Below are 1,121,956 nucleotides of genomic sequence, written 5' to 3' on the forward strand. Positions count from 1 at the left end.
AATATTTACACAGGCTTCCTGATGATTTATGGTGTTTGTTTTCCTACCTCGGGGCTCCTGGCAGGTAAACCATGTGCCCTGCAGCTCACCCTTGGGAGGAGTCCCGGGGCACCGATGCCAAGCACCTAACTGGGCCAGGAGGAGGGCTCTGGTCCATCAGGCCAGGCCATTCAGCAGCTCTAAGCTCTTCTAATGAGGTGTGAGCTCCGCAGACCTGAAGTCCCCAAGGCAGAGTCAGGAATCCAGGGTGACAAAGGTCCAGGCTATGGGGAGAGGCAGACCCAGACAGTGACCCAGTGCTCCCTGGCTGCGTGGTCTTAGACGAGGTGCCAGACCTCTCTCATCTGGTCTTCTCCCCTGTAAAATGGGGTTCATGGTGGTATAGTGTTCTGAGGAGTAGATTGAGATCACATAGCACAGGGTGTCATCTCAGTGACAGGAAGCTTGAAACTCTATACATGTTACATTAAATGTCTGTTAAGTGTAATATTAGGACAACCTGTCAACTGGAGCACACCTCATGGAAGAGCACAACTCTTATAAGTGTTTTATGTGGGAAGTGGGTGCCTTTTAATTTGCTTGGGTTGAGAGCCAAGAGCCTGCGGAAACCTTAGAAGGGCTTGACCTCAGCCTCCCACAGAAGGAGACCTGCTGTCCCCTCTGCTCGGCACCTCTCTCAGAGTCTTTTTAGAAATCTTTCTTATAATCTCTCTAAAATGGGCCCAGTTTCCTGTCCATTTCTGGAAAGGAAAAAAGGAGAAACCCCAGATAGAGGGAGGGAGGTGGGGCGGAGGGCTCGAATGGACCTCTGCCCAGGCCAGGTGGTGTCTCCTGCTGCTCTGAGGGGGAAGAGCCCTCAGCCGGCGAAGGTGGAGCTGGGGTGGGAGGTCCAGACCCATGACTGATGGGCTGGCAGGCTCATGAAGACTGGACTACAGGGAAAAGCAGACACAGGGCTGGGTGCCCCCAGCCTGAGACAGCAGGATGGGCAGGTATGGTGAGGTCAGCAGATTCCTGAAAGGAGCTTCTGGAGAATCATGGCCTGGATGTGGATGAGAAATCGGCCCACATACCCAGGGTCTTCTTCCAGGGCCCACCTGGACCAGCTTGACCAACCTCTCCATTGAGCAGATGGCCACACTAAGGGCAGAGGGAGTAGGGATCCGCAGGCCACGCACGACAGGAATTGCGACCAGAAGCCAGGGAAATCCAGCCCTTGCTCTATGAGTCACAGATCCATAGACTTTCAGAGACCAAGTATCCTCAGGCACCATCAAATCCGACCCCTGCCACAGTAGACAGAGGAGAATGTGCCTATCCTGGGCCTGCTTACCGCAAATCATTCCTCACCCTTCCCCTGCTCTGATCCTCGTCTATAGCAGAGGGGTCAACCTCTTCAGGGTGCATTCCTCATACTTCTGTGGCTTGGTTTAGCCTGTTGGGGGCACTGGGGGAAAGGTGGAAGGAGACAGGAAGAGAAATGCCTTAGGCAATGTTTCTAGCAGTGCCTGCCTCTCTTCTGCGGCCTCAGATCCCCTGGAGAGGCCCAATGAGGTTCTAGCTTCTTCTGGATACCCAAGTATCAGTCAGTAATACTTTAGTAAGAATCAACTGATGAAGTTCCTTAAGTTCACTACATTCCCAGACAGCTCTCCACACAGCAGAAGGAAGCTGGCACAGAGTGAGGGTGAGGAAGGCAGATCTCCAAAGGGAGAGGGGGCTGAGGAAGCAGAGGATGGGTGCCACAGGCAAGCCCTTTGATCCTGGACAAGTGGCCTTACCTCTGTGGACTTCAGGGTCCAACAGGAAAAGAGAAGCCACTTGAGGCGTTTCAGATAGAGGGAACTGAATGTAGGGAATCCATCACACAGGTGATGGAAAAGTAGAGAAGCTATGGGGAAAGGCAAGGCAGCCCAGAGAGTAGCACCAGCAGGAAGCCACCACTGCCTCCAGGCTAAAGAGACAGAGGAGGAGAGAGTGGTGTGCATGTGCCACCCCTGGAGATCCCCTCCCCAGAGCCCAGCAGCCTGGTGGATTTTCCCCACCTTGTTTCTCAACCGGGTGTTTTGGGCAGCAACTTCCCCATTGAGCACATACTTCCTTCCCTCGGCTGCAGCTCTGGGACACAGCCGTCTGGAAAACCTGTGGCCTCCTCTGCCCGGCTCAGCTGGGAACTGGAGCGGCTGGGCCTGTGCATCACCCCCACAGTTCCCAGAGGGAGAGCCAGGGGCTGCTGCCCAAACCAGGGACTGGGGGAGAGAGCTGAGGACTGAGGCCCTCTAAGCAAGGCTCCAGAAACCCAGGAAGTTGAAATCTCTACCCCATCATCTAGACTCCAAACAGCACCACCCCCTAAGGGTCTCAAGGCCAGTGCTAACCAAGGGACCCACAAATCTTTACTGTGCACCTACTGTGTGCCAGGCACCATTACATCACCTTGGTTTTACCTGACTCCAGGTATTATCATATAACCCCACTTTATAGATGGGGAAATCAAGGTTCTAAGGGGCTAAGTCATTTGTTCAGGCTCCCTACACTAAGATGCTCTATACCGCAGAGCCCTGAGGTATAGACGTGGAGAACCCTTGGCATTCACCTTTTCAACATAGGGGTTTCAAGGGCTTGAGAGTGACCACAAAGGCTGGGGATTTTCTGTCATTGGTAGCATTGCCGAGGCGTGAATTTGAACCCTGCATAGGTAAGGCTGGTGGTGGGAGAGAGTCACTGACTTTGAGGCTTAAACAGAATAAAGCAGGCTAAGCATTTCACCAGCACCCCGTGTGAAGACATGGGGGCTATTAGGCTCTGGGGTCAGGTTACCCCCACCTCCATCCCTTTACCTCCTCAGCTGTTAGATGAGATACATAATCCTGACCTTAAAGGGTTCTTGTGAAGACGGCAATCACGTATGTAAAGGTTCCAAAGTTTCCGGCACATATAGGGGCTGTTAGGACAAGGACGTTGATCTTGGCCTTTTCAAACGGTGACATAATTTAGGGCTCTGTGGTAGGTTGTGAGGCCTGAATTGGTAGGAGCTCCAAGGGCAGGCAGTGTGATCCTGGGGGGCAGGGTGGCCAGGAAGGTCCAGGTCAGTGAGATGCGAAGGGCAAGCAGGCAGGAGGCACCAGGGTGTGTGCTCAGGGCCTCTGGTCTTTGGGGTCACAGAGGCCTGAGTGCAAATGGCAGCTCTGCCCCTTCCTGGTGGTGTGACCTTGTGCATGTTACTTCAGTGGGGTCTCACTTTCCTCATCTGTAAACTGGGGTGACATCACTGCCCATTTCCTAAGGTGTGTTGAGGAGGTTAAACGAAATAATACACCTGAAGCCCCTGGTATACGCCTGGCACATGCGAAGAGCTTAACAAACGTCAGTAGTTACCGTTAGTTAACATCAGTGGTTACTATTATTTTCATGAGGGTTGGACCAGCACTTCAGGACATGAGTGGAGGTGATGGTTCCTCTATGGCCCCAGCAGTGATTCCCGGGCCCCAGCAGCCTTCGGAACGACTTGCTTCTCATCTCTGGCCTTCTCTGAGGGAGGATTCCTCTAGTCCCCAGGGAGGAGGTTTTTCTCCATCACTTCCCATCAGAATTGGATTGGGGGGAGTTAGACTCCGTGCCTCTCGGGATTTGGGGTCTGACTCATACCCTGACTCGCTTGTTTATCAACTGTAGGTGGAGCCTACGCGCCCAAGCAAGGGCTAGACTGGGGAGGGAAATGGACAGTGATTAAAAACTGAGCGAGGTCCTGCCAAGAGGAGCTCACGGTCTAGGGCGCAAGGCAGACCAGACTGGCTGAGGTACAGACTGTGATACACGTGGCGGTCAATCTTCTTAGATTCACGGTATTTTCTGAGCAGCTGGTGCAGAATTCTCATCCTCCTCAACCAGGTTACCTTCTCTGGCATTCGAACGTTGGCAGTACCCCTTCTCTTACCTGTGCTCATGTGCCTGCCGTTCTGGCAGGCCAAGGTGTTTTTCCAGCGTCAAGCCTGGGAAAGGACTGTCACAGGCTTCCAGATGATTAGCCCATCTTTGATCAGCTTCCGGATCGGCTGACGGGATTTGGCATTGGTAATCTCATTAGTCACAATGGGGTCCAACCAGACCTTCTTTTTGCCACAGCGGAGGACACTGAAGCCAAGCCTTTTCTGAAGCCTGAGCATACTCATGCCTGCGGCCGCAGCAGCAAAAGAGTGACCTGCCATTTTTGATTCCGCTTTGCTTTCCCCGGACCATGTCCCAGACACTAAGCCTGCCCAAGGGATGTGTGTGTGTGTGTGTGTGTGTGTGTGTGTGTGTGTATGTGTATGTGTGTAAATGACCTAAAGTTCCCCACCACACTAGAAAAAAGTTAAAATGCTATTTCTCCCTTACTGCCCCCTGCCCCAGAATAGAGAGCTCACTTGTCGTGGGACTCAACTTCCTCAGACCTCATCAGAGACACACTCAACTTTACATTTCCAAGGAGATTCTTGACCATTTATCCTCTGATAGACACCCAAAGGCTGAGTCCTCCTTTTCCCATTCCAGGTCCCAGGTTTGTGGGCAGATTGCTCATGGGCTCCATCCATTTCAGGCTTGAAGTGGCAAAGGGGAAACAATTTCAGGGGCATAAGCCATATTGCCCCCTGCTTCATGACACTGCTCTTCTAACCTATGAACTGAAGTTAGCTGTGAGGACCTGAATTGACCCAGGCTGCTCCAGTGCTCTTCCTGCCTCCGACATCTCTCTTCTGGTTCTGCCTACACCCTCTTCCCAGCAACCTTAGTCAAGGTCTGAGAAAGCCTGGTGTAGTAGAAAGAGCCCTATTGTCTTGAGTTCCAAGCTCTTCTTTGCCATTTAACAGCATGTGATCGTGGGAAAATCATTTACGATAAGCCTCAATTTTCCCTGTCTTTGAAATGGAAATAATAATAGGTGCCACGCCTGAAGGGTTAAGAAACACTCAGGACACCAAGTACAACAGGCTCTTTCATTAATTGCTAGTGAGTACAAAGTGGGAGCACAAAGTGTTCCTTTTTTAAAAAAAAAATTTTAATTTTATTGACATATAGTTGATTCACAATGTTGTGTACAAAGTGTTCTTTAACAGGTGAATGGTTAAATTGTGGTACATCCATATCATGAAATAAATAAAAGAAACAAACTACTGATACATTCAAAAACTTGCATGGATTTCCAGAGAATTATGCTAAATGAAAAAATCCAATCTTAAAAAGTTCCATAGTGTATATGACTCCATTTTTCAAATGAAAAAATTTTAGAAGTGGAGGATAGATTAGTGGTTGCCAAGGGTTAAGAAGGGGGTGATGTAGGCGTGATTATAAAAGAGCAACATGAAGAATCCTTGTGGTGTTGGAACTGTTCAGTATCTTGACTGTAGTGGCAGATGTAAGAATTTACACAGGTAACAAAATTGCATAGAACTTAATATACACACATACAGGGGTAAAACTGGGGTAATATGACCAAGACTGGTGGATTGAACTAATGTCAATATTCTGGTTGTGATGTCATACTATCGTTTCACAAAATGTTACTACTGGGTAAAAGTGGGCAAAATGTACAAGGGATCTCTCTGTATTATTTCTTACAACTGCATGTGAATCTACAATTACCTCAATTTTTTAAAAAGGATATGATAGATTATTAATGTTTCTGCTGGGTTTAGGAGAAAGAAGGGGCTGCCCTTGTGTTTCCACTGCAGAATTCCAAAGAGGAAGATTAAAAAATATTACTCTCAAAAAAAAAAAAAAAAAAAGAATTGGACTAGGGGAGTGGTCGAGGCTTCCTGGACTGTGGCACTTGTGACAGCTCCACCTGCCCCTAGAAAGTCACTTAGAAAATAGGTCTGGAGACCCAGCTGTGAGGAGCTGGCTCCCCTACCCTGGTCTCAGCTCCGATGTCACTCTGCAGAGGCCCTCCCTGACCACTCTGTTGAAGTAGGCCTCGGGATCGCATCACCCTACTTTTCTGACTTCAAAGCACTTTTCAGGATGTGGAATTATCTTATCAACTTGGCTATTGGTTTACAGTCTACCTTTCCACCCCTGGAGGAAAGCTTCTTGCAGCAGGGTCCTGGTCTGTATCTTAGAGACCAGTTTGATGTGTAGCTCTCAACAGGTACACAGTAAACATTTGCTGGATGAATGGACCACAGAGGCAGAAGGTGTGTCTTGGTGGAGGCACAAGAAGACCACTGGACAGAGAGGCGAAGGCCTGAGTCACAAGCCCAGCTCTGCCCCCACCAGCTGTGTGGCCCTGGGCTCCAGTCTCCCCATATGTACCATGAAGTCTTTGGGGAGAGGGGCTCCAAGTCCCTTTGGTTTCTGACATTCTGTGCCTCTGCGAGGTCCACAGAGCAGCAACTCTAGGAAGTCTTATTGGCCCCCAGGTAACAGGGAGTCCCCATGACAAATGCAGCTGGGTCTATTCTGAAATATGTTCTTGAACTGTCTGTGTCTGGGCTTTGAGTGACTAAGCCCAGAGAATTCTACCTTCCCTTGGGGCCGCCACCATTAGTAAGTGACCTGGGGCACCGACCACAAGCATGTGCATATGCACAAACTGGTCTGCAAGGCAGAAATAGAGACACAGATGTAGAGAACAAACGTATGGACACCAAGGGGGGAAAGTGGCGGGGGTGGTGGTGGTGGTGGGATGAATTGGGAGATTGGGATTGATGTGTATATGCTAATATGTATAAAACAGATAACTAATAAAAACCTGCTGTATAAAAAATAAATAGGGGCTTCCCTGGTGGTGCAGTGGTTGAGAGTCTGCCTGCTAACGCAGGGGACGTGGGTTCGAGCCCTGGTCTGGGAGGATCCCACATGCCGCAGAGCGGCTGGGCCTGTGGGCCACAACTACTGAGCCTGTGCGTCTGGAGCCTGTGCTCCGCAACAAGAGAGGCTGCTATAGTGAGAGGCCCGCGCACTGCGATAAAGAGTGGCCCCTGCTTGCCCCAACTGGAGAAGGCCCTCGCACAGAAATGAAGACCCAACACAGCCCAAAATAAATTAATTAATTAAAAAATAAAATAAAATAAATAAATAAACAAAAACCCCCATACACACAGACACCCTATCACACCTGCTTGTACACACTCACATATACTTGCTCACATGTTCACACCACACGACACAGGTGAACACTCATGCACGTGTACTCACATTTTCTCAGACACACTCACACACACAGATGCTTACACAATCACACATACACTCTGGTATGAACACATACAGGCAGTCACACACATTTGCACTCCTACATGCTCACACTCATTTGTACACTGTCATATGCACTCACTTGTACTTGCTCACACTTGCACGTAGACTCGCAATGCTAACATACTCACGTATCTGCTTGCACGTGCTCACAGACCGCCTGACACACAGATGCACTCAGACACTCAACCTGCATCCACACACTCACACACATTCACACATACCCACTCCCATACCCACGTTTACTATCACACATGCTCAGTCATGCTTAAAGTCAGTCACGCACACATGCACACACACACACACATGCACACACTCACACACACGCACACACTCACACACATGCACACATACCATTCTGTTGTACAAGCCCAACCCCCACCCATCTGCAGCTTGCCCCTCCAGAACCGCCCAGGCCTGGCCCCATCTGATGGCTGCTCTTTGCTCTCTTTTCCCTCTTGGTTCGATTTATTTTTCTTAGCCACAATGAGCATATTTGGAGAAGGATCTATTTTCACCCTATCTGGAAACGTACTTCGTTTCAGCCATGAGCTCGGCAGACCAGTGAGAAGGCGCCTGCTGCCGTGGCACGGGCTGGGAGGGGTGAGGCGAAGCCGGGATGGAGACCAGAAAGTCCCAGAGGCCAGACAGCTTCCTAGGATGGTCTGGCTGCCCCTCCTGGGGCTGCTGCCTCTGAAATTCTTTTTTGGGTACCCCTGAAATCAGGACAGCTCCTTCCCATAGAGGTAGCTGTGACTGGGAGAGTCGCCCGCCTCTTTGATCCTTTCATATGATGTGGGGGTTCCACTGGCTCCTTATCACCTATCTTTTCTAGGAGGGAGTCGAGCATTTGTAGATCATCTTGTCCCTCTCAGTTTTCAGATGACAAAAAAGTAACATGAGTTATATCGCGTGAACATTTCCTCTGTCCCAACCTGTGTAAACCCCTTTGCATGCATCATTTCATTTCAGCTTCAGAAGCACCTCAAGAGATTGTGTTGTTAGTCTCCCATTTCACAGATGAGAAAACTGAGGCTCAGAGACATCAAGGGACATGCCTAAAGCACACAGCCATGTGGGGCAGAGTAGGCTCCTTCTGTCTTCCTATTGCTCAGGCTCCAGCAGCCTCACTATCCCTACCACTCACCCTGCAGAGCTGCCTGGAGATGACCAGGGATTGTGTGGGGGCCCTGGCTGGGTGGCCATGGGTTTAAATTGGGATTCCCTGAGGGTGCTTACCCAGAGGGTACCTCCTCTGTTGGTGACCTGGGTGGCTGCCACGTATCAGTAACACCGGTGTCAGGTGTGGCAGGGCAGCCTGTGGGCAAGGCAGGCCCCTGGGAGGGTGCATGGCACAGCCTCTGAAACCCGAGGCTCTTGTCTAGTCTGTGCCTCCTCCCCTCTTGGATCAGAGTCTCTTCTATCACACACATGCTCCAGTGTGACAGCCCTGGGAGGCAGAGCAAGGCGAGCCTTCATGCCCCAAGCAGAGTCCGTGGCTCTGTGTGCCGCTTCCCATCCCAGTAAGTCAGCACACAGGAGGTGCTCAGTAAATGTTAGCTAAAATAAAAAGAATTTTTAAATGGCAAAGGATTTGAAGAGACATGTTTCCAAAAAAGATATACAAATAACCAATAAGCACATGAAAAGATGCTCAACATCATTGGTCATTACGGAAATGCAAATCAAAACCACAATGAGATATCACTTCACACCCATGAGGATGGCTGTGATCAAAAACATGGACAATAATATGTATTGGTGAGGATGTGAAGAAATTGGAACCCTCATACACTGCCAGTGGGAATGTAAAATACTACAGCCACCGTGGAAAACAGGGTTGCCACAAGACCCCAGCAATCCCGCTCCTAGCTACATAACCAAGAGAACTGAAAACATGTCCACACAAATATCTGTACACAAATGTTCATAGCAGCATTACTCATAATAACCAAAAAGTGGAAACAACTCAAATGTTCATCAGCTAATGAATGGATAAACAAAATGTGATATACCCATAAAATGGAATATTATTCAGCCATAAAAAGGAATGAAGCAATGATACCTGCAGCAACATGGATGACTCTACAAAACATTAATGTTAAGTGCAAGATTCTGGATGCAAAATACCCCATTCTGTATGATTCCATTTATAGGAAACGTCCAGAATAGGCAAATACAAAGAGACACAAAGTAGATTAGTCATTGCCAGGAGCTGAGGAGAAGGGGAAAAGGGGATTGTCTGCTAATGAGTATGGAGTTTCTTTTGGGAGTGATGAAAATGTTCTGGAATTAGATAGTGGTGATGGTTGGAGAACGCCATCCAAGCGTGAATATGCTAACACCCACTGAACTGTACACCTTATTTTTTTATTTTTTAATATTATGATGTTTTATTTTATTTTGTTATTATTTTTAAAATTTATATTGAAATAGAGTTCATTTACAATTAAATTGTACAGTTTAAAAGGGGTAAATTTTATGGTACAGAATTATGAAAATAAGTTATATATTTTAAAACATTTAAATGAGCCTGGGACTTCCCTGGCAGTTCAGTGGTCAAGACTCCATGCTTCCACTGAAGGGGGCATGGGTTCAATCCCTGGTTGGGGAACTGAGATCTCACATGCTGTGCGACATGGGCCCCCCAAAAAATTAATTTAAAAAATGAGTGTAAGAAAAAAAGAGTCAAAATAATTTCTATGGGGGTGGAGGATGGAGGTCCAAGTATTAAATGGTTTTCCAAGGTCACAGGGAGAAACGATGTCAGCTCTATTGATGCAAATACAATGAAAATAACACTAATAGCTCCTATCTGTTGAGCATGCTCAGTCTATGTGCCTGGCAGTATGGAAGCCTCTGCATGCATTATCTCATTTAACTCTCACCATAACCCATGTGGCGGGTATTATTATTATCCCCATTTTACAGATGAGGAAACAGAGGCTTGGAGAAACAAAGTGTGTTACCTAAAAGACATTTGAACTTAGATCAGTCCATCTCCAAATGGTTGAGGAAAATGATTCTGTGAGACCTATTTTTTAAAAAATTGTTATTGCCTGTTTTGGTTTTTACATGACACTTGTGTCCTCAATGCAAGAAAAAACACACAAATGCAAGTTGGTGGTGCTGCTGCTGCTGACAGGCTGTCAGGTCCAGGAAGGACCTGCCCTGGTACCCGACTCTACTCTGGTCCCCAGGCTCGATCCCCACCTTCTTCAGGAGCAGGTGCTGGCAAGTAGCCTTCGAGAAAACAGGCCCGGGAGAGCCTGGGGGCAACTCTCCATGCTGGGCTGTTTTTCCATAGGGCAGCAAACACACCATGTGCTCAGGCTTGTGGCCTCCACTGGCTCTGGCCCAAATTCTTTGGGGTTTTGGATAAACAAAGTCTGCCCCATTTCACCTCTATGTGACCTTTCTATGTGTGTAGCCCTGGGTCCCAAGAGCCAGGCCCCAGGGACAGCCCCTTCCTACTTCGCATGTGAGAAGAAGCCCTGGGTGTTTATGCCAGGTCCAGGCCAGGGGTGGGAATGTGCCAGGAGCAGGAATGTGCCAGGGGCGTTTCCTCCCTGGGAGCGTTGTGAATTGCTGAGAAGAAGCTTGCAGAAAGTGGAAAAGGGGGGCCTTTGAGGTCTGACAGTCTGAGCTCAATCCCAGCTCTGCTACCTGTTGGCTGGGTAACCCTGAGCAAGTCACTTTACTTTTCTAAGCTTCAGTTTCTTCATATGTAAAATAGGGATAACAACTCAGATGATTATTATATAACTATTATAAGCCCACCATGTAAAATTTTGTTTTAAATAGATTTATTAATTTACTTTTGGCTACGTTAGGTCTTCATTGCTGCATGCGGGCTTTCTCTAGTTGCGACGAGTGGGGGCTACTCTCCACTGCAGTGCGTGGTCTTCTCATTGCAGTGGCTTCTCTTGTTGGGGAGCATGGGCTCTAGGCGTGCAGGCTTCAGTAGTTGTGGCACGTGGGCTCTAGAGCACAGGCTCAGTAGTTGTGGCGCACAGGCTTAGCTGCTCCGCGGCATGTGGGATCTCCCCAGACCAGAGCTGGAACCCATGTCCCCTGCATTGGCAGGGAGATTCTTAACCACTGCACCACCAGGGAAGTCCCCTCACCATGTAAGATTGATGAGAGGGTTAATTGAGGTGATGCATGAAAAGTGGAGGCCTGACTCACAATGTTAACCATTTTTACACTTATGGGGGCCATGGACCCAGAATCAGAAAGTCCAAAGGCTGACTCCCTGAAGTAGCCTACATATGTGTATACCTGCGTGCACACACACCTTCATGTCCCCACACGTTCACTGGCTGCGTGCACAGCACGTGACCTTACATTCACATTTTCACATCCGTGTTCATACATAAACTCCCAAGCATGTATGCATTCACGTGCATGCTCACACACTCCCACACACAGACTTTGTCTGTCTGAAGGCAGGTCCTCGCAAATAGACCTGCACACACATACAGATGCACGCTCACTCCCCCCATGCATGTGAACACATGTGCCTGAATTTGTATTCATTCACACATGCATGTCCACATCCATGAACTTGCTGTTCTTCTCAGGGCTGCCAGCCCGGCACTGGCCACAGACCAGTGAGGGAGGACCTCCTGCACTCCAGGGCAGTCAAAGGCACTTCCTGGGTCCTCCAATGGGCTCGGCAAGTTTCCTCCTCTGTGTTCTCTCTGCCCGCATGTTCCTCTGTCTGACCAAGCCCTCTTTCCCTTCAAGGTGCAGCTCAAAAACAGCCCCTGAGGGAAAGCTTCCCTGATGCCCCCGCCAGAGAGCTCTGACCCCAACCCTGAGCTTCCCTTGCCTGTTTTTTTCCACCTCAGCCTGCCTGGTATCACAGTCGTGTTCTCTTGGAGAGGGACCCTGAGCTCTGAGAGGGCAGTGATTGTGACTCGTTCACCCTTATATTCCCTCCTAATGCCCAGCACAGGGTGGTGGCTCTGGAATAGACATTGTGTTGATATGAACCAGGCTGATGAGTGGACATTGCAGTTTACTCTCTTATCTCTGCACAAATCAAAGCCCACAGTAGCCAGCAAGGCCGGGGCCCTGTGGCTGCTCACCCCCAACCCCTGGGCAGACCCTGGGACCCAGGGGCTGCACTGTGCACCCTTCCTGATACGAAATTTCCCCAAGGCCCTCCCGCAGGCACCGCCTCCAGTCCTGACCACTGAACTGTAGCCCAATCCTGAGAGCAAGACCCCTTGATGGCTGGATGGGCCTGGGGGCAGATTTCAGGACTCAGTTTGCTTGCTTTAAGCAGACAGAATTTTCCAGCCCACCGAAGGAGGCAGATTTTCCAAGGTGCCTGAAGATCTGCCCTCAGGCTGTGCTTCTCAGAGCTTGGTCCACTGTATCAGAACCACCCAGAGTGCAGGTTAATGCATATTCCTAGGCCCACCCCAGCCTTCCTGAATCAGAACTGCTGAAGTGGAGCCAAAAAATCAGCACTAACAATAAACAACCTGGTTTAGTCCTAGTTAAGGGTCTGAGAGTCACACTGCCCGGTGCAAATTCTGGCACCGTCATTTGCTAGCCCTTAGGCAAGTCCCTTAACCCCACTAAGCCTCAGTCTCCTGGTCTGTAAAATGGGGATAATAATGGTGCCTACGTTGTGGGGCTGCTGTGGGAGTAAAATGAGATCATGAAAGTGAAGTGTGCAGCATAGTGCCTACACGGGCTCAGCAAATGTGGACTACTAATAGCACAGCCAAATTCTCATGCCCGGGGACTTCTGAGTAAGGGACAGAGTCTTGAGTTTCTCTTGCAGGGAGGGCATTGGTGGAGGTACTCTGGGCACCAGGAAGCCTTGGCAGGGCAGAGCTAGTGGCTGGTGTATAGGACCATGCCCAGTTCTTCTGCCTCCACCCAGCTGAGGTCCAACGTCCCGCTTCCCATATCTTCCATCCTGCCTCCCCACCCACCAGCCACCTCCCTCCCTGCCCTGATGCCCAGGAGTCTAACTGTCTTGGCAACGGCCCTGGCACTCCCTCCAGCTTTGTAATAAAATAGCCAGCTCAGGTCAGCTTTCCCTGGCAGGGAGGCTACCTGCCATGGAGAGCAGGGGGCAGAGGGGGGTGAAGCCCAGAGAAGCAGCTCCTTCAGTGACCACCAGTGATAGTCTAGTGTTCTCCCAGCGGTCACTTGCTCTCCAAACCAGGCAACCACCAGGAAAGAACTCTCTTATCATCATTATCATCATTAATCATTTTGTATCTTGCCATGGGCTAATAAAACTCTTCCACCCTTAAAAATTTTTTTAAACTGAACTTAAAATTTCATTTATGTATACATTCATTCATTCAATATTGAAATGTCCACTGCTTGTCAGGCACCGGGGCTCAATGGTGATCACCAGGATTGGCAAACTTTTTCTTTAAAAGGCCAGACAGTAAATATTTTCAGTTTTCCAGGCTAAACTACTCTGCTATTCTAGTAAGACAGTAGCTATAGACAACAAGTAAACAAATGGATGGATGTGGTTGTGTTCCAATAAAACTTTATTTGTGGGGAGGGGCAAGATAGGGGTAGAGATTAAGAGGTATAAACTACTATGTATAAAATAAATAAGCTACAAGGATATATTAGAAAACAGGGAATATAGCCAATATTTTATAATAATTGTAAGTGGAATATAACTTTTAAAAATTGTGAATCTGGGCTTCCCTGGTGGCACAGTGGTTGTGGGTACTCCTGCTGATGCAGGGGACGCGGATTTGTGACCTGGTCCGGGAGGATCCCACATGCCGCGGAGCGGCTGGGCCCGTGAGCCATGGCCGCTGAGGCTGCGCGTCCGGAGCCTGTGCTCCGCGGCGGGAGAGGCCACGGCAGTGAGAGGCCCGCGTACCGCAAAAAAAAATAATAAAAAAAAAATGGTGAATCACTATGTTGTACACCTGAAACTTACATAATATTGTACATCAACTGTACTTCAATTAAAAATAATAATTTGAAAATACAGTGGAAATGTACAATATGATTCCAATTATCTTTTATAAAATCTATTTATTTAATTTATTTATTTTTGGCTGTGTTGGGTCTTTGCTGCGTGCAGGCTTTCTCTAGTTACGGTGAGCGGGGGCTACTCTCCACTGCAGTGCATGGGCTTCTCAGTGCGGTGGCTTCTCTTGTTGTGGACCGTGGGCTCTAGGCGCATGGTCCTCCGTAGTTGTGGCATGCGGGCTCAGTAGTTGTGGCTCGCGGGCTCAGTTGCTCCACGACATGTGGGATCTTCCCGGACCAGGGCTCAAACCCATGTCCCATGTATTGGCAGGTGGATTCTTAATCACTGCATCACCAGGGAAGCCGCGATTCTAATTTTCTAATTAAAAAAAACCTTTACTGTGGACCCTGAAATCTGAATTTCATGTAATTTTCATGTGTCATGAAATAGACTTCTTTTGATTTTTTTCCCAACCTTTTAAAATTATAAAAATTATCCTTAGGGCTTCCCTGGTGGTGCAGTGGTTGAGGGTCCGCCTGCCGATGCGGGGGGCGCGGGTTTGTGCCCCGGTCTGGGGGGATCCCGCATGCCGCAGAGCAGCTGGGCCCGTGGCCCATGGCCGCTGGACCTGCACGTCCAGAGCCTGTGCTCCGCAGCGGGAGAGGCCACAGCAGTGAGAGGCCCGCGTACAGCAAAAAAAAAAAAAAAAAAAAAAAATTATCCTTAGCTTGCAGGTGGTTTAAAACAGGCAATAGCCAGTGGGTCACAGCTCACCAGCCCTGTGCTTAGCCCTCCACACAGGAGTGTGCCAGGCCCTGTTGGTGTCAATACCTCTAACAGAGGCAAGGCCTTTGGAGAGGCTCAGCACAGGGGCGGGGGACGACTTCAAGCCCACTGCAGCTCAACCTCTGCAGCTCTCCTGGAGTCCTCATCTGTAATACCTACCTCATGAGTTGTTGAGAGGATGAAGAGGTTAGTACATGCATGTGCAGTGCTCACACGAGCACCTAACATGGAGTCAGTGGTCGGTGCTCACTGATTCTCATTACAGTTCCTTCTTTCCCACACACCCCTGCACCCAGCACGGCTCTGGGCACAAAGTGTCTGCTCAATCTCTCCTTGCTAAATCCTACCCTCCAGAATGAGAGAAAAGGGCCCCTGACTCCCTGCCCAGAAGCCCCTTAGGGTCTGTACCCTGGACTCCTGGGAGGCTTTGCACTTTGGACTTAGCTTGGAGCATTTCCCTTTGGCTTCTTTGCCCCCAGTGAAACGATTCCCTGGTCACTCCCAGACCAGCCCACCTGGATGCCTAGGGTTAGAGTATGTTGACGTGAATAGCTCTTGGGGACTTCCCTGGTGGTCCAGTGGTTAAGACCCTGTGATTCCAATGCGGGAGCATGGGTTCGATCCCTGGTCAGGAAACTAAGACCCCACATGTCATGCAGAGTGGACAAAAAAAAAAAAAAAAAAAAAAGGTTGGTTGCGCTCCAAGCAGTAGCTGTGGAGGAGGCAGCTGCTTGGCTGGGATAAAGGGAGCCAGAGCCCACCTCACCTGCCAGCCCAAGGTCGATGGGGGCAGGCAGGCAGCCCAGGTCAAGGCCTTGGGCATCTCAGCCCACAGGCTGAATACCTTGACCCTCCAGCATTTTGCTCTCCTCTCCAAGTGGTTGCCTAATTTGCTCTGCCTTCCGGAACAGCACCCCTCCCTCCCCATCTAAAAGTCTCTATTACCTTATCTTATTTCATTCTTTCATAGCACTTATCCCTATGTAAAATTTTATTATTTATTTACTAGGGGTTTTTTTTTTTTCAATCTTCCTCCCACTAGAATTTAAGCTCCTGAAGGGCCAGACTTTTGTCTACTATATTCCTTACGACTGCCATCACAGGGCAGATAATATCCCCTATTTAATAGCTGAGCGTATAGAGGTCACCTGGTTAGTGAGTAGCAGAATAAGGATTCAGGGCCAGGTCTGTCTGACAGTCAAAAGCTTACATTCTGAGCCCCTGCCATAAGACAGAGCTTGATTAATCTGGCAAGATGGGAGTGGGGGATGTGCATAGGCCTTGAACCCCATAGTCTGTTTTCAGCAGTAATAGCAGCAATAACAAGTCAGGAAGCATTCATGGGTGTCCTGGGGACTTTCTCTGCCACTGCTGCAGGAGGCAAAGCCAATGGACTTCATTCCTGCCTTATCAGAACTCATGGGATGTTTAGACATAGCCTAGTCTCTTCACTGCAAAGCAGACTGTGCTAAGAGCTATAAAGGGTTACAAAGTGCTTTACAGGTGCTGTCTTTTTTTTTTTAAAATAAATTTATTTATTTGTTTTTATTTTTGGCTCTGTTGGGTCTTCGTTGCTGTGTGCAGGCTTTCTCCAGTTGCGGCGAGCAGGGGCTACTCTTCACTGCAGTGCACAGGTCGCTCACTGTCATGGCTTCTCTTGTTGCAGAGCACAGGTTCTAGGCACACGGGCTTCAGTAGTTGTGGCAGGCGGGCTCAGTAGTTGTGGCTTAGTTGCTCCACGGCATGTGAGATCCTCCCAGGCCAGGGATCGAACCCGTGTCCCCTGCATTGGCAGGTGGATTCCTAACCACTGCACCACCAGGGAAGCCCTACAGGTGCTGCCTTAATCTGCTTAGGCTGCTGTAATAGAATACCATACGCTGGGTGGCTTAAACAACAGGAATTTATTTCTTGCAGTCCTGAAGGCTGGGAAGTCCAAGATAAAGTGGCCAATTCCGTTCTTGTTGAGAGCCTTCTTCCTGGTTTGCAGCCAGCTGCCTTCTTACTGTATCCTCACATGGCAGGGAGAGAGTTCATCTCTCTCGTCTCTTCTTGTAAGGTCACTAACCCCATTCTTGAGGGCTCCACTCTCATGACCTAATTACCTCCCAAAGGTCCCACCTCCAATTACCACCACATTGGAAATTAGGGCTTCAACATATGAATTTGGGGAGGACACGAACGTTCAGTCCATAGCAGGTGCTGTTATACTCACAAGTCAGAACACTGGGGCCTGGGAGGGTAGGCAGTGCCATTTGGAAAGGAAGGCACTTTGGGCAGAGATGGCAGCAGAGCAAAGGCCAATTTGGGCCTGTTTGAGGAAATGTAAGGGATCCAAATGGCGAGAGCCTAGAATGTGCTGTGAAAGGGCAGTGAGAGTGTGAAAGGTGGTTGAAAGGTAGGTTGGGGTCAAATCACCGAGTGCCTAAAAGAGACAGATGGGGCTTCCTATGACCCGCATAGCAGATGATAGGAGCATGGACAGAACAACAGCTGACTGTGTCGGGCACTTTACATTTTATGAAGCTCTTTCCTACCATTCTTCTGCTCTGTCCTCACAATTGGTGGCATGCAGACAAGGGAGGCAAGTTTAGGATCAGGAGCCTGGGGTCCACTCCACCTAGGTACAAGTTATGTATACATGAACAAGTTACTTCACGTCTCCATGTCTCACTTTACTCATCTCTGACAACAGGTCCCAATTTTCAACGCTTGAGAAAGGATTACACAAAACCGCACATATGAAGATGCTGTATTTAACTTCTGGTCCTCAGTTCTTTCGTTGTAAAATTGGGACAATCCTGTCTAGTCTATTTCTGGGGACCGTGTCCGTGATTTTGTAAGCAAAGGCCAAATGGCAAAAATCTTATTACGGAGGTCAGTGAATAGTTTGTTCCTTTAGACAGATGAGGCCAGGGAAGTGAGTGTTTCTTGGTTGGTGGCCTGGGTGCCTCAGAGAAGGGGCTTTGGCTACTTTAATAGAGCCTCTTAGTATGGTCACAGTATTTAACTCATTTGGAACAGGGAGGCATAGGCACACAAACCACGCGTTCTCTCAAACGGGAAAGGCGATGCGGCGCAACCACGCTGACTCATCCGAACCCGGTCCACTTAAAGGGCCAGATCTTCCCGTGTCCCGCCTCCGCCCTACAAAATCGCCAATCAGCGAACGAGCCGCTCCGTGACGCTATCTTCTTGCGACAAAGCCGGCCGTCTGAGGCGTTTACTGGTGACGGTCCCCGGGCGCTGAGGCTATGAGCCCCCGGGAGGTGCTGGGCCAGGCGGCTCGGCTGGCCTCCTCTGGTCTCCTCCTGCAGGTACTCTGCCGGGCCGTTCCCCAGCCGGGACTCACGGGGAGGTGGCCCTGGGGCCCTTGAGAGCCCATCCCGGGGCAGACCCAGCCCTGGCGTGGACCCCGCTACTACTGAGGGCTTCCGCGAGAGGCGGTGGCGGCGGCGGCGGCCGAGAGGGGACACCTGGGCCCGGAGCTGGGAGCCTGCGTCCAGAATCCTGGCTGGGAGACTGCAAACAAACCACTTTCCTTTTGAGCATTATTTATCCCATATGGCAGTAGGGGAAGGTTAGATCAGGTGGCAGGGGTGCCTCTGGTGCTCTAGAATCTCACGTATTTTTAAGGCAAGGGTTTATTTTTTCCATGTCCCACTCCTTACCCTCAAACACTTTTTTCAAACTCTGATTCCCACTGAGTTCAGAGAGACAATATGGCATGGCGAAGAACAGGGACCTGGGCTCAGACAGGCCTGGACTGGAATCTTGGTTCTACCATGTCCTTGTTGCATGACCCAGGACAAGTGACTTCACCTGCTAAGCCTCAGCTCCTCCTCAGAAAATGGGGGTAATAAGAGTACCTAGCTCATAAGGTTGCTGTGAAGCTAGGTTGGGGTTATTCGGATAATTGCACTTAACAGTAGTATGCTCTGGCTCTTAGTATGCACTCTTCCTTAAGGCAGTGTGACCTTGGACAAGTCACTTTCCCTTCTTGGCCCAAATTTTCACGTCAGATATGGTGCATGCCAGTTGATCCAAATGGTATTGTAAAGATTCTTTTAACCCTAGAACCTGGTCATTCTAAGTCATGTGGCTCAGTTTCTCTGTGTCCCGCTCTTGACGCGTTCAACCTTTCCTCACAAAAGTCCTGAATCTACCTTTCCCCTTGTTTTAGAGAGGCAGCATTTCACATAGAGGTTAGGAGAAAGCACCAGGCAGACTAGGGCTCAAGTTTGGGCCTTGCCACTTGCTAGATGCCTGCACTTGGGGAAAATCTCTTGACTTCTACAATCATCAGTTTCCTCATCTTAAATGAGAACAATAATGCAACCTCATAATGTCATTAGGGAGATTAGGTGAAATGCCTAAGTGCCTGGTATAAGTACTTAATAAATGTTAGCTAGTTTTATTATGGTAATATGAATTTTGAAAATGGTCACTGTAGGGGTGAAATGAGCCAATCTATGTAAGGCATGTAGAAGAATTCCTTGCACAAGATATGCACTTAATAAACATTAGCTAGTCATCTAACGCTAAATTAGGTGAACCCTAAGTTACTTAATTGTGTTTTTTTTTTCTATTTCACAACATTAATAACTGTTTGAATTCAGTGCTTTAGCCACAGTGTTGATTGTTCAACCTTTGATGATACCTTACTACTGAGATTAGCTTCATTAAAAGAAAACAAGTCATAGCAGAAAACACACTAGACTAGGAGTCGGGTGGCCTTACCCATAAGGTCATGCTGGGTCATTTGCTTGCCATGTGGGCAAATCCCTTTGCTCCGAGTTTACTTGCTTCCCATGCATTCACCAGGTTGCTTTTAGGGGTCAGGTAATTAACAGATGTGAAAGGGCTTTTTTTTTTTTTTAAACTGTTAAGTCCTTTACAAAGTTAAATGAAGACTGTGTTGCTAATAAGGGCCACTATACGGAGCAAATACTGGGGAGTGTGAGCAACCTCATAGCTTCATTAGCTCAAACCTTTATTCAAACCAATTAGGAGATATGGATATAGCCTAAGACATTAAGTTTCTTAGTGATAACTTTGAAGTTAACATAAATGTGTGCATGTGGTTTTTTTTTTAAATAGCTATAATCTTTAGGTTTCTTGGAGTGTTTTAATTCAGTCTTGTGTGCTTTCTCAAATTACAATGCAGACACTTGAGGTAGCTTTGCAATTACATTGTGTTCTGAAAGAATTTAAGAGCTTATTCTCTGTAACTCTGAGCCAGCCATAGTGTATTAATGCCTTTCATTTGTATGCATTTTTCAAAAATGCTTTCACTTCCACGATGTTTTTTGATCCTTGTCATCAACTCTCTGTGATAGGTAGCCTCACTTGACAGGGATGAAAACTGAGGCTTACAGAATTTAGAAGATGATGGGTTTAGCTAAATGGTGAGTTGAGACTCTCAGCTGAGTACTTTTTCCGTTAAGAGCTACATGAATTGGCTTCAAATCTCTAAAATTGAATACAGAATTTGGTGTCTACGTACCCGCATGTTTCTAAGGAGAGGCTACCAAGCTTTCATCAGGCTTTGAAAAGATCACCTTTGACTCCATAAAGGTTAACACTGTGATACCTTGGCTTTGGAGACCTTGCCGCTCTGTGACACTTCAGGGACAGTGTTAGACTGCAATCTCCCTTTCTGGTCATACCTTCCCCCGGAGATTTTCAGACCACTGTGGTCCATTGGCATAGTTTGATTGAATTTTCCAGATTACAACTGTTCACGTGTAACTCTGAGAGTGCTTGACACAGAAGTGATCTGTCATTTGCTCTGGAGTGCCCTTGAGTTACATCTGTGTTGCTGCCAGGATGCAGAGGGGGTGTCACTTAGTGAGGCTTGCACCCCAGCCATCATCCCCATTTGGCAGCCTCACTTAATTGCAACCTGTTTTTCTCTGTCTCATGGGAAGAATTCTTTGTTCAGGTGGTTTTCTTGAATTCACAGGCTTGAAAGTCTCAGGATATATCCTTTTCAAAAGGTGATAGCTAGACTCTGTTTTCCTTTCCCCTCTATTTTATAGTATCTTATTGCAGTTGTTTGAAAGGTATTTCAGTTCCTCTCTGGAAAGTGGCAAATATTCAGTAAATAAACATAGCCTTTTCTGTTTTCTAATTGAGAAACCGAAGTTCAAAGAGATTAAATGTCATTGTCGGATCCTTAGATATAACTAGGCAAAGAAGGAGAAGTTAGATTCCGTGATTCCTGGTAAATCTGCTATATTCTGCAGACTCCCACTTGCTAACAGGCTGGAGGGAGGGCCAGTGTGAAGCACTAACTAGAATTCCCTTTCTGCTCCCTAGAATTCCATTTCTGCTTTCTGCCTGACTGAACTTGAAGAAATTCAGTGAATCTGTCAGGGCCTCCCTCTTCTAATCAGTAAATTAGGGAGACTTCCACATGCCTTCTTGGGCTCTTTGACCATTGCATGAGAGTGCCGAGAGACCCCAAGGAATGAGATTTCAGAAGCAGTTAAAGAGAAACTCTCTGGCGAAGCTGCTGTATGTCGTTACATTAAGAAGAGCAGCCATCTTGTGTTCTTTTCAGCAAAGTAAATCTTCCCAATATAATTTATTCTTATCTATTTTTTTTCTTTTTCTGTAGGTGTTGTTTCGATTGATCACCTTTGTCTTAAATGCATTTATTCTTCGCTTCCTGTCAAAGGAAATCGTTGGCATAGTGAATGTCAGGTAAGAAGGGGTGTACCCTGGCATTGTCCACAACTCACATCCCTAGTCGGGTTTTCTTCAAATTCTGTACCTGTGTGTCACCCTTGGATTTTAGAAGCATGGACCTTTACCAGAAGCAGAGTGTTTCAGCAGTGGGCTGAAGAGAAGCATTAGGCGATGTTGCTTTTAATGGACCCATGGTGTGTTTTCCATTAGCAGCCTCCAAATACACATTTCTCTGCCCGCTCTTCCGCTGTACCTTAGAACCCAGGAGAGGAGTGGGAGTAATTCACTGCAAACTCCAACTCAGGTATAATCCTGTGTTCTCGTCCTGCTGACAGCAAAGGAAGCAGGAATTCTGCACATCGTGAGGATGTGCTTTGTAATTGCAGGGCTGGAACAGCCCCTTCCTTCCCTCCTCGGTGAATTTTATAATTGGAAAGTGACAGTGGGATGAGAGCTGTGTCCTTGTCATTAGTTCCTTGGAAGCTCTTAGAAAGCCAACTTGCTTTGTCTTTTAGATTCTGCTTCTTCTACTCTCCTCCTGTCTGTTTAAGGACACCCACACATATTCTGTCTTCACAAATGACACAAAAGTATATGAAGTGATGTGAGTGCTCAGTATAGCTCAGCTTCCCACGTGTGTCTTCATGTCCTAGTAAACAAGACATTATGTTCCAGACAGCATTTCACATCTAATATTTACCGAACATACGCTCTTGGCTCTGTTCTCAGAGTTTAGAGAAGGGTCTCAAACTTTGATGGGCAAAGGAATCATCTGGAGAGCTTTGCAATTGGTAGGACTGAGGAGGTGCCCGGGAATCTGCACTTTGACAAGTTTTTCAGGTGATTTTGAAATAGGGACCATACTTTAAGAAATGCTCTTTTTGGAACTTCCCTGGTGGCGCAGTGGTTAAGAATTCGCCTGCCAATGCAGGGGACACGGGTTCGATCCCTGGTCTGGGAAGATCCCACGTGCCACGGAGCAACAAAGCCCATGTGCCACAACCACTGAGCCTGCACTCTAGAGCCTGCAAGCCACAAGTACTGAGCCCACGTGCCACAACTACTGAAGCCCACCCGCCCTGGAGCTGTGCTCCACAGCAAGAGAAGCCCCTGCAATGAGAAGCCCGCGCACCACAACGAAGAGTAGCCCCAGCTGCCACAATTAGAGAAAGCCTGCACTCAGCAACGGAGACCCAACACAGCCAAAAATAAATAAATAAATAAATTTATTTAAAAAAAAAAAGAAATGTTCTTGTAAAAGCAGGAAGGAAGAGGGCCAAGGCCTCTTAGGTACTCAGACTTTAAAGCAGTTTGGGCCGCTCCCCACTGGCCTCTCCCAGATTTGCAGATCCCTGCATTGACAGCCCTTGTCTGGCCTGTCCACCTGCTTAACATATAGTTCAGTCTCATTGGGACAGAAGCACTGGGTCACAGAATGGTCCCTGGACAACCTCAGGTACCTTAGCCCTGGGCCATCCTCATTCTAGCTTCATCCAATCAACTGCCTGTTGAGGAAGGGGAACTGTAGCTACTCTTTGCTAAGGTGCAGGAGGGTCCACCTAGGTAAGCCCACAAGGAGGAATGTGGGCAAGCCTTGCCCATCTGGGTTGCAGCGGCCCCAGTAGTGGTTGCCAGCCTCATTGCCTGTGCTGAGATTCTCTACTCAATAGAGCCTCAGCTTCTTTCATAGGGGTCATTAGGTCACCAGTCTCAGGGTGGCCAAGAGGCCCTCTTGCTGTGTGTGGTCATATCTTGTCCTTTTTTCCTCCTTATGGTCAGAGCCACACCTCTGTATAGGCACAAAGGCTGCAGTCTTTGGGGGCCTCTGTGGCAGTTTCTGTCCTAGGCATAACTCTTACAGGCACACACTCATATGTCCCTTGTTTGGTTCCTAACTCTCCTATTGTATGGATCAGATTAGCTGGGGAGGGGGCTTCTGTAAGAAACCATTGCCCCCCACCAATCACCACCAGTGATTTATGACCAAGACTTTTCCTCCTCCTGATTGCTAGCAAAATCCCAGAAGTTGTCTCTGTGAAAAAACTAGACATCATGTTGATTGCTGCTTTTCCTTTACAGGCTAACACTGCTTTACTCTACCACCATCTTCCTGGCCAGAGAGGCCTTCCGCAGAGCATGTCTGAGTGGCAGCACCCAGCGGGACTGGAGCCAGACCCTCAACCTCCTGTGGCTAACGTGAGTCGTGCTTTGGCCAGAGACGGTTTCATGGAGGCAAGCGTGAGAAATTAAACAGCAACACTTGCCTAAAGCTGAATAGTTTCCAGCTTGGGTTTTGCAGTGGGCTTCTGGGCCCTTGGCGTGGGACAGGAAGGGGAGAACATCTGTGTGAAGTAGCATCCCTGGCTGTTTTCTCTCCAGATGGCCAGGAGCCAGGAGGAAGCTCTGGGTAGGGGTTTCTGTGCCACGTTTCTAACCCCACTCCTACCCTCTTTGGAGGCTGTTTCTGCTATTTTGATTCCCACTGGGCCTGTGCCATCTTTTTTATTCCTAACCTTTTTCCTTAGAGTGTTTTCTGCGCTTTTAACAGCCACTTATTATTTTTTGAAAGCCTTTTAAGGGTTTCTTTGTATCTCTCCTCAATTTTGTTATGTTGATTTCAGTTCTGAGCCTTTTAGAATATTCTTGAGGACCAAGTACATCAGCTAAAAATTGTAATGGCTTTTCTGCAGTTCGATCCCTGCCAGGAGGGCTAGTGATTAAAATGCTTTCCCAGTCCTGCCCTTGCATAACTCCTTATTACCTCATGGAGATGACTGTCATAAGGGCCGGTAGGTGTTTATTTTATTAGAGGAATGACTGTTAGCGACCCAGTCATATTGAAGTGCTCTCTGGTCACACCTAAAGGGATACTGTGCACTGGACTACCAGTTATTTCAGGTACAAGGACCAGCTGTATACCGTCCTTCAGTTATTCTAGTGCAAACAGCAGGCACTTCTGGGAGTTTTACTTACGAGTCATCGTAACACAGTGGATAGGAGTGCAGGCTTTGGAGTTAGATCAGGATTGGGTCCTACTTCTGCCCTGAATAGCTGTCTGTGACCTTGGCCAAATTACCCAATGCTTGTCAGCCTTAGTTTCCTCATCTTTTAAATGGGGGTAATGACAGAGTATCATTGTGAGGAGTCAGTGAGATAAAGGGGGTGAATCATATGCCTGGCATGTAGTAAGTGCCTGAATAAGTGGTAGCTATTTTTTTTTTTTGGTAGCTATTTTTATTATGACTATATTTCTTTTCTGTTCAATGTTACTATTTTAATATATTTTTATTTTTATATTTAGCATATTAAGAGACATTTTTTCCGTTTTCTAGAGTCCCTTTGGGTGTGTTTTGGTCCGTGTTCCTGGGGTGGGCCTGGCTACAGTTGCTCGCAGTGCCCGATCCTGACGTCATCCCCCACTATGGAACTGGAGTGGTGTTGTTTGGGTTCTCGGCAGTGGTGGAACTTCTGGGAGAGCCCTTCTGGGTCTTGGCACAAGCACATATGTTTGTCAAGCTTAAGGTCAGTGTGCCTTCTGCTGTGAATGAGAAATGAGAAGAATAGGAGAAAGAGTGGTGTTTAAAAAATGCTTTTATAGGAGAGAATGGTCTTTTCAGATTTGCATCTAAAAAAATATTTGGAAAAAGGTAACATGATCAGTTCAGTTCATTCACTTGAGATTTGTCAGATGAGTTTGGTTGAAGTTTACCTCTGCTACACTATTAATGAAGAACAGGTTTTGTTAATAGCGAAGTTATTAGTGTAAATAAGAATTTAAAAGGACGTTTTTCAGATTTTTCTAGTGATTCTATTTAGTTGTATACGGATATTAGCTTTTCATCTTTTAAAATATATTATTTGATACATACAAAAGAATATAGTGTGTAACATATATGTAAATCTTAAAGCATGATAATATACTGAAGGTCCATGAACCTACCACCCAACCTAAGAAGTAGAATATTATTAATACTGTGTCCAACCATATGCCCCACCCCTACCACCAGGGTAACCACTATCCCAGATTTTCTGGGATTCCTTTGCATCTTTAGTTTTTAATAATGTTTGTAAAGTGTACCCTTTACCATGAGTTTGCAGGTGATTGCTGAGAGCCTGTCAGTAATCCTCAAGAGCGTCCTGACAGCTTTTCTCGTGGTGTGTTTGCCTCACTGGGGACTGTATATTTTCTCTTTGGCCCAGGTAAGAGTTATGACTTTTAACTTTTGTATAATCTGTTTCTCCATCTGGTTTTTACTTCTTGTTTCTGTTACTCAGTGATTTACATTTACAGTATTCATGCATGTGGAGAAGGCTGGAAGCTCTAGAAAGGTGGTCTTGGCACTGCTTCTCCTCTGGCTGCCATGTCCATCCTGCTGCATACACTGACACCACTGGTGTTTGTGGGGACCTGGTGAGGGCCACATCCGGCCTTGTTGTCAGACATAAAAACTCCTTTAGACATTCTGTGGGCAAGCCCAGCCCGTATCCAACTGATCTTTGATTGTCTGACAATCCTATGGAGGAGAGAAAAAGCAGTAAGGGGGTGGAGTGGGAATCAAATTACATGTGTGTTATTTTCCCTGGATTTCAATCAATTGTTTTCAGAATAGCAGGAAACTCTGCCAAGCCTGTTTTAAACTTAGATTGAAATCTCTCATAATTCCGAGGGTGTGAATCTAGTCATAGGAGGTACGTTTTCATTTTTAGCAATTTTGGCTTCAATTCCATCTCATTTTCTAGTTCTAGTTCATATTTCTAGTTCTATTAAAAATGTAACTACAGTACTAATGCTAATTTAAAAACTGAAAAAGATCATATAGTTATCAGACCATCTCATAGTACAAACTACTTTGTAATTTTTCTTAATGTATTGGAAGACAAGTTAAAATTCTTAGTAATGATTTATGTGAAAATGTTTCCCATGTCCTAGGCAAAAAGTACAAATATTTCTGCGAAACATAGAAGAGCTAGATTTAAAATTATAGATTAAGAATGAGGGGCTTCCCTGGTGGCGCAGTGGTTGAGAGTCCACCTGCCAATGCAGGGGACACGGGTTCATGCCCCGGTCCGGGAAGATCCCACATGCCGTGGAGCGGCTGGGCCCGTGAGCCATGGCCGCTGAGCCCACACGTCTGGAGCCTGTGCTCCGCAACGGGAGAGGCCACAACAGTGAGAGGCCCGCGTACCGCAAAAAAAAAAAAAAAAAAAAGAATGAGAATTGCTTCCTAAAAGTAGCTTGCTACAATTGCATATTTTAGAGAAGTTATCTCTGATTATTTTTGCCATGTTTTATTAGATCTAGAACTACAGTTCTCAACATTCATCATTGTTTGTGATGGACTCTCCCTAATAGGATAGGAGGGCAGTAGAGATGCCCAGTTATTGGTTGACTCTTCTTGGGAAAGTTACTTGCATTATGACTTTCTCATTGTCATAGTTCCCACCCAGGATACGTCATAGATCATAGGTCAGCTAGGCCAATTCTGAGTTTATTGACATCCTTATTATAAGATTTCTGAGAGCACTTCTCTGGTATATTCTCTGTCAGTCTCTGTGGGAGAGGTCTAAGAGCCAACAGCACCTCATATCAGCAGGTGAGCCCCACCTATGGTGCTGGGATTCCCCTTTCTCCAACCTGCCTCCAGGTTCCTCCTTGAACTGGCCCCTCTCCCCATGGCATCATAGCTCAAATAAAAGAGTCACTGTAGAATATATAAAGAAATCCTACAACTCAACAACAAAAAGACAAACCATCCCAAAAGTGGGTCAAGGACTTGAATAGACATTTTTCCAAAGAAGATACACAAATAAATAGCCAATAAGCACATGAAAAGATGCTCAACATCATTAGTCATTAGGCAAATGTAAATCAAAACCGCAATGAGATACCATTTTACAGCAGTTAGGATGGCAAGTATCAAAAAGATAGAAAATAACAAACACTGGTGAAGATATGGAGAAATTGGAACACTCATACATTGCTGGTGGGAATGTAATATGGTGCAGCTGCTGTGGAAAACAATTTGGCAGTTCCTCAAAAAGTTAAATGTAGAAGTGCCATATGATCCAGCAATTCCACTCCTAGGTATATACCCAAAAGAACTGAAGATGGGTGTTCAAACAAAATTTTGTACATGGATGTTCATAGTAATACTATTCACAATAGCCAAAAGGTGGAAACAACCCAAATGTTCATCCGTTGATGAATGGATAAACACAATGTGGTATATCTATACAATAGAATATTATTCAGCATAAAAATGAAATACTGATACGTGCTACAACATGGATGAACCTTGAAAACATGATACTAAGTGAAAGAAGCCAGACGCAAAAGGCCGCCTATTATATGTTTCCATTAATATGCAATGTCCAGAATAGGTGAGTCTGTAGAGACAGAAAGCAGATTAGTGGTTGCCAGGGGCTGGGAGAATGGAGAGGGACTGCTTAATGGGTCCAGAATTGCCTTTTGGAGTAATGAAAAATGTTCTGGAATTAGATAATGGTGGTTATTGTACAACATTGTGAATGTAGTAAAAGCCACTGCCATTATATGCTTTAAAATGGTTAAAATGGTCAATTTATGTGAATATTTCCTCAATTAGAAAAAGGGGAAGGGATCATGTAGTTAGGATACTCTGTAAAGAGGTTGTTGCTCTTCCCCAGGCTCTGGTCAGCAGGAAGATGGAGAGAGGCAGGGAAGGGGGCTAGAAAAGCGTGCTTGTTACAGAGGATGTTGGCATCAGGTGGTGTGGCTCCCCACAGCGCTGCTTGTGTCTTAAAGGGTTTGAGGCGTGAAAGAAGGAGAGTAGATGGCAAGTCTGTCCTCAGGCATGGATGGGCGTGGAGAGCAGAGGAGCCTACACCTGCTAAACCCAGACTCCTCTTAGTGCGTTTACTAAAGGAGCAGCCTTGGTGTTTCCAGATTGAAAGTGGGGCCTGGAGGTCCCAGTACTTCTTAAGCTAGTGTGCACTGTTCTCAGGGGCAGAGGGGATAAGGGAGCTTACGAAAAGGGGCTCTTGCGTTTTTTTTTTCCCTGCGATGCCACGCAGCTTGTGGCATCTTATTGTAGTTCCCTGACCAGGGGTCGAACCTGGGTGCCCGGCATTGGAAGTGCAGAGTCCTGACCACTGGACTGCTAGGGAATTCCTGAAAAGGGTCTCTTTGGATACTCCTCCCCAACCTGCAGACAAAACCCCAGGCTGCTGCTCATGGCCAGAAGACATCTTTTTGTCCTAGATGGGAAGAGGAAGGGGTGGAGCCTCTTAGCACCCTGTCCCTCCCCATCCTGTAGTAGCTCTTGCCCTACCCATGCACTAGGCAGAAAGGAGAGCCAGCAGCTCAATTCTGCTTTTTAATCATAGTGTCACAGGTTTCTGGGGTTCATGGAAAACCCCCAGCCCTAGATGATGGACAAGTCCCTGGATACTAGCACAGCCGGAACACATGGATTCTCAAGGTGTACTGTCTAGTTGGGAGAGCCATCCCTTTGTCCAAATACGAATCTTCGGAGAATGTATCTGACATTGCTGTGGTGGTTGTCCTAGTGGATGTCTGTCACGGAACTTATGTTCTGCCTGCCTGGAAGAACTTCTGTTCTCCCAGTCAGGTGAAGTGTGACACTTTCCCTAGAGATGCTGCAGTGGAGCTGGGTCATACTCAGTAGTGCTGTTTTCCAGAGGGTGAGACATTGCTCCATAGAAAGTACAGTTAATTAAGACAGTTCTATTTCTTGACTGGCCTTTGAGGTCAGATCTATAGTTGTATCTTAATTATGCTTACATTAAAACAGTGTAATTTAAACCCATTATTTTCTTTTTTCAGCTTTTCTATACTGCAGTTCTGGTGCTCTGCTATGTTATTTATTTCACAAAGTTACTGGGCTCCCCAGAATCAGCCAAGCAACAAGTTCTTCCTGTCTCCAGAATGACAGATCTGTTACCCACTATTACGAGAAGTAGAGTAAGTAATGTATTTTGTCTGTTATCATTTTAATCACAGATGCTAGTTATCCTTGAGGGAAAGAAATGACAACTTTATTGCTTATTGTTAAAATAATAAAGATAATTTGATAACTCATGTCTATGGAGTGCTTGTTATGTGCTCAGCCAGGGTTTCTAAATCTTGTCACTATTGACAGTTTGGGCCAGATAATTTTTGTTGTGGGAGCTGTCCTTTGCATTGTAGGATGTTTAGCAGCGTTCTTGATCTTTACCCACTAGATACCAGGAGGTACCACCCCCAAGTTGTAACAACCAAAAATATCTCTAGACACTGTGGAGTGTCCCCTGGGGGACAGAATTGCCCCCAGTTGAAAATCACTCTGCCAGCCCCTGTGCTGGATGATTTACATACCTTATTTAATGCTTATAACAACTCTTTGGGGATGACATTATTGCTTCTATTTTAGCGTTGAGGAGCTGAGGCTTAGCAACTAAATTACCTGCCCAAGGTGAGGGTCAGAGTGAGGACAGGAGCTGGAGTGGCGTGAATCCCAGCAGAGCACAGGGCTTTCATCACTGTGCTCACTCTCTCTGTTCTGCTGCATCTCTTGGTTTTTCCCGGGACTGACCTCCAGCACAGATAGTCTGGAGGGTGCTGACAAAGCAGGGAGGGGCCCTGCAGAGTTCCTTCGCCTAGTGTCAGGCTGCTCTCTCAGGTGATCCGCTTCCCCACGTAGACCACTGAGGATTCCAGAGGCTGATGTGTGAGAGCAACTTTCAGTCCATTTGACTTTTATCTCCTGACTCTGGTGGGGTCAGTGCTAGTGTCTCTAGCCCAGGAGCCGTGCATGTGATGTCTTACCACGTCGCCTCTGCACAGATGCTCTGTGACCTGCTCCATCTGGGCTGATGCACTTTCCCTTTTTCTTGTACTTATTTGCTTGCTGGATGTGGTGCACTTAGTTGAGGGAAGGCTTCAGCTGGACTTCTCCTTATAGCTCTTTTGTGATTACTTGAAAATGTAATAAAGTATTTGGGACTTAAGTCTCAGAACTTAAGGAATCTTGTTATGCAGCTTTTCAAGAAAAACGAGAAATTATGTAGCAAAGCCAGATATGTTCTTATTTGTTATATGAGAGTTCTCCATTCTGATCAACTAGATCTTACCTTTAACCTAAATCAACATGACAATTTTTGGATACCATGGTGCCTTATCTGCAGGCTTAACAGATCAGGACTCCAGATCACTTCTCTTGCCTGGAGCTTCTGCTCCCTGCCCACAGAGCGGGTCTGAGAGTGCAGAAAAGTCCCCCTTCCTGAGCGCTCCCCAGGGCCCACCTGTACCAAGCCTGGCCAGCTTTTCATACTGGACCAGCGCCTGCACCCAGCAGTATTTTGGAAAGGAGCGTTTTTACTGTTAATACAGGCAAAGATAGAGAGGGTAAGGAAAAGAGTCTGACAAGTGTGTACTTAACCCTGTGACGGGCTCAGAACTCCAACCTTCAGTTTCCTTATCTGTCAAATGGGCATAATAAGAATACCTCCCTCCTAAGGTGGTTGTGAGAGCCAGATGAGATGGGGCATATAAGGTGCTTAACACTGTGGCCTGGCATGAGTGCACATCCATAAGTGACAGCCCATACCATCATCAGCATCCCACTGCTGCTCTGAGAGCAGGAGTAGCTCCACTCGAGCATCCTAGCCAGGTAGACGCTGATGACATTGCTGAGAGCTCAGCGGTTTCATCTGGTAATCTGTCCCGAAAGTACCCATGCTCATGTTGTCAGGACAGAAGTCTTGACCTTAAGAAGGTTGGGTGTACCTGTCACACATGATGGTGGCAGCGTTCCTGCTGACAGAACACAGCCCCTGCTGGGTGTTCTCTGGGATACAGACACGTAGGAAGGTGACTGCTTAGCCTCAGGGAGCTTCCTGTGCATTTGGGAGGCAGTAGATACAGATCTGAAGCCTGCAGGACTCTCTCCAGACCTCAGGGTCCTCACTTTTAAGGTGAGAGTGTTGGTCTACACAACCTCTGAGGCCCCTCTTAAAGACTTACAGAATTCTGTGAAAGTATTTGAACTTTGACAAAGAGCCGTTATAACTGCCATTGACTGCACACTTACTCTGTGCCCGGCCTTAGGCTAAGTACTGTACTTGGACTTCTGTCCTTAATCCTCTTAGTAATCCTATGAGGTAAATACTATTGTCTCCCATTTTACAGGTGAGAAAACTGAGGTTCAGAGACATTAGGTGATGAACCCCAAATCACACAGCTGGCTTTGGACCCACTTCTCTCTAACTTCTGTCTATGGAAAAACTTTAGTCTGTGTGTTTAAATCTCTATGCTATGAAGTCTTCCAAAAGAAATTGGCTTATTGCCCAAAGTAATTATTTATTTACTTAAAGATTGGGAGATTCCAGGTAGAACAATTCATTATTCAAGTTTACTTTTTTAAAGAGAAAAGAAACGAGACAAATCTGAATGCAGTGGATGACTACACCAGCAACATGCCTAACTCGACTCTCCAGAGCAGCTTTCTGCCCTGGGGGCTCCCTTCTACGAAACTGGTCAAAAAATTGCATTCACAATCAACTTGACCAAATTGGGAGATTTCTTGCCTCCTCTTATAGAATTCCGTCTTCTTTTTTTTTTAATTAATTAATTTTAGGCTGCATTGGGTCTTTGTTGTTGTGTGTGGGCTTTCTCTAGTTGCGGTTAGTGGGGGCTACTCTTCGTTGTGGTGCGTGGGCTTCTCATTGCGGTGGCTTCTCTTGTTGCGGAGCACGGGCTCTAGGCGCACTTGCTTCAGTAGTCGTGGCTCACAGGCTCTAGAGCACAGGCTCAGTAGTTGTGGCACGTGGGCTTAGTTAATCTGCGACATGTGGGATCTTCCCGGACAAGGGCTCAAAACCGCGTCCCCTGCATTGGCAGGTGGATTCTTAACCACTGTGCTACCAGGGAAATCCAGAATTCTATCTTCTTTAATGTTACTTATTTAGCCTTAAAATAATGACATCTCAAATAACGGCTGCCTTTTACATCTTTTCTATTCTTTGACACTTCTGAGGGATTTAATATGAGAGATCAGCTAGCATGCAAGTAAAGCTGAGGAATTTAACATAGCAAGCATGTACTAAGCAGTATCCTGTCTTAAGCACTGTACCAGGTGCCCTGAGTGAGGTCCCTGTGCTCATAACTTGCACTGTGGTGGGGAGATAACATGTGTACTCTGCTAACTACACTGTGTGTCTAGTGTTAACAAGATAGAAGCACAGAGAAAGAACTGATGAATTCCATCTGCAAGCGTCAAGGAAGGCTTCATGGAGGAAGCTGCTTTTGAGCCAGGCCTTGACGCCTGAGCGGGCAGAGGTGAATGTGCACCTGTGGTAGAAATGAGCATTCGTGGCTGTAGGAAGGAAGAACATTTGCTCAGGGCCTGTTATGTGCCCATCACCGTGTTGGAATTGGGATTGCAGAGATGACTGGGTCCTTAGGTTGGTTGGACAGCTGGGGAGGGGAGAGGTGAGGAAGCAAAAGGGGGAAGGAGGTGACGGCGTGCTGGTCTAGAGCCGGGTAGTAATGGCCTCAGTGCTGCCAAGTGCAATTCAAGGGCAGTGGAGCCTAATGAAAGGTTTTTGAACAGTACCATGGTCTAATTGCTTGTGTTGAGAAACTTACCATCTGTTACAAATTTATCATGTCTAGTTTTCTCTCATTCAATGCTCATACCAGCTCCAGGAGATAGGACTTCTTATCCCTCTTTGTAGGTGAGAAAACTGAGGCTTAGCAAAGTTAAGTATTTTGCCCATGGCCTTCGTAGTCCGTAAGTCAGGAGCTGTAGGGAATTCCCTGGAGGTCCAGTGGTTAGGACTCTGCGCTTCCACTGCAGGGGGCACGGGTTTGATCCCTGGTTGGGGAACTAAGATCCCACATGCTGCCGTGGCCCAGCCAAAAAGAAAAAAGAAAAAAAAGTGTAAGGAATGGGACTTCCCCAGTCTCACCCCTGGGTCCAGTGGGTGAGACTCCATGCTCCCAATGCAGGGGACCTGGGTTCAATCCCTGGTTGGGGAACTAGATCTCACATGCATGCCGCAACTCAGAAGCAGCCCTCATGCCACATCGAAGATCCCTTGTGCTGCAGCTAAGACCCAGCGCAGCCAAAATAAACAACAACAACAAAAAGTGAGGAGCTGTAGTTTGAGCCCCAGTCTCTGAGCTTGAATCCAAAGCCTGAACCCTACCATGAGGAGAGAAAAGGTTGGAAGAGGCAGTGGCAATCATCTATCACTTTTCAAGTGATGAGGACAGTGGAGGGTGGGTGGAAGTGGGAGCATGGACGAAACCAGGGCAGTCGATAGCCCTGGAGCGAGAGGGAGAGGAAAGAGTGCTGTGTGGGGTGTGGAGGTGATGGAGGGCAGGGGACAGGACCGTGGCCCTGGTGACTCTTGTCAGTGTGGTTAAAGATGCAGCTGGTTGGACCATTCTGAGTCAGAAGAGTTTGGGAAGTGGAAGAGTGACTCAGGTTAAAGCACAATGAGCCCCTGAGTTCTGATTCCAGACCTTCTCCAGAGGTACTGCACATCACCTTTCCCCACCTGTACCTCAGTTTCTCCATCAGTACCGGGAGGCAGTGGAATGGCTTGTTGGTCACGGGATTCTGGAGAAATTCACAGCCTGTAGACCAGCTCAGCAATACCAACCTAGCTCTTGGGGAAGAGGCCTCTTTTGACCTTCCGAAGTGGCAAATCCATTCAGAACAGAATGGTAAAAGCCCGAAGAGTGCTTCTTTTTTCCACCACTTAGCAGGTGCCTCTGAGAAGAAACCCAATCTCTGATCAGACTTCCTGCCTCTGTGTCCTTAATGAGCATTTTGGAGTTAGTAAGCAGTGTGGCTGTTCCTTCCAAACCATGGGTCCATTTAAATTGAAGGCATTAGGAGAAAGGAATGCTCAAGTATAAGCTTGAAGATCAGATGCACTGTCATGATTTCACTCTTCTAAAGAACTTTTTATTTTTATTTTTTAAAGAGCTCAGCCACCTTTCCAAATCAATTCACAGCCTAACAGCAAGTAGGCTTCACAAAAGCCTTGTGGGCCCACTGTAACTGTTCATTTCCTTTGAAAAGAGCACAGTTACTGCTTTGCAGATCACACCCCTCGCTCCCTCCAGAGGACCACCTGGCCTTGGAGGGGGCAGAGTGTGAGAGAGAGAAGGTGCTGTACCCAGGCTCCCCTGAAGCCAACTATGGGCGGGATCAGTGTACGAGGATGACATGGTCCACAGTGTCCCCTAGTGGTGTAGGGCGGTCTGGCGCTCTTTGTTCTGGGGAAAGGAAATGCCTAGTTTCTTTCTCACTGAGGAAAATTTCCTCCTGGACTAGAGCTACCCCTGGCATTTGGCTCCAGGTCCAATGATGCACTGAAGTCAGTGTGGTTTGGCAGGATTCAGAACTGTCCTCCAAATATGGAAGAAGGTTCTGAAACCAAAGGGTGAGGAGATTTGAGGACTGGAAATGACTCTTGCTTTCAAAGGGTACTCTAGACTTGCCCTGTCCTAAATGGTAATGTGGACAGGGCAGTGTGGCTACAGAGCATTTGGAATTGAGATGAGCTGTAAGTGCACTCAATACACACTGGATTTCAAAGAATTAATATAAAAAATATGAAATGCTTCTAGTATTTTCATGTTGCAATTATAATATTTGGGGTCAAATCAAATATATTAAAATGAATTTTACCTGTTTCTTTTCACTATTCACTGTAGGCTGCTAGAAAATTAAAAATCATATATATCGCATGCATTATATTTCTACACAGATGGGCTTTGTGCCAAGAGCAGGGGCCCATGTGACTGGGACAGGTTCTACACCTGCCTTTGGGCCAGCTTCCATAGCTAAAATCGACCTTTTAGAGAGGTGGGGTGGGCTTGGCCTTGAGATTCACCCCTTTCCTCCTAAATAGCCCCCTGAAATCCCACCTTTCAAAAGTCATCAACTGAGTTAATAAGAACTTTCCAAAATGCAGGTACCCTGAGAATAAGAACCTAACACCTAAACTGAATATTCTGGAGTCCCAGGATGCCTTCATGTTTGAGGAGAGGCCCCTAGAAGGAACTGGAAGTAGAAAAAAAGAAGTCATGTCCAGCTAGCTTGCCCCTCTCCTGCATTTTGTGGTCAGGTGTCTGGATTTGAGGCTACCTGTCTCTTACAGGTTGACCTCTGCCCTTCCTAAGCATTTGCTTCCTTCTTACCCTCCTTGTCCCTAGGAAATGGGCAGTTTGTTGCTCCCCCTGAGAGTTTGAGAAGAGCCATATCAGAAGTTTGTTTTTTGTTTTTGTTTTCCTTTTCTCTGTCGTTCCAATTCTATGTGGTTTAACTGACCTGGAAGGCCTTACTTTCTTTTGAAATATACAAGCCAAGCTCATATGCTTTCTGTAAAGAGACCCTGGCTGGCTAAATAAAGCACTAAGACGTACATTGAGCAGAACTTGTCCTGCAGCTTGGCATGCTTCAGACGTCTTTTAAGGGAAGAACTGATTGTGAGCTGTGTGTGTTCCATGTGGTCAGCTTACTCTCTGGGCAGCAGCAAGGGGACAGCACATTTCTTTAGGGGTCTCAGTGAATGAAATTTGGGCAGGGCCCACAGGGAGGCTCTTCCACCCAGAGACTTTGTCTTCACATTTAGGAATGTAAGTTCTTTGCCAGGATTCGTTGGATGTTTTCTGTGTGCTTAGCAGTAAATGAAAAATTAGTGGGGACTATCCAAATTGGGATTTAGAGACCAAACTGAGTTTCAGTAGTATTACTGTATTCTTAGACTTGGAATACCTGGAGTTTTTGTTTTATTTTGTTTTTTCTTCTAGGCTTTTGTAAATTGGGAAGAGGCTAAATTGACTTGGAGTTTCTTCAAACAGTCTTTCTTGAAACAGATTTTGACAGAAGGTAAGTAAAAGGTCTCTCTGAGCAGTCAGGAAACCGAAGTATCAGCCAGGGGATTCCATAGAACTGATGATTGCCTAGATGCAGACCACCTGCTGCCTAGAGCCCCCAGGGCAGAGGACCCTCAGAAATGGGAGTTTTTTAAACAAGGAGAGGGAAACTAACATTTATTTAATTTGATACTTCAGTTGTCTAATTTAAATCTCCCCACAGCCTTGTAAGAAAGATATTGGCCCCATTTATTATGGATGAGGAAACTGAGGGTCAGTGAGGTTACATAACTTCTGCAAGAATGAGGAGCAATTTAATTTGAATCCAAGTCTAACTCCAGAACCCATGTTAACAGCGTTTAAACAAATGTATTATAAAAATATTATATCAATTACAGAAAGTTTGGAAAATACAGAAAACTATCTGTAATCTCATTTTCCTAACTTTTTATACACTTCTTTTTCTGCACTTTTTAAGACCATGTTTTTCTCATTTTATTTTCTTTAACAATAAAATTCACCTGTGGGATAGTTTGGTCAGCCTTCCAACTTCTCGGGACTTTCCAGTTTAACAGTGACAGAGCTCTGAAGCAGAGGGCAAACCAGGAGCTGAAAGTATATGTAATTTTTCTATATATACGTATGGTTTATTTATACCCAGCTTTAGTTCAAAGAATGAGATTGGAGGCGGCTATAAGCTGCTGAAAGTAGTAGTTTCTCTCTATAAATTTCGTGTGTCTGTACATCTATATATCTATTACTGAACGTGTTTCTAAATATTTTCAAAAATTATCTTTTAATTATGAAAATAATATAACCCCATTACAAGAATTTTGGAAAATAGAAAAGTTTCCTATAATTCTAGCATTCTAATACAAACATCATTATTATTATCTTGTTGTTTTTCCTTTTCCACCTTCTTTATTTTATTCATTATGCTTCCAAAGGGAAGTAACCCCCCTAAGCCTCACTTTCCACATCTGTGAGTTAAAGGATAGGACCAGGAGGTGCCTGAGGGCTCCCTGAACTTTGCGAATGGATGTTTCTAGCCTGAGCCCATAATGCTGCCATTACAGAAGTGAAACTGTTCATAGGGCTTCTGGAGGAAGTAAAGGTCAGAAGCCTTCGAAGAGCTGAGTGAAGGTGCCTTAACGCTAAGTTTCTTGAGAGCAGTGAGTGTGCTGTTCACCACTGTCTCCGTGGCACCCTGCCGGGCCTGAAACATAATAGGTATTCAGCAAGTATTTTTTGATAAAGAAAGGTACTGTAGTGAAATTGTATATTGTGATAGTTCCCATTATTGTTAGAACAGGCAAAACAATGGAGGGAGTTTTGGGAAGGGGTGTTGCTTAAATGCACTTTTTTTTCCTCCTGAAGTTTAAAGGACAGTTTGAATGAGTTGAGGAATGGTCCTGAGTTGGTTGCAAGCAGTGGCCCTAAGTTGGTTGTGTGGACTGCAGTGGCTAGATGTGTTTGCAGTGGCAGGTGTCAGCTACACACTCAAGCCTCCCAAGCTGGGCCTGTTCCATGGTTGGGCCGTCCTGACCTGGCTGGCAGAGGGCCCTTAGGGACTTTCCAGGGCCTCCCTCTCTGTGGCTGTGAAGTAAGGAAGGGACTTAACAAGGACACCCAGATTCTTCTTCTCTAAAAACTACAGCTCTAAAAAATTTGAAATCATTTATTGTTATAGCAAAAATGTGTGTGTGTATGTATGAGTATATATAGTATATGTGTATGTGTGTGTGTGTATGTGTGAGTGTATAGTATATGTGTATGTGTGTGTGTGTATACAGTATATGTATGTGTGAGTATATATAGTATATTTGTATGTGTGTGTGTATGTGTGAGTGTATATAGTATATGTGTGTGTGTGTGTGAGTGTGTGTATGTGTATATAGTATACGTGTATGTGTGTATGTGTGAGTGTATATAGTATATGTGTATGTGTGTGTGTGAGTGTATATAGTATATGTGTATGTGTGTGTATGTGAGTATATATAGTATATGTGTATGTGTATGTGTGAGTGTATATAGTATATGTGTGTGTGTGTATGTATGTGTGAGTGTATATAGTATATGTGTATGTGAGTGAGTGTATATAGTATATATGTGTGTGTGTATGTGTGTGTATATAGTATATGTGTGTGTATAGTATATGTGTATGTGTGTGTATATAAATGCTGTTACTTTCTGCCCCCACGTTTCCTAAACACTGTGTGTCAGGTGCCGAGAATACACAGATGAATGAGGAACAGGCCGTGGCCTCAAGGAGCTCATTCTCTCCCCAGAGACTCTCCCCAGGCATTTGTGTCGTTAACTCTGATACAGGGCTGTGAGGGGCTGTACTTGGAAATGGCAGCTCATTCGCCAGACATCTCTTGAGTGCTGTTTCATTTCCTGGAGCTCTGCTAGGCAGCCAGGCACACGGAGATGACTGAGACATGGTTCCTGCCCTCAGGGAGCTCACAGAACGTGGGAGGGAGAGGCCTTTTGTGCCAGAACCCAGGGAAGCCCCTGAAGAAAAGCCATTGCAGGTGGTGAGAATACCAACAGCTGAGGCTGGGAACACCAGCCCAGCCTGACTCAGGGCAGCTGGAGGGGCTAAATCCTCCGTGTAGGGTGTAGCAGAGGATGATGGTGTGATGGTGGGAGGTGGGGGTGAGGTTGGTGAAGGGAGGCCAAAAAGATAGCTCGGGGTAAGTTTATAAAAGGCCTCAAGGGCTTCCCTGGTGGCGCAGTGGTTAAGAATCCGCCTGCTAATGCAGGGGACACAGATTCAAGCCCTGGTCCGGGAAGATCCCACATACCACGGAGCAACTAAGCCCGTGCACCACAACTACTGAGCCTGCGCTCTAGAATCCACGAGCCACAACTGCTGAGCCTGTGAGCCACAACTACTGAAGCCCGCGCGCCTAGAGCCCATGCTCCGCAATAAGAGAAGCCATTGCAATGAGAAGCCCGTGCACTGCAACAGAGTAGCCCCTGCTCGCCGCAACTAGGGAAAGCCCACGCGCAGAAACGAAGACTGAACGCAGCCAAAAATAAATAAATTTCTAAAAAATAATAATAATTAAATAATAAAAGACCTCAAATGCAGAATCAAGGCGCTTGGACTTTTTGCAAACACTACAGAGCCATTTAAAATTGTGAAGACAGGGATTGACTTAAGATCTGTATTTGCAAAAGCTGGAACTGTTAGTGGTGAGGATGGATCAGAACAGAGCAGAGATACAGATGGGAACTAGTGCAGTGCCTGAGGACCTGTGCCTGGGAAGACTTGCAGAGGTCCCTGCCACAAATGCAGTGGCTGGAAGATTGTAGGCAGGGAAGGGCTGAAGAGAGACTTGAGATCACATTGCTTCTCATCTCTTAATATTGCTTTCCTCTTTGAGCAAGTTGCTAGGAGGTGAGAGTTGGCCCTTCAGAGCTATGGACACTCTTCAGTGCTCCATCTCCATAGTGGTCAGTGCTTTCCACTCACAGATAATAAGAACATTCATGGAAGTTGAGGGTGGGGAATAGGGCTCTGGGCTGGTGTCTTCACCTTGAAAGCATTAGACTGTCTTGAATTGTGAACTTGGGCTCCAGGGAACTGCCAGCCTCCACAGAGCTTTATCCACCCAAAGAGGAAACTTTTGATGAGTCTGTGCACTTAATCATGGACCTTTCATTTCACAGAATTTACACGCAGATTATCTGACCTCCCTGAAAACTTGAGATAATCATTTTCATCATTAACATTTTAGTAACTCCTCATACTTTTTGAAAAACATATCAGACTGGTTTTATTGATTTTTGTTTTGTTTTTAATTTAACTGGTTTGGGAATTTGTTGTCAGTAAAGCCCCCTGCACTTTCCAAATTGTTATTATTTTGAGATTATTTGAAATCAACATTAGGACAAGGAACATGTCTTTAACTGATTACTTAATTTTTCTCCTTTGAGAGTATTTACCAACTGGAAGAGATGATAGACGATAAAAGAAAAGGAAAGAAGAAAATACTGTACATTTGAAATGCTAATTATTTTGCTTTTCCATTTACAGGCGAGCGATATGTGATGACATTTTTGAACGTGTTAAATTTTGGGGATCAGGGTAAGATGAAATTCTGTATTGTTTTAATTAAAGATGAACTATTAGTAGATACTTTCTCATATTTTTCTCTGCAGTTTGATACATTTAATGAAAAAATGAACCTGCAGACTATTTTTTACAAAAAGATTATAAGAAATGAATCCTGAAGATTAAAAATTGTAGGTCTTTATAAATATATATTTGACTATCCCCTCTCATTGACATGGGTGGCAAGTTCTCTTTTGAGATTCTCTGCCCTTACCCTGCTTTCTGCAGAGCTCTGGTGCTCATTTTGGGGGCCAGAGTGTGCTAAGGGAAAAGGGAGCTCATTGCAGTCACAAAGATTTGCTCCATGTTTGTGTGGCTAGATAGGTCTTAATATTTTTTTCACATTTATTTTTGAATATAATCCCAAAGTAGTGCAAATAAAAATAGAAAAAAAAATCAACTTGGCATTAATGACTTTTATAAAAAAATGCTGGTGATGGAAATGTTCTGTATCTTGACTGTATCCATGTCAGTTGTGATATTGTGCTATAGTTTTGCAAGAATTTACTGTTTGGGGAACTGGGTAAAGGGTACATGGATCTCTCTTTTATTTCTTACAACTCCAAGTGAATCTATAATTATCTCAAAAAGTTTAATTTAAAAAATTAAATTAGAAAAAATTTTAATGGTGCTATAAAAATTCAAATAGAAAAACCAATACGATTGTTATTTCTTCATTTTTGTTTTGTAGGCGTGTATGATATAGTGAATAATCTTGGCTCCCTTGTGGCCAGATTAATTTTCCAGCCAATAGAAGAGAGTTTTTATATATTCTTTGCTAAGGTGCTGGAGAGAAAAAAGGATGCCACACTTCAGAAGCAGGTAGTCTTGGTTCTTATGTCACCATCTCCCAAGTGAATTCTCTGTCTATGTGCAGGATAAACAGACAGAAACGTGGAGCTATCTGTTCCCCTCTGTTAGCTCTGAAATTTTCTTCTAGTTTTCATTCTTCTATCACATTCTGAATGATGGCAGGACGCTGAGCTCACTTCTTCTTTCACAGCTTCTCCTTTTTCCCCTGACCAGCCCTTCTTTTTCACCCTTTGTCCTTCTTTGTGACCTTATTCTTGTCCCAGCCCTCTCAGAACTCTCTGCGGCTGTCCCCAGCGCAGCGCAGACCTCCTTCCATGGTCTAGTCTTAGGTGTAAGAATGAGGTTGCCTCCCCCATCCTCAGATTCTCAGGAACAAAAGATGAACTGAAGGATGCAGAGACAGGGTCAAGGCTAACTGAGGGTGCGGGGAGGAAAGCATGCGGACATTTGGTCTCGCTCACCACACCAGTTGTTTAGCTTCTTAAGGACTGTGACATGCCCAGAGCTCCATTCTGACTCTGAGAATTGATATACTCCAGCCAGTAAAAACAGAAGAGATTTTAATCCAGGAGTATTTGGTTGTAGAAACTTCCCTTTTCCTAGAACCATTGAAAATGTCTGTCTTAGAATTAGAAGCAAGCTAAGTTGGCCTCTTACATCTCTTAGAAGACATTTTGCAAAATACAGTTTATGCACAGTATTTCAAAACGAGCTAATCTGGTTCTCAGACTGATTTAGGAATGTTTTCCTAAGTGTAGATTCCAGGAACATCAGGGTTTGGAGTTGTTTGTCAGGAGAAGCACGGTGACAAAGCTAGCTAACAATGTAAAAACTCATCCATTTAAGAATAAATGTCAGAGGGGGAAGTGAGTGTTTCCTAGGCAACATTTGAGATAGTTTATCCTAAATGAGTTAAAAACTAACCCTCCCCTGCACTGCCTAAGGAGGTACACTTTGTCTTTTTCCCTCCATTTGCTAATTGACATAGAAACAAACCCAGGCTACAGAAAAGCAGTGATGGCCCTCAGCAGTTGAAAGAGTGATCTGTAAAACAGCAAAGGGAGAAAGTCAGATGTGAAGTTTTTCTTTAGCTCATGATTCATCCCACTTCCTTCCCTCTCCCCCGGCCCAAGGAGGATGTTGCTGTGGCCGCCGCGGTTTTGGAGTCCCTGCTAAAGCTGGCCCTGCTCACTGGCCTGACCATCTCTGTTTTCGGCTTTGCCTATTCTCAACTGGCTTTGGACATCTATGGAGGGGCCATGCTTAGCTCAGGATCAGGTATGCACAAGAGGTTTTTCCAGATCTGTTCTAATTTCCAAACCGAAATATTTAGAAGAGTCTTACAAAATTCAAACACACGACTGACATGTGTGTCAGTGTAGGGAAAATTGCCGGTAGCTGGGGCACCTGAGGTCAAACCAGCTCAGGGTGCAATTAGAGCTTTGGCACCAGGTCGATCAGTCCCGCAACCTCACTTGGAGCAGTTGTTATGAATCCTTGGCTTTCCTCTCAGCCCTAAAATGTGTTTTGCCGATTGCTTCCCTCTGGGGTAAGCAAGGAAGGAAGAGAGCAGGCTCTGATGAGTCTCCACTTGGTACTAAACACATCTGCAGATAGTAAATGCCACATAAATCTCACGGCCTGATGGACAAAAGCCTCCGAAGGATAACCCAGAGCCATTTGCAGAGAATGAAATTGATCTCGGCAAATAAAGTGGTATATTTAGTCCAGTGACTCTTGGGTTTTGAAGGAGAAAAGTATTGAATGTGTCTAACTTTGAAACACTTGGTGCCCAGGCCACTGGGCGTCTCACAGCATCGCTGGGCCCTGGGAACTTCACCAGTTTCAAAATGCGCTGGGTCGTGGGGTGGCAATCCATTTGGAGTGTTTCATCTTGGGTTTAGCAAAGATGTTTTTAATTCCTCAGGTCACTAGACAAGAACCCTGAAGACTTCTTTCTGCTGCCCTATCTCAAATGTAAAGGGCCTTCTCCAGTGCCATTTTACAACGTCACTGGCATGTTTTAGTCTCCACTATAATAGGCCCAAACTTTTAGTATTAGGGGAAGAAGGGCCGAGTTTCTGCTTGACAGCAAAGGTTGTTAAGTTTGGAGAAACACCTGCCATGAAACCAATGACGTGGTTTGTGGCTCCCTGGGTCAGGCAACTGCAGGGAGGCCCGCATTAAGAAGCCATTAGCAAGTCAGTGTGCAGAGATCGAGACAGGCTATTTCACAGCAGCTCTGCACCTTTGGAAAGGTAATCACCAAGGAGCAGCCTTTGTAATGCAACCACAGGACAGTGCCACGAGGAAAGGGCCGTCCCATCCATGTAATGTTCACTTGCTGGATTCGTTTATCATAGAAGATATATCAACAAACCATTGTCATTGTGTGGTCCTTTTACTCAAGTGAGATGCTGGTACCAGTCTTGAGAATTTAAAAGGGTCAGTGTTAGTTGATTTCTAAGGTAATAAATTCTATCTCTGATGGTTTATGTCAGAGTCATTAATAATTCTATTTATTTTTTATTAATTTATTATTTTTTATTTTTGGCTGCGTTGGGTCTTCGTTGCTGCACGCAGGCTTTCTCTAGTTGCGGTGTGTGGGGGCTACTCTTCATTGCAGTGCACGGGCTTCTCATTGCAGTGGCTTCTCTTGTTGCGGAGCATGGGCTCTAGGCACACGGGCTTCAGTAGTTGTGGCTTGAGGGCTCAGTAGTTGTGGCTCACGGTCTCTGGAGCGCAGACTCAGTAGTTGTGGCACATGGACTTTGTTGCTCTGCAGCACATGGGATCTTCCCGGACCAGGGCTTGAACCCGTGTCCCCTGCATTGGCAGGCGGATTCTCAACCACTGCGCCACCAGGGAAGCCCCAGAGTCGTTAATAATTCTAGACTCAAAAAGATATCCCCTCTGTCTCATCTTCAGAGAGAGAAGAGTCTTGAGAGTGGTCTGGTTTCTCAGTCTCTGAAAAGGATGTGTGGTTTGGTGTAGCTGCTGCAGGATCTTTAGGACCCTTGTCGTCTCTTGCCTGGCCCAGGCCTCCATCAGCATCCCTGTCCTGGCAAGGTCTTCTAGCATTTGTCTCCTCATTGCAACTGCTTCTCATTTTGACCAAACTTCCAGTTCTCTGTGCCTTCTGGGAGGGTCATTTTGTCTCCCCAGGGTGCCTGTCGGCTTTCCTTCCCTCATCTGCACTCCACCCATCTTCTCCTTGCCCTACTCCTGACTCTTCGGACTAGTGCTGCATATCCGAATGCCTTTCCTGTGCCAGAAAACATTAACACTACTGCTCTCTGCCCCCCTCCGCCCCCCACCATAGTCTTTTTTGTTCCCTTAAAACTACCTCACAAAACTTGACTTTCTCCAGAAAGTCTTACTGAATCAGAAAAGAATGGGAACCACTTAGTTTTGAAAGTGGACCTTGCAATGCTGCTGTCCTCCATTGCCCCAGTTGCGTGTTGCTCTTTGTCCTCACCTGTGAAGTGGACTCACCTATGACCTGAAGTGGCCTCTCAAGAGGCCTCTGTGCTGTTGTCTCCAAATGTAGGACTTGGACGCACCACAGGCAGGCGTTCGTGGGGCACTGTGGTTTTGCTTTGCATTACTTGGGCTTAGCCCTGTATATAATTAGGAGCTTTGGAAGTGCTCTGAGACTTTTCTCAGAAGTCTTTCTCATACCTAGCTTTTCCATCCTAAAGAAAAATACATTCAGTGAACTTCCCTGAGATTTCTCACATTTATCTCTTAGGTGCTTCTCTCTTGCCCTTTCTTTTACTTTTTTTTGTCTGGAGAAGGAAGGATTTATTATTTGCAGCAAGTAAGGAGAACACTTGCTTTCCCAAAGCAGTGTCTTCTCTTTTATTTTTTAAAATCTTTTTTTCTTCTCAATCCCCTAATATTAGTTTCCTAGGGCTGCGATAACAATGTATCACAAACTGGGTGGCTTAATTTCAACAGAAATTGATTGTCTCACAGTTCTGGAGGGCAGAAGTCTGAAATCCACGTGTCAGCAGGGCCGTGCTCTCTCTGACATCTCCAGAGTAGGCATCCTTCCTTGCCTCTTCTAGCTAAGGATGTAGGCTGGCAGTCCTAGGCTTGGAAATGCATTAACTCCTCCTATCACGTGGCTGTCTTCTCCGTGTGTGTCTTCACATTGTCTTCCCTCTGTCAGTGTCTGTTTCTGCATCCAAATTTCCCTTTTTTATAAGGACACCAGTCATAATGGATTAGGGCCCACCCTAATGACCTCATTTTAACTTGGTTATCTTTATAAAGACCTATTTCCAAATAGATCACACTCTAATAGATCCAGATCTATTAGACTTCAAATTACTTCAGATTACTTTTGAAGGGGATATATAATTCAAGCCATACTACCACTCACTTCAATCCATAGTTTAAGGTTCCATCCACAAATTCCCCAATTCCAACCTCTTTCCCCAAAATTGACTCAAAGCGCTTCTACTTGAATCACCGTTTCATGCAGGAGTTTTGTGTCCTCCACATTGCAAAGCAGCTCACTATCCACCTTCAGATAGACTCACACATGCCGTCAGCTTTCAGTTACCAAGTGAGAGGTGCAGGTTATGAGAGGAGCCCCACTCCTCTCTGCCAGAGAGAGGAGGATGGAGAGAAGCAGGAAGCACACTGAGCATAGCCTCGAGCCACCACAGGGCAGAACCTGGTCCCTGCGTTCTTTGCTGGAGTCATCCCACAGCTGGAGTGGGGGCCAGGCTACTTTCTGCAGCGACTTGGGGAATGAAATGCAACAGGATATGGTACAATGTGTACCCAAGAGAGGGCCATCAGGGCTGCCTTGTTAGTAGTCCTTTTGTCCTTTTTGATGGCCATAAAACTATTTAGGGTCCCCATGATGCAGGGATGTTTCATATTAAGCAGCTTTCATAAACCATGAATAAGTTTCAGATTCTGAGACTCTGGAACTCCCCCCGCCTTTCCCTTTTCTTTTAGCAGTTAAGTTTTTTCTTTTTTGAGGTCTAGTTTACATAAATTAAAATGCTATCCTATTTTTTTTTTTTTTTTTTTTTTGCCGTACGCGGGCCTCTCACTGTTGTGGCCTCTCCCGTTGCAGAGCACAGGTTCCGGACGCGCAGGCTCAGCGGCCACAGCTCCTGGGCCCAGCCGCTCCGCGGCATGTGGGATCTTCTCAGACCGGGACACGAACCCGTGTCCCCTGCATCGGCAGGCGGACTCTCAACCACTGCACCACCAGGGAAGCCCTAAAATGCTGTCCTCTTAAGAGCACAGTTTGGGGGCTTCCCTGGTGGCGCAGTGGTTAAGAATCCGCCTGCCAATGCAAGGGACATAGGTTCGAGCCCTGGTCCGGGAAGATCCCACATACCATGGAGCAACTAAGCCCATGTACCACAACTACTGAGCCTGCGCTCTAGAACCTGTGCACCACAACTACTGAGCCCACGTGCCACAGCTACTGAAACCCGCATGCCTAGAGCCTGTGCTCTTTAATAAGAGAAGCCACCGCAATGAGAAGCACGTGCACTGCAACGAAGAGTAGCCCCCGCTCGCCGCAACTAGAGAAAGCCTACGTGCAGCAAAGAAGACCCAACGCAGGCAAAAATAAATAAATAAATAAAGAATTTTAAAATGCTTTAAAAAAAAAAAAGAGCACAGTTTGATGAGTTTTGACAAATATCTACACCCATGTAACCAACATCCAGATTAAGATACAGAACATTTCTATTACCCCAGAAAGTTCTCTTAGGACCCTTTCCAGTCAACTGCCCCCCTCCAACTCAGAGACAAGCACTGCTCTGATTTCTGTTACCATAGATTAGTATTGCTTTTAAAAAGAATTTCATATAAATGAAATCATATAGAATGGGCACTTTCATGTTTGGCTTCTTTCCCTCAATATAATGTTTTTGAGATTCATCCATGATTTTACATGCATCAGTAGTTTTTTTCCTCCTTGATTGCTGAGAAGTATTTCTTTGTGCGGACGGCCCATAGTTTGTTTATCCCTTCTCCTGTCGATGGTCACTTTGGGCTGTTAGGAATAAAACTGCTATGGATGTTTTTGTGAACACATGCATTTGTTTCTGTTGGTTGTACACCTAGGAGTAGAATTGCTGGATCATAGGTTAAGTACATGTTTATTTTATTAGAAACTGCTTGGCTGCCTGTCAGTAATAGCCCTCTTAAAGGAGGGGATCAGGGAATTCCCTCGTGGTCCAGTGGTTAGGACTTGGCACTTTCACTGCTGAGGGCCCAGTTTCAGTCCCTGGTTGGGAACTAATGTCCTGCAAGCTGCGCAGCTTAGCCAGGGGGAAAAAAAAAAAAGAGGGGATCAATTTCATTTTAAGGCTCCCGATTTTTTGTTAGCAGATCTTCCCAAAGCTTGTTAGTTAGCTCTAGAATCACATCACTTTGTTTTAGGAGAAAATAACCTTGCAGGCTCTGATTCTCCCTGAAGAGTTATGGGTGTTCTATCTCTGTAGTTTCCTGCTGCTCCTGAGCCCTGGGTTTCTTCAGGGCCTCCTCAACTGAGTTTCTCTCAGCATGCAGGGCCACTAGTGTCCCCAAGTGCTCAAACTAGCAGGCTTCTTCATGCTGATTTAAAAAGTGAGATTTGCTTGCTGGCCAGATAAGCTTTTAGTTGTTAGGCAAGAGATCTGTACATTTATTCCTAATTGTCCTTTTGTTTTTAGCTGTTTATTTTAGTTAGTACTGTAGAATGCTGGGAGTCCTTCCAGATAGTTAAGACCATAGGCTCAAGCATGCGTCTGCCCACTGATGACATCAGCAGGGCTCATGACCCAGCTCTGGTGTTCTCTGACCAACCTGCCAAAGTGAGGGTGCATGTGGGCCTCCCGTTTGGGCTCTGGAGTCTCGGTGGATTGTTTCCTTACAGGTCCTGTCCTGCTGCGTGCCTATTGTCTTTACGTCCTCCTGCTTGCCATCAATGGAGTGACCGAATGTTTCACATTTGCTGCCATGAGCAAAGAGGAGGTTGACAGGTAGGTAACCTTAAAGATAAACCTCTAATTATGGCCTTCAGCCAAAATGAAGTAACTTCTTTCTTTTCATTCTGAACATGCATTTACAGAAGGCTCTTCTAGAACCAGGAGTGTGGTGCCTTCCTCAGGCACCATTCAGTAAGTCCTCCCCACAGTAGGGCTGGGGGCAGCCACTGCTCCTTGCCTCCCTTTGTGAAGGGAGAAGTCAGGGCCCTGAAGGGTTTTGTTAGTCCAGGTTGGCAGAGGCAGGCACCAGACAAGATCCACTCCTCCACCCACCTCCTTGCCCAGTGCTCCGATGGGTTACCAAGGAGCTTCTACAAGATGCAGATCTATAGAATCTGATTTGTAGGTCTTGCAGAATCTCGGGGATCTGTGACACCTCTCCTCAGAGAAAGGCCCAAGTGCACATACAAGTTTTGCCACATTTTTTCCCATCCATTGACCCCCAGGTCAGGACCTCTGCCCTGGAATTTCAAGCAGTAGTTTTTAACACTGGTTATGAGTCACAGTGCCCCATGGAGCTTGTTAGAAATGCAGATTCCTGTCCACCCTACTCCCACCACTCTCTCTCCTACCACGCCTACAGAATCGGCAGGCCCTGAGCATGTGAATGTTTTTTTAAAACTCCTCAATGATTCTGATGTGAACTCCTGGTAAGAGCCTCTGACCCACACCTAGGATAATTGATCTCTTGTGTCCCAGATGCCAAAATTAGCAAGGTGGTATCTGAAGACATCACTGCAGAGTGCAGTTGAGGAGAAGGATAAAACTGATATGGACAAAGAAGAGAGAGGAAGAAGAAGAGAGAAGGGGTGGGTGTAGGTAATGGGGCGAGTGGCCCTCTTTATCCCTTTGCCCCTTGAGGTCTGGGTCCCTCGGGGGTTTCATGCTGCCTCTGTAGTGCCCTGAGTGCCATTGAAATCCCTCAGAGTCCCAGTGTGGGGGTGGGATGGGAAAAAGGTACTCAGAGAGTTGGCGAACCCTTCCTCTCATTCAGAGCAGCCTCTGTCTGCTTCCCACTGGGGCCTGTCTCACAGCGGCTTGGTGACCTTGTATGCTACACCGTAGTTGAGAACTGGAGTCTAGGGCAGTGGTCCCAGCCCAGATTGCTCAGAAGTTCTGGCCCCCTCCCATACCAGCTGAACTGGAATTTTAGGAACTTAGGCCAAGGAGCCTTTTATTGCTCAGCTCCAGGAGGTTGCTGATGATAGATAGCGAAGGCCTTAGGAACCGCTGGCTCAGACCAGCTTTCAGAGTGAAAACTGCATTGAACACTGTGACCCAGTGCATATTTGGGTGTGACTGAAAGGAAGCTTCCATGAAGCAACAAGTACCCCAGTTAACGCACAGGACACACTGATGGTTTTTAATTCTGTTCTATTTCATTCTTTAAACTGCCATGTCATGACCCACTAAATTGATTTCCTAGCCTACTTTTAGGTCACAACCCATAGTTTTCAAATGGTGGTCTAGACATGGTTTTTACTTCAGACAGTTAAATTTATAGCTATAAACTGCTTTGAGTCTATCTTTTTTTTTTTTTTTTAGTGGATAAAATGTTCTCTAAGTTTAATTTTGAAAGCACTGTGTTTTTACTTGAAAGGTGCTTCTAACATGAAATAATTTAAAAATATAATTTAAAGCATACTAAATGAGGGACTGAGGTGTAGTGGAAAGAGTTCTGGACTAAGAATCTATCTCTTTGAAGGGAATTTTGTTATAACAATTTCAGCATTAGTGTTGAGGGGGAGAATCAACACTAAGCCTGATTAAAACATTAAAAATATATATCTTGCAACAAATCATGAGGGAATATAGACAGTGGCCAGTTGCTTTGGTTTCTCTTACATTGCATTGACCCAAAGAAAGCAACTTTTTAAGTTATTTGTAGTAATGGGATCAGAACAGTATATTAAAATCTGGAAAATTATTTTCATGGTATTAGTAGTCAACATAGAGAAAAGACAGGGCCTTGTTCTCATCTGAAGTAACTCACTTCCCCTAAGAGTAAAATGTGTGTGCCTTTAAGCATGGTCTCCAGGTTTGTATTAAACATAGCAGCCCCCTTTCTGTCTGGGCCCCTGACCCCCAACCCTCAGTCCTGTCTGAACACAGGTAGCACCTGGGCTCATCACAGACCCCAGCAATTTTTCCCTTTCTATGAATTTAGCCAGACATAAAACGATAGTAAGAATTTTTATAGTAGAATTGAGCAGCTTAGTTAAGTGTTATGATTGATTTACCTCCTACATTTCAGATTCTGGATTGAAAAATATATACTGATGAAATCATGGCTTTTAGTTAACTACCTACAGGTTAATCAGTGTTTTTCTAAATAAAAATAGGGGATTTAGTTGGATGTGAAATATTAGAATGTCCATTGAACTGCACGTGGCTTTTTTGTTAATAACCTCATAATATGTATAGCATAAAATTGATGGCTTTTACATTATGCTCCACTGAAGGATTTTGTTGTGTTTTGTTAAGGATATCTCATTTTCTTTTGTCCATTTGACAAATACTTTTTGGGCATCTACTCTCTAACAGGCATTTCTTTAAGCTCCAGGAATTCAGCAATGAACAAAAGAGAAGAAAGAGATCCCTGCTCTCCTGGAGCTGACAGTAGGGAAGACAGGTAGCAAACAAGTAAATAAGCAAGAAAGTATTGTGCTTTGCAGAGAACTAAAACAGGGTTATCTAGTGAGAGTTGGGGCCTTTTTAGATTGGGGGGCCCCTCCAAGGAGGTGGCATTTAGGCTGAGGCCTGAATGACCAAGAAGAGTCTGCTATGCAAAGATGGGGCCGAACCTTCCAGGCAGAGGGGACAGTGGTGCAGAGGCCCAAGGCTGACAGCTCCTTTTTCTGACTTGTTGGCCCTTGAGTGCCCAATGTGGAGTGGGACTCCATAACTGTTGAATGCAGGACGAGTGCACACAAGACTGGCACCATACTTTGCATGGTTGCCAAGGCTACAACGTATAGCTGTGCCTTGATGTTTTCAACCAGCACCCACTGGGGAATGCTTCAGTTGCTGCTGCAGTCATCTATCTTTTGATAAGCCTGATTAAATAACTTCCTGTCTGTGTTAACCAAGCCTTAGAAAATAGTCATTGTCACTGACTAATTTTCCATTGACTCAAAAAGTGGCATTTTAATTTTATCTTTAAAATTCTCATTTTTTCCTGAAGTGGATAATGTCTTTAAGGCTATAGATTTATGAGTTCTGGAAAGTTCAATAGTTGCAGAGCCCTCTTCTAGTTAAAAACAGTGGACTCCGTCATCATCAGCACCTCCGAAATGGCTACGTTAAAGAAGCCACACCATGGAACTTGTCCCTGCTTGAATTAGCATGAATTGCCTACCAGTTTCATTCATTGTTTCCATTCTACTTGGAGCTGGGTGAGGATGACTTTGAAAGTTTGTGAACCTGTGGCCTAAACTCCAAGCATTGGTCTTAATAAACCTTTCTGAGATCGTTTCTGAAAAAAAAACTGAACAGATTACACATCTCTGCTTCTTTTTGGAAAAGAGGTCAGAGTACTGGCCCAGCCTCAGTGGCCTGTTATAAAGTTGGCCATTCTGATCATTGATTAGCAGTTAGTGAAGAAACTTCCCCTTTGAAGATGTGGGCTCTTGTAGTTCCATTACTCATTAAAAGAAACTCTCTCAACTGAGAAGCAAATGAATTCCCTCTCTGGAATTCTGGATGAAAGCATACCTCCCCTGTTGAGTACAGTGTGTGTGTGTGTGTGTGTGCGCGCGCGTGCGCGCGCGCAGGCTCGCGCACACGCATGTGTGTTCTTGCTATCCTCTCTGATGAATTATATCTCCCATAGCACCTTGGGAATCTGGGCATTTGGAGGCCACAGTGGCTTTCTTACCACCCCTCCCTTCTGTACAGAACCCGAGTGGTGGCCTCTGAGGTTTCCTAACCCAGCTGACACAGCTTGGGGATCTAAGGAGTTTGGTTCCCTCAACAACTATACACTTAGAATGCCGGCTGTGTGCTAGGCAGAAATGAGATGCTGGAGAATTTTGTTCATGGATGTACCACAAGCCTTTTGGAAGACTGTGGCAGCTATTTTATCTCTGCTGAGACTCAGTTGAGAACTGAAAACTGGAGATAACTAAGTGACATGCTGCTCTGGAATCATAGAAGTGAAAGGAGCAGTATAATCCCTCAAGTCACAGAACCCACAGAGCTCTGGAGATGTAGAGAGCAGAGCAGGGATGTGTAAGAGTCTGGGAAACCCTGAAGGTGGTCCAGGCCTTGCTCCCTGTTTCCATTTCATTATGGAAGCTGGTCACTTGCTTTGAGTGAGATCCACTGGCCAAGGTTATGGGGCTTCTGCGTTTTGCAAGGGAAGCGGTATGAGGTGCTAAAGTTTAGGGGCAAGGGGTCAGGTTGGGGTGTAGGCTCATTCCTTAGGCAAATTATTTAGCCTCCCTCTGCCTGGTTTCCTTGTCCATAAAACGGATCCAAGCTCCACAGGGAAAGGGCCGTGTGTTCATCCACCAGTGCATCCCCAGCACCCCTCACAGTACCTGTCAGAGTGCCTGTTCACATGTAATTGTTACCCGTGTCATATTGTTGTGTCTCACATTAAAGACAGGCTGAAAAGGATTTTTATGTGTTTTGATCACAGTGTCACTTAAACTAACCAGTTACTATCCTTAAACACCATAAATATGTTGAGTTGTTCCTTTTCTTACTCTTCTATTCAGGGGTGAAAGGGACAGTGACATTTCCATGTTGTCCACTTAGCATTCGATGTTGTGAAAATCAGCTGGATCGCGGGAACTTGAAGGTGCTTTCTGTGAATTCATGTTCACAGCCACTTTCTTTGCAGCAGCCCTGCCTTGGGACCAGGTACCCACTGCCCTGCATTGCTTGCCTCCCTCTTCCCAGGTACAATTTCACAATGCTGGGCCTCTCATCTTCGTTCCTGCTGTTATCCTATCTCCTGACCCATTGGTGTGGCAGCGTGGGCTTCATCTTGGCCAATTGCTTCAACATGGGCATTCGGATCACACAGAGCCTTTGCTTCATCCACCGCTACTACCGGAAGAGTCCCCACAAGCCCCTGGCCGGCCTGTTCCTGTCACCAGTCCTCCTCGGGGCATTTGCCCTCAGTGGTGGCATTACTGCTGTTTCCGAGGTGAGGCGCCCTGCAGCCTTCACACCACATGATTTTGCAGCATGTCCACTGTCCCTCGTTCCAGGCATCCCGTTCCTGCTCTGCCTGACCCAGCTGGACAAGTACTTGCTTCCTCTTACCCCTTCCCCTAAGCTTCTGGGACAGCATCTTATGATAGAAATGACTGATCAGTGGTACCCGTGGGAACAGAGTAGACCCTAGTACATAGCTGTCATGCCTTTACCTGACTGGAAGCTGGAGCAGTAGGGCCTCCACTCCCCGTGGCTTGCCCCAGAGAAAGGAGGTACAGCTGGGGGCCCGGGGCAGTGACAGTGGTTTCTTTTTGCAGGTGTTCCTCTGCTGTGAGCGGGGCTGGCCAGCCATGCTGGTGCACGTCGCTGTGGGGGCCCTCTGTTTGGGAGTGACTCTTGGGACAGCATTCCTCACAGAGACCAAGCTGATCCACTTTCTTAGGACTCAGTTGGGTGTGTCCAGACTCACTGACAAAACGACATGACCTCGCAGAAGCCCTGTGGCACCTGGACCAGCTGTGGGGCAGTTTTATGGTGGAACATGTGTTTTATGCAGAAGAGCCCAGTTAGGGGTCTGTAGTGGAGTGAGACCAACACACAGGTGAGTCACCGGAGCGAACCACCAGACCAAACCCTTAGTATCCGTTTGAGATTTCAGACAGCAAGGAGGAGTTCCATTTTTAAGGGAAGACCAAAAAGCTTTTAAAATAGATGCAATTATTTTTTTCACCATTTTGTTATAATCAGCATTTTTCTTTTTGAATAATGTGTTAATTCTTTTTGGTGGTGATTGACCTTCAGAACTACATGTTCCAACAAACTCTATCTTGGATGATAATAGTTAATAATCTTCTGGCCCAGAAGGAGAGATGTAGCAAATTTACCCTCCACAGGAATATTTAACATATTCCATAAAAGCCGGAAGGAGACTTGATGTTATGTGATGTTGTGCACCAAACAAGAACAAGTTGGCCCTGGAGTTGTGGCTTTCCCCACGTCAACACTGTGGCCTGGTTGTTTAGCGAAGGAGAAATATTGCTCAACGAGAAATCTAAGAAATGAAGACACAGTCTTTCAGATCACATTTCCCACAGTTAGCCAGGCAGAGTCACGTCTCTCCCCTTCATGGCTGTCCCCCACTCCCACCCCCACCCCCAGGCCAGCACATGTCTTCCCATAGCAGGGGCAAGCCGGCTCACGACCTCTGGCCTGGCCACTTGAGAGAGGAGGGCTTTGAAGGACACTGTGATCCTTCGTGAGCTACTCTGAAGGGAACACCACTTTGCAGTTGGCTGTAACTTCTCATGAGGAGATTGCACAGATGACAACTAAAGTTGTATAGAGGTGTCTTTTTTTCCATCAGAATGAAATAGGGTAAATTCTATATGGCATGTGTCACTGAATCACACCCTTCTCCCGCTGACCTGTTACTTCCAGCACTGGTCAGTACACCGGAATTCCAGCCCCAGGACAAGACTGGCAGGCCTGCGGATCTGGTCCTTCAGGCTACAGTGTGAGCCCAGGCTAAGGCTTGCCTCCCTGCCCTGCACCCAGCAGGTGCTGTTCTCAGGCAGCAAAGCATTCTTCTTCTTTCATTAATGTATTACTATATTAACTGATGTAATGTATTAATTAATTAGATGTGATTGACCTTTGGAGCTACATGCACAGACTATATCTTGGGTGGTAATAGCTAGTAATCATCTAGCCCCGACGTCCCCAAACTTTCTATGTTTACACCCAGAGAGCAGGATAGCTTGTATCAGATGGCAGTTTGGCTGAAATGCACACATTTAAATCCACTGGCCTAGAGCCAAAGCCAAGAGGCCAAGGATAAAGACCCACCCAGTGCACCAAGTCCAGTCACCTGGACACCTTTTTATCTATTCAAGGAGAGAATGCTTCGTATTAATTGCAGGGAAAGTAGCTAAATGCAAGGTGTCACTGAACAATCAGAGGCCCTCCAGAATCATGGGCTTGGTCATGTTTTGTAAGGCAGGGTCAGCCTACCTCAGAAGAACTGATTGCCCCGTGGGGTAGGGTGGGTGGCACACACAGAAGGCAGCCCCCCACCCCCAAGTACTTTTTTTTTTTTTTAATAAATTTATTTATTTATTTTTGGCTGAGTTGGGTCTTTGTTGCTGCGCATAGGCTTTCTCTAGTTGTGGCAAACGGGAGCTACTCTTTGTTGCGGTGGGCAGGCTTCTCATTGTGGTGGCTTCTCTTGTTGCAGAGCACGGGCTGTAGGCACACAGGCTTCAGTAGCTGTGGCACGTGGGCTTAGTAGTTGTGGCACACAGGTCTAGAGTGCATGCTCCGTAGTTGTGGTGCATGGGCTTAGTTGCTCCGCGGCATGTGTGATCTTCCCGGACCAGGGCTGGAACCCATGTCCCCTGCATTGGCAGGCGGATTCTTAACCACTGCGCCACCAGGAAAGGCCCCCCAAGTACTTTTTTTGTCTTTTGAATGCACAGAAATGGGCCTCCAGCCCTCACAAGTTCCTCCTCTGCTGCCGTTGACCACCCCTCTCTCCCCTAGAACCCTGTCACCCAACCCCTGCCCACTTGACCCCAGACTCAAGTGTGGGCCTCGCACTACCTGCCTCAGAATCACCTGGATTGCAAGTTAGAAATGTAGGTTTCCAGGATCCATTCCAGACCTTTTGCCTCTGCGTCTCTGGGGCAGGACTTTGGGACCAGCTTTTTCGGCAAACAGGTTGGCACACCCCATTATCCTCACCAGCGGCAGTGCCTAGGGCCAGTCATGCTCGTGTTCACAGTGTCCATTCCCAGCTCCAGGAAGACAGCTGCCGTTGTCTGAGCAGCAATGCTGACGCCCCACCTCCTCGGGAGCAGGAACACCACGGCTCCCACTCTGTTCTCCAGCTTGGAAAGTCTCTGTGTCTGACAGCAAGGGCTCATGCTCATCTCATCGCCATGCAGCCGGGCTCTGCTATCAGCACAGGGCTGCCGCAGTCAGGGCCAGCGCCTTTTGAGAGATGGCCAGCTAGGACAGCCACCGGGGGCTGCTTCCTGTGGCCTGCTTCCCCGTTTATAGAAAGAGGAGTCCCCATGGCCCAGGGTTTTGGGAAGCGGGTGTTGTCCCATTACTAACACCTGCTTCCGGCTCCAGCACTTGGGCAGCAGACCCTTTGCAGCCCATGGCTTCTGGCTCTGTCCCCGCTGCTCCCTGGAGCACAGCTGGGCCCAACCACTCGCTCTGGGGCTTTCCCCTGTCTCCCTAGAGCCACACCTGTGCCTCAGGGTGCTTGCATACATGGGTGCTGAGCTGCCCCACGTTACCCAAGAAGGGTTTTTGGGGGGAATCACACTTGAGGCTTTAAGTGCCACTCAAAATATAGTGAGGCTACTTTTCCCATGGAAACAAGTCTCTAAAGCACATCCATTTATGAAACGAAGAAGCTTTTGTTGGTGAGGATAACAGCATTTCTTCTTTCTGTGCTGCTCTGGCCACGTGTGTGTTGGTGTCTTCAGGTTTGGCCTGTCAGGTCCCTCTGTGAGGGGATGCTGCTGTGCTACTTAACGCTTCCTCAGCTGTGACTTCTGGCTCAGGAGATGCTGTATACTCTGCCCCACTCCCTGCCACTTACCACCTAATTCACCAGGCCATCTCCTCCCTCCTGTCTGTTTTTAAAACCATGTATTCATATTGCTAGTTTCATGTCAATTTCCCCATTTTAAAATGAATAAATTATTTTCTTCACATCTCTGTGAAGATGTTTCATACTACTTCTCCTTGCAAAAAAGAAACAAAAACTCTTAAATTTCAAAAGGAAAGTGGGCAAGTACCTTGAGTATGTGAATCGTTTTTATTCCTCATCAGAACGGTTCTCCCTACGTTGACGTTACTGGACCATGATTCTGACTTTGAAAAAGGGGCTGGATTCCTGGCCCCTGCGATGGAGCTTTCTGTGTCCCAGACTGACAGGCCTGGCAGTTTATTCACTGCCTTTCCCTTCTGCCCAAAGTAGTGCTCCCCATTGTTGATAGCACTTTTCTCTTTCCTATCTTCTCTGTCTGGCCTGTCCTTGTCTTGGTCATGTTTTTTAAATATGCAGCCATTTTTGGCAGGTCAGAACTAATATCAGGGCAGGGTGGACAAGTGTGTGATTTTAGGCCTGTGGTTTTTAGGGAGTCCAGGGTACCCCTTCACCTTTATATCTTCCTCATTCGGTTGCTTGACTCGTGTATTTTATTTGGAAATGAGACTTCTGAGCCAATCACATGCAGGTGGAAAGTGATTTGTTTTACTGCTATTTACCTGAGTGAATGTCCTTAATGTTGTAAATATTTTATTGATATTTGTTAATTTCTTTTTTTTTAAACAGGGTTTTTAATTTTTATTTATTTTTGGCTGCGTTGGGTCTTCGTTGTTGCATGCAGGATTTCTCTAGTTGAGGTGAGCGGGGGCTACTCTTCATTGCGGTGCATGGGATTCTCATTGCGGTGTCTTCTCTTGTTGTGCAGCACAGGCTCTAGGTGCGAGGACTTCAGTATTTGTGGTGCGCAGGCTCAGTAGTTGTGGCTCACGGCTCTAGAGCGTGGGCTCAGTAGTTGTGGCACATGGGCTTAGTTGCTTCGCGGCATGTGGGATCTTCCCAGGCCAGGGCTCGAACCCGTGTCCCCTGCATTGGCAGGCTGATTCTTAACCAGTGTACCACCAGGGAAGCCCAAATTTCTTTTTTTAAAAAATTCTATTTTATTTTACTTTATTTTATTTATTTATTTTTGGCCATGCTGTACGGCATGTGGGATCATAGTTCCCCAACCAGGGATGAAACCCACGCCCCCTGCAGTGGAAGCACAGAGTCTTAACCACTGGGCCACTGGGGAAGTCCCTAATTAACTTTCAAGGGTAGCAAGAAAGGTGTTTTATTTGAAGAGTTTGCGGGGAAAGGAAGACTCATTGATTTGCATCATCAGTCCGACCCCAATTACTGTGGCAGAATTAGTCCCCCTACTTAGTGTCATTCCTTCTTAACCAGAACCATCTGGGTGTATCAGAGTGAAATAGGGAAAATGGGCTCCTAATGTAGTTCAGCCTCCTTTAGGGGCCTAATGAAGGAAGTCTTATAAATACTTCTTAATTATCCTCCAGATTAATTAGCCGAAGTTGCTAGGTGCCCCTGTCCCAAAGTGCAGTCAACTCTTGGCCTGTCAGCTTCTCCATCCTTCTGGGGTAGTATGGCTTAGACGGCAAGTGCTAGAGGTGAGCTGTAGGGAGTTAGGTCTTTCCCTTCACGAACGGGGTCCTCACCAGAGTAGGTGCACCCAGAACCCTGTCAAGGCTGCAGCATGCTCATGGAAACCCCTCCCCACGGCTTGTCAAAGCTGTTACAGTGCACCCTGTCCCACACTGAGCATAACAGGTATGTAAGTATGCAGGAGTTGTGGTTGGCTGACTCTCCTGGTGATATGTGCTATAGACATTTGAACATCAGCTTTGAAGCTTTATGTTTGGATCCAGTAAATTTTTTTCCATCTCGGTCATTTCTGTAGGTTCCTGAAGAGTTGAAGGGCCCTGGATTCTGCGCCTATGAGACTGAATGAACAAAGGGCCCCAGGGGGCTTTAGAAGGAGGAGAGAGGGTGCCTGGACAGCTACCTCACCATGAGGCTAGCAGGTGCTGGGTGCTGGGGCAGCTCCTGGTTTCTGTGCTCCTCCTGGCTTCACACTGGGGTGATACCCACCTGTCCTGGGGCCCAGACGGTGGGCAGTCAGGCTGGTGGGCAATGAGAGGAGGAGTTCCCAGAAATAGGTGCTGCTCTCGGGTAGAGGTCCACGTTCTTCCAATGATGAGACAGTCTCTTTCTTTCTTTTTTTAATATTTATTTATTTATTTGGTTGCACTGGGTCTTAGTTGTGGCTCACAGGCTCCGTAGTTGCGGCTTACTGGCTCCTTAGTTGTGGCATGTGAACTCTTAGTTGGAACATGCATGTGGGATCTAGTTCCCTGACCAGGGATCGAACCCGGGCCCCCTGCATTGGGAGCATGGAGTCTTAACCACTGCGCCACCAGGGAGGTCCTGAGACAGTCTCTTTCACCACCTTTTATCTCTTGCCTGCAGTCTCTCCTCTCGGGTTTAAGCTCTGTTCTGTACACAAAGCCCCTGAGGAGAAATGGAACTGGCCCAGGCTAGCTACTGTGGGCCATGGGTCATAAGGGAGCCAGTGGATGGGCCACCCTCGGGGCAGATGAGTGCCCAGTTCAGTCAGCTCTCACTGGGCAGGGGCTGGGCCAGGTGGCATAGTTCATCCGGAGTTGCCCCTTCAGCCTCAGAGGAGCTGCCCAAGGGCCTGTGATGTAACAACCGACTTGTGAGGGAATGTTCTAGTCCACCATTTACTTGTCTCATTACCTCCCTCCATCCAAAAATGTGTCCCTGTTGGTTCTACTGTCACAGTGCTGCCCTGGTCTGACCAAAGCACTTGGCAGAGGCCACCTGGGTTCAGAGTGCTCAGTGGGAAGGGGTCCTGAAAACCTGGCAACTCTCAGTCCTTTAATCTCATCCGCATCACAAACTGGGGCCTTGGAACGGGGCTCTGATGCTGTCAGCGCAGGAAACAGTGACTAATTAAGACACGACTGCATTAGTCACGTTGGAGGTGACAATGAGCAGCATGTTTCGGGTTCGTGTCTGAGAGATCCTGACACACTTTTCAATTATGTGGAACTAATAGTGTGCGGCTTCCATGCAGCCGTGTCAGGCGGGAGAGAAGGGGAGTCTGAAATGAAAGCCTGACTCACTGTGGCTCTTCATTCACTTCTCTGCACTGCTTTTTGAAAATCACAAAAATTGACACCAGGGAGCGTGGCATCAGGGGGACCAGAGGGCATCTTTCAGAAGGAGAGTTATGAGACAACTCTGGGTGACACAGGAGCCTCGGTCCTTTCGGGAGGTGTGTGTTGTGAACCCCAGCGTTGACTAGCCCCAGCTTCCCCTGGGCTCAGGGGACACTCTCGTCCAGCCCTCATCAGGGACTGGCACGGCCAGGCAGGGAGAACCATGAGGACCCAGGAGAACCAAAACCCTTAGCCGCGAGGGAAACGGGAATGTTTTCCCCCACACGTAATCCCAACCAAACTAGGGAATGTTGCTAAAATAGCTTTCCTTTTTGTTTCCCCCAGGGCATTAACACAACAGTTTTATGAACAAACCAGATTAGCACAGCACATTTTTATGTTCTTGAGCTAGAGCTGAAGATTCCTTTCTTCCTCATGTGGCTTGTGAAATCCCTAAGTGGCATCTCTCCAATGACAAGAGGATGTTCTTGCAGGTGTGCAGATGTCCAACTCTGGGGGGCAATAGAAGTGATAGAGCTACTTGCATTTTTTTTCTTTTTTCTTTAGTAAGTGGGAGTGACATCATGCGGGGCTGATGGCAAGATGCCCAAGCGCACTGGCCACTCATCCTCGGCTCTTTTCAACTGTCCCTGCAGCAACCCTACAAACACATGGCTGAGAGCCAGGCTCTGGGGGGAAGAACCCAGAGGTGTCCTGCCCACAGCGTTCCTTCCATGTGCAACACCACCAGGGAAGTCCGCTTGTGTCCATGTCTGCCTTCTGAAGTACACGAACAGAGTTTTGCTTTCTAAGCGGCCCATGGTGTCACATACATGGTTATACTCCAGCCTGGCTGCCCTTTTCTAACTCAATGGGTGACCTTGAACAAGCCTCCCTCACTCTACCAACCGTGGCGCACTGAGCACATGCCAGGTACCATCTACCTTTGGGCTCCGTTCCTCCCTCGGGTTAATAAGGGCTGAATCTGAGCTGTAGGGATGACATTGAGCCTGAGGAGATGGATGGGCCATCCAGCTGCAACTCCAGCTGGAGCAGCACCCTTTTTATCTGTTTTGAAAATTAGGGGTTAGTCTAAGAATTTGCTTGAAAAAAAGGTTCTTTTTGTTAAAAACAAAAACAAAAACACCCACCAAGTTTGAAATCCATGATTTTGAATGTTTTAAACCTCCTCGCTGACCTTCCATGACTTTTTCTCCCACAATTCCTCTCCCACCTCAGTCTTTATCTCATCTTAAAGAATTTAAGGTAATTGTTTTGCATAGGCATTAGCATGCATAAGAAGTATTTGGGAGGGCTTCCCTGGTGGCACAGTGGTTGAGAGTCCGCCTGCCGATGCAGGGAACTCGGGTTCGTGCCCCAGTCCGGGAGGATCCCATGTGCCGCGGAGCGGCTGGGCCCATGAACCATGGCCGCTGAGCCTGCGCGTCCGGAGCCTGTGCTCCACAACGGGAGAGGCCACAACAGTGAGAGGCCCGCTTACCGAAAAAAAAAAAAAAAAAAAAAGTATTTGGGAGAAACAAATCTGGCCAAAAATTATGTTGCGTTACAAAGAAAAAGTTGTCTGTACCCCATGGTCCCCTGTCTGTTGGTGGCCTTGACCCCAGGTGACACCACCAAGGAGTGGGAAGGCAGCTAACTTTGGCCACTCCATCACTTTGTAATCATAGGCAGGAGGTCTTGCCTCTCTGTGCCTCAGTTTCCTCATCTGTCAGTAGCCCACCTTGCACAGCCCAGGGAGGATGGAAGGAGAACAGAGGTAGGACAGGCAAATGCAGCTCTGAAAGCCTTGGAGAAAACAACCCATAGCAAGACTCCCTACATGTCCTGTGTATGCACCTCCCTGCCCGCTTTTTCTTCTGCTCCTCACCTTCGGCCAGTCCTCTCCTGATGCTGTCCACCCCACCCCCTCCCCAGCCCAAGCTCTGTTCTCCCCACCCTCGCTCCTATTAACCCACTCAAGGCCTGTTTACGGCTGGACCAGCAAAGGAGCGAGAAGTGAGGACATTACAAATACTGGAGATTTAACCACTTTTCTTTAGCCCTGTCACCCCCAGAAGGCACTAAACCCCAGCACCACCTGCTATCCAGCCTCCAACCTCTCACCTCTCCACCCCCTGGGCCCTCGCCCCTGTCAGGTTCAGTTGCTCATGCTCTTGACCCCATCACACTCCTTTCCCTTTCTTCCAACAGCCCTATTTTCCTTCTCCCTTGAGAATTAGGAAGGCAGGTTGTGTGTGGGTTCCAGAGAGGGTCTTGGAGGCAGACCCATCCCCACTTCAACCTTGAGCAAGGTAGTTAATCTCTTTGAGCCTCAGTTTATGCATCTAAAACTGGGCATTAGAGTAATTGCCTCATAGGATATGGCAAGGATTCCATGAGAGGATGGAGGGGCACTGAGCAGGGGGTGCCCTGCACCAGCCTGTTTGCTCTATGAGTGGAATTATAAATCTGCTGAACAGAGAGGAACTGTGGACCCTGGGAACATTTGTTTCACGCCTACCTGCTCCCTCCTTCCCACCTAAACCCAGTCCACAAACATGCATGTGGTTGAGTCTTTTTCCCTTCAGTGGCAACATTTCTTTCCCCTTTTCTTGGAGGCAGCGCTGCAGGTGAAGAGGAAACGAAAGATCCTTCTCAGCCCAGCTTGCCCGGAGGAGCTTAGAAAGTGAGGACATGGGTAACGGAGACTGCCGGAGGCCTTCTGACTCTTGGCCAACTCAGGTAGGCAAGCCTGGGGAAGCAAAGCCACAGCTTCCAGGGAGAGCCAGCAAATGACCTCTTTCAGGCTCAGCCTGAGTGGCCCCCCCAGAGCAAGAGGGGATGCTTCCAAAGCTTGTTAAATGATTTTCAGCAATTTCAGAAATTACCTCAACTGGTAGTTTAAATTTCCCTGTAGCCTTAGATTAAAGCAGAAAGAAAAAAGGTGACAGAAGAGAATGTGGCTTTGTCCAAGGAGGGCCAGCTGCTGTCGGCAGCTTCTGAAGAAAATGGAAGGGTCTGCGTTGGTCCCGCCATGTGGGTGGGCAGCCATGGGCACTGGCTCCCCTGACCTCAGCTTTAGGCCTGGGCCATGGTGGCTGTGAGGACACTCCCGAAACTCCCCCCGCCGCCAGCCTCGATCTCCAGTTTGCCAGTGTCCTCACCTTGAACCCACTCATCAAAGCTGATCTGAAACTTGTTGAGTTCTTCCTCCTCACCCTAAAAAAGACAACAAAAAACAACCATTGCCTCTGCCATCAGCCTCTCAGACTTAACCTCTATAAACTTCTATTTCGTTTGTTGTTTTTCCTTCTCTGGACTGGGATAAAGGATGCCAGGTTCAGACCAACCAGCTTTCCCCTTCCAGAAGCAGCTGGGAGGAAGAGAAAGGCCAGAACTTAGGGTGCCCAGAGGGCTCTGTCTTGAATGCTACTATTAAGGTGGGATTTTCCTAAGAAGGGAAGCGTGTTCTGCCCACAGTTAGGACTCAAGGAGAGCAGGGAGACACCAGGCACGTCTGGGTCTGGCACCGCTCCTTGGGGGAGGAGTAAGGCTGTTGGCCTTTGGGGTCTGCGTGGTGGGGGTCCGTCAGGCCTGCCTCTTGCTCCTCCTCCTCCTCCTGCTCTCTTCAAAAGCCTGTGACCTGGGTGTGCCACAGAGCCCGGTGCTCCAGGCCTCCCCACTCCCATCAGCTTCTGTGGGCCTCTCCCCCAACTCTGCAAGCTTTCTGGTTGTCTTCGCAGCTTGGGAGATGATGTTTTGGCTCCAGGGACCAGCTGCTGATACAGATAATCAACAGAGCCAGGGAGCCTGAAAATCACGCTCTAATTCCAGGCCTGCCGCTGTCTGTTCATAAGATCCTCTTCTCCATCTACAAAAGGTTCTAATTCCTACTCAACTGTTGCTCTAGGACCATGGTGGGGGCCAAGAAAAAGTCACCATGCAGCACTATTTGGGGCTGAGTGGAGAGTGGGAAAGCAGGTGGGCCTGTGTGCTCTGAGGCTGGAGCCTGGGCCTGCGTTCAGACAGGGGAGCTAGACCAGAGCAGAAATCATCACAGAGTCTAAAATATCTCCGGGTATTGTTCTTCCTGGTAGCAAATGATCTTATCTCTGACAGCATTATGTATTTTAGGTATTTCTTATATTAACTTATAAGTTGTAAATTATAAAGTATCCTGGGCAGCCAGTGCCCTGTAGACAGTTAGAAACGCCCCATCCTGTCCATGGCCTCTTTACTTTGCATGTGGTGCACACATCTTGCCATGTACACACTGCCCTCTACATTGTTCTTTTTTACTACACGGTGTACCAGTTAAGTTGTCCCCAGTTTTCCCTACATTGTAAACCACGTGGTAGAGAATATCTTGACACAGAGACCTGTTCTGCATTTTGCCCACTGATGGAGCCTGAGACCACTCTTGCTGTATCAGAGCAGGGCCCTGCCTCTCGGCCCCAGCTTCACCCCAGAGGAAGCCCCGGGATGGAAGGAAGCCTCTCCAGGTCACACTGTGTTAATGACCAGCCAGCCTGGAGCCCAGGCCCAGGACCTGCTAGCCTGTGGGCCATACCCCTCCTTTCACATGAAAGAGGCTTTGTGCAATGCCAGGCACCCAAGCCATGCTCAGCGGTAACTGTGAGATCATGGCAGGCTGTCACTGGGTCATTCAGCCGACTGTCTTTCCCACTGCAGAAGCTGGGAAACTCCTGGAGGAGCAGTGGACTTTGGTGCCTCTGGTGAGCACAAGCCAGCAACGAGGACCCGACCCTCCAGGCTCCACTGCCTCCTTGGCTGCAGGTGGAGTGTGTCTGGCACAGGGAACTGCTTCCCAAGGTGTCAGGCAAGTCATTGATACCCCAGGCCTCCCCCTGGAGAATCTAACTAATCAGCCTGGCTGGATGGGGAACTTGGGAACTAAAGTTACCAGTAAACAGAAAGGAAGTGAAACCACCCTCTGCTCCTGCTCCTCCCACGGGGTGACGTGATCTCCTCAGGGAAGTGGCTTTGGGCCTTATTTCCCTGCCCAGAGGCATAGGGTGCAGCCGGTTAGGCTCGAGGCCTTATTTGTGCAGCCTTCCTGGGTGCTTGGTGAGCCCCCGGCCCATAGGTGGAGTCCATGGTCTTGACAAGGTCACTCCAAGCTCTCAGAGCTGCATGTGGATCCCTTCTAGGCTGTCTCCCAACTCTGCCACCCTGGACGAGTTACTCTACCTCTCCAGCCTCAGCCTGCTTTCTATCTAAACTCTACCTATTTTTATTTTCAGTTTTTCTTTTGATCAAAAAAACACATGTACATAGTTTTAAAAGGTAACCCCCGAAGGGCAGGTTCTGCCCCCCTCCAAGCTTCCTTCTCCTTGGCCCATTGTTTTAGTTCTTTTCATCATTCCTTCTTCTGTTTCCCTTCATATTTCTAAGTAATTTGCTTATAATGCTATTTCTTGATTGTTTCTGCTTTAGAATATTGACCTCCTCGTATGGAAAATGAGCTCTGATGGCCACCTCCCTGCACACTTACCTTCCCATCCTCCCAGTGTTATGATTTGGGGTAAATTGATATTCATGTTCACATGGTTAAAACTATAGAAACATTGTTCTCTGCTAAACCAAGTAGTATCCTATTTCCTTTCTACTACAATCCTCAAGCTATTAATGGTCTCGTTATTTCAGTTGCTTTTTTAAAAATACTTTATGCTGTCCCCTACAAAATTATAAAACTCTGAGCAAACACTATAAAGCTCTTGGCAACATGACTAACCTCAGCAAGTATCACGGAGTCTGTGTTTTCCCTGGAGACTTTGCTCAGGGAGCCCCTCACCCCCCCTCCTCCACTCTCACGGTCCCATCTGTGGGCCCCTCCCTTCCCCAGAGGGAAAAGGCTCAGAGAAGTTAAGGAACTTTGCCCAACATCACAGCAGTAGTAAATGGGGGCAGAGATGTGGACCTAGCCCAGGAGATAGAGTTACAGTCAAGAGCCACCACCCCCTCACCGGAGGATGCTGCAGCCCTGTGGGGTAGCGACCATGTAAACAGGACCACGTGGTGGGTTTAACCTGCAGCAGGATTGCACGTGTGGGAATTCCCTGGCAGTCCAGTGGTTAGGACGCTCATGGCACTTTCACTTCCATTGGCCCTGGTTCAATCCCTGGTCAGGGAACTAAGATCACACAACCTGAGCAGTACAGCAAAAAAAAGAAAAAATAGGATTGAACGTGGGGCAGAGGCCTCAGCCCTGACTGCAGAGGGCAGAGGCGGGTCTCCCTGCTCATCTTGAGTGACCCTTCCTGGTAAGTTCCCCCGCATCCACGTCCATCCCTGTCCCAGGCAGATTTGAGAACAGGCTGAGCCACAAGTCTGCCTGACAGCCAGGTCCACACGTTTCTCTGACTGCCCATGGCTACCTCCCATTGAACAGGCTGAGCCAGCCCTCACGCAACTGCCAGGCTGACACGTGCCTTCCAGGGCCACTGGCAACCCCCTTATTACAGGCCACCCCAGGTCTCCTTCACTGGGGGACTGAGCTCTGACCCCAGCCACCATGCTCTGCACTGGAGGCGGCTCCTTTCCTTTGCTGGTCACAGTCAGCTAAGGTGAGCTCCTGGGAAAGCGTGGTTCCGAGGGCCCCAGGGGGCCTGGTCATCCAGTTGTTCACACACAGGCAATTCCCAGCCAAGGCCGCCGAGCCCCTAAAGGCAGCGCACACCCCTGAAGGGGACAAAGAGCCTTCTGAGTCCAGAGCTCTTGCTGGAAAGCCCTGTGCCTCACACGGAAGAGGACTGTGCATGGTCTGGGGCCTCTGATGACCACCATCCACCCGCCCCTGAAGCTGCACACCAGAGTGTTGTCAGACGGAGGCCAGACCGGCAGGGGATGCTGCCACTGGGCCAGGACTGCCCCTGGGACACAGGAGCTGGTACAGGACATGTCTCGCTGGCCTCAGCCATCAGGAAGCAAGGAGTGGGCATCAGAGATACTTGGGAAACGGAAGATGCATAGATGTCTCCAAGCAGCCACATGCCTTCTGAACAGACAACTCACAACGATTTAATTGGCAGCTCAAATTCAATCTGCTAAGTAGGGAAGAAGAAAGTGTGTGGTTGTCATGGCAACACCAAATTGCCCAGGACTGTTGGTCTCCCAGGTAGGAAAGGGAGGGGAGCAGAGCCCAGCCTCTGTTTCCCTGATGGGGATGTTCTGGGGAACAGGGGCCAGGCTGGACACACCTGCTTTCTTCCCACCACCCCAGCTTGCGGCTGAGGGCCTGAGCCGTGTGGTGTGGTGTAAAGAGGGCTGGCTGGCTCAGGGCCCTCACCCTGGGGTCTGGGGCCCAGGTTATTCAGCCATGCGTGTTCCAGCCCCACCTTAGAGCAACTGGGACTTGGACCCCCCTTTTCCTCTTACCCCCCAAATCCTATGACTTCCTAGGGGTGCTGTGCCCGCAGGCTTGGTCATGGGCATGTGCACAGCTGGCCTTGCTGGCCTATCCTCTGAGTCCAGTCTGAATGACCAAGGGAACAACAGCCTCACCCAGAGAGTGCCAACCAGAGCCACACGAAGGAGGGTGTGGGGCTGATCCTTCCACTCACAAGCACACCGCACTGCCAGCCTGGCCTCCTTCTCTCCATAAGGAATGGGAAGAAGCCATCTGATGGTTGCCCCCTGTAATCTATGCCAAGCTGGGCCCAGGCCTGGGTGGGGGTGAGTGGTAGAGGAAGGGGCTGCTCAAGTGGGGGAGTTAAGCACTAGGAGCTTCGCCTGCCCTCATACCCACCTGCACGGCCCTGCTGATCAGCTTCATGTGTATCTCTGTGGTCCCAGGGCCTGGTCCTAGGAGGTCCAGGGACACTTAATGCATGAATGAATGAGTGAATAAATGAATGAATGAGTGGATGACGTATGGAGTGAGGACTGGGAGCAGAGGAACTGGAGAGGCCAGGTTGGGATGAGGAGCTTGGGGGAAGGCCTCAAAGGAGGTGTTTGTCAGGCTCCCCATCCTCCAGTCTGCCCCAGCCCTGGGGCAGCTCCTGTCTTCCAGAGGGACCACTAAGGTCCCTGGCAGATGTGGCCCTGTCACTTGATCCCCCTTCAGAGAAGCAGGGACCCCAGGGCCCTTCCCCCAAGGCCCTTCTCACCTGGTGCCTGATGGGGACTGCCTCCCTAGGACCCCACAGACCTGACTGCTTTTGCTACACGGTCTGTGGGTTCTTCTGCTGTCTAATTAGTGCTAATTGGGAGCAGGAAGTGTGTGCGTGAGTGGGGATTCGTGGGGGTGTGTGTGCTTGGAGCTCGTATGTCCTTGTCAGAACATAGAGGCTTCTTGGGACGGGCCCTTGCCCAGAGCCACGGGGTCTCTGTGGGGCCTGGGTGGGACTGACTGGGCATCGTGTGCACTGAGTGCTTCTCTGCAGAGGCCTGTGCTGTCACTGGCCACCTCCTACCCTAGGTGCCAGCTGCCCCAGGGCCAGGCAGGCCCACTTTGTTCATGTGAATCCTCAGCGCCTGGCACAGAGCCACAACTCTTTGCATTTCAGACTCCAGGAATGAAGGGAAGAGGCCTCCAGGGCTGGCAGGAGAGACATGGAGGGCCTGGGGGAATGACCCAGTCCCAGGCTCAGCTCATGGTTCAGTAAAGGCAAGGAAAGACTTGTTTATCTGATGGGTTCACACTTGTGCCTCCCTTGAGGGACAGAGGATGCAGAGGCCCTCCCTAGAGAGGCGTGACTTCCCCTTAGTTTTCCCTCCTTCCCCAGGTCCCCGCCTCCTTTCACTTGGGGCACAGACGGGGGTGTCCAGAAGCAAAGCAGCTTTTGTGTCAAGCCCTAGGCTAAGGTCTCAACTCCTGTGGTGCTCCCCCCATCCATAGGCACTGGTCATAGCCTGATGATAGGCTGCAATGGGGGAAGCAGGGGTGTGGGCGTGTGGGGAACCTGGGCAGAAGCATGTGCCCCATTCCAGAGCTAAGGCTCTCCCTGCTTCCTGTATTGCTTGTGTTGACCATGGTCCATGAGTACCCTCATCCTGGGCACAGTCAGGCCTCCCTCTTAGTGGACACAGACCCTGTGACCCTAGGACCACCAACAGCCCGGAAGCAGGGCCCTCAGGGCTCAAAGGTGCTCAGAGATTAAGATAGCTGAGCCGGCTCCTAGGACCAGCCTCAGTTTTAGCCACTGTAAAACAGACTTGTTACTGTGAAGCCGGCACTGGAAAAGGTAGAGTGGGCAGTGGGTTCCTCTGAGGCCTGGGATCCAAAAGGAGAGGCCTGACCGCCGGCGGCCACTAGAGGGCAGGACCCTCCCGTGTGTTTCTTCCAAAGGGCTGGCGAGCAGGGTGGTGGGAGACAATGGCAAGGCAGGCCCTGGACACAGTTGCCAAATGCTGAATGGCTGCTAGTCAGGTCCAGCAGAGGCTGGGGCACTGACCAGAAGTCCACCTGGGCCCTATACCTCACAAACCCTCGCTGAGCCTTTAAGCTTTCCCCTCCTGAGCCTGCTCAGCACCTCGCCTCCCTTCTTAGAATATCAGCGGCAGAGGAGCAATTAGCACTGGCTCTTCAGCCTCCTCTGGGGACACTGAGGCAGGTAGGAACTCAGCTGGCCACACCCCATGCGTTGGCTTGGAGTAGACCAAGGGCTGACCGTGACCCAGGCACTCACAAAGACTCCGTGGGGTCAGAGTTGTTGGGATCATGCTGCTTTGGCAGATGAGGAAACTGAGGCTCAGAGGGGCTTTTGTCTGCCCAAGGTACACCAGCAATGGTGGTACAGGGATTCCAGCCCGGGCAGAGGGACGGCAGAGCCTGTGTTTGAGCTACCACGCAGCGTTGCCATCACACATGCAGAGACACCCTCCCATGACCCTCCCAGACATGAATGTGTGTGTGCCCACAGGGCCCCTGGTAGCTAGCTGCAGCAAGCATGGGGTGTCTCTGCACCCTGCCTCTCCCAGCCAGAGGCTTCTGCCTCATCCGGGCCTGGCCGGTAGTGAGGCCCAGGAGCACTGCCTCCTGGGTACAGGCTCCTTGAGGATGCCCACCCCACCCCTGGGCAGGAGGAGCTGTGTGAGAAGCTGTCCATGCTGTGACCATGCCTCCTTCATGGCCCCTTGGCGCTAGTGGGGAAGTGGGTGCCAATTAAGGGAGCAGATGGTGGCCCTGTCCACCTCATGAGGCTGTGCTTACAGCCACAGGAGTCAAGGACCTGCGTTTAAGCCCTTGTTTGGCCTTGTTCCTCCAACCAGGCTTGGAGCTCTTTGCCCAGGGCGGGGAGTGGGGAGTTCCTGACCCAGGCTGCCCTACTTCTGCCCTTTCCCAGAGAGGGCGAAGGCCATGGAGCTACTGGGCATCATATTTCCGGTGAGGGCCTGAGCAGTTAGAGGCTGAGTCCAGCTGTCCCAATACTGCCTTGGAGCAGTAGAGAATGAGGGTGTCTTTGGGGCCTGTTTCTGGAGCTCTGGTCTGAACTGAGCTATAGCTCATACAGCTGATTTGCATGGAGATCCCCCACTGGGCTGCTGGGCTGAAGTAGTGGGCCCTGTTAAGGGCTGGGGTCTGGTTGGGGAGGTAGCCCTGTTGCCAGATCTTTCTCTATGGCCCAGTTGGCCTCCTGGTGTGTTGAGACCTGTGAGCATCAGGCACGCCTGGGAGGGCAGCTCCACAGGCCAGCCTGAACAGGGTACTTGGGGGAGCCCTGTCTTCCAGCCAAGTATCTGGGGAACAAACCCCACAGACTTCAGAGTGCACCTCCAATAGTGCTAGGGTCCTCTCAACAGCTCCAGTGACCATAGGATTCAGTGCACCCATTTTACAGATGGGGACCCCCAGACTCCGGCCACACCACCCCTTCACCAATAGCTTCTTCACTGGTCTCCTTGATTTCAGTTCTCTCTCTTCCTTCCTTGTTCTCAATTAAAACAATTTTTTTAACTTTTAAAATTAGTTTTTATTACATAAGAAGTACATGAAAACATCCTCTTTTTTTTTTTGCAGTACGCGGGCCTATCACTGTTGTGGCCTTTCCCGTTGTGGAGCACAGGCTCAGGGACCATGGCTCACGGGCCCAGCTGCTCCGCGACATGTAGGATCTTCCCTGACCGGGGCACAAACCCGCGTCCCCTGCAACAGCAAGCAGACTCTCAACCACTGCGCCACCAGGGAAGCCCAAAAAACATCCTCATTTTTAAAATGTAATACAGTAAGATTAAATTGAAAGGCTCCCTTGGCCTTGTTCTTCACAAGCTCAGGGTTCACAAGGGTTAGGAGTTTGATATTTCTCTATAAAATGAGAATAATTATACTTGTGCTACCCAAGCAACAGATTTATTGTATATAAAAAAAAGAAAGTGCTTTAGGAGAATGTGTGTTTAACACATATAGATGATTTATCAAATGTCCTGTGAATGTGAAATGGTTGTGTCCCAGTGGTGGTGCTCAGCTGTGCTAATGCCCTGGCCCTGCAGGCAGCCCATCCCATGATGACACTGCCACCAACGCCCTGACTTCCTATCTCTGTCCCCTTATTTTGGCTTCAAAACTCAATCATTTTCTTTTAAAAGCTCACATCTCAAACTATTTTCAGAGTTTATTTTCTTTTTTCTCCCAACCCCCCACAATAAGATTTGGGGTGGGATGGGGACAGGTAGGGACGTGAGGGAAGCCAAGCAGGGCAGGAAATGTCTAGCAGAACACCCCTCCCAGACTGTAGACCCAGGTGCTCCTGCACAGCCTGTGCGTCTGGCAAAACCTGTGCTCCTGTGGACACGCAGCACCCCCAAACCAGCCATGTCCCCCTCCCCCTCCTCAGTCATTGTAATTGCAGCAGAGGACATGCACTATATGGATATCCCATGGGCTTATCTGTTCCTCTGTTCCTGGATGTCTAGGCTGTTTCCAGTGGGGTGCTATTCCAGACTGCCACAACGGACACCCCTGTGCACGTCTCCTCTGGGGTCTTTCAGAGATGCTGAGAACTGAACTCGCTGAGCTGAGAGGCAGGTGCTAAATCACCCTCCAGGGACTTCCCTGGCGGTCCAGTGGTTAAGATTCCGCACTCCCAATGCAGGAGGCACGGGTTCGATCCCTGGTTGGGGTACAAAGATTCAGCATGCCACACAGTGCAGCCTAAAAAAAAAGAAAAAAAAAAATCACCCTCCAAACTCTTGAGCTCACACCCAGGATCAGAAGACTTTGTTGCACTAACAACACTTTGTTGCACTAACACTTTGCCAAAACATCTCCTTTCAATGTGAATTTCTTTCATTACTCATATGTTACTTATTAATTAATTAATTTATATTGTATATATTTAAGATGTATAACTTTACATCTTAAAGGCAGGATCTGTCTGGTGAGGCCTTTCCTGAAGCAGAGCCCTGACCTCAGCTCCTTCTCCAAGGCCGGGAGACTTGGAGATTGAGGTCAGCGGCCTGCTGGGCCCTCTCCTCCAGGCTGGATCTGAACTACACCCTGGCCCCAGGTTTCTTCCTGACATCTGACAGCAGGGCTGGCTGGAGGTGTAGCTGACATGGTCCCTGCTCAGGCTCAATCTAACTAGGGGGGAACTGCCCCAAAGCAACTCACTTGGAAAAGATTGACCTTTCCTGGACTTCTCACTCTGAATTAACAAATCCCAATCTGTCTCGGCCTTCACTTTCTGCTTCTAGAAAATGGGGCGAAGGAGGACCCAGAATAGGAGATTAAGAAGCAACAGACAGGCAGGTGCTTTGGGCAGTGGGAAGATAGGGTCCGGGTCCTGGGAGCTCAGTGTGGATTCTAGCATCCGCCAGGCCAGGTGCTGGGAGAGGTTGAAGTGTCAAGTTTGGGGTTCTCCTGGGCCTGTCTCAGATGTTTTTCCCAGCCCTCCCTGAGCTCACCGTGCCTTTTCTATGCCCACTCCCCCCCCCCCACCCCGCATCCCACCAAACAGCATTGAGGATCTGCTGGCCAGTAGCCACCAAGAGCTCCAGGGAAATAGAGAGCAAGCCCATTTGATGATGGAAATGGGCTTTCAAAAAAGCCCATTCTTGGGATGCCGTGGGCTTGCTTCCCTCTGACCAAAGGAGACCCCCACCTTGGAGAGGGTAAGGAGAGGGTAGGGAGAGAGGAAGTGCAGGGGGCAGGGGCCGGACTGGGCTTTCTGCCTGGCTGCAGTGCTTTGGGGTTATGTTGAGTGTCTGGGTGGATGATCACAGGCAGGTGACTTTTCTCTGAGCTCCTGTGTCATCATCTTTAAAGTAGGCAGAATACTACCTGCCACACAGTGTTGTGGTGAGAATTGAATGAATCCACACATGGACAGACCATTAGCCAAGGGCTGCACACATGTGAAGTGGACCACAAGCAATCGCTGATCAGACATTGCCCAGTGTTTAGTGGACACCCAGTAAATGGTGACTGTTATCACGGCGGCAATAGTTTATGTGCCCATGGCCGTAGGCACCTGTGCACGTCTATAAATCCACGCCTGTTGCCGGGGATCCTCCCGGGATGTGTGTGAATGAGTGTGTGTGTGGTATGTGTTTCCACATGTGGACAACCATGTCTTGCCACAGGTGTGGGTGTGGCCCCCTGGGGTCATTTCTTCTGCAGAACCAGTGCTCAGAAGGTAACAAGTAGGGGGCAGTCTGAGGAAGGGCTGGTGCTTGGATGGAAAAAGGAGTGGACAGGCTGAGCATGGGCAGAAGACAGGGCAGGAAAAAACAAAGATGAGATTAGTCTATATTGGGTGCAGTGGCTAAGGTCTGTTAAGGTCAATCCCTGTCACCCTCTGCACCAGGGCTACCCCTTAGGAGAGGCTTGGGCTGGGCCCCTTCTTCCCAGCAAGGTTGGCTATAGCTAACCTTATGCCTTGCCCCAGCCAGGCAGTCCTGGGGCCTCAGAAAAGCCCAGAGTCTAGTGGTGACAGGTGGCCCAGCTGACTTGAGGGCATGATGTGGCCTGTCCGATTGTGATCTTCCTCCAAGCCCTCCATGCTGTAAACTGCCACTTACATGTGTATGATCTCATTCACCAGCCAGTGCACTCGACATTCGGTTGAGACAAGAACCAGGAAGATCAATTCCCAGCCAGGCTCCTGAAGGATGGGTTGGATGAAGGGAGCGCTAGTGCGCACACACAGGGCCTCTGCCTGCTTCTCTGCAGCACCCCTCCCCCAGAGGCTCCTCATTTCGGAGTGCATCCTGGAGGCTTATTTTTCCTATCGAGGAATAAGTTACAGTCAGTAAAAAGCACTAATCAGGACTGTACAACCCGATGACTCTCATGCAGATGGACACCCATGTAACCATGACCAGAGCAAGGTTCATCACCTCAGAAAATTTCCTGTGTGCCATCCCGGTCTCTAGCACCCACTCAAGCGGTAATTGCTACTCTGACCTCCATCATCAGAAATTAGTTTTGCTGTCCTAGAACATCAAGTAAATGTAGTCATACAGCATGTTCTTTTGTACGTCCAGTTTCTTTTGGTCAGAATGATTTATTTTAGATTTGCCCATGTTGCTGTGTCTAACATTTGTTCATTCATTTTTATCACTGAGTAGTATTCCATTGTATAAATATACCACAATTTACCTATTCTTCTGTTGACGGGCCTCTGGGTTGTTTCCAGTTTTCAGCTATTATGAATAAAGCTGCTCTGAATATCTTGTGCAAGTCTCTGTGTGTGGGTGTGTTTTTACTTCTCTTGGGTAAATTTAACTGAAGAGTGGAGAAACTGGATCACAGGGTAAGTGTGTGTTTAATTTTATAGGAAACTGACAATAGCAATGAATGTGAATTCCAATTGTTCTTCATCCTTGGAAGTCCCTCTGTTCCAGACCCTTGGTTGCCTCAAAGAGCCCACCCCATTTCTCATCTAGAAGTGAGCCTGGCTGCTAGAGGGGGCAGGCATCCTCCAGGAACCCAGAGTCCTGCTACAATGGAGGATCTGGCTGATGTGGGAGACTACAAGTTGGGCACCACAGAAGACCTTTACTTGCATGCTTTTACTTAATCCTCTGGTTGCTGGGGTCCCACCAAGAACAGTGCACAAGACGTTTGCTGTCTGCAGAGAGCCTGCCCCCACCTGCCAAGGCTGCTTCTCCCCAGCAGTGCCTCCTGGCTGCCATAGTAAATCTATCAGAGGACCCAGCACAAAGGTGCTGGGAGGGTCTATAGAGCCTCTCCTCCTTCCCCACCTGCACAGAGGAAAAGCCAGGCCCTGGGAGAGAAGGGACAAGCAGACTCAGGTTTTCTGCTCCCAGCTCAGGAGAAGAAATCAGGCCTCCTTCCTTGGAGAGAGGCCCTTTCTAGGACCCCCTTTCTTTGAACCAACCCTCGGGAGGACTTTACTCAGCTGGGAGCACTTCTGGGTTGGCCATTTAATAGATCTGTCTGTGCACCTCAGTCCCACCTGTGCAGGCACACAGCTGGCATCAATGAGAGGAAGCATGCATGAATGATTTAGTCTGGCTCTGCTGCTTGGAAAACTCCTTATCTGAAATATTCACAATCGTGTTCACAGCCCAATCCCAAATCTTTGAGCTGAAAGAACCTCTAGACATCTTTGAGTGCACTGCTCTGGTTTCAACAGCCCAAATGTTACTAGCCAGATTATAAGGATAAAATAATTGATATCAGGAAGTTAAAAGTGACTGTCTCAGGTTTTGTGCTCCAGAACTGACTGAAGACGGTGGAGAACGGAAATTTGAGGATTTAGGAGCAAGACCCAACAGGAATGAACATCACACATCTCAGGAATTATAAAGTAAGTAATGAGAAAATTAGAATTCAAATGGCTACACTTCATTTTGTACAAAGCTACCGGGTAAAGCAAGGTCCATTGGCATTATCTCTGATTTTGTCTGTATTATGCAGAAATCTCTTTCCTCCCAAATCCACCCAGCACTGACAAGCAGGGAAACAAGTTGGGGGCCTAGAAGTGGTACCACACATTTGGCTGGAAGCCCCGCCAGGTAACTGTGAGGCTCTTGTTTATCAGGGAGATTAAGCTTCCCTGTTGCTATAACAGGCATCAAACAAACATAATGAATGTCCGTGTTAACATGTTATAAATTCATACCAATATCCTAATAGTTATTAAATGTAAGCTATACCTTAATAAAAAAGGAAAAATGGTAGCATGGGAAGAGGCAGGGAGTGCAATGGAGGGCATGGGACAGGCGGGGACTGTGGTCTCCAGTCATGGCAAGCAGGCAGGGGATGGAGAAAGGACTCCGAGCATCAAAGGGATGCAGGCTGCGCTTGCCCAAGCCCAGCAGGTGGCTTTGGGGAGAGGCTGGGAGGGTCCACTGTCATGTCGCCCTTTACTCTTTCCTCTCCTGGTGGGCTTACCCTGCTAACTCCCTTCCAAGGGCCCAATGGCCAGCTCTCTTCATGAACCTCCCACCTCTGACCCTTTAGGAGGCCATGACAGGCTTGGAGAATGTTCTGTGCCTGAGTTGGCCCTACTCTCTACTCCCTCCTGGCTCCTGGGTGGCAAGTAGCCAAATACAGGAGCCCTTGGCCAGCATAGTGAGCCTTGGTGTCCTGATTCCAAATGCCAGCTCCTCAGCCCCAACTTGACCTCCAGGTCTTGGAAGTGACCTCTCTGGGGTCAAACCTGAGTGACTGCTTCTTTTTAATGTGGTTTTCAGAACAGGTGGGTAGAGGACCACAGGGAATGAGGACTAAATGTCCCATCAAAGACATACACATCAGATAAAAGTGTGTATGTGTATTTAGGTATTTACATATATATGTATGTGTGTGATATATATATACTTTTTAATGTGTATGACTGTTGACGGGACATTTATTATATATATTCAAAATATTTAATACATGTTATATTAATTACATTTTATTATATACTATAAATTATATTTTCATTTACATATTACACATTTCATATCACACATACATATCTCTATAGATTTAGTATTTCATATTGTTTTATTATATATTTTCATAGATCATATGTTATATTACTAATTAATAATTAGGAATATTTCTAGTACATTATATTTAATATATTACATAATATATATGCTGTTAACAAAGAGGAATGAAAACACACATCCACAGAAAGACTTACATATGAATGTTCATAACAGCGTTATTCATAATAGCTCTAAATTGGAAAGAACCCAAATGCCCATCAACAAGGGAACGGATACACAAATAGTGATATACCCATACAATGGAATACTATTCAGTAAGAAAAAGGAATGAGCTACTGTTACATGCAACAGCATGGAGGGATCTCAAAATCATTAAGTTGTATGAAAGGAGACAGGCAAAAAAAGAGTACCGACTAATTCCATTTATATAAAATTCTAGAAAATGCAATCTAAACTGTAGTGAACAAGCACATCAGTGGCTGCCTGGGGATGTTCGCAGAGAGAGGGATGAATTGCAAAGAAATGTGAAGAAACTTTTGTGGGTGATGAAAATATTTGTTTTCTTTATTGTCATGATGCTTTCATGGGTATATTCATATGTCAAAACGAATCGGATTATAAAATTAAATATGTGTAGTTTATTGTACTTCAATTATACTTCAGCAGTGTAAAAAAAGAAGCATTTTTAATCCCATTCCTTTTTTTAACAATATTATTTTTCATGTATATTTTTTAATATTGTTAAAAATAATCATTTAATATAATAATTTGTGAGGGCCAAAATGATTATACTCCTTTGATAAATAAAATGGAAATTATATTAAAGTAGTATTTATCTTACCTTTACTTCTTCCTTTTAAAATTTCTATATATTGTGTATGTTTTATAATGCATGTAATATTTTACTAGATATAATAGTATGTGTGTATAAAATAATGATTTAAACATAAGTAAACATACTGGAGGGTATATGCTCAAAAATTCACTGATACGGGTACAATATTTTGAAGACCAGTAGAAAAGAGAGGTGCTGAATCTTCATTCCTTGGGCATTCTGTGTGATTAAAATAATATTATTTAACCTGAAATAAAGGAGTGGTTGAACATCAGAGGAAAAGGGAATAATCTTCTGATACATGTAACAATGTGGATGAATCCCAAAAACAGACACAAAAAGGTATTACTCTATGATGAATTTTTTAAAAACAGACAACACTAACTATGGAGACAATTAAGACCCGATGCAGCCAAATAAATTAAAAAAAAAAAAAAGAAAGAAAAGAAGTCAGATCAGTGGTTGCCTGTGGGCAGGGGAGTCACTGAAAGGGGATGGAAGGAACTTTCTGGGTGATGGAACGCTCTGTATCTTGATTGTGGTCGTGGTTACCTCTGTCAATACTCAGAGACTGCACACTTATAAAATGGGTGCATTTTACTCTATGCAAATTACCCCTCCCCCAAAAAAAGAGTATTGTAAACAAACCTTACTGTGCAGGTCAAGTAAAGTACCACCTGGGGCCACATTTGATCCAAGGGCTACAGGCCTGTGTCCTCGGAACCAGTCACTGCAGACTTCTCTCATACAACTTTTAAATGGAGATATTACTCATATACCATAAAATTCACCCTTTGAAAGTGTACAGTTCTGCAGTTTTTAGTATATCATGAAGTTGTGCAACCATCACCATATCTAATTTTTGAACATTTCATCACCCCAAAGATAAATGCCAGCCTTGTTTTCCCTGCATTGCTGAGTATTCTTGGTCACCAGTTCTGTGCCCTTAAACTCTTGTTAGCAGATAAGATGTTGAAGGGGCAAAAAGTCTTAGGAAAATTGCATGGCCCAATAATATAAAATCGAGAACATTGTGCCCATTAATTTTGTTTTCCTCCATGAATTGGGAAAAGAGAGCTGTGGAGGTAGAGAGGGATCCCTGGGAATGAATTGTGCATAGCCCTGGGCTTGTGATACTCAAGGATGGAAATGGGGTCTGGTGAGCCTGTGCTTTTCCCAAGGTAGGTGACTGGGGAAAAGCAAGCTAAGTGCCCTACGTAGACAGAGAAGGAAGTGGAGAGATCTTGGGAGGCCTCCTGCAGGAAGTGGCTTTGGACCAGGCCAATTATTATAATTCTGTTGTGCTTCGTAGTTTGCAAAGAGTGTTTATGAACATTACTGCCTTGGATTCTCAGGACCCAGCAAGATAGGTGGCTTTATCCCCATTTTTATAGAGATGAGGAAACTAAGGCCCAGAGAGATGAAGTGTCCCATAAAGGAGGTCTTATTGGGGAATTCCCTCGCGGTACAGTGGTTAGGACTCCGTGCTTCCACTGCTAGGGACCCGGGTTCGATCGCTAGTCGGGGAACTAGAATCCTGCAAGCCACGCGGCGTGGCCAAAAATGAATAAATAAATAAAAATAAATACATTAAATTATAATTTAAAAAAAGGAGGTCTCATAAATAAACAGTGACTAAATCTGGACTTGACCCCCAAGATGTGTGCCTCCAAGCACACTGCTCTTTCCCTTACAACACGGTATAGGAGAGAGGGATGCCTGGCGGGGTGAAATTGCAGGAGCCAAGATGTGGAGGTGGAGCCAGGCAGGTGTTGAAGGGACACGTGACAGTGGCCTGTGCCCCTAGGGAAGCAGGGCCAGCATAGTGAACTGGGCTTCAATGGAGAGTGGCATGGTGTAAGCAGGGACTCTTCGGTGGTGGTCTACTTGATCCTTTGCAGGATTAGCCACAGGGCATCATCATGTGACTTGCTTCCCTTGGGCTGATTGAAGGGTGCTGGCTGGTCAGTGGCAATGGAGGGCTGCTGACAGCAGGGCCTGGGAGGCTGCAGAACTTTAAGTTCTTCTTGGGTGGAAAATGGGCCCACGTCCTGGCTGAGGGCTCTGTGGGTCCCCAGAGTCCAGGCCTGGCCCTAATGCTCTCATTCAGAACAAGGCCCTGAGTTGACACCCACCTGCAGAGAGTAGGACTGCTTGGAAGTAGCAGGGGACGGGGGTTCATACGGAATGATCACACGTGAGGGCAGGAGGTCATAGCCTCCACCCCCAGAACCAGTAGGAAGTGGAGACTGAGTTGGGAATAGTCAGGGTACGTCATGGGTGTGCCAACCTCTGGTCTCGGATGTTGCCAGCTGACCCACTAGCCACCCTCTCATCAACCTGCTGCTTCTCAGGGAAAGGACCAGCTTCATAGTGAATGAAACAGGCACATCTCTGCCCTCAGGGGGACTGATGTCTGTGGGGTTATTAGACAAGGGTGACAGACCCCACAAAATGACAAAAATACAGATATAAATTATAGGTACCAATTGTGGGGAGAGAGAGAACCTGTTAGGTGGAGTGGGCAGGGAAGACTTGTCTAAGGAGACCACCTTCTTATTTAGTTATTTATTTAATTTGTTAATTTTTGGCTGTGTTGGGTCTTTGTTGCTGTGCACGGGCTTTCTCTAGTTGCGGTGAGCGGGGGCTACTCTTCGTTGTGGTGCGTGGGCTTCTCATTGCGGTGGCTCCTCTTGTTGCAGAGCACAGACTCTAGGTGTGCAGACCCTAGAGCACGCGGGCTTCCGTAGTTGCCGTGTGTGGGCTCAGTAGTTGCCACGCGTGGGCTCTAGGGCTTGCGGGCCTCAGTAGTTGTGGCACACGGGCTCAGGAGTTGTGGTGCCCGGGCTTAGTTGTGCTGTGGCATGTCAAAACTTCTCGGACCAGGGATCGAACCTGTGTCCCCTGCATTGACAGGCAGATTCTTAACAACTTAACAACTTAACAACAGGAGGAAGTCCAGGAGACTACCTTCTTAAACAGATACTGGGACAATGAGATGGTACTAACTATGTGAAGGTGGGTGCATGAGGTGGGATGGAGGGTGTCCCAGGCAGTGGGAACAGAGTGTGCAAGGGTCCTGAGGTGGGAAGGGGCTTGTCATACTTATGGGATGGAAAGGATGTAGGTACAGGTGAACTGCAGCAAGCAAGACTGGTGAGTGGTGCCTGGTGAGTTTGTAGGATGGCCAGGGCCAGTCTCAGAGGCCAAAGTAAGTTTTTTGGCTTTTTCAAAGTGCAACGGGAAGCCCTGGGAGGCTTTTGAGCAGGGGTGTGCCATGATCAGAAGTCAGTTTCCTCCATGCTCCTCTGGCATTGCCTCCTCTGTGAATAACTACTATACGAAATTCCAAGTGGCAGAGGGGTTGAGGGGCTGGTCCACCAGGTTTGTGGTCTAGCTCTGGCTCTCACTGAGTGACCTGGAAACTCCCAGTTTGCTCTTTGTCCATAGAGAATGCCATGACCTGCCCTGGGGGATGTTGCAAAGGGTAAAGAAGATTTCCTGCATGTGCATACATGTCCATACCTACACGGGGCCCTGCACAAGCCAGACTCTTAAATGGTAGTTCCTTGTGGCTTTCTGCTCTTCCTCTTCCTCAGGGGTCGTGAAGGTGAGCAACAGAGAGAGGCTGGAGTCAATGAGGGACCTCGCTTCTGTCTGAGTTTTAACATATTTGGAGGAAAGATAGCACATGTCCTGGTTGGGAAAATGAAATATTATAGAGTATTTGATCTGTTTAAATGAATTCATAGGTTTAACGTAACTCCATGCAAAATCCCTTTTTTTGGGAAAAATATCAATAACAATGCTGATATTTACTGAGTATATATATATATATATATATATATATATATATACACTATATGACAGGCATTGAGCTTGTGAGGCAGGTGTCACTTTTATCCCCGTTTTACAGACCAAGACCATAAGGCCTAGAGGTGATAAGCAACTTGCCAAGGTCACAGGGCTGGTGAGTGTTGAACCTGGATGATCCCATCTCCAAAGCCAGCACTCTTAAGCCCTGTATGATTATCCTAAAATGTGTACAGACTTAAACCAGTCTGGATATCAAGTGATATTCTGAATAAAAGAAGACCCCAAGAGGAGGATTCTAGCCCTGCCAGATGTGAGAACCTATTTTAAAGAACCAATATTTAGATCCACATGGTATTTGCTTAAACCAAAGTCTGTGAAAGGAAATGGACAATTCAGAAATAGACCAACCAAAATCAAAAGCCTAGCATAAAAGTAGATTTTACTAAGCAAAGGATAAGGGAAGAATTATTTAATTAATGGTGACTGCATAAAAACTGGTGATGGTGCTGGTTAATTAAATCTATATTTTACCCCACACAGCAAAATGAACTTGCCATGGATAATCACCAAAGAACTAGATGTAAAATGAAGTTTTAGAAAACTAGCAGAAAATAAGACTATCAGATGGGTCGAAGAAAGGTTTGTCTGCATTGAAACAATTTTAAAAAATCACAAAGGACCAGAATGACAGATTGAATAAAACAAAAAAGAACAATGGACTGGGAAATATTTGGATCACTTATGACAGAAGAGCAATATCTATAACACAAAAAATGCTTATTCAATGTTAGAAGAGGTTCAAGTCCCCAAAAGATGAATGGATATGAACAGATCATTTACAGAAAGGGAAATACAGAATAGTAAATGCATGGAAAAAACATTTGTTTTTAAAGTCATCTAAGAAATACTGAAGTAACCTTGAAATACCAATAGACACTGTTAAAATAGGGGAGAAAAAATGATGGTACCCAACGCTTAGAAATGTGTATTGAACTCTTTTACACTTGTTCCTGGGAGGTGCAGAGTAAGTGGGGCAGCTCTTTGGGAAGCCCTATGGCACTGTGGGGCAAGAACACCTTGCTGTTCCTTAACCTTCCACCTGGTTATTCGACTGTCATGAATTTGTTCCAAGTGCAGAACTAAGATACACATTAGCAAACAATTACAAGGAACCAAAATAGGCAATATTAAGAGACTGAGTGAATGGATGAGGATACCTGCACACATTAAAAATGAATCGTGTGAACAGAAGAAAAATGTTAGCGATGGTAGCAAACACAAAAGAGAATGTGTGGTTGCAACTGTGTAAAGACGTGCATATAAGCGGAAGGTTTCATGTGTAAAAAGTTGCATTTTGTAGTAGTATTATGGATACTTTATTCTTTTTTCATGTTTCTTTCTCCCTGGTTTTCTTATTCTTTTCAGTGGCAGTTAAAACAAAAACAAACAAAAAAACTGGATTCAAATCTAGCCAGCAGCGTGACTTTGAGCAACTCTTGTCTGTAAAGTGGGGTAATATTTTCCAGCGCGATGGTTGAGGTCAGTAGGAAGTGATTTGAGCCGCATTTGGCACCCCAGACCTCCTCCTTGCGGTGGGGGCGCCTCCTCCTCCCCGAAAGGCAGGAGCCGTCAAAGCCCTCTTGGAGACCTCCTCCCTGGGCCCGGGAGTCCAGGCACTCCTGGGTCTCCACGGCGCAGGGACTCCTTCCTGCATGGAACTCTCCAGAGCAGGTGGGGATAGGGGTGTCCCACTGGCACCTGCCCTCGCTGGGGAAGGGGCAAGCTCGGGGAACATAACGCCCGTGGGCACCTCGGGTTGCGGGGCTGACTTGTAGCCACCTTCGAGCTTCTGTCCCGACCCCGGGCCCCCTGCACTCCCGCCGGAATTCGGCAGCCGTATTGTGCCCCCTCGCCGGGGCCCCGAGCGGCAGGAAAACTCGGATTTACAGGGCACCTCCTGCGGAAGCCTAGAGACACCGGGTGTGCCGGGGGTCCGGGTCTGACTTCGCAGACAGGGGGCACTTGGGTGCCTTCTCAGATCTCAAGGGTCGCGCCACGTCTCCGACGTGGGCCAGGCGGGCGGACGCAGCCCTCTCCCACGGAGACACGCGCCGATCTGGTATCCAGCTGTCGCTCGGTCCGTTCCTCCGCTAATGCCATCTTGCCGGAGGCTGTCACGTGCGGACGACAGCATCGCGCTTCCCCCAGCTCGGACGCCAAAATCTACACAGGGACGCCACCCGGTTTCCTGGGCTCTGTCCACAACACGAGGTGAGGCGCGGGGGCCCTTCCCTCGTGGGTTGGAGCAGAGACACGGTGGGCGCTGGGTCCCTGGGGGCGCGTCTCCCTGTCGGGGCTAGGCAGCGCGGGGTCGCAGCGCCGTCGGGGGCCGGAGGCGCCGCCGCTTGCCTTGCGCCACGGCCTCGGGGGTGTCCGCTGCAAGTTGTGGGCTGCGGGCACGTGGGGCTGGGGCGGCTGGCGGCGCTGGACCCCCCAGGACCCCAGTCCGCGGCCGCCTCGCCTCCCGCAACCGCCCAGCGGTGCGGGAAGACAAGCGGGCGAGTTCTGGGAGGCCAGGCCGGGGGGCGCCACGCGTGCGGCGCGAGGGGCGCAGGCTGCCGGGAGGAGCGCGGATGGTGGGGGGGCGCGGGCGCATGCGCCCTGCGCCCGTGCCATATTGGAATGAGTCGGAGCGCTGAGCGCCGCCGCCGCCGCCGCCTCCGCCGGAGCGCGGGTGGAGGGGGGCGGGGAGAGCTGCCGGCCGCCCCGCTCCGCGGAGCCCAGCAGGAAGAAGGGCGCGAGCGGGCGAGTGCAGGCGGCGCGAGCGGAAAAAGCGCCCGCACGGGGGAACGAAAAGAAGAAAAGAAAGAAAACGAGCGCGAGAAGGGAAAAGCGAGCGATCGAGCGAGTGCGCGCGCGAAAACTCCCGACAGGTAAAAAAGCGGGGCCGCCGACTGGGCCTTCCCGCGCGGCGGCCTGAAGGGGCGGCGGCGGCGCCGGGGCGGTGGACCGCGCGGCGTCCCCCTCGAGGCGGCCACGCAACTTTGGCAACGAAAATCCGCCGGGAGCCGAAGGGCGGCGGGCGCGCGGTCTGAGGCGCCAACGGGCGGCGGCAGCACGTTGGGGGCGGGGGCGGGGCGGGTGTGTGTGGGGGGGAAACGCGGCGCCCGCGCGCGGCCTGGCGCGTCCCCGCGCGCCGGCCTGCCGGGCAGCAGGAGCGCGCCTGGGCGCCTCGCCGCGGCGGCGGCGGCCGGCCGTCCCGGGCAGACAGCGCGCCGAGCGGCAGCCTTGGGGCGTGAAAGGAAAGTGGCCGGGCGGCGGCAACGCCGGCGCCCAAGTTCCCCGGCGCGCTGGGCCCGCCGCGCGCCCCTCCCCGCGCGTCCCGCGCTCCCGCCCGCCGAGCCCCCGCGGACCCGCCCCCCGGGCTCGCTCCGGGCCGGGGCGCGAACCCGCAGCAGGACCCGGGGGCGCGCCGCCCGCGCGGAGGTCCGAACTTCGCAGGGCCGAGGCGGCCGCTGAGCGTCTAGCGGCCGCCGCAACCGGTTGCTTCGGGCCAGCGTGGTGGAGTGCGCTGGGCCTTCCTAGCGCCGCGCGAGCGGGCCGAGGGCTCGCGGGGAGCCCGCTGCTCGACCCCAGCCGGGCTTGCCGCTCGGGAGGTCCGTGACCGTTTCGATTTCTGTTCTTAAAGTCTCGTTTTGGACCTTGAAAAGAGGCTATGGAGAGGCGAGCAGAGTGTCCTGAGAAGGCAGGCCTGCCCTGTGGGGAGCAGAAACGCCTTGTGAGAACAGAGATAAATTCCCGCGGAAAGGATGTATGTTAAGTTTTTCACAAGATGTCAGCTGCTCACTGGGTTCTAAAACTGAGCCGTAAAGGACAGGTCACCTGCACGTTTTGCTATGCGCCAGGATTGGGGTAGGACACCCTTGCGAGGGCCAGGCGTTTTATTTAGTGGGGGTTATTCCCAGCGGTTCTCTCAAAGCCATGCGGATGGACGGCCCTGAGCGAGGTTTCGTGAGCCCTACTTAGCAGTGATATAGTCTTGAGAACCAAGAAACCATCAGAGAGATTTGAAAGGAAATAAGATGGATTTTGTCAGTCCCTGCATATGCCTTCTCCTCTGGAACCACATTTTTCAGATGTCACACTTTATTGCATCGCAAGCAAAATGCCTGGAAATGTAATTGTTCATTTGTCAACTGTCTTGACAGGAGGAAGGAAGATGAGTGTTTTCTTGCATACACTTTGGGGCCTGTTGGCCTCGTGTTTTGAGGGATATGTTGAATCTTTCTAGGCCACAGGTAGATTCAGAGTTGAGATTTGTTTATAATGTCAGAAAAGTAACTGCTTGGTGGAAACGGGAGTGGCCCAAGATCAGGAAACAGTTACATTACTGCTGTTGTCATTGACTAGCTGCCTTATCTTGGGTATGTTTCTTACCCTTTACAGATTTGGTTTTCCTTATTTGCAGAGTTAGAGGATGAGTGGATCATTATTCTGCTGCTTTCAGTTCTAAAATTCGGTGACTTTTTAAAGTGAACGATTAAAAAAATCTCGGTCTGTACTTTGAAAGGTTCTACATAAAAGTGCTCACAATGTGCATCTTTATTAAAATACATTTAGAGAAAATATCTTGGGAGCTCTGGATGATTTCATGTAATTATCTGGAAAGATAATTACACATGTATTTTAATATGTTTTTGAAATTATATATATATATTTATTCATTTATTTATTTATTGAGGCCTAACTTACAGTAAAATCTTAAGTACATAGAGTTCAATGACTTTTTACGTATGTATACGCTTTGGTAGCTACACTCAGATTAAGATATAGAGCATTTTCAGCCTCCCGAAGGGCTCTCTTTACATTCTTTCCGTTCAGTAAACACCTTCCCCCTCCCAAGGTGATCACTATACTGACTTCCATCACCACTGATAAGTTTTGCTTTGCAGCAGAACTCTTTTGAGGGTGAAAGGGGGCAATATTAATAAACTGAAGGACAACATGTGTGTAAACCTGGAGTTATGGTCATGGTCGTTTTCGCCCTAATCCTGATGCTTTTATAACAATTCTTACTTTTTTTAATATCTAAAATAACTAAAAATTCTGACCTGGGAGACTTCTTAGTCAGAAGATCACTTTTTAGCTGAGGCAGTACTGTGCAGGTTTGGATCTGTGGTTTTTGGGAGTCCTTGTGGACATGGGGCCTGTATTAATCTGTTATTTCTCGTTTTTGGAATACAGGTATATTTGCAGACATTAGGTTTGACGGATGAATCATGAACTTTCCCAACAAGTCAGATTTAAGTTGTCAGTAGATGAGTCAGTTCCTTAAAGCCTAGAATTTGCTGAGAAAATTAAATGAAAATGGATTTTTTAAAGTTCAATGAATTAAAGAATGTGGGCATAAAGCTTTAACAACCTTTTAAATGACGGCAATTAACTTGATTTATATATGCAGGATATTTGCCTGGTTTATCAAATCATTAAAACTCTAGCGATGAAAGCAAAAACAAAAAGTAACTAAAAGTTGTATCAGGTGTGTTTTTTTCTTTTTAATTTCAACATGATTAAGATACCTTTTTGTGTTAGACCTAGGAAGTTGGGTTTTTTACATTCCCGCCCTGAAGCAAGTACTTCAGCAATTTGCTTATCCTACCCAAATGCCTTTTAGTATATTCTTGTACCCTTTCTTGTTTCTAATGCTAAAGGAGAGGAGTTAGAGGTTGTAAGTGAATTCTTGTCAGTTCTCACAAAGGTCTGTGTTTTTCTACTGCATGGCCATCTGTGTGATACAAAGTTGGGAACTGTCTGAGGCCTGTGGTAGGGATGTATGGGGCGTAGTCCACAAAGTTCAAAGATTTTCTTTTGTGAAATGATTCTGCTGAGTAATTGTGTTTTTCTGTGACTAAGTCAGACAGCCAAAAACTAAGCTGAATTTGGTCACTCTACCCCAAGATTCATAGCATCATTAGGAAAGTAATTCATCACTTAGTTGTTATTGATCCACCAGTTTTTATCTCTCCTTCCTTCCTTCCTCCCTCCCTCCCTTCCTTTATCCTTTCCTTTTTTGGTGGCTCTTTTTAGATTTCTTAGCTTTGGCATTATCAGATATTTAACTTAAAATTTGTTAAATTTTTGAGAGATGCAACTGAAGAGATGCAAAATGAGAAGCACATATGAAAGGGAATTCCTTCTTTTGTTTTTTTGTAAACTATGAGTTTTCTCTTTAAAAATGCTTTTCTTATTCATAATCTTGCTGCTTCTGTAGGGTACTTTTGCTTTCACAGTGGTGACTAGACTGGGCTTAGCTGTAGAATGATGATGTAGAAGCTGATATCTTTTGACTCTGAAGTCTATAGAAAAGCTGAACTGTCCAAACTTCATTGGCCTTTTTATTATGACTTCATGTCATGTTCACATTAAAGAAATGAATACAATCCAGAAAGCAGAAGACCATAAGGCAGGTATTTTGAATGCTAAATATTTTTTATTAAATCTTTTCTATCTTATAATTTCCTGAAACTTTTCTTTCTGGATTTATTTGGCTGTTAACCAGTATTTCAGAATAATTTAAATGAGAATGAAAGAACATTTAATCAGTAAATGGTATAGTTTGGTTATGGCAGGGTATTTTTATCTCTGTAAATAGAATTTGTTTTCTAACTGGAATGTTTTGTAATTGAAAAAAAAATTTCTTCTTGTACATAGTTGTTAAATTGGCTGAAAGTCTCTGGGGATTTTGGTTACCTGGGAGATTTTGAACCATTAGACTTCAGGGAGTGGGATTTTGATATGACTCTATACTTCTTCAAGTGGAACTGGCCCCATTGGAAAATGTTTACAATAGAAAGGATGTGGTCAGGTTGTTACAAGTTCATTTTTAAGCTTTACAAAAGTGGGAGAGAGGATAAGAAGACAGGCTATTAAAAGAAAAATTATGACTTGACTGTAGACGTTTTAACAAGTTTGATTGTAAATCTTTGCCTGTTGCTGAAAGGCACCTAAAGATTTGTAGTTATTTTTTAGTCTCTTTTATTCAAGAGGATGTTTATAAATTTATTCAGCTCTTTTTGACTTTAGATCATCACTCAAGGACATAATTTAAAAAAAATGTTGTCTATATATTGTGCTAAAGGTATTAGGTCCCTGCTGAACTTTGTGGTTTGATAGTTGAGTAACTGCAGAGCCAAGCACTGGACTGTGTGGGTAAAGGCTATACAGTGGCATTTCTAACATGGTGTACAGTGCTGTATGCAGGTGTGTTTGCTTAATCTAGAGAAAGGTTAATCGCTAGACTGATTTGGGGTGGATAGGGCAGTTGAGAGTACCTGCTTGGTTTGGGAAAGTTGGTTTTGGGCTGAGATGACATTTGGAGAGGGTCTTAGATGAGAGATGGAGGGAGGTTTGTTGGCAGCTGCAAGTGCAGGACAGTCGTATTTGGAATGACAACATGAGATGGACTGAGAAATTTATCAATCATTAAAATACCTCAAGAGTTTTTCCTGCTGAAATTCAGTTTAAAGTGTTAACCAACAAGTACTTCGATTTAATTCCAAAATATTATATATATTTTTTTACCCAGAATAGTTTTAAAATTTATTTTATTTATTCTTGGCTGCGTTGGGTCTTTGGTGCTGCGCACGGGCTTTCTCTAGTTGCGGTGAGCGGGGGCTACTCTTCCTTGCGGTGCGTGGGCTTCTCATTGCGGTGGCTTCTCTTGTTATAGAGCACGGGCTCTAGGCGTGCGGGCTTCAGTAGCTGTGCCTCACGGGCTCTAGAGCGCAGGCTCAGTAGTTGTGGTGCACAGGCTTAGTTGCTCTGCGGCATGTGGGATCTTCCCGGATCAGGGATCGAACACTTGTCCCCTGCATTAGCAGGTGGATTCTTAACTACTGTGCCACCAGGGATGTCCAGGTTTCATTTTTATTATTGAGCAAAATGGGCAGGGGTAGGTGATCTAGTAGCTAAAGCTAGAAATATGAAAAACTTTGGGTATTTGATTGTTATTATGGTCATTTATGATATCTGAACCCCTTGACCTCTTAATATAGTTGATGCTTATTATTTTCATTTGTTTCCCTTTTGAAGTTGATTTTAGTCCCCAATCATGGTTTGTATTTGCATTTAAAATATACGTAAGTTTTTATTATTGTTAATCTTGATACAAGTAACACTGTACACAAATTGGGAAACAGACTTAATCTGCTCTTAGGCATTATCTGTGCCTGGTTTTCCTTAAGGGCTCCTGGGTGAACTGAGAGAAATTTTAAATGGCTCTGTTGCCAGTAGTAGTTGTGACACGGGAAGCAGTGGGCTGGGTGGGCTCTTCTGGCTTTGCCTTCTAGGGTGGCTCTCCCTTCTCTGCCGTGAGTGCTTGAGGAGGGCTCCATGACTCCTACAGCCAGATCCAGAGCTTTAAGGCACAACAGGGTTCTGAAAATCGTTTCTCCTCCCAGCCCACCCCTTGACCTTTACCCTGATTTTGGCTTTCTATTAACTTTGAGAGGAGCTCTTTCCAAAGCAGCTATACTACTGAAACCTCAGGTTCTGGTGTGGTATTCTTTTTCCGCCACCTCCTTGAGAGGCTTCCTTACTCTTCCTGTGTCATCTTTGACCTCATTGTTAACCTCCTTTTCCTCTCAAAGAGTTCCAGCCCCTTTAAGCCTGGACCCATTGTCCAGTCTTTTGCTTCCTGGCCAGTACCCTTTACTCTGGTCCCTTTGCCCTTCTGCAGCTTCTGCTCTGTTGAGTACCACCCCTGCCAGTCCAGCCTGTGCCTGCTCTTCTGTGGACAGACTGCCCACTTCAGACCCTGAAGGAGACTTCAGGGTCTCCTCCTGAAGTGGCCCTATGTGCCACTAGCTCCACACAATCTTAGCTCGAGGCAGACCCTTTTCTTTTTGCCTTCTGTGACCTTTTCAGACCCTCCCTTGGTGGATTCCCCCACAGTTAGACTTCATCTAGCCCTTATGCCCCCCTAAACCTTTCTGCTGAGCTTCAGATCCATATATCCTCTGTTCTTTGGGCCTGTCCAGTTTGGATGCTCTGCTGGCCTCTCCAAATCTACAGGTCCTGAACAGAATCCCTCAGTCTACCTTAAAGCTACTCCTCTAGCCGGCCCATCTGCCTAGGTCTCTTTTTTTACCTTCCTTCTTAGTGATGGCTTCCTTTTTTTCCCCCAACAGCTTTCCTGTGGAACTGAGTTTTATTCTTGAATTACCAACCCTTTACTTAAGAATGTGCAGTTCTGACTCCTTGGCTTTCAAACATTTTTAGAAGCTATGGGACCCTTTGTTAAGTGAAATCTTTCTAGGAAACCCAATATGTAAAATAAGTAAAACTAGAGTTCTGGTGGAAGGGGAGTGAAGGGTCAGCATCCTGTCCTGCCACTTAGGCCTTCTGGTGCTGCCCTCTTCCTCTTCCGAGGCAGAGCTGGTATCTGGTCCTTGGACTCTGTAAGTGGAACTTTCTGGAGTTGCTCAGTACTGCCTGAGGGCACTCTGCTTGTCGGAAAATCACTTGATCTGTTCTGCACCCCACCTCTTTCCCTTTGGTTTTATTTTAATTGTGACTGGTAAATACAAAATTAACGCCGTGATGAATCTTGCCAAGGAAAAGGAAAGCCACTTTGGAAAGTGAAACTAGGTATTAAAAAGAGCCAACTCCTTTAAATGCTGAAACCTTCAAAAGTGCCCAAGGGTTTCTTTCAAGTTTTATGGAAGTCTCTACTAACTTATCTTATTCTCTTAAAAGCTGCTTTTCTACAACATGAACATGCAAGTAAAGTTAGTTTAGTTTTACTGTTTTTGTTTTGTTCCTTTACCAGTATAGCAGGTTTGTTCAGCCCATAATATAACTAAAATGTTAAATATTTGCAGTTAAAAATATGTTCTGTTGCCTCCAAATGGTTGTCCATACCCTCCATCCTCTGCCCCTCCTTCTCCAATCCATCTGACACACTGTGGCCAGATAGCTCTTTCTAAACAAACTTGATTTTATCACATAAACTTATTCTGCTGCCAGCAGGGGAAAGTCCAGGCTCCTCAGGAATGTGCACAGAATCCTTGAGGAGCTTGTCCCCTCACCTGCCCAGCTTAGCCCCCTCTCACACACGCCCGTCCCTCCAGCCACGCCTACACCCTGGTCCTCTGCACATACTCTCCTCTGCATGTCCAGTGTGTCCTCCACTAACACAAGGCTCCCCAAATATCAGTCTCACATGTACCAATCTCATGCTTTTGGCCATATTTGATTACCATAATTATTCTTTTAATATTTAAAAAATTTACTTTAAATTTTTGACTATTTTATTTTTTAAAATATTTATTTATTTGGTTGCGCCAGATCTTAGTTGCGGCATGCAGGATCTTTAGTTGTGGCATGCGGACTCTTAGTTGTGGCATGCATGCGGGATCTAGTTCCACGACCAGGGATTGAACCCAGGCCCCCTGCACTGGGAGCATGGATTCTTACTCACCGGACCACCAGGGAAGTTCCTAAAATTTTGACTTTTTAACTTAAATTTTATAAAGCATTATTACATTTTAAAAATAAAAATAATGAAATACAAGTAATAGTAAGTCTAATCGTTTTATCCAAATATATTCCTTCAGTAAGTTTCTTATTTATTTATTTATGGCCGTACCACGTGGCTTGCGGGATCTCAATTCCCTGACCAGGGATTGAACCCAGGCCCTGGCAGTGAAATCCTGGAACCCTAACCGCTAGGCAGCCAGGGAACTCCCAAGGTTCTCAACAAAGCCTTTGTACTTAAAATTTTTACAAACTATGTACCTCATAACAGGAGATATTAAGAATTTTTTTTTTTTAAGTGTGATAATGGTGTTGTGACTATATATGAGAATGCCCTTATTCTTGGGAGAAGCAAGCTGAAGAGTTTAGAGCTGAGGTATCATGATGTCTCATGATGTCTTCAACACTTTCAAATGGCTCATAAAGTATACATATATGCACATATGTATAGAAAAATAAAGCAAATTAGGAAAATTTTCATAACTTTTGAGTCTTAAGTGGAGAGTATTTGGAATTTTTTCAAAATCTGTTTGAAAATTTTGATTAAAGGTTGTCTTGGCTTAAGTATAAAAATGGCTGCAAAAAAAGTTGGTATTAAAAAAAGTTTTTAACTCCAGTACACAATGGGTAACATACATACATACACACGCACATACACATACATATACAGAGAGCACAGACCCACTTGTTGAAGTGATATTTAGACTACCCACATATTCAGTGTTGTGGGAAAACCAAATGCTAGTGAAATTTTTTTTTAAAAAAATTAATTTTTAAATTGAGGTATAATTGACATACAACATTATATTAGTTTCAGGTGTAAAACTAATGATTTGATAATTGTATATATTGGGAAATGATCACCACAATAAGTCTAGTTAACATCTGTCACCATACCTAGTTACAAAATTTTTTTCTTATGATGAGAACTTTTAAGATTTACTCTCTTAGATACTTTCAAATGTGTAATACAATATTATTAACTATAGTCGCCATGCTGTACATTACATCTCCATGACTTATTTTATAACTAGAAGTTTGTACCTTTGAAGTTCTTAATAAATCCTCTTTAAGCAATACCTGTGAAGTTGCAGTTGCATGTTTTATATGTTAACTCTTTTTCCCATTCCACCTTAATGATGCTATGTAAATACTTGAAAAGAAAGTCTTCAGCAGCCCCTAAATTTTCTCATGTTCCACCGGTGGTTTGGGTGTTGTGCTTAGGGGACTACACTAAGGAGATTCTTGCTTGTCCTGTAAGACTCAGGTCTCCTGTAGAGTTTTCCTCCCTGGACTTCTCCAGGCCAGATTAACTACCCTTTGCCCTGGGTACTCACAGTATTCTACATATTCTCCTCTTGTGAATATTACAATTGTAATTATTTGTTCAGTGTCTATACCAGATTGAGAGCTCATGGTGAGAGACCCTGTTTTATTCTTTATCGGTACCTTGCATACAACGTAGCAGAGAGTAGACAGTAGATGAATTATAGCTGAATGAAAGCATAGAAGCAATACTGCAGCACCATCATTTATAACATTATTTCTACTCTAAAATGTATTATTTGCTAAACAAGAAACTATGATGTTTAATCAGATCCTGTCTTGTCACTCCTAGGCTTAGAGCCTGCTAGTGGCTTTCCATAGTAATTACAATAAAATCCAAACTCCTTTTGTGGTCTGTAATGCCCTTTGTGATTTGTTCCCTGCCCACCTCTGCCAGTTTTCCGCCTGCTTTCCCACAATCCAGCCACATGTCTTTTCTGTCCCTCCAAGTACACTGAGTTTGTTACATTTAGTTCCTTTTCATCAGAGGGGTCAGCTCAGTAATGAAACCTTTCCTAAACATCCTTACCTCCACTCCCCTGGCTTTTCATGTCTCATTACTGTTTGGTTTTCTTCATGGCACTTATCACTATGTGAAATTATCTTATTTTTAGCTCATTATAATATTTAAATTTAAAAGTTTAATTTATTATAAAGTGTTTTAGAGCCCCACTGTAGAGAATATTAAAACCTACTCCAGGAATGTTTTCCCTTATTGTTCCTTGTGGGAAAACTAGACAGTGCACTAATGCATTGTTCTTCTGTTTGCTGTTGTAAACTCCATGAAGATAGGAACCAGGTCTGTCCTTTAATCAGCATGGCATCCCTGTACTGAGAATGGGGCGTAGCAAATACATATATGTTACGTGGAGGTATGAATAAACAACCAACTTGTAGATGATCTAAGAAAAAAATTTTTTTAAACTCTGGAGATTTGGGGGCAGTATTATAGTTTAGTTTTGAATCTTCAGAATTTTTTTTTTATGAGAAGTCAATATTTTGTCATATTTTGCAGCTTGGAGTGTCTGTTTATTGTTTTAGGTGAGCCACATTCCTTTCCTCAACTTCATTTTCTTTATAACTTATAACATCACTTTTTCGAGGATAACTGCCCATCTTCAGATCTTTGACACAAATGGATTTCCATTAGTAAAAATCAAATTGAAGGGCATTAGCTCCAGTCATTTGCTTTACTTTTCATGATAGTAGTTACAGAGAGGAAATCACCAGTCTGGTTCTATATGAGCGTAGGATGGGGCAATTCTGTTGATACTTCCTTTGCCCTCATGTAACTAATGAGAGCCTGTTATTTGCAGGTACATGAACCCCAGGTTGAGCTTCAGAATAAAATCCAGTGGATCCATTGTCCTCCCACCATTGTTAATTGAATTGATGCTCTTACTGTGGTGGGAGTGCTGATGATGTTGTATCTGTATGAGGACTGGGGGTACCTGAGAACAGGGGAGGCAGCACAGAAGTGAAAGAGGGTTGACCAGACTTAGACTTTGCCTATAATCCTTCCCACCCCCTCCTCAGTCCTGCCTGGAAATGGAGAAGTTTTGGAAATTGTGACGCTATGGGGGAAAAAACCCTCTATTTTTTAATGAAAAAAAAAATTTTTTTTTTGGTTTGATATATTTTGTTCTGCTTCCATGCACAAAGGAAAAATGAGTCAATACTCTAGTTTTTTACTTAACTGATTTTTGGCTGGAGAGACTTTAGAAAATTTGGACTCTTCAGTAATTCTGAAGTTCTTTGTTTAGAAACGAAAAGATATTATGTAAAACTGTTTACTCATAGTATGTGATATTAACATGTAAAATGTAATTGAACTTTAGTTGCAGATCTATTAATATATTTGAATCATTTAAACTTTGATTACAGTGGAGCCAAACATTTAAGGGATTTTTGCATCTTGGTTTGAGGAGGAAGTATACACTTTTTTTTTATCACGGTTGGCAAAAAGTTGAAAGTTACTGTGGGTAGAATGAACCTCTTCCTATACCACCCCTCCACCCACCCGTTTTACTGAATTCAAATGTTGCCACAAAGAATTTAGAGATAATAAATTCTTTTAATAGGCATCACTTTTTCTTGCATTGCTTTGTTTTTATCATAATCACAGACTTAAGTACTTAATCTTTTTGTTTGTTTGCTTGTTTTTCAGCCACTCCATGGCCTCGCATCATGTAGAATCTTAGTTCCCTGACCAGGGATCAAATCTGTGTTCCCTGCAGTGGAAGCTAGAGTCCTAGCCACTGGACCTCCAAGGAATTCCCTTAATCTTTTTTTTTAAACAGGGATACATGGTACGTAGTAAAATATTTTTTGAATAGTGAAAAAGAGTGTACAGTACTCCTTTACTGATATCCCTAGTCCTTCAGTCCGTTCTGTACAATTTTTTTTTTTGGCCACACCACACGGCATCGATCTTTGTTCCCCAACCAGGGATCGAACCCGTACCCCCTGCCTTGGAAGCTTGGAGTCTTAACCACTGGACTGCTAGGGAAGTTCCCTCAGTCCCTTCTGCAGGCCACTGTTATCTCTAGTTTTTTTTGTTTTCTTCCAGAAAAATTCTATTTGTATAATATATATTTCTCCACCCACTTCAAAAAACTCAATTGGTAGTGCTCTTTTCATTTAAAATGTCTTGGATATATCCAAGTTCACAGAGATCTGCCTTGGTTTTTTTTTTTGCGGTACGCGGGCCTCTCACTGTTGTGCCCTCTCCTGTTGCGGAGCAACAGGCTCCGGACGCGCAGGCTCAGCGGCCATGGCTCACGGGCCCAGCCGCTCCGCGGCATGTGGGATCTTCCCGGACCGGGGCACGAACCCGTGTCCCCTGCATCGGCAGGCGGACTCTCAACCACTGCGCCACCTGGGAAGCCCTGCCTTGTTCTTTTAATGATTGCCTAGTAGTCTGTTAATGGCTGCTCCATAATTTATTCAGTCAGTATTTCCAGTTTTTTATGCTATAAACAGTGTCATGGACTAATAATGATAACTGCATTTGCTTGGATTAAGACAAACTTTCTAATACTGAATGTGTTTTTTCTGAGTTAATGTGTTTGTATAAGTAGACTGTTCTTCAGCACTGGGTGCAGTAGAATAAGGGGAGCAGGAGATAAAGTCTCTGCCACTCCTTCCCCTTCCTGTGGGGCAGGAGGGGTAGAGGGGGCAGAGTTCCCAGCCGAGTCTTGGGAGGCTGAGATGTCTGAAGATGTCTACAGACTGAGGTGTTAACCATGCCTTTAAAGCCCAAGACCTGTGTGTGTGCTGCTTGTTATCAATTTAGTTTATTTGTGTTTGTGTTTTGGTTTTGAGAAAATCACAGCAGCATGGATCGGCTAACAAATTATTTTCTGGAAATTTTTTTGTATTTTGTTCATTGGCAGTAATACAGCTAATTTTTTTTTAAGTTGCTTTTTATCTGAGCTACTTGTTAAGGAATTTTAAACAGAATGCTATGGTTCCAGTATCGTAACTTCTGAAGAAACTGAATTTGGAATCTTGATGCATTATGTAGCTGAATCTTAAAGTGTTATTATATTTCAGTAATCTGAGTTCTTACTTCTTACCCTTTATTGGAAGAACTTGAGAACACTCCCTCAGAGCTTACATTCATACCCCCATCAGTATCTCCTCTGTGTACTGCCATTGCCTCTAAAATACTGTCATCAAAAAATGGTAGTATATTCCTAACCCAGGGCTGTCATCGCTTGTGCAGAGGGTGCACACACTGGGCCAGCAACGGGCGGGCACTGCTGGTCCACAAGTGCTAGTGCCCTTCCCTGCAGGGGCTTGCAGCCGCTGAGTGCACTATGGGCTTTCCGGAGTCAAGTGCGTTTGCTTTGCTGTGGCATTCTTTCTGCCATTTATTTTGTATTCTAGTGAGTAGTTTTGACCCATGAAGGCAGACAGAAGGATGCAACTTGTAGACTTGGACTTGTGGCAAAGAGACAGCATAACATAGTATGGCAAAAAGCAAGTTCTTATGGGTTGATAAGGTGCCTTCAGAAAGTGATCTCAGGACTTTCCTGGTGGTGCAGTGGTTAAGAATCCGCCTGCCAATGCAGGGGACACGGGTTCAATCCCTGGTCCGGGAAGATCCCACATGCTGCGGAGCAACTAAGCCTGAGAGCCATAGCTACTGATCCCATGCGCCACAACTACTGAAGCCTGTGCACCTAGAGCCCCTGCTCCACCACAAGAGAAGCCGCTGCAATGAGGAGCCTGCGCACCACAACAAAGAGTAGCCCCCGCTCGCCACAACTAGAGAAAGCCCACATGCAGCAATGAAGACCCAGTGCAGCCAAAAAAAAAAATAAAATAAATAAATAAATAAGTGATCTCAGGAAAAAGAAGTATAGAAATCGGCAATTAGATTTAGCCAAGTTCCTTATATTGTGAAAAGCATTGTAAGCAACAGGGTAGCCTGGCAAGTTGGACCGTTCAATGTTTAAAGAACAGGTGGAAGAAACAATGGTTTGAAGGCTTGTTTTAACGTCAGAGGATTTGAAGAGGACTGTAGAGCAAGCAAATTACCTGTGGATAATGCCTAATAAATTTACACAGAAACTCTGCTTTAACGCCCTCTCAGGTGAAAAAGGCACTCCCGATTGGTCAGTGTGCACACCAGGACTGTCAGCAGTGCTGACCTTGAGGCACCTCGAGGTAGTGGGCACTGAATTTCCTTCTCTTGTGAGAATGACATTACCCCTCCCTGGAGGCAGGAACGTTATTGCTGCATTAGAAAGTTGTGGTTTTTTCCTCTCTACTGAATTGGAGGTACCATGATCTGTTGACATAGAAATTTATTCAGAAAACTTCATAAAGTGGTGGTGCCAGGAGTTTAGGGAATACAAAGTTGAGTAAATTCCCTGCCCTTGAGAAGCTTATAGTACCAGGATAAGATATGATACAAAATAGCTAGTGCTTATTTAAGTGCTGTCAGAAAGGTACAAAGTGCCTCCTATGGAAGATAGTTTGACAGGGCTGGGAGGAGGGGCTAACATTTTTGTAGGGTGTTATTTTGAGAAATGGTTTTTGTGGAATAATGTTTGTGGGAGTAAAGGTCAGGGAGTGAGTAATCTTTGAATACTTATATATTATTAGTGTAAGACTTTCTCAGACTTAAGACATTTCAGTTTTTGGTTTTTTTTAAACAGTGTTTATTGGACTTTGAATTTAACTTACAGCATGTGGCACTTGTGATTTTTTTATTTATTTATTTTTGGCTGTGTTGGGTCTTCGTTTCTGTGCAAGGGCTTTCTCTAGTTGTGGCAAGCGGGGGCAGCTCTTCATTATGGTGCGCGGGCCTCTCACTATCACGGCCTCTTTTGTTGCGGAGCACAGGCTCCAGACGCGCAGGCTCAGTAGTTGTGGCTCACGGGCCTAGTTGCTCCGCGGCATGTGGGATCCTCCCAGACCAGGGCTAGAACCCGTGTCCCCTGCATTAGCAGGCAGAGTCTCAACCACTGCGCCACCAGGGAAGCCCTGACATTTCAGTTTTTAATGGAGACAAGGTCCAGTATAAAATAAGAAAATAATTCTGAACTTTTCCTTTTCAAATCCCTTTCCAAGCCTTTATCTTTAGTGCTGCTTCCTCCTGAAGCTGTTTAACTTTGGTGAGGTTCCCACCAACTTTCCCTCTTTGAGAGTACCAGAAGAAGCAAACAACTAGCTACAGTGATCTTGGGCTATTATATCTGAAACTGAAGGCAGGCTCATTGGGACCTGCCTGGAACTGGAGTGAGCAGCAGTCAGAACACGGGGATGGAGGGGAAACTCTGTTAACTTGTTCCATAAGCATGCAGCTTGGCAAGATTACAGTATATCCTAAATGGGCCCCAAACTTTTTACTTTGTTATCTGTTGAGTTCCCCTAATTTGCTGTTTCATTGCTGAGGGAGGTTATTATGCTGAGTGCTTATATGTGAGTCATTTGCTGTTTTGATTTATTAAAATTTTTATAACCCTGGCATGTTATGTATTAATTTTTCTGTATATTGAATATTATAGGAAGTTAATTTGCAATTATTACATTTTCTTTGGCCAATTATATTCTCACCTGGTAGGAGTCAGATAGAAATTTTTTTTTTTTAATAACCTAGGAGGGTACAGTTGCCTGCATCATCAATTTTATTTATATTTAATTAATTAATTAATTTTTGGTTGCGTTGGGTCTTCGTTGCTGCGCGTGGGCTTGCTCTAGTTGCTGGGGGGGGGCTACTCTTCATTGTGGTGCACGGGCTTCTCATTGCGGTGGCTTCTCTTGTTGCGGAGAACGGGCTCTAAGCACGTGGGCTTCAGTAGTTGTGGCACGCGGGCTCTGTAGTGCAGGCTCAGTAGTTGTGGCTCACCGGCTCTAGAGCGCAGGCTCAGTAGTTGTGGTGCACGGGCTTAGTTGCTCTGCAGCATGTGGGATCTTCCTGGACCAGGGCTCGAACCAGTGTCCCCTGCATTGGCACGCAGACTCTCAACCACTGCGCCACCAAGGAAGCCCTAGAAATTTCTGTTGTTGTGGATTTCAGCAAATTTCAGGGACCAGCCCGTGACTTTTTAATGATCACATAGGAGTTCAAGATATATTCAGAATTTGCTCAGCATCCTCACTGTCATTACTTTCGTCTTAGCTATCATCCAGTCTCATTTGGATTATTACAGTAGCCTCCTAACTGATTCCCCTCCTTCTGCCCTTGCTTCCTCCAGGCTACCCTTGACACAGTGAGATTCTGTTAACAGGTAAGTCAGATGATGTCACTCCTCTGCTCAGAATTTCCTGCTTTCACTCAAGTCTTTGTCATATCCCACAAGGCTCCACGGCTTAGCCTTCCCACCTCTCAGACTTCCTCCTCACTATCTGCTCTCCAATAATCCCAGGGGGCTCCCACCTGAGGGCCTTTGCACGTGTTGTTTCCTCTGCCATGAATGCCTTCCTGGAGATATGTGCATGACTAGCTGTCTTGCTTCCTTGGGGTCTTTCCCCCAAAATCACCTCAGTGACCTGTGTGATTAAAATTTCAACCCTCCTGGTATTACACTCCGTGAAGTAAGTCAGTCAGAGAAAGACAAATACTGTATGATATCACTTATATGTGGAATCTAAAAAATAAAACGAACTAGTGACTGTAACAAAAAAGAAACAGACTTGCAGATATAGAGAACAAACTAGTGGTTACCAGTAGGAAGTGGGGCAAGATAGGGGTAGGGGATTAAGAGAGGTACAAACTACTATGTATAAAATAAATAAGCTACGAGGATATATTGTCCAGTGCAGGGAATATAGCCAATATTTTAATAACTATAAATGGAGTATAACCTTTAAAAATTGTGAATCACCATGTTGTACACCTGAAACTTATTACCTATTTTTTTTTGTAAATTTATTTTATTTAGTTATTTATTTTTGGCTGCGTTGGGTCTTCGTTGTTGTGCGTGTGTTTTCTCTAGTTGCAGCGAGCGGGGGCTGCTCTTCCTTGCAGTGCAAGAGCTTCTCATTGCGGTGGCTACTCTTGTTGCAGAGCATGAGCTCTAGGCGTGTGGGCTTCAGTAGTTGTAGCTCGCGGGCTGTAGAGCAGAAGTGCAGTAGTTGGTGCATGGGCTTAGTTGCTCCGTGGCATGTGGGATCTTCCCGGATCAGGGATTGAACCCGTGTCCCCTGCATTGGCAGGTGGATTCTTTTTTTTTTTTTGTGGTACGCGGGCCTCTCACTGTTGTGGCCTCTCCCGTCGCGGAGCACAGGCTCCGGACGCGCAGGCTCAGCGGCCACGGCTCACGGGCCCAGCTGCTCCGCGGCATGTGGGATCTTCCCGGACCGGGGCACGAACCCGCGTCTCCTGCATCGGCAGGCAGACTCTCAACCACTGAGCCACCAGGGAAGCCCTGGCAGGTGGATTCTTAACCGCTGCGCCACCAGGAAAGCCCCTTAGTACCTAATTTTGTAAATCAACTATACCTCAATTAAAAAAAAAGAAAATTTCGGGCTTCCCTGGTGGCGCAGTGGTTGAGAGTCCGCCTGCCGATGCAGGGGACGCGGGTTCGTGTCCCGGTTCGGGAAGATCCCACATGCCGTGGAGCGGCTGGGCGCGTGAGCCGTGGCCGCTGAGCCTGCGCGTCCGGAGCCTGTGCTCCGCAACGGGAGAGGCCACATCAGCGAGAGGCCCGTGTACCACAAAAAAAAAAAAAAAAAAAAAATTTCAACCTCTTGCAAAATTTCATATCCCTGTCCCTGATTATTTTTTTTCTCCTTAGCATTTATTATCTAACACTGTGTATTTTACTTCTCTAGCCTGTGTATTATCTCTCTCCTGCACTTGAATGTTAGCTCTTTGATGACAGGGATTTTTGTCTATGTTGTATCTCCAGCACCTAGAACAGGGTCTTGCCTACAGTAGGTGCTCAGTAAGAAGTTGTTGACTGAATGGATGAATGAATATTTTATAGCATAGCTCCCCACCCTGGGTTGTGAATTATATAAATTCTGAATTTGGTAGGCTATCAGACAATGTCTAGTCAGGAAACCACTCCTAGGTCCTTCAATCAAAAGGGGATACAATTCTATGTGTATAACTGAGTCACTTTGCTGTACTGCAGAGATTGGTACAACATTGTAAATCAGCTATACGTCAATTAAAAAAAGGGGGGGTATGATTCTAGGAATTGGATACAAAAGGAAGGGCTGGAGGAGCAAAGAGGAAGGTGGTATTGCGTAGAGCCCACACACCACCATTTTTCACCTATACTGCTGGAGTTCACTAACTGCCAAGCAGGAACGCCTGCCAGGGCTGCTGCCAGAGTGGAGTGAGAGCACAACTGACAAGGGGGGCTGGCAATGCAGATTCACACCTGATGATTCAGGGAGAGTCTAGAATGTTAAACATGGGGCTGAGTACCAACATAAACTATCCAGCACAGGTGGTATTTATTTAATTCATATGTAGAGATAAATAAACTTAGATGTAGGACAAACTAAATTAATAGCAAGGGTAAGATCTGAGATCATGAGTGCAACCTTAAAAGCTAAGAATTAAATTCCAACTTAGCCTAGTCACATCCATGTGTTGAACCACAAAACTGAACTCAGCCTCTCGAAATGGAACACGACAGGAAACATATCTTCACTGTGGCCGTGATCTCTTAGTGTGATTAAGTGCTCATTTCCGTGAGTTCAGAAAATCTGTGTTTAGGCCCAGTTGTGTCCCAGATTAGATCTCTGTCACTTACAAGATCATACTGGCCTCTCCTAATCTGATTATAGTCCTTACTCAGAGCCCTGATATTAGTTCTTGGTCTAAGATGTGACAGGCTTGTATTTACGGTACCTCTGATCGAGTGCTCCTCCCTTTGCTGCTCAGATCATTCTCACCGCCCCCACACCCCCCAAGACACGTTGCCAGCATCTTGTTGCTCCTTTTCTCGCTTATGAACAAGGATACCAAGGTCTAAATATACTTGATTGCAAACTATATTCATGTTCAGTGCTCGTCAGTATTTATGACATGAATCTATTACTGATAAGCTTATTTTTGATTAGGGATGGCAACATTTAAATCTCTCAAGATGTGGAGGGAGATCACAGTGGAAATGGTAGGAATTAGTGGGACTTCTGTTGCCTATTTCCCTGCTTCTCTAGGCCCCAATTAAAATTGGCCTAGGGTTTTAGGTTGAATGTCTGTTTCTTGGATGTGAGGTCTGTCACTGATAGATCAAAAAATACTTCTTCCACCTACCCGCCAAAAAAGAAAGACAAAATGAAATCCTATGCAGTGATTACATTTACAGATTTAGAATTCTACTGTAATTTATTTATGAAATTCACATCTTTGCTTTTTTCCTTAAATCTGAAATTCTAAGGGCTTTTAATGTTAAAAGTTATCTTCAGGGAATAATTTATCATGTTTTTGGTGAATTAAATAATTTATGTTCAAGTACTAGCTTATTTCATTCATCAGGTTATTTTGGATTTCTGTAATGCTAATTATTTTTCTTAAACGATGATCCTTTTCTACTTGTAAACTAAATAAATGGATCTTTCATGTGCCAGTTTGGATCCATCTCATTATGTTCATGGATTCACTTGTAAGGATAAAATCAGTCTTAAAATTGTGACTTGCTGCAGTCCCTTACTTTCCTAATAGGATTATTTTCTTCAGTCTAAACAAACTGAAAATAAACTTCTATGATTTTTGTTTTCCCATAGACCAGAGTATTTCTGTAGCAAAAAAATTAACTACTGCCAGAGCAGCTTACATTCTTCTGTTCTCTGTGCCACCTAATAAATGAGGCCTTCACAGCAGCATCTCTACCACTGACAGCAGCAACATTTTGAAATGTTGGAGTCATGGAGGAGGAGGGCCATTTTGGCTGGGGATGCTGGCCTCTGGTGGATTTGCATTTAGTCTTCTGTAAGTCCCTTTCAGCATCTGAAGTGCGCTTTATTTATTTATTTATTTATTTTTTTGCGGTGCGCGGGCCTCTCACTGTTGTGGCCTCTCCCCTCTCCCGTTGCGGAGCACAGGCTCCGGATGCGCAGGCCCAGCGGCCATGGCTCATGGGCCCAGCCGCTCCGCAGCATGTGGGATCCTCCCGGACCAGGGCACGAACCCGTGTCCCCTGCATCGGCAGGCGGACTCTCAACCACTGAGCCACCAGGGAAGCCCTGAAGTGCGCTTTAGAGAGAAATATTGCCTTATCAGAATTCTAGGAAAAAAATGTTCTGTTTAAGTTTAAGCAAAAATCATTTATTTTCCCTTTCTGCATGCTTCCACTACTTCCTCCTTTTAAACGATTTTATTCCTCCCCTAAAGTTGCTCTGTTTTTGAGCTGTGGTTGTTGCAGACTGTCATAGAAAGGAGGCTGGGCTGGAAGTCAGTGACACTGAGCCAGTGGGAGGGCCGGCAGACACTCCCAAGGAGCCCGTGTCTTAAGAAAACACCTTTAGAAACTGTTATCAGTTCATTTAAATTAAGTCTCCAGAGGGCAACAGAGCTCACTTGAGCTAGGAAAATAGCTTTGACCCAGAGATACTTACTTTTTTTTTTTTTTGCGGTATGCGGGCCTCTCACTGTTGTGGCCTCTCCTGTTGCGGAGCAACAGGCTCCGGATGCGCAGGCTCAGCGGCCATGGCTCACAGGCCCAGCCGCTCCGCGGCATGTGGGATCTTCCCGGACTGGGGCACGAACCCGTGTCCCCTGCATCGACAGGCGGACTCTCAACCACTGCGCCACCAGGGAAGCCCGAGATACTTTTGACTTCTTAGAGGCATTTACTCTTATTTAACTTTTTATTATGGGAAATTTTAAACGTACACAAACGAAGAGGTTATAACAGTGTATCCCGTTTACCGATCACCCCTCATTACCATTTTGCTCTTTTAGAGGCATTTTTTCTAATGCATTTAGGCATAAAGCGCTTGCATTTTATAATTATCTTTTTATCCTCTTGGCATTATGTTTTAAGCAAAATTTTCTCCTCATTTACATTGGCAAATTTAAGTGTGTACTAGTAACTCCTGAGACTAGTTGTAGAGAAGCAATAATTTGATCTTTCAATAGAAATGCACTGAGTATAAAATAAACAGATTGCTGCTAGAGCTGTACTTTACAAATAGGTTATATATAGAATATTACTGTTAGGCTCAACTTAGCCGACAGCGAACCTCTACTTTCACTTACAGTATGGAAAAATCTGTATTATAAAACTCTGGTGGAAACCTGGCTATAGATAGGAAATGTTTTCTTTTCTTCCCTTCTTTTCTCTCCTTCCTATGTCCTTGAATTATTTCTTCTTTCTGCCACTCATTCTACAAATATTTATTGGCACTGCATGTACAACCCAAACAGGGAAGCTTGTATTTTGGGAAAGTAGGGAGATAATAAACTAGTAAGGGAATAAATAGAAGCTAGTATTTGTGATAAGTACTTGGCTGGTAGGCTGAGTGATGCTAGAGAATAAGATGAGGACATGCTCGATAGGGTGATGAGAAAAAATCTTCCTGTGCTGGTGACTTTTAGACTTACGATGTGAAGGGTGAGAAGCAGCTGTGTGAGGAGCATTTTGGGCAAGGGGATAGTACTTAGGAAAGAGTCTGAGGTGAGTTAGGAACCAACAGAGGGAGTATGATTGGAAGGAAGATGGAGTGTTAAGTAGGGACCAGACCTTCCAGGGCCTTGTAGATCCTGGTAAGGAGTTTGGAGTTTATTACTTAGGAAGTTACTGAAAGGCTTGAAGTACGATCGTGACAGGATCTATTTTGCCTTTTTTTTTTTTCTAGCTGTGCCGCATGGCTTGCGGGATCTTAGTTCCCAACCAGGGATTGAACCCGTGCCCTCTGCAGTGGAGGCGCGGAGTCCTAACCACTGGACCACCAGGGAATTCCCTCTGCTTTGCCTTTAAAAAGATTTCTATCTGCTGTGTAGAGAACAGACTTCCAAGTGTGAAAGGAGAGGCGGTTTGGAGGCTACTGCAATAGTCCAGGTGGCTTGGATTAGGATGATGGTGAAAATGGAGAGAAGTGGTTAATTTCAAGATATATGGTCACAGTAGACTCAGTAGGATTTGCTAATGGACGGAGTGAGGGTGATTGGGCCATTGACCATGGTTTCTAAGTTTTTGGCTTGGTTGGTTATCACTGAGATGGGGAAGCCTGGAGAGGGTTGGGTTTAGAAGCAAATTAGAGTTCTGTTTTGCTTGCCTGTGCAACATTGAAATGGAGATTCCAAATGAGTAGTTGGACATATGTGTCTGGAGCTCAGGGAGCAAGTGCCATGAATTTGCATGATATCGCCTAGGAAGAGAATGTTGGATGTATACGGGAAAAAGAGAACTCAGCACGTAGCTCTGAGGAATTCCAAGATTTAGGGTTTGTGTGATTCTGGAGGAGCCAGCAAAAGAGAGTGAGATGGATTGGACAGAGAGGAAGAAGGAAAACCAGGACAGTAGTGTCACAGTAGCTGAGAGGAGAAAATGCTTTGAGTAGTTTACTTTATAGATGGGGGGCCTGGTGAGACCAGAGAGGAAACCATTGGATTTGGTGATTGAAAGGTCATTGGTGATCTGGCCAAGAGTAATGTCAGTGTGTTAGGATAGACTAGCCAGACTGGGGAGGAAGTGAGGAAATGGCACATGTAGACAAGCTTCTGAGATGAGATTTCTTACTGTGAAGGGAAAGCAGAGAAATGGAGTTCTTAGAGGGCATGACGGGGTCAGGAGAGGTTTTCTTTGATTATTGAGATGGCAGCATTAGAGTGTTTGTATGTTCCTCTGATGTGACTAATCCTGTGGAAATGTAGTACAGAAGGAATAACTGATGGTGTTATATTATTAAGTGGGTGAAAGGGGTGGAATTTAGAGCCTCTGGAAAGGGCGTTTCCTTTGTCTGAAAGATGGAAACAGATGCAAGCAGGTGATGGGAAAATAAAGGTAGTACTTGGCCTCTCGCATTGCTCTGAATAGTTACCTCTTTTTCTCTCCTAGTTCTTTATTTTAAATTTTTTTTTATTTTTGGCCACACCACACGGCATGTGGGATCTTAGATTCCCTGACCAGGGATCGAACCCATGCCCCATGAAGTGGAAGCGTGGAGTCTTAACCACTGGACCGCCAGGGAAGTTTCTCTCCTAGTTCTTGAATTCTTCTATTTTCTGAATATGCATAGACATCCCATTTGTAGTAAAGAAATGAAGCAGAAGTTTATTACTGCTTATTGTACATAGAAATGCATCTTTTTAAAGAGGGAAAGAAAAGGGTTAAGAAACAGCACAAGATGTATGCTCATTTTGCTTACAAGAAGTCATGCTCATTTTTTTAAGGTAATTTGGAAATATTGCTAATGTTTTTTGAAAAGTGAAAGTATAAGCTACAGGAGAAGGGAAGAGGCATGGCAATGCTTTCCTTCATGGCGTTCTGTCAGTGTGAAATGGTGAAATTTCTTCAAGTTGCTATTTAAGTTCAGCCTTAAACTTGACAGTGCAACATGTTGCAGTCCTATTGCTCTGCTTTTGAGGAAGTATTTTTTTTTTTTTTTTTTGCGGTACGCGGGCCCCTCACTGTTGTGGCCTCTCCTGTTGCGGAGCACAGGCTCCGGACGCGCAGGCCCAGCGGCCATGGCTCACGGGCCTAGCCGCTCCGCGGCATGTGGGATCTTCCCGAACCGGGCCACGAACCCGTGTCCGTGCATTGGCAGGCAGACTGTCAACCACTGCGCCACCAGGGAAGCCTGAAGAAGTGTTTCTTTATTAAGTGTGTAAGACTGGGTCATGCAGAAGGGACATGGGAGACTACTTATGAGCAGGTTAGACGTAAGCCCTCAAGAGGATAGGGACTTTGTTTTATCACTTGATCCCCAGAGTAGGGAACAATACCTGGCAGGTAATAGGCACTCAATAAATATCTGTTCCCTGACTATTAAAATAAAGTAAGCATCATTTTATTAGCGGACCTGGAGAGTAAAGTGACTACTGCATCCTCAAATGAAAATGTTTCCTCTTTTATCCAGAGATCAAATTCTTAACCTAAAACAGTGTGGTATGGTAGAAAGAACACGGGCATTAGATGAGACAGATGTGGATCCCATCTTTATCTTTTAACACCTTGGACTTGTTTCTTAGCTTCAGTTTTTTCATCTGTAAGATGGGAATAGTAACAGTGTACTTCGCAGAATTATTGCATATTTGTATAAGGTATGTAAAATACTCCTAGCTGGCATAGTAGGTCCTCAACAAAAGAAGAATCTCGTTAGTTTCCTGTTTTGCTCAGTGGTTGAGTCTAGTTACTGGGGTCAGATCTAGTTCCCAATAATCAGTTTTACATGTAGTAGAAAAAAATGAAATTGAATCTTTCCCTTGTAGCTGATGGATTAAGGAACTGAATGTAGAGGCATAATTTTAAAAATTTTAGGTAATAATAATAAGAGAAGATCATTGTGACTTCAGGGTGGGGAAGAATTTTTTAAAACAGGTGCAGAAAGCACTAACTGGGGACTTCCCTGATGGCGCAGTGGTTAAGAATCTGCCTGCCAATGCAGGGGACACAGGTTTGATCCCTGGTCCAGGAAGATCCCACATGCCACGGAGCAACTAAGCCCATGCACCACAACTACCAAGCCTGTACTCTAGAGCCCAGGAGCCACAACTACTGAAGCCCGTGTGCCACAACTACTGAAGCCCTCATGCCTAAACCCTGTGCCCTGCAACAAGGGAAGCCACCGCAATGAGAAGCCCACGCACCGCAACCAAGAGTAGCTCCAGATTCTGCAACTAGAAGAAATCCAGTGTGCATCAACGAAGACCCAATGCAGCCAAAAATAAAATAAACCTTATTTCCTGGCCTTTAGAATGGGACTATTTCTTTTTTTCTTTTTTTACTTTTTTATTATTTTTTTACCATATATTAAATTTTTTATTTTTATTGAAGTATAGTTGATTTACAATGTTGTGCCAGTCTCTGCTATACAGCAAAGTGACTCAGTTGTACACATATATACATTCTTTTTTTATATTGTTGTCCATTATGATTTATCACAGAATATTCAATATAGTTCCTTGTGCTATACATTAGGACCTTGTTGTTTAGAACGGGACTATTTCAGAGGGTGGTGGAATGGATGAGGTATTATATCGCACAATGCCTGGCACAAGAAGTCAGCTGTCTTCCTCCCTGATCTCAAGACTGTTTTTAAAGGAAACGACGCTGCATAAATAAGCTATGTTCTTTCTTAAAGCAATTGAAGCTATCGATTAACTGATTATTATCTAATAGTAATGAAAGTGTGAGAGCATTTTGGCAAAAGAAAAAACAAGAGCTAACACAGTAATATATGCAGTTGTAATCATTTCGTAGAATGTAACAAAATTGATGCAATTTTATTTTTTATTTTATTTTTTTCTGCACACGTGGCATGTGGGATCCTAGCTCCCTGACCAGGGATCGAACCCATGCACCCTGCAGTGGAAGCGCATAGTCTTAACCACTGGACCACCAGGGAAATCCCGATGCAATTTTATTTTGTAAATTAAAAAAAATTTTTTTTTTAAATTTTATTTTTGGCTGTGTTGGGTCTTCATTGCTGCACGCGGGCTTTCTCTAGTCACGGTGAGTGGGGGCTACTCTTCGTTGCAGTACAAGGGCTTCTCACCGCAGTGGCTTCTCTTGTTGCGGAGCACGGGCTCTAGGCATGTGGGCTTCTGTAGTTGCGGCAGACAGGGTCAGTAGTTGTGGCTCACGGGCTCTAGAGCGCAGACTCAGTAGTCGTGGCGCACGGGCTTAGTTTCTCCATAGCACATGGGATTTTCCCGGACCAGGGCTCAAACCCGTGTCCCCTGCATTGGCAGGCAGATTCTTAAGCACTGCAGCATCAGAGAAGTCCCCCTGATGCAATTTTAAATCACTCTTAATTCTTAGGAGTTACCTTTTTTTTTTCTTGTCAATTCTAGATTTTTCTGCTATTTCAAGTTATAAGTAAAAATTCTTCACAGGAGAAGATTTTTAGAGGTCATGATTATATTCTAAAACAAAATGTACTTCTTTTTGCAATAGTAACTTGGAGGAATGTTTCTGATATAAGGCACAGGGAAATGCTCATAAATGCAATGTTTTATTTTCCATCATTTTCTTGAAAATCATTAGTATGTCCTTGATGGAGAAAACTGCTCTTTTTTTCTATATGGTAAGATGGTGTTACATGCTTTGTAACAAGTGAGGTTTGCATCTTGAGTTAATGACTCTGTAAGTATAATACTGTTACATTTTGAACAAATTTAAGAATCTCTAAGGAACTTGTCCAGAATTTTTTATCTGGTGGCATAGTTCTTGCATTGCTTTCAGTATTATGAAATTCTAAAACAGTGGATTTTTAGCAGAACACTGCGTCTGGTCAGCTTCTGGTCAGCTTTGAACTCATCCATATATACCACTAAGAGTTGTATTCATGATGACATATTCTGCCCATTCTAAATTTATCTGTTACTTACAGTCCCCCGTGTAGAAGAGTTTATTCTTCAGATAAAAGATTGAAGAATGAGTACTTTTATTATTTTGAGTACAAACTAATGCATAAGTTGTAACTTAGCAAGTTTTATGATTGGCTGGGACTATCTCTGTTTAAGGCTCAACACTGGAAACATGGAAAAAATTTTCCATTGAACCAGTGAGTGTTTTTGCAAATCAAATTCTATAGCACTACAATTCCTATAGCAAGTTTCTAGATGATTGTGATTGGTCTTTCAAATGTTTTATTTATAAAAACATGGTTTAGGATTTCAAAAAGTTAGTGTGAAATATTTGTAATTTTTTTTATAGCTTAACAAGCTCTTTGTGTCTTTGTTATTGGTCTCTCAGCACTCACAACCTTTCAACTGTAAAGAAGACAGAATATGTTCCAATCAGTGTATGTTAATTTGTTATATTTATAGCTGAACTCTGTTCGTTATGGAATTGAGCTCGCAAAGACTAAAATGTGCCTGTCATTTTCCTTTAATTCTAGCACCTTCAATAATGAGAAGTATGGGCGCTAACCTTTGACTTTTGGATTTGTTGGTCAGTGTTTTCCTAATTACTTTGGTGAACAAAGGATTGTGAGAACTGTTCGACATTGCTGCCCTTTTTAAGAGGCCATTAAACCTTGTCCATTTGCTGCTTGTTCGTTTTATACCTAAATATATGGTTGCTTCTTATTCACTGCATTCACTTTGTATCCCCGCCTTCTCCTCTCAGCCACCCACGTTGCAGCCTCTGCTCCTGCCACACAACTGGAAAGCTCTCTCAGCCGCTGCCGGTGATCTTTGCATTGGCATGTCCAGTGCCCTTTTCTCAGTCTTCATTATCCATTGAACTTCCTTTCATAATTGTCTTTGTTGATGGTGCACTCTTTGCGAGAGGGCATTTTCTTGACTTACTGCATTTATATTTCTTCTCTATTTAATGTATGTGAAGTGACTTTGATAGTGGCCAGCAGAAAGTGCTACCTCCTTTCCCCTTTTTGTTACCTCCTTTTCTTCCTCTTGGGTTTTTCTGAGAAGTAGCTGCCTGCACTTGCCAGGTGACTCATAATCTACAGCCCAGCCTGTCTTACTCTGTCATCTCTTAGCAGCCTGATTTTCACCTGCCTTTGGGACTTCACCTGGATGGCCTACTCTTAACCCAGGAGTCCGTATCAGTCATAAAGGATGCACCAGTCTTTGACATGTCCCCCACCCCAAAACCTCAGTTCTGTGTCACTACTATTTGGCCTTTCACATGACAGAATTTGGAGTCATCTCTGATTTTTCTGTTATTTCCTACTTTGAAATATCTCTTAGGTTTAGTGTTTCCTCACCATTCTGATGGCTGCTTCTCTGCCCCAAGCCCTCAGCCTTTCATCTCTGGGCTGTTTTCTGCTGGTCTGCCTCTAGTCCTAATTTTCCTTTAACTGTGTATGTCAGCTGACAGATAAACTTTAAAATGTAGTACTCCTCGAGTCTTTCCTATTTGGTGCCTTTTGTGTAATATGTAACTTTCTACTGTGTACACCCCTCTGTGTGGCCTTATGCTATACACCAGCAGACTGATCTGTCCTTCCACCTTACGTGCAAGCACACTCCCCCCACCCATACACACAGCTGATGCCAGTCTCATGCCTGCCTTGCTGCCTTTTGCATCCTGCTTGCCCTGCTAGGAATGTCTTCTACTCTTTCCTCTACCTTTCCAAGGTTCTGTCCATTCTTCTTCAAGATGAAGTTTCTTTACTTTTACATGCAGCTGTTATTTTTTTTTGGCAGCTATCTTGACTCACGGTTAACTTTTCCTTCTCTGTGCAGCTGGTTTTCTAATGTCTTGTATTTCAGAAATTCCCCCGGTGGCTCTGTCCCTAACTGTAAAATCCTTTAGGGCAAGACTGACCTTTGTATCATGATCTTCCATCCCTAGTGTAGTGCTGGGAACGAAAGAGGTGCTCAGTAGTAGGTGGAGGTCAGTTGCGAGAAGGGTTGAGAAAACATTGTAAACATGTGGGTTTCTAATTGCATTGGTAAATATTGGAAGACAGTTCTAAAGATAAAGATATAAAACAGATGTTCATAAGGTTGGTGGTATTCCCCTGGGATGGTTTTATCTTTTACCTGGTGCCGTTTTGTTGATATGGTATAACAAATATTGTGGAATTAAAATTCAGTGGGGGAAACTGTGAGCAAATTAATTAAACATCATGTTTTATAAGTTAAGTTCTATATATAGAGAGAGACTCATTTGCCACTTTCTCAGTCAGCTACTGTAAATACTATGTTATAAATAAAATATCATTAGTCAGACATACTGTATTTTTTTTTGTTTGTTTGTTTTGTGGTACGCGGGCCTCTCACTGTTGTGGCCTCTCCCGTTGCGGAGCACAGGCTCCGGACGCGCAGGCTCAGCAGCCATGGCTCACAGGCCCAGCCACTCCGCAGCATGTGGGATCTTTGCGGATCGGGGCACGAACCCGTGCCCCTGCATCAGCAGGCGGACTCTCAACCACTGCGCCACCAGGGAAGCCCCAGACATACTGTATTTTGATTGTACAGATTAAGTGAATGTCATCTTATTTTGAAACATGGCTCCACTTTACCCCCTTGTACGTTTTCCCATCTACATTATGTAAAGAAAGTGAAGAAAATTCCGTGTTTAATTTTCCCAGAGCATCTGTGGAATAGAAAGGGCCTACCAACTCTTCAGAGAGTTAAATCAGGATCCATGAGCTACTTGCCCTGGCTGGGCAGCCGTGTCCAGTCACTGCCCAACTGTTCTCTCTCTCTCTCTTTTTTTTTTCAAATTATTTTGGCTGCGCTGGCTCTCAGCTGCGGCACGTGGGATCTTCGTTGCGGCATGTTTAGTTGGCAGCATGCGGACTTCTCAGTTGCGGCATGCATGCGGGATCTAGTTCACTGACCAGGGATCTAACCCGGGCCCCCTGCATTGGGAGCGTGGAATCTTACCCACTGGACCACCAGGGAAGTCCTGCTGTTCCCTCTTGATAGCTGTCTCCCTTTGCCTTCTCCTGGGCTAAGGATGGGCTGCCAGAAGCCCCCTGCACTCCAGGCTGTAGGAGCAACTGAGAGCTAGAAGAGCTTTCTGATTCTTCTCCCTTTACTCAAATTGTGCCTTGTTTGTTTAGTGAGAAAACAGAAAACCTCTTCTTTGAGTTCAAAGGTTTCTTTTGCCCTTTTCCTCTAGGCCTTAAGACATTCTAACCTTGTTACTTGCTTTTGTCTCCTTTCCCACTAGTTTGAGGCAAAGGGGCAATGTTTTGTCTTTATAGCTGCTTCACAGTACAGCACAGAACAAGAACCAAGTAAATATTTGTTGAATGAATAAGTGGTTCATGTGTTTAACAGCCAAACATTTTTCCCCTTTATTCTCTCAAATTCTCAGCAGATTAACAGCTTTGTGTTTCAAAACCGGGGGTTCTTAAGCTTTTTGACATGCATGTATCCCTTTGGTAAACTAGTGAGGCCTGTAGACCATTCTCAGATTGCTGGTTTTAAATAAATAAAATACATAGGATTAAAAAGGAAATCTTTATGTATATCTGCATCATCTGTAATGTGATATGAAGATATGTGTTCTTTCTGTGGTGACAAAGTTACTGTTAATATTGCTGTGTCGCCTACACTCATATTTGAAGGAAATCTTAAATTTCAATTTGAGATTAGTTAAAACAGATGTAACAGCTTTCTCTCATTCACATTCATGCGCCCCTGAATTCTCTTCATGGATCCTAGCACTTCAGGTGAAGAACCTTGCTCTAAACAGTAGGAATAAGAAACTGTTTAAGGTAGGAAGACATTTTAAGAAATTTGACACTGTTGCTGATTTTTAGTAAACAAGTCTGTGATGGGGGAGTTGACAAGATTATTGTAAATTGCTGAGGATGTTGATGGACGAAGACTTGGGGGTTAAATAATTTCTGTTTTACAGTGATAACAGGGAACTGTGGGGGTAAGGGAGTAATTTCCTGAGTGCATAGTGTACAGAAAACCCTTTTAAACATACATATATGGTGTCTTTCTTAATCACATTTGGAAATAATAGAGTTAGCATTTAGTGGGAAATTCATGAATGTTGGAGTCAGAGAGACCTGAATTCTGAGTCAGTTTCTTAATCTTGCTTGAACCTTGGTTTTCTTACCTGCAAAATCATTATAATGCTTGCTTCCAAGTTCTGTGAAGATGAAACGAGAGCGTGTCACAGTGCTTGGAGCTCCCAACCAGTGCTGGTGTCTCTGTGATGGGAGTGGTTTGCCTTTGCCTTGCGTAAGTCCAGGGTCTCATTTCCTTCTCTGTAAAGCAGGGGTATTGGAGTAAAGGATCCTTAATATCCCTTTAACCTGAAATGTTGTTTGATATTAGGAAGCGTACTCCTTAGGCTTACTAAGATGTAAACTTACTAACTAGATGCAAGCTGTAAAGAGATTGTTTAGAAGTGGGAGAGAATTAGTCTTGAGTATCTATAATCTGGAAGGCATTCTCAGAGAAACCAGTTTATTTCATCCTCAGAGACACTCTGTAAAAAAGGTGGTATTCCCACTTTATAGATTAGGGTATTGAGACTCAGAAGGGTAAAAAATCTTCCAAGGCCATGAATTCATTTGTGATGAACTGGAGTTTGAAGTCAAGGTTACAATGTGGAAAACCTGTTTTGGCCTTTCATTTTTTGTTATACAACACTGTTTCGCTCTACTTTCCTAGTGATCAAATGCCAGACTCAGTTTAGTACTCGTCTTACAAAGAGAACACTCTTGTTGGAAAGAATACATGTGTATGTGTTAAGATTATATTTATTACTTTCATTTTGGAGAGATAACCAATCATTTAAAAATATTTTTAAAATTTTGAAACAGCCAAAAACAGGGAAAACTTATAAGTACAATAGGGAAAGTGTTTTCCCACTCCCAGAGTCCTTGGCAGTAAGTTGTCCATCTGATGCTCCATCACTCCAGAATACCCTGCTGTGTTACTTCTGCAGTAAGGACATTCTCCTACATACGTACAATATAACTCTCAAAATCCGGAAATTAACACTGACACATTACCATCAAATACACCTCAGACCCCATTCAGGTTTGACTAATTGCCCCAATAAAGTCTCCCACCTCCCCACTGCCCCCTTTTTTTGGTAAAAGCAAAGTGATCCAGTTGAGAATCATGCTTCGTATTTAGATGTCAAGTTGTCTTCAGCCTTTCTTTTGATTTTCATGATCTTGATGTGTTTGGAGATTATAGGCCTGATATATTTTAGAATGACCCTCTATTTGGGTTTATCTGATGTTTTCTCAAGATTAAACTCGGGTTATAGGTCTTCAGCAGGAACATCACAGAAATGATGCTGTGTCTTATGTACCCTGAAAGGAGGTACAGATTTCAGTTTGTCCTACTTCTGATGATCATCTGTTTATGGTGGTATGTGCCAGGCTTTCCACTGATAAATTACCCTCTTTCCATTTGTAATTAATTAGTATTTTGTGACTAAGTACTTTGAAACTATGTAACTATCCCATTCTTTGTCAAACTTTTAAATTTATTGATTTATTAATTTATATAAGTATGGACTCATGGTTTTCTGTTTTATTCAGTGAGCTATAGTCTTGTTACTTGTTATTTTTATTTCTGTGTAAGTTGTCCTAGATTTGGCCAATGGGAGCCCTGTTAAGCTGGCTTCTTTGTCTTTTTGACCTGTGTCCATCATTCTTTGGAGCATTTTCTCAGTTCTTGGCATCAAGTGTTCTAGGCCAGGATTTCTCACCTTTGGCACTGTAAGTGCTCATATGCATGGCTATTAATCTTAGTATCTATTCCATTCTGCAAAAAAATAGAACATTTTTGAAAAAAATAACTACCAATTGTCAACCTTTTTGTATCCTTAGTAATATATCACTTAGCGTGACTTTCTGATACTACTGTGAAGGTGACAGAGAACCTGATATTCCCTTTTGTGCATTTTTCTTCTCTCCTACCTAGGGGAAAAAAGAGGTCTTCTTGTCTAGGAACTGCCAAAAAAAAAGGTAGTGTAATTGTCAAAGCTTTTCCATTGTCAGAACAAACATTAAACAAAGCAAAACAAAATAAACATTTCAGTGTCATTGGCACAAGAGTGGAAGAGGAAATGTGTTCTTCAGTTATTTGCTTGCTCATGTATCATGTATTAAATGAATATCTTCTGGTATCAGGTACTGAGCAGGGCTCTTTGCAATGCAGCTGAGATTCCAGGGCAAACAAATCAATGGTTCCTGCATACCCTCAAGGAGCTTACAGTCTAGTGGTTAAGAGATGAGTAATCGTGAAAAGAAACATGGACCGACAGATAGTCATAGAAGGAAATGCCCTGAGCAGCAGTTCCTTACTTATGAAATGTGACAGATGTTCTACTTTACAAATTGTTCTGAGGGTAAAATGAGCTCATTAAAGGAAAAGTCTTTTGGAAACTGCAGACATCTTATATAAATGAAGTGTTTCTTTCCTGTCACTCTATCTTCTGGTGTCTCTGGTCTTCTTTTTAGAATTACTAAAGTAAGCATCCCCTGATCTAGCTTCCAGGCTCTTCTTCCTCCCCACTCCAATCCTGAGCATTACTGCCCATCTTTCTATATGTACACTACCATTCACTTTCATGGCACTTAACTCTGTTCGAGTGTTCCCATATTTCCTTCAGGTTGAAGTCCAAACCTGTGGTAAATAAGGCCTCCAGGTTAGTGTCAACCTAGCTTTCCAGTCTTGTCTTGTCACTTGTATTGAAGCTCTCAACCCAAACCAGATTGGTCTAGTTGCTGTGTCTGAAATACACATTGCACTTTTCCAACTCTGTACCTTTGCTCTTATCCTTTTGCCTGGAATTATCTTCATTTTCTCCATTTTTCACAGTTACATCCTCATTCTGGACCTGGCTCAAACCAAGGCCTTCCTTTGCTTTGCTCCCATTGTGTGTGGTCTGTCCAGAGCACTTGGTAGTCATCATTGGCCTCTTAGGTCACTGTTAGGTTTGCCCAGCTGGCATTACGTGCTTTCAGTGTATAGCGACCATATTTAACATGTGTTTTATATTTCCCATATTTATGTAGTGTTCAATGAATTTTTTCTAATTGATAAGAAAAGTGATTAATTCAACCCAACTCCGAAGAATTTAAAAACAAAACCAAAGGGCTTCCCTGGTGGCGTAGAGGTTAAGAATCTGTGTGCCAATGTAGGGGACACGGGTTCAATCCCTGGTCCGGGAAGATCCCACATGCCACGGAGCAACTATGCCCGTGCACCACAACTACTGAGCCTGTGATCTAGAGCCCACGAGCCACAACTACTGAAGCCTGTGTGCCTAGAGCCCGTGCTCTGCAACAAGAGAAGCCACCGCAATGAGAAGCCCGCGCACCGCAACGAAGAGTAGCCCCTGCTCGCTGCAACTAGAGAAAGACCGCGCACAGCAACGAAGATCCAACACAGCCAAAATTAAGTAAATTTAAAAAAAAATCCATTATCTAAAAAACATAACAAAACAAAAACAAAGCCTAACTTTTCAAAAACACAAACTGAGTTTGCACTGCAAAAAATTGTTGCTCTGTACCAATTTTGAATTTCGTTAAAAGTTACAGGGGCGCAAAAAAAAAAAAAAAAAAAGTTACAGGGACTTCCCTGGCAGTCCAGGCAAAGTTAAGACTTTGCCTTCCAGTGCAGGAGGTGTAGGTTCAATCCCTGGTCAGGGGGCTAAGATCCCACATGCCTGGTGGCCAAAAAACCAAAAAACATAACACAGAAGCAATATTGTAACAAATTCAATAAAGACTTTAAAAAAATGGTCCACATCAAAAAAAAAAATCTTAAAAAAAAAAGTTACAGCACATCTGACTTAAACTTGTCCCTTGCCTCCGCAAAAGATGAACACTTTTGCACTGTGAGTACACTGTTGTCAAGAAGGAGGCTTCAAACTGAGACAGTTGCAACCCCTTTTGTCCCTCTCTTTTGACCCATTTTGGTACCAGGGATGGACTGCTTCAGCTTAGCAGTTGGATGTATTAGCTGGGGTCAAATGGGGTGCCGAAGATGATATAAGTGGATGCTGGAGGTGCTGAAAGGGGCTCAAGACAAGACCCAGTATTTCCCTTTTGTACATGAATGATAAAGAAGTTGTGTCTCAGAATCTGAGGAATCTGCCACTTGATTATCTACCATAATTAAAAATGAAGATCAGAGTAAAACTGAAGTCATTAAAAGCAATCCATTCTACTAAAAAGAAAAAAAAAAAAAAAGAAATGCCCTTGTGTACTATGGGCAAAATGGGAAAAATGTCCCATGCTGTGAGAATAGAAAATAGGAGGAACCATGAGTTTAGGTTTCAGTAACCAAATGTGATCTAATAATTGGTGTTATTGCATCCTTTTGAGTTGAAATTCCGTATTATATCTAGATGGATTTTCAATGATAGACTGTTTTTTTCCCTTACTGCTCTAACTTCAACATTCACTGTTGAAAGAATGGGTTGTTGAAGAAAAGAATGGTCAGAAGTTGGAAATACTCAGATAACAATGATGATCTTTTAGTCAATACATACTTGTTAAATATCATTGATTTTCCAGAAAGATCTCTAAATACAAAATACATTTTGGATGTAATGTGTTTTGGACGTGATGTCCAAAATATAATTTGGGATATTAGTCGTGGGAGTCGCCTCACGCTGCTGAGAATGCAGCAGGTTTTTTCAGAGTAGTAGCATCCATGAATATCAGGATGTCATTTACCATGCACACTCTTTATTTCTGTGTTTACAGCAATTAATGCTGCTGCTGCTTCTTTGTTGTAGCCTCTAAGAAGACTGATTTATCACTAATTTTTTTATGGTCTACTTTTCATTATAACAGTATTCAAACGTACATAGAAACAGAAAGCCCTGCTACTTGGTTTCTGCAATTATCAACACGTGGCTGGCTTATTTTATCTGTATTCTTTTTCTCTGACACACATAATTTTGCCTCCCTCACTGTATTGTTATACAGCAAAACTAGAGTTATCACTTCATAAATAATTCAGTGTTTATCTCTAAAATGATGACTTTTTAAACCATACATGTTTATCACATGTAAAAATCAGTTAATTCCTTAATACTATTAAATATCCAGTTGGAAATATCACATGATATCGCTTATATGTGGAATCTAAAAAAATGGTACAAATGAACTTATTTTCAAAACAGAAATAGAGTCACAGATGTAGAAAACAAACTTAACGGTTTCTGGGGGAAAGGGGGGAAGGAAGGATAAATTGGGAGATTGGGATTGACATATACACACTGCTATATATAAAATAGATAACTAATAAGGACCTACTGTATAGCACAGGGAACTCTACTCAGTACTCTGTAATGGCCTATATAGGAAAAGAATCTAAAAAAGAGTGGATATATGTATATGTATACCTGATTCACTTTGCTGTACACCTGAAACTAACACAGCATTGTAAATCAGCTATACTCCAATTAAAAAAAAAATCCAATTGGTATCATCACTATTTTTTTTTTTGCGGTATGCGGGCCTCTCACTGTTGTGGCCTCTCCAGTTGCGGAGCACAGGCTCCGGACGTGCAGGCCCAGCAGCCATGGCTCACAGGCCCAGCCGCTCCGTGGCATGTGGGATCTTCGCAGACCGGGGCACGAACCCGTGTCCCCTGCATCGGCAGGTGGACTCTCAACCACTGAGCCACGAGGGAAGCCCAATTTTTTTTTTAAGATTTAATTTTATTTATTTTTGGCTGCGTTGGATCTTCGTTGCTGTGCGCGGGCTTTCTTTAGTGGTGAGTGGGGTCTACTCTTCGTTGCGGTGCGCAGGCTTCTTGCGGTGGCTTCTCTTGTTGCAGAGCACGGGCTCCAGGCAGGCGGGCTTCAGTAGTTGTGGTGCGCAGGCTTAGTAGTTGTGGCACATAGGCTTAGTTGCTCCGCGGCATGTGGGATCTTCCCGGACCAGGGATCGAACCCGTGTCCCCTGTGTTGGCAGGCAGATTCTTATCCACTGTGCCACCAGGGAAGTCCCATCATCACTATTTTGAATTCTCTTCCACGTGAAGATTAGAATTTGACTTGTGGTATTGGCTGTTATGCAGAACCTGTAGAAGTTTTTTTCTTTTGAAATTAAGATCTAAAAAGAATAGCTCTGTTTCTGGAATGAAAATCTAAATACCATAATTTTGTAAAATATTTCGGGCTAAGACCAAAAAAAACAACAACCAACCACTGAAAATCTAGGTATAACAACCTTGATTAAATTAACTTGAATGATTGTGTTTTTCCCATTGCTTCAGTACTTCATGAATACCATACTACTTGTTGGAAAAAAGAGGAGGCTGTTTTGCAAATTTGTGCTCCAGGTTTAGCAAGCTGGTGCTGACTAGGTGATGAGTTTGTGTATGGCTCTGGGTGGCAGTCACTGGTCTTGGACTATGGGATTTAGGATGCTCGGGACAGGCATCAGTTATTCAGTACAGTTCATTTTAGCAGGTGCTTAAATGAGCACTTACTCTGTGCAAATTAAACTGAGGAGAATATCTCCTGACTGCTGAATGTTGAGTTAATTTGAAATGATAATTCTCTTATTTCTGTTGTAATTCAGAAATATCACAATACATAGTGCAAATCGTGTTTGAACTTTTAAAAGTACAAACTGGACCATTCCATAGAAAACACATTTTAAAATAGGTTATGGGTACTTCCCTGGTGGTGCAGTGGTTAAGAATCCGCCTGCCAATGCTGGGGACATGGGTTCGAGCCCTGGTTCGGGAAGATCCCACATGCCGCGGAGCAACTAAGCTGGTGCAGCACAACTACTGAGCCTGCGCTCTAGAGCCTGTGAGCGCCAACTGCTGAGCCCACAAGCCACAACTACTGAAGCCCATGTGCTCTAGGGCCCGTGCTCTGCAGCAAGAGAAACCACCACAACGAGAAGCCTGCGCACCGCAACAAAGAGTAGCCCCCGCTCACTGCAACTAAAGAAAGCCCACACAGCAACGAAGACCCAACACAGCCATAAATAAATAAATAAACAAGTAAATAAATCCCTTTTCTCCATGCCCTCTCCACCATTTATTCTTTAAAAAAAAAAATTATTTATTTTATTTATTTGGTTGCACTGGTCTTAGTTGTGGCTCTTGGTCTCCTTAATTGCTGCTTGCTGGCTCCTTAATTGCGGCTTGTGGGCTCCTTAGTTGTGGCATGTGAACTCTTAGTTGTGGCATGCATGTGGGATCTAGTTCCTGGACCAGGGATCGAACCCGGGCCGCCTGCATTGGGAGCGTGGAGTCTCATCCACTGTGCCACCAGGGAATTCCCACACATGCTGTTACTTTTTAAAAATGTGTTGCACAGCAATATGAATGTACTTGATGCCACAGAACTATACACTTAACAGTGATTAAAATGGTAAATTTTATGTTATGCATATTTTACCACAATAAATAAATTTTAAAATATTGTTTACAGGATCCAAAAGGCCATTGCATTGCATTTGGTCTCTTAATTCTCTTTTTTTAAAAAATTGCTTTATTGAGGCATATTTTACACCTTAAGTGAACAGCTTCATAAGTTTTAGTAAGATTATACAGTTGTACAACCATCATCGAAATTTAGTTTTAGAACACTTCCATCACCCCCAAAATGATCTTTTGACCATTTACTCATCCTGCCTCTTCCTGGCCCCAGGCAACCACTGATCTGCTTTTCTCTCTACATTTCTGCCTTTTCCACACATTTCATGTAAATAGAATCATTCAGTATGTAGCCTTTTGTGTCTGGCATATTTCATTCAGTGTGTTATTTCTGAGGTCCATCCCTATCATTGCATGTTTTGGTAGTTTGTTCCTTTGTATTTTGCTGAGAAGTATTCCATTGTGTAGATATACCATATTTTGTTTATCCATTCACTACCTGATGGACATTTGGGTGGTTCCAGTTCATAGCAGTGAACACTTGTGTAAATGTCTTTGTATGGATATATTTTCATTTCTCTTTGGTAGATGCCCAGGAGTGGAATTGCTGGGTCTAAATTTTTTTTTTTTTTTTTTTTGCGGTACACGGGCCTCTCACCGCTGCGGCCTCTCCCGCTGCGGAGCACAGGCTCTGGACGCACAGGCTCAGCGGCCATGGCTCGCTCACGGGCCCAGCCGCTCCGCGGCATGTGGGATCTTCCCGGACTGAGGCACGAACCCGCGTCCCCTGCATCGGCAGGTGGACTCCCAACCACTGCACCACCAGGGAAGCCCCTGGGTCTAAATTTTTAAGAAGCCGCCAGACTGTTTTCAAAGTGGCTGTACCATTTTACATTCTTTTACATTCATTCCAGTATTGTGTGAGAGCTGCGGTTTCTCCACATCCTTCTTAACGCTTGGTATTGTTAGTCTTTCACTTTAATCATCTTCATTGGTGTGTAATGATACTTCGTTGAGGTTTTAATTAGCATTTCCCTAATGACTAATGAAGTCGAGCATCTTTTCATGTGCTCATTTGCCATTCATATATCTTTGTTGAAGAGTCTCTTCACATCTTTTGCCTATTTAAAAAAATTGGATTGTTTATTGAATTGTAAGAATTTTTATATACAAATCCTTTATTGGACATATATTTTGCAATTATTTTTCCCCCAGTTTGTGGCTTTTCTTTTTCTTAATGGAATCTTTGAAGAGAAAACACTTTTAAACTTTGATACAGTCACAATTTATTGATTTTTTCTTTTGTCGTTTGTGCTTTTTGGGGGGTCATATCTAAAAAATCTTTGCCAACCTAGGTCAAAAACATTTTCTCCTTTTTTTCTTACGTTTTGAAATTTTAGCTCTTATATTTAGCTTAATGATTCCTTTTGAGCTTTTATGTATGGTGTGAGGTAAAAGTCGAGGTCGATGTTTACCATGTTCCTCTGACTTCTCTATTGGATCTTAGAAGCTCAATCTGATTCAGGTTTGATTTTTTGTGTGTTCATAGTTGGTGTTCTGTTCTTCCATCATTAGGCAAGTAACCTTTCAGCTTGTTTTTTGTTTTGTGATTGGTGTAAACTGTTTGTTGATGGTCAGCACTCAGATGCATTAACTGTATCAGAGATTCTGTCATTCCTTCATCATGTGTTAGCTGGATTACTTTCACTAAAAGAACTCCTTATCTTCTATTTCGTTATCCAGTGGTATAGCTGTGTATGATCTCTTTAGTTACAAATGCAGTGACTCTTATTATTAACAAGTCGTTTGGGTTATTTTTCCTAATGCACCATTTCCCAGATGACTTGGCAGACAAAGTTTCAGCTAATTAGCAAGTTGAGTTTTTTTTTTTTTTCTTCCTCTGTCTCTGCATTAATGGCTTATGAACAAATCCTTCTGTTGGAAACTCTGTAAAGTGTTCTCCTTGGCTTCTTTGTAGGCAAAGATTGTATGTATCCTGAATTATTGCTTTATAAGAGCACATTGCAAGCTTGACCTTATCTTTTCCCAGCATAGTATTTTATAGTGAATATATAGTAATTGCTTGCTTTTCTGTTTTTAGAGCTCTGATTTATGATGCTGCTGTCTCTTATGATGCTTTATTGTTATGAAAAGGTTTTCTGTTCTTTTCTTGATCTTAACTGTAAATAAGAAAAGTTATAAAGTTGACGTACATTCTACTGAGTTTTTACTATTTCTTTTTCATTTTTTGTACCTTAGTTATTAACCCTGTTTTCAGAATTCTCCCTAAATGGGATGATTTCTTTTTCTTTTTTTTTGGCTGTCAGTGTATCTGTTTTAAATACTAATGTCACAGTAACTCTGTAGTGTTTTGTAAGTAGATGTACCTCTTAATTGGAGCTGTAGGTAGCAGGTGCTTAGAGTGGTCAGAACTAAGTGGATGGATGGGGCCAGGGGTGGGGAAAGTTTCTATACTAATTGATCAGCCTAGATTTAGTGACTTTGTTTCCTTTGGATAATACCCAGAAGTGGAATTGCTGGATTGTATGATAGTTCTATTTTTAGTTTTTTGAGGAATCTCCATGCTGTTTTCTATAGTGGCTGTACAATTTACATTTTCACCAACAGTGCACAAGGATTCCCTTTTCTCCACATTCTCACCAGCACTTGTTCTCTCTTATCTTTTTGATAATAGCCACCCCAGCAGGTGTGAGGTGATATCTCATTGTGGTTTTGATTTTCATTTTCGTGCTGATTAGTGATGTTGAGCATCTTTTCATGTATCTGTTGGCCATCAGTATATCTTTGGAATAAAGGTCTGTTTAGTTCTATGATTGGTTAAATTTAAAGAAACATAATGAGAAAGGAACAGTTCTTTGGTCCATCAAGACTGATTACCAAGATCTCAGTATCGAAGTCTAATTAACTGAGCAAACTTAGTTTTGAAATATTTTGCCTGGTCACATAAGTAGTGGACTGTGTAAAGTGAAATCAAAATCATTTTAAGGTTTTATTTTATTCTTTTGTATTCTGTTGGGATACAGACACTGAAATGTGTTTCAGAGGAAGACTAGGATGGTCTAGGGAGAACTGTTCTTTCAGCTATGGGAAAGAAAGAAACTGTTCTTTCAGCTATGGGAAGACAAGGAAGACTAGGGAGAACTGTTCTTTCAGCTATGGGAAGGGCTCTTGTATGTGTGAAGGTGCAAACTCATTCTGAATGGGCAATGGATATGGGTAGAATCCATTGGAAGTTGGGGGCAGTTCAAAGACAGACTATGTGGTGCAGCTGCTCAGAAGTAGAACAGATTGTCACAGAAGGTATACATGGGAGTTTTCTGTACTGTATCATTGATGGTGTTGGAACACAGAACGGACAACTTACTCAGGGATGGGCGGGGAGAGACTTGTTAGAGAAGCACCGTAGGTTAACGGAGAGATGTTATTTGTGGAAATATTAAGGCATGAGAATGGCATATAATCACAAAACTATGAGGGTCATTGGACTAGATGTGACCTATTGAAGTTTTTTCTAACTTTCAGATTCACCAATATCAGTTATTTAGTGAGACAAAGAAAGATTTAAAAACAATCATCCAGGCAGTTGACTTAATGTATTGTAAACATATAGTGCTAGGTATAGTTCCTGATGGCACTAAGCAAATGTTTGAAAATGAGACAGTGATGTGAGCATAAAATATTTAATTGTTTGGGGGAAAAAACGAGTAAAGGGAAAAAGGTTTATATGTTGAACTTCATTACTCATTTGAGTAAGGTGGAAAAAGTATTTTATTCTCTTCATACTTCACCCCACTCCATCAGTATCCCTCCAAAATTGCAAGGTTGACCGGGTAACCCCACAGTAGTAATTTTTATTTATTGGGTTTCTTCACATGTTTTACAAGGTGTGCTGATGTCTAAATTCCCAAGGCCAAAATTCCATGATGTTTAGTTCTCATTAGAGGATTTGTTAAAATGGGAGAAACTTTCCCTCCCTCCCTTTCTTGACAAGACTTTTTCATTAAGGTGGCTCTTTGAAGTCTAACTGGCAGTCTGAATTGGTTTGACATTTTGTTAAAGATTCAAGCAAGAGCAGTGCTCTGTGTTGGAATAGCTTATTGATTTTTTTTCTTAAAAGATTGCTTTGAGAGGAATTTGAAGTGAGCTTATGACTTTTTGGTAGTTAGATTTGATATTAAGCCTCTTCCAGCATTGGATTTTGGTTTCCAAGTCAGCAAGGACTGACTGAGTGTCCTATTTGTCTGTCATCTGACTGGTGGGCATGAAATTCCAACTTGATATATCTAAGCCTGGGATAATCTTCAAATTATCATTTTGGAGGAATTGAATGTGAGTTTAAACAACTGAGTTGAGTTCTCTTTTCTACTTTAATAGAAAATAATACTGTATTTATCATCTCATATCCTATAAGAAAATACTGACGAAAACATGTTAATGATTTATAGGGTGTACTTTGAGTTGTTATTATCTTTATGATGATGTTTTTCCTGAGCGAGTGGCTGTGTTTTGACCAACTAGTTCATTTATTTATTTTCTGAACAGTTTAAATACAATTAAAGTAATAACTATGTCTCCCTCCCACCCCTCATCATAAAAAACAACCAGCCTTTGGAATGTAAGTCAGAACAGTTTTCATAGATGGTGCTGGAAATTTTTTCCCTCTGAAAGAGACATTAATCACCAGTTATTTACCTCAAGCCTACCTTTTGTTAACTTGCAGATAGCAAAGTTTTGATTTCTTTTCAGCTTGTTTTGATGACTTCAGGCACCTGTCTCTGTTTCAAACTGAAAGAAGTTTTATACTTTGTAAGAACTATTTTTTTCTTATAAAATATGAAAATTAGCGCAGCACAGTCAGTGTTGTTAAGGATTGAATATTATGTAGATAATTTTGTACTACACGCTAAAAAGTGGAATTGGTAAGTGCTAATCTTAGAAAACTGGTAACCTTTGTAGTACCGTATTTAAGTTTACTTAAATAGTAATTTAATGGCAGGAAAAATAACTCATTTTTAGGGAAAGAATAGAGAAGTGGGGGAGGAGTCATTGTTTTTGTTTAAAAAGTATGGAGATTTAACCAAAAATCTTTCTATATTTAGCATAGGCACTTCTAGTTTTTAGAGGATGTTCACTGTATATATTAATATATGTGGGTATTGAAATCGACAAAAGCAAATAACAAGCTGCAACTAAGTTAGGGTTTTGGTTTTACATCTTGAATATGAATTTATTTATTTATCTATTACATCTTGCATATGAATTTATTTATCTATTTATCTTATGCATTCATTCATTCATGGCTGTGTTGGGTCTTCATTGCTGCGCATAGGCTTTTCTCTAGTTGTGGCGAGCAGGGGCTACTCTTCATTGTGGTGTGCAGGCTTCGTATTGTGGAGGCTTCTCTTGTTGTGGAGCATGGGCCCTAGAGCGTGTGGGCTTCAGTGGTTGCGGCTCGTGGGCTCAGTAGTTGTGGCTCGTGGGCTCAGTAGTTGTGGCTCGCGGGCTCTAGAGTGCAGGGTCAGTAGTTGTGATGTATGGGCTTAGTTGCTCCGTGGCATGTGAAATCTTCCTGGACCAGGGATCGAACCCATATCCCCTGCATTGGTAGGCAGATTCTTAACCACTGCGCCACCAGGAAAGTCCCTTGCGTATGAATTTAACTGGATTCCTAATTAGTTAGCATAATTTAGACTTTGTTTTTCTCATGCTTATTTAATACTTTGCACTGAATTATTTTATAGGTCTAACGCATTTGCAGCATATCTCCAGTAGTGACCAGAGGTTTACTCCTTTTTTGGAAGCACTTATTTAATTTATTTATTTGTTTTTGGCTGTGTCGGGTCTTCATTGCTGCGTGCGGGCGTTTCTCTAGTTGCAGCGAGCGGGGGCCACTCTTCGTTGTGGTACGCAGGCTTCTCATTGCCGTGGCTTCTCTTTGTTGCGGAGCACGGGCTCTAGGTGCCTGGGCTTCAGCAGTGGCTCGCAGGCTCTAGAGCGCAGGCTCAGTAGTTGTGGCTCGTGGGCTCTAGAGCGCAGGCTCAGTAGTTGTGGCACACAGGCTTAGTTGCTCCACAGCATGTGCGATCTTCCCAGATCAGGGCTCCAACCCGTGTCCCCTGCATTGGCAGGCATATTCTTAACCACTGCCCCACCAGGGAAGTCCCGGAAGCACTTACTTTAAAAGCTACTGAAGAGTTATTTTGTTTTCTGAATAATGTATGCTTTTTCTAAATAACTTATACTTGTTCCTTGTATCATTATTATTAAACGTTCAGCATGCTTCTTAGGTTTGTGGACCACAACATAATGGCCCAGTGTTTTGCAATAGACAGTCGCCATCATGCTATTTTCCAGGGATGCCTCAGGGGGCAGCAGCATTGCCCTGGAGTTGGGAGGTGTTGAGGGACTGGTTTTGTCTGCTCATGCAGTATGGATACATATAGTGATTTTGAGTGGTTATAGCCTATCCAAAGTTACTTGGCATTTATAGCTGATAATCTTTTAGGGCCTTAAATTCTTTTTAAAAATTCCAATGAATTAATCGTACTGCACACGTGATTATAGTCCAGGAGTCTGTGAAGTCTGACATAAAGCTATTTAAAAATACCTGTGCGCTTAATGTAACAAAACAAAGCAGCAAACTCCCCAAAGCATTCTGCCTTATAATCACGCCCTCCGTTGAAAGCTTTGAGGAGAAAGAGTGGGAGTTCAAGTTTGGTGAATGATTGGATAAAAGTGAAGCCTCCCAGAGGTCTGAAGACATCAATCACTGCAAATTGCCCTTGGTTCTCTTCTCGAGGCCTCTGGGGTAGGCAGAAGCCTCTTTACTCCCTTGGGGCAAAGGCTTTGTTTTTGTGCTTTCCTACTGATTCTAAGGTTTTCGGTGATGGCTGTTGATCACTGATTCTTTTTTTAGCCTTTTGACTGTTTTCTAAACTAACTCAATGTCATTTCATTACACCAAAGAAGAATTAATAAAGAAATGTACTTTAATTTTTTTAAAAAATGTGTACTGTATAACTTTGCTAGGAGGAGTTAGGAGGATATTTGGTAAGAAAAATAAAGAAATAAAGAGGGTGTTCCGGGGGCTTCCCTGGTGGCGCAGTGGTTAAGAACCCGCCTGCCAGTGCAGGGGACACGGGTTTGAGCCCTGGTCCGGGAGGATCCCACATGCCGCGGAGCAACTAAGCCTGTGAGCCACAGCTACTGAGCCCGCGTGCCTAGAGCCCGTGAGCCACAACTGCTGAGCCCGTGCACCTAGAGCCCGTGCTCCGCAACAACAGAAGCCACCACAATGAGAATCCCGAGCACTGCAACGAAGAGTAGCCCCTGCCGCAAGTAGAGAGAAAAGCACGTACGAAGACCCAATGTAGCCAAAAATAAATAAATAAATAAATAAATAAATAAGAGGGTGTTTCAACTATGTATGGTCTGGGAATCATTTTAGAAACAAAAGGTATTTTCATTCTAATAAGAGCCTTGTTAAAGCAATAATAGCTAATATTCTTTGAGGGCTTAGTGTGCTGTAAACTTTTACGTGCATTAATTAATTGAATAATCAAAGTAGCTGTATGGGATAGGTACTATTGTTAACATCTCCATTTTACAGAAGAGCCTACTGAGGCATAAATTGATTCTGTAACTTGCCCAAGGCCACACAGCCAGGAGGCTGTGCACCTGTCAAGCCTTAGCAGTCTGGCTTTTGAGGCCACATGCTTCCCTACCAGAACTGTCCAGTTACTTTTGATATGGTGTCGATCATTCATATACCTTGATTTCCTCCCTTTTAGAGACCTAAATTAACCACTTAAAATATTTTATTAAACTTCCTGAACTTTTGAAAGTTGTAATGTAGGTTCAGTAGCCTCTAAAATTTATGATCCCTAATAACTTCCTTAGCTGGGAAGACATGGTTGTATGGAAACATGAGGGTTTAAACATATCTCTAATATTCTGATGGATAGGATTTATTAGGTACCTGCTGTAAGTGTAAATTATCATTTACTCTTCACAACAGCTCTTTACCATATTCCCTATTTAACAGATAAGGAAACTGAGCTAGTAAGTGGTGGCCAGGGGATTTAAGCTGGGTCTCATTTTTATAGTTAGTCTGGTCCATTATTTCACTATCTGCCATTCCCCGGCATGTGAATTTTGTTGTTCACTATTTAGAGAAACATTTGCCCAACTGATGAAGACAAAGGCACAAAGTCAAAGAAGAGTTTTCTCTTCTAGGCCCCTGTATTGGCTTTACCGAGTGATCTTTTTCAAGATACTTACTGTGCTGAACTTTGGGTAGAACAAATTTAGTTATACTCATTATTCAGCTTCAGTTGATTTTTCATTCTCTTGAAGAGAATAGTCGGCTTTTCAGATTCATCAAGAAAAAGAGGGAAGGGCTTCCCTGGTGGCGCAGTGGTTGAGGGTCCGCCTGCCGATGCAGGGGACATGGGTTCGTGCCCCGGTCCGGGAAGATTCCCACATGCCGCAGACCTGCTGGGCCCGTGAGCCATGGCCGCTGAGCCTGCGCGTCCGGAGCCTGTGCTCTGCAACGGGAGAGGCCACAGCAGTGAGAGGCCCGTGTACCACAAAAAAAAAAAAACACAAGAAACTAAAACTAGAATTACCATATGACCCAGCAATTGCACTACTGGGCATATACCCAGAGAAAGCCATAATTTAAAAAGACACATGCACCCCGATGTTCGTTGCAGCACTACTTACAATAGGCAGGTCATGGAAGCAACCTAAATGTCCATCAACAGATGAATGGATAAAGAAGATGTGGTACATATATACAGTGGAATAATACTCAGCCATAAAAAGGAATGAAATTGGGTCATTTGTAGAGATGTGGAATGGCCTAGAGACTGTCATACAGAGTGAAGTCAGTCAGAAAGAGAAAAACAAATATTGTATCTTAACGCATTTATGTGGAATCTAGAAAAATGGTACAGATGAACCGGTTTGCAGGGCAGAACTAGCAACACAGTTGTAGAGAACAAATGTATGGACACCAAGGAGGGAAAGCGGGGTGGGGGTGGGGATGGGATGAACTGGGAGAATGGGATTGACATGTATACACTAATATGTATAAAACAGATAACTAATGAGAACCTGCTGTATAGCACAGGGAACTCTACTTCACTGTACAGTAGAAACTAACACAACGTTGTAAAACAACTATACCCCCCAAAAAACTTAAAAAAGAAACAAAAAACAAAATGTGATACAGGGACACAACTGAATATTCACATGCAAAAAAATTAAGTTGCACCCTTATTTTACACCACACACACACACACACACACACACACAGAGAATAGTCGGCTTTTAATGAACTATAATTGGCTTTTATGTTACTTCAAACAATTCATAAGTCAGAGAATTTGCAAATACAGTATTACATCTAAGGCAACTAGGAATTTAGAGGGAGAAAAAAAAGTGTGGACTGTCAGATGGTGGTTTGTTTTGGTCTGGTCTGATGCCCCCTTTTTTCCTGGCATGTGTATGTGCACTTAGTATCTCATTTAATTGACCTGCTTCTCTTATTTCTAATGTAGTTATCAAGGAGCTTTCAGACTTTTCCTCTGCTCGCAGTGGTCTTCCTTTTGAGGGTGCTGCCTATAATCAGATGAGCATATTGGTAGCTATTTGGGAGGTAAAGACAATTAAGTAACTTTCTAGGCTTGATTTGAACTTCTGGGTCCTTTTGGTTTGTGGTCAGTTCCTTAACCTTGTGCTAACTAAGAATCTCAAAAACATTTGGAGTCCTTTCTTTCAGGTTTCTGCTTTATTTTGTCTGAGCTGAGCTCTTACAGTTAAACTATTAGTGTCTCTGGTCTCTCGATGATCCCTTTTAAGTATTAATCTTTCCTCTTGCCAGACTCCCTTGTTTCTTTTCTTTTTTTTTTTTTAGGCTGCATTGCGTCTTCATTGCTGTGAGTGGGCTTTTCTCTAGTTGCGGCGGGTGGGGGCTACTCGTCATTGCAGTGCGCAGGCTTCTTATTGCAGTGGCTTCTCTTGTTGCGGAGCATGGGCTCTAGGTGCAGGGGCTTCGGTAGTTGTGGCGTGCAGGCTAAGTAGTTGTGGCTTGTGGGCTCTAGAGTGCAGGCTCAGTAGTTGTGGCTTGTGGGCTCTAGAGCGCAGGCTCAGTAGTTGTGGGGCACGGGCTTAGTTGCTCTGTGGCATATGGGATCTTCCTGGACCAGGGATCAAACCTGTGTCCCCTGCATTGGCAGGCGGACTCTCAACCACTGCGCCACCAGGGAAGCCCAGGTCTGCACCTTTATTCCCATCTTGCCCTTAGGTTCTTCTGACCATTTTCTTTCTTTTTCTTTTTTTGTTTTAGATTCCATATGTATGTGTTAGCATACGGTATTTGTCTTTCTCCTTCTGACTTACTTCACTCTGCATGACAGTCTCTGGGTCCATCCACCTCACTACAAATAACTCAATTTCGTTCCTTTTATGGCAGAGTAATATTCCATTGTATATATGTGCCACATCTTCTTTATCCATTCATCTGTTGATGGACACTTAGGTTGCTTCCATGTCCTGGCTATTGTAAGTAGAGCTGCAGTGAACATTTTGGTACGTGACTCTTTTTGAATTATGGTTTTCTCAGGGTATATGCCCAGTAGTGGGATTGCTGGGTCATATGGTAGTTCTATTTGTAGTTTTTTAAGGAACCTCCATACTGTTCTCCATAGTGGCTGTACCAATTCACATTCCCACCAGCAGTGCAAGAGTGTTCCCTTTTCTCCACACCCTCTCCAGCATTTATTGTTTCTAGATTTTTTGATGATGGCCATTCTGACTGGTGTGGGATGATATCTCATTGTAGTTTTGATTTGCATTTCTCTAACGATTAATGATGTTGAGCATTCTTTCATGTGTTTGTTGGCAATCTGTGTATCTTCTTTGGAGAAATGTCTGTATAGGTCTTCTGCCCGTTTTTGGATTGGGTTGTTTGGTTTTTTGTTACTGAGCTGTGTGAGTTGCTTGTATGTTTTGGAGATTAATCCTTTGTCAGTTGCTTCATTTGCAAATATTTTCTCCCATTCTGAGAGTTGTCTTTTCGTCTTGTTCATGGTTTCCTTTGCTGTGCAAAAGCTTTTGAGTTTCATTAGGTCCCATTTGTTTATTTTTGGTTTTATTTCCATTTCTCTAGGAGGTGGGTCAAAAAGGATCTTGCTGTGATTTATGTCATAGAGTGTTCTGCCTATGTTTTCCTCTAAGGGTTTGATGGTGTCTGGCCTTACATTTTGGTCTTTAATCCATTTTGAGTTTATTTTTGTGTATGGTGTTAGGGAGTGTTCTAATTTCATTCTTTTACATGTTGCTGTCCAGTTTTCCCAGCACCACTTATTGAAGAGTCTGTCTTTTCTCCACTGTATATTCTTGCCTCCTTTATCAAAGATAAGGTGACCATATGTGTGTGGGTTTATCTCTGGGCTTTCTATCCTGTTCCATTGATCTGTATTTCTGTTTTTGTGCCAGTACCATACTGTCTTGATTACTGTAGCTTTGTAGTATAGTCTGAAGTCAGGGACCCTGATTCCTCCAGCTCCGTTTTTCTTTCTCAAGATTGCTTTGGCTATTCGGGGTCTTTTGTGTTTACATACAAATTGTGAAATTTTTTGTTCTAGTTCTGTGAAAAATGCCAGTGGTAATTTGATAGGGAGTGCATTGAATCTGTAGATTGCTTTGGGTAGTAGAGTCATTTTCACAATGTTGATTCTTCCAATCCAAGAACATGGTGTATCTCTCCATCTATTTGTATCATCTTTAATTTCTTTCATCAGTGTCTTATAATTTTCTGCATACAGATCTTTTGTCTCCTTAGGTAGGTTTATTCCTAGATATTTTATTCTTTTTGTTGCAATGGTAAATGGGAGTGTTTTCTTAATTTCACTTTCAGATTTTTCATCATTAGTGTATAGGAATGCAAGTGATTTCTGTGCATTAATTTTGTATCCTGCTACTTTACCAAATTCATTGATTAGCTCTAGTAGTTTTCTGGTAGAATCTTTAGGATTCTCTATATATAGTATCATGTCATCTGCAAACAGTGACAGTTTTACCTCTTCTTTTCTGATTTGGATTTCTCTTATTTCTTTTTCTTCTCTGATTGCTGTGGCTAAAACTTCCATAACTATGTTGAATAAGAGTGGTGAGAGTGGGCAACCTTGTCTTGTTCCTGATCTTAGTGGAAATGCTTTCAGTTTTTCACCATTGAGGACGATGTTGGCTGTGGGTTTTTTATATATGGCCTTTATTATATTGAGGAAAGTTCCCTCTCTGCCTACTTTTTGGAGGGTTTTTTTTTTTTATCATAAATGGGCGTTGAATTCTGTTGAAAGCTTTCTCTGCATCTATTGAGATGACCATATGGTTTTTCTCCTTCAATTTGTTAATATGGTGTATCATGTTGATTGATTTGCATATATTGAAGAATCCTTGCATTCCTGGGATAAACCCCACTTGATCATAGTGTATGATCCTTTTAATGTGCTGTTGGATTCTGTTTGCTAGTACTTTGTTGAGGATTTTTGCATCTATGTTCATCAGCGATATTGGCCTCTAGTTTTCTCTCGGTTTTGGCATCAGAGTGATGGTGGCCTTGTTGAATGAGTTTGGGAGTGTTCCTCCCTCTTTTATATTTTGGAAGAGTTTGAGAAGGATGAGTGTTAGCTCTTTTCTAAATGTTTGATACAATTCGCCTGTGAAGCCATCTGGTCCTGGACTTTTGTTTGTTGGAAGATTTTTAATCACAGTTTAAATTTCAGTGCTTGTGACTGGTCTGTTCATATTTTCTATTTCTTCCTGTTTCAGTCTCAGAACGTTGTGCATTTCTAAGAATTTGTCCATTTCTTCCAGGTTGTCCATTTTATTGACCTATAGTTGTTGGTAGTAATCTCTCGTGATCCTTTGTATTTCTGCAGTGCCAGTTGTTACTTCTCCTTTTTCATTTCTAATTCTATTGATTTGAGTCTTCTCCCTTTTTTTCTTGATAAGTCTGGCTAATGGTTTATCAGTTTTGTTTATCTTCTCAAAGAACCAGCTTTTAGTATTATTGATCATCGCTATCATCTCCTTCATTTCTTTCTCATTTATTTCTGATCTGATCTTTATGATTTATTTCCTTCTGCTAACTTTGGGTTTTTTTCCTTCTTCTTTCTCTAATTGCTTTAGGTGTAAGGTTAGGTTGTTTATTTTATTATTATTTTTTTTTGTGGTACGCGGGCCCCTCACTGTTGTGGCCTCTCCCGTTGCGGAGCACAGGCTCTGGATGCGCAGGCTCAGCGGCCATGGCTCACGGGCCCAGCCGCTCCGTGGCGTGTGGGATCTTCCTGGACCGGGGCACGAACCCATGTCCCCTGCATCGGCAGGCGGATTCTCAACCACTGTGCCACCACAGAAGCCCTAGGTTGTTTATTTGAGATGTTTCTTGTTTCTTAAGGTAGGCTTGTATAGCTATAAACTTCCCTCTTAGAACTGCTTTTGCTGCATCCCGTAGGTTTTGGGTCATTGTGTTTTCATTGTCATTTGTTTCTAGGTATTTTTTGATTTCCTCTTTGATTTCTTCAGTGATCTCTTGGTTATTAAGTAGTGTGTTGTTTAGCCTCCATGTGTTTCTATTTCTTACACATTTTTTCCTGTAATTAATATCTGGTCTCATAGCATTGTGGTCAGAAGAGGTACTTGATAAAATTTCAATTTTCTTAAATTTACCAAGGCTTGATTTGTGACCCAAAATATGATCTATCCTGGAGAATGTTCCATGAGCACTTGAGAAAAATGTGTATTCTGTTGTTTTTGGATGGAATGTCCTATAAATATCAATTAAGTCCATCTTGTTTAATGTATCATTTAAAGCTTGTGTTTCCTTATTTATTTTCATTTTGGATGATCTGTCCATTGGTGAAAGTGGGGTGTTAAAGTCCCCTACTATGATTGTGTTGCTGTCGATTTCCCCTTTTATGGCTGTTAGTATTTGCCTTATGTATTGAGGTGCTCCTGTGTTGGGTGCATAAATATTTACAATTATTATATCTTCTTCTTGGATTGATCCCTTGATCATTATGTAGTGTCCTTCTTTGTCTCTTGTAATAGTCTCTGTTTTAAAGTCTATTTTGTCTGATATGAGAATTGCTATTCCAGCTTTCTTTTGATTTCCATTTGCATGGAATATCTTTTTCCATCCCCTCACTTTCAGTCTGTATGTGTCCCTAGGTCTGAAATGGGTCTCTTGTAGACAGCATATATATGGGCCTTGTTTTTGTATCCACTCAGCCAGTCTGTATCTTTTGGTGGGAGCATTTAATCCATTTACATTTAAGGTAGTTATTGGTATGTATGTTCCTATTACCATTTTCTTAATTGTTTTGGGTTTATTATTGTAGGTCTTTTTCTTCTCTTGTGTTTCCTGCCTAGAGAAGTTCCTTTAGCATTTGTTGTAAAGCTGGTTTGGTGGTGCTGAATTTTCTTAGCTTTTGCTTGCCTATAAAGCTTTTAATTTCTCCATCAAATCTGAATGAGATCCTTGCTGGGTAGAGTAATCTTGGTTGTAGGTTTTTCTCCTTCATCACTTTAAATATGTCCTGCCACTCCCTTCTGGCTTGCAGAGTTTCTGCTGAAAGATCAGCTGTTAACCTTATGGGGATTCCCTTGTGTGTTACTTGTTGTTTTTCCCTTGCTGCTTTTAATATTTTCTCTTTATATTTAATGTTTGATAGTTTGATTAATATGTGTGTTGGCATGTTTCTCCTTGGATTTGTCCTGTTTTGGACTCTCTGTGCTTCCTGGAGTTGATTAACTATTTCCTTTCCCATATTAGGGAAATTTTCAACTATAATCTCTTCAAATATTTTCTCAGTCCCTTTCTTTTTCTCTTCTACTTCTGGGACCCCTATAATTCGAATGTTGGTGTGTTTAATGTTGTCCCAGAGTTCTCTGAGCTTGTCCTCAATTCTTTTCGTTCTTTTTTCCTTATTCTGCTCTGCATTAGTTATTTCCACTATTTTATCTTCCAGGTCACTTATCCATTCTTCTTTCTCAGTTATTCTGCTATTGACCCCTTCTAGAGAATTTTTAATTTCATTTACTGTGTTGTTCATCTCTTTTTTCGTTTGTTTTTGTTTTAAATTTATTTTATTAATTAATTTATTTTTGGCTGCGTTGGGTCTTTGTTGCCGCACGTGGGTTTTCTCTGGTTGCAGCAAGCAGGGGCTACTCTTTTTTTCTTTTTTTCTTTGGTTGCATTGGGTCTTCCTTGCTGTGTGCAGGCTTTCCCTAGTTGCGGCGAGCGGGGGCTACTCTTTATTGTGGTGTGCGGGCTTCTCGTTGTGGTGGCTTCTCTTGTTGCGGAGCACAGGCTCTAGGTGTGCGGGCTTCTGTAGTTGTGGCATGTGGGCTTCAGTAGTTGTGGCTCACTGGTTCTAGAGCACAGGCTCAGTAGTTGTGGCACATGGGCTTAGTTGTTCCACGGCATGTGGGATCTTCCCAGGCCACGGATCAAACATGTATCCCCTGCATTGGCAGGTGGATTCTTAACCACTGTGCCACCAGGGAAACCCCATTTCTGTTTGTTCTTCTAGGTCCTTGTTAAACATTTCTGGTATTTTCTCCATTCTATTTCCAAGATTTTGGATCATCTTTACTATCATCATTCTGAATTCTTTTTCAGGTAGCCTGCCTATTTCCTCTTCATTGGTTAGGTCTGGTGGGTTTTTGCCTTGCTCCTTCATCTGCTGTGTGCTTCTCTATCTTCTCATTTTGCTTAACTTACTGTGTTTGGGGGTCTCCTTTTCACAGGCTGCAGGTTCGTAGTTTCTGTTGTTTTTGGTGTCTGTCCCCAGTGGCTAAGGTTGGTTCAGTGGGTTGTGTAGGCTTCCTGGTGGAGGGGACTAGTGCCTGTGTTCTGGCGGATGAGGCTGGATCTTGTCTTTCTGGTGGGCAGGTCCATGTCTGGTGGTGTGTTTTGGGGTTTCTGTGACCTTATTATGATTTTAGGCTGCCTCTCTGCTAATGGATGGGGTTGTGTTCCTGTTGTTTGGCATAGGGTGTCCTGCACTGTAGCTTGCTGGTTGTTGAGTGGAGCTGGGTCTTGGCATTGAGATGGAGATCTCTGGGAGATTTTCGCCATTTGATATTACGTGGAGCTGGGAGGTCTCCTGTGGACCAGTGTCCTGAACTTGGCTCTCCCACCTCAGTGGCACAGCCCTGATGCCTGTCTGGAGCACCAAGAGCCTGTCCTCCACACGGTCAGAATAAAAGGGAGAAAAAAAAGAAAGAAAGAAAGAAGAAGATAAAATAAAATATTAAAGTTATTAAAAAATATTAAGAAAAAAAATTTTTTAATAAAGAAAAAAAACGGACAGACAGAACCCTAGGACAATTGGTAAAAGCAAAACTATACAGATAAAATCACACACAGAAGCATACACATACATACTCACAAAAAGAGAAAAAGGGAAAAAATATATATATATATCGTTGCTCCCAAAGTCCACCTCCTCAATTTGGGATGATTCGTTGTCTATTCAGGTATTCCACAGATACAGGATACATCAAGTTGATTGTGGAGATTTAATCTGCTGCTCCTGAGGCTGCTGGGAAAAATTTCCCTTTCTCTTCTTTGTTCTCACAGCTCCCGGGGTTCAGCTTTGGATTTGGACCCACCTCTGCGTGTAGGTCGGCTGAGGGCGTATGTTCTTCGCTCACATAGGACGGGGTTAAAGGAACAGCTGGTTCAGGGGTTCTGGCTCACTCAGGCCGGGGGGAGGGAGGGTTACGGATGTGGGAAGAGCCTCCGGCGGCAGAGGCTGGCGTGACGTTGCACCAGCCTGAGGCGCACCGTGCGTTCTCCAGGGGAGGTTGTCCCTGGATCATGGGACCCTGGCAGTGGCAGGCAGCACAGGCTCCCGGGAGGGGAGGTGTGGATAGTGACCTGTGCTCGCACACAGGCTTCTTGGTGGCTGGCTGCAGCAGCAGCCTTAGCGTCCCATGCCCGTCTGTGGGGTCCGCGCTGATAGCCTTGGCTCGCGCCCATCTCTGGAGCTCCTTTAAGCGGTGCTTTCTTTTTTTTTTTTTTTTTTTTTTTGCGGTACGCTGGCCTCTCACTGTTGCGGCCTCTCCCGCTGCGGCGCGCAGGCTCAGCGGCCATGGCTCACGGGCCCAGCTGCTCCAAGGCATGTGGGATCTTCCCGGACCGGGGCACGGACTCGTGTCCCCTGCATCGGCAGGCGGACTCTCAACCACTGCGCCACCTGGGAAGCCCTAAGCGGTGCCTTTAATCCCCTCTCCTCGCGCTCCAGGAAACAAAGAGTCAAGAAAAAGTCTCTTGTCTCTTTGGCAGCTCCAGACTTTTTCCTGGACTCCCTCCCAGCTAGCTAATGGCGCACTAGCCCCCTTCAGGCTGTGTTCACGCAGCCAACCCCAGTCCTCTCCATGGGATCCGACCGAAGCCTGAACCTCACCTCCCAGCCCCAGTCTGTCCCGGCAGGTGAGCAGACAAGCCTCTCGGGCTGTTGAGTGCTGGTCGGCACCGATCCTCTGTGCGGGAATCTCCGCTTTGCCCTCCGCACCCCGTTGCTGCGCTCTCCTCTGCAGCCCCGAAGCTTCCCCCCTTCCGCCACCAGGAGTCTCCACCCGGGAAGGGGCTTCCTAGTATGTGGAAATCTTTCCTCCTTCACAGCTCCCTCCCACTGGTGCAGGTCCCGTCCCTATTCTTTTTTCTCAGTTTTTTCTTTTGCCATACCCAGGTACATGGGGGAATTTCTTGCCTTTGGGGTGGTCTGAGGTCTTCTCCCAGCGTTCAATAGGTGTTCTATAGGAGTTGTTCCACATGTAGATGTAATGTATTTTTTGATGTATTTATGGGGAGGAAGGTGATCTCCGCGTCTTACTCTTCCGCCATCTTGAAGCTCCTCCTCTCCCAGTAGTTTTTGTTTGTTTTTTGTTTTGGGGGGGCCAGAAATCAGATTTTGAATTTTGATTTAAATCTTCATTGACTGCTTCTCTGTATTTAGTGTACTCTTTAAACATATTCCTTAGAGTTATAGCGAAATTAATACTGAAGGAACACTTTCTCTTTCAGTTTACGCACACATACTATTTGTGAGAAATTGGAAATTCTCCAGTTTGCTTATAATAAGTATAAATGCCTACCAATACTTACTACACTGAATATTCTCTGGTATTTAAAAAAATATATATATATGTATATATTTTAGTTGTATAACAAAAACTGGTCAAAAGGGGGCTTCCCTGGTGGTGCAGTGGTTGAGAGTCCGCCTGCCGATGCAGGGGACACGGGTTCATGCCGTGGAGCGGCTGGGCCCGTGAGCCATGGCCGCTGAGCCTGCGCGTCCGGAGCCTGTGCTCCACAACGGGAGAGACCACAACAGTGAGAGGCCCGCGTACCGCAAAACTGGTCTAAAGGTACAATATATAAAAATTATCTGAATATTAGTTTCAGTTAAACTTTTACTATTTTACAGCATAAAAATAATTTATTCTTTAAAAAAAACCCAAACCAATTTATTCTACCAAAGTTTTAGTTCAGTAATTAATCATTTGAATTTGCAGTTCGTTAATTCAACAAGTATTATTTGAGTACCAACTGTGTCTTAGGAGCCAGGATTTTAATGTCTCATTTGTTCATGACTCTACCCTGGTGCCCAGCACAAAGCCTGGCATGTACTAGGCATTTAGTAAATATTAGTTGAATGAAACAATGCATGGTCTTGTGGAGTTTACTTTCTAGTGTATGTCCATATCTAGCATTGCAGAGGCCCTAAAAGAAGTAGAATACATAGTCTGTATACATTGTAATGGGATGTGTTTGCTAACCCTAGCTGTGCCAGTTACCACTGCAAGGTGAACACTGGGTGATATTAAAGATTCTACACATTTTGAAACTATCTTGCCTTTCTTATTAGGAATGAAAGTATACTTCCCAGAAGCTCCCCAGTAAGTTTTCTCTTATTTTTGAGCCAGGACTGGGTCACATAGCCATAAGGAAGACTCAGAACACAATTATCTGACAGAGGGGAATGAGACTGCCTGAGCATGATCCATTATGTGGAACATGGGACTTTGCCATCATGATCAAATGTGGACTTTGCCGTCATGATCAAATGTGGAGTTTGGTGGCAATGAGGAAGAGATGGAGGGAAAGACATATTAGGCTGTGCTAGTAGTGACTATTACAGAGTTGGAGAGAGTTGAACTGGACTGGGCTTAACTTTGTACAGTGCTATGAAAAAAGTAGTTTCTAGGTGTATAAAGGAGTATGGTGGGAATTTAAACGTACTTGAGAAAAAAATCTTAACACTTTAAGCAAAAGTCTCATAAATCCTCTTCTTTGGAGATTAGTTTATCATTCACTTAAAGAATAAGAAAATTATATTTCTTTTTTCAAGTGTTCATTAATTCAGAGTTTTTAGGCTTTTATTCTTTCATATGAATTAACCTAGTTAAGGACCTAGTAGAATAACATTTTGGGAGAAATTCGTTGATGGCAACACCTATCTAGGTACCATTCAGACTCCTGGTTACTTACCCTTGTAGTAGAACAGTGTAGAACCTTGAAGTTAAATAAATGAATAAACAGAAGAACTAGAGTGTAAATCATTTAGGGCCATCACTTTGTGGTACAGGAGATAGACACTTCACAGTCATCCTGAGCTACAGGAAAACTAGAGGAGTTTAGGCTCAGGAATCAGGCTAGGGTTCAAATGCTGCCTCTGGTGTTTCCTAGCTGTATAAACGGACAGGTTATTTAACTTCTCGGAACCTCAGTCTCCTTATCTGTAAAATGGGGTTATCATGTATGTGATAAGTAAATGGTTGGTTAGGATTAAATAAGATATAATTTTAAAATAGTTAACACTTATATTATGCTTACCATGTACTGTTGGGCAGTGTTTTATTTACCGTATAACACACAAAAAAAGTGCCAGGCACATACATAGCAGATACTCAAATATTACTTCTTCCTTTTTTCTTTTTTAAGATAAATGGCTAACAAGCATTTGTTGCATTGGAATGAAGTTTCTCATCTGTCATTTGACATGAGAAGGCTGAGAAACAGCAACCATGGAATTAGAGAATAGTTTCCTGGCTTTTTGTAACCAGACATGGTCTCTTCCTGTAATCCTTTTATAAAATTATTAAAAGTGGTACATTTTGACAGCGTTTGTGTTGGTGAATCAAATACCTCTTTATTTAATCAGATTAAAGACATATTGACTCTTTTAACATGTGCTCGTGCTACTGGCTCCTGTAAATAAAGCCTGTAATCAATGAGAAATGTGATAATATTTGAGCTCTAGAAGATCTGCTATTTCTGCAGCTTACAAGATAATGTGAGGATAAAGAAATGCTTTTTAAATGCTTATGTCATATTTTGGTACAGTGAAAGATAATTTCAAAACCATGATTTAGTAGTCTTCGTATCTGGCATAGTGTAGGTGCTTAGTACCCTGGTACTAATTAACAATTGCTGAGGAAACAGGACTGCAGAATGGCCATACTTACAACTGTGAACCAGGAATTTATAAATTGGTTGGCATAAAATTTCCAACCTCATTATAGTATGATTCAGTTTTCAAAATTGTCTGAAATTTTTGTTAGATGTGTATTAAAGAAGGCTTAGAAAAATGGACATTTAAGTGCTTTTAATGGAAAATTTGTGGGTATTGAATTTGGGGTTTTAAAATAAGACAATAAGACAGCATAAATTACTAAACTGGTATGAGGAAGTGCCTTCATGGATGATTAGTAAACCTAGAAAAAAAAGGTGAAGTGTAAGAGAGGGATTGAAGATGACAAGAAGGTTCCCAAGGTGTAAGATAAGGATTGAACCCATCTAGCTGTTGTAAAGAGTTGTTATTTTGCTCAGATGAAGTATAGCAGATAAAGAAAATAGCTTATAAATTGGAAACACTTTACATAGTAATAATTCTGTTGATTGAAAAAGAATTTCCCTGAACACTCAAAGAGCAAACCCTTAATAATGAAGAAGGCAATCGTATTGCCCTGTTTTGCATTGAAGCCCTCAGTTTGTTTTCCTCAAACCACTCCTCCTTTAGACTTTGCTTTTCCCCAAGTGGCAACTACATCCTTTCTATTGCATAGACAAAAAACTTAAAGAGTCAGCCCAGGTAACGCTCTTTTCTCACACCCCACATCCAGTTTCTCATTTACTATTCTCAGTGTTTTTACTGCTTCTAACCTGGAGTTAGCCACCAACACCTCTCACCTGGATTATTCCAGCGTCTTTTAAATTGGTCTTCCTGCTTCTACTCTTGTCCATTTACAGTCTTTTCTCAACATAGCTGCAGGATAACCTTTATAAAAAATAGGTCAAACTGTGTCTCTCTTCTGCTCCAAATCTTCCAGTGGCTTCCCCAAAACTAAAATCTTCACAGCAGCCTACAGGTGTACATGTAATCTGGCTCCCCGGTACCTTTCTAAACTCACCTCCTAGATCCCAGCCTTGATCATTCTGCTGCAACAGCAGTGACCTCAGATATCCTGCACAAGCTCTCACTTGAGGGTCTTTGAACTTCTCCTTTTCCTGCCTGGAATGTTCTTCCCTCAGGTGTGGGCTCATGTCACCTCATCACTAAGACCTTAATCACCTTTTTGAAAGTAGTACTTCCGTCCTCCTTCCTTGCTTCATTTTCCTCCTAACATTTATTTTTGTTCAATATGCTATATACACTTTGTTTTTCTGTCTCCGCGCGCTGGATTGTGAGATCCGTGAGGGCAAGGTTTCCACCCCTCTATTTGTTTACCTAAAACCATATGTGGCAGATAGTATGTACTCAGTAAATATTTATTGATAAATTGAGAAAGCAATTCCATGGCAGTTTGTTGTATCACTACTGTTGATCCATAGAGGCTTCTTTAAATAAAATAACTAATATTAGCTGTTGATATGAATTCTAGAATATGGCAATGCTAATTCTAAACACTCATATTTACTAATGTCGGGAAGTACTGCATTAGAGTTCTCGGCTTCCCTTAGAGCAGATGGGTCACATGACTAAGTTTTAACTAGCAGACCGTGGGTAGAAGGGAGGTGCCGCTTGCAGGCCTGGCCCAGGAGAACCTCCCGTGAGTGATCCCCCTATACTCGAAGATTTGAGAACCCTTTGTTGAAGATGGAGGAGGTGTGAGGTAGAAGGCACTTGACTCCATGAATTACCACGTGGAGGGGAGTTGCCCCACTCATTAGAAACATCTGTTTGGACTTTATGTGTGTGAGAAATAAATATCTGTTGGATTAAACAACAGAAATTTGGAATTTATCTTTTAAAGCATTGACTTAACTAATACACAACAGTGACAGCTAAATTATCTTTCCTTGTTCTGTTGCATATCCTAATGGTGACCCAGACTCCTTGTCTCTTTTTGTTATTGGCTTCTGTATTTGAAAATGGGAATGTTATTTTAAAAGCACAGTTGTGTCCTTAATATTTTTTTTACAGCTTTTATTTTTTTACCTTTTTTTTTTACAGCTTTATCAAGATATCCTTACATACCATAAAGTTCACTTATTTAAAGTGTACAGTTCAGTGGTTTTTATTCAGAGTGGTACAGCTATCACAACCACCTAATTTTACAATGTTTCAACACCCCTGCAAGAAACCCTGTACATGTTAGTCACTCCCCATTGGCCTCTCCCTCAGCCTGGGCAACCACACTAATCTGCCTTCTGTCTCTGTGGATTTGCTTCTTCAGTACATTTCATATAAATGGAAGCATATAATATGTGGCCTTTTGTGTTTGACCTCTTTCACTTGGCACAGTATTTTCAAGGTTATCTATGTTGTACCATGTATCAGTACTTTGTTCCTTTTTATGGCCAAATAATATTCCGTTGTGTTAGATATCCCATATTTTATTTTTCTTTTATTTTTTAATTTTTGGCTGTGTTGGGTCTTTGTTGCTGCGCATGGGCTTTCTCCAGTTGGGGTGAGTGGGGGCTACTCTTGGTTGTGGTGCGCGGGCTTCTCATCATGGTGGCTTCTCTTGTTGCGGAGCACGGGCTCTAGGCGTGCGAGCTTAAGTAGTTGTGGCACGCGGGCTCAGTTGCTCCATGGCATTTGGGATCTTCCTGGACCAGGAATTGAACCCATGTCCCCTGCATTGGCAAGTGGATTCTTAACCATTGTGCCACCAGGGAAGTCCCCCATATTTTATTTATCCATTAATGGGTGGGTGGACATTTGGGTTGTTTCTACCTTTTGACGTTACAAATAATGCTGCTGTGTACATTCATGTACAAGTTTTGGTGTAGACATATGTTTTCAGTCATCTTGGGTATACACCAAGAAGTGAAATTGCTAGGTCACATGGTAAATCTATGTTTAACATTTTCAGGAACTGCCAGACTGTTTTCTAAGGGGATTGCACCATTGTACATTCCCACCAGCCTTGCCTTTATGTTTTATCACCCCCAGAGGAGCAGGGTCCTGGTAAATATCATAGTTCCCTAAGGACTGTAGGTGGGAGACAGTCACAAAGGAGACTGGGAGTGTGGCAAACAGTGGGAGGTTGGCAGCTGTCTTGCCTCTCCTCTCGCTTGCTTATTTATGTAGCCTGTACTACCCTGGCTTCCTTGCTAAGTCTTAGAACACACCTCACATGTCCTCATTCTAGGGCCTTTGTTCTGGGTTTTCCCTATGGCTGGCAGGCTTTTTCCTTCTGTTTGTCCTTCAAGTCTTTGTCCAAATGTTACCTTTTCAGTGACGCTCCCCCGCCTTCCTCGTCCCGGTCCCCGCCCCCCCCCCCCCCCCCCCCCCCCCCCCGCAACCTCCGCATTCAACTTTCAGCCTATGCGTCTCCCCTGCCCAGCTCTATCACTTACCATATTTCGAAAAGTACTTTTTCTCCTTCCCACTAAAACATAAGCTTCATGAGGGCAGGGATTTTGGCCAGTATTCTTCACTGATAACATCCCTAATATTTTGATAGGGCTTATTAACACAGAGTAGGTTTCTGGTAAATATTTGTTGAAAGAATGAATAAATAACTTTCCATTTCAGAGTAGGTTTCTGGTAAATATTTGTTGAAAGAATGAATAAATAACTTTCCATGTCAGTAAATGCATTTTTTTCTTAAAATAAAAATTTAAGTCATAGAAGTACACATATGACTACATTCTTATCATAAAATGTTTATTCAAAGCAGATAAAGCACAAATTCCCTTTTACCCTATTCCTGAATCTCACTCTCCTAGAAGTAACCACTGGTAGTGATTTGGATGCATTCTTCCAGATCATTTAAAAGTATCTGTAGATATATAAAGAAATGTATATACTATAGAAATATGTAGTTTTGTGTATGTTTGAGTATGTTTTATAAGCATGCACACACACACAAACTACTGTCTATACCCAAAACCTTTTCATCACTCCCAGCATAAACTCTGTACCCATTAAACTATCTCATTCTTTTTAACTCTCATCTTAACGAATGTGCCCTAATTTACTGATTGATATTGAGGTTTCCAGTTTTTCCCTAGCCACAGACATTGCTCAAGCATACATTTAGGCTTTTGCACTTTGTACGTGTGGGAGTGTCTTCTCTGTGTATGCCCTGGAAGTGAGAACAATTTAATCTCTTTCTTTGAAATCGTTATGCTGCTTATTTATTTTTTGGATAGTTTTCTGAAATAGATATTAGAAATTGAATTGCTCGGTTGTAGAGAATACAGGTTAAAATTTTTGATGAAATAAAATTTCTTTCTAAAAGGGTCGCATCCATTTGTGCTCTTCAACCGGTGATAGCAGCATTCATATCTCCATATCTTTACCCATATTGGGTGTTATTAATCTTTTATTTTTGCCAATCTGTGAGTGAAAAATAACTTGTTTTAGCTGTTGATGTTAAACATATTTTCATATGCTTTTAAGTCATTTGCATTTCTTCTGTAAAATTCCTGTTTATATCTGACTGTTTTGCCCCTATAAGGTTTGGTCATTTTTCATTGATTTATAGGTGCTTTCTGTAATTATGGCTGTTAATTCTTTGTCTATTATATTGATATATGCTGGCAGTATTTTTTTCTAGTCTATTAACTTGGCTTTGAAAGTTGTTTATGGTGTCTTTTTGCTAATCAGAAGTTTTAAATGTTTATGTAGTCAAATGTATCCATTTTATAGCTTCCTTGCTTAAGGAAGTCTATACTATACCAAGGTTATAACCATATTCTCTTGTGTTTTTCTTTTAATTTGTTTGGAGTCTTAATTTTCATGTTTTGCTCTTTTAATTCACCTGGGATTTATTTATGTTGCAGCATGAAGTAAGGATCTAATTTTTTTCCTCCCAAAATGGATAGCCAATTCTTTATTATTAGTTTGTTCATCCTTTCACAATTGATATGGGATGCCATTGTATCACAAACTGTACTCTCATATAAATGCATCTATTTCTCAATCTCATTGTATTTTATGGGTGTATTTGTCTTTTCTTGCACTAATACTACACTATTTTAATATTTTGATAGAAGGAACTAGCTTCATCATATATCATCTTTTACAAATATGTAGCTAGATTGTACATTTTCTCTTTTAGATGCATTTAAAAATTAGCTCATCAAGGTGAATAAAATATCCTATTGGGATTTTGATTGGGAAGGAAAACATTTCTCTAACACAGTTTTATTGGCCATGTAGTAATACAATGTATGCTTGTACCATATTTTACTTAAAAATTTCTCATTGTTAGTCCAAAATAACCCTTTTAAAATATTGCCTCATAATTTGGCTTTTTAAAAGATTGAGATATAATTGACATATAACATTGTATTAGTCCAAGTTGTACAACACTGTGATTTGAGATAGATATATATATATATATATATATATATATATATATATATATATATATAGCAAAATGATTCGATTGTGTATGTATATATGTGTACACAGCATCTTCTTTATCCATCCATCCATGGACAGTTAGGTTGCTTCCATGTCTTGGCTATTGTAAATAATGCTGCAATGAACATGGGGGTGTAGGTATCTTTTTGAGCTAGTGTTTTCATTTCCTTTCATTTCACATACGCAGAAGTGGAACTGCTGGATCATATGGTAGTTCTATTTTTAATTTTTTGAAGAATCTACATAGTGTTTTCACACAGTGCCTACACCAATTTATATTCCCACCAGTGGTGCACAGGGATTTCCTCCACATCCTTGCCAACACTTGTTATTTCTTGTCTTTCTGATAATAGCCATTCTGACAGGTGTGAGATGGTATCTCACTGTGGTTTTGATTTCCATTTCCCTGATGATGTGATGTTGAGCACCTTTTTAAAAAATTAGGGTATTCTTGAGTTGTGGGTTTTATTTAAAGCTTTTACTGGTTTTGTAAATTAATAAGTACTGATTTGTAAAGCTGAGATAGATGTGCCCTGTGTTGCATTTACATAATCATGAAAAAGTTAAGTTAGGGTCAGATTTAACTTAGATGATTTGAGTGGCTAAGATGTGTCAACTTAACAGACTTATTTTTTATCTCCCTAGTTAAACATGTAGCAGTGGGTTAAAAACAATAACAACAAACAACTTAATGAAACAATAGAAAATTTCTACCCATGATAATCAAGTTACATTGACATTTGACAGATGGAAGCATAAGATTTAATTTAGATAGCCTGTCAAATAAGATGTGCACAAGGTCAGGGAGTGATGATTAACCCTTGTGGAGAGTGAAAGGCCAACTGAAATCAACACCTGTTGGGGAACAAAAAATACAGTGACTCTACCACTAGCATTTACCGTCAAGGGCAGGGTTAGCTTTGCAAATCTGCCCAAAATGGAGCATCTGATTTGCTGAATTGTTTGCACTTACCATATTTACAACATACTTGAAATTATTACTGACCTTCCATTTGTTCGGTTGAGGGAGAGGAGTGCAAATTCAAGCATGTTAGTTAGTGGGAATTTTCGTTTTAACTGTCTGGTAAATATTTACTGAATTAAAGCATTTTCTTGCAACCACCATACATACTAGGTCATATCTTTATAGTCACACTGAGTTTCTGTCCTTCTTCCTAAGTGCTTTAAAAATTATATCCAACATGTTAAATCATTTGGCTGAGGACTCATGCTACAGAAATCTCTCTTGCATTATTGTAACTTTTCTACATTATAAATACTCTTACTCAGTGTTTAATCTTAGCCTTGAAAATCAAGAGCATTAACGTTCAGCTGAGTAGTATAAGCTGAGAGTGTGGACTGCATGGGTAAACTGAAATAGCATGGGAGGGGAAGCATCATGTAGCTGTTTGTTGTTCAGATGACTTTTAGATCTTTTTAAAAATCTATTAAAGTATAAGTATTCCATGGTGGTTTTATTTTATATTGATATATCACTAAAAATGAAGTAGCGAATTCAGTTCAGTTTTATTCTACCTGGGTTTTGTTTCTGTTTTCTTTGTGTGCCTGTGTGTGTGTGTGTGTGTGTTTGACATCAAAGCTGGTTTTGTACAATTAGCTTTGCTTTTTTAAATTGTTATTTTTGTTTCTTAGAAGTGTTTCCTATTTTAGAATACTGGCTTTAGTCTCTTTTATTAGAACCTCCTGTAAATATCTAGGCTGCTGTTTAGTTCACTGAAAGATTCTTAAATAAGATGAACAAGGTCCAGATTAGTTAGTTCATGAGAACTTATTTAAATAAATAATTCTGATGTATTCTGGTCACCACAAGAGGAATTATAATACCAAAATCAGTGATAAATAAAGACAGTAAAACAGTTTAACATGAATAGGAAATAAATGAAAAGTGAATTAAATTTTTATATTTTAAGCTCCTTGATATTTTATTGTTTTTTTCCTCACTGCATAAAAAGAGAGCAGACTAGCAATAAAGAGAAAGATCTGACAGATGTTCTACAGCAAAAGGCTTCATCAGTTTATTTCTCATGATACTATTAAGACAATGAACTGATTATTTATTAAAATCTAAGTGATGCTGTAAGATCAAAAAAATGTCACAGCCCTTTTTAACAACTTTGTATGTTGACAGATGGTAAATGGTCTCCTTGCAGTGATGTATAAAAATACTGGGGGCTTCCCTGGTGGCGCAGTGGTTAATAATCCACCTACCAATGCAGGAGAGACAGGTTCGAGCCCTGGTCCGGGAAGATTCCACGTACCGCGGAGCAACTAAGCCCATGCGCCACAACTACTGAGCCTGCGCTCTAGAGCCTGTGAGCCACAACTACTGAAGCCCATGTGCCTAGAGCCCGTGCTCCGCAACAAGTGAAGCCATTGCAATGAGAAGCTCGCGCACCGCAACGAAGAGTAGCCCCCACTCACTGCAACTAGAGGAAGCCCGCGCGCAGCAACGAAGATCCAGTGCAGCCAAAAATAAATAAAGAAAGAAAGAAAGAAAGAAAAATTTAAAAAATACTGAATCACTACACCTGAAACTTATGTAATAATGTGTGTTAATTATAACTTAATTTTTTAAAAGTTACATTCTTAGTTTTAGCTACATAAGACTTGCATTTCCCCCAACTCATGTCTTTTTGGCTTTGAAGATTTATTAATAATAATTATTATTATTATTGCACTATGTGGCTCGCTGCACAAAATATGCTGACGTATTTCAAGAGTTTATGAGTGTAAGCAGTGGATGACATCTTCACAACCTAGTAAACCAACAGATAATTTTGTTACATCAGACCCATGATGAAGTTTCAAGACTATATGTAGAAATGACCCTAAGTTAGTGCCATAGGAACTTGAATCTGTCAATATTGCATAACAGTTAACATTAACTCAGCATTTACTATGTAGCTCTATGCTACGTGCACTTCATTGTTTATCCTACTTATCCTGTCAGTCCGGTGAGGTAGGTACAGTACTGTTACACTCCATTTTATTAGTGATGTCATTGGCACCAATAAGGTGATTGTTGAAAGTCACATAGCCAAGTAAACAATGGACACAGGATTTTGAAAAGTTAATATAAATAATAATTGTCCTTCACTTGCTTTTTTCATTGAGAATATAGATGACATTCCCATATGCTTTTATGGATCTACTTGAATTCTTCTAATGACTACAAATTATTTCCTAGTGTAGGTGTATCATAATGTCTGTAGCCATCTCATTCACATTTGATGGACATATAGGCTGTTTCTGGTTTCTCACTGTTACAGATAATACAGCAGCAAACATCATTGGCTATGTAGCCTTCCACACATTTGTGTTGTGTGAAAGGTTCTTTTGTTGTTGTTCAAGAGTGCTTTTTTTAAATTTATTTTTTATTGAAGTATAGTTGATTTACAATGTTGTGTTAGTTTCACGTGTAAAGCAAGGTGATTAAGTTATACATACATATATATATATCTATTCTTTTTCAGATTTTTTTCCATTATAGATTATTACAAGATATTGAATATAGTTCCCTGTGCTCTACAGTAGGTCCTTGCTGTTTATCTATTTTATATATAGTGTGTATCTGTTATTCCTAAACTCCTAATTTATCCCTCCCCTGCCATTACCCTTTGGTAACCATAAGTTTGTTTTCTATGTCTGTGAGTCTGCTTCTGTTTTGTAAATAAGTTCATTTGTATCACTTTTTTAGATTCCACATATTGTGTTGTGTGAAAGGTTCTTAACAGTAGAATTATTGCTCAAAGAGTTTGTCTTTTAAATCTTTATATGTTAAATTATTTATCATTAAATTCCTCTCCAAAAAGGTAGTACCAATATATACTCTCTCCCTTTGTCTGTCTTCTTTGCCAACTCCGGAGATTTTCAGTTTTAAAAATTTTACCAGTTGGAAAGGTGAAAAAAATAGTATTTGATTAAAAAGTCTCCTTATTGCACTACTAATGAGATTGAGCATATTTTTGTAAGTATTAACTCTCATTTTTAGTATGGATTAATTACATATTTTACCGATTTTTCTTTTCTTTTTTTCTTGTTGAATTATGGGAGCTTGTATTTGGAAATTAATCCATTATCTTACATGTTGTTAATATTTTCACCCATCTCAACTGTCTTATTTATTTATTTTTATTGAAGTAAAATTGACATATAACATTATATTAGTTTAAGGCATACAGCATAATGATTTGATATCTGTATACATTGTGAAGATTACTGCAATAAATCTAGTTAACATCTGTCACCATACATAGTTAGAAAAAATTTTTTGTGTGTGATGAGAACTTTTAAGACCTACGCTGTTATCTTTGACTTTTATTTACGGTGTCTTTTGCCATGTAGAAATTTTATACTTTTATGGTTTTTTGTCACTCCTTTATGGTTTCTCTGATTGGGTCCAGAGTAATTTTTTTTTTTTCCCAGAGTGATGTTTTTAAAAACACAGATTTGATCCTTTCTCTGCTTAAGAAAACCCTCGGTTGCTTCCCATTGAGAGGCACTATAATACAGCGTTTGAGGACATATAATGTGGACGTTTTGCTAGGTTTGAGACCTGGTTTTCCTACTTAACTAGCTGTGGGACACTGGCAGGTAGTACCTGTTTTGTGCCTGTTTCCTCATGATAGTGATGTCACCTTGTCCAGTTGTTGAGAGTATTAAATGGATTAATATGTTTAAGTGCTTTGGACAGTACCCAGCTTATGGTAAATCCCCAGTTTGTATCAACTGCGGTATTCCTACTCTTCCTGTCCAGTTTCATTGTGTGCCACTTACCCGGTTGGTTCCCATGCTCCAGCCACACTGGCTTGCTCTCAGTTCCTCCCCACCTTAGAGCTTTTGTATGTGCTGCTCCCTATTCCTGGACTATTCTTTCCTTTCTGCCCTTTTTGTCTAACTGCTGTTTCCCCTTTAGTGTCAGCTTAAATACCTTTCCCCGCCCCAGGGACGCTGTCAGTGACCTCTTAGTTTAGGTTAGGTCTGCCATTATGTTCTATCTTAGCACCTACTGCTGCTTTTCCTTCATAGCACTTTAAATAATTGTTTTAAATTGTTGGCTTAAATTGTCTTACACCAGTTGAAAATAAGCATCATGAATGCGGGAACCAAGTCTCTCTTGATTGCTTTACCCTTATTTCCTAGAATAGTGGATGGTAATGAGCTAGTGTTTAATAAATATGGGGAGTGAATGAATTGGCAGGTGGAATGGTACAGTTTGAATGTTTTGGGCTTGGGGTAGGAAAGTAAACTGAGAGAAGAAAGCTTATTTAGAGGCTTTAAATCTCACTACCAGGTTTCTATTCAGTTGTTCCTATCTGCGAAAGTGTGAGTTTCAGTGCTTATGTTGTTATATGAAAAGATTTTGGATAACTGGCAGTTACCTCAAATGGGATATCCATAATTTTAACTGTTATTAAGATTTTCTCTATGCTCAATATGAAATTTAGTTTTAAAATCTGAAAATGTTACACTCATTTTACAGATTTTAAAAATGGACATAATAGGGCTTCCCTGGTGGCGCAGTGGTTGAGAATCTGCCTGCCAATGCAGGGGACACGGGTTCTTGCCCCGGTCCGGGAAGATCCCACATGCCGTGGAGCGGCTAGGCCCGTGAGCCGTGGCCACTGAGCCTGCACGTCTGGAGCCTGTGCTCCGCAACGGGAGAGACCACAACAGTAAGAGGCCTGCGTACCGCAAAAAAAAAAAAAAAAAAAAAAAAAAAGGACATAATATAGTCTGTATAAGATTGCATATTTAGTTACGGGTAGAGCTGGGACTAGAATCTGGGTATCCCTATCACCCAGCTCACACTGTTGTACTTGAGGTAGCTTGTACCTTTTCAAAGAGTATGTTAAAATTTAAACTAATTTTTTCTTAGTGTTTAAAAGATTTTTATGATAATCTTTTACTGGGGATCTAATACAGAATCAGAATCTTTTTGAGAGGTTCAGAGTTGTTTGCTCTTGTAGGTATCACCCAGGCAGCTGTGGCTGTTGAGTTGCTATTCCACCTTTATAGTTTTCTGCATTGTTGCCCTTGAGGTTAGTTCACATCACGCCTTCCTGCAGCAGCTCCTTTTCCCCCTTGCATTTACTCTTTCTAATCTGTTAGGCATATATAAAGGCAGTATCTTAGATTGTTCTACATGTATGTAAAGCAAGAATAAATAGATTCATCCATGCTGCAGCATGGATGGGCCTCAAAAACATGCTGAGTGAAAGAAGTCCACAAAAGACCACATGTTGTATGATTTCATTTGTGTGAAATGTCCAGAAGAGGCAAAATCTCTAGAGACAAAAGCAGATTAGTGGTTGCCTGAGGCTAGGGATGGAATGGAGAAGAACTGCAAATGGGGAATGAAGTTTCTTTCCAGGGTGATGGAAATATTCTAAAATTGGATTATAGTGATGGTTATACAACTGTAAATTTACTGAAAATTATTGAATTGTACACTTAAAATGGGAGATTTTGGCATGTGAATTATATCCCAATAAAGCCTTTTTAAAAAAGAATAAATGGTTTCAGAGGTTATTTTGGAGGGATTGAGCTCTCTTTATAAGTGTAATTGTAGACAAATATAGTTGATACTTTTTGGTTCTGCATAATATTCTAGGTAAATGAAATAGAAAACTAGATAAAATAATATGTCATATCCTGAATCTTATTTACTGGTTAAGACAGGGCATTGAAAGCTAACTTTTCCCCCCAGGATTTCATTAGGAATTAGAGTTTTTGTGGATAGTGGTGCTCAGTATTATGATCTAAGTTGAAGGGGTAGTGATTCATATATATGTTGATTTTTTGTGATTTTTAGATATCAAGGTCTTGATAGCTCTTTCTCTCTCTCTCTCTCCACACACACACACACACACACACACACACACACACACACACACACACAGTCTTCAAAATTAGAAAAGGTGTCAAATTTTTTTTCTCTAGTTCCATCTATTCTGCCAGTGTATTTTTGTTTTATCTGCCCTTTCAACCCACCAGAGTATCATGTCTTATGACTGAATAAACACTGGGCTGCAGCCTGTTAACGTGTTCTTTTTGATTTTGCAGCACTTTCATTTGGACCCTTGGATGCCCATTGAACAGATGCTTGAGAACTGCAAGTAATCTTCAGACTGTAGCATAACTATAAGGCCTGTCCTCTGTGTGGGGAGGAGATCACCCATGTGCTGTGGAAATGAACGGGGAGCAGCAGATTGATGCAGGTATTGGTTTTGCTGAGCAAAATCCATTCTTCAGAGTGCAGAATTCCATTACTTACCTGTGTTATGTTGTATGGCTTATCTTTCTACCACTAAATGGGAAGCTCTTTGAAGACATGAGTTGTCTTTCTTTGTACCTGGCAGAGAACCTGGCACTGAGGGGTGGGGGTGGGCGTGTACTCAGCATGTTTGTTGAAAAAGTAAGTAACTTTTATGAGCAGACTTCGTTAAAAAAAAAACACAAAGTTTCTTTTGAGGTAATTATTAATTCATAGGAGCTTGCAAAAATACTGACAGTTCTCATGTACCATTCACTCAGTTTCTACTGTAAGTTACATCTCATTTAAGTATAGTACAGTATAAAAGCTATGTATAAAATGTATGTAGTTCTGTCATTTTATCACGTGTAGATTCCTGTAAGCACCACCTCAGTCAAGATACAGAACTATTCCATCACCACACAGAGCTCCTTTGTACTGCCCCTTCATAGTTACACCTACTCCTCTTCCCCAATATTCCCTAACCCCAGGTAACCATTAATCGGTTCTTCATCTCTGTAATTTTGTCATTTCCAGAATGTTACTTAAATAGAACCACACAGTATGTGACTTTTTGAGATGGACTTTTTCACTCAAAATAATGCCCCTGAGATCCATCCAAATTCTTGAATGTATCAGTAGTCTGTTCCCTTTTATTGCTTGCTAGTATTCCGTGGATATACTGCAGTTTGGTTAACCGTTCATCTGTTGCAGTACATTTTGGTTGCTTCTAGTTTTTGGTTTTTATGAATAAAGATGCTATAAACAATCATATACATAAAATTTCATTTTTCTGGGATAAATGCCGAGGAGCACAGCTACTTTCCAGAGTGGCTGTACCATTATGCATTCTTAGCAGCAGTATATGAGATCTGATTTCTTCACATCCTCACAGCCATTTGGTATTGTCACTATTTTTATTTAAGTCATGCTGATAGATGTGTAATGATAGCTCATCCTGGTCTTAATTTTCTTTCCCCTATTGGCTGAATGCAAATGATGTTGAACAGGTGCTTACTTGCTATCCCTGTATCCCCTTCAGTACCATGTCTTCGTATTTTTGGCTCATTTATTAATCATATGGTTTGTTTGCTTTTTAATTAATAATTTTTTTAACTATTGAGGTTTCCTAAAAACATCTTGATTGAAATATTTTTTAAAGATATAATTCACATACTATAAAATTTACACTTTGAGAGTATACAGTTCAGTAGTTTTTAGTATATTCAGAAAGCTGTGTGACCAACACTACTACCTAATTCCAGAACATTTTCATCACTCCTCAGAAGAAACCATTAGCAGTCATTTCTTGCTTAATCTACCCTCTGGCAACCATGTCTACTTTCTGTCTCTACAGATTTACCTATTCCTACTTTCTTTTTATTAATGTTTGCATGGTATATCCTTTTCATCCTTTCACTTTCTTTTTTTTTAAATTTTATTTATTTTTGTCTGCACTGGGTCTTTGTTGCTGCGCGCGGGCTTTCTCTAGTTGTGGCAAGCAGGGGCTACTCTTTGTTGCGGTGCGTGGGCTTCTCATTGCTGTGACTTCTGTTGTTGAGAAGCACAGGCTCTAGTCACATGGGCTTCAGTAGTTGCAGCTCGCAGCTCGGTAGTTGCGACATGCAGGCCCTAGAGGGCGCAGACTGGCTTTAGTAGTTTCGGTGTGTGGGCTCGGTAGTTGTGGTGCATGGGCTCTAGAGCGCAGGCTCAGTAGTTGTGGCCCACGGGCTTAGTTGCTCCGCGGCATGTGGGGTCTTCCTGGCCCAGGGATCGAACCCGTGTTCCCTGCATTGGCAGGCGGATTCTTAACCGCTGCACCACCAGGGAAGTCTCTCATCCTTTCACTTTCAACCTGTGTAAATTGTTATATTTTGAGTAAGTCTCTTGTAACAGCATGTAGTCATTAAAATTTTTTTTTTCAGTCTTGTAATTGGTGTCGATCATTTACACTTAATGTAATTATTGATATGTTAGGGCTCACGTCTGCCTTTTTTTTTTTTTTTTTTTTTCCCCGGTACGCGGGCCTCTCATTGCTGTGGCGTCTCCCATTGCGGAGCACAGGCTCCGGACGCGCAGGCTCAGCGGCCATGGCTCACGGGCACAGCCGCTCCGCAGCATGTGGGATCTTCCCGGACCGGGGCACGAACCCGTGTCCCCCGCATCGGCAGGCGGACTCTCAACCGCTGCGCCACCAGGGAAGCCCCGTCTGCCATTTTTGTCCGTTTGTTTTTTCTGTTTTTTTAATACATTTATTTATTTATTTATTTACTTTTAGCACGTTGGTGCGCACAGGCTTTCTCTAGTTGCTGCAAGCGGGGGGCTGCTCTTCGTTGCAGTGCACGGGCTTCTCATTGCTGTGGCTTCTGTTGTTGCGGAGCACAGGCTCTAGTCACACGGGCTTCAGTAATTGTGGCTTGCGGGTTCAGTAGTTGTGGCTTGCGAGCTCTAGACCACAGGCTCAGCAGTTGTGGCGCACGGGCTTAGTTGCTCCATGGCATGTGGGATCTTCCCGGACCAGGGCTTGAACTTGCTTCCCTTGCATTAGCAGGCAGATTCTTAACCACTGCGTCACCAGGGAAGCCCTGTTTTCTCTGTTTTTTTGTTCCTATCTTTTCCTGCCTTCCTGGGGTTACCTGAACATTTTTTTAGAATTTCATTTTGTTTTGTCTATACAGTGTTCTTGAGTGTATCTCTTTATATAGCTTTTTAGTGGTTGCTCTAGGTATTACATTATATATATTTAACTTACCACACTCTGCTGGTTTTATCATTTTGTTAATTTGAGTGAAGTGTAAAAATTTTACCTATTTTTATGTCTCTTTTCCTACTCTTATTTATAATAAACTTGTCTTAAATATTCTTCTACATGTTTTGAGAACCACATCAGATATTGTTAAAAGTTTTGCTTCAACTGTCAAATATAATTTAGAAAATTGAAGAGGAGAAGGAAAATGTAGTATGTTTTCCAGTATTTTTACTCTTTTCATTGTTCTTTATTCCTTCCTGATTTTCCAAGATTCCTTCTCTGTCATTTCATTTCTGTTTATAGAACTTCCTTTAGCCATTTTATTAGGGTAGGTCTCTTGGTGACAGAATTCATTAGTTTCCCTTCATCTGAGAATATCTTAATTTTGCCACTTATTATTAAAGGATATTTTTGCTAAATATAGAATTCTGAGTTGAAAGTTCTTTTCTTCATCTCCTGAAAAATATTGTGCCTTCTGGCCTCCCTTTCTGATGAAAATTTGCTGTCATTGGAATTCTGTCTCCCGCCACTCCCCTTAAAAGAAGTATTGTTTCTCTTGCTGCTTTGAGGATTTTTTGTCTCTAGTTTTCAGCAGTTTGACTCTGTGTATCTGTGCACAGATTTCCTTGGGTTTATCTTGTTGGGAGTTTTCTCACCTTCTTAAAAGTATAGGCTTATGTCTTTTGACAAATTTGGAACCTTTTCAGCCATTATTTCTTCTAGGACTTCTTCTGCTCTGTTCTCTTTGTCTTCTTTTGGGACTCTGAAGACACTTTTGTTAGGTCTGTTGCTATTGTGGCATAGCTCTGTGAGGCGCTTTTCATTTTTTTTTCTCTCCATTGTTGAAATTGGGTGTTTTCTATTGCTCTTTAATTTTGGTGTTTCTTTCCCTGTCCTCCTCATTCTGCTGTAGAGCTTATCTGTAGAGGAGTTTGTTTTGTTTTGTTTTTTGGTTATTGTATTTTCAGTTCTAAAATTTGTTTTGAGCTGGGGAGGAATGAAAGATGGGAATAGCTCCAACTTAAAGAGCCACAATCCCACTATTCTAACAGAGGTTCTGTAACTTGTCTTGATAGATGCTTTTCAGTTTGTTCTGTGCCTTCAGTTAATTTCAGAACTTTGAAATGGTCAATTTTCATTGTTTAGCCAGTATTTTTGCTGCTTTTCTGGAAGAGTGGGTTCACTGAGGTACTCACTCCGCTATTTAGGAAGTTGATTTGTTTTCTTTCAAGTGTTATTATTAACTCATATCGTATATACATTACATATATATTTTATATATGAATTTGAATCTATTGCTGTCATCATTCATTTGATGATCAAATTGCCTCATTCTAGACCAATGAGAGTTCTTTCAGATTGGTTCCTGTGTTCTTTGGATGTGATGTCATATATCTTTGATAGTTCTAGTCCTTGCTTTCTGGTATAATAAGATTCCAAGGTACCTCTTGCACATTTCCTGCCCCAAGCTTGCAATTTGCCATTTCTCTGAGGAGCTCTCTTTTTTTAAGTGGATATGATATTTACAGTCTACAATCCAGGTGCTGGGGTGCTCATTGATAGCAGATTGCCATTTCTTCTAGATCTTATCCATAGCGATAGCCAGGAAATACACGTCTTTTGAAGAGAAAAGAAAATCAGATGGCTTCATCTGATATTTACAATTTTAATTTAAAATTACAGGGTTTTTATTTCTTTGATTTTATATTCATGTCTCTTTTCTTTTAGAAATGTGTTGTTTTGTAATGTCTTTAGTATCATCACTTATTTGTTTTTATCCTATAATATTCATATAATTTTTTCACAATAACAATACCAACCTTCCAACTATCAGTAGGATAATAGTGTGTAGTTTAAGATTTCTTTATGTTTTTGCCTTTAGATATATTCCACTTGGGTTTGTAGTCAAAATTTTGTATTTTATTAATGACTTAAAGGGATCCTGTTTTCTTTGCGGTTTTGACACCAACAGTTAGGCATATTTAAGTTCATTTTCAGTTTTTAGAATTTTTAATTTAAATGTTTCTGAATTGTGTAAAGTATATACATAGTTACAAAGTCAAAATTATATAACAACATTCCCACTTTCAGCCTGATAGTATTCATCCTTTTTATTCTTCTCCATATATACAACAAGTTTTATTACTTTTTATTCTATTTTTCATGTTTTAAAATGTAAAAAGATATGTGTGAGCATTTACATATATATTCATCTCTCTCTCACCTTATACAAAAACTAGAGCTACAATAAAAACTGCTGTGTGTTTTGCTGTTTCACTTAGTGTATACTGAAGATTATTCCACATCAGTATATGGAAATCATTCTCATTCTTTTTTACAGATGTATAGTACTGGATGTATATACCGTATTTTATTCACCCTGTTCCTTATTGATGGACATTTGGGTTGTTTCCAGTCTTGGTATTACATATAGTACCGCAATCAGTAGCTTTGTACATATGTCTTTTTGTATTTTTGCCAGCATATCTTTGGGATAGATTCCTAGAAGTGGGATTGCTGGATCAAAAGGTAAATACATATGTAATTTTGCTAGATATTGGCAAGTTCTTTCACCGGGGTTGTGTCGTTATGCTTTACCTGCTTAATTACCTGCCTCACCATGGAGTGTGTTGTCAGACTTTGGAATTTTTTCCATCTGATATCTCAGTGTAGTTTCCATTTGCATTTTTTTTAAATGAATAAATTTGCACACGTTTCCATATGTTTAAGGACTATTTGCATTTTTAAAAAATAAATTCTCGGGACTTCCCTGGTGGCGCAGTGGTTAAGAACCCGCCTGCCAATGCAGGGGACACGGGTTCAGGCCCTGGTCCGGGAAGATCCCATATGCCACGGAGCAACTAAGCCCATGTGCCACAACTACTGCACCTGCGCTCTAGAGCCCACGCCACAGCTACTGAGCCTGCGTGCCGCAACTACTGAAGCCTGCACACCTAGAGCCCGTGCTCTGCAACAAGAGAAGCCACCACAATGAGAAGCCCATGCACCGCAACGAAGAGTAGCCCCTGCTTGCTGAAACTAGAGAAAGCCCATGCACAGCAACGAAGACCCGACGCAGCCAAAAATAAATAAAATAAATTTATTAAAATTAAAATAAATAAATTCTCTTTTCATGTGTTTTGCTGACTTTTCTATCAGATCATTAGTCTAGTTTCTTCTCAGTTTTTAGGTAGTTTTTGATGAATGAGAGATTTTAGTCCTTTCATTCACTGCTTTTATTGTTGTTATTGTTTATTTTTAAATCAGCGTGCTATTTGAGGGACTAGGGTTCTTGCCAAGGACCATGAATATGAATGTCCAGCCTTGTTGTGTTTTAGTGATGGAAGTTGAATTTCTACTGGCTCATACTTCCAGGATGCTCCCAATAAAGTCTTTGTTGGTTTGTTGTATTTCTAGGGAAAATTTTCAAATACATAGAAATGAAAACAATATAGGAAACACCCACGTACCTACAATGCAGAATTTAAAAATTAATAAATAATAAATTAACATTGTCCAATATTTGTTTTCATTTTCAAAATTGCGGTAAAGTATCCATAACATAAAATTGACCATTTCAGCCATTTTTAAGTGTACTGTTCAGTGGCATTACACTACATACATTCACATCATTGTGCAGCTATTACCACCGTCCATCTCCAAAACTTTTTCATCTTCCCATACTGAAACTCTGTACCCATTAAACACTAACTCCCCATTCCCCTCTCCCCCCAGTCCTTGGAAACTACCATTCTTCTTTCTGTCTCTATGAATTTGACCACTCTAACTACCTCAAGTAAGTGGAATCATAGAATATTTGATCTTTTGTGGCTGGCTTGTTTCATTTAGTGTAATGTTCTCATGGTTCATCCACATTGTAGCCTGTAGCCTGTGTCAGAATTTCCTTCCTTTTTTTTCAGAGATGTGGTGCTTTTTTTATATATATATATATATATATATATATATATATAAATTTATTTATTTATTTTTGGCTGCATTGGGTCTTCATTGCTGCATGAGGGCTTTCTTTAGTTGTGGCGAGCAAGGGCTACTCTTCGCTGTGGTGCACGTGCTTCTCATTGCGGTGGCTTCTCTTGTTGCAGAGCACGGGCTCTAGGCATGCAGGCTTCAGTAGTTGTGGCACATGGGCTCAGTTGTAGTGGCTCATGGGCTCTAGAGCTCAGCCTCAGTAGTTGTGGCGTACGGGCTTAGTTGCTGTGCGGCATGTGGGATCTTCCCAGACCAGGGCTCGAACCCATGTCCCCTGCATTGGCAGGCGGATTCTTAACCACTGTGCCACCAGGGAAGCCCCTCCTTCCTTATTATGACTAAATAATATTTCATTGCATGCATATAGCACATTTTGTTTATCCATTCATCTGTTGATGGACACTTGAGTCAGTTACTTCCGCCTTTTGGCTATTGTGAATATTGCTGCTATAAACATTCATGTATAGATATCTGTTTGAGTCCCTGCTATCAGTTCTCTTGGGTATATACCCAGAAGTGGAATTGCTGGATCATATGGTAATTATATTTTTAATTTTTTGAGACACCACCAAAAATTTTTCCACTGTGGCTGTACCATTTTATATTCCGAGACCAGCAGTGCACAAAGATTCCAGTTTCTCACAGCCTTGCCTACACTTATTTTCTGCTTTTTTGATAATAGCCATCCTAATGACTGTGAGGTGGTATCTCACTGTGGTTTTGATATGCATTTCCCTAATGATGTTGAACATGTTTTCATTTCTTAAATAAAACATAATACAGTTTAAGGCTCTTTTGTACTTTCCTTCTAATCTTCTTTGCTTCCCTCCCTCCCCAAAGGTAGCACTGTTAATGTATATTCTTCCCATCCTTTTTTAATACTGTTATTGATTTGTATTTATAAACATTATATTGCAGTTTTGTTTTGAAGCCTAAATTGTATCTTGTGCTTTTCATTCTGCACCTGCTGTTTTTACTTGATGTGATTTTTTTGAGATTTATATATGTCAATATAGTTCATTTATTTCAGCTGCTATATGTAGTAGTACTCCGTTGTAGGATTGCCATAATTTATCTATTCTTCTACTGATTGCTTCTGTCTGTTGCTGTTAGAAACAGTGCTGTGGTGAGCATCCTTGTATTTGCCTCCTTGTGTTTGTGTAAAGCACAGGCTCCCCAAGGGTATACTCATTCAGCAGCTGTTTATCACAGACTTCCTAGTGACAGGCATTGTTTTGGGCGGTGGGGATAGTCAGTGAACAAAACCCTGCTCTTAGGGAGCTTATGTGAATTGGGATTATTGGATTCCAATGGAGTGTTTGAATCTTTGCTCACTCATCAAAAATGTATTGAGTCTCTGCTGTGACAGAGATGTAGGAGTGACCAAAACAAAGTTCCTGTCTTCACAGAGTTTATTGTCTAATGGGGAAGATAAAAAGACATGGTATGCTTGTAGATAGGAATGAATGCCGTGAAGATAATGAAAGCAGAGGCTGGAGGTTTCTACTTTAGATGCACACTGATGGAAGGCCTTTCTGGTGGAAGGCTTTTCTGGAGAGGTGTTGAGTAGAGGCTTGAATGACGTAAAGCTGTCAATGACAGGGGAATGAGTCTAAGCGGAGGAAATAACAAACGCAGAGACTTTGAGGAAAGAACATGGTTAGAGAGGAATGGCAAGAAACTCAGTGTCCCTCGAGTGCAGTGAGCAAACAAGAGGCTGGTTGGGGATGCAGAGTCAGGGTCGGGAACTAGGGGTCAGATCACATAGGGCCTTTGCAGTCTCCCAAATTTTAGATTTTATTGTGTGATTAAAAGGTGAAAGATATTGTAGTTAGACCTTGCACTTAGAGAGATAGCAGTAGAAATGGTGGAAGGTGATTAGATTTGGGATATTTTTAAAGGTAGTACCCAGAATTTTCTGATGGATTGGATGTGAGATGTGAAAGAAAGGGAAGAAAATAAGGATAACTCCACAGTTTTTGGATTGAGTCAAAATATCAACCATTGGTAACTTTTACTCAGTTGGAGAGTACTAAGGAAGAACAGATTGAAAATTTAAGTTTGAAATGCCTATTAAGGATCTCAGATATTTGGCATTAGATACTAAATTACAGTACAAAGGGTTTATAGTAGTTACACTCTCACCAGCTTTATGTGATCTATTTAGGTGAATCCCAGATAGATCCCAGCAGGAGACAGCATGTCACACTCTATGGTGTTGAGATTCATTGACAATCAGTGCACTAAGGGAACCTGCTATTTAAAAAGAATACTTAGTTATTTTGTGTGAAAAGTCAATTAACTTGTGAAGTAAATTGTAAGGTTTACTAAGTTTATGTTTTTATACCTTAAGTTTTTTTTTAATTGAGTCTTACCTGTTTTTGTGTTGTTTTTAATTCCAGATGCTGGATCTGGAGTGGAAGAAGTGGAATTAAGCTGGGAAGACTATCTAGAAGAGACAGGATCCACAGCAGTTCCCTACGGGTCTTTTAAACATGTGAGCGGTGACTATATTGCTTGACTTACTGTATTTCTTTTCTTTGACTCACTGCACCATCAGTAGAGAGTTTAGAGTTATTTTAAGGTAGAATACTTGAGAGAATTTGAGTGCTTTTTCTTTTTCCCCCCTGTTGCCACTTTTATTAAGAAAACTTGACATATTCTAAAACCCTTTTGGTTTTGTGCATTTTTTGCCACTCGATGCCAACCTGTCTTTTTTGACCAGTCATGAATATTCCTTTATTTTTGTCAAAAAAAACCCCAAAAACCTCTTCAGTTGAAGAAAATGATTTATAGTCTGGTACAGGCAGACCTTGGAGCTGTTGCGGGTTCAGTTCCAGACCACCACAGTAAGGCAAGTGTTGCAGTAAAGTGCAAGTCACACGAATTTTTTGGTTTCCCAGTACATATAAAAGTATGTTTAAACTATACTATAGTCTGTTAAGTGTGCAATAGCGTTATGTCTAAAAAAAAGTACATACCTTAATTTTAAAATACATTATTGCTTAAGAGTGCTAGTCATCATCTGAGCCTTTAGTGAGTAGTCTTTGTGCTGGTGGAGGGTGTTACCTAAATGTTGATGCTGCTGACTGGTCAGGGTGGTGGTGGCTGAAGGGTTGGGGTGGCCGTGGCAGTTTCTTGAAAAAAGACAACAGTGAAGTTTGCCCCATGGATTGACTCTTCCTTTTACGAATGATTCCTCTGTAGGTGCAATGCTATTTGATAGCATTTTACCCATAGTAGAAGTTCTTTCAAAATTGGAGTCAATTCTCAAGCCCTGCCACTGCTTTATCAACTAAGTTTATGTAATATTCTAAATCCTTTGTTGTCATTTCAACAATCTTCACAGCATCTTCACCAGGAGTAGATTCCATCTCAAGAAAGCTCATCCATGAGAAGAAACTCCTGGGACTTCCCTGGTGGTCCAGTGGTTAGGATTCCACAGTGCCAATGCAGGGGGAATGGGTTCAATCCCTGGTCGGGGAACTAAGATCCCACATGCTATACGACGTGGCCAAAAGATTAAAAAAAAAAAAAGAGGAAGAAGAAGAAGAAGCTCCTCGTTTGTTCAGGTTTTATCATGAGATTGCACCAATTCAGTCACATTTTCAGGCATCACTTCTAGTTTTCTTGCTGTTCCACCCCATTGGCAGTTACTTTCTCCACTGAAGTCCTGAACCCCTCAAAGTCATCCGTGAGGGTTGGAATCAGCTTCTTCCAAACACCTGTTAATGTTCATTTTGACCTCTTCCCATGGTTCACAAATGTAATTAAAGGCATCTAGAATGATGAATCCTTTCCAGGAGGCTTTCAATTGTTAGATTCATCAGAGGAATACACTATAGCAGCTACGGCTTCATGAAATGTATTTTTTAAGTAGTCAGACTTGAAAGTTGAAATGACTTCTTGATCCATAGGCTGCAGAATGGATGTTGTGTTTGCAGGCGTGAAAACGTTATTAATCTTGTACATTTCCATCAGAACTCTTGGGTAACCAGATGCATTGTCAGTGAGCAGTACTATTTTGAAAGGAATCTTTTTCTGAGCAGTAGGTCTCAACAGTGGGCTTAAAATATGCAGTAAACCATGTTGAAAACAGATGTGCGGTCATCCAGGCTTTGTTTTCCCATTTATAGAGCACAGGCAGGTTAGATTTAGTATAATTCTTAAAGGCCCTAGGAGTTTTTCATGGTAAATGAGCGCTGGCTTCAGCTTAAGCTCACCATCTGCATTAGCCCCTAACAAGAGAGTCAGCTTGTCCTTTGAAGCTTTGAAGCCAGGCTTTGACTTCTCTGGCTATGGAAGTCCTAGATGGCATTTTCTTCCATCTTCTTGCAAGATAAGGCTGATTCATCTACACTGAAAATCTGTTATTTAGTGTAGCTACCTCCATCCATTATCTTAGCTAGATCTTCTGGATAACTTGCTGCAGCTTCTACATCAGCACTCGCTGCTCCACCTTGCACTTTTGTGTTATAGAAATGTCCTTTTTCCTTCAACCTCATGAACCAGCCTCTGCTAGCTTCACACTTTTCTTCTGCAGCTTCCTCTCTGAGCCTTAATAAAATTGAAGAGAGTTAGGGCTTTGCTCTGGATTAGGACTTGGCCTAACCATAAACCTGAATCAGTATATGGTGAAGGGCTGCCAAATATAGTAAAAATCAAGCATGGATATAGGAAGATGTTGAGAAGGGATGGCTATGACTAGCAGATCATGGGCAAAACTGGTAGAACTCAGAGCTCTAGAGCAATGGTAATGTATGTCCAAGCCACCGGCAAGAGTTTTACATAACCAAGTTTGGCACGAAGGAAGGAGGGAAGACAGGGCTGAAGAAGGAATTAGAGATAAACCACATTTGCAAAGAGGAAGAGTGTAAGATAGTGAAAATGCCTTCCTCATGGTGCATGTCTGGTGGAGAGAAGAACCCCCACTGTGGGAAAGGCACTAAGCTTTACCTGGGTCTTCAAGAACAAAAGCATCAAACTGATTGGGGAAGGGATGTAGGTAGGAGAGGGGTAGGAATACATGCTGGAGCATCAGAAGTCCCCTACAGTTGGGGGAAGGTTAGGATCACTGAGAAGTTTCCACCCCCAAGACCAAGGGACACAGAATCTCACAAGACTGAGGCTGAATCTCAGAGAATGCTTGTCCCCCACTACCAAGTTAGAAAATTGTGGGCAGTAGAGGTCTCTTTGTGGGGGAGAGGCAAGAGTGTGGAGAGAGAGAGACAGTCACAAAGAGAAGTGTAGTTACAACAGGTGTAGTCACAAAGAGAAGATCTAAATGTGAGGGTGGAGCAGCTAATGTTGAGGGAAAAAACCGTATAGCAAATGAGCCTACAGCATAAACACCAGACAGTGCTAGTGGAATCTGAAGCCTATGGTACACTGTGAATAACTGTTAGCAACAATAAAACCCAAACCCAGCTCTACTCCTAACTAGATTGACTTAACCTTCTCTCTTGAACTTAAGACCTAAGAAGAAACATGCTCATTTCCGGGAGTAAATACTATGTGTCTCAGTCTTGACTGTTCTACCCAGGATGTCTAGCTTTCAACGAAAAATCATGAGACACACACAGAAGGAAGAGAAAAACAGCAAAGTGTCAAGAGGCAAAGCATTCAATAGAACCAGACTTGTATGACCCAGATGTTTAAACTGTCAGAGAATTTTAAATAACTGTGATTAATACGTTAGAGGCTCTAGCAGAATAGGTGGACAACATGCATGAACAGAAGAGGAATTTCAGCAGAGATGGAAACTATTAGAAAGAATCTAATAGAAATGAAAAACATGGTAACAGATGAGTGCCTTTGACAGGCTCATCAGTTGACTTGACACAGATGAGGAAGAAATCAGTATACTTGAAGGTAAGTCAGTAGAAATTGCCCAGACTGAAATATAAAGAGAAAAAAGTGGGGAAAAAACAGACTAGAACACCCAACAGCTGTGGACAGTATTAAAAAAAAGAGTGTAATTTGTGTGTAATTGGAATCTCAGAAGGAGAAAAGAGCAGAGGTGAGGAAGAGATGTTTGAAGGGATAATGGCAGACAATTTTCCAAAGGAAAACAAAGATACTACACCACAGATCAGAGAAGCTCACGCAATGCAAAACAGGATAATTAATAACAATAAAATGCATCCAGACACATCATATTCAGACTGCTGAAATCCAAAGGGAAAGAGAAAATCTTGAAGGCAGCCAGAGGAAAAAAAGACACATTACATATAGAGGAACAAATATAAGAATTATAGTGAAATTTTTTGGGGAAACTATCCAAACCAGAGCACAGTGGAGTAAGATCTTTAAAGCGTTGAAAGAAATGAACCTATCAACCCAGAATTCTTCCCTCAGCAGAAATTTTTTCGAGAAGTGGAGGAGAAATATAGACCTTTTCAGGAAAACAAAAATTAAGAGGTTTCATTATCTACAAAAAAGTATTAGGAAGTTCTTAAGGCAGAAGGAATTTGAAATAAGACAGAAATTTAGATCTACAGAAAGAAATAACAATAGAAATGGCATGGATGTAGCTAGATATAAAGTTCATTGTTTTCCTTATTTTTAGTGTCTCTAAAAGATACCAGTTTGAAACAAACAAAAAAATGGTAGCAGTATATTGTGTGTTTATAGCATATGTAACTATAGTAGCACAAAGGGTGAGAGGGAGGATTTGGGAATATATGGTTGTAAGATCTTTGTGCAGCACATGAAGTGGTATGGTATTATTTGTAAGGAGACTGCAATTAATTAAAAGATGCATATTGAAAATACTTCAGTGTTAAAGGTTTTTAAAAAATTAACTTCTTCCTCAGTGTTGTACAACCACTAACATTCTCCATTTCCAGAACTTTTTCATCATCTCCAACAGAAACCCTGTATTCAGGGTTTCTCCCCTGGGTGGCTCCTCCCACTCTCCTCCCGCAGCCCTTAGTAACGTCTATTATACTTTCTGTCTCTCTGAATTTGCCTATTGCACAAAAGGACATATTTGTCCTTTTATGTTGGCTTATTTCACTTAGCACATCATTATACTTTTAGAAACTTTTTTAGTGGTTGCCCTTGTTTTTGCAATATACATTTACAGCTAACCCAAGTTCTCTTTCAAGTAACACTATACCATTTCATGGATAGTGCCAGTAGCTAATATCAGAGTATTCCCAATTACTCCCTCCCAGGCCTTATAACATTGTTATCATTCGTTTCACTTACGCATAAGCTATAATCACCAAATAATTTGTTGCTGTTATTAGTTTGAACAGTTATCTGTTAGATATATTAAGAATAAGAAAAATTAGATTTTATCTACGTTGATTCTTTTATATGTTTATTATATATTTATTCATTTATTCTATTGCTCTTCCTTTATGTAGATCTAGTTTCTGACATATATCATTTTCCTTCTCTCTGAGGAATGAATGAATGAAGTTTCCCAGCCACGCTGTGTGGCTTGCGGGATCTTAGTTCCCTGACCAGGGATTGAACCTGGGCCCTCGGCAGTGAAAGCGTGGAGTCCTAACCACTGGACTGCCAGGGAATTCTCTGAAGAATTTATTTTAATATTTCTTGCAAGAAATATTACTGGCAACAAAGTTCCTCAATTTTTGTTTGAGAAAAGTCTTTTATTTTGCTGAGTGCAGAATTCTAAGTTGGTGTCTTTTTTCTTTACGTAATTTAAATATTTCACTCCACTATTTTCTTACTTGAGTGTTTTCTTAAGAGGAGTCTGATGTAATTTTTATCCTTGCTTCTCTATAGGTAAGGTATTTTTTTCTCCTCTGTCGTCTTTCAAGAGTTTTTTCTTTGTCTTTGTTTTTCTGCAGTTTGAGTATCTTATGCCTAGGTATAGATTTTTTTGTGTTATTTATACTGCTTGGTATTCTCTGGGCTTCTTGGATCTGTGGTTTGGTATCATTAATTTTGGGAAATTCTCAATCATTATTGCTTCAAATATTTCTTCTATTCTTTCTCTCTTTTCCTTCCAATATTTATAGTACACTTATGTCACACTTTTTATAATTGTCCCACAGTTCTTTGGTATTCTTTTCCAACTTTCTCATTCTTTTTTCTCTTTGCTTTTCAGTTTTGAAAGTTTCTATTGACATTTTTTCTAGCTCACAGATTCTTTCCCTGGCTGACCCCAGTCTTGTGGTTGAGCCCATCAAGGAATGCTTCATTTTTGTTAGAGTGTTTTTGGTGTCTGTCATTTCATTTTGATTTTTCCTTGGAGTTTCTCTCTTCTTGCATCATCCATCTGTCTACTCTTTTCATTTAGAGCCCTTATCATATTAATCAGTTGTTTTAAATTCCTGGTATGTTACATCTCTGCCATATCTCAGCCTGGTTCTAATGTCTGCTCTGTTTCTTCAAACTGTGTTTTTTGTCTTTTAGTAGCTCTGTAAGTTTTTGTTGAAAGCTGGACATAATATACTGAGGAAAAGGAATAGAAATAAATAGGTCTTTAGTGTTTTATGTTTACCTGGATAGAAGTTAGGTTGATTTTACCGTTTGTTGTAGCTACAGGTGTCAGAGGCTAAAATTTACTTTGGTGTCATTTATTTTTCTCCTCTGTTTTACAGGAGCCCTCTTGATGTGGTGGTAAGGTGTGAGGAGAGCAAAAGCATTCTCTAGCCCTGTGAACTGGTCTCAGTGTTTTAGTGAACCTGAGTTGTGCATATCCTTTCCCCTATTTTGGAGGCTAGAGGGGGCTGGAGTTGGGTATTTCCCTTACCTTAGATCAGGAAAACTCTGGTAAAGGTTTTGGTAAAACTAGTTGATTAGGACCTAGTAAAATAGTTTTTCTTGAGGGTTAGTCTTGTTAAGAGCAGAATGCTTTGGATGTATTTCACAATGCTACTTCATTCTTCCCTCTGCCAGAAGTACTAGGAGATTTTTCTCTGATCTTTATTGTGAAAACCTGATAGGACTCCTGGGGGGTGGGGGGCGGTAAACTCAGAGAAGTCCGTGGGCCGCCCTGAGACTGGGCCCCCGTGGAGTTTTTACTCAATCTTGTCCATACTGAGCCTCTAGCAATTCATTAATTACAGTTTGAGGTTTCCTACCCGGGTTTTAGTCCTGCAGAGGTTTCTGCTCTGTCTAGTATGTTGTAATTCTCTGTATCTGTCTGTCTGTCTCCAATTTTGAGCACAGCAGTTTTGCCCTATGACCTCAGTTCTCTGCTGGATCTAAGAAGAGTTGTTGATTTTTAGTTTGTTGAGGTTTTTTTTCTTCTTAGGACAGGAGTTCCAACATCCAAAAATCCTTACATGTCAAATTGAAACCCAGAAGTCCTGTATTGTTTTTCTGTTCTGTTTTATTTATCACTACTCTAATCTTTATTATTTCCTTCCTTATGCTAGCTTTGGGTTTAATTTGCTCTTCTTTTTCTAGTTTCTTCAGAAGTAAAGTTAGGGTGTTGATTGAGATCTTCCTTCTTTTTTAGTGCAGTCACATACAGCTACACATTTCCTGCTTAATGCTGCTTTTGCTGCCTCATAAATTTTGATGTATTTTTGTTATAATTTGTCTCAAAGTATTTTCTGATTTCCCTTGTAATTTCTTCTTTGATCTATTGGCTATTTAAGAGTGTGTTTCATATCCACGTATTTGTGAATTTTCTAGTTTTCCTTCTGTTACTGAGTTCCAGTTTTATTTCATGGTGATTAGAAAAGATAACTTTGTATGATTTGGTTTTTGGCCTAAAATTATGGTCTGTCCTGGAGAATGTTCCATGTACATTTGAGAGGAATGTGTATTGTTGAGTGGAGTGTTCTCTATATGTCTGTTAGTTCTAGTTGGTTTATACTCTTGTTCAAGTCTTCTGTTTCCTTTCTGTCTGATCATTCTATCCCATATTGATTTTAGGGTACCAATTTGTTTAGAGATCAGCACAACCTTGATACCAAATCTAATAATATTTCAGGAAAGGAAAATTACAGAGACATGTCACTCATGACGACTAATGCATAAATAGCATAAAAAATAATACCAAACTAAATGTAGCTATATTTAAAAAGGATAGTACATTAATAAGTCGATTTTTTCCAGGAATACAAGATGGCCTAAGTGGCTTATTAACATTTGAAAATCAATGAGCATAATTCACCATAGTAGTAGAGTAAAGGAGAAAAATCACATTATCATCTCAATATATAAAGAAAATTATTGATAAAATTCCACATCCACTTATGATAAAACTCTTAGCAAACTACAGATGGGAATTTCCTTAATTTGATGAAGTGTATCTATAAAAAAATCTACAGCAAACTTTATTAATGGTAATATGATACATCTTTCTTTTCAATATGGAACAAGACAAAAATCATGCTGGTTAACATGATTTCTGTTTGATATTGTTTCGGAGGATCTAGCCAATATAATGTAAGAAAAACAATTAAAATGTATAAGAATTAGGAAGGAAGGGAAAAAGTCATTGTTTGCAGATGAATAAAATAATTTACAGCTATATTATTAGAATTAAGGAGTAATTTTAGCAAGATTTTTAGATACAAGGTCGATATAAAAAGCCTTTTATTTCTATATACTAGCCACAAACAGAAATGGAAACTGAAAGATGTGATTTACAATAACATAAAAAATATCAAATAGCTAAGAATAAAATGTAAGAAATATTTGCAAAGAAACTTCAAATATTTATATAAGTTAAAATGAAGGAATATACCTGTTCATCTATTGCAAGACTCACTATTGTAAAGATGTCAGTTCTCCCCAAATAGATCTGTAGATTGACTGCAACCCAAGTCAAACAGCAAAAAAAAATTTAAGTAGAAATTGACAAACGGATTCCAACATGTAAAACCTGACCCCTACCTAATACCACACACAGAGATTAACTCAAGGTGGATATTAGTTCTCAATATAAAAGGCTTCTAGAAAATAATATAATAGTATATCTTATGACCTCTACGGATAGGGAAAAGTTTGTTTAAAAATATAGAAAAACCATTAACTTTTTAAAGGAAAAATATTGATGAATCAGAGTATATTAAAATTAATAACTTCTGTTTATCAAACAACACCATCAAGAAAGTGATATTTGTAATACAAGTAATTGACAAACTGTATCCAGAATATTGACTCAATTAAAAATTGGCAAGAAATTTAGGCATTCCCCAGAAGAAGAAATCTAAATGGCTAATAAATAAAAAGGTTCTCAACTCTATTAATAATCAGAAAATGCAAATTAAAATTACAGTGAGATAATATAATACGTGTTTCAAAATGGTTAAAATGAAAAAGGTAGAAAATACAGTAATGTTGGTTAGAATGTTAAGGCAGAAGGATTTCTTGTATACTACTGGCAGAGTACATTGGTATAGCCACTTTGGAAAATATTTGTCTTTTTATTATAGGAATCCATGTAGGTATGCATCAAATGACATACAAAACTATTCATATAATTAGGAGAATATTATCAGTAGTCTTCCAAAACTGTGACCTACCCAGAGTGCCTACTATGAGGAGCATTAGAATGGATAAATTATGGCATATTTGTATAATGGAATACTATACAGGAAGGGGAAGACATAAAGTACTGTTACATGCAACAGCACAAATGAATCTCATAAGCAATGTTGGACAAGAGAAGCGCCACACAGAAAAACATTCATACTGCATAATTTTGCTAACATAGTCCTGTAACACAGGCAGTGTTAAACTGTAGTGTTATAATTCAGGATAGTGATTACCTTTCAGGAGTACAGCAGGTTAGTGATTAGAATGGGGAGGAATTTTACACAGAATGCGGACTTTCCCTCTCTGGCCTCTCCTTTCCAGGAGCCCCTTCATTTTCTAGTGGTTATCATGGCCACATTGCGCTTAGTTGTCATGTCTCCATCGTCTCCTCCAGCGTGGGACAGTTCCTCATTCTCTCTCTGTCTTTCATGGCCTGGATACTTTTGAAGCGCATATCATATACCAGTTACTTTGTAGAATGTTTCTCAATTTGCGTTTGGGTTTTCTCATGATTAGCTTGAGTTTATGCATTTGGCAAGAATGTCATAGAAATGATGATGTGCTTTTCTGGTATGATATCAAGGGTATATGATATTGATGTTTTAGGACTGGTGATGTTAACTTTGATCCGGTAGTTAAGGTGGCGTCTGCCAGATTTCTTCACCGTCATGTTACTGTTTTCCCTTTTGCGACTAAGAAGAATTTTGTGGAGAGAACCTTTGAGGTTATGCAGATATCATAGTCGTCATAGTCATTTTGGCATCCACACCTCTGATTTCAGATCAACACCACAAGATTCATTCTGGTTTTACCTTCTTCTTTTTAAAATTTTATTCTATTTTATTATTATTATTATTTTTGGCTGTGCCGTACGGCATGCAGGATCTTTGTTCCTTCACCAGGGATTGAACCCATGCCCCCTGCAGTGGAAGCGTGGAATCTTAACCACTGGACTGCCAGGGAAGTCCCATTCCCCTCTTCTTATTTTTACTTCTTTCTCCCACAGTGAGAAACCTGGCTCTCATTATCCATAATATATTTATTTAATTTTAGTATACACATACAGGAATTCCAGAATTGCAGACCCCTAACTTTGTGACCATATAATTTATCATCTAAATTAGGACACTTTTGAGAGAGTTAAGAGGCATTATTATTATTCAAGAAAAACGGGTGTAAACACAGACTGTTTTAGGGAAACTGGGAAATATGGCTCCTTTTGTATGATACATATTATACTAATTTATTATCAGTATAACTTATTTTTGTCCTTTACCTTTTCTAGCTTCATAAATTTTCTTTTGAATGATCGAGAAATCACTCTTGAAAACTTAATGTGTTGAAGGTTGTTAAAATGGTGAACATTCAGTGATTTGTATACTTAATAGAAAGCATATTCTATAATCATAATAGACTGCTTTGGTGGAATATTGAGTTCTCTTAAAGCTCCTTCAGAGTCAGATGGAACAGAGCAGCATTGCTAGTCCCTGTTTTGTTTGGATCACTCCTGTGAGTTAGAATTGGAATTTCTCAGGTTTCCCTTGAGAAGATTTTATTGCATTTAGTGCTTCAGAATTGTAAGTCTTAAAGAATGTTGGCCAAAGAAGTATTCATTTGAGATGTTTTTCTGGTGGTTAATAACATTTCCCTGTTCAGGTGGACACACGTTTGCAGAATGGATTTGCTCCTGGGATGAAACTGGAGGTGGTTGTGAAAACCGATCCTGAAACCTACTGGGTTGCCACCATCATTACCACCTGTGAGCAGTTGCTCCTCCTCCGCTACGATGGCTACGGGGAGGACCGGAGAGCAGACTTCTGGTGTGACATCAGGAAGGCTGACCTCTACCCCATTGGGTGGTGTGAGCAGAATAAGAAGACCCTCGAAGCCCCGGAAGGTAATGCGATACTTCGTATCAAGGCATGATGTGGTATTGATGTAGGAAAATTTGGGCTGTCCACAGTCTTAAGGTTTTCAGTTTCCCAAGCACATAGGTCTACCTAACTTCTTTGGGTTAGCATTTTGAATGACAGTATTTATAAGGAATAATTTACATTTCCCTTTAAAAAAAATTATATTCTGTGCTCACTAAGCTTCAGGCTTTTATGACATTCATAGGAAGCATCTGTTGCTTATAATCGTGTAGGTCTGTGAGGCTCTCTTAAGTTTGAGACTTGTAGGTCTGGTTGTCTTTGAGTACGTTGGGCCAGATTGATTCTCTTTCTGATTTTATCGTCCTCCCTCTTATGACCTACAAGCAATCTGGGACCTGTGGACCCTTAGAATAAACCAGCTGAAGCTCGCTTTCAGGAAAGAGCCCTACTGGGAGTAGAATCCAAATTAAGTAAGACAGAGACAATAGGACAAAAGAAAGAGAAGGGTCATATAAATGTGCAGAAAGGAAAGACAGACCTTAAGAAAATTCCAGACCTTATATGCTTTACTTTCAACTTCTTATTTTTTTTATAATTTCAGATTTACAGAAATACTTGAGATTTGCAAAAATATTATAGAAAATTCTTGGGGACTTACTGCCAACTTTCCCCAAATGTTGGCATTTTACCACATTTACTTTGTCCTCTCTCTCTCTCTCTCTCTCTCTCTCACACACACACACACACACACACACACACACACACACAGGCTTTTTTAATGAACCATGAGAGTCAGTTGTACATGTGATTTCCTTTTACCCTTGACTTCTAAAAACAAGGACATTCATGAACACAATAAAATAAAATCAGGAAATTAACTTTGATACAATACTGTTATTTAATCTATAGACCTTGTTCAGTTTTTATCAATAATGCTTTTATAGTAAAATGTTTCTACAGTAAAAGAAAATCCTGGATCATGTGTTAACATTCATTTGTCGTGTCTCCTAAGATTCCTTTAATCTGGGACAGTTCCTCATGCTTTCTTTGACTTTCATGACTTTGACATCTTTGAAAGGTACAGGCCGATTTTCCCAGGAACGTTCATTATGTCCTGGGTTGAGTACTGTTCATTATTCCTCATGTCTTTTCCTCGTCCAGGATTCAGTGCATTTAGCTGTCATATCTTTCTAGTTTCCTTAACCTTTCTTTGTCCTTCTTGGCGTTGACGTTTTTGAAGAGTACAGGCCGGCTATTTTTTAGAATGTCTCACAATTTGGGTTTGTCTGATGTTTACTTAGATTCAGATTGTGCACTTTTTTTTTTTTTTTTTTTTGCGATACGTGGGCCTCTCACTGTTGTGGCCTCTCCCGTTGCGGAGCATGGCTCCGGAGGCACAGGCTCAGCAGCCATGGCTCACGGGCCCAGCCTCTCCGCGGCATGTGGGATCTTCCTGGACCGGGGCACGAACCCGTGTCTCCTGCATCGGCAGGCAGACTCTCAACCACAAGGGAAGCCCAATTGTGCACTTTTGGTAGGAGAAATGCAGAAGTGATGCTGTGTCCTTCTGGTGCATCATATCAGGAGACACATGCTATTGGTTTGTCCTGTAACTAACTTGTGATATTAACTTTCATCACTTGATTAAATTGGTATATGCCAAGTTTTTCCACTGTAAAATTGCTTTTACTGTTTTTACTTAGTAAGTATCTTGTGGGAAGATACCTTGAGATTATGTAACTATCTCATTACTCTTCAAACTTCACCCACTATTTTTGGCATCCATTGATAATTTTTATCTGAAACAGTTATTACTCTAATGATTACCAAATGGCATTTTCTAATTCCTTCTTCAGTTCATAATTGGCTTTCTACTATAGAAAGAGCTTTCTCTTTTCTACCATTTACACACAGGTATTTATGTATGCATGTGTGTATTTATGTATCTATGTCAGTATAGACTTATGAGTATTATTTTATTCAATGGATTATAATCCTTACTATCATTATTTATTTTGATGCTCAGACTGTCCTAGATTTGGCCAGTGGGCACCCCTTCAAGCTGGCAAATGTGTCCTTTGCTATGTTCCCATTTTTCTTTGAGTAGTTTCTTGTTCAGGAAACTTTTCCCTGCCTCAGCCCTGAAATCAGCCATTTCTCCAGGGAGCCCTAGGTTTTTTTGTTTTGTTTCATTTTGTTTTTTGAAGGATGGTATTTAGAAATGTAGAGTCCTGGGTTATCGGTGGGCTTCTAGCTTGCCCTTAACATTCTGTGAAAAAACAATGTAAGAGGAAGCTCTAGAGGCATGAAGCTACCTGGCCCACTATCACATCTTAAGAGTATAGGAAAATTCACCTCATTTAAACATGAACAAGAGAAAAATGATTTCAGTTGAGTCTCATACAAGGTCAAGTTAGGATAATTTAAAAAAGAGGAAAAAAGGGTAGAATAAAATCCTTCCAGAGCAGGCTTCCCTGGTGGTGCAGTGGTTGAGAGTCCGCCTGCCAATGCAGGGGACACGGGTTCATGTCCCGGTCCAGGAAGATCCCACACGTCGCGGAGCAGCTAGGCCTGTGAGCCATGGCCACTGAGCCTGCGCGTCTGGAGCCTGTGCTCCGCAACGGGAGAGGCCACAGCAGTGAGAGGTCTGCGTACTGCAAAAATAAATAAATAAATTAATTAATTAATGTTTTTAAAAGAAAAGAAAAACAAATGAAGAAACATTAGCTTGAGAATTGTTAGTGAAACACTAAATGTATATATGACTGTAGAACTTCAAGCTAAATGATTGTTGTAAGAGAGACAGTATAGTATATTAAGGCTACATGCTCTGACAACATAAATACAGTATAACTATAAAAAATATGCGACCACAGTGGGGCGAGCAAGTGAATACAGTGGTATAAGCTTACTCATCCCTCCTCCCCTTTTAAAACAGGTTTATTGCCTAGTAATTTAACTAATTGCCTTTTAAGTGTTAACTGGGAGTAAAAGGCTATTACCTGAAATGAGATGCTGAAAGAGAGGAAAAGAAAGACATTATAGCTAACTTTAGTATTGTTTATTAAAAAAAAAAAAAAAGAAATAGAAAATAGTCCGAAAATAGAGAGGACTAACATTGTTATATAAAGATATTAGTAGGGGCTTCCGGGGTGGCGCAGTGGTTGAGAGTCCGCCTGCCGATGCAGGGGACACGGGTTCGTGCTCCGGTCCGGGAAGATCCCACATGCCGCGGAGCAGCTGGGCCCGTGAGCCATGGCTGGTGAGCCTGTGCGTCCAGAGCCTGTGCTCCACAACGGGAGAGGCCACAACAGGGAGAGGCCCGCGTACCACAAAAAAAAAAAAAAAAAAGTAACCAGAAGAAATAAAAACACAAACCTTTCTAAATGCCAAAAGATAGATTTTAAAAAGAAAAAGTATATATTTAAATAAAATAGATCACAGTGAAAGACTGTACACATACACAAGCAATTTATGTAATACTTAACAATATGACAGAATTGAGGTCGTATGTTTTGGTAATATAAATAAATGTTAATGGGCTTACTCTTCTATTAAAAGTAAACAATTCAGGTTGGCTCACAAAATAAAACCCACTTCTGTGCTATTACAGGAGACATACCTAAATGGAGATATTCTGAAAGAATAAACATAAAAGGATGGACAAAGATACATAGACAAATGCAAATAGAAAAGAAAGCAGGAGTCTCAGTCTTGATATCTGACAAAGGTGGAATTCAGATCAGAAAGCACTGTAAGAAACAAAGAAGGGTACTTTATTATTATTTTTTAATTGAAGTATAGTTGATTTACAATGTTACATTGATGTCAGGTGTACAGCAGAGTGATAATCTCTTGGTTCATCCATGTTGCTGCAAATGGCATTATTTCATTCTTTTTATGGCTAAGTAATATTCCTTTGTGTGTGTGTGTGTGTGTGTGTGTGTGTGTATCAATATATATCACCTTTCCAAAGAAGAGTACTTCATAATAAAAGGTGCAATCAGTCATTAAAAAAAGAAAAAGTGTGGGTCCATATATCCAAGGAATGGTCTCCAGATATCTTGTTATATGAATAAAGAAAAATATGTATTGAATGAGGGAGGAGGAAGATGTATGAATGCGTGTGTATGTGTGTGTTAACTTTGCTTTTTAAAACTAAAGGAATCTTTTTTTTTAATTGAACTATAGTTGATTAACAATAAGGAATACACCATTTTAAAAAGTTGCCTGTGGGTAAAGAAGGGAATAGGATGAAGGGGACAAGGTTAAAAGGTGGATTTTCTGAATGTACCTTATTTTGTAGATTTGAATTTTGAACCATGTAAATATTTTATATAATTTATAAAGCAAAATTAAATTTAAAACAATTTGTGGGGCTTGCCTGGTGGCACAGTGGTTGAGAGTCCGCCTGCCGATGCAGGGGACACAGGTTCGTGCCCCAGTCCGGGAAGATCCCACACACCACGGAGCTGCTGGGCCGTGAGCCATGGCCGCTGAACCTGCGCGTCCAGAGCCTGTGCTCCGCAACGGGAGAGGCCACAACAGTGAGAGGCCCGCGTACCGCAAAAAATAAAAAAAAAAAAATTCAGAAGCAAGTAAAGAAACCTGTGTATGGAGCTTGTGAAGTAACTACCCAGAGAACAACTATTTCAGTGACTTTCAAATACAGTAATTTAAATATATGTCCCTAATAAGGCTATGCCAAAAGGAACCAAAAAAATTGCCGAAGTAGCAACAACAACTCAAGCTGTTTTTAGTAATCATATTGTTGGTGGTAGAGTTGATGTTATTTTGAAATCATTATTTGTGTATTGTGGGATAAAGCTGGACTGGGGCAGGAAATGTGTAAGAGGAGCACGGAACATCTTTTTATACCAAAAGTGAAAAAGAGATCAATAACTATTTACTACAGTTAAGTCAAAGGACTCAGGAGCCAACCTGAAGAGACCCCCTCTTCTTAAAGATGAGACACTTTGAGCATCAATAGGACAGTAGCTGCAGTGGCCTGAAACATATACGTGATTTAATCTGTAACTTCATGGTGAATCTTTTAAACAAAACCCTCATTGGTCGCTTTGGGATGATGCTGGAGAACCAAATGATAATTTTGAAGGCTGGTAAATACAGAGAGAGAATAAAGAGAATCAAGCATATATCCTGCCTTCTTTGTGTGATCAAATAGTAGAAGAAGAGAAATTTTTCTTTATAGAAGTATTTTGGTTAGTAAATGAAGAAGGGGTGATAGAATATCACCATTTTTAGCCCCTAATGAATCAGTATATCTATGTAGTGACCATTAAAAGCTGCTAACATCACAGAAGGAGAGACAACCAGAATGAATGTGCCTCTTGATGGAAAGATACAACTCCACTTATGAAGTAATCTTACCCCCCACCCCAGAGAGTCAAATCTGAATTTGATCAGGCCTCTAGATCTAAATACTGATTTATAGAAAATGAAAAGGACAGTAGAGCAACTGGTTACCACAAGGAGGCAACCAGTAAAACCAGACTCTGAAAAACTCTATATAGGACAAAATGTTGAGTCTTAACAAATATGCTGCAAGAAGAAGAGGGAGTGTGGGGTATATGTACACATTAAAAGAGATTTAGTTGATATATTAACAATTTGCAATGTATGGCTCTCATTTGTATCATGATTTGACCAAACAAATTGAAAAAATCATTTTTGAGACATTTTGGAAAGTTGAACATGGACTAGGTATTTGATATGAAGGAATTATTGTAATTTTTAAAGGTGTGATGTTATTGTGGTTATACAAAAAGTTATTTTCTTTTAGAAATTTATACTGAGATTATATTAGATGAAATTACATGATATCAGGAATTGGTTTCTGAATAATCCATGGTTGGGTCGCAGGGGGCGGGGGGAGTATGTGAGGATGTAGATCAGGGTTGACAAAGTAGCTGTAAAGGACCAGATAGTAAAATATTTTAGGCTTTTCAGGCCCTGTGGTCTCTGTCACAGCTGCTCAACTCTACCTTTGTAATGTGAAAGCAGTACTTAAAAAATGATGTTGGCTGTGTTCCAATAAACTTTATTTACAGTAAAGACAACAGGGCAGATTTAGCCCACAGTTTGTCGTTTGCTAACAGCTCCTGGTCTAGATATAAAGGTTGACCATGAAGTGACAGTTTTTGAAGCTGGGGATTCATTATACTGTTTTCTCTATTTTTCTATATATTTGAAAATTTCCATAATAAAAAATAAAGTAGTTCATTTTTGGGTAAAATTATACTAACAGGGAGTTGGGCCTATTCTCTTTTTTCTGGATACAACTCTTATTAAACTAACCAGGAAGTAGCTCTGTCTAGAGGAGGATTATTTTTAAGCTGTCAAAGAAGCAATATTTTGGGCTGTTAAATATTAAAATGACACATGCACCTCTAAACCATTTTCACTCGTTTAGTTTCTCTGTATTCTGCTTAGTTTAATTTCTGTGCGTTTTGTGGCTGACAGTATGATTCCTTCATCTAGGCATCAGAGATAAAGTGTCTGATCTGGATGAGTTTCTGCGGCAGACCCTGATGGGAGCATGTAGTCCTCCTGTTCCGCTGCTAGAGGGCGTGAGTATTATTGCTTCCAGAATCGGTGTGGAAAACCCTTCCAATCTTCCTGTCCAAGGAATCTTAAAATTGCATGCTCATTTACCACTCCAAGACAAATCAGCATTATTAGTACAGACATAGGCATAGGTATTGGGGGGTGTAAACTTACCTTCAGAGGTTGCAAACTGGTGGCTTGCTCAGTGCATAAAAGGTTTTTGAATTAGTTGCAAACACATGAAAATCTAGTTTTCCAGATTCTTTCACTCAGTTGGAAAATGTGGCCATTTTGAGCTCTCACTTGGAACTGAGCAAGGGCTGACTCTACTTCAGCATGGACATTTGTAACTCCCACACCAGGTGACTTGAGACCCCTTTTCTTTTGCTCGGAAGACACTGGACCACCACCTACCTGCTTTCAGCAGTTCTTTTAAATTAGTATAGCTTTTGAGCTTGTTGGTGAAAATAGTTTTCTTGTTTTTGTGAAATAAATTTATTGATTATGACGTTTCTAAGTTATATTTTGTCACTGTCGTACCAGCAACATTCTTTGTATCATACGTGAAATGCAGTTTATGAAGCTTCCAATTTCTTTACATCCTTGCCAACACCCGTTATTCTCTTTTTGGTTGTAGCTATCCTAGTGGGTGTGAAGTAATATCTCACTTCGATTTGCATTTCCCTAATGACTAATGATACTGAGCATATTTCTATGTGCTTTTTTGGAGAAATATCTGCCCATTTTTAAATTGGGTTATTTATCTTTTTATTATTGGGTTGTAAGAGTTCCTTATAAATTCTGATTACAAGTCTAGATCAAGATATATGATTTTTAAATATTTTCTCCAATTCTGTAGATTATCTTTTCACTTTCTTGATGGTATTGTTTGTAGAACAAAAGTTTTTTATTTAGATGTCATCCAATTTATCTTTTTCTTTTGTTGCTTGTACTTTTGGAGTCTTATCTAAGAAGGCTTTGCTTAACCCAAGGTCATATAGATTTACTCCTATATTTTCTTCTAAATGTTTTATAGTGTTAACTGTTATATTTAATTCTGTGATCCATTCACAATTCCTCTTTAAACTTGATTGGCGAACACTTTCTAGGTGATCTTTATATTTTATATAGGCATACCTCATTTGATTGTGCTTCACTTTATTGTGCTTTTCAGACACCGCATTTTTTACAAATTGAAGCATTGTGGCAACCCTGCTTTGAGCAAGTCTGTCGGCGCTATTTTTCCAACAGTATTTGCTCACTTTGTGTTTCTGTGTTACATTTTGGTAATTCTCACAATATTTCAAACTTTTCATTATTATTATATTTGTATGGTGATCTCTGATCAGTGATCTTTGATGTTATTATTGTAATTGGTTTTTGTTTTGTATTTTTAAATTAAGATATGTGTTTTTTTTTTTAGACAATGCTGTTGCACACTTAATAGACTACAATATAGTGTAAACTTTATTTTTATTTTATTTTTTTTGCGGTACGTGGGCCTCTCACTGCTGTGGCCTCCCTGTTGCAGAGCACAGCCTCCAGACGCGCAGGCCCAGCAGCCATAGCTCACGGGCCCAGCCGCTCCGCAGCACGTGGGATCTTCCCGGACCGGGGCACGAACCCGTGTCCCCTGCATCAGCAGGCAGACTCCTAACCACTGCGCCACCAGGGAAGCCCTAAACTTTATTTTTATATGCACTGGGAAACCAAAAATTAGTATGGTTCACTTTACTGCAATATTTACGTTATTGTAGTGCTCTGGAACTGAACCTGCAATATCTCAGATGTATGCCTGTACTCTGACTCATTTAATTACGTTTAGTCTGGGACCGGCTAAACACTCAGTAACATTTGAATGAATGAATGAAATCATGAACAAATGAATTAATAAGTATCCTGCAGTACATTGACCTTGATTTTGCTATTCTTATCTTTAGCTGTGAATGTGTTCCTTCATTTGTTCATGTGTTCTTTTGCATGTATATGAATATGTAAGTGTCATAGAGCAATTCTTTTTTTTTATAAATTTATTTATTAATTTATTTTTGGCTGCGTTGGGTCTTTGTTGCTGCCCAGGGGCAACTCTTGGTTGCGGTGTGCAGGCTTCTCATTGCAGTGGCTTCTCTTGTTGCAGAGCACAGGCTATAGGCATGCGGGCTTCAGTAGTTGTGGCACACGAGTTCAGTAGTTGTGGCTCGCGGGCTCTAGAGCACAGGCTCAGTAGTTGTGGTGCACGGGCTTAGTTACTCGGTAGCATGTGGGATCTTCCCAGACCAGGGCTTGAACCCGTGTCCCCTGCATTGGCAGGCAGATTCTTAACCACTGTGCCACCAGGGAAGTCCGAGCAGTTCTTATTAGGAAAAAAATGTAAGTTTGAACATTAAGAAATGGTTAAGTGATGATATTGAAATCAGCCTTTGTTTTTATTCTTTTTTCTAGCTTTTAATATGTATCTAGAGAGTGAGAATTAAACTCTTCCTTTCCCTCAGTGTAATCAGAACACTCATTGCATTCATAAGAACATCGTTGTGAAATGAGTAAAAAAATCAGAACTGAAATGCCATCAGCAGATAAGTGGATAAATTACTGCCCATGTATAATACATAATGTCAATAAAACAGATTAAAAGAATGAGGGAGATTTATATGTGCTATAATAGAAAGATAGCTATGAAATATTAAGTGACACACATTGAAAAACAATATACATTTTTCAAAAAATACAAAAGAGAAAAAGATAGACATGGGTGGATGTTGACTTGTGTGTAGAAAACCCTTTCTCAGAGAGTATATGCCAAAGCGTTTATCATGGTTCTTTCCTGGAGGTAGGATTGTGGGGGATTTTGACTTTTGTCATATTTGATTTTTTTTTAAATGATGATCATATTTGCTTTTACAGAGACTAAGTAATGATATTTTAAAAATTCTTTCTAGATGAAACTGTAATATAGTCCTAGAGACAGAAATCTTTCTTTAAGATAAATATTTTCCTATCACCAGAAATAATACTATAGAGACTTGTATGATATTAGGCAGTTCAGTGTCACTAGCTTTGAATGGGTAAAAATATAAAGGTTAATTTGAGTTCATTTAAAACTTGATTTTAAAAATATTATGTTACCTCTCTTATATAATCATTTTGTTTTTTTTACCTACAGCTCCGTAATGGGAGGAATCCTTTAGATCTCATTGCTCCAGGTTCCAGGCTGGAATGTCAAGCTTTCCAGGACTCTTTAAGTACTTGGATTGTTACTGTAGTAGACAACATTGGAGGAAGGCTGAAGCTGCGTTATGAAGGACTTGAGAGTTCTGATAATTTTGAACATTGGTTGTATTACTTGGATCCATTTCTTCATCATGTTGGTTGGGCTGCTCAACAGGGATATGAGCTTCAGCCCCCATCAGGTGAGGAGCAATATAACATTTTTCTTTTAATATTACATTATTGTTTATTATATTTTTATTAATATCTATGAGACTGAAAAATACATTATTCTGCATATTATGGAAGCCTTTGTTAGTTTACATAATAGAGATACTGAAAAAATGTATATGGAGTAGTTAAATGCCTTTTTTTTTTTTTTTGGCTTTATTGCCTTAGTAATTTGCCACACATATTGATATACCTTCTGCTCCAACTTTTACTAACTTCTGCCCCAACTCATACTGATCTGTTACCAAAACTGAAGAAAAATTCTCTAGGTAGCATGTACATAGTTACAGGAGTAGGACAGGTCTTGAGTTCAAAGCAAATTGTTGATTAAAAGATATCCCAATAATATTAAAACAGGAGTTAATGTTTGAATCAATTTACATTCATTATTATGTGCCCCAATTTGGATGCTATATTATATTATTTTGTGGACAACAGCAATCCTTATGATCTTACTGTAGGTATTTTCACCAAACCACTACCCAGGTTCTGAACAGAGGAGACGAGGTACTGAAGTTAAAGTTATAAGTTCTCTGAGTAAAGATGGTATAAGTGGGCTTGAACCCCTTCCTTTTCCCAGTGGAAAGTGACTTTTTTATGTGAATGGTTTCAGAGCAGTTATAAAATGTGTCAGTTCTCACATCACTTAAAGCATCCTGTCTTGTTTTAACTAAAGCCATCAGACATCTGAAAACTGAAGTTGAGTGGCAAGAGATCTTGGCCAAAGTGAAAGAGGAGGAAGAAGAGCCATTACCATCTTACTTATTTAAGGTAAAAACAAAAATGTTGTAGATAGGTACTTATCTTCTCACAGTAGAGTAAAGCAATATGGGGGAGCTGCAAAGCATAAAATAATCCCTGGCATCAGTGAGAGTGCTGTGATGCCTGAAGGAGGGAAGAGGTGTGAAGGCTAGCGAGAGTGATGATCATCGTTTTTTCCTAAAAGTAGTCCAGGTTTTTTCCCGAAGCGCTCTTAAAGCATTTTGAGTCTTTCCTTTTCTACTCTTAACTACATAGCCTTGACTTGTTATAAAATAAACTTGTTTTTTCTCTGTATGACCCTCGTGTTCCGAATGTAGAGAGTAGGAGTGCTTCCTTTGGGTTTTTTTTTTTTTCCTAAATAATTTTTTCCAGGCTGGGAAGACAATTATAGGATTAGATTATTTACCAGAAGCTGGACAGTTCCATTATTTTAATTAAGAGTAGTATTCAGTTATATATGAGTATAAAATTAATGTGCAGATACTATATTTTATTCCCTCTTGGCATTTGCATTTCAGGATAAACAAGTGATCGGCGCTCATTCATTCTCTGTAAATATGAAATTGGAAGCTGTGGATCCCTGGTCTCCTTTTGGGATCTCTCCTGCTACAATTGTTAAGGTAAAATGGAGGCAACTCTCTTGGTAAGAATTCTTGTCAGGGTGACTGGTTTAGGAAATTGGTAGTGTTTTAATCTTCAAACTCCACTAATCCAACCCATTGTTTCTCCTAAGCTGTGAGGCTAGAATTAGTTCTGTGCACATTTTACATTTGTAATGTCTGGTTCTTTGTGGCCCATTCCTTTGTCAGAGCTTGGCTGCCCCAGGTAACCAAAGCCTGGGCACCAGAGTAGTGGGCTGCACATTCTTTGGGGCAGGCCTGGCTGTACATAACTATAGAGGAGATTTAAGCGGCAGGTGGCCCACGGTATCTGAAAAGTTTGGAGGCAGGCAGTGTCATCAGTGTCCAGCTAGGTGCAGGGCTCGTTGGGTGAGCAGATGTGTGGGGAACGGTTGATTAGTGTCACAAGATCTGCCAGTAGGATTGCTCCAGCCATGGATTCCAGATCCAGACTTTAATCTTTTGGAAGACTGACAAAAGCGAGGTTCTTGTTAGAAGTAACCACAAGAACTGGGCAGGTTGTCAAGGCCCAGTTACTCAGTAACTAGAACTGAGGCATAAGGTAGAGGATTTCGTTTTAAGAGTAGAGCAGAAGCCCATTTACTGAAAGTAGAACCAAAAATCAAGTGTGACAAGAGGAATAGTTATGTGGACACTAAATCGTCTGACCTGTTGAGATTTACATTTTCCTTACCTTAGAAGAAGATTATTCTTAGAACAAGAAGGGGGCTTCCCTGCTGGCACAGTGGTTAAGAATCTGCCTGCCAAGGCAGGGGACACGGGTTTAAACCCTGGTCCGGGAAGATCCCACATGCCGCGGAGCAACTAAGCCCGTGTGCCACAACTACTGAGCCTGCGCTCTAGAGCCCATGAGCCACAACTACTGAAGCCCATGCGCCTAGAGCCCATGTTCTGCAACAAGAGAAGCCACCCCAGTGAGAGGCCCATGCACCGCAACAAAGAGTAGCCCCCGCTTGCCGCAACTAGAGAAAGCCTGCGTGCAGCAACAAAGACCCAACACAGCCAAAAATAAATAAAACAAAATAAATAAATTTATTATTTTTTTAAAAAAAAGAGTAACTTCACAAAAGGAGGGGGAAAAAAAGAACAAGAAGGGATTCTGAACTTGCAGTGGAATCAGAGGGTCCTTCCTGAAGTTGAAGGGTAGGTGGTAAGGAGCCAGGGGAGTTTCATAAAACCTTCTCTTTGGCACTTGAAACTAGGCTAGGATCTGATCTAATAAACTGGTGTAGCTGACCCCTCACTGAGCCTGAACTAAGCTTTGTTTGGAGCTCAACAGCTTGCATTTAAATCTAGGTTCTGTTTCTTCCTGTCAGTGTAACATGGAGCAGGTTATTTAACTGCTTTTTAAACTCAGTTTCCTTTTCTGCAAAATGGGGTTGATAATGGTACCTCGTTAGAATGTTAGGAAGATTAAAGCTGAATTAATACAAAAAAAGCATTTAAACAGTGCCTGACACAGAGATAACATTTACTGAGTGCTTAGTAGTAGTATTTAAAAACACTTAATGTTACTATTAATGTGGCTATTAACTTTTGTAACACGTTCAGCTATGCCAAGGAAATGACGTGTGTGTGTGTGTGCGCGCACGCATGCGTAAACATACACGTATTGGGATTGACATATATACACTACCATGTGTAAAACAGCTAGTGGGAACCTTCTGTATAGCTTAGGGAGCTCAGCTTGGTGCTCTGTGGTGACCTAGATGGGTGGGACGGGTGGGAGGGAGGTCCCAGAGGGAGTGGGTATATGTACACATATAGCTGATTGACTTCGTTGTACAGCAGGAACTAGCACAACATTGTAAAGCAACTATACCCCAATTAAAAAATCAAAATTTGTCTATTTTGTGTGTTAAATCATACATACAGGTTTTTGATGAGAAGTATTTTCTGGTGGAAATGGATGATTTGCGACCAGAGAATCGTGCACAGCGATCCTTCGTGTGTCATGCTGACAGTCCTGGTATTTTCCCTGTGCAGTGGGGTCTGAAGAATGGTTTACACATCAGTCCCCCTCCTGGTGTGTATTCATTCTTTTCTGATTTGTTTGCTTCAAAATGAGATTTATCAGATGGCTTTACCTGGATCTTTTGTCCCCCTCTCTCCTCACACCCAATCCTGTCCTTAATGTTTTGGGGGCCCAAGACAAGAGTAAACAAAGACCTATATTCCAGTATCTACATATTTAAAAGTTATAAATTAAGCTTAAAAACTAGTAAATAGGGACTTCCCTGGTGGCACAGTGGTTAGGACTCTGCGCTCCCAATGCAGGGGGCCCGGGTTCAATCCCTGGTCAGAAAACTAGATTGCACATGCATGCCACAACTAAGGAGCTGGCGAGCCACAACTAAGGAGCCCGCCTGCCACAACTAAGACAGGTGCAAAAATAAATATTTTTTTAAAAAACAGAAAACTAGGGCTTCCCTGGTGGTGCAGTGGTTGAGAGTCCGCCTGCTGATGCAGGGGACACGGGTTTGTGCCCCGGTCTGGGAAGATCCCACGTACCGCGGAGCGGCTAGGCCCGTGAGCCGTGGCCGCTGAGCCTGCGCGTCCGGAGCCTATGCTCCGCAACGGGAGAGGCCACGACAGTGAGAGGCCCGCATACTGAAAAAAAAAAAAGAAACCTAGTAAATAAAGTATGTCCTACTACCTTGATAAATATCTTCATAACATCCTGGGGTTCCATGCAGCTTCCTTAGTTCATTCCATCTGTGTCTGCTGGGAGGCAACAGGGGTGAGGGTAGGATGCAATGAGTGTTGGGAGCTGATTTATGAGAAGAGTCCTTAGAGCCAGAGTTAGGAGGTAGATTACTAATTTTTAGGTTTCTGGGCCTCCTCTTAGAGGGAGACTCTTTGGACCTCAGAGGGAGATTTATGGTCAAAAGCAGAACTCAGGCTGTAAGTAGGAAGGTAGCAACTCATTTTCCTCATGTTTGCAACTTTGCAAAATTTAATCTTTGACCCTTTAATCAAGGTTACTAAATATGACTTATTTGAGCTGAAATTTTAGGTATTTTTTTAACTTAGAGTATCTGGAAGTGTAAGGTGTTTATCTGATTTTTATGTCAGCAAATTAGATTATTTGACTGGCCGTGTATATACTTTATTGGTAAGCTCTTAGTAAAACATAGCTTCACTTTCTAAATGGTGATTGCTGGAACACTGGGCTGGAAGTGCTCTTTTCTGTTAATAAGAGTCACAGACTCTGAACCTTTGTCTTCCGTTCAGCCTTCATTCATCCATCAAACATTTTGTGGAATGTTTGCTTTGAGCCAGGCATTGGACTAGTCACGGGGGAAACAAAAGTGAGAATGGCAGTTCCTTCAATGAGTAAATAGGGGAAAACCGTAACAACCCCCCAGGTTCTCCCTCATCAGTGAACAGGCAGTGGGAGTGCCTGCCTGGTGGTGATGGTTGGGGGGACATACCTACAGGAGCAAGTTCTTGCTTTGCAGGAATGCTCTGAACATCCCAAGTTCCTTATCCTGCCCGCTGCCATTACATGAGAAGAAAAAAAAATTACAGATATCACCTCTCTCAGCATTGTTGTAGACAACTCAGCTGTCTTTGTAAATATCAGTAGAAGGAAAGTAGTAGATTATGTAATTAAAAATGGTAGTTAATTTACTGTCAGGAATTGAGGGGGAGGCAGAGAGAACATGGTGCCACTCTGAGGTGGGCAGAGGAGGTGACTGCAGGGGCTGTTTGGCTGTAGGCTGGTGTGCTCTTGAGTAGCTTGCTCTGTGTCTGTGGGAAATTGAGCTCTGGGGAGCGGAGGTGAGCTCAGACACGGCGGGGCAGCCAGACTCAGTCCAGCTCCTTGCACAGAGCCGGTGCCATCAGGGTGTCAGGTTAGAGGGGCTTCTGCCAAGAACCTGTAGACTTAAGCGGGGAATTAAGCTCAGCTTTTTTCCTGAAATGAATTCATGATTCAGCTTATAGAGCACTGAGATTCTATAGAACACGAATCTGAAACCTGTGCTGGGAATATTAGTAGTTGCTAAGACATGTTTAAGGGAATAGCTTTACGAAAGAAAAAAGTCTTCACCGATTAGATAGTGCTGTAGGTTGCTCTTCTCCTTTAGACCCTGGGTCTCTCTCCTTTAGAGGTGGGATTTATTAGCACAAATCAAATTCAGTCATAACTGTCTTAAATTCTTTTGGTAAATTGTCAGCAACTAATCATTGTTGCTGACAATTGTTCAAATAATTGTTCAAATAAATGCCTAATTTGAAGTGTGAGTTTAAAAATTTATCCAGAGTTGCTCTGTTTTATAAAATTAATACTTTGGATTTAATAGGGTGTTATTTCCCCTCTCTAAAATGATCAAAGTCCTCAAATTAGCAAAATTAGAAGTTGTGGGTGGACACCTGGCAGAGTGGCAAAGCCAGGCAGGCATGTGAGGTGTGAATCATTGCTCTTTTGTCCCTACCTAGGCTACCCAGGCCAGGACTTTGATTGGGCCGACTACCTCAAACAGTGTGGTGCTGAAGCTGCTCCCCAGAGGTGCTTCCCTCCGGTGAGAATCCTGTCCCCTCAGGGCCACTGCTTTGGGGCTGCTGGGGACTGCTGTGCTTCCCTTGCTGTAATGATGTTTACTCTGAAGCCAGTTCTCTCATGCAACCCCAAAACGCTGCTCGTTGATTGTAATAAAATGGTCCAAGGAAAATTTCATTTGCTGCGGAAGTTAATTTGTTAATTTAATTAGCTTAACAGTTTATCAATTTGGTTTTTTTTATTAGCTGAAATCATGTGAATTTAAAATTTTAGTTTATGATTAGTTTTAATGGTCCATTAATATACAAAAATGATGAAATATTAAGGAGAGAAAATTATTAAACTTATTTATGGTTTACAGAGCCAAACAGCAGTAAAAAGCTTAGAACATAAAACAACAGTTTCCTGCTCTGTCCCTTTCCATGGCTTCCCTTCCCAGAAGTATTCACTTCCTATTCTTCTCACTGTTTGTTATTCTCATATTTATACTTCCTCACTTATAATTCGCGGCTATCTTTTGAGTTAATTTTAGATGTGTCTCTCAATTCTGTATTACAGTAAGTGAGTAATCTAGCTATTTTACCTTACCTTTCTCCTCTGTCTTACCTATCTGCTCTTCCTATTAGAGTGATATTACAATTCTCGGTTAAGTCTGAATTTGAGTATTTACATTATCATGGGCACTTAGGTGTTACTCACAGATTAGCAGTGTAGTATTTTACGATTATTTTCTTCTTTTATTTGTCCTCAAGTTAATAATTGCCTTGTTTTTCATAGCCTAGTTTTCTTTGCTTATAATACTAGTTCTTCCCACACCTTCCAGTAGATTCTCAAAACTATTAGCATATCAGGAAATCTGTCATGTCTAATATATATTTTTTAGAGACACCCCTCTTAGCAACCTCTTTTTAGACAGGTTGCTGTCTTGGCTTGCCATGTAGTTTTAATTCTGGAAACTGCTCTGCTGTGTCACCCAAGGAATTGCCTCTCCTTCTTCTTAGGACTTGGGATTCCTGTTTTATATATCTCATGGCCTCTTCTTTTTTGGTTTACTCCCTTGTTTTGATGGAGCCTGTCTCTCAGTAGCTTCCTGAAATGGGATGCAAGAGATGTAAGTGTTAGTAGACTTTTGGTGTTTGAAAATATGTTCACTCTACTAACTTGACTGATCGTTTGGCTCAATGTGGAATTTTAGAATGCAAGTTATTTCACTTTAGAATTTTGAAAACCTCAGTTGTTTTCTACTTATAGTGTTGGTATTGAGAAGTTGAAAGCCATTCTTATTCTTGATCTTTCATATATGACCTGCCCTTTTCTCTATCCCTGGAAAGTTATAGAATCTCTTTTGTCACTCCCTTTCAGTGTCAAGCTATGGCTTGGCCTGTCTTCACCCATGTGCTGGGGCGTGGAGAGCACATTCTCTCTGGAAACTTGTGCCTCTCTGTGCTGGGAAGTTCTCTTGGATCTCTTCTTTGATTTCCTTTTCTTTTTCTCTCTTCTCCGTCTGGAATTCTCATTTTGGTGGCCCTCTGGACCAGGCCTCCAATTTTGCCGCACCCTCCCCACCCCCACTGCCTTTCCTGTTTCTTAGGGGTTTTTTTTTTTGCTTTGCTTGCTGAAAGATTTCCTAAACTTTATCTTTCAACCCTTATTTTGAGTTTTTAATTTTTGATGTCACATTTTTACTTTTTAAAAACCATTTCTGAATATTTTTAATAATATACTGTTCTTATTTTAAAGATGCAATAGTTTTTCTCATCTTTCAGAGGATGTTAATTACCCCCACCTTTTGTGAGTTTTCTTCTTACATAATCTGTTTTCTCCAAGTTGCTTGTTTTGTCTGTTTTGGTCTCTAGTTTTCATATGTTTAGATATCTGGTAATTCCTTGGTGGAATTTGCTTGCTTATATTTAAGAAATGGGAGACTAAAAGAAAAAGCTGATTGGAAGCTCTGAACATGTGGGTGGGGCTTGTCAACCTTGAACTTCCCTATTGGGTAAGATCTGTCTGGCCATTTGCTGGGGAAACCTAAATCCATGTCTTTATGTGTTCCTTCTTGTGCTTCATATTGCCACAAGAAGTCTCTTCCATTTGCTCGCATGGAGGGTAGTAGCAGGGACTGGGCCTCAGCATTCCACATGCTAATCTCTGTTCTGGACAGCATGCATGCCCTCAATAGTTCCTGTGTCCTCCTGCCCAGGGATCTGTTGTTTTACCCTCTGGAGGATAAATCTTATCTTCTGTAGGGAGGGAAAGGGACAGTTACCCTGGGGTGTGGAATGGAGGAGTTGCTCTAGGATTAACTGTTACTTGGAAAGTTCTCTCAGATGAGCACGTGAGTTAATACTGAGTATGTATTTGATTAATTTATCTTCTAGTCAATTTCTGAGCATGAATTTAAGGAGAACATGAAGCTTGAGGCAGTGAACCCTCTTCTCCCTGAAGAAGTGTGCGTTGCCACCATTACTGCAGTGAGAGGCTCCTACCTGTGGCTCCAGTTGGAGGGTAAGCGTCAACACCCCTGAGAAGCCTTCGTCTGACCACTCTTCTTTGCCTTCCTGTTTACCCCTGTAATGTGGCTTGTTAAACTTAATTGATTAGCTAAATAGGGGTCTTGTTCAGAGACTTCTAATTTGTAATGTAAGACTCTGAGCTAAAAATTCATCCTCCTGTCCTTGACCTTCAAATTTTAGGAAATGAATATGAATAAAAGCCTTCACTTATATGGCCCCCTGTTTTCTTGAACGGGAAAATACAAGTTAAATAGCATATATTTTGATGTGACCAAAATACATGAGCATGAGCATTAGTAACTAGCTTATTCAAGAGATTATATTTTGGTTGCCCCCAACCAGTAGAACGAAAAAGTATGTAAAATTGAAAAGATATATTATGCTAAAAGTAATATTCAGTGATGGGACAGGTTTGTGGACAGAAAGTAGTATGCGAGTACTCAGCACTACAGCTAACTATGCCTGGGTTTCTTTTTTTTCACTGCTGAGTAGTCAGACTCGGTCCTTACTGTTGTTCCCGGTTTGTAGAATCGGCCTTTAACATAGGTGTCAAGGACAGTATTGGATGTACATGTTTATGCAACCCCTGCTGAGCAACTTTGTTTACATCACTTTCTGACTTGAGCCCACCAGTCTAACTTCTGGCTTGTTTCTGAGTACCAGAAGTAATGTTTTTATTGAGTAGAACTATAACGTTTGCCTTTTATTTTCCAGTTATTTCGTGGAATTGACGACCATATTTGTCAACCATCTGAATGATATTACTGGTAGTTCTAGGTGCTTATTTGCTGTTCCCTAACTAAGGTCACCCTGTACATTGACTACCTGTTTTGGTCTTTATACAGTTACGCTTGGGGGACAGTTTGCTTTTTCTCTTAATGTTTGTCACACATGAAAAAGTATGACTTCTGTGTAAAGGGCACTTGCTTAAGAGACTTTGTGTCTGTATTATTGCAACAGTAGAACACTGTCTACTAGAACATTGTCTAGAAAGTAGTTTATGAAGAAAGCTATTTAATAGTCTTTAAAAAATTTTTTTTAAATCTAAACAGGTTCTAAGAAACCCATACCTGAATTTATTGTGAATGTGGAATCCATGGATATATTTCCTTTGGGCTGGTGTGAAACCAATGGCCATCCCCTCAGCACTCCTCGCCGAGCACGAGGTAGCTGTCTATTTCTGGGTCAAAGGATTGATTGTTAAATAATTTGCTGTATGGCTGTTACCAAGTAGGATGAATCTGGACATTTCAGAGAAAAATAAAATGATATTCTGGTTATCCGTTTCTGCATAGGAAATCATTCATTGCAACAAACCATTTATTATCTCACATTTTCTGTAGGTCAGGAATCTGACGCAACTTAGCTGGGACCTCTGGATCCGAGTCTCTGGTGAGGCTGCATTCAGGGCCTCAGCAGGGCTCTTGTCATCTCAAGGCCCAACGGGGGAGGATCTGCTCCCAAGTTTACTCAGATGGCCGTGGGCAGGAATTCATTTCCTTGTGGGCTGTTGGACTGAGGGCCTCAGTTCCTTGTTGACTGTCAGTTGGAGGCTTCCCTCAGTTTCTTGTCATGTGGGCCACTTTGTGGGGGAGCTCACAGCACAGGAGTTGGCTTCCATCAGAGCCAGCAAGCAAGAGAGTGAGAGATTGAGCAAGACACAAGTTCCCATGTTTTGTGACCTAATCTTAAAGTGACGCCCCCCAACTTTAAAAACAGCTTTATTGAGAGATATTTATATACCATAAAATTTGCTCCTTTAAAGTACAGTTGACCCTTGAACAATGTGGGTTTGAACTGTGTGGGTCTACTTGTGTGTGGATTTGTTTCAATAAATATGTACTACAGTACTACATGACCCCTGGATGGTTGAATCCGCGGATGCAGAACTGCACATACGGAGGGTGGAATGTAAAGTTATACATGGATCTTCGATTGCTTGGGGGTTGATACTCCAACCCCTGCATTGTTCAAGGGTCACCTATATTTAAAACCTAGTTCTGAGGGCTTCCCTGGTGGTGCAGTGGTTGAGAGTCCGCCTGCCGATGCACGGGATGCGGGTTCGTGCCCTGGTCCGGGAAGATCCCACATGCCACAGAGCGGCTGGGCCCATGAGCCATGGCCACTGAGCCTGCGCGTCCAGAGCCTGTGCTCCGCAACGGGAGAGGCCACAGCAGTGAGAGGCCTGCGTACCAAAAAAAAAGAAAAAAAAAACCAAAAACCTAGTTCTGTGTTTTTTTAACTAGCAAGTACTATAAGTATTGCTATGTCTTTATACAGAAACCAAAAATAATATTTTTAAGCCTCCCTGGGACAGCCAACTTCTATGAATATTTTCTGGGGGGAAATAAAATGGTGTAGCTGCTTTGGAAAACAATCTGGCAGTTCCTCAAAGTGTTAAATATAGAGCTATATACTCATGAGAAATGAAAACATATATCCACATAAAAATTTGTACACAAATGTACATAGTGGAACCAATCCAAATGTCCATCAACTGATGCATAGATAAACAAATGTGGTATCTCCACACCATGGAATAGTATTCAGAAATATAAAGGAATGAGGTATTAGCACACACCACAACTTGGATGAACTCTGAGAACATTATGCTAAGTAAAAGAAGCCAGTCACAAATCATACATGTTGTATGATTCCATTTATGATTTAACAAGCAAATCTAGAGAGTGGAAAAGTAGATTAGTAGTTACCTAGGGCTCGGGGGTGGTTAAGTGGAGAGGTGATTGCTAAGGAGTACCGAGTCTCTTTTTTAGATGACAAAAATATTCTCAAATTGACTGTGGTAATAATTGCCCAACTATGTGAATACACTAAAGACCAGTGAACTGCGTATGGTTGTCCCTCCATATATGTGGGGGATTGGTTCTGGGACCTGCCATGGATACCAACATCTGCAAATGCACAGGTCCCATAGTTGGCCCTCTGTCTCTGCGGTTTTGTATCTGAGGAATCAACTAACTGCAGACTGTGTAGTACTACAGTATTTACTTTTGAAAAAAATCCACATATACTCAGACCCATGTTGTTCAAAGGCCAGCTGTAAGCTAAAGTTAGCTTAATGCATATGTAACTTTTCCTTTGTCTTTTAATTTTTCTTGACATTTATATATATATTTTTTCTTTGTACAGTACACAAACAGAGGAAAGTTGCAGTGGTTCAACCAGAAAAACAGTAAGTGATAGTATGTTTGAATAGTTGACATTTGAAAGTTAAATATCTAGAAGAAGAAATAACTATTTCAGAGAGTATATCTCCTCATATATTGTTTTCTCAGATGGAAGCATAATCCTTTAATTCAGCTTTTGATAGTTTATATACTTCTCCTTACAATATGAGCATTTGCTAAAGTGGCAGTATATATAAAAGGGTACAATGCATTCTCAAGATGTTCCCCAAATTGAATTTTCTTTGGCTTTTAGACCCTGAAGACATTTGAATAAGAGAGGAAATAGAGTCTCTATGCTGGTATTTGTTAAGGAAAACAAAAAATTTTAAATCAGGTTATGATTTGTCACAGTGAAAAGAACTTGAGGAAGAAAACAACAACTCTACAAGAAAAGTCACACTCAGAGGAGTGCTTCTGTCTCCCATTAAGAAGCCCTTTGGGACTTCTCTGGTGGTCCAGTGGTGTTAAGACTCTGCACTCCCAATGCAAGGGACCCGGTTTCGATCCCTAGTCAGGGAACTAGATCCCACATGCCACAACAAAGATCCCGTACGTGGCAACGAAGATCCCACGTGCTGCAACTAAGACCCGGTGCAGCCAAGTAAATAAACAAATAAATATTAAAAAAAAAAAAAAGCCCTTTGTAGCATTCCTTCATACACACTGTTGAAAAGCAAAGAATTAGTGGTGCCTTTAAAATACAAGGGATTCTGTGTGCATGTGTATTTTTAAAAATTGGGTTTTCAATTCTGTCTTAGCTCAGGCTGCCAGAACAAAATAACAGAGACTGGTGGCTTAAACAACAGAAATGTATTTCTCACAGTTCTGGAGGCTGGAAGTCTAAGATCAGGTACCAGCCTGATTTGGTTCCTGGTCAAGGCTCTCTTCCTAGCTTGCAGATAGCCATCTTCACGCTGTGTCCTCACATGGCAGGAGCAAGGAGGAAGGGAGTTCTTTCTTTCTTGTTCTTCTTATGAGGCCACTGATCCTATTGGGTTAGAGCCCCACCCTTATTTACTGCCTAAAAGGCCTATGTCCAAACACACTCACATGGGGTGGGGGTGGAATTAGGGCTTCAACATGAATTTAAGAGAACACAGTTCAGTCAGTCTGTAGCAAATTCTGTATAATTTATAGCTGCTTTCATGGCTATGTGAGTAATAAAACAATTTCTCTCCAATTGTGGTGGAGAGAAAGGCTGCAGCATTCTAACCCAGCTAGAGGACTGAGAAAGCAATGACAAAAAAACTGGCTTTGGATTTTTCCTTGACTTAGTCATCAAGACTGAGCCAAAGGTTTAGTGAGGAAGTATTCTGAAAAGATAAATTAGCCTTTTTCAGTGATTGCTGCATATGGTGTAATTCTGTTTTTGTAATTTGTCTTTAATTTTGAAACTGATAGAAGGAAACAGACCCTATATAAAAATGCTTCTGTTCTTCATCTATTAAAAAAACAAGTACAGATCTTCCTCGATTTATAATGGGATTATGTCCCAATAAACCCACCTTAAGTTGAAAATATCATAAGTTGAAAGTGCATTTAACACACCTAGCCTACCAAACATCGTAGCTTAGCCTACCTTAAATGTGCTCAGGACACTTATACATTAACCTTCAGCTGGGCAAAATCATCTACCACAAAGAATACTCACGTGATTTATTGACTACTGTATTGAAAGCAGAAAACAGAAAGGTTGTAAGTGTATTGATTGTTTACCCTGTGATCTCCTGCCTGACTGGGTTGCTGCCCAGGAACATGGATTGTACCGCATATCACTAGCCAGGGAAAAGATCAAAATTCAAAGTATGGTCTCTGCTGAATGCATATTGCTCCTGCACCATCGTTAAGTGGAAATATCTTTAAGTAGACCACTGTAAATTGGGGACCATCTGTAGTTTACTTGCAGTTTAAGAATCCAACAAGGAATTCTATAATTTGTTGCTCACATGAATGCAAGTTCATTGGAACATGCAGTATCACAGTACTGTCTACAGACTGTTGTCCCCTTAGAACATGTCCATGGTTTTTAAAACAATTGCTGTTTCTAAAAAAAGTACAATTGAGGAAGCACCTTTTGTTACCAATTTTGCAATCTGCCACATTTGTTTTCTTCTTAGATTGGAAGGAAACTAAGCCTCACATTTTACTGACCTTAGGAATTATCTCATTATTTTGTTGTGTTTTCTTGATGCAGAATACCATCCTCAAGGACTGTCCATGAGGGTCTGAAGAATCAGGAGCTGAGCTCCACAGACTCAGGTATAAGTGCATGCAATCTTAGGGAAAAGACAACCTTTAGCTTCTTTTAATGGACGATATCTAAAAATAACTTATTAAACAATACCTTTGATTTATGGGATGTAGCTTTATAGAGGGGTCTCTTAATTGTGATTTTAAAGAGTTATAATTGTCTAAGATATATTTAGTTTAATAATTATCTTTAGGCTGGTATTTCTGTCCATTATAAATGGACATTATAATATTTTAGCCATTATTTACTGATCACTTGTCAGTGTTAAAGGCTCTGGAGGTCAATATATCATCCCTGAGTTTAAATAAAGAAACTTAGGCTTTTCAGATCGTGCTCTTTTTTTAAACTGGGTGGTTGAGAGATAGATATTTATTCTTCTTTAAAACCTTTTTATGATATACACACTTTGTATATATATTTTGCAATTTAAAAAAAAGAAAAAAACAAACACTGAAAAACAGATTGTTCCAGAGGCAATGCCTGATAAATTAGACAAGGATCCTTGCTGGAGGCCCAAGCCTTTTGACCAGGGCTCCTTGGAACTACTCTTGACACCACTTTGCTGGTTGTATAATGCTTAGCATCTTGGCTCTGTGTGTTTTAGCACAGATTAGGCATTTGGGTGGTATTTAGTAAATGCCTAGAAAAGAAAGGAAACCAAAGCTCAAAGAGGTCACACAGCTTACAGTAGAAGGGTCAGAAATGGAACTCAAATTGTTCTCAAGTTCAAAACCTGTACTTTTGTCTCTTCTACCCACTGCCTTTTCATAACATCATTTATACATAGAGGATCAGGGCTGCATGACTCCTTATTTTTGACATGTTACTGACCGTTCTAATGCCTACTAAAACTAAAGAATTAAGACATTAATATCTCATGTGACCACAGCCAAAATGTGTTTGCTTTGGGTTTTGTCATATGTCAAGTTACCTTGGAAACAGAGCCTGAGACTCTGATATTTGCATGCAGGAGTTTCATTGGGGAGTGCTTTTTGAAACACTCCTGGGAAGGGTAAAAGATGCAGGACTGGGCAGAGGGAGAAGTTGAGTCACAGTGCAGTTGTAACAGAAGTCTCTTCCAGTCCCGCAGGGAGCCTTGGAGCTGGTATAGCCACTGAGTGTCCCTCAGTGGTGTGTCCCTAGAGGTGTGGTGGCCACACCCTTGTACTCCCTCCTTGGTCAGTTATTGGAAGTGAGCTGCTTCTCCCTCCCCACCTCACAAAGGGTGGGACCTTGGGCAAGGTAGCTCTCTCCTACTGAGGGACAGTTCTGGACTGAGAGATATTCCAGGATAGACTCACAACTAAGAGCTGTAAACTCCCAACATTCCCAGCAGCAGGGAGCATCCCCTGAGGGGATCTGGGTGACAGAGTTCAAATGGAGAAGTGGGCACCGACATGCTGACCACTGTGCTAAGACTGGGTTCTTAATTAGAGAATGAACACTATGTACTTCAGGGTGCTATCAACACTGGGCAGTGTACATGCTCGTTTCCTTTTGATTAACAGGGCAGTGTCCATCAGAAGAGCTTTCTTTGCTTTATATGAAAATGGAAAATGTTTTAGTGTCCTTGAATTTTTTTACATTTAGTAGCTGAATTGCCAACTACTCATATGAGGGAATTAAAAAAACCTTATATTGGAGTACAGTATTCATACAGAAAAATAGTTGAAGAGAAGGGTCTCTAGGCCTAGTTATACCCCGTAATACCTAAAGAATTTAGAGATGTGGTCACAGAATGCTTTTATCCCTCTGAGGAATCGCAGTGATGGGTGGGCTCCCACATCACCAAACGCTACCAGCATACTAGTTTGGTAGTTTTAAGGGGACAAACTGTAGTTCTGGATAATATTCACCATCACTGTCTAGAAATATTCTAGAATCGATTATTGAGTCGTTGATCTTCAGGAATCATCATGAGTTCTTGAAGTAAATCCTCCACTTCCTGTAGTGATAGAAGCGTGGGGCTCTGGAACAATGTTGCATTAACCAGGAGTTAATCTGCAGTAAGGATGTTGTTGATCTCAGCAGAGTGATAGCTCTATAATAGACTTGTTGTAAGTATAAGGTATTTCACACTCAGACAGTATGTTAAACTCCAAAATAAGTTAAGTCCTGACTTTATGTAATGGTGGATATGCTGGGTTTTTTCTTCAGTAATTCAGCTTTGGAAACATAGGGTAGAAAACTATTCTGTTCTGAATATTTGTTTCTCTTCATTTCTCAGTTATGATTAATGGAAAATATTGCTGTCCAAAGATATACTTCAACCACCGTTGCTTCTCAGGGCCATATCTTAACAAAGGAAGGATCGCTGAGCTGCCTCAATGTGTGGGACCCGGGAATTGTGTCCTGGTCCTCAGAGAGGTAAGGTTCCCGCCTAGAGTAAAAGAATTTAAGAAATTTTACAGCAGTCTGGTAGACTCATTCAGACAAGGATCAGCGTGCCGTAGGTGTGACAACTCTAGGTTTTATCAAAAGTGACTCACTTTTCTCATGTATTGGACAGTGAACTAGGCACATAATTATTTTTGCTCCATAGGAAACATTCACCTAAGCAGTTCTTCACGTGGCAGGTTCACCTCTGTCAGTGTAGAAAGGTCTTCTGTCAGAGGCCACGTGAGGACCATGCAGGAGTGAACATGAGAGTAGTCTAAGCCTGAGAGGCTGTGTGGTATTAACCTGGGACCGTGATAGAACTACATACACATCTGCTGGACTTGAGCTTCCCAGGCAGGGTGCTGCACTGTGGGTAAGAGATGTGAGGGTTCCAAACCTATCAGCCCTTAGGGTGGTGAGGCTGTGTCTGGGGAGGCTGGAGCTTCTGTGTGTACCATGACTAGGAAAGGATTTGGAAGCAAATGCTAGAGTAATTTTAAATTTGTGGTGCCTGTTTCTTCCTGACCATAATGTTTAGAATATTTAAGAGGGTCTCATTACTGTCTTATTTGCAACTTTGGTCAACTGTCATATCTTCAGTATTATTATTTTGTTAACGTTTGTCAATTAATATGACTAGAATTAATCACCTAGGTGACATTCTAGGGAATAGCAAGGTTCTAATCATCTGCTTTTCTCCTCCCCAACCCATATTTCTGCTTTAAAAATGGAGCACAGGTCCTCACTTTACTGATCAATGCAGCCTATAAACCCAGTCGTGTCCTTCGGGAGCTGCAGCTGGACAAAGACTCTGTGTGGCATGGATGTGGGGAAGTCCTCAAGGCCAAGTGAGTAGGCTCCCCTGCCCTTTATTCTTTTTTTTTTTTTTTTGGCTGCATTAGGGGTCTTTGTTGCTGCATGCGGGCTTTCTCTAGTTGTGGCTAGCAGGAGCTACTTTTTGTTGCGGTGCGTGGGCTTTGCATCGTGGTGGCTTCTCTTGTTGCAGAGCACAGGCTCTAGGCGCACAGGCTTCAGTAGTTGTGGCTTGTGGCCTCAGTAGTTGTGGCTCGCGGGCTCCAGAGTGCAGGCTCAGTAGTTGTGGCGCACAGGCTTAGTTGCTCCGAGGCCTATGGGATCTTCCTGGACCAGGGCTTGAACCTGTGTCCCCTGCATTGGCAGGCAGATTCTTAACCACTGTGCCACCAGGGAAGCCCCCCCTGCCCTTTATTCTTAATCATGCTTAACAGGTCACAGAATTGATTCTTCCATGGATAATATTAGGGTACTTACGTTCCCTTGGGCAGGGCTTCTTCAACTATTTGTGGTAAAGGACCAGGTTTGTTTTCTTTTTTAAGTTGCTATCCTATTATACTTTTATAAAATATTGTAAAAATGAGTTACAAAAATATGAAATTCAAAAGACATACAATGCAGGAACAGCTTTTTTGTTACTAGATTTAAGAGCTATAAAATTACTTCTGCAAGTTACTGTGAAAGTTTATAAAACATTTGCTCTTGTTTTCTGACCTCATCTTGTCATGGATGGGTAACAGTTGGCAGGTTATATTGGTCCGTGGACCATACTCGTGGAACCACTACCGTAGGGTCAAGGAAGACTTAATGAAAGTCACTGTTTTTTTAGTGGTTAGTGTAGAAGTTATTTGAAAACCTTAAACATAGGAACAAAAAGCGGGGACCTTACTTTGCTAATTTAAAAAGTCAGCTTTTAGTTGTCATAGCTTACTAGATTATAAATTTAAGTACAATATAAATTCCTCATTGTTTTCAGAGTCCTCAAACTGTAAAGGACATAGAATATTCTAAGAAGCAAAAATATTTTTCAGGTCTGTTAATATACTTGATTTTTCTGTGTAATCACTAGCCCAATAAACTTGGTATCTGATGTCTTCCAATGGCAGATACAAAGGAAAGAGTTACCGAGCTACTGTCGAGATAGTGAAAACAGCAGATCGGGTGACTGAATTCTGCCGGCAAACCTGTATCAAACTGGAGTGCTGTCCTAATCTCTTTGGTCCACGGATGGTTCTGGATAAGTGTTCAGAGAACTGCTCTGTACTTACAAAGACTAAATATAGTGAGTCAAGTTTTTTAAATTTGTTAACTGTAGCAGCTGACCATATCTCATATCCTAGAAGGTTTTTATTTTGCAGACATTCAGATATAGCAGAGGTATGCAAACTTTTTCTATAAAGGGCCAGATAATAATATTTTAGGCTACGGGTCATAGGATCTCTTTTGCATATTCTTTTTGTTTTGTTTTAATTTTTTTAAAGAACACTTTTAAAAATGTAAATACTATTTTTAGCTTGTGGGCCATACCAAAACAGGCCATGGGTCACATTTGGCCTACAGGCCCTAGTTTGCCAACCTTTATGTACAGAGTGTATATAAATTAACTGTTGCACCTAATAGGATATGGAATCTGTTTATACAGTCTGCATGTATTTATTACGGGTCCACTGTGTGCTGCCACTGTTCTAGCACTGGGATACAAATGTAAAGTAAAAAATTCCTTTCCTCACTGAGTTTACATCTTAATGTGGGAGATAGATAATAAACAAGTGAACAAATAGAGGGAAGTACTATGGAGAAAAATGAAGCAAAATAAGCAAAGTAGGAGAGTGAGGAAGGCTAGCAGGTGGGGTGCTGTTCATACAGGTGGCCAAGGAAGTGAAGGAAGCAGGAGAGCTAGCTGTGCAGACATTGGGGTGAAAGTGCTGGGCAGGAGGCAGGAGTATGTCATAACAACACCTGCTGCCTCTCATTGCTTGTCTTCTCTTTTGTGAAACGGCAAAAAAAAAAGGCATTCAGAATGAAATGTTTAATTTGGAGTCTTGTCAAGGCATTGTTACCCAAACACAAAATTCTGATCCTACTTTTCCTTAAATCCTTAAATCCCACAAGCCCTGATGTCACTTAGGAGAATTAATACAGAGGTGGATTTTACCTTGTTAAACTTGAAGATTTCTTTTAGGGGGTCTCTAATTTTGGGCCTCTTAAACTTTATCATGTGTGCAAATTCTGAGGATCTTGTTGAAATAGAGGTTCTGGTTCATCATGCCATGGGTATCTGGGGCCTAAGTGTCTGCATTTCCAACAAGTTCCCAGATGCTGGTGATGCTGCTGATCCAAGGTCCATATTTAGCGTGACAAGTTTTCTAATTAGTATATGAATCACAAAATCATATGAGAGTATCTAACCTAGTTTCTACTTACATTTATTGGATTATAAACTCCTTAAGAGCAGAGTTTGTCTAACTTATTATTATTGTGTCAGATTCAGCACTTAGTTTAGTAAATTGCAGTGGTTATTAGTGGCCAAGTGAAATGTACTGTTCATATAAGCACATGTATAAGTACACCAATTTGAGCCTTTGGATGTATGTGGATTATGTTATGCTTTTTGTCTTGAATTTATTTTTCACAATGATACAATTGAAATTAGCCTAGATTTTAGGACTCTTTATAATTTTTCCCAATTAGTAATTTGAATGATATCAAATGGATTTATATCCTTTAGTATTCATTTTTTGCAAAAAATTACATTATATTTTGATATTACTTTAATATGTAACTCAGAGCTAAACTACGTATATTTCATTTTTGGAATTGTCTCTGTATTCTAAAATTTATATGAAAATACAAAGGACGTAAAATAGTCAAAACAATCCTGAAAAAGAAGAGTAAAGTTGGAGGGCTTACTCTATCTGACTTCAAGTCTTACCATAAACTATAGTAATCAAAAGTGGGGTATTGATGAAAGAATAGTCAAATAGAGTGATGGGACAGAATAGAGGGTCCAGAAATAGAGACAAACTTATGTAGTTAAAGAATTTTCAACAAAAATGATAAATTTAATGGGAAAGGAATTTCTTTCAACAAATGGCACTGGTACAATTGGATATCCAAATCGAAAATGCAAAAACAGAGTCCTTGGCTCCACCTCACTATATACAAAAGTTTATTCAAGGTAATGAATCATAGACCTAATGTAAAAGCTAAACTATAAAGCTTCTAGAAGAAAACAAAAGAGGTATCCTGAAGATCTTGAGCTAGGCAGAGGTTGCTTAGAGAGGACACAGAATTCACTAACCTGAAGGAAAAACTAATACATTAAACATTACCAGAATTAAAACTTTTGCTCTCTTAATAATACTATTTATAAAAAGGAAACGACATTCCACAGTCTGGAGAAAATATTCTGTTTATTTGTTTGTTTTGGCATCCCTGAGGGCGCACAGATGAGAAGATATTCTTAATCCATATATCCAACAAAGAACTTGTCTCCAGAATATATTAAAAACTCTCACAACTCAATAAAAAGAGGAGTTTTGAAACTAGAGAAAGCTGGTAGTTGTACAACATTGTGACTACACTAATACCACTAAATTGTACATTTTTATATGTTTAGTTGTTTGTTATGTGACTTTTACCTCAATTTAAAAATAAGTAAATAAAAAGAGAAACAAAATGATCTGGTATTCGATAGTGGTGATGGCTGCACAACAGTGTATTCATTCATAGTCTGTGTCTAAAGACTACTGAATGTGTACAAATGACGGATTTTATGTTATGTGAATTATATCTCAGTAAAAAATTAAATAAACAGAGAAAACCATTTTAAAAAGTGAATAAAAGACTTGAATAAACGCTTCACCAAAAAAAGATACGCACATGGCCAATAAGTAAATGAAAATGTGCTCAGTAGCATTAGTTGTCAGGGAAGTGCAGATTTAAACTATGATAAGAAATTACTGTATATCCACTAGATTGGCTAAAATGAAAATTACTGACAATCCCACATGTTGGCAGAGGTGTACAGAGCAGCTACATCTCTCGTACATTGCTGGTGGAGTGTAAAATTATATAACCCTTTTGGAAAACTGTTAGCAGTCTCTTTAAAGGTAATCATATGTCTACCATATGATCCAACAATTCAATTCCTAGGTATTTACCCAAGGAAGATGAAAACATTGCCCACTAAAAGCCTTGTACAAGAATGTTCACTACAACTTAATAATTGCCAAAATCTGGAAACAACCAGGGGCCCATCAGCAGGAGAATAGATAAACCGGTATATTCATACAATGGAATGCTCTTCATCAATATGAAGACATGAACTACTCATACACACAACATAGATGAAACCCAAAAACATTATGCTGGGACTTCCCTGGTGGTGCAGTGGTTAAGAAGCCAATCCGCCTGCCAATGCAGGGGATGCGGTTTGATCCCTGATCTGGGAGGATCCCACATGCCGCAGAGCAACTAAGCCAATGCGCCACAACTACTGACCCTGCGCTCTAGAGCCCGCATGCCACAAGTACTGAGCCTGCATGCCCTAGGGCCTGCGCACCGCAACTACTGAAGCCCGCGTGCTCTAGGGCCCATGTGCCATAACTACTGAGCCCACGTGTTGCAACTGCTGAAGCCTGTGCGCATACAGCCCGTGCTCCACAGCAAGAGAAGCCACCGCAATGAGAAGCCCGTGCAACTAAGAGTAATCCCCGCTCACCACAACTAGAGAAAGTCCACGTGCAGCAACGAAGACCCAATGCAGCCAAAGATTAAAAAAAAGGGCTTCCCTGGTGATGTAGTGGTTGAGAGTCCGCCTGCCAATGCAGGGGACACGGGTTCGTGCCCCGGTCCGGGAGGGTCCTGCGTGCCGTGGAGTGGCTGGGCCCATGAGCCATGGCTGCTGAGCCTGTGCTCCGCAACGGGAGAGGCCACAGCAGTGAGAGGCCCACGTACCGCAGGAAAAAAAAAAAAAAGTTAAAATTAAATAAAAAAGAAACACTTAAAAAAAATTATACTGAGTGAAAGAAGCCTTGTTGGAAAAAGTATTTACTGAATGATTCCTTAGATGAGGCAAAACTAGTCTATAGTGATGGAAATTAGAATAGTGATTACTTTTGGTGAGGGGGACTAACTAGGAAGTGACCCTGGAAACTTTCTAGGTTAATGGAGATACTCTGTATCTTGTTAGGGGGAGGATTATTCAGGTTTATGCATTTGTCAGTTACTAATCAAACTGTATATTCAGAATCTATAGTCAAGATTATTCCATTGTATGGAACTTAACCTTAATCAAATACACTGTACCCATGTTGTGCTATGCTAGTGGAATCTCTTGTGGTTTGAGGTACACAAAAATAATGAAGCTACTTCATTTTTCTTTGTCATTCACATTTAGCACACTACTATGGAAAGAAGAAAAATAAAAGAATTGGGAGGCCACCTGGTGGGCATAGTAACTTAGCATGTGCCCTGAAAAAAGCGAGTAAGAGGAGAAAGAGGCGAAAAAATGTTTTTGTTCATAAGAAGAAACGCTCCTCTGCATCTGTTGATAATACCCCAGCGGGCTCTCCCCAGGTACGAGATCTATGATGTACCTGTAATGTCTAGAAGCCAAGAGATCCCTGGTTTACAATACAGACAGAAGGAATACCTGCAGGTCTTTCTATTTGGATCTCCGGCCAATGGAAGATGATCTCGTGGTCCAGGAACTGATTTGTCCTGAATTTCAATGAGACTTCTCTCCTTGTCCTCTAGGGAAGTGGAGGTGAAGATGAGGATGACCCAGATGAAGGGGATGATGATTCCCTAAGTGAGGGCAGTACATCTGAGCAACAGGATGAGCTACAGGAAGAGTCAGAAATGTCAGAAAAAAAATCATGCTCCTCCTCTCCCACCCAAAGTGAGATATCCACATCACTGCCTCCAGACAGACAGAGAAGAAAAAGAGAGCTTCGCACTTTTTCATTTTCTGATGATGAGAATAAACCTCCTTCACCAAAGGTACCCGTTTTAAAACTAGTCTTTTTTTCTCTCTTGACAATTTCCCTCTAGAATCTAACCGTTAATGATGTTGGTGTTACACTTATTTCACTATGGCTTCAGTTGAATTTCCTGGGTCTTTTTTAAAAACATCCCAAATTCAGTGATTTACTTGCATTTCAAGGATTATTTGGAGATCAACTGCTTATCAGGAGGAAAGTCTCTCTCAGAATGGCTGCTTGTTTTAAGTAAAAAAAAGTTTCATTGGTAGTTTATTAGTAACTTGTCATTTAGTTTAGGGAAAGCTGCCTTTTGATATTTTTCATAATATATATGGCTTTGTAGTAATAAGTTATCTTTTTGGTTCTGATTAAACCATTTTGTTTGGTAGATTCATACATGCATATTAACACATACATAATGGCAGTTAAGTTAGTGTTTTAAAACTGGATTGCTTTTTAAATATAGTCTGTGAACAGAAGTGGTTAAAAACGATTTCTCCTGATAATTTAGTTAAGCCTTCTCTTATTGGAAATACCAGCCCATCTACTTCTGCACTCTGCCAGAGAGTAACCTGAAATAAACCAAGGAACAAGTGGAAGATTTTAAAACTATTCTTCTCTGTTAAATTGTCCAAATTATTTGTGCTGAAACTTTGAGATGAATTCTTGTCTGTTAATATTTCTTATTATAAAAGACAAACATTTCCTGATTAGCTAGTGTGTATGGACCTTTGCCATCCTTGCTGGGAGAAATCATGTCCTAAAACCACTTTAAATCCTGCCTTAAAGGGTTATGACTTTATGTAGAGACTTTCTTAGAATGAAATAGTTCTAACACCATTTGGTTTGCTTTTGTTGTGGGGAATGAAGGAAATAAGGATTGAAGTTTCTGAAAGGCTTCACCTGGACAGTAACCCCCTGAAGTGGAGTGTGGCGGATGTTGTGCGGTTCATCAGATCCACCGACTGTGCTCCGCTAGCAAGAATATTCCTAGACCAGGTAATCACAAAGACCTTGAGGTTTTAGTAATGTATCTCTTTAGCAGAGGTCTGTGGAGGTAATAGCAATTTATTTACAAGTCTAAGGAAAAATATTTCTATCCAAAACAAACAAAAAAAAATTATTTCCCTTCTCCGGAGTAGAACTATGATAAAAAGTTACTTATCTGACTGCCTCCATAGTTGAAGCAGATTATTATTGCATTCTCATTTTTCCTAAGAGTTTGTTTCCATCCCCTATTAAATAGCTTAAAATTACGCATGCTATACTTAATTATCCTCCTCTTTTCCAAAATAACGATCTGCTTGTTTTAAAAAATAATTAACATCTATAATGTGTTAGGCTCTAACAGAAATAGTCTGTGGCCTTAAATATTGAAATAAATTTTGTTTTGATAATTGAGGAGATTCAAAACTGAACATCTTTGAAAAGCTGGTCAGGCTTTTATGAATGTTACAGAGTAGGAAAACATTGCAGTTTATAGGTAATATTTTCTTTCAGATTTAGAAAGAGTCCTCTAAAAAGATATTTCTTCTGGCACATTTAGTTGCTGGTTACTGTTAGGCTAGTTAATTTACCGGATTTCTGCAGAGCAGAATGGATTCTTACCCTTGGTAAAACTTTTATTACACATTCTGTTTTTTTTAAATTTATTTGGCTGTGTTGGGTCTTAGTTGCGGCATGCAGGCTTCTGTCTAGTTGCGGCACACGGGCTCTCTAGTTGTGACAGACAGGCTCAGTAGTTGTGGCACACGGGCTGCAGAGCGTGTGGGCTCAGTAGTTGCAGTGCCTAGGCTTAGTTGCCCCACAGCATGTGAGATCTTAGTTCCCCAACCAGGGATTGAACCCACATCCCCTTCATTGGAAGGCAGATTCTTAACCACTGGACTACCAGGGAAGTCCCCTTTATTACTAATTCTGAAGATTGATTAGTATGAAGGACTATGAGAGGCATTTAAAAGGAAGTGTGTGGTAATTATTTAAAGGGAAAAAGTGATGAAAGGAAAAGCACAGGGACTTTTGATTTTGACAAAGCGAAGTGAACCAGGGCTGTAATGGTCGAGCTGCCACTCATATGCACATCACAGATGATTTGTATTTTATGCTTTAACAGGAAATTGATGGGCAGGCCCTGTTGCTCCTTACCCTTCCCACCGTTCAAGAGTGCATGGACTTAAAACTGGGCCCTGCCATCAAACTTTGCCATCACATAGAGAGGATCAAGTTTGCTTTTTATGAACAGTTTGCCAACTGAGAAGGACAACCAAAGTGAGCTGTATCTTTGAAGCACAAATGCAGCAAATCCTTCGCCCTGCTCTACAAGTGGAGCTGAAATAGTCCTGGGGCTCTGGGCCCTGCAGGTGTCGGCTTGCTCTCTTTGCACTTTCAGGGAAGGAGGACCCACACTGAGTAAGCAAAAACTGCACAGAAGTGGCTCTCCTGCCAGTGAAAATGTGGGCATCTCTTGTTCAGCAGATTGCAGTTTAAAAAAAATAAAGGTTGTGAAGAAAAGACTCCTATAGAAGAATAAGCATTTCCACTGGTGTAGCCTGAAAAAGAAGAATAATCTAGGTTGCTGGAAAGCACCCTTTTGGTTTTCTTTTTGTTCTTTCTGTTCCTTCCCATTGTAGATTGAACTTTGTTCTCTGCTTTCTCTTTCTTGGAAAGAGAGAACATAGCTTTAAGTCAGCACTGATTTGGGACTGTGCCTAAGGCACATCAGTGCTTCATTGTCATTGTGTTTTTTAAGCTTTTTTAAATTAAAACAGTTCATTTTGGGGATGATTATGTGGCTCTAGGGTTTTGAATGTACAGTCACACTTTGATCCATTTTAAAATCTATTCTTAGGAGTTCCTTTGTTTACTACCTCTGTTGATAATTGAGCTTATAGCCATGTATGAGGTTGTTTTAATGATACCATTTTTAAGCTACATGAACACTAAAACTATGACAGAGTTGGAGGGAAAAAAAACACTGTTTGCTTTCTTAAAAATAATGTGTGGCACTTAACACCAATTCCTTAACTGACTGATCTAAGAACTCTACTGTCATTGTTTTGCATCTTGACCCAGGTTGGGCTGCCTGTTTCAAGTAGTTCAAAGATTGTTCCTATTTCAGTTGAATTGCTTTCTCCCTGTTAGTTCTCAGAGGGACTTCAGAGGCTTTTATTTTGTGTTTACTTTTCTCTGTAGTTGTTTGTCTTTCATTTTGAGAGTCCTCACTTTGGGTAAAAATCAGTAGGTGTTCCCTGGACCCACAGTAAAGCCCATTTCCCCATCTTTCTCGGTGTCTCCAGGCAGATAGTGTAGAAGCACAACAGAGAAAATAAGTTTTAGGAGGGGTGTTGCAGAGCATGGCATTTCCGTCACAGTATGTCCTCAGTGGCTGGATAAAGATTGAGAGATGGTTAAGGATTCTAGAAACGTCTTTGCCTAGTCACGTTTACTCTTTCTTTGGTTAAACCTTTAGATTGAATGTATTCTACGGTCAATTCCCACTCAACAACTCAAGTTTCCTTTTAAGTGTTTCTTTTGACCCAGCTCAAGTTGGTATTAAACAGGCAAATTTTCACTTATGATTGCACTGTTAGCTATTATAGAATAATAGCATTTGCTGTACTGTTCCAACCATGTGGAATGAGGAAAGATACATAGGTTGCTTCCTTTAAATGGTTTGCTTTGCTGAGTGTGTGTGTGTGTGTGTGTGTGTGTGTGTGTGTGTGTGTGTTTTAATTATCCTAGTTACCTGCAAATATATAACCTAATCATTCCTCTTCAAGATTTGAAAATGTTTTAAAACTACAAACTGGGTAAATTCTAAACAGCTATACAAATATAAGGTAATTTTATTACAAATTTAAACTGATTGTGATTTTTTCCTTTTCTTCCCCCGCTGCCCCACGTGTTTTTATGGACCTTGGCAAACATTTGTAATCTGAATCTTCTCTTCATTGGATAATTTATGAACCACCTTAACTCAGACCCTCCAACCAAACCATATATTAAAGCATCAACTCTTTGCTTAGGTTACTACCAGATATACCTGGAAAGACGCTTCATTTAAGTAGAAGTTAATATGTTTGAACTTATCGGAGATATAGTTTTTAAAGTTTTGATTCATTCTATGCCCCTGGAAGAGAAGCATATATATGATGCTTGGGAACAGTTAGCATTAAGTAGATAGAGTTTCGGCGGGAGGGGGGTGGGGGTGGGGGTGGGGGAGGCGGGTATCTTGCATAATAAAATTTCCTGAGAGCTCAGCAGTCAAGGCACTAAGGCAAAGAGTTCCTTGAAGAAGATCAATGAAACAAAAAAAGTCTGGAACTAATTAACATTGTTGTCTTATTTAGGAAAATGAGATTTTCTATAAGAGAGAATTTACCAAATGCAACAGTGAATATGTTATATTGTCTCTCTCTTGACTTCTTCAGAAACCATAGAATTTAAAACACCTCCCTTCACAGGTGAGGGGGCAAAGCCCCTGCAAGATGAAACACACGGCCCTAAGTAGTAGTCTCTGATCAGGTAGAGTCGGGCCCCAGCCAGCTTGTCTATTTATGCCATGATTATTCAAGCTCAGCTTTCTCCCAGAGAGAAGCTGACTCTAAATTAGACAAGTAAGTAGGGTTTCCTACTTACTATTCCTACCTACTTCCTATTTTTTGCATTCTCATACCAAGATAATAGTTTATCAGGCAACTACATTAAAGAAGTATTATATACCCCCAGTCCCTATCCCTGGCTGTCACAGGAGAGAGGATAATTGTTTGGGAATTTGGCACAGGGCTTTTTTTTTTTTTTTTTTAAGTGTAAAATTTAGACTCCGTTTGCCTCATAATGTGGCTGGGGCTGGACTGGCCAGCAGTGACAGTCTGATTGTCGTGATTCTAAAACATATATTAAGCCTGATAACAGCTCACCATGTTGGGGTAAAATGTTTGTTATGTTGCAATAGGTATATGAACTTTGGTTTTTAAAGATACCAACCTCTTAAATCTGTGCGAGGTACATTATGAGGGACTGCATTTGTCTAAATTTCACCTTCAGCTGGCTCCATAGCCTCCCTAAGGTCAGAAAGTTTTCCAGGATCCATTTTTGATCCTGAATTGACAAGCTTGGAAACAGGTGAATGGATTGTATCATGCTCCTGGACCTTGAAGTTGACTGACCAATATAAGCCTATTATTGTAGTGTTGGTGTGTTAGGGAAACCTTTTACTGCATGCGAAGATTTGCTGTGACATTTTGACTATATTTTGTGGGCTTCTGGGGACTGTGCTGTTTTCATTTGTAAACCACCTCCATTCCTCTCCGTTGAAGCAGAACTGTGGTGGCTAATGCAGGAAATGCATTAATGGGAGCTTTCGTCCTATCTGCCTTTCTTTAGCGTTGTAGGTGGCTCCCAGCATCTACATTATAGATATAAGAGGTCAGGGAAGGATAGTTACCAACCTCTGGAAGGGATGGGCTTCTTCGGTAAATATTTATTGAATTACGATAGAGGCAGTCATAGAAAACCAGTTCAGAACTTGACCTTTATATGCTCCTTCTCCTGGAAGTAAAATTTTTCTCACTGTGAGAGAGAGGGCATTGGACCAAAGCTTCCTGAGGACTTGAATACATTTTACTTGTTCTCTTGTACCAATTCAGTCACTAATACCATAACTGAATACAGAGTAAAAGCTTTAGGAGGCCTCAGGTTGGATAGTACTCAGAACCGTCCCCTCCCCCAAGCCAGAAAGTATTTCTGGGGCACACACAGAACATCAGGGAACTGTAGGTAAGATTTAACTAAATGGGGACATTGGGAAAACTATCATAGGCACTTCTGTTTACTTGGTGCCTATCACCAAAGACATTTATTTAAGACACCATGTGCTGGTTTGATTGATGCCCACAGATACTCTGAGAGAGCTGTTAGGAGCATAGCCTCGGCAGTGGAAACACACACTAAGTTTGAACTTTGGTCCTGTATATTGGGGTTGTTGTGTGTGTGTGTGTGTGTGTGTAAGTTCAAAAGTGTTCCGTGTTATCAGTTGGCCTTTTGAAGATGAAGGAGAAGGGAGCACTAGCAAATGGAGTATAAGTCTCAGTAGGGACTGGGTACCCCCTTTAAAAATTTGAATGTCTTTGGTCTTGGGTCCACCCAAAGTAACCATGTGTCATGGTCATGGTGCTGGCTCGGAAACCCTGTAGGACAGAGCCTCCTGCAAAACCAAAAAGAAATCAATCACTTTCATGCACGTATAACTCTTCCTTGATTTTACTCACTTTACAATGTTTTGCTAGTGAATTTTGATGATTCCCTCCCATTGTGTCAGGATGTATATGCTTTGGAAATTTGAATTTATCTAAATAAGTCACCTATGGACTTGGAGTTTTGGCAGGAGAGTTCTAAACTCCAAGCCCAGTCCAAATGGATCTGGTTCCAAGCCTGCTCACCTGGGATCTCCTCTGTACTTGTACCAGATTTCACAGGTAGTTCTGTTTCTGAGGGCAGCCTTAGGGGTGAAGGTGGTGGGCCATAAGTGCACTGGAGATCGATTTTCTTCGTTCTAGGGTTTCAGAAGTCTTAGATTTTTGCAAGAACCAGCAGAACCAGGAGTGGGGGTTGGAGGAATGGAGAAGTAGGCCTAAAACTCCATTCCTTTATGTCTTTTCTGACCTGACACACCATTTGGGTCTGTTCTGGTGCCGTGGCCTATCGCAAAGGACTGTCTTAAAGGGAAACAAGCCACAGCCTTGCCGGACATGTCTTTAACTCCAGCAGTAATGGAGTTAAAGCTGTGGGAGGCAAGGGTCTCCGACTATTTCTGGAGGCAAAGGATGACACTGGCTAGTGACATGAAGCTACCATTGCTAATAGGTGTGCCTGTTCTCAGGATGCGTGGGAACTCAGTCCTATGGGTTTCTACGTGTTTTCGTTTATCTAACTGCATGCCTAACTTGGCAGAGTGGATGTGAGCGTGAGCAAATAGTGTTGAAAGGATGAAGGTAGGCTCTTGGGGCAAATCAAGTCACAAAGCAGATGACTGAGGGAGGTTACAAAGTTTAGACAAAATTAAAACTTATCTCCTTTTGCAAGAAGTCTCTAGGGAAGTGTACTTTGAATATTTCTCTTGAGATTTTTAAGTGCTCATTTTTTTTTCTCTTCTGTTTTTTTCTTTTTTTTTTTTTTTTTGCTGTTGACTATTCTCTGAAGACAGTCAGAGGCCTGCCAGTGTGGGACTCCTGGCTGGTTCCAGCACTGTCCTTAGGCCCTTTTCTAATACTAACTCATTGGAACTGATGCACTTTAATGTATGTTGTCCTTTTTTTTTTTTTTTTTTTTAAGCTGCTTGTTTGGAACAAAATGAAATGCATATTGCGTTGTATCCTTCCTGCTTACTGTTTTTCTCTTAATTTTAAAAGTTATGCATTGAGGATAAAGGATACTTAAGGAGAAATATGCACAAGAATACCTATTAAAATAACTCCCATCAAGTTTGATGGTATAACTTCAAGGGATTAAAAAATAACTATTTTGGATGAATATTTTGCGTGGGTTTTTTTTTTTTTGGTTTGTAAATAAGAGTGTATATAAACGTGTGGTATGTTATGACAGTTTTAAGTGGTCGTGAGAAAATTAAAACAGGTCTTAAGGTATATTTAACTTCCTTTGACAGCAAAGAAGGCATCTTGACCAGAGTAAATCCTTCAAAACTGTTTCCAGTGGGACCTCAGAGAATCATCTCTGAATGGAGGAGAAAGTTCCTTCCTGCTTCAATAAAATTAACCTTTCCAGAATTCTCCCCCCATCCTTCTGTCTGATCCTTTCCCCTCTGGATCTGGGTACTTTTTAATTGCCGTTCAGAAAAGGTAGGAAGAGCAGAACTTCCCATAGTGAGCTTGCTCCCGGCACCGAGGACTCTGCCCCGATCGCTGAAGACTGCTTCTTGTTCTTTACATTTGCCTTGGCACAGCAGCGACGGGCCTTAGGGTTCCTCCACATCTGGATGTGCAGAGCACTGCTTTGTCAAAAAAATTCATTTTTCAGCTCTGTGTGCAATTTTCCTTGAGCTGTGTCTTCAAGCAATTAATAATCTCCTTATGCCCAACTACAATCTCTTTGGCTTTAAGGACACATCCTATTGTTTGGTTCTCTCTAAACGTGGACTGTAACTGTTGAGCATACATACCCATAAGGGACCTTCTTAGACTTAAAGACGGTAATGCAATTTTTCCTTACCTGTTTATTTTCTTAACCTGATTTTCTGTATTTTCCCATGGTCAATACTTGTGGAGAGTTTTTAATTTTATAAATTAAAAGTCAATTTAATTTAAAAAGCATTTTGTTGCATGCTCTCTGTGCCAGGCACTATGTTGGATTCAAGGCTGAGAGAAAATCAGTTCCTGCCCTCAGGAGGCTTACACTCAGCTGGGAGAGAGAGGTGTGTACAGCCGTCTAATTTAGCAGTCTGAAAAGTTCTAGTGGAGCAGCACACACAAGGTAATGTGGATGCACAGTGGGGACAGGGGTGTCAGGCAGGCCTTCAAGCATGAGTAGCAGTTCATGGAGCAGGGAAAAGGGAACAGTATTCCATGCAGCTAGAATGCCATGTAAAGGCACAGAGGTGTGGAAGTGCATTGTAAGAGAAGGGCTGGAGAATTGGCTCTAGGGAGCCAGTAGCATTTGTGTTCTCCAGATAATCAAGTTAATATTCCTGTTAACCAAGAAAGCTTTTGGATATCATTGAACCTTTTATGTAATTGGAATTTCTTGACGGCTATCTTTAGGGGAACTTTCCCTAGGTTTGGTATTTATTGTTCAACAAGTGTACCCCAGTGTCTACTAGAATAATACTGTGTGTACACTGGCATTAAGTGGATGCAGTCCTGGTCAGGGACCTGAGAGCACCAACAAGAGGTGTCGGGAGAAAAGCCAGAGGCAGCTCAGAGGGTAGGTGACAGAATGGGGACTAAAGGCCCTAGTAGAGGAAGGGAGCAGGTTCTGAGGAGTCAGAAAGGGTTGAGTGGGAATAAATGTGAGTGTGTGTGGAGGGAGGCCCTGGAGACTGACAAATACCAACAACCTGATTTTCTTTTATGAATCACATTCAAAATGAACAAGATGGGGTTACATCCACGTGTTTACAGCATATACCCTGTATATTTTTAAATGAAGGCAGTTGGATTGAAATGACCATTTAAATTACGTTTATGGGAGGAAAAGTCGATTCGGGGCCTGAATGATGAATCTAAGACAAGCCTTTGGCCAGGATACTGGTACTAACAAGGAAAGTACAAGGACACCGAAGGTCTGGGTTGGAAAGAATATGCTTGTGTGCGGAGTCAGATTGTTTTCCTCCACGACCTGCCTCAGAATAATCCAGCCTGCTTGCCGAAAATGCAGATTGTTGGCCACCGTCTCAGAACAACTGAATCGGAATCTGGGGGTGGAATCCAGAAGTATTTTTTCATAAATTCTTCAGGGGTTTATCTTAGAGGGAAAAAAAAAATTTCGTCACAGATCTTCCCTGCTCCTGCCCTCCCCACCTGGAGCTCGGAGTCCGGGCTTGGGCTCTCAATCCGTTTTGCGCAGCCCAGCTCACCTGGTCTGTCCTACCTGTGGTCAGGATCCAAAACACCGCTCCCTCTCCGGCCGGAGCCCCGCCCCTGGTGGGGGGGAGAGTAGGAGCGGCCAAGGCCCGCCCCCACGCCGGGCCTGGCCAATCAGGCGCTGCGGTCTCAGACGTCGCGTTACGCGCGGCGCCGAGTCGGCCGCGGGGCGGAGGTACCGGCTCCCGGCTCGGACTCCGGGCTCTGGGCTCGGTGGCGAGGGCCCCGCAGGTAGCGAGGCCGGGCGGGCGGCCGGGCGGCGGCGCCCAGCGCCCCTCGCCAGGCCCGCCATGCAGGGTCCTGCCGGGAACTCGAGCCATTCACTGCCGGGTGGGCCGCCTTCCACCGTAGCGTCCGGCGCGGGCCGCTGCGAGAGCGGTGCGCTCATGCACAGTTTCGGCATCTTCCTGCAGGGGCTGCTCGGCGTCGTGGCCTTCAGCACGTTGATGCGTGAGTCCGGGACCCCCGCCCTCCTGAAGCCCTGCGCCGCGAGCCTCGGGCCCACCGGCCTCGGGGACCCTCCTGCCTGAGGAGTTCAGGCCTTGGGGACACGGGCCCTTTGGCGAAGGTGCCTTCCTCCCGCGAGCCCAGGCTGGGCATTCCTAGACGAGGGGGAGCTTTGGCCCCGACCCAGGGTCCTGGGTCCCTCGCCTTATCGCGGCAGCTTCTTGTCAGGGGTCACCCCTACTACTCTTCTCCCACCCGCGCACACCTCTCTTCTGAGATGCCCCCCTGCAACCGTGTCATCGCAAATTAAAGCTACCCTACTTAACAGCCTACGGCCATGACCCCCGGAAGGCATATTCTTTTCTGCCCCCTTTTAAAGGCTCTTCTTAGCCTCCCCTTCGCCCCCAGTCTGATACTGAGCTTTTTTCTTCACCTTCACTTCAGGATTTACTATATCCCGTTCGCATATAAATCCTGCCACCTTGCAATACCTGGCTTATTAGGCCGTGCATTCCGTTCCCAGGACTACTTCCCCCGGCCCCGGCCCTTCACCCTCAGCTTAATTTTCTGTTTTGGTTGGAGCTGGACCCACCCAGAGTGCCTTCTTCCCCGCATCTCCTTTTTCCTCTCCTTTTCCTGAACAGGCTCACCTGTTCCATCTCTGCCCCAACCGTTCCTAATTAAGTTGCATCTCAAGTCTCCCCTGGCTGTTCCCTTTCCCAGCCCACTTTTGTTTATATTTCAGGTATCCTTCCTTTCCATGAGACTTGGGCAACTTAGGAGCTTAGTGGAGAAGCAGACTCAGAGGGTCTGAGGAGGTCTTAGAATTCCTGTGCTAAGTCATCAGGGGCCCTTCCTTGAGAGCTTCATAATGGGGAAGAAAGCCCCAGATAGCCCTTCTGGAAAACCAGAAGTTCCAACGTGTTGTCATGTGTGCCACGTGTTGAGGGGTTATGTTTTCTTAGTGTACATCCTTCCTTTTATTAAAGTGACAAGAGACCTAGTAGCTCTGTGATTGCATTTCGGGGAAAGGAAGAGTTATAACTATTTTGACAGAGGTGTTATTTCCAAAATGACTTGTTCTCAAAATTTCCCCACTGTGCTCACGTGGGCAGAATGGGACGTTCCTGCAGAAGGTATGCTCCTTGGCATCTGGGAAGGATCCTGCAGCTGTGTGTGTGCGTCTTGTAGGGTCCAGTTGCTGGAGTTGCAGCTTTGCTTGTTTATGATGTGTGGCTTATTTGGGTGAATTCTCCCAAGCTTTAGGGAACCTTGAAGAGGCTATTCTTGGACACCACTTTTTTTCTGGTTGCCTGGCCTTCGTAAGTCTTGCAACAAGTCCCAGACTGTATATGTTTGCTACTTTTTCTCTCCTTTTTAGTCTCTACTTGCCTTGCTGTTTTCCCTGCTGAACAAATACCCACTTGTTCCCACAGTAATAATTTGTGATGACTTAGCGAAAATCAGCTTCTGACTTGGGTGCATGAACTGTATGTCTGTATGTTCGAGACATTGTGCGTGGGTCTGCACTCCCCTCCCCACGTTTCTCTCGTCCAGCTGGCCTTCCTTTCTCCCTAAAGGAACTCCAGGCTTAGGTTTTATGTTGTTCCCTGACCTAAGATTTCTTAGCATAGCCCTGGCTATTTTCATGGGTTTGATTGGTGCTGATGGCCCCACTAATTCCCTGGGGTTTGATACTTGTGATTCAGAGAGGGAAATGTGATTATGACAGGCGGAGTTGCTCACAGCTGAGAAATGTGCTGGGTTGAATGTGTTCAGAGTGATGGTGCTGGCCCTGCGAGTCTTCAGGGACACAGTCACTTCTTAATCTTCACTGTGAGCACAAGTGCAAATCCCGCCGTGGTTGGTATATTCCGTATGCAAAGGTGGAACTAGAAAGTGGTTTCTTGCTCAGTGTAAGGCTAGATGTGGAGGGAGCTTGTGGCATTGGGTAGTAGGTCCTGGGACAGTGATGAGTAGGGGTGATGGGGGGAAGAGTTGGAAAGGCTAGAGCCGTGTCTGCCCTGAATACAGGCATGGACATGGATCGAGAGCCCTATTCTCCCACCTAGAAGCAGACAGCAGCCCAAGGGGAGTCCCACTGATCGAGATCCAGTCAGGGAATTACCTTTCTTCTCTTTAACTTGTTGGTTCTATTAAAATAGAACTGTGGGGCTTTTCCATTTTGCAGGGCTGGGAAGAGGAGGAAATCTCTTAGGAACTGCTTTACATTTTGAAATGGACTTTATTGGGGAAAACGAAAGGGGGTGGAGGTGGTCTCAAGGAATTGCTCCTGCAAGCTGCTTGGCTGTCTTCCTGGTCACAGTGCCTGTTCCTCAGTCTGGCAGAGCTGCTGTCAGGAGTGCCAGGCTCCCATGAAAAGACTGCTCACCTTGCAGCCCTTGAGGGAGGTCTGGGTTCGTTAAGATGAGGCCACTCCATCCTTTATCAATTCCATCATTGGTTTCTTCAAGCATATTTTTTCTCTCTCCCTCTCTTTTTTTTTTTAATTGACTGTGCTGCGTAGCATGCGGGATCTTAGTTCCCTGACCAGGGGTCGAACCCGTGCCCCCCTGCAGTGGAAGCACGGAGTCTCATCCACTGGACCACCAGGGAAGTTCCCAAGCACATTTTAAATACCAGTCATCTCTCCTGAGCAGTTGAAACTAACAGTCCCTCTCCTCTTTGGAGTCACAGTCTTTTCCGTTCCGGTGCTTTCCTCCTCCAGGGCAATGGGCTCGGACACTTCTGACAACTCCCCAGTTCTTGGGGCAGGCACTATTCCGTTTTCCTGTTGGACCAGCTCAGTTGTATAGGATGGACCCATTTCTCTGCCAGACAGGCTGTGTGGTATTTTTCATCACTTCACATCCTGATTTCAGTGAATCCTCAGACCACTGTTTTTATGTTTCTTTTTCTACCCAGAAAATTACTTTTTCTCCATTTACAGGTTGCTGTGTTTTTTACCTAGAAGTAAGGATTACCTGGAGGAAGACCCTCTTATATCTCAGGAGAGGATTTTGATTCTCACGGGGATTTCTCATCCTGGTGCTCGGCTCACTGTGTGGGGATTTCCAGACGTCTCTGGCCAGGCAGTTGAGAGTTGGTGTGCCAGTTGATCTATATAGCTGATTCTTTAAGCTGCATAAACATACAAGCCGCCATCTGCTGGCATGTCCCAGTGTCAGCATCGCCTTGTTCAGGGGGTGAACTTTCCGGAGGCTTCGGCTAAGGTACCCTGTGTGTCCAAGGAAAGCCAAACAAACTCAGAGGCAAGCTTTTTTTTTTTTTTTTTTTTAACATCTTTATTGGGGTATAATTGCTTTACAATGGTGTGTTAGTTTCTGCTTTATAACAAAGTGAATCAGTCATACATAAACATATGTTCCCATATGTCTTCCCTGTTGCATCTCCCTCCCTCCCACCCTCCCCATCCCACCCCTCCAGGCTGTCACAAAGCACCGAGCCAATTTAAAGGGTCTTCCCGCTCTAGGTTTTCTGGAGTGTCACTGAAAGTCGTCGGGTGTCTGAGTAGAAGGAAATGCTTTAAACGAGGGACCTTTGTCATGCTCTTCCTGCTGAGCAGCTTGTTTTGGTGGCTTTATCTGTAGTCTGTGACTCAGTGAAGTCACAGCACAGCAGAGCTGAGCAGTCCTGGAGCTGCCCTGTGTGTTTCAGTACAGGGCAGTGGCCCAGCCATCAGCGAAAGGTCAGTATTGGCCAGTGTGTGTGTTGGCATTAGGGGTATATTTACTCTCAGGACCTGTAAATGCAAAGCAGACTCAAGCCTCCTTCACCATGCACCATCAGAGTCCTGGGCTGAAGTGTAGACAGAATTGGCTTTTTAACCAAACAAGCATTTTGAGAGCTTGGATAAATCTACCTGCCTATTTTCATGTTACAGATTTGGGGACTATCCAACTGAGAGAAGGTGTCATTGTTTTATGAGGACACTGATGGTGCTGAGAAATGATAGCATTTTTCCTGAGGCCCAAAGTAACATCACAGACTAGTCTACCCAGCTTTGAAATCTTTTTTTTTTGCGGTATGCGGGCTTCTCACTGTTGTAACCTCTCCCGTTGCAGAGCACAGGCTCCAGACACGCAGGCTCAGCGGCCATGGCTCACGGGCCCAGCCGCTCCGCGGCATGTGGGATCTTCCCAGACCGGGGCACGAACCCGTGTCCCCTGCATCGGCAGGCGGACTCTCAACCACTGCGCCACCAGGGAAGCCCCCCAGCTTTGAAATCTTAATCTCAAATGAATCCCTGCTGTTCTGGCGCATGGTGAACTGGCCTCCCTTTGTGTTCTGTACAGACATAGGCATGTTGGGACAACCTTTCCTGGATCACCTGTCCCCACGCCATCCTAATTTTTATCTTAAAAAATGTCAGGTGTACAGAAAAGATGAAAATAATACAATGAATGCCTATCTGCCCTCCACCTCGATTCAGAAATTGTTCACCTTTTGCCACATTTACTTTATCTCTTTATACTTTTTTATTTTGGCTGACCCATTTGAAGGTAAGTTGCAACCAGCATCACACTTATCCCTAAAAACTTCAGTTGAGTCTCCTAAGGATAAGAATAGTTGTCTACATAACCACAGTTTCTTTTTTTTTTTTAATGAATTTATTTTTTATTTGTTATTTTTTGGCTATGTTGGGTCTTCGTTGCTGCGTGCGGACTTTCTCTAGTTGTAGCGAGCGGGGGCTACTCCTCCTTGCGGTGCTCAGGCTTCTTTTTGCAGTGACTTCTCTTGTTGTGGAGCACGGGCTCTAGACATGCGGGCTTCAGTAGTTGTGGCTCGCGGGGTCTAGATGCGCAGGTTCAGTAGTTTTGGCACGTGGGCTTAGTTGTTCTGCGGCATGTGGGATCTTCCCGGACTAGGGCTGGAACCCGTGTCCCCTGCATTGGCAGGTGGACTGTTAACCATTGCACAACCAGGGAAGTCCCCATAACCACAGTTTCATGATCACACCTAAGAAAATGTATAACCCTGCAATATCACTTAATATCTAATATTCACACTTCCCCTAACATCACAGGTCTCATATAGCTGGAGTGTTTTAAAAACTATGATCTAATCAAGGTCCACACTTTGCACCTGGTTATGTTTTTAAGTCACTTTCACCCTAAAAGAATCTCCCCTGCACACACACACACACACACACACACACACACGAGGTTTTTTTTGTTTTTTGTTGTTGTTTACTGACATTGCCTTTGGAAGAGTCCTGGCCAGTTGTTGTAGACGGTGCCCCACCTTCTGGAGTTGTCTGGGTGTTACCTTGTTGCGGTTTTTGGGCGTTTCATGGACCCCTATGTTTCCTGAGTTGGTCTGGAGGAGCCATTAGATTGCGATAACCATTTTTACAGCGAGAACACTGCGTGAGCAGTGTTGCGTGCTTCATGTTACACAGCACCAGGTGGCACGTGACATCAGTCCCACTGTTAATGATAAGGTCAGTTACTGGGCAGAGAGGGCACGTCTCCAGCTCTCTCCCTTATAGGGTACATTTTCCCCTTTGCAGTTAATACATTATCTCTCTGGTGGTAATACTTTGAGATCTTGTGAATATCCTGTTTCCCGGTAACTTTTCACTTCTGGTAAAATAATGAAACTCAGTGATAGCTGAAATGGAGCTGGAGCTCATATGTGAAGGTGCCATCTCTGGGCCTGGCACCCATCACACGGTCAATAATGTCGCCTTCCTTTCCTACCCCACCCCGGAGTGCCAGCCAAGGCCCAGGAAGAGCATTCTGTCCCAGGCTGCTATTGTGCCCACAGGGGAAAGGAGTGCAGCCAACATTAGCATGGAGGCCCGTTAGGGGGTCTTTATTTTCAGAAAGTTTTTGGTTTTCTAAATGCTGATTCATCTGGTAGCATTTATCCATAATGGTGATGGCCTTTATTTATAATAAAACTTCACTAATTTGGAATAAAATCAGGGTAGGAGGGAGTTATCTGAATTAGGGGACAATCTGAGTTGTAATGCATTTTTTGCCTTTTAAATACCTTTGTTTTTCAAGTGTTGCTCTATTGGCACCTATCAAGCCTTTACTGCTTTAATGAGCTGTTTAAAATCCTCTGCAGTTAGTATAGTGTTTGCATGAAGATGAAGTCTCCTCCTGTTGAAGGAGTTTTACAAATGGTTAAAAATAGCAGAATCCCTGGCTCTGGAACCCATCTGACCTGGGTTTCATTTCTGCTTCTGCCACATACTGCCCTTGAGCAACCCACGTATTTCTTGAAGCTTTGGTTTCCTCCCCAGCAAGATGGGAGTGATGATTTTTCTGGAACTCAGGATTAGAAGGGTGTGTGTAAGGAAGCTGGGTTAGTGTCAGGCACATGTTGGGCCCTCCATAGTAGGAGGGGGGATGTCATCCTCATTGTCATTACAGTATTCACATTCAGAACTCAGTTGAAGAACATCTCACAGGTGCTTGAGTAACTTGTTTTCTGAATTAGGTTGAACATTTCCCTTTCTGTCTTGTTTACTCAACATGTTTACCTTTAGCCCTCTTCTCTTAGACTGCATAATAGTAAAAAAAAACTGTAACCCAGACAGTATAGCGATTGCCAATTCCAAGTTAGCAGACTCTCAAACCAGGTGGCTTTGGTATAAGTAATAATCTCCTTCCTTCACCTGACCCTTTCTTGTGTTTTCGCCTACGGAGTCTCATGTGGGCCCTGAGCGGGCAGTGGGTGGACTGGGGCAACCCATTTACAGGTGACGAACCTGCATCCAAGTCCCTGGCTTCAACATACCCAGGTCCTGTGGTAGCAGGTGGTAACACTGGCTGCTGGAGCCCACTTTCCTGCAACTGGCTCTTTACTCAGTCCCTAGTATGCCGGCTCTTGTGCTCAGCACTTGACAGTGCTTCACAGGAACCTGGAAGGGAGGCGTTGTTTTCATTCTGCAAACAAGGACAGTGGGCAGGTGAAGTGTGTAGCACAAGGTGCCGGTTGGTAGGTGCAGAGCTGAGATGTAAGCCGGGTCCCTCAGGCCCCAGTCTCTCTCAGCCACTTCCCCCGATGCCTTTTTTCACCCCTTTCCACAGGTGCACTTATTACTCTCTATCCCTGGCTACTTCACCCCCCCCCCTTTTTTTTTCCTATTTGTATAATTCCGAGTTTCTTTCTTAATGATTCTTCTTTATGTCCAGAGTATTATCTGGAACTTCAGATTATTTTGTGGCTATTGATAACGTTAAACGTATCAATTTGAAAAGACCTACCAGTCCTTTCGTGCATGTTTGAATTCCATCTTAGGTTCGCTTTTCTGGCCTTGGCCTTTGTGAAGGTTTGCCCTGCCTATGTGAGGATGGCGAACCCACCCTGGGACTGAGGTCCAGCCTCTGAGGTGGAGCCTCCCGGAGCTGCAGGGAGGCGTACATGAGTCCATTCTGTAACTTGTGACGAGGGATTTCCAGGGCCCTTGGTATTTCAGGTTACCTGCAAGTTTTCACAGAATTTGTTTCCCTGGTGCTATATGATTATAAGGAGCGCAGTAATAATCTTAAGAGTCAGGGATGGCCCCTAAGAGTTATCCTTTTCTTCTTGTGTACATAGAAGTGGTCCGTGCATCTCTTTTAGATCACTCCACTGCTAGGAAGTTATCCATCTAACCCAGGGTTTTTCAACTTGGCACCATTGACATCTTGGGCCAGATAATTCTTTGTTTTGGGGGGCTGTCCTGCGCATTGTAGGATGTTTAGCAGCATCCCTGGCCTCTACCCACTGGATGCCAGTAGCTCCCCCACCCCTGTTGTGACAACCCAAAGTATCTCCAGACATTGCCCAGTGTCCCTTGGGGGGAAAATCACCCCTATTAAGAACTACAGTTGTTCAGTTTGTAGACTCAGTCACATGCAGACTCTGATGTGAGCTCTAGCAGAATGGATCTGTTAAGGACCTGGGTGCCAAGTGTGGCCTTGACAAAGAAGAGCTGAGACCCAGTCCCCTGTCCCTGAGGGACTCACAGCTGGAGTGGGCTGCGTGCGTGCTGGCAGATCATTCCATTGCCGTGTGAAGAGGGCTGTAGATGTTTGAACAGACTTGAGAGGAGTGATGAGGGATTCTGCCAGGAGACCTTGGGAACTATCTCTGAGGAAGCCCTGCTTGGTCACAATACTGGAGGTGAAGGAGATGTGAGGGGCTCTCAAAACAGAGGGAGTGGTGAGGGCAAAGGTCCAGGTAGGAGATCATAAGCGTGGCCATCGGTTCTGGGGGCTGGAGATAGTGGGGACAGAGGCTCCCAGAAAAAGAGACAGTGTGCTTGGAGGGATTCCAGAGAGCCGCCTTTTTTCAATTTCAGGCCTATTTTCTACAACTTAAAAAGGATGGTGAATTAAGTCAGGTTCTGTGTTTACCTCAGGCTCCTTTTGTTTGTTTGTTTTGTTTTTTGGCCGGGCCACGCAGCATGTGGGATCTTAGTTCCCTGACCAGGGATTGAACACTCGCCCCCTGCAGTGAAAGTGCGGAGTCTTAACCACTGGACCGCCAGGGAAGTCCCTACCTCAGGCTCCTTTTGCATTGTTTCTTTGAGAACCTTTGTTTTAAAGCAGTTTCATCACATTCCTTTTAGACCTCATGGGGTCTCCCAGGGAAGGTCTACTGTTTGTATCTTTGGGGCTGCAGGAAAAGAAAGGGGAACCCAGTGACCTTCTCCCAGCCCCCTAGCCTATTGGCAGTGTGCCTCCTGAGATAGGTGGTGTGATGATGTGGGCAGACCTGCTGGGCCTGCTCAGTGCCAGGCATCGTGTATTAGCCCAGTTAGTCCTCACAGCCACCCTGAGAGGTGGGTGCTAATATTGTCTCCCTCTCATACATAAGGAAACTGAGTCACAGGGAGGTTAAGTAACCTGCCCAAGGTCACACAGCCAGGAAGTGGTAGAGCCAGGCCGTGTGGCTCTGGAGACATTGCTTTTTGCTTTTAGCTAATAAGGGAAGCAGCTCCTTATTTGTAACCGGCTTCTGTTGGCTGTCCACCACACTCCACACAGGTGTAGACAAAGTGGAGATGCTTCCATCCCTGGATTTTTGGTTCAGCCTTGGTTGTGGACAGCTGTTGGGTGTGGTCACAGAGAATAAGCCTGGAAACCTCTAGCCCCTTTGGGGCCCCAGGCTGTGGTGGGGTTGGGCTTTGCTAAAGAACCTCTCCCGTGAGAACTCCAGTCCTCAGCAAGTTCTAGAACTCCTGCACTAGTACCGCGGGGTTGCCAGCCCCTGAAATCGCATGTTTGCCTGTGAGAAAAGGACTTCTCATTTGAGTTACTGCAGCCCCAGCTTATCCGACATGACCCACCCCACCCCCCCACCGTGTTCCCTTTGATTTAGAGCATCCTTTGCATTCTAAAGGGCATCTTGCGCTGTGGTCAGGTTCCACTTGAGCCACTTTGCTAGAGGAGGAAGCAGGAGCTGGCGAGGCTCAGCCTCCCCCAGGGAGAGGGGGGAGGAAGGGTTAGGCTGGGGCGCTCAACCAGTGTTTTCCTTGGCTCTAAAATTTCTTCTAAAGACTTGGTTTCGAGGATTTGTGGCTTTTCCTATCACCAATGAGTGATAGGTGTTAAGAGCTTCATGTTTTTTCTCTGTTCTCTCTCATGGACCAAGTTGTGTGCACAGTAGTTTGGGACACATGCGTTTTTTACACATTTACCTTTCTCAAAAGGCTTTATTTCCCCCCAGCTTGTGTTCTAGTCCGTGGGCTTTTCCAGCCTCTTAAGCTCATCAGTGTTCTTCATGGGCTTTTCCGTTTTCTTTGAAGACATTTTCGCTTAATAACGTGAAAAATGATGCAGAAAGATGACGCAGTGACGACTCCTGGGTTAAATGACACAAGCCGGGCCGCGGTCCTGAGGAAAGAGAGAACAGTGGGAGCGCACATGAGCCTCTTGCCAGCCCCGCGTACGCTGTGTCTTGGCCCCGGCGGCATCAGAGCATGAGAGCAGGTTTTTCTATCTGGGTAGTGAGTTTGGAGCTAAAATATTTGCAGGTGGTTCCATCTAGGCCGTGCATGGAGCGGAGACTCACTCAGCACTCCCTTGAACGGCACGCTGCACACATGCGCTGACCTTCCGGCTGGGATTTTGCTCTTGGGGTTTCCAGACAGCAGGCTTGAGGACTGCAGGTCTGCTGTTTCCACCGCTGCCCCACCCTCAGGCTGGTGACGAGGGCCGGGTGTTGGGGTCCCACAGACACAGTGTAGGGAGACTTAAATGAATGTGTTTATTCTGGCAAGAGCCCTGCTTGTATAATTCTGTCCCCAAATTCTCTGTGAGAAATCTCATCAGTTACTGGCAAAAAAAAAAAAATCATCCAGTTCTGTTACATGAAATTAGAGTAAACAGGAATGTTAAACTGCGTGTCAGTCTGCTTAGCAGATTACATATTGATTTGTTTTTCTCAACATGTGTTAAACTAAATAATTTACTAATACACCAAATAGGTAAAAATCTCCGGGGAAACATCCAACAAGCACTGTAGTCTTGCTAAGGACCTGCCTGAGTTCAAGGACCACTGCTGCGGATGGGACAGCATCCTGGGTGCAGCCGTTATACAGTGATCTTGTTCTCCCAGCAGTGGAGGTTCTTGGGCCGGGCCAGCGTGGACAAGGCTCAGGCTGAATTTTGCTCAGCAGTGATGTGAGGCGTGAGGGCAAGGAGAGCTCGGGCCGGGGGGCGTTGTCTGACGCTGTTCAGAGCAGGTGGACCGCTGAACCATACCAGGAGCTCCTGGGTCCTTGCTCCCACTGGCCATGGCTGCCAGTGGTGTTATGCAGTGGGTCCTTCTTTGCCTGGGACTAAGATGGCATCCTGGCATCTTGAAGGACAGCCGGGCTCCTGGACCTGGTGCCCCCATCTTCGTTTCTGAGCTCTTTCTTTGCTACAGACACTCCAGCCACCACAGTCTGCACTGTAGCCCAGGCCAAGGAGAACAGCCATGATACCAGACAGTGGGTTGCAGCAAGATGCCACCTGCTGCTCTTCTTTCAGCCCCAGCACCTGCCAGACCCGTTCCTCCTCCCCTTACCCACAGTCCTCTTTCCCCTAAGTGCTTTTCTCCTCCCACCCCACCTCGCCATATCCTCCGCATCTTCCAAGAAGCACGCTCCCTAACGACCTTAGCCATTACTACTCTCCTTTGAAGTTGAAGGACATACAGTCTGTACTGTACAGGTTAGGCCTCTGCATGGCTCTGCCTCTCGCTGGGCTGGGCTGGGCTGGCTTGGCTGCCACGCTGGTGCTGGCGCCCTGGCTTGGTGCTCAAGGCCAAGGCAGAAGCTTGCTCCCTACTGGGAAGCTGCTCAGAGGGAGAGCAACAGGGCTTAGGAGGTGGGGGAACTGAGATCTTTCTCTTCTCTAATCACTACACTCTAATCACTACATAGTTCAGAATTCATTTTCTAAGAACACAGGTGTTCTCTTTTAGAACCATGGTACAATTATTAATGCTCAGGAAGTTTAACATTAACATGTTATTGTCAATCCGCAGTCCATATTCAGATTTTATCAATTGCCTGAGTACCGTCTTCATAGCTATTTTCTCCCGGTCCAGGGTCATACTTTGGATTCAGTTGTCACATCTCTTTAGTCTATAACAGTTCCTCAGCCTTTCATTGTCGTCTTAGCTTTGATGCTTTTGAAGAGTACAGGCCAGTGACTTTGTAGAATGTCCTAGATTGGGTTTGTCTGATGTTTTCTCATGATTACACCCAGGCTGTGTGATTTTGGTGGGGATGCTGCATAAGTGATGCTGTGCCCTCTTCAGTGTGTCAGACCCTCAGGCACCTGATGTTGGTTTATCCCAGTATTGGTGACATTCTCTGACATCTTGGGTAAGGTGGTTCCTCTGAGTGTCTCCAATGTGAAGGTAACATTTCCCCCTAGTACTTAATAAGTAAATTGTGGGGAGGCATTTTGAGACCATTTAAATGTAGGATCTATTTTCAGTCTTCCTTGTAAAGCCTCTTCTGGGTGGGAGGGCAGAACCACAGGCTCTGAAGGTGCTTTGGCCAGTTTTGGGTCTGGTGACAATACTAGCACTCACATTTGTAGAGTGTTCATTATGTGCCAAGCCCTGTACATGCCTTACCATTTACTTCTAACGTTAGCCACGTGAGGTGGGTACTCGTATTACCCTATTTTATACCTGGAGAAACGGAGGCACAGAGAGGTTAATTGAATTGTCTAAGGTGGTGGCAGCCAATAAGTGGGATACTGGAATTCAAACCCGGTGGGTCTCACTCCAGTGCTGGGGCTTTTCACTGCTGTGTGTGCAGTGTTCACATGCAATTCGTGGCACAGGGACGCTGCTTCTCTAACCTCTGGGCTTCCATGTCCTCTGTGTGTGGAGTTCTTCAACACCATTTGGTTCTCATTGTCCCTCATCGGCTTGGTTTTTCGCTGAGAGCATCAATGCAGTTATTCTTCTAGGCATGATAGGTGGACTAGGAAAAGCCAAAGGCTTTCCATTTTGAGATTGGAATCCAGTAGGGCATGTCGCTGAAGCTGGAGGAATCTTTCCTATGTGGGTAAATTTAACACTTGAGCCCATGCAAACGTAGATGAAGAGGCTTTTGCCAGAGAAGGGGCCACTGGTATACAACTCACCCTCCTATAAGCAGTCAGAAAAGAGGCCAAAATATTATGAAACAACCGTTGGCAGAAATTGGACAACAGGCAGCTCAGGATCCCTGAGGGAAAAGAAAATAAAGAACTGAGCCCTCTGGTCTTCCCCTCAGCTTTCTGCTGGAGGTAGTTTCCAGATCTCAGAGTAGTGAGGCGCAACCTGGAGTCCAGCAGCCTTGCTGAGTTGAGAAGACAAAGTTGAGGAAGCCAGAGCAACTGGAAATTTCAGGGACAATATGGAGAAAAAAGGGCTACATAGAGGAAAAGCTCAAGACATTTGTTCAGAGGTCTCAACTCCTTTTCTGGATATTAATCTGTGTGTGCATAGGTGAAACTCAAAAGACAGAGCAAGGGGGAAGCTGTTGTTACCGAAAGCTCTGCCTCTCTGTGCACCAGTGCCAAACTGAATCTTGGAGACAGAGTTTTAGGTGAAGTAGAAGAGAATAGCTTTATTACTTTGCCCGGCACAGGGGACCACAGCAGGCTCCTGCCTCAAAAAACTGTGTGTCCCAACCCCAGATGATTTGATGAGGGTTTTACAACCGTGGTTCAAGGATGGGGTCTCTGACAAGATCTGGGTGTGTATAGGGTCTGCACTCCTTTCGTCTCGTCTCAGGTGGTCTCCTGATCTTGAGGAGCTTCTCTGGTCCCTTTAATCTTGCCTCAAGTGGTTTCTTGACTGCTCCTCCCTTGATTAGCAACTGTTCGAATCTGCCCTTTGGAACTTAGAATAAGGTCATGGAGGCTGGATTCTTGCCTACAAGAAACGGGGGACAAAAAAGACCTCCGTGCCTGGGGGCCCCACAGGGCCCTGCTCAGTTTCACTATGAGCTGGACTATTTAGGACAGGAAGAGGTTTTTCTTTCCAGTTAACGTGAGAGACGTTGTTGAACACTGGGGGCATTCACTAGACACCTCAAAAGAACCATGCCTTATCTAGCCCTAGAAAAAAAGAGTACATGGCTTAAAAACAAGCCTTGATACCATACACAAAAATTGAGTAAAGGGTTTCCCTGGTGGCACAGTGGTTGAGAATCTGCCTGCTAATGCAGGGGACACGGGTTCAAGCCCTGGTCTGGGAAGATCCCACATGCCGCGGAGCAACTAGGCCCGTGAGCCACAACTACTGAGCCTGCGCGTCTGGAGCCTGTGCTCCGCAACGAGAGGCCGTGATAGTGAGAGGCTCGCGCACCGCGACGAAGAGTGGCCCCCACTTGCCACAACTAGAGAAAGCCCTCACACAGAAACGAAGACCCAACACAGCCAAAAATAAATAAATTTTTTAAAAAATTGAGTGAAAATACATCACAGCTCTAGATGTAAACGTGAAAACTGTAACACTTCTAGAAGAAAACGTAAGAGAAAATCTTTGTGACCCTGGGAAAGGCAAAGGTTTCTTAGGATACAAAAAGCTTGAACCATTAAAAAAAATAATAAATTGGATTTCATCTAAATTAAGTATCTCTGCCCTTCAAAACATACTGTAATGAAAATGAAAAGGTAAGCCACAGACTGGGGAAAAATATTTGCAATATGAATATCTGACAAAGCATTTGCATTCAGAATATGTAAACAATTCTTACAATTCAGTAAAAAGACAATGCAATTTTAAAATAGGCAAAGGATAGACATTAAGATATACAAATGGCCAGTAAGCACATGAAAAGATGTTCAATATCATTAATCATCAGGGAAATACAAATTGAACAGTGATGAGATACCACAGTACACCGACAAGAATGGCTAAAATTAAAAAGATTGACGATACCAAGAGTTGAAGAGACTGTGAGCTTTGGAACTCTTATAGTACTGCTGGCAGAAATATAAAATGGTACAATTACTTTGGAAAACTGTTGGAAAGTTTCTTGTAAAGAAAATTACACCTGCCATACCACCTAGCAATTTTACCCCTAGATATTTATTTACCTAAGAGAAAAGAAAACATTATGTCCATGAAAGCACTTTCATAGCAACTTTATTCATAATTGCCCCAAATTGGAAACATTCCAAATGTCCATCAGCACATGAGCAGATAAACAAATTGTGGTATATTCCTACAATGGAATCCATGTCAGCAGCTAAAAGGAATGAGCCACTGATAAAACAACTTGGTTGAGTACGCTGAGCAAAAGTACGCAGATAAAAAGAATATATACAGACTTCCCTGGTGGCGCAGTGGTTAAGAATCTCCTTGCCAGTGCAGGGCACATGGGTTCAAGCCCTGGTCCAGGAAGATCCCACATGCTGCGGAGCAACTAAGCCCATGCACCACAACTACTGAGCCTGCGCTCTAGAGCCCACAAGCCACAACTACTGAAGCCCACGCTCCTAGAGCCCGTGTTCCACAACAAGAGAAGCCACTGCAATAGGAAGCCCACGCACCACAACTAAGAGTAGCCCCCACTCGCCACAACTAGAGAAAAGCCTGCATGCAGCAATGAAGACCCAATGCAGCCAAAAATAATTAATTAAATCTAAAAAATAATAATGAGCACAGTGGAAGATAGAACAGTGAACCAAGTGGAATGTCTGGAACTGAAAATATAATTTCTGGAAATTTTACTGGATGGACTTAACAGAAAATTAGACTCTGAGGAATAATAGATTAGTGAATTGAAAATACAACCACAGAAGCTTTACAAGTTGAAGCACAGAGAGAAAAAAGACCAAAAAAAATGAACAGAAGGCTTCCCTGGTGGCGCGGTGGTTGCGAGTCCGCCTGCCAGTGCAGGGGACATGGATTCATGCCCCAGTCCGGGAGGATCCCACATGCCACGGAGTGGCTGGGCCCGTGAGCCATGGCCACTGAGCCTGCGCGTCCGGAGCCTGTGCTCCGCAACGGTAGAGGCTGCGGCAGTGAGAGGCCCGCGTACCGCAAAAAAAAAAAAAAAAATTAACAGACCCTCATGGGACAATATCAAAGGTCCAACATGTAATTGGATTTCTAGAAGAGGTGGGAGAAAAAGGGCAGTGAGAGGCCCACGTACCGCAAAAAAAAAAAATACTTTATTGCTGAAAAATGCTAGTCATCATCTGAGCCTTTAGCGAGGAGTAGTCCTTGTGCTGGTGGAGGGTCTTGCCTTGATGTTGATGCTGCTGACTGGTCGGGGTAGTGGTTGCTGAAGGCTGGGGTGGCCGTGGCAGTTTCCTAAAACAAGACAGCAGTGACGTTTGCTGCATTGACTGACTCTTCCTTTCACTTGAACACTTACAGGCCACTGCAGGGTTATTAATTGGCCCAACTTCAATATTGTTGTGTTTCAGGGAACAGGGAGGCCTGAAGAGAGGGAGAGTGATAGGGGAACAACTGGTGGAGCAGTCAGAACATACGGTATTTATGGCTTAAGTTTGATCTTATATGCACGCTGCTTGTGGCAACCCAAAACAGTTACAATAGTAAAATCAAAGGTCACTGATCACAGGTCACCATAACAAATACAGTAATTTTAAAGTCTAAAATATTGAGAGAATTACCAAAATGTGACACCAAAACACAAAGTGAGTAAATGTTGTTGGAAAAATGGCACCGATAGATTTGTTCGACGCAGGGTTGCCACAAACCTTCAATTTGTAAAGAACATAGTTATCTGCGAAGCACGGTAGAATGAGGTCCGCCTGTATTCTTATTATTTACCTCGTCTTTAGCAAGCCAGCCTGTTGGCTCACTGCTTGTATTATAACCGGTAGGAAATCAGAGTTTCTACATTCCACACTGGATTGTTGATACAAGATAAATTTCAGACTAATTTGCTGTATAATGAGCTTTGAGTTGTGTGTGGGAGTCAAATAGGGGCTAATCTTTGAAGTGGAGCCTGCTCATTCTGTGCAGGTGATTTTTTACACATTTTCAGTCTTCTCAAGTTGCTTTTTTGTAAGGAGGCAATTGATCTTCCTTCTCCTCCCTCTTTCAAAGGGGGGCTCATATCTCAATGCTAAGGGAGAGGAAGTGCTCAAGTTCTAGCTTGTATACAGTATAGAGCTTTGTTCTACAGAGTTGTATAGAATTTTTGTTCAGTGCCCTGAGCTCTCAGTAAGTCTCTCCAGAGCCACCTGCTCTTCCCTTGCCCCTAGAATGTACTTAGGCACAGTCAGCACTATCCTGATTCTTGTGTCAGATTGTTTGGTCATTTCCTGAGTAAATGAGTGAGCTCTGTCCTTGCCCAGCCACATCAGGGGTTCAGCCTCAGGCTCTGCTTGCACAGTGTCAGGTGTGGTAAGATGCTTATTAGCTAAGTCTCCCGCAGGTAGCTTGGTTGAGGAGCAAGCCCAAAGGAAGCATATTCCCAGCACTGTTGCTGGGTTGCAGAGTCTGAGGACAGGTAGGCAGGCCTGACCGGGGCCCTATGCCTCCTTTTTTCCTGAGGTCTCGTGAATTGTGCCAGGGCTTTCTGATCAGGAGCTGGCATTGGCAGGCCTGTTTCAAGTGAGAAATAGCAGGACCAAGGCATGCTGGTTCTCTGGGGTTCATTTACGTTCATTCTAGACTTCTAGGAAGGCTGGAACAAAGGCGGGCACTATTGTGAAACAATCCCGGATCACCCAGCAAGTGCTTCTCCAAAACCCAGCACACTCAGGTGGCTTCTCCTCACCGCCTGTAGGTGTGGTTCGTAGCCCTCAAGGAAAGAGATGGAGGCTGACTTCCTTTCCACCGGCTCTTCAGCCAAGCTGTCAGCCTAGCCTAGCGGCATCCCTGAGGCCGCTCATGCACATCCTGCATGATAGGACAAGGGATGCAGAAAAACTTGATGGTGCCTCTCATGACCACCACGCCATGTGGTGGGAGTTTTTCCAGCGCTCTCATGGAAGGTAAATTGGAGGGATCCCCGTAGACAGACGAACAGAGAGAGCACTCGGAGTACAGGAATCCTAATTTGACCCAGACCCGCCTTTCCTAGGACAGCCTGGGGCCCAGTCCTGGGGGTTGTGGTTTATTATGTTGTCTCTCCCCCTGGACTGACGTACACACTTCTCATTTATCACTCCTTCCTCTCACCCAGGCCACTTGTTCTTCCTAAGTGGAGAAGAGGTGAAAATAGCAGTGAGAGGAACCCAAGGTGCCTGAAGCATCTGACAGACTACTCTAGATGGGATTCCCACTGCCAGCCAAGGAGGAGTTACAGATATTTTAGTTCAAGGGGACTGATGATTTCTTCACTTAAGGTCCCAAGGCTCCCTGGAGTCAGGATATTATTGTAAAGTTAAGGTTTCCTCAGCTGCTCTCTGCTGCCCTGACACCTGATTCCCAGGCTTTGGGACTGAGGAAATGAACTCTGTTGCTTGTCTTCTGCTCAGATTCTGGTTGGTTACACAACGTATATTGTAGAAAAAGAGAAGACTCTGGGTGCCAGCTGCCCTGAGTTGAGAAGCTAGGGAAAAGGTCTTAAATGTAGTTTTATAACTGTGGTATCAAGAGAAGAGCTGCTCTTCTATTAATTCCTCTGCTAAGGGTGCTTATCAGCTCATTTCAGTTAGAAGGTGAAGCCCCAGTACATTCCCAGAGGAAGAGTCTTCTGCTGGGTAAATGTGTGGTATTCTCACAAAGCGGTGCCCCTCGCTTGCATGGGCGGTGGGAGCCTCTCTGGTCTGTGAGCAGACCTTCCTAACTGTGGCACTTGGTCCTGACAGCCCAGGAGCACAGAGCCTGGAGCAGCAGCCAGTGGGAGGGGGCATAGGGCTGTGGGGATGGTGGAGGGATATTGCAGACACTGGGAGACCTGGGGCTTTCCCCCTCCCCGCTCCAGCTGCTTGGGCTGCCCAAGAGCCTGGGCTGTGTGTGGGAGGCCGAGTGGTGGCAGGAGCAGCCAACCTTGGGCAGCGCTTGTCAGAGAGCTGTTGTAGCCTCAGCCGGTGTGGCCTCTGCCTATACCAACGAACTTCAACAGCAAACAGTTTCAGTTTCCACCTGCATTAAGACTTGAATTGACTTTTTAACTGCAAGCCTTGAAATTTTGGATGATGCATGTATTGTGGATATAGATGCTGTAGCTACCGTCAGTACAGAACAAAGTTTTTGAACTATTTTTCTATCTATACTTAAATTTTCTGAGTGAATTCTCTTCGGGAGGCTGTTCTTGACTTTTGTTAATGCTGTCTGGATTGCACACAGAGGTTTGCATTTCAGAAACTTTGCAGTTTATACCGAGGGGCCAAGCCCAGGCGGTCCTGATGCTGAGACTTGTTTTGTGGGGAGTGAGGGTCAGCAGTGGCCTGGGTTCTGGTCCTGACGACCACTTGCCACCTGTGAGACTTCAGCAAGTTCCTTAACTGCACTGAGATTCAGTTTCTTCATCTAGAACTTGGGATGATACTATCCTCCCAGGGTGGATGTGAGGAGTGATTGAGTTGGCATAGCTCGAGACTTCAGTATTCTGATGATGACGATGATACTGTACGTGATGAGGCTTTCTCAGAAACCCTCCTAGAAACTCAGGTGAATTAGCCATGCATGTTGGGTTTAGGTAGGAGATAAGGTGGTTTTTCTTCGAAGGTGAGGCAGGGTTTGGTTGGAGACCCTGTTGGGTGTGAACCTGTCCTCGGCCAGTTGCCCTCACACAGCTTCCAAAGTGTTCACAACGGCTACTGGATGAGGGAGATGAGGGGCCGGGGGACCCCTTCACCACTGCCAGGGAGTGGCATTGAGAGTATATGACCTGCAGAAGGTCAGAGGGCAAGTGGAGTCATCTTTATGAATGAAACAGTACACTGGGGTTTTCCTCCTAGTAAGATTCTTGGAGCTGAGTGAGCCAGGTAGTGAGTGGCAGCGTTGTGTCCAGTCCTCAGCTTCTGTTTAACTCTTGGTGGGTGAATGTACAGCTGGACCTCCACCCTCTCCTTCCAGGCTCAAGGTGTGAACGCGACGTCCCTATACCCATTGTATATGTTCTGTTCTCTGCTGAGTCTGGACCACCCTGAGCAGCTGGAATCATTTCAGAGCCTTGGGTTACAAGGATGAAAACCCACCCTGTAGTCTGCAGCTCATCACTGAGCAGTGGGGCGAGTGGGTGTTTCCTCTGCCTGTCGGAAGCAGCAGTGAGACAAGCTTCTGCACTGCCTGAGCCGACGATCATCTTCCATGGTGGCACTGGGCCCAGGCTGCAGGTGTGAGCTCTGAGAAACAGACTCTGGGGCCACTCCTTTTTCTGTTTGATTAGCCTTGAGGTTGCAGTGAAGGGCTGTGTAAAGAAATTTTGTAGTAAGAGGCCTCTTACCCAGCACAATCAGGATTGATTATTGGTTGGTTAATTTTGAAAAGACAGGGAATCTGGGGAATCCTGTAAAATATAAACATATACGATAAGCATTTTATTTGAACCTGTGCCTGTGAGCATCAGGTGTGAGGGGAGCCCCTGACCTGACTGACAGGAGCATGGTGGAACATCTTGTCCATCAGGGATGACAAATGGCGCAGTAATGATCCTTGCCCCTGCTTGACGTGGACTAAATGGGCTGAAGTGACATATTTCCTATCTCTAGTGAGTCCTGCCTGCTGGAAGCTTTTCTGGCAGAAAGAAATTTTATGAAGGAGTTAGGTTTGAGGAAGGCTATAAATAAACCTAATGTGCAAAATTGTATTATTGTCATTTTTAAATTATTGTTTTTGGCAACAGAAGCTTTTTTCTCAGTTAATTGTTTTTAGCCCTTTTTTTTTCCTACCACAAAGTAATACATGCTCTTTGTAAACAACTAAAGAAAACATGGAAATACATAGCATAAAAAGCAGAAGTTCCTTATAATTCCATGCTCTAGAGAGCTACCCATGGTTAACAGTTTATTGTGTGTGCCTTCAAATTTCTGCATGTATATATCATTTTAAAATAAAAATAGGCTAAAATGACACATTACTGTTTTGGTGACTTGCTTTTTTCCATGAGCGAGCCAGGTAGTGAGTGCTTTTTTTTTTTTCGGTGACATGGCATTTTTCCATGTCAATGCAGATAGATTTACCTCACTTTTTAGAAAACTTTACTGAGGTGTAATTTATATAGCATAAAATTCAGCCACTGCAAGTGTACCATTTCTTCCTCACTTTTTAACAGTTGAATTCCACTGTATGATAACTTACATTTAACCCCTCCCTTATTGATAGACACTTAGGTGGTTTTTAAGTCTTCCACTCTTACAGACAAAGCTGCAATACACTCTTACACAGACTTTTGGGTATTTGTGTGAGTGTAACAATAAAAGAAAATGCTAGAAGTGGATTTTCTGGGCCGCCGTGTGTAAATATTTAAAATCAAAACAGACATTACCAAAATATCTGCTGCAACTTTTTAAGTGATCTGTGGATTGATAGGGAGAAGACCATGCATGTCTCCGTCCACTAGGAGATCAAATGAAGTTCGTAAATGTATTTGGCCAAGGAATCCAGTTAGCAGTGTGGTGGTGACGCAGCAAGAGCGGATGCAGCAAATCTCTGTGAGTTCCCTAGGCCTAGAGGGTCCCCAGTTGCCCAGGGACACTGGCTCTCAGGGCAGAGTCCTTCTAGGATGGCCCATTCCTGAACGCTTGCGGCTTCCGTCAGTGTTCAAGGAGAATTTACACTACCCATGAAGCCTTCATTAGGAATATTTATAGGTCTGTAGCTCCTCCTGCTTCTGAAAGTCACACTGCATCCTGGAGGCCTCTTCATCCACCTCCAGCAGCATCTCTACCATCTCTGCCTACAGCATCCCTGGTCCCAGGAGGCTCCATTCACTGTGACCATCCTGACGTCAATTTAATGATCCTGGGGACCAGGATCACAGATCCACTTCCACACATTTCCCTAGTGGTTGTACAATTTACTTTTCTACCCGCAGTTAAAGAGTGCCTATTTCCTAATATCTTCACCAAATGTTTTAATCTTTGCTAATCTGGGCAAGAATAATTATTAATTTGCATTTTAAAAATTGACCTTATTGAGGTTGCGTATCTTCTTGTGTGCTTATCAGCCATCATTTCTTTCCATCCAAGAGTTCCCCATGGAACACTCCCACCCTTGCTGAGGTCATCAGCTGTAGCAAATGGCACCGCCACCCTGCTCCCAGGGAAGCTGTGCTTCTAAGGAGGCCCCGTGTTTAGAAGGCTAAGCATATTTATTTGCCAGACAGTTTAGCTTTTTCTCTCGCTTCTCTCTCAGCCTTTGGCCCACCCACGCATGGGAGGATTAAAGCTGGCTGACTTAGAACCTCGGCTTCATCTGTCCAGAAAGAGTCCTTACAGAAAATATTCATGAGCACTTAAACTGATTACAGAGTGTCCGGTTCTTGCATCTAAGGCCAGATATGGGGAGGGAGGCCTTGACAGGACGGTTGACCCTGCCTTGTGGTTAGTTAGGAGGAGGAAAGGGCTGGGGTAGTGTCCTCTGGCAGTCTTGCTGGCAGATTACTTTGGTGCCAAAGAGAAAGCTAAGCAATTTTAGTCCTGTTGCAGGACTAATGGTTTGCAAACCAAACTTCTGGGAGAACTCGCTGTGCAAATTCATGGAACTTATTGAATTAAAAATAGATACCTGGACGGTACTCAATAACTATGTCTTAAGTGACAGACTGAAGGAATTCCTTTGTTCAACAAATATTGTGTAGCACCCTCTTAAGAGCCAGGCACCCTCTAGCTGCTAGGAATGTGGGGTAAGCAGAGCAGAAGTTCCTGGTCTTACAGAGCTTCCTTTCTAGTGGGGAGAAAAAAGACAGTGGTCAGGAAAACACAAAAGAATTTCTGAGGTGAGAGGCATTAGTGCTGTGAAGAAAACGAGATAGGGAAGTGAGATTGAGGGACGGGGCAAGGCAGGACGCGCACACCTGGAGCTGAGGTGGTTGGGAGAGGCTTCCAAGGAGGTGTCCCGGAAACTGGGACAAGAGTGAGAAGAGGGGCCCGCCACTTGGCAAACTGGGAGAAGAGTGTCCCAGACAGAAAGTGCAGCTGCGGCAGGATGGAGCCAGGTGAGTGTGGTGCATAGAGAGAAGCCCGGAGGGGATGAGGGGATGAAGTCAGAGAAGCAGAGAGAACCCAAAGTGACGCGATACCTTGGCCATGAGAAGGAGCCTGCGTTTTATTCTAACTGCTGTAGAAAGGCATGGGAGGGCTTTGTGTTTGTTTTTAAAATTTTTATGGGGGTGTCATTTACATAAAGTGTTCAGCTCTGAAGTATAAAGTTTGCCTTTTGACAGATTTGTGGCCATGGGAGTTTTAAGTGGAGTGGAGGGACACCCTCAGCTGAACTCTGACCCCAGTCCCCCCCCGCAACCCCCACTGCAGGCACCTGCTCAGCCAGCTTGTGGGACAGCAGCACCAACCTGCTCTTCCCCTGGATCGGAGTGTGATGACAGGGTCTCATTCAATGGTTTCTTGAATCGGTGACGTGTCGGTTCAAATTTTTTCCTCACTCTGATTGTAGAAGAAATTCTGCAGCGGCCCCGAGTTGATTTCATGGTGCATCTCCCATCTTCAGCTAAGAGCAGCGTGAGGTGTCTTGACAAGAACCAGCCCTTTTCCCCAGTGACCTTCTGAGCCTTCCGAGTTGGTCTTGAGCCCTCTGTCCTGTCAGTCCCTCGGTGTTGCCTGAGCATGTCCCGTGTTCGCTGCCTGCTGTGGTGAGGCGGGAGGCCCAGCCGTGCCAGCCTGAGCTGTGCCCTGCCGCTCTGCCCAGGGTGTCCCTGTCACCACTCTTCAGTGCTCACCTTTCAGAGCACCAGCATCTGGAGAGTTCTTCCAGTGGCCAACCCTTGGGGCTGATGGAGGCTGACGGACCAGGGAACAGAGAGCACAGCCTGCTATAGCTTCGTTCTGGTCCCACATGGGAAGTGCAGGCCAGAAGGAGATTAGGAACCAGAAATACAGTGATATAACAACTAATGATCTTGGTTGTATTCAGATGGTGACATTTTAGAAAATTTCACTTTCTCTGGTTTCCAAACTTACCACAATGATTTATAATCTATAAGAAAAAAGATTTTAGGGAGGCTCTGGATCCACAAATTATAATCAGATGAGTGCTTTCTTGCTGTCTGCAGCTGGGCTTTGCACCTGAGGATGCACTGTTCCTCTAACAGTAGCACCTCTACTCCTTCTTGCTGTGATGTGCACAGTACTTGCTAAGTATAAAGCCCAGTTTTAAATACTCTATGAATATATTGTCTTGCTAATGCTGCAGTGAGACGGGTGCTGTAATTTCTTGCACTTTATAGAGAGGCAGATAGAGGCCCAGAAAGGTTAACAACATTCCCTGGCCCCACGTAAGTTGCTGACGTGAGGTTTTGAGCCCAGAGCTTTGCACACTGAGTGCTAAGGTGTCACCTCCTCTGGCCTGTGGCGAAGCCCAGTGTGCTCTGGTCCATTTGTTCAGTCAGTGCCTGCTTCCTTCTAAAAGGTGCTGAGCTGGGTGCGGAGGGTGTAAACACGAATAAGTTGAGGAGGCGTGTGCCTCCTTAACTAATTGTCTGGCGGGAGAGACAGATCCTTAGTATTGCACGTGAAGTGTTAATCCAGGGGTGTGCATAGGAGACCTTGAGGAGCCAGAGGGAGGCAGGAGGCTTAGCCCCGTTGCAAAGGAGGCATGCCTTAGAGTTGTCTGAACTTAATCTAACAGTTTTCCAGGAGAAGAAATGTGGAGGCCCTCCCAAGCCAAAGGGACAATGTGAGTGACAACTAAGTTGGGAGATGCCAGGCCACGGGTACCTTGTTTGCCAACTTGAAAAGTCAAACTTGTGTTCCCTGAGGGATGGGAGGTGGGGTAGACTCTGGACGCTTCTAAGCAAGGCGTGGCATCTCAGCTCACTCCAGCTGCTGTGTGGAGGTGTTTAAGGGAAGAGAACCAGAGTCGTGAGGACATGTTGTGGGGAGGAGGTAGGCCCTGACCTCAGGGAGCCTCCTGGGCTCTCTCTGCCCTTGCGGTCCAGCCCTACAAGAACCAGCGTTGTCTTGGATTAGGCTTCCTCGGGTTGGCTGGTGGGGGTGGAGGGGGGAGGATGTGGGTGCTGGAATCAGGTAGATGTAGATGCACATGTTGGTTGTACCACTTCTGGCCTTTGGCAGATCCTCTGACCTTATGTGTAAAACAAGGATGACACCTTTCACGGTTGCTGTGAAGATGAGAAGTAATGATGTAAAATCTTGGACTGAATGCCTGACGAAGGGTGGTGGTGAGGCAGTCACACCACTCACCTGCTACAGCTGCTTTTGTCCCAACATTGACCCTATGACGTAGACAGCTGAGGACACTTAGACCCGGAAGAGTTAAGTGACTGGCTTAAAATAATAAAACTTTTGATAAAGCAGGGACTAGATTTCAAACTACCCCCAGCTGGACTGCCTTTAGTCCCTTGTCGTAAGAATCACGTGGCTCTTCACTTCTTGAAAAGCAGCCCAGTCTGGGTGTACAGCTGTCCTAGGCTAGAACTTGGTCACACAGCCGCACCCAGCTGCAGGGGAGGCTGAGGACACAGTCTGCAAGCTACCGAAGGGACTTCCTTAGTGAGAAAGAGAGGGGTCGGTGGGTTTGGGGGGCAACCAGCAGGCTACCTCAGTGTCTTCCTGGAACTTTCTCCCTGCTCTGAAGACACTGAGTACCTCTGGGGTTTTCACACCACTAGGGAGCATTAAGGAGGCTTGGATATTGGGATGGTCATTTATAATTTAGGGAAAGTGCAGAAACACTTCTGGGTTCTTCCTAGATTGCTGCTTCCATTGGGGAGGGTGGATTTACTCACCCCCAGGAGTTTCTGTCCTTTGGGATTGGGGTCCTGGGAACACAGAGCCAGCAAGCTGTGGTTTGAGGTCACTGGCCCAGCCAGTACCAGTTACAGAAGGAGGCCAGTCTCAGGTGGCTCGGATTTCACCCCAGCTCCACTACTAAGTACCTGGTGCTCCTGGACAAATCAGCTCTTCCCTCCCACCTTCCTCACCCTTTACACCGAGGAGGTTGGCCCCTCAAGGACCCTTCCGGCTCTGACTCAGATTCCAAACTGCCTAGTTTATGAACTGATCCCCAGCTGGCACGGGTGGGGGCCGCTTGCCGTTTGCCCTGGTAAACAGCCTGTTACCCTCGACAGGAAGCCTCTGTTGCGTGAGCCACTGAACCGTGGTACAGCTTGAGAAATGAGGCCATCAGAGTGTCGTCCTGGTCAGCAGCCTGTCACTGGGCAGAAGGCTCTAAAACTCTGGGTTTTTTTCTGGCTGCAGGTCATTGGAAGGAGAGGGTTTGCCCCCAGGGATGAACAAGAAAGCATGAGCTCATAGTCTCTGGAGCCTCCCCCACCCCAGGGGGTGGAAACCTGCTCGCATCCCGAGGCCCGAGATCTCACACAGGGACTGGTGAGGAGCCTGTAACTCATTTCCGTAGCCTGTGATGTGGCACCATCCAGGGTGTCTTCTGTTCTATCACTTTGTGAAATGCCAGATGCTAAAGTGGCTGCTGTGTGGTCTGTGATCACCTTCTAGCTTCAAGATTACACTTTAGTAGTAAGAATGTGAATGTCCCACACGTTTTATATTGTAATTGAATTGCCTTGGTGGATTTTCACGGCAAAGAGAAGCTCTCTGCCAAGAAGCCTGCCGGGTTCACAGGCCCCTCCCTGCACTTTATCCGCAGCAGGGGTGATTTTACACCCTCCTCATGCTGGTTTGGGAAGTGCCGTCAGATAAAGAGGGGCTCAAGGGACTGCTACCTCCTGGTAATCACATCTTCTGAAGCCCAGTTTACCCCGTTGTCATTCAGTTGAGCCCTGCTTTCTCTTCACCAGTCAGGAGCCTCTTACTGCCCCTTACACGCGTCTAACTCTAATTCTCTCAGGGTGCGCCCGGCACGGACATGGCTGTCTTAAATTGTGCGGTTTAATTTCTAAACAGTTGTGCTTTTTATGACTCGGTTTCTAAGTAGGACTGCAGCTGCTTTGAGGAAATTATTTCCCTTCCAGTTCCTGTGATTTGACTTGCAATGCCACCTCTTAGGTCTTCTTCCTTGTGATATAAAAGGAAACACCCCTGTATAAAATCCCATCTCTCTTCCTCCACTCAGCAAGTCCCTGGGGCATCAACTGGCGAGGCTCCGAGGAGGACAGGGAAGTGGATTGCCAGGTACCTGCCCTCTAGGTGCTGACTCAGAGAGGTGTGTGCAAAACCAAGTGACGAGGTTGCCGGTGTGAAACAGGTAGAATCTGATCACCCATACTGCCTTCCTGTTGTGTGGCACCAAACACACAAAACTTCTGGAAGAGTGAGCACTATGCCCTGGTACCCTCAGGGGAGGGTGTGAGCCGAGGCCCAGAACAGGTGGGCAGAGAGGAGGGCAGGTGGGAGTCTTGCCAACCTCACTTGAGCTGCTTCCTGGGCACCCACGTGCCTTGATGAGTGTACTCTACAGCCATGCTGAGGCTGCCTTTCAGTGATCACATTGTCAAAGCAAAAAGTTTCATTAAGGGCTTCCCTGGTGGCGCAGTGGTTGAGAGTCCACCTGCCGATGCAGGGGACACAGGTTCGTGCCCCAGTCCGGGAAGATCCCACATGCCACGGAGCGGCTAGGCCCGTAAGCCACAACTACTGAGCCTGCACTCTACAGCCCGCGTGCCACAGCTACTGAGCCTACGTGCCGCAACTACTGAAGCCCAGGTGCCTAGAGCCCGTGCTCTGCAACAAGAGAAGCCACCATAATGAGAAGCCTGTGCACTGCAACGAAGAGTAGCCCCCGCTCACCGCAACTGCAGAAAGCTCTTGCACAGCAACCAAGACCCAACACAGCCAAAAATAAATAAATTAAATTAAATTAATTTAAAAAGAAAAAGAAAAGGAAAGGGAATTCCCTGGTGGTCTAGTGGTTAGGGCTCTGTGCTTTCACTGCCGAGGGCCCGGGGTTCAATCCCTGGTGAGGGAGATTCCGTAAGCAATCTGGGTGCGGCCAAGAAAACAAAAAGTAAAAGTAAAAAAAATTGCCTGATTAGTTTTTTAGGGATGCCATAGCAAATAATCACAAACTTCTTGGCTTAACAAAACAAATTTATTCTCTTACAGTCCTGGAAGCGCGAAGTCCAGAATCCAGGTGTCAGCGGGGCCATACCCCCTCCACTGGCTCTAGGGGGGAGAATCCTTGCCTCTTCTACTTCTGGTGGCTTCAGAGGTTCCTAGGCTGCTGTCTTCACAAGGCCTTCTTCTTCTCCCCTCTTCTCTCTCATAAGGGTACTTGTAATTCGATTTAGGGACCCCCCACACCCCCCGTTAATTGAGAATTATCTCTTCTCAAGACCTTTAACTCAATTACATCTGCAAAGACCCTTTTTCCAAGTAAGGTCACATTCACAGGTATTGAGGGTGAAGATTTCGACATACCTTTTTGAGGACCACTCTTCAGTTGCCAGCCACATTTGGAGTGGGGGGAACTCAGCTATATGTTGCTTACAGTAGACCCACGTTAAATATAAAGTTGAAAGAAAGGAGATTGAAAAAGATGTACCCTACAAGTTCTAACCAAAAGAATGTACTCTCTGGATTTTATACATTTTACCTCTTCCAAAAGATGTATTTTAATTCAAAAATGAGTAAGATTGGAAAAGAAGGGAGCTGTGTTTCAGGCAAGTTAAATGATGTGCAGTGTAATTACACTGAAAGTTCCTTGAGGGCAGGGACCGTGTTTGTGTTATGCGTTTTAGTATCCCCAGCACAGAGTACCTGCTGGCTGTGGGTGGGATGGGGAGGGGAATGGGTGGGCAGGTGGGTGGGTAAGGCGACTGGGAAGCCTGGGAAGAGGCAGTCTCACTGGCATGGGAAAGCAGTCATGAGGACCTGGACTAATTCAGTGGTAGAAACGGGGAAAGGGACACATCCAGATGACTCCTCAATTGCAGAGTTGGTGGGAGAGATTGACAGTGTCAGGGGAGGAGACTATGGAGGCCCCAGAGGTGAGGAGACTTCCATTCTATGCAGAAACAGGGAAGCCAGGCAGGACTGGCAGGGTGGGCAGGAGACACGACTCTGCGGGACCAGGCTGCACTTGGAGGGTCACTGGGGGCCAGGGCTGGGGGAGGAGGCTGATGAACCCTTGGCATAGAAACCCTGAGAGGGGGGGCTTCTCCCCAAGGGTCAAGCAGAGGAAGGAGAGCCTGTGGAGGGAGGAGAGAGCCATTGGGAGGTAGAAAGGAGCCACAGAGGAACACTCAGAACATTGGGGGGATTCCTAGAACCCTGAGCTGCCTGCAGGCACAAGAGGGAGGCTGGTGTGGAGAGGTCAGGTTGTGGCTGGCAGACCCTAGGTCACACGCTTCTCAGAGACCAGGACCAGGATGGGGTGGCTGGGCCCCAGGTCTGGGAAGAGTGGACACAGAGGGGAGGAGAGGGAAGACGGTCCAGGACAGGGCCTGCAGGGTGTGGTTTGCTTTCCTGAGCACGTGTTCTGTGCCAGCTGCTTCCACCTGTTTTCTCTTGTTTAATTTTGAGGTCAACCTGCTAGATCATAGAGGCCCCCCTCCTTTTTTTCTTTTTACATAAAGTCACATAGTAGCAGAGGACTCACAGCGCGTCTCTCTGGCTATTGGCCACTACTGCTTTTCTGGCGATGGGGCCCCACACCTGTCTCTGGGACGTGTGTGCATGAAGGCAGACAGCCTGCTGGGAGCCCCCCGAGGGCTGCGCGCCCCAACGGCCCCCTTGTCTGTCCCCCACTCTCAACACCCCCCCACCCCCCCTTCTTTGTCTCACGAGGGCCTCTCTTGGGCGCTGCTCCGTCAACCTTGGGTTCCAGCTCCAGTGTCACGGAGTGTCAGGGGCCTGACCTACCTTTGAGGTGTGCCTGCTTCCGCTCCACTAGCCCTCCGGCCTCAGGGGACGTTGGTGGATACGTTAGAAAGGATGGATTGCCCTTTGCTTTGCCCTCTTGCACCGTCTGAGTTCTCTCCATCCTGTGGAAGCACCAGGAATTGAGAAAAGATCGGTTGTCCGAGGGCTGAGCCTGAATCACTCTCTGGAGCTTCTGAGGGAGCAGCTGCCACAGCCCCGTGGGGAACAGGCCTGCTTGGGAACGGTTACCTGGCTCGTCGTCCATCAGGGACCCGGAGGCAGCTCCTCATCTCTTACCTGCAGAGAAGTCTTGTGTCCCCTGTTTCCCACCTTTCACCACCACCAAACCAGAACCAGAAGTGCAGTGGAACAGTGCATAAATAATGTATAATTTTCCCCCTAAACCACTTGAAAGTAAATTGTACCCATTCTGGTACAGGACAAGCTCTGGAGTTGTCCTGGACTGTTCTCTTCCTCTCACACCCCCCCATCCACCCTGTCGGCAAGTCCTGTCGGCTTAGTGTTGAAGATACAGCCAGGATCCCACCTCCTGTCATCCTCTCCTGCTGCTAGCTGGCTAAGCCACCGCTGCCTCACCGTGGGTTCTCATACTGGTCTCCCTGAAGGCTGCTCAGCACAGCAGCAGGGGTGAGCCTATTCGACTATAGGTCACAGCGTCCTGCCCTGCAGCTGCCCCCCCGTCACTGCAGGCAAAGGGGAGCCTTTGCTCCCTGGGCCACAGGCCTGGGAGGCCTGACTTCATGTCCCGTACTCCCGCCTATCCCTGGCCTCTGCCTGACGGCTATTCCGCAGACACGGGTGATTCTCACTGACTGATGCTCACCTTCCGGGCCTCCTCATCTGTCCTTGCAAACCCACTTCCCAGGCCCCTTCACTCCTTTCCTGCTTTCCTGTCCCTTGTTGCTGCCTGACATGCTCTGTGTTTACTCCTCTCTCCCCCCTTGAAAGTAAGGAAGGTGGGGGGTTTTGTCTATTTCGTCACCTGCTGAACTGGCCCCATAGCACAGCAGGCCCCTCAATAACACATGGCTGGGTGAACGGGATCTTCTGTTCTTTTCCAAATTAGATCTAGAGTAGCTCTCTTAATGCTTCTTCTTCCTTTAATTTAAAAAAAAAAAAGATTTTAGACTCATATTCTAGGGAAAGGGGGTAGGACATGGAGAGGGAGAAGGCAGGAGCCACACATCTGCTCTTCAGAAGAATCTGAATCCACTCTTGAGTCCCGTGTAGGGCGCTCCCGCACACAGACAGCCTGCACACACCCTTCCTCTCCCTTTCTTGAACCAGAGCCCAGCTGTGAGTCACATCACTTCTCCCATGTCCCACTTCGCTGCATTAATACAAGTCTCTGACACAGGCTTGTCTTTTTTTTTTTTTGAAATAAAGACAATATGAACATGGAAGAATGTTTAAACCATTCAGAATGATATAAAAAGTCTATGGGTCCCCTGACCCATAATTCCTTTCATCAAAGGAAGCCTTTGTTAACAGTCACTTACATGTCCTAGGGAAAAAACTCCTGCGTAACACCAGCAGAAATATATATTCCTTAAAAATGGGTCTGAACAGAATCATGGTAGGCATATTATTCTGCAGTTTGTTAATATAATTTGGAAGTCTTTCCATATTAATCCATGCAGACCTACCTTGTTTCTAGTAACTGCATGGTGTTGCCTCGTGCTGTGATGTATATACCCGCCCCCACATTGATGGCTTCTTCCTGGGTTTTTGTTATGACAGTGAAGACCTATATACATCTTGGCGTGTGCTGCAGTAAGACCTGTGCAACACGTACCTGTCAGTGCACTGCAGGTTAAGGGGTGTGGGTATTAACAGTTTTGATCGATATTGCCAGATGAATGCTTCGACTGGTTCATTCTTCTAGAGTGTGTTTTCTTCCCAGCTTTTTATTTCAAAAAATGTTAGACCTAAAAAAAAGTCTAAATAAATTTAATGAATACACAAATGTCCTTCATCTAGGTTGATAAATTACTGTGTTGCCACATGTATTGGTGTGCTAAGGCTACCATAACAAAGTATAGAATGGGTGTATTAAACAACAGAAACTTATTACCTCACGGTTCTGGAGTCTGCAAGTCCCAGGTCAAGGTGTCAGCAGGTTTGGTTTCTCCTGAGGCCTCTCTCCTTGGCTTGCAGGTGGCTGTCTTCTCACTGTGTCCTCACATGGTCACCCCTCAGTCTGTGTGTGTGTCCTAATCTCCTTATAAGGACACCAGCCATGGTGGATTAGGGCCCACCCATGGACCTTGTTTTACTTTTATTACCTCTTTTAAGACCCTGTCTGCAAGTAATCACATTCTGTGGTCCTGGGGGTAGGACTTCTTCATGTGAATTAGGGGGGTGGGAGGAGGAATACAATTTGGCGCATAACACCATATTTGCTTCTCTTTACTTATTGTATATTATATTAATATAATTATAAATATTATATAATTACTTTGTATTTATTTATAATTATAGTGTAATTATAATTACAAGTTATACCATTTATAATATATTTATTATATATAATTATCATAAATAATGTATAATCTTCCACCTAAACCACTTGAAAGTAAATTGTACCCATTCTGGTACTTCAGCATGTATCTCCTAAGAATGAGGACATTCTTCCTGGGTTATGTTTTGATGTCCTTTATTTTATGCTGATGGGGACAGACTCCCCTGAGGAGAAGAACACATGAGCAGGAGGCGCTCTGGCCCTGCCTGTGGGCTTTCCTTCCAGATGGCTTGTCCTGGCCCAGCTCCCTCCGCATCTCCTTCCCGAGCCCCCAGCCCCTCAGCCCAGAGGATGCTTGCAGAACCTCTGGGCCTCCCTCAGCTCCTCCCTCAAGACTCTTCGGCCTTGTTGATGTTTTGGATCTGTCATGTGTCAACGGGATGAGAGCCCTCCTCACAATTTCACCTGCTTTTTGGTCTCTCTATCAAAATGTCTCTAAACACCAGACATTTCATTTCTGTGCATAGACAGTCCTTGCTTTGCAACCCAGGGGCTGCCTGTATTTAGTTAGAGAAGTAGGGCTTATTGATTGGCCACCCGTTTCTCTCTCCCTGCCTTCCTCTTCCTGCATCCTCATTGCAGCTTGGGGCTCTGCCAGAAGTCTGTTCTTGCCTGCTACCATCGTGTCTGTTTCTTCCTCGGTACTTCTGTGTGGGAGAACATCACACATGCGGCACTTACATTGTTTGTTTTAGTAGATAGAGTCGTTGTAGAAATAAGTCTGCCTAGGGCTTCAGTGGAGGACAAGACCCTTAGAACTTTTTTGTTTCCTTCAGTGTAAACGGTTATGTCTCAGACCCACCTGAGGTGAAGATGTCAGTCTGGGGAGCCCTTTGCCATTCGACGTGGTCAGGCTGTTGCTGAATGAGCGTCCCGCCTCCACTGTCCTATGCTGGGAGTGCCACTGCCTGGTGCTGGGACACAATCAGCATCCTTGCTCAGTCCTCTCCACCTCCAGAAACCCACCATCTACACAATTCAGAGCCGCTTTTCCGCCATTTCCACCGTGTCTTTGCCTCTGCTTAGGTCTCTTCCCTGGCTTTTCCTTCCCAGCAGGATTCATTCCAGGCTCCTTGGCCTGGCACTCAGGACGCTGCTCAACCTGTCTCCCTTGTTACCTGCTATATTAAAGTCAAATCAAATTATGCCACACACACTCTGTCACGTCATGTCCCTGTGCCTGTCAGCTCATGGTGTGTGCTCTGTCCAGAACGGCTGTTCTCTCCCCTCCCTGGTACGTTTGCTAGCCTCGTCCCCGGTCCCCAGGACTGGGCTTGGCCACCTTCCTGACTGGTGCCTTTCCTCCAGGCAGGCAGGCGGGCTCCTGCCTTCACTCCGCCTCAGACTTATCTTCTCAAGCGCTCGCCACCCTTGCGGGTACGTGTCTGCCCTCCCCTACAGCTGCCTCTGCCTTTGTCTCCACAGCGCCTGGCTTGGAGCCGGCACTCTGTGAACGTTTGGGCGGGTGGGCGGATGGATGGATTTGTCGTTGGACCCTGAACTTAGAAGTAGCTACATTCCCCTTTGCGGTTTCCAGCCCCTGTCTGAGAGACCCTTGTCACAAAGAAGAAAATACAATTTTCCACATGCTGTGAGGAGCCACTCTTCCTAAGTAGCCAGTTCGGAAGAGTCCACTGGTCGGTAGCAACAGGGCCTCTGAGACCTTCATGGCTTCTTGCACAGCATCCCATGTTAAAGAGCAAGTACCCTGACTCAGTGGTTTTAAACACCGGTGTGCCGAGAACCCCCAGCTTGTTAAATGCACTTTGCTTCCTTATCACTGTAGAAAGGTACTGAATATCTATCTTTTCTTTCAGTCAAACGCTTCAGAGAACCAAAGCATGAAAGACGTCCTTGGAGGATATGGTGCGTATTTAAATATTAACTCATTCCTAGAATGCTTTTGACTATTTGGGGGGGCGTTTTGGGGGGGGGGGCATGGAATGTGAGCAATTATACATAACAAAGTGTTGAAATCCATTAGTCCAGTTAATCATCAGGAACTGTGTATAATATGAAAGCACTTCTGTTTCTCCAGAACTGTGTATAATATGAAAGCACTTCTGTTTCTCCACTATAGGGCTAGTGACAGCCATATGGTGGCGATTCTGTCATAACTCTGCTGTCTAGTTTTAGGAGGTGGAAGATGATACAGATGTATCAGTCCATGCTGCAGGCTTTGTTAGTTATGTCTGCCTGTTGTTGGACTATGTTAAATCTTTGGACTCTCTATGCATAAGCAAAAAAATCATCTAAATTTGGAGATAAGTCAAATGTAGTATGTAGATGCCCCTCTCCCCAAAACTAGTCTTTCTTAGTCCCAGGATGACCTTGTGGCAACAGTTTTTCCTTCATAGAAATGGTGGTTAAAGCTTCAGACATAGCTTCCAAAGACAAAACTCCAAAAAAATAAATCACTTAGAAGGAGACAGCCAGCTCCTCGGGACAACATAATGCCCTAAGAAGCCATCTTTCTTGCACCTGTCCTAACAATAGCTACTTTCCCTCCAGAGGAAGCTTCCGATAAATCTCTGTGATAAAGGCCCCTTAATAAAATTATAAGCATATTCTTGATTGATCTTCAGTGCATTACTTCTCAATGTTGATAATTCGTTTTTATTTTCCACCAGTCGGTTTCTCTCAAGTCGGGGTATCTAGCTTAGGTGGGGGGCCTGGGGGAATGTGGAGTTGGGTTTTACACACAATCCCCTTTGGCAGCTCCTACTTTGCGGTGATTTTAGGAAATGATTTTCAGGCCTCAGTTGCAGGATTGGTCTGGATAATCTCTAAGGTCTGTTCCAGCCCTGAGACCCATGCCTGTGTGCCCCCTTTATCACCCCTGGCAGTGGCCTGGCCCAATTCTGAATGCCCAGCCTGGGAGGCCAAGAGAGGCGACCACAATCCAAAGGTTCCTCGACCGCAGACTGTGAGTGGTCCCCAGGTGTTCATGGCCGAGGAGAAACTGAGGGCCCACGTTATCTCCACAGTGCTCCTGCCACCTGTCCCAGAGACTACCAACTTTGCTTTTTCTTTTCTGAAACTCCTGTCCTCTAGTCCAAGGGCTGGCAAGCTGTAGCCCGCAGGCCCAATCTGACTGCTGTCTGTCTCCATAAATAAAGTGTCAGTGGGCTGCTAGTGACTGGCCGCTCTTACAGTGCAGCAGCAGAGTGCGTAGTTGCTGCAGAGGACGATGGCCCGCAGCCTAAAATATCTACTCTCAGACCCTTTACTGAAAAGTTTGTCTGCCCCAAACGAGCCCGTTGTTTAAGCGGCAGCAGCTGAAGATTGTTTAGGGTTCCAGAGGCAGTGCTGGATGAGTGCAAGTCTCGTTAAGCTTGCACATCATTCAGCTTGTGTGTGAAGTCGGTTGGGAGCTCTTTAAGGTAGAGGCACCTCAGACCCCATCCAAAGCTGTGTTCAAGCATTTTGTTTTGAAGTAACAAAAATGAAAAAGTGAGGGCTTCCCTGGTGGCGCAGTGGTTGAGAGTCCGCCTGCCGATGCGGGGGACGCGGGTTCGTGCCCCGGTCCGGGAGGATCCCACATGCCGCAGAGCGGCTGGGCCTGTGAGCTATGGCCGCTGGGCCTGCGCGTCCGGAGGCTGTGCTCCACAACGGGAGAGGCCACAACAGTGAGAGGCCCACGTACCACAAAAAAAAGAAAGAAAAAGGAAAAGTGAAAACACACATTTTAAACGTGTTTCGTGTGTTTAAATCTGTGTTATTAATCAGTGGCCTTTCAGGGATGCAGTGTTACGGTTTTGAAAGGGGGCTGAAACGCCAAGCCTGAGTTAGTCCCAACGTCCCAGGAAGAGGTGACTCGTAACTGGAAGTTTGGGGTCTCCCCAGTGGCTTTTTTCTTTTTTTTTTTTCATGTTTCAGACTTATCGTTTTCCCCAAATTGGTTATTACCCTCCTGTCAGAGTGATAATAAGTGCTGATTCTATTTTGTGCAGGTTTTTAGACACTTCCAAACAAGCCATAGGAATGCTGTTCATCCACTTTGCAAATGTATACCTAGCAGATCTCACTGAAGAGGACCCTTGTTCACTGTAAGTGGCCCATAGTTGAGTGCAAACATCACCTGCCCCTCCATGCCTTGCATTCTGCTGCCAGTCATGTTCCCTCTAGCTTGGGGAGGGGGCAACTCCCCTTCGTCTCTGTGCTCATCTGAGAGATTGTTGTGTGCGTGCTGGGTGTTAAGGTTTTGCCCAGTGACGGTTGCCCTGTGCTCTGGCTTTCTGCTAATCAACCTAAGTTCTGTCCCTTGGCCTTCTAGTGCCCTTATGTCTCCCAGTTTCCAAGCAGCCCCTGGCAAAGCAGCATAATGCCCCAAAGGAGTGTCTGTGCTGGAGCAGTACACATAGGGGCTTCTCTGTGGTGTCAGCCATTCAGGGTCAAAGCCATTGTTGACCATTTATTGACCAACGTTGACCTCTTTGACCTGAAGACCACGGGTGGTTCTGCCTTGTCAGTGCAGTCAGTGTGCCTTCCACACAGCCCCCAAAGCTGTCTGCCTAAAACCCCAGTTGGGCCATGATACCTGTCCTCCTTGCGGACAGCACCCGAACAGTGCCACTCTTAGCAGATGGAGTAGAAGAGGATGCTCCCCTTCCCTATCCTGGCTCCATCTGCTGCCTTCCTCGCTCAAACTTAGTGCCCCAGCCATGCTGGGCTGCTCCTGGTGGCCCTCAACCCCGCCAGCTGTCTCCTGCTTCTCTGCCTTTGCTCGCACTGCTCTCTGCCTGGAATGCCCCCCAGCCCTGCTGTGCCTCTGAGGGAGAGTGGGGTGGAGGGCTGGTGCGTCCCTTGCCAAGAGGTTCAGTGTATATTTAAGACCATTTGAACTGGAAGGTTCCTTTAAGCTTCTCTTGTTTGGTGACAGTGTGTAATTTTGAGATTTAGTTCAGGTCCCGATTCAGAAGGAGGTTGTAAAGTCTTCCCTCCCCAGGGTTTTTTACCTTAAGACCTGGATAGGTTGTAATCTGTTAGGGTGTAGTCCCACAGCATGGGGCCGGAAGGGCGATCCTCCCATAGGGCAGTTGATTAGGAAAGGGCCTTGTTCTTCTAACCCTTGAGCCCAGCGGCAAGCTTGTGTCATCCTCTGGTGGATTTTCTTGGTTGGCCAGGATATGCTGAGAGCCAGCTGCTCACCCTGGAGGCACTGGGGTGAGGAACCCTGTCTCCTGGTGCCGCCTTGGTCACTGGTGGACTTTGACAAACTGAATCACAGCTGGGATGGAGAGGGGACTGCTGACAGATCTCGAGTGCTTAGCCAAAGGAGAAAAGGCCCAAAATGGAGTTAGGTGTGGTGAAAAGAGCCCTTGAATGGGAGGCCAATCAGCGGAAAGGCAGCTCAACTTCCCTGAGCCTCTGTTTCCTCATCCAGATCCCCAGGATCACCATGAAGGTTTCATGAGATGATGAGTACATGCAACGTTGGAAGTCATAGAGGCACTTGCCAATGAAGATGTTAATAGCTCAATCAGAGGATATTGTCGTTAAAACATAGGAAAGACAGGTGAGCTCCAGCAGTCGGTTGAAGAGCTGTTGGAGGGAGACTAGGCAGGCAGAGCAGGCCTTGCCCCACAGAGTGGAGAGGTCCTGGCCTGTGGAAGAGCAAGTGCTGCAGCAGGATTCATTCCAGCCCCATCATCCGTGAATAGCCCTGTGACTTTTTACAAGTGGGGGAAGGGTTGGGCTGGACCTGGGGCGTCTTGGTACTCTACAGACCTAGAAGGGAAGCCAGTCAATTCAGGGAGAGGAGAAGTGTACAAACAGAGGAGGGTGAACAACTTCCTGTGGCTGCAGGGGTGCCCCGTGCTGGGGATACTGCTCTGGGTGGCAGTTTGGCTTTTGTGACATCCGAGGGGCTATGATTCTAACAGCACATTTGTGTAGCACTTAATACGTGGCAGGCACTGTTCACGTATGTTGACTCGTTTGATCCTCATAACAGCCCTGCAATATAGATACTTGGATTATCCTCATTTACAGTTAGAGAACTGAGGCACAGAGAGATTTATATAACTTAATTGAGTTCACACAGCTCAAGAGTGACGGAGCGGGGATTTGATCCCAGCCAGTCTGGCTCCGGGACCCACAGGATACCCTGTTGGCTGCCAGTGTCACCTGTGTTGAGTGTAGAGTCTAGAGCTTTCTGTCTTTATTCCTAAGGCCTGGCACACAGTAGACTCGAATCGGTGTTTGGTGAGGGATGAATGAACTAATGCATGCATGTGTATCAGGTTCTCTTGATATTTTCAGGATGGGTCCCAGATGTCAGAACCACTTGAAACCAATGCAGTTTAAGCATCTGAGAGCAGCTTTAGCCTAGGGCCAGAGCTCAGCTGTGAACTTGGAGAAACTGCCTGGGAAGCAGTCGCTATGCCTTCTCTGGTCTGTGGTCTGAGAGTGACCCCTTGTGATTTTAAAGAGGAAGGGCAGGCAGGAAGAAAAGGCCGTCCCCTCCCTCTGGTCTTCTCACCACTCCAGGGCACTGGCAGCCACCCCCTTCCCCCCTCAGCACATGCTCCCTCAGGTTTCAGAGTGCTGTGCATGTCACTGAGGCCGCTGAGGCTGGGCCTTGGGGCTGGGGCCATGGGCCTGCATAAAATGTCTCAAGCCTGAGCAGCTCAGCAGTGCCGCAGTTGGTCTGTGGTATCCAGAGCTTCCCTAGGGGGGTTTCCTAGCCATGTGGCATCTAGAGGGCTAGCACCTGACCCCGTGACTGCTTGTCTCCTGCTTTGTCTGGAGAGCTGCAGCCTGTGTTCAGGGCCCTCGAGGGAAGGCCAGTGAGCCAGGGGCCTTTCCTTGGTGAGGGAAGGAGTGTGTGTCGGACAGATGAAAACAGACCCCACGAGAACGAGAGGTCAGGGTGGGCATGCTCTTCTGACCCTCCTCTCCTTCCTCCATCATCTTGTCTTTTCCATGGGGGGTTAAGCTCTCTCTTTAGAAATATTTACTTGTGCTTGCTTCCATGGCAGGCTCTGAAGCACAGGGATGAGCAGGGGCCACATGGCCCTGCCCTCTTTGGTCTAGGAAACCCCGGGGGCCGTTTCCTGAACTGCTCTGCTGCAGCAGCACTGTCTCGGGGCCTTGGGAGGGCTGGGCCTCCAGGGAGTGAACAGTTATGGCACAAATTATTTTTATCGATTAAGTTCTGTTTTGCTGCCGGCCTCCTTGGCTGCTTCCAGGCACTCTGTCCCAGTCTTCGTTTGGCAGGAACACTTGAGGGCTTTTGAGTTTCTTGGTCGCTCCTCCATCCACTTTGAGCAGTGCACTGTCCCGGGGCGTGAGGCCTTCCTGGGCTCCCGGAGGTGAGCCCTGCAGCCTCTTGCACAGGCACACTGGAGGCTCCCACCTCCCAGAACAGGACCAAACAGTGCTGGGTCCCCAGCCTTGACCTTGGCCCTGGAAGCACGTGGGCCCAGCTCCCTGGGTGGTGTTTCCTGATGGTGCCACTGTGCCCTCTCCTCACAGGTACCTCATCAACTTCCTCCTGGACGCCACCGTGGGCATGCTGCTCATCTACATGGGCGTGCGCGCCGTCAGCGTCTTGGTGGAGTGGCAGCAGTGGGAGTCCCTGCGTTTTGGCGAATATGGTAACGTACCACGGACGCTAGACAGGGCTGTGGAGGGGGCTTCCTGGAGGGGGCTCTGCTCCTTGCCCCGTACAGCCCTCCAGGCCATTGGGTTCGGAGAAGGTCCAAGAGCTGGTGGCTGTGTCCTCTGTGTGGTGGGGAGGCTTGTTCTGGAGCCTGAGCTCCAACCTCCTGCCACATGCCCGAGGCAGGTGGGTGCCTGCTTCGCTGCCTAGGCTCCTAGGAGACAGGAGACACCCTAGAGGCAGGGAGGGGCACAGCCCTCACCTGCAGGGCTGTAAGGCCACCTCACTCTGCCACAGTTCCCACCAGGCTCATACCACCTGCCCACCTCACTAGAGAGATGGGAGGCGGCTCTCAGTTTGGGAGTTGCCCCTCTTTTTGCTGCATGTCTGTGCTTGTCCTGTCACTGGGCCATTCCACTACTGGGGCTCACAAGGTCAGGACTGGAGTGTCCATCCCCCCACCCTGGGGCCAAGTCACCTTGCTGACCGTGGGCTGTCCCCACCCCAGCATCTGGCACGTACGGTCACCAGGGACACCAGGTGAATCCTCAACTCACAGAGACACAGCTTGAAACAGGTGACCTGGGGATGCTGGCCCAGCTTTGACCCACTCCATCTTGCCATACCCCATGGGATATAGCCTGGGTAGGAAGCTGTCTTCATGCTGGCTCCGGGCACAAATGCAGTGCCTTTTACTTGGTACCCCCAGAGAAACAGCTCGATGTGCCCTCAGCGGGGCTGCTGGTGAGAGGGGCTTCTTTTGGCCTTGCCCCGCTCTGGGGATTTAGCTGTCTCCCACCTTCACAACAGGCCTTGCTGTCTGGAGCCAGGAGCTCCCGTTCATGGGAACAACATCAGTGGAGCCTTTGCCATGAGAGGGGCACGTGGGACAAGAAGGAGGGATTCTGTGATGGAACGACCGTGGGATTCTGGATCCCACTCTCCTTTCCTGGTCACACCTCCCGAAGAGCTCATGGCTCTGGGCCCAATGGCCGCTCACTCCTACATGGCTGAAGACTCACAAGGGACTGACATTTAAAAGGGGAGCCGGTTCGTGGAGCTGGCTGTGAGTGCCTTGGGTATTTCTAGAAATCTTAAGTAATTGTTTGTCTCCATTGACGGGAGATGAGCTCAGGGAAGGGCTTTTCTTAGCCTTGTTACTTGATGCCTGATGAGTCACTGACTTAAGATAGTGTCCGACACACAGCGTGCGCCCCTGTGTCTCCAGGGAGGGCTGCAGAGAAGCTCCAAGTCACTGACTCCTCAACTTGGAGGATGGAGATGGACCACAGCGCACATGGACCAAAGCAACATCATCCTCATTTATAGGATAGGCATCCACAGGGGTTGAGTGACACAGGAAGCTCACCCAGACAGTGCACAGCTTGGAGGGCCTCTTGGCTGCTACACTGAGATATGCAATCCTTCCACCATCTCCAAGAGCAGTGCTCATAGCTTCTTCTTTGCTGTTAAGATCCCTTCCGGAAGGCAGGGCTCTCGACTCAACTGTAGCTGAGCAGTGCTACGAGAGAGCCACTCATAGCCAGTCATGCCGCTCAGTGACCTGGGAGTGGAGGCCAAGTCTGGTCCTGATACGCTGGACATTATGGTACCACCTATTCCCAGTGTGTTTTGTTTGCATCCTTAAGAGAGATTGAAAGGAAGAAGGCAGTGGTTGTTTAAACCTCTTGTTTCCATGCCACCCTCCTCCACCCACTTAGCCTGCCTCAGCCCCTGCCCTTGCGTCATCCCACCCCTGCCTTTGGGAACCAGAGTCTTCAAGCCAGGGTGTTTCCACGTGAAGCTGCCCTCCTTTATCGAGGACTGTCCGGGTCCTCCCTCCCCAGGCTGAGGAAGGATGGTGGATGTCAGTTACCTGGTTTCTATTTCTGTCAATTTCTATTATTTTTTCTTGCGGCTAAAACAAATTACCACAAAACTAGTGGCTTAAAACAACACAAATTTATTATCTTACTGTCTGTAGTTCAGAAGTCCGACATGGGTCTCATGGACTAAAACCAGGGTGTCAGCAGGACTGGTTCCTTCTGGCGTCTCTAAGGGGAGAATCGGTTTCCTTGCCTTTTCCACATTCTGGAGGCTACCTACATTCCTTGGCTCGTGGCCCCTTCCTCCATTTTCAGGGCCAGCAGATGCAGGTTGACTTCCTCTCATATCATATCGCTCTGACCTTCCCCCACCTCCTTCCACTCTAAAGTGCCCTTGTGATTACATTGGGCCCACCTGGATAGGTCAGGCTGCTCTCTCTTAGTCAGCTGATCAGCAGCCTTAATCCACTTGCAGCCTTGAGTCTCTGCCACAGTAGCTCCATAGTCACGGGTTCTGGGGATTAGGTTGTGGACATTATTCTACCTATTGCACCTGTTAACCGGCCCATCCACTTGAGGCAGTAGTTCCAGGTAGGCCACAGAGCTCTCTTCTCAGGTGAGAGAAGAAAAGGGGCTTGTTTTCTAGGTGTTTCCATGGTCCCTAGAAGAGAAGGTGAACTTGCTAACAAGAACATGGGCCGTGGGGAATAGACCACACAGCCCTGAGGGGTGAGACAGGGTCCAGGGAGTATGTGGTGTCTGCAGTCTGAAGACCAGGCTGCTCTTCCTTAGGCAGAAGCCCTGAAAACGAGGTCTCTGTCCTTTGGGCACCAGTGGTGTGTGGGCTTTGCTGCCCGCCGCTGTCCCTGTGCTCCCTCCAGAGGCCTCTCTACAGACGTGTTCCATCCTTTTGGTCCCATCCATCCCTGTGATTTATCCTAAGGAAATAATCCAACAAAAACAAACGCCCACGTACCTCAGTGTGTCCAGTGTGGTAAAAAGCAGAGCACGCGAGAATGCCTGGCTTGTCTGTCCTTAAAAGACGAGGCTGTGGACAGACTCTCAAATGAAACAAACCAGAAAAACCAGCTCATGTGCGCTCACTCCAGCTGTGGCTACAAGGGCTGGATGCTTGGAGGAAACAGTGTGTGAGAGTGGGGTCACATGTGACTTTTTACTTTTTTTTCCACCATGTATTTATTTATGTTTGTTTATTTATTTATTTATTTTTGGCTGCCTTGGGTCTTCGTTGCTGTGCATGGGCTTTCTCTAGTTGCGGCGAGTGGGGGCTACTCTTTGTTGTGGTGCGCGGGCTTCTCATTGTGGAGGCTTCTCTTGTTGCGGAGCATGAGTTCTAGGCACGTGGGCTTCAGTAGTTGTGGCGCACAGGCTCAGTAGTTGTGGTGCACGGGCTTAGTTGCTCCGTGGCTTGTGGGATCTTCCTGGACCAGGGCTCGAATCCGTGTCCCCTGCGTTGGCAGGCAGATTCTTAACCACTGTGCCACCAGGGAAGTCCTCACCGTGTTTTTAGACTTTCTTACTCAAGCATCTACATGAAAAACAGAGGCAGCTTGCCTCTTAAGTTGTGGCTCTGAAACTCAGAGCAGTGGAATTCAGGGCGCAGTGTAAGGCCCCCTGAGAAGGAAAAGCATCTTCTTTTTCTGTCGGCCACTTAAAACTTGGAGCAAATGAAGTGAGCATGCTCTGAGCAAGTACATTTTCTTTTGATATTAAATGTTAACTCGTTGTGTTGACTTTTAAACACACTAGTCCCAATTCAGACTAGATTGGGATTCAGTCCCAATCCTACCAAGTGCTTCTGTCTGACTGTCCCCCGTTTCACTTAACAGTTTTTAACAAGTATTTTCAGCTGCTGTTCTTGAGGACTTTCCTCAATAACATCAGGTAGTTTACCGAAAGGATTACAAAACTCCATTAAAAATCTAGTTAGGAGAGATTGCACTTCTGAAATGGCTTTTTGGCTCAAATGTGAAAGTAAATAGGACACCGCAGAAGAGGCAGTGACGTCTTTCTGCATGTTTTCTGTGCACTTCTCCAGAGGTTTTCCAGAAAAGGGAATGGCCTGGGGTTGTGTCCATTACGGCTGCTGGAAGGTGTCCACTGGGTTTCCACCACATACAGCTGGCAAGGCTGCGGGCCTCCAGCACCCATGCTGGACAGGGATTGCTGCAGAAACTGCAGAATCAAATGAGAAGCCGGATGTTCCTCTGGAGGCCAGATTCTCCTCACAGCCTGGATTGGGGCCTTTGTCTCCCCCGCAGCGTTACTCTCTAGCCCTCTCCGGGCCAACGTGGTCACACAGCTCCGGCAGGGCTTCCAGAGTGGCCCCTGGCGGCGTCCCCCCACCCCCCCACTCTCCCCTGGGTCTCTCGCTCTGGAGGCGTTTGTGGCTCCCAGGGACTCACCCATCCCTTGGGTTCTGCCTGTCACTGAGGATGTAGGATGTTCCCTGGAGGGGTCCTCCACCCTTCATCAAGTCCCTTTTGAAACTTTCTGGAGGCACTGAGTGTCCCCCAGTACGGACTGTTGGATTCCTGTGATTCCTGTGCTGTTTCTCAAGCACAGTGACCAGTGGGATCACAGAGGGACCTTTGTCACAGCACCTCCTCACCTTGGCTCCTCTCTTTTCTTCCATGTCCCCAGCCCAAGGTGTTTTGGGGTGCCCCCCTAGACAGAATCTGAATTTCCCCAGAGTCAGGTTTCTGCTTTCAGGGCTGAGGGCAGCAGGAATGGCCGGGAGAGTGGGCCAGGGGTAGGAGGCAAACAGAGAGGTCATTTGCTGCCTTCATGATTCAAACCCTCAGCCCGCTCATGGACGGGGGAAAGGATGGGTAGCACTACAGCCACTGGAAAAATCAACAACGGATAATAATAGCAGTCTTGCTTAACACAGCCTCTGCTGCCAGTGGACAAAAAGAGCCAGCTTTTCGGAGCTCCAGCAATGGGCACTTACTCACTTTAGTGCTTTGTAATTATATCTTGGGCTGTCTTGGAAGAAAGGCCACTTTGGTGTCTCCAAATTAGGAATTCTCTGATTTTGTTTAAAACACCCACACTTGTTTGTTCGGCCGAGCTGATTCTTGGTGCTCTGGAGGGCTCATTCAGGAGCTCTGGGGTGGGGTGGGGTGTGAGGGCTCACAGGAGCTGTGGGCAGTGGGGGGGCGGGGCATTGGTGTCTGCGCCCCGCGTGACCAAGCCCGCTCTCCCTGCAGGAGACCCTCTGCAGTGCGGAGCCTGGGTTGGACAGTGTGCCCTTTACATCGTGATCATGATTTTTGAAAAATCTGTCGTCTTCATTGTCCTCCTCATACTTCAGTGGAAGAAGGTTTGCCTCCTGTTCCCTTCTTTACCAGCTCCTCGAGACGCTAAGCAGGACAGTACTCCCCGACCCCAGCCCTATTGGGAAACCAAATTGGTTGTTGTTGTTGTTGTTTTTAACTCCATGAATACACCTGGATTGGTTCTGATGGGGCAGCTCCTGGCTACCTATCAAGAGCAGTAACTTGTCAGTTTTTTACGTAGCATCCTTCCACTTCGGCCATACACGTCTGCTCTAGATTAAGCCTTGGAATATATAAAGCCCATGAAAATACAGTCCCCACCCTGGGCTTGCTTACGGTGGTCGGTTGACTGTAAGTGTTCTCAGTGGGTGTTCTCTCCGTTTGCAGGTGCTTCCTCATACACCTCTCTTGGCCAGTGGTTTAACCGAGCCTTTTGGTGCCACAGGCAGTGTGGCTGGTCGCAGGTTCCCATGGTTCCTAACCCTGCCCTCTGGCCCCAGGGCTGTGCAGTTAAGCTTCCACTGCCCACAGGAAACCAGCCAAAGAGACTCTGGGGACAAGTAACTCAGATCTTGGCCTGCTTTCGTTTTATTTGTGGCTGAGATTTATTTTTTTAAGAAAATAAACCAAGGCTTTTGGGAGCTGTTGCCCTTCAGGAGGCGGTTGGGGTGCAGGGTTCCTGCTAGAAAGTGGTCGGCACCTCATTGCTAGTAGCTGTGATGAGCGCCCACCAACCTCCTCCTCTCCTCACACTCTCCAACCCCACCCCGTGCCTGCTTCGTAAAGTGCTTCCCGCCCCACCCCTGTCCCCCATCCCCGCGTCACTTCGCTTCTCAAGCACTAACCGCTCCCAGTGGTCTCCAAGGGCGTCAGTCCCTTGTTAGCTGTCAGGTCTGGGGGCTGTGCGGCCCTGGGTGTGAGGTGCTGTTCTCATCAGGGCTCTGGGGGGAGTGTCTAAGCTAAGCCCCCTCGCAAGGCCTCGTGGGTGATTTCCAGTGCCGCATCAACCCCCCACTCCCCCACCCCTGCCCCAAACTTTCTCTGGGGTCTCCTCCACCCTCACTGAGTCTGCTTCTCTTTACAGGTGGCCCTGTTGAATCCCATTGAAAACCCAGACCTGAAGCTGGCCATCGTCATGCTGATCGTCCCCTTCTTTGTCAATGTCAGTGCCTTGTTGCATTTTTTACCCTGTTCGCCCCCTGCATTCCCGCGTCTGTCAGAATTCTGAGTCTGATGGAGAAAACACCTTATAGCCCTCGGGTCCCTCCATGCAAGCATTTGCCACCTCCTATCCCCACCCCGGACCTGGAAATAGCAGGATTGCTTCCTCAACATGCACATCCCTGCTCCGGGGCCTCTGTGCAAAATGAAGGGTTCTGGGATCTTTGTCTTGCCCTCCCTGCTCTGTGTGTAACAGCAGCTTCTAGATTAAGATTAAGATCGTCAGGAATTCACCCCCGTCGTTTATTCCTGACCGCAGGGCTCCAAGAGGAACTCATGAGCACTCTGGCTAGAAATTAAGAAATAAGAAAAGAAAACGATAAAGGAACCTGGGGATGACAGATGTGGCAGGTGTGCCGGCCAACTGCTCGGCCCAGGGGAGGAGCCCCCACTAGGAGTCCGGAGACCTTGGTTCAGGCCCCGCTCTGCCAACTGCTGCGGCACCCGGAGCAGGCTGTCCCCATCAGTCACCACCACAGAACCCCTTGGGGTGAAAGAGAAGAAGGGACATAGAGATTGGGAATCTCTTCGTAGACTGCTGAGAGAGAGAGCAGGGGGCCCGGATGTTTTCCTTTCCCTGGTTCTCGATGCTGTGATCTGGAGCAGGGGTGAGAAGGATGGGTGTGGGGCTGCTCAGCTTGGTTTCACAAATGGCTTATCCCGGAGTAACCTGCACTTTCCTTCCCCCAGGCTCTGATGTTTTGGGTAGTGGACAATTTCCTCATGAGAAAGGGAAGGACGAAAGCTAAACTAGAAGAAAGGGGAGCCAACCAGGACTCGAGGAACGGCAGCAAGGTCCGCTACCGAAGGGCCGCGTCCCACGAGGAGTCGGAGTCTGAGGTAGGGCCGAGCCCTCGTGCCGCTGACCCAGGAGGGGTCTGGTCTCGTGTTTGCATCTGTCCTTCTCTTGAGTGCTGAGTCCAGCGCCAGCCAGCGGGAGGGAGAGGAGGCTGACAGCTCCCATCCAGCCTGGACCCACTCCTGCTGTCCCGTGGGCCTTCCTAGGGCTGGGAGCTGGAGCATCTGTTGGGGGTGGCTCGCCTCCAGTAGCCCCTCTGTCAGTGGAGAAAGACAGGAAAGGGAGGAGCTGCCTTGTTCCAGGGAAGCCGTCACGGATGTGTGGGCCTGGTCGTCGACCTTTAAGCATCAAGGCGTTTGAATCCCTGCCTGTCCAAAGAGCAAGGGAAGTGTTGGCTAAGCCACCAGGAAACTTCTGTAGGAGTAGCCAGACCTCCCAGGGAGAACCTTACCTCCCCGTATTTTCAAGTTTCCTGAGTTCAAATATTTGGACTTCAGGGAGATTGGTGGTCATAAATAGGAGCGTGGAGGCGAGGTTGTGTGTCCTAGGCAGCCCACAGCACTCACTTTGCACCTGCACTGCGCTGGGGGGTGGGGGTACAGAAATGGCTGAGGCCTTCAGACTTTTGGACAAGGAAGATGACCGCCTGCACAGCCCATCGTAGCACTCTGCGATAAGTTCGGAGGTTGAGGCGTTGACAAAGCCCTGTGAGGACTTGGAACAGTTGATTTAGCTCTTGGGGGCGTCCTGGAGGGAGCTTTGAAAGCTGACTAGATGGAGGACAGAGGGGAAGCCCGTCTCTTCTCTAGGTGTCCCTAGAATCTGGCACGAGGCCTGTCGGGTTGTAACAGCGCAGTGAACATTAGGTGAATGACAAACAGTGTTTCAGGCAGAAGCAGCTGCTCCTGAGCGGTTGTGGTCATGTGGTTTGGCATTTGGGTACTAATGTGAAATTCACTGTGGCCAGAGTAGCATATATTCCGGAGGGTAGGACGGAATGACAAGAAGTAGGTACAGGCAGAGGATTGAGCTAGCTGGGCAAGGTGCTTTGTGATCCAGGGTGAGGAATGGGAATGTGCTTGTGCAGCAGATAGGGAGCCAGAGTGTTTGATCAGGGGACCAAGACTGGAGGCAGGAAGCCCTGCAGGGAGGGGTGGTGAGACCGCCCTGCCGGGGAGGAGAATGAGCTCCCCTTGCATAGGTGCGCTTCGGGCCTCTCCATCCTGACCTGGGCTGTGCCAGTCCTTCCCTGCTGCTCTGAGGTCTGTGGAGCCAGGCAGGCGGGCAGTGAACGAGTGTCTGCCCTGGATGCCCTAGCTGCGTGGCTGCATCGTTCTGGGGGCTCAGAAGAGCGGAGGGCTTCTGTTTGTCTTCAGAAGTTTACCAGGTTGGCTCAGAGCAGACACTCTGAAATCTCCCTGCTTTATGTTGTGCCCCACAGGTGTTTTCCTTTCAGAACGGGGCTTTTCAGTCTGCTTTTGCTGTATTTGAACCAATTTCAAGGACCTAGGACTCCATGTGTGAAGACTGGGCTTTTTTGCCAGGATGACCGTAGGCTAAGTTTGCTCTGACGTGGGTTCGGTCACAGCCGGAGGTTGGATGGAGAAGCGGGAGCAGAGGGGAGGCGTATCGACTCAGCACTGGTATCAGTAGCCCGTGGATGTACGTGGTGTAAAAAAAAGTCTGGGGTGGGCCAGCTTGTCTCACTCTGTAAAGAGGGCCTCCCCATCACCGTCTCCTAAAGAAACCCGACACTTGAGGCCTCCTAGACAGGCTGGCATTCTGTGCTGGGGTCCAGGGTGGGTAGGTGAAGAGGGCACTGCAGGCAGTGACTCAGGGCCACGCCTCTCCACCACTCAGATCCTGATCTCGGCCGATGACGAGATGGAGGAGTCCGATGTGGAGGAGGACCTCCGGAGACTGACCCCCCTGAAGTCCGCGAAGAAAAAGAAGCACCGCTTCGGGCTGCCTGTATGACGCATCCTCAAGCTGGGGTCGGGTCGGGGCCCGGCCAGCCGCCAGTTGGCCAAGGGTCACTCCGCTGCGTCTTCCCTCCCCTCCTCTCTCTGCCCCTCTTCTACCTCCACTCCTCCCACGGTCTCTGCCCACTCCTAGACTACTGTGACCCGAGGGAGGGAGGCCGCTGGCCCGGCGTGGCAGCTGGAGGTCCCCACTCAGTTGCACTACAAACACTGACCAAATATGCAAGCGAGGCATTTTGTTTGTGTGTTGTCGTCCCAAGCGGTGTTGTGAGGGACCCAGAAGCCCTGTCCTGCGTCTGGCCGGGTGGCCTCGAGGATGAGAACTCACGTGCACACAGACCGTGGGTGGAGCCTTTCGCCAAGGCTCGGGGGAATGTGAAGACGTAACACGTTTGGGGGCTAAAAGTTACACATTGACCAGGTTGGAACCGCAACGCTTTCTTACTCGAAATGGCTTTTGTAACTATTGATTTCTATAGCTGGTTTTATGAGCTGTCACAGTGTTAATGTTTTTTGAGTATATGTTTATTTCCTATGGGACTCATGGGCAAAACATAGATTTTTAAGTCTTCCGTATACTGTTAACTTTTATATTTTTAAGTTATATTTTCATACTATTGTATTTAAAAACTCTTTTTAATCCCCAAAGAAATGGGTTTGTTTGCCTTTCGTGGGTTGTGAACTGGTGGGTGGAAAAAGTCGGGAATTTTTTATTTGGAATATTGTTAGGTAATCTACGATCAGATGAGGTAAATGATTCCGGTAGGAAGGGAGGTGGGCCCTCATCTGAAATCAACAAACCCGGTGGTTCTGCAAAGGTCAGGCCTGAGCAGGAGGTGGCCAGTCCAAATGTGGATCCAGGGCCCTGTGAGGGTGGAATAGGAAGGGCTCTGCCCAGGGCCCACCAGCTCCTTGGCACTTCTGCCGGCAGGTTAGAGGTCTTACTGAAACATGCTGGAAAAAGAAGCGTAAGTAAGAGGATTTTGTGTCCAGAGAAATTGAGACTCTGAGGCCACTCCTGTTTGTTCCCTGCCTCTCTTCAGAGCCTCCAGATCTGAAGTTTAAAACACAGTCTTGGCCTCCCCGCCTCCCATGGTGCAGCCTTCAGAACCAGGCTCTGGACCCAGCTCTGGGAACTTCCTCTCAGGCTACGCCTTGCCTGTCAGCTTAGTGTTGTCGACTCATCTTCTAGAGAACGCCTGTCTGACCAAGTGATCCTGTTTTTCACATCCTCCAGAGCAGCGGGTGGAGGTGAGCGAGCTTGCTCTCTGCGTCCACAGGCAGGACGAGGTGTTTCAAAGCTTGTAGCCCCCACTCCCCAGCATGGGCATAGGCCCCGTGTCTTTGGGAGTCTGCTGCCCAGCAGTGGAATGGGCAGACCCAGGCACTTGCCCTGCTGTGGGAGCAGCAGCCCAGTGTTTTGTCCCAGCCCAGAAGCAGTCATGGAAGTTTAGGAATAGAGAACCACGTGGCTAAGGTGCGAGCTGGAAGTGAGATCAGTGCAGGGAGGCCACACCACCCAGAACCTTCTTTTTAGGTTCCTACCTAAAAACCTACATAAAAACGTGTCACTCAAACAGATTGTGTCTGAATTGTGGCATGTGAGCCACGCTGTTAAACCAGGCATCCTGGGCCTATCCTCTGCCTCCCACGGTCTCACCTGTGTGGGTCATGGAGGGACAAGCCTTGCGGAGGCCTTCTCAGCCTGTCGTCCTGTAGGAGTCCAGAGGGCCAGAGGAGCTGGGACCTGAATTGCAGTGGGCGGCGACTCTGTTACGCTGGGCACCTGCAGCTGGAGAGGAGAGCAGGGTGAGATCGGAGCCCATCTCCACTCTCCCTTAGCTTTGCTCTCATTTTATGCTCCTCCCCCCTCCCACCCTCCGCTGTGTTAGTGGGGGGCTCCCCACTGGGAAGACCAGGACTGACGTCGGTCCCGGTAGGTGGCAGGCATCGCTGACTTGCCTTACTCTGTCCTCCTGTTTTGTCTTGGTTTGAATAACCTTTGGCCACAGCTGTTTTCTGCACCTCCCTGAGCCCAGAATCTGAGCTTCACTTTCAGTCTTGAGCTCCTCATGTTTCCAAACCAGGGACGAGGGTGGGGAAGCCACAGGTGTGAAGGATGGAAACTGGGTTATACAGACCCCAGATGATCTGCTCATCTCAAGGCTCATCCCAGCGCCTGCTGGGCAGTGGGTTTGGGGGACAAAGAGGTAGCGAGCGAGCAGTGGTTTCTCCCTGTATCCTGGTTTTGAAAGGGCTTTAGTCTCTGAGCGTCAGTTGTGTAGCTGGCTAACTAGGACATGGACGTCTAACAGGGAGTCTGATCGTACAGGGCCTTGTCAGCGTGCGGGCCTAAACAGCGTGGCCTGATGTGTTTGGCCTTATCCCTAGGATAAGCTTCCTCACCACCTGCTCCAAGGTGCCTTATGAGGTGCAGCTCTTCACCTGCCACATGGCAAGCATCATTGTGCTTGAGAAACCACAGAACACCAACTGTGTGTTGTGCGCCATCCGTCTGATTTGTCCAAATCTGGACCTCAGCCAAGCCACCCATAATGGAAACTTGTAAGTCAAGGCCATGAACAAGTTTCTTGTAACTGAGAGAAATAACCCGATGAGGTAGAACTGTCGTATCCGAATGGAAGAGATCGTTCTTGCCCATTTTTCCTTTCACTGACAGCGGGTTGTTGACAATGGCAAGGAGGGATGTTGGTGAGATCCCAGGCAGTGGCTTCTTGGTCTGCTCAGCCCAAAGACCTGCCACGTGAAGGCCTGTCAATTAGCCTTCGGGCACACTGGTGGCCTCCTGCCTCAAGCTTTAACCTGTGCCTCTTCCTGACAACAAGGAGTCATGGGTTAGGTTGACCTGTCATGCCTTTAAAGGGGAAATATATAAAGGCTCAAATTCAGGTTATTTCTTCCCCTCTTCAGTGTGGGCCTGGAGGCTGTAGCCCAGAGTCCCCATCTGAAGGCTGCCCCAGGAGCCTGGAAGGAGCAGCAGCTGTCAGCAGCTCTCTCTGCCCTCCAGACTGCAATTCACTGGCCTTCTTGCAGCCAAGCAAATGCAGACGGCTCTGGGAACTTGCCGTCAGCCAGGCAGCCACCTTGTAGGGGGCAGGGCTGGCCTTTAGAAGTTTCACACATTTCCAACTAGGAGTGGAGAGCTCTGTGTTTTACCCTGTGAAACATTGGCAGCTCTGAAGGGCTTCGCTCTTGGGGAGGGACCTTGAGCTCCTGAGTGGGTGGGTGGGTTGGTTTAATTTGATTTCTCTTTTCATGAAGTTTATTAGAAGTCAGACCTACATAAGCAAACCATGACCGACTTCCACTGCCCTCCCAGCGCGGGTGGTTAAATCTGTGGTGTTACGATTCACAGAAACACATTTTTGAAATGAAAGGGAAGACGATGTACTTAACATTGTAAAGTGGTTTACAATAAAGTTTGACATCTTATTACAGTTTTTTAAAAAAAGAAACCATCACTTTTGTGGTTGTTGGTTGTGTGTTCTGTGAAGTTGAAACAGCTTAGTGGGGGGTCAAGAAAATGTCCCCAGTGAGTTAGAAGGTTCTCCCCAGAAAATAGAGTGAGAATGAATCTGACATCTCCTTATGGCAGATGTGGAAGCCAAAACCTGCCAAGGGGAAAAAAACCAAACATACTCTTGCCATTTCCACTTCCCTGTTAATGCGAGTAAAAGCTACTCTGCCTGCCCCCCGCCCCCCGAGGAGCGAAGGGTGCCGGAGAGATGGAGTGTGAGGAGTGAACATCCCACATCCTTGTTCCTGAGGCCACGGGGCTGGAAGGCAGGTGCCCCCCCTGGGCAGAGCTGGCTGTGGGGGCCAAGCTGAAGCGCTGGGAGCCAGCAGCAGTGCCCTCACAGGCCAGGCCTGCCCTCAGTGCCTCTTGGCCCCTGTTTGGAGCCCTGGGTCTGTGCCCGTCCAGAGGCATTCCTCATGTCAGCACTCGTCTCAGATGGAGCCTGGCAGGGCTCGCATTGGCCTCCTGGGGCCAGGACCAGGCAGGGGGTATCGGGGTGGGTTGAGGTCTGACAGCAGCAGAGTGGTGTTCCAGACAGCCAGACATCAGTGCCTGGCTGGGTTTTGTCTGCCCGGAGCCTTCAAGGATAAAAATACTCTCCATCACAAACTGACAAGGAGCTTGGGCATGTCTCATCCAATGGGGCAGACCCTGACCTCCTACCCACATCCACTCCTACCCTCACCTCAGACCTGGAGTCCTTCCCTGTGCCCCGGGGGTCTTCCCTTCAAGGATGGGGTGTTAGGAACTAGCAGAGGAGAGCTAAGTGACCTTCAGGGAGCCTGTGCCTCTGTCCATGCCTTGAGTGGGCTTCACTCTTGCCCACCCTCTCACAACCTAAATGTCCTTGGGCCAGGTGCCCTTCGGTGACCTCGTCTCAGTCAGAGGCTCTGTGCTGTTTCCTGCCTTCTGCTCACCGGTCCCCTTACCACAAAGCATGGTTTCCTCCCGGCCCTTCCTGGGTGCTTTGCTCCCTCCTTCATCCTGTTGCTAAACTTGCACTGGGAGCTGGACAGAGGGCAGGGGCGTCAGCAAAAATGCAGATGGAGCAGCTCCCAGGCTTCCCTTGGCAGCAGCTTCTGTACCTGTGAGCCAGGGGTAGCCCCCATGATCTGAGTCCACTGTGAGAGCCCAGCGAGCTGGGTGTGAGCACATGCTCCCCAGCGGCACATGCAGGAAGCCGTCCGCCCTGCTGCCATGTGGGTTTGGGAAGTCTCTTTCCTCTGGAATCCAGAGAAGGGGTAGGAGAGAGAGAAAAACAAGCTCAGAGCTGTCCACCCTGGCTCAGGGCCCTCTCTTTCCTCCGGGACACCCCCCACGCTGGGATGGACTATCGCAGATGGACAGCTCGGAGTGCCACACGCACGTTACAGGACCTACGTTCATAAACGCGAGTCTCTGCCAGGCCCAGCACCTCCCACCTGCCAGAGAGCAGCTGTCCTCAAGGGTACGGGGTCTCCCCAGCTGTCTGCTTTCACCAGGACTGCAGCCCCCCAGGCAGCAGTGCTCAGCGAGCCCCCATCATCTCCAAGAATAAACTCTGAAGCCAGCGGCTGTGTGGATCTGAATCATCAGGGAGCTGTCAGAGGAGGGGGAGTGACTTCCCGGGACAGGCAAGCCAACTATATAAGCCCCAGAGGGCTGGGCGCCGCTCAGATCTCTTTCACAGCCACTGCCTTCCAGGGAGCAGTTCCCCATACCCACCATGTCCCAGGTAGGAGGGCCCAGCACAGGCCCTGCTCGTGCCAGGGGGTGGGGGTGGAGGGTGGACGCTGTCATCTTTAGCAGCTGTGTCTTGAGCTGAGCTCTGGGCATAAACACAGGAGGCTCTGCCTCCCCTGGAAGACCGGGGCTCAGGGAAGACAGGCACACGGATGGTGTGAGGCTGCAACAGCCATAGCCCCAGAGCTCCCAGTTTGTGGGAAGAGGGCAGAGACTCGGGGTATGGGGCTGTGAAGTATAGTCAGAAAGGCTTCCTGGAAGAGGAGTGAGGCCTTGAATTGGCTTGAGTTAAGTGAGCAGGGAAGAGGGGTCTCGGCCAAGGCACAGTGCTGGGAAAGGGCTCTCAGCCTCGAGGCCTCGGGTTGTAAGATGAGGCTCTGGGCTCTCCAAGGCTGACACTCAGGAAGCCCCCATCAAGAAGAAGCGCCCCCCTGTGAAGGAGGAGGACCTGAAGGGGGCCCGAGGGAAGCTGACCAAGAACCAGGAGATCAAGTCCAAAACCTACCAGGTCATGCAGGAGTGTGGTGAGTGTTCTTGGGACAATGGGCTCCAAGGGCGCAGATGTGTGTCAATAGGAGGGAGGATGGGGTTGGGGGGGAGGTCCCATGAGTCCTTTTTCTAAGAGTTCAGAGCTTGTGAGCTCAGCAGGGTGCTCCCCACAAAAGGGGCCTTTCCTCCCTAGGAAGCCAGGCCGTGCCCCTGACTACACCTCCTCCCCATCCTCCCCACAGAGCAAGCTGGTTCTGCCGCCCCATCGGTGTTCAGCCTCGCCCGGACTGGCACCGAGACTGTTTTTGAGAAGCCCAAAGCCGGACCTGCCAAGAGTGTCTTTGGCTGAGAAGTGCGCACCACGCCCCTCACCGTCAGCAACACCTAGACACAGGAGCCTTTCCCAAGAACTCTTTTTTTATGCCAGAGCATAGCTTCTCACCCGCGGCCTCTGGGATTGGCACCCTCCCCAACAGCCCTGGCCCCTGAGCCCAGGGACTCTGCACCAGCACCTGGGCAACACCAATAAAGAGGATGCCCAAGTGGCCCCAGCATTTGGAGGGTGTTGGTTGGTCACTGGCCATGGCCACTAAATGCAGGGGAGGGGTGGGCAACGTAGGTGTGGGGCATGTTCTGTACGCTTCTCAGCTTTGGGGATGGCCCCAGAGGATAATGCAGGTGCCATTATGGCCACTGCCACGTACTAGAAAGAACCTTGGGTGTGGAGACCTGGAGCTGATCTGTGTGACTTCAGACTGTCTCTCCTCCTTTTCTGAGCCTGTTTCCCCTTGTATGAGGCAAGGGAGCCCATTGCACAAAACAGGCCATAGTCACACTGCTCAGAGTGAAGCAGGTGGGGGCCTGGGGCTCACCCTTCCCTTGGTTTTCACAGAAGCCATCGAGATGCCTCCAAGGACCCCAAGGCTCTGAGGGACTCAGGATCCTCAAAGCGCCCCCCCCCCCCGCCCCGCCTTGTTCATATTGCCTCCCTGCCAGCTCGCATCCCCTCAAAGACAAAGCCAGGTGGAGGCTCCTCTCTGGCCAGTGGCAGTCTGCTTCCTGAGCTACTGTCCCCTCTCCCAAACAGGGTAAGCCTCCCCCTTGCCACTCCCACAGCTCTGCCTGAGGCATGGAGCACCAGGTTCTCAGCTCATGTGCGATTCTTCCCGCTTCAGGCCTCAGTGTCTCTGTGCGCATGGACCTGTCAGACTCAGGGGACTGCAGAGGCCTGTCCAGCTGTGACAGCAAGACCACAGACAGTCCGGAGATGGACTGGCAGGGTCTGGGCTTACAGTGCCTGGCTCGGGGCCAGTGCCTACAGGGAAGTCCCGCCTGTCCCCTGGGCAGGTGGAGCGGGCTGCACAGAGCCTTTCCCACATTCCTGGCCAGCCCGGCCTCCTTATATAGCTGTTTCCAGGCTGGGTCCATGCTCTGTGCCCCAAGGGAGCAGACCTTCTGTGGCGACCAGGCCTGGGCCTGCTCGCTGGGTTCCTGGGGAGGCTCTTTCCCCAGACTGCTGAACGGGTATGTCTTCCCAAGTAATCCCAATCACATCCATAGTCAAAGGGAGAGCTGTATAGATGCGCCAGAGGTGAGGCTCCTGGCTAAGTCATGCTAAGGAAGGGGAATATTTACTTATAGCCACAGACCCAGCCTCCTTCCCTTGGGGCAGATGCTACTGGCGTTGACCGAGGCAGGGCTAATGGAGGAGCCCCCTTCCCGGCCCTTGCAAGCCTGTCACTGCGCCAGGGTCCCAAGTAGGCCCTGAAGATGGTACCCTTCCCCAGTTCCCACCCCTGGGATAGTGTCACTGAGTCCTCCTTCCCCGACCAAGGATCTGGCACCTGGCCACTTTTCTGAAGCCTCTTTATCCCATCTGTGGCCCCAGACTCAGGAGCCAAGCTTTCCCAGAGCCACAGGGACATAAGCACCAGCTGCATCCAGATCCCCTAGTATTTATTCGCTTTATTGCTACTTGTTATGAAAGCAGTCTTTCAACTTTATTAAAGGAAAATTGAAAAAACATCATCTGTAATCCTACCCCAGGCCCTCCAGCCACCTCCTGTGGTCTGAGCCCACGACACCGGCACTGCCTTGGCGTGCTGACAGATCGGCGTTCTGCCGTTTCTCACTCCAGGCGTGACTCACGGGCTCCCTTGACACGGCTGACCTCCGTGTAGGCCACCTGAACATCGTCCCCTTCAGGAGCTCTGTGCTCTCTCTGTTCCATGCTTCCCTCAGGAGGTTCCCCAGAGCGGGACTTCTGGGCCACCACGTGTGGGCATCTTTATGGCCCTCGGTTTGTATTGCCAAGTGCAGATCTTGTTTCAGAGGCCTTGCTGGAGTTGCACCAAGAGTCCTGGCTAGAATAATGGGGCCCAAAGAGCATCCTGAGGCCCCAGCAGAGAGAAGGGGGGCTCCTTGACCTAGCCTCTCTCATCCCAGAAATAAGGTGTATCCATCCTGCCTTGGCCCCAGCAGATCTTGCCCCACTCAGGCACCCCAAGGGCTGCTTGGTGCATCTGGGGTCCCACTGCCCAGTCACACTGACCTGACTTCCAGGTCCCTGCCTCCTGCAAACCACCCTCTGGCCCTCTTTCCAACCACGCCTGTGCTTCTCCCAGGCTGGGCTTATGGAGAGCAGGCCAGTTCACTGCTATGTCCTCCAGTCCTAGGGAGCCTGTCGGCGAGATGAGCCATGCAAGGGGTGGTGGTGGTTTGGTCGGATTCTGGACCATTCAGAAGGGGCGCCAGCACCTAACTCCCACCTGAGCCTGCTCCTGCTCAGTACACGTTCCCATCCCCAGCCAAGGTCCACAGGACATTCGCAGTTTGCCTGCTTATCTGAGGCCACTGCGGTGTTTGGCTTGCAGATCCCAATTTCCCAGAACCTGCCCCCACAGGGGCGGGGCAGCGAGCAAGTTACAAATTCATTGCGCTCTTCCTCTCAAGTTCAGAAGCAGCCTGCCAGGCACCAGAGCCAAAATGAAGACCCCAGCCCCTGGCCGCGCCTGTGGCGTCGTGCTGGTCCTGCTCTCGCTGGCCACCCTCCAGACCCTCAGGGCCCAAAAGGTAGCGGGTGTCCACGGGTTCCTGTGTGTGTGCACCTGAGCGTGAGTGGGACAAGTGGGTGAAGGGGAGGAGAGCCTCGGTGTGTGCAAGTGAGCACGGGTCGGTGTGTGTGCAGAGAAGTCGTGCTGCCCATCCACCAGGCGCCACACTGAGGGCTCTATGGAGAGTCCCCCATTTACAAGAAGGGGTGATCCCGGTATCCCCAGTTCACGGGGAGGAAGTGCAGCCTAACAAGTTGCCCTGGAGGGCGGCAGTGGGTGGGGCGGGTAAGAATGGAACTCAGGAGCCCAGCTTACGCCTCCTGGCTGCGTGACCTCTCGGAAGTCAGGGATGCTTTCCGTGTCTCTTTTTCCTCATCTGTAGAACAAGGTAGTAATAGAACTATTTAGAAGTTTGTGGTGAAGAGGAAACCTGGAGTGTTGTAAAATGCTGAGTACAGCGTCTGGCATGGAGCAGACGCTCACGTGTAGACAAGCCACACGGCCCGCCGCGCACCTCTGTGCTAAGCACACGTGCGCCACATGGCAGGCGGGCGAGAGATGTGTAGGCTCTGCCTGTTTGCACGTGCCCTTCCTTGGAGACCGCAGACCTCGAGCGAAACACATGCCTGGGGGAGTGCCCTGTGGACAGGGCAACAGGAGAGGCCCAATGCCGCAGGGAAAAGGGGGCAAAGCAGAAGATGCCCAGCCTCAGAGATGGACCCTCCAGTTCTCCCAGCTCCTGCAGGCCCCTGGGGGGAGGCTGGCAGGGGCTGTTTTCTCCAGTCACAGGACTTGCTCACTGCCCTTTCACTGGGCAGAGCTAAGATGGCATGGAAGCTTCCTGACCTAACAGGACCCTCTGCCACTCACCTCTGCCCCAAGGATAAGTAAGTTCCTCCCAGACACAGTGGGGCTCAGGCTCCACCCCCCACCCCTTGCCTGCTTGTTCTCCGAGGGGCACTGTGGCCCCCACTGAACAAGACAGACTGATCCCTGCCCCGTGGCACTGTAGGATGGGGAATGAAGCACACAGCTGCTTCTGATCTGAGATGAAAGTTCACAAATGAAATGCTTCATGGAATTCTGCCTGAGGCTTGATCAGTGTCTCGCTTGGGGTTGGGGGCCAGGGCTTGGTCTGGGACCAAGGTCAAGGCCCACTCTTGAAGAACATTGAACAGTCCTACCCTTTCCTTTCCTCCTCCACTGGTCCAGAATGACATCGACATCTACAGCCTCACTGTAGACTCCAGGGTCTCATCCCGATTTGCCCACACAGTCGTCACCAGCCGGGTGGTCAACAAGGCCAGTACTTTGCAGGAGGTCACCTTCCAGATGGAGCTGCCCAAGAAGGCCTTTATCACCAACTTCTCCATGTAGGTGCCCTCCTGCTCTCCTCCTCGTCCCCCCTCCCCAATCCAGCACTGTGACACCATGGTCCCTGTGCCAGATCAGGAAGAGAGGGCATCTTCCTGATGTGAGATGTGCCAGGATATATGCCTGAGGTGTGTGTGCTCCACCTGCAGGCAATACAGGGAGCAGAGGCTTTAGCCAGGAACTTCATTCATTCTCAGAGACGTTTCCCTCCCTCCCTCTCTCCTTCCCTCCCTGTATCCCTTCCTCCCTCCCTTCCTCCATCCATCCTGCTGTGCCTTCATCCCTCCCTCCGTTGGTCCCTCCCACCATCCATCTCTCCATCTGTTCATCCATTTTCCCTGAGTGCTGCCCAGGTGGCACATGGAGAACCACGGTATCTTTGTGTCTTTGCCTTTGAGAAGTACAGACTTAGGGCATCCTGAGGCCAAGCCCAGGCAGAAGGGAGTCACCAAAAGGCAGATTCCAGCTCAGAATACAGAAAACTTCCTAACCCCTGGGCTGCCCCACAATGAAGCAGTGCCTCAAGGAGGGGGACCACCTCCTTGTCACAGAAGTTCTAAGCCAGGCTTATCCCCCCACACCTCCAACTGGGATACTGCAGAGGGTGGTTCTGCTCTGGGTCAGAAGCTGCATTGGGAGGCCCCTGGGGTTTCTGTGGACTCTGTAAGCAGGTGATGATCCTTACGTTGTCTCTACTGTCCTCCCCCACCCTTCCCGACCGGGTTTTGCAATGTTTACTAAATGCAAGAGAACTCTCTGTCCCTGGCCCCGCAGGAGAGGCAGTGATTGAGGACAGACCAGAGAGAGGCTGATCCCAGAAACTCAGGGAGGGCAATGGGTGAGGCAGAGAGCGAGCATCTCAGGTGGAGTCCCCAGTGCACCCTGGGACCCCTGAAAACCTGCAGTGGGGGTCTGGTCCCTATGGTTGGCTCCTCATCTCTCTGCCCGCACCCCCTCCAGCAGCCCTTGATTTCCTCACCCTGGAGCCAGGCCTGTGCTGCCCAACTTCACAGGCTGCACCCCGCCCCCCATGTGGGTGCCACGGCCAGCAAGTTACGAGGTTTCAGGCCCATCGCATCTTCTGAGGGCCCTGGACTTGCACCCCTCTCTGGGCCCAGCTCTTGTTGCTGCATGAGATAGGGAAGCAGGGGGCAGGGGGCCCTGCTCTGGAATCCCAAATTGGACATCTGGGAGGAGAAGCCCTGCAGCCCAGCAGCAGCCCAATCCCTAGCCCAGAGTTAAATTTGACCAGGGAGGTCAGGAGGGTGTGGAGGAAGGACACTTGGTCCTGAGGTCCTGGCTGCCCCCCCTCCCCCCCGTACACTCTCACCCTCTCACACCACCCCCAGACAGAGCAGGCTTATGTTTGCCTGCCAGTTCACTCTCAGTCCCCAGAAACAGCCACTAGGATTGTCTGCACACCCCAAGGAGCCCTGTCCACCAGTTGTCCAAAACTTCCTTCCCCAGAGGCCAGCCTCTCTGCAGAGTGGCCTGTCCAGTGTTGGAAGAGGGGGCAGCCATGGGGGAGAGGGGTCAGAGCCTTCAGTCCTATGTCTCCACTGGCCTGGGAGCCGGCATCTCCCTCCTGCTGAGTCTGCCCCACGGGGCTGAGTGAACTGTGGCTCAGAGATCTCGCTGGTGGCTGACCAGTTCCTCTGAGAACAGTCTGTGGGATGCAAGGGGCAACTGGGACATGGAGCCCAACAGGAAGGGAGAAGAGAGGCCGGGACCTGCCTCCCCTGCAGCCTTCATCCCAGTTGTTTAGTAAAAGGCATGTTTGCCGACACAGTGCACGTCTCAGGGTAGATGGAGGCCTGCAGAGCCCCCATTGACACCGGGCCCCGCCCAGAGTTGTGTCCACAGTAGGTGCATAATAAACGGGTGGGCTCAGGTAAAGATGGGAGTCAGTGTGTCAAGAGGCACGTGAAGTCCCGGAGGAGGCAGGATTGCAGGGAGCCTCCCCCACCGGGCTCTCAACAACTCCCTCCCTCCTGCCCCAGGATCATTGATGGTGTGACCTACCCCGGTAACATCAAGGAGAAGGCTGCAGCCCAGGAGCAGTACAGTGCGGCTGTGGAGAGGGGAGAGAGCGCCGGCCTCGTCAAGTGAGCCCGACGGGGTGGGGAGGACCCTGTGGGGGTGGGGGCTGCCCCTGCCTTCAGCCACCCCTGGTCTGAGGGGCAGACCTGATGCCCTCTTCCCCCAGGGCCACTGGGAGAAAGACAGAGCAGTTCCAGGTGTCAGTCAGTGTGGCGCCCGCTGCCAAGATCACCTTCGAGCTGGTGTATGAGGAGCTCCTGGTGCGGCATCTGGGAGCGTACGAGCTGCTGCTGAAAGTCCAGCCCCAGCAGCTGGTCAAGCACCTGCAGGTACCTGGTGCCGCCTCCTCTTAGAAGCCCTCCTCACTCTCCTGAGGGCGGCCCCTGCTTCCCCTTCTGCCTCCTGTGGAGGCCAGCCCTGTCCCCCAGTAGACCCAGTAACCCACTTCTTGCCTCTAGATGGACATTTACATCTTTGAGCCTCAGGGTATCAGCTTTCTGGAGACAGAGAGCACCTTCATGACCAATGAACTGGCAGAGGCCCTCACCACCACACAGAACAAGACCAAGGTGGGCCTGCTATGGTCTGCGGGTGAGAGTTCCCAGGGGCCTGTCTTCAGGCTGGCTCTATGGGCCTGGGTTTCCAGAGAGTGGGACCATTGGGCAGAATCTCTGCGCTAAAGGGACTTGTGAGGTTCCTGTGTCCATGCTGTCATTTGGCAGATGGAGAGGGCAAGACCTAGGGAAGGATGGTGGGTGCTGGTTTGAACCCTGAAATCGGGAGAGACGACTGATGTCAGGGTCCCAGGACCAGGTAGGGAGGAGGAGCTGACTGGACGCACACATCCTGAGCCCAGCCTCTGCTTGCACAGATCTAAGAGCAGGGGATTCACTTGTACCCACTCCCCTACATGGAGGCAGTCTATCTGATAGCTCAGCTGGAGAGAAAGTTCTCTGGAATTTGACCCAAGGCTGCCTCCTGGAATTCTCTCTTCAGATGGGGGTGAGGGGTGTTGTTGACATGGCCTTGCTGCTCCTCCCAACTTCAGCCTGGTCATTTTTCCAGGCTCATGTCCGATTCAGGCCAACGCTGTCCCAGCAGCAAAAGTCTCCAGAGCAGCAGCAGGACACAGTCCTGGATGGCAACTTCATCGTCCGCTATGATGTGGACCGGACTGTCTCCGGGGGTTCCATTCAGGTGTGTGGGCTTCAGAGAAGAGCTGAGCCACCAAAAAGTCCATCTACCCTCAAGGACCTGAGCCTGGGGGTTCTAAAAGAACAGACAAAATAACCACCCCTAGTTACCAGTGTGCACCAGGGGCAGCACAGACGGCAAACAGGCAGTTTAGTTGTGTTGTCCCTGAAACAGTTCTCTTTCGGAGGGAGGAAAGTTTGTCTCTGCTGAAGAACTGCCCTGCAGGGTTTCCCTGGTAGCCTTGGCTGCCAGGAGACTCACAGTTCATGTTTATGTTCAATTACAGTACCTTCTTTCACGCAAGTTTCTGGCATCGTTGTGCTTCCCCTTTATTTTTGAACAAATCACTGTTTTCTCGCCCCTTTCCCAAACCACTGGGTCCAGGGGAGGCCAACCCCTCGAGGATCCAGAAGAACATGCAGGAAGCCATAGATGGACCTTGTTTTTGGATTCTTCACTTTTTTGATGGATCTCAGGTTTATTATGTCTGAACCTTTTAGTATAAGCTGCCTCAGATACTAAAACAAGTAAGAGGTAAAGTAGGGGTAGAGTTCTGGTGGGCTATGCATGAGCAGGGAAGCCTGCAAGGGACGGGCTGGACTAAACCCTAAAGTATGGCAAGGATTTGGGGAGGTTAATGGTGGGACAGGGATGGAGGGGGATGGAATGAAGAGAGCAGAGGACCCCCAGGACTGGGGATGAGGAGGCTGGTTGGGGCAGGGCAGGGCTGCAGCTCTTACACCTGGGTGTGTCTCACTCTGGTCACAGATCGAGAATGGCTACTTTGTGCACTACTTTGCCCCTGAGCACCTGGCCACGATACCCAAGAACGTGATCTTTGTCATTGACAAGAGCGGCTCCATGAGCGGCAGGAAAATCCAGCAGGTGGGTCCCATGGGCCAGGCGGGGTCCTGAAAACTCACAGATGTCCCACACCCTCAGCTCTGGTCGAACAGGCAGACCTGCCCTCCTCCATCTTCCTAGGTAGGGGACTCCCATGGGTCGAGGTTGGTCAGAGTTTGGGGCAGGTCCTGCCGCTAGAGCATTCACCATGTCCTCACTGCAGATGTGAGCCTGGGGGTCCAGCCCAAGGGCACATGAGCCCCCAGGGAGGCCCCACTGAGACACCCACCTTGTGTCCCCTTCCCCTGACCAGACCCGGGAAGCCCTCATCAAGATCCTGGGTGACCTCGGTCCCCGTGACCAGTTCAACCTCATCAGCTTCAGTGGGGAAGCAACCCCGTGGAAGCCACAGCTAGTGGCAGCCTCGGCTGAGAACGTGAATGAGGCCAAGAGCTACGCCACTGCCATCCAGGCCCAGGGAGGTGAGCGCCTCTGCAGCCTTGCACGCAACTTCCAGGGCACTGAGCCCAGCCTGGGGCACCCTGCTGGGAGCCACCCTAAGAGTGTGTGCCCCACAGGGACCAATATAAACGATGCGATGCTGATGGCCGTGCAGCTGCTAGAGAGAGCCAACCGGGAGGAGCTGCTGCCCCCAGGAAGCGTCACCCTCATCATCCTCCTCACCGACGGCGACCCCACTGTGGGTGAGGCCCTGCCAGCAGCCCCAGGACGTGCTGCCCAGAGGGAGTAGCTGGGCTCTGGCCCGGCTTGCTGTGGGACCTGGGGCAGGGAGGGGGGATCTCTGAGGCCCCTCTGGCTCTGAGATTCCAGAAATATCTGTTGAGCAAATCACTGTTTTCTCACCCCTTTCCCAAACCACTGGGTCCAGGGGAAACCAACCCCTCAGAGATCCAGAAGAACGTTCAGGAAGCCATAGACGGCCAGCACAGCCTCTTCTGCCTGGGCTTCGGCTTCGACGTCAGCTACGCCTTCCTGGAGAAGCTGGCACTGGACAACGGTGGCCTGGCCCGGCGCATCTATGAGGACTCGGACTCCGCACTGCAGCTCCAGGTGCCCATGCGCCCCTGCTGGGCCACGTGAGCGAGGGATGGCACTGACAGGCGGGCAGACCCCAGCACGGCCCTCATGACACCCCCACCCTGCAGGACTTCTACCAAGAGGTGGCCAACCCACTGATGACATCGGTGGCCTTCGAGTACCCAAGCAACACCGTGGAGGCGGTCACACAGGACGCCTTCCGGCTGTTCTTCAAGGGCTCCGAGTTGGTGGTGGCCGGGAAGCTCCGGGACCAGAGCCCTGATGTGTTCTCAGCCAAAGTCAGGGGGCAGCTGGTAGGTATGGCCAGCCATCCTGGAGGGGAAGGGCCGCCGGGGCAGGCAGTCAGCGGCTGGGTTCAAACCCCAGCCCTGCCAGGCTCCAGCCGGTTGACCTTGAGCAAGTTGCAGAGTGCCCTCTGCCACTTGCAGATGACGCATCCCCACTGTGTTGGCTCCTGGTAGAGGTTCAGTGAGATGATGTGATTTTCTGAGAGCACCTGTGTGGGGCCGGCATGCGGCAGTCACTCCATGGTCAGTCAGTGCTGCTGCTGCTGTTCCCAAGGGCACCAGGTGCTTGGCATCCCCTCCTGTCCTCACACCAGCCCTCTGAGGTTACAGTCAGGCAGGGAGGGCTGCTCCCATTTCACAGATGAGCAGCCTGACATCCAGGCAGAGCAGGCGGTTTGCCCTGGGCCCCACTGCAGCCAGGTCAAGAACCCAGCTCACCGTGTGGCGTCCTGTCCTCGCCCAGCCTTCCCTGCCTCTGTGCCATGGGAGGCCCTCTCATTCCACAAAGAGAAACACAGCACTTCTCTAGGCCCTGGGGATACTGCCCTCACGGGAGAGACAGCATGGGTAAATTGTCACACAAACAAGGAGCTACAGGCTGGATAAATTCGGGGATCAGGGAGGGCTTCCCAGAGGAGGCTCAGCTAAGACTGAGAGGTGAGTAGAGGGTGGCAGAGGCCAGATGGTGGAGGGACGGAGGAATGTTCCAGGCTTGCGTGGCAGGCAGGCAGCACGTGTGGGGAGAATAGCAGGTGGGCTAGGCAAGCGGGCATGGGGGGCCCAGGGCCTCGTCTCAGGAGAAGTAACCAAGTGTCATGATGGGCAGGGCATGCCCTGTGGCCAGCCTGCCCGGCTTCACTTCCAGCTCTACCATCTCCCAGAGGTGAGACCTGGGGCAAGGCACTTAAGCTCCCTGTGCCTCAGTTTCCTGCTGTATACAAATGAAAGTAGGTCACCTCTCCCACACCTGGTAAAGCTGCAGTGGGGATTAAGGTCTCGCCTGGTATAAACACTCCATGTATGTTAGCTGCTGATATCCTGGAGGCCAGGGGTTCCCAAAGTGCAGAACCCAAGGTGCCTTGGAGTAGTTTACAAACAACATGTCTTGGTTTTAGTAGTTTAGTTATGCATTTATTTTAATGTGTTCTGAAAAATAACTCGAACCACAGACCTAAGATTTCACAGGTATTACTGCTCGGGTCAAGACCAAGAGTGTTAGTCTACTTAAAGTTCATTGGAGAAAAACCATCAAACAAATAGCTGTATGTGTGGAGAAGGCAAAATTCATGCAGCTCCTGGTTCTGCGCCTGCTGTGTAGCACCTGGGATAGTTTGCTCCCTTTTATCTCCACCTCCTTGTCATCCTTGGAGGCTCTGTGGCTGAGCCCCTCACACCCCTAAACACACTCCCTACCCTCCACTCTACTCAAAGGAAATGTGGCCTTGCAGCCAACGCTGCCCCTGCCAGGTTTCTCGTGGCATTGCTGGGCAGCGCCAGGCCAGGTGCAGACGCCACACCCTCACTGCTCCTGCCCTGGCTGGGCCCCTCTTTCCAGCACATGGAGAACATCACCTTTGTAACGGAGTCCCGCGTGGCAGAGCAGGAGGAGGCGTTCTGGAGCCCCAGATACATCTTCCACAGCTTCATGGAGAGACTGTGGGCGTACCTGACCATCCAGCAACTGCTGGAGCAAACGTGGGTGGACACACCCTCCAGGGCCCACTGGGGTGGCCACACACGGTCTCAGCACTTCCCCAGGCTCTTCACCGGTGGGGCAGGCACAGCTGGCGCTAGGCATGGATACGGGGTGGCGGTATCGTGTCTGAGTTCCAGACCCCCAGTGGGAGCTCCCTAGAGGGGTCTGGAAGGGAGGGAGAGTCTGACTGGGCACCCCGGGGCCTGCTGAGCCACTGGTTTCCTCCGCCTGCAGAGTCTCCACGCTAGATGCTGAGAAGCAGGCTCTTGAGGCCCGAGCTCTGAACTTGTCGCTCAGCTACAGTTTTGTCACCCCGCTCACGTCCATGGTGATCACCAAACCCGAAGGTCAAGAGCAGTCTCAGGTTGCTGAGAAACCCGTGGAAAATGGTGGGTGTGGCAGCAGAGTTTTGACCCAGCATTTTCCCCAGCCCCTCCCCACATCCCGACCAAGACGCCACCCCTGCCACCCACAGACTCCCAGGAGACTTACCCTATTTCGTTGATGAGGAAACTGAGGCTAGGTCTCCTGACCCCTGCATGTTCACTGCACCTGTGTAGTGCTGGGGTTGGGAAGCAAGGTTAAACAGAAGCACTTCAAATTTATCAAAACCACCCTGACAGTGTATCTCTCTCTTTCTCCCTCTTTTTGTCTTAACCAGAAAACAGACACAGGAACGTCCACTCAGGTAAGGGCCTAATACCCTCTAAGGCTGGCCTGGGTGACTGTTGGTTGACACAGGGCCTATGGTACAGCGACTGTGAGGTTGCTAGCCGGGGCCTCTCCAACCCAGCCCTGCTCAGGAGGGGGTGGCATCTGCCCAAGCACACTGGTGCATTTAGTTACCTGTTCATTCATATTGGTTGCCACTCAGGCCCTGTCCTGGACACTAGGGCCACAGACCCCCATCCCACTGGGGGCCCCAGAAAGGCACATCCAAGAAGCAAACCCAGGTCTCTCTGATTTCCAGGTCACACTCTCTTCAGATATCATTCCGTGGGAGGCAAAGCGTCCAGAGTATCAGGTAGCAAAAGAGGACAGGATAGAGGAAGGGGCTGTTTACGGAACCTTGAACCTGGCCACAGACTGGGCTCTGCCCTGGCTGTTGGGGGGAGTGACTCTTGTCTCGCCTAGCTGGTGGCAGGGCTGGGACTCAAATCCAGTTGTGTCCGATTAGGAGGCAGCAGTGCAGACCCTGTCTTTTCTAAAAGAAGAGGCTGGAGAGGACAAGGTAGTTTGAGGGGCACTGCCAGAGTGGGGCAAGGGGGGCCGATATCCCAGCAGGGAGGAGTTCAAGAAGGGTCCATTGTTCCAGCTTTGAATTTCTCCCAGAATGGCGGGTGTGGGGAGGGGAGCCGTTTGCCTTCTCCACATCCCTCTTCTGGGGTGGGTCCCAGAGCCATGGGTGTGGGGACCCATGGCACTGCTTGAGAAAAGACTGCATGTGTCAACTTTTCCAAAACTGGAGTTTTCGATAAACTGTACAATTTCCCCACGAGATTAGGACCACCTGGACCTCTTCATCCTCCTCATCTTCCTTATCCACCCCACCGTACGCCCTGGAGACCAACGCCACCAGACGTGATGCCACGTAAGCCGCTTTCTGACCCTCTGAGGGCCTAGTTTCCTCAAGATGAACCTGCCCATAGAGTTGGATAAGATAGAGCACCAAGCACAGGGCTAGGCACAGACCAGGGAGAGTTGCTGTAAGGTATGACATTACATAACGTGTCCTTTATTTTTACTTAATTGGATTCATCACACTCTGGAGGCTGGCTCAGGATGGAACGTTCTAGAAAGGGAAGATTTCCTCCATTCCCAAAGCCAGGAGTAGTCCCTTGAGCTGTTTCTGATCTCCAAATCTGGACTCAGACACAGCCGCAGGGCCCGGCTGGACCCTGTCTCCTCAGCGTTTTCCCTAATAGCATGCTCTTCTGGTTGAAAAATCTCTTTGCAAAGGCTCGTCCAGATTGGGTGTAGGTGTGGCAGGGGTTGTGGTATTGGAGCTTGGTGGGTGGCAGGTGGCAGTGATGGCTGGAGGGCTTGCCGATTGCTTTGAATCCTGACTGCCTTCTCCCTTTCTGTTCCTGGCTGTTCCTGCACTAATGCCTGCGTCAGGGCTATCAGCTACCTCATTTCTTGATGAACATGACATGGACTTAAGAATCAAAGGTACCTCCAGGCAGCAATAGATTCTGGCCCTATAGCAGGGAGAGCCTGGGAGGGGAGAGCCCGGGGAGCTCTGCCACCTGTCGCGTGGGCTTCTCGATGGAGAGGGAGCCCTGCCACACCCATCTGCTACTCCATTCCTCAGCCCACCCCTCCCAGGAAGGGGCTGCCTAAACCCAGACTTTTTCTTCTTTCAGAAACAACCACGGCATCCCCACACCACGGTAAGTGCCAGCTCCCCTCAGCCCCCCTCACCGTCCTCACCCCCAGCCTGCTCTACCTGCCCCCAGAACCACACCTGCTGTCCCAGCCCCCATCCAGCCTCCTTCTGTCATCCTGCCGCTGCCTGGGCAGAGCGTGGACCGGCTCTGTGTGGACCTCAAGCGCTCTCAGGGACCGACAAACCTGCTCTCAGACCCTGGCCAAGGTGAGAGGTGCACACCCAGTCATACACCCAGAGAGACCCGGGCACCATGCACCCCCAACTTCCCACCCCAGAAAAAACGGTGGGAAACCTGCCCACAGAGACTCACGGGCAGTCCTCGTCCCAGGTAGTAACATGGCCAAGCCCCTGAGCACCGACACTTGTGCTCATACGTCTTCCCCACACACCTTTCACTGGGCACCACATATGCAGGCCTGAGTGGCCTGCACCCCAGGATGACCAGATGTGGGCTTACCCCCAGGCACTGCCATACTTCAGGGTTGGGGAGACAGGCCTGGGCACAGAGCAGCACAGGGGCCTGTCGTCCGTGCCCAGAGCGCCATGGAGACAAGCCCAGAGGAGGAGATGAGAGCTGTCCTAGGGTCAGGGGAGGCTGCACAAGGTCATATGGGGGTGACTGGGCCTTGGCAGAGAAATGGGGGGTCCACAAGGTCGAGGAAGGGGTAGGCAGAAGCACAGAGCCCTGAAGGAAGCTGGTGGGGCTGTAGGGGGTGTGGAGGAAACAAATGCGGGGAGGAGGTAGGTGCGCTGGCCAGACCTGACCCCGAGTCCCCAGAAGGGTCGAGCTGAGCTGTCAGGTCAGACGTGGGGACACACAGCACTCGGGATGCTCAAATGCACACCTGCAGAGCCACTCACAGTCAACGAACATCTACGGCCCCCTCGTTTCCCCCAGACCTCACACACTGTCTCCCGCTTCATCACGCCAGGCCCAGAGTCTGTTTGCTCCCTGAGGCTAGGGAGCACTGATTTTCCCTCCCACTCTTGGCCACGGTGCCCAGCTCAGGGTCAGGCACGCTGCAGGGGCTTCACGCGCGTTTACTGACTTCACACGAGACCTCCCTCCTCAGAGGGCTCGTCTGAAGATGGCTGTCACCCAAGACGTGGGGGCCCCTCCAAAGCTATAGGGAACCAAGGGATGAGTGGAAAGACTGTGGGAAGCAGGCCCGTGGTGTGAGGGGAGGCTGGGGAAGGGGACCGGAGGTGAGTGGGTGAAGAGCGGCTCGGGGGGTTGTAGCCGGAGGGACCACCTGTTCAGGCCAGTGCCCAGCTGGGACCACAGCTTCGACCTCTCTGCTCCCGGCCCTCTCAGGGGTTGAGGTGACTGGCCACTATGAGACAGAGAAGGGCCACTTCTCGTGGATTGAGGTGACCTTCGAGAAACCCCAGCTGCAGGTTCGTGCATCCCCTGAGCACGTGGTAGTGACTCGGAACCGAAGAAGCTCTGCATACAAGTGGAAGAAAACTCTGTACTCGGTGATGCCAGGGTAAGCCACAGGCTGGGGACCGGCAGTGACCCCTCACCCCACGTTACGCCACAGGCCTGGGGACGGAGTGGCTGGGCATGAGTCCTCTGCAGTGGGCCGCACCCACAGGAGGGGCAGAGATGCACAGAGCCCTGTACCTACCCCTTCTGCTCTGGAGGGTGCCAAGGGGTTGTCCCGGGGACCTGGCTACCCTCACACCTAACCCAGGTCACTGTCCTGTGCAGGGGATGATGTGGTTTGGAGCTGCTCTGCTGAGTGGCCCTAGGCAGGCTGCTTAGCCCCTCTCACTTCTAACTAGGGATAATCATCCGGCCCTGAGTCGGAGGGCTGAGGGGATGGTCCAGTGAGAGAATGTGGTCGGGGAGCACTTTGCCCACAGACAGTACGGTGCCCACTGGGCATGCGGGAAGGTGCGCTCGCTATGTGGTGAGGTAACCCTGAGAACGAGAGGTTGGAGAGTGCTGTCCATCAGGGGAGGTTATAATTGTCATCCTTAACTTTGAAGCTCTATTAAGGAGAGACAGGTCCCTCTGACATCAACACCGGGCAGCTGGGAGGTACTGGAGAAGGATGGCGACCTCTTCTTGTGGGGCTTCCCCTGTGTGGAGCCTTGCAGAGGTAGCTCTCCTGCTCTGGGAGTCACGAGGGGCCTGGGAGAGAGGCCAAGGACCCTGGCCCTCTTCGAGCCGTGTTCTCTGAGCCCCCAGCCTGTGCTGAGTATGTTGTCCGCTCCCTCTTACCCAGCCCCTCCGAAGAGACTGGTTCCCACTTGATACATGAGTGCACAGCTGGCAAATCTGAGGGGCTCACCTGAAAAGCTCCCAGTTTCATAAAAGATCTTAGTTTCCTGCTATCTGGTAGGCACACAAAGATCAATAGCATTTCTGTGCCTTGGACATACACACTAGAAGATGGAATAAAGGATTCCTATCAATCGTGGTGATTGAACGTCCACATACTTTCATGAGCTGCAGAAGATGCACATAAAGAATATATAAAATGCTGGGATAACCAGGTATCAGTAAGTTAACCTTGGTCCCAGTTGACTGAGGAAACTGAAGCCCAGAAGATTGAAGGAACCTTCCACCAAAGGCCACACTAGGAGATCCTGAGGACAGGAGGGCAGCCCCTGCCCACTGCCATGCTGCTGCCCACGCCCCCTGTGGGCACCTCCTTGCCTCCCTTCCTGCTCAGGACACAGGTTTCCCCACAGTCTCAAGATGACCATGGACAAGGCGGGGCTTCTGCTGCTCAGCAGCCCTGACAGAGTGACCATCGGCCTGCTGTCCTGGGACAGCCCTGGGGCGGGGCTCCGGCTCCTTCTGCGGGACACTGACCGCTTCTCCAGGCACATCAATGGGACCCTTGGTACGTGGCTCGGGACGTCATCAAAAACCGCCTCTGCCTGTGAACAGGCAATGCCATCACCTCTGCACGTCCCCCAGCCTCCCTCCGTCTTTATTCCTCGCTGACCCGCCCTTTGTGTCTCAGGCCAGTTTTACCAGGACGTGCTCTGGGAGCCCCTGGCAGCAGCAGATGACAGCAAGCGAACACTGAAGGTCCAGGGGCATGACCACTCTGCCACCAGGTGACTCAGCACAACAGGCCACTGAGCCCGGCCAGGGGTGGGGCTGGGAGCCGGGCTCTGAGACCCCCACTCCTCCTCTGTCCCTGCCTGGGAACTAGACAGTCAGGTGTCAGGTTAGACAAGTCTGACCCAGCTTTCAGTGGCCCCACAAAGGATGGTCAACTCAGACCCACAGAAAACATACCAGCCCAGAGATCACTAGAGTGAGTTGGGAGTAGTAGGAAACTCCCCCTGAATTCCTAGAGCCCTGGCCCCTGGAGACCACACACAGCTGGGTGCCCTTGGGTGGCCAGGCCTTGTCAGCCTGTGCTGGAGGGAACTCTAAGGGACCCCAAGACCCTCCACCTTCCACATTCCTATCCCTAGCTGTCTCCCTCTCTTCCCACCCAACCTGAGACATGCTGACCACCTGTCTGTCTGTCCATCCCAGAGAGCTCAAGCTGGACTACCAAGAGGGGCCCCCGGGAACGGAGATTTCCTGCTGGTCTGTGGAGCTGTAGTTCTGATGCAAGGAGTTATGCCCACCCACCGTGCCGCCTGCTGGGTGCAGATGGCTGCCACCCTGCGACCACAGGGCCACCTATGGGTCCTGTAACATCATGGGGAGAGGTATTTGCGCTCATTAAAATAAAGACAGGTGGTGTGAACCCAGGGAGTGGGCATCTCTGGTCCCATCTGGCCAAATCCCAGAGCCTCAGGATCACATCCTGGACACGTAGCGTGTGTAACATTAGAATCATCCGCCATCAACCCTGCAAAGGCCTGAGGCCAGAAAGGCCCGTGGAGAGCTTTCAGTCTGGTCCCTTCATGTCTCAGGCAGGGAAACTAAGATTTAGAGAGATTTAAACCACCCAGTCAAAACGTTGCTCTTGCTGGGGGCCTAGGGCAGGAGAACACTCCTGGGAGCAGCGTTCACTCTGCTTTATGGTGACATGGTCCATGAAAACCAGTTTTGACTCAAAAGAAGAAAAGTGACCTGGGTAGAAGTTCGTCATTCTCAGCAAACTTTTGGGCCCTTTTGCAGTGGGATTTGCCAGACATAATTTGATTTTCACACCTGTGCTCAGGAACAGGCCTGTCTTCTCACCACCTTGCAGAGAAGCTGGCAGTGGAAGACAGAGGAGTCAGAGATGAGGCCCCAGTCCCAGGAGGGAAGCAAGGGTCTGTTCCCAGGAGCTTGGGCTGTTGAGGGTCTCCTCTCCTGTTTGTGCCCCAGGGTTAGGCACCCCAAAGATTCCACCCAATTCTTGCACAGGCAAAGCATACTTTCAAAACATTTATAATTATTTCACCTACTTCTTCAAAAATGACACAAGTCTTTGGCTTACAAATAAAAAGCATAAAGAGAATAAAACCAAAAAACATGAGAATGAAAATAAGAGAAAAGAGCCAAGCAGGAGGAGAGTTAAATCAGAGACACCAGGGTAGGGGAAGCTGTAGAAGCAAAAAAGCTTTGCTCTGAGCTTCCTGGCAGCCAGAGTAAAGCAGAAAATGAGTTCATTTGCTTGCTGAGAGGGAGCAAGCCAGATCAGGGAGAACATTCTTTTCCCAGCTCTTGAGCTATACAGGGTGTTTGCTGAGTAAGTCTTTCTAGAAGGGTAGAAGAGAGGCCGGTGGGAGGGAGGGGTCTTCAGCAGCAAGTTTGCCCAACACTCAGGAACACTCTTTCCTGCACTACTGCCTCCCCATCAAGCCTGGGTGGCAGGCAGGGGTCTCAGGCAGAGTCACTTTGTGAAGGTCGCTCAGAGGGGCTCAGACAAGAGTTCTGTGAGACAAGGGAGCAGCTTTGGGGGCTCCGCTGGACTTGCTGTGGGGCTGGCCCTGACATAGCGGAACGAGACGCTGCCACCTGGGCTGGGCTGTGGCATTTGTGCCACAACAGCGGGGTCCTGGGTGACTTTCTGGCCCAGCCAGCACCTGAAGTGCGTGAGTTCTCTGTGAGCAATTGGAAGTAGGTCCATGCATGTCACTGTTTTGTTCACTGCATGCTTTCCAGCACCTGCTTGGTCCAGGCCCTGGGCCGAGTGCTGCAGGTACATTGGGCACCTGACAGACACAGCTGCCACCCAGAGGACAACCAGGTGCCACAAGGAGCCCAGAGGGAGGCATCTTGCCCAACCTGAGAAATATCAGGGGAGGCTTCCTGGTAGTGTCATGGTTGGGACTGGACTGGAGTTGAGTTTTGAAGAATAAAGAAAAGTTAGCCCAGTGGAAAAGGAGGGCAGGGACACCAGGGCCAGAGCCAGGACACTGCACTGAGTCCAGGAAGGTAAAGGGAAGCGGTGCTGTGGGGTGAGGTGGAAGGGATGCTGGCGAGGTGGGGAAGCAGCCCCAGGCCAGCACCAGTTGCATACACCTCGCCATGGAGCTTGGCTTCTATCCTGAAAGCCCAGGGAGCCTTCACAGGCTGTAGGCAGGGACAGGCACAGCCAGGACAAGGTGGGACTGGGCAGAGGACAGACCTCCCTGACTGTGTGTTGGGGGAGGGGGCAGCATTTGGGCTGGGCACATCCTGCTGCCCCTCTCCCAGCCCGCTGGGTTTTGTTGCTAGCTGGAGCAGCAGGACCTTTAGATAGGCGCCTCAGGAGGACCAGAAACTACCATGCTGATGCCTTTCACACGCTCCATCTGGCAGGATCCTTCTCCCCGTTTCATAAGTGTGAAAACTGACCTCAAGATGACTGGCTTAAAGCTACATGGCTCCTCAGCCGACCTGGGACTGCCCACTTTAGGGTGTCCCATCCCAGGCCCGGGCCCTTTCTGCCAGCCCAGCCTGGACCTCTGCCGCTTTCAGTCCAGGGCCCTGTCTCATGTGGCCCTCTCTCTAGAGCGGTAACAGCGCCTCGGGGGCTCTTCTGGTGACAGATGTTCCCTCCTGGATTGCCCTTCTCCAGCCCTCTCCAGGCCCCCAAGCCAGTGTGGGCCCTGGGCAACCCTGTCCTGGCTCAGACAGAGGGGCCCCTCGAGCGGGAGGTAGCAGAACTTCCTGGTGAGCCATGGCCAGACCCCACTCCACCCCACCCCGCTGGCATTCGAGACCCTTCCCAATCTGATTGCAACCTCCTCCGGTCTTACTGTGTCCCCCACTCTGCCATAAGTGAAGCCACCCAATACTTCCTTCAGCCGGGTACCTTCCGCCCAGTGTGCCGTCAGCCCCTCAGGCAGAGAGAACAGCAGAGGCAAAGGATCTGGGGAAGGAGGGGTTGTGTTTGCAGAACTGGAAGCAGTTTGTGTGCCTGGAACGCAGACAGTGAGAGGGAGAGACCGCAGGAAGGACTTTTGTCTTTGTCCCAAGAACCCTGGGTGGGAGATGTCATTTATAGGGTTTCAGACAGGGAATGATGACCAGGTCTGCACTGCAAAAAAGCTGTCTCTGGAAGCAGGAGGGCTGGGGAGGGGCAGTTGCTGCTGTCCGGGTGGGAGAGGGTTGTCCAGGCTGAGAGCCCTCAGAGCCCCTTCTCTAGGAACCTCTGGCTGACCCCCACCCCACCCAGGAATTACTGAGTGTGCAGCAGGTGGTCACCATGAGGAGTGATTGGAGGATCCCAGGGGTCCCCAGCCCAGCTGAAGGGAAACTTGGGTACCCATGCAAGCAGGACCTGCGTTATTCAACTATGTGCTCCCAGATCCTACCCCAGAATGTTGGGTTTACCTGCTGAATAGATGGGTTGTTGGGGGGAGCGGGGGATGGGCGGGCAGATGGATGGCGAGATGATTAGAGTCGCAGGGTGGGTGGCGTGCACAATGAGCTGCAGGCTGGGTCTGCCCTGGAGCACTCTTTGCTCCTGAGTCGTAGAAGGAGCTTCAGGCCTAAAGGTCCTGGTAAGAGCTTGTGAGCCGCGACCCTGACTTTTCCTCTGACCCTCCTGAACGCTGAAATGTAGTCCGTCCTTCCCGACTTCTGAGCCTCTTTGCTCTCGAGTCAATTCTTGATTCTTTCCTTCCCCAAGCATCACGTGTTTAACCCCCCATAGCACCACCCCAACCAACCGTGTCTTTCAGCCGCATCGGTGGAGAGGCCCAGGAAGTTGCCTTCCTAGCAGCCAGCCCTTCCTTCGAGCTGCCTGTCCCCTGGAGCAGGGGCTCATGGAAGCATGCAGACACTGGTAGCCGTCCGGTTTCTCCTTGGCCTTTACTGTCACAGCCCTCCATCAGGCCCCACTCTGTGCCTCCGTTCCAGATGCCATGCAAGCCCTGCCAGCCGCCTCAGTAGGAGCTGGCATGTCCACTCAGAACAGGCTGGGGACAATGTAGTCGCTGTGGACGCCGTCAATCAGCCCTTGCCCATTGTTGTGGACGAACCAGCAGGCAACTTTTGTGCCAATGCTGATGTCCTTCCTGTAGTCCTTCTGGGAGCCCCTGGGAGAAAGGAGAGAGATGCTGTGATACACGGGGTAGGCAAGATGGCTGCTGCGCCCAAGGACCTAAGGTTGAAAAGGCGTGTGAAGTTGCCAATTCTAGGAGTCCAAACTCTGGTCAAGAATGAGGCCTTGTGGTTACTCCTTCTAGGGGGTCAGATTTGGCCTTTTCCCAGTTAGAGGGGGCCAAGACCCCAGAGGGAAACAAGGATGCCCCACAGACGACAAGAGCCAGCTGGGCTGATGTACGTGGGCAGAGAGCGCTCCTTCCTCCTGTCTTGTGACAGGGCAGGGTGAGGACGTCAGTAGAGTCTCCTCACCGGGTAACTGTCAGCCGATGGTTCTTCACCACCATTGTGGCATCTGGCTTTGTGGGGTCAGAGCCTGGGTGGACGTCAGACACTTTAAAGTCAAAGGGGTGGAAGAATTGTCCTGGGAATAAAAACATTCACACTGTCAGCCCTGCCACCACCATATGTGACATGGCCACTGGTCTTCCAAGGTAGATGCAAAGGCTGGATGAGGTGTTGAGCCCTGGGTCCAGGGTGGTTAGGCTGGCCCTTTGCATGGCTTTTTCCCTCCACCATGTGGCCTGAACAACCTGAGGCTTGAACATTTCGTACCCAGCAGCCCATGTGTCTGTGCTGACATCCGATGACTGTCCACCACATAGAAGCCCAGGAAGTCATGGTGGATGGGCTGTTTCTTCCACACCTGATGCAAGACAACCACAAAAGTAACCCCATCTCCAAAGGAGACCACCATGTTCTTCCTGTCGATCGTCACAGACAGTCTAGGAGAGAAGAGGAGGTCAGCAGTGAGGCCCAGTGGCCATGACACCAGGCATCTGAATCAAGGGTATCTCAGCAGGAGACATGACACCTGAGAGCACACAGATTCCAGAAACTATGTCAGGGGTGCTGGAGAGAAGACGCTTATGCATGTTGACTGTGCACTCCACTGAGTGGGTCCCTGCTCCTCTGTAAGCAGGAGAAGGGGCTGTCCTGGGCATCTGGAGGCCCGGGATCGAACCCCAGCTCCACCACTGGCTTCCTGTGCAACATTGGGCAGGTTCTGCCCCTCTCTGAGCCTCTGTGGAACTAACACCGCTGCCCTGCCCACCCAGCTTGGGGTGATCTGAAGACACGAGAGGCTGAGGAGTTTGAGAACAAGTGAGTTCAGCCAGACACGATGCATGTAGGGATCTTGGTCACTCTCAGCTTGCTTGCCAGGTCCACCTAATGCTTTCGTCCACACAGCCCTTCCTTCAAGGTCAGTCCTGTGCACTGTCTAGCTACCAATACTGCCTCTGATGGGGGCCCCAGGGGTTGGTGGGGGGCCACCATGGTCACCCTCCCCTAGGCAGGGGCTGAACTCTGAGGCCACTGGTCTTTCCTGTGAGCCCTGTGGATCTTCTGTCCTGCGATTTCTTCAAATCCCTCCTTAGACCCTGGCACTATAGCACCTCTCAGAGACCCAGTAGTGGGGCTTTACCCATCCTGTGTGACCGTGACCGTGTCCAGCCAGCTGAACGTGCTCTGTGCAGCCCCATGCCACAGGGTGATCCTCTCCGGTGTCACCTCAATCTGGAAGTCCATCTGAGCATTGGCAATGCCCAGCTTGCCAAAGTAAGTCTTTCTGGTCTGGGAGTCCAGGCTGCTTCTCTTCTCACCAATGATCTGCCCGTTAACTGTGAGGCCTGCCAGAGGGGCGGGGTAGCAAGAGACCAGCAAGACCTGAGTCCAGGCTGGTCTTTAGGGACACACCTTCCCCTTCAGCCAGACCTACTGAGGGGTAGCCCAGTGGGGGCCCCATTGAGATACCAGGACTTCAGAGCCAACCCTGTCTGTTCTTAGACACATGGGGGTCACACTACTGGCTGAGGGCCCACACTGTGGATCTGCCTCTTGCCTGGGCCAGTGTTGTTCAGACAAAAATGATTCCCTACACACAGGCCAGGTCCTGCCTGCATGCCCAGGCTGCACTTAATTCTAACCACCTCCCCAACACCACTGGCCCCGGGGGCACTAGGGGAGCCTGTGGCTCTGGGTGGAATCTGTAATCCCTACAGGGTGTAATCTGCGTATAAGATGGGTGACTTATAGGCAGAGTGAGGAGCTAGTCCATGTGCCTATCCTAGGGACTCCAGGCCCTCCCAGGAAGAAAGCCTGGCCCCAGCCCGCAGTCCCCACCTGTGACAGGGTCCTGAATGAGGCGCAGCACTGTGCCTGGGTCTTTGTCGATGTTGAAGCAGATGGCATCGTCCTTCTCTGGAACTTGGATGATGAAGTGGGGGTCCCCATCCACTGAGTGCACATAGAGAAAGGGCTGGCTTCCAGGGTCTCTCACTGTTCCGGGGCCCTCCCCTTGCCTCCTAGTCCCCGTGGGATGGACTCCTAGACAGGTAGGAGGCGCTTGGCCCTGGGCCCTGGGCCACGCCCCAGGAGCTGGGGAACTCACCGTAGTAGGTTGTCTGGGGAGGCTGGGAGTTGGCTGTGGACGCAAAGGGAGAGAGGGCTGAGCTAAACAAGCAGGCGGGGAGGGTCCAGGACCCCCACCCAGAGTTCGGTTCATGCCTCTCCCCTCCTGCTCCCTAATGCTCTTAAACCCTCGTCTCCTCAGGACCCCCCAGCCATCTGCCTGTCCCAGAGAGCTGATTCAGGAAAGACTCCGGAGGGGGACGGCACAGGGCCACGCTCTGTGGCAGCGGGCACATACTCACTCAGGTAAGCCATGGAGGGGATCACTGAAAAAAGAAGCCAAAGGGCAGGCGTGAGCAAGGTCTAGGGGTTCCCTCCGCCCAACCCCATGCCTTCTACCTGTCTCGGAGCTGCTGGTCCCCAGTGGGGCCCCAACGCTGACAGATAGAGGGTGGGAATATGACCCCCTAAGTTTAGGCTTTAGAAATGGGACATGCCTAGGAAACTCCTTTCTAGGGCTGGTGGGTAATATGGGTGTAGTGTTAATACCGGGGCTCAGCGCTTCCACGCAGCTAAAATGCAAGCCGTCAGTCAGTTTCTGTGTCAGGAGCAATGCCGTCCCCCACCCCTGAACTCCCACCCCCAGGGTGGGATGAGGCTCACAGGTGATTGTTGTCTTTGGTAGTAAAACACCCACCCAGACGCAGGCGGGCACACACACACACACACACACACACACACACACACACACGCACAGTGACTACATTTCACAGGGCTGTTCAGAGGGCAAAGCCATGACCCATTCCAAATATACTGCTTGGTTAGGACAGCCTGTATGGATAGAGACAAGGCAGGCCGGTAGGGGCTGGGGAGGCCCTGACTGGTGGTGGTGGGCTTGTGGGGCGGGTGATGGTCAAATTTTACAATGAGAGAAACGCAAAGTGCTGTGAATTCCAGCGCAGGCGCTGGAACCAGGCTGCCTGGGCCAAAGTCCTGGCTTGGCCTCCTGTTGACTGAGTCATTGAGCAAATAGATTTAACCTCTCTGTGCCTCAGTTTCCTCACTGTAAAATGGAACCATGAGAGGACTCCCTTAAAGGATTGCTGTGGGTTTAGTCGAGTGCTAATTGAGTTGCTAATTTTTGTAGGTCACAGAATACTTTCATACTGATTGTCCTTCCTTGGGCAGGGGAAGCTACCGTCAGTCAACTGACGAGAACCCTTAGGCTCAGAGTGGAACAGAGCCCAGCCCCAGGCCCCTGGTGAGTTCACAGCAGAGCTGGGAGCTGAGCCCAGGTGTCCTGAGGGCCCCTCCCCAGGCAGTACATCCCCAGCATGATTGAAAAGGCCTCCTTGGTCCTCTCTTGTCGTCCTCCTGGGACACCCACCCAGCTGTGGCTAAAGCTCACCTTCTGCATCCACAGGCCCTGGGAGGGAGGAAGAGGAGAAATGCATTAGAGGACACAGACTCCTGGTGTCAGGGCCAATGTGACCGACTTACTGCCTGGCCAGCCAGCCCCAGGCCTCGTGTGGCCCCTGCAGGAACCAAGAGCTCCTGGAGGCAGAGGCCTGGCCCAGACCGGCTCTTTACCTCCCAGCCCCAACCCCCATGGCCTGTGCCAGTTGCAGGGACACTCAGGACCCCCCTCTTGGGGTCTGGTTGAGCAGGCCTGGTCCCAGCCTCCAGCTCTCAGGGCCGCTTCCTCTCACAGTCCCCAGGCACCTGCTCCAGGCCTAACTTTTAGGTCAGAAGTGCTTCTTCTTGTCTAACTGAACCCTTCCATGCTGCAGCCTAAGTCCCTTTCCTGGAAATGACCCTGGGCACTGTGCCCTTTTAGAAACTTCGAGGCTCCTATTCACACTAATGGCTTCGCTCCCTCTACAACACCCTCCCCATCCCTTGGCCAGTTTTCCTTCGATGCCCCCAGGACCTGCGCTTCTCAGAAGGTCTGGTCTCCTCAGCCTGGCCCCCTTCTCTTCAGGGCACCTAAGGCCAGGGGCCTGGAAGAAGGCCTCTGAGTTCTGGCCCCTACCCTCCGTGCCCACCTTCCCCAGGCTTGTCGGCAATGGCTGTCTTGTTCTCGTTGTCCTCAGGCTTGGTCACCACCATGGAGGTCAGTGGAGTCACGAAGTGGTACTTGAGGGACAGGTCCAAGGCCTGGGCTGTGAGGTTCTCCTTCTCCTCGCCATGGGCATTCTTGCTGTGGGGAGGGGCGGGGTGGGAGGGTCAGCCCAGGACCCTCCTCCACCCCTCCCAGTGGGGTCCCCCAGGATAGAGCCCACTAGCACTCAGAAAAAACTGGTTCACCAGCTCCCTGGGACAGACGGACATGCCCTGATTCCTCTCTGGACCTCAGTTTCCCCACCTGAAAAATACAAGGGGCTCGAGATGGCCACTGCAACCATCAGTCATGATAGTGTTCACATGCTGAGCGCCAGCGGCTTTCCTGGCCGAGCCCACTTAACAGAAGGCTGACACGGCCCTCTCGCATGGGCCCGAGCTCTGCTCCCTGTGGCTGAGGGCTGGGGTCCCAGCCTTTGGTTGTGTTCAGCATCAACATCTCTGTGGGCCCATGCTGGGTGCTTGGAACAGGATGCTAAGGCCCACCCCTGCCCTCGAGGTGCTCCCAGCCTGCTGCTTGAGCCCCAGATGATGGACCCGGCTCTACTCCAGGGAAAACGGGCCATGGGGCCTGGCCAAGAAGAGGGCAGGGCAGCTGGAGTGGGCGTGGAGGTGCACTTCCTGGGGTGTAAGTTTCCTCCTCGTGGGCTCCCCCCGGAGCATAGCCAGCACAGGGGGCTTCACAGGTAGGTGCTGGGGCAGTGCCGGGGGCTGAGTGCGGGGCCCGGCCGTGTGAGAGGTGGGCCAGGGTCACCATTTCTCCAGCAGCTGCTCGATAGTGAGGTAGGCCCAGAGCCGCTCAATGTAGTTCCCAAAAATGTAGTCCCGCTCCTTCAGGGCCTTCTCCATCTCCTTCATGTCCAGCTCCTCAGTGAATGTCAGGTCGTTGATGGCCTGGGGCAGGGGTGGGAGAAGGTGAGAGGCTGGAGGCCTGGAGCCAGGAGCCAGGTGGGCCTTGTTCAGGAGCTGCTACTGCTGGGCCGTCAGCCAGGAGGCTGGAGCCCTATCCGTGCGGATCCCCCATCCCCAGCGCACAGCCGGGCCCCGGCCCAGCTTACCCCGTGGCCCTTCACGTCCGCCTTAAAGCTGTTCATGTCCTCATCTGCCAGGCGCCCAGCCACCACAATCTCAGAGCCGTCGTAGAAGTGCTGGTAACTGTTCTGGGTGAGGTCCAGGATGGCGTTCTCAGGGTACTCCATCTCCACATCTGTCAGCAGCGGGTTGGCCACCTCCTCATAGAAGCCCTGGAGTCCAGATAGGGGACCTGCTCATCTCAGGCCACCAGGGCGGGCAGAGAGAGGACAGGGTGGGCAGGCTCCCACTGGCGCCTCCGCGGGTTGTTGAGTTTCCCGGGCTGGGCCAGTCCTGGCTCCTGATCTCTACTTCCATGTGGCCCTGACTGTGCCCTTCAGTTTGGGGGTGCCCTTCCTCACCGTGTTCCCCCCTCCCCCCAGGTAGAGACTGGGAGGAATAGAAAAGGAAAGGACAGAGTTCTTGGCACATAGAAAGGACTCAAGAAATGTTTGTTGGAACGAAAGTAAGAAGGAAGGGTGGAAGCCGACTAAAGAAGGCGATGTGGGGTGAGAGCATGGAGACCCGGAGACTGACAGGAGGAAGGCCGGGGGTGTCCACTGCAGAGGTGGAGAAGCAGTCACCTGTGCCAGGGAGGAGGGGGAGGGTACCAGATTTAGCAAATGAAAATACAGGACATGAGTTAAACTTGAATATCAGGTAAATGACAAGTGACTTTTTAGTATAAATACAGCTGTCATGGGATGAATTGTGTACCCTCAAAATACATAGGTTAAAATCCTTACCCCCAGTACCTCAGGGCATGACCTTATTTGGGGAAAGGGCCTTTACAGAGGTAATCAAGTTAAAATGAAGTGTTCAGGATGGACTCCAATCCAATCCGACTGGTGTCCCTATGAAAGGGGGAAATTTGGACCCAGAGACAGACATGCACACAGAGAAGATGATGTGAAGATACAGGGAGAAAATGGCCATCTACAGGCCAAGGAGAGAGGCCTGGAACAGATCCTTCCCTCGCAGCTCTCAGAAGGAGCCAGCCCTGCCGACACCTTGATTTTGGAGTTCTAGCCTCCAGAACTGTGAGACGATAAATTTCTGTTGTGGAAGCCACCCAGTTTATGGTAATTTGTTAAGGCAGCACTAGTAAACTAATACAGTGTCCTATGCAATATCTGGAGCATGCTTGCTAAAAAATTATTTGCTGTTTATGAGAAATTCATATTTAACTGGATGTCTTGTATTTGATCTGGCAATCCTACAGAGGAAGCAGGTCTGTTCTGTGTAGCCCACAGACAAAATCAGAACCAGTATGGATGGGTAAGAGATAACCAGAGGTAGATTTCAACCCAAGAGGAAGTTCTTTCTAATAACCGAAATTGTCACACAGTGGAACAGTTTCCTGAGGAAGTAGTGAGCTCCTTATTCCCAGAGGTGTGCAAGATAAGACATACCTGCAACTGCACGTTGGCATCGGAATCCTCATAAATGCGGCGGGCAAGCCCGTGGTTCTCCAGGGCCATACGCTCCAGGAAGTTATAATTCAGATTGTTGCCAAAGCCCAGGTTATATAAGGGGAACTTGCCACCAATGGCATTCCGCACATTCTCTTGGATTTTTTCAGGTCTGCTTTCACCTACAGGAGAAGGAGGTGTTCACGCTCCAGCCACAGCCCCGGCGGCTGTCAGGAGAAGCTGTCTGGACAGATCTGACTCCTACACGTGCAGTTGGCGGAGTCATGGCCACCAGCCCTTGTAGAGGCAGACGTGGGAAGGCCTGGCAGGGAGGCAGGGCCCTGCCCTTGAGGGGCTCACAGACCATGGGGGACCCTGGAGAGAGCTGCCCAAGGTCTTGCAGCACGCCAGCTACAGAGCCAGGAGCGGCAGCCAGAGTTACACCCGCTGCCTCACCCACATTGGCGTCCCCGTCGGTCAACATGATGACGATGGAGGTGCTCCTCTCCAGGACTCTGTACTCCTCCCGGGCCTTGTTCAGCATACTGATGCCCTTCAGCAGCGCGTCGTTGATGTTGGTCACTGGCACACAGACAGACAGACGGCACCGTGGGAGCGTGTCCTCAGGGTGTCAGGGTGGAGGAGGTCGAGACAGCAGGCCCTGCTCACGTGCCCAGGGACCCTGCCTGCCCATATGTGGTGGTACTCAGTAAATATCGACTGAATGACTCAGTGAGTGATGAATGAATGACTTAGTCTTTCAAATGAGTAAAAAGACCAGCCTCTCAGGGCTGCCGGAAGGATAGATGCACACAGTGATTGTAAGAGCATTTGGAGAACAGTCAAATGGACTCCCAGCCCCTCTCACAGGGAGGAGTGGGGAACAGTATAGACATCACTTGTCATCTTTCATACAAAACTGCCATGGATAAGGGTATCTTGCTGGGGCTAGTGGGGCACCAGGATCACAGGTTAGAAACAGAAAGAATGGCTTTCCCTAGACCACAAAGAAGACACCCCAGTATCTAGCCTCAGGACTCCCCACCCCCACCTCTACCCCCAGCCAGGGTCTGCCGGGCCTGGACCAGCAGAGACTCTGCCCCAAGGCAGGAGGGAGATAGGCTGCTCAGGCAGACAGGAGTGGCAGGATGTGGCTCCCTCCCCTCTGTTCTTACTTCCTTGGTCACGAATATTCATCACAAATTTCCGGGCCTCCTGGATGTTCTCAGGAGTGGCTTGAACTAAAGTGTCTTTCCAAGTGGTCACACCTCCACTGAACAGGATGAAATTCAGGTAGTCATCCTCTTTCACATCCTCCAGAATTTTGAGGAGGGCATCCTTTGTCTGGGAAGGAGAAAGACAAGCAGACAAGAAGATGTCTTCCCAGCCTGGGCTGGCGGTGAGGCCCATGCCATCTGCAAAAAAAGGGGCAGATGATTTGTGCCTTTTTAGAATCCTGTCCCCCTTTCCCATCTTTCACTGGAAATATTGGCTTCGTCCACTTTTTAAAAATCTCTCTCTCCCTCCCACACGTCCCACCCCCACCCCCTTTGCCCCAAGGAGAGTACCTGCTCCATTTTCCGACCGTGCATGGAGCCACTGACGTCAATCACGAAGACCACGTTCTTGGGCACCACCGGAAGGCCTTGAGGTGCAAAGAAGTGCACGAAGTAGCCATTGACGATCTGGAAAGGGGAGAGAGAGAGAGGAGGCCAGTATCCCTTCAGCAACCTCACGTTGGCTGCCCTTGCAAATAGGACGCAGCCGTTAACCAGCCCAAAATAAAGATGTCCTTTCCACCCCTCCAGGGGTGCCACATGAAGGCTCTGGACTACCTATCGTCCCCACACCTTGCAGGAAACTCATCCTTGGGCTGAGGATCAAGGGTGTCTCACTAGATGAAGCTGCAGCCCCTCCCCGCATCAGCCCTCACTCCACCATGGTGGGGAATCTACCAGCCTGGCAGAGCCAGTCGGCGGGTACCTACCTGCACATTGGCTGGAGACTCTCTGTTCACGTCATAGGTGATGATAAAATCTCCTTTGAGGAGGGAGTCCGTACAGGTTGGGCATGAACGTTGTTGATCCAAGCTGGGCTTGAAGGACACGTGGCCCTGAGGGAGGGTGGTGGCCAGCCTTGCTCAGCTTGGCCAGGGCCTGCCCTCTGCAGACCTCAGCGCGGGGCTGCCCTGGGGAGCACGGTGCAGTCCTCATGGCGAGGAGCCTGTAGGTAGGTGCCTGGGCAGTCCTGCCACCCTCTGGGGTGCTCAGCCTTTCTGAGCACCTCTCTTCCCTTCGGAGATCTGGAGCTCCTTGGAGGCCAGGGGCCTTATCTGAGCCAGACTTTCACTCTTCCTGCTCACTGGGCCCACAAGTCCCTTAGCTCTGCCTGCACTAAGAAGCCACTTTGGGAGGGGAATTCTGCACCATGAAAAGGAATTTCATGTTGGGTGGTATTGTGTGTGTTGTTGCCAAGAGGAGGGGGAAGGGAGCAGAGTAGGGAATGGGGAGGGGGCCCTGGGTGAGGGCACCGCCTGCAGAGGCCAGCAGCCCTCTGAGCGTATGCTCCTTGGGCCTCACCCTGGGAGTCCTGACTGAGGTTTGCTGTCCATATAAACATTTATTCATCCACTGCCCATGATCAGCAAGGCCCCTGGAATTGCTGGGGACCTTGGGGACCAGAGCCAACCACCAGTACCAAGAATAAAGTTCCCTTTTTTCTTTCACCCCTCATGTGGAATCAGATCTAAAAAACTCCCTCTGGCCTCGGTCTCCTTATCTGTAAAACAGGGACCAGTAACCTGCCCTGCCTGCTTCCCAAAGTAGAATGGGACCAGGCTATATAAATGGCTTCCCTGTCCCCCAGTGCAGTTGAGACCCCAGTTCCTCCAGCAGGTCATCATCAGCAAGCAGCCCCCTGCCTCCAGCATCCTCACTCCTGACCCAGGGGGCCTAGGAGAAAGGGGATGTTGCAGACTTATCCCCCCGCCACACACACACACATGCACACTCTCTCTCTCTCTCTGTCTCTCTCTCCCTTGCATCAGTCAAATCCCCAGGTTCAGACTCGCCCTGCTAGGGTCAGTGTTCCTGCACCTGCCCCCCAGGCCCGAGGGGCATCTACACCACCTTTTTCCCTGAGAAGGACTTGGTGAGAGCGCTGCTCAAGAGGTCATTGGTGATGAACGAGGCTTCAGCATCCAGCGTACTGATGCCCTGGGGCTCGAAGATGTCTGCTGTGATCTGAAATGGCGAAAGGTAAGGAGATGTCACTCAGTGACAGTGCAGAGCCCAGCCTCCAGGACAACAAGGGCAAGGAGATGGGTCAGTGATGTACAAGGAGCAGCCTCTAGGACAACTCTGTGACAGCCAAGCCTGCTGTCTCCCACCAAGAAAATGACCACAAGGGCTTTTAAGTGGGTACTCTGACCCCAGAACTCTTCTACTACCTGCCATATGGTGCCCCAGATTCTACCACTAAAGCATTTCCTTTGGCTTTCCACTCTGATGTAGGTAAAATGCCCATGTAAGCAGTTAGAAGCATTACAGAGACACTTTGTGATGTTGCCCCCAAGGGCCCAGCACCCAACCTGGATCTGCCAGGTGCCGCCCAGCCTCCTCCCCTTGGCCCAGGTGCTGTAGCCAGCGCCACTGTAATTCCCCCACGCCTCCTCAACCAAGTGGTGGGGGCTGGGTTTCTGTGTTCTTGACCCTGCTGTGAGGTCTGCCCAGGGACCCTTCCCAGCACCCTGCCCCCAGCAGTTTCAGCAGGGGCTGCAGGAGAGCAGCTGATTACCTCAAAGTGCTTGACCAGTTGCTTGGGCTGGACCTTGAGGTACATCTCGTACTTGCCCTTGTGCCTCTTCAGCAGCTCCTCGTAGGTTAGCTCAAAGGTGACCTTGCTGCCTGCAGCCACATTGACTGAGACGGTGAATTTCTCCAGCTTCCTCCCAGAGGCCCTGGATGGGGGTGCAAGACAATGACTGCCCCAAAGACAGCACCAGCCCATCCTTCCTGGGCTTTGGGTTCAAGTCCCTTACCCTTGGGGGAGACCCCTACCCACTCTGAGCCTCGGTTGCCTCAAATTCAAAATGAGATAACGTTGTAAGAATAACGGCGCATTTTGCCAAATCATGATAATAATGGCTGCTGTTCTGTTGTTTGTGTCTCTGAGGGCCCTTACAGCCCTGAGTTCTCCCCAAGGCCTGGGGGCCCACACTTACTTGACCAAGCCAGCTGTCTTGCCCTGGGACACGGCCTTTTCATACTGCTTCTTGGCAACTTCCTTCTCTTTGACATTCCCAGGGTAGGTAACACCATCAATGGTCCTGCAGGGATAGAGAGCTGCTGGGGGACTCATGCTGAGCCAGACTCCGCTCCCAGCCCAGAACCAGCAGTCGTGATGACACCCACAAGGTGAAGTTGGTGATGAAGGCTGTCTTGGGCAGCTCCACATTGAAAGAAACCTCCTTGGCAGTGTCTGCGTGGTTGACAGCCCTGGTGGTGACGACATTGTGAGCGAAGCGGGAGGTCACCTTGCAGTGGACCTTGGTGCCGTAGACTTCGATGCCATCGACCACCTGCGGGAGAGGAACAGTGTTCAGCAGATGGTGACCAGCCAGCCTGAGGCACCCGGAAACCAGGACTTCCTCCTGGCCTCTCCCCTTCAAGCTCCCCTTTGCGGGCTCCAAAGCTCCTGCCTGGTAAGTGGCCCCTCCAGTCTCCCAGTCACCCATGTCAGAAGCCTGGGCAGCATCCTTGGTTGCCACCTTTAATTGGCCACCACTGTTCTGATGGTCACTCTGCATCCTTAGCTCTATCATCTGTTTACATGCAGCTGTAGCCAGTGAGATGGTATAAAAACCCAAATCTGACCCTGTCCTTCTGCCACTTGAAGTGCTCCCGTTCTCACCACCGCCCTCAGGACAGTCTTCCCCCTGGCTCTGGGGGCCTCCAGGCAGGTGCTGCCTCTGCTCATCCCGTGCTCCAGCCATGCCAGGTCCTAGCTCTTCCTGCTCATCTTCCACACCTCAGCTTGGAAAGAGCGTGTCCACACACACACCCCAGCCCGCCCCCTGTGTCCTTTGGTAATTGCCTGCTTCTGTCTCCCAAATAGGCCCTTGTTTCCTATCTGAGGGCAGTGCATGGGGAGGGCCTTCGTGCCCCCCAAAACCCTCTTTCCAACGGGGTGATGGACCAAGGGACACTCTACGGAGACGTCTGGGTTAAACATGGATATAAAGATGCTTCGTGAAGGTGTGACGGGGCCATTCACTGTGTGTCTCCTGCCCTGTGCATGGGGCCTGACTAGTGCTCGGTAAGTGTTTGTGGGAAGATGGACTCGTGGAAGGGCGGTCCTCTGCTCTATCAGCGGGTCCGAGGGCCATGGTTCCGTGGTGCTCTTTCCCAGGGCTCTGGAATCACGGCGGGGGTCTGCGAGGGCAGGGGGCCATAGGCTGTTTGCCAGCTGGAGGGACCTGCCATTGTGGCCCACTCCTTCCGCTGTTGGGCAACTAGCTCCGTCCTGCCCTGCCCTGCCCCATCCCTGGTGAAAGTTCTCACCGCTTCCGGGAGGCTCCGTTTCTGCAAAAACAGACAAACACAGGGGTCAGGCCAAGTCCAAGGCTACAGTGGCTTGGCAATAGGCTCTGGGCTGAGGCCAAGGTTCAGCAGTGACCCCCCCACACACACCTTGAGGGGCCTCTGGACATGGACCCACCCAGAGCCACATGTCGGAGTAGGAAGGGCTCTGAACAGATGGGGAAACTGAGGTGCAGGGAGGGAAGATCTCCAGTTCACCGGGGGGATCAGGGCAAGGAGGACCAAAGCCAGAGCTCTTCCCCTGCCCCATATACCCTGACTCACTCTGCCCTTCCCTGGGCCCCAGGCCCCTGAGGCCTCATCCAGACCCCACCACCACTGTACCCCACATGGCTCAGCTCGGCCATTCCTAGAGGCCTCTACCCTTGTCTCAGACGTGGACCTTCACAGCCCCTCAGTGAGGTGAGCTGATCGTGCAGCATCACCCACCTGACGGGTAGGGAAACAGAGGCCCAGGAGATTTAAGAGCCTTGCCCAGGATTAGGGAGCAGGTCTGGAGCCCAGTTCCCCGCATACCAGCTCTGTTCCCTGCAGCTCACCGCCCAACCTCTGCCTCCTCCGCACCCTACACACAGGACTGCCGGCCTGGCCCCTCTGCCTGCCAGATGGTGAAGAGGGGGCAGATTTACCCCGAGTAGCCGGCATAATCTTCTAGGGAAGCCAGAGACCGCCACACCGGAGAGCAGAGCCAAGATGAGGCAGGGCCACCGAGCAGACGCCATCGCTGAGCACACTGGCGGCACCTGGGCTCCTTATATGAGCAAGCCTAGTGTTTCCCAAGTGGGGTCATCGACCTGCAGTGTGGGCGGGAGGAGCGGGAGGCGGGAGGATCCCCCAGGAAGCTGGACGCGGGTGGAGTAATGGGCCTGGATCTGCCTGTACCAAGGAGGCCCGGTGGGTATCGTCAGCAGTATTAGGACTTCACTCCCGGGGGCTGTGGGACAAGGAGGCCCCCGGAGAAAGCAGAAGCTCTGTGTTGGCAAATGGGCCCCGAGACCCCCTGGGAGGGGGCAATGGGAGTCACAAACGGCATCTCAGCATTGTCGCCGCACCGCAGACGTGGCCTCTGGTCTGGCCTCCTGGATCACAGTCACCCCCCTCTTCTTGAGGCAGCCAGGGCACCAAACCAGACCCATCCGTCTAAGGCTCAGATCTCCATGGCTGACCCCTTGCTCATTACTCTCTCTGTCTCCCGCGACCCCTTGAAAAGGACAATTCCCAAGTCCTGTGGTCCAGCTCCAACTTGCTTTCTGAACTTAACTCTCTTCCCACTGGCGTACCTCCCCCTTCTCTGCACATCACATCTCTTATCTCTGCCAGCCTGTGTCCCTCCTTCAGAAGTCTTCCTCTTTTGTCCCCTAGCTGACCACAGACAGCCCTGCTGCAGGCTCCAAGCTCCCGAAGGGCCTACATTCTGTCGTTACCTTTGGTTGAGGTTCTCAGGTTTGGATCTGATCACTCTCTCTAGACTCTTGAGCACCTGGAGGGCCAGGCCATGTGTCACATTCATCCCTGTGTTCCCAGTCTGGCCAGGAACTCAGCTGCCCTCGGCCTCTTGGAGAGTCGTTCTCCTGAAAGTCTCCAGTGAGCCTGGAGTTCTGCTATCCAGGACAATGGGAGCCTCAGAGGCAGGGTCTTATCCCCTCCTAGTGGGGGCTGGGTCCTTCTGGGCCATCCCAGGGCCCTGCCAACCCCTAGACCTTCCAGAGTGGCTACCATGTGCCGGCCATACCCATGTTCTTCTGAGCAAAGTGACCCAGTGACCCTCCTACTCGGACACTAGTGAACAGTGTTGATGAGGATGCCTGAGCACAGGACAGCTAATTTATGGATCGTACCATGGTCTTGAGTGAAAGCCAAGAGTGTACTTGACTGTGAGATGTACAGAGAGAGTTGACTGCTGAGGGCAGAGAAACAGAGTGAGAAGACAGAAAGCAGAAGCTCTGAGGCAGCAGAAGCCACGAGGAAGGAGTGGACTAGTGACTGGAAGTCACAGGAGCCACAGAAGTAACGACAGAGAGCTGCAAAGTCGGCAAAACAATAGTGGATCAACAAAGGGAGCTGCTGAGGCCCGGCTGGGGGTCCCTGCTCTCCTCAGGCCTCCCGAACCCTGACCCACACTGCTGGCGGGCACCGAGTTCAGGGCTGACACCTGGGAGCAGAGAGAAGGGCCCTGCAGTCTAGCTCCCAGGACGTCTAGTTCATGAGGTCATCTTCAGCATCTATGGTTGCTGACTACTGGGCTCTTGGGACTGTGGCAGGGGTGGCAGAACTATTGTCCTGCCAGCATTGCCCAGTGGCTCCTCCTCACGGCCCTGCAGCCGCCTGAGGAGCTTTCCCCAGCCCCTCTCCTCCAGGCTACCGCCTCATCCCCCAATACTTGGAGTTTTGTGGGAGGGACAACTAACTCAAAGTACGAAATTCTGAGGTTGCTCAAGAGGCCCCTGAGGGACAGCTGGGGACTTGGAGGGACCCAGAGTCATCATACAGAATTTCGAATTAAAGGAATCTAGGAAATCTTCAGGTCCACCCCATTTCCACTCTAGAGGATGGGAAAAGGAGGCCCCAGTTGGGCAGACTTTGCTGAGGGTGACCAGCCAGCTGGCAACCCGTGGCTCTCCCTTGAGAAGCCCAGGATACATCAGACGGTGGGCTGGGCTCTGAAATTCCACTGGCTGCCCCTCAGGGCTCTGTGTCCCTGGGCTTGGGGCAGCTCTGGACCTCAGCATTTGTGTTGTTGATCTGAGCCCCCATGGGCCTCATCTGGAATGGGAACTGGACAGACGCCAGAAAAAGCAGAAACCCTTTGGAAAGGAGTGGGTGGAGGCCCATCAACCTTCGCCAAAAGGGCCAGTGGCTCCCCAAAGCACAAGTTCATCTCCACACACCCTGTAACGTCACATTTTAACTGGGCCCCTAGACAAGGCCCAGGGAAGGCATTCTGAAGGGGTATCAGGCATCAGTGTGAGGAGTCAGTGGACTGCTATTCCTGGCCCCTGAAATCACAGCTTCTAGGCAGTGGCCGTCTCTGCTCTGGGGAAATATGCCTGCTCTCAGAGGTTCCAAACCCCCAGCTGGGAAATCCAGTGGAGGATGGAGGCCTGGGAACTGCCTCCCGAGGCCCTGACCCCAATAGGTGACCCTCAGCTCCTGGCAGGACTTCTTCAGGACCCCAAGTCCATATATATTTCATGTATTTCTTTCACATGTTCGTGTTAAGTGATACTTTGGGATATCCAGAACCAAATCCCAGCAGGCTTTGGCCATCAGCCACCCAGCCTGATGGGAATATTTACATGGGGTGGTTAAGCACATAGATGCTGACTCCAGATAGCATGGGTTCAAATCCCAGCTCCGCCACTTAAAAGATGAGTGATTTTGGACAAATTACCTAACCTCAGCTGTAAGTAGTCGTGATAAAAGTATCCCCCAGGGCTGTTGAGAGTATACATTTAATTAATTCAACAAAGGCACTTAGAACAGTTCCTGGCTACAGGAAGCACGGGGCAGCTGCAGCTGTTACGGGTTGTTCCTATACGTGCCGCCAGAGTGTCCTTTGGTCTCTGGACCTGTAGGGGAGGCTGTGTGCACGGGACACCCAGGACACTCAGAGGGCACGGGGCCAGGCAGCTGCAGAGAACAGGGTGGGGTGGGGGCAGAGTTGGTGCCGGCTCCGGCCCAGCCTCCTGGTCTGCTGTGACTCCTGAGCCCTTCTGAGAAGCAACATCTTGGGTTGCCTCCCTGCCACACCCCCCTCCCGCAAAGCAGCCAGCCTGGGCTGGACATAGCCTCTCTTTAATGGAAGTCATGAGTGCTTCGACATAGGAGACCAGCTTGGACAGGGAGGTGTGGCCTGGGCAGCGGGTCAGGCTCCTCCTCTGCCATGGTCCCAAGGGAGGATTGGTGTGCTGGCTGGGGGCTCAGAAGATGTCGGGGACGATATAGTCAGTGTGAACACCGTCGATCAACCCATCCCCGTTGTTGTGGATGAACCAGCAGGTCACCTCAGCCCCATGCCGGGGGTCTTTGCTGTAGTCTTTTTGCAAGCCCCTGAGGAGACACAAGCCAGCTGGGGTCACCTTTTGGAGCTGGCAGGGCTGCACCGCCCCAGGAAGCCCACCTCAACCCTGTGACACCTGGAGGAAGGCCTGGAGCAACGATGGGGAAGGCCAAGGGCAGAGATGCTGGGAGAGCAGCCCACCCACCTGGTGACCGTCAGCCGGCGTTTCTTCACCACCATTGTGGCGTCTGTCTTTGTGGGGTCAGAGCCTGGGTGGAGGTCGAACACTTTATAATCAAAGGGGTGGAAGAATTGTCCTGGAAAGGCATATGGGAGACAGCAGTTACCATCGGGGGCCTTGCTGCCTTGTACTCAGTAGGTGCTCACTGGAGGCTTAGAGAGTTGCCTAAACAATTGTTTTTCAAGGGCTTGACTGTTTCTATAAATGTTAGCATCAAAAGCCACCTTTAGTTCGCTTGCTATAAAGAAGCAGATATATTGCCTGGTGGTTGTACCTCCTGTCTTTTTGGACCAATTCCAAAGGAATCTGGCTGGGGAGAGAGGGTTGAGGGGTAGAGAACAGGGTCTGCAGGAAGGCCACAAGGAGAAGCAGTGTGGCCGATGACCCATCCCACTCAGGAGGTCTCTGGGTGTCCACTGGACCTTTCCATTTGCTAATCGGACCTCTCCTTACTCGCTCCCAGGCTCACTTAACCTTTAAATTCATTGTGTTTGATTGCAGCCTTTTTGTGGGACAAGCCTTCACCGGGACCCTCTTTGGAACTCTGAGTCTTGTAGGCCACGTTGGAGGTGGGCCTATCCTGGTGACCCGCTGCAAAGCTCACCCAGGGTAAGTCCTCTGGTTTCAACACCCCACCCCACAGCTCTGCCCGCCTAGCCAGCCGTACCCAGCAGCCCGTGTGTCCGTGCCGACATCCGGTGACTATCCAGCACGTAGAAGCCCAGGAAGTCCTGGCAGATGGCACTCCCCTTCCATACCCGGTGCAGGACGACCTCGAAGGTGCCCCCATCCTCCACGGACACCACCAGGTTCCTCTTCCTGTTGATGGTCACCACCACCCTGTGGGGCCAGGTGCCATGAGGGCAGGTGCGGCTGCACTGCACCCCCTCCATTCAGCTGCTCTTGTCCTTGAGACCCAGCTCTTATGAACCCCTCTCCCCGCAGGGGGTTGACGGTTACCTGCTCCATGCTCCTTCCCACTTGTTGCTATTGTGTATGGGGCCCTTACAATGTGCTAGGCTCTGTGCTAAGCCCTCCACGCAAACTGCATCATTCAGTTCCCACTCTGATCCTGTGAGGACTGAGGCTCAGAGAGGTTAAAAAACTTGCTCAAGGTCACACAGCTGGCGAGTGGCAGAGCCAGGACTTGGACTCCAGCCTGTCTATTATGAGTCTGTGTTCTTTGACTCCCCCTTATCATCTGTGTCCTCCATACCGGACTCTGCCCACCTCTTCCTATAGCTCTGCTGCCCAGCATTGGGCTCTGGTGCTCAGCAGTTTATTGAACGAATGAATGAGTGAAGGAAGGAACAAACACTAAACAAGGCATACTAAGACAGGGGCTGAAAGAGAAACCTAGAGAACGCTGGAGTTCAGCAGAGGAAGGGACTAGGATGGCTTCAGGGAAGAGGTGGCCAATGCGCTGGGCCTGGGAGGAAGCGTTGGCTTGGTTTGGTGGAGACAGGGGTGGACTGCAGGGTGAGGGTGCCACGGGAACACAGGCATCCAGGCAGCTGGGCCCGGAGCACGTGTCCAGCAATCCAGGGAAATTGGGAGTCAGGGGTGGGGAATGGTCCACGGGGCCCGACATGTCTGCACAGCCTACGCGGAGGCCACATGGACGTCACACACTGACACAGCTTGGGGAATGAGGGCCCAGCAGGCTCGGGCAGCAGAGCTGGCTCTGGGGCTTCGTGCCTTGGTCTTCACCACACCCACCCCCGCCTCCCCTCCCAGGCCCCGGCCCCAGCCCGGTTACTCATTCTGCCGCAGTGAGGCCTGGTCCCTCCAGGAGAATATGGGTCCGCCAGAGCCAGGGTTCAGCGTAATGTTCTGAGGAGTCACTTCCAGCTGGAAGCCTGTTGCGGGGTTTGTGATCCCCAGCCGCCCGAAGTACGTGCCCTCGTGCTTCCCAGGGCCACTGGCCTCGTTGCCAATGAGCTGGCCATTCACTGAGAAGCCTGCAGTGGGGTGAGGGGCCATCCGGGTCAGGGCGGCCCAGCTCTCCCTAGAACCCCACCAGCCGGTCCTTGCTCCTGCCGCCCCCAATGCCCACCCTCTTTGGGCTCTGAGGGCCTCACCACCCAAGGGGAGGGGCCTTCAGGACAGGTGCAGGCCGCTCGCAGCACCGCCTCCCTTCCCTCCCGCCACACTAACTCTCTGAGACTTAGCCCTCGGTTCTGGGCCCTGAAGGAGGTGTCACCTCCCCGAGGACAGGCCTTGGGCCTGCTCCTTCTCTGTGGACCCAGGCCCTGACACAGGGCAGGTCACAGTACGTGCTGCAGGTGGGCCTCTCCACAGAAGCCTCCTCTGAACTGAGCAGCCAAAAGCCCCCTCCCCGTCTTCACTATCCCAACACAGCACGTCTCATGCTCGGAAATTGTCAGCTAAGAATTTGTTCACCTGTTTATCTCCCTTCCCTAAACTCCACGAGAGCAAGGACTTTGTTTCGGTTCCCACTGTGTCCCCAGACCTTAGGATGTGCTCAACAAATATTAGCAGATGGCCTGACTGGACTGGGAGGGTGGGACAAGTGGCCGATAGATGGAGAGCGCGTTGTTCCCATCACCTGAGCCCTGCTGGGGAGGTGGGCTCCAAGACCCCTGCAGCCATGAGGGGGAGGGGGGAGGGGGGTGTGGCAGGGCCACTGCATCATTTATAGGATTCAGTACAAAATGAAAACGAGGGGCCCCTCATTCAAAACTTGTTAAGAATTTCAAGATGCAACAGCAGAACATTCAATCAAGCATGGAGTCCTTCCAAGGGCAGGGTCCTGTGCACCTGCACAGGTCACATGCCCATGAAGCAGGCCCTGTATAGGGCCCAGGCAGGCGGATGGGGCATGAAGGAGGCTGGCTGAGCCCAGCCAGGTGGCGGGTACACAGGGTGAGGGGAGTGGAGGCCACAGCCACTGTCCTTCCTGTTCATGGCTGAACGTTGAGGACAGAGGAGCCCAGGCCCCACCCTCTCTGGCAGAGGGCGTAAATGTCACCCGTACCTGTGTCAGGGTCCTGCACCAGGCTCAGGACCACACCAGGCTCCTCGTTGATATTGAAGCACAGAGTGTCCTCTTTCTGGGGCACGTGGATGAGGAAGTGGGGGTCAGTGTCCACTGGGGGCACAGCATGGAGTCTATTAGATTGAGTATTAGGCACATGGGGCCGGCTGGGGAGAAGGGTTCAGTCAGGCAGGTGTGTCCCTCAGACCCTCCCAAGGACTCACCGCCAGTCACTTGGTTTGGCAACTGCTGGACCTCGGAGCTAGGGCGCGTCGGAGAAGGCTGCGAGGCCAGCAGCACGAAGGCTGACGGGCAAAAGTAAACAGCGCTTAGAAGGGAAGCAGCTGCGCCTTCCCTGGAGCTGCTGCCTCCTTTTCTGAGGCCCCTCCCACCCAGGCGGGCTGGCCTGAGGCCACAGGGGCCGGAGTGGACACAGAGCCTTTGACGCCTCTCGGGATGTGGGAATGGAAATTTGGCCCAGCACAGTGGCGTGGCCCCCTCTCGGTCTCCTTTCCTGGGAACTGGGAGGTGCTGGTGGCATAGGGGTGGGGAGGCCAGGCCAGGTCAGGGGGAGAGTTCTGACGGTTCCCAGTGAGAGGCAGCGAGGAACGCTGGAGCAGAGGAAGAAAACCTTAGGCTATCATTTCCTCATCAGGTAGATAGGTGATGACCCAGGCTTTGCTCAGGACTGAACGCACAGCCTGAGAGGTGGCCATGTGTGGAGTAGAGGGTAGAGACCTGCGTCATCAGGATGGCTGCCACTTACTCTTTCTGGGCCCCACCATCTCTGTAGAGGACAACAGTAGAGGACAGCGTCACTCTTCCCACTCCACACGACAGGCACGCGCCTCATTCCCCAAGTGCAGCTGGGCCCGGAGGCCAATCAGGCCTGGGTCCGCCCTCCTCCTGGGGGTCCCAGCCCTCCTCCCGGGGGTCCCAGCCCTCCTCCCGGGGGTCCCAGCCCTCTTCCTGGGGGTCCCAGCCCTCCTGGTAGATGGATGCTCACACGTAGGGCCCCTAAGGAGTCCGGGGAGTGGAGGGGTTCAGGCTGAGCGAGAGCTCCCCGAGCACACAGGAGGCAGCAACTAGTTTGCAGCAAAGTAGGGAAGGGCATCTTGGGGAAGGAAGAGACCAAGAAAGGGTGGAGCAGAGCAGGGGGAGCGGGTGCTGTGTGCCTGGTGGCTGGAGCACGTGCCACTTGCCCAGCCACCCGGAGCCCCTTGCGGAAATCAATGTGATTTAAAAACTCACCCAAGGGCAGAGAATCTGGAAAGGAGAGAAAGGAAAGAGAATTAACGCCCAGGAGATTTTTGGCTCTCAGAAGCCTCCCCATGCCCACAGCCTCCCCTCTGCCAGCCCATACCCTCCAGGGCCTTGTCAATGAGGGGCTCCAGGCCGTCTTGGTCTGCCATGCCCCTGATGGTCATGGAGGTCAGCGGGGTCACAAACTGATAGGCCAGCGACATCTTCAGGGCCTTGGCTGACACGTTGGCCTTCTCTGCCCCCTCCAACTTCATCCTGCCAGACAGACACCGGCTCTAAGCCCGCAGCTTGGATGACAATGGACTTGCACTCCCTCCTCCTTTCCTTCCTTTGTTCACTCTTTCAGCAAATGTTTACAAGGCCCCTGCAGTGCCCCCGCCCAGGGGCTGTCTTCAAGGACCTCATGATTTAAAGGCCTCCCTCAGAGAAAACCTGGAGGTCTGGCAGGGCTGGGGGACGTGCCTCAGAAATACACGGAGAATTCAATAGCTGTGAGATCCTGGCAAGTGGTCTAACCTCTCTGAACCTCGGTTTGCTCGGCACGTTGTGAGGATTAAATGAGTGTGTCTGGACACAGCAGCCCCGCAGTAAAGGGAAGCCTCCCCCGCAGCAGCTCAGTGGGGGCAAAAGGGGCTGCCCTGTGCCCCCAGCGGGCCCTGACCACACTACTGACTGCCTGGTTGATATTAACTCAGCGAGCAAAGTCAGAGGCCAGTAAATCTGACCTGCTTGCAACCTCCAAGGCCTAGAACCGCCCCTCTGTAGTCCAAAGGCCCAGGGCGGGGGGCGTGCTCTGGGGTGGTCATGCCCCTCCACCCCCCAGGCAGCCGCAGGGCTGGTACCGCTTGGCCAGCAGCTCCTGGATGGTGAGGTAGGCCCACAGGCGTTCGACGTGGTTCTCCAGCATGTGGCCCCGCTCTCGGAGCAGTTTCTTCATCTCTTCCTCGTCCACCAGGCAGGTCGTCTTGAATTCTTGGCCCTCCTGAGGGAGGCGAGGGAGAGAGAGGTTGTGCGCCATGAGGGGTTCTGGGGGAGCCTGATGTTGTCTGGTCTCTGCAGCTCCGTTCTGAGCATGCTACCCCCTGCCTTTCCTGAGCCTGCTCTCCTCGTCCTCTTCCATCTGTTCCTTCCACAAAAGTTGCTAAGCACCCTCTGTTAGCCAAGTTGGGCCAGGCCCTGGGGATCCCAGGGATGGAGCATCAGGCCCTGCCCTCATGGAGTTACTCTCTCTGGGGGATGCCAGCAGGCACCCAGCCGATCCACCATGTAGCTGTTTCCACCACGCCCCGCTCCTCCGGATGCCCACCGCAGCCCCGTGCGCCATTCAGCTTGCCACAGCTCACAAATGCTCCTTCTCTCCCCAGCTACAGTAACGGGGGCACCTCTTCCCAAGGGCATCCCATGTACCAGGCACTGTATAAGCCTATCATGTGGATTATTTCGTTTACTCCACACAACTCTCTAGTACATTGTTACCCCCACGGTACAGAAAGGCCTAGAAAACTGGACCCATTTGATCAACGTCACCCAGCTGCAGCCAGGGTCTAGCTCAGCTTTCCTCACTCTAAGCCCGAGTCCTGAACCCTCAACTACACTGCACGGCTAGAGTCCAGGTCTCTGTGACACCCCCACACACACACCCCGCAGCGTGCACATACACACAGGCACTGCACCATGGTGCAAAGCTGCATGTGCAGTAGGTGCTCAGGAAATAGTGGTCACTTGAGAAGAAAGAGGCTGGCCTCTCACAATCTCACGCTTTGGGAGGAATGATGTGAGGAATAACAGGCGGACCAGTTGGATACAAGGGACTACAGCTAATCAAGGCCATGTTGGCCCCACTCTAGCCTGCCCTCTGGATGCCTTCATTGGAAGAATGCTCAGCCCTGGGGTGTGTGTGGCCCTCTGGGGTAAGGCACCGCTCTGGGGAAAGAGAGGCTGCTGGGGGCATAGGGGTGGGGAGCAGTGTAGGTTTGGAGTCTCTGGGTGCCTCTCCACCCTCCGCAGCCCTCTGTTTACCCCATAGGCTTGCACATCCGCCTTGAAGCTGCTCCGCTTGTGGTCAGCGATGCGGCCGGCCACTATGATCTCCGAGCCTTCGTAGTACTGTTTATGGTGGTGCTGGGTCAGGGCCGAGACGGCATCCCTGGGGTACAGCAACTCCACATCCCTCAGCAGAGGGTTGGCTACCTGCTCGTAGAAGCCCTGTGGGGATGGGGGGTGCAGCCTCAGAGCTGGTGGGTCGTCCTAGGCATCCAACAGGAAACCCACTCACAAAGTGGGGTGTCGGGATCCCTACTTTATAGAAGGAATTGAAGGCTCAGGGCTTAAGTAACTGGTTTGAGGTCACACAGCTAATTCGAACCCCACACCAGAGCTTTATCTGCTCTGGGCTGATGGGTACGTGGCTGCCAAGGCCATGCTCCCCATGGCGTGACTTTGGGAGCAGGGGGAGGAGGAGACCTGCAGCTGCTGGGTGGCATCGTGGTCCTCATAGATTCTCTGGACACGTCCGTTGTTCTCCAGGGACATGACCTCCAGGAATTTCAAGTCCACATCATGGCCGAAGCCCAAGTTGTAGAGTGGGAACTTGCCCCTGATGGCATCTCGGACGTTCTTGAGGATTTGGGTATGATCCGTCACCCCTGCAGCCACACAGCCAGGTAGGGACGGGATGCTGGCTCACAGGTGTGTGGGGCACGAGGGGACTTTGGGGCACCCTCCCTGGGGGCCAAGACTCCCATCTCAGACCATCTCCAGTCCCCACTGGCATCTTGAGGCAACGCCTCTTGCTGGCTCACCTGGGTGACTGCAACAGCTACTCACAGAGCTCCTCGAAGACTTTGCCCATCTACATGGATCCACCATGAGCAGATCTGATTCTGCTGTAAACTCACGGCTCCTCGCATGGCCTGTGAGGTCCTGCTGACCCTTCCACCCTGTTTCACCTACTCTGCATATGCCTACGCTTCCCAGGCAGGCCCTGCCAGTGCACAAACCTTGTTTTGCTCAAGCTGCCCCTTCTGCCAGGGATCCCTTCCTGCTTCTCCTCCCCTCCTTCCAGATTGAGCTCAGGGGTCACCTCTTCCAAGACGCCTTCTGAGACCCTGCCTGGGCCAGGTGCCCCTTGTCTGTGCTCCTTTGGCCTTCTGGCACTCTTCAGGGCCCTTGACAGAGCATCTGCTCCTGGGGCTGCCTCCCCCAGTGGACCCTGGGCTCCTTAAGGGCAAAGATGTGTCCTGTTCTCTTAGTGTCTCTCCTTGGTCCCTAGTCCTGTGCTTGGCACTCAGTCAGTGCTGAATCCATAATTCATTAAACTCAGCCTAGGGTCCTGCCCATCCTCCTGGGCCCTGTGCAACCCCGTGTCATGCAGAAACTTCCCCAGCTTCCCAATTCAGGACAGAACACCTTGGAGCTCCTTCAGACTCTGTGGTCTGAACTCTGCTTTTAAACCAGTGCTTGGTTTTGCCCTTAGCCTTTCTGCCCCCTGACAGCATCCCCATTGGTTGTATTTCCAAGTTCAGCTTGAATGCCTTTGGTAATGAAGGTAGCCCTCGGGGCGTTTACCCTCTGTGGGCTCGCCATCTGTCAGCATGATGAGAATAGAGGCATGGTTGCTGAGCTCTGAGAGGCTTCCCTGAGCTTTGTTCAAAATCTCAATTCCCTGGAGCAAACCTCCATTCAGGTTTGTAGCTGCAAAAAAGAGAAAGCAGATCAGTGTATGCCCTGAATCTGAGGGGACAGAGGTGACATCGAGGTGGCCCCAGACCCCTGCCCTTACACCCGGCCAGAGAGAAGTGCTGCACAAAGTTCCGAGCTGCGTCCAGATTGGCGGCAGATGCCTGCACCAGCGAGCCCCTCCAGGACTGCACTGCAGACCCAAAGAGGACCAGGTCGAAGTAGTCCCCTGGCCGCAAGTCCCCCAGGATTTTAAGGAGCGCCTCCTTGGTCTGTAAGGACAGGACAGTCAGTGGAGGGGCAGGGCCCCAGGATAGTGCCTTCTGTCATCTCCAGATACCCAGTTCAGAGATCCACAGGGTAGAAGTACACGGTGGGCAAGCAGAAGGGGATGGACAGGACAGCCAGGTGGTGCCAGGAGAGGAGCATCTTACTGAGCTCTGGGATGTCTTGAGGGGGATGGAGAAGGCAAAGGGACCCAGTATGGGGAGGGGAAATGACCAGGATTTCAAGGGGGTCAGGATTAAGACAGAGGACCCCAGGGGGCTGAGTTTCTAAAACTCTGATTGTCCAGCCATGCTTTCACTGTGCTATGGACAGGACACCCAGAGCGCAGTGGGAGTGGGCTGTGCCCTGCTGCAAGCCATCTCCCGGGAGCACTGTAATCATCCCTGCACGCCTAGGGTACAGGTCTCATCTTCCAAGCATCCCCCACTGGTAAACCCCACAACCGTACGGGCACTGCATTTTACTCCCATTTTTGCCATTGAGGAGAAGTGAATGCACTTGCCCACGGTTGCACAGTGAGAAAGTGGCTGATTCCAGAGCCCCTGACCACTGGGATATCCTGTTAAATTACCCTGCCTCTGACCAGGAGCAGAAGTCCCAAACCCAGACTCTGGAGGCAAAACCGGGGTGGGATGGGTGATGGGGCTAAAGAAGCTCCTGCTGGCCAGCTGGTTAGAGCCACAGTTTACCTGCTTCACTTTCTGGCCTTCCATGGAGGAGCTGATGTCAATCACAAAAACCACATTCTTGTTCAGTTTTGTCAGGTTTTGGGGAGCAAAGAAGTGGGCAAAGTGGTTATCAGCGACCTGAAACACAAAGGGACAAGTGAGGCCTCTCTCTCAAGCACCCTGCCCACCCTCTGAGTCTTGGGCAAGAAGCTTCCAGCTCACCAGGAGGTCACAGGCCTTGTCCCGATTGACATCGTAGGTCACCTTGAAGTCCCCATTCAGCAAGGTCGTAGAGCATGTGGGGCAGGATTGCTGCTGGCCCACCGTGGGACGGAAAAGCACATGACCCTGGAACCATTGAAGGTGTGAGGCATCACTGGTTTGCAACGACAACGTAAGGGTGTGTGTGTGTGTGTGTGTGTGTGTGTGTGTGTGTGTGTGTGTGTGAGTGTGTGTGTGGCGCACAGGCATAGGAATGAGTCTAGTGGGCCCCTCGCCCTGCTGCTGAGAATACACACCTGTGGGTGGTAGGAGAGAAGACCTGTTTCTTTGCTCACATGCTTCTGAATCATTGGGATTTTCTATAAGTATCGTCACTTTGGATACACAATAAAAACAAAATAATAGCAGCATGAGAGGCACCGGTCAACTCACACTATCTAGTGAAAAAAGCAACACTGTGCTGGAAAATGAAACCTGCCTGGATAGACAAAGAGAAGGAAGAGCTCCCAGAGTGGGAGCTGCGGTCTGTTTGGACTTGGTGCTGGTATTCCGGGAAATTGGTGGTGGTTTGTACTCGATACATTTCTACACTTTTGTACTTTCCACATTTTCTTTAAAGATGCTTTTCTTTTTACTTTTTGTTTGTTTGTTATAAAAGCAAAATATGCTCATTAAAAATTTTTTTGAAAATTATTAGGAAGACAAAGACCATCCCCTTGGTCCCCTGCTGAAAGCAAGCATGTTTGCTAACACTCTGGGGTATCATATTTTGTTTCAAAGGAACCCCTTCAAAACTGTAGGAAACATTTCTTTTAAGTGAATTGTTATGGACTCACTACCAAAGGTGGGTGGGGAATAAACAGTTTGCTCCTGGCTCCAGTTGAGGGCAAGTTAGGAAGCAGGGCACTAGTTGGGTATCACCCACTCATATGCCACACTCCTCAGGACCTGGAGTAGGGGCAAGCAGGGGGCTTCTGGGATTCCCACAGACGGGTGGGAAGTGACAAGTGGCAAGTGGCTGGGTAGGCCAAAGGCCTTTCCAAACGTCATCATGTTTCCAAGAACACTGGGGCTTGGAATCCTGAGGTTTGCACATGTGCCCTATATTTCCATGAATGCTTTCCTGTTGGGATGAGACAGGCAAAGAGGAAACTAAGGCTTAAGCAAGCCAGCAACTCACCCCAGACCAGGCAGCCGTTGTAGGCACCCTCCCCAGCCTCAGCACACAGGCTTTTGCCAAGCAGCTCTGAGAATCAGGAGTGCAAATTCCTCTCTCTCTCTCCCCTAGGGTGGCCTGCAGCCCTTGTCTGCAGCCACGCTGAGAAGTCTCTGAGGGCTCAGCCACCCCACGCACCTCTTTTCCTGAGAAGGACTTCTTGATGAGTTGGGCGGCCCGTTCCTTGGGGAGGAAGGAGGCCTGGGCATCCAGCTTGCTGATCCCCCGAGGCTCAAAGATGTCCACGTCGATCTGTGGCATTGAAGCAGTTCCTGTATCAAGGCTCCCACTGGGGAGCCTTCATCAAGCCCCAGCCAAGAGCCAGCGTATATCCTGACCACCTACTGGTGCAGCACCCGCCCAGCTCTCAGCACAGGGCCTGGCATGTTGTAGGCACTCCAAAAATATTGGCCAAATGAAAGTGTGCATGCCTGAGCCCCTCAACTCGGCCACCACTAAGGTGCCAGTGACAATTACAGCCCCTCAGGCTGCCCAGGACTAACTGGTTTACAAACTCCCTGGACATTCAATATCTCTCATGATCCTTGCGGCAGTTCTGGGACACACAAAACCCCCATTTGACAGATGAGCAAGCCAAGGCTCAGAAGAAGGAGGAGGTTGGAGGGTTCAGGGAGCTCCCTGCCCACGAACAGCCATCAGAGCCCACCCTGAGGAGTGAGTCCCCTCCCTGTGTGCTCAGGCCCAGGGCTGCACGTGGTGGGTGCCGAACCAGCGCTCAGAGCCACAGAGAGGGAGAGGCAGGAGCCCAGCTCCTGAGACCTTGCCCCTGCACGTGGTCACCAGCGATCTACCTCAAAATGCTGCACCAGCTGCTTGGGCTTGACCTTGATGACAATGTCATACTGCATAAGCTTTCGCCTCAGCACCTCCTCGTAGGTCAGCCGGAACGTGGCCTTGCTCCGGGGACCAATGGTGACCTGGATGGCAAACTGCTCCATCGTTCTCCCTGAGGCCCTGGATGTGCCACCAGTGGCAACAACAAACAGACAAATGGTAAGTGATGTGGAGGTCCTTGTCACCTAAAGCATGGCCCTCAAAGTCAGTTTCTCTTATTTTCGTGCTGCTCCCGGCTTTCCTTGACCCTCACTCTTAGCTGGCTGGCCAGGGTCAGAGCCCCACTTCTCCAGAGGCCTCGTCCGGTGCACCTGTGCCAGCAGTGGATCCGGGCAGTTTGCTCCCTTCCCATCAGCCTGGGCTGCCCTCCACCCAAGGCATGCATCCTGGCAGGGGAGGGCAGCACCAGGGCAGCACCCAGAGCTCACCTGACAAGGCCGGCGTTCTCTCCTGAGATGGCCGCTTTCCGGTACTGCTTCCATGCAGTCACTTTGTCCTTTATGTCCCCGAGGAATGCATTTTCACCTGCTGTGCTACAGGGAGGAAGATGCCCTCAGGGAGGTGCCCCTCCCCAACCACACAGGGCCTCCGTATTGGAGGTGCTCCCAGCCCAGGCACTAAGGAGGCCCTGTCCAGGTGAGCACTTGTGAGAGGGCATCTCCTGCTGGCCTCCCACTGCCCCCAGAGCTGCTCAAGGAGGTGGGCAGCCACGGCCACAGAGTCCAGCAAGAAACTGTGGGTGCCAGCCTGTGCTCCTTGGGCCCTAGGCTGAAAACACACTGTCAGAGGCTCTAGTTTGCTGTCTAAGATGGGAGCCCAGAGCAGACCTAAAGGGTTTTTCAGTCCTTCAGAGCTGGGGCTGGCCTGTGGCCCTTGGGGACGAGGGGATGGGCTGCATTGTTGGGCCACTCAGAGCCATGGTTTTGGGCTGGGCCTGGTGAACCAGGCGGGCACGCACATGGCAAAGTCGCTGATGAAGGCCGTCCTGGGGATTTCCACATCAAAGGCCACTTCCTTGGCTTTGTCGGCGTTGTTGACCACTTGGCTGGTGATGACACAGTGGGAAAAGCGAGAGGTGACTTTGCAGTTGACTTTCAAACTCTGGATGACCACGCCATCGACAGCCTAAAGTGGGACGTGCGGGAGGTGGCTGGGATGGGGGCTCAGCCACGGGAGACCTCGGCACCCAGCTCTGACACAGGTGCTGTTCTCTATGCCTGAGGCCATGCCGTGGGGCATGAGGGGGGTGGGCGAGCCCCTATTTGGAGGAGACGGGAGTCCCTCTGCCCAGGGGCACACGTCGAAGCCCAGGGGAAACAGACTGTAATAAAGGCCCACCACAGACCCCTGTGCTGAGATCCTCACTCACTGTGTCCAAAGCCGGTCGCTTCTGTAACACAAAACCGGCACAAGTGTGAGTGCGAGCACTCAGGGGACCAGGGCCTATCTGTTAACGGACGGGAGTAGGACACAGCCTGTGTCCTCGACGCCTTGGCCTCACTTCCCCCGTGCTGCTGGGAGGTCCTCTCCATTCAGAGGAGGTCGAGGTGGGTGGGGAGAGCCCTGGTCTCTGTAGCCCCTTCCAGGTTCAGCCGCCTGTTTCTGGCCCAGGGGTTTACTCACATACCTTGCCGCCTTTGGGACTGCGTGCGGGTGAACCCTGAGCGGGCATGGCCTGCAGGGTGAGCAGGGACGCCAGGCACACACAGAGCAGCCCCCGAAGCCCCATCGTGCCGTGCATGGTCTCAAGGCTCTTGCTGCCTGTCACTTCACTCAGACCACTAATCAATAAAATGCTGGATAAACATGGATTAAACATTAGACAAGGTGAAGGCAAATATTACAATTTGAGGGATGAAAAATAGACAGTGAAAGCTTTCTCCTTAGGGGGACTCCCAGCTGTGCAAACTCCTGACCAGACTCAGACTGTGCCCCTTGGTTAGAGCTACACTCAGCTGGCGTGAATTGTGAAGACCCAGACAGCTCATTTAATCCAGGCTCCGTGGCACAGGGCCAGCATCAGCGATACTGGGGCAGGTATCAAGAAGCCACAGTTAAAAATGAATTTCTCAACTTCATTAGGTGTTCCTTTCAAAATTCTTTAAGCATCAACAAACTTTTCAGACAGTCCCGCTTTGGCCAGGGAGGCAGGTACGGTGGCTTACAAAGCGTCTGCCCATGTCCTTGTTTCTGACGGCACCACCTCTAGCAGCTCTGCCAGAGGTGGTCTGGACAGTTCTGGGGATACGTAATGGGTGACACACCCTTTAGGCCAGTCAGCTTTGTAAAGGAGAGCAGAAGTAAGCCTCATCGTTCCAGGATATAGTGGAGACAAAAGATGAAAGCCATGCTTTCACGATGAAGGACAGACTACAAGCCATGCGTCGCTCTCAGCCCTTTATGATCTAATTTTATCCTCAGGGTGTCCCTGGGACGTTGGTCCCACAGCAAATGAAAGAGCATGTATTCAAACCCAAATCTTTCAGACTCCAAAGCCCAGGCCTATCATGTAATGATAGAAATGTCCTCTGCATTATTAGGAAGAAAGAAGAAGCAGTCAAAGATCCCAGAGACCCACCTTGTAGCTGCAGTTTCTTAAGTTTTATGCACAAACCCTGTCTGTCCCCCACAAGCCACACACACTGGGCAGACATGGCCCCTGGTCAACCTACTCCATGGCCCTGGTTGGGATGTACTGGCTGCTGTGACCCTGATATGGTGAGGGGGCCCAGAGGCTTCTTTGATCTCTGTTTGCTTGTCCTGGACTTTGTCTCACAGAGCAGCTTCTGGGAAAGGGCTTATTGTCCCCAGGCCAGAACACCCTTCTTGCCTGTCTTCTGGCCTTTGCGGGAGATGAGATGGATCTACATGAAACTGTACATTAGGGGTTCTGTTGATTTTCTGCACCAGTATCAACCAAGCCCTATGTTGGGTTGGGTACAGTGCCAGGCACTAGGACACCACAGTGATGAAGCCTATGTGCCTCCCTGTGTTCAGTGAGCTGATGCCTTGGGAAAAGGAGTCAGACAAGTCAAAGGAAGCCCAGTGAATCCCAAGAGTGGCCAGAAGCTAAAGAGGAGCCTGAGGAAGCTGTAGAAATCTGGAAGGGGTGGAGCTCATCCCCTGCAGGGCCTTGGAGAAGCCTCCCAGAGGAGGTGCCTAGCAAATAGAGTGGCACTTGGGAAGGACGGGTGGGAAGGGGAGAAAGAGAAAAGCAGATGGGTAAGTGTGTAACATGATTGGGGAAGGTGCAGCTGTCTGTGATGGGAGCAGCACCTGATGAAGAGGGTGGGGAAGGAGGCTGGGAAATGGCTTGGGACAAGCTGGCACAGGGGTCCCGTCTTTTGAGTAGGAAACACTAACAATATTTTGAGCAGGTGCATGGCAAGCTCAAGACTGGGCTGTTGGGAGATGGCTAGTTCCAAGCCTGTGCCGTAGAGGTGATAGAAATGCACTTGTGTTGCATGGCCGGGAGAAAGGGCATGGGCAGTGCTAACAGTGACTAGCACCTGGCCCACTTCTCAGCATCTTTTGTGCCTTAGTTTGCTTACTGCTTACAGCTACCCCCAGGAAATGGATACTGTTTTTGTCCCATGTGACAGATGAAGAAGATTGGTTGACTCACTCTGTGGATGTGTGTGTGTGTGGAGGGGGAGGGTGATGGGTGGACAGGAAGCAGCTGAAGTTGCTAAAGATTGAGCCTGGGGTGCTTCCCTAGTGGCGCAGTGGTTGAGAGTCCGCCTGCCGATGCAGGTGACATGGGTTTGTGCCCCGATCCGGGAAGATCCCACATGCCGCGGAGCGGCTGGGCCCGTGAACCATGGCCGCTGAGCCTGCGCATCCGGAGCCTGTGCTCCGCAACGGGAGAGGCCACAACAGTGAGAGGCTTGCGTACCGCAAAAAAAAAAAAAAGATTGAGCCTGGGGGTTTGAGAGGGTGGCCATGCTGCTGGTGCCTGTGGGACAGCAGGTAGGCCCAGACCTGCTCAGACCCCTCGGTCTGATATGTCCAAACTGAACTCATGACCTTTCTTGGCCCCCACCCCAAGCCTGGTCTTCTTCTTCTTGTCCATCCCAGTGAAGGCCACCACCATCCATCCATGAATCCAAGCCAGAAAGCTGGGTGGCATCCTGGGTGGCTCCCTCCCCTACACTCTCAACCTCCTTCCCACCCCATCTCCAACCCTCGAAATGTCTTTTTGGTCCATTCACTTTTCTCCAAATCCCCAGTCACCACCGAGTCTACCACCCTCATCTCTCACCTAGATGGCTGCTTCCCCTACTTCTACTCCGCTCCCACAGTCTACCCTCTGGCAGCAGCCAGAGTCATTATTTTAAAAGGCTGATCCGCTCTAGGCCTTTCCCTGTCTAACATACTTCCAGGTCTTGAGTGGTCTGACCCCTGCTGACCTCCATCTCACCCAGCCCATGGTCCTTTGGGTCTCACAGCTTCAACTATAGATACTGTTTCCTGAGCCATGCCACAACCAATCCACTTTTTGCTAGTATAACTTCCTTGTTCCTGCTCCCTTCAGCCTATAAAAATCTTTCATTTTGTACAGCTCCTTGGAGCTCCTTTCTGTCAGCTAGATGGGATATGTTGCCCAATTCGTGAATCATTGAATGAAGCCAGTAAGATCTTTAAAATTTACTCAGTTGAAATTTGTTTTTTAATAGATTTGGTGGCAGTGGTGGGATCCAGAGGAAACTTCTGAGGGCTTTGAGGACAAGAAACACAAGCACTGGTACCCTCAAATCCTTTGAGTTCTCTTTCTCGCCACTTCCAAAGGCCATGGGTAAGTTCCTCCTGATTCTGAGCTCCATTCTCTTTGTGTCAAACTTCTGATTTAATTGGCTTTCCAGTCCGGGGCAGGTCAGCTTGAGCTAGCAGATGGTTCCACCCAGAACCCAAGCCTCTAGCTCTTGGTTTCGTCCACTGTTCTTTATTTGATTGGAATCCCAGTCCATAGTCCCCTTTGTTGGGGGTCTTCTGGTTCAGTCCTTTCCCTAGTCCCCAGTTCCACATTGGGAATTGCTGGTGGTGCACACAAGGCCTTCTCTTGGCCAGGTTACTGTTAGTTTCTGTTAATGTGCACATGAGGTCAAGGCTGTTGCTAATAGGAATCTTGGAAGCCAAAAGCCACAAAACTGGTGGGCACAGGTGGAGCACTTAAAAGCTGTTAGAGCACTCACCACCTAACTCTAAGACCCTAGTAATTATAATAAATTGGTCTCGGAAAGGGTTAGGCTTGACACTAGGTCACCTGCCAACCGCAAGAAAATTTCAGTGCAACAAGAACCACTGTAAAACACCACACAAACTCCAACCTGGCAGCACATCCCTCTCAGGTATTAATTTGGCTCCAAGAGACCCAAGACAGCTAAAGAAATGGGATTGAGTTTCAAATAATTGAGTGTGTGGCCTTCTGGCACAACTGCTTATTTTATACCCAAGAACTGTGGTCCTGGAAGCTGTAAATATCTACAAAAATGGCAAAATCTTACAAAGACAATCTAGACTTACAATAGCTGTTATGAGAAAGGTTCCAGTTAGACAAGAGCATTTATTTAAGAAGTGCATTTGAAAGCAAGGGTTCCCAAATCAAACACACAGAATGGGACACCTATTTTTTTTTTTTGCGGTACGCGGGCCTCTCACTGCTGTGGCCTCTCCCACTGCGGAGCACAGGCTCCGGATGCGCAGGCTCAGTGGCCATGACTCACAGGCCCAGCCGCTCCGCGGCATGTGGGATCTTCCTGGACCGGGGCACGAACCCGTGTCCCCTGCATCAGCAGGCGAACTCTCAACCACTGTGCCACCAGGGAAGTCCCTGGGACACCTATTTTAATTGGCATGCAGAAACTTCCAAAAGCCTTCAGAATTCCATAATAGCTTCATTGAGCGATTCATTGCAAAAGGCTAATGAAAAATTAAAGACACACAGGCATGTAAAAAAAAAGACTATATGAGACTGATGCAACTCCTCTTGCTCCCCTCTATCCTCCTTTACTTGAGTGCTCATTCTAGTAATCCTCTGTCTGAATTGTCTTTCCACTCTGAAGAGACTACAAGACCATAAACAAAAGTCCACCAAGTTAGTGGCCTTACAGATGTCCCCATATCCACCGTCAAAGGAGGGCCCTGATGTGGGCCCCTCCCAGTGTTGACGGCCTCCTGAAGGATTTTCTGCTAAACAGCTATTTTATTTCCTTAAGCAGCCTAGGGAAATTAAAATTAAAATTAATGAATAACCTTGAGCAATTCTGGTAGATATTAGAGCCTGAATATGGGATCCTGGGAAAACTGATAAAGCCAAGTGAAGAGTGAGAATTCTAACCAGCTTCAGCTCTCCTGAATCTCTGTCTGTAGTGCCCAGTCAAGAGGAGAATAAAACTTGTTATTGTACCTGCCTTTACTGTTTGTCCTGGCTGAAAATTAACAAGATTTTTTTGAAAGGACTTTTTTTTTTTTCCCCCAAGGTAGCTCTTTGGCCAGAAATTGGCCAAATTGTAAGCTGATATTCAGAGCCTGGTAAGAATTTTTTTTTAGGCCTTCTCTAAGCTAAATGTACCCAGAGGGAAAGAAAAAAACAAACAAGCAAAAAAACCTTCTGAAGCCTTTGTGGAAGGATTTACTAAAATATTTCAAAGACATATAGCTCTAAATCTAGAACATAGGACTCTTTTAGATTTCCATCTTAGTTGAAGATCTTCTCCCTGTTACAAAGAAGCAAATTGAGAAAAATGTAGTTGGATGGGTGGATCAATCTATAATGTCATTTAAGTTGCAACCTAATCCCCTGAGGAATTAAAAGCAACTGTCCTTACCTTACAAATCTTTGCAAAGCCAGAAATGCAGCTCCAGAAACAATTCAAAGTCCACCTGTCCTTTTTACCAACCCCCAAACCTCCCCTATTTATCTTAAAAGGCTTGTGAGTATTGTAAAAATTCTGGCCTTAGAAAACAAAAGTCCTTGGAGGAATTTGCCTTTTTTCCCTGTGCCTTTGAGATGTAAATATTCTTACTTGGTCTTCTCCAGAATTCTTATCTAGGTCATCTCTTTGAAATGCAAACTTCAGAGAGACCATTCTTATCCGGAGGAAAACAAAAGGGGGAAAGGTTGTTTGGAACTTAGACAAGTAAAAGTCTTAAATGTCTTCTCCACAAATATTAGTAAAAAGTTTTAGCCATCTGAGCAGGTAACCTTAACTTATTCCATCTGCCAAAACCATTTGGATCCAGCTTATTCTACAACTAGTTAATTTTTGTACCAAATTCATGGCTAAAATTTTAGAACAAAAGCTATGAGCTCTTGGGACTTCCCTGGTGGCGCAGTGGTTAAGAATCTGCCTGCCAATGCAGGGGACACGGGTTTGAGCCCTGCTCTGGGAAGATCCCACAGGCCGCGGAGCAACTAAGCCTGTGCACCACAACTACTGAGCCTGTGCTCTAGAGCCTGCGAGCCACAACTACTGAGCTCACATGTCACAACTACTGAAGCCTGCGCGCCTAGAGCCCATGCTCCGCAACGAGAAAAGCCACCGCAGTGAGAAACCCACGCACCACAACAAAGAGTAGCCCCCGCTCACCGAGAAAGCACACACAGCAACGAAGACCCAATGCAACCAAAAACAAAAAAAAAAAGCTATGAGTTCTCTGTTTGCATCAGTCTGTATGTTTATATGTGTCTACGTACATATGTTGTAGATGTGTGGTATTTTTCTACCTTAAGGAGGTATTGCCAAAATTAATTTGTAAAAAAATTCTATTTAATTGGCTTAAAGAAACTTAAGCACATTGAAGAAAAATGCACGACCTGGACCTTCGTTGCAGGCTTTCTCTAGTTGCGGCGAGCAGGGCCTACTCTTTGTTGTGGAGCGGGGGCTTCTCATTGTGGTGGCTTCTCTTGTTGAAGAGCATGGGCTCTAGGCACGCAACCTTCAGTAGTTGTGGCATGCAGGCTCAGTAGTTGTGGCTTGCGGGCTTAAGTTGCTCCATGACATCTGGGATCTTCTCAGACTAGGGATCGAACCCGTGTCCCCTGCATTGGCAGGCAGATTCTTTTTTTTTTTTTTTTTGGCAGGCAGATTCTTAACCACTGCGCCAGCAGGGAAGTGCTTTGGTTTAAGATTTATTTGAGGAATCTTATTGAGGACCATAGCCTGGGAGACAGCCTCTCAGCTCTGAGGAACTGTTCTGAAGAGGTAAGGGAGGAGCCAGGATACACTGACATATTCTGCTGGAAAAAAGACATGTAGTCGAACTGATCTCTGGTGGCCTCGGCCAGCAACGGCTTGAAGCAGGGTCTTGGTTCCCCAGCCAGAGATTGAAGTCAGGCCACGGCAGTGAAAGAGCTGAATTCTAGCCACTAGACCATGAGGGCCAGTGGCCAGTGACAAGGCCCTGGCCCACTGGCTTTGTAGAAATGAATTTCCACAAGGAGATGGAAAGTAGTGAAACAAGTAGTGTTTATTAGGAGGAAAAGGAGCACATGTGAATAGACACACATGGGCAGGCTCAGAGAGGGAGAGTCGTGCCCCCATGGTAGTTTGGGGCATTTCTTCCGGGTTTCCTCTGGTCAATCATCTTGCTTTGCCCCGCTCTGAGTCCATATTTGGTTTATCTCAGGATCCTCCCCTGTGTGCGTTTGCATCTCTTAGCCAAGATGGAGTCTAGTGAAGAGGCCCATGGGTAGGTTGACATCGTAACAGGGAAGAGCAAATCCTGACTCCATGTTGCATCTGTTTCTTTTACTTTAACCTTTGCTTTTTGTTACTTTACTTCCTCACCTCTTCCCCTTCTCTGTTCTATAAAAGAACCTGGCATCCACACCCAGATAAGACGGTTTTTTGGGGTACACTTGTCTGCCATCTTCTCAGTCCTCCAGCTTTCCGAATAAAGTCGCTATTCCTTGCCTCAACACCTCATCTCCCGATTTATTGGCCTGTTGTCCGGTGAGCAGAGCGAGCTTGGACTCAGTAACAACATCATCTACTATGGGGCGGTGCCCCCTCCCTTTTTTTTTTTTTTCTTGGCACTACACAGGCCTCTTACTGTTGTGGCCTCTCCCGTTGCGGAGCACAGGCTCCGGATGTGCAGGCTCAGCGGCCATGGCTCACGGGCCTAGCCGCTCTGCGGCATGTGGGATCTTCCCGGACCAGGACACGAACCCATGTTCCCCGCATTGGCAGGTGGACTCTCAACCACTGCGCCACCAGGGAAGCCCCCCCCGGGAAGACCCCCCCCCCCCCCGTCCCTTTTTAATCCCTGAGGAGCCTTTCTGCGCATGTGTAGTCAGGGAGGTCTCCTTGACCTTGAGAATGAGAAATATGTGGACTTTTTTTTTTTTTTTTTTTTTATTTTGGCTGCGCTGGGTCTTAGTTGTGGTGCAGGATCTTTGTTGAGTTCTGAGGGATCTTTAGTTGTGGCACGTGGACTCTTAGTTGTGGCATGCAGGCTTCTTAGTTGCAGCATGCGGACTTCTTAGTTGCCACATGTGAACTCTCAGTAGCGGCATGTATGCGGGATCTAGTTCCCGGACCAGGGATTGAACCCAGGCCCCCGGCATTGGGAGTGCAGAGTCTTACCCACTGGACCACCAGGGAAGTCCCTCTTTATCTTTTATCTGGGCAAGACTCACTCTTCTCTGGCCCTGCCATTACTGTTTTGTTTTGTTTTTTAATTTTTGTTGGAGTATAGTTGATTTACAATGTTGTGTTAGTTTCAGGTGTACAGCAAAGAGCAAAATGAATCAGTTATACATATGCATATATGAACTCTTTTTTTTTTTTTACATTCTTTTCCCGTATAGGCCATTACAGAGTATTGAGTAGAGTTCTCTGTGCTATACAGCAGGTTCTTATTAATTATCTATTTTATATATAGTAGTGTGTATATGTCAGTCCCAATCTCTAAATTTATCCCTCCCCTCCCCCCCTTATCCCCTGGTAACCATAAGTTTGTTTTCTACATTCATGACTCTACTTCTGTTTTGTAAGTAAGTTCATTTATACCCTTCTTTTTTAGATTCCACATATAAGCAATATCATATGATATTTGTCTTTCTGTGTCTGACTTACTTCACTCAGCATGACAATCTCTAGGTCACTAGAGGCAAAGTCCAGCTATTTACCCTGTTCCTGTTGTTATTTCTATCTGGAAGTGTAAACAGGAGGCTGGCTGTAAATGTCTAACCTGGAGCCCATCTATCTCCTGCCTCAGAACATCAAAAGATTATTGCTAATCACAAGGAACAGATGCCTCAGGTCAATGATTGGAGTGCTTTCCTACGTATGGGAAGGTGCAAGAATCTGGGTTCATAGAAATTATGTCTTAGAAATGCACCTTAACTATCTAATGCCAATATCCAAAGTGCAGAATGCCTCCTGTTTTTCCCCATCCTGAATTACCCTCAGGGAGCACTGTGGGCTGCTGTAGCTAATGGCTGGATCCTTGTAGAACTGGGATGGTGGGCAACATTGTTCACTGGAATGGCAGGCAAAATTCCCTGTCCACAAGCACTTATATGAATTAAGGATTCCTAAAACTCTCAGAAATATAAAAACTAACCCAAATGTTTTTCAAGTTCATGTGATCTGAGGTAATCTTTGGTAAATAAAAGCTAGTTTAAGCTTGTTGGTTTAATTAAAATAGGTATGTCTTCAGAGTTATCATTAAAAATAATGCAGACATACAACTTTTCTTTTTTTTTTTTTTGCGGTACGCGGGCCTCCCACCTCTGTGGCCCCTCCCGCCGCGGAGCACAGGCTCGGGACACGCAGGCTCAGCGGCCATGGCCCACGGGCCCAGCCACTCCGCGGCACGTGGGATCCTCCCGAACCGGGGCACGAACCCGCGTCCCCGCCATCGGCAGGCGGACTCCCAACCACTGCGCCACCAGGGAGGCCCAAGACATACAACTTTTATTCCACCTGAGTACACTAACTAAATAAGTTCATGTTGTTTCTGTTACCAAATTTGTTAGCAAGAAAAACAACTTGGTATGATGAAATTTTCATGTTAAGAACAAGTGAATTGGGACTTCCCTGGTGGTCCAGTGGTTAAAAATCTGTCTTGCAATACAGGGGATGCTGGTTCGATCCCTGGTTGGAGAACTAAGATCCCACGTGCCGCGGGGCAACTAAGCCTGCGTGCTGCAACTACAGAGCCTGTGTGCTCTGGAGCCTGTGCGCCACAAGTAGAGAGAAGCCTGCACCCCACAATGAAAGATCCCGTTTGCCGCAACTAAGATCCAACGCAGCCAAAAATAAATAAATAAATAGTTTTTTTTAAAAAAAAAGAACAAGTGAATTAAATAGACGTAAATGGGATAGGAGTCTTTAGGTAGGGCTTCCCTGGTGGTGCAGTGGTTGAGAGTCCGCCTGCCGATGCAGGGGACACGGGTTCGTGCCCCGGTCCGCGAAGATCCCACATGCCGCGGAGTGGCTTGGCTTGTGAGCCATGGCCGCTGAGCCTGCGCGTACGGAGCCTGTGCTCCGCAACGGGAGAGGCCACAACAGTGAGAGGCCCGCGTATCACACACACACAAAAAAGAGTCTTTAGGTAAAGCACTTCAACAATTATTTTATTTTATGGCATGTCTACTTAAATAGTTTCCATTATTTAACTTAAATAAGTTAAAGTTAATAATGGACATTTATTAAATATTTAGATCATTTTCAAATAAAATAAAATACTGAAACATTAATCACTGAACATAAGTTAATCCACTTTTGGTTTCCTTATACAAAAAAAAAAAAAGACCCTAAATATATTTAGGTCTATTAGTAAAAATCTTTTCTGCTACATTGGAAAATTTACTATGAGGAAGATGTACTCCTAGAAATTATGGAATGTATTTATCTCCGCCAGTCCATAGAATGCTAGTGTAAGAGACTGTCCACGATTACTCACTTCTTAGTTTTCACTAGAAATTAAGGATTCTAAGGGTTAAGAATTCTAATTAAGATATGTAATTGAAACTACTTAGAAATAACAAGGGTGAAAGGAAACAACTGTGTATGAAAAGTAGGTAAAGAAAGTAGATGGATTTCCCTGGTGGTGCAGTGGTTAAGAATCCACCTGCCACTGCAGGGGACACAGGTTCGATCCCTGGTCTGGTAAGATCCCACATGCCGCAGAGCAACTAAGCCCATGTGCCACAGCTACTGAACCTGCGCTCTAGACCCCGTGAGCCACAGTGACTGAGCCCGTGTGCCACAAGTACTGAAGCCCACGCACCTAGAGCCCGTGCTCCGCAACAAGAGAAGCTACTGCAATGAGAAGCCCCTGCTTGCCATTACTAGAGAAAGCCCGCGTAGCAACAAAGACCCAATGCAGCCAAAAATAAATAAATAAAAATAAATTTATATTTAAAAAACCCCAATAGTATGCTCTATATTATGCATTCTCAACAGGGGCAATATCAACTCCACCCCTCCCAAACTGGGCAAAAATTGGTTCTTGGATATAGGCCAAGAAACCTTACATTTCGGTGGGATGGATTTCATGACCTTAAGAAAGACATTCTGGGGTTGTAGGAATACAACCCCCCCCACCCCCGTCCCATTGGATTTATAATTTTAAGCTTTTTAGGTATATGTCCTAGGAAAGGGAGGTGTTGGCTGGATCAAACGATAAATCTTTTGGCAGTTTTGAGCTTTCACAGGCAGGCCATTTAAGGTGGGCAGGTTCTCCGGGGACACTGCCTTAAGCTGTTAAAAACCATGCCAAAATTTGGTCAAGTCACTTAGTGCAGGGGTTTGAATGGAGTCCTTCTGAGAGTTTTTGCAGTTCTCAATATGCAAGCTGAATTGTTTAGGGGTGAAGGGCATTGATATCTTCAATTCGTCTTGCAATGCATGAAAAATAAGATGGATTGCTGCATGCATACATTAACCACCATATGATAAAGTAAATATAACAAATGTTACTTGTAGAATCTAGTCTGTCCCCAGTTCCCCATTAGAATGTGAGCTCCCGGAGGGCAGGGACTTTTTCGGCCAGGCACAGGGTAAGCAGTCAGTAAATATTTGGGAAGCGAATACGTGCGAAGCACTAAGAACAAGTAAGCGCTCAGTAAGTGGAAGCGTTCATGAGTCTATTGTTGCGGGAAACCCGCAAGTTCCGGCCTTGGAAGTGAGGCCGAGGGTGCGCGCGCAGGCCCGGCGTGGTCGCTCTGGCCGCCTGTCGCCCCGGCTCTGTGGTGGGTCCTCCGGGCCACGGAGCATGCGCAGGGCAGCCCCTGTGGGGATCGCTATGGTAGCGGCGTCGCTCTGGGTCGGGCCTCTGCGCTGGCGCCCTGGCAGGGCCGCCTCAGCCGCCGCCGGCACCACTTCCTCTCTGGAATGAGCGGGGTCTCCCGCCGCCGCTTGCCGCGCCCCCCGCCGCTGCCGCCGCATCCCGACTGTGGGCCCGCTCCGGGATCATGCCCCTGACCGCCTACTGCTACCTGCGTGTCGTGGGCAGGGGCAGCTACGGGGAGGTGACGCTCGTGAGGCACCGACGGGACGGCAGGCAGGTCGGCGGAGCTGGGGCCCGGCAGGGGATGGGAGCAGGCAGGGGTTCGCCGAGGGCGCCGTCCAAGGGCTGGGCCCAGATATTCTGAAGGGGACGCGCCTCCGATGGCACTTCTTCTGGGAAATCGCCCCAGACCATCAAGACTAGGCCAGGCCTTCCTGTCATATGCGCCCCGAACTCCCTGGCATTCTCTTTGTAGTCGTAATCGGTGTGCTTAATCTGCACACTTTCCCCCAACTCTCGACCGTTCCATGAGAGCGTACACTCCCAGGACCTAACGGCGGCGCCTGGCAAGTATTCCTCCTTCAGTGAAGGGCCCCATACCCCGTCTGACCTGGAGACCTCTGGACTCGCTCAAAACTCAGCTCGTCACCTTCCCTCCAAACCTCCTCTCACGGTCCCCATTTCAGGGAGTAGCACCACCAACCAGCCAGTTGCCCAAGCTGGACACCTGGGAGTCGTTCTGGGCTCCCCCCCTTACCTTCCCCCACTCCCACCCCCTTATTCATCTGTCCACTAAGCCAACTGGCCTCTTCATCTCCATGGGTACCTCCCCCATCCAGGACACCATTGTCTCTAGCTAAGCTGTGGCCATGGCCTCCCGCTTGTCCTCCCTGCCACATGACTTGCCCTTCTCCAATTCATCACTTTCATTGCAGTCTCAGTGATCTTTCTAAAACGTGCCTCTAATGTTGCACTTTATCCCATTAGCCTCAGGATAATGAACCATTTCGTAAATATGGTTTATAAACCATATAATGTACAAACTGGGACAATTTGGAAACTGAAAGGAGACACTATTTATAATTACACCAGGACAATGGGACTGCCCCAGACAAACTGAGAGGAGATGGCCCCATAAGTGTAAGGTCCTCTCGCCTCTTCTGCCTTGTCTCAGGTGCTGGTCACTGCCTGGAACACAAGCTCAGACATAAGAGATTTATTCAGTGGTCAATGGGGAGGGGGGATTTTTTTGAGCTGAGGATGGGGTACTAGCTGTAATACTAACCCCTCACATTTCAGCAGTAGTTTGTTTACATTTTACAAAGCACATTTATGCTTTGTTACAAAACACATTTATGATTGTGTTTGTTGAATAATGAATTGTTTGGTGTGTCAGTTGGTTGAGGGCAATGTATTAGGTGTTGGAGGACGTTGTTTCGTTTTTCTTTTAAGTGAGAATAATTTTGGATGTTGAGGATAGGTGATGTTTAGCCTTATTGGGCCTTGGATCCCTTTGAGTAAGTATGTAATGGAATCCACAGACCCATTCTGTCTGCAGATGTATATTCAAGTCATATTGTATGCACCTTTGTAGGGGGAGCTTAGAGGTTAAAGAATCTCTACCACAGATTTTTTGGTTAATTCAGTGGTATGTTAACATTGACTCATTTTTAGCCATTAATGAAATTGTAAAATGCAGATGGAAAGTATAATTTTTTTGTGACCCCCTACCCTGCTATAAATCTAACTTGTAAAAAGTATCATTAGTGGTAACAAGTCTTTTTCCCAGTTTTGTGCTTTGTGAATAACAAAATGAATAGGTTATGTGGCAGTCTCCAGAAGGTTGGTTTTGAGGACACTCAGGATAATCCTTAAATACTTTTGAATCTATAATACTGTATGTTTGTTTGCATATTGTAAAAACATGTGTTTTTTTGGTAGTATGTCATCAAAAAGCTGAACCTCCGAAATGCCTCCAGCCGAGAGCGGCAAGCTGCTGAACAGGAAGCTCAGCTCTTGTCTCAGTTGAAGCATCCCAATATTGTCACCTACAAGGAGTCGTGGGAGGGAGGGGATGGTCTGCTGTACATCGTCATGGGCTTCTGCGAAGGAGGTGATCTGTACCGAAAGCTCAAAGAGCAGAAGGGGAGGCTTCTGTCCGAGAGTCAGGTGGTGGAATGGTTTGTTCAGATCGCTATGGCTCTGCAGGTACTGTCAGGACTCATAGCATCCCACTTGCTCCAAGGTGACAGAGAGATGCTTGGTGGATTTTAGGAAAATGCTTCCCCAAATGCTTAATGAAAAAAAAAATTCTTTTAAAAATCCATTTATGAAGTGGACCTAGTTCCTCTTGCTGTAGCACTGAAGTGTTTCTGAATGAGTGATATCTGTATTGAAGCAGACATGGATTTTGTCTGATTGCTGGGAAAGACAATTCTCTATTCATTTAATATTTATAGCAAAATCCATTTTAAGGGCCCTGAATTGACAAAGAGCAAAGAATGTCCATGTTTGTTATCAGTTGATCAGCTGCATCATACTGAAAGGTGGTTGGGCTAATTAATCTGCCTAAACTGTGGGGCTTTGGGCTTTAACCCTGCTGTGGCAGAGTGAGTAGAAATGTGAAACATGTTTGTGTTTTAATATACACATTTTCAAAAGTGAGACTGTTTATGGAATATCACTCTGATATTAGAGAATGTATCTTAGGATTTAAACAATAAAAGTGATATTGTTATAGTTGAAAATATTATTAAGCTGAAGATTTCATGAGTCTGAGAGGAACGTGCATCTGACCTTGTATAAGTTGTCTTTCTACCTTCAGTGAAAGTTTGTAAGCACATTTTTTAACTGGGTCCATATAATTCTAGACAGTATGATTGTCAAGTCACCAGGGAACAATTGTGAAGGAAGCTGGGCAAATTAATGCATGGAACTTAATTTCTTACTTTGGAAAGTTGTAAATTAGACTTTTTATTTAGAGATTATAAAACAATAGTGTTTTGATGTGTAGGTAAGGCTCATCTAAGAGTATAAGGCTCTTTAACTTATACAGTTGTTGATGGTATATAAGAAGTCAGGTATAAATAAGTCAGGTATTAAATATTTATATTTAATAAAATTTTATTTCTCTTCAGTATTTACATGAAAAACACATCCTTCACCGAGATCTAAAAACTCAAAATGTCTTCCTAACAAGAAAAAACATCATCAAAGTGGGTGACCTAGGAATTGCCCGAGTGCTTGAGAACCACTGTGACATGGCTAGCACCCTCATTGGCACACCCTATTACATGAGCCCTGAATTGTTCTCAAACAAACCCTACAACTATAAGGTAGGATTCGGCTGTGTTTGCCAGCTCACCTTGTCTCTACAGCAGTATAATTTTAGAACCCATCAGAATAGTAACTTAGAAGAATTCTCTGTGAATTGGTTTAAGGAAAATGTTTTTTTTTTTTAAGAGGAAAACTAAATAAGGCATTCTGACATTTAACCATTTACTATTTTTTTTTCCTAGTCTGATGTTTGGGCTCTGGGATGCTGTGTTTATGAAATGGCCACCCTGAAGCATGCTTTCAATGCAAAAGACATGAATTCTTTAGTTTATCGGATTATTGAAGGAAAGGTAAAGAATATTCTGGAATTAATTGTTTTTAATATTTGGAGTAAGGTTACTTTAGTGCAGCTTTGAAAGTAGCTACTGAGAAAATGGAGTAATCATATTGGGTGGATAGTTAAGAATGGTGGGTCCTGTCTGTGGGGAGGGTTGAACTGGAGGAGAAGGGATTGATCGTTTCTTAATATTAATTTATAAGGGTGGCTTAATGGCTCTGAAGAATTGGCTTCTTGAAAACCAGTACCTTATAGACACAGGATGTGCAGGTGCCCTGAGGCTACTGGTAGCTTCACCTAAGCGGTTAAATGAGCCCTGTTTAAAAGGAGTCTACTCTGTTTGGACTTCCCTGGTGGCGCAGTGGTTAAGAATCCGCCTGTCAATGCAAGGGACACGGGTTCGAGCCCTGGTCTGGGAAGATCCCACATGCCACGGAGCAACTAAGCCCGTGCGCCACAACTACTGAGCCTGTGCTCTAGAGCCCGTGAGCCACAGCTACTGAGGCCCGCGCACCTAGAGCCCGTGCTCTGCAACAAGAGAAGCCACAACAATGAGAAGCCCGCGCACCACCACTCGCTGCAACTAGAGAAGGCCCACGTGCAGCAACGAAGACCCAACACAGCCAAAAGTAAATAAATAAAATAAATTAAAGATTTATTTTAAAAAAAAGAGTCTACTCTGTTTGAACTTCTTGCTCCTTTGATAATCATCACAATCACTAGTAACCAGTTAAAAATTGCAGAAAGCATTATGTATGATAGATGCTAGAGTGACCAACTTTATGTGTCAATTTCATGAGGCTAGTTGCCCCCTGCAGTGTCAGGCATCCTCACACCTTTAAGTTTTAAGGCTGTAAATCACCTACTGATTTTAACATTATACCAAGACTCATTTATTTTTTTAATTTGAAAAAAACACAGAAAAAGTAAAATTTGCTCATAATTCCACTTCTTAAAGAATCAAACAAGAAAGAGGTAAAATTCCCCTGTTTCCATCCATTTCCATCCCTTGGAGATAACCATTGGTAATGATTTGGTGCATAGCCTTCCTGGCTTTTCCCTGTCTTTATAACTCTGGGTGTGTATGTTAAAAAAGTAACTGAAATGGAATCAGGCTATACACACTGGTACACAACGTGCTTTTTTGACTTAATAAATGAGGGACATCTTTCCAGGTCAGTACTTGTAAGTCTTGTGTTTTTTTAAAGGCTGCCTGGTATTTTATTAGAAGGGTATACCATTCTCTATTCCACAAGTACCCTATGAATGGCCATTTACATTGTTTCCAGTTGTTCACTGTTATAAGAAAAATACTGCAGTGAATATCCTGGTACATAAATCTTTAGGAACTCATGCTCTTATTTATGAAGGAGAGGGTCCTCAAATGGGACTGCTGGTTTGAAGGATATATTTTATAATTTTACAACTTGCTATTATAACCAGGATGCCAGATACGCTTCCTGTAGACTCATATGCTGGTTATTTTCTGCTGTGGATAATGATTTAAAAAATATATCTTGGGAAACCTCTACCTTCTTTTACTTTTCACAAGACTGTTAGTCATACTTATGGTATTATTTCTCTTTGTAGCTGCCACCAATGCCGAAAGATTACAGCCCAGAGCTGGCAGAAATAATAAGAACCATGCTGAGCAAAAGGCCTGAAGAAAGACCTTCTGTGAGGAGCATCCTAAGGCAGCCTTACATAAAGCGCCAAATATCCTTGTTTTTGGAGACCACGAAGGCGTAAGATATTTCCCTTGCAAATAGGTCAGCTAAATAGATGGAATAAAAGAGGGTGGCTTTTATAATTTTCGTGTATGAGAGTTTATGGTGAGTTTTTTAAAAACATGAAGTAGAATTGCATGATTAGAACAAGTGTTGAGATTTGCTTAATTGCTAAAATCAAAAATCTAGAGAACCATTGGAGTAATCACTTTCACATTCCTCTGGGAGTTCCAAGACATATTGAGTACGATCCTTTTAAAAGGATGTATGTTTTATTATTTATTTATTTATTTATTTATTTATTCGCGGTACGCGGGCCTCTCACTGTTGTGGCCTCTCCCGTTGTGGAGCACAGGCTCTGGACGCGCAGGGTTAGCGGCCGTGGCTCACGGGCCTAGCCACTCCGCAGCATGTGGGATCTTCCCGGACTGGGGCACGAACCCGTGTCCCCTGCATCAGCAGGCGAACTCTCAACCACTGTGCCACCAGGGAAGCCCAAGGATGTAGGTTTTAGAAATCATATTAAAATGAGAGATAATCTAAGAAGCCTATTATTACATTATGTACTATGTAAGATAATAGTCACATTTAAAAAATAAAGAGGTTCCCTCTTTACTCATATAACTTCTCAAGGAGATAGAATTCCTTCTTTGACTTTCAGGTCCTACCTTCATAAATAGCTGTTCTAGGATTTGAGACTTAGAGCTGGACAAGACCTTCACAGTCCTTGTCTTTTGACATGTTAAATTTGGGAGGCAATGCTAGAGAGGCCCTGGGGGATAAAGAAGGGTCATATTTTTGTTTACATTGCCTATAATTTCCTACCTACAGACCTTTGGCTTTCTGCAGCTCTGGTCTTCATGCTCCCCTTGAATTCTCCAGAGGTTTAGCTCCTTTGGAAAATGTCACACTTAAACAGTTGGGGATATTATTCCTGTATACATTTATTCTACAAGTCAAGGCCAAGTATACCAATCATTTTTACTTTCAAATTTGGCAAAGCAGTTGTGGTATTATTACAAATGTGAAACTTGAAGATGAAAATTATCCTGGCACTTCTAATTGTGAGGCAAGTTTTCATAGGTTTTAAATTTTAGAATAATATTGTATTTACAGAAGAGTTGCAGAGATAGAACAGAGTTTCTGTATAACCCTCACCCAGTTTCTCCTATCAGCATCTTATGTTACCATGGTACATTTGTCAGAACTAAGAAAACAACATCAGTATCTTATGTTGACTGAATCCAGACTTCACTTGGCTTACACCAGTTTTTCTACTAGTGTCCTTTTTCTGCTTCAGGATCCAGTCCAGCATACCATATTACTCCTCATTTCTCCTTAGTCAACTTGGGTCTCTGACAGTTTCTCACTTTCTTTGTTTTTCACGACCTTGACTGTTTTTGGAGATTACTGGTCAAATGTTTTGTAGAACACCCACTGGTTTTTAGAAGACTCCTATCTATAAAAGGAGCAGTTCTATGGGAATTCCCTGGCAGTCCAGTGGTTAGGACTCCACGCTTCCACTGCAGGGGACCCGGGTTCAATCCCTGGTCAGGGAACTAAGATCCCACAAGCCACATGGCACAGCCAAAAAAGAAAAAAAAAAAGAAAAGAAAAGAAAGAAAGAAATAAAACAAGCTGTTCTAAGAGGGAGTGTAACATGTATGCACATTTCCTCATATATATAGAAACCTTTAACCTTCACTGTACTGATAATAACTTTTTCTTCTTTTCTTCCTCATAAAGAAAAAACTCCAAAAATAATATTAAAAATGACGACTCTAAATCCAAGCCTGTGGCTACAGTGGTTTCTGGAAAGGCTGAATTAAGTCATGAAGCCGTTCCCCCTCAACGACACTCTTCTGAGGGCTCCAAGACATATGTAATGGTACGTCTCATTCTAAAGGATATGTGTTCTAGAAACTGTATTAAAATGATAGGTTACCTAAGCTAGTTATTCTATGTGAAATGACTAAGCTTCATTAGATTTCTGTTGTGTAAGTAGTTTTGTATTGTAGAGAAGGAATACTGGTGAAGTATTCAAAGTGCCTATTAAAATGTTCATGAAGTCAGTGCTGTAATAACTTTAAGAAGTTTTTTTTAATTGAGGTGGAATTTATATAACATAAAGTTAACCATTTTAAAGTGAACAATTAATTGCATTTAGTATATTCACAGTATTGTGCGACCGTCACCTCTATCTCATTCCAAAACATTTTCATCACCCCAAAAGGAAACCTCATACCCATTAGGTCGTCACTCCTCCTCCATCCAGCCCCTGTAAAACGCCAGTGTTCTCTGTTTGTATGGGTTTGCCTATTCTGAATATTTGATATAAATGGAATCATACAATATGTAACCTTTTGTGTCTGGCTTCTTTCACTTAGCATGTTCTTGAGGTTCATCCAGGTAGCATATATCAATACTTCATTTATTTTTATGTCTAAATAATACTCCATTGTATGTATATACCACAGTTTGTTTATCCATTCATTCATTGGTAGATATTGGGTTGTTTTCACCTTTTGGCTTTTGCTGTGAACATTTATGTACAATGTTTGAGTATCTGTTTTCAGTTCTCTTGGGTATAATATCTAGGAGAGTAATTGCTGAGTCATATGGTAATTCTATGTTTAACTTTTTGAGGAATGACCACATTGTTTTTCCTTTGTGGTTGCACCATTTCATGTTTTTATCAGCAATCCCTGAGAATTCCAGTTTCTCTACAACTTCACCAACTCTTGTTATTTTCTGTTTTTCTGATTCTAGCCATCCTAGTGGATGTGGAGTGGTATGTTATTGTAGTTCTGATTTGCATTTGACTAATGACATAGAACTTGTTGGCCATTTGAATGCCTTCTTTGGAGAAATATCTATTAAGCCTGTTGCCCATTTTTTAATTGGGTTTTTTGTTTTTTATTATTGAGTTCTAAGAGTTCTTTCTATATTATAGATACTAGACCCTCATCAGATATATGACTTACAAATATTTCCTCCCGTTCTTTAGGTTGTCCTTTCACTTTCTTGATAACGTCCTTTTATGCACAAATGTTTTTAATTTTGATGAAGTCTAATTTATTTGTTTTTTACTTTTGTTGCCCATGCTCATATCTAAGAATCCCTTGCCAAATCCAAGGTCATGAAGATGTATGCCTATGTTTTCTCCTAGGATTTTTATAGTTTTAGCTCTTATATTTAGGTTATTGATCCATTAAAAAAAATTTATTATGGTAAAATATAAGTAATATAAAATTTGCCATTTTGTACCATTTTTAAATTAATTATTTATTTTCATTTTGTACCATTTTTAAGCATACAATTCAGTGGTCTTAATTACATTCACAATGTTGTGCAGCCATCACCATATCTTCCAAAACCTTTTCATCATTCCAAACAGAAACTCTGTACCCATTAAGGTCTAACTCCCCATTGCCTCTACTCCCAGACCCTGGTAACCTCTGACCTACTTTCTCTGAATTTTCCTGTTCTAGATACCTCATATAAATGGAATCATACAACATTTGTTCTTTTGTGTCTAGCTTATTTCACTTAGCAAGTTTTCAAACATTATCCATATTGTAGCAGGTATCAGAATTTCATTCCTTTCTATGGCTTTATAATATTCCGCTGTATGTATATACCACATTTTGTTTATCCATTCATCTGCTGATGGACATTTGGGTTGTTTCCATCTTCTGGCCGTTGTGAATAATGCTGCTATAAACATTAGTGTACAAATATCTGAGTCCCTACTTTTAGTTCTTGGGACAAATACCTGGGAGTGGGATTGTTGGGTCTTATGATTATTCCATGTTTAACTTTCTGAGGAAACTGCTATTCCATTTTGAGTTGGTTTTTTTTTTTTTTTTTTTTGCGGTACACGGGCCTCTCACTGTTGTGGCCTCTCCCGTTGCGGAGCACAGGCTCCGGACGCGCAGGCTCAGCGGCCATGGCTCACGGGCCCAGCCGCTCCACGGCACGCGGGATCCTCCCGGACCGGGGCACGAACCCATGTCCCCTGCATCGGCAGGCGGACTCCCAACCACTGCGCCATCAGGGAAGCCCCTTGAGTTAATTTTCTAATATGGTGTGAGGAGTGCTATAATAACTTGGAAGCATGTTTTCATTCAGGGTGAAGACAAATATTTGTCCCAGGAGAAACCCATAGTCATTGGCCCCTTGAAGACACCCCCACGTCTGAAAGGCCACACCTACAAACCAGACATAAGCAATACTGCAGAATCGCTAGCCACGATCAGTAGGGTGAATATTGACATCTTACCTGCAGAAAGGAGGAACTCAGTGAACAACAGCTTAGTTCAAGAGAATCAACGAAGACACTTAGATGCCTCTAATGAGCTAGAAGGTAAATGTATTATTTCTCAAGTGAAAGAGAGGCTGCAGGATAACACTAAATCCAGTGCTCAACCTGGAAACCGAATTTCCACATGGTCCATTGACTATGTCACTGGAGAAAGGAATGACCCAGTGAAGCCTCTGCAGCCCCTAAACAAAGACCAAAATTTATCAAAGGACCAGGTGAGTGATATTGGTTTCAGAAAGAAGACTGGAAAGTGTGGTTACAAAGGTGTGGGTTGTGTTCTTTGGTTGTGCTTTTAGTTGTGGTTTTAGGAAAATCAGTTGTTCCCATATAACAGTTTAAACATGACAGAACCAAAGGATAGGACCCAAGGAATTCTTAGATCCTTTCTGTGCCCTGGTGTAGGGTACTTGCCATTTGCCATTAGTGTGTTTTTTCCTATTTCTACAGCATTCTTTTGTAAGTTCTCCAAGTCAATGGACAGTTCCAACAATTAGGTAATATCACATTCCTTCTTGCTTTTAAAAGTTAGTGGATTTGTCTGATTTTTTAAGTTAAGGAATTAAAAAAACATATTTTATGTGTTCGAACCAAAGGAGAAGGAAGAAGAGAAGAAAAGGAACAGAACAAAAGGATTTTGATACTGAGAGACTATTCTGAGTAAATTTAAAGGGTATCTTCTACTTGAACATGGAAAGAAGCCTAAATTAGATGAAGCATGGTAATAGCTAAGGATTAGAAAGAAAGCCAGAACATTTGATTAACTTCACGTTTTTATTTGTAAAATATTTAAAGAATATATTTAATGTATATATTGACTATATTTTTATAATCTATATATATTTAAACTTTATATATTACATACATTTTCATATTTAACACTTTTATATAAATGTATATAACTATTTTATATGTCTATAGTCAAATGTTTTTATCTATTTTATTTATGGCTGTTTGGGTCTTTGTTGCTGCGTGTGGGCTTTCTCTAGTTGCAGTGAGCAGGGGCTACTCTTCATTGTGTTGCACAGGCTTCTCATTGTGGTGGCTTCTCTTGTTGCGGAGCACGGGCTCTAGGCATGCAGGTTTCAGTAGTTGTGGTACGTGGGCTCAGTAGTTGTGGCTCGTGGGCTCTAGTGCACAGGCTCAGTAGTTGTGGCGCACAGGCTTAGTTGCTCCACGGCGTGTGGGATCTTCTCAGACCAGGGCTCGAACCTGTGTCCCCTGCATTGGCAGGCGGATTCTTAACCACTGTGCCACCAGGGAAGTCCCTCAAGTGTTTTTAATAAGGTTTTGTTTTTATAGAAAAGTACAAGTATGATGCTCTTTTCATTTAAACTCATTGAATTGAAACCAAAATTTAGTCTTAAACATTCTCTGGACACTGGAATCCTTAGTACTTTATAGATAAAATTATATATGTCCTGCTTGTTCTGCTTGACTGTCAAATTATATTCAAGTTCGCTTCTTTTATTTTTTTCCATAATTATTTTAAAAATTTTTAAAGTGCCAATTCAGTGGTTTTTAGTATATTTATAAAGTTGTACATTCACTGCTATTATCTGTTTCCAGAACATTTCCATCACCTCAAAAAGAAACCCCATACTCAATACTAGTCACTCTCCATTCCTCCTTGTCTCTAGCCCTTGGCAACCATTGTCTGTATGAATTTGCCTATTCTCAATATTTCATATAAATGGAATCATACAGATATGGCCTTTTGTATCTGGCTTCTTTTATTTAGCATAATGCTTTCAAGGTTATATCCATGTTGTAGCCTGTACCAGTATTTCATTTCTTTTTATTGCCAAATAAATTCTACCATATGTATATTTCATATTTTATTTATCTATTCATCAGTTGATGAACATTTGAGTTTTTTTCACTTTTCACTGTGGATAAAGTTGCTTTGAACATTCGTACAAGTTTTTGTGTGGACATATGTTTTCAGTTCTCTTGGGTATATACCTAGGAGTGGAATTGCTGGATCATATGGTGACTCTATGTTTAACTTTTTTTTTTTTTTTTTTTTGCGGTATGCAGGCCTTTCACTGTTGTGGCCTCTCCCGTTGCGGAGCACAGGCTCCGGACGCGCAGGCTCAGCAGCCATGGCTCACTGGCCCAGCCGCTCCACGGCATGTGGGATGTTCCTAGACCAGGGCACGAACCCATGTCCCCTGCATCGGCAGGCGGACTCTCAACCACTGCGCCACCAGGGAAGCCCTATGTTTAACTTTCTGAGGAACTGCAGAACTGTTTTCCAAAGCAACTATATCATTTTACTTCCCATCAGCAATGTATGAGAGTTGTAATTTCTCCACATCCTCACCAACACTTATTTTCTGTGTTTTTTGTTTTGTTTTGTTTTGTTTAGCCATCCTGGAAGTGGTATCTTATTGTGGTTTTGATTTGCACCTCCCTAATGACTAATGTTGTTGAGCATCTTTTCATGGCTTATTGGCCATTTTTATACCTACTTTGGAGAAATATCTATTCAAATCCTTTGCCCATTTTTAAATTGGTTTATTTATCTTTTTATTGTTGAGTAGTAGGAGTTCTTTATCAGTTATAATGTCAGTCCCCTATCAGATATAAGAGTCAAAAATATTGTCTCCCATTCTGTGGATTGTCTTCACTTTCTTTTTAAAGTATATTTTATTTTATTTTATTTTGATTGCGCCATGCAGCATGTGGGATCTTAGTTCCCTGACCAGGGATCGAACCTGTGCCCCCTGCAGTGGAAGTGCAGAGTCTTAACCACTGGACCACCAGGAAAGTCCCATCTTCACTTTCTTTTTTTTTATTATTTATTTATTTTTTCTTTATTACTTTTTTGGCTGCGTTGGGTCTTAGTTGCAGCATGCGGGGCCTTCGTTGAGGCGTGCGGCATCTTTCGTTGTGGCGCGCAGTCTTCTCTCTAGTTGTGGCACATGGGCTCCAGGGTGTGTAGGCTCCAGAAAGCGTGGGCTCTGTAGTTTGCAGCATGTGGGCTCTCTCGTTGAGGCGTGCGAGCTCAGTAGTTGTGGCGCGCAGGCGTAGTTGCGCCACAGCATGTGGGATCTTAGTTCCCCAACCAGGGATTGAACCTGCGTCCCCTGCATTGGAAGGCGGATTCTTTACCACTGGACCCCCAGGGAAGTCCCCCATCTTCACTTTCTTGATGGTGTCCTTTGGAGCATAAAAGTTTTAAAATTTGATGAAATCTAGTTTTGTCTATTTTTTCTTTTGTTGCTTCTGCTTTTAGTGTCATGAAGATTTCTCCCATAATTTCTTTTAAGAGTTCATAATTTTAACTCTTACATTTAGGTCTGAGATCTATTTTGAGTTAATTTTTGTGTGTGATGTGAAGAAAGGGTTCTACTTCATTCTTTTGTATGTAGATATCCACTTGTCCCAGTACCATTTGTTAAAAGATTATTCTTTTCCCATTGAATTTTCTTGGGACCCTCATTGAAAATCAGTAGACCCTAAATATGATCATTTAATTTTATACTCTCAATTCTGTACCACTGATTTTTCTATCTGTATGTCAGTAACACAATTACTGTAGGTTTATAGTAAGTGTTTTTTTTTTTTTTGGCCATGCTGCGCGGCTTACAGGATCTCAGTTCCCTGACTAGGGATTGCATCCGGGCCACAGCAGTGAAAATCCGAAATCCTAACCACTAGGCCACCAGGGAATTCACTGTAGTAAGTTTTGAAATTGGAAAGGTTAAGTCTTCCAACTTTATTCTTAATTTTCAATACTGTTTTGGCTATATGGGGTCCTTTGCATTTCCATATGAATTTTAAGATTAGCTTGTCAATTTCTGCAAAAAAGCCTGGGGTTTTGACATGGATTTTATTGAATCTGTAGATTATTTGCCGATTATTGCTATCTCAATATGTATCTTCCAACTCATGAACATAGGATATCTTTCTATTTTCTTTAGGTCTTCTTCAGTTTCTTACAATGATGTTTTGTTGTTTTAAGTGTATAAGTCTTGCACTTCTTTTGTTAAATTCATTTCTAAGTATTTTGTTCCATTGGCTTCCCTTGTGGCACAGTGGTTAAGAATCCGCCTACCAGTGCAGGGGACATGGGTTTGAGCCCTGGGCAGGGAAGGTCCCACATGCCGTGGAGCAACTAAGCCTGTGCACCACAGCTACGGAAGCCTGCGTGCCTAGAACCCCTGCTCCACAACAAAAGAAGCCACTGCAGTGAGAAGCCTGCACACTGCAACAAAGAGTAGCCCCTGCTCGCCACAACGAGAGAAAGTGTGCGCAGCAAAGAAGACCGAACGCAGCCAAAAGTAAAGAAATAAATTTAAGTATTTTGTTCTGATACTATTGTAAATGGAATGATTTTCATAGTGTTCATTGCTTGTGTATAGAAATACAATTAATTTTTATATATTGTCTTTATATCCTACAGCCTTACTTAACTCATTTATTGGTTCTAATAACTTTTTAATAATGGACTCCTTAGAATTTTCTGAATACAGTATCACATCATCTGCAAATAGAGATTTTTCCTTTTCAATCTGGATTTCTTTTATTTATTTATTTTTTCTTGTCTGATTGCCCTGGCTAGAACCTCTAGTACAGTGTTGAATAGGAGTGATAAGAATGGACATCCCTGTCTTGTACCTGATCAAATATGTTTCTTACATCAGGCTTTTAGAGTAGATTTTTTTGTTTTTTTGATAGAATATCATGTCCAGCATTTCTTTGTTGTTGTTGTCGTTATTTTGTTGTTGATAAAAGTGGAAGAACTTTTTTTAGGACCAATTGGATTTCATGGAGAAACTCCTTAAGTCATTTGTTCAGGTACTCTTATATGTATAAGCTTTATTTTGAATATTCTATACTTAATACCAGCAGAGAAACATTTATTTCACTCTTCAGAATTAAATCAGTTACTGTTTATTATCTGGGTATCCTTGCATAGCTAGCATATGACACTGTTCCTTTTTCTAAAATGTACCACATAGTGGGCTCTTGATAAAAATGTGTTGATTGGGCTTCCCTGGTGGCGCAGTGGTTGAAAGTCCACCTGCCGATGCAGGGGACACAGGTTCGTGCCCTGGTCTGGAAGATCCCACATGCTGCGGAGCGGCTGGGCCTGTGAGCCATGGCTGCTGAGCCTGCGCGTCCGGAGCCTGTGCTCCGCAACGGGAGAGGCTACAACAGTGAGAGGCCCGCGTACCGCAAAAAAAAAAAAAAAAAAAAAAAAAAAAAATTAATGTAAGAAGCTATTTTATTTTAATGTTTGGTGTGCATTAGTTTCTAAAACCAGTTATCCAAATAAAACACTAAGTCCTTGGTGATCTTCATAATTTAAAAGTTAACTTATTTTATCTTTACTACTGCTAGTAATAGCTCCTGGTTTCTGAGCATCTAATATGTGTTAGATGTGATCTTAAGTACTATAGTGCACAATCTCCTCTAATCCTCCAGTAGTCACATGATGTGTGTGACGCATTATACCCATTTATAGATAAGGAAACAGAGGTTCAGGGAGATATGACTCCATCTGAATCCAAGCTCGTGATCTTTTCATGGTGCTTTTTAGAGGGCATCCAAATAACTAATGTTTACTTGGGAAGTATGTGTATATTAAATTGGATTTCATTTAAAACATTTGTTAGTTTTCTGAATTGCAAACCTATTAAAAGTTATAAAAAGATTTTTAAAAAACTAAATGAACATTGGTAGTTTCAGGTTAATAACAATCTGAGTAATTTAATTAAAATAATTATTTTTATTTGGGAAAAGAGAAGAAAACCCAGAATATGTAGATAACTGATGCCATCATTCTGTCTTTGCCTGTCAACACTGAAAATAAGCATTCATTTTGAAAAAGACAGCTCCTCCTTCTTTCATTTATAATTTTAGAAGTAGATATGGCAGGTTTGGCTATTTGGAAGTTCAAAAGACTGTTTCATTATTCTATTTTGTTTTTTTGTTTGTTTCATTTTATTGTTTTTAAGGATCAAGTTGCTGGTGAATGTGTTATAGAAAAACAGGACAGAATCCACCCAGCTTTACAGCCACACAGCTCTGGGTCTGAACCTTTCCTGTCTCAACAGCGGCGGCAGAAGAAAAGAGAACATACTGAGCATAGTGAGGAAGAGAGACAGGTCAGCAGAGATCTCTTTGGAATAAGTCATTGTGCTGCTGCTTGGGAAACAGACTTTAGGAAACTTCATTTCTATTTAGAATGATGTGCTAAAAAGGCACATACATAATGCAAGGAACATATAAAGAAGGGTAGAAATGCTAAATATTGGTTATCAAATGTCAGTGAGTTGGAAGCAGAGTAAGGATTTTATCTTCTCCAGCAAGGATGGACAGCTTATTTTGAGAGTTAAAGGAACAGGCCAGGGCTTCCCTGGTGGCGCAATGGTTGAGAGTCCGCCTGCCGATGCAGGGGACACGGGTTCGTGCCCCGGTCTGGGAAGATCCCACATGCCGCGGAGCGGCTGGGCCCGTGAGCCATGGCCGCTGAGCCTGTGCGTCCGGAGCCTGTGCTCCGCAACGGGAGAGGCCACAACAGTGAGAGGCCCGCGTAACGCAAAAAAAAAAAAAAAAAGGAACAGGCCAAAAAAGGTAAATCTCTGATTCCTCTTATGTCATATTAATGAACAGTTTCTCCCTCAACTTCTGCATAAGATCGTGGCAACCCCTCATTTCTGGAAGTAACTTTCACAGGCACCCTCTCAATAAGCTTCTTAAGTGGTCATTCACTTTTGGCAGAGTTTCTTCCCCTCTGCCCCCTGCCCCCCCGCAAATGCAATGTTTTAAAGTTTTTGGGAGGGAATCACTGACAAATACATAGATTTACCGATGGGGGACCTTTGGAGTTAGATGTATATGACACTGATAATCTCCCTCTCTTTGTTAATTATGGAAGTTCCAAGAGACTCCTCCTCGTCTTTTGCCTTCTCTTTCTACTGTTGGAAAAGTGGATGTCACATCAACACAAAAAGATGCTGAAAACCAAAGTAGAGTGATCACTGGGTCTGTGAGCAGTTCGAGGAACAGTGAGATATCATCATCAAAGGTTTGTAGGAGTCTATGTTGGATTTTTTTAAGCTTTATTATAAAACTTTTTGGTTGTAAATCCTGCATGTATTGTGAAGTTTTATATTAAAACATCTTAGCCCTGCTTTTTGCCAAACACTGGAAAGCGCAAATTTGTGATTCTCAACAGAAGCTTTGATTGAAATGGACAGATTCTATTGTTTCAGGGCTGGTCACTTCCAGTTAATTAAGGAGACCAAGTGGATTCTGAATGTAGGAAATGCAGAAATACCTATTTGCCCTTCCAAAGATGAGCTCTTCCTAGAAATGAGGGCTGTGATCATCCTAGCTAGGAGTTGTAAGCCTGATGTGAACTGGTTTCAAATGGACACTCCCTTAAAGACCTGTGCAGGGCCTTTCCTGTAGTGCTGGATGATATGTCATGCATTGTAGGTATTGTAAGAACAGTGAATAGGAATGGAAGTAACTGACTTTCTTTAAAAGGACCGCCCATTATCAGCAAGAGAGAGGAGGCGACTAAAGCAGTCACAGGAAGAGATCTTCCCCTCAGGTAAAGTTTTTCTCTTTCCTTCATCTATTGGAGGTTATTGGTATGGCTCATGGACATAGCATTGGTACTGATTGTGAGGTGTTAAGAATTTCCAGCATCAGTAATCCATTTGGGAAACCAATTTAGAAGAATTTTTGAAATTTCCTAGTTAAGCCTTTTAAAAAATTGGCATAGTATTGGATCTGGAACTTGTGTTATTAGAGAAAGAGGACTCTAAAAAGAGAGCAAGAGAGCTTTGAGTGACAGTAACTCCTGGGAGATTTCAGACAGGAAAGCAGTCAGGCGAGTGTTTACTTTGTTTCCATGTTCAGAGTCTGTTGGTCAGAGAAGTGCTCTCTTCTCAGGAACAGAGAGAGGAAGCCAGGAGAATGGTACTGCCCTGGGCTGAGGGCTGTGATCATTCCTATTACTATTATCTAAAGACAGCATATTCTAGCAGTTTCCATTTGTTGAATGCTGACAATGTCTCAAACATTATGCTAAGTATTTTAAGGGCATTATCTCATTTCATATTTTGCAGCGGAGGAGACTGAGGGTCTGAGGGGTTAAGTAACTTACCCAAGGTCACAGGGCTGGTAGACCTAGACCTGAGATTTGAACTGAGGTGTCAGACACCAGAGTGATGATGAATATGCTGTCTGAGTTCCTTCTAGGCTGGCCCTTGCTGGCTTATCTTCCATAAACAGTGCAAAGCCCTCTTCTATTGAGGCCAGCTCACCATAAACAACTGCTGGGTGTTGTCACTTTTTCAGGCCCTTCAGTGAGGAGAGTTTCTCTGAGTCCAGCAGGGTCAGAGAAACCACAAGAGGAAGGCCACCCTACCCCTGCTCAATGGTTGTCTTCTGACTACAGCGTTGCTCAGGTACATTACATAGTCCTGAGGTAAAAGGTAGACATGTCTACATCTGGCAAGCCTAATAACGGTAAACCTCATAAATGCCAGCTCTATTTATTCCTGGGACAGTGCTGACTTAAGTTACACTTTTCACACTTCTCTGATAAGAAAAAGAACTGGTCAATAATAATTAAAAGGATTTTGTTTCCTTCATTAAGGGAATGGACTTTTCAGGCGCTCTTGTAAACAACTGGCAGCCTAGTTAATAACTTTCTTAGGCAGTCTTTTAAACAAGACTTCCAAAGGGCTTCCACTAGGCAACACTTTGCTTATTCTGCTGTGTTAATAATATAACAAACGACCTGGCCAGATTTTAGTCTCACTTGCTGATCCTTCCTTTGTTTCCTGTTTGTGTCAAAGTACCTTACCTTTCCACCCAGGGATAATGTAGGGGCACCATTTGGTGGCTAAATGGATAATTGCAAGTTTTTAACCACGTTCACTTTTTTGTGTAATAATACCCTGGGAATAATTATTCAGTTTTCTGTATTCCAGTTTTTGACATCATTTCTAGGAGCATATAATTACTTTTTTTAAAAAAGAAACTTCCTGCCCTTGAAAGTAATGAAGAGTTTTTTCCTTTAACAATAGTGTGTGATTTAGTTGCTTCACTAATTAAAATGATCCTCTTTATTTTCAAAAGTTGTAACATTTGTGTGTAATTATATCAGGTAATCCTTTAAAGCATTTAACAATGAGGATCATGGGTGAGCAAACTGAGGTTACTTTTTATTTAGGTGGCATTCTGTCTAGTTTAAAATGCCAGCATTCCTTATGGTACCAGCCCTCTGCTTAGAAGTTCAAACACCAGAACTGTTTGTCTGCTCTCCTCTGGAAAGGAAATTTCTTCATAGCTGAGACTTTCCAGGACCTTATAAAACTTCACCTTGGTGTTCCTCAGGCTTCACTTATGAACTTCATGGGTGAACTGGGACATTATTTGGTAAAGTAACTTCAATTTTTATATCCATAGTTCTCCTGTTAAATTGGACCTAGGTGCACATTGTGTCTAGGCATTGCATCTAAGATTGTTTCATGTATTACATTCTGGTTGTGTTGTCATGTGGAATTTTGTATTTCCAAACATTAATAGGAAAGGAAACTCACCCATTGTCTCTCTGAGGATGAGTTAAGTTCTTCTACAAGTTCAACTGATAAATCAAATGGGGATTCCAAGGAAGGGTAAGTTCTTATTTTTCTATCTCCTTTCATAAGCTATTTCTGTTTGAATTAATTTTATTCTAATTTAATTTTATTTTTTTACTTTAAAAAATTTTATTGAAGTATAGTTGATTTACAATGTTGTATTAATTTCTGCTGTACAGCAAACTGACTCAGTTATACATATATTCTTTTTCATATTCTCTTCCATTATGGTTTATCACAGGATATTGAATAGAGTTCTCTGTGCTATACAGTTAAGACCTTGCTGTTTATCTGTCATATAAATAATAGTTTGCATCTGCTGATCCCACACTCCCAGTTACTTCCCTCCCCCACCCCCAACCCCCTTGGAAACCACAAGTCTGTTTCCATGTCTTTGAGTCTCTTTCTGTTTCACAGATATGTTTGTTTGTGTCATACTTTAGATTTCACAAATAAGTGATATCATATGGTATTTGTCTTTCTCTTTCTGACTTACTTTGCTTAGTATGATAACCTCTGGGTCCATCCATGTTGCTGCGAATGGCATGATTTCATTCTTTTTAGTGGCTGAGTAATAGTCCATTGTATGTATGTGTATATATATGTATGTGTGTGTATGTGTATCTATCTATCTGTCTATCTCACATCTTTATCCATTCATCTGTCAATGGACATTTAGGTTGTTTCCATGTCTTAGTTATTGTAGATAGTGCTGCTATGAACATAGGGGTGCATGTATCTTTTCGAATTATAGTTTTGTCTGGGTATATGCCTAGGAGTGGAATTGCTGGATCACATGGCAACTCTGTTTTTAGTTTTCTGAGGAACCTCCATACTGTTTTCCATAATGGCTGCACCAATTCACATTCCCACCAACAGTGTAAGAGGGTTCCCTTTTCTCCACATCCTCTCCAGCATTTTTTTTTTTTTTTTGCTGTTTCTCCATTTATGTTGCTAACACAATTTTCCTTTTTTTTTTTTAAATCTTTATTGGAGTATAATTACTTTACATTGGTGTGTTAGTTTCTGCTTTCACACACACTAACGTTGGTGTGTTAGTTCCCCCGCTCCCTGTCCCACCCCTGTAGGTGGTCACAAAGCACCAAGCTGATCTCCCTGTGCTATGCGGCTGCTTCCCACTAGCTATCTGTTTTACGTTTGGTAGTGTATATATGTCCATGCCACTCTCTCGCTTTGTCACAGCTTACCCTTCCCCCTCCCCATATCCTCAAGTCCATTCTCTAGTAGGTCTGTGTCTTTATTCCTGTCTTACCCGAAGGTTCTTCATGACATTTTTTTTTCTTAAATTCCATATATATGTGTTAGCATACGGTATTTGTCTTTCTCTTTCTGACTTACTTCACTCTGTATGACAGACTCTAGGTCCATCCACCTCATTACAAATAGCTCAATTTTGTTTATTTTTATGGCTGAGGAATATTCCATTGTATATATGTGCCACATCTTCTTTATCCATTCATCTGATGATGGATGCTTAGGTTGTTTCCATCTCCTGGCTATTGTAAATAGAGCCGCAATGAACATTTTGGTACATGACTCTTTTTGAATTATGGTTTTCTCAGGGTGTATGCCCAGTAGTGGGATTGCTGGGTCATATAGTAGTTCTATTTTTAGTTTTTTAAGGAACCTCCATACTGTTCTCCATAGTGGCTGTACCAATTCACATTCCCACCAGCAGTGCAAGAGTGTTCCCTTTTCTCCACACCCTCTCCAGCATTAATTGTTTCTAGATTGTTTGATGATGGCCATTCTGACTGGTGTGAGATGATATCTCATTGTAGTTTTGATTTGCGTTTCTCTAATGATTAATGATGTTGAGCGTTCTTTCATGTGTTTGTTGGCAGTCTGTATATCTTCTTTGGAGAAATGTCTGTTTAGGTCTTCTGCCCACTTTTGGATTGGGTTGTTTGTTTTTCTGTTATTGAGCTGCATGAGCTGCTTGTAAATTTTGGAGATTAATCCTTTGTCAGTTGCTTCATTTGCAAATATTTTCTCCCATTCTGAGGGTTGTCTGTTGGTCTTGTTTATGGTTTCCTTTGCTGTGCAAAAGCTTTTGAGTTTCATTAGGTCCCATTTGTTTATTTTTGTTTTTATTTCCATTTCTCTAGGAGGTGGGTCAAAAAGGATCTTGCTGTGATTTATGTCATAGAGTGTTCTGCCTATGTTTTCCTCTAAGAGTTTGATAGTTTCTGGCCTTACATTTAGGTCTTTAATCCATTTTGAGCTTATTTTTGTGTATGGTGTTAGGGACTGATCTAATCTCATACTTTTACATGTACCTGTCCAGTTTTCCCAGCACCACTTATTGAAGAGGCTGTCCTTTTTCCACTGTACATTCCTGCCTCCTTTATCAAAGATAAGGTGACCATATGTGTGTGGGTTTATCTCTGGGCTTTCTATCCTGTTCCATTGATCTATCTTTCTGTTTTTGTGCCAGTACCATACTGTCTTGATTACTGTAGCTTTGTGGTATAGTCTGAAGTCAGGGAGCCTGATTCCTCCAGCTCCGTTTTTCATTCTCAAGATTGCTTTGGCCAGGGCTTCCCTGGTGGCACACTGGTTGAGAGTCCGCCTGCTGATGCAGGGGACACGGGTTCGTGCCCCAGTCCAGGAAGATCCCACATGCCATGGAGCGGCTGGGCCCGTGAGCCATGACCACTGAGCCTGCGCGTCCAGAGCCTGCGCGTCTGGAGCCTGTGCTCCGCAATGGGAGAGGCCACAACAGTGAGAGGCCCGCATACCGCAAAAAAAAAAAAAAAAAAAAAAGATTGCTTTGGCTATTCGGGGTCTTTTGTGTTTCCATACAAATTGTGAAATTTTTTGTTATAGTTCTGTGAAAAATGCCATTGGTAGTTTGATAGGGGTTGCATTGAATCTGTAGATTGCTTTGGGTAGCAGAGTCATTTTCACAATGTTGATTTTTCCAATTCAAGAACATGGTATATCTCTCCATCTATTTGTATCATCTTTAATTTCTTTCATCAGTGTCTTACAGTTTTCTGCATACAGGTCTTTTGTCTCCTTAGGTAGGTTTATTCCTAGATATTTTATTCTTTTTGTTGCAATGGTAAATGGGAGTGTTGTCTTGATTTCACTTTCAGATTTTTCATCGTTAGTGTATAGAAATGCCAGAGATCTCTGTGCATTAATTTTGTATCCTGCTACTTTACCAAATTCATTGATTGGCTCTAGTAGTTTTCTGGTGGCATCTTTAGGATTCTCTGTGTATAGTATCATGTCATCTGCAAACAGTGACAGCTTTACTTCTTTTCCGATTTGTATTCCTTTTATTTCCTTTTCTTCTCTGATTGCTGTGGCTAAAACTTCCAAAACTATGTTGAATAAGAGTGGTGAGAGTGGGCAACCTTGTCTTGTTCCTGATCTTAGTGGAAATGCTTTCAGTTTTTCACCATTGAGGACGATGTTGGCTGTGGGTTTGTCATATATGGCCTTTATTATGTTGAGGAAAGTTCCCTCTATGCCTACTTTCTTCAGGGTTTTTATCATAAATGGGTGTTGAATTTTGTCAAAAGCTTTCTCTGCATCTGTTGAGGTGATCATATGGTTTTTCTCCTTTAGTTTGTTAATATGGTGTATCACGTTGATTGATTTGCATATATTGAAGAATCCTTGCATTCCTGGAATAAACCCCACTTTATCATGGTGTATGATCCTTTTACTATGCTGTTGGATTCTGTTTGCTAGTATTTTGTTGAGGATTTTTGCATCTATGTTCATCAGTGATATTGGCCTGCAGTTTTCTTTCTTTGTGACATCCTTGTCTGGTTTTGGTATCAGGGTGATGGTGGCCTTGTAGAATGAGTTTGGGAGTGTTCCTCCCTCTGCTATATTTTGGAAGAGTTTGAGAAGGATAGGTGTTAGCTCTTCTCTAAATGTTTGATAGAATTCGCCTGTGAAGCCATCTGGTCCTGGGCTTTTGTTTGTTGGAAGATTTTTAATCACAGTTTCAATTTCAGTGCTTGTGATTGGTCTGTTCATATTTTCTATTTCTTCCTGATTCAGTCTTGGCAGGTTGTGCATTTCTAAAGATTTGTCCATTTCTTCTAGGTTGTCCATTTTATTGGCATAGAGTTGCTTGTAGTAATCTCTCATGAACTTTTGTATTTCTGCAGTGTCAGTTGTTACTTCTCCTTTTTCATTTCTAATTCTATTGATTTGAGTCTTCTCCCTTTTTTTCTTGATGGGTCTGGCTAATGGTGTATCAATTTTGTTTATCTTCTCAAAGAACCAACTTTTAGTTTTATTGATCTTTGCTATCGTTTCCTTCATTTCATTTTCATTTATTTCTGATCTGATTTTTATGATTTCTTTCCTTCTGCTAACTTTGGGGTTTTTTTGTTCTTCTTTCTCTGTTTGCTTTAGGTGCAAGGTTAGGTTGTTTATTCGAGATGTTTCCTGTTTCTTAAGGTAGGATTGTATTGCTATAAACTTCCCTCTTAGAACTGCTTTTATTGCATCCCATAGGTTTTGGGTCATCGTGTCTCCATTGTCATTTGTTTCTAGGTATTTTTTAATTTCCTCTTTGATTTCTTCAGTGATCACTTCGTTATTAAGTAGTGTATTGTTTAGCCTCCATGTGTTTGTATTTTTTACAGGTCTTTTCCTGTAATTGATATCTAGTCTCATAGCATTGTGGTCGGAAAAGATACTTGATACAATTTCAATTTTCTTAAATTTACCAAGGCTTGATCTGTGACCCAAGATATGATCTAACCTGGAGAATGTTCCATGAGCACTTGAGAAAAATGTGTATTCTGTTGTTTTTGGATGGAATGTCCTATAAATATCAATTAAGTCCATCTTGTTTAATGTATCATTTAAAGCTTGTGTTTCCTTATGTATTTTCATTTTGGATGATCTGTCCATTGGTGAAAGTGGGGTGTTAAAGTCCCCTACTATGAATGTGTTACTGTCGATTTCCCCTTTTATGGCTGTTGGTATTTGCCTTATGTATTGAGGTGCTCCTAGGTTGGGTGCATAAATATTTACAATTGTTATATCTTCTTCTTAGATGGATCCGTTGATCATTATGTGTAGTGTCCTTCTTTGTCTCTTGTAATAGTCTTTATTTTAAAGTCTATTTTGTCTGATATGAGAATTGCTACTCCAGCCTTCTTTTGATTTCCATTTGCATGGAATATGTTTTTACATCCCCTCACTTTCAGTCTGTATGTGTCCCTAGGTCTGAAGTGGGTCTCTTGTAGACAGCATATATATGGGTCTTGTTTTTGTATCCATTCAGCGAGCCTGTGTCTTTTGGTTGGAGCATTTAATCCATTTATGTTTAAGGTAATTATCGATATGTATGTTCCTATGACCATTTTCTTAATTGTTTTGGGTTTGTTATTGTCAGTCTTTTCCTTCTCTTGTGTTTCTTGCCTAGAGAAGTTCCTTTAGCATTTGTTGTAAAGCTGGTTTGGTGGTGCTGAACTCTCTCAGCTTTTGCTTGTCTGTAAAGGTTTTAATTTCTCCATCAAATCTGAATGAGATCCTTGCTGGGTAGAGTAATCTTGGTTGTAGGTTTTTCTCCTTCATCACTTTAAATATGTCCTGCCATTCCCTTCTGGCTTGCAGAGTTTCTGCTGAAAGATCAGCTGTTAACCTTATGGGGATTCCCTTGTGTGTTATTTGTTGTTTTTCCCTTGCTGCTTTTAATATGTTTTCTTTGTATTTAATTTTTGACAGTTTGATTAATATGTGTCTTGGCGTGTTTCTCTTTGGATTTCCAGCATTTATTATTTGTAGACTTTTTAATGATGGCCATTCTGACCCGTGTGAGGTGGTACCTCATTGTAGTTTTGATTTGCATTTCTCTAATAATTAGTGATGTTGAACATCTTTTCTTGTGCCTATTGGCCATCTTTATGTCTTCTTTGGAGAAATGTCTATTTAGGTCTTCTGCCCATTTTTTGATTGGGTTGTTTTTTGTTGTTGTTATTGAATTGTATGAGCTGTTTTTATACTTTGGAAATTAATCCCTTGTCAGTTGCATTGTTTGCAAATATTTTCTCCCAGTCTGTAGGTTATCTTTTCATTTTTTTTTATGGTTTCTGTTGCTGTGCAAAAGCTTATAAGCTTGATTAGGTCCCATTTGTTTATGAATTAATTTTAAATGTACATTTATCATAGCATTCAGACCTGTAGTACTGTCATTGGTAACATTGTAAATGGTTTTTGGTATATGCAAGAGCTAAAATTCTCTTTTAATGGACACATCTGATTTTCATTCAGAATTCTTATAAAATGTCTTCTTAGATCTGTGGGTTTATAGTTTTCATTGGTGGAAACAGTTTTGCCATTATTTCTTCAAGTATTTTTTTGGACCCCCTCCTGCCCTCCTAAGGATTCTGATTACATGTATATTAGATTGCTTAAAGTTATCCCACAGGTCACTAATCATATTCTATTTTTTCTTTAGTCTTTTTTTCTCTGTTCCTTTTTTTTTTTTCTGGCCACACGTTGTGGCTTGTGGGATCTTAGTTCCCTGACCAGGGATTGAACCCATGCCCTCGGCAGTGAAAGCATGGAGTCCTAACCACAAGACTGCCAGGGAATTCCCATCTGTTCCATTTTTTGTAGATTCTATTACTGTATCTTTGAGTTCACTAATCTTTTCTCCTGCAGTATCTAATTTGTTAATCCCATCCCACATATTCAACACATTGTACTTATCATTTGTAGTTCAATTTGGGTCCTTTTTATATCTTCATTGCCTCTCCTTAACATGTTGGTGTTTCCCCTACCTTGGTCATATGGAATATATGTTTAATAACCATTTTAATGTCCTTATTTACTAATTCTGTCACTTGTATCGCTTCTGGATCTATTTCTATTAACTTATTTTTTTCTCTTCATAATTGTGTGCTATTTTCCTGCATGTCTGGTATTTTTTTTTTTTTACGGTACGCGGGCCTCTCACTGTTATGGCCTCTCCCGTTGCGGAGTACAGGCTCCGGACGCGCAGGCCCAGCAGCCATGGCTCAAGGGCCCAGCCGCTCCGTGGCATGTGGGATCTTCCCGGACCGGGTCACGAACCCGCGCCCCTGCATCAGCAGGCGGACTCTCAACCACTGCGCCACCAGGGAAGCCCTCATGTCTGGTATTTTTGACGTGATGCCAGACATTGTCAATTTTATCCCATTAATTGCTGATATTTTTATATTTCTTTAAATATTCTTGAACTTTGTACTTGGATATAGTTAAGTTACTTAGAAATAGTTGGGTGGAATTTATACGCAAAATCTGGGACCTTGTCTTTCTCACTCTCTCCTTTCCAAGATTCTTCTCTCACTTTCTAGTGGCAGTGGTGGTCTCGAACTCTGTCCTTTGGTTTTGCAGGCAATAAAGACTGGGTTTTCTGTTGTACTTTAGCTGCCTATGGCTTGCCTTTAGGCTAAAGGTGTTGACTCTCCTCCAGAATCTGCTTGCAAATTTTGTACATTCTTCATTGCCCTCACATAGTTGATTTTTGTATTTTGTCCAAAGTTTATACTTATTTGTGGAAGGGTTCTGTCCGTCGGAACTTACTTGCTTACTAGAAAGCAGAACCCTAAAGGTTGTTTTGTATCTAATTTCTAATGAAAAATTTTCATGAAGCCAATTGATAACAAGAGAATTTTTTCTTTTCCAGGAAAGGTCATACAAATGAAATGAGTGACTTGGTACAATTGATGACACAGACCCTGAATTTGGACTCTAAAGAGAGCTATGAAGATCTCCCGGTACCAGAGCCAGTGTCAGAATTTAAACTTCTTCGGAAGTATCGGGACACACTGATACTTCATGGGAAAGTTGCAGAGGAGGCGGAGGAACTCCGTTTTAAAGAGCTACCTTCAGGTGGTCAGTTTATTGTTTTACACCAAGCTGGAGAGCATATGTTTACTGGAGAAATGTATCAAACTAAGGAGCTTAATGCTTGCAAATATTTTTGGTTTTTTAAATTATTTCATTTGGATATCTTCATAAAAAATATATCTTATTTTATGTAACAGTTGTATTCCTGAAAAGTTGCATGAAAATTGATTTTTAAAAATAAATGTAAATAAATACATGTTTGGAATTTTTCACGTGGACTTTCTTCAAATTAGACAATTTGTAGTTTTTAGATTTAGGAGATGGTGATGAGACATGAAGCGTAAGTTCATATATACATTTTAGTCATCAAAAATACATGAACTCTTGGGCTTCCCTGATGGCACAGTGGTTGAAAGTCTGCCTGCCGATGCAGGGGACATGGGTTCGTGCCCCGGTCCGGGAAGATCCCACATGCCGCGGAGCGGCTGGGCCCGTGAGCCATGGCTGCTGAGCCTGCGCGTCTGGAGCCTGTGCTCCGCAACGGGAGAGGCCACAGCAGTGAGAGGCCCGCGTACCGCAAAAAAAAAAAAAAAAACATGAACTCTTAAACTAAACTCTTGTCAAAGTGAAAAGAATCTTAACATGACAAGATTACCAGGAAAAAAAAAAGAAAAAAAATTGTGTTCTTGCTGCAGTGGTGAAAGTGTTTACTTTTTCCCTGTTGTTGTTATTGCTTTTTAGCTATCGTGCCAGGTTCTGAAAAAATCAGAAGAATAGTTGAAGTCTTGAGAGCTGATGTAATTCGGGGCCTGGGGATTCAGCTTTTAGAGCAGGTGTATGATATTTTGGAAGAGGAGGATGAATTGGAAAGAGAGGTGAGTGTCCTATTAGCTGTGTCAGCTGCTTATGCTATGGAATTTTTTTAATGGCCTTTTGAAATATAATTAACATACCATACATTTTACCCATTTTAAGTATACAATTCAGTGGTTTTTAATATGTTCACAGAGTTGTACAACCATCACCACATCGATGTTAGAACATTTAATTATCCCCAAAAGAAACCCTGTACTCACTGTCACTCCCCATTGTCCTATAGGCCTTTCACCCCTAAGCAACCACTAATAGTTCTGTCTCTATATCTGCCTATTCTGAACATTTCATTTAAATAGAGTTGTACAGAACTATGTGGTCTTTTGTGACTGATATCTTTCATTTAGCGTATGTTTTCAAGATTCATCCATGTTGTAGGGCACGTCATGTACTTCATTCTTTTATAAGACTGAATAGTATTCCATTGTATGGCTATACCACATATTGTTTATCTATTCACCACCTGATAGGTTGTTTCTACTTTTTAAAAAATTTATTTATTTATTTATTTTTGGCTGCATTGGGTGTTCATTGCTGCGCGCGGGCTTTCTCTAGTTGCGGAGAGCGGGGGCTACTCTTCGTTGCAGTGCACAGGCTTCTCATTGCGGTGGCTTCTCTTATTGTGGGGCGTGGGCTCTAGGCACGCAGGCTTCAGTAGGTGTGGCATGTGGACTCAGTAGTTGTGGCTCGCGGGCTCTAGAGCGCAGGCTCAGTAGTTGTGGTACACACGCTTAGTTGCTCTGTGGCTTGTGGGATCTTCCTGGATCAGGGCTCAAACCTGTGTCCCCTGCATTGACAGGCGGATTCTTAAGCACTGCGCCAGCAGGGAAGCCCTGCTAAGTGTTCTTATCATGAAAAGGTGTTGGGTTTGTCAAATGCTTTCTATTTAGATGATCATGTAGTTTTCGTTTTTTATTCTGTGGATATGGTGTGTTGCATTAATTGGTTTTTGGATGTTAAATCATCCTTGTATTCCTGAGATAAATCCCACTTGGTCATGGTGTTTACTGCATCTTATATGTTGCTAGAGTCATGTTTCTAGTATTTTGTTGAGCGTTTTTGTGTCTGTGTTCACATGAGATATTGGTCTTCAGTTTTCTTTTCTTGTGATATTTTTATTGGTTTTGTTATCAGGGTAATACTGGCCTCAGAATGAGTTGGGGAGTTTCCCTCATCTTTCTTGGGAAGAATTAGTGAAGAACTGGTATTAATTCTTCTTGAAATGTTTGCTAGAATTCACCAATGAAGGCATCTGGGTGGGCCTTAGCTTTTCTTTGTGGGTAGTTTTTTGATAATAAATTCCGTGTCTTTACTTACTATATTCAGATTATTTGTTCTTCTCTTTCTAAAATTTCTGTCTTTCTAGGAATTGTCCTTTTCAACTAAGTTATCTAATTGGCATATAATTTTTTTTTTAATTTTTTAATTTAATTTTATTTTTGTAATACAGCATGTTCTTATTAGTCATCAGTTTTATACACATCAGAGTATACATGTCAATCCCAATCACCCAATTCATCACACCACCACCCCCACCCCCCTGCCGCTTTCCCCCCTTGGTGTCCATACGTTTGTTCTCTACATCTATATCTCAATTTCTGCCCTGCAAACCAGTTCATCTGTACCATTTTTCTAGGTTCCACATATATGCGTTAATATACAATATTTGTTTTTCTCTTTCTGACTTACTTCACTCTGTATGACAGTCTCTAGATCCATCCATGGCTCAACAAATTACCCAGTTTTGTTCCTTTTTATGGCTGAGTAATATTCCATTGTATATATATACCACATCTTCTTTATCCATTCGTCTGTCGATGGGCATTTAGGTTGCTTCCATGACCTGACTATTGTAAATAGTGCTGCAATGAACATTGAGGTGCATGTGTCTTTTTGAATTATGGTTTTCCCTGGGTATATGCCCAGTAGTGGGATTGCTGGATAATATGGTAATTCTATTTTTAGTTTTTTTTTTTTTGCGGTATGCGGGCCTCTCACTGTTGTGGCCTCTCCTGTTGTGGAGCACAGGCTCCAGACGCGCAGGCTTAGCGGCCATGGCTCATGGGCCTAGCCGCTCCACGGCATGTGGGATCTTCCCAGACCGGGACACGAACCCGTGTCCCCTGCATCGGCAGGCGGACTCTCAACCATTGCACCACCAGGGAAGCCCTGTTTATATATTTTGGAGATTAATCCTTTGTCCGTTGGTTCGTTTGCAAATATTTTCTCCCATTCTGAAGGCTGTCTTTTTGTCTTGTTTACGGTTTCCTTTGCTGTGCAAAAACTTTGTAGTATCATTAGGTTTCATTTGTTTATTTTTATTTTTATATCCATTACTCTAGAAGGTGGATCAAAAAAGATCTTGCTGTGATTTATGTCAAAGAGTGTTCTTCCTGTGTTTTCCTCTAAGAGTTTTATAGTGTCCGGTCTTACATTTAGGTCTCTAATCCATTTTGAGTTTATTTTTGTGCATGGTGTTAGGGAGTGTTCTAATTTCATTCTTTTACATGTAGCTGTCCAGTTTTCCCAGCACCACTTATTGAAGAGGCTGTCTTTTCTCCATTGTATATCCTTGCCTCCTTTGTCATAGATTAGTTGACTATAGGTGTGTGGGTTTCTCTCTGGGCTTTCTATCTTGTTCCATTGATCTGTATTTCTGTTTTTGTGCCAGTACCATATTGTCTTGATTACTGTAGCTTTGTAGTATAGTCTGAAGTCAGGGAGTCTGATTCCTCCAGCTCCATTTTTTTCCCTCAAGACTGCTTTGGCTATTTGGAGTCTTTTGTGTCTCCATACAAATTTTAAGATATTTTTGTTCTAGTTCCATAAAAAATGCCATTGGTAATTTGATAGGGATTGCATTGAACCTGCAGATTGCTTTGGGTAATATAGTCATTTTCACAATGTTGATTCTTCCAATCCAAGAACATGGTATATCTCTCCATCTGTTGGTATCATCTTTAATTTCTTTCATCAGTGTCTAATAGTTTTCTGCATACAGGTCTTTTGTCTCCCTAGGTAGGTTTATTCCTAGGTGTTTTATGCTTTTTGTTGCAGTGGTAAATGGGAGTGTTTCCTTAATTTCTCTTTCAGATTTTTCATCATTAGTGTATAGGAATGCAAGAGATTTCTGTGCATTAATTTTGTATCCTGCAACTTTACCAAATTCATTGATTAGCTCTAGTAGTTTTCTGGTGGCATCTTTAGGATTCTCTATGTATAGTATCGTGTCATCTGCAAACAGTAACAGTTTTACTTCTTCTTTTCCAATTTGTATTCCTTTTATTTCTTTTTCTTCTCTGATTGCCGACACTAGGACTTCCAAAACTATGTTGAATAATAGCGGTGAGAGTGGACATCCTCGTCTTGTTCCTGATCTTAGAGGAAATGCTTTCAGTTTTTCACCATTGAGAATGATGTTTGCTGTGGGTTTGTCGTATATGGCCTTTATTATGTTGAAGTAGGTTCCCTCTGTGCCCATTTTCTGGAGAGTTTTTATCACAGATGAGTGTTGAATTTTGTCAAAAGCTTTTTCTGCATCTATTGAGGTGATCATATGGTTTTTCTCCTTCAATTTATTAATATGGTGTATCACATTGACTGATTTACATATATTGAAGAATCCTTGCATCCCTGGGATAAATCCCACTTGAACATGGTGTATGATCCTTTTAATGTGTTGTTGGATTCTGTTTGCTGGTATTTTGTTGAGGATTTTTGCATCTATATTCATCAGTGATATTGGTCTGTAATTTTCTTTTTTTTGTAGTATCTTTGTCTGGTTTTGGTATCAGGGTGATGGTGGCCTCATAGAATGAGTTTGGGAGTGTTCCTCCCTCTGCTATATTTTGGAAGAGTTTGAGAAGGATGGGTGTTAGCTCTTCTCTAAATGTTTGATAGAATTCACCTGTGAAGCCATCTGGTCCTGGACTTTTGCTTGTTGGAAGATTTTTAATCACAGTTTCAATTTCAGTGCCTGTGATTGGTCTGTTTATATTTTCTATTTCTTCTTGGTTCAGTCTTGGAAGGTTATACCTTTCTAAGAATTTGCCCATTTCTTCCAGGTTGTCCATGTTATTGTCATAGAGTTGCTTGTAGTAGTCTCTTAGGATGCTTTGTATTTCTTTGGTGTCTGTTGTAACTTCTCCTTTTTCATTTCTAATTTTATGGATTTGAGTTCTCTCCCTCTTTTTCTTGATGAGTCTGGCTAATGGTTTATCAATTTTGTTTATCTTCTCAAAGAACCAGCTTTTAGTTTTATTGATCTTTGCTATTGTTTTCTTTGTTTCTATTTCATTTATTTCTGATCTGATTTTTATGATTTCTTTCCTTCTGCTAACTTTGGGTTTTGTTTGTTCTTCTTTCTCTAGTTTCTTTAGGTGTAAGGTTAGATTGTTTATTTGAGATTTTTCTTGTTTCTTGAGGTAGGCTTTAGCTATAAACTTCCCTCTTAGAACTGCTTTTGCTGCATCCCATAGGTTTTGGATCATTGTGTTTTCATTATCATTTGTCTCTAGGTATTTTTTGATTTCCTTTTTGATTTCTTCAGTGATCTGTTGGTTATTTAGTAACGTATTGTTCAGCCTCCATGTTTGTGTTTTTTACGACTTTTTCCCTGTAATTCATTTCTAATCTCATAGCGTTGTGGTCAGAAAAGATGCTTGATATGATTTCAGTTTTCTTAAATTTACTGAGGCTTTATTTGTGACCCAAGATGTGATCTATCCTGGAGAATGTTCTATGCACACTTGAGAAGAAAGTGTAATCTGCTGTTTTTGGATGGAATGTCCTATAAATAGCAATTAAATCTATCTGGTCTATTGTGTCATTTAAAGCATGTGTTTCCTTATTTATTTTCATTTTGGATGATCTGTCCATTGGTTTAAGTGAGGTGTTAAAGTCCCCCACTATTATTGTGTTACTGTCGATTTCCTCTTTTATAGTTGTTAGCAGTTGCCTTATGTATTGAGGTGCTCCTATGTTGGGTGCATGTATACTTATAATTGTTGTATCTTCTTCTTGGATTGATCCCTTGGTCATTATGTAGTGTCTTTCCTTGTCTCTTGTAACATTCTTTATTTTAAAGTCTATTTTATCTGATATGAGTATTGCTACTCCAGCCTTCTTTTGATTTCCATTTGCATGGAATATGTTTTTACATCCCCTCACATTCAGTCTGTATGTGTCCCTAGGTCTGAAGTGGGTCTCTTGTAGACAGCATATATATGGGTCTTGTTTTTGTATCCATTCAGCGAGCCTGTGTCTTTTGGTTGGAGCATTTAATCCATTTATGTTTAAGGTAATTATCGATATGTATGTTCCTATGACCATTTTCTTAATTGTTTTGGGTTTGTTTTTGTAGGTCCTTTTCTTCTCTTGTGTTTCCCACTTAGAGAAGTTCCTTTAGCATTTGTTGTAGAGCTGGTTTGGTGGTGCAGAATTCTCTTAGCTTTTGCTTGTCTGTAAAACTTTTGATTTCTCCATCGAATCTGAATGAGATCCTTGCCAGGTAGAGTAATCTTGGTTGTAGATTCTTCCCTTTCATCTCTTTAAGTATATCATGCCACTCCCTTCTGGCTTGTAGAGTTTCTGCTGAGAAATCAGCTGTTAACCATATGGGAGTTCCCTTGTATGTTATTTGTCATTTTTCCCTTGTTGCTTTCAATAATTTTTCTTTGTCTTTAATTTTTGCCAATTTGATTACTATGTGTCTCAGTGTTTCTCCTTGGGTTTATCCTTTATGGGACTCTCTGTGCTTCCTGGACTTGGGTGACTATTTCCTTTCCCATGTTAGGGAAGTTTCTGACTGTAATCTCTTCAAATATTTTCTCAGGTCCTTTCTCTCTCTCTTCTCCTTCTGGGACCCCTATAATTCAAATCTTGTTGCATTTAATGTTGTCCCAGAGGTCTCTTAGGCTGTCTTTATTTCTTTTCATTCTTTTCTCTTTTTTTTTTTTTTTTTTTTGCAGTATGCGGGCCTCTCACTGTTGTGGCCTCTCCCGTTGTGGAGCACAGGCTCCAGACGCGCAGGCCCAGCAGCCGTGGCTCACGGGCCCAGCCACTCCGCGTCATGTGGGATCCTCCCGGACCAGGGCACGAACCCGTGTCCCCTGCATTGGCAGGCGGACTCACAATCACTGCGCCGCCAGGGAAGCCCTCATTCTTTTTTCTTTATTCAGTTCCGCAGCAGTGAATTCCATCATTCTGTCTTCCAGGTCACTTATGTGTTCTGCCTCAGTTATTCTGCTATTGATTCCTTCTAGTGTATTTTTCATTTCAGATATTATGTTGTTAATCTCTGTTTGTTTGTTCTTTAATTCTTCTTGCTCATTGTTAAACATTTCTTGCATCTTCTTGATCTTTGCCTCCATTCTTTTTCCGAGGTCCTGGATCATCTTCACTGTCATTATTCTGAATTCTTTTTCTGGAAGGTTGCCTATCTCCACTTCATTTAGTTGTTTTTCTGGGGTTTTATCTTGTTCCTTCATGTGGTACATAGCCCTCTGCCTTTTCATCTTGTCTATCTTTCTGTGAATGTGGTTTTTGTTCCACAGGCTGCAGCATTGTAGTTCTTCTTGCTTCGGCTGTCTGCCCTCTGGTGGATGAGGCTATCTAAGAGGCTTGTGCAAGTTTCCTGATGGGAGGGACTGGTGCTGGGTAGAGCTGGCTGTTGCTTTTGTGGGAAGAGGTCAGTAAAACTTTAATCCACTTGTCTGCTGATGGGTGGGGCTGGGTTCCCTCCCTGTTCGTTGTTTGGCCTGAGGCGACCCAAGACTGGAACCTATCTGGGCTCTTTGGTGGGGCTAATGGCAGACTCTGGGAGGGCTCATGCCAAGGAGTACTTCCCAGAACTTCTGCTGCCAGTGTCCTTGTCCTCACAGTGAGACACAGCCACCCCCTGCCTCTGCAGGAGACCCTCCAACACTAGCAGGTAGGTCTGGTTCAGTCTCCTATGGGGTCACTGCTCCTTCCCCTGTGTCCCGATGCACACACTACTTTGTGTGTGCCCTCCAAGAGTGGAGTCTCTGTTTCCCCCAGTGCTGTCGAAGTCCTGCAATCAATTCCCAGTAGGCTTCAAAGTCTGATTCTCTAGGAATTCCTCCTCCCAGTGCCGGACCCCCATGTTGGGAAGCCTGACGTGGGGTTCAGAACCTTCACTCCAGTGGGTGGACTTCTGTGGTATAAGTGTTCTCCTGTTTGTGAGTCACCCACCCAGCAGTTATGGGATTTGATTTTACTGTGATTGCGCCCCTCCTACCATCTCACTGTGTCTTCTCCTTTGTCTTTGGATGTGGGGTATCTTTTTTGGTGAGTTCCAGTGTCTTCCTGTCAATGATTGTCCAGCAGCTAGTTGTGATTCTGGTGTTCTCACAAGAGGGAGTGAGAGCACGGCCTTCTACTCAGCCATCTTGGTTCAGGGCCCACACACCGGCATACAATTATTAATAAAAATTCTTTTTAATATTTTTTATTTCTGTAAGGTTGGTTGTTTAGGAGTGTATTGTTTAATTTCCACATATATTTGCACAAATATATTACATTTTTCTATTTTATAGGTTCAACAGTGTATTATATACATGCTGGATTTTTAAATTATAGTAAAATACACATAACTTCAAATTTAGCATTTTAACCATTTTTAAGTATTTGGTTCAGTGGCCTTAAGTATGTTTACATTATTGTGCAAACATCACCACCATCCATCTCCAGAACTTTTTGCATTTTGCAAAACTGAAACTCTGTACCAATTAAACAAAAACTCCCCACTTACCCCTCCTACCAGCTCCTGGCAACTACCATTCTAATTTCTGTGTCTATGAATTTAACTACACTAAGCCTTGATATAAAGCCTAAACACAGCATCTAGAAAAAGTAAAACTCGCCTGTAAAGAAAACTTCAGGCCCAGATGGCTTTGCTGTGAATTCTTCCAATCATCTAAGGAAGAAATAACACAAATCCTACACAAATTCTTTAGAAAACAGAAAAAGAAGGGACATTTCCCATTTCTCCCCATAAGCCCAGAACAACTGTGATACCAAAACCCAACAAGGACACTACATGAAAAAAACATGAGACCAGTATCTCTCATGAACATCTTAATCATTTAGTATTTTGCTGAAGATTTTTGCATCAGTGGTCAAAAGGGATATTAGTGTATATTTTTCTTTTCCTATAGTGTCCCTGTTTGGCTCTAGCACCAGGGCAATGCTGGCCTCATAAATGAGCCAGGAAGTGCTCCTTCCTCATTAACTCTCTGAAGAGTTTGAGAAGGATTGGTATCAGTTCCTGTCCAAATGTTTGGCAGAATTCACCAGCAAAGGTCCAGGGCCTTTCCTTGTTAGGAGGTTTAGGTTACTGATTCAGTCTCCTTGCTAGTTATGGGGATATTCAGATTTTCTATTTCTTCATGATTCAGTTTTGGTAGGTTTTATGTTTCTTGGAATTTGTCCATTTATGCAACTTGTTGGTGTACAATTGTTCATAGTACTTTCTTTCTTTTTTTTTTTTTTTTTTTTTTGCGTACACGGGCCTCTCACTGCTGTGGCCTCTCCCGTTGCGGAGCACAGGCTCCAGATGCGCAGGCTCAGCGGCCATGGCTCACGGGCCCAGCCGCTCCGCGGCATGTGGGATCCTCCGAGACCGGGGCACGAACCCGCGTCCCCTGCATCGGCAGGTGGACTCTCAACCACTGCGCCACCAGGGAAGCCCCGTTGTACTTTCTTAGAATCCTTTTTATTTCTTTTTATTAGAGTGGTAGTAACGTCCCAAATCCATTTCAGATTTTAGTAATTTGAGTCTTTTTTTTCTAAGTATAGCTAAAGGTTTGTCAATTTTGTTCATCTTTCTGAAGAACCAACTTTTGCTTATTTTGATTTTTTTCTATTTTTCTGTTCTCAATTATATTCATCTCAGCTCTAATCTTATTATTTCCTTCCTTCTGCTACTTTTAGGTTTAATTTGTTCTTTTTTCTATTTCTTTAGGCTGCAAAGTTAGGTTGTTGACTTGAAATCTTTTTTTTTTTTTTTTAAATATTTATTTATTTATTTGGTTGTATCAGGTCTTAGCTGCCTGCTGGTGGGATATTCACTGCCACATGTGGGATCTTTCTTGTGGCATGCGGGATCTTTAGCTGCAGCATGTGAACACTTAGTTGCAACATGTGAGATCTAGTTTCCTGACCAGGGATTGAACCCAGGCCCCCTGCATTGGGAGCGCGGAGTCTTAGCCACTGGACTACCAGGGAAGTCCCCAAATCTTTTTTCTTTTTTAACATAAGCATTTACAGCTATAAATTACCCCCTTAGCACTGCTTTTGCTGCATCTCATAAGTTTTGGTTATATTGTTCTCATTTTCATTTGTCTCTCAATATCTTAAATTTCCCTTGTGATTTCTTCTTTGGTGCATTGGAGTGTGTTATTTAATTTCCATAAATGTGTGAATATTCTAGTTTCCTTCTGTCATTGATTTCTAACTTCATCCTGTTGTGGTCAGAGAAGATACTTTATATGTTCTTTTTAATCTATTGAGACTTAGTTTGTGGCCTAACATATATATCTCTTCTGGAAAATGTTTCATGTACACTTGAGAAGGGTGTGTATCCTATTATTGTTGGGTAGAGTATTCCCTATATGTCTGTTAGATCTAGTTAGTTTTTGCATTGTTCAACTCCTCCGTTTTCGTATCTTCTGTCTGGTTGTCTTATCCATTATTGGGAGTGTGAAGTTTCCAACTATTATTTGTAGAACTATTTTTTCCTTTAATTCTGTCAAATTTGGCGTCAAATATTTTGATGGTCTGTTATTAGGTGCATAAACGTTTATAATTATTATATCTTCCTGCCGTATTGATCCTTTTGTTAATGTATGTCATTGTGTCTTGTAACCTTTTTTGTCTTCAAGTCTGTTTTGTCTGATATTAGTATAGTCACCCCTGCTCTCTTTTGGTTACTATTTGCATGGGATATCTTTTTCAGTCCTTTCATTTTCAATCTGTTTTGGATCTAAAGTCTCTTGTAGAAAGCATATAGTTCTTTAAATAATTAATTAATTAATTAATTATATTTTTGGCTGCATTGGGTCTTTGTTGCTATGCACGAGCTTTCTCTAGTTGCGACGAGTGGGGGCTGCTCTTCGTTGCGGTGCGTGGGCTTCTCATTGTGGTGGCTTTTCTTGTTGCGGAGCACAGGCTTTAGGTGCGTGGGCTTCAGTAGTTGTGGCACACGGGCTCAGTAGTTGCAGCTCACAGGCTCTAGAGCCCCGGCTCAGTAGTTGTGGCACACAGGCTTTGTTGCTCCGCAGCATGTGGGATCTGCCCAGACCAGGGCTCGAACCATGTCCCCTGCATTGGCAGGCGGATTCTTAACTACTGCGCCACCAGGGAAGCCCCAGAAAGCATATAGTTTTGTTAACAATTCTGCCAATTTCCGTCTTTGTGATTGGAGAGTTTAATTCATTTACACTTAAGCAATTACTGATAAGAAGGAACTTCCATTATTTTGCTGTTTGTTTTCTATATGCTTTATAGCTTTTTCTGTCCCTAATGCCCTGTATTACTGCCTTCTTTTATGTTTAGTACTTCTTTTTTTTTGTAGTGAAACATTTTAATTCCCTTTTCATTTCCTTTAGTGTATATTCTATAACTATTTTCTTTGAGGTTATCATGGAGATTACATTTAACATCCTAGTTTTAATACTCAAATCTGAATTTATACCAGCTTAACTTAAAAAATCTGCTGCTTTAAAGCTCTGTCTTCACCCCTTTTGGCTATTGATGTCACAGAATTACATCTTTATGTATTGTGTAACCAAAAACATAAACTAGTAATTGTTTTTTTTTTTAATGCATTAGTCTCTTAAATTTTGAAGAAAACAAAATGTGGAACAAACCAAAGTTATATTAGTATTAGACTAATAACTTTTTAGACTAATAATTTTTTTTAGTGTATTAGTGTCTTAAATCATGTAGAAAATAAAAAATGGAATTACAAACCATTGTTATAACACCAGCTTTGATAATTGCCCATGTATTTACCTTTACTGAGCTCTTTATTTCTTCATACAGCTTTGAGTTACTGTCTAGTATGCTTTCATATCTGCCTGCATGACTTCCTTTGGTATTTCTTGCAGGGCAGGTCTAGTGGTAATAAACTTCTTCATCATTTATCTGGAAATGTCTTAAGTTCTCCCCCACACAGTTTTATTGAGAAATAATTGATATGTAACACTGTGTTAGTTTAAGGTATACAGCATAATGATTTGGTATATGTATATACTTTGAAATGATTACCACAATAAGTTTAGTTAGCATCTATCATCTGTCATAAATTTTTTTTCTTGTGATGAGAACTTTTAAGATCTACTATTAGCAACTTCCAAATGTACAATAAAGTACAATTAACTATAGTTACCATGCTGTATATTATATCCCCAAAACTCACCAGAAGTTTCTACGTTTTCACCACCTTTACCCATTTCCTTCACCCCCACTCCCCGCCTCTGGCAACCACCAGTCTGTTGTCTCTTTCTATGAGTTTGGTTTTTTTCAGATTCTGCATGTAAATGAGCTCATACAGTATTTGGCTTTCTCTTTCTGACTTATTTCACTTAGCATAATATCTTCAAGGTCCATCCATGTTGTTGCAGATGGCAAGATTTCCTTCTTTTTTATTTCACTTTTGCAGGACATTTTTGCCAGATACAGGATTCTTGGTTGACAGTTTTTTTCACTTTGAAAATATCATCCAACTGCCTTTTGGCTTCCAAAGTTTCTCATAAGAAATCTGCTTATTATCTTACTGAGGAATCCCTTGCATGTGAAGAGTTGCTCCTTTCTTGTTGCTTTCAAGATTGTCTTTGGCATTTGACAGTTTGATTATAATGTGTCTGAATGTGAACTCTTTGTGTTCATCCTACTTGGACTTTGTTGAGATTCTTTGATGTTTATATTCATGTCTTTCATCAAACTTGGGAAGTTTCTGGCTATTATTTCTTTAAATAATTTCAGTTCCTCTTTCTGTCTTCTTCTGGGACTCCCACAATACCTGTTAGTCCCTTTAAATCCCTTGGAAGTTGCTTCAGCTGAAGGCTGTGGTGTTTGTAACAATGTCAATGAGCGTTGCAGCAGTGGTTGCCTGCCTCTGTGTCTGCCCCTCTGTGATGAGAAGCAGCAATCAGCTGTCAGTACAGAGATCCCTAGTACTTGGAAGACAAGATTCTTATTGCCTACCCTGGCTCCTACAAGCTATCTACAGGCTGCTCCAGGAATGTTGGACAGCTACCTGCTCTTGGTGGAGGGGGTGCTAAGAGCTGAAATTGACTGGAATTAACCAAAATTTACCATCCAAGCCTTCCCCTGAATGTTTCAAGCCTTTAATAGACTCCAGAGTTCCAAAATAGTTACATCTGGCAGATTCTGACAGTGCAATTTTTGTCCATGTGAGGAGATAGATTCCTGGTGCTTCTTCCTCCTCCAGCATCTTCTATACATATTGTATTATACAATTGCTTTTTTTTTTTTTTGCGTTACGCGGGCCTCTCACTGTTGTGGCCTCTCCCGTTGCGGAGCACAGGCTCCGGACGCACAGGCTCAGCGGCCACGGCCCACGGGCCCACGGGCCCAGCCATTCCGCGGCACGTGGGATCCTCCCGGACCGGGGCACGAACCCGCGTCCCCTGCATTGGCAGGCGGACTCTCAACCACTGTGCCACCAGGGAAGCCCTATACAATTGCTTTTTAAATCAGTTCAGAGAAGAAAAGGAGAAGCAATTTGTATTTATATTGTTTTTATTTACATAATTACGTTCATCAGTGCTTTTCCTGTTTTCATGTAAATTGGAATTATTGCCTGGGGTCTCTTGCTTTCAGCCTGATGAGATTCCTTTGGTAGTTCTTGCAAGGCAAGTCTGCTAGTCACAAATTCTGTTTTTGTTTATCTGGGAATATCTTTATTTTGCCTTCTTTTTTTTTTTCTTTTTTGCGGTACGAGGGCCTCTCACTGCTGTGGCCTCTCCGGTTGCGGAGCACAGGCGTTGGACTCGCAGGCTCAGCGGCCACGGCTCACGGGCCCAGCCGCTCCACAGCATGTGGGATCTTCCCGGACCAGGGCACAAACCTGTGTCCCCTGCACCGGCAGGTGGACTCTCAACCACTGCGCCACCAGGGAAGCCCCTTGCCTTCATTTTTGAAAGATAGCCTTACTGGATATGCGATTCTTAGTTGACAGTTTTTTCTTTGAGTTCTTTGAATATGTTATCCCACTGCCTTCTGGCCTTCATTGTTTATGATAAGTCAGCTGTTAATGTTATTGGGGTTCTCTTGTAAGTACTGAGTCATTTTTCTCTTGCTGCTTTCAAGATTTTCTTCTTGCCTTTGGCTTTCAGCACTTTTACTTTGTTGTTGTAATATTGCTTTTTGTTATTTTTTTAAATTTATTTTTTCTTATTGAGATAACATTGGTTTATAACATTATATAAGTTGCATGTGTACAACCTTACATTTTGACTTCTGTATACATTACAGCATCAGGACTTTTACTTTAATGTGTCCATGTGTGGATCTCTTTGAGATGATCCTGCTTAGAGTTCATTGAGATTCCTGGATGTGTAGATTGTTTTTTTAAAAATTTGGGAAATTTTCAGCCAATATTCTTCAAATATTTTTTCTGCTCCTTTTCTCTCTCCTCTTCTTCTGGTACTCCCATTATACATGTGCTGTTGTGCTTAATGGTGTCTTACATTTCTCTGAAACTGTTCATTTTTCTTCATTTTCTTTTCTCTCTGTTCTTTGGATTGCATAATCTCTGTTGATCTATCTCCAAGCTCACTTATTCTCTCTGCCAGTTCAAATATACTGTTTAGCCTCCCAGGTGAATTTTTTCATTTGTTATTGCACTTTTCAACTCCAGAATTTCAATTTGGTTTTTTAAATGCCTTCTTTCTCTTGTCAGTATTCTCTGTTTGATGTGTCATTGTCATCATACCTTTCTTTACTTCTGTAATCATGATTTCCTTTAGTTCTGTGAACATGCTCATAATCCCTACTTTGATGTTTTTGTATGTTAAATCCCACATCTGGTTGCTCTCACAGGCAGTTTATCTTGCCTGCTTTTATTCTAGTGTATGTGTCATACTCTTCTGTTTCTTTGCATGTCTCATAACTTTTTGTTGGAAACTAGACATTTTAGATAATAAATGGTTACAAGTCTGAGTATTGGCCTCCAGTGGTGGGGGGTTGTTATTGTTATTTGCTTGTTTATTTGTTTAGTGATTGGCTGGATTATATTAGTAAAGTCTATGAACCCCTTACCCTAGTCCCCACAATGTAAAGCCTCTGATGTTGCCCCTTAGGGTACAGCCTTGGGTATGTTCACAGCTACCTTGGAATGACAGTGGGTTTGGCAGAGCGCTCTTTATTTATTTAGTTATTTATTTTGGCTGCACTGGGTCTTAGTTGCAGCATGCGGGATCTTTTAGTTGCAGCATGTGGACTTCTTAGTTGCGGCATGCGAATTCTTATTTGTGGCACGCGTGCGGGATCTAGTTCCCGACCCCGGGGATCAAACCCAGACCCCCTGCCTTGGGAGCATGGAGTCTTACCCACCGGACCATCAAGGAAGTCCCTGGCAGAGCTCTCTTGATGCTCCCTTTCCCAGACTTCACCCAGATGTTTTTTGGTTGCCAGCTGATCGCTTTTATTGTTCTCAGTAATGCCCTGGGGCTACATTGCTCCAAAGGCAGATCCAATCAAAGCTGAGCTCCTTTGAAGAGGTAGTTCCCAAACTTAGTGTTTGAGATTTTTTTCTGAACCGAGGGCCCCTCCAGCTTCTTGGTTCTTTTAAAGTAGCTGGCGTACAGTTTAGCCTATATCCAATGTACCTAGTACTAATCTCCTCCCAGTTGCCTTTCACCACTACCTCCAGTTTTCGAGAGCACCCTTAGGCTTGAATTCTCCACACTCTGTTCCAAATGAAGTCAGTTCATTAAAGACTTGGTGCTTATTTTATGTCTTGCTTCTACCCCCAGGCAAAATCTGGGAGCACAGCTCCGGAGCTGAGAGTGGGAACAGTAGCTTGCTTGTCTCTCTGAGTGATACCCCCACTTTGGAAGCTCAGAGGGGGTGAGAGGCAGTAGCATATGGTCTTCTTGGCATGCTTCACCCAGCATGGAAACTTCACTTTATGGTCTGGGGCAAAGGTGATTGGGGTCCCCATATTTTCAGTGGCCCTGTACCCAAGATAGAGCCTCTATCCTACATGTCTGAGCTGGACATAAAAAGGAAGCTCCCACCTCTTGGCTGCACTCTCCCAAAGCTTACTGTCACCATCAGGTATTGGGGGCAGGATGAAATATGCTGATGTCCTGCCCCTCCCAGGAAGATTGCCTTCCAACTAGGAGTTAGGGGGAAAGAAGTTTCTTGACTTCACCAGTGTAGTGAAGTTTTTGTCTCACCGAGCTGGAGTGGGGAAGGAGACATTTCATTTTAATTCAGTTCACTGACCCTCATTGTTCTTAGTAGCTTTACTGTTTTTAACTGAGTTTTAGTAGATTTTCTTGAAAAAAAAAAAGGGTCCCTATTTGCTGTATGCCCTAATGACCATTTCCAGAGACTTTAAATGGTTGGTTTTTTAAATATTTTCACCAGTTTCACTGAAGAGGGGTCTGCAGAGCTTCTCACGCTGTCATGCTGGATGTGGAACCAATTAGGATTACATTTTATTTTTATTTTATTATTATTTTAAAATTTATTTATTTTATTTATTTATTTTTGGCTGCATGGGGTCTTCATTGCTGTGTGCGGACTTTCTCTAGTTGCAGTGAGCAGGGGCTATTCTTCGTTGTGGTGCGTGGGCTTCTCATTGTGGTGGCTTCTCGTTGTGGAGCACGGGCTCTAGGTGCACAGTCTTCAGTAGTTGTGGCTCACAGGCTCTAGAGTGCAGGTTCAGTAGTTGTGGCACATGGGCTTAGTTGCTCCACGGCATGTGGGATCTTCCCGGACCAGGGCTCGAACCTGTGTCCCCTGTATTGGCAAGCGGATTCTTAACCACTGTGCCACCAGGGAAGCCCCAGGATTACATTTTAGGTTTAGTTGTTATGTCTCCTTTAATCTGGAACAGTTACTGAGTCTGTTTTTCATGACCTTGACGTTTTTGAAGAGTATAGGCCATGTGTTTTATAAAATGCCCCTCAGATTGGGTGTGTTTGATGTTTCCTCATGAATAGATCCAGATTATGCATTTTTGGTAGGAATACCACAAAGGTGATGTTGTATCCTTCTCAGTTCATTGTATCAGGAAGTGCATGACATCTGTTTAACATATTATTAAATGTTATTTCAATTTCAGGCATTTCTTTCAACAGACATACTTTGAGTATCAAATAGTCCGTTTTTTTTTTATTACTAGTCAGTTTGAATTTTATGTTAATTGGTTGTATTATTTTTTAAATGCCTTTACTGAGTTATCTATGGGATTGATTTTGTTTTATCAATTCTAATATTCTGTTTTTTTCCCCTTTAATTAATTTATTTTCTCCATTTCGTGTGTGTGATATGAAATGTAATGTCTAGGTTTCTAATAAGGATAACAGGTGTTTGGTGGCTTTTTTTTTAATTACTTTTTATTAGAGTATAGTTACTTTACAATCTAATATTCTAATATTGCTGTGTTTTATTGATTTTAAGAGCTCTTTATACATTAATGGTATTAATTCTTTGGCATGTAGCAAATATTTTCCTTAGTTTATTGTTTGCTCTTTAATTTCTTATGACTATTTTTTGGTATGTTGACATTTAAAATTTTTATGTAAACAGAACTATTAGTATTGTCCCATAAGATTTCTGCTCTTGGTATCATGCTTAGAATAGCCCTTTTAAGGTTACAGAAATATTTTTTTCTACTATATACTGATTTTTTTTTTTTTTATGTTTCCCAAATAGGTACGTTTGCGGGAGCACATGGGTGAAAAGTATGTGACTTACAATGTGAAAGCTCACCAGTTAAAATTTTTTGAAGATAATGTAAAATTTTGAGAATTTACCTAATCTGCTGCCAGAATGAAACTATTTTCAAATGTTTTTGGCTTAAACAAAAACAAACAAACCTATAATAATGACTGGAGTCCATTCACCATCCTTATATTTTGTTGGGCCTTTTTTTACTAGAAAAAAATTGGACAGAGTAATATGAAGCAAGCTTATTACAAAAGAAAAAAACCTTTGGCTATCTTATTCTCTTTATGAGGGAAAATCTGTTGTACGACGTTTATTTGGTTACTGTTTACTGAGCCTTAAACCAACTTGATATCTAGAACTATTTTTTTTAAGGTACTTATTAGCTTGAATACAGGGATATAACATACTGGATTGGAAGTTTTATATTATACTAGAGTGACGAAAGCAATAGGAGAAATAAATGACATATATCCAGTGACACTACTTTTTACTGTTAATAACCTTAAGTAGAAGTTGATAAATTATTTTTTTTATTATTCTGGGAGTAGATTTAAAGATATGGCATTATATATAGTACTTGAGCATTGAATTCCTTTTTTTGCATATTGATGGATGTTTTAACATTTTATTTCCATTTAATATGGACCTCATTCAGGGTATACAAGAAATGAAACTAGGAGTTATTTTGGGCTAGTAAATCAATATGTTTTTACATACTGGATTTTTTTTTTTTCTTTTTAAGATTTATTTTTCCATCAGCGAAAACATTCCTTAAACGCTAATTCCTTTTCTAATTCAGCAGGTGTTAAGTAAAGTCCAGATCCTTTTAGTTATGTTGGACATATTTGTCTCCTGAAATTTGTCTTCTTATACATCAAGATATTGTCTTCCCATGTTTTAAATGTAGAATTGTATATCACATATTTTATTAGTTGTTTAATAAGGGGCAATACCCATCTAGCAAATAGTTTTTAAAAAATAAAAGTTTTGATTAGTAAATTTTAACTTCTGCATTTGAGGGACTCTAAACATGAATATGACTCCAGAAATATTTTCATTTTTTACAGTTAAAAATATGTCTTACCTTTTATGAAAATTATACACACACATAAAATAATAAAATGTTCTCTTTCTAGTCCACATAAAAGACTTTTATTTAGTTTTTACTATGTGCCAGGTGCTAGGCCTGGGTTCATGGCCTAATTTCTGAAATTTCTTTATTTTGAAGGGTTTTTAACAACTTAACTCTAAAAACATCTAGTCCTAGTGCTCAGCTGAGGACAAATTTTTGGCAAACCATCGGTCTTCCTGAGCTATTTACCATTTCTTGCATGTTTTATAAATCCACATCTTTCTGCAAAGTCATCAGTTCTACTAAAGTTTTCTAACTTACTGGTATAAAGTTATACATATTATTTTCTTAGAATAAAAAAAAATCTCCTCCATACCTTTTTTATTAACATTCTGTATATATATATATATATATATATATTTTTTTTTTTTTTTTTTGCGGTACGCGGGCTTCTCACTGTTGTGGCCTCTCCCGTTGTGGAGCACAGGCTCTGGACGTGCAGGCTCAGCGGCCGTGTCTCACGGGCCCAGCCGCTCCGCGGCATGTGGGATCTTCCCAGACCGGGGCACGAACCCGTGTCCCCTGCATCGGCAGGCAGACTCTCAACAACTGCGCCACCAGGGAAGCCCATTGGGGTGTCATTTTGAGAACATGAGATGACATGATTTTTAACCCTATTGGGAGCTCTTAACTTTATAATCACATTTATTATACTTATTGATATGCTTGTTCTTGTTTCTGCCATCTTTTATTTTTCTTCCCCTTTTTTAGAATCCTTTCCTGACTTTTGCTGTATTAAGGTCTTTGCTCCCTTTTTTTTAAACTCATAGTTTGGAAGTCCTATATCCTGGTATTGAGAAACAGAATATTACCTGTAATAACCCTTCCACTCCCATCCCTCCCACAAGGCCTTTAGAACATTTTTCTCTTCGGCCCTCTGGAAAATTTTAAAGGAATTTACAGTTTTATGGTTTCCACTTTGAACCACCTTAGGTAAAGCCTGGATTAAATGTTTTCTGCTTGGCAATAGCCTTATTTTAGTGGTACCAAGATACTACTTTACCACAAATTTACATTTGTGGTAAATTTCACAGCTGTAAGATATCACATATGAATCATGCATTGAATAAGATGTTAAATGTATAAAGCAAAAGTTTTTTTATAGGTGCTTTTGCTGTTGTTAAAGAAAAAAAAAAGTATGTTAGGAACTTGTAGCTTCAGAAAAGAGAAATGGTTCTTACACTTTCAGAACCACAAACTTCTAACTTTGGCTTTTACTAGTAGTCATGCTGCAGAACAATAAACAAAAGACTCTTTAGACATTGAGTTGCACTGTGAGTTTTATTTGAAAACATTAAAACAGCCTGATGACTCATAATGAATTATAAAACTTTGATAGTTAAACTGTACTATCATTTATGAGGCTTTTATTCTTCATTATTTTGTAGACCTGAAAGAAACTTTGCATACTTGTGTTTTCTGTTCTCCATTTCAGAGGAAGATTGTGAAGAGAAGGTCTAAAATATTTATAAATCAAAACCCAACATAAAAGTGAAATATAGAGAGAACAAAATCTGTACACAGCTGAGCATAGGTATTTTTAGCTCATGTTTTGGATATGAAAACAATTTAGCTCATGTCACACGAAACAAAAGCAGGTGCAGTAGTAAAGCTCAATCATGAAAACCCCAATCAATTATTTTTAGCATGCCTCTTAATTTTTCTTTCCCCTGGTTTCTTGTCTTCTGTGCCTGAGTCTTGAACAGGTAACCACTTGAGGGGGTGCCGGCGATAAATGGGCCACGGAGGAAGTGTCAGCTGGGTCAGAACAGAGAAAATGCATCATTTATGGCCATTAAAAGTTTAAAAGAGCATTATGGATAATGCCTGGTTCCCAAATGACTCCTATGCTAAAGGTAAAAAAAATGAAACTGACATTCCTATGAAAACTATGTGCCACCACCCAGACAAGATACTGTAAGTGAGAACAAGCCTCATTGTTTACACATGGCTTTAAGAGCTAAAAGAAAGGTGAGGAGGGAGCAGTATGAAGACCGTAAGGTCTTAAGGTCTAGTGTGACTTTAAGATTACTGCTTGGATCGCCTGCCAGAAGAAATGAGCTTTATGTAACTTAACCTTATCTGATGCTATTTGGCATTTACTTTTCCAGTGACAGCAAGGGAAAGACGAGGTAAACGATGGTGCCGGTTCTCACTACTAGGGCCAACCAAAACAACCCAATTCAGAAAACCTAAGTTGCCACCAATATCCAAGCACCCATAAATTTCTTACCAAACACGAAAAAGCAAATCCCGCCATAACTATATAGACAGTCCACCCGAACTGTTCAGCCACGTACCCGTAGATAAATCCAACTATCTAGAGACAAAGCAAGTATATTAAATACAGTCAAGCTGGGGTGGGGGTGGGGAGAGACGACTATGCAAAACCAATACTTACTGCAGAAAAAAGAATAATTCCCTGAAACATCTGTTCAGCTAGCTTCTGGCCCTTGTAATCCTAGAGGTGAAGGAGAGCAAAGCAGAAATTGGTTCCACCACTGGAGAGGTACATTCCTGCCCTGGCCTCACAGCTTTGGCACAGGGCGATCCCAATATATGGGACTTCCCCAAGAACTTAAGCAAGGAATGACATTCTGGGTTTCCCGGGGGAATTAAAGCAAACTCACGGAACCCGGGCTGGGGTATCCTCGCGGGGGAAGAGAGAAGGGGACCCAGGAGATTCATTTCGGGGAAAAAAGTAGCCATCCGGGGTAGGAACCGCGCTGCACCGGGTGGGTCTCGGACAAGGGTTGCGGAGCTGCCAGGCTCGCGAGCGGCGTGTAGGAATCTTGGGGCCGAGGCGGGCAGCGCCCTCACCATTTGCGTGGGCAGGGAACTCAGATACTCCAACATGACTGGCTCAGGAGGCGGGCGGCGGAGCGAAGGCGGCCGGGACTCAGGGACAGTAGGGGCCGGAGTCAGCTCCTGCGTACAGCTCTACTGTCCTGTCGAGCCGAGGGTCGCGATGGCCGCGGCCCCGGAAGCGGATGTCTCCCACAAACCCGGTCGGCCCGAGGCCCCTCCCCGTGCCCTCGCTAGGCGACCCGCGCTTTCGGAGCTGGCTGTAGGCCGGCGCCCTCTCTGCAAGGGCCGATATGCTGACGGTGGCGGCCGAGCCGAGGCATCACGCGCCGTCAGTGTTGTTGGGTGCCGAGGGCCGCGGTCCAGGTCCGCCAAACTGTACTTGGCTGTGCCTTCGCGGCTTAACGGCGGCCTGCGCGCGCCCCGTCTCCATGGCGACGGACATTTCTCGGCGAGGACCCCAGCGGTGGGGCTGCCCGGCGGCGCCTGCTCTGCGCGACGGTCTTGCGGACCGAGCGGCTAACGGCGGGGGGCTGCGGGACTGCGCGGCGGCCGCGGAGCTAGCGGGCAGGCGGGCTCGGTCCGGAGTGCAGGGGACGCGGGCGGCCCGGCAGCGGGCTGGGCCCCGGGGCCTGCGGTGGGGACGGTGAGCTGGCGGGGCGGGCCGGGGCGTGGGCAGCGGCCCCTCCTCCTCGGGCTGCAGGTAAGGGAGGCCGTGGGGAGCGTCCGAGGGAAACGGCTGGCCTCGGGGCCGCGGGGTGGGGAGAACCCCTGGAGCGTCACCCATTGCGAAACACTCCTAAACGTTATTGACCCCCAGAATTTAGAGGGGAGTACCCCAGAACCCATCATCCAGAGAAAGGGAATGCCCTCGGAGAAGGACGGGTCCTGGCCCGTCTCTTCGCACGAGTTGGAGAGAGTTCCCACCCGGGGAGTCTCCAGTTTGTCCCTCCAGGCTGCTCGGCGGCTTCACTGGCGTCCTCACAGACTCAGGCCTCCCGAAAGAGGCCAGCAAAGGTTTCGCACTGCCTCTCAAGGCCGGCGTCTATCTCAGAAGCTTAGGCCCTGCCCCGTTACTCTGAGCAAGGTGGAAGACCCACGTTCCGGAGAGAAACTTCTGGGAAACCTGGGCCTGTGGGTCCCAACTGGCTGTCTGGCCTCTGTGCTGTGTTGCGCCTCAGGGTCACAGGCGGTGGGATTCTAGGCACTCCAGGGCAGGCGGTGTGCGGCTGCCGACCTCATGCAGTCAACAAACATTCCCGGCAGCTTTTTTTGTGCCATGAATTGGGCCAAGGACATGGCCGTGACCAACACCAGGTCCTTGCCTTCCTAGAGCCCAGAGTGTGTCAAGGGAGACAGCCACGTAACCCCACAAATATAAGCCGGATTTACTCTGGGGGAGCGAAGCCTGGGAGATGTGAGAGCTCAGGGGAGATGCAGCTGAATGTGAGGTTTGGGGGAGGCTCCCCTGACTCCTGAAAGCCAAGTAGGAGCTAGGCAGAGAAGAGGTAGAGAAAGTGGATGTATATCCTTAGTGCCTTTTCCACCTTTCAGTCTGGCAGAGACTAAACGGACTTTCCCTCGTATGCAGAAATAGATGAATCCCTCTGTGTTATCCCCTCTTTAAATGCATTTCACAGGGTGGCAGTTGCTGCAGAGCCTTTATGGTATTTGAGCTATAAAGATAATCATGGGAAAAGGAGATTGCGTGTCAGGTTCAATTTCAGATCTCCATTGGAATCCATGTCTTGCCTTGTGTTTGAATTTGTTTTCATGATTATTATCAAAGATCGTGTTCCCTTTCAGAGCTGAGAACCAGCCTTGCTCCTGGATTAACAAGACCATTCAACAAATATCACATACCTATTACCATTTACCAGACATGGTTTTAGATGGCAAGGATACACGAATAAACACTTTTCACTGGGATCACTGTTTTCATAGAGCAGGGAAGACACAAAGAAACAAATCAAATAAATGAGATAATTTCATAATTGAAGAGAGGGAGTGGTGAACTTTCTTGATGGCCTCTGAGGGGATGGGTAAGAGGACAGAAAGATGACCTTGGTCTTTTGTGACCTCGACAAAGCCACTTTGAATGGAGAAGTAGGGCCAGAAGTCTGGTTGTAGTAGGATAGAGGACAGAAAAATGACCTTGGTCTTTTGTGACCTCGACAAAGCCACTTTGAATGGAGAAGTAGGGCCAGAAGTCTGGTTGAAGTAGGATAGAGGACAAGAGAGAAAGTGGAGCTGGGAACTTTAAATCCTTTCAAGCTTTTAGAGTGAGAGTGAACAGGGAAACGGGTCTGTGGGTCTGCTGGGATATGGGAAGTGGTGTCTTTTTTATTTTTATTTTTTAATTAACTGGAAGATACCAGAGCATGATAATTAATGCTGCTAAGTGTGTGATCCAGCAGAGAGGGAAAGAGTTTGCTGATGCTGCGCCAAGGAAACAATTATAGGATAGGTTGCAGAGCATGAGTGGAATGGCCTTCCTTGGGAATATATAGCAGTAGAAAGAAAAGCAGAAAAGGCCACTGAGATGTGGGTACTATTGCAGGTAGCTAGCAAGTTAAAAACATAAAGTGTTCTTGCCCCGTAAGGTTTCTTCACCCATATTTCTGGGAATGCCTGCTATGTGTGTGTATTGTGAATGATTTGGGAATGTGAAGGTCTTGTAATTTATAGACAAAATGCTACTTTTCATAGTGAACAATTGAATATTACTGATCAAATTGTACACAGTTGTGTACTCTTGCAAAAATACAGCCAATATTGCACATCCGGGATGTACATACAGTTTTGTTTTGAGAATTCTTTCTAACCAGATCAGTGAATTCCATTACCAGGAATTGCACCAGGAAAGGAAATATGGATCAGACACACTCCATAATAATCGGCATTTTGCATGTAGATAACTGTGGAAGAGTTTTAGGAGTAGGTGGTTTCTGCCATGTGAATCTACTTACGTACATCAAATACCTGCTGGGATTGTGTTTTTCTTCTGTCTAGCTAGCTACAATAGCACAAATACTTGTGCCTCTCAATTAACATACCACCTGTAAGTAATTGTTAGTGGACATTGTTGAGCTAAACCATTGGCCCTTATACCATTAACTAAATGAGATTTATTAAAGTGAGATAGTTTTCTCCAGTCTTGGTGGAAGTTGACTCCAAGCAGGCAGATGTTAGAACTCTGTCTGAGCAGCCCCCAGTCTGCCACCTTCTATAGGTAAGGCTCAGTCCTCAAGAGGAGATAGAGACACATGGCTCAGGGTATATAACGATTTGTAGTCTTTAGAGAGTAAGCTTGTTGGTATAATATACTTTACATATACTGTTCTAGAAAGAAATGAGAGTGAGCGAGAAAGAATGTGTGTATTTTAGATTGTTCTTTGGGAGTCTGAATTATGTTCTCCCAAATTTGTAATCTGGCCTGTGATCCCAGTTTTTAAACAGCACTTCAATATATTTCTCTTCTTTTCAAAGGCCTTGAGAAATCAAGTGCCTGATAGGCACGCACTTCATTTAAGATGAAATTAATTCAAACTAACTTTGATTTTAGAAATATGCTATATTTGAAAGTGCTTTGTAAAATTAATAGCCTTTATGTAAATGTTAGGTACTCCCATGGGGGAAGATGAAGTAGAAAGGGGTAAAGTTCTCAAATGTAGGATCACAATATCCAGGTTGTATAAAATGTTTTTAATGAAACATTGCCCAGAGATTGTTGTAGAAACCTAATTGTTTAATTTAGCCCCACTTACAGTCTTGTTTCCATTGAATTGTTTTGAAAAAGTGAAGGCTTCAGATGAGCTGGGGAGCACAAACCACCGGCGGAGTGACAGTATTAGACACCACTTTCATAAGAGATGGGTAGTTAACCAACAGATAGGAAGCCCCAGAAGAAGCTAATTTTTTCTTTTAGCAGATTTTTAATTTTTGAGACTAGAGCTCTAAACTTTTGATAGCAAGATTGGATTTTGTGAATTTTTGTAATTCTGTTTCCCTGCTATAGGTTTTTTTTTTTTATAAGTTTATTTATTTTTGGCTGCGTTCGGTCTTTGTTGCTGCGCGCGGGCTTTCTCTAGTTGCCACGAGTGGGGGTTACTCTTTGCTGCGGTGTGCGGGCTTCTCATTGCGGTGGCTTCTCTTGTCGCGGAGCACGGGCTCTAGGTGTGCAGTCTTCAGTAGTTTTGGCTCGCGGGCTCTAGTGCGCAGGCTCAGTAGTTGCGGTGCACGGGCTTAGTTGCTCAGCGGCATGTGGGATCTTCCTGGACCAGGGCTCGAACCCGTGTCCCCTGCATTGGCAGGCAGATTCTTAACCACTGCGCCACCAGGGAAGTCCCTCTGCTATAGTTTTAAATGAATTTGGGAACTGTTCTTTTTTCTCTTTTCTTTAATTCCAGTTAAAGATGAATGGAATACATCTTGGAGCAGGGATGTTTGTACCAACGAGGCTGACCTTGGTTTACTGGATCATAGACAACTGAAGTCCATGTCTAATTAGGAATTTTAAGTAGAAATTCATTCAGAAAACATTTCCATAGTGGTTAGACTCCAAGTATTCCTCCTGGTAGAACTTCTTTTGCTTTTCATCTAGTGGCATATGGTATACAAGGCTATAAGTTACTGGAAGTATTTTATTATTATGACTACCATAAAAAATTCAGATCCCAAATTGGGTCCTTGGAAACTGTTAATTCAAAACGAGTTTCTTGCAGAAAATACCGTATGCATTTCTTGTTTCTACCTGAATAAAAGTGTGTAGGTGGGACTTCTCTGGTGGCACAGTGGTTAAGAATCCGCCTGCCAATTCAGGGGACCCAGTTCGAGCCCTGGTCCAGGAAGAATCCCCATGCTGCAGAGCAACTAAGCCTGTGCACCGAAACTACCGAGCCTGCGCTCTAAGGCCCACGTGCCTAGAGCCCATGCTCTGCAACAAGACAAGCCACTGCAATGAGAAGCCTGCGCAGCGCAACGAAGAGTAGCCTGGCTCACCACAGCTAGAGAAAGCCCGCACGCAGCCAGAAAAAAAAACAAAAAGCATGTAGGCATTTTGATGGCCATTCTAATGTACCTACTGACTTTGGGGGCTTGTTTTTGTTTTGTAGGGTTAATAACTAATATTTATATAAGACAGAAGAAAAAGATGTCATTCCGTAAAGGTATGTCCTTTCTACAGTTCTATTGTTTTATACCAGGTCAAAAGGTGAAGAGATGTAACATGGGCATTCTCCTCTGTTTCAGTAAACATTATCATCCTGGTCCTGGCTGTTGCTCTCTTCTTACTGGTTTTGCACCATAACTTCCTCGGCCTGAGCAGTTTGCTGAGGAACGAGGTTTCAGGTATGGGAACCCTGACTAATGCCTTGGCATGTGTTGAGGACCTGGAATTCCCTGTCCCACATTCTGAGTTACATCACTAGATTCAAAGAAAAGGCGGCTTTTTTCTTGGCCTTATAGAAGTACTAAAGACTTTCAGAAAGGCAGGTGGCACTCATTGTGCTCTTGCAGCCTGTCCCCTTCTCCTTGCCGGGCAGTTGTTTGCTGAGGGTTTGATCTCACAGAAGATTCCTTTTTACCAAATCAAAGGCCTTGGAGAAAGGAGCCACTGTGGGCTGTTATCTACAGACATTTCAGTAGGGCAGGGCTTCAGAATGTGGGGACAGGTGAGTGTTGCTGGTGTTTGATGCCTCCTCTGTTCACTAGAGTGTCAGTCTGGTTACTTTCCTTTACCTGTTACTCTGCTTTAACACATGAAACCATATCAGCAGGTCTTTAGTAGTAAAACAAAACCACAAAGCCTTGTCACCTGATTTAAAAGACCACTATTGTATAATTCCGCTGCCAGTTATTTTAGATTAGTTGTTCATACTGCTCTGCCTTGGTATTGAGGGATGTTTGAGGCTTCAGAGTGTTTGTCAAAAATCATTTTTGGATTGTCGCCCACTGTACTTGACCAGAGCAGGAAAAGACTAATAGCTTTTCCTTAACTTTCACTGAGTGCTCTGATAGCATGTTTTTATAATAGTGTATATATGTGTGTGTATTTTTATATATACATATATATTTACATAAAGTAATGCATGCTTCTGGTGGGAACATATATAAAAAAGAAAACAGCATTCAAGCTCCATGAGGACAGTTGTGTCTGGTACATAGGAGGTGCTTCTAAATATTCATTGAATAAATGATTTCACTGCCTAGAGATAATTATTAAAATTTTGTGTTAGTACCTTCCAGGTTTTTTTCTCTGTATTTTTTTCTATACAGTTGAGATTATACTATATATAAACTACACATGACATGGTTTTTCACATAATTATATCCCAAGTACATCACCATGACAAAACTCTTCATATGTAAATTTAATGTCACATAGTTTACTTTTTGCCATAGGAAAAAGTCTTTTGGTACAATGACTTTCAGATTTTTTTGATGGCAACCCCACAATAATGAATGTGTTACATACAGCAGACACATACATGTATTTATTGTCTATCTGCCCTACACAATGGTAAAGACTTGACCATCTTATTCATGGCTGTAACCCTGGTGCCTAGATATTGCTTGGCACATAGTGGGCATTCAGTGTTCAATGCATGATGAATGAGTAAATGAACAAACATTATAAAAAGCAAGGTTTACAAAACAATACTAGCATTTGCTGTATGTGATGCATTCTGATATTTTCTAAGTCACTGTTCTATTCCAATTCAGGAACTGTTTTCCTACTCATGTTCTGATTGCGATCCACTTATACTGATTTCATGCCTACTTGTGGGATACAATTCAGTGTTTGAAAAACAACTGTTTTTTAGTCTGTTTCTAGGTTTTTCACAATTGTAAATAAAATTGTGACTTTTGGTTACCTCTCAGATGTCCTTAAGAGACACAAGGGGAATTATTGGGTCAAAGGCCATGTACCTGTTTAAGGCTCTTGATACAAATTGCCCAAATAAGGTCTAAAAAGATTGTTATATTCCTACCAGTAATGTATCAGAATTGTCTGCCTGTTTTTTTAAAAATGCTTTTCCAAAGGCCTGGTTACATACAGGAAAACACAATTTCTGGGCTATATGCTTCACATTACAATGAGGCAGAATGAGGTGTATCATAATTCTCAGCTTACCTCTTTTCATGCCTTGGGCTCTGTATCAAAAGCTCTTGAGATTGTGTTTGTATCACAGTACCTTCTTTGTGTTCTTTGCAGATTCAGGAATTGTGGGGCTTCAGCCTGTAGACTTTGTCCCAAATGCTCCCCAACATGCGGTAGATGGGAGACAAGAGGAGATTCCTGTGGTCATTGCTGCATCTGAAGATAGGCTTGGGGGGGCCATTGCAGCCATAAACAGTATTCAGCACAACACTCGCTCCAATGTGATTTTCTACATTGTTACACTCAACGGTACAGGAGACCATCTCCGGTGAGCTCGGCTTCCCTGATGATTCTGCTTCTAGGGGATGCTCTAAGAGCAGGCCAGCTGCCAATCCAGTAATATGTTTTTCAATGTTTACATTTTTCCTATACAATTATACCACATGTAAACTGCACATTGTTCTTCCATGTGATTGTACCATAAACATGTCTCCATGATAGCAAAAACATGTAAGAAAACTGTGCCAAGATGTAAATCAACTGCGTTACTATGCATAGTTAAGTGGATTTTTTTTTTGGTAATAAGACTTTCTCAATGAAGGAAGTAAGGTGTTGATTTACATTCTCTTACGAGTTCCTTATTTCAAGAACATGCTCTTGAGTAGTTCTGGTCTAGAGTGGGAAGGGACATGGGAGCAATGGCAAGGTAGTATGGTGAAGTGAGCATAGACACTGATCCAAATTTTAGCCCATAGTGGGGAACATTACCTAACTCTTTGGAACCCATTTACTCATCTGTAAGTACGGGGTATAAATATCCAGATTAGAGGATTGTTGTGTCAAGTAAATGAAAAAATATATGAAAACACCTACAACATAATAATCGCTCAGCAAATGATCCTTACTATTGTAACCTGTGATTAATAGAAACTCAATCTGATGGATAGTCTTAACTGTGTTTTGAAAGATGCTTTGAATTAAGATTTACAAAGTTTATTCCAAGAAACATTTTATCTAACAGGTTAATAGTGGTCAAAGTTCTAAAACATATCTGTCCTTGTGCCTTTCTCCATGGTTGTTCATCAAAGTTGTTAAGAATTATTTTTCCGTATTTTAAAAACTCAAGAAATCATCTAAAATAATGTAGAAAGAAATATTGCATTAAAATAGACTATAGAAATAACATTATATCCACAAAACGCTGATGTGAAATGGGCCTAGGAAAAATGTGCAACACCTCTTTAGGGAATACTGACGTTTCTTACAGGCAGTACCTTAGACTCGGGTAGAAATCACTCAGCCAACACAGTGAATTAATGAGTGTGTAGATTAACAGACTGATTTACCAGCTTTGTTGATAACTTAGCTTTCACTACCATCATATTTTGACTCATTTTCTTCACTGATGTATTTGGAGGGACAAATGTTAAATGATCCATGTGGTGAAAGGATCTTCTCAATTCCATAATGAATTTTTTTTACAGCAGTTTTAGTGTCAGAAGAGTGATCAAAAGTATGAGCCTTTGGGTGCACTATCACCATGGAATCTTGGTTCAGGAAGGGTCTTTAGTGGGTAAATTCACTGCAGATGAGGAAACCAATGCTCAGAGGTGAAGGGGCTTGAAGACACCTATTTTGTCCTCAGGATTTCTCTTGCATTATGGTCTTATTGGAAAGCAGAGATATGGCTGTGGTTTGGGACATGATTACTTAAAACTGATATTTAGTGGTTTATTTTCATCAGGTCCTGGCTCAGCAGCAGTACCCTGAAAAGCATTAGGTACAAAATTGTGAATTTTGACACTAAACTTTTGGAAGGGAAAGTAAAGGAGGATCCTGACCAGGGGGATTCCATGAAACCAGTGAGTTCCATGCATCCTTGTTTGTACTTGGTAGTATTATGAAATGATTGGAATACCTGGGTAACTGTGGGTACAGTACTAGTACTTCCCTGGGGACCAAACCTGGAAGTTCAGAGACCTTTGGCTGTCTTCTCCTGCATGGATACTGAGAGCATTCTGGGAGTTTCTAATAAACAAAAGCACAGCCACTGACAAATCTTGTGCCAATGCCTCTTTCCTTTTCCAGTTAACCTTTGCAAGGTTCTACTTGCCAATTCTGGTCCCCAGCGCAAAGAAGGCCATATATATGGACGATGATGTAATTGTGCAAGGTACTAAAGAATGTCACCATCAGTGCTGCTCTCTGTCCAGCGTGGGCAATAGTGGTTGTCTTATTTATGATATCCTATAAAAGGCCATCCTAAGTGGGAGGAATAGGGAATCTTGGGGCAACTTCCAGTGTAAATCTTAAACCTTATCTGTTTCAGGTGATATTCTTGCCCTGTACAATACACCACTGAAGCCAGGACATGCAGCTGCATTTTCAGAAGATTGTGATTCATCCTCTACTAAAGTTGTCATCCGTGGAGCAGGGAACCAGGTAAATTACTTATTAGACCTTGTAAATAGACACTCCACTCCCTATAATTCATGTCAATGGGGAGAGGCAGCAAAATCAGGGAATTCTAAATCTTTAGCTACATTTTATTCACCAATTATTTCATCCCAAAACTCAAGGCTGCTTTCCTAGATTGGTTCACGGATTAGACACCCTAATTCTCCTTGAACATCTGGCTTAATGTTTAGGTTCCTGTTGTCTAACTTGCAATCCCAAGTGTCACTTTTATTTGCTTTATGTAGAGCCCTTTGTTAATAATCTGAGAAGTCATAAGTAAGCAGAACAGTTATCAAATTACTGTTTGAAGCATTAAACATATACTATATATCCCAATTGTGTTTTTAGTACAATTACATTGGATATCTTGACTATAAAAAGGAAAGAATTCGTAAGCTTTCCATGAAAGCCAGCACCTGCTCATTTAACCCTGGAGTTTTTGTTGCAAACTTGACAGAATGGAAAAGACAGAATATAACTAGCCAGCTGGAAAAATGGATGAAACTCAATGTAGAGTAAGTATGTAACTGGCCTAGCTGTGAAAACTCTTGTTATTTCAACCCTGGTGGTCTTCACTAACAGGAATTAGGATTCTTTACTAACAGCTTTCATTTGTTATCTGTCCCACCAAGAGAAGGGCTGTACAGTAGAACACTGGCTGGCAGCATCACAACACCACCTCTGCTGATCGTATTTTATCAACAGCACTCCACCATCGACCCTATGTGGAATGTTCGCCACCTTGGTAAGTAGATAATTAACCAAGGGCCTAAGCTAATAAAGTGTCTAAAGGACCACCCTCAGGGATGGAATATATTGTTTCCCTTAAGTTTCCTGCAGTCTTGTGTCTGATTAGTACAGTCATTTGGCTCTTTTTTCCTAAATGTAAGGTTCCAGTGCTGGAAAACGATATTCACCCCAGTTTGTTAAGGCTGCCAAGCTACTCCACTGGAATGGGCACTTTAAGCCATGGGGAAGAACTGCTTCATATACTGATGTCTGGGAAAAATGGTATATTCCGGACCCAACAGGCAAATTCAGCCTAATCCGAAGACATGTGGAGATCTCAAATATAAAGTAAATAAATATGCTATAAGCATTTCTCAGGAAATCCTGGAAGACAGTATGTGTGGGAACTAACACTTGCTAGGCTTCAATGCCTGTTTGCAGCAACAAAGGGACAAGGGACATTTCAGCTGGGTAAAGAGGACAAACTGCCCCATCTGGCAGTCAGCTTCCCAGACAGACTATAAATATGCCTCCATCTGCCTTACCATGAGTTTGCTTACTGACAGTGCTGAACGACCAGAGGTGAATGTACTTAGATACGGCTGGTACAGCTAGTTCAACACTGCTGCTTGGTTTTAATTTTGTGACCTGTGGCCGAATCTGTAAATAAAGTAAAAGTACATGTTTCAATAAGGTATGTTTTAACTTTACTTCTATCCACTCACTGTTTAAGAGATATCTTTTTATAGAATTTAGACACTTTCTAAAGTTGCCTGATTTTTTAAAATGAATATATCATTATATACACATTCACAAAATTTACACAGCTTATGTCATACTGTAACAAACTGGTACATCACACGCAGAGAACAGCTTAGCAGTCTGCTCACAATGTTAAAAACCAACAACAAAACACCATTATATAAGGACAAAGTTCTATTATACATAATCTGTACTGAAATCATAAGCATCATCTTCCTCTTCAGTCATTTTATCCAAGATGAAAGATGGTGCAGACTGCTTATCTATATTGGAAAGAAAAAGGAGGTGTTTAAAAACAAAAATAAAAGCTACTGTACTGCTTTGTTAGAAGATCCCTCCACCCAACTCACCTGATTGACAGTCCTCAGGCAGTGCCTCGCAGGCCTCTTCTTCAGGGGACATGTCTGAGCTCTTTTCCTGTGGGACAGAGAAACAGTGTTAGTAAGCCCTTGTGTGCTCATTAATCCAATTTAATTACATACCCAGAAAACGTCTCTGGAGTTACACATTAATGGATGCACAAAATCAAGACTAACGATTGCAAGCCTTAAACTTCTAAATTGTACGAGGCTTTTTAGAGTCATGAAATATTTAATTTCTATTTCTTCCTTCAGCCCCTTCCCCTCTGTTGTACATTGTAATGCTAGAAAACTTACTTCAGCTTAAACAACTCACGCACAACATACTTACATCACCTTCTTCGTCAACACATTCCTGGTCAGTGTTGACATCTTCATAGTCCCCCCCCTCCTCCTGCTTCCGTTCTTTCTGTTTCGGCAATTCTTCAGGTATGTCCTTTTCCTCTATCACTCCATTTGTCAGACCCGATGACTGGAAAAGGATGCTACTGGCTAAACGAGGGCCCCTGATGGCTAGAAAAGGTAAACAGCCCGTGTAAACAGATGAGACCTTTATTGGCCTGTCAGCTTATGAAGACAGTATTTAAACACAAGCCGTGCTTACCTTGTATGCTGTGTGCATTGTTCTTTTCCAGTTCTTCCAGATTAAAGCCCCATTTCATGTCTGTCACAATGCTCTCATTAAAATGTGGAGGAGTCCAGGATGTAGGGGGATGGCAAAAGTAACCTAAGGAGGCACTGGTATTAAAAATAAAGTGTGTCAAAAATCAGTTCCTTTATTCTATGTGGCCATCAAAAAGCCAACAGAAAGAAGCCTTACCCTGTCCACTCAGACCACAGCAGTTTGGCAGCACCTTCTACATTTGGGCTTCCACCTTTTTGGTGCAGTCCTCTTCTCTGAGCAAGTGAAGTAAAAAATTCCAGAGAATTCTTAAAGTCTGGGACAGTAAATTTCAGTACTACCTTATTAAAAAAAGAAAAACAAACTGTCATCTATCTGATATAGTACAGATGTTAAAAAAAAATGCTTATAATGAAAGACAAGATGGAGCTCAAGGGAAGGGGATTCTTTTTACCTGTCGAGCATCAGCATGGGACAGAATGGCGCTAGCAGCCTCCATTGGTTTTACTACCTCAATACTTGCTGGACTTCTCAGAGCGAGTGCAATAGCAGAGTTAAGTGGAGACACGATGAAACTTGGACTATCTATGATTGTGATTTGTTTGTCCAAGGGGACAACCTGCATGTACCTGAGACAAGAAAGATGGTAACTGACGGGCACTGGTTTTCCTGAAGGTCAAGAGACACAACGAAGCTCAGGGTTGGATTGAACAAACTCAGCACAGTCTGTCAGATCCATTTTATCATCATTTGCTTCATGTTTATCTAAAACCGTAACAGCACACCCTCCTCTTCTAAAGACAAAACACTACGTGTTATAGCTTACATACATATTGACCTAAACACATGCTGTTTCCTCTGTAGTATCTCCCCCCTCTTCTACCTGGCAGACTTCTATTCATTTCAAGTTCAGGTTCAAACATCACTTCCTCTAAGGCAGCTTTTCCTTCTATGAATCTATTTGCTCGTCTTTCAAACTAGATTGTGGGCAGCTATTCTAATCAATTCTTCCCAAGCCTAACACTGGCTTAACCCTGTTCCTTTCACTAAATAGAAAGTTGAGTAAATAGAAATAGAAAACTGTCTCCCTTAAAATAAACAAAATCATACTTACCTATAATGAAATATTGCAATTATGGAACTCAATTTACCTTGTAAGTCCCATGGATACACCAACATTGCATATCCGTTCTTGTTTTAAGCTATTGATGATGCTGCTTTTCCCCACATTTGGGAAACCTACAAATGGGAAATCCACAGATACAAAAGGCATTATGTGCTGGTAATTATAAAATCTCCACTCCCTTATTTTATGCTTGCCTGTTTAGAGCAAGACCAGAGTTGGATCTGAGCATCTTCACTTCAACACTAAAACTACTCTTAGCATCTTCATTTCTTGCACAGGTAATGAAAGAGCAGGAAACAATTATTAATTCAAATAAACCAGAGCTCTTAGAAGCTAACATTACCTATAGTGCCGAGTTGCACTTACTGAGATAAGACATAAAATATGTTGAACTGAAACTCACCAATTACCCCAACGTGAATGGCTTTGCCGTAAGTCTCCTGAAAACCTTCAAGAAGCTTCCAAAGGCCTTCTTTTCCAACACAGACTTCACTTTTGAATGGAGCAGCTTTCTTCTTTACCTTCACAAGTTAAAATTCTAAATAATTAGTTTAACTACTTCTGACAATCCACCAGACAAAACCCAAGCCATCTGGCTCCAGAGCCCATCTATTAAAATCACCACATTCCATTGCCTTTCAGATTATCTCTGGATGAAATCAGAGTTGGATCTTAAAAGTTATCATTTTTTAATCAAGATTTTGTACACTCATCATATTTCACCCATCTGAAAGATGAAAGAACCACATTTCCCACCACTAAATTAAGGGTACCTTGATTCTCTTCCCTTTGTCCTTCAGATTTGTTGAGGCTTTGAACACCACTGTTGGCAATTCCTTTGTCAAATAACTTAGCCAGTTCTCCAAATTCTCCTTTGGTACCAAATCTGATAGGGATTAGGAATAAAACACTGTTCCAATTTGGTCATTTTGTTGAGATAAATTTGCAAAGTCTAGTAAACTATGGATTTCATTCAGGTTTGCCTTTTCCCAGTTTTTTCAAAAGTATCTGAACTAGAAGATGGGGAGAGGGTCAGCTGCCTACCATGCTTCTGGTTAACAGAGTTCAGTATGTACACCTCTGTATTTCTTTAATTCCCCTCTGCATTGCTCATCCTTTCAGGATTAAGTCATCCTCTAGAATATTACCATACTAACCTTAGGGCTATGTTTCCAGAATTTACTATCAGGTAGGAGCCATGTTTACTGACCCCAACTGTAATTTTAGATCCCATCCTTACTTTCTGTTTCACAGGTTTCTGTTTCTGGGTGTTTCTGTCCCTGCTGCTCAAACCCAGATACATAATCATGTCTCATCTAAATAGTGCCACATGTCGACATTGCGCAGGTGTGAAGAATGTGGCACTCTGTCATCATTTCCTACGTGAAATATACTACACAGTAAGCTGAGCATAAAAGCTTACACTGTTAAATAAGACAAGGTGGTTAAGTACTGAATAGCGAAAGAACAGTACAAACCAGTTAATTCGCTTCTAGAAAACATCTCCAGGACCTCCCTGGTGGTGCAGTGGTTAAGAATCCGCCTGCCAATGCAGGGGACACGGGTTTGAGCCCTGGTCTGGGAAGATCCCACGTGCCACAGAGCAACTGAGCTCGTGCACCACAACTACTAAGCCCACGTGCCACAACTACTAAAGCCCACATGCCTAGAGCCCGTGCTCCGCAACAAGAGAAGCCCGCGGTGGGAAGCCCGTGCACTGCAATGAAGACTAGCCCCTGCTCGCCGCAACTAGAGAAAGCCCACACACAGCAAAGAAGACCCAACATAACAATAAATAAATGAATAAATAAGTAAATAAAGTATAATATAGTAATTAAGGGAAAAAAAAATTTCCACCCCACTGCCCAGCACTGTCTTTGGCAACAAGAGCTCATGCATATGCATTGGTTTTGTTGAGGTCAGAGTTGGATCTTATCAGTCTTCAGAGACAATCAAGACTGTTCAGATGTTTTCCTCATACCTCACTAGTGTATATGGAACATAAAGAGCAATGTTTTCGCCTACCTGATTTATTTAATACAAGTACCAGCTTTTTCTGTCCACCCTTGACAATGGCTTCTTCTACCTGGGGACACCGGCAACCAAGAGGATCTCTGGCATCCAACACCTCCAGCACAACATCTGAGGCTTCAATCACCTGTCAAAGCAGAAGCTATCAGAACACCATCCCTTGCTCTGGCACCACCCTCCACATAAGTACACTGGCGTTGTCTACTTTGCAACAGGGTGAGCTCAGAGTTGAATCTCTTAAAATTTTTTTTAATTTATTCTTTTTTTTGGCTGCATTGGGTCTTCGTTGCTGCACGTGGGCTTTCTCTAGTTGCAGTGAGCAGGGGCTAGTCTTCATTGCAGTGCACGGGCTTCCCACCGCGGTGGCTTCTCTAGTTGCGGAGCGTGGGCTGTAGGCGCACGGGCTTCAGTAGTTGTGGCACACGGGCTCAGTATTTGTGGCTCACGGGCTTAGATGCTCCCTGGCATGTGGGATCTTCCAGGACCAGGGCTCAAACCTGTGTCCCCTGCATTGGCAGGCGATTCCTAACCACTGTGCCACCAGGGAAGCCCCAGAGTTGAATCTCTTATCTTCACTTTGGTGTGAATGATGTTCACATGTTTATTTCTTACATGACAGTAAGACATAAGTTTGTTCAGTGGCCTCTGATCAAAGTGGATTTCAAGAGTGGAAACATTCCCAACTATCTAAATGTATAATCTTCCCATTCTGAGTTATGTAGTTTGAAAGACCTTTGTGGCCCTACCAAGAGCTGCTGAGAAACACAGTCAGGGTCTATTCACAGGAGGGAGTGACCTTAGGAAAACAGGTGTAGGGGATGGCAGTGCTACACCAAGACATCCCCTTGACCTCCTTCACTTAGGTTTCAGCAAAGTACTTTAGAGATTCTTACTTTTGTACTGCTCCTCTAAAGTATTTCCTTCTATTTAAAAAGCCACTGTGTCATAATGTTATTTTATCACAAAATGCCACTTCTGTAAATCATGCTTATGGGGAACTGTTCCCATGCAAAAAAATTAAAACCATAACAATATTTCCTTCAGTGAAACATATCAGTAAGCCAACTTGCTGAAGAATTCTTCCTGCTCAAGAGAACTCTACTTCCACCTCTACAAGGTTGGTGTCAGGAGAGAAAGAAAAAAAAAAAAAAAATTCTAGTCTTTTAAACCTCATTACCACTTTTAGACACTAACCTAGACTATGATACCTTTTTAAGTTCCTGACAATACAGCCTCTTCGGATTCTGTTTGCTTGACTTGGCTTTCTTAGCTTTGCATTGCCCAAATTCCTAGGTGATAAAGACAAGGGGAAAGGACACAAAATTAGTAGGTCAGTAGATGTAACCTATTTCTCCATTTTTCATGACTGTAATCATTACCTCTTTCACAGGTTCCATGTTACATAGCTCAACAGCAGGGTCAGTTCCAAGTCTTCTTTTCTTGTCCTGTTCCTTCTGCCTGTCAAGTTTCTGCTGCTGTTTCAGTTCTTCAAGCTGTGTTCAAGCCACAAGAGAAATGGGAGAGCCAAAGTGACCTGATATTGTAACTTTACTTTGAAAAAAATACACACACCCACACATCACTTGTTGAACATTTTAGATGCATTTTACCCGCTGTTTCCTTAGCTCAGCTTCCCGAAGAAGAGCCTCCTTAAAAGGAGCACTGTTTGGAACTCCCGGGTCTTTCCTAGGCTTCTTTCGACCCCGTTTTTTAGCCTCTTTCCTCAATTTTCTATGGTGTTCTCGAACCTATCGTAATAAAATTTTATTAGTTAACAAAAATACTAAACAAAATTCATGTGACTAACCAATCTGGCTGCAGTTTACTTATATCTGTAAAATGACCTAGAAACATAGAACTTTAACTGTAACAATGCAGAGAACACATGCTTATGTATGAAACAGCAAGAAAAAGTCACCAGGAGATTCTTTTTGCAGCAATTGTTACCATATTGATCAAAATTTAGACTCTTATCACTGAATTACTTCTGATGCTTAAGAGCTTGTGTCATAGTCTATCCAACCTCCGTTTCTTGAGGTGAAATCATACTAATATTAATCCAGACCTCTTTGTGGAGAAGGGGTGGGGCAGAAATAAGTTTAGCATTATACTTGGTATAACTCTTTCAAGAACAAGACTTACCTTTTTTTGGATTTTATACCGCTTATGGCAGGTCATGCGTTTACTTGCTTTCTTTAACTCTGCAAAGCAACATATCACAAAAGGGTTAATTTATTAACTGTTTTCTTTTTAATTTATTTATTTTTGGCTGCGTTGGGTCCTCATTGCTGCGCATGGGCTTTCTCTAGTTGTGGTGACCGCGGGCTTCTCATTCTGGTGGCTGCTCTTGAGCCACCGGGGAAGCCCTATTTACAGTTTTTTAAAATCCACTTTATCCACAAATGATCAGTTGTAGTTTTTGATGACTGCGCTCTAGGGTCACATCTATGTTTGCGTTAAGTAATTAACTGGCTCTGAAACCTAATTTAAGAATCTTGTGGGGAAGTTCCCTGATGGCGCAGTGGTTAAGAATCCGCCTGCCATTGCAGGGGACACGGGTTTGAGCCCTGGTCCGGGAAGATCCCACATGCCGCTGAGCAACTAAGCCCGTGCGCCACAGCTGCTGAGCACGCGCTCTAGAGCCCGCGAGCCACAACTACTGAAGCCCGCATGCCTAGAGCCCGTGCTCCGCAACAAGAGAAGCCACCGCACCGCAATGAAGAGTAGCCCCCACTCGCCACAACTAGAGAAAGCCCGCGCGCAGCAACGAAGACCCAACGCAGCCAAAAATAAAAATAAATGAATTTTTAAAAAATCTTGTGGGTGTGTGGTAAAGATAAAACACGGACCACTCAAGTCCCAAAGACGGATTCAACAGATCCGTTGTAGAGCCCAACTTCCCCGCTCCCACTCTTCCCAGATTATACTGGGATAGCACACAGAAGCGTATAAGATCCAAAAATAGAGCCACTTCTTATCAAATAGCACGAATCACAAAGGAGGAGCTAACAGTGGGGTCGAGAGGCGGCTCTCAGATCTCACCAGGGCCGGATCAAACGTGGCCGCACAAGGGAAAACGCTGCGCCTGAAACCTGGCTCAGACACTGACTGGGTCCTCACGAGACTCTGGCCCGACCTTCACCCTTGGGGCCCAGCCTTCTTTCTGCACCACAGGCCCGCGACTCACGTGGAGCCTTCCAACCCCCCAGTGCTAGGCGGGATCAGGGCTACGGCCTCCCCGCCGGCCCTCCATTCCCCAGAGACCAAGCCGCAGACGAGCGCCCTGGTGGGTCCGTCGACCATCAGACACAGAGGCCCCTCCAAGCCCGCCCCCTGACCACACTCACTCGGCCGCTTCATACTGTAAGTCGGAAGGGCTGCGCCCGCTGTTGCACCAGCGCTCACAGCCACAAGCGCCTCCGCAGGCGCCACGTGCGAACAGAGACCACGCGCGAGCGTCACGCACTCACGCTGCCGCCGTAAAGCGCGCCGCGGCCTGCCCGCGTGCGCGCGCACGCAGTGTCGCGCGGAGCCAGGTTCGCTCGGCGGCCGCGGGGCTGGTTTTGCGGCGGCACCGGGAGGGGTGAGGGCGGTGAGGGCGGCGGGTGCTGGAGCGACGGCAGCGGCTGGAGGAGCAATAGCAGCAGCCGTGGCGGCCACGGGGCGGGGCGCGGCGGTCGGTGACCGCGGCCGGGGCTGCAGGCGGCGGAGCGGCTGGGTAAGGCCGGGCCCGGGGCGGGCGGGGCCGCTTCCTCTCAGCCGGCTGCCGGGCCTTTGTGTGGGCCCGGGCGGGCGGGAGCAGCGGCGGAGGCCCCGCCCCGGCCGTCGGGATGCGCCGGTCGGGCCGGGCGCGCGGGGCGGGGCATGGCGGCGGGCTTCGGGAAGCGCCTGGCAGCCTTGCCGCACCTGCCTGCCGGGACAAAGGCGCGCAGCGGCCCGGAAACTACCCGCGCCCCGCTTTCCCGCCCCCCGCGGCTGGCCGAGCTCTCGTCGCGGGCAGCTTCAAAACTGTCAACGTTTCCCTTAGTTCCCCGTACCGGTGACAGGTTGGGAAAGTCTTTCATTTTCTCCGCAGCTCAGGGCCTCCTTTTTTTGTTGTCGTTTCTTGACGGTTCAGACACAAACTCTCCTAGTAAATTTTTTTTTTTAGTACTTTCTGGATGACTCTGTTCAGACTGAGTATTTTTATCAATGGGACTTGTATTTGTCGTGGAGCCCAGGTATAGTTTCTTATATGCAACACCACAAAGAATCGAGATTTTCAAATTGTGTGTTTCTGGTTATTTTTTCGTCTCTTAAAATTTTTTTACTGAGAAAGAAGCATAGTTTTGTTATTGTAGGGTAGAAATTGGTGACTTAAAGAGGAAGAAAGATTGGCAAAAATGTAGAAGAGATCCTGAAAAGCAAATGACAAATACACGGTATAGTGGATATAGAAATTATTACTACAATTATAGAAACATATGTTGGAGTAAAGCATTTTTATTAACTTATTTTCCAGCAAACTAAGACTCCTCAAAAATGATTTCAAGGTATTTTTTTTCCATTTAGTAGTGAACTCTTTTCCCAAGTACAATTCAAAAGCAAATTGGACTCAATACAAAAGAGTAGTATAATTTCTGCCATATCACCTGTTAACAGATTGCCCATATTTTAGATCCAAAGGAAGATTGGAAGGTATCTTTTGAAGAAGTATGTCAAATCAGTAATAAATATGTGTGGATAAATAGAAGGGCTTTGACCACTTTCTTTGGCTTTGGGAGTGTACAGAATATCTTAAGTATTGATATTCAATGCAGATCGCCAAGATTAGTAAATTGCTATCTGTATGATAGACTACTCTCAAGGCATCCAGCATCATGTGAGAGAACACTGAATTGGGAGAATATTCCCTAAGTTAAAACACAGGCTGCAACATAATACATGTGGTTTGTTCATGCTTTTTAAAAAAAAAAAAAAAAAAAGGCAACCAGGGCATAGAATAAATACTGAAAGCTGTGAATGCCAACGTTAAGGGTTCTTTTTCTCTGGGAAGTTGGTTTATAAGCGATTTTTTCCCATTTTTGAATCTTCTCTTTTCCAAGATTTTTGTTTTAAACCTGTATTACAGTACTAAGAAATACTAGAAATACAGGAGAGTACTAAAAGTCTATAAACTGTCAAAATATACCATTAGGCTACACTGAGTAAATATTTTCCCAGTTGCACATTGTAAAGTTATTCTTTACTGTCCACTGTAATTTATCATTGGTTGTTAGAGTTTTGGACATCTGACTGTAATCAGTGCCATTTAAAAACTTGTAACTAAGTTTCAGAATCTTTTCTCTTTATAGAAAAAGAATTACTGAATGGATGCTCACAGTCCTTTGAAACTATGCAAACTTTTTTTTTAATGTCTCACTTAAGTGCACTTTTAATATGTCTTATTAAATAGATAAGTTGATCACTGAAACTATGCTATAAGTCAGGCTACAAAAATGGATAAAGTGCTGTTCCTGTGCCCAAGACAGCGTACAATCCTAGAGTTAAAACTTAACATTTTTTTTGTGTTTTGACATTTCAAAGTGATTTCACATACATTTTTCACTGTCATAACAATCCAAGGGAGATATGTACACTGCTGTTCTCATTTTAGAAATAAAGAAACAGATCTGAAAGGTTGTGACTCAAGCAACATCAAACAGAGATGGAAGACCTGGGTCTCTTATCCTGGTCTTCTGAGCTCAGGTCCTATTGCCCCTCCCACCCACCTGGCCACATTGCCTTTGTAGCCAAACTTCCAAAATACATGTTAAAATGTGTTCCTTGGATGAGAAAATATTCGAAAATTATCCTTAAGTTGAATCTTTTTTTTTCTTATCAAAGTAAATTAATGAGTCAAGGAGTTTTGAATATTGTGTGGTCTAAACACCCCCCCAATGATTTACATTTTTTGTCATTTGATTTTCAGCGGATTATTTATAAAAGTAATTTTGACCTCCTGCCAAATGGTCGAAGGCTTTTTTTTTTTTTTTAACCTTTCTAAAGTTGTATGTGATATCTTTTCAGTGCTGATAGGACTTTTGGAAAGAAATGTCTCTCTGAATTTTTTTGACGAGGAGGAGTTTTCCATACTCTGCTCACATGAGCCATTCTTGGTTTGTTCCAGCTTGCTAACACTTGGTGTCACATGTAAGCCTTCCACATGTGTTCACTCTCCATTCCAGCTCTGTGATTGAACTCTGCTCTTATTGACTAGGGTGCAGTTGGGCAGGCATGCTTCGTTCCTGGAATTGACAGTCATTCCGTGTGAGTAAAGGGGAACCTCAGTGAGGCATCTTTATGTATGTGAAAAGCATTTGGTTTTAAAATGGAAGAAATATCAGATACTGTTAGTGCCTGAGCCTTTGCAGCTGTTTGATTGGTGCAAGAAAACTGATATGCCTATTTTCTCCAGATCTCGTATCTTTAGCAGTTCTGCTTGAATGTTTTCTGTCTATTCGTACTCATTTTTACTCCTTTGACCCTTCTTTTTATTTCCCCTGTCTCTGCCTTTTTCTTCTCTTTCAGTTTTGAATATATTAACACTGAATCAGCACTTCTAAAGCCCTGCCTTCTCCCACTGGCTTCACTTGGCCTTCAGACATAATGAGGAGACTGGCTTTTCGAGGAGCTGGTTGTGCTCTGGTAAAGCTGGTAAATTACTGATCATCTACACCCTTTCCCTTTTCTGTCCTTCCTTGCCTTTTCCCTTCCACCTTTCTTAAATTTTGTTATCCTTTTCATAAAGATTCCTGCCTTATGTTCATCAAATTCACTTGTGTCCTTGTCATAGATTGTTTACAAAAGCTTGGTCCTTAGTTTCTTCATTTTAATGAATTGACACCAGTTTATCAGCCTTTTATAAAACAAACAAAAATCAACAAAAGTTGGCTGGCCTTGGCCTAACGCCCTTTGAAGCTTTAGCCAGTTGTGGCCGATTGCAAACTAATACACTGTATAACAAACCAAGTCCTAGAGGAAGGAACATCATCATATTAGGCTCTGTTTTTAAACACCATGTGGACTGTAATTCAGAGGAAGAGATAAGAGACTTAGTTTGTTAGTTGGTTACCAGAATTTTTTATTTATTGGTTTGTTTTGCTCCTGCTTTCTGTCCCCTGGAGATCCCCAGTTTTTCTCTCCATACTACTGGCAACCCATTCTTTCAGCTACTAGTGTCTTAGTGTCCTGAAATTGAATGTTGATGAGTGACACTGGGATCAGTTTTTTCTTTTTGCTTTAGAGAAAGGCCTGTGAAATCACAATATGCTATTTGATACTGTTTTTAAATTGTATAAGCATTGTAGGACTTTCTCAGGTATGCACCCTTACCTTCTTCTAGCTGTAGCAGGTCATTTCAGTGGTTGCATTTCTTGTGTTATAGTCAAATATATATATATGTGTATATATATATATATATATATTGTAAAGCTGTGTTAAGATTACTTAGCAGCCTGCCTAAAACTTAGAGCAAATATTTACATGTTTCTGGGAGCCCGAGGAGGGCCTAAAACCTCACTTCTGGGGTGCTCTTCAAGATCATCTACTGAAATGTAAAGCTGTGAATTCATGGGGATAGGGTACCTCATATAACTGAAAAGGAGGTTAGTCTGGATTGACAGAAAAGTTTCAAAATGCAATTTTGCTACTTTAGCATAGGTATGGCAAGTATGTTGAGTGTTTTCTGGGGTATGTCTTGTGGATCTTACTTTAATGAATGGAGAAAATTCATTTTCAGTGTGTTAATTTTAGGGTACATCTAAAATGCTAGAAGGTTAATCCTCTGTCCCCTTATCCTTTTGCACTAATTTGCCTCAGGGTCTGCTTCCTGTTTTTTGGTTTTTGTTTTTTTCCAACATGCTGGCCCACCTGGAAAGTGATCATAATCATAAGAAACACTGGGGAAAACAGATGAGGCTGCTGACTCCAGAGGTGACCACCTTAGGGACTCTGTCCCTGAGGCCTGCCTGACTCCCTCAGGGGCTGAGGGATCAGTACCTCCAACACACCATTATATGTGGGTGTACCCACATATATAATTATGTGGGTTTCCAAATTCCAGTCCAGGGTAAATTTGGGGCCAGAAGTGGTTGAGTCATTCAAAATTGGTAAATACAAATGAGTATACTGTTGCTGAATTTGTCCCATCCAAGTTGAAAGTGTAGCATTCTGGTAAGTGAAGGGGCTAAAGCAAGGGCCAGGACTTGCATTGAAAAAAACATAGTTAAGCTTCTTTGCAACAGTGAAAATATTCTCCTAAGTGAACCAGAAGCTTTGTGGCAAGTGGCCAACTGAGGGCTTGGTGGCAGAGTATAAAATTCAGTGTAAGAACATGGCTAATTATTTCTTATAGAAGAAGTTGGATTCCATGGGTTCCAAGAGAAGAAGAGCTACCTCCCCTTCCAGTAGTGTCAGCGGAGACTTTGATGATGGGCACCATTCTGTGTCCACGCCAGGCCCAAGCAGGAAAAGGAGGAGACTTTCCAATCTTCCGACTGTAGACCCTGTAAGTAACTCAGATCACAGTTTCTGCCTTCTGCACAATTCCCTACCTTTCCTTTAATGATAAGCAGTTAAGATGCAAGGCCTCTCAGCTTCTTTTTCCTCTGGCTTGATATTCTTAACCTTTCTTTTATGAAAAGTATACACTTAGCCAGAAGTCTTACAGTAATAGTGTAATTTAATATTATGAAATAATAAAGAATATCATTTTTGTCACATTATATAGTCATTCAAGTAAGTGTGTGCTGTCATGTGCCAGGCACTGTTGTGGTGATTGGGAAAGAACTATGTGTAAGACGAGCTAGTTTTTTACATGGAGCTTAGATGCTAGTGTTGGGGAAGCAGAATGTAAACAGATGAACAAATAAATAATAAAGTATCCTCAGCTAGTGATGAGTGCTAAGAAGAAAAGTTGGGATGATATGGGCTGTTTTGGCCCATACCTTCAGGAAAGATTTCTTTGTGATCAGAAGGCAGCAGCCCTGCAGAGCACTGGGGAAGGGTGTTCCAGGCAGAGGGGCTGGATCAGGAATGGATTTGATGGGTTGTGATTACAGAGAGATGGTCAAGAGGGAGAAGGAAACTGGCAAAGTCTGCCCAGCCAGAGTATACCCTACATACTCTGTGTTAGGAGTTTAGATTTTATTCTCTGATTGATAAGAAGCCCTCTATTGGATGATTTTTAAACAAGAGTGATATAAACTAATTTTGTTTAAAGGAAAAGAAAATCACCAGTAACATATTCTGATGAAAGATTTAATCATTTAAATGATTTTAAATAAGAAGAAGTACTGTCAGCATACTTTAGACTTGGGTTCCCATGTGGGAATTTGGGGATTCATCGTTCTCTACTGGCATTTTATGTTTTGTTGTTTTTTTTTAAGAACCCCTACACTGACTTTCTGTTCACTTTTCTGGTGATTTTTCTCCTTTTCCTATGTGTAGATTGCCGTGTGCCATGAACTCTACAACACCATCCGAGACTATAAGGATGAGCAGGGCAGGCTCCTCTGTGAGCTCTTCATTAGGGCACCAAAGCGAAGGTGAGTGGGAGGGGTTTGGTCCCGGATCCAAGTTGAAAGTGTTTAATAATTGAGTTTTCTTTTGGAAGGAATGGCTTAGATGATACAGGGGTCTAGATTTTAGTTTCAGTTGTCAAGGTGTAGCGAAGCGCATTTAAAAAAATTTTTGCCTTAATTAAAGAAAAAAATTTTAGTTGTAAAAAATATACAACATGAAATTTACAGTCTTGATTGTTTTTAAAAAACTTTTAGAAGTAATAGGTGAATTCAGCAAAGTTGCAAGATACAAAACCAACATACACAAAAATCAGTTGCATTTCTGTACCTTAACAGTGAACAATCCAAAAAGGAGATTAAAGAATAAACCTAACCAACGAGGTGACAGACTTTACACTGAAAACTACACACTTCTGTAAGAAATTAAAACACAAAAAAATGGAAAGATATCCCATGTTCTTGGATTGGAAAACTTAATATTGTTAAGATACCAATACTACCCAAAGCAGTCCACAGAGTCAATGCAAAACCTAACAAAATCCCAACAGAATTTTTTTCAGAAACAAAAAAAACCATCCTGAAAAAGAAGAATGAAATTGGAAGACCATATTAGTCAGGGTTCTCCAGAGAATCAGAACCACTAGGATCTATCTACCTACCTACCTATCTAAAATAAATTTGTGTTGTTTTAAGCCATTAATTTTGTGGTAATTTGTTAGAGCAACAATTGGAAACTAATACAATGAGTTAATTAAAGATTTAGATCCATTCATGAATGTTGATGCCACAGTGGGTAGCCAACAAGCTCTAGGTTGATCTGAAGGCAAACCTCTCACTCCAAAGAGCAGAGCCACCAAGGATGCAGTATCATCATCCTGAATGAGGAGAGCTCTGTAAATTAGTCATGCCAAAAAAGAAGAGTTTTTTTTTTTTTTAATGAAATCCCTCTCCAGATTTCAGTTAATCAGTAACAATCTTTTGAAAGTTGTCATTTAATTAGCATATGTTATTAAAAGCCCATATTTATTGCTTACTACATGCTAGACACAGTACTAAGTGCTTTCCAGGCCTCATCTTGTTTAAACCTGAGCAGTATTGTTATCACAGTTTATAGATGACAACTTGTACAAGTTCTCAGAACTATTGAGGATAACCAGAATTCAGACTCAGGTTTTTCTGATTCTAAAGCCTGTGGTCTTAACCAGTATGTTGTATAGGGAAGCAGCATCATATTGTAGTACACAAGCACCTCATGGAAAAGGACTGCCCCTCTGCTGCCTGTTTTCCACCAGCTGAGGGGCAGAAAATACAGGCCTTTGGTGCTAGAGCACTGTCTTCTAGCCTCCATGACGCAGTACTTTAGGAGCACTGCTGCCTTCCCCCCAGTGCTGTGCCTGCCTGCGTCTCTGCTCCTCCTCTGTGGAATGCATGTTTTCTCAAGAGCTTGTGGGAAGAAGTACTGCTCAGAGCCATGCATTTGTGAATCTCTTTTTGAGACTTTGTTTTGATTAGTATGTTAGGCTGCTTGTACTAGGACATCCAAATTAACAATGGCTGAAACAAGAACAATTGCTTTCTCTCATGTACAACTCCTATTCTGTGAGGTCTTCAGGGCCGAGATACTGTCTGTCTTTTTATTCTGCTGTGCTTGGGGTATCGCCCTTGTCTGCATGGTCTGAGACGGCTCACCACCACAACTACCTTCTGGCCCATAGGAAAAAAGAAACATGTTAGGATGTGACCTGGACGTGGTACATTTCAGCTCTTGCATTGGTCAGAACTTAGCTGCAACGTGGCTAAGAATTTGGCCTTTAGTACCCAGGCAGGAGCTTAGAATGCTGTCATCTTGGGAAGGAGGCAAAATAGGTTTAGGGGTAGCCAGCAGGCTCTGCACATCAGGCAGAGTGTTTCTCACTTTTCTGGTTAAAACTCTTAGTTGTGCTTTGACTATTCTGTGGCCATATTATGGCAGGGTGCCCTCACCTATTGTTGAAAGAGAAAAGCTCTTAAGACATGTACTTCACAATCCTATGTGTGTGTGTATGTGTGCACAGAGTCTGGAAGAATATTAATAGTGCTTTTAACTCTGGATGAATAGGGACAGTTTTTACTTTTCTATACTTTTCTGTATGTTGATTTAAGTGGGAAAAACCAGTTAGAGCTATTTCATTTTCAAAGTGAGGGGACCTTGTTTTGATCACATTATATAGAGTGGAATGTTGGGATCCTGACCTTTTTTTCTATATGGCAATTCTGAAAATGTTTGTGAGGAACCCCCTAGCAGAGCTTCTGGGAGATAATGTCCTTTCTAGGTATGTGTCCTCATTGCATTGTCAGTTGTCTACAGATAATCCCCCAAGCCTGAGAGGCTGCCGAGGCCCAGCTTTAGCAAGGAGCAGTGGACTATGGCCCATCAGGCCCAGGCGGAGAGAGCCATCTAGGATAGCAAGTTAACAAAGCCCTAATGTTCACTCTGAGAAAGTCCCTTGGTACCACTGACAACATTGATATTAGGCCTGGGTGGGCCTTTGTTGTTACTCACTGAGACCTTTATGTTCTTACACTTTCTTTGAAAAGCAGATTGAATACTCCTTTTATCCCCTCGTACTTAATTTTATAGTTCACTGAAATCGTAAGTAGTTGATAAGGGTTTAAAAACTTAATTTACTCTTCTTCCTTTTCCTTCCTGGAGAATTCAAAGTCATTAGGTGAGGCTGAGCAAGGTAGGAATCTGCAAGGGAGACAAGCGGTGGGGGTATGGGGTAGGGGTTGTGGACAGTAGCCGTGTCACAGGCTGTTACATAGCCTGGAGTTACCTTTCCATAAAGTACAAGGGGTAAAAGAGTAACTTGGTCAGTTGAGAAGCTTGGCAGACCATAATCAAGTGACCAAAATCAACCTCATCTAAGTAGTGGCATGAGTTGAAATTAAGCGCCACCTGATAGAATACAGTGAGATGAATATAGCATCATCAGAATTTATTCCTCAGGAGAAGAGACAACCCCAGATTAAGGGACACTCTACAAAATAACTGGCCTATAATTTTCAAAAGTATTAAGATCATCAAAGTCAAGGAAAGACTAAGGAACTTTCAGAATGAAGGAAACTGAGGAAACATAACTGAATGCAGCATGATTCACATTGATCCTTTTTCTATAAAGGACAATTTTGCAACAGTTGGCAAAATATAAATGGGTTCTGAGGATTAGATGATGAGACTGTATCAAAGTGAATTTTCTGATTTTGATGATTGAACTGTGGTCCTTTTTTATAGGAAAAACACACAACTCTTCAGCAGCTTACTCTCAAATGGTTCAGAAAAAACATTCTGTGTACTATTCTTGCAATTTTTATGTTAAAGCAAAAAGTTTTAAAAAATTAAATATATCATACATACATGGCTAAAACATGTCAGCCAGTGAGTGTCCCAGGAGAAATTAAAGCCTTAATGACAACATTCTTCATATGTAGTAACTTACCCTCTTACACATCTAGGATGAGTTTTATCTACCCCTGAGGGAGAATTGTGAAAAACAATTGCTTAGATAATTTTGCAGAAGGTTTACTTGTCTCATGGAACTCCATTTGAAAAAAAGCCAGAAGGAATAATAATAAACATCCATGAACCAAAACCCAACTTAAGAAATTATTGTAACTACCTTTAAAGTGTCCCCTCCTCTCCAAGAGATAACCACTATCCTTAATTTTCTGTGTATCATTCCCATGCCTTTTTTGTTTTGTCATGTTTGTTCATGTCTTATGCCCTTTTATCTTTGGTAAGCTCCTTGTGCCAAGGGCCTCATCTTTCTCTTTTGTCACTTTAGTACTTGATGTTAGAGCAGCATATATACTGGGCACTTGATAGCACTTGGTAGAGAAAGTTCTGTGGTCACTACCTGAAGAAAGATAATCCATTTCGTAAGTTTATAAAGAGCTTTGGAACATACCTGTTTTCAGCCATTATTGAACCCCATGAAAGGTAAGTCATTTTCATTTACAGGAGATACCATTGACATGGTTTTAGTGTTGGTGCCTTAAATCTTAAATATTTTGCATATAAAAGACTATCACAGATGTTAATTTAGGTTTCTATATCACCAATATGTATTTTGAAAAGGGCGTGCATATTCGTCTTGCTTTTGTTATTCCTTCTCAGTTCCAATAATGAGAGTACATCTAGTATGTTCTGTCACTTGGCGTGTTGGACATTACCACAGAGTTTTGAGACATAACTTTTTATGGGCTTTTGATTAATAAATATCTTTTTAAAAAACATTAAATTATTGACAGAAATCAACCAGACTATTATGAAGTGGTTTCTCAGCCCATTGACTTGATGAAAATCCAACAGAAACTAAAAATGGAAGAGTATGATGATGTTAATCTGCTGACTGCTGACTTCCAGTTGCTTTTTAACAATGCAAAGGCCTATTATAAGGTAAGAAAGCATCAAATTTGGAAGATATCCAATTTGGTAATTGTGTGGCTTTATTAATATTTATCAGGCTGGTAGATAAGTAGTGGTTTTTCATTTGGTAGTTTGAGTTTGCATTTCTCTTGTTAGTAAAGAAAACTGAAGATTAATATGATTATGACCCATTCTTGTTTCTTCTGTGTCTGCTCAAATCTTTTGCCCGTTTCTTGGGTTGTTTGTCATTTTCATATTTACTTTCAGAAATTTTTTTGTTCTAGATACTAATCCTTTTTTTGGTTATGTGTGTTGCAAATATCTTCTCCCACTATTTGGCTATTTTTTCACTCTTTGTGGTGTCTTTTTTTTTTAAATATTTATATATTTATTTTGGCTGCACCAGGTCTTAGTTGTGGCATGTTTGGTTGCAGCATGCAGGATCTTTAGTTGTGGCATGCGGACTTCTTAGTTGCGGCATGCATGTGGGATCTAGTTCCCCGACCAGGGATCAAACCCGGGCCCCCTGCATTGGGAGCGTGGAGTCCCACCCACTGGACCACCAGGGAAGTCCCTGTGGTGTCTTTTGATGAACAGAAGGTTTTTTATTTTAATATAGTTAGATTTATTAGTCTTTAACTTTGTGGTTTATCCTTCTTTGTATCTTGTTTCAGAAAACTCTCCTGCCCAAAGATTATAAAGATATTCTCTTATTTTCTTCTGAAAGTTTAATAGTCTTGTCTTTCGTGTATAAGCCTTTAGTGCAGCTGGGATTGATTGTTGTGTCTTCTCTGAGGTAGGGATCTATTTTTTTTCCACAGGTATAAGCAGCACCTTGAAATGGCCATCCGCTTCACATTTGTCTGTGGTGGTAATGCTGGCATTGATTCCATGTGCTCATGGGTCTCTTTGTGGCCCTTTATTCTGTTCCTTTTGTTCTGGCCAGCTTATCTAAAACTGAGCTATTCTATTTCTACCTTAATTTCTGTGGCTTTATAATTCTTTATCTGGCAAAGAAACTGTTTTGATTATTTTTATACATTTTAATATTAGTGTGTTAAGTCAACAAGGACCAAAAAGATTGTTTGAATTTGTATTGGAATTGCATGGGCTGTGTAGATTGTATTTTGGAGAATTGACATAATTGTGATGTTGATTATTCCAGTCTGTGAATTTGGTACATCTTCATTTATTTGTCTTTTTAGCATAGCTTTAAATGTTTTTTCATCAAGATTCTGCAAAAATGTTAGATTTATTCTTAATGCTGTGTGTATATATTTTTTCTTTAATTAAGATATAATTCACACACTCTTTTAAAGTGTAGAGTTTGGGGCTTCCCTGGTGGCGCAGTGGTTAAGAATCTGCCTACCAATGCAGGGGACACGGGTTCGAGCCCTGGCCTGGGAAGATCCCACATGCCACAGAGCAACTAAGCCCATGTGCCACAACTACTGAGCCTGTGCTCTAGAGCCCGCGAGCCACACTACTGAGCCTACGTGCCACAACTACTAAAGCCCGTGCACCTAGAGCCCATGCTTCACAAGAGAAGCCACCGCAATGAGAAGCCTACACACCACAGCAAAGAGTAGCCCCTGCTCGCTGCAACTAGAGAAAGCCTGCGTGCAGCAATGAAGACCCAATGCAGCCAAATAAATAAATAAATAAATTGGTATCTTAAATGCCCTTCTAAATAATGCAAAACCTTAGAATGATGTAACTCTGATCTTTTTATTTATGCTATTGATGTTTTGTATTTTATTTCTATTGTGATAAATTTTTAATCCCATAAAATAATGTTACTGTTTTATATAGTCACTTTTTTTACTTACAAATATATTACTGTCTTTATTCTTCATTCTTATATTGCTATTGAGAAATATCTGTCAGTATAACTGTATTTCCTTTGAAGGTTACCTGTCTTTTCTTTCTAGCTATCTTTAGTATTTTCTTTATGTCTTTTATATTCTGCAGTTGCACTGTGATATGTCTAGATACGAATATCTTATTATTATAGAATTTGGGAGTTGTAGATCTTTCTAAATCTTTGGGTTGGTATTTTTCATCAGTTCTGGAAAGTTTTCAGCCATTATGTCTTTGTATATTGCCCTTTCCCCATTCTCTCTTCTTGTAGAACTGTGACTGGATGTTATATTAGAACTCTCTTAGGTTTCCATTTCTCTTAACTTTTTGTAGTCCCCTTTTTTGTGTCACTATTTCTTTTTAGGTCATATTTTTAGTTCTTATGTTTTTCTTTTTTTTTAATGTATATATATTTTTAATTAATTTATTTATATTTGGCTGCATTGGATCTTCATTGCAGTACACGGGCTTCTCATTGCAGTGGCTTCTCTTGTTGCAGAGCACGGGCTGTAGGCACACAGGCTTCAGTAGTTGTGGTGCACGGGCTTCAGTAGTTGTGGCTCACGGGGTCTAGAGCACAGGCTCAGTAGTTGTGGCGCACGGGCTTAGTTGCTCAGCAGCATGTGGGATCTTCCTGGACCAGGGCTCAAACCTGTGTCCCCTCCATTGGCAGGCGGATTCTTAACCACTGTGCCACGAGGGAAGCCCCCAGTTCTTATATTTTTCTTTGAAATCTGCTCTTAAACCAATCTATTGAGTTCTTACATTTTAATGTTTATATTTTTCTTATTTTCGAAGTAGTTTCTATTTTGGGGATTGCTTATGTCTTCAGTCCTATTATTTCTTTAAACGTTTTCAACATATTTTTTATTCTGTAGCAGATAATTCAATATCTGAATTATTTGCATGTGTTTTTGCTGTCATTTCTGCTAGCTTTCTCTTGTGACTCTTTTCTTATTTTTTCCCTTTGATATTTGGCTGCACTGGGTCTTTGTTGCTGTGCATGGGCTTTCTCTGGTTGTGTCAAGCGGGGGCTACTCTTCGTTGCGGTGCGTGGGCTTCTCATTGCGGTGGCTTCTCGTTGTGGAGCATGGGCTCTAGGCGCGCAGGCTTCAGTAGCTGCAGCACGTGGGCTCTGTAGTCGTGGTGCGTAGGCTCTAGAGTGCAGGCTCAGTAGTTGTGGTGGGTGGGCTTGTTGCTCCTCGGCATGTGGGATCTTCCCAGACCAGGGATCGAACCCATGTCCCCTGCATTAGCAGACAGATTCTCTACCACTGCACCACCAGGGAAGTCCTCTTGTGATTCTTATTCTTGTGTGTTTCATGAATTTTGACTATGAACTTATATTTCTTGGAACTTTATCTATAGGGAGACTTAGGCTTAGATTGAAGTTGGGTTCATCTAGAGAAGATTTGTTGCTTATCCCAGGCACCTGGCCTCTCTTCGTTAGGGCTAGCTTATGGTGAAGAGTTCTCAGAGGAGATTCCTCTCATGCCTCTCTTCTCTCCAAAGTGCCATGGGTTTAGCTGGGTGGAGGTTGAGGTCGGTAGTCTTCCTTTTCCCCGGCAGCAGAGAAACTGAATTGTTTTGAATTCCCAGTTACACTGCATCCATGGCCTTTGGATTCCCAGCTTTGGGCAGACCCTGGCCTTTATCTCTTGTCCTTGCAGCCTCAAGGAGGCTTGAAAACTAAAGGTTAGGTTATCTTGTCTTATAGGTGCCTTCAGGTGAAGGCAGTGTTCTTGTTCATCCGGGTTCCTGCTTTTACTCTATTCTTGCTTTTATGAACATTGCTTACTCCTTATTGGCAGCACACGGATACATTTTTAAAGCTTTACTCTTTGTTTAACATTGCATCCAGCATTATTCTTTTTCTTTTTTAAAAATATTTATTTATTTATTTGGCTGTACCGGGTCTTAGTTGTGGCGTGGGGGGTCTTTGTTGTAGCACAAGGGATCTTTAACTGTGGCATGTGGGATCTAGTTCTCTGACCAGGGATCAAACCCGGGCCCCCTGCATTAGGAGCACAGAGTCTTAGCCACTGGACCACCAGGGAAGTCCCCCAGCATTGTTCTTACTGGAAAGTTTCAGTTAGTTTATCCCCACCATACTTCAGGAAAAGAAAATATTCAAATAAGGTGTTAAATAGTTTAAAAATAGAAGTGATAATCAGGACAATCATTAGCTTCTGTCCTTTAGTCTTGTATCCCTTAAGCTGGGTCTTATCCTTTAAATTGCCTTTCTTAGTGTATTAGTAATAATTAGCCTTTATTTAGCAAATCATTTATTTTTTTCTTCAAGTCTTTCTGTAATGAGATAGGGCATAAATAAATAAAATAATTTCATTCCAGAATGCCTTTAAAACATACACTTAGTTCTTCAGAAGAGGAATTGAGGCCCATGTATCTTTTACTCGTAAGAATTTTTAAATTTGTAATAGAGTTTTCAAAGTTATGTCTTAGAATACCAATCTGCTGGAACAGGATGCTTTAAAAGTAGTAACTGATTTACAATAAAATACTAAAGTGATATTTTTTTTCTCTTCTCCTTGCTAATGTACAGCCAGATTCTCCTGAATATAAAGCTGCTTGCAAACTCTGGGATTTGTACCTTCGAACAAGAAATGAGTTTGTTCAGAAAGGAGAAGCAGATGATGAAGATGATGATGAAGATGGGCAAGACAATCAAGGCACAGTGACTGAAGGAGTAAGTGTGCCACTGGAATAGGTGATAGATAGACTACTGGGAGGTGGATGAGGCCCCTGCCTGTGATTTCTCTTGGCCACTGTGGGCAGGTGGGCTTTCTGTGCAGTTGTGTTGGTAAGTGGGAGGGTAAAGGAACACGCAGCCAGCGAGCCCCATTCCAGTTACAAGGGATTCTAGGACATCCTGCACTACATGTAACATGCATGGTTGCTTTCATGAATTGCTCTTACATTAATGCATATTTCCTGCTCAGTTTTAAAGAGAATCTTCATATTATCAAGGACTGGTCCAGTATTGCTATATTGAGATATTTTGTAAGGGTAGGCAGTGTTGTGATTGAAAGTTGGAAAGTTGATGAAGTCACTTTAGTTAGGAATATTTTTGTGGGTTAGGCTGGTTCCTAGAACATGCCAGGTGTGTTCCTGCCTCTGGAATTTTGCAGTTGCTCTTACTTCTGCTTCCTTTGACTCTGCCTGTGACTATGTCTTCTGCATTATTCTAACATCACTTAAAATAATGTAAACTGGGAGAAGGGGCTTCCCTGGTGGCGCAGTGGTTGAGAGTCCACCTGCCAATGCAGGGGATGTGGGTTCGTGCCCTGGTCCGGGAGGATCCCACGTGCCGCGGAGCGGCTGGGCCTGTGAGCCATGGCCGCTGAGCCTGCGTGTCCGGAGCCTGTGCTCCGCAACGGGAGAGGCCACAACAGTGAGAGGCCCCAGTACCACAAAAAAAAAAAAAAAAAAACTGAGAGAAGACTTTCCTAACCACTCTGTCAAATTGTTTGCTCTGTGCTCCTCCTTTCCCATCATCACATCACTCTGTTCTGTGATCTATAGTTTTTATCACTATATGTGAAATAACGTATTTAGAATTAGTTTATGTGTTTACTTTCTGTCTTCCTCAAGTAAAATGATAGCTCCACAAAAGATATCACCTTGTTTACCTATTCTGGCATCTAGACTCTGCCCGACATGTAGGTACTGAAAAATACTTGCTGAATGAACACACATGTTTAAAAAGAGGAAAAAGAACAGTAAAAGGAATTGCATCTCTCTTCTGCAACTAAATAGTAAGACACCCAAAGAATAAGTTATGTGAATGCATTCATACTCCCTGCTCCCTTTGTCATCTGCAACATTTTTCCAAAGTAGCTGGTTGGGTTGGGAGAAGAGGAATCTTGGCTGCAGGACATAACTCACCTCTTTGAAGCTTACTGTGTAGTGTCATGTTTTAACTAGTAAGTAAATGACTTAAAAACGAATATTTTCGTCTGCTTTCATCAATGTTATCTTGGTTCTTCTCTAAGCTTAGGTGGTTGGTGAGTCTCAGCTAATCACATATCTTATATGTTAAATATTTATTGCGTGTCTGTTTGCCAGGTGTTGTGCTGGTAGGCTCAAGAGATGTCAGTACCCTCTCTCTGGGCTTAATGTTGGACTTTAAAATTGAGACTTTACTAAATAAGACTTCTGTTGGATTAGGACAAAAATACTAGTGCTTTTATGATTTAAACCAGAATTAACCATTAATCTTTACTTTATATGCCCAAAACATGGTTTGGACTTAAAATACTATTTAATATAAACCTTGACTGAGACATCCCATTTCTGACTGTAGAACAGGGGTCCATGGCCTGTTAGGAACCAGGCTGCACAAAAGGAGGTGAGCGGCAGGCGAGCGAGCGACGCTTCCATCTGCCGCTCCCCATTGCTCTCGTTACCACCTGAACCATCCTCTGCATTGCTCGCATTACCACCTGACCACCCACCCTCCCCATCCGTGGAAAAATTTTCTTCCACGAAACCAGTCCCTGGGGCCAAAAAGCTTGGGGACTGCTGCTCTAGAAACTGGCTTCAGACTTAGACCCTCCCTGTCCACCTACTCTTTGGGACATATCTTTTCCCATATTGAAACAGTGACTAAGGTAGGAGTAAGCCAGCCAGTGTGGAGAGCAGAAGTGATTGCATCAATTGGCTTAATCTCCATTCAATTTTGATATAACTTGAATTCGGTTGTTAGATCTGGCAGAGCACCCCATAGTTAAAAGTATGTAGTTCCAGAAGTATTTAGTTGTTCCACCAGAATACCAAGATTTCAGTAGACGTGAACAGCAGATACAGAAATGGGCAGGTATCATGGGGCATGTTTTCTCCATCTCAGTTACTCAGACCCTTGAAAGGTATGCATTTCCATCATTTCACACATATGGCACTTTAACTTCACTGTTGCAGTGTTTGCTGTGAATAGAGTTCAGTAAAAGGACCTGATTCAAAGGATTTAGTTACTGAAATAATATGAGTGGCCTCATTAGTTTCAAATATGCTGTCCTGGGAGTGTAACCCCTCATGACCAGCATCAGAGAATTTCTGTGGTATTCTTGAAAATTGTACTTAAAATAAGTATTGTTTAGAAGTTGCTCTTTTGAATTAGCTGTAAAATTTTAGAAGCTGTTTAATATCAGCATTTATTTTTGGATTTCTCTCACCAAGGTACATATTTCTTCCCTCTCTCATTCCTTACAACTGCCTCTCCCCAGTCTTCTCCAAGTTACTTGAAGGAGATCCTGGAGCAGCTTCTTGAAGCCATAGTTGTAGCCACAAATCCATCAGGACGTCTCATTAGCGAACTTTTTCAGAAACTGCCTTCTAAAGTGGTAAGTGATGCAGTTGAAGACAGGTGGATTAAAGTGTTTTTTGTTTTTGTTTTTTAAGTACTTCAGAAATTCTGTTAGTTCTTAGTAAATAAGGTAAGGTTAATGCAAGGCATTGGAGATAGCCAACAGATCCTCCTCATGGCCTCAGCAGTAAGCACATAGGATATGTTCTGTCATTTTACTTCAGCAAAAGGTTGTGGATTTTTTTTAAATTGTGTTTTTGTTTTTTTGATTGGTAATTCATTTTGTTTTTTGTTTCTGTGATCGTAAAATATACAATAACATAAGATTTACGTTTTAACCATTTTAAGTGTACAGTTCAGTGGCATTAAGTACATTCTTATTGTTGTGCAATTATCACTACCATCCATCTCCAGAACTTTTTCATTTTCCTACCCATTAAACAATAACTCTCCACTTTTCCCTCCTGCCAGTCCCTGGAAACCACAGTTCTGCTTCTATGAATTTGACTACTCTAAGTACCTCATTTAAGAGGAATCATACAGTATTTGTTCTTTTGTGTCTGGCTTATTTCACTTAGTGTAGTTTATCCACGTTGTAGTATGTGTCAGGATTTCCTTCCTCTTTAAGACTGAATCCATTGTATGTATATACCACATATTACTACTTTTTGTTTATCCATTCATTTGTTGGTGGACATTTGGGTTGTTTCTAAGATTAGTAATTCTTAAATGATCAAATAGGGGAGGGAGGAGAAAAAGATAAAATAAGCAGCTAAACTAAACCTTTTATTTATAAAAGAGAAGCCACATTCTCTACTCAGGAGACAGAATGAGAGGAAGATAAATGAGTTCTTCCTCTCTTAGTTCTCTTTGATCGTCTGGTGATAAAGAAGAGAGAGAGACCTAATAAGTACTCTTCTACCCCAAAGAGGAAGAGGGTTTCTAGACCAATGAAACCCTTTAAAAGTGTTAGAACCCCTTGTGGCTTCACATCCAAGAAGCAATTAGCATAGCTAAAGTTCCACTTTAGCCTTTGGAACTACAAAAATTTCTGTGGCCTCTGCATTCTTATATTTCTAGATAAAGATATACTTTTAGAAGTACTCTACTGTAATGCTTAACTCCATTGTGACCATTCTCTTTTTTTTATCTAACTCTTAAGGACAAGGACTGACATATTTTCGTTTGTGTCCCTGCCACGTAATTGGAACCCAGCATGTCAGAGGTTTGCTAGAAGTGCTTGTTGACTGCTGGGTAGCATGCAACTTTACCCATCAGTCATCAACAAGACTAGTTATTTACAATGTGACTAGTTGTAGGACAATTACAACATTAGAAATAAAGCATATCTGACCACTGCTGTCCTAAGCATGGATCTGATTAGAAAAATATAATGATTATATTGGTTATACATTTAAAATTTCAAGGAAAGAAAAAACCAGTAACACAGTTCTTCAAAAATGAAACATAGAATTATCATATGATACAGCAATTCTACTTTGGATATATACCAAAAGAGTGTAAGCAAGGTCTCAAAGAGGTATTTGTACAACCATGTTCATAGCAGTATTATTCACAATAGCTGAAACATGGAAGCAACCCAGGTGTTCCTCTACATGTGAATGAATAAATAAAATGTATATACAGACAATGGAGTATTATTCAGCCTTTAAGAAGAATGAAATTCTGACCCATGCTGCAGTAAGAATGAACCCTGAACACATTATGCTAAGTGAAATAAGCCTGTCACAAAAGAACAAATATTGTATGATTCCTGTTTCAAGGAGGTACTTAGAGTAGCCAAATTCATAGAGAGAAAAAGTAAAATTGTGGTTTCCAGGGGATGACAGGAGGGGAAGGTGGATAGCTGTTGTTTAATGGGTATGGAGTTTCAGTTTGGGAAGGTGAAAAGTTCTGGAGATGGATGATGGTGATGGTTGCACAATAATGTGAATGTATTTAAAGCCACTGAACTGTATACTTAAAAAGTTTAAATGGTAAATTTTATGTATTTTTTACCACAATAAAGAAATAAGAAAAGAGTACAGTCTTTACTCAGTATTTATTCTTACTCTGCATGATACAGTCAGTAGTGATCAAGCCATCAAGGGTGAGTTGGGTGACTAAAACATTACTACCCAGTTCCCCCATTCTGGGAGGGTTTTCAGGGACACCATGCAGCAGGAATTGATATGGGAAAGCAGATTCCCATTGGTCCCTTGGGGTGTGACAGTTTGAAAGACAACAAGGACTGAGACCTGGAAGGTCTTTCCTTTCCTTTCCTTTCCTTTATAAATCTTTCCTGAGTGAGACTGGCTAAGTGGGAGAGGTAGATTGGGAATACCTGGGCCAACAACTTGGTTTATGCTGTACCCTAGCCTGGGCGTCTCTGCCATAATTTGTCTTCTGAATTGTTTCTCAGAAGTAGAATTGTTGAAGAGAAGGGGCAGGCAAGGGGTTTGATCTAAGGAAGAAAAGGAGTAGGGTTAAGAAAATAGAGGGGGGTAAGCTGAGGGATCAGATGAAATGAGATCATCCCTTTAGCCCAGTAATTGAGTGAATGCTGTGGTCTCTCATTGTTGTTGTTGTTTTTGTTTTTTTGGGCTCCAAGGATTTGAACAGGTAGGAGGAGCCTGGAGAGCACAGTCTGACTTTCCTCGACACTTGTCCCCCACTGAAGAGACCAACTTTTGATTTTTGGTTGACTTCAATTATTTTCTCCAAGGAATAAAACCTGTAGGAAAGACTCAGGGCAGTGAATGAACTCCAGGCTTTGTGAAACCCTTCGAGTATATTCTTCTAACATGTTTAACTCTTTTTCTTTTGTTGAGCTAATATTTGATAAGAAATCAGAAATTGTTTATAATTTTGCTTTGATTCTTTAATGTATTTTCATTGAAAATGTGTTTTATTTTGACTGAGATAAGGAGAAGCATTAAGTTAGACCTGAAGCTAACAAATCTTGCAACCTGACTTCTTGTAGATCCTTAGTATTTTATATGAAATAGGATATAATTGTGCTATTTAGATTGCTAAATTAAAAGAGTTTATAATAAGCCCTTCAAAAACGTTCATTTGCTTCATTTCCTGGCATAGATATCTTGGGATCTTAAATTTAAAATTGTGTGATCTGTGAATTTAGAAAATTTAAAAACATTAAGTTGTGGTGTATTAGTTATATAATGATAATTACCCAATACTACCTGTAAAGTCCTACAACATGCTGTTGGGTATCTCATGAAGCTTGTAAAAATCAAATGCTTTCTGCTTCAAATATAACAAACAATATGCTGTATAACTGTGTCTTTAGCCTTAATCTCACAAAGCTGCTCAATTGATTAACAGATAGTCAGTATACTTCCTTGTTTTCTCATTAGCTGGATACTTTTACTTATTAAGCATGCTTGGGTTTTGTCTTCCAGCAATATCCAGACTATTATGCAATAATTAAGGAGCCTATAGACCTCAAGACCATTGCCCAGAGGATACAGGTATGAAGGTGACCATATGTAAAAATAACATCATTTAGGGCAGATTGGCCTGTGGTCATTTTTTAGGGCCTTTTAGAAAAACAGAGAAGCAGGTATCTCTGTAAGGAGTTACTAGCAATATGATGTAAATAAATTAGAGATGTTACTGAGTATAGCGTTGGAGGAGTAAACACCGCGTCCCTTTTGCATTTTTTTCTGTAGGAAGGAAAGGAAAATTTTCATTGGCATAGTAAATCTTGACCTTAGGACAAAAATTAAAGTGCATTGGTCATCGCCATTTCTGATTGTGAAAGGTACATTGGGAACAAAAGCTTTGTTGTTTATTTTTATTTGCTTTCAAATAGTTTTAGTATATCTCAGAGTAAAAGTTACCTACAACAGACATTAAGAGTGTAAGGTTAGTGAAAATAGAGACTTTGTTCTCTTTGAGTGCCCCCCTCCCTGTGTCTCCAGCAGTAATAGCAGCAAGTAACACTCACCTAGATAGAATTCCTATGTGTTAGCTAATTAATTCTTATAACACCTCTATGAGGTAGATACTGTTATTATTCCCATTTTAAAGATAAGAAAACTGAAGCACAGAGATGGTAAGTCACTTGCCTGAGTCATCAACTAATGAGAAAAGTTAGGATTTGAATCCAGACAGTCTGGCTCCAAAGTCTATACTCTTTAATGAATTAGTATTCATGAAGCATTTAGAACAGTGGTTGGCACAGTAAACACTATATGTTTGCTAAATAAAACAACTTTTACCTTTTTTGATTTCTCAAAAAGTATAAGTTGTTTTTATGAGAATAGTGTAGCTCTGGTTTTGTTACCTATCTCAAAAACTGTTTTGTAAGTGGACCATAGTAATAGTTTATAAAAGAGAAGATGACTTTATATATTGTTCACATGTGTACTTTCCAATGAAGTCTTAGAATATGGTGACAGTTTAAAATTACGTAGAGTTTTTTTTTTTTAAAGTTCATGTTGCTTAAGAGGAACTGCTATATTTTGTTGTTTACTATAGAATGGAAGCTACAAGAGTGTTCATGCAATGGCCAAAGATATAGATCTCCTAGCAAAAAATGCCAAAACTTATAATGAGCCTGGTTCTCAAGTATTCAAGGTCAGTTTTGTTGTTGTTGCTTTCATTGATAAGAGTAGAGACCAATATTTTTGTTTTTGTTTTTTTTTGTGGTACGCGGGCCTCTCACTGTTGTGGCCTCTCCCGTTGCGGAGCACAGGCTCCGGACACACAGGCTCAGTGGCCATGGCTCACGGGCCCAGCCGCTCCGCGGCATGTGGGATCTTCCCGGACTGGGGCACAAACCCGTTTCCCCTGCATTGGCAGGTGGACTCTCAACCACTGTGCCACCAGGGAAGCCTGAGACCAATATTTTTATATAACAACTTTATTGAGACAAAATTCACATACTGTACATTTTACCCAAAGTGTATAATTTAATGGCTTTTAGTATATTCACCAAGTTGTGTAGCCATCACTACAATGAATTAGCAGTCACTCTCCATTTCCTCCCAACCTCCCTAACCTTAGGCAACCACCAGTCTACTTTCTGTCTCTGTGAATTTGCCTATTCTCAACATTTCATATAAATGGAATTATTCAATTTGTGGTCCTTTGTGACTGGTTTCTTTCACTTAGCATCATGTTTTCAAGGTATTCATTTTGTAGCATGTATTTCTTTTTATTCCCAAATAGTATTCAATTAAATGTATATATCATGTTTCATTTACCCGTTCATCAGTTGCTAGGCATTGGGTTGCTTCCACTTTGGGGCTATTATAAATAATGCTGCTATGAGCATTCATGTATAAGTTTGTTTTTTTTTTTAATAAATTTATTTATTTATTTATTTTTGGCTGTGTTGGGTCTTTGTTGCTGCGCATGGGCTTTCTCTAATTGTGGTGAGCAGGGGCTACTCTTCATTGTGGTGCGCGGGCTTCTCATTGTGGTGGCTTCTCTTGTTGCAGAGCACGGGCTCTACGCACGCGGGCTTCAGTAGTTGTGGCTTGCAGGCTCCAGTAGTTGTGGCTCGCGGGCTCTAGAGCACAGGCTCAGTGGTTGTGGCGCATGGGCTTAGTTGCTCCGTGGCATGTGGGATCTTCCTGGACCAGGGCTTGAACCCGTGTCCCCTGCATTAGCAGGTGGATTCTCCACCAGTGTGCCACCAGGGAAGCCCAGTGTATAAGTTTTTATGCAGACATATATTTTTATTTTTCTTGAATACATACCTAGGAATGGAATTGCTGGGCCACATGGTAACTATATTTTTAATTTTTTTGAGGAACCACCAAATTGTTGTGTTTTTGGTTTTTTTGTTTTGTTTTGTTTTGGCTGCATTGGGTCTTCGTTGCTGCACTCAGGCTTTCTCCAGTTGTGGCAAGTGGGGGCTACTCTTCATTGCAGTGTGTGGGCTTCTCTTGTTGTGGAGCATGGGCTCTAGGCACGTGGGCTTCAGTAGTTGAGGCATGCAGGCTCAGTAGTTGCGGCACGTGGGCTCTAGGGTGCGTGGGCTCAGTAGTTGTGGCTCACGGGGTCTAGAGCACAGGCTCAGTAGTTGTGGCGCATGGGCCTAGTTGCTCCGCGGCATGTGGGATCTTCCCAGACCAGGGCTCAAACCCGTGTCCCCTGCATTGGCAGGCGGATCCTTAACCACTGCACCACCAGGGAAGTCGCCACCAAATTGTTTTTCAAGCCATTGCACCAACATTCCCACTAGCAATGTGCAAGTGTAATTTCTCTACATCCTCACCAATGCTTGTTTCTATTTTTGGTTTTATTATAGCCATTCTAGTGGGTATGAAGTACTATCTCATTATGGGTTTTTTTGTTGTTGTTGTTGTTTTGTGGTATGCAGGCCTCTCACTGTTGTGGCCTCTCCCATTGCGGAGCACAGGCTCCGGATGTGCAGGCTCAGCGGCCATGGCTCACGGGCCCAGCCACTCCGCGGCATGTAGGATCCTCCCGGACCGGGGCACGAACCCGTGTCCCCTGCATCAGCAGGCAGACTCTCAACCACTGCGCCACCAGGGAAGCCCCCTCATTATGGTTTTGATTAGCATTTTTTTTTTTTGGCTGTGCCATGCAGCTTGCATGACCTCAGTTCCCCCACCAGGGAATGAACTCAGGCCATGGCAGTAAAAGCCCGGAATCCTAACCACTAGGCCACCAGGGAACTCCCTGATTAGCATTTTCTAATGATTAGTGATGTTGAGTATCTTTTCATGTGCATATTGGCCATTCATATGTCTTCTTTAAAAAAAAAAAGTCTGTTCAGATCTTCAGCCCATTTTTTAATTGGGTTATCTGTCTTTTAATAAAAAGTTGAGTTGTTAGAGTCCTTTGCATAGTCTGGACATTAGACCAGACATATGATTTACAAGTATTTTCTCCCATTCTATGGATTGTCTTTTCATTTTCGCGATAGTATCCTTTGCTGCACAAAAGTTTTTAATTTTGGGAATTCCCTGGCAGTCCAGTGGTTAGGACACTGTGCTTCCACTGCAGGGGGCACGGGTTTCATCCCTGGTCGGGAAACTTAAGATCCCTCATGCTGAGTGGTGCTGCAAAAAAAAAAAAAGTCTTTAATTTTAATAAAGTATTTAATTTTGGTTCAGTCCAGTTTGTCTGTTATTTTCTTAGGTTGCTTGTGCTTTTAGTGTCTTATCTAAGAAACCATTACCTAATCCAAGGCTGCAAAGATTTACACCTACGTTTTCTTCTAAGAATTTTATAGTTTAGCTCTTACATTTAGATCTTTGAGCCATTTTGAATTAATTTTTATATACATGAGGTAGGCGTGAGTTAGGAGTCCACATTCCTTTGCCATGGAGTATTCATTTGTCCCAGCGCCTTATGTTGAAAAGACTATTCTTTGCCCATTGAATTGTCTTGGCAACCCTGTTGAAAATCAGTTGACTCTAGATGTGTGCGTTTATTTCTGGATTCTTGGTTCTAATCCATTCATCTGTATGTCTTTCTCTGTGCCAGACAAGGTTTATTTTTGATCCACTTTGTAGTTAAATATTGATGTAGTCCCTGCATTTAAACCCCACTGATATAAAAATCAATCTATGTAGTATAGTACACAAAGTAAAATGACTATTTCATTGCTTTGCAGTTCTCTCCTGGAAGTTTTGTAGTCCTTCTACATAATGAACTGTAATGACAGTTGCTTGTAGAAATTTCTAGAATTAATAATATATCATTGGGAACTTAGCAAAGGATGGTCAGAAAATCTTTTGGGAGTAAAATCATTTAGATTTACAGAATGCTGATTCAGTTTCTTTTGGTAGTTAATTTTAACTTTTATCTTGTATCTTTTTAAGAAACTTTGAGTGGAAATCAGGAATGAAATCCTCGTATTCTTAATCCTTGATAGGACATTTTAATAGTGTAGTACTAATTGTTTGTTGATGCAGTTAAGAATTTTACTTCTTGGTCTGATTAATTTTCCTAAACTAAATTTTGGAGAGAAGGGAAACTTGGATTTGATATATGCTGTTAATTTAAGCAAGTATATTCATCCTAAATTTACATGCCTAATCTTTAATCTTAGAAGTGGACCTTTGTTTCAGTTTTAAGGTTAGTGTACACAGGTAGAGTTCATTGTATTTTCACCCCTGCTTTTCCCTGTTCAGCATTAGGTCTTTGTCTCTTACCTGAATAATTGTGAAAGAGCTAGGTGGCTTTTCAACTTGTATTTAATTATGGAGATGTTTTGGAGGCTTGTGGAAAGGTTAGAGGATGCAGCTTTCTGGATATTGAATGGAAGTCTACTCCAGATGGAAGGAGTGCCGTAGAAAGTGTCCAGTACATGATTGCGGGCATTTTAAACTGCCCGTTTTCTCTATACTTTTTCTAAGCCAAGTAATTTTATCTTAACAGGATGCAAATTCTATTAAGAAAATATTTTACATGAAAAAGGCAGAAATTGAACATCATGAAATGACTAAGTCAAGCCTTCGGATGAGGTAGGTTAAAAAATTGTCTAAAATCCTTGTACCTTTATTATTTGCCAAATTTTCTCAGTATAGTGGAAAGTAAGATGCATGTTGCATTTCAAGATTACATTTACAGTTGATAATGTGATTCTGAAGAGAGTAGTGTTAACTCTTACCCAGTCCCTTCATTGCAGCTGAAGGGCTTTATTTAAAAAGAAACAATTTTTAAGACTTAACACTGCTATATACTTCTATTGCCTTATACAAATACATATATATTATATATCACATTGTGTGTAATGTATATTAAAGATATAACGTGTACTATATAAATATATGTACAGGCATACCTTGGAGATACTGCAGGTTCATTTCCAGACTACTGCAATTAAAATGAATATCACACTAAAGTGAGTCACACAATTTTTTGGTTTCCCAGTGCATATAAAAGTTATATGCAAAAAAAAAAAGTTATATGCACAGTATACTGTAGTTAAATGTGCAGTAGCATTAGGTCTAAAAAACCAGTGTATATGCCTTAATTTAAAAACACTTTATTGCTTAAAAATGCTAACCATCGTCTGAGCCTTCAGCAAGTTGTAGTCTTTGTGCTGGTGGAGGGTGTTGCCTCTGTTAATGCTGCTGGCTGGTCAGGGTGGTGGTTGCTGAAGGCTGGGGTGGCTGTGGCGGTTTCCTAAAACAAGACAGCAGTGTCGTTTGCCCCATCAGTTCTCTCTTCTTTTCACTAATGATTTCTCTGTAGCATGCGATGCTGTTTGATGGCGTTTTACCCACAGAACTTCTTTCAAAATTGGAGTCAGTCCTCTCAAATCCTGACGCTGCTTTATCAGCTAAGTTTATGTAATATTCTAAATCCTTTGTTGTTGTTTCAACAACCTTCATAGCATCTTCACCAGGAGTAGATTCCGTCTAAAGAAACTACTTTCTCTACTCATCCATATGAAGCAATGTCCTCAACTGTTGAAGTTTTATCATGAGATTGTAGCAGTTCAGTCACATCTTCAGGCTCTATTTCTAATTCTAGTTCTCTTGCGGTTTCCACCCCATCTGTAGTTTAAAGTCTTAAACCCCTCAAAGTCACCCAAGAGGGTTGGAACCCACTTTTTCTAAACTTCTGTTAATGTTCATGTTCTTTCCATGAATCACAGATGTACTTAATGGCATCTGGAATAAATGAATCCTTTCCAGAAAGTTTTCAATTGAATTTGCCCAGATCCATCAGAGGAATCACCGTCTGTGGCAGCTGTAGCCTTACGAAATGTATTTCTTAAATAATAAGACTTGAAAGTTGAAATTACTCCTTGGTCCCCGAGCTACAGAATGGATGTTGTGTCAGCAGACATGAAAACAACACAAATCTCGTGCATCTCCATTAGAGCTCTTGGGTGACCGGGTACATTTTCAGTGAGCAGTACTATTTTCCAGATCTTTCTTTCTGAGCAGTAGGTCTCAACAGCAGGCTTAAAATATTCAGTAAACCATGTTGTAAACAGATGTGCTGTCATCCAGGCTTTGTTGCTCCATTTGTTGAGCACAGGCAGAGTAGATTTAGCATAATTCTTAAGGGCCCTAGGATTTTTCAGAATAGTAAATGAGCACTGGCTTCAGCTTAAAGTCATCAGCTACATTAGCCCTAACAAGAGAGTCAGCCTGTCCTTTGAAACTTTGAAACCAGACATTGACTTCTCCTCTCTAGGTGTGAAAGCCTTGGATGGCATCTTCCATGATAAGTATGTTTCGTCTACACTGAAAATCTGTTGTTTAGTTATAGCTACTTTTATTAATAATCTTAGCTAAATCTTCTGGATAACTTGCTGCAGCTTCTATATCAGTACTTGCTGCTTCACCTTGCACTTTTATAGAGATGACTTCTTTCCTTAAACCTCATGAACCAAACTCTGCTAGCTTCAGACTTTGATTCTGCAGCTTCCTCACCTCTCTGAAGAGAGTTAGGGCCTTGCTCTGGATTAGGCATTGGCTTAAGGGAATGTTGTAGGTGGTTTGACCTTCTATCTAACAGTTTCTTCGTATCAGCAATAAGGCTGTTTTACTGTGTTATCATTCCTGTGTTCACTGGAGTAGCACTTTTAATTTCCTTCAAGAACTTTTCCTTTGCTTTCGTAACTTGGCTAACTGGGGCAAGAGGCCTAGTTTCCAGCCTGTCTCAACTTTCAGCATGCCTTCCTCACTGAGCTTAATCATTTGTAGCTTTTGATTGAAACCGAGAAACATGCAACTCTTCCTTTCCCTTGAATGCTTAGAGGCCAGTGTAGGGTTATTAATTGGCCTAATTTCAGCATTGTTGTGTCCCAGGAAATAGGGAGGCCTGAGGAGAGGGAGAAAGACGAGGGAATAGCTGGTCGGTGGAGCAGTCAGAACACACACAACGTTTATTAAGTTTGCTGTCTCATATGGGTGTGGTTCATGGTACCCCCAAATAATTACAATAATAACAACAGAGATCACTGATCACAGATCACCACAACAAATATAATAATAATGGAAAGGTTTGAGATATTGCAAGAATTACCAAAATGTGACACAGAGATGCGAAGTGAGCAAATGCTGTTGTAAAAATGGTGCCGAAAGACTTGCTTGATTCAGAGTTGCCACAAACCTTTAATTTGTAAAAAATGCAGTATCTGCGAAGTTTAATAAAGCAAAGCGAGATAAAACAATGTATGCCTGTAATATTACATTTGTATATGATGTATAGTAGTATATATTTATATTTGCAGTAAGAATATTTAGCCAGGTATCAGGAGATCTGAAGTCTCACCCTAGCTTACCTTGTGCTAGGACTGTGACTTTGAACAAGTCTTTTACTTCTGGGATTCCATTTCCTCCTACCTGAAATGGAAAGATTGATTGGCTACTTTTGAAGCTTTCTTCTGACCCAGACATTTGCTGTGTTACTAAATCCTATGGTCACTGTGGTGACCATAAGCTGTCTGGGATCAGCCCTGGTTTATGCTTTTCCACAGAGTCCCAGATTTTGGAGCAAAGCCTCCTGCACAGTAGAGACTCAGAAATATTTGTGTTGTTTTGTTTGTTTTTTCTGCCACGCCGTGTGGCATGTGGGATCTTAGTTCCCTGACCAGGGATGGAACCCGGGGTCCCTGCAGTGGAAGCGTGAAGTATTAACCACTGGACCACCAGGGAAGTCCCTGAGTGTTTCTTTTTAAGAAAAGAAAAAGAAAATGGTTGTTTCCTTTTTGTTATTCAGCATTCTGATTTCAGCTGTCAGTTTTCTGAGTTTTTTTTAACCTTGTCTCTGGATAGGACTCCATCAAATTTGGCTGCAGCCAGGCTGACAGGTCCTTCGCACAGTAAAGGCAGCCTTGGTGAAGAGAGAAATCCCACTAACAAGTACTACCGGTGAGAGAGAGTGTGTTTAGTCTGAGAGCTGACCCATGTTTATGAGGATAAGCATGCTAGCATTTTCTTGATGACTATCTTGAAGTAATATTTTTGGGTGTAGTTGGGTTATTATGAGAATTTGTTGTCAGATATCTTACTTAAAAGGTATAGTAGGCCTGACCTCACCTCTGAGAAAACACTTAAGCAGAAGTTGTTTGTCAGGTAGAGTTTAATATTACCAGTAAATCGTGAGGTAAAATGCTGAAAGATTTTGTGTTCATAATAGAATTTGTTTTCATTGTAAAATCTGAGCATATTTAGAATTAACCAGCAATTATGAATGAATCTTTATTTTTCATTAAAAAAGGAGTAGTGCTGCATTTAAGTAAAAAACAAATTGCAAGTAGCCTGCTTTAGGCTTTCTACCACCACTCCCTCTTTTCTAAGAGAAAAAAATTAGTCATCTTGGTTAAGATTGATTGTGGGGAATATAAAAAGTACAAAGTAAATTGAGGCAGTTGAATAGAAACTCTTTCTTTGATGTGAATGCCTTGTTAACAGTCCCTACTTCCTATAAAGTAGCCAAATTATTATAACATCTTTCCCTGCCTTCTAATTGCTTGTTTTTCTTTGTAGTAATAAACGAGCAGTCCAAGGGGGTCGTTTATCAGCAATTACCATGGCACTTCAGTATGGCTCAGAAAGTGAAGAGGATGCTGCTTTAGCTGGTAGGCATTAAGTTGTGACTAGTTAAGTGGCGTCTCAGTGGATCCTTCTGGTTAAGGAAAATTATAGTTATTTTGGTCTGGCCGGGAGTTTGTCTGTTTTTGGAGTACATACCTGTTTTGTTACATTTTAATTGAACTCTTGGTTGGCAAACGTATCGAGAGCTTATTACTACTTTATTTCGTGTTAAAGCATGTATCAAAGTAAATAAATATTTGTGCAAAATCAATTAGTTTGATAGCCTTAGCAGATTCTGGTTTCAAACCTATGATGATAGTGAGTGCTAGTGACACCATCAGGAAATCCCAGGGAGACATTCACATCATCTTAGATTTCCAGGCTTATATTTTCAGTAGACTATAATTTTTTCTCACCTAGAGCTTATGATTTAAAGATAGCTGTAAATTATGATCAGAGCAGAATTCTCATTTAAACAAGTGAAACAAAGGGCATTGGGCACTAGGAATCCGTGTAGAAGTACACAGTTTGTAAAAAATAACAGCTGTAGAGGTATATTTGATTTCATTGTCTTTCTCCTAAGCGTGATATAATATTTTTTTATTTTACTGTAAATATTTTTTATATGTAGATATACAATTCATTTTATGAAATTACTCTTTTGATTTTATAATCAGGTGTGACACGAGAGATTTTTCTAGCTATGTCTTATTTTCTACTAAGTCTATGGAATTTCCTTTTTTAAAAATAATTTATTTATTTATTTATTTTTGGCTGCGTTGGGTCTTTGTTGCTGCGTGTGGGCTTTCTCTAGTTGTGGCGAGTGGGGGCTACTCTTCATTGCGGTGCTCGGACTTCTCATTGCGGTGGCTTCTCTTGTGGAGCACGGGCTCTAGGCGTGTGGGGGCTCAGTAGTTGTGGCTCGTAGGCTGTAGAGTGTAGCCTCAGTAGTTGTGGCGCACAGGCTTAGTTGCTCCACGGCATGTGAGATCTTCCTGGACCAGGGCTCGAACTTGTGTCCCCTGCATTGGCAGGCGGATTCTTAACCACTGTGCCACCAGGGAAGTCCCCAGTCTATAGAATTTCATAATTACTCTAGACTGCTGGAGTACGAATTTAATTTTTTGACACTCATCTACAGAATTAAATTTTTTTTAACTTAAATTGGACCTTATCAAAAATTGAAAGAAAATTTATCTCTTCATTATCTTTGTTTTGTGCTAACTGTAAAAGTGACACATATGTTATGTTTAGGTTTCCTTCTAACATTTGGTTACTTCATTAACCTTATAGTAGTATAACAAATAGAAGGAAGACTATACCACTTACAAAATTCTTAAAAAGCATTTATTGTTCTTTTTTTCCTAATAAGTAGTACCTTTGTCACAAGAGGATTCTTAATTTAGTAACCTCAGGTATTAAGAAAACAAAGTAGATGCCAACCAACTTTGTATGTAGTAGATTCTTCAGGCTGTTATTCAGAACCTGTTTATCCTTAATTTAGTTGAGGTTTTAATATATTTGGTTTTCTACTTCCTGCTCCTGGAAACAACTTAGGGGGAGGTACAGTGAAAATAGCAAAGAAAGGATAACTCATGATCTTGGAGCAACAAGAAAGAGCTGATGGAAAGAAGGCAAAAGAATTCAAAGTGTGGCCTGGCTTCTTGAGGTGATTTGTTTTAGAGGCAAACCACACTGCATGTCCCTAAGCGGGTGGAGAAGGAGGTGGAGAAGAGCACCCATCCACAGTCACTATAAGAAGAGGAACGAAGTGAGCAATAGAAAAAGAAAAAACAGATAAAGCTTGCAGTCTTCTCCCACCAACACAAAATAAGGCAAGAAGGCAAAAGGAAACATAGAAAAAGTGGGATAAATAGAAACAACTCCAAAAATTATATCAGAAATCAGTGTTAGTGGCCTAAATTTTCCAATTAAGACAGTTCCAGATTGTATATTTAAAAAATCAGATTATATGCTAGTTACAAGAGATACATCTTCAATATAAAACTGTGTACTGGAAAGTTGAATGTCAAAGGATGGAAAAAGATATACCTGGCAAATAATAACCAAAGGGTAGTTATGTTGATTTCTCTTAAAATGGACTTTCAAACAATGCATTTCCAAAGATAAAATGGATTCACCTCATAATGATAAAAGGTTTATTGTATGAGGAAGATAAATCATAAAAGGGCTCAAAATACATGAAACAAACAGATGGAACTTCTTGGAGAAAGTGAAAACATTGCCCTTAGAGTGGGAGCCTGCTTCTCTCAATTGCTAGATAAACAGCCAAAACAGTGAAGACAGAAGACATGAATACACTTCCTCACAAGTGTATTTGTTCCCTATTGCTGCTAAAACAAAACAAATTACCACAAACTTAACTGGCTTAAGACCACACAAATTTATTCTCTTCAGTTCTGGATGTCAGAAGTCTAAAATCAGGTTGTTGGCAGGCTAGTGTTCCTTCTGGAGGCTTTAGGGGATAATACACTTCCTTGCCTTTTCCAGTTTCTAGAGCTACCTGTATTCCACGGCCCTTTCCTCTCCATTCAGGACGCAGCACTCCAGTCTGCATCTGTCACCCCGTCTCCTTCCTCCTTTGGCCTTCTTGCCTGCCTTTCGTAAAGACCCTTGTGATTATGTTTAGTGCCCAGAGATTAATCCAGGATAATCTCCCACACTCAAAATTCCTCTCAATCATATCTGCAAAGTTTCTTTTGCCATATAAGGTAATATTCACAGGTTCTGTGGATTAGGACATGGTTGTATGTGGGGACCTATCGTTCAGCCTACCACAACAAGATGGTTATAACAGACAAGTATTCTACAATTAGAGAATACATGTTCTTCCCTGGTTCACATGGAATATTACAAAAATTGACCATGTACTTAGCCATGAAACAAATTTCAACAAATTTGAAAGATCGGGTATTATAGAGACCATGTTTCTGAGTACAATGCAGCTATGATAGCAACTAATAATGAAAAGATATTAATTTTTTTTAATAGGTATTTATTTATTTTGGCTGCTCTGGGTCTTAGTTGCAGCACACGGATTTTCACTACAGCATGCAGGCTCTTAATTGTGGGATGCAGGCTCTTAGTTGTGGCCTGCATGCATGCTAGTTCCCTGACCAGGGGTCGAACCCGGGCCCCTGCATTGGAAGCACAGAGTCTTACCGACTGGACCACCAGGGAAGTCCCAAAGATACAATTTTTAAAAGGAGTAATTATAATAGAAGTTTAATTACTTGAAACTGAACAATAACAATGAAAATAATGCGTATCAAAACAGTGGAGGTGCAGTTACAGTGATACTTCAGAAGGAAATTTACAGGTCTGACTGCTTCTGTTTAGAAAGAAAAGCAGCTGAAAGTCAGTGAACTAATAAGTATCCAACATAAGTAAATAATAAGAAGAGCAGAGATGTTAGAAAAAAGAAGATAAAGAGCAGAAGTTAATTCATTAGAAAGGAAATCTATAATGGAAAAGATCAATAAAGTCCAAGTTTTTCTGTTACAGCAGTTAATAAAATAGGTAAATCTGTAGTGAGATTATCAAGAAACAGAAGGCACAAACAAAAAATATTAGGGGAAAGGGGGAGCATACAGAGAATAAAAAAAGAATGTAAGAACAGCATAATGCAAACAAATTTGAAAATTTAGATGAATGGATAAATTCCTAGAAAATGATAAATGCCTAAAAACTGATTCAAGAATAAAAAGGCTGATTAGTTATATCACCATTAAAGAAATTAAATTACTACTTACAAATATTCCTGCATAGAAAACACCAGGCCAGACATTCAAGGAACAGAATTATACATAAACCCCAGCAGTGAATAAAAAAGAGCTCCCCAATTCATTCTTTTTTTTTTTTTTTTTTTTGCGGTACGCAGGCCTCTCACTGTTGTGGCCTCTCCCGTTGCAGAGCACAGGCTCTGGACGCGCAGGCTCAGCGGCCATGGCTCACAGGCCCAGCCACTCCACGGCATGTGGGATCTTCCCAGACCGGGGCACGAACCCGTGTCCCCTGCATCGGCAGGCGGACTCTCAACCACTGCGCCACCAGGGAAGCCCCTCCCAATTCATTCTTTGAATCTGATATAAAACCAAAACTAAACAAAATATAAACACACTGTATCTAGCAGCATATATGAAAGATAATACATGATAACACAATTGGGTTTATTCCAGGAATAAATGTAATGTAATGTAATGTAATGTGAATGTAATGTTAGTTCAACATTAGAAAAAAGTATTATTCACTACATTGGTAGATTAAAGGAGCAAAACCGTACTATTGGCTTAGCAAATGCATTTGATTAATGCTTCAGTTCCCATTCATGATAAAAGCTTAGCAAACTAAGAATAGAAGGGGATCTTTCCTAACTTGATACAGGGCACCTCCATTTTCATTGGAGAAGTATTTGTAGCATTCCCCCTACCATAAGAAACAAAGTTAAGAATGTTGTTACCTCTTGGTCAAAGTACTAGCCAGCATACACTGATAACAGTGAAGTTATAAGGATCAGAAAAGAAGGATTTATAAGGATTGCAGTTGATAGGTTATTTTTTGAGTTTTCTAGTTAAAAAACTACAGACGGGGCTTCCCTGGTGACGCAATGGTTGAGAATCTGCCTGCCAGTGCAGGGGACACGGGTTCGAGCCCTGGTCTGGGAAGATCCCACATGCCACAGAGCAACTAGACCCGTGAGCCACAACTACTGAGCCTGCGCGTCTGGAGCCTATGCTCCACAACAAGAGAGGCCGCAACAGTGAGAGGCCCGCGCACCGCGATGAAGAGTGGCCCCTGCTCGCCGCAACTAGAGAAAGCCCTCGCACAGAAACGAAGACCCAACACAGCCAAAAATAATAAGTAAAAATTTAAAAAAATACTACAGATAAATTATTAGAATTAATAAGAATAATAAAATGCTAATGTAAGATTATTATACAGAAATCTACTTCGGACTTCCCTGGTGGTCCAGAGGTTAAGAATCCGTCTCCCAATGTAGGAGACACAGGTTCAATCCCTGGTCCAGGAAGATCCCACATGCTGCAGGGCAACCAAGCCTGTGCGCCACAACTACTGAGCCCGTGCGCCACAACTACCTAGCCCGCGTGCTCTAGAGCCCACACGACACAACTACTAAGCCTGCACGCCACAGCTACTGAAGCCCACGTGCTCTGGGGCCCGCGTGCCGCAGCTACTGAACCCGCGTGCTGCAACTGAAGCTCGCGCGCCTAGAGCCCTGCTCCACAAGAGAAGCCACCGCAATGAGAAGCCCGTGCATCGTGATGAAGAGTAGCTCCAGCTCACCGTTACTAGAGAAAAGCCCGCGTGCAGCAACGAAGACCCAGCACAGCCACAAAAAAAAGGAGAGAAAAGAAAAAAAAAATCTTCATTTCCGGAATCAGCCATAAAAAGAAAATGTAATTTTTTAAGAAGATACAGTTTATAGTAGCAATAAAACATATACCTAGGTTTAAATTCAATAAAAGATGTGCAAGAGCTTTATGAAAAGATTCTAGGTAATGGAGTCAGAAAAGACTACATAGTTTCAAATTCTGTCTTCTAGCTCCATGACTTAAATCCAAATCCCTTCTCAACTGCTCTACAGGCTAGCTGACTTTGGCCAGTCATCAGCTCCTCATACCCAGTTTTCTCATTTGGAAAAGAAATGACAATACCTGTTCTGTGTGGTGATGTTAGGATTTCCTGAGGGTGGTGCTTATCAAGCTCTTAATAAATAACTAAGTACTTAATAAGTGATTATCATACTTAACATGGGAACACATAGTGATTTTGGTTATCCTGATCCCTTAAGAAAACATTTTAATCAGGTCGTTATATACTGTTTAAGAGTTCAGAGAAATAAGCAATATATTTTGTATTTCTGTAGAAGTGATTACATGTTTTGTTTTGGTGTTCTTATGATTAGCTTCTACCTGAAAATTTTCTCAATAAAGGAAAACATCATTCCTAAGGGATGCTATAGATCAGTGGGGCAAAGTCAAAGAGACTTAAAGCTAAATCACATCTGTCAGTATCAGCCCCGTCTATATTTATACTATCCTAAGCTACATGCTGTCACTTTAGTTCTGAGATCTGAGAATGGCTACTTGCTCCTTTTCTTGTCCAAGCACACATAAGCAAGGAGTCTCAGAAGATGGCAGAGAAACTATTTTGTAATCTTTTAAAGATGGTATAACTTTTACCATGTAACATTCTATTCTATTTCTGTGTAACATTTCTCTGAGTAAACATAACAATTTTACTAAGCATTACTAACAGCATCTTTATGAAGCCTAGAGACTATTCTTTTAAAACAAGTATTCTCAAACATACAAAACAGTATTCTCAAACATACATATAGCATAATCTGGAAGGTTGTTAAACGAGCTTAAAAAAATGTTTGTTTCTTCCCCTTATAAATATCTTTTTTTTAACATCTTTATTGGGGTATAATTGCTTTACAGTGTTGTGTTAGTTTCTGCTGTCCCTTATAAATATCTTTTATGTCTTTGTAGCTGCACGTTATGAAGAAGGAGAGTCGGAAGCAGAGAGCATTACTTCATTTATGGATGTTTCAAATCCTTTTTATCAGCTTTACGACACAGTTAGGAGCTGTCGGAATAACCAAGGGCAGCTAATAGCTGAACCTTTTTTCCATTTGCCTTCAAAGAAAAAATACCCTGATTATTATCAGCAAATTAAAATGCCCATATCACTACAACAGATCAGGTAAGATATCTTCTACATTACTCAGTATAAATCTATTTTCTTGTGATTAAGCCTGCACATGTATCTTCCTTTCTAAAATGGATAAAGATAATAAAGGTAAAAATGTTTTTCACATGTCTAAAGTGTGCTTAACTATCACTTTTATGTAAAAATGAGAAATAAATTTGATTAACTACAAATGATGTTCTTTGTACTGCAGTAGAGTCAAGAGGCAAATAAAAGATATCCCAGCTAGGCATTTTTGTGTCAGATTATGAATTATAAAAAGTCATGCAGGGCTTCCCTGGTGGCGCAGTGGTTGAGAGTCTGCCTGCCGATGCAGGGGACACGGGTTCGTGCCCCAGTCCAGGAAGATCCCACATGCCACGGAGCGGCTAGGCCCGCGAGCCATGGCCGCTGAGCCTGCGCGTCCGGAGCCTGTGCTCCACAACGGGAGAGGCCACAACAGTGAGAGGCCCGCGTACCACAAAAAAAAAAAAGTCATGCAGCTCAGAATTTAACTGTTCGTTTTCTTATAACTGTGCAAGAATTTCTCTTCTTACACCTTTTATTAATATTTTAATTACAACAGTTTATCTGCATTTAAATTTTGTATCTGTAGTTAAATCTCCAGAATAAGCATTGTCAGCTCTTAGAGAACTCATTAGCTGAAACAATACCTGAGAGATGGTTCATCATGGTTTCCCTTTTCTGTTTAGAAAATGTTAAAATGATCATTGGGAATTCAGCCAGACAAAATACTTGAACCACCACAATACCATTAACAATAGTAGGAAATAAATTAGTGTTATAAAATATTTTGTTTTGTGACTCTTACAATGTGGGTTAGGTTTTGTAGTATACCCAGATAGAGGCAAGACGCAAGTAAAATTACCTTAGATGGGCAAGGTCAGAGTAAGCTGGTGTTTAAATAATGTTTTCATGGCAGATAACTAGCTTTCCACACAGTAGGAATTAAAATCCTTGTACTTGCTGGATTCTAGGAATAAGGTTGCCTAACGTATGTTTTGTGGTTTTGCATTTGTAACGTCTGTTTTCCTTATTTGATCAGTAAAGTTTATGGTGTTTTTAATTTAATCCAAACTTCAGAGGTTTTGGACACGAGTAGGTTATAGAAAATTAGTTTATTTGGCCTTCTTAAAAATAACATGGAGGGACTTCCCTGGCGGTCCAGTGATTAAGAGTTGGCACTTCCATTGCAGGGGCACGGGTTCGAACCCTGGTTGGGGAACTAAAGATCCCACATGCCATGTGGCATGGCCAAAAAATAAAATACAAATGAACAATAACATGGAAATTAAGGCTGCCTTTCATTAAGAAAATGGACTAGAAATTTGTTTTTTGTACTCTTTGCCTTGGAAAGGATGGTGACAGTCTTGTAGATGTTAAGAGGTTCCTTTTTAATTGATTTTTGTCCTTAGTTTCTTTTCTCCCTCAGTCTTTTAAAATTCAGTCTAATTAAGTAGATTAGTTCAAAAGAAGGCAAATCCTCAGCCAGCCCAGTCACCTGCCTGCAGCCGTCTTCCAAGTTAGACTTTTCTAACATAAGCCTTACTTTGTATAGCGACTTTATGAGAGTTGGTGTTAGTAATAGCCTTAGTGTCTGAGACAGCTATTGGAATTCTTAAGACTTAGGGTAAGTAAAAACCTCAATATTAAGCTATCGTAATTAATTACAGATGTTTGTATTGGAGGAGGAGGAGTGAAGGGACTCTGACATATCTGCCTCTCATTTATCATCTTAAGACTGCTCTTCAGGGAATTCCTCGGCGGTCCAGTGGTTAGGACTCAGCGCTTTCACTGCCGGGACCGGGTTCAATCCCTGGTTGGGGAACTAAGATCCCACAAGCTGCACAGCGCAGCCAAAAAACAAAAAGGACCGCTCTTCATTGCCCATATGCAGCTCGCCTGGAGGTTAAATGTGTATTATTCTAAACGCTCCTTCATGGAGTTGCCAGTACTTTCTCTTTTCTTTAACCCTCATCAAGTGGAATGGCCTCTTATTTTCTAAAATGTGTAGATCACCATGATTTTTCATTAAGGTAGCTTAAAACCTCCCTGATTTTTATCTCTTCCTAGGGTTTGCATGTTAGCCACTAACAGGATTTTTGCTAATATGTTTGCTTTGTAATTGACCACCTTACTAGGTTCTCTTATTACTTCTTGTAATGTTTTATTCTTTTGGATTTTCAGTTAAATTGTCATATTGTCTAAACGGTGCTTTTGCCTCTTCACTCTGTATTTTGAAATTGTCACTTCTAGGCCTCTAATCAGTATCACTGGTAAAGATACCTTGTAGTGCTTGTCAGGATTTTTGCACTGGACTTGCAGGAAGTGTGTTTCATAATTTTCATAATGGAAGATTCTAGCCATGTGTTTGTCTTTCACAGAACAAAGCTAAAGAATCAAGAATATGAAACTTTAGATCATTTGGAGTGTGATCTGAATTTAATGTTTGAAAATGCCAAACGCTATAATGTTCCCAACTCAGCCATCTACAAGCGAGTTCTAAAACTGCAACAAGTCATGCAGGTATGATTTCTTGGTTTTGCTAAGTTGTTGTATGTATAATTGAAATAATCCTACACATTTTGAGTGTGTTTTTTTAAGATACGTGATTTCCCTCCAGCAATATCACATCATTCATTTCAGCCACAAGTACTGCTGAATATGTTTTTAAGAGTTTTCAGGACCATGTAGAGTAGAAATAATAGTTTAGACTGGTTTAGCTTTGTGAGTGGAAGAAGCAGGGATTTGTCCCTGGGGAGTAATTTTAGGGATGTCAGGAAGTTTCCCTCTAATCACAGATGATATTCTGTCATTTAGGTTTTATTTCTTTTGTTCTAGACTGTTTCTGTTATGGTAGGGTTGGTCCTAGGAGAAGGGACATCTTAAGGCTAATTAATCATTATACAGTGTCCATGAGTTTATTGAATCCTTTCGGAGAGCACACCTTGGAGTGCATCTGAGGCCATGGGTCTTTTAATATTTATATATTCTAGAAGTGTTCGGCAGAGTGAGCTTGACTCCCAGGGTCTGCTCTGTTTTAGGCAAAGAAGAAGGAGCTTGCCAGGAGAGATGACATTGAGGATGGAGACAGCATGATTTCTTCAGCAACCTCTGATACTGGTAGTGCCAAAAGAAAAAGGTAGATACTCTTCTTATAGCTGGAGACATCTTCTCAGTTTCTTTTTATTTTGTTTTAGATTTAAGTGCAGAAAAATGTTTCTTTAAGCTGTCAAGTATGAATTATCTTATAAGCTTTAACTATTTTATAACATTTAAAAATTCATTTGTAAATTGTATGATTAGTGCTTTTTTTTGTACTATATTGGCTTTAGATAACATAAGATAAAAATAACTACTTATGTAGCTTGGCAAAACATGTTATTCTTTTTGCTGTCCAGGTTATTTTGTTTTAACGTGGCATTTAAGAATGCCCCTTAAATCTAATTTAGGTAACTTCTACATGGTGAATTACAAAAAAAAAAAAAATCAGTACTACCACTGTAGTGAAGTAAGTCATTATTCTTACCCATTTCTTTTTCCTTGTTAATCTGATCTTTATTTGCCATTTTAAGAATGTCAGATTGTAAAATACCAAGTCATAACTTCTTGTAGTTCATAAAAGGTTAAGCTAGATATTTGGTTTTCTTTTCTTTCTAACCTTTCTGTCAACTTCCCTAACCCTTCCTTTTTCTCATGGGTTTTATGGAGCGGGGCCTTACTGTGAGATTCTGAAGCTGGACTCCTGTAAAGAATCATGCAAGACCATCTCTTGTCTGTGCCTCCCACATGGAGTTTCTCTGGCCTGATCTTTGTGGAACACCATATTCTTCTTCAGCCTTAACTGTCTCACCATCTTTGTAACAGCAGGGAGGATACCTTAAACAAGGAATAAGGTCCATCACTAATAGCAGGGCTTGACAGGTTCAAAATTGAGTGAAGAAATCATTAGTAACTATTAATACAGTTCTGTTCATGTATTAGTAGATCCACTGAGACCTGAGGATTTTAAAAGGTGGTTTAGAAAAGACAAGCTGTCTTGTCTTTCCCTATAAATAGCATTTGGGAAATTTTTTCTAGCTTTGAAAATAACTTTGCTGTGCTATACCAAGGTAACTAAATTGATTGGTGTGCCCTGAGATGTGAGTCTCCTCCATTACTGGCCTATGAATTTCATCCTTCCAAGTTCTTAATTCCTTGTTATACCAGGGACAACGGAGGAAAAATGTGAAACCAGATCAGAGGCATCAAATCAAGAACATCTTTGAGTGTAATTATATAACTACTACAGCATCACCTGTGTTTTCCAGATCAGTCACCAATCAAAGATAAAAACTTCTCAGGCAAAAGAAGGTAATGGAGGCAAAAGTGATGGTACAGTTAGTGCCAACACTGAATGAAGAGAGAGATCTTAAACTAGTTGAGTGTTAAGAAAACAGTTCCAAGGACGCATTAGCCCAGGCCAGAGCCTTAAAAAAATATCTGTGGCTTGTACTTTGTGGGACAACCCAAATAGATTAAATGAAAGTTATTATTCTAAAACCTCCCATAAAAAGAAAAGCATTATGTTCTTGAAATAATAAAATCCTACTTTAGACCAAAAGTCTTTTTGTGCACAGGTTTCTTAGGAAGTGTTTTGTTTAATGAAGTGAAAAATACAAGTAAGAGAAGAACAAATATAAATCATAGCTAAAGCAATAAAATAACATATCTGGGCTTGAAATACAGGCATGAGCACACATTAAGAGGTTGACAGAAGCAAGTCCTATACTTTGGACTGTGACAAAGGAAATAACATAACCAGCCTTTTAGAAGGTAGTTATGTTAAAAGGTTTTGGTAATAAGAAACAGACCTCCAGAATTCAGGCAAACATGACAGCCTAGTAGGTTAAGTTAAGCTTATCCAGAGAAGTCAGGGCCAAGTTTTCAAGTACCACTTGACTTGACTCCTAAGTATTGTGTATGATTCTGTCTTTGCCTTATTTTTTTCATATCAAAGATTGTGAGAAAAATTACTGCGGGTATGTTCTCTTCATTCTGGGAATGTATTCTTCTCCCCAAACCCTCTACCCAAAAATCCACCTGCTATCTTCCATGTTGAAATGTTCCAAGTATTCTTAAAACCTTTTATCCTTTGGATTGAATAATCCTCTTTTTTCTCAACCATATTTGGTTTGTACATGACCTCCAATGTTGCTTGTTTTGTTTCTCTTCACATGTAATGTTTGTTTCTGCTTTCCCAGGAACACTCTTGACAGTGAGATGTTGGGTCTCAGGAGGCTATCCAGGTGTGCAGTCCTTTTTTATGCATAAACATATTTTTTAAAGTGTAACTTTTATGGCGTGGTCAGTACTGATTAGGTGAAAAGTGCAGCCTTAAGCATGTGAATAATGGTTTTTATTTGGATGCCAGTTTATTTTATGAGTAAAGAAAGCAGTACAGTTTAGAAGTGTAGTTAGTAAAATGAGAATTAGTCTAGGTATATTCAGGAGCTGTAATTTGTTGCCAGCTTTGCCAGGGGCAGTAAGCCCCCACAGCAGTCATTGTGGCTGTGCTTCTGCAGCAGAGGTGGAGAGGCTGAGAATATGGTAGCATTGCCAGTGTCCAGGGGCTGGTGGGTGCTGATTGTCTTTTACAGATTGGGGGATGGTGGAGGGATTATAATCAGTGTTGACAATCCAAGTGATGTCAGTCTATGTTGGCACCATTGCGTTGGGTTACTGCTTCTTGAGCATAAATACATTCTTCAGTCTCTGATCTTGTCCATGTTTTATTTCTTTAAAAGCATCCATTCTTTTGCATGTTACTTATGATTTTTAAAAACAGCCCATAAGTTGCCATGTTATGGTCCTAGTAATCATTGTGTGGTGCTTTTATTTTCACCTTTGCCATCTGGCATTCATGGAGTGTCAGTTGTTTGCAGAACACCAGACTCTGCTCACAGGTCATAAAGGAGAACGTTTAGTCATCACCTCTACCTTCCAGGAATTTATTGGCCAGGAAAAGAGGCAGGCTAAAAACAAATGAACTTATGTGTGATCTCTGTAGTAAAATAATTGTTTAAGGTACACAGTTGTATAATTGTATGGAAGTGTTGTGTGATTGCCCAAATAGCTTTAGGAAATGTGATTTCCCTATCATGCTTTTTCTTAAAAGTTAGATGTTTTAAAGTTATCTTTATGTTGCTACCATATGCAGTCCACTCTACAAAATTACTGTATTATTATCTTCTTCCTAATATTTTCCTTAAGAAAAGTTTTCTTAGATAGTAAATTTAAGGAAAAGACAATGGATTGTATTTCTTTTATATCATTCATAGTATATGGCACTGGTTCTGGGTAGTAGTAGAAGAAATAGAAATGTGGGGCATGGTGGAGTAGTGTTACAACCCCGAGCACTAGAGCCTTAACTGCCCAAGTTCAAATCCCAGTTGTTCTTATCAGCTGTGTTCTGAGCCTCATCTCAATTTCCTCATCTGAAAAAGGAGTTGATGACATTACCTGCATAGGATTGCTGTGAAGACCTGATTGCTTAGTATGTTTAAAGCCCATGGAACTGGGCCTGGATGCAGTGAATACTCACTAAATGTACTCACTCTGATTATTTTCTGCCAGTATTTCCTGCTGGCATCAAGACATGGTAGATTTCATTTTGTTTTTAGTCAGATGTTACTAGTCTGGGAAACTCCTTAAAAAGGTGAGTAAATAAGTCCTTGAAGACTTGAAGATGAAATATAGAAAGCCTTGTAAAAGAAAGAACCTTTGGGTTTACTTAGCTTCACAGCAGGCACCACTGAAGGTCTAGGGCCAGGGAGTTAAATTAAATGCTGGGAGACTTTGAAGCCTATGAGCAGGGTTGACTTTGATTAGAGAGGCCCTTGGTAAGAGCTAAGTTTTTATCATCCACTTGCATGATAAAAGCAGTCTGGTGATTATCAGCTGATTCAAGTCTCAGTTCTGATTAGTCACTTTATGGCCTTAGGTATTCACCTGAGTCTCTAAGCCTCTGTTTTTATATCTGCAAAGTTGGGATAATAATTGTACCTGGTTCTCAGAGTTTGAAGTTTAAATGATAGTGCTTAGCACAGTCCCTGGCATGTGGTAGAAGTGTTAGCTGTAACTATAAATAGGAATCTTGTGTGTATATCCAAATACAAATACATAATAAATAATAGCTTCATAGGAAGAATAATGATAAGGACATTTGAGAAAGTGGTCAGCCACAAACTATGAAGGTTAGGACTAACACCATGGCATGAAAAATTAAAAGGAAAGATTAGATCTAGAAGCGCTATGGAGGTCCTCTAGGACTTAGTGATAAACTAAGAGAAGCAAAAAGTGACATTGATTTCAGTGTTTTAGGCTGGGTTTAAGGGTCAGGTGGTGGTCCTGGAAAATCAGGGATTCAGAGCGAAGCCCCTACTAGCTCATAATCTTCATGCAAATTAAAAAAAGCACCCATTTCTCTTGACTTTCATTTATTGGAAAATTGCTGTAATATACTGATTTTGTTAGCACAGAACCAATTATGGCCCATCTCCTGTAAACTTCTAAAACTGTATATTTATTATGTGTCTGTGACCTGAATTGACATCCCCTTAAGTGTGGCACCCTTAAGTGCATAATGACAAACAACCTTGGTTTTGAACCCCCTTAAGATGTATTTTATCGAAGTATCTTCACAGGTGCTGATTAAAAAAGAATGAGTATGCCAGTTACAAGGTCTGGGATTTAATTTTATGCACCTTTCCCAAAATAGGGAAGAGTGAACAAACTTTATAGTTACTAGTCTGAGGGAGGAAGAGAGGATGAATAGAGGGGTTTAAAGAAGAATCTAAAAATCAAAGTGACATTGAAAACAGTAACCAGAAAGTATCACATAGGGAAATATGGTAGCTGTCTTTCAAAGTTACTTTCAAAAGTGTGGATATAATAAGGTTCAACATCATATTGGAAAAGGATAAAGTAAATATACCAGCCACCCAAGCTAATACAGTTATAAAAGAATATGAAGTTTAGCTCTGAGTTTTTTCTGGCAGTCAGATTAAAAGTAATGGGCCTGTGCGTCTTGGTCTCAAAGGCAATATAAGGATCTGGAAAAATGTAAACAAAATAACAAAACTGGATTAGTTCAGAGAAGATTGTTTGACCCTAATGACAAAAGTTTTGCTTGCCTTTGAGGATGGAAACCAGTTACATATCACTCTCTTGAAGTGAATGATACAAATGGAGAAAGGATACTATAAGTGTTACAAGTCCTAAAGCAGTAAATTTCAGTTATTAGACCAGTTACCAAATTCTGTGATATCAAATTCAGGTTCTGAAATTTTTCTTAATAGGCTTCTTGAAGGCTAAAGTCATCTGTGTTCTAATCTCTGCTCAGATGTGGAGCTCTGTAATGTTGGAGCTTTGTCCTGCATTCCCCTTTTATTATTTACTTGCTAAAGTCCTGGACTGAGAGAGTTCTTCCTCTCACATCATCCCCTCAGGATATGCAGGTGTTCAGGAGTGGTTGTCATAGGAGATGGGACACTTCTCTTTGTGTGTGTTTGTTTGTTTGTTTAAGGGAGAACTGTTAGTAGGGAATCAGCAGTTTTATTCTACTTCTGCTCTGTTCTTAAAAAATATATTTCAGTTGATAACAGAATTTCATTTTCTTTGACATTAGACAAGATCTTTTTTCAAGCATTGCATTTCATAAATATTCGAAACACGTTTGCCTGGTGTTCTTGGGGGGTGCTCCTGCCAGAGTCAGTATGTTTTAACTATTTTGAAAATTTTCCTAATATTTGCTTATAGCTTCCAGCATGTTTACTGTGTTTGTGCCATACATAATCAATACATTATAATCATGAAGCACCTGCCCACAAGATTAATTTGTTTTATTTCGTGTTCATCCTTGTATCAAGAAAACTGAACCTGTTCTCATTTTCCCCCTTTTCTCCCTTCCCCCTCAACAGTAAAAAGAACATTCGAAAGCAGCGAATGAAAATCTTGTTCAATGTTGTTCTTGAAGCTCGTGAGCCAGGTTCAGGCAGAAGACTTTGTGATCTATTTATGGTTAAACCATCCAAAAAGGACTATCCTGATTATTATAAAATCATCTTGGAGCCAATGGACTTGAAAATAATTGAACATAACATCCGCAATGACAAATATGCAGGGGAAGAGGGAATGATAGAAGACATGAAGCTGATGTTCCGGAATGCCAGGCACTACAACGAGGAGGGCTCCCAGGTGAGGATGTGTGGGAATCCTGGAGTAGGTACATTTTCTTTTGATCTTGAGAGACCAGGTCTAGAGGCCTAACTTAGGTTGCCCTTCTCAGTGACTAGCTTAATATTTTGTCTTTTCTTAATTATTTAAAATGGGAGGCAGGACACTGTAAAGGTTAAAAGTTTATACCCTGTACAGTTGTCCCTCAGTATCAGGGGTGGGGAGTTGGTTCCGGGACCCCTGCGGATACCAAAATCCACAGATGCTCAAGTCTCTTATATAAAATGGCATAGTACAGTCAACCCTGCGAATCCCATGGATTCCATATCCATGGATCCAGAGCGTCAAGTGTAATCTGACATTTGAATTTGAATCCTGCTCTGCCAATCCCTGTGTAAGTAACTTATCTTTTCTGAGCCTCATCTGTAAAGTGGAGATAATAGCAGTACTTGCATCAGGGTTATTATAGGATTTAAATGAGATAATATTTACAGAGCATGTAGCACAGTGCCTGGTATTCAAACACTCAAATGAAAGCCAAGGACAATAAAATCTTTCATCATAATTTTATTATTACTATCCGCAGTAGCCATACTTCTCTAAGGATAGTCCAGAAAATTGTATAATTATATAAATATCAGGGTATTCCCAGTAATGCACCTTTGAATAATTGAGTTTGTTATGAAGCATCTTGATTTTCAGTTCTTTGTCAGTAAAGCTAAGATACATTCTTCCTTTCATATTTTTTTCTATTTCATGTCCTTTACTTAATTTTTTTTTTTTTTTGCGGTACGCGGGCCTCTCATTGTTGTGGCCTCTCCCGCTGCGGAGCACAGGCTCCGGACACGCAGGCTCAGCGGCCGTGACTCACGGGCCCAGCCGCTCCGCGGCATGTGGGATCTTCCCGGACCGGGGCACGAACCCGTGTCCCCTGCATCGGCAGGCGGACTCTCAACCACTGCGCCACCAGGGAAGCCCTACTTAATTTTTTAAATTGAGGTATAAGTGACATGTTTCAAGTGTACAACATAGAGATCTGATATTTATATATTGCAAAATGATCACTGCAGTAAGTCTAGTTAACATCCATCACCATATGTAGTTACAAATTTTTTTTCTTGTGATAAGAACTTTTGAGATCTATTCTCTTAGCAACTTTCAAATATGCAATACAGTATTATTAACTATAGTCACCATACATTACATCCCCATGACTTATTTATTTTATAACTGGAAGCTTGTACCTTTTATCTCCTTCATTCGTTTTGCCCGTCCCCCACCCCCACCTCAGGCAGCCACCAATCTGTTCTCCATATCTATGAGCTTGGGGTTTTTTTTTGGAGGGGGCTGTTTTTAGATTCCATATAAGTGAGATCATACAGTATTTGTCTTTCTCCATCTTAACTTATTTCACTTAGCATAATGCCCTCAATATTCATCCACGTTGTCTCAAATGGCAAGATTTCATTTTTTTTATGGCTGAATAATACTCCTGTGTGCGTGTGACATTTTCTTTATCCATTCATCCATTGATGGATGCTTAGATTGTTTCCTTATCTTGGCTATTGTAAATAATGCTGCAGTGAACATGTATTGGGGTACATAGATCTTTTCTGAGTTTTCTTTATCTACTTTAAATCTCCCAGAAATAAAAGTACATTTTCAAATTGTTTATTTCCTTTCTTATACTATTACATTTCAATATAAAATGAAGTAGGCACTGAGGGTGCTTGTGATCAAAGAAATGGTTCTCTCTGTCATAGGAGTTTACACTGTCCTCAGTGTCATTGGCCAATGTGCCACTTGTCTGCCACTGGTAAAGAAAAAAGCCACCCTTACAAGAGGTTGCCAAAGAAGAGAGGTCAGTTATTCCCTCAGCCCCTCTGCTCTGGGGCAGTCAGGGAGGAGAGCCTTTGTGGGGGGAGTGGGAGGAGGCAGCTGTGGGAGCAAAACAGTTGGGTGCGTAACCTTGTCCTTGGCTCTGTGTTACCACCTTTGGCCCAGTCTTCATAGAGAGAGAGCCTCAGCAGGGATTGTTGCTTTTCACAAATCAGATTCCAGGCTGTGAACGCACACTGGTGTTAAATCCCTTCTAATGTTTGAGATGGTTCTCTCCAACTATCAGATGTTTTTAATTTTTAATTTCCATTGAGCTAAGTCTGGCTACCTTGAGGGTCCAGTGCAAGAGAGATTTATGAAGAAACAACACACGTAAATATATTTCAGAACTTCTGCAAAAACTTGCAATGATTCTAGTACAGTAGTTCTCAAACTTTAGCCTGCATGGGTGTACATTAGAGTCACCTGGAAAACTTTAAACAACAAACCAGTTGAGGCTGAGGCCCACCCCACGGAGGTGTGATTTTGTTGCTCTGTAGTGATCTCAGGCTTTATTTCTTTAGTTCTCAACTATCCTATGTTTTTAAAACTTCTTTATGGATGTATATTATACTTCAGTGGAAAGCTTCTTAAAAAATAATTTTAATTATATTTGTAATTAAATATAGGTGTACAATGATGCGCACATCCTGGAGAAGTTACTCAAGGATAAAAGGAAAGAGCTGGGCCCACTGCCTGATGATGATGACATGGCTTCTCCCAAACTCAAACTGAGTAAGGCAGCCTCACACTTCATTGTTCAGTTCAGTCCATCAAGGATAAATTGCTGATTTACTGAAATAATATTTAATTAATTGGTGAATATAATTGAACTTGTACTACAGCATGGAGTTTCTTGCTTCCTTTTAAGCACTGTCTTCTGTATTTTAAGTAAACATAAAAGCATGTGAGGAATAGAAGAATATAATGTCAAAGGTTTTGCTTTCTTGAATGCAGTGGACATTTTGTAAATGTTAAATAGTAAGAATAGATATTTTTTCTACATGTGATGCCTGGAAGAGTATAGTGGCAGATTTTATTCTATTTTATTTTTTTTGTATGTTTGTTTGCTGATTATTAGAATTAAAGATTAGTCCCAGTAGTTCCTCCTAGACAGAATTTGAGAGGTTAGAGATGTCTAGCCACTGTACTGTAAGTTAACTTGGCTGTCTTTTTTTTTTTTTTTTTTTGCGGTTCGTGGGCCTCTCACTGTCGTGGCCTCTCCCGTTGCGGAGCACAGGCTCCGGACACGCAGGCTCAGCGGCCATGTCTCACGGGCCCAGCCGCTCCATGGCATGTGGGATCTTCCCGGACCGGGGCACCAACCCGTGTCCCCTGCATCGGCAGGCGGACTCTCAACCACTGCGCCACCAGGGAAGCCCTTGGCTGTCTTTTGAGCGTAGTCTGTGGATGGTTGTTTGGTTGAAAACTGTGAGAGAGAAGAGAGACAGCAAAAACAATTAGTACCATTGGGCTAAAGAAGAGGTTTCTGCCTTATTTAAAATATATAAGTAAAATAAATACCAAGCAAATGACAGTGGTGGTGTCAAATATTCTTTAGAGTCGTATTTGCTGAAAAGGGAAAAAACAAACAGACCCTGATTTTTTATATGAAATGACTGTAAACTGAATTTACAATAGCTTTGGGTATGATTTATTGCTAAGTGATCATTCCTTTTTGTCATGCCATTCATTTATCTCTTCATGGAATTGTAAAAGCACACAGAAGGTTTGCAGAAACGAAAACCTTCTAATTTATAGGGATATAATGCCTTTTAAAACTAGAATTCATTATACAAGTTGAGTTAGGAAACTAATGACAGATAGATACTTTAACAATAACTATCTAAATATATATAAATACATTTTTCTTTAAGTTCAGGGAAAGGAGATTTTAACATGCAATGTTAATTTTTTCATTTCTCAATTTTATGAAAAATTCAAAACATATATAAGTATAAAGAACAGTACAGTGAATCCCTGTATATACCTGTTACTCAGCATTTATCAAGATTCTGCCATACTTATTTCCTGTCTTCCCTTTTTTCCTTCTTTTTTCTTTGTTCTGAATTATTTTAAGCCAAATCCAATCATGTGATTTTATTTCTACATAGTTCATTATGCATCTCTAAAATACGCAGATATTTTCTTAAATAGCCATGAAGTCATTGTCACACCTAACAAAATTAGGAGTTTCTTGGTTTCATCTAATACCTGAAAAATTTTCAGATTTTACTGATTGTCTCACAAATGTATATTTATAGTTGGTTTCTTCAAATCAGGATCTAATTAAGTTCTATATATTACATTTGATTATTTTGTCCTTAAACTCATAGTTTAGAGGAGTCCCCCTCCTTTTTTTATCCTCATGCCATTAACTCTAGAAACCTGGTCACTTTATTGTGCAGTCCAAAGTTCTGGATTAGTTAGTTCACTTCCTTGTGATGTCAGTTAACTTTTTCCTTTATTTCCCTTATTTCTCATAAATGGAAGTTAACTTTAAAGGCTTGATTAGATTCAGTTTCAACTTGGCAAATAAGGTCCACACATTGCATTTGATTGATAGTTCTTTTAATCTATAAATTCCCCTCCCTCTCTTTTTTTCCCTTGCAGTTTGTTGAAGAAATTATTTGTACTATAGTTTCCCACAGTCTAGGTTTTGCTAATTGTGTCCCTTTGCTGTAGTTTCACGTGTTCTTTTGTCCTTTTTAGTTCCTATAAATTGGTAGTCGATCAGATTTAGATTTAAATTTGATTCTCCCCTCCCTTTGACACAGAAACTGACTTCAGAGGTGATATAGTGTCTTCCATCAGGTGGCACGTAATATCTGGTTGTTTCTTTAAATTATGTTAATAGCTATTGATGCTTAATTCATTGAAGAGCTGTTAGATAGTGATAGTTTAGTTTTATCATTCCTTGCTCATTTACTAACTGGAATACTTCTATATAAATAAACTTTGCCTCATCCAGTGTTTGGTTACCCAGTGGTATGGTTTTTTTGTTTGTTTGTATATATTGTTCGGTTTTTGAAAGGATAAAAGCTAGATTTTTTTTCCCCTTTTATTTACCAGTTTTCAAAATAATGAAATACAAAGAAAATAATGCATTGGTTTACTAAAGTCCTGCAACATCTACCCTATTGTTTGTTTGTTTGTTTTTATTTATCATTAAGAACTACTAGATTTAAACATATTGCTGAGTTTTATAACCCATTGCAATTATGGTTCTTGTTGATATTTACGTTGTCCGAGACTGGCTGCTATGGTCTTTTTTTTTTTTTTTTTTTTTTTTTTTTTCCTGCTATGGTCTTTTGACCTGACCATGGTAAGAAGTCATTGGTAGATTCTTTACTGTCTAGTGTTTCAAGCTATACCAGGCTCATCTTGTATAGACTAGGAATTAGCCATTTGCCAAAGAGCTACTAACATTAGTATTTGAAATCAGTATTCCAGAGCTATAGTCTTTATAGTCAAAATTATATAGGGGTATACTGCAACTGGGTTGGTCACTGTTTCTAGAATTTTCAGTGGACAGAGCTAAGAAATTTTGTGTGTGTGTATTTTATATTTAAAGAGAAAATACATCTTAAGTTCGTACTGATACTCCCAGTTGAGATTCAAGGCCACAAGGTTTTTATTCAGTGTCCTCTGTTTTAACATCTTGATCTCTTTTTCTCCCTTGATGAAAATCTCAGTTCTCAAGGATACCATAGGAGATGGAGTTAGAGTGTCACATAGCTACTCATTTCCTTTATTCTACCTTATTCACAACTATCTCAACATAATAGTACTTACTATCCCACCAAAAATATGAGTAGTGAAAACAGTTTTTCTAGTTCTTTCTTTGTTGATAGGGTATGTTTCACTAGAAATATACTAATTACTGTGTTTTATAAATCACTTGGAATAGTCCCTTCCTTGTGGTTCTGCTACCAACTTTTTACAAATTTAGGTTCATATAGTTTATTTTATCCATTTAATATAAATCTTTCTTTAGGTAGGAAGAGCGGTATTTCTCCTAAAAAATCAAAATATATGACTCCAATGCAGCAGAAACTAAATGAAGTCTATGAAGCTGTAAAGAACTATACTGATAAGAGGGGTCGCCGCCTCAGTGCCATATTTCTGAGGCTTCCCTCCAGATCTGAGCTGCCTGACTACTATTTGACCATTAAAAAACCCATGGACATGGAAAAAATTCGAAGCCACATGATGGCCAACAAATACCAAGATATAGACTCCATGGTTGAGGACTTCGTCATGATGTTTAACAATGCCTGTACATACAATGAGCCCGAGTCTTTGATCTACAAAGATGCCCTTGTCCTACACAAAGTCCTGCTTGAAACTCGGAGAGACCTAGAAGGAGATGAGGACTCTCATGTCCCAAATGTAACCTTGCTGATTCAGGAGCTTATCCATAATCTTTTTGTGTCAGTCATGAGTCATCAGGATGATGAAGGAAGATGCTACAGTGATTCCCTAGCAGAAATTCCTGCTGTGGATCCCAGTTTTCCAAACAAACCTCCTCTTACTTTTGACATAATTAGGAAGAATGTTGAAAATAATCGCTACCGGCGGCTCGATTTATTTCAAGAGCATATGTTTGAAGTATTGGAGAGGGCAAGAAGGATGAATCGGTATGTTTTCAAAACCATTTCCTTTTGAGAAGGTGTGACATTTAATGTAAAACAGAAGAAAGAATTTTGCTTTGATGTGCTATTTCAGCATAGGTACATGATTACAGTTGATGGGGTGCTATTTTGAATTTTAATTAGCCAAAACTTATAGAGAGCAAGTATAAGTATAGTCTGTGAAGGAGAGAAGGCACACTACTAAATTGTCTAGAGTAGGGCCAATGAGGGGAAGGAATGAGACAAAATTGAAGATCTGTTGAAAAACATAAACTTTTAAAATATAGCCTTTTGTAGAACATGTATTTTTAATGGATAAAATGCTTTCAATTAGAAATTGTAATATGATTTCCTTTTAAAGTTTGAGTTCAATGCAAGCATGCTTTAAATAAATTAAAATAGCTCTAAGATACTGATCTGAGGTTAGACTGATTTAAATTTGATTGTCATTTCAGATATCTAAAAGGGCTTCTTTTTAATCTCAGATTCGTCACTTTTAAGTTCATTCTGTAGACATTAAATGTTCTAAAAGAAGAAGAAATCAAATTTAAATTTCCATCAAACTTAAATTCCCTTCTAATTTTGATCTGTTCTGTATATTTGCCACACAACAATAGTATATACTCAGCTGTGGAAACAGTTTCAGTTCAGCAATTACAGTGTGTCTTCTATATGCTCTTGAGGTCACTTGGGGGGAATATAAAAAGTTAAAAATACAAACCCTACCTTCCTGGAGCTTATAGTCTATCATGCTGAGAGCTAGACCTTTAGTCACTGAGCATGGGGTGATTCCAGCTGAGGAATCTGTGAAGCCTGGGTTTGCTCTGGCTCTTGAAAGAAAAATTAAAAGTAATGTAATGTTTGATGTTCCTGTTGAGCGCCTGCCCTTTGTAAAGCACCATGCTAAGTACTTCATGTACATAATCTCTAACCCTTATAATAGCCATTCTAGGTAGGTGATAATCTTCCTAATTTTTATACGAAGATGTACACGACAGAGAGAAATACATTGCCAAAGTCACACAACTAGTAAGTGGCTTGGCTCATCTTGTTCCCCACTGTAGAGAGCCACTGCTGAGCCAGTCACCAAGACGCCAGTCATCCCTTATCACAGCCAGGGATGATAAGACTTGAGCTGTGTGCTCTAAGCGCTTGAAGTCTGACAATTGGGATAGCCCCTATGCTTAGGGAAAAATAATTCCAGGCATGAGATAACGTTTAACAACTTGATATTTAGTAAAAGATGGTGGAGTAAAGGAACTGCGTTAGAGTTCTAAAAAGGCATGAGATGTCAGAGAAGAATGGGAAAATGGGTGGGATTCAGATAAGGTAAGTGGTATGAGTAAAGGTATAGGGTTAGGAAATGAATATAGTGTGTTCAAGAGACCCGTGGAGTTGGGGTCAGATTGGGGAGGCCCTTGAGTGACACATTTAGTAAATGGTCCTTATTCTTCAACAGTGCAGATAGAAATAAAGAGAAATATGGAGGGACATATTGTAGTCAAAATCTGCATTCATTTATTTGTTTTCATTTATTCAACAAATGTTTATTGAGTGACTACCAGTTATGAGAATGTTCTGGATACTTGGTATATACCAGTAGACAAAACAGACGAACCCTGCTCTCATGGAGCTTAGAGTTCCACTCTTATTCACAGTTTACTTAAATAGTCCTTAAGTCTAAAGTCACTCCTCTCCTCCCTGCCCCCCTACCTTACCCCCAGTATATCTTGGGGTTAGTTCTGTGAGTCTTCCAAAATAGACTTGTCTCTTAGATTATTAGCAACTTTGTTTCTTATATAGATGACTGGCAACTTTGTTTCTTGTATAGATGACATGATTATTTTAAGAATTAAGCAGATTTGTATCTCTAGGCAATGAGCTCTTTTGCTTCTAGCATTGTTGACATGGTTAGTTTTTGCTTTTGAGGCCTAGGAGGTAGAGTCCAAGGTGACTTTACAGTATTCCCCTTTTTACCAACGGTTTCACTTTCTGCAGTTTGTTACTCGAGGTCAACCAAGGTCTGAAAATATTAAATGGAAAAACCCAGAACTAAACAATTTGTAAGTTTTATAAATTACACACTGTTCTGAGCACATGATGGAATTATGAATCTGCCCTTTCATTGTAATGTGGATTATCAAAAGTGTTTTCAGTTTTAATTTTATACTTAAAATTGTAAGCTCTTGTAAAATTAATTTCAAGCGAACAGTCTTCAGAAGTCTCTGTTCAGAAAATAGGCATCAAAATAGTGCCCTAGGAGTTTTTTTCCCTTGGCCAGTTTTATTTTTATTGCTTTCCTACAAGTGTTAGCATTTCTATAACCTGAAAAGATTTTAGAATCTTTCTTGAAACATCCATTTAGGTTGTTATTGGCAGTGTTTTAGATTGCCAGTTCACCTTTGCTGGTGAGAAGCATTCTGGAGGCTTCGTTCAAGTTTGATGCTCTAGTGATCCGTATCAGCAAACAGCTGACTGGGCTTGCTACACCATCCACACTAGCCTGACCAGAATGTCTCCATGACTGCTGCTAATAAGTCTTTGTCTCTGGTTACCTTTGTGCATAATTTTTTAGACCCTGATATTCTTAGTTAATAGAATTATCTTCCTTCCTCAGACCAACAGTGGATTAGAAATAGTAATAGTAATAGAATTTCTATTACTAGAATAGTAATATTAATAGAAATAGTAATAGAATTTCTCTGAGTCTAAATTCTGATGTTCATTTTGCCCAATCCTCTCATTTTATAAATGGTGAAAGAATCTTTTAAAAGTTTTCAGTATGACACAGATAATTTTTTTTCTATCTTTCACTATGTTGCCTCTGGTGATTCCCCAGAATTATGTAGTTATTTCTGGGAAACTAACATGAACGCTGACTCTGAGGCCTGTAACCATTTTACGATGCCCTTAGGATTTGGCAGTTTAGGTTCAAATATTCATGGAGTCCTACCAGCCTAAGCAACCATGATATAGATCCAAAAAGAAGAAAATGGGCTAAATCTTTTGTTAATACCTTATACAGTGTGTTGGTCCCTTAACTAAGAGAAAGTAAAACTTAATTCAAAGATTAGATGCAAGTAAGTGCTGCACATGGTGTGGAGCCTTAGTATAGTCCCTGACTGTGGCAACCCCCTTCTGTTGCCAAAATCAGCTAATGAACATGCTGTTTCTCCCCAGGAAGCTGTATGAGGCCTTTCCTTTTACATGAGATGTACAAGGAGTGAGCCTTAAGGAAAAGGAAACTGGTGAGCATGAGGCTCACCAAGGTAAAATTACACTTCAGATTCTGTTCTAACAAATTTTAAGGAGATAGCCTTATTAGAACTGCACAGAAGTTACCATTATATCAATTAATGCATTAAAGAAGCATTTCATAGAATGCTTTAACATATAAGCAGGGTGCTTAAAAGAAGCAGCTTGTGTGTCAGTGAATACTCTTAATGCTATTATAGGACAGATTCTGAAATATATGAGGATGCGGTAGAACTTCAGCAGTTTTTTATTAAAATTCGTGATGAACTCTGCAAAAATGGAGAGATCCTTCTTTCACCAGCACTCAGCTATACCACAAAACATTTACATAATGATGTGGAGAAAGAGAAAAAGGAAAAACTACCGAAAGAAATAGAGGAAGATAAACTAAAACGAGAAGAAGAAAAAAGAGGTTAGTTTCTTTCATTTTATTAAATATGAAGAAACATTATTATGATCTGTCCTAGCTGGTCTTATAATTACCTGTGGAGCAGAGTCCTGTTTGTGTAAATGAAGACTCAGGGTGTTGGCTCTTTCAAAACAGACGTGGTAAGATGGGAAATGTTTTTGTCACTATCAATTTGTTCATCAGACTGGAAATGGTTGGAAGTTATACGTGACACAGCTGTTATTCTAGTATTTCAAGAACAGAGTTAATTAATTCACAAGTGTGGAAGCTAAATACCTCTTAATACTATTGGTAGATAAAAACCTAAGGGGCACAGCTGGGCCTAGAGAGCATTCTCAGCAGTGCATAAAGTTTCTGCCCCATTGTTCAACAGCATGGCTGTCCTCATATGGACTCAGCCAGGTAAGTAGATTATATTTTGTTTTTGTTTCAATTTATTTATTTATTTATTTATTTATGGCTGTGTTGGGTCTTAGTTGCGGCACGCAGGATCTTTCGTTGCGGTGCGTGGGCTTTTCTCTAGTTGGGGTACGCAGGCTCCAGAGCACGTGGGCTCTGTAGCTGCCGCATGCAAGCTTAGTTGCCCCACAGCATGTGCGATCTTAGTTCCCCGATGAGAGATCGAACCCGTGTTCCCTGCATTGGAAGGCGGATTCTTAACCACTGGACCACCAGGGAAGTCCCCAAGTAGATGATATTTTGGTTGAACCACATAACTAGGAGGAAATTTTTATTTTAATTGTATCAACCTAAAAATGTTACTTTGAGTCACTTGCCAGAATTTAGAAATATTTGAAAGTAGGAACTTTTATTTGAAATTTAATCGTTTCTGAAAAAGTTAGAATTCACATAAATACCTAGAATATATAACTTTCCAAACATTAGATTGAGTAAAGGAATAATAACACTATTAACTTTATAACGTTTATGGAAGTATATATGTGACACAACTAGCACAAAGGAATGGAGCTGTATTGGAGCAAAGTTGCAATATTGAATGAAACTAAATCACTGTTAACCTGAAATAGATGGTGACAAGTTAAAGATGCATATTGTAATACCAGTAATAACAAAGAGAAAAAGTCAATACAGGAATTAAAATGATATGCCAGAAATACTTGCTTAACACAAAAGAGGGTAGTAAAGGAGGAAAAAAGGAACAAAAAAATAAGACAAAAAAAATAGCAAAATGGCAGACTTGAATTCAATCATATCAGTAATTACATACTGTGAATAGACTAAACACTCCATTCAAAATGCATTGGTTATCAGACTGAATTTTAAAAGTAAGATCCAACTGTATACTGTCTATAAGAGATTCATTTAGATTTGGACACAAATAGGTTGAAAGGAAAATGAAGGGAAAAGATATACCATGGAAATAGTAACCATAGTGAGTTGGAGTGACTATATTAATCAGACAAATAGACTTTAAGAAATATTACTAGAGTTGAAGGGGGACATTTTATAATGTTAAAAGGGTCAAGAACGTATAATACTTATAAATGTGTATGCACCTAACAGTGGAGCCCCAAAATACATGAAGCAAAAACTGACAGAATTGAAGAGAAATAGTTAACAGTTATAGTCTCAATACACCTTTCTCAGCAAATGACAGACTAACTAGACCAAAAATTGGCAAAAGTATGACTTAAATAAGATTGCTGTAGACTGAATGTTGTGTCTCCCACCAAAATTTGTATGTTGTAGCCTCCAGTATGTTGGTATTTGGAGATGGGGCCTTTAGGATGTAATTAGGTTTGGATGCAGTCATGGGAGTGGAGCCACTACAGTGGAATTGGTGCTGTTGTAAGGGGATGAAGAGTGAGAAGACAACTGTTTATGAACCAGGAAGTGGACCCTCACCAGACACCAAATCTGCCTCCAGAACTGTGAGAAATGGATGTTTATTGTTTAAGCCACCCCATTTATGGTGGGTGTTCTTACAGCAACCTGAGCTCTAGGACAAGGACTGTCAACTAGCTTGACTTGACTGACGTGTAAAACACTATACCCAATGACTGCAGAATACACATTCTTTTAGAGTGTACATGGAACATTGTCTAGAATGGACCATGTGCTGGGTCATAAAAGTTTAAAAAATTTTAAAAGATTGAAATCATACCAAGTTCTTTTTTTTTTTTTTTTTTTATTTTTGGCTGTGTTGGGTCTTGTTGCATGCGGGCTTTCTCTAGTTGTGGCAAGCGGGGGCAACTCTTTGTTGCTGTGCATGGGCTTCTCATTGCGTTGGCTTTTCTTGTTGCAGAGCGCGGGCTCTAGGTGTGCGGCCTTCAGTAGTTGCGGCACGTGGGCTCAATAGCTGTGGCTTGCAGGCTCTAGAGTGCAGGCTCAGTAGCTGTGGCACACGGGCTTAGTTGCTCCGCGGCATGTGGGATCTTCCCAGACCAGGGCTCGAACCCGTGTCCCCTGCATTGGCAGGCGGATTCTCCACCACTGTGCCACCAGGAAAGTCCCAGGTTTTTAATTTTGAGACAGAAGATTCTTCTCTTGAGAAATGGACCAGGCAGTGGGGATCTAAAGATAACATCTGGTCCTCAGTGAAATCCATCCAGCTCTATGTATGCATGGAGAGCTTCCAGTCAGCTTTTTAAAGCGTTTTACTTTTGTTTCTTTTTTTTTTTTCTTGGCTGCACCACACAGCATGTGGGATCTTAGTTCCCAGACCAGGGTCAGACCCACGCCCCCTGCACTGGAAGCACAGCATCTTAATCACTGGACCACCAGGGAAGTCCCTAAAGTGTTTTACTTTTTTTTTTTTCTGCAGTATGCGGGCCTCTCACTGTTGTGGCCTCTCCCGTTGCGGAGCACAGGCTCCGGATGCGCAGGCTCAGCGGCCATGGCTCACGGGCCCAGCCGCTCCACGGCACGTGGGATCTTCCCGGACCCGGGCACGAACCCGTGTCCCCTGCATCGGCAGGCAGACTCTTAACCACTGCGCCACCAGGGAAGCCCAAGTGTTTTACTTTTAAATAGAAGCAGATGTTTATTTAAATGGGACCAAATATTTAAGGGAAAATTCTCTAAGATGTTAAAATAGAGAGCAAAACAAAAAATGGAACTTGGAAGAAACAAAGAAATTGAAGGTAGCAGGAGAAAATTTTTTTTAAAAACCAACTAACTGGACCTTCAGAGAGATGACAAGCTACTGTATCCATAAAACAAGAACAGAAAGCCATAAAAAGTGAACATTTGCAGAACAGAAAATTTCTTGGAAATTAAAAATATGGCATACCCACAGTTAAAGAAAATATTCACAAATCATTATATCTGATAACGGTCTAGTATCCAGAATATGCAAAGGACTCCTACAGTTCAACAACAACCAAACAACACAATTCAAATGTGGGCAAAAGATTTGAATAGATATATCCTCAAAGAAATTATAGAAATGGCCATAAGCACATGAAAATTAATGTTCAACGTCATTAGGGGAATGAAAATGAAAATTACTGTGAGATACCACTTCACACCCTTTAGGATAACTGTTATGCAACAAAAAAAAAAAGATACAAGTGTTGGTGAACATGTGGAGAAATTGGAACCCTCATAAATTGCTGGTGGAAATGTAAAGTGGTGCAGCCACTATGGAAAACAGTTTGGCAATTTGTTTAAAAGCTAAACATTTCATTACTATATGATCAATAAGTTCTGCTCCTAGGTATGTATCCAAAAGAACTGAAACCAGGGACTCAAGCAGATACTTGTATACCAATGTTCATAGCAGCATTATTCATAATAGTCAGAAGACAGAAACAACCCAAGTATCCATCACAGATGAATGGATAAACAAAATGCAGTATTTACATACAGTGGAATATTATTCAGCCATAAAAGTAAAGAAGTTCTAATACATACTACAAGGTGGATGAACCTTGAAAATATTATGCTATCTGAAATAAGCCAGGCACAAAAGGACAGATGCTGTGTGATTTCACGTATATGAGGTACCTAGAATACCAAATTCATGGAGAGACAAAGTAGATTAAAGGTTACCAGGCTGTGCGTAAGAAAGATAAGGAGTTATTATTATTTAATGGTTACAGAGTTTCTGTTTGGATTAAAGAAAAAGTTTTGGAAATAGTGGTTATGGTTACACAACATTGTGAGTATAATTAATGCCACTGAATTATACACTTAAAAATCGTCCAGAGCTTCCCTGATGGCGCAGTGGTTAAGAATCCGCCTGCCAGTGCAGGGGGCACGGGTTTGAGCCCTGGTCAGTGAAGATCCCACATGCCGCGGAGCAACTAAGCCCGTGTGCCACAACTACTGAGCCTGTGCTCTAGAGCCCGCGAGCCACAATTACTGAAGCCCAACGTGCCTAGAGCCCGTGCTCCACACAAGAGAAGCCACCACAATAAGAAGCCCACGCACCGCAACGAAGAGTAGCCCCTGCTCGCTGCAACTAGAGAAAGCCCACGTGCAGCAACAAAGACCCCACGCAGCCAAAAATAAAATAAATAAATTTATTTTTTAAAAATCGTCGAAAAATGGTGAATTTTATGTGATATATATCTTACCACAATTTTTAAAAATTAATGTAGTATACCAAAAACCATTGAATTTTGCACTTTTAAAAAAATTAGTTAATTTTTGGCTGTGTTGGGTCTTTGCTGCTGCACACGGGCTTTCTCTGATTGCGGCGAGCGGGGGCTACTCTTCGTTGTGGTGTGCGGGCTTCTCATCGTGGGGGATTCTGTTTGTTGTGGAGCACGGGCTCTAGGCACACAGGCTTCAGTAGTTGTGGCACATGGGCTCAGTAGTTGCGGCACACGGGCTTAGTTGCTCCGTGGCATGTGGGATCTTCCCGGATCAGGGATTGAATCTGTGTACCCTGCATTGGCAGGTGCATTCTTAACCACTGCACCACTATGGAAGTGCCGAAGTGTGCACTTTATTTATTTATTTATTTATTTATTTTGCTGTACGCGGGCCTCTCACTGTTGTGGCCTCTCCCGTTGCGGAGCACAGGCTCCTGACGCGCAGGCTCAGCAGCCATGGCTCACGGGCCCAGCCGCTCCGTGGCATGTGGGATCTTCCCACACCGGGGCACGAACCCGTGTCCCCTGCATCAGCAGGCAGACCCTCACCCACTGCGCCACCAGAGAAGCCCGAACTGTGCACTGTAAATAGATGAATTGTATGGTGTATTAATTATATCTCAAGCTTTTAAAAAAAAATGATAGCAGAGTGGGGTTGGGGGATGAGATTAATGTTGTTTAACAGAACAAACTTGCAAAGAGTAGTAAATAAGCTATAGAGATCTAATGCAGAGTACGTAGATATAGACAACAATATTGTCCTATGTAGTGTGGTAAACTGCTGCAGTGGCAACAGTATATAAATAGATCAAAGTAACATGTTGTACACCTTAAATTTACACAATGTGGGATTTCCCTGGTGGTCCAGTGGGTAAGACTCCGCACTGCCAGTGCAGGGGGCCCGGGTTCGATCCCTGGTCAGGGAACTAGATCCTGCATGCATGCCACAACTAAGAAGTCCACATGCCGCAATGAAGATCCATGTGCCTCAACTAAGACCCGGCATAGCCTGCCTAAATAAATAAATAAATAAATAAATAAATAAATAAATTTACACAATGTTATATATCAATTTATTCACTTAAAAAATTGTTTTAAAGATAGCAGAAGGGAAACAGAGAAGGATTAGAAGATAAAGTTGAAGAAATCTCCAAGAAAATAGAACAACAAATAAACAAAGAAAAAGATATCTAAAAGATCAGCTCAGGTGGCCTAGAATCCACATAACTGCAGAACACAGTTCTGCTAGGCTTTCTTCCACTATATAACAAGGACCCCTTTCCTCCACATTTTAATAACTTTTTCTTCTGAGCCTTCAATGCCAAGTCTTTAATATCCATTTCTCTACTAACAGTGTATTCAAGGCAACCTAGGCTTTTTCTGTCATGTTCCTCAAAATTCTTCCAGTCTCTGCTTATTATTCAATTCCAGAGTCACTTTCATATTTTTTTAGGTACTTGTTACTGTAACAACCCCTCTACCGGCTACCAAAATCTAATCTAAATACCATCAACTCGAAAGTCCCAAATCTCATTATTTAAATCGTCTAAACTAGGTGTATGGGTGAGGCTCTGGGTATGGTCCATCCTGAGACACAATTTCTCTTCATCTGTGAACCTGTGAAAGTGAAAAAATAAGTTCTCTGCTCCTACAGTATAGTGATGGAACATGCATAGGATAATAGGGACGTTCCCATTCAAAAAGGGAGAAATGGAAAAAAAAAAAGAGTCATCAATTCCAAGCAGTTTCAAGATCTGGGCAGGCAGACTGCATTAGGCTTCCGGGCATGGAATTAGTTCTCTGTGGCGCCACACTTTGCCCTCTGAATCATCTTTTTTCATGAAAGGTAACACATATTTGCAGCTGAGTTTTATCAGCCTGTTTCCTGTCTCTGGAATTTGGGAGGTTTAACAGCCTTCTATTTTTTTGTACTCTTTCTCCGTTTCAGGCCTGTTGACAGTGTTCCTGCTGGTATAAAATTCTCAAGAACCTTGTGAATATGCTTCCTATGTCACAGGGATTCATTTGATTAATCAACTGCTAGATAACATTTTCCACCCAAAATGGCAAAACTTAAAAAAAAATTATAATACCAGTATTGGAGAGGGAATGGAGAAACAGACCCCCCCCCCCCACTTGTAGCCAAAGAGTGAAGGACTTAAGTTGGTATAGACTTTTGGGGGTCAGTTTGGAATATGCATTTTAAAAACGTTTAACATGCTTATTTCCAGCTCTTCCATGTATGGAAAATTATCCTAAGGAAGTAATCAAAAGAAGTAATCAAAGAAGTGGGCAAAGCTTTTTCCTGAAAAAAACCTATGCTGTTTGCAAATAATGGCTTATATGGGAGCCATTAAAAAGTTTTGGGGCTTTCCTGGTGGCCATTAAAAAGTTTTGGGGCTTTCCTGGTGGCACCTGGTGGTTGAGAGTCCGCCTGCCGGTGCAGGGGACGTGGGTTTGTGCCCTGGTCCGGGAAGATCCCACATGCCGCAGAGCAGCTGGGCCCGTGAGCCATGGCCGCTGAGCCTGCGCGTCCGGAGCCTGTGCTCCGCAACGGGAGAGGCCACAACAGTGAGAGGCCCGCGAACCGCAAAAAAAAAAAAAAAAGTTTTGTTTAGGGACTTCCCTGGTCCAGGTCCAGTGGCTAAGACTCTGCACTCCGAATGCTGGGAGCCTGGGTTCAATCCCTAGTCAGAGAACTAGATCCCACATGCCACAACTAAGAGTTCGCATGCCGCAACTAAAAGATCCCACATGCTGCAACTAAAAAGATGCCCCAACTAACGGTTCTGCGCGCTGCAACTAAAGGATCCCACGTGCTGCAACTTCTGCCGCAACTAAAGATCCCGCGTGCCGCAACTGAGACCCAACACAGCCAAATAAATAAATTTTTTTTTTAAGTTTTGTTTAACAAAAATAAAAATCTTGTTGAAAAGCATTTAATCTCAAGGGAAATGTTCATGATATATTAAGTGTATGCATATATAGTTTACAGTATATTGTATGAAATACATATTCCATATCTCCTCAATTCTAAGATTCCATTATCCTAGGATTACATGATTATCTCTAGGATTACATGATTTACAAGTGACCTGTTTTCTTCTTTATATGTTTGTGTATCATCCAGAATGACTCTAGTGAGCATATATTATTAAGGTGATTATTTTTATTCTGTAGATGCTTTATTTATGTATTTATTTAAATTAATGGCAGTTGGCTGTAATTCACAACGACAGTTTTGAATAGAGGCTATTGGGAATATGGATGTCATACTATTTGTCCTGAATCCTGCCTTTGAGTATCTAGAAAAGAAGTAAATGTATTAGTATGTGTTGTTTCAATCCTGCATCTGTTCCAACATCCCTTTCATGAGAACATTTTTCTCTTTTTTACCGAAGAAGCTGAAAAGAGTGAAGATTCCTCTGGAGCTGCAGGCCTCTCAGGCTTACATCGCACATACAGCCAGGACTGCAGCTTTAAGAACAGTATGTACCATGTTGGAGATTATGTCTATGTGGAGCCTGCAGAGGCCAATCTACAACCACATATAGTCTGTATTGAGAGACTGTGGGAAGATTCTGCTGGTAAGTTCATTTTAAATTGGAGGGCAGATTGGTGAGATGTGACTGTTGTACTCCTCCTTGGTTCCCAGGGAAGGAAATTGTAACTCCGACATTTTATGTGTTCCAACAATAGTTCTACACTGTCAGTAAATGCAGTTAAGTACCCACTATATGAGAAACATAGGATCAAGCACTGTTGGGCAGTGGCCCAGCTGAGTCGAAAGAAATACAACTTTCTGAAGTCTAGTTGAGATTCATTCATTCAACTGATATTTATTAAAAACATACCATGAGCCAAACTCTAGGATGGCAGAGATTCAGAAGAACAAAAGGCCTGTGTTTTGTCCCTGGCAAAACCACTCTGGTAAAAATCACAAATAAAGAAGAAATTGTTATAGACAGACATGTGCCTTAGCTTAGAATTTGATTTCAAAAAGGCTTCCTAGAACAATCGCCTTTAACTTGAGACATAGAGAATGAATAGGAGTTAATGAAACCAAAAGCAAGCAGAAGTGTGATCCAGGCAATCCAATTCTTTCAGCTGTTCATCATGTAAAATACCTTTGTATTCCTTCAGCCAAGAGCTAAATATGTCTTTTAGTATATCTTACATCCTTATAAAAGCACACAGCTTTATGTGTGTCCTGACCCAGCAGAGTAGAGTAGGTCTCATCACCTTCCTTATTCTATTTATTATACATCTTTTAATAGGAGGGGGAAAGTAGCATTTTTTAGGTCTCATTACATTTCATTATTTTAAAGTATTGTTTCTTCTAAGATAATTGTATTAAGGAACCGTGGCCTAAAAGCACCTTGCTAGGTTTAGGCCATGGCAGAATGGATGGAGTATTTGTTCATTTTACAAAGAATATGTTATTTTTGTTAATGGTAATTCTCTTTCTTTCTCTCTCTCTTTGTTTTTGAGGTGAAAAATGGTTGTATGGCTGTTGGTTTTATCGGCCAAATGAAACATTCCATTTGGCTACACGAAAATTTCTAGAAAAAGAAGTTTTTAAGAGTGACTATTACAATAAAGTTCCTGTTAGTAAAATTCTAGGAAAATGTGTGGTCATGTTTGTTAAGGTAAGAAACTCATTAGTCCCAAAACAATAAATTATTCCATGGGAATAAAATTCACAAACACAAAAAATTGATCTTTACAAAATTGATAGCTCTATTTTAAACTGTTGAATTTTTTTTAAGCTGTGTCTCTAGCTTCTGTAAAGATTTGGGGAGAAATTAACCTGAACATGATGGTGAAAGACCATTTGCTGCCTACACTATATAGCTATATGCAGTTAGCTTAAATTTTTTTATATCGGCAGACAACTTTTTAAGGGTGACATTTTCTGAAGGATGATTATAAATTGTTAGTGTGGTTTTAGGTAATAAGGTGCACTTTTTTTTTGTCTATGTAGTATAGGCACATGCCCATAGCTTTAAGGAATATAATAGCTGTATGAAATATTAGTATACTGTCAGAGGAGCAGTTGGTAAGCTAAATAAGCTAAACAGTATGTGGTGAGTAAGGCCATTGAGTATAAGGAAATACTCCTAGATCTCTAGCCATTTACCATTTGTTGTTCACTGTCAAAAAGTCTTAATACTTTAGCTTTTATTTCTTTGCTTGTTTGGTGATTTTATTTGCTTTTTAGTTGATTGGTTTTCAGAAAATTCACCTAATTGATTTTATTCTTATATCCACCAGGAATACTTTAAATTATGCCCAGAAAACTTTCGAGATGAGGATGTTTTTGTCTGTGAATCACGGTATTCTGCCAAAACCAAGTCTTTTAAGAAAATTAAACTATGGACCATGCCCATCAGCTCAGTTAGATTTGTCCCTCGAGATGTGCCCTTGCCTGTGGTCCGAGTGGCCTCTGTATTTGCAAATGCGGATAAAGGGGATGATGAAAAGAACACAGACAACTCAGAGGACAGTCGAACTGAAGACAGTTTTAACTTGGAAAAGGTATGTAGATAATAGCCACGTAGAAAAGAATTTTACATTTCAGAATACCTAGTCTCAAAAATAAATGAATAAAGTACTCAAATTCAGAATTAGAAAAAGAGCAACAATATAAAACCTTAGCCTAGGGACTTCCCTGGTGGCGCGGTGGTTGAGAATCCGCCTGCCATTGCAGGGGACATGGGTTCGATCCCTGGTCCGGGAAGATCCCACATGCCACAGAGCAGCTAAGCCTGTGCGCCACAACTACTGAGCCTGTGTGCCACAGCTACTGAAGCCTGCGTGCCTAGAGCCTGTGCTCCACAACGAAGAGTAGCCCCTGCTCACTGCAACTAAAGCCCGCATGCAGCAACAAAGACCCAACACAGCCAAAAATAAATAAAAAACAAAACAAAACAAAAACAGCGTAATAGAAGGAACTCTAAAAGAAAGAAAGAAATTAATACTTAAAAAACAGAGCAGCAGGGCTTCCCTGGTGGCGCAGTGGTTAAGATTCTGCCTGCCAATGCAGGGGACACGGGTTTGAGCCCTGGTCCGGGAAGATCCCACGTGCCACAACTACTGAGGCCCACACGCCTAGAACCCGTGCTCTGCAACAGGAGAAGCCACTGCAGTGAGAAGCATGCGCACTGCAAAAAGAGTAGCCCCCGCTCACTGCAACTAGAGAAAGCCCGTGTGCAGCAACGAAGACCCAACACAGCCATAAATAAATAAATAAATAAATGAATAAATAGAGCAGCAGAATTAAAAAGGAGACTTCAACAAGTTCAATGAGATAAACTACCAACTATCCTAATAAAGGAAAAAGAAGGGAATTAAGCTTAATATACAAAATATAGAGGAAATTTAAAGACTTGTACATTTCTGTTAATAAGTTTGAAAACCTGAATGAGGGAATTCCCTGGCAGTCCAGTGGTTAGGACTCCATGCTTTCACTGCCAAGGGCCTGGGTTAGATCCCTGGTCAGGGGACTAAGATCCCACAAGCCGCATGGTGTGGCCAAAAAATAAATAAAACAAAACCAAAAAATAATAATAATTTTAAAAACCTGAATGAAGTGAATAATTTTCTAGGGTAATACCAGTTAGTAAAGTGGAATCAAGAAGAGATAACACATGTAAGTGGACAACAACGTGAAGAAATTTTTTTAATGTCAAAGAGCTCACTTCAAAGAGTACTCAGGCCAGATAATTCCATAGGTAAATTCTTTTAAGCCTTTAAATTATTGAAGGACTTCCCTGGCGGTCCAGTGGTTAAGACTGCGCTTCTACTGCAGGGGGCATGGTTTGATCCCTGGTTGGGGAACTAAGATCCCACATGCCGTGTGGGTCGGCCAAAAGAAAAAAAAATTATTGCAGAGCATGGAGAGCAAAGAAAACTTCCCAGTTTGTTTTACCAAGCTGGAATAATCTTGATTCCAAAGTCTGACAAAGTAAAAACAGAAAACTGCAGTTCAGTCTCACTGTATGAATATTGATACAAAAAAATACTTGGGAAAAAAGTATTGTTACAAGTGAAATCAAGTTAGTTTTTTGAGAACAACATGACCAAGTAGGCGGGAGTTCATTCTAGGAATGCAAGGATTGTTCAAAATTAGGAAAATTCAGTAATACCTGTCATTATAATTAGTAGATAAAAGGAGAAATTATCTGATAAGGTATAGTACCAATCTTGATTGAAGTCTTCAGATGGATATTTCCTCAAAGTGATTTTTAAAAATTGTCTTCGTATCTCAAGCCTAGAGTAAAAGAAATTCCTTTTAAAGTTATACACGTGACAGAGGTGCTTTCTGTACCATTATCTGTATTTTTCTGAGAGTAGCCAATGTAGTGAGACAAACAAAACTATTGACAATAAGAGGCAAAATTATTTTTTTGCAGATAATGGAGAGAAATTAACTGAAAAGTTTTTGAAAACAATTCAACAAGTAGAAATTTCAAAATCTATATACAAGTCATTAGCTTTCTTACATAAACAGAACAATAATTCATAAGACTTTTGAAAGTAAAATGAAAATGTTGAATACACTTTAACAACTGTTAGAAAAATCATATGGAAGAAAATATCCAATTCATATGAACAAAAAACATACATTAAGAAATTATCTTAAAAGGAGTATATGGAACCTATGGGAAGAAAGATAGTCTACTGCAGGACATTAAAGACTTGAATAAGTTGTTTTGGAACTTGACAAAATTATTCTAGCATCCTTTTTTTTTTTTTTTTAATTCTAGCATTCTTAGGAAAGAATAAATACATGACAGTTACCAGAAAAAGAAAAACTGAAAGAGTAGTCAAGAGTGCTTTACCCTGCCAAATAGTATTACATTTTACAAAAATACATTTAAAAAAATATTAAGATATTAGCTCAGGGTTGGTCAGTGGAGGGAATAGGCTTTTCACAATTAAATCCAGAATATAAAGATATTCATTCATTTTAGTTTATATATATATATAAAATTTTTTTTAAGTAATTTATTTTTTGGCTGTGTCGGGTCTTTATTGCTGCGCGCAGGCTTTCTCTCTAGTTGCGGCAAACGGGGGCTACCATTCTTTGTGGTGCACAGGCTTCTCGTTGCGGTGGCTTCACTTGTTAAAGAGCACAGGCTCTAGGCATGTGGGCTTCAGTAGTTGGCACACGGGCTCAGTAGTTTTGGCTTGTGGGCTCTAGAGCGCAGGCTCAGTAGTTGTGGTGCATGGGTTTAGTTGCTATCCGGCATGTGGGATCTTCCCGGACCAGGGATTGAACCCGTGTCTCCTGCATTGGCAGGCAGGTTCTTAACCACTGCGCCACCAGGGAAGTCTCTAGTTTTATATATTTTAACTTTTATTTTGAAGTGATTTTAGACTTAACAAATGTGCCAGGTGCTTAACAAAGATAGTACAAAGACATTTCCTTATACTCTTCATTCAGCTTCTGCTAATGTTAACACCTTGTAAAGCATGGTACAAGGATCTAAACCAGAAAATTAACTTTAATACTATTTACTAATCTAGAGACTTGATTCACACTTTCCCTTTTGTCCCACAATCGCCTTTTTTTCCTTCTAGTTTTATTGAGATATAATTGACATATAGCACTGTATAAGTTTAAGGTGTACAGCATAATGATTTGACTTACATATATCATGAAATGATTACCACAGTAAGTTTGGTGAACATCCATCATCTCAATATAGATACAACATTAAAGAAATAGAAAAGAAAATTTTTTTTTCCTTGTGATGAGTACTGTTAGAATTTACTCTCTTAACATCTTTCATATATAACGTACAGCAGTGTTAATTATATTTATCATGTTGTACATTACATCCTTAATACTTATTTATCTTATAACTGGAAGTTTGTACTTTTTTTTTTTTTTTTTTTTGTGGTACGCGGGCCTCTCACTCCTGTGGCCTCTCCCGTCGCGGAGCACAGGGTCCAGACGCGCAGACTCAGCGGCCATGGCTCACGGGCCCAGCCGCTCCGCGGCATGCGGGATCCTCCCAGACCGGGGCACGAACCTGCGTCCCCTGCACCGGCAGGCGGACTCCCAACCACTGCGCCACCAGGGAAGCCCCTGGAAGTTTGTACTTTTTGACCACCTTCATCCAATCCCCCTCTCCCCCTATCCCCTGCCTGGTGTACAACATAATGATTCAGTATTTCTGTATGTTTCAAAATGATCACCATGGTAAGTCTAGTCATCATTTGTCACCATACAAAGATGTTATGTAATTATTCCCCACACTGTACATTTCATACCTGTGATTCATTTATTTTATAACTGAAAGTTTGTATAAAGGTAGTATTTCAGATCAGCAAGAGAGGATGGAATCAAATGATACTGGAAAAACTGGTAGCCATTTGAAAAAAGAAGAAAATAAAACCCACCTGAACTCTACCTCATTTCATATTCCAAAATAAGATATAAACATTAAAAAAGAAACATAAGTTGCTGACATAAGTACATTTACTATTATTTACCTGTAATCTTTTATTCATTTATAAGCTTGGAATGGATCCTTTAGCCATAAAAGAAAAAAAAAAGATCATTTTCTTGATACAATTGACAATATCAATTAGTTTAATGAAACAGTCTAAGGACTGCTGTTTCTAATGTACAAAGAGCTCTTTGAAGTCTAGGGAAAAAATAATACTGGAAAAATGGGCAAAGGACCAAATAGATCATTTATAGAAGGTCATTCAAAAATGTAAGAAAACGTATTAATCTAATAACTTTTAAAATGCCCAACAAACTGACAAGAGGTCTGAAGCCTGATAATACATGCAGCCTGGTGTCAGTGTGGGGTAACACACTCTCATCTCCCATCAGTGGCATTCCCTTTGGCCCTGCTGTTTGATGGCAGGGAATGTGTTCCAACATAGTACTCAACTAGGTATGCCAAAGGCTGACGTAAGTGTTGTTTGTAAAAGCAAAACCCTAGGCCAAACCCAAATGCCTGTGAATGGGAATTAAGTTGTTATACATCCATTCATATAATGCAAACTGTGCAGCCAGCAAAAGGAATTAACAGGTTGCAGAATGGGATGTGGTTCCATCATTACTCAAAAAAATCAAAATGTATGTTTACATATATGTATGTGTAAATAACATGGAAAACTATAAACTGAACTGGATGATTATCTCTAGGGTTAGATCACAGAAGACTTGTTTTTTAAATTTTACATACTCTAATGTTTGAATTATTTCCAACAAATACACTTTTTATATAAAGGAGAAAAATAAAGTTTTTAAATTGTTAATGTAAAAACTGGAAAAACTGAATTTTTAGTATCCTAGAAAAAATATCCATTTTAGTGTCCTTACAGTGTTTTTAAGAGAAAAGGAGCTTGAGAAAAAACATGTTATTTTTTACATTTTACCAATATGTCTGGGAATCATAGAGACATTAATTTTAAAAGAAGAAATGTCAGTGGAAGTCAATGTGGGAAATAAATTTGTTATTATTGTCATTAGAATTCATAAGTCCCCAGTGTCCTCTCTATGTATGAGTTACTTTTCTTAGTCTCATGTATTTATTTTAATATTGCATGGCCAAAACATGTCATGCTAAGAAATTTTTAGATGAATAACTAGAACAGAACCCATTCCTGAAATAAAAATGTATTCTTAATCTCAGGGCTTTCTTTTTCATAGCTTCCATTCCTTCAGGTGCTCCTCACCCAGCATATATGTGGGACCTCTCTCTTTCTTAAGGATTTTCCAGGAAGTCCATTTCAGTACCACATTTGAAATCATAAAGATCAAAACATTAAATTATTTTGGACAGTCTAAAGGAGATTTTTTTTCCCTTAAGTTTGAAGTTTCAGATATTCTCAGGGAGATATTCTCAGTAGAAAATTTGGGGGGTGTTCTGCCATTTCCTCAGCTTTTATGTGTTTTAGAGCTTTTATATTTAAAACACCTAGTGCTGTGCTCAGTATCTGCTAGGTTCTCAGTAAATTATGTTTCTTATTTTCATTAGTCAGAATTATCTTTTATTTTTCTTCTGAGTCAGGCATTATTCTGTGTACGTAACATGAATTGTGTCATTTAAGCTTCCTAACAGCCCCACCTGATGGGCACAATATCTTCATTTTACAGATGATGAACCTAAGGCATAAGAGGTCAAGTAATTTACCCATGTCACAGCAGCCAGTAGGTGACAGACCCTGTTATTTATTCAAAAACAGAGTATGTGTGTTTATGTCATAGAGGCTATGCTGTTCCTTTCCATGTTGGAATAAATCAAAATGATAAAATTTTTAAATCAGTCAGTTGTTAATGTGAAGAAATGTGGTGAAGAGGAAGCTTGTGTAGAATTTGCTCCTTATCTTTTTAACAGTTGCATGAGGCTGTTTTCTGTATGCTGATAAGTCTTCTCCATTGCTTTTTTTTTCCTAAAGTCTGTGAGAATGGGGGAAGAAAAGAGAGGGGAATAAAACAGTCTTGGAGTAACATTATTTTATGAAAATTAACTAGAAATTTAAAATAGATACAATATTTGATAAGACTTAGTTTGATTTCAGTAACCTATTCCTTTGGTTTCCTATCTTTATCAGAGCCTCTGTTTATGGTTATTTTTTCTTTTAAGTTAAAATGAAGGAAGTCTGCTCTCCCTTCTTACCTTCTCTGCCAACTCCTTGATTGTCAGCAGCCTGTCTTCAACCAGTTCCCTTTACCACAGGAGAAAGAAGATGTCCCTGTGGAAATGTCTAACGGTGAACCAGGTTGCCACTACTTTGAGCAGCTCCGGTATAATGACATGTGGCTGAAGGTTGGCGACTGTGTCTTCATCAAGTCCCATGGCCTGGTGCGCCCTCGTGTGGGCAGGTGAGCGTTTTTGAGGTAGAGAAGAAGAGGTTTGGTTTGAGAGATTCGGAGCCAGTAGAAATTCATCACTGTTTAGAATGAAGGCTAAAGTCACTCTCTTGGCAACTTTTCCAACTTCCTCTCACACCACACTCTCCCTGCTTACGCCTCTAGCCACACTTTAAATTCTTTAAATTGCTTCCATGAATCCCTTTTTTTTTGGCTTTTTCTTCTCCTACCATTTACTGAACTCTCAACCCAGAAATCTCCCTGCCAGCTTCATATGGTGAACTCCTTTAGCTTAAATTTGAAATGGCTCTTCCTTAAGGAAGCCTTTCCTGTCTCCTCCAGACTAGGTTAGGTCTCCCTATTACACATTCTCAGAGCACCGTGTATTTCCTTCTTCTCAGAGCACATATCATTTATATTATCAGGCTTCCATACCAGACTGCAAATGCCCTGAGAGTTAGAGACCCTCTCTTTTTGAGCAAAAAAGCGATAGATATACCTTTATATCCCCTGCTCCAAGCATAGTGCGTGAGGCTCAGATATTTGATGAACAAGTAAATGGGTGGAAGTATGGTTGGATGGCATAGAATAGCATTAAAGGAGTCAGGGCGCAGGGCTGGGCAGTAGAGGATAGTAGTTAAGGAAAGTAGTTGGTTCCAAGAGATCTTGGTTTAAGTCCCAGCCCTGCTAGTTTAATGTCCATAGGCAAATGACTTAACTCTCTGAGCTTGTTTCCTCATTGTATTTGTTCATCATTCAGTAATTGTTTATTACACACCTACTATTTGCCAGGCTCTGTAGATACATTAGTGAATAAAACAAACAAGTATCCTTAGTCCCGCGGATCTTTTTTCTAGTGGGAAGACAAACTATAAGCATCATGAATAAGTAAAGTGTATAGTGCATTACATTATGATATGTGCTGTGGAAAAAAATAGAGCTGGGTATAGGGAATCAGGAGTGCCATAGTCAAAGTTAGGGTGTTCAAAACTTTGAATAGGATGGTATGTAAAGCCTCACTGAGGGCTGACAGTTGAGCCAACACTTGAAGAAACCAAGGAAGTGAGTAATGTGAATATCCAGGGAGAAAGCTTTCCAGGGACGGAGAACAGCCTGTGTAAAGACCGGAAGAGAGGCATTCCTGGCCTATTCAAATCATCAGAGTTTGTTACAGGTGGAGTGAGCTGTACATGAGTTAGATAGGAGATACGAGAGCCAAGGGATATAGTGCAAATCTTGTGGGACTCAGAAACCATTGTAGGGACTTGGGCCTTTACTGAGTTAAATGAAATATCATGGATTATTTTCAGCACAAAAGTGACCTTTTTTGGGCGACATTGCGAGGCATGTGGGATCTTAGTTCCCCGACCAGGCATCGAACCCGTGCCCGCTGCAGTGGAAGCACAGAGTCTTAACCACTGGACCACCAGGGAAGTCCCCAGAAGTGACATCTGACTTAGGTCTTAGCAGGATTGCTCTGTCTACTGATTGTTAAGAATAGACTGTAAAGAGTCAAAGGTAGAACAGCTAGATCTGCTAGGAGGCTATTGCAATAATCCAGGCAAGAATGATGGTGGTTCAGGCCAGTAGTCAGATCCAATTCTGTAAATTAGTCAGATCCTGTTTTGAAAGATTGAGTTAAAAGAATGTAGTGTCCAAGAGAGAGGAATCAAAGGTGACCCCTGCATTTTGGCCTGAGGAACTGGAAGGGTGGAGTTACCATTAACTGCAATGAGGATGCTGCTTCATGTCTGGAACCATGAGGCTATTGGGACAATAATAATAGCAACTTTATGGTGTGGTTGTGAGGAATGGTACAGTATCTGCACTGAACAGTCAGATGTTAATTTTTCTTTTTCCTAGGGAGATGGTCTGTGACTTTCATCAGATTCTCATGGGGTAAAGGGGTATTAAATCTTGACCTTCAGAAAGGTCATGAACCATGGCCTTAAAGGAATATGTGCCACTAATGTGATCTGACCCCAAATATTGATGTGTTTATTCAGCTCACAAATCCAATGATAGATGCTTAGCATCTCAGGAAGAAAACCTGAGAGTCAGCTTAAACTATTAAGTTGTATGCCTTAGTATTATGTTAAAAAAAATTTTCCCCTGAGATGAGTAGCCAAATGTTCACTTCTCTTTTTTCCAAGTATCTTCTCACATGCTTAAAGGGGAAAAAAACCAAGGAAATTGTCTTATTATCAAAACAGCCAATGAAACTCCTCTAAATAGTGCATATCATTAAGTTTTTGGTTAACAGAATTTTTGTTAGACTAAGCCTTTAGGAATGAAACCTGTAAGAACTCTATTTTAATGGAATTTCTCCATTTTTTTTCTCCCAAGAATTGAAAAGGTATGGGTCCGAGATGGAGCTGCATATTTTTACGGCCCCATCTTTATTCACCCAGAAGAGACGGAACACGAGCCCACAAAAATGTTCTACAAGAAAGAAGTGTTTCTGAGTAATCTGGAAGAAACCTGCCCCATGACATGTATTCTAGGTAGGTATTCATGCTTTCAATTGTAGGTATTCATGTTTTTAATTTTATCTTATTCATTCCACAGTTGGTTGAATAGTTCTTCTGTCCTGGGTACTCTTCTAGGTGCTAGGTATACAGCAATAAAAAAACCAAAATTTCAGCTGTCTCAGAGACTTACAGTGGGGCAGAGGCTGGGGAGTAAATAAATTAAAATTAAATATATAGAACATCAGGTAGTAATTAGGGCTATGAATGAGAATAAAGCAGAGGAAGAGAATAGAGAGTAATGTTAAGGGGAGGTCCTATTTCAGGTAAGGTGGTCAGCAAAAGCCCCTCTGATAGGTGACATGAGAGTAGAGCCCTGAAGGAAGTGAGGAAGAAAACCATTGAAAACTGAGATTTTACTCCTTTTAGGCACAGCAAACACCAAACACAAAGACCTTGCGGCAGAGTATCTGGGCATGTTTGAGTCACAATAAGAAAGCCGGGTGGCTGGAGCAGCCAGGGGGTGTGGTAAGGAATGAGCCCTCTAGGTGGCTGGGCACTCGGTCATGGTAGGTCTTACAGACAGTGCAGGGATTGATCTAGAACAGATGAGAGGTCCTGTGAGGAGTCTGAGCAGAGAGGCCATGTGAGCCGATGTATAAGCATTAGAGGAATCACTGTGGCTGCAGTTTGGAGGACGTGTTGTAAGAATAAGGTAGGAAGCAGGGAGAGCAATTAAAAAACTTTTACAGTCTCTGTTGGATTAACCCTAGTAGTGTTATTGTTCCCATTCCAAAAATGTGAAAGACTCTTGTTTTGGTTTCTGTTGTGTCATCCTACTGAGTGTTCACAGTGGCATTCTGCTTCTCAGATCTAGTTATATGCACCATATACTGTTATTGTTTTCAGCTGTTATATTTATTCTGGCCCTGAATTAACTCGTTAGCTTACTTACACCAACTACTGTTTACATCTTTTGGAGTGGTTTTCCAAAAGGTTACTAGTCACAAGCTTTATGTTGATTACATATGGTTATAAAGTTAAAGGAGCCACCATGCTTACGACCAAAAGGAAATTTGCAGATTAAAAAGTATTTTACACTTAGACTTTGGTCACTTTACTGTTTACCTACATTGTTTTTGGTGCTTTGAATTTTTTCAGAATTGGATATGGTAAAAATGTCTGAATGGCCAGTAATTCAGTACATTTTCCTCTTCCCCTCTGGGGAGAGGCAACAAAATCTAGTGAAGTTATTAAATCTTCTTGAGTTTCTGCAGCAGAGAAAGTCTTCCTTTTAACTTGTGCCCTAGAGCTTTACTCCCTAGTGTAAACCTAGTTGGGAGACTCAAAGGGAACATAACAAAGGTGAGACTGAAGTCTTCTTTGGTTAGGACAACTGTATCATTGATTCTTTTTTAGTTATTTTCTTTGTGGTTACCCTGGGGATTACATCTTAAATTTATGACAATCTGGTTTCATATTCTATACAAAAAAACTCTTCCTCTATAGCTCCATCCCTCCCCCTTTATTTGTAAGAAATTACCTCTTTATACTTTGTGTGCCCATTATCATAGATTTATAATTATTGCTTTGTGTATTTGTCTTTAAAATCATATAGGTGAAAAAGAGGATTTACAAACCAAAAATATAATATTGTCTTTTATATTTACCTGTGTAGTTACCTTTACTAGTGGTTTTTATTTCTTTGTATGACTTCAAGTTATTGTCTAATGTCCTTTCATTTCAGCCTAAAGAACTCCCTTTAGCATTTCTTGTAGGACAGGTCTGCTAGCAACAATCTCCCTCATCTTTTGTTTATCTGGATGTCTTGATTCCTCCATTTTTTGTTTCCTTTTGTTTTTTTGTGGTACGCGGGCCTCTCACTGTTGTGGCCTCTCCCGTTGCGGAGCACAGGCTCCGGACGCGCAGGCTCAGCGGCCATGGCTCACGGGCCCAGCCGCTCCGCGGCATGTGGGATCTTCCCAGACCGGGCCACGAACCCACGTCCCCTGCATCGGCAGGCAGACTCTCAACCACTGCGCCACCAGGGAAGCCCGATTCCTCCATTTTTGAAGGCTACTTTTGCTGGATATAGAATTCCTCCATTGGCAGTTTTTTCTTTCATGTCTTTCATCAAATTTGGGAAGTTTTTGGCCACTGTTTCTTCACATATTTTTTCTGCCCCTTTCTCTTTCTCTTCTTCTTCCAGGACTCCTATTATGCCTATGTTGGTTATGCTTAATGGTGTGCCACGGGTCTCTAAGATATTGTTCATTTTTCTGTATTCTTTTTTCTTTCTTTTCCTCAAACTTTTCATTTTAATTGACCTGTCTTCAAGTTCGTTGATTCTTCTCTGTGTTCAGATCATCTGTTGAACCCTTCTAATGAATTTTTCTTTTTTTTCCATATTTATTTATTTGTCTGTGATGGGTCTTAGTTGCAGCATGTGGGATCTTCAGTTGAGGCCTGCAGGATCCTTAGTTGCAGCATGCAGGATCTTTAGTTGTGGCATGCAAACTCTTAGTTGTGGCATGTGAACTGCTAGTTGCGGCAGGTGGGATCCGGTTCCCTGACTAGAGATGGAGCCCGGGCCCCCTGCATTGGGAGCACAGAGTCGTAGCCACTGGACCACTGGGGAAGTTCCTCTAATGAATTTTTCAATTCAGTTATTATACTTTTCAGCTTCAGAGTATCTATTTAGTGTTTACATTTTCTCTCTATTGATATTCTCTATTTAGTGAGACATCATTCTGCTTTCTTTTAGTTCTTTGTCCATGGTTTCCTTTAGCTCTTTGGGTGTATTGAAGGCAGTTGATTTAAATTCTTTGTCTAGTAAGTTCAGTATCTGAGCTTCCTCAAGGACAGTTTCTGTTCATTTCTTTCTAATCCTGTGAATAAGCCACACTTACTTGTCTCATGCATGCCTCATAATTTTTTTGTTGAAAACTGGATGTTGAAACTATATTTTGAATATTATGATGTGATAACTCTAGAAATCAGATTCTCCCCCCTCCTCAAGTTTTGTTGTTATTGCTTATTGTGGGTTGTCGTTGCTTGTTCAGTGACTTTTCTAAGCTAAAGACTGTGTTCTTTGTGCTGTCACTGAAGTCTCTGTTCTAGCTTTGTGGTCAGCTAGTGACTTAACAGGATTTTCTTAAATGCTTGGATCCAGAAAACCCCAAAAATTCCCAGTCTTTGCATTGCATACTGCATCTTTGTTGGAGCACACCTTTAACACTCAGTGCAAAAGTTTACAACTCTGCCTTTGCCTTTACTACCTGCTCATGTAGGGCTTGATAGTCAGCTGAAGGTGAGAGCTTAGGGCCTTCTCAGGTCTTTGCTGAGCATGCACCCTGCCCATGGCATGTGCATGGCTTTCTAGATTTTCAGGACTATGTGGAAGCTTTTCAAAACTCTTATTCCCCAAAGAATAAGAGTTGGGGTGGGTGGGGGGGATGGATGAGGTAGATTAAAATGCCACAATGCTCTCCTGCTAGCTTTCAGTCACTTTTTTCCTTACGTAAGGATTCATTTGGTTGTTGTAAACTTTTAGCTGTTTTCCAGGATTCCAGTACTGTTGATTCTCACAGTTTTTGCTAGCTTTTAGTGTTTCTGTGAAGGAACACGTGGATTCTCCAGCTGCCATTTTCACTGACATCAGTTGAAGTAATTCCTTTTTACAGTTGCCTGTTAGAATGTGTTGCATTCTGTAGTTTATAAACTGTTTTTTTTTTTAATCTAGGATTTCATTTATTTCAAACCATAACCCAGTGTAAAAGATGCTGATATTCTCAGAAAGGTCATGTTACTGTCCAAGAAATCGACCAGAACTGAAACTTAGGTCTTCTCGTTTATACTCCTGTACTGATGTTTGGATTGTTGGTTGGTTTACAGCCAACTGGGACACTTTTGAGAGTGAAAGTGGGTGCCAATAATATTAGGCAGGAAAACAGGCATACAGTGAGATGTTAATCTTGAGATAAACCCCTAAAGAAAATGTATCTAGTGGTCACAAAATGGGTTTTCAGTCCAGCTTGTGGATTTCAATATCCACCCTCCCCTTGGGAAAGAAGTGTTTCTTTGTTACATTTTATATTGACTTAAGTGCAAGGAGGCAGATCTTTTTTTAAATTAATTTGTTTTTGTAGACTAATAATTTAAAGTGTTTAAACTTAAGCTTTAGAGGATTTATAATTTCATTGTGTTAAATATACACACTGTTGAATGTAAATCTCATTTTTGTCTCTCTGAAACAAAAGTTTTAAGGATAATTAGGTGTAATTTTTTCATCTTCTATGATATAGACCTAGTGGGCCTATTTCACTTAGGAAATAATACTGTTTTCCTAACTATTATGTATATGTTCTTTGTTCAGTTTCTGTTAAGAGTTGTCCTCACTAACTTGAATGGTAATCAAATGGCCACCAAGAAGTTGCTTTTGGGAATGAACATGGCCTCACCTGGCAGAGAGTACCTTTACCCTTAGGCCACTTGAGTGATAAAATTTCCAGGAACCTCAGCTCCTCAAACATGCCAGTTCCTAATTTATTGCAAGTTCTGTTTTCTTCATAGTAGATTTTTTTTTAATGATTCTTTAATTGAAAAACTATTCTTAGTAAGACAAGAAAAATAAAAAGGTTTTAAAGATTAGAAAGGAAAAATAAAATTATCAATTTTTGCAAAGGTACAAAGAAAATCCAAGAAATGTTCAGATAAATTATTAGAATTAGTGAAAATATCAACATCATCTGTATTTCTATTTACCATCACTGAGCAGTTAGAAAACCAAAATTTTTAAATATGCAATTTACATTAAATATCTAGGAATAAATCTTTTAAAAGATATATAAGACTCATACATACACATGCTAAAAAAAAAACTGTCAGGAAATTATCAAGAGAAATTAAAGAAGACCTAAATAAATGAAGTGATCTGTCATGTTTATAGCTGAAGGACTCAGTATTATAAAGATGTCAGTTCTTCCCAAATTGACATATAGATTCATTGCAGTTCCAGTTGAAATCCAGCAGGTTTTTATAAATTTTTTATCCATTAATAAATGAAGCTTCCTAAACTCTTGTCTTTTCCCTATCTTTTGAGGGCCTGGTGGAAACCCCAAGTCAGGACAGGGACAACACATCCATTCCAAGGCCACCAGTCATTTTTACTCTTTAGCTGTGAGCAGAATTTTTACCTTTTCCAAATCTCTATTTTTACTCTATGAAGTATGGAAAATACTAACTGTACCTTCTCCGAATTGAAAAGCCTTTGGATTATGTAAGTAAAGTGCTATGTAAATCCAAGGCAGTGATAATAATTATAGCTATTTTAAGCTTGTAATATGGGGACTTCCCTGGTGCTTCAGCAGTTAAGACGCCATGCTTCTACTACAGGGGCACTGGTTTGATCCCTGCTCAGGGAACTAAGACCCTGCAAGCCACACAGTGCAGCCAAAAAAAAAAAAGAGTTATAAAGTGTTTCTGACCTGTTTTTACATGTTTTGCTTGTAAATGTTTAGTAAGTTGTTAGCTATGAACACTCCTGTTAAGTTCAAGAGCAAAATAGGAATGTCCTTGTCACTCATGTTTAACATTGTTCTGAAGGTATTAGCCAGTGCAGATAGAAGTAAGAAACAGACATTTCAAATAAGGAAGTTAAGGAGATGAAAATTCAAGAGAATCAACCAAGAAGTCATGGCACATAATAAGAGAAGTAAGATGGTTGAATATAAAATTAATAACAAACTAATTGCCTTGAAAGATTAAATAATAGGACTTCCCTAGTGGTGCAGTGGTTAGGAATCCACCTGCCAATGCAGGGGACACAGGTTCGAGCCCTGGTCTGGGAAAATCCCACATGCCACGGAGCAGCTAAGCCCGAAGACACAACTACTGAGCCTGTGCTCTGGAGCCCGTGAGCCACAGCTACTGAGCCCACGTGCCACAACTACTGAAACCCACGCGCCTAGAGCCCATGCTCTTTAACAAGAGAAGCCACCGCAATGAGAAGCCCGTGCACCACAACAAAGAGTAGCCCCTGCTTGCTGCAACTAGAGAAAGCCCGCGCGCAGCAACAAAGACCCAAGGCAGCCAAAATATTAATTAATTAATTTTTAAAAATGCACTTTAAAAAAGATTAAATAATAAGAAGAATTACTTTAGGATAAATTTAACAAGGTATTGCCACAGTTGTATAAAGAAAGTTTTTTAGTGCTACTTTTAATGCATTTAAAAGGGAATGCTTGGACTTCCCTGGTGACACAGTGGTTAAGAATCCACCTGCCAATGCAGGGGACACGGGTTCAAGCCCTGGTCCGGGGAGATCCCACATGCCGCAGAGCAACTAAACCCATCCACCACAAATACTGAGCCTGTGTTCTAGAGCCCGTGAGCCACAACTACTGAAGCCTGTGCACCTAGATCCCGTGCTCCACAATAAGAGAAGCCACCGCAATGAGAAGCCTGCGCACTGCAACGAAGAGTAGCCCCTGCTCACCGTAACTAGAGGAAGCCCGCGCGCAGCAACAAAGACCCAACATATCCAATCAATCAATCAATCAGTCAGTCAGTGGAATGCTTGAACAAATTGCAGAGCATATACCATGTGCTTGAATAAGAATTTTCAACATAGAGATGTTCATTCTCCCTAAATTAATCTTTAATGTGAGCCCAATAGACATACCAATGGGAATTTTCTGTGAGAAAGTTGGGACTAAATAAACTGATTTTTTAACATCATGTCAAAAAAGAAACAAAAATCAGGAAAATTCTGAAAAGCATGGTGAAGGGGAGAGTGTCTATCCTTACAGATACTAAAACATCGTAACACTATAATAATTTAAATTATTTATATGATATATGAATAAACATTATTTGAACAGAATAGAAACTTTAGCAGTAGACTCAAATATAATTTAATTTGTGATAAAAGTGACATCCCAGGTAAGTGGGAAAAGATGGATTTTTCTCTAAGTAATATTTGGAAATTAAGTAGCCATTTGGAAAAAGTAAAATTGTATCCATCTCTCGCATCAACTTCAAAATAAATTCCCAGATAAAACACAGGCTTAAATGAACCTAAAATGAAGTAGCAAAGATACCAAAAGAAGTGATGGGAAAGAAATTCTTATAACCTTTGACATAAAACCCAGAACTCTTATAAGAAAGATGGATAAATTCAACTATATAAAAGTTTAAAATGTTTGGCAGAAGTAAAGACAGATGACAACTTTGGGAAGATATTTGCAATGTATATCATAGAAAAAGATCAAATTTCCCTCATATATGAAGAGCTCCTATAAACAATTAGAAAAAAAGATCAACATCCAATAGGAAAATGGGCAAAGATTAAGAGAGAGCAGAGAGGTTTATCAGTGGTTCTTAAAAGAAAATACGAACTTCAGCCAGTAGAGAAATGTAAATTAAAATTACCCAGATGCTGCTTTTTTTTAAATTACCTATGTTTACTAGTTGATAAGAATACAGGGAAGTGGCATTTGCCCACTTTGTGGTGGGTTTATGAATTAGCATAACCTCTATGGAAGGTAATTTGATAATACCTATAAAAATTAAAGTATACATACCCTTTGACCCAGGTTTTATACTTCTAGAAATTTATTCCTCAAATGTATTCATCCATGTGCAAATTGATATGTGTCTTTTTTGTGGGGGGAGGCTGCGTAGGGTCTTTGTTGCTGAGTGCGGTCTTTCTCGAGTTGCATCGAGTGGGGGCTACTCTTCGTTGTGGTGCGCGGGCTTCTCATTGTGGTGGCTTGTCTTGTTGCGGAGCACAGGCTCTAGGCGTGTGGGCTTCAGTAGTTATGGCACGCAGGATCAGTAGTTGTGGCTTGTGGGCTCTAGAGCACAGGCTCAGTAGTTGTGGCACACAGGCTTAGTTGCTCTGCGGCACGTGGGATCTTCCTGGACCAGGGCTCAAACCCGTGTCCCCTGCGTTGGCAGGTGGATTCCTAACCACTGCACCACCAGGGAAGTCCGATATATGTCTTAAATTATTTATGTCGATATTGTTTTGCTTCAGTAGGAGAGCAAAAATTTGGAAACAACCTAAATATCTGTCAGTAGGGAGCTAGTTGAATAAATATATTAATACCAGCAGTGATCCTCAAGATATATTATTTTGGAGCAAAATTTAGGTGTAAAACAATATAAGTGATATGCTACCATCTGTAAGTTTGTATGTGTGGTAAAATATACGTAACATAAAGTGCAACATTTTAACCATTTTTAACTGGACAATTCACTGACATTAAATCCATTGACAGTATTGTACAACCATCACTAGAACACATCTAGAACTTTTCATCACCCCAAATAGAAACTCTGTACCCATTAAGCAATAACTACCCATTTCCGCCTCTCCCAGCCCCTGGTAAGCACTGTTTTACTTTATTTCTCTATGAATTTTGCCTATTCTCTATGAATTTTCCATTTACCTTATGTAAGTGGAATCATGCAAAATTTGTCCTTTTGTGTCTGACTTATATTACTTAGCATAAATAAAAAATTCTCAAGTTTCATCCATAGTGTAGCATGTATCAGAATTTTATTCCTTTTTAAGGCTGAGTAGTATTTTATTGTATGTGTATATAACATTTTGTTTATTCATTCATCTGTTGATGGACATTTGGGTGGTTTCTACCTTTTGACCAATTGTGTATAATGCTGCTATGAACATTGGTGTATGAGTATCTGTTTGAGTCCCTGCTTTCAGTTCTTTTGGATATTTACCTAGAAGTAGAATTGCTGGATGAACTCTGTTTAACTTTTTGAGAAACTGCCAAACTGTTTTCCACAGGAGCTGTACCATTTTACATTACCACCAGTGATATACAAGGGTTCCAATTTCTCCACATCTTTACCAACACTTGTTACTTTCTGGAGGTTTTGTTTGTTTGGCTTTTTTCCCTTTATAATAGCCATCCTAATGAATGTGAAGTGGTATTTCATTTCAGTTTTGATTTGTATTTCCCTAATGAGTAATGATGTGAGCATCTTTTCATGAGCTTATTGGCTATCTGTGTATCTTCTTTGGGGAAATGTCTGTTCAGATCCTTTGCCTATTTTTTGAGTTGTCTTATTATTGCTGAGTTGTAGGAGTTCTTTATATATTCTGGATATTAGATTCTTACCAGAGATATAATTTGCAAATATATTCTGCTGTTCTATGTGTTGTCTTTCCACTTTGTGTCCTTTGAAAAACAGAAGTTTTTAATTTTGATGAAGTCCAGTTTATTTTTATTTTCTTTGGTTGTTTGTGATGTTGATGTCACATTTATGAAACCATCGCCTAATAGAGGGTCACAAAGATTTACACCTATGTTTTTCTTCTAAGAGTTTTATAGTTGTAGCTCTTACATTAAGGTCTTTGATCCATTTTGAATTATTTTGTGTATATGGTATATGGTAGGCTTCTAGCTCCATGCTTTTGTGTGTGGAAATCCAGTTGTTCCATCACTACTTGTTAAAGAGACTATTCTTTCCCCATTGAATTGTCTTGGCACCCTTGTCGAAAATCGGTTACCCGTAAAAACTCAATTGTATGGGTTTATTTTTAGACTTTTAATTCTATTCCATTGACCTACATATCTATTCTTACACCTGTGTATACCCTTTAAATCTTCTAACTTGAATCATGTGAATATATTAATTCAAAAATAATACAAATTTAAAGTAACTGTTAGCTATGACCACAGTTTACTCCTTTAATTTCTCTCCAATTTTCTCTTTCAGGAAAGTGTGCTGTATTGTCATTCAAGGACTTCCTCTCCTGCAGGCCAACTGAAATTCCAGAAAATGACGTTCTGCTTTGTGAGAGCCGCTACAATGAAAGTGACAAGCAGATGAAGAAATTCAAGGGACTGAAGAGGTTTTCACTCTCTGCTAAAGTGGTAGATGATGAAATTTATTACTTCAGGTAAACTTGAAAAACTAAGGAAGAAAGAGCACTTCAGCTCCTAATAGTAAAACTGATATCAAAATAGCATAGTCCAGGGTGGGTTTTTTGGTTGTGTTTTTTATTAGGTCTTAAACCAGAGCAGTCGACATTTCAAATAGAAAATATTAATTCATTCAATTAAATATTAAAGGAAAATCCTCATAAAATGCTGAGATGTGATAACTGGTATAACAGTCCTCTTGGCGTAGACTTCAGTAATTGTAATATGGAGGCAGAAATCTTTGGTTCTGGTTCATAGCCTGTCTATTAAGAGGTTGCACAGTTCTGTAGACTACGAAAATTCTTTTCACTATATATTGGCAACTAGATCTCAACTTTGCACCCAGTGCTTTTGTGGGTATTCAGCAGAATCCCTTAAAAACAAGCATCTGTAAGTAGGTGTGACTATAAATATACGTTTTAATTCTTTCCCTTGCTGACTTAGAGTAGACATTGCAGATTGCAGGACGTTGCTTCTAGATATTAAGGCAGAACATTGCTTTCTGATCAATCCTGGAGTAGTGTTAGGTGATTTCATTTTATTTATTTGTTCTTATGTCACTTCTTTTAGAAAACCGACTGTTCCTCAGAAGGAGCCCTCACCTTTATTGGAAAAGAAGATCCAGTTGCTAGAAGCTAAATTTGCTGAGTTAGAAGGTGGAGATGATGATATTGAAGAGATGGGAGAAGAGGATAGTGAGGTCATTGAGCCTCCTTCTCTACCTCAACTTCAGACTCCCCTGGCCAGTGAGCTGGATCTCATGCCCTACACACCCCCACAGGTGAAGGTGACAAGTTCCTGTTACTTGTCTTATTTCCAGCTCTGGTTTGCAGCAAATTCAAACCCAAAAGGAAGGAGACATCCAACCCCTATATTATGGGAGCTTCAACCTAGAATGCTACAGGAAGGAACAGGTTTTTTTTTTTTTTTTTTTTCCACGATGCCACTAATAACTTAAAATTTAATACTATTTTTTTTAATTTCATAGACAGCTGGTTTTAGTGGCAGGTTTAGTTAGAAAGTTCTTCTTGCCTTGTATTGAAGGAAAGCCATGAGGAACTGCATCATTCTGTTACTCTGTCTTTTATTGCTTATATCTTTTTAGTCTCTCTTTCTTTAGGACCTCATCTTTCGGTTAAGGTGATCCCTATTGGTATATTTTTTTCATTTAGAATTTTCTGAAGACTTGATTGTGAGGTCACTATTACAGATTGCAGTCATGGAATTCAGTGAAACTTTCATTTTTCTTATATGGTAAGAGACAAGGAAGAGCTGTGTTTTGAACACGAAAATGGCCAGCTATAAACTGAACATGTCTATAAAACAGTAGCTGTTGAGTCGCATGTTCCTGGCTTCCAGAAACCTTTAACAATTGACCAGATGCAATGTTCCGATGCACTATAAGAGCTTTCTGTCTTACAGTCTACCCCAAAGTCTGCCAAAGGCAGTGCAAAGAAGGAAGGCTCCAAACGGAAAATCAACATGAGTGGCTACATCCTGTTCAGCAGTGAGATGAGAGCTGTGATTAAGGCCCAGCACCCAGACTACTCTTTTGGTGAGCTCAGCCGACTGGTGGGGACAGAATGGAGAAACCTTGAGACAGCCAAGAAAGCAGAATATGAAGGTAAATAGAGCGTAGGCACAATTGTCTGAGCTTTCTAAGCAAGGGGGTGTTTTCAGCAATGCACGTGCATAGACAGGTTGAATCTCTTGTTCTTACCACTTGCACGTGAACTTTGTGTTGGGGACTGTCTCAAATGGCTCCCGTCCAGCAGTTTAAGTGTCAGCCTTGTCCTGACTGAGGAAGTGCTGTCTCTGACTTGGCCTCTGATCCTGGTGTGGTTTTTTTCCCCCCCCAGATTTCTCAAACAAATATTTAGCTATTAAAAATTGCATGATTTTTTTTCTTTCATTAAGTCCTGTAAGCACACATGTGTTGAGCTGGGGAATGAGTATACAAGGATGTTAAATATAATTTTGGTTAAAATTCATCTGAAATGGGGCTTTCAAAATCAGTGATCTTCTATTACGGCTCTCGATAAGCCATATGTATAAACTCCAGGCTGAGGCTTGGCTGAAGCGCTTGGTTTCCTAGGCCAGTCCTGGCCTGTGCTGCATTCATAGCTACTTTTAAGGTACTTGGGTTCTCTTTGATAAAGCTCAACTGCCTTCATTTTCCTTTTACTCTATAATTAAATCATTTGGGGCTATGAGCTATCATTCAAGGATTTGGTGGTTCTTAGCCATTAAGGACAAATATTTAAGAGAGGTTTTTGGTTTTTTAATATCAGGCATGACTTTAATAAAGAAATAAGTAATAAACATTAGATTAGGCAGGACTGTTGCCGTTAGAGCTGTATTTTTTTCCATTTGGAATTGTATATAATGCTTCATTTTGCCAGTTTAAAGCCCTCTTTTGATTGACCATAGTGATCACCATTACTCTTCTTGGCCAGGTCCAAATCCAGCAAGCATAAACAAATTAATTATCAAGGCTGCCTCCTTTATTACAGTTTATGGAGTTTCCAAAGAAACTCCTTTTTTAAAAAAAATAGTTTACTCCTTTCATTTATTACAGTTGATTTATTATTATAAAATTATCTGACAGGCTTCCCCAAGGATCTTCTGCAGAACCCTAGTCCTACAAGATGTTCATTCAGAAAACATTTGTGGCAAAACCAGTTTGAGAAGCACTCCAAAAACTTTCTCTCTTAGAAACTTAACAGTGCATATTGCCATATGAAAGTCTTTAAACCTGTAGTAAATAACCTACTTTTTTCACCTGGCATTTTCTGAAACTTGATCAGGTATTCATGTAATATCAGCTAATATCCCGAAGAACTAATATTTGACAGAATATTCTTTGAGAAACCATAGTCAGTTCTGTAAGAACCTAGAACTTTGGAGAGCTTTGGTATTTCTAACCTTAGTGGAAGTTAAGACCAGATATATCACTCAGTTGGAGAAGTGTTAGAAATGAAGCTCACATGGCTGTAAAGCCTGGTCCAGGACAAATGAAGCCAGTACTGCATGGCTGGTTATTCAGAGTGTGAACAAGAGCAAGAAATGTGTCTGGAGATGATGTAAAAGTAAAAATGCTGGAGCAGAACTGAAGAGAAGGAGAAATGATGGCTTCTGGGAAATTCTTCCAAATTCAAAGGGGGATCAGAAATTTCAGTGAGAACTTAGTGAGAGGAGCTATATGACTCAGCAGTGTCTGCCTGAGACACAAAATCTGAACTTTTGGTGTTCAGGCCCATTGAATTCAAAACCCAAAGTTTGGAGGTTGGCTGACTTCATTTAATAATTCTCTTTTCTAAGACAGCCCAAAAAGAACCAACAGGTAGCCAGTCCAATTCCATCCACAGCCCTGAAATTTTCTTTTTTCAACTTCATTTTTTTGCTCTCCCATTTTACTGTGTCATTTGTGTAATGAAAATATGAGAACTTAATGTGGGGGTCTAGGTCATCAGTGTTTTTTTTACTGCTAGTTCAAGGAAATAGGTTGTTAAAATGGCCTTTGTCCCTCACGCTCATTGTACAGAGGATCTGTAAACTGGGACAGTGTAGTGAGTGATGACAAGTCTCTGCAGGTAACACTGTCGCAGCCGAGGAAGCTTTGACTTGGTTGACTTTCACATTATCACACAAAGGAGGACTGGAGCCGTTGCTTCTCGAAGCTCTTTAAAGCCATGTGACCTAAGCTGTTTTCCCCTTCCTTAGATCAGCCAGCAGTAGCCTTTTGAATTCCTTGTTGGAGGGTTAATGTGTGGCAGTTGGAGTTTGATACCAGGAATCAGAGCCGCAGGTTGCTGGTTCTCTCTATATCCTTGGACAAGTCACTACCTGTCTCCAGTCTCAGTTTGCCCATGTGAAGAGTGGAGAGGAGTTCCTATTTATGAACGGTGAAGCAAAATAAACCCTGTATTGTGGGAGCTTTGGGAATGCACATTTCTAGAGTTCTCTAGTAAGGGTCCAGCCTGCTAGCTCCCAAAAAGACTGGGAATGTGATTGTTGGGGCCACTGGCTATGGAGAAGCAGAAAGAGTAGCTCAAAGGAGTGAGTGGTGTAGCAGGGATGTTCCACAGCCCAGAACTGGCACAAGCTAATGCTCCTCTTGAATTTTGGATGAAATAAGTATGAATTCTGGAACTTTTGCTGATTTAGTATGATTTATGGTCAGTATTGAACTCAGCTTCAGGAAACCTGGTTCTGTCAGTACATTGTCCATTGCTTCATATGTGTATATATATTATTCCCTGCTTCTGATGACTGTAGCCTGGAGTATCATGCATTTTTTTCCCTTGGGGTTTATTAAACATGACCTCTTTGCTTCATTAGAATGTACAAATTAGCGTTTATTTTCCCTAAAACCTTGTGGAGGAGGCAGTAAGCTACTTTTCCCTTACAGAGTTAATTTTCTTCAGCTGCTAAACCTCATGACACTAATGACAAGAGTCCTCAAATCTTAGTAAAATTGGGTGCCAGGAATCAGGAAAATATAGTAAGTAACAGTTGTGCCAAAAATTACAATGGGCCATGGAATTGCTTCATGTTGAAATTATAAATAATTTGTAATGCTATTAATACTAGAATAATGGTAGCGCTTCTCATCTTCAGGGTGCCTTGTGAGATTAACCACGTTGGTTATGCTGGTGACGTTTTTAAATAAAATCTGTGCTTTCTGAATGTGTGTTGCAGTCTTAACATTCTTGAAATCTTTGCAGACCAGTTCTCAAGATGGGATAGGAAAGCTGGACTCTAGGTTACCAAGTGAAATCGGCCTGACTCCTCCTGTGTTGAGACTAGTCATCTACTGTTCCTTCCATTGAGACAGAACTGTTGCCTGTGTTTTTACTAGTCCTGTTGAATGCAATGGATGGTATTTTGAATTCCTGGGTTAAAAACAGAATTGAAAATCTGAAATGCCTTTACAGAGCGGGCAGCTAAAGTTGCTGAGCAGCAGGAGAGAGAGCGAGCAGCACAGCAACAGCAGCCGAGTGCTTCTCCCCGAGCAGGCACCCCTGTGGGGGCTCTCATGGGGGTGGTGCCACCACCAACACCAATGGGGATGCTCAATCAGCAGTTGACACCTGTTGCAGGTAAAAACAGGAGCTAAGACCATTTTTTTCCACTTTAAGAAATTCCTTCATTTTTTTTTTTCCTCCAACAAGGAGTAAGCCACAGTCTCTAGGCTTTTCTCATGACAGATTCAAAGTTTGAAGTCATCCATGTTGTCCTTATATCGCCTTTCCCTTATGGGCAATGCCTCCCCTCTGCCCCAGAAATGGGCCCTGGGCCCAATCCTGGGAATTGGTAGGGAGCAGCTCTTCCCTGGCTGTGGGCATGGTCTGGCGATATTCTCCACCGCAGACTGCTCTTGATAGAGTTCTACAGCAGAAAATATAAACAGACCCTGAATTCTGTTCTGGAGGGACTCCCAAGAGAAAACACAAAACTAGTCTTTAGGTGGTGATGATTTTCCCATCTCATTCCAGTATTCAGTTTGCCTTGTTCTGCTGCAGCCATCCTTAAAAGACTGACCATTTAAAAGGATTTTTGACAATGAATTGTAAATCCTTTCTTGGTCACCAATGTGCATGACTGCTAAGTAGAATACAAAGTCCTTAATCAATTCATTGTGCCCACTCTGTAATGCTTTTCTATTTAATTACATTAAACTGCATTTTCTGTTAGTATCCCAGTCACATATTTTTAAAAAAAGAAAAGAAAAGATGAATGTGGTTTGCTTGTGTGTGTTGTCTCTGGTTCTGGTAGCCATAGCAAATTTGGCTGTTCTTGAATATTCTTGTCTGACGTGTCTCCAATGAGAAACCTGCAGACCACTTCTCGGGTCCCTCCTTCGTGATCTTTCTAAGCCTGGTGAGGTCCATTCAAGCTGTGTTTCTTCTTAAGCAAGCAGTCTGACCTCTTTTCAGGGAGTCCAAGATAGTGTTGCTCAAGACAGGCTCATTGGGATGCTGTTTTTGTTTTCACTTTTTTTTTTTTTTTTTGCTTTTTAAGGCAGAGTAGCAGAAGATAACTTTTCCATTGTTGCTCCTACCTTTTGTGATGGCAAGTTCTCAAATGCACTATCGCTGAACTCAGCAGTTGCACTCGCCAAAGCACATCTGAATCATGGCTTTCAGTACTTTCAGTGTAACTGATGTTGATCTAACAAATCTCATAATCGCCTGCTCTATTCCATGGCCCATTTTGGTTAATGGGGTGCCAGAGGTTTTTAGAAATCAGACCTTGAACGTGGGGACTTTGAAAGTTAGAATTCCCTCATTGACATTCTCTTTTGTTCTATTTGATGTGTGATATTATAGCACTGTGCCCTTGACTAAAAAGCCCAGGGACACATTAACAAAACCAATTCAAACAGCTAAAAACATTGAAAAACAGCAGCTGCAGCATTTTAGCTCCCTGTTGGGGAATAACATCACAGAGCTCTGATGGGTGAGGAGGGTGGCCCCCTTCCAGAAAGCCCCTGCTCCATTATTAAACCTTTTGCTGCCCAGACTTCTGGGCTGTGGGAGTGCAGGGCAAGCATTCTCTACAGTAAGCAGTCTTTGGTCCACAGTGGGGACTTTGCAGCTTAAGAGAGTGATTTCTTATGGGTTTACAGGTTGCATAGGGCCTAAGTCTTAGCCTTGTTGCTGTCTGAGACCAGCTTTGCTTACAAGCATTGAAGCTCATTTGAACACATGTGACTGGGATAATAAATGCCAAAGTACAGTTTAATGAAGACAAGTGTCATGTCTTTCGATTCTTAGTAATTTCTTCAACCACAGCCCATGAAGGCTGCGTTCAGATGGGCTTTTGTAATTGAAAGCAAAGCCTCCTAACGTTCTTGAATTCCCACCTACTTATCCCTAAAAGCTCTGTCTGGTGGTATGGTTAAAAGACAGTTTGGTAGCATTGGATCTCCTCATGTTTAAGATGGTGGTGTCTGTTCAAAAGTAGTTTTTATCTCTGAACTCTCATTTTAAGAAAATGAAACTGATAATCCTATTTTATGTACAGAGGTGATTATTATTTAAAATTTGTTTTATTGGTTTGTGTAATTGTAAGTTTCTTAGTCAGCTTAGATATGATCGATGAGGCAAGCTGAATCAATCTCAGAACTTGCAGTAATTTTATAGCTTCAAAAGACTAAACTTTTATAAATAAATACCTTTCAAACAATTCTTCAGGGAAAATCAAAGAGTATAATTCTTAGAACCGGGAGTCTTGCACTGTTTCCAGAACCCCTCTACAAAGAGTATTATATAAAAATGAGGTTTTGCACCAATTCCTCAACCCCTCCCTTTGTGCAAGAAGCTGTGGCCAAAGGTGATTGCATTTCGTGGGGAGCCTTGTGTTTTGTTCATTATGATCGTTTCAAATCCCAGAAAAATCAAGGTGTTTTCCTTGCTTAAAAAAATGTCATATGGCTTTAAAGTTCTTTTGATAGGTGAGTCTTTGACATTCTGAAATTATCTTCTTCCTTTCACTCTTTTTGCCAAAAATACTTGTTTTTTGAAATTCTTCCCTAGCCAGCAGGAAGTGTTTTGTGTTGTGAAGATGCACTTTGAAAATAAAGGAATAAAAACCTCTGTTCACAGAAATTCTCTACCTCATTTAAAATGTTCCCTGTTAACTGAAGGTCTTTGTGAGGACATTTGTGTGCTTGGGGACAATGATGACAACTGGCCTTTTCTCATGTCAACAGAGCCTGATTCTCCAGCCATTCCTCCTAAGATCTGCGTGCAGGCTACTGAGTGACCTGGGCTTAGGTTGGCTGGTGGCCGGGGTGGGGGTGGGGAGTTAGGTTTTATCTTTATTTTATCATGTTTTGAGATCTAAAGATGAAACATCATTCATTGTGATGACTCTTAGCTGTTCCCCATCTCAAGCTCAAGCATGATCCATTCTTACCAGCAGTGGTGGGGCTAAAAGGGAGGAGGAATGGACATAGAAGTCTTGAAAAAGTCTTGCCGCCTCCCCCATGCTGGAGAACCATGCTTTGTGATCAGGGCTGTGTGCCTCATTTTCCTCCATTCCAGTTTCCCCTCATGTGTACCCGTGATAGGCATATGAGTGTGGGCATAGTGGAATGATGGGGTTTATACTCTTCAGTAGAATCGCAGTAGGCAGAACGGGTCTCTGAACACCTTGCAATAATCATGACCTTGGGAAGGCTGTTACTGGAACTCCTCTTTATTATTATTTAACTGAAAACATGCAGCGTATTTATCACAGGGAAAATAACTACAAATAATAATGTACTAAGTACTAATTCATCCAGAAATGTTTGTAACTTTATATTTTGTTCATTATTGCAACAAAATAATTGCACTAATTGCCGTTATATCATGCAGTACTAAGGGTGCTTTATTCATTAGTAGTGCATGGGGGGGGTTGTTATTACTTACTTCATGTTGCATGTTAATGATGCATGTCTGAAATTTGTTGTGTCCTTCAAGGCATGATGGGTGGCTATCCGCCAGGCCTTCCACCTTTGCAGGGCCCAGTTGATGGCCTTGTTAGCATGGGCAGCATGCAGCCACTTCACCCCGGGGGGCCTCCACCCCACCATCTTCCGCCAGGTGTGCCCGGCCTCCCGGGCATACCACCACCGGGTAAGAACTTCATCCTCATTCACTCATTAATCTCATCTTCATATTCTCTTTTTCCTCCTTCAGCCATTTGTTCCAGGAGGTACCTGCTGCCCATGTGGGCAGGCCTTCCCTCACTGAGAATCCCAGGGATGTCAGCAGTAGGACCTGTCCTGTGTATTGAGCAGGTGGCTCAGCACCTGTGCCCTTGAGCACCTGGCTGCCTAGCAGCAGCACAGGACACATGACAGAAACTAGACTCAGCAGATCAAGGGGCAGGAGGCATACTCTAAAATCACTCAAACAACTTGACACGTGCTCAGAAAGCCAAACACAGCCTAGGAGGTCATGCTCTGCTCTCTTTATCAGTGAATGAAGTTTCCCAAATTGCCAGTTGATATAAAAAGCACTTTTTGCTCCTGAGTACATTTCTTCTTCTGGTTCAATTCTTATCTCAAAGGGTCTTCTGTGTAGAGTCCCTGCTCCATCTTTTGCTTTTCAAGCAGCCCCTCCCCTCTAAGGGAATTACAGAGTCGCTAATGTAGAACTCTGTAGAAATCCTTCAGTCAGTCCTTCTAGCAACAGAAAGGAGGGAGAGAACGAATTTGTCCTGAACGAGTTTTCTATTTCTGAGTCCCCAAAGAAGGATGACATAACATTTAAAGAACAGCATAGCCCACCTTGCTACCTGGAGACACTGGTTTGTCTGTCAACAAGCTCAGAAGTTATGTCATATAGAAACATATAAGTGGAGCCCAGAAATAGGTACAGTTTTCCTTTACAATTAATTAGCAAATTTGAAAGATTATTATGAAAGGAAAATCACAAGTTCCCATATTAATTGCCATCATATGCAAAAAAAACTGACCCTTAGGTATCTATTTGGAGGGAATGTGACCTTAAGATGACTTGGAATAGTATTTGATCCATTATCCAAAATATTAGCTAAAGGCCTGGCCCAGATGACAAAATGTAGAAACCCTTAGATTTGCTTACAACAGCATTGGATCTACCGATCCCGTGGCTATAAAGAGTTCCAAACAAAGCTTCAGAGGGTGTGCCCAGCAGTATGTAGGGTGAGCTAACCTGGTGGCTTGGCCTAGAGCCTTCAGTAACACTCTTTGTGATGTGAGTGTTGCTTAGAGAATGGCCATAACGCCACAGAAGTATTTGATCTAGACACACCCAGAGGAGGAAATGTTCGTGGGCGTGGGTGCTTCATTATGGAAGTGGTGGACTATGTGTGAGTTGCTCTTGCAGCAGGTGTCAGTCATAAAATGGGTGTGTTCCTGTGGCAGGTGGAGTTGTCCTTAATTCTGTGCCCTCTCCCCTTGGCAAGAGTATCTGACTGAGCAGTGAGACTAAGCTGGACTTAACTCCCAGGTGCGTGTGCTACTCAGCGGGAGTCACACCGAAGGCCAGTACCCTCTAGGTAGCTGGTCTTTTGGCGGGTATTGGGGGGTAGATGTCTCCCTTTGCCCCTTTTTCAGATTCTAAATGCATTTGAAGAAAGCACAACACACCTGATGATAAGGAGACAGGGAAGAACCCCTCTTAGTATCTACACACGCACGTCTGATCAGGCTTTGAGAAGAGGGAGATTCAGTGAGCTCCTCTGGTGACTCAGCCTGCATTCTCACCAGCTGCCCCCTGGCATGGCATTTGTAAACAGAGGGCACATAGGGGGTTGGTTGCTGATTTTTTTGTGCTGCCCTGCAGAGATTGATACAGGCAGCTCAGGGAGGCCCACTGTGTTGTGAAATCTAAGGTGGGTGAGTGTCCTAGGGGAACAGGGGTTAATAATATGTTGCTGGAGCAGCAACTTACCCACTGCAACCTCTTCACTCACTCACAAATAATCACTAAGATTCTATTCTTGTGGCTCAGGTACCCTTCTGGGTTCTTGGAATATAAAAATCCCTGCTTTGTAAACAGAAAGCTTGTTTTCACTTAGTGTGTTCTCTCTTACAAACATCTAATACTTCTTGGAAGTGGTATTTAGCAATTCTGAACCTTAGAATAGTGGGTTGGTTCTGCCTGGTTAAAATACCAACATTTTGAATCCAGAGAAACTATAGAATATGAAGTTAGCTCCTGTTGATCCTTCTGTGCAGCCAGCTGGACTTGTTTAAGGTTTAAGCAGTAGCTCACCAGGGTTTTGATTGTAGTTTGTTAGTTTTTAATGAACTGGGTCCTTTACCTATTGCTCTGTTTTATGAGACTAGGAAGTGGACGGTCCTGAGATTAAAATAGCCCCAGATGCTAAATTTAAGACATCATGTTATTATCAACTAGGACCTATGAGAGAGAACTTGCTTGTGTGACAGAAATTGCTTGCGAGGAGTCACCAAGGGAAGTTTATACAAAGTCCAAATATAGTAGGACCATGGAATCTTTCTCTTTCCCTTTGTCATTTTGCATTTGAAGTGATAGCACCAAGGCTGCTCTGTTTCCGGATGATTCCTTTTCAAAGTGCTGGTCTATCAAATGGCAGTGTCCCCTCTCTGCCAACATTAGTGACTCCAGTTAGAACCAGAGGTGCTGGTGGCCTGTGAGAGGACAGCAAGAATGTGCCTCCAGCCTCCACAAAGGTCATTTAATGTGCACTTGCACAAACCTCTTCCCTTATGTCCCTGCTGTCCTAACACATTGCATACAGCTGAGCCTGGTTGCAATGCCATTACTGCTGAAATTAAACACGGGCTTCAGTTGCAGGAAACTGTGTTGTCAAAAGAAAAATACCTTGAAAATATAGTTGTATTCTGACTGTAGCTTACCTAGGGAAATACTAGAATTTTATGCAGGGTTCAAATTATTTCTAAGCCATGAATAATTAATGTACATCTGACAAGTTGTCCTAGCTTTGTATTTAAAGTACCTAGAAAACAAAAGAACATGCATTTTCTATATGAATGCTACATCCTGTTTTGGGTGCTTAGGGTTCCTATCCATAAAGACTCAGGGCAGAGATCATAGGCTTGCATTATAAATGGCCTTTCTTATCAGACAGTAGTTTTCAGTCTTCTCAACCCAGAGCCTCTAATTGTGCCTGTAATTCTGAATTATAGGTGTGATGAACCAAGGAGTGGCCCCTATGGTAGGGACTCCAGCACCAGGTGGAAGTCCATATGGACAGCAGGTGAGCCTCCAAGTTGGATCTTCTAGGACTCAACAGAATTCAAGTTACCCTCTTTCTCAGAGCATGCACTGAGTATTTTTTTTCCCTCACCATGTGTCTGTGCTCTTTCAGGTAGGTGTTTTGGGGCCTCCAGGGCAGCAGGCACCACCTCCATATCCTGGCCCACATCCACCCGGCCCCCCTGTCATACAGCAGCCAACAACACCCATGTTTGTGGCTCCCCCACCGAAGACTCAACGGCTTCTCCACTCAGAGGCCTACCTAAAATATATTGAAGGACTCAGTGCTGAGTCCAACAGCATTAGCAAGTGGGACCAGACCCTAGCAGGTAAGGAGAGTCCTCAAGAAGCCTTTTCGAAATCCATGCTTTATCAAAGTCCTCTCGCTGCTATGGACCTATTATATCAGGATAAATATCCATGATTCTTATACAGGCATACCTTGTTTTATTGCACTTTGCTTTGTTACTCTTCTCAGATACTGCATTTTTTTACAAATTGAAGGTTTGTGGCAATGTGTCAAGCAAGTCTTTCGGCACCGTTTTTACAGTAGTATGTGCTCACTTTGTTTTTCTGTGTCACATTTTGGTAATTTTCACAATATTTCCAACTTTTTCATTATTATTATATTTGTTTTGGTGACCTGTGATCAACAGTCTTTGATATTACCATTATAAAAAGATTACGACTTGCTGAGGGTTCAGATGATGGTTAATATTTTTTTATCAGTGTAGTCTTTTTTAATTAAGGTATGTACATAGTTGTTTTAGACATGATGCTATATTGCATACTTAATAGACTACAGTATAGTGTAAACGTAACCAAAAAATTCATGCAACTCACTTTATTGTGGTGATTTGGAACCAAACCTGAGGTATGCCTTTATAAGTAAAATAAATTGTATACTTAGTAGAAGGGTTTGGAGCTTCTTTGTATATTGACATTACATACTGAAAATGTTTTTTTGCTGAGTTTCAAAGCTTAGTTTTGTCAGAAATATCTATGCTATCTTCTTAAGTATATTCTGAATTTTTTCAATTATTTTTCAGGCATTTGGGGATAGCATAGATGGATTTGGGTAAATTAAAAATTATTTCAGGGCTTCCCTGGTAGTGCAGTGGTTGAGAGTCCACCTGCCGTTACAGGGGACACGGGTTCATGCCCCGATCCGGGAAGATCCCACATGCCGCGGAGCAGCTGGGTCCGTGAGCCATGACCGCTGGGACTGCGCGTCCAGAGCCTGTGCTCCGCAATGGGAGAGGCCACAGCAGTGAGAGGCCCGCGTACTGCAAAAAAAAAAAAAAAATTATTTCACCTCAATTTTTAAAAAAGAAAAATAATATTGGAAGACATGTTTCTATTAACCTATGAAGTTTATTCATTTAGTTCAGCAGGCTCAGCATATTTTCAGTACTTACTAAAATAACTTGCCTAGTTTCTGGAAAGAACTTTGGAAGTTTCTGTTCATTTTTCATTTCTAAGCCAAATTTGATCATTTGATTGCTTTAAGAGTAGTAGGTGGTTTTCCCTTTCTTCACATTTACCTTTTTAGGAATTTTTGTTAATATTGGAGTAACTATTAAATATTAATGATCAGATCTTTTAGGTGTTTGTACAACTTTTATATTCCCATTCTAGTAATTATGTTATCTTGTGCAGCTGTTTTGTGAAGTAATTGTTAGAAATTAGATAATTTCTAGGACTTCACTGGTGGCACAGTGGTTAAGAATCCGCCTGCCAACGCAGGAGACACGGGTTCGAGCGCTGATCTGGGAAGATCCCACATGCTGCGGAGCAGCTAAGCCCGTGTGCCACAACTACTGAGCCTGTGCTCCAGAGCCCGTGAGCCACAACTACTGAGCCCGCGAGCCACTACTGAAGACTACTGAAGCCTGTGTGCCTAGAGCCCATGCTCCACAACAAGAGAAGCCACCACAATGAGAAGCGCGCGCACCACAACGAAGAGTAGCCCCCACTCACCGCAACTAGAGAAAGTCCGCACGCAGCAACGAAGACCCAATGCAGCCAAAAATTAATTAATTAATTAATTAATTAAAAAAGAAGACATTAGATAATTTATAAACTGCAAAGTGTAAAACGAGACATCCTTGGCTAGGTAGTCTCATACCTAAGTAAAATAGCTTTCTAAAAACCAAGATGCCTAATAAAACAATGTAAGAAATTTGCTTGGAAGTATTCTGCAGAGTTAAAATTCATAATATTCAATAAATAATAAATGTTTCATGTTTTAATCTGTCAGACCTTAGGACTGATATTTGTATTTCTCTGTCTGCACTTTAATTTTCAGCCCGAAGACGCGATGTCCATTTGTCAAAAGAACAGGAGAGCCGACTCCCCTCTCACTGGCTGAAAAGTAAAGGGGCCCACACCACCATGGCAGACGCCCTCTGGCGCCTTCGGGATCTGATGCTCCGAGACACCCTCAATATTCGCCAAGCATACAATCTAGAAAACCTTTAATCACATCAATTACGATTCTTTTATAGAAGCATAAAGAGTTTTGTGGAACAGTAGCCATTTTAGTTACTGGGGGTGGGGGGAGGAACAAAGGATGATCATTTTTATTGCATTTTATTGTACATCACAAGGCCATTTTTATATAAGGACACTTTTAATAAGCTATTTCAATTTGTTTTTGTTATATTAAGTTGACTTTATCAAATACACAAAGATTTTTTTTTTGCATATGTTTCCTTCGTTTAAAACCAGTTTCATAATTGGTTGTATTTAGACTTGGTGTTTTATCTTTTTACTTGTTGCCATAGAGCTGAAACCATCAAAGGTTTTTTGTCTTGGCTTGGGGTTTCTGTTTCTTGTTTTTTTTGGTTGGTTTTTTGTTTTTGTTTTTTTTAAATAACAAACAAAATGAAAAAAAAACACACACAAGAGTTTACAGATTAGTTTAAGTTGTCAATGAAATGTGAAGTTGGCCCTAGTTTACATCTTAGAGAGGGGAGTGTACTTGTGTCTGTTTCACGTGCCTAAATATCTTAAGCCACTTTTGCAAGAACTGTTTCTTCCAGGTAGAGTGAAAGGTTGTTAGTTGGATTGTAGATGTTTGGCAGACATGGCACATTTGCTCTAGTAACTCAGAAATCTGAAGTCAGCACTGTGCACTCTTCTGCAGCTAATGCAGCTCCCGGACGCCTGGAGGGAGAAAGCACTTTTTCTTGTGCTGAGTTAGACATCTATGGTGTCAGTTATTTTTGCAGAACATGTGCACAACCCTGAATTATATTTAGTCTTGACAGGTAAGTTTAAGGGTACTTTTGATCTTTTTGTAATGAATTCACAATTTATGCCTATACATGTTAGGTGATTTAAAACTTTAAATCTCTACATTGCAAATTATTGAAGTTCATCTTGAAGAAAGTATTGAGGTGTGCTGGAGGTGATTTATTTTTAAACATAACACCTAACCTAACTTAGGGAAGGGAGTGCATTAACCAGATATGGGCTGTGTCAGAAGCATAATTGTAAAAGGCTGGATTGCCTGCATATGCAAGTATGTTTTAGTATTCTTTATTTCCTCATCAGATCTGGCTTTTTTTTTTTCTTTTTCTCCTAAGTTTCAGGGTTGTAATTCTCAACCAGAAATTTAAGACTTTATAAAATAATTTTAAAATTCAGCTTGTGCTTTTGAATTTCAGGAGAAGGAAATCATAATTTAAGAAAATGCTCACTAAAAAGACCATTACAGATCCCAAACACTTAGGTTTGATGACCCTGTCTCTCTTATATGACTCTGGAAAAAAACATTTGGAGACAGTATATAATGCTCAGACAAGTGGAAAGCATCAAACATGGTTCAGTATTTCACTCAGCGTTTTTGAAACCTGCTTTATTGTAACAAGGTGGTTGCCATTGTGGTGGAGCTTCCACTGCTGTTTGTAAATTGAGAGTGACTCTCAGAGGATACTTTTTTCTTTTAATCTGGTATGAGTCAATACCTGGATATTTAATTACCATTCTTACTAAATCATGGGGACAGAAGAAGAGTTTAGAATGGAAAAAAGTCTCTTGTATCTAGATACTTGAATTACAGGAGGTCCTTATAACTTAATTGCCTATAAGTCAACCACTGGATCTCAATTTGCATCAAGTATTTTAAACAGTTCTGAATTTTAAAAAATGTTTTGCAGTACTATGTCAGTACCTTATTGTTAAACTGAATCAGATAAAGAAATCTTCAGTTCTTGGTTATTTGGGCCATTGAATCATCATGGACTGTATAATACAATCAGATTATTTTATTTCTAGACATCCTTGAATTACACCAAAGAACCTGAAATTTAATTTTGGTTAAGTTATTTATTTATTTCATGCACCCGTCTTATTTCCCTTTTTAAGGTCTGGAAGAGACTTCTTTGGGAAGACTCTAAAAACTCTTCACTGTGGTCTATGTGGGGCATTAGAAGCCAGAGCACTCCTCCTCCAGGCTCCTTCTCAGTGTCTGGAGGTGCTGTAGGAACCATAGATCCAGCCAGGGGCTTCCCTAAGGCAGTGCAGAGCCGGGCCAGGGGGCCATTAGGCAGGCCCTAATTACCTTTAAAAAAAAAAAAGCTCTATGTATTTATTTTAGAATCATGTCTTTCTGTATATTAACTTGGAGAATGTCAATTAATATTTTAGGATATAAGATTTGAGGTCAGCCATCTTCCAAAAAAGAAAAGAAAAAGAAAAAAAAAAAAAAGCCCTGACTTTAAAAGGTACATGTGAACTATACATCTTTTTTTTCCATGAGTTTTAGGAACTGTAGTGATATGGCTTAGAAAGTATAATGGCCTAAATGTTTTCAAAATGTAAGTTCATGTGGAAAAGAATTTTGTTTATGTGCGGAAAAAGACCTATAGGTTTAAAATAGTATGTCAGCCAACTGATTTAAAAGGCCTTGAATTACTTTGTTTTTGAACCCACCCTTTTCTTCCTATGAGGAAGAATTAAGAGGGGACTCTTCTTTGTGTAAAATCTCCAAATTGGTGTTGTTGATTTTTGAACTTAAACATTTTCAGACTTGATTAAAACTTGGTTTATTCTAATTTCTGTATCAAAAGAGGTTTAAGTGATAACTAGTCTTATAATATGTATGTATCATATCTTTGTTCATCTAAAGCTTTTTAATCCAAATAAAAATGGAGTTTGCAAAGTGATTTGGATTAACCAGGTTTGGTTGTTTTGTTAAAGCTGTGTCAGATGTTAGTTTCAAGTAGGTTTAATTTCTGCAAGCCTTGATTTTATGTTGACAGGGATATGGCTGCCAATTTAAAGGAAGAGAGCTCCTTGGGTAGAGGCAAAAGTCAGTGTCCAGACACTGATCCAAGGCTTAGGCTGCATTAACACAGAAGCCGAATGTAGTCACACTGCAGCCTGACATGCCCATGCCAAGCCTCTCAGACTGGCAGTCAAGGATTCCTAACATGTCTTCAGCATGGGCAGAAATGCAGGTTGAAGTTAAAATTGCAGAGGGAGTTGTTACTGATGATGGAAGGTAAGGCAAGCATGTCCTGTATCATAAATCAGTGTAATCCATTTCAAATAGCTGTGTGTGGCCAGAAGAGAGAAGTGGCCCGGGTATGTTTTTATCATGCTTATAATCTCTTAAAACATGACAACACTTTTAATAGAAGGTGTTGGTAAAATCAACCAACTGTTTTCCTCTAATATCACTTTGCAAATCCCTGTGGTTCTGTTCTCCTAAGAGTTTAGGGCTGTACTTCCATCTCTGCTCATAAACATATTTTGAATGATCGTTGATGTATAGTTAAACATTCCAGCTGAACACTCTGAGCAATAGTGCTAAGTATTACTCTGTTCCTTTTGCATTTGGAAGTGTGCGAGGTCAGCTGAATGAAAGTTCATACCTGAACAAATTAATAGACTATTTCTATCCCCCAGATAGATGTGGAATGCACGTCTTGTGGATTTTACATATAAATGTGGCAAGAAATTCCAAATTTAATACACGTGTGTGAAAACTAAGAACTGATGCTGCTTTACTAGGAGAGAAGTTGTTTTGGAAAACACCATGGTCCAAGTGTATATTTTTTTTTAAGAGAAGTAACTCAGCGTGAGAGATCCAAACTTCTAAAAGAGATTAATTTGATTGAGTTATAACTTCAGAGATGTAGGCAAGATTTCCAAAAGAGGACTACTAGATGAACAAAGATAGCCCTTCCTTATTGAGTATTTACTCTGTGCTTAGGTATTGGGTTGGCCAAAAAGTTCCTTGAGTTTTTAAGTAAAAATAAAAGACATTTTTCATTTTCACCAAGAACTTTATTGAACAACATATTCACATTCTGCCATTTTTCAGGCAACTTCATAATTCCATCTTCCCAAAACTTTTTATCTTTTTGAGCAAAGAACTGTTCCAGGTGCCTTTTACAGTCTTCCAGAGAATTGGCATTTTTTTCCATGAAGAGAATTTTGTAAAGACCAAAATAAATGGAAATACGCAGGTGCAATATCTGGTGAATACGACGGATGAATTAGAATTTCCCAGCCAAGCTGTAACAGTTTTTTGCCTGGTCATTGAAACGTGCGGTCTTGCGTCATCCTGATGGAAGATTATGCGTTTTCTGTTGACTAATTCCGGATGCTTTTCGTCGAGTGCTGCTTTCAGTTGGTCTAACTGGGAGCAGTACTTGTTGGAATTAATCGTTTTGTTTTCTGGAAGGAGCTCATAATAGAGGACTCCCTCCCAATCCCACCGTATATACAACATCACCTTCTTTGGATGAAGACCGGCCTTTGGTTGGTTGGTGGTGGTTCATTTAGCTTGCCCCACGATCTCTTCTGTTCCACATTATAGTACAGTATCCACTTTTCATCGCCTGTCACAATTTGTTTTAAAAATAGAATGTTCTCGTTACATTTAAGTAGAGAATTGCATGCGGAAATACAGTCAAGAAGGCTTTTTTCACTTAAATTATGGAACCCAAACATCAAAGCAATTAACATAACCAAGCGGTGATTTTCAATGCTTGATTTGGATATTTTTGAGTATGTCGGCTCTCTCACGCATGGTATAACGTTGATTGTTCTCAGTGTCTCGATTTGATCACTATCAACTTCAGTAGGTCTACCTGACCGTGGAGCATTGTCCAGCGGGAAATCTCCAGCACAAAACTTCACTAACCGCTTTTGACATGTTCGATCAGTCACAGCACCTTCTCCATACACTGCACAAATCTTCTTATGTGTTTCAGTTGCGTTTTTACCTTTCTTGAAATAATAAAGCACAGGGACTTCCCTGGTGGCCCAGTGGTTGGGAATCCACCTGCCAATGCAGGGGACACGGGTTCTATTCCTGCTCCGGGAAGATCCCACATGCCTCGGGGCAACTAAGCCCGTGCACCACAACTACTGAGCCTGCGCTCTAGAGCCCATGAGCCACAACTAACTGAAGCCCATGCGCCTAGAGCCCGTGCTCTGCAACATGAGAAGCCATTGCAAGGAGAAGCCCTCACATCGCAACGAAGAGTAGCCCCCACTGTCCACAGCTCTAGAGAGCCCACGTGCAGGAACAAAGACCCAACGCAGCCAAAAATAAAATTTATATTAAAAAAATAAAGCATAATATGCAGAAAATGTTGCTTCCATCTTCAATATTAAAATGGCTGCACAAAAATTCAATTTTGATTTTTTTTTTTTAATGCACGCTGATATGAGACCTGTCAGAATACAGTCTAGCAAAATTGTTGCGAATGAAGTTAAAGACAGCTAAGTGCTACTAGAGCCATCTTACGGGAAAAACCGAATGAACTTTTTGGTCAACCCAATACTTTCCCTATCCATTCAGATGACAAAATGAAGCTCCAAAGCCCATGTTCTTTGTCTAACACCCCAGTGGAGGTAGACTTCTAGCAATAAATGCTAATTAGATTTTTGTCATTCTGAAGTATTGTGGTTTTTGAAATTCAAGTTACTAAATTGTTTGCCTTGTAGTTCACAGTAGGGGGCACTGCAGTTCTGTAAGCAGCTTATGAGAGCATTGCTGTTTAAATTATTTAAGTTCCCTTAAATAATCCTAGTGTCTGATAAGTGGGATAGAGTTATATTCCTTAGTAGAACTGTTAAAAAATTGAGGTAAAGTTAAAAAGCTTGCACCTTGGTTAACAAAAATTAGTTCTGCAGCATCCAAATTAATATGCTTTGAAAGTATCTTCAATTTTAATTGCTTTGCTAGTCTGCTTGCCTTGAAGTCAGACATTGTTGTGTTGTCTTCAAAGCTTCGTTGTCTTAAATAAATTGGCACTCCAATACATATATTTTAGAAAGATGAAGAAAACTCTAGGGAAGTTTAGCACAAATTTCAGACTAGAGATTCTCCCTGGGATGGAGACAGCAGGATAGGCCAGGGAAGGAAACCACAGCAGACAACAGAAGTTAGCTGATGGTTTTAGTAGCATTTACAACTATTCTTTGTAAAAGGTATGTATGTTACATATGCTCTTTACATAGGTACAAAATATTAAACTTCTAAAACAGGTTGGGGGAACAAATGGGAGTTAAGGCCACAATTTAAATTCATTATGCAGCAGTCTAGTCACTAAAAGTAACTATGAGGTTTAGGGTCACCAGGAATGCCTGAGGTAACAAAAGCGCACATGAGAACTACCTTCCTCTCCCTGGTGCTGTTGGTCATCACTGGTCTTCATACTCAAGCCACCTCTGAGCAGTGACTCATTAGTGCTTTAATGAGATCTGAGTAGTCAGTGGCTCCTTAATTATACTGGATTGGTTCTAACATAAATGGACTGACTTAAATTAGAAAAAAAAAATCCCTTAGAACAATTTGTGGCAGATGTCATTAACTTGAGGATACCCTGTGGCCTTAAGCATCTGCTTCTTTATTCATGAGCAATAGTTAGAAACTATTTTGAAACTTAGTCTTATTTAATATGTATATATTTTCTTGTTTGAAAAGATGTTGGATATGGTTATCCAAACATGGAAAGATGCCTTTGCTTTTTCTACCAACTGATCCAAACTTATTCTGGGTCAGATTGGAAAATCTCTCCCTATAGACTGAGCCTCTGATTTAGCTCAAGTCTATGGTTGCTTTATGCTGTGAAGATTCACTTTCTTTGGGAAGGAGCAGTGTCTTTATCTTTAGCAGCTGGATGAAAGCAACATCTTCATCTCAGAGGGGAGTGAAACGTGTTGCTCCCCAGTCCTCATGGAGGTCCAGCCCTTGTATGTTAGTGGAGCCAAGCAAGGAAAGGGGTTGTCTGTGTTCACAAGAGCACTTAACATGAATAACATATGGTCACATTCTAACAAAATGTTTACAAATTGGTAGCTAGCAGAAATGTAGTCTGCATAATAATCCTCGTTTAAATGATCCTACAGTAGATAACTTTTATTCATAGTAAGTCTGAATTCTGCAAAAAACTAAATAAGGTTATCCCTTGTTGCCTAAAACAAAGGACTTCACAAACAATTCAGGCTACACTGAAAAGCATCCTGATTGATCCTTGAATTGTTTAGAAATATTTCATGGACTAGATTCAATGGGTAGGTGTGTTTTAGTAGGAAATAATTTTCCCACAAGTGCTGTCCATCAGTGACTTGGGAAGTATTCAAGCAGAGACAGGAAAACTATAAAAGTTCTTTGTAAAGGCAGTTCTATGTAAGAACAAGAGACCCGAAAAGTACATCTTTAAAGGAGTTGAAACCAGTAGTAAAGTTTCATATTCACTTTATTGACTGCTGAAGTTCAGTCTCTGATGCATCTTCCAGCCTTCTCTGATACTGCCTTTCTGAGGCTTTTCTACGGTAGACATCGTCTGTATCAAACAAAGATTTTATTTAGATTTTCAAGAGACTAAGGAATTAAAAATACATATCTGAGTAATTTAACCAATAGTCTAGATCTGTCACCTGAATATCAACATTAAGGCTTAACTCAATGCCAGAATAAACTTAAAACAAGATTTGATTTAAATGAGCACTATGTTAAAGGAACTCTCAATATCAATAGCAGGGTCAGAGTCAGTGTCTTCAAAGATAGTGTCATGTCCCAGCACAGCCCTTAGCAATTTCACTTCTCTCTGAAATCATCCTTCTTAACTGGCCCTGCAGAGGCACTTCTGGCCCTATAGCTCTCTGCTGCTCCCTCTGCCACACCCAGGAACTGAGGGCTGGGAGATGAGGGCAGTCTCCTTGTTCTCAGCTGCTGCTTTTCCAGACTACTACTGATTCTCCACCTTCTTCCTCTGGGTCCTATGCCATTTGCCACCATCTTCTCTGCACTGGTACCTGCTGTCCATCACTCCCCTTCAGTCTCTGAAAATGCTGGCATCTAGTTCAGGTTCCTTGACCCTGTCCTGTGCCATCTTCCCAGGCAACACCACCCCCAACAGAGATGAAGCACCAGCCCCCTTCATCTTCCTTACTTCTCAACTTCTACCATCTGCTTGCAGTGTTCCTCTGAAGCAATAAGTTCATTCTGTTCTGACCACAACCTCTACTACCTTTCTGTCCTTGGACCTTCACCAACTTCCTCAGGCCCTTGTCCTCTCTTCCTGCCCAGATCAGCTGAAATTCCCTCTCATCAATATCAACTTCTTGATATACCTTCAAAACCCAAACTACAGATTAATCCAACTTACTTCTCCATGCCTCATTCTGCTTGCTTTGCACTGTGGGCCCAACTGTTGCATCTAACTGGGTCCACTGTGATGCTTGGCAGTCCTGTTTCTTCAGCCATGGCCCTGACCCTACTTTACCCACCCCGAAATGGCCATGAACTCTTTCTTCGCAGAGAAAAGTCATCAGTAAAGAACTCTTCCAGCTGACTTCCAAGGGCTACTCCTTGCCCTGCTCTGGTCCCATCCTCTCCCACCTTCTCAAGGGCCAAGGTATCTCCAGCCTCTCTCCACCCTCTCTTTTCTGATCAGTACTTGCATATTTCAAGTCTCTCCTGGTAGGGGAGAGGGGGCTTACCTCCCATTCACTTAGTTGAACTTCCTGAACCTCCTGTCTTCTGTGATAACAAGCCCTTCATGTTTCCCTTCTTGCCTCTCTGGTCACTCTCAGTCACCCTTAAAATGTTGGGGTTTAAACTCTTTCATCACAATCAGCTTGTGAATGACCCACAAACCTAGATCTGAGGCCCAGATCTGCCTTCTGAGCTTCAGTTCTGTATAACCATCTCCCCCCTCAGCACGTCCAAAATGGAGCCCAGGACTGTCCTGCCTGTGTTCCCCCTGCTCCAGCTGCCCTACCAGAAGCCGCCACTCCTCATTTCCTGAGTCCAGTCAATCACCAAGCCCTTGTCAGTACTACCTCTGGGGTGTCTCTCAACTCCGCCCACTTCTTGGCATCTCACCCTAGTCCAGGCCACCATCTCAAATCTGGACAACCACACAGCCTAAGTGTTCCTGTCAATCCGCCCTCCACAAGAAAGCATTCTCCACATATGTTCACCAGCTGCGGCTTAAAACTCTTCAGCCCTTTGGGATACACTGTTGGTTCTCCAGTCCCTTTGTGGCCCTGCCCAGGCACCTTTCTAACCACGTCATCCCTCACTCTGCTCACCTGCTTCAGTCCCTGAAACACAGCAGCATACTTTCACACCAAGGCCCCAAGGTTTGCTCTTACCACTGGCAGAAGACACTTTCAAGTCCATAAACGTTTCCCTCATCTGGCTGACACCTATCAATCTTCAGACCCTACCTGACATGGTAACTCCTCCAGGAAGCCTTCCCTGCACCACCTAGTCCAATTCAGGTGCCCCACCCAGGACTCCCATGCTCCCCCAACTTTCCCCCCACAGCAGTGATCACACTTAATAGTAACTGTATGATCTGTCTCTCCCATTAGTGCTCTTCTGGTGTGGGGGCCCTCCGCCTTATATCCTCTCATCAGTGCTCATTAAATATGAAGGAATGGGTGAACACAGGAGGATTAAATATCTTTAGAAAGCACTTTTTTTAAAAAAATGAGGGTTGGTGATTCACAAGTGATTGTGTTTCTGGAGAGGGAGAAAGCAGAAAGGGCCTAGGGGTTAGGGAAGTCTTCCTGGAAGAGGAACTAGCCTGTCCAGGCTAGTGCTCAGCAAAGCAATGCCAGACACACTTTTTGTAGTGCTGGGCATTGGTACCAATGACTCTGGCCAGTAAAGACAGTAGTATTTAGCTAAGCCGGGCCAACCAAGTTCTCTCTAGGGTTTGGACTGGCCAGTTAGGAACTTCCATGAATCCTCAAGATCCCACCCGCCTCTAGGTGCTGTGAGAAGTCTATTCCTTAGGCCCGAAAAGTGTCACCGGCATGGCCGAAGGGCAGGTTTGAAAGGAGGGCGTCCTGAGTGGAGTCACGTGCCCTCCTCTCAAAGTGCAGGGAAGGTCTCAAGATCGGATACCAATGTGCCTTTGTCGCCCCGCTTACAGGAGAGCCCAGGCGGATCTCCACCGCCCAACGAAGGGAACCGCACTCGCCCTTCTGACCGCAGCTCAGCGCTGAGCGGAATGAGAGGTCTACAAGCTGAGAACAGCCCCCAGGAAAACGGCTCCCTCGCCGCCTCCCGCCTGCCTGAAATGAAACAGAGGCTGCTGCACCCCCACTTACAGAAGGTCTCCTGGCCCACGCGCACTTTAATCATGATCCACTCCATCGTTCCTCCCAGGACAAAAAAGAAGGGCAGGAACCTGTAGACGCCGAGTCGCTGCTTCCCGGGCACCCGCTGCAGAACCCGCCTCACCTGGGCCCTGGAAAACATGCCGGACCGCTGTCGTGGAGAAGGGTACGGCGGAACGAAGAGCGACGGGAGCTGTCCCAGCCCCTGGACTGGAGCTCCCGGATGAAGCCGAAGCCGTCCTGCCCGTCCTTGCTGAGTCCGGCGGCCAGGTGGCCGTGCGATCCCGGCCCTGGGCCACCTCCAAGGAGGTGAGGAGCGGAACGGGTAAGGAGCAGCGCTGAGCTCGGGACCCAGAATGTGGAGCGGCTCCACCAATCTGAGTGCGGTGGGCTGCGTGGGTCCGCCAATCAGAATGCGGCGGAGTGCGCGTGCTCAGTGAGGCCTAAACCAGCTGGCGCAGACTCCTCTGCTCCAGAGGCAGGGCGGGCCAAGGGGCGGGGCCTCCCACGTGGCGTCGGTCCGGCCCCGCCTCCCGGCCTCCCCTTTGCAAGCTGGTATTCGGAGTTGGCGGCCGCGCCCCCTACTCTGCCACCGCCATCTTTTTTCTTAAAGTCCTAGTAGAAGTGATGACCCTCTATGATGGACTACTAAACGGGTAGTGCACCATGTTCTAAAATGCAATTACGCAACGCCTTTCATTTATTTCGAGATCGAGACTGATGCCTAGGCTTCTAAAAATAAGGTGCATTGTTGAAAGCTAACTATCATTATCACAAGAAAAGTCTAAGTAAGCATCTGAGACAACCAACCATAAAATTAAGAAAAGCTATCCTGTATGGGGCACTTTCCGTTATTCCCGGACTATCAGACAATCTAAGAAAGTCAAATGAAAACTTAGAACCAATAAGAGAGTTTGGTAATGTGGACACAAAATGTACAAAAAGAAAGAAGAGAGATCAAGCAGCGCCTCTGAAAAGGGTAGTAGGGTCCGCCGCTGAGCTGCCAGGCCCAAGCTGCAGCTTGGATAACCTGGATAACCTGCCTTCTCCCGGAGCCAACCCCACCCAACCACGCACACACAACTGGCTTGGTGCTCACTCTGGCTTCTCTTGGTGGCTCTGCAGGCTGGACACCACAGAGCACCCATCTCCCGCCCAGACGAGGCTTACATATGGCTAAGCCCCCAGCGCACACTTAGCTCACTGGGGCCCTGGGAGTGGGGAGGGCAGCCGCCCACCCACGGGCCCACCTATGGCCTCCATCCTGTGCCAGCACTTGGCCCAGGGGTTGGCACACTGTAGGTCCTCAGCCAAGGTGCAGTGAATATTGGAATGTACACCCTTAGACCCGGCGAGGGGGAGCATCCCACGGAAACAGTGTCTAGCTAGCCAGCTCTCCACCGACAAGGCCCACGGGTGCAGGGTCGGCCTGCTGAAGGCCCAGAGCACATGCGCATGTGGACTTAGAAAATGGATCTGTGTGGAATACACGCGGGTGGAGAGTGGTTCCCAGCAGGAAAGAGGAATTTCGTTGTAAATCCTGGTGATATTGCTAGAAGAGCTAGAGAGTCCCGCGTGGGGAAGCGAGGAATGGAGCGGTTCGGTGCGGCCATTTGCTGAGGTAGGAACCAGGCAAGCACAGTGACCCCTGGCCCACCACCTCGCTCCAAGTTAACAGAGGTCATCTGTGTAAGGCACAAAGAGGGAGCGACGTCTGCTTCAGCGGACGTCGGCTGCGCTGCGGTCCCGAGGTCTCACCCAGCGTGGGGCTGGCAGCGGGGAGCGCGCGGGAAGGACTCTATCCGCCAGAGACGTGAGTGAAACGGGCCGGTCTCTGGTCCGCGGGCAGAACCGGCAGGGGCGAGGGGCGGGGAACAGGACCCCCGCTGCAGGACTGGGGGAAGGGGCAGAGGATCTGAGGTCAGAAGGACAGGAGGTGGGGGAAGGGGCGGGAGGCCCCGGGAGCAGAGGGGGAGACAGAGGACCGGGGGGCCGGGGTGGACCCGCCGCGCTCTGGCCCTTTCCCCTCCGAGCCCTGGCCGTCCGGAGCCTCGCGGGGACGGCCTTTCTTAGGCCCGCCTGCCTCCCTAGGGGAGGAAAGAAGGAGCCGCCATCGCCACCGTAGGTTCCGAAGGGGCGCAGAGTCCTCCTGGGCCGCTCCGGAGACTTGGGGAGGGGGTCGGGGAGCCCGCCCCGCCCCGTCCGGGACCTCCCGCCCCCCGGACATAGGGACGCTCCCATTGGCGGTCGGGCTCCGCGCGCCGCGCCCATTGGCCGGCCGCTGTGAGGAGCACGCGGCCACGGTGGCGGGCGCGCAGTAGGAGGGCGGCGGACGGGCCGGAGGGCGGAGGGCAGCGCGGGCGGCGCGCAGCGGGCATGGCGGGTGTGGGGCTGCGGGCGGCCGCTCGGCGCTGCCTGCCGCGCCGAGACCACGGCGGGCCGCGAGCCGCCTCGTCCTCGCCCTCCTGTCCTGGTTGCGGCCCTCCGGGTCCCGGCGCCCACTGCCCCGGCGCCCCGCGCTCGGCGCCCGCCGGCGGCGCCGAGCCCAGCGCACACCTGTGGGCTCGATACCAGGACATGCGGAGACTGGTGCACGGTAGGTGAGCCCGAGCGGGAGGAGCGCCGGGCGTGTAGCCCTCTCGGCGGCACACGCGAGCCTGGCCGACGGACCGACGGACCGAGTTCCAGGGTACCGCTCCCGAGTCGTCCCGGGCGCCGCTCCTCGGGGGGAGCGCCGTGGTGGGGCTCGCCAGGGCCCCAGAGCCCTAAGGCCGGGCAACCCTTCGGGAGGGACTCCGGCGGAGGGTCCTGGGGGCTTCTGGGGACTCCCGGAGGCGGGCGGGTGCGCGGTTTGTTCCTCCGCTCAGTATTCAGGAGCTCGGGGTTCCTGTAGCGGCCGCCGGAAGGCGGGCCCCGCCGTCTTTCCTCAGGGTCCCGCCTGTTGGGAGGCCGAAGCGGAAACGCCCCCAACCCCTTGTTCTCTTCGGGGCCTTTAGTTGGGGCGGGAGTACTGGGGACAAAGCCAGCCAGCCGGCGGCGCTGGCCGAAGCGGGCTCCTAGAGATTCCTGACTCAAAAGATGCCGACTAGACTCTTCGGACGCCTCTAGATTCCGCCCTGGAGTCTCGCGCTCTCAGCTCAGGAGGGGAAGGCGTTGTTTGGAGAAACGACACCAAGTCGCCCAAGTCCCCTGGAATCCAGAAGTGTTGCTGCTTCCTTGGCCAGGGCACTTACTCCTCTATCCTCTCTCCCTCTGCAAAACTGGCAGATGAGGCCCCAGAGCACCCTGGTGAGGCCAGAGGGCTGGATATTTGTTCTGGTCTCTGGGGCCCTGCCTCTTTAGCAGACAGATGTGGTTGGGGCTTGGCCCTATCACTGACCAGCTGGGTGGCGCTCAGCAAGCCTCTTCCTCTCGGACCCTCAGTGTCTTACATCGGAAAACACAGTCCTGGGGCCTCTGTCACAGGGTTGTGGTGCTGACTCGGAAAGAGTCCAGGAATGGATGGGGCAACTTCAGGAGGAGCCCCTCTGGGAGTGACATAGCTTTTGTCATCTTATAAGACAAAGTGGTCCTGTCTGGAAGATTCCAACTGCCTGAACGAGGGCTTCCACTCCAGCTGTGTAGAGACCTGGGAGTAGTATGGGTGGACAGGACTCGGATTTTGAGGAGCTGAAGGCAGAATAAGCCCTGAGGACTGGTGGTTTTGAAGCCCTTGGGCCTCTATCAGGACCATCCCTGCCTCCCCCCGCCACCCAGTGGACTGGGCATACATGGGGTGCCGTTTAAGGACCTGTCTTTGCTCTGGGCCTCGAGAAGACCCTCAGTAGAGCAGCCTGAGAAGCCTGCATTGTAGGTGTGGGGGAGAGACATAGGGAAGTCTAGTGGGCTTTATCACTCAGGGCCCACTTGGATTTTCAGATCTTCACAGAGACCCCCCCCCCAAGCTCCTCTTGATGTGATAAGGGCAAGGTCATTTCCAAGATGCCATAGTGAGTGCCGGGATGGACCAGCCTTGCACCCCTGGGTCCTAACTATCCCCTTCTGGCTGGGTTTCCTTGGGGGAGATTCTGGACATTGAGACATGCTGATGCCTGTGGGCAAAACTTTGCCGGGGAGCCAGGCCCCAGGCCAGCCCCTCCCCCCCCCAGCCTCATTGTGGTGACACTGGAAGGCTAGGGGGAGGGACAAAGTGATTGAGGCAGTTAGGGTGACCTGAATTCAAATCTCAGTTCCATGGCCTGTTGCTAGATGGTTTGGAGCAAGTGACTTTACCTCCCTGCACTCCAGTTTCTTCCTCTGGATGATGGAGGAATAAATGTGATCACCTCATGGGATTGGAGTGAGCTCTAAGGCACCTGCAGCAGCTGGGAGGATGGCCCCCACAAGTCTCATGGCTGCCATTGAGAGGAGTTGGCCTGGAAGGTGGGGGCTGGACAGTGAGACCAGTGAATTTGGGAGGCTGGTGCAGGTGGGGGGCATATCTCCTCACCTGGCCCCATGTACCACCACAGCCCTATGGAAGAAACTGGGGCCTTCTGGCCCCCAGAGCTATGGTTTTCTCAGTCTAGAAGCTGGGTCAGGAGGCCAGGCCTGTGGGCTGCTTCCCCATCCTGCTTTGTTCCTGGGAGGGTTGTCCATCCCTCGGAATATCCTCAAGGGCAGAGGCGAAAGCCTGGATTTGGCCAGAACTCAGCGCCAGGAAGGGGCTGCACAGCCAAGCAGACCCCTGCCCTCCTGGGGAACTACTGGGCTTTGTGCTGAGAGTCACAGATGGCACCCAGGAACTCAGGACCGTGGGAAGGGACATCTCAGAAGCAGCTTCATAAGAGAGCTGATGTCAGCTGTGTCTCATGTGCACCCAGGTGAGGAGTGTTCCATCTGCACCCACGAATCTGAAGCAGCTGCTCTTCCAGGCCTAAGGGCCACCAGAGGAACCAGCCACACCTGTTCCCCCACCCACATTCTGTACTTGTCTCCAAAGGAAAGGGGATGGGTGTGGAGCCTGTGTTCCAAAGGGACCTCTGAGGCAAATGTCTGCTCCATGGCCAAGGGCTTCTGCTTCAAGATCACAACTTGTGTCTGAGACAAAAATTAATTCACTGGAGGCTTGGGCTCTTTGGGCCTCAGCCACAGGCTAGAGGTCTCAGGAACGGGGCCACCTGGAGCCCCTGCAAGGCAGTGTGCTGTGTGTGCACCTAGTCCTGCCTGCTCCCCTCTGATTCCCTGCAACCCGTTTCTTTGAGGGAAACTGGGGACAGGGAAATGTGGGCTCCAGAGGTGCATTGCCCATTTAATCCTACATTTGCCACGGGTCCAGGTGGGAATGCTGCCCAGAGCACGTTCTGTATGACCCTCTTTTTAATTTTGTAGGTTGGTACAATTTTTATTCCTCCTTTAGAGACAAGGAAACTGAGCCCCAAAAGGTAAGGTGTGGTAATTTTCCTGAGGTCACAGCCATGTGAGGGAGGGCTCGGTCTGCTCTTTCTGACCTCAAAGCCCGTGCCCTTTCCCCGTCCACCTCCCCCACTGCACAGATGGGGAAACAAAGGCAGATAAGCCTGGGAACCCTCAGCCCCCTAGGGAGCAGCCAGGGGATTGGGGTGGCTGTGACTGTATCCTCAGAGGAGAGCAGCCTGGGTAATGACCCAGAACCTACCACATGTCCCACCTGTCATAATTAGCAATGTTCCCTGCCTAGAGGTGATGCTGAAAACTCGGCCTCTGTACACCAGTGCTGAATCAAGTCTCGGAGACAGAGTTTTAGGTGAAGTAGAAGAGAATAGCTTTCCTGCTTTGCCAGGCAAAGGGGGACGCAGCAGGCTCCTGCCCCAAAACACTATCTCCCAACCCAGGAGGAGTTGGTAAGTTTTTCTAGCAATGGTGCAAGGGTGGGGTTGTTGAGAAGATTAGGGTGTGAGCAGGGTCTGCACTCCTTTAATCTCATCTCAGGTGGTCTCCTAATCTTGATGAGCTTCTCTGGCTCCTCAGATCTTGCCTCAGGTGTTTCTCGGCTGTTGCTCCCTTGTCTCCCCATCCTTTCCCTTCCCGACTAACAGCTGTTCAAATCTGCCCTTTGGAACCCAGGGAAGGTCATGGAGGCTGGAGTCTGTTCCCTACAAACAAGAAATGAGGGACAGAAAGGCTTCTGTGCCCAGGAGCCCCACAGGGTCTTGCTTGGTTTCACTCCCCCCTTTTCTTTGATACTCCTCAGTCTTGAGGAGAACAGATGTTGGACAAGATAAGGAATAATCGTTTTGGATAGAAATGTTAATCATAAACTTGGCAGAGGGACTCGGTTTTAATCCCCGCTTCAATTTTATCTTTCCCCAAATCTTACTTCCTGCTGAAATGGGGCATAGATACCGAATTAGAAATATTAGAGGGCTTCCCTGGTGGTGCAGTGGTTAAGAATCCGCCTGCCAATGCCGGGGACACAGGTTCAAGCCCTGGCCTGGGAAGATCCCACATGCCACGGAGCAACTAAGCCCGTGCGCCACAACTACTGAGCCTGAGCTCTAGAGCCTGTGCATTGCAATGAAGAGTAGCCCCCACTCGCTGCAAGGAGAGAACGCCTGCACACAGCAACGAAGACCCAACACAGCCAAAAATAAATAAATAAATTTATTAAAGAAACAGAAAGAAAGAAATATTAGAAATACTTGAATTCCTAGTCCTGGATCCAAGGAGTCCTGTATGATTAAGATCTCAATCCCTTAGTCTGCCATTTTGGTGCAACAGACCCAAGTTAAAGGTAAAACGAGTGACAACTGGATCTTTAGTAGATGGTGTAGATCTCACTTCCTTAGAAATTCAGGAGAATAAATCGGAAACCCAGTCTGGAACTGGGCTGTTGTAGCCAGTTGTTTCCAAACAATTCCCTGTAAGGGGGAAAACTCACCAAGTCCACCCTGAAGACTCGGAAATAGGAAGCTCACCACATATCCAGCAGTTAAGAATTATCAAGAGAATCAGCATATGAATCTATAGTTTTGTGGGGAAAAGTAAAAGGTATGAGAAAGAATAAGAAAACAAAACTTCATTACACTTGTCGGAACAAATACTTAAGGTTCCCCAAAGAGTGAGATGTCCACTTCTTAGGAGTCTTGTTCGCTGGCTGTAGGCAGGCGTGGCTGGTCAGTCTCTGGTGATCATCTTACTCTAGTGTGATGTACCCATGGTTTTACTCCATCCAGTTTCAGAGAGGTATGAGTGGTAAGAACATCATAGGCTCCCTTCCATTTCTCTTCAAGCTGCTGCTCAGGTTCTTGTTCTTTCCACACTTTCAGCAGCACCCTGTCTCCTGTTTTGAAGGGATGAAAGGGAGCTTCCAGGCGAGGGGGAGACCTGTGAGACACAAACTCATGCTTAGCGGTTAACAATTGACCAGTCTGTTGTACATACTGCTTAACTTATTTATTTGAAGTATAGTTGATTTACCATGTGCTAATTTCTGTTATATAAAAGTGACTCAGTTATACACATATACTTTTTTTTTTTTTTTAGGCTGCATTGGGTCTTCGCTGCTGTGCGCGGTCTTTCTCTAGTTGCAGCGAGCAGGGGCTACTCTTTGTTGTGGCATGCAGGCTTCTCATTGTGGTGGCTTCTCTTGTTGTGGAGCATGGGCTCTAGGCGTGTGGGCTTCAGTAGTTGTGGCTCATGGGCTCTAGAGCACAGGCTCAGTAGTTGTGGTGCACGGGCTTAGTTGCTCCGTGGCACGTGGGATCTTTCCGGACCAGGGCTCGAACCTGTGTCCCCTGCATTGGCAGGCGGATTCTTAACCACGGTGCCACCAGGGAAGCCCTACATTATTTTTTATTTTTTATTTTTTTGCGGTATGCGGGCCTCTCACTGTTGTGGCCTCTCCCGTTGCGGAGCACAGGCTCCGGACGCGCAGGCTCAGCGGCCATGGCTCACGGGCCCAGCTGCTCCGCGGCATGTGGGATCTTCCCGGACCGGGGCACGAACCCGTGTCCCCTGCATCGGCAGGCAAACTCTCAACCACTGCGCCACCAGGGAAGCCCCCCTACATTATTTTTTTATAGTCTTTCCATTATGGTTTATCCCAGGAGATTGGATATAGTTCCTTGTGCTATACAGTAGGACCTTGTTGTTTATCCATTCTTTTTGTTTTTTTAAGATTTTTTTTTTAAATGGACCATTTTTTTTTTAAGTCTTTATTGAATTTGTTACAGTATTGCTTCTGTTTTATGTTTTGGTTTTTGGCCACGAGGCATGTGGGATCTTAGCTCCCTGACCAGGGATCAAACCCACACCCTCTGCATTGAAAGGCAAAGTCTTAACCACTGGACTGCTAGGGAAGTCCCTGTTCATCCATTCTAAATGTAACAGTTGCATCCAGTAACCCCCAACTCCTAGTCCATCCCTCTGCCTCCCCACCTCCCCACCTCTCCCCTGGCAACCAAAAGTCTGTCTCTGTGTCTGTGAATCTGTTTGTTTTGTAGATAGGTTCATTTGTGCCCTATTTTAGATTCCACATGTAAGTGAGATATATGGTATTTGTCTTTCAGACTTAGTTCACTTAGTATGATAATCTCTCATTGCATCCATGCTTGCTGCAAATGGCATTATTTCATTCTTTTTATGGCTGAGTAGTAGTCCATTTTTTATGTGTACCACATCTTCTTTATCCATTCATCTGTTGAACATTTAGGTTGTTTCCATGTCTTGGCTATTGTGAATAGTCCTGCTGTGAACATAGGGTGCATGTATCTTTTTGAATTATAGTTTTGTCTGGGTATATGCCCAGGATCGGGATTCCTGGATCATATGGTAGTTCTATTTTTAGTTTTCTGAGGAACCTCCACACTGTTTTCCATAGTGGCTGCACCAACTTGTATTCCCACCAAGAGTGGAATTCCCTTTTCTCCATACCCTCTCCAGCATTTGTTATTTGTAGACTTTTTAATGATGGGGATTCTGACTGGTGTGAAGTGGTACCTCATTGTAGTTTTGATTTGCATTTCTCTAATAATTAGTGATGTTGAGCATCTTTTCACATGCCTACTGGCCATCTAAATGTTTTCTTTGGAGAAATGTCTATTATGGTCTTCTGCCTGTTTTTTGATTGGTGTTTTTTTGTTTGTTTTTTGTTTTTGTTGTTGTTTGTTTTTTTGGCTGCACTGTGCAGCTTGCGGGATCTTAGTTCCTCAACCAGGGATGAAACCCGCACCCTCAGCAGTGAAAGTGCACAGTCCTAACCACTGGACCTCCAGGGAATTCCCTGGGTTGTTTGTTTTTTTGTTGTTGAGTTGTATGAGCTGTTAGTATATTTTGGAGATTAACTCTTGTCTGTCTCATCATTTGCAAATATTTTCTCCCATTCCGTATGTAGGTTGTCTTTTCATTTTTTGAGTGGTTTCCTTTGCTGTGCAAAAGCTTGTAAGTTTCATTAGGTCCCATTTTATTGTTTATTTTTGTTTTGGGAGACTGACCTAAGAAAACATTGGTACGATTTATGTCAGAGAATGTTTTGCCTGTGCTCTTCTAGGAGTTTTATGGTGTCATGTCTTACGTTTCAGTCTTTAAGCCATTTTTAGTTTATTTTTGTGCATGGTATGAGGGTGTGTTCTAACTTCATTGATTTACATGCAGCTGTCCAACTTTCCCAGAACCATGAACTGTTTTTCTTTCTTTACTCTTAGGAGCCAAGAATGGTCGCCTGTATATAATTTCTTAAGGGCTCAACCCTCGCCTGCTTCTAGGGGCCACCCACATATGGAGGAGAGCAATTGGCAAGCCCTTGTTCTATTTTAGATGAGTTTCCTGGCATAGCTTAGCAAAAGTTCTTCATGGTGTGATTCATCTTCTTAGCCTTTCTCATAGATCGGTGTCTCCATGCTGAGTGAAGTTTCCATTATATACCTAAAGCTTTATTTACTGTTTGTGTTATTTCTGCTATGAAAGCAGATCCATGGTCACTCTGAATAGTAGAGGGAAGGCTGTACCTAGGAATAATGTCCTTAAGAAGAGCTTTTGTCACTTCTAATACTTTTTCTGTTCTGGCTGGGAAGGCCTCTACTCAACCTTGATCCACGTGCAATGCTTGTAAATCTTTAGCCAAAATCTCGTTGAAGAGGGTGGGGGAATTTTTAAATCCTTGTGGCATCCCAAGTCTGATGTAGCTCAGAAAATTCAAGTTTGCAACAATACAGAAATATGTCCGAAATCACATACACAATGGTCAGTTCGTTTTACCATAGTTACTCCATTTTGACTTTCAAATGCACTCCCCTCCTCAGTGTCAAAGCAGATGTACAATGCGTGTCTGAAAGGCCACAAAACAGGCCTTTTTTTAAAGTTAAAAAAGTTTTAAAGTTAAACCATGTATAAGCCAGTGACTTCCCCACACCTCAATACATGCAGATTTTTTTCATCATTTTCCCTCTGATTGCAAATCTTTCAATAGAAAGCATTGATAATCAAAATAGCTGTCCCTCAATGCCGGGGTGATACAGCTCTTTGACCTGGTTGTAGATCATGTCCCTCCATGCTAGGCCTCCTTTATATTTGCCTAGTTAATCCACACTGGGGGAAAACTGATCAGGTATCGTGAACAAGCTCAGAGGTATGTTAGTGAGGAAACATTTTATAGGACATACATTTTATCATTTATACCCAATTGTCACTCGAACATTGTACATGTGCCTTAAGCAGTAGACCCAGCTCAGTGGTATGATATGACATTTATGAGAGACCTGTATTTGTCTGAAGGTCCTTCGCATAAATCTTGAAGATGAAGCACTTCTGCAAAAGCATCAGAGTACAATAACTGTCTATAAATGACAGAAGGACTTAAAGGATGCAGTTAAACATCTGATTACAATGTAATCGATAAAGAAACTTGGTTACAATAACCAGAATTACAACTGATTACATTTGATTTAATGTACCAAATCTTAATTAAATGTTTCTCTCTGAAATGCCTCAGGGGCCCTCTGAAGCATCTCAAAGTTAGCTGGAGGTCAAAAGAACTTTTAGAAACTGCCAAACAATGCTATTTACTTAACCAAAGTGAAAAGATTTTAAAGGTGAATACAATCACTTAAAGGCAAAGGAACTCACAAGCTGTTATCAAAAGCAGTATTTCAAGAAAACTTTAGAGGAAGAAACCAAATCCAGTCTTGTCCCGGCCCACTCCCAACAAAATTCATTTACCCAACTAAATTTCCTTTTCCTTTTCTGCAGACCTTCTACAACTTTCTGTAAACATTTTGCCCCTTTTCCATTCAAAATCAACCAGCTCTAGGGCAAAAATCACTTTTTTTTTTCCTTAGGAAAATGCAGTGCCATTCCTCATACCATCTTTTGTTCAAAACACACAACCTACTTTCCTTAAGCAACTGTGAATTGTCTTCAGCACTCTGTAGATTTATAAACATAAATACCAATAATTTCTAAAGACACGTGCTTTCTTTTTTATTTAATATTCTTCATTCATTTATTTATGGCTGCGTCGGGTCTTAGTTGTGGCATGCGTGCTCTTCTTTGCGGCGTGCGGGGCTTCTCTCTAGTTGTGGCATGCGGGCTCCAGAGCGTGTGGGCTTAGTTGGTTGCCCCACAGCATGTGGGATCTTAGTTCCCCGACCAGGGATCAAACCCACATCTCCTGCATTGGAAGGTAGACTCTTAACCACTGGACCACCAGGGAAGTCCCAGACATGTGCTTTCTTATAAAGAATCACAGGGTGGCACCAAGTACCTTTAGTTCCTACATACCTTTAGTCTCTCTGCAAAGGGAAGCCAGTATTCAGTAATTAATGTTTCAGTATCTTATTTTACTTGGAAATGGCCTACCTATTCAATAAACTTCCATCATTTAACTTAATTTAGCACAACTCTACAATTTTAAGTTACCAAGCATCTGGAGAGATTATTCTTAAGTAGACATTCCTAAAATACTTATTCGTAAAGTTTACCTAAAAACTCTTAACCTCGTTTGCTTTACTTAACACTGATGATTCTAAAGACATGTCTATATTAATTAAACCAACAAGCTTAACCTACCTTCAGTAACAGATATCAATTCAGTACTGAATATTTCCGAGATCGTGTGGTCCAAAATTTATATTGGCCAATTTTTTAGACATTTAGATTTAACTTGTAAGCTCTTACTTTTAAGTCAATTAAACAGAGCTCATTTACAAGTTAGCTCCTACATAAAGACAGAACCAGAGATCTCACAGTTTTTCCACTTGAGTTTAATAAGGCCTTCTTTCCCCTGCCCTTTTTCTTCAGTCTCAGGAACTAGAGATGGTCTAGATAACATGTGTTCCTGAGGACCTAGGCACAGGGGGAAAGAAATACCAATTCCTTTTCATGGGAGCATAGCTGAAGAGCTCCTAGTTTTGTAAAAATACCCTAGGGGGTGTACAGAGATTGAACAGAGCTCTGGTCACCTATAACAAGGCTAGTCCAAAAGGGAAAATCCCAACCAACATTCGTCCACAGGCAAAGCCCCACGCAATAGGGAAGGATACACTGATGTTGTCACACGTGAGCTCTGTTATTCACAAAAGATGTCTCAACCAGTCAGTGCAAGTACTGACACACACACATACAAACAACAAACATGGTCCCACAAACAAAAGATCAGACAAGGCGTAGCCCAAAGATTCCATTTGCACTCCCGGACAGAGAATTCAAAGTGGCCCACAATGAGCAGGTAGAATTTTCCCACCCTGCGCGAGCCAGAGTGGCTCACCCCAAAACAATACACATAAAAGCACAGACGACAGATAAGCTATGGCCACACAGATAATTAGAGGAGGTGTAGTTTAAAAATTCTGCTTCCACTCCCAGACAAAGGTTTCCAAACAGATTGGCTCAGTTCTTGAAAAAGAACAAACCCAGAGTTGGCTCTTGGAGAGCCCAGAGTGGCTAACCCAGATGGAGTGGAGAGAATTCCCAGCCTTTCCATTCCTGTGACAAAAGGATTCTAGCTGAAGAATAGAATAATAATTTAGGCTACCACACAAAGGCCACCTCTCCTTACTTTTAGGAATGTACATTGGCCAAACAGAATTACAATAGAATCTCATTCTTTTTAGCCATAGGTTGACCAGTCTGCCAGAATTTTCCCCAGGGGACTATCAGATGGACTCGAAGAAGAAGCACTTCCCATGTTTGATTGAAAGAACACTCACGCTCAGACCAAGAACAAACCAAAATCCTAGCCAGCAACAGAAGCCTCAAACCAAAGAAACCAAAAACCCAAACAGAAACCAAAACGAAATGGGCTTCCAAGTCCCACTTAGCCTGTGATCTCTGCCCAAGTGGCACACCTCTCAAATGGGATTTCCTGGAATGGAGAATCCCCCAAATGGGAACCAAGGTTCCCCCAAACGGACAGGGTCAAAGTGGCCACAGAGTACTTCCCCAAATGCTAGCCGAGGTGTTGTGACATCCCAAATGCTACTTTTATGCTTCCCCAAAATAATTCCTTGGAGTAGGAAGTCCAGGGTGGTCCAGGCAGGAGGAAGAGAGGAACATCCTCAAGGCGAAGATGACCTCGGCAGCTGGGCAGCTGCAAGGGTGGTCCCTAGCAGGACCACTCTTCCACTGTCTCGTCCCGCCTCGGAGTTCCAGCTGCCAGGATGGCCGATGGGGTATGACTGGGGCTCAGCCTTCCCAGACAAGGGTCCCAGGTGATCTGGTCTCTAAAGGAATTCTTCAGCCCTCCACTCTTGAATGAGGCTGGCATGGAGAAAATCTTGGAGCATCCAATCAAGCCAGGGAACCACCCCCCCCCCCCGCACCCGCCCCAGGACTGCCCACGAGTCAGCCCCATGTTGGGTGCCAAATTTGATGCTAAAAACTCAGCCTCCCTGCACCAGTGCCAAATCGAATCTTGGAGACAGAGTTTTGGGTGAAGTAGAAGAGAATAGCTTTATTGCTTTGGCAGGCAAAGGGGGACAGGCTCCTGCGCCAAAAAACTATCTGCCAACCAGGGAGGAATTGGTGAGGAGTTTTTATAGCAGTCGTTCAAGGGTGGGGTTGCTGATAAGATTAGGGTGTGTGCAGGGTCTGCACTCCTTTTGTGGTCTCCTAATCTTTTTTTTTCTTTTTTTAATTTATTTATTTTGGGCTGCACTGGGTCTTCATTGCTGCGCGTGGGCTTTCTTTAGTTGCATCGAGCTGGGGCTACTCTTCGTTGTGGTGCGCAGGCTTCTCATTGCAGTGGCTTCTCTTGTTGTGGAGCACAGGCTCTAGGCACGTGGGCTTCAGTAGTTGTGGCGCATGGGCTTAGTTGCTCCATGGCATGTGGGATCTTCCTGGACCAGGGCTCAAACCCGTATCCCCTGCATTGGCAGGCAGATTTTTTTTTTTTTTTGGCTGCGTTGGGTCTTCGTTACTGTGCGCGGGCTTTCTCTAGTCGTGGTGAGCAGGGGGGCTACTCTTTGTTGCAGTGCGCTGGGCTTCTCATTGTGGTGGCTTCTCTTGTGGAGCAAGGGCTCCAGGCACGCAGGCTTCAGTAGTTGTGGTGCATGGGCTTAGTTGCTCCGTGGCATGTGGGATCTTCCCAGACCAGGGATCGAAGTCGTGTCTCCTGCATTGGCGGGTGGATTCTTAACCACTGCACCACCAGGGAAGTCCCAAGAGGCAGGTTTTTTTTTTTTTGCGGTACGCGGGCCTCTCACTGTTGTGGCCTCTCCCATTGCGGAGCACAGGCTCCGGACGCGCAGGCCCAGCAGCCATGGCTCACGGGCCCAGCTGCTCCGCGGCATGTGGGATCTTCCCGGACCAGGGCATGAATCCATGTCCCCTGCATCGGCAGGCGGATTCTTAACCACTGTGCCACCAGGGAAGCCCTGGTCTCCTAATCTTGATGAGCTTCTCTGGTTCCTCAAATCTTGCCTCAGGTTGTTTCTTGGCTGCTCCTCCCTTGTCTCCCCATCCTTTCCCTTCCCTACTAGCAGCTGTTCAAATCTGCCCTTTGGAACCCAGGGAAGGTCATGGAGGCTGGAGTGGGGGACAGAAATGGGGGACAGAAAGGCTTCTGTACCCAGGAGCCCCACAGGGTCCTGCTTGGTCCCAGGGGCAGTGAATGTCATTACGTGGACTGGTGGGCAGCTGAAATCCGATTAGAGGGGCCTCACTGTGAGACCTGTGGCAGGTGCACAGAGCTGGGGCCCTGAGCAGCAGCGGAGCTACCCAGTACCCCTCACCTTGATAATGTTCCTAAGTCCCAACCCCAGCTTCAGGCAAGGTGGAAAGTGTCAGAGCATAGCCAGGTGTCCCATGGGGCTTATGAGAGTCTGGAGGAGGCATGGCTCAGAGCAACTGGTAGGCTGCAGGCGGTGGTATAATCCAGGACCCATAGGGTCCTTACCCCACCCATGTGACCCTGGGCGAGTGACTTTTCACTGAGCCTCAGTTTGAGCTAATGCTGCATTGAGCTAAGAGTACATTTTAGGGTGTTTCCTGATCATCCTCATTATACTTATACCTCCTTCCTCTAGACCTCCTGCCTCCTGAGGTCTGCAGTCTCCTGAACCCAGCGGCCATCTATGCCAACAACGAGATCAGCCTGCGTGATGTCGAGGTCTACGGCTTCGACTATGACTACACCCTGGCCCAGTATGCGGACACGCTGCACCCAGAGATCTTCACTGCCGCCCGTGACATCCTGATTGAGCACTACAAGGTGAGGCCAGACAGGTAGGGTCCCAGGCCGGATCATGGGGCGCCCCTGGATGGGTGGCTGAATTGATCCCCTGAGGCAGCTGCCCAGCCAGCAGGTCTGTCAGTACTGCTGGCTCAGGCCTGACCTGATTTCCCCTGACAGTACCCGGAGGGGATTCGAAAGTATGACTACAACCCCAGCTTTGCCATCCGTGGCCTCCACTATGATATTCAGAAGGTGAGTGGCTAGACCACTGACTCCCTGGCCCCTCCTGACTGGATGTATATCAGAACTACTTCCTTAGCTGCCCGTCTCCTATGCGGGCGGGGGCGGTGCTCATCTTTCTACTCCCTTGGCCTCAAAGCTGTAGCTTCCTCTTGGCGTGCACATGATACCCTTGGTACCATCCAACTGGGGCTTCGGCATGGGGGTTAGCAAAGGCTGGCTCAGAGCTAATGGCAAACTCCTTCATTGCCCATCTTACTCCCTTGGTGCCCTCAGAGTCTTCTGATGAAGATTGACGCCTTCCATTATGTGCAACTGGGGACAGCCTACAGGTCAGTGCTAACCTTGCCCTGACCGCACCCCAGCCTGCTGCTCCAGGTCCACACTGTCCTGCATCACCCCACGGTCCCCCACCCTACACCATGGCCCGGGTTCAGGACCACTTCGGACTGGTGATCTCTGCATCCACCCAGGGGCCTTCAGCCTGTACCAGACGAAGAGGTGATCGACCTATATGGGGGCACCCAGCACATCCCACTGTACCAGATGAGTGGCTTCTATGGCAAGGTACTCGCTCCGTCTGCCACTGCCCAGGGCAGCCAGCTCCATGACCTCACAGCGGGTGCTGGCTCCCTGGGAGGCAGTGCCTACACCCTGGTGCGCCAGCCCTGACCCACAGGCTGTGCCCCTCCACCAGTGTCCCAAGACATATTTGGAGCTCTTGGGTCTCCGGAGCTGGGGCTTGCTGAGTCAGTGGTCCTTCCTCAGGGTCCTTCCATCAAGCAGTTCATGGACATCTTCTCGCTGCCAGAGATGGCACTGCTCTCCTGCGTGGTGGACCACTTCCTGGGCCATGGCCTGGAGTTTGACCAAGCACACCTCTATAAGGATGTGACGGTGAGGGCGCTAGGCCTGCCTCCCAGTGTGGCAGGGAAGGTGAAGTCCAGCCACAGCAGGGCAGGTCCTCCTGGGCTCCACTGTGGCCTCACTGTCCCTCCACTGCCCCCAGGACGCCATTCGAGATGTGCACGTGAAGGGCCTTATGTACCAGTGGATCGAGCGGGACATGGGTAAGGGGGGATGGTTGCCCTGCTGCGGCCTGTCCGGGCAGGGTGCAGGGCTGGCCCTCAAGCTCCCATCTCCCCCCATTAGAGAAGTACATCCTGCGAGGGGATGAGACATTCGCCGTCCTGAGCCGCCTGGTGGCGCACGGGAAACAGCTGTTCCTCATCACCAACAGTCCTTTCAGCTTCGTGTGAGCACCCCCGTGTCCCCCAACCTGTGGGAGGAGGGAGCAGGGCAGGGGCCTGAGTTGGGGTGGGCAGGCCTGGAGCCGCCCTCAGACACCTGCCACCTGTCCCACTCTGTCCCACCAGGGACAAGGGGATGCGGCACATGGTGGGTGCCGACTGGCGCCAACTCTTCGACGTGGTCATCGTCCAGGCAGACAAGCCCAGCTTCTTCACCGACCGGCGCAAGTATGGGCCTGGCAGGGGCGATGGGCCCAGGGAGCGGGGACTGGCCTCTGCTTGCCGCCCTGTATGCCTGGGGTGGGGGCACCCCCTTGCTGATGGGCAGGTGAGCAGGTGGGCCTTTGCAGAGTGGGAGGTGTCCAGCCTGTGGTCCTGCCACAGACTGGAAATCAGGCCCTTTAACCCCACCCTACGCCTTTCAACCCACCCTAGGCCTTTCAGAAAACTTGATGAGAAGGGCTCACTGCATTGGGACCGTATCACCCGCCTGGAAAAGGGCAAGATCTATCGTCAGGTGAGAGCCATCTAGGTGGGAGTTGTACCTGGTAGGGACCCCAGGGCCCAGCCACGGCCCCAGGCTGTGGCGGGGCTGCCGCACGGCCTCTTGGGCCCTGACCAGCCACCACACCTCTGTTGTGGCTCTGTCCCCTCACAGGAAGTGGCTCCCAGGGCCTGGCCCAATTGCTTGGCCTCTCTGTGCTGTGCTTTCCTCGTCTGTAAAAGAGGTATAATACTCTACTTGAGTGGTGGTGTAAAGCTCTTAGGTTGTTGGGGCATTCGGCAAGTGCCCAATAAATGGCCCTGCTTTTGCCTCGGGCTGAGCACTCTGCTGCAGCCAGATGAGCCTGGTTGGGGCCCCCGAGTTGGGCTGGTGGGGGCGCTGGCACAGGCCTCGGAGGAGACCCCTTTTCTGGCTGGCTAGGAGGGTGAGAAGGGCCTTGTGCTTGGTGGGGAAGTGTCAGGTGGCTGTGAGCAGGAGGTGATTAAGGTACTTGGCTCTGGGTGGAATGCGGAAATCCTGGCTGAGCTGGGCTTCTTGGAGATGGAGGTTCCAGAAGCTGGGGGCAGGGAAGAAGCCAGCAGTCGGGCCAGTGACAGCCACAGGGAGCAGCCTCGGGCCGCCCAGTGCCAAGGTCCCAGCCCTTCACCCCTGCCGACCGCTCGGCCTTCCACCCTGCTGGCCCCCAACTGTCGGTGGCCCCCTTGGGCACCAGCTTTACCCCTCGGCTCTGAGGCTGATGCTCCCTGTTGTCTTGGCATCCTGGCTGAGCCTGAGGAGGGTCACGCGTCTTTGTGGGGAACACTGATTTTTCTTCTCTGGCAGGCTTTAGACTTCTGTATGCCTGGTGTTCTGAAATTTCATTGTGTGTGTGGTTCTCGTCGTCTTGGCACGTCCTCAGCGCCCCGCCCGCTCGTACTTCCCTCCTGCTCCTCACCTTCTCTGCTTGAGCTTATTTCAACCATTAAGCCCTTCACAGCTACCTGTTTCCCCCACGGCTGTCACCTCCCCAGGCCTCTCACGCCCGCAGACTGCCTCTAGTAACTCCTTTTTGCTGGGTGTATATTCTCACTTCTGGGCTGTGGGTGCCTGCCCTGTGGAGGCTGCTGTACCTCCTGCTCTGTGCCCCCCGCCACCCCTGCCCCGGTTTCTGCTCCCCTGCCAGCTTCCTCTGCTGTGCTTGAGCCTGGCTGTTTTCATCTCTCCAGCTTTGGCGCAGGAGGGGCAGGCGGCCTCACAGTGAGGACTGCCATTGGTCTGCTGGGTCCCTCTGGGCTCAGGCTGAGGTGGCCTGCTTGCTTCAGGGCCATGGGGTCACTGCTGCAGTTTGTTTCCCACAAAGAGTGAACTCAATTCCTAGCTTGGGTGGGTGTGAGGGCACAGGGAGGGGAGGCCCAGGGCACCAGGCCAGGCCTATAGGAGACCTTCCTGCCCCAGGCAGACCCCCTTCCGGAGCCTGGAGGGGACAGCGAGGCCACGGGAAAGGGCAGCCCAGCATCCGGCTAGAGGGGCCTTGCTGCCTCTGGGGATTAGGGATTTGGGAAGACTGGTGGAGAATTACCCTGGGGGAGCCCCTTCGGCACACTGGGCTTAGCCCGGTCTCCCCCGCCCACCCCCAATCTCTTCCCAGGGAAACCTGTTTGACTTCCTGCGTCTGACGGAATGGCGAGGCCCCCGTGTGCTCTACTTCGGAGACCACCTCTACAGTGACCTGGCGGTGAGGGCGGGAGGCGGGGATGGGTCGCAGTGGGGAGGGGAGGGGGACCTCCTGGCCGGCACTGAGCCCTGCCTACCCTGCACCCTGCCCCCCAGGATCTCATGCTGCGTCACGGCTGGCGCACAGGTGCCATTATCCCTGAGCTGGAGCGAGAGATCCGCATCATCAACACGGAGCAGTACATGCACTCGCTGACGTGGCAGCAGGCGCTCACGGGGCTACTGGAGCGTATGCAGGTGCGGGGGCAGCTGGACGTCTGCAGGGAGGTGGGGGGCCGCTGCCTGGCCGCACACACCCAGAGCACCCCTTGTCTCCCCCAGACCTACCAGGATGCTGAGTCTCAGCAGGTGCTGGCCGCCTGGATGAAGGAGCGGCAGGAGCTGAGGTGAGTGGTGGGGCCTGGGCAGGAGCCCCAGCCCAGCCCCCTCAGGAGCACCCCCATGAGTGCCCACATCTCCCTCCCCAGGTGCATCACCAAGGCCCTGTTCAATGCGCAGTTCGGGAGCATCTTTCGCACCTTCCACAACCCCACCTACTTCTCGCGGCGCCTGGTGCGCTTCTCCGACCTCTACATGGCCTCCCTCAGCTGTCTGCTCAACTACCGCGTGGACTTCACCTTCTACCCGCGCCGCACGCCCCTGCAGCACGAGGCACCGCTCTGGATGGATCAGCTCTGCACCGGATGCATGAAGACACCCTTCCTTGGCGACATGGCCCACATCCGCTGAGGGTACCTTTATTGTGTGGACCAGGCCCAGCCCCTGCTGTCCCCACCCACTCTGGGCAATAAAAGCCGCCTCCCTCCTGCTCGTGCCTCTGCTTCAGCACCGGCTGCGTCACTTGACCTCGAGGATCCTCTGGGTGTCAGGGAAGTCGTCCTCCAGGAGCGCGTCCTGAGGGGAGGACTGTATGTTTGTTAGTGGCTGGACTGAGACCAGGCCCTGGGTCCCCTTTCCCAAGCCCCCAGCCCCCGCACTCACGTCAAAGGGCTCACAAAAGGCATCATGGCTACCAAAGACCGGGTTGGGGACAGAGACCAGGGTTGGGCTCGTCCCTTCCTGCCATGGGGAGAAGTCATCAGCAGCATCATCTTCTGCCTGGGAAGGGAGGTGAGTAGTGAGAGGCCTCAAGCAAGCTCGGTGGGCCCAGACCCCACCAACCCCATCAGTCTCCAGCCCAGCCTACCTGGAAGGCAGAGAAGCCAAAGCCTGCGGACCTGCTTCGGGCACGAAGGTAGAGGGCTCCGGCCGCAAGGCCAAGGAGCACTCCAGCAGCTACCACAGCCCCTGCGCCTGCTGCCACAGGTGGGGCCTCCGGGGCCAACACTGCCCGCTGCCAACGAGGAGAGCATCAAGAGACCTGGCCAGAGCAGTCTCCTCACCCCTTGCCCACCCCTGGCCAACTCACAGGCTGTGGGGGTGCCAGGAGGGGGCTGGCCAGAGTGTGGATGATGCCGTTGAAGGCCACGATGTCCCACACAATGACGTGGCTAACCACAACTGCTCCTGGGACCTGTAGGGAGACCAGGGTCAGGCCCAGTGGGTGAGTGAGGGCTGGGGCCAGTAGGGGAGGGGCAGCCTCCAGACTCACCACAGGGGCCCGAGAACTGTTGTCAGGGCCCATGTCACTGATGATGAGGCTGAGGCCTGAGTGGGCGGGAAGCAAGGTACCCTGGCTGGCGTTGGTGCTCAGGAAGGTGATATTGGAGGCGTGTAGCTCCAGGTCTGGGCCGCTCAGTGTCTGTGGGCAAAGCAGGGCCTGTTGGCCTGGGCCAGCTAGAGGGAGCAGAGTTGGGCCCTGCTCTCCCCACATCCCCTGCTACTTACCAGGTTGTCCATAAAGCCTTCGTTGACAGGGACGAAGAGTGTCTTGTAGGTGAGCTCGTCGTCCAGGAAGTCCAGGAAGTCGAGACCCCTCGGGGTGGCATTGGCATAACCCAGTAGCATCTGGGATGGTGGGGACAGGGTTGTGGGTAGGCTCTCTCCACAGGGATCCCAGCTGTACCACCCCCCGGTCCTGAGCCTGGGCCCCTGCACACCCCGTAGAAGGTGGAGAAGTTGGCAGTGGTGGCCAGTACATCAAGCAGCTTCCCATTGCACACGCTGGCCCCATCACCCACGAAGCCATCGCGGCATCGGCAGGCCACGTCTGCAGGAAAGGCAGTGAGTTAGTGGGTCAGTGGGAAAAAGCAGGGCAGAGAATGGGGTGTGGTGGGTGGCTGTACCTTGCATGCGGTAGCAGTAGGCGTCCCAGCACTCCGACAGGTTCTCCCGGGCACCCAGACTGACCACGCCCACCTGACCATCGCCACAGTCTGCTGCCGGGAAAACGACGGGATGGGCAGCCGAGCCATTGGCCAGCCAGCCCACAAGGCAGAGGTGGAAGCCCAGCTGTAGGGATACAAACAGATGCTGAGACCCAAGACCCAACTCAAGGGGCCCCCACAGGCTTGGCTCCAGACTCCTGGGCCCCGCGCACCTGCTGGGCAGCAGAGAGCTGAGGGAGAGAAGCAAGCACAGCTCCTTGGGCCCCACAGGCTGCCTCGGCCTGTGAGAAATTCAGGCTATAGGAGCCACTGGGGGCCTGGAGGTGGAAGACACCGGCTCGTTTTTCTGTGGAAGGCAGGGATGCGTGGTCAGAGGGCCAGCACCGAGGTAAAGCCGGGGTGCTGGGAGAGGGCAGGGAAGCACACCCTGGAAGTGCAGGTCAGTGCACACAGCGTCCACGTGACAGGGTGGTGGCTGGTCCAGGCAGCGGTCCACGGGCGGCTCAGGCTCCTCCAGACACTGCAGTCCATCACCCACGTAGCCAGCATGGCACGCACAGCGCCGTGTGTTCTGGACAGCAGAGCAGGTGGGCGCCCTTCAGGGACTGGGGGAGCCGCTCATCAGGGGGCCCCCGCCCAGCTGCTTGGCTGCCCGCCTGCTCACCGGTCCAGTGCTCAGGCAGTCAGCGTGCTCGCTGCAGCCCCCACGGTGGCCATCCTCACAGGGGTTGCGGGCCCGGCAGCTCCAGCCATCACCCTCGTAGTCGGGCAGGCAGGTGCAGGTGACCACTGTGCCTACCTGGCTGCAGTTGGCATGCTCGCTGCACCCGCCACGCCCATGCTGGCACAGGTCTACCACTGGAGGCAGCGAGAGAGTGGTTGGACCAGGCGACAGGAGGGGAGGGGAGTGGGGCCTCCCACCTCACATTCCTGCTCACCTGTGCACGTGCGGCCATCCCCTTCGTAGCCCAGGCTGCACTCACAGCTGTGGCCAGCGCGGCACACGGCCTGGGATGCGCAAGGTGGAGCACACACAGGCTGCAGCTCTGTCCCCCGGGGCCCACCCCACACATCCAGGTTAGTGGCTGCCCTCCCAGACCCCCTTCCACCTCACTGTGCAGTTGGGGCATGCACTGGTGTGTGCAGGTATACAAGTGTGCAGGGTCGGCACAAGCACAGGGCCCACTCACCCAGCTGCACCTCACAGTGTGGCCCAGTCCAGCCCTCATCACAGAAGCAGGAGCCAGAGCCCCCCAGGCCCTCATCGCAGTGGCCATGGGAGGTACAGTTGCAGGCTGGGGAGAGGAACAGGCAGGATGGTGGCGGCACATGGGCCATGTGGATTAGGGAGCAGGATAGGGCAGGGTCGGGCAGGACAGCCTACCTTGGCAAAGGGGCCCAAAGGCACCTGGGGCACAGAGTTCACATGCCATCCCGGCAAACCTCGAATGGCACCTACAGTTCCCGCTGCCGCTCATGCCGTCCATGCATGTGCCATGGCCATTACAGGGGCTGCTGGCACCCCCAGGGCAAGCTAGGGGTTAGGGTGGGAGAAGAGAGGTGGGGCCAGGGACGCTCATCAGGAGCCGCAGACACACATCCCCAGCCTAGCCACACAGTCCATCCACCACCCAGCAGCAGCAGAGGCTCTTGCAGAAGCAGCAATCCACCCAACTCCCCACGCCCTGGAGAACACCTGGACCCCAAACACACCCCACCAGGTCCTGTACCATCTACACACCCACCCCAGCTCTTAGAGCGTTCTCACCTGGTAAGATCCACTCCCCGCCCCCAGCCCCTGACCACCCTGACACCCTTTCTGAGGCACAACGGCCAGAACTATGCCCTTGGCCACCTTGGGAGCTGGAGAAGCCAGCCAGCAGCCTCCACAGCCTCAGGACACTCACCTCGGCACTCACTGCCATAGTGACCAGGGCAGCAGCTGGGCTTCCAGGTGGTGGTGACACAGTTGCGGTAGCAGCCCCTGCCCAGGCCTTGGGGCTGACCCCAGTGGCTGGGCCGGGCCCAAACACTGCGCAGTGCCAGGGAGTGCAGCGGAGGAGACGTCCAGAACTTTGAGAAGTAGCGCCAGCAGCCCTCAGGGCTGCCCTGGGCCAAGAGGAATCGGGCTGCAAACCTGAGCTTGGTAGGCCCTGGGCCCTTCCCCCACCCCCACCTGGCTCCCAGCCCCTTACCTGCTCCTGTGAGCCCTCAGGACAGGGTGGTTCCAGCCCACAAACGCTGCAAACCTTCTGCAAGGAAGGGAGACCAACAAAGCAAGCTCAAGTGAGTGGACAGGACAGGTGGGCTTAGGCCCCTGCCTGTCCACCTCTGGCCTGTGGCCTCCCTCACCAGCCACAGAGGCCGAGTTTCAAAGCGGTCACACCGGGCACCGAGGCCAGGTGGCTCCAGCAGCTGATCGATGCCGTAAGCCAGGCCCCCCTCAAAGGGCAGGTGTCGCTGCACAATCCGGGCGTCCTCCTCTCCCACCGTGAGCTCACCCTGCAGGTGGAAGATGTGGAGTACGTGGTGGATCACAGGTGTACTGCAGCCCCCCCACCGCCCCGCCCTGCCAGTGCCAGGGCCCCTGCCTCCTGCTTCCCTCGTTCAAGCTTCCTCCCCAGGCTCACCGGCCGGGCACGGCTGCAGGAGAAGGAGATGGGGGTCCCATGCATGGTGCGCAGTGGGCCCAGGTTGGGCAGGTCAGATGCCAAGGCCTGAGCAGATGGAGCACAGTTGGAGCTGGGAGGGCAGGCTCAGTGGCAGGCAGTGGGGACCAAGGTCTGGGAGTGCACCCACCTCGACGTTGCGGATCACGTGGCCCCGCACAATAGCTGCCAGCTTGTCACGGTGGTCTTTATGGTATAGCCAGACCTGGCGATCGGGAGGCAAGGCTTGCAGGGCGGAGTCTGTGGGCCACAGCATTGTGAAGGGCCTATGGAATGAATCTCGAAGCAGGGGCAGCAGGCCAGCCATCTGGTAGGATAAAGGTGTGACAGTCCCGTCAGAGGATGGTGGGCAGATGGAGGGGCTCCAGGGACCCAGGTGACCTTCCCACCAGCCACATGCCTCTAGCCATCCCAGGCCAGTAGACATGGACAATACATACAAGTTGTCAAGTATGTGGGCACAAATAAGCACACCCTTGTGCTCACTGGGACACTCATGCCCACAAATATGTCCCTGTGCACAGAAAGGTGAGCACACACGTTGACAGTCGCCCGCATATACACACTTAAACGTGCACATATACACACACTGAAAGGCTCACACACAGGAGCAGTACCGTCACAAGGCCACTGAAGATCTTGTAACCGAAGCTCTCCGCAGCGGCGGTGAAGTTTCTCTGGGGACAGGCACTCAGTGAACAGTGAGGTCAGGAGGGGAGGGAGGATCCCAGGCCCCTGGGCGCCTGCCTTCCAGCTCCCCGCCCGCACCCAGGTCATACCTGCGGAATCGGGGCAGCGTCAGGCTCCCAGTGCAGCGCTTCAGGTGGCAGCAGGACACGGTCGATGAAATGCAAGACACCGTTCACAGCCTCGTGGTCGCTGCTCACCAGGCGCGCGAAGTCATTGATGTATATGTTGCCCTGGGGGTGGGGCCGGGATTGAATAAAGCCAATTAGTGGGGTGCTCAGGGAGCTGTGGGTGGGGCCTGAGGTGGGAGCAGAGCCTGGGTTGGGTGAGTCTTGGGGCAGGAAGTGGGTGGGGTCAAGGCTGAGGGTGCGTCTTGCCTCCAGCCCAGGGAAACAGCCACCCAGGGAAACAACCACCGGACTTGGCTGGTGGGAGCCATGCAGACACAGGGCCAAGCTCAGAAGTCCTGAGCCCAGGACTGGCCCCTGGTAGTGGGTGGGGTCCGGGGACAGACTCATCTCCCTCTCATTAAAGCCGCCCTGGCCCTGGGAAGGTGAGACGGTCCTAAAAGCATGGGGACAGGGCATAGATGCGGGGCTTGAAAGCAGCTGAGTCCTTGGTCTGCGGACAGTCCATGTCGGGGACCAGGACCTGGGCTCACCTCCCTCTCACTGAAGCGCAGCGGGTGCCCGGAGAGTGTGGTGGCATAGCCCTCCTCTAGCAGCTCCTGGCTTCGCAGCTGCTGGCAACCAGCCACGTGATAGCGGAACACAAGCTGGCGATTGGCACGAATCCGGGCCAGCTCATCCTGGAGTGGGAGTCATGAGGGTACAAGGGTGCCCTGACTTCCACCTCTGCCCAGGCAGCGCCCACCCCCCAGAATCCCCAGCCTTGCTCCAGGGGCTGAGTTACCTGCGACAGGTTGGTCATTAGATCTGCATGCGGCACAAAGATTGTGAAAGGCCCATCCCCCTTGAGCTCCTTGTATTCCTGGGGGGAGAGGGAAACAGCTTAAGTGGAAGAAGGGTGACCTGGGACCAACTCGAGGTTTCCACTGATTTTCTGGGAGAGACACAGACTCAGAAACCAAACCAGCCAGCCCTCTGACCAAATGAGAATATCATGGCCCAGAGACAGGTGGGATTTGCAGGTCAGAGAGGCCCAGGCTGGACCAAGGATGTGCAGGCCAGCTGGTTACTCACCAGGAGATGGAGGCTGAAGAATGAGGCATGCTTGTCCCGAAGGAGCTCCTGGATCAGGGGAGACAAGGATCAGCTCAGATTGTGGTTGGCCTCCATTCAGGGCTGGTGCCTGTCCCAGCACCTAGAGCCCAAGGTCTGGCCGAGATAGAGATGAGGAAAGGAAAGCCAGGGTGGTCTGTGCTGGGATCAGGATTGGTTTCATGGATCATAACGGTCATGCCTAGGTGGAGTCAGGGGTCAGGCTCAAGTCCTGGTCAGGGCCAGGATCAGGATCAAATTTGGGGTCTTAACCAATATCACAGGTCAGGCCCACGGGCAGCATTGCCAAGGCTCGGTCAGGGGTCCTACTTGGGCATCATTACCAGGCCGACTCGGGCACGGCAGGTGAAGCCATCACCCACAGTGTGGACTGCATCGCAGGTACACATCCTCTGGCCATCCCCTGTGCTTTTGCACACAGCATAGGGGCTGCAGCCTCCATTGTTCTGAGGCAGGGACAGGAAAGAGGCATCAGTGACTCCCAGGACTGCTGCCCCAACCAGCTGTGGGGAAGGGGCCATGAAGTTCCCTGGCCAACACCCAAGGCCCTGTTTCCTACTAATCAGTCAGACTTGACCTTGACCCCTCAGTCAGAGCGCAGGTGGCTCACCCTTCAGAAGAACTCAGGACCCTGCTGGGGGTGAGGAAGGCTGGTTCCCGCCCCAGTCCCCTCCCCCTGTGGAACTGGGTGCAACTTGGGGGCCTGACCTGGGAGCAGGGGTCCAGGAGCACACAAGTCCGGATGCCGTCCCCACTGTAACCCTCGCGGCAGCTGCAGGAGACCTGTCCCAAATCCTAATCAGTGGGGCTGCTGGTACCCTAGAGTGGGCCAGCGCCCTGGACAGAAGGAGCACCCGTCCCTGGGCCTGGTCTGAGGAGGGCCACACCCTATGAGGGAATGGCACAGCCCCAGTGTCCAGCTCTGCTGTGCTGACCTGCTGGGGGCCGGTGGGGATACATTCGGCGTGCATGTGGCAGCCCCCGTGGTGGATGAGACAGCCGTTAACTTCTGGGGGAAAAGACATTGGGATGAGGGCTGGCCCTAGGCAGCCCCTCCGTTCATCTGTCTGTTGAGGTGCTCATCCCCTACTCTCTCAGCACCCTCGGGCTCACACCTGTGTGTGCCCCTCAGCCCTTCCTAGTCTCACTCATGCCACTGAAACCACATCCCTGGTGGCAGACCCCAGCCTCACCCTGGCACAGCTCCCCATCACCCGTGTAGCCATCCAGGCAGGTGCATGTCCGCTGACCAGGTGCCACATTGGTGCAGTTGGCGTAGGGGGAGCAGCCCCCATGGTCATGGGCACAAGGGTCCACCACTAGGGGTAGATGATCCCAGAGTTGTGAGCAGTGGGCATGGGACAGAGTGGGGACAGGGGAGGAGGGCATGAGAGAAAGGAACAGGTCGGAGGGAGGGATAAGACCCAAGAGGTGACAGGGATAGAGACTGGACCTAAAGGGCATGGAAAGGGCTCTGTGGGGAAATCCACCCCCAAATTTCAGGGGCCTCGGGGCATTGGTGTGCCTGGACCTGCACAGTAGATGCCGTTGCCCGAGTACCCCGCGGCACAGACACAGGCAGGGGCTGCAGCCAAGTCCTGGACGCAGCTGGGAGGGATGGCAACAGCTTAGTCTATGTCTGCCCAACCCCTGCCCTGACCCTAGCCACCACCCCCCCACTTGCCCACCTGCCCCAGGCTGAGCTCACTCACTTGGCATTGGGGTCACACTTCTGTGGGCACTGAGGGCCAGTGATTTCTGGGGGGTAGGAGGATGGTTCTGATCATGCTGACCCAGGAACCGCCTCCCCAGGAGTCACCCGCCTCTCCCCCTTGGGGCCACTCCTCACTCTGGTCACAGCGGAGGCCCTGCCAACCCACGTTACAGACACAGCTTCCGTCCCCTCGGAGCCCCTCCTGGCACAGCCCGTGGGCACAGTCACACACTGGGAGCGGAACGAGGCAGGACAGAAGTTACCCAGTGCCTGTTCTGTCCCTGCTGCAGCGTCTCCATGACCGCTGTCCTTGGCCGCCTTTCCCACCATTCCTGCCCGCCCCCGGGGCCTCACCTCCAGTGCAGTTGGGCCCGTAGCGGCCCAGCTCACACATCTCACAGGCCGTTCCGTGGAAGCCCTCGTGGCAGCGGCACTCCCCACTGCCCAGGAGCCTGTCCTGACACTGCCCGTGGCCCGAGCACACACCACCCAGACCCCCCGGGCACGGCTCACACAGTGTGCCGAAGAAGCCAGGGCAGCAGTCAGGCACCTGTGGGAGGGGGCACAAGGAGAGGCCCGGCACAGGCCAGGACAGACGTCAGGGGGCAGGGAAACGGCGGGGGTCGGGGGAAGGGCATCTTGGGGCCACAGAGCCACAGAACAAAGCAAGTCAGACCCAGAGAAATGAAGACTGCCTTCTACAAGCCTCTCCATGGCAGGGGTGAGGAAACGGACTCCACGTAGAGGGGCAGAGCTCGCCCCATTGCTGCCCCCAGGGCTTGGTTGCTGGTGTCAGTTCTAGGCTGAGCCTCTTTCTCTCTCTCCCCATCCCCACTCCCTGGAGGCACAGCTACAGAGACAAACACTGGCCCCTCTGACCTCAGACCTCTCTCCCCCTTCCGCCAGGCCTTTGCTTCCCTGGCTTCGTCATAGTCCTAGCCCTGCCTCTGCCTTTGAAGCCTAATCCCAGCTCCTGCCCCGGGCCCCCACTCCCACCTCCTCCTCTCTGGTCAAAGGCTTGGGGCTGGGGGTTGCTTCAGGGCAAACCTGGATCTTCTTGGCACACGTGTAAGAACAGCCCCGGGAGAAGGAGTAGCCAGACCGGTAGACACAGCTCTTCTTGGGGGTGTCCTGGAAATAGGGACAGGCAGGAGGACTCAGGCAGTGGCTTAGGTAGGGACAAGGCAGTGAATGGGGAGACAGACAGATTACAGGTGTCAGTGGGTGAGACAGGTAAGCAGGATAGCAAAAGGGTCAAGGAAGGACCACGACAGATAGACCTGAGGAGGAGAAGGTAGGCAGGACTGGCAGCCCGAGGGTCACTGGCCTCAGGTTGCCAGTCTGAGTGAGGCCTCCTCTGGGCAGACCTGGACCCAGGCCTCCTGGCCTCTGGCAGGAGAGCCAAGCGGCCCATGCTGCTCCAGGTTCCCATGCCTGGGTGAGCAGAGCTGGGCCCGGGGAGCTCGGACACCCTGGGCACAGTGAGAGCAGGTGAAGCAGGGACGGAATGTGCTGGGCCCTGCCTCACCTCCAGCTGGTAGCCTTGAGTGCAGCGGAATTTCCGGGTGCAATTTACACATTTCTCCTGAAGGGAAGGAGAGCAGAGTGTCAGGCAGTCCCGAGGCGGGGGCTCGGGCTAACAGCTCTCCCACCCCTGACCAAGTGTCCCTCCCGCCGGCCAGGCCAGCCAGAGCCTCTGGCTCTTGACCACCCCTCTGCGCTCCCCAGGCCCCAGCCTCTTACCCGCAGGGCCTCTGCGTGGCTGTGCAGGCAGCGGCTTGAGCCCACCGTCAGGACCCCGGACAGGCCAAACAGTGAGCGGCCAGGGGCCTCCAGCACAGGGCCTTCCAGCGGCACATGGTTCACCTCAGGCTGGGGGTTAGGGCAGGAGGCTGAACACCCCCCACCCCATCCCCACCCTCCCCTCAGGGGCTGCAGGCCACAGAAGCGCTCCAGGGCTGGGGTATCTCTGTGGACTGGGGGTCTCCCAGGATGGGAAGTCTCTGGACCAGAGGCTGAGGTGCCCAGGTGGGGGAACTCCAAAGAAAAGGGGTGTTCAAGAGCAGGGTGCCCGGGGCAGGGCCTCCTGTGCTCCCCCACCCCACCACCAACCTGGCCGCTATGGTTGTAGAAGACAAGCCAGTGCGTGGGGCCCAGTAGGGAGTTGCGGTGTCCGCCCCTGCGCAGGGCCTCTGTGGAAAGCGCCTCCCCCAGGATCACATGGTGTCGCACTACGTCCAAGTCCTGGAGGGGGAAGGAGAGGCTCAGGGGCTCCAGGACTCCAGAGTGCCCGGGACGGTGCGTCCCGCCCGCTGTGTCCTTGTCGTGGGATGGGAGGCTCACCCACCCCCCTCAGTGGCCCCTGTCCCGGTGATCTCACCAGGCCGCTGCTGTTGGCCTGGGCCTCCAGAGAGTGGTTGGTTGGCACGAAGATGGTGTAGGCGGTGGCAGCCTCAATCTGGGGTACCAGCCTGTGGCGCTAGGGGCGGGTGCAGGCATCAGGGGTGGGCCTTCTTGCCCTCAATCCTGACCCTGGGGGAGGGTGCCCCCATCCAGGACTCCCCACTCCTGCCGCCCTTACCTGCAGCAGCTCCCGGAAGAGGCGGAAGGCAGGCACTGAGTCCAGCTGCTGCAGCAACCCCTGCCCCCCCAGCACATCCCCTCTTGGAGGCAGTAAGACCTGGCATGGAGCATGGGAGCTGGTCAGTACATCCTTGCCTCTTGGCATGACTAGAAGGTTCCCTGCACACACACCCCTCCAGCCATACCTGACTGAGGACATGTAGGACACCATTGGTGGCAAGGAGGTCAGCCACGTCCACGCTGGCATTCTGCACCCAGACTCTCTGGAAGGCAGCAGGCAGAGCTCAGGGAGACACAGGTAGACACTTAAGAGTGCGTGTAGCACCAACAGAGAGGCTGCTGGGCACAAGGCACCCAACCTGGCCTGGACACCCTCAGACTCAGGACTTACCAGATGGGCACACAGACCCTCACTAGGGCCCATACATGAGGGGGCCAGGTGTGCACATGCAGACAAAGATGAACAGACAAGCCCTGGCAGGGCAGTCACTCTGGCCCAAAGACACCACCCAGCAGCAAATGTGTTCTGAGCACATCCTCTGAGCTCAGCCCTGGGCCAGGCAAGGGGACCCAATCGCATCGCCGGGGACCCTGGGCCGGGAAGCCTATAGCCACTCGAGGCCCCCCTTCCCTGTATGGTCCCCTCTTCTGCCCAAAGTTCACCACGTACCCCACTGATGTTGTGAATCTCCCAGCGTGTGGTGGGGCTCAGGGTGGCTATACTCTGCCCATCCAGCCGGGCCAGCTCCTCCTCAGACAGGGCGCCCTGGAGAAAATGGGCCCTGAGAGGGCACAGTTCAGGGGGGCCATGGAACCGGGTTAGTGTAACCTACAGAGATCCCTGGAACTGGGCTCCACCCCGAAGTGTGGACACATGCCAGGTTGAGGACCTCTGGGGAGGGGCTGGGTCTCACCCAAAAGCCCCCTCCCGGAGCCCAGCCGTGGCAGCCCACCTGACCAGTTGCGGTAGCATCCTCGGCTGCAGCCAGAAGGCCTGGTCCTCAGGGCTCAGCCTACGGATGGCAGACTCCGAGGGCACCAGGGCTGTGACTCGGCTGTCAGCAGGAAGAGTGATGCCGGCCCCCTGTGCACATGGTGTGGGGGGGGACAGGAGGAGTGATGCAGGCAGCCACCACCTGAGATCACTTCCCCCAGCCTCCAGGCCTGCCCCCCACCTCCAGCTCTTAGAGCTGTTATGTGGCCTCCTGGATCCGAGTCCCCAAGCCCAGCATTCCATCCGATCCTACCTTGATCCACTGGTAGAAGATGGAGAAGTGGGCATTTGCCTCCAGCTCCTGAGGGGAGAGAAAAAGCTGAAGTCACCAGTCTAGGGATAGACTTGAGCCCCCTCCCTCCATGACCCTGAGTGCGGCCCCACCCCCGGATTACACAAGAGGACTCCTCCCCAAGCACAGGAAACCACTCACCTGGAAGATGTCTCCGTAGCAGCTGAAGCCATCACCCCCGTAGCCAGGGGGGCATGTGCAGACCCGCTGACCGCCTCCCACTGCCCGGCAGGTGGCCTGGGGTTGGAGGGCAGAGAGACATGGCCTCCACTCAGCACCCATAGGGCAAGCTGGACAGCACCCACCCTCCATCTCTCCGCTCACTCTGGCCCATCCTCCTGCTGTCCTCCTGTCCAGCTACCCATCCCTACCATCTGTCTCTCCCTCTATCCAGTCTGTATTCAAGCTGCTCCTTTGGTGTGCCCGGCCCTGCTCTCCAAGCCAGTGAGCATGCGACGTGAGCTACCCCAACCCATCCTGGCAGATGGGTCAGGGAAGTCCAGGGCTGTGGGAGCATCGGGGAGGCCCCGGACCTCCAGGTGAGGCCTGAGCTGAGGGCAGGAGGAGCTAGCCAGGCCGAAGGTGTGGCGCTGGGAGCACGGAACAAGGGTGGTGAGGGCAGGGGCTGGGATCTTTATAAGGAGGGTGAAAGCTCTGTCCCGTGGGCAAGCAGGTGACAGGGTTTGGATTTCAGGTTGAGAAAGATCCCAATCCTGACCAGAGACAGGGACACTGCTGCGGCCAAGGCCTACCCCTGAAGCCTCCCCTGGGCCTGGAGCCCTCTCACCCCCTCACCAGATCATGGCAGCCACCGTTGCCTGCCCGGCAGGGGTCAATGGGACTGCACACGTAGCCGTCCCCCGCAAATCCCAGCTTGCAGGTGCACTGGCTCTGGAGAGGTTGGGGAGCAGAAAGCCTCATCTCACCAGAAGCATGAAACCCTTTCCTCCTCCACAGCTCAGCTCCCGATGGGCACTCTCCCCTGGGGTGGTCTGCTCAGACCCCAGAGGAGCTTTTCCCAGCCCCACCCTTGGAGGTCCATGTTGTAGATGCAGAGGTTGAGGCCCTGAGGGGAGACTGGCCCTCAGGAAGAATCTGAGGAAGTGATGGCATTGGCAGGGGGGCATCCAGGAGCCTCGGGGCCTCTTTGCTCTCAGGCCTGGGCCCAGCCAGGCTGTTGATGTCTGCAGTGTGTGATGAGTGGGCAGGTTTCACCAAGACCAGCCCCAGGGATGGCCGCTCGGATCCCCCTCCAACCCCGCCACTCTGCTTGGCTGCTCTGATCGTTCCCGCTAAATGCCAGTGTCCTTGGGCTTGTCCACACCTCAGGTGAGTGACCAGTAAGACTCTCTGGATCTCAGTTGCCCTTCTTTGCACGATGGGGGCATCTGCAACTGCTTATTCCACCCTCAGTTCTGAACTTTAAAGCTCCTGATGGAGTTCGCAGCTCCAGCTCTCAGGCCCATCTGAGAGTCACTGCTGAGGTCCCACGGCTGGTGGTCCAGACAATCATGGGGCAGGAGTCAGGGAGCCCCACGGATCCCTGCATAAGCCTGGGCCACACAGAGGCTGACCCTGAAGCAGCCAGGCCTGGCCTCCCAACTTGCATATTAGATTCTTCAACGCCAGCCAGTCCTCGGGCTCACCAGGCCTGACGTGCTTCACGTGGAAGATTCCAGATTCTGAGATCCTGTGACTGGAGTCTGAGACTCCAAAATTCCAAGAGCTGGATTTCCATGAGTCTAAAAATTTGGGGATGTCACTCTCTTTGGGCAGCTGTCTCTTCTTGCTTTGCTCAATACTGAATTCCTAAATCTAGAACAGCAACTAGCATGTAACAAGTGCCTGGTGACATGTGGGAAACCAGTGAGTGGGTGAATGAGCTAACTATCAGAAGGCAATGGCCCCAGTGGCCCGTAAGAGCAGAGAACTCATTGATTCTCAGTTATGAAAGTCCTCATCCCTGAGACACAGGAGCCACAGTCTTCTGACCTGGAAAAAATGCTGCCTTAGACCGGCACTCGAACACGCCTTCCTTTAAAACTACTGCAACCTTCGCATTGCTTCCAGCACCCGTCCACTGCTTCCAGACTGTACAACTCAACATTTCAGAACTGGATTCTTATTTGTGTCTGAGGTTTGAGACCCTGAGCTTGAGTTCTTAGACACTGCTAGAGTCAGATGGGCTAGCGGGAAGAGTCCCCCAGGATGGAGACCCCCACCCTGCTCTCTCGAGGCCGGCCAAGCCTCACCTGCCCGGGTCCCACATAGCTGCAGAGGGCGTCAGCATGGCAGCCGCCTCGTACATCCAGCTCACACTCGTCGATGGCCACGCAGACACGACCGTCCCCACTCCAGCCCTTGTGGCACGTGCAGTGGTGGGTGCCTGGGGCCCCAGGGACACACTCAGCCTGTGAGAGCCACGGATAAATGACTCAGGGCTGCAGGGTGGCAGGCTGAGGGCAAGGGAGTCCCACCTCGAGCCCATGGGTCAGGACTTCAAGGAAAGGGCCAGACTCACATTCTCCGAGCATCCGCCACGGTCTGGGCGAGAGCAGGGGTTGCTGGGTGTGCAGGAGAAGCCGTCACCCTCAAAGCCATCGAGACAGAGACACCTGGGGGTGGGAGATGGTGAATGAGGAGCCTCCAGTAAGCCTCTGAAAGCTGTGAGCAAACTGACAAGTGCAGTCACAGACGCAGCAGAGAGGAAGCGCACGTCCTCACCTGGCAACATCCCCCTGGTTAACGCAGCGGGCATGCGGGTGGCACTGCTGGGCCTGTTCTGTGGGCCCACAGATCCCTGTGGACTCGTTGCAGAAGCGGCCACTGAAGCCCGGGGCACATGTGCCACGCTGGCACACCCCCCCACTGCCCGGACGGTTGTCACATAGACCGTGGACACAGCCGCAGTCTGCAGGGAGGAGATGGAGCAGGGAAACTGAGGCTGAGGCAGGGCTGGCTGGGAGCCAGGATGCAGTTGGGCAATGCTGGGAATGGGGCAGCCGGAATAGATTTGACTGCAGGGTCAAAATCAGGTCATCCCAGACTCGGGAGGGAGGAAGAAATGAGAGGGGGGCATTCATTGCTTTCAGTCACCCTATTCTAGCTGCCCTGCTCCCAACACCAACATCGGAAAGTTCTTCTGTATGTCTGACCTAAATCCTGCATGCTTTAGGTTAAACTGTGGCTCTCTTCCAGGCATGGGTAAAAGAGACATCTACTCTTGTGTTTCCAAAACCTTCTCCATAACCTCTGGACTGAATCCTTCTTCCTGAGGTTCTATTTCCCTTCTTGGGAGTCCCCAGCCCCACTTCCAAGCGACCCTTTTTCTCCCTGGCAGGTGGCCTAGGCCAGGATCACCCACCTTGCCGGCACTGGTCTCCATGCTTGTTTGGGTTGGAGCAGATGTGGCAGGCAATGCCCTTGTAGTCTGGGAAGCAGAGGCAGGCCCCACTGCCCTGGACCCCATCACTGCACTGGGGGTGGGCAGGAGGCAAGAGCAGTCACGGGGAGGGGATTATCCACATTCTCTTCCCTAACATCCCTTCTCTCCACAGGCTGTGAGCTCCTGCTCCCCCTAGAAGACCTCCTGCTGGAAGAGACCTTCCAACTCACTGATGCTGCCAAAGAACTAGCCCCTAAAAGGCACCTGGCCCTGGAAGCTTCATGGGTGACTTCTGCTTAACCTAGAAACACATAGCTCCTGTGCTCCTCCACAGCCAGGTGCTAAAGCAATCGTGATATTACAAAATGGCAAAAATACAACACACACAAAAAACTACTGACAAATAGCCCTTATGAAAATAGATGTAACAATCTAATTAATTGATTCTAATTAAAATAAACATAATTTGGTCCAACTTCCACTGCCTCGATGTGAAGAACCCAATACCAGAGAGAGGCAGGCTTTGCTCAGACATACAGCCAGTCACTGGCCAACTCAGAAAGGAGCCCCTATCTCCCCCACCCCTCACTCCAGGGCAGGAGGGGACTCACGTTGCCTTTGCCATAGCAGGGGTTGGAGAAGCCCCCAGGACACTGCACACAGTCAGGCCCAAAAAACCCTTTGCAGCAGCCAGGTTTCTGTAAGAGAGAACACATCTGAGGCTCCATCAGGAGCCACGTCGACCCCCTGGCCCAGGTTGCTTCTGCTCCCTGGTGCCATGTCTAGAGCAAGGGGGTGGGCGAGGCCCCTCTGTGACACATTTTCCACCATTAGGATGCAGCACAGCTCTCTGAGGATGGCAGACCACCCAGCCCCAGCCTGGGGGCTCCAGAGGAGAAGCAAGTGCCCCAGATCCCTAGGGAGCAAGTGCCCCATGCCCAGGCTCACCAGGATGGTCTGATTGCAGTAGTGGGCGCAGCCCTTCTTCAGGACGTTCAGCCCAGTAGGGTCATGGATGTAGACACACTCCTCAGGGGAGATGTCCTGGGTGGGCCGTGCCAGGCTGGTCAGCAGGCAGGGGTCTTGGGCCGGCCCCCTTCACCAGGCAGCCCTGGTCAAGGGACCTTGGCCCCCTGGGCCTGGCACCTCCCCTGTCAGTGGGGCTGAGCCTCCAGGTCCAGCTGAGCCTCCCAGCCCCACTTCCCCACCCTGACCCAGGGCAGAAACCTCACGGGGCAGTCAGGAGTCAGCCCTGAGAGCTGGGCCAAGGGATGCTCACCAGCTTCACGCTGTTGGGGGGGCACATGCTGGTGTTCAGGGCTTGGCAGTCCACACAGGAGCCCTGGGCAGGGTAGGGGGAGGAAGGGAGAAGGGTTAGTCATGGTTTATTTATTTAGCAAACCCTAAGAAAGAGGCACTCAGCCAAGGGCTGAGGTATGAGAAAGAGTCACCACAGGAGGGCCAGAGGATGGTGTTCCAGGCAGAGGGAAGAGCAAGGGCAAAGGCCCCGCGGCGGCAGAGCTCAGTGTGAGAGCATCACAGATTTGGGCAGGGAGGCTGGGAATAGGGCTGTAGATGCGTGAGTGACGGCAAAGGGACCATCAGGAGGACTGCTGAGGGCTGGGTGTGGGGTGTCCAGGTGAAAACTGCGGCCTGCGCCCGAGCCCCAAAGCCACCCACTCATTTGAGGAGAACTAGAAAACGGTACCTCTCCCTTGGAAGATGACCCCGACCCAAGCAGCGCTGGGGTCCCGTGCGCTTACCGCCACAACCTTGTGCTGCTCTTCGTTGCAAAGCTTGGGCAGGATGGGCAGGATGGTCGGGGGCAGCAGGATGCCTTCCAGCATGTGGATGACGCCGTTGGCAGCCAGCACGTCCACTCTCCGTAGGGGTACCCCCTCAGGTCCCAGCAGGATGCGCCCCTGTGGCGGAGCCCAGCATGCATCCTTGGCCCAGTCCCCGCCCCTGCACTCAGCACACTGTCAGAAGCCCAGCCTGCCAGCCACCTCTTCACCCGCTCCCTGGCAACATCTCTTGCTCTGGCAGAACCGCTCCAGCCTCTGCATCCTGACCCACATGGTTTCTGTCACGTGGAGCCCCTCCCCCTGCCCATGTGCTCACCCTCCTCCTCTTTGGAGCCCTCCCAGCTTGTTGGGCCCCAGGAGAGGGATTTGATCTGTGCCTGCTCCCATATGACCCTCCACCAGGGCATGCCCACCGCAGGGCTCAGAGCATGAAGCCGGGTCCGAAAGAGGCTCGACACCTGGCTGGTCATCACCAGCCCCTCCACCGGTCCATCCCTGGTGTTCATGGAGCTCACCTCCTCCGAGATATTCACAGCCAGGACCTGATTTGCCATGGTGAGGACCCGGCCCTTGGAGATGAGCTTCTCAACAGTCAGCTGGGGTGGAGAAGAGAGTGGCCTTAGGCCAGGCACTAGCCACACCTTGGGGCCACACCCAGTCCTGCCCAGGTGACTCGCAGCTACCACCTTGGTCCCCAGGCTCTCCTCTGTCCTGTAGAGTCCAGATGGGCAGGGAGGGGAGAAGGGGCCCCCCGGAAGACCGGAATCTGCAGACAAACCCTCTGACAGCCCACTGGCAGGTGTAAGCCAGCCACTCTCCCAGAGGACCTCTCACCTGGCCGTGGCTATAGACATGGTACCTCACCAGCTCCTGCAGTTTGGAGAGACCCTGGCAGGAAAGAGAGGGCTTGGATGCTAGAGGCTCTGAGCCTGTATCCCTGGCCCCTTCTCCCCGACAAGCTTACCGCTGTGAAGAGGTAGACCAGGCGGCCGTCCCGCAAGCCATCCACTGCCTCATTGCTGGGGGCAAAGACTGTGAAGGGCCCAGGGCCATCCAGGAAGGAGGGCAGCCCACAGTTCTGTGGCAGTGAGAAGGAGTCTCAGGGGGTTCTGTGGCCAACCCTTACCTCTAAATCCTGCCTGGGCCCTGCTGCCCTTGGTCTGCAGGGAACACCCACCAAAAGTAAGTGGGTGACATTGGCAATGGGTTCATGCTACCACAGAGCCTCAGGATTCTGATGGGCAGGTTCCAGGATCGGGGTGTGGGCAAAGGCCCGTCCTACTCCAGAAGCCCAGATCACTGTGGGGCAGATTCTGGGTAGTGAGGGGTCCTGGGACAAAAGATCAGATGGGCGAGGACCTTTTGCCCAGACTCACCTCCAGGATGGTTTCAAACCGGGTGAAGGCCTCAGTGGAGGCAAGGATCTGGCCGATTGTCCTCTGTAGGAAGGGATGAGCATGAGGGCCCCAGAGGGGAAGGAGCTCTGCTCCAGCCCTGCCCAGAACTGCCCCGCCCCCCTCTCCGAACTCAGTGCGGGTCAGAGGCCACGCAGGGGCACAGGGCGGTGGGAGGGGAAGGCACTAGCTTACCTTGGGGTCCTCCGGGAGCTCTGGTGGGGGCTGCCACCGCAGGGCAGTGACCACGTGGAAGATGCCATTGGCTGCTGGGTAGTTGGCCTTGTGGATGGTGAATGTTTGCTGGGGCTGGTCTTTGTACTTGTAGGTGTATTTCTGCTGAGACATGAGACCTCTGGCTCAGACTCCAAACACCCACTCCTTGTCCTGAGGCTCTATCCCACCTCCACACCTTTTCCCGGGCTGTTTCCCACCTATGACTCCTCTGGTCCCCGGGCTGAGGTCCCTGCTTACCCTGAAGCGGCCGAAAGTGACGGTGATCTCCTGTCCAGCCAGTGTCCACCACCTGCGTGTAGGCTGGGTCCCTGACTCCTCCAGCATGTGCTGCCCTGCGATGATGTGCTGTCTGCAGAGCTGCTGGGCAAGGGATGCCTGTGGGCACAAGGGGACAGGGGTGCCGAGTGGGCCCAGGACAGGGCAGGCAGTCCTCTTCAGGGACCGTTGCCCAAGCAACGGAGGGGACAGGAGGCCTCCCAGGCCTCAGACCCCTAGAGTGTGCACTGGGGACACTCTCAGGGCCCTGAAGCCTAGGGCAGGGTCCAGGGAGGAGGCCCACTCCTCAATAGGCAGGGGCTCACGTTCATGGTCCTAGAGGATATGGACGGTGCCAGCACGGTGAATGGGCCCGATGTGCTGAGGATCTCCCGGCAGCCCTGGTCTGGGGGCAGGAGAGGGTGTATCAGAATGGGTCTGGGAGGCCCTCAGCCATCAGTCCTGGGTTTTGGAGAGTTGAGGTTGGGGTGGGGGGCGGCGTTGGGTCTAGATCTAGGGTAAATGGGGACATCAGGATCTGGGGGGGTAGCTCCCACCTCCATCATGCACCCCACCACAGTCCATTCTCTGCTTCCACAGCTCTCGGGCAGAGAAATAAGGCATCTCTGGAGAGTCTGCCAAGGATGCTGGGTGCAAGGGGCGGGGTCTCAGGCGAGTGACGGGGGTCACACACCCAGCATGGCAAAGGCGACTCTCAGCCGCAGTAACGTCATGCTCGTCTGGCTGGCCTTCTGCACCTCGTGGAGTAGGTGTCCGTAGCAGGCACGCCCATCTCCCACCTCGCCGTCCTTGCACACACAGCTGGGGGCATGGGTAGAACTGGTCAGGGCGGGGGCGTGGCCAGGTCCCCCTCCTGGCCCTCACCCACCAACCCCACAGAGCCCTTGAGGTGCACACGGGCACAGACTTGCCCCTGCCAAGCCCACCCTCTCTGCTCTGGCCCTGGTGCCCATCCCAAGGCGCCTGTGCTCACCTGGTCTTTCCGTCAGGGGTCACCTGGCAGGTGGCTGACCGGTCACAGGAGTAGGGGAAGCAGTAGGCAAAGCAGCCCGCGGAGGCATTGCGGTTGGTGCTGACCAGGCCTGGCTTACATGAGCAGGAAGCCTGGCCCACCCGGAGGGGAGGGAGGACGACACCACATCCGTGAGAACCGTGGCATCTGCCACACCCACAGAGCTCTGCTGGGTCCTCACAGCCACCGGCCCAGAAGCGGGTTGTCATGCTCTTCCCATTTAACAAATGGGGCAGCTTAGGCTCCTAGGAGGCCCGCGATTGTCCCACAGCCCATGCGAGCTGGGGGACCGCAGGGCAGGCCCAGTCCAGGGCCCCAGCTCACCTGGCCTGGCCTCTTGTACAGACATAAGGTGGAGTTGCTGGGGCAGCCGCCGTTGTTGGTGGTGCATGGGTCCTGGGGCAGACACACCGTTCCGTCCCCATGGTAGTTTTCAGGGCAGCGACACTGTGCCTGCCCCCTGGGGCTCACGGAGCACTGGGCAACTGGGGAGCAGGGTGACGGCTGGCAGGGGTCAGGGGCTGCCGGGGCAGTGGAAAGAGCCCAAGTGAGACGAGCACCCAGGAGGCCCATCTCCTCCACAGCCTCTATCCAGGCTGGCCCAGGGATGGGGTGAACAGGCTGATCTAGACCTTGGGGACAGGCCCTATTTCCCTCCCTCAGGGAGAGTTCTCCCTCCCTGTAAAAGGCCAGATTGTACTTGCTGGTTTAAAAGGATGCTCACCCTGAGCTGGGGTTCCTAGCCTCTAGATCCCAGACTTACCTAGGCATTCGCCGCCCTGCTGGGTGTGGCCAGGCAGGCAGCTGCAGGTAGGGGTCTCTGCAGAGCACTGGGAGTTCTGAGGACAGTTCAGGGCCTGGCAGACCGGGAGCTCTGAGTGGAGAAAGGAGAGTTATCACAGCAGCTCAAAGTCCCAGGTTGGGAAGGAACACAGGAGTGAAGATGCTATGCCAAATTTGCTGTGTGACCCTGGCCAGGGCCCCATCCTCTCTGGGCCTCTGGGCAGTGAAGGTTTCAGATGACACCCCCTCCCCCGAGAGAGGCTGCAGGCAGAGGTCCTGCTGAGGCTCAGGCCCCATCCTTCACCCAGTCAGCCTTTCCTGCTCTGGCCACTAAAGACTGGCTACCCCAGCAGCTGCTCACCTTGGTCACAGTGGGGTCCAGTGAATCCAGCAAAGCACAGGCAGCTTCCATCCCCGAGTGGCCCATGGCGGCACACGCCATGCACACAGCTGCAGACTGGGAGGGATACACACGGACAGGTGGGACCCCAGCCTCAGCCAGGGGCACACAGGGACGTCGAGTCCCTGCCCTCTGCATCTCCAGAACTCAGCTCCAGCAGGCACAACCTCAAAAATACAGAATTGTGGTGCAGGACCAGAGGGGGGTGGGAGCCCAGGGCAGGCACCTGTGCTAGCTAGGAGGTTCAAGGAAGGCTTCCTGGAGGCGGCCTTCAAGAACAGCATGTGCAGGGGCTAGAGGTGTGATAAAGCAAAGCTCATGTTCCTAGAAGGGATGTGTGAGGCTGAGCAGCTGGGAGGAAGTCTGGTAGGGGCTGGCTGTAGGGACCAGGTCCCCACTGGCCCCCAAGTGGACATCGGCCCCGCCTCCTGCCTGGCCAGCACTCACCTGACTGGCAGTCAGGGCCGAAGCGGTTGGGGTCTCTACACTCCTGGCAGGCTGAGCCACTGAAGTTTTCCTGGCAGAGGGAGGCACCAAGTCAGTGCAGCCCCTCCACTGCCCCCACCCCAGCCCCACCGGGCCCTTACCTGGCACACGCAGGTCCCGTTCCTGTCTATGCCATCCAGGCAGGTCCCGTGGCTGTTGCATGGGGTCTCAGCACCCCCAGGGCACTCTGTGGACCCCCCCACCCCCCGCACAGAACTCAGCTCTGCCCCAAGAACTCTCAATTTACCTGACCCCAGCAGCTCTGGGCAGCCCCGGACTTGGTCCCTCCCCTGGGGCAGCCAGAGCCAAGAGGCCCAGCTGTCCATTAAATGAGCCAGTTGAAGGGGAAGGCAGGTGGGTTGAGGCATGAGGAGCAAGGCTGGGACCCTCCTCCATACCATAGCACTGGGACCCCCAATAGCCAGGGCAGCAGGCCTTCTGCACCACGTCCTTCGAGCACTCCACGCTGCAGCCGCTCACAGACAACAAAGAGTCCCCCAGCTGGACCTCGTATCTGGGGACCAAGGATGGGCAGGGTGATGGGAGGGGCTCCCCCAGCAGCCTCCAGCCCAGCCTCCCCACACTGGGTTCTGTTACTCTTGGTCCCCCGACCCCTTCCCGCCTGGCCCTGAGCTGAACACAGGGCCTGGTCCATAGTAGATGCTCAATAAACAGCACTTGCCCTGCATTCTTACTCCTTCCTCCCTGCTTATCTCTGTCCCAACGGAGGGGCCAACAGACATGTGGATGAATGAGTCCCTGCCCTCAATCCCCAGGCCTGCCAGGCCCTCCTGGTCCCCTGCCATCCCACAGGATACCCCTGGAAGCAAGCAAGGGTGGAGTGGGGGTCCGCACCGGCAGTCCTGTGAGATCTTCTCCGGGAACTCCCGAAGCCAGCCCGAGGGACACACCCGCTTCTTGATGGCAGGGCACGGGGTGCAGGGTATGTGAGTGACAAACCTGGTCTTCATGTCGCAGCGTCTGGACTGTACCTGGGCATGGGGAGGGTTTGGAGTGAGGGACCTGAACCCTGCACACAGCCCTGACCCTTGATCGCAGCGAGGCCTAGCACCCCTCTCCAGGCCCTGGTTTCCCATCTGTTCATTGGGGAGGCAGTGAGAACAGGGAAGGCCCTGAGTCTGGGGGAAACCGGCCTGTCACAGGCTGTCCCTGCCACAGTGTGTCTCTATGTCCACAGCCATACACCTCTGCCCGGGGGCCTGGAGGCACACCCAGAAGCCTCAGAGTCTCCGCCTTCTGACACAGAGCATCTGGCCCTCTTGTTCCACCCTGGGTGATTCAAAGGAGGAAACTGAACCCCAGGAGGGTGGCCCTCACCTGTAGCGACCCAGGAATTTTAACCTAGACTCTCAAGCTAGTGCTCATTCACCCCTTTCATTTAAACATAAACACTAAATGACAGGCCGACACTGTTGGGGAGGAGAACACGGTTGACGCCATCCTCCATCCCCTGGGCACAGGCAGGATGAGAGCTTCAGCCATGCACCATGGGGCTGGCCCTCCAGTTGTCACTCTGCTCTGAGCACGTCCCCACCTCACTCCCAAATGACCCCCTCGGCCAGCCCAGGGCCCTCTCTGGTGCCCTGCGGTCAGAGACCCAGCAGCCAGCCCCATGCCCGAGGCCAGCCCGTGTGAGCAGGCGTGTGGGAGGGGGTCTGAGTTTGGGCCAAGCAGTCACATTCCCTGAGCCCTGGTCCAGGCCTGGCCCACAGCCCCACACGCCAGCCGGGACCCAGGGGTCCACTGCCCATCCCTGGATGGGCAGTGCTGGGAGTGAGAGAACTGAGAAGACCCAGGCTGGAGGCCCAGGTGGCTTCCTGGGGAGGTGACAATTGAGTTGGGACCTGAAGGATGCATGAAAATTGGTCAGGGTCACTGCTCCTAGCAGAGGGGACAGGAGAGGCAAAAGTCACGAAGTGGGAAGAAGCAAACGGCCGTGTGTGATGAGGCAGAGACACACAGAGACAGGCAGAGAGGAGGCTGGAGAGGGGCTGGGGCCAGGCCAGGCCAGTGAGGGGAGGTGGAGTCCGGAGCAGACCCAGGACTCGTTTATGTTTTAAATGGGCCCTCTGGCTGCTGCATGGAGAACAGAGGTGGGGGCAGGAGAAGAGATGGTCACCTGAGAGCCAAGAAAGCCCTAGGCCTGCAGTCCACTCGCTGGCCTGTCACAGCTCCCCCAAGTCCACCATCAGTGGGGCTACCATTATGGCAACAAAGTCCCAATAACCTACAGCACTGGCCCTGGAGGAATGGAAGCTAAACTCTTGGTTGTCAGTGGGAGAAAAGACCACAGCAAAGTGCATTTTGATGAGGAGAGCTTTCAGGGGCTTGGGGCATGGCCTGGAGAAGCTGAGAAGTTCTCATCTTAAAGAGTGCTGAAATGTATAACTGATTCACTTTGTTATAAAGCAGAAACTAACACACCGTTGTAAAGCAATTATACCCCAATAAAGATGTTAAAAAAAAAAGAAAAAAAAAAGTGCTGAACACAATGTGCTCCAAAAGGGAGTAAACCCAGAACATCTCTTTCCTAGAACACATCACAGATGTGTGGCTCTCAAAGGCAGAGAAAAGGAGAAATAGTGCCTCAGTACTTTCTGGTGTACATGAAGGTCCCAGGGCCTCTCCCAGCTGCTGTGATTTGGCCTTTTCCGCTCCTGCCTCTGTGGTCTGCAAAGAGGGAAGTTGCTGCGGGCGGCCTCAGCCCGAGCTGTGGGGCTGGATGTTGTGGTCTCATTCCCCAGCCTGAGGCTCGGTCTTTGCTGAGCCAGGGAGCGACTAGGAAGTTGGGTAATTTCAGGGCCAGGCAGCTGCTGGCTCAGGGCAAAGGCTCTGCAGGTGGTGGGCTCCCCCGAGGGCCACCTGGCCAGCCAGACACAGCTGCCAGCGTCAGCGCAATGGCCCAGGGACCAGTCCTCAGAGCAGCCCTGGATAAGGGCTCAGGGGCAGTGAGAGAGCACTGTCCTCACTCTTGGGCAGAGGGGGAGGTCCTGTCAAGTGGGGGGTGAGTCACAAGCACGGGAGGAAGCTGGAGCCTTGTGGCTGGTGGTGGGGTGGACACTCATTCACGAGCTGTTGCATCTGTAACTGTGTGATGGATGGATAAACCAGCGGACAAGTCACACTTCTCTCTGGGACCTCACCGGAAGTGGGCATGCAGGCCCCCTCTGCCTGGTGGCGTGGAAGGAGCATCAGCCCCAGCCGACAATCTCGCCACTGGTCCCGTTGGGTGGAGTGAGGCTGGATTCCAGCCGAGTGCTGAATCAGATTCCCTTCTTCCCTAGGGCACCTCGGGACCCGTCTGAGCCAGGCGGGTGCTGCTCCCCTCCCTGTCCTAATCCAGAACTGATTTTGCAATGTTTGCATCCCATAGAGACACTGCTGGGGAAGTTGAGGAGACACGAGGTGTTAGCCTGTTGTGAGAAGGTGGAAGAAGTTCCCTCAAGCTGGGGTCCAGGGCCCAGAACCCAAACTCCCTCAGATGGGAAGGGACCTCCCAAACTACTTCCCCCTGCCCAAGATCAATGCTCTTCTCCCTTCAAACCCCAGCTTGAGACCACAGGCTTCACCTGCACCAGCATACACCTAGCAGAGGAGGCACTTGTGAAAGACTTGAATAGACAGGTGCTAAGCCCCCTCCTCCAGGAAGCCTTCTCTGCCTCTACTGCCTGAATCTTCCTGTGTTTGAGTTCTGCTCCTCACTAGCTATGTGACCCAGAAGTCATCCCTTCCCCTTAGAGCCTCGGTTTCCTAATGTTTACAGTGGATCTCGTGCTACACAAGGTGCCGGTAGTGCTGAGGGACTGAGGGTGAGTGAGAGGCCAGCGTCGCTGCGTCCCTGACAAGAACCCCCAGGGCCCTCTTCCCTGGCCCAGGAGGTCTGAGCCCCAGCCCCAGAAGGCAGACTTAGAGGTGGTCTGTGACAAGGAAAAACTCCCAGGCTGAGGCCCCTCATAGACCCCTGTCACAAGAACATAAGGAGGTGGCCTTCGAAATTCCCTTGCATTGTACACATGGGGAAACCGAGGCAGGGAGGGAGCAGGAACCACCTGCAGGGCTCAGCACAGCCTGAAACCCTTGGCTCTTCCACCATCACTGTCACTTTTTCAACCTCAGATCTGCCCGTTCCCAACCCTGACTTGGCCCTGAAGCTGGTGAGGCCCCTCACCAGACCACAAGGCCGATGAGAGCAAGCCCCAGGGTAGCACAGGGCCTGGGTCCCTGTCCTGGCTCTGCCTGGCAGTGGGATCCTGGGCAAGTCCTTTTCCTCTCGGGACCTCAGTCTGCCTGTTAGTGATTTGGGGACAGTAGCAGCTGCCCCAAGAGAACTTGGCCTCACAGGAGAGGGTCCTTCACCTGGAGGCAGGCCCCAGCCAGGTGACTGTCTCCAGGCCTAGGGTGGGAGGCTCTCACAGAAACTCCAGTTGGGAAAATGTCCCTACTATAGGGCTTGGGTGGATCTGCAGACAGGCATCCCAAAGGGGGCTTGTGCATGTGGACCTGACAGCCACACACTGGGACCATCGGCTCCTCCCTCATGGCCAGATGGGGAACCGCAGATGGCGGTCTGGAGCGTGGCTCTGGAGTTGGACCAACCTGTCTCTATCATCCTTGGGTTTTGGCTTCCTCAAGCGGAGAATAACAGGGCCCACTGCTCAGGGGCTGGGATGGCTTGAGGGGATGATGCTGGGTGTGCCCAGGGCTGTGCACTTGAACAGCAGCTCTTAGGCTTGAGAGCATTATTGTTGGCTGCTGTTTGCCCAGAGGGACTGGGGGTGAGTAGACCTCATTCTGCCTCTGGGCACACACACATGCACACACACCCAGCACGCCTACACATGGTCCACGTGAGCCTCTCAGTTTGTCAGCCCTGCGAGGGTTGGGGGTGATCACATCTCCCATCCCCAAGCCAGGGCCACAGAGACACCGGGCCTCAGTCCGGGCAGGGGGATGGGCCCGGCTCTGTATACTCTACCCTCAGGCTGGGGAGACCTGGGACGGCTGCCCACACCCCCCGGCTGGCTAGCCGGACACAGAGGGGCAGGCTGACACATCCCTGCCACCCCAAGCAGCGAGACACAGACCTCAGCCTGGGGAGGTGGGCACAAGAGCCCAGCCCTCTGTCCAGCTCAGAGAAGGTCAGACAAGAACCAGCTGCCCTGTGTCCCCAGCCCCGTGCCTGATCCATGAGCGCTCCCTCCCTGCTCCTACTACTGGCTGGGAGGGCCTGGATGTCATGCCCCCCACGACCGGCTCACACTCACCTTCTGCCCCCCGATGAAGCTGAAGCCTGCCAGGCAGAGGACCAGCAGGCAGAGCAGGAGGTGGTCCCGGGGCCCTGCCATGGCTGGTGGTGGCTGGCGGGCACGCTGTCCAGGACAGAACTGGGGCAGCCGGCGCGGAGAATGAGCTCTAGGAGGCAGGCACAGGGCGGGCAGGCAGGACAGGGAGGGCGGGCGCTTTAAAAGCAGCCGGGAGGCCCCGCCAGCTCACCCCCACAGGAACCCGCCAGGATTTCCTCCTGCGTATCAGCAGCCTGCAGGCGGAAGGGAAGGTGCTGGCCACTGACCCCTGCATGGACGCCTGGGCCCAGCTTGGGGCTTCCTGGCCCGGGACCCTCCTCCTGGCGTCAGTCTCCAAGCCCACCATTAGCCACAAGCCTGGGGTGTTTCAGAGGTTGTGAAGCACACTCAGGAGCAGATGCAAACAACTCCCCAACCCCAAGTACCTGCAAGCCCAGCATGTTTCATTCAGAAGCTCTGGGGGGTTCTGGTGCCTGGGGGAGAGGGCAGCCTCTGAATCAGGTTCGTCTGCCTCTACCTTTCCAGCTGCTGAGGGCACGTGCAGGCCTCCAACTCCCTGCTAAGTGGACAGTCATCAGGCTGCTCCCCCGCACCTGCCCTGCTCGGCCTCCACTGCCCAGGATCCCCATCCCCCATGTGTCCCTGCGCCACCCTTCTCGCCCAGAGAGGCCTCCCTGCTGCCAGTGGCCCTCCCTTCCCAATCCATTCTCCACTCAGCCCTGAGGCTTGCCCCCTGTGCCCCGCATCCCTGTCCACAGCAGGCCAGCCTCTCTGACCCGGCTGCCTGCTCTCCACACCCCCAACTCTGTTCCACCACAGGCTTTTCTACTCCATAACCACAGAGCGAGCTCCCTGGGTGCTGCCGTTACCCCAGATCCTCACAGGACTCACCACAAGGTTCAGCCTCAGGTCAAAGGTCTCCCGCCTTCACCTCCTCGTAGCACTGGCCACCAGCTGACACTAGTTTATTTTCTGTCCCCCACTGGAATGCCAGCTATGGGAGAGCAGGGAAGGGGCCGGGCTGGTTCACGCGTGGATGCTCACTTCAGATTTGTGGGCTGAATGAATGCAGGCACTTTTATTATCCTGTTACTGGTGGGGAAACGGACGCTCAAAGGGGCTAGGGAATTTGTCTAAGATCACTCAGCTAACCAGTGTGAAGATCCAACCCCAGGTCTGCTGCCTGTGGGGCGCCCTTCCCCCCACTACATTGCATGGACTCCCCCCATTAGGTCCTGTCCTCACGGACCCAGGCTGGGGTCGGCTGCTAACTGTTGGGCTGTGGGACCTGGGAACAGCAGTCTAGGTGGTAAGGCCTATGCATGGTGGACCCTGCCTCTGGTCTATAAATCCCCATTTATGTATGACATAACCGATGGAGACAGGCAGGTGGCCCATCTGTACGGGCTTTTGATAAAGGTCTGGTTGGGGGCAGTCCCTCCCCCATCAGCTGAGGGGCCATGGGGCTGGTCTTTGAGATTTGGCTGGGGGGAGGTGAATGCAGAGACCCTCCCCTCCCCTTGGTGGCTCCTCCCATCCACCACAGCCTTCCTGATGGTGATGGGTCCTCCAGGCACGGATCCCCACTCTGCTGGCACGAAGGGAAAAATGAGAAGCAGGCCTGGGAACCCGGCTGGCCCCTCCCCCATCCCCAATACTGCTGGACCAAAACGGTCCTGCAGCCTTAGGGCCGAAGGCTCCTGACTGGCCAGGATGAGAGAAAGTAAGTGGGCCTCAGGGGCCCTGCTATGGGGTAGAAATGGGTTGAGGAGGGACTGGGCACAGGGGCTGGCTCCCAAAGAAATCCCACGTCCTACCTCAGCAGAGCTCCCTGAAGCAATCATCTCTCAGGACATGAACCCAGACACGGACGGCACAGAGCCCTCCTCCCCACTATCCACCGCTGGGGCCACCTCCTCTGCAGGCCATGCTGGTGAGACCCCTAGACCCCACAGAGTAAGCCGTCCCAGACGCCAGGCCTAACCCTCACAACAGGTCGGGTGTGACAGTCCTGACCTGAGGGCTGGCAGGGCAGCAGCCGGTGTGCCAGGGGCACCTGAGGAGCTTCATTCCTCTCATTTGCCCTGAGGCTCCTGGTTTAGCCACAGCCCAGCACGGCCCTGTCCAAAGATGCCCTCACACCTCCCCTGTCCCAGGCTCCACAGACACCCATCCAGCATCTGGCCCTGGGAGAGCAGCTCCCTTTGCCCTTCACAGGCTCCTCCCCTCTTCCTTTACCCCAAGACCTTCTTGCATCTCTAGGCACCCTCTCCCCCTCAGGCCAACCACACCCTGAACCAATGCCCTGCTGGGACCCCAGTGGCCCTTGAAATAAAAGACCCAGACTGTGTCAAACTTGGCTTTACTGGAATAGAGAAAATAGGCAACAGGAATCACACTTGGTGCTGGCAGCTCTAGGTCCCCTGCTCCCAGCCCTCTCAGCCCCAAGGCCTGGGGGACTCCTGCCCCCATGGGGCTCTCCCACTTGTCTGGACCAGGAGAGGCCTCCCCTTTGGAAAACTGCATGGAGCGGGAGCTTTCAATGTGCATTTCTCTGCCAGCTTCATAATTAGCAGCAAGTGCCCACAATGACAGCAACAGCAACAAGACTGAACTTAACATCTCGGGAAAGGACGCGTAAAAGAGTAAACCAGACCCACGGCGCCACATGTTAACAACGGTCCCACGAAAGAAGACACGAAACTGGTGTGCCTGGCCACGCGGCACCAGGGGCAGGCAGCAGATCCGCGGGAGGCTGAGAACCAACTGAACACACATGTTCACATTCTCTGGGAGGACAATCAACCAAAGGTACCGAAAGAGAAGAGAAAACATTTTAAAAAAGCAAAGAAAGCCTGCTTCCTGGCCCTGAGTGGACACCAGGCCAGACACGGCGGGTGGCAAGGGCCAGCTACTACCCGGGCTAGCCAGTGAGCTCCACGGGCAGCTCCCGGCCACAAAGGGCCTCCCACTGGCGGGCCAACAGCGAGATGAGCTTCTCTCGGCTCTCAGCGCTGGGGACAAACACCTGCCACTGGACCTCACGGCCCTGGCCGCCTCTAGCTGGGCCACCTGGCACCTCCCCAAAGTGGTCCAGGGTGACGCTGCCCATGAGGTCGTGGCCCTGCACGTCGTCAAAGACCAGGGTGAGGGCCTGTGGGTATGTCTGGTAGCCCATGAGCACGCGGTCCAGGTCCCGGATGCGGCGGCCGTCGTCCAGCCGGTACCGGTCCCTCTGTGGCGGCTCTTTGGCAAACTCGGGCAGCGGGTAGTGGACGAAGTCCTCGTCCAGGAGGAAGATCTCGGCGCTGGTGAGCAGGAGCGTTTTGGGGCGCAACATGCCCCTGCAGCGCCCAGATAGTGGTGTGCCCACCTGGAAGGCCTGCACATACAGCAGGATGCTGAGGGATGGCGCCTTCTCTGGGTCAGCCACCTTCTGGGCCACAGTGAATGTCAGGTCCCCAACCTCCTCCTCACTGGGGTAGGTGAACTTGACACGGCTTGAGTGGATCAGCTCATAGTTCTCCATCTTCCCTGCAGAGAGAGACGCCACCGGGGCTGCAGCCTGGAACTGGCCTGTGGTGGTTCACCAGCAGCCCCAAGCCACCCAGAGACAGCAGCATGAGTCACGTGTCTGTCAGAAGTGGGAGAGAGCACTCCAAGCCCCCACCCTCAGGCAGAGACCCTCAGCCCAGCAGCTCAGAGTAGAGCAGACACTGAGATGCTGAACGGTTGTGGATTTGCCGGGCCAGAGACTCTGCCATGGAAAAGCCATGGAAAACCCTGAGAGAGAGAGAGAGAGAGAGAGAGAGAGAGAGAGAGAGAGAGAGAGAGAGAGAGAGAGAGAGAGCGCGAGCGAGCGAGAGAGCATGAGCGCTAGAAGCAGAGAGGGTGCTGCAGCACAGAGAGGTTGTTCCGGGGCCTGCTGCAGCCCTTGGGGTTGGCGAGGAGACCTGAGCTGGGTGGGGATACCTGTGGTCTTGTTTCCAAACTCAGAGTAGAAGTCTTTGTCGACAGGCTCAGGTGAGGGCGTGCGTTCCAGCAAGGAGAGCACGGCCATGAGGTGCTGGAGGAAGCAGTGTGTCAGGTAGCTGTCCCGTGTCAAGCATGTAACCACTTGCGCCGGAGAGGAGCCTGCGGGAGAAGGGGCCGGGCACGGTTGCAGGCTGCTACTCCCCCCAGCCCCATCCCCACCCCTGGAGCCGTCTCTAGTCTCTAGCAGGTTAGCCTGGACCTGAGGACCACAGAGCCAGGGTCAGGAGGACCCACTTGAGGAAGCATCACGGGGCCTGGGGAGACGGCCATTTCTCAGGCCGGAAGGGCTGTAACATTTTTCTGGAAGGGGATACAGAGGCATTAGGGAAAGAGCTTAGCTTTCTCTCTTCAGGAAGTATGAGTCAGAAACATCCTGCCCGTGAGCCCAGGGCCCACTCTGCCCGCCCACCCAGCACTTTGCCGCCTCTGTCCCCAGCCTCTCGCTCCAAGAACTGAGGGGTGAGTTCTGCCCTCTCAGCAGTTCCTGAAGCTGCTTCCTCCCGCTCCGGTGAACTGGTTTTTGAGCAGATAAACTCTGCCTGCGATAATGCACCCACATATGAAGGTGGAAGCCCACTGGTGACACTGGCCTTCACCCAAAATAGGACAAAAGCACAGTGGCCACTCACCCGTCAGCCGGAAATACTGGTCAAAGAGTCCAACGTTGACTACATGCAGGTCGCTGAGTTTTAAAACAAAGCACTGAGAGATGTGGAAGGGACTGTTGTTGTAGTCGGCGTTTTTCTGATGCCAGAAATCTGTGGTAGACAGAAAGGGAGCGAACATGGTGGTGGTCGTGCTGGGTGAGCACAAGGTTCCCAGGTGTGCAGCTGCGTGGAGCAGGAATGGGCCCCCTTGATGGCCTGGCCCACTGAGGCCTGGCAAGGAGCCCCCGCCACCTCTGAGCACACATGGCCTCGGGGAAACGTGTTTTACAGTCTGACCCTTGCCTGGTACGCTGGAGACACCAGGAGCCCTAGGACAGGGCACTGGCTAAGGCACCCACCAAGGCCCCAAGGGGCAGAGGCTGCCCGACACCCCCCCAGCACGCCTGGGTCCCGGGCACTCACAGGGCCTTACTGGGCGCTTTCACGCCTGGCCTCGCATCCCATGTGACAGCTCCAGGAGGAAAGTGCTGTCATCACCCCCCTTCCTCAGAAAAGAGATTCTTGGCCCAGTGCAGCAAATCGCTGCTGCCTGACGTGGCACAGGGGCTCTAGAGACAGAACCCCGCCCATCCCCTCAGGCCCCAGTGCCCACCCTGCAGCGGCTCCGAGAAGTAGCGGCGTAGGCCATCGTGCAGCACAAAGTACACGGCCTTGGTGGAGAGCAGCACGCAGGCGGTCACCTCTAGCCCCGGGGTCTGGTAGAACACCACCGACGACCACAGGAGGTGCCGCAGCTCCTCGTTTTCCACCTGGACACAGAGGGGCCGGGTTGGGGCCTGCAGGAGAGCAGGGCGGCCGGGGCACACAGCTCCTCCTCCAGGCCTCTGCGGAGGGTGGCCTCCGCCAGCCCCACTACCCAGTGACCTGCCGTCCCAGGGACGGGCCCACAGCCTTGGATGGGGAGGCATGGGACCTCTACTGTGTCTCGTCAACGTATTTATAAACTCCGAAGCAGAGAGGTGGTGAGGGATGGGAGACGGTGTGCCGTGGGGTCTGCCCGGGGCCCGAGGCTAGGAATGGCCACAGGAGGAGGCGGTGATGGAGGGAACAACTGGCCAGGGAAGGGCACCCCAGGTTCTCCCTACTCAGGCCCTCAAAGCTGTGAACAGCTGAAGCTGGGGGAAAAGCCAGCACACATAAGTCTGGGAACCTGAGGCTAACCCCAAGATGAGCCTGCCGGGGCCCCAGGACGACAGTGCCGCCTTCCTCCACAGGTGCGCTGGCCCTACCTCGGCAACGCTGCTGTGGAAGAACTCGACGATGGCGCTCCCCTGCAGGCTGGCGATGTGCCGGAGCGACGGGCAGGCGGGCAGGTGCGAAGGGATCTGATTCTCCTCCGACGTGGACCGGATCAAGTGCTCACTTGGGTACTGGGCGGGGGCCTCCACTTGTGCTGGGGCCTCTGCTGCCGGGGCTGAGGCCCCCACTGAGGCCTCCAAAGGGGTCTCTGCTGAGGCTGGGGCCTCCGCTGGGACCAAAGCTGGCACTGAGGGCTCTGCCGGAGCTGGGGTCTTTGCTGGGGTTAGAGCTGGGACCTCCGCTGGGGCTGGGGCTGGGGCTGGGGCTGGAGCTGGAGCCTCTGCCGGGACCTCCTGGAGATGCTGCTCATTGCTGCATCTCCCAATCCCCCAAGAAAAACCATATTAACACATGAGTCCCAAATACAGATTCACATCCCACGTGTAACCTCAGTGTGAGGGAAACGCATGTACCACACACCACCTCTGGGGTCATCTGGGGATTTCATCTTGGCTCCTTATGGGAAGACCAAAGAGCAGAGAGAAAGTGCCGGGGCCCTTTCTCTTCGGGGGGAGATGGGAAGATAGGGCAGGGCTGAGAAAGACAGATGTGGCTCATGGGCTGAAAAATCATTTTGAGAAGGTGGTAAAGGTGTCAGAAATGCCACTACAGAGTCCAGAGCACAGACCAAGGTGCCCAGGGCTGGGACCTTGGGGAACATGGAGTTGAGAACCAAATACTCAAACCGCTCCTCAGTTTGCCTTCGAGGCCTCCTCAGGTAGCCCGGGATCTCACCCCACTCGGCCACCACTGCATGTGGCCACACTGGGTTTTCTCTGGTCTGTTCCAAGCATGAGATCAAACAAGCTCAGAAAGAACCCTCACAGAAGTCTGGAGCTCCCTGCCACCAGCCTACATGCCCAAGCTCATGCTGGTGGGGAGTCCTGGATGGCATCCTCTCAACTGGACAGTCCAGCTGTTGAAAGAGATCCCTGGGGCCCTGATCTTGCACTGGGCCAAATGCCCCCAAGCCCTCTGGGCTGCCCTCCTGCTGTCTTGGAGCAGAGATGCATCTGCTGGGATGAAGCAGAGCGCCTGCTTTCTGCATGCAGTCCCTACTGTGGGCAGGGTCCAGCCAGGCTTGAGGGTGGCAGGGAAACTGAGACAAAGTGTCACCATCTGAAGCCTCATCATAGGGGCAGGGAGACGGAGAGATGGCCATGCAAGGCCGCCTCTGGCATAAGGGGCTCTCCAGTACCTGGAGGCATCAAGGGTCTCTATGGAGAGCATGGAACTTGAGCTGGGCATAAGACGGGGTCCCTGATTCAGCCAGGAAGATGCTGGATGACCTTTGGGAGCATCAGTTGAGGGGCTGGGTTGGACAGAGAAGGCGTGAGATGTTGGGGTGAGGGCAGGGTCTCCACTGTCCACCAGGATGGAAGAGAAAGTGAGCTACACCGTGTCTCATGGGACAGGAAGGCCAAAAAACAAAGGGCTTTCTTGCCCAGGTAGGGAAGCCCCAGCATACATGAAGTTGGGAGCAGTAATAGGAGAAAGGGGCACCCTGAAGGGCACAGGGTGCCTCTTGAGCCCCAGGCAGGGGTGAACCTGTGGGTGTGACCATGGCCCCACACAAGCCATTATATGCCAATCCCAGGCGGCCCTGAGAGAAGCCAGGCTCGGGGGCAGGAGCAGGGGAAGGAGAGTAAGGAAGAAGAAGACAGGGCTGGGCTTTCCTGGTGGAGCAGTGGTTAAGAATCCACCTGCCAATGCAGGGGACACGGGTTCGAGCCCTGGTCTGGGAAGATCCCACATGCCGCAGAGCAACTAAGCCTGTGCGCCACAACTACTGAGCCTGCACTCTAGAGCCCACGAGCCGCAACTACTGAGCCTGCGTGCCGCAACTACTGAAGCCCACGCGCCTAGAGCCTGTGCTCTGCAACAAGAGAAGCCACCACAATGAGAAACCTGCACACCACAGTGAAGAGTAGCCCCCGCTCACCACAACTAGAAAAAGCCCGCATGCAGCAACAAAGACCCAATGCAGCCAAAAATAAATTAAAAAAAAAAAAAGAAGAGGACAGGGCTGCCAACTCCTCCCCTCTCTGCACTTCACTCTCCCCCCAGAAGAAAAGGAGCTTTGCACAAAGTGACCACCCAGCTCACACACTCAAACCTTGCTGCTCTCAGCCAACAGCTTCCTTTGGAACGGACTCACAAAATTACACACAGAGAGGGCCCCTGAGCAACCCAGGTCTTCCTGAGAAGGCGTGTGTGGCTCACCAAAGGGTACGGGCTTGGAGCTGGGGGTCAGAGGCAGGTGGTGCCTGAAGCAGCCCCCTGGCTCACAGAGCCAGCCACGGAACTGCGAGCCTGGAGGCGAGGAGGCGTGGGTGATGCCTAGAGGCCATGCTTGGACCCAGTGGAGAGGGCCAGGCAAGGTGGGACCCAGCCACACAGGACTCTAAATGGCAGAGAACTGGGCCAGCCTGGCTTTGTGGAAGGACAGCTTTCCTGGGCCTCTTCTGAAGCCTTGGGAGATAAGGAGCAGCCCAGCACCAAGCCCCAAGCCCGAGGGAGCCAAAGGCAATGCTGAGGGGTGCTGGAGATCTGGGTGAAGTGATTGGTCTCAGCCGGCCTCCCGCCCCCTGGCCCCCAAAAGCCCATGCTCGGTCTTACCGGGCCCCGTCCTCGGCAGCCTGGCCATCCACAGGGGGGCTCTGAGGCCTGCCCCCGGTTGCAGGGGTCTTGGCGATGACTACAGTCTTCAGGTCCTGCAGTGAGGCCCGCAGCTGGTTGTAGATGCGCAGGAAGTGGAACTTCTCATGGGGCAGCACGAAGATGGCGGTGACAAAGCGGTAGCCCACAAGCAGCTCAAGCACGTGGCCATCTGCGAAGGCGCCCCTCGGCTGAGTGCAGCTGCGTGTGGGGTCCAGAAGCACAGTGGAGAGCGGCACACGGCTAAGCTTGAAGCTGTTGCGGTTGCGGCAGTTGTGGGTGCCGCGATTGGGCATGGGGTTGAAGTCGGCCTTGATGACGTTGAGGTGCTGGGGTGTGAGCAGCAGCCAGTAGGGGATGGCAGCAGACTTGACAGCCTCGGAGGGTGCACAGCAGGAGCGCCGCACGGCAGAGCACAGCGTGCAGCTGGCCCACTCGATGTTGCCCGAGTAGTCCCCGGCAGCTGTCTGCACCATGCGCTTGTCACTGTAGACCAGGTACACAGGGAAGCAGCCCTGGCTGCGCTCCTGGCAGCCGCCCGCCACCTTGTAGAAGGTGAGCAGCTGGCGCAGGAACTCCTGCAGGCTGGTGTGGCTGCCATAGAGCACGGGGCTGCACAGCATGGCCATGTGCTGCGGGGCGAAGCAAGAGCGCAGGTCAGCGTGGAACTCGTGCAGGTTGGCGGCATCTGAGATGATGAAGAGCGTGTTCTCGCTGTGCCGCACCTTGAGCACCAGGCACAGCTCCGGCATGAGGAAGCCAAACTCGGTGAGGTCGCCGTGCGGGAAGCAGAACACAAAGCGCAGGGAGGAGAGGATGTGCTGGCTGCTGCCCCGCGACTCCTGGTGCGGGATCTCAAAGACAGCGATGCCAAAGTCTGTGAGCACGAGGCAGGCAGCAAACTGGCGGATGCTGCCCTGCACGTGGATCAAGAAGCACCAGAGCACCTTGAGGATGCGGATGTGCTCCAGCAGGAAGTCCTCATCTGCGCCCAGGGCCCACTCCAGAGCCAGGCGCTCCTCCTCGCCCTCCTCCTCCTCCTCTTCTTCTTCCTCTTCTTCCTCTTCCTCTCCTGGCCCACCCTCTTCCTCTTCCTCCACATCCGGGGGCCCCATTTCAAAGTAGCGGTTCTCAGTAACATCCTCCTCCTCCTCCTCATCATCCTCGCCCTGCTCGCCCTGGCCCTCCTCTCGCTGGTTGGCAGCCTCAATCCAAGCAGGTAGCTGCCGCTCGATGGCCTGCCGGATGAGCGTGCTCAGGCGCTGGATGAAGTCCTGGTTGGTGGCGGTGTAGCCAATGCAGGTGAAAGGCAGGAAGATGATCTGGCCGGACCCTGGCACCACCTGGACCTCTGGCTCCGCGTGCTCTGGGCTGTGTGGGGAGAAGCCAGGTCAGTGACATGCTGGGCTGGGATGCCCCCACCTCCCATGTCCAGTCCTGCTGCTGTCCCCTGGCCCTGAAGAAGCAACCCATGGGTCTCCCAAGCCTCCTAAACAGCTGAGCCTGGTCCTAGCAAGCACCCTGGTGGGGAGCCGAGGTGCTGGAAGGCTGAGGCCACCACACTTCCAGGGTCCAGACCACAGGCATCCAACACAATCCTGCGCACATCATGAAGACTTCTCAGTCCTTCAGACGCTGGCCACAAGCCCCAAGAGCAATGAGTGCTCATGGGTATGGACTAACTTGACAACAGTCCCCTGCAGGGGCACCCAGTCGCCTTCACAGGTGAGAGGCTTGGGGAGTGGGCTGGGGGTCTTAGGACCTTCACATTTAAATTCAAGCTCCTTTAGAGACAGGTAATCTACCTGAAAAAGAATTCAGAGTAATGATGATTCAAAATCTCAGAAAAAGAATGTAGGCACAGACCAAGAAGATACAAGAAATGTTTAACAAAGAGACAAAAGATTTAAAGAACAGAGATGAACAACACAGTAAGTGAAATGAAAAACACACCATAAGGAATCAATAGCAGAATAACTGAGGCAGAAGAACGAATAAGTGAGCTGGAAGACAGAGTGGTGGAAATCACTGCCACAGAACAGAATAAAGAAAAAAGAATGAAAAGAAATGAGGACAGTCTCAGAGATTTCTGGGACATTAAATGCACCAACGTTCACATTATAGGGGTCCCAGAAGAAGAAGAGAAAGGGAAAGGGCCTGAGAAAGTATTTGAAGAGATTATAGCCGAAAACTTCCCTAACATGGGAAAGGAAACAGTCACCCAAGTCCAGAAAGCACAGAGTCCCATACAGGATAAACCCAAGGAGGAACACACCGAGACACATATTAATCAAACTGACAAAAATTAAATACAAAGAAAAAATATTAAAAGCAACAAATAACATACAAGGGAATCCCTATAAGGTCATCAGCTAATTTTTCAGCAGAAACTCTTGAAGGCCAGAAGAGAGTGTCACGAGATATACAAACATATATATATATATATATATATATATATATATATACACACACACACATATATATATATGTGTCTTTTAAATATCTTTATTGGAGTATAAGTGATGAAAAGGAAAAACCTACAACCAAAAATACTCTAACAAGCAAGGCTCTCATTCAGATTGACGGAGAAATCAAAAGCTTTACAGACAAGCAAAAGCTAAGAGAATTCAGCATCACCAAATTAGCGTTACAACAAATGCTAAAGGAACTTCTCTAGGCAGGGGGGTAAAAAAAGAGGCCACAACTAGAAATAAGAAAATCACAAATGGGAAAGCTCACTGGTAAATGCAAACATAAAGTAATTAAGTAGGAAATCACCCATACACAAATATGATGTCAAAACCAGCAACCATGAGGAGACTACAAATGCAGAATATGGGAGCTGCATTTGAAATCAAGAGACCAGCAACTTAAAACAACCTTGTATGCAGACTGCTACATCAAAACCTCATGGGAACTGCAAACCAAAACACTAAAATAGATACACACACAAAAAAGAAAAAGCAACCCAAACACAACACTAAAGATAGTCATCAAACCATAAGAGAAGAGTACAAAAGAAAAAGGGAAGAAAGAAGACCAACAAAAACAAATCCAAAACAATTTAAAAAACGGCAATAGGAACAAACATATCGATAATTACCTTAAATGTAAATGGATTAAATGCTCCAACCAAAAGATGCAGACTGGCTGAATGGATACAAAAACAAGACCAGTATATATGCTGTCTACAAGAGACCCACTTCAGACCAAGAGACATACATAGACTGAAAGTGAGGGGATGGAAAAAGAGATTCCATGCGATGGAAATCAAAAGAAAGCTGGAGTAGCAATACTTGTATCAGAGATAAGAAAGGACACTATATAATGATCAAGGGATCAATCCAAGAAGAAGATATAACAATTGTAAATATATATGCACCCAACATAGGAGCACCTCAATATATAAAGCAAATGCCAACAGCCATAAAAGGGGAAATCGACGGTAACACATAACAGTGGGGGACTTTAACACCCCACTTACACCAATGGACAGATCATCCAGACAGAAAATCAACAGGGAAACACAAGCCTTAAATGATACATCAGACCAGATGGATTTAATTGAATTTATAGGGCATTCCATCCGAAAACAGCAGAATACACTTTCTTCACAAGTGCACACTGAACATTCTGCAGGACAGATCACATCTGGGGAAACAAACCAAGCCTTGGTAAATTTAAGAAAACTGAAATCATATCAAGCATCCTTTCCGACCACAATGCTATGAGATTAGAAATCAATTACAGGGAAAAAAAATTATAAAAAACACAAACACATGGAGGCTAAACAATATGCTACTAAACGACCAATGCATCACTGAAGAAATCAAAGAGGAAATCAAAAAATACCTAGAGACAAATGACGAAAACATGACGATCCAAAACCTATGGGATGCAGCAAAGGCAGTTCTAAGAGGGAAGTTTACAGCATACAATCTTACCTCAGGAAACAAGAAAAATCTCAAATAAACAACCTAACCTTAGACCTAAAGGAACTAGAGAAAGAAGAACAAACAAAACCCAAAGTGAGTAGAAGAAATCATAAAGATCAGAGCAGAAACAAATGAAATAGAGACAAAGAAAACAATAAAAAAGATCAATGAAACTAAAAGCTGGTTCTTTGAAAAGATAAACAAAACTGATAGACCTTTAGCTAGAGACTCATCAGGGAAAAAAGGGAGAGGGCTCAAATCAATAAAATTAGACATGAAAAAGGGTAAGTAACAAATGACACCACAGAAGTACGAAGGATAATAACAGACTATTACAAGCAACTATACACCAGTAAAATGGACAACCTGGAAGAAATGGACAAATTCTTAGAAAGGTACAACCTTCCAAGGCTGAACCAGGAAGAAATAGAAAATAGGAACAGACCAATCACAAGTATTGAAATTGAAACTGTGATTAAAAAACTTCCAACAAACAAAAGTCCAGGACCAGATGGCTTCACAGGTGAATTATATCAAATATTTAGAGAAGAGTTAACACCTCTCCTTCTCAAACTCTTCCAAAAAGTTGCTGAGGAAGGAACACTCCCAAGCTCATTCTATGAGGCCACTGTCACCCTGATACCAAAACCAGACAAAAATACCACACAAAAAGAAAATTACAGGCCAATATCACTGATGAACACAGACACAAAAATTCTCACCAAAATACTAGCAAACAGAATCCAACAGCACATTAAAAGGATCATACACCATGATCAAGTGGGGTTTATTCCAGGAATGCAAGGATTCTTCAATATATGCAAATCAATGTGATAAACCATATTTACAAACTGAAGGAGAAAAACCATATGATCATCTCAATAGATGCAGAAAAAGCTTTCGATAAAATTCAACACCCATTTATGATAAAAACCCTCCAGAAAGTAGGCACAGAGGGAACTTACCTCAACATAATAAAGGCCATATATGACAAACCCACAGCCAACATCGTTCTTAATGGTGAAAAACTGAAACCATTTCCTCTAAGATCAGGAACAAGACAAGGTTGTCCACTCTCACCACTATTATTCAACATAGTTATGGAAGTTTTAGCCACAGCAATCAGAGAAGAAAAAGAAATAAAAGGAATCCAAATTGGAAAGAAGAAGTAAAGCTGTCACTGTTTGCAGATGACATGATACTATGCATAGAGAATCCTATGAGAAAACTACTAGAACTAATCAATGAATTTGGTAAAGTAGCAGGATACAAAATTAATGCACAGAAATCTCTGGCATTCCTATACATTAATGATAAAAAATCTGAAAGAGAAATTAAGGAAACACTCCCATTTACGATTTCAACAAAAAGAATAAAATACCTAGGAATAAACCTACATAAGGAGACAAAAGACCTGCATGCAGAAAACTATAAGACACTGATAAAAGAAATCAAAGGCGACACAAACAGATGGAGAGATATACCATGTTCTTGGATTGGAAGAATCAACACTGTGAAAATGACTATACTACCCAAAGCAATCTACAGATTCAATGCAATCCTTATCAAACTACCAATGTCATTTTTCACAGAACTAGAACAAAAAATTTCACAATTTGTATGGAAACACAAAAGACCCCAAATAGCCAAAGCAATCTTGAGAAAGAAAAATGGAGCTGGAGGAATCAGGCTCCCCGACTTCAGACTACACTACAAAGCTACAGTAATCAAGACAGTATTGTACCGGCACAAAAACAGACATATAGATCAATGGAACAGGACAGAAAGCCCAGAGATAAACCCACTCACATATGGTCACCTTATCTTTGATAAAGGAGGCAAGAATATACAATGGAGAAAAGACAGCCTCTTCAATAAGTGGTGCTGGGAAAACTGGACAGCTACATGTAAAAGAATGAAATTAGAACACTCCCTAACACCATACACAAAAGTAAATTCAAAATGGATTAAAGACCTAAATGTAAGACCAGACACTATAAAACTTTTATAGGAAAACACAGGCAGAACACTCTATGACATAAATCACAGCAAGATCCTTTTTGACCCACCTCCTAGACAAATGGAAATAAAAATAAACAAATGGGACCTAATGAATCTCAAAAGCTTTTACACAGCAAAGGAAAACATAAACAAGACAAAAAGACGACCCTCAGAATGGGAGAAAATATTTGTAAATGAAGCAACTGACAAAGGATTAATCTCCAAAATTTACAAGCAGCTCATGCAGCTCATTATCAAAAAAAACAAACAACCCAATCCAAAAATGGGCAGAAGACCTAAACAGACATTTCTCCAAAGAAGATATACAGATTGCCAACAAACACATGAAAGGATGCTCAACATCACTAATCATTAGAGAAATGCAAATCAAAACTACAGTGAGGTATCACCTCACACCAGTCAGAATGACCATCATCAAAAAATCTACACACAATACACACAATAAATGCTGGAGAGGGTGTGGAGAAAAGGGAACACTCTTGCACTGTTGGTGAGAATGTAAATTGATACAGCTACTACGGAGAAGAGTATGGAGGTTCCTTAAAAAACTACAAATAGAACTACCATACGACCCAGCAATCCCACTACTGGGCATATACCCCGAGAAAACCATAATTCAAAAAGAGTCATGTACCCCAATGTTCACTGCAGCTTATTTACAATAGCCAGGACATGGAAGCAACCTAAGTATCCATCGACAGATGAATGGATAAAGAAGACGTGGCACATATATACAATGGAATATGATAAAGAAAATGTGGCACATATATACAACAGAATATTACTGAACCATAAAAAGAAACGAAATTGAGTTATCTGCAGTGAGGTGGATGGAACTAGAGTCTGTCATACAGAGTGAAGTAAGTCAGAAAGAGAAAAACAAATACCATGAGCTAACACATATATATGGAATCTAAATACAAAAAAAAAGGCTCTGAAGAACCTAGGGGCAGGACAGGAATAAAGATGCAGATGTAGAGAATGGACTTGAGGACACAGGGAGGAGGAAGGGTAAGCTGGGAGGAAGTGAGAGAGTGGCATGGACATATATACACTACCAAATGTAAAACAGATAGCTAGTGGGAAGCAGCTGCATAGCACAGGGAGATTAGCTCGGTGCTTTGTGACCACCTAGAGGGGTGGGATAGGGAGAGTGGGAGGTAGACACAAGAGGGAGGAGATATAGGGATATATGTATAGCAGATTCACTTTGTTATAAAGCAGAAACTACCACACCACTGTAAAGCAATTATACGCTAATAAAGATGTTAAAAAAAATACACTAGCAAACAGAATCCAACAACACCTTAAAAGGATCATACACCATGATCAAGTGGGATTTATCCCAGGATGAAAGGATTCTTCAATATATGCAAATCAGTCGATGTGATACACCACATTAACAAACTGAAGAATAAAAATTATATGATCATCTCAATAGATGCAGAAAAAGCTTTTGACAAAATCCAACACCCATTTATGATAAAAACTCTCTAGAGAGCGGGCACAGAGGGAACCTACCTCAACATAATAAAGGCCATATAAGACAAACCCACAGCCAATATCATTCTCAATGGTGAAAAACTGAAAGCATTTCCTCTAAGATCAGGAACATGACAAGGATGTCCACTCTTGCCACTTTTATTCAACACAGTTTTGGAATTTCTAGCCACGGCATCAGAGAAGAAATAAAAGGAATCCGAATTGGAAAAGAAGAAGTAAAACTGTCACTGTTTGCAAATGACATTATACTATACACAGAGAATCCTAAAGACACTACCAGAAAACTACTAGAGCTCATCAGTGAATTTGCAGGATACAAAATTAATACACAGAAATCTCTTGCATTCCTATACACTAACAACAAAAGATCAGAAAGAGAAATTAAGGGAACACTCTCATTTACCATTGCAACAAAAAGAATAAAATACCTAGGAATAAACCTACCTAAGGAGGCAAAGGACCTGTACTCAGAAAACCATAAGATGCTGATGAAAGAAATCAAAGATGACACAAACAGATGGAGAGATGTACTATGTTCTTGGATTGGAAGAATCAATATTGTCAAAATGACAATCAATATTGTCAAAATGACCCAAAGCAATCTACAGATTCAATGCGATCCCTATCAAATTACTAATGGCATTTTTCACAGAATTACAACAAAAAATTTTACAATTTGTATGGAAACACAAAAGACAAATTGCTTTGAATAGCCAAAGCAATTTTGAGAAAGAAAAACGGAGCTGGAGGCATCAGCCTCCCTGACTTCAGACTATACTACAAAGCTACAGTAATCAAAACAGTTTGGTACTGGCATTAAAAACAGAAATATAGATCAATGGAACAGGAGAGAAAGCCCAGAGATAAACCCACACATCTGTGGTCAACTAATCTATGACAAAGGAGACAAGAATATACAATGGAGAGAAGACAGTCTCTTCAATAAGTGGTGCTGGGAAAACTGGACAGCTACATGTGAAAGAGTGAAATTAGAACCCTCCCTAACACCATACACAAAAATAAACTCAAAATGGATTAAAGACCTAAATGTAAGGCCGAATACTATACAACTCTTAGAGGAAAATATAGACAACACTCAACAGGCACATGAAAAGATGCTGAACATCACTAATCATCAGGGAAATGCACACCAAAACCACAATGAGCTATCACCTCATACGTGTCAGAATGGCTATCATCAAAAAGAATGCAAATAATGTTGGCAAGGATGTGGGGAAAAGGGAATTCTTATATACTGTTGGTGGAAATATAACTTAGTGCAGCCACTGTGGAAAACAGTATGGAGGTTTCTCAAAAAACTAAAAATAGGGCTTCCCCGGTGGCGCAGTGGTTGAGAGTCCGCCTGCCGATGCAGAGGACATGGGTTCGTGCCCCAGTCTGGGAAGGTCCCATGTGCCGCGGAGCAGCTGGGCCTGTGAGCCATGGCCACTGAGCCTGCGCGTCCAGAGCCTGTGCTCCGCAACGGGAGAGACCACAACAGTGAGAGGCCCGCGTACCGCCAAAAAAAAAAAAAAAAAAATAGAACTACCATATGACCCAGCAATTCCATTCCTGGGTATATACCCCCAAAAAACCAAAACACTACTTCAAAAAGATAGATGTGCCCCAATGTTCATAGCAGCATTATTTACAATTGCCAAGATATGGAAGCAACCTAAGTGTCCATCAACAGATGACTGGATAAAGAAGATGTGGTACATATGTACAATGGAATACCACTCAGCCATAAAAATAATGAAATTTTGCCATTTGAAACAACATGGATGGACTTGGAGGGTATTATGATAAGTGAAATAAGTCAAACAGATAAATATTGTATGATATCACTTTTATGTGGAATCTAAAAAATAAAACAAACTGGTGACTATAACAAAACAGATATAGAGAACTAGTGTTTATCAATGGGGAGAGGGAAGGAAGGATGGGCCAGATAGGGGTACAGGATTAAGAAGTATGAGCTATTATGTATAAAAAACGGTACAAGGATATATTGTACAACACAGGGAATACAGTCAATATTTTATAATAACTATAACTGGATTATAACCTTTAAAAATTGAATCACTATATTGTATACCTGTAACATATAATATTATACATCAACTATACTTCAATTAAAAAAACAAGCAAACTAAAATATATGTATATATATACACATATTGTATGTGTATGTATGTATATAAATATACATATGTATACATTGTATATATATACATTCCATATGTATATAAATATATGTATACGTATATACATATATCGCTGACATAAATCACAGCAATATCTTTTTTGATCCACCTCCTAGAGTAATGAAAATAAAAACAAAAATAAACAAATGGGACCTAATTTAACTTAAAAGGTTTTGCACAGCAAAGGAAACCATAAACAAAATGAAAAGACAACCCACATGTGGAGAAAAGGGAACCCTCTTGCACTGTTGGTGGGAATGTAAATTGATACAGCCACTATGCAGAACAGTATGGAGGTTCCTTAAAAAACTAAAAATAGAATTACCGTATAACCCAGCAATCCCACTATTGGGCATATACCCAGAGAAAACCATAATTCAAAAAGACACATGCACCCCAATGTTCACTGCAGCACTATTTACAATAGCCACGTCATGAAAGCAACCTAAATGCCCATAGATAGACAAATGGATAAAGAAGATGTGGCACATATATAAAATGGAGAATTACTCAGCCACAAAAAAAGGACGAAATTGGGTCATTTGTAGAGACGTAGATGGATCTAGAGACTGTCCTACAGGGTGAAGTCAGAAAGAGAAAAACAAATATCATATATTAATACATATATGTGGGACCTAGAAAGATGGTACAGATGAACCGGTCTGCAGGGCAGAAATAGAGACACAGATGTAGAGAACAAACGTATGGACACCAAGGGGGGAAAGCAACGGGGGGTGGTGGTGGTGGTGGGATGAACTGCGAGATTGAGACTGACGTATATACACTAATATGTATAAAACAGATAACTAATAAGAACCTACAGAAACTAACACACCAGTGTAAAGCAATTATACTCCAATAAAGATGTTAAAAAAAAAAAAGAAAGAAAAAACCCACAGAATGGAAGAAAGCATTTGCAAACGAAGCGACCAACAAGGGATTAATCTCCAAAATATACAAACAGTTCATGCAGCTCAATATCAAAAAAACAAACATCCCAGTCAAAAAATGAGTGGAAGATCTAAATAGACATTTCTCCAAAGAAGACATGCAGATGGCCAAAAAGCACACGAAAAGATGCTTAACATCATTAATTATTAGAGAAATGCCAATCAAAACTACAGTGAGGTTTCACCTCACACCGGTCAGAATGGCCAACATCAAAAAATCTACAAACAGTAAATGCTGGAGACGGTGTGGAGAAAAAGGAACCCTCTTGCACTGTTGGTGGGAATGTAAATCGGTACAACCATTATGGAGAACGGTATAGAGGTTCCTTAAAAAACTAAATATAGAACTACCATATGATCCAGCAATCCCACTCCTGGCCATATATCCGGAGAAAACCGTAATTCGAAAAGCTACATGCACCCCAATGTTCACTGCAGCACTGTTTACAATAGCCAAGACATGGAAGCAACCTAAATGTCCATCAACAGGTGAATGGAAAAAGAAGATCTGGTACATATATACAATGGAATACTACTCAACCATAAAAAAGAATGAAATAATGTCATTTGCAGCAACATGGATGGACCTAGGAATTGTCATACTAAGTGAAGTTAGACAAAAACAAATATCATATGATATCGCTTATATGTGGAATCTAAAAAAAGTGATACAAATAAACTTATTTACAAAACAGAAATAGAGTCACAGATGTAGAAAACAAGCTTATGATTACCGGGGGGAATTGGAGGAGGAATAAAATGGGAGATTGTGATTCGTATGTACATACTACTATATATAAAATAGATAATAAGGACCTACTGTATAGCACAGGGAACTCTACTCAACACTCTGTAATGATCTATATGGGAAAAGACCTTAAAGAGTGGATATATGCATAACTGATTCACTTTGCTGTACACCTGAAACTAACACAACATTGTAAATCAACTATACTCCAATAAAAATTAAAAAAAATTCAAGCGCCTCTTGGCCTCTACTGGCCCTGGTGAAAAAGGGTATGTAGAATGGGTTGGGGAACCTCTTCTGTCAAGACAGTAAACACTTGAGGCTTTGGGGGCTACCCCACCCACATCGTTTATTTTAAAAAAAAACAGCTCCTTAAGAATGGAACAATCATTTTTAGCTCACAGACTGTACAAAACAGGCAGTGGACTAAATTGGCTTTGACCTGCTGACCCCTAGCGTAGGATAACGTGTCAATGCAAAGTTTAGGGATTAGAACTTGGAAACAGACCAGAGCCCATTTCAGCTGTGTTTATTTATTTAAAGGAAGAAATAGTTCTATAGGACTTCTGCAAACAGACTTTTAAGAAAATCTTGGTTACTACTGGCCCACAGAGTATGTGCAGAAGGCCCAGAATGCCTTCCATGATAGCCTCTTCCTTACCTTGCACCGCCAACAGCTCCCGGCACGTCTCTTAAATCATCAGAAGGTGCCTGCCAGGAAAGGAAACGCGGTCAGCCCCCACCTGCCGCAGCCATGCCCTGGCATTCACCGGGCGGCAGGCCCTGAGCACTCCTTCGTGGCCCAGCAGGAGGCTCCTTGCTATCCCCACACTCCACCCTAGGGTGGATCTTGGGGCTCAGAGAGGCAGAGAGACTCACTCAGTCATCCTGCCAGTGCACAGCAGAGCTAAGATTCCCTACCGTGTCGGTCTGACCCCAGCCCACACTCCCAACCCCTGGGCCAAAGCCTCTCGCCCTCCGCAAGCTCAGCTTGTGCCTCCAGGTCTGGCATCTGAATGTTCCCTGTGCCATCCCACAGGGTCCATGTGGACCATCTACCAACTTGGTACCGGGCCAGCAGAGGACATGGTGAGCGGAGGCTGTGCAGCGCCTGGCAAGGCCCTCCCAATGGTCTCTGGGCAGCGGGGAAGACCTAGGGCTCAGGAGCCTCCTGCTGTGACCCTGGGGAGGGTGAAGGGAGAGTGCAGTGGAGTGCTGGGACAGAGCGAGGACTCTGCCCACTGCCCCAGTGCCACACGGCCGTGACACTGTGTTGGTGAAGAGAGACAGGGCTGGGCAGGCCCAGCTACCAAGCACACTCCCCACGCACACAGCAAATGAGCCCCTCGCACCACACCTGCCGTCCTCTTTCTTTCCAAGACACAGGAAGCAGCTCAGGGACCCTCAGGAGCAGCCACGGAAGAAGGAACAGAGTCACAGCGTGTCCCAGATTACCAGGGTGGGTGACGTGCAGAAACAGGCAAAATGGCGCAGGGGTGCCAGACAGCAGGGGGAGAAACTTCCTGATGGGTGCGGAGCCCAAACAAGCCACCCCTGACCAGGGCCTTCTGAACTTTCCCCAGGGAGTCTGCTCACATGCACTAAGGGTTATGTGGCTTTGCCCCCCAGGGTCCAGTAAGAGAAAACTGCCTATTCCCATCAGTCCAAAGAAAGAGACAGACGACAGACGCTAACTGAACAGACCCTTAACCACAAAGCAGAGCACACCAAGCACTGGCAGCATCTGCTACAACTCCAGCCAGGCCACCTCATACTTCCAGACAGCTTCAGGCAGAAGAGCTGGCCGCAGAGGAAACCAACCCCCAGAAGCAGGAGGAGGATGTTACCTGTCCCGCAGGGATGGACTCCAAGGAATCAGAGCATCCCCGCGCAATGGGCCGGTCCTCAGGAGTCAGACTGTCGGTGGATGACAGGCTGCTGGCCAGGGCCTCTTCTTGCACAAACATGATTCCTGGAGAGACCAGGGGCAGGCGGGTGGGGCAGGCGGGGCAGGGAGAGCAGCCATTCAACAAATGGGGCTGGGCCCTCGGGCTACTGGCATGGCTGGGGGCTAATCAGACCCCAAACCTAGCCACGTGGATTATAGAAGAAAATGTTGAAACTGAAATCTTAAAATAACTAGAAGAACAAATGACTGCTTATCTAATCTCACGGTAGGGAGAGATTTTCTGAGCCTAAATCCAAAGGAAGAAATTGAGGTGTGACTGCGTAAAAGCTAAACTTCTGTAAGTAAAAAGAGAAACCTAAACGAAACGAGAAAAAAGTGCTCACAACATTTGTCAAAGGCTTGTATCTTTAATCTATAAAACGCTCTTACAGATAACAAAAAATGGGGGGAGAAAATTAGAAATCCCATTAGGAGACTGCAAAGAATGAACAGACATTCCACAAAAGATCGGCCAACAGGCTTAACACAAGATAAAAGCTCACCCTCGAGAGCCATCAAAGAAGGGCAAGTTTGGCCTCTCACTTTGGCAAAGGTCAGGCTGTTTGGCCTAACTGGCAGAGGCAGGCACTGGGGTGCAAGCTGCCCCACCCATTTGGAGAGCAGTTTGGCAATATGTCCACCAAGAGCCTTAAACGTGTTTGCTCCTAGAGCGTCTTCACGGGGAAATGGTTCAAGTCCCCCCACCTGCCACTCCAGCATCCCTGCGGAGTTCTGCAGACACAGGAGCACAAGACCCCTCATCGGAAGGCCAGGCGTTCTTGCAGGCTCGGGTTTCCTCCAGGGCTGGCGAGGACAACCGATGCCCACCTTCCCACAGGACACATCCCACTGACCCTCCCCTGGGCCACCGCCCGTGGACAGCACGCTCTGACTCACTTGGGCTGCCTTTGAAGCCTGCTGACGCTGTTGTATTATTATTACAGCTTGTCTGGGCCCATTACTTCACTCCAGACATTTTCCACACTGGTTGAGGGTAAAATCTTTTTTAACTTTCTCCTAAATGCAGCTGATTGGATGAATGCTGGGCATCAACTCCAAGTTTCGCAGAAACCTGGAGGAGCCCAGGGCTTGCCTCCATAGCCTGGCTTTACCACCAGTCACCACGGCCCAACAAAATGCCTCAGAGAACTCAGAGCCCCAGAGGTCACAGGCCCTCGTCCAGCTCAGCTGCTAGCTGGGGTCAGGACAACTCACAATGGCCCAGGTCCTCTGCCCATGGGCTAGGCAGGCAGATGGCCCAAGCCCAGACACCCCCCAGGGCAAAGCAGCAGGGTCTGTGCACAGGCAGGAAGGGCAGCAGGCACACTGCCAGGCATGAAGCGTGCTGCTCTCTCCTGGAATCCACCCCCTCCTCCCTCACATGCTCAGATCCTACCATCCTTTGACATTCACCTCACATACAACTCCACTGCAAACTCCTCTCTGCTCTAGACAGACTTCTGTCTTCCACAAATGACCCAAATCATTCTGCCCTGTTCTCCCTTCGGGGTACAGCTCATCTTCCCAAGAGGCTCCAAGTTCCTCAGGGGCACTGTCCTGGTCATCTTGAAACCCTCCGAAAAGGACGTAGGTAGGAAGCCCCTACTGACCCCTTCTGATGGACCAGAAGCAGTGCTAAGTGTTTCCCCAGGATTAGCTCATGCACGCCTCCCGTTATTTACCACAGCTCATCAAATCTAAGATGCGTAGATGTGGCGCCATCTTGGTCTCAGCAGGTGTCCACGGGTTTTCACACAACTCCATCACGAATACCAGCTGGCTGACAGCAACTATGAGACGCCACTGACTGAAAGATGCATCTCAATTTCAGAGAAGTCACAAGGTGGAAATGTGTGCATCTTAGAATCGATGAAGTAGGGTAGAGAAAACAGAGCTTCGGGAGGCAACAAGTTGCTTGAGGGACCACAGCCAGAAAGCTGGGATGCAAACTCAGGTGACCCAGCCCAGGTGCCTGCTCCTAACCCCTTCTCTACGGCCTCCTCTCAGCCCCTGGACCTGGCTGGAGAATCAACTCGGTCATTTTGCACATCAGTCCCTGTGGCCACAACCCTCCATGGCTCCAACAAGCCGGCTAACAGCTCCTGAGATGACCAGAGGCCTGGTGTTTACTGGACAGCGCCCCTCCAGGCAGGCCCCCGGGGGCCCAGTTTATTCACAAGTATATTCACTTCTACAGAACTGGGCTGGGAACAAAGCTGCTCCCCCACCTAGGGAGAAATCCTCGCCCACGCAGGCAAAGTCCAACAGCATGTGGCTGAACACAAACTTCTGCGGATTCCTCCACGTTAGCAAGAAAAAGAACATTTTCCTGTCACTACCCACCCAAGCCCTGTTTGCAACTGAGGAAATGTGGATAGGGACAGTCTTTCTGCTTCCTTCCTGGACTGTGGTCTGTACAAACAAGTGGTCAGAAAGGGCCACTCAGAGAATGGGACAGGGGACATTAGAATGCTTAGACGGGGCCCAACCTTTGTTGTTTCTCACCAAAAGGAAAGAGATGTGCACACAGAGACATCCACTGCAGTTTTATTTATAAGAGGTGCAGATCTGGAGACAACGTCTAAAGGTCCAGTAGCGGGAAGGGGGAAGACTACAGTGAGCCACTGTGTGGCGTGTCCCCAGGAGCGGGGGCAGCGAGGAAAGGGGCTGAGGCCTGGGCCTGGCTGGTGCAGAGGCTTTGCCACCAAAGGGGGCACTGCCCGCAGCTACGGCTGTAGGGGCAGACGCCTCCCTCGCCGCCTGCGGCTCACTCATTCCTCGTCTCAACAAACGCGGACTGAGAACAGGATGGGCCCTGGCCCCAGAGCCTAGCCATGCGGTCCCCCCACAGGCACGCAGGGCTGTGACAGGCAGCTCGGGGCGGGGGGCCTGAGGAGGGCTCTGACCCCTTGGCAGGAGACACGGTCAGGAAAGCATCTTCACAGTGATACAAACCCCCTCCCCTTTTACGTAAAAAAATAAAACTGAAATTTCTCAGTCAAGAGTGTTACAAAAGCAAACGGACGACTGCTCCAGCACCAACGTCCCCATCCACTCTCTGGCTCACGTCCACGGCTGTGACCTCGGTGCGCTGCCCTGCACAGGCTCTCTGACTCAACCCAGCACTTCTCCTTTCTTATCCAGCCTTCCCCTCGGCTGTGATGGCTGCAGGGTATTCTGGAGGACCACAGCTTAATCTCCCTCTCACTCTGACGTCCATCACGGCCCATGTTTAGCTAGCATAAACAGTGCTGCAGTGAGCATCTCACCTCCCACTTCCCTGTTATCTTATCCCGCTAAGATAAAATCCCCACCAGCGGGGTTACCAGGTCAAGGGGTGGAAACGTTTTTCTGGCTCTTGAAACATAGGGTCAAACTGTTTTCCCAAGACCTCACACCAAGTTCTCCGTCTCCAGGAGCCCGGGTGGGCGGCGTTCTTTCCTGTGTGCCCCGAGCCTCGGCTCCACTCGGGACGGCACACCCTCCCCTCTTCCGTGGGGGCCGGGCCAGCAGACACTCATGGGACCTGCTTCACTCACTCATCTCCGAGGATGCCTGGGTTCAGAGGTGAAAGCCCTTTGAAAACGCTAAGACAGTGGGTGGATGAAAGGGATTGGTCTTCCATGGGTTCACAGACAGCCCATCTGGGCCCCACCAACACAGCGTTTGGGGCTGGGTCATACCACCAGGGCCATGGCAATGAGGCACGCTCCCCACGCAGGTATCGGGGTGCCCGACTTAGGGAAGTAACCAGGCCTGGGTTCCCATGAACAAGGAGCCAGTCTGCCCCCACTGCCTGTGGGCCAGTGGGGTCCTTATGGGCCAGCAGCCAGTTCAAAGAGCACACCCCGTGGTACCCTAGAGGATCTGGATGTGTGTGTCAGAGCAATTGGGAGTCCTCACTAAGCAAACCTCAGCCAGGCACCGTCCCCCTCAGCCATGCGCCACCCCGAGAGGGGCTGGTGTGGAGACAGCACCACGCCCTCCCTGCATCTGAACCATGTAGGGAACAGGTGCCGGCATCTCTCCCCCAACGCCAGCCCAGCTGGGGGCCCAGGCAGGGCCCAGGCAGGGCACGTGCAGCTCTACCAGGGAGAAGGATACACAGGCGATTACCTTGGTTGGAGAGGATGGGCTGGGGCAGGGAGGCAGAGGTGGGAGCCACGGTAGGAGGGGAGCTGCTGGGCCTGACGCACGGGGCAGCAGACAGCCTAGAATCCTCACTGACCTGAGGAGAAGTGCTGAGTCAGTCGGGGAGAGGAGACAGATCCAGAAGAAGAGAACAGAGCCTGGCAGAGCCTGAGATGTGAGAAGCTCATGGCTCTCACAAACATCAGTGACAGGGAAAGAGATCTTAACCAACCCTCAGCAACCCCATGCAGCAAGTCCTATCGTGACCCCCATCTCACAGACGAGAACAGAGGGGGCGTGAAAGCCCAGGGTCATGCAGCCTGGGGTGCGGGGGGTGCAGCCAGGACTCCATGGCCCGGAGTGCTCCCTGGCCCAGTTCCACTGCAAGCCAGCTCCTTCCCCGGCTGGCTCCTCACCACCCCTCCTCCCAGCTCCCACACAAAGACTCACCTTCTTCTCAGGGTTGCTTAATTTGGACCTGACCTCCTTGGCTTTCTGAATTGCTTTTAGCACTTCCACCGTGTCCAACTCCTTCTCTGTGGTCACTGTGTTGTCCAGACAGACCTACAGTGTCCAGAAAATGGCTATCAGCATAGGTGCTGACAAGCATGGAGGGAGCAGAATGGCAGGGTCCCACCGAGGGGTGGGCCAGGCCCCGTGAGAACACAGGAGGCTGCAGAGGCTCAGCCTGTTGGGAGGTGAGCTCCTCGCCACCCATGGAAGCAACCTGGGAACTCCTTGGAGTGGCCCAGGGAGGTCCCACACTGCCTAGCCCAGTTCTGGGAGTCCCTCTCCAGGAAAGGAAGGAAGGGCTGCAGGGGCCACTGTGAAGGCCTCTGAGGTGGCTGGGAGAGGGGGGAAGCTGGTGCCTTGAACTAAGCCTCCAATTATGGCGGAACTCAGATGTGCAAAGAGCAAGGGGAGGGCCTTCTGGGCTGGGGAACTGGGAGGGCAAAGGCATGGGAAGCAGGCAGAAGGGCAGGGACGCCACCTGCAAGTGCAGGAGGGAGCTGTGGCCCGGCAGGCAGGCAGCGGGGAGCAGCAGTGTGGTCAAATGAGGGAAGGTCCCAAGGGCCTGGGAGCCAGGGAGGGGAGGAGGTGACATCTTGTGAATGTTGTCTTGGTGACAGTGTGGAGAAAGGTGCACTTGGGGCTGAAAAGAGATGGGAGGGGTTGGGGGGAGGATGCAAATAGACTCCCAGGTATCTTCCAGCCTGGGATTTGGGGAGAGCGGAGGGAGCCTGCTTGAGACTGAGGAGGCAGGTGAACCTGGAGGTGGGCCTGTTGGGCTAGCGGGGCAGCAGGCGGCCACTTGGCAGACAGCAGATGGGCTGGGTGACACTGGCCAAGGTGGGCAATCCCTTCAGGTTTATGGTCAGACTTTATGGCCAGAGGTTGTCCAGGAAATATAATTATTTCAGATATCTTATTCCTGACCCTTGTCTACAATAAACATTACTTTTTAACAAATTGAAGACAGTCCCTCCACATTCAGGCTGTGCCTGTTGGTTCCTGGGGAGCACCCCAACCTGAAGCTCTGACAGAGGTGAGGGGAAGCCCACTGAGGAAGCACGGCAGCCAGTGGCCCCCAAGAGGAGATGCATGAGGGAACCTTTTCCTGGGGAGGCAGCGGACTGCCCAGATCTGAAAGGCCCCTCAGGGTCAGGACGTCCTTCTGAATCAGGCAAGTATACGTAAGCGGATGCCACCTCCAGCTGACCCCTCCCCAAGCAGCTTACCTCCGAGGCCCGCTCTCCAAACTGAGCCAGCACCTTGGTCCGGTAGTCAGGGATGATGCTCAGAGGGTTGTTCAGCAGAGCCACATGCTCCAGACACGGGAGGCTGCCGATGCTCCTGATCTCCTCCATCTGCAAGGCATTCCCGTGTCCCTTCTTTAGCACTTCAGCAAGGTGACCACACACTTGACAGTCAAAGAAAGGAAGCCCACTATTCTCGCTCAAGTGATCAACGCCAAGGCACAGCCACTCCAGAACCCCAAGACCCTTCTGGGGCACAGCTCACCTGTTCGATTCTGTTGTCGCTGAGATCCAGGTTGACCAGGGAGTAGAGCTTGTGCAGGCCACTCAGACTCCCCAGGAGGTTGCCTGCCAGGTTCAGGGTCTTGATGTTCCCCAATTTGGTGTGAACCCCTTCCAAGAAGGAGAGCTTGTTGTAGGACAGGTCCAGGTGCACGAGGTTGTACAGGTGCTACGGCAGCATTGAGAACAGAGTAAAGTGGTTAAGGTCAAGGCTCCAAAGAAAGGGGACTGACATTAAGGGTGTGATGGGCCTTCCAACCTAAAATGACCAGTTCCTCTGACAGTTATTCCGAAGGGAAATCCCTCTTCCCTGCACAGGTTACAGCCCAGCTGCATCCCCCGCACGGGCAGCATGGCCCACAGGGTAGGCACGGGCTTTGAAAATGAGACTGTCCGTCTTCACAATGGAGGCACATCATCTTCATCACACTCGATTTGTATTTACACATCTTTTCTAATTTGGGGGAACTAGAGCAACAAACGCTCAGTGTGCATCATTGGGACCCAAAGGGAAGGGCAGCAGCCCCTGCCCTTACAAACCTCTGGTGCACGCAGACACCTTTCGAGGACCCATGAGAGAAACCCCAGAGTATGGCCAAACTCCCAAGGCTGCATCTCAGGAGAATGGGACCTTGTGAGAAGCCTGCAGGCAATAATGGTCTCCAAAGACACAAATTACCTGCAGATTGTCCACGACCAGCACTCCATTGTGACTCAGGTCCAGGAACTCAATCTTTGGAATCAGTTTCTTGTGAAAGAAAAGATAACACGTGACGTTATCCTAGGAAGCTGGACCCCACATGGCCCCTGGACATGGTGGACAGACAACCTGGGAGGCTTCCCCCTGACCACAGACTCCTGGGCTGGCCATCTGTGCGGGGCCCCTGACGTGACACCTCCCAGTGCCCACCCAGAAACACGTCCTCAGGAACACAGAACACACGAACTCCGGTGCTGAGCATGACCCACTGTTTTTACGGAACACTTGGCTTGTAAAAATGACAAATGAGGCTTCACTGGTGGCGCAGTGGTTGAGAGTCCACCTGCTGATGCAGGGGACACGGGTTCGTGCCCCGGTCTGGGAAGATCCCACATGCCGCGGAGCGGCTGGGCCCGTGAGCCATGGCCGCTGAGCCTGCGAGTCCGGAGCCTGTGCTCCACAACGGGAGAGGCCACAACAGTGAGAGGCCCGCGTACCGCAAAAAAAAAAAAAAGACAAATGGCAAGGTTGCAGACGGAAGGAGGTGCATCCTTCAACTCTACCCACACCCACTGAGAGGCACAAGTACAGGAATCACAGTCCTACTGCCCAAGTACCATCTGGATGTCACTCTTACATGGGCACATCTAGAACCTTTCTTTTTTTTGGCTGTGCCACGCAGCATGCGGGATCTTAGTTCCCTGACCAGGGATCAAACCCGTGCTCCCTGCAGTGGAAGTGCAGATTCTTAACCACTGGACCACCAGGGAAGTCCCTGGAACCTATAGACTGATTTTTCTGCTACACTCCTTGGGAATAAATTTCACCACTTACTGTGTTTCTGTTCTATCAAATGTACATGCAATTAATACACTTCATTTGGTTCTAAGCACTCCTCACCTCGTTTAAATAACCCAATTTTGAAATTAACTTAAAAATTACAGGCAATGTACAGAGTGCTGGGTACAGGTTTTCGGTGGTCCTTCTAGAAAAAGCCAGGTTAAATATCCAACCCCAGGGTCTGGTCAGGCCGTGGAGAGCGTACCACAGACTCATCGATCTCAGAGATGCTGTTGTGACTCAAGTCCAGAGCGGTCAGCGCCTGCCACATGGGGATGATGGCAGTCACAGTGCCCTCCAGGGCTGCTCCTGCTGGTTCCCACTCATCAAATTCTGAGGCTTCAGGAACGAGGACTTCCTGTGTAAGAACATCTGGTGAGCACCACACGTGGGCCCTCATGCAACACTGACTGGGAACACAATCGTTGCAAAATTTCAGGAAGGGCTGGAGCATATTTAGTATGTGGAAGTGAACTTGCATTAAAATGGGGCTTTTGGTTCATATGCCTTGAAATGATTGTGAAATAACTGAAGAGTTCAGAAACATAACAGCCACTTGGAATATGTTCTGGCCCTACTTGAGCAAATGCTTTTCCAGCTCGCAAGAGCCTCGTTATACGGTGATGCCTTTTCTGGCTTAAATCTCAGGGACTGAAGGTCAGAATATGCAGTGTTCCCAGGCAGCTGTGCTTTACAAGCTGGCACTGTGGTCCCCGTGGTGGACAGTAGGCCCTTTAACCATAACTTTACAAGGTAAAATCCAGCAGACCTGAGACAGGGGAGCAGCACAGAGCACAGGGGCACCATCCGAGGGGAGGGAGGCAGGCAGGCCTCCTTGTTTCGATTTCTGGTGCCCTTTGATAAGACCTCTCCTCTTGCAATGGATCATCTTGGGCTCCTTGAGCCAGGCAGCACGGAGTGCCTCCCAGAGGGGCAAGGCTGCCTGACACAAGCCTCCTCCTTTCAGCCAGTAGCCTCAAGACAAAGACTTTTCACCAAACCCAAATCTTGATCAGACACTCTAAGTTCTAAAAGTGCCACAATGTTTCTTTCTACAAGAATTTTAACATTACTAAGATGCAACCCATAAAGAGAGAGATCTCTTACACTCTCAGTTTGCATATTTGTGTCACTCACATACAAACAACAGGGCCCAGCATACACAACTTGGCCTGTCTACTCAAGTCCAATGAGAACAAGATACGAACGAGTGCCACACCAAGGCTTTTTATGTTTAGAGAAACATTTCTGTCAGTCCACGTAATAATTGTTCTGACACTCGCCACTGCTAAACAATTTGGTTATTAAAAAAACAGTGGCTTTTTCCATGGGAAGGGGTTACCCAGTTCCTTAAAATCTCTCGTTTAACAGTGTTGATTTTGGACTGAAGCGTCCCAGGGACCGTCGAGCACTGGGAGGTGAGTGTGCGGCTGACCAGAGGAAGTCTGGCTTCTGGCTCCTGACAGATGGCAGCAGAGTTCGCATGATCCTCCATGGGAAGACCACAGTGCAGGACCCTGCCCCTCAGACAGCACCCTGGGCGGTAACAGGTTGCACTTACCTTCATGGAAGTTGCTGAGAAGCGGACACTCATCGTGGCCAAGGTGGGCTTGGACGCGACCAGCCCCCGGATGCGCTTGGCATCACAGTGACTTATCTGGAACAAGAACAGCTACGTCTCAGAAACGGCATCACTGCTCCACCAGAAGTCCCGGGAAGTGGGTGTTCATCACCCACACACAAAAGGAGCACAACCATCGGTGACCCCGAATCCTTCGAGACAGGCGGTGACTTAAACCTTAAGTCTCTCCTTTCCTCAATTTTTAGTGTTAACTAAACATTCTCTGAAGTAGCTTATGAGATAATGAACCATGAACTCCATTTTCTCTGAAGGGCTGCTTGGGGCTTGGCAGCTGGACACAAAGTGAGGGCCAGGGACACCAGAGCTGGAGAGCCGATGACTTCACCAGCCTCACTTCACTGGCCTCAGCGGCCCTGCAGGAGGAGGGAGGGGTACAGGCCAAAGCACCCTCCCTCAAGCCTGCCCAAGTGCTACACACCCCGCCCGGCGGAGCCTCAGCCTGCCCAGCCAGCCAGGCACTCCTCTCACTTCCCAGCCCCACTCACCTGTGCTGATCGAGGCACAAATGCCCATCAAGGGAATGGCCCTCAAGGTCTCTGAGACAATTGCAGCACATTGCAGAGTCAGACTCAGCTGCACTCAGATCCCAGCTTCCCCCTCGTTAACTGTGTGATCCTGGCCAAACTTCCTTACCTCCCTAAGCCTCAGTTTTCTCAACTGTAAAATGGGAATACAAGTGCCCACTTCACATGGTTGAGAAGATTCCATCAAGGAGTGAACATCAGACATGGGGCACAGGGCTGAACACAAAAGCATTGATTTCTCATTGCTGAGATGAGAAAATTTTTATTATTCATTACTGAGTCCCCTCTCATTTATTTAAAAAGTGGTAACAAAATTGGCATTGTGAACCCAGGAGTTTAGCAGTGAGTAATGCGAAGTATTTCTTGTTAGGTGTAGGCATGCCAGAGAGCAGAGGACCCTCCAAACCCTCTGCTGATCTGCCTTGGGAGACAAAGACTTGGAATTGGCTCTGCCTGACCCTCAGGATGGCTTCCCAGCACCTCAACTCGCACAATGAGGAAGCCCAGAAGGAGCTGGGCACTAGTGCTCCATCCTGTCCAAATGCTGCAGGGGTGGGGACATGCAGACCAGCCAAGAATAGCAGAAGCCCCTCTTTCTCCGCCTTCAGATGGGCCTAACTTACCTAAATGGAATCTGCCACATACTGACAAACACAAAAGCAACAGTGCCTGACAATTAAATCCAGACACCCAACATTGGGAACACTCCGTAGCCAAAGATAGGATGGTCAGAATGCAAGACCATCCTGCACAGGGCTCAGCCTCGCCTGCATTCCAGGGGCCCTGGGCCTTACCTCCACCTGATGAAGAGACTTGAATATTGACAGATCAAAAGGCAGAAGCTGCTCCTGAATGTTGCTGGTCCCAAAAGGTCCTTCTGTGCCAGAAACCTACAGCCAAATAAATGGCTTGAATTAGAGATGCTGCTGTAACAACCACTTCCCATCCATGTTCACAGGGCGGTGCTACAGCAACTACCAAACCGCACTCGAAGCTTCGCCTGGCTGTGAGAGGCAGGCTGGGCATGTACTCCCACTCACCACTTCCACGGTCAACAAAGCAGGCTAAAGCGGACGTTTAAAGCGAGGGGCCATTGGTTCACGACTGCCCCCTGGTGCTCACAGCTGAAAGCACAGTGCCAAGATCACCAAATGCAGCCTTCCTTCCCTCAGGGCCCACGGAGTCTCCACACACACATACTGCCAGGCTAGGAGGTGCATGCCCACGACTGAGTAGCTCTCCCCGACCGAGCTGCCCCATCTTTACCTTAAGGTACTTAAGGCGACAGGTGAAGTCCAGGATGTGCCCCAGGTCAGTCTTGGCATCCCCGCTGGCGCACGTGGGCTTTCCCTGCTGCAGCTGCTCGGTGACCGCGTACAGCTGCAGGGGCCTGATGGCAAAGACCTCGCCGGCCCCCAGGAGCTGTTCTCCTGCAACAGCCATAGCCCGTGGGGTAAGCACTGAGCCCCAGCCCCATCCCCACTGTGTGGCCAGGGCACCGGCACACCTGGCCAACAGTGGACAAGCACTTGGCCAGCACCCATTAGATGCACCGAGTCGGGAGGAAGCCATGGTCCTGAGAATGCAGGAGCGGCCCCCCTCCTGAGCTGACTGCATGCAGGGGAGACCCAGGACACGTGATTACAAAGGAGGGAAGAGCCACGGGAATTTGCAGCTGGGGAACCTCCCTGAGTTAAAAATCTGAGGCACTGGGCCAGGAGAAAGCTGATGCAGGCAGCACTGTGGGCATCGGGCCCATGCTGCAACCTCCAAGATGCAGACGTCTTAAGGTTAGGTGAGGCCTAAGGTGCCAGCACAGTACAGGGCCTGAGAGCAGGAGGGGGTTCTGAGCCAAGCCAGACAGACTGGCATTTGGTCCTCGTTTTGCTCCTTCCAACCATGTACCTTCCAACCACGTTACCTGCCTTCAGGCAGGTAACTGGGCCTCTTATCCTCAATGCCCTTCTCTGGCCCTCCTGGGGGGAGGCAGTAAGATACAAACACAAGGCTAGACCACAAGCACTCTTTACATCTTAGCTACCATTACTGTGCTCTCTGGCAGGGCCGCGACCCTAAGTTAGCTTCTGTTTGCCATCAGAATCTTTTTAGGTAAGGACAGACCCGGTGCAAAGGGCAGCATGCCACCCACCTTCCAGAACTCCACCATAAGGCCCTGGAATAGATCCTGAGCCTGGGATTGGCCCCCGACACAGGGACCCGGGGGTCCTAAGGTGAAGAATACAGCTCCTCAGACCTGCAGAACAGGTAGGTGGGCAGGCCTGGCTGTGGACGAGGTCCAGGGATTTGGGCAACCCCAGGGAGGTGGGCCCTGGTTAGGACTCACTTGGCACAGAGCAACTGATGGAGTTCTGTGCCACCCAGGGCCCCTGGCTGCCTAACAGGGCTGGGCAAGTTGCACCCAGTATTTCAAGGACCCCTGGCCATATACCTTTTTCAAAGAGCTCCTCAGCCAGTGCTGCAGTGATGCCATTAATCTCCTGCAGAGAAAACAAAACCCACAGTCAGGAAATGCACCTGCTCCCAGTCACTGGGACTTGCACATTCCCTGCTATCGACCCCCTCTGCTGTTGCAATGCCAGCTTTCCAGAAAGTAAAACAAAATGGAGAGAACAAACTAAAATGAATCAAAGAGCTCAGAAAGGTAAACAATATTTCCAGCTAAAGGGACATTTGAAATGTCTCCTCCAAAGGAGAACCGAATAGACTAACACTGCAACTCCAAGGCCACTCAGGCACTGGCTGAGAACACCAGGCCCGGGAGGCTGCAAAGCTTGGCCATGTCAAGAGCTGGCTGGGAAGCCAGCAGCTCCCCAGACTGGCCCTGGGGGATTCCTAGGAGACGCATGGTAGAGAGACAGTCCTGTTTCTTCTCGAAAAGAGGCTCCCATCACCCTGCTGGGAAAAAGGGCCTCCCAGAGCTAACCCTGCCTGAGAGGGACCATTTCTACTGACATTCATGCCCCACACGTATCTTAGGAAAGAGCAAGCGCCCGCTCTCTTCCTGTGCCCATCCCTTCAAGCCCTGCAACAGCACCACTCAGCCCAGGGTCATGAGAAAGAGGCATGAAAGGATTTCCTTTTAGAGTGATGGGATAAAGGAGGCACGACAAGGACCAGCCTTCAGTCATAGTAAACGGCTAACATGCTGGGGTCCTAATTCACACCAGGCGATGGCCTGAGCACTCCCCACCCAGAGGTTTGCTCAGTCCTCCCAATGCCCTAGGCCAGGAGGCCCTTATTTTGAATCCTGTTTCCCAGGTAAGCAAACTGAGATGGACAGGTGCTGTAGTTCTCCATTTTACATGGCTAGAAACTAGCAAAGCCCCACTCCCAAGCACTTGGTCTTGAATCCTCTCTGTTCACAACCAATTGCCTCAGCATTTCAGTGGTGTAGCCGTGGGGTTGGCAGGGCCCTGGGGCCCGCAGCCCCACATCCTGCAGGTAAGAACTGTAACTAATTGACAGATGGCAGCGAAACGGACTTTCATAAACAGGTCCAGATGGAGGCTGCACAATCGCCTTTGTAACTCACAGGAACACCTCTGCCACCAGGACAAGCAATTCACATGTTTACCGGACTCAAAAGGTACCAGGTTGCAGGAGACATGATGTCCTTTTCCTGTATTTCTCTTGGTTGCTCGTCTCTTCCTTGCCTTTTATACATAGAGGATACTTTACATGTTGTTTATGTGCTACAAATATCTTCTTCCTGTCTGTGTATGCCTTTTACCTACACTCACCCTGTTTCTCCTGACAGAGAGAGGTTTGTCAAGTTCATGTTTTTAAACCTGTGATTCTTTTTCTTTGTCATTTCTGGAACCTCTTCCCCCACCTCAAGATTATAAACATTCCCCTAATTTCTCCTTTTAGTATTTTAAGGTATTTGTTAAAAATAAAACGTGTTTATTTCATCTGCTTGAAATTCAATTTATATATAATATGAGAATAACTTCCCCTTATTCTCACACATAAACAAAAAGCCAAAGGGAGAAAAATGACAAACACAGCTCCAGCGTTAAGGAGCTCAGAGTCTGGCAAGACGCAGGGTCAAATGTAAAATGGCCACCAGAGGGGCAGAGCAGGCTCTGAGCAGGAGAGGCTCCAGCCAGTGAGAGGAGAAGGCATCAGTTCACTCCAAAGTTCAACTTCACTCTCTCGCAACAACTCAGTTACCTTTTCCTTGGCTGCTGTGAAGAACCGAAGATCAGTAAGACCTAGGAACGACCTAAAGGCTCATTTCTCTACCTCCACCTTTGAGAACCAAGCCCTGTCTTCAGGTCAGCACCTCCCCATCCTGCCGGTAGTCAGAACGCCTGGACAGCCTTAAAAGATACAGATTCCTGGGCTTCCCTGGTGGCGCAGTGGTTGAGAGTCCGCCTGCCGATGCAGGGGACACGGGTTCGTGCCCCGGCCCTGGAAGATCCCACATGCCGTGGAGCGGCTGGGCCCATGAGCCATGGCCACTAAGCCTGCGCGTCCGGAGCCTGTGCTCCCGCAACGGGAGAGGCCACAACAGTGAGAGGCCCACGTACCGCAAAAATAAAAAAGATACAGATTCCTGAGCGGCTCCCAGAGGCCTGATCTGCACCCACCTCCAACCCACAAGAGCAGCTGCCCAGCCTCTCCAGCCCCTTACTGACACTGGGCTCCTAGAAGGTCTCCCGTGGGGAAAAGTGTTCCCTGTCCACCCTTAGTGCCCAACAACCCTCACCCTCAAAGTTACACTTCTCCAGGCAGCTGCCGTCAACACCAGCCCTGCTGGGATTTCCAGAAGACACAGAAAGCCCAGAGACAGTGAGAGCCAAGGGCTCATGCTAATCAAAGAGCATGTTTCCACTTACAATCTAAAAAGCAGACTATGTAACAATTTCTTTCCCTGCTCTTGGGCCAGAGGAACTGTGCCCTGTGGCAACACTACCTACTTAGTTTCCCAGGCTGATCTTCTTCACCTTGGGAGACCCTTAATCAAAAAGGAACAAAGAAATGCCTCAGCCCACAAATCTAGAGCACAGGTCTCTTCAGAGAAGCACGTTCTCTGCCTCCTCAGGGTGCTCTGGCTGAACTGTGGCCTTGTGTGCAAAGGTGAGCAGCCCCTTGCCAGGAGGAAATGGGGGGGGGGGGACAGTGGGCCCCAGTCTAAGCTGCTGTAGATTCTGCTCAGAGGTCACCTGTGGGAACAGGTAACCCCACCCACACACCACCCAATCCTGCTGAAGGGACTTGAAGTGCTTCAGTGTCCCACAAATGTCTGAACTGAAATGCATTTTTAAAAAAAAGACATTCTTTATAGTTCAATTTTTTTTTCAATTAAAAAAAATTAGCTATGTTTAAAAACTATAATACCCACCTCCAAACGTGTTACAGACCAATCAATCAGCCACCTGCCAGGTCACATGCTGGTTTGCAACCTTGGGCAACAGTGTGAGCTGCACACAAACGCACCATGGACTATCAGGCTGCTGCTCGGCGACTACCGCTCTGACTGAGCATGTCTGTGCATGCAGAACCCCATGATCCACTGCCCCCCGAAGCGCAGACCCTACTCAATGAATAACCCCAGTCCAGCCCGACACTCCTACCTGACACAGGCTGGAGCACAGAGTGCGTGTCAGTGGGACATTAACAGGGGACTCAATTACACATCACTGTGTGGTTTACACACACACACTAAGGGCTGGGAGTCCTTTTATAATTTATTTCACTCCTGTGAGGCACGCTAGCAAAAGTCAGGTATACTAGGTGCGTAAAAATTCCTGACGGATAGATTCAAGCCTAAGCTTTGGCTGAGGAGACTTCCAAGACTGTAACTAAGTTGCAAAGATATCTGTTATCACTTACAGCCTCTGTATTTTGCAAGTAAAACAAATCACCAAAGGCTGCCTTTAGGTTGGTAACAGTTTTATCCTATCTCCTGATTTCAAATTTCAAAAAGTGGCTTTGTTCTAGCCAACTGGTTTTATTTATGTATTTATTTTTTTGCAGTATGCAGGCCTCTCACTGTTGTGGCCTCTCCCGTTGCGGAGCGCAGGCTCCGGATGCGCAGGCTCGGCGGCCATGGCCCATGGGTGCAGCCATTCCGCGGCATGTGGGATCTTCCCGGACCGGGGCACGAACCCGTGTCCCCTGCATCGGCAGGCGGATTCTCAACCACCGCACCACCAGGGAAGCCCTAGCCAACGGGTTTTAAAGTAAGAAAATGATATAAATACCACCGTTGACAAGCAGTGAGTGCCTTTCCTAACTAGGAGAGCTGGCACTGGCTGGGACCCGGTGAGCCCCTGCCACGGGCCCATCGCTCTTCTCGGTCATTCACCTTCACCTCATGTTCTCCTGCAATCCTCAAGAGCCCGGGATCATCACTCTCCAGCTCACAAGAGGAACTGGGACACAGGGGTTAAAATGACTGCCTTGGAATAAACTGTCAGGAAGCAGCAGGGCTGGGAGACAAACTCAACTCTGCCTGCCTGTCAGACATCCTGCCCCAAAGAGGTGTGTGCTGAAATTCTCCATGGGATTCCACTTTACTGAATTTGAAGCCCTCTGCTCTAGGGGCTCTGGGATGAGGTCTGTCCCTGAGGGTGCAGGAACACTAGGGCAGAGTTATCTGGAGGGAGAGAGCCCAGCAGTAGGCCAGGGCTGAGGTGTGCCCTCTCACTGCAACACAGGGCTGCACTGGCCTCTGGACACCCCATCTCAGTTGGCTGGGGAGAGAAGTGGTGCTTTCCTTCCTTGACATTAAAATTCACACTACCAACCTCACACCACACCCCAACCTCACAGCATGTACAAAAATTCACTCAAAATGGTTAAAAGACCTAAATACAAGAGCTGAAACTATAAAACTCTTAGAAGAAAAACACAGTTGTAACTCTTTGTGACCTTGGATTAGGCAATGGTTTCTTAGATATGATACCAAAACCACAAGCGACCAGAGGGGAAAAATGGATAAACTTCATCAAAATCTAAAACTTTTGTGTTTCAAAGAATACTATCAGGAAAATGAAGACAAACCACACAATGAGAGGAAATATTTGCATATCATATTTCTGATAAGGGTCTAATATCCATCCAGAATATGTAAAGAACTCCTACAACTCAACAAAAATAACCTAATTTTTTGAAGTGCAAAGAATTTAAATACATTTCTCCAAAGGAGATATGCAAATAACCAATAAGCATATGAAAAGAAGCTCAATATTATTAGTTATTAGCCAAATGCAAATCAAAACCACCATGAGATACCACTTTAAACCCATGAGGATGGCTACCAAAAAAGTGGACAGTAACAAGTGTTGGCAGGGGTGTGGGGACATAAGAACCTACACATTGCTGGTGGAAATGTAAAATGGTGCAGCCACTACGGAAGAAAATTTGGCAGTTCCTCAAACAGTTAAAGTTACCATAGAATCCAACAATTCTACTCCTAGTATATACCTGAGAAAAATAAAAATATAGGTCTATACAGAAGCATATATGAATGCTCATAGCAGCCTTACTCACAAAAGCTAAAAAGTGGAAACCAGCTAAATGTCCATTAACTGATAAATGGACAAACTGTGGTGTCTCCAAGCAATAGAATATTACTCAGCCATAAAAGGACTGATGTACTGATTTATGCTACAATATGAATGGACCTTGAGAACACTATGCTAAGCGAAAGAAGCCAGTCACAAAGTCACATATTGTATGATTCCATTTACATGAAACGTCCAGAATATGCAAATCCATACATTACGAAAGTACATTAGTGATTGCTGATGGGTACATGGTTTCTTTTTGGGGTGATGAATGTTCTGCAATTAGATAGTAGTGACAGATGCACAACTCTGTTAATATACTAAGAACCAGGGACTTGAACACTTTAAAAGAGTGAATTTTATGGTATGTGAATTATATCTCAAATTTTTAAATCCACACCTCAGCCAAACAGGGTTCCCTGGGTCCACCCTGTCCACTGTCAGCCCCACAAGAGGTGGAGCACATTGGGAACAATTTCAGAGAGAACATTGATGGGGCAAAGGTTATCAGAAACACTCCCTAAGGGCTTCCAGCCTATAAAAAAGGCTGACAAATCTTTTGGACCCTGTTTGTTCAAAGTCATTTGAAGATCTAATCTAGTGATTCTCAATCAGGTGCAATTTGCCCCTCAGGCAGTACTTGGCAACCAGTGGAGACATTTTTGGTTGTTACAACTTGGTGGGTGGGGGGAGGGGACGCTACTGGCATCTAGTGGGCAGAGACCAGAGATGCTGCTCAACAATGCACAGAGGAGCTGCCACAACAATCGTCCAGCCCAAAATGTCAACAGTGCCACAGCTGAGAAACCTTGATTCAGTTTAATGATGGACCAATCACTTTTTAAAACCTTGGATTTATATAACCAAGTGGCCCTTTTGATAACTGTTATTTCAAATACATTCGAACTGCTCCAAGCAGTGGAGCATGCCTCAAACCAGAACCACAGATGTGGGGCAAGGTCCCAGGCCTATCTCAGGCAAACCTATTTCAAAAGAGCAGTCCAGGCCTTTCCATGCTCAGAGGTATCCAGGAGACCTCCTCAAAGGCCCACGTCTTAAGCAATGAATTATATTTTCAAAGGGCTGCTTATCAAGTTTTAAACCTAAATAGCCAAACAAAGCTTTCTTAAATTACAGCATTTCTTAAAATACTAACCAGTTAAGTTTATCTGAAAGACTCACATAAGGAATGGACATTTCTTTTCACATAAGGAAAGAAAATGCAAAAAAAAAAAAAAAAAAAAGGCTATAACAGGAAACTACTGCTAACCACATACATTACTGGTATATGCCAAACAAAATCCAAAGATATATATACATATATATCTTCCATCTATAAATGCCACCCTTTTTTCCACATGGCCCCTCCAAGCCGAGAGGCCCATTGCTAGTGCTATCACCAAATTCCCAGGCTCTAACACTTCAAGAAAGGTTCAGCTGTCTTACTCTGAAAATAGCTCAAGACAGTTATTGTTTAAATAAGTTTGGGCCTTTAAGACCACAACCCACAGGTCCCTTCCTAAAAGGCAAGCCTGAAAAGGAAAAGGGAGTTTTTTCCCCCTATCTTCATCACACAGAGAAAACAATTAAATGTAAATTATCCAAAAATCTATCACCCAAAGACTCCTAGCATTTTGATGTATAACCTTCTAGAATTTTCCTAGACATATTCATACAAGCTTCTTTTTTTTAATGAAAATGGGACCATACCCTAATACCGTTTTCTGGCCTCTTTTCATACAGTAATATATTTGTTTTCCTACAAATCCACAGCTACACCATCATTTTTCTAGCAGCATAATATCCAATTACATGGTTGCACTCTTTAATTTTTTATGTAGCCTTCTGTTGGGCTTTTGACTGTCTTCAATATTTCGTTATAATCCTGGAATGACTATCTTTGTACCCATATCCTTTTCTCAATCGCCCAGTATTTTCCCTTAGAATAAATTTTCAGAAATGAAATTGCTAGCTTTTTAACATTTTGGTTTCATACTGCACCAAACTTCCCTCCTTGAATTCTGACAACTCATCCTGTCACCAGCAGCCCATGACAGTTGTTCCTCCATCCAGAAGGGGGTACAGAGCTGCTCTGAGACATACAGTCCCACTGGAGGAAACCACCTACTCTCACTCGGCATCCTGGACTCTGACGATGCCCTAAGATGGCAATATTCTGCCAACACAGACTGATCCCTTAATTAGTTTTGAGCTGGGAACCAACAACTCAACAACAGTCGATGCCGAGTGTCAGCTGTTTCTAATCTAACCCCATCCATTTGGACGGAATGTAGCTCAAAAACCCAAAGGCCATTTATGCTAAACAGAACGCCTTGTGGTGGAGAAAAACCGCTCCGTGGCCACAGCCAATAGTCTAATTTAAGGCAAATCCGTTGATGCACATGCTTCTGTCCGTACCCCAACCCCACCAGGACGCTCCTCCATGTTCTAACCTCAGGCTCCAGCTCCAGCCCACCTCTCCTCAAAGCTGAGGTCTACAAGGGTTTGCTGCCTGGAGTTTTGGTGGCTGTGGGCTTGTAGGCAAAGGAGAAAACCCAAGAGGAACTTACGTAGAAGTGAAAATGCAAGAAGTGGGCCAGCACTCTGGGGGCCACGTCAGGGAAGGTGGCCAGAAGTGTCTGGAGGTAGACCTCCAGATCCTTCTCCCTCTTTTCCACCAAGCTCCTGGAGTTTTTCCCAATTATCTTTTTGGGCGGAAGCAAACTTTTATCGATCTTCCTCTCTGCGACGAGCTGTAAGCAAACATAATGTCAACCACAGACCAAGAGGTTCTGTAACTGTGCAAGGCCAAGGCAACCAGCCTGAGGGCAGGTGCTTATTATGACTTCCACAGCCCCTCCTGGCAGTAGTACCAGAATTAATGATCAAACTGCTGCACCTGGGATTTGGCCTCAAGTTTAATTACCACTAGAAATACCAATACAATTTCAGATGAGAAGTTCCATCTGGAGGCTTTGGAGACATTTAGGAAAATAATACCTCAAGGTCCCTAAAACCACCATCTTCTCCAAACCAGAACAAAATACTTGTGCTGCAAATGACCCAGAGAAAGGCAGCTCTCTCCAAACGCAAAGGAAGAAATGGAATCACAGTCAGATATTAAAGCATAGGTTCTGGAATAGGTATAGTCAGATGGAACAAGTTCAAGCCTGTTCTCTCCCCGGGAAACTGTCCCGGCATCTCACATCCAAGCTACAACTGACAATCTTAAAACTAAAGTTCAAATATGCTCCTTGCACACTATCTTATGCAAGGGTTGAACTCCCAGGATCCACCAGTTTTTTTTGCCAGTTACATTAGCAAACCAGTTTATTAATGTAACTGGCACAGAGCCTGTTTTGCCCTAAAACAGGCACACTGGGAGCTTGGCCTAAAAGCCCCCAAGCCCTGAGGCACAGGACCCCAGCTCTCAAGGGTTACCTTTTCATGTAGGTCATGGAAATCGCTGTAGCGGTGCTTGACTGTCCACTCATGGCCGCCATCAGTGACCTGGATGATGTAAACCTAAAAGGAAAAACCGATAGCCCTTGCCCAGCCGGCAGTAAGGAAAGTGCCACCCTACCCTTAATGATAGCTGTAGCACACCCAGACCCCCCCCAACCCCCAAGCCAAAGTTAAGCTGCTCTTCCCCACCAGCTTCTGCACCTGACCCTTACGAGCAGCAAGGCCCCCTCTCCTCCATGGCCCTAGCACTGGATCTGGCAGGCACATGGGATAAGTCTGAGCTCTATCCAACAGTGAGAAACAGAAAAGGTGGCTATCATATCAAGCCATCTCTTTAGTTTTTTAACTCCAGCCTCATGTAAGTCAAAGCCCAATCCAACCTGAGCTGCAGGAAAGGAAGGCCATTTCTTCTAAGAGAGGCAAAACAGGGTCAGGTTTGGCAGGACCAGCTTTTCTGCTGTAATTCTTTCCCAGGTGCCCTGACTGTAGCCTAGAATCAAGTCCTTTTCCAACGCTTTCAGCTGCTTCAGAGCTGTGATTTCTGCTGCTGAGCCAGGAGTCAAGGCACTAAGAAGCTGATGGGGGGGGTGGCAGGGGGGAAGCAGTGATGGACAATTAAGCCCTATCAGAAGGGAACAGGCCGTAGAGTCAAGGAAGACCTGTGTTCAAAATCTGGTTCTGCCATTTCCTGGCTATGGGTTATTTATGTCACTTATATAAGTGACTGGGAGCCTTAACTTGTCTGAGCCTCAGTTCCTCCAGCTTAAAATCTGCTAGGTTTAAGAATCAAAGGTAATGCACGCAAAATGCTTTGTAAAGGGCCTGACATATAGCAAGCGTTCAACCAAAGGTAGGTGTGTTAATAATACTCAAATCAGCATACCCGGACAAAAGGACACGAAAAGGTACCGTCCAGTCCGCCTGGATCACCACCTCCCCCCACACCCATTCACAGGAGGGACTCAGCCCTGTGCAATGAGGAGGCTTTTTGGAGCAACCCTCCAGCTACATGCAGTGCACGCGTGACGGCCAACCAGCCAACAGCTCAGAGACCTCAACCCTCACCTGGATGAGGCCCCCTGGTCCTAAGGTCCCGCCCCTCTCTGAAGGACGCAGGGAAGGGGGAGGAGAAAATAATCAACTCTGCTGAAGCCTCCCTGGAGGAGCAGCCATTTCTCCAGGGCCGGCCTGTTGCTCCAGGATCCGCCCCCAGCCCCTCTCCACAGCCGGGCAGCTTCCCTCCCCCTCTTCCCGCCCAGAAAAGGAGAAAGAGCCAGAAAAATGACCCTCAGGAGGAGGGTTAGGATGAGGGCCAAGGAGGTGGGGTGAAGGCAGGGCCAAAGCCCCCCCCTCACCCTCCGAGAACAAAGGACAGGAGGCTGGGAGGTGCTCAGGATGCCCGCACCTTGGGGCCAGTCCCTGCTAGGCAGCCTCCGAGGCCCACAGGCCTGGTGCCCAACCCCATCCAGACCCCGGAGGGCCTCCAACTCCTTCACAGTCCGCAACTGCCCCCATTTTCTGTCCTCCACCTCCCCCACAGCCTTGAAGCGTGCGTGGGCGGTACGCTGCCCCAACTCTCCCGCACACTCTAAAGCCACGAAGAGCCCTACGGTTCCTGGGTCTCGGCCTTTCAGCCCTGAGCCACCCCCTCAGTTCCCGGTGTCTGCGCCCCACCCCTCCCCCATTCTTGTCTCTGCCTCAGCGCGAAGGCCCCAGATCCCTCCTTTACTTTTTGAGCAAATCTCAACTGCAACCCCTAGGCTCCCCCAAATCAAGGCCCCGCCCCCTCTACTTCTTCACAGCCTGCAGCGCCCTGACCCTTTCCCCTGATTCCATCCATCAAATCCCCCACTCCTTAATCCCCCTCCTCCGGGACACCCTGTCACGTCCTCCCAGGCCGGCGCCCCTCCAGGCCTAGAGGATCTAGAGGGGCCTCCGCCTCAACCTGACTCCCCTCTTCCGCAGACCCCCTTTTTCCCCTGATTCTCCTCAACCCTAGCCTCCTTTTCTAAACGCGTACCCTTCCCAAGCCCCCTCCCTGGGCCCCACCCAAAGACCCTCTTTCCGGAGCTGCGCGGCCCAGGCCCCTTCCCCAGATTCCGCCATCCCAGGCCCCCTCCTCAAACTCGCAGCCCGCCTACCCCCAGCTCCCCAGTTGCGGGGCTCAGACGCCCTCCCCAACACCCCCGACTCAGGCTCCGGGTTCCAGCCGCCACCCCCAGTTCGGGCGCCCAAGCCCCCAGCACACCGTATACGTGTCCACGAGCTCAGAGCCCACGACGCGCGCCTCCTTGGCCGGCTCGGCCTCCCGCTCGGGACCAAAGCTGCGCGCCGCCGCCGCCGCCATGTTCCGGGCTCGGTCGCCGCCGCCGCCCGGTGCAGACTGGCAGCAGCAGGGGGCGGGGTCAGCGTCCCACCGCCCCCAGGCCCCCGCCGCCCCCCGCCCCCGCCGAGCGCCGTGCAGCCATCTTGGCCCCGCCGCCTTCTCGCGCCCCCGCCCCACTCCCCGCTTCGCGCGTAATTGACAGCAGCCGCCAGCGGCGCGCGTGCGCAGGACGCCGGGGACTGTCCTCTTGCGTAACCGGCACCTGCGTGGCGCCGCCTGCCGCGCTCTTTGCAGCGTGGGAGAAACTGAGGGCCTATGCAGGGACTGCTCTGGGCACTGCCGCTAGGTGCCCAGGAAGGGAGGTGCGATGGCCCCGCACCTTCCGGGCTACCCGAAGCAAGTCACTGCCACGCCTGGCCTCAGTTTCCCTCTCCAGATAAGAGACAGTAACCACATCTCACCTGGCTCTTGGGCTTATTCCCTGGAGGGCACGAGAGGGTTGAGAGAGAAGGAAGATCTGATCTGTGCCTGGAGCCCGAGCAGGACAGAATAACTGGGCTATTTCTTAACCTCTCCGAGACTCGGAGATCTCTGTCACATGGGTTTCTAGAGAATTGAGTGGGTTAATCCATGCAATGCATGTCAGGCAGGGCAGGGAACTGGCGTAGGCTCTGTGTGAAGGAGGTGAAGGGTTAGGTGGAAGGAAGGGATATGTGCTGGCCATCTGGCACAAGACCCCCAGATGGTGTCCTACCAGAGCTCAAAATGAGGGGGCAACAGCCTGGTCCTGGACCCAGGAACTACAGTACTGGAAAGGGGAAGCACAGAGAAGCAGCCCTAACTCAGGGGAAGACCCAGGTCTAGAAAAGAGAGGTGGTAACGGAACTGGAGGGGGGGAGTCTTACACAGATGGGGCATCTGTTGGTGTATCAATATTTGTTGAATGACTGATTGAGTGCAGTCAAGCCTAGAGCTAGTACTTTTCTCCCTGGGGAGATGAGAGGTCTTGGGCATGGCTCCTCTGGCACCCTTGGCAGAAGGGCTCCAGACCACACTCTCCTGAGGTAGGTCAGTGCCTTCCTTCTCCACCAGTTCCACAGCACCATACTCTGAGCTTGACATTCGAGGCTTCTCTTGGCCCGGTCCTACACTCCCAGCCTCTTCTTGTATACTGCTGCCCCTACTCCAGAGAGGTTTAACTTAAGGCAGGAGCTACCAAGTCAGACAGACCTTGAGCAAGTCGCCACCCCCCCCAGGAGCGTCACCCACCCCCCTGGTTGGATAGGAGTTGAGCTAATGTGTATAGGGGCCTGGCCTGAGGCCCACGACACTGGAGCTCCTGTCCTGTCCTGGGCTCACGTTTTCACTCATTAAAACCTTTCCAGAGAGTCCCCTGGAGGAATGGGGGACAGAAGAAAAGAGAACTGGTCCTTGTAGCCCTTCATCGGCTCCTTGCCCTGGGCAGAGGACACAGGACTCAGGCCAGTGTGAGATCACCAGAGCCGGGGGGAGGGAGTGGAGGATACTGCAGGCAGGGGTGGGCTGGGCGGGGAATGAGATGGGGCAGGGCTATTTAAGCCCAGGGCTGCTGGCAACACCAGCAGCCTGCCCTGTGAGCCGCCAGTATGGATGACATCTACAAGGCTGCGGTGAGGGATGGGTCTGGGCAGGGCTGGGGTGGGTTGGCCCACTGGGGGCTCATTCAGCTCGGGATGGGGTGCAAGGTCACCCCCAGGAGGTGGTGGGGACCCAGGAGAGGACCCACATACTTTCAGCCCAGACCTTCAAGGGGATGGTGGGTCTGGTGTTCCCGGGTGTGGAAGGGGTGAGTTTAGGGTTTGTGGGAGCTGTGCAGGGTGGTGGAAGAGGATGTCGAAGCTTTTGCAACAAGTCTAGACCTGTCTCCAGACATCTATAGTCTGTGTCATTGTCTCCCGGCCACATCTCTCTGCGTTTGTGTCTCTGGTCACTTTCCCAGTCTCTTTCTGTCTCTTTGTTCCTCCCAGGCTCTTCCTCTGAGGCTCTGTCGCTGTTTCCCTGCCCCCCATCTCTGTCCCTCACATTCTGCTTCTCACTCACTCCCAATCCCCCACCCCCTCCAGTCCCTTGACTGGCTGAAGATGCTGTGGAGGGTGGGACAGGGGTTGTGAGAAGGGGGCTGCAGAGCCAGAATCCTGAGCTGAAGAAGGGGCTTTGAAGTTTGAGGCAGGCAGGGAGTGACTGGGAAGAAGGAGCAGAGCACTGGGGCCCCAGCCGCCATCTGGCCTGGCAGGCTCAGGGCTCAGTGGCTTAGCCAGGGGTAAGGGCTAGCGGGTGGTCAGGTCACCCCAAGTCCCTGCTGGGGCCGCTGAGGGGCTTCAGATGCTATTCTATCTCGGGATGGGGCGTGTTGCTGACCTACCCCCAGCGCAGAGACAAGGACATCTGACACAGACAGCTGTCCAAAAGGGAACCCCTCCCTCAGCCCTGGGAAATGTGGCCCCATTCCTGGGCAGGGAAGGGCTATGGCTGGCTATGGGGGTGCCCCTGCCTATCCTGCAGGAGTCCGTGGAGCTGGGAGGGGGACACCAGCCCTCCACCCTGTGCCCATACAAGGCCTGGCAGAGCCAGGGACTAATTTTGGCTCCTGAGGCACCAGCAGGCCAGGGGGCCAGATAACGCTGCCCTACCCCTGCATGCCAGAGTCCCCAGAACAATCACCAGGTTTAACTTTGTCCCCTGTTAAAAATAGCCCAGTGGCCACCCCGGTCAGGTTACAGTGGGTGGCTTTGCCCACCCCCACACTGGTTTTATTGTCCCAACCTGAGGGACAGCTGTCTCTCAGGCCACCCAGCTTGGGTTTCGGTGGGGGGGTGGGGGCGAAAGGGCGTTGAGTGGTCACTGACTATTGTTACTCAGGGTCACCTTAGTCCTGGAGGGGGTGCCCACCTGTCACCCTGGCCCTGAGCCCAGTCAGTGAGGCCAGCTGGGTCACCTCAGGATTCTGGGGGCTAGGAGGGAGAACTGAGGCCTCTGCTCTGTGACCTGGGAATGGCCTGCTTCTTCCGGGTTTCAGTCTTCCCACCTGTGGAATGGGTTGGTTTCCTCGACAGCAGTTAAGGCCTGAGCCTGGGTCCTGAGACCTCTTTTCCTCTCTAGGTAGAGCAGCTGACAGAAGAGCAGAAAAATGGTGAGTACCCCAACACGCATGTGGGGGAACAGCAGAGCCGGGCTGGGGGAGCATGAGGACCCCAGGCTGGAGGCCAGAGGCTGGGGTCCCTCTCCCTGTGACCTCAGAGGTCTCAGAGGGAAGTGGGCAGGTTAGCAGGTGGCCCTAGGGGTCTGGCCTTCCAGGTTCTTGGCTGCTGAGCCCTGGCTGCTGTTTCCCCTCCCCTCCTATTGGACACAGAGTTCAAGGCAGCCTTTGACATCTTCGTGCTGGGCGCTGAGGATGGCTGCATCAGCACCAAGGAGCTGGGCAAAGTGATGAGGATGCTGGGGCAGAACCCCACACCTGAGGAGTTACAGGAGATGATTGACGAGGTGGATGAGGATGGTGAGCCCCTTTGCCCCCCTGCCCTGCCCCGGACCCATAGTGCCCCCAACTCTCTGGGGACCTGCATCCTGGCTCTGCCACTTATTACTCTGTGCCCTTAAAGGAGCTGTTTAGCCTCTCTGAGCCTTGGCCATATCATCTATAAAATGGGCACACTGACCACACTTGTCTCACAGAGTTGCTATGAGGATGCAGTGAGAACAGTGGGGTCTAGTGTCAAGGGCAGTGCCAGCCATTCTGACCGTTGCTCTCCAACGGCTGTGCTGCCCACCCCCCCAGGCAGCGGCACAGTGGACTTTGATGAGTTCTTGGTCATGATGGTTCGGTGCATGAAGGATGACAGCAAAGGAAAGTCTGAGGAGGAGCTTTCTGACCTCTTCCGCATGTTTGACAAGTGAGTGTGTGACCCTTGACCTCTGCCCCTGACCCTAGTGGAACTGGGCAGAGGGGGACAGTCTTGTGACCTCGAGGCCTCAGTCTCCCGTTCTGTGCAATGCGGGATGGGATGCCCCATCTCCCAGTGGCTCTTCCTTACTTCCTGGGGTCTTGAGCAGGGCTGCTTCTTCCCCTCCCCCTGCCCCTACCATGGGCTCTGAGGCCCCCCTCACCCAACTGGCAGAAACACTGACGGCTACATCGACCTGGAGGAGCTGAAGATCATGCTTCAGGCTACGGGTGAGACCATCACAGAGGACGACATTGAGGAGCTCATGAAGGATGGTGACAAGAACAACGATGGCCGCATTGACTATGACGGTGAGTAAGGGTGTGCTGAATCCCCAGTGCCCATGCCCTGCCCAGCCCCGACCTCTGACCTATGCCTGCCCCTCTCTCACAGAGTTCCTGGAATTCATGAAGGGGGTGGAGTAGACACCGACCTTCTCCCAGAGCTGCCTGTGCCAACTTCCAACTCCAGCTGGGCCCTGGGGTTAGGGGCAGGGGGCTAGGGTCCCCAGGATGTGAACTTGGGTGTGTCCTTGACCACGGGCCCTCCCTGACTACCTCCCCCAGCCCTGTCCTAGGGAATTCAAATAAAGCCCTGCTCCCTGGAGGCCTGGTGTCTGGCTTTCATTCCCTAATCTTCACTAGGGTGGATTCCTGCCCTGACCATTTCTGTCCCTGTCCCAGAACCTGTGCTCTAACCACCCTTGCACACCACCTTCTGCAGGAGGGGTTAGGTTAGATCAGAGACTACCACGCTCCATACCCACCCGGCTCCTTTCTATAACTGCTGGTACCCAGGCCCCATCTCCAGCAATTCCACACCTGGAGTCTGTCGTGGCCCAGGAATCTGCATTTCACAGGCTCCTGGGGGCCATGGCTTTAGTCAGCCAGTTGGCAGCTGAGGGGTCCTATACTTGGAGAGGGCAATCACTCAGCACCAGGCTAGGCCCTGGATGCCACTTGGCACGGCTGCCATGGCTCTCTCTCGCTTCTGGTTGGGGAGAAGCAGGGCTCTGTGGGGGCTCTGCGGGCCTGTAGCTCCAGTCCATCTGCCCGCTCACCTGGATTTCCTGCCAGCGACGTTGACTCCCCGGGACCGAGGGGCATATCGTCTACTCCCCTTGCCCATTTGACAGGTAAGGACCCTGGGGCCCAGAGAGACTCAGGGGCCTGTCAAGTTCATCCAGTGAGTCTGGGAGAGAGCAGAGCCACCTGGCTCCCAGCCGAGGACTCTGTCTGATGGAACAGATTCTGATGGGCATGATTTCCAGTTCCCGCAAACCTCACGGCTCCAGCAACCCACTTTCCCTCCCTGGCAGGGAATAGAGGCATGGGGCCTTGTGGCTCTCAGCTTACTGGGGGCACCCAGGCCAGAGCTACAGCCAGAACAGTGAAACTGGCTTTGGGTAGATGGGGGGCTGCAAGGAAGTGGAGGTGTCAGCAGTGGTGCTTGCAAGAGGGACAGCTGCCACAGCACTTAGGCTCCAGCCAGAAGGTCAGCAGCTGTCCATACTCCGCCCAGCCACTCCACAGGCTCCCCACCTGTGCCCCAGACTGGGCGTTCCCCAGAGAGGCCCAGCATTCCGGAGACAGTCTTGGAATTCTGAAGATGCCTCAGTGGAGGCCAGAGCTGCCTGGTTCCTGGAGAGATCTGGGGTCGGAGAGAGGAGAGGGGTCCCCTCAGTCCTGCCCTCGGGAGCTGGAAAACTCAAGGACCTACATGTACACCCAGGAATGACGTCTCAAGAGAGGAGGCAAGGCTACATTGGGTGGCACCACAAGCCAGTGTACCATTCCAGGGTTTAGTCACACCCCTACTATGTGTCCAGTGCTGGCTGAATGCTGGGACCCTTCAGAACGAGGCCCAGTCCCTAATTTTGTGGAATTTATAGTCAACTCAGGAAGACAAAGAGGGAGATGAGTGCAGTGAGGAAACCAACATAGTGCTAGAATGGGGACTGGAGAGGAGATGAGGCTGGTGAGGTAGGAGAGAACCTGAGTGAGCAAAGGGCCCAAGGACCCAGGAGGGAAGGAAAGAGGCATTGAAGACAGCTGATGGCCCTGAAGCTGGGGAAATTGGAGGCCCCAAGGCCTTGGCCACCTGGACACAAGGGTTTCACTGGAATGGTGGAATGGGAGCTCAACTAAAAAGGGCCAAAGGAGTGAGGCAAGGTAAAGGGGAGATGGCAAATGTGGACAATACTGGTGAAGTTTTGCAAGGGCTCAGAGAACAGAGAGTTGAGCTGGAGAGGGGAGATGTGGAGTTCAAGGAAGTTCATTTAAGAAGGTGGGTCAGGGAGTGGCCTGTATGCTGATGGGCACAACCTAGTGAAGCTGGAGAAGGGTTAAAGCAAGATGTGGGGTAGAGCTGCACAGGGTGAGCAGCTAGGGTCTCCAGGAGTGTGTCAAGGGCCTGGTTATAGCTCTGGGACTGGACCCAAACTGGGCAAGGAGAAAGGAGGTCTTGAGGCAGGGAGGGAAGAATTGTGGCAGGGGAGATGCTGAGCACAAGGTGCTATAAGAGGAGGAATGTTCTGAATGGAGATGATGAAGGTCACGTCTTCATTGGTGGTGACTTGGAAGATGGGTGGCTGAGGTGGGGGGAGGAGGACAAGGACTGCAGAGGCCAGGGGTTCCCAGGGGGTATGGGATGCTGACGGGATCAGGGAAGGAGAAGAGGAAAGCCCCAAGAGTCAAGCCCTCTGTGAACAAAACAGGAGGATGACTGGGCCAGCTACAAAGTATAAGGGGGGCGGCTGGCTGGTGCCTTAAAGAAGGGGTCCACAGGTGGGAAGTCCTGTGAGATTTTCCCAATATCTCTGTTCCAGAATTAGGTTGGTGGAGGAGGGACTGAGGACATCCATTCCTTCCAGGCATTTCTACCCCAGAATTCTAGCTGGGAGAGGCTGGGCTGTGTCCCTTTCTTTATATGTCCACCTGGGGGCACATGGTGCATGACAGTACACATCACATATGTATACAGCCAAGGGCTGACAAGTTCCCACTAGCACATGCCATTGCGCTCCCCCCACATGCATCACCCAGTTCTGACTGTTTTGCTCTGTTCAGTCCTCTCCATTTCTTCTGGGCTGTGTCATCCTTTGCCTAGATAGTGCTTCCTCCATGAAGCCCCCCTTGATTTCCTCCACCAGAAGCAAGCACTAGATGCATGTAAATCAATGAAGTTAGAACACTCCCTCACACCAAACACAACAATAAACTCAAAATGGCTTAAAGACATAAAAATAAGACATGACACCATGAAACTCCTAGAAGAGAACATAGGCAAAACATTCTCTGACATAAGTAGTAGCAATATTTTCTCAAATCAGTCTCCCAGGGCAAAAGAAATAAAAGCAAAAATAAACAAATGGGGGGACTTCCCTGGTGGTCCAGTGGTTAAGAATCTACGCTCCCAGTGCAGGGGGCCTGGGTTTGATCCCTGGTCAGGAAATCGCAGACTGCGACTAAGAGCCCACATGCCGCAACTAAGACCTGGCGCAGCCAAATAAATAAATAAATAAACATTTTAAAAAAATAAACAGATGGGACCTAATCAAATTTATAAGCTTTTGCACAGCAAAGGAAACCATAAATAAAACAAAAAGACAACCTACAGACTGGGAGAAAAAATTTGCAAATGACACGACCAACAAGGGCTTAATTTCCAAAGTATACAAATAGCTTTTACGACTCAATATTTTAAAAAAATCAAAAAATGGGCAGTTCCTAGAGTGTCTTCCAGCAAACGATGGCAAACATAATATAAACACCACTTGCAGAAGAGATGGTTTTTTATTAGTTCTTAGAAAGGCCTTCATTTCCCTCCAGGCTCATCACTCTAAGTGGGAACCCGCTGATGGTTGGGAGTGAAGCAAATAGATCAGAACAGTAAACACCAGGTTTTCGAAATATGGTTATGCTTCTAATGGTAAAATAATTATAAGCTGGGACCTTAAAGCATGCTTCCATTTACCCCCAGGAAGAATTGTTCTATTACAGCATGATGCTAGATTAAGACTGGAGTTTTAAAGGATTGAATTGTGTCTCTCTTGAAGTGGTGCCACTTTATCTCTAGAGATCGGGAGAAAATAAAATTTCATTTCATATTAAAAAAAAAATGGGCAGAGGGGGCTTCCCTGGTGGCACAGCAGTTAAGAATCTGCCTGCCAATGCAGGGGTCATGGGTTTGAGCCCTGGTCCGGGAAGATCCCACATGCCACGGAGCAACTAAGCCCACACGCCACAACTACTGAGCCTGCGAGCCACAACTACTGAGCCCACGTGCCACAACTACTGAAGCCCACATGCCTAGAGGCCATACTCCGCAACAAGAGAAGCCACCGCAATTAGAAGCCTGCGCACCATGGTGAAGAGTAGCCCCCACTCGCCACAGCTAGAGAAAGCCTGTGCACTATAAAAACCCAAAGCAGCCTAAAATAAATTAATTAAATGAATAAATTTTAAAAATAATAATAAAATAAATTTTTTTTAAAAAAAATGAGCAGGAGACCTAAATAGAAATTTCTCTGAGGAAGACATACAGATGGCCAACAGGCACATGAAAAGATGTGAAACATCACTATATTAGAGAAATGAAAATCAAAACTACAATGAGTTACCACCTCACACTGGTCAGAATGGCCATCATCAAAAAGTCTACAGGAAAAAAAAAAAGTCTACAGGGCTTCCCTGGTGGCGCAGTGGTTGAGAGTCCGCCTGCCAATGCAGGGGACACAGGTTCGTGCCCTGGTCCGGGAAGATCCCACATGCTGCGGAGTGGCTGGGCCCGTGAGCCATGGCCGCTGAGCCTGCATGGCCGGAGCCTGTGCTCCACAACGGGAGAGGCCACGACAGTGAGAGGCCCGTGTACCGGAAAAAAAAAAAAAAAAAAAAGTCTACAAATAGTGCTACATGTATACAATGGAATATTACTTAGCCATAAAAAAGAACGAAATAATGCCATTTGCAGCAACATGGGTGAACCTAGTGATTGTCATAGTTAAGTAAGTCAGACAGAGAAAGACAAATATCATATGATATCACTTATAGGGGGAATCTAAAAAAATGATACAAATGAACTTATTTACAAAACAGAAATAGAGCCACAGATGTAGAAAACAAACTTATGGTTACTGGGGGAAAAGTGGGATGGGGGACGGATAAACTGGAAGATTGGGGTTGACATATACACACTACTATATATAAAATAGATAACTAATGAGGACCTACTGTATAGCAAAGAGAACTCTTCTTCTTTTTTTTTTTTTTTGCAGTTCGCGGGCCTCTCACTGTTGTGGCCTCTGCCGTTGCAGAGCACAGGCTCTGGATGAGCAGGCCCAGCGGCACGAACCCGCGTCCCCTGCATCGGCAGGCGGACTCTCAACCACTGTGCCACCAGGGAAGCCCAAAGAGAACTCTTCTTAATACTCTGTAATGACCTATATGGGAAAAGAATCTAAAAAAGAGTGGATATATGTATAAGTGGTAGTTTCTGTACAGCAGAAACTAACACAACATTGTAAATCAGCTATACTCCAACCACAAAAAAAATTTTTTTAAGTCTACAAATAATAAATGCTGGAGAGGGTGTGAAGAAAAGGGAACTCTTCTACACTGTTGGTGGAAATGTAAAATGGTGCAGCCACTATGGAAAATAGTATGGAAGTTCCTTAGAAAACTAAAAATAGTTACCATATGATCCAGCAATCCCAATCCTGGGCACATATCTGGAAAAGATGGAAAACTCTAATTTGAAAACATACATGCAGATAGCTTCATCTACCAAAGGGCAGACAACAGAAGCAAGAAGAACTACAATCCAGCAGCCTGTGGAACAAAAACCACATTCACAGAAAGATAGACAAGATGAAAAGGCAGAGGGCTATGTACCAGATGAAGGAACAAGATAAAACCCAAGAAAAACAGCTAAATGAAGTGGAGATAGGCAATCTTCCAGAAAAAGCATTCAGAATAATGATAGTTAAGGTGATCCAGGACCTCTGAAAAAGAATGGAGGCAAAGATCGAGAAGATGCAAGAAATGTTTAACAAAGATCTAGAAGAATTAAAGAACAAACAGAGATGAACAATACAATAATGAAATGAAAAATACACTAGAAGGAATCAATAGCAGAATAACTGAGGCAGAAGGACGGATAAGTGATCTGGAAGACAGAATGGTGGAATTCACTACTGTGGAACAGGATAAAGAAAAAAGAATGAAAAGAAATGAAGACAGCCTAAGAGACCTCTGGGACAACATTAAACACAACAACATTCACATTATAGGGGTCCCAGAAGGAGAAGAGAGAGAGAAAGGACCTGAGAAAGTATTTGAAGAGATTACAGTCAGAAACTTCCCTAACATGGGAAAGGAAACAGCCACCCAAGTCCAGGAAGTGCAGAGAGTCCCATACAGGATAAACCCAAGGAGAAACGTGCCAAGACACATAGTAATCAAACTGGCAAAAATTAAAGACAAAGAAAAATTATTGAAAGCAGCAACAGAAAAATGACAAAAAACATACAAGGGAACTCCCATAAGGGTAACAGCTGATTTCTTAGCAGAAACTCTACAAGCCAGAAGGGAGTGGTATGATATACTTAAAGTGATGAAAGGGAAGAACCTACAACCAAGATTACTCTACCCTGCAAGGATCTCATTCAGATTCAATGGAGAAATCAGAAGCTTTACAGACAAGCAAAAGCTAACAGAATTCAGCTTTACAACAAATGCTAAAAGAACTTCTCTAAGTGGGAAACACAAGAGAAGAAAAGGACCTACAAAACAAACCCAAAACAATTAAGAAAATGGTCATAGGAACATACATATTGATAATTACCTTAAACGTGAATGGATTAAATGCTCCAACCAGAAGACACAGGCTTGCTGAATGGATACAAAAACAAGAACCATATATATGCTGTCTACCAGAGACCCACTTCAGACCTAGGGACACATACAGACTGAAAATGAGGGGATGGAAAAAGATATTCCATGCAAATGGAAATCAAAAGAAAGCTGGAGTAGCAATACTCATATCAGATAAAATAGACTTTAAAATAAAGAATGTTACAAAAGACAAGGAAGGACACTACATAATGATCAAGGGATCAATCCAAGAAGAAGATATAACAATTATAAATATATATATGCACCCAACATAGGAGCACCTCAATACATAAGGCAACTTCTAACAGCTATAAAAGAGGAAATCGACAGTAACACAATAATAGTGGGGGACTTTAACACCTCACTTACACCATTGGACAGATCAACCAAACAGAAAATTAATAAGGAAACGCAAGCTTTAAATGACACAATAGACCAGATAGGTTTAATGGATATTTATAGGACATTCCACCCAAAAACAGCAGATTACACTTTCTTCTCAAGTACACACAGAACATTCTACAGGATAGATCACATCTTGGGTCACAAATCAAGCCTCAGTAAATTTAAGAAAAGTTAAATCATATCAAGCATCTTTTCTGACCACAACGCTATGAGATTACACATGAATTACAGGGAAAAAAACGTAAAAAACACAAACACATGGAGGCTAAACAATACGTTACTAAATAACCAAGATATCACTGAAGAAATCAAAGAGGAAATCAAAAAATACCTAGAGACAAATGACAATGAAAACACGACGATCCAAAACCTATGGGATGCAGCAAAAGCAGTTCTAAGAGGGAAGCTTATAGCTATACAAGCCTACCTCAAGAACAATCTCAAATAAACAATCTAACCTTACACCTAAAGGAACTAGGGACAGAAGAACAAACAAAACCCAAAGTTAGCAGAAGGAAAGAAATCATAAAGATCAGAGCAGAAATAAATGAAATAGAAACAAAGAAAACAATAGCAAAGATCAATAAAACTAAAAGCTGGTTCTTTGAGAAGATAAACAAAATTGATAAGCCATTAGCCAGACTCATCAAGAAAAAGAGGGAGAGGACTCAAATCAATAAAATTAGAAATGTAAAAGGAGAAGTTACAACAGACACCACAGAAATACAAACCATCCTAAGAGACTACTACAAGCAACTCTACGCCAATAAAATGGACAACCTGGAAGAAATGGACAAATTCTTAGAAAGGTATAACTTTCCAAGGCTGAACCAGGAAGATACAGAAAATATGAACAGACCAATCACAAGTAATGAAACTGAAACTGTGATTAAAAATCTTCCAACAAACAAAAGTCCAGGACCAGATGGCTTCACAGGTGAATTCTATCAAACATTTAGAGAAGAGCTAACACCCATCCTTCTCAAACTCTTCCAAAAAATGGCAGAGGAAGGAACACTCCCAAGCTCATTCTATGAGGCCACCATCACCCTGATACCAAAACCAGACAAAGATACTACAAAGAAAGAAAATTACAGACCAATATCACTGATGAATATAGATGCAAAAATCCTCAACAAAATACTAGCAAACAGAATCCAACAACACATTAAAAGGATCACACACCATGATCAAGTGGGATTTATCCCAGAGATGCAAGCATTCTTCAATATACGCAAATCAATGGATGTGATATACCATATTAACAGACTGAAGAATAAAATCCATATGATCATCTCAATAGATGCAGAAAAAGCTTTTGACAAAATTCAACACAAATTTATGATAAAAACTCTCCAGAAAGTGGGCATAGAGGGAACCTACCTCAACATAATAAAGGCCATATACGACAAACCCACAGCAAACATCATTCTCAATGGTGAAAAACTGAAAGCATTTCCTCTAAGATCAGGAACAAGACAAGGATGTCCACTCTCACCGCTATTATTCAACATAGTTTTGGAAGTCCTAGTGTCGGCAATCAGAGAAGAAAAAGAAATAAAAGAAATAAAAATTGGAAAAGAAGTAAAGCTGTCACTGTTTGCAGATGACATGTTATTATACATAGAGAAACCTAAAGATGCTACCAGAAAACTACTAGAGCTCATCAATGAATTTGGTAAAGTTGCAGGATACAAAATTAATGCACAGAAATCTCTTGCATTCCTATACACTAACGATGAAAAATCTGAAAGAGAAATTAAGGAAACACTCCCATTTACATTGCAACAAAAAGAATAAAATACCTAGGAATAAACCTACCTAGGGAGAAAAAACACCTGTATGCAGAAAACTATAAGACACTGTTGAAAGAAATTAAAGATGATACCAACAGATGGAGAGATATACCATGTTTTTGGATTGGAAGAATCAATATTTTGAAAATGACTCTACTACCCAAAGCAATCTACAGATTCAATGCAATCCCTATCAAATTACCAATGGCATTTTTTACAGAACTAGAACAAAATATCTTAAAATTTGTATGGAGACACAAAAGACCCCGAATAGCCAAAGCACTCTTGAGGGAAAAAAACGGAGCTGGAGGAATCAGGCTCCCTGACTTCAGACTATACTACAAAGCCACAGTAATCAAGATAATATGGTACTGGCACAAAAACAAAAATATAGATCAATGGAACAGGATAGAAAGCCCAGAAATAAACCCATGCACCTATGCTCAACTAATCTATGACAGCTACATGTAAAAGAATGAAATTAGAACAGTCCCCAACACCATACACAAAAATAAACTCAAAATGGATTAGAGACCTAAATGTAACACCGGACACCCTAGAACTCTTAGAGGAAAACATAGGAAGAACACTCTGACATAAATCACACATAAAAACAAAAATAAACAAATGGGACCTAATGAAACGTAAAAGCTTTTGCAAAGCAAAGGAAACTACAAACAAGACGAAAAGACAACCCTCAGAATGGGAGAAAATATTTGCAAATGAATCAACGGACAAAGAATTAATCTCCAAAATATATAAACAGCTCATGCAGCTCAATATTAAAAAAACAAACAACCCAATCAAAAAATGGGCAGAAGGGCTTCCCTGGTGGCGCAGTGGTTGAGAGTCTGCCTGCCGATGCAGGGGACACGGGTTCGTGCCCTGGTCCAGGAGCATCCCACATGCCGTGGAGCGGCTGGGCCCGTGAGCCATGGCCGCTGAGTCTGCGCGTCCGCAGCCTCTGCTCCGCAGCGGGAGAGGCCACAACAGTGAGAGGCCCGCGTACCGCAAAAAAAAAAAAAAAAAAAAAAAGGGCAGAAGACCTAAATAGACATTTCTCCAAAGAGGACATACAGATGGCCAAGAAGCACATGAAAAGCTGCTCAACATCACTAATTATTAGAGAAATGCAAATCAAAACTACAATGAGGTATCACCTCACACCAGTTAGAATGGGCATCATCAGAAAATCTACAAACAACAAATGCTGGAGAGGGTGTGGAGAAAAGGGAACACTCTTGCACTGTTGGTGGGAATGTAAATGGATACAGCCACTATGGAGAACAGTTCCTTAAAGAACTAAAAATAGAATTAACATATGACCCAGCAATCCCACTACTGGGCATATACCCAGAGAAAACCATAATTCAAAAAGACACATGCGGGGGCTTCCCTGGTGGCGCAGTGCTTGAGAGTCCGCCTGCCGATGCGGGGGACACGGGTTCGTACCCCGGTCCGGGAAGATCCCACCTGCCGCGGAGCGGCTAGGCCCGTGAGCCATGGCCGCTGAACCTGCACATCCGGAGCCTGTGCTCCGCAACGGGAGAGGCCACACAGTGAGAGGCCCGCGTACCACAAAAAAAAAAAAAAAAAAAAAGACACATGCACCCCAATGTTCATTGCAGCACTATTTACAATAGCCAGGTCATGGAAGCAACCTAAATGCCCATCGACAGGTGAACGGATAAAGAAGATGTGGTACATATATACAATGGAATATTACTCAGCCATAAAAGGGAATGAAATTGGGTCATTTGTAGAGACGTGAATGCATCTAGAGACTGTCATACAAAGTGAAGTAAGTCAGAAAGAGAAAAACAAATATCATATATTAACGCAAATAGGTGGAACCTAGAAAATGGTACAGGTGAACCGGTTTGCAGAGCAGAAATTGAGACACAGAAGTAGAGAAAAAAACGTATGGACACCAAGGGGGGAAAGCGGCGGGGGGTGGTGGGGGTGGTGGGATGAATTGGGAGATTGTGATTGACATGTATACACTGATGTGTATAAAATGGATGACTAATAAGAAAAAATATATAAATAAAAAATAAACATTAAAAAAATGAAAAAATAAAAGAAAACATACGTGCACCCCAATGTTCATAGCAGCACTGCTTACAATAACCAAGACATGGAAGCAACCTAAATGTCCATTGACAGATGAATGGATAAAGAAAATGTGGCATATATATACATATATATGCACAATGGAGTATTACTCAGCCATAAAAAAGAGTGAAATATTGCCATTAGCAGCAACATGGATGGACCTAGAGATGATCATACTGAGGGAAGTAAGTCAGACAGAGCAGGACAAACAATAATGATATTACTTATATGTGGAATGTAAAAAATAATACAGAGGAACTTATTTACAAAAGAGAAACAGACTCACAGACATAGAAAACAAAATTATGGTTACCAAAGGGGAAAGGGGGAGGGATAAATTAGGAGTATGGGATACACATTACTATATATAAAATAAACAAAAAGGATTTACTGTATAGCACAGGGAACTATATTCAATATCTTGTAGTAACCTACAATGGAAAAGGATCTGAAAAAGGATATATATATATATATATATGTGTATGTATATCTCCAAATCACTTTGCTGTACATCTGAAACTAACACAACATTGTAAATCAACTATACTTAGGAAAAAATAATTAATAAATTTTAAAATTTTTAAAAAGAAGCAATCACTGGAGCATCTCCCACTGTCCCTGCCTCTTTCTATTGAGGTTGCCTGGTTACTGCCTGCTGTCCTAAGAGGGTGTGGTTTCTGCTGGGTGGCCCTGCTGCCCATCACTTGGCCTGAGACAGCCGGCAGCTGTGGGACCTCCTGCAGTTCCTACTTTGTCCATTAGATGGCACAAGATGCCTTTGGCTGGGTCCATTGATCCAAGACACCAAGGGCACACATGGGGTCTTTTTCCCACCTGCAACCAGCAAGCAGAGATCTTAATTTTTTTTTTTTTTTTTGGTTGTGCCACGCGGCTCGTGGAATCTTAGTTCCCCAGCCAGGGATGGAACCCAGGCCCTTGGCAGTGAAAGCACGGAGTCCTGCAGAGTCCTAACCACTGGACTGCCAGGGAATTCCCTGCAAGCAGAGATCTTCACAGAAGATTCTTATCCCCTTCCCAGACTGGGAACCAGACACAGAGAGGAAGAGCACCTGCTCGAGGCCACACAACAAGTTTAGCCCCTGCCACAGGCTGCTTTTCTGTGGTGTGGAACGGGCTGCCCCCACATCCTGTTCCAGTAGACCCAGGCCTCCCCTGCAGTCACAGCTGGGGGCTGGCTGAGCTTAGATCCCCAGGGTGAGCTGGCAGGTTGAGGAGTTGTTGGGCCTCCCACCCACAGCTGGTGGCCACATGCTGGTTGAGGGTCTGTCTGGCTCAATCTCTAGCCAGACATTGGCCCCCAGCCCGGGCTACTAGGCTGAAACATCTCCCCAGGGAGATGGACGCAGAGGGGCTCCACCCCTCCAAGGGCCTAAGGTATGATCATCATCATGGCAGCTGCTGCACAAGCACCCCTCACCAGTTTATAGAGCCTGTTACACCTAAGGTGGCTGGTCCCTGGCTCTGGAAGGAGGAGACTGAGACCCAGAGAGGGAAAGGCCTTGGCCAAGTTTCTTCAGGGAATCCAGAGGCAAGGTGGCCTCCCTGAGTAGCACTTTGCCCAATCCCAGGTCAAGAGGCATGTATATTTTGAGGGGAGATGGGGACAGGGAGACAGGGTCCCAGGTCCCTGGGTCCTTCTCATGCTGATTCAGAGACTGAGCTGTTTCTCTTTCAGGAATGAGATAGGAAGGGAGGTGGAGTCCCAGTACCCTCAGGAGCCTGAGAAGCAAGAGAGGGTCCCAGGAAGGGGCAGGACTGAGCAAGACCTGTTCTCAGGCTGCTGTGTGGCCTGGGCCACGTCCTTCATTCTCTGATGCTCCCAAGTTTCCTGACCACCATCTGAGGACCTGGGCTGGTAACTTGCAGGAGTTTCTAGAATCCTGGGAGTACCAGGATTCTTGCTCAAGGTGGAAATCTTAGCACCCAAGGCCTCAGATTCTGAGTGTAGGGGTCTGGAATGGGGTGGGGTGGCAGCTGTGGAGGGTGGAGACAGGGGCTGCTGTTGAGGGGGGGGAGGTCTCCCCACTTGCCCTACTCAACCCCTCAGCTCCATCTCCCGCCTTGTGCCTCTTCTGTGACTCTCCTGTCCCCTGGATCAGAGCTCAGAGCAGAGGGAGTTGGGGCATGAGCACCCACCCTTCACCCTTGGGAAGAACCCACCACTTCCCTGGTGACGCTCTGGGCCCTGAGGCTCAGTGAGGACTAGAGACTGAGGGAAGCAGGGCAATAAGGGCTTCTCTGGCACAGGGTGAATCCTGTTCCCTGCCCCAGTGGGCTGGGATGGGGCCTGGAGGCCAGACACGGACAGGCCTGAACAGCCGGCAGCCGTGGGACCTCCTGCAGTTCCTACTTTGTCCATTAGATGGCACAAGATGCCTTTGGCTGGGCCCATTGATCCAAGACACCAAGGGTGGAGAAGTCTGGGCATTCATCTATTGCCAATTGCAGATCTGTGAAGTGTGGCCAGACCTCAAGCCCCCCATCCAGCCCCTTGGGCTGGAATGACTCCCCCCAGGCAATCGGGCCCTGCCTGGGGAACTGGGGAGCCTGACCAAGACTTCAGGGGGCTGGGCCCTTGGTGTCAGGGACCAGGGCCCAGAATCAGTCTGTAGGGGTCTCTTTCATGGGCACCAGAGGGGCAAGGAGCAAAAGAGAGCCCAGCTAGACCCCCCTACCCAGCCCATCAACCTCTGATTTCCCTTCCAAGCTATTTCCCCCCTTGACATTTTGCTAGAGCTTAGGGACTTGGGTTTGTGGACATTTCTGTATAAACCACCCACAGCGCAGCTGGGAAGGAGTCTCCCAAAATGGGGAACTAGCTATTCTGACACAGAGGCATCAGCTGGGCCAGCCGAGGTGGAATGAGAGGCTGCAGGTAGATGGCAGGGCACTTGCTCCCTCCCTCTTCCTCCCCGCCTTCCTGGCCTGGGACGGGGTGGAGCTGTTGCCTTATAAGTGGCAGGCCTGGCGGCAACGGAGCAAACTACAACCAGCAGCAGCGGCAGTGGCAGGACCCAGGGCAGCTCTACAAGCAGCTTGGTGCCCCAGTTCCCCAGCATGGCCCCCTCAGCCTGGGCCATCTGCTGCCTCCTGTGGGGCCTCCTGCTCCGCGGTGGCAGCCTCAGCCCTGGCCCCAGCGTGCCCCGCCTGCGGCTCTCCTACCGAGGTAGGGCAGTGCGTACCCTGTTTGTGTGTGTGTCCCTGGGAGCCCCAGACCCTGCCATACCCCAGCTATGGGACCCCAGCCAGCCCAGGGCAGTCTGTTCTGACAGCAGGAGGGATGCATTCACTCCCAGCACAGGCTGTGGGAAGGACTTTACAGTCACTCCCTGGCATGTGCTCCCCGCTGGCCGCCAGAGGCAGGAGCCTGGGAGAAAGGCAGGGGGAGGGGGACAGGTCCTGGAAGACATGGCCAGGGTGGAGGTGGGAGAGACAGAGACACACTGGAGGAGAAACTGAGGGGACTGCTGAGAAAAGGAGAGAGACCTCAGCAGAGATGGGCAGAGAGAGATGGGGAGGGGGCAGAGAGGGCAGGTCTGGAGCATCTGTCTGCTCTCAGCTGGGCCCCTTGCCCAGGGCAGACAGTGGAGAAGAGGGCAGCATCCTGTCCCTCTCGTCTGCCCTGAAGTGGGGTCCCTCACCCTATGCCCCAGCCCTGTTCCCCCTCCTGCCTCTTGCAGCCCACTTTGCAATGCTGGCCTTTCCTCTTCCCCTCCATCCACGAGGCTCTTTGTAGCCTCCCTTCTTTGCCCATCCTGGCCCAGGAGGTTCCTCTGCAGATCTAACCTGATATGTTGTGCTGCAGCTGGCACAGGCCTCTTCTGAATCAGATGAGACAAAGGCTCTCCACAGATTCTTCTTCCTGGGGAAACCAGAGGGGTGATCACCTTCCCCCAGGAACCCCAGTCCAAGGAGGGAGACCCAGGCCTTCTCTGGAGAGTCGGAGGCAGGAGACATGGCTCCACTCTGGAGAGTCTGAAGGGAGTCATGGCGGGGGGTGGGGGGGCTGGCGGTTGTGGAATGTGGTCCTGCCCTGGGGCTGTGGCTTTGGGCTAAGTCTGGCTACAAGAAAAGGTTCAAATAGGTCAAATCTCCAAAGTACTGTCAGGCATGGAGGGCTTCCTTCAAGAGGCTGTTAATGAGTTTGGGGATAGAGTGAGTGTTTGGGGATAGAGAGGATGACCTTTTGGGCTTGGATACCTCACCTTCCCAGTGGTAGCCATCGCCCCTTCCCACCACATCCTGCTGCTCTGCCCTTGCCCACCCATCATCTCCAGCTACCTAGCTGGACCCCAAGGACCTACTTCAGAATCCCCACCTCCTGGGGTCACCATAGCCAGAGAGCCACTCCCATCCCTGGGGCCTGGTGGGCAGCGTCTATGGAAGAGAAAACCCTCTTTAGCCATATCACTGGACCAGAGCCTAGAGATCCACCTGGCCATACCTGGCCTCTCCCACACCCAGGCCTTAGCCAGGTGCTCCCTCTGATGGAACGCTCTCCCCTGTCCATCTGCTTGTCCCACTGAGTCAGCCTTGCACGCTTCTCAGACCACCCACCCTTCCTCCAGGCTCTCCCAGTACTTCACCCAGCTTGCTGCCATAAGTTCTGCCAGTGGGGCCATCTTCCCTAGGGACTGGGTAGAGCACAGATGGGCCAGGGGGAAGGAGATGTTAACTGAATACCAGGGGGCCACGGAGTGAAGGTGTAGGGGGCAGGCCCCTGGGTAGTCTGGGCTGGGTGAGGGGCTCAGCGCTCCCTGTCCCACCCACCCCCAGGAGTCATTTCCCTGACTCCAGCACCCCTTGCATGGAAACATTTTCCAGATGTGAGTGGGGGCGGGGATGGTGAATGCACAGCTGGGACACTCCACCTCCACAGATTGGCTAGAGAAGTGGGCTGAGCAGCAGGCCCTGACCCCCTCCCTCCCTCCCTCCTAGACCTCCTTTCTGCCAACCGCTCTGCCGTCTTTCTGGGTCCCCGGGGCTCCCTGGACCTTCGGGCCCTCTACCTGGACGAGTACCGGGACCGCCTGTTTCTGGGCGGCCGCGATGCCATCTACTCACTGCGGCTGGACCAGGCATGGCTGGATCCCCGGGAGGTGAGCTGGACTGACTGGGAAGCGGCTCTGTCTGAGAGCTGGGCAACTCCAGATGGGAGGCCAGCTGGGTCAACTGAGGCTATGAGGTCAGGGGTCATACAGGCTGTGTTTCAGGTGCTGTGGCCACCGCAGCCCGGACAAAGGGAGGAGTGTGTTCGCAAGGGAAGAGATCCTTCGGTGAGTGATGTCGGGAGTGACTGCCCCCCACCATGACCAACACCCAGCCCCTGATCCCCAGGAGAGCCTGGGGCTGCTCCCCAGGTGCCTGTTCTGGGGCCACTTTAAGCAGATCTTGAAGGCTCCTGACGGTGCTGAAGAATCTACCCCCCCCCCGCCCTAGATCATCCTCCCACCCCCCTCCTCCCCCTAGGTGGAGTGTGCCAACTTTGTGCGGGTGCTGCAGCCCCACAACCGGACCCACCTGCTGGCGTGTGGCACTGGTGCCTTCCAGCCAACCTGCGCCCTCATTGCCGTTGGGCATCGTGGAGAGGTGAGCCGGCGCGGCCCCGCAAGGGACTGGGAAGCAGTGACATTTCCTCCCTGTTGTCTGAACGCTCCCCATTGAGCCTGGGTCAGGGCAGAGGGGTCAGAGCCTGAAAGGCACCTTTGTGCCAGGGAGCTGACCCTGCCGGCAAGGTCCTGAATGAGGGCGCCTTCCGCCCACCCCCACTCTCCAGCCGCAAGCGATGGGCAGCAGCCGGGTTGGGGCTGGCTCTGCTTTCCTAGGTGACGCCTCTTCTCCCTCCCTCCCTCCCTCTCTCCAGCATGTGCTCCGTCTGGAGCCCCGCAGTGTGGAAAGTGGGCGGGGGAGGTGCCCACACGAGCCCAGCCGTCCCTTCGCCAGCACCTTTGTAGGTGGGTGATGCCCAGGTCAGGGCGGGCATGACAAGGGTGGGAGCCGGCCAATGTCACTGGGATGAGATGGGGTCTGGGTACAGGGCCTGGCCCTCCTCCCCTGACCCTACCCTCACCCTAGGAGGGGAGCTGTACACGGGCCTCAATGCCGACTTCCTGGGGCGTGAAGCCATGATCTTCCGGAGTGGGGGTCCCCGACCGGCCTTGCGTTCTGACTCTGACCAGAACCTCCTGCACGGTGAGCCCAGGGGTCTGCTGAGGGCAAGGCTGGCTGGGGTCTGCCCCTGGCACTGGCAGGGAGGTGGGAGAGCTGACGCTGGAGTGGGGACCAGAGGGGCAGCCCATCCCCACGCACTGCCTGGGACTCCGGCCTCCAGTGGGGTCCCTGCACCTCTTCCCCTCCTCACTGGCTCACCCCCCACCCTGTTCCTCCTCTGTGAGGTCCCCACCAGCTTCACCGTGTTAACTCACAGAGCCCAGGTTTGTGATGGCCACCCGGATCCCTGACAACTCCGACCAGGACGATGACAAGGTGTACTTCTTCTTCTCGGAGACAGTCCCTTCACCTGATGGAGGCCCGGGCCGTGTCACTGTCAGCCGCGTGGGCCGCGTCTGTGTGGTGAGAGCTGTGGCAGGGACAGTGAGGTTCACATCCTGGCCGTATGTGCCTTCCCAGACCTGTCCCAAACTGCAGCAGTAGGCAAACTGAGGCGAGGGTGTAGAGCCGACATCCATGCCTCCCCCACAAGGGTGAGGGTGGAGGAACAGAAGGAGGGGCCTGTCCTTGGGACACAAGGCTGACTGGTCCCCACTCCCCAGAATGACGCAGGCGGCCAGCGGGTGCTGGTGAGCAAATGGAGCACCTTCCTCAAGGCCAGGCTGCTCTGCTCCGTGCCTGGCCCTGGAGGTGCCGAGACCCACTTTGACCAGCTGGGTAAGGGCATGGCCAGGACAGCCTGGGTGAGGGCTGGGGAGGGCTCAGAGCCAGTGAGTGGCGGGCATTGGTCGTGGCCTTCTGTCTTCAGAGGACGTGTTCCTGCTGTGGCCCAATTCAGGGAAGAGCCTGGAGGTGTACGCTCTGTTCAGCACAGTCAGGTGGGCACACGGCCTCCCCTCCCCTCCACCCCGGCCCCGTCTCTGCACTGCAGCCTCCCCTGTTGAACCCCTGCCTTCACGTCCGGCCTCGCCATGGGTCCCCGTCTCTGTCCCTGACTCGGTGACTCCGTGGCTGTACTCTCTGCCTGGGGGTCCTCGTTTTCTGGTCTCTGCTGACTGCAGGCACCATCATCCTCTGTCCTACCTATGGAACCAGGCTGCCCCCTTCCCGCCTCTGACAGCCTCCCTGGCCTGACTGTCCCTGTCCGCCCTTGGCAGTGCTGTGTTCCAGGGCTATGCCGTCTGCGTGTACCACATGGCTGATATCTGGGAGGTCTTCAAGGGGCCCTTTGCCCACCAAGATGGTCCCCAGCACCAGTGGGGGGCCTATGCGGGCAAGGTACCCTTTCCCCGTCCTGGTGTGGTAAGTATCTGCCTGGGACCAGGGCAGGGAAGAGGGCTGAGTAGATGCCAGGAGGGGCTCTGCCTGAGGACAGGCCTGTGTCTGCATGCAGCCCCAAGGCAGCGGCTGAGCTGGGGCTCCAGAGCAGCTGGGCTGGGTGGGGTGAGGATGGGAGCAGAGCCCAGACCACACTAAGGAGTCTCTCCTACAGCATGAAGGGTCCACAAGCGGTCCCTCTGAGGTTGGCGTGCCCAGCCAGTGGAGCCTAGAAACAGACTGGGGTGGGGAATGTGACATCACAGGAAGCTTCAGGCACTCCCTTTGCTGCTGCCCACAGTGCCCCAGCAAGATGACCGCACAGCCAGGACGACCCTTTGGCAGCACCAAGGACTACCCGGATGAGGTGCTGCAGTTTGCCCGAGCCCACCCACTTATGTTCCGGCCAGTGCGTCCTCGGCGGGGTCGCCCCGTCCTCGTCAAAACCCACCTGGCCCAGCAGCTGCGTCAGATCGTGGTGGACCGCGTGGAGGCAGAGGACGGGTCCTATGACGTCATCTTCCTGGGGACGGGTGGGTGGGCTGAGTGGGGTGGCCGGGCAGGGGAGGTGTGTGAGGACCTATGCTGCCCCTTCCTCTCCCACTGACACCTCCTCCCCTGCCCCAGACTCAGGCTCCGTGCTCAAGGTCATTGCCCTCCAGGTGGGGGACCCTGATGAACCTGAGGAGGTGGTTCTGGAGGAGCTCCAGGTGTTTAAGGTGAGTGGGGGCAACTGATGGGAAGGGTCCCCTCAAGCCCCGTCCCTGCGTCTAGGCCTGGCTACGAGAAAGCAGGAGCAAAGTACAGGAGGGAGATGGGCCTGCTGTACTGAACCTGCGGCCAGTGGGGAGTGAAAGTGATGACGCTCACTACTGCAGAGGCCTTGCCGATGCTTCAAAATGACTGCAGGGCCTGGAGACGCAGTCGTGAGCTGAGAGCTGGGGGGCCCAGTGAGGGATGGCCAAGGCGATCACCCCTTGACAAAGCCCTGCCAGGGGCTGCCAAGTTGCACTGAGGGGCAGCTGACACCCCAAGTCCCCAAGGGGTTCTGTTGACCCCTCTATAGAGTCAGACAGGGGATCATCTGTGTTTGGGGAACTGTTGTGCTTCCCCACATGGGATGGGTGATTTGGGACAGCTGCCTCATTGCTGGGGAACAGGACTGTGGGAGGGGACGCCAGAGCTTTGTGCTTGTAGCCAAGCCTTGGAGGCCAGCCAGGGAGAGAGGACCTTTCTAACGTAGGAGAGACTGTCTGGCCTTAGTTGCCAGGGAGTGCACTGACCTGGGAAAAAGATGGTTTCCACCCAGAGTCTGGAAGAGGCTGAAAACAGGGACGCAGGGGAGGTCTTCCTTCTTTCCCAGGTGCCAACACCCATCACTGAGATGGAGATCTCCGTCAAAAGGGTAAGAGTAGCTGACATCTCTCCCCACTCCTCCTTCCTCTCCACCTGTCTCCTGAAGTTTCCCTGAGCACTGCTGTTGTCTGATGGAAAGCTGAGTCACAGCAGGCCCTGGGGCTGCCTGATTAAGCCCTGCAATGAGGGTTGAAAGTTCAGCTGGGAGCTGAGATTCCCACGCATGAAACCAGTGGGAGTGGGAGGCCCAGAGTAAGTGAGCATGTGTTCAGATAAGGGGAGATCCACAAAGGCCGTTTCCTCAGGGGAGACAAAAACGTGCTTGAAAACAAGATGCAGATTTTAAATCAAATAGACTTTAGAGGCCTGCTGTGTGTCCTTTTGCAAGTGGCAAAATCTCCCCAAGTTCATCTGCCCCAGTTCATCTTTGGGTAAATCTCGACTTTTGTACTGGGATTGCTTAAAGCAGAGCTCACCTCCAAAGTCAGGGGCAAGACAGGATAAAGGCCATTGGGGTAGAGGGCAAAGGTCTGCTGCCGGGAGGGTCTGGAGAAGCCCCTTAGAGAAAAGACCCCAGGTGTGCCCCATTCCCTCCACGTCCTAACATAGGATCTGATGTAGATCAGGTGGGTGATAAACATTTTTTCTTCTGGGAATGCACTCAGGAGGTTCTGGAAGACTCTTGCAAATGTCAGGGGTCTCAGGAAAGCCAAGGGAGCTGAGAGCCTAGCTGCTTGCAGGCAGAGCACAGGCTCACCTTGGGCTCTGCCTATGTTCCTCCCAGCAAATGCTGTATGTGGGCTCGAGGCTGGGCGTGGCCCGGCTGCAGCTGCACCAGTGTGAGACTTACGGCAGTGCCTGTGCAGAGTGCTGCCTGGCCCGGGACCCGTACTGTGCCTGGGATGGTGCCTCCTGTACCCGCTACCGGCCCGGCACCAGCAAGCGCCGGTTCCGCCGGCAGGACATCCGGCATGGCAACCCTGCCCTGCAGTGCCTGGGCCAGAGCCAGGAGGGTGAGTGGCAGCGGGCATGGGGGCGCCAGCTGGGCTCTCACAGGGCCCCCACTCACCCCTGTGGCCTGGGCTTGACCCCTGTGAAGTATGGCCTCAGGCCGTTCTTGTAGTAACAGGCAGTCCTCAGTTTCCCTATGTGGGCAGCTCCTGTCAGCATATAGGTTAGGGTCTTTGGGCAGAGTGAGCGGCTTAGGGATCAGTAGACACCTAGGTCCCTGTCGCATTCATGGGGGCTCCTGGACTGAGGGAGTCAGTGGGTGGTCCCAGGGGTCCTATAGTTCCTGAGCTGAGCCCACCTCCAAATCCTTCCAGAGGAGACTGCGGGACTCGTGGCGACCACCACAATCTACGGCACAGAGCACAACAGCACCTTCCTGGAGTGCCTGCCCAAGTCTCCCCAGGCCGCTGTGCGCTGGTTCTTACAGAGGCCAGGGAACGAGAGGCCTGACCAGGTGAGCAAGGACCCTGGCTCCAGCCTGCCTGTGTCCTGAGGTCATACCCCTCCATGAACTCTGGGGGGAACTTGCCAAGATCAACTTAAGAAAAGTATGTATTAAAGCCCCTGGGGTGCCTAGAAGGAGGTGCCCCTGTTCCTGCCATCTGGGAACACCCAGGCCAGATGTGGTAGAACTTCTCCAGTGACAGGGAGCCCACAAACTCCTGGGCACTGAGCTAGGCTCTGTCTGAGAGCTGGGTAGCAGAGATAGAAGAGAGGGAAGGGGTCTAGGCTGGTCAGGAAGGCCTCCATGCTTACACATATGGCTCATCTTCGAAGGGGTCTCTTCCGCAGGGGTTCTTGGTCCTCCTCTGCCTTAGGCCTGGGCCCCTGATCACTGGCCCTTGCACACACACCTCTACCACACACAAACACTCACACACTGCCTGGCCCCACACGTCCTCCCTGGAGTCCAGCTGTCTGCCTAGGCCCTCTCCTCCCCCATCCAGAAAAGTCTGTCAAGCCCAGAGATGGCTTCAGTCTGGGGCCTGAGGCTGGGTGTGGGTGGGGGCAGGGTGAAGAACCATTCACAAGCCACTCCCACGGGTAGGGAAGAGGAGGGAGTGGGTTGATTACAGGAGGGGCTCTCCTTCCAGCTTGAGAACTGGAGGAGGCCAGCCTTGGGCCAGCTGTTGGGCTGGGCACTGAGAAGTCTCCCCCAGTGGGGAAGGGGCAGGGGAGCGATGAGATGGAGTTACACAACACTCACCACCCAAGCAGTGCTGCCTCAAAGTACACATGTGCGGACTGAAGCCCAGACAGGGTCCAGGCCAGAGACAGGGCTGGATCGGAACCGTGTTCCACCTGTGATGGGGCTGTGGGCCCTGCACTGTGGGGGGAGTGGGCAATGCAGACCAAGACAGGGAGGGCTGTGTGTGTGTGTGTGTGTGTGTGTGTGTGTGTGTAGAATGGAGGGGAGCTCTCGTCCTTGGTCTGGGGGTATAGCCCCCCTGAGTAAAAGCCCATAAATACTCTTTAACACTCTGTTCCCTGGGAATATGTGCCAGGGCCCCCCAAGGCCAAGACAGGGGATCCAGAGCTCTGAGTAGGGGAGAAACCAGTCAGTCAAATCTTTGAGAAGGCCCTATCCTGGATTATGGGAAGGTGAGTCCCTGCCTGCAATTAGCTCACGGTCGAGGATGCTGAGCCAGCCAAGCTGCTGGGAAGGGGAGAATGAGCCCTGAGATGGCAAATTTGGAAAAGCAGGGGCAGAGAAGCTGATGGTGCAGGCCCTGCTCCAGGCGCCCTCACGCCCTCCCACACCCCCAGCAGGTGAAGACAGATGAGCGCATCCTGCAAACGGAACAGGGGCTGCTGTTCCGCAGGCTCAACCGCCTGGATGCGGGCACCTACACCTGCATGACGTTGGAGCACGGCTTCTCCCAGGTGGTGGTCCGCCTGGCTCTGGAGGTGATCATGGCTGCACAGCTTGACACTCTGTTCCCCGGGGAGCCGAGGCCAGAGGAGCCTGCAGCCCAAGGAGGCCCGGCCTCCACCCCCTCCAAGGCCTGGTATAAGGACATCCTGCAGCTCATCGGCTTCGCCAACCTGCCCCGGGTGGATGAGTACTGCGAGCGTGTGTGGTGCCCCTCCCGCAGCCGAGGCCGCAGCAAACAGGCCAAGGGCAAGAGCTGGGTGGGGCTGGAACTAGGCAAGAAGGTAAAGAGCCGGGTGCAAGCTGAGCGTAATCGGACACCCCGGGAGGTGGAGGCCACATAGAAGAGTGAGGAGGAGGGCGTGGTCGGGATGGGCCAAGCGGCCAGCAGGAGCCCCCAGCCTCTCCCACCCACCCAGCTAGGGCAGAGGGGGCCAACATGCCTGATTGCCTCTTAGAGATGGGAATCTCTGCCCCCAGACCCCTACCAGGCAACCCACAGGATAGGCTGGGGCCTGATGGAGGGCCTTATGTCCTGGGCCTGTTCCCTGCCACTCTCTGTGCTCTCAGTCCCAGGCTGGAGCCAGCACCCTCGGGCTGCTGGCAACTCCAGTGGGCCTGCTATTTGTTCTTGAACGAGGCCCCCAGAGCACATTTCCACTTGTGCCGGAGGCAAGAGGGCTGGGTGATTTTTACCCAGCCTGCAGAACAATGGCCATTCTGAGTGACCCTTAGACTGGGTGTGTGGGTGCAGCTGAGGAGGTGTCTGGGCAGGGGGCCCTCAGGCAGCTGAGGAGGGTGGAAGTTGCCTCTAAGCTAGTACCTGCTAAGAAGACCTACCCTGACTGAGGTGGGGAGGGAAAGTGGAGGCGCTGAGAAGGTGGAACAGCAAGACCCCCTCACACTTTGTGCCCTGATATCTTGGTAGTTCCCTGCCACTCCACAACCCCTCTTCTGCATCTCAGAATCACAGAAGCATAGACTACTAGAGCTCCCTGGGACCTGGGGATGGTCTGGACCTCCCAGCCTGACATCCCTTCATCGGGTCGGGTCTCGGAGCAGCCAGGCCAGGTTTCCTGGGATGCCCACACCCCCTGATGGGATTGCCCCTCCCCACCATCAGGGTCTCCATGTTGATGAGCAGGGAGGGGGTGAATTCTAGGAGAATGTTATCCCCCAACTCTGTGGACTAGAGATAGGGAGAGGGGAGCTGGGGAAGTGTGGGGTGTTTCGAGGAGTGGGCTCTCTTTCCCAGGGCAATGCAAGCTGACCCACAGCCTGGGAGGGTGGGGACGTGGCAGCTCTAGGAGCAAGCTGCAGCTGGTGGTCAGGACAAGGGGCAGGGCTTTGCCTGGGAGGCCACAGAAGACTGAGGCTTTTGAGATGGGGAGAGGGTGGGAGACCCTAGGACCGCCTATGGGACCCAGGGGCGGGCATTCTCAAGGACTCCAGAAGGCATCAATTAGCCCAGGAGCCAGATGTTTCCCACCCTGGGATCTTTGGTTTCTGCTAAATAAGGGTTTGTCACGGATGGTTCATTTATGAAGCCTTTTTTTCTTTTAAGGGAAAAAAAATGTAGGGGGAAGCTTCTAAGTCCTGCTGGTTCTTGGGGGGTGCTGCTGGCTCAGGTGGCCAGGACGCAATCTGTCTGGGCGTGTAGGGAGGTGTTTTTGCCATCAGCAGTAATGTGTTTCTTGGGCTGGGGAGCATGGAGGAGGAGGAGGAAGAGGACTAAATGAAAAGTTGTTCCCAGCCTGCATGTGAACAAGTCAGTGACGCACAAAACCGACAGGAGGGAGACAAGAGCATCAGGTTTGAGATTCCCTCCATTAAAAACCAAGATGAAGGAAGGAGGAAAAAACAGATAAAAAGCAAGACAGGGCTTCCTGCCCCACTGAACTCAAACCCAGACTCTGTCTGCCTTGGATTTTATCCGAGCCACCCCCGCACTCCTTCCCCCCACCCCCCCAGCCCCTACCACCTCTAGAGAACTGGAGTCCGAAAAAGGCCCCTCTTCCCATCTTTGCACAGTGGGTGAACCAGAAGCACTGAGGTTAACCTGACAGCACTTTGGGAAGCCTCTGGCCTGGGGTAGCTGTGGCTGGGATGTCAGCACGTAAAAGCAGAGGAGGAGGACCGTGGCGGGGAGGAGGAGAGAGAGGCCATGGAAGAGGGTGGGGAGACAGCGCAGAGCCCCAGGAATGGGTGTCAGAGCTGCAGCCAGCTCTGCCCCTCTATCCCAGGCTCTGCACTGGCCGCTAGGCTGGGTCCCCTGGGGAAGTTACTCTGGAAAACAGAGGGAGAAGGAGTTAAAAATCCTGAACAAGGAACACCTGCGCTTGGAAAATTGTGGACAGCTTCTACTGGTCCATACCCCACCCCCGCCCCGCTTCCACGGTACCGTGTGTTATTCACTCCTGGAAATGCTTCTATGTGTGAATTCTATTTTTGTATTCATATGTTGAGATGAGCCTTGTGGTTTCTCTGTCTTCAAAGCACGCTTCTCATAATTACTATTCTTTTTATCGTCACCACCCCTGAGAGCTGGTGAGGATAGCACAGGGGTTTTCCACACAACCTGCAAGGAAAGGAATGAAGTTAATACTTACATCACATAATTATTACCATTATTGTATCTGTGTATTTCTGTACTAAATTAACTGATGCCATTTGTGTGAGCTGGAAATGAGGGGCTTTCCCTGTCCTTTCCAGGAGGGAGAAACCACCCTGGGTGGCATTTTCTAGACGGGAAGGAGATGGGTATCAGAGGAAGGAAGGAGTCAGAGGGCTTTGCCTATGAAGCTGAGATTGCTTATTAAATTAGGAAAATCCTGTCCCGCGGGCTTCTGAGACTTCTTGGAACTTCAGGAAAACCTTGAGCCAGGGGTAAAAAATGCTGGCGAAGGGTAGCTGGGCACGTAGGCAGCACTGCTCCTTTTTCACAATAACACTTGACTTTGTGATAGCGACACTTGGCCTGGTGCCTGTCTTCATCAGCCACATACCAACGTATATTAAGACCACTGTGCTCTTGCCTGGGGGGCCAGGCTGTGCTGTGGGAGCTGCAGCTTTGGCAGAGGAGGGGGAGCCCCAGAGTCTGGCCTGCGGGGCAGGATGCAGGAGACGCCTCTCCCCCAGCCCCACTCCCCCAGTGACATCATGATCCTGCCCAAAGAGCAGACTCCACTGGTGCTGGAGGGAGATGGGTAAAGGCAGGGATGCTTTAAAGATGGGAGGGACATCACCCCACCTCACCACAGAGATTAGCCTCTTGCTTGGATGGCCTCCTCAATCTGTGCTATGGACTAGGGGGCTTAACAGTCATCAGTCCCATCTTGCAGCCCAGGCCCTGGAGCAGGACCCCTGCTTTCACCTCCTGGACCCTGCACAAGCACCCAGGCCTCACAGAAAGTGAAACCCTGTTGCCCGGCCTCGGGCAATCACCACCCATCTGAGAAGCATCATCAGAGCACCATTTGATATGGAGTGCTGGGCTGGGAGGCTGTGTGAATGCAACCTCAGAGCCCCCTTCTCTCCTCGGGTGCACGGTGCCTCTGCTCCCACATCACCACCCCCCACACCCTGAAGACCCCTTGGGCATGGACTTCCCCCAGCCCCTCACCACCACCCTCATCTCCAGCCCTATTTCCTGCCTCAGGGATTTCACTCTATCTTCCTCTCCCAGCTTTTTCCTCTAAGTCTCATACTTCCCCTGGTCTTTGGTCCTGTTTCATGATTTCCCAAACAGGTTTAGAACTGGAAAGGGGCTTCGAGAAAGGGGCTAGTCAAACGTTGTCCTTTGGAACAACTGTCTCATGAGATCCTCGACAATGGTCAAATAAACATGGGATTTCTCTCCCCTTAGCCCCTACAGAGCTGTGCACTGCCTGCTTGCTTGCCCTGTGAAATCCCTGAGGAGCTCACAATGATTTCTCATTAATTGGCATGCCTACTATGTGCTACATGATCCTCCAAAACATGTGGCCCTCTATCCTTTTTTTTTTCCCATGGAGCATTTACCACCTCATGTTTCTAATGTTTTGAAGAGCATACTTTGGGAAAATGCTGGTTAGATTAATTCCCTCCCTTTACATTTGAGATTAATTTATTAATCTCTGCCTTCTAAGCCTGTAAACTCTGGAGCCCCTGACTTCGCAGATGGAATAGCCACATCTTGGTTTCCCATGGCTGGCACCAGAGCAGGACCTGCCACCCCAGGACCAGGGCTGCCAAGCTGCCAGTCTGCTGTCCCTTGGGCCTGGACTCTGCCCTGCCTCTGGCTCCTGTTCTCCCACAGCCAGCCTGCCTCCCCAGCCCATCCCTACTCCTCCTGTGTCTGGCATCATCCACTGTGGAGGGCTGGGATTCACCCCAAGCTTGTGGCTGTCCTGCAGTCCAAAAGACTAGTTTCTAAGGAAAGGTGAGGGGCAGGGTAGGGGCAGAATAAGGGCGGAAAACAGCCCTTTTCACTTTCTCAAATGGCTTCTGTGCTTCCCTTTCATTCAGCTAAACCTGGGTCAGGTCCCAGACACCCATAGAATCCTCCAGCTTCAGGAGTGGGCAGGCAGCAGCCATCAGGAGGCAGGTCTGTCTCCTGCCAGGTTATCTTCTCTGTGGGCTCACAATGGCCCCAGATGCAGCTAGAGCCAGGTAGGTCGCAGAGAACTCTCTCGTGCCTCTGCAGTCCAGCAAACTGAGGTGTCTCCAGCTAGCCACATCTCCTTATAAGTAGCAGACAGTTGCTCAGAAACAGACCAATTTCCACCCAAGTTAAAGATTAACCCCAGCCTCACCCAAGTACTAGTCTGCAGGGGCTCTGGCAAGGAGAAAAGTTCAATACACACCAGGATCAAATCCCCAGGGATTTCTGAGATTACAAACTTGGCCCTGGTGTGCAGAAAGAAGGAATGAGTGGGGCTAGGTTTGGATATAATACCTGCTAAAGAGCTCAAGGATTGTTGGACCCCCACCCTGGCTCCTCTTCCAGACTCACCCACCCTCCTGGTGCACAGGAGATGAAGTAACAGCAGCTGTGGCCCTGTGTCCACTTCCCACTGCCCAGCCCCAGCCCGCCTTTGTGTGAGTACCACTGCTGGCCCCCTCTTCCTTAGAGGCTGTGTCCTAATGAAGCCTTTCACTTTCCCTGCTGGATTTTCATTAAGGAAACTCCTGGTTCCTCAATGATGCCTTTAAAAAAATCATTCTCCACTGAGGATTGGAAATGCTGCACAGTCTCTAGGGAGGCCTTGAAAGGGATGCCCACCTTCACCCTCACACCAGGCCCCCAGCAGTCAAATAGTAGCTTGTACTCAGGGATTCTGCTATGAGGAGGACTCAGGTGACCAGTCTTGACCCCTTTCCCCCAGGGACGAAGATGACTGGAGCACACCCTAATCCATCCCAATGGGGTGTGTTTCACCGCCAAGAACATCCCATTGGGCAGAGAGGGAACACCAGGGCAAGGGGACAGTTGTGGGCTGGAGAGGATTCCAAAGTGAATCAAGAGACCTAAAGCAGAGTCCAAGTGTCTGCCATCAAATGGAGGAGACAGTATTAAGAGACACTTAAAGCCCAGATTTGCCTGTTAGAAGGACAAGGGGTCTCTGCTCTCACAGATAAAGGTATAGAAGAATGACATGGCAGACCAGCAGCTTGCTTTATGGGCATGACCTCATCTGTTCACTCTGCCCCCTCCCCACCCCACCCCCCCAGCTGATAAGAATCTGGTGCTGTTTCCTGTAGTCCAAGGGTCTCAGACAATGGTGTGAACGGCTGGCCCTACTGGAAAGGACCATTGTTCAGGGAAGAAAAAACAACACACTAGCACAAAGCCAGGGCAGGACCTGCCTAAATATAAGGGCCTGTTAACATATCTATGATTTCCAAGTGAGGGGACACAATGGGGAATTGTTTCTGGAGAGACTAGGTTCCCCTCCAGAATGCTCCTGGGGGCTGGGGATGGCTTTGATGGCCCAGACAGGTCTCAGATGCTCTGTGAGGGACAGACATTGATGGCGCAGATGTCTTCCTGTTTATTAGAGGTGCACTTCAGGGCAGGCCCAAGGAACAAGTTTATACCAAAGACAAGGGGGAGAAGCTCCTGGGCTTCACTCCCTCTGTGGAGGCCTCATGCTGTCACACTGCTCAGAGACCCCAGGGCTAGAGGTGGTTTGCTAGGGAAAAGTGAGATTATTTTCTGAAAAACATCAACTCTTTGGTTTATGGCCTGCAATTGCCATGTTGCTTTTTGGAAAAAATGTACAAGGCATGAGACCCTTGCAAATAGCCAACGCCTCTGGAATGGGGCTCCCTGGCTTAGTCTGTTAGGGAGCCTTCTCATACCTAGGAGCCCTTGTGATACTGCAATTCACCTCCAGTCAGCCTGGAAGCACACAGGGAGCTGACGCTGTGTCCCTGGGGTCAGGGCCAATGGAGGTGCTGTTTCTCATAGCAACCTCCTGCCCTTCCAACAGGAAGTTAGAGCCTTTGAACCACCAACCAAAGTCCCTGATGTCAGAGAGAGAGAGAGAGAGAGAGAGAGAGAGAGAGAGAGTGTGTGTGTGTGTGTGTGTGTGTGTGTGTGTGAGTAGGGCAGAAGAGGAACAGAATCATATTACCCATTCCCCTTGGGACTGGCAGTCCCCATTTTTAGGGGTGAGAGGAGGGCAGCTGGGGTTAGGAGGATCACTTTGGGTCTGGGAGACCATGAAGGCAGTCCTATCTGAGGACCTGACCTATGATAGAAGTGTCATTAGTAACATCTATACTAATCTCTAGATATAACAGGAGCACAACTCATGGATAAACTTGAATGGATGTGTTTAGAACAAGTGAATAGCAGTAAGTCCTGTGCAATCCCCAAATAGAAGCAAGTTTTCATAAGCCCTTCACAACCTTCCACACCTAAAGGGTTATAATCTTCTTCCTCAACATGCTCACAGTGCCCTCTGGTGTTTGACAGTAAAACATCAGGCTTATGAACGCAGGGTTTGAGCACATCCAACAATTCAGTAGACATCAGACTGCCTCTGCATGTGGGGTCCCGAGCCAGACACCATGAGGGGGAGAAAGGTTAATAAGACAGAAAGGTCCCTTCCCATAAGGGGCTTCCAATCTAGAGGGAGAGACAATTATGGGACCAGATGGAGAATGACATAGGCTATAATAGGGGTATAAGCAGAGCTCAGGGAGAGTGCCTAGGGATGAAGAAGTGGCCCTTATGCTGGATCCATCAGGCTGAGGATAGAGGTTATGGCTCTCCAGACTGCAAAGCTCATGCTCAGGGCCCAGTATTTCAGGGTAGCCATGGCAGAGTGCCCATGGAAGGGCTTAGATGTCCATCTCAGCGGGAGCCATCCTAAGTAAAGAGCTAGCAGATGTTTTATGGCAATTAACAGAAGGGTTAAGGATGGATATGCCAAGCAAAGCAAGTGGATATAGGAAACCATGCAGAGAGAAGGCTTTTGCTGCAGTCCTGTGAGGCACAGGGGTCTGAGCTCAACACTGGCAGTGGGATGGAGAGGAAGGCAAACATTTGAAAAATAGTCAAATTGACAAGAAAGAGGGTGGTTGAGCAGAAAAGGAAACATAAGGAGATTCTGAGGTTCTGGCCCTAGTTCATGGTTCCCACAAAGGTAAGAATTAGAGGAAGCGGAGCAGGTGCTTTGGGGAGTTTTTATTTGATGTCTATTCCTACCCTCCCCAAGTGAACTATATGTTCTAGGTCCTAGGTTATAAAATGGTAATTAATTCTAATAGACACATCATTTGTGAAAACAGGTATTTAAAATATACAAGATGAGGGCTTCCCTGGTGGCGCAGTGGTTGAGAGTCCGTCTGCCGATGCGGGGGACACAGGTTCGTGCCCCGGTCCTGGAAGATCCCATATGCCGCGGAGCGGCTGGGCCTGTGAGCCATGGCCGCTGAGCCTGCGCGTCCGGAGCCTGTGTTCTGCAACGGGAGAGGCCACAACAGTGAGAGGCCTGCATACCGCAAAAATTAATAAATAAATAAATAAATAAAATAAAATATACAAGATGAGCCTGGGGCATCTTGTAGTGCCAAAAAGTAAAGAAGTGCTCAAAACCAAACCAAACCAAACAAAAATGAAACACACAATAATGGCAGTATGTGAAAAGGAATAGGAGTCCCAATGGCCAAAGCTAGAACAATCTGAGCAACAAAATAAAGTAGTATTGGATTATAAACCAAAGTATAATATACATATCCATGAGTCCACACTGATATACATGGTTGAATAAATAAATACGTGGGAGAGGATAGGTAAATCTCCCATGCTGAAGAATTCCAAATAATACATGTAGATAATCTGTCCTTAAAAAGGGAGGGGGCATAAATCCCCACTCATTAATTGTGGGCTGAACAGAGTGGCTTCTTTCCAAAATTTACAGTACATAAAGGGGGAAAAGGAGTAACTTTTTCTGGAAAAACTTGGCAAACACTAACTTGGCCAGATGACCAAGATCAACATCAACAGTGATAAGTCATGTTGATCGTATGTAACTTCAATTTGATGCGATGAAAATGGCACTTTACCTGTGTGGTCTTCCTCCCTCAAACCCATAACTCCAGTCTAATCATAAGAAAAACATCAAGGACTTCCCTGGTGGCCCAGTGGTTAAGAATCCGCCTGCCAATGCAGGGGACACGGGTTCGAGCCCTGGTCCGGGAAGATCCCACATGCCACGGAGCAACTAAGCCTGTGTGCCACAACTACTGAGCCTGTGCTCTAGAGCCCATGAGGCACAACCACTGAAGTCCGCGCGCCTAGAGCCCGTGCTCAGCAACAAGAGAAGCCACTGCAATGAGAAGCCCGTGCACCTCAACAAAGAGTAGCCCCTGCTCTCCGCAACTAGAGAAAGCCAGCATGCAGCAACAAAGACCCAATGCAGCCAAAAATAAATTTTAAAAAGAAAAGAAAAGAAAAACATCAGACAAATCCCAATTGAGGGGCACTCTACAAAACACCTGACCAGGGCTTTCCTGGTGGCGCAGTGGTTAAGAATCTGCCTGCCAATACAGGGGACACGGGTTTGAGCCCTGGTCTGGGAAGATCCCACATGTCACGGAGCAACTAAGCCCGTGCACCACAACTACGGAGCCTGTGCACTACAGCCCGTGAACCACAACTACTGAGCCCACGTGCCACAACTACTGAAGTCCGTGTGCCTAGAGCCTGTGCTCCACAACAAGAGAAACCACCGCAATGAGAAGCCCGCGCACTGCAATGAAGAGTAGCCCCCACTCGCCGCAACTAGAGAAAGCCTGCGTGCAGCAATGAAGACCCAACGCAGCCAAAAATAAAGTAAATGAATTTATTTTTTAAAAAAGGGAATAAACAATGAACAGGAGGACTTCCCTGGTGGCACAGTGGTTAAGAATCAGCCTCCCGATGCGGGGGACACGGATTTGAGCCCTGGTCTGGGAAGATCCCACATGCCGCGGAGCAACTAAGCCCGTGTGCCACAACTACTGAGCCTCCGCTCTAGAGCCCGTGAGCCACAACTACTGAGCCTGAGTGCCACAACTACTGAAGCCCACGCACCCTAGAGCCCATGCTCTGCAACAAGAGAAGCCACCGCAATGAGAAGCCCATGCACTGCAATGAAGAGTAGCCCCCACTCGCCACAACTAGAGAAAGCCCACGTGCAGCAGTGAAGACCCAACGCAGCAAAAATAAATAAATTTTTAAAAAAAATGTACAGGTGAGGAAAAATAGTCATAGTGTACCACTTGACTCAGCACTGAAGGTTAATTTAACAAAAATTGTGATGCAATTATAAAAGATGGAAGGAATGAACATGGGAAGGTTTTAAAGGTGCTAGACCTTTATGTAATATGGTAGTACGTCAAAAATGTCTAAGATTAATATATCAAGAAATGGCTAAAAAATGTGGAGAGTAGTTGCCTTTAGGGAATAGGACTGGGGGTAGTGAAGGATGAATCAAGAGAGTATTTTTCATTATAATCCCTTTAGTATTTCTTGATTTCTTTTTAAAGTATTATTTTGACCCCCACCGCCTCCTTGTGATTCCAAATAAATCTGGTCAAATCCAAATCACTGTGCACATTCAGATGTAAGTCTCCGGGGGTCAGCAACATTTAAACCAAGTTCGCAGCGAGACCCTGCGAACTCGGCACCTGGCAATGGTCCTGAGTTTCCCCCACTAATCCAAATCCCACAAAATCATTAAAAACAAACAAATGTTCTATTCAATTTATCCCAAGACCTTCTGCCAGGTTTCTGTCCTAGCTGTCTTGCCTAATGTCCTGGCATGGCCCCCTTACCTGAGCTAGAAATGCCCGAGCCACCAGACAGGAGGGTTTGAGTGGAGGTGTGTTAGGGTTAGGAAGGTATGCTAAAGACCAGGCTGCCTGGAGTGAGTGGAGCCCCTTCTGTCTCACGTGAGCACGGCAGTCCCTGGCCTTTGAGTCCAGGGCGCCAAGCCTTGCAATAGTGGCCTATTCTCAGTCCAGTGTGTTCTCCTTTGCTGGCTCACTTTCCTGATGAGATCCTGTGTGTTTATTTGCACAACGATGAAATTTCTGTCCCCGCAAAGTCGATTTATCTGCAAAATACTTCCCTCCAAAGCAACATGTCTAATTGAAAGTTCTACACTTAATTCACTGAATTTTATAGAGTAGAAAGGTGTATTTTCCTATTCCTTCACTCTAACCTCCAGATTCCTTAGTATGCTAGATAAATTCCAGAGTGAATGCTTAAGGAGACACCAATGGAGAGAAAACTTTTATTTGTATAATAACAAACGTGGGTGAAGTCAGAAGAGGTATATGAGAACAAGATCAAGGTGGAATAATCTTGGTGGAAAAAGAAGAGTAGAAAAGGCCCTCTGGGAATCAGGCAGAAAGAGCAGAGGTGCTCTCAAAGCCACAAATGCATCCTGTGGTTGGCATCAGGACTCTGCTCTGAACTCAAGTTCCCCTAGGACTTCTCTTTCTTTGGTTCAGAGTCTCACTGCTAGCCCCCTTTCCTTGGCTCACAGTGCCAAAGTGTTCCCTCCCTCAAACCTGATGGAGGAACACAGCTTTGTACTCAAATGTGCTTGGCAGCGACTAATCAGAAACTGTTACTTGGACTTTTTGCAGCTCTTAGTGATCTTGACACCCTTGGATCGCCAGGAGTGGCCCCTCGTCCTGCAACCAGAGGACTCTGGTTTTTCTAATGAGGAAGAGCCTGGTCAGTCAGTCGAAGAAGGGCCCGGATTCTCTTCCAGGCTGGTGTCTCTGCAAAAATGCCCCCTGGAGTGGAAAGTGCTGTTGCAACAGGGGATGTCACCTGAGTTTTCAGGTGTGTAGTCTGTGGTGAAAGAAAGGTGGGAGAGGCAAACTCGACCCTCTGTCTCTCTCCCAGGCACAGGTCCTTATGCCCCTCCCTAGCCGCTTTCCTCCCCAAACTAAAGTACCAACTAAAAGTCCCCATCTGATAGCACACCCTCCTCCTTTCCCAGGCGCCATAAGTCCCCCGGACCCCTGACCCCCACCCCAGTTCTGAGACCAGACCACCCCTCCAGTCCCACCTGTGGCTTCAGCAGCAGGCGCACACTCCTCGCACTCCCATTTCTTACAGCTGGATATGAGAGAGGAGCAGTCCCTATGGGTTCCGTGGGATCCACATGTAGCACACAGAATGAGGCTCCACCTCCTATAGGAAGAGCCAAGGGAGGGTTGTGGGACAAATTTAACACTCACTACCACTCTTGGAATGTTCGCTGCAGGCCAGGCCTTTGATGAGGGCTCCCTAGGTATCTTTACTACACTCAGAGATGTGGCTGAGTGCTGATCCCAAGACCTGCCATCAGGCACAGCCACTCGCAAGGTAGATCGTGGAAGGAACTGGCCCTGAGTGTCTCTCCATGGGGCACAAGGAGAGTAGACCCTGCAGAGAGACCTGTTCACTTGTACATGAGTGAGTCCTGAGCTGATTAAGGATGGGACTCAGCAGCTATGTTCATCCTGAGGTCTGTAGACAAAAGTAAATTTCTTGCACTTGATAACTGTGCAAGATCTAAGATGGCCCTGATGAGAGATCTTTCTGGCTATGAGGCTTTTCCTACCCTTCATCTTCAAAGCTGTCTCTGCCTTGTTCATACACACAGATGGGGGCATCACAATGCTGATAGCGCTCATACAACTCCGAGAAAGCCCCTGGCTCAAGTTCCCAGGCAGCGTCTCTGCAGTGGGAGAAGAAACAGTGAGTAAGGGACATATAATCAGGTGGTAAAACTTTTGTTCAACAGAACAAAGAAGTTCAACAGATTGCCTGAATACTTTCAGCAAGGCGGGGCTAGTGGCCTGGCAGTGGGAGAGGGGTGAAGCAGATAAGTGGAACACAGGTGTTCCTTAGTTCCACACTGGAATTCAAGAACTCAAGGAATTCTGACCCCTAAAGCACCTTTTTCAGAAACACGCCCACCACCCCTGCTTCACCCTCCCCCCATTTCTTTTTATAATTGAAAAGCTCTCCCTCCACCCTTCCCTCTTCACTGTACATCAGTGCTTCTGCTGCTTCCTCATTCTCTGAACTATCTTCACACTCACCTTCTCTCTAGAAACCTAGGCAACCCACTTCCTGGCTCAATTCCTGCTGTAAAGTTTCTACTACCTGTCTGGAATATGAATTCCCATTCTTAGCATTTCTTGAGGAAATTCTTCTCGATTGTTGCAATGTGGACATTTGAAGAAATGCTTTGCTGATGTGTGGGCATATTTCTGTAAGATAAACATGGAAGATAGTGTTTGTAAAAACACTATCTTTGCACACATTCTTCCCACCCCGCACCCTCGTCTCACAAAGAGGATGTTGCTAGGAGAGCTTGACTAAGGGTTACAGGACAAGGAATATGGATGGGCTGAGGAGAGGGCTGCAAATCCAGGCGTCAGACGAGGGACCAAAAGCTCAAGAGAGTGCCCAGGAGTGCCTCAGCTGTCATCTCCAGTCATGGGGCCTGGCAGTGCTCGACCCAGTAGGGGTCAGGTACCAAGAATACACATTTCCCTTTCCTTCAATCCCAGGAAGCATGGCTGATTTTGAGGCTACTTGACTCATTCTAGGATAAACTCATTCGCTCCAGCCATCCTGAGGGTTTTGTTCCGTCTAAATCTTATGATAAAGTCCTACAGGTCAAGGATACCCAGAGACCAGGCTAACTTTCCTCTGGAATCAGTTCTGTATACAGGCCTGCAGCACACAGCACAAAAGCTGAGATTGCCTGTGCATTCCCAGGGTGCTCAGAACTGGGCCACTGTGGAGGGTCCCCAGTCCAGGGAAAGCCCCACCTGTATGCACTTGCGGTGGTAGATAGTTTGGCTACAGCACGGACTCTGGATGTTTTCAACACTTGCTTGGGCTAAGTCTTCGCAGCACAAGACACAGCTTTCCTCCCCCACATTCTCCCATCGGATGTCCTGTGTTGGGCGATGTTTCCCACAAAATGATCTGTGGTAGAGTAAATAGACTTGGTTTCTGGTTTGTCACTGATGCAGTTTTCCAGCTGCCCGGCCTAGGAAGGGCAATCAACCACCCAGGCCAGTGTCCACTGAACCTCCACGCTAATGGGGGAGGAGGAGAAGCAGGGCGAAGAACAGCCACATTCCTTCTCATAGCTGCTTTCCCACTGAGCAAAGCTCCCGGGACTGTCTCCACAGCCTCCTGCTCCTGAAAGCCCCACTTAGTTCTGAGCAGCTAAGAACCCCAGCTGTTTGTAATTTAAGGAGGGGATGGGAAGCAAGAAGCAACCCCTGTGAAATCGCCAAGTCAAGATACTGTTTCTCATTATTGAATGGAGGAACAGATTCTCTGGTGAATCAAAACATGAGAACTGGACTCTGATTTCATTAGATGCTAAATAACAAATAGCAAAAGGGCAGCCCAACTTTCCTCCTTCATCACTCACTTGTACTCTCCAAAAAATTGTGAAAGGCAACCCCTTTCCTGGCCACAAGGAAAATGGAAGTTCCTGAGGCACTGATCCTTCTGGCAGTTGATGGCAGCTCCCTTTTTCTTGCACACAAAGCAGATCTGCAAATGAGATCCCAGGCAGTGCTCAGGGCCCTAAAACAGACAGACATTCTGTGGCACATCATTCTACGGAACGGAAATTTTTTGAAGCAACAGCCATTCTTCTTCCTCAGTGGACCTAGAAGCTCTAGGGTATGCCGAAGCTGAGCTCCAAGCAGCACTGAATTCTTTTTGGCTTTTCTCTCCTCACTTAGGATACTACACCCTAGAGAAGCATGGAACTTAAGAGAAGGACCAGTGGGAAATTCAAGAGTCCTCTGACTTTTAAACTAGCAACTAGGGAAAAGAATAGAAACAGGGATGATGAGAGGAGTATGAGAAGAGGCCTACCCCAAGGCCCCCATTTCAGGGGATTCTAACCTTCTTAGAGGCCCGGGATGCCTCCTTTTTGATGTCCTCAGGCAGGAATCCATAGAAACCTCTATTGGACTGGCCCCTCTGAGGCAGCTTGCTAGATAGGATCTAGAAGGTCAGCAGAACCAGGCTGTCAACACTGATGATCAGTGAAACAGTGCAGTGAGTGATGACAGGGTAAGAGAGCTGAGAAACAGAGCTTGGTGGAATATATATGCATTTACAGGGTAATTTATTTACTTAACAAGCCCTTACATAGCATAAGTGTTGGGTGCTCTAAGTGCTTTTCAAGTATTAACTCATTTAATCCTTGTAACAACCTTAAGAGGTAGGTACTATCATCATCCCCATTTTATAGGAGAAATAACGTGACAGGATCAAGAGCCCAGAAGCTGGGCTCTTACCCACCTTTGTGCTACTCTGCCTTTCATTCACTGAGCACTACTTTTGTGTGCTGAGCACTTTGGAGAAACATTCCCTGTGTAGTGACTCATTGTCTGCTCACCACAACCCTGTGATACAGATGCCATTGTGATCCTCATCTTAGAGCTCACTGAGGTGTAGCGCAGCAAGTGACCCGGCTGGGGTCACCCAGAAAGGAGGCAGCAGAGTCGCCTTCACATGTGAGCCCACAGAACCCACACTCTCACTCTCCTGCTGTACTGCCCCTCAGTACAGAATAAATACTCTTCTCAGAGTGTATTCTCCACAGAAAGGGAAACAGGGCTTTCAAATCTCCTGACTGTAGTCATTCTGCCTTATAGGGGAAGGGGAGGAATTGAACTTTTCTTTAAAAACATACTTTAAAGGACCTTTTGTTTCTGAAAAGCCCCCAAAGCAAAGTCTAGAATGGGAAATCAAGGGAAAAGAAGCTAAACTGTTAGGTACCCATGAACAATGAATGTGTACATACTTTGGAAGAATGTCATACCTGAGCCCCACCCCAAGAAGCTTCCAAAAATATTAAGGAGGGTGCTGGACCTACTGCAGCAGTTACATGTAATATGTAATGGGGGCTGAGTGAGCCTACGAGGTTATCTTATTTTAACATTATAGAAAAAGTGAGCCTACGAGGTTGGATGACTTGAGGATGCTTGAATTATATCCCAATTAGGCTTAAAACATATCTATGTTAACAGTCTCTCAAGGCTTTAGGACTATATGAGTCCTTTTAAGTGTTATTAATATTTTCTACAATGAACATGTATAATTTCTACAAACAGAAAAATCAGTAGTGAAAGATTAAAAATAATCTAAATGTCCTTTAACAGGAGTTTAATACTTTTTGGTACACCTGTACCATGGAATACCAATTAGCTATTAAAAAAGTGTTCTATATGGAAACAGCTCCATAAATATATGAGGTAAAAAAAAAGTAAAATACAAAACACTGTGTATAGTATGTTGAAAATTATATGCTTATAAATGCATTGAAATTAAACAAGACCTGACACCAAAACAAGACAGAACTTACAGGAGTGTAAAAGCACACACCAATTTTTCTCATGAGCATAGATACAAAAATGAAACAAAATATTGAATCCAGCACCATATAAAAAGGATTATACATCATGACCAGGCAGAATTTGTACCAGAAATGCAAGATTAGTTTAACATTGAAGTATTCAATCAATGTAACAAACCACATTCACAAAATAAAGAAGAAAAATCATGATCATCTCAACAGATGCAGAAAAAGCATCTGACAAATTCGGCACACATTCATAATACCCTCAGCAAACCAGAAATAAAAGGGAACTTCTCCAATCTGATAAAAAGCATCTAAGAAAAACCTACAGCTGACATCATATTTAATGGTGAAAAATTGGATGCTGTCCTCTAATGTTAGGAACAAGACACAATATTCACTCATACAACTTCTTTTCAATACTAGATTGAAGTTCCCAGCTATTACAATAAGGCAAGAAGAAGAATTAAAAGACATAAAGATTGGAAAGAAAGAACTGCCTTTATTCACACGTGATTGTATACACAGGAAATCCTAAGGCATTTACAAAAAAAATAAAAAATAAAAACTACTGAACTAATAAGTGAATTTAACAAGATTGCAGATACAAAATCAATGTACAAAAATAAACTGCATTTCTGTACACCAGCAACAAACTTGAAATGAAATTTTAAAATACCATTTATAATAGCATAGAAATCACAAAATATTTAGGAATACATTTAACAAAATATGTGCAAGACTTCTTCACTAAAAAAAAAATTGCTGAGATAAATTTTAAAAGACACAAATTAATGGGGAAATATATCATGTCCATGGACTGGAAGATTCAATATTGTTTGTCAATTCTTCCCAAATTGATCCATAAATTCAATGCAATCCCTATCACTATCCCAACAGGCTTTTTTTTAAACGAAAAATTGACAAACTAAATATAAAATGTATATGGAAAAGGAAAGCACCCGATAGCCAAAGCAATCTTGGAAAAGACTGCAGAACAAGACTTAATCTCAAGATGCTGTAAAGCCACAATAATCAAAACAGTGTGGTATTGGTAAGGATCAACACACAGATCTATGACATAAAATAAATCATCCAGATCCACAGATACATGGTCAACTGATTTTGACAAAGGCACTGAGGTACTTCAATGGGTAGGCAAAGATTTCTTGGGACACACAAACAAGCACTAACCATAAAAGGAAAAATAGATAAACTGGACTTCATCAAAATTAAAAACTTTTGTTCTTCGAAAGACATCATTAAGAAAATAAAAAGGCAGGGGGAAGGGGCAGCAGGCACCATGTTGGGCCATGAAGGTGGCAAGAAGAAGTCCTTGAAGCAGCCCAAGAAGCAAGCCAAGGAGATGGGGAAGGAAGATAAGGCACTCAAGCAGAAAAAGGAGGAGGAGCAGAAGAAACTCGAGGAGCTAAAAGGGAAGGCTGCGGGTAAAGGCCCCCTGGCCACAGGTGGAATTAAGAAATCTGGCAAAAAGTAAGCTGTTCCTGGAATTCCTTGGTGGTCCAGTGGTTAAGACTTGGCGCTTTCACTGCCACGGGCCCGGGTTCGATGCCTGGCCAGGGAACTAAGATCCCACAAGCTGCACAGCGTGGCCAAAAAATAAGTAAAATAAAATTTTTAAAAAGTAAGCTGTTCCTTGTGCCTGAGGCAATGATGATTCCATTCCTGTTTAAACATCTGGATTCCCTGCCATAACATCTGTCACCACCTATAGCTATAGCTTGGAACCTTTTGTACATTTAAGAATAAATTTTTGTAAAAAAAAAAGAAAATCATACAGTGGCTCATCTTGTCTATAGTTTTTCTCAGCCATTTTCTACCTTAGCTATGAGATCCGCATAAACGCAGCGCAGAATCCTGCCAAAGTGTGTTCCTAAGTCCTTGTTCTATCCTGAATTCTGCATCACCTGGAACGAAACCAACTCATTTGAAAAATAAAAAGAAAATTAAAAGGCAAATCACAGACTGGGAGAAAACAGTAAAAACACACATCTCTGAAAAAGGATTTGTAGCCAGAATATACCTGTGCCCCCGGCAATGGAAGTGCGGAGTCTTGACCACTGGACTGCCAGGGAAATCCCAAAACAACTCAACTTCTAAAATGGACAAAATATTTGTACCTACACTTCACAAACAGAAATATGCGAATGGCCAATAAGCACACAAAAAGAAGCTCAACATTTTAGGTCATCAGAAAAATGCAAATTAAAACAGCAATGAGATACCAAAACACACTTAGTAGAATGGCTAAAATTAAAAAGACTAACAACAACAAGTTGGGACAAGAATATTGTGCAAACAGAAATCTCATAAATTGCTAGTGGGATTGTAAACTGGTACAACCACTTTGGAAAGTGATCTGTCAACTTCACACAAAGTTAAACATAGTTAGTAATTTCACTCTTAGACATTTGCCCAAGAGAAGTGAAAACATGTTTTCACACAAAAAATTGTACGTGAATATGCGTAGCAGCTTTATTCATAATAGCCCCCAAATGAAAACAATTCAAATGTCCATCAGCAGGTGGATAAATAAGCAAATTATAATATATTCATACAACAGAATATAACTACACAATAAAAAGGCACAAGCTACCGACGCATGCAACATGGATCAGTCTTCAAAACACTGTGTTGAGTGAAAGAAGCCAGACACAAAAGAGTACAAATTGTATGGTTTCATTTATATGAAGTATAAGAATAGGCAAAAGTAACCTATGGATCAGAACAGTGATCACCTCTGAGGGAACTGACTGGAAGAGGGTAGGAGGGAATTTCTGGCCTGATAGAAATAATTATTTTGATGGGGGTAGTGTTTACATGGGGACATACTTTATATCCCCATGATATATGAGTTTATCAAAACTCATCAAACTGTATTCTTAAATGGGTACATTCTATAGCATACAAACTATACTTAATTTTAAAAGAATATCAGGAAAAAATAGCTGGAAGAACTGTTGGTAGAATTTGCTGCTGGGGAGAGGGAGAAGGACTAGGAATTCTACTAGGGGAAGAGACTTTCTATTGTACATACTTTATACTGTTAGGATTTTACACCAGGTACACACATTACTTTTTAAAAATTAGATTTTAAAAGAAAAAAGCCATTAAGAAAAACAAGCAAACAGGGCAATGGATCTGAGGCTGGATGCAAAAACAGAGCACAGACTGTACAGCAAAGCCATAGGACATTCAAAGCAAAGGGGGCCTTATACTCACAAGACAGAAATAATGCACACTGAGATTGTCTTTCTGAAGAAATTCCCCTAATTTTTCGGGATCCCCAGGTTCTTGAAGGCATAGCCGGCAAACTGGAAGAAAGGATGTTAGGAATTCATTTTGGGAGCATAACGATCTAAGTATAAGGAGGAGTACAGTACTGGGAAGAGAGTCATTTTGACAAGGAGGAAGTTGGGATGAAGTGTTATTTGATGTCAGTTAGGTTTTCATATAATTTTAGCCACATCTGAGGGAGTTGGCTGCAACTGCTCACTGAGATAAAAGATATACTTTTATCTCAAGTGGCTTTAATTAACTTGTTCCTTGAACTTTGGACATGACATTTAAAAATTACAGTCTCTGAGTTCTTCAGGATCTTAGAGATTCTGGGAAGGAACTGACAGTGAGAAGAGCAAGTTTGCTGCCCTACACAAATGGCCTTTGCTGAGGTCGGGAGGCAGCAGCCAAACAGAACCTCCAGTCTTTCTTACCAGGCCCTGAAGAAGGCTTCCTCTGGGTTACTCTCCTTGTCTTGGCAGATTTTCTATACAAGAGATGGAAAAAGTACAAGGTAGTCTTTGAGGATCCTGTTGGCATCTCTTGTAACATTTCCCTCAAAATGCTATCCATGGGTCTGATGAAGGACCAAAATAGCTAAAGACTAAGACATCAGTTTTCTTCTTCCCTTTCATATTTTTTGAAAGCACAAAACATGCCCATGGAATTATGTGAATTAAGTGAGATCATAGCCATCTTTCTGTTCTAGTGCCTCTATTGCCTGTGTTGACTGAATGAATGCAAGAACAAACCCCCTTTTATTCTTTTACTGTTTCTCCTGTCACCTACCCTGAATCTCAGGTGGTACCATGTTCACAAGGCATAATAAAATGATACTAAAATTGATTAAGAATTTCCTATTGCTAGGCAATATTCTTGGCTCTTTATATGTATTAGCTCAGTGAATCTACAGAATGTTCTAAAAAGTGGGTGCTATTATTATGCATTTTCCAGATGAGGAAACTGAGGCCTAAAGAAATGAAATAACCTGTCCCAGGTCACCTAGTTAGCAAGTGTTAGAGCCAGGATATGACTCTAGGCAGAAGGGCTCCACAGCCAGGACTTTGCCAGTAGGGACATCCCTGGGAGGATAGGTTACTGGGCAGCTTCCCAGGGACCACAGGTGTATGCTTCAACACTAACCAACCTTAGCCTCCAAGACCAAGCAAAGGGGACAAAAAATGAAGCATATACTACAGGCCATTGGACAATTTCTCCCAAACTCTCTTAAGCTGCCTACTCTACCTCAATCTTTGATGTTGCTTCTTCTTTCCTTTTATAGTCTTCATTTGCTGCTGCCTATCTTGAATTCTTCTATACTATAATGAGAACAATACCGGCTCTTCCAGCTATAAGTATAAACAAGTCAGCAATTAATTCTACATTTGGTTATCAAGTTCCACAGGGTCAAAGCAACAGTGCGCTTCACCTCCCCATCCATGTGACAGAATAAAAGCGACACGCCCAGTATCAATGCCAGTAATAGCCAATAATTATTAAATCATGCCCAGAACTGTTCTGGGCATTTTACATTCAACTCGAAAACCCCCCTGGCAATAGGTACCATTTTATCCCTATTTTCAAGATGAGACTGAGGCACAGAGAGGTCACACAGAGGCATTTGCTCAAGATCACAGTTACTGATACACCACAGCGGTATGAGAACTTGGAACTATTGCTTGAACTGGCTAACTTGTTCTTTGTTCTCTTTGTGCCTACTAAATGTATGAGGTAGCACTCAGGAAAAATGCCTCCTTCTGCCCCCAAGTTTAAGTTCCTTAATTCCACCCAGGAAAAGCTAGATTAGGTAGCTCTTTCCTAGGAAAAGGAGCCTGTGAGATTCTGGCTGCCTAAAGCGAGAACTCCCTCTAGTGAGAGCCAAGATACAACCCTGACAAATCACCCCTTGGCTCCTATTGTTTCTTTTCACCAGGCTCAGATGATCACTGAGGTCTGGCCTGTTCTCAGCCTTCCTCTAGATGTGAACCAAGGTTAAAAGTCCCAGAAGTGGAAAAGACACCCTGCCACTCCTCCCCCGACCAATGTCAGCTGGCTATAAATTCAGTTTTCATTGGTTAAGGGGGAAATCCCTGAATGGGAAGGGGGACAAAAGAAATAAAAAGCACTCCTCTGAAAGAAGGACTGTGTCAAGTCAGGGGAGAGGAGAAGGATAGCATTTCTTAGGAGAATTGAGTGAATTAAGTCAGTCCAGGGACACACACTCCAGTACCCATGTCCTCAGGCCACAGCTGGAGAGCATGAACATCTTTAGGGACTGTCAACTATTCTGCATGAACGTAACTACTCTGGCAACTAGCTGTTCTGCAAACTAAGGCTCCATCTCCTCTTCTAACCCATGAGTTGCACTTGCATTGGTAATGACACTTGATGGCTTTTTCCTCAACAAAAGCACTTGGACAGGCTGGAAGAGGAGAGAGAAGGGCGTGCACTAGGGGATCCACTTTAGCTGGCTACTGAACAGTTCCGAGTCATTGGGGAAATCCAGATCTAGCAATAGAAATAAAACCTTGAAACGTCAGTTCTTTGAATCGCTGGACCAAGACGTTCCTTGAGCGGGATCCTACACACAGTGGTAGTTACAGGAAGACGCAAGGATCTTCAAAGCATGCGAGGAGGACGTTGCAAATGCTGGCTTCCACAAGCTGCTCAGTCTGAGATTTCCTAACCGAGCGGATGCTCCCTTGAAACGATTACCGAGTTGTTTCACTGGGTAAGTGCTGGGTAAAACTTGTTGAGAAAGTTAAAAATAAATAAGCGTGTTCGGCCCCGCCACCGCAAGAATAAACAATGATTTATTTGGAAAATACGAGTCGGTGTGGCCACAACCATCCCCCAGAGGTAACAGCCGAAGAAGGGGCTCAAGGAGCATCCCGCAGATGCCAGACCAGGCTCATGTCGCGCCTGCCGGGCTGCTGGTGCGAGGCCGGGCCGGAGGTCGCCTCGGCCGCTCACTCCTCACGGTAGCGCACGGGCGGCCGCTCCCGGCCGGGGCCGCCCGCCCAGCTGTCGCCCAGGGCGCCGCTGTCCCGGAGCTTTATTCGTTGCCGCAAGCCGTGGTAGCTACCTCACGGGCCGCCGCCCCGCGCGGTGACTGCGCCGGCGAAGGGAGTGACAACGCAAACGGACACTGGGTCACGCGGACTGCGACCCACAGAGCCTGCAGCCGCGGGGAGCACAGCGACGCTGACAGTTGCGTAGAGTGGGACCGCTAACCGTAGCGCGCTAACGGCCGCGCGCCTGCCCCGCCCCTTCTCGCCCCACCGGCGCTCTAGCTCCGCCCCGACCTCTCGCCCTGCACTCCCGCGCGAGTTCGCCGGCGTCTGGAGTCGAAACTGCAGAAGACGAGGCCAGAGGCGGGGCGGCGATCGTCGCGCAGAGGTGACGTAGTGCCGCCGGCGCGGGCGGGTGACGCGACGGGGCCCGTTGTCTGTGTGTGGGGCTAGGGGCCCCGGGGGCGGCGGGGGCTCCCGGCGGGGGGCGGCGGTGGGTCGGGAGGGCCTGGACATGGCGCTGAGGGGCTGCCCCGCGGGAAGATGAATAAGGGCTGGCTGGAGCTGGAGAGCGACCCTGGTGAGGAGGGGACCGGGCAGGCCCGGAGCTGGGGAGGCCGGGTGGGTCCGAGACGCGCCTTTCTGACCACTACCCGCTCCTCTTGTCGCCCCACCCAGGCCTCTTCACCCTCCTGGTGGAAGATTTCGGTAAGAGCCTCTCCTACGCGCCGGAACCAGGCTGTGGGGGCCCACTCCTGGGCCCTCGCTTCACAGCCAGAGGCTACCCTTCCCGACTTCTTTCCTTACCTGATCGCAGGTGTCAAAGGGGTGCAGGTGGAGGAGATCTATGACCTTCAGAGCAAATGCCAGGGGTGAGTGGCTTGGCACGCGGCGTGGCTTCGGTCGCCCCTTACACCCCGAGGGCTAGGGAGGGACCCGGGAGAGAGTGCTCCTCAAGGGAGGAAGTATCAGAGGCTCCAAATTGTAAAATCTCGTATAAGGAAGCATCCCTCCTCTTTGGGTGCCTTCCTGATGAAGCTGGTGCTGTGCTTTTGTTTCTCCCAGTTTTCCCTCAACACTTCCCTTTATGTGGTAGCCTCTTCCCCTCAATACAAATTCTAACCATCTCTTGGATTAAATTCATCTGCTTTCTGGGGCCTTCCAGCCAGAAACCCCCTGCTCTTGACTCGGGTCACACTGTGCCTTTTGTGCAGCTGTAATTTATTAATGACTGCTTTACTGTGCCCATGTGCCAGTGGTTTTAATCCCCATACAGGGGTCTCATATTGATTGGTTGGTTTGTGGCATCTGACAAGGACTCTCCTGGGTGACCAAGGTCAGGGTCTTGTCTTGGTGGTCCTACAGAATAGAGGTGTGGAGGAACTGCTACAGTGACTAAACGGAGAAGTCTGCTTCCTTCCCTTCAGGAAAGAACAGGCTGATATGGGTGTTCATTAACTTCCCTGATTGCACTGGGGCCCAGGCCCTGGGCTTCACAAGTGAGATTTAGTGTTTAAATTCCTCATCACATTTATTGTTCTCGCCTTACTTTCTGTTCCTACCCGGTCCTGAGCCATCGTTCCAGCTTTTCTTATCCCAGAACCATAGACTTCATAAGGATACTGGGTGACTCCTGGAGCATCACAGCCAGAGGCTGATGCTTGACTCTGCCTGCAGTGGGCTTCTGGGGTGCGAGGGCGCAGGGCCACTTTGGGCAGCGTTGGGAAGAAGCCAAGGGAGAGGTGGGATCACAGGAAGGGCACCTGAGTGGTAACACAGTGCAAAGGAATAGGGGAGAGGAAAGGGAATGCAGATTGCCTACCCCCACTTGACTGGTCTAGCTCTGTCCCTTACTTTCCCCAGCCCCGTGTATGGATTCATCTTCCTGTTCAAATGGATCGAAGAGCGCCGATCCCGTCGCAAGGTCTCTACCTTGGTGGATGATACATCTGTGATTGATGATGATATTGTGAATAACATGTTCTTTGCCCACCAGGTCTGCTGGGCTCTGTGTTCTTTCTGGAGGGTGGGATGCTGCCGTTTTCTTCGCTTGGAAAGTGGAAGTGGGGAAAGGCAGAAGGAACTGAGCTCTTATTCACTAAAAAAGGGAGTCTCTTTAGAGCAGGGTGATGTCTGAGTCCATTCTCCATGTCCCCAGACTCCTGATGGGTACTTAGTTGAGTGAACAAATGTTGGGTAAAGATGAGGGGAGTTGATGAGGATTGTCCAGACATGACTGTCCCTCTCTGAGTCCCCATTCCTGATGAGTATGGGCTTGGGGTGAGGGATGCTGTGGATGGGTGACTGTTCTTTGTTTCACAGCTGATCCCCAACTCTTGTGCCACTCATGCCCTGCTGAGCGTGCTCCTGAACTGCAGCAATGTGGACCTGGGGCCCACCCTGAGTCGCATGAAGGACTTCACCAAGGGCTTCAGCCCTGAGGTAGGCCACAGTGCCTTAATCCTGACTCAGCTGACTAGGCAGATGTGACCACCAGATCTACCACTGATAATGCCACTACACGGCATTTGGCACTATGAGGCTTTTTCAAATGATATTTACATTATATTTGACCTGTAAATTAATTGTGTAAGTCAACTTTTTTTTAAGGCCCAATTGTCAGAAAAGGAGATAGACCTAGGGAAGAGAGGAATGTTCCTTAAGTGACACCTTATTAGGACTTTATCAGGCAATGTTGTTCTCCAGTGTCCACTGATTACTGTGCAAGGCCAGTACAGCCCATCTTTTGGGGGCTCCAGAGCTCTTTTCTGCCCCCACTAGGCCTTCAGGAGAGGCCACCTGTGCTTCTTCAAGTTGCTGGAATGCCCCCAGGCCTGCTCTCCTGAGCTCTGTTTCCCACCCGAGGCCTGCCTGAGAAGTTGCTCTGATGTGGCCTTATTTTCTTCCCTCTAGAGCAAAGGATATGCGATTGGCAATGCTCCAGAGTTGGCCAAGGCACATAATAGCCATGCCAGGTGTGTGGGAGCTGTGGGAACTGATGGGGGTGGGGGCAAGGAAGGGGGTTGTACCATTCTGGGCACTGACTGTGTCCTTCCCCAGGCCTGAGCCACGCCATCTCCCCGAGAAGCAGAATGGCCTTAGTGCTGTGCGGACCATGGAGGCATTCCACTTTGTCAGCTATGTGCCTATCACAGGCCGGCTTTTTGAGCTGGATGGGCTGAAGGTTTACCCCATTGACCATGGTAGGCACTCTGAGCTGGGGGCCCATTGGATTTCTCTGCTTACCTCCTAAGGAGGTGGGGCTCAAGGTCCTCAAGCACTTGGGACCCAGTGGTGGGGCGTGGCGGGGGTGTCTTGAAGACGTGGTTCTGGCAGGATGGCACCCTGTACTGCATTGTCCAACTAGCCCCTGATTCTCTGGGTCACCTTCTCTCCATCATCCTTCCAACTCCTGGCCTGCCCGAGCTGCGGGCTTCCTACCTACTGACTCCTTGTCTTGGTTTCCCCAGGGCCTTGGGGGGAGGATGAGGAGTGGACAGACAAGGCCCGGAGGGTCATCATGGAGCGTATCGGCCTCGCCACTGCAGGGTAAGGGCCCTGAGCCTGCCCTACCTTCTGGAGCTGTGCCCCCATTGGGAGGGACACAGAAGAGGGAACCAAGGCAGAGAGAGGCCAGATGGCTTGTGCAAGGCCACGTGATGAACCTGGCAAGATCAGGATTAGATCTTGTGCTCCCAACTCTTTGCCCTATTTCCCACTCAGGCTGCGTGTGGCCTGCTTCAGGATAGCCTGGGGAGGGGCAGGCCCTGGTGGAGCCCCGGGTAGCCCACGTGTGCTGGCTCACTTCCTGACAGGCCCCTCAGGCAGCTTGTTGGAAGGCACCAGCTCAGGTGCCTGGTGTGCATGGCCAGCTACTGCCCGCCTGTTGGGGTGGGGCCTGTACCTGTGGCTGCAGGTGTGACTTCAGGGAGCCCTGCCAGGAGATCTGCCTCAACCTGATGGCGGGGCCAGGGTGAGAGCTGCTCTCACGGCCACGGCTGTGACTGCAGGGAGCCCTACCATGACATCCGCTTCAACCTGATGGCGGTGGTGCCCGACCGCAGGATCAAGTATGAGGCCAGGCTGCACGTTCTGAAGGTGAACCGTCAGACAGTACTGGAGGCCCTGCAGCAGGTGGGTACCCCTCCTGCCCAGGCCCTGCCTAGCCCAGCCACCCACTCCTTCCCTCCACTGGGTCATCGGTGTCTGATTCCTACATTACTCTGTATTGTGGATCTGGGCTTCAATTAACCACTCCTTTCCTTTGCTCCCTTTGTGGGAAAGGTGATGGGACTTGGCATGGGGAGGGGGAGAATAGCCTCTGAAAGGAGGTTTGACTGTTGTTATTTCCCTTTAAGTGAGTGAGTAGAGCCAAGACCCTTAGCTGTCCAAGGTAGAAGCTAGGGTCTGCCTTCACTCCTCCGCACCTTGGATTTTGATTTCAGCTGATTAGGGTAACGCAGCCAGAGCTGATTCAGACCCACAAGTCTCAAGAGTCACAGTTGCCTGAAGAGACCAAAGCAGTCAGCAGCAAGTCCCCTCTGGCCCTGGAAACAAGCAGGGCCCCAGCGGCCTCTGAGGGCACCCACACAGGTATTGGAGCCTCTCATGGGCCTCAGAGCCACCCCAAGCAGAGCAAGTCTTTTTCTGTGGAGGCACTTGGGCAGTGGTTCAGAGGCTCCTGCAGGAGGTCTGAAGCCTGGTACCTACAGCCCTCTCCCCTCGGAACATGGAGGAAGAGCAGTCCCTCCCTAAACAAAGGCACCTGGAAAGGGCTGCCATTACCACAGTCCCCAAAGCCTTCGCCTTAATGTATATTCCCTTTCTAGCCTCTCTAGAAGTTTTTTTCTTTCTGCCTCCTTTTTTTCATCTTATCCTTTTCCTTTCTCACTGTGGCCCCATGACTTAGAGCTTGCTGACTCCACCCATCAGCTGTCTCTGCTGTTCTTCTCTGAGAAGGGAAGGGGAGCAGTACTGTGCCCCAGGACTGGGGAGACAGTGGGCTGAGGACAGCTTTTCTTGAGGGTCTGGCTGAGAGGGTCTGGCTGAAAGTCCTGCCCATGCCCCTTGCCCTCTCAGATGGTGTGGAGGAGGTGGCTGGTTCGTGCCCACAAGCCCCGACCCACAGCCCTCCCAGCAAACCCAAGCTGGTGGTGAAGCCTCCAGGGAGCAGCATCAATGGGGTTCCCCCAAACCCCACTCCTATCGTCCAGCGGCTGCCAGCCTTTCTGGACAATCACAACTATGCCAAGTCCCCCATGCAGGTAAGCTGGGAGGATTCCCTCCAGGATTCTTTTGAGAGGTTGCAACAGGCACTTTCCTCAGGTGATTCATTGGTGTTTGCCTTCTGTCGGGGCCTAGGTAACCACGTTCCTCTGATTCTCAGAAGCCCCTATGATGGCAGGGGTTGATGGAGGCAGAGAGAGCTCCTCTGACTTTAAACTCAGTCTCATGGCTGTGGGGCTAAATGTTTAGGGCATGGGGTTGGATTCAGCTCTGTGGGTTGGGTTCTACTGGCAAAATAAATGCAGGTGTTTCAGGGCACTCTGTTTCTCTTAGAAGCCCTATGTAGGCAGGTAGTGTGGGTGGGCTCTGGAGCACCTGGAGGGAATCAGTGGACTGAACCCGGAGAGCCATGTTGGCTTCCTGGCTGTGGCTGCTGTGTCCAGCCTGGCTCATGGCCGCCCTGGGTCTCTGCCCCAGGAGGAGGAAGACCTGGCAGCAGGTGTGGGCCGCAGCCGAGTTCCAGTCCGCCCACCCCAGCAGTACTCAGATGACGAGGACGACTACGAGGATGACGAGGAGGATGACGTGCAGAACACCAACTCCGCCATCAGGTTAGCCCCAGCTCTGTAGGGCTGGAGGCTGAGTGCTGCAGATCCTATCTTGAATCTTCCAGCCCAGAAAATGCCCTTCAGCAGATAATGCTGAATGCCTGCTGAGTGCAGTGCCCCGGGGAGGCTGACGTGAAGGGGCCGACTCCAGGTCCCAAGAAATTTTTGGAGGGCTTGGGCGAGGGCCGTGCACATTTAACCAGACATCAAGGGCTTTTGTCTAGGCCTTGGGAGATGGGGTGGGGGATATCTTTGCTGGAAGAACTGGCATTGGCAAAAGGCCAAAAGTGAGACAGCTGGAATAGAGGAGGTGTCCTTTGAGGACACCTGGCTGCAGCTGTCGAAGCTCAGTGTGCCAGCCTTGGCATGGCCAGGTCAGGCTGCTGGAGCTTCAGGGTCAGTCCCTGGAGACCAAGATGTGTTCAGGTCATTCTGGGCGTTGCTGAACGTGGTCACCTGGCCCATTCCCTTGGCTTACCTTTCCTTGGGCTCCACAGGTATAAGCGAAAGGGGCCGGGGAAACCAGGGCCATTGAGTGGCTCTGGGGATGGGCAGCTGTCGGTGCTGCAGCCCAACACCATCAACGTCTTGGCCGAGAAGCTCAAAGAGTCCCAGAAAGACCTCTCAATTCCTCTGTCCATCAAGACGAGCAGCGGGGCCGGGAGTCCAGCTGTGGCAGTGCCCACGCACTCACAGCCCTCGCCCACCCCCAGCAATGAGAGCACTGACACAGCCTCTGAGATCGGCAGCGCTTTCAATTCGCCACTACGCTCGCCTATCCGCTCGGCCAACCCCACGCGGCCCTCTAGCCCCGTCACCTCCCACATCTCCAAGGTGCTTTTTGGAGAGGACGACAGCCTGCTGCGTGTTGACTGCATACGCTACAATCGTGCTGTACGCGACCTGGGTCCTGTCATCAGCACGGGCCTGCTGCACCTGGCTGAGGACGGTGTGCTGAGTCCCCTGGCACTGACAGGTGGGCCTTGGGCTGGCTCACTGGCCTCCCAGTGGCGTACTGAGGAGGGAGGTGGCCAAGTGACCACCACGTGTCCTGCACTCTGATGGGTCTTCTCGTGCCTTCTCTTCCCAGAGAGTGGGAAGGGTTCCTCACCTTCCATCAGACCGAGCCAAGGCAGCCAGGGGTCTGGTAGCCCAGAGGAGAAAGAGGTGGTGGAGGCTGTGGATAGCAGAGAGAAGCCTGGGCTGGTCAGGCCTAGTGAGCCCTTGAGCGGGGAGAAGTACTCACCCAAGGTGAGCCCCTCTGCAGCTTTCTCTTCTAATACTGACAAGGGAAGGGCCTAGGGCACTGCTGCCCAGGTGCTGGGTTCCTAGTTGGTATTTTGGTGTGAAGGGTGGTGGCTGAAGCCAGGTGCCAGGAAGCCTGTCTGGGTTGGGTGGTGGCTGGGGCCTCAGTAGGCTCCCGGGACTCTGGCTGCTCGTCCTTGCCTCTAGCTGCCTGCTGGTAGTGGGGCTTTGGTGCTGGCCAGCCCCTGCACCACGGGTGCAATTGTTGGGTTTTGGCAGGAGCTGCTGGCACTGCTGAAGTGTGTGGAGGCTGAGATTGCAAACTACGAGGCCTGCCTCAAGGAAGAGGTGGAGAAGAGGAAGAAGTTCAAGGTGGGCCCTCTCTCCAGCTGCCTGGTCCTCTGCCCACCTGTCTTCCCAGAGGTGCGACCTGCTGGGGTCAGCTGGTGGCTGCTCTGGGGAGATGGCTGCAGCGTCCTCATGTCCTCACTCTTCTCTCCCACAGATCGACGACCAGAGAAGAACACACAACTACGATGAGTTCATCTGCACCTTCATCTCCATGCTGGCTCAGGAAGGTGAGGGGTCTCGCTGCTGCACCTTACCTGGCATGCCCTGCTCAGAGCCCTGGCCCTCAGGCCCCCTCCTTCAGGCCTCTGCTGGGGCTTGAGCAGACTGTAGTCTCAGGGAGGGCCGAGAGACCCTCAGCTTCTGACCGGAGGCTGTGGCCCGTTGAGCGAGTGGCTGCTGGGCATCCAGCCACCCGCTCAAGGGCCTGCGCCTCTCCACAGGCATGCTGGCCAACCTGGTGGAGCAGAACATCTCGGTGCGGCGGCGCCAGGGGGTCAGCATTGGCCGACTCCACAAGCAGCGGAAGCCTGACCGGCGGAAACGCTCACGCCCCTACAAGGCCAAGCGCCAGTGAGGACTGCTGGCCCTGACCCTGCCGCTCACTCTTGCCACATGGCCCTCACCAGGGCCCTCCCCTGCCCCACTCTCCCTCTTCCCAGTATTACCGAATAGTTCCAGTCAGAGTGCCCAGACCCTGGGAATAGGAGCCAGGCCAGGATTCTCTGCACGGTACCCCAGTGCCTGCCAGGGCAGGGCTGCCCCGTCATGCTCTGGAAGCAGGAGCTGGGGCACAGGGAGGTGCTGCAGCTTCCTCCACAGCCGGCTGTGGAGTGGCAGGACCTGGCCTTTCTGCCTGGGCAGCAGAATATATATTTTACCTACAGAGACGTCTATTTTTCTGGGCTCTAACCCATCTTGCCACCACTGTGTTGACATAGTCAGCTTCCTGACTCTGAGTTCTCTCCTAACAGCTGTCATCCTGGAGGGCCGGGGTCACTCCTGCAGGGTCACAGCTGGGGGCCCTGCTGCTCTGGCCCCAGTTGTCCCTGTTGCGAGAAAGCCAGGTCTGCTCTCCGTTCCTCCTGGGAGAGCTCCAAACTCAGGGACCTGGCTGCTGGGCTAGACTGGGAGTGGGGTATTCCAGCGGGGGCAGGGTGAGCAGCCTGCTTGGGTCCCATGGCCTGAGCAGAGAGGAGTGTTTGAGCTGTTTGGTGGCCTGGCTTTGGCCAGGCTTGGTAAGACTGCTCTCTGTGGCAAGGCCCTGGGCTCTTTGTCTTCAGTGTTGTGGCCCTGGCAAGGGGCCTGCTTTGGGCTCCTGGGCTCAGAGGAGCCTCTGCCCGCCCCTCAGTATTACCACGTCTCCCTCTTCTTAGAGACAGCAGAGACAGGGCTGCTTGCAGGAAGCTGGCACCACTCAGCTCTCCCTGCCATGCCAGCTTTCTCAGCTTCTGCAAGGCACTCAGGGTGGGGGACAATAGGACCAAGACAACCAGTTGGAGCCCCATGTTCCCAGAGGGCCTGATGCCAATGGCTGATGGGCCCAGCACTGCCTCTGGAGCTCAGGCCCCAAACAGCCCCATGGCCTCTTCTAGGTGGCTTTGAAGGTGATCCAGGCGGGCCCCTTATGTGTACATAGTGACCAGGGTGGGGGCCTCTGCGCTAAGCATAGCCCGACCCCTCTGGCCCCTGTAAATATTGGACTAATGAATGAATAAAACTCTCCTAAAAAATTAGCCCTCCTGTACTTGCTGGCCTGAGGTTTGTAGGCCAGGGCTGTGGTGGGAGTGAGGACCTAACCAGACCTGGGCCCAGCGCCCGGTGTGTGACCAAAGAGGTAAGGGGAGTGCATTCTAGGGCATTCAGCCTTCTGGGGCAGAGGTTCTTGGGACCCTAGGCCTGGGACTTAGGGTCTGAACTGAGGAGGGGCTTCGGGTGGGCTGTGGAACCTGAGGAGTTGTGTGCAAGGTGTAGTGTGGGAGGAGAGGGCCATGGCTTTCACCAGATCTGACAGCTTTGCAACCTGGAGAGGTGTTGGGACTCAGTGGAGGTGGCACCTCTGTCTCTAGTCCTGCCTGGTGTGTAGTCCCTGGAGGGGCCCTGGGACTTTGCAAGGCTCACCTCTCTTCCCTTGTTGCAGGTAAAAGCTGCCAACTGTGCCACTCTTCCCCCTGCTAACTACATTTTCTCTTGAGGCCCCTGTAGCCTCTCACCCGCACCGTTTCCCTGGCAGTGGGTTCTACAGAGGGGGCCTGGTGTAAGCAGCTAAGGCTCAGCTGGACTGTTTAGGAAATGCAGCTTTAATGGCCCCAGCCCTTCTGTCTGGGTCTAGTAGTCCAGGGCACAGATGAGGGCCACACCACGCTTTACCCAGTGTCGCTGGGGCTGGTCGGTGGGGATCTCCACAGCAATGACGTAGTTTGTGGAGTGGCCTGTGGTTGATAGTGTTCCTAGAGCAGGCAAGAAGGGGGAAGGTTAAGTTGTCTGCTTCAGCTAGGGCAGGAACAGGGTATAAAGAAAGGCAGTGGACTTGGCAAACTGAGCTTGGGACAAGGAAGGGGACCTGACCCAAGAGGAAGCCTGTCTGGGGAGTGTGGCCAAGGCTCAGGCCTGCCCTAAGTTACTGCACTGACAATTGAGGATGGGAATGGGAGAGTTGACGCCCCTGCTCATTCCCTGTGGACCCAGCCCAGGCCCACCCCACCTCTCCAGGCCTCAGTTACCCCCTCTGAACCTCCATTGGCAGGCTGGGCCTCCCAGGACCCAAGGTGGGTCTGCTAAGGGAAGCAAGAGGATGGTGAGCTCAGGGGCCACTCCCCACAGACTGGGCCCAGCCCCTGGGCATCACCTTGCCTACTACTGGCCCAGCTCTGTCCTGGCCCAGTCAGTCTCAGGAGTGAGTGCTGACTGACCTCTGTCAGCCATCCTGTTCAGCTAACCTGGGTCAGCCTAACTGGCCCAACCCTGGGCCCCCACCTGTGGTGTAGGCTCCCCGCCCTGGGCCCCATACCAGCACGGGTCAGTGTCTTGTAGATGGGGCACAGGTAGAAGTCCTGGTTCTGGACCTTGCGGTTGGGCGTTGGCAGGAGCCAGATAACGGCCATCTCTGTGTATAGCTCCTTGGGCCGAGACTCAGCCAGCTGGAAGGCCAGAGGGTCCCATCGGGCACCTTCCAGGAACAGTCCATGGATGAAGCACCCCTCTTTGGGTCTTGTCTTGAGCTCTGATACCGACTGGCGCATCACCTGTGGTCGGGCACACAGATGCCCCCTCACATATAAACACCCAGAATCTCGGTTAGGATTTGGGTCAGGAGGCACAAGCTCCCTCCTGAGGGCTCTGCCTGCCTCCCCCCTTCACCTGCTGTTTCAGCTGGTAGCCTACAGTCTGTGCTCTGCCCCTAGGGATTTCCCTGGGGCTTATGGTCTCTTCTGGCTCTCCCTGTCCCCCAACCCCCTCTCAGGGGCTCCCCTGATTGCCAGCCAGCTGTGGCCTCCGTGCTCCTCCTACCTGGGCCACACCCCAGCCTGTCACCTGACCTGGCCCTGGCTGAGTCCAGACCTTGAAATCGAAGGAGATGGTGTCGATGGAGATGATAGACTTGCGGGCATAGTTTTGCAGCGTGCCTGTCAGGAAAGCCTGGGGGAAGAAGAAGCCGCTGATCCAGAAGACGGCTGGGATGCCCTTGGAGATCCAGGTCTGCAGGAAGTCCAGGCGCTGCAGCAGGTCCATGACCCATAAGGACAGTGGCTTGAGTGATGGGTAGGCCTTGGCATTCCAGAGCTCGGGCACAGTGTTGTTGTATAGGCTGGCAGCCATCAGCTCCAGCTGCAAGGACATCACCACCAGCCCTTTGAGTGCTGTGAGCAGGTCTCTCAGCGTCTGTGTGATCACTTGCAGCAGCCGGTTGTACCTATGGAGGCAGTGGCAAGGAGGAAGGCAGTGGTCTGGGGCCGTGTGGCCATATCCGCACTCCCCAGTTGTAGGCAGTAGACAAAAAACCAATGGCAGAACATAGGGGCTAAGAGCACAGAGTGGGGTCGAGTGGCCTGAGTACCAGTTCCAGCTCTGGCTGTTAGTAAATGTATGACCTCAGACAAGTCATGTAACCTTTTTGGGCCTTGGTTTACTCATCTGTAAAATGGAATAAAAATATGGCTGAGTTAGAGAATGGGTTTATAGCACTTGGTGTAGCTTTTACTGTCATTACTCTACAGCTCAGTGGCCTGCTGACTCAGGGCTGGGGGTGGCAGGGGATTACCGAGTGACCTCCTGTACTAGCACCGTGTTCATTGACTCCTCATACAGCACAGGGTACTTGGTCATCACCCGCTGCAAGCTGATGGGCTCAGGCACCTTGAGCAGAATGTTCTGGGCCACATCCTCCACTATCTGTGGGCGCAAAGAATTCTATATGCACAGAGTTCCTTCCCACAGGGGAACAGGCATGATGGTGGATAGGAGACTGGTCCTGCTCAACCACTGGGCCCTTTCCCCTGCTGCCACTAACCTCCTCCCGGTGCTGGCCGCCTGCAGAGGATGATTTGGGTTGCAGCTGGACAATGGTGCCAAGCAGGGTGTAGGTCTCATTCTGGGCACAGGTGATATTGGCATTATCATGCAGGCCAAAGATCTCAGGCATGTCGTTGAGTGGAAGGCTCTTGATGTAGGAGAGGTAGCCCTGGAGGGTAGGAGCGCTGCGACTGAAGCCCCTGCCCTGCTCTACCTCCAGCCTGCGGGACAGCCCTCCAACTGAGCACATCCACTACTTGTCACCCCCGGTCGCAAGCTTTACGCATGTCCCTCTTACCCTCAGGACTCCATGGCCTCTGCTCCCTCCTAGCCCACTTCTCCCTGCTGCCTAGCTCCCTGCTTCTTCATTCAGCTGCTCAAACCTGTCACAGCCCCTCCTGCCACAGGCCCTTTACACTGTTGACCCACACTCTGGGGTGCTCCACCCAGCACCTGCCTGCTCCTCACACATCTTAGCTGAAGCATCATTTCCTCAGGGAGCCCTCTCTGACTGTGGTCTGGGCTGCTTCCCACCTCACTGCCTCACCTGGCAGCCTCAGAGGAGCCGCCCGGCCCCTCCCAGCCTCACAAAGTCCTCTCGGGCAGGGGCTGAGAGGCGGGAGTTGGACTCTGCCCACAGAACCTGAGCTCCAGGGCTGTCTTTGTGGGATGGATCAATCAATGAAAAGGAACTACTGGCCGGTTGGGGCCAAGTCTTCCAGCACCCAGGTGTTCACGGCACCCCAGGACCCCAGCCTGGCAGGCTGCCTAAAGCATAGCCCCGGTGTGTGCTCACGTTGAGGTCGTAGGTGGGCTGGATCTGGTGGTAGACGCCCGAGGCACTGTAGCTGTGCTCGGGGAAGAGCACGGCAGGGCTGTAGAAGTCCTCCAGGATGTTCATGACGCAGCGGCGGTCCCAGTCGTCAGTGACGCGGCCCCCGTAGTTGATCTCCCCTGCCGTGTACTTGAGGACCTACGGGGTGGGTAGGTCAGGCCCCCACAGGCGCCCAGCTCCCCACCCTCAGCCCATCCCCAGCCCACCTTGTAGGGGATGTGGTCATACTCATCCAGGAACATCTTGAGCTGGCTGATGCAGATGCGTAGGTCCCCGTCCGTGAACTCGTAGGGTATGTTGAAGCCCAGGGGCCCAAACTTACGACGCTCCAGGGCATTCCCATGGAACAAACACAGAGACAGCAGCAAGGACTTGAACTCCATCACCTGCCAGAGGTGGGGGCAGGGCGGAGGGGTGTGAAGGGTGGTGATGGAGATGGGGCAGGTTGGGGGTGCACGTGCCAAGTGTGTCTCACCTTGTGACAGGAGTTGAGGAAGTCATCGCTGAGGCTGCTGTAAGACTTGAGCAGGTTGGCCTTGACCCCGCGTGGCGGCTCAATGGTCACCTTGGAGCCATTCTGTAGGATGGACACTGGGAACTTGTTGCTGGGCAGGCTGGTGAGCCACAGGCGGAAGTCCCGGTGCACCTGGTGGCCACGCTCCACGTGAGCATTGAGACCCGTACCTGGTGGCTGCCCCAGCACCAGGCTCCCTCCTACCCAAGGACCCTGAGCCACCCTCAGCCTGACTCCACTCCTGGGTTGGGCTGGGCCAGACCAGGCTGCAGGGACCACTGGTAAAGAACATGGGCTTCGGCAAGTTCCAGGGTCACCCGTCTGTGCTGGGTGGCCTTGGGCGAGTCACTGGTAGCAGTTACTTGAGGGGGCCACTGGGAAGATTAATCTAGTTGATACGTGTTACATATATCACTTCCTGAGTGCCCACTGTGTGCTGGTGGCTGGGCTGAGTGCTCTGTGGGACGATCTCATTTAGCCTTATCAGTCCTGGATGGATGTACTGTATTCCCTTGGTGTACCTTGTCGGGATTGATGTGCTCAATGAGGCGCTCCAGGACTGGCATCCAGCTCGGTGCCAGGTGGCAGTTCTGAAAGAAGACCCACTTGCCCCTCTCTATGGAGCTGCGCATCATGGCTTCCGCCCGAGGGCCCTGTGGGGACAGGAGTGCTGAGTGGTGGCGGACCAGCTGGCCCAGTCCACCAGCTCCCTTCTCCCCCACCCCCTCGCCCTTACCTGGCCCTGGCCCAGGGAGATGGCAGAGAGCTTCTTGGAGAACTTCATTTCTTCGGCAAACTTGTAGAGGTCGGCAGCCGGGTCAGTGCCAGGCGATAGCACGAAGATGAGGGGCGTGGTGGAGTTGGAGTCTTTGAACACCAATGACAGATTGGCTGTCTGCAGGGCAGGGAGAGATGCTGGGGCCACCTAGAGCTTCTCCTCAGGGGCAGGCGACCAGGGCGAGGTAGGGGGGTGCTGGGGCCCCCAGAGTAGTCCCAGAGGGGCTTCCTGGTGGGACCTGGAACCTCTCAGAGCTTTTTGGGGTGGTTAGGGGTCCTGGCCTGGCCAAGGCTGCAAAGTGGTCTGTCCAGGTACAGCTAGGATCCTGGGACCCAGGGTGGGGATTAGCCCAGGTGCTGGCTGACAGCACTTGCCTGGGGCTCAATGAAGCGTGGCTCCAGGTTGGTGGCCACGAAGTCCTGCATGGCATTGGTAACCTTGTCCCCACGTAGGCAGCGGAGGACCAGCAGCTTCTGGAACTGGTCCAGGTACTGGTCCCAGATGCCAGGCAAGGGCTCCCTGCAACAGTGCCCACGTCCCCCTGAGAGCCAACCTGTGGGAGGGCACTGGCCACAGGGTCTCTGCTTGCTGGACAGCAGGGGAGAATGGGGTGTCCAGGGGTACATGGCCGGGGGCATGGAAGAGATGTAGTCACAGCTGCAGGGCAACCCTGTGTGGCCCCTCAGAGAAGGCTCCAGGGCAAGCCTGTTCCTGGGTCTCAGCCCCTGGATGTGCCCACCCTGCTGTGCCCCGGGTCCCAGCTCACCGGTGGGGCTCAGGGCTATCAAAGATGGCCTGGAATTCCGACAGATGCTTCGTGAAGTCAAGGGCGAAGGAGGAGAAGGCCGGCAGGTTGGAGAGTGCCAGGATGTCTCGCCAGGCCCGGTCTGACAGCCAGTCCGGGGCAGGGTTCTCACTCATGACAGGGACAGAGCCCCCGGACAGGAGGTAGCGCCACTCGCTCTGGCAAGGGACAGGGGAGGCTAGTGCCCAGGCCCTGAGGCCTGTCTCCAGCGCCCCACCTAGCAGTGCCTTCCCTACCATCCTCAGCCAGAGAAATGGAGTTCCCCTTAGGGGTGGCAGTTGCACAGGTCTGGGTTAGTGTCACCTCTTTCCCTTTCCCTGGCTGTGTGACCTTAGGCAAAGGATTTGACCTCTGAGCCTCTGTTTCCTCACTTGGAAAGTAGGAAGAATCAGAACTCTGCTTCCCAGGGGTTTTGTGGGGGTAGGTCAGAGGGTAGCTGTGATCCCAGCACCCGGCACACAGTGAAGGCTCAAGCAGTGGTGACTGTGACTTTCAGTGCTTTCCAACGCACCAGGAAATACCTGGGGCTCATGAGACCATGAGCCGGGAGGCTCAGGACTGTCTGTGCTCACCAGCACTCTCAAGGCTCTGAGAAGACATGTGCACAGGAGCTGCTGGGCCATAGTTAACCCAGAGCCTCCTGGCTGTTTTCAAGAAAGGACCTGGCCGCCCCTCCATCACGCACCTGGTCAATCTTGCCCTGGTTCATCATGATGCGGGCACACAATAGGAAGGCGAACATCAGCTTGTGCTTCTCGAAGAGGCTGCGGCAGACATTGCTGTAGAGGTTGTAGGTCAGGTAGCGGTTGATGTTGGCGATGCGCTTCTTTAGGTTGTCTGCAGGGCAGAGGGGTGATGGCAGTGCAGGGAGAAGGGAGGGAAGCAAGATCCCTGGGGCCCAGCCCAGCCCATCTCCCCAGTAGCCAAAGGGGCAGTCTGGGCACCCGCTTGGGGCATTTGCTCCGAGGAGGGTAGGAGGGGCGTGTGTTCTTACGTAGTGTAAGCCTGACGAGGATGTGTATGAGTGGACATGGGTGTGAGTCTACGTGTGTGTGCCCGCTGTGGAAATGCATCCAGGTGTGTCACACCTGTGCCAGGGTAGAGCCTGGTGTTTATGTCAACATGTGCATCTGTGCCAGGGCTACCTGCCCTCTCTGAGTTGGCGATGCCTGAGAGGAAGATGTTGAGAAACCACTCGAGGGAGTACTGGTACATGGGGTCCACGTTGGCCAAGTCAGACATGCAGAAGAAGAGGATCTGGGTACGGACGGCCACGGGAATGTACTCCATGCGCGTGAGGTCAATGTCCTTCTCTGTCTGCTCTGCAATCCTGACCTTGGCCTGGGGGTGCAGTACAGGGGGTGCTGGTCAGGCCCAGGTAGGTTGTCAAAGGGCACCAGGCAGAGGTGGGTGGCGATAGGGGGCAGGCCTGGGGCAGGTGGGGAGAGGCAGGCAGGGGTGGGCCGGCAGTTGCTGACCTGGATCTCAGCAGCCTTCAACTTGGAAGCCTCCAGCACCTTGATGAGCTCCACGTCATCCACAGGGTTGCCCTCAGAGGAGCTGAGCCGGTACAGGATCTGGTCTTCAATGTCCTTCAGCTCCTGGCGCATCTTGGCATTATTGACAATCAGCTGGTTCTTGGCTTCCTCAAGGTCAGGCCGCTCCTCAGCCACTACCTGGCCCAGCAGCTGGTCCTCTAGGCCACTGCCAGGGGTAGGGGACATTATGTCTCTGACACCTGGTGGGCCCTGGAGGGCCAGCCTTGAGCCTGCTGACCTATGTACCTGTGCTCCTGGGGCTCCAAAGAGCCTAGCATCCCTGTTGGTGTCAGCCTGGGAGGCCTGGCCTCTGTCTCAGGCTGCAGGGCTAAGGCAGAGCCTGGCTTCAAAGTGACCAGTTCTCAGCGAGACCTCAGGTGGCAGCTTGGAATCCCAGCAGGGGCCAGGCAGTTGAACATGTGAGTTGCTGGGGTCTGAAAAACTCCCTCTCAGCAGGAGGGGGCTGGGGGTGATGGGGAGGGACAGGACTTAAGGATGTTTTCACCCCCTTGTCTGTGGAGAGGTTCATAGTGGCCACTGGCATGGAGGCCTTAGCACTCTCTGTGGGTGGTCAGCAAAAGCTATAGTGCCTGGGCTTAGGGCAGCAAGGGCAGGAAATGGCTTGGGTGCAGGGAGCCAGAGTATGCCCCCCACAGGGCTCCAGGACAGCTCTAGGGGTGAGTACACAAGGGCTCAGCAAGGGCTGTGGGGAAAGGGTATCCGGATGAGGTGGGGCTAGTGCTGGCCAGGCAGGCTGGGGGAGGGGTTCCTGACCAGGGATCAGGATGATCTGAGGGTGGGGTTTCTCAGGTGGAAACAGTGGCAAGTAAAGGGAGTTCGTGGAGGGGCTAGAAAGACCTGAAATGCAGAGTGCCTGGGAGGAAGCTGGCGGGGCCTCAGGGGGAAACCCACTGAGTCTCTGCCTGGGGGTGGGAGGAGGCAGCCAGGCAGGCTGAGGCAGAGCTGATGCTGGGGGTCCCAGGGACCAAGGGCTTACCTGGGAGACAGGGTGAAGTTGATGAGGGTGAGCTTGGTGGAGATCTCGGGCGTGTAGTGTGGGTTGGGCAGCTTGGTGGTGATGTACATCCTGAAGTCCTCGTGGTAGGGGATCACCGTGTCTCCCAGCTTCAGCACCTTGTTCCCCTGCTGCTTGTATGTCTGTGGCAGGTGGGATGGGCAAGCGCTGTGGCTTGGGCTTCACCAGTGAGGCAGGGGAAGGGGGCCGCCCCCACCCCCACTGCTGCAGGCCCACCTGCTTGAGCAGCACGGGCTCCAGGGCGGGATCCAGCTCCTCGCCCACGTTCTCTAGAAGGCAGGGCTTGCCAAAGCGGATGGCATTCTCCATGCTGCGCAGGAAGTCGCGGTCGCTCAGCTTGAACACGTCCAGCCCGCTGTCCTTCTCCTGTGGGCACAGGGGGCGGGTGGGGGCCGCGGGAGCTGAGAACCAGCCTGAGGCTCAGCTACTCCCCCTACACCTGCTAAGCCCCGCTGGGTGGGGTGGTGGCACCCGGTGGGTAGGCTCACCATGTTCTTGATCCATTTGTTAGCCTGGCTCTGAGGGTCAATGAAGTGGGTCCAGCGCTGGGAGAACTGGTTGATGACCCCATTCTCCACTGACAGTGTGTCGTTGGGGAGGCCAGCAACCTGTGGGGGACCGGGCTGGGTCGGGGGTCTCACACAGCAGGCTCAGCTGGGACATCAGCCACTCCCAACCTTGTGCTTTGGCTGTGTTTCCCTTCTCCTTACTGCACCCTCTTGAGGGTGAAGGGCAGTCCTGAGGTCTCAGCCCCCAGGACTGGTCTCCCTCCTATTGGCTGGCTCCTGACACCCTCCTTCGCTGGGCCAGTCGTTCCTCATGCCTGTTGAGTCCTTGCTCAGTCAGACCATCTTCACGGAGCCAGTAAAACCCATCAGCCCTCCCGGACTGTGTTCACGCTTAGCCTCTGCCTGAGCCTCTTGGTTCTCTCCTTGCGCCAACTCTACCTGTCCTCCAGGGTCTAGCTCGGACACGACCTCGTAACCCTCACTCTGGACACTGCTCTCCCACCCCACCCCCACTCTCATAAGCACCCCTTGACCTCTCTGCCCACAGTTAGCCAGCATCTGTACCACTCGCTCGGCTTTCTCCTCTCCTACCCACCAGCCTCTGACTGGCCCCGGGCGGGCTCAGGAGACGCATCTCTAAGCAGACCCAGGAAAGAGGGTGGGAGGGAGGCAGGAGGCTCCTGGCCCAGCCCGACCACACTGCAGGCCCAGCCCAGTTGCTCCAGCCCCCCAGGGTGGGCACCTGCCACGAGCGGATCTTCACGGGGTTCCCCAGAGTCCCGATTAGCGTGGGCTCGGAGGTGTGTGGGACATGGTGAGTCGTGAGCTGCTTGACCCAGCTGTCGTAGAGCACCATGCGGTACTGGCCCTGGGGAGATGCCAGGCTCAGGGCCACCCCACTGAGACAGCCGCGATGCCCTCCCACTTCCCCCTGCACCCCAACGCTCAGCAGTTGTGCAGAGGTCAGAGCTCAGACATGGAGACAGAGGCCTGAGCTCTAGCCCCACTTTGGGGAACATCCTTGGCCTCCACAATCCTCAGCCCTTTATCTGTGGAACCAGCATAAGAACAACAATGCCCACCCATCAGGGCAGCTGTGAGGATTGAATGAGAGGCACACAGCAAGCACGGCAGTGTGAACTCACACTTCCCTCTAGAAGGCCAGCCCCACCGGAGCAGGTTTTCTGGCTGTTTTGTGAGCTGCCATATCCCCAGTGCCTGGAACAGCACCTGGCTCAGACGGGGCGCCTGAGAAGTGCTTGTTGAATGAGTGAGAGAAGAGCCGCCCCTCAGGCCACCCCTCATGGAGGTGAGGCCTCAAGGCGGGGCCGGGGGTTCCTTACCGTGAAGGGGCCCAGATAGGCTACAAAGCCTGCAGCCACCAGCACGTCCCCGAAGATGTTGTCGAGCGTGTGTTCCAGGTTCTCCACCGTATCCTGCCAGCGCACCCTCTCGTCCGACAGCCCGTTGATGAGCTGCAAGGACAGCCCATGGGGTGGGTTCTGGGAGGCTGGGCCGGGGGCCTGGGTGTCCCTGCCTGGCGCAGTCCCCGAGGTGGCCGGTGTGGGGGGTGTGGACAGCCACCCTGGGACCCCCCCTACCACCCGGGCCCTTCCAGCCTGTCGGGGGCAGGCCACACCACAGGCCCTCACACCTTGTCGGCGCGGCCCAGCCGCTGCTCGCACTGCTCACACTTCAGCTCCAGTTCCTCCTTCTTGGCAATGCAGTCTCGGTACTTGGCCTGCATCGTGGCAATGCCATCCTCCACCTTGTGCAGGCGCTGCTTCGCCTCCTCCAGGATCCTCTGTGTCACCTCCAGGTCGTCCTGGGCCTCCCGCAGGGCTTGCTGCGGGCAGAGGGCGCAGGACCAGCTTTCCTGGTGCCCAGAGGAGCCCACGCCCTCTCCCCTGCCCCCTAGGTCTACCCAGCCCTCACCCGCTTGGGCTCCACGGCCTTGGCCACGAAGTGGTACTTGTGCATGGCGCGCACCCACTGGCAGATGGAGGTGCAGGCCTTGGACACCTTGGCGATGGCGGCCGGCTGGAACTCTTCATTGTCGATGTATGGCTGGATGGCTTTGATCACCGCCTCCCCAATGTTGTCCTGGGGATGGGAACCATGGGCTCAGGGGGCTGCTTCCCAGGGAGGACAGAGAAGGCTCTGCAGGGCTGAGGGGCATCCTGCTCCTGCCGCTATGCCCCGTGTAGGCCTCAGTACAGGTGTCCTCCCTAGGGAATAGACACAACCCACAAAAGCTGGCCAGAAGAGGATCTTCTGTATTCTAAGATTTCAAATAACATGATCAGAGATTTTTCTTTCTCAAGAAATGACACAACCTCAAGATCTGATAATACAGGGACTTCCCTGGTGGTCCAGAGGGTAAGACTCCGCGCTCCCAATGCAGGGGGCCCGGGTTTAATCCCTGGTCAGGGAATCAGATCCCGCATGCATGCCGCAACTAAGAAGTCCACACGCCACAACTAAAAAGATCCCGCATGCCGCAACGAAGGTCCCGCGTGCCGCAACTAAGACCCAGTGCAGCCTAAATAAATAAATATTAAAAATTTAAAAAATGAAGACCTGATAATATGCAGGCCCCATTTAAAACCCATTTAGAGACAAGGGCTCCTTCTTGGCTGATGTGGAGACGAGTGAGTGGTTCTGATGCCCAACCCGGCTCACGTTCAAATGTAATAATCCCTACCCCAAGAGCTCACCATACTCTTGGAGCACTTGTCCTACCCTGGGAGAATCCAGCTCTGTAATTCAGGATGAGCCCAGGAATCTGTACTGTTCATGAGCTCCCAGAGGTCAGAGCTTGGGACCAGGGGAACCTGAGTGCTGGCCGTGAGCCTCCTGATTTGGGCTCAGTTAGAGGGATGGGGAAGCCCATAGAGTCCAGCTGTCACTGAGATGGGCCATTGCCTCTGCCCTCCCAGTGCAGTCTGGGACGTGCCCAGGGCTCCAACACTGACACATGGTGGGGGAGGGGGGGAGCGGCCCGCGTGGGACTAATTTCTGGGCTGGAAAGGGGCCCTCCAAGAGGGCTGCAGGCTCCAGGCTGACCTAACCCTAAGCAGCCCCATGAGAGAGCATGCCCATGGATACTGAGAACCCCAGATAGACAGGAAGGCAGAGAAATCCAGAGACAGACAGGCACTAAACCTCAGGTGTTAAGGCTGAGGGAGAGGCGATGATTGAGCAGCCAGGGCCATGGGGGTTTCAGGAAAAAAAGAGCAGGAGAGAGAATCTCCAGGCTGCGGAGCCTTGGAGTGACTGTGGGTGATGTCCTATGGGCATAGGAGCCTTCCCAGGTCCTGATTTCCTCAACACCCATCTGTTGGTCGGTCCGTCTGTTTCCTCCACCAGCTGGAGAGCTCCTCTGTGCCAGGATCTGGTCCCATCAGCTCTGTGGCCACAGGGCTGTGTGTGTTGCAGGCAGAGTGAGATAGGATGGAGGCCCCAGCGCTGGTGGCGGGGAGGGGGCCGGTTCCTCTCCTCACTTCTCTGCCCAGCTGGGTCCTGCCCTCACTCACTCCCAGCTGGCTGGGTGCCTGGCACGCTCACCTTGTCAAACTTGAGGAGGCTCTCCAGGAAGCGGCCGGGGTCTTGCAGCAGCCCCTTGCCTGGCTCCCAGTAGTCATCCACCTTGGAGCCAGGCTTCTCTCCAGGGACCTTCTTGGGCTTGATGCCCTTCATGATGCACACAGCTTCTATGACCAGCTTCACACCTGGGGGTGGCCGCTGCATGGCACGCACCTGTGGGCCAGGCCAAGAGTGGGGAAGGGGGAGGTCCATCACGGAGTGGTACGGTACCTCCAGGCAGGGACAGCCACCAGACAGGGTGGGCCCCACCAGCCAAGTCCCTACCACTACAGACCAAGGGCACACCCGGGGATCCCCCAAGGTCTGCCTTAGCCTATGGCAACTACTGCTCCCCCATATACCCAGGCCTGGCCACGAGGTCCTGTACGTTCATTTCTCAAGGCCCAAAGCCCTCCTCATGCACCTGCCCGGGCCCTGGGGGCTGATACAAGGAGGTAAGGGCAGGCAGCTGGATTCAAGCCCTAGTTCTGCCCTCATCTCTTGACATATGACCCTCAAGGGATGTGTAGAGGGAGGGCCTAGGGGCCAGGACCCAAGAGGGCTCCAGGGAGGGATGTCAAGAAAAGCCTGGGAGGTGCCTAGCCACCCACCTCGGTCACATCATTCTTGTTGAGGTTGCGCAAACTGGCCAGGGCTGCATCCAGGGTGGGCAGAGCCTCATCCAGATCCTTCTGGGCATCGTCAGCAATACCTTGTGCCTTCCTGGCCTTCTCATTGGCCTTGATCTCCTCTGCTTGCACTGAATTCCGGGACTCCTCAGCAATGGTTGTGTCCACCTAGGGACCAGAAGTAGGGAGGGCCCAGGGATGGCCCGTGTCAGGGACAGGTGTGCCCTCCTCCCCTTTCTCCTCTCTGTGTCTCAGTCTCCCCAGGTGGAAGGAAATGAGGGTTGGGATGCCCCATTCTCTAAGGACCATCTCGGCTGTGACAGCCCACGGAGACCTGGGAGTGCTAGGAACTCCTTCCAATCCTGAGTGCTCATCATGGGCCTGGCATGGGGCTCAGGGCTTTACATGCTTGAGCATAACTACCCCATGGGCAGGACCCCCTAAACCCACAGGGCACCTCCATGCAGAACAGAGAAAGGCACTCTCCTCCCACAAGTCACTTTCTTTCCATCTGCTGGAAAAATTTTCAATACCACTGCCTTTGTAGAGCAGGACATGATTGCTTCTGCCAGAAAGCTGCCATCGTGAATATGCAAACCTGCGGAGGCTGCTGTGACGACCGGCCCTCAAATGTGGGCCCTCTTGTAGACTCAGAGGATCTTAGAGGGAGACTCAGGCAGACTCTGCACCGCTACCTGTGGCTGCCCTGCTGCTCAGTCCGTGTTGTGATTATTGGGTTTGGATTTGTCTGTCTTGCTCATCACCATATCCTCTGCCCAGTGCAGCGCTTGGCATAGAATAGGTTCTGAGCAAGCATTTGTTGAATGAACACATGACTGAACGAGGGAACTGGGCACCAAGAGGCTAAGCAACCTGTGAGGCCGGGCAGCTAGGGATCTTGTGGCTGCATGGGGGTGCCGAGCATCCTCAGACACGGTCAGCCGTCAGGGAGGGGGCCAGGAGCACTCCCAACCTTGATCTGCTCCATGGTGAGCGTGGTCTCCTTGGCAGCCTCCTCCAGCAAGGGGCGCATAATCTCCAGCTCTTCCTGCATCTTGGCCACGTCCTCCGAAGTGCGCAGCAGCTGCGGGGTGGGAGGTGTGGGGCACAGAGAGGAAATCCGGTGTGACAGTGTGATGGGGACCAGAGAGTGAGTTAGGCCTGGAGGGGGCAGGGGAGAGGTCCCTGCAGGGCCGCCCTCATTCACGAGAGGCTGTGGCCAGCAGCTTCAGTGGCCCCCAGGTTGCCCAGTGGACCCCAGAGGAAGGGAGCAGTCCCCTAAAAACATTTGGGGTGACCTGCTTTGGCCTTGCCCTTGGCCAGCAGCTCTTTTGGTGAGGGAGGAAGCCACCCATTTAAACACTGTGGGCTGCCAACTGAAAGGCCAGGCTGGGCCTCCGGGGTCAGGACTGAAACTGCATGGGCAGAACCACGGGCAGCTATACGTTGCCCACAAGGCCCCACCCCAGCCCACCTTGTCGAGGCCACTCTTCATGCGGTTCCTAGCAGTTTTCAGCTCCTGTTTCTTCTGCCCGATGAGGATGGAGAAAATATTGAGCAGCTCCAGGTAGCTCTTGGGGGTCACATAGTTGTGGCGGGCCAGCTCGGCCAGATACTCAACACACTTCTTGGCCACCGACTGGTGGATATACACACAAACCTGAATCTGTGAGGGAGCAGACCACTGATGCCAGTCTTGTAGAGCCCCCAGCAAAGATGGGGCACCAGGGTGCCCTTGAAGCCACTGAAGCCTGGTTCTGCGGAGGGAGCCACGTGCAGGAACCTCAACGGCCCTCACACTCACTCTCTCCTATGATCCTCACGACCTCCAAGTAAAGGTCACCTATTCTGCAGATGAAAAATCCCACGACCCAGAGAAATCAAGGGGCTTTTTCAAGTTCACACAGTTGTCAAGGGCAGAGTTCACTTTGAACTTGGACCCAGGTGTGTCCCAGCTCTTGGCCCAGTGCTCTTATCACAGCCCCTATGACCTGCCTTTCTCAGAAAGCCCTAAGGTGGGGCCCCTCTCGGAGGCTGTAGATGTGGGGAGGGAGGGCCCAAGGCCTCAGCACAGCTGGGGAGAAATGGGCTCACCCTAGCTCTTAGCCCCCAGGTGACCATCACTGTCTCAGGCTGGACCAGACAAATCTACCCCCCACCCCATCTGTAGTCTCTGGGTTGTATCAGGGGGCTCTTTGTTTGTTAATGTAGACCATGTTTTAAAAAAAACTCTTTACTGAATTTGTTACAATATTGCTTCTGTTTTACGTTTTGGCTTTTTGTCGCCAAGGCATGTGAGATCTTAGCTCCCCGACCAGGGATTGAACCCTCACCCCCTGCAGTGGAAGGTGAAATCTTCCCTGGACTGCCAGGGAAGTCCCTATATCAGGCGACTCTTTAAAGAAAGTTTCCGTGGAGCCCTCAGAGAATAAGATAAACAGTGACTGTGTAACTGTGTGCCCAGCCTCCTGCGTCACCGTGACAACCTTGTGGCATTCCCATTATACAGGTGAGGAAACTGAGGCTTAGACAGATAAATCTGTCTGCCCAAAGGCTTCCCATCAGTCGTGGGCCTGGGAATCTTACCCAGGCCTTGGTGACCCCAAGCCCAAACCTACACAGTCCCCCTCAAAGTCTTGCTCCTCACCAAGATACCTACCAGTCCTTCAATTACTTTGGGAGTGGCGTCCAGCTCTGGGATCTCGTTCAGGAACATGGTGGCCACAGACTCCAGGGCTTCTGCCGGCCACTCATTAAACCAGTCGATGGTACAGCAGTTGACCAGGGAGGGGAACTGCCTTAGGTGAGCTCGGAAGACCTCTCCAATGGGGCTGGGGAGGTGGGGGTCCAAATGAGGCCCTGAGACACTGACTTACACCCCCCCAGGAACCCAGGACCCAGGGTCATTTCACAGCCCTGTGGCATGGCAGCCTGGACCCAATGGCATGGTGGCCAGGCCCAGGCCACTTCCCCTTGTGGCAGGCCCAGGTGCTCCCCCACCTAAAACCCCTGTCCCTGCGAGGTTGCAGTGGCCACCTGTACCTCATGCACAGCACCAGGTGGATGCTGCTGCGCACACGCCCGGTGTAGGCAGCCATGAGGTTGGTCTTGGTGGGCTGCAGGCCCTGCTCCTGGACGTAGGGCCGCATGGTGTTGACAATCTGGTCCTGCTCATCCGTGTTGTAGAGGTTGGGAATGTCGCCTGAATTCAGGACATTGTTAATGTCCTCTAGGAAGGACTCGTTCTTGATCTGGGGGGAAGATGGGGATGGAGGAGCTGAGTCTTGATGATGGCCCCTGGGTGTTGGGCTCCATGACCATGGTCTCACTGGACCTTCACAGGAGCCCCATTCCACAGACCATGCCACTAAGGCTCAGAGAAGCCCAGGGTCACACAAGTGACCTCACAAGTTGTGGTCCAGGACTCACACCCAGGCCTGCCCTACAGCAGAGACTCTGAACATCACTGCTGGGCTGTGGAAGGGCCCTGGGTCCTGGGTGGGAGATGTGGTGTCTTCCTCCTCTCTTGCCAGGCCTCTCTACGTCTCAGTTTACTCACAGGAGAAAACCAGGCCACAGGCAGAAACGGGTCCTTGCCCATCTCATATGGCCAGGGCCTAGTCAGTGCCAGAGGGCACCCTCACTTGCCTGACTATGTAAGGGGAGCCTGGGGGATAGGAGTAGGGCTGGAAGCCTTCCAGGGCTTCAGCTTCGGCCCAGTCCTGACCACCAGTCAGGTTTAAGCACTGCCCTGTTTGTCTTGAGACCCTGGACCCACGACCTCTCCTTCTCTCAGACCTGGGGCGAGGCCTCATCTAGGGAGCTCCAGACGGAGCAGCCCCAAGAAGGGGGCCATAGTCACAGCACCTCAGGCACAAGTCCTGTGGTCCTTGAGGTAGGAAGCCGTTGGCCAGTGAGTGTGGTGCTGCTTGTGGTCAGCCATGGTGCCAGGGGCCTTCTTTACCCTCGGGGCATAGTAATGATCTATGCCCCCCACCAGCCCTGACAGGCTAGGTTTGGCCCCCTCCCGCTGGTCCCAGCCATTCCTCCCAAGATCCACCCCAACTGACAGTGACGTGGGCATGAAGGACTGACCACCTTCCAGGATGCCACACTGGGGTGGGTTGTACCCAACCCACCCTAGATCCCCCTCACTGCCCGTGTGGTGGCACCTGGGTATCTGAGAACAGGAAGGTGATGGGCAGGCTGTGCAGGCCAGCCTTGAGCAAGACCTTCTTGACATCATCACGCCACTCGGTCATGCCATAGTTCTTGGACAGCTCAATCTGGAAGCACTCATACTCGGCCCTGGAGACAGGTGGTTGGGTGGAGGCATGCCAGAGCTTGAGGCCAAGCGCCCCACCCCAGCCATCTGCTCCCATCCTGGGCAGACCTGCTGACTCCCCCAACCCTGAACCTGCTCTCTTGCCTCCAGACATTTGCTGAGGCTGCTCCCTCGGCCTGGAATGCCCTTCCCTTCCATCCTCCCAGCCTTGATTAGAAGAGAAGGTCCATGGCCACCTCCTCTAGGAATCTCTCCTGGATGCCTGCAGCTACCCCTCCCCCGTCCCTGCAGCATCACAGGGCACTGCTGCTGTCTCTCCTTGGACCCCAGGTTACCCTCCCAGGTTTAGAAGCCCATGGGCCAGGTGCGTCTGCCTCAGCATAGAACATGTGGAAGAACACGAATGGAACTGAGTCTGCCACCGGCCGCCCACTGCCCACCACGCCTGGGGGCCCTCACATGTGCGAGGCCAGTCTCGTGAGGGACCTGCGGCCACTGCCGCCCACACCCAGCAGGAGCGCGTTGCCCAGCGCCTGGCGCAGGGTGCGGCTGATGCGGCAGACGTGGCTCACGGCGTCCATGAAGAGGACCAGCCTCAGCTTGGCTGTGCTGATCTGGTTGTAGTCCTCCATGTACTCCTCAATCACCTGCATCATCTGGCAGCGGGGGGTGGGGGGGCACGGGGAGAGCTGGGTCCTCCCTCTGTCCCCGTGCACTGTGCCCCCCCGCAAGGGAGCACAACACCCCATCCCCCCAGCCAGCCCTGCTCCTCTGTGCACAGAGGGATGTTGGCCTTAAGATGCCAGGTCTGCCTGGATGAAGCCTGACCCGCTGGACACGCCAAGGCCTGAGGGTCGGGTCAGAGACCTGCCTGCTGCCTTGAGGGCTCAACAGGATGTACCGACCTGGGGCCCCGTGGGAGCTCCTGGGAGCTAGGAGAGGGTCTGTGTGAAGAAACCAACAGGAGGCCCCCGCACTCCAGCTTCATCCTGCCACCCTGCGGTCTTGACTCAAGACTCGCGGTGCCCAGGGCCCTGCCGTGGCTCTGTGGGTGGGATACTAGTCCCTCAAATGGGCATAGCGTGTTCCTGCTTACAGAGCCTGTCTCAGTTGAACGTTAGGCTTGTCCTCAGGAAAGGGCCAAGGGGGGCCTACTGCGCCCATTTGACAGGCGAGGAGATGGGACTCAGAGAGGCAACTTCTGGCCTGAAGTCCCTGAGCTGGCCTTCCAGACCAGTGTCCGACCCTCTGGTCAGAGCATGGTGGTCTCTTAGCAGTGGCTGCAGAGGGCTGGGGTCTCGGGGGTCAGGGGTTGTGGGTCAGGGGTAGGGCCCCAGCAGGCCCCTTCACCTTCTTCTTGCTGGTGATGAGCTCATAGGACTTGACGTCGGAGCCTGGCGACATGAAGTCCCCATAGAGGATGGGCTGGAAGGGGCAGACCTCTTCGAAGGCCACCTCCCACTGCTCCATGCAGCTCTCCAGGAGCTTGTCAAACCAACTGCGGTCCTCCTCGTTCACCAGGCGGTCGCGGAACACACGGCAGCTCTCGTGGTACCACAGGCGCAGCAGTTGCACCTTGTCCTGCGGCCACCCCAGCGTCAGGGCCCGGTCTCGGCCCCGCACCCTCAGCCACCTCTCAAAGCACCTGGGCCTGGCTCTCCTACCAAGACCCTGCCAGGGCCCTGGGTGTCTGCTGTCTCCACAGAGCGTGGAGTCCACACGCTGACGCCTGGGCCTCTCCACCCCCAGCTCCAGGCGCAGCTGTGCCTGCAGGGCTCCCAGCTCAATTAGCTTCTCCCCTCTTAGGGTCCCCCCAGCTCCCCAAACCCCAAGCCCGAGAGGAATGCCCGATTCTCCTTATACCTTCCTGACACCTCACATCTAACCACTCACTTGACCCCAAAGCTCCCTCTGACTCTACCCCCATCCTGCTGCCACCTCCATGCTGACCTCCCTGCCTCTCCCTGGGTGACAGGACCGCCCTCAGGAAGCCCCAAAGCTCCTCTCTCGACTCCTTTGGCAGGGCCCTAGGCAGGGCCAGGGCTGGCATCTGTCCTATTCACACTATGCCCTTGACGCTGGGCCCACACACTGACCCATCCGTTCCCCATCCCAAAGTGCAAATGTGCCCCCTACCCACCCCCCAGCTCCCATCACCTTCAGGACTCTCTGCCCCTGCAGCCCCCAGAGCCTGCCCAGCACAGCTGACACTGCTCCGTGCTGCACTCCTGCTCCTTCCACCTGGTACCATTCACTCTTCCCCTCAATCTTCTCACACACAGGGCTTCCACCAGGAACCCTCCCTCCCTTGCCATGCCCCGGCTCCTGCTTTTGTGTGATCCCATCACAGCCAGCATTCTAGGTGTGGATTTCACCTGCAAGATAGGACTCAGCTGCATGAAGGCAGGGCTCCTGGGGGCTTGGTACCTGTTGCCGTGTCCCCAGCTCCACCCCCTGCCCGAGGGCCTGGCCAGATGAAGGCTGAGGAGTGTTTGGGTAGGAAGGCCTAAAACCAGGGAGGACTGTGAGGGCAGTGTGGGCACTCCACTGCTGGACACTGGGGAGGGGGCCCACCGGTCCTCACCTCAACCTTGGCCGGGTCGGCCATGAGCATGCCCTGGAAGACCTTGGAGAGATCCCTCAGGTTGAAAGTGTAGTGGGATTTGGCTGGGGTGGGCAGCAGCTGGGAGGTGATGGTGGAGTACACCATGATGGTGGCTTCCACGAGGGGATCCGTGAAGTGGGAAATGTTGGGGGCACCGGCTGTGGGAACAGGAGAGTGGCCCTGGGTCACAGCCCTTGCAGATCCGGTGCTGTGTTCTCTGCACATACCTTTCCCCAGCCTGCATGCTTGGATTCTGCCCACTCTGCAGCCCTCTCGGATGCTACTTCCCCAGCAAGGTTTTCCTGGTATCCCCCACCCTGGGGTGAGGAATCTCTCACCCGGAGCTCCCCCCTTTTACATCCTTATCACTGATATAGCCTGTCCATATATTGGGGCACTGGGACACATTCATGGAATTGAGAACACTAATGGGGCCAGACCTGAAACGTGCCACTCTGAGCTGTGCATGGGGAGGGTTGCATGGCCCACACGGGGTTCAGGAGTGCACCACAGTGGACGTGGAGGCCTGGGACTCAGCCATGACCTTGGGGGCTTATCACCCCCTTGCATTTTCACCATTAACATAACCTATTTGCTTGTGCTTTGAAAACAATGCAATTCTTTGCTGGGAACCAAAATTCTGTCAGTGGGAATTTGGGGCAGAGGGAGCCCCCAGAAGAGGGAAAAAAGCAAAGAAGGGGCAGGACAACTCACTAGCCCCAAAGCGGGCTCATCCATTAACACAAGGACTGTTCTAGGTGCTGGGCACAGAGGGTAGCCCCAGCAGACACGCTCCTCACCCCCAACAAGTTGACTTTCTTTGGGGGACTGACAGTAAACTGGGGATGGAAAATGTGTGGAGAGAGGTTTGGGGAGAGCCAGCGTTGGGGGATTTGACATAAATGCTGGGGAGGCCTTGCGGAGGAGGGCACTTGAGCAGAGACCCGAAGCCTTGAGGTGCCAAGCAGGTTCAGAACTGGAGAAGGTGTTCCAGAGAGGGCGTGGCCAGGGCGAAGGCCCTGAGGCAGGCATGTCTGGGGGGGTTAAGGACTTAGCAAGGGGGTGGTGAGAGCAGACAGTGATGAGGGGTGCCCACCACTGCCAGGACCTGGGCTCTAGTCTGCATGAGATGGTTGAGCAGAGGAGGAATGTGATCTGATTCAGCGTTTGAATGGGTCCCTCTGGCTGCAAGTGAAGGATGGATAGACCTCCAGACAGACAGACAGACAGATGCAGGGGGTGAAGAAAGAATCAGGGAGACCGGCGTGGGGGGGGCTGCTGCAGTGGCCTATGAGTGAGGGCTGGGGTGCTAAGCAGCGCAATTCAGGGGGGGTTCTGGAGGGAGAGGCAGCAGGACCTCCTGAGAGAGAGACAAAGAGAGCGAGCAAGTCCGGATGGTGCCAAGGCCCTTGTCCTGAGCGAGTGGAAGGACACAGTGGCCATCAGCTGAGAAGAATGGAGGGCCAGGTGCTGGTGGGTCAGGGGCTCGGGTTTGGACATGTTCAGCCTGAGACGCCCAGTGGACATTCAAGAGGAGACATCGGTCCGAGGTTCAGGCAAGAGGTCTGGACTGAACACACAGACTCAGCGGCATCCGCACTAAGGGGTTTATCGCCAGGGCAGGATGATGATGTCCCAGAAGAGTGTGTTTAGAGGGAGTAGAGGCTGAGAGTAAGCCCCCCGTCCACCTAGGAAGGCAACTGGGAGGAGGAGGGGTGACCCCCACAGACAGCTGACAGCCCGGGAAAGGTGAAGACCCAGCTGACCTTTGGTCTGGACGCTGCGAGGCTGCTGGTGACAAAAGCCCTCTCCGGGGACTGGTGGGGCTCAAGAGAAAGTGGGAGGGAGGGCTGGTGCCCGCAGGAGGAGAAAACGCTCTTGGAGCATTTTGGTCTCAAGGTGACAGAGAAATGGCGCCAAGGCTGGGGGGGGTGGGTAGGGAGGGGAGAAAAGAGGGGCTTGTTTTGTGTTTTGTTCTTAAGATGGGAGAAATCGGGGCGTGTCTTCGCTGATGGAATGGCCCAGTGGAGAAGAGAACACTGATGTCGGTGGCTGTCAAGCAGACAATAGGGGATGGGACTCAGGCCTAAGAGGAGGGCTTGGCCTCATATGGGAGCAGGGAAATCTGTTCCCAGGAACAGGAGAGAAGACAGGGCCCAGGGAGGCCTGGGTGCAGGTCAGCAGTGGACACGGAGGCCTGAGGAGGTCTGGAGCGGCCAGTCACCCTGCTGCAATGAGCAGCAGATCCGCTGCCACACGGGGGACGCCCGACACGAACTCAGGTTGCTCCTGGCTCCAGGCTCATGCCCTCTCCTCAGAGCCTCTGCTTCTTCACACAGGGTGGGACTTTGTTGGATTCCTTATTCATTCATTCAACGTGCATTCACCTTGCTTCTACTATGGGTCGGACACTCACCCGGGCACTGAAAGACTGACTGGCCATGTAACGGTGAGTGAGCCATGCAGACCGTCGGTGCTGGGCAACCTTTGCTCTAGCAGTGGCCCGAGGTCCCCTCAGGAGTCTGAGGATGGTTCACTGTGGCCCCTGGGACCCGGCCTCAACGACATCCAACTGGAGTCCAGGGCTCCCCCTGGAACCAGTGCCCCTGCCCCATCCAGGCCTTCCCAGGCCCTGCCCAGGCCTGCACTTACGCACGGGCTCCTGGTAACTCTTTTCTCCAAGGAGTCCATCTAGAAGGTTGAGGGAGAGACACGGGGCTCAGAGTTAGGTGGGTCCCTTGCTGCCCACCTTGACCGGCTGTGCTCAGCTGGGCAGCCCCAGAGCAGCCACTGACCATCACCCCCCTCCTCAGAGCCACATGGCCCCCACCTCCAAGCTGGGCATGGGGGCAAGTTCTGGTCTATAGCCCCTGGGGGCAGGGCAGGCCAGGCCAGAGGAAGGAAGGCCTGACTCCCATCACCCACCACCTGGCACAGTGCCAAGTGGAGTTTAACGGTCAGTGTGTGTGTTATGTAAGAAGTGGACTGGTTGGGGAAAACTGCATCCTGGAACAGACTTTTCTTCAAGCTCCATGGAAAATCAGGGCCATTTTGTCCATTCTATCTTGGTGGCACTTCCTGATTTACAAAAGTAACATCCTTTCACTAGCCTTTCTACCATATATGCGTGTACTTATACGGATGAAAATACATGTATACATATGTATAAATCATATATTCCACAGTTACCACATGCCGGGCTTCTTGCTAGATGCTCTACATGCAGTGTCTTATTTAACCTTCACAACTCGGGGTGTTGGGCACTGATATTATCACCCATTTCAGATGAAGAAACTGAGGCTCAGACAGGTTCATGAATTGGCCAAAGGTAACATAGCTGAGTAAGGGGTGAAGTCAGGGCTGATGTCAGTGGTTCAGCCACTCGGCCCTTCCCAGTGCTGCCCAGCTGTCCTTGGTGTGGCTTACCTGGCCGGGGCTTCTGCCCTAGCCCGTGGCCTCCTACCCCACTCCTGCCCGATACTCACCCATCCAACTGCCCAGGATGGTGGAGAAGATGCGCTTCTTGCTGACCTCATCCATCTCAGCAAAGGACAGGTAGTTGAAGTGGCGGGTCAGCCGTGGAGTGATAGCATTCCTGCCTCCACCGGGGGGGCCCATGGCACAGACAAAGTTGATGTCCACCAGGCTCTTGAAGGCTCCTGGAGTCAGGGCAGGAAGTCAGAAGGCCCTGCCCAGGGCTACATTAAGACTTCTGTAGGCCCTGGGCACTTTTGCCTTCTTGGGCCTCCTCCTCCATTAAAAAATATATATATTAAAAATTATAATTTACCACAGTATTGGTACATAGACAAATATATTAACATTATGCATTTTAAATGTTCTTTGACCTAGCAGTTCATTTTCCCCTTTATTTTAAAAGACATTAAAACACTTCCATGGACTCTCTGTGAGTCCTGTGGGCCCAGGCCCTGTGCCTACTGTGCCTAACGGGTGAGGCCCTGGCCCTGCCCAGCACACCCAGCCCTGCCCCGCTGCCCCAGGCGGCCAGCACGCACCGATGATCTTGCGGTCATACCAGCCGCCGTGGTCCATCCACTGGCGCAAAAGCTCGATGGGCGGCTGGGCGCCATATGTCTCCAAGGCCGGCATGTTCAAGTCATCGATGAAGAAGATGAAGTTGCGCCCCAGGGGCGGCCCGAACACGCCCTTCCGCCTGTGGGATGGGGCTGTGTAAGCCCAGCACCCACGGGTACCAGGTCCTCAGGGAATCCAGGGTGGCAGGATGGCAGCTTCACCTCTGGGAAGCCCTCACTAACTTCAGGCTCCCCCGAATTGCTGAGCCTCTTGAGCAACTCCTTGTCCCATTCTGAGCGTCCTGGGACATCACACCTGGCTGCTCTGAGCCTTGCCTCTAGGCAGATAGATAACAAGCCCCTCCCGAGTGCTCAGCCCAGGGAGAGCACCCACAGAAGGGCTCGGTGGGAATTCCTGATGGAAGAAGGCTCCAGAGCAGTTTGCAAGGGAGCCCAAGGGCCACCCGGGAGGGGAGGGGGGACAGCAGCTGGCCGAGCCAGGCTGGGGGACATCGGACCCAGGAAGGAACCAGGGTGCCTGCCTCTTATCCAGCTTGCTGTCGATGAGGTCCTGGGTTTGGTTGGCTGAGGTGCGGGCAGAGAAGGTGAGGAAGTGGCTGATGTATTCCAGCGGCAGGTTCTTGAGAAGCTTGTTGGAGATGGTGAGGGTCTTCCCTGTGCCCGTCGGCCCGATGCACAGCACCTAGGAGAGCAGGGGACACAGGGTCAGAGCGCTCTCACAGGGCCCAGCATGCAGCACGAGCTGCCGCCCTGTCAGTGTGGGAGCCAGCCACTCCTGACCTAGGCCTTGGAAGTGTGGGGCACTTGGAAGCAGGGCATGGCAGGGGCACTCACGGGCTTGCGGTTGGTGAGTAGCATGTCTAGCAGGTAGGACATCTGGATGGTGTCCATGGTTGGCACGATGATGTTGCAGTAGTTGGTATCTGGCATCATGGTGAACGAAGCTGAGGAGTCCATCCACTTCACCCAGGCAACCTGGAACCACAGGTGGCACAGGGTGGGCCTGGAACCTTCTCCCCGTCTCACCCTTGGCCAAGTGCACCAGGAGGGCAAGGAGCGGCACTGCTGGGACTCAGCAAGAGGGTCCAGGTGAAGGGCTGCTTCTGACAGAAACAGGAATCCCTGTGCCCTCTCTCCACACAGGGTGGGGGACTCCCAGAACAAACCTCCAGGAATGGGGGGCTCTCTGCACACAGCTGCCCAAGTGAAGGCTTCCCTGCATCCAGCTACCTCAGTGGGGCCAGTCTCTGGGCCTCTGCATGAAGGAAGTACTCTGGGAACTGGACAACCCAGAATGCAAAGGTCTCTGCTGTTTAGTTTAGGCTACCCAAGCATGTGAGGGCCAGAACCATGGGGCTGGCATCGCCTAGACACTGAGAGGTCACCTGGCCCGCTCTCCCCCACCATCCCCACCTGCATGCATCCCTTCACCCACAGCCCTGACTCAACTTGCAGACCTCCCTTGATGGGGGTGTTCACTGTGGTCAAACCCACATGTCCCATTGGGAACGGTACTGATGGTTAGACTCAAACATGCCCCGTGAGACCCCCAGCAGGACCCTGTGCAGTAACCATCTCCATAGATGCCTCTCTGGCCCCTCCTCCTTCTGGGCTAGAGTCCTGATCCCATGAGGGTAGGCTAATGGGACCCTCGCTGGCTAAGAGGAGAAATGGGGACATCAAGACAGGCCATGGGGGCTTACTCCCCCACCCCTGAGGAGCCCAGCCCCTGGGCAAATGGGGCTTTTAAGTAGAACCGAGTTGATTAATACCTGGGCTCAGCATCAACACAGGGGAGGCAGTGTGTATGGTTGGGAAGGGAGGCACTCTGACATCTCCCAGTCCCAGGTTCAAGTCCAGCTCTGCCACCGACTAGCTGGGCGCGACAGTTCTGAGCCTCAATTTCCTTGTTTGGGAAATGGGCACAATAATAACCACGCTGTGGGTCTGTGAGGATTCAGGAGATGATGCAAATAACCCCAGTCTGAGACCTGTGACCGTCAATGCAGCCTCTTCTCTGCAGTCACTATTCATGGAGGAGGACAGCCGCCACCCAGTGGGGCCCTCCCTGGACAGGTCTGCAGTCACCTGCTTGCCCTCATCATCGTCCTCATCGTCAGTGGTGCTGCTGATGCCGCCGTCCTCTAGCCTGTAATCAAACACCAGCCCCTCCTCCGGAAAGAGCAAGGTCAGCTGTGAAGGACCAGGGGGAAAACCAGGCGGTGAGACCCGGTGGCTTGTGTGGCTACTTGTTTCTGGGGGCCGGGGCCTGGGGGACGGCCCCAAAACACCCAGCATTCAGCGTATGCATCCCAGACCTTGGACCCCAGCCCAGGAGCTGCCGCCTCTCACGTTTTCTGTCTTCATCTTGATCCTGAGCCAGTGGCTGAAGCTGATGCGACTGGCGCTGTCCCCTGTGGCACCCACACTCCAGATCAGGGAGAAGATGAACCAGGGCTCGATCAGCTCTGGGATGCGACTCAGCTTTTTGGGAGGTATTTTCTTGAGGCCCTGGGGACAGAGGCGGGGACAGAACTAAGTGGCCTGAGGAAGCCAGGGGGTGGGGGCCGTCCCTTGGCCTCTGCCGTAGTTTTGTGTCTGCAGCAGACTGGACAGGGTGTCCCATGACCCATGTGAGCCAATCTGATTCTCTCTTCCAGAAAGCTGGACTTGGGATTCAGGGCCCTCAGATGAGGAGAGAAGGCCCCCAGCCCACTGCTCAGAGCCGTACCTCTTTAGGCAGGAAGGGCTTGAAGAAGCAGTCCAGCAGCTTGAGGAGACTCATGGTCAGGTTGCTGTTGGTTGAGGTGATCACCTCCTTCACTGAGGACCGGACGAAAGTGATGGACCCCTACAGGGGATGGACACCCAGCTCTTGTGGCTGGTGGCCATAGCACCCGGCTGCCCCACCTGGGCCGGCACACCGTAGTCTCACTCACCTCCAGGAAGCTGACAAAGAGGGCCTTGAACTGCTCCGCAAAGGGCTTGAGTAAAGCAGGGAGATGCCTCAGCCAGCACTCGACAAAGGGCATGAGCCCCAGGATGCTGGGCTCCAGGTACACCATACCGCAGCGGGATACTGTGGCTGGGGAGGCCACTGCCAGGTCCTGCACCTCAAACATCATGGTCATCGCCTGGTGCCAAGATGAACTGCGTGAGTGGGCCAGCCGCCAGCCTCCACGGCAGGGGAAAGGGCTGCGGGGCCATGGGGAGGTGTTGCCCATCCTGCAACTCTGGGCAGGCCACGGGGCAGGCGCTGGGCCAGGAACAGGGCTGGGGTGGGAGCAAATGCAGGAACCTTTTGGCCCTCAGCTGATAACACAGCCCTCCCCAGAGGCCAAGAAGGAGTCTAAGGAGATTCCTGGGAGCCCTCTGGCCAGCCTTGGGTCAGGGCATTTTGGGGTCCCTAGAGCCCTGGGGATATCCGATGGGAGCTGTGTGCTCTGCTCCAAAGCCCCGCACCTGTGTACATGGACACAGGGTCACACTGACATCCAGGTGTTCTCAGAAGGACTCAAGAGACTGGCTGCTCTTAGGCTCAGGCAATACCCCTCCTTCTCTAAGAACTGCCCCACACTTCCCACCAGGCAGCTGTTCCCATGTTCTCCAGACTCCAGGCACATTGCCAGTATGCCTAACCCAGAATGGGCCGATATGACTGCAAATAGGCCTGGGAGGCACAGCATCAACCAGGAGCTGGGGTAGTTGTCCTGGCCCTAGGCTCGGAGCATCACAGAAAGTGGGTCTGCCGAAAGGGCAGCACTGAGCAGCTGTGTAGGACGTGCCTGCGGTACAGGAGCCTGGGGATGGGGATGGCGCTGTGGCCCCAAGAGGGAAGGGTGGAGGGGGATGAGGCTTGGCTAGCGTGGTGTGCCCTGGGCCACCTGGCTGCGAAGGAGAGCAGAGTGAGCAGACAGGCGGACACACCTCTGTGAGCTTGATTATCTCCCCGGAGCTGAGGCACAGCTTCTTGTTGTCGTCCAGCACCGTGTTCATGTTCTCAATCCAGATGGCGTCTACCGGCCCATCGAACACGTACCACTTCTTGTTGGTGTCAGAGGTGATGGCCCCCACCCGGATGAGGGAGGAGAAAATCCCATCTGTCCTGCAGCCACCAGGGTGGAAAGGGCTGTAGGTGCAGGGGAGGCAGGGCGGCAAGCACAGCTGGCTCCCAGGGAAACCTGGATCCATGCTGGCCCTGCTCTGCTTTTGTTTTTTTCTTAAATATCTTCATTCATTTAAAAATTATAGCAGGGAAAATGGGACTTTTTGGTATAATAAATATAATGAAAATGTGTGCTTATATTCTCTCCCTGCTGAGTCCTCACTAAAGTTCTATTAAAGGAGAATGAAAAGTAATATCCCCAAAAGAAAAGGAAGATGAGGGGACTTTCCCAGTGGCGCAGTGGTTGAGAATCCGCCTGCCAATGCAGGCGACACAGGTTCGAGCCCTGGTCTGGGAAAATCCCACATGCCTCGGAGCAACTAAGCCCGTGCGCCACAGCTACGGAGCCTGCACACTACAGTCCATGAGCCACAACTACTGAGCCTGCGTGCCACAACTACTGAAGCCCACACGCCTAGAATCCACGCTCCACAACAAGAGAAGCCACCACAATGAGAAGCCCGCACACTGCAACGAAGACCCAACACAACCAAAAATAAATAAATTTACAAAAAACAAACAAACAACAACAAAAAAAACTATAGTGTCCTGGAATTTAAGAAAAAAAAGAAAGAAAAGGAAGATGGGGGAGGAGGCAACACAGAAACAGAGGTCCACACAGTCCTGGAAGATGGACAGAGGTGGAGAAGGGGTAAATGACCACGTAGAGAAAGCAGGGTCATGAGATATATCTAGTCCCTGCCAGAGAACCCAAGAAGCCTCAGACTTCAGAGGCACCAAATGCCAGGGAAGGGGGTGAGTAGGAGGGCATTTTTCTGGTCTGATCCCCAGGCCGCCACCTAACCACACAAGAGCCTGGAGTAGGCATGGGTGAGGCCCTTTACCAGAAATGGGGGAAGCTGGACAGGCCCACATTCAGAAAGATGGGTGACTGCCCCTCTCCAGTGCCCATCCTCCATTGGGTTCCTGAACACTGGGACCAAGAAGACACCCCAGCAGGAGACTGGAGACTTCTCTGGAGAGACAGAATAGCCCTGGAGAAAACCCTCAGGTGCTGACATCTCTCCCAGTTTGGTGCACTTCCCCTAAAATGCACATCTCAGCTCAGGAGCAGAGGCCCCAAGAGAGACCACCAGCCTCTCGTGGGTACTAACAAAAGTCAACATGTACTGAGAGCTCAGCATGTGCTACACTGTCCCAGCCATCTTCCATAATAATGGTGTCATTTTTTTCCCCACTTTGCAGATGAGGGACAAAGGCCCAGGGGGTGAGGTGGGTCACTCAGTGAGGAAGTGCAGTGGTGGGTAGAGTCCCAGGTATTTGGGCTTCAAAGCCAGAGCTCCCGACCTTCCACTTGGCTCAGGGAGGGAGGCGGCCCACGGCCCATAGCCTGCAAAGGTCTGGGAGCAGGGCAGTCACTGGAGGGGTCCCGGGCCACTCACCACTCATGGGTGAGCAGGTCAAACTCCCCGTACAGCTGGCCCATTGTGATGGACTTGGGGTTGAGCACGTAGTAGTTGACGGCCTCGTACACACCGCCGCTGATGGATGGCTGCCCTTTCAGCGACGTCATGGCAGCTGCCAGGACTCTGTAACACTGTGGAGAAGGGCCAGCCAAGAGTGAGCCTCCAAGCTCGCTGGAGAGAAGGGCTGAAGTGGGCTGTGGGCCACGGCGGGCAGGACGGTATTCTAAAGGCCAAGGAGGCACAAGTGGGGGCCAAGACCCCTGTTGAGGCTGCTCTACCCTCAGGTCCACTGTCTGGGTACTGGGCTGCCCAGCTAGGCTCCACTTATATTAGTCTTTTTTTTTTTAATTTTTATTTTATACTGGAGTATAGAGAACAAACTTATGGTTGCCAGGGGGAAAGGGTGGGGGGAGGGATAGATTGGGAGTTTGGAACTGACATGTACACACTGCTGTATTTAAAATAGATAACCAACAGGGACCTACTGTATAGCACAGGGAACACTTACGTTACTCTTGCCAGAGCCTGTGGGCCCAACGAGCATGAGGCCGTGCCGTACCACCGTGGTCTCATACAGCTGGATACACTTGGTCAGGAATCCTGGAAGGACATGGCAGGGAGCCCAGGGATCAGAGTGGGGCCTTAGATCCTGGTCCTGACACTAGCTTGCTGTGTGACCTGTGATGGGTTACCTCACTCCCTGCACCTCAGTTTCCTTATCTGTAAAATGGGGATGGTGGGGATGGCAGTAGTACCTACCTCATAGGTAGAGGCAGGTGAAGCCCTGAGCACACAGCCTGGCACAGAGCAGGAATTCTCTGCTAATGGCCAGCCATTATTTACATTGTGACTATTACTCCCTAACATCCACTGGTCGGGTGTCCAGCTGGCACAGGCTTGCTCAGTGAGGAACTGTCACAGGCCTCAAAATCAACTTCAGCTCCAAAGCTACCACCCAGCTTACTGAGAGCATGGCCCCAGGGAAGTGCTGGCCAACATGAGGCAAAATCCCAGGGACAAGATCCAGGGTCAGGGGCTTCCCTAGTGGCACAGTGATTAAGAATCCACCTGCCGGGCTCCCCTGGTGGCGCAGTGGTTGAGAATCTGCCTGCCAATGCAGGGGACACGGGTTCGAGCCCTGGTCTGGGAAGATCCCACATGCCACAGAGCAACTAGGCCTGTGAGCCACAACTACTGAGCATGCATGTCTGGAGCTTGTGTTCCGCGACAAGAGAGGCTGCAACATTGAGAGGCCCACGCACCGCGATGAAGAGTGGCCCCTGCTCGCCGCAACTAGAGAAAGTCCTCGCACAGAAACGAAGACCCAACACAGCCAAAAATAAATAAATTTAAAAAAGAAAGAAATCCTGAATGCTAAAAATAACTTAAAAAAAAAAAAAGAATCTGCCTGCCAATGCAGGGGACACGGGTTCGAGCCCTGGCACCACAACTACTGAGCCTGTGCTCCAGAGCCCGTGAGCCACAACTACTGAGCCTGCATGCCACAACTACTGAAGCCCACGTGCCTAGAGCCCATGCTCTGCAACAAGAGAAGCCACAGCAGTGAGAAGCCCGCACACCCGAAAGAAGAGTAGCCCCCGCTCACCACAACTAGAGAAAGCCCACGCGCAGCAACAAAGACCTAATGCAGCCAAAAATAAATAATAAATAAATAAATAAAAGATCCAGTGTCGGTCAGGGTCTCTGACTGACCAAGACCAGAGCTGTAGGGGCAGCTGCCTGCTGCAGTGGCAGGCCAGACCCACACAGGTAGGGAATGAGCATATCACTTTAGCCCAAGAAGAGGGGTCCAGGAGAGCGATGCAGGTCTGGGGGCCCCTGCCAAAGGGACAAGATCCAGTTATTTGGTGCTGGCAAAGCTGCCCCAAGGCCGTGAGGGAGAGAAGAGTTTGAGGCTTCATTCAACTCGCCTGCTGGGGCCTCAGCAGGCCAGGGGGGTGCTTAGGGCCGCATATTTAATGAAGAACGGTGAAGGGCAGGGGTGTGGATAGGCTCACCATCTTCCCCCATCCCAGACATCAAACCCCATTCCCACCCCAAGCAGGTGAGGATGAGGCAGAGGAGAGCCTCTGTCAAGGAGTAACAAGGCCAAGGGTGTGGTCCAAGCTGTGACTGCTCCTCCACGGGGAGGAAGGGCAGCACCTGCTTCCCCACTGTGAAATAATAGGCAATCTCTGTATCATCTCTGTTCCTGGTTCCTGATGCATAGCTCCTCAAACCCTTGTAAATAGGGGTGCTTGGAGAACCTTCAAGTTCCAATATTTAGTCTCTGGTTCCTGACACAGAACTCCTAACTGTGTAATTTCCCAAGTGTTAGGAACATCTTATGTTCTAATGAGGCAACTCTTGGTGGTGAACTCCTGGGAGGGGACTGGTCACCGGAAGAAGCTTGGAACTTTCAGGCCCACCCTCATTCTCCGGAGATGGGAGAGGGTCTGAAAGTGGAGTTAATAAGTGACCATGCCTGCATGATGAATCCTCAGAAAAAGATCCCAAAAGTAAGGGTTTGGAGAACTTCTGGATTGGTAAACACATCCACGGGCTGGGAAGGTGACTCACCCCCACTCCACAGGGACAGACCTCGCCCTATGTATCTCTTCATCCCGCTGTTCATCTGTATCCTTTTTATCACATCCTTTATTATATAATAAATCAGCAAGCGTTCGTGTTTCCCTGAGTTCTTTGAGCTGTTCTAGCAAATGATCAAGCCAGAGGGGGGCGGGGTCATGGGAACCTCTGATTTGTAGCCAAATAGGACAGAGGTTGTGGGTAACCTGGGGACCCAGTACTTGTGACTAGTATCTGAAGTGGGGGCAGTCTTGTGGGACTGAGCCCGTAACCTGTGGGGTCTATGCTAACTCTGATTAATGTCAGGATTGAATTGAATTGTAGAACACAGCTGTGTTCGAGAATTGATGAGCGTGGGTAAAACCCCATACATCTGGTGTCAGAAGTGTTGATGTGAGAGTGAAGGAGAGTTTTTCCCTAGACTCCCACCACCTGAAGTGTCCCAGCGGAGATAGGGGCAGAGAGCCCCAGCCTGCAGCATGCCTGGCCAGGCGGGAGGGACCCTGAGGCTGGACTGCAACCTGGGGTGGCTGGACCCAGCCCTCCTCTGGCACCACAGGACGGTAGGGCCAGGGGCTCACCATCCACATCCTTGAGGTTGTTCTTCTCACAGGCCTTGCGTATGGCCTCATCTAGGTTGCCGTAGTCAGTCACCTCCTCCTTGATGGTGGGGAACAGGTCAGACACGATCCCAGAGAAGAGCTTGAGGTCCTCCTGCAGGAACTTGGGCACATTCACGTCTCGGATGGCCCGGAGGCAAATCAGCTCCTGCAGCAGAGGCCCAGGTCAGACACCCCTCTAGCTGCTCCAGAGCCTCCCTAGAGCCCCACTCCCCAGACACCTCTTTGGATGCAGCTCACCTCATCCATGCTGGGGTTTTCTCGCTTAAGGTTCCCGGCAGCTGAGATCACAGTCTTCACAGCTCTCATCCCAAAGTCATAGTGATCCTGTCACCACCATACAGGAGGAGGGGTGGGTGAGCATTGTCCCTCTCGGGTCTTTTGTCTGGAACACTGTCTCCCACCTGACACCTGGCCGTGCCTCATCGCCTAGCTCATAGCTGAAGTGTCACTTCCCCTGCAGGCCATCCGCACCCACCTGCATTCCCCAGCCTGGGCCAGGTGCCCCACTTTGGGTTCCTGTGGTGCCCTCTACTTCACTGCCCCAGTGGCCCACTCCCCTTACCAGGTTACCTATCCTGCACCCCTGCTTGCCTCTTGGCCCCTGAGGGTGAGGAGTCTGCCTTGGTCATGGCTCAATCCCTGTGGTCCCAGCACAGCGCCAAGGGCAGGGAGGCACTCAAGTTTTGTTCAAAAAGGGGATGAAGGAGTTTCCCATCTGTGCCACAAGCAGACTTGCCTCGATGGCCTTTAAGCTTCCTTCTAACATTCATCATATCTCTCCAGACCCACCCTTTCGGCCGTACTACCTTGGCTTTCCCCGCTTTTGCCTCTGGTTCTGTTTCTCTCCATTATATAGCAGGTGTGTTGGAAACAGTTAAACTTATCATTTTGCCTCATGGTGCCAGACCAGGAAGCTACATCTGGACCTGACCCACAGACCAGCACATTTCCCAGAAATCTTGGACTTGGAGCTGGATGAAGAGACTGGGCTTGGCTTTGGGTCATCAGCACTTGGGAAGGGTTGATTGCATTTCCAGAACAATGTGGGGATAGCTGCTCTATTGAGGGGGTACATTGTTGAAAGTGGATGGTTAGAAAGAAGGGTGTGTGGAAGCGCTGGCACCTATGGTGCACTCTGTGGACAGCTGCCGTTTTTCCCAGTAACAGAATGCTCCTCTAGCCCATGGGTTTCGGTGGGCCCCACCTGGTCAAAGGCAGTATGGTCTCCCAAGCCACAGTGATGGGTGTTCATGCATGAGCAGGTCACCTAAAGAGGGCCCATTAGGGTGACACCAGGGACCTTTTTGGAACCATTAAGAAACTAAGCTGGGGGGCTTCCCTGGTGGCGCAGTGGTTGAGAGTCTGCCTGCCGATGCAGGGGATGCGGGTTCGTGCCCCGGTCCAGGAAGATCCCACATGCCGCGGAGCAGCTAGGCCCGTGAGCCATGGCCGCTGAGCCTGCGCGTCCGGAGCCTGTGCTCCGCAACGGGAGAGGCCACAACAGTGAGAGGCCACAACAGTGAGAGGCCCACGTACCGCAAAAAAAAAAAAAAAAAGAAAGAAACTAAGCTGGCAGCATGTAAGCCCAGAGCTAGGGCTCATCTCTGCCACTGCAAAGGGGGAGCCTGCCTGAGACTGGAGCCAAACAGGAAAGCTCATCCGCCAGTGCTGGTGCCTATACCAACAGCATGTGCCCTAGAACCTGGGCTCAGCTCACTGAGGGGAAGGCCCTGGTGTTGGGAGGCTCGGGTGGAGCGGGTGCTGGTTGTCCCACTCTGGTCCCACGAGACCTAGGTGCACTTGCTATCCAGCCTTGGATTGTGTGGCTCTTGGTCTCTTACTGGCTGACCCTCGCTTGCACCTGAACTGGCCCAGGTGGGCATCTGTTCCCGGCTCCTGTTCCAGCTCCCCTGTGCACCACATGAGCCTGGCCAGGCTCCTGCCTACTTAGGACCTCAGTGACCTCAGCTGAGAAATGGGGATGTAATACCTATCTCCTAGGGTTGCTAGGGGAAGGCAGCAGCTCTCAGACCCTGGAACCTGGTTAGGGCATGACCTCACCTGGGAACTGAGCTGCTCGGAGGATAGCTTGAAGGTGGTCGTGATCTTCTTGGCCAGCACATTGGCCTCGTTAAAGCCAAAGGAGTAGAGGGAGATCTCAGCGATCATGGCGTAATCTGGAACCATCATGGCTACAGGCCGGAACAGTGCCTGGGGCACATGGTGTACGTGTGAATGGAGAGGCCAACCTCCCCTCCCAGAGCACCACCTGCTCTCTGGACTGTCTGGTCCTCTGAAGGAAGCTTCACTGCCCTCCTCCCCCACCGACGCTTGGATCCTCCCTCCACTGCGCCTACCACAGCTGAGGCTTATACGCCCCTATGAGTGGATCCCTCTGCCCGTTAGAAACCAGTCCTTTGTGTTGACTTGAACCTGCCCCTTACCTTCTGCCAAGCCCTGAGGACAAGCCTGGGCCCTCCTCTCCATGGCTGGGGGTGGGCTTCAGGGCCCCTGGGCAGGAGGGCTGCCATGGGGAAGCACAGTCCCTGATGTCCAGCAGCTGTGTGTACTTGCATAAGTGCTTTAGCATCTCTGAGCCCAGGCCACAGCTCTGGTGTTTCCCAATACCCTGAGCAGCCTCCTGGACAAACCTAGGTCCGAACTCACCTTCAGGTTATCGGGCAGCTCCGTGCGACCAGCGTATCCCGGGTTCATGGTGATAAACACAGCGCAGGACTGCACAAGTGGGATCTCAACACCTTCAAACATGAAGCGGTCCACCTACAGGGGTAGGGAGGGGTTGGCTCACCTGCCGCATCCTCTGGATGTTCCCCCTCATCCCCTCTTGATGTCCCTGTCCTGACTATAACCGGTCAGCCTGGACTGGACCCCTGACCATGGGTTGGCTCCTCTCTCAGGATCTGGCCTAAGACCTCTGGTCCCACTGGCTACCCGTGGCCTCCCAGGTCCCGGCTCCCCTTCCCTTCACATATCTTCTTCCACCCCCATTTCCCAACACTGATTCTCCTTAGACCTGGGCAAACTCAGCCCTTACTAGGACCCAGGGCCTTACTGGGGTTGGGACACCTGCCAGCCTCCCAGCTCTTATCCCCAGGAGAAGACCTCTGACCACCCTGAACAAAACTAGAAGGACAAATGGCTGGGACTTTCCATAACGGTCAGGATGTGGGGAGGGACCGCTTCATCTACTGCAGCTTGGCCTAGGAGCTGTACCCAGAGTGGGGTAAGGATATGGGGCTCCCCGACTGGCTTCAGAAGTCCCCCAGAGACAGCTCTTCTGGGGTGGGGGGGACTGCCCAGTCCCCTGTGAGATGAGAGAGGCTGGGCTTAGGGCAGGCCTGAGCACCTGGCTTCTCACCCCACCAGTGTGGGGGGCTGCAAGGCGGCATGGGCGGGACGGGTATAGCCGAAGGGAAAACGTGGTCAGTTGCGGGAGGCGTGGACGGGGGTGGCCCCCGGGAGGCTCACCCGCTGTTGCTGCGCCTTCTGGATGGTGGTGATCTGCTGCGCCACCACAGACAGCACCTCGATATCGATGCGATTGAACTCATCGAAGCAGGCCCAGGCCCCAGCACTGAGGGGAGAATGTTGAGGGGGGATATGAGTTCAGAGCCCCCTGGCACCTCCAAGGGCCCCCGCTGACTCTGCTGGGGAGGAAGCTCTCAGTGGCGCTCTCTGTCAGCTCAGCCACAATCCCACCGCCCACCACCCCGTCCCAGTGGCCGCCAGGGGCCGAGCCTTTGACTCCTGTTATCCCATCCCCTCCCCTCCACCAAACCGTGAGGCTCCTCTCGGCAGTGTCCCGGGAGAGCTCAGCCTTCTTGCCCTGTCTGTGCCACCTGCACACCCAGCCTTACCTGGCCAGGCCCTTGAAGAACTTGCCCATGGCCATGACGTCGAGCTGGTCGGAGCAGTTGAACACAACGGTCTGGATGGCCAAGGCCTTGCCCAGGTCTTTTGTGGTCTCAGTTTTCCCTGTGCCAGCTGGGCCAGCTGGGGCACCCCCAAACTTGAGGTGCAGGGCCCCAGTCAGGGTCAGGTAGCACCTGCGGGAGTGAGAGGAGATGGGTGTGGGCCGTGCACCTTCCTCAGGAGTCCCACAGGCACGAGGAGAGACAGCCCCCATCCCCCACCGTCTTGGGCCCTGTGGAGGGGCAGCTCCTGCTCCTCCCCGTTCTCAGGGCCCCAGGCGGGCCCAGCCCTGGCTGCCAGGGTCAGGACTGGAGCCCTCAGCCACCTGGCCAGTGCTCCCCCACCCCATGGCCCTGCAGCGCTTGGCTCAGGGACCTGCCAGGATGGCTGACCTGTGGCCACTCTTCCCTTCCTTTCCTCAAAACCCAATTTGAAAATCCAGCTGCTACTAAATACAGACAGCCAGAGGAAACAACTGATTGCTTTAGAAGAGAAGTGTTCACTTTGTAAAGGGACTCGCCCATTGTTTCTCTCAAGATCAATTCCTCTCTCGTGTTGAAAGGAGGATCTGACTGATAAAATCAGTAAAGCCCACACCCGTTAGATGCTTACTGAGCACCACACAGGTGCTAAGAGCTTTACACATCAGCTCACAAAACTCTCATAACCACCCTGAGGAAGCTGCAGAGGAAACTGAGGCATAGGGGGCGTTGAGCCACCTGCCCAAGGTCGCCCAGCCCATGACAGGCAGAGCCAGTTTTAAACCCGAAAGCTGAGCTACTAACCTTTGATGGACTGACTGCGCCTTGTGGGCCCTGGACTCCTGGGCCAGTCAGAACTGGAGGGAGGGGCCCAGTGTGGGAGGGTACGTGGGGAGGGGGGCACTCACCTGTCTGTGAGGGGCGTGATCACCAGCCTCCCACTGTTGCCTAGGTACTCGTAGCCATAGATGAACTTGGCATTCACAGCCCGGGTGTACAGGTTGTTATTCATCCAGTAGTACCTGGTTTTGCAGGGAGATAGGTTCCCAGGCCATGTGGACCACGGGCCATTGTGCAGGGTATGTGGTAGGGGAGAGGCGGTTATTTTGGGGAGTGAAGTCATCTAGGCGCCCAACTTGCCCCAGGGCCCCGAGGGCTGGGACCACCCTATTGTAGTTGACTCCCCACGTCCCTTGACCCCTCCTGCTGCTGCTCTGGCCCTGGACGTGGCCACACCACCTGCCTCCTCACCTCAGCTGTGAGATCCACTCGAAGTCATTCACACTGACCACGTTCTCCTGAATCAGCTTGTTCACCACATCCTTGGCGTGGACCTCAATGACGATTAGCGCTGACAGCACAGCTCGCTGCATGGGGGACAGCTTCCCCCGCACCAGTGCCACCAGGTCACTGAGCTGCAGGAGTCAGGGGACACCATCAGGAATGGGCAGGGCCACACTGCAGGCAGGCTTCCCCTCCCTTGTTGAGAGGGTGGGCTTCCGCCAGGAACAACCCCTCTATTCTGGGGGCTTCTGATGGTCTGGGATGGGTGGGGTGCAGTGACCAGGCAGGGGGAAGGCAGGCAGGGCACTGGTCACATGGGAAGTCTGGCAGGGAAGTGATAAAAACGGAGGCACATGCATGGCATCTGCCTCCCTGCAGCTTATGGTGTCAAGGGCCAGGTGAGGTGGTGGGGCCTGGCGAGGAGCTTGAGGAAGGAGTGTGGTGAGGAGCTAGTGCACAGAGTGAGCGCAGGCTGCGGGGTAGCCCAGGAGGGCTCCAGGAGGAGGCTCCCACCGTGACCTTCGGGAGAGGGGCATCTGCCTGTCCTCAGAGCTCCCCTCAGAGCCCCAATACCTCCCACTTGTGGCTGGTCATGAGACACTCATTTCAAGGGTGTCTAACTTTCTACTCTTTGGCTCCAACCACAGGCCTCTTCCAGGATCAGTACACAACAAAGCTCCTGGAGGGCCTGGGCTCTCCCAGGGTGTAGGGTGTTTGTGGGGAGCAGATGGTGACCCCCTTGAGTCTCACCTGCCGGGCAAGCTGGGGGAACAGCTGGGTACTGAGGTTGCTGGCCTCCAGAGCCTCTTCCACCTCCATGGTCCAGTAGGTCTGGCACCCAGCTATGGTCACCTGGCCAGGCCAGTTCAGAACCCACTGAGTCCTGAGTATCTGGGACGATAACACAGACGGGGCTGACCCAGGAAGCTGCCAGCCCCGACCCTGCACACTGTTTTTCCCTTAAATGTCATCTGTGCTTCTGGTCTCAGGTTGTTAATTCCACCTCGAAAGCAGAGAAGCCATTAAGCTCTGGGCCTCTCAGGGCTGGGCAGAGTCATTACTTCCTCTGCAGAGGAGACCTGGAAGCAGAGGGGTGGGAGCCCAGGACTGGGGAACACACAGTCCTGGGTTCAAATCCTGACTGCCACCTATGAACCACATGCCCTTTGGGCAGGAAACATCTCTCGGCTACTTTGTAGCATAAGGCTTAACACCCAGGCTAGCCACTGATTGTGGGGCTGAGAGAGGTAATGGGGGTGAAGTCCCATCCCAGGGCCTGGCACACAGTGAGTGCATGAAACATAACCATAGCAACTGATTATCACTAGGAGCCAGTCTCACTTTTTAGAGGTTGTTTTCAGATTCCTCCCTAAGTGGGCCCCAAGGACCCTTTGCCCCCAGAGACACTCTGGCTGACTGAGGATGAGGTAGACAGGTAGCCCAGCCCCCGTGATAGAGCACAGAGGCACTGAGAAAGGAGCAAACGGAAGAACGAGTAGGTTGGGAGACTGTGCTGGGAGGGGAGGCATGGCTCACTGTGGGGTAGGCCTTGATGGCTCTCTCGATGATGTCCCGCACACTGGCCTTCATGCTGTGTTCCACCTCCCGCAGCCAGTCCTCCACGTTGCTGGATGGGTAGATGGAGAAGGACAACTGCACCTCCTCACCCTCTGCCGAGTACATATGTGTGATCTCCAGGTCCTCCTGGAAGAGCAGCTGTGGGCAGGGGGCAGTTAAGAGTGAGGTTACCCTCAGTGTGCCCAGAAGCCCTGCCCACCAGAGCCCCAGTGCTGACCCCGCCTGTGCCCTCCACCTTCAGAAGGTGGCTCTCACATTTAGAAGAGAGCTCCACCTTGGCTGGGTCTTCCCTGACTGCTTGTGGGCAAGATGAGACTGCCTTGTCCCCAGCTGTGGCACAGCCCACTTGGGGAAGGAGACTAAGCCTGCCCTGCATGTCCCCCTCCTGCGCAAGCCTGTGTGGCCTCCCTCGTAGACGAAGATGAGGGCAAGGAGAGTCAGGAGCCTCTGGCCTCATGGGTTTCTCAGCCTAGCCAGAACCTCAGTGTATGGCAGGGGCCAGGGATCCCCTGGGTGAGCTGGGAGCAAGGGTCCCCCAACCCTGAGCCAAGGGCTCTGCAGCTGACCTTCCTCCCACAGGCCCCAGGTATGTCTCTAAGAGCCAGGAATCTCACTTGCCACCTCATTTCCTGCTAAAGAGACTTGAGGTGAGAGAAGAGGTGTGCTCCCTGGGAAGGTGCCCCAGTGCTCCTGGCCCTGAGCCCTTGGCCCAGTTACCCACCTGGGCGATGTTCTCAAAGCACTTGCGCAGGTGGGGCTGCACAGCTGTGGGGTCCTTCGTCTGGGACAAGATCTCGAGTAGCTCATCGTCAGACAGGAAATAGAATCTGCCAGGGGAACAGGGGTGAGGGAGTGGGTCAGGCAGCCACTGGGTCCCAGCTGCCCCAGTACCACTGACATCCCTGCACCCCAGCCTGGAGGGGCACTGGGGCCCCAGCCTCGTGGGCAGGCACTGACACAGTGGGCATGGGCCAGTGGTGCCCACCTGGGGAAGGCGCTCCTCTTGGTCTCCAAGTACTTGCTGAGGCCCTTCTGCACCATGTCCAGCAGCTTGTTGCAGTCCCGCAGGCTGTCCAACAGCCTCTGGTCAGAGCACACATTGATCACCTGGATGGCCCGGGTCAGAGAGAAACTGGAAGTAAGAGCGGTCTGACTGGGAAACAGCAAGGTGGGCTCAGAGAGGACCCATGCCTGCCACGTAGAGACCTTCAGTGGGGCCCGTGAAGAAATGGGGGCAGGAAAATTGCCCCGAGCCAGGGGCTGCCTCCATCACCCCTGTCAGCCCCACAGAAAAGAAGTCTATGATCAAAATAAATAGGGTTAACCAATACCAAGTAATTTGATTTGCTGTAGGACTTGTCAGGGTCTTTAAAAATACTAATGTGGGGCTTCCCTGGTGGCGCAGTGGTTGAGAGTCCGCCTGCCAATGCAGGGGACACGGGTTCATGCCCCGGTCCGGGAAGATCCCACATGCCGCAGAGCGGCTAGGCCCGTGAGCCATGGGCACTGAGCCTGCGTGCCCGGAGCCTGTGCTCCGCAACGGGAGAGGCCACAACAGTGAGAGGCCCGCGTACCGCAAATAAAATTAATTAATTAATTAAATTAAATAATAAAAATACTACTGTGGACTGCAAATCTCCAAGGGGAAAATCATCAACTGCTGTGTTTCTGAGGAATGTCTCTCAAGACTGGGGAGCCCACCCAGGGGGACACGGGCCAAGACCAAAGCCCTGGACTTGTCCTCCAGTCTTTCTTGTTCGGTAGAGACAAGACCAGGAGGCTCCCCGGTAGTCCCAGCTTCCCCCTCCCATCCCCGGGTGAGCTCGCCTCCCGGTTCTCGTAGGCATTCTTCATGATCTTCCTCCAGATCCGCTCCATGGTCTGGTAGCGCTTGCTCTCTACCGGCAACTGCCGGTTGATGTCTTCAGAGCTGAAGATGGGTTCCAGGTAGAGCCAAGCCCGCTGACAGTTCAGCCACTCCTCTAGCACCTCCTGAACAGGGCATGGACTGTCAGGGCCTGGGGTCCAAGTTGGGTCCTGTCCCCCATGACGTAGACATTCTATCCCACTAGAGTTCTAGGCAGAGCACTGGGCACCAGAGCCAGTGTCCACGGGAAAATTTCTAGATGGCGCTGTCAGCCACGGTACTCCAGGGAACAAAGAGGCTGCATGGATGTCTGCCCTCCAGAGAAACCGCAAATCCCCCACAGGATGCCCAACCCTCCAACAGAGCCAGGGGAGCCACTCTTCTTATGAGAGAACCACGCCCCAACCAGCAAACCCTAAAGTAACAAGGAAAGAGCCCAGTGCATGGAAGACCAAACCAGTCTCCTCTCCTGGGAGGACTTTGGGTCTATGACCCCTCGATTCTTTGAGGTGTACTGGGACTTGAGCTTGAGATCCCCTAAAATACTCTGTGAAACATCAGTCCAAGAGTGAGACCTCTTCAAGCCACTTTCCCCTCTGCCTCCAGATTCCCCTTTCCAAATTTATCTCTTGCCATTTCCTATCAGTGCAAACCCATTCATTCATTCGTTCATTCTCTTCTTCATGAGACAGTGTGCTGTGGCCAGCCTGTGTCAGGCCCAGGTCAAGTCCATGTGGGCTCCAGAGGAAACAGAGGAGGGTGTGGTCCCTGCCCTTGAGGAGCCCACAATCCTCTAAACAGCCAGTTCTGCCTCTGAATCACCAAGGGCCCAGTGTGTGTGATGGGTTCTGTAAGAGGCACCGACCAAGGGCCTCGATGGGAATACCTTGCAGGCAGGTGTGGGGGAATCAATGAGGGCCGCTCGATGCTGAGCCCTGGAGGAGATGGAACTCCAGGTAGAGAGGACAGTGTGAGCAAAGGACGGAGACCCAGGGACAATGCTGATGAGCTCAGGCCTCTCTGGGTGACCCAAGGAACATACAGGCAGGCCCTGCTCGCTCAGCTTCTGGCCTTCACTGGAAGTTTCTGAACAGCTCCCAGAAAGGGGCTGTCAGAATCATACCAGTAAGCCTGGCCCTGGCACTGACCTCAGGGTTCTGCAGATAGTGCCGGCCACTGGCCTTGAGAGCCCCAAAGAGCAGCGGTCCCTAGTGCCCTGGCTCTCTTACCCCAAGCCAGCTCCAAGTGAGAAGCTGCGAGTGAGAAGCTCAGGGCCGAGTAGGAGGGGACTTTGAGGAGCCTCAGGGCCTTGTGGTGTCCAGCCCAGAAAGTCCTGAGACTGGAGGTCCTAGCTGTCCCAAGCCTAGGCATCACTTTGGGGGTCTGCTGGCAGCTCTCACACCCCTCCTCAGCTGCAGCTTTGGACCAAACACTGGCCCCACCGGCACGTTCTGAATTGCCTCCTCCAGCAGCCGAACCTGAGACGGAGAGCGCCATTCTAGTCCCCCTCCTCTTTGTGAGGGGACTGGCAGAGAGCCAGGAGCTGTGCAAACCTTCCGCAAGGCACTCCAGCACTTCCAGCCCCACCCAGACACCATAAAGAGCAGCCTTGGGACAGGGTGCTGCGAGGGTGGGGGGATGGGGGAGGGGAGGACAGGAAGGGCCCACCTGGGTCAGCTTCAGCTTGTTCTCCCAGGAGTTGATGCGTTGCTCGAAGGGCTTCTTGTAGGGCGAGAAGGTCATGCTCTGGGTCATGACGATGTGGTCATCAAGCAGTTGAGAGGCCTCATCTGGGCTCTTGAGGATGTAGGTCTCTGTCTCCTTGTAGGGCATCACGTTGAACAGGATGGTGGACCACTCCTTCTCCATCTTGTCCAGTGCCTGGAGTAGGAACGAGTCAAGGCTGGGTCCCGGGAAAGAGCCGGCCCACACTAAGCAGCACTGGGCGGGGAAGGGCAGGTTCTACCCGGCCATGATCTTCACTCAGGCCCCCTCAACAAACTCTCAGCTTGTCTGGTCAACAAATCCCCCATGGACCCTCATTGGAATCCAAGGCTGACTCGCTCTCACATGTGGTGTATGTGTACAACATGCATGAACAAGCATGTTGGGAGGCAGCTAAGGCACTGGTTAGGAGCTCTGGTCCCAGTTCCAGCCCTTATTGGCTATGCCACCTTGGCCAATTGCTGAACCTCTCTGAGCCTTAATTTGCTCACCTGTTAAATGAGGTAATGCTATCAGCACCTTCCTGAGAGAGGAATAACTTGAGAGGAATAACTGAATAATAATAGGGGTGGTAGACACCATGCCAAGCACTTCATATGCATTATTAACGCACTTAATAGGATGCACCTCAACCTCTTGGCCTGGTGAATGGGGCCCCAGGGATGGGGCCCAGTACTGTCACATTCCCACACCATTGGGCAGCATGTGGGTGGGGCAGGGCGGGCCTGCTGGTGGTGGCCCACCTGCTCGATGGCGTACTCCTTGCCAGCCACCTTGGCCACCTTGCTGATGCTCTCAGTGTGGTCCTGCAGGTTCATCTCAAGGCAGCGGGCGAAGGTCAGGTTGGCCTTGGGCCTGACATTAATGTTGATCTCATTGGACAGCATGTCCCAGTGGTGGGTCCTCATGCCAGGGTTGCGTAGCCCCTGGATCAGCGGGATGTACGGCTTGAACTCCTCAATGCGGGCCTGGATGTCTAAGGCCACATCCTGGCAGGCTGCCGGGCAGGGCAGGCAGGGGTGAGAGGCAGCTGGCACAGGCAGGGAAGGAGGGGACGGGCTGGCTGGGCTGCCTACCTGGAATGTCCTTGAACTGCTTCACGCACTTGTGCATGGTCTTGAACGACTCGATGACGTTCTTCTCCAGCTGCTCTGCGTCGATGGCTGACAGGGGGTCGTTCATCCAGCTCTCTGACCAGCGCAGCCAGTCGGAGGCTGTGGTCCAGAGGTCCAGGTAGGGCTGGAACTCCTTCACCATCCTGGAGAGCTTGTCATACTGCAGGGGCAGAAAAGCTGGGGCTGTGTCGGGGTGCTCCCCAGTCTCTCTCCACGCTGCTCCTTCTGGGGCCCCTCCTTGCTCCTGGCTGCTGTCCCTGATCCTGTCCCCATGGACTCAGGCCTGGCCTCCCTTCTTCCTTCCCCCCATGGGCTCTGGGCTCTGAGTGGCTGAGCAAGGCCTGCACTGAGCCTCCAGCCTCCTGCTTGGGTCCAGGCAGCCTCCTCGCCCTAGGGGCCAGGAGACGGGGGTAAGCTCTTCTCTGCAGCCTGCTCAGTCCTGCACCCCCCCCAAATGCCAGGGCCCTGCTACTTGGCAGCTGGCTCCAGATGTGGCCGCAAATGCCATGGGCTCCTCCTCAAGCCCTTCTCAGGGCTGGGGGGCAGTGCACCCAGAGGAGGCCTACGTTGGTGATGGGCAAGCCAAAGATGTGCTCGCGGTTGTTGTAGAGCATCGCCAGCTGCTGGCAGTCCTTCAGCTGCTTCTTGACCCGGCGCACCTCGTTGGCAATCTCATGCGCTCGCGCAATCTCCACGTGGCTGGAGAAGCCAGCTACCACCAGCTGCAGGCCAAGGAGCAAGGGATCAGAGGCCTCTGTGGGCCCACCTATGCTCATGCATCCCTGTGCACACCCAGGGAAACTGAGGTCCCCAGAGCATCAACATCTCCCAGTTCTGAGGGGACTTTCTCCTGGAGTGAGAGGTTCCTGGCCTATCACAGGCAGCTGACCACCCCAAGGTAACACAGCAAGGTCCGATGGAGACACAGTGCCCATGAGGACACAACAGAGGGGTTGGGGCTCTTTGCTACTCTGAAATTTCCTGGAACTTGCTGCCCAGGCACCTCTCTGGCCTTTCAGTTCATTCTTTTAGCTACTTGTTCACTCGCCCAGCAAACATTGACACAGCACCTCCTGACTGCAAGGGGCAAGTCCTGGCCCTGGAGAGCTGTGTGGGGTGTGTGTGTGTGTGTGTGTGTGTGTGTGTGTGTGTGTGTGTGTGTGTGTGTGTGTGTGTGTGTGTGTGTGTGTGTGTGTGTGTGTGTGTGGTGGGTGTGGTGGGTGGGTGTGGTGGGTGGGTGTGGTGTGTGTGTGTGTGTGGTGTGTGGGTGGTATGTGTGTGTGTATGGTGTGTGGTGTGTGTGTGTGTGTGTGTGTGTGTGTGTGTGTGTGTGTGTGTGTGTGTTCTCAACCCAGCGCCACCTGCAGCCCTTCCAGCTTCTCCTGGAAGTTGTTCTGATCCATGATGTGGATTTTGCGGAACTTCTCCTCATCTTCCATGTGTTGCTGCCGTACCATCTCTATCTGCCCGAGGATCTTAGCAGGCCAGTTGCTGGCAGCCCATCTGGATGGGGAAGGGATGGGTTATGGGGGGGAATGTCACACTGAAATCATGGGGTGTGCAGGCCAGGGTGAAGGGGAGAATGGGGGATCCAGGCGGCAGCTGGAGCAGCCGGGGCTGGGCAACCGGGAGGTAGAAGTGAGCCTGGAGGCAGCCACTGCCACCACTGCAGTGTGGGGCTGCCTGGCAGGGAAAGCAGTCCCCGCCCTGGGATTGTGGGCAGCTTCCAGGGAGATGCACACCCAATGTGCCCAGCGCAGTGACAGGACAAGAAGGGAATGGTGTCCAAAATGAGAGAAGCGATCCTGAGTTCCCCAGGTCTGTAAAGGGCCTCAGCTCAGATGAGGCAAAGTGACAGCCTCTGGCCTGCATTTCCTTGGTGACCAGACAGGGCCACCAGACCAGCTTCCTTCATATCAACTCCCTCTGCCTGGCTGACCTGGTGACCCTGTGGGCTTCAGAGATTCTGCTTGCAGTTGGCCTTGGGCTGCAGATCGTGGGGGAGGCCACCCTGAGCACCAGGATGTCCCATAAAGCAGGTGACTTAGGGCTCCTGGGCAGGGTTCCCAGGAGACAGTGCTAGTCTCTGCCAGACGCTGGCAACCTGGATCCAGCCCCAGGCTATAAGACAGGCTGGGCAAGGGGTCTCTTGGCCTCAGTAAGACAGTCCCAACCTGAGGCTATTTCCTATGAGGCTCTCGAGCTGGGTGGGGACAAGTGCTCCTCCCCAGGGACCGCCCACCACGCTGGGCTTTGCCTTCTCGCCATGCTCCCAAGGACCCCCAAGGGCCTCAACCACAAACAAGGGGATCCCAGGCCCGGTGAACATGTGTGTGTCAGGCCAATGATGGGATAGAGAATGGAGACAGAGTGGGGGGCAGCAGGGTCCCTAGACCAAGAGGGCCAAATGATTTCCTTCTGCCCCACTGGCCACGTGGCCCTGGCCCACGTGGAGACGTGTGACTGCACAGCCTGCAGCCGCCATGGCTCAGCACCTCCTCCCCCACCTCCCGCTATCCACCACCTGCCTGGAGTGAGGACCGACCTCACACTCACTTGTCATTGAAGTCATCTGTGCTGAGGTTGTAAAAGAACTCGTCCATGACTTGGTAGTCATCCATGACCTTCGCAATCCGATCCTGCATGTATAGGCATTGATGAGAACTATGTGTACCTGGGAGGTGGGAGGGTAACTGGGACCAGGCTCCCCAAAGTGGTTGGGTGTTAGGGAGAGGGTGCCCTCTTCCAGAGAGGGGAGGCCTGGGGTGGTGGAGGAGGTGCTGGCATTGGGCTCAGGGCTCCAAGGGCCTGGGCCACCACACCTCCAAACTCCAGCCCCCCACTCATGCCCTCCTGACAGCCCAAACAGCATAGCTCTGAATCTGCATCGTGCACCCAGCCTCATAACCCTCCGAGGCCAACTGTCCTCTGTGTGTCTACCTCACTCCCAGCCTCCCGGCTCCTGCTCTCCCAGCCCCTGCCTGTCCCCAGCCCCCAGCCCCCAGCCCCCCATGTACCCGCCTCACCTCCAGCCCCACCAGCTTCTCAGGGATGCCCTTCATCCACTCACGAAGCTCAGCCAGCTCCTCAATGCTGTTGGGCTTCTCGTAGATCTTGCGGCTGATGCTGCGGAACTCTTCACAGATCTGGCAGGAGGGGGAGGGTGCTGGGGAGGCCGTGTGCCCCTCCCTTGCCTTCCCAGGGGCCTGCTCCTCCTTCTTGGTCCCAGTATCTCCCAACAGGGAACTGCCCCCACCCCACCACATCCTACGGTGCATTCTGAAAAGAGGTGCTCCCTTCCAGCACACTGGGGAGCTGAAGGTCACCCAGTGCGTTTCCCCCTCCCCAGCCGCCTGCACCTGCACACCCTCAGCTCTGCGAAATGATCATCTCAGGGTGTTCTTTGTGAGGGGTTCCCAGCTCTTTACAAGTCCAGGGGAAAAGATAGAAGCCCCCACTTCCTGGGACCTCCCATATGACCCCAGGCAGGGTCGAGGCAGGGTGACTTCCAGACCCTTCCATTGGCCTGGATGTCTGCAGACACCCCTGAGCCTCACTCATGGGAGTTCACTACATATGCACGGTGTGTGTGCTGGTGCGGTCTCTGGGGCCGGGCAGGTGGGCACCTACATCATCCACCTCCTTGTGCAGGTTCTTAGCCAGGATGTCCAGCATGGAAGTGGCCAGGGCCTTGCACTTCTTGGACAGGCTCTGTTTGACGTTGTTGACGTTGACGTAGAAGGGACCGATGATGATGATGCTGGGCAACGAGCTGTCCAGGATCTCTTTCTCCTGCAGGTGGGTGAGCACCACCTCCCGCACCTCCTCGGCCGACGGGCATTGCGTCTGGAAGGCCCTGTGGACAGCGGGCACCCACGAGGGGCAGAGGGTGGTGAGAGGGTGAGTGGGGGTCACACAGACAGGCAGACACACTCTGACGCACCCACGCACTTGAGGAAGGTGCCAACATCATTGTTGTTCAGTTCCAGGTACTTTCTGTACTCCTTGGCGTAGGCCTGCAGTGGGATTATGGCCTTGCACACAGCATTGGCGATGACGGCCCGCAGCTCCTCCACCAGCAGCTCATGAAGCCCCACCGACTCCAGCAGGGGGTCACCGCTGATGAAGATGTCCTCCATCACCAGCTGTGGGGCAAGGTGGGGAGGCGCACAGAGCTGGATGAGCCACAGGGCAGGCGGGCAGAAGGGTTGGAGTGTGGTCCAAAGACTGAGTGAGCGGCAGCGTGGCCGAGCATAGACAGCATGGTGGGGGCAGGGCAGAGGGTCTGCTGCCACGTCTCTTAGATGAGGCTGTGGACTAATACAAGGCGGGAGGCCCAGGTGGCCCACCAAGGGACAGCATCTTCCTCTGCCTTGCCTGGCTCAGCTCAAGGCCAATGGGACAACCAGGTCACTGATGTCTCCGACTGACCAGCAAGGGACAGAAGAGGGGACTAGAGTTACAGCAGCTGTGGGGCCTGGGGTAGCAGGCTGTGCTGTGGTGACGAATGAGGACCTTTGAGAAGGGGTCCCGAGAGTGGAGGTCAGTCTCTGTCTACATCTTGAGTGGAAGAGAGAGGTCAGGAGCTGGATGGGATCTGGGTCAGACATGGCTGTGGCAGGAGTGGGTGAGCAAGCCTAGTTCCAATCGCAGGTCTGACCCTTAGCAGCTATGTGACTTTGGGCAAAACTTCTCCAAGCCTCATCTACAAAATGGGGATGTTAATGGTACCCAGTTCAGCTTGTGGTGAGGACTAAATGAGCTATTCAAGAATTAAAGGGCTGAGCACACTGCCAGCCATGATGAAGTTGAACTGCTCTGACACTGTGGCAGCACCCTGGCATAAGTGCCACTGTACCTTCTCCAGCTGGGGCACCGTGTGGGTGGCCAGGATGCCCTTGTCAAAGAGGTTGAGCAGAGAAGTCTCGAACTGCTCCAACGGCGTGCTGTAGTGCACCCCTGAGCTGTCCAGCACCAGGTCCACGATGAACAGGGGATTCTTGCGGGGCCTGCGGGGACAGTGGTCGGGCGGATTGTGGGCAGGGGCCTGAAGAGGGCTGCGCACAGGAAGCCCAGTCCCTGCCCTTGCTGCCGGCATTATGGCTCTGGAGCTTCTTCATGCACGAGACTTGCCTCTGCCCTCTTCCCAGAAACCTCCAAGTTACCAGAGAGAAAGACCCACACCAACCAGACAGGCTCCTCCATTCCTGCCACTTGCCCAGAGGCCCATGGGCACCAGGGAGAGGGAGAACGACCTCCACGCGGTCCTGAGGTCATCAGGGAAGGTTGGAGAGGCCCTGGGCACTTGTGGCGTCCATGCTCTCCCTGGGAGCCCACCATCCTTGGCTCCAGACACCCACTACATGCAACGACCTTCAAGCCTAGATCCCAGCCGAGCCTCCTCCGCACTCTGGATTGCCAACCACCCTGACCTCAAATGAGCATTTCAGACATTCCATGTTCCCTGACTCCCATCAGGGCTCAGTGGACCCCAGGAGTCAGCCTGGTCTCCTCCCCTGCCCTCTTCCTCCTACACATCCTCTCCCCAGCACTACAGCCTATTCACTGCCCCAAATCTGCCCTACCCAGCCCCATCACCCCTTTTCTAGACAATGGTAAGAGCCTTGGTCTCACTTCTCTTCTGCCTCACTCATCCTCACAAACCCAGAGCATGGTTTTGGAATATAATTTGGATTGTTACTCCCCTCTGATGGCTGCTGACCACAATCGGAATAAATCCAGCCCCCAACCATGACCGCAGGAGGCTCTACATGGTCTGGCCTGGTCCTCGCAACCTCTCCCGAGTCAACCTGACCAACCCCCCCTGCCTTTCCCTCTCCAGCCATAGCCACTGGCCTTTCCTTCCATGACGGCCCCAACTTTTCTCTTCCCTCCGTGCCTCCAGGCCCTCCAGCTGGTGCCCCCTCCCCACCATCCCCTCATGGCTGGTTTCCTCTGTCTCAGTTCTTGGTTCAGATGCCACCTCATCCCTGACCCCCTTGGCAACGCCCCCTCTCCTGGATATGTCAGAGCCCCTGCCGAGATCAGCAATGACTGTATGTGTTTATTTCTTTGATTGCTGTCTGTGCTCATGTGAGAGCAGGGGCCGCACCCCTCTTGTTCCCCTAGAACCCCACCTGGTTCATGGCAAGTGCTCAAAAAACATTTCTCAACTGAGGAACTCAGTGACAGAGATGGAAGTCACCAGAAGACATGCCAGGCAGAGCTGCTGGGACATTCCCCAGCAACCAGGGCAGGAGCCAGGCCCACCCTTGTGTCCAGGACCCAGCAGTGCTGGGCACCCTGCCCCTGGCTGCCCTGGCCCCCTGACCCTGTACCGCCCTAGCCGTCAGCGCCTGACAAGGAACAGCTCTGGTGTCGACAGGTGACTCTGCCCAGCCGAGCCCCACCTATAGGGGCTGTTTATGAAGTCTTCGCCCCAGACCATGTCATCGGCGCAGTCGAGCACGCTGCAGCAGGCATCGCTGATGAACTGCGCGAAGCTGGCGAGAGAGTTTTGCACCAGGAAGCGCAGTGTGTCCTGCAGCATGTACTTGAGCAGCTCCATCAGCCTGCGCAGCTTCGACATGAGGTACACCTCCCAGTTGGTCTCGTAGAGGTTGTACCAGCCCTTGCTCATGTCACGCAGGCTGCTGCGCATGACCACCTTGAGCGTGGTGATCCAGCTGTCCTTGAGGAACATCTGCACCTGCGGTGGCCACAAGTGGCATCATGTGGCTGCCTGCGGGGCGCACTGCCCACAGCCACCATGCTCGGGCACTCTCCAGACTCAGATGACCATGAAGGGATCTCCCCACAACCCCAACTTACTGCCAAGCCCTGCCAACCAACACCCCCTATGACCCCCAGGGACCAGGGCTTCTGGAGGTGGGGGGATGAGGGAGGGAGGGGCAGCAAAAGCAGGGCTTTCCCTCCAGCCAAGGGAGAGACACAGAGATACAGAGAATGAGGCAGAGAGAGAGAGATCGAGGCACAGAGTGGAGCAGAAAGGAGCTTTCCTCCTGGGCCCACTGGTGCCTGTCTCCCATGAGGCTACACCTCTCCCCCTCACACTCCCATGCTCAGGTAGATATGGGGGTGCATGGGGTTCCTGCTCCCCTTTCCAAGACTGGGAGTCTGCTTCAGAGGCCACCAGTGTTGGGATGGAAAAGGACTAGAAAGGGAGCCCAGCCTGGTTTTCCTTTTCTCTCTAAGATGAAACACCCGGTTGGCACCCGCCCCAGCTTCCCGCAAGGTCTAGGAAGAGGCAAGGCCTGGTTTTAAGGAAAGCAGGGGCTCTCGGCTGATCAACTCCGGGCTTCCCAGGGCCCCTGTCTGTGCCCATCAGCTCCGAGGCCCTGGCCCGCTATCACCCTCTGTGCCCTGGATGCCCACGCACCTGGGAGTAGGTCTGTGACTGGATTTGTTCGAACTCCTCTAAGCGGCTGTACTTGGAGAGGCTTGAGTGGAAGAGGGACATAGCGGTCACCTTGCTGCACTCGGCCCGCACTTTGCTGAGGGCCGTGATGACCTCCGACCGTGTGAGCAAGGACACGAAGGTGAAGTCTGCCTTCTGTTCCTGGAATGGGTACTGGGGGACACTCACCAGTCCTGCAGGGATGGGGGTCAAGGGCCATGTCAGATGGGCCTTGGATGTACCAGGGGTCAGGGCAGATCTACCAGGTATTGATGGAGGGAACAACTCCTGCCTCCTCCCTGGAAGAGACACCCATGTCCCTGGAACCCCTCTTTCCCCATGGCCTTCCTGGGTGACCCCAAGGCTCCACAGTGAAGTGCCCACTCTGGGGTGGGTAAACCAATTCCCTCCAGGTCACTCTGGATCACAGGCCCCTTGAAGGTGGGTGAGAACCATGGGCTCCCTCCTCACTCCCTCCCAGCCAACCTGCACACAACCCCTGGGGCCCATCTGGGGCCTGCCCTGGAGCACCAAGAAAGGAAGACGTGGGCATCAGGCCCCTGGGAGTGCCCACGGTCTGCACCCCACCCCAGTTTCCTGGGTACCTCACACACATGGAAGCTGGGGCAGGGATCAGAGAGCTCCAAGCAAGGAGCTCTGAGACTCGGTCTGCCACATGTCAAATGGAGCTGCAGCAGTTCCAACCTACTCTTGCTACTGGAGGAAGAAAAGGACTGCATGTCCCTAGGTCAGAAAATCAGAGCACTTTTCATCCACTTCTGGACAATTGCTTTCCTAGTCCATGTTTACCTTGCTACTTCTGCACTGCTCAGACTACTATTTTTAAAAGAGCCTTCGGGGACTTCCCTGGTGGTCCAGTGGGTAAGATTCTGCGCTCCCACTGCAGGGGGCCCAAGTTCGATACCTGGTCGGGGAACTAGATCCCACATGCGTGCCACAACTAAGAAGTCCACATGCCGCGACTAAAAAGATCCCACATGCTACAACTAAGACCGGGCACAGGGCTTCCCTGGTGGCACAGTGGTTGAGAGTCCGCCTGCTGATGCAGGGGACATGGGTTCGTGCCCCGGTCCGGGAAGATCCCACATGCTGCGGAGCGGCTGGGCCCGTGAGCCATGGCTGCTGAGCCTGCACGTCCAGAGCCTGTGCTCCACAACTGGAGAGGCCACGACAGTGAGAGGCCCGCGTACCGCCAAAAAAAAAAAAAAAAAAAAAAAAGACCGGGCACAGCCCATATAAATAAATAAATAATAAATATTTTAAAATTAAAATTAAAAAAATAATAAATCAAAGAGCCTTCTTCTACCCCACCCCCACAACCCCAACCCCCAGCTCTCCAGACAGGTAGGAAAAGAAGGTGATGAATGCTGGGGACAGGGGAGGTCCCAGAGGGAGGGGCAGGAGGGGCTCTGGCCGTGGGTGGCCGTGGGCCTGCCTCTGTCTAGCCAGCGTCACCTTGCTTGGGCACCTTCTCCTCCTCTTCCTCAGGCAGGGTCACATAGGAGAACGTCGTGGGCTTGGAGGAGACGATTTTGTCAAAGCTGATCTTGTTCATGCTGCGCTCGTAGTCCAGGTTCACTTCTCTCGAAAGATTGCTGAAGTGCTCCAGAACCCTGCCCATGTGGAGCAGAGAAAGCGGAATCAGGAGGGCTCCACCCTCCCGCCACAACACTGTGGGCCAGCTGGGCCCCAGGCTCTGGGGACATGAGTTTGGGGCATCCCTTCTGCATTCCTGGGCACACCTCCTACCTGGCCCCCAGCCACCAGCACCCGTCGTGCCTCTTCTATGCCACCCCCGCCCCCAGGATCACATCAGTCCCTGAGTCTGCCCATTTTGCTTCCCACTCTTCACTGACCTCTCTGCCTCCCCCTCTTGCCCCCTTAAAACCCATTTTCCACTTGGCAGGAAAAAAAAAGATATTTTAAACATGTAAATGGTCAAGCCGGTCCTCTGCTCAAAGCCCTTCCCTGACTCCTCTCACACTGCAGGCCCGTGAACGCGTTCCTTCTTAACACCTGTGCCTGCCTCATGGCGTCCGGCCTCCGTCTCCAGTGTCTCCCAGGCTACAGCACCCTCTCTGGTCCACTCCGGCTGCATTAACCCCCTACTGCTCCTCACATCCCCCAGACGTGTCTCCACCTCTCAGCTTCGACACCGTTGTTCCCTCAACCAGAATTCTCTTCTCCCCCTGCACTGCAGGCCTCAGCTCAAATGTTCACCCCAGCGAGGCCTTTCCTCACCACCTGATGTAAAGCAGCCCCTCCAAGACATCTCTATTCCCTTACCTTGCTCTGTCATCACAGTACCCATCAGAACCCAGACACCCAGCTTTCTCACTGCCTGTCTTCCTGGCTAGACCGAGAGCCCTTTGCTGGGGGCGCTCACCACTGTGCCCCAGTCCTGGCACAAGATAGGTACCTGCCACACACGTGGCTGGCCGCCTGAGGGATATCCATTGCCTCCTAACTGCACCTCACTTTTGCTCCAGATTTATTCCTTTCTCACATGACTCAGGGGAAGATGAACCATCCCCAGCTCCAGGGGTATATCTCAACTAGTCTACGTCAATCCTGGTGGGGCTGGGTCCCGACTGTAATTGTTTAGGAGTGGCTACAGGACCCAGTTGTGACTGACCAGTGACTGATGCAGAGATATAGAATCAAGCCCCCTTGTCCTGTCTCCCTCAAGACAAACTCTGTGTTGTCATTCATGCTCCAGAATTCCCTGTGGGATCAGAGGCTAGCTTCTCCTAAAACCCCACCTCTGCCTAGATGCTTCCTCCATCTTATCCTGCCTCCTTCACTTGCTTGTAGATTCTCCTGAGAGGACTGCATCAAAAAATCACTTGTACGTGAATCCCTGAAACAGGCTCTATTTCTAGGGAATCTAATCCACAGCAGGAGTCAATGGACTCTGGACCTTGTGCTTCTGAAACTGCTGCTGCCATCTTCCCTGAGAACAAAGCCAGCAGACACCAGACAGAGCCCTGAGGTCCAAGCCTGAGATGTCCTGCATCAGATTTCTTGTTACATGTAAAGAAATGAATTTCCCTGTTTTCTAAGCCAATCTGAGCCAAGCATCTTTGTAATTTATAGCCAAAGATACTCTAAATGATATAAAACTCAAGAAATGGAATTCTGGACAACCATGATAACAATGGCCACATCAATTCAACTCTCCCAGCACACTTTTTAAAAAAAGAGAAGAGGAAAAGAAAAGCAAGAAAAACAAATAGCACTACCCAAAACGTACACCTTTAGCATAACTAGAATAAAGAGAATGTCCAAACTCACATTATCTTCAAGTAGAAAAATAAACATCAACTCCCAGTGCACTCTCACTCACACTGCAGCTGCAAGCCTTCATGGAGAACAAGGGCAGTCTGGGAAAAACTGTGCAGAAGAGTGGTGTATGGTAGCCCCCATATGGACCTAAAATCCTTCCAGAAAGAGAAAGTCTCTCCTAACTGCAAAAACAAGAGTCCTGGTAAATCACAGCACTTACTAAAAGGAAGGGATTTAGCTGCATGCGTTCAAGGTAGGATTCTCTGAAAGGCATGACTTATGAGGGGGGAAGGTAAAAGGAAAGAATAGGAATCCTTTGGAGATTGGAGGGTGAGGGAGAAAGAAACAAAAGTGAAAAGTAGAGTCCTGCAAGAGAGAACAAAAAATTTGGAGGACACATGACCCTTCTCCCCAACACCCGCCCCCCTACATGGCCATTTATTAAAAAATAAATAAATAAATAAAAACAGTTTGCTATACTAACAGAGGAGGGCGCCCTGGGACTAGAAATCTTGTAAATCTTTACAAATCAATGAAATAGGTAGGTGAAAGGCTACATTTATATAAAGCTACTATAAGAAAAAGAAAGAAAACACCTTAATTGATGAAAATTCTCACACCCCGCAAAAAAAGACAAAGGAGAAGAAAACTAACACAACACTTCAAACTAAAGTAAATCTCTTCAAAGTATTTGGGCATATGAAAAATAAAACATAGAAATAGGCAAATAACAGGAAGAAAAGAAACGATATTTAATTGGACTCGGGAAAAAAATGGAAGAAACTAAATTATCTTATGAAGGAAAGCTAAATTACAAGTTGGCCATAGAATAATACAGTCAAATTAAAAAGTTAATAAAATACATTTAAGAAAGTCACGAATAAAACCAAGAGAATGAAAATTAGAAAAAGAAAGAACAGAAAAGGATCAGAAAGTAGTTGAATTAGAAACAAAGAAGAAGCAACACAACAGATAGATAAATGGATAGATAGATAGTATGGAGTCTCTGATGAAGAGAAGCAAAACAATGGAACAGAACTAATATTTAAAACTACAATTCAAGAATATTTTCCAGAAATAAAAGAATATCTGAATTTATACATTTAAAAGGCCCATTGTGTACTTGGGAAAAAATATCAGAATGATCAACTCTAGGACATACCCTAGTAAAATGATTAGACTTTAAAGATGAAAAAAAAAAAAAATCTCCAAGGTCTCCAAGAAAAAAAAAAATCAAACAACTTACAAGAGAAGGGGACTTTGACATCAGATGTCTCAAAAGCAACATACAAAGCAAGACAACAAGAGTTGTCTATGCAAATATATTTTTAAAACTAGGTAACATGGATAATTTTCTAGAGAAACAAAGTATACCAAAATTGACTCCATTAGAAAAAAGAAAGCTTAAAAAGATCAAATACCTGTAGAAAAATAAAGTTATAGAAAAACTAGAAAAGCCCCATGTCCAAATGGTTTTACAAAAGAATGACCACACAGCCCCAATGCAACATAAATTGCTCCAGAGTACTGAAAAAGATGGAAAATGTCAAAATTCTTTATATGAAGCAAGTATAACTTTGCTTCAAACCTGTATAAAGAAATACAAAAAAAAATTGCAAGCCAGTATCACATATCAATGATAAAGTTCTAAATAGCATATTAATGGACAAAATCTAATACCACATTAAAATCTAATACCACAAAATCTAATACCACTAGAGGGGTGGGATAGGGAGGGTGGGAGGGAGACGCAAGAGGGAAGAGATATGGGAACATATGTATATGTATAACTGATTCGCTTTGTTATAAAACAGAAACTAACACACCATTGTAAAGCAATTATACTCCAATAAAGATGTTAAAAAAAATGATACACCATGGCTAAGTGGGATTTATTAAAGGATTGCAAGGTTGTCTCAATATTAGCAAATCAATTAATATAATTCACCATGTGAATAGATCTAAGGAGACAAACATATGATTATCTCCACGGGTACTTAAATAGCCTGTGACAAAAAAAAAATTTAAGAAAATAGAAATCAACAGCTACATTATTAAATAAACAAAACCCTAAAGCTAGCATTTTTCTTAAGGCATAAACACTAGAGGTATTTCCACTAATTTTAGGAACAAGGTAATGAAGCCTACTGTCTCCACTACTATTCAATATTGTACTGGAGGTATTAGAAAATGCAATTAGACAAGAGAAAGTAATTAGAGGAATAAGACTTGGAAAATAATAAGTAAAACTATCTCTATTTACAGATAGTGTGCACTTAGAAAGTCCCAGAGAATCAATGATAAACTCAAACATTAAATGATTTTAGGAAGGTAACAGGATGTAAATTGGCATAAAGAAATCAATCAATAGATGTAAAAGTAGAGAAAGCCCATTTATAATAGCAACAAAGAAGATAAAATACTTAGAAATATGCAAAACCTATATGAAAAAATCTTTAAAGCACTACTGAAAGATACAGAAGTAGACTTGAACAAATGGACAAACATTCCTTGTTCTTGGATAGTACAATTCAGGATCCCAAAGATGTCAGCTATACCTAAGGTAATTTAAAAATATAATGCTATCACAATAAAAATACCAAGCGTTTTAAAAATACAGCTAGACAAGTTGATACTAAAGCTCACATGAGGAAATAAGCGTGCAAAATCCCTATCAAAATCCCAACAACTTTTTTTGCAGAAAGAGAAAAATTCATCCTAAAATTCATATGGAATCTCAAGGGACCCCCAAATAGCCAAAACAAACTTGAAAAAGAACAAAGTGGGAAGACTCACACTTTTCAGTTTCAAAACTAATTACAAACCTACAGTAATCAAAATATGTGGTACTGGAATAAAGACAGACTGAGAGACCAATGGAATAGAAAAGACAACCCAAAAATAAAACCTCATATATATATATAGTCAAATGATTTTCAACAAGGGTGCCAACATCATTCAATGGGGAAAAAGACAGCCTTTTCAACACATTGTCCTGGGAAAACTGCATATTCACATGCAAAAGAATGAACTTGGACCCTTACCTAAGACCATATGCAAAATTTAACTCAAAATGGATCAAAGATCTGAACATAAGATCTAACACTGTAAAATTCTTAAAAGAACACATGGAAGAAAGCTTCACGACATTGGATTTGGTAATGATTTCTTATACATGACACAAAGTCACAAGCAATAAGGAAAAATAGACAAATTGGACGTCACCAAAATGAAAACCTTTGTGTCCTAGTTACACAAAGGACACTATCAACAGAATAAAAAGGCAACCCATGGAATGGGAGAAAATATCTTCAAATCACATATCTGATAAGGGATTAATATCCAAAGTATATAAAGAACTAAAATGCAACAACAAAAAAACAACTGGGGACTTCCCTGGGGGTCCAGTGCTTAAGAATCCACCTTCCAAAGCAGGGGACATGGGTTAGATCCCTGGTCAGGGAACTAAGATCCCACATGCCACAGGGCAACTAAGCCCGTGCGCCACAACTAGAGAGGCCGTGTGCCACAACTAAAGAGAAGCCCATGCGCTGCAACGAAAGATCCCACGTGCCAAAACTAAGACCCAACACAGCCATAACTAACTAACTAACTAAATAAATAAATAAATACAACTAGATTTGAATATAGGCAAAAGAATTTGAATACACATTTCTCCAAAGAAGAATATACAAATAGCCGATAAGCGCATGAAAAGAAGTGCTTAACATCACTAATCATTAGGAAAATGCAAATAAAAATCACAAGGAGATACCACTTCACATCCTTTAGGATGGCTACTCTAAGGAAAAAAAAAAAACAGAAAATAGAAAGTGTCAGTGAGGATATGGAGAAATTTGAACCCTTGTGCCCTGCTGCTAGGAATGTAAAATGGTACAGCTGCTATGGAAAACATGTTGGTGGTTTCTCAAAAAATTAAAAATAGGGCTTTGCCGATGCCACCCGAAGCCACCCTGCACTACCCCACCATGGTCAACCCCACAGTGTTCTTTGACATTCACTGTTGATGTCACCTTGGACCATGTCTCATTTGAACTGTTTGCAGACAAAGTTCCATAGACAGCAGAAAACTTGAGTGTTCTGAGCACTGAGGAGAAAGGATTTGGTTATAAAGGTCCCTACTTTCACAGAACTATTCCAGGGTTTATGTACCAGGGTGGTGACTTCACATGCCATAATGGCACTGGCAGCAAGTTATCTACAAGGGGAAATTTGATAATAAGCATCACTCTGAAGCATATGGGTCTTCACATCTTGTACATGGCAAATTGTGGACCCACATAAATGGTTCCCAGTTTTTCATTTACACTACCAAGACTGGGTGGTTGGGTGGCAAGCACGTGGTCTTTAGCAAGGTGAAAGAGGGCATGAATATTGTGAAAACCATGGAGTGCTTTGGGTCCAGGTTTGGCAAGACCAGCAAGAAGCTCACCATTTCTGACTGTGGATAACTAATAGATTTGACTTGTATTGTATCTTAACTACCAGACCATTCCTTCTCTCATTTGCTCATGATAGCCTATAATCTTTGTGTTCTCACTGCAGTTTTTTGGGTTCCAAGTTTTCCTTATCCCCTTCCAAGTCTAGCTGGATTACGGAGTTAAGTTTATGATTATGAAACAAAAACTAAACAACAACAAATAGAATTACCATATGATCTAATAATTCTGCTTCTGGGTTTATACCCAAAAGAACAGAAAGCAGGGACATGAAGTTATCTTTGTATACCCATGTTCACAGCAGTATTATTCATAGTAGCCAAAAGATGGGAGCAATCAAGTGTCTATCAACAGATGAATGGATAAACAAAATGTGGTATATATGTACAATGGAATATTATTCAGCCTTAAAAAGGAAGAGAATTCTGACACGTGCTACAACATGGATGATACTGAAAGACATTATGCTAAGTGAAGAAAGGATTCGCAAAAGGATAAGTATATATGATTCTACTCATATGAGGTACTTAGGGTAGTCAAATTCAGAAAGTACAATAGAATGGTGGTTGCCAGGAGCTGGGGGAGAGGGGAATGGGTCTTATAGTTTAATTGGTACAAAGTTTCACTTTGGGATGATGAATATTCTATGGATAGATGGTAGTGATGGTTGGACAACAATATGGATGTACTTAATGCCACTGAGCTGTACACTTAAAAATAGTTAAAATGGTGAATTTTATATTATGTATATTTTACCATATACATAATGGCCCTACAAGAGATTAAAATATACTGTAAAATATCTATAATTAAAACTGTAGGGGCTTCCCTGGTGGCGCAGTGGTTGAGAGTCCGCCAGCCGATGCAGGGGACGAGGGTTCGTGCCCTGGTCCGGGAAGATCCCACATGCCACGGAGCGGCTGGGCCCGTGAGCCATGGCCACTGAGCCTGCACGTCCAGAGCCTGTGCTCCGCAACGGGAGAGGCCACAACAGTGAGAGGCCCGCGTACCGCAAAAAAATAAAAATAAAAAAACTGTAGTGGACGTCCCTGGTGGAGCAGTGGTTAAGAATCCGCCTGCCAATGCAGGGGACACGAGTTCGAACCCTGGTCTGGAAAGATCCCACATACCACGGAGCAACTAAGCCCGTGCACCACAACTACTGAGCCTGCGCTCTAGAGCCCACGCACCACAACTACTGAGCCCGCGTACTACAGTACTGAAGCCTGCGTGTCTAGAGCCTGTGCTCCACAACAAGAGAAGCCACCGCAATGAGAAGCCCTCACACCGTAATGAAGAGTAGCCCCCGCTCACCGCAAATAGAGAAAGCCCGCGTGCAGCCATAAATAAATAAATAAATAAATAAATAAAAACTGTAGTACGAGGACTTCCCTGGCAGCGCAGTGGTTAAGAATCCACCTGCCAAAAAAAAAAAAAAAAAGAATCCACCTGCCAATGCAGGCAACACGGGTTCAATCCCTGGTCTGGGAAGATCCCACATGCCACAGAGCAGCTAAGCCAGTGCACCACAACTACTGAGACCGCGAGCCACAACTACTGAAGCCTGCGTGCCTAGAGCCCGTGCTCCACAAGCCACTGTAATGAGAAGCACGCACACTGCAAGAGTAGCCCCCACTCACTGCAACTAGAGAAAGCCCGCACACAGCAACGAAGACCCAATGCAGCCAAAAATAAATAAATCTATTTAAAAAATTATAGAAAAGAAAACTGTAGTACGAGTGCATAAATGGACAAACAGAACAATGGAATAGAACAGAAAATCCAGAAATAGACCCAAGTACACATGGAAATTAGTGTATGATAAAGGTGGCCTCTCAAATCTCTGTGTCATAGATGGAGGTTTCAATAAATGTTGATGGGTAATAATAAACCATTTAATAAATGTTAGTTAGCCATTTGGAAAAAGATAAAATTGGATCCATACCACATACCATACATAAGGATGAATCAAGGATATAAAAGGCAAAAACATGAAACCATACAAGTTCTAGAAGAAAACCTCAATATAGGGAAGGACTTTCTAACTATGACTCAAAATCCAGATGCAATAGAAGAAATGATTAATAAAACTGTTTACGTACTTTTAAAGTTATATTGCAAAGATTACTATAAGAAAAGTCAATATACAACTGACAAACCAGGAGAAAACATTTACAACATACATCACAGATAATGAACCAATATCCTTGGGACTTCCCTGGTTGTGCAGTGGTTAAGAATCTACCTGCCAATGCAAGGAACATGGTTCAATCCCTGGTCTGGGAAGATCCCACATGCCGCAGAGCGACTAAGCCTGTGCGCCACAACTACTGAGCCTGTGCTCTAGGGCCCGTGAGCCACAACTACTGATCCCATATGCCACAACTACTGAGGCCCACGCACCTAGAGCCTGTGCTCCACAAGAGAAGCCACCACAGTGAGAAGCCCACACACCGCAACAAAGAGTAGACCCCGCTCGCCACAACTAGAGAAAGCCTGCGGGCAGTAACGAAGACCCAACGCAGCCCAAAATTAATTAATTAATTAATTAATTTTTAAAAGAACCAATATCCTTAATATATAAAGAACTCATAACATTAGAGGGAAAATACCCCAAAAACCTAAGAGAAAAAAATGGGCAAAAAATATGGACAGGTCACAAAAAGATATAAAACTTGCCCTTAATCATATGAAAAGATTGAAAAGACATTCAGCCTCATTTATAATACTTACAGACTTACCTTCCAGACTGGCAAAAAATTAAATTGTATAACAACGCACTCTTGGCAAGGGGGTAGGGAAACAGGCACTCTCACACATTGCTGGTGGGCATGCAAAATCCTTATGGAGGAAAATGTGGTGATACCTAACAAAAGTACAGTGAGTACTCATCTTTTGACCTTGCAATTCCACTTCTCAGAATACACACTATATAAAGCTATACCTCCATCAATATGAATATACAAGTGCACAAAATTATTCATTGTAGCATTGTTTGTAATTGCAAACTACTGGAAATTACCTAAATGCCTATGTATTAGAGAATGGTTGAATAAACCATGATACATGGTACATCCACACAATAGATTACTATGCAGCTATAAAAAAGAATGAAGGAAGACTCAATGAACTGATAAGGATTGATTCCCAGGATGTATTGTAAATGAAAAAGGCAAAATAAAAAGAATATCTATAGTGTACTACCCTGCATGTAAGAAGGGGGATAAGAAAATATACATGAAAATATCATTTGTGCAAAAAGAAACACAGAAAAAATAAACCAGAAACTAGTGATAGTGGTTACCTATGAGTGGGAACAGAGTGGAAAAGATGGGAGATGTGGATAGGATAGAATGAATGAGAGTGAAGAGGGACAAATCTCTGAGTATACCTTTTTGAGTAACATATATTAGTGAGTATGTTTTAGATATGTGTGTATATATTATACACATAGAGAAATATTTACATATGTATATGTATTCTCTCTAAATTTTATACATACATATTATATATAATGTAATATATAACAATATATATGTATATATTACAATATAATACACATATTATATGTATATTTTACATGTATTTTCTATATATATACACATATATTTATAAAACAAACAGACCAAGCTATATATATATTCATCAAATGAATATATCCCACTGAGCAGGGTGGGAAGAACTAAACCAAGTAACTTTTGAACATAGTATTTGGACTATATACTCCCTCTCTTTTTTTTTTTTTTTTTTTTTCTTTTTTGCGGTACGCAGGCCTCTCACTGTTGTGGCCTCTCCCATTGCGGAGTACAGGCTCCGGACGCGCAGGCTCAGTGGCCATGGCTCATGGGCCTAGCCGCTCCGCGGCATGTGGGATCTTCCCGGACCAGGGCACGAACCCTCGTCCCCTGCATCGGCTGGCGGACTCTCAACCACTGCACCACCAGGGAAGCACCCCCTCTCTTTTTAAAGAGAAAAAGAAAACTAAACAAATATCAAAGATTACTTTGTAGAGTTTTTCCTCCAAAGGGTATGGATTAAGCAATTGAAACTACTTTCTGTGTATTCCAGGACTGAGCAAATAAGTAAATATACTATGAGGAATAAAAGCCAATTTTCTTTTAGAAAAAGAAGTACCAAATATGTACAAGTGAGAATGAGCCCTGTGGTTTGAAGTCAATATGAAGATATCAGTATGAACTCATGTTTTTTAACAGATAGATATATAATAGATAAAGACATGTGCATGGAGGTTATATGTAACATAATGTAATATAAGAATATATGGTATGAGGGGCTTCCCTGGTGATGCAGTGGTTAAGAATCCGCCTGCCAATGCAGGGGACAGGGGTTCAAGCCCTGGTCCAGGAAAATCCCACATGCAGCGGAGCAACTAAGCCCGTGTGCCACAACTACTGAGCCTGCTCTCTATGGCCCGCAAGCCACAACGACTAAGCCCATGTGCCGCAACTACTGAAGCCTGTGTGCCTAGAGCCCGTGCTCTGCAACAAGAAAAACCACTGCAGTGAGAAGCCCGCGCACTGCAACTACTGAAGCCTGAGAGCCTAGAGCCTGTGCTCCGCAATGAAGAGTAGCCCCTGCTAGCCACAACTAGAGAAAGCCTGCGCACAGCAGCAAAGACCCAACGCAGTCAAAAATAAATTTTTTTTTTTTTTTTTTTTTTTTTGCGGTACGCGGGCCTCCCACTGTTGTGGCCTCTCCCATTGCGGAGCACAGGCTCCGGACGCACAGGCTCAGCGGCCATGGCTCACGGGCTTAGCCGCTCCGCGGCATGTGGGATCCTCCTGGACTGGGGCACGAACCCGTGTCCCCTGCATCGGCAGGCAGACCCTCAACCACTGTGCCACCAGGGAAGCCCCAAAAATAAATTTTAAAAAAAGTTTAAAGAATATATGATATGATATAAAATAAATAAATAACGTATATATCTTAGATCTATCTGCTCTAAGGACTTCAAAGTGTTGATTTCCCAGTAGCAATGAGCACATCTTAATGTCAAAATCTTAGCTTCTAAATACCATTCCCCACCAAGAGGAACCAGGGTTCCTTGGGAAAACAGCTGATTTCAGGGCTGGGTCTGGGAAAGTAAGATGAGCCTGGAACTTCTTGCTGTGCCAGAAAGTAAAAGCATACTCAATGAACAATAAGAACATATCAAATGGACACAGGAATCAGCCTGAAGAGGCTCCCACTGGCCAAAGCTGGGACAATTTGATCATCAAAATTAAAAATGGTAGTAACAGATTATAACCCTTGGAATAAAATTAAGAATCCATGAGTCCATATTGATATGAGAGATCTGGAGATGAACAAGAAATTGTTTGGGGCCCAAGAAATCCATAATGCAGTGGGCAAGACAGCCCCAAACAGATGAGCATGGAGGGAGCATCCCCCCTCCCCCACTGGGCAGCACTACTTTTCCACTGGACAGCTCCCTGGAGGAGGTGCTGCTCTGGTGTGGGAAAGGGTCTGGGGGAGGTACTCACGAGGGCCCTTTGCGCATCCGAGGTGTGCTCATGGCCCACTGCTTGATCTTGCTCAGGCTCTGCTCACTGATGAGCCGCTGGCCCTCGGAGGGCATACAGTCCACATACAGGTTGTATAGCAGCAGCGCCTCTGTGTTCTTGCGCAGGGCGTTGGCCTGGACCACACGTTGTGTGAACACACGTGGGTCCTCAGCACAGAAGAGAAGCTGGATCCTTGGCACCCAGTACTGGCAGATCAGGAGGGGCGGCCTTCCTGGGGTCGGGTGGAGGGAGAAAGGAACATGCAGTGGGGCCCTCTGGGCAGGAGCACTGGGTTCCAGGCTGGCTCTGCCACTGATGCATGGTGGCTCTGAGCAAGTGACCCCATCACATCTGTGAAATGGGTATGACAACACTCCCTGAACTGCCCACGTCACAGGTTGTCATGGATGGATGTGAAAGTTCTTTGTAAACTGTAAAAAGCTGTGTACAGACAAGGAGTTATACAGGGGTGGCCATTCAATTGCCCATTCCTGATGCGACACCCAGGGCAGACATCTTTAATTGTTGGGCCTCAGGCTCCTTCTCAAGATGACACTGAAAGCAGCACTGCCAGCTGCTCAGAGTTGGCATATCAAATAATGGCCAATTGCCCTTCCTGGGGTCTCTGAGTGATGCGTCCTCTGGTTCTCACTGGTTGGGGGACAGACAGCCCCAGGACAACAGAGCAAGGGGGCATTCAGACCCGAGCTGGCTATACCCTGCGCAGGGGTTGGCCTCAGTCACAGGCCAGGCCGGGCCTGAGCTGGGGGTCTGCCTGAGGCAGGGGCAGAGACCTCGTACCTTCGGCCGTTACCCCTCCATTCAGGATGGGCTTCCCCATCTCATCTCGCACCAAACCATCCTTATTCGTCTTGTGCACTAGGTACAGCTTCTTCTCCTTGTCATAGTCCAGGACGCCGACATCGCACCATTTGTACGTCAGCTTCTGACTCTTGGGGTCCTCTGAAACAGGAGGGGTGCCCATCAGTGCTCCCTGCCATAGGGTGGGAAAAGGCCCCTGCATGTGGGCAGTGGATGCTAGGAAAGGTCTCAGTGGTCACTAGTCTGGCCTCTCTCCCACCATGCTGACCCCCACCCTCTGGCTGCAGCAGAGTGGGGAGCCTACTTCCTTCCAGCTGAGCTTGACTCTTGGGAACCAGGCAGGTCTCTCTGCCCTGATGCTCTGCATGACTCCATCAGGGCAGAGAGAGACACAGGCCAGCAGGGCTGGGACAGGAGGCAGGAAAGCCCCAAGCAAACAGGGGCTTGTTTGCTTAGTCCTTGTCTGCCTAGCCCTGTTGAGGATCTAGGTGTAGAGCTCATCACGTCTGAACTGGACCTCTTCAAGGCCCGAGGGAAGCCCTTAGGCTGCATGTGGCAGCTGAGCCCCCGGGCTGCTCCCATCAGGGCCGGGCAGGGTAGAAGACTGCTTCCCTGCAATGGCCTCAAAGTGGGCCTCAGGGGCTGTTTGGCCAGGATGGGCCTCCCACCCTCTCCCTGGGCTGAAAGCCTTTGACTACTCCAGCTCACCTCTTGCCACTGCCTCCCTCACTCATTCCTCTCCAGCCACACTGGATGTCTGGCTATTCCTATGACTTTGTAGCTTGCTCCTGCCTCAGGGCCTTAGCATTGGCTGTGCCCTCTGCCTGGAACAGTCTTCATCCAGGTCACCTCGATGCTGGCTTGTTCCCTGCTCAAGCGGCTTCTCCTTGTAGAAGCATCTCTGCCTAAAACAGCACCTTTGCCCCAGGCACTTTCTGATTTGTTACCTTGCTTGTGTGTCTCACAGAGCTTAAAGTCATATTGTGTATGCATCTTCTCCAGGCTGGAATTCCAAAGAAATGCTCCCACTGACTGATGCCAGGTAGATAAGTAAAGGAGGCTGCTGTGGGATATACCTCACCAGCTTTGGCTCTGTTTTGCTTTTCCCTCCTCTTCCTAATTAGTTTCCTTTTTGAAAATGCTGACCTTGTCTTGACTCAGCTTAAAGGAAAAGATGTCACAAGAAGCCCCTAGCAGAAAGCAGAGTCTGGCAGAAACGCTCCACCATTAGTGCTGCCACCCAGGGCCAGGGCCCGTATGAAGCAGTGCAAGCAGAAGCACTTCAGGGAAGCCACTACCTGGTACATTTAAGGTTAATACAGCCCCAAACCTTCTGGTTTTATCACCAGGAATTGGAGATCTGGGAACAATTGAGTTAAATTATTTTTGTAATTAAGTCCAAAGTAAAGGGAACATTCTGGGTTTCTTATCTAGTTCAAAGAAATTGATTCTAGCATTTACATGTTTTTAAACTGAAACATAAACTTACAGCTTGCACAACGGACTCGCTGTGGGCCCCCTGGAGGCTGAGCAGTCTGAAAACCGGCATGGCTCTCACAATCCTATCTCCCGCCTGGGCGCTGGCCCACTGGGCCCACTCCCCACTCCACAGCGGCATATCCATGCACTGGGCAGGGAGCAGAGAGGCCTTCGCCCTGCACATGGGGACAGCCACCTCCAATCTCATAACCCAGACCTTCCTAGGATGCCTACATAGAGAGTAGTCATGCCAGCCATGGTGGCAGGCCAGGGTGGTGACCGTGGAAGGTCAGCCTGGCAGACAGCAACAAACTGGAGAGAGCTTCCACAGCCCCCAGGGCAGACCTGGGGCCAAAGGAGGGGCAGACACAGACAAGGGCAAGATTTGGCAAGTCTGTGCAACATCAGTGTGAGGATGTGTATGTGGGTGTGATAGCGGTTGTGAATGGGTGACAGTAGGCATGTGTGTTTGTGTGCTTAAAATTTGCATATGAGTACAGCTGTGTGTGTGTGTGAGGGATGGTGGGTGAGTGTGACAGTGGGCTTATGAACGTGTGTGTTTGAAAGCAAGTATGTGAGTGTGAGGGTGTGACAGTGTGTGTGTTGTCCACGCAGAGGTGAAAGCCAAGAGGCCACAGTTATAAATCAAAGCATTTTTTTTTAACATTAGACACCATCCAGCTGTTCCTTCCTCAGCCCACCCACCCATGTCATCCCTGGTCCCTGCATTTCCTTCTATGCGGCCAGCCCGCTGGCCTGTATCCCAGCTGCGAGGCCTCAAAAGGTGGGGCCCCCACCTCCCATGGTTGAGGCCCCAGGGCAGTCTAGGAGTCTATGGCTGGGCTGCCAGGACAGGATGGTGCAGACAAGATCCTGTCCCCCTGCCCTTGCTGGCCCTGCTCACCGTGCCCCAGGAAGTCATTGATGGGCAGGAGGGCTTTTCCGGGGACAGGTTTCCTGTTCTGAGACCCTGGCTCCAAGCCCATGTTGATCCACTCACTGGGAGTCCGGCAGTCAAACTCCTCATTGTCAAATACCTGGAAGAAAACAGTAGATGCTGGGAGCAGGCGGCTCACCCCTGGTGGACCCAAGTGGGCTGGGCATGCCAGAGGGTAGGGGTGCCTGAGTAGGCTCCTCCCCAGATGCAGAAGCTGAAGACTGGGGCCCAGGGGCCTGAGTGCCTCCTCTGCTGTTCACAGGGGTCTGTGGAGTCTGGCTCTATGAAACCCTGTCCAACCAAGCCACACTGAGGTTCAGGCAGAGGGGTATCTGGGGACTCAGAGCAGGACATGGGCTCTCCCCCACCACTGGCCAGGATCACCCAGCTCAGGTCCAAGGGAAGTGGTGGCCCTTGGATTTTCCTGAGCACCCACCCAGACTCAGAAACAATGCAAGTTCAGGTTGTCAGAAGGCCATCTTTAGTAGGGTGATATGCAACTCTGTCTCCCCATAGGGACCACCAGGCAAGAGATACTCAGGACCATGGAGAGGAAGGGCAGGGAAGTGGGTGAAAACCAGGGCAGGCTATGCTCCCTCTTTCTCCTCTGGACTCAGTTTCCCCATTGGTACCCTAAAGGGGCTACAATGGTGCCTTCCTCCACCACAGGTCTCCCCATCCCAGTGACACCAGACGCAGTAGTCAGGGAGGCCTGAACACTACTCCACAGTCCAACTGGGCTGCTTCTTGGTGCCCGTGGGTGGGGTGGGGACAGAGCTCATGTACACAGGGTTCCCAGGCTCCCAGGGAAGAAGCAGGGAATCAGCGTCCCAGGGGTCCTGGGGCCCCTCCTGCCCCAGCCTAGGATGCCTGAAACCCCAGGAGTGGGGGTAGCACCCTGACTATGCAGTTGTCCTGTCTGACAAGTGAGTGCTTGTGATTGCCATGGGATCCCCTTTTGAGTCTGATCCCTCCGCTGGAGTCCTGCACCCCCATCTCCTGACCACTGGCCCTCTGTGGAAGCTGGACTCACCTTCAGTGGGAGATAGATGGGGAACAGCGGGTCATGACCCTGCTCAATGGTCTGGGGGTGGTGGGGGTCTGGGTGCCTGGGCATGAGCTTGTCAGAGTCAATGCCCTCGCTGGCCAGCAGCTGCTCAATGTCCAGGCTCAGGTACAGCCGCTTCCTCCTGGCCGAGGGAGACAAGGAAATCTCACGACAGCTCGGCGCATGTGAGGTGTCTCCATGGGGGTCAGCAAGGGCCCAGGGAGTTGAGGCAGTAGGGGTGTGGCCCAGTGACCCCCTCCAGGGCCCTCTGCCCTTCTGGGACTTATCAGGAAGTGGAATGGTGGCTGGGGCTGGTGTCCTGGGCTCCAACTGCCCTTGCATCCTGCCTGTCAGTTTCACCACGTTGACTTAAATGCCACCCTCCCTGATTCCACAGCAAGGAAAGTAACTCGTTCCTATTAAGAAACCAAAGGGCTAGAAGATTTGAACACTTGCACACAGACCCATCTTAGTAACCTCTGCCATGAGGATGATCACCTAGTTGTCTACTATCCCTCACTCTTTGAGGTGGGTGGATGCCACCTCCCAGAGGGCAGGCCCTCCCACTGCTCACGCAACCATACCTACCTCTCAATCTCAATCTTGCGGGGGCACTGGCCCGGCAGCACCAGGTAGGGCACCTGCACCTTGGGCTCGTAGGCCTGCAGCGGGAAGTCAGTCTGGGTGAGCAGCTTGGTGGTACACCCGATGTGCTGATGCTCCAGGCGCTCCTCGAAGTCCTCAGGAACCTCAAAGGTTCTGACTGTGGGCAGGGGCAGGGGCAGGAGCTGCAGGGGCTCAGGCTGGGGCCCAACACCCCCAAAACACAGTGCTAGGCAGGTACCAGGCATGCAGCTTTGGGGCATGGGAAGCTCAGAGCTGGCCTGTGGCAGTGAGAAGCCAGATATGCACCGGGCTCCCAAGGGGTCACGAGCCTGGAGGACAAGGGCCTCCAGAAGGTCTGTTTTGGTCCTGCTCGCCCTGCCCAGAGCCAGCATGCTCGACCATTCCCCTCCTTTCTGCCCACAGCCCCGGTGCCAGTGGCTTTTGCTCAAGCCAGATGCTGAATCAAACTACCAGTGAGGATTACAGCTGGATAGGAAGGTGAAGTGGTAGCTCCCTGCATGTCTGGGATGGGTTCCTGCCATCCCTACCCCAGAGGCCCTCCCAAGCATCTCGGGGTCTGAATGCCATTCACTCACTGGGACTGTTTCCAGACTCAAGACATCCTGGATACTGTAGGAGTGGGTGGCACCACCACCCCACCCCCAGGGGACCCTCAAGTCACAAAATGGCCACACCTCCTTAGACAGGCTTCCATTCCAGGTCTGAGGGCAAGGGAACTGGTGAAGAGAGGCCCATTGATAGGGTGACATTCCAGTTTCCTGGGACTCAGGATGTTAAATGGGAAGGAAAGTCTCAGACAAGCCAAGACCATAGTGGTGGGGACGGGAGTGCAGGAAAGTGCTTCGGGGATGAGCCACCTTTCCCAGGGCCTGGGTGGGCTCTGGACAGATCAGTGATGGCTCCGAACAACTCCCCTGGGAGGCCCTAGTAACCCCCTCCTTGGGCCTCACGTCTCTGGGGTCAAGATGCAGTCACACCAGAGGAGGGTCTACCTTGGGGGTACCCACTGGGGCTCTACAGAAGCTTCCAGAGGCTGAGCAGAGGCCATCCACCTGCCGCTAAGTCGGCTCTCTTACCAGAGCTGTCAGGTGCTCGGGGAACCCCACGCTACCAGAACGGTCCGGCCCAGGGGCAGTTTTCAGATCCCTAATCATCTGCTCTTGAGCCTATGGATCCATAACACATTCCACACCCAGGATCATGAATTCCTGGGCCTGGCCCTGTGTCTCAGGAGCCAAGAAGGAGCCAGGGTGAGGACAGCAAAGCCTGGCCCCCGCCCCTGCTGGTCCAGGAGCCCTAGGCAGCCTTCCCAGGCCTTCACGTAGCCTTCTGCCAAGAGCTCTGACAGCCATGAGCCCTGACTGCCGCCACCCTGTGACCCTGCCGGGCTGTTCTTCCTCACTTGGGTGGGGCCGCAGAGCTGCTGACCAGCCCTGCCCCCCGCCCCTGCCATGGATAGCAGGAGCCCCATTCCCAGCTCCCCCGCAGCCCTTGATCTGTGGTTTGTAACCATTTTCTGGGCCACAGATACTTGTGAAACTGCTGACCACAATAGGCTGGATCCTCAGGTCACTGCACAGAGGCATGTACATGTGATGTTTCCTGTGCCACTTTTGGGGATTCACAGGCCCCCAGGAGGACTGTGGGTCTCAAGAAGACAAATCTGGACAGTGCCAGCACAGAGCCAGGCCTCTCCTGGGGGTAGAGTGGAAAGGCAGACAGCTGGGACCATGGAGCTTCTGGACCTGATCGAAAGGGCGTCCTGTCCACTGGCCAGCCAGGAGGGCCCCCAAGGTCTCACTGCCTCTCAGGGCCCCAACCAGCTCGCTGCCTTTCTTGGAGCCACCCTCTCCTCCCCTCTGTCACTGGGGACTGGTCTGTGCCATGCAGACCTGCCCCACACCTTACAAGACTCATCATGGAGCCTGAGAGGAGCGTCTTCCTTCCCCTCTTTGGCAATGAAATCCTGGGTACCTTCCTGCTCCAAGCCCTGTTCTAGGTGCTGCAGCCCGAGCCAGGTAACAACAGTCCTGACCTCCTCCAAGCCCACGTTCCACGTACCAGAAAACACACATGTCAATGTCCTACTGTCCCCAGCCAGGCAGAGGGAACTGGGGACCTGGCCCTCAGCAGCCCCACCACACCACAGTGCCCTTGTCACACACAGCTCTGCCGAGAGTCACAATTAAGCAGCTGTGCTTCACCGAGCACTCACCATGAGCTGGGGCCCTGCAAAGCACCTTGTTTCTTGTTATCCCCATTTCACAGTTGAGGAGATTGAAACCCTCAGCCAAGAGGAGACAATCTCCCTAAGGCCAGAGGCCCTGCTTCTAAAGGCACCCTCCCACCCAGCCCCCTGGGCACTGACCTCTTGGGGTGAACTTGTCAAGGTTGGCCTGCCGCAGGAGGTCCTGGTTCGTGCAGGGGCCACGACACACCTCCTGAAACCAAACCCCATAGCCCTGAGGGAGCGTAAACATCCCAAGGACAGGCAGGATCTGGTAGGGCCCCCAAGGCCAGGTGTCTCCCCCATGCCCACCAGAGAGCATCCCAGGGGTGCACAGGGACAGGGATGAGGAAGAATCAGTGAAGAGGAATTTGCACAATTCCTCATTCAGAGGCCACAGTAGGTGACAAGCTGTGGCCACCTGGGACACCCCTGGCCCAACCCCATTCTGGTCGTGCACAGTCCCCCTCCTCACTCTGAGAACACTCTTGGTGTGTGTCCAGGGGCTGAGCCACAAGACAGAGGTACTGTAAGGCCTGCAGGTGCCTCTGTGTATTCCTCCACTGCCAAGGGCACTCTGGGACCTCTGGCACAGTGGGTATCAATGGGTCCTCGCCCTATCTCTATTGGCCCCTCCCCTGCCTAAAACCATCCTAAGGCTGTCCAGGACGTACAGGGCTCTTTGAACTCTCCCCTAGTTATATCCCTTCTCCGTCTTCCCCTGCCCTCCATCTCTCTCCTCTTATTTCTACTCTCCTCCTCCATGTGGGCCATGGCCTCTGTCAGGGATCTCAAGGCTCTGTATCTTCTGTTCCCCCTGCCTGGAACACTCCCCCCAGCCCCTATCTTACCCAGCAAATTCATACCTATCTTGTAAATCTCAGCAGTACACCACCTTGTCCCAGGACCCCCTCCCCAACCAGAGCTGGGGCCGGGGGAGGGAGTATTTCCCCACCAAAGCCATTGCCCCATGACAATAGGCATATGGATGACAATCCTGGTGTATTGTCACCGGGGCTTAGCCCAGGGCCTGTCACATAGCAGGTGCTCAGTAATGAATTTTTGAATGAATGGACAGAGATGGATGGGCAGAAGGATGGGCAGATGGGTGAGTGGGTGGAAAATTGCTAGACAGATTGGTGGATGGATGGATGGATAAAAGGAAGAAAGGGCAAAAAGAACCCACAAGGAAGGCTCAGGCTTGGTAGGGTATGGCTGCCACACTCACCCCAAGTTTATCCAAGCTTCCAGGGCTGAGGATGTCAGAGTAGAACCCACGCTGCTTCATCAGCGGGTACTTCTTATCAGTGCCCGTCAGGGGCAACTTCCGGGGCTGCCCCAAGTCTGAGGACGTGGATGGGGCTGCAGTCAGGTGCAAAGGTGGGGTCTTGGGGTCAGGGCTTGGAGGAAGCTTCTCCGACCCAGAATCTGGTCCCTGAAGAATGCTCCCCAGGTTATGCTCCAGGTCTCTCAGACTACACTCTTGGCCCACAGGAGTACTGCTGCACTCTGGGCCCTGAGGGGTCCTTCCTGGGCTGTGGCCTTCTCTGTTAGGCTGCTGCTCCATGCTGCTTTTCAGGGTGATGTCCCAGCCAGAGCTCCTAGAAGATACTGGTGTCACTGGGCCCTTGCCAACCTCTGCTCATCCCCCAGGGCCACCAGGATACAGGGATGCCTAGTCTGCCACCCCACAACAAGCCCCAGCCCCCAGGCATGGATAACGGAGGGAGAGAGTACTCTTCTAATATGAACAGACACAGAGTGCCAGGAAGGTCCTGCCAGGAGACAGCAGGGCCTTCCCTAGAAGCTATGTGAGAAATGAGACCCCAGAGTCAGAGGTTGAACACTCTATAGATGCCCCCAACCCCGTGCATCCTTCTGTACTTTCCCACCCTTCTCCCCTGTGTTACAGAGTAAGGCCTGGCTTCTCACAAGGGGAGATAAAGAGGGAGGCCCAGAGTTCACTCACTCAGTGAAGAGCTCTGTTTGGTTTTCTCCAAAATAACTTTCATCCAGTTGCAGCCTCAGTGCCCCTTACCCCCATTCCCCCAACCCCAGCCCCACCCCACCCAGTCCTGCCGGACTGCCCTGACTCTTTTTTTTTTTTTTTTTGTGGTACACGGGCCTCTCACTGTTGTGGCTTCTCCCGTTGCGGAGCACAGGCTCCAGAAGTGCAGGCTCCGGACGCGCAGGCTCAACGGCCATGGCTCACGGGCCCAGCCGCTCCGCGGCATGTGGGATCTTCCCGGACCGGGGCACGAACCCGTGTCCCCTGCATCGGCAGGCGGACTCTCAACCACTGCGCCACCAGGGAAGCCCTGCCCTGACTCTTCCCAGTGTGGGGCTGGGGATTCCAGAAGGAGAAGAAAGAGAAAGGAGATTGAAAATGTATTTGAAGGAACTTCCCTGGTGTTGCAACAGTTAAGAATCCACCTTCCAATGCAGGGGACATGGGTTCGATCCCTGGTCTGTGAAGATCCCACATGCCACGGAGCAACGAAGCCCATGAGCCACAACTACTGAGCCTGCGCTCTAGAGCCTGCAAGACACAACTACTGAATCCACGTGACACAACTACTGAAGCCATGCCCTGCATCCCCCATGCCCATCTACCCATGCCCATCTCCCTTACCTTACCCCAGGAGCCAGAGGACTAAATCACCTCCCGAGAGGGACCCTGACCTTCTGTTGGCCCACAGATACCTCTGCCAGCAAAGGAACTGTTCATCCACACCCTGGCTCTCAGGATCAACTCAGCTAATGAAACTGACACCCTCTTGTCTCCCCACAGGGAAAACAGATGCACCGCTGGATTGCATGCACATCCCGAGGATGAGGGTTTGCCGAGTTTTCATCGTGCAGCAAGCAAGCCCTTGCCAAGCCACTGCTGCTTTTGGCCACCTCAAAATGCACCACCAGGGGAAACCCTTGGTCAGGGGGCACTACAAGAAACTAGAAAAGGGTATGAGGAAGAAGAGGTTTGTGTGTAATGCTGGTGCCAAAATAAAAAAGTTAAGTCAGGGAGATCCGATCAAGATGGCAGAGCAGTGGGATGTGGAGCTCACCTTCTCCCACAAATGCATCAAAAATATATCTACATGTGGAATGCTCCTCACAGAATATCTACTGAATGCTGGCAGACCTCAGACTTCCAAAAGAGCAAGAAAATCTCCACATAACTGGGAAGGACAAAAGAAAAAAGAAAAAATGAGAGAAAGGAAACAGGACAGGACCTGCACCCCTGGGAGGGAGCTGTGAAAAAGGAAAGGTTTCCACACTCTGGGAAGTCCCCTCACTGGTGAGGAGATCAGCCTGGACAGAGGGGGAGCTTTGGGGGAGAACGCAGCAAGCAACGGGTTTTTGGAGGACAAAGCGGAGAGAGATCTGCATAGACGGTCAGGGCCATCACCTGGCACTCCCCAGCCTGAGACGCTCATCCACTGAGGCGGGCCGGAGCGGGGGCTGGGTGCTGAGGCTTGTGCTTTGGAGGTCAGACCAGGGAGAGGACTGGGATTGGCTGTGTCAGGAAAGCCTGAAGGGGCCAGGGTGTGGTTGCCACAACCGAGGGAGTCCGGGGACGAAGCCTGGGCCCGACAGAGAGGCAAGGCTGCGGGCTGCCCCCGTGAGGAGACGGGGCGGGCCGCCATAGGAGCTTCTTTCTCCCAGGCTCACTATGTGGTGGCAGGGCACCGCCTACACAAACTCCAGGGTTAGGTGGAGGGTCCTCCTTCCAGGGAGCACATGGCCTGCCGCGGCCACCACCAATGAGGGTCCCGCCACTGGGAGCCAACCTCTGTCCCCACCCTCCTGGGAGCGTGCACGGGGGCTGTGCATCTGCATACCCCCTATCAAGGGGATAACGACCAGCACACCCTGAGGAAAGAGACGGCAAGCATCCAAACCAAAAACAACCTTCATGCCAAAAAAATATTAAACCCACACAAGCTATCAGGGACGCTCCCATATATAAATAGCCCTCCAAGACTATAGCAGATAATTGTTTCTCCTAAACACACAGAGTAAGGGAAATATAAGCAAAATGAAGAAGCAGAGGAACCACCACCAGTTAAAAGACCAAGAGAATTCCCCTGAAGGAATAAACAATGAAACAGACCTCTTCAGTCTTATAGACACCGAGTTTAAAAAGGAGGTAATGAAAATACTGAAGGAATTAAGAAAGGCTATCAACAGAAATGCAGATTACTGTAAAAAAGGGACTAGAAAACTAGAAACTATAAGGAGGAGCCAAGAAAAATTAGAGAATTCATTTGCCAAGACAAAAGCTGACCTAAAGGCAATGAATAGCAGAATAAATAATGCAGAAGAAAGAATAAGTGATCTGGAAGATAGAATAATGGAAATGAATGGGATGAATTGGGAGATTGGGATTGACGTATATATACCAATATGTATAAAATAGATAACTATAAAAAAAAAGTCTCAAGAAAAACAGTAGACACAAAGCCAATGAAAAACATATATAAGATAATATAAAGTGTGCCAAGCTACGCATAATAGGGATTCCAGAAGGAAAAGAAAGGAGATTGAAAGTGTATTTGAAGGGACTTCCCTGGTGTTGCAATGGTTAAGAATCCACCTTCCAATGCAGGGGACATGGGTTCGATCCCTGGTCTGTGAAGATCCCACATGCCACGGAGCAACTAAGCCCATGAGCCACAACTACTGAGCCTGCACTCTAGAGCCTGCAAGACACAACTACTGAGCCCATGTGACACAACTACTGAAGCCTGCACACCACAACTACTGAGTCCATGTGCCACAACTACTGAAGTCCACGTACTCTAAGTCCTGCCTGCCACAACTACTGAGTCTGCACACTGCAACTACTGAAGCCCATGCAGCTAGAGCCCATGCTCTGCAACAAGAGAAGCCACTGCAATGAGAAGTCCATGCACCACAACAAAGAGTAGCCCCTGCTCACTGCAACTAGAGAAAGCCCGTGCACAGCAACGAAGACCCAACGCAGCAAAAAATATAAAAAATAAATAATTTTTTTTAAAAAAGGCAACAGAGATCCTAAATGATACAATAGAACAGTTAGACTTGATATTTTCAGGACATTACATAAAAAAAAAAAATACACATTCTTTTCAAGTGCACATGGAACATTCTCTAGGACTGACCACATACTAGGGCACAAAACTAACCTCAACAAATTTAAGAGTATAGAAAGTATTTCAAGCATCTTCTTTGATCACAAGGGCATGAAATTAGAAATCAATCATAGGAAAAGAAATGAGGAAAAATGATTACATGAAGACTAAACAACATGTTACTAAAAAAGACAATGGGACGGGCTTCCCTGGTGGCGCAGTGGTTGAGAGTCTGCCTGCCGATGCAGGTGACACGGGTTCGTGCCCCGGTCCAGGAAGATCCCACATGCCGCGGAGCGGCTGGGCCCGTGAGCCATGGCCACTGAGCCTGCGCGTCCGGAGCCTGTGCTCCGCAGCGGGAGCAGCTACAACAGTGAGAGGCCCGCGTACCGCAAAAAAAAAAAAAAACCTTGAGACAAACGACAATGAAAACACAGCCATACTAAATCTATGGGATGCAGCAAAAGCAGTTCTTAGAGGGAAGTTCATAGAGATACAGGCCTTCCTCAAAAAACAAGAAAAATCTCAAATAAACAGCCTAATCTACCACCTACAAGAATTAGTAAAAGACGAACAAACAAAACCTCAAGTCAGCAGAAGGAAAGAAATATTAAAGATAGGGAGAAAATAAATAAAACAGATTTTAAAAATATAGGAAGAAATCAATAAAACCAAGAGCTGGTTCTTTGAAAGGGTAAACAAAAGAGACAAACCTCTGGCCAGGCTTACCAAGAAGAAAAAAGAGAGAACCCAAATAAACAAAATAAGAAATGAAAAAGGAAAAATATCAACTGATACCGCAGAAATACAAAAAACCATAAGAGAATACCATGAATAATTATATGCTAACAAATTTGGCAACCTAGAAGAAATGGACAATTTTCTAGAAACATACAGACCACCAAAATTGAATTGAAAAGAAATAGATAATTTGAACAGACTGATCATTAGAAATGAAATAGAATCTGTAACTAAAAACAAAAAACAAAAAAACTTCCTACAAACAAAAGTCCAGGACCAGATGGCTTCACAGGCGAATTCCACCAAACATACAAAGAAGAACTTATACTGATTCTTCTCAAACTCTTCCAAAAGAGGAGGGAACACTCCCAAAAGACATTCTATGAAGCCACCATCACCCTGATACCAAAACCAGACAAAGACACCACCAAAAAAAGAAAATTACAGGCAATTTCTGATGAATATAGATGCAAAAATTCTCAACAAAATATTAGCAAACTGAATCCAAGAACACATAAAGAAGATCGTACACCGTGACCCAGTTAGATCACCTGGTAGCCATTTTGGTTTGCATCAGAGGACGCTTCAGGTTGGATTCACTGACATTCAACCCCATGTGACCTGACCACCCACCAGGCACTGGGCTGGATGGACACAGATGAACAAGGGTATTTGATCCTCACTACAGGTACTACTAGAATCACCAATCCACAAACAAGGAAACTAAGATCCAGAGACGTCAAGAAACTTGGAAAAGACACACAGCCAAGAAGTGGCAGAACCAGAATAGAAACTGAGGTGTCCACCTCTGGCTGACCCAAAGATCGGTCCTTAGCACCACAACAGTGGTTCTCAAACTGTGTGCCAAGGAGCCCTGAGGTTCTGCAAGGTGAGTGCCTAAGCAGAAGGGCTTCTGAGCCACCCACCCCTGATTCAACAAGGATCCTGCACCCTTATCTGTTTCACATATTCCGTTCGTGCTCAAATGCAGCAATTTTCAAGTAACACTGATCTCTGGAACCTCAACACCTAGCACGGGACTGGCATGGGCTTGGCACATGGTAGGTGCCTAGAAAGTGGTGAATGATTGTGAGAATGAATGAATGGGGTAAATAAAGGAAGGAAGTTGATCTCTGTAAGCCCTGTGAGAGATGCAGCAGTACTCTGCCAATTTACAGATGGGGACCCTGAGGACTAAGAAGATTGGACATGGTCGGGCTCAGGGGAGGCACTGGTGGCTGATGAGGACCAGAATCCTGGCTTTTTCCCTGCATGGGAAAGGACAGGGAGAGGGCTACACTCTCAGCATGGGGTGTGGTCAGTATGGGACTTATCTGCAAGGTTGTTTAAAAGTGCACCCCACTCCCTTCCCACAGGCCAAGGCAGAGAAACGGCACGGCACGGGGGCTCGCGGACAGGGATGTGGACCCGGGGCCGGGAGGACGTCCTCCTTTCTGTGCATTTGCCCTCTGAGACTTATGGAGGTCCCCCTGCAGGCGCTTGCCCCGCCATCCCTTGGGCCCACCGACCTACCGGCTCCACCGCACACGTTGTGGGGTCCGGCTGCCCGTTTCTAGGGAGGGACGCGGGGCCCGTTGCTAGGGGGCGGGACCATCCGGCAAGGCTGGTGGGAGCTTCCGCCAGTGAACCTCCGCAGGTCTGCACTAGCCTCCCTACACACTCCTGACTTGGCTCCTCCCGCCCCTACTCACTCACGCGGCTTGCCCCACCCAGGGCTGGGCCACCTCCGAGCGGCGGGTTGGAGGCCAGCGGGAAAGTGTCAGCCGTCTAGGCTTTCAAATCCAGGCTCCATTATCCATCTCCCCTCCCAGAGTTTTCTAGAGAAAGAGACAAAGCAGCCAAATGCTGTTTTCAAAGTGCGACAACTCTGATTGAATCCTGTTTTTAAAAAAACAAAGCTATGTAAACAACGTGGGAAGAAAACTTGGGGAAATTTACCGGAAAGGGTCGTTTCTGTTCCCCCGGAGGCTCAGCTTAAACACACACACATACATACATAGCCGGGCTGCAACTCCACCTCAGGCCTCCGCCGGGTGGGCAGTGGATGAACCTCCCCCGCCCCCGCCAGGTGCCCATCTGCTCCAAGACCTGGCATGAGTTCATGCTTAGATACTCCTTCCTGCCCTGGATATTACTGTTAATTTTCTCAGATGTGATAATGTTACTGTGGTTATACAGAAGACTGTCCTTGTTTTAGCTGATGTGCAGTAAGGAATTTAAGGACCAATGTCAGGATGTCTGCTGCTGGGACTTCCTTTCACATGGTTCAGCAAAATTTATACATAGATAACTATATATAGAGAGGAGATAAAGCAAAAGTGGTCCAATACTGATAATTAGGGGATCTGAAGGTATACAGATGCCCACTCTACCCACCAGTCTTTCCATTTTTCTATAAGGAAAAGAGGTGGGTTACAAACCAAAGAAAATGTAAAAATCACTCCACCTTAACCTGAGAATCCCTGCCCAGAGCCTTCTCAAAATTGGCCTCATTTCATAGATGGGGAAAATGAGGCTTGGTAACACAGGTTAGTGTTGGGGGAGGTGGTAGGACCTGATGCTCATTATGCAAATGCCCGATTTTATTTGACATTTTAGTAATGCTGACTTGGTGCCAGCCCTGTGCTGGGGACTAAGTGTCCAGATTTGAACTGGACGCTGTCCCTACCATAAAATGTCTACTAAGTGGGAGAGAGCCAGAGAGACCAGGCCACAAAGAAACCAGAGGCAGGGTATAAGCTGTGACTAGAGATAATGATTCAGCCTTTGCACTGACTTCTGCTTCCTCTGTCCAGAACATCTCTCTCCACCAACTCCCACTCCTGGCCAACTCCTATTCATCCTTCAAGACCCAATGCTGATAAAACCTTTCCTGAGCCTGAACCATAGTTTACTTTGCTTTTCTTGTTGGCATTCACACAATAGGTACTTGGTGACCACAGCAGAAGGAAGGAAAGAGTATGAGGGGGATTGAAGGCAAGAATGGCCACAGCTCTTCGAGGGGATAGAGACCCCCAAAGCCCTGTTTTGGGCAGCTTGGCTCCTCTATAGGTCTGGAGATAGGCTGTGTACCCCAATCAGCCTGTGGAGAGGCACCCGCTTCCCCTCTTTTGCCTGCCACTTCCCACACTGGGTACAGCTGTCCAAACAGCTGCAGTACCCATCCAGTTGCCAAGGCAACATCAGCCCATGGCGGGACGTCAGGGATGACAGGGGCAGAGCACTAATCCTGGAAAGTTGCCAAGCAGCACAGCGGGTTGGTGACATCACAGGCACCATGGCTTCTGGACAGATGGACAGGCCACTGTGGAAAGGGTCCATTCTCAGGAGATCTAGCTTACAGAGTCACTCATCCTCTACTTCGCAATGGTTACTGCTGTGTCCCTCAACTGGAGGTGGGCTTGAGTGGCAGGGACCAGTGGGTGCTGCTTTCCCCAGCAGCCCTGCCAGCTCCACCTTGCCCCTCTACAGGTGTGACAGTGGATGTGACTGCCTCCTTCCTCAGCAGGGGACTGTGGGTCAGTCCCCACTCTCCTGAGTCTCAAGTGCCTACTTTCAAATGCCATCTTCTGCAATGGCAGGGCATGCAGGCTTTGATCTTCCTGCCCTGCCCTAGAAGTCACCATGCCTACCTGTTCCCTGGCAGAGGAACAAGGGGGCTGAGCCATGACCTCACCCTGGGCTCCTACCCCTCCTGTGGTGGGAGGGCAGTCTTTTGCCCTATATGAGCTGGGAGGCCAGTCTTGCTCTTGTTGAAATGGGGAGAAACTGGCTTCCTGAAAGAGTTGGCGGCGGGGTGGGGGGTGGGGTGGGGGACAACTTGGGCAGACAGGCTGCTTAGGGCACCCTGGCCCAGGCCCATGCCTTTGGACCAGGGGTCTGAGGGGCATGGCAGGCCTGGGCTCCCCTCTCCCCTGTGCCTTCCTGCTGGCAGCACTGAGGCCCGGAGGAATGCTTTACTAGCTGCAGAGATGAAAGCCTTGTGTGAACAGGCAGCAGAATGGGCCCTTCACGTGGCCGACAAGCCAGAATGGAGGGCGACAGGCATTCAGACAGGGTGGCTGGAGCTACCCACTCTCCACCTGCCCCCAGTTGGCCTCTTGAACCCCAGGATCTCTCTCTGGTTTGCTAGGCCAGGAGCTCTGAGCTGCTGCCTAGAGAAACCAAGTCACAGGCATGGAGGGTATCAGAGAGAGCCGGGCAAGGTCTGAGGCACGCCTTCTCCCCAGGCCTCCCCTGATCCTCCCCTTCTCTGCCATTGGCCAGCTGGCCTCAGCAGCTCTGACAGCATTTTCTCTGATGAATAAAAATGGAGACAAATTAATTCTCCTTTCATCCACACGGTCAGCTTGACAGACAATACCTTGAAAGCCCAGAGCTCAGGGAGGAAGAGTGGAAAGGAGTTCCTGGGGGGTTGGAGGATTGAGGACCAGTCACCCATGAATGCTCAGCCCCCAGTCCAATCCCACTCCCACCTACATCCATGTGGAGCTTCGCAGACAGAATCTCCTCCCTCTTTTGGTTTATCTACCACTTTCCATCTCATCTCAAGCTACACCTCCTCAGGAAGCCCTCCCTGATTGCCTCAATCCACAGAATATGCTCACATTCTCCTCAGGGGACCATAGTCAGTACCACTCAGCAGGCAATCATGCAATGGTCACTGCTGCATCCCCCCAACTGAAAGATGAGCTTGTGTGGTAGGGACCAGGGGTGCTGCTTTTCCCAACAGTCCTGCCAGCTCCATCACTCCTGCAAGAACCCATAGGAAATGCTGAGGAGACAGAGCAATCACACCAGGCCATCACCCTGAAGATGGTGGCCACCAACATCTGCCCAGCTGCACATGATCACACTTTACACCCTCTTCCCCAGCCTACCTCCTCCCTCTGACCTGCAATTCCAGACCACGCCAGTGAACAAGGTCCAGGATGCTAAGGTCTGCTCACCGGGAGTGGCAGCCAGGAGGAGTTCCTACCAGTCCCTAAATGCCTGGGCCAAAGCTCCAGATGACAAGCCCCAAGACAGTGATATCTTGCACAAGACATTTCTGTGGGGCCTGAGGAGCTGCAGAAAGCTGCTTATTGTAATTAGGCTCTGAGCGCCTCTGATTTCCCCTTGGCCCCAAGCAGCTCATTGAGCATCGGTGGAATGATCTTTTTGCAGGGTGGGTGGCCTCATCATCTCAGCCTTGTGACCCACTAGGTACCCCCATCCCACCCTTCCTGGGAGCCTGAGTTTGCTGAGTCTGGGGACCAGACTGCCATTCTGACTTTTTCCCCACCTCTAAAAAGGTCTATGAACAGGGCAGGAGGCCTGGGTTCTGCAGCTGACTCACTGGGCAAGTCTCTTTTCTTGCCAGGCCTTAGTTTTTCCATCTGCATATTGGAGAACACAAATCTTGCCCAGCCCTGAACCTGGGCCTCCTGTACAGAATGGTCTGAGGTACACCAGGACTGTTACCCTACCCCAAATACCTCCATTCTTGGCAAGAGCTTTGCCTTTGCCAGACCTCTGGGAGGAAGTGTGTAAGAAATTCCAACAGTCATAGCAGCACTATTCACAATAGGCAAAACATGGAAACAACCTAAATGTCCATCAACAGATGAACGGACAGATAAGATGTGGTACATATACACAATGGAATACTACTCAGCCATAAAAAAAATGAAATAATGCCATTTGCAGCAACATGGATGGAACTAGAGATTATCATACTAAGTGAAGTAAGTCAGAAAGAGAAGGACAAATACCATATGATATCACTTACATGTGAACTCTGAAATAGGGCACAGGGACTTCCCTGGTGGTCCACTGGTTGAGAATCCGTTTTGCAATTCAGGGGATGCCAGTTCGATCCCTAGTCGGGAAACTAAGATGCCACATGCTGCGGGGCAACTAAGCCCACATGCCACAACTAGAGAGCCTATGCACCGCAACAAAGAGCCCACGCGCTGCAACTAAGACCTGACATAGCCTATAAATAAGTAAATAAATAAATTAGTGTTATAATAAAATAAAATAAGGCACAAATGAACCTATCTACAAAACAGAAACAGACTCACAGACATAGAGAACAGACTTGTGGTTGCCAAGGGGAAGATGGGGAGGGAAGGACTAGGGAGTTTGGGATAAGCAGATGTAAACTATTATACATAGGATGGATAAACAACAAGGTCCTACTGTATGGCACAGGAAACTATATTCAATATTCTGTGATAGCAACTAGAGAAGCCCACATGTCGCAATGAAGATCCCGCATGCTGCAACTAAGACCCAATGCAGCCAAATAAATAAATATTTTAAAAAATATACATTCTGTGATAAAACAATGGAAAAGAATATTTAAAGAAAGAATGTCTATATGTATATAACTGAGTCACTTTGCTGTACAGCAGAGATTGGCACAATACTATAAATCAACTATACTTCAGTTTTAAAAAATTAAAAAAAAAAAGAAAAGAAAAAGAAACTCTGACCGGTCAGCAAAAATAAGTTTGTTCAAGAGAGGGAGTTCCTCATTATCAGAGAGGTGGGGCCACGGTTAGTGGCGAAGGCCTGGGGGTGTTCAAAAACCCAGGGCGGCAGCTGGAGCTGGCAGTCTCCTCGGCAACCTGCTCCCACACTCCAGGTCGGCAAACTGAGGTGGCAAGAGGGGAGAGGGCCTCACCCAAGGTCACAGCAGAGTAGGATGGGAACCTGGGGCTGGCCTGCAGGGTGTAGGGAGACACTAGAAGGGGGAGACGACACAAAGACCAGTGACCACAGGCATCTCCTTCCCTCTCCAGGACGGGGAGGGGCATCCTCCGGAGCTTCCCACTTCTCCTGTCCCCTTGTCCCTCCTCCATTCCACCATCCGGTTGCGGGGGAGGTGGTATCAGACAGCCAGATACAGATCGTTCCTAGGATCTCAGTGTCCCCACCTGAACTGGCTGTTGGATCACCAGGGACCCACAGGCCATCCTTTCCTCATGGAGGGTCCCTGCCCCAGTGTCCTCTTTCCCTGATACTCCTAACAAGCCACTCAAGAACCTGGCACTGGGCCCAAAAGACCCAAGATGGAATATTGGAATCAAGCACATTCCTGCAACCCAGTGTGGCATCTGGGTTCGAACCAGCAACAGAGGTCATTTTGCTTCACCAAATTATCCTGACTCATATCCACCAAACAAGGAATGCATCTACATTTTGGAAGCTGCTCCACGTCAAAGAATAGAGTTGACCTTTGATAAACATTATTATATAGAACCATCATTTGAATGTCGGTTTGATCACTTGGGAGTTCAAGATGGGCCATTTGGTTTCTCTCCACTTATATATAGATTGTTACTGTGGTGTGAAAAGCCCTCCATTAATTAGATCAACAGGGAGATTCATGTGGATTAAGTTTAGTTCTGATGAAGAACTTGAAGGACTGGGATTTTGAGCAAAATATTCGTTTATTCCAGATCCAGACTTTACTTACCGAGGTATTTTAAATCCCATCCCAGATTGCCAGTTTGAGCTGTCAGGAGCTGACAGAATAGTGTGTTCTACTCAGGTAGAACAAGAGGAAAAAACAAAACCCAGCCAAGCAGTTGACTGCATATGGACGATTAAAGCTACTCCAAAAGCTAAGTTGACGTGGAAAGCTGATCAAGGGACTTCCCTGGTGGCACAGTGGTTAAGAATCCGCCTGCAAATGCAGGGGACATGGGTTCGAGCCCTGGCCTGGGAAGATCCCACATGCCGTAGAGCAACTAAACCCGTGCGCCACAACTACTGAAGCCCACGCGCCTAGAGCCCGTGCTCCGCAACAAGAGAAGCCACCACAATGAGAAGCCCACGCACCACAAGGAAGAGTAGCCGCCACTTGCCACAACTAGAGAAAGCCCATGTACAGCAACAAAGACCCAATGCAGCCCAAAATAAGTAAATAAATAAATATATTAAAAAAAAAAAAAAAAAGAACCTGGCACTGATAGGTCCCCTGCCCAGTTCCCCTGTACCCATGATGGGCCTCTGGGAAATGTCATCTCCACCTCTACACAGTGACTCTTAAGTGTGTAGGAGGCTTTCAGGTCTCCACATGGTCTAACAGAGGTGGCCCTGAGAGTGTGACCCAAGACAACCCCCTTCCCTCTTCTCTCTCCAACTGTCCACCCTGACCCAGCTCTGGGGACATCCTGGCCTCAGATCTCCTTGCAAGCAGAAGGAAACTTACTCTTGGAGACCCTGAGGGCAGGAATGGTTGCTCCCATTTAATAGGTAAGCAGACTGAGGTCCTGGAGTGAAGGTCTTGTCATGGACACACATGCTACTGGTAAGGCAGAGCTGGCTTGTCAGCTGGACCCCCTGCCCTTGACCAGGGCCGTCCGTCCCTGCTACCCGTCCCGGTTGCACAGGCCCTCTTGAGTGGCCCTCAGAGCAGGCAGCTGGGCCTGGGGATGGGCAGGGAGTGCCTTGGGGAGGACGCCTGGGCTGGGGAGCAGGTGTGGTGGGGGGCAGCAGGTGCAGGATAATGGGGCCACCAAGGGAGGCCCAGGGAGCAGGTGCCACCGTGGGGGGTGAGGTTGTCATTGTTCACCCGGCTCTTGTGGGCCCCGAGCAGGAGGGGCATCTCTGTGAGCCCCTGGGCCACCTTGGCTCATGCTCAGAGGTTGTCCAGATGCCTGGGCTCAGGCACACAGCCAAGCCCCTCCCCTGGGTCCCAGCAACCCACCAGGTTGCCATGACAACCAGCACTTTCATCCTTGTCCCTTTGTCTGGTCATGGTCCAGCTTTTGTGACCAAGCCATAATTCAGGGGTGGAGAGAAAGGGGCCTTGCCTCCAGACACACTCAGCTGGGGTAGAGTTGTGAACCCGAGGCAGAGGGGACTGGAGGGCACGTTAAAGGAAACTGGAAAAGCTGGGTTTGCTGGCCATCAACCCCTGCAGCTTCCTCCCTTGGCTACTGACCACACTCTCATGGCTGAGTCTGTAGGCCTGGGAGTGACCAGGGCCCCAGGCTCTCCTGTCCCCTCCCTGTGCCTCATTTTCCCATCTATAAATGGACCACCCCTCTCCACTGATGCACCATGGCTGAACAATTTGATGACTTCCCTGTATAACTGAGGAAACCAAGGTACAGAGCCAAGCTGGGCCTTGGCCTGGATCACGCCACAGAGAGCAAGAGGAAGAGCCAGGCCTACTGGGGATCTAGGACCTCAAGCCATTAGGCCCCCACGCCAAACGACAAATCAAGCCCCACAGTCGTCCCTTCTCCTGACACCCCCATCGGGAGGAGCCTAGCCACCAGGATTGGACAGGGCTGGGAGCAGGCTGTGGCCGCCCTGGCCCCACCAGCTGTGTGACCGTGAGCAAGCCCTTTCTCCTCCTGGAGCCCCAGTCTGTAAAATCAAGGGGTGTTGAGAGTAATGGAGAGCCCTCCCACCCACAGCTGGGGTGAGAATGAAGCAAGGCGCACTCTGCACAAAGCAGGCTCCATGCCCACCCCACAAACATCACACATCCTCCACTCCCAGCACCACCTTGGCCTGCCCAGAGGACTTGGCATCCCCATGTGTCCACCCTGCCACCCTGCTCCAGGCCTTTGCACCTGTGGTCCCTCCCCTGTGGCGCACTCTCCGCCTCACACAGGAATCTGGAAGTCCCAGGTCACCAAGAGTTGGAGAGCATGACCACTGCTTAAATCTACAGGAATCCCCTAGAGACAAGTTGTGATGTTCAACAGGGAACCCCCGAGCAGAAGCAGAGCGTGCTCCTGGGATGTGGACCTGGCTCCGGGGATGGGATGGCACAGAAGGGGAGCAGGATGGCTTTAGAGACTAGGCTGTAGCAACTTTTGTCCTTTCTTCCTTTTGTCCTCCTCTTTGAGAGGAGCCAGGAGTTCCTACAAGCCCCTGCCCCAGGCTTACCACCCCAGTCTCGTGGGAGGAGTCTGGGCACCCCAACAATGATCAGCACAACCTTGAGGGTTTGGTGTGAGCTTCTGTAGGGTCTTCCACCTTCCATGGGATTCAGGGGTCTCTCTGCAGGCCCCTTAGGCTCAGGACAGACACGCACCACCAGGGCAGCTCCACAGACATGACAGGGTCTGGGGATGTGCCCCAGAGACACCTCCAGGCAGACACCTCAGTCAGGGTGGGTCTGCACCCCCCCTTCTCAGCCACCACTGGTCCCCCTGAATGAGACTTGACGAGCAGAGGGCCACAGGGGAGGGTCTTGGGCTCTCCTGCAGTGCAGTGAACACTGAGCAGAGAACCGATTCCAAACAGCAGGGCCCCGACCCCATGTCTCAACACGGCACGGCCATCTCAAGAAAATGTCACTTCCTCTTCCCGTGAACATCTTCCTCTGGGATTAGCTCTGCATCTGTGCTGGATGTGCTGGGGTGGTAGCAGAGTCTGCTACCTGAGGCCATCAGGTGGGTGTTGGGGCCTGGGCTGAGGCTGCACCACTGGCGGCCCATGCCAGCAGGAGGACAATGTCCGCCTCTGTAGTTATTTATTATCACTATGGGTTAGGAAGATGTTACTGAGGAACTAGAATGTGTCATGAGGTTTATACATCATGTCATTTAATCCTCACACCAGCCCTGGAAGATGGTGACTATTATTGTTTCCCCTTTTACAGGTGAGGACACTGAAGCTCAGAAATGTTAAGCTTGGGAAAGGGGATCAGCAGACCCACCTGAGGGGTGGGAGAGGGTAGGAGGGCATAGCTGAGGCCACTGTTAGGTAGAACACGGTGCAAGGCAGATCTGGGCTCAGGGTAAAACATTCTGTGCAATGGCCTGAGCCAAGGGACTGGGCTATCCAGGTCGCAGGGAGCACCTGTCATGAGAGGCATGCAAGGAGAAGCTGGATGGGATACCTGTTATTCAGGCATCAGGATGGAAACAGAGTCCCTGTCCAAAGCATGTGAGAACCTAAGGTATCCATCCTAGCCTCACCCCAGTCCTGGAGGGTGCAGAGAAGGCAGCACCTCCCACGTAGGGGTTGAAGGATGGAGGGGGACACACTGCCCAGACCATCCCCCTGTTTTCTCATCTCCAGGAGTGGCTTCCACTTTCCAAAGTATGTTTTAGTGAGAAGTTTCAGAGGACCAGGGACAAGGCACAGGTGGAAACACAAGACTGGGAATGAGTACCCCAAATTTTGCATCCCATGCACTTGACTTGCCTCATCCTAGTGCCAGCCCTGTGGGGACATTTCAGAGCTCAGTCCCACTCCCACGTCCCCTCCCTAGGGAACTGACAGCTCTTCCTTCCCTACCCCTCATACCAAGCCCCATCAGTTCTACTCCTAAACATCCCTCAAATCCCCTCTTCTCCAGATCCACAGCCATGGCCCTGGGCACCACCTCCCTGGCCTCCCAGCCAGCAGTTACCAGTTCCTCCTACCCAGAAGCCCTTCTTAGACCCCTCCATGGCCCCTCCCTCTCCCTACTTGGCACCTTGTGCTGCCCTCTGGCCAGAGAGAGGCCCTTTTAGTTCCTGGTAAAAATCAGGTGCCTGCCCACTTCTCACCTGGATCATATTCACTGCAGCTCAGGCATCTTTCCTCCCAGGTCTGGGTTAAGCACCCCCGTGCTCCTACAGCCATGACAAAACTGTGTAGCCATGACCATTAATATGTCTGCCTTGGGAATTCCCTGGCAGTCCAGTGGTTAGGACTCTGTGCTTTCACTGCCAAGGGCCCGGGATCAATCCCACAAGCCATGCAGTGCAACCAAAAGAAAAAACATATATACATATATATGTGTGTGTCTGCCTCCTCAGAGAGACCAAAGGCACCATGGGGCAGGGTCCAACCTGTCTCACCCAGCCTTGCATCCCCAGCCCTGCTGCCTGACACAGAGGAGATGCTCAGTGACCGAGAGACAAATGGATGAATGAATGAGAGTGTGGCCAAGGCTGGGAGGGCTGTCCTATACAGGCAGGTCCCCGGGGTCAGCTGGGTGTAGAAGCCAGAGCAGGAAGTGGGCTCGGGGAGATGTCCAGGGCAGGAGACTGACTGAGCCAGCAGGTCCTCTGCAGAGGCCCCAGATTTGTGTGCCCCCCCTACCCTGAACTGCAGAGAGGGGGCATCTCTAACAGCTACACATCTGCCAGAAAGGGACAGGAATTGGTGCCTTATGCCGAAGGGAGAGGGTGATTTAGGTGGATTCCTAGAGGTCTCACCCACTGCCTCTGAGCCACATCTTCGCTTTCAGCAAAGCCATTTTACAGTCTTCCTAGGGACCACCACGGGTGTGAGGAAATCCAAAGGTCCAGCCGCGGTGCACCCACGCTGCTCAGCTGGAGGGGGGATGCCTGTTGGTGGCTTTGTACAGCCCCCAACCCCAACCCCAACCCCTGGGCAGAGAACAAGCAAGTTTGAGAGGGCAGAAGGTTTCCCTGGGCTTGGCTGACCTTGAAACTCCAGCTACTGCTCTCTGTGGGTGGTCCCGGGCCAGCCTTCTGCTGCTTCATACTCCTCTCAGCTCAGTGGCAGCCTCCTGGACTTCCTGGCGGGCTTCCAGGCCTCAGAGGAAGCCACCGCCTCTGCCACCACTGCTACTGCTGCCACCACTGCGGCTGTGAAAATGCAATTACAGCAAATAGCCGCTGCCTCACTTGAGCCTCACCACCCACACCTGGAACTAATTAACTTAATTAGGCCTTAATGAGCTACACTGGTCAGAAGGCCTATTTTTACTTAATTATCCCCTAATGTGCTTGGCATGGAGGAGCCCGGGACCAGGAGGATGGCTTTGGTGGTGGCAGCCACCTCTTCTCCCTGCAGAAGGGACACCCAGGAGTTATGCCTGCAGGCCAGGAGTGAACCTCAAAGCTGAAAGTTGGCGAGTGGGGGTGAGCCAGGGGACACAAGCCAGACCCGCGGGAACAGCGCCCCTCTCCCAGCCCCATCATTCTGGCCACCCTGCCTCAGCTGGGCTGAGGGCCCCCCTAGCCCTAGCACATCGCCCTGTTAGGATCTTCTGCATCGCCCGTGCACCACACTATTCTCATTTTCCTGACTCCCACTAGAGTATAGGTTCCACGAGGGTAAGGATTTCATCTTGGTCGCTACTGAATCTCCAGCCTAGAACATGTGCCTGGCACATAGTAAGGACTTTTTGTTGAATGGATGTTGAGGGAATGCCTTGACCCTCCCACAAACAGCCAGAGTCCCCAGCCCCTTCCTCGAGCTCCCCAGAACCCACCCAAACACCTCACACCTGAAGATGACATCCCCACATCCTACTCTGGCCTCCCAGCCTCTGCTCACACTGGTCCTACCATCTGAAGTACATCCTCTGTGAACTGAAATTCTTGCCTGTCCCAGGCCCTGCAGGTGCCGTGTCTCCTGACCAGTGAGGGAAAGGGTTGGGACCTCTGCTTGTTTGAACTTGGCTCTTCCTGGCACTTATCTCTGCCTACCCTTTGGAGGACACTCCTTGGGGCTGGGTCTGTCTGAACCCTGAGACCATGAGCCCCTGGAGGTAGTGACCCTCATCTTTGCCTGCCCATCGCTCCCCATTTAACCCCAGTAACCAGGCCCAAGGTGGCTGGCCCATAGTCAGCAATTAGCAAACAAGTTGGCCTCACCTTGATCATATGCCTCCAGACCCAGAGAGGGGCTTGGATGAAAGCCAAGTCCAGCCAGTTGCGGGTATTGCCTATAAGAGGGGGCACCACTGAGTGGGAAGGTTTGGGATGGCCCCCAGAGCCCATGCCTCCCAGACAAGATTCCCCAGTTCAGAAGGGCAGGGGGCCCAGCCTGGGGCAGTTGGAATTGCCAGTCAGAGCTGTCTCCCCAGGGGCCTGACCCGCATGCAGGGCACAGGTGGGACAGAAAGAGGAGGGACAACTATGACGACATAATTTGGAGAGAGGGAAGAAAGATGTCACATTCCTTAGGTACCTCCCTGGGGACTCTGGACAGTGTCAGGATGTCTGAAATCATAGACTCTCCCTTCACACAGGGATACTGAGGCCTGAGAGAGAGAATCCGCCCAGGTGACCCAGCCAGACAGAAAGTAGAGTTGCTGGGACCTGATTTTGGCTCTAACAGCACCTCCTGGAGGCCCTGGAGCCTCGGCTTGCCCATCTTTACAATGGTAGCACTGATTCCCATCTTCCCTCACTTCCTTCCCCCTGCCGCCACTCCCCCGACCCCTGCCCAGGAAAGCTGTGAGACTCACTGAGGGGAAGGCTGTGGATGGTCTCAGGCAGGTCAGGGCCCCACCTCCTGGCCTTGTGGAAGGAGGCAGGGGGTGGGGAGTGCAGAGGAGGCTGAGGGAGCAGGACTCTGGGGGCCCCCCAGTGATTCCCTGCCCCCTCCTAGGGGAAAGAGCCATGGGGCAGGAGACCTTCCTGAAGCTGAGGGGGAGCTGCCTGGGCTCGAGGAGTGTCTGGCCATGTTGGGCTGCCTCTTGGGTCAGCAGCACTGCCACCATCAGATCTAACACCTTCCTTGCCCCAAGCCTCAGTTTACCACAAGTCCAATGAGGATAGCAGTAATCAATCCAGTCCTTCCAGTCTGTGGCCTCGAAGAGCCACCCTGAGGGGCCAATAGGCTAGTGGCTGGTGTGAGCATCAAAACCCTGAAGAGAGAAGAGACAGCCTGCAAATGGTAGTATTTCAGGCAGAGAACCTGGGGGCAGAGGGGCCTAGACTGCCCAGGCCCCTGATCTCAGCCAGACCAGCCTAGCCAGGGCCCTGGCTGTGGGGACGGCAGTGCCCATCTGTGATGGGAGAGGCTTGGTCAGGGATGCCATCAGCCCTGGAAACTGCCTTTCTGCTCCTGCTGACTCTTCTGTCCTCGCCTGTCTGTCAGCTTCTGACAGTCACCGCGCCTCACGCACACAGCGGCCACTGCCTCCAAAGCAGAGGCAGCTGCTGCGGCCTCCATGCTGGAACCAAAACTGAATGAGCATTTTCACAATGTTGCCTCCCGCTGACGGCTCATAATTGCATGTTGAAGCCATGTGATGGAGCCCAACTTACACTAATTATGTCATTACCCTAATTAAGTAAATACTGTATGTGCTAATTGGCTGAAATCTCTTCGGGGGGGATGGGCAGGGTGAGAGGAAGCCCGTGTCCCCTAGGCTTTCACATGGATGGGCTGGGGCTAATAAATTTGGGGGGGGGGCATTCTTCCCTCAGTTTTGCAGGTTCTGCTGTCACCCAGGTGGGATGCAGGGAGGACCCTCGGCCGCTGCCCTGGACAGGCTTGCCCATGCTCCAGGGGAGAAAGCAGAAGGTGCTGGACAGGTGGTCAGAGATCCAGGCTGGAGGCCTGCCTTTGCCCTGACAGGCCAGTGGTCTTAAACAACCTTCTACCTCTCTCCAGTGGGTCCTCTTGCCCACCCCCCACCTCAGCCAGCCCAGAGCTTGTGGAATCTCAGATGTACGGGGCACAGTGGCATCAGAGGGACTCAAAGTCCAGGAAGGACTAACCAAGCCACTGTCATCCACCTATATAGGACAATAGTTACATGCCCGGCCTGGGACAGCAGGAGGGAGAAAGGCTGATGACCGAGCAAAGCCCTAGGCCCAGGGGACAGCACCAGTGTGAGCCAGCAAAGGAATAAACAGAGCTGGCATGTAAGGTGGAAGACAGCCTGAGGAAGTCAGGAAGGCTTCCTGGAGGAGGAGGACCTCAACTGTGAGAGAGGACATAAGGGCCTCAGAGATCAGATAATCTTTCAAGGTGTGATTTTTTTTTTAATGCCAAACTTTTTAACCATAACCTTCAGGTTGGGGTTACGAGACAGAAGAGAGCAGCCATCTGGAGGACGGTCCCAGATGGGAGTCCAACCCATTTGGGGGTACTGAGGGACCAGAAGGAATGCCAGCCCTGTGTCAGGGACAGTTGTGTCCAGAATGACCAGAGCCCTCATCCTTCCCTCTCTAAGTCTATCACCATGGACCAGCTGTCAAGCGAGGGCCCCCATCCCTGCCCTGTCTCTCATGAGGCTGTGGGGAGGGTCCCAAAGGCAAGAGTTTGAGGCCTCAGCACTGCAGCTGGGGCCTCCAAGAGCTGAGTCTTCTCAAACCCAACAGAGCCGATCAGTGCCCAGTCTGGCGAGTGTGCCCAGGTGCCTCAGTGTGGGCATCCCTGTTCTCCCAGCTCCACCCCACCCGCCTGCTGCCACCTCCATAGACATATGCTGCAGCTCCACACCCGGCAAACACCACATGCTCACTTTGGTGGGCAATGGCTCCCTGCCTCCCAGGCTGGAGGAAAGAAAAAACAAGAGGAACGTGAGGCCTAGCCCTGGACAGGCCCAACTCCCAAGGCAGCCTCGGCCAAGTCTCTCCAGCTCCCAGGCCTCATGCTCCCAATAGATGATACACACTCATTCATTGCCTGTCCCAGGCCTCCATTCATTCCACACAACATGGTCTGGGCTCCCCTACACTGGCTCCAGGAGACAGAAACAGATAAGAAACCATTCTTTTATCCATGACATCTGCAACTTACTCTCAAGTGGCTCAGGAAAAAAAATACATATAACTATGCACACATACAGAGCAAATACATATATAGAGAGGGAGAGCAAGTGAGAAAAAATATTAACAGTAGTCGACGTGGCTAGAGGGTATATGGGTGTCTTACACTATTCTTATTGACAATTCTTCTGTAAATTTGCATTTATTTAGAAGTAAATGGAATGAAGGAAGGGAGGGAGGGAGGGAGGAAGGAAGGGAGGAAGGGAGGAGGAAGGGAAGAAGGGAGGGAGGAAGGGAGGGAGGAAGGGAGGGAGGAAGGGAGGGAGGAAGGGAGGGAGGGAGGGAGGGAGGAAGGGAGGGAGGGAGGGAGGGAGGGAAGAAGGGAGGGAGGGAGGAAGGGAGGGAGGGAGGGAGGGAGGAAGGGAGGGAAGAAGGGAGGGAGGGAGGGAGGGAAGAAGGGAGGGAGGAAGGGAGAAAGGGAGGAAGGGAGGGAGGGAGGAAGGGAGGGAGGAAGGGAGGGAGGAAGGGAGGGAGGGAGGGAGGGAAGAAGGGAGGGAGGGAGGAAGGGAGGAAGGGAGGAAGGGAGGGAGGGAGGGAGGAAGGGAGGGAGGAAGGGAGGGAGGAAGGGAGGGAGGGAGGGAGGAAGGGAGGGAGGAAGGGAGGGAGGGAGGGATGTCCTTTCCTTTTATGGGATTCCAGGCTATGAGAGGAGGTGGCTGGAACGGTGGCAGCCCGGTTGATGTGGCCCTCCTTGGTGGCGCTGGGACAGCTTCCCTGAGGAGGTGGAGGGAGTTGGGCTAGGCAGAGTCTAAGGGCATCTAGCTCTTACCCTTCCACGCAGGGTGGGATGGAGGCTGACTCCTCCTCTCCCTGTCACAGCTTTAGGCAAGCCCACAGCTCCCTCCCCTCTTCCTGCTCTCCAAAGCATGTTGGTGTGCTGGACTTTCTATAAGGAGTCTCCAGTGGGATGAGAAGGGGAACTTCCCTTGGTCGTAAGCTTAGGACGGCCTCCTGTGCCTCTGAGCATGGGAGGAGACTGGACCAGCCCAGGGTGCTGTGCCTGGGACTAGAGAGGGATAGGATGGTTCTGATCAAGGCCACCCTACCTCCCCTGCCCCTCACAACACTAACACAGACTTGTGCCGCAGCGGCCCAAGCCCAAGTGGAATTCCCTCGTGCCCTTGCCTGTCACAGCAGCACTTAGCAGCAGGAGGGAGCAGCAGGAAGTGGTTCATTATTCCATCCTTCATTAGGTCTGCATTAGGCAGCCCAAGAATCGTGGGATGTGCAGGAGGCCTCTGCTTTAGATGGGCCTGTTAAGGGGCTGCAGCTCTGGACACGCCCCCTGCAGCCGCCTTCCCAACTCACCCCCCCCATCCCCTGCTTCCCCACTCCCTTCATTCTTCCCCATTGTGCCTACCATCCTCCCCACCTCCCTTGGGGCCCCAAATGCTCTTCCCTAAAAGGGGACTTCCCCTACCCAGTTCTCAGTCCAGGCTTTGGACCCCATCCACCATCCCCTCCCCCAAAGACACAGTGACAGTGGCATCCCGATGTGTGGTCAGTCTCAGCAGAATGAAGGGGACCCCTGGCCGCTTTCACAGCCCATCCCCTCTCCCCTTGACCTCAGGCTGACACTTCAGAGCCTGGACCGCCCCAGAGTGGACCTGCCCTCCATTCAGGAGACTCTGTCCAGGACGCTCAAGACTGCGGCACCCAGAGGTCAGCAGGGGCCCATTCCTCCATTCGGACACCTTTGTTCTTCTCCCGCCTTTGTCCCTGGCCCATCCTCCTAGCCAGCCCACAGCCCAGAGCCTTACCCCTCGCCTGGCGGCTCGCCTCTCCCTCCCATTCCCCTTCGTGGCCTTTTGCCCACTCAAGTAGCAGAGCCTGGCATGGGATGGGGTGGAGCCTCTCTGCCCACCCTGCCCAGCCCCCAGCCCGCCCGCCCCCTGCAGCCCTCCTCTCCACTACTCCCTCTCCTGCCCACGCCCCCTCACTTGCCCCACGTCCCGCCCCTCTAACAACCTCCCCTCTCTAGGTCTGGCCCCCTCACCTCCTCCGCCCCCTCCCCATTTCCTCTTCCCTCTTTCCTTGGCCCTTCGGTCCCTGGAAGTCAGGCCTCCTCCCCTCCCCTCTTCTCTCTCATCCTCTCCCTTCTTTCTTCCCCCTCCAGTCTCCACTCCTTCGCCTGCTCACTCACCCTCTCCCTCTCCTGCTGCCCCCCTCTCTCTCCCCCACCTCTTTGTTTCAGCTGAGAACCGGCTCCTCGGGACAGTTCCCACACCGCAGTGCCTCTGGTGAGGAGACAGCGCCGCCGAGGTGAGCTGAGCGATCGGGCACCGGCAGGCGCGGGCAGCCGGAGCTCCGGGGGCAGGTGGGTGGGGAGACGGGGCAGTCCAGCCCGCCGCTTCTCTGCCCGGACCAGTGGGAGCAGCAGTCGGACTGCCAGCTTCGGATTCCCCGGTGGTTAGCAGGAGCCAAGGACAGAGGGGCAGCCAGTTGGCCACGGAGGGGGCAAAGCTTGTCAGGAGCTGGCAGGCTCTGTCCCAGCCCTGGTGCCTGGCTTCTGTGGGTGGCCCTGGGTGGAGGGAGACCCTCAGGGGGTACCCGACTGGGTGGGCGGGGGGCTGGGCTGCCAAGAACAGCCATCCCTGACGGTCTGAATGTATGCCCTGTCCTAGAGTCCAGAGCTCAGGACCCAGCCTCTGGCTGGGCTGCGGCTGCGTGGTTGCCGGGTGGCAGCAGCGGAGTTGTCCGTGGGGCTGTGACCCCTACAAGTGTCCATTCCTGGGGGGCTGTGGTTGCTGGTCAGGTATGTGCTGGACCACTCCCATTGCCCAGGTGGGGGGTGTTGGCAAAGGAGAGCTCTGCCCCATGCTACAGGCTGGCTGCTTTCACCCCAAGCTACTGACCACCAGACCCAGAGAGCCACATGGAGGTGGGGCACTTCTCCCTGCCCTATGGGTCTCTGACCAGCTCCCCCAAGATGGGGTCCCCAGGACAGCTTTACCCAGAGTTGCAATCAGTAGGGATTCGGGTCCAAGCTCACATGTTCCTGCGGTCAGCTTCCTGGGGTGAACTGAACAGGACAGGGAGGAATGCCTTGATGGGGGTGGTGGGCAGCTGGGAGAGAACAGGTGGAAACGGAGCCCTGGCTCTTGAGTAAGGCTTAAGTGTGAGTACTGGACATGACCCAGGGCTACACAGTGATCCAGAGACCCTGACGCTGGGTAGGTGGGTGGGAGTGGATGGAAGGGGCAGGAGCCAGTGCCATGGGCCCCACCCCCTTCTCAGCTGGAGCTGGGGATAGAGAGACAGCACTGGATGAGGACAGAGGGTGCCTCTCACACTTCCCCAAAGAGGCGAGCAGGGAGGCTCTGCAGGCTGCCAGAGGAGGGGCAGGAAAGGCCAGGAGTATGAGGGAAAGGGTGGGGGGATTCCCACTGGGGTGCATCTTGGGGGCCAGACCCTGGCTATCTGGCTAGGGCAGGGCCAGATCCTACAGCTCCTTGAACCCCCAGGAGGCAGCAGTGGACAAGATCATGGTGGGTAGTGATCCCATGAGGCAGAGCTGTGAGGGGCATTTTTCCCACTAGGACTGGGTAGATGGGGCACTTGTTTCTGGGGGCAAACTCTCCCTGGACAGAGCCTCCTTAACTGAGCTGGCAACAGCCCCTCCCAGACGGAGCAACCTGTAGAGAGAGGGGGCATCAGAGCCGGGGGCCCCGAGCCCACCCCACACAGCCTCTCCAGAACAGGGCAGCCTGAGCCAGGGAAGCAGGACGGCAAAGCTTCACGACTGGCCTTCAGGTTGCCTAGGGAGGGGTTGACCGTCAGACATCCCTGTCTCAGGGAGAAAGGCCAACCCTCCCAGCCTGGGCAGAGCTCACCCCAGCTCTGTGGCCCTATCTCTCAAGCGACAGCCCACCTAGGCCACTGGCTTCCCCACCACTCAGGGCGTGTCAGTGTTCCCCCCCGCCCCTACTCAACCCCTGTCCTCCCCTAGCACACAGGATTCCTCTCACCCAGCTAGGGACTCCTGGCCTGGGGTCAAGCCAGTTCTCCCCCACGCAGCCTGGACCTCATCAGGTCCCTCACACGTGATCCAGACCCAGAGGGATCAGGCTGCCCCACCTGTTTTTCTAAACCCTGAGGGGCTCTCTCTCGAAGGCTGAGTCAGCTTACTCTAGCTCCAGCTGATCCCCCCCACTGGCTCTGTGATCTCGCATGGCACTGTGCACCCCAGCAGCCATTAAAGACTCAAATACCACATCCTGCCAGTGCCAGTCCAGTGCCAGAGGGCAGTAGTCACTCGCTCGGCCTCAGTCAGTGAGCACCAAGACCTTGCCGGCTCAACCCCGACCCTGTCTGGAAGAAGGGGCCTCCCTGAGCCAAGAACTCCCTGAGCTTCTCCTTGGAAGAGGCCAATACCTCTCCCTTCTCTCCCTCTGTCCCTGACCCCCTTCCACAGAGCATTCTTACCTACATCCATCTGCTGCCGACACCTCCCCAGAGAGGTAAGCAAGATAAGGATGTTGTCCCATTAAACAGAGGGGAAAACCAAGGCCTGGAGAAAGGAGGCTGGCATGGCCAAGACAAGGACCTAGGACCCGACTCCCACTCCAGTGCTCCTTCCAGGTCTTTTAACTGCCACCTTGGTGAGACCCTACATGCGGTGGGGTGCCTATGCTCACCAAAGTCCACTCGCTGCCCAGGCTCTCTGCCCCACAAATCCTCATGCCCTGAAGGCATTCCAAGCAACAGAGGGGCTAGGTTACTCCCAGGGGTGTTTGAGCCAGGGCTTCCAACCTTAGTTCCAAAGTGGGCATCCAAAGGGATGCCTGGCCTGGCTGAAGGCTGCCGGAATGAGGCTGCAGAGGAGTGGGCAGGGCAGAGGTGGGAGGGGGTTGCCGGGCCTGGTGATGCACCTCCCTCCTACATGCCGCACCTCTTCCACCCACCCCCCACCCCCATGATAAGGATGGCCTCAGCATCAAAGTCCTAAGACAGCCTCCTGGCATCACTCCTTGCCAAAAACTCCTTGTGGGGCCTGCCACCACTGTCAGTGTGAAGTGCAACCCCTTCAGCCAGGCACACGAGGCCTTTTGCCAATTGGCCTCTGCCAGCCTTTATGGCCTCCTTGCGTTTCTTGCATCACCGTCTCCCCAACATTCTAACCACACCAAACTGTGTGTGTCCCCCACCCCACTCAGAGCATGGCTCTGAGGCCCACTCAGTGACCGTGGGTTGAACTGGACACACACGCCGACACGTCTCAGAGCACACACACAGGTGTGCACACAGATGCAGGCACACACCTTTGTGTGGAAACCCACCACACGTGGCTTTTTGCCAAATCACACACACAATGGAGCTGTGAAATCTAAGCCAAGAGGGACTGACAAATCTGTTCTAAGGACCCCTAAAGAGACCAGCCATGGTCACGTCACCATCCCCAAGCCCTTGGCAGGGCAGCAGGGAAGCAGGAGTGGATCTCTGGCTCTGGCTGAGCCCTTGACAGGCCCCAGGGTCTCTAAGCCCCAGAGGGTAGGAAGAGGATAGTCAAGCAGGTCCCAACCAGGCTCTCATTCTGGTTCTGTGGCAGACTTGCCATGCAGCCCCAGACAAGCCACCTTCCCTCTCTGCTTCACCAGCTATAAAACAAATGGATTTGGATTGGCAGACACCTAAAGGCTGGCCAGGCCCATTGCCCAGCTGCTCTCAGTTCATGTCAAGTGCAGAGAATGGAAGGGCCTGTGAAGGCAGCAGCCAGGGAAAGCTGCTGGGGATGGAGATGAGGTGGGAACGAGGGCAGCAGGAACCCAAGTGGGGACAGACGGAAGCCAAGAGCCACAGGACGGGAGCAGTTATTGTGACACATAATTGACATTTATGGAGCAAACAATAAGTCCTACAGAACACTCACTATGTAGGCTTTATCTCATATTTTCATCTAGATTGCAGCCAAATATATCCTTTCTCATCTTGGGGTTACCAAATGGGCAAATCTAATGGGTTAGGCCCAATCCAGCCTCTGGCCTCCAGCCCCCACAAACACAGGCCCAGGGCAGGGGCCAAGGTGGCAGGGGGAGACTCTGGCAAGACCCCACTCTCTCACCCCTCAGCAGGTGTGTAAGCAGCTATGCGCACAGGAAGCAGCACAGCACACCCCGTGCTGAGGATCTCCGTGTACACACACAGATGCGTTCCCCCTCCTGCGATGCCAACACCAACACCTGCATGCTCACATGCCACCACACATACACATGCACATGCTGGGGACATGGCAGACAGGCCCTCTGCCACAGCCCCAACCCTCTTATCCTGCTGTTGCTGGGAACTTGACACCCAGTGCTAATCCTCATGCCCCAGAGGGCAAGGACTGAAGCAGGAACAGGGCATATCTAGAGGGTGCCAGAGGAGCACCGGGGCACAGGCACAGCCATGCGGGGACAGTAGCCCCTAAGACTATGACATCCCCACCCCTGCCGGAAGAAACCTCCCACCAGGACAGAAGGAAATGGAGCCCCTGCATCACAAAGGGGTATGAATTCCCCTCTCCCCTAAATCTCCCTGGACCCCAGCACCCGGCTCACCTGCTCACCTCCCTCCCCATCCCCAGCCCCCCAGGAACCATCTGCAAGCTGCATCATCTGGAGCCCAAGTAGAGAAGGGAGGCTCTTCCCAGGAGCAGGGCACGCCAGCCCTGGCCCAGAGCCCCTCACACCCTCAGAGAGGAGGGCACGGCTGGGATGGAGGAGGAGGCCAGCAGGAACAGCCCCAGGCCTCGCTGTTCTCTATGGCTTTTTATTCCTATGTGATTCTACTGCTCACTCATATAGGGATTGGAGCCGTGGCGCACGGTGGGGGCAGCCAGCGGAGGGCTCGAACACTGAACAAGGGGGCCCAAGGAGAGCCGGGACAGTGGCCCCACCCTCTCCCAGGGCAGTCTGCTAGCCTGGCTAAGGAAGCCCTTCCTCTGTTGCTCCCCTCCCCACTGGCCTCTTCCCAGGCAGCCATAACAGGAGAAGGGGAGAGGGGCTGCTGGACCCCACCACTGCTCTGACCCACCATCCCAGCACTGGAGACCCCCACTGCAGGCTGGCACCAGGAACTGGACTGTGTTCCCAGAGAAACAGCTAAAGGCTCTGAGGGTAGGGAGTGGTTCAGCCTGGGAAAATGGGTCTGACACAAGGAAACAACACCCAGTGTCCTGTGTGGCTGGGGGTAACCCCTGGATAAATAGGGGTTTATCAACCAAAGAAAGTACAGTCTGGCTAAGGGCTGTCCAAAGACAGAAGGAAGTCCTTGGTGGCAGGCAGTAAGCATGTGCCCAGAGAGGCACTCCATCACAGGGTGGAGAGACCTCAGCAGGGATGCCACAGGGGAGAGTGACAGTTGGATGGGTGGCCAGTCCCTCCCAGACCTCACAGACTAAAGTTCTTAGGCCTGTCCTCCCTGGGGTCTCTGCTCACCCACATCAAGCATGTTGGGAGCCACGCTCAACCCTCCCAAGCTCCTGTTTAAGTGAAGCAAGTGCCCTGCAGAGATGGGTACGGAGAACTCCTGCAGGGCCCTGGCACAGGGGCTGCTGCCCAACACCATTCCCCTTCCCGGCAGCTCCCCGCTAACCTTTGCTGTGAGGGAAGAAGCACTGAGAACCCATAGTGTGGTCCTTTTTATTTTCAGTCCTTCCTGTTTCACCCCACAGAAGAAACATGCTCAGGAGCTGTGCAGAGGGGCTGCCTGGGGGAAAACAATGGGAGCAGCAAATTGGCCTAGGGGCTCGTCCTGGTCCTCAGGGGTACCTGCTGCCACAGCTGAAAAAGTAGGGGTGGAAGAGAACCCCCATCTGCCTGTCTGGTTGAGGAGTTGGACACAAAGCAGAGGCCCTGGTTGGGAGGTGTGAGGGACAACCATGTAGCTAGGGCCAAGGAGAGGAGAGGCCCTAAAGCCTGGGGAGGCCCTGGGGACCAAACCTGGTCTGCTCCAGGACGCTGCCCTGCAGGTCTCCTCTAGGTTCCCAAAACATGACCTACAATATCACCGCGGCTGCAGGAACAGGAGGTGGGCGTCCATGACATTGGTGCCAGTCAGCCCCGTGTGCAGCAGGTGTGCCCCACCCTGGAAGCGACAGAAGAAGGTATGTGAGTCATTGTGGGCTAGGAAGGCAGCCACGTCCAGACCCTGGGCGGCGGCCTGGCTGGTAAGCTCAGGCCTGACCCAGGCCCCGGCTGCCTCTGTGGGCCCATCCTGCCCATCAGTGCCACCGCTCAAAAACAGCACATCAACAGGCCCCAACGGCCACCGTCCCAGCTCTGCTCCAACACGCAGGGCCAGTTCCTGGTTCCGGCCACCCTTGCCTGAGCCCTGCAACTGCACTGTGGGCTCACCACCAGCCAGCAAGCAGACCGGGCCCCGAGTGCCCACCATGGCCTCCAGAGCCTCCTTCAGCTGCAGGTCTGAGAGCTGGAGCTCAGCCGCCAGTTCATAGAGTTGTTCATCCTCCTCCACAGAGGCTCCAGCCCCAGGCATGGTGAGGCGGGTTCCAGCCACTCGGGCCAGCAGTGCATAGAACTGGGCTACACTTTTCACATCTCCCTGCATAGCTGTGCTCAGCACCACAGCCCTGTATCCCAGCGCCTCGGCCTGCTTCTGAGCCTCAGCCAGTGCCAGTGCATTGGAGCCAATGATCACATTGAGGACATGACCACAGGTGTGTGGCCCATGGGGGTCAGAGTCAGCCCGTGCCAGCACAGTCTTCACAGAACGTGGCAGGGCAGCACGAAGGCCATAGCGATTGAGGATGTGCAGGCAATCTTGCACACTGTGGATGCTGGCCACGGTGGGGCCGCTGGCAATCACCTCCACAGGGTCCCCCACCACGTCTGACAGAATCAGGCTCACCACCTGGGGAGGGGTCGCAGAGGCAAGGCTCAGTCCCACCTGATCCTTGCCCCAGGGCCCATGAGATCAAACTGCCTCCACCTATCCACACGTCCTCACACCACCCAGTGCACTTCCTCACCCACTTCTAACCCCTCTCAAGTGGGTGTGCAAAACACCTAGCCCTGTGGACTCCTGTACCAGGCCTCTGCCCTTCATCTCCCTGGCACACGTGGGCCTGGCTCCACCAGCCCAGAGCTGCCTGGGGAAGAAGAGACCCACGCACCTGGGCAGGGTAGGCCGCCTGAGCCAGCCCCCCACCCTTGAGCTGGGACAGGGCCTTCCGGATGGTGTTCAGCTCCTGGATGGTGGCTCCACGGGCCGCCAGCAGCTTGGTGAGTGTCTGCTTCTCCTCCAGTGTTACAGGTGGAATGGGGGCGGGCAGCAGGGCCGAGCCCCCACCTGCAGATACAATGAAGACACTGGGCAGAGGGGATGGATGACAAAGGGATTTCCCTACCCGGGGTGGGGGGTGGGGGTCAGGCAGTCAGTGCTCATATTAGGCTAGAAAAGAGGAGGCTAGAAAGAGGGGTTAGGGTGCCCCCGTGTGGACATACAGTGAATGTGTGCACAGTCACCACACCCAGGTTGAACCCTGCTTTGGGGTAGCCCAGGTCCCAACAGACACTGGAAGAACTATTCCTTAACAGCTTGGAAAAGAAAGCAGACCTAGAGGAGACAGCGGAGAACGAGGGTGGAGACTCTGAGAGAGCTGGAAACCAGGGTTCTAGCCCCAGGTGACAATGGTACAGACAGCAGCAACAGAGACATTTTCCTGGCAAGGCCTGAGTGAGGTGCTCCCTGGGTGCCCTCTCACGGTTATCCAACAAGGTCAGTCAAGCGGAGGACTCCACAGCTCACAGGAGGCCACCAAGGACTAAGCCATCCAGGCTCTTTACTGCTCCCTTGTCCTGTGACCTTGAGAGCTCAGACCAACAGCTTCTTGCAGGGCTGATATTTGGAAACCCCCACCCCCCATCAACACACTGTCCTGAGCCAATCTGGCACCCACACCTGAGATGAGCACGAGCAGCAGGTCATCAGCTGTGAGGCCTTCAGCCAGCTGCCGGATGGCCAGAGCAGCCCGCAGGGCATCTCGGTCCGGCAGGTTGTTCTCCGCGCCCTCGAATACCTGGACACGGCTGTGTGGCTTCAACAGCATCTCCCTCAGGGGAGAGAGAACAGAGAGCAAGATATGGGGTGGGTTCCTCTTCCCACCTGATTTCCCAGATGTACAGGTGAAGGGGACATTAAAAAGGACACCCACTGACACCCACCCTGGAGCCAGGCCAGTCCCAGAAGAAAATGGAAGCTGGTGAAGGAAGGAAGCCCCGATCCAGCCTGAGTCTGGGCCCAGGTTCCCCTCCACATAGGAGCAGCCCCCCAAGGCTCCTTACTGCTTGCCAGCACTCTCCATGGCAGCACGGATCCCCTTGGGAACGCTGATCACGCCCTGCACAAGATGCTGGCCCAAGAGCTCCTCAGCTGCAGTTGCCATGCCCAGGACAGCCTTGCCAAAGCCCACCAGGTAGAGGTTTTGCTGCAGCTGAAAGCTCCGGTCCCTCACCTTCAGCTGCCCACTGTCAGGATCCAAAGACAGTGCCCGCTGCAGCATGGGGCCCGGCAGCACGGCACCCACAGTCCTCTCAAACAGCTGCTGTGCCTGCTCTGCCAGGGCCATGCTACTGGCCAGCCGGGCCAATGGGCCCCCCCAGAGGAGCGGGCTCAAGGGGGCTCGGGCCAAGTGACGCAGGACCTGCAGGGCTGCAGCCATGCCCCACTGCTCTCAGCACCACCTGGCATCCATGGCTGCCTAGGGGGAAGAAAGCACTAGTTACACCGTTGCAAGGCCAGACAGGAGGCTCCCCACAGCCACGGCTCTGAGGGCTCAGGGCCAGTGGACCCCACAGCTGCTGCTGCAAGAATAGGCCATCTGCCAGTCCAAGGAGATTTCCTAAGGCCCACAGCTGCCTGATCTCACTCCAGTCCAGTCTTCTGAGCCCAGGCCTGCCACCCAACCATGTCCTCCTCTTCCACAGGCCACATGCCAGCCCTCTGGACACTCTGCCCAGAGTCCAGAGGTCCTGTTAGCTGAGCCCTCCTCCTAGATCACCCCCTTCAGCTGAGAGCTAATCATTCACAGAAGAAGAAATTACTATCAGTAGGCTCCCACCCCACCCCTTTTCCACCCCCTGAACTTCTGAGCCTTGCCCGGGGAACACCCCTTTCTGGCACTCCTTCCTTGCCTCTTTACCACTTCTGTTGCTACAAAGCTGCTGGCTGTCCCACCAACTGACCTTGAGCCCAGTGACCTCCAGCCTGCCCTCTTTTTTTTAAAATTAATTAATTTATTTTTGGCTGTGTTGGGTCTTTGTTGCTGCTCATGGTCTTTGTTGCGGCGACCACATGGTTTTTGTTGCAGCGAGCGGGGGCTACTCTTTGTTGCAGTGCGCGGGCTTCTCATTGCAGTGGCTTCCCTTGTTGCGGAGCATGGGCTCTAGGCACGCAGGCTTCAGTAGTGGTGGCTCGCGGGCTCTAGAGCGCACAGCCTGCTCTATTTCATTAGCTCATGGGTCTGGGCTGAGGAGCCTGGAAAGGCTAGGTCTGTGTAGGGAGGCTGTAGGTTTGCTGGGACACCGACAGGCAGGTCCAGGCACATCCTCGGGGCACACAGCCCAAAGAATCCCAGCACTCAGGGTGAGTCCAGCAGCAGGTTCAGGTTCAAATCAGAAGTGGCAGCAAAGCCTGGCCCATAGTAGAACCCTGAAGTCCTTAGACGCCACATGACCCCACATACCATTGGGCCCAATCTGCAAGACAGAAAATGACGCCCTTCCACCTACACGGTCAGACCCACCCATGCCAAGAACATGCCTTTGGCTCTGCATAACAAGTCTTGGCTCACACCACCCACAGGGGTGAGAGCAGCATGGCTGGAGTAGGCAAAGGGCAGGCTTCCCCAGCTGAGGCCAAATAGTCATTTTCCCTACTGGGCACAGTAAAGGCTAAAAAAGCTTTAAGGTGAAGGTCAAGAGGCTGTAGCGGAGTTTAGGGACAATAAAGCCCCCAAGAGCTCATCTGTAAAAAGGCATTACTTTAATAAATGCCCACCATAAATGCTGCCAGCTGACTGCAGCAGCAAGTATGGACAGAGCAGGGGAAGGAGGCTGGGAATCAGGCTCCAGCTCTACCACAGGGACAACTCCATTTCTCTCACTGGGTCTCATGAGCAAAACGAGAGGTGAGATGAGACTAATGCTCTCCCCTTGACATCACTGGGCTCTCTGAAGCTGTCCACTGTTAACACTGAAAATCTGGACTCCAAACATCACTTTATCCCACACTCAAAAAACCTGGCAACTTCTAGCCTCTGGCCACTTAGCCTACATGGAGCTCAGCTTTCCCACAAGAGAAGACAAACCGCGCCTGACTCCAGCCGTGAAAGGGAACACAGGGGGCGCTGCCATGGGGACTCAAAATGGGCCCAGCTGTTGCCGGGGTGTCGTGAGGCTGGCCCATTAGGATTGGCGCTAAAAGCGGCATAGGTAGCGACAGCTGATTCTGACAGTCTGGGCGAAATTTGTTACCTGTTTCCCTGATGGATACAGGCCTAGAGGATACCAGCTTTGCCACTGGATATTAGAGCCCAGGGCAGGGGGCGCACAAGAGTAAGGTAGCCAGATAAGATACCGGACGTCCAGTTAAATTTGAATTTCAGATAAATTAGGAATTTTTTTAATGTAAATACGTTCCGTACAATATTTGGGGCATACCTATACTAAAAAATTATTTGTTGTCTATCTAAAAATTCAAGTTTAACTGGACGCCCTGCATTTTTTTTTTTTTTTTTTTTTTTGCCAAATCCAGCAACTCTACTCGTGACACCGCCTCTCCTAAACTCCCCGGCACTCCAACAAGAAACCCGGAAATACCGAGCGGGCCCTCCTTGACTCCTCCCACCCACAAAGCGAGGCTGGAGTCCTTTCCGGCCTTCGCCTGCTCGCCCAGCCCCGGAAATGGCGTCACCCTCAAGCCGGAACCTCTGGCTTTCGTGAGGTAAATGGCGGCCGCGTAACGTCCGGTGTAATGTCCGAGAAATAAGGGCCCGCTGACGCCTGGGCCCGCTGTTGCCGGGCCCAGTAGTTCTAAGGGCCCTCGCTGCGCGGACTTACCGCAACACCGTTCAGGGCCGCGTCTTCCAGCCTCGGGAACCGGAACTGCTTTGAGGGGGCGGAGCGGAATCCGGAAGTATGGGGTGGGTGGGGCGCTTGTGGCGGGAGGCCGGTGGGAGCGGGGGCGGATGGCAGCGGGAGCCAGGACGGCGACTAGGGCATTGACTCTGCCCTGACCGCCAAGAGGCCTGGTTAGAGTCACCTTCAGGACTCGGTGTCTTCATCTCTACAATGGGATAATAATCGCCGATTTCTGTAATCCGTCCCCTCCTTTATTCTGTAGGATTCAACCAGTCGCAGATACATTCCGACCTCTTGTTAGGTGCCAGGCACTGGACTAAGCAAACAGGCTGAGAATCACTACTTACCCACAACACACCCCTCCTGGGGCCAAAGGAAGTCATCCCCGTCCCTCCTCACCGCTGTAATTCTACAATTCATTCGTGTTCCCCGCCTTCTGTCTTGAGCGACCAAATCACAGCTCTGACTCAGCAAGAGAGTTCTAGTCCGTGATTCTCGAACACGCAAGGTGCATGTAAACACAAAGGACCCTAGGCCTCCCACACTGTCCCTGCTCTCACGCTGGGCCCGGCTTGATACCTTCCCACATTCAAAAGACAAGTCCTGGGCTTCCCTGGTGACCCAGTGGTTGGGAGTCCGCCTGCTGATGCAGGGGACACAGGTTCGTGCCCCGGTCCGGGAAGATCCCACATGCCGCGGAGCGGCTGGGCCCGTGAGACATGGCCGCTGAGCCTGCGCGTCCGGAGCCTGTGCTCCGCAGCGGGAGAGGCCACAGCAGTGAGAGGCCCGCGTACCGCAAAAAAAAAGACGAGTCCTGACCAGACACAGAAGAGTACATTGTTTTTACTGATGTCTTCTTGGGAAGATCACAAATAACACAATAGATCTGCTAAAAGTCTTAAAACATATTTCTCCCCACCTGCTCTTTTTAGTAGCTGCCACATCTCCCCTTTCCTCTCCAAACCATGCTCTGCTCTTGTCAAGAACTCCTCCTCCCCCCTTCCTAGCTGTCTCCCCGGATTTTTCTTTCCTGTTGTAATAGAGGACCTTTCATTCCCTATCAGTTTCTCCCAAGTGCTTCCCCACCCCATCATCAAAACAAAGGCAACTTCAGGAGGATCTGCCCTCTTTAGGCATGGGGAGATTGTAAATACTTTAAATTGCAGTTTTTCCTTGCTTATAGTAAGCTGTCTTCATCCATCCATGCATTTATTAATTTCTCCAACATTCAACAGATATTTCCTGAGTGCCTTCTAGGTGGGCCAAATGCTCTAGCTGCTGGGATGAGTAAGCAGTGGTACTTTTAGTTGGGAAACTTACTCTGCTTTTGTAATTACATTCCCACGCTTGGGAGGGTGGGGAGTGTAAATTTGAGCACCTCTCATTATTAGTCCCAGGGACTCATAAACAGACACCATTTACTGTGCCGGTGCTGTTCTGTCCGATTGTTAACAGGAGAATAATTATATCCATTTTTTAAATCCCACCCCACATCCCACCCCACAGCTACTCACAATATGCATTTAACAACAAGGTTTAGATGCCCACTGGACTGTGAGCTCCTGGAAGGTGGTAATTTGGTCTAATTAATATTTGTATTTCCACTGACTTGCATAGGACCAGGCACAAATACAAGCTGGAATTTTTTTTTTTTTTTGGATGAATTAACGGTGGGAATTCCCTGGCAGCCTAGTGGTTAGTACTGAGCGCTTTCACTGCCAGGGCCCAGGTTTGATCCCTGGTTGGGGAACTGGGATCCTGCAAGCCAAGTCCCTTGGCCAAAAAAGATAATAATTTTTTTTCAAGAAAACAGTGAAATGCTCAGCTACAAAGTGCTGCAGACCCTAGGTGGAAAGGATTGCACAAAAGGGAAAGAGATGCTGGTGCGTGGGAGTAGAAGACTTCATGAGGCAGTGGGATTTGGGTCTAAGAAAACAATTAGGCACATTAGAATGCTTAAACATACTTTGATAGTAGGCATGAATATGTCTACACTCTTTGTACACTTGGCAATAAGTATCAATGTCAAATATGACAGACATTTTCAGTCCAAGGAAATAATTGGTTATGTGGACAAAGATGGTATAAAGGAGGAAAAAACATTTTCCTCTAATCTCTTAGGTTTATTGACTGAGGCCCTACAAATTAAACTGACACATGACAGATTAACAACAGAAAAAGTTTTATTTCATATGGATAGGAGAGGCCTCACAGAAATGACATGAAAACCCCAAAGAAGCCATTAGGCCTGAGAGCTTATGTACTATTTTTAACAAAGAGTGATATTTTTTGGAGATGTGATGAGACAAAAGGGGTTTGAGCTTCTCAGGGCAGTAAATTACGTGAAGGTAAATATGTGAGGGAAACTAATGGAAGATAAGGATTGCTGAAGTGATATTTGTCTGTGAATATTCACCTCAGCGATAGCTCCCCACCTCCTAGTATGGGGAGGGTGCCTTTCTCATGAAACTGAGCCCCCCAACAGTGGGTTCCCTTTACCAAGTTTATGATTAATCTCTCTATCCAAAACTTTATTCCCTTTCTTGTCCCTTCTGACCTCTATCCCTCTTTTGTCCCCTTTGACCATAATCTTTTGCTAACTGAACGCTAATCAACCAGAGTCAGATGACTAAACTGTTGTAGATAACATAGTTGTAGATAACATAGTTGATGTAGATATGTAGATAACATAGTTGATGTACAAAAATTGCTGTTGTAAATATCATCATTAACATACAAACTCAGGTTGTTTCTCCAGGGCAAGATGAGCTAATAGGCCCCTGAGCCATGAACCACCGGGCCAGAGAATTGTAACCCAGAGATATCTTGTCTCCCAAAATATGCTTACAAAATGTCATAGAAATGTCCCAAGACGATAATTAATCCCAGATGATAATTAATCCCAGCTTCTTTGTTCTTTCCCTTTGAAAACACCCCCAACTCAGAGACCAAGATGGACTGGATCTGAGACTTGTTTCCCACTCCCTTGCTTGGCGCCCTGCAATAACCCCTTACTTTGCTGTAAACATCCTCTGTCAGAGTTTGGCTTTCTGTGCCATGGACACAGGAGCCATTGCTCCATAACACTCACAGGAAATTTGTCCTGCTTTTAGGTAAAAAGGAGGAGGGCACAGAGCCCTTCCTGCATCTGCTGTTTCTCATATTCTTTCAACTCAAAATAATTCTTATGCCAAAGTGGCATATTTGGGGGTGGCATACTCTGATCCCCTTCAATGGACATGAAGAGATATTCAGCCCAGAGATTTTATGAGTATAAAGCAATCTGAACATCCATTGATAAGAGAATTTATACAAATAAGTTATAGTACTTCTAAACAGACATTAAAAATAATATAAATTCTAATATTATTAAGGCTATGTACATGCTACTTTTTGTAGCATGACTATTTTATGACTAAAAAGACTGTTGAAAAGGCCATTTAGGTAGAATTTAAGCCTTCCTCATTATTCAGGCAAGCCAAAGGAAAGAAGGCTATGGATTGGGGTACATTACTTGTACCCTATTAGGGGATGGTTTACTGAATTGATTAATTCAGGGTAAACTTTAATTTAAAGGTTCCCTTTTAGAAAAAAGGAGGTCATGTCTGGGTGATGTTGGGTAGTCAATGACCAGGAAAAGGTGGTGTGAATGAAAAATATTGCCTGTCATATTAGTAAACAAAGGATGTTGCAGCCGTCAAGCCATCACATTACAGGTGCCCCAGCCGTGAGCCCTGAGGGAACTCAGGATAGAAAAATAATGCCCACCATCGAATCATCAGACACTGCAGCCCCCCCACCCCCCACCCCATGGTGCACCTTGAGGAAATTCAGGATGAGAAGACACAGGATACTGGCCCCAGGTAGCTGAGGTGCATATCAAAGGAATGATTTCAGTGACCCCAGACTCTTGCATCTTCCCATACATAGAAAAATGCTAAATTCCTTAACTTGAGATATCTGGGTTTCTTTAATTAACAGCACTCTTTTAATGTTCCAACTACCTGGTCTTTGTTGCAAAAACTCTAACATCCTGGCTCCGCCCCTGCCTTTTCGGAGCAGTCTCTCAGATTTATCTGAGATGCTGTGTCCTGGGCTTAAGTCCTCAGTTTTGTCCACCGAATAAAACATAACACTCAATTTCAACTTTTAGGTTGTGCATTTTTTGTTAGTCAACGGTGGCAATAATGGCACCCACCCCCACTAACAGTGATGAATCTCAGGAATTCATCGTGGATAAAGTACTAGGTCCCTGTAAGTCTGAAATATCCCCCTACCCCTCACACAAGCTCAAGGGGGTCACCAGGATTAGTGAAGGGTGCAAATTTAGGATTATGGTGCTAAATCTTGGGCTTTCTGACCTGGAACTTTGCCATAAATAAATCCTGCTCATTAAGGAAGATGATCACAGATGATGTGCTGCCATTTGAGGTTTCAGATGCCTGTGGAGGTTTGAGGTGTTAGTCCATGTCATCAGCACAGCAGAGCCAGCAGTCATACCCCGAAAGCACCCACTTCTCTATCGAAATTTGTCCTGTTGTCCTCCAACCTCAAACCATGGTGGTGGCTAATAGTGTGAACTAAGAATGCCACTACCATATCAGTAAACAGGATGTTGCAGCCATCAAACCACCACATTACAGCGACCCCCGATAGTGCAACCTGAGGAGACTCAGGATGAGAAGACATAGGATACTGGCCCCAGATAGCTGAGGTGCATATCAAAGGAATGATTTCAATGAGCCAGACTTTGCATCTTCCCATACATAGAAAAGCACTAAATTCCTTAACTTGAGATGTCTGTTTTTCTTTAATTAACAGCAATCTTTTGATGTTCCCACTACCTGGTCTTTGTTGCAAAAACTATAAATCCTGGCTCCTCCCTTACCTCTTAGGAACGGTCCTTGAGAGCTGTCTGAGAGCCTGTCTCCCACGTTTAAGTTCTCAGTATGTCCACCAAATAAAACAACTCTCGACTTCTAGGTTGTGCATTTTTTTTCAGTTGACAGGTATATAACAACATTGAAGAGGTCAAGAACATTTTGCTGTGCGTATTGACAAACTCAGGAGAGTGTTGTGCACTAATCAATACCATGAAGCAGGAGCACGAAGCAGAAAGCAGCTTCCACAAGAAATTCTTTGCATTGTTGCAAAAATCTTGGCTCCCTGTGCACTGATGCCGAATAAAAATATAGAGACAGAGATTTGGAAGATAAGAAATAGAGAGGGGACTTTCCTGGTGGCGCAGTGGTTCAGAATCCATCGATGCAGGGAAAACGGGTTCAAGCCCTTTTCTGGGAAGTTCCCACGTGCCACAGTGCAACTAAGCCCGCGTGCCACAACTACTAAGCCTGTGCTCTAGAGCCCGCGAGCCACAACTACTGAGCCCACGTGCCACAACTACTGAAGCCCGCACACCTAGAGCCCGTGCTCCGCAACAAGAGAAGCCACCACAATGAGAAGCCCGTGCTCCGCAATGAAGAGTAGCCCCCGCTCGATGCAACTAGGGAAAGCCCGTGCGCAGCAACGAACACCCAATGCAGCCAAAAATAAATAAATAAATTTATTAATTAAAAAATCAATCAATAAATTTATTTAAAAAGATAAATAGCCTTTTTTATTTTCTTTGCCAGGCAAAAGAAAGACACAGTAGGCTAGTGCCTCAAGAACTGTGCCTCCCTTCCCTAGGGAATTACAGGGATTCTTATACGGGAAGTTCTCAGTCCGAAGTGAGTGATAAGGATCAAAATGGTGAAGGTCTTGCATTCTTCTTGCATTATTTCAAAACAGTCACCGCTGGCGTCAGGCAACCCGGTAATTTGGTCCATTAGTCTCTGGGTTATCAACCTTCGACCTCCTTTCTGAAATGCAAACAGCTACAAGGGGTGATTTGCTACAAGGGAGTGCAGGATGTAATTCACACAATGTTAAAGAGTGATAGGTTAGCTTTGTGAAGTACAAATCTAGTTACAGACACTACAAGATTAGTAACAGTTAAAATAAAACTAGGAGTGATTAACTCTTTCAGGCCAGGTTATGTTTCTTTTCTAGCCTGTTCACTGTTCCCTTCATTTTCTTTGTTCTTAGGAGAGGGAAACTTCATTTCTATTTTTGCTGCAACAGCATCCGTCTTGGGTTTCTGTGGCGGGGCAGATTTTTCTTCCATCAGTTCACGTGTCTTCTGGCTAGGGTCTCCCTCCTTTACTGCATTTTAATTATGACTGGACAGAGACAAATGATAGTAAGAATTCAGGACCAGCAGGGGATGTAATATTGATATAAAACCAAAAATAAAAATAGTGAATATTGGGGCTTCCCTGGTGGCACCGTTGTTGAGAGTCCGCCTGCAGATGCAGGGGACGCGGGTTCGTGCCCCGGTCCGGGAGGATCCCACATGCCGCGGAGCGGCTGGGCCCGTGAGCCATGGCCGCTGAGCCTGTGCGTCTGGAGCCTGCGCTCCGCAACGGGAGAGGCCACAACAGTGAGAGGCCCGCGTACCGCAAAAAAAAAAAAAAAAAAAAATAGTGAATATGAATGTGTTCAGACTTTTCTTCAGTAAGGTGAACTCAGTTTGGTTACTTTAATCTGAAAAGTATTGTGAGTTGTTATAGTGCCTTCATAACAGAACCTGTAAAAAGTTCTGCCACCTTAAAATCCACTGTGAAAATTACAAAGTGATTTTTAAAAAATGTTTTTTAAATTTATTTATGGCATGCGGGAACCTTAGTTCCCCATCCAGGGATCGAACCCATGCACCCTGCAGTGGATGTGCGGCGTCTTAACCGCTGGACCACCAGGCAAGTCCCTGATTTTTTTTTTTTTTTTAATGAAAAACCTGAGATAAGTCAGAGGATGTCAGTCATCAACTCCAAACTGGAGACAGTGGCCTTCCCGGGGCGGGGTGCTCCTGGTCTCCGTGGCCTCCCTCCCCTTGTCCTTGACATCCTGGACCTGGGGACTCAGTGCTCTCTTCCTTACCATTCAGCCCCTGATGGCTCACAGAGGCATGGAAGAACTCCCTTGGGGGGCTGCCAGAGTCATCTCTGAAGTGAGCTTTTAGGAGCCCCCTCTCTCACCTCCCACTCCCCCACCCCACCTTTGTCTCTGTAAGCCTGGACGATTTTCCAGGACAGGCCCAATGTGGGGTGCTCAGGGGACCCAGAGCTCTAGTGAAGGAAGATGTCGGTGGAGGGTTGCTCAGCGGGAGGGAGAAGGTCAGGCAGTCTGGAGGCGGGGTGGAGTGAAGCTGTCCTAAGTAAAGGCTTTAAAACACCCTAGAGCTATTTTCCTTGGGAGGAGGGGTGGAGGAGAATACAAACAAGCACCAGGAAGCCGCTCAGCTGTGACTGATGAGGGTTAGGAAAGCAAGGGAGGTCGGAGTGGCAGAAAGGGTTTTTAAGCCTTTTGAAACAGTTTTATAGTATTAGAGGCAGTGGCTTTAGGCAGTTCTTCCTGGCTGTGGGCAGTCCAGGCTTATCAGGGAAGATTCCATCCCGTCCTACCAGAACAAGAAGGCATTGTTTACCAACAATGGACTTTGTTAAATGTGAAGATTGTCTACCCTTTGCCCTGGAAACAGAGCTGGCGCTTTCCAGTTTAGAAGCAGAGTGTGAATCCAGACTCAAATCGCTTCCTAACTGCATGACCTTGGGAAAGTTACTTAACCTCTCAGTCTTCATCATTAAAATGGGGTTAAGAACATTAAATAAATGATGTGTTTAAAGCACACATAAAGGGACTTCCCTGGCGGTCCAGTGGATAAGACTCCACGCTTCCACTGAAGGGGACCCGGGTTTGATCTCTGGTCGGGGAGCTGAGATTCCCACAAGCTGTGTGGTGTGGCCAAAAATAAAAATAATAATAAAAATAAAATAAAGTACACGTAGAAAGGCTCACAGTTGTGGCTGGGCCAGCTTCACAGGTGTGTGAACTGCGCAGTCACACAGAGAACCAAGGTCAGAAAGGTCCTGCACTTGGCTGAATATTCTGCTGTTGCTGTCTTGCAATTCTTAACAATTTGTTGAGGAGGAATTTGTAAATTCTTAAGAATTTGTTTTATTTTGTACTGGGTCTGCAAATTATGTAGTTGGTCCTGCTACCAGGGAAAGATGCTGTCCTTTCAACCAGGCCTCCTGGTCCTGGAGTTTCAGGACCTCTCTGAGAAATTCCAGACACTAGGAGAGCCGTGCTACACCCTGGGAGAGGCAGAGGTGGCACTGTAGTTCCCGGGCAGGACTGAGGCTGTAATGAGAAAGTTTGAGGCCCCTTCTATGACAGGCATGTCCTGGTCGCTTGGCCCAGAAGAGCTCTTTATCAAGGGGCGTCGAAACCCTAGGCTTGGCTGGCTAACTCAGTATCTTAAGGACACACTTTGAGTCCTACACAGGCTGATTCCTTGGGGAAAGTGAGCACAGTATGTAATTCAGGAGTGGTACAGGCTGCATGAATTAGATGAAATCAGCCACGGGTTCCTTGCAAAAAAAAAATAATTTTTTTAATTAAAAAAATCAAATGTTCTAATCTTTTAAAATTCTTTTGGGACTTCCCTGGTGGCGCAGTGGTTAAGAATGCACCTGCCAATGCAGTGGACACAGGTGAGAGCCCTTGTCTGGGAAAATCCCATAGGCCTCAGAGCAACTAAGCCTGTGTGCCACAACTACTGAGCCTGCGTTCTAGAGCCCCTGAGCCACAACTGCTGAGCCCGCATGCCACAACTACTGAAGCCCACGCACCCAGAGCCCATGCTCCGCAACAAGAGAAGCCACCACAATGAGAAGCCCACGCACCACAATGAAGAGTAGTCCCCGCACTCGCCACAACTAGAGAAAGTCCATGCACAGCAATGAAGACCTAACACAGCCAAAAATAAGTTAATTAATAAATTAATATTTTTAATTTTTTTTTTTTTTTTTTTTTTTTTTGCTGTACGCGGGCCTCTCACTGTCGCGGCCTCTCCTGTCGCGGAGCACAGGCTCTGGATGCACAGGCCCAGAGGCCACGGCTCACGGGCCCAGCTGCTCCGCGGCACGTGGGATCCTCCCGGACCAGGGCACGAATCCACGTCCCCTGCGTCGGCAGGCGGACTCTCAACCACTGCACCACCAGGGAAGCCCTAATTTTTTTAATTTAAAAAAAAATTTTTTTTAAATTTTAATCCTTTTATGCATATATTAATTCCATCATCAGAAGGAAAAAAAACAGAAACCAAAAAAGCCAAGAAACTAACAAAAAAAATAGAAATATGTTTCAATAAATAAAACCTTGCTGAGGATGCCTATAACTCCATAGAAGAGGTTTTTGTAATTTCCGTTTGATGTAAAATGTTACCTCTGCTCATGGCCACCGTTTATTTCCTCTTGGTGGTAAGTGAAATGAAGCATTCATTTAGCAAGTCAAGCAATTTGTCAGGTAAGGAGTGATTACATGTGAACTGGCAATTGAAACATGCTATACAAAATTACCAAGGGTTGGGATTGTGTTCCAACATTCTGTTTTCCCACTTCGGCAATTAAGCTCACACACACACAGCCTTCCCAAAGAAAAGAGTCATCTGACTCTGGTTACTGTGAGGGCTTGTGTAAAAAGTTGAGGGGGTAGCAGAAAACCACCCCAAAATGTGCTACTTTCACATGTGGATTGTTCTGAGTTGAAGGCAATTAAGACCCAGCAGACTCAAGAAAAGCTTTTTACCTCTCCCTTAACTGCCTAAGAGAATTTAGATAGGGAACCTGTACCAGAAAGAGAGAGATAATTTTTTATATCAGAAAGACTTACCTGTGTGGCATGACAAGCTTTGTTTACCAGACATTTGCTCTTCTCATCTTCCTGTGAATTGTCTTCCTCCCCTTTGAAGCCCCAGACCACTTCCCCCTTCTTAGCTCAGGATGGTATATAAGCCTTAATTACCTGATTGCCTTTGAGTCTGTCTTTGTGGGGCTGCTGTACATACTTAGGTAATTGAATGTGATACTTACTTACTCTGTCTTATGTCAATGTAATTATTAGACCAGCCGATGAACCTAGAAGGGAGGAAGGGAAAATTTTTCCTCCCAAACAAATTTATTCAACCTCCAGGGAAGCCCCACTGGGCATTCTAACTCAGAAATTTATCTCAAAGAATTGGAATTCGTAAGGAGTCCTCAGTTTTGGAAAGAAGATATATTGTTTAGGTCACTTTAAACTGCAGCATGAAATGTAGAAATTTAACAAATGGGCCAATCTCTATTCTATTATGGTAATCAGTTCACATTTTTGTATAAGTGTATCAGATCATTCTGTTGTACACCTTAAACTTGACACAATGTTATGTCAATTATCTCAATAAAGCTGGAAATAAAAAGAAAACAAAAACCCTATCCAACTAGCTTAAACAATAAGGAAAAATTGTTATTTTACATAACAAGTGATATCAAGGTAGAATGGCTGTATGGTTAGCTGTATAGATCACAAGGACCCTGTGTTAGTGTCCTAGGGCTGTCATAACAAAGTCACACAAACTGGGTGGCTTAAAACAATGGAATTGGGCTTCCCTGGTGGCGCAGTGGTTGAGAGTCTGCCTGCCGATGCAGGGGACACGGGTTCGTGCCCTGGTCCGGGAAGGTCCCACATGCCGCGGAGTGGCTGGGCCAGTGAGCCATGGCTGCTGAGCCTGCGCGTCCGGAGCCTGTGCTCCGCAACGGGAGAGGCCACAACAGTGAGAGGCCCGCATACTGCAAAAAAAAAAAAAAAAAGGAATTTTATTGTCTCACAGTTCTGGAGGCTAGTAGTCCAAAATCAAGTTGTCAGCAGGGCCATGCTCCCTCTGAAACCTGTAGGACAGGCTCCAATCTTTGCTTCCATTGTTACATGGCCATCTTCTTTGTGTCTTTCATCCTACAAGGACACCAGTCATACTGGATTTAGGAACCACACTACTCCAGTATGACCTTAACTGATTATATATGCAACAAGCCTATTTTCAAATATGGTCACATTCTGGGGTACTGGGGGTAAGGACTTCAATATATCTTTTAGGGGGACACAATTCAACTCATAACATTCCCTGTCCATCTTTCTGCTCTGCTATTCTCAACCTGCTGCTACCTTTAGACTGCTCTCTTCATGGTCCAGCCTGGCTATAGCACTCCCAGGCATCACATCTAGCACAACAGTGTCTTTCAGATGAAGAGGAAGCATCTTTTCCTTTTACCTCTTTTAGAAGCAAAGAAATCTTTCCAAGACCCCTCCCCCAGCAGACTTGCTCTCATGTCTCATTAGCAAAAAGTTCATCATATGTGCATGCCTGATACCATCACTAGGAAGAGGAACAAGACCACTCATCGTGATTGACTTGGACCAGCAGTTCTCAGATTTGAACCTGTATCAGCATCACCTGGAGAGCTTGTTATAACACATTGCTGGGCCCTATCCCCAGAGCTCTGGGTCAGTAGGTCTAGTGTGAGGTCTGAGAATCTGAATTTTTAAAAAATTTTATTGAATTATAGTTGATTTACAATGTTAATTTCTGTTGTACGGCAAAGTGATTCAGATGTGTGTGTGTGTGTGTGTGTGTGTGTGTATAAACTTCTTTTTAATATTCTTTTCCATTATGGTTTATCACAGGATATTGAATATTGAGAATTTGAATTTTTGATGATTGGAACTCTTCAGGTGAGACTGCTGCTGCTGGTCCTGGGACCACACTTTGAGAACCAGTGGTTAGATTAATCAGGTTTTATCTCAGAGGTCTGGGCTTAACTCTTGGGAAAAGCATTGCCACTCAGAGAAGGGAGGATATCTTGGACAAAATCAAGATTCATCAGAAAGGAACAAGAGGAGAAAACTGTTGGTTAGGCAACCAGTAGTGTCTGCCATACAGTGGCCAAAGGACAGGCAGAAAGAGAGTAGGAATGTGTCCAGACAGGTGGGAAGAAAGTCAGAATGGAATGATGTCAAGGGAAGCATGGAGAAAAGATTCAGGGAGAGAATGATCAAGACTGTTAATGACACAGATAGGGTCAGGAAGGAAAGCACTGAAAAGTGACCACTGGATTGGACAACCAGAAGATCTTTACTGATCTTAGCAAGAGCAATTTTATTTTGTAGACAGCACATGAGAACAATTATACAAAATATGAAGTTATTTATATATCATTATCTGCCACTGATGCCAAGTGCTAGAGCTAATTCCTAGCATTGGGATTGGTTTTCCTGGAATCCAGGTAACTAGGTGACTGATAAGAGGAGGCAATGGGGTTTTGATTTATTGCTGAACAGTAAAGTTTACTGAGACAGAACCCAGTGTTCTGAGCTCAAGTTCAAACACAGCCACATCCTGAGACCTAAGTTACAGACAGACAAGAGGTCATGATTATGGGACAAATGTTTGCATATCCTCATCTATTTGCTGGTCCACACATGTCTCCACATACGTTCAGATACGTCTACTTACCCAATCAATTCCCACCTCCTCCTCTCTATCTCGGCACATTTACTATCTAGCTTTGTAAGCAACTGTCTGCAGGAAGCAACTCTGTGCAGGAAGCAACTCTTTGCAGGAGGCTTTTTGTCTTGTCACTTTAGCAAAACTATATTTTAACTAACCTTTACACCAGGTGCCCCCCATGCTTAACTAGCCTCCAGCCCAAACATACCTTTTAAGTCTTTTGATCACACAATGCCTTGCCTAATCTATTGACTCTTTTCTTAGGTTAAAGAAGTAGAAATGGGGCTTCCCTGGTGGCGCAGTGGTTGAGAATCTGCCTGCCCCTGCAGGGGACATGGGTTCGAGACCTGGTCCGGGGAGATCCCACGTGCCGTGGAGCAACTAGGCCCGTGAGCCACAACTACTGAGCCTACGCGTCTGGAGCCTGTGCTCCCAACAAGAGAGGCTGCGATAGTGAGAGGCCCGCGCACCGTGATGAAGATGGCCTCCGCTTGCCGCAACTAGAGAAAGCCCTTGCACAGAAAAGACCTAACACAGCCATAAATAAATAAATAAAGAAAGAAAGAAAGAAAGAAAGAAAGAAAATTAAAAAAAAAAAGAAGTAGAAATGAAGAATAATGAACAGATGACTAGATCTTTTCCCCAGCCTTCCCTTCAGTAATCCTGCAAGCAAACTACATGAACAAGATAGCATCTAAAAGGGGACTTCACTGGCATCCAGTGGTTAAGACTCCACGCTTCCACTGCAGGGAGCACGGGTTTGATCCCTGGTCCGGGATTTAAGATCTCTAGTCATGAAACTAAGATCCCGCATCCACATGGCATGGCCAAAAAAAAGATAGCATCTAAAGGAAGATCATGGGGAGTCTGCACACAGCGGAAAGTGACAAAGAATCTGACCCCCTACCTTAATGATGAACTGAGATTATTTCCCGTTTTTCTCTTTAAAAACTTTCATTGCCTAGGGACTTCCCTGGTGGCACAGTTGTTAAGAATCTGCCTGCCAATGCAGGGGACATGGGTTCGAGCCCTGGTCCGGGAAGATCCCACATGCTGCGGAGCAACTAAGCCCGTGCACCACAACTACTGAGCCTGTGCTCTAGAGTCCGCGTGCCACAACTACTGAGCCTGCACTCTAGGGCCTGTGAGCCACAACTACTGAAGCCCGCGTGCCTAGAGGCCATGCTCCACAACAGCAGATGCCACCGCAATGAGAAGCCTGCGCACCGCACTGAAGAGTAGCCCCTGATGGCTGCCCACGTGCAGCAACAAAGACACAATGCAGCCAAAAATAAATAAATTAAATAAATAAATTTTTAAAAAAAGGAAAGGAAATATAAAAAATTAAGGCTGATGCTCTTTAAGGCAATATGATTCACTTCTGACTGCAGTTGTCCCCTCTGTCCACCCCCCACTGGAGCCAGCCTTTCTGGGTCACTATTTATTTATTTATTTGGCTGCGTCGGGTCTTAGTTGTGGCACGCAGGATCTTCGTTGCAGCATGTAGGATCTTTCGTTGTGGCATGCGTGCTTCTCTCTAGTTGTGGCGTGCAGAATCCACAGCGTGCAGGCTCAGTAGCCTTGCGGCATGTGGGATCTTAGTTCACTGACCAGGGATCAAACCCACATCCCCTGCGTTGGAAGGTGGATTCTTAACCGCTGGACCAACAGGGAAGTCCTTCTGGGTCACTTTTTAAAGTCCAGCCTGTAAGGCACTGTTGGATTGGAAGCCAGGAGAGCCCCACTGTAACAGGCAGGGAGCCAGGCTAGGAATGTGAAACAGTGAGAATGTGAAAAAGGCTGAGCCATTTCAGGGTGCTCTTAAAATATGAAAAAATGACTTTTTCCATTCCAAAAATAATTCAGGAAGTCAAGTCTTGGGAGGAAGCTTCAGTCTAACAGTGAAATCTGGGAAAGGTACAGGAAGTACACAACTTGAAAGATATATTGCAAAGATTTCTTTTGCCTTACAACATTCAGCAGACTATGGCTGTTTCTGTGATTATTTTTATAGATTAAGAGGGCCCAAAAAATAGTATCTCACTGGGTACATTCATCTTCCCAACCATTCTAAGACATGGCACCAGATCTGTCTTTGTTGCTGTCAAACCATTCAAAGCAGACTCTACATTAGCCTTTCTAGCCTGTGAAATAAAAAAAGCAGGAATTGCAGGGAAGTTTGTGCTCTGGGGGGCACACTGCTTTGCAATTTGGAAAGTTGCCATGCATTCGGGTTCCACTCAAACAAGCTTTTTCCAGACCCCAGAACAAATTGTAGCCAGAAGCTCTGCTCTTTGTCAGGAGGCAATTGCAGCCCAGACTTAGCCAGGATCTTGCCCTCTACTCTCAGAGAACAAGTTCACTTTATGTGCAGGGATCCTGGTTCTTCTTTTACCTGGGGATGGGACATAGCCCCTGGTTCTTTCCAGAAAGCCCCCAACTGTCCTGAGGTTTCTGTTTTGTTTTGTTTTGTTTTGGTTTTTAATAAATTTATTTTATTTATTTATTTTTGGCTGCATTTGGTCTTCGTTGCTGCGCGTGGGCTTTCTCTAGCTGCGGCGAATGGGGAGCTACTCTTCGTTGTGGTGTGCAGGCTTCTCATTGCAGTGGCTTCTCTTGTTGCGGAGCACAGGCTCTAGGCACATGGGCTTCAGTAGTTGTGGTGCGTGGGCTTAGTTGCTCCGAGGCATGGGGGATCTTCCCGGACCAGGGCTCGAACTCATGTCCCCTGCATTGGCAGGAGGATTCTTAACCACTGCGCCACCAGGGAAGCCCAAGGTTTCTGTTTTGCTTTCATCATTGTCCAGGTTATATCTGATCTCTGGATATCACTTCTTCCTAGTATCAGTGATTGAAATGTTTCAGTCTTTCCTCTTCCCCTTTCCTTCTCTTTAGCCACTGTAGTTTAGTGAAGCAAAATAAATAGGCCTCTGTCTCCATTGTTGGAGACCCAGGCAATTAAACGTTTGAGGGGCTGCACACAAGTTAGAGATCTATGAACCCTCGTAGGAAGTTAAAGCCAAGGCGCATGGTACCTATTTTGTGATCAGATATTCTTTTCCTTTGTTAGAGATCAACTTTCCTTCCTTTTAAGGCAAAGAATCCCTTATGGGAACCATCACAACAATCCCGATGACTACAAAGAGGATAATGCAACTGTTCTATATCTTGAATGTGGTGGTTCCACAACTGTATGGGGATTTTAAAACTCATAAAACTATCTCTGAAAAAGGCCGATTTTTACTATACATAAATCATACCTCAATGGAGAACACCAACAACAATCTGGTTTAAGTAACATGCAAAAATGTGTAAGATACAATGCTAAAGCGGGGGGAAAATGACAGCATCTACAGCTTATGTTGATATATGAATAAGGAGGAGGATATCAGGAGAATTTAAAACTGTGCTTTGTTGAATAAGGAGATAATTTTCCCTTTCAAAAATTTACTTGTGGGCTTCCCTGGTGGCGCAGTGGTTGAGAGTCCGCCTGCCGATGCAGGGGACACGGGTTCGTGCCCCAGTCCGGGAAGATCCCACATGCGGTGGAGCGGCTAGGCCCGTGAGCCATGGCCGCTGAGCCTGCGCGTCCGGAGCCTGCGCGTCCGGAGCCTGTGCTCCGCAACGGGAGAGGCCACAACAGTGAGAGGCCCGCGCACCGCAAAAAAAAAAAAAAAAAAAAAAAAAAAAATTTACTTGTAATTGATGCTATGAGTTTTTTGAGCTGTAAATATGTTTTAAAACTTAAAGATGAGTGTTCATAAAATGTGTGGAGCTGAACACTTAAAATTAGTTCATTTTATGCACTTTATATTATATATCAATTACAAAGTTTTTAAAGAAGGCTTAAAGAAAAGTTGCGGGTGGTGGTCACAAGAGTGTACATCCACATGAAAAAAAAATTCACCCAAATGAAAAAAAATTCATCCACTTAAAATTTATTCAGTCTACCGTATAGTACACCTTAATTTAAAAAATACATAAATTTAAGTCTTCTGGCGATGTGGTGGACACGCGGTCAAAGCCCGACGGCGATGACGCATACCCAGAACAGGCCTCCTGGAGCGCAGCCCACCCCCGCAGTACCTGCTCTCGCTCTGCCTGCGGCCGGGGAGCCTGCAGGGGGCACCCGAGTCTCTCGGGGGAGTTGCGGCCCCGCACAAAGACCCGCGGCTCCCGGGAACCCAGGGCCTTGGGGCCCAAGGCGGGGAAGGACGTGGGAATCCCCGCCCCTCCCTCCCCGCAGCGGGTCGGGGAATCGCCGCCTCTGGCCACCCAGCCACACCACTCCCCGCCGGCCGCGCTGACGTCACCGCCCCGCCACCCCGCCTCGCTTCGCCGTTCCCGCCCCGCCCCCTTTCCCGGCTGGCGCCGCGGTGAGGCTCCTCGCCCTCGACTTCTGCCTGTCGCCCCAAGATGGCGGACACAATGAGCCGGTGCCGCGCCGGTTGGCCCTGAGGCGACCGTGAGGAGGACCGGTCTGCGAGACCCCATAGTCCCGGCAGAAGAGTGTTGCACAAGCAGGAGGAGGAAGCGGAGGAGGCGGCCCGACTGTCGGCCGCTCTCCAGCCCGCCGCCGGCGCGGCGCCCGCCCCGCCCGGGTCGGCCCCTCGGCAGCCCGCCCGTTCGCCGGGCTCCGCCCCGGCTCTGCGCCGCCGCCGCCGCCGACACCAGCAGCCGCCGCCATGAAGCTGACCGACAGCGTGCTGCGGAGCTTCCGCGTCGCCAAGGTGTTCCGCGAGAACTCGGACAAGATTAACTGCTTCGACTTCAGCCCCAACGGCGAGACGGTCATCTCGAGCAGCGACGACGACTCCATCGTGCTCTATGACTGCCAGGAGGGCAAGTGAGTGCACCGGTGGCCTTGGGCCCGGGTCTGAGTCCCTCCCGCCCTCCCTGTCGTGGCCCTGCGCTCCCCCCGCGGCCCGCCCTCTAACCCGGTCTGGCCCGCGGCCTGTATTGCACACGCTCCCGCTGGGGCCGCGTCCCCTCAGAAGCCGTCCGGGAGACCATTTTTTTTTCTTTTAAAATAACGATAGCAATAACAGTAATCATATATTTGTTTTGTCTGCCTTCGGTCTCCTCACAGAGAGCCTTAGCATCTCTGACCAAACCACACCTTGACCTTGACCTTTAAACGCAGGGTCCGCCCACCGCTGCCCCAGCTGGTAGCTTTAACGCTCCTCTGACTCCGTCGAAGGTGCCAGTCGGCTGTGGCCCCCGCGCAGAACCGCAGAGGCTGCTCTGCTGCTTCGTTCAGCAGCGGCAGCTCGCTCTCTCTGCCCTCTGCTCGGTCACCTCGATTCAGCCCTGGCACTTCACCCGACCCCTGCCCCTCAGCTTCCCGCCGCCCTTCTGCCGGAAGGCCGCGTGGGTTGCAGTTGTTAGCTGTAAGGATTTATTTGTTGCCTCTTTGGGCCCCCTGACATTTCCTTTATGGTCCAAATCATTCTCTTGCTCCCTCAGTCCTGATGCCCATGTTTATAGTTAACTTTTTACCTGCATCCAAAACTTTTCCTTTTTGCCAGACACACCTGGCTGTCGCATCCCAACCTGAATGTGAACCTCCTAGTAGAACAAAGAAAGCATCGTCTGACAATTTCGTGTTTCTTCTTATACTTTTTTTAAAAATTATACTTTATGGTCCTCTTGGACTTATCATAATTCCGAGTCTGATCATGACATTTCTAGGTTGTCCCAAGTCCTATGGAGACTCACCACACCTGTATCTCTGCAAGATCTTAAAAGCACAGCTTTTTGCCTTTTTCCCTGGGGACCTGTCAGCTTCCCCTCACCCCCGCCCCAGACTTGCTTTCTCCAAATCCTTGCTAAATTGTGATCTTCTTTTTGAATCCTTGGGTTTTTCTTTACCTTCTCCAGCTGTTCCTTTTGTCTGTTTTGCTTAAACCAATGTTTTCTATAAACTTTCTTTTGGAACTTGTCTCTTCATTTGTGAATTCGGTTATCTGAAGTAATGCTGTATTGGTCTGGGCTATATTGTTCTGCCCAATTTTTTCCCATTTGGGCTGTGGAAAAAGTATTATGTAACTGGCTCTGGATCTGCTTGCGGTATGTGGAAGAGTGGCCTATAGTGGTGGTCCTGAGGGAAGAGAGAATTGTTAGCTGGACTGATGCTGAGAGATGTGAGTCAATGTTATTCATTTCATAGATGGGTTTTGGTCCAGGTCCGGCCACTTGCATTAGCCTGGAATAGAAAGTAACGTATAAAGCTAGGGTGGAGATTGGGGTTGTGGGGTACTGGAGCTAGAAGTAAATTGAAGCTGACTTGCTTGAAATGTTTAGTGCTTGTGCACAGATTAGAACTTCTCCCTGGATGAATTTGAGGATGGAGATGTATATCCTCATTCAAAGAAAATGAAGGTTGTGGCAGCATTTCTTCACAGTTTCTCTCCAAATACTGCATAATTTCTGCGGTTGTTAGGAATGACATTGACTTGAAGGCTGTCTTGTTAAAAGTAAAATGTTAATTTTATAACATAATGCAGTTTATTCATTCATGTAGCATTTTTACATAATTACAAACTTGCAGAAAAGTTACATCATTGTTTCAAAGAACTCCAGGACCCAATAATTGGTTATATTTTGCTCTGTTTGCTTTGTCATTCTCTGTAGACACACACACACACACACACACACACACACACACACACACACACACACACACACACACACACACACACACACACACACACACACACACACACACACACACAAAATTTTTTCTTTCCCTGAGCCATTAGAGAGTAATTTGGAGGTATCAAGCCCCTTTATCCTAAACACTTCAGCATGGATTTCCTAAGCACAAGGACGTTTTCTTAGGTAACCAGAGTACAGTTATCCAAATTAGGGAATTTAACATTGATACAATAGTATACAGCACGCTTTTTAAAATATTCGTATGGATTAATTGTGACCTTGTTTCATTGTGATCTGTGATCAGAGAGCAACCTGATAGGAGACCTGGGTTCTACTTTGGCCTTGTGACCAGGTATGTGACATTGGTCAGATCACTTCGCTGGCCTCTAGGAATCTGTGATCCTAAGTGGTAATGTGAAGAAAAAATTTGCCACTAGTGTAGGTCAAACCAACATTGGAAGAAAATAACATTTTCTTGGAAGGCACAGTATCTTTATTAGATGGTACTAATGTTGGGAGTTTGAAAATGGCTAAAATAAGATTCTTTATGCTTAATATTTTCCATGTGTACTGTTCACTTAAACTTTCTTTGTAATAGAGTTCATCCATTGAGTGATTTTTTTAATTTTAATTTTTTGGCTGCACTACATAGCATGTGGGATCTTAGTTCCCCAACCAGGGATCGAACCTGCAGTCCCTGCATACAGAGTCTTAACCACTGGGCCTCCAGGGAAGTCCCGAGTGTTTTGTTTTTTTTTTTTTTTTTAATTTGAAAGTATACAAAGGATATTATCTGTGGTAGGTGATGCGAATTATTCAGAGAGAAGGATTTAATATTATTTATTCGTACCTGATCACCAGAATCATAGTTTGTGCAGAGAAGCTTACCACAATATTCGTGAAAGAATGTTATGCATAAGCTCTGTAAGATCCTCTGAAATGGATGCATTAGGATCTTGCTTTCAAACTAGGAAATGATATGAGGTAAAAGATTTATGTTATTAAGAACAAAATCTCAGGTTAATACTATGGATATATTTGAGACAAATAGGCCGTATATAAGTGGAACTGAAAATTTTCCTTTAACATTGGTTCTTCAGGCTCTGTCTTCATTATTGTAGGGTAAATACTGAGATAAGTAAGCTTCTGTTTCCATTGGTAGGAGCAAAGTCAACTATCTTTTGAGAGCAAGCACACATTCACACGCACGTTCACTCACTCACTGGTTACCACACAGTAACTACATGGCAGAACCCAGGGTGGTGGACTTAACAAGGTAGCATTTGAGCTGTTCTTTTTGTTTAGTTGATCTTTCAGTAAAGGTAAAAATGTGGAAAATTAAGTGCATTTGGAGTGAGAAGTCTTGTTTGTAAATAGGTTTAATGTAGGGAAACCCTTGACGTCACAAAAATTGAAAGTGCAAATGATTAAAGTTCCCTGAGTCATCTGATTGTTTAGCATCTAGGTTTCAAGAGGCTTTTACATTGAGAGGGTGAATTTCCTTTTCATAAATTAACTTCTTGATAAACATTAATATAGGATTTATGAAATTCTCCTATACCTAAATGTAGAATATTATGAAGTTTTTGGTTAAATATTTTGCTGAGATCAGTTTCAGCTTGATCTTCAAGGTGCTATAGAAGAAGATAACATTTAAGGAACTTCAACAAATGGACTGATAACCTCTAGCTTAGAAATATGTGATTTTACATTTAAGTAAAGAGAAAAGAATCAATGACTAGTTTTGTTAGGGAGAGTGAGGTTTGTCTTGTAAAAGGCTCAGTAAGTGCTTTGGACCTGTAAGAGAGGATGGAAATATTAGGTTATATTAGGAAAGGCAGTTTTGCATCTGGTTTCGGTTTTGATAAATCATTTCTTCTTAAAGAAAGAGCTTCTTTCCAAGTGAATGGCTTAAGTTCTGGCCTCATTGGTCTGGCGTATTCCCATTTTCCTCTTTCTTGGAAGTTATGACTTGTTTTGTGTGTCTTTCTTCCCAAATAGATGTACTTCTTCTCAAAGCTTACTTTTGAACATTGTAGTAAAGGCTGATTTGAGCCCTCAGATTTACTTCCACTTCCTAACTTCGGCATTTGGTATCCAGAGGTGAAAGCCTGTTGCACTTGATTGATTCTGTTTGTTTCCACCCTTTTGGAAGAAATTCTGTTTCTTTTCAGTGTTAGAGGTTACCAAGAATCTTCACCCTTCCCACATCATTCAAGTGCTTCTCTTTATATGAAGATCCTAGATTTTGGTGATGGAGGATTTTGATGGTTTTCTTTCTCTGTCCATTTCCTCATCAGACCAAAGAGAACCCTGTACAGTAAGAAATACGGCGTGGACCTCATCAGATACACTCATGCAGCAAACACAGTCGTTTACAGCTCTAACAAAATAGACGGTAAGCAAGCCTTCTTTTTAGGAAGTTATGGTCATGGTTTCCTTTGTTAAATTGTTCACGGAATCTTTGTGAGTACTTCTGTTTGGTTATAGTTACTTTAAATTTTCCTATGATGTTAGCTGTGCTAATATTGTTATGACTGAAGGGATGCTGGAAGCAAGCAAGCCATTAGTACTTTTGAAGGACTTGAAACTGAGTATGAAAGGTCTCCAGTTTAGAGTGGAGAGTGGAAATAGGAAGCCACAAATTGTATTTACGGTTTGAACTTCTTGAAACGAATACTTTTAGAAGAAATAAAAGGAAAGAATACTTGACAGCAAGTGGTAAACAATGCTACCTTCCTGTTCAAAATATATAGATTTGAGAATAGTTTTACAGATGCTTGAGTTATGGTAGTTTAGCAGACCTTAGAAGAGTTTTTGGTGTGTGCCCAACCATTTATGGTCTGTGTCACAAAGGACAGTATACTGACTTTAGTTATCTTTGATTCCAGGGACACTTTTTGATTTGAATTTTATCCCTTTTTCCTTTTATTTATTTATCTTATTTTTTTTGGCCGCACTGCACACATGTGAGATCTTAGTTCCCCAACCAGGGATCAAACCCGCGGCCCCTGCATTGGTAGCATGGAGTCTTAGCCACTGGACCACCAGGGAAGTCTCTCCCTTTTTCCTTTTAAATAAAGTTAATGTCTTTGAAGAATAAAGACTTATTTTTAGAAATTAAACTTGTGAATTTCTTTCTCTAATAAAGGATCTCTGCCTTTACCTGCTTTTCCCCTGGGATAAGTCATTCTCAGTTGACAGATTGTCTTGGAATTGAGCTATAACACTTTCATGTTAGGACTTTTTTTTTTTTTTTTTAACTTATCTCACTGATTTGTTGATTGTTTCATTTTTAGCAGTACAATTTTTCTAATGTCATTCAACAAAGATTTCTTAGACCGCTGTTTTGGTTATGCCTATCTCAGAGCAGATGGGTAGAAGTCTTTTTTTTTTTTTTTTTAAATGAGACTTTTCTGCCTGTACTTGGTTTTTAGTAAGTATATCGTTTATACTTTTCATGCCTCTATTTCAGAAGTGGTTTTCTAAGTAAGCAGTGCAATTGATGCTTTTGGACAAGAATATAAAACAGGATCTTGAGGAAATATATCTCTGTGATCATCTGAATGAATGGTATATTTCTTCTATTGGGGTATATTTCTTCTGTTGGGGTGTTTTTCTGGGTGATTAAATGAGGATTCTCCAAATATGGTGCAAGATGAGGCAAATGTGTGGCACTTGCAGCTTTGCTGCCAGGCCTCTGCTGTGAGGATGTTGCCTTTCCTGTCTCGAGTGCATCCATCCTGAAGAGTTCCTCCAACGCTCCGTATCATTTTGCCTGATTCCAGGCTGAGGTAGTAGTTTGTACAGTTTGAGGGTCTATGATACCACCCGGTACAGGAGATAACTGTACAGGCCACTGCCTTGCCAGGAACAGCGCGCCAGCTACCGAGTGGGGCGGAGAGGATGGCGACGCCCTGCTCATCTCTGGGAAAACCAGGTAATGGGGAGGAAGTCTTTTTCTGCTTAGGGCAGGTGAGTAGTTCCTAGCAATAGAACAACCAGGAATACTTTATAGTTGTCATTCGAGAACTTTGAACATGTTTTCAAAGAAAACCATATTTAGTTTTGGAACATACAAAGAGTGCCTTTTTCCCTCTCCCAGGTTAAATGCCCTCTTATTAGTACCCCTGTGAACCACTGGGATGACTTGGTGCTTTCAGCCTTTCTGTTTCTGTGTTGTGTTTGCCTCCAGAATGTTCTTTCTATGCTTTCCTTTCTGTATTTTGGCCCCATTTCCTATAACCTTTTTCTCAACAATTGTTTCTTATTCCTAGTCTTTTCAGGGGCATTGTACTTTCCAGTTCTGTTCTTTATGGCACTTCGTTCCCTTCCCACCACCATCATTTTTTGTTTTGCTTTTTCAGAGGAATCATTTGGTTTTTAAGAGTATTTGTCTTATTTGCCCCAAGCACAAATCTCTGTGATTATTTCTTGGATATTGTCAAATTCTCACTGCTATGACTTGGTATAGTTCATGACTTTGATTTTTAAATGTCTTGTGATCTTTTTAACCTAAATTTTCTCATTTCCTTTGGCCACTTTATAATTCACTTTTCTGCATAAGGGACCATTGGATAGTTGGTTAATTAGAAAAGAAGTAGTAGAACATTAATTCTCTTTCCATTTTATTTAGTTTTAATGTAAATTGTGTATCCAGTTTACATTAAGATGAGGTGAGGGTTGGGTTGACATGCTGTTGGAGAACGCTGGACAAAAGTATCTTATGCCAGAATCCAGCCTGATCCTCAACTCAGTATGGCTGTTTAATTCTTTGAGTCTATTTCCTCAGTAGCCATATGTTTTTCTTTAAGGTTTGCCATTCTGTGGGCATTAAAATTGTTGTGAGTTTTTTTTTTGGGGGGGGTGCATATTTGCAGGACAAGTTTCATTGTAACTATGCAGAAGCCAAAGATTGGCAGCAATAGTGATTTTAAACATTGCTGTATATGCTGTCAACTTGAGAACTCTGCTTTTGAATTACGTGAAATCTCTAGTCCCGTGAAAAGTAGTTATTCACTATTATTTATTCATACCTTGCTTGGATTATGGAAAACAATGAATTCTTTGACCTTGTCTTTTCAAGATGAAAATGCAAAGTAAATTCCTTTAAAAATAGTAGGATATCATCATGCCTTATTTATCTTCTTACAGATACTATCCGTTACCTGTCCTTGCATGACAACAAATACATCAGATACTTTCCTGGACATAGCAAAAGGTAAGATGCACGTGTTACAGAAGTAGATAGTTCTTTTATCCCTGAGGTTATCCAGAGAATGAAAGAGTGGAGAGATTTTATTAGTGAACTGAAGCTAGTTTCTCACCGCTGTTTGGCATACCTCTTAATCTTCTCTTGTTAACCTTCCCTAAACAGTCAACTCATGATTAATCGAGGTTGTAGAGGCCAGGGGTAGGACTTCATAGATAAACCGAAACCTCAGTTAAAACATTAATAGGAAGAATGTGGATTGAAGATATTCAGTGGAAACCTATGTAGTAAAAATAACATTTGGCATTTAGGGATCCCAAATATCAGACATCCCTTAATGAAAGTACATTTACATGTTTGAGGCCTTCCAGTATAGGTGGCCCCCATTTCAGCATGACCCTGTTCTACATAAATGTGTTCCACATGAAGAGCTTAATGAATATGTAAAAAAAATTAATAAAATTGTTGGCTTCCCTGGTGGCACAATGGTTAAGAATCCGCCTGCCAATTCAGGGGACACAGGTTCAAGCCCTGGTCTGGGAAGATCCCACATGCCGTGAAGCAGCTAAGCCCGTGCGCCACAACCACTGAGCCTGCACTGTATAGCCTGCGAGTCACAACTGCTGAGCCTGCGTGCCACAACTACTGAAGCTCATGTGCCTAGAGCCCATGCTCCGCAAAACAGAAGTCACCGCAGTGAGAAGTCCGCACACCGCAACAAAGAGTAGCTCCCGCTCACCGCAGCTAAAGAAAGCCCGCATGCAGCAACAAAGACCCAACGCAGCCAAAAATAAATAAATAAATAAATTTATTTTAAAAAAATAATAAAATTTTCCTTTCGTACTTTTTGAAAGTCAAGAAACTTGTTTCCTTATTTTTTTTTAAAGGTATATATTTATTTTTATTTTTTTTGGCTGCGTTGGGTCTTTGCTACACGCGGGCTGTCTCTATTTGCGGCGCTCGGGGGCTACTCTTCCTTGTGGTGCGCAGGTTTCTCATTGTGGCTTCTCTTGTTGAGGAGCACAGGGTCTAGGCACATGGGCTTCAGTAGTCGCGGTGCATGGGCTGTAGGGCATGAGGGCTTCAGTATTTGTGGTGTGCAAGCTCAGTAGTTGTGGCTTGCGGGCTCTAGAGTGCAGGCTCAGTAGTTGTGGCACATGGGCTTAGTTGATCCATGGTATGTTGGATCTTCTCAGACCAGGGATCGAATCCGAGTCCCCTGCATTGGCAGGCAGATTCTTAACCACTGAGCCACCAGGGAAGTCCCCCTTATTCTGTTCTGTAATGCAGGTTGCTTCTCTCTGTCTCATCCCAATTCCCCTGTTATTTTTCCTCCAGTTTTTCGAGTTTGGGCTGAATGTTAAACACATTTTCCCTTGGATGATATATTAATCATAGGTGCTTTCCTTTGCAAATGTACAGTAACCCTGTGTAGCTTGGAGTGGTTCAGAGCCCTGACAGGAGGTAGACCAAGAGCACTGTTTTCAGCTGCACTTCTGATTGGGCAAGGGCATTTCTGTGTTGCTGAAGATAAGAGGTGGCAGCTGTTGGTTACTGTGTAGTTCAAAGAATGGCTTGTGACAAGTAGATGTTTTTGCTTGTTTATAGTCAAATTAATGTTCACAAATATACTGTCTGTAATTAAGAGTTGATTGCAGGGCTTCCCTGGTGGCGCAGTGGTTGAGAGTCTGCCTGCCGATGCAGGGGACATGGGTTCGTGCCCCGGTCCGGGAAGATCCCACATGCCGCGGAGCGGCTGGGCCCATGAGCCATGGCCGCTGAGCCTGCACGTCTGGAGCCTGTGCTCCGCAACGGGAGAGACCACAACAGTGAGAGGCCCGCGTACCGCAAAAAAATAAATAAATAAATAAAAGAGTTGATTGCAGTTGTTTGAAATTCTTTCCAATCTTCCCAGTTGCCCAATCTCTTGACCTCCTGACCTCCTGATTCTTAATAGATGACTTTGTCCCTCCTTTTTTGAGAAAATCAAGGCCATCCAAAATGAGTTCAACTCCTCTTTCACCTAAACTCCTTTCTTCCTTAGAACACTTTCCCTGAGAAAGAAGTAGCCTTTTCTTCTTTGAGAAAACCAACCCCTCTGTTTTTACTTCCGTCTCCTTACTGGACTTTGCTGCCCACAAACTTAGTTGGTCTTCTAAATTTATTTACTTTTATTTATTTTATTTTTGGCTCCGTTGCGTCTTCGTTGCTGCACGTGGGCTTTCTCTAGTGAGCGGGAGCTACTCTTCACTGTGGTGCGCAGGCTTCTTATTGCGATGACGTCTCTTGTTGTGGAGCACGGGCTCTAGGTGCACGGGCTTCAGTAGTTGTGGCACTCTGGGCTCAGTAGTTGTGGCTCACGGGCTCTAGAGCGCAGGCTCAGTAATTGGCGGCACACGGGCTTAGTTGCTCCATGGCATGTGGGATCTTCCCCGGGCTGGGGCTTGAACCCGGCAGGCGGATTCTTAACCACTGCGCCACCAGGGAAGCCCTACTCACCAGGGGAAACCTACTCGGTCTTCTTTATCTTCCTTATGGTCTTCTTTATCTTCCTTATATTAAATTTATCTCTTGAGCATGTCACCCACTTCTTTTCGCCATCAAAGATAAAAGAATAATCTGCATATTCCCTTCTCCACCTCCTCATACTCATTCACTGTTTAACTCACTCATCTAAGCCAAGCTGTTTACTCCCCTTTCCCTGCTGCCTCCAGGTAAAATCCACTGCCTGGGACTCTTTGGTGCTTAACCTCTCAGTAAAACTTTTTTTCCTTTGGCTTCTCATCTTGGTTCTGTTTTTGCTATTTTTTGCCTCTCTTTCTCTTTTTGACTCTAAACAAGGTTCTACCCTAGCTTTTTTCTCCTCCTCTTGGTATTTGGGCCATCACTGATTTCATTCACCTCAGATAGCTTCCCAAATCAGTATTTTCAGCCCATAATTTCCAGACTCAACTTCTACCTACAGGTCCAATACTCCATCCATCGTTAAATTCCTTGGGCCAGCTCCTCTGTCTGCCTCATGTTTCTTCACCTCTGTCCCTTCCAATTCTCCCGACTCAAAGTCTCTGTTACCTGTTCACTACTTTTTCCCTGCCTTCACATCCGGTGAGTTGTTAAATCCCGTTGATTCTACTTAGGTTTAACCTCATGTGTCATTGTGCTCCATACTCCTTTGCTTCTGTCCTAGCTCAGGTAAATTATTGTCAACTCCTAATCTCCCCGTCCCTCAACATCCTGCTTCTGCACCCTGTTTTTACAGCTCTTACCACAGCCTCCCTCAAGAAACCTTGGAGTCAGATTCTTTTCCCTCTGCCTGACCCATTTTCCCAGTGTTATCTCCTACCACTCCAGTTGAAGTGAACTCTGGGCTGGTTCCTGAACTGCCTCATGCCTTCCTATCTGGCAACTTCCAGAAAGGCCACTCCCATTGAAACCCTGTTCACCACAGGTGCTGCTTCTTCCTGAAAGCCTTCTCTGACCCTCTCTTGGACGTTGTCTGGACTAGACAGTTAAGCTTCCTTAGAGTTGAAGTCTTGTTCCTCCTTGTATTCCTTCTACCTCTCATCGTAGAGCCTTGTGCCAAGATAGACTTCCTCTGAACTTTTGACCTGAATACTGTGATGTAAAATTACATGTTCATATGCATTCTGCTCACTCCGTTTTATTACCACCTCAGCATTCCCAGGAAATTTTGCCTTATAGTATCTTTTAAATTTTTAAGTTGATGATCTAGTGCAAATGTTAATTTAGTTATATTGGAAGAATTTTTTTTTTTTTGGTCAAAAACTTTAAGAAAAAGTACATTTTTCCATTTTTTACTCATGGCATACATTTTAATTCTTTCTAGTGGAACCAAAACTTCCTGAACCCCTTTCAGAGTCATCCAAAATTTGAACTTCTTCTATTTCTACATTTAAAAAACCCATTCACAAATGAGCTGTGCAATTTGATCCACTTTTTTAACTCCAATTTTTTTTTTGTCAAAATGAGACAGTATAGCACCAATATTTCCTCTGTAATCTTCACCTGTGACACCAGCTCCTTTGTCTGTGAAGCGTTTTTTAGCCAAGGCAGAATGTGGAACTACTCTTCCGTAACACCCAGAAGGAAGAGCCATCTGAGTGTCCATTTTCACAAGGGCTTCCTCTGTAGATGGTACTACAGACTCATAGGCACTGTACAGGTCATAGCCCACGGACCTCAAGGATCCCTCTGGTTAGGGCCGTGGCATGCTCCAGGAGGCAAGTAAAGTGGAGCCACATGCCATCCTTCTCCACGGGCTGGGCCCAAATGCCGGGGAGATGATGGGTGTCCTCAACGCAGAGCGTGGCAGAGCAAGAACATGAGCAGAGGGGACAAGAGAGCTCAGGATGAGGCCTTGGAAGAAGTGTTTTTCAGTGAGTGACTGGTGTAACCATAAGAGGGGACCCATATCAGAAATATAGCATAGGCTATTAGCATAGGGCTGTGGCTCTCTAAGTGTGGGGCCCAAACCACCAGTCTCACCATCACTGAGGAGCTTCTTAGAAACACAGATTCTCAGACCTCACCCCAGACCTACTGGATTAGAAATTCTGGCAGTGGATCCCAGCAGTCTGTTTTAACCCACCCTCCAGGTGATGCTGGTGCCACTCAGGTTTGAGAACAACAGTATAGTCCACAAACCTCTAGTTAAGGAATCATGCTTTTTTTTTTTAAATTGATATATAGTTCAGTACCATAAATTCATCCTTTTAAAGTGTACAATTCAGTGGTTTTTAGTATATTCACAGAGTTGGGCAACCATCACCACTATCTAATTCCAGAACATATTCATCACCCCAAATAGAAACCCTGTACCCATTAACACTTCCCATTTCCCCTCTTCCCAGCCCCTGGCAACCACTAATCTACTTTGTCTCTATAACTTTGCCTATTCTGGATATTTTGTATAAATGGAACCAGATCATATGTGGCCTTTTGTGTCTGACTTCTTTCACTTCATACATGTTGTAATATGAATCAGTACTTCATTTCTTTTTTATTTATTTATTTTTGGCTGCGTTGGGTCTTCATTGCTGCGCGCGGGCTTTAGTAGCGGTGAGTGGGGACTACTCTTCGTTGTGGTGCGCAGGTTTCACATTGCGGTGGCTTCTCGTTGCGGAGCATGGGCTCTAGGCTCGCGGGCTCACTAGTTGTGGCTCGCAGGCTCAGTAGTTGTCGCTCGCGGGCTCTAGAGCGCAGGCTCAGTAGTTGTGGCGCACGGGCTTAGTTGCTCTGCAGCATGTGGGATCTCCCCAGACCAGGGCTCGAACCTGTGTCCCCTGCATTGGCAGGCGGATTCTTAACCACTGCGCCACCAGGGAAGCCCCAGTACTTCATTTTTTTTTATTGCCAAATAATATTCTTGTATGACAATAACACGTTTTCTTTATCCATTCATTAGGTGATGGACATTTGGGTTGTTTCCACTTTTTAGTAATTATGAATAATGCTGTTGTGAACATACATGTACGGGGGATTTTTTGGACATATGTTTTCATTTTTCTTGGGTATATACCTAAGAGTGGAATGTTTGGATCATATAGTAACTCTAACTTTTTGAGGAAGTATAAAACTTATTCAAAGCAACTGTACCATTTTACATTCCTACCGGCAGTGTATGAGGGTTCCAGTTTCTCCACATCCTCACCAACAGTTGTTATCTCTCTTTTTGATTATAGCTTTGCTAGTGGGTATGAAGTGGTATTTCATTATGATTTGATTTGCATTGGAATCATATGTTTTTATGCTGTAGCTTTAAGTTGCTTTTTTATACTAATTGCCTTTGATTGTTCCGGATTGCTTGTGTATGTGTTTCTTAAAATGGAGTTTTTAGGAGAACACATATGTATAGGTAGGTAAAGTGGTTTAGAGTTCATATCCAATTCTTGTTAATATTTCGCTTCAACTACTATTTATCTTGATGCATTGCAGGGTGGTGGCCTTGTCCATGTCACCTGTGGATGACACTTTCATTTCTGGGTCTCTTGATAAGACCATTCGGCTCTGGGATCTCCGGTCTCCTAACTGCCAGGTAATGTTGCCTCACAGTTACACTTTAAGCGTTTTCAACTCTCCCTCTCAAGGAAGGGGGAAAGCAGTGATTCTTTCCTGGGATCCCAGAGTCTTTAAATTTTGGAGAAGATCTTTTACTGGTAGGTAGCTGGTAATTAAGCTAATACCTTAATCCGGTGCATACTTATTATGATCTGTGGCTTAGTGCTTTAAAAGCAGTTTTCCTGGAGCCTTTGAGCTATATATTTTAGACTCCAAGGATTTGTTTTTATTTGAATTCAGTGTCTATAAAATTATACAGTTAGGGTTGATCTGAAATCAATTGCATGGAGACCAGGTTTTTTTTTAACTTCATTTTAGTTAGTTTTGTGTTTGCTTTTGGTAGGATCCTGGGTTCATTAACTTTTTTAAAATTTCTTTTTTCTCAGGGTCTCATGCATTTACAGGGCAAGCCAGTTTGTTCTTTTGATCCAGAAGGATTAATTTTTGCTGCAGGTGTCAATTCTGAAATGGTCAAACTTTATGATCTTCGCTCTTTTGATAAGGTAAATCTTTGAATCTTTGAACCGTCTTGATATTATGGAAGTTTTGAAGGGTGAGATGGACATTTAAGAGCCTTTTTCTACAGTAGAGGAGGTATGTGGTAGATATTAGAAAGTGTCAGAGCAGTACTTCATCTTCTGCTTTCCCTAGTCAAAAAGGAATCTAAAGGGATAGAATGAGATTTGGCTCTGGCAGAAGGAATTATTGATGTGCCTTGGGCCTAGGGCTGCTGTCTGTCTTTTGCAGGGGCCATTTGCGACATTTAAGATGCAGTATGATCGGACTTGTGAGTGGACAGGGCTTAAGTTCAGCAATGATGGCAAACTCATCCTCATCTCCACCAATGGCAGCTTCATCCGTCTGATCGATGCATTCAAGGGAGTGGTGATGCATACGTTTGGGGTGAGCTGACAACTTTTAACCATGTTTTTTTCCCCATACTCTACCTTTTTTCCATGCTCATCCCTTCTGAGAATTGTGTTAGCTAGTTAGTGGAGACCGGCAGTTGTCCTTGGCTCACTCATCGAGGCATGGACTTGCATTTTCTTCCTGCACGTGGCATTATTTCTTTTGGATTCTGAGACATTCACTTCTCACCCAGTGACTCAAGTTTGGTGTTTAGATAATATAATAAACTTCTGACCATAAACATTTTCTTACCCCCTTGAATATGGAGTTGGGGATAAGGGGGTGAATTGTAAAGGGTGGTAGCCAAATTTGAAACCTTCATAGCACTGTGCATGAGGAAGAAAGGGTTTCACAGAAAGGAAGGTGATGTATGTACTACAACATGGATGAACCTTGAAAACATTATGCTAAGTGAAATAAGCCAGACACAAAAGGACAACTGTTGGACGATTCCACTTTTATATTAGTTTCCTAGAATAGAGATAGATAGTAGAACAGAGATTGCCAGGGAGCAGGGGAAGAGGGAAATGGGGAGTTACTATTAAAGATTATGAAGTTTCTGTTCAGAATGATGAAGAGGTTTTGGAGGCAGAAGATGGTAATGGTTGCATAGCATTTTAAGTATACTTAGTGCCACTGAACTGTACACTTAAAAATACTTAAAATAGTAAATTGTTATCTATATTTTACTGTAAAAAATTTTTTTCATCAAAAAAAAAGAAGAAGATGTATGTGCTGGGGTCAGTGTTTGTAGGCCATTATTTTTTGTTAATGGCACTGTAATGAGAATTGTTCTGCTTGTTTCAGGGTTATGCCAACAGCAAAGCCGTCACACTGGAGGCCTCGTTTACTCCAGACTCGCAGTTTATTATGATTGGTAAGCTTCCTTTATCCCCCCGCCCCTTGGGTGTTACTTATCTGGTACTGTGCATTATGTTATTTCTGTTAGTTTTAACTAATTTAAGATATTATTTATTATCCTTTTGAGATAGAGTTTCTCAGATTTCTGTGTAGCATGTTATGTCAAAGGTATAGTGTCTTTAAACTGTCCTGACTTTGCTTTCTTTTCTGGGAACGGGCGTTAATGTTGGTCTTCCCTGGACCATCATAGAGTTAAACTCTACAAGCACTGATGTAACCCTTCATTCAGTCACCTTAGTGTAGATGTTCGTAGGGTGGTCGTATTCAGCCCCCTTTTTAAATGAGAAAACTGAAGTTAGAGGGGAAGTGACTTGCCTAGGAACAAATAACTAGGGTCTAGATCAGTTCCCAAAGTGTCTTTTCTTCACTGCCATTACTCCCTCTCCATTTCTGCTGGTGGCTGGGTCCCGAAGCTTGGCCTCTCTCCAGATGTCAATCCATGTCTGTTTGCCACTTGTCTTTGTATTGTGCCTTGAGCTGTTATATTCCTTGATCATTCTCTTCAGGTTCAGAGGATGGCAAGATCCATGTCTGGAATGGAGAGAGTGGTATAAAAGTAGCTGTGTTGGATGGTAAACACACAGGCCCCATTACCTGTTTGCAGTTCAACCCCAAGTTCATGACCTTTGCCAGTGCTTGTTCCAACATGGTATGTGAACAACGGGAGATGTCCTTCATCTAGGGGCCCTTTCCAGTTGGGGTGGTGGGTCCTTCAATGAGCACAGTGAGCTGTGTTCTAAATAGGTACAATTACAAGCACCCAAGTTCATGTTTCTCAGCTGGTGGCTTCCCTATTTCACCTCTATTATCTGATCTTTGGTTGCGCTGGTCTTTCACTTTTGCTCTTCTTTCCATGACCTGGGATCGCGAGCTCCCAGGAGATCTTAGGCCAGTTTTTTTGCTCTGGCTCCTGGTTTTATGCCCAAACTACCTGGGGCTATGCCTCACAGCTTTTTGGCTTCTTAAAATACTTTGAACCAGCCTTTTGTGGCTGTACCCTTTCAGTTTTCCATTCTTCTCAGGTTATGCTGAGTTCATCAGAAATTCTTACAGTTGATCACAACTCACCAGTTAGAGTTTTCTCCAGGCCCCTGTCTCTTCCTAGACAACACTAGCAGAACAAAACATCAGTGAGTCTCAGCCTCCAGTTTCCTCTTAGCATCTCCTAAACCTACCTGGGTATTTGGGTATGAGGCATTTCATTACTAGCCTACCCAGAACACATTGCTCCATTTCTTTTTTTTTTTGTTTTTTAAACAAAGAAAACAGTGTCAGAAAAAAATGCAGCAAAACCATCCAGTCCAGTCCCTCACATTTTTTACAGCTCATGAATGAGAGGGTCTGTCTGAGGTCACCTGGTAGATTAGCTGTGAGGCCAAACACCCACCTCCCCAGACAGCACTTCTTCTTTTCTTTACCACTGGACCACTATGGTGGAAGTTAGACAATGTTTACTTTCACATAGATGGGGGAGTGTTTGTCCACAGATTGCCAGAGTCAACTGGTCAGGAGGGAAGGCCACCAGCCATAACTCCTCTAACTTTGGGGTTGGGTGCCTTGATGGTTGGGGAGGGGCAAGAAAAACCCTCAGAAATGAGAGGGGCTTGGCTTTTTAAAGTTGACTTATGTTCTCCTTCCATCCAGGCCTTCTGGTTGCCCACCATTGATGACTGACCTGCATAGTGCTTGGCTGTTTTCTGTACAGCGAGGGTGGCCAGTAGGAAAAAACTCAGAGGGAACTAAGATAATAGTGAGATTGGATCATTTGACTGGGCTGGAGAGCATCCTTCCACATGGCCTTCCCAAGGATGTGCTGTACATTTGCTCAAAAGAAAAAAATTACTTTGTCAAGCTTCTTCAAAAGGACTCTTGGTGCGGCAGATTCAATCAGGACTCAGATTTTCCAGCTGTCACTGCACCGAGCTCCTCCAGAGGAGTGACCAGACTCGTGACTAGGGTATAGTGGGGCCCTCAAGACACCTTCAGTTTTGAATGTATTTGCTGCTGAGGAGTCGGTGAAGTTGTTAATTCTGCACATCCCTTTGCCCACCCCCATAAATGCGTGGGAAGCCACAGTTCTGGTTTTGAGATGCTGGGGCAGCTCAGTGCCCCTTGCCCTCACCCTGCATGTCTTGTTACTGGTTCTCCCTGTGTCATTGTGGCATTATCCACAACCATCATGTTACTTAGGTGCCAAATATTTACAGAAATAAGTCTCCATATATCTTAGGGTCAGAAAGGGACAGATACAGAAGGACCTTGCTTGCCAGGAAGCCTTGCAAGTTAGTCATGTGAGGGTGGATGATCTGGGTGTGCCTCAGGCTCTGGGTGAGGGAGGAGGGGTAGCAGATGAGTTCCTAGGGCTGGGAGGTTTAGCAGCAGCTTGGTGTGGTGCCCTGTCATCAAAACTAACACACAGTCCTTCTGGGTGCCTGCCAAGTTTGGTTGTATACAGAAGCAAGGTGGGCGTCTATTTTTGTACATGAGATACATCACGCTTTTCTGTGGGCCAGTATTGTGGAGTGAGTCTGAGTTGTTTACACTGATGCCTTCCCTGCCCACTGCAAGTTGTGTACATAGTCTCCAGATGATACCACCCCTTCCCCAGCTCCCAACCAGGAGCTGGCTCTAGGCTTGTGTTATATGTTATATGTTATATTCAGCCTTTTTATATATGACTTGGAATTTCTGTTGTTTGTATTTTAGCACTGTGTGTGTACACCTTCATTTAAATATATCATGTGTGTGCATACATATATACATATATGTATGTATGCATGTGTGTGTGTGTGTGTGTGTGTGTGTGTGTATACACACACATATTTAAAAAGTATCTGAAGGAGATAGAGTCCTCTGCCCCAGGAGAAAGACTGCATTCTTGCTAATAGTGTTTGTCACAAGTGTTAGTCTTCCCTATTACCTTTTTCCCTTCGGGAGACTGAACAAAAGCAAAGCTTTTGAGTGTTTGCTGTCCCCATGGCAGCTAAATGAGGGTCTTGGAATGACTCCCTTGTGTTCCTCAAGCCGCACTTTGGGGCCTTCTCTGCAGTATTAGCCCCCTTTTTGCCCAGTGATGCTCTGTCTGCGCCTGTATGTGTGTGACAGTCACTTTTGCATGCCTTTTGTGTCTGGCTCCCAGCATTTGGGGACAGGATGCTGGAACCAGAGCATTTTCAGCTTGTCTGAGGCTTCTTTGCCAATTATAGGTCATTCCTGTTTACCTGGTATGTCTGCTTTCTTAACTTCTTTTCCTTGCCTTCTCCTGGGAGAGGGAGGATTCCTGATCGGGGTTGAGGTGAGCTGCACGTAGCTCATTGCCTTTTCCCCTGCATGGCCTTCTTAGAGCAGGACAAGTGGCATATTATTTCACTAAGTTCCCAAACATCTAAGCAAGTAACACATTCCCTGCAGATCCAGAAACAGGCTCAACAAGGTTATGTTTGACTTGCCCAAGAGTACCTAGCTGCTAGTGGGGAAAGCAAGCCATTACTGCCTCTGTTCAGCAGCAGGAATAGGCTGTGAATTGCTAGCAATTACTGTTTTGTTTTGCTTTTTTAGCAGTTACTTTTTGGCTTGTTCTGTAACCTTAAAAGCAAGGGGCCTACGTCTTTCCCAGACATAGGCTGGAATCTGCAGCTTCTGAGGTGCCACACACCGTATAGCTCTGCATTCTCAGCGTGGAGGGACTTTTAGAAACCAAGTGATCTGAGCTGTTACTGCCCACCCCTGGCTTTCCAGGATAGAAAATTCATGGTAGGAATAACTGTTCAGAGAAAGTACTTGGAACTACAGGTTAATAAGAAAGCCTGCATAATTAACATATCTGTACCCAGAGCAGCCACCATGACTTGTCTATCAGCAGGAAAATGATTTGTATTGAGTTCCTGTGTGTCCAAAGCTGAGGCACCATGTCCTTTGAAAATATGCACTGCACTGCACTGCTTCTATTTATGGGGACCTGTGGCTGCAGAGCTGGCTCCTGAGTTGGGAAGGAGAGGGAAGGATGCAGCTGGAAGTGACCGAAGATGATGTGGTAGTGGGAAAAGGCAGAATTAAGGGAGAAAAGAGTCTGTGGGTCAGAGAGGCTGAGGAGCACCAGGGCTGCCAGGACACCCTCAGTAGGAGCCAGAGGTGCTTAAGCTCTCCTGGGGGTGGGGGGCGCACCACGCTCTCAAGAGTCAGGGCCAAAGCCTCTGATTTATATGTGACAGTGACATTGCACTGCTCAACCACCAGCCAGTGGGGTATTTTTTTTTTTTTTTAAGAAAACCGTTGCAATCATAATTAATGCTTATTAAGAAAAATCTGGGACTTTTAAAAAGAATCAGTTTGCCACCAAAATGTTACCACTGCTAATCTTTTGGTGTTTAGTGTTTCTCTAGACATTTCTGTGCATAGATTTTTGGTGTGTTTACATAGTTGTTATTCTACTGTATATACAATTTTATGTCCTTTTTGTACTTAACATATAAACGTTTTTTCCATGTTATCTGTCTTAAACAGAATTTTATGGCTGCAGCCTCTTCCATTGAGTTTTCATAGCATTGTTTGCCTGGTTCCTAGAGTTGGAGGGAGGGGGTGGGTTGTCTCCTGTTAGTCCTCCTAGCTCACACTGGGACTCATTGTAATGCTGTGTGGATGGGTTGTTGGGCTCCCTGGGACTGCCTCTGGTGACTAAGGCCTGTGGGCTGGTGGGAGGAACCCCTAGATCCAGCTCTCAATGCATAGCAGCCTGGGTCTCCTCAACTCCATGTTCTAATAAGAGCCATAGGGCCAGAAATGAGTGACCAGGAAAAGGCCGGCCTGAGATCCTCAAAGACTGCATCTGGCATGTACCTCAGGCTGCCTTTCATCCCCCACTGTTACCTCAACCCTTGATCAGATTGGCAGCCTCTAACTGGAATAAGGTTCATCCTCCTAGGCCCTGGTTTGTGGGGGGCAAGGATAGTGGGGTGCCTTTGAGGCTCCTGTACCAGTTCTGGCAGAAGGCCTGGCCACTTGCTTGTAAACCCATTGCCTGGCCGGTGAGTTGATAACTCACTAGTAGCATCCTCAGCTGCAACACCTTTGGCCTGCCACTTTGCGCATGGTCATTAGAGGTTGGCCAAGGACTCTGGAGGTCAGCAGAGGGAGCGTCCCGGCTTGTGAGTGGTAGGCCATGCATAGGCTCTCAACACGACTGCCCAAGCAGGAAGAGTCCCCCCCTCACGGCCTGGTGGGAGGGCTACTGCAGCGTTTGGCTCTGCTGAGAGACATGAACACGTAAGTCAGTGGCTGCCCCTGCAGTGGTCACTCCTGTCAGTTTGGCTTGTTCGCAGTTGAGAGACCCACTGTTGCCCACTCCCTGGGTTTCAGCCTGGTGGTGTGAGGAGCAAGACCAGGCAGTGGGCCGGATCAGAAGGAAAGCAAAGCAGACTTGGGGCAAGCAGGCTCAGTAGTTGATGTGGGTGATTGGTTGGCAGGCTCAGGATACTGCCTACGCTTTGCTGGGGTGGGGGGGGAAGGAAGGTGAGTGGTGGGGGTGGGGACTGCTGAGGAAAGAGGAAGTAAAACTGCAGGCTGGTAGGGCACACTCTTGTTCTTGCCAGCTGCCTAATTAGAGTCCTGGAGAGGCTGCCCAGAGCTTCTGGGGCCAACCACATTTTCTCAGGACCAGCTGCGGACAGATGTAGGCCCAGAAGTGCTGGGCTATGGAATATGACTAGGTAAAAAATGAGTAGTTTCGTAGTTTTTCCTATCTCTTCCCTAGAGAACATGCAGGAAGTAGAGTCTAAAATGAGTTAATGGGCAGGAAAGGAGGTCTGAAAGTCTCCCCATTGTGTTAAATAAACAAGTTTAACCATCAGTTTTGTGGCCTACTGGCCCTTGTCCTTTCTGGCTGCAGTTTAGGGCTATGAGTTGCCTGGTAAGAATTAATCTCAATTGTAGACCAAAGTAGGAGTAGATCAGGGAAGAGTTAGGAAAGGCTGAGGTCATGAAATTCAACAAATAATTCAACAAACACTTACTGAGCATTTGAGCCTTGGCAAGTGCTGGATGATAAAAACAGTCTTGTGAGGAACATGAAGAACTAAGCTACTCATCAAACAGCAAGCTCTGGAGCCCCAACTGACTTGCTGTCTCCAGTTGGTAAATCTAGCTTTATTATAAATTTACTATAAACTTTATACTAAAATCACTATAATTTGCCTTAAAAAAACAAGGCATCCCTTCCGATACCTCAAGCCCAGAGCCCACAGATGGTGGTGGAGACCTCCTTTCTGTTCCCTGGGCAGCAGTTCTCTCACTGGGGCTCACCCCAAGCTGCGAACTGGGGACGCCACAGAGAAAACACAATGCTGACTATAGGCAAACTTGTAAGATGGAGCTAAGGCTAAGAGTGATTTTTTTAGAAGGGAACAAGAAAAAGCAAAAGGTATACTGTAATGTCAAGCTATACAGCAATTCACGATTCACAAGGGTTCTTCTGCACACAAACATTTAATAGGAAGGTGATGGGGAACAACAAAACGGTGTTGTTGAGGCATCAGCCTAGGGCAGGGCTGGAGCCAGAGAGGAGCAATCGGGAGACTGGGCTAGAGGCAGCAGCAGTAATCGGGGCATTCACTACTCAGCCAACTCTGGGGCTCCTTCTTGGCCCTTAGTTCTCCCCCAACTTTAGCCCCTGGGCCTGTGCCTCTCCTCCAGCACAGAGGGGAGCAGGGTAGGACCTGAACTGGTCTCTCTCCAAGGGCTGCTTCAAGATGGCTGTTTAGCAGATACGAGGCTTCCCATAAGACACTGCATGGGCTTTGGGGGGTTGTTTGAGTAGACAATCTAACATTCATGCATTAGAGACCTGGATCCAAGCACAGGCTGTCTGCCCTTCCTGGCATCCTTGGACAATGCCCTTAGTCCAGCTGTCCCCATCTGGGAATAATATAGTGGGCTGTTAAGGATCCTATCTGAGGAGGCTTACATGGATTCCTAAGTTGTAAAGTGACTCTGCCAGACATTATTGATATTAGCGCTCTTTCCCTGCCTGCCAAAGGGGGACCTGGGGAGCTGGACTCCCTGCGTTCTTCCAGTTCTGACTACCTTGTAGAAATGCTTCCCTTGAAGTGGGTTGGGGGGTCAGGGCTGGGTCTGGGGGTGGGGCAGGCAGACCTGCTGTTGACCATGGTGGACGCTCACAATGCACCTGGCCCGTAAGTGGTTCTGGGATGTGATGTTTGAATCCTCAGTGGCTGCTGCGCCCTTGGCCCTGGTTGTGCAAGGGAATCACGAACACAGAGACGTCGTCGTAGGACACCTGCCCTTCCTGTGTGGGACTGTCGTCCTTCCCCTGTGTGCTGTGTATCAGCATTTGGGCCAGCTCCGAGAACCTGTGGGGACCATCCTGCAGATGTACTTCGGGGCCAGAGCAAAGAGGCAAGGCCAGCCCTCAGGGAGAACTTGCACAGTGCTGAACACTGAGGACCCAAGCAATGCAGTCTAACTGTGGGGCCAAGCAAGCCACAAGCCTGGGAAGGCCACAGGTTGGACCATGGGTGTCTGGACTCAAGAGATTTTGGGGACCCACAGTCACCCCCAGGAAGCTTGAGATAGCTCTAGTCCTGGCCAACTGTTCTTAGCCGGACTCATCTGCAGTGTTGTCTTCTCAGCCATGACTTCTTGGTGTTTCTGCTGGCACCAACTCAGGCCCAGGCAGATCCCCAGCAGCTATAGTACCTGTGTGGGTCCTCTCGGTTGCCAGGGAGGAAGCTCCGCACCAGCCGTGCCACCTGCTCACTGGACAGGACATCCCAGAGCCCATCAGTCGCCATGACAACTACATCCTCTTCCTGCGGCTCCAGCTGGTCCATATCCAGCACAGTCACCTGCAAGTTAAGCCTAAGGTTTCCTCACTGGCTCCCTTCCCAGCTCCAGCCAACCTTGCGTAGTCTGCCTTTCTGGGCAGATAGAAGCTGGTGTAGGCTATTGCCCCCTCACCTGTGGGACAGAGAGCAAGAAGGGCTTGAGCTGAATATTTGTGTCCAGGACTTTGAGCTGATGGTCTCCTAGGCCCCGGGAGACAGCCAGTGTTCCCAGTAACCGAGCCTGGAGACAAGGGAGGTATGAGGTGACAGCAAACAGCCCCAGCAAATGTACAAGTAAAGCACACAAGAGGTGGACTGTGGCCCTGGGCGCCTGGGCTGAGGGAGAAACACCCTCTGACCTCGGAGCAGTACCTAGGACCCCAGCTAAAGCTCCCCACAAGGGACAAAGGAGCTCCCACCTCTACAGGGGGCAATTTAAGAGAGATTCTTGGAGGCGCCATTCACTGACCTGCCTACCCTGTCCATGAATCAGTGGGTACTTGAGATCCGACTGCTCCACGCACTTGTAGCTCCTACCAGGAGCAAACCCAGTATCAACCCAGGCCCTACTTACCACCTCACCACCCCCAACACAGGGCCCACCCTGCCCAGGTAGAAGGGGACTGCCCCAGGCCACACATCTGAGCCTGGACCCCAGGGCTCTCCCCACTGTGTCCCCCAACCCCACCTCGCTCACCAGCCGCTCATGTGGTGATCCCTGAACAAAACCTTCTGCCCCAAGTCATCCCCCTTCAGTCGCCGAGGGAACTCCAGTCTGGTGAACTCACCAGCCAGAAGCTCAGGGTAGAGAAAGGCCTGGAATAGGGAGGCCATGCTCAGATCAGGCTCCCTCTGGTGGCCCAGGAGTTGGGGCTGCACAGCCTCCCTCTGCCAAGGGCACCTACCAGCTGCTGGAGCCGCTGCCGCTCAGTCTCCGGGGTGAACTCAGAGCTCAGGGGCCGTACCTCATCCCTCCGCACCAAGATGGCCCTGGATGAGGTTTTAGAGGAGAGAGAAGTCTGTGGGGCAGCCTCCATCCTTACCCATAGCCTCCCTCCTGCCGGCCCCTTCTCCAACCACCAGGGGCCAGTTCTGCCCATAACAATCCCTTGCTCAAAGGCCCCCATGACTGCCTAAGGCCTGCAGGGTAAAGCCGCAGTCATCTGGCCTGGCCCCTGAGGTCTCTGCCCTCCCTGGCATCTGCTGTCCGCCCTCACACTCAACACATGCTAAGTACACATGCTAAGTACACAATTCAGCCAATCTTCCCCAATTCTGTCTCGACTTCCCCCTTTCACTGTCCCCACTGCCTCTGCTGCCTGTCTGCCCACCCCACCCTACCCACCCTCCGGGCTCACTCACCTGCTATCCCCAGCATTGGCCACATACAGCTTTCCTTGCAGGGTCACAGCCACCAGGGCTGTGCAGCCACCCACCTGGCCTGAGGCCTCCAGCTCTCGCCCAATCACCTCATCCTGGAGCAAACCAAGGCTACTTTAGCTGCTGCTTGTACTGCCAGCATACCACTGTCCCCAACCCTCACCCTACAGTTTACTTCCCCACTAGCAAGCAGTGGCAGTCCCAGCGCAAAGTCTAGCTATGACTCCAAGATCCCTGTGGTCAGGAGATCTAGACGTATCCCTTTGGAGGTAGAGAAGTCCTATTCAAAACAGTGAGGAAGGGAAACCAAGGACCAACAGGGTGTGCAACAAGATGATACAGGTAAAAACACCTAGCATATAGTAGGCGCTGGATAAATGGGTGGGGTTATGATAACTGTTTAGTAACCAACTAACCAACCCAATCTTGTCCTCCCAATCCAAAGATCCAGGGTGATCACCATCATGTGCAGGGACACCCCACAACCCAGAGTCCCTCAGGTCCCTGAGGGTAACACCTGCCCTCCTTTCCCAGCCAAAGGTCACACTCACACACTCCTGGAAGGCACTCTCCAGAGCCCCGACCACCAAGTCTTCTGCCCTAATGCCCTTTTCTTCCACAAACTGGGGGTCACTAGGGCGGATGCAGTGGCCACTGAGGTGCATGGGGGGCTGAGTGGCCACCATGCCCTCTACCACGGCCTCCAGCTGCCGGCGTAGGCAGGAGTGCAGGGTGTTGGCAGCCAGGATAGCTGCAGCTGGACCACCGTGACCATCAAACAGTGCCCAGTAATGACCTGTCAGGAACTGCACAGGAAGGGCTTGGCGTCAGGCTCTGCCTGGCCTCCCCAGTTGTCCCCTGGCTGAATGTAGGGCACTAGGGCAAGAACCTCAGTCTACAGTCCTGGCCCCAGTCTTGGCCCCAGCCTGTAAAAGGGGCTCAGGCCCAGCTGCACTCACCTCCTCTGGGCACAAGGTCAGCCATTCCTGGTCCTCTTCAACCCCAAACTCAAATCTCCGGATGCACAGCTTCCCACAGGCCGCCTGATCCTCATTGAATTCAGATTTCTCTGCATTGATGATCCTGAGGCCAGGAAGTGATCAGTGACCCTTTAGGGACACACCTATGCCCCCATGGGCACAGAGAACATATTTGGAACACAGAGAGGAACCCTCCCTCGAGTAACAGCCCCCATGCTGTCCCTGACACACACCTGGACAAACAAATGCTGGAAATTTGCTAACTTCAGTAACCTCACAGCTAAAGCAAAACTCAGGGCCCAGCCCATCTGGAGCTTACCTGCTGACCTGGGCCGGGAGGTAAGGGCAAGTCTGCCTGCGGAGGTGTGGGGCTTCCTTGCCTACCCCCTGTCCCACCTCAGCCAGAATCCCTGTCCAATGCTGCACAGGCCATAACCCAGGGTGAGATGTGTGTGCGGGGGGAGGGGGGGGTCTCCAAAGCCCAGAACGCTGGAATTCTACCTAGTATCCCTACCTCTTTTGAAAGCCCCAGGGGGGCAGGTCCTTCCCGACCTGAGGTGGAATAGGGGAGGTTGTCAAGAGTGCGAAAGTGCCGACAAGAGGGAGATATCCACAAGGTTGGGGAGGCGGGATCCCTCACTCAGCTTGGCCTGTTTTCTCGGTCAGCACGGGACCCCAGGCAGGATCACAGGGTGGGGGTCGGGGCCTCAGGATTGAAAGTCGCAGGGAGCGGGGAGTGTCGGGGGCAGGGGGGCCGCTCGGGGCCGGGCACTCACTCGGCGTAGCCTGCGTTCCAGGGCAGCGCGCGGCCCCGCACCGGGCTGCGCACTGGCCGGGCGTCCGGGCGGCACGAGGCGTCGGCGGTGCCGGGGCTGGAGCCTGAGCCGCGCAGGAAGCGGGGCCGCCGGTAGGGCACGGGGCTGGCGCGGGGCCGGGGCGGCCGCGGCGCGGGGAGCGGACCCCCCGGCAGGAAGCGGCGCCGGAACCAGTTGGCGGACATGGCGCAGCGGCCCGGGGCTGCCCGCGGGGCGCCGGGCAGAAGGCTGGGCCGACGGCACCGCCCGCCCGACCCGGGAGGAGGAAGCGGGCCGGGGCGGGGCGGGGCCGGCTGGGCGGTGACGCCCCCAAACCCCAACCTCCCGCCGCCCCGGAGTCTGTGGGCGGCCTGGGTGCCATCCGGCTCCTCAAGCCTCCTAATCAGCCAACGCTGTTATCAACCCCACTTTACAGGCAAGAACACTGAGGCCTAGATAGACGAAGACGCTGGCCCGGCTCACACAGGAACCTGAGCAGGCTGACATTCACCCACACGTAAGGGGCACGAGTCTTTGAGAGGGAAAAGTCCCTCCTCCCTACCCAGGGAGGCTGTAGGGGTCGATGAGAGCACACCTGGGCCTCTGGGCTGGATCAGTGTCCATGGCAGAGCCTCAGGCCTCTTCTTGCTGGGCCCGGACGTTACGCAAGGGCAAGATGGGAACAAGATGTCCTTGGAGGTGTCAGACTGACACATTGAGTAAGAGTCTCAGAGCACAGTGTTCCCTCAGGAGACCTCCATGCCTCACCCACTCGGCCTGGCACCCTCCACTCCCAGATGGGGCTTGGTGGTCACCCTGGCCTTCCTTATCCTGAGAAGCAGCTCCCGCCCTCAAGGCCAGTCTCCTAAACAGCTGCCCCTCCAATCAAGATGTCCTCTCTAGACAGACAGCAGGGGCCTCACTAGAGTGCAAGTGACTGATGGACAAAAGGAATCCATGGTCCCCAAAAGACTCCAACTGGTCAGAGTTCAGACTTGCGCCTAAGGGAAGTGAAAGACTTTCATCTGGGTTGGAGGCAAGATGTTGCAGCCTCTTAACTCCTGGTTACCTACCACCACTGGGTCAGCGGGGTCAGCAGCATGTTAACAGAGTGCTTTGTCACCCTCTGTCACTGAAGCCCAACTCCCTATGCAGGACTGTTATTTCCATCTCATAACGAGGGGGACTCTGAGGCCCACAGAGGGGAAGTGTCCTGACACCCAGGGCTGTGCTGTTTCCATTATGACAGTGCAGCTGACTCAGAACCCCCAGAGGGTATTTCTCTTCCCCTTCCCTCCTCCAGGAAGGCAGGCTTGACAACTCAAAGCCCCCGAGGCCCCACAGCCCAGGGCCCAGGGAGGGCTGCAGGAGGAGTCCCTACCTTCGCCTCCACACCCAAGCCCAGCATATGCTCACTAGGCCTTACTTCCTCCAGGAGGCCAGCCTTGCCCCATTGGGAGTTCCCTCCACCCAAGGAAGAAGGTTCCTGGGGCAGGGAGCTGTGCCCAACAGCCCCTCCCTCAAATGACTCAGTTCCAGGGTAGCCTGGGAGCTAATTTACTGACCCCACCATGTGTGTCAGGCCCCAAGCACTAGGCACAGGAGTACAGTACTAATGGAAATGAGCTCCCCTGCAGTGATGGTGGAAGTCCTGGTGGATGGTGCTTGATCCAGCTGGCAAGGGGGAGGGGGAGAAGTCAGAGAAAGCTTTCCAAAGGACACCTGAGCTACAACCTGTCATCAGGACAGAAATGGACCAGGGACCCAGAGAGGGGCAAACCCAATTCTATCAGTGGGGTAAACTCCTCATCCCACCAGCCAATGGCTCAGAAGCTGTTAAAGTCTAAAACTAGAGGAAACAATGCAAACACAGTTTATTCCCCAAACTCACCATCTTGGACTCCCCTGGGTAGATGAAGATCTTGTCCTCTAGGTGTATTCAGAGAAGCTCCTGGCAGCCAGGTGTCACAGGTGGTCTGTTGCCCAGCTTAACTATTTTAAGTTTTCAGAGCCATGTGGAGCTCTATGGCAATCCCATCCTCCCTGTTCCAAGCTGACCTAAGTGTTCCTCCAGTGCTACCAAGGCTCCTCTGGCTCCCTAGGCTCCTGGGAGCCTCTGCTCTTGCCTGGATCCCAAGCCTGACTCTCTTGGTTTACTCTGTCATTTTGCTGAAGCACATCCTCTAACAACTTTCCAAGAAAGGATGACTGGGTCCCGGTAATTTTCTGGGTCCTTGCAATTCTGAAAGGGTTTGTATTCTGCCTTTTTTTGTTGTTTTTGTTTTTTGTTTTTTGTGGTATGCGGGCTTCTCACTGTTGTGGCCTCTCCTGTTGCAGAGCACAGGCTCCAGACATGCAGGCTCAGCAGCCATGGCTCACGGGCCTAGCTGCTCCTCGGCATGTGGGATCTTCCCAGACCAGGGCATGAACCCTTGTCCCCTGCATCGGCAGGCAGACTCTCAACCACTGCGCCAACCAGGGAAGCCCTGCCTTTGCTTTTGATTGATATTTTGGCTCAGAATTCTTTCTGACTGCTCTGTTCATTGTTTTTTGGCTGTTGCTGCTGCTGAAATCCAGTGCCCCTGTCATTTCCAGGCCTTTGGATTGGCTTCTGTTTACCTTTTTTTCTCTCCAGAAGCCTCCAGGCTCTTCTGTCTCCAGTGCCTGAAGTTGTAGGTGAGGTTCCTTGGGGTGGGTCTGTCTTCATTTCTGGGTAGAGTCCTCCCTGGAGGCCATGCAACTCCTCACTTTCCAGTTATACCCTTATCCTGACACCCTTCTCTCAACTGCTCGAAGGAACCCAAGCCTGCCCCCTCCTGGCCGGAGACCTTGCCTCAGCTAACTCAGTCAGCATGTGAGGGATGGAGGCGGGGGAAGGAGCAAGCTTAGAAAAAGGAAAAAGATTTTTATGTTACGTTTTTTTCATGCACCGTGAAAATAGCTTTTGTTGAGTCCCATATCTGTTCTTGACAAGATTTATTTTAGATTTAATTCAAAAAATTTAATACATTTCACTATGGCTCAAACAGTTCCTCCCTCTGAAGACAACCAATATTACTAGTTTCTTGTGGATCCTTCCAGAGATGTCAGGGGTATTCTGTGCAAGTTCAAGCAAAAAAACAAAAACAAAAACAGAAACATGTAAGACCAGAAATAACATGTGCTGGCAAAAGAATGTGGAGAAAAGGGAACTGTTGTGTATTGTTGCGGGGATGTAAATTGGTGTAGCCACTATAGAAAACAGTATGGAGTTTCCTCAAAAAGTTAAAAATAGAACTACTATATGATCCAGCAATTCCACTTCTTGATATTTATCTGAAGAAAGCAAAATCACTACCTCAAAGATATCTGCCTCCACCATGTTTACTGCAGCATTATTTACAATAGCCAAGACATGGAAACAACCTGTGTGTCCATCAATGAATAAATGGGTAAAGAAAGTTTATATATGTGTGTGTGTGTATATATATATATATAAAATATAGAATCTATATATTATATAGAATATATTTATTATATATTCTATACACTATATAGAATACATGTTTAATTTATTATATATATTCTATATATTTTATATTTTCAGCCATAAAAAAAGAAATTCGGCCATTTGTAACAATGTGGATGGACCTTGAGGGCATTATGCCAAGTGAAATAAGTCAGAGAAAGAAAAATACTGCTTGATTTCTCTTATACGTGGAATCTACGAAACAAAAAACAAAACCCGAACTCATAGATACAGAGAATAGATTCGTGGTTGCCAGAGGTGGCGGGGCAGGAGGTGGTGGGAGGTGGAGGCAAAATGAATGAAGGGGGTCAAAAGGTACAAACTTCCAGTTATAAGATACGTAAGTCCTGGAGATGTACTGTACAGCATGATGACTATAGTTAACAATACTGTATTGTAGGGCTTCCCTGGTGGCGCAGTGGTTAGTAATCCACCTGCCAATGCAGGGGACATGGGTTCGAGCCCTGGTCCGGGGAGATCCCACATGCTGCGGAGCAACTAAGCCCGTGCACCACAACTACTGAGCCTGCACTCTAGAGCCCGCGAGCCACAACTACTGAGCCCATGCTCCACAAGAGAAGCCACTGCAATGAGAAGCCTGCGCACTGCAACAAAGAGTAGCCCCTGCTCGCCACAACCAGAGAAAAGCCCGCGTGCAGCAACAAAGACCCAATGCAGCTAAAAAAAAAAAAAAAAAAAAAAAACTGCATTGTATATTTGAAAGCTGCTAAGAGAATAGATCTTAAAAGTTATCACAAGGAAAAAAACTTGTAACTCTGTGGTGATGGATATTAACTAAACTTATTGTGGTAATCCTTTCACAATATATACATATATCAAATCATGTTGTACACCTTGGACTAATACAATGTTCTATGCCAATTATATCTCACTTTAAATAAATGGATAAATAAAAATTATATAGATATATATGTTAAATCTTTCCTCTTCCCCTCCTTTTCTTTACCCAAATGATAGCATACTCTACACTGTATACTGCACCTGAAGTTTTCACATAAGATACCTCTATCTTTTTGTATCAGTCCTTGAAGAGCTGCCTTGTTCCTTGTGAGGGCTGCAGAGCAGTCTCTGCAAATATGCAGACTTTATGTAGCTAGCCCCCCAATGATGAACATTTAGATTGTTTTCAATTTTTTGCGTGGGCATATAATTTTTTGTGTGGGCATATTAGTAGGATCAGCCTAGTAATGGAACTGTTGTGTCAAAGGCATTCATTGTTCATAGCAACACTATTCATAATAGTCAAAAGATGGAAACGGGCTTCCCTGGTGGCACAGTGGTTGAGAGTCCGCCTGCCGATGCAGGGTACACGGGTTCGTGCCCCGGTCCGGGAAGATCCCACATGCTGCAGAGCGGCTGGGCCCGTGAGCCATGGCTGCTGAGCCTGCGCATCTGGAGCCTGTGCTCCGCAACGGGAGAGGCCACAACAGTGAGAGGCCCGCAAACCGCAAAAAAAAAAAAAAAAAAGATGGAAACAACCCAAATATCCATCAACTGGATGAATGGATAAACAAATTGTAGCATATATGCACAATGGAATACTATTCAGCCATAAAAAGGAATGGAATGCTGATACATGCTACAAGGTAGATGAACCTCCAAAACGTTATATTAAGAAGCCATATGCAGGACTCTCCTGGTAGTCCAGTGGCTAAGACTCCATGCTGTAAATGCAGGGGGCCCAGGTTCGATCCCTGGCGAGGGAACTAGATTCCAGATGCTGCAACTGAGAGTTCACATGCTGCAACTAAGACCTGGTGCAGCCAAATAAATAAATAAATATTAAAAAAAAGAAGCCATACACAAAAGGTCACATATTCTAAGCTTCCATTCATATTAAATATCCAAAATAAGTAAATCCATAGAAAAAGAAGAGTAGCCCCTGCTCGCCTCAACTAGAGAAAGCCCACGTGCAGCAACAAAGACCCAATTCAGCCAAAAATAAATAAATAAATAATTTTTTTAAAAAAGAATGTTTTGGAACTAGACAGAGGTGGTGGTTGTACAACATAGTGAATGAACTGAATTGTTCACTTTAAAATGGTTAATTTTATGTTATGTGAATTTCACCTCAATTTAAAAGGGGGGAGGGAATACACATTAATAATTTTGTAGATATTGTCCTACATGAAGTTTGCACCAGTCTATTTCCCCATCCTTTGACCATTGCAATTTTTTATTAAAGTTTTGTTTGTTTTTCTTTTTTTTTTTTGCGGTACGCGGGCTTCTCACTGATGTGTCCTTTCCCGTTGCAGAGCACAGGCTCCGGACGCGCAGTCCCAGCGGCCATGGCTCACGGACCTATCCGCTCCGCGGCATGTGGGATCTTCCCGGATCAGGGCACGAACCCGTGTCCCCTGCATCGGCAGGCAGACTCTCAACCACTGCGCCACCAGGGAAGCCCATTATTAAAGTTTTTAATCTTTACCTATAAGTAAAAAATATGCAAGTTTAGTTTGATTTCCATTTATCTTCTTTAAAATGAATTAATTATTTTTTATTTATTTATTTATTTTTGGCTGCGTTGGGTCTTCGTTGCTGTGCGTGGGCTTTCTCTAGTTGAGGCGAGTGGGGGCTACTCTTCGTTGCCACATGCAGGCTTCTCATTGCAGTAGCCTCTCCTGTTGTGGAGCACAGGCTCTAGGCAGGTGGGCCTCAGCAGCTGTGGTATGTGGGCCCAGCAGCTGTGGCTCGTGGGCTTTAGAGCACAGGCTCAGCAGTTGTGGTGCATGGGCTTAGTTGCTCTGAGGCATGTAGGATCTTCCCGGACCAGGGCTCGAATACATGTCCCCTGCATTGTCAGGAGGATTCTTAACCACTGTGCCACCATGGAAGTCTCTGATTTACATTTATCTTAATAGGAGAGGATAACCAACTTTTCACAGGTTTGAGAGACATTATTTGTAGTTCCTTTTCTGTAGATGGTCTTTTTGTATCTTGTGCCCAGTTTTCTACTGGGCCATTGGTCTTTTTCTTATTGATTTATGAGAGCTCTTTATATATTAGGGAAATCAGCTCTTTATTTTGAAATTACTTGCAAGTACATTGTTTGTAGCCAGTTACAGTTTTATGTTTGTGTTTTGGTTTTGATCGTGGGTTTTTCCACATAGACTTTTTTTTTTTTACATCTTTATTGGAGTATAATTGCTTTACAATGGTGTGTTAGTTTCTGCTTCATAACAGAGTGAATCAGTTATACATATACATATGTTCCCATATCTTTTCCCTCTTGCGTCTCCCTCCCTCCCACCCTCCCTATCCCACCCCTCCAGGTGGTCACAAAGCACCGAGCTGATCTCCCTGTGCTATGTGGCTGCTTCCCACTAGCTATCTACCTTACATTTGGTAGTGTATATATGTCCATGCCTCTCTCTCGCTTTGTCACAGCTTACCCTTCCCCCTCCCCATATCCTCAAGTACATTCTCTAGTAGGTCTGTGTCTTTATTCCTGTCTTACCCCTAGGTTCTTCATGACATTTTTTTTCTTAAATTCCATATATATGTGTTAGCATATGGTATTTGTTTTTCTCTTTCTGACTTACTTCACTCTGTATGACAGACTCTAGGTCTATCCACCTCATTACAAATAGCTCAATTTTGTTTCTTTTTATGGCTGAGTAATACACATATGCAATGGAATATTACTCCACATAGACTTTTTATTTTTAATGTAAATAAATGTTTTTTTCTCTTATGGTTTCTGGGTTTGGTGACATACTCAGAAGGACTTCTCTACTCTAAGATTTTACAAACTTCTCCCTTTGTTTCTTCAGTATTTTTATAGTTCACTTAAAAAAAACATTTAAATATTTGATCCACCTGAAAAAAAAATATGTATGTTTCAATAATTTCAATGGCTGACTCTTTGTTGAGAAACATCAGCAAGAAAGGAGCAACCAACCTGCTCCTGGACACTCTGATCATCCCTAGACTCATTTGAGGAGCTGTGTGCAGCTTTCTCATCTTTCTGCCTGAAACCAGATCTCAGCCAGAGATGCAGTCTGTTTGGATATTCCACTGGTCCTTAGGCTCCTCGCTTGCATCCTAGGCTCTGAAACTGCGCAGGACTGGGCCCCAATCCCAGTCTCCCAGGAAGTTCCTTTCTCTGGTTAAACCCTCATCACTCAGGTGTGACACAGTGATGGAGGCGATGAGGGCCACTGCCCAGCAGGATTTCTCATCCTTTGTTCCAATTTGAGTAAAGGAAACTAAGGTTCTTGGGGACACTCACTACCTTGTGACTTTGATCAAATCACTTTCTCTCTCCAAACCTCATATTCTTCATCTGTAAGGAGACAATAACACCTACCCTGTAGGGCTGTCATGAGGATTAAGTAAAGGTGCCCAGTCATAGTTAGTGTGCAACACAAAGACTCATAGTTCATTCAGACACTTTTTTTATTTGGCAAATATTATTGAGCACCTACTAATCCTGGGCACTGTTCTAGGTGTTGGGGATAGAGCAGGGGCAAAAATTTAATGACTGGTGGGGGGAAAGACAATAAACAAATAAGCAAGTAAATATATGAATCAGGTAGTGATAAAAACAGAGAATGACACAGGGTGGGGCCAACCAGGTATCAGGGGAGACCTTGATGTTAAGGATGCCATGTAGTTCACCCAGTGATGGACATTTTAATAGGGAACATAACCTTATTATTTTTCATCAATCTGTTTTCTTGGTTAAGTCCTGTTTCCAAGAGGTCAAGGTTCTTATGGTTCTGTGGAATTGCCAGGTGTTCTTGTGGAGGTGGCCAGGTCTGAGAGTTGATGTAACCAGTGGCTCTGTGTTGCTGGCCTCATCTGGGCTGTGACAGATCTCAGAGTTGGGGGCACTTACCTACGAACCGTTCTCCCAAGGGCTGGCTGCAGGGCCACACATGGTTTTTATGTTCCACTGTGAGTGCTAGGGTGGCCATGGTGAGCCTACTACACAGGCCCAGTCCTCAGGGCGTGCACAGGAAGATGAACAAGAAAACCTTTCAATTTTGTGTGAGTTGGACTCTCAGGAGACAGGAAACCCAGGGTCTGGGGCACACAGAGGAGGGCTCAATTCTGCCTAGTTAGGGTTGGGTAGAGGGACAGGGAGCAGGGAGCTCAAGCTGGGGCTAGATACCAGGCAGGCCACATCATCCATCATCAACTCTCAGCAACCCCAGCCCCCAAAGCCCACCTCCTTTCTAATCGTCCCATCCAAAGTCCCAGGACAGGCTCTGACTGGACAGACTGGGGTCATGTGCTCATCCTGACTCAATCACGGTGGCCTAGAAGATACATTATGTTGGTAACAGCAGGCAGGGGCTGATGCCAGAGAAGGCAAGTCTGCTGTGTATGGAGCCAGAAGTTGATTAGGAGTTGGAAGTTTCTCAGACTCACCAAGCTCTGACCCTCCTTTGCGCTTTTGCACACGCAATTCTCTCTTCTGAGAAAACTTTTCCCTCGCTCTACCAGGCTTTCCTCCAGGTCTCCGCTCAAACATCACCTCTTCCTAGTGGTCTCTTACTCTGCACAGGGCGCTCGCTGCCACAGACACAGCTCATTTGCTGACTGCCTAGTAGAAAGTCGGTCTGGGCTCCCACTGCTAGGGCAGGGCCTGCGGGCCGGGACGCCTCGAGGAGCCCAGGCCCCCCAGGAGGCGCTCAAGAAACGTCTCCGAGGAAAGGGATGCCACTCAAACACACGCACGCCCATCCACACACAGACCACACCCGCCCCCCGCCCGCTTTAAGGCCACAGGTTGGGGTATGCGTGGATCCCACCCACCTACAAACCCACCTGGCCGGAACTCACGGACACACCCCAGCCATAGACCACTCGGATCATGGTGCACAGGCTCAAACACGCGTGCGCCCACACACGCTCGGCCACACGCAGGCCCTGTTCTCGGCTACAAACAGGGCACGCGCAAGCGCGCGAACAAGGCGATCAACTCAGTCTTGGGCCCACCCGAAACCAGGCGCCCACTACGCGCACGCGCGGCCCCGAGTCCCCGCCCCCTCCGGGTCTCGCCCGTCAGGGGCGGGGCGCTCTGGGGGCGGGTCTGCGGCACCGCCCGGGAAGCTGCGCGAGGCTGGGCGGCCGCCACCACATCCTCCTACTTCTTTTCCTTCTACGAGTCCAAGCGAGCCGAGCCGGGCCGGGGCCAAGCCGAGGGCTCCGACGGCGCGGGCGGAGCGGGGCACAGAGTCATGGCGCACCAGACCGGCATCCACGGTGAGGGAGGATGGCGGACGGGCAGGGGGCCGAGGGTCAGTGCTCGCGGCTGCGCCTCCTTGCTGGCTCTCGGCCCCTGTTTCCTCCTCGGCACCAGCCTGGGGAAGCTTCCTGTTCTCTTTTGCAGCCGCGGGTCGCCTGGGGTGGGCACATCTTGGTGGGATGCGCACTTACTGTGCATAGTTGAGGGTGGGCGTACATGTACGCACACAGCTGGGGTGGAAGTATCGGTGTTCCCATGTGGGGGTGGATGTGCCTGTGTGTGCCCATCTATGTATTTTTGTTCCTTTCTGGGGGTGGGTGTACCCGGATGTGCACATCTGAGGGAGTGTGCACGCATGTGCATTTGTCTTGTGTGTACAGTCCTGTGTGTTCACATCTGGATCTGACTGCTTGTGTACATCCAGTGCACATGCACTAATGGCTGATTGGACACTGTCGCATGGAATCATCTTTAGACATCAGTGTTTCGTGACTGTGTGCACATGTCTGTGGGTGTCTGTGTGCGTGTGCACAAGTTGGGTGCATTTCAGTGTTCATTTGTTACCATGGATGCATGTATGGCTCGTATTGGTTTGTGTCTGTGTGAGGAGGGGGCCCTGACCTTGGGCTCCTCCTGGGACCCTCACAGACTAGGCTGGGAAAAACCTGGGACAGGTTTTTTTCTAAGTGGGATGTGGAGAGTCGCCAATCTGACCTTGACCTCTGATCTCCCTGCCGTTTTCCACTCTGATCCCCTGAGTCTGCCCCAGCCAGTGCTGGAAGGCTCCTGCTCCAAGCTGGAGGCAGGGAAGAGGGTCTTGACCCTAGAGATTCTAGGCCAGCTCCCCCCACCCCAAGCTTCTCCAGCCCAGAGCATCACCCTCCTCCCCCAAGGGGCCGGTTTCCTCCTTATACAGGATGGGGAAGAAGCAGTGGCCAGGAGCCAGGTGTCCTGACCCTACCTGGGCTTCAGTGTCCTCCTGTGTCACTGGCCTGGGAGGGCTGCCTGGCCTGTGGGGAAGGCCCAGATAGCCCAGTGGTTTGGCTGTCAGCCACTCCTCCCACCACATCAGGATCCCCTGCCCTGGGCCATCACCATCAACCAGCCTGACCGCCTGGATCTCTGCTTGTGGTTGTGGCCACTTGGTGGCTGGCCCTGAGAGGGTTTCCCTGGCCACACCCCACAGGACCAGAAAAGGCAGGGGCCTGGGTCTGGGCCAGCCATTCTCCAAGAAGAGCTGGAGGGGCAGCTTCATGACTCAGCCCCACAGAAGGGAACAGCCCCTCACCGGACCTGCCCCTTCCTTCCCCTTTGTCTGATCATTGCTGCTGCCTCCAACTGAGAGGGGATCAGAAGTTAGGGCTCCTCCTCCCCACTGTAGGCTGACCTGTCCTGTGGCCTGGGCCTTTCCTCACTCCCTCATTTCCCATATGCTGCAATGGGCCTGCCTAGGGGAATCTGAGGGCCGAGCCCCCCTCCCAGCCCTCCTTCTGCCTGGGAGCAACTCACTCCTTCCCATTTCTGTCCTGAGGAGGCCGCAGGAGAGATCACCCTGGATGCCCAGGTGCCAGCCTTGACCTGGCCATAGGTGTGGATCTGCTGCCTCAGAGCTGGGCAGGGGAGAGACCTGTAACCTGAGGCTTACTGGGAGGGGGGCGGGAGGTAAGGCGGGGGTGGGGTGGGGGTGGGGGACATGAATCTTTGATGATAGAGGCTCAGGTGTCCTAGGCCTGGCCTCTGGATTATTGATGGTGGCTGAGGAGGCATGGAGGGGGATGTCTCTTCCACTACCGGGGTGTCACTTTGTCCTGGTAACACTAGAAGGGGCGTGTCAGCCTCTCCCTGGGAGAGGTCTGAGCAGGTGGAAGTGACAGCTCAGCACGGCCTGTCCCGCCGTCATTACAGTAATAAAAATTAATAATTTCTGGGACTTCACTGACAGTCCAGTTAAGACTTCACCTTCTGCTGCAGAAGGTGCAGGTTCATTCCCTGGTCGGGGAGCTAAGATCCCACATGCCTCAGGGCCAAAAAACCAAAACATAAAACAGAAACAATATTGTAACAAATTCAATAAATACTTTAAAAAAATGGTCCACATCAGAAAAAAATCTTAAAAAAGTATTAGTAATTGTTATTAGGAGAGGCTCTAACCATGTGAGGGGTATTAGCTCCATGTTATAGATGAGCTTGAGGTTCAGTGAGGTCAGAGGTCACAGATAGCTATGGGAAAGGTGGAGCCCCTGAGGTAAAGCTCTTCATCAGGGACCTGCTTGGGGTCTGCTGAGGGGCAGCTCTGTCCTGGTGCATTGGGGCTGTGTCTCCATGCCATGCTGCTCTCAGCCCCAAGGGCCTGCCGGGCTTAGCTGGGACCCTGCCCACCCAGTGGCCTTGGAGGGTGGTACACAGCGTGAGGTCTCAGGCTCAGGGTCACCCTGCATGATGGGCACCTGAGGACATGACCAGAGTTTGTTTTCCTAAAGGCCCCCCCCCCCACCCCGCCCTCGAGCTGCCGGGTCTGGGCCCTATAAATATTCTCTGACCTCAGCCGTCCAGCTGTGTTCCTGCAGAATTCTTCTGACCCCTGGGCAGCCCCAAGGTCATGCTGGCCTGGCCCTGTGCACCCAGAGACCCAAGTAGGTCCTTCCCAACTTGGACCTTGGTTTCCCTCTCTGAACCACCAGTATATCTGTGACTTCCAGAGCTAGATCTTCCCTAGCTCTGACCATGATCCTCACTTCTGCACTTGGGTCCTTGGTCACTGGCTGTCACCTTTCAGGTCTGTGGCTCAGGGACCAAGACAGGGTCTGTTTTGGGGAGACCCTGAGAGTCACTCCTCTTTCCAGCTGCCTGGGGGTGGAGGCTTATCGCCTCCTGGCAGGGCTGTGCCAGAGCTGGCCTGGCTCCCCAGGGCCTCTCAGGGTTAGGCAGTGTGGCTGGTGGGCTGGGGCTGGGTGTGCATGCATGTGTGTCAGTGTGTACCTCTGTATTTCTGTGTACACTTTGTACAGCCGCTTGCCTGTACAAACATGTTAGCCATGCTCTGCATTTGCCTGTGTGTGAATTTATTAGCACCCTGGGGACTGTATCTGTGTGTGTGTGTCTGTGTGTTTGCACGTTTAAATGTGTGTGTCCATTTATGTTTGACCAGCTGAGTGGTGTGTTCATGTATGAGGGCGTTTGCATTTCTGTTCCTCTCTCCGTCACATAGTGTTTATGTATTTCGGTCACACATTCCTGACTGCGTATGTACCCATTGGCACGTGCAACATGCAATGCATGTGTGTGTGTGTGCAGGTACACGTGTGAGTAGACATAGTGGGCAGTGTGCATTGGGAGCAGTTGTTCTTGTATTTCTGTCTGTGGACATGACGGTGCTGGGAGTGTCCCAGGCCAGCTCTGTGCTGGGCCTTCTTGGGGGGCAGGGGACAGGAGGGGGCCGTTCACTCTGGCTGGTTTGGCCTGTCCCAGAGCCCGCCCCATTCTCGGGTGGGCTGTCCCATCCCCGTGTGCCCTGTCAACAGAGCCATCCCAGCCAGCAGGCCGCCCGCCTGCCACCTCTGCTGGCTAAATTTGGGAGCTTGTGTTCAGCGGCTGTCTCAGGTTCCCAGTCACATGGGGGGCCGTATTTAACCCGGCTCCCAGCTCCGCCACCAGACCCCCAGGACAGAGTGGGCCCTGAGTGTGTTCCTGCCCACCGTGCTCCCTCTGTCTGCTCATCCTCCACCATGTTTCTTGTTCTGGTAGCTACCGAGGAGCTGAAGGAGTTCTTTGCCAAGGCGCGGGCTGGTTCTGTGCGGCTCATCAAAGTCGTCATTGAGGACGGTGAGTGCTTCCTACAGGCGAGGGTACAGGCTGGTGGCTGGACCCCGCTGCTCCTCTGAGAGGTGGGGGACATTGGCCTCCAGCCCCCTCAGGACCTCAGTTTCCCATCTGGAAATGGGAGGTGTCTTGTAGGAGAGGGCTGGAGGTGGGCATGGTCATTCTGCCTGTTACACTGAGCAGGAGGCTGAAGCTGGGGGGATAGCAAGGAGAGCCCTCCCCGGGGGGTCCCGCCCAGCCTCCCCAGAGGCTCTGTAGTTGGCTGTTGGCCTAGTCAGGGGGCTGGGCTGGGTTAGGTAGGGTGGCAGTGGATGAGTAAGGCCAGGCACTGCCCCGTGTGGCTAGTGCCACTCACCTCCCTGTGTGGTCGGCAAGCCTGGCCTCGCTTGGCCACTGGCTCGGGGAGATTCCTAAGGAGAAGCCAGGGCCCTAACCTTGGGAAGTGCCCTCACAATGGGGAGAAGGGACTCGTGTCAGCCTCTTTGAGAGCAGGACTAGGGGATTCCGGGCTTGGCTAGGCCTTGACCTGGACCCGGGATACCTGGGGCTTCCACAAAGGGAGGTGCTGGGGATATAGGGGTTGGGGGGGCAGGTGAGCTTGAGCTGAGGCCTGAAGTGGGGAGGGGCTTTGAGGAGGTTGAGGATTAGACTGAGGCTTGGGGGGACTTGGAGTAGAGGAGTCCTGGAGTAGAGGACAGCTGAGGGGCTGGCCCTGGAAGTAAAGGGTGCAGACTCCAGGACTGGGGGTGAGCCAGGCCGCCACGAATCCTTCCAGCCCTTCTTGGTAGCCATGCAGTAGTGGGCCCTGCTGGGGGCTCCCCGCATGGGCTTGGTGCCCAGCTGACTTTTCACACATTGAATTGGGTCAAAGCAGGGTCTTCCCAGACCCAGAATTCACCCCAGGCTTTAGGGCCAGGGTTATGCTGGGCTTTGTCCAGGGTCCCCAGATTCAGATGCCCTCAGAGGCTGGGTTGGGGTCATTGGGGTAGGTCAGCTCCCTGGACCCCTCCGAAGAAGTAGACTCATGGACCCCAGTCCTCAGCCTTCCCTGTCGCCTCCCAGACAGGTCGTCCCTGTAGACGTTTACCAGGAGGAGTCTCTAGGTGAGCCCTTACCTGCATTCAGCATTACAGCTGTTGGGGCACCTGGGAGCGCCCAGGAGGGTCCAGGCCTGCTGACAGGCAGCCATTGCCCAGCTCCCACTGAGTGTGGCTTGATTTCCTGATTTTTCTAGAGAAGCCATGAATTCCACTTCTTATGTGAAAGTTCCCAGTTTGAAAAATGTTGGCAACACATTAAACAACTTGGGCAGTGCTGTTGGGGTCCAGTCGGCCTGTGACTGCTGGGTTTCAGCCTTGATCCCATCTGAGCTCTGGGAGGATAGGTGAGGAGGCCAAGGCCAGAGGGAGGCGGCCTGGCTTGTTGGGACTCCTGGACAGCCAGGCCCCGTGCCCCCATCAGGAGGGCCTGGTAGTCAGGTGCCGGTACCCCCTGGCCAGGTGGTGATTGTCCCCTTGCCCCAGTTCTTCCTCTAGCCTGGGCCTGTGCACATCTGGGCTGGTGTTCGGTGCCACACTGAGGCCTTGTGGGCTGATAGGTCAAATGTATGTCCAGCCTCCATATCCCATTCAGCCACTCGGCCCCAGGCATTTAGAGGTTGGCTGCTTTTGATTTGTTACTTTTGGGGAAGCTGCAGCTGGTCGGGGGCAGCAGGGTAGCTGTTCATACAGCGTCTGGTAAGAGCCCCGTCTCCCTCTTGCCCATGTGCCTTTGTGCCTGCAGATCCCTGTGGCCTGAGGCTGTGATCCCACTTCCCATAGCACATTCTTTCTGAGAAGGGTGTGCTGGGGGGTCCGCTGGAGCCCCAGGCTGAGGGAGGAGGGGGCAGTAGGTAGCCCAGTGGGGCTGTGTGCTGAGGAGCTGTGCGGTGGGTCTGAGTGTGTGGATGTCTGTGAGGGGTCGCGTTGTCGATGGCTGTGGGCATGTGGCTGTGTGTCTTGGTGCGGTTGCCTGTGCTGGGTCAGCTGTGGGCATGTTCTCGAGACCATTTCTGTGTGTGTGTGTGTGTGTGTGTGTGTGTGTGTGTAGAAGGTGCGACCTCGGGCTGGCGGCTGTGTGTCCTCATTCACTCATGGCTGAGTCACACAGACAGCCTTCAGGGATGTGGTGGCTCCAGGGGAAGGTGGGGTGGGTGGTCAGTGGGTCTGAGTCACCGCCAGAGGCCGAGGCCCACAGTCACAGGTGGGTGTGGGACATGGCTACTCCTTGGCTCACCTGGCCTCTGCCCCCAGAGCAGCTCGTGCTGGGTGCCTCGAGGGAGCTGGTGGGCTGCTGGGACCAGGACTATGATGGGGCCGTGCTGCCGCTGCTGGATGCCCAGCAGCCTTGCTACCTGCTCTACCGCTTGGACACGCAGAACGCCCAGGGCTTCGAGTGGCTCTTCCTCGCCTGGTCACCTGATAATTCCCCTGTGAGTCCTAGGGACCCCTGCCCAGCCCCCAGATTGGAGGAAGGGGGAAGCTGGGTCTGATTGAGATAACACGGCCCTGCCCCAGGGAGTCTGAACGGGGGAGACATCAGATCCTGCTCTAGAGGGTACGAGAGCAAGGGATGAGGTCCTGTGCTTGGAGCCTGGGGTCTCTGAGAGCCTCCTAGCCAGATAAGCCTGGCTGTAGGAGGCAAGAGGTTGGGCTGGACAGCGGCTCCCCCTGCTGTCTGAGCCGCCCTACTGCAGCCTCCCCCCTCTGCTGGGTGCTCTGCTGCGCCCTCTGCTGGGTGTGTGGGCACAATGAAGTGACCAGGTCCTCACCCAGAGGCTCCTGTCTGCTCCTGGACGGGCAGCCCTGCCTGGAGGGGTCTCATGGCTTGGCCCCCACCCTTCAGGTGCGGCTGAAGATGCTGTATGCAGCCACACGGGCCACAGTGAAGAAGGAGTTTGGGGGCGGCCACATCAAGGATGAGCTCTTCGGGACTGTGAAGGTAAGCCCCCTCCCCTGGGCGCCCCTCGCCCCCTTCAAGGCCAGGATCACTAGGTTGCGGTCATGAACCCACAGAGGGTGAGGTGTTATACAGGGTCCAGAGTAAGTGGGTGCCAGGCTTGGGGGTGAGTAGGGAGGGCTGCGAGGGTCCAAGGTCTGCAAGCTGGGGTACTTAGTGGGCTTCTGCCAGCCCACCCCAAGGTGCTCATTTATGCCTCTACATCCACCGGCCAGGATGACCTCTCCTTTGCTGGGTACCAGAAGCACCTGTCATCCTGTGCGGCACCCGCCCCGCTGACCTCGGCCGAGAGAGAACTTCAGCAGATCCGTATTAACGAGGTGGGTGCGCTGGACAGGGTGGGCAGAAGTCCTGGCCCGAGGCCTTCGAGGTCACGTCATGCCCTGCTGGCCAAGCCTGTGCTCCCCAGGTGGGCTACACCCTGGTTTGGGCATGTGAGGGCCTCGCTTAATGTTCATCTGTCCCCAGGTGAAGACAGAGATCAGTGTGGAGAGCAAACACCAGACCCTGCAGGGCCTGGCCTTCCCTCTGCAGCCTCAGGCCCAGCGGGCACTTCAGCAGCTCAGACAGAAGACAGTCAACTACATCCAGCTGGTGGGTGCCCGTCCCCTGTCCCAGGCACACACTCAGAGTGTGCTGCACCTCCACCCTGCTCCTGCGCACACGCATGTGCTCACTTCAGCTCACCCACGTACTGGTGGGAACACGCTGCCCTCCATCCCTACCTGTTCCCTACAGTAGCCACGTGCGGTGGCTGCACTCTGTTCCCTTGCCCTGCCCTGCCCGGCTCACCCACAGGGACTCCTGTGAGACACTGTCCCTCAATCCGCCCTCCACGCTGCATACACACATCACCCCTGGGTTCACCCCTCAGCCCTGAGCCCCTTCCTGTCCCAGACTCCCTCTGCAGCCCCCTGACCACCCCCTTTCCCCAGCCAGGGTCCCTCTGCCCCAGTGGTGCAGCCTGCCCCCTTTCAAGCAGAATGGGTCCTCAGCTCTGAGGATAGGCTGGCCCAAGGGTGATGCCTCCTTGAGGTGAAGGCCCTCTCCACTGTCCTGTCCATTGTCCTTGCTGGGACTTGCTCCTCTAGCAGAGTGTTCAAAGGGGCAGAGTTGGGGCAGTGCCCAGGAGTGGCCTCTTCAGAGGGACCCGCATGGCAGGATGGGGGAGGGGAGCCCCAGGAGAGGGAGAGATGACAGCAGGTTCCCACCTCAGGGAATTCTTGTTGGCGAGGGTGGGCCTGGGCCCTCCCCCGCGCGGTGCCCTCACGTCTCCCCCTGCCCCTCGGCAGAAGCTGGACCTGGAGCGGGAGACCATCGAACTGGTGCACACAGAGCCAACGGACGTGGCGCAGCTGCCATCACGGGTGCCCCGAGATGCCGCCCGCTACCACTTCTTCCTCTACAAGCACACCCATGAGGGTGACCCCCTGGAGTCTGTGGGTGAGTGGCCGCAGCAGGGCTCCCGCGCTGGCCCACAGCTGGGTGGGCCGCCTGCAGGGGCCATGGGGCGGCAGGAGTCCCAGGCCCACTGCGGCTCACCTCCCTGTTCTCTGCAGTGTTCATCTACTCGATGCCCGGCTACAAGTGCAGCATCAAGGAGCGCATGCTCTACTCCAGCTGCAAGAGCCGCCTCCTCGATTCCGTGGAGCAGGACTTCCAGCTGGAGATCGCCAAGAAGGTGGGTGCCCATTCCCTAGGGCCTCGCCTCCCAGGGCCCTGTCACCCCACCCTCCACGTGGGGCATCAGGGTCCCGTGAGAATGGCAGAGCAGGGGCATTGTTGCCCTGTTGGTTGGATGGGGAGACTGAGGCCCAGGGGGTAGTGTGCATAGCCCAGGCCGCCCAGGTAACTGATGTCTTGGACAAGCCCCAGCTGTGACACCCATGTCTCTCCTTTTCCTGGGTCTGGAAGGCAGGTAGGGGGTGACAAGGCCTACAGGGCAGCAGGCCCTAGGCTCTGTGCTCCTGGAGGTGCGTTTCAGGTGGGGATCTGAGAGGACACCCCAGGGCTAGAGTGAGAGAGATCAGGGGGGTGCCCCAGGAGTGGGGGTGACCAAGGGTGGTGTGTGTTAGGGCCCTCCACCCTTGGAGTGACCGACCACTGCCTTGCCCTGCACAGATTGAGATTGGCGACGGGGCGGAGCTGACGGCCAGCTTCCTCTATGACGAGGTGCACCCCAAGCAGCACGCCTTCAAGCAGGCCTTCGCCAAGCCCAAGGGCCCCGGGGGCAAGCGGGGCCACAAGCGCCTCATCCGTGGCCCCGGCGAGAATGGGGATGACAGCTAGGTGGCGGGACCCGAGCCCTGCTGGCATGTGGAACTGTGGGGCTGCCCCTACCCGACCCTGACCCCATCCGCGTGGCCACCTCCCTCCTTCCCAGCCTGGGCTCTGGGGTGACCTCCCGTGGGCAGGAGGGCTGGTGAGTGAACATTCTTGCAGCTTCCGAGGACCACTGGGCTGGCATTTTGCGACCCTCCCCCTCTGCTGTTCCTGCCTCTCTTCCATGTGCCCAGGGCATCTGGGGACCCTGCCCAGCTGGTTCAAGGGGCTGGGTGGGGGGCCTGGCATGAACCTGGCCCCCAGGGGAACTGAGACTAGGGTCCCAGCATGGCCCAGAAGCCTTTGGCCACAAGGGGTGCGGTCATTCGGGGCTGGGGCAGGGGGTCATTGCAGGACGAGATGGTTGAATGCTGTATTTTTTAAAGAATAAAATATTTTTAAATCAACAGCTGAGTCTGGCCCTGAGGGACCATCTCTGGCGCCGGGAATGGGGAAGCCCTGAGCATAGAACTGTCCCCTCCCAATGCAGAAGGGGCCTGTTGGCCTGCTAGGTGGAGCCCCAGCCCTCCCGGCTGCAGATGTGTGGGAGAATCTGTGTTCCTGTATACGAGGGCACAGCGTGGAGAGGCCGGCTTGTCGATGGGAGCTCCATCCAAGAGGCAGGCACACCTCTGCTGTGATATAGGGGATCTGGGTAGATTCGTTTTCTGTGGCTGCTGTAACAAAGTACCACAAACTTAGTGGCTTAAAACTACACCTTTAGGGCTTCCCTGGTGGCGCGGTGGTTGAGAGTCCGCCTGCCGAGGCAGGGGACACGGGTTCGTGCCCCGGTCAGGGAAGATCCCACATGCCGCGGAGTGGCTGGCCCTGTGAGCCATGGCTGCTGAGCCTGCGCGTCCGGAGCCTGTGCTCTGCAACGGGAGAGGCCACAACAGTGAGAGGCTCGCATACCGCAAAAACAAACAAACAAACAAACAAAAAAACTACGCATTTATTCTCTCACGGTTCTTAAGTCTGAAATGAGTCTTCCAGGGCTAACGTCACAGTTTTAGCAGGGCTGTTTCCTTCTGGAGGCCTCGGGGGAATCCATTTCCTCATCTTTTCCACCTTCTAGAGGCCGGTTGCATTCCTTGGCTTGTGGCCCCTCCATCTTAAAAGCCAGGGGCATAGCATCTTATCTCTGATTCTGCTTCCGTGATCATATGGCCATCAGTAGTCAAATCCCCTCTGCCTCTGTCTTATAAGGACATTGTGATTGTATTCAGATAATCCGGAATACTCTGCCCATCTCAAGAGCCTTAACTTAATCCCACCTGCGAAGTCTCTATCACATAAGGGAACATATTCACAGGTTCTGGGAATTAGGACATGGACCTCCTTGGGGGCCTGCCACACTGAGTAAGCTCTGTGCACCAGGTTTCCCGGCTGCCGTGGCCCTGAGGCATGGTGGCTGTTTCCGTGGACCTCTGGGTCTTGGTGTCTCCAGCCCATGTGTGCATGTGCAGACTTCACTGTCATCTCATGGGCCCTCTCTTGGGTACCTGCATTCTGCCCCGAAGGGCCTGGGTTTCTGGTCCCAGGGAGTCTGGGAGAATCTCCCTCAGGCTTGGGATTCAGCAGGAACCAGAACTTCATTCTCTGCCTCTGAGAAGTGGGTGGAAGACCCCTCCCATCCTGGGTGGGAGTTGTGCAGGGGTGGGGACATGTGGGGCCGATGATGGATTCAGCTGCTCGATGGGCACTGTCCTTTTTCTTGAGAGTGCATCTTGGGCTGGGACTCAGGGCAGTATCCCATCCCTGGGGCCTCTCTCAGCCCCTACTAAAGCCCTTATTTATTTATTTTTAAAATTAATTAATTAATTAGTTTATTTTTGGCCGCATTGGGTTTTCGTTGCTGCGCGCAGGCTTTCTCTTGTTGTGGTGGGCAGGGGCTACTCTTCGTTGCAGTGCATGGGCTTCTCACTACAGTGGCTTCTCTTGTTGCGGAGTGCAGGCTCTGGGCTCTAGGCTCACGGGCTTCAGTAGTTGCAGCACACAGGCTCAGTAGTTGTGGCTCATGGGCTCTAGAGCGCAGGCTTAGTAGTTGTGGTGCACGGTCTTAGTTGCTCCAAGGCATGTGGGATCTTCCCGGACCAGGGCTCAAACCCATGTCTCCTGCATTGGCAGGCGGATTCTTAACCACTGTGCCACCAGGGAAGTCCTGAAGCCCTTAGAATTGTAGGGAGGAGAGCTGGAACCCTAGCCAGAATCCAGAGAAGGAGACCTGTCCTTTCCCACCCCAAACACTGGTTCTCAGGTGAGCAGGAGGACAATGCCATCGCCCTCAGACTGCTAAACCGCCTGGGCCTGTGCACCAGCTGGACGCCTGGCAGCTTGGCGCCTGCCTGCCATGACACCATCCAGAGGTGGGCACAGAGAAGCACAGAGAAGCTTCCCCCTCCCAGCAGAAGCCCTATTTGTTTGTTCATTCATTCAACCATGACTCAGAAACACTCTCTGTGCCTGCCCAGGGCTGAGTGCTGGAGACCCATGGATTCAGCAAATATTGAGCACCTACTATGTGCCGGGTACTGTGCTGGGCTCTGGGGACACAGACAAAGAGGTCCTTGCCCTCAAGTAGCTGACGTTCCAGCAGAGGAATAAGAGAATATACAAGAAACCATGAAAAATCAGTATTATGGTATGTTAGCAGGTAAAGACTGTTAAGGACAAATTATGTAAAAGAGCTCAGGAAAACCCAATCTGGGGTAGGGGGTTTATAAGAATGTCAGAGGAAGCCTCATTGAGAGGGTGATGTGTGAGCAGAGATGTAAAGGTGGTGAGGGAGGGGGCTATGTGAGTATCTGGAAAAAGCTTCAAGACAGAGGGAATGGGGACTCCCTGGTGGACCAGAGGTTAAGACTCCATGCTCCCAATGCAGGGGGCCCAGGATTGATCCCTGGTCAGGGAACTAGATCCCTCATGCCGCAGCTAAAAGATCCCGCACGCCACAATGAAGATCCTGTATGCCACAACTAAGACCCAGCACAGCTAAATAAACAAACAAACAGCACATTCAAAGGTCCTGGGGCAGGAGAGTACATGGGTGTGTTCAAGCCACAGCTAGAAGGCCAATGGCTGGAGACTGGTCAGGGAGGCAGTGAGAGGGCAGATACCATAGGACCTTGCTGGCTATGATGTAGACTGGCTTTGACCCCAGAAAGGGCCGTGGAGGCGTCTGAGCAGAGGAGGGACCTAATGTGACCTAAGGGTCTAATGAGGATAAGCTTCGGGGCTTGAGAGCAGAATCAGGACAACCCTGAGGAGGCGATGACTGCACTGGTCTAGGCAAGAGGTGATGGCGGCTCAGACCAGGCTGGTGGGTGTGAAGGTGGGGGGCAACGGGCAGATTCTGAACCTGGAGCCAGCAGGACTTGCTGAGGGCCCCGGGTCACCTTGAGGCTTTGGGCCTGAGTGATCTGTTACGATTACCTGGGTCAGAAGGATCTTACCTGGGTCAGAAGGATCGTGTGAGAAGAGCCTCAGGGGAGGATGAGCCAGGAGGTCTCAGCTGGTCCAGCCATGGGGTTTGTTCTCTGATGGTGTGTTGGGAATGCAGAGGAGTCCCTGCTCCTAGAGGAAGTGGCAGCTGCAGTGGGGCAGGTGAGCCTGGGCAAGGCCAGTGCTGCCCCCCGACCCTGTATGCCAGGCCCGGCATGGCACACAGCCCTGGGGATGGGGCTGCAGGGCAGGAAAGGGCAGTGCGGGAGCTGCTGGCCTGAGAGTGCTGCCTGGGGGCAGGGGCTGAGCAGGCCCTGGCATGGGTGTCAGTAGCCCACCCAGGTCTGGCACTGCCCCTAATTCCACTCTCTCACTGACCTTAGACTGGGCTCTGGTGGTGGTTTCTCCCCAGACTTCCCAGAGGACCGGTGTGAGGCCCGTGTGGGATGTGGAGGGTTCTTAGGACAGGCTGTGGAGAAGAGGGGTGGGGGGGCGAGTGGAAAGAGGAAGAGGTGAAGGGACCGGCTGCCACCTGACTATGCAAATAGCCTCTGACTCATTGCATCCCCCCCCCACCCCGGCCCCGACACCCCTGCCCTGGGCATGGGGTGGGGGAAGGAAGGGGGCTAGGTTATTGCGAAATTCTCACTTCCTCTGTTCCCCAAGCCGTCACCACGGGAAGGGGCTGTGAATGCGAAGCATCCTTCCCTGCAGCTGCTGCCTAGTCTGCCAGCCAGACCCTCTGGAGAAGCCCCCATTCCCTGTCATGGTAGGACAGCAGCCCTCAGTCCCCAGGGAAGGGGACAGTGGGAAGTGGTAGGGAGAAAGGTGGGATTGGTGGCTGCAATGGTGAAAGGGACAGTCACCCAGGTGGCCCTGGGGAAACTCACTGAACCCTGAAGATATCAGAGCAGAAGACCTTCTCTGAGCCATGAGACACAAACCCATTGCTTGGGTGAGGAGGCTGGGGCCTAGGGCTGCGCTCAGTGGTGGTGCTGGGCTGCGAGCAAGGGGAGCACCCAGGCTGGGCCCTGTCTGCCCTTTGCTGCCCAACCTCCCCTCCAATCCGTTCTGACCCACAGCAGGTTGAGTGCTTGGGCTGGGTGAGGTGGGCAGACGGGGAAAGAGCTGGGCAGTGCCCACTCTGGCCAGGACCCTGGGTGGTAGACAGCCTGAGCCCCAGCAGGAGACCCTCATTCCCACCTCTTGGCTAAACGGAGAGGGAGGGCTGGGAGAAGCCTGGTAGAAAGCAGAGGGAGATTTTCAGGGGGCTGGAGGGAAGGGAAGATGCCCCCTTGCTCAGGAGGAAAGAGAAATGACCTCTGCGGAACGGAAGGGGAGAGTCGGGGAGATCCTGGGGGGCCTGTTGACCACCTACCTGGCTCTCCTGTCCAGTTGGGGTTTGGTTGAGTGAAAGCTCTAGATCATGAGTCTGGACTCCAGGTCTCAGAACCAGTTCTGACTCCCCGTTCTGAGTCAAAGGCTGGGCCTCAGACCTGAGTCCAAGTTCCCTGTGGGCCTTGGAGGTGGGATGGGCACTGGGCAGAGAAACAGGAACCTCCCTGGAGGGCTGGGAGCCCTGCGGGAGACCCGGGGGGTGGGGCAGGAGAGGTGGAGCAGGGGCCGTGCCCTCACACGGTGCCCACCCCACAGGGCCCCTGCCGTGCCCGGCACCCCCTTTCTCTCCTGGTGCAGGCGGTGGCACTGGCTGCAGCCCTGGCCCAGGGCACCCTGCCTGCTTTCCTGCCCTGTGAACTCCAGCCCCATGGCCTGGTGAACTGCAACTGGTTGTTCCTGAAGTCCGTGCCACACTTCTCGGCCGCGGCACCCCGGGCCAATGTCACCAGCCTCTCTTTGCTCTCCAACCGCATCCACCACCTGCATGACTCCGACTTCGCCCACCTGTCCAGCCTGCGGATCCTCAACCTCAAATGGAACTGCCCGCCGACCGGCCTCAGCCCCATGCACTTCCCCTGCCACATGACCATCGAGCCCAACACCTTCCTGGCTGTGCCCACCCTTGAGGAGCTGCACCTGAGCTACAACGGCATCACGACCGTGCCCGCCCTGCCCAGGTCCCTCGTGTCCCTGTCGCTGAGCCACACTAACATCCTGGTGCTAGACCCCACCCACTTCGCCGGCCTACACGCCCTGCGCTTTCTGTACATGGACGGCAACTGCTACTACAAGAACCCCTGCCACCGGACACTGGAGGTGGCCCCGGGCGCCCTCCTTGGCCTGGGCAACCTCACGCACCTGTCGCTCAAGTACAACAACCTCACGGAGGTGCCCCGCCTTCTGCCCCCCAGCCTGGAGACCCTGCTGTTGTCCTATAACCACATTGTCAGCCTGGCGCCTGAGGACCTGGCCAATCTGACCGCCCTGCGCGTGCTCGACGTGGGTGGGAACTGCCGCCGCTGTGACCATGCCCGCAACCCCTGCATGGAGTGTCCGAAGCACTTCCCCAAGCTGCACCCCGACACCTTCAGCCACCTGAGCCGCCTCGAAGGCCTGGTGTTGAAGGACAGTTCTCTCTACAGACTGGACAACAGATGGTTCCGTGGCCTGGGCAGGCTCCAAGTGCTAGACCTGAGTGAGAACTTCCTCTATGATTGCATCACCAAGACCACGGCCTTCCGGGGCCTGGCCCGGCTGCGCAGCCTCAACCTGTCCTTCAATTACCACAAGAAGGTGTCCTTCGCCCACCTGCACCTGGCGCCCTCCTTCAGGGGCCTGCTCTCCCTGAAGGAGCTAGACATGCACGGCATCTTCTTCCGCTCGCTCAGCGAGACCACGCTTCAGCCGCTGACACACCTGCCCATGCTACAGATTCTGCGTCTGCAGATGAACTTCATCAACCAGGCCCAGCTCAGCATCTTCGGGGCCTTCCCGGGCCTGCTCTACGTGGACCTGTCGGACAACCGCATCAGTGGAGCTGCAAGGCCGGCAGCCACCTTGGGGGAGGCGGACAGTGGGCCGAAGATCTGGCTGCCGTCCAGGGACCTCGCTCCAGGCCCACTGGACACCCTCAGCTTGGAGGACTTCACGCTAAGCTGCAAGAACTCCAGCTTCACCTTGGACCTATCACGGAACAACCTGGTGACGATCCAGCCAGAAATGTTTGCCCGCCTCTCGCGCCTCCAGTGCCTGCGCCTGAGCCACAACAGCATCTCGCAGGCGGTCAATGGCTCCCAGTTCGTGCCGCTGACCAGCCTGCGGGTGCTGGACCTGTCCCACAACAAGCTGGACCTGTACCATGGGAGCTCGTTCACGGAGCTGCCGCGACTGGAGGCACTGGACCTCAGCTACAACAGCCAGCCTTTCAGCATGCAGGGCGTGGGCCACAATCTCAGCTTCGTGGCCCAGCTGCGCTCCCTGCGCTACCTCAGCCTGGCACACAACGACATCCGTAGCCGTGTGTCCCAGCAGCTCTGCAGCGCCTCGCTGCAGGCCCTGGATTTCAGTGGCAATGCCCTGAGCCAGATGTGGGCTGAGGGAGACCTCTATCTCCACTTCTTCCAAGGCCTGAGAAGCCTGGTCCTGCTGGACCTGTCCCAGAACCGCCTGCATACCCTCCTGTCATGTACCCTGGACAACCTCCCCAAGAGCCTGAAGCTGCTGCGTCTCCGTGACAATAACCTGGGCTTCTTCAACTGGAGCAGCCTGGCCCTCCTGCCCCAGCTGGAAACACTGGACCTGGCGGGAAACCAGCTGAAGGCCCTGAGCAATGGCAGCCTGCCGTCTGGTACCCAGATCCGGAAGTTGGACCTCAGTGGCAACAGCATCGGCTTCGTGACCCCTGGCTTCTTTGTGCTCGCCAAGCGGCTGGAAGAGCTCAACCTCAGTGCCAACGCCCTCAAGACGGTGGAGCCCTCCTGGTTTGGCTCCGTAGCGGGCACCCTGAAAATCCTAGACGTGAGCACCAACCCGTTGCACTGCGCCTGTGGGGCGGCCTTCGTGGACTTCCTGCTGGAGGTGCAGGCTGCCGTGCCCGGGCTGCCCAGCCGAGTCAAGTGTGGCAGTCCGCGCCAGCTCCAGGGCCGCAGCATCTTCGCACAGGACCTGCGCCTCTGCCTGGACGAGGCCCTCTCCTGGGACTGTTTTGGCCTCTCCCTGATGGTGGTGGCCCTGGGCCTGGCTGTGCCCATGCTGCACCACCTCTGCGGCTGGGACCTCTGGTACTGCTTCCACCTGTGCCTGGCCTGGCTGCCCCGGTGGGGGCAGCGGCGGGGCGCAGACGCCCTGTTCTACGATGCCTTCGTGGTCTTCGACAAGGCACAGAGCGCAGTGGCCGACTGGGTGTACAACGAGCTGCGGGTGCAGCTGGAGGAGCGCCGTGGGCGCCGGGCACTCCGCCTGTGCCTGGAGGAGCGTGACTGGCTACCCGGCAAGACGCTCTTTGAGAACCTGTGGGCCTCGGTCTACAGCAGCCGCAAGACCCTGTTTGTGCTGGCCCACACGGACCGGGTCAGCGGCCTCTTGCGTGCCAGCTTCCTGCTGGCCCAGCAGCGCCTGCTGGAGGACCGCAAGGACGTCGTGGTGCTGGTGATCCTGCGCCCCGAAGCCTACCGCTCCCGCTACGTGCGGCTGCGCCAGCGCCTGTGCCGCCAGAGCGTCCTCCTCTGGCCCCACCAGCCCAGTGGCCAGGGCAGCTTCTGGGCCCAGCTGGGCACAGCCCTGACCAGGGACAACCGCCATTTCTACAACCGGAACTTCTGCCGGGGCCCCACGACAGCCGAATAGCACAGAGCAACAGCCCAGCGTGCCTCATCGCCCCACCTCTACTTGCCCCTCTGCCTGGGATGCCCCAACCTGCCTTGCTCTGCGAGACCACTGCTCTGCCTCCCCCTCCCCCCAGCCCCCTGGCATATAGCAGGCACTTAATAAATGCTACCGGAGGGCCAACCCCTAACCCTGAGCTCACTGGAGGTGTGAGTGGGAGGAAAAGGGGAGAATTCTCCAGGCCTTCCTAAAATGAAGGGGAGCAAGAGGTGATTTGGGGGTAATTGTCATGGAGAAAAAGGGAGGGCCCACGGGGCATGGGTCCGCAGGGGAGGGAAGATGCTAAGGGCAATTGTGTTCACTGGCATCTTTTCAGGGGAGTCTGAGGAAGGTCACCGAGTGCGGCCTTGGTCTTTCCCAGAGAGCAGGCTGGGTCTTCTGCCCCTGTCAACCCCTCCCCAGATGCCCAGGCCTACCGAGCTCAGCATTCCTCTGGAACTGGTCTCAGGATCTGCCTCCCTCACCAGATGGAACTGAAGCTGCCTCAAGGGCAGAGAACCTGCAGGCCCCCTTCATTTCTGACTGGTGCCAGATTCCTTGGAGGCAGCGGCCCTGGGGAATGTCCATTCCTAAGGAGATAGGGAAGATTTGAGGCAAGTTCAGAGGGGTGATTGCGCCCTCTGGTGGCCATTTCTGTGCTGCACCCAGGAGGCTGGTCCAGGCTGGGGAGAGGAAGGCCTGCGGGTGAATCCTGGCAGCAGCGAGCTGAGAGTCAGGGAAGATTCTAGGGTGAGCTCACAATCCATCCCTTTCTGTTTCCACCTAGAGCACATGCTGAGTCTCTCTGTTCTGACATCAAATGGACACCTAGATGACCCGCCACCTCTCACAGCTGACTGCACTTAGGTGAGAGTTGCAGCCAGGATGGAGTATGTGTGTGTGTTTCTAGTTTTGATACTAGATTTCAGTATAGATTTTGGGATACTGCCAGGAGCCTTGATGCCCACATGCCCAGTGTTTGGAGACAACCTGTTCACGGTCTCCACAAGTGTTTGGGGAGTTGTGGGTTCTGTCAGGCCCACAGTTCTTGTGGTGCTTTGCCCAGGCCGGCTGCCTCACCATCCCCACAAGTAAATCTACCCTTCGAGGAGCAGAGGAGACACTTGCAGCCTCTCAGTCAGAGCTGGGGCCTGGGGCGGTGGGAGAGTGGAACCGGCTGGCCCAGGCCAGTTTGGGGCAGCTCAGGGCCTCTGGGCTGGAAGGTTGGAGCTCATGCAGACTTGGCTAATTTTGCAGCCCTGGTGGGGCTGGGAGGCTGCTTTTTCCCCTCCCTCCAGGCCACAGCTGGGAGAGAAATATAGGTTTCCTTCTCCTTTCTGACCTGGGTATAGGGGTTCCTGCAGGGGGCTGGCATCCCCTATTATCTGCCTGCCTGAAAGAAAGAGAGAGGAGGATCTCTGACCCACCTATCAGAAGCCCCACAAGGGCCCTGACCCAATCCGGCTTCTGGAAGGGCAGGCTGAAGTTATAGCGTGGCCCCATGAGCTTCCGTGGCCCATGCCTGGGGAGAAAAGAAAACAGGAACCATCCTTCCCCCAGGCTGGAGTCTTGGGGGAGGCCCCTGCTGAGTGGCTCTGAGACCGCTCTGGCAACATCTGGAGCAGGAGGCAGGGCCCTGTCCAGGGCACCACATTTTGCATGTGGGAAGCACGATTTGCCTGTCTCAGACCAGCAGAGTCTGCCCTTGGGTAGTTCCCAGCTAGAGCCTCCACATACACGGTCACTCGCTCACGCTCCCAGACCTGGTTCTTTTGGGGCTGAGGATTCAGAAGAAGAGGAGATGAAGCATGGGGGCTATGGTAGGAACACTGTTGGGCTCCGCTTAAGTGAGTCTACGGGTCCGTGGTGCTTGGTTCAATCTGCAGGGAAAGGCTCTGCTGCTGTCTATGGCGTCGGGGACAGAGCCACTAACCCAGGCCCCACAGGGGGCGCTAGGAGCTGGGAGGGATATACGGTGGTCGGGAAGGGTGCTCATGGCTGGCTCCCAGCCCTCTCCTCCACACTGCTGGACATCCTCGACACTGCCCACAACGCAGCTCTGCAAGGCTGTGGAAGAGATGGGCCTCAGGTCAGATTACCTGGGGCGATCACCAGCTCTGCCATTTGGGTTATCCTGTGCAGGTGACCTACCTTGCAGAGTCTGTTTGCTCATCTGAAAATAGGGATGGCCAGAGTTACTCTGCAGGCTGTTACAAGGGTTTGTGGTAATGTGTGTAAAGTCTGGGAAACCTAGCGGGTCCTTGGTGGTCCTTATTAGGTAAGGGACTTATGCTGAGGACAACTGGCTGATGTGGCTTCGAGATTTTCTCTCTCCACCCAGAGATGGACCCTCCTGAATCAGGGCCCCTGCCCAGAGCACTGAACGGGGTTTGGAGGTAAATGTGGTTGAATCAGAGGCTCGTGAAGCTGGGAGGAGGACTGGGGTGCCTGCGGACCCTGGTGTTGCCTCCTTGTGCTTCTTTGTTGTTGGGGAGCAGTGTGTGCTAGACAAGTAGAGGGCATGAGACTTAGGACAACTTGACGTGAAGAAATGTAAATGTAAGGAAATGCTACCTGCTAAGGTTCTAAGCTACAGCTCTCCCTTTCCCCCCAATACATTTTATTTAACACCCTAGGCTTCTAAATATTCTTGGGAAACTTCCATGACATCATACATTTTCACACTTGGATTCTTATTAGAAGCCAAGCTTCTCCTGTGTAAGCAGTTGATAAATCCATCCACGCCCTCCAGAACATTCCATCATCCTTTGTTCTCATAACCACCAGCAGCAAGGAGAAGTTGAGCTCATGACCTTGTTGACCCAGCTGGCTCTGAGTCTTAATGAGAAGGAAGGTGGGTCTCATTAAGCATTCAGAGAGAAACGCCACCCAAGGTAGAGGGGAAACCACACTGGGCGGAAAGGAGGTGGAGGGAGTTCCAGGCGTGGGAACGTGTAGGACAATGGAAAGGCCCTGAAGGCTTTCGTGAGGGAACAGAGCTGGGAAGGCTGAGTGAGGCGTGTTTCCTGAGCAGAAAGGACCGCATGGTTTTTCCAAGGGGACGTGACTTCCATCACGCCCAGCGGCCTGCCCAGGTGTGTGGCTTTATCTGATGGGACCAGGGCTCAGCGAGCTCTCTCAGTGCCTGGGCTGATTAGGGGCATGGGGCCACCCCCAGCTACCCCTGGAGCTGAGACAGGCCAGCGAGGCCAGGAGGCTCTGTGTCCTCCATCTTTGGCTCACCTATTCTTTCTGGTAAAGTAGCCTTGGGTGTTCTCACTGGTCCCTATTATGGGCTGAATGTTTGTCCTCCCATGGGTTGAAACAATAACCCCCAGGTGATGGCGTTTGGAGGTGGGGCCTTTGGAAGGTAATTAGATTTAAATTAGGGCAGCAGGTGGGCCTGTTGTGGTGGGGTTAGTCGTCTTATAAGAAGAGGAAGAGGGAAAGGTCACGTACATTTATAGCGGGAAAGCAGCTGCGTGGAGGCCAGGGAGAGGGCTGTCACCAGGAACTGAATCTGCTGGCACCTTGACCGCGACTTCCAGTCTCCAGAATGGTGAGAAACAAATGTTTGTTGTTTAAGCCCCGCAGTCTGTGGTGTTTCGTTACAGCTGAGACAGTCCCCTTTCGTTCACTCAACACATTTGCTCAATGTCCACTGTGTGTGTCAGGTACAGTGCACGGCATTGGGGAGAGACAAGCAAGGAGAATGACAGGGAAATGGTCAACAGGGGTGGTGACCAAGGCTGTGAAGGGCAGCCCGGGGGGAGGCCAAGTGATGGTGAGAACACAGGAGGGGCTGCCTTAGTCCGGGGGCTCAGGGAAGGTCTCCTCGCGGACCCTTGTCCTGTGTGAGGAGAGGCATCCACACCACGATCCAGGGAAGAGAAATCCAGGACAGAAACAATGGCTAACGACACCGAGGTCTGGAAGCTGGTGAGAACGTCCGTGGGTATTTGAGGCCCAGGAGTATGCTCCCACACGTGAGGCAGAGTGAACAGATTGGGGTGGGATGGGAGATGAGGCTGCAGAGCTGGATGGGATCCTGATCCCAGAGAATATCATCAGTCTGTGTGACAATCTAGAATTTAATGAGTGCGATTCGAAGACCCAGAAAAATTTTCTACAGGGGAGGGACAGGATGTGATATATATGTTTTTTAGGCTGTACTGCACGGGATCCTAGTTCCCCAACTAGGGATCAAACCCGGGCTCCGTCAGTGTAAGCGCCAAGTCCTAACCACTGGACCGCCACGGAACTCCATTGTTTTTAAAAAGCCCTCTCAGGCTGCTGTGTGGGGTAGAGGCTGGGGCGGGTGCCAGGATGATGGTGGCACGAGCAGGATGGTAGCAGTGGGAGGTGACAGGAAGTGGCCTGGCCTGAGGTGTATCTTTGAGGTAAGACGTACACGACTTGCTAACAGTGTCACGCGTGGGCAAGACAGAGTTGTTTTCCACATGAGAGGCGGGAGTAACTGGGTAGATGAGGGAAGATGAGGAGAAAGGCAGGAAGGGGAGGAGTGGGCAGACCCAGGGCGCCCTCAGGAGCTGCGTGGTTCAGGTGCTTGTTTGCTGGCCCTCAGTGACGTACAGCTGGAACTGGAAACCCAGGGCTGGGGGAGATCCTGTGCAGGGAGGGGAAGGGTTACATGCAGTTAGAGATGAACCCAGGGGGTCCTCAATGTTCAGAGAAGGACCAGTTCAGGAAGGAGGAGGGCAATCAGGAGAGGTCAGTGGCACGGAAGCTTAGAGGAAGCTGTAAAAAGGCCAAGGACAACCACCTCAAACACTACTGGGAGATCCAATGAAAGGAAAACAGGAGGCCACTGGATTTGGCAAGAAGCAAGACGTGGCAAGAAAAGAGCGGCCTCCACAAGGAACAGGCTGAAGGACCAAGTGGGGAGGGCTAAACAGAAAAGGAGCAGAACAGAGGCAGCAGCTAGATGGGGGTCAAGACTGAGGGAGAGCCTGTTTTATTTTTAGGATGGGTGAGAGCCTGCTGCAGGCCAATGGGGAGAAGGCAAGAGATAGTTGCAGGAATGCACGAGAAGCCAGGGGACCCAGAACATGAGGGGCACGAGTCAGGGGAAGGAGCACAAACGCCTCCACTTTGAGGGGAGGGGCGCGATCACAGGTGCAGCTGGCGCTGGAGGACCTGCTGGTGACAGACAAGCCCGACTGCCCAACTTTCACAGGGAAGTGTGAGAGGGAGGCAGTGGCTGGGAAGGGAAAGCGGAAGGGGAGAAGCCGCTGCAGCGCAGACTGCACGTAAGGTGTGGGGAGAGGCTCGGAGTGAAACAGCCGCCGTGTGGTGCCCTGTGGTGACTGCTCTCAGAACTGCTCAGGCTGGGGCGCAGCTGCGCCACCACCTGGCTCGCATTAAAGACCTGCTAGCTTCCTGCGGACTGGGAGGTCCTGCTATCCCAGCAGGGTCTGGAGCCACTCCCAGAGGACCAGGATGTTTTTATATACTTCATACATCTCAACAATACAGACCAAGTTTAAAGGGATGAATGATTTTTTGATTCAGGAGCCAATGAAAAGAGGACCCATGATTTAGACAAGAATTTATTTTCAGGACTACACGTTTACTACAGATTAAAATTTAATATAATTTAATTCACATACAAAGACAATTCTGGAGAACTGACTACCTGGATACAATGTGGCCTGGGGTTAGGTGGAGTAATTGAGGGCGCGACACACTCAGGCCTGAGCAGACACCAGCTTGCTCATACCAAAGAAGTAGGATTTCTCTCTTTCGCTCATCACTTCGAAATGCAGCGGCCTCCTGCAGAAGTTGCACTCGGCTGAGGAATGTGGCTTGAGCTCCAGCCCAACTCGCTTCCACGTGGCCAGCAGATTCTCTGTGAGGAGGAACAGCTTTTAAAAATTAAAGGCAGTACATACCCAAGACAAATGGAGACACATGCCCCCAACAAAAACTTGCACACAAATGTTCACAGCAGCATTATTTTCGTAATAGTCAAAAAGTGGAAATAACCCAAACATCCGTCAATTGATGGATAAACAAAATGTGGTAGATCTGTGCCAAGGAAGATTATTTGGTAATAAAAAGAAATGAAGTGCTGATTCATGCTACAACATGGCTGAACCTTGAGAGCACTATGCCCTGAAAGAAGCCGGGCATAAAGGGCCACATGTTCCACCTACGTAAAATGTAGCGCACAGGCAGAGTGGATCAGGGCTGATGGCTGGCGGGGGCGGGAGCTGGGGAGGGGCTGCTAAGGGGTGTGCAGTTTCTCTTTGAGGTGATGAAAATGTTCTGGAATCAGAGTGGTGACAGTTGCACCACATTACCTAAAAACCACTGAATTTCATACGTTGAAAGGGTGGAGTTTGCGGTATGTGAATTCCATCTTAATAGGCTGTTATAAAAAAAAAAAAAAAAAAGAGAAACAAAACCCAACTCTGGCTTTCCTTTACATGCCTTCAGGAAAGAAGTTGCTCCCACATGGCTCCACTGTGTCGGGCTGAGCACGCCTAGCAGAGCAGCCCTAAAGGCTCCAGGCAGGGGAAACACCTCGGACAGGGGTGGCGGCTCAGGAGCAGAACGCACCTCTGAGGCAGAGGCAACCAGGAGCAGCCCGTTGGTCTCTGCCTTTAGGTGGATGCGGGGGGGTGAAGGACTGGCTTCTACAGAACTATGAGAATATAAAATGCTGAACAATGACTCTCATCAGAAGGGGTTTGTGTGGAGTTGGTTCAGAGAACAGAGAGAAGTACAGAGCTCAGCTCTGGAGGCCTGGGCAGACTTAGGCCTTCAGAGGCATCTCTCCCGCAACAGCCGTGACCGGGCATCCTTGAGTCACACAGACAGGGGCATGGGAACAGTGAGTGGATTAGCAGCCTCCCTCAGCACTTCCCAAATGACTGCACCCTCCCGAAGTGAACGCAAACGACTAAGTGTCTTTTACAGTTTTATACCATCTGAGAACATTCTGAATTACTTGGAAAAAAGAAGAGACAAATCTGAACGACTCTGAATGGCTTCAATTATAGACACTGAAAAGACAGCTTCATGCCACTCTCCCATGAGGTGCTGGCGGCTCCCTGGCTACTCACCCACGAAGTAGTTCATCATCTGTGGTGTGTGGTGGGGCGTGGGGGCGATGCGCAGCAGCTCCTCCCCCCGGCGCACCGTGGGGTAATTGATCGCTTGGACATAGATGTTATGTCTGCTCATTAGCTCATTACAGACCTCCGTGTTTTTAGCAGCATCTGCAACCTAAGTTTGATGATAACAGAAGGTAAGACCAGAACCGGATGGACCACCTCTTAGCAGACTAGTGACACGCGTGCCCACGTGGCTCAGGCTGGAGCCGCGTATGCAAGCCTGGCACAGAGGTAAAGCGCTGCCCAGACACCTGCGACTTAAAGGGTCCAGTGTTGTTCACTACAGACCAGAGAACTGAAACCATATTAGAAGTAAATTTCACACTGATCTCCCACCCAGACTCCGAATGGGGGAAATGGGAGCTTCTGTGACCCCAGTATGACGGTAGTTGGACGTGTGCATCCTGGGGATAAGGCAGCTTTTATACCAGCTCCACTACTCAGATGAATTCAACTGTGACACCAACAGGGCTACCCTTTGTAGCAGGCAAAGCAAGACCCATTTCAAAATTAAATGAATAGAAAGCCATACTTCAAAGCTAGCCAAGCTCAGGCTTCCGGAGCTTTCCAGATACGAGCTCTGTGTTTACCCTGTCAAGGCTAGTGCTCTGGAGGAGGAACCTCTGCTCCAGCCTGCTGGGTTCAAAGGCTTCATTCTCATTGTGAAGTCAACCAAAGGCAGAAACACGGCAGAGGGCCACTGGCTACAGTCCCTCGCCCTGGCAGTCACCCCGCCGCAGCCCAACTTCAGGAAGGCATGAACCAGGACATCTCCCGTTGAGTGCGGAGCCCCGGCCCCCAGCGAGTCCAATCACAGGCCGCTCATTACCCGGACGGGGATGATGTGACTGGGGCAGTGGACGACTGGGAGGCTGGCGTCCATCAGCATCTGCCTCATGAGCTTGACGTTGCGCTGGTGTTGGCGCCGAAGCACCCGGCCCTCGGTGCTCTTCAGGATCCGCACAGACTCCAGCGCTCCAGCCAGCAGCATGGGCGGCAGGGAGGTGGTGAAGATGAAGCCCGCCGCATAGGACCGGATGGTGTCGATCAGGGAACTCGTACTGGCGATGTACCCTCCAACACAGCCAAAGGCTTTGCCTGGGAGGAGACAGGCTCATTTATTACAGCAACTGCCCTAAGTGTGCACAGCCAGGGGCTGCAGAGCCTCAGAGCACTCACTCTTCTCTTCCTCATCTTTGTTTGCCCTAAGACTCAAATCAAGCCCATTTCCAAACGGGAAAAAGCTGAGAACGTTATGAAAGGGTCTTGACCAAAGTCACAAGACCAAGCTGGTGTCTGACCAGGATCAAAGCACAGGTCTCCAGACCAGGCCTGGCACCGGCGACTGATCACAGCGTGCCTGAACCCCACGTGCCACCTCCCTTCCCACCCAGGCTGGCTGCATTCCCCCTCGCGCTGCATTGCGCCTGCTCCAGGACAGGGTCTGAGCGGGGGGCTCACTGTGAGAATTACCCCTGAGGCCGGAATGTCACCCAGCTAAGACATTAACTGTTTTGGCAGGGCTGGTATTAATTTCTACTTAAGTAACCACAAAACTCTGACAAGGAGTGTTTGCTGGATAAATATGGAAACTCAGACCCTGTTAGGGTTGATTTAGGGCCGGCCTCGTTTTTCAATTCTTGTTAAGTCCCCTTGTATAATCGGTATCTCGGGTTTCAGGATTAATGACTCCAGAAGAGTCCTCCTTGATCTTAACATTATGTTCTGTAATTAACAGTCTTGCTTGAGCCCCACGCACTGCTGGGTTGGTATAGTCTCTGACAGTGGAAAATCTCTCTCTCCAGCCCTTTTCATCTCACAGTGACCATACCTCCAAAGAGCCCACGTCATAAGAGCTCTTTACAAGAAAAGGGCTGCTGGAATTAGGACGCATGAACAAGAGCTTTCCTCTTGGCAAGGCTCTGCCCTGCGAGGCCCCAGGCTCTACTGGTCTGCACGACGTTCTCACGCCCCTTCACGGTACCGAAGGACGCTCTTTTTTGCCTGCCCTTCCTTTACCAACTGCAGGCTGTAAAGTGGCACTTTAGCTAAACACTACATGGTCTCCAGCTGCCTTACTAACTTTTGAAATCCTCAGATTTGTACAGTTGGACTTGCCTGGTGGTGCAATGGTTAAGAATCCGCCTGCCAATGCAGGGGACACGGGTTCGAGCCCTGGTCCGGGAAGATCCCACATGCTGTGGAGCAACTAAGCCCGTGTGCCACAACTACTGAGCCTGCACGCCACAACTACTGAGCCCTCGTGCCACAACTACTGAAGCCCGTGTGCCTAGAGCCCGTGCTCTGCAACAAGAGAAGCCACCTCAATGAGAAGCATGCCCACCGCAATGAAGAGTAGCCCCCACTCGCCGCAACTAGAGAAAGCCTGTGTGCAGCAACAAAGACCCAATGCAGCCAAAAAAATTTGTACAGTTTACATTTTTACCTCATAGACAAAAGAACGTCTACAGTAATTGTTTGTATACAGTTCATTTATCTTCTCCAAGCTGAGGTGGGTTCTATTGTTACCTCCATCATATTGATGAGGAAACTGAGGCACAGAGAAGTTAACCACAAACCCAAGGTCACACAGCTAGTGAGTTATTAAGCATGCAAGATTTACACCCAGCAGGCAGCATGGCTATGGAGTCTGGAAGAGTCTGGAGTTGCTCCAAGAGACACGGCCTCTCTATTGGGAGGAGCAGAGGAAATACAAAGTAGCCAGGTGAACTGGAATGTTCCCACCTGGTAGGCACAGAGCTCAGTGCTTCACAGCACAATGCCTTACCTGCAGCTCTAGGAGAAAAGCACTAAAATTCTTCTTTTTTATTTTTTTTTAATATAAGGGAAAAATCTGACTCACAGAGAGTAAAGGCTGTTGCCACGGCGTATACCTAAAGCCACAACTATGTTTGGAATGAGCTCAGATGGCAACAAATGGTACTTCTATCATGTTAGGCTGTGAGATTTACTTTGATTCTGGGGGCCATGCCATGACTCAAGGGATTCTGATAAGCTGTGCCACCACTCACTGAGGAAAGAAAAACTCACTCAAAAAAGTGACCCAGGCTTTAGATGCTATCAGACCATCTCCTCACCTGACCTGTTAGACCAGTAGTCCTTGGCCTTGTTAGAAGAAGGTAATTTTAGTGCAGATTACAGACTATGCAGAGTGTACATACCAAGTGTTCCAGAAATGATGTCCATTTTTGGCATAACTCCATCCCGATCGCCAATCCCTCCTCCTTGAGCCCCGTACAGCCCAACCGCATGGACCTCATCCACAAAGGTGATTGCTCCAAACTCGTGGGCCACGTCACACAGCTCTTCCAGTGGGCACACTGCCCCTAGGAGAGACCACAGACCGCGTTGAAGTGCTTGCTATTTCACGAATTTCTGTTTTGGTAAGAGTTACAACACAACAACGTACGTTCTAAGATATTTTTAACATTGGGGAAACCAATTAACTTCCCCCAGTTTCTGGATTACCTTGGGGTTTGGAGCCTAGTAAAAGCCAGAGTAGAATATCTACATTCATCCCAATCTATACAGTGTCCCGCAACTACAAAATCCTGGCAAAGTGAAAAGAAACTACAAAAATGAAATAAATATCACACTTTTAAGAAGTTCAGGCCTTGTTTTCATTTAAGATTTCAGATTGGCCTCTACCTAGACTTACCGTCCATTGAGTGGACGGTTTCAAATGCGACAATCTTGGGGACGGCAGGGTCAGACCTCTGCAGCAGTTCTCGGAGGTGGTTGACATCATTGTGGCGGTAGATGTACTTTGGCACTCGGCTGTTCCAAATCCCTTGGATCATGGAGGCATGGTTCCCAGAATCAGAGTAAATCTCACAGCCTAACAACACAAAAATGCTATTTATTGTCATCTGCACCAAAGACAAATTATTTCCTCGACAGTCAAGGACAACAGACTTTGACCTGAAAATGTTGCTTTGCCCAGTAGGAAAAAGACCCTGTGTGGCAGTTTCTTCCTGGAAAAATAACTAACTAGTGCTTCTCCTCTGAGAAGGCCCATAGGTATAAAATAACCCAGTGGCATGCAACTAATCGGCTTTTAAATCTGGCTGTCTCACTCCAAACTCAATGGAAGATAACTACAGGGCTTGCCATTGCAGGGGACACGGGTTCGATCCCTGGTTTGGGAAGATCCTACATGCTGCGGAGCAGCTAAGCCCGTGTGCCACAACTACTGAGCCTGTGCTCTAGAGCCTGCATGCCACAACTACTGAGCCCACGTGCCACGACTACTGAAGCCAGCGAGCCACAACTACTGAAGCCCGTGCGCCTAGAGCCCATGCTCCACCATAAGAGAAGCCACCACAATGAGAAGCCCGCGCGCAGCAACGAAGACCCAATGCAGCCAAAAATAAATTAATTTTTTTTTAAGAAAGAAAGATAACTACACATAATTAAGAGAATTCTCCAAAGGATTTTCTTAGAGTACAAAGCACACTGGAAGCAATTAGCTTAAAGACAAGCCCTGCAAATCTGATTCTTTATCGTTATCATGTTCTACCGGCATTTATAATGTACAGTTAACACTTTATGCTCAGTTCAAGAACAAATGCTTCCAGTTACTATCATAACTCTTGAGTGGTTCTGGTAAGCTTTCTTTGTTGTCAATATTCCTGTTACTACTAAGAAAGCCAGAAAACTCTAAGGCGCCCATGACAGCTTCCTACCTGGCATCATCTTAGCCAGAGTGAAGAGGGTCGAGTCGTTGGCCACAAAGCACGAGGAAAACAGGAGTGCTGCATCTTTCCCGTGGAGGTCAGCCAGCTCCTGCTCCAGGTCCACGTGGAATTTACTAGTTCCAGAAATATTTCTAGTACCCCCTGCTCCAGTACCATGCTGTTTCAAAGTGTCCCTTTTAAAAAAAAAAAGAGCAGACAGAAAATAAATCTCATGGTTCTGAATACGACGTGAACATTCCTCCCTCCAGGATCCAGGAGACTGAAACTGATGTTGTTGTAGCACCTCTCTCCCTGTGAACCAGAAGTTCACACAAGTTTCAACCCACTTCATCTCTAGACTGGGCGGGAGAAGGTCTCAACACCAGGGTGATGAGGCCTCTAGGGAACATCAAGAGCAAGTGTTAACAATCTTAGTTGAGTTTTAGTTAACTTACTGAGATTTCTTTTCTCTGACAAACATCTTTTTCTCCAATAACACGACCTCAGGCTCTAGAGGGACATCTTGAATGGTGGCTACCTAAACTCTTTGTGAACCAGTCCCGTGATGTTAGGCTATCTCTATTACTAAACCTCAGACTGGGCTCTCTCTAGCAAGCCTGCTTGGAGAGTTTGACCAGCAACTCTCTCAAGTGTTCCTAGCCATGGCAAACCTCCTGAAGGACATGAACGACGAGCTCTACCAGCCCTTTTTTTTTTTTTTTAATATTTATTTATTTGGTTGCACTGGGTCTTAGTTGCAGCAAGCAGCCTCCTTAGTTGTCGTGTGTGAACTCTTAGTTACAGCATGCATGTGGGATCTAGTTCCCTAGTTGCAGCATGCATGTGGGATCTAGTTCCCTGACCAGGGACTGAACCCGGGCCCCCTGCACTGGGAGCGTGGAGTCCTAACCACTGTACCACCAGGGCAGTCCCTCTACCATCCAGTGCTGCTCGATTTGTATTTCTCCACCCACAGCCACAAGCCAGGAAGCCTCTGTGCAACACTTGCCTGTGGAGGGGTAGTAAGTGGACATGTGTAGTCAATGAGCCCAGAAAAAACTCTCACGAAGGGGCTCCACCAACTACTCACACATTAGAGTTTCTCTGAAAGTAACCTGTACCTATTTTTAAAGGCTAAGAAGAGCATTTTGCTATGGCACACTCTCAGCTGCTGAATATCCCCCCCATAAAAGATCCAATTTCTATAAATCATCAGTGTCTTGCTAAGTCATGCCAGTGACGTGCCAGTGACATCTGAAAACTGAAGGCTACTTACATGACGGCTCCACACACCCGTGGGTGGCAACTCATTCCTAGGTAGTCATTGCTACACCAGACGGACACCTGCTTTTTGGTGACGAGAGAGTCTGAGTAGTCATCTGCCATGGGGAAGAGCTGCGCCCTCCGGTTCACAGTTTTGAAAACTCGATAGGTATGGTCATTTTTTTTCTCGTCAATTTTCTTCTCAAAGAAATGATCATACTGAAAAGTGGAAACAGCTAAAAACCGAACAAAAGATGGTACAGTTTGACGGTTAAAAAGCACATCTAGGCTTTGGTGTAAGACCTAGGTTCCAATCCCAGCTTGGCCATTCGGGAGCAAGGAGATTCTGGACAAACGAACGTACTAAGTACTAAGTACTCATCTGGGCAAGTTCCTTGACATCCTTATCTTGAGTCTGTGTATGTCTCAAATGACAATGTCTGACCCCGTGAGCAGACAGTAGGTATTAAGAGAGATGAGGCAGGCTATCAATAGGACTGGCATTCACTATAGCCAAGAGCATCTACTTGCATCAAGCAAGAGACATGGCTTTTAATCCACAACTCACCATGCAATTATACGTTTAATCTGATGTATGTTTAAGTTATAAACTCTCCTGCATCAGGCAAATAACAAGAAGACTCACATTTTGGCAAGTTATCTTGAAGAAGGTGGGACACTCCTTCTGGTCGTTGCTTTCGCATGATGTCCTGAAAGTTCTTCAGCAAACCACTCAGCTCCCCTCCATCGGTCTTCACACTAATCACACTGGGATTCACTGAGGTTTGGGCAACCTCTGTAACAAAAGTAACAAGAGGCAAAGGGGACCAATGTTCTATTCTGAGTCTACAATACCTTCCAGACATACTGTTAAAAATGGCTTACTGCCTAGTTCACAAAAATAGCCCATCATAACGAAAGTGAGATGTAACTGAGTGTATGAAGCTTTTCTTCTTTAGTTACTGTTTGGTTTTGTTTTCAGAGCTACCAGTCAGCTTTGAGGAACATTAAAGTCCAAAGCTTTTTTTTTCTGGCTGGTTTGCCTTCCCCATCACACCCCCCCACCCTGATTTTCTTCACAGAAAACAATTTCAGCCACTTGTATCATTTCTGCTGGGGAGAATTTCTGGGGACCTTATGTGTTCCATGGATACAGCCACAAGTGGAATTCAGGTTGCCACTCAATGACCACCACTAAGACACACAGCTTGGGAGTCCTAAAATTAGCACTTACTGCAGTAACACTGTTTTTTACCTTTTATCCAACCAAATGGTGGGAAAGAAACAAAGGGCAACTGGTAATAGTTTATGCCTGAGGGGTATTTTCAGAAATTAAAGAATTACTGTAAAAGCTGGTTACATCCTACACACACACACACACACACACAGAAAAAGAACTCCCACATTTTGCCATACAGTCCTCTATCTTGATGACCTTCCTCCTCGGCCCTAAAACAGGAAGGTGCTGACACAAATACTACCCTAATAATAGTTCACACATAAATCTGAGGGTCTGAAAGAGCCACAGAACCTCTTTGCTCTTCTGATGGCTCATGTCATCTGTTTACCTTCCCTCACGGCATGCATTTCCTGCACATCCTCCTGAAGCTCTAGGCTGGCTTTGCAGAAGACGCTGCTGCCGCCCTGGCTCATCTGGGCTGCCAGGAAAGGGCATTTGCTCGCACTGCCCTGGCTCGCGGCAAGGGAGGCGTGTCCAGACGGAAGCTGCGTGCCATCTGGAGTCTGCTGGGATCCATCAGGAGCCTGCTGCACCTTGGCTTTGGCAGTTTTGTCCTCTGAGGGGGGAAATGTTAAAACGGAAGCATCAGATCTGGTTGCACGGTACACAGAAGCCCACTTGTTTCTTTCTCTTGTTGCCTCAAAGACAAACCTTATACTTACTCTATCCCATGATCCAAAGACAAGTTTATTCTTATTAGGTTCTGCTAAATCAACTGTTTTCTCATCTGCCTCACTGGACACAATGTTCCTGTGAAGAGTTAACCGGCACAGTTCACCTACCTCTCAAACCCATAGTATTTCTCACTTATAAATCCCCAAAGTAGTATTTTCTAGTTCTAGACAGCCCAGCATTCTTGAGTTGAATTATTTCCAGTAAATCTACCCCAAGTACACTCAGCATATTTCATGTGAGGACGCACTCTTGAAGGTAACTGGAAGTGGTCATACGGTTTTTTTCTCTGCTAATATTTTCTAAACAGATTCTTGACAAAAAAAGCTTGCCATTGCTTAACAGATAAACTACCAGTTTTCTCTAAATGCCTCAAAGAAGTTCATGACTTAATGCAGTTGGCTGGTAAGCTTCTAGACTTCCCTCTCCCCTTGAGCAAATGCATTCATCTTCCTTCCAGAGAAGTCTTTCTTCATCATTCTGGAATCCTCCTGTGAGTCATAGGCTAGGCTCTCCTACAACTTGGGCAGTGTCTCAATACAGTTTGTATTAAAATCTATAAAGGAAAGCAAAAAACTTGCCCTGGGGAATTCCCCAGCAGTTCAGTTGTTAGGACTCCACCCTTCCACTGCAGGGGGCAGGGGTTCAATCCCTGGTGTGGGAACTAAGATCCCGCATGCTGTGCGGTGAAAAAATAAAATTAAAAAAAAACCTGCTTTCAAGTTCATTTCACTCACTATAAAAGTCAGTAAATACATATTCATTGTAGGAGGTCTAGAAAAATAGAGTTCTATTATTCAAAACATAACCATTGCAGACAACTTGGCATATTATCTTTCTTTACCCCTTATGTGTAGATTTAGAAAAAGTTGTACTTATTCTGTATATGCTTGTTTATTCTGCCCTTTTCATTATAAAGATCTACATAAGCTACTAAATAGTTTGTGAATATCATTTGTGATGGATGCATGGCGGTCTATCAAGTGGATAAGTCACATTTTACTCAACCAGGAACAGAAGAGGAATCTACTGCTAGGGACAGAATGGTAAAAAACATAACTAACTCCTAAACAATGGTAAAGAGGAAAAGGAATCCTAGAAAGGATTAAATCCTTTCTAGTAAAAAACATTCTTTTCTTACAAGTCCACATCCAGAGAACACACCTAACAGAGCCTGTAAGGTAAATTATTCCCTAGAATTAAGTGGTATCTGAAAAGCTTCGTTCTTTCCTGGCAAAGACAGACCAAAACCAAATCTCTGATGTCTTTATTAAAAGCAAAATTTAAAAATTCATATATAAAATAAAGATACATGTGTTAAGGGAATTCCCTGGTGGTCCAGTAGTTAGGACTCAGCACTTCCACTGCAGGGGGCTTGGGTTTGATCCCTGGTCGGGGAACTAAAATCCCACAAGCCGTGCCAAAAAAAAAAAAAAGATACATGTGTCAAAAAAATCACTACTTTAACAAATTTTGTATGATTCCACTTATGTGAGGTTTCTAGAGTAGTCAAATTCATAGAGAGAAAGTAGAATAATGTTTGCTAGGATCTGGGGGAGGAGGATGGGGAGTTAGTATTTAGTTGGCTCAGAGTTTCAGTTTGGGACAATGAAAAGAGTTCTGGACACTGGATGGTGGTGATGGCTGCAGAACAATATGAATGTACTTAATACCACTGTACACTTAAAAATGGCTGAGATGGTAAGTTTTATGTTATATGCATTTTGCCACAGTAAAAAACATAATTAAAAAAAGAGAAAACTAGCATCCGTGCATTTAGTTGGAGCCGTGTGACGAGTTCTGGCCAATGGATGTTGTGTGTTGCTTCCTGGCTAAAATATCCGAGAGCTGGTGGGGCTGAGTATTTGATGATATTAGGAAATTGCATCATTTTTTAGGTGTGATAATGGTATTGTGATGGTGCTTTTAGAAAGAACTCATAGGGACTTCCCTGGCGGTCCAGTGGTTAAGAATCCGCGCTTCCACTGGTTCGATCCCTGGTTAAGGAACTAGGATCCCACATGCCACGTGGTGTGCTCCCGCCCGCAAAAAAAAGAAAGAAGTCATATCTTTTAAAGGTGCATACTGATATTTACAGAGGAAATTTCTGGAATCAGTTTCAAGTTAATCCAGTGGGAGCAGGCGGGGTGAATGGGGACACAAGTGAAGCAAAATTGGCCCTGGATTGATTATTGTTGTTCATAATTGAAATTTACTGTTATGAAAAGTTTTAAAAAGATGAGCTGGTTTGAGACCCTCTCACTTTCCCCTTATGCAATAGTGACCCAAAAGCCACCTATTTCAGAGTTAAAGCTGTAGGACACCAGAGTGTGGAACCCCAGGTCACTGCTTAGAACAGAATTGCCCTGATGACCCAAAGTGGACCTTGCGTGAACAAGACAGAAATCTTTATGTGTTAAGCCCTGAGATTTGGGGGTTGCTTGATACCTCAGTGTAGCCTAACCTAACTGAAAAACTCACAGGTAGAGTTGACTTTGAAGATGGTTTAGCCTGGAATAGCCTATGTGGTCTGGAGCCAGACAAAGAGATAAGGTATGATAAGTGACTGCATAAGAAACTACCAGGAATTTGGGAAGGCATAGCACAGAAAGGAATTGAGGGCAAAAGGCACAGGTCAGGCAACATAGCAAAGGCAAGGAAAAAAAAAAAAAGAAGAAAAAAAATCACAACTTTAAAAGCTACAAGCATCTACATTCCAACTTTACATAAAGATTCCAACTTTACATTTACATGAACGAGGAACTGACAACTCACAAACTCCAACAGACACTGACACGCAATCCACAAGGTGGAATGCTGGCCACTGTTTCACCTTTAAAGATGTGAAAACTAAAACTGCCTACTTTGTGGGGTTAGGATGACAATTCCATGAGATAATCTATGCAGAGAACTGACCCTGGCACCAAGTAACCGCCTCGCGTGACCCTCATCAGCACTGTGCGTGAGAATTGCTTCCAGGGTCTTGTAATGAATGCAAACATCACCACTCTCTACTTCATTGCTAAGGACACTTACTCTCGTTGGCCGGAGGGGTTTCTTTGACCTGCTGGCAGAGTACTGCTGAAGCGGACAGGGCCCGAGGGGCTGGCTTGGCCCCAACTTCCATCATCTTAGGGCAGTTTTGGGCATAGAACAATAGAGATTTGCCTGCCTTCTGCAGAAAGGCCTGAGGCACTCGGGATAAGAATGGGCAGCGGCGAACAACAGTCTCCATGTCCCGGAGGTGCACTGATCCTGTACAAAGATGAGGAGTGATACCAACACTTGTTAATAATCACGCAAATACCACTCCAAGGTCACTGGGTTCAGGTGTCACCTGAAATTTATAGCAAGTGTACTGTGGGATACTAACAAGTCTCACTCAAAAATGTCTAAGGACAGCACTGACGAGGGACTCAACTAAGAAGTGGTGACCACACTCTACCCAGATCACCTTCATTCCCCAGCTCCATACAAAGGCACCTGCAAAACTACTTTACCAAATACGGTAAATACTGATGATCAATAACCAAGGGGGTGGGACAGGAGGGACAAGTCAGGAACAGGTTTAGGAGGTCAGAGGCTCCTTGAGGAAGATACACAGTGCAGAAGTGCAGATAACACACCTTGGCACCCACCCAGGTGAAGAACTGAGGCCAGGGAAGAAGCCACTGTCATCCATCAAGGCAGAGAAGACTCTTAGGGATCCTGATCTTCTCCGGGTCCCTACACTCCCAGACCCCAAGAAGGCATCCAGTCCGGCCCTGGGTTCCTGAGGCCATGATTTCCCCGAGGTTATGCCCCTACAGCTCCGTGAACTGGGCATAACTGAGAAAGGAGGGGGCATAAAGAAGGCCAGGGATACGAGGGGAAGCGCCGCTGGGGCTAACTGGGAAGAGACAAGGGCTAAAAAATGAGGGCCGTGGGTCTGGTGGAAAGTGGTGGTCCTGGGCAGGGGAGGTCTGTGGTTACCCGGGGCGTCGAGAGCTCGAGAATAACGGGAGGTGTCTAAGAAGGGAATTCGAAAGCGGTCAATTAAACGGGGAACGCCGTGAGGGGGCCGATCAGGTAGAAGATCGGGCATATGAAAGTTGACCCCGAGGCGGCGGGTGATTGGAGCGGTGGGGGATGGGGTCCCAATGGCCGGAGTAGCGGGGCGCAGGCAAGCAGGACACGCGGGGGTTGTCCCCGGCCGCGCCGCATCCAGAGCGCGGGGCCCTCACCTGCGCGGGAGACTCGGCGGAGGCGGCGTCGGCGGCGTCGGCGGCGTGTACCCAAACAAGGGTAGAAACAAACCCTTGCCCTTATCTGCGAGAATCCTCAGGCCGCGAACCCAGTCGTCCTAATATACACAGATAGACAGCTGCGCATGCGCCATGGGCCGGGGCGTCCTCCGCGCAGGCGTGCCGCGGGGCACTCCAGAAGTTGGAAGGGCGGGGCGGGGCGTAAAGGCACTCCTCCTTAGGCTCGGTTTGTGCTGGTGGGACCTGGGCTTACCGGGACGGCCTGCTGGGAGGACGAAGAACAAGGCTGGGGACGGATGACTTCATGCTGCACCACCTTGCCGCTTCCCCTAACTACCCTATGCTTCAGAATCCTTTGTGGAGCATAAAAGGGCAGAGTCGGAGGGGAAGCGCCTCTAGGGTATCCAGGGGGTTATAGGGCTGCAAAAACGGGTGCCTTGGATATAGAGGAGGCAGGGGAAACGAGGAGTTCCGGACCAGGGTCTTAAGCAGGATCTGACCCACCCGGGGCTTTTTTCATGGCGGAGGGCTTCCCGGAGGAGGTGGGGCTGGATTGACCAAGGATGGAGTGGTCCTGGGGGTGATGACCAGGGAGCTGGAGGGAGGGATCCGTAGTGAGGAGGACGAGGAGAAGCAGACGGAGACCCAGCCGTGGCATTTTTCTGGTCCGAAATAAAGGGACTTAACCTGATGCAGAGAAGGAGCACAAGGAACAGGGCTGGATGGAACCCACACACTACACACTGGGTGGGAGGTGAGGGTGGAGGCATGGGGCCTGACACATAGTTGGGGGTTGACATATATTAATTATTATTATTATTACTTTTTTTTTTTGCGGTACGCGGGCCTCTTATTGTTGTGGCCTCTCCCGTTGCAGAGCACAGGCTTCGGAAGCGCAGGGTCAGCGGCCATGGCTCACGGGCCCAGCCGCTCCGCGGCCTGTGGGATCTTCCCGGACCGGGGCACGAACCCGTGTCCGCTGCATCGGCAGGCAGACTCTCAACCACTGCGCCACCAGGGAAGCCCAATTATTATTTTTATTTTCCATTGTGGGCTGTCCAAAGTCCCTGCTGGCCACCCTGGCCGGGCACCAGCTGGGTGACTCAGTACTCTCTCCCAAAGTTCAGAGTTGCCCTCACCTCCTTTGAGTCTCCCCTAGACCACACCTGTGGAGTACAGTTTGGCAAACCCCTCTCAGGAACGCCAGCCTGGCCTCCTTGCTCCACACCCTTCAGCTTAACTTGGGCTTGGTTGGGCTGGGCCCGTGCCAGGCTCAGAGTTGCCCTCCTCCACTCTTCAGGAAAGGACCACCCAGGTTGCTTCCTCCTCAGCTGGGCATTAATAAGAGGGACAAAGTCTAGAGTGATGGTGACCAAGGTGTGTCCAGGTATTTCCCAATTCCCTCTCTTTGAATCTCCAGCCAGCTGCAAGGCAGGTGAGGCGAGTCTCCACCTGAAGAGGAGGCACCTGGGTCTGGAGTGGCACTGGGACCATTCCAGGGGTCCAGGATGAGGGCTTTGCCTGGGAACCCAAAGTTCAGCTCTGCCCCGTCCTGCTGAGGGGCCCTGGGCAGTGCCCAACAGCCGGAGAGAGGGTAAGAGAAAAGGTCAGACCCAGGTGCAGCCAAAACAGGGTAAAGATGGTATTGAGTGCTTTGTCCATCTCTGGGCCTCACTTTTCCTTATCTGAGCAATGGGATCATAATCCCTGTCCTGCCCGCGTCGCAGAGCTGTTTGAGTGATCAGAGGCAAAGCAGAAGCAGAAAGAACTGGACATCGGAGCTGGACATGGGTTCTAACCCCGGCTCAATCTTATTTGGTCTTAGGTAGGCTACAATCTCTCTAAGGCTCCATTTCCTCATTGTAAAGCTCTCCCAGCCTTGCCACTTGTGGTTGGCAGAGGGGCAAGTGAAGTCATGGATTTCAGAGGCTTATTGTTTAAACCAATAAGTTTCTAGTCCTCTGGGAGTTTCCTGTTTAATAGAGGGAAAGGTTGGGAAACAAAGCAGATCCACCCGGAAAGTAAAATAGGATGTTGTAAATAATTCCAGAGGGAGGAGGAGGCTATTGGGTTGGCCCAAAAGTTCGTTAGGGTTTTTCCGTAAGATGTTATGGGAAACCCAAACGAACTATTGGGCCAACCCAATATTACTTCAACACAAGCTGAAGGAGAGGGGAATCCCAACCACAAGGAAGGCTTCCAGAAGAGAGGTACTGGCTGGAAGGGTGGGTCTATATGGGACTGGGAGACTGGTGGGCGAGTCATTGAATGGGAAAGGCCTAGTTCTGTCCTGGAGGGCAGGGTGACTCAGTTTGAATAGCTTGGCTGCAGGGGTGCAGCTAGGATGTAGGGCTAGGAAGTCAGACCAGAAAAGCCAAAAGAGAGCCACAGAGCTTCCCAGTGTTAGGTCTCAAAGAACCACCAGCAGGGCACTGGTCAAAATGCATATTCCTGGGCCATGCCCCTTTGATTCTGACCCAGGAATCTGCATTTTAACCAGGCTCCCTCCTGGTAATGCAGGGGTAGGGTATATTGGGGCCACATTTTGGGAAATGCTGCCTGAGTGGTTTCCAGTTTGAGACCTTGCTTGAAGGGCAAAGGCTAAAGCCATGAATTCTAATCTTGACTGTGCTACTTTCTGATTCTGCGATCTTGGGCAAATTACCCCATGCCCTAAGCCTCAGATTTTGCATCTGTGAAGTGGGAGTGCCCCTCCTGCCTCAGTGATGAGTCTGGGTGGGCCCCATTCTGGCAAAGTTGTCGTCCCTCTCCTGGGTTTAGCATACTTACTCCCCTCTCCCTCCCCCGTGATTTTTCCTTCCCTCTCTTTTCTCTCCCTCAATCCTGTCTTGCCTCCCTCCTCAGAGCTGCGATATAAACTCATCTTATCACCCTGGCCCTGGGCAGGGGAGCCCAAGCCTCCGGAGTTCAGGCAAGGTCAGGCTCCGTTCTGGGGATGATGCTGGGATCTGGCCTCCCTGACTTTCTCCTTCCTCCCCACTCTCTGCCCCGTCTGCGTCATCTTCACCCTCAGGGGCTGCTGCATACAGCATCTGCCCAGGGATCAAGGCAAAAGAAAAACGTTGACGCTAGCCCCAGAATTCATCCTTTTCCACTCTGGGTTCCAGGAACTATTTTTAGCAGTGCCCCTCCATAAGGATCACGCAGCCCAGGGACCTTGAGCAAGCTTACTGCTTTCCTCTGGGCCTCATTTTCCACATCTGCCAGCCAGCTGAGAAATCTTGCTAGCCTTCACCTCGAGGAGACCCGAATGGACACGAGACAGTTTTAGAGACAGACAAAACCTCCAGCCTGTGCTGCTCATGGTCAGTGTGGCCTTGGCCTTGGCCCAGCAGTGCTCCTTGGGGTGTCAGTCCCTGTCTGAATAGTGGTGGGTGAGGGGCCAGCTTTGCAGAGTGGCTAGAGTTTCTAGAAACAGCTCAGGTCTGCCCTGAGGGTTGGAAACATGAGCTCCAGGGTTTACAGTGATAGGGCCCGGGAGTTATGATAGGAATTTGGGGATTGGGCGGGGCAAGAGGGTTCTGAGGCCCCCAACACCTGCCTTATGCTGGCCCTGCCTTTGGAACCCTCTCAGGCTCTGGCCTAGCTGGGGCAGGCCTGGGCCTGTGTTTGTGAAGCCATCTACAGGTCAAGGGGTGGACTCCGATTGACTAGTCGGGGAAAGAGGCCAGAGTGGAGCAAAGCCATCAAATGCTCCAGGAAGCAGGTCTGGGGTGGTACACAAGGAACAGCACGCCACCCTCTTGCCAAATGAGAGCAGGAAATGCCCCCAGAGCAAACACTATCCTTCCAGAGAGCCCCAGAGGGCCCTGGAACCTAGCCTTCTAGTCTACCACCCACAGACTGTGGCCCAGACGTGTTCTGTTTGACCTACACGGTGCTTTTATTTTTTTAATTAATTAATTTATTTGGTTGCACCAGGTCTTAGTTGCGGCAGGCAGGCTCCTTGGTTGTGGCATGCGAACTCTTAGTTGCGGCATGCATGTGGGATCTAGTTCCCTGACCAGGGATCAAACCCGGGGCCCCTGCATTGGGAGCGTGGAGTCTTATCCATTGCACCACCAGGGAAGTCCCCACACAGTGCTTTTAAACATGTGAATTAGTTGTCAAGATTTTGCAGTCAGGAGATCGTTAAATTGAAACTCAGATTTCCAGCTTCTCTTGAGGACTCAGCAGACCTGGAGCCCCTGGGCTGGCCCAGGCAGGACGTGCTCTCTCCACTTCTCCACCAGCGCTCCCTTCAGTGGGTCCCCAACCCTGTGGACATGTGATGTCCAAGCAGTGACAACTGTCTGGCCTTGCAGACCTCTGAGTGTGTGTCTGTAACCCTAACCCATTTTAGAGCCGGGATGACTAAGACCCAGAGAGGGGAGAGGACTCGCTCAAGGCCACACAGCAAGTGAGGTTTGTGCTGCAAAGGGATCCAGGTGTCCTGCTTTCTAGCCCACACACTAGGCTGTTTTGCCCTCAGCCTCTGGAGGAGGGTTGCGGGGTGAGGGGAAGAATCAGGCTGGCCCAGAAGTGGGTTCCCCAGTGCTTGTCCTCACCCCCAGCCCCTGCCTGCAGGTCAGGTCAGAGCAGGCCCCCTGAGGTGATGGAGTGGCGATGGGGGGTGAAGGGAGCAGGCTAAGCCTGCCTCCTCCAGCTGGTGCTGGGTGCACAGTGTGAAGGAGCCTCGCTCCCTGCCCTGGGCTGCTGGGGAGGCACCCCAGGAAAGGAACCATTACAGGCTGTGACCAGTGTGGGCAAGGGGCCTGGGATGGACAGTGGTGGGGAGGGGGGACCCACCTTGGAACTGGGACCTGGTATCAATGAGATACCACCTCTGATGGAGCAGCCAGGCTGAGGGGCCCTCTGGGGCGGCTAGAGGAGCCTGGTATGGAGGAGGGACTTAGGGGGCCAGGGAGGCTGGAGGCAAGAGGGAGAAGGACGAGGTATGTGGCAGAGGGGAGGGCGGGGGTCAGAGTCCCAACCAACCATTGCCAGAATCCCACTGTTATCAACACTGCGATTATCTACCAAGGCAAGGGACTTCATTTCTCTCTGGCCCTGGAGGCATTTAAAAGCCTACCCAGCACACATTCTGACCAAAAGATGTGGGAGCTGGAAAAAGGAAGGGAGGATGGGGGAGAGAGTGAGCGAGGCTCAGCGAAGTGGTGCTGGGTGGACAGGCGTAAAAAGAAGGCCAGGGAGGATGATACTATGATGAACAAGTATGGCAACAAGTAACAGCTCTATTCAGATGTTTGGCAACAGCTCTATTCAGATGTTTGGCCTGGTCCTGGCGAAGCAGCCCTCTAGCCCCGAAGCAGACCTCTCGGTCTGTGTAATGATTAGCCACATACGTTGGACAGAAGTTCAAAATGGTTAAGTGACTTGCCCAAGGTCACACAGCCAGCAGGTGGAGAACATGGCTGACCTGCTGGCCTTCTGCCTCTGATCTAGCGCTCCACCCCGGGGAGATTAAGGAAGCTGGGAGGAATGAGGCTGGGACTGTGTCTAAGGGTTTCAGGTCTCAGTGGAAGCTTTTCTCTACCTCTGGGTGTTAGTCCAGTTAGGGTGGGCACATGGCAGTGACCAGCCCAGGAGCCAGCCAGCTGGACCCTTAGGGGAAATCACCCACTTCCAGGAACGTCTGGGCAACCAGCCACAGCCTCAGGAGGCGAGACTTCTTTCTGACCCCACATGCTGGCGACACTGTGCTCCCTCTCTGTGCCCTGCACGTGGGTCAGAGGCTCTGGACTTCGTTGCCTGACATGGGAGATCACAGCCTGCTGGAGTCCACCTTCTGCCCCCCTCCTCCTTGGGGGGCCCGGGAACTGTAGGTTCTCTGCCCTACACTCTAGAACCCATCCCTCATGGGGTGGAGCAACACTCCTCTGCCTCCTTTCCCTGTTCCCACGCCATTCTGTCCTTTCTCAGTACTAACAGTAATTCCCTAATACCACCCACTGCCCTATTGATTTCTGTCCCTACCATAGACATGGTCCCATGCACTTCTGTGCATTTTCCTATCTGATCCTCACACGCCCCGTGTGGAGTAGCCACCCGCAGCCCTGTCCTCAGAGTGGAGCCGACTCTGGCTCGTGTTCACCTCCCAGCTCCATCCCTCTGTGCTCCTTAGCCTTAAGCGTGTGGCACAGCCTCTCTGAGCTTCAATTTCCTCATGCGCAAAAGGAAATAATGCGTTCTGTGTTGGTTAAATGTTATGTGTCAACTTGGCTAGGCGATGTTGCCTATTGTTTGTTTAAACACTGGTCTGGATGTGGCTGTGAAGGTATTTTGTACATGCGATTAACATCTGTAATTTAAGTAAAGGAGGTTATCCTTGATAATGTGGGTGGGCCTCATACAGTCAGCTGAAGGCCTTAAGAGCAAAACCTGAGGTTTCCTGGAGAAGGACTTCTGCTCCAAGCTGTAATATAGAAATTCTGCCTGAGTTTCCAGCCTCCTGGCCTGCCGTACAAATTTCAGATTTGCCAGCCTCCACAATCATATGAGCCAATTCCTTAAAATGAAATAAATCTCTCTCTCTCCATATATGCTAAATATATATCTTATTGGTTCTGTCTCTTTGGAGACCCCTGACTGGGATACTTTCTATGAACAGGGTTGACAGGAGGACTCCCTGAGACCCTGCCTCCATGCTTGGGGGAGGGACCAGCCTCTGGAAACATTATGCAGTTAGTATCAGCTGTTGGATACAGATGAGGGAACGGAGGCTTGGAGAAGTGACTTGTCCAAAGTTTCAGAGCTGGAGTCAAGATTAGAGCCAGGCCTGCCTTCCTGCCTCTCCCAATATGTCCTTGCCCTGTCACCCACCTCATTGCCCAAGGGGCTGCTGGTGGCTCCCTCGCTCCAGGGGTTCCCTTTGGGTTTAATTAAAGCCCTCAAGCTCTGGTCGGGGGTGAGACCAGAGGCACTGTTGGGGCCTGGCGGGTACTGAGTTAACTGATTCTTGTGCAAGACTAACAGGTTTGTGACATGTCAACATTCACCAGCCCTAAAACTGTGGTGACTGTGCTGTGGCTTTTAGAGTCATCGTGAGTGAAATCAACCAGGAGAAATGGCTTCCCTTCACCTTAGGGAAGCCTTCTCAGCCCTGCTCTGCACTCTGCAGACCTTGCAAGCTAATCTCTTTGCAGCATAGACCTGGGGTCAGCAGCACAGAGGCCCACAGAGGCCAGATGGGGTGAGGCAGTGCATGCCCTGCGTCCCCTGGGCTGAGGGGAGGCCCCATCTCAGCTCCGGCCATTGTCATCTCAAGGAACACAGCCCGGTGTGGCCAGGCCTTCCTCCCATTTTTCGAGAAAAGCCTCACATCCAGATTTTTTTTCTTTTTTTTTTTTGCGGTACGCGGGCGTTTCACTGTCGTGGCCTCTCCCGTTGCGGAGCACAGGCTCCGGACGCGCAGGCTCAGCGGCCATGGCTCACGGGCCTAGCTGCTCCGCGGCATGTGGGATCTTCCCGGACCGGGGCACAAACCCTTGTCCCCTGCATCAGCAGGCGGACTCTCAACCACTGCGCCACCAGGGAAGCCCTATTTTTCGTTTTTTAAGGAAACTCCATACTGTTCTCCATAGTAGCTGTGCCAATTTACATTTCCCCCAACAGTGTAGGAGGGTTCCCTTTCCTCCACAACCTCTCCTGCATTTATTGTTTGTAGAGAAGGTCAAAATCTTTGATTCCAACTTTGTTTTTTCTCTCATACAGAATTGTATGCATTCTTATAAACAACCTCAGATTCTTGCTGGAGTGAGGTTGTTTTCAAAAAATAGATAAATAGGTTTACTCATTCGGCAAATACTTATTGTGTACTTACTGTTTACCGGGCATTGAACTAGGTCCCAGGGTAGCGGCTGTGAACAAGACGGATGCAGTCCTGCTCTCATGGAGTAGACAGTCTAGTGGGGGAGACAGATGTAAACACAAGCCCATCCAAACACGTGATCACATGAGAGTGAGAGCTCACACAGGTCGTTTGAGTGGCCAGAACAAGGGACTGCTTTATTTGGGGGCTTGGAGAGGACTCCTGAGGATGGGACATTCCAGGTGAGTCCTGAAGAATGAGAAGAGCCAACCAGGTGATGTTGGGGAGGAGGAGGCCGGGCTGGGGATCCATGACCTTGGTTGCTTCCAGCTCCAGTCACTGCGCTTCATGATATAGGCAGTTGGAAATATCACCCATCGTGCCAGGCACCAAGGAGGTGTTGGATACGTCTCATTATATTGCTATCATTATGAGCAAAATGCAAACGAGCACGCATGGATGACAAGTTGGGGGAAGTGGGCAGTACTTGGAAGATGGGCTCGGGCTCTCTAGGCCTTTGAGGACCCTGAGGAGGGAGAGTGGGGAGGAGCTGGAAGGCCTCCAAGCCCCCGTTGAAGTCACAGAGGCTGGTGTAGCTGGTGAGAATGAGCATGAGGGGCAGCAAAGGCAGCCTGGGCCCAACTGAGGGGCCCTCCAAGAGCTAACAGAGAGGTGGACCTTGTTCTGTGGGGTGTGGGATTGGGGGACAGCTCTGAAGCCTTGGGGTCAATCCTAGGTGAGACAGACCCTGGGCTTCAGGCAGAGTGAAGTGCCAGTTCCAGTCAGGGGAGCCTGGGGTCAGGGGAGGGCAGTCATGGCATTTACCCAACCTCCAGAGGCCATCCGGCTTGATACAAAGACCTGGTTGTGACACCAGCTCAGAGCTTCCCTCCAGCTAACGGCCACCATCCCACCCAGCCCCTAGCTTCCTCTTTTCTGAGCTACCCACATGGAGGTCCGTTGGGACTTTGCTTTCATTGCTTTGACTTGGGGGGCCTGGGGGACTAGAGGGGTCCGCAGAGCTGGTGGTTCAGAGGAGGTGCTCCATGAGCATTTGGTGAATGAATGAATGCATGCACACACGCATGAATGAATGGAGTGGGTAAATAGACGAGGATTCTCCGTGGACTGTGTGTGAATGCACGTGTGTGGTGATTTCTCAGGTCCCAGAGCTGGGGGCAGCTTGTGGGCAAGTTGTGTCAGCAAAGAGGTAAGTGTGGAAAGTGGGAAGCTGATGGCTGGTCAGCAGATAGTGCAGAGATGGGCAGGAGAATCTGAGCAAGGTCGTTACCAGACACTCGGTTGCTTTGGCATTTGCATGAGTCTGCCCCCGGCGAGATCTGCGAGCACCCTACCACTGCACCCTATCTCGTCCATGCACAGACTCACAGGGCCCTCCCCAGGGTCCATGCCATCTGCCTCCACGCCGTCCTCTGTGTTCACCCTGGAGCTGGCTGTCTTTGATCCTGGTCCTGGTCTGTGGACTGCGTGTGTGGTCAGGACCCAGCTGAGGCCCCGTGGGGCTGGGCTGGGGTAAGGGCTGCAGGACAGACGGAGGGCAGGTGGCAAGTCTTCCCCATCGCAGACCCTAAGCCTTTCTCCTGGTCCTTCTCCTGTTGCCTCTGTGGCCAGCACATCAGATGACCATGGGTCTGCGTGGCAGCGCTCCCACTTTATATCTGGGCAACTACATTTAGAAAATAGTTTTCCACAGCCTGCCCATGTCTTAGCAGACAGAAAATTGCTGGCAGCTCTGAAGTGACAGTTCAGGTTTGGGAGTTCTTGGGGCCAGAGCAGCCTGCTGGCCACATTCACAGGTGCACACGCTGGATATCTCTCAAATTCACACGTGGTCCCAGGCCCACAGGTGCCAGAGTCACTAACACCCCCTCGTGCACAGCCACATGCCCAGCCACTCTAGTCATAGGGACAGCAACACACATGAAAACAGCCACATGTAGGTGCAAAAGTCACACTTGTTGCCAGCAGACATACAAGGACCGCCACCATGCACCATGGTGATACGCGGTGTCACACACACATGGGCTGGGCAGTGTAGGGTCATAGGGTTGTGCACGGTGCTTCACCTCTCACCCTTACTCTCCCCCCACCCCGAGTGCTCTCTAGCTCCCTGGGTTGTGTCATCACTGTCCCTTCCCCCACCCGCATCCCTGATGAGGTCAGGGCTATGAGGTCAGTACGTCCCCCTTGGGAGCTTGGGAAACGTTAGTGGTTTGTAAATCACCCGAGTCCAGTCAGGGTCACCTTGGGACATTCGTGCACTTTCTAAAGGGCAGTTGCGTGTTAGGCACAGGCAGGAGACCAGAGAAGATACATGGAAGTGCACCTGAGGTGGCTCTGGTCTGCGTTCAGGCTGTTTAACAGGTGTTCTCTGAAAAAAATGTTCTGTGGCTAACTTAGGAAAGCATATTATATAACTCAGCTGGGCTGAACAAAGGTGAACCGGTTTCTTGTTTGTGGGTTTTGGCAGGGCCGTGTGCTGCCAGAGCATTCAGGGTGGTGTTGGGGGGTGATAGTGTGGGTCGCATTTCCCACCCACGCTTTCTTCTCAGGGCCTCTGGTGGGCTGGGAGCACTGGGGCAAGGCTGCTTGGGGGGCACCAGTAGTAATCCGTGGACCGCTCACTCTGTGCCCCACCCCAGGGCTCCAGATTCAGCAGCGCACCCGAGAATCTGCATTTCTACAAGTTCTCAGGTGGTGCTTCTGGGACCACACCTGGAATGGCAGACTCCCCTCTGACCTAGTCCTCTGTGAGGTCTGCGGGGTAGCTGCCCAGAATCTGCACTGGAGTCCCTGGGGCCTGTCTGAGTCTGTGTTCTGCCTTCCCTCCGAAAGTGGCTGTGCTGGCTGTACACCCACAGTCCTCCCCTGTCATGTCAAGGCTGTGGGTTTAAGCAGCCTTGGGTGTTGGGATAGTCCATGAATTTGCCCATGATGTCAGTGGTGGCCTTGCTCAGGACTCCCAAGGAATCTTCTGACAAGCAAGGCTTTTTAATTTATTTATTTAATTATTCCTAAATATTTATTATTATTATTTTTGGCTGTGCCGCGTGGCATGTGGGGTCTTAGTTCCCTGACCAGGGATCAAACCCGTGCCCCCTGCAGTGGAAGCGTGGAGTCTTAACAACTAGACCTCCAGGGAAGTCCCTGACAAGCAAGGCTTTGACTTCAGGGTCCTCCTGCCCAGGGAGCTGACATCAGGCCCTGAGCCTTGTTTTGAATGGCTCTGCCTGGCCAGTGGACTGCAGGCTGAGGTCTCTAGGTCACTCATCCCGGCCCTCCTGGGTGCAACTCCATGAGCAGTGTCCTGCTTCTCATGTGTCCATATCTGCCCACACACATGTGTGCAGGTGCAGGAAAAGTCTGCAGTCTGCGCTCCTGCACCTCCACCCTCCACCCCTGCTTGCCCTTCTTTGTTTTTTTAATTGACAAAACATTATATTAGTTTCAGGTGTACAATGTAAAGATTCGATATTTGTATGTATTGCAAAATGATCACCATGATAAGTCAGTTAACATTTGTCGCCATACACAGTTCCCCCAAAATTACTTTTCTTGTGATGAGAACTTTCAATATCCACTCTCCTATGTTCAAATACGCAATACGGTATCATTACCTATAGTCACCATGCTGTACAGTTCATCCCCATGAATTATTCAGTTTATAACTGGAAATTTTCTTTTTTCAGCTACAATTTATTTTTAAAAATTTATTTATTTAATTTATTTATTTTTGGCTGCGTTGGGTCTTCATTGCTGTGGGCGGGCTTTCTCTAGTTGTGGCGAGCGGGGGCTACTCTTTGTGTTGGTGTGCAGCTTCTAATTGTGGTGGCTTCTCTTGTCGCGGAGCACAGGCTCTAGGCAGGCAGGCTTCTGTAGTTGTGACTTGCGGGCTCTAGAGCGCAGGCTCGGTAGTTGTGGCGCACGGGCTTAGTTGCTCCGCAGCATGTGGGATCTTCCCGGACCAGGGCTTGAACCTGTGTCCCCTGCATTGGCAGGAGGATTCTTAACCACTGTGCCACCAGGGAAGTCCCTACCATTTATTGAGAGCTGACTGTGCCAGGCCTGTGGTTTAATCCTACTGCAACCCTATGCCGTAGGGTTGTGTTCCCCAAAAAGATATGTTGAAGTCCTAACTCCCCAGTACCTGTGAATGTGACTTATTAGGAAATAGGGTCGTTAAAAACGTAACGAAGTTAAAATGAGGCCATACTGGATGAGGGTGGGCCCTAATCCCATAACTGTGTCCTTAAAAGAAGAGGGAAATTTGGACCCAGAGGCACATAGAGAGGAAGGCCATATGAAGAAGGAGACAGAGATTGGAGTTACGCTCCACAAGCCGAACCCCTGGGTCTACCAGAAGCAAGGAAGGGTCCTCCCCTAGAGGCTTTGGAAGGACCCTGCCAACACCTTGCTTTGTGACTTCTAGCCTCCAGAAGTAGGAGAGGATAAATTTCTGCTGTTTTTAGCCACCCAGTTTGTGGTGTCTTGTTACAGCAGCCCTGGGAAACTAATACACCTAGTTTCTGTTAGGATATCCATTTTACACAAGGAAATAAAGCTCAGAGAGGTTAAGCTCTTGCCCACAGGTACAGAGCAAGTCAGTGTTGCACATGGAATTGGAACCCAGATCTATACAACTTCAAGCCTGTGGGCTCAGCCTCTCCCCTACGGACCCCCCTTGACTCCATTCCCTGACCCACTGCAGCACCCCACCCCCTGCAGCCTCAGGGGAGACCCCATCCCTTCCCAGCTGGGGGCTGCTAGTCTTCTTCACTAGCTCCTAAAACTCCTCCATGTCCTGGTTTCCCCAAGCTCCAATCTTACCTTCCCCAGCAGACTTCAGGGGTGCCCCTCACTGTCCCCCCAGACCCCACATAGCCTCAGTCCTTGGTGCAGCTCTCAGCTGTCCATGTGGGAGTTCTGGTACTCCACGGCCCGGACTCCGGATCCTCCTGTGCATCTCTGTGCAGTCACGATCTCCCCGTGGCCACACCCCTTCTTCCTGCTGCTCCCAGGTCTCCACGGCCAGGCCTCTGTCCCCAGACCTCTCCCCCTCCAGCCCTGTTCAGGATGGACCCTCTAAAGGGGAGCGCTGACTGCACCCCCTCTCTGGCACCCCAAGCTATGAGCAGGCCCCACTGCCCCTGAGTGGCATTTGAGGCCACTGTCCAGGCTCCTGTGGGCAGCAAGGTTCAGACAGAGGAGGCCCCGGTTGCCTTCTCTGCAGTAGAGAAGGCCTCCCCCATCTCCCTGCCCCCAGCCCATTTGACTCCCCTCTCCGCCACCTCCATCCTGGCCCAAGGGCAGAAGCTGCCGCTGCCCAAAGCAGGTCCAGGTCTACTCAGCCAAATTTGGCGGAGGCCTGGCATGGTTTGACAAATCCTGAGCCGGCCTGTTCAGGAAAGGGAAGGAGAGCAAGGCCATACATAGCTCATTTGATGTTGCAATAGCCTTCCTCTGGCCCAGTGGAGGTTTGCACGAGGAGAGGTCATTGGAGTCCATGCAACCATGTGATGTAACTGGGCAGTGGCTCATACACAGGAGCGTAGACATGTGGTGTAGCAGCTGGTGTCGGCGCTCTACCTGCTCCCTCCTTACTGACCATTTTGGGGCCCACAAGCCTGACTTCTTACTGCCAGTACCAGAGACCCTGTGCTGAGGGCTTTCTTTGCCCCAGAAGACCCTAGGCCTGGTGTAGGACTGGCTGGAAATGCCAGGCTGTCGAGTGTGGGTGGATAAACCCTCGACTCCCTCACCTCAGGTGAGATGACCCTGAGGCACATTCTGTATTGGGTCACAGGCTCTCCAGCGACCTTGGGCTCTGGTCACCTGAGGTGGTAACTTGGTTAATAATGCCCTTCACTGCATGCTCTCCATCCTTTGTCTCCCACTCCCACTCCCTACTGGTGTTTTCTAGAGTCACCTCCCAAATAAATGAATTAAACTTGAATTCTTTCTCAGCTTCTGGAGGAACCCGAACCAAGATACACAGGCACAGGTACACACGTCAAGTATCTCCCATAGGCATGCGCACATGTGCAACAGACACACAATCACCTACAAGCACTGAGAGGCACACGTGGGCATACACAGACACACAGTCACACACCTTCATCCATTCCATATGCTCTTGAGAGGGGACCCGAATGAACTGACAGGACCCTCCCTCTGAAAGCACTTGGATCCTCACAAGAAAACCCCATCCTGCTTCTACTTCAAATCCCCACATGCACCTTCTCCTGGAAGCCCCCCAATCCTGCCAACAGAGGGACACCGTCAGTGCTGAGCCAGAACACCTGGAAGGACACACAGAGGGCTCAGCCTGCTTGGTGGCCCTTTCCCTCTCTGGTTTTCCTGGAGCAGAGGCTCTGGTTCATCACCTGCCTCCCCCATGACCCTCCATAATGCCTGGGGACCCCAGAACAGGGTGGGGCACGCAGCTGGCATTCCACAGATGCTTGTGGAATAGAATTGTCTGCTCCTGACCCCATAGCAAGCCCCTCCCTGAGTCCCAGCATCACTGGGGACCTTGGGAAGGATTTCCTGGTGTTCCTCAGGCCCAGTGGTGGTTCCAGGGATTGAACTGTCACACAAGTTTGGTGAGTTTTTCCGGTGCCAAGCCAGGGCTGCGTGCCCAGGACCCCCCTGTGATCAGCAGGGTGTGGTCCCTGCTTGCACAGAGCTCATAGCCCAGGGGAGATAGATGAGAAAGCTCCAGCATATAAGCAGTGAAGGGGATGGAGGCATGAGGAGTGTCTGGGGTGGGGCCAGCAGAGGTGTCTCTGAAGGGATGATGTCTAGACCAAGGCCCGAAAGACCGTGAGTGAGCAAAGCGATGAGCTGGGGGAAGAGCAGCCAGACAGAGGGAACAGCCAGCGCAAAGGCCCTCAGGAGGGTCTGAGCATGAGGGAGGCCAATGTGGCATGATGAGGAAGGGAGACCAAGGGGCCTTGCCTACGATTGCCTCCAGCCCTTCCTCTTCCAGCTGACCACATCCACCCATTGAGGCCAGAAGTGCCCTAGAGGTCACCTATGGATGTCCTTGTTGTACCCATGGGGAACCTGAGACCTGAGATGGGATCACAGAGCAGGTTGGGGTCAGAGCTAGGATTTGTCGAGTCTGGGTCCCTGGCCAAGGCATCGTAGCTGAGTGACAGTCCCCTGGCTCCTCGAGGGTAGGATGGAGCTGTCCAGGCACTATGGTGCCCAGGGTTTCTTTATCAGGTCCTGGGACCACCATGTCACAATCCCAGGGGCTTGTTATAAATGTGGGCTCCCAGCCCCACCCAGATCCATGGAGTCAGACTCTATGGCTGGTCTGGGAATTGGTATTTAAACCAGCTGCACCTAGACTCTGGAAACCCTGTGCCCTAGGACCCCTGTGGTCCTGGTCTTGGCAGTCCCACTCCCTTTGATAAACAGCTGAATGACCCTTCTATGGCCCTGCTTCTCAAACTGAGGCAGTTCATAAAACCACAGGATAAACTGGGGCATCTTCCTGAATATCAGTGTGACTTGGCATTAACTGGTCCATCATTAAAACATTAATTTGATATTAAAAAGATATTGAAAAGAAGAGTAGATGCTAAACTTATCTGACAGTTTAAGATAAAATATGAGACAACAAAGGACTTTCTAATGTGGGGTTCACTGCCTTGGGACTGTTTCGGCCTCCATCCCTACTATTGGGGGTAAAGTCTTGAGGCCCTCTTAAGTTTTACCGGGCCCTGAACTATTTAAGGATTCTTAGTTCTTCTTCCTGTATTTGTTAGGATTAACGGTTCAGACTGTGCAGACAGACACACTTGGGTTCGAATCCTGGCTCCCCATTTAGTAACTCTGTGCATCAGTTTCCCCATCAGTAAAATGGGCATAATATTGTACTACTCCTGGGGTTGTAGCTAAACCTTCACATGGCTTTTGGTGTACAGTGACCTTTGGTAAATGAAAATCATCAGTTATTTTATAGCTGGCACTATTCCAGGCTGGTTCACCACACCACAATTCAGGGCTCCCTGGAGGAGGGAAATCTGATTATCCTCTGGTTTCATGGGTACCTGGCCCTATCTTCCCACCCCAAATGCTCTGGGGGCAGCCAGCAAAATCTGCTAGGGGGCCTGAGGAGCTGTGGCCTGCATTCTTCTAGCTTGACCAATTTCCCTGGGTTTGGGCTGGTGTCACCAAACACCCCTCAGGTGGGCAGTGGGACATGGGGACCAAGATTTGCTCTGGCTACTGTGGACAGGACACTGAGTTCCTTACCGGCCTCACCAGGAGACTGAAGTCCTAGAGGCTCCATGACTTGCCCAGGGCCACAGAGCCAGTCCATAGCCTAGGGCTGTGCAGTCCAATACGGTAGCCACTAGCCACATATGGCTGTTTACATTTCAATTAATTAAAATTGGATAAAATTTAAAATTCTGTTCCTTAGGCACGGTAGCCACATTTCAAGTGCTGGATAGTCACATGTGACCAGTTGGTCAGTGTGATTACAGAACATTTCCATCGTCACAGAAAGTTCTCTCGGTCACACTGATCTAGAGGGGCTGTTCTCAGCCTTGGCTGTGCACTAGACTCACCTGGAGAGCTTTTAAGAAACGTTGGTGCCTGGCCCCACCTGCAGAGGTTCTGAATGGCAGCCAGGGCTGAGAACTGCTCCGAAGCCCTGTTTGCATTGTCTACTGGAAAGGTTTCTCTAAACGGTTCAAATTGAATTCAGACTTTTTGTGAGTGTCTGCATCCCGCTTCCAGCCCATGTGTGCAGAGCCAAGGTTGGGGGGTGGGGCTCAGTTTTGTGGAATTCCCTCTCTTACCACAGTTGGGCTGCCCTGGCCCCTTCCCGTCTCTCTGGACAGTGTGAAAAGGAGGCCCAGCATCTCTCACGGGCTTGCTTGAGGCTGTGGGAGAGAGGCCATGCATCTTGCCTGTCATGCTTATGGGAGGTGGGTTGAAGTACCCAGAGGCGTCCCTATCTGACTTCAGTGGATGGTGTGGAATGTGGCTACTGGCCAGCTCTGTGTCTTTCTGGAAACTGGTCCCAGGGACTCCTGGGACACTTGACATCACTGTCCCAGGAATTGCTATGGCAACTTTAGTCATGCTACCCACTGTTTGCAACATGCAAGGACAGGCCCAAGCTGGATGCTACTCAGACTGGCCACTGCTATGGGATGGAGGAGCAGGACTAGGCGAGGTTGAAGGCTTGGGGCTCCACGGGACCTCTCCCCACTTTGGGGTGGGCCTACCATATAGAAGGCTGACCTGCAGGGGCACGCTAATTTCATAGCGGGTTCTCCTGAGGCCCAGAATTACAATGGGTCTTCCTGGGGAGGGTCACCCTGCAGGGGTCACTCCCACAACAGGGAGACCTGGTACCAGAGCTCCATCTATGAGCAGTCTCTTTTGGCTCACCTCAGCCCTAGGAGGGGACATGTGGCCCTTGGGCAGGGAGTCTGGGAGTGATGACAGGGTGAGAGGCCCTCACAGGGGGCCCTGAGTGTGGGCTTTGTACCAGGATAGAGACATCTCTGCCATAGGGGGGCTTGGAAAAGAAGCTCTCTTTGAGCCGCCTCAACATGGAGCCCCCCAGTATTAAAGCTCTTCCAGCACTGAGTGTTCCCCCCTCCATGGAGGCCCCAGTCAGAAATGGAGTTCAATCTGGTCGAGGTGGCATGGGGTGGGGACTGCTCCATCAGAACATGGAGGCACCAATCTTGGTTTATGCAGGCTGTGCCAGTGTTGTATCCTAGGTTGTCTATGTGGTTTTGGCAGAGCTGAACTCTGCGTTCTTATGGCGAGTAAATGAGCAAGAGGGAGTGGGGCATCCCCAGCTGCTCCTCCCTGAGGGGTAAGGATAGCAGACAGTGGGATCTGGAAAGACCAGCAAGGATGAGTAAAATCTTCCAGTGCCTCTCGCTTTGAGCAGACCTGACATTTGAAAATCATTTTACAGAAGGGTTTCATAAATTTAGTTACGTAGATTATGAACTCCTGTAAACCATGGGTGTTCTATAGCTAAAGTTGACAACAAAACAAAACAAAACCAAAAACACCACCCAACAACAAGAATGATTGAACCCTTATGTGTAATAGATATATTTTTCTGTATTTAAATTTTTTTCTTCCTTAATGTTTTCACTTTAAATGTTTGTCCAGTAGGCAAGAGAATAGCTGAATAAGATGCAAACATTGGTGGGAAGGCTTGAAAATTGTCATTTGAACAGTGCTGAACAATTTCGGGTGTGTGTAAGCGATACTATACATGTTTTAAGTGGAATTTCATATTGTATAAGTTATGTGAGCCTGACAATTTCTAACATACAGGAACCAGTTTTAAGCCAAACCACAGCGAAGATGGGATTAAATGTGTCTATTTCTTGGGTCTGGCCCCAAACCTTCCAGGTCCAAAGAAGAGACTCACTCCTCCACATGCCAGCTCCCCCCCACTGCCAGTCTCTGAGTTCACTGAATTGGGCTCTGGTTTGCAGGTCTAGGGACACACCATCTTAGGTCTCAGGATGTCCTGAGAAACCTCAGGGCCTGGCCAAATCTTAATCAGTGTTGAAGTATGGCCAATCCACACTTAACCAGAGAGGTGACACAAGGTTCCCAAATCTTGACAAATGTCCAGTCCAGATCAGGTCCAGAGTGAGGTAGGGGTGTGTGGGTGTGTGGGTGTGGGTGTGGGTGTGGGTGTGTGTGTGTGTGTGTGTGTGTGTGCGCGCGCGCGTGTGCGTGCTGTGGCGAGGGCGGGGGTGGGTGGGGTAGGCGGTCGAGCAGGAAGGTCTAGAGACCCAAGAAAGTGAGCAAGGACGACCTCTGGCGGCCAGGCCCTTGGATTGTCTCCTCTTTTAAACTTGTAATTTATAACGGCTGCTCAGGGCTGAGGGTCCTGAGAGGGCCAGGCTGCGTCACACCCTCTCATGTCACAAATGGGGAAACTGAGGTCCACAGAGCAGGGTTATTTTTCCCGAGGTCACGCAGCGAATCATGGCAAGAACTGAGAATAGAACCCAGGCCTCTCCACTCCAAGGGTGTGATTCCGAGTGACTAGTGTTCTTTTAAATCGACACCTGTTTTAAGCGCGTTCGGAAGAGCGAACTACTTAAAGAATTCCCGAAGGGTGAATAATTGGCTCTTAATGGGGTACTGAGAGAAAAGCCGGCCTCGTGGGCGCTTGAAGAGGACTCAATCACAACGAGCCACAATTAACCCAAACAGAACGGTTTAAGCATCTCCACTTCCGGGATCCTTAAAGCGTTCACTTCGGGTTATTCACGGCCCCGCCCTCATGGCATTCTGGGAAATGTAGTCCCACTTTCCTCCAGACACAAGGATGAGGGCGTCTTGGAACTGCATTTCCCAGAAGGCTGTGCTCGCCGTCTCGTTAGCCCAGCTACGGGTCGGTGGGGCGAACCTCTCATCCTGGACTTTTTAATTTCTCAGGGGGAATGAGTGACGGTGGACAGAGGCCTTTGGCGGCGCTGTCTGTAGGCTGCCTGGCCTGGGGGCGCTGGACGCAGAGACCATGGAGCCGGCCATACAGCTCTCCTTCCAGTCGGGGGGCAAAAAGCCGAGGCGCCGCGTCTCCTTTAACCGCGGTGGGCGGGGCGAGGCGAAGCGACCCGCGTTGCTATTGGCGGCGGTTGGGGGCGCGGAAACTGAACGGGACGAAACTGCAGCCGCTGCTTCTTCGGGCTCCTGTGGCGTCTTGGGCGCTCCTGGCCCCGCCATGGCCGCACCCTGCCTGGTAAGTTCCTGCCAGCTGCGGCCGCCCGGGCTTTAGTCTCCCCGCCTAGCCGGACGGAGGGTTCCAAGCTGGTCTTCTCTGGCCCCAGTTTACCGTCTGTGCAGGGGGCACTTGAGTACGGGCACCTGGTGAACGCCTCCTGCGAGCCAGGCTCTGTTCGGGCTAACGGGGCTAAGAAACCAGCCTCTGCCCCCAGGATTTGCATCTACCCCTAGCAGGGGAGACACTTGTATGGCCCGACTGGAGGTGTGACCTGGGGCCAGCGCCGGGCCTCTCTGGCTTCTGTCTCCTTATCCTGAGCAGTGGATGGCTGAATGGGGGTTTGTTTGAGGGTGCACCCTGTTCCGACGTGTGGGAACAGCAGGCCTCCGGGATGCCCGGGACGGCCCAGGCCTGCAGTGTGACCTGGGCCAGACTGCCCTCTCTGAGTCCCAGGTTCTTCGTGAGGCCAGAGGGGAGCACTCCAAAGCCTCTCTTTTTGAGAGGTTGTTTTAAACCTGAACCTGCCTGGTCCTCTGGCTGGGTTGAAAATCAAGGACGCTGGGTGGAGGCCTGTTGGCTTCCTTGGGTGTCTGGGCATGTGAGCAGAGGGCTCAGACTAGGAACTAGGCCTTTTGATCTCTAGTGGTGTTTGACCCCTCCACCCCAATATATAAACCACCTTTGGGGGAGATGAGGAACCAACAAGCCTGTGGGATTGGAAGAGAGGGTGTTGGGAGATTTCAGGCGTCCCCTGGTTAGGGGCGGATCTGAACTTGCCTCTAGAGGGTGCACTATTTTACCCTTATTCTTCCAGCAAGTTCAGGTGGAGCAGTTTCTGCTCAGTTCTCTGCCCTCCTCCAGCTGCCATTCCTTCTCTTGTTGAAAGGAGGACTCAGGCTGGTGTGTTGGGGGGTGGAGCTGGGCAAGGGGCCACGGGAGCCTTTGTTCTGGTTACAGCTCCCTGCAGTCCTTGTTCTGCCCCAAGGCTGTTTTTTCCTCAAGAGGAGGCTTTGCTGGGCTCCCTGGTGCCCCCAAAATGCTTCTTTGAGGTTTAAGATATTTGGGGTAGGGGGAGATGTCTGCATGGCTGGACTATAACTCTTCAACATGAATTGCTGTTGGATGGAGAGAATCTCCGGAATATTATCTCCATGTCTTCCTAAGCTACTGCTTCTCTGATGTTGGGTGGAGTGGAGGTGGTCGTAAAGCCACTGGGGGCTTATTCAGGGCTGACCTTTGGGTTCACTGGCCGGTCCACAGTGGGACTGAAGGTATAGGATTTGATTCCTGAGATGGGGGTGCTGAAAGTCCCCATTTTCTCTTGGGTCTTTGGAAAAATAACTTTATTGAGATATTATTCACATACCATAAAATTCACCCTTTTGAAGTGTAAAGTTTAGTGGTTTTTAGTACACTCACAATATTGTGTAACCATCACTGTCTATTTCCAGAACATTTTTGTCACCCCAAAGAGAAACCCATACCCATTAAGCAGTTGCTCCCCTTCTTCGTGACTGCCCCCCCCCCCGCCGCCCCTGCCCAGTCCCTGTCAACCACTAATCTATTTTCTATCTTTATAGATTTGCCTATTCTGGACATTTCATATAAATGGAATCAGACAAAATGTGGCCTTTGGTGTCTGGCTTATTTCACTTAGCGTAATGTTTTCAAGGTTTATCTGTGTTGTAGCACGTGTCAGTAGTTCATTCCTTTTTATGACTGAATAATATTCTGTTGTATGGATATACCACATTTTGTTTATCCATTTGTCTGTTGATGAACATTAAGGTTTGTCCACTTTTGGGCCATTATGAATAATCCTGCTATGAACATTTGTGTACAAGTTTTTGTGTGAAAATGCTTTCAACTCTTACGGGTATTTACCTACAATTGCTGGATCATTTGATAACTCTGTGCTTAACTTTTTGCAGAACTACCAAATTGCTTTCTACAGTGACTGGTTTTTGTTTTTATTTTTAAACATTGTTTTCTATTCTGGCTGTTTTACATTTTATGTGAATTTTAGGATAAGCTTGTCAATTTCTGCAAAAAAAAGGCATCTGAGATTTTGAAAGGGATTCTGTTCACTCTAGATCAATTTGAGGAGTATTTCATCTTAACAATATTAAGTTTTCCAAACTATGAACATGGGATGTCTTTCCATTTATCTAGGTCTTTCTATACTTCTTTCAATGATGTTTTTTAGTTCTCATATGTCTTGCACTTCTTTTGTTAAGTTATTCCTAAGTATTTTGTTCTTTTTTATGTATCATAAGTAGAATTGTTATCATACTTTTATTTTTCACATTGTTCATTGTTGGTGTACTTGATTTTTGTATATTGATTTTGTATCCTGTAAGCTTGCTGAACTTGTTTACTAGTTCTAATAGATTTTTTAGTGATTCCTTAGGATTTTCTATATACAAGATCATGCCTTGAGCATTTTTTTTTTTTTTGGCTGTACGCGGGCCTCTCACTGTTGTGGCCTCTCCCATTGCAGAGCGCAGGCTCAGCAGCCATGGCTCATGGGCCCAGCCGCTCCGCAGCATGTGGGATCTTCCCGGACCGGGGCACAAACCCCTGTCCCCTGCATCGGCAGGCGGACTCTCAACCACTGCGCCACCAGGGAAGCCCATGCCTGGAGCATTTTTAAATGCTGCTGGCTGTTATAGGAAGAGTCTTGGCCCTGGGGAAGCCCCTTCCTCATCTTGGCTTCACATATTTCACCCTGGCTCTCCCTCAGGAGGACCCCTCGCTGGAGAGGCATTTTAAGGGCCACCGGGATGCAGTTACCTGTGTGGACTTCAGTCTCAACACGAAGCAGCTGGGTAAGAAGAGGCATCTTATTCTAGGCACTAGGTTATGAGCTGAGAAGGTCACGTTTCTACCTGGGAGGTGTGGCGTGGGGGAGCAGGGCACAGTGAGGACCCAGGTGCTTTGTCTAGACCTACCTCCTGCTTCAGCCGGCCTGCTCTCTGGGCGCTAGGCTTTATGAGCTCCATTCTGCATGTGGAGTGTGAGGCTCGGAAAGGTTGGGGGCCTTGCTAAGGTCACACAGCCTTTGAGGTTAGGACCCGGTTCTGGGCTTTTCCGTGCACACCCCATCCACCTCTCAGGCCTGGCCTGCAGAATGAACCCTAAACAGTGGCTTTTTCCTTGGGTCTTTATTGATTCTGTTGTCCACAGTACCACGGGCACACCTCCTTGTTGAAGACGCCCACCACTGAGAAGGATGGGGGGGCAGAGCCGGGTGCTCCCCTCCCCCCACTGCCCTTATGCTGCAGCCGAGTGCTCCCTCCTTGGCCACCTGGGGGTTCATACACAGCTGTCACGGCTGCAGCTTTCTTGTTTCTATGGGCGAGGCTCCCCCTTCATCCAATGGTCAAGGTCCCCTGCCAGAAGCTGCTGGTCTTGTGATATACGCTGGAGATTAAGAGGAAACAAGTCATTTTTGGTCTGTTCTGCGGACCTCCACTAGGCTTCTGATGGGTCCTCTTAATGGTAAAATGGCCACTGGATTGAGCTGGCTCCCCAATTTTGCGAGGACTTGCTCTCTCGAGCCGCAGAGTGTGTCTGTGGGGAGACCCGGGACCCTTGGTTACAGCCCAGGTCTGGTTGCTGTGTGGGCCCGCTGCCTGGAGTGGTGACAGGCCCTAGGCTCTCCGAACTCCTGCTCAGCAGTCACTGGAGGTGTGGCCTGTCCCCATGGAGAAGGCAGAGCTGGGCTGTCTCTGCTGCCCGCACCCCACCCCCCGCCCGTCTCCAGCATCCTGGTGGAGGCTCCAGGCCTGCTTGAGCCGAGCGTCATGGCATCTGCTCTCTCCTCAGCCAGTGGCTCCATGGACTCATGCCTCATGGTGTGGCACATGAAGCCCCAGTCACGTGCCTACCGCTTCGCCGGCCACAAGGACACCGTCACCTGTGTGAACTTCTCCCCTTCGGGACACCTGCTTGCCTCAGGCTCCCGTGACAAGACTGTCCGCATCTGGGTACCCAACGTGTGAGTTAAAGACTTGGAGGGGCTTGTCTGAGTCTAGGCCCTAGTGCTGGACTGGTCACAGTGGGACATCTGCCCCACTTCCGAGGAGGTAACATCAGAAGCTGGGGCTTCAGTCGGGGCCCTCCCCTCAGGGCCAATAGGGAGATCCTGGGCTGACCTCAGCCATCCTGGAAGGGATCCCACCTGACGCTGCCTGCACGTGGGTGAGGCTCTGGCTTCCCTTTTGGGGGACTGAGGCACTCAAGCCTGGATTTACTTTGGGAGGGTTCTGAGGGGTGGGGAGGGCTTCGATGTGCCCTTCTGTTGCTCTTATGGGTTTATGGGTTTCCTGACTCTGGATACCCATCCCTGCAGCAAAGGCGAGTCAACCATGTTTCGTGCACACACGGCCACAGTGAGGAGCATCCACTTCTGCAGCGATGGCCAGTCCTTCGTGACAGCCTCCGACGACAAGACAGTCAAGGTGTGGTCAACTCATCGCCAGAAATTCCTGTTCTCCCTGAGCCAGCACATCAACTGGGTCCGCTGTGCCAAGTGAGTAGTGTCCTACCTGGAGACCGCTGGAGGGACCCCGGGGGTTGGAGGGCACAGAGGAGTTGGCAGGTGCTAGCACCATGACCTTGGACAAGTTATTAGCCACTCTTTATCTTCCTGAACCTCAACTTCCGTATGTGTGAAAAAGAACAATAATAGTTCTCACATTGTAAGTTGTCCAAGCTTCACTGAGCTAATGCACGACAAGTAAGTTAGTCCGTTGTCAGCCACGACTGACCCCGACGTCTGTGCTGATGCAGCCCAAGGTGAGTCATCAGGGGCCACTTATTAGCAATAGCAACAACAACAAGGTAACGTCAGTACCACCACTAGACGTTTTCTTCTAACTCCTCATGGCAGTCCCGCAAGTAGGTGGCATTGTTGCCATTTTGCAGATGAAGAAACTGAGGCTCAGAATAGTGTAGTATCTTGCCGTGGGGCACATTGGGAGTAAGTGGCAGAGCTGGGGTTGGAAGCCGAGTGTCTGGCACTAAGGCTTGCCTACTTTCCTCTGAGGACGTTCCGCTCCTCAGAGGTTGATTTTGCTTCAGAGCTGCCAGATGGGGGCCCAGGCTTCTGAGAGGGGTTGGTCTGGAAGCTGGTTCTCCCTTTGGTGTGGGGGCCAGTGCCGTGGGGATGGGGGCCAGCTGATTCAAAGCACCTTTCAAGGTCTAAGAATTGCGGACACAGCTGTGCCTGCTTCTAGCTTATTCTTTTCCTTTCAACAGAGATCTCACGTGTCGAATCTCTGTGCTCTGGAGGAAGAGGATGGGGTGTCTGGGGACACTGGGAAACCATGGGAGTCAGAGGTTGGGGACTGTTGAGCTGTGTTCTTCTGGGGACCCCATGAAGTTACTTGTTCTCCAGGGCCCTCGTTCCTCTGTCCTGGGAGCTCCCTGATTACTCTGAGAGGCCCTCACCATTGGGCTCCTGAGAATAGGAGGGGCCCCGCCAGCAAACAAGTGTTGAACTCACACCAGGCCTTTGGTGGTGGGTCCCCAGAACCTCCACTCCTTTTTTGTTAGCAGGTTGGTTTTGCTGACCCATTCTCAGAGTTAGATGTGGATTCAGGGCACTTGGGAACAGGATAATGATGCCAAGTACCAGCAGTCAGCACGCATGTTGCCATGTGCAGTGCTGGGGGCCTCGTGTGCGACGCTACTGCCTACCTGCTTACCAGGAGGTAGGCACCCTTCTGACCCATCTTGCAGAGAGAAAGGCATTTGCCCAGGATCACTCAGGGTCAGAGCAGGGCATGTGGCCCAGGTGGGTTCCTGAGGTCAGGTGGTGGGCAGCTCAGGAAGGGTGACTGTGGAAGATGGTGTGTGGTGCCCGTGATGTCTGTTGACTGGTGATGTGACTTGTGCCCCGCCTGGTTCAGGTTCTCCCCGGATGGGCGGCTCATCGTGTCTGCCAGTGATGACAAGACTGTCAAGGTGTGGGACAAGACTAGCCGGGAGTGTGTCCACTCATACTGTGAGCACGGCAGGTGAGTCCCCAGACCCTGTCCTCCACCTGTAGGCGCTCGAGAAAAGCATAGACCTGGGCTCGAAGAGGCCCTAGTGGCCTCCAGTGGCGGCACTTGGGGCCCACCGCCATGTCTCTGCTGCTCCCTGGCTCTGTATCTTTTCGCTTGTGGGTGGAAGTTTCTGCCTCATCCCCATCCCCACAAACAGTAAGAGTGCTTAACCTCAAGGCACGAAACTCTTTTTGAACATCTTTATTGGAGTATAATTGCTTTACAATGGTGTCTTAGTTTCTGCTTTATAACAAAGTGAGTCAGCTATACATATATCCCCATATCTCCTCCCTCTTGCGTCTCCCTCCCTCCCTCCCTATCCCACCCCTCTAGGTGGTCACAAAGCACCGAGCTGATCTCCCTGTGCTATGCAGCTGCTTCCCACTAGCTAGCTGTTTTACATTTGGTAGTGTATATATGTCCGTGCCACTCTCTCACTTTGTCCCAACTTACCCTTCCCCCTCCCCGTGTCCTCCAGTCCATTCTCTACGTCTGTGTTTTAGAGAAAAACAAATACCGTATGCTAACACATATGTATGGAATCTAAAAAAAAAAAAAATGTTTATGAAGAACCTAGGGGCAGGACAGGAATAAAGATAAAGATAAAGGCATGAAACTCTCGAGGCCTCTCTTTTCCCTTCACTTTCTAGTTCTCAAAATTGTGACACGTCTGTCTAAAGAAGTTGAACCCAGACCCCCAAAAGGATGTTCTCCTTGGTGATGACTTTATAAATGAAAGGCTAATCAGGTTCTTGTAGTGGATGGTGACTGTTCATATCATGCCGCATCACTGAGAGGGATGAGCCTGCATTTGAGCAGGGACCCACCCAATCTGGGTTCCTAGATGAACCTCAGCGTCTGCCCCTTGTTAGGCTGGGAGCCCCAGGTAAGGGTCCCTCCTGAGGGCTGGCCACGATACCAGCCTGGGTGTCACATATGAGTATATCGAGGGCCCTTGGCTTGTCTTCTAGAAATAGGTGAGCCAGTGGTTCTGGGACCCTGCTGGCCCTTGATGTCTGGGCCTCAGGTGGCAGGGCCTGCCCTGCCTCCTGCTCTGGTAGGGGCATCAGCTCTAACTGAAAGCACCCGAGCAGCTGGCTGACCTTTGGTCTGAAGTCCACTTTCTCTGCTCGCATTTAGAAGTTGGTGCTGAGACTTGCTCCCTGGTAAGTGCCCCTCAGGTCACTGCTAGCCTCTGTTCTCACCCTCTCCTTCTTGTTCTCCCTTGGCCGCCTGGTAAAGATACAGGGCAATAGGGAGGTATTCTGTGCTGAGGGAAGAGTGTGAGCAGGTGTGTGGGGATGGGGATGTGCTGGATGTTTGGGGGTCTGTTCTGAGCCGGGGCAGACCTCCTACAGCATGCGGTGGCCCCCTTTCCAGCTTTGTCACCTACGTGGACTTCCACCCCAGCGGCACGTGCATCGCCGCCGCCGGCATGGACAACACGGTGAAGGTGTGGGACGTGCGGACTCACCGGCTCTTGCAGCACTATCAGTGTGAGTGTCCCCGAGCGGCTGCAGTGGGACTGTGCCACGCCGGGTGCCCGGCTCTTGGCTGTGGGGCTTAAATGGGCCTGAGGACAGCTGTGGCTGGCTTGGGGTTAGGGGGGGAGTCCTGGGTCTTTTGGGATCTTCAGGGGTGGGTAGTCTATGGCGTGGCTGTCCTGGAACCTTGGCCTGGAGATAGAGCGTGGTGCTAACTGGCATCCACCAGCCCTTTGGTGCCCACTTACGAGGTGGCAGAACCTCATGCACACTGCGGTCCAGATGGGGGCTCTCAGTGGGGCTCTGGCCAGGGCTCCTCTTGAGGGGCACTTCTCAGGGGCTGCCCATGCCACTCACCTCCCCCTGTAATGGAGGCTCTGTCCTCCAGGGCCAAGGTGACAGCCCTGGGGTGGTGAAGGAGACATGTCTGTCAAAAGAGGTCAGTGTTGGTGGGACCTAGGCCACCTCTGGTTCCACAGTGTCCTCCACAGATGTGGAGCCGTGAGCCATATGGAGGGTCGACTTGGTAGGGGGCCAGGCTTGGAAGCCAGCCCTGGTGCTGTGCCCCCTTATTTATATATATATTTAATTATAGCCCTTGGAAGGCAGGGCAGCGGGCTGTCTACGTGGGCTGGTATTGGGCTGCAGGAGGGAGGTGGGAGTGGGGGCAGACTTGGGTGAGCTTACGATGAGAGAGCTGAAGGTACTGGGATATGGAACTGGCCTCAGAGCAGGTATGACTGGGCAGAGTCCTAAGTCACCCCAGTTGTGGGGATGGGGCCCAGGGAAGGGAGCTGGTGAGGGAGTCACCATCAACTGGGAGTTGTGCAGGGGGCAGAATGGGTGGGCAGGCCTGGAGGCTCAGGGCTGAGACCAGGGAGAGTCAGAGCTGGCATTGTTTAAAGAACTGTGGTTGTTGACTTGGGATTAAGTTTCAGGTCCATGGGCTCACTTCCAAAATTCACACCTGAAAATGGGAAGGACATATCTGGAGAAAAGTGTGGGGCGTGGGGTTCAGAGCTCTCCCCTTAACACCCCCCACAAGCCCTTCCAATTCTCAGATGTTTGAGGCCAGGACTTTCTTGGGGTAACTGAAGGAACAGATCTTCCAAGAAGGGGGAGTGGATCCTGGTCTTGAAAAGCACATGATGGAGGGTGGCTCTGCACCCAGCTTCAGCATTTTTAGCAGTGTGACTTTGAGCAGGTTACTTGACTTCTCTGGGCCCCTGGCACAATGATAAGGCCTGTTTCTCAGGTGATGTTGGGAGGGTGATGAGTTGGTCCATGACAAGAACTTACAGAGTGCCTCACACAAAACAGGAACCAGGCACAGTGTTAGTGACAATGACAGTGATGCTGAGTCTCAGTCAGGAGGTCTGGTCTCCCAGCAAGGTGGGCCCAGTTGGTCCAGGCTTGCAGTACTGTACACCACCACTAGGTGGCAGGGGCCAGCCATGAGAATGGTTCTTTCCTCAACAGGGAGTCCTGGGGTTTGTCACTGATGCTGTTTCAGACAGAGGCTTCCTGAACAGAGCCCCAGCAGGGTCTGCCCTCTACTTGGAGACCACGCCTCTCCCTCCTCTCCTTCACACTCAGAGGCCTTTCTCCTCCTGCTCTGGGCCAGGCCTGAGTTGGAGACTGGGTACATCTGCATAGCTGACTGGGCGGAAGGTGGGAGGTGCAGAGGAGTGCTGGGCGGGAAGGCCACCTCTGAGTGTGGGGTCAGGAGGGAGGACTTGCACAGGGAGAGACGGGAAGGGAGGTGATGAGGCAGAGCAGTAGTTAGGAGTATGGGCTCTGTTTCCTGTCTGTGAAGGGCTGGTGGTAGCCTGCCTTATGGGGTTTGTGAGGATCTGATGGGAGAATCCACATGAGGATTACAATACATTACTGGGTACATGGTTTGTACCACATAAATCTTGATACTGGTGAAGAGAATCTCCAGGTGACCCTGGGAGAGTCCAGGCCCACCTGTGATGGATCAGGAACCTAGGTCTGGTGTTGGTGAGGTGCAGCAACAGGTACCTGCGGGGGAGGGCCTTGAATGCCATGCTCTAGCCCAGGGTCCCGAAGATGCAGACTGGCTGGAAGTGCTGGGACAGGTGAAAGGGTGAGGGGCATCTGAGAGGACAGCAGTGCTGAGAGCCTGCTTGGGTAGGAAGCCACGTGCCTAGGTGACTGGTGGGTGGGCTGTCAATGCCCAATGTCGGGTGAAAGCTGGGCATCAGAGTGGGGCAGGGGTCAGGCCCAGGGGGTGGGTTTTGGAGATTGAATAGAGGCAGAAGCTGATGCTATGGGGTGGAGGGGCCAGCTGGGCCTAGGGATCTGGGGTGTGAGAAGGCCACACCCTGCATCCCTGTGATTGAGGGGCTGTGGAAGAAAAAGGTCCACAAGCAGCCAGAGTGAGCAGGGGCAGCCCGCTTAGAAAACCGTGATGGAGGGCTGAGGAGAGCAGAGCCAGGGGACTGAAGGAAAGCAGGGTCTCCTAAAGAGGGTGGTCAGGGGGCGGCATGATGCAGAGCAGTTGAGAGTGGAGGGTGCTGGGGAGAGATTCCTGGGGGAGCAGGCTTGGCAGTGGGTGGGGGTGGGAGATCAGTGACTGGCAGGGCCCAGGGGTGGGGGTGGACTCGGATAGCATCAGAGGTCAAGTCCTGAGGGGACCTGAGGTGCATGAGGCTGACAGGCTCCACAGTGAGATTTCAGTCTGTTTTTGCTGCTGTCCTTTCCTCTTGTGATAGAGCCACTCAGCGAGCCTGCAGCATCTTATTCCTAAGCCACCCCTAATAGAGACCAGAGGCTTCAGGGGGCCTGGAGTACCCCATAAATAACCCGGTTCCCCCTGAGCTCCCTGCCCAATGCATGGCACACGGTGGGTATTCACAAGGCAGCAGACTCATCCCACCACCTCTGGGCTCAGCCTCCGGGACTCAAGGAGAGCCTGGCAGGTCTGAGCTCCTTGGTTGGGGGGGACAGCCCTCACCCTGTTTGCTGGGGAGGGACCTGGTCAGGTGTGCTCAGCAGCTCTCCTAGAGAGCTCCGTGGCAGAACCTTCTACCTGAGAGACCCTCCTAGCCCCTGAGTAGCAACTGTCCCCCCACCCAGAAGAGGTGCCAGGGGATCTCTTGGGAAGCTGATTGCCCAAGTAGGGCTCCCAGCCCCCCAGTAGCAGGCACCTGAGCTATTTTCTGTCCCTGACCCCTAGGACACCCAGGGGGAAGTGTTTAAGGACAGTGACATCCAGTGTCTTCCCTGATTGGGCTTTGGGTGCATAAGGCTGTTGGGCTCTTCTGAGAGAAGTTGGTTCATGATACTGCAAACGTGTGGCCAGGAAGCGCAGCCAGCCTGTGGCCAGCCGCCATGATCTTGCTCCGTGGAGGGCACTTCCGGTCCCATTTTGGGTTGTTGGCATCACTCTGGGCTACAGCAGGCAGCTGGCACCATTTGTCTCAGGCGAGGAGTTTCTTGCTCTGGCCTATCACTGCAGGGAGCAGTTCTGATTTCCCAATTCAGCAAGGAGTTGGTGGGGCACTGGAGCCCCGGGAGTGCCAGTCCCCACGGAGGTGGGTTCGGCTCCGTATGCTCTGAGCCCACATTAAGACTGTTCAGACATCTGAGCAGCAGCAGCTCTGTCCCGGATCCCTTAATGTGCTTTGCAGTTTCCAGGCACGTGCGGGTTCATTATCCAGGGACAGGCCTGAGTGGTCAGCAGGGCAGGGCTACTCCCCATTTCACAGATGGGGTGTTTGAGGCTTGCCCAGGTCAAGCAGCTGGGAAGCTATGGGTTCCTCTCACCGTGTTGATTCTAGTCATTTACTTGCCTGAGGCCCCCAAGAGGGCTTGGCTTGGCTCTCTCCAGAAACTCCAGTTAGAGCTCAGAGTCCCAGCTTCTCTGTCCACTGGTCCTTAGCACGTCCCTGGACCCCCTCTCTACCCCAGACATGGTCACGGAGGGTTTTAAAGCCGCTGTGCAACCAGCAGGGCAGGCCTGCACCCTTTTTGGCGTTTGGAGACCGAAAGGGTTGATCAGGAGGCAGTGCACCGTCCCACCTGCTCTGGCCAACTCAGCAGCTCTCGCCCACCATCCCTGAGCGGGTGTTCCTACGACATTCGCGAGATGACTGTTTGGAGTGTCCTTTGCTGCTGGTGTCAGGGCACCTTCACTGTGTGAACCCACAGCCTCTTGTGAGCCCACAGCCACTGTGTCACTAGTGATGCCAGTTGTGCGTTGTGAGAGGCCACCATGGCAGAGCGAGCTGAGCGCCTTGTGGTGGGCATGTGGTGGGGCTCGGCGCTAGCATGGCCTGCCCCAGAAGGAGACCTCCTGCTTGGGCACCTTGGACACCTGTGGGTCTCTGTGGGCCCCATGGCCAGTTTGGAACCCATTGGGCAGTGGGCCAGATTTGCTGAGGGTTCTACAAGCAGAGCTGTGCGGGCAGCTTGTGGATAGCCAGGTCTCTCCTTAGGCCACCTGCTGCCCGCAGGCTGTGGCCCGTTCCCAGTACTTGGGGGCAGGGTCTGCAGTGGCCTCAGTCCCACCCTCCCTGGCATCCTGGTGACCTATAGAACATTGACGCTGGTACATCTCTGACCCTGAGCTGGAGTCCCTTCTTCGGGGTCGCGGTGGGGGTGGGGTATAGCCCACATCGTGCCCAAATGGTAACCTGCCATCAGCTGTCACCCATCTCTGCCATGGAGATAGGCAGAGGGCCTGCAACTTTGAGCCTGGTGAAAAGTGGATTGTTTGTGTGCCGTCACTGCTCAGGGCTTCGTGACGGGAGGCTCACCCCCTCGTGGGGCAGCCGGGCCTCCGTGGGAGACTGTCATGCAGGGCTGATTCTGTGAGGCCTCCCTGGTACAGCCCCACCCTCGGCAGAGCCAGAGAGGCTGCTCCAGGCTGGTGGGGCCGGTGGGTGAGGCAGGAGAGCGAGTGGGGAAAGGTGGGGCTGGCACATTCCCAAAAGCCTGGCTTGCCAGGCTGAGCCCTGTTTTGGAGTAAGTGGTTCCAGATATTTCTACCCCAGCCAAGAGGCCTTAGCTATTTCTGCCATTAATAGTGGAGCAGGGCCTCGGGCACCCCTCCCTGGGCCGGTTGGGGGGATGGGCGGCGGTTCCCTCCCTTGGGTGGGCTTGACCAGGTGGGAGAACCTGGCTGGTAACCACGCCCTGCCCCTGCCGCCCTGCTGGTGCTGGGCAAGCCCTGTGTTTCCTGAGCTTGCCTCCCCCGATCCACGCTGCTGCTGGCTGTCCCCTGCCAGCTTTGTCTCGGGGAGGGGCTGGGGGGCGTTCATGCCAGCACAGGCTGCCAGGAGCTGCAGAAGCAAGAATAGCGCGCCCTTCTCCAGGCTCAGCGAGGCAGATGCGCCAGGAGCAGCATCTAAGGAGGCCCAAGGGGAGATTGGGGCGTGGTGAGATAGATGGAGGGCAGCTGCCTCTCAAAGCTGTCCTACTGTGGGCTGAGGGGTCAGGGGTGGGCGGGACTCCTCAGGGGGATCTCGCAGTGTTTGTGCCCGTCTCCCACCCCCACTCACCAGCGTGAGTGTGAACCAGCGTTCTGGCGAGCACAGCCAGCCCCTCAGGAGCACACACTAGCTCGCAGCCTATAGAAGCACAGCCTGAAGTGCCTGCAGAGCCTGGGTCTCCTCCCCAGGCGTGACACACCCGTTTGGGGGGAGGGAAGGATTCACTTTTTATCATTTGCTCAGTTGTATAATGATAGTGACTATATTCTAATGCTGAAAAAATATTTTCTGGAAGTATGAGTAATAATTAGAAGTCCCCCTATTCCTGTCCTCCCCAGAGGGCACCCCTGCTCTGTGTCTGGAGCTTCTGTCCACACCTTCCTCTGGGTCTGCACACGTGCGTGTGCCCCCCACACGTGGGGAGTCACGGGCATACCCTGTGCGCCACTAACGTTCTTTCTGCTGCTGCTTGTGGCCGGTGCCTGTTCAGTTCTGCTGGGGTCGGCTCTGGCTTTTTGTCTCTCCTCTCCGTGCCCCCATTTCTGGTAAACACTGAGGGTGCCGCCCCCTGCCTCATGGCCCTGAGTGTGGGAGAGCGTCTGGCCGTGGGGCTCTGGACTCCGCCTCCAGGAGCTGGCTCTGGAGACCCCATCGGCCCCACTCCAGGCCGTCTCTTGGAGTTCCTGGTGCTGAGAGAGTGTTTAGACCTAAAGATCGTATTATGTAAAGCCCTAGGGTCTCCCCTAAGTATGCTTGGGAACGTGAATCCACACTCCCCGACATGTCTGCACATCGGCTGACTTGGTGTCTGAGGGGCTCCGTGTACCTCTGTCAGCTGTACTGAGGGCCGTTTCATGGTGGGTGTGTTTACTGGTCCAGCAGTGGTTCTTGCAGTCTCACGGTGCCAGGATGAGGGGTTGATTTTAGAGTTTGCCTTTATGTTTGTGGCAGTTCTGACTTGGTGGGGTCATGGTTATCCTAGCCCCTGTGGTTTTGCTCACGAGGCCTGTGTTAATGGGTACAAAGGCACCTGGGTCTTCCTCAGCAGCTACTCTACGTTGATGTCCCCATGTGGCCTGCCTGGTCCAGTTCACCTACTGACCAACTGCTTTTTGAGTCCCGCTCAGTGTCAGGCACTGAGCCAGGAGCCAAGGACCCAACACAGCCCCCTGCCTGATGGAGCACATGGTCTCATGGGGGACCCAGCCGGGAACCAAATAGCTGCACATAAATGTAAAAACCCTGCTGTGAAGAGACTCACGGTGCTTCAGGAGGGACCACAAGGGGGTGACCCTGATGGCGAGGTCAGGGGAGACTTCCCTGAGGAGGTGACTGAGCAGTGAGTGAGCTGCAGGGTCTGGGGAAGAGGCGGGCAAGAGTCTTCCCGGGCCAGGGAGAACAAGGGCTGGGAAGGTCCCACAGCCAGGGAGCTGACAGGGCTGTTGTGGCCAGACCTTGGAGAGCGAGGGACACCAGCATGGATGGTGGGGCTTGGGCTGGAGCAGTGGGGAAGAATCGTGGATGGGCTTGAGCTGTCGAATGGGTTGAATGGCAGGACCTGGAGTAGCATGGGATGCCTGGGGTAGCGGAAAGGGACATCAGGGCTCACTCTGTACAGAGGCCTCAGGCTTCACCTGGCAGCATGCCTACAACATCCTAACTTGTGGGTGCTGTGCCACAGAAGGAGAAACGGGCTCAGTGTGTGAAGATGCTCGCTCAGGGTCCCAGGGTGGGTCAGTCAGGAGGCTGGGATTGGAACCCGGGCCTGACTGGCTCCTGAGAGCGGGTCTTAAGCTGTTTTCTTGCCTGCTCCCATGCCCATCTTTTCCCCCAGGGCAGGGACATCATATTGGCATTTCCAGGGGTTTTCTTTTCCATTTGGTTTCCCTGACGTAGCAGCATGTGAGACAGATTGAGCGTTATGTTTGAGCACTCTGTTCGGCTCTAGCTTGACTGCTTGGTGAGGAGGGAGAGGCGGAGGAATAGCTTGATCTCTCTGGCCTTGCCACACGTGCTCCCGCCTGCCCTGCGTCTCCCGCTGCCTGCCCTCATCTCTGGATGAGTCTCCTCCTGTCCTTTGTTTGTGCTGCTCTCCTGGGAGGTCCTTGTGGGGCTCTTCATAGCAGCTCTGGGCAATGGCCACCCCGGCCCAGACCTGTGCCGAGCCTTCTGGCCTGTCTTCTGGCTTCGTGGGCCTCCCAGCCCATCTGAGTGACGTCTTTCCTCCAGTGCACAGTGCGGCGGTGAACGCCCTCTCCTTCCACCCGTCGGGAAACTACTTGGTCACGGCCTCCAGCGACTCAACCCTGAAGATCCTGGACCTCATGGAGGGCCGGCTGCTCTACACGCTCCATGGGCATCAGGTGAGGGCGTCAGCCTGGGCTGAGTAGCATGGAGTGGGGTGGAGGCGCTGTCTTGAGGTGGCCCTTCCCTTGGAGCCTGATGGAGGGGTTCTGTGGTCCCCTCGCAGCCTGCACATTGGGGTGAGGTGCAGAAGCAGGTTTCCCACCCACAAGACCTGTGACCTCTGGCAGAAGTGCTGGGCCTGGTGCTGCAGCTGAGAAGGGAGTACAGGGGTTCAGTTGGGTAGGGGGTCGGAACGGAGGCCTCTGGACAAGGTTGACAGACTTTTCCCAGGGGCTGAATGGAATCTGTCCCCAGTGACCTCAGGCATCACTCGGTCCAGCAGTTGAGTAGAGCCCTGGAACTCATGCCCTGAATTGCCATCAGGCCTCCTGGGGCCCTTTGGAGGCAGAAACAACAGGTGTCTTGCAGAGGCGGGTGTGAAGGAGGGAAATCTCCCCGCACATTCATGGGGGAATTCCTAGAATTGAAACGAGGGAGAGAGGCCTTCTCTCTGAGCATCTTTCACCAACACATCCGGTGCCCTGGCCCCCTATGTGGGCAGTAGCTGGGCACGGGGCCGGTGGGCGGTGGACTGCTTGCGGTTCTCCCCTGCAGCCGGCCTGGGTATGGCTGAGCTGTCTCCTGCTGGGACGTGGTCGCCACACCCAAGTGGGTCACAGGTGCAGAGACCAGAGCATTTCAGTTTGTCCACTTCTCCACCCATGAGCAGGGGCAGATGGGATGGAGAGTGGGGACAGGCTCTTGAGGGCTGAGGGAGGCCCTGGGGTGCTCATGTCTCTTGGGCCAGCAGCTAGGTGTGAGGCTTCTAGCCCAGGGCTCTCTGGATCCCACTGCCATCTGAGTCAGAGCACAAGGGCCCTTGGCCATGGCTTGGAGTGGGGGCATGGGCCTTTTCTTCTGCTGCCTTGGGACCTGGAGGCCGCTTGCCCTCAGCCCATGGTGACCCCTGGTCCTCTGTCAGAGAAATGTCTGGTGTGCAGGACCAGCAGGCCCGTTCCCCTGGTGTCGACACATCTAGGTGTCACGTATGGCCATTGCACTGGCGTGATCGCTGCTCCTATTGTCAGCCTGTGGGGGCGCCACCTTTGTTAGCCCTTTGGCAAGTAGTTACTTAGATTCACACGTAACCAGTTTCGGATCTTATAACCCAGAGGGCGTTTGAAAACCACATGAACGCTGCTACCTCTCCTGCTCCCACGAAAACGAAGGAAAAGCAATGCACAGAAACACCGTGCGGGCAGGTGCATACCAAGTGATCACCGAGCACTTTCTCCTTTCTTGTGGACGTTCTTTAGACAGCTGACTCACCTCTCAGCCTGAGAAGCCTTGAATGCGGCATCTAAAAGGCCATTCCTGTGTTCGGGCCCAGCATCAGCACATATGGGAAACCTGTGGACATTGTTCTCCCGAAGAAGTGAGACAGGGGCCAAGAGAAACCGCGCAGTTGCCTATCTGCTGTTGAACCTGGAAATGTGGGAGACAGGATGAGGGACAGTGGTGGTTTGGGGGTGTGGAGAACGGGAAATGGCTTCAGAAATCACTTCTTCCTCAGGGCACCAAACTCGCAGTGCCCAGAGGAAGGGGGAAGAAGGAGAAGCGAGCTCACCTCCGTTCATCTTGCCGTCCATTTGTCCATTCATCATCCGCTTTCCAGCTCACCAGGCTGGGCACCAGGGGTATGAAATGGATGTCGTGGTCCCACCCCCTGGGGCTCATGGCCTGGGAAGCAGGGGACTCTCTGGGGACATCAGCAGAGCCGAGGTGGCATGAGATGTGTTAGGAAACCAGGAGAGGCAGGTTGAGTCTTGGGTTGTACTTGGAGGGTTGGGTGAAGCAGGGTAGGCTTCTCCCCGCTCAGATGAAAGTGGGAGTCAGAGTGTGAGGCTCACATTTGTTTCTGTTCCGACCCCCCAAAGTCCCTATCAAATACAGAAACTTAGCATTGGTGTGCCATGGGTCTTAGGGGCTCTTCTTCCTGGAGTACCCATAACACAGCCCCACTGTAGGGTGCAGGGTGTGGGAGCCCCAGGGCCTGGCTTCCTCGGGGTTCCGCAGACCGATTCTGGGAGGAAGGAGCTGGCCAGAGCCCCATGCTAGCTTTAACCCCTCTCCTCTTCCTGGAGAGCTGATCTCTCCCTTTCTCCTCCTCCTCTTTCTCAAGACCTGTAGTGAGACCACCGTGCACTCACCGGTGGCAGCGCAGTGCTGGGTTCTCCAGCGGGCCACGTGGGCAGACCTGGCCCACTTCCTTTGCCCTCTCTGCCTCCAGGGCGCTTTCTTTTGGGCACAGAGTCTTGAAGAGTCTGGTCTCTGGGCTGATGTCGGAGGGCAAGTACGTGGTGTGTGTGTGTGAGGAGAGCTGCAAAACCGAGCCCCCCCTCTGTGCCCCAGTCTGCCAGGGTTTGCTGTGTCTCCTTGTTGGGTCTGACTCTGCCCCTGGGTTTGGGGCGATTCAAAGTCAGCTAAGGGTGGCTTCCTAAGGAAGGAGAGTGCAGTTGAGCAGCCTTGATTCGGGCAGTTGTTAAAATCAGCCCGCCAGCTGGACCAGATACCTAGTGTGGGCGGACATCTGGGCCGGGAGCGGGGGCGGCTTTGCTCTCCCCGAGGGGACAAGTCTGTGGAAGTTGGGCCTGTGTTGTCACTGGGAGCCAGTGTGCTCCGAAAATGTCCCTGACCTGTGAGGGTTTGTGACATGCTGTCGGGCCAGAGTGGCTCAGCTCCAGGAAGAAGTTCTTTGACGCCCCTTTGGAGGATGTATTGACTCCTTTGGAGGATGTATTGCCCCTGCCAAGCCACAGGGAGAGGGCCTGCACCACGGGCTGAGGAGTGGGCTGAAGCCCCGCCCAGATGCTCTGTGCAGTGTCTGGTCCTTTTAGGCTCCCCCGCTCGTGAAGTCCCCTCCCTGTCCCGTCCTTCCAGGAAGATGTACAGCTGCACTCCTTGGTGACTTGAGCTTCCACATTCTGTTCCAGGAGGTAGTGAGGGCCTCACCAAACACAGCTGTCACCAGCCGCTTCCTGAAGCCTGTGGCACCCACAGCTCCCAAGTGGTCCCAGATGCCCAGGGATTCTGTTCCCCAGATGAGAAGACAGATTTGAAAGCACTTTTGAGTCCTGGCGGGGGAACTGAGGTCCAGAGAATGATCTGGACTTGTAGGGGGTCTCATGCAGCTTAGGGTTGTTGACCTGGAACGAGTACCCACATCTGCAGTTTCCACCACACCCGTTGACCTCATATGTATGGCTTTTAGAAGTTGTGATCTCACTCTTGTTTTCAGATCACTGGTCTGTGTAGGAGGCCAGCGGGCCTCATAGCTTCTTGTGTTCCAGCCTTGCTGCTAGGTGATGGCGTTCTGGTCCAGCAGGAGAGGGATCCCCAGGAAGCTTTGGTTTGGACTTGGAGGACCTCCTTGTAACCGCCCTCAGGCATAGCCCCGAGGGAGCCGTAGAGGGAGGGCTATTGAGTTCTTCTGCCACGTGGAGCAGCCACCCCTTCAGGCCTCCAGGTCCACGCTTATGAGAAGAGATAGTGCAGGCCAGGGGTCAGAGGCCAGCCGAGAGGAGCCTGCCACAGGGAGCTGGTGCTGCGGGGAGCCAGACCTCGAGCGGGAGAGGGGGCTCTGTGTGTGGCAGGGAAGTGTCTCCGTGTTCTGTGAGAGGGCCGGCCTGAGCCAGCCCCACTGGGGGAAAAGTGAGGAAGGGTCAGGGGAGGCCATGCTGTTGGGTAGAAGCTCTCTTGCCTGAGTTGAGGCCAAAAGTCTCTCATTGTTTCCTAAAGGCATAGGGGCACCAGGACAGGCACGTGCCAAGTGCAAAGCTGAGATCAGGATCACCCAGTGTGGCCTGGGTCTCCTGGGCTGGGCCCACGTGCTGGCACTGAGGACCGCTTGTGCCCCCAGGAGTCTGACCATGCCGGCAGTTTGGTGGTTCTCTGGCGTGCATGTGATTGGTCACACTTCCATCGGCCCATGTGAGGCCGGCTTACCTGTGGGGCTGGGGCTGGACGGCAGTTACAAGTTTATCGTGAGCCTGAAGGATTCTGGTGCTTCTCCCCTGCAGTCCTGGCTTTGGGACTCTGAGCCACAAAGGGCCATTCAGGGGGTGTGGCTGGCGGCTGAGTGAGGCTCCTGCCCCGTGGGGCTTGACGCCACGTGTGCTGTACCCCAGAAACAGCTCCTCGGCTGCAGCTGGGGCTCGTGTGGCTCTTCAGAGGCTTCCACAGGGTGGATGTCTCCAGGTGATTTGGGGAACAGGCCAGAGAGTTGAGCAGGCCCTTTGCTGGCTCCAACCCCACACGGGCCCTGCCCCTCACCGCCCTGCTACCCCTGCTGTGCAGGGGCGGCAGGTTTCCAAACTCAAGCCGAGCAGACACTGGCACCTTTGCCAGGGCGGGGTCGGGGGGACAGGCTGAGGAGCCTGTTGGGGCTGAGACGTTGGGTAGCCCTCTGCTTCCAGACAAATCTGCCCATCCGGGTGGAGAGTGGACAGAGCAGGCAGGCACTGCCAGCCTGGATATGGTGCACTGTCCTCCTTCCTCCGCCACTGGGGACACCGGGGTGATTTCTCTCTCAGTGATTGGGCTGGAAAAGAGCCTGCACCGGCCGCCTTTGCCAGCTGCTTTGACTGAGACCACCTGCTGGATACGTTCGGTTGGGGAGGGTTCACAGCCTTGTCTGATGCCCAGCTTTCTAAGGAAACACCCCAACATTTCCAGGGATGAACGGCTTGTACCCACCTGTTTCTGGTTTAGAAAAATGGTGGACACTCTTCCATCTTGTTCAGCCAGAAAAGCCTGAGCCTTGGGGGACCACAAGTGGGAGGAAAGGGTTTGGACATTGGGGTCAAACCATTCTGGCTCCACCTCTTAGCCTGTGACAGTGGGCAAGACCTTGACTTTGCCAAGCCTTTCCTCCTCTGTAAGAACGACGCCCATATCTGTCATAATGGGAGAAGACATGTCCTCACAGATGCCGGTCCCTATCCTGCGCAGCTCTTGGAAAATGACCCCATGCTGTTCTAGATGAGAGCTCTTTAAAAGGCTGTTTAAAGTTTCTGTTATGGGCATGGTCCTGGCATCATGGATGGGTAATGTTTGTTAGGAAACTGAGTACATATTAGGGGGCTCTGATGACTTAACGCCCACTGATGGGCACAGGGCCATAGCCGTCGGCCCCTCCCCCTCTGGGATGGGGCTCACCCATTTCCCCTCCTCCCACTCACCCACAGAGTCTCTGAAGGGTTTCTCTGGCTTCTTATTTTATTGAGGGTTGTTCTCATCTGCCCCAGAACATCCTCTTGCTCTGGCTTCTCTTTTGTCACACAACTCCTAAAATCCGTCCCACAGTGGGTGGGCTGTAGTGATTCCCCGACAGCTTGTCCCCACCAGCTGTCCTGAGTGGGTTCGGCCTGCTGCTGCCTTGGTCTACAGGTCTGCTTCCGTTGCCCTTTATTAGTCCCGCCCATCGGGTCTTTTCCAGGGCCTGACTCCTGGAGGACAGGCCGGGTATCTGATGACACTGGGCTGGGTAGGGGTGCCAGCGCCCTCTCTGAGGCTCTGGGAAGTCTTGCTGTGGGGATCTGCCATGACCGGGACAGTTAAGCAGGAGGAAAGGGAGACCCTGCTTCTTGCTGGATCCTGTACAGACTTAGGGCATCAGCTGCACGGGAGCTTCCTCACCCCGCTCACCCCACACTTTGCCGCAGGGAAGACCAGGAGAGGGGAGGGCTTTCCCACCAACGGCAGCTGTCTTTCGAAGCCTTGCGCCCCGAGCAAGGCCCCCATAGTTTTGTGTGGCAAACGTGGGGGCATCGTGCTAGAAATACAGATTTATTTTTCTGTATTTTCCAAAACATAATCTCGAGACATGCTCATTTGGTTTTAGTCCCCAGAGCTATTTGGGAGAGGAGGGTAGGCGGGGCGTGGGTGGGGCGTTAAATCTGGTGTTTGCGGCTGTGCAGTTGGCGTTCGTGTCTCTGTGGAGTGACTGAACCGCACAGGGACCAGTGGGCACGTGGTTCCCCGAACCTCAGCTGGCCCGCAGTGGAGCGAGCACCCATCACCCAGAGCCCAGAGCCCCAAACCCGGGGCAGCTGTGTGAGAGGCTGTGCTCGGTTGTCGAGAAATCACAGGCTCAGAGCACGGGGTCGGCTGATGCTACTGGTAGCTTGTGCCACGCCGGGGGCTGGGGCTGGGGCTGGGGAAGTGGCAACAAGGGGGACTCGCCCTCTAGGAGGAGAGACAGCAGGGGGACAGAGCGGCCTGGGCACGTGGGCCGCCCCTGGCTGCCCCAGGAGGAAGGAAGCTCTCAGAATGGGCCCCTCCCACCTCGTTTCTCTGCGCCCTGTGGCCCTTGTGTAGTTGTTCATTTTGGAGACTCGCTTTGCTGCTTGAGAGGCTTAGATCTGCCTTGGATGGTTGGGCAGCTCCCGGGAGAAGTGAGGGGACATTAAGAGGGAGTGGAGCTCACTTATTCCAACTGAAGTAACCAAGAGCTCAGCCTGACCCCCTGTCCCCTGCCGGCAGCCCAGAGTTCAGGGCTGGGAACGGGTGTCCTTGGCCAAGGTCAGGAGCAGCCTAGGTGGTCGCTCCTTGTCTGTGGGGCCGCACAAAGGGACATAAGCACCAGCCCACAACAGGTCTAGCGCGTGAGTGCCAAGCCTCCCTCGCGGGGATTTGTGGAAGAATCGTCCTGGTGGACTGGGTTGCGGTGTCTTTGCCTGAGCACGGGCGTCAGAGTCCAGAGCACCCATGCCAGAGGCCTCCTTGGTCTCCGTGTATCTGTTTGATGGCCGCTCTTCTTTTACCTCTGACGTGGGGCAGGTGGTGTGATGTTGCTTTTTGTTCGCTGGCAGCCAGTGAAAAACATACCAAAACCCTTGCATGGTGGGGGTGGGGGTACCTGGCTGGGCCTTTGCCCCTGTAGCTGTTGTGGCCACAGCGATCAAAGTTCAGGTGTGCAGGGACTCAGGGAGTCAGGCTGGAGGGGGTGAGGCCAGCGGAGAGGTCTGGACAAACTGCAGGCGCTGTGGAGTGAGAGTCGTCAGGAGCTGTGGGATCTAAAGACCATGGCATCCTTTGTTTTGCCTTTTTTTCCCCCCCTCCATTGACACCTTGCTGTTTGAGAGTGAAGGAACCAGCCAGTATGGGTCCCTTGGGTCTGGAGGTTGGCAAGGCAGAGGCGGTGTGTGGTGAAATGACTGGGTGTGAGTCCAGCTGAGCTCGAGGGCCACGTGCAGCTGGGTCAGGGGGGAGAGAGAGGTGGGGGACCGTGCTCACCATGATCATCTCACAAAAGGCTCCAACTGGCCAGATCCAGAGAGGGAGGGGGGAAGGATCTGGTTGAGGCTAGGCAGCGTCCCTGCCAGTGGACCTGGCCTGGAGCCAGATGGGGACCAGGGCCTCAGGCAGGTGGGCACCCCTGGCGATCAGGGGCAGGTCAGACCCACGCTGCCGAGGGCCCAGCTGAGAGCTGCTGCTCGGAGTCCCGCTCGGGAGGCGCTGCAGAGGCCCCGGGCCTTGCCTGTGGGAAGAAACAGCTTGGCCACATGCCTGGCCCTAGCCGGTGAACGAATGCATCAAGAGTGACTAATTGACTGAAAGGAATCAGCCACTGTGAAGGCGGGACAGTCTCAGAGAACACTCCTGATCACAACTGGTCCCTGCCGGTGATAAAGGAGACTCCCCCAGCCCGCAGGGTTTGGAAACTAGAACTCACTTCTAAATAACTGCTGGGCTAAAGAGAAAATCCCAGTGGAAATGGAACATTTGGAGATGAAGGACAGTGAAAATACTGCATATGGGAAACTTTGGGGATCCAAGCTCTAAGATGGCAGTCAGAGGCAAATTTGTAGCCTTAAATGAATTTATTTAAAACCAAGAAAGATCAAAAATAACCAAATTCAGAGCTCAATGTAGGAGGCTGCAGAAAGAACACGGAAAGAGGCCTTCTTGAGCTCACAGTTTTGTGGAGCGGCGAGCAGTTCAGTGGGGCCAGGGTGCTGATGGGAAGGGCAGAGGAGAGGGCCTGGTGAGGTCTCTGGGGGTCTGGGTGGTCTGGGGCCCCGAAGGCCCACCAAGGGTTGGGTTGAAGATTGTCAGCAGTGAAGAACTGAGTCTGCATTGCAGTCCATGATGACTTTGGCCCACAGCAGAGCCCAGGGCCAGCCATTCTCTGGGCTGTGCTTTGAGTGCCCTGGACTGCTTCTGTGGGCCCCAGGGTGGATGGGTAGGAGCCTTCATGGAAACCACTCTTTCCAGGAACACCGAGGTACCTGGTCCAGGAGCCATGCAGTCCTCTTGGTAAACGGGCACTGTTGGGGAGGACTGTAGACCTCAACGCTCAAGAGCTCCTCTGAGCGCCCTTGTCGCTCACGCCCTCCCTGGAGTTTTCTGGGACTTGGACGCTGGGGAAGGCTCTAGTTCTTCTTGCCTGGAGGGCTCCTAGCACCTGCTTTCTGGTCCTGATCCCCCTGCCAAACTGGGCTGCTGGCCACATTCTTCAGTGGTCCTGCTGCTGCTGCTTGGCCTCTAACATCTTGTCCCCAGCTTGGCATCTGGTGTTGAGTGTCAACAGGAAAGGAGACTGACCCACGAATATTTGTTTGGTTCCTTAGTTGCTGTGACTTCTTGGAAACCTGCCATTCCTCAATGAGCTCTGGGCAGCCAGAGAGCCTGGCTTTTTTGACACTCCACATACTGTGTTCCTTCCCTTTTCTGTCTTCCCTCTTTGTTTTTCCTCAAAATGAGAACAGTTTTGTTTTGTTTTTGTATTAATGTAACGGTGCTCTATACTCGTTAAAAAATTCAAAGTATGGGAAATTACAGAGATTTCTAAGACTCAAGTAAGTCACCTGAAATTGCCTCCCCCCACTTAAGTCCTGTCAGTGTGTGGTGACTGTCCGCCTGGGAGGGTATCTGCGTGACAGACGACCTGCTCCCATCCTACCCCCAGGCCCTGCGCCTGCAGCCCGTGATGCTGCGCTCCTGGTATCGCACACTCACCTATGCAAGTGGACATTGTTCCCCATCAGTGAGAATGGATCTCCTTTGTCCTGATGGATGGCTGCCGAGGACCCCCGGGCTGCTGTGAGCCCAGCCCCTTCGGGCCCCTTGTACTTCTTCATCACCCCCACTATGGGCAGCTCAGAGAGGAGGAGCCGTGGGTAGATTCCAGAAGCATGGGCAGACGTGCTGCCTCCTGCCCAGTGTGCCTGGGCCCAGGGGGCAGCTCTGTCTAACCTGCCTGTCTCTTCTGGGCAGGCAGAAGCTGGCCTTGCTCCGTGTTGTCGGGTCCCTTTCCAGCCCACAACCTGTCTAGTCTTTTCTGCCGCCGAGTGGAAGTGCTTCCCAGTATTCCTATTGTCCACGGGTCCACCCAGCTGTGTCAGCCCTGCTGCTGGAGGCCCCTCATATTTGCTGTTGGAGCTCCTGTTGCTCCCTGTCCTGCTCTGGAGGAGCTGAGGTGGCCTTTGATGGAGCCCGCGCTGTCATCATCTAGGCGAGAACCTCTTATATCTGGCTTTGCTTGGGGAATGCCAGGTGTTGCCGCATTAACAGTTTGGCCAAAAGGAAGCAATGGTTCCTTTTGGCCAAACTTTTAACGTGGTGGTGTGCCGAGCAGACTCTTGCTCTGAGCATCTTCCTGCAATGGGTTTCAGGCGTGTGGGGAAGAGCCCCCGCCCTTTACCAGGAGATCATGCCCCCTGCCCCAAGCCTGAACGTGCGCACTGGTGCGGCCAGGTGCAGGCCTGACATCACCCTTCGGACAGTTCAGTGGACCTTCAGCGCGTGAGAAGCCAGAGTGGCATGTCTCCTCCCAAGGCCCCAACATGAAGGAAGTGATGTGCCCGTTAGAGGGAAACGTCACTTTGCTCCCCTGCCCAGGCACCTTCGGTAACCCCACCCCATCCTCCTCCTTGCCCTGGTTCTGGCCTTTTGGTTCGCCCGAGCTCCCCAAGTGCCCTGCCTCTGCTCGTTGGCTCCTCCACGGGGCTCCGTGCTTCTCTGGTCAGCTGCAGTGTGGTGTTGGTGGTGGGGGGCATGGTCTGGGTCAGGGGGACCTAGTTCTGGCCCCAGTGCTGGGCCTGGGATAGGTCAGTGCACCTCTCTGACTCCTTGGGAAGTGAGGACAGTGATGTCAGTCTGGTAGGGCTGTCAGCGTGGCCTTTCCTGCTCATTCCTTTCGGCCCAACCCTCGACCTCATGGCCTGGCTTTTGTCAGTGGTGCTTGGGACCAGAGTCTCAGCAGTAGTGCTCATGCTTGGGCACCTGCCAGTTCCTCCGCCAAAGGTTGGGGAGGGCATGGGCTGGATGAGGTGCTCAGCCCTGAGTCCTGCTGCCACTCTCACTCACGAGCTTCTGGTTTCTTCCTGTGCATTGAGAATCTAGAGTGACCTTTGGTGTTTGCTCTTTTTGGCTTGTTCTCCTAGGGTCCAGCCACCACTGTTGCCTTTTCAAGAACGGGGGAGTATTTTGCTTCTGGAGGTTCTGATGAACAAGTAAGTAAAGAATGATTTGAGGGGTCTCAGCTGATACTGAGCAGAACAGAACAGGGGGCCGAGGTGTCTTGGGGATGGACAGGCTGGGTTTCACCAGCTTCCTTGGTGGCTTTCAGCAATCTTGAGGCCTGGATCTTGGGGTGGGGCCCCCAGAGCTGGGCCCTGGCCTCCCCAGAGCAGGAGTGCTGCAGGTGCCAACGCGTGGCAGCATCTCAAAACCCTTACAGCTCAAACCAGAGTGGGTAGGAAGTCTGGGTTACTGTTGCCGTGAGAAAGTTAAACGTTTCTTTAGGAACTTCTTTCTCCTGATTATAGGTGAATAATTAGATAACTCTTGGATGCTTACTGCGGGCCTGGTAATGAGGGCAGCATGGCAAGAGCGTCACCCCTCATTCAGTCCTCAGGGCAGCCGCGTGGGGCAAGCCTTCTCTTCAGCTGTTCTGTGGGTGAGGAAACCGCGTCTCGGCTGCAGCAGAGCTGGAGCCTGCGCTAGAGCCTGCACTCTGTCGTCTGCCGTCCTTTGCTCCGGTGCTGTCTGAGGGGGCAGCATTTTCCAGCTCCAGGCTGTGGAGCGAGGACATGTGTGAGGAGGTCCTGTCCTGCCTTGTCACCCTGTCAGCCGCCCTGGTGCCTCCAGACTGCTCAGCCCTGGTTACCTGCCTCCTGCGGGGCACCCTGTCCCTGGGGTCTGGCCCAGAGTTTGGCGTCTGGGAGGCTCCAGGGCCGTTGAAGTGTCCACCCATTGGAAATCTTTTTCTGGGTTCTGGTGCAGTGCTACTTGTCCAGAAAACCACACTTCCCTGAGGCAGGGAGGAAGGGGTGGCTGTTCCGAGCCACTGGTGACCTGGTGTGTCACCTAGGATGTTCATCCCACTGCTCCCGGGCCTCACAGCTCTGACAGCTCTGCCCAGGAAAGTGCTGCTGGCCTCCCAGTGAGCGCCAGCCCCGGCCTGATGGACCGATTCTGGTCGAGTCTCTGCCAGTAAAGCAGAGGGCGGTTGGAGGCACAGCACGGCTAAGAGATGGCAGGCATCTTCCCATACCAGCACCGGTTCCTGTGCTGACCACACAAGGCAGGAGGACGGCAGAGGGAACCCCTGAGCCTTCCCTGGGCATGGAGGCCTGGCTCCTTGCTCAGAAGACTAGGGAAACTAGTACAGTAAATTCACACCATAAATAAAGTCCTGGCAAAAGAAATTCACATAGCACAAGAGGCAACCTGGTAGGAAGTAGGGCTTCCCCCACCCTGGCCCCTGCTTGGGCAGCCGCTGCTGTCAGCTCCCTGGCTGCCTTCTGATTGTCTGCTCTGAGAGCCTTTTGGGAATGACATTTGACATTCTCTCTTCACATTCCTGATAGCCATTCCCCGGCTCAGGACCATTCAGCACTTAGACTTGTGCAGTACACAGGACCCTATAAACAAGGGGGTGTGTGCCGATGTTCTTTTTGTAAAGGGGACAGATGAGAGACCCCAGATGCTCATCAGTTGGGGAGCAATGAACAGTGGTGCTGCTCTGGGAGTGGCGAGCAGCCTCCCAAAGAACCAGGCTCGTGGCTGCATCCCGATGGGTCATGCCTCCAGGGCACGTTGACTTTCCATCCTATGTGGATTCGTTGGTTTTTCTGTGGCCTCAGTTGACTACTGGCCGCGATTCACAATTCCTGCCATCCTGGAAGTGGCCCTAGAGGAGTGCAGCCGCGGGTGGCCCGCACCCTCCAGCAGGGAGCGCTCTTGCCCAGCTTTTGTTGGAGGAGCCTCAGGGCATGAAGATCCCCCCCCCCCCCACCGCAGTGGGATGTAGAATAATGGACATGTTACCGACTGCTCCCTGGGGGCCAGTGTCTGTGCCAGACTGTCTCTTGTGAGTTTCATTGCAGCCCTGTGAGGTGGGAACTATGACCATTCCCTTTTCACAGATGAGGAAACTGAGGCACAGAGAGGTTGAGTCCCTTGCCTAGAGCCACACAGTAAGGGGTGGAGCCAGGATCTTCACCCTAGTTATCTGGCCTGGAGTCTGTACCTGAACCACTTCTCACAGTGAAGCCAGCCAGGCCCCCACCCTAAGGAACTTGTATTTTAGTGGGGAGACAGATGGTAGACAAGGAAAAGGGACAAAGATTAACTAAATACCGACCCTGATGCCTTGAAGGAAAGAAATAGAGGGCTATGATAACAACCAGCAGGAGGGCCAGGGAAGGCCTCTCTGAGAAGGTGGTATTAGAGCAGACACTTCAGCCTGAAGTGCCAGCTACACAGAGCTTGGGCCTGGGACATCCAGGCCCGGGGAGCAGCCAGTGCAGAGGCCCAGTGGTGATAGTGACTCTCCATCCTGGTGGAGCACCCGATCCTCTCGCGGCCTGTTCAGAGATGGGGCAGGTCCCGGAGGGAGTGGGGTGCCAGGTGGGGATCACAATCCCACCACTGGCGCAGAACTTTGGGGGTGGCCTCTGGGCCCATTTTCTCCATGGAGAAGGACTGGTAAGGGATTTTTCTCCCCCTGATTCTGTGTGCTTATTGGTCTTGGCAGGTAATGGTTTGGAAGAGTAACTTTGATGTTGTCAATTACGGAGAAGTCCCAAGAGTGCAGAGGCCCCCGGCCACGCTGGCCAGCTCCTCCAGGACTCTGGTAAGTGGCTTGACAGGCATATCCTGAGCCCTATGACTGGTGGGCTGGGTCGTGGTGAATAGCACTGGGCTCGGGGGTGGTAGGGGTGCTGCAGGCTTAGGCCAGTCCCAGGGAAGAGACCCTGGTAAGATCTCATCATTTACCAAAATCTTAAGTGCTTGTGGTGCTTTGTTTCAAATCTGGAATGAACACATAAGACATGAAGAGGCTGTTAGCGCACACTGCTGGGTGCCTAGGCCCTGTACCGTCTGGTGGGGGACTATTTCCATGCTGTAAGCCGTTGGTTATTTGAGGCCTGAGGAAAGGAAGGACCCATCCTTTGCTGATCCTTGAGCTCGATGTCGGGTTCCTAGAAGGTGTGGGGCCTGAAGCCACAGCTGGGACAAATGGGAAGGGCCCCAGCCCTGTTGTTCTTACTTCCTTTTTTTTTTTTTTTTTTTATTTTAACCATGGAAAGGAAGTTCCTCAGCCACAAACCATTTTTAGTACCTTTGTTGGTAAAAGGGCATTCAGTGTTCCTGAATTAAAATAGTTAATATTTTTTGGACAAATATTTGGGGGAAAAAGATAACTGATACCATCTCACTGAATAAGGTCACATTCGGCTTTGGCTAAAATAAATGGTGAAGCCAAGGAGGTGGAACTGTGAGGGTTGTAAGCTCCAGTGGCCTCAGGCTGCTTAAATCTCTCCCTCCTGGACCTTAGAGGCAGTGTGGCCTCTCCCACACGCGGAAACTGGCCTGAACAACAGGAAGCGGCTTGCCCAAGGTCCCCAGCAAGTCAAGGTTGGCCCAGAATAGAACCAGGAAGCCTCTGAGTCCATCCCGGGGCTTTCTTTGGCTCCAGCAGAGGGCCCTGCCCCGCCCACACCCCATCCTGTGTGTTGGGGCTCCCTCTAGGAACAGGCCAGGTTGGGATTTAAAGCTTTTCTTCCAAGGGTTGCCCTTGGCCCAGAGGTTTTGTTCTCCCTCCGCATTTGTTAAGCAGTGGCCGGTCCTCAGTGCTGGGGGTGCGGGGAGGGGGTGGCTGGGGTGCACGGTGGTGTGCTTGCTGCCATTTCATCTCCACCTGGAAAGGCATCTTCCAAACTGTGGCGTTGGGATCCTCTGGGGTCCACGCCCACTCCCCGACAGCTTCCCGTCTCTTGGGTATTTACGGCGAGCCAGGCCCTGCCGAAGCCTTTACGTGTACTGCCCTGTATATTCCTTACCTCATTAGGATGAGTGGGTAAAGTTACTGCTCTCATTCACAGAGGAGACACCTGGGGCTTAGTTGCCTGCCTGGTGCCTGGACCTGGGGACCCACCATGCTGGTCCCTCTGAGCAGGGCTGAGTAAGCTAGAAACTGCAGGTGGCAGAGGGCTGCCTGGAAGCTCTTTTCCACCCTGGGGGAGGGCCCTGCCACCTGTCTCTTGGGAATGGTTAGTAATCACCAGCAAGGGGAGAATCCCATGCTCCTTTTCTTGTAGCTATTGAGAAAGTAACTTGGACCAGCTGCCTCTTGTCCCTTCAGCCCCAGCTTAGAGACGGGGTGTGGGGCACCCTTGCTTCCCATAGCTGTGGGGCCTGATCATCTAGGATGAAGGATGTGGGGTGGGGAAAGCCAGCAGGACAGGGCAGGGTAGGGCCTGGGTGCTCGAACTATCAGCCGGGCTCAGGAAAACCATTTGTTCCCGTATTCCCCTCAGGCCCTCTGCCCAGTGGGCATCACCACGTGGGGCTCAAATTGGGGAAGGGGTGTGGGCTCTGGCTCTGGGGTCCCAGGTAAAGCACCCACTCTTTGCAAGCCTCCGTTTCCACGATAGGACCCGAATACACTCACAGGCTCTGAGGACCCCATGTGTGATGTAGGTGACCTCTGCTAACCTATGAAGTGACTTGACTTGTTAATGCTGAAATCATTCTTCGTTTGGGGCTTTTTCCTCATTTGTCTCAGGCCCCTTTGAGACTCTGACGTGACCTATAGGTCCTCCTCCAGACGCACTATGTCCACACACGCATACCACTGGTGTACCCTTTCAGGGGCTGCTGTGATCTCAGGACTCCCAGGTCAAGAGGAGAGTTGGGGAGGCTGTTTTGTTTTGTTTTGTTTTGTTTTATATACGTAACATAAAATTCACCATTTTGCCTATTTTAAGCATACAATTGAGTGGCATTAAGTACATTCACGCTGTTGGGCAACAATCATCACCATCGTACACAGAATTTTTTCGTCTTCCCAAACTGAGACAAGCTAGTCAGTATAGCACGGCTCAGTGGCTAGGTCTTCCCCTGAGTTGGGAAGGCAAGCTGACGAGTATGGTCTCGCCCGTTCCGCACCAGGGCTTCCCTGGTGCCGAGATAGTACTGGTGACCGATTCTGTGGCCGGCCGGGGTGTCTCAGCTCCTCAGGGAGCCCAGGAGCTGTAAGTTCAGGGAGCCCCCACCCGTCTAGCTCTGTCCACATTACCATCCTTCCAGCAACCCAGGGGTTCTCAGCCTCAGCACGTCGATTCTTTGGGCCAGATGAATCTTGGCCCAAAGAAATCCTGTTCATTGTAGGATGTTTAGGAACATCCCACTAGCTGCCGGTAGCATCCCCCGCCCCCAGTTGTGACAGTCACAAATGTCTTCAGACATTGCCAAATGTCTCCTGGGGAGCAGCATTGCTCCCAGTTGAGAATCACTGCAGTAACTCCTGCCTCGGAGTAAGCCCAGAAAGGGGGCTGCTGCAGCAGCGGGAGGAGGGTGGGAATGCGGGCATGGCTGTCATGGTGGGAGGAGCTTGGGGGGGGCACTGAGGACTCTGGAGCCGTGCTCCTGCTTGATGGGCCAGATCTGGGCTCCGCCCCAGCAGCTGTGGCCCAGGTCTCTCAGCCTGACTTTCTAACACAAGCCCATTTTGTAGAAATGTTGTTTGGCTTATCAAACTGTGGAATCTTCCATGGGTGATGGTAAACAACAAAAAAGACCTTGAACAACTTGGTTTTCTTCACTACACTTGGAGTGTATTCTTACCCTTCCTGCCTGCGGGCTTCCCGGGCTCTACGGTAGCACCTCGTGAGTGATTTGGTGGCTTGGCTTCTCAGAGAGCCCACGAGCACCACCACTGTGTCCAAGGAGCTCTCAAACCTGAAGGCCCCTACCCCTTCAGCTCTGTCTGCACGCTGGGTCTCGGATTCTAATGCCGCACGAGTCACTCCTGCACGTTTGGGGATTTTAGGAAGCACATTGGACCAGGCGCTGGATCTTGAATTCTGGACCACATGCCAATTAGAGTTTGGCAGTTTAAAGCCAGAGGGGCAGACCATGGCAAGGGCAGCCCTGTGAGCCTGTGACAGCCCCTGCCCTGGACCCCTGCCCTGACTGTGGCATTCAACTCCCACTCTTGGAATGAAGGCCATCCTTGAGCCCACTCTGAACAGAGCTCTGTTCACTGCCGGAGCTATTTTCAACCTCTGGTTGAAATTCACAGCTTATTTTTAGACACATTTCATGTTGAAAAGCAAAAGCCATTTCCCAGCCCTTCAGAATGAGAATAATGGGTTCCATTTTCCCTCTATTCTTGGCTGAGTTGCGATGAGGAGGGATTTCAGGGCTGTGGCTGGGGAGCTTTCTCTGCTTGGAAGCCTGCAGAGGAAGGACTCCAGCCCGTGCACTGGGCTGAGGGTGGGCAGGAAACTCCGTGGTCTGCCCCACGACACGCTGCGTGGCTGGAGGAAGGTTGCAAGGTTTCAAGCAGATGAGCCGCCTCCCAGAGGGGCTTGTGTGGGGCCCCATGAGCTGTCTGTGGCAGGGGCTTGTGCCGGCGTTTTCAAGGGGCTCCTGTTTAGCTCTGTTCCTGCTACAGCCCTCGTCCTCTCGCCCTCTCTGCACTCATCCTCACCGTTCTCACTCCCTCCTACTGTCTCTGCTTTTTGGTCTGTCCCTGAGGTTATGGACCACTGTGTCTTGGCTGACCTTGGATTTGGCATGTGCCCCCCACGTCCCAGCCGCTATAGCTGACTTCTACCTCAACCACAGAAGCATCGTAAAACCATTTTTAATAGCAAAGATGCATCTATTCTGATATAATCTTATTCTTGCCCTCTCTTCAAACATCTGAGAGCCTGTTATGCAATTGAGAAGGAAGGTTGTGCTGGGTGGGGCGGGAGCGGAAGAAAGCCGAATTCTAGGTAATTCAGTAAAACTAAAAAACCACTTCCTGAGTTCTCTGGGATGGCTGCTCTCCAGTTCAGAGAACCTTGAGGTCTAGGGCCGAGGGCTTTTCTCCACTCACCTCAAATGGGGAGATGCCAGGTCCTCCTTTGGGAGATTTCACGAGGTGGTACGTGCCAAGCAGGCACTTGGAACCGTGCCCGGCATGTGGCAAGTGCTCACCAAGCTTTAGCTATTTTTAAAATGTTCCTTTTCCTTCCTCTGTCCAACAGAGCTAGGCGAGTCCCCTGCCCGGGCAGGGGACTTAATGTGCTCCAAACCTGCTGCGGTGAGGGACAGCAGGTGGGGGTGGGGGCCCTTCTGACCGGGTCACATTTGAGGTTGACTCCGCTCAGCAGACTGTACCTGTGAGGTCCACTGTGGCTTCTGGACTCTTGCGGGCGTCAATTGTGCTTTTTGATGAGTAGCCCAAGTCCTCTCTGCTCGCAGACACAAAAGCAAATCCATGAGGTGGGTGGAAATAGGCCTCTTTTCCCCGCCCTCACCCCCTGCTCCTCAGGGCGTGCTGCCCAGGACCCCCTGAGCCTCAGTGCTAGGACTGTCCCCAGGAAGAGGAGGTCAGGTTAGCCGAGGATATCTGGTCGAAGGCCTCAGCCTTCCCTAAGGATGGCCTGTTTCTTCTTCCTAGTTTCTCTGGTTCTGAAGGGGGAGCCCCAGACACCCCCTGTGCCCCCCTTCAGCTCCCACATTTCCATTCTGGGGTGCTATACAGAGTGGACTTGACCTAGGGATTCTTGGGCCCTGATCCCTGGCCCAGAGAGGCTTGGCACTGGATCTTGCCCCACTCTGAGGATCTGGGAGTCCCAGGTGGCGTTTGCTCAAGATCTGGGTTCTCATGCAGGCACCTGGACTGAGAAGTCATTGGGTCAGGTTTGGGGAAGGGACCCGTTTCCACCTGCCTCATAGATTTGCTTTCTCACTTGGGAACTTGGATGACTTGGGTCTTTTACTGAGAACACACATTTCTGGCTGGCATTTGCTTTTCGTAGTGAGGAGAAGTGTGGGTTGGTAGATGGGGCATTGTGAACCCCAAGTGTCTTAGAGGGGAGCCTCTCATTTCTCCACTTGAGGCCAGTTCTGGCTCTGAGTTCTCCAAGCTGTTGCAAGGGGCTCTTGGCAGCAGATCCTCAGTCAGAGGATGCCAGGCACACAGGCATCTTGGAAAAGTGTTGGTTTCATGGGACCCAGACTCCTAACACATCGGCTGACCTTGCCTTGGGCTCGGGGCATCTGTGGGGGTCGAGATTTGCCTCTTAATGTGCTGGGGGCTCTGCACCCTCTGGCTGAATAGCTGGCCTTCCACAGTCTCCTTCATCCATGTGAACGAGAGCCTGGTGAGAAACACAGGAAAGCAGATGCTCCCTGGCCCCTCCCAGTACCTTCTTGCCCGGTTTGGCCATTGTTGGGCCTGGCAGGGCCTGGGCCTTGGGGGCTGACTTAGGAACAGTGGGGACTTTGTTTTCATGTTTCCTGGGACTTAGTGGATGACTCCCATGGGATAATTCATTCCTGCCCGCTGTGCTGCACGGAGGAGAAACCTGAGCCCAAAGGTCACCTGCTGGTGAGTGACCCAGGTACCAATCAAGCCTGTGCCCTTGGGTCTCAGCCCTTTTGTTAGCAAAAGTAAGAGACCCTAGACTGGAAACGATCAAGAGGTACTCTCCCCATTTCTCAGTGGGCATCCTAGCCTCCTCAGCCCCTGGGACAGATATGCAAGCCCAGCACAGGACAGACCCTGGTGACTCAGAAACAGCTCTTCGTCACTTTTGTGTTTGTGCAGTTGTGTTGAGTCCTGGCAGCACCGCCTTGGGGCCTCTGGTGTCTGCATGCCCCTCACCCTTGGTGAAATTTGACTCCCCGTTGCTGGTCCCCGTTATTCCCCCCCACTGAGACCCCGAGGTTCCTGTTCTGTGAGGTGTCTCCAGATCACCTGGAATGGCCTGGGGCTGGGCACAGTACAGGGGAACAATAAGAGACCTGGCTGGCCAGGTGCTTCCCGTGGTGAGGACAGCAATCTTACGAGGATGGCTGTACTGGAGAGGATTCTCGGGCAGCCCTCCTAGGGAGGTGGATGGTGCTGGAAACTTCTGGCTCTGGGAGCCACTTTAAGAGCTTGGCTGACAGTATTGCCCCTGTATCCTGTTCCAGGCTGAGGCTGGGGCCTGGCTGGGTGTGGCACATCTCTCCTGTAACCTCAGACAGGTCATCTGGATTCTCTGTATCGTGATCTCTCCCCCCAGAGTACATTACTTCTCTGGGCATTTTCCATTTCACCGGCTCACTCTGCAAACGACCATCCTGCAGGGGTGAGGGCAGGGCAGGGCAGCCGCCACAGCCTTTGCTGACCCTGGGCGATAGAGGTGCTCAGACAGATGCCTCACTCCACACTCAGATTGCATTTTCCCCACCTTTACCTGAATGGGAGTCATGGAAAGTGCTCTACGTTTCTTAGTTTCCATGGGAAGACAGAGGAGACTAGAAATAGAGAAGATTCAATATTTGTCACCAAACTGCGATATTTAAAGAAAGTTTCCTGCTTGAAAGAGAGCACCCTTGGACAGTAGCTGATGGGTAACGTGGCTGTGCATAGTCGGGGAGCACCAGATATTCGACGCCCCTAGCAGAGGGGCTTCCTGGGCCCAGGGATCAGAGTGAGGGGCTGAGCCCTCCCCGCTGACCTGTTGTATCCAGTACTGGGAGGCAGGAGGGACGCCCTCTCCTTTCCTTCCAGAGGCTACAACTGACTTACTGGGAGGTGGGTCAGGGCTGCTACCAGGCACATGTTAAATAATTACTGTGTTTACAAGAAGGGAGGGGTTGCCTTTGACAAGCAGGAGAACAATGTTTGCAGAACCGCATCAGGCAGAGTTACTGGGCTTCCTGGCAGTGGAGTGAGGAGAAGTCTTTTAACATTTGACATTTATTGCAGCAAGCCTCTTGCAGTGGTTCTCAAACTTTAGTGTGCATCAGAATCACCCTAAGGGCTTGTTAAAGTTCAGCTTGCCCCATCCCCAGAGTGTCTGATTCAGTAAGGAATTTACATTCCTATCAAATTTCTAGGTGACGCTGATGCTGCTGGTTGGTTGGAAAACAGTCTAGCCGATTGACACCCTGGCATCGCGGGCAGGGAGGTGGCTGGAAAGAGAGAGTGAGTCTCTGTCCATCTTAGCAAGTTTCTATGGCTCACGGGGCTGCAGCTTGGGAGAGGCACCTGGAGAATTGGTGTCCCTTCAGCCCAGTTTGGGGCATTGTAGTCTTCGTCCTTCCAGAAGAGGAAGAGCGGTGTGGTTGGTTCTGATCTTGGTGCGGTGTTCAAAGAAATCCCAGTGCTGCCCTTTAGGCTCTTTAGACCTGCAGGCACTCTTTACACCCACTGAGCTCTGTTTACAACTGGGCAGGCAGATGTGTGGTTTTATTCCCAGCCAAGGACATCAGTTAGAGGATGGGACCCAGGGCAGCCCTCCGTGGGCCTCCGCCGGGCCTGTCATCCTCTCTCAGCTCTTGTCCTGGCCATTAGTGCTGCTGCATCAGTTCAGTCATCAGTGCTTGAATCCATGTTCTCCAGGTCACCTGCCTCCTGCATTGTCCTTAGTGTCCACCTCTTACCCTGCAGATGGGCGTGCCTAGGTCACCTCCCATTCTCCAGAGTCTGCTGGGTCTTTAGGGAAGCTGGCAGGTGAGTCTCTGACACTTGAGCTTGAGACGGCCTGGGTGCTTGTGGCCCAACATTTTAACCCCCAGGTGGAGGTCTTCTTTGTAGAGCCTTTTGGGGAAGTGCCTTCAGGTAGCAAGAGCAGGAACAAGCCCTGAAACAACGATGACAGCAGTGGCACCAAGAGGATGGGGCTGTGGGATGGGGCAGTAACTGAACTCCCTTCTCTGAGCTGCCCTTTTGAGGGGCTGATGGTAGTTTCCCGCCACTGGAAAATTCCCATCCCTTTCACAAGGTCCCTATCCAGAGGAGAATGGCACAATTCTTAGGAAGGAAGGCCTATGAATGACTTAAACCAACAGGGGACGTAGTCTCAGAAATCCAGGGCAAGATGTATTAAACTAGTCACAGTGTGGAACCCAGACAAAGCCTGGATGCCCTTGTGTCCAGCTCTGCGTGCATCGGGACACACCCGGTGTGTGAACCTGTTTGCTCACACACACCTGTGAGAGCTCTCATCCCTTTCAAGGGACTCAGAGCTGTTTTGGGTTTCCTTTCCCCCTGGCAGCCAAAGCATGGGTTCAAGGTCAGTGGAGATTCCACAGCTGCACATGGGGAATCGAGCCCAAATCACAGGACAGTGGGGTCCTGACACTGTGGTGCTTTACTACAAGGCACACACAGCCCTGGGCAGGGCACACCGCATGCCTCAGAGTGCCTTTGTTTCAGCCCTGGGGCCACTGCAGTGATGCTACCATTTTGGTGACAGCGATGATAAACATCCACAGCCTGGTTAGGCCATGCTGACAAGTCCCCTCTCCACAGAGAGCCAGAGAGGCCATGCATGCGAAGTAGAGGGTGGCATCTGAGAGCTAGCCTGCCTGCCTGCCTGCCTGCCTGCCTGCCTGCCTGCCTGCCTCCCTGCCTCCCTCCCTCCCTCCCTCCCTTCCTCCCTTCCTCCCTTCCATGCTGCTTTCAAACCTAGAAACCTGAAAATGGAAGAAATGAGCCACAGGTGGAAATAGACCCAGCTGCTTAAATCTGACTGTGATTCTTTGGCTCCACCCCCCTGTTCCCCAGCAGAGCCGTGCTCCTCCTTTTAGTCTCTTTGCTGATGGCACCTCCTCCGTGCAGCCTTCCTAGGAAGGACAGCAGCTTGTGAAATCTTCCTGGTCCACCTACCCAGAGCACTGTGCTTGGTGGAGCAGCCCCTCTCTGCCACGGTCAGTTTTTCACAGGCCGAACTTGTTGCCCTGGAGGCCCGGGACCTTGGTCTCCATGTGGTGCCCAACATGCATCTGTACACCTGAGCAGAATGTTCAGGAAATCAGAGTTCAGTGGACACATTCTGCTGTCTGTGGGCAGCGTGGGTTGAGCGTGTGAGGCTAGAGGCAGGCTCTGGCGCTTTCCTTTTGCCGTGTTTGATGGTCCCAGGCTAAATGAAGGAAACCACTTTCTCACCTGGTTTGTCAGTTTGGGGGCAGGTGGCAAGGGGTGGTATGGGCAGTGGAGGGTGGGAGAATCTACATGTCTGGACCAGAAGTTTTAGTCCTTCTTTTCATTTTCAATGGAAAAAAATCCCTTTTCAGCTTGTATTTTCCAGATTGGATGGCAGCGTTGCCCATGTGGTGTAAGGGTGTTGGATAATGTGTGTGTTTGTGTTCTCATTGGTTACCATGGAAAAAATCAGAATAGATGGTTTCCATGGAGATTATCTTAAAATTAGTTTCTTTGAAGGTCCGGACATTGCTGCAGGGTTCACTGAATGCTCTTGGTGCCATCGGGGCTTTCTCTATGGCAGGGCCAAAAGCTGGTCTGAACGTTTGTGGATTCAGCCTAATTTGCCTCCTGTGCTTGAAACACCAGAGTGGGGGTGATCCTGTGCCTCACCTTCCTCCTGGGGTCCCGCTTGCCTGGCCTCAGCTCCACAGCTCATTCAAGTAGCCTGGAGCTTTTATTTTTTTTACCAACAACAAAAAATACCCTTTGTATTGTGGAAATTTTCAAGCTAGCACAAAAAGTAGAGAGAATAATATAATGAACCACCCCGCCATGTGTCCTTTACCTAGCTTCAGCATTTTGCCGATCTTATTTTGTTCATCGCCTCCCACCCTTTTTTAGAAGAGTTGGAATATTTTTGTTTAATCCAGATATGTTACCCTAAATAAAGACTTTTCTGGGTTAAATAACTGCAGTGCTCTTATCACATCCAACAAAATTAATATTTCCTTAATACCAGATGCCTAGTCCATGTTCACATTTTTCTGCATTGTGTCAAGAATATTGTTGTGTGCTCTTTGTTCAAATAGGGACATGGGAGCCTTTGAGAGCCCACGTCTCCCCTTCTCACCACGGTCCTGCTACGTGGAGAGGTTGAGCGCTCTTAGCTTAGAGCTGCAGTTGGGCCGGGCCAGGCGGAGCCTTGGGGCTCCACCCTCCCACCCTCCCTCCCTCCCAAGGGAGAGTTGTGTACTCTGAGCTCCAGGACGCCCTTGTCCCAGCCTGGAGATGTGTCAGCGCAGGTGGGCCAGCTACTGCCAGCTGTCCTGGGTCAGGCGTCCGCTGGGGTGCGCTGTCCCTCTTCACAGCCTGCAGGGGGAGGGAGGGAGAGGGGTGATGTAACCTTGATTCACAACAGCTGTGTGCAACTTCATTTTTCCAGGAAAGGGAAGCTGTGAGACACCGGGGTTGGGGTGGGGGGAGGCAGCCTCCCTCAGCTCCTCCCTGGGCAGCACCAGGGTGAGGGCTTTGGCTCATCGGAGGCCCGCCGCCTCTGCGGGGTAGGCAGAGCCGGTCCTGGTTATCTGTCTTGACAGGCTCTGCTCCTGTCCTGAGATGCTGCACAAAATATGAATTGCCGAGTGGTGGGAGTGGTGCCCGGGGATGGTTGGTGCCTCTAACACTCTCCATTGAACTAAGTGCAAGGAGAGTTTAAAATAGCCAGCCTTTGTTCCCGAGGTTTTAAAAATTCAACTCCAGTAGTTACAATGAGCTGTCTTCAAGTGGATCTATAAATAAACTGCTACTGTTCCTCTTTGTCACCGAGAGCTTCGGCGGCTTCCAGAGACGTCGGCTCTGCCGCTCATCTTCATTAGATGCCTCTCATCTGTGGGGCAGCTGCGGCCATCAGCAAGCCGGGCTGACACGCAGAGTTTGTAATGACAGCCACACGTTCCCTTTTAAAGAGCCACAGTGCCAAGCCACAGTGCCCCATGATTGACTACACAGGGAAAGATGTAACTTTGCATTGGAGAAACCTGGCAGGGAGGTCAACATCACCACTGATTGAGGTCAACATCACTGATACATAAGACCTGTCCGTGTGAGCCCTGTGGTGTCATGCATATAGCTTTTGTGGTGCTCTTGTCAAAAATGCATAACCTCACCCCAATTGTGAGAAAACATCAAACAGATCCAAACTGAGGGACATTTGACAACAAAACTGACCAGTACTCTTCAAAAATGTCAAGGTCATGAAATACAAGGGAAAACTGCGGGGCTGGACAGATCGCAGGAGACTATAAGAGAAAACTGAATGCAGTGTAGGATCCTGGATAGGATTCTGGAACATCAGGATCCAAGGACATTAATGGGTAAACTGGTGAAGCTCAAATGGAGCCCTTCCTTGGTTTGGTTAATGGAAAGGTCCCAATGTTAATTTCCTGGCATGACCATTGTACTAATGGTTATGTAAGACGTTAACACTGAGGGAGCCTTGGGGAGGGATATATGGAAATTTTCTGTACTATTTTTTGCAACTTTTCTCTAAGTCTAAAATTAGTTCAAAGCAGTTTAATTAAAAAAAACAAAACAAAAACAACAGTCAACACTTAAGCTTTATCAGAAGCCTTGATCTCCCGCCTAGGGTGTCTCGGTTCAGGTGTTTGTGGTGGGGAGGGCAGGTGTTTCTGTCTCAAGGTAGGAGGTAACAACCTGAGCTACTTAGCACCCAGCCTGGAGTGGGCCCTTAGTGACGTGTGTGGAGCTGAACTGAGCAGGAGCCGGCCCTGCAGGAAACAGGTCGTGTTCAAAGGGAGTTCTTACAAAGGTATTGGTCAGCAGCATGGGGACCGCAGGGCGGCATTTTCTGCTTGTGGACGTTGTCGTTTCTCAAAATGCTCTGGAGGTGCACCCTCTCCAGGAACTCTGGGCAGACTGGCAGCAGATGCTCTGCAGCATCGCCTCCTCCTGAGGCTTCCCTGGGCTGTGTGGAGGACCCCGCCACTCTGCCCTGCCCTGTTCCTTCTCATCCGTGTCCCTGAGCCCTGGGCTCTGCCTTGCTACCTATCAGCGTGTTTCTGGCTGTACCAGGTGTGATGACCTGGAGGGCTTCCACCCCTAAAGCCTGGGTTGGTTTTCCTCCACACTCAGAACCAGGAGAGCCAGGACCTCCCCTGGGCACAGGAAAGTTCTCGCTGCATGATGGTCTGCTTGCTTTCTCATGGCTGCCACCAGTTTGCAACTGCTTAGCCTTCCTCTCCCCGTTTCGTCCTCCCCCGCTTCTCCCCACAGCTTCCCTCACGTGTCGTTTCAGTAGGACAGTCCTCCCCTGCCCTACTTTTTTCTCCTGGGGGCATATCTGGACATTGGAATGACTTCCTGTTTCCTGCTTCTTAGCAAGGCCGTCCTTTCATGCCTTTGAAACACATTTAGCTGTATAAGTCAGCCCTCTTGCGTGGGGAGAAATACTTGGAAACCAAGTATTGGAGAGCACGTCTGGGGAGTCAGCAGGAGATGGCTGGGGTTGAGCCCAGGAGTGGCTGACATAGCCCTGTGGGTGGGAGCCTTGGTCTTGCTTAGGGCCTGAGTGAGGAGACGGGGGTTCCGTGGTTTGTGCATTTAACATCTCCCACATGCCAGGGAGGCCTGTGACCCACACAGGTGTAATAGGATGACAGAGGCAGCTGTGGCCCCTGCCTCAGAGGAACCCTCGGGAGAGGACTGTGAGGTGAGAAAGTGGGCCAAGCTGCCTGTGGTCTTGGTGCCTGGACGGCACTGGTTCTGTGTGAGGAGACCTGGGTCAGGCACGTGGATCCCTCATCCTCCAGGTTAGACCCATCCTTTGACCGCTTCACAGTTCTTAGTTCAGAGGACACCCTGTCTGCTTCCCGTTGGTGGGAGCCTGGGGTCACAGGGTGGCTCTTACACTGAATTGGGATCTGTCATCTTGGAGAGTCTGATTGAGTTCAAAGGAAGCTGTCCAGCCCCATCCCCCTGAGCCTCTTGGCTCACTGTCCTTGGGAGCCTGGTGTGGGGAACACATGGAGGCACCCTGCACATTCATACTCTAGACAAAAGCCAGCAGCGGTAACCAAACCCCACACACATACTTGGGCTGGCTTGGAAGAACATTGGCAAGATTGCCAAACAATTAGATGATTTTAAGAAACTAGAATTTCCTCTTGGGTTCAAGGCTATGTTTAGAACCAGAAGTTTCCTCTCTTGTTGGACTCCAGGCCGGAACCCTAAATTATAGGGCAGACAAGGCTGTAGTAGATCTAGTCCACAAATATGTGCGGGGAATACAGTACCAGGTTTCTTTTGAGCTTTGATTTGAGAAAACAGCTGTGTCTATTTCCACTTGAGAAGCTGGCGCTGAGCAGAGCCCAAGTGAGCTCTGCTCTGTCCCCTGCTCTCCTCGCCAGGGCCAGGTTTAGCAGACAGGGAGGCAGGCGAACTGGACGCCTGTTAACTTTCCGTGAGGCAAATTATCAAAGCCAAAGGCCTGAGGTGAAAACCAAGGAACGTCTGTGTCTGTGAATCTGCACCCTTGCTTAGCAGACTATGTGATGAGCAGTTCGATGAAAGATTAAGTTGAAAAGATTCAACCATGGTGTGTGTGTCTGTCCATTTCTTTGTTTTGTACTCAGGGTCTATACTAGGAGGGTAACTGGTGAGACAGTCCAGATCTTGGGCCTGGGTCACCTCTGGCTCCCCACTCTGGCCAGACCCAAGCCTTGGACCAGTTAGTTCCTAGATACTTTTGTCTGTTACAGAGTTTTAGTTTCTGGAGCAGGCTGGGCAGGGGGCAAGGTCCGGTGTTAGAGACTAAAAGAGAAGGAGAAATTTCCATCTTAAGCAGGTGTTAATAATTGACCACCCTGCCCAACTAGAGGGGGGCATTCTGTCAAGTCAGCTCATGACATCTTTATGGTAGAACTCCAGCCACTCCTGGCTTCTGGCCAGGTGTATGTTGACCTCACTTGCTCATGACTGTCAAACTGTGTATGGACCCCTAAGCCGCTGAGACCTGAAGTTCCATAGACTGGGCAGCTGCTGCTTGGAAAACCTTGCTTGAGACATCTGCTAACAACTGGGGAGTCACTGAAATGTGACTCTGACCTTCTGCATTTGGGAACCATCATCCCCAGACCAATGGTGGACCTCACGGGCCTGACCCGCGGTCTTTAGCCTTGGGTTTTGCCCACTGGTAATGTCCTGCGGCGAGGCAGTGATTTTCACCTTGAGTGCAGAGTGGCAATGATGGGTAGTGTCAAGTGCAGTGTCATGTGATGGGCCTGTTGGGCCAGTGTCAAAATCCTAGGGGCATTTTGGTTGTAACTGCATCTTTTTCTTTTTTAAGTCAGATTTATTAGTACACAAATAGTAACATTCACCATTTAAAAAAGTGAACCATTCTCTGAGTTTCGACAATCATGTAATCACCACCATGATCATGTTATAGAATATGTCCATCGTCCCTCCAAATTTCCGTGTGCTTCTTTGTAGTCAATCCAGTCCCTCCACCTCCAGCCCCAGGCAACTACGAGTCTTTTTTCTGCATTTTTCAGAATTTGATATAATTGAAATCGTATAGTTATATGTTCTTTTCAGTCTGTTTTCTTTCAGCTTAATTATTTTGAGATTCACCCATGTTGTTACATTTATCAATAGTTCATTTCTTTTTATTGCTGAGTACTACTCCATCAAATGGATATACAATTTGTTTGTCTGTGAACACTTGGGTTATTTTCAATTTTGGGGCTATTACAAATAAAGCTGCTGTTAACTTTTACATACATATCTTTCTATGGACATATGCTTCCATTCTTTTTGGGTAAATAGGAGTGGAATGGCTGAGATGTGTAATGGGTATGTGCTTAACCTTTTATGTTACTGTCAAACTGTCTTCCAAAGTGGTTGTTCCATCTTGCATTCTCGCCAGCAGTGTATGAGAGTTCAGGTTTCTCCACCTCCTCCCCAGCACTTGGGATGGTCAGTCTTTTTAACTCTAAAGCATTGTAATAGGTGTATAAGTGATATCTCGTGGTGATTTTAACTTGCATTTTCCTGATGACTGAGGATGTAGAACATTTTTTTACGTTTGTTTGTCATCTTTATATGTTCTTTGGTGAAGTGTCTTCAAATCTTTTGCCCATTCTTTAAATTAGTTGTCTTATTGAATTATGAAAGTTCTTAGGTGTTCTAGATACAAGTTCTTTACCAGATATGTGACTTGCAAATATTTTCTCCCAGTCTGTGGTTTGTGTTTTCATTTTCTTAACAGTGTCTTTCAAAGAGCAGAAGTTTTGAATTTTGATGAAGTTCATTGTATTGGCTTTTTCTTTTACGGATCATACTTTGGCTGTCATATCTAAGAAATCTACCTATCCCAAGGTCACAAAGATGTTCTCCTATGTTTTAGAAGAAAAATTCATGCCAGTATTACAGTTTTAGGTTTTACATTTAGGTCTATGAATCATTTTTGAGTTACTTTTTGTATACGGTATGAGATATGTACTGAAACTCATTTTTTGCATAAGGATTCCAATTTTTCCAGCAATTGTTGAAAATACTATCTTATTTTCTCTCTGGTAAGTGGTGTACCATTTAAAAAAATTAATTGGCCATATATCTGTGTGTATATTTCTGGACTCTATTTGTTCACTGATCTATGTGTCTGTCCTTTCACCAATGCCACACTGTCTTGATTGCTTTAGCTTTAGACTAAGTCATAAAATCGGGTAATGTGAGTCCTCTAGTTTTGTTCTTTTTTTCAAAAATGTTTTGGCTTTTCTATTTCCTTTACCTTTCCATATAAATTTTGGAATAAGCTTTTTGATTGCTATAGATGATTTTGGGGAGAACTGGCATCTTAACAACTTTGAGCCTTCAGTACATGAGCATGGTATATCTCTTCATTGATATTAGTCTTTTCTCATCAGTGTATTTTAGTTTACAGCATACAGATTTTGTACATATGTTGTTTGATTTATATCTAAGCATTTTGTAGTGGGTTGAATAGTGCCCCCCCTGCCGAGAAATATGTCTACATCCTAACCCCCAGAACCTGTGAATGTGACCTTACTTGGTGAAAGCATCTTTGCCAATGTGCTTAAGTTAAGGATCTTGAGATTAGATCATCTTGTATTATTAGGTTGGCCCTAAATCCAGTGACAGGCGTCCTTATAAGAGACACACTGGGAAGAGAAGGCCATGTGAAGATGGAAGCAGAGGGTGGAGTTATGCAGCCATAAGCCAAGGAATTCTGGAGCCACCAGAAGCTGGAAGAGGCAAGAAAGGATTCTTAGTGCCTCCAGAGGGAGTGAGGCCCTTTTGATATCTTAATTTCAGACTTCCAGCCTCCAGAACTCTGAGAGAATAAATTTCTGTTATTTTAAGCCACCAAATGTGACAGTTTTTTTTTAGAACAGCCATAGGAAACTGATAACACATTTCATGTTTTTTGGTGCTATTGAAAAGATAATGGCCAAGAATTTTTGGAAAATGATGAAAGGCATCAAACCACAGATCCAAGAAGCTCAGAGAAATGACAAGCAGGCTGAAGAAAAAACAAAAACAAAACAGAACCCTACACAAATTATATTCAAGCTTCTGAAACCAAAGATTAAGAGAAATTCTTAAAGGTAGATAAAGAAAGGAGACATTATATACAGAGGATCAAAGGTAAGAATTACAGAACTATTCTCATAAAACTGCACAGACTGGAAGACATGGAAGTAACATTTTTAAACTATCCAAAGAAAAAACTGTCAACCCAGAATTCTATACGCAGAAAAAAAATCTTTTAAAAATGGAGAGATAAAGACCCCCCCTTTTTTTGTTTCCAGACAAACCAAAGCTGAGAGAATTCATTACCAGTAAAGTTGTACTATAAGAAATATCTCTTTTCTCTTTCTTCTCCTTCTGGGATTTCAGTCACACATGTATTAGATGATTTGATATTATCCCACAGTTTACAGGTAGTCTGTTCTGTTTTTTTTTCCCCCTATTATGTTTCAGTTTAAGGAATTGGTCTGTCTTCAAGGTCATTGGTTTCTTTTCCTCAGTTGAGCTGAGCCTACTGTTGGACTGGCCAAGAAGATCGTTCGGGTTTTTCCAAAACCTCTTCCCAAATGAACATTTTGGCCAACCCAGTAGTAGCCCAACAAAGTCATTCTTCATATCTGGTATTGGGTTTCTTATTTCTAGCATTTCCACTGACTCTTTCTTATAATTTCTACCTCTCTGCTGAAACTCCCCAGCTGTTCATGCATGTTGTCCACATTTTCCAGTAAAATCTTTAACATATTAATCATAATTCTTTTTTCTCCATCTGATAGTGCCCACATCTAAGTCATCTGAATCTAATTCTGCTGATTGCTTTGTCTCTTGACAGTGGGGTTTTTTTTTCCTTGCCTTTTTGAGTGTCTCATAAGTTTTTATTGAATGCCAGACATCATGTTCAGAATAGCAGAGACTGGGGTAAATAGTCTTATCAGGAGTTGATACCTTGTACTTAGGGTGAGGTCTGGGTGTTGGAGGATTTTTCTCAGTGTTCCTCCTCCACCCCTAGCTTTCAGCCTACCCTGGGGTCCTGCCCCTCAGAGGATGTCTGTGTCCATGGTCTTGTCCCTCCCCCAGCAGTAGACTGCCGTTGCTTGTTACCTGGTGCTTGCTAGCTTTGTTGGAGGAATTCTCTGCTGTCCTGGGCCAGTTTCAGTCTTAGGCCCTGTGTCCCTGGGTCTCAGAAGTAGGGCATTCTCACCTAGAAACAAATGACAATGGAGACACGACGACCCAAAACCTATGGGATGCAGCAAAAGCAGTTCTAAGAGGGAAGTTTATAGCAATACAATCCTACCTTAAGAAACAGGAAACATCTCGAATAAACAACCTAACCTTGCACCTAAAGCAATTAGAGAAAGAAGAACAAAAAAACCCCAAAGTTAGCAGAGGAAAGAAATCATAAAAATCAGATCAGAAATAAATGAAAAAGAAATGAAGGAAACTATAACAAAGATCAATAAAACTAAAAGCTGGTTCTTTGAGAAGATAAGCAAAATTGATAAACCATTAGCCAGACTCATCAAGAAAAAAAGGGAGAAGACTCAAATCAATAGAATCAGAAATGAAAAAGGAGAAGTAACAACTGACACTGCAGAAATACCAAAGATCATGAGAGATTACTACAAGCAACTCTATGCCAATAAAATGGACACCCTGGAAGAAATGGACAAATTCTTAGAAATGCACAACCTGCCAAGACTGAATCAGGAAGAAATAGAAAATATGAACAGACCAATCACAAGCACTGAAATTGAAACTGTGATTAAAAATCTTCCAACAAACAAAAGCCCAGGACCAGATGGCTTCACAGGCGAATTCTATCAAACATTTAGAGAAGAGCTAACACCTATCCTTCTCAAACTCTTCCAAAATAGAGCAGAGGGAGGACCTCTCCCAAACTCATTCTACGAGGCCACCATCACCTTGATACCAAAACCAGACAAGGATGTAACAAAGAAAGAAAACTACAGGCCAATATCACTGATGAACATAGATGCAAAAATCCTCAACAAAATACTAGCAAACAGAATCCAACAGCACATTAAAAGGATCATGCACCAGGATCGAGTGGGGTTTATTCCAGGAATGCAAGGATTCTTCAATATACGCAAATCAATCAATGTGATACACCATATTAACAAATTGAAGGAGAAAAACCATGTGATCATCTCAATAGATGCAGAGAAAGCTTTTGACAAAATTCAACACCCATTTATGATAAAAACCCTCCAGAAAGTAGGCATAGAGGGAACTTTCCTCAACATAATAAAGGCCATATATGACAAACCCACAGCCAACATCGTCCTCAATGGTGAAAAACTGAAAGCATTTCCACTAAGATCAGGAAGAAGACAAGGTTGCCCACTCTCACCACTCTTATTCAACATAATTTTGGAAGTTTTAGCCACAGCAATCAGAGAAGAAAAGGAAATAAAAGGAATCCAAATCGGAAAAGAAGAAGTAAAGCTGTCACTGTTTGCAGATGACATGATACTATACATAGAGAATCCTAAAGATGCTACCAGAAAACTACTAGAGCTAATCAATGAATTCGGTAAAGTAGCAGGATATAAAATTAATGCACAGAAATCTCTGGCATTCCTATACACTAATGACGAAAAATCTGAAAGTGAAATCAAGAAAACACTCCCATTTACCATTGCAACAAAAAGAATAAAATATCTAGGAATAAACCTACCTAAGGAGACAAAAGACCTGTATGCAGAAAATTATAAGACGCTGATGAAAGAAATTAAAGATGATACAAATAGATGGAGAGATATACCATGTTCTTGGATTGGAAGAATCAACATTGTGAAAATGACTCTACTACCCAAAGCAATCTACAGATTCAATGCAATCCCTATCAAACTACCACTGGCATTTTTCACAGAACTAGAACAAAAAATTTCACAATTTGTATGGAAATACAAAAGACTCCGAATAGCCAAAGCAATCTTGAGAACGAAAAACAGAGCTGGAGGAATCAGGCTCCCTGACTTCAGACTATACTACAGAGCTACAGTAATCAAGACAGTAAGGTACTGGCACAAAAACAGAAAGATAGATCAATGGAACAGGATAGAAAGCCCAGAGATAAACCCACGCACATATGGTTACCTTATCTTTGATAAAGGAGGCAGGAATGTACAGTGGAGAAAGGACAGCGTGTTCAATAAGTGGTGCTGGGAAAACTGGACAGGTACATGTAAAAGTGTGAGATTAGATCACTCTCTAACACCATACACAAAAATAAGCTCAAAATGGATTAAAGACCTAAATGTAAGGCCGGAAACTATCAAACTCTTAGCGGAAAACATAGGCAGAACACTCTATGACAAATCACAGCAAGATCCTTTTTGACCCACCTCCTAGAGAAATGGAAATAAAAACAAAAATAAACAAATGGGACCTAATGAAACTTCAAAGCTTTTGCACAACAAAGGAAACCATAAACAAGACCAAAAGACAACCCTCAGAATGGGAGAAAATATTTGCAAATGAAGCAACTGACAAAGGATTAATCTCCAAAATTTATAAGCAGCTCATGCAGCTCAATAACAAAAAAACAAACAACCCAATCCAAAAATGGGCAGAAGACCTAAATAGACATTTCTCCAAAGGAGATAAACAGATTGCCAACGAACACATGAAAGAATGCTCAACATCATTAATCATTAGAGAAATGCAAATCAAAACTACAATGAGGTATCACCTCACACCAGTCAGAATGGCCATCATCAAAAAACCTACACACAATAAATGCTGCAGAGGGTGTGGGGAAAAGGGAACCCTCTTGCACTGCTGGTGGGAATGTGAATTGGTACAGCCACTATGGAGAACAGTATGGAGGTTCCTTAAAAAACTACAAATAGAACTACCATATGACCCAGCAATCCCAGTACTGGGCATATACCCTGAGAAAACCATAATTCAAAAAGAGTCATGTACCAAAATGTTCTTTGCAGCTCTATTTACAATAGCCCGGAGATGGAAACAACCTAAGTGTCCATCGTCGGATGAATGGCTAAAGAAGATATGGCACATATATATATAATGGAATATTACTCAGCCATAAAAAGAAACGAAATTGAGCTATTTGTAATGAGGTGGATAGACCTAGAGTCTGTCATACAGAGTGAAGTAAGTCAGAAATATATGCTATTAGCATATATATGCTAACACATATATATGGAACTTAAGGGAAAAAATGTCATGAAGAACCTAGGGGTAAGACAGGAATAAAGACACAGTCCTACTAGAGAATGGACTTGAGGATATGGGGAGCGGGAAGGGTAAGCTGGGACCAAGTGAGAGAGTAGCATTGACATATATGCACTACCAAATGTAAAATAGATAGCCAGTGGGAAGCAGCCACATAGCACAGGGAGATCAGCTCGGTGGTTTGTGACCGCCTGGAGGGGTGGGATAGGGAGGGTGGGAGGGAGGGAGACGCAAGAGGGAAGAGATATGGGAACATACGTGTATATATATAACTGATTCACTTTGTTATGAAGCAGAAACTAACACACCATTGTAAAGCAATTATACTCCAATTAAGATGTCAAAAAAAAAAAAAAAAAGAAGTAGGGCATTCTCAGTAGTCCTGCCTCTCCCTCAGCCTTTGAATACCTCGATGATCTCCACTCAGGATGGTTTCCTGCCTCTCCCCCAAGGGAAGAGCGGCTTTCATCTCTTTTTGCTCTTCCCCCAGTAGCTTAAGGATTTTGTTCCGTAGGCAAGAAGGGTCTTGGCAGGGCTTCGTGCCTTTTCTGTGTCTACTCCCCTCCTCCAGGCCTGCACCCTCAAGGATGTTTTTTTCCCCCCACCCGGTCTTTCTCATGAATGCCCAGCGGAGGTCTGTGGAGAAGACCCTGTGAGCAGGTACAAACTCCCCTTGTACCTGTGGCTCCCAGGCGTTCTTCATTCTCACCCTGGCCACTCTCAGCCTCTGCAACTTGTTAACATGCATAACTCAGTTCTTCTCACCCACTTATGTGGCAGTCAGTGTCCCTTCTTCCCAGGCTTTGCCAGAGGTGAGCCAATGCTCACTTTCTGTTTTCCTTGGAAGAGTCTGCCTTTCCTTAGATTTCAGGCTCTCTGATCTCAGCTCTCTGATTTAAGAAAAGTTAAGATCCTTTTAGATTGTTGCTCTTTTTCTTGTTAGGATAGGATTAATACTTCCCCCAACTTTCTCTACCTTAGGCAGAAGCTTCTTATCCACACCTGCATCTTGATGAAAAGGTGAGACCATAGGCAATCCAGAGACCAGTCAAGAAGTTATCCCAGATGGATTGATTTCTTGTCACAAGGAAGACCTGCAAGCTCTGCGCTTTTGTTTTTTTGTTGTTGTTGTTTTTTTAATTTTTTTAAAAGATTTATTTATTCATTTTATATTTTATTATTGCTGCATTGGGTCTTTGTTGCTGCACACGGGCTTTCTCTAGTTGCGGCTAGCAGGGGCTACTCTTCGTTGCAGTGTGTGGGCTTCACATCGCGGTGGCTTCTCTTGTTGCAGAGCACGGGCTCTAGGCGCACGGGCTTCAGTAGTTGTGGCACGCGGGCTTCAGTAGTTGTGGCTCGCGGGCTTAGTTGCTCCGTGGCATGTGGGATCTTCCCAGACCAGGGCCTGAACCCGTGTCCCCTGCATTGGCAGGCGGATTCTTAACCACTGCGGCCACCAGGGAAGTCCTGCTGTTTTGTTTTTTAATGAAAATGTATGTGTTGGTTACCCATGTGTTTGAGTGGCTGAAAGCAACCACAGATATTTACGCAATTCCTACTGTGCGCAGTGCTGAGCTCATGGTGGCGTATGACAAGCTGGCAGCAACAGAAACTGAGGCAAGTAGATTAAACTACTGTGAGAGCCCGGGATCCCACACCAGGGTGGGACACCTACAGACCCCAAATGAGATTGCCAAGAAGTTAAATAGATTCATCTATTCTGAGTTTGATCATTTTTTTTTCTTTTGATGTTAAGATGTTTATATTCGGTACAAGTGAAGGTTGTCCACTTGGTGTGACTTTCTAGGTATGTGTGTTTGGGTTAATGTTGTAATCTTAATTGTGAGAGAACTAACGAGGACCACCAGGCAGGGCCCCTAGTACTCTTGGATGTGGAACAGACAAAGCACTGATAGGATTTCTCCCCTTAAACACTGCTCCTGTTATCCCGTCACAGCCCTCGCAGTGCATCTCTTCCTGCTCTTGTGCATCATCTTCTTATCTCTTGCTTTATCGCTTATCTGCTGAGCTCTCGGGGAAATGCCACATCTGCAGAGTGCTGGAGTGCAGGTGAGTGCCTGCGATGGTGTGTGGGGCGGGACTGCTGGCCCTTTGCCTTGGGGAGGTTTCATTTCACAGGAGTGTCACCATGATGGGCTTGGCTCTTTGAGGCATCGAGTGTGTGTGGAGGGCCTGCTCGGTGTTCAGCTCTGTGCCAGGCAGGCATTCCAGGGCAGGTGGGGTGGGGGAATGACGCAAAAAGTGTTAGAGCCAGGAGCCAGGAGCCTCCACAAGGATGGAAGAGAGGAGCTGGGGGTGTGGAAGCAAATCCGCAGGCCATGTCACCTGTCAGAGGCTGCTTCCTGTCAGGAAATGCCTGTACTTTGGGTTCAGATCCCAGCCGTCATTTCCTGTATTAGACCAAGTGATTTAACCTCCCTGAGCCTGCTTCCCCATCTGAAAATTAAGGTTAGTAATGCCTGCTGTGAGGGGTCATTGTAGAGAGTAAATGAAGTGACGTATAAAATGCTGGCACATGGGTGGCAAGTAAATCACAGCGATAGCCATCTTTACGTGCGGTGTGTCAAGTGCTGTAATGTCTTCTGGTAAGAGCGGACAAGGTTGCAGAGAAGGGCTGTGTCCTGGTGACGGTAAGAGCAGGAGCGAATGCTGTGGCTGGAGGAATAGCCCAGGGCAGGCAGAACCCTGGACTTGTGAGCAAGGCTGGAGGCTGGGTACCTTCTGACAGTCACTTGCTGTCTGAGCCTCAGGTTCCTGCAGCCCTCTCTTCCAGAGGCCACCTCCCTGGCTTGGGCATGTGGCTGCGGTCCTCAGTACTCTTGGAGCTGGCTGGGCTTGGGCTCAGAAGGAGGGTTCCTGTTGGTAAAATCAGCGGCGCTCACCCCCCCACCCCTGCTTCCAGAGACTCGGCTCGGCACTGTCCATTTCTGGGCCACTCTGCAGAATCACTCAGAATTTCCATCCCCTCCTTCCCAGGCAGCAGGCAGTGCCCGTCTGGCTGTCAGGACAGAGGGCTGCCAGGTTCCCACCCTCCCTCTGGTGCCCTTTCCTGAGGGAGCCAGGGGGACTCAGTGTCCAGAGGAAGAGCGTGCATGTCTGGAAGGGGGTCCTTTGGAAGCAGTAGGCACTGGCTTCTCAAGAAAGGCCTGTGGGTGATTTGCAGATAAGTGCCTCTCACAGCCCAGCCCTTGGAAGGGCAGGCCCAGTCATCACCCCCATTTTATAGAAGATGAGGAAGTGGAGGCCCAGAGGGATTAAACCTCTTGCCCAGGGCCGCCTAGCTGGTCAGTGGTAGAGCTCAGATATCAACCACGGCCTGTCTGAGTCACTGCTCTTCCCCGCTGCACTCTGCTTTGTCTCCTGACAGCACTGCCTGGGTCTGGGGGCCGCTGCGGTGAGGTGAAGGCCAGTCAGGGCTTCTGGAACATTTCCTTTTGGGATGGGCTTTGAGAGCTGAAGTGTATCGATTCCTGGAGGACTGGAAGAGCCTAGCCCCGGTGGGCCGAGGTCTTACAAAATGGCCACAGTGCCGCAAGCAGACAGGCCGACAGTGGGCATGTGGACATGGCCCTGCTCCTGCTTTCAAGAATCCTCCTCAGGCTTGTGTCTCACATTCAATTTCTCTTTAACCACCAGGGCCTGCATTTTTCCAAGTTCAAATCGACATGCACTTGAGAGTTTGTTATCTATGAGATTAGAACACTTTCCTAAGAAAGGAAAATGTGCAGGTAGGGTCCACGTGCTAAACTGCCCTTCTATGATGGTTGGGAATCCTCTTCCGGGCTGATTCTTCTCAAGGACTCTGAGGCCTGCCCAGGTGAACATGTCCAGGGCAGAGCATCTTCCTGGGGCTAGGCCACTGGATTTATCCAAAAGATGGGCCAACTCAGAGGAGATGCAAGCCGGCTGCCAGTGGCAGGTGTGAGGCATCCTAGGTGAGCCCCAGTCATAGCCAGTATTCTTCAGTGGCTGTGGCATTGAGGGGTGGAGGAGTGCTGGGTGGAGTACCCTGGCTCTGTGGTGTATGGGGAGTTGGCAAGCTTTGAGCCTAGTGATGCCCTGGGTTTAGAGGGGAGAGGAGCGATGAGTGCAGGCAGAAGACAGGAATAGGGGACACAGGCACATGGGCAGGTGGCAGGCCCTGTGGGTGGTGTGGCATTGATTCATCCCACTCATGTGTCCTGGCCCTGGAGACGCAGTGGCTGGAGGAACAGGGCAGGGATGGGGCAGGCCCAGGTGTGGAGCACAGAGGAGCTTCTGATTGGGCATGGGGGGTTGCAAGGTGAGTGGAGGACAGGATACTCGGAGCAGGGGGAAGAAAGGGTAGATGAGGGGCCCTGGGAGCTGGGCACAGGAGCACTGAGGTGGGAGCGGAGCTGCGGAAGGAGACAGGCAGGAGCAGGATGCCCCGTCCAGGGGGTTGAATTTTCTCCCAGTGCCGGTAGAGAGCCCTGGATGACTGGCAAAGCCAGGGAATGATGTGGTAACATTTGGAATGTCCATCAGTGAGGCTGTGGTTGAAAACACTGAGCCCCAAGTGTGTCTGCATTTATGGGTTACTGGGGTTTGGGGGCTGGCCGAGAGTGTCGGCCTCACTGAGCATGTCATTCCCACAGGGGGCGAGCCCACAGAGGAACTGTAGGTTCCTGAGCATCTGCCCACCGTGTCCTTGGGAGGCTCCCAGCATTCTGCCCTGCTGAACACGTGCACGATGCTTCTGGGGTCAGGAGAAGCCTTTGTCTGTGTGCAGAGCAGTGCCTGACTTTTGGGGGACACGCATTGGACTGGAATGAGCCCCCTTAGGAAATCACTTGCCCTCAGTGGTGGTGGAGGAGGAGGAGGATGGCTTCTGCATTTGGGAACTGAGGATCTTAGGCAGAAACACCAAGTCCCTCATGTTCCTGGAGTCTTGTCTGAAGCAGCCCGGGGTGCCTGTCCTGTGGATTCTGACTCCCGCCAGCCATCAGGCCAGGACGTTCACGTAGAATCTGTTTTCCCAGGGGATCTGGCCAGGGCAGGGTTGGAACCTCCCGCTGGTTCTGGGCCATCCCCATTCCCGGGGTGGGGAATTGACCTTGAGCTAACCAGGAGGAAGGGTGACTTCAGAGCCAGGCTGGGCTTCAGGGGTCCCGCACTCTGACAGGCCTAGTGGAGGGCATGCCGTGTGAAGAGCTGGCAGCCCCCGGCCTCTCTGAGGGCCTCCAAGAGCCCACCTGCACATCCCTCCCAGGCCCCTGCAGCCCGGACTGCCAGGTGCTTTGATTCCGCTCCTCACTCATGGCCTCTGCTCAGAAAGGGGGGTTGGAAGGGAGCGCACAAGCCCGGATGTGGGAGTCCCGCCACACCGCCATTGCTCACCAACATTTGGAACTCGTCTTCTCGAGTTTGCTGGTGGTTTTCCACTTGATCCTTCAAGGAGCTCTTCCTCTCGGTGTTTCCTCAAGCACTGACTCAAGACTAAGGGGTTCTCTTTCCTTTCATTGTCTTTAGCCAGAAGTGGATTCCCCCGTCCCACCAGACAGGGGCAGGAGTCAGGAGTCGATGCAGAGCCAGCCCCAAGAGCCCGTCAGCATTCCCCAGACACTGACCAGCACGCTGGAGCACATTGTAGGCCAGCTGGACGTCCTCACCCAGGTAGGCCGTGACATGAATTCACCCCATCGTCTGCACTTGGCCTGGCATTTGGACCATTTGAAGGTGGCCAGCGAGTGCTGGTTTGTTTGTTTTAATCTGTCAAAACTTTTAGTATTTCGTCTTTTTTTTTTTTTTCTCTCCTTAACCACATCACCGTCATCACACCCAACAAGGTTAACGATAATTCCTCAATACCATCCAGTATTCTCAGGGGTCACTTTTAACGGGTTCAGGATGCACAGAGGGAGAAAGAACTAGGTAAGGACCGAGGGGATGCGGGCGGCACATTAAAGAGCCGAGGCGACATCGCTCACGACTGTGGCCGTGGATCGGGTGCCCAGCTCCCCGGGCCTCCCCATTCCTGCTGTCATTAACTGCGCCAGGCCAGGTCGAGGCCCGCTCGGAGCCGCGAGCTCCTTGCCTCCTGGCTCCCAGGTGGCGACCCCAGCAGGCCCGGTGCAGCTGAACAACCCAGTGTCCCTAGACACCGGCGAGTTCCTGAAGGGGAAACGATTGACACAGCTGCCTGCACTGCACCCCCAGCCCTCCCCCGCGGTACCTGCGTCTCCCGGCAGGGCTGGGAGCTGCAACTGGCTCCCGAGCCCGGCCTACCCGGGTCCCCCGCAACCTGCTCTTCCTGATGCCTGTTCCCGCACCGAGCTTTCAGCACCACGACCTCCGGTTGCTGGGTTTTTAAAAAATATAATTATAATGTACCTATTTTCCAGCCCAAATTAATGAAATAGAAGTGCCTGCCCTGGGCTCCTGGCTTTCAGAGCCATCCGATCCCTGGCCAAGCCACTGGACCCCAAAATCACCAACACTGAATCCTGCCAGGGAGTGCCCACCCAGTGCTGGCCTGGGCCACAACAGAGCTTTGAAAGAAACGCTATCCGTTCATTTGACTCTTCGCTGGGTGGGCACTCCAGGGACGTGCCAGGGAAGTGCGTGCAGTGAGTCAAGGCATCCGAGAGCCCAGGCTCTGGGTTCGAGCTTGTACTGCTTCTTATCCTCTGAGCGACCTTGGAGACATCCCTTTGGCTCTCCAAGCCCTGGTGTGTTTATCTGTGATGAGCCTGCCATGTTTGTGGTCAGCATTAAAGGAGATGAATCTGCAGGAAGTGTTTGACCTGTGCCTGGCCCTAGATAGCTGCTCAGTAGATGTTAGCTGTGGCACTGACCACCCTCATCAGGGAGATCAATGTGGCCCCATCACCACCAGAGGCATAAGTGCATCTGGCAGCTCATAACACAGACTTGCATTGCAGCAATTCCAGTGAGAGCAAAGCGCCCTGACGAGAGGTGGCAGCCAGCACTGCGGGCGTGCCCAATGGGGCATCTTCTGCTGGGGTGGAAGAGCGGTCCTGCAGAGGGAACAGCCTGCCTGCAGGTCTGGAGGGGCCATGGGCACATCCAGGCAACAAGCAGAGCCCAGCACAGCTGACATGGGGCATGTAGGTGGTGGTGGCAGCTGGGCCGAGGCAGGACTTAAGGGTCCTCAGGCCCCTTCCCTCCTGGGCTCTGGGTGCAGACCCCCCCGTCTGTGCTGGCTCACGGCTAGAGGGGGAATGCAAGAGGGAGGCCGAGGACCCTTGGGTCTCTGACGGAGATGGAGCTGAAGTGGCGTGGCGTCCCTTCCCTACCTCTGGATCTGAGGCTAAGTGCGAAAACCTCCTCAACTTTGTGTCCCATGGTCCACGGCGTGTCACAGCATCCCAGCTGGTACTGCACACACTGGACCCACTGAAGGAAGGACATTTGAGGGGAAAGGTCAGGCATCGGTGACTAGGGGATGGTGGGACTATGCGCACATCATACAGACATTGCCGAGAGCCTCTTAGCCCTGGAGGAGGAGGCGTGTGCTGAGAGAGGGAGATGAGCAAAGACGTAGAAAACTTCTCCCACCTCAGAGCCGTCAGAAACTGCCAAGCCTGCCTCATGTTCTTCACAGCCTCGTCAAGTGAGAGTTCAGGGGAGGTGGAATGAATTAGAACTTTATAGGATAAAATTGGAAATTAAGTCTGAGAAGGTAGTTAAAAATAGCCTCATTGGATCCAGAGGAGTATAACACTAGAAACATTTCCTGTCACTGTGTGTTAAGGGCGTACATGGAAGGTTTTTGTTATGTGTTAGCAGTCAGGAGTCTGGTAGTAACTTTGTAAGAAACTGGCATCACAGGGAATAAGTGAAACCTTGGCCTGTGGCCGGGGTCACACCGCTCAGCCCCTTTGCAAATCCAGACAGCACTGCCCCCCCACCAGCGGCCAAGCCCATCAACCAGTCGCCCGCTTTGCATTCCTGAAAGCCACAAAGTGTGGCGTGTTCCTGATGGAGTCAACATATTTTGAGGCAACTTGGGTTCCACAGATGAAGCCCCCAGTTGAGACCTTAGAGTGCAACCTGTTTTCAAAATGGCATGGGGAAGCGTCTGCACGAATTAGCGTACTACCTCGGGCTTGGTCGCCAGTTGTTTTCCAGGCCCACGTCCCCTCCTGGAGTTGGGGCCCTAGCTGAGGTGTTTAGCTCCAGCCAAAGCTGCCCCTCCCGTTGGGACCAGCCTGGCTGCGGGCAGCCCCCTCTCTGGAGGCTCCCCTGAGGCCTAGAGCCGGGTGACCACCGCTGTCCACCCCATGCGGGTAGCTCAGCTGGGGCTCTGCGCCTACTTGGCCTGTGGGTGTTGGCTTCAGATGCTTTCCCCTCAGCGGCGCTTCTCACCCTCCTGGCGTGCGCCTGTGCTCTGGAGGAGCAGAGGTGTCGCGGCCACCCCGACACTGACACCTACTTCAGAGTTCTCTGTCTGAATCATGCTGTTCTCCTCCGTCCCGCCCCATCACTGCCCCTTCCCTCCCCCACAAGGAAGTCTATTTCTAAGCGGCCTCCGAGAGGGACACTGCCTTCTAGGTCCTGTGGGCCTCCGTCCTGAAGAACATCCTTCAGGGAAGAAGCCCAGGGCTGCAGTGGGCAGTGGCCAGGATGTTTACTGAGCGAGTCACAGAGCCTCCAGTCCCAAGTGACAGAAGGCGCTCCGCTCTGGATGCGCACTGTCCTCAGAGCCTGCCTTCCCGCTCAGCAGGCTGGATGCGGCCCAATGATCGAACCCTCTCTGAAGGTGTGTGGCCCATTTGGCACCCGTCTGAAGGCTAAGGACCCGGCCTCAGTCCTCGTCCGTAGCCGCTCTGTGCAAACCAGAGGCCCAGAGGTCAGGCGGCTGAGCAGGCCTGGGGGAAAATGTGGCTCAGAGCTTATTTGGGTGCAAGTCCTGGCTTTTCCACTTCTAGCTCAGTGACCTTGGGCAAGTCACTTAACCTCTTCGTGCCTCAGTTTCCAGATCCGGGACACAGAGCTGATAATTGCATCCACTTTACGGGCCTCTTGTGCGGATGGGATGTGTCAGCCTGTGTGAAGCTCTTTGAACGGTGCCCAGCAATGCCATGTGCTGCTGACGTGTTCAGTGCTGCTCCTGCTGCTGACCTTGTCACTCTTCAGGGCCTGGCTGGCATGGGTGCAGGGGGATCCTCACGACGGCACCAGAAACAGCTCCCCAGTTCCCCCTGCCTCCCTGCCCAGGAGAGCCATTCCCCCGCGCTCACAGCAGGTGTGGAGGGTTCCCTCCGTGCACACGCGTTCACTGAGCCTTTTCTGTGTGTGGGGCCCTGAGCGAGACCCAATCCCACCCTTAGGAGGGCCCAGGACTGAATCTGCTGATGTCAGAGCCAGGCCTCCTAGGAGGAGCAGGCAACCAGGACCGTGGGAGACAACCGGGCAGAGTGTGCCAGACGGGAGTCCCGTGGGCCAGGTGGAGAGGGCCACGAGTCCTTTGGCCTGGGCTAACAGAAGAAGCAGCGTAGGCGTTTGCACTCCTGGTACGGCCACTGAGCAGGGCAGAGTCGGGCCAGACCCACGCTGAGGGTCTGTCATGGAGTAGGGACAGGGACACAGAGAGGTTGGGACCTGGGCCAGGGGTGGAGCTGTCAGGGCCCTTCCCCCAAGAGGTGAGTTCTGCAGCCGCCCTGGCTCAGGTTCACGGCAGGAGGGAGGAAGCGGGTGAGGAAACGGGCAGGACAGCACAGCAGTCAGCCCCTGCGATGCCGCTGGGCTCCCAAGGGAGTGAGGCACTTCCTTTAGCCCCCATGGAAAGCAGACTGCCCCAGGGACATGTGCGGCATCTGAATCCAGCCCTTTAACTCCTGAATTGGGGTTGTGTGGTTTTATTTTTTTAGGAATACCTTTTTAGTAAAGTGCATACATTGTTTTTCAAAAGTGTATTTATTCAGGGAGATAGGATGGGATGACCTTGCAAGGTACACAGCCCTTCGTGCATCTCATGCCCGGACAGGTTCACTCTTCGGGCTGCCCCGGGCTGTCGGGTCTCCCCACAGTGTTGTTTTAAATGGGAAGTCCTCAGAGTGTAGGGATCACTTCCTCATCATAATTTTCCTCCTGATGTTTATCTGTGGCCTGCAACTTTCCAAGGGCTTTCCTCTGCAGCCCTGTGTTATCCTCCTGCCTGGTGCTCACAGGTCACCTCATGCCTGGTGCAGATAGGGTGTTGTGCCTAGATACGGCTTGTGCCTGGCCCAGCTCTGGGGTCCACTCAGTCTGGGGCTTCTCCAGGATGCCAGGTGATCCTGAGCTCGACCTGCTGTAGGTCAGAGCTTCCCCAGCTTCCCTTGCTAACCATTGTGTAACCATTCCCTTGCTAACTGTGTAGTTAGGTACGGCTTCATTGAGAAGTTTATCTGCAAACCAAACTTGACCTTTCTGAAAGTTAAGGCCAGAAGCTCTTGCTCAGCCCTCTGTGATCACAGAGTCCAGCAGGCCCGGCCCCTGAGGTCACCAGCCAGAGAGCACACCCCCTTGCCCTGGCCCTTCTTTGTGTGGGGGAACCCCCCCCTTGCCCCTGTGAGATTGCTGTTTGGGGCCTCACTGAGCCCCTCAGTACACTGATCCCAGCTGGACCCTGTGTCCTGAGCAGCCAGGGTGTGTTTGGCCTTACACGTCCCTATCAGCTGTGGGGAACAGAGGTACCTCCCTTGGGTGTCAGGGCTGCTCTGCTCAGCCCAGTGAGCCACTGCCCATTAACCTGGACGTACTTGCCCTCCTGGTCTTGAGGGCCAACTCCACTGCTCATCACCTGGGTGACCTTGGGCAGGTAATGTTGCTCCCCAGAGCCTCAGCTTCCTTGCATGTAAAGTGGGGACAGCCAAGCCTGCTCGTGTCCTCTGAGCACTATGGTGAAGCTCTGGATTACCTGGGTGTGCTAGGTCGATGTTCTCCAAGGGTCAGTGTGGGAAAACACCAGTGTGGTCAGGTGACACAGGAGTGGACATTCCACGCATGTCTGTAACTGCTGGAGTCCCATGAATGCTTTTGAGCTGCCAGTGAGATCTAGTGGTCTGACTAGGCATTAGGATGAGAGGGAGACAAAGAGGAGGTCTTTCTCAACGTCCAGGAAGGCCCAGGAGGAGGGCCCAGGAGGTGACGAGAGGGACTGGGTGCCTGGGGACTGTTGAAAATCAGGGGTGGGTCGTGGGGCCCATTAGATGCGGTCCTTGAACCCAGACCCAGGCATTGGGGCCAGGATTGAAGCTTTTCAAAGATGTATATATATATCTTGTGACAGCCATCCTCTGAATTGAGTTACCGTAATGGTTGTGGGGGAAATAGATTTCCTAACGATGGGATTTAGGTTTTTCTTTGGGTGACTTTTTGGTTTTCAAAACCCCTCATGGGAATTCTCAAAAGCAACTAGGGCTGAGGTCACAAGTATGGGTGCTGGGAGCCGTGTGTGTGCCCCCCCCTTCCTCTCGGGAGCCTGTCCTGGGCCCCACCTTCTCCCCTCCCCATCTGGGGAGAACACACACCTGTCCTGCCGCCACCCTGGTCACTGTCCTGCTGGGCCCGCCCCAGTCTTCTCTTCCTGAGACAGATGGCTCAATCCCAGAGGCCTGCAGGAGTCAGAGCAAAGCTCAGACCAGGAGTTAGAAGCCGCAGATGCTCTGGCACAGCCTTGCCTCTTCCTGAGAAAGCCATGGTTTCCTCCTCCACTGAGGGGAAACTTGAGGCCCTGCCCATCTGTCTGCCCTCTGGGGTGGGCAGCAGAGGTCGGCGTCTCAGGTGGGGCCGGGACTGCTCTTAGGGCCTTCTTTCCATGAGTCGCCCCTCCCCTCCACCCCTGGCCGGGCCCCTCCCCTTGTGGCCACTCCAAGAGGAGGGGCTCCCCAGTGGACCTCTGCCAGTCCTGCCTGCTTGGTGATGGGCATTCAGAGGCCCTGACCTTTCCCCTGGTGTTCTTCTGGGGGTTCTGCCAAGTGATTTAGGGTCCCTCTCGCAGGTGCTGGGACGGTCACCAATGAGCAGGGAGAGGCTGTTTTCACAGCCAGAGTCCCCTGGGAGCTCACCTCCCGCCTTGGCTCCCTTCACTTCCTTCACCAGCTCCTGAGTGACAGAGGTTGGGTGGTGTCTGGAAGTTGCAGGGGCCCTGGGTCTTCCTCGAGGGCGAGGGTGTGGGCGTGGGGCGTGGCACGGCAATGTGGGCGGTACCCGGGAGCTAGGGAGGCTGCAGTGCGGGGCCTGGGCCCGGCAGGCGGCCGGTGGTTTCGCCTCAGAAGCCCACAGCAAAGTTATTTTTGACTCCGATTTCACGTCTTGCTGCTTTTTAAAAATACCAAGCCATGAAATTCCTGCTCCAACTGTGTTTTCTCATGGCAGCTGTGCTTGAGGCTGGCCACAGCAAGGCTGTGATGTCACACATTCAGGTTCCTGTGACTCACTGGGGGCCGATGGGCTCGGGGACCGGAACATGTGCGCCGTGGGAAGCAGCCGCGGGCAGGCCACCCAGCCCTGTGGTTTAAAGGTCCAGGTTGTTGCAGCGCTGCTGACCAAACTCAACAAGGATAAGGATTTTGGCCTGTTTGCTTTGGGGAGTTGGATAGAGTGACCCATTGCTTCAAGACACCCTGCCCCAGCCCCCCAAGTTCCTGGCGGTTTCCTATCTGATGGGCTGCTCGGGTGAGGCATCCCACACAGGGAAGGTGGGAATACTGGGCAGGCCCGGTGTGGGCCGAGCTGCCTGACCATTCTCAGGGGCTCTCGGGGTCCCTCTTTCCCGGACGGACCAGCTGTTGTTTGTGGAAAGAGACTCCAGGCTTTAGAGCAGTTCTGCCATTTTCCCTGGGGGCGGATACTCCCAGGTGTGCCCAGATGGAACTTGTCGGGATGGTGTGCAGTGAAAGCACCTCCCCGCCCTCCGCAAGTAATCCCCTTTTGTGAGGTGTGTGCAGCCCTCCCAACGGCGCTCACACACCCAGGCAGGACCGCAGGGGTGATTGTTGCTGGTTTCCGCAAGAGCGGGCCCTCCCTCCACAGCAGCCTATCTCGCCACTTAGCCTTGACCGTGTATAATGTATAATCCCAAGTGGGTTTAGCCAGCCTCCTCTTCCTGGATATTTAAGGGCTGCCCTTGGGCCAGAGTCGACTTCAGGACAGCCGGACCTCCTGCCACTTGGGGTTTGGAGACTTGTTTTTCCTCTGTTAAGAGCCTGCTTCCTGGGGACAAGGGACTGAAGACACTCTGTTAGACACTTGGGGTCTGACTCTAGCCAGTTGCAGAGGGGCTGGGCCCTGGCCCTTCCCCAGCCCTGTTGCTCATTTTGACAGTTTATCCAGAGGCTTCTCCGGCTTTGCAAATGCAGAGGCATGGGGAGTACCAAGTCAGGGCCAGTGTGCTGGCAGCGGTCAAAGACGGGGCGAGCTTGTGTTTATTATTGCGTGAGGGGCTGGATGGCAGCTCCGTATTCTATCCTGTCTGCGGTCGTGGCAGAAAGCACCCCCTCCCCAAAGAAGCTGCAGATGGAAGGCCCCTGCCCACCAGATGGGCTCGGGATGGCTGCGGTTACCTCTGGGGCCTGGGAACATTCACGGTCTTATGAGATTTCCCCTGTGAGGCCCAGAGCAGGCCTGGAGCTGGGGGCTGGGGAGCAGAGGCTGGAGCGGGAGATCTAGGAGAGCTAGGCCCATGCAGGGACATCTCATTCAGACTGACTCTGGATGATTCTGAGAGGAGGGAGGAAGGGGACCCAGGCGATTTGCTCTCACTGCTCTGGGGACCCAAGGGCCCTCCAAAGAAGGGTCAAGCACAGGCCACAAGAAGGGGCCTACGAGTCTTCTGGTTGTGACAGGCAGCCTCAAACGGGCCTACATGGCTCTGAGATTAACCAAGCCCCAGCTGCCCCATGGCCACTTGGCGCCCTTCTGCATGGAGCGCCGTGAGAGCTGGGTCGGGAAAGACTGCAGTCGGGCCTGCCATTTCCCTCCGCCCGCTCTGCAGAGGGCCCTTTCTGGGCCTGGACTGTTGGTACAGACCCTCACTGTACCCACGGTAGCCTCAGCTCTGTGGGAGGAGAAAAAACGGAAAGGAGCTTTGAACTCAGCAGAGCGTGGCATTTGGGGGAGCAATTCTGTTCCCCCCATTCTGATCTGGGCCTAGGTGGTAGCTCCAGAAAACCAGCCAAGATGAGAGGCTGGGTCTCCCACTGTGGCTCAGCAGGCACTCCGCAGGGCAGGGGGAGCCTGTGAGCCTTCGTCCCTGAGGTGGGACTGTTGGACAGGGGCCACAGTCTGACTTGCCAGGCTGCACTGAGTTTTTCCGGGCCTCCAACAAGCTACCAAGCAGTCTCTGACTTGTGATGGTTGTGTTTTATCGGGTGCTGGCAAATTAACTATTTTATATGGATTGCTAAAAAAGTGAGCATCTGAAGAAAGGGGATACTGAAGGTGGTCAAGGCCAAGGTTCATGCCCCGCTGTCAGCCCTGTTTGGACTTACCCTGGAGCCAGAGTACAGCTGAGCAGTGACTGGCATCCTGCACCTTGGGGCCTGTCCCTGTCAGACACTTGCCTTCCCTGGTGACGTGCCCATGGCTGGCAGAGAGATGAGCTTGAACCCAGGCCAGGGTCGGTGTGGCGGGGGCTGTGGCTCAGGTCTTCCTCCTGGTGTGGGTAGCACCCCATGGGGCCCTGCAGCATCCGGTTTTAATGGATGTTGGTGAGTGGCCCCACTTTTAATAGCTTCTCCTTTGGGGGTAAGCAGTAATATGGAAAAGCCTGCATTTATTTAAAAGGAGTTGCTATAAAGCCATAAGGAAAGTAAATTAGCCAAGATTCCTTAATGTCATAGCTAATCCACCAATAGAAAATAGTGTCCCATGCACTTCCCGAAGAGAGCTAATCCTTGTTAGAGGTGGGGGCTGGGGGATGCAGAAACGCCCAAGAAATCCTATATCCCTGAGACAATGTGAAGCAGAAACATGGACCTCTGGGCTCAAGGGACAAAAGCTCATTTGTGTTGTTGGCAGCAGACTGGGGGGTGACGAGAGGTGGTTAAAAAGACAGTTACTGAGCCCAGAGAGGTTGCGAGGAATTTCTGTAGAAACTTGTTTTTCTGTGCATCAGCTGTGTGTGATGCTGGACAAGTTAACATGTCAGACGTCAGCATGAGCGGGAATCTCCACTCCTCCCCCTCTAAAGTTTAGGCCCCGAAACTTTTAGTCCTCATCAAATCGGCATGAGGTGGGGAGGGGAGGAACTGGGCTGCTTCCTGGATTCCTACCCCACTTTGCGCACCCCTACTTCCTGCTGAGGCCAGGAGGCTTCCTCCCTCCCAACGCCATCTGGCGGTGGCCCTTCGGGCTCCAGCCTGCCCACCCTCCACTCCCTCCTCTGCCAGCCCCTCAAGCCCACCAGGCCCAAGGCCCAAGCTGGGGGGGAATGTTCCTCACCAGCCAGCCAGGCTCATCCCCAGAGTAGGGCTGCCCCAGGCCCGGGGAACCTGGACTGGCTGGTGCAGGACCGGCCTCCTCTGCGTTCCCATGGCACTCAGGGTCTGGCTTGTGTCCATCCAGCACTCATTGTGCACATGTGATGTGCCAGCAGCTGGGCCTGGGAGCAGGAAGACAGTGGTGAGCGAGAATAGACAGAAACCCCTGTCCTCGTGGGGCTGGCACTCTGATGGCTGTCAGCAGGCCGCTCGAGGGCCAGCGTTCACAACTCTGACTCGAAGGCCCCTGTACCACAGACCTTCAGGCGCTGGGCCGAGGCTGGGGCTGAGAGGCAGAGCCTTTGGTGGTAGGAAGAGCTGGGCCCAGACCAGCAACCCCAGGGAGATGGGCTGGCCCCTCCGGCCCCCATTCACCCCTGACATGTGGCAACGGGCTGGCCAGGGCACCATCAGCAAGCCAGGGCCCTGCGTGTGTGTACACACACGTGCACGAACACCAAGAGCCAGAGCCAGAGCTGCCAGGAGACAAGGCAGAGCCAGGCAGGCGCTGAGCCCAGCAGCCCCACTTTGTTTTGATAGCTCACAAGACCCCACAGCAAAGAGATTCCCCTTTTGTTGCATCTGTTTTAGATCTTTAGAATCTGAGTGAAGTCAAAACCCTTCTACAAGGGAGATTAATTCCACACTGTTCCATCTTTGCAGTGAAACCATAGGAAAGTTAGACATTCTGTGCGGCACTGTCGAGACAGGGGCGTTGAGCCAATGGCCAGCCCCTGGATGTTTCCCACAGCCTGGCACAAGTGCCCCCAGTGGCATGACTGGGTGACTGTGCCCTCGCCCTGAGACCCAGGGCACCTAACCCCCAGGAATCTGACTCCTGTGTTGGGGGAAGGGGGCTGGGGTGCCCCAGCCCCTCTGGGGAGACCGCCTGGAGGAGCCAGAAGCAACCATAAGCCTGGAAATGATTAAAAGGAACTTTCCGTCACAGGAGAACTTGAAGAAGCAGCCAGACCACCACGTGCCCTGATGGCTCAGACCCTGCGAGGCCTGACCACAGGCCACCTTCTTTGGAGCCTCATCAAGCCCCACCTGTGCCTAGGGCCGCCCCCTCAAACAGCCCAGAGCTTAGCCATGGCCCCTGTGAGCTGGGGGAGCCATGTTGCCCACGGTGCATCCCTGCCCAGAGCATGTGCCATGTAAATAGTAGCTATTAATAAAGTGTTGGGTTGGCCAAACAGTTCGTTTGGGTTTTTCCATAAGATGTCATGGAAAAACCCGAACGCACTTTTTTTTTCGCCAACCCTGTTACGATGGCTCTACAAGAGGTGCGTTGCACAGATGAGGAATCTGAACCCCTGGTCAGGTAACTTGCCCAGGACCACTCAGCAAGTTAGTGATCAAGTTCAGATTTGAGCCCAGGCAGTACAGCTCCAGAGCCTGTGCTCTTACCACCTGGGACAAAGGTGGGGACCAGGAGTCACTCTGACAGCATTTTCTAAGGCCCACACCTGTGTCACAACCATGACGTGGTGAGAGAGGAGGAGGGCAGGGACCCGAGCACTGGGGGGTGGGGAGGGGGGGATGAGGGGGACTTCTTGGGGGAGCAGGGCCAGAGTGGGGCTTCGAGTAGGTGGGCTTTGGGCAGGGAGAGCAGTAGTGACGGGCAACGCAGGCCTTGAGTGCCATGTGAATGCCACATCCAGGAGTCTGGCCTTTCTTCCTGAGCTCTTGAACAGAAAAGGAATATAGCAGAAGCAGCGTGGAGGGCAAGGAGGAGGGGAGTCACCAGGAAGCTGAGGCAAAAGGATGGGGACTGAGAAGAGGCAGTCACCAAGTGGGACGTGCCTGGGGTCCTCAGCACTCACTGTATATTGGGGGCCCTGGGGTCCTGGGTCAGGCGAGGAGACTCCTTGGGCAGAGCCCTGATGCGACTACCGCGCCCAGCCTGACACAGCAGCCAGAGGGGGCTTGGACATTCCCTGCACCCTCGTCAGCCCTTCCTGCGGCCTCCCCGACCCGCTCCAGTGCCCTTCCATGCTCACCATTCCCACTGCCCTCCCCCAGCCTTCTCCCAGGTGCTGCCTCTGCCCTACATGCGTCCCTTCTTTCAGCCTGACCTTCTCCCCACGCTGTAGCAGGTGTATGCTTGTGTGGCACTCCTACCCCCAACCGTTTCAGCCCTCTTGCCCCACTGCCCCTTTTGCCCCATTCGGACACTGAGGTCCCAGTCTCCTGGCTTCCTGAGACTGCCATCCCAGAGCAGTTTTAGTTCCCCCTTGCCACAAGGCAGAGTGCTAGAGGGGGCACGTGGCTGGATGTCAGCTCTCTGCTTCCATCGTCAGTTTGTTTCTGGCCCAGCCACCCTGTTCACCTCTGTGCAACCTGTCTTCCATGTTCCAGGGAGGCCCAGGAGGGCCTTTCAACCATAGAAACCAATACCACTCACCTAAGAGGGGCCCCATGTACCCTGTGGGGCTCTGCTTAGAGCAGGAAGTGGCCATGGAAGTGCCCTGGCTGGGGGAGTGGGGTCTGCTGGGAAGAAGGGTTGCCTGCAGAGCTGGACAGCGTTGGGGAGTGTGGTGGGAAGGCCTGGAGTGAGTGAGGCCTGCACACGTGGCAGCATTTCATAAGGAACTAGCCCAAGAGCTGAGAAATGTGGAGAGAACGGCTGGCTGGTCACCCTCATTCTTTTCCCTTCCTCCAAAATGTTTTTCACTATCAGTCGTGGCAGCTTTGCCAAAAGCCCGCCCAGATAGGACTGGTACTGCATCCCATCAGTGCCTGGAAGCCCCTCAGAGCCAGAGTCTCTCGCTGCTGCATGTGATGGGCACCTGACAAGTGTGAGAGTGGATGATGATGTCAGGAGGGCTCGTGAGGGTTCTGTGGCCCCTCAGAGCTTTGTAGAAGTTATGGCTCCAGTTTTCCTGCTACATTTGCACACCAGTATGTGCAAGAGACCTTCAATAAAGGTGGCGGCAGCAGTGGCTCTGGAAGGAGGAACAGCTGCTGGAAGGGACCTGGCTCCGGGGGTGCGCTTTGGTCCGTTTCTGAAGTGCCAGTTCACCCTCTCTGGTTTCACCACCTGTTGTGAAACTAGGTAGCCATGATCCATTCCCAGGCTGAGCCCCTTCTCCCAGAGTCCACTCTGGATCTAGTGCTTGGAAAAGTGGCCACGGGCATGCAGGAGCACCATCCTCCCTGGCTGTCCCTGCTCAGATTTGTGAATCTGGTGAGGCAGTGCTAGGGAGTGGAGGCGTCCCATTCCTGTCCCTTTTTGGGTAAGGGCTCTGGGACCCCTCCACCACCTTCCTTGTGACCGCCATACTCTCTTCCCTGTTCAATCACTCCAAACCAACCACACTGGCCTCCTGACAGTGCCAAGAGTGTGCTGTGTTCTTCTCTGTCTCAGGGCCTTTGCACCTTGTGCTTGGAACACACTTTCTTTGGCCTGTCCTGTGCTATCTCCTCACAGAGGCCTTCTGGGCCTCCTGTCAGGGTTGGAACCCTCCTTCCCAGGTTTGCCGGCCCCAGAGCACGTGAGCCGAGTCAGGGGCCTGGACTCCACGTGGAGCTCAGTCCCTGTGGGCCAGACCGACACATCCTGCTGCTTTTCTCTTTGCCTTCTCCCTAAACACAAAGTGAAAAGGGGATGAAAAGGAGACAGAAATGAGTACTGGGGGGGAAAGAGCTGAGGAAAAATGGAGGACAAGCCCACCTCAAGAGGAAACCAGGCTGAGGAGAAAAAAGAGGTTGGCAGGGCTGAAAGAAGGGGAGGACACACCGTGAGGAAGTGGGGGCCTGGGAAGTGGGCGGTCAACAGGAGAAAGCGGGGGCAAAGGAAGGGCCCACAGAGCCCAGGGAGAGCATGTGGGCCTGAAAGAACTGTGCGCTGCTCCACAAGGCTGTGGGCAACTTGCACCGCCCACCTTCTGCTCTGTTCCACCCCTTCCGAGGGTGGGGGATTTATTCTCCCGGGGAGCCCTGGACTCCCGCCGCCTCCGTGCATTGCCCTCAGAACTCTTCCCTGGACCCGCGTGGAGCCCACGGGAGTATCGCGGCCTGGCCCCTTGCGGCTGTAGAGTCAGGCGGAGGCCCCACGTACCCACTTTGCCTGTTCCGAGCATCACAGATGCGTGAGGCCCCGTCACAGGGCTCAGGGGTGGAGGCTCTCCCCTTGGCCACCTCGGAGGCCAGTGGAGATACACAAACCCAGGCTCTGTCCCACGCAGGCCACTTCGGGCCCCGTGGGGTGCAGACACCTGATGACTCGATGCCAGTAGAGAAAAGGCATCTGAGGCAGCGAAGTTTGGACCTGTGGCTCTGTCAAAATGTCTCCAGTGCTGTGTTCCCTCCCACTTGGAGTTGGGGGCCCCAGGTACCAGACTTATCGCTGAGGACAGGCATTTTGGTGCAACTTCTCTGAACAGCACTACAATTCAGAGGGGACTAAAAATAAAAGCCTGTCACTTTAAAATTGGTTATTTTTACACCACTCAGAAGGCCCTTCAGGATGTTTCATAAAACGTCTTACACTGTTGAACTGTGAGCGAGAGAAGCCTCTTGCCCTGTTAGTGTTGCCCCAATAGGAGACAGATCACAATGTCTTCTCCCCACTCGGCAGGAAAGTCAGGATCTGAATGAGATGACCTTGCTGAGCCTCTCCCAGGGGGATTTTCCTCGGAGAGCTCCAGTGGCGAGTCATGCTGGGAACCCCGCCCCCTAGCCAGAGCTGGCCTCTTCCATGCTCTTGGGTTTGTTCCCCAATGCCTCCAGCATCCTCCTCCCTATTGGGTCCCTGGGTTGGGCCGTCCCTCCATCAGTGCCCATTGAGGGACCAGGCTGCTTTCCAGGGGGTTTCAGCAGCATCACTGACATGGTCCTGATGAGCCCTGGCCGGAGCCCCCAGTTCACCCACACTGGATTCTCCTCTCCAGTATCCAGGGGCTTGTGGATTCACTGCCCTCTCCCTCTCCCAGTCTCCCCCCAGCCCCCTCTCCCCCTATTAATGAGGATGATCTGAGAAATCCAGAATAACCAGGCTTTTTCCGACACCGCCTCATGCCTGCCTGACCCTCCCATCCCTCTCAGAGGGGCCTCCGCCTGTCCAGTGTGGTGCCCATCCTTGGCCTCTCCTGCGGGGCCCATCCTCAGCCTGTGTTCTCAGCCTCAGGAGCGTGTTCTCTCTTGTCCCCCATCTGACTCACCACCAGATGGTGGTGGTTCATACCTCATGGATATCTCTGATTTTGTCCACTTTCCTCCTTAGCCCTCTCCCCCAGTCCAAGCCACCATCATCCCCTCTCATTCTCTCTTGCCTCCATCATGCCTAGTCACAGCCACACAGCCACGCCCTGGGCCATCCCCATGGAGCAGTCAGAGGGGTCTCATCCCCGCTTGGCCTTGAACCCCCAGCACCTTCCTGCTGCTCTGCGGCTGAAGATGAGGCCGCCAGGCATGGCCTGCAGGGCCCGGCCCCATCTCCTGCCTCCTCTGAGGCCCCTCTCCTGCTCGTTGCCTTCCCTCCCACCTCGGGGCCTTCCTGCCCCTCTCTCCTGGTGAGCTCCTCCTCAGTCTTAGCTCACTCCCTTCCTAGGGCCACTGGCTCTGACCAAGCAGCGCCTTCCATTTTCCCAGCGCACCCCGCTGGTCTGCGCAGCTGCTTAGCGCTTGCCTCTTCAACCTGCTGCGCACCCTGCGGGCCCAGCTGAGTCTGTCTGCTCTGGGCCATTGTCACCCCGGGCCTGGCACAGGCCAGTACGGCGTGGTGCCTGGGGAGGATCTGAGTGAGTGAAGAGTCTAGGGCTAAGGTTGGCAAACTTTTTCTTAATGGTAAATATTCTAGGCTCTGGGGGCCATAAGAGTCTGTCACAACTACTCAACCTGCCACTGTAGCCAGGAAGCAGCCACAGACAATATGTAAGCAAATGGGCACAGCAATAAAACCTTATTTACAAGAACAGACAGCAGGCTGAGTGTGCCAACCCTTGGTCTAGAGAAACAACAGAATTCATTCAACAGCGAAGGGAGTGTTTCTAAGGAAACGATTTTCCATGAGAAAGGGCTGTGGCTTCCTGGAAATCGCTGGTAACAGCAGGAGAAGGTGGTTCTGAAACAAGCCCCCACCTGACCCTCAGACAGGTGTGACTTTGAAGGTGACAATTATGGATCCCCTATGACCTTGCCCCAAGGGGCTCCCGCGTGGCTTGCAGGTGAAGGCCATGACCCTGGGAGGCAGACAGTGTTGGGCGAGGGGTAACAGTGTCCAGGCGTGGAGTCTGAATTCTGCTTCCTGTTGCTCCCATTCAGGGAGGGAGGTGCCTTGTTTGAAGTCAAGCCCAGTCTTGGGAGGTGTGGGGCGCCAGCAGTTACCAGGGCGAGTACCAGAGCATGTCTGGGGGCTGATCTCTTACGCTGTAGCACCATAAACGCCCCAGTGAGAGAAGGCATCTGAAATTAAGGTGTTAGGGTCGTTTCTCATTGCATATCTATTAAAAGGTTCTTGTCGGTATGTCCCTTTTAACCCTATAATATTGCCTTTTCATAGCTGTGACTTCTGTGATAATTCCAAACCTAAATGTTTAGCCAGATAAGAGACTCTACTTCATGGGCATTGGAGGTGTCTGAGGCCTGGGAACTGCCTTGGAGGGTGGCCTGATGGTGTGAGGGCGCTGCTGGGTGACCCTGAGGGATGGCCCTTCCATCCGCTCCTGCTCATTTAATCCAGAGCCACCAGACCAAGTGGCTTGGACAGGACAGAAGGTGGCTGCCGCTGCGTGAGCACAGAGGTCCAGGAGCATGTTCTCAGGCTGCTTGAGCTTGGCCATAGGGTGGGGGACAAGCAGGTCTGCTGGGTCACAGGGCCAGTAGCCCTCAGGTGATGCCAGAGCGAGCGGTGGGGGCAGGGGCGGCGGGGGAAGGAGTAGGTTAGGCCTCTCCTTATATGTGGTGGATGGGGACAGAGCAAAGGTGCACAGTTCCCGGTGCCTTAGCCAGCACTCTGAAGCCAGGCCACCAGGGTTCACAGTCCAGGTTTGTCATTTATATGCTCTGTGACTTCTGGCAAGTTAGTATCACTTGGTTGGTGCCTTGGTTTCCTCATCGGAAAAAATGGGGGTGATACAGGCTCCCACCCTGAGGGGTCATTGTATGGAATAGAATGCTTGGCATACTGTGAGCACTCCGTGAGTGTCAGCTGTCGAGCAGCCCCTGGAGCAGAGTGTGTCAGGAATCAGGATGGCCCCCCAGAACCCAGTCCTGGGTCTTCCCTCGAGTCTGGGCTTCACACCCAATTACAAAGGGGACCTCGTGTCTGTATGGCACAGGGCCAGGGAGAGGGCATGAGTTGCCTGGTTTCTCCAAGGTCAACAGACAGGAGGGCCCTCTCTGTGGAAGAGTTTGGACCCCAGAATGAAGGAGTTCCGGCTAATGGCCGTCTTTCCCAGACGCGTTGCCCAGACAGGTCTGCCCAGCAGCCAGAACCCTAGACTCCTCAGCCCCTTCTCCAGTTTCCCTTCGCCCTACTTAAAATTAAGTCAGAGGCCCACGGACACCCATGTCAGGCAGGGCCATTTCCTTTTTTGACACCTGACACCACACCCAGCTTTCAACTCCTTGGGGACTTTGTGAGAGGCTGGGACCAGGTCATTCACCCTTGAATAAAAGGAAAGCAAGGTGACTGGGCTGGGAGTGTGGACTTAGAGGGACTGCAGAGGTGTCTGCCTTTCCAGTGCTTCTCCTCACCTTCCAGGGCAGGCGGGCCTTGTCTCCGGGCCTGGGGAGCATGGGCACCATGTAGCAGGACGAGAATTCCCAGGGCTGGGCCAGAGTACGAGGTGGGGTGAGCCACGAGCAGCCTGCTTGGCGTGGCCCCGAGCCTCAGGAGGGTACGGCTGCGGGCTCTGCTCTGCCCTCTGGGTGCTGAGGCAGCACATACTCACGGAGGCTTGCTGTGCCCCTGACACTTGGTTGTGGGGATATTGCTCTGAACCAACAGGTAAAGGTCACACTGCAAACACAGCCACATGACATGGCCTGGAATCGGTCCCTGCTAGCGATGCTGCTCCCTCCTTGCACGGGGCCCCAGCAGCTGGGGAAGCACGGTGGCGGTGGCACGCGCTGTGGTGGCCTGGCTGACTCCCTGCAGGTGGCCGGCCTGCCTGCCCTCTCGCTGTGTGCATCGCCAGCCCTGAGCGTGTCTGACCTCTGCTACTTGGCTTCCCCGATCGGAGCCTTTTCATCAGTGGGGAAGCCCTTTCCTGGTGGAGGGAAGGCATATCAGCAAATCGGAGATCAGGGTTTCCAGGCTTCACTTTATCCCAGGAGGGATAACCATTTCCCATGAAAATGAGGTCCCATGCTTTAGTGGAATGGGATTATTAAGACAAATTTGTGAAGCAGAGACTGTGTTCTAATGCACAGAAATCCAAAGTGTCCATCCGCCTCTTCCTGGCCCATCCTTCCAGCTCAAAAGGGTTTGGATGGGATCATATGTGATGGGGAAGAGCTGGGTGGACTTAATCTCTGGATGGTGGCCGCCACTGAGCATCTTGGCAGAGTAGGCTGGGGGCGCAGGGAGTAGGGAAAGTGTACACCAAACAGAGATGACGTGACTCTTCCAGAAGCTTGCCTGGGAAAGGGGAGAAGCTGCAGGTTTGAGAAGGGTGGACTTTTTTTCAGCCTGTTTGTCTCTAACGTGCTATGAAGCATCCCCTCATAGCTCCCAAAGGAAGGACCCCCAACACCCTCCCTCCATTCAGGGGGCTGGAGGTGAAATAAGCGATGCTTTTCTGTTCAAAGAAATTTAACATCATCAGGTTTAATGCCATATTTCTACCGAGCTGAAGTATGGGCCCCCCGTGGAACTAAGTAGAGGCCTCGTGAAATGCGTGGCACCCCTGGTATTGACATTGGCCCAGCACCCGCTGCCTCCACATTTGGAAATTCTGTCCCTGTGAAGAAAAAAAAATTTTTAAGTGTGTGTGTGTGTGTGTGTGTGTGTGTGTGTGTGTGTGTGTGTGTGTGTGTTGGGAGGGGGATGGTGCTGGGCAGAAGAGGAAAAGCTGGCTGGCTCCCCCACTGGGGCCTGGAGTCCAGAGCCATCGGAAAAAGTCTGGATGAGGAATGATTTTGGAGCTTGGCTCAGTGTGAGTTTTGCAGCAGCCAGTGGAAACTTCCAGGAATGCTGCTCTGGGCCAGCCGGGGGCTGTTTCCGCCGCCACTTTTATGAGCTACAGACCCCCTCCATGGCTGACCGGCCAGCAGAGGGGAATCTGACCGTCTCTTTCAGCTCAGCTCTACCTCTCAGGGTGCAGTTCATATTCCACAGGCAGTAACTTTTCAGGCTCTGTCCTGTGCCCCAGGGCTCAGAGCCTTTGCAGCCCGGCCAACTCATCTAGAAGGGGCCAGCCGCCAGGAGGAGCAGCCTCCATGAGCGGCTGACATCCATGCGGGATGCTGCAAAAATTTATAGCAGTCTTAGAGGGGAAACTCCCTCCCAGAATGTTTCAATGTTTTATTAAATATGTGAAAGGAAAGTTTCCTTTCTACTGGACCAAGGCCCAGAGCCTCCATGGAGCCTCAGGGAAGGTGGCAAAACCTCTTGGGAAAGCCCACAAATGAGTAAAATTAATAGAAAGTTTTGTTTCTTAATCTGACCCCTTTCTGATGCCGGTAGGCTGCATGGCACAGGAACCAAGCCTGCTTCATTCACAGTGGACTTGCCCAGGGCCTGGTGTGGGCCTGGACACCACTGCCCCTCTGTCAACACTCTGTCCAAAGCCAGAGGAAGGGGGCAGCTTTCTGCAGCCTTGTCTGGAAGCCAGGTTCACAGGCCAGCCGTCATGCTGGGTATGCAGGAGAGGCCAGGGAGCAAAGGCTCTGCCTCTGGAAGTCAACATGACAGGCATTGTCATGGTGGACAACATGGGCACCATGCTGTCACCTCTCAGTCTCCGGGACTGCTGTGAGCTTGGCATTATCCTTCCCATTACAGAGGAGAAAATGGGCTCAAAACCGGGGAATTAGGGCCTAACCCCCAAACAGCACATTCCTGCAATGGTCCTCAGAGGACTCGGACAGGCAGAGGCCCTCCTGGGCTCAAGGGCCTGGGAAGCCCCTCCAGGTGTAGAGATAAAGGGCCTGAGGTGTGGGCAGGACCCAGGTGGGGCGCCTTCTTTTGTGGTTGCAGTTTTCTCACCTTTGGAATGGAGATGCTTGACGGTCTCTGGTTGGTTATGGACAGAGCCTGGCCCACATGAGCAAGTGGTTCTGCTCTGGAACTCCAATCTAAATGCCAGACCACCGGGGCTGGGGATTCCTCACCCTTGGCTGTCCTGGGCAATGATCGAGGACTATGGGACCTGCTGCCTACTTTCCCTCACTATGTCCTTCCCGCTGCCCAACAAACATCAGAGAACAACCATCCCGAACCAGCAGGAGTGGACATGAAGACCAGAGACAAGGCGCCAGGAAGGAGCCCTGGGTGGGAAGAGCTGGCATTTGTTCAGCGGGCTGAGACAGCTGAGCGGGACTGCCTGAGGGCATCCCCAGGGCAGCCCGATGGCCCCTCCATCCTCTGAGCTTGACCGTTTGTTTTGCAGACAGTCTCCATCCTGGAGCAGCGGTTGACACTGACAGAAGACAAGCTGAAGCAGTGTCTGGAGAACCAGCAGCTAATCATGCAGAGAACACCACCATGATCAGGGGAGCAAGGATCAAGAGCTCGGTCGATTTGGGGGGCGACAGGCCGGGGATTTGTACTAGGGAACGTGGGTAAATAAATAGAGGGGTTCAGCTCTGGGAATCACAGCCATCCCAGAGCCCCAGGGGTCCTGCACCTCTGCCCTCCACCCAAGCTGTCCGCACCTGGAGACTCTCCACCTGGCTGTGGGAGGCCCCACATACCCACAGATGACCACGTTTAGTTTAATGGGAAGGAGCCACTTGAAAATGTTTGCTACCTTGGAGTCCTAAGCAGAGTCCACTTTTCCCTTACGAACCTTTCTACCGTATGACTGGCCTCCCCCCCGACCTTTCCCAGCGTAGAAATGGACTACTCATTGGTTGGATGAGCCAGGAGTTTCCTATAAATCTGACAAAAGGCCCAAAGTGGGCCCATCTGTGTCTGATTTACCCAGGAACAAGCACTCTGGAGAGGGGGGCGGCTTTGCAGTGGCCTTCATTTCTGCCCCACACATGTTCACTGGGGCCTGATGGCTTCCTCCTCTGCATGCATGAGGGCAGAGGAAACTGAACATTAAAACGGACTTGATGGAGCTCGTCAGTGAAATGGCTTGTTCTGAGTGAGACCTAGTCCCCCCATCCCCAGGACCTATAAAGGGAGAATGAAAATGGCTTCTTGGGAGGGCCCCTGCCAGGATCACCTCTGAAGCCCAGCACACCCTGTTTGCAGCCGTTCGGGGTCTTCAGGAGCAAGGACAGCCAGAGCCCCTGCCTACACCCTGTCCCTCTGGCTGGCCTGGCTGGCTGCTTCAGCTGAGACCTGGAGGCCTCAGGCACCTGCCTTTCCTCTTGCTCGTGAGGGTTCCATAGTCAGCTTCCCCTGCATCCTTGCAGGAAAGCCAGGCAAGTGTTTCCCATATGTCTGGGTGTCGTCCATGCCTTATGCATTCAGCTTCTTGGGGCCCAGCCAGCCAGAGAGGTATTTACCCTCCAACACACCTGCCCTGCCCTGGGGCCTGGGGGGAGGGCGGTGTTAGATCTTCCCGGGAGCTGTCAGTACCAAGCAGCTAATGAGGTTCCCAGCCTCTGCAGCTTCCAGGTGGGAGCAGAGTCTGAACACCTAAGAGCTTGGGCTGACAAGAGGCAGCCTATGTTGAGTACCGATGAACGACAAGCCTGGAGGAGCTGCCTCTTCCACCTGGATGGGGAGAGAGCTGTAGTCTGCAGTTAGGCCTCAGGCTCTGCCTTTGGTCGAGCCGTGTGACCTCAACGTGGTGACATAACCTCTCTGAGCCTCAGGTTCTTGTGTCAGGTGGTGGTGGTAACCACCCCACCAGGTGGCGATGAGGTAGGTACTTAACAGAGGCCCGTGGCTCCCCGCCCCTGTCAGTCCCTCTAGGACGATGTGGGAAGAGGCTGCAGGCTCAGGACGCTTTGGAGGCCCCCAGGAACCTGCTGCAGTCTTCCCACGTGGCCCTGCTAGTGTGTAGAAGAGCCTGGAAGTCCTGCTGGTCTAAATTGGCAGGTAAGACCCTTGGCTGTCTCGGGAGGTCATGGGCTCCCCGTCCCTGGAGGCTTTTAGGGAGTCTGGGCAATGCTAAGTCAGCTTGCTCAGAGGGGACACAGCTTGTGGGGCCAGGCTTGTCATCCCCTCCCATGCTGGCTGCCCTGCCACTGATGAGACATTGGCTGCCATGTTGCAGCCAGTGGAGCTGGAGCTCCCAGGTGTTGGGGCTGTGGTGATCCGAGCGGCCAGGCCAGGCGAGATCCTCTCCAAAGACACAGATGGTGCAACAGGACAGGAGCAGGGTCTCCAAGGCATTGTGTAGCAGCTCTGCTCACAGGCCAGGCAAGGGTTGCCACCCATCGTGTCTTCAGTTTACACCAGGATCAAGTTTCGAATTTTTCTCTGAAATCTCCCTTTCTCTGTGGGAGAAAATGAGGATTTTTGAGGGTCTGCTAGGGATTTGGGAAGTGGGCTGGGAGGTAGTGGTGTACTGTTTTCCCCTGGAAGTCCCATCACCATTGTCAGATGTAAACAGTCTGGAGAGGGGTACTCACCACCACCCCCACACACAGCACAACCCTTGTCTGGTAGGACAGTATTGTCATGTCCTGGGACAGTCCGACCTGGACCCTCCCAGATGGAGGCGGGCCAGAGCCGTGGCCATGGGCTTCTGGGAGGGCTTTGCACGAGTGGCCCGGGCCAAGCCCTCCTGAGGGGTTTCCTGCCACTCACACCTGCCTTGACGGAGCCACCAGACAGATCTGGAACTGGGGAGAAGGATGGTTCTTGGAGAGCTGCATATGTCTTTAAAACAGCACAGAGACCTGCCATCTCCAAGCCTGGGGGTCAGTGTGTGTGACCTCGCCAAGGCAGAGCTGTGAGGGCTCAGGCTCACATTTGGCCGTGTTGTTCCCCAAAGAGTTCCTTTTTTAGCTCATGTGGGGCCTGACCCAGGACCTCACTGCTCTGAGAATCTAGGGGCCAGGTTGCTCCTGGCGGGAGGGAGACAGAAAACCCTAGGGTGCTCTGACCGCTCTGGGGACTGTCTAGCCTCAGTTCCAAGCCCCGCCCCCGTGAAGGTGCTGCAGGCCCCCGAGCTGGGCAACACGGTCTGGGCTGGTGGCAGGCAGGACTGACTATGGGGGCGTTGGGGAGGGGCCCTTATAAGCACAGGAGGAGTGGGGAGGCCTAGCGGGGCTTGAGGTGGCTCGGCCCAGTTGAGGGCCACATGACAGGGCCTGTGGCGTCTCCCCAGATGACACTCCCTGCTAGCCCTCCCAGGCAGCTCCCCTGTGGCCGGGGGCTCTTCCCCATCCCCCACCCATGCTGCCAAGCTCAGAAGCAGCCCCTGGAAATGTAAATGCCTCAGCTCAGCCGTCATCTCTCCTAATTTTGGATTTTGGTAACTGAGCTCCCAGAAAACCAAATTGCAATTTTTTTTTTTTTTTTTTTTTTTGTGCTAGGAAGATGTGTTTAGGTTAGTGGGGTTTTGTTAGGAAGTACATCTCAGTGGCAGTTCCCAGCCCCCACCCCCATCCCTTCATCCCCTAATTTTCCTAACATGTGAAGTGAAAGAACAGGTGTCTGTGATTTAAATTGCAATCCCCCACCTACCCTGTGCCAGATCCTCAGGGTTCCAGGGATGAATCTGTACTCCCTGCCGGAGAAACTGAGGGAGGCAGCTCAGGTAGGCTGGAAGACCAAGCCAGAAGGCAGCAGCTGAGTCCAACCCCTGCCCATGGCAAGCCTGCCGCCCTTCATTACTGAGTCACCACTCCCAGGGGTACCTGACAGACTAAGTGCTGATGGATCCCTGCAGGCCTGTGTCCCTCCAGAGACTTGAGTAGCACGAGCCAGCCTGTCCTGGAAACTGCCATTCTCCCGCCCAGCACCATCCTTGTCCTCTGTCCCATGGTCTCAGCAGGGGCGCACTGCGTGACGGCAGGCTGGCAAGAGGGCGGAGCAGGGGAGTCTGGGTCGCTCTGGGAGTCAGGGGCACCACCAGAGTCCAAATCCCGGCTCTGCCCCCCGCTAGCTCCATGACCTTGAATGAGCTCAGTAACCTTGTGGAGACCATTTGTGAGCTAGTGCCCGTCTCATCAGGCACATGAGGCGCTCGGAGGGAGAATGTGCTCCGTGTGTGACTAGAGGGAGACTTCTGGCGGGTCCGACCCCTTCCCTGGGACTTAGCCTGTATGTCCATGGGGATGGAGTCTGGTGGTCCCAGAGTCCTTCTGGCTCTGAAATTCTGGGTGGCCAGGGTTACGGTCTCTTGACCCCGTGGCCCGTGCTACGGGGATCCCCAGTGGTGAGGAGGGAGTTGGGCCGGCAGACAGCCTTGCCCCAGCTGAGGAGGCAAGCCCTCCAAGCCCACCTCTTCTGCTGTCACCAAGGCCGAGGCCGCCACTAGGGCCAGCACAGGCTTGCGGGTGGGTGTTTGTGATTGCCGGGAATCCCGGAAACCCAGCCCGCTGAGCAAGCGCAAGCATGGTGAGTCACACTATCCCAGCTCCCTGTCATTACCCTCATCTTCCTAAACGATCTGCTCAAGAGGGGCCCCTAATGGCTCCAGCCTTAACTGTTGGGTGGCCATTTAAGCGGGACAGAACTGGGCCCCGGGGTTTTCTCCAAGCACCCCCTCTCCACCCCACCCCACCCCGCCCCATGCTGCCGAGGAGGGAACCACCTTGCCAAGGCGTCAGTGTCAGGCAGGCGGGCCCCTGCTCACTTCCTGTGAGCATCACTGCCCTGACACAGGGCCTTGTCCCGTTGCTGAGTGGCCTCCAGCCCTAGCACCCCGGGCTCACTCTGCCGGCCACTCTGGGGGAAGTCTCTCTAGAGGCCCAGAACGTGGGGCGCTCACAGCCATGCTCGTGCTCGAGATGAGACTGGAGCCAGGCCAGACAGCCTGGGGCAAAGCCATGAGGAAGCTTTCTGTGCCGGCCCCTCCTCCGCTGTCAGCTGCTGTGTGGAAACACTCTCCCCGACCCTATTTACAGAGCAAGGCTGGGGAGTGGTTTCACTTCAGGTGAGGCCACCTCGAGCCCCTTCTGCCTGGGCGATGCCTGTAGCAGGAGGCCTCCCCCCGCCCCCACTGTCTCCTACCACCCATGAGAAATCTGAGCACTGTCGGACGGGGGACCTGGGCAGGAGAGGAAGTCACATCTTCTGGCAGCTTTCCTTTCTCAGTCCTAAGCTGCTCTTGCAGGCACAAGTGCCTGTTCCTGAAAGTGGGACTTTGATATCTCTCATGGGTGCTCCGTGGGCAGAGGCTTGGCCTGCAGGAGTTGGGCCCGTGTCAGCAGTGTCACTCAGCCAACATACTGACATCAGCCCCTGGCCATCTCCATCCTTCCTCAGCTGGGCACCTGGACTCAGCTGAGGAATGGAGACTGACTTCAGAGCTGTGGCCGTCCCTGAGCACCTGGGGCCCACGTTCAACCAGTCCATGTTCTCCTGGTCTCAGGCCTGGCCAAGGGCACAGGTGCCCTGCAGCTGCTCTGCTCACCTGGCCTCTCTTCCAGATCTCTGCCCTGCCCCTGCCCTTCCCTGGCTAGGCTCAACCCAGGGCCTTGCCTTGACCTGGCAGGCCTCTCTGGAACCATCCAGCTCCCCCAGAAGCTCCTGTGATGCCCCACCCCACCTCTGCACCGAGCCCCTCAAACTGACCCCAGCCAGAGCCACCCGAGGACATGCCCTCATGCCCAGGGTTGGGATGGGAGTGCTGATCGTGTTCCCCGGGGCCAGCACACCCCCCACCCCTACCCTCACCCCCAGGATCATTCTCCATGACAGCTGCTGCTGGATTGGCTCCCCCAGAAGCCTCTGGAACTTGGAGGTAGGGAAGCAATGTAATTAGTCTTCCTAGAGCCTCCAGGCAGCAGCTCACATGTGCCTGCTAACTGGAAACAGAAGGTGCTTTCTGTTGCAGAGGCCTGGGCTGGCCCGCGTCTGGGCTGCTGCTGTGGGACTTCTTGGCTGCAACTCTGAAGTTGACCTTTGCTCCCAGGATTGCCCTGGTTCTGGGGTTGGGTCCAGTTCCCCTCACAGTTGGGGTGTGCTAGGGTCGTTTGTGAGGTTCTACAAGGATGCCCATGCCCTTTGAGACATGTCCCAAAGTCTCCTTTTTTTCCAGTTTTAATATTTTTTTATTGAAGTATAGTTGATTTACAGTGCTGTTAATTTCTGCTATATGGCAAGGTGATTCAGCTATACATATATATACATTCTTTTTTTAATGTTCTTTTCCATTATGGTTTATCATAGGATTTTTGTTGTTGTTGTTTGGGGCTATGTCAGGTCTTAGCTGCAGCATGCGGGATCTTCGTTGTGGCATGCGGGATCTTTCATTGTGGCATGCGGGCTTCTCTCTAGTTGTGGCCCACAGGCTCCAGACTGCATGGGCTCTCTAGTTGTGGTGCATGGGCTCCAGAACACGTGGGCTCAGTAGTTGCACTCTGCGGGATTAGTTGCTCCGTGGCATGTGGGATCTTAGTTCCCCAACCAGGGGTCGAACCCATGTCCCCTGCTTTGGAAGGCAGATTCTTAACCACTGGACCACCAGGGAAGTCCCATATCATAGGATATTGAATATAGTGCTCTGTGCTATACAGTAGGACCTTGTTTATCCACTCTATATATAAAAGCTTACATCTGCTAACTCCAAAGTCCACTCCATCCCTCACCTAACCCCCTCCACCTTGGCAACCACAAGTCTGTTCTCTATGTCTGTGATTCTGTTTCTGTTTCATAGATGGGTTCACTTGTGTCATATTTTAGATCCACATATAAGTGATATCATATGGTATTGGTCTTTTTGTCTGACTTACTTGATTTAGTAGGATAATCTCAAGTTGCGTCCATGTTGCTGCAAATGGCATTATTTTGTTCTTTTTTATGGCTGAGTAGTATTCCATTGTGTATATGTACCACATCTTCTTTATCCATTCATCTGTCGATGGACATTTAGGTTGTTTCCATGTCTTGGCTATTGTGAATAGTGCTGCTATGAACATAGGAGTGCATGTACCTTTTTGAATTCTAGTTTTGTCTGGATATATGCCCAGGAGTGGGATTGCTGGATCATATGGTAATTCTATTTTTAGTTTTCTGAGGAACTTCCATACTGTTTTCCACAGTGACTGCACCAACTTACATTCCCAACAACAGTGTGGGAGGGTTTCCTTTTCTCTACACCCTCTCCAGCATTTATTGTTTGTAGACTTTTTGATGATGGCCATTCTGACTGGTGTGAGGTGATACCTCGTTGTAGTTTTGATTTGCATTTCTCTAATAATCAGCGATGTTGAGCATCTTTTCATGTGCCTATTGGCCATCTGTATTTCCTCCCAAAGCTCCTGTTGGGATAATTGCCTCTGGTTTGGGGGAACCTCAGCTATGGAGGCCCCTCTGGTGAGGGAAGAGGGCTTAGACTGGGGCAGGTCAGGTGAGAGCCCTTCCAATCTGCCCACCACTCAGGCCATCCTGAGCTAGCCCCACAAGGAGCCAGGACCTGCTGAGATGATGCCTGCTCCTTTCCTGCCTGGTCTACTTCTGCCCTTGGCCCACTCCCTCTGTTCTCAACATAGCAACCAGAGTCGGCTAAGCTGTAAGATTAAAAAATAATAATAAAAAGAAAACTTGTAAGATAGTTCATGCCATCCCTGCTCAACCCCTTCCAGCAGTTCCCCAGCCTCCTTCAAGTTTAGGCCACAATGCTCACCACAGCCAAGAGGCCCTACTCAATCCTGCCCATTCCCCCACCCCCATCTCCTACCACCCTCCACCCTCCCTTCATGCCCCTCCCACCACGCCAGCCTCCTGATTATTCCTTGGACACACCAGGAACATTCCAGCCCCAGGGCCTTTGTACCTGCTGTCCCTACTGCCAGGAATGCTCTGACTTTACCTTTCTGTGCCTTGGCCTCCTCATCCACAGCATGGGGTAAGAGTAGCACTGGCCTCACAGGGCTGCGGGAAAGATTTGCTCTCACAATTCACACAAAGCTCTAAGAACAGACTTTGTGCCTGCAGGGCTCCAATCCATGGCCTGGGGAGGTGGCTGGAGGTGGGTGGGGGCTGAAGGTCTGGGCCCCCAGCATCAGAATGCTACAGGCCAGCCAGCTGACTACAAGGCCTACTCCAGGCTCAGCCTTGGTCAGCTGACTAGAAACCTGGGGTTCAACCAGTGTTCCTGGGAGGGACACCCTTTGTACCCCATGAGGCCCTCAGTCTGCTCCCTAACCACCATGGGTCTCTCTCATTGGACACCCCACTCCACATGCCAACATGGCTCCTAGACAGCCTTTTCCTAATGAGGCTTCCAGCCACCAGGCCAATCTGAATGGCCAGGCATGGCCCCCACTGGACAGGGAGGGAGGGTGGGGCAGCCAACCCACATGCCAGGCCTCCCTGCCCACCCGCTAGCCGAGAGGGGCAAAGGTGGGGGTCAGGGCTGACAGGTCAGTGGCCTCGCTGCATCCAGGGCTCTCTGGTTGGGTAGGGGTAGCTGGGCTGGATCTGAATGAGGATCTTGCTGCTGGCCAGCTGGCTGGCTGTGGAGGGGCTTCATCATGCCCCCATGGGCCCTCCCACCCACCTGGTTCTATCCTGCCTCTAATGGCTCAGAACCCCAGTCAAGCAGGGCCAAGGATTTGGGGCTTTTTCTGCCTGGAGAGGAGTGGGCCCTCTAAGGGGTCTCCCCACAAGACTGCTGGCCTGGGGGCCTCCTGCAGGGGCTGGGAGCCTGGCAGCCACCTTGTGGGGGTGGGCACAAGACTTCTGGGGAGAGTCTTCCCTCCACTCCCCTTCCCCCTGGCTTCCTCCTCCAAACACATGTTTCCAGTCCCCTTTCAGGCCCCTCTCCCCCTCCCCCAGCCCCTTCCCATTTCCTCTCAGAGGCCCTCACTCGCATGTGGAACTCATTAGGAGACCCTCAGAGCTTGTAACCCAACTCTGGCCTGGGCTTGAGGAGGGGGCCCTGTCCACAGCCCCCATGCTGAGAGGACCAGCCTCCCTGTCTGGCCCCTGTCTGGCCCTGTGCAGCCTTGAGCTAGAGACCACAGGAGCTGGTCATGGCCAAGAGCTGGCTGGTGCTGGTTGGGGGAAGCTGGCCAGGCTCCGACTCATCTCTGCCCGGTGCCCATTTAATCATCCTAGCCTCCCAGGAGCCGGGCTGGGATGGCAGTCGGACCTGCTGGTGAAAAGCAGACCTCAGGGCGCCTAGAGCCGGCCAGAGGGAGGGTGTGGGGTTCTGAGCAGCTACTTGATGATCCTCAGCTTCTCATCTGAAAATGAGAAAGGAAGTCCGGGGAAGAGAACATGGTATGAGCAGCCACTGGGCAAGACAAGGCTGTTTTCTCTCCTGAAGGACAGGTTGAGTGCACAGTCCCACGGGCTGGGAGTGGAGATTATGCAAAAAACTGATGCTATGGTCACCAGAGTTTGGGAAATGCCAGATGAACAAAATTAAGCCAGCTATATCCCTGCAGGACTTCTCAGAGCCTTTAACACACTCCTATGCTATGCAGCTGGGGCCACAGAGTTCACAGTGTTTTTCAGACATTTGACCACATGACCCTCTCTATGAGGTGGGCCTAGTGTTCTATGGATCCCACTTTGGACAGTTCCACAGGGAGAGCCCTGAGGAGGCAGGAGCCATGGGTCAAAGACCCCTGATGGGAAAGCTCCCTGAGGGTCAGAGCAGGGGCTGTTGTCTGCTGGGTCTGAGCAAAGGGTGGGAGTCGAATGGTGGTGACAGCTAAGGAAGGGTGAGCAGGAGGCAGCAGGGGGCTGGTGTGGCTGAGACTTGGAGGTAGGACCAGGCTGGAGCTTGGCCAGGGCCTGGTGACTCCGCTTCCCTCCCTCATGGCAGGTGGGTAGGCAGGGGTGGACACAGAGGCAGAGGCATGAGGCTGGTGGGCAGGGCCCTGCCCCATGGGGTGTTGGGCGTGTCCATGGCCCCACATCAGCCTCAGGACAGGGCAGCCACCAGCTGCAGGTTCAGAAGAGTTGCTGTCTCCTCTGTCTCTGTTTCTCTTCCTGTTGGAGCCAGCCTCTCTGTTCAGAGTCTGTTCTGCCCACACTCCCCGGCACAGCTGCTTACAGCCCCCGTCCCAGGCCTCCCCTCCAGGACTCCTTCCCACAGGGGTCACTGCCTGCCCCCGGGGCCCTCTCCCCACTGTCCAGGCATAAGAGGGCTCAGCAGGGGGACATGAGCTCAGCCCTGGACTGGAGCCTTCACACAGCATGTTTCCTCCTGCCTCAAGCAGCCTCGCATGGTGTACGGTACCCCATTCTATAGAGGAGGAAACAGGCCTGGAGAGGGGAGGCCGGTGGTGGAGTCAGCATTACAGGCAGGCTCCCCAGTCTCCACCTCTCCCATCTTACCCATGCCCTGTCCCAACACACATGGCACACTCACACCTTGGTCATCTGAGGGCCACAACGGGTTGTCCTGCTATGTCCAGCGCAGGGTCTGGCAGGTGGTCAGCACTTGACCTCGTCTGGTACAGGTGTCAGGCCAAGGCACTCCTGCAGTGCATGGGGGTGGTTGGGAGTCTGTGCCCAGCCCCGTAGGCGAAAGAGACCCTTCCCTCTGACAGTTCTGAGGCAGAACCTGCCTAGCTGCCCTGCACCCCTGGGAGTTAGGGTAGGCAGAAGGTATTGCCCCACTTTATAGATGAAGAGGCTGGGGCACCTCCAGGGGCCACCCAAGTCCACAGCAGCACCCCAGATCCGGGGGTTCCAGCTGCCTCCTACGTGGGAGCTCTGTGTCCCAGTAGTGCTCATGGCCTGGGGAATTCAGCCACTCCCCAGCCTGAGTTCTTGGGCCTGGCCTGTTGTTTCTGGGGAGGTTTTGACAGTTCCAGCTCTGGCCAAACTGCCTTCTCAGTGCCTCACCCCCACCAGCCCTGGTCTCGGAGCCACACCTATGGCTCAGGCCAGAGGGCTGTCCCATCTGGCAGTGGGGGTCAGGGCAGTGCTGGCTTCTAATGGGAGACTGCATAAGCCATGGCAAGGGGCAGGGAGGTGGGAAGGGGGCCTTAAGCAGAGCTGATCCCTGGTCCTCCCTGTAACAACCTCAAAGGGCCCCACTAGGATCCCTGAGAGTTCACTGGTCCCTCTTCTCTCCCAGAGGACCCTAGTCTTTGCAGGGAGGGAGTATCCCAGGTTTGAGGGCATGTGCCCCTCTGGCAGGAATAGGGCTGGGTGAGGCCACATCAAGAAGGGGAGTTCCCCAGACTGTTTCCTAGTGCTGCCACCCATGCCTGCCTACCTGAGAACATGGCACATAGAGCTCCAGGCGACCGCTGGACAGCTGAGCCCATATGGGATGGTGTTGGGCATGAAACCTAGAATAGGGCTGAGCGCTGAGGCCTCAACACAGCAACCTTGTGTCAGGGCCAGGCCAGCTGGTTCCCAGGCCATTTCCCCAACTTCATCTTGGTCACATGATCTCCATCACTGTCACCATCAAAGCCTTATAGGAGGAATTCCTGAAAAACGGCTGTGTGGACTGATGGGGAGGGGACCAGACAGGCCCAGGCTGGCAGTAGGCAGATGCTAATGAGGCAAGTAGGCCTGGCAGCTACAGCGAGACCTTCCAGGCACTGCCCTTTGGCCCACCCGAAGCAGACCCAGCCCAGACCCCTGGCACATCCGCCTGCCAGGTGCCCTGGGAATTCCCAGCCCCCTTCGCCCTCCCAGCCTCAGAGGTTGGATTGGCTTTACTGTCAGGAGCCTGCCACAGCTGGCTCTCCTAATCAAAAAACCATAGCTGGTTTGGCAAAGACGGACCAGGGCACCACCCCGGACTCCATCATTGCTCCTTGCCTTTGCTCTGGCTGGGAATCCCTGCCCGAGTCACCCTCCTGCCCCCCACCCCTGCTCAAACCACTGGGGCTCCAGGCCTTTCCTGGCAGAGGTGGCTTCAGAAGGATCAGAAGCTTCAAGTGGGAGGCCAAGGGTGATACGGTGGCTAGAGGCCAGCAGCCAAGGACCCCTGCTCCCCTAAAGCCCTGGCTTCCATCCCTCAGAGCCCCAGGTGGGCTCATGAGGTGCTGCCCACAAGCCCTAAAGTGTCATAAAATGGAGGGGAGATCAGCCCAGGGCAAAGATTCTGGTGAGCGGCATGCAAGAGGAAAGGGCTCGCCTTGACCTATGACTTTGGGGCAGGGAGCCAGCCCAGCCAAACTTACCTGAGTCCTTTTCCTCTCTCCTCTGCCTTCCTCCAAACCCCAAGGAAATCAGAGCCAGCTGCCTGGTTTCTTGGGGCTGTTGAGCTGTTTCTCCTGGCCCTCTAGGGATGACCTCCGTGTCAGCAGATGGGGCTTCCCCCACGCATCCCAGCCCCTCTTCCAGGCTTGAGAGTGGTGGTATGCAGGACTGGAACCCAGGCTTGGGACCTGAGGGACCCTTGGGTCCACCAGGAGGTGGGAGTTTGGGCTCAATTTGCAGAGGAAGGATAAGCTGCACCAGAGTTGTGGGTGGAGTGCTCTCTCTGAAACAGGGAAATTGAGGCCTGCAGCCCAAGGACAAGGATGAGGCCCTGCCAGACATGGTGGGAGCGGGGAGCCATCCCTTCATGGTAAGAAGCCTTCTGACTCTGGGCAGGTCATGCAGGACTGGCTGAGGCCCAGGTGGAGAATGGAAGTGAGAGGTTTCTGGAATCCTCCAGTGTGGCAGAGAAGAGCCAAAGGCATTTTAAATCACAGGACCATGTGCTCATGGCTGACAACACAGAGTCCAGAAGAAAGGCGGGATCCCACTTCCCAGTGCCCCCCCTGGCTCTGGAGGATGAGCTGGTTTGGGGGTAAGGATAAGCCGTAGTCAAAGGAAAGAGCCAGGACAGGAGGGCTCCAACAAGCAGACCAGTGAGTGCAAAGGCCCTGAAGAGAGAGCAAGATGATGTAGGGGCCTGGGCTGGGCAACCAGAGAATCCTGGACCCTGATGGGAGGCGAGGAGGTGGGGAGAGGGGCCGTGCCAGATCACTGAGGGCCATGCTGGCCTGTGCCCGGATGGTGGGAAGCTTCAGAGCAGGGGAGGACCAGGTCTGATTCTCAAAATATCCCTCTGGGGCTTCCCTGGTGGCGCAGTGGTTGAGAGTCCGCCTGCCGATGCAGGGGACACGGGTTCGTGCCCCGGTCCGGGAAGATCCCACATGCCGCAGAGCGGCTGGGCCCGTGAGCCGTGGCCGCTGAGCCTCGGAGCCTGTGCTCTGCAACGGGAGGGGCCGCGGGGGTGAGAGGCCCACGTACCGCAAAAAAAAAAAAAAAAAAAAAAAAGATCCCTCTGGCTGCTGGGTGGGGAGGCTGCGAAGAAGGCTAGGGAGATGGTCCACGGGAGAGATAAGAGGGCCTGGACTGTGTAGTGAAAGTGGACAGATTCTGGGTAGGAAAGGATTAGCCATGGAAGTAGAAAGAGCATTTGATAGCACACATGCTATGTGCAGGATACAGCCCCCCTCCTTATGGGGCGAGTAGCTTGCCCATGCCCCCACCCTGGCAGTGTTGGCCCCCTTCCACCCCAGTGACGGGAAACAGCTGGTAGAGCAAGGGGTTCCCTGTAGGGCCTGGAGCCAGGTAAGAGCCAGCTGGAAACCCCTGGGCTGGGGGAAAGGAGCTCTGGGTTGTTAGTCTGGGGCCCAGCCCCCTGCCACAGCTGGGGTTGTAACCATGGGCCTTAGTTTCCCCACCTGTCAAATGAGTTGACAGCCCTCCCAGGGCTGGTGCAAAGCCTCGACACGGGGCCAGAAGGAAACAAGACTTGAAACCGTCAGGTGGGCTCCTGATCAGTAAGACCACAGGGGCCTGTGTGTGGGAGCCCCAGGCAGGCATGTCAACCCTCCTACCAGACCGTCCTTCCCACTTGCTCGTGTTTATGTGTTTCCTTCCCGTCACCTGGGCCACGATGACTCACCCCAGGCCCCATGGGTAAGTGAGTAACTGGCTGGGGCTGGAGCCAGGCCCTTGGGCAAGACATTTCCCTTCCTAGGCCTCAGTTTTCTCATCTGTAGAATGGACAGACAAGCCCTGCTCTGCTCACCTCACTGGGGACACGGGGGCAATGCGGGGCTGAGTTGGCGAACACTGCACTGGCATGAGGGCCATGGGGTAGGGCCTTTGTGCTGGGGATCAGGCCTGCTTGACATCAGTCCCAAGTCAGCCAGCCCCGAGCAGGCCTTGAAATGTTCACTTGCCCAGGCTGACCAGCCCAGCAGACCCCCATACTCTGAGGGGAACCCCATGCCCAAGACAGCTTGGAACAGAGGGCAGTTGGGGTCATGAGAAAGGCCTGGATGGGCCCCAGGACTCTGCATGACCACGTGGGGGACTCCAGTGATGAAGGGAGGCTCACACAGGGGAAGTCGCAGCGGGGAGGCTCCACTGGGTAGAGAGTGGAAAATGCTGGGCCCTGCAGGGGAGGACTCGGACCAGGAGCAGACTCTGCTGAGGTTAAGCAGGGCAGGCTTCCTGAGGCCATGGCCCCTCAGAAGCTGGAGATAATTTCGGGGGTAGGCATGGAATGAGGAAGTGTGTGGAGGCAGGGGTGCTGTGTCTGGGCACCAAGTAGGAAGCAGGAGGTGGTCAGAGTGAAGTGAGCTGGGGGTGGGGACAGAGAAGCATAGCTGGTCTGGCTATGAATTGAGACGTTAGCAAAAAGGTTTTACCTCCCGTGTCTACCACAGTTGATCAACTGGTCCTGCCTGCTTGGAAGGGTTTTCAGGCCAGAGGATGGTTCAGCAAGTCCTGTGATTGACTAGTAATGCCTGCCAGGGATGAAACGTGGCCGAGTGGTGAGTCTTCCACACTGAGGCAGGCCCCAGTGGGCTGGTGTGTGGCTGGGAAAGGCATGCCCCAGGGAGTCCACCTGGGGAGGTTGGCCAAGGGCCTGCAGTCACTGCTGGGTGGGGAGCAGGGAGAGAGGAATTACATATGTCTAGTTCCCCCTCTGAGGTCCCACTTCACTGCCCTGCACACTCCCTTGCTCAGGGCAGGTGCTCAGAAAATGAGCCTGAATGGGAGGGGAGGCTCCTCCAGAGGCAAGGCTCTCTTCGCTCTTCCCCTCCACCTTCTCCAGGTGGCTTTGGGGAGTTCCCAGATCTTCTAGGCCCTGGCTTCCATCCTGCCAGGTTTTGTTCTCTGATTTTCCTGGGTGTGGCCCTCTCTCTCACCTGACCTGCCCCAACCTGCCCTGACCTCCTACCCCCTCTGCCCCAACACCTGGGCAGGGCAGGGAGAGGGTGGATAGGCTGGGCCCCCAGCAGCAGAGCTGTCCCAGGCAACAGCTTCCCTGTGCCATGCTGCCATCACCCAGGGTCTGGCAGCCCCCTGCTGGGAGGCAGGCCGGGATGGACTTCTGTTCCATCCAGAACTAGTCACCACAGAGATCCCAGCAATGGCCAATATGGAAGGGTGAGCCCAGGTGACTGGAGGGCTGTGGGAGAAGAACATGGATTCCATCAGCCTGTAACAGCCTCTCTGGGTTATCTGTCTGTGGGCACCCCTCCAGCAAGAGTGGCAAGTGGCCACACATACAGGGTCTGTTGGCATGTGTGCATGTCACAGTGAGTGTGTGTGTACATGTGTACTGTACATTTCTGCACTCGTGCATAGGTCTGTATTTGTGTATTTCTACGTACACGCTTATGTGCCTGTGAGCATATATGCATGTATAGGTAGATCTATGGGTGTTTGGGCCTGTCTTATGTGTCCTTACGTGTGTGTGTGTGTGTGTGTGTGTGTGTGTGTGTGTGTGTGTGTGTGTGTGTGTGTGTGTGTGTGTGTGTGTGTGTGTGTGTGTGTGCGCGCGCACCTGCATGGATGTGTACAGCCAGGAGTTCTGTGCAGGGCAGGAGAGTTGCCAGGCTTTTCACAGTCCACTCCTGGCCTGGCTTAGACACTACTTGTTCTGACTGTAACCCAGGCAGGCACCTCACCAAGGGATGCGGGAGAAGCTGTCCCAAGGGTCAGGGGCAAGCATAGTGACCCCTAGTCTGGGTTTCAGGCAGGGCTCTGATGGCACATCTCCCCCAGCCTAGTGGAGCTGCCCTTGGCAGAGACTAGCTCTGTCACCAGCAGCAGGCATCACGGACTGGAGTGCCCTGCCCCAGCCCCTGCTCCAGCCCCTGCTCAGCTCTCATAGTGGGAAATAGACCTTGATTGGAAAGCTGCCCTCCTGGAAGCAAGCAGGAGCTCATCCCAAATTTGTGCTAGCCTCTTTAGGGTAGGAGGGCAAGAAACTGACCCTCCTCCCCTCCTGCCCCTCCAGCATATGCCATTCAAACATGCTGGCCCATCTCTAAGAAATCCAGGGGCAACAGTGAGAAAAGGAAAGTCTGCTTCCAAGATGCTTAAACTATTCTTGGTGACACGGCTCCTAGGTCACCATGCCATGTGGACATGTGTTTGGGGGGGGGGGTGGTACATACCAGTTCATATCTGTTCAGTTCACATCAAACATCCCACCATCACAGCTAAGCCTTGCCGGGCTGGGAAGCCCCCTTCCCTGTGTGGCTCTGGGGCTGGATATGTGCAGACAGGGTAGGTAGCTCCAAACGTGCCTCATGGGTTTGGGCCTGGCAACTGGGGGACGAGGGATGAGACAGAGACGGCAGGAGGAGAAATGGCCTTGAGGAGGGGCAGGCATACCATTGGACATCCAAAGGGAGAAAGTCTGGTGGGCGGTGTAACCATGACTGTGATAGAGTCCAGAGCAAAGTTGGGGGGCAGGGGTCCTGGGATCACAGATCAGGGGGGCTAATCTAGCCTGGAGGATCAGAGGAAGCCTCCCTGAGGGTGACACCTGAGCTGGGATATTCTAGAAGGCAGGCAAAAGGTGAGGGCGAAAAAATGTCCTGACTGAGGGAAGAGCATGTGCAAAGGCCTGGAGGGGTGTGGGAGAGGGGTACAGCCCGCAGAGAGTTCAAACACACCCCACCCGCAGCTCCCCTCCTGAGACCCAATCACCCCCAGGGACTCACACCTGTTCTGGGGCCCCCCTGCCCCTCAGGGAGACCCTAGTGAGTGGGGCACCTCTCCCAGGGGCTGCAGGTGAGGGAGGGTCTGAACCTTGAAGGGCAGGAAAGGCCACATTCCTGAGGAGGAGGAATGTCTTTGATCCCAAGCTCTCACCCAAGGTACCAGGTCCCCTCTCCCAGTATCCTTGAGGGAGGGTCACAGGTGCAGAGCAAGGCCCTGGGCAGGGGCAGCTCTGGCCTCTTGCTGTCTGACCATAGGCAAGTTCTTGTTATGCTCTGAGCCGTGTATGTCAGAGGGTTCTGTGTCTGTCCCTTGCCCCCTTCCCTAACACCCAAGGGCAGCCCTGCTGGGATCCACTTTACGCATTTTGTCTGGCGGTTCAAGACTGTAGGCAGGGCTTCCACTCAGGAGCCAAGGCTTTGGGGCTCTCCTCCAGCCAGGGTGATGGGGGCCCAGGACCACTGCAGCATCTCCCATGGTCAGGCTAATTCTCTTCCACCCCTTTGCTCCCCCTGTCACCCCCTCCCCAGATGCTCTCCCTTCTCCTGTACTCAGTCAAACCCTGCCTCTTTTTACATCCCTGCGGGAGGATGCCCCCCACCCCCCAGGGAGTCTTCCCAATTCACAACATCCTCACAGGTCTCTCCTCCAGGGTAGCTGTCCCCGCTAGAGGAGTCCAGAGGGTGAGGGAGACTAGGGAGCCATCACAAGCTAATGTGAGGGGTGGTGGGCCTCCTCCCCTCTTCCGGGAGGGGCTTCCTCGCGCACGGGGGATGGAGACTGGGGGGGCACGGTGGAGGGTCCCCTCGCAGTTGTGCCCCCACTAGTGAGAACAATGGTCAACTCCTCATCAGGCACTGCTGTAGGCGAAGCTCCAACAGGCCCCCAACAAGCCCGTTGAGGAATGACTCACTGGCCAGCAGGTCCCCTCCCTTGTGGGTCTGCTCAGGCCTTTTGAGTGAGGTGCTGGTTGTCTCCATCCCTGACAACCAGCACCTGGACTACCGGCTAAGGGGCCTGGCTTCAGAGAACCACCCTCCCAGGCTGACAGATTTGTGATGGACTGGTTGGGCACTGTCCAGACCAGCACGATCCCACGTGGGGAAAACTGAGGCCCAGAGAGGTGGGAACCATACTCGGGCCACACAACACGTCAGCAGGTGGCAGGGCAGAATCCACATCTAGGCCCCTCAGGCCCCGGGAGCCCTTTCCACTCGTCCTAGGTCCCCAGGGACGTAGGCTCTGCCCAGCAACCCTAGGACAAGCCTGCGCGGGAGGCCAGAGACCTGATTCTCCTATCACCTCTCTGGGCATCAATCTTGGGTGATAAGGCCATCCATGATTGCAGTGCTGTCATCTTGCTGGGAGTGTGACTGTGGGAGAGATCCCTGCTTCTTTTCGACACAGCCCTGCAGCGGGATGAAACCCTTCACATAGACTATCCTTCGCATGGACAAAGGGGGGTGGGGGGAGGAAGGTGGGCAGCGGGGACTAACCCAGGGCCGCCCCTCTTCGTGCCTTCCTGTCAGCGGAAAGCTCAAATCCTGCGGGTTCCAGAAGCACTCCCTTCGGCAAATCTCAAGCGCCACCGCCCTTCATCTCTGACGCTAACCTCCCTCCAGCTGGGTGTAGAGGCAAGGTGGCGGGGAGCTGACCAGCCTCGGGCAGAGTGGGAAGGATAAACCCCAAGGATGTGGGAGCACTCCGCCCAGCAGGGAACGGACCAGACGAACCGCAGGATCAGCCGCGAGCTCCCTCCCGACGCAGACAACCCTGACTCAGTAGGGAAAGTGCGGCAGGCCCTGCGCACGCGCACCGTTCGAGTCGAGCCGCTTTGTTCCAGCGCTACCTGTGGATCCATTCACCTACTCCGCCTAGGCAGCCTGCGAGCCGATACACAGCGCTCGCTGAGACCCCGCCCACTTCCCGCGCTGGGTGGAACTTTCGGCGGGCCCCGCCTTCCTCTCTCCGCCCCACCGTCTCCTTCGGCCGCGATTGGCCACCTGCGTGGCGCACTCCCGCCTACCACGAAAGTTGATTGGTGCGTTGGGAGGTGGGAGGAGGAGAGCCGATTAAAGAGGATCCCCCCAGCACCCGCTCCCGTGGAAAAGTCACGTGGCGCTTCACTCGGCGCCTGTCACCACCCCGCTTGTGAAGCTTCCTTAAAGGGCCCGCTCTCTCTTCCCAGGTCGTTTCAGGATTTCTTCACCCCTGCCCGTGGAGGGTGGCACGGCCTTGGGCCGTCCTACTCCGCCAGTTGCCTAGGTGCTGATCTCCCCTCAGGCCTGCTGGGGTGAGACTACCTTCAGGTCTTTAAGCGTGTAGCCCTCATTGGGACTCTGCAAGTTGCCAGAAACGGTGACCGCTTAAGCACAGGTCATGGCACGTAGTAGGCGTTCAATTTCCATTTGTTGAATGAACTGGCTGAGAATGAATGAATGGAGTTGACAGGAGGAGGGGGCTTTGGCTCAGCCTGATCGCCCCTTCCCTCCGCCCCATCCCCGGGGAAACTCTGCTTCCGTGAACGTAGGAAGGGGATGCCACGCGCAGGACACCCCCAGGGCAGCCCTTCAGGGTAGGGCACAGAAGAGCTGGGAGCGCGGGATAGGGGAACCGAGAGGGTCTTGGCCGGGCCCCCAGGCGAGTCATAATCAGTTCTGGGCCAGGCGAGACGGCGGCAGCGCTGAAGCGGGGCGAAGGCCGGGGCGCAGGTCTCCGGGCACACGGGACCGCTCGCGCGCCCGCGTACCCCGTGGGGAGGGGCGGCGGAGGTACGGCGCCTTTAAGCTCGGGCGCCGGCCCCGCGGCCCCGCCCCCCGGAGGACGCCTCGGCGCGCGGCCGTCCGAGACGCCGTTTAATTGGGGCTGTCAGGCCGCGGCGCGCGCGGAGGGCCGGGCGGGACGGAGGCCGGGAGGCCGGGGCGGCGGGCGTGCAGCTCGGCGGGAGGCGGGCGCCCGGAGACGCGGCTGGGGCCCGCGCGGCCGGGGCGCCGTCCCAGGGCAGGGCTGCCCGGCCCCGGCCCCGGGCCGCCCGCGCTCCCCATGAAAAACCAGCTCCGCGGCCCCCCAGCGCGGGCGCACATGTCGGCCTCGGGGGCGTCGGCGGCTGGGGGCACCGGGGCGGGGTCGGAGCCCGGTGCGGGGTCTGGTTCCGGCGCCGGTACCGGGGCAGGCGCGGCGGCGGGTGCGGGGGCCATGCCTTGCAAGAGTGCCGAGTGGCTGCAGGAGGAGCTGGAGGCGCGCGGCGGCGCGTCCCTGCTGCTGCTCGACTGCCGGCCGCACGAGCTCTTCGAGTCGTCGCACATCGAGACGGCCATCAACCTGGCCATCCCGGGCCTCATGCTGCGCCGCTTGCGCAAGGGCAACCTGCCCATCCGCTCCATCATCCCCAACCACGCCGACAAGGAGCGTTTCGCTACGCGCTGCAAGGCGGCCACCGTTTTGCTCTACGACGAGGCCACGGCCGAGTGGCAGCCAGAGCCTGGCGCTCCCGCTTCGGTGCTTGGCCTTCTCCTGCAAAAGCTGCGCGACGACGGCTGCCAGGCCTACTACCTCCAAGGTGAGGGCAGCACCGAGACCCTGTCTGGGATTGGGGCTCTCCCGCGGCTCCCGGGTGCCCCAGCCGGAGGCCGCTTTCTCTCCCCGTACCCAGCCTGCCCGGCCGGCGCCACGTCGCCCCCGGCCCGCATTCTCCTCTCCCGGGCGTCCGGCCCCAGCTGTGCGGGTTTAGGCTGATACGCAGGCCTCCTCTACACCTTTCTGGGCACGATCTAAGTGGGTCGAACAAACTTCTCCCCGCCTGGGCTTTCGTTTTTTCGTGTTGTTGGGGCCATAGCAGCTCCTAGGTTCCCCGTGAGCCCCTCAAAGGAGGGAGGGTCCCCTCCTGGGCACCCAAGTTCAGCTCCTACAGACTGGAATGCGTGTTCCTGGAAGGCCCGGGTTAGGACAGGAGTTTTTCATAATCGTCCCCGCCCCCGCCAGGGAATAGGGATCGTTTGGGTTGGGGGACTCCGGGCATCCCCGCGTGGGTCTCATCACTTGGGAATCACCGCCTCTTGGAGGCGCTTGGGGCACGGCTGTAAGCAGTGTTCCTTGCCCCAGCTCTGGTTTTCTGGGACCCCCAAGTCCTTAGCCTGCCACCCCAGAGACTGTGGAAGGGGGAGGCAGCGCTGGGAGGCGAGTGGCTGCAGCCGGTGTTTCCAATTAACATTCCAAAATGGCCTCTTGCTGGCAGCGGGGCGGGCAGGCGGGAGGGGAGAGGAGGCCTGCGGCACCCTCGGGCGCAGGGCCCATCCTTAGCTGCAAGGCGCTCCCCATTTCTTGTCCCTGTAAAGCCCCCAGCAGCTTCCCCTTCTGTGGGTCCAAGGCTTGAGAGGGACCTTGTGTTATAAGGGGGTGGGTTCTGGAGAGGTGGAATTGGGACCCCTTTTATGAACTTGCCCCTGCCGTGGGAAACAGATACCTTCACACTACTTCCCGTGTGGCTGAGAGTGGGGCTCAAGCACCCTATTCCCAGTCAGGGGGCCCAGGCCCTCTCTGCCTCTAGCTGACCCAGATGCAGCTCTGGCCCCTGCGGTCTCATCTGTAAGAGGGGTTTGCAGACCCACAGGTGCTGGCCTGAGATGGGGTGGTTTGCTCTCCTTTACCGCTTAGCAGTTACTGAGCACCCATGGGTGCCAGGTGTACATGGGAGCTGTGGAAGAGGAATGAGCTGGAGTTTGTCCTCAAGTGCCCTAAAGCTGGTTGTATGGCTGGGGCCCTGAAGCCCTATGGGCAAGGGTATGGAGCTCAAGCATGTTACTTTATCACTTGGGGCCTCAGTTTCTCCATCTGTGAAGTGGATCATAGGATAGTTGTGGAGAAAACAGGAGGAGGTACATGTGTAAATATGTAGCACCGCCCGTGTTGTCCGTTGTTGGTGTTACGGTGCTTGCCGTGGGGAACCCTGGCTGCTGTTGGTCTTGTGCAGCCTGTTTGGTCTGGGGTCACTGGCATCGTCAGTCTCTCATCCAGGCCCTGTCTCATCCTGTCCACAGGTGGTTTCAACAAGTTCCAGACAGAGTACTCAGAACACTGCGAGACCAACGTGGACAGCTCGTCCTCGCCGAGTGGCTCACCGCCCACCTCAGTGTTGGGTCTGGGGGGCCTACGCATCAGCTCTGACTGCTCAGATGGTGAGTCGGACAGAGAGCTGCCCAGCAGTGCCACCGAGTCAGACGGCAGCCCTGTGCCATCCAGCCAACCGGCCTTCCCCGTCCAGATCCTGCCCTACCTCTACCTCGGCTGCGCCAAGGACTCCACCAACCTGGATGTGCTCGGCAAGTACGGCATCAAGTATATCCTCAACGTCACGCCCAACCTGCCCAATGCCTTCGAGCACGGGGGCGAGTTCACCTACAAGCAGATCCCCATCTCTGACCACTGGAGCCAGAACCTCTCCCAGTTCTTCCCTGAGGCCATCAGCTTCATCGGTAAGTGCTGCTGCGCTTCGGCCAGGGTGGGTGGGCTTGCGCATCAAGGTGTGTATGGGACTCTGGGTGTTGTCCGTGCCTGGCTGGGTATCTCTGGGCCTGTCAAGACCTGTGTGTGCCCTGCATGTGCCAGCGTGTGCCCATGGGTGTACCCAGGCCCACTGTGCGTCACCGAGGCCCTCGGGGCCTGAGCAGTCCCCCGACTCGCAGGCTCCCTGCAGCTGTTGGAGCCTCGTGGACTCTGCTGTCCAGCTTGGGTTTTTCTGGCTGTGCTGTTTCAGGCTCAGCAAGCTGAAACATCCCAGCTCTCAGACCTCCCACGAGTCTTGCTTGCTTTGCGTCACGCCTCAGCGCACATGTCTCTTTAGGGGCTGTCACGGAGCCTCTTTGGGCTTTACTGTGTACCTGAGGGGGCTAAAGTGTGGCCTGGAGCCAGAGGCCTCCCCCTAGCTGGCAGCTGTTGGAACGTGATGACCCAAAGGGCCTCGGCGGGGCCTCAGATGCTCCCGGCAGCCTGTGGGGCTTGCTTGGCATATAGGAGGTATTCGGAGAGTATGGGGAGAGGCTGAGGAAGTCCTCCCCAGAGCAGTGTGTTCTGCTGTCTGGCTTAGCGCCCTCTGAGCCCCCTGCATCCGCAGCCTCAGCTGACTCGGGTTCCTTATCTTTGACCTCCCATCCTGCTTTCTCCTTGGCCAGCTGGAGGCTGTTTAGATGGCAGGTCATCTTTGGGTTCAGCTCTCACCCAGGATTCAGGAAAGGGACACAAGATCAGGGTGAATGTAAACCCTGGGCTCTCCGAGCCTAGTGACCCAGTGTTCTGTCCAGCCTCCGGTGGCAGGGAGGGGGTGGCCCGGCAGTCTTTTCCCTCTGGCGGCTATGTCCAGTGGAGGGCGTTTTGGTGTCAGCTGGGCTGGGCTCGCGTTAATAACAGGAAGTGGGAGGCTTCCCCGCCTCATCCGCTTACTGGGAACCAAAAGTAGGTGCCTGGCTGGGAGGAAGGAAGGAAGCTGAGGCCTGGGGGAGGGGCTGTGTCGGGGGCTATCCAGAGCTTCCCAGCTCTGCTTGGGAGGACATGGCCCAGAGGGCTGTGGGTGCTGCCTCAGCATTTGTGCTCTCCCCAGTGAAGAGGGGGTGAAGAGGGGGCCCCCGGATTTCCCAGGGCTGAGCCTGGTTTGTAGGTGTTTTTATCCTTCTTGGAGGTCTCTTTACATCTGGGGAGGGGGACAGAACAGGGTGTAGAGGTGGGAGGAACCATTCTCCCTTTTTGACAAGTGAAGGAATTGAAGCCCAAGCATCCCGTAGGACTCAGTGGGGCAGGATCAAGCCCCAGCACCCCCGAGGCTCAGCCACACCCTTAGAGGGCTAAAAATAAAGCCAGCGGAAGTGGTTTGACTTTGGATTACCTAGGAGTGGGTTTGGGGACCAGGCCTTCCCCTTATCTTGATGTGTCACCACTGGAGGCTTGTCTCCACTACCCCCTTCTCCTGCCCCAAATCTAAAGGTCAGACAGCGTGGTTCCACGTGAATCCATGACTTCGGTCTCTTCCCCCGCTGGTCTGGCCCACAGTTGGTCCCCGAGTCTGGATTAAGCACCTACTGCATGCTTTGCCCTGGGAACCCTCATGTGGGCTTAGGGAAGGGAAGTCCTGCCAGGCCAGAAGCAGTGAGTGCCATACGAGGAACAATTTGTGAACCTGTGGCCTTTTGTAGGAGTGCATCTTGAAGGAGTGTACCTGGCTCCCAGTGAGCTCAGGCGGGGACCTTGGGGACCCCAGGCCTGCCTCTTGTTAATCTGTGCCCCTGGCACAGCTATGGCACGGAGATGCAGCTGTGCTCGGGTCTAGGGGAGGAGAGATTACAGGACTGAGTTGGCCGGTGGCTCAACCGGTATTTGAGCTCCTACTGCCTGTCAGGCATAGGCGTCTGAGCACCGCACTGGGGGAATCCGGGAGGAGCGGTGGAGGGGAGAGTTGGCAGAACTTGGTTGGCTGTGGTGGGAGATGTCACTGGCACATGGGCCAGGGAAAGTCTAGTAAGTGGTCTGGGTAGGCCCCACATAAGCAAACCCCACTCGTGAAACTAGGCGTGGCCCTGGTCCCAGCCCCTGGCTATTCCGGAGCAGGACTAAGGCCCCGGGGACTGGCTGGGCCGAGGGCAGAGCCGAGTGCTGCCTGCCGTTCCCTTGTGGAGGAGCCTTCATGAGGCCTGCTTCTGAGGAGGCTCTTGGGGGCACCCATGGAAGCTGCCCCAGGAGAGCAAGCTCAGCCCTGAGCCCCAGGTCGTGGGCTAGCGGGGGTGAGTGCTGCGAGTTAGGAGGAACCTTTGTGTGACCTTGTGCTCGTCACTTGGTCTCTGTGCTTGTGTCCTCATTTATAAAGTTAACTTGGTAGCCATAGTGCAGATGACCTGAGAGGATGCAGGTGACACCTTGGCATGTAGTAGCACACGGTTATAGCAGCAGTAGGACTAGCAGTGACCACAGTGTTTGTGGCGCCCCCCCCTTGGCTCACGTCCCTCTAAGAGCACTGTGAGTAAGCAGGCCCTCTGACAGGAGAAGACCGAGGCGCAGGAATGTCCAGTGACTTGGAGCTACCGTGTGGCAGAGCCCTCTCCACAGTCATGCTCTTGACCTCGACCCCAAGTTGCTGTCCCACCCGCGTGGGACTTCACCAGGTCACTCGGGAGTCGGGAGGCACCAGCCAGTCACCATGCTGCCCCCAGCCCCACCCGTGCCCCAGCCCCACCTGCGGTGGCTCCCTGGAGGAGGTGCTGCCCTGACCCGTGCCTGTGTGTTTCAGATGAGGCCCGCTCCAAGAAGTGCGGTGTCCTGGTGCACTGCCTGGCAGGCATCAGCCGCTCGGTGACGGTCACGGTGGCCTACCTGATGCAGAAGATGAACCTGTCGCTCAATGATGCCTACGACTTTGTCAAGAGGAAAAAGTCCAACATCTCACCCAACTTCAACTTTATGGGGCAGCTGCTGGACTTCGAGCGGACGCTGGGGCTGAGCAGCCCGTGTGACAACCACACCCCCAGCGAGCAGCTCTACTTCTCCACGCCCACCAACCACAACCTGTTCCCACTCAACACGCTCGAGTCCACGTGAGGCCGGGGGCACGGGGCAACGGGCCAGCCCCTCCCGGGCCTCCACAGGGCCCGCAGGGAGGGCCCACGCCTGCTGCCTCTGGCGTGAGGAACCCGGACATCGCCTGTGCCCAGAGGTGAGCTTCCCTCACCGTCCCGGGGAGGGTGCAGCCCACAGCCAGGCCTCCCCCGGCAGGACTTTCCGGAGGGGCCCTCAGCTCTCAGACATGTGGCTTTGGGAGTCCAGTGGGGCCTCGTCCTTGTCCCAGGACACTCCTTTCTGCTGATGGCCCAGCCAGTTTGGCTCTTTTTTTTAAAGACACACCCGTGGACCTGAGTTTACTTTTTATTTTCGGCGGGTAAATCCGAGCCCCCTGGAGCAGAGAGTGTTCAAGCTCTTCTTGATTTTTCTTTTTCAATGAAAAGTGTTATTTTCAGGCTACATGCAACAGTGGAGTGTATAAACCAGTATTTCATCCCTTTCTTGGTCCTGCGCGCGCGAGAGAGGTGTTAGCAGTTTGTTTTTCTTCTTCTTTCAAAAAGCAATTCTTGGGTTTTTGTTTTTAATGGAAAAGACAAACCCCGCGTTGATCTTGACCAAAAGCGTTTTGCACATGTGTGAAGCCTCCGTTTCCGCAGCGGCCCTTAAAGGGGTGGTTCGCTGCTCTCGCCAGCTTTGGACTCCCAGGCCTGCCCACACCTCCCACCTCGGCCCAGCCCGACCTGGCGCTGCATTTGCCTGTGATGACTGCCGCGAGTGGTGAGTGGTGGGCTGGACAGGTGGCCTTTGCATTCTCTGCCCACCCAACTGCCCTTCTGGTGGTCCCTGCCAACTGCCCCAGGCAGCAGAGGGAGGCCCTGCCACTGTCCTGCTGGAGGTGGGGCCGCAGGGGGCTGCCACGCAGTAGCATTAACCCTCCGGGCTCAGCCCCGAGGGGGCCTGGGCCCCAGGCCCTTTTTATATGTACCCACTACCTGCTTCTTCCTCTCTCTGTCTGTTGGTAGCTGAGGGTGCAGGCCCAGTGGCTGGGGGTGCGTAGGTGGTGGCACCCAGCCCTGCCTCCCCCGAGTCTCTTCCCTCACCCTGGTTGTTGCTTTGGTTCAGCTGCCACTCCCAGCCCCCTCAACCCGTGAAAGCCTGCCCTGTGCTCATCTTGCCCCTGCCTTCTATTAAGAAACTCGCACCCATTTCAATCCCAGGGCAGGGGTGGGTGGCGAGGATGGACAAGGAAAGGGGTGTGAGGCTCTGTCCATCCCTCCACCCCCATATCCACAGAACAAAGCCACGGATTCCGTTATCCTCCTCCAGTTTTGTTCCTTCTCCAACCTCAGTTCTCCCAGGTGTCAGGACTGCATAGGGCCTGGGGAGGGGTGAGCAGTCGGGCTGGGGTCCCTGAGCGAGCCAGCACTCAGCATGTGAGCAAGGCCACGGAAACTCTGCCCCCACTGCATCTTACCTCACAGGGGTGGTTTTCAGGGATTCTTTAAGGCAGCAGATTAAAATCTTGCCACAGTCAAGAAATTGACAAAAAGCTTCCATGCTGTACATGGTTCTCTTTCTCTCTTTTGTACCTTTAAAAAGAAAAACCCAGAAAGATGCATCAGACTTGTGTAAATGAGGGTATGCCAAGAGGGTGGCCAGTTTTGCTTTATGAACTTATGAAGGAAAATTTGTGACCCTACATATATATACACACACATACATATATATATCCCGATCCAGCAACGGGACTTTGTTTATATTGCAAATAAATATTATTTTTTCTTTAAAACGAGTTGTGTCTGATAAGGGCCAGGGGTGGAGGCAGTGAGGAGGGGCACTGTGGCCAGTATCCCAGTGCCTGCTCTGCGAGAGGCAGCAGCCTGATCCTGCCTGGGGCCTGTTGGGCACTTGCTTTGACTGGTTGGAGGTGCCCAAAGCTGGGAGGAGCAGCTGGGGTGTGGGCATTTCCCCAGCCACTCAGGCGCAGGCAGGCAGGGGCATCTGGGCTTTCTCCATGTGCTTTGGCCCACTGGTTAACAGGTCAAGGCTTGGAGAGGTTTTATGGACCAAGATTACAGAACTGAGCCCCTGCTCGCCCAGAACCGCCCAAGGCTGTCCACTTGGACATTGCCCAGACTGCCCAAGCGCTCCAGGCTCCTGACCTGCCCCCCTGTGGCCCCGGCGCCCTGACCCTTTCTCTTGCTACTCTTGTGGACGGGACATGGGGTGTGTGTTTATCAAGCTCCCTCCTTCCCCCTCTGTCCCTGGGATGCTTATAGAACGTGAAGCCTGGTCAGTGAGCAGGTCAGCCCTGCTTTGCTCCTCAGGAGCTGGGTGGCCTCAGACAGGTCCCTCAGCCTCCCTGAGCCTCAGTATCTATATCTGTACAGTGGAGCCTGTCACACCCAAATACCCAGTGCTTTTCACGTTCGGGCATGATGAACACCTGATGTTCATTTCCTGGTCTGGACCTGGGCCTGCAGGGAGGGCTAGGCTGTGCCCAGCTTCTCCAGAGCAGATGAGCGTCAGCCCTCCATGCAGGCCCCTCTGGAGGCGTAAGGCCAGGCCCTGGGGGGAGCAGGGGGCAGGCAAGGGTCCTGGAGAAGAATGATGGCCGTGGCCTGGGGAGCGAGGCCCCCAGTGGGCCCCACAGCCCCATGTTACAGATGGGGAAACGGAAGCTCCGCAGGGGCTTCACCTCTGACTGGACTGAGTGAGCCCCGGTCATGAACTTAGGGGGACCTGGGGGCTGACTCCGTTTCCCCATCTCTGCCTCTCCCCGGCTTTATCCCTTCTGCCGTGACCAGCACTGGACTGGCCCTGGGTGGCAGGTAGGTGGGCAGGGCCGGAAAAGTGAGAGCAATTCAGCCCCTTCCCCAGCACTCCCCTTTGGGCCATCTAGGCTCTGCCGTCTCTGTCCCTGCCCCATCTCTCCCCGTGAGTTACATCCAACGGGAACAGTCACACCCTCACGCATATGAGGAGGGCTAGGTGGGCTCGAATCCCAGCTGTGTGGCTGCCAGCTCCTCAGCCCTCTCACTCAGCCTTCCCATCTCTAGAAGGGGGGACACTGCAGTGCGGCCAGCAGGCTCGTGGGAGGGGGAGGAAGGGGGTTCTCAGTGTCGGCAAAGGGGCGGGGGCTGCTTTGGCTCTTGGGCTCCCTCAGGGCCCTGGTCCTTCTGTGCCAGGGGCGGGCAAGGGGGTGGGGGCCTGAGCAGGCAGAGACTGGACCTTTGTTCCCTCGCTGCCCTCGGCCAGGGCTGGGGAAGCCCGCGGGTGCTGGGCGGGGGGCTGGGCCCTTGACAGGCCGAGTAAGTGCCTGGCAGTGCCACCGTGCCCAAGCACAGGCTCGGGGGTGGGAGCAGCAGTCTCCTCCTGAGCTGGCCCCTCCAACCAAGCACTGAGGGACTCTACCTCCTATGCAACCTTAGGCCAGGTGGCCTCTGGCCCTCGGTGTCCTCATCTGTAGAAACTCCCACCTCACTACCATGCCTGGCTGAGGTTCCCTGCAGCTTCCTTCTGGTGGGGGCAGAGGGATAGGTCATGGCTGGGTGGCTGGAGCCCCGGGTCCTTGCTCTGACCTTGGTCTAGGTCATGCTGGACTGCTGTCCCCACCCTGGGTTCCTGCCTCATGGTCCCTCCCTCTGAGCTCCTGTTGTTGCACCTTGTTTTGGTCGTGCTGTCCCCCCTGGGCCCTGTCCGTCCCAGGCCTCCCTCTGAGCTCCTGTTGTTCCACCTTGTCTTGGTCGTGCTGTCCCCCACTGGGCCCTGTCCGTCCCAGGCCTCACTCTGAGCTCCTGTTGTTCCACCTTGTTTTGGTCGTGCTGTCCCCCTGGGCCCTGTCCGTCCCAGGCCATCTTTGGCTGAGGCCTTGGATGCCAGTGGAGCTCGAGGACACCTGGCTCTCGGCTGCATCTGCTTCGTCTCTGTGCCCTCAGTCCCATCTCTTTCCTCCTGACCCTCTTTCTGCCTCCCTTTGGGTCCCCGTTTCTGTCTCCATCTCAGCCCAGGCCCCCAGGACCCCCTCATCCACTTCTTAGCCACTTCTTAGCATTCTCATGGGAGGAGGATCTGAGCCACTCAGTCACTCACTCACTCACTCGCACATTCATCCAGCAGCCATTTCCTGTGCCGACTGGGCTGTCCCAGTAGTGGGAACATGCCCGAGGGAAGTTCAGTGATGTCAGACTGGGTGGCAGGATAATGGGGCCCTCAACTTGTCCTCTGATAAATGAATCAGGTGCAACAGCAAGAGTGACTAAGGCTGGACACGAGAAAGAACTTGTAGCACTGTGGAGGAGTCACCCTGAAGGGGGTCTGACAAGGACACCACAAAAGAGATGAACATTTCCCTAGAGTGGTCCTGCTCCGAGCCCGGGGGAGGGGGAGGCTGCCCTCAGGAGAGGGGCCACCTCCACAGGACCCCTCCCCAGAGTGCAAACATAGTCATCCCTGACGAATGGGGCAGGGCGGGGGCAGGCAGCAAGCCTGTGCTGGAACCTGCTCCCACCCCTGCTGCCGCCACCACCTGGTACACGCAGGCCTGCCCCTGGATACTACGTGTGCAGCGGGCAGACCCTCTGCCTCAGCACGGATGTGGCCGGGAACACCGGCACCCACACCCAAACCCTTAACAGAAGCCAGAGACGCTGAGTAGAAGCAAGGCCTCCCCACCCTGCTGCCCTGAGACTTTTCACCCAGGTCCTGCCTCCCCCATCGGGCTGGGAGCCTTCTCCCTCTGGCCGCATGAAGGACCAGATACACGAGCGCACACACACTGCCCCCTCATTCTTCAGACAAGACAAGCCCAAGCAGGTCTCACGGTGATGGAGGAGCCGCCTGCCTCTGACTCCAGCCTCCTCTCATCAGGGTGTGGCCCGGTGAGGTCATCCCTTCCCAGGCAAGGCCATTAAAGACCATCATTAGCAACTCCCCAGAGGTAAGATGAGGCCTCAGCGCCATTGTCTCTGGCTGGGCCAGATGAGCCCTGACAGGGAACAGGGGACTCCAGCCCCTGCCAAACCCCCTTTGCTCAGGAAGGCAGCCCCCTTCCCAGGTCTGCTCCGTCGCATACCTCCAGGGGGCATCATCTACCCTGTGGCTTCTGTGCATCTGTAGGATGTCCATCCACCCCTCTACGTCCACACCTCCTCCTCCAGTCCCAGGGCCCTTCCATCCCTGCTGCAAGCAAAGAGGGGCTGCAGCCCCTTCGCCAGGGCTGGATGGGCCAGCAGGGGGGTGGAGGGGTGTGGTCCAGAGGACAGGGGAGCCCCTAAAGAGCTTTAAAAGCCCATGGCTGTCACTAGACATGACAGTTATAGTTGTCACTATAGACAGTTAAGTTATAGTTGTCACTAGAAAGATCCCCCAGAATGTAAGTTGGTGGAAAACAGTATGGAGGTTCCTCAGAAAACTAAAAAAAGAACTACCGTATGATCCAGCATTCCTACTCCTGGGCATATATCCAGACAAAACTAGAATTCAAAAGGATACATGCACCCCTATGTTCATAGCAGCACTATTCACAATAGCCAAGACATGGAAACAACCTAAATGTCCAACAACAGATGAATGGATAAAGAAGATGTGGTACATATACACAATGGAATACTACTCAGCCATAAAAAAGAATGAAATAATGCCATTTGCAGCAACATGGACACAACTAGAGATTGTCATACTAAATGAAGTAATTCAGACAAAGAAAGACAAATACCATATGGTATCACTTATATGTGGAATCTAAGATATGGCACAAATGAACCTATCTATGAAACAGAATCACGGACGTAGAGAACAGACTGGTTCTGTTCAAGGGAGAGGGGGTTGGAGGAGGGATGGAGTGGGAGTTTGGGGTTAACAGATGTAAGCTTTTATAGAGAGAGTGGATAAACTACAGGTCCTACTGTGTAGCACAGAGCACTATATTCAATATCCTATGATAAACCATAATGGAAAAGAATATTAAAAAAAAGAATGTATATATAACTGAATCACTTTGCTGTACAGCAGAAATTAACATAGCAGTGTAAATCAACAATGCTTCAATTTTAAAAATATTGATTAAAAAATTAAAAAACACTAGTTTCTGAGTGGAGAATAGGCTGAGGGGCAAGTGTTCAGGACAGGGGACGCTGAGGAGGCTAGCATGGTCACAGTGGGTGGTGGGGACTGGACCATTGTAGCATGGGAGGAGAGGCAGAGAGAAGGACACAACCGCAGGACCAGCAGCACTTGAGCCTCATGGGAGGCAGCACCCATGGTGTGAACACAGGGTCCCAGTGTAACTTAGCAGGACCCTATGGGGCCTTCCTGGGACAGACCCCTCCTCCATATCCTCTGCTGTAGGCCCTCTCTGAAGTACCCAGATAGCTTTGCGCAGTGGCAGTATTGTAGCCAATGAGGTTTATCCGAGGCGCGATTGTTGCTAATTGAAGTACCCAGATAATGGTATCTGATGCACATTTCGAGTTCTTTTACAGATATGAAAACCATGACCTGGCTATTGTAAATAGAGCTGCAGTGAACACTGTGGTACATGATTCTTTTTGAATTATGGTTTCCTCAGGGTATATGCCCAGGAGTGGGATTGCTGGGTCGTATGGTATTCTATTTTTAGTTTTTTAAGGAACCTCCATACTGTTCTCCATAGTGGTTGCATCAATTTACATTCCCACCAACAGTGCGAGTCCCTCTGGCTCTACATGATGAACTCGTTTAATCCTCCCTGAAGCCCTAGGAGGGGGGTGCTGATTGTCCCCAGTGGGCAGATGAGGAAAGCAAGTTGAGAAGGGTCTGCACTGGGGTCTGGGTGCACGTCTGGCTGACTCTGGAATACTTGCTCTTGTCATAGTGAAGAACAAATCTGCCTCCATATTGGACCTGTTTCTTTTACTCTAACCTTTGTCTTCTATTACTTTTGCTACAAGAATGCTGCCTGTAGCCTGAAATATACAGGACAGCCCATTCTCAAGGCTCTGACTTTCAAAGGTATAACACTTTTCCATGCATGTAGAGATAAAAGGTTGCAGAACAGAGAATAACATTTGTCTTGTTGGAGGTTTACAGGAACATCATGACCTGGGCTAAGTTGACAGACGCAAGAAGGAAGGATTCTGACACCAAGAAGTTTGCACCAACCAACCACACCCCCTCCCCCTTTTAACATGAAAAAAGCCTGAATTCCAACTCTGGTAAGGTGGTTCTTTGGGACATTAGTCCACCATCTTCTCAGTACGCTGGCTTTCTCAGTAAAGTCGTTATTCCTTGCCCCAACAACTTGTCTCTTGCTTTACTGGCCTGTCATGCAGTGAGCAGTACAAGCTTGGACTCAGTAACACTCTCAAATATCCCAGGCCTGAGAGGTCCATGGTGGCTTTGGGGTCTTTGACCCCTCCCAATCCCAACACCACCTGGGCTCCCACCGGTGCCAACCCTAGGAGCAGCATCTTGAGGGAGGGTGCCTGTAACCCCCTTTCTGAAGGGATTACAATTCATCTGTGGGTTCCCTGGGCCAGGCTGGGCAGGGGAGGCAGAGGAGGAGAGCTGGCATCACCTCAGGAGGCTTGGGAGGGAGTGTTGAGTCCGGGCTGTCCCAGATTGCAAAGGCTGGAGGGGCAGAGACTCAGGGACACCCAATTCTAAAAGGTAAGGTGTCAGGGAGGCTTCCCAGAGAAGGGGACATCTTGCGGTAAAGATGGAGCTTCTGCTGTTCCTGCCTCCAGGCCTTTGCCCCTGCTATTTCCTCCCCTTGAATACTCTTCATCACCCACCGCTCCCTTCAAATGGCTACCTCTGCCTACTCTTTCCCTGAGCTTGGCTCAAATGCCTCCTCCTCCAGGAAGCCCTGCAAGCCTCTTCCCCCAGCTGAGGTTCTGGCACCTCCTCTGGCTCCCATGGCCCTCTGTGCAGCCCCATTCCCTGGAGGCTTTGCTTGTCAGGACGCTGGGTCCAGCTGGGCATCATCATCCCTCTGGCCACTGTCTGAGGCACCTCTGGGAACTTGCCCAGCTCTGGATGTCAGGCCTGTGTGACCTGCGCACACAGAGATGTTGCATGTGTTCCCAGAGTACACGTCCTCACGTGTCCAGGTGTTGCTGATTCTGCATCTGCCTCTGGAGATGCTGAGGAGGTGGGACTGACAGGATCTCTGGCCTCTGCAGCCCCTGTTCTCCCTGCCTCTGTGCCCACCATGGTCGCCTGCCCTCCCCTCTAGTTCCAGCCAGAGCTCCTGTTTATAAATATCTGCCACCACATTGGCTAAGTGGAGGGGTCTGGAGGCCACGCTAATTGATTAATTAAACCCTCTCGGTTAATTAGCTCCGTCCCTCCAGGGAAAAAAGCCTAGAGCTGGAGCCAAAGCCTCCTCTGGGCTGGGGGAGGGTTTAATTAGCCTGGGTCAGGCTGAGCCTGATGCCAGCTGCTGGGGGCAGTGGAGAGCCGGGGAGGAGTTCTGGGCACTGGAGCCAGCGGGGCCACCTGGGGTGGGGATAAGGGGCCTCCAGCTTGGGCCTGAACCAGCCATTGATCACCCTGCCCAGCCTCCTGGCTCTTCACCTGAGCCGCAGAGGCCAGGGGCAGTTGGACCTGGAGGAGGAGGGGAGAGGTGCACCGCAGGGGGCAGGACCTGTGGGAGCAAAGGAGTGGAGGCTGACTCCCGGAAGATAAAAGGGCCTTTACGTGGTTAGCATCCCCACACGGGCTGAGGGAGACTCCAGTCTCTACAAAAGGGCCTCTCACCCTTGGCTGCTATAGCACAGTGAGGGCCTTGAATGCCAGCACAAGAGCTGAAACTTTCTCTGGATGTGGGAAGACACGGCAGGTTTGAAGCCAAGGAGGGACCTGATCAGGTTTGGGTTTTGGAAAGATCATGGGCTGGGGTGGGGGATGGATTGCTCAGGCGAGAATGGATTAGAGGGGCAGGAAAGGGGTGGGAGCTGGCAAAGAGGGAGCTTCAGGTGTCCAGAGAGAGTGGAGGTCCATCAGGTGTGGGGACTTGTAGGGAGGTAGGTCTAGCCTGGGTGTTAACAGACTAGCTAATGCTGTGTGGCCTAGGGCCACCCAGTTCCCTTCTCTGGGCCTCTCTCCCCTAATCTGCAAGGTTCAGGGAGGGGTCCCCGAAGGCCAGAGCCTTGGGATGTGAAGTCAGGCATGTTTCCTCGCCCCAGGACAAAATACCTGCTTTCCCCGCAAGCTCTCCTGGCACCCAGGCAACCTGCCCAGCAGGGTTCACGTGCATGAAGAGCAGAGCCCAGCCCCCAACACTGTAACATCATGGTTCCAGACCAGAGGACAGAGGGGGAGGGAGGGGGAGGGAGGGGGAGGGAGGGGGACACCTTTGCTGGGTACCTGTGGCTCCGGATGGCCCCAGGGAGGGAGCTGGCCATGGGTAGGAGGCCGGGAGCCCAGGACACCATGACCGACACAGCAGCAGGCAGGGCTGCAGCCTTGGCAGGAAGCCGACCCTGGGCCGGTCCTCCAGCTCCCTGAGTGGCTGCCCAAGTGGGAACAATGACCCTTTCACGTCACGCCTCCTCCAGTCACAGAAACTTTGGCGCCGTGGGACAAAGGGGCCATTTCATCATTGTTGGGCTGCATCAACAGCCCGCCGGCCTGAGCCCTGTTGCCCCCACCCAGCCCAGGCCCCGGGCAGGGAGGCCGGCTGCCCAGCCCGGCCAGAGCCCAGCACTTTCTCCCGGTTCGGCCCAGCCACATCCATCCGGAGACCCTCCTCGCCTTCCTTACCTTTTGGGCTCAGCAAAAGCTGCGCCAGAGCCACGCTCTAAGGACCTACGAGGACAGCAGGCTCTGCCCCCATCCTTCCCCTCCTGAGTCCTGGTCTTCCTATCTGTGGGAAGGGGGCTGGGTGAGATGATCTGCTACCCTGACCCTGAGGGGTAAAACTCTCCGCTTCTGCTCCTGCCCTCAGCCAGCGCCCAGCCCCTAGTGAGAGCACCAAAGTGGGGAGGAGCCCCTGGCCCATGGGGTGGAGAAAGCAGAGGAGGTCTCTTGGTCTGAGTCCTCACCAGGCGCCTGCTTAGCCTCTGGTTGCAGTGACCTTCTGTGGTGGGAGCTAGCTGAAGGCCACTTCTGTTCATCCTTGAGCTAGCCTCCCCCCCAAGAGCACTTGGCCAAGAGGCCAGGGGGGCCAGGGCTCTACCCAGGGCAGACTCTCCCCACACACAGCCCTGTCTTCTGCCTCCTTTTGTTAGGGACTGGGGAATTGGAGCCCTGAGCCGGCAGGCTTCCTCCCTTCTCCACTTGGCCCGCGTTTGCTGGGGCTTCCTAAAAGGGAAAGCAGTGGAGCCTTAGGGAAGAGGTCCCAGTCTGGGGATCAAGACAGAAACTGCACCTCCTACCCCCTGAGGTCAGAGCTGTCTCAGAGAGAAGCCCGAGAATCCAGACATCAGGGGCCCCAGGCACAGCCTCAGAAGCAGGGCTGTGGGACAGGGTGGTGGCCTTGTGGCAGGTGCCCACAGGCAGCCATGGTGTTGGTAACTCATCCCCCAGTGGAGTGCATGGGGGCTCCAATTGCTGGGGGCCACCAGAGGGGGGGGAGGCAGGTAGCTCAGCCAAGGCCAGAGGGCTTGGGGGGTCACCCCTGGGGATGTCTGCGTGACATAAACCATTCAAGCAGCCAGTCTGGGACTGGAACGCCGCTTCTGCTCAAGGAGGAGATAGGCTCTACCCTGGTGGGCTCCTTCCCCAGGACCCAAGAGTGGGACAAACTGGGAGGGTGGGTTCCTGATGCTGGGGCGGGAGAAAGTCAGGGGCACGTGGGTACCACAGTTTTCCCCACTCCACAGATGAGAACCCTGAGACTCAGGGTGAAGTGACCACTCTAAGCCACATAGCAGGTGAGCAGCAGAGCCTCAGCCACTGGGGAGGAGGGAGCCGGAGGCTGGGGCTGGTCACCACAGGGGTCAGGTCTCCAGGTGACCCTACTTGGGTGCTGGGCAACAGGCTGGCTGTCGAGGGCAGATACTGTGTATATGGCCGCAGGGGACCTGCAGGGCCGGGCCTGCTCTCTGGTTCCTACAGCTGCCTGTCCGCCCAACCCTGCCCCACCGGGCCCGGCGGCACTGCACACACACTGCCCATTTGCCCTGCCTCACTTCCTCTAAGACTAAAGAATCACCCCTTCAGGGGACTGGAGCCTGGCACCCGGCAGCAGGAAATGCCTGGCCCTGCCCTCCCCAGAGCGAGCCCGCCCTGTACACCACCCACCCCAGTCTAGACTCCCAGGAACATGTGGGGGTGGGGCCACTGCCCTGGGTAGAGGCTGCCAGGCTCAACCTGGGAGTAGAGGTGGATGTTCTCCCTCCCAAACCTGGCCAAGGGTCCCTTCTGTCCCAGCTGCCCATCTTGTTGACCTCCAGTCTCAGAATCCCTGGTCTCCCAGCCCACTCAAGCCCAGGACCCTGGGAGGGGGTTAAGGGCTGAGCCCCTGCTATAACTCCAGACCGAGACCTGGGCTCTGATCACAGTTTCAACCTCCTTCGATTCCAAGGCAGCCTCTGAACTGTGTCCCTCCAGGGAACGGAGGTTGAGGCTGCCTCAAGATGCCTGAGGACAGAAGTGGGAGCCTGGCCTGATGACACTGGGGGTTCCTAGAATCCCTACATGATCCACTGCAGCTGCCATCAGGGTAAGGTGGGGGTCGGGGGGATGGGGCTTCAGGCAACTTCTGGCTCTAGGTGGGGTCGCAGCTCCAACACAGCCCTCAGTCTCCAGGCTCTGCCCCAGGCTCAGGCCCCAGCAGTGGTCAGCACCTGCCCATGCTGGGCCTATACTAAGCTACTGAGGCTCAAGGGAGAGGCACAGCCGCCCGAGTGTTCCTCAGCAGGGCTGGGAGGCTGAGGCTCTGGATTCCGGCTCCAGCTCTGGCCCCAAAGGTCAGCGGGCCTGCAGCTAGGTTCCTACACCCTCTGGACCCCAGTCTCCCAGCTGTGCACACTGGCTGGACTCACTGAGGGCTGCTCCCAGTTCAGACACCCCGAGTTCTTGTGTAACACCTGCTAGGCCAGACATACCATGGTCTATTAGTCAACAGGATCCCAAATAGTCACCTCATCTGACTCAAGCGTTCTGGGAGGGGGCTCCACTCTGTCCTCAGCCTCTGACCTCCCATGAAGGGTCACTCTGAGGAGGACACACAATGCTCTGATAGCACCATCCCTCGGCCCCAAGACTCCTGAGAGCCTCCATGTAGGTGTGCACCCACTGCTGCCCTGGGCTCGGTGAGTGGCTCTAAGCTGTGTGATCCAGGGACAGCTCTGTCCTCTCTGGGCCTCAGCTGCCACCTCTACACCATGAGTCCATTCCCTCCTTGGGGGCTGTGGCCATGATCAGAGATGTGTCATGAACCACAGCTCTGGTAACAGCTGAGCCAGGGGGGTATCACATACAGCCACGTCCCAGTGGGGTGAGTTCTGTGGCCTAGCAGAGAGTCTGGCTTTGCAGACTGGTTTGCAGTCCCACCTTCAGAAGTGACCCCTCACTTCTCTGAGCCTCACTCAGTGGGGATAATAGAGATACCTGTCTCACCAGGTGTGGAAGTGACTTGTCTGAGCCGCCAGGCCCCGGGGAGAATGGGAGCAGCAGCTGTTATTGGGTGTGCCTGCTGGGCAGGGCAGGGGGCGGGGGGAGCTCCCAGACACCCTCAGAGCCGCTGGCCCTGGGCTGGGAGTGGATTCCAAGGACCTCACCCCACTGGGATGCACTTTCAGGCACTGCCCAAGCAGCCACACTGCAGGGTGTGCCCCAGCCGGAGGAGGACCGAGGGGGTGGACGTGCTGCCTTGAAGGTGGGGAACAGTCTGGTGACCCTGCAGGTGGGTGCGAGGAGCAGGGTGCTGGGCCACTCTGCCCCGGGGCTGGGTCTCAGGGCACAGAGGGCAGAGAGAGGGGAAGGGGGTGTGGGGAAGCCCTCAGGAAGGTGGTCTCAGGCCTCTTTCCTCTGACAGTACAACTCTGAATACTGCTATCTGAGCCTGAACTCTGGATTGGGGGGAGTCCTAGGGCCTCAGGCAGCGGCCAGTGGGCTCAGCCACGCTCCCCCGCCAAGGAGAATTCTGCCTCCTGGGTATCTGGGGCCAGTAGTGACCCCTGCTCAAAGCTGAAGACCTCACTCAAGCTCTCCAAACTCCTCTACCAGGTTCCCATTTTACTGTGAGTGTGGAAACTGAGGCCCAGGGAAGCTTAATAACTTGGGTGTGGGGAGGGGCCGCCCACACCCCAACCCTTGCCTGGGAAGGAATGATGGAATTGGAGTGCTTCATTCTGGGATCAGGCTCAGCCTCAGGGAGGCTTCAGGACAAGGCTACCCTGAGGCCTGACTGCACCCACTCTCCCTTCTGTCCCCAGCCAGCTGCCTCCTACCTGGCCTAGCATTGCCTCTTCCAGGAAGCCGCCCCTCCCCAGATTGACTTAAGTACCTTCGCTGTGCCCACTATCCCCTAACCAGTGCTCTGAGGGTTTGTCTAGCTGTGGGGCCCCCATGAGACTACAGGAGGGCAGGGCTGGCTTGCCTACCCCTGAGTCCCCGCAGAGGGAAGGGTGAGGCCTGATGTGTGTACAGGTGAGTCCTTCTATCTCAGGGGGATTCCAGGGGGCTTTGTCCCAGGCCGCAAGTATAACGGCTTCCAGAGTAGGGCTGGGTCACAAGTATAACTGCCTCACAACCCGCCAAGGACGTGGACCTGGAGATGCCTTCTGAAGGCGTTTTACCTGCTTATGTTAAAAGGCCTAAAAATATGCATGACCTTCGACCCAGCAATCCTGTTCCTGGGAATTTGCCCTAAGGAAATCACCACGTGAAGGAAAGGAGAAGCAGTTAGTCTCTAATTTGCTCTGTGGTCTTAGGAGAGTTGCTTTCTGGACCTCAGTTTCCCCGACTGTACAACGAAGGGCTGCAAACATACAGCCATCACACCTCATCTGTCCCATGTTCCACCCATGGCAGACATGGCCAGCTGATCACAGAATTCTTCAGTGGTCTAAATCCTGCGTCTTCAGGCTTCCCTGGTGGCGCAGTGGTTAAAAATCCACCTGCCAATGCAGGAGACACGGGTTCGAGCCGTGGTCCGGGAAGATCCCACATGCCGCAGAGCAACTAAGCCCGTGCGCTACAACTACTGAGCCCGCGTGCCACAACTACTGAAGCCTGCACGCCTAGAGCCCGTGCTCCGCAACAAGAGAAGCCACTGCAATGAGAAGCCCACGCACCACAATGAAGAGCAGCCCCTGCTTACCGCAACTAGAAGAAATCCCACGTGCAGCAACGAAGACCCAAAGCAGCCAAAAATTAAATCAATCAATCAATCCTGTGTCTTCTAACGGGCTCCACATGACCCCTACCAATGGAGCAGAATCCCCCTCTTATTTACAGGATAGTCCCTCCAGTGCCCTGTAGCTGGGGTGACCTGTGAGGTCTAGAAGCATCTGGGGGACTCAGTAGACCAGGCCTTCTCTGGGGCTAGCTCTGCAAGCTATGGGAAGAAAACTCTCCTTCCAGAAGCTGCCTCTCTCATGCTCAAAACTTAATTCTGCAACACACCCTTGAGGGGGTCTATCCACTGAAGTCCCTAGCTCATCATGACATCCTAACCAAAAATGTAGGCAACTACAAACACCCCAAAGAACTCCCCATTAGGATGCATATTAGCTAACTGGGGTGAATTTAGACAGGATGGTTTAAGAAAAAAGAAATTAATTTTCTTTTGCAATACTCCATGGCCCCAGTACAAACTGGGGGATCAAGAGATCTGGCCAGAAAATGGGTCATTGAATTACCATACCATCTTAGGACTTCCCTGGTGGTCCAGCGGGGAAGACTCCGCATTGTCAATGCAGGGGGCCCGGGTTCAATCCCTGGTCAGGGAACCAGATCCCATATGCCGCAGCTAAAAGCCCACATGCCGCAACTAAAGATCCATCATGCTGCAACGAAAGATCCCGCATGCCACAACTAAAAGATCCTGAGTGCCGCAACTAAGACCCAGCACAGCAAATAAATAAATATTTAAAAAACAAAACAAAACAAAACAATACCATCTTGCAGCTGGATGTATTTTGTAAAAGGAATGGTAAATGGGGGGAAGCCCCACACATCCAAATGGTCACGACCCTATTCCAAGATCCAGATCTAAAAAACTCCTGCTGGGTGTGCCTGGCTCACACCCCTTCAAAGTGCCTTTTTCCCCCACAGGAGTTCGATGTTTTAAATGATTCCCTTATGAGTCTACCTCCTCGAGGTCCACAACCAGGAACTCCTACCCACCCCACCCCCCAGTTCTGAGAGGGGACAGTTTCCAGACCATCTGCCCCAAGCACCCCTCCTGGGCTGCTGGAAATCCCACCACTTTATCCCTCAAGTTTTGTCCTGTCCTCCATTACTGGAGGTGAGTCCAGCCAGTACTACATGAAGCAGGGCTACCTACCAGCCTCCAAATACCAAACTCTGTCCCTTAAGGGAAGTGCCACCTGGGGGTGGAGGAACAATCAGAGTCCACGTCCCTTTTCCTATGGCTGACCTAGCTACTTGCAAAGAGAAATGTGGACGTTTTTCCAAAGGACCCCAGTTGGTTCATAGAGGAATTCACCAAGCTGACAATGTTCTATGAACTTACTTGGGGGGACACACAGGTCCTCCTTTCTACCTGCTGCACCTTTGGAAAGCCAGATCCTTGGTGCAGCCTGGGCACATGCCAACAAACTGGCAGCCCCAAATCAAGGATATATAATCTACCTTACGGAGGGGATGCAGTCCCTGACCAAGATTCCCACTGAGACTACCAACAGGGAGGTAGAGGGCTTGAACACAGGAACCACATGATAACTTGCTTCATAGAAGGGATGAAAAGGTGCGTTGTTAAGACTGTTAGTTATGAAGAAGAACAACACAGGAAGTAACGCAGGGAAAAGATGAAAATCTGGCCCTCTTCCAGGACAGTTTGGTGGAGGCCTTTAGAAAGTATACCAATATTAATCCCGACTCCCCTGAAGGGCAAGTCCTAGTAAATACCCATTTTGTCACTCAATCTGCCCCAGACATTAGGAGAAAATTAGAGAAGGCAGCTATGGGACCCCAAAAATTCTCAACAAAATATTAGCAAACCGAATCCAACAACACATAAAAACGATCATACACCACGACCAAGTGGGTTCATCCCAAGTTCACAAGGATGCTTCAACATACGCAAATCAATGTAATACACCACATAAACAAACAAACAAAGACAAAAACCACATGATCATCTCAATAGATGCAGACAGAGCATTTGACAAAATTCAACATCCATTCACGATAAAAACTCTTACCATACTGCGTATAAAGGGAACACATCTCAATATAATAAAAGCTATTTATGACAAACCCACAGCCGATATAATACTAAATGGTGCAAAGCTGATAGCCTTCCTGCTAAAATCTGGAACAAGACAAGGATTCCCACTCTCACCACTTCTACTCAACAGTATTGGAAGTCCTAGCCACAGCAATCAGACAAAAAAAGAAAGAAATGTACCCAATTGGGAAAGGAAGAGATAAAATTGGCATTACATGCAGATGATATGATACTATATATAGAAACCTCTAGAGACTCCACACAAAAACTACTAGAACTTATAAACGAATTCAACAAGGTAGCAGGATACAAGATTAACATTCAGAATCAGTTGCATTTCTTTACACTAACAATGAAACACTAGAAAGGGAATGTAGTGCTCTCTTCGGCAGCACATACACTAAAACTGGAACGATACAGAGAAGATTAGCATGGCCCCTGCACAAGGATGACATGTAAATTTGTGAAGCGTTCCCTTTTGTTAAGAGAAATCAAGGAAACACTCCCATTTACCACTGCAACAAAAAGAATAAAATACCTAGGAATAAACCTACCTAAGGAGACAAAAGACCTGTATGCAGAAATCTATAAGACACTGATGAAAGAAATTAAAGATGATACCAACAGATGGAGAGATATACCATGCTCTTGGATTGGAAGAATCAACATTGTGAAAATGACTATACTACCCAACGCAATCTACAGATTCAATGCAACCCCTATCAAACTACCAATGGCATTTTTCACAGAATTAGAACAAAAAAATTGCACAATTTGTATGGAGACACAAGAGACCCCAAATAGCCAAAGCAATCTTGAGAAAGAAAAACGGAGCTGGAGGAATCCCAGACTTCAGACTATACTACAAAGCTACAGTAACCAAGACAGTATGGTACTGGCACAAAAACAGAAAGAGATCAATGGAACAGGATAGAAAGCCCAGAGATAAACCCATGCACATATGGTCACCTTATCTTTGATAAAGGAAGTAAGAGAGAAAAGACAGCCTCTTCAATAAGTGGTGCTGGGAAAACTGGACAGCTACATGTAAAAGAATGAAATTAGAACACTTCTTAACATCATACACAAAAATAAACTCAAAATGGATTAAAGACCTAAATGTTAGGCCAGACACTATAAAACTCTTAGAGGAAAACATAGGCAGAACACTCTATGACACGAATCACAGCAAGATCCTTTTTGACTCACCTCTTAAAGAAATGGAAATAAAAACAAAAATAAACAAATGGGACCTAATTAAACTTCAAAGCTTTTGCACAGCAAAGGAAACCATAAACAAGACGAAAAGACAACCCTCAGAATGGGAGAAAATATTTGCAAACGAAGCAATTGACAAAGGATTAATCTCCAAAATATACAAGTATCTCATGCAGTTCAATATCAAAAAAACAAACAACCCAATCCAAAAATGGGCAGAAGACCTAAATAGACATTTCTCCAAAGAAGATATACAGATTGCCAACAAACACATGAAAGGATGCTCAATATCACTAATCATTAGAGAAATGCAAATCAAAACTACAATGAGGTATCACCTCACAACGGTCAGAATGGCCATCATCAAGAAATCTGCAAACAATAAATGCTGGTGACGGTGTGGAGAACAGGGAACCCTCTTGCATTGTTGGTGGGAATGTAAATTGATACAGCCACTATGGAGAACAGTATGGAGGTTCCTTAAAAAACTAAAAATAGGGCTTCCCTGGTGGCACAGTGGTTGAGAGTCCGCCTGCTGATGCAGGGGACATGGGTTCGTGCCCTGGTCTGGGAAGATCCCACATGCCGCGGAACGGCTGGGCCCGTGAGCCATGGCCACTGAGCCTGCGTGTCCGGAGCCTGTGCTCCGCAACGGGAGAGGCCAAAGCAATGAGAGGCCCGCGTACCGCCAAAAAAAAAAAAAAAAAAAATCTGCCTTCTAGTGCAGGGGATGCGGGTTCAATCCCTGGTCGGGGAACTAAAATCCCACATGCCACGGAGCAACTAAGCCTGCGTGCCGCAACTACTGAGCCCGCACACCACAACTAGAGAAGCCCATGTGCTGCAATGAAGAGCCCACACGCCACAATGAAAGATCCCACATTCCACAACGAAGATCCCATGTGCTGCAGCTAAGACTCGAAGCAACCAAAATAAATTTTTTAAAAAATGGATAACATGGGTACCTCTGATTAAAAAAAGAAAAAGTCTACAAAGGTGATTTCCCTGGTTGTCCAGCGGCTAGGACTCCATGCTCCCAGTGTGGGGGGCCTGGGTTCAATCCCTGGTCGGGGAACTAGATCCCACATTCCACAACTGGGAGTTTGCCTGCTGCACCTAAAGAGCTTGCATGCCGCAACTGAGACCTGGCGTTGCCAAATAAATAAATAAATACTTTTTAAAAGTCTACAAATAACAAATGCTGGAGAAGGTATGGAGAAAAGGGAACCCTCCTACACTGTTGTTGGGAATGTAAGTTGGTGCAGCCACTGTGGAAAACAGTATGGAGGTTCCTCAGAAAATTAAAAACAGGGATTTCCCTGGTGGTCCAGTGATTAGGACTCCCCACTTCCACTGCAGGGGGCAAAAAAACCCCTAAAAACAGAATTACCGTATGATCCAGCAATCCCACTTCTGGGCGTATATCCAGATAAAACTATAATTCAAAAAGATACATACATGCCTGTGTTCATAGCAGCACTATTCACAATAGCCAAGACATGGAAACAACCTAAATGGCCATCAACAGATGAATGGATAAAGAAGATGTGGTACATATACACAATGGAATACTACTCAGCCATAAAAAAGAATGAAATAATGCCATTTGCAGCAACATGGATGCAACTACAGATTATCATACGAAGTGATATAGGTCAGAAAGAGAAAGACAAATACCATATGATAACACTTATATGTGGAATCTAAAATATGACAAAAGATTGGATCAAGATGGCGGAGGAGTAGGATGTGGAGCTCACCTTCTCCCACAAAGACATCAAAAATATATCTACATGTGGAACGATTCTCACAGAACATGTGCTGAACGCTGGCAGAAGACCTAAGGGCAAGAAAATCTCTATGTAACTGGGTAGGGCAAAAGAAAAAGAAGAGAGAAAGAAAGGAATTGGGACAGGTCCTGCATCCCTGGGAGGGAGCTGTGAAAGAAGAAAAGGTTCCACACACTGGGAAGTCTACCCCCCAGCCCCAGACGCATGCATTGTGGTGGTCAGGGGCTGCGTGCTGAGGCTCAGACTTCCAAGGTCAGACCCCGGGGACAGGGCTGGGGTTGGCTGTGCAGGGACAGCCTCAGGGGACTAGGGTGTGGTCACCACAACTGAGGGAGTATGGAAAGAAGCCTGGGCCCACCAGAGAGGGAAGGTGCTATTGTTGGGAGGTGCACGAGAAGAGGGGCGGGACTGCCATAGGAGTTTCTTTCTCCGTGCGAGCTCTCAGGCAGCAGAACACCACCTACACATGCTCCAGGGGTGGATGTAAGCGTCCACTGCCGTCTGGAACTCCAGAGGCAGGTGCAGACTGCTCCTGCTGCCGAGGGTCCAGGAACCGGGCACCAACAGCTGCCCCTGCCTTCCAGGAGCGTGTTCAGGCCACACACCTGCACATCCACTACCAAGGGGATAACAGCCAGCACATACCGAGGAAAGAGACGGCAGGCATCCAAACCAACAACAGCCCTCGGGCCAAAAAGATATTAAACCCACACATTCTACACAGGGATGCTCCTGCATAAAATAGCCCTCCAAGACTACAGTAGATAATTGTTTCTCCTAAACTCACAGAGTAAGAGAAATATAAGCAAAATCAAGAAGCAAATGAACCACCCCCAGTTAAAAGACCACGAGAATTCCCCTGAAGGAACAATGAAACAGACCTCTTCAGTCTAATAGACACCAAGTTCAAAAAGGAGGTAATGAAAATACTGAAGGCATTAAGAAAGGCTATTGATAGAAATGCAGATTACTGTAAAAAGGGACTAGAAACTATAAGGAGGAGCCAAGAAAAATTAGAAAATTCATTTGCCTTTAACTCGGAGAAAGCTGAGTTAAAGGCAATGAATAGCAGAATGAATAATGCAGAAGAAAGAATAAATGACCTGGAAGATAGAATAATGGAAATTACCTAATCAAAACAGCAGACAGAAAGCCAAATCAAAAAAATGAAAGCAATATAAGAGACCTATGGGATAATATAAAGCATGCCAATCTATGCATGACAGGGATTCCAGAAGAAGAGAGAGAAAAGGGGATTGAAAATGTATCTGAAGAAGTTATGGCTGAAAACTTCCCAAACCTAAAGAAGGACACAGATATCCAGATACAGGAAGCACAGAGGGTCCCAAACAAGATGAACCCAAACAGACCTACACCAAGACATATGATAATAAAAATGGCAAAAGTTAAAGAGAGGATTCTAAAGGCAGCAAGAGAAAAACAAAGAGTTAATTACAAGGGAAACGCGTAAGGCTCTCAGCTGATTTCTCTACACAAACACTGCAGGGTGGCAAAATATATTCAAAGCCTTGAAAGGGAAAAATCTGGAACCTGGAATATTCTACCCAGCGAGATTATCATTTAGAATAGGAGGAGAAATAAAGAATTTCTCAGAAAAGCAAAAAGTAAAAGAATACAGCAATACTAGACCTTTCCTAAAAGAAATATTAAAAGGTCTTCTCTAAATAGAGAAGCAGGAAAATATAGGAAGAAGGAAATCATAATCGGAAAATAAATCACTTAAATTAGCCAGTACGTAGATCAAAAAGAAAAAAAAAAACCTATTTGTGAAAGTGATGATAAACACAAGGAACAGCAAAAGGATAAACATGAAGATGTAAAAAAGGACATCTAAATCATAAAATTTTGGGAAGGAGAGTAAGAAAATGCAGATTTCTTTTTTTTTAATGTGTTTGAGCCTATATGACTCGGTCTAAAGCAAGCAGATATAGGAAGGGACTAACATACCTGAAAAACAGGGAAACCACAAATCAAAAACATACAATAGATTCACAAAAACCAAAAAGAAGAGAACACAAGCATAGAATAAAAGGAAATCATCAAACCACAAAAAGAAAAAGAATGGGGCTTCCCTGGTGGCGCAATGGTTGAGAGTCCGCCTGTCAATGCAGGGGACACGGGTTCATGTCCGGGACATGGGTTTGTGCTCCGGTCCCGTCTGGGAAGATCCCACATGCCGCGGAGCAGCTGGACCCGTGAGCTATGGCCACTGAGCCTGCACGTCCGGAGCCTGTGCTCCACAACAGGAGAGGCCACAACAGTGAGAGGCGTACCACAAAAAAAAAAAAGAAAAAGAAAGGAACAACCCAGAAACAGAATCAAATGGAAAACAAGGTTTAAAATGGCAATAAATACGTAGGTATCAATAATTACCTTAAAGGTCAATGGACTGAATGCTCCCATCAAAAGACATAGAGTGTCAGACTGGATAAAAAAACAAGAGCCTACAATATGCTACCTACAAGAGACCCACCTTAGGGCAAAGGACACACATAGACTGAAAGTGAGGGGATGGAAAACGATACTTCATGCAAACGGAAATGACAAGAAAGCGGGAGTTGCAATACTCATATCAGATAAAACAGACTTTAAAGCAAAGGCTATAAAGAATGATAAAGAAGGACACTATATAATGAAAAAAGGATTAATACGAGAAAAGGATTTTACTCTCATCAACATATATGCACCTAATATAGGAGTACCCAAACACATAAAACAAATACTAACAGACATAAAAGGAGAAATCAATGGGAATACAATAATAGTAGGAGACTAACATCCCACTCACATTAATGGGCAGATCTTCTAGACAGAAAATAAAAAGGCAGCAGAGATCCTAAATAATACAATAGAACAGTTAGAATTAATTGATATTTTCAGGACATTACATCCAAAAAAAACCAAAAACGAAAACAGAATACACATTCTTTTCAAGTGCACACGGAACATTCTCTAGGATTGACCACATACTGGGGCATAAAATTAACCTCAACAAATTTAAAAGTATAGAAATTATTTCAAGCATCTTCCCTGATCACAAAGGCATGAAACTAGAAATCAACCACAGGAAAAGAAATGAGAAAAAAATGATTACATGTAGACTAAACAACATGCTACTACAAACCAATGGGTCAACGAGGAAATAAAAAAGGAAATTAAAAAATACCTTGAGACAAATGACAATGAAAACACAACCATACAGCGACTTCCCTGGTAGTCCAGTGGTTAAGACTTTGCCTTCCAATGCAAGGGGTGCAGGTTTGATCCCTGGTTGAGGAGCTAATACCCCACATGCCTCATAGCCAAAAAACCAAAAAATAAAAAAAAGAAGCGGGCTTCCCTGGTGGTGCAGTGGTTGAGAGTCCGCCTGCCAATGCAGGGGATACGGGTTCGTACCCTGGTCCGGGAAGATCCCACATGCGGCGGAGCGGCTGGGCCTGTGAGCCATGGCTGCTAAGCCTGCACGTCCGGAGCCTGTGCTCCGCAATGGGAGAGGCCACAGCAGTGAGAGGCCCGTGTACTGGTTTAAAAAGAAAAAAAAAAAAAGAAAAAAAGAAGCAATACTGTAACAAATTCAATAAAGACTTTAAATATGGTCCACATTAAAAAAAAATCTTAAAAAACCCCCACAACCATACCAAATCTATGCAATGCAGCAAAAGCAGTTCTTAGAGGGAAGTTCATAGTGATACAGGCCTTCCTCAAAAAAAAACCCCAAGAAACAAGAAAAATGTCAAATAAACAACCTATCACCTAAAAGAATTAGAAAAAGAAGAAACAAAACCTAAAGTCAGCAGAAGGAAGGAAATAATAAAGATCAGGGAGGAAATAAATAAAACAGAGATTAAATAACAGTAGAGGGCTTCCCTGGTGGTGCAGTGGTTGAGAGTCTGCCTGCCGATGCAGGGGACACGGGTTCGTGCCCCGGTCCGGGAAGATCCCGCATGCCGCGGAGCAGCTGGGCCCGTGAGCCATGGCCGCTGAGCCTGCGTGTCCGGAGCCTGTGCTCCACAACGGGAGAGGCCACAACAGTGAGAGGCACACGTACCGCAAAAAAAAAAAAAAAAAAAAAAAAACAGAAAAAAATCAGTAAAACCAAGAGCTGCTTCTTTGAAAGGGTAAACAAAATTGACAAACCTCTGGCCAGGCTCATGAATAAGAAAAGAGAGAGAACCCAAGTAAACAAAACAAGAAACAAAAGAGAAACCTCAACCGATACCACAGAAATACAAAAAAACCTAAGAGAGGGGCTTCCTTGGTGGTGCAGTGGTTAAGAACCTGTCTGCCAATGCAGGGGACATGGGTTTTGCCCCAGTCCGGAAAGATCCCACATGCCACAGAGCCACTAAGCCCGTGCACCACAACTACTGAGCCTGTGCTCTAGAGCCCACGAGCCACAACTACTGAGCCTGCATGCCACAACTACTGAAGCCCGTGTGCCTAGAGCCCGTGCTCCGCAACAAGAGAAGCCACTGCAATGAGAAGCCTGCGCACCACAACAAAGAGCAGCCCCCGCTCACCACTAGAAGAAAGCCCATGCACAGCAATGCAGCCAAAAATAAAAGAAATAAAACATTAAAAAGAACTAACCTCACTTCCATAAAGACAAGCAAAAAAACTTACCTTAAAAAAAGATCCATGAGAATACTATGAACAATTTTATATACCAACAAATTTGACAACTTAGAAGAAATTGACAACTTTCTAGAAACATACAGCCAACCAAACCTGAATCAAGAATAGATAATTTGAAAAAAAAAAAAGAATAGATAATTTGAACAGACCAATCACTAGAAGTGAAATAGAATCTGTAGTTAAAAAAAAAAAAACAATTCCCTACAAACAAAAGTCCAGGACCAGATGGCTTCACAAGTGAATTCTACCAAACATACAAAGAAGAACTGATTCTTCTCAAACTCTTCCAAAAGACTGAAGAGGAGGGAACACTCCCCAAGACATTCTATGAAGGCACTATCACCCTGATACCAAAACCAGACAAAGACACCACCAAAAAAGAAAATTACAGGCCAAATCTTTGATGACTATAGATGCAAAAGTTCTCAACAAAATATCAGCAAACTGAATCCAACAACACATAATAAAGATCATACACCATGACCAGGTGGGATTCATCCCAAGTTTACAAGGATAGTTCAACATACACAAATCAATCAATGTAATATACCACATTAACAACAGAAAAGTAAAAAACCACATGATCATCTCAATAGATGCAGAAAAAGCATCTGACAAAATTCAACATTCATTCATGATAAAAACTCTTACCAAAGTGGGTATAGAGGGAACACATCTCAACATAATAAAAGCCATTTCTGACAAACCCACAGCCAAAATAATAGTCAATGGTGAAAAGCTGAAAGCCTTCCCACTAAAATCTGGAACAAGACAAGGATGTCCAGGACTTTCCTGGTGGCACAGTGGTTAAGACGCTGCACTCCCAATGCAGGGGGCCCAGGTTCGATCCCTGGTCAGGGAACTAGATCTCACATGCATGCCACAACTAAGAGTTCCCATGCCACAACTAAGGAGCTGGTGAGCCGCAACTAAGGAGCTGGCAAGCCACAACTAAGGAGCCCACCTGCTGCAACTAAGGAGCCTGTGAGCTGCAACTAAGACCTGGTGCCACCAAATAAATAAATGAATAAATATTAAAAAAAAAGACAAGGATGTCCACTCTCACCACTTCTATTCAACATAGTGTTGGAAGCCCTAGCCACAGCAATCAGACAAGAAAAAGAAATAAAAGGTAACCAAATTGGAAAGGAAGAGGTAAAATTGTCACTAGATGCAGATAACATGATACTATATATAGAAAATACTAAGAATTCCAAACTAAAACTACTAGACCTAATAAATGAATTCAGCAAAGTAGCAAGATACAAGATTAACATTCAGAAATTGGTTGCATTTCTTTACATTAACAATGAAATATCAGACAGGGAATGTGAAGAAACAGTATCTTTTAAAATTGCACCATGGGGCTTCCCTGGTGGCGCAGTGGTTGAGAGTCCACCTGCCGATGCAGGGGACACGGGTTCGTACCCCAGTCCGGGAAGATCCCACATGCCGCAGAGTGGCTGGGCCCATGAGCCATGACTGCTGAGCTTGTGCGTCTGGAGCCTGTGCTCCACAACGGGAGAGGCCACAACAGTGAGAGGCCTGCATACCGCAAAAAACAAAACAAAACAAAACAAAAACCTAGCATAAAATTGCACCATGGACAGCTACATGTAAAACAATGAAATTAGAACACTCCCTAAAACCATACACAAAAAAACCCTCAAAATGGATTAAAGACCTAAATGTAAGGCCAGATATTATAAAACTCATAGAGAATATAGGCAGAACACTCTTTGACATAAATCACAGCAAGATATTTTTTGACCCACCTCCTACAGTAATGGAAATAAAAATAAACAAATGGGACCTAATTAAACTTAAAAGCTTTTGCACAGCAAAGGAAACCATAAACGAGACAAAAAGACAACCCTCAGAATGGGAGAAAATATTTGCAAACAAACCAACTGACAAAGAATCAATCTCCAAAACATACAAACAGCTCATGCAGCTCAGTATCAAACAACCCAATCAAAAAATGGGCAGAATACCTAAACAGACATTCTCCAAAGAAGACATACAGATGGCTAACAAACACATGAAAAGATGCTCAACATCACTAATTATTAGAGAAATGCAAATCAAAACTTCAATGAGGTATCACCTCACACTGGTCAGAATGGCCATCATTGAGAAATCTACAAACAATAAATGCTGGAGAGGATGTGGAGAAGAGGGAACCCTCTTACACTGTTGGTGGGAATGTAAATTGATACAGCCACAATGGAGGACAGTATGGAGGTTCCTTAAAAAACTAAAAATAGGACTACCGTATGACCCAGCAATCCCACTCCTGGGCATATACCCAGAGAAAACCATAATTCAAAAAGACACATGTGCCCCAATGTTCACTGCAGCACTATTTACAATACCCAGGACATGGAAACAACCTAAATGTCCATTAAGAGAGGAATGGATAAAGAAGACATGATACATATATACAATGGAATATTACTCAGACATAAAAAGAAACGAAATTGTGTCATTTGCAGAGACATGGGTGGACCTAGAGACTGTCATACAGAGTGAAGTAAGTCAGAAAGAGAAAAACAAATATCGTATATTAACGCATATATGTGGAATCTAGAAAAATGGTATAGATGATCTTATTTGCAAAGCAGAAATAGAGACACAGACGCCTCTACATCTGGATACAAATGTATGGATACCAAGGGGGCAGGGGTGGTGGTGGGATTAATTGGGAGATTGGGATTGACATATATACACTACTATGTATAAAGTAGATAACTAATGAGAACCTACTGTATAGCACAAGGAACTCTACTCGGTGCCCTGTGGTGACCTAAATGGCAAGGAAAAACAAAAAAGAGGGGATATATGTATACGTATGGCTGATTCACTTTGCTGTACAGCATAAACTGACACAGCAGTGTAAAGCAACTATACTCCAATAAAAAATAAAAATAAAATTGCACCAAAAAAGGAAAAACAAACCTAGGAATAATCTGACCCAGGAGATGAAAGACTTATATGCTGAGAACTATAAAACATTAATAAAGGAAATTAAAGAGGATTCAAAGAAATGGAAAGATATCCCATGCTCTTGGATTGGAAGATTTAATATTGTTAAACGGCAATACTAACCAAAGCAATCTACAGATTGAATGTGATCCCTATCAAATTACCCATGACATTTTTCACAGAACTAGAACAAATAATCCAAAAATTTACATGGAACCATAAAAGACCCAAAATTGCCACAGCAATCCTGAGGAAAAAAAACCAAATCCTGAGGGAAAAAAAAACAGACTTCAGACGATACTACAAAACTACAGTAATCAAAACAGTGTGTTTTTAAAATTTATTTTATTATTTTTTGGCTGTGTTGGGTCTTTGTTGCTGCATGCGGGCTTTTCTCTGGTTGCGGTGAGTGGGGGTTACTCTTCGTTGTGGTGCGCAGGCTTCTCAATGTGGTGGCTTCTCTTGTTGGGAGCACAGGCTCTAGGTGCGCGGGTTTCAGTAGCTGTGGCACACGGGCTCTGCAGTTGTGGCTCGCGGGCTATAGAGTGCAGGCTCAGTAGTCATGGCACATGGGCTTAGTTGCTCCGCGGCACATGGGATCTTCCCGGACCAGGGCTCCAACCAGTGTCCCCTGCATTGGCAGGTGGATTCTTAACCACTGCACCACCAGGGAATCCCCAACAGTATCGAATTGGTACAAAAACAGACATACAGATCAATAGAACAGAATAGAGAGCCCAGAAATAAACCCACACACCTATGGTCAATTAATCTTCAACAAAGGAGGCAAGAATATACAATGGAAAAGAGTCTCTTCAGCTGGTGGTGCTGGGAAAGTCAGACAGCCACATGTAAATCAATGAAGTTAGAACACACTCTCATACCATGCACAAAAATAAACTCAAAATGGCTTAAAGACTTAGACATAAGACATGACACCACAAAACTCCTAGAAGAGAGCAGAGGCAAAACATTCTCTGACATAAATCTTACCAATGTTCTCTTAGGTCAGTCTCCCAAGGCAATAAAAATAAAAACAAATGGGACCTAATCAAACTTACAAGCTTTTGCACAGCAAAGGAAGCCATAGATAAAACGAAAAGACAACCTATGGAATGGAAGAAAATATTTGCAAATGATATGACGGACAAGGGCTTAACTTCCAAAATATATCAGCAGCTCATACAACTCAACAACAACAACAAAACAAAAAACAAACAACCTAATCAAAAAATTAGCAGAAGACCGGGCTTCCCTGGTGGCGCAATGATTAAGAATCCACCTGCCAATGCAGGGGACACGGGTTTGAGTCCTGGTCTGGGAAGATCCCACATGCCGTGGAGCAACTAAGTCCGTGTGCCATAACTACTGAGCCTGCACTCTAGAGCCTGTGAGCCACAACTACTGAGCCTGCATGCCACTACTACTGAAGCCCACGTGCCTAGAGCCCGTGCTCTGCAACAAGAGAAGCCACCGCAATGAGAAGCCCGTACACCGCAACAAAGAGTAGCCCCCACTCGCCACAACTAGAGAAAGCCTGTGGGCAGCAAAGAAGGTCCGACACAGCCAAAAATAAAAAATAAATAAATAATTTTTAAAAAATGAGAAGAGCTAAATAGATATTTCTCTAAAGACAAAATACAGGTGGCCAACAGGCACATGAAAACATGCTCAACATCACTAATTATTAGAGAAATGTGAATCAAAACTACAATTAGTTACCTCCTCACACTGGTCAGAATGGCCATCATTAAAAAGTCTACAAGTAACAAATGCTGGAGAGGGTGTGGAGAAAAGGGCACCCTCCTACACTGTTGGTGGGAATGTAAGTTGGTGCAGCTCCTATGGAAAACAGTACAGAGGTTCCTAAGAAAACTAAAAATAGAATTACCATATGATCCAGCAATCCCACTCCTGGGTATACATCCAGACAAAACTAGAATTCAAAAAGATACAAGCACCCCTATTTTCATAGCAGCACTGTTCACAATAGCCAAGACAAGGAAACAACCTAAATGGCCATCAACAGATGAATGGATAAAGAAGATGTGGTACATATACACAATGGAATACTACTCAGACATAAAAAAGAATGAAATAATGTCATGTGCAGCAACATGGACACAACTAGAGATCATACTAAGTAAGTCAGAAAGAGAAAGACAAGTACCATATGATATCACTTATATGTCGAATCTAAAATATGGCACAAATGAACCTATCTATAAAAGAGAAACAGACTCACAGACATAGAGATCAGAGTTGTGGTTGCCAAGGGGCGGGGGATGGAAAGGGATGGACTGGGAGTTTGGGGTTAGTAGACGCAAACTATTACATTTATAATGGATAAACAACAAGGTCCTACTGTATAGCACAGGGAACTATATCAAATCTCCTGGGATAATCCATAATGGAAAAGAATATAAAAAAAGAAAAAAAAAAGAACGTGTATATATATGTATAACTTAATCATTTTGCTGTACAGCAGAAATTAACACAACATTGTAAATCAACTATACTTTAAGAAATAAATTAAAATAAATTAATCTTAAAATTGATTTTCACTAAGCAAAATTTAATTATGAAATCAAATAAACTTTATTAAAATATTAAAAATAAAATATGATACAAATGAACCTATTTATGAAACAGAAACAGAATCATGGACATAGAGAACAGACTGGTGGTTGCCAAGGGGGAGGGGGTTGGGGGAGGGATGGAGTGGGAGGTTAGAATTAGCAGATGCAAGCTTTTATATATAAAATGGATAAACAGCAAGGTCCTACTGTATAGCACAGAGAACTATATTCAATATCCTATGATAAGCCATAATGGAAAACAATATTTTAAAAAAGAATGTATATATGTGTATAAGTGAATCACCCTGCTGTTCAGCAGAAATTAACACAACATTGTAAATCAACTATCGTTCAATAAAAAAAGATATTGATCAAAAAAAGTATACCAATATTAATCCCGACACCCCTGAAGGGCAAGTCCCAGTAAATGCCCATTTTATCATTCAATCTGCCCCAGACATTAGGAGAAAATTACAGAAGGCAGCCATGGGACACCAAACCCCCATGAATCAGCTCATGGACGTGGCCTTTGGAGTATTTAACAATAGAGATAGGGTTGAGGAGGCAAGGAGGATTCAGGACAACAACGAAAGGCACAACTCTTGGTGGCAGCTCTAGTCCCCACACCACCTCGTGGTTATCCTCCCCCTCCCCCTTGCGAAAGCCCATGGCAGGGGCAGGATCTAGAAAATCTGGATCAGAGCCCCTCTCTGTCGGGAATGGACCCGTTTTAAATGCAGCCAGGAGGGCCACTGGAAGGACGAATGCCCCCTGTATGGGAAAAATCCACCAGGACCCTGCCTGACATGCAAACCAGAGGGCCACCGGAAGCAAGGCTGCCCCCAGTCCCGAAGGGGACTCGGGGCTCCCAAACTGATGCTGGCCAAGAGGACTGAAGACTGACAGGGCCCAGGACTCTCCCTGCCTCCCAAAGGTCACCTGGTCATTTCCCCGGAGGAGACTCGGGTAACCCTTGACATGGCAGGTAGGAAAGGTATTTTTTTTATTAGATCCACCTACTCTGTGATGACTGATTTCCCTGGACCCTTGTCCTCCCAATACTGTATATTAATGGGGATCGATGGACGGCCCAAAGCCAAGTGATTCACACCGCCCCCCGCTCAGCTGCTTACTAGGGAATGTTACCTTTGCACACCAGTTCCTGCTCATGCCTGAGTGCCCCATCCCCTTGTTGGGAAGGAGTTGCTCACTAAATTCCAGACAATAGTTCAGTTTGGAGACCTCCTCAGAGAAGGCACCCATCAGGAGAAACAACTGTTCTTCGCCATGGGAGCCTGCCTCAGTCACCATCAGAGGAGGTCTCCCCTCCACCCCATATTTTTTCTCCAGTAAACCCCTCTGTCTGGGACGCTGAGGCTCCTGGCAGAGCTAATAATGTGCCCCTAGTTCAGGTTTCACTGAAACCCAATGCTGATGACCCATGGAAAAAACAGTATCCCTTGAGGCCCAAGGCCCAGTGAGGTATCCCGCCTTTAATAACCAAGTTCTTAAAATATGGGCTGTTATGATCCTGCCAATCTCTGTGTAATCCCCCCATTCTGCCCATAAAAAAGCAAAGTGGAGAATACAAGTTTGTTCAAGACCTGAGGGCAGTTAATGAGGCAGTGGCCCCAGTTCACTCAATAGTCCCTAATCCATACACTGTACTGCCCAAGTTCCAGAAAATGCAAACTAGCTTACAGTGCTAGACCTGAAAGATGCCTTCTTTTGCATTCCCCTGCACCCAGACTCCCAATATTTCTTTGCCTTTGAGTGGACAGATCCAGACACATGTAACACTTCCCAGCTAACTTGGACTGTGCTGCCCCAAGGCTCCAGGGATAGCCCCCACCTGTTCAGAAACGCATTAGCAAAGGAATTAAGAGAATTACAGTTGGTTAATGGGTCTCTCCTACAGAATGTGGACAACCTCCTAATTTCCAGTCCCACTAGGGAAGATTCAGATAAAGATACCACTCAGGTCCTCAATTTCCTAGAGGAACAAGGATGTTGAGTCTCTCCTCACAAGGCCCAGATTTCCACCCAACAGGTTAAGTACCTGGGAAATGTGCTCACCCATGGGATGAGAGCCTTTGCCCAAGACCAAAAGGAAGCCATTGTAACCCTCCAACAACCCCCACCCTAAGAGGCAACTGAGGGACTTTCTGGGGATGGCAGGATTTTGCAGGATCTGGATACCTGGATTCAGGCTCATAAAAAAGCCTCTTTTTAAGGCCCTAAAAGGAGGTGACCACAAACCCCTCAACTGGGATGAAAATTGCCAACAGGCGTTACTGGCTCTAAAGCAAAAATTAGGAACCACTCCTGTGTTAGGTCTCCTGAACTTAGAAAAACGCTTTCTCCTCTATATAGCTGAGAGATAAATAGCCAAAGCAATCTTGAGAAAGAAAAACAGAGCTGGAGGAATCAGGCTCCCTGAATTCAGACTATACTACAAAGCTACAGTCATAAAAAAAATACAGTACAGAAACAAAAACAGAAATATAGATCAATGGAACAGGATAGAAATCCCAGAAATAACCCACACACCTATGGTCAATTAATCTATGATAAAGGAGGCAAGACTATACAATGGAGAAATGACAGTTTCTCCAATAAATGGTGCAGCTACACGTAAAAGAATGAAATTAGAACATTCTTTAACACCATACACAAAAATAAACTCAAAACTAAACTTTCAATCCATCTCCTACAGTAATGTAAATAAAAACAAACAAATGGGACCCAGTTAAACTCAAAAGCTTTCGCACAGCAAAGGAAACCATAAACAAAACGAAAAGACAACCCACAGAATTGGAGAAAACATTTGCAAATGATGCGACTGACAAGGGATTAATCTCCAAAATTTACAAACAGCTCACATAACTCAATATCAAACAGACGAACATGTTTCCCTGCTCCAGTGGTTAAGACTCTGTGCTTCCACTGCAGAGTGTGTGGGTTTAATCCCTGGTTGGGGAAGTTCCTCATGCCGCAAGGTGCAGCGAAAAAACACCAAAAACAAAAACAAAACAACCCAATCAAAAAATGGGCAGAAGACCTATATAGACATTTCTCCAAAGAATACATACAGATAGCCAAGAGGCACATGAAATGATGCTCAACATCACTAATTATTAGAGAAATACAAATCAAAACTACAATGAGGGCTTCCCTGGTGGCGCAGTGGTTAAGAACCTGCCTGCCAATGTAGGGGATACGGGTTTGAGCCCTGGTCCGGGAAGATCCCACGTGCCTTGGAGCAACTAAGCCTGTGCGTCACAACTACTGAGCCTGCGCTTTAGAGCCCGCAAGCCATAACTATTGAGCCCTAGAGCTCGTGCTCCACAAGAGAAGCCACTGCAGTGAGAAGCCCGTGCACCACAACGAAGAGTAGCCCCTGCTTACCGCAACTAGAGAAAGCCTGCGCACAGCAACAAAGACCCAGTGCAACCAAAAATAAATAATAAATAAATTTTTAAAAACTACAATGAGATATCACCTCACATCAATGCAAATGGCCATCATCAAAAAGCCTACAAACAATAAATGCTGGAGAGGGTGTGGAGAAAAGGGAACCTTCCCACACTGTTGGTGGGAATGTAAATTGGTCAGTCACTATGGAGAACAGTGTGGAGGTTCCTTATAAAACTAAAACTACGGAGAAAACCATGGTCCAAAGGGATACATACATCCCAATGTTCATTGCAGCGCTGTTTACAATAGGCAAGACATGGACACTACCAAAATATCCATCAACAGTTGAAAAGATAAAGAAGATGTGATACTTATATACAATGCAGTATTACTCAGCCATTAAAAAGGATGAAATAATGCCATTCACAGCAACATGGATGGACCTGGAGATTATCATACTTAGTGAAGTAAGTCAGACAGGGAAAGACAAATATCACATGATATTGCTTATATGCAGAATCTTAAAAAAATAAGATTCAAATGAACTTATTTACAAAACAGAAACAGACTGACAGAAAACAAACTTATGGTTACCGAAGGGGAAAGTTGTGGGGGAGGGATAAATTGGGAGTTTGGGATTGACATATACACACTACTATATTTAAAATTAAAAAAAAACAAAAAACCAACAAGGACCTACTGTATAGCACTGAAAACTCTACTCAATATTCTGTAATAACCTAAATGGGAAAAGAATTTGAAAAAGAATAGATATATGTATAACTGAATCACTATGCTGTATACCTGAAATTAACACAACATTGTAAATCAACTATACTCCACTATAAAATAAAAATTAAATAATTAAACAATAATCACTTTATGAATTAGTTAATTAAAAAATAAAAACAATGGTTTACCGATGGAGGCAGCTTTATACATGAAGGGGTAAGGCCGGCAGGTTATGCCAGAGTCAGCCTGTAGACAATTGTTGAGTCTGGAGCTCTACCCTCTCACACTTCCACCCAAAAGGCTGAGTTGATTGCCTTGACCAGAGCACTCCAACTAGGAAAGGAATTAAGAATCAATATACAGGGCTTGGGCTTCCCTGATGGCGCAGCGGTTGAGAGTCCGCCTGCTAATGCAGGGGACACGGGTTCGTGCCCTGGTCTGGGAAGATCCCACATGCCGCGGAACACCTGGGCCCGTGAGCCATGGCTGCTGAGCCTGCGCGTCCGGAGCCTGTGCTCCGCAACGGGGGAAAAAAAAAAATACAGGGCTTCCCTGGTGGCGCAGTGGTTAAGAATCCGCCTGCCAATGAATGGGACACGGGTTTGAGCCCTGGTCCGGGAAGATCCCACATACCGCGGAGCAACTAAGCCCGTGTGCCGCAACTACTGAGTCTGCGCTCTAGAGCCTGCGAGCCACAACTACTGAAGCCCGCGTGCCTAGAGCCCGTGCTCCGCAACAAGAGAAGCCACCGCAATGAGAAGCCCGTGCACCACAACGAAGAGTAGCCCCCACTCGCCGCAATTAGAGAAAGCCCGCATGCAGCAACAAAGACCCAACTCAGCCAAAAATAAATAATAAATTTATTTTTTAAAAAAAGAATGAATATACATACTGATTCCAAGTATGGATTCTTTGTACTACATGCCCAGGCTGCCATATGGAAAGAAAGGGGATTACTAACAGTCAAAGGATCCACTATAAAACAACAGGCAGAAATTCTAGAACTCCTAGAAGCGTTCCAGCTTCCAAAGGAGGTTGCAGGTGTCACCAAAGGGGCAACACCTGCCTTACAAGGGGAAACACCCTGGCCAAAAAGCCCGCTAAGACTGCTGCCCAAGAACAGCTGGTCCTACAAGCGGCAGCTCTCAGGCCTGACAGCACCCCCTTCCCAACAGCGCCATCTTATACACCTGAAGAACTTGGGTGGGCTAAACATAGGGGACTGGAAAGAGACCTCTCAGGGTGGCTGACAAAAGATAACAAGCTTCTCATTCCCGGGGCCGAGCAATGGAAAATAACTAAGTACTTCCACGAGTCCTTTCACTTAGGGTGGACTCCCTATTCAAACTAGTTACTCAGTTGTTCCTGAGCAAGGGACCATCCCGAACTGTTAAAAATGTCACCAGGGCTTGCTAGCTTTGTGCCCGCCATGCCCTAGGAAGCGACCCCATACCTCCACCGCTAACTTGGCCCATACAACATAGGGGAACCTAACCAGGGGAAGATTGGCAAGTGGACTTGACCCAAATGCTCCCACGTAGGGGATGGAAACACCTATTGGCATTCATAGACACCTTTACAGGGTTGATAGAAGCTTTCCCTACTAGGACTAAAAAGGCAATAGGAGTATCCAAATTTCTGCTTAAAGAGATAATTCCGAGATTCGGGTTACCCCAAAGCTTACAGTGATAACGGACCTTCTTTCACTGCCAAGGTGACCCAACAGCCTTCCTCAGCTCTAGGTATTCACTACCACCTCCAGTCTTTCTGGAGGTCCCAATCCTTAGGCAAAGTAGAAAAAGCAAATCATGCTCTAAAAGAATGCTTGCAAACCCCCCCCCCCCAAAACACTTGCTGAGTTATGCCAAGAGACTTCAGAAACCTGGATCTCTGTCCTGCCTGTAGCCCTTCTATGGACCAGGATGGCCCCAAAGAGAATTTTAAAACTTAGCCCATTTGAGACCTATGGGAAGCCCCTCACCATTTTTTTTGGTCATGCCGCACAGCTTGTGGGATCTTAGTTCCCAGACCAGGGATTGAACCCAGGCCCTCAGCAGTAACAGCCTAACCACACTAACTTCACCACTGGACTGCCAGGGAAGGACCACTGGGAGGCCCTTTTTGACTTCAGATCTCTTGTTTGATGAGGAAACCCACAAATGGGTCTCCCACACTGTTAGCTTGAGCCAAGTTCAAAAGGTCCTCCAAGTATATGGAAACAAAGTGCTGCCCACCCCCACAAAGGAAAGGTCGCGGTCTCCATCCGGTCAGGGCACTTTGTCCTACTAAAAACTTGGAAGGAAGGGTCCCCTGAGGACCAGATACAACGAAAATGGAAGGGACCATATCAAGTGTTACTAAGTACCCCAACTGCTGTCAAGCTATAGGGAGTTACTAATTGGGTTCATCTGTATCTTATAAGTCCCAACAGGAGCCAGAAGAGACCTACTCCTGTGAGCCATGGAAGACCTCAGATACCTTTCCAAGAACAGATAAGTGACTTCACGTGGCTGAGGTGGGTTGGCCTAGTCATCCTTTTGTTTCTGACTATCACGCTCTTATTCTGCCGCTTTTCAGAACCCCCTCCCCCTGGTAAACATCTTCTTTGCCCCTGCTAGGTCTGAAAGAAAAAATACGGTAATATGATGTCAAAAGCCATCATACTAGTAGGACTTCTGACGAAGGTCGCAGCTCAGAATGGGAAAATCATGCTTTAGTAAACATATCTAAAATAGTTGCCCTGGGAGAAAAACTAGTTAATTGTTGGGCTTGCCATAAAAACCCTGGCTTACAACAGTCGTTACAGGTACGAATAGGTACATACAAGAGCTTTACCAATTCAAACACATGAAAACCACCCCCACAGCTGATACGAGTGTGACGGGTGATACCCCCATCAGGCCCGATACCTTGCCTACGTTTTAACTCTTTTTAAAAAGGTGACATAACTTTTCCTTTAATCATGGCTACTTTTGTTATCCAGAAAACCAGTCAAGCTTCCAATGTCACTATACCTCTAATGGTTCTCTTGGCTATGGTGAGCCTCTTTGGAACAATCCCTGGGCACCAGAGGGTAATATCACCACAGCGTTTTGGAACCTGGACCCAAACTGCATTCCCACGAATGCCTCCACTCTCTGTGCTTATAATGAAGCCCAGACCCCAGGTGCCTACAGGATAGGGATGGAATGGACTAAAAACTGGGCTAGAAGTTGTCAGGCTCTATGGAAACTGTGGGTTAAACCCTTCTTACTACACCATCTCACCTAAGCCAAGGTTATGGAATACTCCTGGACTGAACTGTTTTGAATATACAAATGGGCCCTTGTCCCCACATTGTGTTCATTAACTTTTCTCTTCCATGGATCTGGATGGCTGCTTCCTTGCTAAATTCTTCTGTTCCCAGATCTCTTACTGCACCTTCAAGATACGCCTGGATACGTGGCACTCCCCAGAATGAGGGCCCAAAGACAAGGGCACCCCAGGGTAATTCGGCCCCTATGTAAATGCTTATCCTTATATAATGTGTGGCGTGAGGGAGCCTGTACATTAGGACATTTGGTCCCATTCACTGTCACAATACATAATAACACTCAAAATCGTCCCAGGAGGGCCATCGGATTAATATTGGCAAGAATGGGACTGGCAGGGGGATTGGCAGCTCCATGGGAGGCTTTGCCTACCATGAGGTAACCCTAGAAAACCTAACCAACACTTTAGTGAACCCAGCCCTGACCACTGGAAATGCCCTAAACAGACTTTCAACTTCTTTAAACTCAGTGGCCAATGTGGTTATGGACAATAGATTGGCCTTGGATTACTTGCTGGATGAGCAGGGTGGCGTTTGTGCAGTCATAAACAAAACCTGCTGCACCTATGTCAGTAATTCAGGCCAGATTGAGATGGACATCAAAAAGATTTATGAACAAGCAACATGGTTACACCGCTATAACCAGGGGTCAGACCCTAATGCCATCTGGTCCACCATTAAGAGTGCCCTCCCTAACTTTACTTGGACCCTGAGTAACAGCCATACTCCTCCTCCTATTTGGACTCTGCCTCTTTCACTTCTTGGTAAAGTTCATGTCTTCCAGGTTACAACAATTCCCCATCAAAATGATGGTTAGGGGAATTCCCTGGTGGTCCAGTGGTTAGGACTTTGTGCTCTCACTGCTGAGGGCCTGGGTTCAATCCCTGATTGGGGAACTAAGAGTCTACAAGCCGCACATGGCGCAGCCAAAAAAAAAAAAGATGGTTAGGCAAGGATTCCAGCCCATACCGCCCTATGACTTAAAACAAGAAGCTGTTCTGCCCCTGGGATCCCCACACTAGGCATCCAGAAATTTCTACTCCCTGACAGGCAAGGTCAATGCCCCTACTCAGCCCTGAAGCAGCCAAAGAAGACAGACCGTCGCCTTTCTGCTTCCCATAAGAATATGGAAGTAAAATCTCTGATGGGGGAATGAGACAGGAGGGAAAGGGGCAGAACACAAACGCTAGATAAGTGAAGAGGGGGCACAGCTGTTGGGATGCAATTAAGTCCGAATAGAACCAGCTGAAACCATGTTGGCTTCGAGAATAGTCTGGTCATTGACCTCTAGCTCATTATAACGTCATTGTAATACTCAAGATCACTCCCCCTTACGCTGTGATAGTTCTGCGGCGACTGGAAAAGGTCAAAAAGTGAACAGTGGCCCAATTCCTGGAAAATCCCCCCCTTCTCTGAAATAGCAAGAATATTCGTCCCACTCGTTAGCGTATGAAATTACTTAGCCCATAAAAACCTACAACCCCATGCCCGGGGGCTGCTCTCACTTTCCCAGAGGGTCCACATTCTACCTATGGAGTGTGTATCCTGCTAAATAAACCCGCCTTTGCTTTTCTCTGGTTCGTTCTTGAATTCTTTCCAGCGAGAAGCCAAGGACCCTCACTTGGCAGTGGTCTGTCCTAAGAACCCTTGTGGGTCCCAGGATGTGACATTTCCCTCTCCTGAAACAATTAGAGGCCTCTGCCCTCCCCGTGGATCTTGATTAGGGCTGGGGCAGGGATAGGCTCTCTCCCCAGTGCTGGTTTACCACTCCCTGCTAAATTCTAAGAGTCTCTGGGAAGGCATGAGGCTGAGGTCCTTCTCCAGGACAGCCTAGCAGGCACTGGACAGCACATAGGGACCCACTTAATGGGGTCCCCCTCATATTCCCCAGCCTCAGTACAGCATTAGCCTGGGATGCATGGACACACCTGTCTAGGCCCTGGGAAGGTCAGGGCTCCACAGGCCCTCAGGGGGCCATTTGTCCCTCCCCCGCCTCCAGGCCTTGCTGCCTGCAAACCTTTGTTTTTCCAACAGGAGGCAAGTGGAACTTCTGGCCTGTGTGTTCTGTGTGAGTCCAAGAGACACAAACACAAGCTGCTAGGCAATGAGTACAATGCAGTGATTCGGTAATTAATCCGTCCGCACCAGGGGCCACACTGGGATGTTTACCCGCCTCCCAGGAGCTCACAGGCCAACGGAGTGAGGGAAGAGGAAACTACAGGGATTTGCCCTCCCGTGTGCCGGCTCTGTTCTAGGCACACATCACCTTATATCAGCCTCACGGGAAGGGATTTTTCTCCCTGTCTTTTGAGACACGAAACAGACTTACCAGGAGGAAAAGGCGCTGAGCCGGGAAGCTGAGCTGGGATCCTGCAGGCAGTGGGGAGGGAGCCCTCAGAGGCCCAGGAGCAGGGCGTAGGCCAGGTGGGGGTCCCTGAGGCACTCACACACCTGCCCCTCCTGTTGGTGCTGCAGCCGGTGCGGGGGTACCTGCTCTGGCCTCTTCCAGCCTTGCAGCCTTGGCACTGGCTTTGCCCCGCAGCCTCTGCTGTAGCCTCTGGATGTTCCTGGAACTCCAAAGCGGAGGAGCAGAATCCACTCATCCAGCACCTACCCTGCTCCACGCCAGTCTGGGCACACCTCTCGGCGCATCACGTGCCGCTGAAGCGCCTCCTCCTCCGCAGAGACCACCTCCTCCACCTGCCCAGAGAGATGGGGAGTGAATTCAGCTGTGGCCACCTGATCCTGCTAGACCTGGGAGAGTGGTGCTGGGGGCAGGGAGCCTCCTACAGAGCCCAGCTCACCTGCCTGGCCTCAGAGCCCACTCTGGAGGGCTACACACATCCACGCAGATGGGCTCGGTGTCCTGTGGGCTCAGACATCCTGAGTTGCAGCACAGAAAACCCCGTGCAATATATACAATGGAATAGTACTTAGTTATAAAAAAGAATGAAATAATGCCATCTGCAGCAACATGGATGGACCTAGAGATTATCATACTAAGTGAATAAGTCAGAGAAAGACAAATATCATATATCACACATATGCACAATCTAAAATATGGCACAAATGAATTTATTTACAGAAGAGAAACAGATTCACAGACGAAGAAAACAAATTTATGGTTACCAAAAGGGAAAGGGGGTGGGAGAGGGATAAATTAGGAGTTCGGGATTAGCAGATACAAACTACTACATATAAAATAGGTAAACAATAAGGTCTTACTGTATAGCACAGGGAACTATATTCAATATCCTGTAATTAACCATGATGGAAAAGAATATGACAAAGAATATATATATGTAAAGCTTCCCTGGTGGCTCAGTGGTTAAGAATCTGCCTGCCAATGCAGGACACATGGGTTCAAGCCCTGGTCCAGGAAGATCCCACATGCCGCGGAGCAGCTAAGCCCGTGCGCCACAACTACTGAGCCTGTGCTCTAGAGCCCGCGAGCCACAACTATTGAGCCTGCGTGCTACAACTATTGAAGCCCATGAGCCTAGAGCCCGTGTTCCGCAACAAGAGAAGCCACCACAATGAGAAGCCTGCTTGCCGCAACTAGAGAAAGCCTGCGCGCAGCAACGAAGACCCAACACAGCCAAAAATAAAAAATAAATTAAAAAAAGAACACATATATGTATAACTGAATCACTTTGCTGTACATCTGAAACTAACACAACATTGTAAATCAACTATACTTCAATAAAAAATTTTTTTTAATAAAAAAATTTAAAAAGAAAAAGAAAACCCTGTGCAAAACAGGCTGCCTCTGGCTGAGGGCCGCAGATGCCCTCCGTGTGTGGGCTGAGCAGGTCATCATAGTGGAGTTATGCCTGCAGGTGCAGGACAGCCCGGGGTTGAGCCCCAGCTCTGCCACCTACAGCTGTGTGACCTTGGGCATGTTACTAACCCTGCAAAGCCCCAGATTCCTCATTGGGAAAATGGGGAATGTCAGACCAGTACCTCAGAGATTTAGATGGGCAGTGCAGGGCAAACAGAGGGCAAGGTTGGCCCTTGGCTTGGGGTCTCCAGGCTGGAGTTGGTGCTTGTTCTGTAGGTGGAAACTGCAGGGTTAAGCATGGAGGCCGCCCAGGAGGAGGTCCCCGGTGTTGGCTGCTTCTCTGCTTGCTGCGGGGTGGGGCAAGGAGTCCATTCATGCTCTGAGACTTCCCTGGGAGCCCGGCCAGCTCTGATGTGCAGGTTGGAGAGAAGTTGTCGGTCCTCCTAGGCCTTCTCTTCCGCAAATCCTGCTGGGCAAGTGTCCTGCATTAAGGCTCAGAGAAGGCCCACAGTGGTCTCCTGACTCCCGCCCTTCTGCTCCGCTCACTGAGGGGCGTCCTCCTCGGTCCCTTGGCTGGTCAGCATCTGGAGCCTCACCAGGCCTGGCACCAGGCACCTGGCACCTGAGAGGCTCCTGTACGTTAGGAGGTGGAATTCTGGGCATGGGAACGGAATCTAGACGTACTGAAGGATGGGGAGTCGGGGAGAGCTTCCAGGAGGAAGACTTGGGTGAGGTGACCAGCTTCAACTAGAGAAGAGGGGCAGAAGGGCAACACAGCCTGGGAAAGATGAAGGGCAGGACATGCCTGGGGGATTAAGCCTCAGGCTTTGGGGGCTGCTGCTGGGACAGGGAGGTGGCTGGACTCATAGCCAGCTCTCAGCGGGCTCTGTCAGCGGTTGATGAATTCCCCACACCTCGTCAAGCTAAGATGCACAGAACAGCTCTGAGCAGGGTGGGCTGGGTGGACGTGCAGGTGGGATTTGTGGTACCTCCTCTGGCCAGTGCAGGGATCAGGCAGCCCCGATCCTGGGTCAGTGTCTGGCATCCTCTTGCTCCGCTCAGACAGCAGGTTGCCTAAGAGAGGCAACCAGTTCAAATCCTGACACCAGCATTCTCCGTCTGTGTGGCCTTGGGCGGGTGTCCACATGGAAGCCAGGGAGAGCAATGGTACTTAAGCGAAAGGGTGACTATGGGGGCGGGAGGCATAGACAAGAAGGGCCTGTGTGGATACCCTACAGTTGTTGGTAGTTGTCTTCTTGGTGCCTGGTGGGCATGCTTAGGCCTGTACCTTCCCTTCATCTTGCCCCATATAACAGATGGGGAAACTGAGCCTGGCTTGGTACCCTGACTGGCCCAAGACCACGGAAAGTCTGCACCAGAAGCTGCCTAGCTTCCTGCCCCTCAGTGTCCTAGGGCCACAGGGAACAGCCAGGCAGGCACTGGGCTAGAGGCAGCAATGAGGAAGAACAGACCTACCCCTGGGAGGCCTGCCTGTAAGGGTGCAGCCCTGCCCCCACTTTACCCCATCCTCCATTTCAGCCCTCCATCCTCACACCCTCTCTGTCCTCTGGCACCACACCCGCCCTGGGTGCTGCCACTGGTCCCAGAAGCCTCCATCCTCCCATGACTCTACTGGGCCCAGGGATTCTGCAGGGGAGGGGTGGGCAGGGACATGGAGGCCAGCAGCTTCTTTATTCCGTCCAGCTCAAGTGCAGCCCGAGCCAGGCTGGGAGCACAGTTCGAGTGAGGCTGTAGCCACCACAGGTCAGCCTGACCCCAGCCTGATGCCCAGAAACAGCGTGAGTCTCTGGGGCAGGAGGAGAGGCACTGTGTGTGACTGAGGCAGCAGGACGTGTCACCCGTGTATCTGCTGCCACTGAGGAGGACTCTTCAGAACACTGAGAGGGAGACAGGAGCAAGTAAGAGAGAAGCAGAGAGGAAGAGAGGGAGGAGTAGGGATGCTGAGGAGGTGCAAAGCCAAGACTCCAAGCCTCCATTGTCTGGACCAGGCTTGGAGGCCCAGCCAGGACTCTGCACCCGGGATCTGGGCCCAGCCCACCTCCAGTGCTTTATCCCCAGCCAGGTGGGCAGAGAGGCACAGGTGGAGAGAGAAAAAGGGAGAACGAGAGTGCCCTGGCAGGTCCCCCGTGATCAGCTCTGTGCGGGTGCTGGATGCTGAGGTACGGGAGGTGTGGTCCTTGGGCTCTGTGTGGGTGTCCTCCAGCATGTGTGTACTAGGGTGCCCCATCTGCCCCAGCGCCGCCCCAGGTTTTATATCTGTAACACGTGTGTTACACAAACGGGATCGATATGTACCAGCAGCAATGACCTTCCCTCAACCATAGGCTTGGTCCACCTTCCACACCAGCTTCCATGTCCACCTCACTGGGGTCCTGTACACGGACTTGATCAGTGGGCATTTCACCCAGTGACACCCCCATTAAGGATTCTGCTGTCACCAACGCCCTTGCTAGAAGGATGCTTATGAGCAGCAGGACATACCCTGGGAGTGTGTTGAGGTCCCTTTGTGAGCATTGTGCACGTGTGCCATTAGGATTATTGACGCTCCATGACTCTGGGCCTTGGCTCCTAGTCTGTCAAACGGGGAATAATACTTGTGTACACCTCATAGGGTCATGAGAATTAAATGCAATGGGAGAGTGGCCAGGAAGCCAAGCTCAGCCTTGTCTGGGGCACAGCAAGAGCTGTGCTCCTTGGGTTTCTTTTATGGTTGCTATTATTGTTGTGTGCCTGTTCTGTCCCCCGAGGGGCTGGACCAGCTCAGTGTGGGGTCCTGCTGCTGGCAATGCCCCTCCCAACCACCAGAGTGGGGACTTTTCTGGGGGAGGCTGCCCAGGGCTGCTCTGCACTGGTTCAGAGGCAGCCCGTTCACAAGTCAGTTCAGCTTATCTCCTGAGGATTGGAGGTCTGTCTGTAACTTCCCCTGGGTTGACATGAGGTGACCCAGTGTCCGAGGATTAAAAACCCTTCCAGGGCTTCCCTGGTGGCGCAGTGGTTGGGAGTCCGCCTGCCAATGCAGGGGACACAGGTTTGTGCCCCGGTCCAGGAGGATCCCACATGCCGCAGAGTGGCTGGGCCCATGAGCCATGGCCGCTGAGCCTGTGCGTCCAGAGCCTGTGCTCCGCAACGGAAGAGGCCACAGCAGTGAGAGGCCCGCATACCGAAAAAAAAAAAAAAAAACCCTTCCACACCTGAGGTTCCATTGCCCCCAACCAAATCCAAGGAAGGGTCCCTTCAGCTGTGGGGGGGCTCCCAGGGGGTTGTAGTGGTGGGTCTGACACAGCTGTGCCTGTCTGTCCTCCTGCTCCCCACCCCCCAACACAGGCCCCGGGGGCTGGGCTCCTTTCTGCACAACTGTTCATGCTCACTGGCTCCTTCCCCAGGCCCTGGGACCCTTCCCTGCACAATTCAGACCCCTCTCCCTGCCCAGCATGTCGCAGGCTAAATAGTACCCAGAACCCACGAAGGTGGTCATGGGCAGAAAGGCTCTCAAAAGCCACCCAGGCCCCCAGGCCTGCCAGATGAATTCCAAGACTCCCAGGGTGCCCCCTCCTTCCCTTCACATAGCAAAGACTTTCCAGAAAAGCCTCTGGCTGGTTCTGGGTCAAATCTACTGCCCTGGACATTGGGGCAGAGAAAGGAGATCCAGCGTTCATCCCCCAGACCAGCCCTGGTCCCTGCAGCACCCTGAACACACCAACACTTAGTGACCCCGATGGTGAGGGCTGCAGGGCTGCAAAAGTGTCCACCATGGGGTAATGACAAGTGCGGCTCCCAGCCCAGGAGAGGGGTCTCCTCGCTCCTTCCTCCCCCTACTCCCATCCTCTACAGTCCAAGGTCTGGGTTCTTCTCTCTGCTCCCAAAGGTGGCACCGTCTTTTCTGATGGGACCACCGTGAGGAGCCAGTAGGTGGTGGGCAGATGTGTCCCTGGCAGGGAGATACCAAAACCAGTGTGTACAGCCCCCAGAGAGGGACTGACCAGCTCCAGGGACTCGTAGAGGGGAAATGTCATGACTTATACTGTGTTTGCTCATTTTTGACTTATTAATTTGTTAAGAAATATTTATTGAGCCCCACTGAGTGCCAAGGTAGGGAAGTGGGGTGAGCAGAGCAGCCTGGGGGGTTCTGACAGTCTGGGGTATCAGCTTTTAGCTGGGCAGAGGGATCCCAGAGCTGTCCTCCATCTAGTGGGTTTGTTCTGGCCTCTGCCAGACACCCAAAGCCCCTCTGGGCAGACAGTGCTCTGGATGCAGCTCTGAACCCCACGTTCAAATCCTACTTGGGCCACTTCCCAGCGGTTCGGCCATGGGCTGGTACCCTCACCTCTCTGGGCATTGCCTCCCTCTGGAAAAGGAGGACAAAGCAATGGCTGCTCCCCAGGGTAGAGGGGACAGGACACAGGCCATGCAGGCAACACCTGGGACATAGGACGTGCCCAGTGACACAGCACCACGTGGATTTCCCCTCCTACCCTGTGCAGGAGGCCGAGGGCAGGGTCAGGACCCCATGTTCGCTCCCTCTGACAAGAGCAGTCCAAAGCCCACTCCCTCAGACCTGTTTCCCCATCTGTGAAGAGGCGAGGCAGAAACACAGGGGCCCTGCCATGGCACAGGACATGAAGAGGAAACACACCCCACTCCCAACCATAGCCCAGCTCCTTGTCCCCGGAGGGCATCAGGTTTTTCCATGAGGTGAGACAGCCAGATGTCTTGGCCAGCAAGCATAGGGGCGGGGTCTGGGTGGCAGGGGGTGGAGTGGGGACATGGCTCTTCCATGCCCTCTGAGTGACCCTAGATTATCTCCTCCAGACAGCTCCTTCCGCCAACTCTGCCCTCTGGCTAATGCTTATCTCCGTGATAAATGGCCCCACTGCCCTGACACAGGAAGAGCTGTCTGTGTCCTTCAGAGCCCTCTATATTGGGCAGGGCACAGCCGGGTGAGGACTTGGGCCTCAGCACGTCAGCACCATGGTGGCCGAAGATCCCAGGCCGCTGACCCAAGAGTCTTGCCAGGTGGAATGGGGGCTCTGGTCCCAGGGAGGCTGGCTGTCTCACTGCCGGTTGTCTGTCTGGTTAAGGCCCTTGGGGACTCTGGTCTGAAGCAGGAGAAAGGCCGGGTCTTGGGGATTTTGAGGGGAAGGCAAGGCCCTCTTCTCACAAGGTGCTCACCGTTTTCTCCCAGAGACCCCCAGCCCCTGCATGCCCCATACCTGACATGCACATACACAGCGGGACACCCCAACCATGACCTGGCAGCAGAGAGGGGCTGCTTTGACCTGTACGTGACCCTAATGTGACCGCTGGCAGACACTGGCTGCGGGCTGGATCCCATGCACAGGCTGTGGAGTGGCATCCCGTGGAAGAGGTAGCATGAGCAGGGAAGGTGGTGAGCCTGTCTCTGCAGGGTTCTTTGGCGCATCCCAGTTCTAACAGCTGCTTCAACACTGTCCCAGGGAGGGGGTGTGACCGGCCCAGGCCCCCACCAGAAAAAATGGAATCTCCAGGGCCCCGCAGGACAGGGTCAGGCTGTGCCTCTTTGCTGACAGAGATGTGCTCAGAGATTGTACATCCCGCAGGAGGAAATGTCTTTCCTTCCCTTTGGTCCAGGGCCAAAGGTCAGGTCCATTGATTCCGCTTTTCCTCCTGGCTTCAGCCTGATGCCGATACGGCAAAGGCAGGCCGTCTGTCCACAACCAGATCCTCAGTGCTCAGCCAACCCTTGGCTCTGAAGAAATGTCTGTTGATGAATGAATCTTGGCTCCACATGAATCTTTGATACTCTAGGTTTTTGCATCCAAATATAATGTTTCATTGAAAAAAAAATCTGCGCTTATTTAGTGCTGAGGTGGCTCCCAACACACGGCCAGTGTCACTGCTATTGCTGTTAACTTCAGGGCTGCCCTGAACCAGCCACTGCCAGTGACTTTGGGGTCAGGCGCGGGGGTAATTACATTTTAAGGGGCAGTGTAACCTCTTTGCAACATTCTCAGCGTGTGGGTATGAACATGCATTTAAATCTTACTAGATTTTTGTGATGTTTGTGCCTGAACTTAACTTTCTATTAATAGAAAAACATGTGGGTTTTACATGTTACTCATCATTCAACATATATTGACTAAGCACATCCTCTGGGCTCCTCTGGGGTGAGACGACAGGCCAGCAGTGGCCAAGAGAAACCTGGCCTGCTCTGGGTCCTGCGTCCCCAGTGGAATAAACACACAGTTAAAAGACCTGATCACAAGTTCCATGAATGCTCTGAGGAGCAGTGTAGGGGGCTCTACAGGGACAGGTACCAGGGGGCTGTCATGATCTAGAAGCCGGGAAAGCTACCCATGGAGAGGGCTGGACCCTGACTCTGAAGAGTGAGTAGGCATTAGCAAGTGTAAAGGAAGGGGACATTTTCCAGGCAGAGAGAACAACCTGGACAAAGGCCAGATGGCCAGAGAGACCATTAAACTCTGAGTGTTCACTGCAGCTGAGTGGAGGAGGGAGTTGAGCTCCAGGGAGAGGCTGGACCAGAGTACACAGGCGCTCTGGGGGCCAGCAAAAGGGAGGATGGCAGGTCAAGCAGAAGGAACAGGAGGCCAGAGGTGAATTCTAGAGGTCCCTTTCTAGCTTCTGGGTAGAAGTGGGTTATGTAGGATTTCACTCCCCAAAGTCTGGAGCTGATTTTGCTGGTATGGCCGGGGATACAGGTTTTTTATTGCGCTCTGTTGTCTCCTCTGTGCCTGTCCAGACCACAGGCTCTTGGGGGCAGGGGCGGGTCTGTGTCTAATTCATTTCTGAGAGCCCAGCGGCTGTCACAGGGCCAGACATATAGCAGGGGCTAAACAGAAGCCTGCTGAGTGAGGGTGTGCACTGACCTGGTGCCCCACCTGTCTGCCCAGTGCTGCCCATGGAACTGTCTGTCAGGCCTGACTCTACCCACTAGCTTGTGTCCTCAGCCGAGCAGGGCCGGGCCCTGCAGGATGTGCTGGACAACAGGCCGTGCATCCAGGAAGCAGACTTCGTGCCTTTCCTCACGCTCCCACGCTGGCTGCCAGCCGGGGAAGCTCCAGCCCAGAAGCCCTCCCAGCCATCAGGCTCAGAAGTGCAGGCACCATCTACCGGGGCCAGATCAGATCCAGTGCCGTGCAGCCTGCAGCCCAGGGTCCCACCTACAGAGACCACCCTGGCCCCAGCCTCACCTCAGGCAGCTGAAGCGAAGACCAGAGGTCCTGGTGGGGTAGAGATTGGGATGCAGAGAACCTTGGGTGAGACCGGAGGGGAGAAGCACTGCCTACTCAGGGAAAACTGCTCACCAGCTACAGCTGGGCCAGTTCACCAGACGCAGACAGGAAGCAGTGATTTCTCCATCCCAGGAGGTGTGCAAGCAAGACCAGAAGCTGGAGGAACTCGCAGGTCCTCTCTCCACCCTGCTGTAAGAACCCCCCACCAAGCATCCTCTCTCCACCGTGCCCCAAAAGCCACCCCTTCCTGCTCCTGGGGGACCATCACTGTGGCTGTGTGGCCTCAAAGTCTCTCCTCCCCACCTCACTTGCCTCTTCTGTGACACAAGAGTGGGTGAGCTCAGGAGGTGTTTTCCTTTCATTCTCTGCTCTCAGCACCACACAATGATCGCATTTATTCTCAACATCCATAATAATTTTCTTCTAAAACAAAAACATGAAGAGTTCCAAACCAATTAGCGAAAACACAGGAAGGCACCTTAATTTCAGGACACAAAGAAATACCATCAGGCTCTCGTGTTTTCCTTGTGGTAAACTGGATTGTTTCTTCAAAGGCCCGAAGCTGTCTGGAAGGGGTGGGGGTGGGAGGGAGACCAATGTGGGAGGTCCAGGACCCCCTCCTCTGCCCCCACATCCCTTCATACCTACCAGGAGCCCTCGGGGTGGGGCCATGGTCCAACTGTGCTTCTGCACACACACACACACACACACACACACACACACACACACCCATCCTCCTCCACTCCTGGGATCACAGGCCTCCTCTTCCCTTGTACTTCTGATGAAATCCAATCCCCCAGCATAGCTGACAAGGCCCCTGGATCTGAACCAACCAGTGCCTCCACCCACTTCTTAATACCCCTCCCTCACTCTCTGCTCCTGGCCTTTGCACTGGATATTCTTTCCTCCATGAACTCTCTTCTCCTGGTTAAGGACACATGCATCCTTTGGGACTCATCTTATATACCCCTTCCTCCAGGAAGGTCTCCCTGACCTCATCAAGGGTTCCCAGGGCCACTTGTACACCCCCTGCCACAGGCCTGCTCATTCTGACATGTACCTTCCTGGTCACATGTCTGTCACCTCCATTGCCACTCAGTGTCTCAAGGCCCAGCACAATGCCTGGCACAGAGAATGTGCCCAGTAGGTGTTTGATGAATAAATGAATGATCCTCAAAATGCCCTCAGAACCCTAAGCTGGCCTTGACTGAATGTTCCGGTTCCAAGCTCACTGTCAAACCCCAGGAGGGCAAAGCCTTGCCCTGAGCCTGAATGCAGGTCTGGGACCTGGGGATCCCTGCACCCTGGGGCGGGAGGGTGTGTGTGCCCAGAATTCTTTCCTAACATGGTCCTGTTATTTAGGGATGGGCCGAGAGCCCTCTGTGAGCAGGAAGCAGGAAGGAGAGCTGGGCCTCTGTTCTCCCACCCAATCCCCAATTTGGAGGACATGCAGCCTGTAATTTGGAAGGCTAATTTGGTCTGGGGTTAGAAGGGAGCACTCTGTGTGCTGAATGATGCCATGCTCTCCCAGGGGAGGAAGTGTCCTCTCCTCAGCTCTCAGGCACAGGCCACGCTGCTCCCGCATAGCCCCTGAGGCCTGGGCAGAGACCCCTAGACCATTGGGTAGCCAGCCCTCAGCCAGAGGAGAGGGAGAGAGGGAGAAACCTGGGGTCCAGTTCCCTTAGCCACTGACTGCCCAGACAGGGGTTACCTTGGGTCAGTGGGCCCCAGACATCAAAAAGAACCAACGGAGAGTCCCCAAGGACGAGGGCCTCAGAGCGCCCCAGACAGCTGCTCAGAAGAAACATTGGGGAAATGGACACTGTGATCACTTGGCCCAGAAGCCACAGTCCCCAGCAATCCCCCACTCCTGCTGCTGCCTGAGCCCTGCCACAGAATCAGTTAACATCCCTCCAGCATGATGGGTCATCATGCTGTTTCCAGCCTCAGAACACTGTTCACCTCATCCCCTGTGAGGCCCTGTCTGACCACCAGGCTGGATCAAGATCCACTTCCGAGCTCCCACAGCGCTGTGCTTCCCACTTCACAGCACTGGGCGTTCTGCCCTATAGATGCCTGATTGCCTCCCCCATCAGAATATGGGCTCAGTTAAGGTGGGGCCTGGTCATTGTCCCCTTGGTGGCCCAGAGCCCTGCCCAGGGTCTGGCTCAGCGGACTTGGTATGACAGGACAGGCAGAGAGGCTGCTCCACTCACAGCTGTGTGGCCTTGGTCCTTGGCTTGCCTGTCTGTGGACCAGGCACACAGCAGCATTTCAGTATTCGATGAACACGTGAGTGAATGAATGAGAAGCTGGTCTAGATGGTCTACAATCCCTGCACCTCAAACCCTCCACAGTTTCTCTCCTCATTCAAGTTGCAAGGCTCTCTGCCCAGGTACATGCCAGCAGGGACTGGCACTGGCCTTGGGATAAGGTGGACAAAAGCCCTAGGGACAGTCAGGGCAGGCAGCACGTGCAGGGGAGATGAGAAGCTGGGACCTTGAGAGGGTGATGGGTGACAGAGCCTTGTGGGGGAGGGCATAGACTTCAGGGTGACAGATAAAGTCCCCATCCCTGAACATGCCTGGTGTTTGACGACCCCGGCCTGCCTGGGGGCAGCACCCCATCCCCAACTCACCCACACTCCAGCAGCTTCTCCCGAAACTTCTGCTCAGCCTCTAACCGTCTATCACTGGGGCTGATGATTCACACACTCCGCACCTCTTTCCTCTTCCCAACTAATTATAGCTCCTGCGTGTTTTTCCCCCTGGAAAAATGTCTTCTTAAAAAAATATATCCCCAAGCCAGCAGTAATTAATTTGGTGAGCACCAGTGTGCAATTCAGACAGAATCTGAGGACAGGAAGGTCCCAGGTATAGCGAGAGGTCTTTTGTCCAACAGAGGAAGAGACGGGTATGGGACGCAGGTGGACATGGGACACCTCACACAGCAGAAGCTCAGCCCATCCCCCACTCTGCCTATCATGACTCCGGGGACCTTGGGGAATTACAGTCACAGTAACAGTCATGGGGACTCTATGGAGCACGACTACATGCTGGGCCCAGTGCCAAGTGCCCGCCAAGTGCGCTGACATTCCATCCTCTGACACCTGCTGAAGTCGGCCCTATTGGCCCCACTATGGAGAAGGGGACACGAGCTCAGAACCTGCCCGGAGTCCCACAGCCGTCAGTGGTGGGGTAAAATGTGAAGCCTGTGGCACTGGTAGCCATGGCCTGAGCAGAGGAAAGCCCAGGGCCATTAGCCCCTCAAGAGACAGGCAAGCACATGGCCCTCTGGCCTGTCTCTCCCTCACCCACCTTCTGGGAATCACAGCAGTTCCCCTGGAACTGGGCCAGAGTTGAGACCACAAGTGTTGTCTGAGCTCTTCGTGAGGCCCAGCGAGCAGACAGCAGAGCAGATGTCTGAGCAGGTGCCCCGGCCAGGTGGGGAGAGGAGACACTGCCAGGACCGGGTCCTAGAGCAACAGTGACAGAAAGACTGAGGCATTTGAGACTGGGTCAGGGAGCCAGACAGATATATAGAGAGAGGCAGAGATGGAGACTAAAACAGAGAGACAGAGTCAGGTCTGAGTCAGAGCCCAGAGAACGAAGATAAACCCAGAGAGAAGAGACAGACACAGGGCAGGGGACTGAGCCCCAGACTGAGCAGCAGGGACAGCTGAGATGGGAGAGGACCCCAGACCTGGTGTGGCCAAGGGGCTGGTTCAGCCAGAGAACCAGAGACCTGGAGGTCTAGGAGGGAGCCAGGAGGGAGGGTGTGTTGAAAGGAAAGTGAAAGGAAAGGAAAGCCTCATGAGGTCAGGCTTGGCTGGCAGGGGCCCCAAGAAGATGGGGTAGCCATGGACACTCCAGCCTGGCGTGGGAGTTGGAAGTATAGTGCCTCCTCACCTCTATCAATCCAGGAAGACTGCTTGGGGAGGTGGCTCCGGCGGGGGGGCACATGGGCATCAGGAGAGCTGAGGTGCATGGATCAAATGAGCAGGGGGGCCCATCCTGGGAGGGCTTCCCTGGAACGGGCTCTCTGACGCTAGTCTGTCCCCCATCACCACCAGCGCAGAGGCAAAGACCCTCTCCGGGGGGTTAAGGAAAATTCAGGCAAGGTTAGGCCTCTCCTTTTCTCCCGGGGAAGTGAAACCCTGGGGCTGTTTGTACGGTCAGCCTGAGGCCAGAGGCCTCCTGCTTGTCCTGCAGAGGCACGTGCCTCCCAGCCAGGAATGGAGGCCGGCAGATTCAGAGCTTCCCCCTGAACCCAGGGTACGGGCAGCCTTCCCTGCTGTCCTGGTGTCAGGCTGGGACAACCCCCCACACCTTACTCCCCACCGGCCATTTGGAAATATACCCCCTCTACCAGCCCCCAAAGCTAGGGGTCTGTCCCCCTCCTCAGATTTCTCAGGCAGGGCCAGGTCTCTCTCAGCTTAGGACAGGACTGTGCTTCCTTCCCCAGACCCTCAAGTCAGGGCCTGTCTCTCCCCTCAGACCCTCCAGGCTAAGCGAGGACCCCTCCCCCAGCCCCTTGGTGTCGCTCTGCCTTGGCAGCGCAGGAGGTGTCAACAGCCTCACTAACCACAGGCAGACAGGCTTGGCTCCAGCCATAACCTCCCCCAACTCCTTTGGACACCTGACACGGCTGCTGCCTGCCCTGGGTCAGGGCCCAGTGCCCAGGACCCATAAGCCAGGCAGCTGTCGGGATTTCCGGCTCAGGGGGCCTCCGGGGCTGACACCTCTCAACCACTTTCTCGTCTGGACTCTCCTGGCCAAGCCTGTGCTCTTCTGGGGTCGGTGTCTGGATCCTGGAGCATCTATCATGGGAAGGGAGGGGACACAGCACGGAGCAGGTGGCCTTGGGTGACCTCGAGCCCAGAAGACTAGCACAGGCTCCCAGGATGTGTCCTTGAGCCCCAGGAATGAGGGAAGAAGTGGCTGACGATCCCTGTGAGGGGGGTTCACCAATGCAGGAGAAAGGTGCCCATGCAGGCCTCTCATTCTTGGTGTGGCCACTCTGGTGGGCCTGGGACACTACAGTGATCAGGGCCTTTTGATGGAAATACCTGTTTCATGGATCCCCAGGACAAACCAAGAAATCTCCTTTTGCAATGACATAACGGGAGGCAACACAAGGTAGGGTCTGGAGTCTGACAAACCAGGTCTAGCCAGCTCAGGCTCTGAGATGACCGAGCCTCAGTTTCTTCACCTATAAAATGGTGCTGCCAGTAACTCCCTCCTGAGAGAATGCTATGAATAATCGAAATTTCACACATGAAGCTCAGTGAATGAACGTGAATGGCTCTGCTTTAGGTGGCCCGGATCCCACTAGAGGCTCCGAACCTGTCCCCTCCCTGGAGCTCCCTTTCCCTTCTAGGCCCCTCTGGGCAGAAGACAGGCAGGCAGCCCTCAGCAGCTAGCCCCACTGCAGCCTGGGGCAGACCAAGCTGAGGCCTGGGGGGAAGGCGAAGGCCTAGGTGGGGCAAGGAGCCAGAAAGCCAGGCGGGTCTCCTGGGTGGGACCACTGGCAGGCCCCCGGGCCACCCTCAGGTCTCTGAGCAACGGGGACTGGACTGGCTGAGTGCCTTCCTGCTTCCGCCTGGAATCCTCAGGCCACCCCAGGGTTCAGTCACCCTCTGCTGTACCCCGACCCTGGCTCTGGCCCCCTTCCAGGCCAGCATGGACTTTGGCCCCAGCTCCTCTGACAAGCAGAGAGGGAGGACACCGGGCCCACCCCCACTGCAGACCGTTTTTAGCCCCCAAGGAACTCGGCGTCCTCCCAGCAAGGGTGCGTGGGTCTTAGCTGGGTATTAATAGCTCAGCTGGAGGAGGTGACTGGGACTTTCATAGCCAAACCCTGGAGGCCTTGCATCCTGGGCAGGCAGGGCAGCCCTCTTGTTGTCCACATGTCCTCTGCTGGCTCTCCACCATTCCTGTCCCCCAGGGGTTCTCTCATCTCCCTCCAGCCCCCACACCCTCACACATGCCTGGTTCCCCCCTTGTTGAATCTCCCTGTGCTCTCCTGTGGGGAGGGGGAGGCCTCTGGGGTCAGGACCCCAGCGGCAGGTCAACAGCTGAGGCTGGTTCGTGACCAGGCCTTGTGGGAGATGCGAACAGAGAGGCCTGTGATAAGGCTTCCTCCTTGGCACCCTTCTCTGCCTGCTGGCCTCTCATTCCTGCTTTTGCCTCCTCCATCCTAGCTCCCCAACTGGCGTCTGTGTGGGCTTGTCCCCAGATCTCTGGCCATGCTGGGCCCAGAACGGAGAAGAGGTGGGAAAACCTAGCTGGCAGAATGGAGGCCTGGAAAAAACGCCCGGGACGGTGCTGCTTACACACGGCTCAGGGGGCAGCTGAGGCCTGAACTGGCTGCAGGGTCACCTCTCTGGGGCAGCCTGGGAGTGACAGAGCCCTGGGTGGTGACTGGGGACCTAAGGCCTTGGCACAGTTCCTCTCCTGAGACCCCCCGCCCCCCATGCCACAGAAGCATCTCACATACCTGCCTCGACCACTCACCCTCACTGTGTTCACTCATCTACCCCCACTCCAGGGCACACAGTCTCGAGGGTAGAAATCAGCAACATGGATGGAGCGTGATCAACATGGAGGCAGGTGCTGTGACCATCCACGCTTCAGAGATAAGCAACCAAGGCTCCCACCCTGAGGGCAGGGAGCTGGGACTGCAGGCCAGGCCCCCAGCCTTGCTCTAGTGGCTTTGGACGTAAGATCTGTGTCCAGTCCTTTTCAAACTCATGGTCCATCCCTGGAAGCCCCGTCTTATTTATCACAGGCATCCCTCTGTCACCGGTCCTGGCACACGTCACTTCCAGGATAGAGCAGGCAGACTTCTGAGTCTTTGGGGACCTCCTTCTCAGTTAGCTATGGCCTTCAGCACTGGACTGATTCTGACCTCTAACCTCTAACCCTACCTCAGCCTGAGGCCTGACCTTCACCCCAAACTGAGCTTAGCTCTCCATCCCCATCAAGCTCTGAGCAATAGCCCCTGTCCTCTGACCCCTGACTCCAAGTCAAGTCTGGACCTCTGACCATTGGACAAGAAGCCCAACCCTTTGATCTCTGACCTCAGCTCCCATTTAAGTCTCAGCCCTTAGGCCCAGCTTGAATCCAGGCCACTACCTGCTGGTTCCCGCCCCAGGCTGAGCCCCCAAGCCAGCTCTAGGCCTAGTCCCTGTCTCCCTTCCTGAGCCTCAGTCCTGGACTCACCCCGGCTCCCAGCTCTCAGCTTCTCAGCCTGGAGGAGGCCCTGCATTCTCCTCACACTCATTCAGCCACCTCCACCCTGAGTTTTGAAACAAGCTGACACAAGGAGCACATCACACCAGGCGATTTATGACTTGGACTAGCAGAGGCTGGAAACATATGCTGTTTCTGGGCTGGATCTTGTTGTTTGGACCACGGGGAAGCAGAGCCCACAGCAGAGGGAAGGGAAACAGATGGGCAGATGGGCCCTCGTGCACAGACACCACGTGGTGGGGCATAGAGGCCCTGGGCGACCTGGGGCTGAGGCCACGCTCTTCTGGGGCAGAGAGGCAGGTGCACCCACACACTCGGCTCTGGAGAAAACAAATTATGATAAATGGGACACTCCCCTCAAACTCCGGCACCTAGTTTTCTTCTTAGCCACAGAACCCATATTCACAGCAGCTCAGAGTGGAAACTGGGTCCAAGTCCCGGCTCTCCTTCCCACAGGCTGTGAGCCCTGGAGCATGCCGCTTAGCCTCAGCCTCCAACAGTGTCAGCAGCCTGATCTGTAAAATGGGGATGTGATGCTACTTTCCTCGTGGGATTTTTTGAGGACAAATGCAATTGCTGAGGCAGAGGCCTGGTGCATGCCTGGTACACAGCAAGAGCTCATGAAGGAGCAGCTATTAATATTTTATCAAAGATCAAAGTCCAGGGCTTCCCTAGTGGCACAGTGGTTGAGAGTCCGCCTGCCGATGCAGGGGACATGGGTTCGTGCCCCGGTCCAGGAAGATCCCACATGCTGCGGAGCAGCTGGGCCCGTGAGCCATGGCCGCTGAGCCTGCGTGTCCGGAGCCTGTGCTCTGCAATGGGAGAGGCCACAGAAGTGAGGGGCCCGCGTACCACAAAAAAAAAAAAAAAAAAAAAGATCAAAGTCCAGCTGTTCCAACTGGAGGGTCAGTAGCCCCCCCCCTTCTGCTCCCACCCTAGGGCTCCTGGGGGACACAGTTTGGAAACCCTTGACCAAGATTCTGGGCTGGCAGGAGGACCAAAAGTAGCATTAGCTGACGATTATAGGAGCCAGAACAGCATGGAATTTGTCAGCATGGAATTAGGTCACAGAATTCTTAAAACAAAGAAGCCACAGAAGCCAAAAACACTCAACATCTGAAGGCACAGTGATCTCCTGGGCCAAGATTGGTGTGGACCAACCAAGAAAGAATGGATCCCTGCCTTGGACAGCAGGCTGTGGCACCGTCACATGCCTGTGGGCTTTTCCTGAGTGTCCTGGAGCATTCAGGGAGTGGAGGGCCTCCGGCTCCATCATGATCTCCAAAGCCCCGCATTTCCTGGAGATTTCCTGCTTCCCCATCGCCACTCTGCTCAGGTGTCCGGAAAGTCCAGCTGCTCTTGGGTGCCCCCTCTCCTTGGCCAGATCGCCTCTATGACTCCTCCCAGGACTCCCCTGCCCTGCTGTTGAGGTCCCTTGGGCGAATCCCAGAGGGCCATCCCTCAGCATCCCTGCTGCCCTCCCTGGTGCCCAGGCCCTGCAGAGTGGGCTTTGGAAACACCGGTGACCTTAGGCCCTACCCACTTTGGGCCAACATTTCCTCAAGAGTGAAGGAAAGGAGTTGGCCCCGTGGGGAGAAGGTGAGCACCTGTGCACTGGGAACCCACTGTGCCCCAGGCATTTTACATCCATCATCTCTGATTCAGGAAACAGAGGGTAGGAGAGGGGGAGTGACACTCCCACGGCCACACAGCTGGGAAATGGCAGGGAGAGGATTTGACCTAAAGCTGCTGCCCTGAGAGCAGAGGCAAGAAGTGAGGTCCCAAGTGTGGGTGGGCTACCTTCAGTGTGCAGCTGCAGAGACCTACAGGCAGCACATCCTGCATCCCGATCGCTGGGGGCTCCCAGCCTCCACCATGGCTGGCTGAGCCCCACCCCTGGTGCCATTCCCACATGACCCTTCCAGGTGACTAATGAGGGCCCGGGCACCACTCAATAATTGGCCTCATTAGGCGGCTGGGGCTGCCCAGGGGATGGGGTGGCGGATGCTGGGCCCCGCGGGGATAGACCAGACAGCCTCCCGTTAATTACCTGAAAAGTCAGACAATTAGGTCTCCTGCCACCCACCTGCCCACGTCCTGCTGGCCCCTAATTATCGACGGCTGCTAAGCAGGCTGGGAGTGACCTGGATTTGGACTGATGACCAGCCACTGCCATCTCTCCCATCCCCCACCCTGCATCCCTCACAGGCTGTGGACATAGAGAGCTGGGGGGGAGGGTTCTCCCAGGGATCTCCTGTAGCCCCATTTTCCCAGCCCTGGACACTTCCCACCACTATCTCTCCTGCCGAGGGCAGCTCTAGAAGAGAAGAGATGGATGTGTGGAGCCCCGGTAGCCCTCAGGGTGGAAGATGGGTGGACTGCTGGGGGAGGGGCAAAGACCTAGAAAGTGGAGTCCAAGAGGTGCGGGGGCTGTTGAAGTGGCTGGCCTCCCCCTTGGGCCTGGCTCCTCCAGGGAAAAAATGCCAAACTGTATTCAGGTGTAAGAATGGCCAAGAAGATGAAGCTGAGAGCCTCCTGTGGGCCCTGGCCCAGCCCAGGGGATGCTGGAGGACCTGGGCCTGACCTTGGAGTCCCCCCACTCAGAAGGAGAGATGGACCTAGACAAAGCATGACCATGATACAGATTGTGGTGTTGGGGGAGGTGTGGAGAGAGGGGCTTGGCCTGGCTGGGGTGGTCCTGGAAGGCCTCCCAGAGGTGATGACCTTTAGGCTGAGCCAGGTTGGAGGGTGCACTGTTCCAGGCAGAGGGAACAGCACATGTGAGGGCCTGGAGGTGCATCCTTTTCTGCTTTTGCTGAAAGCAGTGACGGTGAGGCCGGGTACCCCTCAGCAAGTATCTACCATGTACCAGGCCATCGGGTGAGGGTGGCTAGACTGGCCCTGCCCCAAGAGGGCTGTGAAGGGGAGCTGGGATGGGGGGCAGGGATGTAGGCACAAGCCAAGCCAGACAGACATGAACCCCAGGCCTCATGCAGCTTACAGTCTCACAAGGCACATTTTGTTCCTGGTCTTGTGTTGTGTGGTAGGTCACCTATGTCCATTATACGGTGTATAGTTGGCTGGATGGATGGACAGACGGATGGCAGACGGAGCCCCCCAGGTGAAGATGAAGAGCTTGAGACAGAGCAGACCTGTTACTTCCCACCTACTGCACCCTCCACCTCTACTAATGTTGTGCAAGAGCCCTGGGCCAGAAAGAGGAGGGATCTTTCCCAGGCTCTGCACCTCCCTCCATTGCATTTTATCTCCCCAACTGGCTCTGGCTCTCCCAGAGGTTGAGTACCCTGCCTTGTCTACCAATCTTGCACTCCAAGCCATTTTTACCTTTGCCTGAGGGAATAACCTTGTGGGACATTCAGCTGCGACTGGAGATTGGAGGGGGGATGGGGTCCAGGGATTGGGACTCCTGGATCAATGTGATGGAGTATCAATCAGAGGAGGCAGGGAGAGGAGTTCAGCCTCCAGAGCTCACCAACTTGGGTGGGATTTTTTTAAGGGGGAGGTCAATTACATTTGTGTTTATTCCTTATTTATCTCTTTAAATACAGTATTTGATTAATGTAAAGGAATATCTGTGACAATACATAATAACATAATGGACACTGGTGACCTATTCCACAGCACAAGAACAGGAAGGAAGTGTGTCTCGTGAGACTGTAAGGGCCATGAGGCCTGGGGTTCACATCTGTCTTGCTTGTACCCGCATGCCCCGCCCCCAGCACCACAAACAGCGCCTGGCACCCCGTGGGCCAGTAACAGACGTTCACTGGTGGAATCTCCCTGTGTGTGCCACCCCTACCCAACTCCTGCCTCCCCCAGTGTACCAAGAATCTTGGTTTATCACTTCTGCTCTTTTGTAAGAGCTTTATCATCCACATATGAATGCCCAAAACAGTATTGTGTAGTTTTACTCTGGTGGGGGACCTTATAGAAATGGCTTTGAACTGAACGTAGTTTCTTGCAATTTGTGTTCTTCATTCTACGTTATGGTTTAGGACTCACCCCTGCTGCTGTGGGAGCTGTGGTTGATTTCTCAATTCTCCTCTTACTGGATGTTTGTGTTGCTCTTAGTTTCTCCTCAGGAACAGTGCTGCTAAAAACATCATTATTTTGGGGGGATTTTATTATCATTATTGTTATCACTTGTCTTGTTCCCATCCCGGCAGAGTACACACTCCCTCTTCTCCCCGACCCCCCTGCACACACAGGTACTTCCCAGGCACACTGGTGCCCCAGAACAAGGCTCCCTGTGACCTGAGCCAACCCTGGAGGGGCAGGGGATTGGTAGGTCTGGGTAGGGGTCCAGCTGAAGCGACTCTGTGTATCTCATATCTGGATGAATACCCGTGCACCCCACCTTGAGTCAACCTCATAAGTACATCTGGCTCCATGTTCAAGATGAAATGGAGAAACAGACTGTGTAGTCGGATGGTCCTGGGTTCAAAGGCCCAGTTCATCTTGCACAAGGTCTACAACCTTGGATGAGTCAATTCTTCTTTCTGAGCCTCAGTTTCCTCATGTGTAAAGTGGGGGTAATCTTAGGACCGCCCTCACAGGGAGCCCCGTGAGTGCTCAGTGGCGGGCAGGGGTAGCTGACTTCGTTGCCGTTGCCCTTTTCCCTACTCCTGCTTCGGCTTCTTCTGCTCTCCATCTAAGGCGCTATCCGAGGCATCCCATGGCCACCCCTAAGGATGAGGAAGCTGAGGCATGGCGCATGGAGGGCCCCTACCCAGGGACCTGTATGTCCCAGCCCATTCCCTGCTGCAGGGCTGATTGGCCCCCCTCCAGTGCATTTCCCACTGCCTCTGCGGGGTCTGTGTGTGTGCAAAGGGCAGCCATGCTGTCCCCTCTCCACCACATGATCCATGCCCTGCCACTGAGCCTCTTGTGCTCCTTCTTGCACTGTCTCAGCCCTGTGGTGTGAAGCTGGGGATGGTAGAGAGGGCAGCACCAGAAGGCCACCAGGGCCAGCAGCCCATTGTGCAGCCTGTCCCCAGCCTCCTGTCTGGGCCCCACCGTTACCTCCCCCATCCCATGGGCACCTGGAGTCCCCACCCTCCTTGACCAGCCCCCCTTTGTGCGGAGGACCCCAGATCCTGCCTGGCTTAGGGCCTCCCGGACCCTGACACAGCCTCCACCCTGCTCTGAGGGGTGGTCACACGATGGGCTCTCAGCCCTATACCAAGGGTGTGACAGGGAGCCTAATGCTGCCTCTCCAGACAGAAGGCGCAGGTGGGGCTGGGAGAGGAGGCCTTGGAGTGCCCAGGAGTCAGGTGCTTAATTTTGCAGTCGCACCGTTTTTGGATGAGGATTTGGGGCTCAGTGTCAGGCCGCAGGGAAGGAGAGCTGGGGACCAGGAGCCCAGCTCTGCGCCCCCTGCTGTCACTGCTTGCATTCAACAGGGCTGAGCTGAAGCGGGGTGGTCTCCTCCAAACACAGACTTCCTGCTGGAAGGAGCCCACTGCTACCACCCAGCAAGGCTGGCCCCCTCCATGGTGTGGGGCCAGGGATCAGGGCCAGCCTTCACCCCCAGCTCTGCTCCAGAAGCACTGGCCTCCCTGGAGAGAAGTGGGTGAGAAAGGGCCGTTCCCTTGAATGTCCTGCACCCCTTCCCACCTGCCAATATCCGCGTTTCTCCAGCTCCTTTCAGGGAACCCCCTCCCCACTGCTGCTGCAACATTCCCTCCGGGCTCCCGCCCCCACAGCCCCCCACAGCGCCCCCCCCAGGCCCCTCCTCCGGCCTCGGGGCGGGAGCACAGTAATTCGAGTTATTTTTAGCCAAGCCGCATCCTCCTAGAGACTCGAGTCAAGGGGAAACCGCCCCCGCACCTCCAGGAGCTGCTTGCAAAAAAAGATAGATTAAAACCAGTGCTTGGAGGGCTCGTGCCAGGCAGGCGGGCCAGCTCTGAGACAGAGCGAGGACCCTGGGTCTCTCACCCGCGGGCTCCCTGTGCTGGGACCCGGTTGTTAGGGGTGGCCGGGGTCCCCCACATGCCCCTCACCGCCACCACTCAACAGCTGTCCTCAGCCCGCCCTCTCCTGGCCCCATCCCCGTCATCCCCGCGGGTGGTGAAGAGGGCGTCAGGGGGAGCCATCCCTACTCTCCCATCCCGCTCTGGGCGGGGTGCCTTGGGGGTGGGCAGCCTACGTGTTTCCAGGGGAATTTGGGGGTCACGGAGGGATCCCTTTATCACTTGCCTGGCCTTCTGGCTGATTCAAGCCTTGTCCCAGAGGGGCTATCAAATGGGACAGAGAGGGACTTCCCTGGCGGTCCAGTGGTTAAGACTCCACGCTCCCACTGCAGGGGTGCGCCTTCAATCCCTGGTTGGGGAACTAAGATCCCACGTGCCGCGTGGTGTGGCAAAACAAAACAAAAACAAAAAAGAGGAACAGAGACCGTGGGCCAGGCCCCGTAAGCACTTGGCAAGGAAGGGTCCCTGGAGCCTCCCCACAACCCCTAGTGTAGTAGGTGGTGCCCTCGTCCCCATCTCAAAGGGAGGTCACAGAGCCACAGGAGGACAGAGCGTTTGCTCAAGGTCACCCAGCTGCTAAGTGTCAAGGCAGCATCTAGGTCATGCCCTCCAACCTTTACCAGTGGACAGACTGTGAGGCCTGAGAATGTGACGACCAACTAATGAACAGGTGTAGGGGGACACAGAAAGGAAGGACTGGCAATGCTGTACGGGGTTCCCACCTGCTGTGGATGCCACAGCACACTCTCTCAGACGCGCGCTCCTCAACTAGGCCGTGGCCCTCCTTCTCCCAAGCTGTCATCAGTGTGCGTCTCAGGCAGCATCCAAGCCCAGAAGAGCTTCCAGGAGTGGCCTTGACAGAGGAGAAAGAGCTGGGTGACCCTGGGCAAGACACTTTACCTTTCTGGGCCTCTGTTTCCTCATCAGCAACACGGGATTAACAAGAGAAGCCACTCTGCGGGTGTGGCGAGCACTGGCAACAGCTGATGCACAGCTCCTGGCTCCCGGCCCTAGCAGGATGCCCCTTTCCTGCCCAGGCCCTGGATTTAGGACTGTGTGCTGGAAGGTGAGGAAACCCACTGTGGGCCAGGCCCCTGGGGCTTTGGGGGTGCAGTGACAGCTCAGGGAGGCCCTGATCAGCTGGGGTCCGGTGCCAGGGAGTCATAGGGAGCAAATGCCAGCTTGTGCCCGCTCAGCCCCTCCCACCTCTCCCTGACCTTACACGACCTGTGTTTGAGCCCCAGCAGCATCCCTCCTCTCCCAGGAAGGCTGCAGAGTCCCTCTTCCAAACCCCAGAGGCTCCTGCCTAGATGGACCCCTCTCTGTTCTACATCTTGGGGTCCTGTGCCCACAGCTTCCTCCTGTCCCAGCCCCTCAGGCTCTGCACATAATAGATGCTCCAGGTGACCGTGGCAGTAGCCCTGGCCCAGCAGACATAAGGGTTTCGAGCTCAGAGCCTCACAGGGCCCATCCACCGATCTCCTAAGTGGAGCCAGGAATCATCCTTTCTGTTTGTTTGCTCCATCACGGAGAATCTCCCCCCAGCCTGTGTGGCTGACCCCATTTTACATGGGGCAGGGGCAGCAGGAGAGTGAGGTGAGTGAGAGTGAGACACTGGGAATCTGGGTGATTTGCCCAGGCACCCACAGCTTAGAAAGAGTGGTGCTTGGGCCAAAGCCTGTTGTCTAGGGCCACAAGGCCTTCTCGCTCAGGGGCACTCAATGGGACCTTTAGGGTCCCTAGCTCTCCTGACTGTGCCCCTCTTCAGATCCCCAGCTCCTTTCTGCTCTTTTTGGTGTCCCTTGTTCCTCCCTAAACAGGGCCAGGCCTCCTCCCTCTCACTCAGTCCATTATGCACTGAGGCTGGGAGGGGGTTTACTGAAGCACTAAATGGGGAGCAGGCAAGGGCAGGCCCAGAGCCTTCCCCAGACCTGGCCCCCCACTGTGGGACACAGCCCTTCTGGCCCTCACTGCCTGCCCCAAACCCCCCTGGTCTGACCACCCTGGTTCCCTGCCTGACTTTGCCACATACTCTCTGTGTGCTTTGGGCAAGTCCCTGCTCCTCTCCAGACCTCAGCTTCCCCACCTATAGGCTTGGAGACGGGAACCAGATGATCTTCAAGGCCCCTGCCCCAATGCTGGTTTTCTCAACTCTGCCAGGGGCTCCTGGGTCGCAGCCTCTGTGTCCTGGGAGAGAATAGGGACTTTGAGAGTTGGGGGTTTGAAACCTTAGGGAGGTGATAGCCGCCTTGTTCATTCAGAATAATTATTGCAAAAGCTACTACACCCTTCCCTCTCCCACACTTAAAGAATCTTCCACCTGATCCTGAGGCAGGGGTGGTCCTGGGATCCAGCCCCTGGGCCATAACGGGGGCTGAGAAAGGAGGCCTCCCCTACCCCCAGCCTCTTTCCCTGGGCTAGGAAGACACACACAGGCCATAGGGGCATCCAAGCAGGATGGGGCTAAAGGAGAAAGGGAAGCTGGAGGGGCTGCGGTTGCCATGGCAGTGACACTGCTGGCTCTACTGGAGGCTGCTGGGGGGAAGAGAGGGGGTGCCTCCCAATCCTCAGCTTCATTGTTCTTTTTCACATGCTCTTTTTTCACCTTGGAAGCAGGGGTGAGAGCTGGGGGAGCCCCTTAGAGGTGCAGTCCTGCTCTGTCCAGCCCCCTCTCCTGCCCACCTACTCCATCCCTCCCTTCCTGGCAGGTCAGTCCTCTGTACTGCTGAGCGCCCCCTCCTTCAAGCCTGGCCAGTCCCTGCCTGCCTGAGGCTCACAGACCCCAGCCCCATCCCAAACTGGCAGGAGCCTGCCCTCCTCCCAGGGACACTGCCACCAAAACCAACACCCCCTCCGTTCTAGGCGTGTTCTGGGAGGGCCCAGTGAGTCTGAGTGGAGGCAGAGCCAGCACAACGGACCCTCCCCCACTCTGGGCATCTGTTGGCCATAGAGGCCAGGGCTTCTTCCAGGTCACCGGTCAGTGTCACAGGGCTTCCTCCATGACCTCACTGGGCACACACCATCCCATGCTCCTCTGGTCCTGGGGGGCATCTGGACCACAGTAGCTCTCCATTTGGCTGTGGGACCTCTAGCAAGTCATGCCCAAGGACTCCATCTCCCCATCTGTGAAATAGGGTGATGGGAACCCTGCCAGCTCCCAAGGCTTCTGTGTGGTCTCGGGAATGCTCAGCCAGGCCCCAGGAGGCTTCCTGCCTGCTCTGCACTCCCTCCACTGTCACAAGCGAAGAGACTGAGGCTCAGAGAGATGAAGTCACTCCACTGGTGAGCAATGGTCAGAATTTGAACCCGAGGGACTTCCCTGGTGGTCCAGTGGTAAAGAATCCGCCTTCCAACGCAGGGGATGCGGGTTCGATCCCTGGTCAGGGAACTAAGATCCCACATGCCACAGGGCAACTAAGCCCGTGCACCACAAGTACTGAGCCTGTGCACCTCAACAAGAGACCCCGTGTGCCACAAACTACAGAGCCCATGCACCCTGGAGCCCACGTGCCACAACTAGAGAAAGAAAAACCCGCATGCCACAACTAGAGAGAAGCGCAGCGCCGCAATGAAGAGCCCGTGCACCACAACAAAAGATCCCACGTACCTCAATGAAGATCCCACGTGCAGCAACTAAGACCCAATGCAGGGAGGCAGGGAGGGAGGGAGGGAGGGAGGAAGGGAGAGAAGGAGGGAAGGAGGAAGGAATTTGAATCCGAGTCAGTCTGATGTCAAAACCCATTCCTTGGGCTTCCCTGGTGGCGCAGTGGTTAAGAATGCAGGGGACATGGGTTCGATCCCTTGTCCGGGAAGATCCCACATGCCGCGGAACAACTAAGCCCGTGTGCCACAACTATTGAGCCTGCGCTCTAGAGCCTGTGCACCACAACTACTGAGCCTGCACTCTAAAGTCCATGCTCTGCAACAAGAGAAGCCACCGCAATGAGAAGCCCGCACACCACAATGCAGAGTAGCCCCCGCTCGCCGCAACTGGAGAAAGCCTGTGTGCAGCAATGAAGACCCAACACAGCCAAAAAAAAACCAAATTAAATAAATTAATTAAAAAAAAACAAACCCGTTCCTTTAACCCCAAACAGACATAGCCTCTAGTAACTCTGATGTGGACCAGCAGGGGCTGTGCCCAGGGATACCCACAGGCTCCACTTTCTCTGCCCTGTTCCCTCTCTGGGGAAAGACACCCTATACCACCACTACCAGGAGCTTGAAGCCAGGGGAGACAACCTACCCAGAGAACCTGTCAAGAATGGGCAGACACGGGCTTGTGGGGGGGTGGGGAATGGATGCCAGAAGCAGGGGTGTGAGAGGTCTGCGAGGCTCAAAGGACTTCTTCCCAAAGGAGGGGAGCTCCAGGTGGCCTGCGGTGGCCCCACTCCATCTGCGGTCCTGTGCTGCCCCCATGTGGAAGACAGGCTCACATTCCCCAGTGGAGACACATCACTTCTGGGCCAGGAGCCCCCCAGAGGGAAAATCAGTGGCCTGGGGCTATGAAGGTGTCCCCAGTGACTGGAGGAATGCGCTGCACCCCCAAGCCTCTGCGGGACCTGTCTTCTCTCTTCCCGACAGATCCTGGACCCCAGCCTGGCACTGCAAGCTGCCCACCACCTTTCCTTCTCCCAGGAGCTACGAATCCCAGACTTTTGGAGGAAAGTGAACTTGAGAGTTGTATTTTCCAACCCTCCATCCCATATTTCAACCTCCATCCCCAGGAATTCCTCGTATCTGAGAGCTTACTACCTCTGGGAGCAGCCCATGGTTTGGAAGAAAATCTGACTGCAAAAATGACCCTTGCCCATGGTATTTGCCTCCCTCAATCATAGCTCTGCCCTCTGGGGCCACAAGAACCAAGTGGCCTCTCACAGGAATTTCTAAGCAGATCCAAAGCTTAACCCGGTGCTTAGGGGCCTCCTCTCTGAACCCCAGTCTTCTTTCCCACAGGTAAAACATCCTGCTTCTGATAAGCCACTCTGGTTGCTCCTATCTGGGTACACTGGTAGTCCCTGTCCTCTGGAACTTCAGGACTGAGGGGACCCCAGCACCCCTAAGGACTGTCATGTCCTTCCATCCTGGCCCTTCTTTGGATCCTGTGCTCATTTTTTTTTTTTTTTGCGGTACGCGGGCCTCTCACTGCCGTGGCATCTCCCGACGCAGAGCACAGGCTCCGGACGCGCAGGCCCAGCGGCCATGGCCCATGGGCCCAGCTGCTCCGCGGCATGTGGGATCCTCCCAGACCAGGGCACGAACCCGTGTCCCCTGCATCGGCAGGTGGACTCCCAACCACTGCGCCACCAGGGAAGCCCCCTGTGCTCATTTTTAGCATTCACTTGATACTGACATTTCCCCTAAGCCATTTCTGCCTCCCCAGAGCCGTTGTGGGGAACAGCATGGCTGGGAAGAACAATGACTGAACACCTAATATATACCCAGCACAGTGTTCAGTGCTTTACTCAAATTATCCGGTTTACCTGATAAAGGAAATTGAAGATGATTCAAAGAAATGGAGAGATATCCCATGCTCTTGGATTGGAGAAATTAATATTGTTAAAGCAGCCACACTACCCAAAGCAATCTACAGATTTAATGTGATCCCTATCATATTTCCCACGCCATTTTCCACAGAACAAGAACAAATAATCCTAAAATGTACATGGAATCATACAACACTGAGAATTGCCAAAGCAATCCTGAGGAAAGAGAACAAAGCTGAAGGCAAAACCGTTCCAGACCTCAGACAATACTACAAAGCTACAGTAATCAAAACAGAGTGGTATCAGCACAAAAACAGATATATGGATCAATGGAACAAATAGAGTGCCCAGAAATAAACCCATACACCTATGATCAATTAATCTTCAACAAAAGAGGCAAGAATATGCAATGGAGAAAAGACAATCTCTTCAGCAAGTGGTGGTGGGAAAGTGGGACACCCCATGTAAATGAATGAAGTTAGAACACACCCTCATACTATACACAAAAATAAACTCCAAATGGCTTAAAGACTTAAATATAAAACATGATACTATAAAACTCCTAGAAAGGAACATAGGCAAAATATTCTCTGACGTAAATTGCAGCAATGTTTTATTAGGTCGGTCTCCCAAGGCAATAGAAATAAAAGCAAAAGTAAACAAATGGGACCTAATCAAACATAAACTTTTGCACAGCAAAGGAAGCCATAAACAAAATGAAAAGACAACCTACGGATTGGGAGAAAATATTTGCAAACAATGCAACTGACAAGGGATTAATTTCCAAAATATACACACAGTTCATACAACTCAATATCAAACAAAGCAAAACAAAACAACCCAATCAAAAATGGTCCGAAGGGGCTTCCCTGGTGGTGCAGTGGTTGAGAGTCCGCCTGCCGATGCAGGGGACACGGGTTCGTGCCCCGGTCTAGGAAGATCCCACATGCCGCGGAGCAGCTGGGTCCGTGAGCCATTGCCGCTGAGCCTGCGCGTCCAGAGTCTGTGCTCCGCAACGGGAGACGCCACAACAGTGAGAGGCCCGCGTACCGCAAAAAAAAAAAAAAAAAAAAAAAAGGGCACAAGACCTAAATAGACATTTCTCCAAAAAAGACATACAGATGTCAACAGGCACATGAAAAGATGCTCAACATTGCCAATTATTAGAGAAATGCAAATCAAAACCATGAGGTATCACCTCACACTGGTCAGAATGGCCATCACCAAAAAGTCTACAAAAAAAAAAAAAGTCTACAAATAATAAATGCGGGAAAGGATGTGGAGAAAAATGAACACTTCTGCACTGTTGGCGGGAATGTAAATTGGTGCAGCCACTATGGAAAACAGTAGGGAGGTTCCTTAAAAAACGAAAAATATAGTTACCATATGACGCAGCAATCCTACTCCTGGGCATATATCTGGAGAAAACTCTAATTCAAAAAGATACATGCACCCCAGTGTTCATAGCAGCACTATTTACAATAGCTAAGACATGGAAGCAACCTAAATGTCCATTGACAGATGAATGGATGAAGAAGATGTGGTGTGTGTGTGTGTGTGTGTGCGTGCGCGTGCATGTGTGTGTGTGTGTGTGCGTGCGCATATATATGGAATACACACAGTGGAATACTACTCAGCCATAAAACGAATGAAATAATGCAATTTGCAGCAATATAGATGGACCTAGAGATTATCATACTAAGTGAAGCAAGTCATAAAGAGAAATCACCTATGATATCACTTATATGTGAAATCTAAAATATGACACAAATGAGCTTATTTATGAAACAGAAACAGACTCACAGACACAGAAAGCAAACTTATGGTTACCAAAGGGAAAGGGTGGGGGAGGGATAAATTAGGAGTTTGGGATTAGCAGATACAAACTACTATATATAAAATAGATAAACAACAGGGTTCTACTATATAGCACAGGGAACTGTATTCAATTTCCTGTAATTAACCATATGAAGAATATGAAAAAGAATATATATACATGAATCACTTTGCTGTACATGAGAAATTAATGCAAGATTGTAAATCAATTATACTTCAATTTAAAAAAAATTATCCGGTTTAACCCCACAAGACAATTACTATTTTCATCTGCAGGTTACACTCAGAACTGAGGCTTAGAGAGCAGAGATCTGGACCAAGTAGAAAAGCTGACTTTTGTCTCTGTGAAATCCCTCCAGGCCGACTGACCTCTTGCCTCCTGATTCTGCCATCTGCCTGGATTGGTGAAGTACGTACATTTAATTCTTCAAACATTTATCAGGTCCCCACATGTACTTGGCACTGTGCCAGGCACAGAAAAAAATCACCCCAGATATCTCTGACCCTATAATTTCAATGAGTAAGCCCCAGTGGATCCTACTCGAGCTGTGAGTTGGGCTGTAGCTCTAGACAAGGCCTGGACAAGACAATACCACTGCAGGCCACATGGCTCAGGCGGATCACATCCAGCCCCGCCAAGTCCAAGGTCCGTCTGGTCACCAAGGCCTCACATCTCTCTGTGTCTTATGCCCAAGGCGTTTACAAGGGGCCTGGGTGATAGACGTTCTGCTGAGTCCAGGTAGTAGTTCTGCCCAAGGCTATGCCACAGAGGTCAGCAAGTGGACCCAGGCCTCTGCAGAGACAGAGATGGGGCAAGAACTGCTGACACACAGAGGGTGAGGAGGAAGGGCTGGAGGAAGCCCTGGAGGAAGGGCTAAGTTCTTTACCTTTTTTGTGTTAGAAACTCCTTTGACATCTGGTGATGTTTACTGACATCTCCTCAGAATAAGATTTTTAAATGTGTAAAATAAAATAGGATTACAAAAGATTTTTATGAAAAGGGGAAGATGTCCATGAGTTACTACTGAATGAATAAAATCAAGTTACAGAAGAGCTTGTATAAGCTCTTTACATATTTATGAAGAGAAAAAGAGAGAGAGACTAGGAGAGGAGCAAGAGAGAGTGAAAAGGAGGAGGAGAGAGGAGAGGGAGGGAAGAAAGAAAGAGAGAAATAGAGGAAGAAAGGCAGGAAGGGAGGAAGAAAGAAGGAGGAAGGAAGAAAGGAAGGGAGAAAGGACAGAAGGAGAGAGAAAGAAAGGAAGGAAAGTAGGAAAACTATCTCTTTATACATATGGCTGGCCCTACCATCTTTCCCTGGTGCCTCAGTGGTTAAGAATCCGCCTGCCAATGCAGGGGACATGGGTTCGAGCCCTGGTCCAGGAAGATCCCACATGCCACGGGGCAACTAAGCCACAACTGCTGAGCCTGCGCTCTAGAGCCCACGAGCTACAACTACTGAAGCCCACACGCCTAGAACCCGTGCTCCACAACAAGAGAAGCCACCGCAATGAGAAGTCCTGAGAAGCCCGCACACTGAAATGAAGAGTAGCCCCTGCTCGCCACAATTAGGGAAAGCCCGTGCGCAGCAAAAATAAATAAAGACCCAACGCAGGGGTCTTTAAATAAATAAAGACCCAACGCAGCCAAAAATAAATAAATAAACAAATTAATTAATTAAAAGAAGAAAAAAATGAAAAGCATGGCAGGCCAATGGCTCCAGATCATGGTTCCCTTTAGCCCCCCAAATGGTCCCCTCAGGTCACAGCCAAAGCTCCTCATTCTTGTCACTGCCTCCTCCCTTGCCTGACAGCTGGGATTTCACCCTGGGCCTATCCCTATAGCAGCTCCAACAGTACTGCATGGCCATCATCTCTGAATCTGCCTCCCTGTCGGACTATGGCTCTCTGCTCGTTGCTTACTCTGCCACTGTCAAAACAACCTAGTAACACCACGTCCTCAGCACATGTCATTGCTCACTTTTTAGGATCTGTGAGAACTACTGCTTAGTTGGAAGGCCACACAATGGGGCAGCCTGGTTCCTTTAAAGCTGTCACAGCCTTTTTGCCGACCCCTAACATTTGCTTCCCTTTCTCAAGGTGTGGCAGTCAAACCTTCTCCCCTGGGAATTCTCTGGTGGTCTAGTGGTTAGGACTCTGCGCTTTCACTGCCGAGGGTGTGGGTTCAATCCCTGATCACGGAACTAAGATCCCACAAGCCATGTGGCATGGCCAAAAAAAAAAACCCCAGAACAAAAAGCCTTCTCCTCTTTGTCCAAACTTCCAGCGCCACCTCTCCCATATACCCTGGGGCCTCGTGCCACGCCCACCTCCTACAGTCCCCACCTCTGCCTACCAGCTCCTCCACCTGTTCTCAGCACCCCTCAAGGACTTTGCTCCTGCAGAGGCACCTTTCTGGCCTCAATTGTTTCTTTTTTTATTTTTTTTCTGCGGTACGCGGGCCTCTCACTGCTGTGGCCTCTCCCGTTGCGGAGCACAGGCTCCAGACGCGCAGGCCCAGTGGCCATGGCTCACGGGCCCAGCCGCCCCGCGGCATGTGGGAACCTCCCGGACCGGGGCACGAACCCGTGTTCAATTGTTTCTTTGTTGGCACTAGGTTACCCCTTGAGCATCTGAGCCTGCTCTTGATTCTCCTAACTCACACCTGCCAGATTTCTCTCCCTCTCCTCAGGAATGCTTCAGTAAGGAGTCACCTGTGTGTCCTGCCTCCACATCCTCCTTTCCCTTTCACTCCCCAACTCTCTGCAAAATGCTTCGGTCAGTCCATGAACCTGCCTGCCAAGGAACGTCCATTCAGTAGGTGTTTCTCAAGTTCCTGTTCTACATCAAGTGCTGTGTCAGGCAATGGGAAAATGAAGGTGACCAAACCAGTTCTGAACTCTTGGTGCTTGAACCAATGAACACATATACAAGTAAATAGAAAACGTAGAATGTGGGAAAGTTCTATGAAGGAAGCAAACAGGATGAGAGGATGCAGAGTAACTGGGGAGATGGGGCAGAGGGTCTCTGTTTTAGATAGGGTAGGCCAGGGAGGCTTCTCCAAGCAAGCACACTATCCAAAGAGCAGGGAAAACGTGGTACAGGTGGAGGGGATAGCAAGTGTAAAGGCCCTGAAGCAGGAACAGGTATTCGTGCTTGGCAGGAAAGAAAGAAGTCCATGGGTGTGGAGAAAAGTGAATGATGAGGAAAGCATTGCCAAGATTAGGGGAGGTAAAGAGTTTATCTCTAATGCAAGGTGAAGTCCTTGCAGACTTTAAGTGACAAGATCTGATTTGTATCTTAAAAAGTGCCCTCAGGCCCCACTGTTGTGTGGAAATGAACTATAGGGGTAAGAGGTGGGGAAGGCAATAGAGTTATTAGGAGGCAACATTTACTTATTTTGGATGACAACAGGCATATCACATTTAATGCATCTAAAAAGAAACATCTGGAGACTTCCCTGATGTTAAGACTTCGCCTTCCCATGTGGGGGGGTGGGGGGCTGGAGGGGGGTGCAGGTTCCATCCCTGGTGGGGGAGCTAAGATCCCACCATGCCTTGTGACCAAATAACCAAAACATAAAAGATATTGTAACAAATTCAGTAAAGACCTTAAAAATGGTCCACATCAAAAAAAATCTTAAAAAAATAAAAAGAAACATCTGGATCACTGGCCCCCTCAAAATAAAGCAACAAGACCCCTGTCCCTCCCCCAATCTTCCCCATTTCTGTAAAAAGCACCATCTTCACGCACTTGTTCAAGCCAAAAACTTAGGGGCTACACAGGCCTTCTTGCTCTCCCCAATCTTCTGCGTCCCAAGCCCAGTCTACCCTCTTTCCTTTCCCACTCCTAACCATCCCCCGTGCCCCGACTCAGCTCCAGGCACCATCCTGTCCCATCCTGCACCAGACTCCTGACGGCTCTCCCTCCTCTGCCCGCTACAGTCCATTTTCCGCGCAGTAGCCAGAAATACTTTTTTAGGAACACGAATCTCCTGTTACCCCCTGCCTAACATGTATTCCTCAATGACTCCCTTCGCCTTCAAGACCTTTAATGAGACCTGGGACCCAAGTCAGGAGGAATATGAGGAGAAACGAGAGGGGTCGGTAAACCTGAAGGAGCGAGGCCAGGCCCGTAGCACCACCTTCCCATCTGGCTTGTGTCCTCCGGGCTTAGGAACCTATCTTCACGGCGCTGGGGGAAGCTTTTCCAGTAGTCCCTTCCTGCCGCGACAAGCCTATTTCCCGTGCTGCACCACGGCGTTCCTCTTCCTCTTCCGGGCCCAGGCGTTTCGGGATCTGCGGGCCCCGGTGAGTGCTAGCCGCGCGGTATCCGGAGCCATCCGTGACTCCCGGACGGCGGCGGGGCGCGTGGCCTTAGGGAGGACGGGGAGACCGGCTGCCTGGCTGTGGGGAGCGGAAGCTGCGGGGCGGGGACGTTGCTCGTGGGTTCTCAATGGATGGATGGGAGGGGGAGAATTCGGATTTGGGGGGAGAGCGCAGCCTTGCGGCTGGGGGGGTAGTTTCGAGGCACCATTACCTGAGTTTGGGAAGGGGAGACTGGCGTTGGGTCGTGCAGAATGAATCCGGGCTGGTGGAGGGCGCAAATGCAAGGCATCTGTGCTGAAGCCTCATTCAGGCTTCTGGCCTAACGTTCTTCTAGATCAAGGCGAAGAGGTAGGCCCGGCCCCGCGAGCCCCCAGCTCTGATCTCCACTCTCGTCCTCCAGTTGCAGACATGGCCAAGTCCAAGAACCACACCACGCACAACCAGTGTAAGTTCCCCTGGCCCAGCCTTCATCTAATGCCACAGACCCTGGCAAAGATTAGGGATACTGGTCAGAGAAAGGAGGCACATTCCTACAGTGGGCCTGGGGCTGATTTTACTTTCAGCCAGCATTACCTATGGGGCTGTAGATTTAGAAGCCAGGGATCCACTTGGGATAACCCACAGTGCTTTGCATTCAGTGGTAAGGGGTTTCTTAGACGGATCCCAAGTAAGGAGAAATTATGGTTCTCCCGGGCTTGCAGCTGTGATGGTGGTCTTATTAGAGGAAATCTCTTTTTTGGTCTAATTCCTTTTTTCCCCACAGCCCGAAAATGGCACAGAAATGGCATCAAGAAACCCCGATCACAACGATATGAATCTCTTAAGGGGGTGAGTGTGTGCGCCGAATCAGAAAAAAGTGTGTGTTTGGCTCCAGTTGCATGGTCAGGGTCTTTCATGTAGCTTAACTGTCGTTCGTTTTGCCTGGACTTCATGCTGTGCCAGACCTATAATAAAGCTTTACTTGGCTTTTACTGGCCCGAGTTGTAACCTGCCTCCTGAGAGCAGTTTGTCTGATCATCTCCCTTGCTCACTCAGAGCTTTTCAAGGGAAGGGGTGGTCTTGCCTATGTACCCAGTACCTTGTGAGCCTTCCATTCCACTTTGACCACCCATATGACCTTGATCTGATGCAGTACTAGGCATGGAGGGGGCAGCTTCTCTTCCTGTGCTAGGGAGTTCTAAGGATTAGCCAAGAAGGCTGAGGCTGTAGGGTCTGAGCACAACTGAGTCTTGTCTCCACTTTGCTACTGCACTGTACTGTTGGTCTCTCCCCGCCCCCTTCCCTTCCCTCCGTTGGTCCTTATTCTGCCTTGTTTGCTGTGAATCTGTTGTACTAACCTTAGTATTTGGCACCTTTTAAGGGTGAGGGGGTGGGGTGTCCGTGAGGGGGTTTCAGGAAAAACTCAACTAAAATCCTGGGCTCTAAGGGCCAGATATTTCTGCATTTAAGGTTGACTTGATGCTGTCTCGGCTCCCAGCAGGCCTCGGCTGGCGACTGATAGTCTCGTGGGTGCTGCTGTGGAGAGGGGCACCATGGGTGACTTGGGGGCCCCTACATGCTGCACTTAACAGCCACCTGTACATTTTTTGTCTTCCAGGTGGACCCCAAGTTCCTGAGGAACATGCGTTTTGCCAAGAAGCACAACAAGAGGGGCCTGAAGAAGATGCAGGCCAACAACGCCAAGGCCGTAACTGCACGTGCTGAGGCTATCAAGACTCTTGTAAAGCCCAAGGAGGTCAAGCCCAGGATCCCAACGGGCGGCAGCCGCAAGCTCAGTCGACTTGCCTACATTGCTCACCCCAGGCTCGGGAAACGTGCTCGTGCCCGCATCGCCAAGGGTCTCAGGCTCTGCCGGCCAAAGTCCCAGGCCAAGGCTCAAACCAAGGCGAAGGCTGCAGGTGCAGCTGCAGCTCCGGCTGTGGCTCCAGCTCTGGCTCCGGCTCCAGCTCCAGCTCCCGCTCCCAAAGGTGCCCAGGCCCCCACAAAGGCTCCAGAGTAGAGACCTTTGTCTGCCAATGTGAGGACAGAAGGACTGGTGTGACCCCTGGGCTGCTGTCTGCATGGGGCTGGTGTCCTCCTGTGCTATTTGTACAAATAAACCTGAGGCAGGATCTTTCAGTCACGTGGGGTCGGTACCTACATTTTGTGTGGGAAAAGAGTTTAGCCTTCCTTGGATGACAGGGTGTGGGTGGGAGTCAGGGGAAATAGGGCCTTGGAGTGCCAGAAGGGGACTTAGTAAATGAGGAGTGGTTCGGTGCCTTAGGGACACTGGGGCACATAGCTTGCTGGACTGGGCAGGCTGGTGAGGACAGAGAAAAACCCCAAACATCCCTGTCAGGTCTTAAAGCTTACCCAGAAGAAAAGGGAGGACCCAGAAGAATTCTGCACTCTGGCCTGGGGAGTTCTAGGTTCCTAGCGTGCCTGGCCAGCATTCACTGCTCTGAGTTGTACAGTCCCCCAAGTTCTAGGGCTCCTGGGAGGCCAAGCAATGGTGGCACTGCCTTACTTGCATGACCGTGCTGTATTCTTTGCCCCCTGGATCAGGTGCTTCACCAGCAGTCTTAGCCCTCAGAACAGCCAATGAAGCACTGTTCCTGGTCACACTATATCTTCATCTGTAGTCCAACTTTGGGCACTGGGGAGGCTGAAAGAGTTGTTGTTATGCTGGGGCAACAGGTGCGACCCATGGTGTATGATCCCTCATCTCTGAAGTAGGTGTTACTATTATCTTTGAAAGCCTGCTCCGTGAACATCCTTGCTGTTAGTACTTCAGAAGTGGTCCCTGTCCACACAGACTTTATTGTTGGGCAGGGGGGAAGAAAGGTCCTTGGCACTGATCGGGGTGGAGGTTGGAGAGCGCGGGGCTCAGCTTTCGCTGGGCAGGGTGGGCACGCTGGCCAGGGCAGGCAGCAGCCGAGTGTATATGTCGATCCCGCGGAGGAACATGGCCTCATGCAGCCGTTCATCGTGGTCGTGGAGCAGCACGGGTGTGTGGTTCATGGGTGAGAAGCCCAGAGCTGGGACCCCCACCTGCAGGGGGCAACAGGAGCCGTTAGGGGGAAGGCCAGCACCCAGGACCATTCCACTGCCCACCCTACTGCAAGCAGCTCACCGCGCGAAGATAGCGGCTGTCTGTGGCAGCGGGGAAGATCTCCGGCTCCAGGGTGAGGTTCCTGTAGAGGGAAGAACCTGGTGAATGTGGAGGCAGAGAGGGGAGAGCGCAAGGGAAGGGTTGAAGGAGCAAAGGAAGGTGGGAGGGAGGGAAGGGGAGAGGGGGGCTGGCCAGTGTGCTCACATGTCCTTGCAGACCCCACTAAAAGCTGCCCACCAGGGGTCTGAATCATCAGTAGATGTCACTCGGGGCTCTGTCCATTTCTGTGGGGAGAAGGATGGCAGGATCAGGACAAGGCCTGGCATCTTGCCCTATTCTTCATAGGGTAGGCTGTGCCTGGCACGGGGCACACACCCACCTACCCAGACATCCAGCTGGCCAGTCCAGCAACAGGCCCTCTTTCAGTCTCTCAAAGGTCACAGGTCTGGGATCTTCTGTGCCCTCCACTTCCTGTCCATCCTCAGATCATTCCTAAGTGCCCCTTCCTCAAGATGGCACTCCCAGACCCCTCAGACTGGTCAAATACTCCAGTTACAGGTTCACAGTTATGAGGTCCCACCCTTTCCTGGACCACATGTGTTCACACTTACATAAAAGTAATACATAATTTTTTGATTCATGTCTATTCCTCCCTTCATTGTGTAAAGACTGTGAGGGCAAAAACTTGTCTAATTTCACTCCCTAGTATTCCCCAGCACCCAACAGTGGTCTACACAACTAACGCTTGTTGGTGAACAAAACATGTCTCTCACAGCTAAAGCCAGGATGTATGCAGGCACACCAAACGTACACTCCTGCAGTGATACATGCAGCAAGCCCAGCCTCCCCAGCTCCTACAACTCCCCTGTTGTAGGTTCCCCAGTCCACACCTGAGCAAACTCGAAGGTGACCCCTTTGCCAGCTGCCTGGCACCAGCCCTGCAGCTGCTCCTCGAAAGCCTGTGAGAAGGGAGATGAGCTGACCCCTCAGGCTCTCCCTGAGCCTCTAGGACAGGGCTGAGGACCCAGGCTCCCTCCTCCAAACCCAGGTGGAGATGGCACCTTCAGGTCCACATCTGGTGCCACGCGGAAGTCAAAGCTGGCGCTCATAGTGGCAGGTACCACATTATAGGCTACACCACCCTCTAGCTTAGTCAGGTTCACGGAGGTTACGGCCCCCTGCTTCAGCTGAGGGTCTGACTGCAGCCTGTGGGCGGGGGCAGGGGCAGCAGCAGCAAGGGGGAAGAACAGATAAAAAGGGGGCTCAGCCCCCCTCCTCTCCTGCGTAGCCTCCCAGAGCCCCGTGCCCTTTCCCAGGCTGCCTCACCTCTGCCTCTCCTTCTCCCGAAAAGCCAGGATAGAGCTCACAACCTTGTGCTAGGAGAGTGAGGTTAGATGTGAGAGTGGCCCCAGGACAGCCTCGGGAACTCCCAAACTCCCTCCCCGTATGCCACACACCAGCTTCTCTGCTGCCGTGTCCTCAATGAATCGTGAGCCGTGGCCTGGCTTCCCGGTGCTTGTGACCTGCACCCCTGAGAGACGCAGGGGGAAGGGGGTGTCTTCAGTATGGGAGAGGCTGGAAAAGCAACCAGCCCTGTGATGGGCCCAGGGTCTTCCCCTCATTCCAGGCTCCTCTGCCAGGTCTCTGCCCGCCTCAGAATGCACAGTGTAGAGCTGGTTTCTGCCCATGGTTAGGGCCTCCCTTCAGAAGCTCAGGAAAGAGATGCCCAGGTAGGAAGGGGCTGGGAGGCAAAGGCCCTGGGTTCAAGGCCTACTCAGGCCCCAACTTGCTGTGGAACCCTTGGCGGGCCCCTGCCCCTTCTGGCCCAGTCTCCCATCTGTACAGTGACCCCCAACGTCCAAGTGCATACTCACACCAGGGGCTCCGCTCACTGTAAAAGACAGTGAAGGCGTCAGTGGGGTTGGCCAGGCCTGAGGAGGAAAGGGTTGGCCAGGCCTGAGAGGGTGGAGCGGCCCAGCCCCCACTAGCAGCCTCCCTATCCCCTGCTGGCCAGTCAGTGTCCTGCCACCCTGCTCACCCTCATCCAGGGCGAAGCCAGCCCTCAGGGCCTGGAACTCGGGCCGCTTCACAAACAGCTCCATGCCTTGGTGACCCCCAATCTCCTCATCTGTAAAAGAAGCAGGAATGTGAGATAGGGGGTGCCCCAACACTCTCCCCACCCCTGAAGGTGCCCCTCCTCGAGTCACTCCTACCTGGCACAAAGGTCATGTGGATGGTTCTGGGGAAATGGTGGCCCTCAACCTTCAGCCTCCTCACAGCCTCCAGGTACCTGAGGGGCAGTAAGAGGGTGTAAGCCAGGTGCTGCGGGGGGAGCCATCAGAGCAGGCAGGCTGCAGCCTTGGGCCGTGCTCTGCCACAGCCTAGCCTGTGACTCCAGAAAGTCTCTGTCCCTGTCTCCCCATCCATGCAATGGTCATAGCCGGAATTCCCGCCCAAGGTAAGGGGTCAAGATGTTCCTTGGCCTTGATGTTCTCCAATCACACCTGGGTCCTGGGTCAATCCAACGGGCCAGTGGGGAAACTGGGAATGAAGGACACTCACTGGATGCTGACACACTTCATGTCCTGGGCGCCCCTGCCATAGATGTAGCCGTCAGCATCCTTGAAGGCTTCAAAGGGGTCATGACTCCAATGTTCCTGGGGGCAGGGGCAGGAAGAGGGACCCAAGCACCAAATGTAGTCGTTAATCCACCCTGCTCAACTGTGGCCCTGCCCAGGGAGCAGGTGCCCTAGGAGCCCACGTAGGGCTAAAGAGGGCAGCTGACAGCCATCCCTCATCTCTGCCTCCCACCACCAACCCTGCCTCTGGCATACCCCACCCCTGGCATGGAATGGCTACTGGCAGAGGTTGCTTGATTGAGTGGAGTAATGCTCTATGAGGTCGAATCAGTGCCAGGACCAGCATCGTGGGATCCCTGCAGTCGAATGGGGGACCTGTACCATCTTTGTCCCCAAGGGTGTTCCACTCCCTACACCCCCCGCACCTTGAAGACAGGGACCACATCGGTGTGGGAGTTGAGCAAGAGGGAAGAGAGTCTGGGGTTGGTGCCTGGCCAGGTCAGCACAGTCACCACACGGCCAGCTGCCACCTGGAGAGGGCCAGGAGGAGGGGTCGTCAGTGCACGGTGAGGAGCTGCCCCAGGCCCACCTCCCCTACCCATGCTGGGCCACAGGCTCACCTCCACTTTCTGACAGCCCAGGCCCAGTTGGCAGGCTCTCTCCTCAAGGAAGGCCACGGCAGCCCCTGGGAACACAGACAGCCTTGCTGCTGCTTCTGCCTCCCCACACCTCCCACGGGCCCAGGCAGAGATGGGGGTACATCCAGAGAAGGGAGCAGACCCCTGCCTCAACACAATTCCACATCCGTCAGAGACATCTGCATCGCTGTCCCCAAGGAAGAAGACATTTTTGGCCAGTGACCCTTTGTAGAAGGCCAGGTGGGAAGTCCAGAGTGAGAAGCAGGTGTCATTGTTACCTTCCTTAAAGATGGGGAAACTGGCGCGGAGACATAAGGCTCACCCACTGTTTCCCAGCTGGTAAATCACAGAGCAGGGATTTGGATTGGACCCCAGTACACAGTTCCCAGCCACCAAGCCTGATTCCCCGAAGGTCTGTGGCCTTTGTTCAGCCCCAGTAGGCTTCCGGGGGCCTCTTCTTCCCTTCCCCAACCCCAAGTGCTGGAGAGTAAGGTGAAGTTGTTCCCTATTTAACTGCCAGTTGTAACTTTTGGAGCAGCACAGCCTGGAGGGGATGCTGAGCTGTCTGCTGACCTAGGGAACGGCTTAGAGGAATGGAGGCGCCATTTGAGGCAGCAGATTAGGCTCAGCTGGGTGACGGGTTGGCGCCTGGTTTAGAGCACAGTCCCCGCCCCTGATGTCCCACCACAGGTCCTCCTGGAACCGCCGCGTTCTCACCGTAGTCGGGCTCGGGTTGGACGGTGCGGATGCGCAGGTACTGACGGAAGAGCGTCACGGATGGGTGCTCGCCCTCACGACGCTTGCTGGCCATGGCGCTGCCCTGCCGTGGTGAGCTAGGGGCAAAGCGAGTGGCTACCTACCCCTCCCCGCCGCTGGGGCTGGTGGGCTCCATTTACACGCAGTCCCTCCCCAGGGCGGTTCCCCGGCCGCCCCGCAGGGAGAGAATACCTTGTTTCGGAGCCCCCAGTTACAGAGGCCCCATTCTGTTTCAGGCGCTGTGCTGGCCACTTTCAACACATTTCCTTATTTAATCCCCCAAGGAACCCCATGAAGTTCGTGCCTCTGAAAGCCCACATTACAGAGAAAAAGCTAAGACAGATTCAGAGACACCTAGAAAGTAGCTGAGCCACGTTTGAAACCAGACATTGACTCCCCCCCCCGCCCTCCTCAAAAAAATTCTCCCAGTTGCCCGGATTTCATGTCAGGGAGCCCCAGATCCCTCTACCCCTCTCCACGGCCCCCCACCTCACTCTCTGCTGGTCTTGGGCCCGCGCTCCCCTCTCGGCGTCCGCCCTGGACTGTGGGCGGGACTGCAGGTCTTGCGAGGTCTCCGGATCAGAACTGCCGCGGTCCGCCCACCACGTGGCCGGACCTCGCAGGGCGGGACCGAAGACTGCGAATCAGGGCCGTCCCAATCTCTAAGGCCGAGTGAGCGTGGGCGTCTCCGCCAGCCAGTGGTTCCAGCCTTCGCCACTTACATGAGCCTGGGATTCAGCGGCCCACCCCGGGGCAGCTGCCTCCGCCGCCGGCTCCGCCCTGCAGCCGACAGCGAGCTACAGGCTGGCCCCGCCCCCGCAGGCCCCGCCCTTGGCCCTGGGCAGCGGGCCCCACCTCCCGCAACCTCCCGATTGGGCCAGAAGGGAGGAAGGCGGGCACTGACCGGAAACTTCGCAGCTGCCCCCTTGAGCGCCCCCTCGCTCTCAGAGTACAGCTTTGAAAAGTCCTGCTGGGTCTGGCCTCGGCCTGCTCCACCACCCCCTCCCGCGAGTCTTGGACTTCTCCCCTCCTCACGCCTCAGCTCCTCAGGGGCGGCCTCCCTGACTGCCTCAATGCTCCCTGTGTGGAGAGGTTATTGGTTAATATCTGTGAGCTCCAAGATGCTGGTGCATGTACCCGCAGGATTCTGTCCCTGGCAGGGGACAGAACAGACGGACAGCGTGCCAGGAATGAAGGATAAATGAACGGATGGGCGCATGTGTGATCGCACCACTGTGTAGGCAAATCTGTGTATCAGTGGGTGACTGTGTGTATGACAATGTGAGATGGTGGTTGGGTGTGACAGAGGATGGCACGATGAGAGGATGTAATCGTGATGCTGTATGACAGAATGAGAGGTGGGAAACTGCACAAAAGCATACGTGTGGCACCTTCTTGGCTGACCTTTGCCAGGCTCCCTGGCTCTTCTGCAGCCACTGGAGAAGGAAGATAAAGAGGCACAGGTGTCCCACTGGCCACCCACAGGCTGCACACAGTTGTAGCTGCCCATTTGTGCGTCCGGCTGTCCTTTGTACTCACAGCCAGTTCTGCCCTCAGTTCCAGGGGCTGAATCAGCTTGGGGAGAGGTGGGGTTGAAGACTTCAACCTCTGGGCACAGAGGAGGCAGGCTGGCAGGGTAGGGTAGGGTCCATCCAACCCTCGTGAGGTTTAAGTCAGACTGCTGACCCACAGATTCCCAGGGGCAAGCAGGCTTGGTGGTTCACCAACAATGCTATTGTTGGGGCCCAGGGCAGGCCATCCCAAAATGTGCCTCAGTGGCATGTTGATTATTTTGAATTAAAGTCACTTGAGTAATGTCCAATGCAAGAGAGACATTCTGACCCTCCTTTCTGTCTCCCTGAAAACAATAAATCTCTATACAAAAGGTACACTCCCTGCATCTGGAGGTAGGACACTCTGATTTCCGGAGATAGGGAATTCAGGCTGAGAAGCCTGTATAAACAAACCTTGTTAATTCTTTAATTTACTACCCTCAAGCCCACTCTGTTTAGATTCTTTACTAATTGAGCAGCGAAAATATGCTTCTTTGTCCTGTCAAGTCCTCACAAATTTATTCTTTGTCTAAAAAGTATAAAAGCTGCCTGCTCTGGCCACTTCTTAGGTCCCATTTCTACGAGACCTCCTTGCACATGATTAAAATTTCTTTTTCTCCTATTAATCTGTTTTGTGTCAATTTTATTGTTAGTCCAGCCAAGAACTCAAGAGGGGTAGAGGGGGAAATTTCCCTTTTCCCAATACTGTGTTACTTATTAAATCACATTCTCCACCCCACCTTTACAAATCTTGCTCCCTTCGGCCATAGGTCCTCTATTCCTGACTCACTCAACTCAGCCACTAGACCCTGGATTTCCCACCAATCCCAGTGGTCATTCAGCAGTAGTAACATCCCCTCTCCATGACACTCCCACGTCGCCAGCCCAGTATGGCCAAGTGCTCTGCTTAACCAGACTCAATCCTAAAACCACTTTCTGAGCTAGGTGTTACCATCATGCCCATTTTACAGATGAGGAAACAGTCAGAGTAGCCACTCAGCAGCCATCTAGTAAGTAGCGCATGTCCTTAGCCTTCCCAGGTTGCTGGAGCAATCCCTCCAGCTCTCAGTCCCAAAGCAGTCCCAGACTTGCCTCCAACTCTAACCCCACCTGCAGCAACGCCAGGAAACAGAACCTGTCACTCCCTAGGCATAACAAAAATGCTTTCTTTTATTGTGCCTCTGAGATGAAATGAGAGGTCCTGACTGGGCCTGGCCCTCTGGCCTCTACCCTCCAACCCCAGGGGCTGCCTCCCTGGTAGAGACTGGTCCAGATCCTCCAAGTTCAGGCCAGGCCTGGGGCCTGGACAGTGGGTGAGCTCAAGGCAGATGGTCAAGGAAGGCAAGAAGGACGAGATGGAAGTCTTGTGGTTTGTGGAGGTAGCAGGCATGGCCTGCATCGCGCAGCTTCACCACAGAGTGGTTAGGCAGGTGGCGGAGCTGCCGCAGTGACTCCCAAGCCAGGACGCGGTCCAGCTCCCCATACAGGATGAGAGTCGGGGTCTGCAGGGCAAGGCAAGGGGCTGTGATCCTGGGGCCTGATGGGGACTGGCCCTCAAGCCACCTCCTTAGGAAATCTTCCCTATACACCCCATCTCTCCCATCCAGATCAAGGATGGGGCCATGTGTCCTCCAAGTAAGACCTGAGGCCTTTCCCCCTATGACTCGAGCCAGGGACAGGAAGCCAGGACTTTTGGAGACCCTCCTCCCAGTACCTTCACGGCCTGGAACTGTTCTTGGGTGTAGTTCTGGGTGGACGCAGGTGCAATGGGCACGAATCCATGCAGCTGGTGGTGGCCTTGCATCAGGAAGGGCAGGGCATAGCAGCCACTCAGTGAAGGGCTCACCAGCACGACATTCTGCACCTCTAGGTCCTGCAGCACTCGCTCCAACAGCTGTGCCCGCCCTGCCTCTGTGCTTGCCTCCTTCGAAGGTGCCGAGTTCCCAAAACCTGGGAACAGCAGAAGGCACCAGCTGAGGGAGGCTGGGAAGGAGGTCAGGACTTCCTGCCCACCAGAGTGAGGGAAAGAGATGGGGGGCAGTGGCATATAGCATCTGCTACCCCAAACTTCCTAGACGTTATTTTTGTACTGTGATAGGGCTGCTAGAAAACCATCTTTCATTTCATCATGTTGGCAAAACTAAAAAGACTGATAATACACAGTGTTAAGGAAGATGTGGACACTTTTGTACATGACCGGAGGGTAAATCCACACAGCATTTTTGGAGGGTAAGATAATATTTGTCAAAAAACTTTAAGTGTGTGTCCTTCGACCCATCAACTGGCCTTGATGGCTACCCTACAGAAATGATTGCCCACATGCTCAAAGAAGCATGTCCAAAGATGCTTCAGCTTCCTTACTTGAGCATTTCAACTGACACTGAAAACTCTAAAGCAGGCTACATGTATAGCCACCAGTCGAGGAGTGGCCAGATAAAACCTGTTCATCCCTCTGATGGCACACACTACGGAGAGGGAGGGTCACAGTGCCTGGCATGACCCATGAGACATGGTAGAGGAGAAGAAAACTAGGCTGCAGATAGATTCACTAAGCTGGCAGGACACCAGTCATGTTTACAGCCCCCACCAAACAACCCTGTATCTCTAGGCATGGAAACGCCCAAAGAGGGCCTGGCACCCTCAAACTGCTTAGAGAAGTGAGAGGGAGAGAAACATGGCATGGGTCTCTGAGGGCATCACTCTTGGTTGATTTTTTAATGACAAGAATAATAGCAAAAATCATTTGTATAGCTGAAAAAACAAAAAGCTACCTAGTTTGTCATAAAAAGGACAGTGAGATCTCCCCATGCAATCGCTTGTGAGGCAGGTCATGTTGCTAACTGCTCTGTGACATGCAACAATCCATACTGTAGTTTTCAAGGTAGAAAATAAACACAGAGCTTTTCGTGTTGACACTTTGTGTTGTGACTTGCCACTGCTTGTTCAGACACTGGGGTCCAGATGCTCCCCAGCCACAACTTAGGGCTTTCCTAACCCTCCAGTTCTCCCCTCTGGCATGCTGTCCCCATGTCCCTGCTGCACGTTACCTCCTTAGACCCAGAGGTGGGGGCTCTCACCTGGGAGGTCAAGGGCCACGGCCCGGTAGCCCCTCTGTGCCAGCAGCTGCAGTGTGCCCAGCTGCTCCCATGTCCGGGAGTTAAAGGCCTTTCCATGGAGCAGCACCACATCCACCCTGTGGGCACACAGGAGAGTGTGTGTTCTGGGGGTTCTTTCTTCCCAGGCTTCTCCCACTGCCTTCCCAGGCCCTGAGCACTTTGAGCTGAGCTGGGGGACCCACACAGGGACTCCCCGCGGGCCTAGTCCTTCCACTACACCCTGGGGTCAGCACCCACCTGCGGGCCCGGTGAAGTGGGAGCACCTCGCGGTAAAAAATGGGGGAGCTGCCAGGGGTGAGACCAGCCAGGATTGTGACATTGGGGTCTCCCCAGAGCCAGGAGGTCTGCTCAGGGGGTCCTGGCAGCCCCACATACAGTAGCAGCATGAACAGCAGGCCCAGGCCCAGCAGGGCGACCTGGGACCGGGTCATGGAGGTCTGTACCACAGTCTGGAGGAGGAGAGGAGAGGGAGAAGAGGGTAGGGCTGAGCCCCTGCAAGGTCCCCTGGACCCCATTCTCAAATCCCACCCAGGAGCGCCCAGCAGAGGAAAAGCTCAGCCCTTGCCCTTTCCTCTGCTCCAGGCAAGGATCTGAGGGTTCACACCCAACTACTCCACATGCCAGGGCAAGGGCTCAGATACCCTAAAGCGTGAGGAGCATCTGAGATGTCCTCCTGGCATCAGTGGCCACCATCATCCTTGTGCCAGCTAAAACCACTTCCATTCATCAAGTGCTTATGATAGCCAGGCCCTGTGCTTGGCCCTTCACATGTAACGACTCATGAACCCACACAAAAACACTAGGGAGCAGGTATTATAGGTCTCTTATAGATGAGGAAACTGAAGCTCAGAGAGGTAAATTCTCTTACCCAAAGTGCAGAGTAGCAAGCAGGGGAACTGGGACTTGAGCCCAGGGCTGGGCTCCTAACCACCAGGCCACACTCAGTTTGCCAAGGAGGAAACCAAGGCTGTGAGGTGACGGATGAGCTCGTGGACAGAGTGCTGAGAGTCATCAAAGGTGAAAGACATCAAAGAGTAAAGCGAGGTCCCACTGAGGGCATGTTTTGAAATGGTTCTTTTTATCACACTGCATATAATAATGCTAAAATCAGAATGTGTTTTACCACTGATGGGAATATTTAATGCTCTACCCCAGCTGATATTAAGTGGGAAGAGAGCTCATGGAGAATATCCTTGATGGAGGAAATGCCTAGGCATGAGGGGGTATGCGGCTAGGGAGAAGCATGACACATCTAGAAGTGGAAAGGGAGCCGTGGAGGCTGGAGAGACAAATGCCTCCCACGCCCCAGCTTCACGCCAAATGACCTGCTTCATGGACTCCTCTAGTCTGAGTCCTTTGCCAGCCCAGAAAACAGACCTCAGTATCCAGGACCCAGACAGAGCAGTTAGCCCTGCCTTTGAGACTCTGCTCTACCAATTCCTGGCTGTGTGCCTTGTCAGTAAAATGGGGAGGATAACCTGGCAGCTGCCCTCCCAAGACTCCTGTGAGATTTCGGTAATACAGTGGACCTGACCAGGGGCTGTCTTATCATTTCTTGGGTCTAGGGTGAGCAGGCCTGCCTTGTTCCCAGATTCCAGTAAACAGGTCTTTATTGAGTGTCAGCTGGGCGCTGGCTGGAGTTCAGGGCTGGGGAATCACCTTGGACCCCCCCACGCCCCACCCCTCCCGGAACGAGAAGGCTTGTTTCCCAAGCCCCCACGCCCAGGCTCAAGGGTCAGGTGGTGACTGGGCAGTGGCAGCCCCTCTGGGGCTGATGGAGGACCAGATGATGAGTGGAGGAAAAGCACGCTCCTCTCTTCTTTCTGACCACGACCAGCCTCGGACGCAAGCCTCCAACGCGTGGCAGCCTAGGTTCCCACCAGGCAGAGCATCCGCGCTGAACCTCTCCTCTGGTGGGCCTGGTGCCCTGGGGCACCTCTCCCGGTAGGGAGGGACGGGACTTCAGCCGTTGCTATGGCAACCCAGGCAGCTGGAGCACTAGACAACAGTACGCTACAGATATGGGGGGAGGGGAGGGAGGCGCTGTACCCGCGTTAGGTCCTTGGCATACGCGTCGACAATGACACACAGGTGTACAGACGTGCACACAAACTCTTGTCCCCAAATGCTTTTCCTTTGTACAAGCTATTCCCTGCACGTACAGGCAGCCTCCTTGCACACGCACGGGCCTCTGCACAATCGATACCTTGAAACACCCTCAAAGTCACGCACACATTCAGCTATCAGGAAGGCAGAGGGACAGGTAGACACACACACGCTTTCAAAACCATATGCAGACCCTCATATTTCAAGCACCCAGTCATACACACAACCCCAGAACTACACACGCACACAAGAAATACACAGGCACAGGCAGAAAGACGGACACCCAAACACAGACCCTCAGAAATACACACACAGACACACAGGTAGATATACACCCTTAAAATCACACGCACACAGAAATTCACACAGTAGACATACAGACACAAGCGGGCAGACAGGCTGACATAACCCCCCCAACACAGGCACACAGAAACACCGATACACCACACACACATACACGTACACCCAGACCCCCAAGAACACACGCTGACAAACGCGCGGGCGCGCACACTTGACACACGAACACAAACATACTCGCTGCCCCAGCGCGGGCCCCTCCCAGCAGGACTCTGTCCCAGGGCTCCGGGGGCAAGGGGCGGGGCAAGGATGGCCCGCCCCCGGGCACCCTGCTGGTCTCGCTCCCCGGGGACACTCACCGGGCCGACAGGGATGACCGGGTCTGCCACCGTGGGGCGGGCTCCGCTCAGGTGCAACCAGCGCCAAACAGCCCCTAGACGTTGGCGCTACCTCAGCCTCCGCCTCTCTGCGGGCGGCTGCGAGCCTCCGCGCGCCTGCGCAGTCCGCGGTCTCGGGTCCACGCCTAGTAGCCAAGCTGGAGGGGGCACTGGGGGCGGCACCCCAAAGCACAGAGGCTTGGCGCCCCCGTCCCCCCGTTCCGACTTTCCGGATTGTTTTTGGCCTGAAAGCCGGGGGAGGGACAGTCGACTTCTTCCCACCAGCACGTCACCACCCTTGCTCAGTCTTCGGTCTGTACAGCAGGGTTAAGGATAAGGGTTGTCTTAAGGACCACATAGGGTTGTCACCACCACAGAGGCCTGTCTTAAGGACTGAGGGATAGGTCAAGCCTTAGAACAGTGTCTGGCGCGGAAGCCTCGCTGTGTAACTGCCAGATATTAGTATTGTTATGCAGCAGCCCCAGGTCTCCGGCCATCCACTTCCCTGACCCCTGCAAATACACATGCGCTCGAGCACTCGGTCAGGGCCCGGGGTGGCATCTAGGCTCCTATGTCTCTATATGTCACCTATCCTGGTTGGTGACATGCGACCAACATCTGATCTGTCCCTGGCCTGTGTGGGCAGACCTGGAAAAGGGAGGCTGCGCGGAACACCCAGCATTCACTCCTTATTAGCACTCTGTGAGGTAGGCAACATCACAGCCATTCTACAGGCAAGGAAATAGGCTCGGAGGCGTTGGGAAAACGATCAAGGCTGGGCATTGGCAGAGCTTCGCATTCAAACCTGTCGGGCCTCAGCCACATGCCAGACAGACGACTCTGGGTTTGGGCAGCCCAGGCTGGGGATGAGGGGGTGGGGAGGAAGGGGGAGGGAACAGGAAGGATGAGACCCCAAAGGAACCCTTCTCAAGCCACACCATATGCATGTGGAGCAGGTCGCTGAGGGTCTCGGGGCGGGACCCTGTCCGGTGCTTGGGGCACGTGGGGCCGAGGGGCGTGGGGAAACTGAGACAGCTGTGAGAAGGATGGGTCTAGCAGCACCCGTAGGCCCTGGGACGGCTTGCGGCCACAAGCGGGCGCCCCGGAGCACGGCCCGGCCCACGCCCTCCGGCGGGCCACATCCCTGCTTCCCCGCCCCGGGCCCCAGTCGCCGCCTGCACTCGCCTGCCTCCTATTTGCGAGAGCCCACGCAGCTCCCCAGGTACCTGCCCTGCGCCCCCCAACCCTCTCTTCCTCTCTCCAATTACAACCCACTCCCACCTACCCCAAGTTTCTCCTCTGCCCATCTCGGTTCCCCAGGCCCCCTTCCTCGGGTCTGCCCCCACCCCCTCTGCATGCACCCTACCAGACCCTGCGATCCACAACCGAGGTCCTCGGAGGGGACACAGCGAGCGGTGGCGGCGCCGGTGACCGCGCCCCTGGCCGCGGCGTCAGTGCGTTGGGCCCCAGCGGGCAGCGCGCTGAGCACCTCGCTTCCCTCGCCGGCCGGAACTTCAAAGCCTTTCCCTGCTCAGCGCTCCGGTTTCCGGCTCCGGAAAACAGATTTTTTTACTCTAACCCCTATCCTCTTCGGCCTGCGATGCCAACCTACGACCTATAACAGTGCCTGGAAGAGGAAAATGTTGAAAAGCAAAATAGTCAGCTACTTACTGTTGATTGCTGTTGATCCATTTACTATGCTTACTATGTGCTAGGCACTGGTGAGTGTTTTACATGCCTGGCCTCATTGAATCCTATCAACCACCTAGGAGCTAGTACTATTTTGTATTATCCCCATTCGTAGAAAAGGATAATAACAATGGGAACAATAATTGTAATGGGAGACCCATGTATTAAGTTCTTTCCAAAGGCAGGCACCATCAATTATCAATTCTTTTTTTTTTTAACTCATAAATTCTTGAGATAGGCTTTAATGTCCCATATTTCAGATGAGGAAACCAAGGCAATTAGGTAGTGGCAGATGCAGAAATAACACCTATGTCTTCCTCACCCCAAAGCATGTTCCTAGAGTTTTGGGAGCCTCCTTGATGCTCCAGGAGGGACCCCTGCCCTGTCTGTGGCAGCCTCCCTGCTCCACCTGGGCAAGGTGTTCTGTGGCTTCTCATCAGCCTGGCCTTGAACCACAGGTGCTTCACCAGCACAGCAGGAGGTATGGCGGGCGTGGAGCAGCACGAGGGCACCATCCAGGTGCAGGGCCAGAGCCTCTTTTTCCGAGAGGCTCACCCGGGCAGTGGGCAGGCCACCCGCTTCTCCGTGCTGCTGTTGCATGGCATACGCTTCTCCTCCGAGACCTGGCAGAACCTGGGCACGCTGCACAGGCTGGCCCAGGCTGGCTACTGGGCTGTGGCCATTGACCTGCCAGGTAACTCCAGGGAAGGCTTCTGGACAGGGGTTGTGGGAGCCTCACTGGGGACCCAGGGCTGGGGGCTGGGGGACTGGGAGGACCTAGCCAGGCTGACTCCTGAGCTAGACAGGGCGCAGTGCACACTACAAGGGCCTTTGAGCTTCTCTAGTCCATCCGGGTGTGGTCTGGACACTGCCCAGCTGCTTCTAACTGTGTTGCCCGGGGCAATGTCTCTGCTTCTGTTTCCTCATCTGTAATGGGAGATAACCACACTCATTCTGGGGTTTGGCTCTAATGAGAATGGAATGAGATTATCCATGTGAGTATGTGGCCAGTACCTAACACATAATAATCGGTGCTCAGTCGATTGGAAGTAAAATATTTTGAAAGAGCCGAAACCACAGGCTCTGTTAGAAGCCCTGAGGAGTGACACTGAGTCCCCTGGCACCTTTGGGGGTGGCTAAGCCCCCAGTCATGATCCCACATACAAAGCCCTAATTTAGGTCCTGAGGGAGGGAGGAGCAGCACAAGACTGCCAGTCATAGCCTCAACTGGCGGGCCCCAGCCCATGGTGCCAAGTGTGAAGGTGGCAGCATGGCCAACCTGCTCCCCTCACTGGCCATGGCTGGTATGGTTTCAGTGCCCAAGGGTGGGCCTCCAGGCTGGGACAGGATTGGTTCTGACAGTGGATTGGGCTGAGCTTCAAGGCCAAGGCCTTGAACTAATCCTTCTGCAAAAGGTAGGGATTGACTAATTGGAGGGGAGGGATGTGTGCAGAGCCAGTCTCTCATCCACTGTCCTGGAGGCATCTACCCTGCCAGCCCTGGGACAGGTGCCTTGAAGCAGTTAACTCAATTTTCACAACAATCTCAAATGGCAAACACTTTTGCTACCTCCTTTTAACAGATGGGGAAACTGAACAGTAGAGTGAGGGCTGAGGGGACTTTCCCAAGCTTACATAATCTATAGTGGACAATTGGGACTTGGATCTGGCCAACCTGGGCTTCGGAGCCTGATTCTTTGAGGACGCTGTACTGGGGGAGATGGGCACAAACATGGAAGGAAATGCCTTATGCTTGCTACAGATATGACAGACCTAGGTTGCTGTAGGAGTAACTACAGCATGCAACACTGCCTGTTGCAGGAACCTGGCACAGCGGTTGACCTAGGAGGGCTTCCTGGAGGAAGGGACCCTCTCTCCCCTGTTTTCCTACTCACCACCTTTGTCTCTCACGCACCTGAATCCCTGCAGGTCTGGGGCGATCCAAGGAAGCAACAGCCCCTGCCCCTGTTGGGGAGCTGGTCCCCAGCAGCTTTCTGGCAACTGTGGTGGATGCCTTGGATATGGGCCCCCCAGTCGTGATCAGCCCATCGTTGAGTGGCATGTACTCCCTGCCCTTCCTCGTGGCCCCAGGCTCCCAGATCCGGGGCTATGTGCCAGTGGCCCCCATCTGCACTGACAAAATCAATGCTGCCGACTATGCCAGAGTGAAGGTACCCCTATGTGGGAGGCTGAGATGTCCCTGCCAGGAGCAAGGAACAGTCCATCCCTGGGTACTGGGTAACCAAAGGGGTAGCTTCCGGGAGGAGTTGAACCACCAAACTCCGCCCTTTTGGTGTACTAGGCAGAAGATTACTGTGGCAAGCCCTGTGCTAAACTGTGTGCTGGGGCATACACAAATTCATACCTCTCCAAACCATCCCTGCACTGGGCCAACTTGTCTCTCTCTGTCATTTGCAGTGACCCCAGGGAGAGACCAAAGTGATGGGGAGGGCTGGAATTGATCTCTAGGAGGCTGGGGCTGGTGGGGCAGGTCCCTGTTGACTCTGCCTCCCTTTGCTTTCTCTAGACCTCGGTTCTTATCGTGTATGGAGACCAGGACCCCATGGGTCAGACCAGCTTTGAGCACCTGAAGCAGCTGCCCAACCACCGGGTGTTAGTCATGGAGGGGGCAGGGCACCCCTGTTACCTTGACAAACCCGAGGAGTGGCATACAGGGCTGCTGGATTTCCTGCAGGAGCTAGCATGAGGCGCAGCCCTGCTGATGGGGGTGGGCCACTTGCCTGCCTTGGGCTCTCTCTCACTCATTCTCTCTCCTTCCCTTCGTGGGCTCCTGCTCATCCTGCACATCCAACAGGTGTGTCTTTCTATCTGAGTTCTTTTAGCGTCTGTCTTTTCCTCTTCTTTCTCTTGCAGTGACAGACTGAAGAGGTGAAATCAAGAGAAAAAAATTCAGGAATCAAGGGACATAATCTGGTGGAGGGTAATCCATTAGATGAGCTTCTCCTATAGGCTTTCCTGCTCGGCTTGCATTCCTTCCTCTGCTCTGCCCAGCCTCCCCCCACCTCCCAGCTCCTCCTTTGGCTGCCCTGCTGGGCACAAACACCCCCTACCTTCACCTCTTAGGCCACAAATACATACATGCCCACATGCATGCATACACATTACAGTCATCTATGTTCCCAAATATGATCCTTCACTTGGGGGCAACCACACAGGTACATGCAACTCTGGGCTGATACGCACACTCTCACAGCAGCTTTGCATTGCATGCACAGGCACACACACACATACTCTGTCCCCACACAAGCACTTGCACAGGCACATGCTGCCCTCCCCAACCATTCAGCACCCCATGGCTGGGAAGGTGGGGACACCATGAGGCCAGCCCTTGCAGGAGACCCTCTACCAAGCTTAGGGTGTGGCCAGCTTTGAACTTCACTCACCCACAGGTTGCAGCTGGCCCCCAGATCAGAAATGCCCACAAAAGGGAAGGGCCATCACTTCGACCCTCACATCTCCCAGCTTTTCCACTTTCTTCTGGGTGCTCCACAGCTCCCCAGGTTATTAGGCCTGGGTCTTCTCAGCCAAGCTAGTTTCCTGCTCTGAGTTTTGGGGGGTGGGGAGACAGAGATTGGAGGTCTGTGAAATAAAGTGATGCAATTAGACCCCGCAGGCTCTCGCTGTCTCCAGAGCGCCGCCCCTCCCCCGCCCCTTGGGACCGCCACTGCAGGCCCCTCCCCCACCCTGGCGGGACCAGATGGTCCCCCTGCCCTTTGTCCACCGGGCCAGATGGAGGGGAAGGGAGATTGGATTCCCCTCCCCACCCCCACACACCCAGGTGCCAAGAGACTCAGCTGTAGGGGGAGGTGGAGGTCAGTGGGACCAGGCTGAGCCGATTACGGAGGAGAGGGGGAGGTAGATTTGCGCCCCAGGGGGCGCGGCAGCCGGGGATGCGGTGCGGGAAAGCGAGAGCTTGGGAACCGCCCAGCTCCTCCCCCTACTCTTACCCCTTCCCTAGTCGAGTACTCAACTCCGCAGCGTCCCTCGCGACCCTCGCGACCCTAGCCCAAAAAGGAATTCTGGGGGTAGCTCTGGGAGAATCACGGGGCGGGTGCACAGGGTCACACCGCTCACAGGCCCCTCCTCCAGCTGGTCCGGTAACCTGTCCTGGACGGACGAGGGCTTGGCCTCGCGGAAGCTGGGGTGGCTGAGGGGTGCGGGGCTTGGTGGGCGAGAGCCCCGCGCGGGGATGGATGGCGCAGAAGCGAGGAGCGCCGGGAACCCGATCCGGCGGAGGGTCGAAACTTGAGCTCCGAGGGACCCGAGCCGGAGCGGGGCAGCGCGGGCGCTGGCGGCGGGGCCGAGGCCGAGATAGGGGTGCAGAGGGCTCGGCAGAGTCACCGGGCGGGCGGCCCGGGACGGAAGGACCGGCTGGCCCAGAGCGAAGGGACTGGGAGTGGGGCGCAGGCGCGGGCGGCGCGGGAAGGACCGTGGCTGGGACCGCGCTTCAGGCCGGACCAACCCCCTCGCCCCCTACTCCCGGGGGCTGGAGGAGCCGCCCGGGTAGGGTCGCCCCAGCCCTCCCGGAAGCGGCCGCCGCTCGGGGCGCACCGCGGCGCGCGGGGCGGGGCGGGCGGCTGCGGCACTGGGGCGGCTGGGGCGGGCCCGCCGCGCTGTAATCGGATCCGGGGAGGGGGCGGGGAGGGGCCGGGCCGGGCGGGCAGGGGGTGGGGGGGGGGCGCGGAGCCGGGCTCCGGGCCGGCCGGGCTCCGCGCCTGTCAAACCCCTCATTGTTCGCAGCTGATGTCACTCGCAGTTGTGAGCGGCCGCCTCTCCCGGGGACAATGTGGGACTGAGCGGCCCAGCCGCCGCGCCGCCACCGCCGCAGGACAGCCCCAGCGAGGTAGGGCGCGGGCCGGGCGGGGCACCGCGGGCCGCGAAGTTTGGGGGTTCGGCCAGGGGCGGGGAGCCCGCGCCTGAGTCCACAGGCTGGGGTCGCGGGTTTGGGAGACTGGGAGACTGCGAGGAACACGTTCCCTGTCCCACACGGGCCCAGGCCTGCACAGGTGGGGGGCGCTGGTCTGCTAGAAGAGCCCCCAGTACCAGGGAGGGGTTTCCTGGACCTGAGACCCCAGATTTGAGGCCCTCATCCCACCTGCTGTTTCTGTCCTTTGGACCTGCTCTTCTCTCGACCTCCTGCCCTGGGTTCTGGTTCTGCTCCATCTCTGTCCCCATCTGACATTCCCCTGCAGTTCCTGGCTCAGCACACACCCCTTCCCATTCTCTGCAGTCCTTGAGGGCACCAGACACAGACCTCCAGGCCAGGGGTGTGTGGAAATGACAGTTGGGGGCTCGGAGTGGTCCCTTGTGCCCTGTGGCTCTTTAGCCCCTCAGCTCTGACCTAGCTTCTTCGCTGGAGTTCTGGGAGGTGCGGGGGCTCTGGCTAGTCACTTCAGCCTGGCCCTGGAGCCTGCTTCGCCAGGAGAGGGAGGTGCCTGCCTCCTCAGTCCCCTATCCCAGGCCCGCCATCTTGGGACCTGTAGCACCCAGTGCCCCGCCCGACTCCAGCACCCTGGGGAGTGGTCTCCAAGGGGATGCACCCAGGGCCAGGTGCATTCCCTCCTTCCAGAATGTGGGCTCTTAGTTCCCACCAAGCGCAGGATGATCACCTTCACGCTGGACCAATAGAGCATGTGTCTCCAGGGGTTCCTCTTCTCCTACAAAGAGTTTTTAGACCCCCGGTGACTCCCCAGGACCTTAAACCTCAACTACAGCCTTCACTCTTTCCTGGGGTTACCCTCACTGCTTCAGAGCCAGCACCTGGGACCCTATCCTTTTCCCATCTGAAGGTCCCCTAGCCCCTCCGGGCCCTGGAACCCCCTCAACCTCCAAGGCGCCCCCATCCCAGCCCCCACCCCCCAGCCTTCATCAGCATGCAGGCTCAAGCTGCCCAAACACAAGGGGATTGTTCTTCTTGCATGCTCAGGGTGGGGGGCTGGGAGCAGGCGGCCCACACACCCTGGCAGGCCCAGGCCACAGGGAGGCTGGCTTTGCCCCGCCCTGTGTCCCCAGACAGGCTCTGCCCACCCTCCCTACTCCCATCACTGCCCCCCTCCAGCCTCCATCCCCATTGCCTAGTGGCGCTGACCTCTTGAGGAAAGAGCTCTGAGCTGCACAGGTGGACCCTGGGATTCTGCCAGCTCTGCCAGTTGCCTCTCATTCTCATGTAGCCTTACAGACAAGCCCCTTCCTCTCTGGGCCTCAGGTTCCCCTCTGATGAGGCCCTTCCAGCTATGACAGTCTGAGCCCGATTTTGTGAAACCTATGCCACACCACAGTTCTTCCTTCAGCCCCCCTTCGCCATGGGGAAACCCACTCAGGGCCTCCAGAAGTCTCAAAGTGCAAATCCCCCACCCCAGTGATAATGCCTGGGGAGCCCCTAGACCCAGAGACACAGCAGGAGCAGGGGCTGGGGGTGCTAAGGAATGGGAACTGGGAACCCTGTCCAGGCAGATCCTGACTCTCGCATGGGGCTGGTCCCCTGAGCCCTGGGTCTTCTCACCCCACTGTCACTGCTTCTCTGGGATTCTTAGCCCCATCGCTGGTCTCTAATGCCTTTGGGCCCTGTGAGCCCTTTCTTCTCCCTGCACACTGGTACTGGCTCCTGCCCTCCTGGAGGAGCTTCTGCCCTCCTGGAACTCTGTAGTGGAAAGACAGGCTCAGAAATGCCCAAATGGGGCTTCTTTGTGTTGTAGGCATCTTGGAGGGGCAGAGAGGCCTGAGTGATAACATCTGACTTGGAAGGTTGGGGAGGGCTTCACAGAGGAGGCAGCATCTCAGAAGGATTTGGACAGAGTGGGGAGGATGGGCATTTCAAGCTAGGATCAGCCTGGGCAAAGGCCCAGAGGCCTGGTGGTGCTAGGCGTGTTTTGCAGTCTGGTGTGTGTGGGGGATGGGGTAGAAATGAGACAAGAGAAGTTGGCAGAGACCAGATCATGAAGGGCCTTGAGTGCCCATCTATGGAGATCAGGCTTTATTTATTGGGCATTGGGGAGCCAAGGATGGCTGTTGAGCAGCAGAGTGACCCAGTCTAGCATGGAGAATGGAAGCTAGAGACCTTTCTCAATTTGGTGAGACAGTGAGGGGATGTGTACCAGTGCATGGGGCTGTACCATTAAGTTGCACCCTTTCTCCTGGACTCCAGTCTGGGCCTGGGCCTGCCTTGGTTTCCCTTGGCTGTGAGGACTCTTGAGGGGTTGCCTAATGATGCTCTAAGGAGGCTGTAGCATTTCTGGCACCAGCCAGCTTGTCAGAGCTTCCCATCTCTGCCTAGTACTGAGTCTACAGGACAGTTCTAGGTCAAGGAAGCAGAGGCTGGAGCTCATAGACCCCAGGCTGCTCCCCTCCAGGCCCCTCCTCCCCCAACTCTCCCATAAAGTAGGTATGAATGGCCATCCTGGGAGGCTGTAAGGCTGAGAGGCTGGGCATATGGATCCAAGGATGCTGTGGCAATTCTTCTGGAGGCCTAGTTAATCAGAAAGGGTGAGCATGCCCAGAGAAATGGGCAGGGGAGTCAGGATCCCTCAGTGCTGATCCCCTCCGGCCCCAGGGTCCACTCCCCCACCCCATCCCCACCATGCCCTGCTTCGCCTGATGCCCTAAGCCATTCTCCAGCATCACTGGGTGTGGCCAGCATGGCTGCTTTTGGAGAGGAATAGAAGGAGGCTGTTAGGTTGGGGACCGTTGGGGGATGTAAGGTGGGGGATGAACTTGGAGACTGGACCCTTCTCTCTTCCCAGCCCAGGTGGGTCTACAAGCCCTAGTTGGTCCAGACACTCTAGCTATTAGAGCCAAGGGAATCCCCCAAGGGGCGGGCCAGTCCACTTGAGTTGCTTGGCCCCAGGAGCCTTCCCCTCCCCCGGATTGTTCTTGCTCCAGAACAAAGCCAGGGTGGACACTTGATCCCTGCGTGTGGGGGGGAGCTGGCTAAGCCCCCGGCCCTTTGATTGGGCAGCTGTCAGGAGAGAGAGACAGCTGGGGGGGAGGGGCAGGAAGGGGCAGCCGCCATTGCTTACACAGCTGTCACCCCCCCCCCCCGCCCCCTCCAGCTTGAGTGGCAGGAAGCCAGAGACAGAAGGAGTGGGCACTGGATCTGGGGAGGGGGTCTGGGGAGAAGAAGGGAACGCCCAAGGTCAGAGGCCTGGTCTGAGCTTGGTATGTCCTGCCAGGGAGCCCTGCTGACCAGAGGGGGCTGGGTACCCCCAGAGGTGAGCTGGAGGTCAGTGTGGCATGACGCGTGGCTGCCATGTGGGTGGCCCAGCAGGGACCTAGGGCCCACCAAGCTGGAGCAGCAAGCAACTCCCTAGAGCCCCTGTAAGGGTAGAAGGGGAGCCAATATGCCTAGTAGGGCTGCTTGTCCTTAGGGCTCCTAGGAGAATAATTAGAGAGACCTGTATCAAAACCCCTTGTTCTCCCCTAAAGAGAGGAAAGACCTTGAGGGTCTATCAAAACAGGAAGGACACAGAGAGACCAGCCACTCCCCTCCCCCACCCCCTTCCTGCAAACACACACACACATAGCACAGGTAGGTAAACTGAGGTCTAGGTCAGGTGCAGGCCTGGCGAAGGTCACCCATTGAATTTGGGGCAGTGGGGCTCTGCTGTAAACCCAGGTATCTTTTTCAGGGCAGGAGCCCTAGTTCTGGCCACATCCCAACTCTTCTGCCCTATTTTCCCAGGAGCCTTTGCCCACAAAAGTTGATGTGCAAATGGTATGGGGACAATGTCGGGTCTCCCATTGGTTACCACCCCAAAGAGGTCCCTGAGCCCCAGAAAGTTCCGGAGCTTAAGATGTGGCTCTGGACAAGTACAGTCCTTTCCAAACACAACCCATGTCTACCAACCAAGCAGGGGTCTGAGAGACTACTAAAGCCTGCTCCCCACCTTTGAACAGCTGCCCCTGTCCCCCCTGGAAGAGGACAGACAGACCCAGACAGGACAGCCAGACAGAGGAGGCCCTCACACTAGCAGGCAGGGCCCTGCTAGTCCCACCAGGCCCCACCTCTCTGTGACCTTGGGCAGGTTACAGACCCTCTCTAGGCACCAGGCTCCCCTTCTGTTTGGTGAATTCATCTGTTCAGATAACCAGCGTGTTCTGAGTAACTTCTCCAGCCTGGCTCTGGGAACACAAGGAGAGGGTGGCAGCCTTGGCTCCTGCTCTAAGGGGCTCCCGGGCTGGCCAGGGCAACAGAAACTAAGCACGTCATCACGAGTGCTTTGCTGGGGGAACTGCCGGCAGCTGGGGGAATGTTAGCAAGGGCAGCCAGCATGAGGCTGGCCAGGATGCTCACAGAGCACAGGCCCTGCATCCACTGTTGACCTCTGACCTCTGGAGAGCCGAGGGACAGAACTCAAGCGGAGGGAGGAGCAGGTGCTGGGGAGGCAACAGTTACTGGGTGTTTGGGGAGTCAGGGTTGTCACCCCCATGGTACAGATGAAGAAATAAAGATCTCAGGCCATACAGTGGCTTCCAGAGACAGCCAGGCTGGGAGCCGCACCCCGCCTCCTCCATGCCCACGCTCAGGCTAGCAAGGGGGGTTCTGAAGAGGGCATTGAACAGAGCTCCACACCCTTGACCCTCGAGTCAGGATAGGGCAGGGGGCTGAGGAGGAAGGTGCCCAGGGGTCTCTGGGGTGCTCGAGCCCAGCACACTCATCCCCCCCACCCTTCCCAGGCAGTAGGAATTCATAGGGTTAGGGCTTGTTCTTGGCTCAGACTTGGCACCAGTCGGTCCCCTCCCTGTTTTCCTGCTCAGGTTCTGGTTCCCCAGTGAGCTTCCCATCAAGGCAGAGCCTTGGCGGGCGGCAGCCGCTGGAGGAGAGGGATTTCCAAGCAGGATTAAGGTTCAGGATTAAGTTGGGGCATGAAAAGGGGTCGGGTGGGGAGGGCTGGCGGCTGGGCTAATCCCAGCAGCTAATCTCCAGCTCCTCCTTCTTCCATCAGTTAACGGCCTTGACATTCCCCAGCCCCCCAATCCCTTTCTTACCCATCACCCAGTTCCAAGGGGGAAGCAGTCCCTCCATTTTACGGGTGAGAACACTGAGACTCAAGAGTCCAAGTGATTTGTTTCTGGTACAGTAGAAAGTGCTCCAAGCTGGGAACACGGCCAGCCCGGACACTTCTAACCTCCTCAGCACATAGGAGAGGGCTCAGAAAACCACCGTGCACACGGCTGGTCCCCAGACCCCACCGCCACCCCCACCCCCACCCCCAGTGCTGAATGAACCTCGCTCACAGCTGTCCGCAGGAGCCTCTGCTTTAGTGACTTCTAGTGGACGGATGCAGCCCACCCTCCTGGAGCCTCACTACCTTCACTTCTGCCTACCTTTCAAGACCTCCCATGGCTCCCGTGGCTGCTCCGGCTCCCTCTCCAGCTGCTCCTCCAGGCTCTAGCCAGCAGGGGCTCTGGTCCCTGGGCGCAAGTGCCTCCCATTTGAAGTAACGTTTCGATTTTAACCCAACCTTCAAGGGCCAATCGACAACGGTCCCCTCTTCCAAGAGGTCAGGTAGGAGGCTCCCTCTCTGGACTCCCATAGTTAATTCTCCTGACGTACGAGGGGAAGGGAAGGATACTTGTGGAAACTGGGTGCCTATCACATATGCACCTATCTCCTTTTAATTCTCATAACTCTGGGGACTGGATTGGGTATCCCCTTCTTACAGATGGGAAGCTGAGGCTCAGAAGGGTTAAATATGTCAGCCAGGCTTACACAGCTAGTGAGCTGCACACAGCAAACTGGTCAATGTGACACTTGAAACTTGTGGTCCACGCTGTCTCTCTGCTCTGGAAGTTTATCTAGCTTGGCTCTGGGGTTCCCATGTAAGGGCAAGGGACCTGAAAGAAAGCTGAGCTCTTCTCTAACCCATCTCCCACTGCCCCCCGCAGAGCCGGCCAGGCCACAGCGTGGACGCACTCCCAGGCGGCCTCGGCCCCAGCCCCGCCTGACAGGATGAGCGGCTCAGATGCGGGGCTGGAGGAGGAGCCAGAGCTCAGCATCACCCTCACACTGCGGATGCTGATGCATGGGAAAGTAAGCGCTTGTGGGGGAGTGCTTCGCTGTGGCTCAGGAGGGGGCAAAGTGCAAGGCGAGGCAAGACCTGGTCCTCCGGGAGGGAGTTTGATCTTGGGTATCCTGTCTCCTGCAGAGCCCCTGCCTGAAGTAGGGGCAAGCGCTGGCCCTGGGGTATTGGTACCCTGCTGACTCCACTCTTGTCTTGTTTGCAGGAAGTGGGCAGCATAATTGGGAAGGTAGGTACCTCGTTCTGTTCTGTATGTCCCCTTCAACCTGAGACCTCAGTCCAGGAAAGGAATCAACGGCTGCTTGGCCTAAAAGCCATTCTCTATTTTGCCTTCTATTTTGTCTCCTGCAGAAAGGAGAGACTGTAAAGCGAATCCGGGAACAGGTGAGGACGGAGTTTGGGAGAGGAGCCCAGGGCACCTGGTTTGGAGGGGAGGGGAGATGCCTGCTTCACCTTGTCCCTGAATCCACCATCTGGGATGACCAGTGAGTGCCCCAGAAGGTGGCTGTTTCCAGCCTTGGCTGGGGCCTGGTGAGTGGAGGGGCAGGCAAGTTCTTGGCCAGGAAGCAGAGAAGGAGCCCCGTTGCCTGGCGCTTGTCCTGCACCCACAGAGTAGCGCCCGGATCACCATCTCTGAGGGCTCCTGCCCTGAGCGCATCACCACCATCACCGGATCTACAGCAGCCGTCTTCCATGCAGTCTCCATGATTGCCTTCAAGCTGGATGAGGTCTGTGGCTGTCTGAGGGGCTGGGGGCCACAGGTGGTTCCCCGGGAGGAACAGGACTCTGACTCCACAGAATGGCTACGGGTGGGACAGAAGGCCAAGCTGAGGACAGGGTTCTCTCATTGGAGTGGGATGCGGGCAGGCTTCCCTCCTTCATCCCCCAGCAAGAAGGTGCTCCAGGGGAGGGGGAGCAGTAGGGGCATGCACAGCCAACCCAGTCTTCCTGCCCAGGACCTCTGTGCTGCTCCTGCAAACGGGGGAAATGTCTCCAGACCTCCAGTGACCCTGCGCCTTGTCATCCCTGCAAGCCAGTGTGGCTCGCTGATTGGGAAGGCTGGCACCAAGATCAAGGAGATCCGAGAGGTGAGGGGAAGGGGTACCACCCCAAGAGAGTCTTACCCTTCAGTTTCGAGGGGAGACCTGGGCTTACAGCATCCTGTCCTGTGGGGAGCTCCGAGCCTAGGCATGCTCTGGGTTATGGGAGTAGCTGAAAGTGGCCCCCGTTCTCTGCTTGCAGACTACAGGTGCCCAGGTGCAGGTGGCAGGGGACCTGCTCCCCAACTCCACAGAGCGTGCTGTCACCGTCTCTGGGGTGCCTGATGCCATCATCTTGTGTGTGCGCCAGATCTGTGCTGTCATCCTGGAGGTGCTGCCCTGGGGCAGGGAGAGAGGGCAGGGGATGGGCCCTGGGCCTGCCTTGTCAGGCCCTCAAGTCCCACGTGACACCAGGTGGGGATAGAGTGGGGCTGCAGGGATGGATGTGAGAAGCTCCAGGATTCGGGCTGCATTTACCTGGGGGTTATAGAGAGGGCCTTGAGAACACAGGGCCCTTGGGGAGGTCAGGGGGGGCCTGAGAAGGTCCTGATAGAGCCTCCCCTTTTGTGCCTTCCAGTCCCCACCCAAAGGAGCCACTATCCCATATCATCCAAGCCTCTCCTTAGGTACTGTCCTTCTCTCCACCAACCAGGTGAGGGGGAACAGCAGGAGGGGTGGGATGTGTTACCGGGGAAGGGGATGGAAGAAGGAATTGGGGGTCCAGGGAGAGGTGGGGAGGGGTGACTCTGGCCAAACTGCCCTGATCACAGTAACCCCCTTTTACCCACTTTGTCCCCACAGGGCTTCTCCGTCCAGGGTCAGTATGGGGCTGTGACCTCAGCTGAGGTGAGTGACCGCAGCCCAAGGCACCCCTTCCCGAACTGAGCCTCCTCTGACTCCTGACCCTTCTTCTTGGCACAGGTCACCAAGCTCCAGCAGCTCTCGGGCCACGCAGTCCCCTTCGCCTCGCCCAGCATGGTGCCAGGTGAGCAGTCCCTGCAGAAGGAAGCAGGGGCAGATCCCAAGGGGCCAGGTAGCCCCTCTGGAAAGGACACGGGGAGGCAGCAAAGGTCCAGACTCACGCCCAATCCCTCTTCTCCCCCCAGCAGGATTGGATCCTGGCACACAGACCAGCTCACAGGAGTTCTTGGTTCCCAACGACGTGAGCACGGGATGGGGTAGTTTGAGGGTGGGTAGGGGGGCCTGGGGCGTCTGGGCCTCACCTAGGGTTGAATTCCACCCTCTCTCCAGCTGATTGGCTGCGTGATTGGGCGCCAGGGCAGCAAGATCAGTGAGATCCGGCAGATGTCAGGGGCACATATCAAGATCGGGAACCAAGCAGAGGGCGCTGGTGAGCGGCACGTGACCATCACTGGTTCACCAGTGTCCATCGCCCTGGCCCAGTACCTCATCACTGCCTGGTGAGTGTGGGGTGGGGTATCACAGGTCATGGGACTTTTGTGCCTGAGAAAGGCACAGGTCGGGTGGGGAGAGCTGACCTCCCTTCTCCTGGGCCTGTCCTCTGCCTCCCCTAACCTTGCCACACTTGTTCAGTGTTGCCCCATCTTCCCCATACATCTGTCCCCCATGTCCTGTTTCTCCAACCCTGTCTCTTTTCCCTGGGTCTTCGGCCTCCCCATTTCTCCCCTTACCCAATGCTATATTTACTTGTCCTTTCTTCCCGTCCGCGCTCTTCCAACCTTTCCCATCTTCTCCTCAAACACACCCACCCCAGGTCATTGTTCTCAAGTCCTCTCTATTTTTCATCTAATCTCACCCCTTATATTTGCCCTCATTGCCTCCTTTCTCACCCCCGACCTTCCCCTTCATCTTCCCTCTCTATCCCTCTTTCCAGTCTAGAAACGGCCAAGTCTACCTCTGGGGGGACACCCGGCTCGGCCCCCACAGACCTGCCTGCCCCCTTCTCGCCACCCCTGACGGCCCTGCCCACCGCTCCCCCAGGCCTGCTGGGCACGCCCTATGCCATCTCCCTCTCCAACTTCATCGGCCTCAAGCCTGTACCCTTCTTGGCTCTACCACCTGCCTCCCCAGGGCCACCGCCGGGCTTGGCGGCCTACACTGCCAAGATGGCAGCGGCCAATGGGAGCAAGAAAGCTGAGCGGCAGAAATTCTCCCCCTACTGAGGCCAGCTGAGGCACAGGCACGGGAGCAGGCAGGACTGCCGGCAGGGGGCTGCCTCCACTCTCTGCCCAAGGAGACTCCACCCCGGGGGGGGGGGGGGGCGGTCCCAAACGCCGCTAATGCCCAGACGCATGGATGCACCCCCCCACCCTGCCCCGGTCTGTGGGAGTCCCTGCTCTCGGAGTGGGGGCTGTTTTTGGCCCAGGGTTCTGGGAGCTGCAGCAGCCCCAGGGTAGGGGTCTTGATCCCCTCTAGCTCTGTGCTTGGATGCAGGGAGCATCCTAAGTGCCCCCACTTTGCGGGGGTCACTCATGCACTCCCCATCCCTCAGGGCTTCCCTGCCTCCTGTCCCCCTGTGGGGATCAGGGAGGAGGCCTGGGGACGGCTGGGGGCCATGCTTCTCTCCCCACCTCCCTGCAGATTCCTGCTGCTTCCACTGATACCCTTTTGACTGGAATGGACTGGCTGGGCTTGGCAGAGGGCAGCCCAAAGAGGGGGCACTGCCAGGCAGCTGGGGGAGTGGCATGGGGGCAGGGGCCGAGTTCTCAGCAGCAGACACTCTGTACAGTTTTTTCAATTCCTGTTTTTGAATAAATATTCTGAGAGACCAGGAAGCTGTGAAACACTGTGGGTATTGGCAAAACCTCCAGAAAACGGGTGTAGCTGAGACCCCAGAGGACCCCCATCTGTGACTCCATCAGCCCCAGCTGGGCCTCGGCCCCTTCCACATGCCAGTTCTGGGGCTTCAGGGCTCTTTGGGGGGTCATGTTGTCCAGCCTCCTGCCTCTGGCACCAAAGCGATCCAGTTGTTTTCTGGGCATTTTTAGAAGCTGATGGAGGAGTTCCAGTAGTTTTGTCCAGCCTCTCCTTGGTGCAGATGTGCAGGAGGTCTTTCTGAATGTCCCTTCACTGGTTCCTCCTGCTGTGGCTGTAACCCAGACCCTGCCCTACTTGGCCCATTCCCTTTGGCTGTGAGCCATTAGGGCCTTCTGTGATCCTGCCCACCTCTGCTTCTTCCTTGGCCTGGGGATCACCCATGAGTGTCCAGATCACCCAAGCTGGAGAAGCCCTTAGAGATGGTCCAGGGTACAGATGGGAAAACTGATACCTAGTGAAGGGTAGGTCTGTGTACAAGGCCATGCAGAGTTGGGCCCAGAACTCAGGATTCCTAGCTCCCAGAAGCCTCTGGGCCTCACTTGGCTGCAGGTCCCCTTTCTCCCATTCCAGAGCCAGAAGTGCAGGCAGGCTACCTGCCATAAGCTGTGCTGGAGGCTGGATGGGCCCTTTGTGATACCACCCTGCTTTCTCCAGTCCCGGCTCACCTTGGGAGACATCTCTCACGTGGCCTCTGGCATGCTCAGGCTCTCCCTTCCTGCCAAATCCCGGGCTTGTTCTGGTGCCTCAGAAGGGCCTAGGACAGGGCCCTCTGGAGGTCTATGGAGGTGCTGCAGGAGGGCCCGCGGGTGCCAGGCCCGCGAAGTGCAGGCCCGCGGGGGCCGGGGTAGCGCTCGTCGGGCGAGACGGCCCAGCGTCCGGCGTACAGGGCGCTGCAGCAGGCCGTACAGGAAGGGGTGAGCCGCGAAGGCCGAGTAGGCTACCCAGGTGACGGCCGCCTCGGCCGCGGCGGCCTGGGCAGCGGGCGCTAAGCACGCACAGCCGTAAGGCAGCCAGCAGGCTGCGAACTGGCCCACGGCCAGCGCCGGGGCCAGGGCTGCTTTGCCCCAGGGCGGGCGAGGCCGAAGGGGCGGCAAAATGGAGAGGCGGCTGTCCAGGGAGTCGGAGCGCGGCCGGGACCCGCGCGCGGGCCGCGGGGGCCGCAGGGCAGCGCGGCGCGCCACGAGGAAGATGCCGCCGTACGCTCCGAGCAGCAGGAGGGCGGGCAGCGCGAAGGCCAGCAGCGCCCAGAGCGGCCGGAAGGGCTCGAGGCCCCCTGCCAGGACAGAGCAGCGAGCCGGGGCAGGGGGCGGTGCGGGCGGCGGCCCGAGCAAGGAGAGCGCGCCCAGCAGCCCCGCCGCCGCCCACACGGCGGTGAGCACGAGGGTGGGCGGAGGCCGCGCGCCGGGCCGCAGCGGGTGCACTATGAGGCGGTAGCGCGCCAGGCCGAGCGCCGCCACGCCGAGCGTACAGGCGGGCAGCAGCGCCGCCGAGAGGAAGCGTGCCGCGCGGCAGGGCGCGGGGCCCAGGCGCACGCGGCCCAGCCCCGGCGGCGGAGCGGCCAGCAGGCCCAGCGGCATGATGGAGCCGGCAGCCAGCAGGTCCACTACGCACAGGTGCACGAGGTAGAACGCGTCGCGTAGTCCCGGCGTGCGCAGCACCACAACCAGCAGTGCGCCGTTGCCCAGCAGTGCTGCCGCCTCCACGACAGCCGCCAGGATCAACCCCATCGAGGCTGCGACTTCTGGTGCGTTCAGCCCTGTGGCGTTGGCCATTCGAGCGCTCAGGCTTCACCCTGTGCTGGGATGCAGAGAGCGAAATGGAGCTTCCCCCGCCTGCCCCTCACCACCCCCGGCCCCATTCCCATCACCCGTCCGTTGCTCCTCTAGCCTCTCACCTCACAGGCTGCCCAGGTGCTGGCTCAGACACCCAGGCTGCCATTCTCTTGGGGGCTTGGCCGGCCCCATGGAAGTGTGCAAGGCTGGGACTGTGGTTCTCTCCTCCACCCCAGCAACTCAGCCCCTGCTGGAGATGGTACTGGCTGTCACTTTGATGCTGCCCTTTGGAGATACACAGAGCTGGCAAGTGAGGGGCAGGGCCTGGCACCGGCCCCCTGGGTCCTAGCAGCTGCCAGCTGGAGGCTGAAGGCTGTGCTGTGGGTGCTTCGGGAGGGGGGCCCAGAGCAGGCACAGGCTGGAGTGAGACTCAGGACATTAGAGTGTGGGCTTTGGAGTCAGCCACATCCTATTCTGCCTTTTCCAGGGGTGGGAAGTGCCGCCCCCCACATCTGCTGTCTTCTGCCATCCCCATCAGTGGGGTTAATCGGATCATTCAGCCTTTGTACTGAGGGGAAACTGAGGTACCAGTGAGACAAGAGCTGGAGCTGGGAGACCCCTAGGTACCCTCTCGTCCTCAGTAGGGCTAGTTCTCTAGGTAAAGTGAGGGGAAAAGCACAGGACTTGGCACATAATAGGTTCCTTAGCTGGTATTAGCTTGGCACAGAATAGGTGCTTCAAGACACTGTGGAATTAATGAGAGGAACCCTTAGGGAGCAACTGCTGTTTGTTTTGTTTTGTTTTTGCTGTTAGGAAACAAGTCCCCTTCTGCTAAGCACACTCTGAGTTTTCTTTAGGAAGCCACCTCTCCGCAACTCAGGACATGTGGTTTGGGTGAGCAAGACCCTCACCTTTCATATCACATTCCTGACTAGGCATGAAACCCAGCGGCCAGTCAGTGTGTTGCACCCCCCACCACCAAGGTATTGGCTCAGGGAAAGCCATGTGACTCCAATGGGGCATATGCCCCCCAGGTGGTGTCACCCAGTCCCATGGCAAAACCCCATGTATACCTTGATGGCTTGCCTTTGTGTCTGAAGCTCCTTCCTCTCCCTTGAACCCCAGTCTTGGGTTTCCAGCTGTCTCTTCAACATCACCCCCAGTACAGGGTCAACTGGGCATCTCAAAAGTCCTATGCCCCAAAACAGGACTTGACTTATGACCCCCCACCCCAATCTGCTCCAGAGAGTCTTCCCCCATTAGTAAATGCCATCTCAGAAGTTTCCATTGACACCTCCGTTTCCTCCACACACCACATACAATCCATCAATGTGTCTGAATCCAGCCATTTCTCACCACCACTACCATGCTCCCAGCCACTATCACCCCTCACCTGGACCATTTCAGATCCGTCCTGGCCTCCGCTTCTGCACCTTGTGCTGGTCATTTGTCTGTTTGCCCTTAGATCCATTCCCATCTTCCACAGCACTGCTCTGCCTTCTAAGAAACTGATTTCCCAGGCTCCTTTGTCATTTGGTTTTTGGGTAAATTCAGCCAATGGAAGTTACCAGCAGAAGGCTGGAGGGTGGCAGGAGGGAAGAAGCCAGGGTATCTTCCCTTTCATGCTCAGCCTGGATCTACCTCTGGATCTGCCTCTGTGGAGGACATTCTCTCTCCATAGCCCTGGCTCCCTTCAGGCAGTCCCCTCTGGGGTTCTGGTGCCTGCTGGGTGACCCTGGCCTCTGGGCATTGGAATACCATCATTCGTCCAGCCTAAGAGTGGTAGCAACTTCCTGCTGTTGCTAATCCCAGGGTTGACTTACCAGACCCTTTGGTAGTTCAATTCCTTCCCTGTATCAAATTCCTCTTGTCTGGAGTACATAGAGTGATTTCTCTTTTGTTGATTGGATCTTGACTGACACCATAGATCCACTCTCTACACAGCTGGCTGAAGTGGATCCCTCTAAAGACAAATGAGATCAGGTCATGATCCTGCACTCATCCTTCCAAGAACTTCCCATCATCAAAATAGAATCTCACCTCCTCTTTGCTGAGATGGCCTTCTCCCCACCTCTCTGACCTCACCTGCCTCCTCCTTGCCTCCCATACTTCCAGCCGTACAGTCTTCATGCTTGTCCTCCCACATGTCAAACTGGTTTCCACCTCAGGATCTTTGCATGTGCTGTTTCCTCTGTCAGAACACCCTTGCCCCAGATCTCTCCATGGCTTGCTTCCTCACCTAATTCAGGTCTCTGCCTTCAATGACCATCTTTTCTAAAACTGTTCCACTTTCCCATCACTACTCCTTTAACCCTGCTTTATTTTTCTTCCTGGTACTTTTCCTACCTGGTATTGTATTTCATATCTGTGCACATACTTGTTTAGATCCTGTTTTATTAGAATGCAAGCCCCTTGAGAGCAGGGACCTTATCTGTGTCTTGCTTGTTCCTGTGCCCCTAGAACCCCTCATAGGCACGCAGTCTGCATCAGCACAGATCTGGGTGGCAGACAACAGGGCATGAACCTCTGGATTTGAGTCACCTGTTGCTGGAATTCGAAGGGCCCCGGTCCAATTCTCTATTATTCAGATGAGAAAACTGGTGCTCAGAGAGGGAAGGAATGTGTTCTGGATTACACAGCCAAGTTATACCTGGAAACCAGGTCGCCTGCTTCCTAAGCTCTGTCCACACAGGCACCACTTCCTGTACTTGACCACAACTTGAATGTGGGCATTTGCCTCCAGGAGGTGAAGCTGGATTCTTGAGGTCTTGGTTCAGAAGAAGGAGAGAACATTGGCTTTCTCACTGCCCAGTTAGGCCTGCAGGCCTGGGGCAGCCTCCAAGCCACCAAGGTCTGGGGAGGGCTCAGCAGGGCCAGGTGGGAAAGCAAATGAGAACAGGGGACTGGAGAAGGCAATAGGGAGGGATGGGGACTATGGTGGGTTGGAGAGTGCATGTTCCCTGCAAAATCATTCAACTAAATTAGCAATTAAAACACTTTGGGAGGGACTTCCCTGGTGGTGCAGTGGTTAGGAATCTGCCTGCCAATGCAGGGGACACGGGTTTGAGCCCTGGTCTGGGAAGATCCCACATGCCGTGAAGCAACTAAGCCCATGCGCCCACAAATACTGAGCCTGCGCTCTAGAGCCCATGAGCCACAACAACTAACTACTGACCCCGCACGCCACAACTACTGAAGCCCGCGCGCCTAGAGCCCATGCTTCGCAACGAGAAGCCACCACAGTGAGGGGCACGCATGCTGCAACGAAGAGTAGCCCCCACTCGCTGCAACTAGAGAAAGCCCGCGTGCAGCAACAAAGACCCAATGCAGCCAAAAATAAATTAATTAAATAAATAAAAACAAAACAAGGGCTTCTCTGGTGGTGCAGTGGTTGAGAATCCGCCTGCCATTGCAGGGGATATGGGTTCAAGCCCTGGTCCAGGAAGATCCCACATGCCGTGAAGCAACTAAGCCCATGTGCCACAACTACTGAGTCTGCACACCACAACTACTGAGCCTGTGTGCCACAACTACCGAAGCCCGCGCGCCTAGAGCCCGTGCTCCACAAGAGAAGCCACCGCAATGAGAAGCCCACTCACCACAACGAAAAGTAGCCCCTGCTCACCGCAACTAAAGAAAGCCCGCGTGCAGCAATGAAGACCCAATGTAGCCAAAAATAAATAAATAAAATAAATAAATTTATTAAAAACAAAAAAAACACTTTGCGACCTCCCTGGCGGTCCAGTGGTTAAGACTACATGCTTCCACTGCAGGGGGTGCAGGTTTGATCCCTGGCTGGGGAAGATCCTGCATGCCGCGCGGCCAAAAAAAAAAAACCACACACACAAAACACTTTGTAGTTCGTCTGTTTTTGTTTTTTCTTTTTTTTTCCCAAAGAAATGCAGGAAGGATAAACCAGAAACTATAGCAGGTGGGTGGGCATGGAGTGAGAGGGCTAGGAGGACACTCTTCTGAGCATAGATTTGGATAGATTGGACTTTTGAGGACCATGTTAATGCTCTACATGTTGAAAAAAATAAATCAACAAAGATGAGAAAAACCCTAAAAGTGAATATAAATAGAAGCAAATGAACCTACCAGCATTTCAAATGAATAGTATAACCACACTGAAGGGAAATAAATAACTAATCCAAGTAACATTTGAACCTGTGTTCAAATTGTTGCTTTGACCATTGACCCTCAGTCTAAAGACAAAAAGATCATCTTGAATGATTCAGTAAATCTTGAGCTCTAATTAGAATGTTTGTTTTTCACAATGGTATTGGGTGTAGCAATTCTGAAACTGCTTTTTGTGTGGGATTGAGCAAATAAGTAAATATACTGATGTTGATGAGAACCAAAGTTCTGACAGTTGGAGAAGGGAGTAAAATCATGGATATGGGGAAGAATGGAAAGACCATATGGTGTTGGATTGGAATTGGAGAAACAGACACAGATAGATGTGTTTATTTACATATACATATTTCCTAGCCCTCTTTGCTACTGGGACTGAAAAGCAATGACACCCAGTACCAAAGAGCATACCTACTGCCCAGATCTTGGATTCTAAATACCGTTTCCTGCTCTAGGGAACCAGGGCTCCTTGGAGAAATGGCTGATTCTAGGTTTGTGCAAGATGAGCCTGGAACATCGTGTGATACCAGAACATAAGGAAGTGCTCATAAAATGATGTAGACACAGGAGTCAGCTTAAAGGACCTTCTGCTGGCCAAAGCTGGGACAACTTGAGGATCAAAATAATAACAGTAATGGATTATAACCCATTGCATAAAATAGGAACCCACAAATCCATACTGATAATAAACAAAGGGGGCTATTATTAATAAATATAGAAGAAATGATGGAATTAAATTATTTAACTATCATTTGCAACCATCTTAGCAAAAATTGATTCAAGTCATCGATTTCAGGTAAAAATCATCATTGGATTTTAAAGCTAGTGGGTGAAAGTTGATGAGGAATGGAACATTTACACCTCAAAATATTTCCCCACAGATTACTGATTAATTAAAAATGGGGGAAATGGTAACTTCCCAGTGGAGAAACCTGGTGGACACGACCTTGAGCAACCAAATTTACATCACCAAGAATGGGACATGTCCCTCCTGATACAGTGCACCGAGGACACAGCATTCATGTAATGTTCCTGCCCAAACTGCAATGCCTGAATCTAATCACTGCAAAACATCAGACAAACCCGAACTGAGAGACAGTCTATAAAACAACTGGCCTGTACTCTTCAGTAGTGTCAAGAGTGTCTAAGTTATGAAGGAAAAAAAAAAAGGCTGAAGAATGGTTTCAGATGAAAGGAGACCAAAGAGACACGACAACTAAATGTGGTGTGTGACACTGCACTGGACCCTGACCTGCTGTCTAGCATCTGCACCCCTTGTTTGTGGACAGGGTAGCCTGGGGTGATAACTAGCATTCTTTCATGACAGCAGAGCTGCACCCCTTGCAGATATTCTCAATTCATTTATGATATTCACATAGAAGACACACATGGGTGTTTGGTGCCAAGACACAAGGAATGCTTGATTTGCCTGGCCACGTCTGGGCTAAAGGACAGAATCACCAGGTGGGTCCCCACATGACCAACAGTTCTGAGTTGATGGGGACGGTCCCTTTTGGAGGCTCAATGATCAGAGGAGGCCAGTCGTTGCAGTGACCAATGTAGACTGACCAGGGTGGGTGGGAGTGTGTGTACAACCCACGTCCTCCGTGTGAGTGGTCACTCCCTGGAGTGGGGCTGGAACTGCTATGTGGTGTGGTGGGTCACTGTGGAAAGCAAGAAGGCCCAGGCCTGGTGCAGCTTTGGCACAGACAGAGGTCAGGGGGGTGAGCCAATACAATGTGCACTTGCCTGTGCATGTCTGAAGTTCAGCCCACCTCGGTGATCACGCCTCTCTCGGATGGACAGTCTGGGCCAGGGTGGATGGCCCGGGGGGTTGTGGGACCCGCCCGCTCTCAGCCTGTGCCCCTCTAACTACACAGGCTTGAATAGGCTGCTGTATCCGTGTCCCAGTAATAATGCCAATCCATCACACCCATCACCTTAGGAGACGAGACTGAGGCCACAGCCATGCCAGGACCACAAGGATTAGAGGGAGAGGGGATCACTGTCTGGACACAGGAGGGAGATTTGAGAGCAAGAAGGGGTGACATGGGGGCACCAGGGATGGGAGGAAGATTGAGGATGATGGTCTAGCTCCTGGCGGTGGACGGGAGGCGGGTCGGGCAGACAGCTCAGAGGCGAACCTCCAGCAGGTAGCATAGGCGGCACTGACTCTCCTGGTAGATGAGATACTCACTCTGGAAGAAGCTGGAGCTGCTGAACTCTGGGCAGGGCATGGGCTGGCCCTGGGGCACCACCACTTGCTGGCCATCCAGCTCTAGCTTGGTGTCCTGAGTTGGAACTGCAGGGCACAGCAAGGGCCATGAATGACCCAAGGGTCACTGGTCCTTGGCTTTACCGGTAAGTCCTACCCCCTGTGCTCTCTACTTCTACCACAGGGAGTGCCCACTCATTCCCACCTTGCCAAACTCCAAACCGCTGCATAGGCTGGGCCTTCTGCCTGGAATCTCCTCCCCCATTTCTCTGCCTGGGAAATGCCTGCTCATCTTTCAATGCTCAGTCAATGACACCTCTTCTTTGAAGCTCTCCTGGATGCCCAGGAAAGATTTGTTGAATCAGTGAATGTTTGTTGAATGATAAAGTGAATGACTGCATTGAAGAATCCTGCTTCTTTTCGTCCTTCCTCACAAGCCCCTTCCTTGCTCACCTCCTCCCTGAAAGCATCCTGCTCTATCTCAGCCTCACCTCTATCCTTAGGCCTGTCCAGCTTCATGGGATTCACCAGGCTCTGTGTGGCCACGGGTAATGACACTGTCGAAGCCAGGGGGGTGCTGCTTCAAGCTGGGCTCATAGACGGTGATGCGGTACTCTCTGCGCACTGCCACCGCACCCAGGAACATGTAGCCAATGTCATGGGCCCCGCAGGACATGCCAGTAACTGGGGGACACAGGGAGGCTCAGGGTAGGCAGACTGGCTCTCTGCCTGACTCCCTGGGCTCCTCTCTGCTGCACTGTTATCTCCTTTGGCTTTGCTGCCCCGGCCCAGAAAAGTACCCATCTTTCTTCCGTCCTTCCTCCATCCATTTCTCCAGGCCCCTTGTCCTGGCTGTGCTCCCTCCCCACTCTCTCCTCCATTGCTCAATTCCCAGAGTCCAGGCGTCTGCCACCCTCACCAAGGTCAGTAATGGCCTTCCAGTGACCATATCTGGGGTGGGGGCTTTTCAGGCCTGCTCTGCTGATTTTGCCACGGCATCCTTCACCCTCTACCCTGAGACCCCCTTGCAATGCTCTCCTGAGGCCACCCTCCACTTCTTCTTAGGCTCCTCTGCCCTCCTAGTGGACGCCTTGGCCTTGAGCAACCTTCAGCTCCATCTGCACTTGGATGAATCCTCCGACCTTGGTCTCTTGAGTGGCGGAGGGCAGTGGTCTCCAATAATGAGGTCAACCTGGGCTGAGAAGCCAGTAGGGGCAGGTCACCTCAGTGAGGACACCCCTGGACAGAAACTTGGGGGTCATTAGAGACACCCTCGACCCTTTCCCACAATGCTGCCCATCCCACCTCCCACATACTCCTCTCATGGATTCTCTCCTCCGCCTCCATTGCCCTGGGCTGGGGGCCCATCACATTTGGCCTGGATGGGAACACAGCCTCCCTGCAGCCTCTGGCCTTTGCCACCCTCCCAACGGCTGCAGCCACGTTCAACTGTACTCCCCATCACTTTCTGAATAAGGCTCCCTTGATCCTCCTGGGCCCCCAAACCCCACACCCACACTAGGCATTTGCTCTAAGCTTTGTCATCAGGCCGTGCCTGGAGGTGCTGACCTGCCGCAGCCTCCCAGGCTTCGTGCCACTCCCTGGCTGCTTTACCTTGAAGGCTCCTCTTTCACCCCCTCCCAGGTCAGGTTGGCACACTCATCCCATCTGCATCGCCTTCTCCAGGAAGCTGTCGCTGACCAGCAGATGCCTCCTTTGAGTCCCCCAACCCCCAGGATGCCCCACAGAGCTCTCTAGTCAGTAACTATCCGAGGGGTCCTCTCCTGGATCCACTGCAGGTGGGACAAGTAATGGGCCCCATGCTCCTTAGTGTCCCCATACCCACTCAGGGCTTGGCTCTGAGGGACACCTCACCATAGCCATCTGACTTGCTGTTCTCCGAGGCAAAGTAGATGCCTTTGCCAACACGGCCACCAGAATGTGGCATGATGCGAAGCCCACTGGTGAGGATGGCGGCCACCACAGCCACGTTGGTGCCGTGCCACAGTAGCTTCCGATTACCCAGCTTGTCGTGGGCCTGGAACTGATCTCCCTAGGGGGGGAGATGGGAACCAGGAGAGTCATGCCACCCAAGCTCAGGTGTTTCTATCTGCCATCAGAGGGTATGACCAAGGCCAAGGGTTCCCTAGTCACTCACATACTCATGCACACATGCACAAGACCTAGGCCTGGTGGAAACTGGTCAGAGTTTCTCAGCCAACTCGCTAAAGGGAAGATAAGCCAAGATCATCTCCCTAAGGGACAAGGTAGTGATGGTGGGGAGGGAATCTTCCTCACCTCCCCTTCTCGGTTCACTGTCCAACTATGTTGAAGAGCAGGGCAACTGTACTTGCTGCCAGTCTTTTCCAAGCAGGGATGTATCACCTGCGGGGAGAGAAGAAACTGGGTGCCAAGAGCAAGAAATGTATGGACTAACCTCCACTTGTCCCCTGCAGTTCCAGAGCTCTCCTCAGGCCCTGGAGACACAGCGAGAGAAGGCCCTAGGAAAGGGATTCTTCTGGGCACCTGGAGGGCAGACAGGCAAGGGGCCAGTGCCCACTGCTAGCTCGGCTCCTCTGTGGGGACCGGCCCACCTTGTACTCAGGCACCTTTGGGTCCAGCAGCTGGAGCTGGCACTTGAGGAGCTGGTAATCTCGGTCCAGTGGGTGTGGCACCTCCTCCACTTTCTTTGTCTCCTCGGGGGCTGCCTGCAGGGTCTGGGCCAGCTCGATGTCTGCCAGCACCTAAGGGGATGGGCACTGGCAGCTTGTGTGTCCCCTTGACCCTGGGCCTCCCCTCCCCCTCCCACATAAATAGGACCATGGCCACCCCACCTTATTCAGCCCCACCCCATCTATCTGTCTGTCCTTCCCCTCCCCTGTCCTTCGGCCTGCCCATCGCAGTCGATCTATCTGTCCCCCATCTCCCTTGCCCCATCTATCTGTTTGGTAACCCCACTGCCTGCAACCTGCCAACCCTCACCAGCAGCATATCCTTCTTGGCCTGCAGAAGTTCCGGGGAGTTGATGGGTGGGGGCTGGCTACGGCCGAAGTTGTGGGGAATGATGGTGTAGAAGTGGGAGGACAGCTCCTCCAGGCTGAGACCACGACCTGCGGGGGCTTTCAGGGCCGCCTCCACTGCCTCCAAGGCCTCCAAACCCCGGGAAATCTGCTGCTTGCTCAACTTCCCCAGTGGCATCTTCTTCACATCTGGGGGGATGGGGAGAGTGGGGAGTCAGGCCCTCAGCCCTGCCACCCCCAGACCCCTGCTACCCTCCCTGGCTCCTCCCCCCTCACCCAGGTTCATGATAGCCATGGCATTCTTTTTTTTTTTTTTTTTTTGCGGTATGCGGGTCTCTCACTGTTGTGGCCTCTCCCGTTGTGGGGCACAGGCTCCGGACGCGCAGGCTCAGCGGCCATGGCTCACGGGCCCAGCCGCTCTGTGGCATGTGGGATCTTCCTGGACCAGGGCACGAACCTGTGTCCCCTGCATAGGCAGGCGGACTCTCAACCACTGTGCCACCAGGGAAGCCCAGCCATGGCATTCTTGAACATGTCCTTGCTGAAGATGTTGGTGATGAGCTTCTGTGTGGCTGCGTCCAGGGAGCAGGGCTGCACTTGCTGAACCACGAACTACGGTCCTCACTGGGCCTCTGTCTACCTAGGGGTAGAGGGCCCACCTGGGCAGGAGCAGCTGGGCAGGGCACCTGCACCTAGAGCAGGGCCTGGCCAGACCGAGGCCAGAGAGGAAGGCCTGTGCCTGAGAGTATACAGCTGGGCAGTGGCTGTCCCTTCCCTCGGCCCAGGCCCACCCTCCCTCTCTGGCCACTTCACCTTCACCATGGCTTCCTGGGCCTCATCCTCTCTCTGTACTCGATAAGTGTATACTTGCTGGGGTGGGCCACAAAGTGGTCCCGCTCTGCCCAGCTGTTCTTGGTCTTGTCCCGAAACTTCTTTTCAAAGTCCTTCTGTGCATCCTCCAGTGACATGAAGCGGCTGAGTTGTGACTGGCCCACCTCTCCCGGCAAGCAACAGCTTTCAGAGGTGTGCCTACCACAGTGCCCGCCGTAAATGTTTGCTGGCCTCTACTGTGCAGGCCCTCTGCCGAGCGCCCCTGGATGTCAGAGGTGGGGCAGGGCACAGTCAGAGGCTGTGGCCTTTTGGCCTGAGTAAGCTGTGGGGACCCGGGAAGCAGGGGCCATGCGTTGAGCAGGGAGAGGTGGGGAGGATGCGGGCACAGGTGGGTGAGTGGTACTCACCACGCGCCCCCAGCGGTTCCAGCAGATAAAGCAGTCACCTTCTTCCAGCAGCTGGATGATGTAGAACTTGTTTTTGTTGCTCCCAGTGTTGGTCTGGTTCAGGGTACAGTCGTAGTCTTCATGCACCTGTGGCCAGAGTGGGTGCGTGGAGGGCAGGCTGGCTCCGGCCGCCCCTGAGTGGGATGGGGTACCTGGCTGCACGCTGACAGGAATCACACTGCACTGGGGTGTCAGAGGAGGCCCTGTCTGGGAACCCTGCCTTAAGTGTCGTTGGGGGAAGACTGAGCAGCTCAGGGGCCTGTCCTGGGGTCTGAAGAGCAGACATGACCCACCTGGATCTGATGGGATATAGCCCTGCCTGACCTTTGGGGTCTTGGAAGAACACAGTTTACTTGGGAGCCTTGAGCTATTTAGCCAGAGCCAAGGGGGAGGGGAGGAGGTCTGAGTGTACTTGTACCCAAGACGGAGCAGGCACTGGGACTGGCTGGGGACTACAGCTTACCTGGGTCCTAGGGTTGCAGCTGAGTGGGCACAGGGGGCCCACTTAGGCTATGCGCTTCTCTGTGGGTGGAGGGCCTCGGCAGTGGAGCGGAAACTGTCCTCCTCTTGTGCCCCCTGACGCCCCTTCTTCTTCTCAGGACCCTCACGCTGTACCTGGGGCTTGCGCTTTGGAGCCATGGCTGTTCTAGGGCACAGAGGGGGTCCTCAGGCATCCGTGACATTTGCGTCCCACCTGGCTGGCACAGCACTAACTTGCCCCACCCTGAGATTGCCCTTTGGTGACCTCCCTCTGCCTCCATTTCCCCACTCCCGGTCCCTGACCAAAACCGCTCTCTGCACCCCAGATACACCCCTTTCTCCAGTCACCAGGGCCAGGCCAGGCCCCTGTCCAGTCTGCCCAGTCTGGCCAAGGAAGAGGGGCTCTCCACCCTCTATGGCTCTTTTGTGTGTTCTGAGGTTGAAGGGAAAGTGAAAGGAGAATCTGCCCCCTCCCATTTCTGGGCTCCTCTCCCCAGAGCACTCTCTGCTCCTCCCCCATCTCAGCTAACTTGGACCTGGCATGGTTGCTGGGCTGAGTCACCCCAGCTATGGAGGAGAGTGGGCAGTGGCTCCCGGGGGGCTAGCACTCCTAAGGCCACATCTGTCTCTCCAAAGATTAGGACCCAATAGCGCAGAAACCCTTCCCAGCAGGTTCAAGAGTTCTGGGGTGCCAGCCTCCGTCCCAGACCAGTGGCATTGAACTGCCAGAGGGCAAGGGTCAGTCACACCCGCCCTGCCCTGCCCTGTGGAGGGCTGTGGGAGAGGCCATAGAGCACTCACCTAAGAGAAGCAGGGACCTGGGAGAGGTTGTGGCCACCAGGTCAGTAACTCCCAGACAGTCCTAGTTCTAACAACCTCTCGTAAGCCTTAGGGGAGCAGGGAAGAAGTGGGTGTGGGTAGGATTCCAGCTATTTGGCCACCAGTCTGGTGAGTCAGAGGCTGGGCAGGCCGAGGCGGGCAGGCAGCCTGTCCCATGGATGGGTGGACACTTGATCCGGACACAGCCAAGGCCCAGGGGACTGACGCGCCCTTAGAGCTGCTCATCTGGCCTGAGGCATGCAATACGTATCCACCGGTTGTCCAGTGACCTTGGCCCCAGGTGCGGGCATTGCCTTCTCCCGGGGGCTGCCGGATCCCTCTCCCCCGCCCCGGTTATTTAGAGTCAGACTCTCTCACCCTGGCCCCCGCCCCTGACGGGGACGAGTCACGTTCCAGGAAAAGGAATCCCGCGTCTCTGGCGCCCCCCAGCGTCCAAGGAGAGCAAACACAGAGACGGTGTCGGGGTCCGACCCCTCTTCATACGTCCGTCAGCGGCAGGGCGCACGCGCCGCAGCCGTTGGCCGGAAGCGCCAGGGAGAGGCTTGCTTCCTACTGGAGCCGGGCGCGGGAGCCTATAGGAGTTCTAGGAGGCGTGGCCACAGACATTTATCCTATGGGCGCTTGGGGGCGAGACAGAACCTACCCAAGGGCCCAATGGAGCTGTGGGAGGCGGGGCCCACCGGGCGGTGGGAGCCTATCTTGGCTTGGAGTCTTGTGGGACGGCCCGGGTTCAGCCGCCACGTGAGTTCGCCAGGAGCCGCCGCAACACACACGGTGGGCAGCATGTCGGCGACTGGGGCGGTTCGAAAGAGGGGAAAGCCGGCCTCGGGGGCCGGGGCTGGTGCGGGGGCCGGCAAGTTGCGGCGAAAGGTGAGCACGGCGCTTTGGCGGGCCGGGGTCCATCCTATGTTACTGGGCCATTATCCCCATCCGGGGGCCCCGGCACCGGTCCCCTCGACCCCGGGACCCCAGCTGGAGTCAGCTTCGTCCCGTTCTCCGCGCGCCAAATACTGAAAAATCCTTTCACTTGAGCCGGGGGCTACCGCCTTTCCCAGTGACTCTCGAGGGACCCTAAGGGGCCCTTGGTCGAGCCGGGGTGGTCGGGACCCCGACCAAAGAAAGTATTATATAATTCCTAGGGCGACTCTTCTGGGGACAAGGGCAAGTCCAAGGGTGGCGGCAAGATGAATGAGGAGATCTCCAGCGACTCGGAGACTGAGAGGTGAGCTCTTTTTTTCCACCTAGTAGAAAAGAACACTGGGGCCCATTTGTGTATGGAAGGAGTACTCAATGACGGGGGCTAGAGCTGGGCCTAGAACCCAGGACTCTGACCCTTGATTCTCAGATCTTGATTCTTTCCTCCACTTTTTGACCCTGAGAACTGTCATTTCCTTCACTGCAGGGGCGGTCTCTGTGTGGGGAGGACCCCCAGTCCTAATGGGAGACCAGTGAGACCTTCCTTCATGACAGGGAGCTGAACTCCAGGCAAGGGGAGAGGGATGCAAGAAATGCTTGCTAGTTCTTCATTCTGTTCTCCCACAATTTCACAGTTATTGAGAGTGCCAGGCACTAGTTTCACTGTTGAGAGAACAGAGATGAGCAGGCAGGTGAAGACGGAATGTGTTGTAGTGGGATGTGTATCTTAGAGCTGCGTGTTGTCGGAACAGAGAAGGGGAGTTTAAATGGGGCCTGGAGAGATGAGGAGGGGTTCCTCATGGAGAGATAGGGAAGGCATTCAGGGACCAGAGAAAAGTCTGGGGGCTAAGTGGGCTAGATGGGAGATGAAGAGGATGGGAGGGTAGGCAGTGGGTGCATCTGGACTGTGGAGGGCTTTGCGTACCTCCTCCATTCTGCAGGTGATGGGGGTGGAGTATGTTGCAGAGTTCAGAGGGGGCTGGCAAGGTATCAGGCCTGACCCTGTGGCATGGAAGCTGTCATATCAGAGAATCCCGGTGCCTTCCTTAAGAGTTGGCTTTAGAAATTCTAATTCTAAAAGTTGAGTACATGTTGGCCTTAATCTGCTCACAGATTTAATATATACTTTTTGTAGTCTTAAGGTTACTGTGGGTGTGTGCCAGGCCCTGTGCTAAGCACTTTTAAATATTTTTAAAATGTATTGTGAAATGTATCAGCTACAGAAGAGTTAACGAAATGTAATTGTACCATAAAGAGTAATGATGAAATGATGAACCTCTGTGCACCCACCAGAACTAGACCATTCGTAGAAACTTAGAAGCCCCAACTGCCATTCCTGACTTAAGTTAATCATTTCTTTGGTTTCCTTCCTTCCTTTTTCTTCTTTTTTTTCCTTTTCCCTTTTCTGATTCAGGTATAACTTACATACAGTAATATTTACCTTTCTTAGTGTACTGTTCTGTGAGTTGTGACAGTCGCATATAGTCGTGTAACTACCACCACTGTAAAGATATAGAAGGGTTTTACCACCCACCAAAATCCCCCATGGCTCCTTTGCAGTCAGTTCCCACCCCACTCCAACCGGTAACTGCTGTCCCTAGAATTTTGCCTTTTCCAGAATGTTATTTGAGTGGAATTACAATGGTTGTATACTTGCTTTGATTTTCTTTAGAGTTCTGTCTTCTATGTGTGAACCCGAAACAATAGATTGATTCCTTGGGTAAACTGAGTAGAAGTTAAGACCCTGGTGTATGAGGGAAGGGCAGCACCAACCCTGTTGGCTGAAGACTTGCTGCGCACTGGGTACTAACCGGTCTCAGGAGCATGGTCAGGCCTTGGCTTCCTTGAGAATTTCCAAGGTCGTTTCTGGGGAAGTTGTGGGCAAGGTCATGGATGAGTCTAGGAAACAATTGGGCTACCTGACAGCGACTAGGTATCTACAGGCACTTGATCAGAGGGAACGGGCTGCCCTGGGTTTTCTGCTTCTGAGTTCCCGTGACTTACCTCCAGCTCCCAGGAGCAAGTCAAAGTAGGACTTATCTTGAGTGAGGGGCATGGAGGGGAAAGCAGGGACTTCACTAGCACAAGGTCAAGCCAGGCCCAGTTAAGCTTCACCTGGAATCCCATCCTCAGGGTAGAGGATGGTGCCTTGGCAGTGAGGATGGGGCGTTGATAGTCCCAACACGTCTGCCTCTTGGTTCCTTGCATCAGATCTGGGCTGGCTGCTCCCCTGTGTCTGGGGGGTCGTTGTTGTTCTGAGATCTACCGTTTCTGCTTTACATGTTGGATCTTCTGTTTCCTGTCTCCCGTGCCTTCCCCATTCTTAGCTTACTCTCTTGTTCAGGGAGCACATCCTCCATCCTTAAAAGAAGGAGAAAGGACCACTTTTGTGGCACCTTGTACATCTGATATGTTTTCATTTATCATTAATGGTTTAACTGGCATGCCATTCCAGTGGTTAGCGTTTTATTCCGAATTTTGTACGTGCAGCTCCTTTGTTTTCTGCTCTCAGTGTTGCTGTTGAGGCTTCTGGAGTCATTTTGATTCCTGACCCTTTGTATACGGTCTGATTTTTCTTGGAAGCCTGTAGAACCTTCTCTTTCCCTCCAGAGTTGAGAGATTTCCCAGTGATCTCTTTGGGTTTGGGGTCTGTTTTCACCCTTACGTTGGGCCCTGGGTGGGCCCTTTCAGTTTGGTAAGTCACATCTTTCAGTTTTCTGTGTGTGAGACCATTGGCCATGAGGGCTGGCAGGGATGGGGGTGTCAAGTGGCTGGGGAAGCAGCGAGGAGCACGGTCCTAGTGGCCAGAGGAGCGGGCCGAGCCCTCCTGCTCACAGCCTAGTTCCTCCTGCTCACAGCCTAGTTCCCAGGAGGAATGAGGAGGAGGAGGCGGAGGAGCTGGAGGAGACCGCACAGGAGAAGAAGCTGCGCTTGGCCAAGCTCTACCTTGAGCAGCTCAAGCAGCAAGGTGAGCCTGTGGACTGGGCAGGTGAGGGGCGGGGCCTATGCCTGAGTCTGCCTGCTGTGGCCCCAGCCACCTGGTGGGTGACTGATGCAGGTAGCCGGTGGGCTGCTGGGGCTGCTGCTGCTGGCGGCCCTGTGGGAGGGTGGCTAGGAGCTCTAATGGATCTTCTGGGGTGGGCCAGGCCTTCAGGGGGCTTCAGACTGATCTGATAAGTAAAGGCAGGGGGTGGGCAGGAGACCATCCAGCCCTCCCTCCCCTTTGGCTGAGGTGGCCTGAACTTCCATGGGACACAGCCCAAATGTTCAGGGCCCAGGACTGAGGTGGTGGGTGGGGATGGGAAGGGAAAAGTGGGGTGTTGTTGGCCTGGGTTTACTTGGCTTGGTCTGTCCTACACAGAGGAGGAGAAGGCCGAGGCCCGCGAATTTGAGGAGGACCAGGTGGCAGGGAGGCTGAAGGAGGACGTGGTGAGTGTGGAGGAAGGGTGGTGGGAGGGAAGGGATGGGGCTGGTCCTGCTCCTGGGATCTCACCCCTCTCCTCTCCATGCAGCTCGAGCAGAGAGGCAGGCTGCAGAAGTCGGTGGCAAAGGAGGTGAGCAGACAGGGCACTTTGGTGTCAGATTGGAGGGAATCACCTGGGTTGGTGGGCAGATGGCCCAACTGGGGACTCAGGCTGTGGGGTGTTTGCTCTGGAACATAGTGGGCACTTGGGCAGACAGGGTCAGGTAATGGTCTGGTCTTGGCAGCCCTGGGTCCGGTTTTCCTTCTGGGCAGTGTGGTGGGAAAGGATGGCATGTGTGTGTGTGGAGGGGGGCCTTCCTGCCCCTAGTTGCAGTGACCCGGTCCCTGCCTGCCTAGATCCAGGCCCCAGACCCTGCTGACATTCGAATCTTACGGGGCCACCAGCTGTCCATCACATGTTTGGTTATCACCCCTGACGACCTGGCCATCTTTTCTGCCGCCAAAGACTGCACCATTATTAAGTGTGAGTGAGTGCCTGCGTGGGGGTGCAGCTGTGAGGGATCATCTGGGCCAGCTGGTCTGGGGAGGAAGAAATAATCAGGGAAAACTGAGACCCGACGGGGGAAGCTTCCGGAGACAGGTTTGCTTCCAAAGAGGTGTTCTCTGGATGACAGTGGAAGCTTCTGCCCAGGAGTGGGACTTGTGAGCTCCCTGTCAATGTCATTGGAGATGATGGAGTGGAGGCAGGATGATGATTTAATGGGAGTTGATGCTTCAGTTGGGCAGTTGGACTAGAGGACAGCTGAGGCTCTGTGCAGTCCTGGGATTGAGTTCCTGGTCCTCCTGGGTTCCTGGCCTTTGACCACTGAGGGCTGTCCTCATCCACCCATAGTAGTAACAGGAAGAGCTCGTACCATCAGTCCCAAGCACTTTCCTGTCCCTTTTCTTCTGGGCTTCATGGCTGCTCTTTGGGATTATTGTCACCACTTAACAGATGAGGAAACTGAGGTGACTTGTCCAGGGGCTCACAGTGGCTAAACCAGATCTTCTGACCTGAGGCCAGGAGTTTTTCCATGGTGCCACGCTGCCCTTGAGGGGGGTTGCCAGACAGTCCTGCCTTGTGTCCCAGTAGCATCTCTCTTCCCCCTTGGTGTCAGGGAGTGTGGAAAGTGGACGGAAGCTTCATGTGATCCCTCGAGCCAAGAAGGGTGCCGAGGGGCAGCCCTCCAGCCATAGTAGCCACGTCCTCTGCATGGCCATCTCCTCCGATGGCAAGTACCTGGTAAGGCAGGATTGGCCCCGGGAGTAGGTGAGAGGTGTGGGCACATGGTGGGTGCCCATGGCCATTGCCCTTGTCTCCATAGGCCTCGGGTGACCGCAGCAAGCTCATTCTCATTTGGGAGGCCCAGAGCTGCCAGCACCTGTACACCTTCACGGGACACCGGGACGCTGTGTCGGTGAGAAGCTGGGCCTCCTTTAGTGGACGTTTCTCGAGCACCCGAGTGGGCCAGGCATGGTACTGGGATCCAGGGAATGGTGTGAAAGAGGCAGTGGGTCCCCATCCTCAGGGAACCTGCACTTTGGTGAACAGGACAGAAACAGGGTGAAGCAATAGGGAAGAGCTGGGGGAGACTGAGTCGAGCTTGCCTAGGGAGAGGGAGGCCTGAGAAGTCTGTACTTGCTTGAGGGCAGGCAAGTGTGCCCCTGGCTCCACGTAGAGCCCCACAGCGCTCTTGATGGGGGCTGGCTTCCTGTGCCACGTGACCTGCTTTTCAGGACGTCCTCCCTGGGCCTGACCTCTGTCTCTCCTGCTGTAGTCCAGATTCCTTTTGCCCTCTTTCCATGCACCCTTAGGGGCTGGCATTCCGCAGAGGCACCCACCAGCTCTACAGCACGTCCCACGACCGCTCTGTGAAGGTGTGGAATGTGGCGGAGAACTCCTACGTGGAGACGCTGTGAGTATGCGCAGGCAGAGGGCACGCGGATGTGTGCGTGCAGGTTCACGGGTGACCCCATCCTCCCTCTGTCCCCCTCTCCAGCTTCGGGCACCAGGATGCTGTGGCTGCACTGGATGCTCTGAGCAGGGAGTGCTGCGTGACCGCCGGGGGCCGGGACGGGACCGTGCGTGTGTGGAAGATCCCCGAGGAGTCCCAGCTTGTCTTCTACGGCCACCAGTAAGGCGGCCTGCTGCACCGGGCATTGAGGGGGCCACCCGCATGGGCTGGGGGTGAGGTTGGGCCACGCCCCTCATGGTGCCTTTCTCCAGGGGCTCCATTGACAGCATCCAGCTCATCAATGAGGAGCACATGGTGTCGGGTGCAGACGATGGGTAAGTGCTGCCTTCTACCACTGCCACTGCCCCTGGACTTGCCGCGTAGAATCCTCCTGCTCGGGAGCTGTAGTAACCCCTTTCCATAGATGAGGACATTGAGGCAAAGAGCGCAGGGGACCTGGTCTGCTTCCTGTGGCTGGTGTGCACTTGGTCCCTTCCTGCCTTGTGGCCCTTCTGCCCTGCCCCTGGCCCCCTCACTGACCGTGCTCCCTGTCCACAGTTCTGTAGCCTTGTGGGGCCTCTCTAAGAAGCGGCCACTTGCCCTGCAGCGTGAGGCCCATGGGCTGCGGGGGGAGCTGGGCTTGGAGCAGCCCTTCTGGGTGTCATCGGTGGCAGCCTTGCTCAACACGGACCTCGTGGCCACAGGTGGGTGCCCTGTGTGGCAGAAAGGAGGGGATCTCAGGGTGGGCTGGTGAGGGGGGTGCTCACTGTCTCCCTGTCCCCCAGGCTCTCACAGCAACTCTGTGCGGCTCTGGCAATGCGGGGAGGGCTTCCGGCAGCTTGACCTTCTCTGCGACATCCCCCTGGTGAGTGAGGCTTGAATACCCAGCCTGTCTTTACCACACTCCCAAGGCCCGTTACAGTGTTTTCCTGCCAGAAGGGCGGTTCCTCAGAGCAGGGCCAGCTATGATTTCTCTTTCTAGCCCCAGCTCCTAGCACAGGGCCTGCAGGAACCCTCCCTTCTTCCTCTCCCTTCCCCGCCTCCACTCCCCTCCTTGTCCTAGGCCCTGTCCTGGTTACTGGGGTACAAGGCAGGGAAGTGTGGGCAAAGGCATGGAGGGCCTGGCCCTGTGATGGGATCTGCATGACTGGTGCCAGACTGAATGCCAGGCTAGGGTGTGTGGACTTGGTGCAACCTAGGGCAGAGTGGCAGGATCTGTCAGTGACTTCTAGTGACAGTTCAGGGCTTGGGTCAATGGTGATGGTCATGGAGTCTCCAGAGCCAGGACCAGGAGCCAGGCCCTACTTGGTGTACACCATCTCCTTCATCCCCACAAACTCTCTGCGAGGCCTGTGCTCTACTTTCCCCATCTCACAGAGGTGGATGCTGAGGCCCTGAGGGGTAGAGGGCTGGCCCAGGTGGCAGGACGCAGAGCAGGGATTTAACCCAGGCTGGGCCTTTGACTGTGATGCTGGGGCTGTGGTGAGGGATCTGTTCTCACATCTTACTGCCTTGTCCTTCCCTCTTCTCAGGTGGGCTTTATCAATAGCCTCAAGTTCTCCAGTGCTGGGGACTTCCTGGTGGCCGGGGTAGGGCAGGAGCACAGGTATGAGGCACTTCTCGAGGGGTGCGGGTGGGGCAAATGGCATAGGGTGGGTGGCTGGGTGGGAATGGGGTGGATCCCGGGTGGGGCTGGGCCCGCCCTCAGCTGCTCCTCTCGCCCCTGCAGGCTTGGCCGGTGGTGGCGGATCAAAGAGGCCCGGAACTCTGTCTGCATCATCCCTCTCCACAGGGCCCCCAGGCCCCCTACTGCTGGCTCCTGACTCTCTCATCCCCTTTATTTAAGTTCTTCCCAGGCCATCCCCTGCCTTCTTTGTATTAAAAGCCTCCTCTTCTGGGCCTTGTCTCCTCTAGCTTCTTGACTGGGGAGGGCAGGGGGATGGCAGGGGATGGCTTAGTAAAGGCCTGGGGGCTTTATCCTTTCCAGCGAAATTGGGGATGGAGCCCTCAGCTGGCTTCTGGCTCCTAGACCCTGAGTATCCTCTACGACTTTGTTAGGCCAGCTTTCCACCCAGTGCTCCGGGCTGGTTGGGGTCAGAAGCTGCTGATCCCTCAGCTAAGAAGCTGTGGCTGTTCAGTGTGTGTAAGGGCTGGCTGTGGGGTCTGAGGACTGAAAGAAAGACAGTTAGACCTACAAGTCAGGCTGATCTGCACCACCCAGGCCAGGTTAGGAAGCTTTAGGAGCTAGACTGCCCTTGGGGTGGGGGTCCGGGTGGAGGTGGGACCCTGCATTGCTCACTGCTTGGGGACAGTGTCAGAGGTGGGAATAGCTCTGCCCTTGGTCTAAATGACAGCCAGGCTGCATGATTCCTCACAGCAGTGACCCTGCCAGGTTAATGTGTTCTCCTGATTCCACCAACTGGATAATTCAGCTTCTGCCATGGAGTGAAGTAAAGAGGAGGTGGAGAGGCTGATTGGAGAGGCAGCAGTGCAGGGAAGTGTCCTCTTCAATGGAAAATGAGCAAGGTGTGTTAAGGATCGGCTCTGAACTTTCCCTTAATGCCTTGGGCCCAACAGCTGAGCCTATGGTTCTCAAGCGGCAGCGTGGTCCCCTTGGGGGAGGAAGCTACAGGGCTTCCCTCCTGCTCCCCTGCTCATGAGGCCTCCCCCTTGGACAGACCTGCTCCTACCTTCATTCTTCTGGGGCCAGAAGGGTCAGGTTCAGATTGAACCCCTGAAAACCCTGTTGTGGATCAGAGGATGTTACTAGAATTCACTCCTTATGTCCCGCCTTAAATAGAGCTCAACGACAGCATACACATACCTCTTGAATAATATTGCAAGTAACACGGAAATGCCCCTTAATACACAAACCCCTTTTCCATTAGCACATTCCCAGGGAGAAAGGAAAGTTTGAAAATAAATGCTTTTGGAATTGAAACTGAAAATAATCCCTCTTACGGCTTCTAGTCTCAGCCTTGGTCAGCTGAGACTTCTGCTGTAGTTGGGCTCTTCCTTCCTCCCAAGCAATGGGAAGCCATGAGAGGGTTGAAAGCAGAAGAGTAATAGGATCTGGTTCACAATAAAAAGAAAAAACAAGTCACTGCTCTGTGGAGAATTAATTAGTAAATGTTTGGGGGAAGAAGGGCATCCACTTAGGAAGCTATAGTAAATAGCAGGTAAGAGGTGATGGTGGTGTGAGAGGGCCAGCAGAAGTGGGGAGGCAGAGCTATGGTTGGGTTGTGTTTGGAGGTGACGCCAACAGATCTTGCTGATCTGTTAATTGTGGGATGAGATGAATGTGGCACCACAGACAGTGTGACATTTACCAAGATGAGAAAGACCAGGTGGAGAAAGCAGGATGAGAAGGATCAGCAGTTTAGTTTGCAGTGTCTAGTAGATGTAGGGAAGTTGAGTAGGCAATGAGCTCACTGCTATATGTTTTATAACATATGAAGCCATGTGATTCTGAGGTGCAGAATTACACCTCCCACCTCACACTCCAGTGGTCTCAAGTGCTCTCCTGTCTTCTCCCCTGATGGACTCAGGGCCACAATTAGATGGGTGAGGGGCAGCCACTGTAGCAGCTCTTAGCTCTGTTCGTAGCTCTGAACCATGCAAAAGACACTAGGTGGGGCCCTCCCCATCTCTGCCTGTTCCTGTCCTCTGAAGACCCCCCTGGTCATCATGAGGCCTTGGTACCCTCTCAGAGTCACAGCCCCAGGGGTCACTGAGGTGCATTTCTTACTCCTTTCAAAACACTGAGGTGAGCAGCATGACTGAGGGGTGGGGAGGAACTGAGAGAACAGCCGGTAGGGTTCAAAACATCAAAGGGATGCGGGTCCTACTAACCACTTTGTGGACCCCATCAGGAAGCCCACCACAAGCCACTTAGGATACCTCACCTCCAGATCCCGCAACTGGCATACAGGCACCCCCAATCTACCCAGAAAACTACTGGAATAAGAAAATTTAGCAAGCAGGCAAGATACCTATGGTATTGTGTGCAAGTATCTGTGAATATACTAAAAAACACTGAACTGTGCACTTTAAGGGGGTGAATTGTATGACATGTGAATTATATTCCAACAAAGCTGTTTATAAATAAAAATCAAAAGCACCCCCGAGGGTTTCCCTGGTGGCGCAGTGGTTGAGAGTCCGCCTGCCGATGCAGGGGACACGGGTTTGTGCCCCGGTCCGGGAAGATGCCACATGCCGCGGAGCGGCTGGGCCCATGTCCCATGGCCGCTAAGCCTGCACGTCCAGAGCCTGTGCTCCGCAACGGGAGAGACCACAACAGTGAGAGGCCCGCGTGCCAAAAAAAAAAAAAAAAAAAGCACCCCCGAAACTGAAAGATTCAAGGGCAATATACAAAAATCAACTGTATGAGCAGTTGGGGAATTCTTGATATAGAAGTGCAAAGTTGAAGGATTTACATTATCTGATTTCAAGACTTACTGTCTTGAAAAACTATAAAGTTACAGTAATCAGGACAGGTGGTGTTAGAGTAAGAACAGACAAACAGATCAATGATACAGAATAGAGAAGCCAGAAATAGACTCACATTTACACAGTCTATTGATTTTTTTAATGTACCAAGATAATTCAATGCAGAAAGGAAATACATTTTTCACTGGAAAAAAAATCTTGACCCCTATCTAACATCATAGCCAAAAAAAAAAAAAAAAAATTAATTCAAGATGGATCACAGACCTAAACAAAAACTAAAGCTAAACCTATATAAAGCTTCTAGAAGAAAACCCATGAGAATTATTTTGTGACCCTGGAGTCGACAAAGATTTCCTAGGACAGAGAAAGTGCTAAGTATAAAATATTGATAGACTGGACTTCATCCAAATTAAAACCATCTGTTCATCAAAAGACAGCATTTTAAAAAGTCACAGGCCAGGGAAAAGAATATTTACAATACATGTATCTGACAAAGGACTCATATCGAGTATAAGAACTTCTAGAACTCAGTAATAAAGACAAACAATCCAATAAAAGTGGACAAAAGGCTTAAACCAATACTTCATAAAAGAAGATATATGAATGGCCACTAAACACATGCTCCTCATAATTGGATCCATGAGCATTTGAGGACTGAAGGGAGAAATTAAAGTCCCTGCGCTCTAAGGGCACAGGAAAGATCCCACATATGGAGCCTGGGTAAACGATGGGGCTGGGTCCCAAGATGGAGGCAGACTCAGACAGGAAAGAGGCCAGAGACTGGGGTGTTGGTGAATGTGGTGACCCTAGGGGCAGGGAGGGTGCTGGGGCTTTGAATGCCACCAGGACCTGCTCAGACTCAATCCAGTGGGCAGGGAGGAGCTGCCCCAGGGGCTGAGCAGCAGAGGGGTGACACCATCCAAGCAAAGGTTTTGAGGGTGTGCTGGGCAAGTGGCCTGGGGTGAGCATGATGGGGGTGAGCCTCCTTCTCCAACCCCGTTCTTCTCCACCATTCTTCTCACCCTCTACCAGAGTTTCACCCCAGAGGCTCTCAGTAGACCCCCTCAGGGAAGAGTGGGAAGGAGAGAAGAAAGGAGGGGTCAGTGAGGGTGTCAATGGGATCAGCCCTCTGAATATGCTCCCAGCCCCAGAGCCTGCTGGGGAAGGAAAGCACTGCTCGTCCTGGGGGCCTCACAGATTTCCCTGGTATTGTATGAATGGGTCAGCAATTCAACTCTTCTAAGGTAATCATTGGTAGCAGTTTGGTCTATATACCTTTCTCCCTCTTTACCTGCGTTTATAGCATACGTGTATAATTATATATCTTGACAGTTTTTTACCATCCCATCCAATGATGGTTTTATATCCCATCCAATGGGATCATAATGATGTTCAGCTTTTTCACTTACAAATACATCTTGGGTATACCTTCTCATCAGTACACATGGATCAAATTCATTATTTTTCAACAGTTATGTTGTATTTTATAGTTTGAATGGACTATAAACCATTAAATCAACGCCCAATTTTACCAATTGGGGATATCACCAATGACTACCTTTATACACCTTTACATCAATGGGCCACTATTTCTGGTGTCTTGCTTTTGTAGCTAGGGCTTTGGCCATTTCCAGCAGAAAAGAATGGACAGCACTTCTGTCTTTTCTTTGGAGGGGGCTTAACTGTCGGGAGCCAGCCTGGTGCTTGAGTCATAACTGCCCTTATGACATCATAGGTCTCCCTCCCCCACTTTCTCTCCATGCCATGACTAGAGGAACACAGACCTGAGGGGATTTGAACCATCTACACCCAATCCATGTGGGACCAATGGTGAGTAAGAGAGAGACTGACACACTAGGCTTTTTTAGGGATGTCCCCATAAATCTCTCGGGATGAGGGGATCTCCCTGACATCTGAATACTCTGGGAAGCCCTGTACGCTGGCGATGTGTGGGTTACTTAATGGAGGGGGAGGGAGAGCAGCCTCCCTCTTGCCTTTCCCCTAATTGCTGATTGCAGGAGAAGGACCAGCCCAAAACAATTAATGAACACACCAAAAATGAGCCTCAGCAGAATGAGCTGATCTTGAAATCTTTACCGCCAGCACCATTATCGAACTTAGAGAAGGCAGAGGCAGGAGGAGCCTGGACTTGGATGTCTCTGGTCTTTGTGTCCTAATGCTTGTGGCTAGTGTCTTTTGTATGTTCCAGAGCTAAGAACAGGAATAAACTCATTCTTGTCTGTCCTCTTTCCCCATATTTTTCTAGGCTAAACAAGAGAATATAGCTGCAACAAAGGGAGTAGATGATGCTAATAAGAGACTCAGAGCAGTATGATCCCCCCACCCAGATGACACGGGGCTGGGGGTGGGAATGTGGCAGTTGTGTTTGTGGAATGGAATGGCCAACATATGCGAAGCTGGGCTTAATCAATGGGGTGTGTGTGTGTGTGTGTGTGTGTGTGTGTGTGTGTGTGTGTGTGTTTGAGCGTGTGCATGTATGTTTGCTTGCTAATTAAGATTTAAAGTTTGAAAGTCAAGAGAAGTGAAGATGGGGAAGAGATAAGAGGTAGAATTTTATGGGATGTGGGAACTTTTAATACTATGTTATCACAGAGGAAGAGAGCAGGTTGTGGATTGGAGCTGCAGTCAAGGATGAAAGAGCAGGATTAGAAGAGGAAGCCACTTCTCCAGTAGCTGAGTGGTGTCTGAAGGGAAGGATCATGGATCCTGGTCAGGCTCAGGTGGACTATGATAACCCTTTGATCATGGTATTCTTGCTCTAGGCTGGCCAACTTGACCCATGTAAAACTGGGTAGCCAGGACAGATATACTACCATTTTACAGATGGGAGCTCTGAGATTCAGAGGTCAATGTGATGTATCCATGTCCATTAACCAGAGTGGGGCAAAGAAAGGACACCTACCTACCTGGTCTTCTGGTTCCAGCCAGTGCCTTGCCCAGTGCTCTTGAGGTTCAGAAGAAGGGGTGATTGTTGATAGGGCATCAGGATCCCTTCCTGGCACACCCTGGGGCTGAAGTGGGTGGGGAATATCCTCCAAATGTCTCGTCTTTTTTCTTGTTAGATCCCAAGAACCCAAAACAGGCCTCCCATCAGTAATCCAGAAGTAGTAAAGATCCAGGCCTGGTGGCGGGGCACCCTGGTGTGCAGCACACTGCTGCACGTGGCTCTCAGAGTGTGGACCATTCAGGGCTGGTGGAGGCATAAGCTGGTGAAGCTGCATGAGAACAGGCAGCGGACAGCTCTGGAGAACTTTACACGGAAGGAGTGGGTAGCAGTCAGGCTGCAGTCCTGGGTCCGCATGTGGCGCATCTGTTGGCGCTACTGCCATTTGCTCAACGCTGCCCGCATCATCCAGGCCTACTGGAGATGCCACTCCTGCGCTTCCCAGGGTTTCATCAAGGGCCACTACAGAGTCACGGCCAACCAGCTGCATCTCGAACTCGAGATCTTGCTGGGCTCAGGGCCTTGCATTGTGACAGAGTGTATTCCCCTTCCAATAAAGCAGTGAAGTGGTCTTTCCCCAGCTTCTCTCTGCTTGATAAGCTCCAGGAGGTCAGGGCCAATGATGGCAAATAGTTAGCATCTCATATGCTAGCTCTGAGGAATTGGCAGGGGTTGTCTGAGGAGGATGATTTTGAGCCACTGTCCAGACTGAGCAGAGACTGTGATTGATTAGCAACGTCTGACATAGGTAGGAAAGTTGGGGGTACAGATCTGCCATGCTGCCAACTCAGGGAGCATCACTCATGTTCAGTCTATGGAAATGGTGCCTCTCCCTAAGGCCGTGTATAATGGAAGCCTGGGGCAGGGGTGGGGTTGTTGCGCACAGCAGCACTTTTGCCAGGAATTCACTCACCAGGTCTAGTTGCTCTGGGTGTGATCTCCCAGCCACCCCCATGGCTGAGAGGAGCACACCCACCCCAAGCTCTTGATCCTGGCTCCTGTTGGTTCGTAAACTGGCCCCTGTACATGGAGGGCAAGAAAAGACTGAAGAAAGAGGCAGATTACCCCAGATTAGTAGGTAGCAGGTTTAGTAAGCAAGGGAACTTATTTACAAGACTTGTCTTGGGCGGCCACAGACAAGTAGATCTCCGTACTTGCTTGCCAGACTCTTGCAAGTTTATATAGAGGCCTTAATGAGGTTCAGCCACATATACCACCCAGATGTTCTCGAGAACACATTACTCTCTCAAGGCTGAATCCCTGAAAATGCCTCCCACTGTGGGAATGGCAGGCAGAACATACATTCCCAGGACAGGGGAGGGGGTGAGGGGCATCTAATTGCCTGGGTCTAGCTTGTGAGTACAGCTGGCGGTCACATCCTTTCAGTGACCTCCAACAGCTCCCTGCTGTATCTTCATACTTGACCTCCAAATCAGAGTCTGAGCTCCAAACTAAAAATGGTTAGACTGCATAGCCCCTGTCCTCACTCCTACCTCAAACTCTGTCCCTCACTCTCTGATCCCGAATGCAGGCTAGGACTCATTCCCCTCCAGACCTGGTTGGTGTGGGAAGTTCCAGAGGTGTGGAGATGGAGAAAGAAGGCAACCCACTTCTAGCCAAACCTTCTGGTGAGTGTCATCCCCTAGGCTATCACAGACCTAGAGCTGAGAAGCCATCAGTTGTGTCTGCCTCTCCCTCTCCCCAGTCTCTGCAAGAATTGATCCAGGTGGAGCTGAGACCTCTGACAGTCCCTTCTTGTGAAAAGCTGCCAACTGGGGTGAGACTGGCGCCTAAGTGATGATAAAGGGCCGGTTAAGAGGTCAAGGTTAGGCTGCCCTTCTGCCCATCTGGGCACTGCTGTTCTGTGGTTTCCTGCAGAGGGAGGGGTCTAAGGTCTTGGGTTATTCGCCATTAAACCTGCAAACTCAGAAGCCCTATGTCCAGCCCAGCTCCATCTCCATCTCCTCTGCCCTGGCAAGTTGGTCCTTCAGCTCACATTGCCCAGAAATCTCATGCTCCAGCTCTCTGTCTTGCTCTAGGGCTTGAGCTCTGTCTTTCTTGCTTTGTCCTTCTGTGTCCTGCCCTGTCTCACTCAGGTCCTAGTCTCTCGCTCTTGCTCTGAAGGACTTCTATCTCCTCTCTCCTTGCTTCTCTCTACTGTGTTCAATGTCTCAGAGTAAAGAGCAAGGACTTTGCAGCCAGACCAAGCTAGGTCACACCAACCATGGCTTCCCCACTCACTGCTGTGTGGCTGCAGACATGTCATTTTCCCTCTCAGAGCCCCAGTTTCCTGAGCTGTGAAGTGGGGCTAATGATCCTCATCTTTCAGTGTGAATGTCAAGTAGCATAAAAATTCAGCCTCAGCAACAAAACAAGGAAAGAGGGGTCGCACCCACAAACTTTAAAAACTGGCAGTCAGGGTGGGAGGGAAATAATGTTTAGCCCAATTAAGAAGACCAAAAGTTAGTGTTCCCTACCATCAAAATCAATTGCAAATGTTTGTCTGTTAATGCTTGTCTGTAATGAAAATTTACATGTGTCATCTCTGAAAATGTCTTTTCATTCACATAGGTATGAAGTGAAATATCTGGCACCGCCAAATAGTGATATAAATTCCTGAGCATAGGATTATAATCGAGACTAGTCATCACTTGGAAGATATCTGTAGACTTCTATGAGATTCTTTTCTTGATATTTGCCTTTAAGCATGTCATTACATTGCAGATCAATTACTTCCAATTGAAGTTCAGGTGGTTGTTCCTCAATTGCTTAGATAAAAAAGTTTAGAAATATGGAAACTCCTCTTGTACTTAACATGGAAGTCTGAAAAGTGCTTGCTGCTGGAACTCTAGTTTGAACTCAGAGAATATATCCACTGAAAATTTGCATGAGAATGGTTATCTTGCTTCTTGTTTTAACTTTTGACAGCTCAGGAAGTGCATAAAGCAGCTTGACATTACTTAGTTAAAATTATTTGTCAAGGGGCTTCCTTGGTGGTGCAGTAGTTAGGAATCCGCCTGCCAATGCAGGGGAAACGGGTTTGAGCCCTGGTCTGGGAAGATCTCACATGCTGTGGAGCAGCTCAGCCCGTGCGCCACAACTGCTGAGCCCGCGTGCCACAACTGCTGAAGCCTGCACGCCCAAACCCTGTGCTCCACAACAAGAGAAGTCACTGCAGTGAGAAGCCCGTGCACTGCAACAAAGAGTAGCCCCCTGCTCGCCGCAACTAGAGAAAGCCCAAGCACAGCAATGAAGACCCAATGCAGCCAAAAATAAATAAATTTAAAAATTTTTTAATAAAAAAAAATCTTAAAAAACTAAAATTATTTGCCAAAATGACTCTACTTCAGTATAAGTTTCACATAAAACATTGCTTTGCTCATTAATTTCACGTTTAATTCATTAAAAAACATGAAGACTGCAGCAAAACTTATTTCCAATGTCATTCAGGTTTTTTTAAAAATTTTATTTATTTTTGGCTGCATTAGTTCTTCGTTGCTGCACGTGGGCTTTCTCTAATTGCGGCGAGCAGGGGGCTACTCTTTGTTGTGGTGCACGGGCTTCTCACTGTGGTGGCTTCTCTTGTTGTGGAGCACGGGCTCTAGGCCCGCAGGCTTCAGCAGTTGTGGCACGTGGGCTCAGTAGTTGTGGTGCACGGGCTGAGCTGCTCCATGGCATGTGGGACCTTCCCAGACCAGGGCTCAAACCCGTTTTCCCTGCATTGGCAGGCGGATTCCTAACCACTGCGCCACTAGGGAAGTCCCTGCCATTCAGTGTTTGATTATAGTAGTTTAAGGCAGTTTTTCTTGCTCAGAAAAATTTCAATCTTGACCCTGAGCTTAAAAGTCAATAAAACTTTATCACTGCTAAGACATAGAACTGCTGTGTGGTTGATAAGTCAGAATATTCAGCTTCTATTTCTTTTTTTTAATTTATTTTTTATTTTTTTGCTGTACGCAGGCCTCTCACTGCTATGGCGTTGCGGAGCACAGGCTCCGGACGCGCAGGCTCAGCGGCCATGGCTCATGGGCCTAGCCGCTCTGCGGCATGTGGGATCTTCCTGGACCGGGGCACAAACCCGTGTCCCCTGCATCGGCAGGCAGACTCTCAACCACTGCGCCACCAGGGAAGCCCCAGCTTCTATTTCTGATCAAAATTCATGGAACCAATGATGGTTGTCAATAAGTGGCAAGTGAAATTTATCATTGACATTACTGGTTCAGTAACACAATAGATTCACATATTTTCCACAGAGTACCTAGTGATGAATAATACAATGAATAAACACAGGCTTTAAGCACTTTATATTTTCATAAACTTTGTAAATTTGTTCAACTAAGCCTTTTTTCCCCCTGCTTCACACATATTTTCACCACTATCATTTTTATCACATCTTAGCAGATTCCACTTCAGGTTGTACTGAATTAATGTTTTCTCAACTTTAAAAAATACTCTCAACTGTATTTGTTTCATGCAGACTATTCATAGAACTCAATTCTTCAGTCTTCAAACTTGGCATTTACCCCTTCAATGAACAACAGCTGAACTGTATTGGTAATATCTGTCAACTCATTAAGAGCCAAGGAAATCCACTTGAAGTCATTTGCTCTGTCTTTAATTGACTTTTGATTTTGTTCCCAATGTCTTCAACTCTTGGAGCAGCTATTCTCATTGAAAGGCTAACAGTTAAATTTATTTTCTCTGGACACATTTTTTTCAGAAGCTGCAATTAAACTTGATTTAATTAATTCATCATTAGTAAACATCTTTTCTTGCTTGGCTAACAAATGAGCAAGTTGGAAACGTACTTTGCCTGCAGCCTCATTTTCACTTTTCTTATTTTTGTGGAGAAATTCTGCTGTGATGAGATACTCCATTTAAATCTTTTTAAATTTAAATGTCCCCTGCATTGGCAGGCAGATTCTTAACCACTGCGCCACCAGGGAAGTCCCAATATTGTATTCTTTTAGCACAGCTATATAGCGTCATTGCATAATGAGCACAATGCTTTGCCATTTTCTTAAAAGTGCGATACTTAAAGTCCACTTTTCTCCTTTTTCCATTGTTTTGACATGATGGATATGTACTGGTAATAAAAAATAAGTCACAGCACAGCAATATGTGTGGTACCCAAAACACTATTCAGTTATAACTGTACCACTGCAATTTATTGTGTGCTGAGCAGCAGTGGGAAGTGATGAGTGCCACATATAGTCTGTCACAACTATTCAAATCTGTCATTGTAGTGTACGTGTGGCTATAGCCAACATATCAACAAATAAACATGGCTGTGTTCCAATAAAATTTTATTTATGAACGCTGAAATTTGAATTTTATATAATTTTCATATGTCATGAAATATTATTATTTTGAGTTTTTTCAACCACTGAAAAATGTAAAAACCATTCTTTACAGGATGTACAAAAACAGTGGGCTGGGTGCAGCCCACAGGCTGTAGTTTGCCAACCCAAGCCCTAAATCAATGTCCATTACATGGTTCTGAGTCCTCAGTAGGTACAATGTGTGGAAATGGTACTGCACCTGTGACCACCCCTTCTAGTTATATGCTTGGGTGTTTGTGCTTTCTGTCCCTGCACCTTCAGGCTCCATGTTACTGGAGGTTCTAGTTTCTAGAGTTGGAAGGCACACATCAGGGATCACTGTAAGAGTCCCATTAAACTTAAAGCTACAGCTGTGACCTGGTCACTTCAGACTCCTTTTGCCAAGAGTTAAGCAGGCGATGAAAGGTGTCACCACTCTGGCAGAGATAATTAACCCTGATATCATGAGGAGAAGGTGAAGGGCCTGCTGCTACACTATGGGAGCAGGGAAGACTATGAGTGCTGCTTGGGTGAGTCATTGGAAGATGTCTTGTTGCTTTGCTGCCCAGGTATAATGGTAGATGAACACAAACATGGCCTGAGAAGTACATGCTAACCAGAGAACCAGGTGCCTCAAGGATGAGGGTCTGAATTGCTGCTTCCCTTCAGGCAAACTGCCTAGACCAGCAGAAATGCTAGTCAAAGGTGAAAGGAATTTAGAAAGGGTGGTAGAGGAAGGGGGAGAGGAGTGTGAGTAATGGCCTCAAAATAAACTGTAGCAGTAGGGACTGAAGTTTGTCTCTCTGACCCTTCTAAGTTTTCCCAGGAGAAAAGACCTACATGAATCCTGAAGAAGCTATTTTTAAATGGTAAAAACTTGCTATGGGAAGCAAGTATATGTGAGTGACATGAAGGGGTGGGCTGTAGTGAATATGTGGACGTAGTAGATCCACTCTTCGTAGCTGATGACTCATCCCACAGCTACTGGGAATACTGGCTACTGCTGGGTCACTGCTATGTCCTGTACTACGAATTGCCTTTGGCCATAGGGAAGGGATTTGACCAAGGCATGTCCTTTCCTAAGGGGAAGCCTGTAGCTAGTGACTTATCATTGGTGTTATGAGTTGAATTATGCCAGCCACACAGGATTATCCAGTCTTGAACTTCCCCAACCCCACAATACCCTAAACAAGCAATATGGAGACCCTACAGAACTCCCAGATCTGAGGCCCAGGGTGAAAGCAAATGTGTCTCTTGGGCCAGGGCTTCTCTCTCATTGAGGTACACCCAGGGGTTCTGTTGTGGCTCCAGGTCTTAAATGCCCATGGTGAAGTCAGAGTTGGGCTGGGGACCACTAGGAAGAAGAAGAGTCTTTTGTGGGCAACCATCCCACTCACAGCCCTGGAGCAAGAATCCAAGCTGGGCCACTAAGAGGTCTTGTATTCATTCTCAGAATCCACCTGTCAGGACCTCCTCACAGGGACAGTGGACATTCGTGGACAGAAGAGAGCAGCAACAAGACTGTTTAGTGGGGAGAGCCTGAGGATTCAGGGCTGCCACTGGGTATCACCTGAAAAGTCACATTCTGTCTCACTTTCTTCTGCCCTTCTCTCTACATTTCTCTCTCAGACTCCAAGTCCCCATGTGCCCCCTGCCCCGCCTCCAGTTTTCTCCCTTTCTCTCTTCCAGGTTTTCCCAGTGTTACTCTTCTCTCCTAGCCCCAAAATGCTCTAGACTCCTCATCTCAGACCTGGGGATTTTCAGCGCACCCCAAGCAGAGCGGACAAGGCAGGGCATGGCAGGATCTGTCCCTAGTCATGGAGAGAAGGGTTGCAGGCCCTGAGGCCTTTGGGTCTCCAGAGGAGTGGGCTAGGGGGTGGAGTCCATTCATTCATCCATTTATTACACATTCAATGAACAATTATTTTTAACCTACTATGTCCTGATATTGTGCAGCCTCTGGGGTCACAAATGTGAAAGCGGCTCAGACTCTCTCCTCTAGGAACCAGTGAGGGAAGAGGCTGATCAGTAAACAGGTGACTACAGTAGGATCCAATGAGGACCATAGTGGAGATCTATAAGGGGGTTTGGGATTTCTCAGGGTTCAGACCTACGAAGTCACTCCGTTAGGGGCTGCCAGGAAGACAGCTGTGGTGGGGCCTGCATTCAAGGGTAACCTAGCTGTAGTGTGGGGGTGGAGGCCAAAGAAATGACCCAGGCAGGGGCTGATAGGGAAGGGCTCTCTTAGCACAGGCCACTCCCAGCAGACCTGCTTTCCTTCCCCTGCAGGCTCTGGGGCTGGGAGCATATTCAGAGGGCTGATCCAATTGACACCCTCACTGACCCCTCCTTTCTTCTTTCCGCCCCTCCCTGAAGGGGTCTACTGAGAACCTCTAGGGGGAAATTCTGGTAGAGGTGGCAGAGAATGGTGGGGGTGGGGTGGAAGAATAGGGAGACCCCAGAATGCTGGTACTTCTGTGGGTCACCCACAGTGGTCATGAGAGGTGCTTGTATTTTGTTCCCTGTGTCCCTTACTCTAGCCCCAGGAGATGCACCCCCGTCATGCTCGCCTCAGGCCCCTTGGCCAGCATACCCACAAAAAATTCCCTTGGATGGTGTCACTCCTCTGTTCCTTAGCCCCCGGGGAGGTTCCTCCCTTCCCACTGGCTTCAGTCCGAGCAGGTCCTGGTGACATTCAAAGCCTCAGCACCCTCCCTGCCCCTAGGGTCACCACATCCACCAACACCCCAGTCCCTGGCAACTTCCCTAATCTGTTGTGAGACCAGACTAAGCCATGTAAGGTCTCTGCACCTCAGTCTCCTCATCTGTGAAGTGGGATGAATGTCATTGCTCCATGATTATTACCAGGGACAGCAGGGACAATGGTGACTAGGGACTAGACTCTGGAGCCAGACTAATGGGGGCATTAAACAGATGTGGGTCTCTCAGGGGCATGGCCAAACACCTTTATCTTCAAACAGGTGCTTCTTGTACCTTCACTGTCCCATGCATTGTACTCTACTATTTCCCCATTCTCCAATTTACTCTTATCCTTTCCATTCTCCCATCCCATTAACTTCACATTGACACCCCCCTCCAGCCTTAAATGGCCTCCTCCTCTTCTCTACATCTGCTCTTCCCCTAGCCCCACACTGACTTCCTCCATACTCACTCTACACATTGCAAATGCATTTCTCAGTGACCCCTGGGGCTGCGACCCTGAGAGGGGACCAGGGCCTCACGATAGCCCGGTAGGTTTTCAGAGGCCAGGAGCAGGCAAGAGGTGGGGTCCTGCTTGTGCAGTGGCTGACCTTCACCCATCTCCTCACTGTGACCTTGAGGCCTCAGGGGAGGAAGTTAGGAGAGTGCTTGAGTCCACTTGAGCCTGAGATGGGGGTCCTGGGCTGGTCCTGGGGGCTTATGGGCTTTCTGGCCTGTGTGGGTCTTGCTCTCCCAGGGGCCTGATAACTAGATGACTTACAGATAGGCAAGACATAGGAGGTTTAGCCACAGTAAGGGAGTTTACTCTGTTCTCCCAACCCTGATATCCTCATCAGACATGCTCATTGTTAATTTTTGTGGATATCTTCCTAATTTCCACCACCTTTTAAAAGAATGACTTTATAAGACATGTGTGTAAATCTATGCTTATATTTAGTTGATCTTAATTTGATGAACTTGCTAATCTTGCTAAATCTTGTACATGCTTCTATATTAGTAGATAGAGAACACACCCATTCTTCTAATTGTTATTTGGTATACCATTATTTAAATGAATTGAAATCCATCATACTAAGTAACGTAAGTCAGAAAGAGAAAGACAAGCACCATATGATATCCCTTATATGTGGAATCTAAAATATGACAAAAATGAACTTATTGATGAAACAGAAACAGACTCACATAGATAACAGACTTGTGGTTGTCAAGAGGGGGCAGTGGGGGGAGAGATGGACTGCGAGTTTGGGATCAGCAGATGCAAACTACTATATATATAGAATGGATAAACAACAAGGTCCTATTGTATAGCACAGGATATTCTATAACCTGTGATAAACCATAATGGAAAAGAATATGAAAAAGAATATACATATATATATATATATATATATATATATATATATATAACTGAATCACTTTGCTGTACAGCAAAAATTAACACAACACTGTAAATCAATTATACTTCAATAAAATAAATGTAAAAAGATAAATGAATTGAAATCCATTTAATGAATACCAGCCAGGCTTTAATGAGTATCACTATACACATTTTTGTCAATGGGTCAGTATTTGAGGTATTCTTCTTTGTAGCCATTTACATAGGAAAGAAAGGACAGGTCCTCTAGGTTTTCCTTAGAAGGGGCTCAGCTATTGGGAGCCATCCTGGTGCCTGAGTCATAGGTGCCCTTATGACATCACGGCTCTTTCCCCTCCTCTTCTCTTCTGGCCAGAGCAGTGGCTGGAGGAGAACAGACTTGAGAGTGATGGGAACATCTAGACCCTAACCATGGGTAACTGAGTGTAGATCTGAGGGGATTTGACCATCCCCCAAAGCCATCGGCATTTAATGTTTTATAAGAGACAGTCAGATTTACCCAAGCTTTCTGGAGGGCAGTACATTTCCCATAGTTTCCTCAGGAGGGGATTCCTTCTCATGTTTGAGATTCCAGCAAAGTCCAGGAAGCCTAGTGTGTGGGTGACTTGGCACTTAGTGGTGGGAAGAGCACCCTTACTTTCATGTTTTTCTCTCTAAAGCCTGATAAGGACAGCAAACCTTCCAAATTACAATCAAAGATAATGATGAAGTCGCATTGATAGAAGAGAGCTTGAAAGAGCAAAGGAGAGGAGAGCAAGGGACTCCACCTCCAACTGCCTACCCACACCACTGCCTCTGCCTTCCCACCCCTCCCTGCGTAGATGGATCCAGGCTGTACTG

General features: G+C 49.1%; 38 protein-coding genes, 7 long non-coding RNA genes, 6 other non-coding genes and 3 pseudogenes across 179 annotated transcripts in view; 28 read left to right on the plus strand and 26 right to left on the minus strand.

Moving 5' to 3' along the window:
- The first annotated feature begins 18,169 nt into the window (after positions 1-18,169).
- On the plus strand, positions 18,170-75,102 carry RFT1 (RFT1 homolog). 10 transcript variants are annotated; one of them, XR_007479566.1, is made up of 16 exons: positions 18,170-18,306; positions 21,612-21,697; positions 23,762-23,878; positions 25,015-25,204; positions 25,781-25,882; positions 29,508-29,645; positions 36,492-36,570; positions 40,603-40,653; positions 41,372-41,502; positions 42,627-42,771; positions 48,389-48,494; positions 53,406-53,655; positions 53,984-54,267; positions 60,816-60,964; positions 63,093-63,212; positions 65,928-75,102. XR_007479566.1 is itself a non-coding variant. In XM_033424604.2 (14 exons), exons 2-14 carry the CDS (start codon positions 20,395-20,397, stop codon positions 54,149-54,151), a joined length of 1,566 nt encoding a protein of 521 aa, XP_033280495.2. In that variant the 5' UTR covers positions 18,233-18,306; positions 20,329-20,394; the 3' UTR covers positions 54,152-54,398. The 10 variants fall into 10 exon arrangements, 2 of the variants coding, with proteins under 2 accessions (XP_004267961.2, XP_033280495.2); XR_007479565.1 differs by lacking the exon at positions 60,816-60,964 and adding an exon at positions 58,015-58,085 and having other exon boundaries at positions 63,093-75,102; XR_004482319.2 differs by having other exon boundaries at positions 63,093-75,102.
- Positions 75,103-84,072: 8,970 nt separating this feature from the next.
- SFMBT1 (Scm like with four mbt domains 1) lies at positions 84,073-216,904 on the plus strand. 8 transcript variants are annotated; one of them, XR_007479562.1, is made up of 23 exons: positions 84,785-84,923; positions 155,263-155,417; positions 164,594-164,688; positions 175,323-175,563; positions 179,154-179,294; positions 182,042-182,130; positions 185,268-185,514; positions 186,219-186,313; positions 186,823-186,924; positions 188,821-188,971; positions 191,389-191,471; positions 193,828-193,954; positions 195,015-195,128; positions 197,113-197,155; positions 199,345-199,409; positions 201,629-201,768; positions 202,519-202,628; positions 203,700-203,875; positions 207,995-208,173; positions 208,354-208,599; positions 209,451-209,579; positions 210,694-210,989; positions 216,244-216,904. XR_007479562.1 is itself a non-coding variant. In XM_049715586.1 (23 exons), the coding sequence occupies exons 3-23, from the start codon at positions 155,390-155,392 to the stop codon at positions 210,832-210,834; spliced, it is 2,742 nt and encodes a 913-aa protein (XP_049571543.1). In that variant the 5' UTR covers positions 84,811-84,923; positions 100,563-100,595; positions 155,263-155,389; the 3' UTR covers positions 210,835-211,364. The 8 variants fall into 8 exon arrangements, 7 of the variants coding, with proteins under 7 accessions (XP_049571546.1, XP_049571544.1, XP_033280494.1 ...); XM_049715586.1 differs by lacking the exon at positions 216,244-216,904 and adding an exon at positions 100,563-100,595 and having other exon boundaries at positions 84,811-84,923; positions 210,694-211,364; XM_049715587.1 differs by lacking the exons at positions 84,785-84,923; positions 216,244-216,904 and adding an exon at positions 84,130-84,261 and having other exon boundaries at positions 210,694-211,364.
- A 1,405-nt stretch (positions 216,905-218,309) lies between these two features.
- Positions 218,310-270,749, plus strand: STIMATE (STIM activating enhancer). 2 transcript variants are annotated; one of them, XR_007479737.1, is made up of 9 exons: positions 218,310-218,626; positions 252,355-252,403; positions 254,491-254,586; positions 258,017-258,138; positions 263,203-263,315; positions 264,356-264,433; positions 265,183-265,332; positions 267,152-267,694; positions 268,317-270,749. XR_007479737.1 is itself a non-coding variant. In XM_012532363.3 (8 exons), exons 1-8 carry the CDS (start codon positions 218,467-218,469, stop codon positions 267,266-267,268), a joined length of 885 nt encoding a protein of 294 aa, XP_012387817.1. In that variant the 5' UTR covers positions 218,310-218,466; the 3' UTR covers positions 267,269-270,749. The 2 variants fall into 2 exon arrangements, 1 of the variants encoding a protein (XP_012387817.1); XM_012532363.3 differs by having other exon boundaries at positions 267,152-270,749.
- On the minus strand, positions 248,445-251,477 carry LOC117200683 (uncharacterized). The gene is made up of 3 exons (XR_004482317.2): positions 251,340-251,477; positions 249,812-249,944; positions 248,445-249,114 (listed from the first exon to the last, which is right to left on the minus strand). It is a non-coding gene; the product is annotated as an uncharacterized LOC117200683 (long non-coding RNA).
- Positions 270,750-272,370: 1,621 nt separating the features above from the next.
- MUSTN1 (musculoskeletal, embryonic nuclear protein 1) lies at positions 272,371-273,576 on the plus strand. Its single transcript, XM_033424600.2, has 3 exons — positions 272,371-272,525; positions 272,925-273,057; positions 273,265-273,576. The coding sequence occupies exons 1-3, from the start codon at positions 272,517-272,519 to the stop codon at positions 273,369-273,371; spliced, it is 249 nt and encodes an 82-aa protein (XP_033280491.1). The 5' UTR covers positions 272,371-272,516; the 3' UTR covers positions 273,372-273,576.
- A 139-nt stretch (positions 273,577-273,715) lies between these two features.
- Positions 273,716-295,020, plus strand: ITIH4 (inter-alpha-trypsin inhibitor heavy chain 4). 7 transcript variants are annotated; one of them, XR_007479726.1, is made up of 26 exons: positions 273,716-274,110; positions 275,975-276,094; positions 277,288-277,448; positions 279,450-279,554; positions 279,656-279,818; positions 279,948-280,058; positions 280,555-280,686; positions 281,452-281,568; positions 281,840-282,008; positions 282,105-282,230; positions 282,416-282,597; positions 282,693-282,878; positions 284,428-284,567; positions 284,803-284,957; positions 285,230-285,256; positions 285,539-285,592; positions 285,746-285,799; positions 286,073-286,159; positions 286,687-286,740; positions 286,935-286,961; positions 287,048-287,164; positions 288,276-288,450; positions 289,664-289,818; positions 289,942-290,038; positions 290,469-290,647; positions 294,041-294,696. XR_007479726.1 is itself a non-coding variant. In XM_033424587.2 (24 exons), the coding sequence occupies exons 1-24, from the start codon at positions 276,008-276,010 to the stop codon at positions 290,536-290,538; spliced, it is 2,751 nt and encodes a 916-aa protein (XP_033280478.1). In that variant the 5' UTR covers positions 273,716-276,007; the 3' UTR covers positions 290,539-290,685. The 7 variants fall into 7 exon arrangements, 2 of the variants coding, with proteins under 2 accessions (XP_033280478.1, XP_049572010.1); XR_007479727.1 differs by having other exon boundaries at positions 275,980-276,094; XR_007479730.1 differs by lacking the exon at positions 275,975-276,094 and having other exon boundaries at positions 273,871-274,110; positions 294,041-295,020.
- On the minus strand, positions 294,268-307,818 carry ITIH3 (inter-alpha-trypsin inhibitor heavy chain 3). Its single transcript, XM_004267909.3, has 22 exons — positions 307,650-307,818; positions 306,982-307,002; positions 305,833-305,999; positions 305,643-305,747; positions 305,216-305,378; positions 304,549-304,662; positions 303,408-303,533; positions 302,989-303,105; positions 302,596-302,764; positions 301,877-302,002; positions 301,421-301,602; positions 299,996-300,181; positions 299,692-299,831; positions 298,862-299,016; positions 298,225-298,242; positions 297,119-297,142; positions 296,857-296,889; positions 296,589-296,702; positions 295,891-296,095; positions 295,020-295,189; positions 294,717-294,828; positions 294,268-294,397 (listed from the first exon to the last, which is right to left on the minus strand). The coding sequence occupies exons 1-22, from the start codon at positions 307,740-307,742 to the stop codon at positions 294,268-294,270; spliced, it is 2,670 nt and encodes an 889-aa protein (XP_004267957.2). The 5' UTR covers positions 307,743-307,818.
- Positions 307,819-307,921: 103 nt separating this feature from the next.
- ITIH1 (inter-alpha-trypsin inhibitor heavy chain 1) lies at positions 307,922-324,236 on the minus strand. The gene is made up of 22 exons (XM_004267907.3): positions 324,077-324,236; positions 323,819-323,839; positions 323,408-323,574; positions 322,878-322,982; positions 322,407-322,569; positions 321,733-321,846; positions 320,379-320,504; positions 320,178-320,294; positions 319,304-319,472; positions 319,090-319,215; positions 317,986-318,167; positions 317,542-317,727; positions 316,365-316,504; positions 315,623-315,777; positions 315,511-315,525; positions 315,026-315,046; positions 314,484-314,564; positions 314,260-314,373; positions 313,021-313,222; positions 311,929-312,101; positions 311,226-311,337; positions 307,922-311,070 (listed from the first exon to the last, which is right to left on the minus strand). Exons 1-22 carry the CDS (start codon positions 324,188-324,190, stop codon positions 310,941-310,943), a joined length of 2,733 nt encoding a protein of 910 aa, XP_004267955.2. The 5' UTR covers positions 324,191-324,236; the 3' UTR covers positions 307,922-310,940.
- On the plus strand, positions 321,711-383,515 carry NEK4 (NIMA related kinase 4). Of its 10 annotated transcripts, none has more exons than XR_007479734.1 (17): positions 321,711-322,608; positions 327,126-327,244; positions 337,633-337,804; positions 338,829-339,026; positions 339,210-339,317; positions 340,895-341,049; positions 342,778-342,919; positions 345,163-345,570; positions 351,322-351,471; positions 352,245-352,394; positions 352,859-352,925; positions 353,678-353,787; positions 354,914-355,002; positions 362,639-362,847; positions 363,544-363,677; positions 369,645-370,363; positions 380,611-383,515. XR_007479734.1 is itself a non-coding variant. In XM_049716054.1 (15 exons), exons 1-15 carry the CDS (start codon positions 335,876-335,878, stop codon positions 380,701-380,703), a joined length of 2,373 nt encoding a protein of 790 aa, XP_049572011.1. In that variant the 5' UTR covers positions 335,615-335,875; the 3' UTR covers positions 380,704-383,515. The 10 variants fall into 10 exon arrangements, 4 of the variants coding, with proteins under 4 accessions (XP_049572011.1, XP_049572013.1, XP_049572014.1 ...); XR_007479733.1 differs by having other exon boundaries at positions 321,871-322,608; positions 337,633-337,899; XR_007479731.1 differs by lacking the exons at positions 321,711-322,608; positions 327,126-327,244 and adding an exon at positions 335,613-335,968 and having other exon boundaries at positions 337,633-337,899.
- On the minus strand, positions 383,025-384,788 carry SPCS1 (signal peptidase complex subunit 1). Its single transcript, XM_004267906.3, has 4 exons — positions 384,578-384,788; positions 384,159-384,218; positions 383,991-384,077; positions 383,025-383,515 (listed from the first exon to the last, which is right to left on the minus strand). The coding sequence occupies exons 1-4, from the start codon at positions 384,611-384,613 to the stop codon at positions 383,390-383,392; spliced, it is 309 nt and encodes a 102-aa protein (XP_004267954.1). The 5' UTR covers positions 384,614-384,788; the 3' UTR covers positions 383,025-383,389.
- GLT8D1 (glycosyltransferase 8 domain containing 1) lies at positions 383,475-395,543 on the plus strand. Of its 3 annotated transcripts, none has more exons than XM_033424580.2 (10): positions 383,475-383,613; positions 389,677-389,730; positions 389,813-389,911; positions 391,779-391,992; positions 393,409-393,526; positions 393,753-393,837; positions 393,994-394,106; positions 394,470-394,636; positions 394,754-394,866; positions 395,012-395,543. In XM_033424580.2, exons 1-10 carry the CDS (start codon positions 383,574-383,576, stop codon positions 395,200-395,202), a joined length of 1,194 nt encoding a protein of 397 aa, XP_033280471.1. In that variant the 5' UTR covers positions 383,475-383,573; the 3' UTR covers positions 395,203-395,543. The 3 variants fall into 3 exon arrangements, with proteins under 3 accessions (XP_033280471.1, XP_049572017.1, XP_033280472.1); XM_049716060.1 differs by lacking the exon at positions 383,475-383,613 and adding an exon at positions 384,784-384,928; XM_033424581.2 differs by lacking the exon at positions 383,475-383,613 and adding an exon at positions 385,038-385,265.
- Positions 395,544-395,659: 116 nt separating this feature from the next.
- Positions 395,660-403,311, minus strand: GNL3 (G protein nucleolar 3). Of its 2 annotated transcripts, none has more exons than XM_049716059.1 (15): positions 403,098-403,311; positions 401,893-401,951; positions 401,361-401,498; positions 401,130-401,243; positions 400,959-401,039; positions 399,745-399,877; positions 398,493-398,605; positions 398,123-398,240; positions 397,745-397,832; positions 397,048-397,222; positions 396,792-396,934; positions 396,576-396,709; positions 396,303-396,484; positions 395,963-396,029; positions 395,660-395,875 (listed from the first exon to the last, which is right to left on the minus strand). In XM_049716059.1, exons 1-15 carry the CDS (start codon positions 403,108-403,110, stop codon positions 395,790-395,792), a joined length of 1,644 nt encoding a protein of 547 aa, XP_049572016.1. In that variant the 5' UTR covers positions 403,111-403,311; the 3' UTR covers positions 395,660-395,789. The 2 variants fall into 2 exon arrangements, with proteins under 2 accessions (XP_049572016.1, XP_049572015.1); XM_049716058.1 differs by having other exon boundaries at positions 395,963-396,016; positions 396,299-396,484; positions 397,048-397,243.
- Positions 397,279-397,355, minus strand: LOC117200735 (small nucleolar RNA SNORD69). The gene has a single exon (XR_004482397.1). It is a non-coding gene; the product is annotated as a small nucleolar RNA SNORD69 (small nucleolar RNA).
- On the minus strand, positions 398,367-398,448 carry LOC117200736 (small nucleolar RNA SNORD19B). Its single transcript, XR_004482398.1, has one exon. It is a non-coding gene; the product is annotated as a small nucleolar RNA SNORD19B (small nucleolar RNA).
- Positions 399,626-399,703, minus strand: LOC117200734 (small nucleolar RNA SNORD19). Its single transcript, XR_004482396.1, has one exon. It is a non-coding gene; the product is annotated as a small nucleolar RNA SNORD19 (small nucleolar RNA).
- Positions 403,310-505,277, plus strand: PBRM1 (polybromo 1). Of its 29 annotated transcripts, none has more exons than XM_049716034.1 (33): positions 403,353-403,468; positions 406,300-406,425; positions 408,125-408,277; positions 409,219-409,316; positions 413,583-413,730; positions 418,124-418,267; positions 420,804-420,920; positions 424,306-424,374; positions 425,387-425,485; positions 429,269-429,354; positions 432,628-432,723; positions 433,342-433,433; positions 439,926-440,139; positions 442,530-442,671; positions 443,190-443,287; positions 445,389-445,433; positions 449,106-449,382; positions 451,869-451,974; positions 455,237-455,879; positions 459,329-459,540; positions 467,501-467,686; positions 468,591-468,748; positions 469,374-469,637; positions 475,808-475,953; positions 478,288-478,445; positions 488,160-488,343; positions 488,936-489,146; positions 489,788-489,989; positions 493,303-493,467; positions 496,837-496,992; positions 500,037-500,107; positions 500,219-500,435; positions 502,415-505,277. In XM_049716034.1, exons 2-33 carry the CDS (start codon positions 406,378-406,380, stop codon positions 502,585-502,587), a joined length of 5,178 nt encoding a protein of 1,725 aa, XP_049571991.1. In that variant the 5' UTR covers positions 403,353-403,468; positions 406,300-406,377; the 3' UTR covers positions 502,588-505,277. The 29 variants fall into 29 exon arrangements, with proteins under 29 accessions (XP_033280445.1, XP_012387783.1, XP_033280452.1 ...); XM_049716035.1 differs by having other exon boundaries at positions 406,300-406,416; XM_033424554.2 differs by lacking the exon at positions 406,300-406,425 and having other exon boundaries at positions 403,310-403,468.
- On the plus strand, positions 464,953-465,025 carry TRNAG-GCC (transfer RNA glycine (anticodon GCC)). The gene has a single exon. It is a non-coding gene; the product is annotated as a tRNA-Gly (tRNA).
- Positions 500,936-513,169, minus strand: LOC101272084 (small integral membrane protein 4). Of its 3 annotated transcripts, none has more exons than XM_049716061.1 (3): positions 512,701-513,137; positions 509,831-509,918; positions 500,936-501,392 (listed from the first exon to the last, which is right to left on the minus strand). In XM_049716061.1, exons 1-3 carry the CDS (start codon positions 512,849-512,851, stop codon positions 501,263-501,265), a joined length of 369 nt encoding a protein of 122 aa, XP_049572018.1. In that variant the 5' UTR covers positions 512,852-513,137; the 3' UTR covers positions 500,936-501,262. The 3 variants fall into 3 exon arrangements, with proteins under 3 accessions (XP_049572018.1, XP_033280473.1, XP_004267946.1); XM_033424582.2 differs by lacking the exon at positions 500,936-501,392 and adding an exon at positions 506,058-506,960 and having other exon boundaries at positions 512,701-512,988; XM_004267898.4 differs by lacking the exon at positions 500,936-501,392 and having other exon boundaries at positions 509,814-509,918; positions 512,701-513,169.
- A 1,808-nt stretch (positions 513,170-514,977) lies between these two features.
- On the plus strand, positions 514,978-532,853 carry NT5DC2 (5'-nucleotidase domain containing 2). 3 transcript variants are annotated; one of them, XM_004267897.4, is made up of 14 exons: positions 514,978-515,305; positions 528,189-528,373; positions 528,515-528,589; positions 528,854-528,909; positions 529,051-529,144; positions 529,346-529,474; positions 529,587-529,647; positions 529,730-529,832; positions 529,954-530,055; positions 530,263-530,344; positions 531,960-532,046; positions 532,142-532,282; positions 532,367-532,431; positions 532,513-532,853. In XM_004267897.4, exons 1-14 carry the CDS (start codon positions 515,086-515,088, stop codon positions 532,772-532,774), a joined length of 1,662 nt encoding a protein of 553 aa, XP_004267945.2. In that variant the 5' UTR covers positions 514,978-515,085; the 3' UTR covers positions 532,775-532,853. The 3 variants fall into 3 exon arrangements, 2 of the variants coding, with proteins under 2 accessions (XP_004267945.2, XP_033280467.2); XM_033424576.2 differs by lacking the exon at positions 514,978-515,305 and adding an exon at positions 515,313-517,571; XR_004482311.2 differs by lacking the exons at positions 514,978-515,305; positions 532,367-532,431; positions 532,513-532,853 and adding exons at positions 515,312-517,571; positions 530,486-530,555.
- On the minus strand, positions 532,762-561,808 carry STAB1 (stabilin 1). 6 transcript variants are annotated; one of them, XM_033424550.2, is made up of 69 exons: positions 559,556-559,742; positions 555,126-555,262; positions 554,669-554,784; positions 554,372-554,457; positions 554,232-554,301; positions 553,746-553,841; positions 553,365-553,475; positions 552,926-553,122; positions 552,563-552,693; positions 552,263-552,390; positions 551,895-551,974; positions 551,551-551,688; positions 551,272-551,415; positions 551,059-551,121; positions 550,647-550,760; positions 550,517-550,570; positions 550,198-550,278; positions 549,641-549,799; positions 549,157-549,219; positions 548,826-548,921; positions 548,489-548,575; positions 547,857-547,968; positions 547,217-547,403; positions 547,014-547,107; positions 546,745-546,903; positions 545,288-545,383; positions 544,634-544,729; positions 544,454-544,501; positions 544,160-544,290; positions 543,877-543,988; positions 543,392-543,469; positions 543,205-543,303; positions 543,004-543,102; positions 542,736-542,867; positions 542,367-542,495; positions 542,152-542,208; positions 541,671-541,754; positions 540,978-541,173; positions 540,759-540,854; positions 540,622-540,667; positions 540,441-540,517; positions 540,103-540,228; positions 539,845-539,918; positions 539,618-539,692; positions 539,233-539,355; positions 538,871-538,918; positions 538,581-538,658; positions 538,330-538,476; positions 537,761-537,901; positions 537,599-537,658; positions 537,112-537,288; positions 536,943-537,029; positions 536,665-536,814; positions 536,508-536,564; positions 536,220-536,421; positions 535,697-535,846; positions 535,503-535,607; positions 535,251-535,358; positions 534,977-535,170; positions 534,739-534,883; positions 534,525-534,658; positions 534,271-534,436; positions 534,085-534,194; positions 533,873-533,992; positions 533,637-533,786; positions 533,454-533,558; positions 533,232-533,378; positions 533,027-533,143; positions 532,762-532,951 (listed from the first exon to the last, which is right to left on the minus strand). In XM_033424550.2, the coding sequence occupies exons 1-69, from the start codon at positions 559,634-559,636 to the stop codon at positions 532,883-532,885; spliced, it is 7,725 nt and encodes a 2,574-aa protein (XP_033280441.2). In that variant the 5' UTR covers positions 559,637-559,742; the 3' UTR covers positions 532,762-532,882. The 6 variants fall into 6 exon arrangements, 5 of the variants coding, with proteins under 5 accessions (XP_033280441.2, XP_004267944.2, XP_033280440.2 ...); XM_004267896.4 differs by having other exon boundaries at positions 532,762-532,939; positions 551,272-551,412; positions 559,556-559,741; XM_033424549.2 differs by having other exon boundaries at positions 532,762-532,939; positions 533,454-533,786; positions 551,272-551,412; positions 559,556-559,744.
- A 131-nt stretch (positions 561,809-561,939) lies between these two features.
- Positions 561,940-604,891, minus strand: NISCH (nischarin). 6 transcript variants are annotated; one of them, XM_033424569.2, is made up of 22 exons: positions 604,695-604,890; positions 602,423-602,506; positions 601,552-601,734; positions 593,893-593,941; positions 592,710-592,873; positions 592,238-592,333; positions 590,839-590,934; positions 589,483-589,635; positions 588,417-588,485; positions 587,721-587,906; positions 587,438-587,566; positions 586,149-586,262; positions 585,684-585,795; positions 581,467-581,591; positions 580,281-580,330; positions 568,216-569,625; positions 566,795-566,908; positions 565,527-565,908; positions 564,890-565,046; positions 564,259-564,387; positions 563,567-563,728; positions 561,940-563,128 (listed from the first exon to the last, which is right to left on the minus strand). In XM_033424569.2, exons 1-22 carry the CDS (start codon positions 604,791-604,793, stop codon positions 562,518-562,520), a joined length of 4,674 nt encoding a protein of 1,557 aa, XP_033280460.1. In that variant the 5' UTR covers positions 604,794-604,890; the 3' UTR covers positions 561,940-562,517. The 6 variants fall into 6 exon arrangements, 5 of the variants coding, with proteins under 5 accessions (XP_033280460.1, XP_033280459.1, XP_033280463.1 ...); XM_033424568.2 differs by having other exon boundaries at positions 565,527-565,914; XM_033424572.2 differs by lacking the exon at positions 566,795-566,908 and having other exon boundaries at positions 604,695-604,889.
- Positions 604,892-606,321: 1,430 nt separating this feature from the next.
- Positions 606,322-609,358, plus strand: TNNC1 (troponin C1, slow skeletal and cardiac type). Its single transcript, XM_004267893.3, has 6 exons — positions 606,322-606,421; positions 607,911-607,941; positions 608,161-608,307; positions 608,587-608,701; positions 608,927-609,063; positions 609,146-609,358. The coding sequence occupies exons 1-6, from the start codon at positions 606,398-606,400 to the stop codon at positions 609,175-609,177; spliced, it is 486 nt and encodes a 161-aa protein (XP_004267941.1). The 5' UTR covers positions 606,322-606,397; the 3' UTR covers positions 609,178-609,358.
- A 13,601-nt stretch (positions 609,359-622,959) lies between these two features.
- SEMA3G (semaphorin 3G) lies at positions 622,960-634,335 on the plus strand. Of its 3 annotated transcripts, none has more exons than XM_033424537.2 (16): positions 622,960-623,148; positions 624,921-625,081; positions 625,196-625,258; positions 625,452-625,571; positions 625,846-625,936; positions 626,058-626,174; positions 626,410-626,555; positions 626,756-626,870; positions 626,962-627,031; positions 627,311-627,455; positions 627,772-628,003; positions 628,098-628,189; positions 628,834-628,875; positions 629,611-629,839; positions 630,152-630,291; positions 631,605-634,335. In XM_033424537.2, exons 1-16 carry the CDS (start codon positions 623,040-623,042, stop codon positions 632,052-632,054), a joined length of 2,322 nt encoding a protein of 773 aa, XP_033280428.1. In that variant the 5' UTR covers positions 622,960-623,039; the 3' UTR covers positions 632,055-634,335. The 3 variants fall into 3 exon arrangements, with proteins under 3 accessions (XP_033280428.1, XP_004267940.1, XP_049571450.1); XM_004267892.3 differs by having other exon boundaries at positions 631,608-634,335; XM_049715493.1 differs by lacking the exons at positions 622,960-623,148; positions 625,846-625,936 and having other exon boundaries at positions 624,929-625,081.
- On the minus strand, positions 623,163-628,892 carry LOC117200681 (uncharacterized). Its single transcript, XR_004482305.2, has 4 exons — positions 628,754-628,892; positions 627,922-628,012; positions 626,408-626,562; positions 623,163-623,844 (listed from the first exon to the last, which is right to left on the minus strand). It is a non-coding gene; the product is annotated as an uncharacterized LOC117200681 (long non-coding RNA).
- PHF7 (PHD finger protein 7) lies at positions 634,171-654,238 on the minus strand. 4 transcript variants are annotated; one of them, XM_049715498.1, is made up of 11 exons: positions 653,419-654,238; positions 652,137-652,240; positions 651,326-651,378; positions 650,835-650,926; positions 646,130-646,231; positions 645,645-645,802; positions 645,028-645,187; positions 644,354-644,460; positions 643,806-643,922; positions 643,269-643,393; positions 634,171-634,288 (listed from the first exon to the last, which is right to left on the minus strand). In XM_049715498.1, the coding sequence occupies exons 2-11, from the start codon at positions 652,178-652,180 to the stop codon at positions 634,239-634,241; spliced, it is 1,008 nt and encodes a 335-aa protein (XP_049571455.1). In that variant the 5' UTR covers positions 652,181-652,240; positions 653,419-654,238; the 3' UTR covers positions 634,171-634,238. The 4 variants fall into 4 exon arrangements, with proteins under 4 accessions (XP_049571455.1, XP_049571454.1, XP_004267939.2 ...); XM_049715497.1 differs by lacking the exon at positions 634,171-634,288 and adding an exon at positions 642,466-643,048 and having other exon boundaries at positions 653,419-654,232; XM_004267891.4 differs by lacking the exon at positions 634,171-634,288 and adding an exon at positions 642,466-643,048 and having other exon boundaries at positions 645,645-645,769; positions 653,419-654,228.
- On the plus strand, positions 648,777-649,236 carry LOC117200680 (translation machinery-associated protein 7-like). The gene has a single exon (XM_033424545.2). The coding sequence runs from the start codon at positions 648,895-648,897 to the stop codon at positions 649,087-649,089; it is 195 nt and encodes a 64-aa protein (XP_033280436.2). The 5' UTR covers positions 648,777-648,894; the 3' UTR covers positions 649,090-649,236.
- A 51-nt stretch (positions 654,239-654,289) lies between the features above and the next one.
- BAP1 (BRCA1 associated protein 1) lies at positions 654,290-662,215 on the plus strand. 4 transcript variants are annotated; one of them, XM_004267889.4, is made up of 17 exons: positions 654,290-654,482; positions 654,581-654,610; positions 654,720-654,774; positions 655,766-655,898; positions 656,225-656,344; positions 656,816-656,877; positions 656,963-657,105; positions 657,373-657,451; positions 657,913-658,036; positions 658,348-658,495; positions 658,982-659,166; positions 659,606-659,739; positions 660,234-660,712; positions 660,827-660,987; positions 661,261-661,353; positions 661,487-661,559; positions 661,773-662,215. In XM_004267889.4, the coding sequence occupies exons 1-17, from the start codon at positions 654,446-654,448 to the stop codon at positions 661,904-661,906; spliced, it is 2,190 nt and encodes a 729-aa protein (XP_004267937.1). In that variant the 5' UTR covers positions 654,290-654,445; the 3' UTR covers positions 661,907-662,215. The 4 variants fall into 4 exon arrangements, with proteins under 4 accessions (XP_004267937.1, XP_033280430.1, XP_033280429.1 ...); XM_033424539.2 differs by having other exon boundaries at positions 654,358-654,482; positions 655,766-655,826; positions 661,261-661,404; XM_033424538.2 differs by having other exon boundaries at positions 654,359-654,482; positions 661,261-661,404.
- Positions 662,216-662,824: 609 nt separating this feature from the next.
- On the minus strand, positions 662,825-742,614 carry DNAH1 (dynein axonemal heavy chain 1). The gene is made up of 78 exons (XM_049715500.1): positions 742,539-742,614; positions 736,379-736,751; positions 735,292-735,364; positions 732,885-733,059; positions 732,282-732,438; positions 731,216-731,348; positions 728,812-728,973; positions 727,990-728,242; positions 716,196-716,353; positions 714,702-714,913; positions 713,713-714,011; positions 712,161-712,311; positions 711,254-711,447; positions 710,933-711,158; positions 710,329-710,448; positions 709,859-709,941; positions 708,664-708,805; positions 707,869-708,024; positions 707,264-707,462; positions 706,931-707,184; positions 706,131-706,343; positions 704,423-704,587; positions 703,581-703,702; positions 703,317-703,422; positions 702,554-702,733; positions 701,768-701,908; positions 700,985-701,148; positions 700,642-700,755; positions 699,698-699,886; positions 699,309-699,414; positions 698,487-698,600; positions 697,881-698,030; positions 696,057-696,143; positions 695,778-695,964; positions 693,116-693,207; positions 692,584-692,738; positions 690,943-691,120; positions 689,955-690,149; positions 689,747-689,866; positions 689,368-689,526; positions 689,104-689,208; positions 687,850-687,990; positions 687,537-687,697; positions 686,977-687,134; positions 686,446-686,619; positions 685,613-685,651; positions 682,940-683,118; positions 681,706-681,936; positions 680,815-681,011; positions 680,243-680,378; positions 679,113-679,321; positions 678,730-678,901; positions 677,545-677,736; positions 677,044-677,154; positions 676,053-676,238; positions 675,424-675,615; positions 673,792-673,959; positions 673,511-673,702; positions 673,200-673,331; positions 672,599-672,724; positions 671,836-671,955; positions 671,564-671,713; positions 671,309-671,469; positions 670,252-670,477; positions 669,919-670,114; positions 669,459-669,610; positions 668,735-668,931; positions 668,339-668,487; positions 667,927-668,081; positions 667,712-667,843; positions 667,152-667,322; positions 666,883-667,062; positions 666,638-666,814; positions 665,840-666,010; positions 665,591-665,721; positions 664,891-665,242; positions 664,340-664,574; positions 662,825-663,779 (listed from the first exon to the last, which is right to left on the minus strand). Exons 2-78 carry the CDS (start codon positions 736,715-736,717, stop codon positions 663,658-663,660), a joined length of 12,801 nt encoding a protein of 4,266 aa, XP_049571457.1. The 5' UTR covers positions 736,718-736,751; positions 742,539-742,614; the 3' UTR covers positions 662,825-663,657.
- On the plus strand, positions 722,015-722,497 carry LOC101269534 (peptidyl-prolyl cis-trans isomerase A-like; annotated as a pseudogene).
- A 5,339-nt stretch (positions 742,615-747,953) lies between the features above and the next one.
- On the plus strand, positions 747,954-748,901 carry LOC101283732 (neuropilin and tolloid-like protein 2; annotated as a pseudogene).
- A 16,210-nt stretch (positions 748,902-765,111) lies between these two features.
- Positions 765,112-771,369, minus strand: GLYCTK (glycerate kinase). Of its 4 annotated transcripts, none has more exons than XM_049715496.1 (6): positions 770,575-771,369; positions 767,800-768,215; positions 767,417-767,568; positions 766,629-766,804; positions 765,850-766,366; positions 765,112-765,580 (listed from the first exon to the last, which is right to left on the minus strand). In XM_049715496.1, exons 2-6 carry the CDS (start codon positions 768,174-768,176, stop codon positions 765,492-765,494), a joined length of 1,311 nt encoding a protein of 436 aa, XP_049571453.1. In that variant the 5' UTR covers positions 768,177-768,215; positions 770,575-771,369; the 3' UTR covers positions 765,112-765,491. The 4 variants fall into 4 exon arrangements, with proteins under 4 accessions (XP_049571453.1, XP_033280425.1, XP_049571452.1 ...); XM_033424534.2 differs by adding an exon at positions 768,700-769,212 and having other exon boundaries at positions 765,112-766,366; positions 770,575-771,368; XM_049715495.1 differs by having other exon boundaries at positions 765,112-766,366; positions 767,800-768,211; positions 770,575-771,368.
- A 16,037-nt stretch (positions 771,370-787,406) lies between these two features.
- WDR82 (WD repeat domain 82) lies at positions 787,407-807,301 on the plus strand. Of its 3 annotated transcripts, XM_004267886.3 has the most exons (9): positions 787,411-787,865; positions 791,977-792,074; positions 794,831-794,897; positions 800,844-800,943; positions 801,353-801,469; positions 801,714-801,869; positions 802,683-802,752; positions 803,303-803,445; positions 804,441-807,301. In XM_004267886.3, the coding sequence occupies exons 1-9, from the start codon at positions 787,705-787,707 to the stop codon at positions 804,468-804,470; spliced, it is 942 nt and encodes a 313-aa protein (XP_004267934.1). In that variant the 5' UTR covers positions 787,411-787,704; the 3' UTR covers positions 804,471-807,301. The 3 variants fall into 3 exon arrangements, with proteins under 3 accessions (XP_033280422.1, XP_033280421.1, XP_004267934.1); XM_033424531.2 differs by lacking the exon at positions 803,303-803,445 and having other exon boundaries at positions 787,407-787,865; XM_033424530.2 differs by lacking the exon at positions 801,353-801,469 and having other exon boundaries at positions 787,408-787,865.
- Positions 807,302-809,257: 1,956 nt separating this feature from the next.
- Positions 809,258-814,088, minus strand: PPM1M (protein phosphatase, Mg2+/Mn2+ dependent 1M). 4 transcript variants are annotated; one of them, XM_033424527.2, is made up of 10 exons: positions 813,771-814,088; positions 812,974-813,097; positions 812,566-812,820; positions 811,997-812,109; positions 811,540-811,624; positions 811,332-811,450; positions 811,104-811,167; positions 810,768-810,875; positions 810,507-810,655; positions 809,258-809,705 (listed from the first exon to the last, which is right to left on the minus strand). In XM_033424527.2, exons 1-10 carry the CDS (start codon positions 813,992-813,994, stop codon positions 809,687-809,689), a joined length of 1,260 nt encoding a protein of 419 aa, XP_033280418.1. In that variant the 5' UTR covers positions 813,995-814,088; the 3' UTR covers positions 809,258-809,686. The 4 variants fall into 4 exon arrangements, with proteins under 4 accessions (XP_033280418.1, XP_004267933.1, XP_033280417.1 ...); XM_004267885.3 differs by having other exon boundaries at positions 809,258-810,160; positions 813,771-814,084; XM_033424526.2 differs by lacking the exon at positions 810,768-810,875 and having other exon boundaries at positions 809,258-810,160; positions 813,771-814,087.
- Positions 814,089-823,332: 9,244 nt separating this feature from the next.
- Positions 823,333-840,997, plus strand: LOC101289148 (twinfilin-2). Of its 3 annotated transcripts, none has more exons than XM_004267882.4 (9): positions 823,333-823,530; positions 827,258-827,335; positions 829,624-829,802; positions 830,216-830,311; positions 830,545-830,649; positions 830,798-830,923; positions 831,622-831,772; positions 831,889-832,010; positions 837,746-840,997. In XM_004267882.4, the coding sequence occupies exons 1-9, from the start codon at positions 823,506-823,508 to the stop codon at positions 840,833-840,835; spliced, it is 3,972 nt and encodes a 1,323-aa protein (XP_004267930.2). In that variant the 5' UTR covers positions 823,333-823,505; the 3' UTR covers positions 840,836-840,997. The 3 variants fall into 3 exon arrangements, with proteins under 3 accessions (XP_004267930.2, XP_004267932.1, XP_004267931.1); XM_004267884.3 differs by lacking the exon at positions 837,746-840,997 and adding an exon at positions 832,451-833,058 and having other exon boundaries at positions 823,353-823,530; XM_004267883.3 differs by lacking the exons at positions 823,333-823,530; positions 827,258-827,335; positions 829,624-829,802; ... (3 more) ...; positions 831,622-831,772; positions 831,889-832,010 and adding an exon at positions 836,455-836,861.
- On the minus strand, positions 833,991-837,573 carry LOC117200678 (uncharacterized). 2 transcript variants are annotated; one of them, XR_007469852.1, is made up of 4 exons: positions 837,471-837,573; positions 836,471-836,561; positions 836,104-836,224; positions 834,693-834,766 (listed from the first exon to the last, which is right to left on the minus strand). It is a non-coding gene; the product is annotated as an uncharacterized LOC117200678 (long non-coding RNA). The 2 variants fall into 2 exon arrangements; XR_007469851.1 differs by lacking the exons at positions 836,471-836,561; positions 837,471-837,573 and having other exon boundaries at positions 833,991-834,766; positions 836,104-836,455.
- Positions 840,998-846,407: 5,410 nt separating the features above from the next.
- On the minus strand, positions 846,408-860,245 carry ALAS1 (5'-aminolevulinate synthase 1). Of its 3 annotated transcripts, none has more exons than XM_033424525.2 (11): positions 860,088-860,245; positions 858,901-859,119; positions 855,521-855,748; positions 854,599-854,748; positions 853,966-854,188; positions 852,699-852,883; positions 851,672-851,851; positions 851,175-851,339; positions 848,822-849,090; positions 847,942-848,104; positions 846,408-846,722 (listed from the first exon to the last, which is right to left on the minus strand). In XM_033424525.2, exons 2-11 carry the CDS (start codon positions 859,097-859,099, stop codon positions 846,562-846,564), a joined length of 1,923 nt encoding a protein of 640 aa, XP_033280416.1. In that variant the 5' UTR covers positions 859,100-859,119; positions 860,088-860,245; the 3' UTR covers positions 846,408-846,561. The 3 variants fall into 3 exon arrangements, with proteins under 3 accessions (XP_033280416.1, XP_033280415.1, XP_049549523.1); XM_033424524.2 differs by lacking the exon at positions 860,088-860,245 and adding an exon at positions 859,491-859,642; XM_049693566.1 differs by lacking the exon at positions 858,901-859,119 and having other exon boundaries at positions 860,088-860,226.
- A 19,072-nt stretch (positions 860,246-879,317) lies between these two features.
- Positions 879,318-955,746, plus strand: POC1A (POC1 centriolar protein A). 2 transcript variants are annotated; one of them, XM_004267878.3, is made up of 11 exons: positions 879,318-879,712; positions 882,438-882,522; positions 883,523-883,694; positions 884,049-884,228; positions 885,610-885,717; positions 887,128-887,243; positions 894,920-895,053; positions 905,485-905,553; positions 908,082-908,180; positions 934,554-934,697; positions 955,072-955,746. In XM_004267878.3, the coding sequence occupies exons 1-11, from the start codon at positions 879,491-879,493 to the stop codon at positions 955,168-955,170; spliced, it is 1,428 nt and encodes a 475-aa protein (XP_004267926.1). In that variant the 5' UTR covers positions 879,318-879,490; the 3' UTR covers positions 955,171-955,746. The 2 variants fall into 2 exon arrangements, with proteins under 2 accessions (XP_004267926.1, XP_049549525.1); XM_049693568.1 differs by lacking the exons at positions 934,554-934,697; positions 955,072-955,746 and adding an exon at positions 924,406-924,665 and having other exon boundaries at positions 879,368-879,712.
- A 5,140-nt stretch (positions 955,747-960,886) lies between these two features.
- On the minus strand, positions 960,887-961,676 carry LOC125960297 (uncharacterized). The gene is made up of 2 exons (XR_007469853.1): positions 961,490-961,676; positions 960,887-961,185 (listed from the first exon to the last, which is right to left on the minus strand). It is a non-coding gene; the product is annotated as an uncharacterized LOC125960297 (long non-coding RNA).
- Positions 961,677-963,578: 1,902 nt separating this feature from the next.
- Positions 963,579-966,103, minus strand: LOC117200676 (uncharacterized). The gene is made up of 3 exons (XR_004482301.2): positions 965,938-966,103; positions 965,083-965,192; positions 963,579-963,946 (listed from the first exon to the last, which is right to left on the minus strand). It is a non-coding gene; the product is annotated as an uncharacterized LOC117200676 (long non-coding RNA).
- On the plus strand, positions 966,097-981,969 carry DUSP7 (dual specificity phosphatase 7). Its single transcript, XM_004267877.3, has 3 exons — positions 966,097-975,201; positions 976,679-977,113; positions 979,912-981,969. Exons 1-3 carry the CDS (start codon positions 974,685-974,687, stop codon positions 980,217-980,219), a joined length of 1,260 nt encoding a protein of 419 aa, XP_004267925.1. The 5' UTR covers positions 966,097-974,684; the 3' UTR covers positions 980,220-981,969.
- LOC117200672 (uncharacterized) lies at positions 981,653-1,053,054 on the minus strand. 11 transcript variants are annotated; one of them, XR_007469845.1, is made up of 8 exons: positions 1,052,920-1,053,018; positions 1,045,097-1,045,122; positions 1,043,522-1,043,676; positions 1,042,212-1,042,342; positions 1,039,520-1,039,610; positions 1,020,017-1,036,308; positions 1,019,542-1,019,912; positions 981,653-981,769 (listed from the first exon to the last, which is right to left on the minus strand). It is a non-coding gene; the product is annotated as an uncharacterized LOC117200672 (long non-coding RNA). The 11 variants fall into 11 exon arrangements; XR_007469850.1 differs by lacking the exon at positions 1,045,097-1,045,122 and having other exon boundaries at positions 1,043,576-1,043,676; positions 1,052,920-1,053,054; XR_007469849.1 differs by lacking the exon at positions 1,045,097-1,045,122 and having other exon boundaries at positions 1,020,017-1,021,459; positions 1,039,520-1,039,607; positions 1,052,920-1,053,054.
- On the plus strand, positions 986,551-986,618 carry LOC117200739 (uncharacterized; annotated as a pseudogene).
- Positions 994,990-995,062, plus strand: TRNAD-GUC (transfer RNA aspartic acid (anticodon GUC)). The gene has a single exon. It is a non-coding gene; the product is annotated as a tRNA-Asp (tRNA).
- On the plus strand, positions 996,902-997,008 carry LOC117200726 (U6 spliceosomal RNA). The gene has a single exon (XR_004482388.1). It is a non-coding gene; the product is annotated as a U6 spliceosomal RNA (small nuclear RNA).
- RPL29 (ribosomal protein L29) lies at positions 1,053,003-1,055,257 on the plus strand. Of its 2 annotated transcripts, none has more exons than XM_012532367.2 (4): positions 1,053,003-1,053,117; positions 1,053,470-1,053,580; positions 1,053,899-1,053,963; positions 1,054,733-1,055,257. In XM_012532367.2, exons 2-4 carry the CDS (start codon positions 1,053,544-1,053,546, stop codon positions 1,055,132-1,055,134), a joined length of 504 nt encoding a protein of 167 aa, XP_012387821.1. In that variant the 5' UTR covers positions 1,053,003-1,053,117; positions 1,053,470-1,053,543; the 3' UTR covers positions 1,055,135-1,055,257. The 2 variants fall into 2 exon arrangements, with proteins under 2 accessions (XP_012387821.1, XP_033280410.1); XM_033424519.2 differs by lacking the exon at positions 1,053,003-1,053,117 and adding an exon at positions 1,053,127-1,053,251.
- Positions 1,055,258-1,055,914: 657 nt separating this feature from the next.
- ACY1 (aminoacylase 1) lies at positions 1,055,915-1,067,754 on the minus strand. Of its 6 annotated transcripts, none has more exons than XM_049693569.1 (15): positions 1,067,631-1,067,754; positions 1,060,161-1,060,276; positions 1,059,426-1,059,490; positions 1,059,231-1,059,335; positions 1,058,789-1,058,883; positions 1,058,440-1,058,516; positions 1,058,265-1,058,354; positions 1,058,101-1,058,157; positions 1,057,684-1,057,757; positions 1,057,553-1,057,602; positions 1,057,288-1,057,432; positions 1,057,117-1,057,185; positions 1,056,431-1,056,510; positions 1,056,248-1,056,308; positions 1,055,915-1,056,165 (listed from the first exon to the last, which is right to left on the minus strand). In XM_049693569.1, the coding sequence occupies exons 2-15, from the start codon at positions 1,060,252-1,060,254 to the stop codon at positions 1,056,001-1,056,003; spliced, it is 1,227 nt and encodes a 408-aa protein (XP_049549526.1). In that variant the 5' UTR covers positions 1,060,255-1,060,276; positions 1,067,631-1,067,754; the 3' UTR covers positions 1,055,915-1,056,000. The 6 variants fall into 6 exon arrangements, with proteins under 6 accessions (XP_049549526.1, XP_033280401.1, XP_033280403.1 ...); XM_033424510.2 differs by lacking the exon at positions 1,067,631-1,067,754 and adding an exon at positions 1,063,467-1,063,607; XM_033424512.2 differs by lacking the exon at positions 1,067,631-1,067,754 and adding an exon at positions 1,060,694-1,062,766.
- Positions 1,062,905-1,067,771, minus strand: ABHD14A (abhydrolase domain containing 14A). 2 transcript variants are annotated; one of them, XM_049693572.1, is made up of 5 exons: positions 1,067,631-1,067,771; positions 1,065,106-1,065,317; positions 1,064,830-1,064,945; positions 1,063,467-1,063,702; positions 1,062,905-1,063,254 (listed from the first exon to the last, which is right to left on the minus strand). In XM_049693572.1, exons 2-5 carry the CDS (start codon positions 1,065,297-1,065,299, stop codon positions 1,063,072-1,063,074), a joined length of 729 nt encoding a protein of 242 aa, XP_049549529.1. In that variant the 5' UTR covers positions 1,065,300-1,065,317; positions 1,067,631-1,067,771; the 3' UTR covers positions 1,062,905-1,063,071. The 2 variants fall into 2 exon arrangements, with proteins under 2 accessions (XP_049549529.1, XP_033280408.1); XM_033424517.2 differs by lacking the exon at positions 1,067,631-1,067,771 and having other exon boundaries at positions 1,065,106-1,066,555.
- Positions 1,067,772-1,068,527: 756 nt separating this feature from the next.
- Positions 1,068,528-1,072,962, plus strand: ABHD14B (abhydrolase domain containing 14B). Its single transcript, XM_004267869.4, has 4 exons — positions 1,068,528-1,068,870; positions 1,069,796-1,070,031; positions 1,071,266-1,071,507; positions 1,071,864-1,072,962. The coding sequence occupies exons 1-4, from the start codon at positions 1,068,590-1,068,592 to the stop codon at positions 1,072,041-1,072,043; spliced, it is 939 nt and encodes a 312-aa protein (XP_004267917.2). The 5' UTR covers positions 1,068,528-1,068,589; the 3' UTR covers positions 1,072,044-1,072,962.
- Positions 1,072,078-1,073,950, minus strand: LOC117200673 (uncharacterized). The gene is made up of 3 exons (XR_004482295.2): positions 1,073,305-1,073,950; positions 1,072,741-1,072,936; positions 1,072,078-1,072,217 (listed from the first exon to the last, which is right to left on the minus strand). It is a non-coding gene; the product is annotated as an uncharacterized LOC117200673 (long non-coding RNA).
- Positions 1,073,951-1,074,014: 64 nt separating this feature from the next.
- PCBP4 (poly(rC) binding protein 4) lies at positions 1,074,015-1,084,171 on the plus strand. 6 transcript variants are annotated; one of them, XM_033424506.2, is made up of 14 exons: positions 1,074,015-1,074,200; positions 1,079,825-1,079,861; positions 1,080,242-1,080,386; positions 1,080,581-1,080,604; positions 1,080,727-1,080,759; positions 1,080,987-1,081,103; positions 1,081,332-1,081,463; positions 1,081,618-1,081,746; positions 1,081,993-1,082,067; positions 1,082,217-1,082,261; positions 1,082,337-1,082,400; positions 1,082,522-1,082,577; positions 1,082,667-1,082,836; positions 1,083,468-1,084,171. In XM_033424506.2, exons 1-14 carry the CDS (start codon positions 1,074,101-1,074,103, stop codon positions 1,083,532-1,083,534), a joined length of 1,194 nt encoding a protein of 397 aa, XP_033280397.1. In that variant the 5' UTR covers positions 1,074,015-1,074,100; the 3' UTR covers positions 1,083,535-1,084,171. The 6 variants fall into 6 exon arrangements, with proteins under 6 accessions (XP_033280397.1, XP_033280398.1, XP_033280395.1 ...); XM_033424507.2 differs by having other exon boundaries at positions 1,082,525-1,082,577; XM_033424504.2 differs by having other exon boundaries at positions 1,074,016-1,074,200; positions 1,083,271-1,084,171.
- Positions 1,084,171-1,091,128, minus strand: GPR62 (G protein-coupled receptor 62). Of its 4 annotated transcripts, none has more exons than XM_033424516.2 (2): positions 1,087,810-1,091,128; positions 1,084,171-1,086,006 (listed from the first exon to the last, which is right to left on the minus strand). In XM_033424516.2, the coding sequence occupies exon 2, from the start codon at positions 1,085,984-1,085,986 to the stop codon at positions 1,084,895-1,084,897; it is 1,092 nt and encodes a 363-aa protein (XP_033280407.1). In that variant the 5' UTR covers positions 1,085,987-1,086,006; positions 1,087,810-1,091,128; the 3' UTR covers positions 1,084,171-1,084,894. The 4 variants fall into 4 exon arrangements, with proteins under 4 accessions (XP_033280407.1, XP_033280405.1, XP_033280406.1 ...); XM_033424514.2 differs by having other exon boundaries at positions 1,084,171-1,086,011; XM_033424515.2 differs by lacking the exon at positions 1,087,810-1,091,128 and adding an exon at positions 1,086,109-1,086,242 and having other exon boundaries at positions 1,084,171-1,086,011.
- A 150-nt stretch (positions 1,091,129-1,091,278) lies between these two features.
- PARP3 (poly(ADP-ribose) polymerase family member 3) lies at positions 1,091,279-1,097,935 on the minus strand. The gene is given in 14 exon segments (XM_033424521.2): positions 1,091,279-1,092,422; positions 1,092,864-1,093,019; positions 1,094,211-1,094,388; positions 1,094,634-1,094,720; positions 1,094,930-1,095,079; positions 1,095,318-1,095,544; positions 1,095,847-1,095,955; positions 1,095,957-1,095,995; positions 1,096,169-1,096,206; positions 1,096,209-1,096,352; positions 1,096,590-1,096,719; positions 1,097,096-1,097,163; positions 1,097,166-1,097,273; positions 1,097,914-1,097,935. Coding segments are annotated over 13 exon segments (1,602 nt in total). The 5' UTR covers positions 1,097,272-1,097,273; positions 1,097,914-1,097,935; the 3' UTR covers positions 1,091,279-1,092,252.
- A 726-nt stretch (positions 1,097,936-1,098,661) lies between these two features.
- Positions 1,098,662-1,106,184, plus strand: RRP9 (ribosomal RNA processing 9, U3 small nucleolar RNA binding protein). Its single transcript, XM_004267865.4, has 15 exons — positions 1,098,662-1,098,822; positions 1,099,092-1,099,174; positions 1,101,726-1,101,835; positions 1,102,229-1,102,296; positions 1,102,380-1,102,421; positions 1,102,688-1,102,814; positions 1,103,449-1,103,573; positions 1,103,656-1,103,748; positions 1,104,146-1,104,246; positions 1,104,331-1,104,465; positions 1,104,558-1,104,620; positions 1,104,844-1,104,989; positions 1,105,071-1,105,150; positions 1,105,818-1,105,891; positions 1,106,015-1,106,184. The coding sequence occupies exons 1-15, from the start codon at positions 1,098,736-1,098,738 to the stop codon at positions 1,106,106-1,106,108; spliced, it is 1,428 nt and encodes a 475-aa protein (XP_004267913.1). The 5' UTR covers positions 1,098,662-1,098,735; the 3' UTR covers positions 1,106,109-1,106,184.
- A 3,667-nt stretch (positions 1,106,185-1,109,851) lies between these two features.
- Positions 1,109,852-1,121,956, plus strand: part of LOC101283215 (IQ domain-containing protein F5) — a 13,543-nt gene continuing 1,438 nt past the window's right edge. The window contains exons 1-4 of one of the 5 annotated variants that reach the window (XM_049693573.1): positions 1,110,527-1,110,564; positions 1,111,001-1,111,063; positions 1,111,348-1,111,475; positions 1,113,231-1,113,327. In XM_049693573.1, coding sequence (XP_049549530.1) covers positions 1,111,455-1,111,475; positions 1,113,231-1,113,327 — 118 coding nt within the window. In that variant the 5' untranslated portion in view covers positions 1,110,527-1,110,564; positions 1,111,001-1,111,063; positions 1,111,348-1,111,454. Of the gene's footprint in view, positions 1,109,979-1,110,497; positions 1,110,565-1,111,000; positions 1,111,064-1,111,229; positions 1,111,301-1,111,347; positions 1,111,476-1,112,307; positions 1,112,448-1,113,230; positions 1,113,328-1,121,956 lie in introns of those variants that run through there. The other 4 variants (XM_049693575.1, XM_049693574.1, XM_049693577.1 and 1 more) reach the window with 4 other exon arrangements.

This window comes from Orcinus orca, chromosome 10 (assembly GCF_937001465.1).
Source record: "Orcinus orca chromosome 10, mOrcOrc1.1, whole genome shotgun sequence".
Classification (NCBI taxonomy): domain Eukaryota; kingdom Metazoa; phylum Chordata; class Mammalia; order Artiodactyla; family Delphinidae; genus Orcinus; species Orcinus orca.

Coding starts and splice junctions, on each gene's coding strand:
- TNNC1 (XM_004267893.3), top strand. CDS start 606,398: ATGGATGACATCTACAAGGCTGCG. Junction 608,702..608,926: donor CTCTTCCGCATGTTTGACAA/GTGAGTGTGTGA, acceptor CCCAACTGGCAG/AAACACTGACGGCTACATCG. Junction 609,064..609,145: donor TGGCCGCATTGACTATGACG/GTGAGTAAGGGT, acceptor CCTCTCTCACAG/AGTTCCTGGAATTCATGAAG.
- SEMA3G (XM_033424537.2), top strand. CDS start 623,040: ATGGCCCCCTCAGCCTGGGCCATCTGCTGCCTCCTGTGGGGCCTCCTG. Junction 627,032..627,310: donor GCTCTGTTCAGCACAGTCAG/GTGGGCACACGG, acceptor CGCCCTTGGCAG/TGCTGTGTTCCAGGGCTATG. Junction 628,004..628,097: donor CGTCATCTTCCTGGGGACGG/GTGGGTGGGCTG, acceptor CCCCTGCCCCAG/ACTCAGGCTCCGTGCTCAAG.
- RFT1 (XM_004267913.4), top strand. CDS start 18,244: ATGAGCCCCCGGGAGGTGCTGGGCCAGGCGGCTCGGCTGGCCTCCTCT. Junction 41,503..42,626: donor ATGCCACACTTCAGAAGCAG/GTAGTCTTGGTT, acceptor CCCCGGCCCAAG/GAGGATGTTGCTGTGGCCGC. Junction 48,495..53,405: donor AGCAAAGAGGAGGTTGACAG/GTAGGTAACCTT, acceptor CCCTCTTCCCAG/GTACAATTTCACAATGCTGG.
- DUSP7 (XM_004267877.3), top strand. CDS start 974,685: ATGAAAAACCAGCTCCGCGGCCCCCCAGCGCGGGCGCACATGTCGGCC. Junction 975,202..976,678: donor CCAGGCCTACTACCTCCAAG/GTGAGGGCAGCA, acceptor TCCTGTCCACAG/GTGGTTTCAACAAGTTCCAG. Junction 977,114..979,911: donor TGAGGCCATCAGCTTCATCG/GTAAGTGCTGCT, acceptor TGTGTGTTTCAG/ATGAGGCCCGCTCCAAGAAG.
- STAB1 (XM_033424547.2), bottom strand. CDS start 559,636: ATGGCAGGGCCCCGGGACCACCTCCTGCTCTGCCTGCTGGTCCTCTGC. Junction 538,659..538,870: donor TCTTCAGCCTCCATCTCCTG/GTGAGTAACCAG, acceptor CTCTCCCCCCAG/GAATACAAGGAGCTCAAGGG. Junction 535,171..535,250: donor GGATGGCCGCACGTGCACAG/GTGAGCAGGAAT, acceptor CGCTGCCTCCAG/TGGTAGACCTGTGCCAGCAT.
- NEK4 (XM_049716054.1), top strand. CDS start 335,876: ATGCCCCTGACCGCCTACTGCTACCTGCGTGTCGTGGGCAGGGGCAGC. Junction 339,318..340,894: donor ATCGGATTATTGAAGGAAAG/GTAAAGAATATT, acceptor TTCTCTTTGTAG/CTGCCACCAATGCCGAAAGA. Junction 341,050..342,777: donor TTTTTGGAGACCACGAAGGC/GTAAGATATTTC, acceptor TTCCTCATAAAG/AAAAAACTCCAAAAATAATA.
- PHF7 (XM_049715497.1), bottom strand. CDS start 652,180: ATGAAGACTATAAAAGGAAAGAAGAAGCAACATCAAAGATTGAG. Junction 645,188..645,644: donor CAATTTTTTGGAGAGTACAA/GTGAGTGATGAA, acceptor ACTCTACCACAG/ATCATTTTGTGGGAAACATC. Junction 644,461..645,027: donor ACCACCGCAAGTGCATACAG/GTGGGGCTTTCC, acceptor TTTATCTTACAG/AAATATGCCCACACATCAGC.
- GPR62 (XM_033424516.2), bottom strand. CDS start 1,085,986: ATGGCCAACGCCACAGGGCTGAACGCACCAGAAGTCGCAGCCTCGATG.
- GNL3 (XM_049716058.1), bottom strand. Junction 398,606..399,744: donor ACTTGTATTAAATAAATCAG/GTAGGCGAAAAC, acceptor AATCCCTATCAG/ATTTGGTACCAAAGGAGAAT. Junction 396,935..397,047: donor CCCATGCTGATGCTCGACAG/GTAAAAAGAATC, acceptor TTTTTTAATAAG/GTAGTACTGAAATTTACTGT.
- NT5DC2 (XM_033424576.2), top strand. CDS start 517,082: ATGGCCCCCACAAGTCTCATGGCTGCCATTGAGAGGAGTTGGCCTGGA. Junction 528,374..528,514: donor TCCTGATTGAGCACTACAAG/GTGAGGCCAGAC, acceptor TTCCCCTGACAG/TACCCGGAGGGGATTCGAAA. Junction 532,283..532,366: donor GGCTACTGGAGCGTATGCAG/GTGCGGGGGCAG, acceptor TGTCTCCCCCAG/ACCTACCAGGATGCTGAGTC.
- ACY1 (XM_049693569.1), bottom strand. CDS start 1,060,254: ATGGCCAGCAAGCGTCGTGAGGGCGAGCACCCATCCGTGACGCTCTTC. Junction 1,057,603..1,057,683: donor ACACGGCAGCAGAGAAGCTG/GTGTGTGGCATA, acceptor TCACTCTCCTAG/CACAAGGTTGTGAGCTCTAT. Junction 1,056,309..1,056,430: donor AGTGGGGTCTGCAAGGACAT/GTGAGCACACTG, acceptor TTCCCTCTACAG/GAACCTCACCCTGGAGCCGG.
- RRP9 (XM_004267865.4), top strand. CDS start 1,098,736: ATGTCGGCGACTGGGGCGGTTCGAAAGAGGGGAAAGCCGGCCTCGGGG. Junction 1,103,574..1,103,655: donor CCTCCGATGGCAAGTACCTG/GTAAGGCAGGAT, acceptor TTGTCTCCATAG/GCCTCGGGTGACCGCAGCAA. Junction 1,105,892..1,106,014: donor GGGGTAGGGCAGGAGCACAG/GTATGAGGCACT, acceptor TCGCCCCTGCAG/GCTTGGCCGGTGGTGGCGGA.
- LOC101272084 (XM_049716061.1), bottom strand. CDS start 512,851: ATGTTTTCCAGGGCCCAGGTGAGGCGGGTTCTGCAGCGGGTGCCCGGG. Junction 509,919..512,700: donor CGTGGGCCAGGAGACCTTCT/GTAAGTGGGGGT, acceptor TGTTTGATACAG/ACGATGTCTACCGTAGAAAA. Junction 501,393..509,830: donor GAACTTCAGCAGTCAATAAA/GTGAATATGAAA, acceptor TTTTTTTTGCAG/TACGCGGGCCTCTCACTGCT.
- ITIH3 (XM_004267909.3), bottom strand. CDS start 307,742: ATGGCGTCTGCTCGGTGGCCCTGCCTCATCTTGGCTCTGCTCTCCGGT. Junction 305,748..305,832: donor TTCATCACCAACTTCACCTT/GTGGGTGTCATC, acceptor CTATCCCTGCAG/GACCATTGATGGTGTTACCT. Junction 300,182..301,420: donor ATGCCAACGTGCAGTTGCAG/GTATGTCTTATC, acceptor TCTGGACTCCAG/GGCTTCTATGAGGAGGTGGC.
- ABHD14B (XM_004267869.4), top strand. CDS start 1,068,590: ATGCATGTGGAGCAGGTCGCTGAGGGTCTCGGGGCGGGACCCTGTCCG. Junction 1,068,871..1,069,795: donor GAGCCCACGCAGCTCCCCAG/GTACCTGCCCTG, acceptor CTTGAACCACAG/GTGCTTCACCAGCACAGCAG. Junction 1,071,508..1,071,863: donor CCGACTATGCCAGAGTGAAG/GTACCCCTATGT, acceptor TGCTTTCTCTAG/ACCTCGGTTCTTATCGTGTA.
- PCBP4 (XM_033424504.2), top strand. CDS start 1,074,101: ATGTCACTCGCAGTTGTGAGCGGCCGCCTCTCCCGGGGACAATGTGGG. Junction 1,081,747..1,081,992: donor TCTGTGCTGTCATCCTGGAG/GTGCTGCCCTGG, acceptor TGTGCCTTCCAG/TCCCCACCCAAAGGAGCCAC. Junction 1,082,262..1,082,336: donor GGGCTGTGACCTCAGCTGAG/GTGAGTGACCGC, acceptor TTCTTGGCACAG/GTCACCAAGCTCCAGCAGCT.
- ITIH1 (XM_004267907.3), bottom strand. CDS start 324,190: ATGCACGGCACGATGGGGCTTCGGGGGCTGCTCTGTGTGTGCCTGGCG. Junction 323,840..324,076: donor GCAGTCCCAAAGGCGGCAAG/GTATGTGAGTAA, acceptor TTTGTGTTACAG/AAGCGACCGGCTTTGGACAC. Junction 315,778..316,364: donor CAGGAGCTGCTGGCCAAGCG/GTACCAGCCCTG, acceptor TCTGTCTGGCAG/GATGAAGTTGGAGGGGGCAG.
- STIMATE (XM_012532363.3), top strand. CDS start 218,467: ATGCAGGGTCCTGCCGGGAACTCGAGCCATTCACTGCCGGGTGGGCCG. Junction 254,587..258,016: donor GAAGAGGACCCTTGTTCACT/GTAAGTGGCCCA, acceptor CTCTCCTCACAG/GTACCTCATCAACTTCCTCC. Junction 263,316..264,355: donor TCATACTTCAGTGGAAGAAG/GTTTGCCTCCTG, acceptor TTCTCTTTACAG/GTGGCCCTGTTGAATCCCAT.
- LOC101289148 (XM_004267882.4), top strand. CDS start 823,506: ATGGCGCACCAGACCGGCATCCACG. Junction 823,531..827,257: donor GCACCAGACCGGCATCCACG/GTGAGGGAGGAT, acceptor TTGTTCTGGTAG/CTACCGAGGAGCTGAAGGAG. Junction 829,803..830,215: donor GGTCACCTGATAATTCCCCT/GTGAGTCCTAGG, acceptor CCCACCCTTCAG/GTGCGGCTGAAGATGCTGTA.
- NISCH (XM_033424568.2), bottom strand. CDS start 604,793: ATGGCGGCGGCGGCGGCGCGCAGCTTTGGTCCCGAGCGGGAGGCCGAG. Junction 569,626..580,280: donor GGAGCTGTTGGCGGTGCAAG/GTAAGGAAGAGG, acceptor CTCCCCACACAG/CCCAGAGCACGCGGAGCCAG. Junction 565,047..565,526: donor TCCACAGCAGCGTTGCCGAG/GTAGGGCCAGCG, acceptor CTCTGTGTCCAG/GTGGAAAACGAGGAGCTGCG.
- ALAS1 (XM_033424524.2), bottom strand. CDS start 859,542: ATGACAGTGGCTTCTTCCCTGGCCTCAGTTCTTCACCTGGGTGGGTGC. Junction 851,852..852,698: donor TCTGGCTAAGATGATGCCAG/GTAGGAAGCTGT, acceptor TTGTGTTGTTAG/GCTGTGAGATTTACTCTGAT. Junction 851,340..851,671: donor AACCGTCCACTCAATGGACG/GTAAGTCTAGGT, acceptor GGTCTCTCCTAG/GGGCAGTGTGCCCACTGGAA.
- PPM1M (XM_004267885.3), bottom strand. CDS start 813,994: ATGTCCGCCAACTGGTTCCGGCGCCGCTTCCTGCCGGGGGGTCCGCTC. Junction 811,625..811,996: donor GCCAATGCTGGGGATAGCAG/GTGAGTGAGCCC, acceptor AACCTCATCCAG/GGCCATCTTGGTGCGGAGGG. Junction 811,451..811,539: donor GGCAGCGGCTCCAGCAGCTG/GTAGGTGCCCTT, acceptor TCCCTATTCCAG/GCCTTTCTCTACCCTGAGCT.
- PBRM1 (XM_049716034.1), top strand. CDS start 406,378: ATGAGGAGACTGGCTTTTCGAGGAGCTGGTTGTGCTCTGGTAAAGCTG. Junction 442,672..443,189: donor AACTGCAACAAGTCATGCAG/GTATGATTTCTT, acceptor GCTCTGTTTTAG/GCAAAGAAGAAGGAGCTTGC. Junction 478,446..488,159: donor CCCCATGACATGTATTCTAG/GTAGGTATTCAT, acceptor TTTCTCTTTCAG/GAAAGTGTGCTGTATTGTCA.
- ABHD14A (XM_033424517.2), bottom strand. CDS start 1,065,383: ATGGGGTCCAGGGGACCTTGCAGGGGCTCAGCCCTACCCTCTTCTCCC. Junction 1,063,703..1,064,829: donor CGTGGCCCTTGACCTCCCAG/GTGAGAGCCCCC, acceptor TGCTGTTCCCAG/GTTTTGGGAACTCGGCACCT. Junction 1,063,255..1,063,466: donor AACAGTTCCAGGCCGTGAAG/GTACTGGGAGGA, acceptor CTTGCCCTGCAG/ACCCCGACTCTCATCCTGTA.
- GLT8D1 (XM_049716060.1), top strand. CDS start 384,856: ATGCTGACGGTGGCGGCCGAGCCGAGGCATCACGCGCCGTCAGTGTTG. Junction 393,838..393,993: donor CGATGATGTAATTGTGCAAG/GTACTAAAGAAT, acceptor TATCTGTTTCAG/GTGATATTCTTGCCCTGTAC. Junction 394,637..394,753: donor TGGATGAAACTCAATGTAGA/GTAAGTATGTAA, acceptor TGTCCCACCAAG/AGAAGGGCTGTACAGTAGAA.
- MUSTN1 (XM_033424600.2), top strand. Junction 273,058..273,264: donor CCAGGTCATGCAGGAGTGTG/GTGAGTGTTCTT, acceptor TCCTCCCCACAG/AGCAAGCTGGTTCTGCCGCC.
- SPCS1 (XM_004267906.3), bottom strand. CDS start 384,613: ATGTTGGAGTATCTGAGTTCCCTGCCCACGCAAATG. Junction 384,078..384,158: donor GAATTATTCTTTTTTCTGCA/GTAAGTATTGGT, acceptor CTTTGTCTCTAG/ATAGTTGGATTTATCTACGG. Junction 383,516..383,990: donor GATTTGCTTTTTCGTGTTTG/GTAAGAAATTTA, acceptor GTTCTGACCCAG/CTGACACTTCCTCCGTGGCC.
- LOC117200680 (XM_033424545.2), top strand. CDS start 648,895: ATGTTGGGCCATGAAGGTGGCAAGAAGAAGTCCTTGAAGCAGCCCAAG.
- ITIH4 (XM_033424587.2), top strand. CDS start 276,008: ATGAAGACCCCAGCCCCTGGCCGCGCCTGTGGCGTCGTGCTGGTCCTG. Junction 284,568..284,802: donor CAGCAACTGCTGGAGCAAAC/GTGGGTGGACAC, acceptor CTCCGCCTGCAG/AGTCTCCACGCTAGATGCTG. Junction 285,800..286,072: donor AAGAGGCTGGAGAGGACAAG/GTAGTTTGAGGG, acceptor CCACGAGATTAG/GACCACCTGGACCTCTTCAT.
- POC1A (XM_004267878.3), top strand. CDS start 879,491: ATGGAGCCGGCCATACAGCTCTCCTTCCAGTCGGGGGGCAAAAAGCCG. Junction 887,244..894,919: donor GCTCTTGCAGCACTATCAGT/GTGAGTGTCCCC, acceptor TCTTTCCTCCAG/TGCACAGTGCGGCGGTGAAC. Junction 905,554..908,081: donor CTGGAGGTTCTGATGAACAA/GTAAGTAAAGAA, acceptor TGGTCTTGGCAG/GTAATGGTTTGGAAGAGTAA.
- GLYCTK (XM_049715495.1), bottom strand. CDS start 768,176: ATGGCTGCAGCCCTGCAGGTCCTGCGTCACTTGGCCCGAGCCCCCTTG. Junction 767,569..767,799: donor ATGGAGAGTGCTGGCAAGCA/GTAAGGAGCCTT, acceptor CTCTCCCCTGAG/GGAGATGCTGTTGAAGCCAC. Junction 766,367..766,628: donor AGGCGGCCTACCCTGCCCAG/GTGCGTGGGTCT, acceptor ACCCCTCCCCAG/GTGGTGAGCCTGATTCTGTC.
- WDR82 (XM_004267886.3), top strand. CDS start 787,705: ATGAAGCTGACCGACAGCGTGCTGCGGAGCTTCCGCGTCGCCAAGGTG. Junction 801,470..801,713: donor ATCTTCGCTCTTTTGATAAG/GTAAATCTTTGA, acceptor TGTCTTTTGCAG/GGGCCATTTGCGACATTTAA. Junction 802,753..803,302: donor CTCGCAGTTTATTATGATTG/GTAAGCTTCCTT, acceptor CATTCTCTTCAG/GTTCAGAGGATGGCAAGATC.
- SFMBT1 (XM_049715587.1), top strand. CDS start 155,390: ATGAACGGGGAGCAGCAGATTGATGCAG. Junction 186,314..186,822: donor TACCATCTTACTTATTTAAG/GTAAAAACAAAA, acceptor TTTGCATTTCAG/GATAAACAAGTGATCGGCGC. Junction 193,955..195,014: donor CCTGTGGCTCCAGTTGGAGG/GTAAGCGTCAAC, acceptor AAATCTAAACAG/GTTCTAAGAAACCCATACCT.
- RPL29 (XM_012532367.2), top strand. CDS start 1,053,544: ATGGCCAAGTCCAAGAACCACACCACGCACAACCAGT. Junction 1,053,581..1,053,898: donor CCACACCACGCACAACCAGT/GTAAGTTCCCCT, acceptor TTTTCCCCACAG/CCCGAAAATGGCACAGAAAT. Junction 1,053,964..1,054,732: donor GATATGAATCTCTTAAGGGG/GTGAGTGTGTGC, acceptor TTTGTCTTCCAG/GTGGACCCCAAGTTCCTGAG.
- DNAH1 (XM_049715500.1), bottom strand. CDS start 736,717: ATGGAGCAGCAGCCTAACAGAGAAGGCCACAGCCCAGGAAGGACCCCT. Junction 702,734..703,316: donor GCTTTGAGAACATCGCCCAG/GTGGGTAACTGG, acceptor CCCTGCCCACAG/CTGCTCTTCCAGGAGGACCT. Junction 667,323..667,711: donor AGCACATCAATCCCGACAAG/GTACACCAAGGG, acceptor CGTGGCCACCAG/GTGCACCGGGACTTCCGCCT.
- BAP1 (XM_033424538.2), top strand. CDS start 654,446: ATGAATAAGGGCTGGCTGGAGCTGGAGAGCGACCCTG. Junction 658,496..658,981: donor CTCTGAGGGCACCCACACAG/GTATTGGAGCCT, acceptor TTGCCCTCTCAG/ATGGTGTGGAGGAGGTGGCT. Junction 660,713..660,826: donor GAGTCCCCTGGCACTGACAG/GTGGGCCTTGGG, acceptor TTCTCTTCCCAG/AGAGTGGGAAGGGTTCCTCA.